General features: G+C 36.2%; 2 protein-coding genes and 1 non-coding gene across 4 annotated transcripts; 1 reads left to right on the forward strand and 2 right to left on the reverse strand.

Moving 5' to 3' along the window:
* Positions 1 to 153,282: 153,282 nt before the first annotated feature.
* DPP10 (dipeptidyl peptidase like 10) lies at positions 153,283 to 800,212 on the reverse strand. 2 transcript variants are annotated; one of them, XM_059166678.1, is made up of 26 exons: positions 799,580 to 800,212; positions 636,695 to 636,809; positions 609,663 to 609,758; positions 487,975 to 488,069; positions 457,501 to 457,575; positions 307,497 to 307,549; positions 307,315 to 307,396; positions 267,448 to 267,568; positions 256,179 to 256,333; positions 248,384 to 248,481; positions 238,756 to 238,879; positions 230,582 to 230,620; positions 226,099 to 226,206; positions 210,578 to 210,669; positions 210,138 to 210,185; positions 206,972 to 207,093; positions 206,427 to 206,474; positions 189,065 to 189,163; positions 188,888 to 188,957; positions 171,262 to 171,456; positions 170,342 to 170,396; positions 161,982 to 162,081; positions 161,672 to 161,730; positions 161,495 to 161,567; positions 157,353 to 157,426; positions 153,283 to 155,493 (listed from the first exon to the last, which is right to left on the reverse strand). In XM_059166678.1, exons 1-26 carry the CDS (start codon positions 799,649 to 799,651, stop codon positions 155,359 to 155,361), a joined length of 2,403 nt encoding a protein of 800 aa, XP_059022661.1. In that variant the 5' UTR covers positions 799,652 to 800,212; the 3' UTR covers positions 153,283 to 155,358. The 2 variants fall into 2 exon arrangements, with proteins under 2 accessions (XP_059022661.1, XP_059022662.1); XM_059166679.1 differs by lacking the exon at positions 799,580 to 800,212 and adding an exon at positions 799,366 to 799,477.
* LOC131828338 (U6 spliceosomal RNA) lies at positions 156,524 to 156,634 on the reverse strand. Its single transcript, XR_009352359.1, has one exon. It is a non-coding gene; the product is annotated as a U6 spliceosomal RNA (small nuclear RNA).
* A 161,559-nt stretch (positions 800,213 to 961,771) lies between the features above and the next one.
* Positions 961,772 to 963,414, forward strand: LOC131826938 (hsc70-interacting protein-like). The gene has a single exon (XM_059166681.1). It carries the CDS (start codon positions 961,862 to 961,864, stop codon positions 962,969 to 962,971), a length of 1,110 nt encoding a protein of 369 aa, XP_059022664.1. The 5' UTR covers positions 961,772 to 961,861; the 3' UTR covers positions 962,972 to 963,414.
* Positions 963,415 to 1,153,433: the final 190,019 nt, after the last annotated feature.

Consider the following 1,153,433-nt stretch of genomic DNA (forward strand, 5'->3'; position numbering starts at 1 on the left):
CACTTTTATAAACACCAATCTACAAATCAAAGACTCAAAGGAATTTTCAGGCTGTACAGAATTTCATCAATTTCAAAAGTATTGTAAGAAATTCATTTTCAGAGATGTGTGCCAATCTAAAATGTTCCTACATCAGAGTGATGGTTCCGCATTGGTTCCACGTGCTAATAAGCAACACGTTTACTTTATGAGTGAAAGTGGGTGCTGGTGGTTAGGGCAGAGATGCAAAGATATGAAAAGGGATGTTTGACAATACCAGAAAGTAATTCCTAACCAGCATTAATCTCTGCTTAAGCAATGGAATATTCACAACTTGGTACTTGAGTAGATAGTACAAATAAAAGAACAATTTTTTTCTTTTGCTATGGTAAGAGGATTAAAAGAAAATAGATCATGATAGTGGCATGTTACTTATTAAGTTAAGAAAAAAAAACAGTTAAGCATATACCAACTGTTCTATGGTAGTTTCTTGTAACATATTACATTAATAAAATGCTACAAAAATTAAATTGACATATTCCATCTTTCCACACATGGCTTTAGACAAAGACAGAAGCAACAGGGCAACACACTCTGTATAAAAGAGATGGTACAATATGTCATTACATGGATTTGTGATTTTGCAAATAAATTACTTGTATGGTATGTATAATATTGACATAATAGTAACATATTTATTATATTTAAATATAAAGTTATGGGGCGCCTGGGTGGCTCAGTGGGTTAAAGCCTCTGCTTTCGGCTCAGGTCATGATCCCAGGGTCCTGGGATCGAGCCCCACATCGGGCTCTCTGCTCAGCAGGGAGCCTGCTTCCACTTCTCTCTCTGCCTGCCTCTCTGCCTACTTGTGATCTCTGTCTGTCAAATAAATAAATAAAATATTTTAAATAAATAAATAAATAAATAAATAAATGAATATAAAGTTATGTATTTACTTATTTTTAAAAAGATTTTATTTATTTGAGAGAATGAGAAAGAAGGAGCACGAACGGGAGATAGGGCAGCTGCTTAACTGACTGAGCCACCCAGGTATCCTGAAATATAAATTATATATATATATAATATTTATATTTTGTAGGTATATATTTAAATATTTTATATCAAATCAACTATATATCAACTATGTATATTAAATATACTTAAGTATTTATTTTATATATATAATCAACTATATATCGACCATAAACAATTAAATTTCTATTGGTTCTGTTTCTCTAGAGAAATATGTCTAATACACTCTGCAATCTAATTCTGGTAGTATTCGTTTGACTTGTTTTTTTTAAAGTCCACCAGGCTTGTTACAAAACTGGCTATAAGATACTGATAATCTACTTGATATTCCACTCTATAGGAAGCTTAATTTTCTGGAAATACCTGTTTAATAATTATTGCACCCAGATATTCTTTCCTGACTTGGCCGAACTCTCAATGCATTTTCTTTCTCTGAATGTTTACATGACTATTATTTTATGCCATACTTTTGATTTCCTACCCATTAAGTAAAGAATGGACAAACTATAGTCTCTGGGCCAAATTTAGCCTGCTGTTTTTATAAATATAATTTTCTTGAAGCAAAGCCCTGCCTATCATTGTATCTTTGGCTGCTTTTCTCCTGCAAAAATAGATTTGAGCAGTTGCCTCAATGACTATGGTCCCAAAGCCAAAATATTTACGATCTAGCCCTTAGTAGAAAAATTTTGATGACATAACTAAATAAATCTCTAGTTGGTTCATTTAAGTCTCTTCAAATATACCAAATACTTATTAGAAGAAATTCCCCCATCTTCTATTTATCCTGTGCTCCCATAGTTGCTAACAGGATTCACGGCATGCCAGATGCTTAAAAAGAGATGGTGATCTGATTTCTTCACTTGGAGGTTAATTTAAAAAAAAAAAAAAAAAAAAAAAAAGGCAGGAAAGGTGGAAGAGAGTCGAGATATTGAAGAAGTATAATATGTTTTCTTTGGTTCCAAGAACCTGCTGGGTTTTATTATAGTAGGTTTTATTCCTTTACTGATGAGCTGCCTTTTTTTTTTTTTTTTTTTTTTTAGAATACAAAAAATATTTTCATTTTCTTCTTCCATTTTTTTTTCATTTATTTATTTTCAGCATAACAGTATCATTATTTTTGCACCACACCCAGTGCTCCATGCAATCCGTGTCCTCTAAAACACCCACGAACTGGTACCCTGACCTCTCACCCCCCCGCCACTTCAAACCCCTCAGATTGTTTTTCAGAGTCCATAGTCTCTCATGATTCACCTCCCCTTCCAAGTTACCCCAACCCCCTTCTCTCTAACTCCCCATGTCCTCCATGCTATTTGTTATGCTCCACAAAGAAGTAAAACCATATGATAATTGCCTCTTTCTGTTTGACTTATTTCACTCAGCATAATTTCTTCCAGTTCTGTCCATGTTGCTACAAAAGTTGGGTATTCGTCCTTTCTGAAGGAGGCATAATACTCCATCGTGTATATGGACCACATCTTCCTTATCCATTTGTCCGTTGAAGGGCATCTTGGTTCTTTCCACAGTTTGGCGACCGTGGCCATTGCTGCTATAAACATTGGGGTACAGATGGCCCTTCTTTTCACGACATCTGTATCTTTGGGGTAAATACCCAGAGTGCAATGGAAGGGTTATAGGGAAGCTCTGTTTTTAATTTCTTGAGGAATCTCCACACTGTTCTCCAAAAAGGCTGCACCAACTTGCATTCCCACCAACAGTGGAAGAGGGTTCCCCTTTCTCCACATCCTCTCCAACACATGTTGTTTCCTGTCTTGCTAATTTTGGCCATTCTAACTGGTGTAAGGTGATATCTCAATGCAGTTTTAATTTGAATCTCCCTGATGGCAAGTGATGATGAACATTTTTTCATGTGTCTGATAGCCATTTGTATGTCTTTATTGGAGAAGTGTCTGTCCATATCTTCTGCCCATTTTTTGATATGATTGTCTGTTTTGTGTGTGTTGAGTTTTAGGAGTTCATTATAGTTCCTGGATATCAACCTTTTGTCTGTACTGTCATTTGCAAATATCTTCTCCCATTCCGTGGGTTGCCTCTTTGTTTTCTTGACTGTTTCCTTTGCTGTGCAGAAGCTTTTGATCTTGATGAAGTCCCAAAAGTTTATCTTCGCTTTTGTTTCCTTTGCCTTTGAAGACATATCTTGAAAGAAGTTGCTGTGGCTGATATCGAAGAGATTACTGCCTATGTTTTCCTCTAGGATTCTGATGGATTCCTGTCTCACATTGAGGTCTTTTATCCATTTTGAGTTTATCTTTGCATACGGTGTTAAGAAAATGGTCGAGTTTCATTCTTCTACATATAGCTGCCCAGTTTTCCCAGCACCATTTATTGAAGAGACTGTCTTTTTTCCACTGTATATTTTTTCCTGTTTTGTCGAAGATTATTTGCCCATAGAGTTGAGGGTCCATATCTGGGCTCTCTACTCTGTTCCACTGGTCTATGTGTCTGTTTTTATGCCAGTACCATGCTGTCTTGGTGATCACAGCTTTGTAGTAAGGTTTGAAATCAGGTAACGTGATGCCCCCAGTTTTATTTTTGTTTTTCAACATTTCCTTAGCAATTCGGGGTCTCTTCTGTTCCATACAAATTTTTGGATTATTTGCTCCAGCTCTTTGAAGAATACTGGTGGAATTTTGATTGGAATGGCATTAAAAGTATAGATTGCTCTAGGCAGTAGAGACATTTTGACCATGTTTATTCTTCCAATCCAAGAGCATGGAATGGTCTTCCATCTTTTTGTGTCTTTTTCCATTTCTTTCATGAGTGTTCTGTAGTTCCTTGAGTACAGATCCTTTACCTCTTTGGTTAGGTTTATTCCCAGGTATCTTATGGTTCTTGGTGCTCTAGTAAATGGAATCGATTCTCTAATTTCCCTCTCTGTATTTTCATTATTATTGTATAAGAAAGCCACTGATTTCTGTACATTGCCATGTTGCTGAATTGCTGTATGAGTTCTAGTAGTTTGGGGGTGGAGTCTTTTGGGTTTTCCATATAAAGAATCATGTCATCTGCAAAGAGAGAGAGTCTGACTTCTTCATTACCAATTTGGATACCTTTTATTTCCCTTTGTCGTCTGATTGCTGTTGCTAGGACTTCTAATACTATGTTGAACAAGAGTGGTGAGAGTGGGCATCCTTGTCGTGTTCCTGATCTCAACGGGAAGGACGCAAGCTTTTTCCCATTGAGGATGGTATTTGCTTTGGGTCTTTCCTAGATAGATTTGATGAAGTTCAGTAATCTTACCTCTATCCCTATACTTTGAACCATTTTAATCAGGAACGCATGCTGGATTTTGTCAAAAGCATTTGACAAAATATTTTCATTTTTAAAATTTCCAAACACCAAGCACAGTATCTTGCTCAGAGTAGATATCCAATAAACATGTTTAATGAATGGAAATGAATAACCTAAGCAAATGGCCAAAGGTCAGAAACACCCTGGCTAAGGGCTCAAAGCTGTTGGAGAATAAAAGGCAAGGGAGGGGATGGTGTGGAATCAGGTTAGAAAACTAAGCAAACATATTATGAAAGGCTGAATGGGATAAATTAAGGACTTGGATGCTATCATTTAGGTGAAAGAGTGACCACTGGAGAATAATAATAAAGAGAGAATCACAGGTCAAGCTGTGTTTAGATAGACTACTTTGAAAGGTTTACATGAGAATATTAGAATAAATGTTATTGAGTAAGAAAAGGAGAATTAGCTAGAGGAATATATGTGGCTCCCTGAAGCAAATAAAATATACTACATATTCCACAAAACAAGTAAATTTAAAAATTAAGTACATTTAAAAGTCCATTATAAGTTTATTTATACAACTAAATAAATAACTCACCCACATAGCTAAGCATATAGGGGAGGCAGAAGCACATTACTAGAAGTTCTGTAAATAGTTAAGTCATCGAGAATAACTGCCTATTTCTGTAATTTCCACCCATAAATCATACTTTATTCATATAAGTTACAACTTCCTGAAAGTATGTCCCCAGAGGAAACTTCATTAACTGCCATATGTATAGTATACAGAAGTCTAAGTTTCCAATTAATAGAATATATTGATCTAATTTTATTTTATTTTTTAAAGATTTTTATTTATGTATTTTTTTAAGTGGAGAGAGAGAGAATGCACATGAATGGGGGAGAAGAACAGAGGAAGAGAATCTTCAAGTGGACTCCTGCTGAGCATGGAACCCACGTAGAGACAGATCTACCTCATGACCATGAAATCATCACCTGAGTCAAAACCAAGAGTCGAACACTTAACTGACTGAGCCACCCAGTTGCCCCAATCTAATTTTATTTTATATTCGAAATTTCCTAAATATTAGCTTGATCCCATAACAATAGCAGTGGAACAGAGAAACAGGATATCAAATGACTGAGAGCTGAATTAGAAAATTTCCTTAACTTGGAAAATTTTTACATAATGGAGTTTTTCCAATTTATGAACATTTTAAGTCCATAAAATATACTTCTTACACAAAAATTGTATTCATATGTGAGATATGAACAGTACAGTAGAGGGCTAAGGGACTTTGGGATCAGAGGTGGCTGTAATTTCCAGCACCATCAAAGTCAAGCTGTGTGACTTTTGGTAAATCATTAACTTTTCTGTGACTCATTTTTCTCATCTGGAAAATGAAGATATCATACTTACTCAACTATATTCTTGTATAAATTACAGGTAATGCATGCAAAATCAGTGTAACTAAACAATAAGTTTCCAAATGGATTGAGAGTACATTTTTAAATCTAGCCAACTTTAATTGCACATGGGATATAGTTGCATTAGCAATAAAAATATACATCTATATAACATATGGATTTATCTATGATTTCATAGAAGTTATATATATTTCAATAGTAAAAAAGACATATCAATGCAATCAGACAGCTTTTGTCTACTTTCAAAGACTAAGTTCTTTACTCATTTTATCTGTACTTATATTATGAAAAAGGGAGAGAATGTTGAAACTGAGATTTCAAATATTACTTATTTCCTACATTTTCTGTATGTTCTCAAAGGAAGAAAACATATGGGTACTCTGGAAGTCATAGTCACACCTAAAACAATGTTTTAATTCACCTGCTATGTACATAGAGAACAGCTACTGCTTGCTGTCATGACCTGTTCTGTAGGATTTTAGCGTCTATGATCATTTGCTAAAAGTCAGTTTTATTTCTAATCTTTTGAGCCTTCCTTTATATTTCAGATCTGAAGTCACTGTATTCATGTGAAATGGTATGGAGAAACCTGTGACATAATTTCAAAATGAAAATAAATGGCTAACCTTTTGATCAAAATCTCATTAGAAAAGTTCAGATACCCACAAAAGAAAGAAATGTTTACTACTCCCACTACCTCTAAAAGTCACTCTCTAATTATTTCCATTTTCTTTGTACCCAATTAGCTGAGTAACTTTAATTGCTGAACTAATAATGAAATCTGATTATCCTTTCAATCTTTGTATAGACCTGCTACACTTAGTTCAATACTGCATCAGTCCACATCACTAACTCCAACCAACTACTGTCCAAAGAAATGCCAAGTTGTATTTTTCCTCACTAAAGTAACATAAAAATTAAAGGAATATCGCATTATGGTGATTCATTTTATTTAAGGGAAAACTTATTAAATCTGCACCAACTTGCATATACACATTCCAGTAATATTATAAACATGACTCAAAATGGCATTTTGTTTCTTCTCAAAATGCATTAGAAAACAAAGTAGTTGCAAGCTCATGTCTTTGTATAGCTAAAAAAAAAATGATATCATATGGCATTAGTACATTTCAATTTGTGATTTAGTTAGTGGATATTTTTATTTTGTGGAGAAGAAGGATTATGAAGAAATAGGGAATGGGAAAACTATTAATATACATAGAAAGGTTGTTGTTTTTTTTTTTTTAATGGTCTTACTTGATTTTATCGCAGCTAAAACTTCTTACTTGTAAACACTGGAGGACTGGGGCATATATGTGAGTGTAGGCTGGTGAGAAAAGGAAGACGGTACTTCATACAAGGACATTCCACTTTCTCAGCTCCTGTCATGCAGGGCTCCTTTCTGAGCACCAACATGCTGTGCAATGTGCACCCTGGTGATGACACAGTTGACTGTTTAAAGGGCAACCATGTCACTCACAGAACGGTCTCTAAATTCAAGTCTTGCTATTCCACTCCAGTCACAATTTCTCCATGAAGCTGCTTCACAAACCATCAGGACGTGTCTGTTTAGTGGATAGAAATGTGTTTTATTTATTATTTTTTAAAGATTTTATTTATTTATTTGACAGACAGAGATCACAAGTAGGCAGAGAGACAGGCAGAGAGAGAAAGGAAGGGAAGCAGACTCCCCGCTGAGCAGGAAGCCTGATGTAGGGCTCCATCCCAGGACGCTGAGACCATGACCTGAGCAGAAGGCACCTCTAGAAATGTGTTTTAGACAGACCACTCTGGCAGCTCGCTGTTCAAATAAATTTAAGATTGACTAGTCAGAAGCCAGAGAGATCAACCAGAGCAACACTGTCAAATGGAAATTTAATAGAACCACATAGGTCATTTTAAATTTTGCTACTAGCCATGTTGAAAAGTAAAATCAAAGAAGTAAAATTAATTTTAAGAATACAACTTGTCTCATATTAAAAATATTGTTATTTATACATTAAAGCCCTATAAAATTATTAATGAGATGGTCTATATCCTTTTTTCTTAAATATGATCTCTATCTCCAGTATGTGATTTATGCTTTCAGCTAGTGGCTACATATAACAGCCAGATTTCAAGTTCAACAGTAATATGGCTAATGGCTTACTTACATTGGATAGTCAGAACTTAAAGCTTGGTCTAATATTTCAGAAGAAAAAGGTAATAGCTCTAGGAGATAAATTGTAGCCAGAGTGAAGTAATAGTGAAGCACTAGGTAAAACTGGTGGGTCTTGATAACTTTTTTGGAGATCATGGGTGGATGGGAAGGAAGAATCAACACCCTTTCTGGTTGACTTACAGTAAATATTATGGGAAAAGAAAGGGAAAATCAGGAGCAAAGTCTGAAGTGGCAGGGAGGGGATGGGAGGTTGGGGTACCAGGTGGTGGGTATTATAGAGGGCACCGATTACATGGAGCACTGGGTGTGGTACAAAAATAAGGAATACTGTTATGCTGAAAATAAATTAAAAATAAATTTAAAAAATAAAATAAAATAAAATACAAATTATCTAAGTAGTAGTGTATTTTGATCTGGTCTTAGGTATAATACTGCATGAAGAAAAAAGCCATCTGATAACAGTGTCAATGAAACAAAAATACAGAAAATTCCAGATAATAAAGTTTAAATCAAGATTCTCTCTTCATTTAGTAAATTTTACCTCACAGATAGCTTTTCAATTTATGGGTATTTTGCTTTGATATAGTAGTACATATGAAATAATGGAGGGAATGAATGTTAGGACAAAAGAATATACTAGAGAGGGGATCAGAGTGAGTAGGATCTAATTTTCAGCACCACAGTCTACCTCAGTGGCATTAAGCACATATATTTTTAAAGATTTTATTTATTTGAGAGAGAGAGAGAGAGTACATCATGGTTGGGGGGCAAGGGAAGAGGGAGAAACAAACTCCCCGCTGAGCAGGGAGGCTGACACACAGGGCTCCATCCCTGCACGCCAGATCATGACCTGAGCCACAGGCAGATGCCTAACCAACTGAGCCACCCAGGCACCCTTGCATTAAGCATATGATTTAACTTTCTTGTGCCTCAATTTTTTCATGTGCAAAATGACATACTACTTATTCTGTGGAATTCTCTTTTAAATTAGAAAAAGTACCATTAGCATGAAGAACATTAGGAGAAGGGAAAAATGAAGGGGGGCAGGAAATTGGAATGGGAGACTAACCATGAGAGACTATGGACTCCTGGAAACAAACTGAGGGTTTTAGAAGGGAACCTGGTGATGAGCATTAAGGAGGACATGGATTGCATGGAGCGCTAGGTGTTACATGCAAACAATGAATCATGGAACACTATATCAAAAACAAATGATGTACTGTATGGTGACTAACATAACATAATTTAAAAAATAAATAAGAAAGGGGCACCTGGGTGGCTCAGTGGGTTAAAGCCTCTGCCTTTGGCTCAGGTCATGATCCCAGGATCCTAGGATCGAGCCCCATGTCGTGCTCTCTGCTCTGCAGGGAGCCTATTTCCTCCACTCTCTCTCTCTGCCTGCCTCTCTGCCTACTTGTGGTTTCTCTCTCTGTCAAATAAATAAAATCTTTTAAAAAAAATAAATAAGAAAAAATACAAAACCTATACTGGTTTAACAAATGTAAAATACTCAAAATATTATAATACTTATTCACATAGATAATAATATTCGATTCACTGTAGATTTTTATATAAAAAATAAAATTAACATCAAAAGAAAAAACTTGACTATTCTTGTAGATAATTTGAGGATTTTTAAAATTTCTTTTAGCAAATTCACAAGTATGTCAGTGTCACTGTTTTAAAAGTCTACAGATATACCTGTCTCTGAAGTACATGGAAGAATCAATTTTTATACATCATCCCTTAATAGCTTTGGTGGGAAGGAAAAATATTTCAAGACAATCAGATAAAATCTATATCTTTTTCTAAAGAACCAAAGTTCTTTACCAATATTATTGGCAAAGCAATGAGGCCAAAATGAGAAAAACTTGAAGGTGTTCTTTCAAATCCTACTCATTTTCTCTTTCTTCTCTGAGTTGTCAAAGAAAGAAAATCAAGGTTTTCTAACCTTAATCTCAGTAATCTAAATTTTTTTTTCTTTCATTCCTCCCCTGAAACAAACCCACACAACTTTCTCTACACTGAACTCTGAATCCATTACTATTTTTCTGTGGGGCCCAACCTGAAGTATTTGTAATAGATTCGTAATTAAGTTACTAGAAAATCCATTAGACCAGCATTTATCAAATCATCTTTGATTAAAAAAAATAAATCTCAATCATGGTCCAACATTTTTAAAAAATACAACAAAAATGAATTACTAGGGAAAAAAGATCACCGGAACTGAAGTCCAAAACCATATAATACTACAATGTAATGCCTTTAAGAACTAGTTGTGATTATTAGCAATGAAGCTTAAAAAAAAAAAAAAAAAAAAAAAAAGAAAGTAAACTATTTTCTTGTCACCACACCCAAAGAACTGTTGCTTTAACAGTATCTAGGCATTAAGTCAAAAGGAATTAAAAAGAAAAAAAGAAAAACTTTGTTGATTTTATGTGTTCTAAAAGTAGGTATTCGGGGCGCCTGGGTGGCTCAGTGGGTTAAGCCTCTGCCTTCAGCTTGGGTCATGATCCCAGGGTCCTGGGATCGAGCCCCGCATCGGGCTTTCTGCTCTGCAGGGAGCCTGCTTCCTCCTCTCTCTGCCTGCCTCTCTGCCTACTTGTGATCTCTGTCTGTCAAATAAATAAATAAAATCTTTAAAAAATAAATAAATAAATAAAAGTTGGTATTCTTTATTATTAACCATTTCCTAAATATTCCATTTTTTTAAAAGATTTTATTTATTTATTTGACAGAGATCACAAGTAGGCAGAGTCAGGCAGAGAGAGAGGAGGAAGCAGGCTCCCTGCTGAGCTGAGAGCCTGATATGGGACTCGATCCCAGGATCCTGGGATCATGACCTGAGCCGAAGGCAGAGGCTTTAACCCACTGAGCCACCCAGGTGCCCCCTAAATATTCCATATTATGTTGCAACAGCTAACTGGTACTTAACCTATCTTCTTTAAATACTAAATTTACCTAATATTTGCAGGAGTGCACCTTTGATACAGTCTTTCACTAATGTCTCAGCAATTTTATATAGTCTATACTCTTCAACCAATGTGCTACTTTAAAAGAAGCCCTTGAAGAACCAGTGTGTGTATTTGAATTATTGAACATCAACTTCCTTTGAGTGCTAAATTCAATATATCTTCTTTCAAAAATTCCTTATGGTTGAATGTGCTTTTTATTTTGTTTATAAGTGTTACTTAAATTGTAACATAGTAGTAGTTTCACTGGCCAGAATGTTCTTCACAAATATCACAGTTATTCTAGCACTTCACTATGAATCATGTCTACAAAATAAACTCTATATCTGAAGGATAATGCTTTTGAGTAAAATTAGTATTAATTATTTTGGTTTTCATTTGTTTAGAATTACTTGTAAAGTTGTCATTAGACTTATTGCTACATGCAGAAAAATTCATACCAATTCGTGACAAAAATAACATGAATTTGTTTTACCATATAAAAATTTAGGTGAAAAAATAAATAACACAAATTATGCTTTCTTAATTTAGCTAATAAGATACAGCCATAAATTTTTAAGAGACTTCATAAAAAAGATGTTTATTAAATCAAGTTATACAAATAACTAAATGTTTATCTCATATTTTCAATACTTCTGGGTTTCATTTAACAGATTAACCTTAAAATAACACAGGACTACTGCTTAGTTCATATCAGATACAATTTATCATACAAGATCATCAACACCTAAATTGATCTGTTTCCTGTTTAGTAAGATAAGTCCCTGATCATTTGTTTTGACTGCCGGAGCAATGTTCAATTACTATAAACATTCTTAAACCAATATTAATTTTTTTTATCATCTTGTTATGACTCTAACAAAAAATTCACTGCATAGCATCAATTCATCATCCACACTACACAATCTTGCATAGCTCTTCGAAATTTGACTTTATTTGTTTGAGAGAGAGAGAGAACACCAGGTGAAATTTAGTGTAGGGCAATAAATATAACTCACATCTATGTTAATTTTAAATGTGGATAAATTCAAATGTCCATTTTAGAATGAAGGGATTTGGAAAACTATCATTTGTTCACTCTTCTGAAACTTCCTTTCGGCACATGACTGCTTATCTCACTGAGTTAGATCACTCTACTAAGCACGGGATTGATTGATTTTAAAGATTTTATTTATTTTAGAGAGAGGAGAGACAGAGCATACACGGGTGTGCCAATCGAGGGGAGAGGCATAGGGAGAAGGGGAAAGAATCTCGAGCAGACTCCATACTGAGCTTGCAGCCCACTTTGGGGCTTGATCTCAGGACCCTGAGATCACACCTGAGCTAAAACCTAATTGGAAGCTTAACCAATTGAGACACCCAGGTGCCCCAAGGACAAGATTTATTTTTTAATAAACCTGATGAACTTCATCAAACACAGCATCGATTTCTCAAATGGCAAAAATAAAACAATTAAGTTACTGGGGGAGTACAGTGGTACAAAGCTTGCAGCCCACTTTGGGGCTTGATCTCAGGACCCTGAGATCACAACCTGAGCTAAAACCTAATTGGAAGTTTAACCAATTGAGACACCCAGGTGCCCTAAGGACAAGATTTATTTTTTAATAAACTTGATGAACTTCATCAACCACAGCATCGATTTCTCAAATGGCAAAAAGAAAACAATTAAGTTACTGGGGGAGTACAGTGGTACAAACAATGGCACACTCTTCTAGAGGGATTTGGACAAGGGAGCTTTATAGAGGATTACAGCAGCAATGAACAGACAGGGCACAAGTGGCTAGGGATTAATACCTGACCTTATTTAGAAAGATCAAGGTGCAGTTAAGTAGGTATGTGGCCCAGAGCTGGTTTGGTGTTTGGGGATAGCCTGACAGGCTATACTGTGTTTACAGGAACAGGAATATTCAGTTTGCTGACCTGGCACTCTGGGCAGGAGTGGCTGGCTACCTCTAGGGCCTAAAAAGTTATTTAGTACTCCAACCAACTTCTATTCAAGTATTCCTTGAAAATATAGAGTAATTTCCCTTTACCAATAAAATACATTAAAATCCTTATTTTATTTAGAATGAATTCATAACTACACACTGTAAACAAGACTGCATATTGGTAACCAGAATTTATAATACATCTTAAGGCAATGTTTTTTTCTGTTTTGTTTTGTTTTTCTGGCTTTGAGATGGGTTCTGATCCAGGTTCACCATTCTCTACCCACATGGTCCTGAAAAAAACAAAAACAAAAACAATCTCTCTTCTGAGCTTGAGCAGCTAGCTACATAAGGAAGGTTGAGATAATTATGTGTGGGATTCTTTTACAGATTTGAAATAATGCACATAGGGGTGCCTGGGTGGCTCAATTGTTCCTACTGAGTTGCTGTCTGCCTTTGGCTCAGGTCATGTGCTCTGTCCTGGGATTGAGCCTCACATCAGGCTCCCCAGCTGGCTCAGTGGGGGGCCTGCTTCTCCCCTGCCTCTGCCTCTCCCACTGCTTATGTGCTATCTCTGTCTCTTTCTCTCATAAAACAAATAAAAAATCTTTGCAATAATGCACATAAGACACTTTGACTTGTCTTAAAATACAGTAGAACTTCCATAAGTGGAAAGTTTCCCCAAATACTAATTTAAACATCATTTCCATGTTCAAACCTCTACTTACATAATAGTTTCACGTGGTCAATTTTTATTTCTCTGGATCTTAACATTGAAGAATAATTTCCCCACACTGAGTTGATCTCTACTGTTCACAGCAATATTCAAATGGCTGTGAATGTATCGTAAATATTTTCTCCAGGTCCACAATTATCAACTATTATTTATTTTGTTCCTTTCATGAGCTGGTCCTCTCTATATACATTATTATGTGAATTATAATATAGGTCCTCTATATTCACATTATTTCTGTGCTCAACATCATAAGAAAAGTGTTATCTTTTGTAGTTGTTTCATTATAACTCACATGTCAAGTTTCCAAGATAGAATTCAATTTTAGGGCTGCCTGACTCCCTGCTGGGTGTTCCCTCCATATCCTACACTACTACCAGAAAGTAGTGTGGAAATGGGAAAGAAGCAAAATTAGACTACTATGTTGAAGTAAATTTGGACTTGTGCAGCTTTTAAACTACGCCCAACACAGAGGATTTACTTAAGAAAAAAAATCTGTCCTGGAAATATTGGGGATTAAAATCAAAGTCAAAAACATATTGTATTGATTTTATTGTGCATTCCAAGACATTTGAAAAACATATGAAGACTATTATAACTGTATATATACAAAACACTATCTTAATAAATAAAACAATACCAATAGAAATGAAGATCTTCTACATATTTCCATGATCACAAACCTCCATTCCTTTTTGAGCTAACAATTCTACTGAATTGGAATTTGTTATCTCTACATTTTTAATATTTTGATTATATATATACATATATATATATATCTTGGTATAATATATGGCATTATAAAGGAATTATTATATTATTATTATAAAGGAATTACCCAATGCTAGCACTTAGCTAATTATAAAAATTCAAATTTTGAATTCTATCTTTCATCCAGCAAAAATATTCTCTGTGTCTGGCATTCATCAGTGTGATTGAATAATTAGCCATCACCTTTGTGATACAGACAGATATAATCTGTCTTTTCCCCCATTCTGGCTGTCTCGGTGTTATATAGTTTCACTGGTATATTTAAATACATTATTTCTTGTTATTTATTCTTCTTATAATTAATTATGCTCCCTGAATTTTACTATCTTTCATCAAGTAGAAAATTTTCAGATATCCTTTTTAAATAAATATGTGCTCTTACCCTTTCTCACTATTATATTTTTCTGGAATTCCAATTAAATGTGTATTAGATGTTCTTACTATATCCTCAATGTGTATAAATCACCTTAGTAGCTTCTTTTTGTTTATTTGTGCTACATTCTGGATCACTTATTCATATGTATTTGCCAGGACAATAATTCTTTTTTACAATGTTCTTAATTTGCTTTGTAATATATTGGTTAGTTTTCAAATATGCCAACTTATTTTTGAAAGTCATGTTCATGCTTTTTATTCATAATATTCTTTCTTTAATATTCTTTCTTTATATTTATAAGCATCTGCAGTCTAATTCTGCATTTTATTCTTTTTGTTGTTTGCTCTTCCTGCTGATTCTCTCATTGTGTCAATTGACTTATAATTTCTTTTTTTGAGTTCCTATTCAGCTGTTATTTGAAGAAAATCCCAAAGTAGGGTAAACTTGAATTTCTTTAGAGGATTATTTACATTTGTTTTCTTTCACGGTCTCTAAGGCTGCGCTTCTCAAGCTTTAATATATGTGGAAGATAGAAAAAAAGCTACCAAGGGATGTTCATATCTTAATTTCTAGAACCTGTGCATATGCTACCTTATATACTAGATGGGTGTCTTTGCAAATGGGGTTAATAATATTAGATTTTGCAAGTAGGCTCAATGTAATCACACATGTTCTTATAAGAGGAGAGCAGGAAGGTTGTAAAAGGATAAGGGATATGATGATAAAACAGAGAGGAGAGAAAGAGAGATTCTGGATTGTTACATTGCTGGCTTTGAAGATGAAGGAGGGGCTACAAGCCAACAAATGCAGGCAGCTTCTAGGAACCTGAAAAGGCAAGGTAACATTTTCTTCCCTAGAGCTTCCAGAAGTAACATGGCCTTGGTATTAGAACTTCTGATCTTTAGTAAGATAATACGCTTGTTCTGTTTTCCACTAACTTTATGGTTATAACACTTGCTCTAAATTTGTTATAGCATCCATAGGAAAATAAGGCAATGTCCTATAAATCACCTTAGGATCTTGTTAAAAAGCAGTATGACAGCAGACCTGGGAAAGGGTGAGAGTCTGTATTTCTAACATGTTTCCCATTGTCATTGAAATTCAAACCTCAAGCACTGTGTGAAAGCAAAATGTTTTTTAGCCCAACCTTTCATGCAAATGAAGTCCCTAACTTTGTGAAGGGATCTCATTTAACTTTTCTCCTGTTATAAACTCAGTGACTTGACTCTGTCCCCTGAAGAGGCACACTAAATGTATAGTGTAAGCAAATTTAAGAAAAGCCTTTACCTCATTTTCTGTTTACTTTGCTGGTTTAACCTCCTCTGTCATTTATGGTCTTCAAAACTTTCTTGTTATCTCAGCTATGCATTCATGAGAATATTTGTTGCATTTTATGCAGGATTTCTAGTTATTTTTGTAGCAAAAAGAATACTTAATCTGCTCTACTCCTAGAAATAGAAGTCTTCATCTATATTTGCAAATTTGAAAATTGTCTACTCCTCAGTAAATATCTCCTCAATGACTTCCATTTGCTTTTAGGTGATTCTTGCTGCTATAACCAATTAATTGCTAATTAAATACTTTATGTACTACATAATACTTAAGAGTGGTTTTGGAGAATAAAAGCCAGTATCAGAGAAATCAAGTAGTTAATATAATTAATATGTATATGGATTGTTTTAGATATTTAAACTAAAGGAAAAAAGTCAGTGGGTAAATAGGGAAATTGACGTTTTCTGTTAAGTCTCAATCACTGACTTGAGTTCTGTAGAGCCATGAGCCATAAAATATACATATATTAACTAGTGCATTTGAGACTTGCAATGTAATAGAATAAGGATTATCCTGATTTTAGACAAGAGAAAACTCAGATTGGGAAAGCTAGAAAAAAAAAAAAAAAGTTTTAGAGAGTCCTCCTAGACATGTAAGATATTATACATTTAAGAATAACACTAACATTTATTATGCCTCTGGTTGTGTCAAGATCAAAGGAAACAATATCCTACAGCTTATAAGGAAGAATCAGTAATGGAATTCAGGATTTTCTTAGACCAACCCTCTGCTCTTTCCACTATACCATGTTGCATCTACAGTTATCCAAAATAAAGATTTGCAATTGATTTTGAATACTGTGTGAAATTCTACTTAAAGTTTATTTACACAGTGAGACAGTCTCTTTCATATGCTGGCGGATGAAAACCCAGTTGGAGAAAATACAAAATATATACAGAAACAATCTGTCAAGAGCACAAGTGTATCACTCATCTACATGAACAAATAATCACTATTTGGCTACATACACACACACACACACACACACACACACACACACACACACAAAGGCATACCTACATACTCCACTGTTGATTGTTAATATTATATGTTAATGAGTCACAAATTCCTAACCTAAGTGCTTCGACATATTGTACATTTAATTCCTTCAGAGAGCCTTACATTTTCGTCCACTACATCAATCTCAGATTCTTTCATTTCATTGAGAAGTCTTCAGTCATTAAGCATAACAATTTTTAAATTCCCTTGCCCAATATTGCATACTTTATACATCTAAACAAAACCTGCAGTCACAAAGGATCAAGTACCACCTTCATTTCAAACCCAGTCCCTCCACATGTGTTCTTCATCCTGACACTTTCTGTCTCCCAGAGATTAAGTTCTATTGATTATTATTGCACCTTTTTATCCTTAATTTCTTCCTTGAACACATTTCCTCTGTAAATCATGATTAAAACTCTCACCCAAAAAACTAAATCTTCCTTTGCCTTCTAGTCTGCAAGTTATTGTTTTATCTTCTTCTCTTGTCACTTAAACATCACAAAGGAAAAAAAAAAAAAACTACCAACTGATATTTAACTTTTCAAGTTATGAGAAGTTTAATTTCAATTCTTAGAAAAGAACTGAAATTTTTCTTAACAGAATTGAATGGCCAAATCTAGTATTTTCCATCCTTATATTAATAAAATTTGCTGTTATATTTGGCATCATTAATCACTCCATGCTTGAGAAAATGTCTACTTTCCTCTCACGATTGCTTCTAAGTTACTCTTGAGAATTATCACACATTAGTTTTCTGTAGATTTCTGTGTTTGGGTCTCTGCTTTTATCATCCATCATTCTTCAGTAGTTTAGATGATCACTTCTACTCTCATAATTTCACCTTGCTCTTGAATGCTGATGATTCATTGATCCATATCTCCTATCTGTCTTCTCTCCACCAACCTTCAGTTATGCTATCTCACTGCCTGATGGTCAATTACATCTAATGCCCAATAAGTACTTCACATTGTCCACATTCAAAATGGAATTGATTTTCTTCCCATGCTGGCTCCTACTTCATATATCAGTCAAGAGTACCACCATTAATCAGTTCCCACCTCAGAATTACCCTTGACCACTCTCAACCTCCCTCTCACAATTGATTCATCAGTGTTCTTTATCAGTTAAAATCCAATCAGGTGACATAAACCACACAGTAATTTGAAATGGGAAATCTTATTATAAAGAATTATCAACTATATCAGGAGAATAATAGGCAAAGATAACTCTAAAAAAAAAAAAAAAAAATCTCCAGGGCTGAGAGAGAATGTCCAAGAAAACAGCAAACTTAGAAACAGAGTTGTTGTTTTTTTTTCCTCAAGACTGTGTTTCAGACCCTGTTGCAACAGGTAGGGTGGCAGCTTACCAAATGGTTGAAAAATTCTGTGGCTTGAATTTGGGGCACAGATTCCATTTACAGTTTCCAAGAAAACAGGAAACACCTTGTCCAGGTGGTAAGAATCATGGCTGAGATGTTCAAGCAGGAAACCTGGGGGGTGGGGCAGGTGAGCATCCTCATCAAAAAATCCACCACAGGGGTCATGGATTTAGTTGCTGCTTAACCGCTGGATGGTGTGAGACCTGAGGTACATGGAATCTGTATTAGGTGTTTCTTGACATATCTATGGAATTCAGGTTGATCAAGACACACAGATGGACATATAGGGGAAGTCAAGGCCTCAGGAGTATACTCAAAAGATGGGTAGCACCAGTTCTGGGGAGCACAGTGTCCCTCTTGGGAAGACTGTGGTAAAGTAGTCACCAGGCCAAAAATGGAATTGTAAACTTACCAAGGGCCTATATGCTGTGAGTGGGAAGCTGCATGACAGGAGAAAGAAGCCAAGAGAAGCAAACCAAAGCCAGAAAGAGAAGAGAAATACCCTCCTTTCTCAGCTTCCTTCCTATGCCCTCTACTTCCTATGCTTAACATCTTAACAGAATGTTAAAAGCTATAAAAGAGCTATAAAGGAAAACTGTTTATAAGATCCGACTCTATTATTACAGAGCATATAATAAAGGGTGAACTTGGTGCTGTGAGGCAATACATACATCAGTGCAAATAACTGTCGAATGTACATTGTTTCAAGTATATCTTTACCTTGTATATTAATATCCTTTCTTCTATCATTGTCATTCTTTAAAATTTCACTGCTACCCAGATTTAAAATCCATTTTCTCTTGATACAACTAAATGATCTACCCAAACGGGAATTCTAAATTGCTCTTCTTAGAAATCTACAAAACAATACTCATTATTCATAAATGAACTCTAAACATATTAATATAGCAAATAAGCTCCTTCATCTATTTTTCAAGTCAGATATCTTAGCATTCATTGGCTGAATTTGTCATTTAGTGCACAATAAAAAAATGAAACAAAACTTCAGTGGCATTACAACAATAAGGATCGTTTTTCCCTCAAGTATTTGTGGACTGACTGATGCTGTTTGATTTATGGTGGACACAGTTAGGTGGCTTTTAGCAGCTATTTGAAGCCAGGTCTACTCCTCAAATTTCTTTTTTCAACAAGAGGCCAGTGAGGACATTAAACTCATGATAAGGACAGGATGCATTAGAGAATAACAAATTGTAGAGACCCATTTTTAAGTTCCTAACTTCACCACCTGACATCCTTTCTTAAACAGATCATAAGATCAATGTAAAATCAAAGAACTGGAAAATGTAAGCCTCCCATGAACATGGCAAGAGGAGGGGGAACTATTTACAAAAAACATAATCACGTGAATTACTTCCTACCATCACTCATCTGCTAAAATGATCCTCTGATTAATAACATATAAGACACCTTACCAGACCATACTAATATAATTCTGAAAAAGCAAAAACATCTAGGACTTTAGCTAATGTCTACATACTTGGCATTGCTAAATGTATGATTTGTTATGGTTTCTGAAGTGGTGGAAATAACTTAGAGTTGTCAGTCATTTCCTGTTGCCTATTTATCTCAGTTGAAGAACTTCTGTTATAGAAAGTATCAATCAAATGTATTCTTTCATGGTATCATGTTGTCCTTTGGAGAAATTATTTATCTTTTAAGTCTTTAGTACTTTCTACATGCTTGTCACATTCATGACATCAACTGTTACAGTCATTCACTCCTTCTCTTTTTACTCCATAAGTCTCCTCCTAAACCTCCTGAGCACCACTCAGAATCAGGGATTCTCCTTTGCACACCTTTCTCATTCTCTCTTCTCCATCTGTCTTTGGTTAGTTTGGGTCCATGTATTTCATAATCCAACTCATGCATTCATAAATGCTTATACATTAATGTCTTAAGAGAATGAGGGACTTAACTGTCATAAAATATTCATACTCACTGTGCTACTTTCTGGCTAATTACTGCTCACTAATAGCTTCTGAAAAGGATTGTCCTTATGCAAGAAACCTAGAAGAACAGACTCTTAAAAAATTAAACAGGACTTGAAATGTTGGATTAAATATTAATTGGCCATTTTGCACAAATATAATTTAGCCAGAAAAAATGAAGAAGGGCAGATGGAAGTAAAGATAAAAATCTTGAAGGAAACAATAAAAAGCACAGTATCCTGACAAAAGGGTTTAGAAGATGATTCCTGACCTATGAGTAGAAAGATAAAAGATGAATACTTTCACTGGACCTGTCAAGATACCCATCAAGAATTCCCTTCGATGACAGAAATCTGTATCATTTTGTCTTTGGGCCAGCTGTAATCTGTCCTAAGGAGTTCTCACTCCATGTTCTCATCCATCCCTTCAGTGAAAGAAGGATCATTCATTCTATTTTGGTCTTGCTCTAAGAAAACTGCAATAGTGTTAAATGGTGACTCCTGAAAAATGGTAGGGAGAGTAATTCAAATTGGAGTTCCTAGGGTCAGAACAGACGTTGGATAAATGTGAACAGTGAGGAAGATTTATAATCATTGTCAATCAACTGTGTTTCTTAGCCCCTACTGTGTCAAGAGCAATGAGAAAGGGTACCAGGTTAACATCCTCCCTCAATAAGTTCAGAATCTCTTTTAACATGTAACTGGGTCTTAATAATTTCATAAAACTTGTCTTTTTTCTGGTATACTTATGGGACAGAAATGGTGGGAAAATTTTAGAATGAGTTGTCCCTCCTTCTTTTCCCTTTAGCTAGGGCTCTGAGACTCTCCTTATCTAACTGGGTTCAGAGTCTTAGAAGGCAAAGCCCTGGTATAGTCATTCCAATTCACTATATTCACAGGCAGATTCTGAAAACAAAACAAACCAAAACCAAAACCAAAACCAAAAACAAAACCCACCCAACAACAAACATACCAAATGAACAAACAAAAACAAAAACGCAAAAAACAAAAAAAACCCACATATTTTCCAGAGTCTACTACAACCAATAATTACACGAGTATTGTGTAATCCGACGTTCAAGTGACCTATGATGCAATATAGGAGATCTATACCTCTTTTAACATGTGAATATTATGCAGAAATATATGGTCATGTTTTATTTATAAAAGAATTCCTAGTGGTAGCTATTTTCAATTACTAAATCAAATATTATATTAGCACAGTCTTTGCAGTTTTATGATATATCCAAATGCCAAGTTTCACTTAACCAAAATCATACACCTTTAGGCACAATCTGGATTTTATAACAAAAGATAGTCACAATGAGTGCTGGTATCTGAGTACCATCAAGACTAAAAGAAAAAAAAAAAAAAAGGAAAAGTGAAATATTGAAGCCACTGAATAAAATAAATGCATCCTTTCTGGACTGCAGTTAAGGTGCATATTATAGACTAAAGGATTCTGGCAAACTCTAATCTTTGATCTGGTTGACAGAATATGCTATCTTTTAAAAATTAAGTAAGTAAAAATACATATATAGATGTATATATGTCCATATATATTTTTCAATCTAGTGTATAAAATTTTATTAAATATTTATTAGGAAAGTGAATAAAACACAGAGAATAAAGTACAGTATCAATCCTTTTAATTGTGTGTTTCTATATATGAAAACCATGATCTAGGGTAGAAAAGGCTCTAGGAAAACTCCTTGGGACTTATTAATACCCTTAAGAAATAAGCAAGAGTATTTGCTTTGCCTGCGATAAATACATGTTGCTACTAATTAACTTTGATGAAACAAAAAATATTCCTAACAAACACTGTCCCTAACTTCAAATGCCAGCCATTATCAATCTTTTGACTTTTATCTTCTTTACATAAGGTATTTGAAATTGCTAAGTTTATTTTTTTGAAAGTACAAAAGCTGTGGGATAAGAAGAAAAAGTATACAATAAAAAAAAATTTTCATAGCAACTTGAAAAGATTAAATTAAAATGGAAACATCTTGCATAACTGAAATTTTAAATCCATTCAGTAACACTTCCTCATTTTCCTCTCTTCCCTAGCCCTGGCTACCAACAAACAAACAAACAAAGAGACAAAGATAAAAGAAAAATCTCGTTAGCCAAACTACTGGTACTGATTGCACTTCTTTTTCTCCAACACTAAGATAAAATACCAAATAAATTCTATTAAAAACAATCTTGGGGCGGCTGGGTGGCTCAGTGGGTTATGCCTCTGCCTTTGGCTCAGGTCATGGTCTCAGGGTCCTGGGATCAAGCCCCACATCTGGCTCTCTGCTCAGCAGGGAACCTGCTTCCTCCTCTCTCTCTGCCTGCCTCTGCCTATTTGTGATCTTTCTCTGTCAAATAAATAAGTAAAATCTTAAAAACAAACAAACAAAAAAAACTTTACCCTGAAGAAGTTTAAAATCTGTCACTGAAGCCTCAAGAAATAACTGCAATAACATCCATAATAACAAAAACTACAACCACTTAAAAGTATATTCATCAGACTCTGTTTTTGGTTAGAGCATAGAACACAATGTAAATCCCACAATATGAATAAAATAAATATACAATGAGTAAGTAGTTACATCAGAAATTTGAAGGTTGATTCAACATTCAAAAATCAATCATTATAATTCACCATTTGAACAGAATGTAGGATAAAACATGTGATCATCACAATACAAAGGAATAGAAGGGGGCTTTCTTAATCTGATAGAGGAGATCTACCCAAATCCTAAATTAACATCACACTTAATGGTAAAGTATTAAAGACTTTTCCACAGGGTTTCTCCCTCAGAAAATCACTTCCACAAAAATTTCTATCTCAGATTCAGCATCTAAGCTCACAGATATAAATAAATCAATTTAGAATCTTTAAGATATTAGAAAAAATTAATATAATCACAATGATACAGATAAGAACTAAAAATAAATAATAAAATTAATGAAATAAAAAGGAATAAATATGTGAAGATAAACTGAAATTCACCTTTAGAAGAGATTAATAGAATAGCCTTCATTACCTTGATTAATTAAGAATTTAAAAAAATGAGTAGGAATGAGAAAGTAAATATTTTATATTAGTTTTACTGCTGATTATACATAAGAGAAATAAAAATAAGAAATACCACATGCAAGTCTATGACAAAATATTAAAATCTAGAGTAAAAAAAAATAAAACCTAGAGTACTTATTTTGAAGTAAAATTTTAATTTCCTAATAACCTAAGAATACCTAGAATATTCCCCCGTAAAAGTGATTCCAAAAAAACAAAAGAGTACTGTGTAGTGTGTAAACCTGGCAATTCACATACCTGTACCCCTGGGGCTAATAATACATTAAATGTTTATAAAAACATAAAAAATAAATTAAAGATAAATAAATAGATAAGAATGCCCCAAAAAAAATGATCACAAAAGTAATCCTGCCATTCAAAAAGGTAGAATAAGATAGTTTGAGTTCTATTAAAGAATTGATGAGTCCATTATTTAAAATAATCTATTTTTATAATGTAATAATGTAAAAATAATGTATACTCTATAATAATAGAGATTCTAACATTAAAATAATAAAGACTATCCTAAAAAAATATTCCAGAAATCTCTCCAATTTATTTTATAAGGCTTGCATACATTTATTACCAAATTCTGGAAAAGTATTATAAAAAATAAAGTATAGACCAATCTCACTTATTGTAAAACCTAAAGTTTCAAATGACGCCTTGACATCTTTGAGTCTCACAGGACTTTCCAAAAGACAGTTCCCCTAGTCTCTCCACATGTGCCCCAACCCAGTGAGAAATTATCCCTACCTCAGTTTGCCTATCAGCCATACCAACTGCCTCCTACTAATCCTCAATCTAATGAGTTTTATTTCTTGCCCAGTCCATGAAACTTCTCAAAAAAGCCAAGCACATATTCCCAATGGTATCTGGGGTCTCTCCCCACTCTGGTTACTATAAACCCTGTCTCTGTTGGTCTCTGCTCAGTCACTTTTCTTCTAAGTGCAACCCCGTGTGGTCCTTTGCGGTATACAGTGTCCTCTTCCACCAGGAAGTATATGTGACTAATATACTGCTACTATGCTTATCTGTCTAGTGTCAGGTGCTGTGTATTAAGCCATCTCATACTATTCAGAGCAGGAGTTTCCTTATTCACTAATAGGTTGAATAGGAGGAGTTCAGAACACTTAAAATAGAGATACAAAAAAAATCTATGTAAATATTAGCAAATGCAATCCAATAAGGCATCACCAACAACAACTATAATGTACCACAACTAATGTAGATTTATTCCAGAAATACAAGGGAGTTCTCATGTGAAGATATCCATTCATCTATTATCTAAATATAGAAAGAGGGAGAAATCTCATATCATCAGATACTGATAAAACATTTCATACACACAAAGAGACTCTTGTTGAAGTTTTCTTTAACGTATTTTTATGTATCTATTTTTGTAAAAGAGAGAGAGAGAGAGAGAATGAATGAGTGAGGAGGGGGGAGCAGAGAGAGAAGCAAGCTCCCTGATGTGCAAGGAGCCCAAAGTGGGACTCGAACCCAGAACCCTGGGATCATAAACCGAGTCAAAGGCAAACACTTAACCAACTAAGCCACCCAGAAGCCCTCTAGTGTTGAGTTTTATGTGCATATATGTTTAGATAAATTTATAACAAGAAGGAAGTTCGAAAAAGACACATATAAGGCTAGCAATGAGAAGAATGGTGAAAGGGTAGTGGAAAATGCCCTTTAGTTTTCTCTTTGATTTCTTGTTTGGTAAATGGTAAACAATGGAAATGGTAAGCAGGTAAATGGTAAACAGTGGAAAATGGTAAACAATGACAATGTACACATTATAATACATTACTGCACTTGTTTTAACAAGCATTTATTCATGCATAATTAGAAAGTAAAATTTCTCTTAAAAATTAAAACTCACCAACAGCATGCCTTACCCCCCATATTCTCCTGAGGACAACCCTGGCCAGACAGGTGTTGGCTCCAGGCCCTCCCAAGCAGACCCCCCAAAACATTACTAACACTGCATACCTGCCCCCCATGTTCTTCTGCAGATCTGTCCCCTCCAAACACCCCCACCCCATTTCAGTTCCAGGTAGTGGCAGGTCTCCTCCCACAGACCAAGGCAGACTTTGCTGGGACCATGCCCTTCATCTCTGCACTCTACTGAGGGCTACTCCTTCCAGCCCTCTATCAGGAGTTTTTGAAAGTGACCCCAGGTCCCCTCCTACAACAGACTACGCAAACACTACTAACAATGAGCACTCATTATACATGTTCTCCTGCGTTTCTGTCCCTTCCAGTACACTCTTGGCTGGAGCACAACCAAAGCAGTGCCATAAGCCTGGCAGTGTGCGAGCAGCTCCCAAAGGAACCACTACTGCTCTTAAGTGACTCCTGACCTAGGGAAAGGGAAAGATAACTATACATACCAGTCCAAATGCAGCCTAACAATGGGCTGGAGACAGACATCTGGTCTAATGGCAGTCTCTGCACACTGATGAAAGCTACTCAGGGAAAAATAACACAGGGAAATCATCCTGTAGCTCAGTGCTACTACATCTCTGGCAACTCTGATCTGACTCATTTAAAGCACAAGGTGACCCCAGCTGGTCCACTAACACCACATGGACCAAACCCTGCCTACAACAGGCAAAGAGAGTCATTTCAATCCACTGGCATGAGAAGAAAAGTGACTTAGACAAAAAAGCAGGGTTTATACAACACACACAGAAGACACCCCTGAATTGCTGGGTTAGGGTGAACAGGGGACATTGCACTCCACAACATTATAGGACCTCTTCTTCATAAGACCACTACTTTCAACAGCAGGAGACATAGTTGACTTTCCTAACAGAAACAGACACTGAGAGTTAGACAAAATGACAGAGTTAGACAAAATGAGGAGATAGAGGAATATATCTCCAATGGAGAAAATCACAGCAAGAGAAGTAAACAAAACAGAGATAAGTATATGACTAATAGAGAATTTAAAGTAATGGTCATAAAGATACTCACTGGACTGGAGGAAAGAGTGGAGGACCTCAGTGAGATCCTCAACAAAGAGATGAAACACAAAAAGTAACAACCAAAGATAAAGATTTCAGTAACTGAAATTAAAAATACACTAGATGTAATGGGTAGTAAACTAGAGGAAACATAAAATTGGATCAGTGACCTGGAGGACAGAGTAATAGAAATCAATTAAACAAAAGAGCAAAAAAGAAAAAACAATAATAAAAAATGGGGTTATGGACATTGGGGAGGGTATGTGCTTTGGTGAGTGCTGATTCACAGACCTGTACCCCTGGGGATAAAAATACATGTTTATAAAAAATAAAAAATTTTTAAAAAATGAAACTAGATTAAGGAAAAATAGCAACACCATCAGGCATAATAACATGGACATGATAGGGACCTCTGAAGAAGTGAGAGAAAGGCAGGGAATTTATTTGTGAAATAATAGCTGAAAACTTCACAAATCTGGGGAAGGAAACAGAAATCCAGTCCAGGAGCACTGAGAGCCCCAAACAAAATCAAACTAAAGAGATCCATACAAAAACAAATAGTAATTAAATGAGGGGAAAAGTAGGGATGAAGAGAGAATTTTTAAAGTAGCAAGAGAAAAGAAGAAAAAAAAGGTGCTTATACGGGAAATCTCATAGGGCTATCAGCTGATTTTTCAGCAGAAACTTTGCAGGCCAGAAGAGTAGCATCGTATTTTCTAAGTGCTGAAGGAAAAAAAAAATCTGCAACCAAGGTTACTCTAGCCAGTAAAGCTACAATTCAGAATAGAAATAAAGATGAAGAGTTTCCCAAACCAAAGTTAAAGGAATTCATACACATTTAAACCATCCCTATAAGAAATATTAAAAAGAGGAATTTGAGTAAGAAAAGTAGGAAGCAGAGAAACATTAAAATTAAGTATATTGTTAAAAATCAATCAAGGAATTCACAAAATAAAAGGATGTAAATTATGACACCATATACCTAAAACATGGGAGAGAAAGGAATGAAGAATGAATTCAATCTTAAGTGACCATCAACCTGACATAGACTGCTGTGTGCATTAAGATGTTGTATAAAAACCTAACGGTAACCATAAATCAAAAACCAGTAATAGATACGCAAAAAATAAAGAGAAAGGAATCAGAGTATATCATTAAAGAAAGGCAACAAGTTTTAAGAAAGAAAAATAGAAGAAAAGAACAGAGAAGAACTACAAAAACAACCATAAAACAAATAACCAAGTGGTAATAAATACATACCTATTAATAATTCCTTTGAATGTAAATGGACTAAACACTCTGAACAAAAGCCATAGAGTGTTAGAATGGATAAAAAAAACAAGACCCATCAATACATCTATATGCTGCCTACATGAGACTCATTTCAGCTATAAAGACACATGAGAATGAAAAATGGAGGGATAGAAAAACATTTACCATACAAATGGAAGTGAAAAGAAAGATGAGTTAGCAATAGTTATATTTGACAAAATGGATTTTAAAACAAAGACTGTAACAAGAGAAAACGAAGGATACTAAAGGGTGTGCCTGGGTGACTCAGTCGTTAAGACTCTGCCTTCAGCTCCGGTCATGATCCCAGGGCCCTGGGATCCAGCCCTGCATCAGGGAGTTTGCTTCTCACTCTCTCACTTCTCCTATTTGTGTTCTCTCTCTTGCTATTCTGTTTATGTCAAATAAATAAATAAAATATTTTTAAAAAGGACAGTAAAAATGATAAAGGGAACAATCCAACAAGAAGATGCAACATTATAAATATTTATGCACCTAATATAGGACCACCTGAATACATAAAGTAACTATTAACAGACATAAAGAGAGAAACTGATATTAATACAATAATAGTAGGGAAACTTAACACCCCACTTAGATAAACAGATGGGTCATCCAATCTGAAAAACAAGGAAATGGTTGTTCTAAACGACACATTGGACTAGATAGAACTAAAAGTTCTATTCAAAATATTCCATTCAGGGCACCTGGGTGGCTCAGTGGGTTAAGCCGCTGCCTTCTGCTCAGGTCATGATCTCAGGGTCTTGGGATCGAGTCCCGCATCAGGCTCTCTGCTCAGCGGGGAGCCTGCTTCCTCCTCTGTCTCTCTCTGCCTGCCTCTCTGCCTACTTGTGATCTCTCTCTGTCAAATAAATAAATAAAATCTTTAAAAAAATATATTCCATTCAAAATAAGCAGAATACACATTCTTTTCAAGTGCACATGAAACATTATCAGAATAAATCATGTTAGGCCACAAAACAAGTCTCAACAAATTAAAAATTAAAGTTATACCATGCATCTTTTCTGACCACAAATCCATGAAACTAGAAATCAACCTCAAGAAAAAATCTGGAAAGAACACAAATACATGGAGGCTAAATAGCATACTACTAAATAAGTGAATAGGTCAAACAAGAAATCAAAGAGAAAGTTAAAAAAAATACATGCAGACAATGCAAATGAATATATAATAGTTCAAAATCTTCAGGATGCAGCAAAAGCTGTTCTAAGTGGGTAGTTTATAGAAACACAGGCCTAACTGAAGGGTAAGCAAAATCTCAAATTAGCAACCCAACCTAACACCTTAGGGAACTACAAAAAGAAGAACAAACAAAACCCAAAACCAGCAAAAGAAAAGAAATAATAGAGATTAGAGCAGAAATAAATGAAATAGAAACCAGAGAGAGAGAGAGAGATAACAACACAGTAAGAAATGAAAGAGGGCAAAAAGCAAAACAAAACAAAAAACAACAACAACAACAGAAATACAAATTATAAGAGAATATTATGAAAAACGATATGCTAACAAATTGGGCAACATGTAAGAAATAAATTCTTAGGAACATATAACCTCTCAAAACAAAAGCAAGAAGAAACAGAAAATTTGGATAGAGTGAGGTACCTGGGTGGCTCAGATGGTTAAGTGTCTTACTCTTGATTTCGGCTTATGTTACATCTCAGGGTTGTGGGACTGATCCCCGTTGCGCTCCGCACTCAGCTCAGAGTCGGCTTCAGATTCTCTCCCTTTCCTTCTACCCATCCCCCTCACTCTCATGCTCACTCGCTCTCTTTCTCTAAAATAACAGAGCGATTATCAGCAGTCTCTCTCTTTCTCTAATCTTTGACAAAGGAGGCAAATATAGGAGGCAAATATGAAATGGAGAAATGACAGTCTCTACAACAAATGGAGTTGGTAAAACTGGGCAGCTACATGCAAAAGAATGAAACTGGATCGCTTTTTTACACCATGTACAAAAATAAACTCAAAATGGGTTAAAGCCCTCAATGTAAGACCTGAAACCATAGAAATCCTAGAAGAACGCACAGGCAGTAACTTCTTTGACATCTCCATAACAACCTCTTTCTAGATAGGACTCCTGAGACAAGGGCAGCAAAAGCAAAAATAAACTTGGGACTACCTCAAAATAAAAAGTTTCTTCACAGTGAAGGAAACCATCAATAAAACAAAAATACAGTCTACTGAATTGGAGATCTTTTCAAGTGACATATCTAATAAATGGTTAGTATCTAAAATTTATAAAGAACTTACACAATGCAACACCAAAGAAAACCTAAGTAATCCAATCAAAAAATAGGCAGAAGATATGAACAAACATTTTTCCATAGAAGACATCCTGAGGGCCAGTGGACCCATGAAAAGATGCTCCACATCACTCATCATCAGGGAAAGAAAGACACTGGGATGAGAAAGGTGAAGTTGTTTTCAGCTTAAGTAATTGAAAGTAGGTCTACAGCTGAGTTTTTACGAAGGGGAAAGTCGGCCAGACTAATGTTAGAATTATCATAGTGAGTGTCCTTTTGCTCAAAATCCATCTTCCATAAAAGATAAACTTGTAGAAGTCAATATAATGTGTACCCCCCAAAAAAAAGGAAATTAAAAGGGAGATGGTACAAATAAGCATAATTTGAGAAAGAGCACACACTTTTTTTTTTTTTTTTTTCAAGGAGACACCATGCCGGACATGCAGCCTGAATTCAAAACCCTGAGATCAAGAGTTACATGCTCTACATTTTTAAAGAGACAGAATGTTTATAAAATACTCGGTAACCTGTATAACTCTTTGGTAACAAATTTTTAAAAATTGGACAAAAGGACACATTTCTAAGAAAATATAACTTAAATGACAGGAAAAAATGAAAACTCAAATAATCTAAAAACCACTGGAGTAACTAGAAAGCCAGTCAAATATATACAGCATTGACAATAGATGATTGGAAAAATTTCTACCATATCTTCAATAAAGAGTTTATTATTCTAATAATGAATATTCTTACAGCACAAAAGCATAGACCAAATCCCAACCAATCCTATAAGCCAATATCAATCATGAGATCAATATTTGTCAAGTATAGGAGATAAAATGAAAAAGTCATCTATGAAAATTAATGTAAAAGCAATAAGGAAAAGAATAACAAGTCATTAGTTTATTAAAATGTTAGCTTTTAACAATGAAAACTTTTTGAAAGCAGGCTAGGAATTTAATAATAGAGACTAGATTGTTTCATTACATCTCATCTTTAAAAGATAGAGGTCATGCGCCCTTAAGAATTATTTTTTGAAATCTAAAATGATATTGGTGGGGAAAAAAGTTGCATGACATACATAGTAACATTCTTGCTTTTTAAACTTTTCCTATGGTCTCAGACAATTAAAACATTGTTTCAAATATTAAAACATAGTATTAACGATGTTTTTTCTTAGACTTGTATGGTTATGTATAGTACCTTTTACAATTCTAGCTTAAAAAATTTTTGTAATTTTTTTACAATTAATTATACAAACTGCTTTGGATTTTATTGAGCTCCATTTCCAGCTGCTTTTCATTTAATATAGTAATTATTTCTACATTTTTCACAATTTGCCTTATTTTAATCAATTTTTAACCCTTACAAATAACCTATGAATAATTATGCTACTATCAAAAATGAGAAAACAGAGTTGTACATAGTAATCTCAGGAGGTCAGTGTATCTGGGAACCATAAGCCAGGCTCACTCCCAGGTCTAAATGATCCCAATGGCTATGCCCTAGGTGCTGCACTATGTTCTTGTCACTAACTAAACAAATGCTAGGCATATAATAAGTAACAAGTATAATACTTGTTCTTGTTTAAGAAATAAAACATGGAGCTGAGCACTTCATTAGGGAAAATGATATTTAATTCAGTAGTTACGGAGACATACAGGATTAAAAACTGACAAGTTTGTTTGTTTTCCTAATCACCTTTAAATGAAGACTGCCCTTAAATGTATATAGTACAAAGTACAATCTGGGAACACTGGTGTATTTCTGCTGCTTAGAACAGCTCAACCAACATCAGTATTCAGGGAGAACCCACTCTTTCCCACTATTCTGTTGATCTTCACTCCTGCCATTATTTCTTAATAGAATTCCCATTTATGAGGTATAGGCCCAGGAAGGCCACTATTGATTACCATCATTTAAAATGCCATCATGTCTTATCCTTCCCAAATCCCTAGAGATGAGGATTACTGGTTTCACATTATGGGTAGGCTTAGAGAGGTGATGGTTTTAGAACCAAAATTCAGTCATGTTTGCCCAAGAAGCAAACTGTTCCCAAGACGTTGAGGACTGCCAGCTTCACAGCTATACATCTGAGTCAGAAAGGTTCTGAAGAATCTCTTGTGCAACCCAAACAGAATAAATTATATGTCATGTTTTTGTGATTAATAAAGTGAAGATTGAATTAAATTGCTAAATTAAAAACAGCTTTGTTGTTCCTCTGCATTTTCTCAATTAATAGAATCTGTTTATATCACATGAGTCACTGAGACCTCACATTAAAATTTCTTCCTAATCCAGATTGTTGGAAACTCCTGCTCATCTGTTCCTCATTCCTGACAAAGAAAAATGGCTGGGTCAAGTCGATTTAGGGAATTCTCTACACAAGTTCATTTATGTAATAACTATATATCAAGAGGCTCCTGTGCTAAGGTACTTGATTGAGACCCTGGGAACTCAGCAGTAAACAACAGCAGCAAAGTAACACAACAGCAAACAAACAAACAATAGAGATACAGATACACATATCTTCTCTGTGTCTATGTCTACACAGACATCTCCATTTACATCTATATCCAGAGGATCCCTACTTGAATGGGAGGAGACAAAGAGGAAAAGAATGAATTAAGTGACACATTAAAAAATGTAGTAGATGAGAGGGTAAAGGACTCTGAAGTGTCTATGCATGTGTTGCTGTTTAGTTAGGATTATTAAGCAATTCCTCACTGCACTTCATACAAGCAGACACAAAGGAAGGGAAAGAACTAGCTGCTGTAGATTTATGAGACAAACAGTCCAGATGCGAAGACTGCAGAAAAGACTTCTGAAGAGCAAAAAGGAGGGTAGCATGGTGGAAAGCAAATGAACACAGGAAGAAGAGAAGGAGTCTAAGGTGAGAACACTATCAGGATTCACATAGGGCTTATGGGCTAATTTTAGAATCGCGACTTTTACTAGGAGATGGGCACCCACTGATGGGAAAGTTGACATGACATGATTGATATATTTCATCATTTGAATAACTATAAAAGGTGACTGGGTGCTTCGCAAATATTACCTCGATCAGCATGCCATAGTGTTGTGTTAATGTTATCTTTTTAGGCTCTTTAGGAAACTCATTAGAATAGGATGAAGAATCAAGTTGTATCTGACTAAGCTCATCATGGAGTCCAGCAGCAAGCCAGCAAGGAGGGTATGTGAGCAGCAGTGGTGCTGATGCTAGAAAGAATTCTATATTAGCCTGGCACAAAAATAGAATAGGAGTGCCATAGTGAATATATTGCATTTAATATGTATGCTCATAGAAATCAGCAAGCTCTCACATATACTAACATATGATGCAAGTGGTAATGTAGTTTGGACAGCATGGATGCAGAAGTGAAGCAAGCAGAACTACCAGTATGCAAAGAAGGTCTTCCCCAGTCTGAGGAGCCTACAAATATTCCAAGAGAGAAGGCATCAGAAAAACCAAGAGGGCTTCCCTGGGCTGTTTTTCTGTTTGTGGGTAATAAAAGTCATGCTCAAAAATAGGAAAGATAACACCTGAAAACATTTAACTAGTTAAGATAATTTTGACAATGCATTTGAACATGGTTTACATGTACAACTTCAGATATTAATTGCCTTTATGGGGTTCTAGGTGTGGATTAGCTCTTCATATAGCTCTCAATTCACCAGGCTCTCACAAGGATCTTAGAACAGCCACCAGCAAACTCCTCTTTGTCAACATGGCCAAGACTCATTCTCCTGCTAGTGGCAGTTCTGTATTACAGCTACAGGAAAAGCTGGCATCAGTGCACGAGCAGAAGCGTTCATGCTCTTGTTTGTTATAATTTATCACCCAGCAAAACAAGATTCATCTCTGGTCTGTACACTTTAATATTTTCCTAGCTCTGTTGCTAAGATGGAGACTTCCCAGGAAATGAGCAGAGGAGAACATAGACTGTTAGGTTGCAGATAAGAGAATTATATTTGAATCTCACTTATAACCTTCATGACCTTAAATAAAGAATTTAAATTGTCTGTGATTCATTCTCTTCATCTTTAAGCTAAATACCATAATTTCTTTTTCACTTGGTTGTTAGGATGGTTAAATAGCATGACTATTATACTGGTCTCTAATGTAATATGTGCTTGCATGGCCTTATTTGCAATGGTGAAAATAATATTAATAATAACAAATACTGTTTTTAACCATATAGCAATTTATCCACATACTTCTTAATATATCAAACTAAAATTCCATTGGACATTCTAACCATATAGTAAACCATTTTTTCCCCCTATTTTTCATAACCAATGCCAGCCCCAACCCCCATTTGAAATTACCACCATTATCATTTTACAAGCTAGACACATGGGCTGGATTTTTAAAGACAAGGGTAACATTAAAACTTTGCATTAAAACACGCAAAGACTTGACAGGATGGCATAACATTAACTTCATTTTTATAAGAGAAAAATCATGCTGAACAGAAATGCATTACTCTCTGAAGCCTCTTGGCTCCTTGCTTATTGCTTGCTGAATGGTCTGCCAGAGATATTAATCACTCTGAGAAATGCATATTTCAGAGAGCTCTGTCAGACTAGACTAGATTTCTTTTTTCTTCTTCTTCTTGTTTTGTTTACTTATTTATTTATTTATTTTTGAGAAAATGAGGGAGCAATTGTCAGCCTGTTTAAGCTGAAACATTTGCATCTCAACTGACTTCATCCTGAGCTTCAGCTCTCACAAGGAAGTGGCTCCTTAACTGGATTCTCCTGTTTTTAATTTACTTACTACTCAAGAGCATACTCTGGAAGCATGGCATTGAAAGTGATTATTTAATTATTTCTGACTGCTATAAAGGAAGTCTACATCATGAAAGCACACTGTACTGAACTACAGAGAAGAGCTATACACATCATCTTCTCAAAGAATAGGAGCACTGATGGGTGGACTCTACGGAACAAGAGTGCAAGCCACTGGATCAGCTCTCCTCCTTCTCTGAATCTACTTATGGAAGAAATAAGAAAATTGTTGGGAAAGAAGCCCACTTTAGGCTCAGGTCATGGTCTCAGGGTCCTGGGATTGCACCCCCGCACTGGGCTCTCTGCTCAGCAGGGAGACTGCTTCCCCCTCTCCCTCTGTCTTCTTGTAATCTCTCTCTCTCTCTCTCTCTGACAAATTAATAAATAAATAAAATCTTAAAAAAAAAGAAGAAGAAGCCCACTTTCGAAACTTGTCTCAGAGAAGACCATTAGAAAACCTCTGCAATGTCTATATGCTCAGACCTAAACTTCCAGGCTTTGAGAACAGAAAGGCATCTCCGATGATGCCAGTTCCAAAGCTCTCATATCAGGCATGGAGGAACTGAGCCTCAGGAGGTGGAACAATTTGCCCAGGATCTAGGGAGAATAATTGCAGAGTAGTGGCCCCATAAAGCTTTCCATTTCTAATGTATATAATTTCAGTGTCTTTCCTGCAATTATTGTCATCGGACTGAGAATATACCTTCTTCAAGATTCTACAGTCAAGTGAGGATAACTGAATTGCTAAGAGAAAGAAAGGGAACTAACGAAGCTTTTTCTCTTGACCTCCACACCTTATGAAGGCTTTTTTCCTGGTGCTGGTCATATTGCACTATGATCACCTCTTTCCTGTGTCTATCTCCTCCACTAAATTAGTAACTACTAATACTGTCTACTTAGCCTAATTATTTCTGGGACTAATTAATTACCAAAGGTCTGTCCTAGACCTAATGAATAAGAATCTCCCTGGGAAAGGCCTTGTTGTCTTTAATTCTCAGTGATTCTGATGTATGGTGAAGTTGGAGATCTGTAAAAATTGATACAGTTTCTGGAAAACAAGAATAATTCATTCACCTTATAATTTAATGCCTAGCATGAAGTAGGTCTTGGTATTTTATAAATTAATGAATAAATGAATTGCTCTCAAATCAGGTAAGTAAGGAATCACAGTTAAGTAGTAAGGAGCCACAGGAAAGATTTAGACTTATGAAATAAAATGAAAAAAAAAAAAAAGAAAACTGAAATAAAAATTATTAAAAATATAAAAACAAATAAAATGAAAAAAATCAACTATAAAGCTATAGGGAATGTTAGTTTCTACTCACAGTTTTGATATAAAGACAATAAGACCTAGGGAGATTAAGTAACTCTCCCATGGTCACAAAGGTAGGTAGGGAACTATGACTAGAAATTAGGTGTCCTGATTCTTTCCTAGCTCTTGAGAGAAGATTACAGCTGAAATGATATAGGGTAGGCCAGTGGTTGTCAAGGTTGATCTCAGGACCAGAGGCATCAGCATCACCTGAAACCTTATAGAAATGCTTATTTCTAGGACCTGCTACAGTTCTACTGAATCATACACTCTGAGGAAGAGGCCTGGTGATCTGTTTTAACAAGCCTCGTGCTGATTCTGAAGCACATCTTAAATTTGAGGACCATGGATATAGGCAAACAAACTTATCTTCACCAATCCAAGAAAGTTGTTCTTTAAATAATACCCATGTTAATCTACTGTTAATCTACAACATTTCCCAATTTTATTTTAGGAAGAACCCAAGGCAATATATCATACCTTTGAGAGGAGAAGAGTAGAAATTAATTTAGAACCAAATATCCTAATGTGCTAGCCTCACCTGAAATTTTTTTCTTCCTTTTAGAACATTGTAGAACCTTTGTTTCTGTGTTTCTGTGGCATTTACACAAACTCCAAAGTTGTTTTTTTGTTGTTGTTTTGTTTTTTGATTTTTTTCTGTCTCATTGCTTCACACATAAGACCATCAAGCTAAAACCGCTATAGATAGGGAGCTGTTGCTTAGGTTCCAAAGGGTTTCGGATATGATCTCAAGCAATGTACCTCACCTTCCTTGTCAATGCTCAAATTCTAGCATGGTGATCAGTATAATTTGCTATGAAGTACAAATTAATCAAGTTTGAGTTCTATTCATTATATTAGTTGTGTGACAAAGACCATTTACGTAACTTTACATTACAAAAAATTGCCATTAGAATCAAACAAAAAAGAAGCAAAAAAGAACAAAAACCATAGATATTTAATGAAGTCACTTGTGTTAGGTTTACATCACCAAATTAGAGCTTAATACTAACATAATTACAGTTTCAATTATGTAACTGGGATAAACTTCCCCAGGAATAGAGTCTTAACCAGCCAGTCTGAAATTTTGGTAAGCACCACTGAAAACATCTGCCACATATGCCCTTCCAATCATGTAAAGGAAGATGAGATAATTGCTCTTTCTCCTGAGTTGTTGTCATATATCCCCAGCCATCAATTATATCCATCAGTTATATCCTTCTATACTCACATTCTAATACAGTTACATTACTGCCATTGTTATCATTGCATTTAATGAAGATTAAACTCCACCTCATTGAATATTTATTGACCCATATTATTTTAAATTTCCAGTGATGCCTGGAACAAAGATCTCCCTCAGTCTTATATGAAAACTAAAAATAACACTTAATAATTGGTTAATTTAATACCAGTTAAACATAAAGGTGAATACTTTATAATCTAATATACAATAAAATAGGAAAAAAGCATAGAATGGGGGCACCTGGGTGGCTTGCTCAGTTGAGCATCTGACCCTTAGTTTGGCTCAGGTCATGACCGTGGGATTGAGCTCCATGTTGGGCTCTGCACTCAGCATGGAGTATGCTTGTCCCTCACTCTCTGCTCTTTCAACCACTAGTGTTCTTTCACTCTTGAAGAAATAAAAATCTTTAAAAAATGGAAAAAAAAAATTCTAAAGTAGAACTGTACAGATATGTTCTTTATAGTCTAGGAATTATATGTGACTTTTTAAAATCTTTTCAGGGCAATCTAAAATAATTATATGGAGTTTATCCCAGGAATGCAAGATTCAGTCAACATTCAAAAATCAGTCATTACAATTCACCATGTCAACAAGCTAAAGAAAAACTATACGATCATCTTAAAATGTGAAGAATAAGCCTTTTATATAATTCAAACTTTAATGGTGACAAACTTCAAAAATTAGCAAAAGAAAGAACTCCTCCACCTGATTTAAAAAAACAAAACAAAACTACAGATATACAAGCTACATAGCTATAGTCGTATTTAAAAATAAAACACTGAATGATCTCCCCTAATGATGGGTAATAAGGTAAGGGTATTTTCGTCCACTAAACTATGCATCCTCGTACTAAAGCATCAGCCCAGGATAATCGGGCAAGGAAAAGGATTAATGGTTATACACTTTGGAAAAGAAGTAAAATTGTTTTCATTTTCAAACAACAAGATATTTGACAAGACAAGAATCTACCAAAATTACAAGAACTATTCAGTGATTTTAGCCACAGGATACAAACTCTATATTCACAAATCAATTTTATTTCTATATCCTAGCAATTAAGAAACCAGAAGTTGTAATTTGAAAAGATCCATTTATTACTTCACAAAAATGATGAAATCCTTAGGTTGATATCTTAGAACACCTGTGCAAGACCTATACATGAAACTATACAAACACTAATTAAAGAAAGTTTAAAAAATACACATAAATGGTAAGCTGTATTATGTTCATGGTTTAGGAGACTCGATGTTGTCAAAATAAATTTTTTTCCAGAACTGAACATGCAATTTCAATTAAAAAAAAAAAACTACAGCAAGATTTTCTATAGAAATCAACAAGCCAATTTTAATCTTTATATGAAGAAACAAACAAAAAATATTAGAATAGTGAAAGCTTAGAAAAAGAAAAAGAAATCGGGAAAATCTGTATTAACCAGAGACCCATACCATCGTACTATACCGTTTTATGTGTAGCTGTGCTATAAAATTGCATATATATCCATGTACCAAAATTGAGTCTAGAAAGGGACCAAAAGGTAAGCTATCAACTCATTGTTAACACAGTTTTCTTTAACAAACAATACTTTAGACAAAAAGAAAAAAAAAAAAAAACCTCGTTCCTACTTCACACCATACATAAATATTAATTCAAAATTAATTATAGACCTACATGTAAAACTTAAAGTTATAACACACCAAGAACTAAACATAGGAGAAAAGTTGCTATTGCCTAAATAATGACTTCTTAGGTAGAAGAGCAAAAGCATGACTCATAGTTCAAAAAATAGAACAAAAACAACAAAAATCAATTATTCAAAATCAAGAACCACTATATTTCAAGAGTAACTCTTAAGAGAATTTAAGAAAAACACCATGAACTAGAGAAAATATTTCTATTTTTTTAGATTTTTTATTTGTAAGTAATCTCTACACCCAACAGGGGCTCAAACAAACAACGCTGAGATTAAGAGTCACATGTTCTATCAATTAAGCCAACCAGGCATCCCTGGAGAAAATATCTGTAAATCGTTTATCTAATAAAGGACTTGTATGAAGGATATATGCTCAAGTCTCAAAATGGACTAAAAAGGAAAAAATCATGAAGAATGATGTTTACTTCCTTAAGGGCATTTCACAGTGTTTCATTTTGAGTAGTTTCAATTGCTATATGTCTAAGTCCACTAAGCTTTTCTTCTACATTGCCTAATCTGTGTCAATTCCACCCAGTATCTTCATCTTAGAGAAGTTTTTCAATTTCAATAGTTTGATTTTAGTCTTTTTTTAAAAAATAATTTTCATGTGTCTATTGTTTTCATTTTTCTATTTCTTGAAAATAAGGGAAACAATTATAAAGAATACATTAGCATAGCAACTCTTTAATCTCTCTTTATACTGTTTGATTTTTTTTTCATTATGGGTCTTATTTTCCTGCTTCACTGCATGCTAGTCTTTGGGAATTTCACTTTGTTGAACTTCAATATTTTTTTCCTATAAATATACCTGTGCACTGTTATAAGATGTAGTTTATTTACCTGGAAACAATAATTTTTTCAAAGCTTCTTTTTCAAGAATTCTTGTAATTTCTCTTAAGCAGTATAGGGCTAGTTTTGTCTAGGGCTAGTTTTACCCTACTGAATAATAATTCCAAGCAATCTACTCCATACCCCATGAATTATAAAGTCCTCCACTCTAGTCATTGGAAACAGACAAGTCCTTGCCCTCTGTAAGTTTTAAGAATTTGTTCCCAATGAAAAAAATTAACTAAAAATCAATCAAAGATGTAAATATAAGAGCTAAAACCACAAAACTGTTAGAAGAAAACATAGGGCAAATGTTCATGGCCTTGGATTTGGCATATGTTTTTACATAGGACACTAAAATCATGATAACAAAAAGAAAATTAGATAAGTTACACTTCATCAAAATTAAAATCTTTTGTACATCAAAGGACATTATCAAGAAAGTGAAAAGATAACTACAGAATGGGAGAAAATATTTGCAAACTGTATATCTTATAGGGGTCTAATAACCAAAATATATAAAGAATTCTTACAATTCAAAAACAAAAAGCCCAATTAAAAACAGGTTAAAAAACGAATAAACTTTTCTCTAAAAAGGGTATCAAATATATTGCTAACAAGTACATTAATCATTAGGACAATGCAAATCAAAATTGTAAGAGTCACTACTTCATATGCACATCCACAAAATAATTAAAAATAGGTTCTTAAACAAATACATGAATACACATATTATTGCAGCACTAGTCACAACAGCCAGAAGGTGAACACAGTCTAAATTTATCCACAGATAAATGCATAAATAAATAGTAGTATAACAAATAGCATGGAGGACATGGGGAGATAGGAGAAGGGAGTTGGGGGAAATTGGAAGGGGAGGTGAACCATGAGAGACTATGGACTCTGAAAAACAATCTGAGGGTTCTGAAGGGGCAGGGGGTGGGAGGCTGGGGTACCAGATGGTGGGTATTATAGAGGACACGGATTGCATGGAGCCCTGGGTGTGGTGCAAAAATAATAAATACTGTTATGCTGAAAATAAAAAATAAATTAAAAAAAGAATAAAACTTTAAAAAAATAAATAAATAGTAGTATATATATAATATATACCATAAATAGGAATGTATATACATATATACCATAAATAGAAATGAAGTACTAATTACATGCTGAACATTTATCAACCTTGAAAACATTACTGTAACTGAAAGAAGTCAGACACAAAAGGTCACATGTTGTATATTTATATGAAATATCCAGAATAGGAAAATCTATAGTAACAGAAAACAAACTGTTGATTGCCAGGGAAGAATAGGAAGTAGCTGGTTTCCTTTTGTGGTGATGAAAGTAGGTGGACATGGTGATTGCACAGTACTGTGAATGTACTAAATGGTACTGAACTATTCACGCTAAAATGGTTATTTTTATGTTATATGAATTTCACTTCAATAATAATATCTTGAAATGGTTCTCTCCCATAGCTTTGCTAATTTATTTATATGCACGCACTAATCAGTACTCAGTTGAAGACTGGAAGGTGATCCTCTGCAGATATTTCTTCCCTTGTACTATTGTAAACTCTACCTGCCTTCAACCCCCTGGACTTGGAACTGGCTCTTTAAATCAGAAATACTTCTGACCTCCACCTAATTTCCTAGTACCTTTGCTTCAGCTTGCAATCTCACTAGATGTAAATTGGAACAATCTTGGGCTCACCTCATTTTTCTCCTCCGTCCCCAATATCATTGTTCTACAGTGCCCAGTGTTTAATGTCTGAAAACAATTATTTTATGTACGTTGTCTAGTTTTTAGTTATTTGGGCATAATAAATCCAGTGTTTGTTATTTATTGTGGCCAGAAATGGAAGTCATCATTTACCTTTTACTGAAGTGTTTCTCATCCTGGGTTTCACATACTTATTCTCAAGCATTAATTTTATAATCCACATGTGCATGCATAAATATACACACATGCACACACACAGGTTTTCTCTCTTTAGAAAATGTAAGTATACTACTTAAAAGTGAGAAACACTGATCTAAATCTTCTCCAAGTTACAGAAGCATGCATGCATATAGTGTGACACCTCAGATTGTGTTCCATTCACTGCGGCAACGGGAATTTTTAGCACCATAAGGCTCTGATCTCAGTGAGCACCACTGTGGAGCTCTTAGTGCTCAAAAGACTAGGAATAGCCACTGACAGTAAAGAAAAACACACATAAGGGAAAGGATATCAATTTTAAAAAAATGTTCACCAGGACAACATAAATATGATTAACTAATTCTGCCCAATGGGTAGACTGAGTAGAGAACCATCATTCCTCAATAAAAGGGCCTCATGAACCATATTCTAACTTAGTGATTCGTTTTAAATAATTGACTTTAAAGGATTTTTCCAACAAGAAGAATGGCATGTCACTTATAAAAGTATATTTTGTTGTTGTGTTATTCTTATTCTTAAAATTATTTGCTTGGTAATATGAATGTATTTTTTATATTCCTAGAACAACTCATAGGAAAAATAATTTTCAACCAAGCAGATTCAGAGCACGATTACAACAGTAACCTTTTATTAGTTTGTTGTGGGCAGGCATCCCCTTCTGTGTAACCCCTCTTCTACTCCCTCACTGTGGTAAAGGACCAAGGACATCACACTTGATTATGAGTCCACTGACAGACACTTTCTAAACACTCAGTGTTCTTTCATGACTGTGGCCTTGCAATTGTTGTGCCCCTACCTAGCAGACAATGCATTCTTCTTCTATTCTATGTAAACTTACTCATCTTCCAAGACCTATTTTGAGTGCCATCCTTTCAATGGAATCCTCTCCCACTTCCATAGTAAATTAAGTAGCAAAACTTTCTCTAAACCACTCCACCAGAGACATCCTTTCACAGCTTTACCAACCGGACTTGGGTTGCTTCACTCACTGCCTTCTGAGCTTCTGGAAAGCTTGAGCCCTATTTTATGTTAGGACATCTTTGGATCATCTAACCTCAGAGTACAATAAACCTTTGAAAAACAACTGGTGGGAGGAAGGAGAGGAAGCAAGAAGCAAAGTGGATAAAGAAGAAAAAAAGGAAAACATCAAATGAATATCTTACTGTAGGCATTAGATAGAACAAAGATAAGACAATATCCCAATTCTGACATTTGCACAATTGGGCAACCAAAATCAACAAAATTTGGCCACAATATCCAAATTAAGATGATCTTGATAAGCTCACATTTCAGATAGTTCAGAACTTTAAACAGGAAAAATTCTTAGATGAGAACAATGTGATAATGATTTCAAATCAGTGCTGTCTATGGAAAAAATATAAATAGAATTATGTACTATGGAAGCAGTATTGGGCAATGGGTCAGAGAGGCTAACAACATTTTATAATCTTCCAATTTTATTCTCACATTGGCTTATTGTGATATTAAATAAAAACACACAGTTCCCTCACTGGGTTCCAAGGAGAAATGGGAAGATGATAAAAGTCACTGCAACTAGTTTCTATGCGGAGGTGATGATGCATATTGTCTTAAAGAAAGATTGTGAACAAATTTCCAGCTTAATGCCAAGGACAGAAAACAAGACTTTATTTCCAACCTTGAAACACTCATTTTTAACCTGATGAATGATGAGGAAATAATATCCCTCCATGGGACTCATTGACAACATAGAGGGCTAAGAACCCTCCAGCTAGAATATTCATACACAAGCAAATATTTCATAATTGAAGTAAAATACAAAAATATTAAGATAATGGCAGTAAAGTAGAAATTGAGCTATAGGGGATATATTATTAAAAACAAAACAAAACAAAACCCTGAAGGGCTAGATGGCATATAGAAACATAAACACAGAGTTCGTGGTTGTGACTATACTCTTAACAGGTAGCCAGTGATTGGTATGGCAGTTATTTCATAGTAAACAAAAAAAAGTTTATGCACATACGACAGAGACTACCAGATTATATAGGAAATATGAAGAAAAGATGTCATGTACTTAAAGATGACCATTCATTGGGGCACCTGAGTGGTGCAGTTAGTTAAGCATCTGACTCTTGGGGATGCCTGGTTGGCTTAGTCAGTTAAGCAGCTCAGGTCATTATCCCTGGGTCCTGTGATGGAGTCCCACATTAGGCTCCTTGCTTAGTGGGGAGTCTGCTTCTCCCTCTGCCTTCTGCTCCCTTGTTTATACTCTCACTCTCTCTGACAAATAAATAAAATCTTAAAAAAAAAAAAAATCTGACTCTTGGTTTTGGTTCAGGTCATGATCTTAGGGTCCTGAGACTGAACCCTGAGTGGGGGGGCCTCTTGCTCAGCTGGCAGGCTGCTTAAGAGTCTCTTTCCCTCTCCCTTGGCCCCCTCCCACTGTGTGCTCTCTCTCTAAAATAAATACATAAATCTTTTTAAAAAATGACCATTCATCATCTTATGGCTATCTTCAGCTTACTAAGTTGGGCTATATCTGAAGTTAGGGTCAAATTAACTATTTCCACAGACTTGTCCTCAAATATTTAAGTAAATACTTCCTGCATTTTAAGAAATACTTGGCTTCATGTCTGAAAACATACCAACACTTCTCAAAGGAACCCCAATTCACAACTGAATGTTGCAAGAAACTCATAATTGCCTTGAGTGATGATAGCATTTTTTTCACTCAAAATGCTGGATATCCAAAGGCAATGCTAAACTCTCTGGTTAGAATATTAGATGAACTAGTTTTTATTAAAAAAAAAAAATAATAAAATAAAAAAAAAAAGAAATAATATCTAATGTCTATTTTACTAAAGATCAAATTATCTCCTGTTAGACATACAAAATGACATATTTATGATTAACTACCAATGTAGAGCATGGTAACTGATATAATTTGTTATTTGTAAATGATATAATTTTGTTATTTTGAGTCCACCATGCCACAGTTGTAAGTCTTTCAAACAGCATTGTTTTTCTTGGCCTAAAAACAAAAGAAAATCTACAGACTCAGGTCTCACAAGTTATGTTAACAATTAGATTTAAAGCAGTTGGCACTGAAGCACAAACTCATTTGTGCATCTATTTCTCAAAAGGTAACTATATTTACTCAACCAGAATTGAGCATTTGCTGGTAAAAACTTAAGTACAATTGAATCTCTTCCCCTCCCCCACCCACTCCTTTAAGTATTTTCGTTTCTGAACAAAATGCACTTTATTAAATTCTGATCTTTTCTGAATTCTTACACAAAATAAGAAGGCTCATTTCAGGAAATTACCAAAGCCTTTTTTTAACCTTTTATTCTGTGACAGAGTAATAGCATACTAGAAGTGATAGCACCTAAGGAAAGAAATCAGAGCAATTACCTGAATCATTCTTTTTTGGAAAATTAGCAAACCTATGAAATGGTAACCTTTGGACACTTACATGATTCAAGGAAAGCGTTAAATAGTTTTTCATAGCCCACCATTGTAAAAGTTCTTTCTAGTACAAATTTAATCCATTTTTCCATAATAAGAATTGGAAAGAAAGCTTTCATTAAAAGAGAGAGCTCAATTTTCACCAAGTTCTATATAGTATATAACTAGGTTCTGTAAAAATTAGAAATTACTATGACCATTCAAGAACTAGTGACTCAAATCTATAAAATACAATGCTATCTCTAGATAAATAAATTAGAATACAAAGATCATTATAGTCCAGTTACAAGAAGGGCTATACCACCCATGAATATTTCTTTCTATGATTACTAATGATCTACTATCTGGGTCTGACATAGCATTTTATTTTTTTAATTTTTTACAGTTGCTTTCTAGCCAGTCTCTTCCATCCATAAATGGAACCAGTTATAATTTCTGTAGTGGGATGTTTCAATTGTATTCTGAGATATTCAGATACTTCTGAGCTTCTTTCTAAGATTGTTAAGCTCCTCTGATAGTAATTTCTTGAAATAATACTGGAAAGTCAATTGAGCAGTTTTAAATCTAAAGATGGCGTGTTCATGAGAGGGAAATTAAATGGAGAGTACATCATCATTTTTGTCAATAATAATAATTTCCTAACATAGGCATCAGAAAATTAATATCCACTGGGAAGACAGAGCTTTTTTTTTTTTTTTCCCATTAAACTTTGCCTAACATTCAGCGGTTAAGAATGACTTCCTTGGGGTTTCTCTGCAGAGTGTGATACACAAGGAAAAAGACTCAATCTCTCCTGATTTTTGTAAAAATTTGAAATTCTAATTGGGGGCATCAATCAGCTCATAAATATTTTACTGAGTGAAAACCTCATAAACAGTTGTAAATCACTTTCAGGCTTTGTCATATCTGGCAAAGTAGGAACAACTATGGGGATAGGGAACGCCTGAAACTTCACTGGTAGACCCTGGAAGAGAACCACAGAAGGACATTTGATCCAAAAGTTAACAAATCACAAATGCATCCTTCATGTTGAGATCTAAGTAAATGTTATCCCTTATGCTCATGCGAAATTCTCATTCAGAATCCCCTAAGTTCCTGAAGCCAGAGAGGATCAGCACACTGGAATTCCTATGAAAGGATACAGGGAGCAAAAGAGAGATGTTCCAGTGAGACTTTAAATAGTAGGTGCTTTCCACAACATTTTGATTGTAAACCTCCAAAACCTTTCCTCATGGAGTTTATTTTGTATTTTCAACTGCCTGAGGGTAGCTCAAGAGATATAGGTTAAAGCTCATGGGCTGTATCCATAATACATTCAGGTTTCCAATACAGCAAAAGGAGATCGAGGCTGAGGTTGAGAAAAAATGCCTGAGTTTCATTTCTGAGCGTCATAAATTCCTCACTGCCCCAGGTCAATTCCTGTGACTATCTGTGCATCTGCTTTCTTTCATCTTTACAACACATGGAATTCCCTTCTAGTATCACCATAAGATACTTATGAGATCGTAAGTAAAATCACTATAAGCATTGCATGATGTCATAAAATGAATGTTATTTTCTATTTAAAGGGTCTACTTGTCAGCCACTGGTTTGGATATTATAAATACATTGGTTTATGAACAATGTCAGTGTCAAATGACTTGTGGACAAGAGTATGGTACTAGATTTCAAGTAAAGTGAAATTAGAAGTTATTTTTATTTCTACAGTATTCTATATACTCTTTCTAATTGTGCACTTCATCTGTAGCTGTTAATTCAAGAAAAATTCTCCCTATTCTCTGAATGTCATATTTAATTAAGTTAGTATTCATAAGAACACACTCAAGATTTTATTCTGTTATAAACTGGGATTGTTGGCTTGTTAATGTTCTTTCTCAATATAATCTGATTAAAACTGAACCATGGAAGTTCAATTTATGGGAAATCTGAAGCATGTAAAGTAAAAAACAAACCAACAAACAACTTGGATCACTAGTTCCTGAGATTGACATCGTAATTCCCAGTCCACAATAGCCTTGCTCTACGATCACAGGAAATGCTTACTTCTTCGCTTTTTATTTCTTTCATCTTTTAAATCAACACTACCATGCTTATTGCACTATTTTTAAAAAATGTTCTGGCTTGCAACCATGAAAATGGGACATGTAAGAAATTAATCATACTGAGAAACTGTACAAGATGGATAAAACATACAAACAACTGTTTGAAGATGCAAGAAAGCACAGGGACAAAGGCAGGAAGGAAAGGGGAAGCACACCCAGGTAAGCACTGCTTCACTTCTATTATTGCCTCAGAAAACTTGCCAATCATATTTTAGGGAGGTGAAAGCCATGGTAGCCTAAAGACTTGAGCAGTCAAACTGGGAAAAGGACACAGTCTGGAGTTCGCAGTTCCTAGGGTGAAAAAACTTGAGGGACAAAAGACCAGAACCAAGAAACCAAAAAGAGTGAGGCTGGGATTTATAGGTCATTCCCCCTTTAGGCACTGTCCAATTCCTTCTATTTCATGTTTGTAAGCTGAGACTTCTAAAAAACAAGTGCAGAACAGTATCTGATGAGCTAGAGAGCTGAGAAAATAGTTTGGCAGCCTTGCCAAAAAGAAGTGAGAATTCTAGACTGGCCACAGAGGTAGAAGAGAAAGAGAGAAAGAAAGAAAGTAAGGGTGGGAGGGAGGGAAGAGCAGTTTCAGGTGAGACACTAAGAGAGCTACATTGGATGAGTGGGAAATCAAACCCTAGGATAAAAGCAACCTAAAATACAGCAGCTTGTTTAAAATGGAAACAAAGGATCCACTGGAATAAGGTCATTTACCTCTATTCTATTCACCTGCTTGAGCAGAATCAAACCCTCTCTAGAAAGAGCACCAACCAAGGCAAAGAATATCCCATTTTTTAGTGAAAAGTTAATGGGCATCTCAAGAAATAAAATCAAAAGATCAAAAAATCAAGTGTATGGGTAGAAGAATAAATGAAACAAGATGGGATTGGGAGGGAGACAAACCATAAGTGACTCTTAATCTCACAAAACAAACTGAGGGTTGCCGGGGGGAGGGGGTTGGGTCGAAGGGGGTGGGATTATGGACATTGGGGAGGGTATGTGATTTGGTGAGTGCTGTGAAGTGTGTAAACCTGGTGATTCACAGACCTGGGGATAAAAATATATGTTTATAAAAAATATATGTTTATAAAAAATAAAAAATTAAAAAAAAAAAAAATCAAGTGTAAAAACAAATAACAGAAAGCCTACTAAGATTCTTCTCTCCCTCTTCCCCTGTCCCTTCCCTGCTGCTTGTGTGTGCGCTCTCAAAAACAAACAAACAAACAAACAAAAATTTAAAAACAAAACAAAAACACACACACAAAAAACCAAAAAACTACAAAAATTGTGATAATTAAATTTAGTCATATGCGTGGATAGAACTAGAGGGTATTATGCTTAGTGAAATAAGTCAAGCGGAGAAAGACGACTATCATATGATCTCCCTGATATGAGAAAGTGAAGATGCAACGTTGGGGGGTTTGGGGGGTAGGAAGGGAGGGAGACAAACCATGAGAGACTCTTAATCTCACAAAACAAACTGAGGGTTGCCAGGGTGGGGGGTAGGGAGAGGGTGGTGGGGTTATGGACACTGGGGAGGGTACCTGTACCCCTGGGGCTAGTAATACATTATATGTTTATAAAAAATTAAAAAAATTTTAAAAATTTAGTCTATGGAAGTATCTGAAAAAGTAAAATAAATAAATAAATAAAATAAGCCTGCTATTATTTTTGTCAACTTGCTATTTCTGATGCTCATATTTATATTTAAAGTTTCCAAAATAAATAAATAAATATTTTTGATATAGAAAAGCAGGATTTCTCTAAGGAAGGATTGATCTTTCAAGTGTCAGGTGCCCTCAAGTAGTATACTGTCAATATTGGATTTACTAAAACTAATTTTAAATTTTAAAATGTCATTTCAATTTACCTTCTCTCAAGTCAAAATTATGTGCAGAAAAAGACATTTTGTTTGCCTAAGGAGCAGGTCATTGGAACCTTGCAAAGTCCCTTTGAAAGGTGAAAAATCTTTTTATATCTAGGGAATCCAATATTTATTTGAACGAGCAGAGTAGCCTGGGGCATAACAATGAAATGTTTTGTTCACATTGTGTTAAATAAAGTAGAGAAATGACATACGCACATGGGAATCTGGTTGCACTTTTAAGGATGCAGCTTTCACATTATTTCTTCATTTATTGTAGATCTTTCTTCTCTTATATCAAGTCAGTAACTAATCAATTCCCTAATGAATAGCACAGCCTCTTTTTGCAATATTAAGCTACATGAATCCATGTTCCTTAACAAATTTCTTGTTGATATTTTCCTCTCAATCTTCGATATAGAAAACCATTTTAATGTAGCAAGATTAAAACTGCAAGTAAAATAAATTATTTCACTCTGAATAATTTTATAACTGAAAAGTATTGCAGAAATGATCTTATTCCATCACCTTATTTTGTATATTAGAAAAGTTATATGGATAGGTGAGCTGCATTGACGTTCACACAGCTTTTTCATGCTAAAATTGGAACCCAATTTTCTGACCACTCTCCACTGTTTTCTTTTCCCAGTGGGCTAATGTGGAACTGGCATAAGAACGGCCTCAAAATAGAACTCAAATCCATTCCATCTCAACTCATTCTGCTAGAGCTTTTCTATTGCATTGATGGCCCACATTAAATTTTGCATTAAGAACTACAGCACCAACAAATGGTTCCTTTGCTAAAAGTCCAAATGCTGCTTATTTTAGTCCAAGCTGAAGAATAATAGCAAATAGAGTTTGTATATAGCTCTGGACAGTGAGGAATAGCTTGAGGGAGTGGTGACATTTACAATGGAAAATCTATGAAGGCCCCAATTAGATTTTTTACATGCAGAGTTGAATCAGAGGGACAGATCTGTATTAGGTGCAAGATCTTAGCTTTGACACGGGTAGCAAAAGGGAACATTTCCTGGATTATCTCCAGCACTTCGGCTGAGCTCTGAACTGGTGACTGCAGCGAGTTTGGTATCCATATGGCAGGCCAAAGACTCCAAAAAGTCAACTCGCTGGCTGAATACTATTTCAACAGAAATGAAAAGCTCAGGCTGCGAGCTTATTAGCTCACTGATTTGAAAATCTGAGTTAATGAGACACATTGTCAATTTAGTTTATTATGGCCTTGCCACACCCCCCAATTCGCCACCTGCTCCTTAGTGACAGATTTGATTTTACCTGTGGAATTTGTCTTGTACATGTGTGACCCTAATTATAGGGCTGAACAGGTCTTTGTGTAAGAATAAATCAATACAAAACAATTTTATTTCATTCCTTCCTTCCTCCTTTCTTCCTTTATCCTTCCATGCATTAAAAAGCACTCCTGAGTGCTTATGCTATTCTATGTGTGACTGTGCTAGATTCTGGAGATATAAGAAAGCAAGATTTAGGCCTTGCTGTCCTGGAACTCCGATCCCCTTGGGAACACCTCAGAAAGACAAAGCAATGAGCACAAATGCAGCAGACACAGGTGAGCTTTCTGTGCTCAAAGAAATGGCAAAGAATAAAGTAGGGATGCAGGAGAGAATCTGAGGGAGAAGATGAATGAGAAGGGCTGGACCTCAGAGGCTGCTCCTCAATGAGAATTCTGAGCCCAACATGATGAAATGATTTGCCACAAGCCACCCGAGCCTTTTCTCAAACATACCTTCTGACTCCAAATTCCACTCTCTTTAGAAACAGTACAGTAACTCTGTGCATGTCCTTTCAGCATTGCCCTAACTTGGCTTCCACTCTCATTTCTCCCCGTCTTCTGGAGAGCCATGCAGTTTTGTTGAGATTTCCATCATGACAACTCCATATTCCAAAACTTGTCTCTCCCTGTTATGACCTCAAGATTCTAAATTATCTGAACTGAAAACCTCAGATGAACAAAACCATGCTTCCATCCTTTATATTTTACATTCATCATCCCTGCTTTTCCTTTTCTTAGTCAACCCATCTTCAAATTAAAGCTCACTGCTACATCTCACCCACAAAACTGATAAATCCAGAGGCACTTCAGTTGAAGAGGGGAGGGACAGCTTCCCTTTCTCATCTCCAATCCTCATATTCTTTACTAATCCCTGTAGAGTCCCCTGAAAGTGATAATCACTAGGTACAATATAAGGCTTACATACTTGTAATCATTTTACCCATTAAGGGATGAAAGCCTAACTTGCCCAAGAATACAAAAGAGAAAGTGGTAGGGAAGAAACTTGAACTTGAGACCTCAGGTTTTATGTTCTTGTCATTAAACCACAAAATTTAAGGTTTATCTATCTTTTTAGTCCTTGCTCCCAACCAGCTCTCCTGTTGCTAAACATCCTTATAAACACATCTGGAAGGCTCAGGGAACTCTATTGGAGGGCACCCCACTCCTCACATAATCCTCTTGAGTGAATGCCATTCCAAAATGGGATCCTTTCATAGGGTTGATGCCTGAACAATGGGAAACAGGATGTTAGCTCATTTCTTGGTAGAAACAGATTGGTTCAACTTTGGCCCATTTATCCCACTCTGCAATCAGAACTATTTCAGAAATGAGCTAAATGCAAGTTTCTGCATTCATATATTGAAGCCCAAATTTAATGGGCTAGGAATGAACCAGTTCAACTGTGTCCTTCCTGGAAACACACTGCATACTGACTGCATTCCCCAAATAATTTCTCACTGCTGGAACCTAACCAAAAGCAGAATAAAATAAGGGTTCCAAAACTTGCTTAACAATTCCTTGGCCTCTCCTTCATTGATGGTCTAGCCTCTGTTAATATTTTTAAGTAAAAAGAGTTCAATTTAATATTCTGTTCCTTTTTTGTCATCACACATTATTATTACTTTTAATCACTGTTAATCTACACACTGATTGAACCACCACTCACATAATTGATAAATGTTTTTCAAGATTGCTAGTTAAAAGAAAAAGTACACCTTAATGGAAAAAAAAAGTATAATTATTGTATTTATTTTCTCTACATATTCTATTTATATTTAAACTATATTGCAAATATTTCTACATGCAATTTTTAATTTTTAATACAGTAAAAAAATCTAAATATACACACATTTCCCACTCTCACAAAGATAATTCCAGGAGCTCAGTAATGATTCTGAGAATAAACCAGTTAAATTTTGAAATATATATACTGTGATTTTTCACATAGAGGTACCTTGAGATATTACTTAGAGTAAGTTCTTTTTTTTTTTTTTTTTAAAGATTTCATTTATTTATTTGACAGACAGAGTTCACAAGTAGACAGAGAAGCAGGCAGAGAGGAAGCAAGCTCCCTGCTGAGCAGACAGCCTGATGTGGGGCTTGATCCCAGGACCCTGGGATCATGACTTAAGCCAAAGACAGAGGCTTTAACCCACTAAGCCACCCAGGCGCCCATACTTACAGTAAGTTCTTAATGGAAAGGAGGTTTGTATCTCTCTTAAGACAAAACTGCAAGGTAATATGACAACACAATTTTATCCAACTATGGTTAGTTAATATAACCCATTCAATTGAAAAAGTGACAAAAAACTCTATTCAGGGTTTCTAATTGATTTTTTTTTTTAATGTATTTTATAACTTAGTGCTCCATAGGTGAGTTTCGCAAGCAAGGCATGGGGCAAGTGAATGTGTCCTTAGGAAAAGCCTACAAAATGACAACTTTCTGTTACTTTTTTTTTTTTCAGCCTTCATGATGATAAAGGATAGAACAATCTATTAAGTTGCAAAAGGTTGATCTGATTTAGTCACAGAGAGGGGGACATTCAACTGAAAAAGGGCCAATTTATAGGTGGTTAAAGACCAAACAAGCTCACTTCCCCCAGGGGTGAACACATGAAGAAAAGCAATGAAGTGACAAACAACAAAAGAGGAACAAACGATTGGCTCAGCCTCCACACACTGAGTGTAGAAAGGTATTGCTTCAGGACCCATGGAACAACACACAGAATTACTGTAATGATCTGATTCTGTCTGTGAACACTATCAAACCATTTTCCATGATGCCTTCTCCACTTTTCTAACCCTCATATCTCTAACACTCATTTCATAAAATTGACACTGTTTCCTATTAAGCTGGCATGGAAAGTTATATTCTGAGGCCTTCCTCATCTTTAAATATAATAATAATTGATAGTAAATTAAAAACAAAAGATATGGCCGTGCTATAAAATTAAATTAAATAAATGTCTCTAAATATCAGAAAACGGGACACAAAGCAGAGCTACACCCATGACCACTCTAGGCTCTAGGCCCAGAAGCAGGCAGAAGCAGTTGAGAATCTGACTCCTGTACGGATATAAGGAATAAACATTCCCTATAAGAGGTTAGGAAATAGAGTCAGGGTCAGGATCACTGTTTAAAAGTAGGGTATGATAAAGGACTTTTGCTTGTAAAAATAAGGAAGTTGAAAAATGTTCCTGCCAACCCCTGTGTGGCAACATGGCTCACATACATCTGCTTTCTTCAAAAGCAACAGGATAGAGATACCCCTGCCAGCTCAGTCATTGAATCAGAAGCAATACAGCAGCCACCGTGGAGTAGGAACTGAGCCACACACAGGATGCTCAGTTCTCAACTGGGAGCCCTGGAAGTCTGTATGAAAGCAACTGTAAAACCACAAGAGAGCAAGGATCTGATGGGAAGATAGAGCCTATCCCTACACACTGTCACAACAAAACCCTGAACATAGAAAGTACAATGGAACTATAGAAATTACCAATAAAACCAAAAATAGTAGCTGAATGCCCTCCCAGTAAAAAGGAAATGACACAACAATCAGACAAAATCTTCAACATGATTATATCCAGAATTTCCTGATTAGGGAATAATATTCATAAAAAATAACATGAAATTAAAATGTATGGAAATTAAGGCTGAAGATAGATGTATATTCTACAGCTCAACACTGCCTATGATATATGTATAAGTCAGAGAAATTGAAATAAATTTAGGAAAACATAAAAATATTAAGGTTTTATCATAAGCCTTTCTACATGCTTTTGCATAACAATGCCTCATATAGCTAAAAATCCATGAGATTTTTATAGCAATTTCACATCTTATTTAAATTTATGGGGGACGCCTGGGTGGCTCAGTTGGTTAAGCAGCTGCCTTCGGCTCAGCCTGCTTCTCCCTCTGCCTCTGCCTGCCATTCTGTCTGCCTGTGCTCCCTCTCTACCCCCTCTCTCTCTGATAAATTAAAAAAAAAAAAAATCTTTAAAAATCTTTAAATTTATGGGTACTAGGTATATGGTAGGGCAGATATTATATCCATATCATTAAAGACATATTAAGACAGAGAATTTTAATCAACAGTCACATAGCTACTGACAGGTATTACTCAAAATTAGCTCTCTTGATACAAAAGCCCATTAATGTAGTTCCAAAGGCAATTCACTGAATTTCTTTGCAGTCCCAATTTCCTCACTTGTAATTTATAAGGATGTTGGAAAAATGAATTACCATATTTAAAGCACCAAATGTGTCTTCAGTAAGTGTTATTATACTTTCTTTTGTTCTTTCTAGCAACTCTTTGCTTTCTTTAGTGTTGGCTACACTTTGTTTCTGAATAGATTAAAAAGTTCATGCAGCTGGAACCAAGTTTAAAAATTTAATTATATATTTCTTTATGCGCCACACCTGCCATTACCAAGCATAGATTTCGACCACTTATAATAACTTCGTTCCTCACAGCTAACCTGTAAAGTAGATAAGGAAGGTATCAGTATTCATTTTAGTGTTTTTTTAAGTTAAGAAATTGAAGGTTCAGGGTTATATGACTCAAAAGCTGCCATAACTAAGAGAAAATTGAACTACAACTTTAAATTTGGTTGTGTAATTCTAAATCCAGCCTTTTCCAATAATGTGGGGCTTTTAGTTATCTACCTATATAACTATTTTTATTTATTAATTATTGCTCTTGAGTAAAGTTATTGCTGGAAGCTCAATATAATAAGTGACTGTGAATCTGCTATTTTTTGTGAAGTTATGGTGGTTCATTGTAAAGGCAAGATCCAGCCACAAGGTTTCTGACGGAGTAGGCATGAGGTGGAGCCCAAGAATTTGTATTCTTACAAGCTCCCAGATGAAGCTGATGCTGCTGGTCTGTGGATCAGGCTTAGAGAATCACTGTTCTAATTTCTTGCTACTCATTGTTTGGTCTGCTGAACAGCAACATTAGCCTCCCTTGGAAACTTATTAGAACTGCAAAATCTCAGACCCCACCCCACATCCACTGAATCATGATTTGCATTTTTTTAGGATTTGTATGCACATAAATGAAAAGCTGTGGTTTGATACACATTAGCATAACCTGGGAATATATGAAAACATACAGGTTTGAGTCTCGCCTCCAAAAATTTTAATTTAATTGACCTAGGGTATAGGTAACTGTGAGTGTTTTTAAAAATGTTTCCCAGGTTACTCAAAAATACAGACAGGGTTGTGAGCCACTGGCCTAGAATGCATCATTTCCCATACTTGTCTTAGGTCAAGAAATATCTGACAACTTGATAAAAGCGCAAATTTTCAGACACCTCCTATAAAAATATTCAATAGATGAAGGAAGCTCCAAACATACGTAATTTTAACAAGAATTTTAAGCAATTCTTATTGTCAGATAAGTTTGAGAAACTCGACTTCAAAATTCCACATATACCCCTAAAATAAATGGACCACATTTTGGTCACATTTTTACTAATAGTATGATTTTAAAAGTGCTTCAGCCAACATTTCAAATTTAATAGAATAATTTTGAGGCTTATATTTTATTTTTAAAGAATGTTGAGTTCCTCAGTGATAGGCATTATTTTAGCAGAACATTTAAGTTTGTTAAGTTCAGAAATAGGGATTCTAGCCCTGTGTCTTTAATTCCATGCATTAATGTTGACTATTTAATTAATACCCTTAAATGTCAGTTTCTATAGTCACATAAAGAAAAGTACACAGTGGATGACTATGGCTCTAAAAAGGGTTATCATTTAGGTAAATTTGATGAGATGAGTAGCAGCCAACAGAAGGTTAATAGCCAACCTAGGAACACTTCATTTTAACATTTGGTTAAATGACCCACCTCTTATGATTATTGATATAGTCAACAGTCAACTCCCCAAAAGATCCCCACTAAAATATCTTAGAGCTGAGCAGTAGAGAATCACCCACTTAACCAGTTCTGAATACTGTCTCAAAATCAGAAAATTGGGATCCAGTGTTTGCTGGCGATTTTTGAGGGAAGTCTTGCAAAATGAAGAACTGGTTGAGATGAGGCAGGGAAAGTGTCTGACCCAATAATTTTGGATTAATGGCCACAATAAAGTGAAACAAAGGTCTAGAAAATGAGCCTTGATGAGGAAACCATTGTGTTAAATGTTTAGTTGGTTTATACGAAGAATATGCTCTATTCTAGAAAGGTTTAACACAGAAACAGAAAGTATGTTGGTTTTAATTTTGGCACTAAATTAAAATAACTTTATAGAGTTAGTTTTCTTTATTGTAATAATCGTTCATGTATTTCCAACCAGTTAAGTCCTGGAGTCCAAAAGCTGGAGAACCAGGAGCTCTGAAGTCCAAAGGCAAGAGAAAATGAAAGCCCCAGCTCTAAAAGAGAGAGAAAGGTCACCCTTCCTTGGCCTTTGGTTCTATTTTACACCTAGCAGATTGGGTGATGCTCATCCACACTGGTGAGGGCAGGTTGCTTTATTCAGTCAACTAAACCAAACACTAAGCTCTTCTAGAAACATCTTCACAGACATACCCAAAAAGGTCCTACCAGCTGTCTGAACATTGGATAGGCCAGTTGAGTTGATGCATGGAATTAACCACTGCACCCCTATTAATATCTTTGACCTATTCTATTTCCTATTGGGTTTGTGGTAAATTTCTTGTTGAATCTTAATTATTCTCTATATATTTATCAGTTTGCTTTTAGTATTTTGTCTTTTGGTATTCCTTTTCCATACATATATTTTTTTGAAGATTTTATTTTTAAGTAATTTCTATACCTAGTGTGGGGCTTGCACTCATGATCCTTAGATCAAGAGTTGCACATTTCACTGACAGAGCCAGCCAGGTGGCCCACCACATGTACATTTAAAATTTCACATGATAAAAATTATAAATTCTGGATTCTTTTTTTATTTAGGAAAATCTTTCCATCTCCAAGATTATAAAAAAAATGCCTCTCTATTGTCCTCTAGCTTAATCCTTTGTGAGAAGAGCATAGTGTAAAAGTGCTATACAGATCTAATATTTTATTTTTACTTGGTGTATCAATTATTTATTAACTGTATATTGACTAACTCAGAGCTTTCTTATTGTTTTTAAATGATGGCTTTATTATATGCTTAATATATTTATGAAATCTTCAATCCATTTATCTACGTGCTGACTTCTGTGACATCAAAGATTTTTATTACTGTGTTTCTGTAGTATGTTTTAATATCTGTAGACACATTACAGTTAATTAAAATTATGTTTTTATCATGCCTTATCATAATTATTTTTGTCACTATGCTAACTCTTCATGTTTTCACATATGAGGTTAGCATCAAGTTAAGGATCAAAGAAACAAAGTAGCCAATACTTTATCAATCCCTTTAACTTTATAGATGCATACCGAAGGAACTGAAATGTTTATAACATTTATCCTTATTGACTAAAAACAAGGTATTTATGTGTCTCATCTTCTCTCCCTTTGTAAATATAGTAATTAAAAGTGGTCATAAAATCTTTGAAGTTCTTCCCATTAAGAGTGGAATCCCTTTTCCCAGATTGGCCTTGAATACAGGCTGGCCTTCTAACTTGAGTTTGTCAGAGAAGAAAAAATTTTTCCACTACTCTCTTAGATTTGGTACCTGAAACCTGCAAATTAAACTAACAAAACTCACATGAACAGAGGAAACATGTTTGTTCATAGGTACACAGGAGACAACAAAACATGTAGCTAGCTTGTTAGATACTTAAAGGTAAAGGTTTACATACCTTAATTAGTAAGGGAAAGGAAAGAAATGCCTTCTGTGGGAAGTACAAATAGGTCCCTTAAGAAAAGACAGATAGTTTTGAGAACAAATGGGAGATAAGAAAGCTTGTGATAATGTTTGTCCATCCAGGTATGAGTGGTCTTCTTCAGGGCTGTAAAACTCCCAAAGAGGAGATTTTTAGTAGGTTTACTTTTGCCTTCTGGAAGTAGATGGTGCCCTTAAAAGGAAATTTATGGTAATCCTCACTTCCCAGAGGTATCTGCTTTTAGTAAGATCAGAGAAGCTCTGAGAAGGCTTCTTTCTGCATCTGTTAAATCTCGAATATCTTCAGCTTAAAATAATCTTTACATCAACTCTCAATTTCTGAGTGAATCCCTACAAGTTCTAAGTTTAAGACTAAAATAACCTTGTGGTTTACCCTCTCACATGGAAGGCTACTGCCATGTGTGAATAAACTCAAGCTATCCTCCTCGAGGAAGAGAGGACACATGGAGACACAGGTAAGGCCAACATCACCACATGGAGCAAGGCAGATTCATTCCAGCTGAGTACAGTCCAATCTTCTGACCAAAAGAAACATGAGTAAATATACTATTGTGCTTTAAGTCGTTAAATTTTGAGGTGATCAATTACATAGTAGTGAACATCTGATGAGTACTTAAAGTTTTTTTCCTCTAGGTCTGGATCTTTCTTATTTTTTTATAATTCACATCTATTTATTGTTATAAATAGAACCTTTAATTTCCAAAAGTTTATAAATATAAGCAGTGGGTATATCAATTTTGTACCTACACCGATGAATTTATTTAGGATTTCTAATAGAGTAAGTTTAAATACTTTGAATAACCAGCTATATGATCTCATCATCTTTAAATAAGGATAATATTACACCTTCCTTAACAAAGATTTTTTTAAGCATATTTTATGCAAATTTTTAATGTACTTATGTTGACTGGTACTTCTGGAATAATGTTAACTAATAGTGGTAGCAGTGATACACATACTTTACGTTTTCTGAATGCAATTCATTTTTCAGTGTTCCATTTTAAACATTATACTGAAAGTATCCATTGCTTACTATTTTCTTGAAAGCTAAGTGATTCTAACGGAAAATACATTTAAAATTTTATCATATGTCTTCTGGCCTTCAGTCTAACTTTTGTATATGTTTTAATACTCATTCTATGCTATGTTGTGTATGTTTTTATACCAGTATACATTTCATACTACATTCTATACATATATTTCCTAACATTAAGTTATTTTTTTTCTGGAAACAAACTCTAGTTTTCTGTGGCATTTCTTAATTTAGCTATTTGCTAGAGTCTATTTTATTAGGGACTTATAAATCAATATTTTTAAATGAATTTTATTTCTTTGAACTGATTTCTCTGGTTTTGATATCAAGGCTAGGTTTGACTTTTAGAAATAGTTTTGAACTTTTCCTTTGCTCTCTCAGTGCTCTCAACAAGTTTAAATAGCATCAGCATGATCAATTTCTTAAAATTCACCTGTAATAACCTCTGGTTCTTGGCCTTTTGCAGGATATTAGAGATGCAGTGGTCAGGAGGAGGCTATTTTCTTTTGGAGCATGTTTAGTTTCCCTCATGAAATTGGTCTGTTTATATTTCCTGTCACTTTAACTGTCAATTTTAGCAATTCTCATTTTCCCAGAATCTCATTTATTATATTCAGCTTTCAAATTGATTTGAAGAAGTGATAAATTGTTTAATTTATTTAATTTCCTCTGTAACTTTGGTTCTTTTCCATTTTCTGTCTAATCTTCTGTGTCTATGCTTTCTTACTTATCTTTTCCTGACTTGGTTAGATTTTACTGTTTTTGAAATAAATCAGATTTGGATTTATGTATTATCACTACATTTGTTTGAAATGTGTTCTTTTTTTTTTCTTTATTAATTCCATCCTTCCACTTTCCTTCTGCTTCTGCTATTATTAACTTTTCAAAATCCTTGACTTCAGTGGTTTGTCTTTTTCTTCTCAGTCTTTCTCTGTCTCTGTCTCTTTCTCTGTCTCTCTTATTCCTTCATTTTCTTCTGGTCTGATTGTTCTGAAATTGTTGCTAGCTTTATGGTATAATAGTTTCATGACTACCCCTGACCCCTGAAAAAAATCACACAATTATGGAATAACATCCTTAAAAGAGAGAGAGAAACAAAAAAACAGATTTCTAAATACAGAGAACAGACAGGTTAGGTTACCAGAGGGGAGGTGGGTGAGGGAAATAGATGAAGGGGATTAAGAGTACACTTATGCTGATGAGCATGGAGAAATGTATAGAATTGATAAATCATTATATCATACACCTGAAACTAACAGAACACCGTATGATGATAATACTTCAATAATAAATAAAGACATATTTTACACACTAAGCTGCCACAATTTGCACACCTGTATGATTTCATACTTTGAAAAATACTTCAAAAATTATACATATTAGTATAAATAAGTTTTGTTTGCCAGTATTAAGGCAATCACACAGAGCATTTCAGATAAAAGTGTTAGAAGAATGATTCAGATTTAATTTACTAAAAAAACCCAGCTTATTCAAAACATTAAGAAAGGTCTAATTCTAGCCTCACTTTTTTTTTTCTATTTTCTGCAGAATACTCTCTTGCCTTGGTACAAAAGCTGAAATTTCACACAAAAGATAACAATCCTAACTAATGAAATACTAGAAAGAGAAAAAGAAATAATTACCCATTCCAGTGTACATATTTTCCATTTCCAGTGTACATATTTTCCTGTTGTCAAACTAATTTGTTTTAGCTTTATCTCACTTTTGCCTAGAGAGTTGTTCATAGTAAACCCAGGAAACCCACATGGGTATTTCTTTCTCAAAGATCTCCAGAACTAAAATTACCATTTCTTTCAGAATGATGACAACAATAGTGAAACAAAAAATAGTAACTGAAGTCTCCTGGCTCAGATTTAAAGAATCGGTTCTCATTCTGAAGCTAAACTGAGAGGATGAAGCAGCACCTGGTCAGGTTTCTGTTACCTCTCCTTGTATTTGTGTGGGAGCAGAACAGAAAATTTTTCCCTGGTTTGGTCTAATATTGGGGATCACTTCATCAATGGAAAGAATTTTTATGTCCATACTAAAAAAACACTTTCTTTAGATAAAGATTTTGATCACTCAAGAGGCTAATTATAAATCTCTTTTTTTTTTTTTGTATTTATTTTTTTTATTTTTTTTTTATTTTTTTATTTTTTATAAACATATATTTTTATCCCCAGGGGTACAGGTCTGTGAATCACCAGGTTTACACACTTCACAGCACTCACCAAATCACATGCCCTCCCCAATGTCCATAATCCCAACCCCTTCTCCCATCAACAGATGAATGGATCAAGAAGATGTGGTATATATACACAATGGAATACTATGCAGCCATCAAAAGAAATGAAATCTTGCCATTTGCAACAACATGGATGGAACTAGAGCGTATCATGCTTAGCGAAATAAGTCAAGATGGGATTGGGAGTTATAAATCTCTTATTCATTCAGCGTTCTGGGGCATTTTTAGGCTTCAGGTGATTTTCTATATTAAATTTTTTCCTTGGTTTTCAATGGTTTTAAAACTTTCTCCATTCACATATTTTATCATCATAATGTAGATGTAGTTGGGCATGCATTTCTCCCCAGTGAGTCTCAGGCAGACTTTCCCTTCCCAAAGAAAATGCACAAGAAAGAACAAGTAGATTCATAAGTTATACTCGCACTTATTTTAACATGTCACTTAGATGTTATGAAGCATCTCACAGCTGTGGCCTGTACTCTCCACCCACATACAGGTTCTTTCATTTTGTAGAATTTGCCAAGTGAATGAATAGTTCAATAGCTTTATATGTCTTTTATTTATTTATTTATTTATTTATTTATTTGACAGAGAGAAATCACAAGTAGATGGAGAGGCAGGCAGAGAGAGAGAAGCAGGCTCCCCGCCGAGCAGAGAGCCCAATGCGGGACCCGATCCCAAGACCCTGAGATCATGACCTGAGCCGAAGGCAGCAGCTTAACCCACTGAGCCACCCAGGTGCCCCAGCTTTATATGTCTTAATGTCATTACAAGAGCAATTATATAATTTAACATTCAAAATGGGATATTTTTGTGAATGAAAAAAAGTTCTATTGGTTTAAAAAAATTGGGAAATTGGTGAATAAGTCACCAAAGCAGTGACTACCTGGCCATGCTGCTCCTTCCTTTTATAGCCTTCTGGGACATTTTAGGTTCCCAGCATTTCCAAGTTTGGTTTCTCTGCTTCCCATGCATGCTGTAAGACCCTTCATAAAATCAGATAAAACACATAAGAAAACATTTTATATAAGAAATTAAAGGTGAGTCTTAGTGAAACATATGTCATCTTGTAAGTTAAAAAGTTATTATTTGTTTAAAAACTGGCAACCATATGTGAGGTGAGCACATGGACTTAACTACTTGGGTGATTCAAAATGTTCTACTGAAATTACTTTGGTTAATGGGAAAAGATATGAGTTTACATAGCTGGCTGACAGATGTAAGATAAATAAGTATGTCTCAATTCTATTCAAATGGGATTCAAACTTGGTTAAATTGAAATAGGATACTCCAAGTGTGCATTTTTATAACTGCTTTCTCATGTCAAATATATTATAAAAAGAAATGTCATATGCAACTGAAATAAATAGCATGTTTGGGTTGAGCTACCTATATGTCATGATTATGGAGGTCTAAGAAATTGTGAAAGGTTGCTTGCTTGTTGTCTTGAGAAATGAGAAGCAAGAAATGAGAGGAGGATGAGCTTTAGGTTGTAAATAAGACTAAGTATGCTGAGTTTGTAAGTTAAGAATGGTTCCTGCATTCAGGGGCACCTGAGTGGCTTAGTCAGCTAAGTGGCTCAGTCTGCCTTTGGTTCAGGTCAAGATATCAGAGTCCTGGAATCAGGCCCTGCATTGCACTTTCTGTTCAGTGAGGAGTTGCTCTGTTTCTCCCTCGGCCCACCCACCTTCCAACCCTGGGGCTCGCCAAAAAAAGAAAAAAATAATAGTTACTGCATTTTGATATTTTAAATAGCATAGCATCATCTGTGTATATGGCCTCATATTCTATCTGGTGGCCACTGCAGCATAGGAAAGGAATGCTAGGACTGAGAGAAGACTGAGCCATTCCTCTAGAACAGTGGCTGGTGTAAACTGTCTGGGATTTCTATAAATGTGTCAACCTGCTACCTTGATTGATCTTACTGCTCCCTGCTGTCATCAAGAATGTTGATACCATCCAAAGAGGATAGGAGGGATCATCAGTAGATTCAGGTTTGCTAACAGGTTTCTGGTAAATTGTTTTTTGTTTTGTTTTGTTTTGTTTTACCGAACTATGCTTTTTACAACCAAGATTATTGAGCTGTTTTTAATGCTTTGTTTTGTTTTGCTTTTTAACTGTTTGGTATAATGAATTTGGGACTTCCTGACATGAGATTGTTAAGTGTTGACCCCCTTTTAGAGTATCCTTTTATAATGCCATCCCATAATGCTTTTAGGAAAGCATACTCCAAACTGGAGATGTGAGTGAGTAACAGTGTTTACTCCCGTGGCTTATTGATTACACCGGATATCTAAAAAGGAGTCAGAAATGTGTATTCATGAATGCGTGCTGAACTGGAAGAGAGGAGTGGGGGGAGGGCATACCCTTCTTCATGAGTGGCTCTTAGGTCCAAGAGATTTTTACTGATAAACAAATGAGAAGGCTAGACATTCTTTTCCTTCTTGGCACACAATTAAAATAGGGATGGTTCCCAAGCTTTTTAAAATCTTGACTTGATCCAAGATTCATTCATTCACTCAGCAATCAATTAATTAATTGAGTAAATTAATTAATTAATTGAGTACTTACTATAGAATAAACAGTAACAAAATAGTGTGTCTCCTCACTGAATTTACAATCTATTGATGAAAGTATACGATAAGTACTTAAAAAACTGAAGGAGACAACATTTGAACAGAGATCTGACTGAAGAGTAGAAGCCAAGCTCGGAAGTAGTATGTAAGCAGTCAGAGGAAGAACTGCATATAAAGGTCCCAGTAAGAGACTATATTTAGTATTTCAAGAAATAACAAGTGCTTAGGATGCTTAAGTGGCTAGAAATGTGGATAGAGAATAGACCCAGGACTAGGCCACATATAATGGGCTTCATAGGCGATGCTAAAGACTTTGGCTCAAATAAACTATTAGAATGTGCCATGGGATTAATTGTGTCACCCCAAAATTTGTATATTGAGGCTCTAACCTTCAATTTGAAGACAGGGCTTTTAGGTTATAATTAGGTTAAGTAGAAACATAAGGGTGAACTCCTAATCTGATAGGATCTGTGACCTTACAAGAAGGTCTCCCTCTCTCTCTCGCTGCCTGTCTCTGACATGTGAAGACACAGTAAGAAGTCTCCATCAGTGAATCAGGAAGAAAGCTCTCACCAGAAACCAGACTAACTGGCATCTTGATCTTGGACTTCCAGCCTCCAGAACTATGAGAAATAAACGTTTGGCATTTAAGCCACCTAAGTTATGGCATTCTGTTATGGCAGCCCAAGCCAAATAATACAGAATGCATCCCCAGAAATTTAAATATGAATCACTCTTTCCAAATGCTGTGAGTTTCTAGACAAGGAATAGCCAAGTCTTCTAAATTATGTCAAGATATTGAAGATGACCTTACCACACTTCACCTGACCTCCAGATTTCCAATATTACTTTGTTTTCATTATAATCGAGATGACTTTTTACTCAGAGTTCTTTCTCTCCACAGGGTGTTCCATTTTTAAAAGAGAACAGATACAGTACACTGGGTTTAATTTTAATGTTCTCTTTAAAATGCTAATAATTATGGCTCAATTATTACAGTGGTTTCCTTGTTAGAGTTTTCTCCCTTGAGTTGCTCTAAATTTTAAGTGGTAAAGACTCACTGAGCTTGCATGATTATCTGCCCAGTCCATTGCCCGTGCTCTGTGTCTCTTCAGGACCTGTCCTTTGGACTGTTTCCCAGATATAAGCACATGGCTATCTATGCTAAAGTCACCTGTACCTCACTTGCTTTTATTCTCTTTGACAACACATTGCCCTCATTATGGGTATGGGATCTTGTTTCCCAGTTTCCACAACTGCTATTGTAAGACTGTGCTTGGACACGTTCCAGGGAGTAGCATGTTGTTCTTGCTAGGATGTTTGGAGATGCAGCTGCCAAGGTTGTACCTGTAAAATTTCTATAAGGTCTTATATATATCTTGATTTCAGTACTACTCATTTTATGTTAACATTTAAAATGAGCTGAATCAAAATAGATGGTGTGGTGTGCCTGGGTGGCTCAGTACGTTGGGCATCTGCCTCCAGCTCTGGTCATGATCCCAGGGGCCTGGGAATGAGTCCCGCATCAGGCTCCCTGCTAAGCCGGGAGCCCACTTCTCCCTCTCCCCAAACTCCCTGCTCAGGCTCTCTTTCACTAGCTCTCTATTTCTCAAATAAACACATAAAACCTTAAAAAAAAAAAAAATAGAGGGTGTGTAGGTAGGTGACTGAAACTACTTTTTAAACAAAATTACAAATGGTTCCCTTACTTACCTGTCAGTGGAAATTTGTCATTTCCTTCAATTTACTGAATATAGGCATAACTTTTACTATACTGAAAAGAAATTACTCATTCTTTTAGAACTACTCCCAATTACTCTCTTATTCTCTTCTTGCATTCATTTCTAATTTATGGATCAACTGGTGGTCATCTGAAGCCTATACATTTCGAGCTGTATCTACCTGAACCTCTAATAATCTGATTCCTATCTAAGCCACTCCAGTGAACTATACCCAAAGTCACATTTGATGTGACAGACACATTGTTTTTTCTCTTTACCTTTCTTTTCCTTTTTACTATTTTTTTTCATTTTTTTAAGTCAGCCGACTCTCTATGCAGTCTGCATAAATGACAAATTTTTAACAGCACCTTCATTAGCATCCTTGCATCCTCCCATCACTTAGGCAATGCTAAACAGAGTCTGTGTTGCCATTCTTTGCTCTAAGATACTATTTGGATTTAGGCATTTTCTTTTTCAGTGGTGGCCCTTCCTCAGTTCCTCCACCTCCTACCAGGCAGGCTTGTAATGATTCCAGCTTCTACTATATGGCAGTGGGCTCTGGTAAGTCATCTTTTCATCCTGTCTCTCTGCCTGAGAGCACAGTGTTTCCTGATGTTGCTAGTCTGTCACTAGTGTGAACTCAATGTCTATTTGGCTCCTTAATTCCTCCATGATAGGTACAACCAACTCCAGCAGTAAGCTGCATCTACTGTAAACTCTGAAAGTGGATTTTCTTTTCCTGATTAGACCCTGACTGACAAAAAATCCTTCTCCCTTATTATTTTAGCAAATAATCTCCCTTCCCTGTAGTCTTCCTTCTGGACCTCCTCCTATAGTTACTTATCCTGGCATGTCCTCTTCCCGCTCTTGCACTTTCAAGTAATTTCAGTAACCTAATTCAACAAACTGTTAGGGTTATCCCATTTTGTAGGGATAAAGTGACAGCATAGTGACAGAACAAAAGAAAAGAACATAACAAACAAAACAAAACTTCTCTCAGCCTGTTAAGATCCATGCCATAATTACACGTCTCTGTCTCTTTGCCTCTCCCTTTCATCCCCTTCATCTCTCCCTGCACTTCTACCTGCCTTTCTTCCTCCATGCCAATCAACATGCAAATAAATGCATCATAGGCCTTCAGAATCCAGAATCTATAGCCATTATTTGATTTTCTGCAGTATCCAAACTGTTCTTAATTTTCTTAGCAATCATATTAGTAAGCTTTATTCATTTCTAGAAATCTCATTTTATTGCTTCTTCATGACTACACAATCAATTTTCCATGTGCTTTATTGTAGGGGTGAGTATACAAATCAGAAATAGCCTGATTATTTTCTTGGTTTTATAGAGAAACTATTTTAGACAAACAAAAGTTCTGATTTTTCAGGGTAAGGACTTTGTCTTGACTTAACATGGCTTTCCATGAACCCAAAGAGTTCTTCTTCTTTTTTTTTTTTTTTTTAAAGATTTTATTTATTTATTTGACAGAGAGAAATCACAAGTAGATGGAGAGGCAGGCAGAGAGAGAGAGAGGGAAGCAGGCTCTCCACTGAGCAGAGAGCCCGATGCGGGACTCGATCCCAGGACTCTGAGATCATGACCTGAGCCGAAGGCAGCGGCTTAACCCACTGAGCCACCCAGGCGCCCCAAAGAGTTCTTCTTAAGTCAAGCTTGTTTATTGTGACCCTAACTATACTAACAGTTGTGGAGATATTTTTCAGTATATTCCCTGATGAAAATCTACCACATGAAAAACTGGTGTTTGGTACTCTGACTGAAAACCTTGCTACCACTTTATCCAGCAGCTCCCTGATCACATGCATTTCCTTCTTCTGTTTGACTGTCCTTTGGCTGGTCTTTTGGCTGGTTTCCACCTCCAAGTTAGGAGTGTTGGTATGGCTTCATCCTCCTTCTCTAATACCTTACTGATTGTTCAATTATTAATTAAAAGTCACCCCATCGTTTTTCTTCTATTCCAATTTCATTATTCTTCTATATCAATGAAAGTCCTTAAGTTCTGGCAGGAGGGTGACAACATTCCTTGGGCAGAGTAATAACATGAATTTCTCTTCTATGTGAAGGTATAAACACCTTGAAATCAGAGACATTTTAAAGCTGTATAGGCTTTCAATAAGTGGAAAATGTAATAAATTTATCTCAGGAATAATATTCCATGATACACAAAATATGAAAATTTTCTCCCGGCACACAAAATTTGGTATTACAGACTTCTTTACATTGCATTCACTCACACTGAATGTGAGATTTATCCTGTTTCCCTCAGTTTATTAGAACGATATCCAGAGAATTCTGATAGGGTAAAAGTGTATAGATATGCTTTTCTTGCCCCATTCTCCTAAGCACAACTGAAAACCCTGTAAATGACTCAAGAAATAATGAATAAAAATTATCAGAGGTGGTAAGAAAAATGCTATCTGGTTTGGGATCCCAGAATGAGAGGAACATCACAGTGACAGGCACTTTGCATCTTCCCACCCAACACGGGAAGTCCACCCAGATATATCATTTACTCATGTTTGATTGTTTGATGTAGCAACAAAAAGTAGCTCATTCTTCTCCCAAAGAGGAGGAAGTCCTCTGACAACAACAGGTGAGCTGGACAGCACTGCCCACAAGGAGAGTTATTTGAGATTCCTGCCAGAAGTAAGCTACCAGTGGAGGCACTCTCCCTTGCTAGGCATGAGACTTCTTTTCCTCTAAGAGATACTGATGTAAAAGAGGACAAATAGAGCAGGTAGGAGAGAATTAGCTGGAGAGAGTGACCTGGGTTGGAAATCATCTTTGTCTCTGTGGGTCAGAGACTCTCCTTCCCCTTCCAGAAACATCAGAAAAGTAGAAGTGAGAAGAGGGGAGGACAGTGGATGAATCGTACCACACTTGCTCCTTCACTGAGAGACATCCTGCTGCCAGACCTAGGGAAGCCAGTAGGAACTACTGGGAGCCCCAGTGGCAGTAGATAAACCAAACAGACAAAAATAATACTACCAAGGCTCTGAAAATTAAACTGACATTAGAAACACAGCCCACAAAATTGAACAACACCCACACATTAAATCTAAATAGGTGAATACTGCTAAAATAAAAGACTCATAATAATATCCAGTCTCCTAACATAATAGGTAAAATGCCCAGGGTAAATTAAAACAACAACAAAAACAAAACATGACAAAAAAAAAGAAAGAAAGAAAAAACAACCTGTTATGCCAAGAACTAAGAAAATCACAATTTCAATATGAAAAGACAATTGAATGATATTAACACCAAGGTGAATCAAATATTGGGATTATCAAACAAGATTTTTTAAAATATCCATAACAAAAATGTTTCAACAATTACAATTCTTTTTAAACAAATAAAAAATTTAAAATTTCTGCAATGAGGTGAAGTTACTTTTTAAAAAAAGAAATAGCAATTTTAGAACTGAAAAATACAATATAGAAAGAAACTCACAGGATGGCCTCAATAATAGAGGTAACAAAAGACAGATTCTATTAGCTTGTAAATGAAAACAATAGGATTCACCCAATCTAAATATCACAGAGAATAAAGACTGAAAAAAAAATTATAAAGCCTCAAGGACTTGTGGGATAAAAACAGAAGGTCCGACATTCAAATTTTCATGATACATAAAAGAGACTGGGGCTGACTGATTTGAAGAAATAATAGAAAAATCTCCAAATCTGGTGAAAGACATAACCTATAAATCCCAGGATCTCAGTAAACATTAATCAAGATAAACTGAAAGAAATCTTTGTCAGGATACGTGATACCTAAACTTTTGAAAACTTAAAGAAAAATCTTGAAAGCAACCAGAGACAAGCAACATATTTTCGATAGAAGAATTCAAATTTAAATGACAATGGATTTCTCATATAAAATCATGGAAGCCAGGAGAAAGTAAACTGATATTTTTTTAAGTGCTGAAAGAAAAAAACTGTCACAAATCCTATAACTGGTAAAACTATATTTCGGTAATGGAAGGAAGAAGAAAAACAGCATTCTCCAAAGAGTGAAAATGAATAAAGAGTTTTGTCATTAGCAGACTTGTCCTTAAAAACGGGCTAATGGAAGTTCTTCAAAAAGAAAGAAAATGATAAATGAAAGAAATCTTAAGACATCAGGAAGGAAGAAGGAAAAACAGAAGAACAGAGATATGAGTGTATATAATAGACTATCCTATCACTTATGATTTTACAAATCATATTTGATGATTGAAACAAAATATTTGATATCCAAGATAATGATATTTAAAAGGTAAGAAGGTAAAAGGACCTAACTGGAAATGCCATTTCCATACTTCCTTCAAAGGACTATTATAAAAGTTATATATGTATATGTATATTTTAATATACATGGGAGCCATCACAAAAATTATACAAAGATATACACCCCAAAACAGGACTTAGACGATGTAAGTAGCCCAGAAAAGGCAAGAAAACAAAACAGAGGAAGAAGTACCAGAAGAAACAAATAAGTAGCAGACTTATGCTCTACTATATCAATTTACCCTAAAAGTAACTTTTGTAAATACATCAATTAAAAGGCTAAAACTGGCAGGGTTGATAAACAAAACATACCTTACTAGTCTAGTCTTATTAGGGTTTTCGGTTATTTTGGGCAGAGAGCGTCAGGGAAAGCAGATCTTTTTTGTCTCTATCAGAAGTCTCCAGATATCATGCCAATAAACGGAGGGGAAGAAGACAAACCTCACATTCAGTGTGACTTATAAGTAAGTCACTTCAAATTCAAAAACGTAGGTAGATTGGGTGCCTGGGTGGCTCAGTGGGTTAAAGCCTCTGCCTTCGGCTCAGGTCATGATCCCAGGGTCCTGGGATCGAGCCCCACATTGGGCTCTCTGCTCAGCAGGGAGCCTGCTTCTTCCTCTCTCTGCCACCTGTGACCTCTGTCTGTCAAACAAACAAACAAAAAAAATAGGTAGATTGAATGTAAAAGAATGGAAAGAGATATGCATGCAAACATTAATTAAAAAAGGCAGGGGGAGCCATATCAATACAAATAAAGTAATTTCTAGGGTGGAGGGCATTGTTAGAGACAAAAAGATACATTATATGAGATAAATGGACTGATCCAGCCCACCAAGAAAATATAACAATCCTAAATGTATATATACCCAACATTGGGGACTCAGGATACATAAAATGATGACTGATAATGCTATAATGAAAAATAGGTATGATTACAGTCGGGGACTTCAACATTCACCTCTTAACAAATGATAGAACTATTAGAAAATTGGCAAGAATACAGATCTGAACAACACAGTCAACAAACAGACTAATTGACATGTATAAAAACACACTAACCAATAACAGCAAATTACATTTTTCAAGCACCCATGGAATATTCACCAAGATAGACTATATCCTAGGTCATAGAAAGACTTTTTACAAATTCAAAAGAATTTAAGTCTCACATAGACTGTTCTCTGGCTACACCAGAATCAAGCTAGAAATCAATAATAGAATGAGAACAGGAAAATATAGGAATGTAGGAATTTCTTACATAAAAACATACTTCTAAATAATCCATGGGTCTCAGAGGAAATTTAGAAATACAAAAACTGAATAGGAAAAGAAAAAAGAGGCATAGCAAAACTTAGAGTATGTATCTAAAGAAGTGGTGAGAAATAAATTTATAGAGATAAATGTTTACATTAGAAACAAGGAAAGTCATCAAATGAATAATCTTATTCTCTACAACAAGACTCTAGAAAAAGAAAAATAAACTCAAAACCACCAGAAAGAAGGAATTAAGAACGGAAGTCAACAAAATTCAAAATAGTGCAACAACAGAGGAAAATCAATAAAACAAAAAGATGGTCCTTTGAAATAAATCAGTAAAATTGATAAATTTCTAACAAGACTGACAGATCTAAAAAGAGAAAAGACAAAATTTGCAACTATCAGGATAAAATGGAGACTATCACTAGAGATCCTGGAGCCATTAAAAAGGTAACAGGGAAAGATGTGACACAACTTTGCACTCATAAATTTGACAAGTTAGAAGAAATGGATCAATTCCTTAAAAACCACAAACTACCAAGACTCAGACAAAATGAAATAAACTATCTAAATAGGACCTAGATCCATCAGAAAATTAAATTCATAATAAAAAAAATTCCCAAAATGTAAATCTCCAAGCACATGTTTTCGCCAGGGAATCCTACCAAACATTTAAAGAAAAAAATAATGAAATATATACAATCTCTTCTAGAAAACAGAAAATGAAGGAATATTGCCCAAGTCATTTTATTTGCCTATTATTACCCTGGTACCAAATGTAAATGAAGATAATCCTCCACTGGGATCCTGAGCATGCAGTCTAAAGACCAGTAATTCTCGTGAATCTAGATGCAAAATACCTAACAGAATATTGGCAAAGAAAATCTAAAATGTTAATAAAAAACTATGATCAAGTAAGATAATTTTTAGATTTCAAGGTTGGTTAAACATTTCAAAATCACATAATATAATCTACCATATCAAAAAAGCTAAAAAAAATCTTATAATTATGTTAATTAACAGAGAAAAACAATTTAAAAATCCAATACCCATTTATGAGAATAAAAATTCTCAGAAAAAGGAATTAAAGGGAAAGTCCTCACCCTGACAAAGAATATCTGTAAGAAGCCTACAATTGCATGCTAGTTATCAATAATTGTTTTACATGTAAATGGTTAAGTTCTACAGTTGAAACACACAGAGTGGTCAGGTAGATTAAACAAAAACAAAACCCAACTATATGCTACATATACATGCTGCTTATGAGAAACTCACTTTAGCTTTAAGGACACACAGAAACTCAAAGTGAAGGAATGGAGAAAGATGAAAACTATGTAGGAGAAAACAAAAGAGAGCAAGGGTAACTACACTGATATCAGCCAAAATAGATTTAAATTAAAATCTATAAAAAGATAAGAAAAGTCATCTTGTAAAGATAAATATAGATATATCTTTATTTATAATTATAAATATATATGTATCTAAGTAATGTGTCAAAAATTAAAAGGGGAAAGAGACAGCAATGCAAGAATAATAGAAGACTCCCCAACCCACTTTCAACAATGGATAGATTATCCAGAAAAAATATCAATAGGAAAACACTGGAGTTGAACAATGCTTTAGGTCTGATGAACCCAAGAGACACTGAAACCATTCTCTACCACAGGAGCAGAATATACATCCTTGAGTGCAAACAGAAAATTCTCTAGAAAGGTCATCTGGCAGGCCACAAAACAAATCTGAACAAATTGAAGAAGACTGAAACCATATCAAATATCTTTTTTTATCACTATATTGTATACCTGAAACCAATATTATACTGTATATTTACTGAAATTTAAATAAAAAATTAAAAAAATAAAATAAATTGAAAACAAAGGTTGTTTATTTTTTTTTTAAGATTTTATTTATTTGACAGAGATCACAAGTAGGCAGAGAGGCAAGCAGAGAGAGAGAGAGAGAGAGAGAGAGGAGGAAGCAGGCTCCCCGCCAAACAGAGAGCCCAACGTGGGACTCCATCCCAGAACCCCAAGATCATGACCCGCGCTGAAGGCAGACTTGCTTAACCCACTGAGCCACCCAAGTGCCCCTGTTTATTTATTTTTTTAATCAAATAACATGAAACTAGAAATCAGTAACAGGAAGAAAACTCACAATATGTGAAAATTAAAAACAAAGAAACAAAAAGACTCCTGAATAACCAATGGATCAAAGAATAAATAAAAAGGAAACCCCCAAAAATATTTTGGGACAAATAAAGATGGAAACACAATATACCAAAACTTAGGTGATACAGCAAAAGCAGTTCTAAAAGAGATGTTTATAGCAATAAACAGCAACATTAAGGAAAAAGAAAGATCTCAAACAATTTCACAGAAACAGAAAAATAATACATTAGGCCAAAGTTGGCAAAAGGAAAGAAATAACAAAGATCAGAGCAGAAATAAACACAATAGAAACCAAACAAAAAAAAAAAAATTCAAAACCAACATTGTTTTAAAGATAAGTAAAACCAACAAAGTTTTAGCTCAACTAACAAAAAAGAGATGACTCAAATAAATAACATCAGAAAGAAAAGACATTACAGCTGATATCACAGAAATACACAGGATCATACGAGGCTACTATGAACAATTGCAGGGATTCTGCCAGTTGCTAAGAACATCGATGTCTATTATGCATATGGTGACTCTGGAGTTAACTGAAGAATGGGTTCACTGACCCACTGTACTCACCATGAGATAGATATGAGCTAAAACTCCATCGATCACCTGACCTCTGTAAATATCTACACTGATTGGTTGATCACACGTATGCTGATCAGGGTCTCCTGAAATTAATATCAATTCAAAGGTAGTGTCTGGTTATCCCAAAAAGTCTGACAATTTCTTCTTCCCTCATGAACAGTAATCCTACCTAATTAAAGATTGTAGGTACCATTGGGGAATGCTGAGAGAAATATTATCAGAATAACAAATTATCAATATCAATTATAAGAAAGTAAGATTCTTCCTTAAGTGAACTCAGCCTCCCCCTTTACTCAAGTGGCTTTGGGTCTATAAACTGGATCCAATGGCGGAACTGAGTCTGTGGTTGTTTCGGTGATTCAAGTTAAACTTCTGTTCACTTCACTTAGAAGTTTTCTGTCTATAAAGATCAAGTTAAGATTTTGGTAGATTATAAATCTGTTTTTTTTTTTCCTAGAAACATCATCATCAACTGGACACTATTTTTGGTCTCCGAGTCACTTTTGATTGTTGCTTTGATTTTCTGTCTTTTAAAGCCATCATACCTGCCTTTGGCATTTACATGCTTTTGGCAATTAAAGTGCTTCCACTGGCATCTAACAATCTCTCACTGCAATTAATAATCCCAGTGCAGGGGCAACATTTTCCACGGTAATTTCTGACTGACCGAGAACAGAAACCACAGCAGTCTTCAAGGAAGCTCAGGCACCCCTCACAAATTTACTTTTCACAATAATGGTGAAATGTTGGACCCTTCCAACATTTCCCTTCCACCCTTCCACCAACAATTGGTGGACCCTTCCAGAATGAGTGACCAGGACTTATATAAGAAATCTCCAATCTCCTTAAGCCATTGGATCTCTTCTACAGTATTCCAAGACTGTTTTGGCATTTCAGCCTCAGTTAATATAAGTCACTTTTTGGTCCATGTTTCACCCACCTCATCAATTAAATTGTTAGAGCCCCTTCAAACCCCTTGAGCTGCAACACTAAATCCAGATTCTCTGCTTAGTGGTCCCATATGAATTACTTTGGCCTGATCCAATTTTTTTTTTTTTATTCTACTGTTACCCTGTACCTTTAATATTAATTCCCACACATATTCTCCAAATTTCTGTCCATATACATTAGGAAACTCTTACAGCTATTTTCATGTATCATCCATCTGTCACTCACACACTGACCCTACCCTTCTGTGCTGCCTACTGGCACATGGGTCTAGTTATCGGTATTGCAGGAAAGAGGAATGGAGGAGGTAATGTCTTGTAAGGCAGTCCCTCAGGGAGATCACTATAGTTTATTCAGGCAAAGCTGAGTTAAACTCCTCAAAGAGGGCATTAATTCCTAAGACAGGGGTGCTAGACTACTGTCAAGGAAGACTCAGCAGAATTTAGGGGTTTTATGTCCCAGCTTCATTGAAACCTTTATTATATGTTCCTATTTTAATTTTCAAGGTCCCATTTTTCTTCCAATCAATGTCCTCACTTTAACAGGAATCCTGAGAGGTTGAGAATTCAATTTGTATTCTGATTCAGTCACTAATAAGGTAAAAGTCTGCATATGCTTTTCAGAAATATCAGCCCTACAGATGCATGAGATAAGGGTTTCTTTCAGGTTAGACACAGAAGTTTTTGAGTCATTTATGCAAAGTTCAAGCTGGAAATTTTAAGTCCTGAACTTATCCTTTATGTCCCCTACTTTCTCCATTAGTTAGAAGCAACTATTCAATCTCATTATACTCATTAGATTGACAAAAATGCCTTAAGGTTCAAATACATAGTCATCCAGAAACTTACCTTTTAGAAGTATTTCATTAGGAGTATCAAATATTGTTCTTTTTACCACTAGAAATAGTCATTACTACCTTAAAATCTGATCAGATTAGATAATTCCAAAAAACCCAGAACCAATGCAGAAAACTCATCCTTAAAATTCTGTTCCTCAAAACAATTTTCCATACAAGAATCCAAATAACTGTTTTCTCTGGAGAAATGCAACCATTTGGACATATGGGTATATTTACTTAAAGAAACTGGCTTCAAGCTTGTGGTGACTGTCAAATCTGAATCAGTAGGCCAATTTGGCAGATTGTAAACTTTCTTCTGAAAGAAATTTCAGTGTTTCTCTTAAAGACTGACTGAAGGAGGACTACTCACATTATCAAGAATATCCTTTAAGTCAACTGATTTTAGATAGTAAGCACATCCTATAAAATGTAGGTGCAACAGCAAGACTATATTAATGCCGGATTGAATAATTAGATACTATGGTTAAGCTGACATAGAAAACTAACCATTACACCATACTACTCAGGAATTCCTCTCCCATGTATACACTCAACATAAGTGAAGGTATATTTACACACAAACTTGTATGTAAAAGTTTATAGCAGACTCATCCAGAATAACAACAACAACAAAAAAAGTAGAAGCAACTCTTGTGGTATATCCATATAATGAACATATGAAGTAAGTACTGATACATAAAACAAAATGGATGAACCTTGAAAATATTATGATAATTTAGTGAAGTCAAACACAAAAGCCCACATGCTGTATGACATAATTTATATTATATGTCCAGAATAAACAAATCTTCAGAGACAAAAAAAAAAAAGTAGATTAATAGTTCTCAGGGAGAAGGTGAGGTAGGAAAGGGGAGTGACTGCTGATGAGAATAAGATTTCTCTTAGAAGTGTTAAAAATGCTCTGAACTTCATGATGACTAATGACAGTGATATCCATTAAATTGTACACTTTAAAAAAAAATTTAATAATTTTTAAAAAGGTAATGTTTATAAGGTAAAGTACTCTATAAGTGGTTTTCCATAAAAAGATAAATGAGAGGAGAGAATTTAAAAACAGACATATGTCTGTTTTGAATATCTTAGTTTATTGTATAATATATAAATCTATATTTATTTCACAATTTTTATGTGTCCTAAACATTTCTTTATTGATTTAAATTAATATCTTTTTTGCATAATTATATCAACAATACATGATGTGTATTCACTGTTTTAAAATCTTCAAAATCCAACAATAATTTAAAGATTCTTGCCAATTATTATCAGCCTATTACTTGGTGGAATTAATTTTTTCTTATTTTTATATATATATATATATATTTTTAAAGATTTTATTTATTTATCAGAGAGAGAGAGGGGGAGAGAGCGAGCACAGGCAGACAGAATGGCAGGCAGAGGCAGAGGGAGAAGCAGGCTCCCTGCTGAGCAAGGAGCCCGATGCGGGACTCCATCCCAGGGCGCTGGGATCATGACCTGAGCTGAAGGCAGCTGCTTAACCAACTGAGCCACCCAGGCGTCCCAATTTTTTCTTATTTTTTATGTTATTTTTTTCTCAGTATATTTAGAAAGACAATTATTATGGTAGCTCATCTTTCTTAAGTTCTTACAAAACACTTGTCTTGCTTTTCATAGAAATAACTATTTTCATCATATTTAATCAGTCTATATCTTAATAAAATTATAAAATTAATTGTGAGTTCAAAAAGACATAAAAGGGAATATATCAAATAATGGAAGGAGAAATACAGACAATTACTCTGTTTTGCTAAGACATTGGAAGTATATTTAGCTTAGTGAATGGTTAAAGGAGATAGGTTAGAATTCTGTCATACACATTTCACTTACTGAATTAGCATTAGCAGTAATGTCTAAGGTGCTAGAAAACTGAAGATGACTAATACAGGTAGTTGGAAAGATAGGCAATGGTGTTATCTTGAGCCCCAAAGACAGCCTCAATAATGAATCCTGGCTTCCCCTGGCAAGCTCTATGATTTGCATAAATTATTTAAGCTTTCTATACCTTGATTTTTCTCATCCATAAATGGTATAAAATTATAACTAACCCAGACTTCTATGAGAATTAAATGTGTTGATTATAAGTAAAGGGAATAGAACAATGTTGGGTATATTGATAGATATCAATAAATATAAGTTTACCAAAGAAATAAAAAGTAGAAGCAGACCTATAAATACAGAGAACTTCAGGGATGGGCAAAATGGGTATAGGAGAGTGGGAGGTATAGACTTCAAGTTATGGAATGAGGAAGTCATGGGAATCAAAGGCACAGCATAGGGAATATAGTCAGTGATACTGTCATAGTGTTTTCTTTTTAATTTATTTATTTTCAGCATAACAGTATTCATTATTTTTGCACCACACTCAGTGCTCCATGCAATCCGTGCCCTCTATAATACCCACCACCTGGTACCCCGACCCCCAACCCCCGCCCCTTCAAAACCCTCAGATTGTTTTTCAGAGTCCATAGTCTCTCATGGTTCACCTCCCCTTCCAATTTCTCCCAACTCCCTTCTCCTCTCTAACTCCCCATGTCCTCCATGCTATTTGTTATGCTCCACAAAGAAGTAAAACCATATGATAATTGCCTCTTTCTGTTTGACTTATTTCACTCAGCATAATTTCTTCCAGTTCTGTCCATGTTGCTACAAAAGTTGGGTATTCGTCCTTTCTGATGGAGGCATAATACTCCATAGTGTATATGGACCACATCTTCCTTACCCATTCGTCCATTGAAGGGCATCTTGGTTCTTTCCACAGCTTGGCGACGTGGCCATTGCTGCTATAAACATTGGGGTACAGATGGCCCTTCTTTTCACGACATCTGTATCTTTGGGGTAAATACCCAGGAGTGCAATGGCAGGGTCATAGGGAAGTTCTATTTTTAATTTCTTGAGGAATCTCCACACTGTTCTCCAAAGAGGCTGCACCAACTTGCATTTCCACCAAGTGGAAGAGGGTTCCCCTTTCTCCACATCTCCTCCAACACATGTTGTTTCCTGTCTTGCTAATTTTGGCCATTCTAACTGGTTTAAGGTGATATCTCAAAGTGATTTTAAATTGAATCTCCATGAGGGCTAGTGATGATGAACATTTTTTCATGTGTCTGATAGCCATTTGTGTGTCTTCATTGGTGAAGTGTCTGTTCATATCTTCTGCCGATTTTTTGATATGATTGTCTGTTTTGTGTGAGTTGAGTTTCAGGAGTTCTTTATAGATCCGGGATATCAACCTTTTGTCTGTACTGTCATTTGCAAATATCTTCTCCCATTCCATGGGTTGCCTCTTTGTTTTCCTGAATGTTTCCTTTGCTGTGTAGAAGCTTTTAATTTTGATGAAGTCCCAAAAGTTTATTTTGGCTTTTATTTCCTTTGCCTTTGGAGACATATCTTGAAAAAAGTTGCTGTGGCTGATATCGAAGAGATTACTGCCTATGTTCTCCTCTAGGACTCTGATGGCTTCCTGTCTCACGTTGAGGTCTTTTATCCATTTTGAGTTTATCTTTGTGTACGGTGTAAGAGAATGGTCAAGTTTCATTCTTCTACATATAGCTGTCCAGTTTTCCAAGCACCATTTATTGAAGAGACTGTCTTTTTGCCACTGTATATTTTTTCCTGTTTTGCCCACTCTCACCACTCTTCTTCAACATAGTATTAGAAGTCCTAGCAACAGCAATCAGACAACAAAGAGAAATAAAAGGTATCCAAATTGGCAATGAAGAAGTCAAACTCTCTCTCTTCGCAGATGACATGATTCTTTATATGGAAAACCCGAAAGACTCCACCCCCAAACTACTAGAACTCATACAGCAATTCAGCAACATGGCAATGTACAGAAATCAGTGGCTTTCTTATACAATAATAATGAAAATACAGAGAGGGAAATTAGAGAATCGATTCCATTTACTAGAGCACCAAGAACCATAAGATACCTGGGAATAAACCTAACCAAAGAGGTAAAGGATCTGTACTCAAGGAACTACAGAACACTCATGAAAGAAATGGAAAAAGACACAAAAAGATGGAAGACCATTCCATGCTCTTGGATTGGAAGAATAAACATGGTCAAAATGTCTCTACTGCCTAGAGCAATCTATACTTTTAATGCCATTCCAATCAAAATTCCACCAGTATTCTTCAAAGAGCTGGAGCAAATAATCCAAAAATTTGTATGGAACAGAAGAGACCCCGAATTGCTAAGGAAATGTTGAAAAACAAAAATAAAACTGGGGGCATCACATTACCTGATTTCAAGCTTTACTACAAAGCTGTGATCACCAAGATAGCATGTACTGGCATAAAAAACAGACACACAGACCAGTGGAACAGAGTAGAGAGCCTAGATATGGACCCTCAACTCTATGGGCAAATAATCTTCGACAAAACAGGAAAAAATATACAGTGTCATAGTGTTTTATGTTGACAGAAGGTAGCTACACTTGTGGTGACCATAATATAAGGCACAGAGAAGCTGAACCACTATGTTGCACATCTAAAAAGAATGTAACATTATAAACAACTATATTCAAATAATTTTAAGTTAGTTTAAGAAGAAGAAGAAAAAGAGCCTCCCTTGGGGAGGGTTCTAGACTGTATGTACAAATGAAGTATTGAAGAAGTACTGAGATTGTGCCTTATTTTTAACTGTTTTATTGCTGTTTATCAAATTATGTTATTCAGTAGAACATAATGGGATAGTCTACAGCATTGGCTTTAAAAAAAGGAAGGTGGGATGTGTTTTCCTCTCATTTTTAGTGTTAAGCTACAGATTAACTACCAATTCTGTTGAGTGGAAGTACTGTTCTGTGTGATAGGCAGGTGTTTCAATTAGATCTACCCTCAGAAGTATGCATAATGTGCCTTCAGACTTGACCAGGATCAACTCCTCCATGTCTAGGGTCATCCATGACCATGGTCATCCTATTATTACAGCTGATTGAGGTGGACAGCTGACCCTTTTGGGATAATTAGTTTCTTTGTCTCAACCATTTAAAACTGGGATTGAAACATGGCATGTAGCTAGTTTCTGTTAATACTTGCACTGAGAAGGTATTTATATGGAGAAGCAGGAGAAAGCATTTGGCTGAGAAAAGGATTAATGAAATGTCCACGTTTAAACAGGAATAAAAGATAATATATTCATAAAAGACAGAGAGACAAAGCTTTTTTCCTGGGTGTTTTCCAGGCTCCAAGTCAAAAAATTTCCCTTTAACACTGCCATCAGGTTGAGTGAGTTCATGCTATTCTTAACCAGAAAGCTTTAACCAAAAAATGTCCATTTTTTTTTCACAAGGAGAAAATGGGTAAGGTGGTAATTCCTGCTGATCAGGTCTCCTCAATCAAATGGAATGGAGAAGCAATTGTGTGGAAAATTCCAGCAAAAAGCAGCTGAATTATTTGAGTCAGAAGTAAGGCGAGGAAAAGAGAGAAAAACTACTTTTTCTAAGTTTAATTAACCAGACTGTTGCCTACATATAGGTTTAATTTTCCCAGAGGGAGAGCAGTTCATAAAAACATTGGAAATCAGAGTCCTTAGATGTGCAGTGCAATAGATTCTACTTTTGGAAAAGATCACATTTGTAGTTAAGTTAAAAATCTCCCTGACAATAGAAGACTCTCTGCAATGAGTAAGAATATTTATAAAGCCCAAAGCTCAGAGTATCTAAGTGAGGACTAATTGGTGATGATAGATATGCACTTTCTACCTCAGAACCCTCTCTATTCCCCAGAACCAAAGAGCCACTCATGTTATACTAGAATTTTTAAATATATCTTTCTGAATGCAAAATTTTCCAAACCTATAGGAATATTCTTTTTCTTTGTCAAAGCTATAGGAATATTCTTAAGGATGGAGAGTCCTCCTGTGAAATCCCTGGAATGACTTAAAGGACCTTCTATGTTCATAATCTGCTTCTACTTATTCTTACATTTACCAAGGATTCACTGATTCATTCATTCCATAAACATTTATTGAGTAGCCTCTATGTGGCCTGTTTAGAACTAAGTTTCCAAGAGGCAGGTATGAAAGACAGTCTTTTATCTCAATTTGAGGCAAGGAAATAGAAAAGTCAAGAAATAATTGCAATAACATGTCAAGAGGACTATAAAATATGAGTGGTTTGAATCAGAGAAGGGCACCCACCTTGTTTTGTATAAAGATACAAGAGCAAAAGTTTCTTGGGATAGATAAATTATGAATGAGTCTTTTTAAGTTTGAAAAAAGAGGACCCTCCTATCAGAAAAAACAGCACATGAGGAAAGTCATGGAGAGGTGACAGAATACCATGTGGGGGATCTGGGGATGGGGAGGAGTGATGAAACAGGCTTAAGATGAAAGCAGGGATGAAGTCTAGAAGGGGTGTATAGACCATGCTTACACATTGGAAGTCTATCTTAAAGGCACTGAACTTGTATTGAAAGATAAAGAAGTGACATGTTCAGATTTCATAATATCATCTATTTTGTCATATTAAATAATGATGAATATAACAACCACCACTTATTGAGAATCTATAGAGATCACTAAACCTTGTCCAGGATAACAAATATCCAGAAAAAAAATGGGCAAGGGTGTATGGAAAGGTTTATCAAATTATGCTGATTTGACCAGGTGATACTCTTTTAGATCCAGAACTTAAATCTAAACCTGAGTTCATGTCTTTTTTATTCTACCACCTGCTACCTGAACCAGAATAAAATTTTAGTAGTCAAATTCCACTGCCTCTTTAATGTGTTCTTCTTCGTGCTTGCACTGGTACAGGTCTTTGGGCTCAGAAAAGGTCTTTGATCAGAAAATAACTGTTTGAGAGGGAGAATGCCCTGTTAGGACAGTATGTCACTACCTATGCACATCACACTCCTAAAAACTGTTTATGTGACTCTACTATATAATTTCCTTGTTTCCCATTAAACTATATTTTCTTTAAGGACAGAGAATATGACATATCTTCTTTCCCAATAATAATGATTTTAAAGTTATTTAGACTGTTATAGGCAGTTCATGTCTTTAAAATCTATTCAGTTCAACCCGTAACGTATTGTTCCCATCTTAGAGATGAGGAAACTAAGGTACCAAGTGTTTCAGAATTGTCTAAGGTAACTCATAAAGCAAGAACTGGACTCAGGACTGGATCACAGGCTGTGTGAACCAGTATTGTGCTATCGTGTTTATTTTGCTTGGCTTGGCCCATGGTAAGCACTCAGTAATTATTTGTTGGTAAATGAATGAAGAAAGTAATTCATTCATTCATTCATCATATTTTAAAAATGAACAACTCCTAAGTAGTCATTCTCCAAAACAAAATGCTCACAAGATTTTCGTAGTATCTAAGCACACAGATGATTTAAATTAAATGCTGGTAAAAATGAGCTAAATATATGCAAACAATACTGTGAATGAAATCTGAGCCTATATTTGTCAAACTATCAAACTAAATGAATATTCTAACCACCAACTTTGGTTTTTCTTACATGCCAGCTTGGTCTACACTATCACTGAGGGTCTATACTATCCTGTCATAAGGATCATGGATCATGATGGAGGATTCTTCCTAGAGCATATGATTATCTCTTTAGACATGTGCTCCAAGCATGTGAAATTCTGCAGCAGACTTAAGAGTACTGTCCTATGAGCCTTCCCATCCAACACTCACTTACTCTGAAAATTTCTCTTAGTTTTCCCTGCTTTGTTTTGTTTTGCTTCATTTTAACCTAACTTTATCTACCTCCTTATTTATCTACCTCTACTTTTCTCTAGATCTGTTTGATTTGGATTCAACATCTACATTTGAAGCCAATGAAGCCTCTGGATCACAGCATTAAATGTTAACCCTCTTGCACACCATGTTCTCCACAGGTATGAGGAACTCCACAGTTAATCTTATCTGAGGTCTCAGCGGGGCCCAGGGTGTTGAAGGGGCAACTAGTTTTTATCTTGCCTCCATTGGCATAGCAGAGGGACCATATTTGTAAAACTTCACTTTTTATTATATCTTCCTATTCAGCTCACTTACTCTATCATTATGCTATGAGAATTAGCTTCAGAAAGGTTTAGTGCATGGAATGAAGGCATCTGGATTTAATAGGCACTCTGCAACTGATTTGCATGCTGGCTCAGACAAGCGTGGACATTTTTTGTCTGTCTCTCTCAAATGAAGCAAGTGATGCCTGTCCTAACTGTCCACAGATACTATTTGGTTCAAGTGATATAACCTATGTAAAGTCTTATTGAAAATATCTTTCATGAGCAAAGTAAAAAATAAAATCAGAATATTGAAGTATATTATTCATAGATGAGAATTTAAGCAAGTTCATCTTTTTTTACACATAGAAAAGAAACACTTCTTCTGTTAATAATGTGATATATGAGGGGTGCCTGGGTGGCTCAGTGGGTTAAGGCCCCTGCCTTCAGCTCAGATCATGATCCCAGGGTCCTGGGAGCGAGCCCTGCAACAGGCTCTCTGCTCAGCAGGGAACCTGCTTCCTCCTCTCTCCTCTCTCTCTGCCCGCCTCTCTGCCTACTTGTGATCTCTGTCTGTCAAATAAATAAATAAAATCTTTAAAGAAATAATAATGTGATAAATGTTGAAGTTTTTATAGGTAATATATAATTAAATACAATAACAGAGTAAGTATAGGTTTGCTGGGGGGAGGGGGTTTGGGAGAACGGGGTGGGATTATGGACATTGGGGAGGGTATGTCCTTTGGTGAGTGCTGTGAAGTGTGTAAACCTGGTAATTCACAGACCTGTACCCCTGGGGATAAAAATATATGTTTATAAAAAATAAAAAATTTAAAAAAAATCAAAAAAAAAAAAAGTGAGAGACTCTCTCATGTTAAATTCTGAATATTAAGGAATTTCTTTTTCTTATAGAGCCTATGAAAACACATATTTTTTGGTACCTCTCACTGATTAGAATTAGGCTTAATCCAACAGGAACACTTAGCACTGAGAGCACTTATCAATTTTTCTCTTAAAGTTGACAGAAATAGTGAATGCAACTTTAGATTATGTGTATACTTAAAACTTTCTCTCCATATAGAATTTACCTTTTGCTTTTATAAAATGTAAAACATTATTTAAAAAGGAGTTATTATCAAGTCAAGATTAAGATTCTAATAGCTAGAATTCAAATTTTACAGCTTAGAACTTAGTGGCTCAAAGCTTGGTAAATAAGCACCTCTCTGAGCCTTTTAAATAGAATTTGAGCTGAGTTAAGTTTATGAGTTAGCTATAAAATTATAATTTGGTTCTGAAGAGAAAAGCTCATTTAGTGGCACTCAACAAACTAATATAGTGACCCTAAATCCCAACCTGACTGTTTAGTTATTACTATATACCACTATGAAGACCATTAACAGGCCTAATTAAGGCATCAATCACCTATCAGAACTTCAATAACCCTACAATAACTCTTTTTATGGCATTTTTAGCAATTTGCTCTAATGCATGGGGGCCAAATACAAATGAATTGGATATTAGAGGCCCTGATGAGAGGAGGCCATTTGGCAAGCATTCCCAGCCCCGGCATTTCTACAAGTTCACTATGAAGCAGACCAAGTACCTTCAAAGAAGGACAGAGCGAAGCTTGAACAGGCATTCTTTTAACACAACTCAATATATTTCCAGGTTTTGAGATCTATGTAGGCATTCAAACAGAATAATATAGGCCATTGGGCACTTCCAGGTTTATAGACTCTTTTCTGTATAGAATGCACTATCCAGAACAGTCGTCTATGTGGAACAAATCACCTGCACGATAGCCACTTTGTATGCAGCTGTGTGGGCAAACTTTCTGAAGAGCACATTAACACTTCTGACCTACTGTGTTAATGGACCTGACTTTCTCCACTGAATATCTCTCCAATAAATCAAGGACACTTGAGTAAAATAGGAAGGACATGCATTATTTGGTAAATCACTATGAAGTCACATACTTTAGTTTACCCTGATGTAGCCTTCAGTATTTCCCAACTGACTTTTCAGCTGGGAAATCCACAAATCAATCCACACTCTCCAGTGAAATCACCCTGGCTTCCTATTTCATGGGTCATCAGGGCATCAGGGAGAGAAGGAGGAGACAGATAGGGAATAAATAGCTGTACTGGGTGAATACTGCTTTCAAATCTCCAGAAAATACAAATTTCATGCCTGGAAAGAAGTAGATGGGAGGACAGTAGTGGTAAGCATATGACTGGTATTTGGGGGATACAGTCCCTAATCTGATGCTACCAACTGATGGCCAGTCAGGCTGAAGGCTGAAGGTTCATCTTGAGCACAGCTGGATAGAGAACACATTATGTGAGAGGAAGGACCAAAAATCTTCCTAAACTAGTATGTCTTGAAAACACTGGTCCCATGGCTTAAGTTTCTCATGTTAGTCATTCATTTAAATTAGTGTATTGTGAATTGCTTAAAATACAAAGGTATTAGTATTTGAGAGGCAATGTTTTAAATCACATTCAGGTATTTACATATTTGAATGAATTAGTTAATTGTTCAATTAATTAATTTTCCGTGAAGACATGAGACAGAGATAGTCCATTTTGAGAGAGGAAATAGGCTGGGGTTATTATAAGAGGTATGTAAGCCTTGATCATATCCGAACACAGGTGGGGGCAAATTTAATACAGACAAATAAGAAATGAAGAGACAGGTTTCCTAGAGGGACATTCAAAATGAAAGGGATATCATAGAGATAAAAGGATACCAAAAATCTATTCTCTGTTTACTTAAATAATTTTAGCCATTAAAACAAACAATTCCCCCAAAATATAAAGGCTCAAAAATTCCAGTTCAATTCATTCCAGTTCAAGAATTCTTGAACATATTAAGTAAAACTATTGCTCTTAATTGACAGGCAGTTTTACTTCAGTTAACAATTTGGGGACTCACTTCTCTTCTATCTCATGTCTTCGTCATCTGAACACATAACTCACAAGGTTACTAAAACCATCTGCAACAGGTTGGTGGAAAGGAAAAATGGCGTTGGTCACATCTAACTGCAAAGAAGTCTGGAAAATGGACTCAGTGAATGCTAACTCATCTCAGACATACTGGCATTTTCCTGAGCCATGGTCCTGGCTCCAGGTCTCACATTCCAGCATAGTAATGTTGTTCATACTAAGACAGAAAGAGATATGAGTGACAAAAAAAGAGAAGAGTTATTGTTGCACTTGGCTTTAGTAAAAATAAAAATAAAAATTTGCCTGTTGGTATAAGAGAAAATAATATTTAAATAAGAAGGGCTGGCATAACCAGATTGGAGTTTTCTGCTTTGTTGATATTCATATGGTTATTATGCGTGAAACAAGGGCCACATTATCCCATTAAGTGAGTAGAATATGGAAAAACAGTCTTGGCACTCCTGGTCTTCCACTGCTCCCAGCTATGCTGAATTTATCAGTAGTAAAATTTATCAAATGGCTTTCCAAGTTAAAGCACCACACATATTAAATCCTACTTCTAATCCAAAATATCACAGAGACTGTTGTGGAATTCTTTAATTTACTTCTCAGTTGGGGGAGTTAGCTAGGATATGGGCTCAGTAGTGTACTCTGATCACAATGGTCTTTAAAGAATGAATAATAATCTGGAAAATGTGATTCCCAAAGTATAGAGAAAGATAACCCAAACGATTTTTCACTAAATTAAAGCAAAAACCAAAACAAAAACATTCTGCTTTGGCTGCAATCCCAAATTTACACATTTGTCTCTAGGAAGAACATTTTTGAAAACTGCAATGTGTGATGTTGGGATCCCACAGCTGGACCACAGAGCCACACCCCATAACTTGAGTTAAGAACCCTACACCCCAGTGCCCACAGTCTCCAGCTATTCTTGGGACTGATAGCTCTACCCGAATACCAGAGGCATTATAAAATGCAACTTTCTATTAGAAGAAACAACAGGAAAAATAACATTTCTTCTGAGGTTTAATTCCTTCTTCAAATTAATAAAAATGGCTTTTTGTTGATGTTGTTTTCCTTGAGCACTCAGAATCTACAGAGGGATATTGTTACTGTTGAGTAATGTCAGATCAGTGGCTAATGTTGCATCCCTAAATGCCTGTGGAAAACATTATTGTAAAGTTTATCATTAGAGCTTCAGGATTGTCATTAATTTTAAACCAAAGCCATTAAAAGCATGAAATATCCACAATGATGATCAACTCCTTAAAAAGATGTGAGAATAATTGTGCAGATTTCTTACAACTGCTTAGTCGATTTTAAAAAAGAAATATTGTTGGTATTTTTTTCATTCTTCTTCATAAGGGATGTGTCTATGCTCATAGCATAAGGTGACTCATCACAACTCTGTCACAGTGAGTGGGCAGAAGGCATAAGCCAGAACTCCAGCATTATCCAGCAGCTGTCACTTCCATTTAAGGGATTGACACATCCTCTCATGGACACTTCCTGGGGCAGCCTTTTGCAAATTATTCACTTAATAATTGGAGAAACCTGGAAGGAGTTTTCTCCAAAATAATTTTAGAAGTTGACTTAACATGAAATGGTAAGCTAGTCTTACTAGTAATGTTTAAGAATGAAATGTTTCTCTTATTGAGAGATCTCGTTCAGATTTGGGGGATTTTTTAGGGTCATTTCTTACTTTAGATTATAAAGAGTGCTTTTTCCAGCTATTGGTTGGTCTGCAATTTGGTGTAGCATACACATTTATAAGTCAATAGATTTTACTGGTTATCATTAAGTAAAATGAGAAACACTTATACCTAGCCAAAGTTTTTAATCTCGCCTTATGGAGAAGGGTACTTTGGTCAATTCTTTCTTTGTGGGAAAAAGTATCATTTAGAAATTATAAAGCTCCTACAAGCAGCAGAGATACCACCACTCCTTCCAACAACAACAATAACAACAAAAACAAGTGGTTTAAATAAATTAAGGAATTTGTGTTTTCTTCTAGTAATGATAGTCTCAAGACAGACTGTCTGATATTGGTACCATACTCTATGTTGTTATTTATACCTCAAGCCATTAACCCCCATATTTGTCTTCATGAAATGATTGCTGTTCCTGCAATCCTCACATCTGAGTTTCAGGACAGTGGAAATATCAAAGCCATATAAAAAAGCTGGTATGTCCTTAAAGGATCATAATCTTCCAGTGAAACTTTCTTTCCTGTAAGCTCTGCTCAACAATTTCCGTAATGTCACACAAGTCAGGGGTGCCTGGGTGGCTCAGTGGGTTAAAGCCTCTGCCTTCAGCTCAGGTCATGATCCCAGGGTCCTGGGATAGAGCCCTGCATCAGGCTCTCTGCTCAGAAGGGAGCCTGCTTCCTCCTCTCTCTCTGCCTGCCTCTCTGCCTACTTGTGATCTCTGTCTGTTAAGTAAATAAATTAAATCTTTAAAAAAAAAAAAAAGAACTCTGTCCCGTGGATATCAAAATGGAACTGGAAAATGTTGCTTCTAGACATAGCACATTGTCAGTCTCAAAAAACCTGGGTTGTGTTGTTAAGGAAGAAGTAGAGAACAGATATTAATAAGCTGCTAATGGTCTTTGTCATAGAAGGACAGAGAGAAAAATCTCTGATCTCGCTCTCCCCTATCCATCACCCACATCCAATCTTGTACCCAAAGAGGGAGAATTAGTTAACCAGATTCATCAGAGATTAAAATTAATCTTCTCTTATTTTAATAAGAAGCAGAACAGTTGTCCTAAAAGATACAGTCTTGCTTCTTGGATCCTCTCATGTGCCCTGTGGCAAACTAATATGCATATATTCTATTAGCCCAAACTCCAAAGGGGAGGAGGAAAGCAAGTGATATCATGAAGCCCCCAGAGAAAGCAGTTTATGTGTTGGTTGAAGTTTGAAATTTGCACTATATAGAGTGTTGTCTACTTTCCTAGTTTGTTTGCCCCGTTTCCTACCTCTGTAACGCATTTGATTGGGTCTTCTCCTGATCTCTCCTACCAATGACGTGCTTCCACCTAGTTTCTTTGCGCAGCATTGCTGACTTCCTTTTTGCCTGGGCCAGCCCTACATTCCCAGTTTTAGCAGAGTACTCAGCCCCTACACTGTCAGAATGGTTCGTTTTCCTCTACTAGCTGGATGGCTTAAGGACAAGGACCATGGCTTGACTTTCTGGAATCTTCAGGGACTACCAGTACCTTGTCATATAGCTCTTAATTAATGGTAATTACTTATCATTTAATATAGAGATGGAAACTAATTGCACTGAATCATGAGTTCTAAGCAGGCCAAAGTATTATCTTTCATAAGAAGCCTGGAAAATCAGCAGAAGTCAAAATCTTTATTTGTAGTAGGGGTTTACAGAGGCTATGTTAGGGAGACCTGTGGCATGGAATTTTAAACAGGGGTATGTACGATAATTACTTGTGTTCTACCTTCAACACTAAGATTCCATTAAATTGGTGGGGGGTGGGACGGAGGCTTTTGTATTTTTAGAATTATCCCCTAGGCATTCTATTTCATAACCTAGATGAAATTGGTGCAGAGATAAACAGTGGCATACAGGTTCCTTTTACTCCCCTTCCCTGTGTGCAATTCTGTTATGGTCAGATTTCCATATGTAGAAATCCTTAACCTGGAATAACAGAATCACCTGGAAAGGGTCCAAATCTCCACATGCCCAAACTACACTCAGGAAAGTTATTTTGGAATTTTAGAAGAGTTACCTAGTTATCAATAAAATTTAAAGCTCTTCTGGTCATTCAAATGAGTAGCCAAAGTTGAAAGTCAATGACATATAGAGATTCTTTAAGAATTTGTCCCTGCTGCCATAAAACACCAACAAAATAAAATATGAGGAAATAAATTAAACCCTACTAGTGACTTCAGTTGTTAGTTTATACATGCCTAATTTTTCATACCAGCTACTTAATACCTTCAAATTATGATGTCTCTTGCTGGCTTGCTCTGCATTTTGGTGCACTCACGTTTCCTGGGTCTTTGAATCTCTCATTCTTACTCTGCCCACAAGAATATGTGAATTTCTACATTTGTTCTCAAAGGATCCTGATACACTCCTTTCTCTGACACTTGCAGATCATTCTCTCTCTATGGCCCACTGCCTTGATTATTACCCATGACTTGCTTTACCGCTCACACTACCTAATCCCTTGAGCATTTCATTGTTACCATATCCAGCTTTTTCTCTTTCTCCATCTTGATCTCAGTGTTATGTGTGACACAACAGCACACTTAATGCATATTCAACAAAAATCTGAAGTATTCCAAAATGTCATGTAAGTAAAGTTTAAGGAAATTAATGTGAATTTTTAAAGAATTAGAACCCAGTATGATTTTTAACACATCCATTCATTTCTTTTGTTTTGCTTTCTTGCATATGAACAGCCAGAGCACAGATGGGATGTGTGCCTCTGAATGCCTCATATTCTTACATTTGTCATAAAGCCCATGGACAATCTTCCCAGTTTTTAAGGGACACTTCAACTTCAGTGGATATTTACCTATCAAATTTAGTGCTTAAATGAAGATTTTCCTCTTAAATGGCCCAGATCACTGCTGTGCTCCAGTTCTCATGTTTTCTAGCTCATTAGATGCACATCCACGCCTCAGACTTGACTTTGTCATTAGGTTGTCTTTCCTCTCACACTGTAGCTCCTCCTTCAGCCTCTAATTCCCTTTCTAATGACTTCACCAGCCTTTCACAGTGGATCTTTTATTTTTGTAAAATAAGCTTTGTACCTTATCACAGGGGACATTTCCTCTCCTCACACTGAGCCTCATTTCCTATATACAGTACTGGCTTTTCCAAATCTGAACTGTTATTCTCATTGAATATGGCATTCTGTTTAAATCTTATTCCTCTTACGTATTTTTCTAATATGTCACCAACTGTATGAAATCTCCAACCATCACAGCTGAGATCATTCTCCCTCCTCCAAATATAAAATATAAAATACTTCCACCCTTTCTAATGACTTCACCAGCCTTTCACAGTGGATCTTTTATTTTTCCCATTCCTTTGTGACAGACACATGGTTGAATTTTTTCACAATGTTTTTGTATCCTTCACAAGCAAGCTTTCCCCTGCCCTAATAAGACTGCCACTGGTCTTCCATTAACCACACAGTGCTGTGCCCCTCCAACTCACTGCCTTGTAATATGACTTCTCTGGGCAAACACTGGGAATGGAACACATCAACCAAAAATTAACTCCTGGGCCCTTCCAGTCCCTTCACAAAAGAGCTTTGTACCTTATCACAGGGGACATTTCCTCTCCTCACACTGAGCCTCATTTCCTATATACAGTACTGGCTTTTCCAAATCTGAACTGTTATTCTCATTGAATATGGCATTCTGTTTAAATCTTATTCCTCTTACGTATTTTTCTAATATGTCACCAACTGTATGAAATCTCCAACCATCACAGCTGAGATCATTCTCCCTCCTCCAAATATAAAATACTTCCACCCATTCTCATGGTACTTACTACTGTCTTCCTTATACTGTCATTATTTATGTATAGCTTGTTCTTATTAATAAATTAAACTTGATGACACAAAGCTTATTCATGTTTATATGACCCCACAACCTACACCATAACCACTTGCTAACTGACCTTGTCCATAGTAGCTTCTAGATAATTAGTTATTGAATCATTTTAAATAATTGAACATCAGATTAACTAAATAATTCAATTAGTTAATACAAAAATATTCCTCTGAATAGAGATCATGTTTGCATTAGAAAAAAAGTGCATCTATTTTATAAGGTATTTATAGCTCTTTCTCTATTCCTTCAAACATAGAATTGCTTGAAAAATAAATCAAATGTTAGCCTCTTGGCAGTAAATTATTGGGTAGCAATGGCATAAAAGTGAGAATGTTTAAACATTCAAGTCCTACAGAGTCAAACTTCTAGGCAGAACTTCTAGGCAACAGGAATTAGTTATGTGATATATTTAAGTATGAATGTACTTGAAATATTTGTGCAAAAATAATGGAGACTGAATGTTGATTTCTACATAGGATTAATATTGGAGTATTAAAGGCATCATATTAGGGAAAGCAAGATATGTGCCTTGGAAACACTTTTGAGATGCTCATGTGAATATAATATCTTGGTGCCAAATATTTTTGTAAAAAAGAAATGTTGCTTGTATTATTATGGGCTACAACTGAAAACTATGGTACAAAATGCACATCAAGTAATCACTGCAGAACCAAGTGGCTGAAATAAATAAAACTCCCTAGGGTGAAATAAATAAATAAATTAATAGATAAATAAAATTTTGAAAGACTTAAGATCTTACAGAAAAACGTGTTTGGGAAAAAGATTTCATGTGAACCTACTGAAAGCCACACATGGGCATGCCAGTGTGCACATGTGCGCGTGCACACACACACACACACACACACTTGAACTAAAAATAATCAACAAATATAAAAGACAATAAACTTTGTGACACTGTGGTCAATTTCCATTTTGTGCTCAAACATTCTCATTATTGCCAGTTTCAAGTGGATTTATTTCTTTACATAATATGCATTTTTAGTAGGTATATTTCAGAGTGGATCTTCATCCAAATATGAAATCCCTGTCTCTGTTTTAGAAAAAAAATATTTTCCTAATGCCTTTGCTGATGGGTTTTAGAAAACTTCCAAAAGCACATTTTTTTTTAACCTAACTCTTCTTACTGACAATAGTTCAATATTAGTTTTGGTTAAACTGTTCTGTAGTTTTTAAAAATGATTTTAAGACATTTTTCAAAAACATCTCCTTATCAGCCTTTAACATTCCTTCCCCCTTCTTTTTTTTTTTTTTTTTTTTTTTACCACATCATATTTCTAAGTTTTTATCAATTTCTAGGTGGTTTGACTTTATTTATTCTGGATTTGAAATTCTTCCAGTAGATCCAGAACTTTGTGAAAGGCAGATCCTGTGGTTTCACAAAGAGTTCTGAATATATTTCATACATAACTTAAAAGCTCGTGTTTATTTCCTTTTTAAAAAAATTTTATTTATTTATTTAACAGAGAGAGAGAGAGCATAAGGAGGGGAAACAGCAGGCAGAGGGAGAGAGAGAAACAGGCTTCCCTAACCAAAGAGCCCAATGCAGGGCTGGATCCCAGGGTCCTGGGATGACCTGAGCTGAAGGCAGATGCTTAAGGACTGAGCCACACAGGTGCCCCAAAAGCTGGTGTTTATTGATAAAATCAGACAAAATTCTTGAGTTAATTCTATTTTTAATGTATCATGATTCATTTACAAGTAAACCCCCCTATTTTCCCAGAGTTATTATAGAGAAAAGATTTTTTTTCCTCTCTTTCATATTTTTTACTTTTCATGAGTTATTAAGACTTCCCTTGATATTTGACTTAGGGCTTAGCAAAAAAATATTATGTACAATTTTTGAAAAACTGAGATGCCATAATATAGAGTATTTGTCATCATAAAATGGTTTTCTGTAGTTGAGATTTTATCGATTGATTCTTACAGTTCTTGACCTAAGAAGTAAATATTGACAAATGGAAAACTCTAATTATATTTTTCATTGTGGGAACATTCCTGGACAGGATAATATATTTTGCTTTTTTGAGCAAGATCTTTAAGGAATATGAAGAAGGAATACAAGGTGTTGGGCAGAAATACTAGATTTCTCTAATAAAAAAAAAGAGGAAAACATACTAATAGCATGTATTCCCTGCATATCTTTGTTGCCAGTAGTCAGAAATATATAAGCAGTATTAATATTCTGACAAATAAAATGTTTTATGTTTCTATAAGAATCACAGGAACTACATTTTAGCTTCAAATGTTTTGTTGCTATTTCAAGGCCAAATAGGACTAACTGGAAATGGTCTCTTCTCAGTATGTAGAGCAGAACAGTTTCATGTCTAGGCAGCCAAATGGGAGCCAGTGAGCACTTCTGCATCCTTTGCAGCCCACAGTGATTGGAAAATGACAACAAAAAGAGCACCATTAAAAATGGTCTCTATTCCATTTTTGACTGATTATAAAGGCAACTTGATTGAGGAGAGGATTCCATATCAATTTTGTAGCATTTGTTGTCACTATGATGTTATCGCAACAAACTTGATTATGGTAGGGAGCAAAAAAAAAAAAAAAAAATCCCCGACGGCACTCTCATTCTAAGAACTGGATGTACAATATAAACCTCCCTTAATACGTATACCTTCCATATTTTTTGTGTCATTGTTTACCTACCAAATGCTAAAGATATCATGTCCTAGAAGCAATAAAAGTCATGACATCCTTCTTCAGATGCCAAGGAGTAAGCTGACACAATTCCAAATATACAGTGCTGCACAACAGACCTAATTCTTAAATACAAACAATTTGTTTTGGAAAAAGGCATTATCTGCTCTGAGTTTTTAATCACTATATTATAGATGCTCCCTTCTCTCTCAAAAATGCCACCAGAACAATGCAGTGTTTAATTGGGTTTTTAAAATAGCAGCACTTTTTAATCTTTGGATTTTGTATCCAGATAATGTACAGACCTGCTATCCAGCATGGTAGCTACTAGGCACATGTGGTTATTGAGTCTGAAATGTAGCTAATCCAAATTGGAATGCGCTATAATTGTAAACAGCCAAACTTCAAACTCCAAAAAAATGTAAAATATCTCATTAATAATTTTTATATTGATCAGATCTTGAAATAAAAATTTTTAGCTATATCAGTAAATATGTCATTAATTTACTGATTTTAAAAAAATGTGGCAACTAGACCATTTGAAATCACATGTGTTTTGCACTATATTTCTATTCAATATGGCTGAGAGAAACTGAACTATGCTTTTATGGGATTTCCTTTTGCAAATTAATATATATTGACATTTATAAACAACTCCTGGTTATAGCTATTACCAAAAGAGCTATGGCATGGCACTGGCAAAATCAAAGTTGGCATCATTTACAAAAATCTCCATAATTATGTAATGGTAAGAGCTCATTAATATCATTGATTGTCACACAGTTTATCATTTCTCCCTTGGTCTGAATTCAACAAATTGTTCTTAACTTCTTCAGTATTTGGGAGAGGGCATATTGTTATGTAGCAACTTCCTGCATGGATTGCAATGAGCACTGGGGGTTATATGCAGATAATGAATCATGGAACACTACATCAAAAACTAATGAAGTACTATATGGTGACTAACATAATAAAAAAAAGTAAATAAAATAAATTTTTTAAAAAGATTAACACAGGATCCCTAGAGAAAATTGTGAAAGCCTCTCTCCTCTTTGAATCTGGTTTTCCAACTTGTTTAAACTGCAACTGTGTTCTATCCAAATGTGACTCATATTTTCTTGATTATAATTCAGGGTTCTGGATCAAATGAAAATCAGGATACCTAGGAGTCAAGAATAAATAGCTATAGGAAATAGAAATACAACTCAGTGTAGTCTTCTGCAAATCATAAACCCTGCAGTGCACATTTCAGAGGAAAAGGTAGCTGGTCTACTCAGAAGGAGCAGTAAGCTAAACTTTGGAAAGGTAGCCAGGCAGAAAAAAGAGAGAGAGGGACAGACAGACAGGCAGACTAACTCACCAACCCAGAGCCATCTTAGGCATGTGGATCTTTCCTTTCTCCTCACCCTTAGATTGTTCTGGCTCGTAAGAGACAATAACTCAATAACCATTTCTAAGATACTATGAACTAATACATGTATTAGAAAGTCTTTACTCAGGCAAAATTTGCACATTTATTAAAGAACCACTTCGCTTTCTTGAGTGGTAGTTTCTGATTCTTGAATCTACAAACCAAGCGCACAAGAAAAAAGGATCTAGGAGAATGTGAACCACAGAAAAACGTACCTTTGGCTGTATTACTTTAGTTTTTCATAGGTCAAAATATTGCTTAAGTACACTCTTAATTTTAAGGAGACCAGTGATCTATTTCCACGGCAATTAAAGTTTCCAGGAGGTCTTCCTAATATTTTTACTTGGAGGATCTCAAATGTCAAGTTATGTGACTGGCTATGAACCACCGAAACCAATTGTAAATCTGTGGTCCTTTGACAATTGAGCTTATTTTTCTCCTGAAAATCTTTTTAGGATTATGGATGTCTCGGTAATGATAGTGGGTACGAGACAAATTTAAATTGGCAGATATAACTCTCTTTTTGCCTGGAATAATGTTCTACCAACTTTCCTCTGTGGATTCTGGCTTTTTTTCAGTCCTGCATGATGTATTCCCATAACAGAGCCCAGCGTTATTGAAAAAGAGATGATCCCTTTTAGCAAGAAGGTCCCAGAAGGAAGCAATGAGGAGCAGGTGTGTTTTATCTCAAGCCCAGCAGGCTGTCCTTCTACAGCAGGCTCCTCCAGCAGCCTAGCCAGCTGTGCAGCACATATGGAGTGGAGGCCAAATCTATGCCTCGGCAGTTGTGCCCACATCACTAACTTCAACCACAAGCTGCTGCTCACAGCACCCTCTACTTCTTGAAAATGGCTGCACCGGAATGAATCTCATTTTCTTATAGCCACTGAAACACCCAACCTTGCTCACTCAATCACTCTCTCTCATTCTTTCTCCCCAAGCAGATATTTCAGAGATCTATCATCAAACAGGTTATTTTAAGGTAACAACTTTGTAATAAGAGGATTTGACTATGACATATTTACATTATATAAAGTAACTTGCTCAATTAACTTTGTCTGACTTTGGGTTCCCCTGTGGCAGACCTTGAGACCAGGATCTCTTGCAAGTATTTGTGTGAAAGATGAAGGACACAGTAAGAGAAGTGAGACATGGGAGTGAAGGTACATAATCTAGCCCAGTACCATTGTGGATAGCTGAAGCTTAATTCTGCGGGGGAAATCCTAGGAGCCAATGTGAAGATCATGCCTCCAAGTTACCCCACACAAGGGACAAAGAGTGATGTATTTTTTTCATCACCTCCCTTTAGTCATTGGGTAAGCACTGCTCCCATTGGGTCCTACATCCTCAGCACAAATGGCCCAAGTGTGAGTTGATGAATCTTGCTCACTAACTAGAGAAAACTCTCAGGTAAAGGAATACAGATTCTGCAGATGGAAGTCAGGTGAGCACGCACAGAATTGGTAAAGATAAGGGGATATACAGGTGGCACACATACAATAGTGACGATAGTTTTGTTTTTCAATTGAACAATCAACTCCTTTCGAGGGAGAGGGGATCTCTGCAAAGAATACACTAGCCTAGTCTAGTTGCTATACATTTATAGTGAAACTTAGTGGGAAATTTGGGGCAAGTTTACCCACACTCCCACTTATTTCATTTCTGCCTGACTTTTCTTGTTTACATAGAAAACATGACTTAGGGCACCTGGGTGGCTCAGTGGGTTAAAGCCTCTGCCTTCAGCTCAGGTCATGATCCCAGGGTCCTGGGATTGAGCCCTGCATCAGGCTCTCTGCTCAGCAGGGAGCCTGCTTCCCCCTCTCTCACTGCCTGCCTCTCTGCCTACTTGTGATCTCTGTCTGTCAAGTAAATAAATAAAATCTTAAAAAAAAAAAAAAGAAAAAAGAAAATATGACTTAGAAGTTTGTTTACTTTTTTTGCAGCAAAAGTTCTCAAATTTTCCATTATCTAATTAATTAGCCCCGGGATTTGTTTGGAATCTGATTCAAAAACTAATAGTAAGGTTTTCTTAATACTTAAGCCAAAGTGGATACTTTGTGAAATTTATCAGGTTTCTCTTACTTACCCACTCTGCTACTTTCATCCCTCCCTGATCTCATTTTAAAGATGCTCATATTTTGCATTTTAGCATCCACTGAAATAATTTTATAAAATTTTCTTTCTCTTAAGGTTCCATATTTTATGGAGCAACACTGATCAAGCAAACAAAGAACAACAAAAGCAACAACAACAACTCTTCACATCGCAAAAGCTAATGGTTCACATACACTTATAATTATTACTCCCATTTACATTTGACCATTCTAATATGCACAGGTACTTGTATTTGATCATTCTAATATGTACATGTACATACATGTACTATATACTTCAGCATTTAAACTGGCATGTTCAGCAATCTTGGGAGACAGAGAGCTTCTCTACCATCTTCTAATTTATATTATGTTAGTGGTCTCTTTCATGCTGGGGACACCAGAGTATATGTCTTTGATCCCCTGGTCTCATACTTGTCTTCACATGACCATGTGCTTTCTGCTAGCTATTCCATAACATGCATTTTATATCTCACATTTCTAAATAAGATTCTTGCAAAATGAGATTTTAGAATACAGCTTCCTATATGGAAATCTTTGTTTCCTTTTTCAGATTCCTTTTTCAAAATGATTTATGGCTCAATTTTGAAAGCCTCACATTGAGTTAGGATTGGAATGGGTTGATAACATGTATATTGCTCTGATATAGATTAAGCAGTGAGAAAGCAACAATGGAAATGCCACCATCTAATTTATTTCACTTTTAGATGATCAAAGAGTTGTCCACACAAACAAGGCAATCACGCTGTTTTAAACAGCCCTTTCAAATTTCCTAAGTCTCTTCTATTGAATCGTTATGGACACATAGAGCTAAATTTAAGGAAATCAATGAGAGTGATAATAATCCAATAAATGAACCTTTTCTGCATTTATTTTTAGCTCTGAATTATAATGCAGTCATGGTAAATCCTAAAGTATAGTGTGTTATATCTGTTCCAAGCACTTTCCCTGAAAGTGCACAAGTCTGTGGCAGGACAATCACAGAAACTGAGTTGAATAAAGATGGCTGAGTCTTTAACACTAAGGCTAAGGAAAGCAAAGCCTGAGGAATCGCATCTATGACCAACATGGGATAAAATACCTATTAATTTCAGTAACAGAGGAAGGAGTCTTTGTATTTGTAATGGCCTGAAGTGCATTTTCAACCTAAAATGTAGCAAACATCAGTGGGTGAGGAAAATTTTCTAAATGTCCTCAAATACCTCATTAATATATCATAGGAAAGAATACAGAAAAGCCCTAGGCATGCTCCCAAATATTTAGATTCATCTCTTTCAAAAAACACACAAACAGAAGATTCAAAATAAAATATTTAGTGTTTTAAGATATACCTATATCTATATGTGTATCTCTCTCTCTCTCTCTCTCTCTCTCCACATATAGATATAGGTATATCTTAAAACACTAAATATAGATAGATAAACACAGATAGACATGCTAGATATGTTCACATTAACTTCTATGAGATGTTTGGTCCATTATTAACACTTACACATCTGTTTACACATCTATGTATATTGCTGTATAAATAAAGCTCTGAGAATGTTGAATTTCACCTTAGACCTATGTTCCTAGAATATAGCAAAGTTGAGAAAGCTCTCCATTCTTTCGTGTTCCTAGAAATGGCTTACTGCAAAGAACCATGTTAGATGTCTCCCTTGTTTACCTATGATAAATCCAGAAACCCTCTGCATTTCCATTCTTACCCTAGTAAGTGATTAGCTGAATTGGTTTGTCCCAATTCATCAGAACAAAACACTTTGAGAGAAGGAATATATAAATCAACCTTGGCCAGACCATATATAAAAACAGGATTGTGGGGTGTCTGGGTGGCTCAACTGGTTATGCATCTAACTTTTGATCTCAGCTCAGGTCTTGATCTAAGGGTCATAAGTTCAAGCCCTGCAGTGGGCTCCAGCCTGGTTGTGAAGCCTACTTAAAGAAAAAAAAAAAAAAAAAAAAGAACTTTCACTCCCAGCCTGCAACCTGCTCAGGGAACCAAATCCTTATCTACAACAAACCACCCAGGAAGCTAGCCTGCTCTAAATCAGACTTGCAGGAAGCCAGACTGCTATCTCAAGTGACAATCCAGAAAGGTAAATAATTACTTCTTTAGCAATCAGCCTATAATGGTCAGGACTTGATTAATAAACACACAGCATTTTTGATTCTTGTTTCTGTTTTTTAAATTTGTACCAACCAGAGAAAGTCAAATGTGTACCCCTCACCAATCATATAGAAAACCCCACTTCTAGTTAGCCCACCTATAGCTTCCTCAAAACAACAGCCTCAAATCAGGTCATACCTGAGCTTTCCCTTCTCTTCACTAGAAAGCTTTCCCACTCTGCCTACTTTTGTGTCTCTGCCAAAACCAGGTGATGGTGGCTGAAAGCCCTGATACAGCAAGCTATGAATAAAAACATTTGCTTATACGATTTGTTTGCTCTCAGTTTCTATTTCTACTACTTGTTAACCAAATTTTGGTCAAGCTCCTCTCCCTCAGGTCTCTGAACTTTGGCCCGTCCTTGGGGCTAGCCAACATATAACCCAAAAGCCCCTCCTGACAATAGCCTGGCCCCAGAGTGAAACTGTGTGTGGTCTACTACACACCCTTCATCCTATTTCCCACACCCTGTTCCTCCTTGCCCTTTTCACTCCTCTCTGTAAAAGAAAAACTGCTCTTGTGGAACCTCTGAGACATCTGCCTACCTTTATGGTCAGAATGTTCCGACCCTATTGCATTAGCGCCTTTGCCCTCACAATAATCCTTTCATATTGGGACTCCTCTTATCAGGCCTGTATTTGTTTTTGTTTTGTCTGGTTAGTTTTATTTGACAGAGGATTTGTGAAGAAGTTGCTCATCAATGGGTATATTTTACTTGTGTTTAAAATTTTATTTTTATGTGAGAATAAGAAAGTTTCCGTATGGCATGTGGCAAGGTGCCACAAAGTGCATGACCAAGCAACACCACCACAATGAGTACCAATCAACAGACACGAAAAGTTGGAAGATTGTTCCAAATTAGTACTAAGACTGGAGATGAGGAAGGTTTTCACACAATAATTCTCATAAATAAATTCACCTATTTATCTAAGAGACCAATCTCAGTATTCAGGGAGAAAAGCTTCCTTTGGATGTAGTTAGCCAAATTCTTAACATTTTTGTTCAGATTTATTGAGACCAAAAGAATCAAGTGCTTTTCTTGAATTTCCATTAGAAAGACATGAACTATCAGCCAGAGGTGATCAGCTTCTATTTTCTTAATATTCTAAAAACAAAGGCCATTTTTGAGTCGGAAAGAGGTACAAATGAAGTGTTTAAAGCACTACCAGAAAAAAAATAAAATAAAAATAAAGCACTACCAGAAATGCAGTAGAGTTCTGCCGAGACTCATTCAGTCATCCTATCATGTCAGTGATACTCTCCAAAAGATAGCCTATTTTTGCCACAATTGATACTTCTGAAATCATGTTAATACTGCTTAACATTTATATATGGCTTACTATTTGCCAATCACTAACCTAAAAGCTTTTTTGAGTAGTATTTTGTTTAATTCTCACAAATCCTCTGAGATGTGGGCATTAGTATCATCAACTGCATTTTACTGATGAGGACACCAAATCATAGAAACACTAAAAATCATATCCAGGGTCACATAGTAAATATTAGAGCTAAGAACTGAGCTCAGACCAATAGACTTCATAAATGTTTCATCGAATCACTATGCTAAAGTGCTAATTTTATAAAAAGCCCCCTAAATAGAATGGCCACCCAAATCTCTTCTCCTGAGACATAAATGCTTACTGAGATTATGGGACCGTTTGGTACAAAGCATCATCTTGGCAGACCCCGCCTAATACAATTATATAATTAAATATCACATGGACCATATTATCATCATTATTTAATGAAATGCTCAGAGCATTTAAGTAACTTGATAAAGATAATATATTACTGAAGAGGCAGTCAGAACACAAAAATGGGGAAGTGTTTGTTTGGTTTGTATCATTACATATTACTGTCTTCCTAAAATGTTTAAAGTCATTGTACACAATAGGATGAGGGCAGTAACAAGGAAGTTAATTCAAGTAATATGTGACTTAAAATGGGAGAAAAATGAGAAAACAAGCACTAGAATTTAAGAATTAAAAAATGAAGTAATTTTTAACAAACAACCAGGAGGAGATTCAGGATATTCAAATTTTGAAGTATCCCCAAGGTCCTCCTTTTGTAATGTTAACTGAAGATAAACCATTTAGGAACCAGGTGCTAGATTCCCTTCACTGTGGTAAATAAAGCAGAAATTATTGGGAAAATTCTCTTCTTTCTGACACTTATACCCATACATAAAAATCCTTCTAAGTAATATTCAAATTTTACCTTGGGGGAAAGCTATACTTAGAAGCAGCAGCAACAAAAGTATTTTGAATTCTGTAATTTATCTTGCCTAGCAGAGAGAGAGAGGATATACATTTATATCCAAATACTTACTGCTTGACATTTATATGTCAAGTACAATGTAATTCTCATTCCAGTATAAAAAAAAAAATTGGACAATTAAATAGATGATTGTAAAACAATGTATGCAAACTAATCTCCTTTTCCACATGTTAGTCATTAAAAGAAGTAGAATTATGCAAGTACAAACAGCAGAAAAAATAAGTTTCAAGAAATTAAAGAATTAGTGGGTTTATCTTGAGAGATCATATACTACAAATACACCCACATACACATTAACCACTGGGATAAATTCTGGATATGCTGAATTATTATTCCTCACTGATGGCATGAATGCTCAACTTAAATAGTTGCATTCTTACCAAGCACCATTATGGAAGAAGTAGATTTTTGCCATAGCCTCCACTAATAAATATAATCAGAATCACATTACCATGTTTGGACTTCCTATTGTCAAGCAATAGGTACATACTTAATACATGTGTATCATTCAGAAGACATAAAGCATATTGGGAATTTGAAGGGGGAAACTTTATGTACAGAATTATTCACTAGGTGGTGGGTGGAAGGTTAAAAGGAAACCTTCTCATGTACAGAAGTAGAAAGGGCTTAAATCAGCTACTACTTTCCCCAAAGCTGAGGAAATGTAAGGAAGGAAGGAACAGACTTAAAAACTGTCTTCCCATTTTCATCTTAAATTCAGACCCCTCTGGAGAGTATGTTGCTGCTATAAGAATACCAGCTTTACAGAGATGAGGAAATTTGCCAGAGTGAACAGGCCAGAGCTCAGATGCAAGAATGGCCTGCCAGATTAGAAAACCTGTAGGATAGTGAAAGCAGAACTAGAACTAGTCCATGAAGGTTCCTGAAGAGAGTACTACAGACCTTCTATATATACTCAATCACTGACTGTCCTGTGCCTGGAAACAGCACACAGAAGCAGGAAGCCCCTTCCTCTTATGTTGTCCCTCCACCTCCTTCTAGTGACAAACCCTAGTACTGAGACAGCTGCAAAGATAGAAATGTCTAGAGGATACAATTTCAGAATCTGAAAGGAGAATAAAGAAGGGGAGATTTGGAATTGAGAGGCAGTGCATTTAAGTGGCATAGCATGTATCAGGCAGAGTAGACAGGTACCATAGCATATTTCCCACTTCCAGAAATTTTCCCTTTGTTAGAAAACAGTCGAACATATTCTGTTTCACTGTCACATTCTGAACAATAAATTCCACGAGAAAAAAAAAAAAAATACAAGAGAGAGAGAGAGGTCAGAACTCCTGTCAAAACTTGGCTCAAAGGCAACTCCAGTAGTCTGATCTAGTCACTGCTGCCTCATGGCAACTTACGTAGAAATGTCTCCCCTTATACTGGGGTGTTAGTCTAATTAATTGAATAACTCTCCATGAAGTTATCAGAAAGACAAAGTGACATGAATGTCTTATTTGGCCACATGTTCCTGGAAACACTGACACTTTAATTATGCACAACTCTCTATAAAGAAGCAAAATAAAGGGAGATGGAGTATAAGTCAATGTTCTTCAACCTGCTTTTATGGAATAGGGGACATTTCAGATAATTTAATGTTAGATTAACTTTGTTTGCCTCATTTCCCTATGATTAATTGTATAATTCTTCACCAGAACAGTTTAACCTATATATCATGTCACAAGAATCAATAAAGCTATCCAACTAATGAAGGTGGCAAATACTCTTTCATAACTGAGATTTTTTTTAAGATTTTTTAAATTTCTTTATTTGAGAAAGAGTGAGAAGGAGAGAGAATGTGAAGCAGACTCTACATGAGGCACAGAGCTTGACGCAGGGCTCAATCCCACAGCTGCAAGATCATGACCTGAGCCAAAACCAAGACTTGGACACTTAACCAAGTGAGACTTCCAGGCACCTCCAGATTTTTTTCAAATTCAAGTCAGCTCAAAAAGTACTTTTTTCTTTTTTCTTCATACTAACAAACTTTGTTTTTTAGAGCAGTTTTAGGTTCACAGCAAAACTGAGCATGCCCGCTACAGGCATCCTACACCAGGGGTATATCTGTTTCAATCTATAGACCTATCTTGACATATCACTATCATCCGAAGTCCATAGTTTACAGAAGGGTTCACACTTGGTGTTCTACATTCTATGAGTTTGGAAAAATGTATAATGATATTTATCCACAGTTACAGTAACATACAAAGTATTTTCTCTGCCCTAAAAATTCCATGCGTTCTGCCTATTTATCCCTTCCTTTCCTCCTCCCTAACCCCAGGAAACCACTGATTCTTTGACTGTCTACATAGTTTTGCCCTTTCCAGAACTTCATATAGTATGCTGACTTCTCAGATTGGCTTTCACTAGTATTATGCATTTAACTTTCCTCCATGTCTTTTCATGGCTTGATAGCTCATTTATTTTTACTGCTGAATAATATTCCGTATTACTTATACATTTATCCACTAAAGAATATCTTGGTTGTTTCCCACCTTTGGTAATTATGAACAAAGCTGCTCTATGTATGACTGCTGGTTGTATGGAAAGAGTCTGTTAAGAAACAGTCAATTTCTTTCAAAAAAGCTATATTATTTTGCACTCCCACAACCAACTAATGAGACTTCCAGTTGTTCCACGTCCTTGCCAAGATTTGGTGTCATCAGTGTTCTGGATTTTGGCCATTCTAATAGCTGTGTAGTGGTATCTCATTGTTTTTTTATTGCTGAGTTTATCAATGTACTTTGGTATAATTAAATAATTGTGGTGTTTTCTACAAAAGTATAATTTCCTCTTTATTTCTCCTGTTCTTAACCATGTAGATGAAAAGAAAATAATAAGGAGTAGATAAGAATAAAATACACACTCTATCAGATCAAAAAGTAACCCAAAGAAATGTTGGACTTTTGCAGAGAAGGTATTAGTAAACAACATCAGACACTATGGTTACTACTACTACTATTAGTACTACTGATAATAATGGCAGCTGCTGCTCTTTATTAAATAGAGATTTTGTACCAGCATCATTCCATGTGCTTCTTAACCTTAATGGAGAGGCCTCAATAAGTGAATATTAGTATTTCTAGTTTTTATAGGTAAAATAAAGACTCGGATATTGTTAAAGTACTTTCCTATAGTCACATACATAGTAAACAAAAAAACAGATATTCCAGTACAGGTTTTTCTAATCTCAAACAAATTCATATTTTCACCATGCTATACTGCTTAGTCAAATGACAAATCATGTTGTAGAGATTATCCCTGCCACACAGGCCAAGAGAGGAGTTTGTAGTAGCCATATCCCACCCACGCTGTCCCTAACTGCTCAGGCAACCATTTGAAGGAGGCACAGAGTATTTTTTCTCAAATCAACTCCTAAGCTCCCTGTTACCATCAACTACTTGCACCTTAACTTCTCTCTCTCTCCATTCCCAAACTTCTGATTATTCTGATTACCTTTTGAGTATTCTGCTCAGGCATTAGGTGTGATGCATGCCATCATATTCCCTTTAGTATCTGTGGCAAGAAGCAACGATATTCCAGCAGCAAGTTTCAGCTAAACATTTAGTCAGTTTCTTCCACTTGTGACAACCAAAATTATCTTCGGAGTATTATGATTATTATTCATTCGTGGTTGAGTAAGGTATGTCTCTCCTCTGGTTAGTACACTTAACTGCCAGTGCAAGACTCCCCTGCCCCACCCCACCTCAACTGTTTACTTCCTCCAACTCAATCTCCAATAACACTCAAAATCCCAGCTGATTTGTCTGCTTGGGTTGCTAAAAGACTGTTAGAAACAGAGCACCCATACCAACACTCAGCAGACATATGTGATCATAAGAAAGAAATCTTTGCTTTAAACAACTTGAGATTTTGAGGACTGCTTATTATAGAAACTGTTACAGAGTATGTTTTAGAAATTTGTTCCTAGAATTAGGGTATAATCATAAAAAAAAATTAGAAACCTAAAATATGTGACTGGCTACAGAGAGAAAGCCGATACTGAAACTTGGACATATAGCAATCCATGGAATAAACAGGCAAAATACTAGGTAACAATTCTTCCTGTGATTTGAAAAGCAGCTAATACATATTATACATATTAGGAATTTAGAGATAGATGTAAAAAAAAAAAAAACACAGAATGGTAACATTACGTATGGATTGGTTTCTTTTTGGTTGCATTTAATATGGTTATTTTAAGGAAAAAAATCTCCTATTTGCAAGAAGGAATTCAGAGGACTTCAGAAATTTATAGGCATGAAGAACTGGGCATGGCAATTTATTAATAATCCTTAATAGTAAAAGATAAAATTGAGAAATGCTATGAGCAAGAAAACTTAGTTAGAGCTCAGCATAATGGCAAATGTCCAATCTAGGGTAAATTCAGGCACCAATGGTTGAAATGACAGAAGAAGATGAGATACCTGGGAATCTTAACAGTTGAACAAATTTTTTCAGGATAAGGAGACTGCTCTCCCACCAAACTGATAGGCTCAGTGTATCCACATTAAATCCAAAGATAGACAACTGTCTAGATCTATGCATATGGCCAATAATACATAGAACTGTATAAATTCAAATAGGTAAGAAGCTTTAGTTTTCTCCCAAAGACACAAAATCCTGGACTATAAATATTTTTGACTGTATGATATTTGCAAAAATCCCTAGGAAATTAAATCTTTTATAAACAGGAAACTAGCTAAAACATCTCTCCAACTCCCAGTCCACCCTCCTGGGAGAACTTATTTTCCAATGCTGACTTCAGAAATAGTCAAGGAAATGCAAGTGTCAGGATATAATTCTCCATGGCTTTCTCATGTTTCTGTCTGTCTTGCCAGCAGAGGCATTAATTAGTTTTGCTCCCGAAAAATCTTTGCAGAGATATTTGTATAGTGAGCAGCTTTGGAAAATAGAAATATCTATTTAGACAAAATTCTGGAATGTTTACTGTCCAGTAATGAAGATAGTATATCCCAGGTACTGAATGAGGTACTCTTGTTACTCATTTTTAAGACATGAGTTCCAAAAGTTCACGATATTTTTTTATATTCAGGACACTGTGTAGTCAAGTATCATCTGGCCCTCTTTATGTCTTCCTGAGGGAACTGAGGCTCAGGGGATAGGCACAAGAAAATGATGTTCTGGCTAGTGCTACTGCTATGAATAATAAGAATTTTTGTCTCTGTCCCAGGAGTCTCATGTTTTCTGCCAATATCTGTAAAGCTGTGGCAGGCTAATTTAAGTTATTTAAGTATGGTAGAATCTCAGGTCTTCCCCAACTTTTGTTAGGAAGACCACAGATGATGTCAAGGCTACTCACACACACACACACACACACACACACACACACACACACTATATTTATGTGTGTGTTAATGTGTGTAAGTATATATGGAGCCAAATTCAAATCTTAAGAGGTTATTCCTAACCACTAATTTCAAAGTAGGGGATCCCTTATAATGTCTGCTCAACAAGATATTAGAACTGCTACAGACTAATGAATTTTGTATGTTCCCTATTTTTGTCTTTTCTAAATAGCAGTCTTTGTTGTCATAGCTATGCAGTTTCTAGTTTCTGTTCTATTATATTTTTTCTATTTATATTCCTTCATAATTGTTTCATCTTAATTACTATAATTTTATTATAAATTTTACAACTACAAAGTTCTTCCATTTTTTTTTTCTCTTTCAAATCTATCTTGGTAGTAGTGGTCCTTTCCACTTCCATAAAAATGTTGGAATTCAGACTGTCTATTTAAATACACACACATACACACACATACACCAGGTGTTGGAATATGTATTGGAAATTGCTTTGTATCTAGAGATTAATGTGGGGAGAACTGTCTTCTTTATACATTTGGGTGTTCCAGCCCAGAAACATGGTATATTATTTCATTCATTTAGATCTTCTTGAATGATCCTCAAGAGTTTAATATTTTATTCCACACATTTCTCATGTATCTTTATCTAGATTTTATTTTGATGCTACTGGAAATTACACCAGATTATTTCAATATCTGTTTTTTCCTTTTATATAGAAAAAACACAATATTTTTAATAAATAAATTTAAAAAAATAAATTGATGTAATATTCTTCGCAAACTTTCTTACTAAAAATAATGTTTAATTAAAAACCCTTTATTTTCCATACATAAGTGAATAAGGATTTGTTTTTCTCTTCCTAATTCTTTAAGCTTGATTTGTTTTTCTTAGCTTATTCTACCTGTTAGTAACTCAAAATTGTTAACTGGTAAATGTTTACAGTTAGAATAGCAAGCCACTTTACACTGTTCCTTTTCTAAAACATTTCACCTTTAAGGAAGATAGTTATAGATTTTATACTGCTAAATTATTATATTCCAATCACAGAAGATATAAGTATCATTGAATTTGTATACATAAAGGTTTGAAGTGGCAGGGGCGGGTGGGAGGTTGGGGTACCAGGTGGTGGGTATTATAGAGGGCACGGATTGCATGGAACACTGGGTGTAGTGCAAAAATAATGAATACTGTTATGCTGAAAATAAATAAATTTAATTTTAAAAAAAAGCATTACAGGGGTGCCTGGGTTGCTCAGTGGGTTGGGCTGCTGCCTTCGGCTCGGGTCATGATCTCAGAGTCCTGGGATCGAGTCCCGCATCGGGCTCAGCAGGGAGCCTGATTCCTCCTCTCTCTCTCTCTCTGCCTGCCTCTATGCCTACTTGTGATCTCTCTCTGTCAAATAAATAAATAAAATCTTTAAAAAAAAAAGCATTACATAACTGATTAATTTGTTTAAATTAATAAAATTATATTATATTATATTATATTGGCCGCAGCTGTACCTTGAAAACACTCTCTAGCACAGCTCTCTGATAAAACTTTCTATGATAACAGCAATGCTCTAGACCATCCTGCCTATACTGAGCCCTTGAAATGTGGGCTTGTGGAACCAGAGAACTATTATGTTTTTCAGAGAACAAAATTTTTAATTTTATTTAAGTTTAATTAATTTAAGTTGCCACATGTGGCTATTGGTTTTTATCTACTCGATGCCACATCTTTAAAGAACCTATTTTTGTCAAATAGAGACCATATCTGGTACAAACTTTCATCTGGTGCCAAGAGAAAAAAGAGTAAAAAGAAAACATCAAGACATGTTTTAAAATCTCTTCACTCCTTTCACATACTCCCCAAATTTTTGATCACTGCAAAAGCAAAAGGAAGAAGTCTATCATTATCCATAACAGAATGAGACACTGTTTTATTTCCAGAGTATGCTGAAAATCCCAAAATGCTTTTCTTCTTAGTAATACTTATGTGGCCATGCCACCACTTAATACAAAGTATTTTTCCGCTTTCTCATATTCCATCAGGAAAAACTTTTTTAAAAAATTTTATTTATTTATTTATTCAGAGATTGAGAGAGAGAGAGCTCACAAGCTTGGGTGGTTGGGGGAGTGGAGGAAGAGGGAAAGAAAGGAATTCAAACAAGTTCCACACTCAGTGCAGAGGCCGATGCAGGGCTTGATCTCAGGACCCTGAGATTACATCCTGAGGGGAAATCAAGAGCCAGACACTTAACTGACTGAGCCACCCAGGAGCCCCAGGAAAAACTTCTAAATTTTCAGATGACAACTAAAAAATCTGATAAGTTAATGTATTCAAGAGTATCAATAGTTATTGGGACATAAAAGGATTTCACTCCAGGGGCGCCTGGGTGGCTCAGTGGGTTAAAGCCTCTGCCTTCGGCTCAGGTCATGATCTCAGGGTCCTGGAATCGAGCTCCACATTGGGCTCTCTGCTCAGCAGGGAGCCTGCTTCCTCCTTTCTCTCTCTGCCTGCTTGTGAAATAAATAAATAAATAAAATCTTTAAAAAAAAAAAAAAAAAAAAAAGGATTTCACTCCAGGTTTATTTGCATTGTTTTAAACCCCAGAAATATTATCTTTTAACAAAAAAGAATAGATTTCAGATGGCCTTCACAAGGATGAGGAAAATATATTTATGAAAGGCTAACCATATAAGATGCTGTAAGTCCTACCAAGTGTTTGAGGCCTGGGCAACCCTGAGTTTGAAAATCAGAAAAGTCACATTAAGCACCATCTTAGTGTGTACTGCCATAATCAAATACCACAGACTAGGGGTTTAAACAATACACATGTATTTCTTACTGTTGGAAATCTGAGGTCAAGGGGTCAGCATGGTAGGGTTGCTGGTGAAGACCCTCCTCCTGGTTATGTCCTCACTAAACCCTTCCCTGGTTCAGGTATGCAGTGAGATCTTCTGTAGCTTTTTCCTTTTTTAAGGGTACTAATTCATCATCATGGCTCCACCCTCATGACCTCATCTAAATCTCATTATCTTTTTCACACTGCCCCTCCAAATACCATCACATTCGTGATAAGGGATTCAGTTTGTATTTGGGGTAGACAAACATTCAGTTCATAGTAGGCATAAACCATATATTAAGAAAGACCCTGAGAGATGGAAGAAGACAAAAAATTGGGGGAAAAATAATATGTGTTACCAATATCCCACATTCAATGCACTGTGCTACACACAGAATTTTATTCAAAAGGATGGTTGAAAAGATACAGTGGGATAAAAATAAAATTAAGTCTAAGATGGATATTGATGACTGAACATTAATGCCTCTCTGACTCTCTAGAATAATTTCCAGGTGTGTGTGTCTTTTTTTTTTTTTTTTTGGATTCTCCATATTTGGTCCCCATTAATAACATTTCATCCATTAATTAATGACTTCTACTTTAACAAGATCAAATTAATGGGACATATCTTATTCCTGTTAAAATCATTTTTATTAAAATTTGATTTACTATCCTGCTGTTTTCTGCCACTTGCTGTGATAGAAAGGGAGCATTATACCATTCATCAAACTGAGTACGAAAAGAAATTTTCTTGCTGTAAAGAAATTTTGTGGGTTCCTGGCATTTAGCATTTTTGGCAGGAACATATATAAACCACTCAATCCAGTCAAGCTTTCTTTGAGAGGCTGAGGGGTATAAGGAATATAATAATTTGATGTGATTGTTCAATTTTCTTTTAGCTTTCCTCACCACACCCATTTGCTTGTAAGATACTAAACTTTTATTTGAGGTAAGAAGAGATTTACAGTGATACCAAGTATAGCTTGACTTTAGAAAAACGGGAAAAATCTAGATGCTGTTTCTATTAGTTATTCATTTTTATAAGTTAGTTGAAAAGCAGAAATGAGAAGTCAAGATATGGTACAAATTTTGACCCATTTCCAGCACAGTATTCCTATTTCCATACTTAGAGTGGTGCCATTTACTGCCTGAAGGAGGCATACACTGTAATGCCCTTGAAATATTTGACTGCTCCTTGAATTCTAGATATTTTTCATAACTCCAGTAGGTGATTTTAAAAAACAATGTTCTTATTCCCTTCATAAATTAGGTAAAAATCATACTGAGTAGAGAGCTGGGAAGGTGGGTAGAGGAAGCCCCATGGGGGTGGAAAATAAGGTGTTTGACTTTTTAAAAGAAGTTTAGAAAGGAAAATGGGTGTTCACTGACACTAGAGTAGCAGCCAAGCCTCTACCAACCATTTCTTTTCCCATGCAAAGGTCAGACAAACCTAGACAATCTAAGGAAGAGAGTAACAATGGTTCACTGACAGATGCTGACAGTTTCACAAGGAAAGCTGCATGTGATACAGACAGCCTCCTGAATCTCCTTGTACTTAGATATTGTCTTATTCCAAAAATGTTTTTATCAATTAAAGATAAATGAGGATTTATCTTTGATGATGATGGCCCCAACCCCTCCAAAAAAATCAGATGAACATATGTTCTTGAGTGGGGATTAAATGGTGGCAACGACATGGGAAATTTCAATATGGTATTAAGAAAGAATGACTTGGAGACTTCAGGTCTCTTCTTGGCTCTATTTTGCTCCACTTTGTTTTGGAGAAGAATGATGTCCAGTTATCAATGCTTTTGAACAACAGAAGTAAAAGGAACAATGTGTTACATGAAATAATTAGACTAGATGAGAAATCACACTTAATGCTATTGAAGGAAAAACGATCTAACCCTAACCTATCATTACAATGTATGCCATGGAACTGTTAACCACTCACAGCTGCCAGCAAGTAATCCAGCATGCTCTACGTGAGAAGGACACAGTGCTTAGAATGGCGAGTGCACCTCTGGCTGCAAATGACAGAACACCTGATGAAAGCAGCTTGACTATGACAAAGGAAAGATAAGAACAGTTGGCATTTATTGAGCACTTTGTATGCAATGAGCATTTTTCTAAGTGTTTTTTTCTGTTTTATTTTACTCATCCTCATAGTAACTGAGATATGTTTATTATCCCATGTTTACAGATGAGAAAACTGGGGCCAAAAAGAAGTCTATACTATGTCCACAGAACCAAAACATCTCCACACGATTAGAAGCACACGGGTAGACAGCCAATGATTGGTTAATTGGGTAATTAAATTATTTCAAGGCAACTGATCAGCTTCTCTGTGATTTTCTTACATGGTAACAAGATGGCTTCTACATCTCTAAGGGGATTTTGTTTCCCAAATCTACTCTTGGGGACACAAAGGCAGGATAAAGCCTAGAGAACTCATATTAAGCATTTTGGACAATAACCTTAGGGTGGAGTTTGCCTACTACAGGATGCTAGCCTGACAAAACATGGAACTTATTAGTTCTCAAAAATGGTTTTAGTCAGTTCTATTAGGACTCTCTCTCTATTGATCATTTTAAAGTCCTTTTTCTTCTTAGGCAAGCAACATTTTTTTCTTTCTTTCTTTTTTTTTTTTACAAAACATGACAAGACAAATGTGAAGTGAGATGATGAACATAATGTCACCAATAATTTTTAGGCAGACAGCTCTGGTGAGAATAACTAGTGACTTCAACGGGTGAATTCTAATTTTTATGGGATAAAATAAAGCTCATAGACTGAGAAGTTTAATAACATTGGGGCTCAGATGCAGCTTAGGCTAGGATTACCAAGCAGAAGAGATGAAACAAGCTCAGAAGATATTTCTTAAAAGTTGTCTCGTAAAAAGGTCCTAGCCTATGTCATTAAGATTTATTGCTGACACTTAATGCCTCCTTCAAATTGTAAAAATTCCTTTCCTCAAGGAAAGTATTCTCTTACATTACAGTAACATGGAGGTCCAGAGCATGAAAAACACCACAGAGACAATTCTGAAATGGTGTCATGTTAGGGGAAGTATATGTACACTTTTTCTTGCTCATAGGCTCAGAATTTCTTCAAGGAAAGTAACATAAGAAGGGGAGTCTAGGGATTGGTTGATTTCCCCAAGTGAGGGTACCTGCAAGGGAGGAAAGGTTCTAAGAGAAGAAAATTAAGGCACGTCAAATGCATCCTATGATTGCTATTACATAATTTATGATTATGTTTCTTTAGTATAAATAAGTGCACTAATATTTGTGAAATAAAGTTTCAGAAATTTATAGAATGGCAACCCAAATGGTGTTTTAGGAGAACTCTTTCATACCATCGATGGATGATTACAAGTGATAAAGAAAAAGAGATCTGCAGTTTTCAAAAGTCAATGTAACTCTGCTTCTAAAACCTAAAAAATAAAGCAGCATAATACTGCCGAGAAAGTTTTCTTGTATATTAAAAATTGTGTATCAGAAATGGTGCTTTCCCTTCAGAATGGCAATCACATGTTTATTTTTCCTTTTCCAAATTCCACTGAAATGACAGAAGTATCCAGATAAAAACAAATGCAGAAAATTATTGTAATAGCAAGGGAAAAAAAAAACCTAGATGTTCAGAAACATTGAGGAATTGAATCTAGAATGGAATAGAAAAACCTGAAAGGGACACTATTTACTTCCGAATATAAAGTCTTTCCTCAACCTTCACTGCTTTGAAGGATTCTGGTTTGTTTTACTACTGCTCTTTCTGCCTTCTTCTTACTATTATTATTTTTAAACTTACCAAAAATGTATAGGGAAGATATCTGGAAGAAGGTAAGAAGGCTAAGTAAATGTATCTGAGCTATGAAACGTTTTATCACAGAAGGAAAAAAAAAAAAAGTTGTCCTAGAGGAAAGGGAGAGGAAGACTGAAATGTTTTAGTAAGGGTAGGGGTAATTTGACAGCTTGTGGTAAAATTTGGGTTTTTTCCTTTATCAATGAGCACCTTCTCAATTTTTGTTTTTGATTATTTTGTTCTGAAATATATTTTACTTATTTTATAAATAGATCTTCTACAAACAAAGGTAAACTGTAAGAAGAACTATGAAATCTCTAGGGCCACTAGGCTAGAGGGAAAAAAAAAAAAGGACAAGAGGTATGTACTAATCTGTACCAGGTACTTTGCTTGCTACTTTACATAGATACATATTGATTATTTTTTACAAGAGCACTGTTAAATAGATATGCATTTCTAAAAAAATTTTTTAAAGATTTTATTTATCTATTTTACATAGAGAGATCACAAGAAGGTAGAAGAGGAAGGCGGGGGTCGGGGGAGCAGGCTCCCCACTGAGCAGAGAGCCCAATATGGGGCTCGATCCCAGGACCCTGAGATCATGCATGACCTGAGCTGAAGGCTGAGGCTTAACCCACTAAGTCACCCAGGCACACCACATTTCTAAACCTTTGATTAAAGTTTACCACAAATGCCTTAAGATGCATAAGTCATGAGTGCATGCAAAATGAAAATATTCACTTAACAATCACCTAGAAGAAAGAATGCAATACAACTAGCACCCCAGCCTCACTTTCACATTCTTATCCTAGACTTAAAACAATGAATAACTTGTTGATTTCACAGGTAAAAAACATGAGAATCAGAGATAATCCAGCCTCACAGGATTATTGAACAAGATACCTAAATATTAGTGAGCACTGCAGCTATATTGCATGACCTTTGTGATCTAGCCAATGGCTACCTTTATCCAACATTATTAGCCCTCAAGTATTATTTATTTTCCAAAAAAAAAATCAGTGAAGATCACAACTAAAGATGTTCTAAGGTTATTTCTGTGGTTCAATCACTCTGTTACACAGGTCTTTGATCAATCGTTGCCTACTCAGAGACCACAGTATGTGAAAATGTGTAACTTGCTTTGTTATTTTTTGTTGAGAACTAAATATCTGAATATTAATGAAATGGTATATCTGGAAATTAGATTCTTCTCTTTCCTAGTATGCTTTATTTTTAATTAACTTATTTTTGATTGTTGAGGCAGTCGTGGTCCATTTGTTTGGTGATTTTCCTCAGCTATTTTTGCAAAAGCTGTATTCCTTTTCATCTGTGGTCATTTGTCTCTTCCACTTAGCTTCTGTTCAACTAGTATTGTGATTTTACAATGTTGCATTTTTACAGAGATTGATTTGAACCAGGAACTAGAATAAAAAACAAAACCCCAGGGGTACCTGGGTGACTCAGTGGGTTAAGCCTGTCTTTAGCCCAAGTCATGGGCTCGGGGTCCTGGGATTGAGCCCCGCATTGGGCTCTCTGCTCTCTGCTTTCCTCTCTCTGCCTGCTTCTCTGCCTATTTGTGATCTCTCCCTCTCTGTCAAATAAATGGAAAAAATGTTAAAAAAAAAAAAAATGTGGCCTTCTTCTGATTTCTTTAAAAAAAGACAAAAACAAAACCCCCAAAACAATCATTTTTGGAAATACTCTTTATTAAGGAAGTTTCTATTCATATCCTTATTATTACCTTGAATGAGTATAGAGTTCTGTCAATTTTTTTAATCCATTGATATGATCATATAATTAACCTGTTATTGTGAAGGATTATGTAAATTCATTTTTGACTGTTGAATCGGATTTGCAAATCTGGAATAAATTCTAATGGTAACTGGGAATATTTCTGTTTATACATTCTGGATTTGATTTGCAAATAGTTTGCTAAGAATTCTGTATATACATTCATAGGAGACATTGGTCTGTAGCTGTTTTTCTGTCATTTCCTTATCAAACATTTTGACACTTTTGGCTTCACAGAATGAGTTAGGAGATAGTCCATCTGCCTAAATTTTTTTTTAAGATTTTATTTATTTATTTGACAGACAGAGATCACAAGTAGGCAGAGAGGCAGGCAGAGAGAGAGAGGAGGAAGCCGACTCCCCACTGAGCAGAGAGCCCAAAGCAGGGCTCAATCCCAGGACCCTGGGACCATGACCTGAGCCGAAGGCAGTGGCTTTAACCCACTGAGCCACTCAGGTGCCCCTGCCTAAATTTTCTTAAAGATGTTACAGAAAATTGGAATGATTTTTTTCCTTAATCATTTCAGTACAATTTACCATTTGGGCCTACTACTTTTTAATTTTGGAAAATTATTGATTTTTGCTTTAATTTTTATAGTAGTTATGAACCTTTGATTATTTATTTCTCCTTGTTTAGTTATTGATAGTTTGTGTCTTTCAAGATATTAGTCCAGTCCACCTAATTGTTCAAATTACTCTATTTTCCTTTAATGTCCATGGGCTCAGTAATAATGAATTCTTTCATTTTTCATACTACATGTGGTGATTAACATCATGTGTCAACTTGACTGGACCACTAGATAACCGGACAACCTGGGTGTGTCCATAAGGGATGGATGTAGTTTCTGGATGTGGTTGACATTTCAGTCAGTAGAAAGAGTGAAGAAAGCTACTTTCCGTAATGTGGAGGGGCCTCATCCAATCAACTGGAAACCCAAATAGAACAAGAAAGCTAAGTAAGAGATAACTACTCTCTGACTGCTTTGAGCTGGGGTGTCTTTCTGTCTTTTAGACCCAAACTGGTTATCAACCCTCCAGAACTTAAACCACTGGCTTTCCTGATTATTAGGTCTTTGATTTTGTATTTTCTCTCTCTCTCTCTCCCTTTCCCCTCCCACCTTGGTTCTCTGGCTATAGGTATCAGTTTTATTGGTTTTTTTAAAGAGTGAGGTTTTGATTTTCTTGACTTCATCATTACCTGGTTTTCAATTTAATTGATTTTGCTCTCATTTTTACTGATTTTATTCTGATTCCTTTAATCTAAATTATTATTTTATTTTGGTTTTCTAAGGTGGAAGCTTATATTATTGTTTTCAGACATTCATTCTTTTCTACTGTATGCATTCAATGTTATAACTTTCCAACCATCTTGCTGTTTCAGTGGTCACTACCCAAGAAACCAAAGATATGAAGCCAGCACACCACTTTCCAGTCTCAAGCATTACACAGTTGTCCCTAATTGTTAAATTCTTTCTGATAACATTATTATACTACCTTCATGGTTCTCAACTGATACTTAAAGTATGTTCAATACACTGTTTGAATATGCTGGTAACTGTCTTGCTTTTGAGCAGAGCCAACAACACCACAGTCCAGGCAGATGACTGCTCTTTGGGCTACAGCCTTGGCCGAGTGCAACCCAGAAGACATGGTGAGTTATGTATTTATTTAGCAGAACACAGTTGGCAGATGGAGGAAGCATCTAAGAATAAGACCATGGCTACTGCAGGGATTGTGTAATCTTAGTGTTTTATTTTACCCTACCATGTGTTATATGTAATGGTGGTTTACATTTCAATGTATTGAAAAGTTTTCATTTTATTCAAGAAATGTGCCACATGTTAAAACCTTAAAAAAAAAAGTTTTTGTGATTTCAAAAAATAGAAAAATAAAAATTACTTTTTTTTGTACCCCACAAATTTTAATAGATATGTTTTCATTATAATTAAAGGCTCAAAACATATTTTATTAAGATTGTCTCTTTGACCCATGTGTTATTGAAAATTATGTTTTTCAATCTCCAAGTACAGATTTGTGATTTTCCAGCTATTTTTCTTTTATTGATTTCTAATTTCATTCCATCGTGGTCTGAGAGTACATATTGTATACACTGTATACATTCTATTATTTTAAATTCGTTAAGGTATGTTTTCTGACCCAGAATGTGGTATATCTTGGTAAATGTTCCATGGGAACTTGAAAAAAAGATGTATTCTGCTGTTGTTTGGTGAAGTATTCTACAAATTCTGATGAGATCCAGTTCAACTCACTGATGTGGCTACTGGGTTCAGCTATGTCCTCGCTGATTTTCTGCTTGCTGGATCCATTTATTTCTTGTAGAAGGGTGTTGAGGTTTTTACCTATGTTAGTTGTCTATTTTCTCTTCTAATTCTATTAGTTTTTGCTCCACATATTTTGATTTTTCCGATATTAAGAATATATACATTAAGGATTGTTTCTCTTCTTGGAGAATTGACTCTTTTATCATTATGTAATGTTCCCTTGTTTTCCCTTCTGATGATTTTCCTGCTCTGTAGTCTTTGTCTGAAATTAAAATAACTATTCCATTACTCCATATTTCTTTTCATTAGTGTTAACACGGTATATCTCATTTCTTTACTTTTAAGCTAACTGAGTTCTTGTATTTAAAGTAGGGTACTTTTTTTCCTTTTTGGATAACAGATAGGTGGGTCTTTTTATTCTCTCTGATAATCTCTCTCTTTTTAAGTGGTGTATTTAGACCAGTCACATTTAAAATCATTATTAATACATATGGTTTAATATCTACTGCATTTTTAGCTATTTATTATTCATTACTTTTTTTTCTTGTCATCCTTTATCTGCTTTCTAGGAGTCTTACTTGAATATTTTATATGATTTCATTCCCTTTTTATCATTTTAATTTGTGTGTGTGTGTGTGTTTAGTTGTCATCCTAGAGTTTGTACACTTGAATAGTGATGATGAAGTTCATGCAACCATGAACACTAAGGGTTGGCAAGATCAGTGGACAGAAAGGAGAGCTGAATGTGAGGTAGAATAAGAGAGGGAAAAAATGAAATAGATTGAGAAAACTCATTAGGACAAATTGAAACTGAATCTGACTCAGCCCTGATTACTTTGATGACCTACACAAGTTGCAACTTTTCATTACAGAGTTGGACTTGTGCCTGGCCCAGAACTAGATGGAGGAGGTCCTGTGGGATTCAAACATTTAAAGACCAGGTTGCTGCCCCACCCAAGCAAGATGAGCCAGAAGATCAGCAACATGTATTAGCTACAATAGTTCCTACACCTTGTACCAGCCTCCAGAGCTGCTTCACTTTTACCTTCCATATCTCATACAAGTTTCTCCTGTGATCAACTCTAAAGTGGGACTATAAAGAAATGTACTTCTAGGAAATGTAGTATATGTTCAGCAAGGTCAGATGTGTACAAATTAACACACAGCCTTCTAAAATACATATGGAAAAATAGTTATGTAAACTATGAAGAGAGAAAGAAACAACGCAGATAATTCTACAGGTGTGGAAGTACTAACCAGGATATTGATCTTGATTTTACCAAGAGGACAGTTTTGTTCTGACACAATGGTGACAAGAAGAACGAAATGTGGGGCCAGAAGATTCACAGAAGAGCCCCTTATACATTTTTAATTAGTATTTCTGGTGAAGAAAAACAGTGGCTGCCCAATAAAAACAAAACCCACCAAGAACTTAAATCATTACATTTGGAGTATGCTGTTAAAATGTTGAATATTTGCTGATATGGCAAGTGAGAAACAAACATTTACACTTTTAGAGTCAGTTTTAGTCTTATACTAAATTCTGCCTTATGCAGAACTGAAACCAGATTTCAAGAGGTTGTAGAGTAAGCAGAGATATTTTAAAAAAATGAATAAAAGGAAAAGTGAAATTAAAGAGTACTTCTTAAATATATTAATATATTCTAGGAGGGAAGAAAAAAACAGCTTCAGGGTAGAAAAGTGGCCCATCCTGGAGGATGGACAATAAGGAACTATCAGGCATGGGACTTCAGTGCTCTTTGCTTTCTTTCTGTCCCTCAATTCAGCTATTTACTTCTTCTGAGCCAATAAGATGATGAAGAGCTATTGCTGTCTGTGTGTCAGAGAAAGTTGGGCTCTTTTTGGCTCCCAAAGAAATACCAGCACTATATGGCAAGAACAACTCCTTAGACCAAAGTCCAAAGTAAGCCCCGAAAACAGTGTGTTGGCATTCTCTGACAAAGAAAAGGCAAATTAAAAGCTGAAAAAGAAAAAAAAAGGCAAAAGGTCTTCCTTGCTTTTGAGGTGGGTGGGACAAAAGGGTTAAACAAATTAAACTGTCTGAGCCACAAAACAAATACCCATTGACGTATACTAATATAAATAGTTAAATTAATGATAAAATGATAGATGAAAGAAAGAAAGAAAAAGAAAAGGGAAGAGAAGAGACAAATCTGCTGTGTAGAGATATTCCAAATAATTTAGGTAGATACTTTGCCTTTAAAGAGGTAGAACACAATTCTCTACTCATTAAGTGTGGGCTGTGCACAGAAACTGCATTATACCATGTACAATACATTAAGTGGAGAGGAAAAAAAAAAAACAAACACTATCTCAGCCAGCATATCGAGATCAACATCAGCATCAATAAGTCAATGTTAGTAGTATGTACACCTTGGTATAATGAGAATGGCATCTTACCTCTGTGATCTTCCTCCCAGAACTCAGACCCAACCTAATTATGAAAAAAATATCAGACAAACTCAAGCTGGGGAACATTCCACAAAATATTGACGAGGACTTCTCAATATTGTCAAGGTCACCAAGAACAAAGAAAGACTGAGCAACTGTCACAGCCAAGGGGAACCAAAGGAAACATGACAACTAAAAGGAATGTGATACACTGGATGGGACCCTGGAGGACAAAAAAGATATTAGGTAAAAATTAAGGGAATCTAAATAAAGTAAGTATTGGTTCATTAATTGTTGCAAATGTACCATACTAATGCGAGATATTAATCATAGTGGAATCTGCGTAGGGGGTATATGAGGACTCTGTACTATCTTCATAACTTTTCTGTCAACTTAAAACTATTCTAAACTAAAAGAAATAGGGACTGTATGTAGGAACAGATGATAACACTGAGAAAAAGACAAGGTAGTGAATTACATCTGCAGGAAATCACAGTATACAGAAAGGAGTATATTGACAGTGCAGAAAGTGTGTGAGATTCAAAGTATGCAGCAGGTAAAAGGGGTGTAAAATGAAGGGCAAAGAGCATCAATGTCCGACCAGTGAAGTACCTGGACATGGAAAAGATTTCACAAAGAACATGTAGATCTTTGCATAAATGCATATAAGAACAAATGGCAGAAAGGCAAAAAGAAAACAGAAGTAGACCTGAGACAATGACCTAGCTATTCCCAAGGAACATGAGACTTGTTTTTAATGAAGAAAAACTGCTGCTCAGCACTCAACTCACACCTCGATGTGTTTTGGTAATTAGTTGTTGATATTGAATAGTAAAGTTTGATAAGAGTGCTCATTAGACCAACAGACAATAACATTTTCAAGAATTGGGACTATATTATTTAAATTGTAACATCTAGCAGTTATTATGTAAATGTTTGCTAAATGAATGAATACTTATACATTTATTACAATTGCTCTTCCCTTTCTTTGTAACAATCTTCCCTATTAATTGTGTCTGTGTGTATGTGCACACTGGATCTTTTTCATTATTCAGTTCATTGTTCAAATATCTTCGTAGAGAGGCTTTTCCTGACCACTAACATGAAATAGATTTCCTGTCACCCACTGCTGTCACTCTCTATCCCTTTACCCTTTCGTATTTCCTTTTTAACATACAACATATCTGAAATTATTTATTTATATGTCTTTGTTTATTGCCACCTAAGTTGTAAGCTTCCTGAAAACTTCAATCATCATGGCTTATCCCAAAATGATACTCAGAAATATCAACAAATTAAATTCCACAATCTAAAATGACAAGGCTGAAAAGTAAAAGCAAACGTACTTCACAAAATTCATAAAATCAGTAAACTTAAGGATATAGAAATTCACTAAGACCTAAAGGGAAATATACTACAACTGACTTAGCCTTAAAGCACACTTGTTTGATGCACTAATGGCTTATTTTATATGTTAGGAACTAAATATCCAGAATTATTCTAAAGTAATTTGGGTATAATACAATCAAGATATATTGAAATAAAGACTTGATAGTAGTTTCATAAAAGTGGCTGCATCTATCAGAATCTCCAGTTCTATCACACAGTCTGACCCTGGCGGTTTTCATCTTACCTATTCACATAGCCTTCATCTGTAGTATCCTCCTACGTGGTGGTTTTAATTACCATCTATTCACTGACAACTCTCAAATGTTTCTGTTCCATTCCCAATTCCAGAATCAAATATCTAACTACCCACCTAACATCTTACATACAGACATATTCGATATCTGAAGCTTAACACTGTCAACAGTTATCAACCGTTAACTGTCCTAACTGTTAATTCTCCAACATGTGTTCCCTGCCACCTAATCCATCTCAGTTAATGAATGACATGTTCTGATCAGTAATTTTAGAGTTACCTTTCACTCCTCTCTGTCATACTTCATATCTAGTATATCAGCACATCCTAAGGATTTTATGTTCAGAGTGTGTACAAATTAGTCATTATTTCAATTCCTCCACCCCAGTGCTCCGGATGCAAGTCACTACCATCTCTCCTCAGTTACTGAGGTGGCCTACTAACTGGTTTCATATCTATGGCCTTGCCTTCCCTCAGTGTATTTTCAAAGCAATAGCCAGAATTATATTGTTAAAATATAAATCAGGGCAGGGGTGCCTGGGTGACTTAGTCAGTTAAACGTCCAACTCTTGATTTCAGCTTAGGTCGTGATCTCAGGGTTGTGAGATGGAGCCCTGCACTGGGCACCACACTGGTGTGGAACCACTTTCTCCTTCTCCCTCGGCTCCCACCCTTGCCCTAAAAAAAAAAAGAAAAAAAAATTTTTTTTTTAATTTTAAAAAAAGGTATAAATCAGGGCATGTCACTGCTTTCCTCAACATTTCAGTTGTTTCCTTTTCTCCAAGTGCAAAAAGCCAAATTGTTCAATGGACAAGGACCCACATGATTTCCTTTCCCATCCCTTATTTTGCTGCTTGCCCCTCATCACACTCCTCTAGCCACATAGACCTCCTTGCTACACCTTAAACAAGACCAACATGCTCAGTTCAGGTCTTTGTGTGAATTGTTCCCTCTGCCTTGAATGATCTTCCCTTCAGGTATGTACAAGATTGTTTCATATATGCTTCAGGTTTTCTACCCCAAAGCCACCTTCAGTTAAATTTTAATTTCTCCCACCTAAATCTCCTTTCTAGCATGATAGTACAGATCACCATGTCACCTATTTAGCAGACTTACAATATTTATTGCCTGTCTCCTCTTACCAAGCTCCATGAGGGCAGGGACTTGTGTCTCTTTTGCTGAATGATGACTCCCCAGCACCTAATTCTGCATGTGGCATTATGGTAAGTGTTCACAATTTGTTGTATGAGTTTAGTAAATATGATTAAAATAGAAAAAGTTTACTATTTGAAAAAAATACATTGTTTTAGACAAATCTTTCCAAAAAGTGAAGCAGTGAACAAAATATCATTATATATATATTGTAAATATCAAGGGCCACTGGTCCATGTAATTACCTCAATTTTCCACATCAGCACCCATGAGGACTATTAAAATACTAATAATGTTCACATTTGCTTAGTGTTTTAATTTGTAAAGCCCAGGGGTTGTCTTTGTTGATCTTCTAACCATTATACTACCATAAGCAGCAAAATCAAAGCAAAAAATACACACACAGATTTTTTTTTGTGAAATGTAATAAATAAACTTGTGGGACTAAGACAAAAGAAAAAAAGAAACAGTAAATACAGTGTGCTGATAACAAGACACATCAGTTATTGTAATAATAGTAATCTGCTTGGGCCATTATAAAAAGATACCAGAGACTGAATGTTTTAAACAGCATAAACTTACTTTCTCAGTTTTGGAAGTAGAAGTGGAAGATTGAGGTGTTGTAAGGGCTGGCTCCATCTTAAGTTTCCTTTCCTATTTTGTAGATAGCTAACTTCTCACCATGTCCTCGCATTGCCTTTCTTTTGTGTGCATTCAGGAACAAAAAGAGAGAGCTCTGGTGTCTCTTCCTCATCTTATAAGGACACCCATCCTACTGGAGCAGGGCTGTAACCTTATGACTTCATTTCATTACCCCCTTATTGGCCCTATTTTCAAATATTGTCACATTTGGGATTAGGACTTCAATGTATGAATTTCGAAGGGACATAATTCAGTCCATAGCCTGCACATATTCACTTTTTACATGAGTCAGGATATTTCAAGCTGTAAGGCATAGAGACACTCACTCTACCTCAGTAAATGGACATTTATTATAAGATACATCTCAGGATACAAGGCTCTAGTGACCCTATTGTCCGTTAATCTACTGAAAATGAAAATATTTATTGCTTACTGTAGGACTGTGCCAATCAGCCTACTCGGTCACCTTTTTTATCTATCTATCCATCTTTGCTTCTATGTCTCCTGGTGACAGGCTCTCTTTGTCTCATATTCAGAAGTCCAGAGAGGGAATAAGATTTCCCTAACATCACAATAGAATAGTGAGGGCCCTGCTGGGTAGAACTATTTCACAAAGCCTTTTTTTGGCTGAATGATTCACCTATTAATGTCTTTTTGCTTTGAACTACTCTCTGTCTGAAGGGCTATGATTATTTTATGGTGGTAATATAATAAAATAGTATTCAAATGAGAGGATTTCCTTTCTTAATTACCTTTCAAGATACTCCCTATAACAAGCCCATTATAGCCTTGAACTATGGATACAGTTTATCTAGTACACATTGTCTAGTTATTATAAATGAAATTTGAAATCTCCTAGCCACTGACCATGACCACGTCTGACAGGTTCCATATGAGTTTGCTGTGGGAGAAACTATAATGCTTACCAAATATCTATTTGCACCCCTAAGTTTTAAAGTATTCTGCAGAGCCATGAGCCTTGGCTGAAATCAGTTAAAACAAACCTACAGACAAACATGCATGGTTCTCTAGTCTCTCTTTTATAACAATGCAAAAGGTCATTGTGTGTGTGTGTGTTTCAATAATGAAGGCACAATATAATGAAGTATAGCATAAGCAAGAAATAGTTTGTCTTGAAAACCACAAATGTCATCTGTCAGGTTGTTTGTATAATTATTGGGGGGTTATTGTTATCACAGCATAGCCTTTCCTATTGGTTATTAAAAACAAAAGAAAAGAGAGAGAAAAAGAAGAATTTGTTGAAACAAACAAAAGCCTAAAATGCATGGCTTTAGTTTAATAGTTAAGCTCATTGTTGAGAGTGAGGGCGAATAAACTGTAAGTCCAAAAAGGTACATAATAAAATGGCACATAATAAAATGGCAAAATGCTAGGCAATACTCTTATCTGTGGGAACCTGGAAAACAAGTCCTGTATTATGAACTTTTAGCTCTGCACAAAGAGCTTGGCAAAGGACAGTAGTGGTGGGCTTTGCTTATTTTTAGAAACATCAGGGAGGCACTACAAAAAAGAGTTGAACTCAACGAAGGACTGACTATTGGCTTTGTAAGTAGAAATGAAGGGAAGGGAGAAATTTTAGAAACTGAAGAAGTAGTTCCAGTGTTAGAAAAGCCAACTTTCAAGTGCCAGCATTCAAGGGGTGCCCAGCTTAGTTGGCAGAGCATTAAACTTTTGCTCTTGGGTTATAAGCTGAGAGTCAAATACTAGAATGATAGAATTGAACAGATAACTAGCAAAACCTTTTAACTGATTGGACTGCCTCTGGGGAAAGATTGGACTAAGGTGCAGCACCCAGTAAATCCTCTCAGTTTATGAAATAGTAGGGAAGCGCATAATAACAACTGGCTCTTTTAACTAATGACATAAACTCAAAGGTACCCATCTTTAAATCCGTTAAGTGTATGAGAACGTGAGTGGTTAAGAGGGAGAGGGTAATAAAAAGCAAGAAATTATGTCCAGCATGAAAAGTATATTTGAAATAGAACTGTAGGCAGGATTACTGTCACATGATACAGATGAAATACAGCTGATTAGAAGCATAGTCAGCAGGTTTTAGAATCCAGACTGAAAGAGACTGTAACTTAAAAGAGCATTGGGACATTAACCTTTTATGGCAAAAAGTGGGTAGAGAAAGCTGCACAGCACCCAAGAAGAGGTTATTTCCCAGCCTTAGATATACTCAACATGGATAATACAAAAAGAAGAGTGTTAGAGAGGAAAAATCTTGGAGGGTGTTAGGACAGGGGAACAATTCTCAGGGTGAGAAATTTGGGCCCAATCAACAGTCTCCTTTTTTGGGGTGGGGAATCAAGCAGTGCCTGCCCAGTGGATTTTCAGAGTATTTATGTAATTCTTCTCTGTCCTGAGTTATTTATTACAGCTACATCAATCCTACTTCCCATTGTATATTGGATGTGGTGGGATAACCTGTTTTTTTAAGTTAACTGGTCTTGAGACCAAGGGAAACCAACTGTAAGGTCAATGTAGAGAGCACCATACATTACCTAAGTATACTAAACTTTGAGATGCATACTCAAAAAATGTAGGGGCTGTCTCCCCTATGGAAAAAGGAGTAAGGGGAGAGTCTGAGACCAGGGTGGCTGACTATGACAGAAACAATAATGTTCACCTGTATTCTGACTGACATTTTCCAGTCTCCCTCCAATTTGCACAGTCATAAGGTAGTTCTACTCAATAGGCCGTGAGGAAAAGCAACCTGGGCCATCTACTGGTTTTGTTGGTAAAAATCCTTGCATACCTTTTCAGCCTGTTTTCCCTAACACTGCTTGAGTGAGAAATAAACCTTTGCTGTGTTAAGCCTTTGAGATTTCATGATTAATGTTTTTTAGCTGCATGAAATATTCAATCCTAACTAAACATATGCCTGGTAGCCTCCCATTCCTGCTATGGTCAGTAGGACTATTTTAGTTGTCCTTACTCATTAGCATCTTTGAAGCTCAGATAGGAATATCAGACAAGGGCCATTTTAACTTCTGCAGGTTTTCTCTTAAATGACTGCCAGAGCAAAAATAGTATTTTGAATCCTGGAAGGGATTTTAAAGCAGGAGTGAGGCAGCCAGATGCATGTAATAAATGGGAATTCCACTTTCTTTCCTCCCATAGCTGCATAGCTGGCAGTCTATTATTTCTTCAGTGTTGAGCAGCATGGGCCACTGCCGGGTTTAAGTTCTTATCAGTGAACCCAAAAAGTTTTGAAAGCTACCAAATATGGCTCATATTATCCCACCAGATGAACAGTGTGTTATCTCCCCATGCACCTCCACAAACAAACAAGGAACCAATCATCTCAGTATAATTACCTATTTGATAAACTTTCTTATCAGGATCCCTTAAAATTCATATTTATTTAATTCTTTCTTGGTTTCTTTTAGAGGATGCTATAAAAATTCCCCCATAATCCATTTCTTTCTTTGTTAATCTGATTTTTTGACATTTTTCTCAGGTCCACAGGCATTCTTATAGCATTTGTACTACTTGTAGGGATAAATTGAGAATAGATTTGTATGGTTTTTAAGTGTTGTGAATCTCCACACCCCAGGCACTTCCAATTCTTCCTAAATAATCCCATTCAAACTCCTGGGTTCTAGACCTTTGACTATAATATCCTGATCTTGACCATGAAAGCCTATTGCCTTTACAACTATGGTTTTCTTTAAAATGCACCACTCATATCTCAAGGGCTACCTTTAAGTTATCCCAGAGCATCAGTTATAGAGAGAAACATACCTTAAAATGTTTATATTATAATACTCTGTCTTTTTCCCCTTTATCTTATGTTTTTTCTACTGTAGTCATTTTGAGGTATGAGAAGTAAACGTTTCCTACTACTGTGCCTACATTACATAACACACTGAAGTATTCCAAACCTGTAGCCAAAGCTCTGCTTCTAGTCTTTTGGTAGAGAAACATTTTATATAATAGCTTAATCAACTTCACAGACAAATCAGACTTGTATCACTGCCAGTTCCATAAACTCCAAGCCTTTATAAGGATCCATTACTTACAAGTTAACTTGCAATAACTATTTTAAAGGTGGCATTTTAGGGGCTCCTGGGTGGCTCAGTAGGTTAAGCCTCTGACTTCTCCTCAGGTCATGATCCCAGGGTCCTGGGATGGAGTCCCACATCGGGTTCTCTGCTCAGCAGGGAGCCTGCTCCCTACTTTCCCTCTGCCTGCCTCTCTGCCTACTTGTGATCTAGCTCTCTGTCAGATAAATAAATAACATCTTAAAAAAAAAAGACAGCATTTTATTTTTTTATACTATAAGAAACATGGACTGGCTTTGGTTGCCTGATAATGGTGGTTAATTTTAAGAGAAAAAAAAAAATAGTTTCAAAAGCTATAAAAGCAAGACTCCCAAATTGGAAACTCATTCAGGTCACAATATTAACCCTAGCAGTCCTCTGTCCCAAGGGTGCAATGTCTAAACTTATTTTTCCTTTCCCTCTTAACAGTTACATATACTTATATACTTCACATACACACAGACATACACACACGTGCTTTTCCAGCTCCATAGGTTTTTATTTCTTTTTCCTCCTACAGACTTGTTCAGATGCTGTTGCCGCTATATTCTATTGTTAGCTGATGCTTTCACAGCAAAATTCACTAATTCCTGATAATGTTAATCTACCCTGTCATGATCAAAGATAGAGTACTTTTGTCCAGAAGAACCTGTAAGACACCTCTTAATCTAATTCCTGGCCCAACTATCAAAATATCTGGTTTAGGGTTAATATCACGTGATGCAAAATATGATGATCAATACAAAATGAACCACCAAGCCTGCTTTCCTTAGATGCATCCTATAGGGAAAGAGAGAGTGGACGAAAGAAGGCCTTCTTAAAGTGATTAAAAGTGAAGGGGACGGTAGATACATTCTGGGATACTGCTGATGAATGAGACAGGTAAAGAGAAAAATAAAAGATGAATGACAGATTTTTGACCCAAACAACTGGTGATTTACAATTTACTTTCCTGTATGAGAGAAGATAGGGACAGAAAGGATTGGAGGAAGAACATCACATTTCACTTTGGATATATGCTAAATATGAGAGACCCATCAGATATCTCAGTGCATTTGCTAAATCAGCAGCTGGCTGTATGTTTCTAGTAATCAGAAGAGAATTTTGGGCTGAAGATAGAAACTTAGGGATTATTAACACTCTTGTAAAGCCTGTGGAGTCCAATGTATGACTATTAAGGCTGTAGGAAACAGGTATGCATTATCATATATAAAAATGGCAGTAAAATTTGAGGTGATAAAATAATAGCAAGAATGAAAAGAGGCCACTTTGCACTTTTGTAACAGTTTATAATTTTTCAGTGAGTAGTCACAGCAATAGTCTACCCTTATATGAATTATGTCATAAAGATATGACTTTTAATGTCTTTGTCTTTTAATGTCTTTTAATATGGAGAGACTGAAATACCAATTGTTAAAGTTACTTATACACAGATACAGGCATAGATCACAGGAGATCTGGGACTAGCTTTTAGATTGTCCTCACAAGCCTATACTTGCTACCTCTATATCTTATGCTTTGGGAGGACTGACATCAAGAAAGAAGACAAAGAAATCTCTAAACCTTACCAAGATATCATATTCTATAAAACTGGAAATATGGATTTCCCCAACAATATTCTACTTAGGGTAATGAGGTTAAGATGGGAGCCCCACCCCACCCCATAACTAAACCTGGAAGAAGGTTCCTATGAGGAAGAGATGTCATTTATGATGCACTGTCAGAATGTGTGATATTTGCTTAGATATTAAGGTTAACATGCTGGGGTTATAATCTATTTATTGCTAGAATTGATTCTCCACCAACACACATTGCCAAGTTTTTTTCTCTTTGCAAGTGGTCAATCCAATTCCTGTAACATTTACACTACTGATACAAAGTCACAAGGCCAAACGCTGGAAAAGATGAAAATGTGTTTATTAAAATCATGCTTGTGCTTTCTCAAAGCAATGCAAAGGACGGGATAAAGTCTAGGTCCTGGGGATATGAATCAAGAAAATCTTTTAAGTAGAAATTTGAACTTTTTTTCTCTTATTTTTCAACAAGAAAAATATCTTTTAGTAAGAAAATTCCTGTACTGATAAAGATACTACACCAAGAGGATTTTTATCAACATTGATGAACACAGATGCCTACCACCTTTTACCATTTCTTTTGGTATTTGTGCCTTTGTTTTCATTTAATAGGAAATCATCTTCCTCTCAGTTCAAGAGGCCATGCTACGGCTGACCTCAACTACTGATTTAAGGAGAACCAGGCCTACTCAATCAGGGCATATCACTTCTCTGACCACAACAATTAATGCATGGATAGCCATGTAACCCAAATGGCTAACAGTATTCCTTCTCAAGCCTTTGTTTGGAATGATTAAAGAAAGAGAATTTTATCCTCACTGAAACTCAAATGATTGGAAACTCACCTTTGACTTAGGTAGGGCTCACAATGTTGAGAGAGGCTGTTAAAGAATGAGGCCAGCAGAGAAGAACAATAAAATGTGACCAGAAACTCTGCACAGAAAAATTTTGACATGTTTGCTAATTGGGAGGGGACACAACTGGTGGTCATGAGTTATCCTTTAAAGAACAAAAATGGCAGCAAGAGCGATGAGGCATCCTCTGGTTGTTTCCTGAGTTAAGAGCATCAGCAGGAGAAAAACAGAATTAGAAAGGAAAACCTGTAGAGTATTTCTTGGTTTCTATACCTGATGAATATTTATTAAGAGAAGGGGAAATTACAAGAAATAGCAAGTTAAGAGATTTCAGAGTTTAGGTTGTATATTAACAGTTTGGAGACAGATCATGAAAGTTTGTTTATTAGTATTACTTTGAGTTATATCCACCAAGTATTTCGTATGAGGATATCAGGATGGCATTTTTTGAATTCCTTTTTCTTTAACCCAAAACCCAAAAGCATAATTTTTTCTTTGCTCTTTGAAAAAAAAAATCTCTCTGCTCTATTAGTCTTTAAAAATATCCTATTTCTTAGAACCCTGGAACTTAACCATTGGAAAAATCTCAAAAATACCGCTATAGTTCTGTTACTTTAGTCTTATTAATAGAACCCTTTTGGAGATTCAATGGTCCTTGGAAATCACCCTTAGAATCTCCTGCTTTATTTGAAGTGATTGGATAATGGGTAACTTTTATGGACTTAGCCCCTCAGAGATTATTTTTATACTACTAACTTACGTTTTTATTTAGAATGGTTGAGAGACAGGATATTATACCTAAATAAATGCTATGGTGAATTGTTACTAGATACTGGTATCATCCAAGTACAATGATTTGTTTACTTATGTATTCCAGGAGCCCTGTATATGATCACCTTTAAAGAATTATTATAAATTACCTGTGCTGGGGTGCCTGGGTGGCTCAGTGGGTTAAGCCTCTGCCTTCAGCTCAGGTCATGATCTCAGGGTCCTGGGATGGAGCCCCATATCCGGCTCTCTGCTCAGCAGGAAGCTTCCCCCTCCCTCTCTCTCTGCCTGAATCTCTGCCTACTTGTGATCTCTGTCAAATAAATTTTTAAAAAATCTAATAAAAATCAATTAATTAATTAATTAATTAACTGTCCTGTGGTAACTTTCTGTACCTCTTAACGCTGAAGGCTTTCCTATTGTGACTACCTCTCATTTTGGACTTTCTGCTATAACTGACCCAGATACAAAGTTAATCATTTTCCTTATTCATCTCAACTTTGATCTTATCTATAGCCAGTACAACCTTAGCTACCATATCTAAAGAGTCAAGTTTAACATTCATTAACACTAAAAACTTATTGAAGTATAGTTTAGATTTCAAAATACTATGTAAATTATTTTAGCAGTCACTATTGTTTGCTTTTATCCTCTTTTTAAATTTTAACTTAATTTCTATGTTTTACCCCTAACTCTTACTAGTTTTTGTTAAGTTCAAATGTTTACATTTGGATTTTGCCATGGACACATGACACTAGGAGTACTTAGCATGTGACATTAACAGAAGATATAACCAATTAAAATGTATCAAGATTCTATAGAAATTGATACCTTATTCAGAAAACAAATACAAAAATATATCATGTTTAGGAATATGACTGGTCAATCTACATATAAGCAGTGACATTTTATATTTTCCTGTTTCTATGTTAAGTCTTAGAGATAATCAATGGATGTATCAAAATCCCTCCTAATCCCAAATCAAAGTAGGGAGCTTTTGGCAAAAGAAATCCAAACAAAACTTTTAAGAAAACTATTTAATAAAACTTTATTAAAAAGTTTTAAAACTTAAAAAGTTTTATTAAAACAATAAAACTTTAATAAAACTTAATAAGCAACTACTTGCATCAGTTATGTAAAAGTAAAAATTATGACCCAGACACTATGCTAAGTCTTTTGCATGTTATAACTTCTCTCCTTTAGTACTACTGAAATTCATATTATCAGATCACTAACCTGTTGTACTAGGCTATTCATCACTGAACTTATATGCTGACATCATGTGTATGATCCCTGCTCAACACCAATAAGATATAGAAAGAAGCCCCTGCAAATCCTAGGAAAATTTTTATAACAAAAGAGTTGGGTCCTCTGTGGGTAAAGTATTTACAAAGTAACCTCAAGCATTAAAAGGGAAATTAAAGAGTCCGTGTTTTAAACCTGCCAGGGAGGAATCTTCTAAGTTATAAAGGAGAGATAAGGAAAAGGAAAGGTAGCTTAGGAGGCTGTTAGTCATGGATATCCAGAGCAATTATATGCTTATTAAGTATCTTCATCCTCTAGTAAATGAACAGCAAGTAATTCCAGATTTTCCTTTTTACCTATTTCAAAGCACGGTTTCCTCTTACTGTAATGAAGTCTACTATCCTCATACTAGCTGGATCTTTCCCAGTGATATAGGAGCAAAAGGCTAGCTGAGGACAAAGCAGAAGCTGGCACCATTCCCCCACCCCCATATGATATATGCGACATTCCTCAGGCACTCCTGGTTGCCCTAAAGAAAAAACAAATGTTTAAGTGATAGAGATGACAGCCCTGCAGGATAGGAGTCTCCCTTAGTTTACAAATGTCCTAGTGATTTACAAGGAAGAAACTTTCTTATCAATAGCCTAACTTCTAGAGATCGTAACTCAGTTCCGAAAGCCCTAACATCACCTTCCCCTCCATAAAACTAAGGGAGGATGAGGCAGAAGGAAATGTAAATAAAATTGAACTTTTTCTAAACCTAAAGTCCATTGACAAGGACACGTGATAGGAGGAATGTAACATTCTTCCAGGAAACTCCCAACTGTCTTCATGTTAGTGCCCCATTAGAGGGATGAACAGCTTGGCTTGACAATAACCAAGTCTCCAGTATCCTGAGAGTCTTCTTTAGAATATGACAGTCCTTCTGAACACCCTCTTTGTCCTCACCTCCCCAGCTTTCAAGTATATAATCAACCACACCTCACAAACCCAGGCCAGCTCTTTCTGCCCCACTGGTCCTGTTATTGCACTTTAATAAAATCACCTTTTTGTACCAAAGACCTCTTAAGAATTCTTTCCTGGTCATCAGCTCTAGGCTTCTCCCCACCAAACCTCACTTATATTCTAAAACTTCACCAGCAAGACTCATTTTACAGCAATTTTCTGACAGTCCTTTGCCCCATGTTTCCACTCTATCTCCTCTTTATTCAATGATTTTGCATAACGTAAATGTGTTATCATTTATAATGGTATTTTCCCTTTCACTCCCAGCCTTCTAGAAACAATCACTTAACCTAAAGGGGCAGTTTCAATGGGAGGAATTTTAAGTATCATTCCAGATGAGCAAGAGACATTTTAATCAGTAGAGACTTACAAAATTTCTGAAACCATAGTGAACAATCTGCTTGCTCTTTATCAGTTGTGAATTGACCTTCTTAGAGCCCTTCACTCTAAGACAGCATCTGGACTGAAATTATAAAAAAGTAATTTTAACTTTTAAGATAAACTCAATATTCACCATAGTTGAAGGACAATAAGCAAACATGTTAATATTGGTTGATATCGTTTGGCAAGATCACAGAGATGGTTAGAGCACAAATGGAAAAGCAGTCTAGCTTTCATGACACTCTCCCCTACATGGTCCCATAAAGTTTCAACTCAGTCATGGTCTTCTTCAATCATCCCAGCCCATAAATTTACATTGTCCATGCCAATAATTTGTCTTTGTATTAATTACTCCAATAGGTAAAAGATGTAATTTGGTCTTGATTTCTTTTCAAAAACCCTTAAGCTGCAGGAGAGCAGAATATATCACCCCAAATATGCCATTTTGGCAGAAAAATTATTTTGAGCTGAAGACAACTGAGAAGGAAAAAAAGCACTCTGCTCACTCTACTCCATCTTCACTTTGCATAAAAGTAGGTTTAGGCTTTAATCACTGGTGAATCTTACCAGCCCAGAGAAGACATCAAGAGGAATCTACATGGGCGCCTAGGTGGCTCAGTGGGTTGAGCCTCTGTCTTCAGCTCAGGTCATGATCCTAGGGTCCTGGGATCGAGCCCCACATCGGGCTCTCTGCTCAGCGGGGGGCCTGCTCCCCTCCTCTCTCTCTGCCTGACTCTCTGCCTACTTGTGATTTCTGTCTGTCAAATAAATAAAATCTTTAAAAAAAAATTAAAAAAAAAAGAGGAATCTACGTAACAAACCTTTCTAAAAGAGCTCTTATTTCCCGTTAGTTTCCCTATATATTTACCTTTCTGTGGTTTGCCTCCTTTGGAAATATAAGCTGTTCTTATGTCTTGTCATTTGTCTACAAATTTGTTGTTCTTTGTCAAGATGCTATATAATCCCAAGTTATAACCTCTTCTGAGTTATTCATCACTGAGTTTATGTATGTGAACTGCATGTATTAATAAGCAGCTTGCTTTTCTCTTGTTAATCTGCCTTTTGTGAGTCCAATTTGAAGGGTACCTGGGAAACTAAGAGAGTAGAGGAAGAAGGTTTGTTTCTTCCCCTACAATACAAAATACAGAGTTTAATATCAGAGTGAGTGAGTTAATTTTATTAAGAGAAAAATTTAACCTAGATTACCAGAAACATGTCGTTGTTTAAGTAAAACTCTAATCTCTTCCATAGAACTGGCTTCCTAAGATATATATTTGGAAATATTTGGCAAATGTAATTAAATATAGTCACTATTTATAATTTAAAGTATTACATTTGAATTTGTTAAAAATAAAACTTCAGTGGTCGAAACTGTTCTGTGTTAAGGAATAAAAGTGAATGGAGGGGCACCTGGGTGGGTCAGTGGGTTAAGCATCTACCTTTGGCTCAGGTCATGATCTTAGGGGCCTGGAATCAAGCCCCACATGGGCTCCTTGCTCCCCGGGGAGCCTGCTTCCCTTCCCCTTTGCCTACATGTGATCTCTCCCTCTCTGTCAAATAAATAAAATCTTTAAAAGAAAAAAAGTGAATGGAAAAGCCTTTTTTTGGGCTAACTTTTTGTGGACACACACTGAAAGGGGGTCAAGGTATACAAGGATATACAATCAACCAAAGATTTTGGCCTTTATTTATTTATTTATCAATCAATCAAACAGCTTTAAGTATTTGTCTAGTCAATCTTTGAGATGTCTTATATTCAATCTCACTTATGGCCAATTTCTGCTGCTTTGTATTCAACTTCCATCCTTTCCTTTAAGAACCCTCTCTCATACAAAAACTTAATTTTTTTCTTACTTCATCTGACTGAACTGGTTTCCCTACAAGCATGGCATTTTTCTTGGAAATTGCTTGTTTTCACTCATATTTGATACACATTTTAAAATTTAGACATATGAATATACACATAAAACATAAATATGATATAGACTCAGTTGAAAATTACTAGTGTATTTACTCATTTTTTCTTTCAATATTTTAGATTCATAATGCTGAATTTTTGCTTTATAAAAATTTGGACTTAAATGATCATCTTTTATACCTCATATATTTATGTAAATTCTGTAGTTTCTGATTTTTTTTTTTTTTTCAAAAGATAGGTTACACACATAAGTCGTATTTTTCAGACTAAAGTGTCCCATTTGGAAACTAGGAAAATAGGGAATCCACTCTTTTCACATACAATCAATTAGCTCAACTGCATTTTCAAGACATATATAAAAGGTGGGATAAGCCTATCGTGCAGCAAATCACAAATCTTACTCCATGTCTAAATGTTCAACTGCACATGAAATTATAAATCATATTTTCAGTATATGTGTTTGAATGTAGTTTTCACCAATTCAAGTAGGCATCTCATTTCAGAAAATCAAAACATCTTTATGGAATACCTTCTGAATGTCAATTTCTACTAAATCTCAGGGGTTCAACGATGTATAAAGATGATGTCTTTACTCAAGGATCTCACAGATTGTATTTGCATATTTAAGCTTCCTTTTGAGCTCTGGGGGAAAATATACTCTCACAATTTAAGATTTATGCTGCAAATTGAGTAGTTCTTTCATAATGTCTGATTGGATAATGCTATTTCTATTTTGAACAATTTCTGCTTGCATATAAAAATCTGTTAAAGAGGCAAAGTTCTAATAACAATTTCATCTTATTAATAATGGGGGAAAATATTCATTTGCAGATGGCAACAGGTCAGGCCACTTCCAATCTTCTTATCCTGTCTCTCTTTTCATGCTTTTTCTGGGGGTTAAACTTATCTAAATAAATGTGTGTGTATAATATATAAATATATGTATTTTTAAATATATACAAATAAATACATAAAATATATTTTTACAGGAATAATATTTAAAATGTTTAATCACAAGTAAGGCATGCTTACTTAAGTCAGAACTTTGTCCCAAGCAAAAGAGTAAATATAATTTATAACTGTAGTAATTATCAGTTAAATATTAGCCCTAGTTTTAGCAAATGGAGTTTGGGCTATCAATACATCATCACTCACATCAAGCAGCAGAGTCACACTATGAGAATTATTGTTTTCTAATTCATGTTACTTTGGGCAGGAGAATTTTGAGAGGAGATTAGTAATATAGTTTTAGAATGTCTCTGAACATTTGCAAAAAAATAAATATATATGTCAGGATAGCAAAACAAGCATATGGCCAACATCTGCAACAAAATTAAGTGACAAGGCACATCTATAGTCCCCAAAATATAAAGGGAACAACAACAAAACAAAATACCTGTGTTGTACACAGTAGTATAAAAAGAAGCAGAAGGAAGGAGAAGAGAATTTGGAGGTTCCATTGGAAAGCTTAATAGAGCAAGGTAAGAACAGCTGAAGGCAATGGAAAGCAGCTTCAAGCCTTCAATGAATGAGAGAACTCCCTGTTCTGAGGTAAAGTTAAATGGTGCTAGAGTATTTGGGGATCCCTGAACTCTTGAAATGACACTAAAATTTCCTTTCAGGACAAAGTACCCAAATTATGAGAAATTGTTGAGGTCTACTTGTAACTGATGTATGATTTTGTCACATCATGAACTGGCCATTTTGGAAATACTAGTTCACAAAATTTGTGCAATTCTTACAGATATTTATACTTTTCACTGCATGATATGAAAAACAGTATTCTTAGCAATCTCACCCCCCAAATTCTAAAATGTTGAGAAGCTGCCAAGATAACTAAGTTTTCCCTAAATTTTAATGTTCATTTGAAAGTAGAAAAAAAAATTTTTTTTAAGAATTTATTTATTTATTTGACAGACAGAGATCACAAGTAGGCAGAGAGGCAGGCAGAGAGAGAAAGGAGGAAGCAGGCTCCCCGCTGAGCAGAGAGCCCGATGCGGGACTCCATCCCAGGACTCTGGGATCATAACCCAAGCCGAAGGCAGTGGCTTAACCCACTGAGCCACCCAGGCACCCCGAAAGTAGAAAATTTTTTATGGATAACAAATTTTCTCTTGAAATTACAGGCTAAATATGTTATTTTTCAAAAATGTGTCTTTCAAAAATCTAAATCTGAAAAACCATAATTTGTCAGCCATTTTTTTTCAAGTAAAAATGGTGTTTCATCAAAAAAGTAACTAGTTCAGCTTTCAAATTACACAATGGAACAAAGCAAATACTTTTCCTGAAAACAACCTTTATACTTCGGTATGCAGAAAAAGTGCTTATGTATATTGCTTATTTTATCACATCGAATATTAAAAGGACATATCCTCATTGGTTGACATTTAATAAAGCTAATATTTTTAAACTGCTTCATTAAAAATATTCTTAAAAGTTTAAAAGTTTTTATTTTCTTTCTGTAAGTGAAAGACAATGAAGAATACAAACGCATAGTAGTTCTATTTGGTGTCACTGCTTTGTTTGCTAAATCCAGCACTTTTAATCCCCCAACCTCACTGATTTTGCATCAGCAATAAAATGTTAATGGGGTTATTCTTGGATAAATTATGATATATGTATATATGTATGTAGATGTGTACACACACACACACACACACATACACACATATATAGAGTCAGCACTACTTGTGTTTGTTGCCAAGAATTCACATAGAAATCTTCTAAAACTAGTTAGTGCTGACACTAGAAGAATATAAGCAAAATAATAACAAAGTAGATTTAAGCTGCATATCTTATAAAATAAATTTTAAGAAATTAAGAAAATACTATAAAAATTGAAATAACAGCATATATTAGAATTAGATAAGTTCATAATGAGGTAATTGGAGAAAAGTAAAATTTGAAAAGGTACTGAAAGAATTTAGGGAAGTTTTAAAAGAATTAAAATAAACTATTTCAGAAATGAAGAACTGATGAAACACAAAGGTGAATAAACAACATGAAAAATTGCTTAATAGGGACGCCTGGGTGGCTCAGTTGGTTAAGTGGCTGCCTTCGGCTCAGGTCACGATCCCAGCGCCCTGGGATTGAGTCCCACATGGGGCTCCTTGCTCCGCAGGGAGCCTGCTTCTCCCTCTGCCTCTGCCTGCCATTCTGTCTGCCTGTGCTCGCTCTCTCTCTCTCTCTGACAAATAAGTAAAAATCTTAAAAAAAAAAAAGAAAAATTGCTTAATAAATGAATTAAAAATACAAAAAAAGATTTGATTAATATAACATAAGCAAAGAAGAATCAATTTATATTTAATAATAATCCAGAAAGATGAAAACTTAATAATAGAAAATTACTAAATTTACACAATTTATAATTCAAAAAGCTTAATATTAAAAATAGTTTAAAACTATTAAATAGAATATAAAACAGTATAAAACTATTAAACACTGTGTATCTAGAAAACATCAATTCTACATATCCAACATATAGACGTAAATTCTAATAAAATTATTAAACTTAAGATATATAATAAGAGAAAACTGTTTGGACATCCAGGCCCCAAATAACATAGCAACAACTTTTATAAAGCAGATACTACAGAAGATGTAAAATAAAATCTTTTTTTATTTTATTTTTTTATTGTATTACCAGATACATAGACTGGTAACAGGAAACTCTAATGCATCTCTCTCAACCCAAGACAGATGAAGTGAACAAAATATTAGTAATAATATAAAAAGATTAACAATTACAGTGTAACAGAATATGCTACCCTAAAATATGCACTCTGATGTAAGGATTATTTTGAGCTAAGGACAAGTGAGAAGATTAAAAAAAAAGACAAGTGAGAAGAAACTGACGCAAGAAAAGCCCCTGCATTCCCCCATTTGCCAAAAACAGAACTAAATTTTTAAAGGTGTCTTCCCACCTGCTCCTCCTCTCTACCAAGAAAGACAAATGTTAATCACTGGTTAAAAATTAAGACCCTTTATAGACCCATAATATTTATATATATAAAACAGTGAACTCCAGTTCTTGAAATTAAACTTTCTTTTCAAAATGTACATTGAGCACTTGATAGGGAAAAGAAAAAAAAAAATGACCATATCTTAGGCCACAAGGAGTAACTCATATTTCAAAGAATAGAAATAATTAAAAATTAATTTATCACCATCACTACTGTGTAATAGCACCAGACATTATTTTAAAACAAGTCTTTACCACTGTAATAATTTTTAAAAATGCCACACATATTCTTTTCAATAATTCATTGGTCCAAGAATCAAGTAAAAATTTGAAATTTATTGAATTAATAGTAATTAAAACATGGCATAGAAACAATGAGATACAGCAGAAGTGCTTAAAAAAGGAAAATTCTCAGCATTAAAACCAAAAAAAAATTACTAAGTAAAACATTCAGGTCAAAAGTTAAAGAATAATAATAAGGTCCACAAAAATAAAGTACAGTGAATAATCTAATATAATAAAAGGATAAATTAATGATAATTTAATTAAAGATAAAATTTAATTAAGGATAAAAAACAGGAAAAGAGTAGATGAAGTAAATAAATCAAAATACTGTCTCTTGGAAGGGGAGACAAACTAGAAAAACTCATAGATAATTAAATTTAAAAAACAAAAAAGACAGGGGCGGCTGGGTGGCTCAGTGGATTAAAGCCTCTGCCTTCAGCTCAGGTCATGATCCCAGGGTCCTGGGATCCAGCTGCATTGGGCTCTCTGCTCAGCAGGGAGCCTGCTTCCCTTCCTCTCTCTCTGCCTGCCTCTCTGCATACTTGTGATCTCTATCAAATAAATAAATAAAATCTTTAAAAAAAAAAGGACAAACACAAAATAAGAAATGATATTGTGTATCGTTCAAAATTATGAAAAACAAAATGCTAACAGAAATATAAGCTTCTTTGAACAAATATATCCAAATAAATATTACATCCCAGATGAAATAATTTTGATGATCACTGGTAATAAAAATTTGAATCAAATTAGAGATAGAAAGACTAGAGAAAAAGATGGCTATAAATAAAATAAAGACAGCCTCTCCCTCAAACACACATTCACACAAATAAAGCAAAAATGAAGTATGGTTAAGAGGCTTTCTTAAGAAATTTCTAAACAACAACACAACAACAACAACAAAAAAAACCTTTAAAGATCAATATTGCCAATGTACCTTAAATCATTCCAGAACATGGAAACATAAGCAAAAATGTCCATAATTCCTTTATGAAGCAAGCATAACACTGATTCAAAAGCAGGGGGAAAAAAGCCACCCAGGAAAGAAAACTATATACAAATCTCACTTTTAAATATCAAGAGAATTTGATACTATATTTGAAAATTATATAGCATTACTCCACTGTTTCAAGGCACTCAATATTAGGAAATCTATCCACAATCCATATTAAAATATCTAAGAAGAAAAAAAAATGATCCTCTCAATAGATACCATAAATATATATGACAATATTCAATACTTGCGTAGGGGCTAAATGCATTCAAAAAATATCTCAACACAATAAATATTCTCTCTCTTAATGGGGAAACACCAGACTCTTTCCCATTAAAATTAGGAACAAGACAGGGACATCCTATACCTTCAGCAAATGCAAATAGGCTAGTGAAAGCAACTAGAGGCATAAAAATTAGAAAGAAAGAGGGAAAAGTGCCTCTACTTGTATATGATATTATATATCTGATAATTTCCTAAAAGAATCATGGTAAACACCCTGAAACTTAAGTGATTTTGTAAAGTAGTTGGTTCAAAAACCAACACAGAAAAATCAGTAGACTCCATGGGTACAAAGAAAAACCAATTGTAAGAAAAAGAAAACTATTTACTATAGCAAACAAACAAAAAAATAAAACAGATAAAAATAAGCTAAAATGAGATGTGTCAATCCACATGAGCTAAACTACAAAACACTTCTTAATGAAACATAAATCCAAACATGCTGTTCTTACTTAGGGAGTATCAACATTATAATGATATTACTTCTCCTCAAGTTAATTTATAAATTTAATACAATGTCTCCAAAAGTGGGTATTATCACTATTACATTATTGCAATATGCAATAAAGCATGAGGAATACCTCCTGATGATTCTACAGACTGATTGCTAGGATTTATTTTTGAGTGAAAAATTTAGGTGGAGAAATGTGTTTTAATATGCTACTGTTTACTTAAGAAGCTAAAGATTAGTATCATCTCTGCATATTTTGTCAAGTCATACTGTTTAAAATGAATAAAAATGAATATATAACCCATATTTGCAAGTGGTATGTATGGGAGTAGAATAAGTAGAGTGACAAATAGAATCTCATTTTTATTTCTTTTCATATATATATTTGATTTTTAATCATCCAAGTATGTTAGATTATATATAACAAAGTTGAGTGTAGTAAGCAGTGCTTAAATATTTAAAGAAAAATAAAATGAATAATTTAACTTTATACTGAGTATAAAGTACAAGTATATTGAAAGGACTTTTTTTCCCAAATGATTTTTAAATTCATTAATTTATCTCTACACTCCAAGGATTGAAAAAGAAAAAGAAAATAAACTAAATAATATGATTTACTAACCTTATTATTAGTGGCAAGTTTGACATGTTTTCCCTGAGACTGCAAAGTTGAATTATAGATTAAAATAAGTGAATAATTATTTAGTTTTATCAAGTGGGTACTGAAAGCATAAAATTTTATTTTTTTTAACTTATTTTCTTGCTCTGTCCACTGAAAAAGCCCAGAAACAATGATCAACGCAGTAGCAGTGAGCACTTCTATTGCTCAAATTATAATGTGTAAATATAATTTCATACTGTAAAGAAGAGAGCTCCAAATGTGGGGAAAGAAATACAAAGGAAGTCATAATGTTTTGTCATAACACAAAGAGAAGAAGCCATCTTAGGCTACCTGGATTAGAACAAAAGGACTCAGGAATGAACTTAAGATCAGCCCCAATGATATAAAAAAGGCATGCTATCAGCATCAGATTGAATAGTAACTTCAAATGATTAAAACCCATACTATATGCTTAAGTTTGTAAGTTTCTAACAATTTTAAAACTAAAAGAATTCCTTAATAAATATGGAAAATGATAGGAAATCAATTAATCATTTTGAAAAGTTTTAAATAAAGGGGAAAACTGAGGCATTTGTCCTGCCTTTCCTACATGTACTATAGGAAAAGGTTTAATGGCAATAAATTTTCTTTATAGAAAATTTTAAATTAACTAAGGAGAAAGAGATGTAGAATTTCAAACTTTGGGATACTTAACAAATGGACCAAGCGAAGTGCATAAAAAAGTTTTTAAGAGCACAAAGAAACAATATCTTAGACAAAAAGACTCATAATAAGGGGAGAAATTATTTGCAAATCACATATCTGATAAGAGATCAACATCAGAATATTAACAGACTCTTAAAAATAACCCAGGGACACCCGGGTGGCTCAGTCAGTCAAGCTTCTGCCTTTGGCTCAGGTAATGATCCCAGGATCCTGGGATCCAGCTCTGCAAACAACTCCCTGCTCCCAGGACAGTCTGTTTCTCCTCCTCCCACTGCCACTCCACCAGGCCTCGTGTTCTCTCTCTCAAATACTTAAATAAAATCTTTAAAAAAAAAAAAATGACCCAATTAAAAAGTGGCAACCATTCTGAAAGGACATTTCTCTAAAGCTAATAAACGGCCAATAAGTAAATTAAAAGACTGTCAATATCATTAGCATTAGGTAAATGCCAATCAAAACCACAAGAGACTTTACACTCAATAGCATGGTGTTTTTTTTTTTTTTTTTAAATCTAGTATGTGGAGACCCTGGAGACTTTCAGTTTGCTAGTAGTAATGTAAAAAAGCACAGTCACTTTGTAAAACTTTGGCATTTCCTCAAAAGCTAAACCAATTCCCATATGACCAAGTAATTCGCCTCCTAGGTATATAGCCAAGACAGTTGAAACCATGTCCATACGAAAATCTGAATATTTATACTAGCATTATCCATAATAGTCCAAAGTGACAAAATACCAAATGTCTAACAACTAATTAGTAGATTAAGAAAATGTGGTATATACACTATATACATTGGGGTATATAATGGGATCTGTCTCAGCCACAAAAAAAGAATGAAGTACTACCTGCTACAACACAGATCTATCTACCTTGAAAATATTATGCTAATTAAAAGAAGCCGATCACTAAAGTCCACATATTGTATGATTCCATTTATATTAAAATTTCACAAATGGAAAATCCATACAAAAAGAAAACATTATTCTTGGGAGCTAGGAAAAAAGGAACATGGAGGGTAACAGCAGAAGGTTATAAGGTTTCTTTATGGATGGTAGAAATATTCTTTATGGGATGGTAGAAATATTCTGAAAACAATATTTGCATGACTTTGTAAATATACTAAAAACCACTGAATTGTACAGTGTAGTTTTTTTTTTTTTTTTTAAGTTTATTTATTTAAGTAGTCTCTATACCCAGCTTGGGGCTCCAACTCATGCCCCCAAAATCAAAAGTCATAGACCCCAGTGACTGAGCCAGCCAGGCACCCAGGATTACACAGTTTAAAACATCATTTGTATGGTTTTATGAATTCTGTAGATCATTAAAAATTAAATTTTAGCAGAAGGTCATGGAAAAAGTCGTGATATCTGGGTCTTTTCAGCATTTAAAAAGTCACAGTTTATTGATCACAGACAGCGACGGGATTAAAATCTTTTTCAGTAGACTTAGATGAAGCTCAGATCACGCTTAAATTAGCCACCAATATTTTGAGTGATTGGGAAAGAAGTCATAGCCCCTTCCTCCAAGGACCGTGTACATTCTTGAACTGAGCTTTTAAAAGATTGTAGGTTTATTACTGACTTCAGACCGGCTTGAAAGTAAATATAACAACTATATTATTTTTTAATACTAAAAATACGTAAGTCGTATTCAACAGCTAATGACTATGTAAGACGTTAAGACTCCCAACTGCCACGGGCAAGAGGCTAGGGAAGCTATGCTGTCGCCAAACGGACTTACCCATTATTTCTCTTTCCAAATGGGACTCTACACTTTGGTTATCCTGTCCTTGTCCACTGTTGTGTGGAGAACAGAAAACGGAGCATTTTATATCTTAAGTCTTCAGACCTTCTCGTGGGTACCATTTTACAGCTTTAACAGATTCTGACTCACTTCGATTTCCGGCGCTGCGGCTCCGGGTTGGACGGGACCTTCAGCAGCGCATGCGCTCTGGTGCCGACCCGGTTCGAAGATTTCAAAATGGTGCCCGGCAGCGTGGCGTTGTTGGCCAGTCAGAGGCACATCACGAGTCTGCGTCCCCCAGTGTCTCTGTGGCTGGAGAGAGTTCTCAACAAGTTTCCGCCTCCGCCACAGACGCTTTGAGATTAGTAAGTGTGTGTCCTTCACATATCCTCCAGGGGCTTTCATAGGGGTTTTTGCATGGCGTCCTGGTGCAAGTGAGTAGTAGCATGGGCCTTTTAAGAGGAGGTTCCCATTTTCCTAAATTCTGTGGTTTTCCCCTGAATAATTCCCGTTGGTTTTTAGATTGAGCTGTAGGAGTACTCGGCTCTGTGCGGCATGTAGGGATTGGGGTGCATGGTGTGGAGCACAGAACCCATTTCAGGAAAAACGTACTGTAGTTTGGAGATCCGTTCTAATTGTGGATTGCTATGCCTGGAATGTTTTTCGTTTGGTTCGAGGGTTTTGTTTTTTAATCACACCTTACCTCTTTTTACCCCTTTGTACGCTGCCCTTTTATCGTTTGTTGTGAAGACTCAGTTCACCCAGTTTCCAAGTAGGTTTTTGTTTTTTAAATAAAGTGCGTGCCCTCATATCTGGCGTTCATGCATGTGTGCGGTAGCCCGTGGGCTTGCGGGAAGTGGGGAGGGATTATCTTAAGCAGCCTCCAGGCTGAGCCTGGAAGGCGACCCGGGCCTCCATATCAGGACGCTCGGATCACAACCTGAGCCAAAATCTAGAGTCTGTGGTTTAACCGAGCATCCAGGCACCCCTCAAGACTTTTTCCTGAGGAGATTACAGCATATGTCATCGTGAATTTGTTTTCTCTGTGCGAGGAGGTGAGTGCAGGATCTGTCCACGCTATCCTCTTGAACACTGTCCTCCCAGATAGCCTGGGCTCTGTGCTGGAAAGGATTGGGATTGTGTCTCTTAGGGTGGGGTCCATTGTGCTCAGTGTATGGAGAAAATCAAAGGAGTCCTTGAAATGTATCATGTTCGGAATCCTGGACTGAGCCAGTTGATAGTTAGCACTCCCTAAATGCTACATATATTTCCCTGAATGTTTGAATCTCTTTGCTATTAGGTTGGACACTGAGAGCTGTCCAGAAAAACAAACTACAGGCCAGTGTGATGGGTATCACTTCAAAGAGATGGCAGCGAAAGCTTCTATTGGGTGTCTCCTTCAATCTTGAGGTTACAGCCAGGAAACCTGTGTTTCAGATAACAGGTGAGAGTAAAACCATATATATGACACCTGCCCATATATGACATCATGTGAGTGAGAAAGCTTTATTAATTTAACATTTTCTTTCATTGCACTAATTAGTATATGCTACTGTGACTAATCCATTGGCTTTCAGTAACTCAATTTTATTAAGCTTACGATTTCCATATATAAAAATTGGGATGGTGATTGTACTTAATTCCCGCAGCCACATTAAAGGTGAAATAAATAAATCTGTTATGAGCTTATCCTGCCTGGTCTTACTGAAACTCAAGTTCAGCTTCTGGTCTCTAGAATATCCATTACCTAAGAGATGAGTCTTGATTGGAAAGGAATGTGAGCTTTACTCAGGAAGTCGGCAACCTGGGGAGATGGTAGACTCTTAGCCAAAGGCCAACTCCAAGCTGTCTAGAGTTAGGGATTTTTAAAGGGATTTAAGACAGTTAATCAGTAAAGGGAGTGCAGTCATCATAATAATTCTTTATTCCCTACGGACTCGATTGTGGCAGCTACAGATGTTATCCCAGTGCTCCAAAGTGTTGCAAAGGGGTCTGATCCTTTAGTGCCTGGGGGTTGTGCAAGAGAGTCTGGTCCCTTAGTGCCCAGGGATTCTGTAAGTGGTCTGGGTTTTGTTTGGCATGGAAGTTCTATGTTTTTTCTATGAAAGAATGCATAAAGTACAGATATACAAAGAAAGGTTAGTTAATGAATCATGTGAGCTAAGATTATTTGCTAAAGTTTAAAGATGGCTAGGTTGCCCAAGATGGGCTGAGGTGGCTTCACTGGGTCCTGGTACAAATTAAGCAATGGGTTAATGAGTTAACAATGCATTAATGTTCATTATTATTACTGCCTTTGTATTTCTTTAGCAAATTACAAACAAGCTAGGGTATAATATAAATCACACAAAAAAAGTATACATGAATGAAGCATTATATTTAATGACATGGAATAATGAGAGAATGTAGGTTTTGAGAAGAACTCAAAATAATTGGGAGATATATTAGAATTTGACAAAGTGAATGAGGATAAAGAAAATTTTAATTATAATATCAAATATTATATAGCATCCAGCTGAAGGTAAAAAATATAATTTCACACACCAGACTTTTTAACTTTTTTTACTAACACCTATCAATTTGGGGGGGGAGGGGAATCTGAATAAACACTCAACTGAAATCCTAAGGCAGTTGGTGAGCTAGGGCAGTAGGTAATTTTATTTATTATTTTTTATTCTTTGGCAATATTTAATCTTTCCATAGGATATGAATTCTTTCCTTTAGTTAAAACAAAGCTAGCACACCACAAAATAAGAAAATTAAACTTAACCCATTTTTTTTTTTAAAATCACTGTCCCTCTTTTGGGTGTTATTTGGATTGAGAAACAATTGTAAAGAAATCAAGGCTTCACTACGAAATTCCCTAAATTGATAGTGGTATAGATAGTTGCATATAGACCCACTGCTATCCAATGTAATGATGGGCTGTGGAGTCCTTTTGACTTAGAAAAAAAAAAAAAAAAAAAAACAGTTAATTCATTATGGGATGATTATTCAAAGGGAGCAGGTCCAAGGGAATTGCATAGACCATAAGGGAGCATTACAAATGATTCAGTGAAAATCAAGACATGATTGAATATGTTGGTACTTTCTAGTGAAAGATGACTCCTCTAGTTATAACATTTGAACTAAAATGCCCATTTATACATTTGACATGTTAATTAAATTAAGTATTTTTTTAAAAAAAGAATCCTGATGTTCTATCAAACAGCTCAGTGCCTGGCACATAGTGGGCACAGAGTATCTCTTAGTTAATACATGATTTGAAGTCAGCCTTGAAGTTGAAATTTACCATTTATCCTGGGTGACAGAATTTACAACTTGTTCTCCCCAGAGGCTCAAAATCCAATTACATCATACAGATCATTAAAAGTCACACATGGTGTCCTAAAGGGATCGAGAGTTGGAGTCTAATGACAATTACTCCCATTAAAAGTGCATATGAATGGGGAGGCTGTGTTACCTGTGTTTCTTCTGCCTTTCCCATTGGGATATGCCTTATGTAATCCATCAATCAGGAGAATTAATGGTGTGACTAGCAATTCAGGCCATACGGAGATAATCAAGGCATCATAAATCGTGTTCGAGCAAATAAAGCCTGCAAAATGGGACTGTTAGCACAGCAATCAAATTTCAAAACTGCCTGTCTGCCCTAAAAACTATGTCTATAATGAAGAGCAAAGGTGAGAAGAGAAAATGTCAGCTAGGGAAAAGTGTACCAACTCTTCGGAACAGAGGATGGAGCAGATTTGGGGGCGTTTTACAGGAGAAAGAGTGAGACACATGGAAAAAAAGGATCTGTGTAAACACCCCCTTCCCCATCATTACTGCTCAGTGCCTCAGGCTGTCTCTACAAAAAATGTCAGCATTTAGGCTCCTATTGCATTTGGTAGGATTTACCTATCTCTTCAGAGCCATACACTGGGCACCTATCTTAGAGCCCTTCTCCTTGTTCTTACATTCTTATTTGCTGTACCTTCACTAAGAAGATTGCGATTTCAGATATGTAACTTCCTAGCCTGCCATACCTCTACAATAGAGGCTTGCAGCCAAAGGCTGGATGAAAGGATTTGAAAGGATTTTTGCTTAAGACTTCTGGATAAAGTTAGCTTTCCTGATAAAAACTTGGTTACTCTTTGCCTATCTATCCTGGGATGTTGCTGTGAAAGGATCTATGGCATGGGGCAGTTGGGGTTATCTTAAAATTAATGAAGGGGCCAAATAAACTGATCTATTAAACTGTCCCTAGAAGTACCAAACTTTAGTTCTCCTGTGATTTGAGTAAAAGTTCTTGTCCTTTAAGCCAGTGCTCGTTAAACTTTACTGTGCATACAAATCACTTGAGGATTTGTTAGAATTGTTTCCGATTCAGGAGGGCCTGGGTGGTGCCTAAGAGTCTGTATTTCTAACAAACTCTCAGTTGATACCCAAACTGCCTACATATTGGGTCACACATATTTAAGCCACTTTTAAGTTTGTGTTGTTACTTGAAGTTAGATACATACTAAGTGGCAACACTGAACAGTGAGGGACTTGGAAGTTTAATTCAACCTAAAGATATGCATGATGAACCTTGAGAATTTATCAGCTAAAAAATGTATAGATAGGATTATCACATGTGAGGACTTTGAGATCATCATGGTCTGTGTTCAAATGCTGGTTCTATCATTTACAAACTGGGTGACTCTGTGGAAAATCGTTTAACCTCTCTGAATCTCGATTTCATCAGAAAACAATCATCTGTCTCCCATGGTTGATTTGGGCATTCACTGAGATGATATGACAGAAAGCCTAGATGTTGAACATATGTGAGTTCCTCTTCTATTGATGATTTTGGACTTTTGTATTGTTAAGCTTCACTCATGCCAAAGATTACTTAGTTAAAATGGTGCTAAGTTTGATAGAAGACAGATTGTGATAATCAGCCTAGAGACTTTCCTTCTTCTCAAGCTGCTCTTTCAAAAGCCTGTGATACTTGTATCAGACTTTCTTAAGCTTAATTGGAAGTCTGAAAGAAGAATAATCAAATTGTACTTTGATAAAACTTTTTTTTTAATCTGCCTTGTCTTTGATGAGAAAGGGGATTTTTAATTTACATTCTTCTCCAAAATTGCTGGAATTTGCCAAATGAAATGACTTGTTAGCAGATTTGATTAGTGGTAAACAAAATCTATTTCCTATAGTGATAGAAAAGTGGAAGGTAATGCAATATTCCTAAATCAGATTGCAAATAGGATTGTGGATGCCAGTTATGGCTCTAAATGTTGCAATGTGCTTTCTGGATTTTAACGTTTAAAGACTAGGTAGAGTTTTCATGTTTACAAGCCTAGGTACTTTACTTTGATCAACATAATGTTTTGAATGCCCCTTGGAATAATTTTGGAATGTTCTTGGCATAATGTCAGGGTAGAGGATTTTACTAATAATATCCTAGGCATACACATTGTCTTCTGGGAAAGGGTTTCCACAGATGGGAATAATTCTTGCATATCTCCAGTCAAAAAGAAAGAGTATTTTTAATATTACACAAGTCCTCTTCACATTAGGGAATCCATGTAGCTTCAAATACAGCTATAGTGATACATGAGCCTATCATTTACATTTCAGTGTTATTCAGTGTTACTGTCATCAAATCATTCTCAAAAATATCTGGAACTGTATATTTAAATATTCAGAATCCTTTCTCAGATGAAACCTTTCCTACTTCTGTAGAGCAGAATGGCTGAGAACAGGGGCTTCTCAGATGGCTAGAGCTAGGTTTTAGCTATTCTAAATATAATACATATTTATATATAAACTAATTTATATATAATATATAAATGTGGGTGCCTTACCTACTCCTCTGAGACTTCATTTTCTTATCTGTAAAATGGGTATCAGGGCATGTTGAGACGTTTAAATTGATAATGAAAGTAGAGCATTTAGTACATGTTTGGTGCTTAGTAAGCATCCAGGAAATTTTTATGTAAATACAACTTACTCTAAACTGAAAAGGAAGCATTTCTTTAGTCTCGTGTTTGTTCATCCTACAGTATTCACAGTGGTAAGCTCTTGTGGACAAAAAAGTTTTCCACAGAAAGTAGGGCCTGATGCATTTGTATTTTGAGAACTAATTCTAGGAAATATGAGTGAAGAACTGAGCCAAGTGGAATGGGGAAGGGAGGAAACAGAGCAGCGTGCAGCTATGGGCAGCTGAGTCTCATGGGGCCTTCTAAGGACCATCTTGAACATCTAAGGAAAGAAAATGGGGGTGACACCTGGGGGCTTAGTGAATTGAATGTCTGCCTTAGGCTCAGGTCATAATGCCAGAGTCCTGGGATCGAGTCCCACATAAGGCTCCTTGTTCAGTGGGGACCCTGCTTCTCCCTCTGCCTGCTGTTCCCCACTTAGACTCTCTTTCTCTCTGTCAAATAAATAAAATCTTTTTTAAAAAAATTGGGGAACATTTACTCAACGGCTCCTGTCTTCGATTAACTAGGTTTCAGTGTGGGTGTTAACATCCTGTGTAATGCGTAAGTGATGAGTGTTGGTTCCAGTAGAGAGCTAACATTATGTCAGAGCATCTCCAGAACAGAAAGTGAAAGTGCAGCCTGAGGGTCAGGTTTTATTTATGCACTGCTTGTTGCTGTACAATGTGAAGATGGTGAAACAATTTGAGGAGGGACATGAGGTATCCCATCGATGATTCTTTATGCCAGCCATGTGCCCTCAGTGACCTTTAAAACTTGAAAGCAATTCAGTCCCAGATTGTTCTGTTTCAAAGCCTACCACTTAAGGACAGTGCTTAAATAATTCCATGTATGGTAGAGACCAATGTTCAGGTCACCCATTCTAGTAGATCTAGAAGTGGAATGTGCAAGACCCTCTACAATTAATTTATCTGCTGAACATCCAGTCAGAAAAGACACTCTGTGAGGGTGAACTGAGACCCATGGTTTTGTTTGCTTTTGAGACCCAGGTTTTGAAGAGCACCTCCCTTTAGCTCCTAGGAAACTCAAACAGATCCCATGGCCTCCTTAGTCTCTGGCTGTTCAATTAGAGCCCTCAATGGAGGCAATGAACATTAAAAAAAAGAGAAAAAAAAAAGACAACACTTTTCTCTTTTAAAATAGTTTCAAAAGGTTATGTGTTTATCTCTATGGATGATTTGATACTGCTTACCCGTTTTATAGAATTTTTTATTTTATCTTGAGCTTTTTAACTTTAAAGGGTAAATCACACTTGAAAAGCTTGCTGCTGGAGTTCTAGGAAACCCTCAGAATGCACAAATTCATGTGAAATAGTTGGATTATAACCAAAGGCAAATGTATAAGGAGAAAGTTCAGTTACATGATTCCTTTAATAGTTGGTGTCTGTGTTGGTGAGCATTCCTTTTTCTAAAGTGGCCCAATGAAATTATTAAAACTGAAAGAATCATGGAGATGAAAAATTTCCACCTTCCTATTAAAACAGTGTGTCTTCATTTGAGGTCCATTTAGTCTTTAAGGTGAAAGTGTGTTCCAGACAAATGTCTTTCACATTAGAAACTGTATTAAATTAATTGAAAAATAGATAAACATTGATAATAGTAATAAAACAAGAGAAATGAATAACAGTAAGAGGTAAATACTTTTAAAATGTTGCTCAAATAGACATTCAATAAAACCACATCTTTCAGACAACATAATTATTTGCATCATAAAAAACTCTAGTGGTTGAAATTTAAAATATTGATTAAAAAGCTTCAGTTGGACTTCAGATCAGCCTAAAAAGAAATTTCCATCTTAATAAAATAGGCAAAACTTTCCTTTTAAACATTAAACTTATTTTTTTTAAAATGTGTTTACTATTTTTGAAAAAGACCTGAAATGGGTCTCTCAGAAAAGTGAGCCTTTCCCATTTTAAACTGAAACCAGCAGAGCAGTGAAGACACAATTCCAAAGCATCCAGAAGTTAAGTTGAATATCCAAAAAAACAATTTATACACTTCCAAATACCCAGATCCGGAGGTTGATCCTTTAAGAAAATGGGAGATTTACTGAGCAGTTCTGTGACATTTTTGAGTTTCCTCCTGGTGTCTTGATATCATGAGAATCCAGCCTGTCCTGAGGAATTTGAGAGAAACCACAAAAACACAGTACAGTGTCTAGGTTTATCTAAACTTCTAAGCTTGATTACAGACTTTCAGACATCTTCTGGAAGATCCCTTAAGTCACCAAAGTGATTTTAGTCACCAAATTTAATATTCTCATAACTTAAATTTGACTTCATACAGTCAAGTTTATTTTACACTCTCAGTTACTTACTACTGCAAGTCAATACAACACAGGAATTAATGCATTTGTGCCTTCAACTCAAATAGCAAACACTGCTGTTTGTGAACTTTTTTGGCCAATGAATAAAAATTTCATTTCTAATTCTCACCAGAAGGATTTAAATTAAACAGTAACAGATGAAGTGGGCAGGCACAGAATACTAAATAGGAACTGGCAAACGAAATAATCCAGGTCTTTGCTTTTACAATGAAAATGAGAATTGATTCTGCATTGAGAGAGAGAAGTAAAAGGACCAAGTGTTTTAAAAAAAGCCTTCTCCACCAAAAGAGCAAAATAGCACTCAGTGGCATTGCATTGTTAACAAAATTTCTTTATCAGAAACTATAATTTAATATTTAAGTATCTAATTTACATGTGACAAGGTATCATATTCAAAAAATTAAATTGCAACTAGAAAACTATTAACCACTAAAAACGATACCAAACACAACCCAAACATTTATAGGAAAGCAATAGCTAGAATCTGAATTGGAAAAAATGTTTCATCATTTTTGGCTCATTAAACAAAGTATCCATTATAGCCTGTAAAAGAGCATCTCTTCTAATTCATCAGAAATTTATCCTTTGTAGCATGAATAATTGTAAAGATAGATTTATTGACAGTATATGCACACACGTGTCTATATATTGTGAGACATACACTGGTGTGTTGATTTAAAGATACTGTATCTACTGATAACTGGCTGAACTTTGGAAGGTGCTGAAATCCATATTTCTACATGACCTTTGACCCGTTTAATAATGTCTTTTTATAAACAAATTACATAAAATACTCTTTTTTTATTAACTGAATATTTTCTTAAGCATAATAATAGACAATGAAGGAATTGCACTTATTGTAAAGATACAGTAAGGTGTTAGGCTGCAGCTCAGCCATCAGAGATCAGGGATGTGGTGCTGATAAGTATGCATCATATGCAAAGATGATCCAGGTGGCCACTGAAATTAAAATGAGGGCAACTAGTTACAGAACAAATTGGGGGATAACAGAAGAGAACATGCACTACTCCTACTTTAATGCAAAACTAATTTCTCCCAGGAAACCAACCCTTTGACCTTTCTTACACAAAGAAACAGGTTCTGCACCCTTGGCAACACAGTAGACTTGGACATCTGTATTCAAATTCTAGTTCATTGTCTCTGAGTGTGCTGTTCCAGTGTCATCTCCTTAAGCTGCCCTTGAAATTCTGGAGCATGTACAATATTACAGTCTCTTGGTTAGGTTTCATTGAGCCTCAAGATCCCCTTCAGTTCTATATAAATAGGGTCCATTATTCATCTTCTTCTGGTTCCTGTGGTAACACAGGGATTTCTTCCTTTAAACAATCACTGAAGAATCTGAGGATTGTGCTGTAGAGATGATACTTGCTCTTCTCAGATACATTATGGCCTTCATCTGGATAGACCTAAGATATTGTGGGGGAAAAAGATCAAGTTACCAAAACAGACACTGTCCTTCAGCATTTCTTCAGCCCCAGTGGCAAGGGAACTTTGGAAAGTAGTATCTGACCAAAATCTGACCTAATACAACTCTGGGTTCTTTGTGCTAAACTTTTCTCTTGTTTCTCAATTATAATCTTAGTAATTGAGACAAGCTACATTTTTTATGTATTTAAATTAAAACTCATTGGTCAGAAAAAGTAGAGCTTTCTGTGTTCCTGTTGGCCAGGACAGCTTTAATATTCCCCTTAATTTGACTAAACTTGAAAAGCATTTCTTCCTGACTCTAGGGCTTTGACCTTCTTTTCTTAGATCTGTTTTAGAAAATTTGGGATTGTAAATTCTCTGCCCTTTTGTGTGTAAATCTTCTTTCAGTCTTGCCAGTTCTATAGTTCAGGAAAGCTCTTTCTCAGGGATCTAAAAACCATCTCTCTGAAATGTAAAAGTTGTGGGAGAGAGCAGCCCTGTCTGTGGGAGGGTAGAACTGTGGGAGGGTAGAACTCTTCTTGCTCCAAGTTGTAAAACTACCCCCTATAATAAACAGAAACTTTACTTTTCCTTTTGGTAAGGTGAACTACCCAATGCAGATGACCTGTGATTTCTACCTCTAGAAACTATAAACTCCCTAGTTTATAAACTCCTCTAGTTACTATAAACTCCCCAGCCCAATGTTTCAACACAGTTTAGTTGTTCTCTCCTATTGCAGTTGTCTTAAATAAAGCCTGCCTTGTCTGTTTAACCTTGTTCAGTATAAGTTTTAATTTGACATGACTAATTTATCTAAAATTATAAATACAGATATTTGTCAATTCCTGAGTATAAAGTTTTTATTTCTTTAATGTTTTTCATTTGTATTTTTTGCTATTAAGATGATATCAACTTTTACTTACTTTTTATTTTTTTAATTCTTTTTCAAACTCTTTAATTCCGGTTAATACACCGTGAGTGTTCTATTAGTTTCAGATGTACAACACTGTCAATGAACAGTTCCATACAAAAAACATGGAACATTTCACAAATTTGTGTGTCATCATTGCACAGAGGCCATGCTACCTACTCTTCTCTATTTCATTCCAGTTTTAGAGTCTGTGCTGCCAAAACAAGCACCTGGGGATAAAGTTTTTAAATGGTGCCTAAATAAAGCCCCTACTCCTTTACATTGTTTGTGGCATTATCTATCATCTGTTTATCTCAACATCATCTTCATTCATCATCCTAACCCCGTTACCTGTGCTTATAGATATGTTGAATGACTTCTGGTTCTTTCAAATGCTAAAAAATGAAAATTGCTTTTTTTTTTTTTTTCTGCCTTCTGTGACTCTTCCCTCAGACTGAAAGTCCTCAAAGGTGTAAAGTCTGTCTTACCTACCTAGCATAATGACCACTAAAAAGTAAGTCCTTGGTATTATTTACTACATGTGGTTGAACGCAAAGATGTAAATGTTTTCTTCTTTCCTTTTTTTCTCAGTATCTCCTCAACCACTTTTTTTCCTACCTTTTATGATAAAGGCGACTGAAGGTGAGGCGGAAGCGAAAAGACTATAAGGGAAATAGAACATGTCTCTTTTAAAACAATTCATTATTAGTGATAGAAATAAAAGTCTGAGAAGAAAAAGAAATTCTTGAAAGTTTTTGCAGTTCGCATAACGCATGAGCTGATCTATCTTCTCAGCATAATTAGGATTAAAAAACCTCACAATCTTTGGTACCTAAAAATCACAGTTAAAATAATAGCATGGGGGATGGAGTAGTACAGAAACTATGTTCTATATCTCACAACTATAAAACCAAGGTAGGAAAATAGTCTTGTGGAAAAGTGACTTACCTGCATAGTATAATTCACTCCAGCTTTTATTAGGTGTTTGATTAATTCTGCTGAATGCTGGAAATGGACTTTTGCTGTAAGAAATTAAATTCTGTTATTTGATGCAACTGCATTTATTAGAATTAGAATTCTATTATTTGATGCAACTGCATTTATTAGAATTAGAACTTTTTATATCATTTTTTTCAAAGAGATTAATTAACATACTTTACATACATTGCACATTTAAAAGGGGTGCCTGGGTGGCTCAGGTGTCTGCCTTCAGCTCAGGTCCTGATCCCAGGGTCCTGGGATTAAGCCCTGCATCAGGCTCCCTGCTCAATCAGGAGTTTACTTCTTTCTCTCCCTCTGCCCCTTCTCCCACTCATGCTCTTTCTCTCTCCCTCTATCTCAAATAAATAAAAACCTTTAAAAAATAATAAAAGACTTGAAAATTAGTAAGATACAATGCTGATGAAATGTTAATAAGGTCTATAAAAAATACTATACATTATAAAAAATAAACTGAAGCAGAAGCTACTGCTAAGGCTCTATTATTGTACAACATAGTATTTAAGTTTACTTTATCACTTATTATTTCTAAATTGCTCACATACATTATATAATTATAATAATTTTAATGCAGTGAGTACCTATCTGCATAGTAATATAGCAAACCATCTTTCTGTTCCTTTCTGAGGATTAGTGGGCCCAGTCTCCATTGGATACTGATATTCTGTTTTATTTTAAATGAGAAAAAAACTGCACCATGTTGAGAAATTAGAGTCATCATCTCATTATTGAAGGGCTCAGTGTTTAAAGTGGATCATACTGATTTCTCCTATTTCCTTCTAGCTTCCCTCTTTGCCTGAAACTGAGGTCCAAACTCAGAAATATTCAGCACAGTAGACCAGGGTTGTAAAGATTGTAGAACTAAGGGTTGTGTAGAACTGAGTAGCTGTGAAGTCTTGGGTACATCACTCAAATCTGTTTGTATAGCACTTGGCTCATATGCTGCCTAGCCTTTTATTCCTATACTTTGTGCACCTTCAAATTTCTGTAAGTAACTTTTTTTAAGATTTTATTTATTTATTTGAGTGAGAGAGAGCATGAGCCAGGGGAGGAAGCAGACTCCCCGCTCAGCAGGGAGCCCAGAACTGGGCTTGATCCAAGACCCTGGGATCATGCCTGACCAAAGTCAGACACTTAACTGACTGAGCCACCCAGGACCCTGTCAGTAATTTTAAGGTAACCTTTTTAAAGTGTCATTGTCAAACTAGGTCAGCCTTATTAATTTAAGCTGCTTCATTGCTCCAATGCTATGATACTGGTTAATTCTACCATATAGCAAATAATAAAAGATTCCAAAGATCATTAAAATCTTTTTAAAATCTACCCAAGATCCTTTCAGTGTCTTCTTGTTGTATATCATGGGACTATTACCATGTTACTTTTAAATCAGTTTGCAAATTGCTCAATAAATGTAACTTATGAGAAATGCTGATAAGTTGGGGCAATGACTAAGGTAAAAATGACAACTTATATGGCTCATTTGTTACTGAAAAAAAACTTTGAAAAGGATTTGATCATTTGTCTGCATGGATGTAACTGAAAAGATAAATGTGCAGAAGTATAATTGGGATTTTTTTCTGTATAGTTTCTGGTGTGAAGCCTGTTGATATTTGTCATTTGTCTACTTCCTATAACAGGAATATTAAAGGTCTAATTGTCTTAGTGAACTACTTTGCTGGTAGTATTCAACAATGATATGAATAAAAGTAGTATTATGTCATTGAGCACCTATAACCCACCAGGCCCATGTGAGGTGTGTGTATATGTGTACATGTGTTTTTGTGTGTTTATGCTTATCCTTTGAGGTGACCAGTCCTGAACCTGTGCTTGCATTTTATCAGGGAGGTGAAGAACCAGATCCATGCCTAAGTGAGGTAGGAAGAGCATGATTTACCTTAATAGCTACAACATATTGACAGAGAAATTTGAATAGCACTAATATATTCTAGGGTAATGTGAAATAATTTAACCTCAAATATAATTTATTTTCACAGTTGAAACTTCAAAGCACAATGAAAAAGAGCCTTCATGCCAGATTCCAATCCCCTTTCTATAAATTAGTGGTTATGTCATTTTTGTCACATTACATAAATTCCATAATATTTATTTTCCCCATCATTGAAACAAGATAATAGCACTTGCTGCACAATATTTTTGTGAAAAACAGATAGTATAACATGAAAAACTTTTGGAACATTTTCTGAAATAGACTCAGTACTTAATTTCTACTTTTTGTTATAACTATTAGTATGCATGTAAGATCTTAATACCTTGGAACAAAATTCTAATGTCCATCAAAATGTTTATCCTTTTACATATGTTTCATCCAACACAGGTATGGCATCATCTAAGTTCTATTTTTTTTTTTAATTTTATAATAGTTGTAGGTTTTTTAAAAAGTTGCAAAGACAGTACAGAGAGCTCATTTAGATCCCTTACCTGGTTCCTACTATTGTTCACATCTCACATTATTATGGTTCATTTGTTAAAACAAAGAAACCTTTAGATATCATAATGATCCACAAGAAATTTTCAGAGATGTTTTTGAGGACCTTGACAATTCTGAGGAGTATGGATTTTAATTTTTCTTATTTCATTTAGGTTTGCCTGATATTTTTCTCATGGGTAAAGTGAGGTTATGGGTTTGGGGGACAAGAGAGAGAGTACCATTCTCATAAAGTGTAATCAGAGCTGCATACCATTAACATGACTTTTCACTGTTGATGTTAAACTTGATCACCTGGCTAAGATGCTATTTATCAAGTTTCTCCATCATATTCTTTTTTCCCTTTTCCACACAATACTCTTTAGAAGCAAATCACTGAGTGACGCCCATTTTGATAGGGGAAAAACTAAGTTAAGCTTTGCCTCCTTGAGGCAAATTTGGAATTCTACCTAAGAGGGATTTTTGTCTCTTCTCTCCCATTTACATATTTATTGAAATACACCACACATATTATATATATAATATATATGTACACACACATTCACACACAGTATGTGTGCGTATAAATATCACCTATATATGCATGTATCAAGATATATCTATATCTGCATCTATCTATCTCCTTTGTATGTGTATATATATATGTATATATGTACATAAGTATTGATCTAAACTCTAATCATGACCTGGCATGCTGTAAGGTTAAATTAAAGATCTGATAATCTTCTTTGCTATAAGACCTTTTTAGTAATATTCTCTGTAAAATGGGGTAAAACTACTGATGCAGGACAGGATGGATCAATAAAAACAAGTTCAGATATTAGGAAATAGAGATTCAAGGCTTTGAGTCTCTGCTTACTACCCAGATAGCCTTGGTTAAATCAGTTTCCTCCTTGAAACTGATTTTTCTCATCTGTGAATGGGGCTATAAATACTCTGCCCTCTGTTGTAAAGTATCACATAAATATATAAATACATATTTATATGTATATATGTGTGTGTGTGTTATATATTCTTTGACACCTAAATACTTCAATATGAATATAAAATTATATTTTTTACTAGTAATATCACATCCCTCTCCAGTGTTTAAAGTGATGAAAAAAGAAGTGATAGAAACATGCATTTTAAAAAGTTTTTGTTTTAACTGTGAGTGATCCTATCAGAATTTTATCTCTGTGCTGGAATCTTTTTGCTATCCTGTTGTTTTCTCAGTTACTTTCAATTTGAAGTGTGCTGAATAATACCACAGTGATAGTCAACTAGCCATATGTGGGTATTAAATTTTTAATTAATTAGAATTTAAAACAATTTAAAATTCCATTCCTGATCATATTAAACATATTTCAAGTACTCAAGAGCCATATGTGGCTGGTGGCTACAGTGTTCTACAGCACATATTCGGAACATTTCCATCATCCCAGAACGTTTTACTGGATGGCGTTGCCATCAAGCCTCATAGCTTCTTTCCCCTTGGTCCTGACATCCTTCTTCTTACTTCCTATCATATATTGGATTCTTTGTGCCACTATCCTCTTCTATCTTCTTCAGAAAGTTTACAGGGCCGCTTGTAAACAAGTTCTTAAATGTACCCCTTTGTTCAGGGTCAGACCCCAATAAACAGCAGCAGCCAATATATACTTACTGTCAGCAGTCCCATGAATTATTAATATATTTTCTTCTTTTAAGCCATGAATATTATGTAGCACACTGGATGCCTATAAAGGAAAGTATAAATATCTATATGTATATAGATCTATTTACAATTTGACTGAATTTTTAGAACAATACTTTTCTTTCTTCATTATTTTAAATTTGTTACCTGGTAAGTGCTTTCTTCCCGAGATGGCACACCAAGGTATCTTTCAGAAAATGCTGATGCTGTGACCCAAGAAAACAAAAATTTAAAAATAAACTGCAAACCATTTGACTAGCATATGTCATTATTTAATTTCTACATTTCACATTTAATTGTTATGCTCCAGTGAAACTGATTGAATCAGGAAGGTATTTAACAGCTGAAAACATCTCTGATAGCACATGATAAATGAACTCAATGAGCTCTTCTGCATTGGGATTTCCTTTTTACAAATCAGTATGTTATATTAAGTCAATCTGTAGGAACTACTCACCATACAACTTCAAGTCTATGATGGGTGCAATCACTGATCCACATTTAAAAAGCTTTTCATCTGATTTTAATATCATTGATGCTATATAGCCACCATACCCCTGGCAAAACAAATAAACAAACAAAAAATATGTATATATAGAGAGAGATAGGGAGAAAGAAAGTGTTTGTATCAATTATCCTTGGAGATATTTTTAGCTTTTGATCACTGTTTGGTAATATGCATAACAGAATGTCTTATAATGTCCCAGATCTGAGAAAAGAATACACTAAGATCACTTTGTACAGATGAAAATTTTGAAAAATATTTAAATTTTTATATAACAAGCTGTTTTAATAACCTTAGGTAAAATATAAAATTAATTATATATCAACATTGTCTAATATTTGCTCTTCAATTTCATGTAGTATATCTGGAAATAACTCCAAATAATTAAAAACTAGGGAAATATAGCACTTATTAAAGCTTGTATCATTTTCAGAAAATCATATATATATTTAGTGAAATATTCAGTAATGATAGTTATGTAGAATTAGGAAAAGAGAATTAAATATTTAAAATCTATTATCACAAATATACATTCTGCTTTCAGTTCCACACACTTAAATATTTGAAGGACATGAGGTCGATAAATAATGTTGCTAGTCATATGAGTTGGATTATTGGTTTTGTTTTGTTTTGTTTTGTTTTGTTTTTAAAGATTTTATTTATTTATTTGTCAGAGAGAGAGAGGGAGAGCGAGCGAGCACAGGCAGACAGAATGGCAGGCAGAGGCAGAGGGAGAAGCAGGCTCCCTGCCGAGCAAGGAGCCCGATGTGGGACTGGATCCCAGGACACTGGAATCATGACCTGAGCCGAAGGCAGCCGCTTAACCAACTGAGCCACCCAGGCGTCCCTGGATTATTGTTTAAATTTAATCTTAAATATCTAAATTTATCTTGCAGTGCTTCTAAACTAATCTAATTATAAATTCTTTAAAAAAAAATTAAGATGTTCAATTTTCTTTTGTAGCCCATGATTTGACCAGGAGAATTCCAGAGGAGATTTTTAACAATTTAATAGATTTGGGTTAAGGAAATTACCTACTGAATTATATATTCATTTTAGAAATTAAGTTTTAGCTATGCTTTGGGCAATGTTCTTCATCTTGCTGGACATCAGAGTACCCTGGGAGGTATTAAAAACAAAATGAAGACCTAGGCCTTAGCCTCAGCAATTCTGACACAGTTGGTTCATGATAAAGTCTACTTTTGAAAGATTACCAGATGATATTAGTGTGGTCCTTTGTGATAAGAATCTGTTATTCTCACAGATTCTTGAGATGAGAAACAACAAAATTTCACTTATGCTTATTTGAAATATTATTTAAAAAGTAGGATGATTGACATCAAAGTCCCAATTGCAAAGATTACTTAAGTGTGTGAAAGAACCTGTGTTAAGACTAGTAGAACATGCCACTTTGACCTATTGATTATTTTAAGCTGTAAACACTTGGAAAAGAGCAAATGTGGGAAAAGGCTTTCTCTGAACTCATCTACCTAAAGACCAAAGTTCCTCCAAAAGTAACTCAGTTGTCATAGGTCCCCTCCCCAGGAATTTCTATGAAACTAGATTGATTCTTGTAACTAGAAGTCCACAACACACCTAGAAAGACTGTCATAAATTATCACCCTTCCCATCTGTTCTTCTAAAGGCCCATTCGTCTTTCCTGACAAATCATTCACTCTCCTAAATGCCTACGTCCCATTCTCCTTTTCCTATTAAGGTGATATTTAAGCCTGAATTCTAAGCCCACCTCAGAGAGTTACTCACTTTTCCCTGGGTATGTTTCATGTGTGTATGTCAGTTAGCTTTGTTTTGTTTTTCTCTTGTGAATCTGTCTTTTATTACAGGGTTCTCAGACAAGAGCTCAGAAAGTGTAGGGGGGAATTTTTTTTTTCTTTCCTTGCATATGTTAAGTCAGTGCTGAAATACTTAGCTAGTACCCAGAAGCTTGAGCAAATCTTCTTCATCAGTTGGTAAATGAGGGAAATAAAACTATCCTTTACCAAGATAAACCACCACAGAGTGGCTTGGCTTTACTTACTCTTTTTGAAAGACACAAAAATATCCTTAGGCCAGCAAAATTCAGAAGCATTAGCCTTGAAAGTGTTAACGCATCTGAAGAAAGAAGTGGAGGAAAGAAAAATAATTTCCCTCTCTCCTTCTGAGTTCTTGGCTAAAATGCCTTGTAATAAAAGATTATCAAGAGAAAACAAGTTTGTTAACATGAATACCTCATATACACACAGGAGATATCCAGTGAAACCGAGTAACTCCTTGAGGTGGCCCAAACCAGCACCTTAAATACCATCTTTAGCCAAAGACAAAAGAAAGATGTGGAGAGAGCTCAGTTATGGGAGGTTACCAGGAAAATAAGTATAATCAAGGTTAAGTTTTGTTAGGCAGATTAAGTCCAATTTAGAATTAGTGCCTTCTCCATTAATTAAAGTTCCTTCTCATCCTGGTAGAAGGAGGGAGACACAGTGGAGATTTCTTTTATAAATGTAAACGTCTCTTACAAAAGAGTAGTTTCTATTCTGTTCCCAAAGCTTCTCTTGTGTCTTTTGTTTCTTAAAATAACCAGCTCAAAATAATCCTTATGCCAAGAGGCATATTCTGGGATGGCATATTCTGCTCCCCTTCAGAAGTATGCAGGGGTGGGATGAGTTCTGCAAAGTAAGTAAATAGCTATTATAGAACAAAAGTGTAGAGAGCCTCTAAAAATTCTGTCCTTAAAGGGAGTTTTCCAGTGTATTGTTTGGAGTTCTTAGGCATGGAGATAAGACCAAGGTGTTGCAGCCAAGAGGTTTCAAGTATTTCCCATGTGGCAACACTGTTCCCACAGTGAAAAATGCGCATCTCAGTTGGTAACTTTTCTGGTTCTAATTCCACAATGGAATTAGAGCAGACTTTCAATTTATTATGATTTGGTTGTTTATATAACCTGACTACTTTGAGAGAATAGTTGAATATTCCGATCCACAGAACAACTGTACATCACAGTTTAATGATATAAATCAATAATTTGGTATTACATTTTTTATTCCATTTCACATAAATCACAATCTGATTATCCCCAGGAACTAAGTAGAATGGTGTCTTCCAAAGGAGGGGCAGATTCTTGAACAATGATTCATTCAGGTCACTGGGAGAGCTTGTTAAAATGCCTGTTATGCTAATTTAGTACACCTAGGGTGGGGCCCAAGATTTTGCATTTTTAACAAACTCCCAGGGAATACCTAGGCTGTTGTTCCACACTTATTGAATAATAAGTTCTTACAGTGTAAAAATAAAACAAATGTACCTACCCAAACATTTCCCTAGCTTCAACCAGCATTCCCTAGACCAGTGGAGACTTAAAGTACATAACGCTCTGGAAAACAATTTAGTCTGTGGAGAATGAGCTGTGGAGCTTTCCATGTGGATTTTAAAGTGAAACAAGGGTTGTAAATCATTGCTGGTGCACAAAGAGTTGCATTTTACTATTATTTATATGAAAATTTGAGATTAATGAAGCTAAATACTCTTGAAGACTTAATGATAGTGAAATCTGTTGAATAGAATTCTTTCTATAGCTTTCAAAAACCTAATCCAAAATGCTGCCTTAATTTGATTTATTTCACCAAAATAACTTCTATTTTTAAAAGAAAATCAACACAGGGAGGCATTAGAATAAATTAAATTTTAATTGCCCACCTTCCTCTGTAACATTTTATATTTACTCACTGAATGCAAGAGTAGATCTTGAAATAGTTCTCAAAAAATATATCTAGGACAAGGGTAAGATTCAGATGTAAATTCTAGGTAGAGAGAAGATGGTGATTTTAATTTAAAAACAACCCCTGTCTGTCAGGAGGATGCCAGAAATTGTGGGTCATCATATTGACTTAGTTAATTGGAGGATGTTTTCTATTTGATATAGATCAAGAACAGTTAATGGTATAGGCTGTTCTGTTCAATTGTGCTTCATTTTATTGGTTTCTCAGTGATCAGATTTTTCCATTCATAGTTAAGTCCTTTCCATTTGCATAGCATTTTAGTATTACTTACACAATTTTAACAAATTTATCTTTGAAAATTTTTTATTCAGTGGACTTAAAGTATGGAAATGTTTCCTGAGAATATTTCATTTTAATAAAGTTATATCCATATAGAAGAAACTGAATCCAATAGATAGATGGACTTAGAGGAACTGGGTGTGGGGTCTGTAATAACCATTTCATTGGGAACTTCTATTTTTATGCACCCTGTTTTTTCAGATAATCGTTAAGTGACTTTTTTGAGTACTCTGAGAGTTAATGTATATAGTCAAAAGAATACAGTTGAAAAAAGGTTTTCCTAGCCTCAGACTTAAGATTCTTTGTGAACCATATCACTTATGGCATATGATGATTTGAAATAAAAATATAATACACATATTATGAGTAACACAGTTTATTGCTTTGTATTATTTTACATTAAATCCTTTTAATTTGTGATCACATTTTATTACAATTCTTAAAATCCTGTCTTGTGTCTTTCACATTATATATGTTAAAAGCTTCAAACCTTAGAAGTGACTGCCACTAACAAGCCCTATCTCAATTGAGAATATATAAAAGTATAAGTAATAACTACCTCCCTAAGTCAAGTTTTTTTTGTTTTTTGTCTTGTTTTATTTTGTTTTGTTTGAGTGAGAAAGAGAGCACAAACAGGGTGGAAGTTTAGAAGGAGAGGGAGAAGCAGACGCTTAATTGACTGAGCCACCCAGGCACTCCGTAAGTCAAGTTTTAACAAACTTCCATATTAATGCATATGTTTGGACTTTTTTTTTTTTTTTTTAAACCTTCCTCGGATATCCTTGTTTCTTGCCTTCTCAAATTCACTGGTCTGCGGCCAAACATGATTTCTTAGTCAAATTTTTCCTCTCTTCCAAATGGAAATTGCTATCTCTTCCTTAATCTTGGGCCCCCTCTCTGCTTAATTTTCCTTAATTGTTCTATCACTGACATTTTATAAACTTTACTGATTTTTTTGTTTATTTCTTTTCTCACTAAACTAAAATTTCAAAAAATGTGTGTGCATGTGTGTGTGTATGTGTGATTGCCATATGTCCAGCACTTTGAAAAGTAGTAAGCACATAAGAGACATTGGATAAATGTGGAATGGATTAATTTTATTCCCCAGTGATGCATTGATGTCGCCTGGTTATCATAGCAATATCAGTTCTACACATGGTGTTTATAGGTTTAGAATTTTGCCACCTATTCACAAAACACATAATTAGGTGTTTTGTTTTGTTTTGTTTTGTTTTAAATAAAAGTTAGAAAATTTTTTAGTTTTCTTACCTTTCACACATAGATATAATTACTTGAGAGAAAAAATATTAGGATTATGTATTATGTGAGGTGAGGTTAGGTTCTGGGGATAATGATATGAAGTTTTAAAACAAAGTACTACCTCTCAATACTGGTAGGAAGTACTTAAGGGAGTAATACAAAGGGATTTTATAACTCAAAGGAAAACTGAAAATTAATAAGCCAGACATTCAAGTCAATAATTTAAGAACAAAATGGATTTAAAAATTAGAAGAAAAAAAACAAGGATAGTAAGGGTAGAAATTTAGTGAAACAGAAAAGACAAAAGGAGAACAACTAAGCCAAAATATGGTTCATTAAAAGAGTTAGGTATTGGGGCGGGGGTGCAGAAGAGAGAGACAAGCAAGGGGAATAAGAACAATTAAGAGGGAGTGCTCTAGCAAAGGCAGAAGGGCACTAATAAACCAAACTAGTAGTCAAATGGGGCATTGTCCCCACTAGCATATAATGGAATATATGCTATGTTTCAAAACAATCTTTAAAGATAAATGAAATGGAAAATAATTGTTTTAAAGTACTAAAATTGACTCCAGAAGAAATGGAAAAATCTTAGTATTCTTGCACTGATTAAATAAATTTAAACATTAACTTAAATATTTCCAACAAAGAAAAGAAAGCCTCATTTAGCTTTTTAACTAATTCCAAAACAAGCAAGATCATTACTCCCCAGCTAATTTTATGAGTTTAACTTAATTTGATACTGAAATGAAATAAGTACATACCAAGGAAAAAAAAAATTATGAGACCTACGAAGTCTTGAAGCTAACAGTGTTCCTTTACAGGATCAGAAAGCTACCTTCTAAATTATAATTCCAGTCACAGATACATGTACTTGTTTAAAAGAGATGGGATATTTTTTCCATTTAAAATCTAATTATGTTTCATTTATATCCTTTGTCTTTTGTATATTTACATTGCCAGAGTCAATTCCCTGAGGCTCATCAGTTCCCTAATAAAATGATAAATATGGGATTTTGAACTTCTAAATCCAAGGCCTAGAACTTTATTTTTTCGTTTTTAGACTTAACCAACTTTCTGGTTAATATGAAGGACTTCCTGAGGTCTGTGCCCAGACTTACTCTCAGTGTGTCACTTCTCATTCCTTTATGTGAGCCTTAATTATAGTCAGTCATTTTATTCATGTTCCTCAGCTATGCCCTCCCTGCTGACACTGGGCATTATACAAAAGCCTTCTCCTTGCCCTCTCCTCACTGAATGACTTTTGCCATTCGGTTATACTCCACTTTCTCTGTGAGGCATTTTACAACCTTTTGAATCTAAATTTCCGCAGTAATGAATGTTTCTATAGCTCATTTGATCTTTTAGACTTATTTCTGTGTTTAGTGAGTAGAGCCTTGAAATGCATAAGCCCTAAGTCCTTACATGTATCAGGACCATTAAAGAGTAAAATGTTCTTCACTATATGTACTTTTTTATGTATGCGTGTGACAAGAAACACCTAATATTTACCAGAGTAACCGCTTTTAAGCACATAGTTCAGTAGTGTCAGGTGTATTCACATTATTGTGAAACAGATCCCTAAAACTTTTTCATCTTGTGAATCTGAAATCTGTTACCTATTACCCATTAACTCTATTACCTATAAGCAACCAGCTTTCCTTTTCCCTTCCCCCTGACAACCATCATCCCACTCTTCTGTCTTCGTGTACTTCACTACTCTAGATAGCTTATGTAAGTGGGGTCACACAGAATTTATCCCTCTGTGACTGGTTCATGTCACTGAGCACAGTGTCCTCAAGGTTCATCAATGCTATAAGCATATGATAAGACTTTGCTTTATGCATTTATTAATCTGTTTAGAGTTTCCATTTCTTTGGAATGATCACTTTCTAGACATTTCCATTTTTTCACTGTCTTTATTGTTAGTGATGGGCTTTCATTTATTTCTGCTTACGTCAGAGGAGCATTATCCCTATTGATCTCTTGACTGTTACTGAGGATAAGAATAAAATAAAGCAAAGACTTGGTGCACTGCAGGTGTATGAAGTCAGGGAAGAATTTGTGCTTATTTACATTTTATTCACTTGTCAAACAGCTTTTCTTATACCTACTTATCAGTGAACACCACCAAAATTTACACCCCAGTAAAATGATCAGTTATTCATGTCCTGTATCTCTGGGTTCATTTAGGGATAGTAAAACATATTTTATGTTGAAATCCATGAACACCAATAATTTGCTTTGACTCTAAATTAAAAGAGTACTAGATCTCCTTCCTTTCATTTTAGTATCTGTTTAGTGTCTAGCCTAGTAATATGAATGAACTAGTTGACTAGTAAGTATCTATATGGAGTCTGTTTCCCTACTGTGAATATGATGTTGAAACTGACATAAAAATTATTGCAATGATAAATGTCATGCAGAAAACACTAAAGACATAATTATACATATTGGTCATCTTTCAGTTTCTAAGCCTTGTAGTCTTCTTCAAGGCTGTGGTACTTGATCCTTACTGAGAGAACACCCTGCTTCAAGAGGTTAATAGGACTTTTGTTACTTAGGTACCAGCCTAAACATAACTTAATCCAAGGGACCTTTGTTGACCACTTAATCTAATAACATTGGCCCTTCCTAGAGTTAATTTTTGTCCACCTATTTTTTTTGTTTTCCTTATAAGATAGTGCTATATGAAGCTATCTTTTCATTTATGTGCTTATCTGTTCCTCCTTTCTAGAAGATAAGCTTTATGAAAACAGATTTTTTTTGGTGGTTGTTCAGTTTTTCTAATACCAGCACCAATTAGATAGTAAATAGTTGCTGGATTTATAAATGACTGAATGTATATAGTATTAATTATAACATTACATTTTAAAGAATAGTACAGAGAGATTATAGTAAAATAAAGAAATTATATATGTACAAATACAAGCACAAATAATACATATGTATAAATATGTACTTTATATACATATAAAAATACATATATACATTTCTGTTTACCTTTCCAAAAATGCTTAATCTTTTGGAGTCAATGTATGGCTGTTTCAGTAAAAACCTGCAATGAAAAAAAAAGTTAAATTTTCTTGAGTCAAATGCACAGGAGAATTCATTCTGGGCATCCACACACATGCATACATATATACAAAACCCAGAACTCAAACAAAGAATACTTAAGTGGCTGGAGCCTTATTCATGTTGAAGGATCATGGATCCCAAAATCTTGCTACTTAAAGCAATGGTCCAGTTGTTTGGACATCACCTGGCTGATTGATGCAAATGTAGAATTTTGGGCCCCATTCCAGACCTACTGATTAACATTTTGACAATGTCCTAGCCAATTTCTGTGTACTGTTTTAAATAACCTAATAGATTTCTTGGTCACTCATGCTAGTGTGGGTATGGTATCTGTGAAATTTCAAGCATTGTAGTTAACTGGGAAATAATAGACATTATAGATTATTGTAAATAAATGGTTTAATTAAGGTTTCTCCCATTTTATTTTACAATAGGGAGTGGGGCAAAGCAGAAGAAGAAGGAGAGGGAGAGAGAATCTTAAGCAGGCTCCATTCCCAGCACGGAGGCCAATGCTGGGCTCAGTCTCACAACCCTGAGATCTTGACTTAAGCTGGAATTCAGAGTTGGACATTTAACCAGCCAAACACCCAAGGGCCATAAGGTCTCTCCCATTTGCATAAACCCAAAGTAAATTTTAATTCCAGAGAGGAAGGATGATAATTGTTTTATTTGGTGCTAAGAGTGAAAAGTACTTGGAAAAATGCAGCAGTCTATTTGACTAACTTAGAAAACTGTCCATTCACTAAAGTATAAATCCCTGAATCAGTATTAGTAGTATTTAATGTATCATATACCTAGCTTCTGTCATTATAAGAGAAACAGTAGGGAAATGTGCACCCACTTACTTCACGGCTGCTACTTGGTCTTTTACTTCCACTGAACCTAGCCTTCGATGAATCTCCTGCAAAATTTTCAGACCCTGGAATCCACTTCCTCTGCCATCAAATCGTGCCGTGATGACATTATCTGTGTCAACAAGTACTGAATCCCAGTCAATATGGAATTTATCCGTAACCAGTTGGCCTCCTGGTTCTTCATCCCTGTAAACAGCAACACAGTGGACCAAAACAAGAGCAATTGGTAGATAGTGTCGTAGATAATATGGTAGACATTTTAACTTTCAAACTTATTATTTTAAAATTTTGGAAAGGACCCATGGGCTATTAAAATTTCTGTTAATTCTTTTTTTTTTTAAATTTTTATTTTTTTAGATAGTTTTTTTTTTTTTTAAGATTTTTATTTATTTATTTGACAGAGAGAGATCACAAGTAGGCAGAGAGGCAGGCAGAGAGAGAGAGGAGGAAGCAGGCTCCCTGCTGATCCGAGAGCCCGATGCGGGACTCGATCCCAGGACCCTGAGATCATGACCTGAGCCGAAGGCAGCGGCTTAACCCACTGAGCCACCCAGGCGCCCCAAAATTTCTGTTAATTCTTGATAATAAACCTGAAAGTATAGTGCCATTTTTCTTTGTAAAATGTCAAATGCAAAGTTCTCTAATGAACTGAAAATATGAAACAAGATTTTAAAACTGTTCTAAGAGATTATTTTAACTCCTTTTTCAAATGAGAGAAATGAAGGAAAATATATTCACATGCCATAGACATTTCAAATGAACGATGATTAAGTTAATATACAGATTCTACATTATTGAATTTCTAACAGACTGTGTGTTTTAGAAATGTCTTGCAGATGGTATACAAAGGCTAAAGGATCTGATCTGAACAGACCCAAAATGAAGTCACTTTTACTAAATCCCACCAGAACTTAATACCTAACTTAATTGCAATTCAATTCTTTCCCAGGATTGGAATTTTAAACCAGTCACGTTGGAATTTTGTGATCTATAACCCTTCCTAGAGCCCCCATCTTCTGCTTAAGGGAAGGTAACCTGGGCTGAAAAAGTCTTACTTTCTTTTTCTTTTTTTTTTTTTTCTTTTTTAAATATTTTATTTATTCACTTGACAGAGAGAGATCACAAGTAGGCAGATAGGCAGGCAGAGAGAAAGAGGAGAAAGCAGGCTCCCTGCCAAGCAGAGAGCCGGATACAGGACTCAATCCCAGTACTCTAAGATCATGACCCGAGTGGAAGGCAGAGGCTTAACCCACCGAGCCACCCAGGCACCCCTTATTTTCTTTGGATAAAACCCTTTTGTCCCACCCCATTCCTGCTTATACAGCGTTCCAATTTGGATAGGTCTGTTTGCTAGATGGGATCCTGCACAAATCGTAAATCGCTGAATAAAGTCAGTTAGGTCTTTAAATTACTCAACTGAATTTCGCTTCTTAACATAAGAAATGGACAATCCTAAAGAACTTCTGACTCAAAAAGAAATATTGCATTAACATTCCCTGATTTGTGTGTGTGTGTGTGTGTGTGTGATGGAATTCTCACTAAAGAAAATTTAAGGATACATTGAGCAAAAATTGTTTTGCTTCACTAACGTTAATAACAAGAAAAGTACACATATGTTTGAAAAATTTGAATGCTAGAAGTAAAGAAGGACATACAGGTTATTAAGCATGAACATTGTCTCTGGAGGGATAAGGTGATACTATTTTAAAAAGTCAGATTACACTGGTACCTTATTTTCTAGAATATAGAGAAGGTAAAAAAGCAGCCTCTCATAAAATCACAGATTATCTAGATCCAGATCTAGATATAGTTCAAGCATGCATTTGTCCATGTGATAGATTTAAAGAGCATCAAACATGAAATGTTCTGAGAGCATCTCCAACTTTATTTGAGCTACATACCGGAAATCTTCACTCTATTCGTTTTCCTGTCAAGACTTGCTTTTCTTGGCTGCAGTATGCAAATCTGATGCTTAGAAGCACCAGTACATACCAATACACAAACTAGTTCTTATCCATAAGCTTTTAGGTTATCAGATTTGCTAAAGAAAATAAATTCCAGGCAGCAAATAGAACTGAACCAAAATAGGGACTGTGTGAGACCAGCGAGAGGAGGAGGTAGGAGTGGGACAAAATAATGGACGACTAAAATTTACCAGATGCTGTTATTGGCTAAATTTTGTCTTTCAAAACCCATATGTTGAATCTCTAATGCCTACTGCCTCAGAATGTGACTGTATTTGGAGATGGTGCCATCCCAGTGGTGAGTCAGTTGAAATGAAGACTTTAGGTTGGGCCCTAACCCATCTGATTGATGTCCTTATAAGAGAAAATTAGGACAGAACAGAGACCTTAGGTACAGGAATCATGCAGAAGCAAGACCCTGTGAAGAGGCAAGAGGGAAACCAGCTGTAAGCCAAGGAGAGAGGTCTCGGAATAAATAAAACCTGTGGACACCTTAATCTTAGACTTCTGTTCTCCAGAACTGTGAGAAAATAACATTTCTACTGTTCAGTATGCCCAGCCCTGGTAAACTAATAAAAATGTTTTTTTGTGGTTTAAATACTTATTATTTTATAATAATAGATCTACACTACCAAAACTTATTTAACCTTTCTGGGAAGAAGTTGTCTTTTGCATGGCTTATTACATGTATCATTATTCCTATCCTATAAACTGTTCCATTATAGTGGGTTAATCATGATCGCACCCCATTCCCCTCTAAATCACACAATTATGATGATCCTGTGATCCAAATCTAAATCAGTTTTGTCCTTTCATGGTATCTGCAATCTTTAGCTCTTCTTGAAATTTTATTTTTATTTTTAATTTTTTAGTTTTTGCAACATTACCTTTTTATCAGATTATTGGGGATTGTTACTATATATATATCCACATGCTCGTGCCTAGAATTCTAATTGCCTAGCTCAGAATGAAGTGTGGAGTTGGTATTTTTTCCAGACTCCCAGGTGATAACTGACATAACTTGTTTATCATTTGAGAAATAGCATGAATCATTATGCCTAGCACAATATGCCTGAACACAGAAAATGCTGTTGAACGAGATCTTTTCAGGGAAAGTAGAGTCATGTGAGGTTTAAAATGGAAGGACCTTAAAAAGCCTTTAGTTTTTATAAAGACACTATATTTTGAAGCTTGGGGATTTATTGCAAATATCAGAAAGCAAACCATGATTCACAGAGAATAAAGTACAATTATTAACTTCAGTTTTTAAGGTGGGTAAAAATATGACCATATGAGTCCCAATTTTACTTTGAATATAGATAGGCAAGACACTAAAACCCCAAGACTCTGTTTCCTTATCTTTAATGATTGTAAGATACTGGCTTGTTTTCCTCAGAGTTTTATGTGCATTAAATGACATAATGTATTTGAAAGTACTCTGTGAAATATAATAAGAAATTTAAGACAATTATTAAATTCATTAAACAATATAAACTGTTATTATTCTTTTGTTTGCAGCCAGTGTTGCTTATTTTGAGCATATTTCCTTGCAGTTAGAAATGGAGAACTGTTAAAAAAAAAAAAAAAAAAGAAAGAAATGAACTGTTTAAAAGCTTTGGGGCAGTTGTGCAGAAATTAAACTGGGCAGTATCTGTGGATAAAGGTATTGTGCCATGTCATATGAGATATTGTGTTAGATGGACCAATGATACCTAAAGACTTAAAATATGAAAGCGTAATCCACAGATCCTTGGTAGTGACGATCAGAGTGATGATCGCTGACAGCAGCTTTAATGTAACACTAAAATGTTTTGTTGTTATGGAAGATAGTAATTTTCCAGTTTAGTTATAAACTATTGCATTGTTCACAGCTACTTAATGAGTTTAAAGCTAAATTAAATGTAGACAAATGTTAGTAAGTCACAGACATTTTATGGCAGGCAAATAAATTATTTTTTAATACAATTTAAGGCATATTTTTCAAACCTAATGATTAATAAATGGTTATAGACTTTTATAAACAAAAACCTTCAATCCCTTACTCAGGCTTGCAGCAGCCAGAGAAAAAATGTAATTCCACTCCTTTGGTATTTTCTCAAAATGGCCATTTTTAACTTTCAACCTCGTCTTTAAAAGTTTTCAATGTTAGAACACACAGTGATATCAATACATTACCAGTTAATGACTTTAACACATTTCTCTATCTAGTGGGGTTTCTTTTTTGGTACATGGTACATATTTATTTCAAGATGAGTTATGAAAGAACATGAATTTGTTATGCAGAATCGGCAAGCTTCAAGCTTCAATTTATTTGGTTCCTCTTTGTCTTTTTCTGAGTGTCATCTTTTTTTTTTTTTAATGATCTAAGTATTTATCTTTTTTTTTTTAATTTTTACAGCAGTATAGTTAACATACAGAGTTATATTAGTCTCAGGTGTACAGTCATCTTCATCTTTTTACTACATTATTTTGTTTTACTCTGTTTCAGAAATCTCTGGGGGCCCATAGAAATGAGGGTGTTTCAAGGTTGAGAATGGGGACATAAAATATTGTTGAGGGTTGTGGTAAAAGAACAACCCATCTGTTCTAACTAGTGGAAATATCGTAGCAACATGAAATGTGTATTTCCTAACACAGGCAGCAAAATCAAGTTATGACTAAACTTTTCTTAGAACTTAAGGTCTTGGAAGGCAGAGTCTTCATTTATTTCACTACATTCAGCATTAAGCATGTCTATATGGATGAAGAGTTCAGGGTATGAGCATGTAATAAAATATAGAACTCTGCGTAAACACAATATCCCATAAAACTTTAAAATGACAAAACAATCTTTATGACTTAATTTTGTATACCAAAACTGAATTCAAGTGAAGAACAACCAAGTTGTTCAGACTGCATATGTGGTCAGGTTCACAAATTGCTATTTAAATTAATGTAAAGAGAGCTGAAGACCTAGATTTTGGTCCTAACTATGTTAGGATATGCTGAGTTATCCTGAGTAATTATATGCTGTTTTTATTTTTCCTTGTGTTTTTTTTGTTGTTGTTGTTATAAAATAGTATGTGGTAAATAGTTAAGACCACATGCAGTACATTTTAAGAAGTCTTTTCCTAACCAGTAAAACTTGGTTACATAGATGGAAGGAAAATATTTTAAAAATGAGTATACTTTCCTTGACTCTAATCTATTGCATGGCAGAATTTCTTCTCCTACATGGGAGAATTTGAAAACTGCTGTACTAACTAATATAACTGCTATACTAATCTGTCCATTGGGGCATTTTGGAAGGAGGGGCCACAGAAGGAGGTGAGTTTGACTAGGACATTTTCCTTAAACAAGTTTGTCTTGCCTTAATCTGAAATTTACCTAATAGAAATATATAGTTACTGATGATTTAGTTGTAACTTGAAGTTTGACCTCTTTCAAGCAATACTACATAGAGATACATACATTAGCTAAGTGCTTCTAGGCTAATTTCTTCCATTTCTCATTTTAAGATCCTTAGATTTCTTCTCATGGATGGATTTTTCTACATGCAGAATAACAGAATGACTTTTCTCACATATTTATTTACTGCAACACATGAGAAATAACAATTTTTTTCTGTCAGAGAACAGTTTTTTATACACATTCCCATCTATTAGTATTAGTATTAGAATATTCTATTAGTATTAGAATCTATTAGTAATAGAATATTAGTGATATTCCATTAGGAATTCCATTAGGAATTTCCAATAGGAAAGTGTTTAAAATGGTTAGGGTTATTTAAGCTTCTACCTAGAACTTTTCTTACACTGGCAAAGCCTGTTCCAGGTGGTGGTTACGATAAGGCCTACCAGATAGTACATACAAAATTAGGCTTATCAGTCAAATTCTCAAATTCTATTACTCTTCAACACTTGTGTTCATATACTTGAGTTCATATATCCTATTCAGTGTTACACCTTTTTTAAAAATTGCATTAATACACTGGGATTACAATTATAGTAATGTGGGGTGCTATTCTGAAAAGGGTACAGGTGGTATGATGATAGGACCAGACTGAGTTGAGCCCAGGTCCAGTGGCTTTAGACAGTTTAGATAATTTCTGAGCCTTAGTATAACAGTACTCAATTTTTTTTTCTTTTGTTTAAAGGAAAATACAGTTTCATTAAAAATGTTCTAATTTGAGGGCTTCTGGGTGGGTTAATTACGTGTCTGCCTTCATCTTAGATCATGATCCCAAGGTCCTGGGATTGAGTCCCCCCTCTCCCTCTGCTGCTCCCACTGCTTGTGCTGTCTCTCTCTCTGTCAAATAAATACATCTTTTAAAAAAGTAATTTTAAAAAGTTCTACTTTTAACAGTGGGTGGGTCTTTCAGTTAGTTCAGAATAAAAGGATGTGTATATGTAGACATTTGTTTTATGTGTGTGCACCTGATTTCTTTCCACACATAATCATGTGTATTTGTGTATTGGCGTATAATATGTGTGTCCCTGTATGTGTAAGTTCTTTCTTGTCCTGCTTCTGCAGAAAGATAATTCTTTCGGCACCCCCCCCCAAAATCTTACCCTGGCATACTTTTCTGGATTATAAAACTTGTGGCTTTGAATTAGGTCTTTTTTTTTTTTTTTAAGTCTTTTTTTCCCAGTAGGTTTTCTTTATATTCAAAATCTACTGATAACTTAATTCTTTTTCTTGATCAGAATTTGGATCTCTGAATTTGAGAGGCTATTTTGCTTTAATAAATGGGATCTTTTTTTTTTTTTTTTTTTTAATCCTTCCCCTACTTTTCTACTCAATCTCTCCCTTTCCTCCTATTTTTTTTTAATAGAATAGGCTTCCTCCTCTTAGGGTCAGTTTCTGTCTATTAAAGGTATTTTTCCTTGTTTTAAAAGGAATTCCATTGGATTTTGTTCTTTGATTTCCCTTGAATAAAGGCCCGAGAATATATCCTTAGTATGATATAAATACTGCATTACAATTATCATTAGAGCAATGAAGAAAAAGCAGAATCCAGTTCATTAAATTAAGTTATTTCTATTGTTGTAGGAAGCCAAAAAATGAAAAGCTTATCAGAACGCAGGTTGAGGCACTGAACAGCATGGATATTAATGAGCCAGCTATAAATTGAAAAATGGACTGTTAGTATTATCCACACAAAATTAACCTCAGGATAAACATCTTAGCACATGAAAATATTGGAAGAAAACCAACAGAAAAGGGCCTCAGGGATATCTCACAGAAATTGTGCAGTAAATGGGAGCAAGTTCCAATCTCCTAATCAACTCTGCTGTCAGAGTCTTACTACATTAATTCTTACCATTGGCCAGTTTCCATTTGGGATAATTTCTAACAGAGCAGCTGAGGAGGTAGAAAGAGAAGGGAGTTTGGTGATATTTACTTTCAGTTTCTGGGGATGGCTGTATCTTCACTGAAGTAGACCAGCATTTGATCCACTTCTTTGGACCTCTTTAGAGATGGTCACAGTCAAAAGAAAGTTTAGCACATTGCATAAACAGATCAAGAACAGGAGAACTGACCTTATTCTTGATGTGTGTGAACTGTTATGTAAATCTCCTATGCAGCAGGTCTGCTTTAGATATTATAATACAAAATATTCTACATGTTGACTTAACAGATATAGGAATTTTCTAGATGAAAACAGAACAAAGCATGTGTATCTTTAAAAAAGCAGCAGTTGACGAACTCCTGAACAGTGTCCTATTTCTTCATTTTCTAACGGAGAATACAGTTCAGCATGGGGCTGTTGTGAATGTTAACATTGAGGCCAGCAATACATGGGCTATATATCAGGGATTACAGTGGATTCCTAACAGAGGAATGGATGGATGATAATTACATATAAACTGAATGTGCATGTTACCCACAGTAGGGTGTCGATCACTTTCAGTTATATGCAGTGGTTATATTGGTGGTTATATGTTACTTTTTTTTCCTTCTAACTATAAAATCTGGATTCTGGAAGTCAGTTTATCAACTGAAAATGTGCCTGTATAAGCTCAGGTGATACTAATCTTAGTTTACTTTATGTGTCAGTTAAATAGAAATTATAATAATAATAACTATAGTGCTAACTATGGACAATTATTAGAAGAATCATTTTACAGTTAGTAAACTGAGACACAGGTAAAGCAACTAACCGTAAACCATAGATGAATAATCCAGATCTTTGAAAGAACACAATTTAATTAAAGTAGACCTTAGAAACATATTGATTTACTGTCTTTGACATATAAATACATTCTTAAAAAGTATTTATAATTCTTAACTGGAATAAAGAATTTAAGATTTTGAAAGTCTTATTTATTTTTACCAAGTTCTAGGTCTGGGCCTTTTCCTGAATTAATACCATATCTTTTGAATGCTTTAATCCCTAAGATTTTTTAGGGAAAAGTAGTGAAAGTCCAAAAACATACATTTTGGCTAAGTTTTCACCTCTTGGTAGATGTCTAACAAGTGACACTCTACCAACCACTTACATTTACATTTTCTATAAATTTAGAATTTGTTTTTCCTGTGGTACCTTTTCAAGATACCAACTTTTGACGGTGTACACTTTTAAGTAGTACTAAGAAATTAATACTGACATTTACGATGCATTATCTATACATTGTGAAAGAAGAAGGTCAAGTTTGTTCGAGAAAAATATGAAACACAATGATCCCCTTCTCCCCTTCCATTACCTAGATTAAATGCCACTATCTTTTCTTAATCATTTCATCTGCATTACAGGTGAATTTTTCATCTGCTTAAATGTGGAAGATTAAAAAAATGAGAAAAATCAGATACTTAAAATTCAAACTTTGATAGATTCCTGCCTCATGTTGAGGTCTTTTATCCATTTGAAGTTTATTGTATGGTGTAAGAATGGTCCAAGCTTCATTCTTCTATACATACCTGTCCAATTTTCCCAGCACCAATTGTCGAAGAGACTGTCTTTTTTCCACTGGATATTTTTTCCTACTTTGTTGAAGATTGTTTGTCCATAGAGTTACGGGTCCATAGCTAGACTCTGCTCTGTTCCACTGGTCTATGTGTCTGTTTTTGTGCCAGTACCATGCTGTCTTGGTGATCCCAGCTTTGTAGTAAAGCTTGAAATCAGGCAACATGATGTCCCCAGTTTTGTTTTTCTTTTTCAGCATTTCCTTAGTAATTTGGGGTCTCTTCTGGTTCCATACGAATTTTAGGATTGTCTATTCCAGCACTTTGAAAAATGCCAATGGTGGGGCAGAGGGGCGCCTTCGGCTCAGGTTTTGGTCCCAGGGTCCTGGGATTGGGACCTGCATTGGGCTCTCTGCTCTGCGGGAAGCCTGCTTCCTCCTCTCTCTCTGCCTGCCTGTCGGCCTACTTGTGATCTCTCTCTCTCTGTCAAATAAATAAATAAAATCTTTTTTAAAAATGCCAGTGGAATTTTGATCAGGATGGCATTGAAAGTATAGATTGGTCTGAGCAGTATAGACATTTTAATAATGTTTAGTCTTCCAATCCATGAGCATGGATTGCTTTTCCATCTTTTTATGTCTTCTTCAGTTTCTTTCATGAGTGTTCTGTACTTTACCTCTCGAGTACAGATCCTTTACCTCTTTGGTTAAGTTTATTCCAAGGTATCTTATGGTTCTTGGTGCTATAGTAAATGGAATTGATTCTCTAATTTCCCTGTACTTTTTGTATTTTTATTGTTACTGTATAAGAAAGCAACTGATTTCTGTACATTGCTTTTGTATCCTGCCGTATTACTGAATTGCTGTATGAGTTCTAGTAGTTTGGGGGTGTAGTCTTTTGGGTTTTCCATATAAAGTATCATGTCATCTGTGAGGAGAGAGAGTTTGATTTCTTCTTTGTCAATTTGAATACTTTTATTTCTTTTTGTTGTGTGATTGATGTTGTTAGGACTTCTAGTACTATGTTGAACAGCAGTGGTGAGAGTGGGCATCCTTGTCGTGTTCCTGATCTCAAAAGGAAGGCTGTCAGCTTTTCCCCATTGAGGATGATATTTGCTGTGGGTTTTTCATAGATAGTTTTTATGAAATTGGGGAGTGTTCCCTCTGTCCCTATACTTTGAAAGTGTTTTAATCAGGAAAGAATGCTTTATCTTGTCAAATGCTTTTTCTTCATCAATTGAAAGGACCATGTGGTTCTTCTCTCTTCTCTTATTGATTTCTTTTGTCACACTGATTGATTTGTGAATATTGAACCACCCTTGCATCCCAGGGGTAAGTCCCACCTAGCCATGGTGGATAACCTTTTTAATGTACGGTTGGATCCTATTAGCTAGGATCTTGTTGAGAATCTTGGAATCCATATTCATCAGGGATATGGTCTGAAATTCTCCTTTTTCATAGGGTCTTTGCCTGATTTGGGGATCAGAGTAATGCTGGCTTCGTAGAAAGAGTCTGGGAGTTTTCCTTCTGTTTCTGTTTTTTGAAACAGTTTCAGGAGAATGGGTATTATTTCTTCTTTCAGTGTTTGGTAGAATTCCCCAGGGAATCTGTCAGGTCCTGGGCTCTTGTTTTTCAGGATGTTTTTTGATCACTGCTTCAATCTCTACTCTTCTTTTGATGGAAACTTGGGCTGCTTCCAAATTTGCCTATTGCACCTAATGCAGCAGTAAACAGGGGTGCGTACACCCTTTCAGATTATCATTTTCTATTCTTTGGGTAAATACCCAGTAGTGTGATTACTGGATCAGAGAGTTCTGGTTTTAGTATTTTGAGGAGCCACCGTACTGCTTTCCAGAGTGGCTTTACCAGTTTGCATCCCATGAACAGTGCACAAGGATTCCATTCTCTCCGTATCTTTGCCAACACTTGTTTCTTATGTTATTGATTTTAACCACTCTGACAGGTGTGAGATGTTTTCTTATTGAGGTTTTGATATACACTTCCTTGATGATGAGTGATGTTGAGCATCTTTTCATGTGTCCGTTAGCCATCTGCATGTCTTCTTTGAAGAAATGTCTGTTCATGTCTTCTGCCCAATTTTTAATTGGGTTGTTTGTTTTGGGATGTTGAGTTGTATCAGTTCTTTCTATATTTTGGACACTGTATCAGATATGTCATATGCAAATATCTTCTCCCATTCCATAGGTTTTCAGTTTTGTCGATTGTTTCCTTCATAGTGCAGAAGTTTTTTATCTTTACTTAGCCCCAATAGTTCATTTTTGCTTTTCTTCCCTTGCCTCAGGAGATGAAAATCCTAAAATAGAGCATAGGCAGTAATTTCTCTTACATAGGCCATAGCAACATCTTTCTAGTTACATCTTTATACTTTTCAGAGTATAGTCTTTTACCTCCTTGATTAAGTTTATGCCTAAGTGTTTTATTATTTTTGGTACAATTATAAATAGGACTGCTTTCTTAATTCCTCTTTCTGTTGCTTCCTTATTACTGCATAGAAATGCAATGGATTTCTGTACATTGATTTTTTGTCCTGCAGCATTACTGAATTCATTTTTCAGTTCTAGGAGCTTTTTGGTAGAGTCTTGAGTTCTTTATATATACATCATACCATATCATTGTGAATAGTGAATGCTTCACTTCTTTACCAAATTGGGTGATTTTCTTTTTTTTTCAAATTGGATGATTTCATTAGCTCTTCTTACCTGATTGCTGTGGCTAGGATTTCCAGTACTATGTTGAATAAAATCAGTGAGAGTGGACAACCTTGTCTTGTTCTTGATATTAGAGGGAAAGCTCTCAGTTTTTCGCCATTGAATATAATTTTAGCTGTGGGTTTTTCATATATGGCCTTTATGATGTTATTTTCCCTCTAAACCTACTTTTTTCTGATGGATGTTATACTTTGCCAGATGGATTTTTCTGCATCAGTTGAAATGATCATATGGTTTTTATCCTTGCTCTTGATCCAATGTATCATACTGACTGATTTGCCAATGTTGAACCACCCTTACATCCTGGGAATAAATCTCACTTGATTTTGATGAATGAGTTTTTTAATGTATTGTTGGATTCAACTTGCTGATTTTTGTTGAGGATTTTTGTGTCTTTACTTATCAGAATATTGGCCTATAATATTCTTTTTCTCTCTTATTAATTAATTTTAAGTATCTTTATCTCATTTTAGTGTCAGGGTAATGCAGACCTCATAGAATGAATTCGGAAGTTTTCTTTCCTCTTCTATTTTGGAATAGTTTAAGAGGTATTAACTTTTAATAAATTTATTAAATTAAATTTAATATTTTTAATTTTAATCAAAATAAATTTCTTTTTAAATTAGTCAAATTAAATTTAAATAAATTAAATATTAACTTTTAATATTTAGTAGAATTCAACTGTGAAGCCATCTGGTATTGAGTTTTTGCTTGTGGAGACTTTTTTGATTACTGATTTGGTTTCATTGCTAGTAGTTGGTCTGTCTAAATTTCTATTTCTTCCTTCTTCTTTTAGTAGATTACATGTTTCTAGGAATTTATCCATTTCTTCTAGGTTGTCAGATTTGCTAGCAATGTAACTTTTCAAAATATTCTTAAAATCCTTTTTATTTCTGTGATATCATTTGTCATTTCTCCTCTTTCTGGCTTTATTTAAGTCTCTCTTTTTTATGAGTCTGTTTGTTTTGTTGATCTTTTCAAGGAATCAACTCCTGGTTTGATTGATTTGTACTATTTAAGTTGTTATTTCATGTATTTCTGCTTTAACCTTATTATTTCCTTCCTTCTACTGGTTTGGTGTTTTTTTACTCTCTTTCTAGCTCCTTTAGGTGTCATGTTGGGTTGCTTGTTTGAGATTTTTTTGCTTCTTGAGGCAATTTTGCTACATCCTGTATCCCAAAGATTTTGGATTGTTGTGTTTTCCTTTCCATTTCTCTCCATGTATTATTATTATCTTTTATTTCCTCTTTGATTTCTTGTTTGATCCATTCATTGTTTAGTACCATGTTATTTAGTATCTTAGTAAATTTGTTTTTTCCAGAATTTTTCTTGTGATTGATGTCTAGTTTCATAACATTCTGCTCAGAAAAGATGCCAGGTATGACTTTAGTCTTTTTAAATTTGTTGAGACTTACTTTGTGGTCTGAGATGTGATCTATTTTCGGAATGTTCCATGTACACTTGAAAAGGAGGTGTATTCTACTAATTTGGGGTGAAATGTCTTGAACAGAATTTTTTAGGTCTATCTGGTCCAAAATGTCCTTAAAAGCCACTGTTATCTTCTTGATTGTCTTTGTATGATCTGTCCATTGATGTAATAAGTGGGGTGTAAAGGCCCCTACTGTTATTGTATTACTATTGATTATTTCTGTTATGTTTGTTATTAACTGCTTTATGTATTTGTTTGCTCCTAGGATGGGTGAATAAATACTTACAATTGCTATATCTTCTTGTTGGATTGTCCCCTGAATGATTATATAGTGCTGTTCTCTGTCTCATAACAGTCTTTGTTTTAAGGTATATTGACCAATATAAGTATTGCCATCACGGCTTTCTTTTCACACCCATTTGCATGATAGATTCTTCTTCATCTTTTCACTTTCAATCTGCATGTGTCTTTAGGTCTGAAATGAGTGTTCTGTGTGCAGCATATGGGTCTTATTTTTTCATCCATTTTATTACCCTGTGTCTTTTAATTGGAATGGTTAGTCCATTTTCATTCAATGTCGTTCCTGATAAGTCAGTACTTACTGTCATTTTGTTACTTGTTTTGTGGTCATTTATGTAGTTCTTCTCTGTTACTTTCTTCTCTTGCTCTCTTCTCTCAAGATAAGTTGGATTTCTTTAGTGATGTACTTGATTACTTTCTCTTTATTTTTTGCATATCACTGATTTTTTTTATTTATGGTTACCATTTAGTTTGTATATAATATCTTCTGTATATAGCAGTATATATTAAGTTTGAACTCATTCTTAACGACTTCCTACTTTCTAGGTATATGGTGTCATACTTCATATCCTTTTATTTTGTCAGTTCCTTGACTTTTATAAATATACTTATTTTTACTACTTTTGTGCTTCCTACTTTCCTTACCATAGCTTATGATCTTTCCTTTCCACTCAGAGTCCCCTATAACATTTCTTGCAGGGCTCATTTACAGGTCATGAATTCCTTTAACTTTTGTGTGTCTAGAAAACTCTTTATCTCACCTTCTATTCTAACGGATGGCCTTGCTGGATAGCATATTCTTGGCTGCAATATTTTGAATATGCATGCCACTCCTTCTGGCATGCAGGGTTTCTACTAAAAAATCATCTGGTAACCTTATGTGGTTTCCTTTGAATATAACTGTTTTCTTCTGCTGCTTTTAAAATTCTCTGTCACTACTTTTCCCACCTTAATTACTGTATATCTTGGTGTGGACCTCCTTGGGTAGATTTTATGTGTCCGTGGGGGGGACTCTCTGTGCCTAGGTTATCTGGATTTGTTCCCTTGTCCAGATTTCAGAGATTTACAACTATTGTTTCTTCACATAAATTTTCTGCCTCCTTTTCTTTTCTCTTCTTCTGTGACCCAATAAAGCAAATGACTAAATTCTCTAAGTCTGTTTTAAATATATATATATATATATATATATATATATATATATATATATATAATATACATGTTATATAACATAATCTGCTTATATATTATATAGAAGACTATATTTGTATTATATATAATTATATATAATATGTGACATATATAGGTTATATATAACCTGCTTATATATTATATAATATAATCCCCATCTGCTCAGCTTATTTTCTGTTATTCTGTCCTCCAGGTCACTGGTCCAGTCTTCTGCTTCATCTCTTCTACTATTTATTACATCTAGTATATTTTTTAATTCATTTATTGTGCTCCTTACCTCTAATCAGTTCTTTTTTTAATCTCATTAAGCATCAGAGATGTCTTCTACTCTTTCTTTATGTCTGCTGAGTATCTTTATGATTATTACTTTAAATTCTTAACAGGCATATTACTTACCTCCATTTTGCTTTGGTCTCTTGCTGTGATTGTCTTTTTCTTTTATTTGGGACATATTCCTCTGTCTCCTTATTTGTCTTACTTTCTGTAAGGCTTCTTTGTGTTAGGGGAGACAGCCACATCTGGACTTGCAACTAATGGCATTATGAAGAAGAGGCTCTTTAGTTTCCTGCTAGGTAGTGTCCCCTTTTCACCAGAATCTGTTCCTTCAGGGGTGTCTTCTATGTGTGATATATCTACTGTGCTGCTGTGGCAGAGCTGCTTTTTCCTTCAGTCCAGTAATCTGCAGTAGCTTTCTTGGCCTATTGTGGGCAGTGTTTACTCCCTGTGGTGTCGATGGGCCAGCCTGGAAATGCCCTGGGCTTGACTTGAGTCAGACCATGCATTTACCAGAGATGTAGTGGCACCAAACTTCAGGGCACTTTCCCTGGCTGTCCCCTGAGAAGCTTTCATTGGTGGGTGGGGCCTGGAGTCAGATCAGTTGTCTGCCTCCAGCCTACTGTTGGTTCTCTGACTGGTGTGTGTGTGTTTATTTTCACTTTCTTAGGGGCATGCATCACTTTGAAGTGGTGCTTGCTACTCTAGGGCCTGCTTCCACACTGCCAGGGCTGCAGCATCCTGTTTGGGGTCTGGACAAGAGTATATTGGAGAGGGTGGATCCATTGATTCACAGCTTAGGGAGGGCAATCTATAAGTGCTTACAAAATAAAAATCATCTAGCATAAAGCTCGTATCAGATGCCACAACAAGTTAGGTAGTTTCTCTGACTCAGGGCTATAGTGAGAATCTATAATTCCCATCTACTTTTCACCCCAGACTGTGACATTACTCTGGAGCCAACGGACAGGTGAATGATTGCCTACATATCCATCTGCTTGAGTGAGGCAGTACTTCATGGAAGAATGCCTAATAGGGTTCCTTTCTCTGAGAACCACCACCCCAAATGAATAAAAAGGCCTCTTTTCCCAAAGGGAGATATGACTGAGACAGAATATAGGGTTTAAGATTTTTTTTTTTTTGTCTCATTTTGTCTCCTGAAATATTTTCCTCAATAAATCACACATATACTTTAAGTAGGGATTGAAGAAAAGTAGGTGAAAGAAAAGGGACAAAAGAAGGTATTATAAAAGAGCAAATAAGAACTTCCTCAGGAAGTCACCAAGAACTTTCAGGGCCTTCTGGTTATTTAGGGACAAAGGAGAATGGTCTGGGCATGAAAAACTAGATGAGGTTTAGGCATTAACATTAGGAATAGATAATGGAATGTGGGGAAATATTAAGTATAATGTTTTCTGTATTTAGCTGCTTATAATTATGTGACAAACTATTTCTATTTATTAAAGAATCTATAATCTATATAAAATAATGAACTATAATCAAAATAATTAAAATAGTCATGTGCCTGGCACTTTACATGTTGTATTTCATTTAATCTAAAAACATAGCCTGTATTTTAATGCTTGTTTTGTATTTGGAGAAATTGAGCCCTAAATGAGGTTAAGCAGCTTCCTCAAGGACACAGCTAATTAATGACAAAACTGGAATTTAAAGCCAGGAACTTTGATTTCATAGACTGAACAATTAATCTCTATATTCTCTATATTCAAACAACAAGTAATTCTGTTTTCATTTCCCTTTCCTAATAAGGTTCTGATATAATTTTAGACAACTTCAAGCACTGTCTTAGCAATATATGCTGGCTAGGTTCTTAATGAGGAAAATAACCAATAACTCTCAGGAATAAAATGCTGCATCGGTATCAAGTTAGTCAACCATTAGATGCTATGGGTCTCTGTGCCCAGTACTATTTCAGAATATGATCTCACAGAAAGTATGAATGAATTCGATTCTAAGTTGGAAAAAGGTTTTCTGAGCATGGGAGGTACTTCCTGCTGGCCATGAACCCAAGAAGGAGAACTGGCAGGAGTGATATAAATATAACCAATGGTTTCACCAGTGACAATCAGTGTTTTCTCACTGTTGCATAAACAACTGATAAAGAGCACAGGGCCTATGACAACATAGATGCTCCTTAAGGACATTATCCTAAATGAAATAAGCCAGTCACCAAAGGTCAAATACTGCATGATTCCAGTCTCAAAGGCATCTAAAATAATCAAATTCCTAGAAGCCGAGAGTAGAGTGGTATTGCTAGGGGAGGGGAATTGGGGAGTTGATATTCAGTGGGTATAAAATTTTAGTCATGCAAGATGAGTAAGTTCTACAGACCTGCTATGCAGCATTGTACCTATAGTTAGCAATACTTTATTGTGCATTTAAGATTTGTCAAGAGAGTAGATCTCATATTAAGTATTCTTACAATTTAAAAAAAAAAAAAGGCTTTATGAATCCAGCATGACTATGATACGATAAATACATTGCAAAGAAAGAGACCAATACTATATATGAAAACAAAACAAAAAATAAAAGCATAGGACTTGAGTAATTGCTGAACAGATATTGATAAGCCAAACCACATGTGTCATTATTCCCAGTAGTAAAACTGAGTTGGACTTCGGAGGTAAGAATTACAAATTACACAACCCTCCATATTGTTTTTTGGTGGTGTCTTTGACAAGTTCATACCACTGACTGCTCCACAGTTAACTACACATGTAGGAATTTTTTTTATTGTTTTTTTTTTAATCAGAATGCTGTCATGTGAGACCTAAGAAAAATTATAAAGCCTTTAGATTCCTTCATTTCAAAAACAAATAGAATACTTACATTATTAACAGAAGAGCATACTGGTTTCGGTCCGTAAAATCTTTGGGAAAGGACAACTGTAAAGGAAGTTCTTTTAAAGAAAGAGCAAAATATTAAATATGGAGAGTCATTTACACATAAAACTATAAGATGCAGAGAATGTTGTTCTTAAATAACATAGCATGCACAAAACTTTACCATAGTCGTCAATATGAAGCATTTTAATTTCTGACTTTACTATCTTCTTCTTCAGGATAGCTTCCTTCAGCATGGAATTGCTTTCCAATATAAAATATTCTATAAATCAAAAAAGTTAATTTAAATAACTAACTACTATGTATTGATCAGGAATCAGTACAACACAACAAATAATAATCTGATGATTATCATTTGGCAAGCAAGCACTGTGTTAGGCACTGATTAAACTCTCATAATTTCTCTCCTGACTGGATTACAACAACAGTTTTCTAACTGAGCTTTTTATTCCAGTGAAATGTTTTCTTTTGCCCTATACCTGGAATTAGCATTTACATTTTCAAAATGCAAATCTGATCAAGTTGCTACTCTGCTTAAGAATATTTAAAAGAATACAAATCTCACAAAACAAACTGAGGGTTGCTGGGGGGAGGGGGGTTAGTAGAAGGGGGGTGGGTTATGGACATTGGGGAGGGTATGTGCTTTGTTTGGTGAGTGCTGTGAAGTGTGTAAACCTGGCGATTCATAAACCTGGGGATAAAAATATATGTTTATAAAAAATTAAAAAAAGAAGGGGAAAAAAAGAATATTTAAAAGAATAGAAACCTATCTAGCACCCCGTAAGATGACATTACCACAGTAGGATTCCAATAACAAAATTATGAGGCATGTAGAAAAATCAGGAAAATATTACCCCCAGGATGAGTATAAAAATGTAAATAATAGAAATAATGCAAATAATATATTCTCTTTTTTAATGATATTGCCAGTCGATTATAATTACATCTCATATATTTAAAAAATAGGCATGAGGATATTAAGCAGACACATGAATGATTTTTTAAAAAAAGAAAAGTTAAAATACTAAAAATTTAAAACTGCAAAATCTGATATTCATAAAAACAATCTAAGATGAAAAATACTAGATTGGATTAATAGTATATTAGGTACTATAAAAGAAATTATTAATGAATTTGAGAATATGGCAATAGACAATATTAAAATTGAGTTGACAAAACACGAAAAGAGCATCAGTAACTTGCTGAAATTTTGATAGACTAAATCTGTAAATTTATAGGAGAGATTTGACATACTAAAAATAGTGAGCCCTCTAATCCATAAGTATGTATGTATATCATTGAGTCTTTAATTTCTCTCAATCTTGGAAGAAAGCAATCAGTCTTTCAACATCAAGACATTAAGTGTGGTATCAGTTGTTGTATTTTTGTAAATTCTGTTAATCTAAGAAATTCCCTTTCTATTCTTGCTGTTATTTATTGTTGTTTTTACTGTTTTTCACTTTTATCAACTACTGTCTTGTAAATCCTCAGAGTTAATAGTAAAATAGAGTGATTTGCTTTGATTGATTGTTGAAAGTTATAACAGTTATGGATTTTTCAGGTAAACCCATGTATCCATAATATTCTTTTATAAATTGGTGGATTTTACTTGCTAGTATTTAGTTAGTGAACTTTGTATCTATATCCATTAGGGAAAAAATTAAATATTTTATTTTTTTAAGTAATTATTGTACCCAACATGGGGCTCAAACTCAAAACCCCAAGATCAAGAGTCTACACTCTACCAACTCTATGAACTAAACAGGCATATACCACCCCCTTTTTGTCCCTGTAATGTTTGTTTATTATTTATTAACATATAATGTTTCTTTATTTTAAGGGTAGAGGCCTGTGAATCATCAGTCTTAGACAATCCGTAGCACTCACCATATACCCTCCCCAATGTCCATTATCCAGCTACCTTATCCCTCCCCCACCCCCAGAAGCCCTCAATTTGTTTCCTGAGATTAAGAGTCTCTTATTATTTGTCTCCCTCCCTGGTTCAATCTTGTTTCATTTTTCCTTCCCTTACCTCCATGAACCCCCACCCTGCCTCTCAAAATCCTTATATCAGAAAGATCATATGATAATTGTCTTTCTCTGATTGACTTATTTCACTTAGCATAATATTCTCTAGTTCCATCCATGTCATTGCAAATGGCAAGATTTGGGGGGTTTTGATGGCTGCATAGTATTCCATTGTATTTATATACCACTTTTTCTTTATCCATTCATCTGTTGATGGACATCTAGGTTCTTTCCATAGTTTGGCTATGTGGACCTTGCTGCTATAAACATTTGGGTGCACATACCCTTTTGGATCACTACATTTGTATCTTTAGGGTAAATAGCCACTAGGACGATTTCTTCGTCATAGGGTTGCTCTATTTTCAACTTTTTGAGGAAACTCCATGCTGTTTTCCAGAGTGGCTCTACCAGCTTGCATTCCCACCAACAATGTAGGAGGGTTCCTCTTTCTCCGCATCCTCGCCAACACCTGGCATTTCCTGACTGGTTAATTATAGCCATTCTGACTGGTGTGAGGTGGTATCTAACTGTGGTTTTTATTTGTATTTCCTTCAAGTGGCATGATGTTGAGCTTTTTCTCATGTGTCTCTTGGCCATTTGGATGTCTTCTTTGCAGAAATGTCTGTTCATGTCTTTTGCCCATTTCTTGATTGGATTATTTGTTCTTTGGGTGTTGAGTTTGATAAATTCTTTACAGATTTTGGATACTAGCCCTTTATTTGATCTGTCATTTGCAAGTATATTTTCCCATTCTGTCAGTTGACTTTTGGTTTTGTTAACTGTTTCCTTTGCTATGCAAAAGCTGTTTATCTTGATGAAGTCCCACTAGTTCATTTTTGCCCTTGCTTCCCTTGCCTTTGGTGATATTTCCAGGAAGAAGTTCTGTGGCTGGATGTTAAAGAGGTTGCTACCTGTGTTCTCCTCAAGGATTTTGATGGAGTCCGTCTCACATTGAGATCTTTCATCCATTTTGAGTCTATTTTTGTATGTGGTATAAGGAAATGGTCCAGTTTCATTCTTCTGCATGTGACTGTCCAATTTTTCCAACACCATTTGTTGAAGAGACTGTCTTTTTTCCATTGGACATTCTTTCCTACTTTGTCAAAGATTAGTTGACCATAGAGTTGAGGGTCCATTTCTGGACTCTCTATACTGTTCCACTGATCTATTTGTCTTCTGTTGTGCCAATACCATACTGTTTTAATGATTACAGCTCTGTAATAGAGCTTGAAGTCTGGAATTCTGATGCTGCCAACTTTCGTTTTCTTTTTCAACATTCCTATATCTATTCGGGGTCTTTTCTGGTTCCATATACATTTTTGGATTATTTGTTCCATTTCTTTGAAAAAAGTTAATGGTATTTTGATAGGGATTGCATTAAACATGTAAACTGTGGGGCGCCTAGCTGGCTCAATATTTAAGCATCTGCCTTTGGTTCAGGTCATGATACCAGGGTCCTGGGATTGAGCCCCGCATGGGGCTCTCTGTTTAGCAGGAAGCCTGCTTCTCCCTCTCCCATTCCCCCTGCTTGTGTTTCTTCTCTCGCTGTGTCTCTGTCAAATAAATTTTTTTTTAAATCTTTTTTTTTTTTAATTTATTTGTCTGACAGATAGAGATCACAGGTAAACAGAGAGAGAGAGAGGAGGAAGCAAGTTCCCTGCTGAGCAGAGAGCCTGATGTGGGGCTTGATCCCAGGACCCTGGGACCATGACCTGAGCTGAAGGCAGAGGCTTTAACCCACTGAGCCACCCAGGCGCCCCTAAAAAAAAAAAAAATCTTTTTAAAAATGTAGATTACTCTAGGTAGCATAGACATTTTCACAATATTTGTTCTTCCAACCCATGAGCGTGGATTGTTTTTCCATTTCTTTCTGTCTTCCTCAGTTTCTTTCATAAGTACTTTATAGTACTCTGAGTACAGATTTTTTGTCGCTTTGGTGAGGTTTATTCCTAGGTATCTTATGGTTTGGGGCGCATTTGTAAATGGGATTGACTCCGTAATTTCTCTTTCTTCTGTCTTGGTGCATAGAAATGCAACTGATTTTTGTGCATTGATTTTATATTATATCCTGACACTTTACTGAATTCCTATGTGAGTTCTAACAGTTTTGGGGTGGAGTCTTGGGTTTTCCACATAAAGTATCATATCATCTGCAAAGAATGGTAGTTTGACTTCTTTGCTGATTCAGATGCCTTTAATTTCTTTTTGTTGTCTGGTTGCTGAGGCTAAGACTTCTAGTATTATGATGAATAGCAGAGGTGATAATGGACACCCCTGCCATATTCCAGACCTTAAAGGAAATGCTCTCAGTTGTTCCCCATTGAGAATGATATTTGCTGTTGGTTTTTCATAGATAGTTCTTATGATATTGAGACATGTACCCTCTATCCCTACACTGTGAAGAGTTTTGATCAAGAAAGGATGCTGTACATTGCCAAATGCTTTTTCAGCATCTATTAATATCTTGTTCTTTCTTTTATTAATATATCACATTGATTGATTTGCAGATGTTGAACCAACCTTGCAAAACAGGAATAAATCCCACTTGGTCATGGTCCTTTTAATGTACTATTAGATATTTCCAGCTAGTATTTTGGTGAGAATTTTTGCATCTGTGTTCACCAGAAACATTGGTCTGTAATTTTCTTTTTTGATGGGGTCTTTGTCTGGTTTTGGGATCAAAGTAATGCTGGCCTCATAAAATGAGTTTGGAAGTTTTCCTTCCCTTTCTATTTTTTGGAACAGTTTTAGGAGAATAGGTATTAATTCCTATTTAAATATTTGGTAGATTTCCCCTGGGAAGCCATCTGGCCCTTGGCTCTTGTTTGTTGGGAGATTTTTTTTTTAAGATTTTATTTATTTATTTGACACAGAGAGAGAGAGAGATCACAAGTAGGCAGAGAGGCAGGAAGAGAGAGGGGGAAGCAGGCTCACTGCTGAACAGAGAGCCCAATGCGGGGCTCGATCCCAGGACCCTGAGATCATGACCTGAGCCGAAGGCAGAGGCTTAACCCAGGCACCTCTGTTGGGAGATTTTTGATGACTGCTTCAATCTCCTTACTGGTTATGGGTCTGTTCAGATTTTCTGTTTCTGTTTCCGTTTTAGTAGTTAATAGTCTCTAGGAATGCATCCATTTCTTCTGTATTCTCAAATTTGCTGGTATATAGTTACTCATAATATGTTCTTATAATTTGTATTTCTTTGGTGTTGGCTGTCATCTCTCCTCTTCCATTCATGATTTTATTAATTTGGGTCCTTTCTCTTTTCTTTTTGATAAGTCTGGCCAGGGGTTTATCAATCTTCTTAATTCTTTCAAAGAACCAGCTCCTAGTTTTGTTGATCTGTTCTACTGTTCTTTTGGCTTCTATTTCATTGATTTCTGCTCTGATCTTTATTATTTCTCTTTTCTGGCTGGATTTAGACTTTATTTGCTGTTCTTTCTCTAGCTCATTTAGGTATAGGGTTAGGTTGTGTATTTGAGACCTTTCTTGTTTCTTGAGAAAGGCTTATATTGCTATATACTTTCCTCTCAGACCACCTTTACTGTATCCCAAAGATTCTGAAGAGTCATGTTTTTGTTTTTGTTTTTTCCATGAATTTTTAAAATTCTTCTTTAATTTCCTGGTTGACGCATTCATTCTTCAGTAGGATGCTCTTTAGCCTGTATACATTTGAGTTCTTTCCAACTTTCCTCTTGTTGAGTTCTACTTTCAAAGCATTGTGGTCTGAAGATATGCAGGGAATTATCTCAGTCTTTTGGTACCAGTCGAGACCTGATTTGTGACCCAGAATGTGATCTATTCTGGAGAATGTTGTATGTGTACTAGGGAAGAATATGTATTCTGTTGGTTTGGGATGGAATGTTCTGAATATATCTGTCATGTCCCTCTGGTCCAGTGTGTCATTCAAGGCCTTTATTTCCTTGTTGATCTTTTGCTTAGAAGATCTGTCCATTTCAGTGAGGGGGGTGTTAAAGCCCCCTACTATTATTGCATTATTATTAATGTATTTCTTTTATTTTGTTATTAATTGGTTTATATAATTGGCTGACCCCATGTTAGGGGCATAAATATTTAAAAGTGCTAGATTTTCTTGTTGTATAGACCCTTTAAGTATGGTATAATGTCCTTCTTCCTCTCATATTATAGTCTTTGACTTAAAATCTAATTTATCTGGTATAAGGATTGCCACCCCAGCTTTCTTTTGATGTCCATTAGCATAATAAATTGTTTTCCACCTCCTCACTTTAAATCTAGAGGTGTCTTTGGGTCTAAAATTAGTTTCTTGCAGACAACATATTGATGGGTCTTATTTTTTATTCCATTCTGATATTCTGTGTCTTTTGATTGGGGCATTTATCCTATTTACATTCAGGTTAACAATTGAAAGGTATGGATTTAGTTCCATTGTATTGCCTATAACATGACTGTTACTGTATATTGTCTTCATTCCTTTCTGGTCTATTACTTTTAGGTTCTCTATTTGTTTAGAGGATCCCTTTCAATATTTCCTGCAGGGCTGGTTCGGTATTTGCAAATTCTTTTAGTTGTTGTTTGTCCTGGAAGTGTTTTTTTTTTTTTTTTTTTTTTTTAATTATCTCTCCTTCTATATTCATTGACAGCCTAGGTAGATATAGTATTGTTGGCTGCATATGTTTCTCTTTTAGTGCTCTGAATATATCATGCCATCCATTTTTGGCCTTCCAGGTCTCTGTGGATAGGTTTTCTGCCAGTCTATTATTTCTGCCATTGTATGTTATGTATCTCTTGTCTCTAACCTGCTTTCAGGAATTTTTCTTTGTCACTGAGACTTGTAAGTTTTAATAGAGGATGGGGTGTTGACCTATTTTTATTGATTTTTATTTTGAGGGGGGTTCTCTGTGCCTCCTGGATTTTGATTCTTGTTCCCTTCCCAAATTAAGGAAATTCTCTGCTATAATTTATTCCAGTATACGTTCTGCCCCCCCGCCGCTTTCTTCTTCTTCTGGATCCCAATTATTCTAATATTTTCTCATCTTATGGTATCACTTATTTCTTGAATTCTCTCCTCGTGGTCCAGTAGTTTTTTTTTTTTTTCTGCCTCCATTTTTTATTACACCTCATTAATAGCTTTTTAAATTTCAACATGGTTAGAGTTTAGTCCTTTTATTTCTCCAGAAAGGGATTTTATTTCTCCAGAAAAGGATTCTCTAGTATCCTCTATGCTTTTTTTCAAGCCCACCTAGCATCTTGATAATCGTCATTCTGAACTCTGGTTCTGACATCTTACTAATTTCTATAATGATTAGCTACTTAGCCATCAGTACTGCCTCTTTTTCTTTTCTTTTTCTTTTTTTTTTTTTTTGAGGTGAGTTTTTCCATCTTGTCATTTTATCTAGATAAGAATAGATGAATGAGATAACAAAATACTAAAAGTGTAGCAACGACCATAGAAAAATGTACACTAACCAAATCAGAAGAGAGCTGAAACTGAGCAGAGGAGAAAGTAGAAAGGAAACGCACACACACATACACACACACACACACACACACTCACTTAATTTTGGGTGTGTTTTGGTCTGTTATAAGAAACTGCCTCCCCCCATTTTTTTCTTTTAAGAATTTATTTATTTGACAGTGAGAGGAGGAGAGAGAGCACAAATGGGAGGAGCAGCAGAGGGAGAGGGGGAAGCAGCGGGACTCGATCCCAGGATCCTGAGATCATGACCTGAGCCGAAGGCAGAGGCTTAACCCACTGAGCCACCCAGGTGCCCCTGCCTCCCCAGATTTTTAAGAAAGAAAAAATAAACACACACCCCAAAATAAGGGTAAACACAATGAAGGGATGGAATATGATTATAAAGATGAAAATTGAAAAAAGATTCTAAAAAAGAAATCAGTAAGATAAGTTGTTTGAAAAAAGAAAGAAAAACATGTGATCATGGTGGAGACGAGAACAAAGCATATGGCTTTGTTTTAGGGTATATTTTGATCTGTTTTAAGAAACTGTATCCCCAAATTTTAAAGAAAAACTTACATGTATATAAAAAGTAAGGTTAAATTCAATGAAGGGATAGAATATGACTATAACAATGAAAATTTTAAAAGATTTGTAAAAAGGTATTGATAAAAGTTTAAAAAGGTTAAAATAGGAAAGAGGAAAATTAAAAAAAAAAACAAAAATTTTAAAAACAAAACTTAAAAAATTTAACTGTGAAACACTGAAGAATCATGGGGAAAAGGCTGTGAATTCTATGTGCTGCATTTCCCATAGCTCTGGAGTTTCATTAAATCTAAAGACTGCTTTGGGTAGTATGGACATTTTAACAATATTTGTTCTTCCAATCCATGAGCATGGAATATCTTTCCATTTCTTTGTGTCTTCTTCAGTTTTTTTCATCAGCGTTTTATGGTTTTCAGAGTACAGGTGTTTCACATTCTTGGTTCATTTTATTCTATGACTTTTATTATTTGGGGTGCATTTTTAAGTGGGATTGCTTATTTAATTTCTCTTTGCTGCTTTATTGTAGTGAATAGAAATGGAACAGATTTCTGTATATTGAATTTTCTGTCTGCAACCTTAAATTCATTTAACAGTTCTAGTAGTTTTTGGTGGGGTGTTGGGTTTTCTGTATGTAGTATCATGTCATCTGCAAATAGTGAACATTTTACTTCTTCCTTACCAATGTGGATGTTTTTCATCTTTTTGTCTGATTGCTGTAGCTAGGATTTCCAGTATTATATTGAATAAAAGTGGTGGGAATGGACCTCCCTGTCTTGTTTCTGATCTTAGGGAAACTGCTCTCAGTTTTTCATCATTGAGGATAATGTTAGTTTTTCAGATAAGGCTAGTTTTTCATATATGATGTGAGGTTTTCAAATAATGCCTTTATTATGTTCAGGTTCCCTTTAAACCTACTTTGTTGAGGGTTTCTATCACATTGTACTTTGTCAAATGCTTTTTCTGCATCTATTGAAATGATATGGTTTTTATCCTGTATCTTTGTGATGTTTAACATTGATAACTTTGTGATTGTTGAATTACCCACGCATCCTGGTAGTAAAACCCACTTGATCATTTTTTTAATATATTGTTGGATTTGATTAGCTAGTATTTTGTTGAGGAGTTCTGCATCTATGGTCATTAGCGATGTTGGCCCGTAATTCTTTTTTTTTTTTTTTTTTTGTACTGTCTACCTAGTTTTGGTGTCAGGATAATGCTAGCCTCATGAAATGCTCACCTTATGGAATGAAGCTAGGCAGATATCCTTCCTCCTCTTTGTGTGTGTTTTTTGTTTTTTCGTTTTTTTCGGTTTGTTTTTGTTTGTTTGTTTTGTTTTTGTTTGTTTTGGTTTTAGAATAGTTTGAGAGAAATTTCTTTAAGCGTTCGGTACAATTCACCTGTAAAGCTGTCTGGTTCTGGACTTTTGTTTGGAGTTTTTTGATTAGTGATTCAGTTTCATTGATGGTTTTTGGTATGTTCAAATTTTCAATTTCTTCCTGATGCAGTTATGGGAGATTATATATTTCTAGGAATTCATGTATTTCCTCTAGGTTGTCCTATTTGGTGGCATGTAATCTTTAATATTCTCTCATAATCCTTTTTATATTTATGGTTATCATTTATTTCTCTTTCATTTCTGATTTTAAGTCCTCAGTGTATTTATTTGTTTATTGATTTATTGATTTTGATGAGTACTACTACAGCTTTATCAATTTTATCAGTCTTTTCAAAGAACTAGCTCCTGGGAAACTCTTTATATCACCTTTTAGTCTTAATGCTAGCCTCCCTGGATAGAGCATTTTTTCTGCAATTTTTTTTTTTTCCTTTCAACATTTGAATGCATTATGTCACTCCCCTCTGACCTGCAAAGCTTCTTGCTGAAAAATTAGGTAATAACCTTATGGGGTTTCTCTTGTATAGAACTGTTTTCTTTTCTCTTGTTGCTTTTAATATTCTCTTTATTGCTACTTTTTGCCATTTCAGTTAGTTTGTGTCTTGTTGTAGACCTTCTTGGATTTAGTTCAAAGGGGGCTGTCTGTGCCTCTTGATTCTGGATGTCTGTTTCCTTCCCTAGATTTGGGAAATTTTCATCTGTTCCTTCAGATAAATTTTCTGTACCATTTACTTTCTCTCTATTCCTGGGATACTTATAATGTGAATGCTGTTACATTTGATGTTAGGTTTGTTCTTGTTTGGTGTAACTTTTTTTTCTCACCTGCTTAATTTGATTGCTTTCAATTTCTCTGTCCTCTGGGTCAGTGATCCATTCTTCTTTCTATAGTTTACTGTTTATTCCAACTAGTGTATTTTTAATTCCATTTATTGAGTTCCTATCTGATTATATTTTTTTTTCCTTTGTTTTCTCTTTAAGTTTCTTAATGATGTCTTCTACTCTTTCTCAGGTCCAGTAAATATCTTTAAGGTTATTACTTTAAATTCTCTATTGCGTGTATTACTTGTGTCTATTTCAGTTAGGTCATTTGTTGTGATTTTGTTCTTTTCAAAGACCTACTTCCTTTTCTAATTTCTCATTTTGTCTAAATCTTTGTGTATGTTTCTGTATGCTAGGAAAGTCAGCTGTGTCTCCTGCCTTATGAAGGAGGTCCTACACTGCAGTGTCCCCACTTCCCCTGACACTTGAGGGGTGATTCCTGTGTGTGTTGTGCATGCCCGGCTGTTGTGGGTGAGTAGCTTTTTCCTTAAGTCTAGTCATCTGCAATGGCTCTCTTTGCCTGTTGAGGGCCGTGTTGGGGCTCTTTTCTGTTATTGGGCCATTCTCCAGCTGCCTTGGGCTTGAGTTGTGTCTGACCAACCATTTGCCAGAGATAACAGTAGCACCAAACTTCAGGATGCTTACCTGTTTTGTCCCCTGAGAAGCTTTTGTGCATGGGGACTGCAGTCAGACCAGCTCTCTGTCTCTTTCCCACTGCTGGGTCCACAGCTGGAATGGTGTGTGTGGTTATGTTCTCCCATTCCTGTGTCACTTAGGAGTGATTCTGGCCCCTGTTGGGGTTGCTTACACATTGCTAGGCTTGCAGCACCTCTTTGCAGGGTCTCTGGCTAAAAGCATTTTGGAGGGGTTGGCTCTGCTAAGGGCAAGGTCCACAAACTTGGGGGCGGGGACTAAATTTACTAGCATTAAGGCCTGCCTTGCTGGAGAGGGCAGATCTGAAGTGCAGGGGTGAGGGAGGTGCAGAACATGCACTGTTAGCAAGGAGCAAGTGTCTGAGCTTCTCTGATTCCTGTAGATGTCCCTGTGTTTGTGCTGGGAGGTGGGAGTAGGTAATGGTGCCTACCAGCTCCTTTGTTTCTGAAGAAGTCTCAAGATCCCTGCCCTTCAGTCACACTCATGAGATGAGTCACACTGATGCCCCAAACATTTTTCAAACTGCTGCTTCTGTGCTGTATCTCTGCAGGCTGTTTATTGTGCTGTCTCATTAAGGGTGGAGACTCAGTTTCCTCTTGCCCTCAGCCCTCCCAGAGCTGAGCCCACTGATTTTTATAGTTTAAGGTTTTTCATCCCATTGGTTGTAGTGGAAATTCAGCCCCTCTGGCTTTCAAAGCCAAATGTTTGGAGAGTCCACACAGGGAAGACAAATTCCCATGGATGAGAATGTTTCTCTCCCCTCTCCATTCCAGCAGCATCCCTCCTTCCTCCCCACAGACAGTCCCATGGATCCCTTTAGTTGTGCAGTTTGTTCTCCTGGTTTTCCTGTCATTTTCTGGGTTATTTACACTGATGTGAATGTTACCTAGCTGTACCCCTGAGATGCACTGTGCTTAGGGTTGTCTTATTCTGCTATCTTCTCTGGAATTCTTCCATCATCATTTTAAAGATTTTGCTCTGTTTGTCTTTCCTTTTCTTTCCTATTTATTTATTTATTTTCTGATAAGACCTTTGCAGTAATTCTTGACTACCATTTATATAATGTTTGGATATATAGAGGTCCTCTTATTTTTGGTGACTTATGGTTTAATTTGCTTTGTTTTTAAATTACCTTTTCTATTGGGATACATTTCACTTGAGGTTTTTGAGCAATTTTATATGTTTCATCTTACTTGTATTTGACCAAATATTGGATTTCATCAAATATTTCTTATGTGCCTCCCCTTCTGACTCTAAGTAAAAACATTGTATGTGTGTGTCTATGTGTATACACACACATATATATAGACTTGCATTAACTTAGGCTCTGTTCATTTCTTTTATTCCTTTTCTATTTCTGAAAGTTTCTATTGATAAAGTTTCAAGTTCACTGATCTTTTTCTATAGTGTCTAATTTACTTTGGTCTTTTCCAGTGGAATTTTTATTTCCAATACTAAAGTTCAAGTTCCTTTTAAAAATATTCCATTTATAGTCACACCATATTCATTCATTTCAAAATCATATTTATAATAGCTGGTTTATTGTATTTGTAGAAGGTGCCATCTCTCTCTTTTCTGAGTCTCTCTTTATTCACAGCAGCTTTTTTCCCAGTTATGAATCACATTTTCTTCCTCCCTTCCTTCCTCACTTCCTCACTTCCTCACACACCCAGTAATGTTTTACTGGATTTTGACCCATTGTGACTTAGAGTATTTTGTGGATTTTGTTCTGTTATTTTGGAAATTGTTGGATTTTGTTCCAATAAGGTATAGGCTATCTACAGGTCAGCTAAATCATTTTAAGACTTAAAAATATCTTATTTTGTGTAGGTTTGGGTGATTTCTGCTGTGTGGCTAGTGTAGCTCTATTACAAAGGCATGACTCTGGTGGGCTATCTCCTACACATTCCAGTATTCTGCCTGGTTGGAACTTTCAGCACATGCCAGCGCTCTTTAAGCTCTGTCCTTTGTCATTTACATGCTTAGCTAGGGGTTTTTTGCAGTAGACTCAGGGTGATTCCCTGAATCCCTATTAAGATTTCTCCTCCTCTCCAGTGTATTTGTCCATGTTTTCAACATTCCAAAAGCTTCAAACTTTCTGAACTCCAATGGCCATTCTCATTCTGACTCTGAGACTCTGACTCTGAGATACCATTACACTCTTCTTGGACTGTTCCTCATTGCACTGAAATTCCTAAAATGATTCTAGCCAGAAAGCCAGAGCAATTAAAACATTAATCTCAGTTGTCTCCCTTCTTCCAGGAATGAGAGTCCCATTTTGACTACTGTCACAATGCTTGAAAATTGGTTTTTTTTTTAATATATTTTATCCAGTTTTCTCCCCCTCACTTTCTGGCATCAGGCTGTTTCTACTTTCAGTTATTCCATGGCCAGATCACAAATTTATTTTTTTAATTATCAGTGGCTTATCACCGACAATCCACTGTTAAATCCAAACTCCTTAGCTTGCCCCTATCACCTATATCCTTTCCTTTTTTTTTTTTCTTAAATGTTTTTGTTCCAGCCACATGGGACAACCTTTATCTTGCAAGTTTAAATATTTCATGTCTTCTTTTTAGTACATTCACATTCTTTTGCCTTTCTACTAACTTGCTTTCTTGCAATTATGTCCACTTCTGTTAGAGAAATTACCATATTCTATTAGAACCATATAATATTCTCCTGCCATGTACTCTAAATTCTATATGTGATTTCAGGCATACCAAACCACATTTTTTGTAAATAAGTGTCATCCTCTACAATACAAATTTGGGAAATTAGATGTTGTCAGAGGTTTATTCTATCCCTAGTAAGAAGTTTCAGATTATCCAAATCCTGTATTTTCAAGGAACTAATCCTAAACATTTAGTTATAAAATTTAGAATGTGAATACCTAAACTCTGTATACTTTCATTAAAGACTCAGCATTTATAACCTAAGAACTATCATAAAAATGCAGGAAGCCACTGTCACCTGATATTTGCTAACTACAATGAACACAGTTTTTTGAAGAATAAATCTTAGTAAATTTTTACCTTTATACCTTTAATTACAGATCATCTTGTTGGCTGGCTTTTTTTTTTTTTTGAATAAATGAATAATTTGACTAACTGACAGTTGAACAAATGGATACAGCCAGAGGCACCAATCTGAGTATAATATACTAATAATTTCTCATGGTTTCTCTTAATTATCAAATGTCAGTGGCAAAAGATAAACCTAATTACATGTAAACTAATGACATGAATAGAGGGGCAGCTGAGAATTTTTACTTCTAAATCAAAGGCTACTCATTTATTCCTGGGGAAAAAAAGCAATCCATGGTCACAGGGAAGTAAGTTCTTTTTAAGCAAAGGAAATATAGTAAAGCCATTTTGAAAAATATTAAGAGCAGAGAGGTTTTTTTCCCATGATAAACTTGCAAAACATGTAATACACTTTTTTTTTTTTGGTGAAACAGTGTGAAGAGGAAGAAATGTTAAAGCACAGTTTTAAACATGGAAACAGAAAAGAGAAGAAAATGAAAACAAAACTGAGAAGAAATAAAGAGGAAAGAAACTAGAAGAGAGAAAAGAAGTAAAGGGGAGTGAGAACAAGGATAGGATGGAGAAAAAGGAAACAAAGCATATATGCAAAATTAAGGAGAAAGCAAATGGTAGTGATATGCGACAAATGGCCTTTGAAATATTAAAAGTAAAATTTTTCATATTTATACCTTGTCTCAACTCACTGAGCATTTTAATGAAGGGTTTCTTTTTCATTAAAAAAGTAATATATGGAAAAAAAGTAATACTTGTTCATTGTAGAACATAAGGCAAATACTCAAGAAGAACAAAAATCACCTGGAGGGCTGCTAGCCAAATGCAAGAATTTTAACATCTGTATTACTTTTTGAAAGTTTTAGATGCATTTTCAGTTTTGTTGGAGTGGCATAAACATTTGGACTCCTTAATCACTTGTAACTATAGCTTAAACTTTTTTTTTTAGATTCTACTTACTTGTTATTAACATACAATGTATTATTTGTTTTAGGGGTACAGGTCTGTGATTCATCAGTCTTACACAATTCACAGCACTCACCCTAGCACACACGCTCCCAAATGTCCATCACCCAGCCACCCCAACCCCCCACCCCCCTCCACTCTAGCAAGACTCAGTTTGTTTCCTGAAATTAAGAGTCTCTTATGGTTTGTCTCCCTCTTTGGTTTCATCTTGTTTCATTTTTTTCCTCTCATCCCCTGTGATCCTCTGCCTTGTTTCTCAAATTCCAAAGTTTTACTCTGCATTTCTTCAATAACTATTGGGTTTAAAGTTGTCCAGATTAAATATTTTCATTTTTCTTTTTTAAATTTCTTTTGTATATCCTATTCTACTTCATGTGGCCCCCAAATGTGTTCCAATTAATTCATTAACAAAGATTAATCCATAATTCATTAACCAGAAGATTTACTTGAACCTGAATGTCTTTCAAAAAAGAAAATTAAGCACCTGACCACTGCTCACTTCTGTTTTTCTGGATGCTGAGATGATGCTTATAAGTGGGAAAATTAGAAAATATTTCATTATTTGCAGCAGAAATTACTAGGAAACAATAGTAGAAAAAAGTTAATTAAAATCAGATTGGAATTTTTTTTTAAATTATTTTGGCATAATATGCAATATAACACAAATAGTTCCCATTTATTTAGTGCATCCTATGTTGCAAATAAATCTCATCTTCATTAAAAATTCATTTGCTAATTTGCCTACAAGGAAATTGATCCTATGAGATATTAACTTGTTTCACATCTCACAAAAGGTTTATAATGAACTCATTTTGTATACTATTTTTTAATATACTGATCTTTTAATCTATAAAATCCAACCTTCAGTTTTATCCAATATACTGTTTTATTGTTACTATTGCTTTTAATACTAAATACATTTAATTTGCTCACCACAACCTCTTTTAAGTTTTATACTGTTAAGTAGAAACTAAACAATGTACTCACCTATTTCCAACCACACAAAACCCCATTACAAATTTAGTACTTTTTTTTTTCTAGAACAGGAGGAAGTCTCCATATATTGGTATTTGAAGAGTATCAATGGTCTTACTCTGTTGTCTAAAAATAACATTGTCCTTCAACATTACAGTCTTATGCCTGCATCTTAGTTAAGTTTATACATCTAAGTAAAACTACTTAAATACAGGATGTGAAAGACAAAAAACAATAGAATAAGATGCCCTATAATGAGGGAAGGAAGCTGGAGGGAATCCATTTTAGAAAGGCTAGGTCTCTGTTTTTCTGCTAGGCCCCATTTCTATATTTTGCCTTTGAACAAGACAAAGAAATTATGTTCTCACTTCAAGAGGAAAGCAGGAAAGTGAATCATTCTCTGAGTTTTGTTCTAGGCCTCAAGCATGTAATGATCTCTAAGAAGAGCTGGATCTAAAACGTGTTCCAGGAAATTTGCTTCCAACAAACTTCTGCTGACACTGGCATCAATACCTTCTACCTTTGATGATTCATGAAATAACATCTGTTACTCACCTGTTACCAACTTTAATTGGGCCTACCCTGGATTCCTAAAGGAACACACACCTAGATCCTTTTCTAAAATAAATCTCTGATCCCAAGCACTGATGAGACTCATTCTCCTTTCTAAGTCTCCTAGACACTCTGTCTGCTATTCTTAAACTCTGTTTTCACTTTCTCCAACTCACATTTGATTTCTATCCTTTGTGAAGCCAAGGACCCTCTTGGCTGATCCTGCAGGAACCCCTCCTCCTACCTTCATCAATTACAAATCCTATTTTGGAGTCAGACTACTTCTCATGATTCCTGGCTCTGCTACCTATTAGTATTAATTAAGCAAGTTATTTAACTTCCCTGTGACTCAGTTTCCTCTTCTTTAAAAGAGGATAATAAAATTAACTATGTCGGTGGTGTTCTGAGTTCATAAATACAAGCCTAATTTATTAGATCGTGGTAGCCTAATGTAAATCATTAGAGCATAAGAGTACTGATTGAATAAAATTGAAAAAAGCCAAAGAAACATAGGAAGAAAAGAAGGCAAGAAGCAATCTGGCTATTCATTTTTATGATTACCTCAACCCTGTATTTACTTACGTACTCTACTATAATTTCATAAACACACTGACCATATTTTACTAGCAGTGTCCACCCAAACTTCATAGATGATGAATAGTTAAATACATAAAAGAATAAATGAATACATAAAACTAGGAAGCCCTGGATATCTGGAACAAATAGGATAGAGAACACATAACATACTTTTCATATTTTTCCCAAAAGTACACAAAAAGCATTGGAGGAATAATCTACATGAGGCCAAGGAAAAAAATGAGCCAGAACAGTAAGAGGCCCGTAGGCTGAAGTGTACCTAAATGAGCCTCATCAACCAGTCCTCCTTCAGATTAGGTAACAGTAGACACCCTGTTCCAGGCATGTGTGATCCAATTGTGGCTGTTAACACGGCTCAAATCACTTGCTCAAACAGTCAAACTGATGGTATCTACACATCCTGCTCCATGGTGGAAACTCCTTTGAAAAAGGTTTTGTAAGAATATGACATTGAGAATAAGTAATACCTAAGACCAATGACCCCCATGACTATCCCACATTTTCATGTTTGTGTACTTACTTGCTGGGTTTTCCATGCTGTGTAGACTGACCACTGGGACACCTGGGCCTGGATTTTAAAAACATGTATAAAAAAATATGTATAAATATTTTAAATACATCTAAGTAATCATTATTGGAAAGGCTACATGAAAGAATTATTTTTTTTCCAAATTGAAGCATTTCATAGTTAAAACAATGAAACAGAAACCAGATAACTGGGCAATTAAATTTCTATAGATCCTAAATCTCTTAACAACCAAGCCATTATTTTCAAAAATTTTTTCTAAAGACTAGATAAATTAGTTTAGCAGGACTTTGCTAATGTAAATATGTTTATTCACTTTTTTAAAACATTTGCTCTCAAACAGCCTTTCTTGATCAGGAATAAATGTTGACTCCCAATTTTATTTTCTAAATGAAGATACAATGCATAGCTTGTAAATTCATAATTTATAATTTAGTGAATACATAAATTTAGAATATCAAATCATATAGCTAGAGAAAAGTTACTCATGATAGTAATAGATACTGATCAAATAAATTTCATCAGAAATCATGTGTTACCTTTACAGAGCAGTAAGAAATGTTGATTCATAGGACTGAAACTGGCATCAAAATATGTACATTGTTCTTTCATAAAATTACATGAAATGCATTGACGATTCAGCAGTCCTTCAGTAGATGCACTGGGGAAAGAAAAAGAAAATTAGAAACGGTACTATTCCAGGTACTTGAATGTGTGGCATCAATATTTAAGGATTAACATAAACTGTGGAGCTCCAGCATTACTTACATTGCAGTTCCCTGTAAATGATGACTTACTGTATAAATGCAAAGTCCATTTCCATTACTAATGTTAAGACATACACATTTTTCTTCTCTATAATAAAATCATGTATGCCTAGATATTTATAAAGTGTATGTATGTATGCATGTCTATAAATAAACTGATTTCCACAGGACTCAATGTAATTTATTCTTACCTGCCTTTTCTCTACAGATATTCCTTTAAAAACTTGTAAAAGGAATTGCCCACAGAAACTAGCATAAACTCACCATCGGTAAATATTAGTTGAAAGAGCCAATACATGTTTTCACAAGCTATGCAAAGAATCAACCTCACAGTAGAATTAGGTATCCGTGTCAAATTTTTCCCACTAAACAGATGCACTGAAAACACTTGCCTTAAATACTTGCACTGAAATTTTTGGTAAAGGAAAGTAATTTTTGTATGATAATATAGTATTAATGATATACATATTTTGAGACCTCAGGGAAGTAGTTAAAGAGAAAATCAATCATTTATTTTACATAGATTCTTAAGATTAGAGTGTTTGAGATATTTACTTAGGGTTAAATTTCCTATATAGAATCATTTATTTTATAAATAAAGATGAACTGTAAATTATGCCAACAGATGAAAATACTGGTGAAGCTGTGTTTTAAGCTGTTTCTTAAGCTTAAGACAAAATATTCTCAATTTCATTTGGAAATGAAATAGGATTTTGGCTATATATTTGTAAATGAACCTTAGTCATTTTGATGTGCAGTAAGCTGCATACATGGGGCTGGGAACAGGTGTATTGACACAGGCAACAGAAGCACAAGAAGCAATTGAGGATCAATGTGAAGTATAGTTCATAAACTCAAAATTTCACATTTGAAACATTCTGAGCTCATTATAACCCCAAATCTTCCTTCATCGGTCAAGGCAATTAAACACATTAACCAGTTTCACCTTTATGATAATTTACAAGGTAGTCATACCTGATTATTTTCTCTTTAAAATTGCTATGTGTGTGTATATACCCTCACACACACACACACACACACCATAGCATTTGTCATTTTAATCATTTTTAAGTATATAGGTCAATATCATTAATTCTCTTCAGTGTTTTGTAACCATCTCCACAGAGAGGATAAGAATGCATGCCAGTTGTCCCTAGCTACTTACATACCTTCATATAATTTTTCAGATCCAAGCTCCCCAGAGATTTGTTGGTCGTTTCTCATTAGATTATGAAATTACTGAAATAAATGCCCATTTTGGGACAAAATTCTAAACTGTCTTTGGCTGCAGTTGTGATTCTGCAGAAAGGATCTCATCCCATAAATTTAGTCAACCAGTCATTATTTTTATGACCTGGACAAGACAATGATTGAGTTTTCTGGGTTAAACATTAACATTATCTAACAGTCAAGCCAACTGGCATTTGCTGAGCTATTTAAGGGGAAATTTATTGGTACTACATTTTCTTTCTAACAGCCTACTCCACTAGTACAGTTCATAGCTAGGCTGACTATTCTGCCTCAGTCACTAGAAAGTAAAGACAAGCACAGAAATCTAAGAAGTCATTTTAATTCAGATCACATTTGGGGCTAATAAAGGGAAGGGAGATTGAGATAGTTCCATTGGTTGAAAATGGCCAAGTCTAAGCTTCTGTCACTTTTCTTTTAAGTTTCATAATATAAGAGAAATAAAACTTTGATGAAGTGGTTTCAGGACCTTAAAAAAATGGCTCAGGTCTACCAGTACCAACCAGAGTATATGTTTCAAGACAGGCTTCAGGTCACCAAAAAGAAAAAAAAAAAAAAAGTAATCAGTACTTTAATCAAAAACTCTAAACCGAAACTAGAATTAGTCTCTTTAAATAAAAAGCTTTTTTTCCTTTTCTCATAGTCTGAGAATATGGGTTCTGGACTCTAAGAGAAAAAACAAACAAAATACACCCAAAAAATGAACACAGAAATTACATACTGGGAGAGGTGATAAAAAATGAGATGTTTGTTTCAGATGAAAGCAATTTATGCATAAGTAAGTGTATGTGGTGAATTAAAGGGAGTTTAGGGTGTTTTAAACACGCATTTTTACTTTCAGAGGAAAGTCTAGGCTACTGGGTAGGAATCAGTGGTGACACTTCTTCAAACATGATGAATTTCTACTGAGAATATGCCTTGGCAGTTTTGACACTTTAAAAATGGATCTGTGAAATGGAAATCAGAAAGTGTATGTAAAGTCTAGAATTAATAAGTTGCTTGCCAGACAAAAATAAAAGTAATTCTTGTGAGGTCCTGGTGAAAGCTTTCCAAGTGAAGAAACATTTTAATACTAAATAGGTATGACCTTAAGTACGTTTTATGAATACAACTTTCCATCTGGGAAAATTGGGCAGATGAAAACATTTCCCATCTACTGCTTTCTTTAAGCAATGAGCATTCCTGGCTTCAGTGACAATCTTACTAAGTTTTATACACTATGGGGGAGGGGAGGAGAAACACTTTCTCTTGATCTACTCTTCTAATGGTTCACAGTGGTTTTATTTTGTTTGGGGGCAAATTACCAGTGTACAATATCAATGCACTGAAAATTGAAAATGAGCCTTAGCCATAGAAAAGTCCACTGAGGAAAATATGTAAATGCCTATGATGTGTGTAGAGAGAGATGTGTGTAGAGATGATGTGTGTTGAGAGAAGCAAGCCTTAAAACAGTAACACAAAAATGGTATTTTGAGACTGCAAGCAGGTGAGGAAAAAAAGAAGGAACAGCTAGATGGTCTTCAGGTCCAACCCTTCAGGCTCACAAAGGTTCAGAGCTGAGAGACTGGACCAAGAGTGTGAGGTTTCATCATGTCAAAAAGAAGCTTCAATTTTTCCATCCTATCATAAAGCTGTGTAGATGGCCATTGAGAAATCAACCTGTTCAGGGCAGTCCTCGCACCTTGCTTACCTGTACAGCTGCCTCCCTCTGGGAGAAGACTCTGTGCTCAGAAAGTAACTGCCCAGGAAAGAAAACAACAAAAACATCAGGCACAGATCAATTTTTGCCAGGCTGAGTTTTCACTTGAATTTTCAAACTGTCAAAGAACAGGCAAGAGCTGTTCTATTATTCAACCACAGAACTTGGGTCCATTTGGGAAACACAGCTTTTTTTCTCAAAATATCATCATATCACACTTTTCCGTGACCTCTGTCTGTGGGTCTGTGCACGTTTCTGTGCAAGTGTGTCTCTGGGTGATGGATAGGGAGAATCTTTAAAGAAAAAGTTGCTCTTTACATAGCCAGGTTGTCTGGACTAGGACCACAGTAAGCAAAACATAAATCTGGCAGAAAAGATTGCATTCGACAAGCCCTGACTTCCAACCTGACCAGAGAACCAAAAACACTCACATTTTTTGAGTAGTTTCATCGTATGCCAAGATCTTTATCACTTCCCAGTTTCCTGATGTCAGATGCCGCACGGTAATTTGCTCACTTTTACTCTGCAAAGAGATAGAAAATATTGATTTTCTTTTTTATTTAAACAGCATCTCTCTGGTCAACACAAAAGTACTGACTGCCTGTGTCACTTTTAATTCTGTAATTCTCAGCTAACATTCAGTTTCTTGTTTTCAGTCTCAAGAATGCACACACATTCCTGCAAACATTGACCAGGGTAGGATAGAGCCTTTTCTACTATACTGTAGGAAAACCATTCAAAAAACCCCTCTAGGTGAAGCCTTCCTCTACATCATTTTGACACAGGATGTCATCTTGCATTTGGTACAGACACAGGACTTTGGTTGAAAGGATAACTAACCGCTTGTTTGCTTTTCTGTAAACCGCTGGCTTTTAGGTATAGACCAGGTTATTAATTAGGTTATTAATTGCTTATTAATCGCTCTTTTGCCCTTCTGTAACCGCTTGGCTTATAGAAATAATAGAGACGCCATGATGGCATTCCTACCTTCCCCCTTCTTGTTCCCCTTTCCCGCCTTTCTCCTCCCGCGCTTGGGCCCTCAGAACCAATCAGCTTGTTCCCCCTTCCCGCCTCTCTCTTCCCCCGCGCGGGTCCTTAGAGCCAATCAGCAAACTCCACGTATGCCTTTTTCAAAAGTTCTAACTGTCAACCAATCAGTTGCGCCCCACCCAAAACTTGTTTGTACCTGTCTATAAAAACCCGGCACCACCCCAGCCCGGTGTGCTCAGCTAGCAGGAGCTGCTGACCACCTGCAGGCGCGCGCTGACCACCCGCAGGCGCCTGCGTAACAATAAAGAACCTCTTGCTGATTGCATCCAGTGGCAGTGTTGGATTCTTGGGTAAGGGGATCCGCGGGTCTTTCATGGTAACTCTCATCTCAAATGACTGGCAACTGTGCAGTTTGGACAGCTTTAAATAAAACACTGCAGAACAAACTTTATTCTAAATATATCACATAATAGTATATTGCATATAGTATATTACATATCCTATTATATGAAATCATATAATACTTTCAATTTCTAGAGTATATTAATCACTTTAAGATTTACTATTTTCCCACAATAACTTACTGCTGAGATTAATTCATATTGATGTTTGTAGCCATAGTTTGATTTCACTGTAAATTGTATTTTATATGAATATAGCAAAATTTATGTTTTACTGACAGTTGAGCATTTACAAATATTTGCTCTTAAAAATAAGTTGCCTATAAACAATTTTATTGAAGTCTCTTCATGCACATGGCAGGGTTTCCTTGAGAGAACACCAGGAAGGGGCACTGGCCATTAGTACACATGTCTTTTACCTAACCAGGTTGTGACAAAATATTTTCCAACTTTATCTCTATTTACAGTCTACTGCGTTACAGTCAATACGTGTTTTCATTGCTCCACGTCTTTATCGCTTCCTTACCAACATTAATTTCCTGGGACTTTTTTTTTTTTTTTCTCAAATTAATGAGCTTGAAATCATATCATTCTTTTTTTTCTTTTTTTTTTTTTTTTTTTTTTTTTTTGGTGCAAAATGGTGGTTTATTAAAGCCCGGGGACTGGGCAAGAAGAACTGCTGCCCCGGGTTGTGAGGGATGGCAGATTATGTACCCTGTGGTGGGGGGCAGGTGAGGGGAAGGGAAGTTTCAACAGAGCTTTCCTATGCTAAAGAGGGCCTACAAGGTGCGGGGATACCGGAGGCTTGATCAATGTTGTCTTTTGGCAAGCAAGCCATTAACATCAAGATAGCTCTACGCCCCTATTCATTTTCTTTTTCAAACCTACAGAAAGGCCAAATGAAAAGTACACAAATATCCATAAGATCATCACGGAGACTCACCAAAAGTCAACCTGTTGGATATTTGCCCCTCCCTCTTTTGTTGTTTGCTGAATCATTTAAAAGTGAGCTGCAAATATCAGGATACTTTTGCCTTAAATACTATGTCTCAAAATTAAGACTATCTTCACATGTAAGCAAGTCACATATCATACCTATAAATATTAACATTAACTCATCTAAATATGTAGTCTATACCCTAAATTCCAGAAGAGCCCCAAGTAACCCAAATAACTTTCTATATACATATATAATGTATTTCATGTTTAAATGTATCTAAATACATAATTTATATATTTAGATAAAACAGATGTCTCAGTCAAGGTTTATGTATCATATTGGATTGTCATCTCTATAGTCTCAAAGAAAAACATTTGTCCTTTTTGATTTCTACAACATTGGCCATTTTTAGACTCCTGGTCCAGTGGTCTTATAGAATATTCAGCATTTTGGATTTGTCTGAATTTTTTCTTATGCTTTAATTTAGGCTCAATATTTTTAGCAAAAATATTACAGAAATGATATCGGATACTTCTTTTGCTTCATATTAGGAAACATACCATTACATATCTTGCCTCTCATGACAATGCCATTTACATGGTAACTGTGGGATATAGTCATTGGAAAAATACATTCTGCTTTATAATTAAAAGCGGGACGGATACTTGAACATTATGTGAATACCTTTGTCTCCATTAACTTCACTCAGTAGGTTTGGCATCCATTCATGACCTTTCTCTGAATAAATTACCATCTCAAAGTGATTTTCCAATTCTAACATCACTTTTATATTTATTAGGTGGCATACTTCTGTAAAAACAACTTCTACTCTTTCTCCTTGTGTTTATTCCCATTCTCTTTCTTCCTACTCTTCATATTACTATACACTTAAGCATGTTTAATGCAATGTTACATTCCATTACTGTTGTTACTCTTTATGATGCTGAAATTGTCAAAATGAGGTTAGCAGGGACTCCTTCAAGTTAACCTCTCTATTCTTTGGAAATGCTTACATTGGTCTTGAGCACTTCCATGTTTACACACAATCACATGTTCGTAGATATTTTACTTCCACTACCTCCAACTGTAAGCAGTAATTTCTCCATGGAATTTCTTCTACTGGATTATGGTATTTAAAGATACAGGGTTATGTTTGCTCATACTACTCTATAGTGTTATTAGTGCTGGGCCTTTTTAGAAGAGACTGATGGATAGCTAGAAAGATTTCCCTGTTTCTCTCCCTGTGCGTGTGTGTGTCCTTAGTATTATCTTCAATTCAAATTCATATCAGTTTGATTTAGATCTAGGTGTATTTACTTCTCTTAGTATTTCAACATAGGCTTTGTTGTCCTCACTTTTTGTATTTCATTTTCTTTTAAAAATATGTAGATGGGGGACACCTGGATGGGTTAGTTAGTTAGGCATCTGCCTTAGGCTGAGGTCCTGATTCCAGCGTCCTGGGATGGAGGCCAAGCCTGGCTCCCTGCTCAGCAGGGAGTCTGCTTCTGCCTCTGCCCCTCCCCTCCACTCTTGCTCTTTCTCTGGCTCTCTTCCTCGGTAATAAATAAATAAAATCTTTTTTAAAAGGAAAAAAAATGTAGATGGTTCAAACACACTATATACATATATAGATAGATATATCTATATATAGATAGGTAGATATATAGATAGATATATATATAATATATATATACATATAGAAATTTTTTTATTAGGTTCTCATCCTTTTGGGGGGAAGCTTTTTATACTTAAAACATTAATATTATATAACTATAAATATAAACAGTTACACATATACATATAAATCAGAGTATAGGAGGTGCTCCATTGTTCTAGATCTTCCAACTTTTTATTAAAGGTTTTATTTATTCATTTGACAGAGAGAGAGCACAAGCAGGGGGAGCAGCAGGCAGAGGGAGAAGCATGACCTGAGCTGAAGGCAGGTATTTAACTGACTGAGCCACCCAGGTGCCCCTTCTTCCATCCTTTTTATTCTTACATAGTCCCCTGTGTACCTTAACTAGCTTCCTAAGAAACACATCTCAAGTAATACCACAGTAATTAACTCTGTATATATGCTTGTATTTAACATGTAGAGAAGTATTGTCATGATGTACTCCTCCATAAGGAAAGTATCATTTTGTACATCCTGCCTATTTTGCATTTCTTTTTGGAAAAAAGTTGAGCATGAGATATACATATGTATGTATATACGTATAAGACAACATATATAATCTGTCATTTGCATCATTACAAATAAGATTCAGTCATAATCTCTGCTAATGTTTGTCTGTATTATCTATTAGATTTCTTTGGTTTTGGTCTTTATTTTTAAGGAGCTCTTTATATCCATTATGTGAGATGTAAGCTGCAGATATGTTCTCCCGATTTGTCATTCTGTGCTGACATCAGTTGTGGTACTGTTTTTCCCAAAATTTTTTTCTAATCTTTATGTTATCAAATTTACCATTATATTCTTACATTGTCTCTGTATACTGGTGCATAGTTTAAAGGCTTTCTTCAGTCTAAGGTTATTAATAATTTTATTGGTGTTTTCACCTTGTACATTTAAGGTTTTATTTCTCAAAGTTAAATCTCTGATGTTAGAATTATGATGGTATTGTGTAACTACTTTTATCTTTCCTAATGATAATCAATTTTTCCAAAACTATTTTATGAAAAAATTCACTTTTTCCAGTACTTTGAAAGGTCATTTTTATCATATATTAAATTACCATATGTGTCTAAGGCTATTTCTGTATTATCTATGCTTTAGTCTCTGTTAATTCATGTCCCAAAACCATACATTCTTAATTACAGATTTTTTTAACATCTATATTACTTAGAATTCACCCCTTCTCACTATTTTTTCAGGCTTTTCCTAGATATTATTTGATAAAAATTAGCATATCTCATTCAAGCATATAAAAACTTGCTAGAATTTCTTAGTGAGATAAAATAAAATTTATAATTAATATTTGTTATTGATACATAATACTCTTTATGGTCTTCAGTCATTTGAACCCAGAACAGGAATATTCTCCTATTGTTCAAGTCTTCTTTATGCCTTTCAGAAATATCTTAATGTTGTCCTCAAAGAGGTTCTGTACATTTTGCACACTTCATATATATTTCATTTTCATATTCATTACTGTTTGATGTTAATGCGTATGGCTTTTTATTCCAAATACTTTCTAAATGGTTATTATTTGCAAATAGGAACACTATTCATTTCCATATACTGAATATCTATACTGCTATCTCACTGAATACTTCTCCAAATCTATGGCTTATGGTTTTCATCATATTTTCATCTGATTTACACGAATGCTTTCCAAAGCAATATTGTGGAGACAGTGTGCATGCTTTCTTGTTCCCAACCTTAATGGGAATGCCACTCTACTGGGTTATGGACTGAGGCATATGCATTTTATCATTTTAAGAAATTATCTACCAATTCCTATACTTTAAAGTTTTTTAAAACCAGGAATTGGTATTAAATTTTATAAAAGGCCTTTTTTTATAGCAACTATAAAGAAAACCAATGCTATATAACAATTCGAATTGTGTTGCCATTACTGTTGAAAGTCTGGTAAGATTCTCTTATACAATCCTGTGGGCCTTGGTGTTCCTTTGTGGTGTAGTTCTTTGATGACATTTTATTTCTTCTGTGTAATTAGTCAATGTAAGCTGGCTGTCTCTCTTGGGGCAGTTTTGGTTAAATGTATTTCCTCATGAAATTGTTCATTTGGTCTAAATTTTCAAATTAATTGGCAAAGAGTTCTGCAAAGTACTCTCTCAGGATCTATTAAAATGCCCTTTGTTATTGCCTACCAGTCATTTCTAATTGTGTGTGTTTTATTTCTCATTTTTTCCTCAGTTGGGCCAGCTTGTGTTTTGTCTGTGTATGTGTGTGTGTTTTTCTTTTTTATTTTATTTTATTTTATTTTATTTATTTGATAGAGAGAGATCACAAGTAGGCAGAGAGGCAGACAGAGAGAGAGGGAAGAAGCAGGCTCCCTACCGAGCAGAGAGCCCGATGCGGGCCTCGATCCCAGGACCCTGAGATCATGACCTGAGCCGAAGGCAGAGGCTTTAACCCACTGAGCCACCCAGGCGCCCCTGTGTGTGTGTTTTCCAAGAGAGCAAACATTATTGTTTTTTATTAGTTCTAAATTTGTCTTACTTTGCTGGTATTTTTTTAGCCATTTGGGTTAGGAATTCGACTCATTTAATTTCATTCCTCCATTTTAGTTGTTATAAGTTTGTATAGCTATGAGTTTTATTCTGACATCTGATTCTGAAGAAGGTATTGTCATTCTTGTTGTTATTGCTATTGTATAAATTTGACAAATTTGAAATTTCTAAGTAATTGTTTAATTGAATTTACTTTTAAAAAGTTTGCTAGCCAGAAAGCTTGTTAAAAATGTATTCTTGATATCTAGGCTTATTACCTTGTGATCATAGCATGCTTTCATGTAAGTTCTAGTTTACAGAATTTATTGAGCCTTTAAACTACATGTTCAACTTCAGTCAGTGTTCCCTTGAACACTGAAAAACTTGAAAAGGATTTATCTAACACACACACACATATATACACACATACATATGTACATATATAATGTGGTTAATAGAATAAAATAGAAAATAATACAATAACATTACAATATATATTATGTATAACATAATCAACATATATACATATAAAAATCATATACTGTGATTCACTTTAGACCCAGGATGGTACAAGAAGGCTTCCATATTATCAAGTAGCTTTTGTGCATTTCCAATTTATGAAGGTAGCTACTGAACTATCTGAGGCATAGATCCAGACATTTCTTTCTTTTTTTTTTTTTTTTAAACTTTATTTATTTATTTGACAGAGAGAAATCACAAGTAGATGGAGAGGCAGGCAGAGAGAGAGAGAGAGAGGGAAGCAGGCTCCCTACTGAGCAGAGAGCCCGATGCGGGACTCAATCCCAGGACCCTGAGATCATGACCTGAGCCAAAGGCAGCGGCTTAACCCACTGAGCCACCCAGGCGCCCCAGATCCAGACATTTCTAACTATTATACCTTCCTTGTGATTTATGCCATTGAACATTATAAAGTATCTTCTGCTCTTCTAAATGCCTTGGGGCATGAAAACTCATCTTGTCTAGCATCAGTATTTAGCTTTTCTAAATCCCTTTTTAAATGTGTATTTTCAAAAAGACTGAATTGCATTAATTTCAAAAACCAGTATGAGAAACATTTTCTTAAAAATTTTGGTACATAAGGTAAGCCAAATTACACTTATTGGGTATGACTGATAACTTTTGAAAATTTCTGTCATATTTTATATTATGGATATCACATTTAATGAGTTTTTATATTATGGATATCACATTTAATGAGTTTTTTATAGGCAGTTTTTGTAATATTTTTAAATGTTCCGAAATCTAGTGGTCAGTTTTGTTTTATTTTTATACATTATCAATGTACTAATAACTTTAATAATGCTCTTACCACCACCCCCCCAAAACTATCTTTTCTTTCTTTACCATTTTTTGTTGTTTGGGTTTATTGCTGGGTTATGGTTTTAAATGCTACCTTTCTTCTACTATTCTTCTCCTCTTTTTTAGGAAATCTAATTAAATGTCAATTCATATTATTTTCCTATCTTAGCAATTTCTGATCCTCTCTATTTGTTTACTCATTTGTTTCCATTTATCTTCTTGATACCCACTAGTATATTTTCAACAATACCTGTTTACTCTTGGTCATCTTTCAATTAATCTATTAGTTACTATTTTGTACTATTTTTTTTTTCAGTTTTCTTCCCAAAATCTGTTATGGTTTGGTTTACAACTTTTCTTTCTACTTTATGAAGGCTTTTCTGAGTTTTAAGTCTCACATTTGATAATTTTGTATCTACAAGTACTTATTTAATGATAATTAATATTTAAGTTTAACTGACAAAATATCTTATTATTTCAGGTATATATCATAGTGTTTCAATATTTTTACACGCTAGGAAATGATCCCCAGGTCAAGTCTGTTTGCTACCTGTCAATATACATAGTTTCAATGCTGATTTTTAGAAGGAATATAATCAATGATCCACTGTAGACTATACTAAATTACCTAAGTTTTTGGCGAATGCCTTTATCAGCTTAAAGAATTTGTCTTTGTTCCTATATTTCTAAGATTTCTAAATGTGGATTTTGTGGAATTTATTGGAGCCTGTTTCTACATCTAGAAAACCATTCTATCTTTTTGTGTAGATGCAAATGCAATGAATTAAATTATTATTTACATTTTAAGCAAACAGCGTTCCTGTGTGAAAAATAATAGCATTTTTTTTTTTAAATCCACTGAAGAATTCAATTTGCTACAATTTGGTTTAGGAGTTCCTAAGTGACCTCTAATTGTCCTTTCTCATACTATCTTCATTTGGTTTATCATAAAATACACTAAAAAAAAGTCCATCTTTTTCTATTTTCTGAATGTGTTTCTATACAATTTAAGTGTGTGCTTCTTGAACATTTTGAGTATTTAGTAGAGCCCACCTTTGAAAACATCTGTACTTGATGTGGAGACATTTAAAAACATTGTTCCATTACCTTAATGATGTGGGACAACCAGATTGTTTCTTAAATCAGATTTGGTAATTTTTTTTCTAGAGTTTATACATTTCACTCAAGTTTTCAAATTCGTTGGCTTGAAGTTATTAATAGTATTTTAAAATACATTTTTAAATCTACAGTTTTGCTTCCTTTTTCATTACTTATACTTTGGCAGTTTTCCCACTTTTTCAATTAAACTTAATAGACATTGTAGGTTTAATTTTTCTTTTTTTGCAAAGAGCCAAATATTTGTTTTGCTAAGCCTCATTATTTTACCTTTTCTCTAGTTCACTAAACTCTACTACTGTATTTTTCATTTCTTTTCTTCATTTGCATTTATTTTGTTTTTTTCCAAATTCTGATATTGAATGCTATATAGTACCTAGTTCCTTTTATAGATTATATATTACATTTATGTATATAATATAGTGTATATATTTCCTACTAAGCCCATGAATAATGCAGGAATTATACTTTATTTCCAAATGTATGGCTTTGGGACAGTTATTTATGTTGGAACTCACCTCTAATTCAATTGGATTGTCTTCTGAGAATGCAATACATTAGGGTGAGTAATACTTCACATGTGTCTTTGGTATAAATATATCCAGAAACTGAGGGTTTTGATATGGGAGAATCTTATTATAATATCAATTTTTCCATACTACTGGAAGCAGAAACTAAAAGGGCGTTCTGCTCCACTACATATAGGTAGTACTAGAATTTTCCTTCAAAAATTCTCAATGTCTTATTGGTCTATGTCTATATTAAGACATCTCTCTAAATCATCTATTCCTTGTTTAAAAGGAATTCTCTAGACTTTTAGCTTTTTAACATCAACAACAAACATATGGCTTCTTTAACTTGTTTTTTGCATACTATCTGACACATTACAGTGCATTATAAGTATTTGCTGAATGAAAGAATAAATGCAAAGATGAAACCAAATTTCTGTGATTTGAGGCAGATATGGACCAAAGGCTTACATAGAGTTCTGAAGTCATATATTTAATGGCCAAATTCCCATAGGTCAACATTACCAACAGATGGTTTTCCTTACTCATTTTCAGACCCTGCTTTGAATGAGCCAAGGACAGGATACTAAGATCTCAAGGTTTTAGTGCATCTTTAGTTCATCTTTTAAGATGAACAACATCTCAAAACATTAAAAGGTAAAGAACTGTTGCTCTATATTTGTACATATCTAGAGATGCCTTCGGTTCAAAGAATTCTAGGTTGATTATATTTTCGATTCGATTGTTTTCAGAAAAATTTTGTTATTTATAGGTGTATGCTTAAGGATAGAAGAGTATCCACATTACAAGTGATCATGAGCAAAAATCCAGTGCTTTGAGACAATGCCTGTACACAATGTATACAAGATTAAAACTGTACATTATTAATTTCAGTAATATATCTATCATAAAATATTATGCTTCTAATTTAGGACCAAAAGTTCCCTTGTTGGAAGCTTTAACAGTAACCTCACAATCATTCAAATTGCTCTGTTTGCTTTATATCCAACAGGGCAAATCTGGGCTATGGAGTAAGTTAAACCTCATTTCACATATAATAGCAGACCCTATCTTTTATAGTTCTATAGTTATAGTGCTAAGACTCAACTCTTTCCCACTAATGCATATCAGATTATATCACTGCAGTGAGCATATTACTTTTGATCTGGACTTCAGGTAAGTAATTGTAGTGCAAATCAGAATACAGTAGATGGCCATATAGTAAGTTCAAAATAAGTATCAGGGAACTTGACTAGATTTCATGAGCGAGGTGTCTGTATCTGTTTTCAATCCACCTTCAAAAGACAAGCATTTATGGCCAAGAAAATTTAACAAAGCAGGAAATAATAATTTTTGATGCACAGTACTTCCCATGCAACCATGGTCTCTATATTATTAAGTTGGTAGAACAGAAAAAAAATGATTATGGATATGAAAGCACAGTGGACTTTTGACAAGGGCAACATGACCTTTAAATTAAACTCATATTTCACTTTTAATTTTAGAATAAATAGCAATAGAACTAATTATTTCCTTCACTAGAGTGGTGACAATCTAGGATGCAGATAAAGTGTTTTTATTCCCAAATAAAATTTGGGAATAAGACATCAGACTCCATTAGACATCAGACATCAGACATCTATACCAATTTGTGCCCAGGGCCTCGCCTCGTCCTTGGGCCTTTTTTTTTTTTTTTTTTTTTTTTTTTTTTTTCACAGGGCAGAACCTTTATTGCTGAACATAAAATACCCACCAGGGAGCCCGGCTGGAGTCCTGGGGGTAGTGGGAGGGAGGGGGAGTTGCATGGCACAGCTGCTCTCACACCCACAGTGGGCCCAGGCCTGGCGCGGAGCCCTGCCTGGCCCCCCTCCAGGCTGGAGGTTGGGGCGCATCCTGGGTGCTAGGCTGAGGGCGCAGGGTTGGGGTGGGAGGAAGGTGGGTGTGCAGAGGGGCTGGCTGGGCAGAGCCCGGCCCAAGGACGAGGCGAGGCCCTGGGCCCCTCAAATTGGTATAGATTTGTTTCTTACTCAGAAAAATTAAATATTAATCTTATATTTCTATTTAAAAATTTGAAAGATATTGGTATCAGTAAATTTTAATAATGCATGTGCTTTTTACCTGATTACACACTGCTCATTTTAATTTCTTATATTAAATTCTGTTGAACTTCTACAGCTTCTAAATAAGTGAAATATTGTGGTGCTTAAAAATAGCATGCTTTAATTTACTGTCTATTTATCACATGAGGTGAGCTAATTGTTTTCAGACAATGTCCTAATCAGACGCAGTAGTGAAATTTAATGAAAAAATTTATTGGGTTGATTAGGTGATAGAATTGTGAAATGGGGGCATGCCATTTTCTGCAGTATTTGTAATGAATAATGGCATTTAAATTTGTTCCAAGTGAAATCATTTCTTTAACTCATCAGCTCTCATGAGCAAAACTTTCTATTGCTGCAAAGAGAAAGAGAATGGATTCACCAACATATGTAATTTTTCATTTAACACAATTTAGGAAGATGACAGGGCAATTCCTTATGTTTATGAATTTAAACCACTTAACATGATTGAAACTCTGCTTACTCCATATTTGAGAGGAAAAGGTAGCCATGTTTTTGACAGAAACCTTTTACTTAACTGCAGCCTGCATTACAGTGTGTGGGATATTAGAGTTCCAGATAGGGCAACTCAGAAGTTAAAGGCCTCTGTAAGGAATACTGTGGAGGGGAAAGAGGAAGGGAACATTTCTGAAGCAGGCACAAGTTTAATGGTCTGAGTTAAAGAAATTCTGCATCACTTTTTGGTTCAGGAAATACATAAATTGATATTAATAATGCATACTGCATATTCTACTCAAAAGAACAATTAAACTATATAGATTTTTAGAGAAGCCAGTTTTTATTTTCATTAATACTTTAAAAAGTAGAGAAATTATACTATCACATATTCATACTGAAAGTAATGTAGAAATAAAAGTAATATATGTATGTATATAGATATATTAGTATATATTTCTAAGCTCATATATATTCTATATATATATACATAGAATATATATACACTATATGCACTATATATACATAGAAAGAGAGAGAATAGAAATATTTTACTTTTCATAAAGGAATTCTAGTTCTGTTAATCAAAACTAAATAAATAATCCGTAATATAAAGTAGTTTCTTGTATAGTGACATATAATTACAGCAAATTACAAATACTGGTTAAGTATCTATGTAAAGTCAACTAAATATTAATCTTCTAAAGAACATTTTCAAAATTATGTAGCATTAGGAGAAAAGTATGCTTTAAATTAGAATTAAAAATAGGAGAATGAAATACTATAGTTTATATAAAATTATAATCTTGTCTAAAATGAGGAAACTACATAAATTCTTTCTACTTTTATTTTTTGAAATTACTTTAGGAAAGATCAGTCACTTCTGTAAATGAGAAAAAAAGAACACTAAAATATTTGTTAATGACCACCATCACCCTTTATAATGAAATAGCCTCAAAGACTAATTACATAGCCTGATCTCCAGTTAATAGTTTTTATCTACCTACTTGTGAAGGAGAGCAAAAGGTTTGCAAAAATTTACTAATTTCATTTAGTAAGATACTTCAACAGATAAATATATTTTCAGTCAGTGAGGAAGCTCTCAAATATAGCTAAGTATCAAATACTTCAAGGGTGGTCATCCTGCCTGTTGGCTGTTCCTGTCAGTTCTCACTTTCAGTATGTCAAGGGAAGAAAGAGAGGGTAAAAAGTCATCAATGCTAGTATGCATTACTGTTTAAGACTATAAATTATTACACTATTTTTGGACAGCCAACTTGGAACTGAGTATCAAAACCTAAACAAATACGTATGTACACATATGCTTTGCCTAGGTATCTTTTGATATCTTAAAATATATTTTTGTGGTAATAATCACAAATAAGTATTTATATATAAGAATATTTATCTCTGAATAATTTCTAGTATCAAAATTAGAGTAATTTTAATGATGATTAAATTGATTCATTTAAAAACAATAGAGTAAATCTATTTGGCAGAATGTTGAACAGCTATTAAAACCATACTTAAGAATAACATTAAATATTAACATAATAATGATGTTAAAATGCTTATAAATTTTTCTTTAAATACAAAAATATATATATGAGCTTTGAATGCAATATTTAAGGGAAATCAATTTTTTTAATGTTAAAAGGAATTAAAATACATACACCAATTGATGTATAGTGTGAGAGTGTGGGGTGATGAGATTGGGTTTGATTTTAAATTAGTTTAGTTAATTCAATTTAGAATTGTAGAAGTCTTTATAACATATGTATGTGTCAGAATGGTAATCATAAAAGATTAATAAAGGAGCTTTTTTGTAAGCTATTTAAAAAACTGAGGCAAAGGAATTCAAACTATTCACTAAGACTGGGTGAGTGTGTAGACTTAGGCATAACTTACAGTTGTCTAACCACTGACCTCTAATTCATTAACAAAGTAGATTAATTTCATCCACAATGCCAAAATATCCATAAATAATCATGCAGTCATGTTTATTTCTCAGTGAAGCAAGCCACAGAGTCCCTGAACTGCAACCAGAATAGATCAAAATATTTTCTACTTCAATGAAAGCTTTGTTACAATCTTCATATAGAAGAGGAACAAAGTAAACACATCTGCTCTGTGAAGTTGTTCTGAACATTTCAGAAATAATGCATTAGCCTGCATGTCAGGATCATTTGATAGGGGACAGAAGGTATTTCTTCCTAAGGCTTATAAAGGAACTTCTGTTAGGTTCATAAATCTCAGTTCCTACATGCCAGCATCAGCACCTCCATTCCCTCCCAACACTTTTCAAAAGACACTCTTTGTCTTCTCAATTTGTTGAATAGATTGTCTTCTTGGAATTATATATTTAAAGATGTATTACACATCTTTCCTTATCCTTCTTTCCCTTTCTTATAAATATTTACAATTTGTATGTAATTTTGACCACCTGGGTTCTCACCCAATTTCTTGAATATAAAATACTGGAGTTTAAAAATTTAATAAAATGTCACAGTCAATTTTAAGATTTGGAAAGTGTGGTTCATTATTTTTGGCCAAAATATTTTCATAGTATTTATGAGAACAAAGTTTACTATTAGCTAGCTAGAATTAATCAGGTAGAACAATTTGCTAGTGAAGGTTCCTCCAGTTCACATTTTAAAAAAAGGAAATAAGAGTTCCCTTAGTCCTTCCTATCTGATATAATCATTTTACTAGATATAAAATTGTCAAAGTTTATGCACATATGGATACATTTATTTAGGATATAAATGAGATCACATTATGTATTAGTCTATAATCTGTTTTTCCAACTTAATGATACACTATAAAAATTAATCTACATCTCTATTGTAGAAATTATACATATTGCAAATTATTTTTTAGCTTTGATTAAAATTAAAATTAGGACAATTATTTTAATAGGTACAGAGCTTAGACAAGTGTTATATTTAAACTACCAACACAAGATTTTGAGAATTCAAGGCACTGAGTTGCTGAACGTAAATATGTATGTAGATAATGATAAAAGTTTGAGAATATGCGTAAGGCTTGAAGGTTCTAAGGACCTAAAAGTAACCAGGTTGTTTAGAGATCCTTTGGCACATGTATATTTACTCTATATTTTGTAAGTATGAAGTTGATTCTTGGCTAGTTTGTAAACTTTCCAAGAGGATTCCAATTTAGCCACAAAGTTTTACTTTTATAAATTTTCTTTTACCTGTGACTGAGATGTTTATTAATCTGATTTTGAAGGAAACTAGTTCTCCTGAATATTTGTTATTGACCATTACATTCAGATTGACTCATTAACCTTGTCTTATTTCAACCATTTCTGAATTCTCTGATTTTTCAATAATTGGATAAAACTGTATAAACTATTCACTGTTAACTCATTTGAAATTTAAAGCCTTTCCTTTTTATCAGAAAGTCTATAGAACTATAGCACAGACTCTGTGTCTTTATCCTGGTTTTTCAAATGTGCATTATATTTCCTTGTATATACAATAATGTATTCAGTTGTTCAATTTTTTGATGGACATTTAGTTTGCTTCAAGTATTTAAAATATTCATAGTACCTTGAAAATACTTCTTGTACAAAATAAGGACTATATCTTTTGTTGAATGAAATATTTTCTCTAGTTTGACCTAAAGTCTATAAAAATAGGGGGTGGGTAATTTTCATGTATTCAATTCTATATCCCAAGGCCCTCACCTCTTAGCATACGTGTGTGACTCACAAAATTCTACTGAGTGCTCAGACTGTTTTGTGGGAAGGTACAATTCGAATTTATTGCTATGGAGGGGGATCCTCTTCCTAAAACATAGTACTTGGGTTAAATATATGGCTGGACTTAACAGGCATTAACTGTAGGTTCAGAATATGCCACAGGAATTGTACCTTCGTGAGCAGGACAGCAATGACACTAAATGAAAGAAGCCAGCACTTACCTGAACAAGAAACATTGCTATGTGGTGAAATTCTCCACGGCCCCCTTGCTTCACAGGAACTGTCATAAAGAATTTGCTGCCATCTCTAGAAAAAACCGGCTCCTCATTCTAAAACACAAAAGTGCATATAATGATCTCAAGATTGTGCTTTGTGTTGCCAACCATTGCTAATGGGTCACACCATTTTTTATTTAGAATTCGTTTGTGAAAAAGGTCAAGTTAGCTCTAAAAATTATCTCTAAAAATAATGAATTTTTATAATATAATATTATATAATATACAATATATATAATATATTATAATATATATATAATATAATAATGAGAACTAAAAGGCTGCAAAACTGGAAGGAATCCACTGAAAGTCATTTAATTCAAACTTATCATCTTCACTGTTCACCCCTCCAAAAATACACACACACACACAAATGCCCATTTGGTGATTTTTTAATTAAACTCTAGTGGCATGTTAAATCAATAGAATTATTTTCTGAAAATTAAATGATGGAAGCTATACATATAGATTGCTTTCCTTTTCCTCCAGGGAAAACATTAAGAAAATGGATTTGCCTGACAGAGCACTGCATTCTTTCCTAGTGGATTAGTGAAAGTGATTATACACATGGTAAAAGAAAGACTTTGCTATGGTTTCTTTTGTGGGTCTTTAAAGTGGCCCACAAGTTCTTTCAGGTGATCTGGCCCTGCACTCTCTTTCTGATCTCCTCTCCTTTGGTTCTCCTGTTTCCTTATCCTGCATGCTCGGGCTCCATGGTCTTTGCACTTTTTATTCCCTTTGTCTGGTTCTTTCTTTTTATCTCTTTCGTATGTTATCTCTATGTCACCTTATCAGTGAGGTGCTTTCCATTTACCCCTGTAGAGGGAGCTCTTGGAAGCAAGATCATCCACCTCTATCTGAATCCCTCATGCCCTTTTACCTACTTCCTGTTTCTTTCCTTAACACCTAAAAGCATGTATCATACTATACTTCAGGCAGGTATGCATTTTTTTGGGAGGGGGTAAATGTGTATATGTATGCAGGTGGGCAGGTGGATAGGCAAGTAGGCAGTGTGCCTCTGGAATGTAAGCTCCATGAGGGTGGAACCTTGTATTCTTTGCTGCTCTATCTCCAGCACCTAGACAATGACTGTCACATAAGTTTTGCTTAGTACTTACTTACTTAATGAATAAATTAATGACTTTTTAATAAAATCAAGAGTCTGATTTTAGTTTCATTAGTGAGTTCATCCCTCGATAGAAACAGAAGGATAATATTTTCCTTGTCTACTTCATGGACACTCAGGAAAATATAAGATGATATATGTAAAATTTTAAACTCTGAAGTAATACACAACTCAAGGATGAAGACAATACATTGCTAGGCATATAATAAATACTGACAAGATACCTGACATCTTTCAGCTATCATAAAGTCAATAATTCTGTAGGTTCCATCTCTTGCCCTCTGGGATCTCTCTCTTGGCCTTTGCACGTGAAGCTTTTTCTTTCTGGAACAACTTTTCTGTTTTCCTTTATGCTGAATCTTACTCTTGTTATTTATTCCTTCAATTCAAGGAACAGAAACCATTTCCAAATTTTCCTAGTTATACAGTATCTTGTAGTTAGGAAATCTTTCCTCGATTCTAACAATTACCCCATATTCATTTCTATCATGGCATTCAATGCATTCTATTATATGGTTGGCTTCCTTCACTAGGCAAGTAATAATTAAACTAAGTTGGAAATTTTATCTTTTTAGCTCTATTGCTTAGGACCCAGTGGGTGTCCAACTCATAACTGGATAGATGAATGCATGTGTACAACAGGCAGACATGTTTGTTATATTTCACTCTGTCCACATTTGTTCCAAACTATCAGCTTCTCCCCTATTTAACACTGTCGCCCTGTTGCTTCAAAAATACATTACCTTTTTAAAGGTACAGGGATATCTGGGCATTCTTCTTTTTGTATTTGTGCACCCATTCCCTTCATATTCTAGTACCTTATAAATGGCTCAATGAAAGAGCAGATGGGGACTATATTCTCAAATTCACTGCTGGGCTTAATAACCTTCACCACTAGGCAATATCTGAAAATAAATAGAGCTCTATGCCAGCCTTTTCCTAGAATCCAGTAATGGAAGTGGAGCCAACTGCACTGTCCACTTTCATGACTACAAACAAGTCAGTGTTTATGACGCACAGGGCAATGAATTGGGGTTACCAAATTCTATCTCTTGGCCAGAAGTTTTGTAGGTAGGTTATCACATGTCTCCTGAAAGACCAAATATGCCTACTTCTCTGTTCTTCCTACCATCCAGAAAGTGAGCATATGATGATTATATTAAGTTTCTAATTGTCTTAGAAATTTGCTTCATCTAATTACTACCACCATTCTCATATTCTATATTTCATCAAATTCTAAATATTTTATAAAATTCTCCAAGAGCTCCTAGAGAAAAACTCAACTGTGACAAACTACCACCTACATTTTTTTTTACTGAATAATTGATAACTAGTTTCTTTGCTTTAAGAAAAGTTTATATTAAATATTCATAAATTTGGGATTTAAAATGTAGATAACATAATTCCAAAAGAGCATGCATTATGTTGATGCATGTTACACTACTATGAGTGTCACTAAAAATAAAAATGAGAGTAAAATGGTTTAATAATGCAGGACAGTTCTGAATACATCAGTATTCATTATGTTATAGCTTGTCATTGGTTTTATTCTCAGTATCTAACTTAAGAAAATCCATTACTGACTACAAGATCAAAGTTGGGTTTTTTCCCCCAATTTCATTAAGATTAAGTAGTTCACAGTAACATCTACTTATTTATCTATTAGTAGATTCGGTGTGCTTATGCTTCAAATGAGAAAAGGTTTAGCTTATCCACAGTCCTTCTTACTTTTTCTTTCTTTATTCAGCAAGTATTTATGGAGATTTTGTTATAACTCATATTAGACATTTAGTTTACAATGGGTAACAAAAAATGAATATTCCTCCTGCCCTTCTGAACTTAGGAAAACAATACAGAAATAACTGTTTATTACAAAAAGATTACACTTGACTTAAAAAAAATTATTGATATGGTGGTTGAAGGAGATGCTTTTATAAGTAGGTGATTTAAGCTGAGGTTTGAAAAAGAAGCAGCCTTCACCAAAGAAAGTAGTTGAGAGAATTCCATTTAGAAGGCAGGCTCCTACACAGACCTTGTGAATATGAGAGCTCATGTGCCTAGAATGGAGAAGGAACTGACAAAAATTTCAGTTTCAGTTGTGAGAGTGATATGGGTAGGGGCAACCAAGTACACACTTTGCAATGGTCCCTCAGGCAGCCTGCAGCATGAAGAGATGGGCATATACCTGAGGGGTTGAGCGCAGTCAGAAGAGAAAGAGGAACCCTACTTCCTAGTTTGATCCTGGATGCTGTTTGTGAAGCGGCAAAAAGTAAATTGACTTGAGATCTTTGAATGTGAAACTGAAGAACGTGGTGACAAATAATATACAGAATGACCATCTAATAATATGCAGAAAAGGATAAGAAAAGCTTAAAAATGACTGCTAGGTTTCTGATTTTAAGAGCTGGATGGGTAATTATGTCCTTGACTTCTAGGATAAGAAGAGTATATAAGACTAGCGTATGTTCAGTGTGGACCTATGGAGTATGCAGCTACTTTTATACATTTAGGAGAAGATGCTAAGCTTGAATTCAGATGTTTTAGAACTCAGCGATATGAGCTGCCCAGGCTGTACATTTAGACATCTCAATACATGGAGGTAACTGAAACCATAGATATGTATGACACTTTAGGAGAGACTATAAAATAAAAGATTGCTGTGAAGAACAAAACAAATCAAAAACAAGCCAAACACAACACTCCCCTTTGCAAAAGATAGTGATGGAGTTACTAGTAAAATGGGTTCAGCCATATTCAGATAATCTACTTGTGTTTCCTTCTGAAATGTCCAGTATAAGCCAATGTTGTGGAGACGTTTCGTAGTTACTCTATTGTGATCTGGATTCCAGCCTCATTTATGTCATAAACTAGCATCAGGAGCTAGGATATATCTAAAGAAAGAAGCATTCATCTAAATAATCTCCATATAAACAATTTATGTGAAGGTCTGGTCAGTTTTCTGGGCAATTTGAGCAATGCTGATGGTTTACAGCTTTAATGGGTTACAATTTTTTCCTCTTTTCATCTACATGAAAGTTTAGTTACATCAATGATACTGAAAAAACGGATCCTAGTAGTTATTCTGCAACTTATGCTCTAAAGAGAACAGAATTAGCCTTTTTATAAATTATGTCCTAGAAAAGATAAGTCATAAGTATGTTCATGGAAAAGACTCAAACATGGTAAAGCCTTAAAGTTGTAATACCGAGTTAACTTTTGAGAGAAAGTTCTTACACAGCAAACAGGTAAGTAGAATGAGCACAGCTGCCAAAATGTGACATAAAGCAACTTTCTATGCCATACCTGTTTGGAGAGCCAAGTATCTGATGTCATCTCATATTTCTGAAAAGAAACAATGAATTCCATGAAGCTTTTCTAAATGAGCATGCATCAATGTAACTTTTTTTTACACATAATCCTTTAGGCATTTTCTTTTCTCTTCAACTCATGAAATACCATGAGACATCCCTATTGTCACTACTGATTTCAACTGAATGAATAAGTACAGAATTGGGATTAAATGATAATTTAATTATAAAGTCTTTCCTTTGGTGAACTCCTTTAGAATTCCCAGTAGTATGTCACCAGGGACAGAAGATCATTTTCCAGTGCTGTTTGATTACCTCATTCAAACTGTTTTGAACTACCAGGCACTGTCTCTTTTCACCTCTAGGCATCATTGGGAAACAAAATTATTAAGTCCTTCAAAAGAACTGGGCAAACAGCCAGGAATAAAATGAAAAGGTAGATGTTCTTTGAACATGCAATCCACTCTCCATCATAGTCATTTTCTTTTCTTAAGGAAAAACAATTAAACATTTGAAAGGACAAAATTTTATGTTCCATTAAAGTAATCTTACAAATGATCAGAACCAAGATCATATTTCACAAAGCAAAATGAGATGAATTTAATCTCAAATTAAGTATGTACAGATACAATAAATTTTACTAGTACTGTTTACATACAAGAACTTAGGAAAATCTTGTACTTTAAAAAATGAGTCTGTAATAAAAATATTTAAATGAGGGGCACCTGGGTGGCTCAGTGGGTTAAAGCCTCTGCCTTCAGCTCGGGTCATGATCCCGGGGTCCTGGGATCGAGCCCCGCATGAGCTCTCTGCTCAGCAGGGAGCCTGCTTCCACCTCTCTCTCTATCTGCCTGCCTCTCTGCCTACTTGTGATCTCTGCCTGTCAAATAAATAAATAAAATCTTTAAAAAAATATTTAAATGAAAATGAAATTACAATATATTATAAATTTTATCTATGCAAAATATATATATATATTTAAACTTATTATTTATAGGTTTTTTTTTTTAAACCAGTATCCTCTTTTAAAGCCATATCAATACATTATAATCAAACACTTTCTCTTTTCAGGGCCTGTTTCTATTTTGTTTATTTCACTAGACTTTGTTACATATAGATATCAAGAAAACATCTAACTAAATTTCCTTGATTTTTCTATTTGCATCTCTGCAATAACCATCCTTGGTAAATATGAAACACAGACACACAAGAATATATATTGGTGTCACTTTTCACTAATATTACTAAGTTTTGCTAGAATCCCTGGAAGTCCAAAGTTTCACTTGCATTTGCATTTATTTTTCTTATTATATCAATTATGGTAGAAAGTAAACTCTTCTTTAAGTTTATAAATAGATTCGAAATATATTAGAAATATAACAATATCAATAAGGTACCAAATCAATAATATGACAGGGTTCCTATATCTATTTTCTGATGAAGCATTTTGATACATTCTTGCCATTATCTATACAAATTATCATTATATAGGAAAGATGACAGGCTTTCTCTGACTAGAATATATACATGCCAATTTCTAAGTAATATATTATCAGCTGAATAAGAAACCGTTCAGAATACTTTAACAAATAAGTGGTAAAATATTAGCCAACCAATCAGATGAAAGATGATGACCAAAATAGATTTTTTAATAAATACAAGCTAAACATAAAGAGCATTAGTCAAATCCAGTAAGTAAATGGCTGATGCATCAACTTTATCTCCACATCCATGCTCACCACTCCAATCAAAGACAAATTTCTTCCCCCTTTCCCTTTTATAGACCATTTAAAAACTGTGTTTTAATATTGGAGTATAATTTGTATATAGTGATATGCACAGCTCTAAAGTGTGATGTTTTGACAGATATATTTATGTCCCATCAAGATATCAGATCTTTACATTTCCTCATATGTTCTCTCATGCCCGTTCCCAGAGGTTCCAAAAAGGCAGTCACTCTTCTGAAATTGTTTCCCATAGATGAGTCTTGCCTATTTTAGAAGTTCAGATAAATTGAAATTATGTATTATGTACTCTTTTGAGTGGCACTTCTTTCACACCGTGTTTCTGAGATGCACTCATATTGCTGGACATATCAGTATTCTTTTTCTTTTTAAATTGCTTAACAGAATTCTATTGTATAGATATGGCTCATTTTGTTTATTCATTCCTTGTTAATAGATAATTAGACAGCTTCTAATTTTTAGTTACTGTAAATTAAGCTTCTCTAAAGATTTTTTTTTTTAACAAATCCTTGGTGGATACAGGTGTTTTTTCTTTTCCAAATATCTAAGAATGGAGTTACTGAAGTATGGAGTATATCTATATCTATCTATCTATACACACACCTATATATGTAATATACATTATAATATATATGTTTTATATGTGTATGTGTAACTTGAAACTGTAAAATCATTTTTTAAACTAGCTGTATCATTTTACACTTCTACTCATGAAGAACAAGAACTGCAATTTTCTATATCCTCATCAATAATGTCATTTTTTGTTGTTTTAATTTTAGTCATTCTAATGGTATATAGTGTTATCTCATTATGATTTAATCTATGTTTTCCTATATCTAATGTTGAATACTTTATCATGCATTTATTACTTCCTTATGCACTTCTCTCCACATGTTTTGCCTTTTTATTGGGCTGTCTTTTCATGATTGAGATGTGTATTTTTTATTGTTAGATACACATTTTGCAAAATAGTTTCTGCAAACAATTTTTAGCTGTTCATTTTAGCTGTTCTGTTAAACTGTTTCTTAACAGTGCCTGGTACGAAGTTTCTGATTTTGCACTGCCATATTCATTTAGAATCAACCTGTTTCTACAGAAATTCCCAATTCTTCTGGGAATTTGTGTTGTACTGAAACCACAGTTAATTCACTCTGAGTAGAATGCCACCTGTAACATTCAGCCTTTCAAGTCCAGCATGTGGTATAGCTTCTATTTATTCAGGTCTTTCTTAATGTGTGTCAAAAATGTTGCAGTTTTCAATATGGGGATTTTGCACACTATTTGTTAAATTTATCCTTATGTATTTAATGTTTTTAAAAATTTTAGTGGCATTTTTATTTTTCATTATAATGTTATGAGTATATAGGAACACATTTTGTTCTGAAAGATTAGTTCAAGAAACACCTGCTTAGCCTTTAGACATATTCCTCATTTATTTATATTTTGTTCCATTTGCTTTATTATTATATCTCTCAATATAGAAACAAAACCATTTGAAGAAAGGGAAAAGCATATTTTTTTTCAAAATCAATTAAAAGTTGTTAGAAACATACTTTTTTTCCTAAATAATTTGATAGAAGTTTTGAGGCATTATATCCATCTACCCCTAAATAATTTAGTAAGCATTTCTTAAGAAATTTATAGTATCCTGTATACATACATGCTTTTTACAGTAAAATAAGAATCAGAAAATTTAACAATTTAAGTTGGTAACCTGACTTGTGAATTGTGACCCATTCTAGGGTGGATTTTTTGTGTGTGTTTTTTGGGCAGGTTTGTTTTTGTTTTTGCAGATGTCTTATTTTTTATTTATGTAATAATGACATCTACAAATAAAGAGAATTTTATCTCTTCCTTACCAATCATCCTGATATTTATCCCTTGCCAAGTTATTCTGGTTAGAGTCTCTAATAAAGTTTCCACACTACAGTGAGAATGTATGTCTTTACCTTACTGATGACATGAAGATAAGGAAAGTGTTTTACCATAGAGTATAACTTTGAGGTATTTTCTGGGTATTCTTTATCAAATTAAGGATATTTTTCTATTCATTTATATTGAAAGTTATCATGAGTAAATATTAAGTTTTGTCAACTGCTTTTTATTTTTCATCTACTGAGTTACTTTTTTTTTTCTGTTAAAATAATGAGTAGCATTGATTGGTTTTCAGTACTAAACCAATCATAAGTTACCAAAATAAACCCCATTTAGTCATAATGCACTCTTCTCTATATTGCCATAGATGATATATCAATATGCTTAAGGAATTTTTTGTATACATGTGCATGAGATGTATCGGTCTAAATTGTTCTCATAAAGTCCTTGCCTTGATTTGGTAATAGGATAATGCTGTGCTTATAAGATGAATTGAAAAGTTTCCTTCATGGGTGCCTGGGTGGCTCAGTGGGTTAAGCCGTTGCCTTCAGCTCAGGTCATGATCTCAAGGTCCTGGGATCGAGTCCCGCATCGGGCTCTCTGCTCAGCAGGGAGCCTGCTTCACTCTCTCTCTCTCTCTGCCTGCCTCTCTGTCTACTTGTGATCTCTGTCAAATAAATAAATAAAATATTAAAAAAATAAAAAAAGAAAAGTTTCCTTCTCCACTTTCTGGAAATTGTAAAAATGGTAAAATTTATTGTTTTTTTTTTTCCAGTTTTACTGAAATATAATTGATATAACGTTGTATAAGTTCAGGGTGTACAACATAATGATACATGTATATATTATGAAATGATTACTGCAAGTTTAGTTAACATCCATTACCCCAAGTAACTACATTTTTTTTTTTTAAAGATTTTATTTATTTATCAGAGAGAGAGAAGGGGAGAGAGCGAGCACAGGCAGACAGAATGGCAGGCAGAGGCAGAGGGAGAAGCAGGCTCCCCGCTGAGCAAGGAGCCCGATGTGGGACTCGATCCCAGGACGCTGGGATCATGACCTGAGCCGAAGGCAGCTGCTCAACCAACTGAGCCACCCAGGCGTCCCCATTTTTTTCTTTATGATGGGAACTTTTTAGGTTTACTCTCTTAGCAACTTTCAAATATACAATGAAGCATTGTTAACTATAGTCATCATGTCATACATTACATCCCCAGAAATTATTTATCTTATAACTGGGAGTTTGTACCTTTTAACCACCTTCACTCAATTTCCCCACCCTCACCCCTCACAAACACTAATCTTTTTTCTGTTTTTATTTTTTATTCCACATATAAGCAAGATCATAGAGTATTTGTCTTTACTTCACTCATAATAAATGCCCTCAAGTTCCCTCCTCTATATGTCACAAATAACAGGATTTCTTTCTTTTTTATGGCTAAACAATATTCGTGTGTGTGTGTGTGTGTGTGTGTGTGTGTGTGATTTTCTTAATCCATCCATCCATTGATGGACACTTGTTTTGTTTTGTTTTGTTTTACCGCTGTCCTGGCTATTGTAAATAATGCGCTGCAACAAACATGGGCTTGCAAATATATCTTCGGATAGTGATTTTATTTCCTTCAGATACATATCCAGAATTTGATTTGTTGGATCATATGGAAGTTTTATTTTTAATTTTTTTGAGGATCTGCCATACTATTTTCCATAGTGACTATACCAACATAAAATCTTACCACAGGGCACAGGGTTCCTTTGCTCTACTTCCTCACCAGCAATTATCTCGGGTCTTTTCTGATACTACCCATCCTAACAGGCATGAGGTGATTAATTCATCGAGGTTTTGATTTGCATTTCCCTAATAATTAGTGATGTTGAACACCTTTTCATATTTTTGGAAAAATGTCTATTCAGGTCCATTGCCCATTTTCAAATTAGATTATTGGGGGTTTTGTTTTGGTTTGGTTTGGTTTTATTTTGCTATCTAGTTGAAGGAGATATTTTAAAAATACTTTTAGATATTGAAAATCAGATATATGATTTGCAAACATGTTCTTCCATTCCACAGGTTGGCTTTTCATTTAGTTGACTGTTTCTTTCACTGTACACAAGACTTTTAGCTTGACAGTTTTGATTTACTTAAGTTATCCATTAACTTTTAGAAAAAATAAAAACTAGAAAATATTTTTATTTAATTTTATTCATATGTTTGTCATTTGGAGCACCTTTCCTTCCTTTATTTAGATTTGAGGTTTCATTTGATGCTATTTCTTTCAGACTGAATAACTTCATTTCATGTTACTTAAGCAGATCTACTTGTGATAAATTATCTCAGATCTTATTTATCTGAATATGTCTGTCTTCATTTTTGAAAGATATTTTCAGAGTATACAGACTTTTGGTTTACACTGTTTTTCTTTCACTTCTTTAAAAATGTATTCCATTGCTTTCTGGCTTCTATCATTTCTGATGAGAGAGAGGCAGTAATTTTCATTATTCTATTCCTCCATATGTAATGTATTTTTCTCTCAGGCTCTTTTGAAACTTTTCTCATAATCTTTGGTTTACAATAATTTGAGTGTTATGTGCCTATTTATTTTCTTTGTTTTTATTCTGTTTGGGATTTGCTAACTTAGATACATGGGTTAATGGTTTTTCTTCAGATTTGGGATATTTTAAGTCATTCTTTCTTTTTTTGTTTTTTTGCCCCAACATCTCAAGCCTTGCCTTCTGTGTGTATTTCATCCCTCATATACAACAGCTCAAATTATTCCATATGTAGCTGAGGCTTTGTTCCTTTTTTTTTTTCCTCAGTCTTTTTTCCCTCCAGACTTCAGTTTGAATTGTTTCTATTTCCCTGACTACAACAATGCCCAATTTGTGTTTAATCCATCCAATTTTTTCATTTCAGATACTGTTCTCTTTAGTTCCTGAAATTCCATTGTTTTGTATTTTATAGTTGTTTCCCTACTGAAATATCTCATCTATTTATAAATTAGGGCCACCCTTTAATTTGCCAAGAATCTTTCAAACAGCTTTATAAAAAAATTCTGTACCTGTTAATTCTAACATCTCTATTCTGCGTAAGTCTGCTTTTTTAACTATTTTTGAAGGGAGGTAGGCAGGTTACATTTTCTATTTTTCTACATGTATAGTATGTTTTGATTGTGTAATTGATATTTTAAATTTTAATTCTCCATTTAAAAGAGTAAACTTTGTTCTAGGAAGACAGTTAATTTATAGGCATGTACTTGCTCCTTTCCAGCTTGATATAAAGGTTTACTGTAAAGAGTATAGAACAGCCTTATTTCTAATGCATTTTTCTTTCTGGGCTGTGAGTTTAATGCAAAGGGTTTTCAGTGAGAGTGCTCTATTTTTTGCTGTTCAGCACTCCAAAGTCTCCAAATTACGAAACCTGCAGATTCTGTATTTGCTTCTCTCTCTGTGAAGTGTGTCCTGTACTTGCACAGTTAAGCATTGAGCTAAAGTCTTTTTTTTTTTTTTTTTTTAATTTTAAGAGCTAAAGTCCTAAGAGGTCCTTTACATAGATTGCTGGAGCTCTTCTCTCTATAGCTCCAAATCTTGTGGTACTTATCCTGCAGATTTCAGCCACCACGAGAGCCTCAAACTGATTCTCCCTGCTGACTTGGATCAGTGATACCACTGAGCTTTTCTAGGACTCCATTAGCTTGCACTGTGTGTGTGCCCTACAGGAAGCTAGGCTTATCTTATATGTTTATATTATTTCACTTTTTATGTCCTGATCCTGCTATTGTCCAGTATCTGAGAGTAGTTGTTTAATTCATTTTACATAGGTTTATAGTTAACTACAGCAGAGAGGTTAGGCTGGCAAAATTTACTCCATCCTGTCCAGAAATAGAAGTTTGAAAACTCTGGTTTTAAGTAACTGGGAATACTTTACTACTCACCAATACAGGCATATACACAACAACAATTACAGTATACCCTCAGTTAAGAACTTTAAGAATTGCTATAGGATTTATTGCAGAGCTTATAAAAAATGATTAGAGAAATAGAAATACAAACTGCTTTCAAAACACAATGGTTCAAAGGACCAGTTTTTTTTTTTTTTACTCTTCTTATTTAATTTTAAAAAAGAGACACTGTTCATTATTTTAGAAGACTAATCTGAACTACCAAAAAAAGATGGAATTATTGGAATGTGGTTGAAGAAGACAGGAAAAACAGTCCACATTCCTAAGTTAATCAAACTCAAAATATGGAGAAAAAGATGTATTTGAGAATTAAACTAGTGTGGTTTAGACTCCACTTTATACTATAAAAGAATTCATTTTTTTTTAAAGTTTGGTCTTTTTTTTTTTTTCCTCTTTTGCTTATCACTCATTTCTGTCACTTCAAAGTTTGGATGATTTATGGATTAAAGTATATACTTCTAATAGAATGACTCTTTCCCAACTACCTCTGGAAGTTAAATATTGGGTTTTGTACAATGGATTGCTTGATATCCCTTTGAGAGTAGCAGAAAGTACTTCATTTTAAGCATAAGAGAAAAGTAAATTACACTCACTCTACTGCAGGCGCCAGTGGTAGTCTCACAGACTGTGAGGATGGAGATGTTCTGAGGCCGATTTAACCATCTGACCACCGTCTTGGTATTGCTTACCCATTTAACCATAGTGATATAATATTCTCTAGTTGGGAAACAACAACAACAACAAAATTTACATTTAGAGCCAGAGAACCTGTATAGCACTATTAACATACATTTGTTATTTTATATGCAAGGATAAATGAAGCATTATAAGGATGCCACATCATATTAATTTCTATTTATGTACACATACACATCTGCTATTCTGAATACTCCCACATAAATACAAATATGTGTGTATGTATGTAAACACATGTGCATTTACATACACATGAAAATGTACCAAGAATTTGAGAATAAATATGAAAGTAAATGATATCCCAGAAAGGAAATCCTTGGAAAAATAAAAATAATTAAGATAATAGACATATGAATAATTTTTAAACTGTCTATTGGTTAGCACTAATGTGTAATAAGCATAAATTTTTAAGCTGCATTTTATTTTTATAAAAAGTAGAATCAACTAAAAGGCAAAACTTATTCTTCACTTAATAATTATTTCTTACGCATGATCTCCATGTTATTTCACTTTACCCATGGGGAGTTGCATGATAGAGTTATTAGTTTTTATTTATTTATTTTGTGTGTGGTATTTCTCAGTTGTGAGTCAAGGGCCATTTCCAGGCATAATCATCATATATTCTTATACACACATATGCATATATATATTAATTTCTTAAAGTCTTCTTTATTTGAAACAGTTTAAAACAAAGAAGGAATTCAATTGATGGAGATGAGGGGCTACTGAATTTTCCATATAGTGAGGATGCTAATTACTGGAGCCTATGATGTTCTCAAGTTATTTCTAGATTGGGAAGGCTTATGTTTTTCCCTATAGTTAGTTTGTATTTCTTTCATTGCAGATTCTATGATTGGAAATCTATATCAAAAAACCCTCAATCCACACAGACAAAATGCAGTAATCAACACTGATTCAATTTATGATGAAAAGAAAAAAAAACTTTTCAAAAATTTGCCCAGCTTCAGAACAGATGAGATGATTTAAAGTGGCATCTGTGTGGTGCTCCGAAGGGGCATGTGCACCCGAATGTTTATAGCAGCAATGTCCACAATAGCCAAACTATGGAAAGAACCTAGATGTCCATCAACAGATGAATGGATAAAGAAGATGTGGTATATATACACAATGGAATACTATGTAGCCATCAAAAGAAATGAAATCTTGCCATTTGCGACAACGTGGATGGAACTAGAGCGTATCATGCTTAGCGAAATAAGTCAAGCAGAGAAAGACAACTATCATATGATCTCCCTGATATGAGGAAGTGGTGAGCAACATGGGGGCTTAAGTGGGTAGGAGAAGAATAAATGAAACAAGATGGGATTGGGAGGGAGACAAACCATAAGTGACTCTTAATCTCACAAAACAAACTGAGGGTTGCTGGGGAGAGGGGTGTTGGGAGAAGGGGGGTGGGGTTATGGACATTGGGGAGGGTATGTGCTTTGGTGAGTGCTGTGAAGTGTGTAAACCTGGTGATTCACAGACCTGTACCCCTGGGGATAAAATATATGTTTATAAAATATATAAAAAATTAAAAAAATAAATAAATAATTTAAAAAACAACAACAACAACACACACACACACAAACAAAAAAACAAAACTGAGTTTCAGGGGTACCCGGATGACTCAGTGGGTTAGACCCTCTGCCTTCAGCTCAGGTCATGATCTCAGGGTACTGGGATCGAGCCCCGCATCGGGCTCTCGGCTCAGCAAGGAGCTTCCTCCTCTCTCTCTCTCTCTGCCTACTCGTGATCTCGGTCTGTCAAATAAATAAATAAAATCTTTAAAGTAAATAAATAAGTAAATAAATAAAGTGGCATCTGTGAGCACAGTCTTTAAATTAATCCACCCAGAGGCACCTGGGCGCTTCAGTCTGTTAAGTGTCCAACTCTTGGCGGCAATCTCATGGGCAGTGAGATCAGGAACCCTGTCGCTCCATGCTCAGTGGGGAACCTGCTTGAAGAGCCTCTCCCTCTGCTCCTCCCTCCCTCAAATAAATAAATCTTTTAAAAAATTCACCCAGTTTTTATGTCACTTAGGAAAAAATCATGTATGAGTAGAAAAGCTTTGTGATACAAATCACTTGTCCTTAGACACCTGTGGGTTAGACATTTAGCTACATGAATCTTACATTTCTAACATTTCTGAAAAGCTACTGCTTCCTCCAGAAAACTGGTTAGCCCATCAGAAAGTGAAGACGTCAGCAGAAGGGCAAGCAAAACTTAGCATACAGTGAAGCCTGCCATATTTTCTTCAACAATCTCTCCAATATTTTGAAAGCTGACAGCTTTCAAAACCAGCTAAGTCTCACTTCAAAATGCCAAGAAACTCAGTGAAAGTTCTCTGAATAGTTAACAAAGACAACTTTGAATCACATGTGCCACTAACTGGTTTAGGATTAATCTTTGGCCAAAGGAGCAGCCCTTGTGATTCTTCAAAGAATCATATCCAGTTCATTTTTACTGTGTTTTCGCTTAAACTGATTTATTTTGCATTCATTTTCATATTCAGCAGTATGAATATTGAAAAGGGGAAAATATAGGTATTAACCTTTAATGGATTTATCTAGAGGATTTATCATGGAGAAAAATGACAATGGATACTATAACCAGGAAAAGAAACCCTGAATTCTGACAATATATATTTCTGATTAGTTGTTATAAATGTTGTTTAGAATTGAAGTAAAAAATAATTTGGTTATTGTAAACAACTGACCAAACACTGTAAAATCAAGGAGGTTATATTTATAGAAAAATCTAGATAGAACTGGTAGATACAAGTTTTCAAACTCAATCGGGAATTTATCTTAGTTAAGTGAATAATATTGCATATTGTGTCAAATGAGATGACAACCAACATGAATAACTTTTAAAATAAATAACAACTGTAACAACAAAATTTAAATTTAAATATTCATCTTGAGTGTTTTCCCTTTCAAAGTAGCCCTCAAGTGTAATGTTACAAGAACATCTTCATTATAATGTCTTCACAGACACTGACACATATTTATTATCTATGATGTAAAATCTTGACTTTTAAAAAGGACTTTAGAAAAGCCACTAAAATACAACCAAGGCAAATCTGGTGAATAAGTGATTTTTTTTGTAAGGGGTACACTAATTTAGGTGTAAAATTAAGTTAAAGTAATTAATTCATAGTTACACCACTCATCTTTCTCTTTGATTAAATACTGTGATTATTTTGTGTTTGTACATAATGTATCTAGTTGCCTATAAGGAGAATTTAGCATGATGTAAACTGTCTTAGTATTGACCTTATTTATAATCTGAAAGATAAGAGCTGCCCTCAAAATTGAATTTATAAGGTTTTTCAGGGGTAATTTCAAGCCACTGAAATTTCCATGATAAAGAGTTGGGGTTACCTAAAATGAAAATTAAAATAGAGCTTGACACATAAGAAGTAAAACACATCCTGTATTCCTTCTTTGCTTATTCCAGGATCCTAAGTGCAGCTCTCCTTAGTTTTCTCATAAGTAATCAGGCTTCCTCTGAATGAGGGATTAGGGAAACGCCCTTACTTAGAAATCACACTCCTTGGCCTGCCTGCTGCTGATGTGGCTGTCTTCCTGTACTCCATATCATGAACACATTAGATCTGGTGTCCCACAACCATTGACTAGCAGAACTGCCCCCTCCTTATAATTGTCTTTCCTGCTTGTTCGTAGTATCCACGGCTCTGGATTACCCAGGAAGTCCGCAAGGAGCTCACCCTCTTGAGCCACAGAGTCAAGTGTGTTAGGTGGACTGCACTCAAGAAAGACTTTGAATCAACTGAGAGGTCTGGCACAGAAGATCTAATTGTTTACAAGGGTATGTGGAATGGAGGCCCAGCATCAGTAGCAGAAAGGTACTATGTTAGAAGTCACACCTGTGTTTTCACTGGCTTTCTCTCCAATCATTACTCTGTGTTCTAACATAATCTTTGTATACATATCATTGCACTGAGCTCACTCTCTTCCAGATAATCCAGGATCTCTACCCATGACTGTATTGTAATGGCATGTATGACCACGCCATAGCTAGTGATCTGCAAAGACCATTGTTAGTAACTATGGATTACTTGTAAGAAGGGTCATTTAGGGCATTTCCATGAACATAGAATAATTTCTTAATTTGATTTTTTAAAGACAATAATATTCTTTAGCAGAAAAAAATTGTAGACTAGGCATACTTCAATGATACAGAAGAAAAAGCAAGGTGCTCTCAAGCGTGACAGGTAATATTACAATGTCACATCAGAGATACACGCTAAAAATAATGGGTTACAAAGGGTGGATGACTAAAGAAAGATTTCAAATAAATAAAATAATGTCAGAGACACAGAGTAAGGAGAAACCAAAGACAAAATACTACCATTACTCTTCAGCCTGGAGATATCTGAATACAAAGTAGAACAACTTCCTCAAAACAACAGACATGCCAACCTGTGGAAAGATCTATATGATTCATTACTATAAAACATCTTTCCACCAGGGGGCGCTTGGGTGGCTTCTGACTCCTGATTTCTGGTCAGGTCAAAATTTCAGGCTCAGGAGACGGAGCCTCTTGTGGAGCTCTGTGCTAGGGTGGAGCCTGCTTAAGATTCTCTCTCCCCCAAACCGCCCCCGCCCCCGCCAAAAAAAAAAAAAAAAAAGAATAAAAAAAATTTTTCCACCAGAACGTAAATGTGTATTTTTTAATTTATTATTTTTATTAATATATAATGCATTATTTGCTCCAGGGGTACAGGGCTGTAAATCATTAGGCTTACACACTTCACAGCGCTCACCATTTCACATACCCTCCCCAATGTTCATAACCCAACTTCAATGTGTATTTTTAAAATCTTAATTATAAATCCCAATAATGATACAGAATGCTTACAATACCTTACATTCATAGTGTAAAAATTTGTAAAATGTTCCTTTCCCTTAAGATGAGATGAATCATCTAACTCCCAAATGGGTCTGGAATGTTCATAAAGGGGCATTATCTGAGTTCCTACTGTGCTACATTCTGAAGAATCAATACAGACAATAGTTAAAGATAAGAGTATGAGCTGAATTCCTATTGAAGAAAAGTTGCATTCATAATCTGATTTTGTTTGATAGAGGATCTTTAGCTGAATCACAAATATATTTTTTGAAAAAATGAAGGAGTGTGTGAGAAAGAAAAAGGAAGGGAAATTATGTCTTTCTCCAAGTTATGGTATCCTTTTAGTTTCTTTTTAAAGCCATATAAATGAATTAAAATTTGTTTTACATTCTTTGACTAGAGTTTAAGTATCTGGTGTTAAGCAAGGTCTACTGAATGCTGATTCTAGCTTGGAGACATATTTCTATTACACTTATAAACATGGGTTGTTATAAATCTATCAACCAGCCAAATAAACAATTAACAGACCAAAACAAATGATTTATAAATTCTAAACGAATCTTGCTCTTTGGAGTGGGAGTCAAAGAATACAATTTATAAGGTACCTCAAGCCATAAAAGACCATCTTTCTATTTATCTTATAAATCTTCCTCCCTATTTAGGTGTGTACATACACGTTTAATAATTATTACGGCCACAAGGGTGATATTATGAGAGGATAAGAGATGAAGTTCAAGTTTAGTGGAAAAAAAGGAAGTCCCAAAAAGAAAAAAAAAAAAAAAAAAGATAAAGCTTATAACTGCACAAAGTAACAGAATATGATTCATTATTAATTGCCATATGCATATCTAAAGATAATATAAAATACCGAGGCTTAGATAATGAACAAAAAAAGTAAACAAGTAAATTATTACAGAATGAATGAATTATTTGGGTATACTGTTATTGAGAGCTTAAATAGAACATCAAATGATAATGGCTAGCTATGAACAAAACACAAACTCCAAAAAGAGAGAGCATTTGATGGTCTTTATTTTTTTTTAATCTTTTTATTTTTTTATAAACATATAATGTATTATTAGCTCCAGGGGTACAGGTCTGTAAATCGCCAGGTTTACACACTTCACAGCACTCACCATAGCACATACCCTCCCCAATGTCCATAACCCCACCACCTTCTCCAAAGCATTTGATAGTCTTAATAGGGCATGGGGAAAGTATGTTACTAATAAATCAATTAATGCATGTTTATACTTATAAACTTGAAAAAATAAAAAATGATCTGTATTTCTTGGAATTTGTAGGAGTTCTGTCACTAATATGAGAATAGTGCTACTAATACTGGTACCAAAAATTTAACTTATGCATTTTATATCTAAAATTTTTAAAATACAAAAAAAGAATCTGAGTTAGCTTATGAAAATTTAAGAATAAAATGAGCATAAATTAGGAGAAAAAGGCAAATGAGTTAGAGAGGGAAACAGGCATTAGTTACCATGGAAAACTCCAGGTCCAAAGTATCCTAATGCAACTTAGTGAAGTGCGCATGAGAAAAATACGCAGGTTTGTAGAAGCACATGCATAAATAAGATAAATCACAGATATGTGTATGTAGATTTGTGTATGAGTGTGTTTGTGTGTTTGTATAGAAATAGAGAGATGGAAATGCACACACACACACACACACACACACACAGAAAAAGATACAGAGACAGATACAGAGATAGAAACAGCACCAGGCAGATACAGAACACTTTCTCATGTGGCTTCAGAAAAATCACTGTGTCCTCACATGGTCATCAACAACACATGCATAAAGTATAATAAATTTCTTATGGCAAATATTATTCTTAAATTATTTATATGGAATAGTCTTCATTTGCCAGGTCCATTCTCCAGTTCTCCCCACCTGCAGCCTCCACAGTGAGGCTGCCTTGCCAGTGGAAGGCCTCTGCAGGAACTTTCAAGTTTGGGAGGATAGTGAGTCCAGGGTATTAATTCCCAGGACCCACTTTCTACTCAGGTGTGGTTTGGCAATGACTGAATTGCTTGGTCTGTGGACAGCTCCTCCTTGGCCATCTGTTCAGCTACAGGCCTCCTCAGGATTCATAACTGAGTCTGGACCTCATTCTTTCAGTCCTGAGACAGTAGCAGTTTTTCTATTACATACTTAGAGTTGCTCTCTCATCCTTTGTGAGTTTCCCCTTAATTCTGCTCACATTTTTGTTAATAGTCCCTCAACTAACTGCATTTCACTTATCATTCTTGACTGTGTCATCTGTTTAATTTCTAGGACCCTGACCACTAAATTATAAAAAATGACATGCTCTTTTAGATCTCTAACTAGGAGAGCACAACAGTTTCCTAGCTAATTTCTATATGGCTAATGTACTATGTATTAAATATTAGAGATGTTCATAATCCTAAAACAAAACCAATGAAAAAATGAGTTTGGTTTCCATCTTATGTGCAGTCAGATGAATGCAACTTTCTTTGATTTGCACCATGGATATATCTATTTCATTCATTTGTGTGATTCTGAGCCCATCTAAGTAACACCTATGCTCAGAGTGACTAAATGTGGATGATCTAAAATTCATTTATTACTCTTCTGTGAATTGGACCGAAACTTCCTACGAGAAACAGATGAGTAAGGAAATACATTTCTGTAAAACTGAGCTGGGGTGATATTTTAAAATTATCAATTTTGAAGTAAACCTTGATCTTGAGTTTTTCAACAAAAATCATACATTTTGGTATATTTCACATGCTGTAGGTGGCAGTTACATAAGACCCTGAGGGAGAAAAAGCAAAATTGTTCAGTGCATTGTATAGATAAGGTATTACTCACTTTCCCCAAACTGCAGACCAAGTTTATCATGAAACCAACATACTTGAATTACACTTAAGAGATTTTTCTTTACAATATTCTTCCTCACTCTTAATGGGATCTCATATTTTATTCTGTGTATTGGATTTATATCTAAGGATATGTGATACCTTTTTGCCATGGATGACTAAATTTATCATATTATATTTTGAATATTACAGATATATACTTAACTAATAACCCAATAAATAACAACTGGTTCTGTCTTCAGAAATTTTTGTGTTTGGTGACAGTCTTGGGTTATAACATCAAGGTCCAGAATCACCACCTTTTCTTAAAAAGAAGCTGGATATTGTAAAGTTGATTTCTATTTCAAAGGTTTCAAAAGACTGAGGAAAACAAAAAATTACTACTTTAAAATGAGGTTATTCAGACCAGAGAGACGTAGAGTGACTTGTCCAAGCTCATGTAATGAAAGGGTGGCAGAGTTGTGACTCAAACACTCCAGGCTAGTGCCCTTTTCCTGTTAATTCAGAGCATTAAATGAATCAGAAAAAGATAAGAGCTCAGGACCATATAAAATACTAATGGCTTCCATAATTGCTTCATTTGTGACTAATCCTTCCATGTCTGGTAGACTGAGTTCAGTATAGAGTTCCTATCTGATTTGGTCAACTCTACTGCATTCTAAATGTCAATTCCAAAAACCCTGTAAGGTCTTCCATCATGACCTGCATGAAATGGTCTATAACTAGAAAAAGGCTTTACTATATTCCTACCTCTGTTACCAACTAATCTTGGGGTTCTATTTTCTCTCTGGGCCTCATTTTTTCCCTCAATAATAGAAACAGATTGTTTTAGGTGGCTATGGGCGACCTTCCAGTGTAAGCAGTCCATAAATTTTTAATAACTTTAAAATTGAGAAAATTTCCACACACTGCAGGCTCCACTGTCTGTGAAAACCTGCAACTGTGATGGAATTTTCCAAAATATATCACTGGAACATTTGAGTGGAATTTGAATCAGTCCCCCAGCACTGATGGTTGATGGCATCAAAACAAAGCTTGAGCTTAGCCCCATATCACTCAATAGTTGAAAGTATTTTCCTAAATCAGCTACATATTCCATCACCAGAACAGTTGTAAAGTTTCAAAGGGTTGCACTAATTGACAGAATACCCCTGAAGTTTCAGATCACTCTGAATTTTAAAATCCACATGGTTATTTGATCCACTGTCTGCTACTGGAGATTTTACTAATACTAAAATTATGCTATGACATACTAAATGTGTTTTTTTTCTCTCTTCATTCAAATTTCTTAGATAAGTAGGCTTCATATGTAGGATATTTTGAAACCACATCTTATTACATTATCCTACCTGGAGAAGAAAGCTAGGGAATTTCTCCCAAGCTATGGGGAGAATTTCTGCTGGAAAACCTACAAAAACTCTAAGAAAATTGTACTCTTTTAAATAGGACTATTTAAAAAAAAAATGGAGGAACTATTCTCAGGAAGAACACTCAATGGAAAATGATCCTTTGCCCCCATCTCCTTGTCAAATCTCCTGCAAAAAGTTTAATTCTCAATATCACTACAATTTAGTCATTTTCTGGTGCTGCTAATCACCTTGAAACTTTAAATGCTCCCTGGGAACAACAAGAAACCCAGAATGAGTTCATTCCTGCACTAATGGGACAACCTCAGATTTATTTTCAAGTGGATTTGCTGAGCTGATCACATCTCTCTAAATTGCAACAAAATGATAATTGAAGTTAAAATAACTATTTCTAAGTAAAAGTAAAATGGAAATCGCATACCTTGATTTAAAGCTGTCAGGAGGCATGAGTTCCAAAGTATGAGTTGGTCCATATAGGTTTACAACATATAATTTGACGGTTGGGTTCATTTGACCTGCCTTTGAGAAAATGAAGATTGTAATACAAATATATTAAGCATTAAAATATATTGAGAAAAAAGAAAATGTGATGTGATTCCTTTATAGTATTACGTTAGAACAGGGAAAAAGTTTAATTTCTCTGAAGTAGAAATGATTTTAAATTCAACAACCTGATTGCCTTCAATTGTTTTTGTAGATTGCTGTTTCTCAAGCATTTTAGTCAGACAATTAAAGGTGATGGAAAATCATGATGAGTTTATTCATTAGGCAGTGCTTCTGTGTTCTTTCCCTAGAATGACACCAGGAGGGCTGGCTTAACAAAACAACTAGTAGAACAAGCTGCTACTCACATTATAGGATAAGAAATGCAATGAGAAAAGCTGGCTAATTAAAAAAAAAAAAAAAAAAAGTTGAAGAAGAAAAAGAAAGAAAAAGATTTGCCAATATGGGTGACACATGCTTAAAATTCCCCAATACCTAACCCATCCCAATGCATTAAAAATACCTAGGTTTCCTTTTTTTTTTAAAATTAGATTCAGAGGTAGAATTCAGTGATTCATCAGTTACATGTAATATCCAGTGCTCATTATATCACGTGCCCTCCTTAATGCCCATCACCCAACAACCTGATGCCCCCTTCCCCTCCAGCAGCCCTCAGTTTGTTCTCTATAGTTAAGAGTCTCCTATGGTTTGCCTCTCCCCCATTATTATCTTGTATCTCCTTCCCTTCCCTCCAGTTCCCTTCTAAGCTTTAGTAAATACCAGATGAGGTGTAAGTGCTCCTTGGGAGGTGGTGGGCCACAGAGCAGTCTGCCTTCACTAAGTACATAGTTAGATGAGTGGAAAGACAGGGACAAGAATCAGTAATAACTAGCCCAGAACATTAGTATGCTTCTGGCTCATAGTATGTAATAAAGGCACTGCATGAATAATCTTACTAAATATCCTTACTTCCATCCTAAGAATAATTATAACCATTTTCCAGATGACAATGGAGAAGCTAAGCAAACGGTGGAAGGTGGATATCCCATAACCCGGGAAGCCACTATTTAAACCCAGGATGCTCTTCCTTGCTGTGCTTTGTTTGCTTCAGTTTGTTCCCAGGCAATGGCCTCCAAAGTTTTTCTAAAGATACTGTGAACTTGTAGGGGGCACAACAGGGACCTTTTACCAATACATCTCAAGCAGTTAGAATGAATGAATAAGAGAATGTTAGCATGAATAAATAATGTAGAGAATCAGGTGACTGCTTGTGGGGCGCTGTGTTCCTAAACAAAGTGCTGATGTGTCATCGTGGAGCAGCGGATGTTTTAGGAGAAGACTATATGAGATGTACAAAGAAAGAGGCCATTAAAAGTGGGTTGAGTTAGAAGATGGACAAAAATCCAAGGGGAATTACAAAAGTGATTCTTTTAAAAAAGTGATTTAAAGATGAGAAAGAAAAATCCACATTCAAGTAATTGGCATTGACAAAACCCAAAGTTGAAGAGGACCAGAGGACCAGAAGCAACATAACACATTCCACCAGTAGTCCATAATAGCTCCTCGAGGACTATGTTGTTAGGCTAGTAAATACAACTAGTACAGAGGGGAAGGCAGAAGGATGAATGAATGGATCCCAGAGGATGTTCAGGGATCATCCCACTGTGTGATCCCATAACGATGGATCCCATAACTTTGTCCAAGCCTGCAGGACGTACAACACACACAGTGAACTGTAATGTCAACTGTGGACTTTGGGGGATTATGACGCATAGCTTCATCAGTTGTAACCAATGTGCTGCTGCAGGGAGTGGTGCTGATGATGGGGAGACTCTGCACGTCTGTGTGTGCAGGGGGCACATGTGAATTCTCTCTACCTGTCAGACTTGTGAACCTTAAGCTGCTGTAAAAATAATCTTTTCTTTTTTATTTAAATTCATTTGGTCAAGGTATTGTACATCATTAGTGTTTGGTGTAAACAAAAATGACTGGCATATCTTTGGGGGTGCATCATACACAATTCGGAAGTTTTGAGCCAATGGAAGGAGTCAGGAAAGTCCTTCGCTACAGAAACACTATGCTATGAAGAGAGATTATGGAAATGGTTCATATAATGAAGGGATTCCTGGAAGATAAGCTATGATCCTGTCTCACAGAGAAGGCTCTTGTGTCAGATTTTATAAAGCTTTTCACTGTTGTAAACCCCTCAAGTGCATGGGCACATTTGTCTTGGGCAATTTAGCCTTCTACCACACAAAGGAGCTCCTTTTCACATCACTCCCATTTCAATTTAATTGCCATGAGCCTCCCTGAAAATCCTGGCCTTATCCATATTTTTTAATCTAATCATTTCTCAAGTTTGACAAGGTTTATTAAAAATCAGAGCCGGGACATAATATTTAGTAGTGCCATTGAAAGTGTTGATCTTTGACCAGTGGCTTTCATCAGCAACACCCAGAATCTTAGAAACAAATTCTGGGCCCCCCGCCAACTCAAAAATCTCCAGGTGCGGGCCTAGGAGTCTTTATCTTAACAAGACTATCAGATAACTATAATTTGTATGTAAATTTTATAAGACTCTGATATATATTTTTTCCAGTAATATATATTATTACTAGTACATAGAGTAATGCATACATGTCCAATAACATATGTTATCATATACATACATGTACACAATGATATATATTATAGCTCAGTGGTTATCAGAGGTGTTAGCCTGCATCAGAAGTACCCAAAGAGTCCCTGGGTGGTGCAATCAGCTAAGCGTCTGACTTGATTTTGGCTCAGGTCAGGATCTCAGGGTTCTGGGATTGAGCCCCACATCGGGCTCTGCACTCAGTTAGAGGTCTCGTTGCCCTCTCCCTATGATCCTCCCTCCACTCACATTCTCTTTCTAGCTCTAAAATAAATAAATAAATAAATTTTGAAAAGGGGGAAAAAATTACCCAGAGGACTGGAGGGCTTGTTTAACAAGATTTTAACCAGCATTTCTCATGTCATGGGGCATGAAAATCTCATTTCTATAGTTTCCCAGATAAGGCTGATCATTCTGGTAAAAGTACCACATTGTGAGAACCAGTTTAGCTTAACCCATGAGTCAGAGAAACCTGAGTTTACATTTTGACTGCTATTTACTAAATATAGACCATGAGCAAGATGTTAAGTATTAATTATTATTATTATATTAATATATTATAAATTATAAATTATTATAAATTAATATTATATCAATAATATTATTAATAATAAAGTAATAATCCTCAAGTATTATTTTATTATATTATCAAAAATAAGACAATACTTCACTGAGAATATGTCATAAGTCAAAAGTTTTGAGCCAAAGTAGGTTTCCGTTCTATAGCTATAAATATCTCATAATTCTGTTATGTGGACTAACAAAAAGATTATCTATAAAAGTCTTAAATTTTTAAGAAATATCTAAACTAGTATATAGTAGTGAATTAGAAGTAATTAAAACACTGACTTCTCTACTTGGTAAAAAAAATTCTGCTAATTGTTAAAATCCTTCAATAAGCTCATTAAGAAAAAGAGAAATTTAATTAAGTTTGATGTTTCTGTCAGTTCTTATCAATGATTAATAATTTTATGACATCCTTTGTCAAAGACATATATGGTTATTACCAAATTGTAAAGCAGGGATTTTTTGTTTGTTTTGTTTTGTTTTTAAAGCTTATTTGTTTCTGTATGCATATACCTGTAAAGGATTACTGATACCCCAGTTAGCTTTTACATGGAAACAAATTATAAAAGTTGTGTACACATGTGGCCAATTTTAGACAAAAAATACACATCAGGCTGTTTCTAAAATTCAGCTGTCCAGCATTCTATAATCTCAATTAGATTTTTATCTCTCCACGGAGTTTTGAAATTAAGTGCACATTTCAAGTTCATTTGTACCTTTTTTAATATTTGGATCATTTCAATAGTTTGCAAATTAGAAGAGTTCATCTATTTGCTTTTTATAGTCACATTTGCCAGAAAGACTGCATATCTACAGAATCCTTCCTCTATGATTCTGAAACACAAGCCTCAATAATAATTAACCTTATTTTACTGGCAACTAAATTGTCATTAAACGAGATAATGCTTTAATTAAGAAGATTAACCTGAGGTTACTGAGATAGAACTGTGCATCTCTTTTGTGCTGAATTGCTAATGATAGGGTATTTTATGAGTTCTGAATCATGCTGAATTAAGTAAAATACAAATATATTTGTTTAGTGTAAGTATTTCATTAGTAAATCTGACCACATTGAGTATTTGCTGCACTCATTTTAATCTAGTTTAATTTGAAGCACAGTTTAGTGTGAACTCTATGAATTATTTCAATGTCAAAGTACTACTTTTTGGAATTTTATTGCAAAAGTAAGAGCAAATAAAAATAATACAGTTGTTGGTGGAAGACCTAGCAAATGTTTTGTTGTAAACCAGAAAATAATAAGACTTTTCAAAGTTCCAGTAGTATACCCAAAATGATACTGAAACGTGAGAACAAGGATCAAGCACAGATCTTGCTGTTTTGAGTCCTGTTGTCTTAAGTACCTGGGCAGGGATTTCCTACTAAAAACCTTCTGAGGACTTAGGATTCTTTCTCTCGGCGTGGCACCAGGAATAGCTATCTTTTCTTTATGATTAACACTCCTCAATAGTAGTCACTGACACACATTCAGGACTTTCACATTGTATTACAAATCCCTCTCTATCTCTTTCGAAGAGTGAGACCGTCTAAGAATCCTATGTATATCCCACTACGTATATAGGTAAGTCATTAGGAGTAAATGGAGCAAACAGAGCTCCAGATGTATTTGTTAGCTTTCCAAGAAGATAATTTTGATTCCAGCTATGTTTTTGGAGATACAAATTAACCTCTGGTTGTTCTACAGAGTGGGACAGAATCAATAAATCTGAGTTATTTCCCTGTTCTCAAAATAACTATAACTTTTATAAAAGCACTTAGCCTTTTAGAGAGCTTCGTCTGTCCATCCGTAAGTACAGAAAATTGTGAAGAGGTCCAAATAAGGGGGGGGGGAGTGAAAAGTCTCTCTGAAAATATGAAGCATATTATTAGCACACCTGATTTATGCAATAGCAAATATTTTTTTTTAAGATTTTATTTATTTATTTGACAGAGAGAAATCACAAGTAGTCAGAGAGGCAGGCAGAGAGAGAGGAGGAAGCAGGCTCCCTGCTGAGCAGAGAGCCCCATGCGGGACTCGATCCCAGGACCCTGAGATCATGACCTGAGCCGAAGGCAGCAGCTCAACTGAGCCACCCAGGTGCCCTTCAATAGCAAATATTATTATTTATGGCTAGCTTTACTATTAAGAAACATTAAATAATTAATAAAATAATAACTTACTAATAACGAAGTGTCTAGGTTTCTCAACCCAGGATCCTCCGAAGTAAATTTGCTCAGACATTTCTGTTTGTCTATTTGTTTGCCTCAGTCTGTTAAAGTTAAGAGGCTCTAGGAGTGTCCAAGTTCAAGCACCAGCAGCCCCTAACTGAGAAGGCAATTTGAAAATGCACCTATGGCATTTGGTCTTATGTTGTGAGTCCTAAGATCCCCACTCCTCTTGGGAAATGAATTACAAAATGTTGCTCCTTCCCTGGGGCTGATTTTATTCCCTTTGTGCAGTTAGAAAACCAAACAGTCGTGTGTGAATATCGTGCCTGGTCACATATGCTTCTCACAATACGCTACTTCATTCTGTATTTAAACTGTCAGGTGAACCTTCATTATCATACATGAGAATTAATATATTTGAGAAGCTTTTTCAGTCATTTCTCGGGGGGAGGGGGTGCAAATACACTACAGAGGAACGAACTATCATTCATCAAACGTGACCAAATCTAAAGTACAGAAGTGGTAAGTCATGTACATGAAGTACAGTTAAAAAATCTCCTGGTGACTATGGGTTTTTTTGTTGTTGTTAGGTCAAGTTGCCATTGTCTCCTGAAGATCCCTGAGTGTATATGCCCTCTAATTTATAACCAGAAAAGATACAAAAAATAATATTTCAAAATTGGAGAATCAGATTCCTCTCAACCTTCTTGTCCTTCTCAGCTGTAAGCCAGCTGTTTAATACCACAGTCTATGGAAGGAAGGTGCGGTGGACAGGGGGAAAAAACATAACAACAAACAAGACGGTGCAGAATCTCACTGAGGAAACTCTATTCTTATCCCCGACTCTCTATATCCAAGGCTATCTTTCTTCCTTCCTCCCTCCCTGCCTTCCTTCTCTATTTAAGTACTTGAGTCTGGTGGATGACAGGAAGATAAGAAAAGTCATGCCTACCCTCACCATGCTTTCATAGAATAATCTATGTGATGGGTAATTTGTCCAATTCCATGCCCAGTTAATGTAATGAACAGGTTACATTACGGTATAAAACCTATCATGCTTGTGCTTGGGAAACAAACTACAACTCACTCAGAAATGGCTTAAAAGTAGCTTCTGAGGGCCCCCTGGGTGGCTCAGTCCAGCCAGTTAAGCATCTGCCTTTGGCTCAGGTCATGATCCCAGGGTCCTTTGGCAGGCTCCCTGATCAGCGGGGAGTCTATTTCTCCCTCTCCCTTGGGCCCCCTTCTGTTCATGCTCTCTCTCGCTCTCTTGCTCTCTCTCTCAAATAAAGAATAAAATCTCTTAAAAACATAGCTTCTACACTGAATTAGCAGCCACCTCTTACCTAATTAAGAGCTGAAATGTGTAAAAAAGTTTCCTAAAACATCTTTACATGATTCAAGCACAGAAGCCTCATTCATGAGTCTTTTTCTTTGTAATATAAACACAGGGGAAATGTATTTTTTTTTTAAAGAGACCTTAAGTTATCAAAAATGTCACACCATAGGAAGAAAAAAAAAACATAACAGTTACAGTCCAGATGTTTTTGCAACCTGCTCCCTTCTTTGAAAATAGTTTTGCTCGCTGGGCAAGAGGTCCATGTTTGCCTGACGCAATAAAATAGTTCCATCTATCTTAGCTACAACCTGGCTGTGGCTCTACCCCCTCATGTTATAAAGTATGCTCCAGAATATGCTCTGACAAAATAATAACTGATGTTACTACAAATACAAATAAATTCTTTATGCTTAGTCTATCCTTTATTGGTGATTCTCTGTTTAGTCTATTCTTTATAGATATTCTTTATGCTTAGTCTATTTCTTACTGGGGATGCTGTCTGCTTTGTCAGTTTTCTATGGGACATTTATAATGCACATTAACATACAGTATATTAAGTACTCTAAGAAAGCATCTGCAAGAACTTGGGCTTTATTTTTAACTAAGAAATTTCAACTTATTTGACCATGGGACTTCTTCTTTCCTTATAAGGCCAGTAACAACCAGAACAAAACAAATGTTAACACAGAATGGACTTTGGAGAAACCTGTGACTTGGCATCAGTGTTGCCCCTTAACTTTTCTCATTTTCTTTCTAACTGGGAAGGTGGGGGAAAAAGAATGAGGGAATCAAAGAGAAAGAAATGCAGCAAACGTGGCAGTTGGGAAGCCCTGAATCGTCTCTACTTCTTCCTATCCGAACACTGGACAGGCTACTGCAAGTCCTGAAAGATGACTCTGCCAACAAGGAATGAAAAGCTTCCTTTTTTCCCCCCTGCAAAGACAACTTGTTCATGAACCAAGGATACTATCAATCAAGTCACTAGTGCGGAGAAAGAGAACAAACGAGTACTTTCACGTTACTTACCTTAGGATATGGATACTGCTTTCCTTTGGGATACAACGCTCCAGTAAATCGAGGGATAACCATGTTAGGCACCAACGAATCATTTATCATCAGGAAGGCAAGCCTTTCTCCATCTGGTGACCACCAGTGGGCAATGTGAGAATGCAGAAGTTCCTCTAGAATAAATGAGTGTTATTTGAAACCAACTGTAGAGATGTGGGCTCAGTGACCCACAAACATCTGTCCTTGAAATCTCCATTGCACATATACATTTTTTTCTATATAATGTGTTGGATTTTATCAATGTTTTAGAGAATTCTGCATTTCTGGGCTCCCCTTTTAGTCACAGAACAAGCAGATGCAATGGCAGGAAAGAATGAAGCAATGAAGTCAGGATTTCACAGGCTGTCAGCAATGTGGACAGAGAAAGAGAAAGCACTGCTGGAGTAAAAAGAGTAGGAACAGTAACTGAAGACTGAAATATGGCACAAAATGTATTTATGTCTCCACTCATTCACATTTGCATTCAATCATATTTCCATCATTAAGCACATTAAATACCCACTCTCATCATCAAACAAGTTGAATACCCACTACACTCATGAAATTATTTTAAGCTATAAAGAAAGAGAATGAGAAATTCGTTATCTTTCTTGTGACCCCAGCTCCACTATTCACTTGCCTATACCTGCTTTCTGGTCCAGAAGATTTACACGGATGAACTACAGCAGAAGGGCCGCCATGCCCTCCAGAGCATGACCTTTATGGTACTATGGCAAGAGATTAGAAGGAGGAGAGTGAAGTCAGAGTATGTATTCCCTTGGCTCTACCATGGAAAGTCACTTCAGTCTAGCTGTATGTTTTAAATGATGTCACTACCCCTGTCAATGCAGTCTCTTCTGTGAAATTTTCTCTTTTTGTATCTTGTAATGGCTCATTTCTGTGGTCACAGGGGTAACTCTAGCTTGGTTGCTACTAGTCTAGATTATAGCTCTGTCCTTCATGGTTTCCCTTTGTAAATGTGGCCTCTTTGTAAATAAATCTTCAGATTACTGAATGTGCCAACTTTGTACCCTGGCAGGTACCATGATGAATACCAGTAAGAGACTCAGAAAAGGGACCTTTAAAATTAGATTTTGAGATTAAGCTGGTGATCTATATCTATATCTATATACGTCTGTATCTGTATCTGTATACATCTGTCCTACCTTTGATGTGATAATCACCTTTCCAGGAGGGAACTGGAGCATAGATAATCCATATCAAAGGATGGAATCAGGAGTAATCCACTGTCACTGGTGATGATACAGAATGAAATGCAGATAGAGATGAAAGGTTTTAGGAGGGTAATTGGTTGTGTACTTAATTGTTACAAGAGTGGCAACTGTAAAAACTGTAAAATGAAGCTCACCCGGTTCATATAACACCTCAGGGAGATTCCATAGGGATAAACTGAAATAGGAACCACGTCTGCAAAACCAAGAATACAAAATAGGTCACCGTGGCAACTCTGAGGAGTCCCTCCTTCTGCCACTGCAGACGGATAAGGCAGAGGTCCAAGAGAACACAGTAAGGGTGGCACAGCTATGACACAAATTAGGGGCCCTACTCCAGGTGTTTTTTAAAGCTAAGACAGAGATATTGGTGGAGAAGTCCTAGGACACTTGCAGATAGGATAAGGATGTTTGGGTAAACATGTGCGGTATACCTATGCTTTCTGGACTAGTCTCATAAATAACACATTCATAGTGGAATGTTGCTGTAAGTGTCTAATATTATGGCTGAAGATGCTGAACCTCAAAATTTACACAAGTCTCCTTTCTGACAGAGGCAGCCTCTCTCCCAGGGAGTTAGACATTCTCTGCATTGAGGCAGGGGGAAAGATAAATTCCAAAAAGCTGAGGAATCTGTATCCCTAAAAGAGTATTTAGCGATCTAGTAGCATAGTATACAGCAAGGTATCTCTTCTAAAGTAGGAGAAAATTTGTTGGAATTGTACTTACGCTAAAGTAAAGAGGGAGTAGATTCTTCTGATTCTGAGTAACAACTTAAACCACATTCACATATGTTGCCCTGTTCTACTTCCCAGGTAACCTGTAAAGTTGCCTGTTTTGAGCAGAGCCTGTGCAAGAAAGGGCTCTGCAGATCAGGGACATGGAACAGCTTTCCCTACCATCTTCGTTTTAAAGGTGCATGGTAAACAGAGATGCTGCGTGGAGCTTCTGACACATTATTATGGCAATCAAAGCACAGGCATTACAAGCTTGAGAGGAAGGCCATTTCCTCCCATGCTGATAAATATTCTTTTCAAAAGCAGGTCTCTCCTGGGCTCTTGCCGAAACAATTAGCCTGACCACAGGATACCAAGTGGCTATGCAGACCATCAGGAACTGACTCTTATCTGGTTCACTGACTGTAAAACAGAACACATACAGCAATATCCCACTATAACAAAAGGGGCATATATGGGACTGGACAGAATGCATAAGTAAAATGTCCAGATTATTGCATCCTCTGCTTTACCCTCTCTTCTTCAGCTAATATCTAAACAAGATCTGTTTTCTAAGACACACGGATAGGGGAGGAATAAATGGAGGTCTGGTTTATGGACAGGTCTGCATGATGTACTTGAAAACTCTGGAATTGGAAAGGCTCTGTACCACAATCTGAGCAATGGCATTAAAAGACTAAAGGAGGGGCGCCTGGGTGGCTCAATGGGTTAAAGCCTCTGCCTTCGGCTCAGGTCATGATCTCAGGGTCCTGGGATCGAGCCCCGCGTCGGGCTCTCTGCTCAGTGGGAAGCCGGCTTTCCAACCCCCCTCTCTGCCTGCCTTTCTGCCTACTTGTGATCTCTGTCAGTCAAATAAATAAAATCTTTAAAAAAAAAAAAAAAAGACTAAAGGAAACATAAACTCCTTCCCGTTGGCAGACTCTTGAACAAGATATGTACTCTTCTACTTCTTGTGGAAGGAGAGCTGGCTTGAAGCACAGATCTACCCTGATTCATGCAGAGTAACTAATAAAAGACCTGATTAGGGTTATGGGAAGACAAAAAGACAAGGAGATTTAGGGAAAGATAACTGCATTGACTTATCAGGAGGGGTAAAAATGTAAAAATATGAAGATATCAGTATCCTACTTAATACCCACAAGAACACATCCACAGCCGAGGAGGCTCTCAATAATCAGATGGACCGTATAACTACCGGGCACATGTCCATCTGCTTTGGCTCCCACCATTACCCGTCAATGATAGTGGCCGTCATTCAACTCTTGACATGGTATGATTTCCCAGCAGGACCAGCTGGCTACCTGGTGGCAGGGAGATTACCTGGGAAGCATTCCATCAAGAAGGGGTAGCATTTTGTCATTACAAGATAGACACAGGCTCTGTATAGCTATGCCTATGCTAATCATGGAATTGCAGAATAGCTTATCCATTACCACAATAATCCTCTCTCCATCACCAGGAAACAGGAACTCTTTTACAGCAGAAAGAAGGGCAATTAGGCTCAGGCCATGAATTTCACTGTTTTTTTTTTGTTTTGTTTGTTTTGTTTTGTTTGTTTGTTTGTTTTAAGCTATATGTACCTGGTTTGATGGAAGTGTTAACTAGTCTTCTCTATCTCAGTCTTGGTGCTAAAACAATCCTGAAGTTGGGATGTCATCATAGAGCATACATATGTCCCTCTCTCATGGCCAGAAAGCAAAGATCTAGGAACTAAGGGGTAGAAGTATAGCATTCTCTATCACTATCACATCATTACCCCACTGGATATATTTTGTTTCTTGTCTTCATGATAAGGAGATCAATAGGTTTCTGAGTCCTAATGCCTATGGCGGTGGGGGTTGCTTCCACAAAACAATATCTTAATACTCTTCCTCTGAACTGGAAGCTGAAATTTCCCCCCAATCATGTGGGACTCAATAGGACTGGGGATGGTGGGGGAACTTGACAGTGTTGTCTGATGATTAAGCTCATCTGCTAGGAAGAATGTGTCTTCACTATACAACAGAGAGTAAAGAAGACTATCTGGACTCAGCAGATTCAGAAGTACTCCTTTGTCCAACTTGATCTCATTTTCCAATTCTACATTTCCACATTCCAATTTCCATTTCAGTGGAAAACTGAAAATGTAGCAACCTAATTAAGAAAAAGAGGAAAAGGAATAAGATTTGGCAGGGATAAAATTTTGGTTTGATCCACCACATAAATGACTCGTATAGTCAAAATACTGGCAGAAGAGAAAAATGAATAAGTAGTTCTCAGAGGGAGCTAGGATTACCAGTTAAGGCCAAATGATAACCTTATATCTTTTCTTGGGCACATTTCCCCCAAAACCTTATATGGAAAACATAAGTGCAGACTGGTACATAAAGTGGACTAATATCACTCTACAAAGAAACAGTAGCAAAGGGACACCTGGGTGGCTCAGTCATTAAGCATCTGCCTTCATCTCAGGTCATGATCCTGGCCCTGGGATCGAGCCCCACATCAGGCACCTTGCTGAGTGGGGAGCCTGCTTCTCCCTCTCCCATTCTTGCTGTATCTCTCTCTGTCAAATAAATAAATAAAATCCTAAAAAAAGAAACAACAGCAGATGGAACTTCATGTGTTCTTTCAAGGACACAAAGTTTTTATCTGAATAAATTATAACATCCCCATGATCTCTGAGCCTTTGTTGGCTGTCATCAATATGGAACCAGACAAATCAAACGAAGAGAATAAAGTTAGTGCATGGTATTTACTTTCTTGGTTTTTACACACTGGAAACATGTGAGTCTGGCTATGTTCCTCAACCAAAACTTATTGCTTCTATTACTTGAGAATCTATAGGATTCCCTCCTTTTAGGTTCTAGTAACAGAGCACTTACCCATCTCACTTCAGGTGTAAGTGGCTAAATGAATACTAGCCAAAGGTTGTTACATAACCCTTGTCTTTGACAAGTGGTCCCTTCGTAGATAAAATTTTGTATACTACTTTGAATGTGCCTTTTTTTCAGTTGTAATCGTAACACTGATTTGTACAAGTTACTTACAATTCATATGAGGAGACACGAGTCAGTCATCCACATGACACAATGAGGGAAAAATGCTAACTGCCAACTGAGTATAAACTCTTAACTCTTATGAGCCTTGAAGGTACAGAGAGATCAGATTGTCCTGTCTAAAATCAACACTCAGGTTTTCTAAAGAAATGGGTTCTATCCTAGGTGCTGAAATATATCTGTGTCGGTACGTCCCAAGAATAAGAATGGCCCAGATCTGAGAGCACCATTCAATAGAAACTAGGTTTCATCTACTCTAATTTATTTTAGAGTGAACTATGCCTAGAGTTGTTCCTCACAAAAACACTAAAATAGCAAAGTAGTACACACAAAGATATGTGACTTCCTTCAGGTATAAAAATAAAGCTAACTGAAATGGGAAGAAAATAAATAAAATAATCTTTAATATGCATCGGCTTAAGAGTGCTCTTAGATATGCACATACTTCTTTAATTGCAACTAATAAGGACTCTTACTCATGGGTTGAAACTTCCTGCGTTAATTATATTATTTACAAACAATGTATTTCTACAAATTGCATACCATTCCATCTCAATGAGGGATTGATTCTTCTTTGTCTTTATTACAATGATTAGAAAATCTCACTGCAGAACAGATGGAGTTTTCAACACATGTTGTTTTATATCAAAGACACTTAAAAACATAGCCTCAACACAAAGTACTTACAGAAAACTAACTAATATATAATCATTGTGTTCAGATTAACATGCTATTCTGAAAAGTAAGCTAATTTTATCCATTTGTAGTTTATCAATTTAGACAGATAAGATTTCCCAAGTATGCTACTGCCAGCCAGATGGGTCTATGGTTCATTTTTTCCCTTTATTTTCGTTATCTCACTGTCAAGTTCCTTAAAAGAACTGTCTATATTCATAACCTTCTCACTTCTCATTAATACCTCTATCCACTGCAATCTTCCTTCTGGTACCACAAATGGACTGACTTTGCTCTTATCAATTTCTGGTAGCAAATCCAACAGTAACTATGGAATGCTGTATTATTCTATCTTCCTCTGGCTTCCACGGCTGCATCTCTGACTTTTTCTTTTATCTGTCATAGCCCAGTTTTACTGGGATTCAGTAAGTGCTTAATAAATAATTGCTGAATCAAAGAATGCATGAATGTGATTTCCTGTATCCAAGAGAAAACAGAAAAAAAGTGAAAATAGCCATTTTTGCATTCTTCTCAATCAATAACCAAAAAATTTAACAATCTTCATCTGTTGATAAGGATATTATTTATGCTATCAATTGTTTCTCTTTTGTATTCCTTTCATTCTTAAAGCTCAATGCAAATACCATTTCTTCCATGAAGCCACTCTATATTCCCCCATTCCATTAGAATTAATCCTACTTATATTTCTAGTTGGTATGTGGACATGTAGTTCTATTTATATTTCTATTTACTATGCTCCAAATGATTCCTTATATAACACATGTTTATAGTTTTTCACTCCACTAAGTTAGTAATGCCCACAACATGGAAACCCTATTCCTCTTCATATTGCTCTCAGATAATGCTGGAAAGATGTGTCTACTCGATAACTGTTGAACTGAATATCACAGAAGAATTCCTTAAAAACACATTTATAAATCATTTAGGCACATTAGTTCCACTATTTTATATGTTCAAATAACCTCAAGTGACACTCACTTTTTCTATTGCATAGATTTAGTACTTTATAGAAATTTTCCAAGTTGTAGACTTGGTAGCCGTGAACTTTACTTTGTTAGCAAAGAATTCATCTGATATTTTATTTAGTTGAGTTACTATGTTAAATGTGCCAATTTATATGAATAACATGAGATGCATTTTGTGTGAATTGTGTTTAAAATGTTTCATTTTGAGCATAATGTTTCATTTTTCTTCGAAACTTCACCAACTCTTTAAACCACATTTTATTTTATTTGCCTTTTCTTTCCATAGGAATTGAATGATACTAAAAAAAGGGACAAAGAGGCTTTAAAATAACACTTCAAGACTTTAAAACCTTGACATATGTGTCTGTGACTGGGATCAACAGCCACACTCACAGATTGGCCTGAACATAAAAAATTTAAGCCATGTCTTCAAATTTCTTTCACAAAAATATTTTATCTTTCCTGTGATTCCTTCTCTAATCTTTTTTTCTATGATATTTACAAAAGGCAAATTTCAATTAAAGCCATTAAGTGAAAATGTTACATGTTCCTTCTTCAGTGTCCCACACATACTAATTCAGATTGTAATTCATATTTGTAAAGTAACAAGAAAGGACATCTCCACACTAGAGTATCGCACACATACTGTTGAAGGTCATATGCATTCTTAGATGTCACTGTGTTATGGTGAAAGGGAAAAGAGAAAATATGGGAGCTGTTGGTGTCTTGGAAAACCACAGTGGTAGTGGGAGACGAAGGTAACTGTGGGACTCTTGGCCCACAAGACCAAGTTGGGGATGACGGATGAGGGAAAAATCAGTGGCATCTGAATGGCCTAAATCCCTCTGTCAAACCTTAACACTGATTCCCTTGATACAGTCCTTTCTCTTGGAAATAAAGCAAGAATTGAGGTAAGTCTTTGGTCAAGAGGATTCAGATTCTTTGGCTGAGGAAACAGACCTGTGAAATCTAATAGCTTAGGTCCACAACATGTGTCATTCCTTAGGAAATGATGAAAGGCACCGAATTCTAACAGGTAGAATAGACCAGGGATAAGTATTGGCTTTGAAAATACACATTCGCATGCCATCTTTGGCACTCGTAAGCTTTGAGGCCACGTCCAAATCACCTGTCCCCCCTGAGTCTTGGTTTCTTCAGTAAATGATTAAATATGCTAACATTGTGAGGATTCAATCACATAACACATTTGGAATTGGCTAGGATACCTACAACATAAGAGCCCAAAGGACTGAGTTTAATTTGAATGGCAAAACTGTAAGTTTTCCATTTCTCTTTTGGAAAGTGTCAGACCTACAGTATAATTGCAGAACTTTTTGTCCTACATGTCCTACCTATTCCCCAACACAGTCAGTGTTCACTCTCCATAATATATAGAATTTTATTCTCTAATTAGGAAAATAACCATATTTGTCAGTCAATAGTCTTTAATTTCTCTTCTGACATTTTCCTTAGAAATGCAATGCCATAAATTATATAAAGCCTTATGTAAAAGAAAGAGGCCCAAGGCATGTTGTTCAGTTGTCCAGGCACTAGATTCTACATCGAGTTAACTTAAAAGTTCTACCATGTTAATGATCACATTTTGTTACCCAAGGTAGCATGCTGGCACACTGCGAAGCACCAGTGTTCCCACTAAATTATTCCTTCCCTCCCTGAAGTCTACTACTCTTATAATTGCTTGCTCGCTGTGCCTACAACCACTATTTACGAGTGATCCAAACAGAAGCCAAAGAATCGTTGACTTCTTTTCACCCACCTCATCCATTTAACCACTAAGATCTATCTGTTTTACTGCCTCATCAACTTTAAAATCTTCCCTCCTTCTTACAGCTTTAACCTTACTAATATTGCTCATTATCTTTCAACAGAACACAGAAAAAGCCTGCCAGCTTCTCATTGGCTCTTTCTGCTATTCAGTCCTAGTTTTATACTGTAGTCAAAATGATCTATTTATATGGAAGATATAATACTGACACTCCCTTACTTAAAAAGCTCTATTAGTTACCCCGTTTACTAGTGGAAAAATAATTGAAATCCCAGATTATTTTTAGGGTCACTATCCCTTGGTATTTGCTGCCCTCCTTTTACTCAAATTTTATGCCCCAATAATACCAAGCAGATTTTAGTTCCCAAGGCACACACCGTGCTATTTAACATTGCTATGCTTTTGCAAGCTTTTAACTCTTGCATAGATTTCCTTACCTAGGTTCTTATCCTTCCTTTCATAAAGTTTTTATTTAAATTCTGGCTGGTTAACATACAGTGTACTAGTAGTTTCAGGTATACAATATAGTAATTCAACATTTCAATACAGCACCCAGTGCTCATCACAAGTGCCCTCCTTAATCCCCGTCCCATATTTAACACATCCCTCTACCCACCTCCCCTCAGGTAACTATAAGATTGTTATCTATGGTTAAGAGTATGTTTCTTGGTTTCTCTCTTTCCCTCTTTTTTATTTTTCTCATTTGTTAAATTCCATATGAGTGAAATAATATATTTATCTTTCTTGACTGACTTACTTCACTTAGCATAATACTCTCTACCTCCATCCATGTCTCTGCAAATGGCAAAATTTGCTATTTTTTTATGGCTGAGTAATAGTCCATTGGATATATATGTCACATCTTCTTTATCCATTCATCACTTAATGGACGCTTGGACTCTTTCCTGCTGAGTTTCTTCTTACATTTCTTTTCTTTCTTTCTTTTTTTTTTTTTTAAAGATTTTATTTATTTATTTGACAGACAGAGATCACAAGTAGGCAGAGAGACAGGCAGAGAGAGGGGAGGAAGCAGGCTCCCTGCTGAGCAGAGAGCCCCATGTGGGGCTCGATCCCAGAACCCTGGGATCATGACCTGAGCTGAAGGCAGAGGCTTTAACCCACTGAGCCACCTAGGCGCCCTCTTCTTATATTTCTTAATCTTTCAGGCTCAACTCAGAGAGTTTCTCCTTTAGGAAAATGTTTGCAAATCACCAGAATGGGCTAGCTTTCTTTCGTTCTTTCATAGAATCCTGTGTTTCCTGTGATTTAACTGCTTGTCACACTGCACTGACATGGTTTCTTCACCGGTCAGGGTCTCCCAGAGTGCCGACAATGGTTTGAAGATGAAGGGTGTCTCACCCAGCTCTTCTAAATTAGAGATACTGAGTTCTTGCTACCTCGATTCTTGGAACCATCCAAGTTTCAAGTTTGTCCTCCACCTATCTTTTAATTCACTGGGCCATCTCACACTCTAAAAATTTATACTTTTGCAATAAGGAAGCCAGAGTCAGCTTCTGATACTCTGAATCGAAGAACCCTATTTATCACTTTGTGAATTTGAATTTTTAAAAAATTCAGAGCGTAATTATTTTTTATATTTCCAAAGTAATTCCTACTACTCCTCTCAGAATTAACTGTGGCCTCTAAAATAATTTATTATTTGATGCTGGCATATATACAAAAATATATTGTAAATATACATGTACATATATACATACAAATCTCAAAGGCACAGTGTCTCTTCATTAATAAAATAGCTCTACCCAGCAGAATGTTTCTCTTAACGGGAAGTACTTTGTTTTTTACCTTATTATATCTATTATAGGTATCTACATTATATCTGTTATAATAGATATTATATCTATTATATCTCAGCACCCTTCCAAATACTTAGAACATAACGTAAGTCTTTAATAATTAATATCTGTTTAATGATAGAATGGATGAATAACTGAAGGAGCTAGGTGATTTACTTTTCTTATAGACTTAAGAATATGGAGTCTGATGTGGAAGATTGCATTTGCCAATATTGCTCAAGAAATAAAATTTATTTTCTAGATGATTCTTCCTTTAAAATTTCTAATCAAACATGACTACCTTGCTTTAAATCTAGATGCACTTTGCCAAGATCAGTTGCAGAGTCTGAAACTTAGGTATTAACCTCAAGCCTTGAGACTTCCTGAGGAAATCTGTACCCCTTACCCAGCTGACAACTGGTGCATGATCAAACAGGATAGAGGGTTTTATTACCTGATTTCCTTCTTATATTCTCAACTATCATGAAAACTTGATTCAGTAATTATTACAAATGACCCTTTAGGTGGGTTTTATTTTGTTCCTCATGCGATGGCTTTTAAATAATGACAGACTGTTTTTAATGAGAATGACTAAAAACAAGTGTTTTTCATGCACTTTTTGAGCAGTAAAGATTTTTGTTTCTCCTTTCCCATAGTCAGAAAAATTCAGCATCTAATTCCAGAGTGACATAAAATGATTATTCACTTTCATTAGTTAAGCATCACCAAAATCAAATCTCTCTAGCCTGAACAAAATATATGTGTACGTATCTGTACACACACACACACACACACACACCCTTCAAATGTAGTATCTGTGAATCACAACCAGTCAAAATATAAGCACATGCAAAGACATGAAAGCATGAAGGCAAATTTGAGCGTAAATAAGAGGAAATGGAGCTATAAGTATTGTTATAGAATGAACAGATTTCTTTCAGATTTTGTATAAAAATATGTTGTTTGTGTTCTTTTGAAACTAAATCTATTCGACTCACCTTCATATAACCAGTCAGCAATCCCATTAAAGATAATTCCTTCTTTTCCAGAAGATGTCAGTCGCAATGAACTGCTCTTTATATCAGGTTGATAGTAGATATTATTCTCAAAAATATAAATCTGGATCCAGAAACATAAAAGACCCCAAAATGCAATATATTAGGAAGCTTTTTAAATACCTTCATACTATAGATTAATAGCTGAAGCACTAAGTGTTGTATTATTTGCCTGCTTTCAGTTTGTGTTTGTTTAATACACACATTTGCATTGCTTTCAATTATTAATGGCAGTTTCCTTTCTTATATCAATATCAAATTGTCATTTAGAAATTACACAGTACCACTATTGAAGCATTTAAATCCATATTTTCAACAACAATTTTTCATCCACTTAATCTCTTTTCTACCACAAAATTGAGTTTGGGTTTGAGATAACACTTTGCATACTTAAGAGACTGAAAAACTAAAATAGATGCCATTTTAGTAATAGCCAACTACTTAAAAGCCTCAATTTGGGGTCTTTAACTTTTACAAAAATGGATTTGGTCATCAATAAAATAACCTCTAGATAATCTTTTTTTTTTTTTTTTTAAGGTTTTATTTATTCATTTGACACAGAGAGAGAGCACACACAAGCAGGGGGAGGCGCAAGCAGAGGGAGAGGGAGAAGCTGGTTCCCCTCTGAGCAAGAAGCCTGATGCAGGGCTCAATCTCAGGATCCTGGGATCATGACGAGAGCTAAAGGCAGATACCCAACCAACTAAGCCACACAGGTGCCCCTCTAGAGAATATTTCTACTTCCACCCAGCTTGACTCACATATTTTGATGAAAGAAAAGGATGGCAAAATTCCTTTGAATTTATAAACGGGACACACCCTGCTATGCACCACTCCTCCCTGGCAATTCTTTTCCTAAATAGCTCACTAGTGATAATGGCCATGTGCTTCAGGGTTCAAGAGAGAGTTTTAATTTGAACATACCACAAAGTCTTCCAAAATAATATCATCAACACCAGCCCCCACAATAGGAACAACAGAAATTTAACAGGGTCTGTCCACACAAAATAGAATTCAGGATAAAATTATCAATAATCCATGTTCAAATATTTTTAATACCAAAAATTTCAAACTGCTGGTCTGGATAATAATACCTTCAGAGAACCATGTTTTATCCACATGTTGGGGAAACAGAATATTACCTAATGGAAGCCATACTGAACATTCTACTAGAAAGGTAGAAGACAGTTAGAGCCCTTTGTTCAGCATGTTACAGAAACATTACATAAGAGTGAACAGAGCAAACACCAGAACTCCTGATACAATCCTCTACTTATGAGATCCTAGATTTTAAATCTTGGTGTGCAAAATGATGAAAGCAATCTTAATATCCAGAAAATTTCATTGACATTCTATTTTGAGTCTGGTGATTTGGCAAGTATACAAGTGAGTGGGTCTAATTATCATTTCACCACTGCATGTCATTTATATTACAGGTGGGAATGCCAAAATAAGACGAAGAATTTTTCAGGGGTGAGGGTAGGGAGAAAGAAAGATACATTAGGGTGTTCAAAAGAGAGGGCTATATCATGAGGAAACCTATATTTTTTTTTTTAAGATTTTATTTATTTATTTGACAGAGAGAGAGATCACAAATAGGCAGAGAGACAGACAGAGAGATGAGGAGAAGCAGGCTCCCTGCTGAGCAGAGAGCCCTATGCGGGACTCGACCCCAGGCCCCTGGGATCATGACTTGAGCCAAACAAAAGTAGAGGCTTAACCCACTGAGCCACCCAGGCGCCCCGAGGAAACCTATATTTAAAATGCAAGTGACTTAGATAATCTTCTGAGCCTTTTTAAACTCAGTCCTCTCCTTTTTAAAATGTGGATAAGTCTCACACGTGCCTTACAGTCTCACACCTTCTGTGAAGCATACATGACATGATGAATGTAGAACATGTAATACATGTGACTTTGCCTAGAAACGGCTAATTTGGTTCAAAATCCTAAGCTTTGAGGAGGCTACAAATTCTAAATCAAAATAAAATTTCTACAGCTTAAGTCAAACAGTAAATTATCCCAAACCATCGACCAGCATTACATTATTATGTTGGTAAAATATGGACCAGGAGCAGCAGGACTAAGAGTGGAAAGAGGGGAAGTGATAACAAATGGTATTTACTGCTTTCATTTCATTTAGAAAGTTTTCAAGTGATGATGGGAAATAAGAAATAAGGTTATTATTGAAACTCTGTGGGTCCTACTTAGCTGAAAGTTTGAAAACTATTATCTCAGGTGTCTGAAAACTAGATGAAAGTTAGCTTTAATGACTTTCACAGCCCCTTATAATGAAAAAAAAATCACTTTATTCTAGCCATCTAACGCTTGAGCTTTACATCACTACCTCCTTTTGCCTTTCACAAATAGTATGTGAACCAGGCTCACAAAATCTTCCTTACTTGGAAGGGATCCCCTTTTTGTACCGAACCTTCTCCTTAGGACTTGGGAGCAATAATGGTTCAGATCACCCACACTCGTGCTACCTAAGCACATGAGGCTATTTTTCAGAGTAGAGATGACTTAGTCCAGAGTAAGATAGTTCCAGATCTTCAGCTTTCTGAAAGGAATAAACTCTAAGTCAAAACAATTGATAAAACCTCCACGATTTCAGCAGATGTATAAATTATCCAAAACCATTGACCAGTAATTACATTTATATTTGAAGAACAGATTGGATGATATTCAGAATCCATATGAAACTGACATCTGCTTCAATGTAAAAGAACAAGCAATATGGAATCAGAATTTTAATGCCATTTGCTGAAAGCTGCAATGCTAAGGAATGCCCACAAGATCTTTTTTCTAAGGACAAAAAGTTAGCCACTGCCTTCAGGAAAATGTACATTTATAATCTTCTAATCTGTTTTCTTTTTTTACAGATTTTATTTATTTATTTGAGAGAGAGTGAGCAAAAGGGGGGAGAGAGAGAGAGAGAGAGAGAGCACAAGCAGAGAGGGAGATGGAGACGCAGACTCCCTGCTGAGCAGAGACCTCCCCCCACACTGGGCATGATAACCAGGACCCTGGGGTCATGACCTGAGCTGAAAGCAGACACTTAACCAACTGAGCCACAGGCACCTCTTCTAACTTCTTTTAAATAGCCAAAGGTTTTCCTTGGATTATACTACTTTCAAATAATAATCACAAACTTTAACTACTAGCTTAACAATTCGAGAGGTGCAGATATTCACAGGTACTACCAGGGCACTCCGATAAAATTAAACTGGATCCAAATGTCAATCATCAAGGGCAGCTACCAGATTTAAATCATATTGAAAATATGACAAACACTAACGCCATTTATCCTAATGTTATTGACTAAGATGTCATAATATTTTTGATGCCATTAATCAATTCCTTCAATAAGCCACCTAAACAGTATAAAAAAATAGGAATGGAGAGCTATTTGACCATGTTACACTTCAATTTAGATAGCAAGTCAACAACCCAGTTCTTCAAAATCAATGGTCTAAATACACTTAAAAAAATATTCAAAATTGGTGAAGTTGCCAGAAGGGAATAGGAAGGCAACTGAAGTACTTTGTGCTGAATCACGATAAGTTAAGAAACGTAGTAAATGTTCTAAGAAGTTAATCAGTGTGTTAGTTGATACTGGTCATTACCAAGTGATTGAACATAGCAGCATCACTTCTGGGGATGAGTTTATAATGGCCAAATATTCACCTTTTCTTCCCACTGCCACAACCACTGGGGATGCGTATGATGGTGGATCCCTCCGAAGCCTGGATTGCTGGGTGAAGAGGCGTGGAGCAAATTCCCTCCCCATCACTAACCAACTTCTAATGGACACATAGCAGGAAATGAACATCTGATGGTAAAAGTCATTAAGATTTTGGAACTGAGAATAATTACAGTGTAAATTAGCCTACTGTGACTGGTTCAACCGGAGACAATGCCTCATAATGGCAGACTCTTGTAAACTTTTAAACAGCTTTAAAAAAAAAAAAACAGCAAAATAAAACGAGAATTGAAAATTAGACCTATTTTTCATGAAGTACTACTGAAAAGCTATTCCATCTTCACTGATCTTCATAATTTTATACTAGAAAACCGAATAAGTCAAAAATCCCCAGGCACTGTAATGGTATTAGAGGATCTGTAAGTCTAGTTGGGATAGTATTCAGGTTGTTTTCTATTGTGACTTGCTCTCTGGGGGCAGAGGAGGGAAGGTCATTAAGAAATTATCTCAGATAACAGATATTGCTGGCAGGGATAGAGTGAGAGGAGTCCTTTCCAATGTTGATTATGAAAACAAAGTAGTATGCCCAAATGTGAAAGCTATATGGCAACTGAAAACAAAACACAGTCTATCTCAGCAATCCCAAACCTGGGACCTCATCTTGTAAGGGGCCGGGGAAGCACCAACATACAGAAAATGTTAATGCATGATATTTATTTCCACGTTGTCTATGACGGCCAAAGAGAAGAGTCAAAAGGAAAACCCATCAACGTGAATGCCTGACTGGCTTACGATTCACCTGCATCATGTTGTAACATTTAGGCTTTGTGGAAAACAAAGTAGTGTGCATGAATTGACATGGAGGAGTTTCACTGAGATATTGTCTAGGAACAAAAGACACAAAACAAACAAAAAAATTCATGTACTAAATAATAACAATACCAATACAAACTTATATTAGCAGGAATCTCACCTAACAGATATACATGGCCACTGTCTGTTGGTACTCAGCTCCATGCCGTCCCTATACAGTCTTTGACTAATGTGGGCAAGTAGAAGCCCAAAATTCACATTTCCCAGACCCTCTTGTAGACTAGTCTCAACTTGTTTGCTAGAAGTGTTCTAGTTATTTTCTGCAAAAAGGAGAGAGCTGGTAGTTAGGAATTAAGGACATTTGCCTTTGGCAGTTGGTCTAGCCAGCTGCAGCAGTGGTTCAGGGACTGTTATAAACATATTTATGTATAAAACCATGAAGAAATTATAGGAATACATATTTATATAGGTATTATGCATATATACAAATGTATACATTCATATAAATATATGTATGTATGACTGTGACTCTGGAAGGATATATAGCCAGTCTGTTAATATGCATGTATATGTTGGAAGGTGGATATACAGTGAGAGAGAGGAATAAAAAACAGGTAATCAAACAGAAAAGACTAGGAAAATACACTAAAAACACTTGATTTGTACACATATGTAAATTACACAGATTAGGGTAATATATAAAGTACCAATAATTCAGTGATAATAAAAAATAGTGACAGTAATATAGAAGTTAGTCTGACATGTAGGCTACATGAACAGTAGGTAATTCTTTTTATTATTTTTAGAAATTTGAAAGTAACGATAGAGGGTATCTTCTTTACCTAGAGTAAGATTTTTCAACCTACTGACATTGAGGACTAGATATTTCTTGGTTGTGGAAGACCACCCTGACATTGTGGGATGATTGGCAGCATCCCTTACTTCTACATACAAGATGCCAATGGCAGCCCCTTCTCTCAGTTGTAACAATTAAGGTCTCCAGACTACCCAATGTCCCCTGGAGGGAAAAGGCAAAATAACTTCCAGTCGGGAGCCATTCATTTTGAGATAAGTTGTTTGTTTTTTTTTTTCATTGTGTTATGTTAGTCACCATAAAATAGATCATTAGTTCTTGATGCAGTGCTCCAAGATTCATTGTTTATGTACAACACTCAGTGCTCCATGCAATACATGCCCTCCTTAATACCCACCACCAGGCTCACCCTTGAGGTAAGTCTTTTGCATGTGTATGCTCCATAAATGAAATAACTTAGTTTAATTCTCAAACCTTTAAAAGTCAATTTGCAATTTGTTGTTCAAAAGTACTCTGCTAAGTGTGCCTGGGCTATAAAGATTTTAATGTATAATCTCCATCTTCAAGAAGATTATAATTCTATGTGAGAGATAGGCAGGTAAACTCTGAAAATCCAATGAAGAAAAAATACAGATTACAAGGCTTAGCTGTGAGTGGCAGAGGTCAGGTCGGGGGAGTGATTCATGAACATAATATATGAGATACTGAATTTAAATTATGCCAGAAAGGACAAGGAATGATTTCAAGGGATACAGAAGGTAGAGAAGATGAAATGCCAGGCTAAGGGAACAGAATGAGCGAAATCCAAAGTGGAACAACTATGGAACTATTAGAAGAATTGTACCTTAAGATTCAGGAACAAGCCTCTATATACTTATGACTGTCTAAAAGTTAAGATGGTGGCCAACCACAGAGCAGCTTGGATTCTAGATCAAATGGCTCTAATCTTATTTTTTTTCCATAATTGACAGCTGTTAAGTTGTTTATGAGCAGGTGAGTAATTAAGAAAATAATTGGTGGCAATAAATGAATGGAAGGTGGAAATGGAAGGTAGCTGGCAGGAAGATTCAAATATTCTGCTTAATAGGGACAATAATTGTAAAAATGGAGTCATTAATCCCCATATGACTTCCTGCTTATGTCTAAAACGTTTGTGAATCCCAATGCCAATGCTTTAGTATCTCTCACTTGGATCCTTTAAAGCTTCACTCTCCAGACTCAATCATTGCAGTTTTTGTTTTTTTTTTAAAGATTTTTATTTATTTATTTGACAGACAGAGGTCACAAGTAGGCAGAGAGAGAAGAGGAAGCAGGCTCCCTGCTGAGCAGAGCCCAATGTGGGGCTCGATCCCAGGACCCTGGGATCATGACCTGAGCCGAAGGCAGAGACTTTAACCCACTGAGCCACCCAGGCGCCCCATCATTGCAGTTTTTAACACTAGTTTCATACCCTTCAAACCATATGCAGTCCTTACCTTTTCCCCAGACCATAGAGAATCTTAACATTCAGTCTCCCAAATCCCGGGTGCCTTCTGGCTTCTGGCCCACCAATTATATTCCAATCCCACCATATTCCCTGACCCAACACAGGCTCCAAAATTTGTATGGAACCTTTATTTTCTACTTTACCAGGAATGGATTTTCTATTTTCAATCATGCTGCTTATCATTTTTTAAAAAAGAATATTTATTAAACTAAATATTGGCTATGAAAATTAATTTAAGGGATGCCTGGGTGGCTCAATAGGTTAAAGCCTCTGCCTTCAGCTCAGGTCGTGATCTCAGGTTCCTGGGATCCAGCCCCACATGGGCTCTTTGCTCAGCAGGGAGCCTGCTTCCCCTCCTCTCTCTCTGCCTGCCTCTGTGATCTCTGCCTCCTTGTGATCTCTGTCAATTAAATAAATTTTAAAAAAATTTAAAAAATAAAAAATAAAATTAACTTAAGATAATAATATTTTGGAAATAAGTGATACAAAAGAAGATTTTGCAGCAATTTGGAGTCACTGCTAGTGACAGATGTTGCCATTTTTCAATAAATGAGAAAGTTTCATCTTATGGACAGTATTAAAACATATAATTATGCATACAATTATTTTTTATTAAGACAAAAAGGAAGACTGTAAAAAATAAACCACCTTGAACTCCATCATACACATGAACTGTTGCAAGATACTTAAAATGGTTTTAATATAAAAAGTATTTGAAATATTTTATTCATATTCCATTAATGAATCTAGTTCCACTGAATTTAAATAAAATTTTCCTCTTTAAGCAATATGCTAATATGTAAGTCTAGAAAACATTGTGAGGTATAATTCTTTAAAGCCTTTAAGTATAAACTTATAAATAAAAAGTCCTCATTTTGATTTATATAACTTAAAATCTTTGGGTAACATGAAAGAATATAAGCAGGAAAAAAAAATGGAGTAGTTTGGTTTTACAATTAGAATGGCTGAAATGTAACCGCATTACATTTCAGCCATTCTCAGAAAACTATAAAGTACTCATGAAAGAAATTGAGGAAGACACAAAGAAATGGAAAAATGTTCCATGCTCCTGGATTGGAAGAATAAATATTGTGAAAATGTCTATGCTACCTAAAGCAATCTACACATTTAATGCAATTCCTATCAAAGTACCATCCATCTTTTTCAAAGAAATGGAACAAATAATTCTAAAATTTATATGGAACCAGAAAAGACCTCGAATAGCCAAAGGGATATTGAAAACGAAAGCCAACGTTGGTGGCATCACAATTCCGGACTTCAAGCTCTATTACAAAGCTGTCATCATCAAGACAGCATGGTACTGGCACAAAAACAGACACATAGATCAATGGAACAGAATAGAGAGCCCAGAAATAGACCCTCAAATCTATGGTCAACTAATCTTCGACAAAGCAGGAAAGAATGTCCAATGGAAAAAAGACAGCCTTTTCAATAAATGGTGCTGGGAAAATTGGACAGCCACATGCAGAAAAATGAAATTGGACCATTTCCTTACACCACACACAAAAATAGACTCAAAATGGATGAAGGATCTCAATGTACGAAAGGAATCCATCAAAATCCTTGAGGAGAACACGGGCAGCAACCTCTTCGACCTCTGCCGCAGCAACATCTCCCTAGGAACAACGCAAAAGGCAAGGGAAGCAAGGGAAAAAATGAACTACTGGGATTTCATCAAGATCAAAAGCTTTTGCACAGCAAAGGAAACAGTTAACAAAATCAAAAGACAACTGACAGAATGGGAGAAGATATTTGCAAACGACATATCAGATAAAGGACTAGTGTCCAGAATCTATAAAGAACTTAGCAAACTCAACACTCAAAGAACAAATAATCCAATCAAGAAATGGGCAGAAGACATGAACAGACATTTCTGCAAAGAAGACATCCAGATGGCCAACAGACACATGAAAAAGTGCTCCATATCACTCGGCATCAGGGAAATACAAATCAAAACCACAATGAGATATCACCTCACACCAGTCAGAATGGCTAAAATCAACAAGTCAGGAAATGACAGATGCTGGCGAGGATGCGGAGAAAGGGGAACCCTCCTACACTGTTGGTGGGAATGCAAGCTGGTGCAGCCACTCTGGAAAACAGCATGGAGGTTCCTCAAAATGTTGAAAATAGAACTGCCCTATGACCCAGCAATTGCACTATTGGGTATTTACCCTAAAGATACAAATGTAGTGATCCAAAGGGACACATGCACCCGAATGTTTATAGCAGCAATGTCCACAATAGCCAAACTATGGAAAGAACCTAGATGTCCATCAACAGATGAATGGATCAAGAAGATGTGGTATATATACACAATGGAATACTATGCAGCCATCAAAAGAAATGAAATTTTGCCATTTGCAACAACATGGATGGAACTAGAGCGTATCATGCTTAGCGAAATAAGTCAAGCAGAGAAAGACAACTATCATATGATCTCCCTGATATGAGGAAGTGGTGATGCAACATGGAGGCTTAAGTGGGTAGAAGAAGAATAAATGAAACAAGATGGGATTGGGAGGGAGACAAACCATAAGTGACTCTTAATCTCACAAAACAAACTGAGGGTTGCCGGGGGGAGGGGGTTTGGGAGAAGGGGGTGGGATTATGGACATTGGGGAGGGTATGTGCTTTGGTGAGTGCTGTGAAGTGTGTAAACCTGGTGATTCACAGACCTGTACCCCTGGAGATAAAAATATATGTTTATAAAAAATAAAAAATTAAAAAAAAAAAAAAAAAAAAAGAGTGGCTGAAATGAAAATGAGAACCAAAAGTTAAGTGTTGCCAAAGATCTAAAGAAGCTAGAACTTTCAAGAACTTATGGTGGGAGAGTAAATTGGTGTAAACACCTTGTAAATCTTTATAACAACAGCAGAACATGTGTATAACTTTATGACTCAGCATCTCCATCCGAAGGGTATCCTAACAGAAATGTATATGGATGGATAGATGAGAGACAGATGGACAGATAGGTAGGCAGATAGACAGATAGACCGTTTTACATATATATAGGAGAACAGGGATATATATTTGTGTGTGTATATATATGTATATATATATTTATACATATATACATAGAATCAATACACATATACAAGAATGCTCATAGCAGTGTTATTTATAATAACTGATGATATTACAAGTCAGGGTAAAAATTACCCTTGGAGGGGACTAGTGGCAGGTAAAAGGGAGAACTGGGGTTCTGGGATATAAACAATATTCTCTTTCTGTTGTGAGCAGTGTGTACATGGGAGTGTACACAACAATCATATTTACTGCATGTGGGTTAAACCTAAAGAAAAAGGAAAAAAACAATATGTAGAACTTTATTAAGAATTGTAATTCACTTAATATACTACCATAAAGATTACCAATATTTCACTGAAAACTACATCATTCAACTTTATAAAAATTCTGTTTTCTTAATTTGCCAGTATGTAATAAATTCTGAGTGTCCATTTATATAATGCAAAGTAAAGCTACGAGCACAAGTTAAATAGTTTGATTACCTCTGACATTTTGGCTTTGAATAAATCTCTCTGTGGGTTATAGAGTACTGCTTTCATTTCTCTGCAGGACCATCTCTTGGATATAGAACAACTCACTCAAATCATTCATGTCACCTTTGCACCAGTACCTGACATTCTAGAGATATAATCACTATCAGAGAACTCTCATCCCTTGACATTTGCAATTATTCATATCAGGAAGCCCTTTCAAAGAGTTCTTATTTCCTAAAACCTTTACAGAACATTATGCATTTTCAAAGAAGTGAAATATATCCCTTTGTCTTAAATTCATAATTATGTATGTCACTTCCCCATCCCAAAGCCCTTTTATCCATGATTTTTAGGAGAAAAATAGACGCCAGTTAAAACTCCATCATAAACCAAATATGTATCTGGCTCCATTGATATGCTGGGCACTGTGCGAAGCCTTGGGTATAAGATCTCATGATCTAATGTGACCTCACAAGACAAGTATATACAAATTAATATAGGTGTGGTATATAGGTATACACAAATTAATATAGGTTAACAAAAAATAAAGCCAACGTATGGGGACATTAATTCAGGTGAAAATAAGATTGCCTAATATGTGTCATGGCAGTTAAGCCTGAAGTGGAAAATAAAAAGAAAAGCAAGTGTGTGGGAAAACGGGATTTCTATCAGAGAGACATGGGACCTAATCCTGATAGAGCTCTTTGTAAAACTGGACAACTGAGTTACTTCACTTCTCTGACACTGTGTCCTCATCTTGTGAAGTGGTAATGCTAATACTTTTCCTGGTGGTCTACAGGATGAAAGAAACCCAAATGAAGTCACAAATGTTGTTCTATGTACCTGCACAGAGATGCTCAACTTTTCCAAAACTAACTGAAACTAGTAAGTATTGGCATGAAAAAATATCATAATTTGAAGAGAATCAAACATTCCTCTCAAAAAACAAAAACAAAACAAAACAAATTCCTCTCCAGTTACCCTAAAAAGAAGCCTAAGCATTTGAAGAAGGTAAGTTAATGACTTTACCTTCTGTTTCTCTCTATCAGCTACATAATGTACCTCTTTTCCCTTATCAGGCCACTGATAATCTGACTTCCATTCTTATTTTGGAGGATTCTTACATTATGGGAGTATTGGGGGGAAGCAGAGCCTGAACTCTAATCATAAAGTTTAAAAACTGGATAAACAGCTCTAGGTCATGATCTCACCTATGACCCTGAATCTTGAAGGAATAAAGTTGAAGTTGAGAAATTGTTCACAAGAGCAACAGCAAATCCTTAAGGGTCCAGCAAAGGCAGAGGCGAAATGCCCACTGATGTATCGCCAGTTCAGCATCCTACTCACATTTCCTGCAGCATCTCCATCAAATTTTCCTGAATACATGCCAGTGTTCAACAATGTCTGGTTCCTTGTGACTCCTGCTCATTTTCCAGTCCTGTAATTCCAACCTTCTCACCAATACTGACAACTTTCGGGTATCCTTTGAGGGAATTCCTTTTCTCTTGAAGTGAACCTGAGTATTTCTCTTGCTGGCTTCCAGGAATCCTAATTGCCAGATGGCATGCAACACTTTAACAGTGAAACCCTCTTGACTAAGGAAAACCCTTCACTGTCTTTTACATTGGGAGTAAACTGAATTAACCCCTCTTTTTGCCCCAGCTAGCTATGCTCCCTTCCAACGCTCCACAGATTTGCAAAAAGCATGGTACATATGCACCTTAGTCTCTGATCTAAAATAATTTGTTTTTATATATGTCTTATGACTCTTTTTATTTCAAATGGGGACTCCTATATTCATAAAAGAGATTCCCTGAAGGAGGGTTGAGGGAGACTGGAAGAAATTCTCATATGCTTATCAATAAGTCTGTGCCTAATGCTTTCCAGTTTATAGGCATGCTGATAAGAAAACAAATTGAAAAATGCAGACAGTGGAACCAGCCTTGGCTATCTCCCATGCACATTTTCCCACAGCTCTAGACTCTTTATTCCACTTCATGCAATTTTAAGGCATCCTTGGCCACAAATGAAGAAATATAGGTACTTGTTTGGCTGGGTTGTTTTTTTTTTAATAGTACAGAAACATCCAACTTTTTTTTTTTTTTTTTTTACTATATCCTCACAAAATAATGGGTATCAGTAAAATGACCATGGAAGAGATGACCTTGATAATGCAATGTCTATGTCCAGAATTAACTTGTATATTCTAGTTAATGTTCTTATGAACTCAAATTTAAGAGAGCCAGTGATAAACTGAGGATGAGAATCCTTGAAATTCAAGCATAAGTTGGGATTCAGAATAAAAGCACTTGAAATATTTCCCTGCCCCATGAGGTTCTACAGAAATGGCTGACCCCCATGCTTCATTTAACCTTCCTGCTGCAGTAGGGTATAATTAAACCTTTCCTATGATGTATGTGCATCTGTGGCACAATACACCCTAATGACTTTCTATCCTGTGGATGAAAGCATGTAAGAGGAGGTGTAAAAGAGCAATTTCTGACACTTCGTATTTCACGTTTGGTTCTTTGCCACAGACCATTCACTGCTGTCCTTCCCTTTAGGTCTCTACTGTCATCCATTTAATGAAATGACAAAACTGCATCTTTCTGTCAGTGCATCACCAGAGATGATGCCTAATTAAAGAAGTATTCTAGGGACATCTGGGTGGCTCAGTTAGTTGAGCATCTGCCTTTAGCTCAGGTCATGGTCCAGGAGTCCTGGGATCAAGCCCCATGTTGGGCTCTCTCCTGGGAGAGTCACTTTTTTCAAAAGCTAATGTCAGATGACATTGTGTGTTTAGTATTATTTGAAGACACATGTAAATATATATTTACTACTGGGAAAATATGTTTAACTCTCTTAAAATAAAGTTTAAAGATGAAAGAAGATAGAAAGTTATGTGCAGGGTTGGGGATGGCTATACATGGATTAATGATGGTTGTATACTGAAACTCACTTATCTGCAATTCTATGATACTCCTACTTTGTGCCATGTCTATGTTAATACTAAGTCTTAGTCCCTGTTGCTGATAAATTGACAGTTTAAAATAAGATAAGAAAAAAGGTATTTAATAAAATATGGTATCTCTATGATAGAGTGGTATACACAGTATTATTGGAATGTGAGTGAAAGACTTGGAATATGGATCTCCCCTGCTTTCCAAAAGTTTGTGTTAGGCCACTTCACTTTTATGAAAGACCTACCTTCGTACCTGTTTTGACTTACTGAAATAAGTCCCAAGAGAATGTTTGCTTTTAAGAAAAAGTCGTTCCTATACTAAGGTAAGTCTTCTGTGAAAGCCAGGGGCTGTAACTTGTACTTTTTAAGTGTGGGGGAGAGATACCTAAAGTCTGAATTTGACTGAGGTACGAGGAGGATCAGAAAAAGCTTCAGGTGAGATACGGCATTCTAGCTGAGCCTACAAGTTTCAGTAGATGTTTCCAGGAAGAAAACAAGATTCCAATCAAGGAAATAGCATGAGGAAAGGCAGACTTAGATGATCAGACACTGAAAACACAGTGAACAGGGAGAAACAAAACAAAACAAAACAAAACACCCAGAAAGGAAAGTAGGAGAGATAACAAGACAAAGAGATGTGTAATAGGAGCCCAGACTGTAGATATCAAAGAATGATCTGAGAACTAGAAAGAAGTGGGGGAAACATATGAAGATGAGGAGATGCCTTCTGAACAAGTTTCCTACTACGGATTTGAATGATCATTCTGAAAACCAGTTTAGTGTAAAAATGGACTACCATATTAGTCCATTTGAGGAGATACAGAGATGGATAAAGTGTCTTGAAAATTTTTTTATTTTTTTAAAAATATTTTATTTATTTATTTGACAGAGAGAGATCACAAGCAGGAAGAGAGGCAGGCAGAGGGAGAGTAGGAAGCAGGCTCCCCGCTGAGCAGAGAGCCCGATGCGGGACTCGATCCCAGGACTCTGAGATCATGACCTGAGCCGAAGGCAGCGGCTTAACCCACTGAGCTACCCAGGCGCCCCAGTGTCTTGAAAATTTTTAATTGTGATCCTATAATCTTTCATTTCACTTTGAATTAACCTGAATTATTATTTTCTGTACCCTGTGTTCCAGCTGAACAACAGGAAGTGGAATGGGACCTCAAGGATACTGTAACAGTAACAACTAAGGCAAAGCCTATTTCACACTGAAACTCCAAACACCATTCCCACATAGGTTTCCTGATTCTACAGATATTCATACACTAAACAAATAATATGCCCTGTATTAAAATGGACTGCTTTTCACGTTAGCCATTGGTAGGATGTAGGAGTGTTTCTACATTTAAAGCACATAATATTTTAACATTAGGGCAGACAAAACAGAGACTAACAGAAAAGAAAATGTAGTATCATATGATTTGACTCATATGCGGAATTTAATAAACAAAGGAACAAAGGGAAAACAAAAAGAGAGAGAGAGAGGCAAATCACAGAACAAATTCAACTGCAGAGAACAAACTGATATTTATCAGAGGGGACATAGGTGGGGGAATGGGCAAAACAAGTGATGGGGATTAGGGAGGGCACTTGTTGTGATGAGCACTGGGTGATGTATGGAATTGCTGAATTGCAATACTGTACCTGAAACTAATATAATATTGTATGTTGACTAATTGGAATTTAAATAAAAACTAAAAAAAAAAAAAGTAAAAAGAAAAAAAAAGAGAAAAAATGTATGTTTAGACAGATAGCAAGATGCTTTCTGAGGAAGTTCGAACTCAGTTTCCACTGATGACTGGGTGTCATAGCTCTTGAAGAGATATCCGACTGAGGAACAAACAGTGGGATTCTAGGAAGCTATCGCCAGTGCATATCCATTTCTCGGTTTGTAAGTGGAGAACGGGATAAGAAAAGATGAAAAATAATCATAGTTTGAATTAAGCTAACTTTCAGAACAGTCTCCCTGAAAAGATTTTCTCTCCCTCACAAAAAAGTGATAAGAAGAAGGAGGAGGAAGAGGAAAGTGCAAAAAGGAGGAGAAAGAGACTTGAGGAGATACACCCAGACTTTTAAATTATATCCACAAAATCATTTAGGCTGCAAGTTTGCTGTCCAGAATCCATCTCACAGTTTAAGCAATAGGATGTTTTGTTTTGAGTTTTTGTTTTTGTTTTTTTTTTTTTTAATTTATTAGGGGAGAGAGAGAGCAGCAAGCAGAGCTGGGGAAGGGGCAGAGGGAGAGGGAGAGGGAGAAGCAGACTCCCCACTGAGGGGAATCTATCTACAATGGGTTTGATCCCAGGACCCTGGGATCAGGACCTGAGCTGAACCACAGGATGTTTTGTAATAGCATTTATCCAACCAAAGACCATCAAACTTCCTAAGAATTCCATCATCACAACAATTAAGTCTCCTTGCCCCAGGCTTCGTGATCACCTTCCTCTCACAGATTGAACATAATCTCTCTTGTCATTTATGCCTGTTTGTGTCAGTCACCCCGAGACCGTCACTATTGCCGCTAACAACTGGTCCTCCACCTTCCCATCATCCCAGTAAGAATGCTCCGCACAGCACCCCTGGCCCTTTGCCATCCTTTGCCACCCTTCCATACTCTTTCATGATACATTTGGAAACAGGCACTCCCAAACCAACCAGCTTTCCCTACTCTGTTTCTTCTCAGAAGGTTCCTTCTTCCTCTTTGCCTTAACTGAACTCGGTCTCCTTTGGATGTCATTACCTGGCAGGCCTTCTCTAGTGACTCCAGTTATTATCACATATGTCAAGATGCTCGCTGCTCCCTGTTGTTCCTTTAGAACAGAACTTTTCTACCCCATTATATATATATATATATATATAAAAAATCCTTTTCATATGAGGTTCATGCCAATTAGCTTTAACAACCTCTGGCTCTTCAAAGTAGAGAAATGGTATTCTAAAATACTAGTTCCAACAGGTAGGCATCATACAGAAATGAGTTCCAAGGTCTAGGGCAAAGTTCAACAAACTACAGTGCATGTGCAAAGTCTAGCCTGTCCTTAATGCTGCACAGTTCAAAGCTATGAATGGTTTTTGCGGACCAACATTTGTGATTTGATGAGAGGGGACACTAGAGATTTCAATTAAGTAAAAAGATTTCCCCCACACACAAAAAAAATACATTAATTCTTCTCATTAGTAGATATGTATTACAAAACAGTGTACTTAATTAATATTTTGTGTTAACTCAATAAAATGTTATGGCAATTTGTTGTCTGTCTTATTACTTAAGTACCTATAGAATACCCTCTTATTTTTGCCTGTTCTCCAACAAAATAAAAAATATTTACTCTTTGGCCCTTTACAGAAAAAGTTTACTGACCCCTAGTCTAGGGAAAAACAATAAAACACAATGAATTAAGCAAAATTAGAGCTTTTCTTTCTTTCATTCTTTCCTTCCCCTCTCCCTCCTTCTCTCCATCCCTTTCTTTCATTTCTTTTTAAATTTGGAAATCTTCAAAACTTTTGTTAATTCCATTATAAATCACTGAGATTTATGACATTATATTGCATTTCTTAAATGCATCTGACTGTGACTTTGTTTTTTTAATCAGAACATCTTGCAGGCCAAATATTCTAAGGGAAAAATTTAAAAATGCATTTTAAAATAGGTCCTATTTCTTAAATAAAAATGAAATTGTATTTGGATCATTATTTGCATCCTTAAGGACCAATTATTTTCACAGCTTTCAAACTGCATAGCACTTCTCTAAGATGTGGGTCAACTCTATGTCAGCAAAGTTCAGTAGCAATCACAAACTCATCTTGAAGACATTAAATGTTAAGGATTGACTGGAATTAATGTGATCAATTTAGAGCAACATTTTCATAGTTGCTTTAAAAAACATGGGTGAGGATCTCCCAAACCACCTAATTCATTATTTATATGTTATTCTTATTTTAAGCATCTGACTACTCAACCTCATGATACTTAACAGGGAAGCCTCATTCCCAGACAGATTTCACTTATCAGCTTCCCATTATTCTCGCCTTGGATCCACCATTTTCTTGTGCCTTTCAAGTCATGCATGAGTAGTTAGCTCTGGTCTTTCTTATCTTCTCAGTCTCCTTACAGGCCCATGGTTTAATAAAAATCCACAAAAATAATTCTTATCTCTACTATTTATAAGATCATGCAGTTTTCTTCTTCAAACCCACAACTGTAATGGGTTAGGATTCCAAAACTTTATTTGAAGGACAGTGACCTCAGTGGACTCCAAGTCAGTCCCCACAAAGGGAAATATCCATCCTACATGAACCTGCTAGAGTTACTTTAAATTGCATTTGAGATGCGGAAGAATCCAGAGCGACTCTTAATTTACAATCCCATCAGAAATAGAGCCACCACGGTATTCCAGGTCACCTGAGCCAACCCCATTCTATCCTAGCACATCCCTCATTCTTTTCATCTTTTAGATTTTCTGATAAAACAAGACAAACTTCCAGAGCAATATGTCAAATCTTCCCCAAATGTCTTTACAAATAATTTTCTTTGTTTTGTAAAGTCTCTTTTTACTTTGTGTGAGTAAAAAAGATTTCCCCCACACACAAAAAATACATTCATTCTTCTCATTAGTAGACATGTATTACAAAACATTGTACTTAATTAATATTTTGTGTTAACTCAATAAAATGTTATGGCAATTTGTTGTCTGTCTTATTACTTAAGTACCTATAGAATACCCTCTTATTTTTGCTTCCAAACCCCAGTCAAGAAACCATGATTTTAAGAAAACAAACCCACTGTCTTTATATAATAATAAAAATAATAAAAAAATAAAATAATAAAATAAAATGGGATCACTTAATAAGACTCATCTGCACATTATTGTGCTATATCCATTACAATTTTGTTCAATTTATTTCTTGACTTATCACCTTCTGCTTTTGTATTTTATAGTCACTTCAACCAATTCTCTAGAGTAACAGACACATAGCAGATTCTAAAAACACACATCCTATTCTTTCAAAACTCAAGTGTCTTTTTTTTTTTTTTTTTTTTACTGGAAATATTTTCCGCATTTTACATTTAAAATTTTTGAAGGTCGGGGCACCTGGGTGGCTCAGTGGATTAAAGCCTCTGCCTTCGGCTCAGGTCATGATCTCAGCGTCCTGGGATCGAGCCCCGCATCAGGCTCTCTGCTCAGCGGGGAGCCTGCTTCCTCCTCTCTCTCTGCCTGCCTCTCTGCCTACCTGTGATCTCTGTCAAATAAATAAATAAATAAATCTTAAAAAAATTTTTTTTTGAAGGTCATAACCTTTGGGAGTGATACACACTGGGGAAACTAAAATATTTTATTAACTATACAGTTAAAATTATATTAGCTATCAAGAGAATTCATCTTGGGTTTTAGAAATAAAACCAAAGACAGAAACCTCAAAGGTTTAAGTATTCTGGGAAAACACTGAAACAATTATAAATCACTGATCATTCAAGAGGCATTTTCAAAATGACTTGTTTCAATTTTTCAAATATACTAAGGAACAAAAATTTTAACAAAAAAGGAATGCTGTTTATGAATGCATGATTCCCACCTATTGTTTGACTGATGGAAATAAACCATCATGTACCCTTAAGTTCTAAAGTTACCAGACAATTTGATTTTTTTTTTAAGATTTTATTTATTTATCAGAGAGAGAGGGGGGGGAGAGAGCGAGCACAGGCAGTCAGAATGGCAGGCAGAGGCAGAGGGAGAAGCAGGCTCCCTGCTGAGCAAGGAGCCCGATGTGGGACTTGATCCCAGGACGCTGGGATCATGACCTGAGCTGAAGGCAGCTGCTTAACCAACTGAGCCACCCAGGTGTCCCCAATTTGATTTTTTTAAAAAAGGTTTTATTTATTTTTTTTTTTTATTTGACACAGAGAGAGAGAGAGAGGGAGGGGCAGAGGGAGAAGCAGATTCCTCACTGAGCAGGGAGACCCATGCAGGGCTCGATCCCAGGACCCCGGGATCATGACCTGAGCCGAAAGCAGACGTGTAACCAACTGAGCCACCCATGCACCCCGACAATTTGATTTTTATTAGTCAACTAACAACTTGAAGTACCTTTTGTAAATTATCATTATTGGAGTTAATAAGCTCATGAAAAATATAGGAGTTCATTTATAAAATGAACAGTTTCTTGCTTTCCCATCATTTTCATTGTTATGGTTGTCAAGAGCATATATACAGACATCATATACCCTCAAAGTCTTATGGCCATTTTTTTGCTTTCAATGGTAGCATGTTTTATACAGAAGACATAGTGCCTGATGCTTAATGATACATATGACATTTCCACTGTTCTTTCAATCCTAAGAGCTGATTTCCTCTGGTATTCTTTTCCTTCAGATTGAAGAGCATTTCTTATAGAATAGGTCAGGTAAAGACAAATTCCCTTGTTTTATCTTTTTTTTTCCCCCCAATCTGAAATTGTCTCAGTTTTCCATGGTTTCTAACAAGAAGTCTAACAAAAAGGGGCATTCGAGTCATTGTCCCTTTGTATCTAATTTGTTGTAGTGCTTCTCTGGCAGCTTCCGTATTTTCTCTTTATCTTTAGTTTTCAACAGTTTAACTAATATGTGCCCAAGAGTGGTTCTCTTGGAATTTATTGCTTTTTCTTGGGGCAGTGTGGTCCCTGAACATCTTAAATATATACATTTTTGTCTTTTACAAATTGTAAAAGATCTGGCTGTCACTTCCATTTTTTGTATCTTCATTGCCTTTAATTTTTTTTTTTTTAAGATTTTGTTTATTTGACAGGCAGAGATCACAAGTAGGCACAGAGGCAGGCAGAGGCAGGGAGCGGTGGGGAGGGAAGCAGGTTCCCTGTCGAACAGAAAGCCAATGTGGGGCTCCATCCCAGGACCCTGGGATCACGACCTGAGCCGAAGGCAGAGGCTTCAACCCACTGAGCCACCCAGGTACCCCACCTTTATTTTTTTTCCCATTTTTATTATTATGTTCAATTAGCCAGCATACAGTACATCATTAGTTTTTTATGTAGTGTTCAATGATTCATTAGTTGTGTATAACATTTCTTCAAAAATTTTCCTATTTTACTCTCTCCTCTCCTTTTAAAATTTCAGTTACCATAATGCTAGACTTTCTGTAATTTTCCTTCTGGTCCCTGAGGCTCTATATTTTTTCTTTTTTTAATCTTCTCACTACTTTTTCAGATGGAATGATATGTATTGATCTGTACGTCACTGACTGTACTGTCATTTCCATTCTGCTCCAATTCCCAACTAGTTGCCTTTTTATTTTAGATGTTTTTCAATTCTAGAAATGCCTATTGTTCTTTTTCATATTTTTACATATCTGTGTGTAAAATACAGTACACACAAACATACAGACATGTTTCTAAGCTGATCTATCCAATGTTGTCATCCCTTTGCATGCATTTATTTTCCTCTCAAGGAACACAGAAGAGGAACTTGAAGGATTTTAAGGACTTTGCTTGAAACTTAAAGAATCTGTAGTTCAGGGTTAGTCAGAGTGTTGACTGAATTTATTCACACAACTGCTCATACCTCTTCTCTAACTGTCTCAGGGTTTCTCCCTCACGCTGGGAGTCATGGGCAGGCAGGGGCTCTTCCTTTTTTTCCTGAATGAAGATAGTGGGTTTTCCTTTCAGAGAATGATCTCCCCATATATCCACCTCTGCCTCAAATACAACTGCTTCTAAGATAAAACCCTAAAGAAAACAAACACAATGGAGAACTCACACCTTGCTGTTCACTTTACTAGGAATTTTTACCCCTTCCTAAATTTCCATGGTTTTGTTCAGTCTCCAGAATCCTTGGGTAGTTCTGTTTTGTTTTGTTTAAGGTTCTGTCTAGAGTTTATAGCTGAATTCACATTAGGCTTGTTTTGTTAACAGCTCACTCTTCCATATTGAAGTTGAGAAATCATTTATTCAACTTTAGTCAAAGTTATATTAATTGCAGAATGCTCTGGAAATGGAAGGTTATTTTCTGGTATGAAAGTTATATTCCTGGTGTAATACATTTCTTTTTCCTTTTCATATTCAATCCCTTGGTATTGGGCAAATGAAAGAACTTCAAAAAACTGGATAGTCGTTTACATTTGAGCACAACCCTAATTCAAAAAATGCACTTAAAGATCGGATATACTACTAGATATATGTCATTATTTTTCTAGGGGCAAGATAGGGCTTTTTTAGAGACAAAAAAATAGTGGGTAGAAGAAAAAAAACAGAAACAGAAAATGGTATAAATTTTGTAAGGGGATTCTTTTGGAAGACAGTGAAGTGAGGTAAAAAAGAGATGTAAAAGAAATTAGTGAACAAGTTTTTACTCACTAATGAATAACCAAACTTCGCTATGTTCCCCCCTTGTTCTAATTTAGTTTTGGGATATAAAACGTAATTACTAGGATAATTTTGAATAGATAAGGACTTGAGTATTAAATTTTATAAATAAATAAATAATGTAATTTCATATATGATTTTTTTCACTCTACTCTTCATACCAGAACACATTAGAAAAAATCATGACACCGACCATTCCTCTCCTACATTAGCATTTTTTTTCTAACAAGTAAAACTGAAGGAGCAAGCCATGGTTCTTTTATTCAATTTTAAATCTGTAACTCTTTATGTCCCAGGTTCCTTCTCAAACTATAATTCCTCTTCTAACAATAAGCAACATAATATCAAATATATTTTAATTTTTAATTTTTTTTATAAATATATATTTTTATCCCCAGGGGTACAGGTCTGTGAATCACCAGGTTTACACACTTCACAGCACTCACCAAAGCACATACCCTCCCCAATGTCCATAATCCCACCCCCTTCTCCCAAATCCCCTCCCCCCAGCAACCCTCAGTTTGTTTTGTGAGATTAAGAGTCACTTATGGTTTGTCTCCCTCCCAATCCCATCTTGTTTCATTGATTCTTCTCCTACCCACTTAAGCCCCCATGTTGCATCACCACTTCCTCATATCAGGGAGATCATATGATAGTTGTCTTTCTCTGCTTGACTTATATCGCTAAGCATGATACGCTCTAGTTCCATCCATGTTGTCACAAATGGCAAGATTTCATTTCGTTTGATGGCTGCATAGTATTCCATTGTGTATATATATCACATCTTCTTGATCCATTCATCTGTTGATGGACATCTAGGTTCTTTCCATAGTTTGGCTATTGTGGACATTGCTGCTATAAACATTCGGGTGCATGTGCCCCTTTGGATCACTACGTTTGTATCTTTAGGGTAAGTACCCAATAGTGCACATTGCTGCTATAAACACGTGCCCCTTTGGATCACTATGTTTGTATCTTTAGGGTAAATACCCAATAGTGCAATTGCTGGGTCATAGGGCAGTTCTATTTTCAACATTTTGAGGAACCTCCATGCTGTTTTCCAGAGTGGCTGCACCAGCTTGCATTCCCACCAACAGTGTAGGAGGGTTCCCCTTTCTCCGCATCCTCGCCAGCATCTGTCATTTCCTGACTTGTTGATTTTAGCCATTCTGACTGGTGTGAGGTGATATCTCATTGTGGTTTTGATTTGTATTTCCCTGATGCCGAGTGATATGGAGCACTTTTTCATGTGTCTGTTGGCCATCTGGATGTCTTCTTTGCAGAAATGTCTGTTCATGTCCTCTGCCCATTTCTTGATTGGATTATTTGTTCTTTGAGTGTTGAGTTTGCTAAGTTCTTTATAGATTCTGGACACTAGTCCTTTATCTGATATGTCGTTTGCAAATATCTTCTCCCATTCTGTCAGTTGTCTTTTGATTTTGTTAACTGTTTCCTTTGCTGTGCAAAAGCTTTTGATCTTGATGAAATACCAATAGTTTTTTTCCCTTGCTTCCCTTGCCTTTGGCGTTGTTCCTAGGAAGATGTTGCTGCGGCTAAGGTCGAAGAGGTTGCTGCCTGGGTTCTCCTCAAGGATTTTGATGGATTCCTTTCTCACATTGAGGTCCTTCATCCATTTTGAGTCTATTTTTGTGTGTGGTGTAAGGAAATGGTCCAATTTCATTTTTCTGCATGTGGCTGTCCAATTTTCCCAACACCATTCATTGAAGAGGCTGTCTTTTTTCCATTGGACATTCTTTCCTGCTTTGTCGAAGATTAGTTGACCATAGAGTTGAGGGTCTATTTCTGGGCTCTCTATTCTGTTCCATTGATCTATGTGTCTGTTTTTGTGCCAGTACCATGCTGTCTTGATGATGACAGCTTTGTAATAGAGCTTAAAGTCTGGAATTGTGATGCCACCAACATTGGCTTTCTTTTTCAATATCCCTTTGGCTATTCGAGGTCTTTTCTGGTTCCATATAAATTTTAGAATTATTTGTTCCATTTCTTTGAAAAAGATGGATGGTACTTTGATAGGGATTGCATTAAATGTGTAGATTGCTTTAGGTAACATAGACATTTTCACAATATGTATTCTTCCAATCCAAGAGCATGGAACATTTTTCCATTTCTTTGTCTCTTCCTCAATTTCTTTCATGAGTACTTTATAGTTTTCTGAGTATAAATTCTGTGTCTCTTTGGTTAGGTTTATTCCTAGGTATCTTATGGTTTTGGGTGCAATTGTAAATGGGATTCACTCCTTAATTTCTCTTTCTTCTGTCTTGCTGTTGGTGTAGAGAAATGCAACTGATTTCTGTGCATTGATTTTATATCCTGACACTTTACTGAATTCCTGTATAAGTTCTAGCAGTTTTGGAGTGGAGTCTTTTGGGTTTTCCACATATAGTATCATATCATCTGCGAAGAGTGATAATTTGACTTCTTCTTTGCCGATTTGGATGCCTTTAATTTCCTTTTGTTGTCTGATTGCTGAGGCTAGGACCTCTAGTACTATGTTGAATAGCAGTGGTGATAATGGACATCCCTGCCGTGTTCCTGACCTTAGCGGAAAAGCTTTCAGTTTTTCTCCATTGAGAATGATATTTGCGGTGGGTTTTTCATAGATGGCTTTGATGATATTGAGGTATGTGCGCTCTATCCCTACACTTTGAAGAGTTTTGATCAGGAAGGGATGCTGTACTTTGTCAAATGCTTTTTCAGCATCTATTGAGAGTATCATATGGTTCTTGTTCTTTCTTTTATTGATGTGTTGTATCACATTGACTGATTTGCGGATGTTGAACCAACCTTGCAGCCCTGGAATAAATCCCACTTGGTCGTGGTGAATAATCTTTTTAATGCACTGTTGAATCCTATTGGCTAGTATTTTGTTGAGTATTTTCGCATCTGTGTTCATCAAGGATATTGGTCTATAGCTCTCTTTTTTGGTGGGATCCCTGTCTGGTTTTGGGATCGAGGTGATGCTGGCCTCATAAAATGAGTTTGGAAGTTTTCCTTCCATTTCTATTTTTTGGAACAGTTTCAGGAGAATAGGAATTACTTCTTCTTTAAATGTTTGGTAGAATTCCCCCGGGAAGCCGTCTGGCCCTGGGCTTTTGTTTGTTTGGAGATTTTTAATGACTGTTTCAATCTCTTTACTGGTTATGGGTCTGTTCAGTCTTTCTATTTCTTCCTGGTTCAGTTGTGGTAGTTTATATGTTTCTAGGAATGCATCCATTTCTTCCAAATTGTCAAATTTATTACCGTAGAGTTGTTCATAGTATGTTCTTATAATAGTTTGTATTTCGTTGGTGTTAGTTGTGATCTCTCCTCTTTCATTCATGATTTTATTTATTTGGGTCCTTTCTCTTTTCTATTTGATTAGTCGGGCCAGGGGTTTATCAATTTTATTAATTCTTTCAAAGAACCAGCTCCTAGTTTCGTTGATTTGTTCTATTGTTTTTTTGGTTTCTATTTCATTGATTTCTGCTCTGATCTTTATGATTTCTCTTCTCCTGCTGGACTTAGGGTTTCTTTCTTGTTCTTTCTCCAGCTCCTTTAAGTGTAGGGTTAGGTTGTGTACCTGAGACCTTTCTTGTTTCTTGAGAAAGGCCTGTACCGCTATATATTTTCCTCTCAGGACTGCCTTTGTTGTGTCCCACAGATTTTGAACCGTTGTATTTTCATTATCATTTGTTTCCATGATTTTTTTCAATTCTTCTTTAATTTCCCGGTTGACCCATTCATTCTTTAGAAGGATGCTGTTTAGTCTCCATGTATTTGGGTTCTTTCCAAACTTCCTTTTGTGGTTGAGTTCTAGCTTTAGAGCATTGTGGTCTGAAAATATGCAGGGAATGATCCCAATCTTTTGATACCGGTTGAGTCCTGATTTAGGACCGAGGATGTGATCTATTCTGGAGAATGTTCCATGTGCACTAGAGAAGAATGTGTATTCTGTTGCTTTGGGATGTAATGTTCTGAACATATCTGTGATGTCCATCTGGTCCAGTGTGTCGTTTAAGGCCTTTATTTCCTTGCTGATCTTTTGCTTGGATGATCTGTCCATTTCAGTGAGGGGAGTGTTAAAGTCCCCTACTATTATTGTATTATTGTTGATGTGTTTCTTTGGTTTTGTTATTAATTGGTTTATATAGTTGGCTGCTCCCACGTTGGGGGCATAGATATTTAAAATTATTAAATCTTTTTGTTGGACAGACCCTTTGAGTATGATATAGTGTCCTTCCTCATCTCTTATTATAGTCTTTGGCTTAAAATCTAATTGATCTGATATAAGGATTGCCATTCCAGCTTTCTTCTGATGTCCATTAGCATGGTAAATTCTTTTCCACTCCCTCACTTTAAATCTGGAGGTGTCTTTGGGCTTAAAATTAGTTTCTTGGAGGCAACATATAGATGGGTTTTGTTTTTTTATCCATTCTGATACCCTGTGTCTTTTGACAGGGGCATTTAGCCCATTAACATTCAGGGTAACTATTGAGAGATATGAATTTAGGGCCATTGTATTGCCTGTAAGGTGATTGTTACTGTATATGGTCTCTGTTCCTTTCTGATCTACCACTTGTAGGCTCTCTCTTTGCTTAGAGGACCCCTTTCAAGATTTCCTGTAGAGCTGGTTTGGTGTTTGCAAATTCTTTCAGTTTTTGTTTGTCCTGGAAGCTTTTAATCTCTCCTTCTATTTTCAATGATAGCCTAGCTGGATATAGTATTCTTGGCTGCATGTTTTTCTCGTTTAGTGCTCTGAAAATATCATGCCAGCTCTTTCTGGCCTGCCAGGTCTCTGTGGATAAGTCAGCTGCCAATCTAATATTTTTACCATTGTATGTTACAGACTTCTTTTCCCGGGCTGCTTTCAGGATTTTCTCTTTGTCACTGAGACTTCTAAATTTTACTATTAGGTGACGGGTTGTGGGCCTATTCTTATTGATTTTGAGGGGCGTTCATGAACCTCCTGAATTTTGATGCTCGTTCCCTTTGCCATATTGGGGAAATTCTCCCCCATAATTCTCTCCAGTATACCTTCTGCTCCCCTCTCTCTTTCTTCTTCTTCTGGAATCCCAATTATTCTAATGTTGTTTCGTCTTATGGTGTCACTTATCTCTCGAATTCTCCCCTCGTGGTCCAGTAGCTGTTTGTCCCTCTTTTGCTCAGCTTCTTTATTCTCTGTCATTTGGTCTTATGTATGACTAATTCTTTCTTCTGCCTCATTTATCCTAGCAGTGAGAGCCTCCATTTTTGATTGCACCTCATTAATAGCTTTTTTGATTTCAACTTGGTTAGATTTTAGTTCTTTTATTTCTCCAGAAAGGGCTTTTATATCTCTCGAGAGGGTTTCTCTAACAGCTTCCATGCCTTTTTCGAGTCCGGCCAGAACCTTGAGAATTGTCATTCTGAACTCTAGATCTGACATATTACCAATGTCTGTATTGATTAGGTCCTTAGCCTTCGGTAGTGCCTCTTGTTCTTTTTTTTGTGTTGAATTTTTCCGTCTTGTCATTTTGTCCAGATAAGAGTATATGAAGGGGCAAATAAAATACTAAAAGGGTTGCAACAGCCCCAGGAAAATATGCTTTAACCAAATTAGAAGAGATCCCAAATCGTGAGGGAGGAGAAAGGGGATAAAAAGAGGTTCAAAAAGGAAGAAAGAAAAAAAGAAAAAAAAAAAAAGAAAAAAAGAAAAGAATTTAAAAAAAGAAAACACCTAAGAAAAATATAAAAAAGAAAAAATATATATATTAGATAAACTAGTAAAAAATTGTTAAAAAAGAAAAAGGTAACAGTTGAAAAAAAATTTTACCCGAAGGTGAGAAAAAAAAAAATAAAACAAAAAATGAAAAAGAAAAAAATTAAATTAACTGCAAGACTAAAAAAAAATCACAGGGAAAAAGCCATGAGTTCCATGCTTGGCTTTTTCCTCCTCGAATTCTGCTGCTCTCCTTGGTATTGAAACCGCACTCCTTGGTAGGTGAACTTGGTCTCCGCTGGATTTCTTGTTGATCTTCTGGTGGAGGGGCCTGTTGTAGTGATTCTCAAGTGTCTTTGCCCCAGGCAGAATTACACCACCCTTACCCGCGGCCCGGGGTGAGTAATCCGCTCGGGTTTGCTTTCCGTAGAGTTCCGGAGGACGGGAATACAAATGGCGGCCTCCTGATCTCCAGCCTGGCAGAGCCGAGAGCCTAGGGCCGCACTCCTCAGTGCGCCCTCAGAGAACAACGCCCAGTTACTCCCGTCTGCCTGACCTCTGACCGCGCTCCGAGCTCACCGAGCCTGGAACCGGTTCAAGGTCACCCCGAGCTGCGAGCTTACTGTCGGCTCTGTCTCTGTAGCCGGCTTTCCCATTCCAATACCCGCAAGCTCTGCGACACTCAGACACCCCCGATCCTTCTGTGACCTTGCGGGACCTGAGGCCATGCTGACCCCGTGTGGGCTTTGCCCTGGGTAGCCTCTGGAGCGATGTCCCTCAGCGGAACAGACTTTTAAAAGTCCTGATTTTGTGCGGGGTTGCTCCGCCGCTTGCCGGGAGCCGGCCCCTCCCCCCGGGGTCTATCTTCCCGTCGCTTTGGATTCACTTCTCCGCCGGTCCTACCTTTCAGAAAGTGGTTGTTTTTCTGTTTCCAGAATTGCTGTTCTTCTCTTCGATCTGCCGATGGATTTTCAGGTGTTTGCAATCTTTATATAAGCTATCTAGCTGATCTCTGGCTAGCTGAAGTAGTCTCAGCCTGCTACTTCTCCGCCATCTTGACTCCTCCCCCTATTTTGCCTTTTATTTTATAGTGTCCCAAAGTATTTTCTTTTTACATGCCTTTAGACACAAATGTAATATATCTTCAGTATGGATTATACATTTGGAATTGCTAGATATATAATAGTGTATTTCTTCTGGATATATTCTTAGTCCAATAGAAATGTGTGTGTGTGTGATTTATGTTTGTTTCTTTTTATTTCTAATTGAATTCTTTTGTGGTCCAAAAGCATGCTCTGTGTGATTCCCATTCTGTTCTACTTATTGAGACTTGTTTCATGGCCCAGCGTGTATGCTGTATATACGTGCATTCAGTAATTGCTGAGTATAGTGTTCTGTAAACGTCAAAGACGTCATGTTGCTCGAGTGTCTTGATCAAATATTTTATATCCTTTTTGATGGTCTATCTACTTGTCCTATATTTAACCATAAGACAAGTGTTGAAATTACCAGCTAAAATTGTCAATTTGTCTATTTCTCTATGTTTCCCAAAATGTGGTTAAGTACGTATTTGGTTTCAATCTTTTTCTGGCTCTGGGGAATTATTACTTTATGTTCCTTAGAGATTATAGTTTAGGCTGTGGTTGATTAATAGTATCATAAAAGATAGAGTTTCTTTTCACATTTTCATTTCCTTTGTTGTTTTTAAGGAGGAGAACAAGGGGAGAGCTCCTCTTTGCACCATTTAATGGATGTCTGAAGTTATTTCTGACAAGAAAAATTTTGCCATTAATGCAGACATCAGTTCCCCTCAGAGAGTTCTCTTCATGTCATTTAATAAAACAAAGGAAATCACTAGAATACTAAACTTTTCATAATTGGGATCTCTTTACCTCAGGGGTTGTGTAGGATGGCTCACATCTTACAATAGTACTATTATAATTTTATTTTTATTGTTTCTTTTTAGACTACTGATGGAATATGACATCACTGTAGGATAACCCTGTATGTTCACAGTAATAATAAAAGATATGCCAAACCTTAGTTACAATGAAACAGAAACTAGGAAATTTCAGTGATTAACATCTACATTGTTATTCCATTCAAATAGCTTCTTAGCAGGAACTGTCCAAAGTGTTCAGTACATTGTATTCTGCGTGACCTAGATTTATAGTTAAAAAATCTGCAACCATGGAGCCTCCACAACTCTTACCACACAATTTATTATTTAATTTAATGCTAGGAGCAGCCTGAAAAAAGAATTGCTAGTAAAACTGCTCTTTCTGTGGGAAAACAGACAAAGAGAAAAATATTGTTGCATTTACCTCATTATTGCTAAATAAGTCAAAACTGTTTAAACATAAGTTCAGGGAACTTGAATGAATTCTTATTAGAACTAGGAAATAAACAATGGTTCTTTCTGGTACAAATCTGCTGACATATTTTATATTTCTAGCTATTTCATTTATTTTATCTTTTCACATTTGTCAGTAATATCAAGTCATAGTTTTTTGTTATTAAAAGTATTAAAGCATGTGATTCCATAAACATCTATTCTATTTTCATATTAATAAATGCCTTATAGTTCAGAGGAATGCCTTTACATAAAGGTCCTGCTAGGTACAGTTGACCCTTGAGTGACATAGGTATGAATTGTGGGGACCCACTTACAGGTGGATTTTTTTAACAAATATAGTACAGTACCATAAATGCATTTTTTCTTCCTTATAATTTTCTTAGCAACATTTTGTTTTCTTTAGCTTACTTTATTGTAAGAATATAGTACAAGATCCATAAAACATAAAATATTGTGTGTTAATTGATGGGGCTTCTGGTCAACAGTAGCCTATTAGTAGTTAAGATTGGGGAAAGCAAAAGTTACTGGATTTTTGACTATGTGTGGAGTTGACACCCCTAACCTCTGTGTTGTTGTTCAGGGGTCAAATGTAACTTCAAAATTCGGTTTTCAGGTCACTTTTTCCAGGAAATTGCCCCATAACCTCAGAGAGCTACTCCCCTTGAACCCCCACCTTTGTAAAGTGAGGTCTTAGGATCCTCCTGTTTCAGATGTTCCAAGGGGTTACTATGCTTTTATATCCCTAGTGACTTGTATATTCATAATATTTATAACCTTTATAACATTTTGTAACATGCTGGATAAACCAGAGAAAACACTTTAAATAGAGATAAAGACTACCCCTCTCCCCCAAAAGAAATAAGTAAATTTCAGATGATCCAATATTAATATTAGTACTTTTTATGATAAAGTATTAATCTCCATTTGATTCTTCTAAATGTGGAATAAAACATTGAAAACATAACATGGGCAAAGGTTATCTCAAATAGCATGTAGTGGATTGATAATTTTCTTTTCTTTTTCTTTTTCTTTTTTTCATATAAGCCTGGCAATATTTCTACTTACTCTTTCTATCTCTAGGGATGGCCTGAACTAGAAACTATCAGCACATAAATAACTTCTATTTTCATATGCTGACACAGGTTGCAACATCTGTTATTATTTTCAGGGGAAAATCCATGTCTGCTACTTCATAGCTCAGTGTACATGCTATGAGGATTACAGAATTTGAACACCTGCCTTCAGAGGGTTCACAGTCCAAGGCCAAGACCAAGTCAACATGTATTTGTCAAGTGACTTCTAATAAGGCCAGTGCAAACAGCTTAAAACCAATGTGAGTGCTGAGAGTGGGCATCCTTGTTGTGTTCCTGATCTCAACAGTAAGGCTGCAAGCTTTTTACCATTGAGGATGATATTTGCTGTGGGTCTTTCATAGATAGATTTTATGAAGTTCAGGAATGTTCCCTCTATCCCTATACTTTGAAGTGTTTTAATCAGGAACGGATGCTGGATTTTGTCAAATGCTTTTTCTGCATCAATTGATAGGACCATGTGGTTCTTCTCTTTTCTCTTATTAATTTGTTCTATCACATTGATTGATTTGCGAATGTTGAACCATCCTTGTAGCCCAGGGATGAATCCACATGGTGGATACTGTTTTTAGTGTGCTGTTGGATCCTGTTTGCTAGGATCTTGTTGAGAATCTTAGCATCCATATTAATCAGTGATATTGGTCTGAAATTCTGCTTTTTGGTAGGGTCTTTGCCTGGTTGGGGTATCAGGGTAATGCCAGCTTCATAGAAAGAGTCCGGAAGATTTCCTTCTGCTTCAATTTTTTGAAACAGCTTCAGGAGAATAGGTGTTATTTCTTCTTTGAAAGTTTGGTAGAATTCCCCAGGGAATCTGTGAGGTCCTGGGCTCTTGTTTTTTGGAAGGTTTTTGATCACTGCTTCAATCTCGTTACTAGATATCAGTCTATTCAGGTTGTCGATTTCTTCCTGGTTCAATTTTGGGAGTTTATAGTTTTCCAGGAATGCATCCATTTCATCTAGGTTTCTAAGCTTATTGGCATATAACTGTTGATTATAACTTCTGATCATGGTTTCTACTTCCTTGGTGTTCGTTGTGATCTCTCCCTTTTCATTCATAATTTTATGAATTTGGACTTTCTCTCTTTTCTTTTGTATTAGTGTGGCCAATGGTTTATCAATATTATTGATTTTTTTTAAAAAAACAGCTTCTAGTTTCATTGATTCTACTGTTCTACTGTATCTCTGGTTTCTACCTCATTGATCTTAGCTCCAATCTTGATTATTTCCCTTCTTATGTGTGGAATTGGTTTGATTTGTTGTTGATTCTCCAGTTCTTTAAGGTGTAGACACAGCTGGTGTATTCTGGATTTTTCAAAACTGGACAGCTATATGTAGAAGAATGAAACTCGACCATTCTTTTACACCATACACAAAGATAAACTCAAAATGCATAAAAGACCTCAACATAAGACAGGAATCCATCAGAATCCTAGAGAAGAATGTAGGCAGTAACCTCTTCGATATCAGTCACAGCAACTTCTTTCAAGATATGTCTCCAAAGGCAAAGGAAACAAAAGCGAAGATGAACTTTTGGGACTTCATCAAGATCAAAAGCTTCTGCACAGCAAAGGAAATAGTCAACAAAACAAAGAGGCAACCCACGGAATGGAAGAAGATATTTGTAAATGACAGTACAGACAAAAGGTTGATATCCAGGATCTATAAAGAACTCCTCAAACTCAACACACACAAAACAGACAATCATGTCAAAAAATGGGCAGAAGATATAAACAGACACTTCTCCAATGTAGACATACAAATCGCTATCAGACACATGAAAAAAATGTTCATCATCACTAGCCATCAGGGAGATTCAAATTAAAACCACACTGAGATACCAACTTACACCAGTTAGAATGGCCAAAATTCGCAAGACAGGAAACAATGTGTGTTGGAGGGGATGTGGAGAAAGGGGAACCCTCTTACACTGTTGGTGGGGATGTAAGTTGGTGCAGCCACTTTGGAAAACAGTGTGGAGATTCCTCAAGAAATTAAAAATAGAGCTTCCCTATGACCCTGCAATTGCACTACTGGGTTATTTGCCCCAAAGATACAGATGTAGTGAAAAGAAGGGCCATCTGTACCCCAGTGTTTATAGCAGCAATGGCCATGGTCGCCAAGCTGTGGAAAGAACCAAGATGCCCTTCAATGGACGAATGGATAAGGAAGATGTGGTCCATATACACTATGGAGTATTAGGCCTCCATCAGAAAGGACGAATACCCAACTTTTGTAGCAACATGGACGGGACTGGAAGAGATTACGCTGAGTGAAATAAGTCAAGCAGAGAGAGTCAATTATCATATGGTTTCACTTATTTGTGGAGCATAACAAATAGCATGGAGGACAAGGGGAGATGGAGAGGAGAAGAGAATTGAGGGAAATGGAAGGGGAGATGAACCATGAGAGACTATGGACTCTGAGAAACAATCTGTGGGTTTTGAAAGGGCGGGGGATGAGAGGTTGGGGAAACCAGGTGGTGGGTATTAGAGAGGGCAGGTATTGCATGGAGCACTGGGTGTGGTGCAAAAACAATGAATACTGTTATGCTGAAAAGGAAAAAAAAAAGGTGAATACATCTAACAGTTTGCAAGTTGCTCAGTTTCTCCTTATATTGAAATATTAAACACTTATCTAGAGGAAATGTGTGTTTACAGAGGATTAGAACTGTATTTTCTTTTTTTTCCCCTTTAAGAAAATACAGAACTGTATTTTTTCTCTTTTTTTCTTTCTTCATGACCCTGAGATCAAGATCTAAGCTGAAATCAAGAGTTAGATGCTTAACCAATTTAGTCACTGAGATGCCCCAGAACTGTATTTTCTATTTGTTTTGAAAGATCTCTGAACTTAGATTAAAAAAAAATCATAAATATCCTATTTAAATAATTATCAGAAAATTAGAGGTCTACAGAAGTGCATAACTGATATGTAGGTAATTTTCACAGCAATGAAAACTAATTTTCCTTACAGTATATTTTTTAATTGTGTGTATATATATATATTTTCCTTTTCTGTACACACACCTATACTGTTATAGTATTTTACTTGTATGAAAATGTATTTCCTGTCACATTTATGTATATAATACATTCATGTAAATATACATATATAAATAAATGATGTAAATATTACAAATTTATCAGTCCAGAATATTTGGGACAATTTAAGGTGTTTTATTTAAGTTGTTTTTGTTAAATCCAAACAGTTATCTTATTACAGTTCACTAGATTATTTCCAGTCTAACACTGAGTAAAGAAATTATATCAGCTTCTTGGTATTAATTTTCCTCATGTCAAATTTGAAGTGAAACCCATTCTAACTTAGGTGTGCCTAGTATTAAATGTGTGAAGAGTGACTTCTTTTAGTTTCTGGAACAAAAACAGGAACATTAAATTTTGTTACAGATAACATGAAAAAGGTAATTTGTTTTCAATTATCTCCACTAATGAAGATGAATGAGGCAAAAAAAAAAAATGCTTAAAATTCATTTAAATGGGAAACAGTCATTGCAAGTAAATACTTGAGAATGTTAATGGTATAAATTTTCTGGTTTCACTGCCTAAAAGTTTTCCTGCACCAATTAATATACTAGGAATGAGCACCGCGCATACCACAGCAAAGACCTGACTTGAAGTCCTTTTTTCTTTATCTATTTCTATGACACCTTGAGTATGCCAGGACTCTAGGCCCAAGAGTTTCACCCCAAAATGTACATGACATGAGCAGCAGAGTGTGTGTGTGTGTGTGTGTGTGTGTGTGTGTTCATGTGCATGTGGTGTGTATGTGTATGTGATATGTCTGTGTATGTGGTATGTATGAGTGTATGCATTGTATATCTTACATTTGTATATGCCTGTCATATATTTTTAATGATATTTATAATGTCATTATATTTTTAATGATAATTAAGATAATTACCTTTATACTGAAAAAAATGAGTACTGAATAGAATGTTAAGTAAACACATTTTGATTCTTAGTAGGAAACTTGAGATTTCAACGACACCACCTTTAAATCCAAAAAGACTAAGGTCCTACTAGAAAAGCCCATGAAATTTTTAAAAATTTCTACTAATGAAGATGTAGACATCCTAAGGAAATTGAAAATTTCCTAGAGGCATGGAACCATCACAAATTTCATAAGATTTTAATGTACTTTTAGATTAAATATCTAGTAATAGTGAAAATGCAGGTGATAGGAAGTATTGATAATTTACATTTGTATTTGGAGAAATTATCTAAAATATTACATTTTTCAATGACATAGGTAATAAAATATAGAAGAGGTGGTTTCTTCAAATGCCTAAACTGTGATAAGTAAAACACTGGATATTTTTTAAACTTTATGCCATTGGTAGGATGGGTATGATAATTTTATTTTATCCTAAATACACTGAAAAAATATAAGCAATATCAAAGAAAGAGTCTATGTCACATTAAATGCTTTCACCACACAAAAAAATGGATAGGGCCATGGGAAACTTTTGGACATGATGGATATATTTATGCTGTTTAATGTGATAGTGGTTTCATAGGTGTCTACTTATCTCCGTCTCATCAAGTCTTACACAAAATATGTATATTCTTTTGTATGTACCCACTGCAAAGTACAGCCATTTGTATGTATCAATCTTTATTTATTCTCAGTAAAGTGGTTTAAGAAATCAGGAGTCTAAAATGAGATTTAGAAATACTTGTATACTAAGTATAGAAATAGACTGATATAATATTTGCATAATATAATGTATTTAAATGAACAGAAAACAATTTTTGTTGCTGGACTGTGATCAAATTTAGTATCTCAGCTTAACAGTCGATATATTTATCTCTTAAATGTGGTATTTATAATTCAGCTCCAGATTATAACAGTAGCCTCTAAACCTAGCTCTCTGCCTATAAAGTCAATTGCTCACAGTCTAACCTGAGCTCTTCCACCAGACCTATCCCTTCATGCAGGAATTCTCTTTACATCATGTCATCTTCAAAACCCTCTGCAGTATCCGATCACCCATGCAAACAGCTGTCAGCCTTTCATTCATTGCTCAATGGAACCAGATTATTTAATAGACCTACATTTTGCCTCCTGTTAAAATGGACATTTACAAAGAAGGAGGAAGAGGAGGGAAGACAGAGACAGAGAGATAGAGAAAAAGGGTGGGAGGAAAAGAGGGATATGTTTAGCATCTTCTGTATTCTATCTGCTCTGGAAATGATTGTGGAAGACAGCAATGTAAGTAAATAAAATATTAAGTAATTTGAACTAGAAGAATGTTAGAATCCCGAGAAGTAAGTCATTCACTTAGCCTATATAAATATTGGAGAAAAAGTATCAGAGAAGATGAATATTTAGCATTTTGCATTTTAGTCTTTGGACAAAGACTTCAGGTGAAAAGAAAATAATGACCTGGTACACAAAGAGGAATGACTCAGGGGCACAAAGGAGCAATATGTTACTCTCTGGAAACTGCAAAGAGTTTGGTCCGTGTGGAGAAAAATCTGTGCTTCCGCTCTGCGATGGAGTGGCAGGAGCCAGACAACGTGTCACCTTAGCTCCATTTGGTGTGTCACATCAGTGACATTTTATAACCTGTGGGAGTTGTTAAGAGCCTGCATTTTTAACACATACCTCTGCAGATGCTGGGTGGATTAGAGTGGCGAGCGAGTGAAGAAGGGATATTTAGGCGGAAGATGATACAACGGAATTCCAGTGTGTTACTGCAGGAAAGGACAAGTGGGCTCAGCTATCGAAGTGATGGCTACCATTCATTAAGCAGTTACTATGCTGCGATGGCTAATGTTATGGGTAAGTTGGCTGTATATGGCATGCAGCTGCTTGGTCAAACATGTTTCATGAAAGCAGTTTGTAGATGTGATGACATTTACAATTAGTTGATTTTTAGAAAAGAATAATGTGAGCAGTCCTTATCCAATCAGTAGAAGGCTTTACCAGCAAAAACAGGTTTCCTGAAGGACTTCTGCCTCAGGACTGCAGCTCAAGATTATAAAATTAACTCTTCTCTGGGTTTCTAGACTGCCAGACTGCTCCATAATCTCATGAGCCAATTCCTTAAAATCTCTCTCTCTTACCACCTTCCCTTTAGACAGAATCTGTGTGTGTGTGTGTGTGTGTGTGTGTGTGTGTGTGTACACAAACAATATTGGTTCTGTTTTCTGGAGAATCTTGACTTGTGCACATGCCCTATCTTAACTTCAAATCTAACTGTGAGTGGTTGTGAGTTTCTGTCATTTTTAATATAAGTAAGTTCAACCTTAGAACTGGCAACCTTCCTTACATCACAAAATGCAAAAGAGATCTGGCCTTGAGCTGAGGATTTTTTAATTTTAGATTTCAAGTTCTAATCAGTGAAATCATGTTTCCCTGCTCAAGCTCAAACCTGTTCATCTGATTTTCAAAATCTTTAAATTCTTGTGGTATAAGATAAGTGTATTTTATTTTTACATGTGGTTTTTCTATGAATTCATATACAAATTTTGAACATGTCCTACAATGAGTGATTTTAACTTTTTATAAGACAAAATTATTTTTTTTCCTCACTTTTTGTTATATAATTTTTTATTTTTTATAAACAAAATTATTTTTGAAAAGAAAAAGGACATACCCTCTTAAACCAGAAGCCTTTCCAGTTGAATGATTAAGATATTTTTCCTGTTTTAGGACCACCATTTCTTTTAATAAAACATTTGCTATAACTAAAGTGATCTACTCACCACTTGCTCTAAATAGTGCATGTCGTACTGTGTCAGAGTTTTATTTTTTTCCCACAAAGTTTGCTGCATCAAATTCACTTCTCCCATGTCTGTTGTTACTGAAAAATTCTCCTTGTGCGTTGTAATTCAGACCCTCTTATCCATAAATTATGTCAATCTCTTACCTCTCTCCTATACAGCCAGGGATTTCTTTTATAGCAAATAAAATTAGAAACTGAGAATTAAGGATGAGAAATTAATTGTCTTTAGTTTATAAACACTACAGGACTCCTTAATTAATTTAACACAAAACTAATTAAGGTATTATAATGACTCATCTCTAATAAAATCATATTGCTGAGTTTGCTGATGGCTTCAAATATCGACAAAGCCTGTCATTTCACAGGAAATGGACCATTAGCACTTGTGGAGATGTGTCCTTCAATTTATATTGAATTTATGTTTACATTTGCACCCAAAATAACCTTGACAAATATGGGCTTTATCCCAAAACTTTCCCAAAGGATGTTGGGCTATGCCATTACAAAGAACTTAGGCTTCATTTTCCAAACAACTAGTGAAACTAAACCTCCTAGACAAGTTCAATTTCAAGTGACAAAGATATTTTAAAATATTTTTTATTTAAAATAATATTTAAGTAATAATTTTATTTAAATTAATATTTTAAAATAATAAAAATACAGATTTTATTCAAAGTGCTTTTATATTTATACATTAAACACCAGACTAGCACTGTTGGTGAAGTACTGTTACTGCCACAATGTCAAAGATAAGGAAAGGAAGTCAGACAGATTAAATAATATTCTCAAGGTCAATAGTTAGTAAGCAATGGACCCAGGATATAAGCACATAAAAATTGACTCCCATGAGAAGATCTATGATTTTTGTCAACATTCAGTCTTTTTTCCTATGACTTTTCCGACTGTATTAAAGAATAAGTAATTAGTAACAAGGAGGAATCTTCAAAGAAAATGCATGTAATTAATACTACATGCTCAAGGGTATCAAATTATTATTTTGGCACAGGTGTAGGTTTCTCTAAGACTTGAAGAATGAGTGTTGTTTAAAACAAAAGTTTCAAAGAGTTTCCTAAGGACTCTCCAGTGACACAAATAAGAAGTTGTCTAGGGTTTCTAGTTTCTAGAAGTTTGGGTGTTTGGGATCTGCCTTTGGCATAACAGACAAGCTCTCTTGTTGACAGCATCAGAGTAAAACATGCAGGACTAGAGCCCCTGCCCATTTCTGGCTGCCCACTCACCACAGTCCACAGATGCACTGATTCATGCCTTCTCTAAACCAAAACTGGTATCTCCATATCTAGCATATCCTATGCATCTTCTACTGCCACTTTTAGGACTATTGTAATGGAATGGGCCCAGAGATAGTCCTATATAGTTATGCTAAATACACTGTTATAAATTTTTTTAAATATACAAAAGTAAAGGCGAACATGCTGTTTATAATCTATCCATTGCAAGAACATTTTAATAAAACAGAAAATATAAAAATTGGAATGGAAGAAGCAATAATGTTATTACTAAGAAACAATATGATATGATAGTCTGGAAAAGCCAGGTAGGTGTTGATAAGAATATAGCATAGAAAGGGAACCCTTACACTGTCATTGGCAGTAGTATAAACACTCAAGCAATTTGGAAATCCATTTGGCAGCATGTATCACATTTGAGCACTCATACACTGTATAACCAAGAAATACCACTTTCTGAGCAGTATCTATCCCCTTAAAGTCTTTAAGACTTTTCATGAGACAAGGACAAGAATATGGTGTTAGTCAAACTGCTTTTATGGATCAGTCATTCTTTTTAGTAATTTAGTAATTCTTTTTAGTAATTCTATCGAGTCTGTGAAAATTTGAAAATCTAATATTTCAAGAAATATTCCCCTAAGAGACCACTGTCAAGTGTAAATCACTTTCTTAAACATCCACCCTAAACAATGCTTTCAGAGGAAATAAACTTGACAACATATGGAGTGGAAATCCGCAGAACTAGAACTCAGTATTCCTGGCTCTCTTCTAGGTTTCATTATGAACTAGCAGTTTAATCGCCCATTATTTTACAAGCTCTTTTTTTCCTCTTTAATTAATTTGAAAAAATGATACTGGTATTACCTGATAGATTCTTAAATTGGAATACTAGATAAAAGATGTAAATAGAAAACATCAAGTGTAGTAGGAAATGTGCACAAGGAAGTGGTTTCTGTAAATATTTTCCACAGGAACATGGCTGATAGCATGTGGTGAGGACCAGTGCCTGTGCTTACCAGCTGTTGCCCTTGGACACCCCAGGCCGCATACTGCAAGACGGAGTCCTCTACTTCTGGAGGATTTAACTCCCAAACTTCCCTTGAAAAAAGGTAAATATTTTTACATGAACAAGTTGACATTTATGTCAATAATTTAGCTGGACAATTGCTCATGAAAACCGGAAAACCAAAGAACTTACCTAGTGTGTATGTTGTAAATCACATATGAAGCGGTATAAGAATAATGAAAAATCTGAAATTAAAAAAAAAAAGAAAAAAAGAGTTATGGACCTTACTTTAGAATAAAAGCTCCATGTTAAGGTGTAGACATGTTCTCAATCAAATTGAGGAAATCTAAGAACTGATTTTAGAGAGAAATCAAAATGTGAAATATTATAGTTCTGAGCCTTCCTCCAGGAGTTTCATGACGGTTCTGATGGTCAGTTCAATCTACTTACTCAATCCACTCTATTCTTAGTATAATTGTGATTATATTGCTGTCTCATTCGAAATGCTAAAGGATTCCTCACTGCCTATAAAATAAAGCTCAAGCTGCTTCATCGATGTTTGAAGATAGTGATAATTCAGGTTCTACCTGCTTTTCCAGCTTTCCCGTCCACTACTTTCCTTTACCTAGTCTATGCTTCAGTCACACTAGACCAATTCCTCTCGTATATCCTGAACTTTTTCTATTTCTCCCTTTCCCTCCCCAGGACATCTGAGGGGAAAACTAACATCAATACTTTCATTTTTACAGAAAAGCTTTTTGATTCCTGTAGTAGCTATACACTGCACAAGTATTATAATACTGTCAATGAAAACTTCCTAGAAGTCAAATTTTTATTTCTTCTTTCTGCAGTAATAGCTTCAATTACACATGATTGGCCACATATTTGGTGAGGAAATATTAGTGTTGTCTCTTTGCATGGAAATTGCAATTGTTCTACCCTTTATTATAGTATTGTGTTTTATAATGAAGCTTTATTCTCCTATTCCTGTAAATGTAACTGTTAAATCTAAGATTGCCATTGCTCTATGGTTGTAGAAACAAAAATAATTTTTCCTGGTGTCTCTTCTGGCATTCACACTGTATTCGATAAAATTACATATTTGACTACAAATTTTAAACCTTGAATTTACTACTATAGCTGACAAAAGATAAATAATGTGACTACCTCTACAAACATTTTTTTCCCCATCTCAGAAAGTCCTGTTGCCAAAGCAAACTGCCAAGTGAGCGCTTCATCTTCCAAGCAAACAAATGTGCCAGTGATGTTATGGGTAAAAGGAGTCTGTCTATTCACCCTGTCTGTTAATTACCTAACACACTGTAGCTGAATGCTAAGTGCACATGCATTTTGAGAGAAAGAGTTCCTGTGCATTATTATTTTGGTTAAATAAGGCCAAAACAATCAAGTCAAACAAGATGTAACAACTGAATTTTGCTCTCTTCCTAGAATTCTTGTTATAGAGATTTCTGGCTCTTCTTAATGTACGAATCCAAAGGAATCCAAACAAAGTCCTCCGAATGAGGTACTTCTTGCTTCATATAGTTCTTAGCCCAACACATTTTCCCTTTTGCTCATGTGCTGAGGTGGAAGACTACAATAACAAAATTAATCTTGACTTGTGTACAAACCCAGAACGGGTGTTAGTAACAAGTCACAGGGTTTCACCTCCTCTACATGTGTCTTACAAAACCAGAGCTTGCCATCTGCAGATAATTAGAAGGTAGCCCTTTATTCCTAGCTTACAGCTTTCCTGTAAATCCGCTCATCTTTGGTGTGTGTATGTCTGTGCATATGTGTGCATTTGTGTATGCACATGTGCACACACATATGCGTGCTTACTCCCAGTATATCTCAAATACTTCTTGTTTTTAATTTTCGATCATTAAAAAAGTACTCTATGCCCACAAGAGAATATAACCAGTATGCAGTAGAAGGGATCTTGGACAGGGTTAGAGGTAGAGGTTTCCTTTTATATGTTTGTATAGTGTTACAGAGATTTCAAAAGGGACATTTTTTCAAAGAGAATTGTATCTAGCTTTACTGAACACCTGTATTAAGGTGCATTGGTTTAAATTCACTGTGTTAATCTGCATTTCTCTCTATCTCTCCATTTCTCTCCTCCCTACTCCCCACTCCTTGGATAGTATGTCTATTATTATTATCGTCGTTTCCTCATTTCCTTTTATCCTAGATTCCTCTTCTATATTAGCTAGGTAAGTCTTATTTCAGGATTTGAGAGGATAAAATTGGAGTTACAAAGGTTAGGAACAGTCTTTTTCCTGTAATGATTGGCTGCTGCATAATGAGAGCCAAACTGAACATCTGATGAGATCCTTAGGGAGAAAGACATTTCACAGCCACAAATCACATATTCATTGCATCTCTGCAAATAATGTTCCACTGCCTGTTACACAGTGTGAATGGTTATGGCAAAGGTAGTGGGAGTGGGGCAAACTTGAAAAATACTATGTAAAAACTTGATCAAAGCTTATTCCTGGAAGCTGACCTTGGGATGCCCAATCATTAAACCTCATGATGCCAAAGGTACTGGGTGGTACAGAAAGCTTCCTAAGATCCAACAATGCAAGCTCATCCTTATCATTTCTACATTACTTTGGGAACCTCAAGAAGAGGCTGATTACTTAAGTGTCTATCACTAAGAGTGATTGGTTCTTGTTATTTGCTATAGTTTTATTCTATAAGTCACGGTAAACAGCGAATTAGCAAATACTGAACCCTAGCCTCCTAGAAGAAATACAGGGTTAGGTTCCTGTGAGTGTCTGGTTGCAACGTTTTCATCAACCCATCAGTACATAACCTTGTTTCATGTGTATTTCTTTGTAAAGATGCTGTATTTAATATTTAATATTGTTGATTCCCTAACACTGAACTCATGGCCAGCAGCATTGTAACTCATGGGGAATACGGTTTATCTGACATGTGTGCTTTCCCAATAGAGCACATCACATTCTCTTGCACCTAGCAACACAGCATTTCAGCACTCTGCTTAGGGGGCATTTTAAACAGCAAACCTGCAGCAAAAAGCACAGATGTGTGAAAACTGGAACATTGAAAGAACCATGAAAGCGACATTAATTTAAGGTATGATAGCTGAAACAAGGAGGCAGAGTGTCATCTTGTTTGATCTCAGCTGGGAAAAGGTGTATCTATCAGGCTGCTAAAATGTTTTGTGGCTGTGCACTGCCTGGGAATGCCTAAGAAAGCACAGTGAGGGTTGATTTTGAGGTTACAAATAAATTTTAGAAAACAGGTATTTGGAAATCTGGAATCCAGAAATAGTGAAGATCAACTGTACTAGTAATGTAGACGTAGCATGATATATAACTGGAGGGGAAAAAAAAAAAAGCAAGCATATTCAAGGGCTGCAAGAACTTGGGATGCAAGAAAAATACAGAAGTTCTCCAGAATGGTGGCATTCATGTTTTATAAATGAAAACTAGCTACTGCCATTCATTTAACAAATATCTGTTAAGCAATTTCTTTGACACAAGCCCTGCACTAAGCACTATTAGAAAAAAAAAAGATTGTGATAATAAAGATTATTTTAAGAACAGGATATAACACAAAAGAATATAAGTTGATATTTTTATTATTATATTTTATCTGTCAGTTTATAAATATTTATGGAATATTAATTATGCGCAAGCTTATATGTTAAGTACCTTGCCAAACGCAAAAACCATAATAAACGTAATTTCTGTCTCCAAGGAGCCCTTGATCCAGTCAGGGTGACAAGGTTAAGCAGCATTACATTAGTTTGGAATACTCTGTTGCAGGTCATGGTTAAATTAAGATTTGTAGATAATAAATCTGCAATTATACTTTTTGGCTTCAAGATTGTAACTATAACAGTAACAATTCTTGAATTGAGCATATACTATATATCGGACTCTTCTAAGTGCTTTAAATATATTATTTAACATTTAAATGCACATTAGGAAATGGATACTATCATTCATAATTCACATAATAGGCTCTGGAAGCACTGAAAGTTTGAGTATGGGACAGAACAATAATTCAAGCTCACGTCTGTCTGATTACTGTGACTTAATCTCTGTGCACATTCTTTTTCAGGGAGCTGGGACAGGAAGCACTGCTCCCGCTTTGCAAAAGATTCATTTCTGAAAGACCTATTAAGCCATCATCCAAAAATTTATTGACAGGAGTAGGCATGAATTAATTGTGATTACCACAGTGAAGAGAGATTTCATTTTGGAAAGATGATCTAATAGATCAGATTAAAAATGTAAATCCCCTTCTCCTTTAGCTGTTTTTCACAATTTTTTTTCTTGGACTATCAGTTATTACCTAACACTCTATGGAGATTCATGTCAAGGAGAGTTACACTTACAAGAAAGAAGAACAGGGCACTCTAGTAATTTACGATTAAACCAGAGGTTTATATCTCAGGGTGCCAAAGCTTTTTCTGCACTGCAGTTTAACTGCCGAATTGGTATAAATAGCATGCGTTTTCATGGCCTGGAGAATATTTAAAATAGGATTATGGATTTGCCATTGACTCAAACAGTTAGGAAAACTAGAATGTGAAGAAGCAAGTCTCTGAGTAAATACCATTTATGAAAGAATGCCAGTGAGAGAAAAGACAGTATAGGCAAAAGGGCACTTGTTTCTCTTGGAAGTAAATGGTATAACGATGCCAAGTTTGTTCTAGGATAATGGAATACCTTTTAAAACGAATAAGTAGTGACTCTGTTGCTGGAAAAATTTTATCTATATTACACAGTGAAGAACTAGACTAGAAGGATACTCTAATGTAGTAAATACAATTAAAATTAGAAGCAGCAGTTCTACAGAAACAGTTATAAAACTCTGTAAGAAAAAAACCTTTGTGAATATTGAACAAGAACTGTTGAAAGGAAAAATAAATATGGGAGGAAATTAAAGTTATATTAATATTCATTGATGACTATTTTAATCTACTTTCATTCATTTTCTTTTTTTTAAGATTTTTATTTATTTATTTGATAGACAGAGATCATAAGTAGGTAGAGGAGATAGGCAGAGAGAGAGAGGAGGAAGCAGGCTCCCCATTGAGCAGAGAGCCCGATGTGGGGCTCCATCCCAGGACCCTGGGACCATGACCTGAGCCAAAGGCAGAGGCTTTAACCCACTGAGCCACCCAGGCACCCTAAATTTCATTCATTTTCTAATCTAACATTCATCATAAACTTTTAGATGTTATTCATCTAGGATATAAAATTAGTCAAACCAAGACTGGAATCTAAATCTTACAGATTCCAAACATGTGAGGACTATTTTAATGTGGTACCAAATAAACACACACACACACACACACACACACACACACACACACACACACATACAGGATTCTTTAATCGTATCACAATTATGGTGAGTGGTAGACATAGCAAAATACTGAATATGGTGAAACAGATAAAAAGATGGTGAGAAAGATAAAACTTTAGACATTGCTCAAATTCAGCTCTATTTATGCCAGAACCTATATTAAAAAAACAATTAAAATAAACTTGCTAATAGGAAAAAAGACTATCTGCCAAAAAACCAATTTAGTCATTCTGTTCACCTATGGGCATCATGATGCCATCACCACACAGATACATAGTAAAGTAATATTTATATTTTTTCCTGGCCTTAATGGGGTCTAGTTGTGTTCCAATCTGGAAAGTGGGATTTTATTTGGGCAATTTTAGCATTCATCATGTACTCACTTTGAATTGAATAGTACAGCCACCATGAATTGAAATATGATACTTTCAGCAGAGAATGTAAGTAGAAATCTAATGGGAGATTGTATTAGGTAAATATGTTTCCATTTAATACATTTATTTTATTTGAGAAAATGGGTGGCTGGCAATTCAAGTTTTAAAAGCAGACAGCACACTAAAAATTACCTGGGCATCAATTCTCAATTTCAGGTAGGACTGCTGTGCCCAGAATATAATCTAACTGGGCTAAATATTATCAACAGCCAGCACAAGAAGAATATACTTTATTAGACAATAGGAGATCTTTGAGTGAGCAGAATAAATCATTCTCTGATATATTCCCTGTTAAATAAATTAACTGTTCATCATAAACAAACCCCCTTCAAGTTGTTCTTAGATGTTCATGAGATGTCTATAATGCAAATTTCATTTCAATGATACTCCATAACCCAAGTTTCCCAATTATTTGACACGGAACTTTCCCCATAATATACCTCTGATTAGAGTACCAACCTCATTGACAATGCCACTCTTTGTAATAAAATATTTTCATATACCAGACCTTTCCACATTAATTAATGCAAATGAGCTACTTTCACACCAACTGGTATTAAACTATTTCCAGTGTACCATCATTGAAAATATCTGGATTGATAACCTGAAGAGCATTTAAAGGTCAATTACTAACAGTGGTGCAGTGGATTTTCAATTTGTACTGAAATAAATTTATACATCATCTAACCATGTATATACTACTTTTCTCTCTAGCCTGTCACTGCAGAAATAAATATATTGCAAGAGGACACAGTGAAAGACAAACTCAAACTTGTTTCCACGTAGTGCTAGAACTAGAAAGGGAAGAATGAGAATATTTCCATATACAGGTATTTTACAGGTGAGCCACGTATGTAACTTAGAAGAGTGGTCAATTCATTCCCCAAAAATTTTGGTGAAAAAGTTATTCATTAATTTCAATGGTATCAATTCTTAATTTGTGTTTTCTTCAGTAACTTATTTAAAATATTTCATCTGCTTATCAGAAAAATGCAGAAAGTAGGTATATCCAACTGTTTTGTTACAAAAATTAGAGGAAAAACTATTTAGAGGGGTACCTGGGTGGCTCAGTGGGTTAAGCCTCTGCCCTCAGTTTGGGTCATGATCTCAAGGTCCTGGGATCGAGTCCCACATCAGGCTCTCTGCTTGGCAGGGAGCCTGCCTCCTCTCTCTCTCTGCCTGCCTCTCTGCCTACTTGTGATCTCTGTCAAATAAATAATTTTAAGAAAATCTAAAAAATAAACCAAAAACCTATATAGAAATTATTTAGTTATTACATGAGGTTATACCAAGAGAATAAAGCAAGAAAAACTCAAACCTATTTTAATTGGCAACATGTTACTTTCTTGAAAAAAAAAAAAAAAAAGTCTTATGAACAGAGGGTCCATCCAACCTGGCTTAAGAAGACCCTTAATTCACTTTCTCTCACAGACACACCCAATCTACATCTACATGTAGAGTGCTTTCTCCAAAGAACTACTGGCCAACTGAACCGCTTCTGCATGACACACACTAGAAAGACCACAAAGACAAGGGTAGAAGAGACAGAGACATAGTAATGACAGGAACTCCACTCCCTGATGTGATACCTGCAGTAGGGACAGATATGACTAAAGGGTCTGTGAACAGACTCTCCCCTGCCCTGGGGAACAGCAAAAAGCAAGCAGGCAAATGGACAAGCAAAAAACAAAAACCCCAGTAGATTAAAGGGCAACTAGAGTCTACATGAGAAAAAAAACAAAAATTGATTTACTAACCTTAGAGAATCTGAGACACAGGTAGGAAATTGCTAGCAACCTTTCTAGAGTCAGAGGTGCTGGTGAGCACCATTTTTTTTTTTAAAGATTTATTTATTTATTTGACAGAGAGACAGAGATCACAAGTAGGCAGAGAGGCAGAGAGAAAGAGGAAGGGAAGCAGGCTCCCTGCTGAGCAGAGAGCCTGATGTGGGACTCAATCCCAAGACCCTGAGATCATGACCTAAGCCGAAGGCAGCGGCTTATCCCACTGAGCCACCCAGGCGCCCCCATTTTTTATGTTCCTTCTCCACACTAATAGCACAGGTGAGAGTGGGGTCCAGGCACTCTATCTGGCCTACCAGGGCTGCCCAATGCACCTTGGGTTCCTGGCAAACGCCAGCTCCAGCAATCACATCAAGGCAGCCCAGTGCTACACATCTTGGGATCACCTCCAGCCTGTGCTAGCTTCAGCCCCAGCTGGCTTGATAATGGCATACACAGTTCATTAAAAAATAATACTCAGACACAAGTCCACTCCTTCAAGACTGGTAGAGGTAGCTATATCACCTAATTCATAATATCTTTATGTGTTTGTTTAATGTGGAAAATCAATCAAAATGAGGAGACACAGAAATAGGTTCCAAATAAAAGGATAAGAAAAAACCACACACAAGACTAATAAAATAGAGATTAGTAATTTACCTGATAAAGACTTCAAAGTAATGGTCATAACACTGCTTAACAAAAGTGAGAGAAAAATGCAAGAACACAATGAGGATGGACTTCAACAAAGAGAAAATAGAAGAAAGAACCAATCAAAGCTACAAAATATGGTAACCAAAATGAAAATACACAACGGGGAAGCAACAAAAGGTTAGATGATGTACAAGAATTAGTTAAAGGTAAACAGAGAATCTAAAAGGCAGCAAAAGAAAAACAAATTATCTACATATAGAAAAACACTATAAGTCTATAAGCTGATTTTTTAGCAGAACTTTGCAGGAAAGAGTAAAGTAACAGGATATTTAAAGTGCTAAAAGGAAAAACAAACAAACAAACTTACAACCAGAAATACTCTACCTGGCAAGGTTATCATTCACAGCTGAGGGAGAGATAAAGTTTCCCAGCAAAACAAAAATTGGTTTATCACTAGTAAACTAGCCTTACAAGACATGTTAAAGGGTCTTGTTTAATCGAAAAACAAAAGCAATGATTAGAAATAGGAAAGTATATGAAAGAACAAATGTCACTGGCAAAGGCATATATGTATATAAACATAAAAGACTATGGATTTGCCACTTAAAAAGCCGGTATGAAGCTTAAAGGACAAGGAATAGTGAAATCACCTGTAACACAATTGGTAGTTAAAGGATACACACACACACACAAAGATGTAAAATATGTCATTAAAAAAACAGGGTGGGGAAATAAAAATGCAGCGCTGTTAGAATGCATTTGAGCAGTGTAAAATAGTCTACTGTATAGATATATCAGTATGTATGAACCTCATAGTAACTACAAACTAAAAACCTACAATAGATTTACAAAAAATAAAGATAAAGAAACCTAAACATAATACAAAAGAAAGCCATCAAATCATAAAGTAAGTCCAAGAGAAGAAGGGAATGGAGAACTACAAAGACAACTATAAATGAATTAAGAAAATAGCTGTAAGTACATACTTACCAATAATTACTTTAAATGTAAATGGGCTAAATGCTCTAATCAAAAGACGTACAGTGGCTGAATAAATAAAAAAAAATGGAAACAATAACAAAATAAGAGAGCCATTGTAGGAAGCAGTTCAGAGGTTTCTCAAAAATTTAAAATACAATTACCATATGATCCAGTAATCCTACTCCTGGATATTTATCCAAAGAAAACAAAATACTAATCTGAAGAGATACATGTTCCCCTATGTTTATGGCAGCATTATTGACAATACCCAGGATATAGAAGCAACCCAAATGTCAATTGATGAGTGGATAAAGAAGATATAGTATAGATACACAATGGAATATTACTGAGTCATAAAAAGAATGAGATTTTGCCACTGACGACAATATGAATATACCTAGAATGTATAATGCTAAGTGAAACAGGTCAGATAAGGAAAGATAAACCCATATGATTTCATTCTTATGTGAGATTAAGAAGCCAAACAAAAGAGGGAAAAAATGAGAGAGAGAGAGAGAGAGAGAGAACCAAAAAACACTCTTAAATGTAGAGAGCAAATTAACAATCACCAGAGGGGACCTGGGTGAGTGAAACAGATAAAGAGGATTAAGAGTACACTTAAAATGATGAGTAATGAGTAATGTATAGAATTGGTGAATCATTATACTTCTACACCTCAAACTAATATAACATCATATGCTAATTAATTATACATTTTAAAAAAAACAAAAAATAAGACCCAGTTCTATAGTACAATCAAGACATATTTCAAACCAAAAGGCATACACAGACTGAAAACAAAGCAATGGGAAAATATATTCTATGAAAATGGAAAGAAAAAGAGTTGGATTAGCAATACTCATACCAGATGAAATAAACTTTAAAATAAACACTGTTACAAAGACAAGGAGGATATTACATAATAATAATGTCCTCTAAGAAGAAGACATAACATTCACTAATATTTATGCATCCAAGATAGAAGCACCTAAATATATAAAGCAAACAGTAATAGACATAAAGAAAGAAATTGTCAATAAGACAATATTAGTAAGGACTTTAATATCTCACTTACGTCAACGGATCACCCAGACAGAAAATCAATTTGAAAACAATGGCCTTAAAATACAGAGTAGACCAGTTGGACTTAATACATACATATATACATATATATATGTATGTATGTATACACACAATATTTCATCCAACTACTGAATACATTTTCTTGTCAGATGCACATGGTACATTCTTCTTGATATGTCACTGGTTAGGCCATAACAGAACCTGTAAGTTAAGGAATGTTAAAGTCCTATCATGCATCTTTTCTAACTATGATATTATGAAACTAAAAATTAGTTACAAGAAAACTGGAAAAAACACAAATACATGGAGGCAAAACAACATGCTACTGAACCATCAATAGGTCAACAAAGAAATCAAAGAATCGAAATTTAAAAAATACCTTACGAGAAATACAATATTTCAAAATCTATGAGATGCACCAAATGCAGTGACAAGAAGGAAATTCATCGTGATACAGGCCTACCTCAAGAAATAAGAAAAATCACCCCCCCCAATTTAATTTTACCCCTAAAGGATCCAGAATTTTTTTAAAAAATGCAAAAATAATCGCAACAACAACAACAACAAAACCAAATCCAACTTTAGTAGAAGGAAAGAAATGGACAAAGATCAGAGCAGAAATAAATAAAATAGAGCCTAAAATTTCAGTGAAACTAAAAGCTGGTTCTTTGCAAAGAAAAAATCAGGAAATGTCTAGCCAGACTCATCAATAGACAAAGAGAAAGGGATCAAATTAATAGAATCCAACATGAAAGAGAAGTTATAATGGATACTACAGAAGTACAAAGGATCATAAGAGAATACTATGAATAATTATAAGTAAACACATTAAAAACAACTAGAAGAAATGGATAAAATTACTAGAAGTGCACAATCTTATAAGACTGAATCAAAAAGAAACAGAATATCTGAATAGATTGATTGTAAGTAATGAAATCAAATCAGTAATTTAAAAATTCCCCCAAGACAAAGGTTTAGGACCATATGGCTTCACAGGTGAATTCTACCAAATATTTAAAGTGTTACTACCTATACTTCTCAAACTGTTCCAAAAAGTTGAAGAGGCTAGCAGTACCCTGATACCAAAACCAGACATTACAAGATGGAAGGAAGGAAGGGAGGAATATGGGTGAGGAGGAAGGTGAGAGATGGGGGGAGGAAGGTGGGTGGGGGAGAGGGGAGGAGGGGGAGAGAGAGAGAGAAAGGAAGAGAAAGGACAGGAAAGAAGGAAAGAAAGGAAGAAAAGGAAAAGAAAGGAAAGGAAGAAAGAAAAGAAAAAGAAAATTAGAAGTCAATGTCCCTGATGAATATAGATGCAAAATCCCCCCAAAATATTGGCAAACTGAATACAATACATCAATAGTATCATATAACACAATCAGGATTTATACAGGGATGCACAATGGTTCAACATCAACAAGCCACTCAATGTGATATACTACATTAGCAAAAGGAAAAGGAAAAATCATATGATCATCTCAACAGATGCAGAAAATCACTTGACAAAATTTAACATTTATGATAAATACTCTCAACATAATGAGTATAGGAACATATATCACCATAACAAAAGGCATATATGACAAACCCATGGCTGACATCATATACAACATTAAGAAGCTGAAAGCTTTTTCTTTAAGATTAGGAATAAGAGAAAGATGTCCACTCTTGCCACTTCATTCAATGTAGTACTGGAAGTCCTACACACAGCAATTAGGCAAAACAAACAAACAAACAGAAAACAAAAGGCATCCAAACTGGAGAGGAATAAATAAAACCGTCACTATTTGTAGATGATGTGACACCATACAGAAAGCCTTAAAGAGTTCACGAAAAAGTACTAGAACAATTAAAAAAAAATCTAAAACAAATAAATGAGCTCAGTAAAGTTGTAAGATATAAAATCAATGTACAGAAATTGGTTGTATTTCTTTTCCTTTCTTTCTTTCTTTCTTTCTTTCTTTCTTTCTTTCTTTCTTTCTTTCTTTCTTTCGAGCTTATCTATAGAGAGAGCAGGAGCCAGTGGAAATGGGGAGAGGCCACAGGAGAAGCAGACTCCCTGCTGAGTAAGGATCCTCATGCGGGCCTCAATCCCAGGACCCTGAGATCATGACCTGACCTGAAGGTAGATGCTTCACCAACTGAGCCACCCAAGTGGCCCAACTGGCTGCATTTCTGTACATAAATAATCAGCTATCAGAAAGAGAAATTAAGAAAATAATCCCATTTATAATTGCATTAAAAAAAATACCCTTAAGGGTAACTTTAACCAGATGGTAAAAAACCTGTACTCTGAAAACTATAAGACACCTAAGAAAGAAACTGAATAGCATATAAATGAATGGAAGAATATACTGTACTCCTGATTAGAAGAATGCTATTAAACTGTCCATATTCTCCAAAGCAATCTGCAAATTCATTGTAATCCCCATTTAAAAACCAATGGCATTTTTCACAGAACTAGAACAAAGAATCCTAAAATTTGTAAGGAACCACAAAAGACCCTGAAGAGCCAAAGGAACCTTGGGAAAGTAAAACAATGCTAGAAGTATCATGGCCCCTGATTTCAAACTATACTACAAAGCTGTACTAATTAAAATAGTATTACACTTGCACAAAACAGGCACATATATCAGTACAATAGAATAGATGGCTCACAAATAAATCCACAGCTATATGGTCAATTAATCTATGGTAATGGCAAAGGAGGCAAGAATATAAAATGGAGAAAAGACAGTCTCTTCAATAAAAGGTGTTGGGAAAACTGGAGGGCTACATGCAAAAGAATGAAACTAAACAATTGTATTTCACCATTTATAAAATGAAATTCATATTATAGATTTTAAATGTAAGACCTGAAACCATAAAACCCTAGAAGAAAACCCAGGTAGTAAACACTTTGACATCAATCTTAGCAAATTTTTCACCCCTTTGTTCAGGAAGACATATCTTCTCAGGCAAGGGCAACAAAATCTAAAATAAACAAATGAGATTATATTCAACTAAAAAGCTTTCAGTGAAGAAAACCATCAACAAAATGAAAAGGCAACCTATTGAATAGGAGAAGGTAATTACAAATCATATGTTCAATAAAGGGTTAATATCCAAAATATATAAATAGGCTACACAATTCAGTATCTGACCAAAAAAAAATGTTAAAAATGGAAAGAGGGCTTGAATATACATTTTTCCATAGAAGACAAAGAGACAGCAAAAAGGCACCTGAAAAAAAATGCTCAACATCACTAATCATCAGGCAAATCCAAATCAAAACCACCAGGAGATATCACCTCACACCTGCCAGACTGATTACTATCAAGGGACAAGGGGTGTCTAGGTGGCTCAGTTAAGCGTCTGACTCGGTTTTGGCTCTGGTCCTAGTCTCAGGGTCCCAGATGGAGCTGCGTGTCAAGCTCTGTACTCAGTGGGGGTCTGCTTGAGCTTCTCTATCTTCATTTCCCTCTGCTCCTTCCCCACTTATGCTTGCTCTCTCTCTCTCTCAAATAAAGAAAGAAATCTTTTAAAAGTAAGTGTTGGCAACTGAGGGTTTTGGAGGGGAGGGGGGTGATGGGTATTATGGAGGGCACTTATTGCATGGAGCACTGGATGTGGTGCATCAACAATGAATTCTGGAACACTGAAAAGAAATAAAATAAAATAAAATTGAAAAAAAATAAGTGTTGGCAAGGATGTGGAGAAAAGGGAGCTCCTATACACTATTGATGGGAATGTAAATTGGTGTACCTATTATGGAAATAGCATGGAAGTTCCTCAAAAATTTAAAAATAGAACTAACCCCAATCTGGCAGTCCCACGACTGGGTATTTGAGAAAAATTAAAATACTAATTTGAACATATATATGCACCCCTTTGATCACTGTGGCATTATTTACAATATCTAAGATATGGAGGAAAACTAGGTGTCCATGAGTAGATGAATGGATAAAGAAGATATAGATAGATAGGTTTATCTTATTTTATTATATCTATTATTACATGTATATTATAAATATTACTCATCCACAAAAGAATGAAATCTTGCCACTTGTGATAATATGGAAGGACCTAGTAGGTGCTATGCTAAGTGAAACAAGACAAATACTGGATGATTTCACTTATATGTATAATCTAAAAATTGAAACAAATGTTCAAAATGCCACAAACATGTAACTACTTGCAAAGGGGGGTTAATATACATAATTTACACCAAAAATCATAGATATAGGTAACTGCTGGTTACCAGAGGGGGAGGGAATGGAAGTGGGTACAAGAGGTGAATGGAATTAATAGGTACAAACTTCCAGTTATAAAATAAATAAGTCATGGGGATATAATTTACAGCACAGGGAATATAGTTAATAATATTACAATAATTTTGTATGGTGACAGATGGTAACTATACTTACAGTAAGTATATATTTTTAAGAATGTATGATAATTTACATAAGTATTGCATATTAATAGTTACATGATCAGATTTTTCATGTATTATACAAAATCTGAGATTATTTTCATTGCACATTTATGTATCTCCTTAGGATATATCCCCAGAAGTAAGTTTTTTTGATTCATATTAACAAGTCAAAATCTAGAAAGACTGAAAACAATCTATATTGCTATGTGATACACAAGTGTGTGTGTGTATGCTTGTACATTTATTTTTTTGTGGGTTTTTTTTTTAAGATTTTATTTATTTGAGAGAGCACAAGCAGGGGGAGTAGGAGAGGGAGAAGCAGGCTCCTCACTGAACCTGATATAGGATGGGACCCCAGGAGCCTGAAATCATGACCAGAGCTGACGGCATACACTTAACCAACTGAGCCACCCAGGCGCCCCAGCATTTGTTTGTTTCATGCCATAATAAAAAAAAAAAGTTACCCATTGTGCTGATTTGGATTGTCTGAAAGACAAAAACAAACACAAAACATTAGAGTTGTAATTAAATTATGATTTAGTTTGATCATCTTGTCATAGCTTTAATATTTTGTGTTTCATTTGTATCTATCAAAGTATGTTCCATGAGGCTATTCATGTCTTTTCTTTATGTCGATTTCTAAAGGTTCTTTTTATATTGTAAATTATAATTTTGTTTTCATGAATTCAAAAAATATTTTACTCAACTGTTTACCTTTGTACTGTATGTATCTTCTATAGAAAAATTTAAAATCTTTATGCGAGTATTTCTAAAATTTCCTAATTTTTTAAAAGACTTATTTATTTGACAGAGAGAGAGATCACAGTAGGCAGAGAGGCAGGCAGAAAGAGGCGGAAGTGGGGGCGGGAAGCAGGCTCCCTGCTGAGCAGAGAGCCCAATGCGAGGCTCTATCCCAGGACCCTGAGATCATGACCTGAGCTGAAGGCAGAGGCTTAACCTCAGGCACCCCTATTTCCTATTTTAGATCCTAGTAGTACATCAAGAGAAGCTTCCCTAACTCAACATTACAAACTTTATATGATTATTTTTATAGTAATTTTTTATAATATATATGTACTCTAAATCTTGATTATCAAATGCAAGTCTCAATCTTTATATTAAATTCTAGTTAAATTGAAAAGAGAATTCAATATTGTGAATGGAAATTTTATTGTTCATTACCTTTAAAAGAAAACTCGAGTCATTTCCTAAAACACCAGTATTTTGATTGGTGATGAACACCTTTTCCTTGCTCATGTTTTTATTTAATATCTTCCATCATCACATTAATCTAAGTCTGTGTGATAACGTAGTAGTGAGCATTGTTTGTGGGGTGTGAAAGTGTTTGTGTGGATTGTGTGTCTGGCCCAACCTTTACTGTGCAGACTTGGACAAGTGATATAACAGTGCTTGCCTTAGTTTCCTGGAGGTGATAACATCTTTGAGAAAACCAGTACTTTTCTTTTAAAGGATGAGCAGCTATAGGAGGAGTTAATAGAGACTCTTATTAAAGGAAAGGGTTATGCATTAGAAGTATTTCAGAATAACTGACCTTTTGATAAAAATACAAGCAGACATTGATAAAGATTAATGTTCTCTTTTATATGCTACTTATGAAAAATGACCTGAATACTAAGCTGATGAGAAATATACATATATATTTTTTCCAAAAGGAAACAGAACTCACAATAGAACTTTACAAAGGAATTATTCTAATGGTTATTTAATACCTGAAGAAAGTTGATTTCTCCCATAGTAAAGGTAACATAAAATCCCCCTGATATCTGTATTTGTAAAGTTCCTGACAGCATGCACCTCAAATATATAACAAATTGATATTCAATCTCACACACTTCATGTATACTCAAGTGGACTGGCATGTGGTCCATGCTGTCCTGGTTACATCTTCCGAAAGAGGCCAAATCTTCAGCCCTGAAGCTCAACCAAACCAAATGAACACTGAAAATGCCAAAGACAATGTCCAGAAACCATCACGTAAAAGCAGAAACCAGAGTGTCAGGTTCAAGAGTAGATTTTTATCCCCTTAAAAGCTAAATGCCACAAACATGTAACTACTTGCAAAGGGGAGTTACTATATATGATTTACAGAAATCAGAAGATCAAGAGAAAATTATTTAAAAATTGAAGTATGTAGATCTATTTTTTTTATTTTTGTGTCCATTTCTGCTTAATTCCAGAAGCCCAGTTTACACTTTGACTGTTTTATGACTCCAAATTATTCTTTCCCTCCCCCTTTTTAAAAAATGTATTCTGATGTTCCTTAAATTTTCTGAATCATAAAATTCACTAGAAGCACTTCATAAAATTATGAACTCTAGGAGATCACTTGAGGTGAGACACTGAATTCTATATTTTACAGGGTGCCTCAGGTCACCCTTATTGTTGGGCAGGTTTGGGAAGTGTTCTGCTCTATCAAAACTCCCTTTATTTGGAACCAAAGCAATTGAACAATCAGGGGTTGGAAAAGTTTCATTACAGAATATGAAAAAAGGGCTTCAGAGTGAGTGTTCCTCCCTTACTGTGAAATTAATCATCCTTTCAGTTTAGACTACACTAAGGAAGTTATTCTTCGAAGCAAAAGTAGAAGGCTTTAAAATCTCTTCCCAATGCTATGTCCTGGTCAGAGTCCAGAAGTAAACAGTTATGAAAAATCATTCCTGGTTCATAAAAAGAGAGATGCTAGGCGCAAAGTAATAAATATTACTCTGGTATTACACACTAAGTGGCATAGGAAAATCACCATTTTTTAAAAAATACCATTTAAAAAGATGCTATATTTTCTTTAACTTAGAAATATTCCTAATTGAGGCTTTCAACTTTCTGAAATAGAAGTAAGAACCCACAGATGAGAAAAATAGTGCCATAGTTCTGATATAGATTAGAATAAAATCAAATGGGGATTCAGGGAAGTGGTAGAAGACACTGAACAAGTAGATGACAAAGACTGGACAGAAGAAATACAGTTGTTTGCTCAGTGACTGAGTTAAGGCACTTGATGTGCTATTGGGATTTAGTCTCAGCAACCCACTGCATCTGAACTCCAATCCACTGCATCTGAATTCTGCATAGAGGAAGGTTGAAGTTCCATATCTGGAAAGCAAGGTTGATAATGGGACATATCCCATAAGTTTATTATGTAAGAAAATTAAGACAGTGTTTGTGAAGTAGTTGGTATATCTTCAGTGCTTAATAAACATTAGGTGCTTTTATTGTTGCTTCTGTTGTTTGGGAATATAATGCTTGCAATAATTATGATTACTTAGAGTTTACATTATACAGAGTCAATTAATTTAGTCATCCTGAACTGGGTTTTAATTATACAATTCTGAGATAAGTTAATTTTCCAGGTATTCTTAGAGATGTTTAGACTCCTTGAACTCCTGATTAACACCTGAGTTCCAGATTAGGACTTAGAACGGAATGAAGAGATAGAAAATGTTCCTTACAAAATTCCTCCTTAGCCCGTATTATTTCTAATTAGACATGTTCTCCGTATTAAGTCATTGACATGTACTTGTTACTAAGAAAGCAATTAAATTAACTTATCCTGAGGTTGCATAAGAGATAGCCAACTCAACAACAAAGGTGCATTTTGTAATACCACTACTAAATACCAGCATACTCAAAGATAAGAAACAAAAGTCAATGAAAATAAGGAAAAAGAATAAAATCACTTTCCAAAAATGTTCTTTCCAAAAATCAATTAGACTGATAATCTTATAACAAGACTGACAAAAGAAAAAAGGGAAAACAAAACTAAAAATAAGAGAAATAAAAAAGAGAGTATCACCAAACCATTACACGGTACTAACTACCTTATCGGTGGTAGTTAGTACAGCTCTGTGTCTATAAATCTGATAACCTAAATGGCAAGGACAAATTTCTTGAGAGCTACAAAACTACAAAATCTTCTTAAAATGAAATAGGTTATGCAAACAGTACTAATTGTATTAAAGAAATTAAATTAATATCTAATAAGAATTTGAAACAAAGAAAATTGCAGGTCCAGATGACTTCATTGGTGAACTCTATTAATGAATACCAACTCCACACACACATTATCAGAATACAGGACAGAACAGAATACTTCCTAAATCACTTTATGAGGCCAGTATTATTTAATACCAAAACCAGATGAACATATTAAAGTAGATACAACTGCCCGATATGCTTCATGAACATAGGCACAAAAGCCTCCACAAAAATTCTAACAAATAAATATCCTCTAAAAGGAGAATATCTAATGACAAATAGAATTTATTCTAGAGGAGGAGTCAAGATGGCGGAGAAGCAGCAGGCTGAGACTACTTCAGCTAGCCGGAGATCAGCTAGATAGCTTATCTAAAGATTGCAAACACCTGAAAATCCATCGGCAGATTGAAGAGAAGAAGAACAGCAATTCTGGAAACAGAAAAACAACCACTTTCTGAAAGGTAGGACCCGCGGAGAAGTGAATCCAAAGCGACGGGAAGATAGACCCCGGGGGGAGGGGCCGGCTCCCGGCAAGCGGCGGAGCAACCCCGCACAAAATCAGGACTTTTAAAAGTCTGTTCCACTGAGGGACATCGCTCCAGAGGCTAAACCGGGCGAAGCCCACGCGGAGTCAGCATGGCCTCAGGTCCCGCAGGGTCACAGAAGGATCTGGGGTGTCTGAGTGTCGCAGAGCTTGCGGGTATTGGAACGGGAAAGCCGGCTACAGAGACAGAGCCGACAGTAAGCTCGCAGCTTGGGGTGACCTTGAACCGGTCGCAGGCACAGTGAGCTCTGAGCGCGGCCAGAGGTCAGGCAGACGGGAGTAACTGGGCGCTGTTCTCTGAGGGCGCACTGAGGAGTGGGGCCCCAGGCTCTTGGCTCCTCCGGGCTGGAGACCAGGAGGCCGCCATTTGTATTCCCGTCCTCCGGAACTCTACGGAAAGCGCTCAGGGAACAAAAGCTCCTGAAAGCAAACCCGAGCGGATTACTCACCCCGGCCCCGGGTAAGGGCGGTGTAATTCCGCCTGGGGCAAAGACACTTGAGAATCACTACAACAGGCCCTTCCCCCAGAAGATCAACAAGAAATCCAGCGGAGACCAAGTTCACCTACCAAGGAGTGCAGTTACAATGCCAAGGAGAACAGCAGAATTCCAGAGGAGGAGAAAGCCAAGCACGGAACTCATGGCTTTCTCCCTGTGATTTTTTTTAGTCTTGCAGTTAATTTAATTTTTTTCTTTTTCATTTTTTGTTTTTTTTTTCTCGCCATCGGGTAAAATTTTTTTTAACTGTTACCTTTTTCTTTTTTAATGATTTTTTACTAGTTTATCTAATATATATATTTTTTCTTTTTTACTTTTTTCTTAGGTTTTTCTATTTTTTAATTCTTTTCTTTTTTTTTTCTTTTCTCTTTTTTTTTTCTTTCTTCCTTTTTGAACCTCTTTTTATCCCCTTTCTCCCCCCTCACGATGTTGGATCTCTTCTTATTTGGTTAAAGCACATTTTCCTGGGGTTGTTGTCACCCTTTTAGTATTTTACTTGCCCCTTCATATACTCTTATCTGGACAAAATGACAAGATGGAAAAATTCAACACAAAAAAAAAAAGAACAAGAGGCAGTACCGAAAGCTAGGGACCTAATCAATACAGACATTGGTAATATGTCAGATCTAGACTTCAGAATGACAATTCTCAAGGTTCTAGCCGGACTCGAAAAAGGCATGGAAGCTGTTAGAGAAACCCTCTCGAGAGATATAAAAGCCCTTTCTAGAGAAATAAAAGAACTAAAATCTAACCAAGTTGAAATCAAAAAAGCTATTAATGAGGTGCAATCAAAAATGGAGGCACTCACTGCTAGGATAAATGAGGCAGAAGAAAGAATTAGTGATATAGAAGACCAAATGACAGAGAATAAAGAAGCTGAGCAAAAGAGGGACAAACAGCTACTGGACCACGAGGGGAGAATTCGAGAGATAAGTGACACCATAAGACGAAACAACATTAGAATAATTGGGATTCCAGAAGAAGAAGAAAGAGAGAGGGGAGCAGAAGGTATACTGGAGAGAATTATGGGGGAGAATTTCCCCAATATGGCAAAGGGACCAAGCATCAAAATTCAGGAGGTTCAGAGAATTCCCCTCAAAATCAATAAGAATAGGCCCACACCCCGTCACCTAATAGTAAAATTCACAAGTCTCAGTGACAAAGAGAAAATCCTGAAAGCAGCCCGGGAAAAGAAGTCTGTAACATACAATGGTAAAAATATTAGATTGGCAGCTGACTTATCCACAGAGACCTGGCAGGCCAGAAAGAGCTGGCATGATATTTTCAGAGCACTAAACGAGAAAAACATGCAGCCAAGAATACTATATCCAGCTAGGCTATCATTGAAAATAGAAGGAGAGATTAAAAGCTTCCAGGACAAACAAAAACTGAAAGAATTTGCAAACACCAAACCAGCTCTACAGGAAATCTTGAAAGGGGTCCTCTAAGCAAAGAGAGAGCCTACAAGTGGTAGATCAGAAAGGAACAGAGACCATATACAGTAACAGTCACCTTACAGGCAATACAATGGCCCTAAATTCATATCTCTCAATAGTTACCCTGAATGTTAATGGGCTAAATGCCCCTGTCAAAAGACACAGGGTATCAGAATGGATAAAAAAACAAAACCCATCTATATGTTGCCTCCAAGAAACTCATTTTAAGCCCGAAGACACCTCCAGATTTAAAGTGAGGGGGTGGAAAAGATTTACCATGCTAATGGACATCAGAAGAAAGCAGGAGTGGCAATCCTTATATCAGATCAATTAGATTTTAAGCCAAAGACTATAATAAGAGATGAGGAAGGACACTATATCATACTCAAAGGGTCTGTCCAACAAGAAGATTTAACAATTTTAAATATCTATGCCCCCAACGTGGGAGCAGCCAACTATATAAACCAATTAATAACAAAACCAAAGAAACACATCAACAATAATACAATAATAGTAGGGGACTTTAACACTCCCCTCACTGAAATGGACAGATCATCCAAGCAAAAGATCAGCAAGGAAATAAAGGCCTTAAATGACACACTGGACCAGATGGACATCACAGATATATTCAGAACATTTCATCCCAAAGCAACAGAATACACATTCTTCTCTAGTGCACATGGAACATTCTCCAGAATAGATCACATCCTCGGTCCTAAATCAGGACTCAACCAGTATCAAAAGATTGGGATCATTCCCTGCATATTTTCAGACCACAATGCTCTAAAGCTAGAACTCAACCACAAAAGGAAGTTTGGAAAGAACCCAAATACATGGAGACTAAACAGCATCCTTCTAAAGAATGAATGGGTCAACCGGGAAATTAAAGAAGAATTGAAAAAAATCATGGAAACAAATGATAATGAAAATACAACGGTTCAAAATCTGTGGGACACAACAAAGGCAGTCCTGAGAGGAAAATATATAGCGGTACAAGCCTTTCTCAAGAAACAAGAAAGGTCTCAGGTACACAACCTAACCCTACACCTAAAGGAGCTGGAGAAAGAAAAAGAAAGAAACCCTAAGCCCAGCAGGAGAAGAGAAATCATAAAGATCAGAGCAGAAATCAATGAAATAGAAACCAAAAAACCAATAGAACAAATCAACGAAACTAGGAGCTGGTTCTTTGAAAGAATTAATAAAATTGATAAACCCCTGGCCCGACTTATCAAATAGAAAAGAGAAAGGACCCAAATAAATAAAATCATGAATGAAAAAGGAGAGATCACAACTAACACCAAAGAAATACAAACTATTATAAGAACATACTATGAGCAACTCTATGCCAATAAATTTGACAATCTGGAAGAAATGGATGCATTCCTAGAAATATATAAACTACCACAACTGAACGAGGAAGAAATAGAAAGCCTGAACAGACCCATAACCAGTAAGGAGATTGAAACAGTCATTAAAAATCTCCAAACAAAAGGGCGCCTGGGTGGCTCAGTGGGTTAAGCCGCTGCCTTTGGCTCACGTCATGATCTCAGGGTCCTGGGATCGAGGCCCACATCAGGCTCTCTGCTCAGCAGCGAGCCTGCTTCCTCCTCTCTCTCTCTGCCTGCGTCTCCGTCTACTTGTGATTTCTGTCTGTCAAATAAATAAAATCTTAAAAAAAAAAAAAATCTCCAAACAAACAAAAGCCCAGGGCCAGACGGTTTCCCGGAGGAATTCTACCAAACATTTAAAGAAGAACTAATTCCTATTCTCCTGAAACTGTTCCAAAAAATAGAAATGGAAGGAAAACTTCCAAAATCATTTTATGAGACCAGCATCACCTTGATCCCACAACCAGACAAGGATCCCACCAAAAAAGAGAGCTATAGACCAATATCCTTGATGAACACAGATGCGAAAATACTCAACAAAATACTAGCCAATAGGATTCAACAGTGCATTAAAAAGATTATTCACCACGACCAAGTGGGATTTATTCCAGGGCTGCAAGGTTGGTTCAACATCTGCAAATCAGTCAATGTGATACAACACATCAATAAAAGAAAGAACAAGAACCATATGATACTCTCAATAGATGCTGAAAAAGCATTTGACAAAGTACAGCATCCCTTCCTGATCAAAACTCTTCAAAGTGTAGGGATAGAGCGCACATACCTCAATATCATCAAAGCCATCTATGAAAAACCCACTGCAAATATCATTCTCAATGGAGAAAAACTGAAAGCTTTTCCGCTAAGATCAGGAACACGGCAGGGATGTCCATTATCACCACTGCTATTCAACATAGTACTAGAGGTCCTAGCCTCAGCAATCAGACAACAAAAGGAAATTAAAGGCATCCAAATCGGCAAAGAAGAAGTCAAATTATCACTCTTCGCAGATGATATGATACTATATGTGGAAAACCCAAAAGACTCCACTCCAAAACTGCTAGAACTTATACAGGAATTCAGTAAAGTGTCAGGATATAAAATCAATGCACAGAAATCAGTTGCATTTCTCTAAACCAACAGCAAGACAGAAGAAAGAGAAATTAAGGAGTCCATCCCATTTACAATTGCATTCAAAACCACAAGATACCTAGGAATAAACCTAACCAAAGAGACACAGAATCTATACTCAGAAAACTATAAAGTACTCATGAAAGAAATTGAGGAAGACACAAAGAAATGGAAAAATGTTCCATGCTCTTGGATTGGAAGAATAAATATTGTGAAAATTTCTATGCTACCTAAAGCAATCTACACATTTAATACAATTCCTATCAAAGTACCATCCATCTTTTTCAAAGAAATGGAACAAATAATTCTAAAATTTATGTGGAAGCAGAAAAGACCTCGAATAGCCAAAGGGATATTGAAAAAGAAAGCCAATGTTGGTGGCATCACAATTCCGGACTTCAAGCTCTATTAGAAAGCTGTCATCATCAAGACAGCATGGTACTGGCACAAAAACAGACACATAGATCAAGGGAACAGAATAGAAAGCCCAGAAATAGACCCTCAACTCTATGGTCAACTAATCTTCGACAAAGCAGGAAAGAATGTCCAATGGAAAAAAGACAGCCTCTTCAATAAATGGTGCTGGGAAAATTGGACAGCCACATGCAGAAAAATGAAATTGGACCATTTCCTTACACCACACACAAAAATAGACTCAAAATGGATGAAGGACCTCAATGTGAGAAAGGAATCCATCAAAATCCTTGAGGATAACACAGGCAGCAACCTCTTCGACCTCAGCCGCAGCAACATCTTCCTAGGAACAACGCAAAAGGCAAGGGAAGCAAGGGCAAAAATGAACTATTGGGATTTCATCAAGATCAAAAGCTTTTGCACAGCAAAGGAAACAATTAACAAAATCAAAAGACAACTGACAGAATGGGAGAAGATATTTGCAAACGACATATCAGATAAAGGACTAGTGTCCAAAATCTATAAAGAACTTAGCAAACTCAACACCCAAAGAACAAATAATCCAATCAAGAAATGGGCAGAGGACATGAACAGACATTTCTGCAAAGAAGACATCAGGAAGGCCAACAGACACATGAAAAAGTGCTCCATATCACTCGGCATCAGGGAAATACAAATCAAAACCACAATGAGATATCACCTCACACCAGTCAGAATGGCTAAAATCAACAAGTCAGGAAATGACAGATGCTGGTGAGGATGCGGAGAAAGGGGAACCCTCCTCCACTGTTGGTGGTAATGCAAGCTGGTGCAACCACTCTGGAAGACAGCATGGAGGTTCCTCAAAATGTTGAAAATAGAACTGCCCTATGACCCAGCAATTGCACTATTGGGTATTTACCCTAAAGATACAAACGTAGTGATCCAAAGGGGCACGTGCACCCGAATGTTTATAGCAGCAATGTCCACAATAGCCAAACTATGGAAAGAACCTAGATGTCCATCAACAGATGAATGCATAAAGCAGATGTGATATATATACACAATGGAATACTATGCAGCCATCAAAAGAAATGAAATCTTGCCATTTGCAACAACATGGATGGAACTAGAGCGTATCATGCTTAGCGAAATAAGTCAAGCAGAGAAAGACAACTATCATATGATCTCCCTGATATGAGGAAGTGGTGATGCAACATGGGGGCTTAAGTGGGTAGGAGAAGAATCAATGAAACAAGATGGGATTGGGAGGGAGAGAAACCATAAGTGACTCTTAATCTCACAAAACAAACTGAGGGTTGCTGGGGGGAGGGGGTTTGTGAGAAGGGGATGGGATTATGGACATTGGGGAGGGTATGTGCTTTGGTGAGGGCTGTGAAGTGTTTAAACCTGGTGATTCACAGACCTGTACCCCTGGGGATAAAAATATATGTTTATAAAAAATAAAAAATTAATAAAAAAAGTAAAGAAAAAGAATTTATTCTAGATGCAAGACTTCTTTACTATTTGAAAATCAAGTATTATATTTCACATTATCAACAGCCCCCCAAAATATATTATATTTTAATTGATGCAGAAAAATCACTTTATATTCAACACCCAGTTGTGATTAAAACCTCTGAACAATTATAATTAGAGTCAAACATCCTCAATTTGATAAATAGCATTACCAAAAACATACAGCTAATGTCATTCTTTATGGTGGCCTACTGAATGCTCATTCCCTTGGAAACAAGGCAAAGAATCCATTCTCACCGTTCTTTTTGAACATTAACTGGAATTCCTAGCCAGTACAATAAAATGAAACAACATATATACTTAATAGAAAAAAAAAAAAAAACTATGTCTATTCTCAATTGACATAACAGCTTATGTAGAAAATTAAAAAAAAACTACAATAAGTTTCAAAACTTACAAATGAAACAATGATAATAAATTAATGATGTTAAAGGATAAAATGTCAATGCAAAAAATGAGTCAAAAAGTAGCAATAAATAATTAGGAATTAACTTTGAAAAAGTAGTACCATTTATAATAGTGTCAAAACTATGAAGTACTTAAATATCAATCTAAAAATGGTATACAGAATTTATATACTTAAAACTACACAATGATCATACAATGCAAGTATATTGTCAAATATGGTATTCACAGATTGGAACATCTATGTAATTAAGATGTCAAATCTCCCAAAACTGATCTACATATCTAACACAACTCCAAATGGAATTCCAGCAAATTTAAAAATATGTTGATGAACTAATTCTAAAATACACATGAGTTGCAAACAAAATAAACCAAAACAAAACTTAGAAAAACCAAGACCGTTTTTAAGAGCAAAGTAGGATTACTCACACAATCTTATTTCAAGATTTCTTATGAAGGTACAGTAGTCAGCTTAATATATTAGAGAAATGATGGATATATCAGAATAAGATAAATTCTAGAAACATGTATACATAGTGAATTTCAAACAAGGTTTCCATGGAAGTCAATGGTTTAGTGAAGAAAGATTAGTCAGACTTTTCAGCAAAAGGTACTATAATAGATATTTACATATAAAACAACAAACCTTTAACTATTTTTGCATCATATATTAAAAATTAACTAAGAATGAATCCTAGTCCTCAGTGTAAAACCTAAAAGTTCCAAAAGGAAACAAGCCTGGAGAAAAACCTTTGTGACTTTAGGCTAGGCAAAATTCCTTAGCTAGAAAGCCAGAAGCACCAGGCATAAATCAAAACAAAACAGAACACTAAACTGGTTTTCACTTAAATTAAGAATGTCTGGGGGTGCCTGGGTGGCTCAGTGGGTTAAAGCCTCTGCCTTCCACTCAGGTCATGATCTCAGGGTCCTGGGATCGAGCCCTGCATCAGGCTCTCTGCTCAGCAGGGAGCCTGCTTCTCCCTCTCTCTCTCTGCCTGCCTCTGCCTACTTGTGATCTCTGTCTGTCAAATAAATAAATAAATAATCTTAAAAAAATAACTTAATATTCACCAATGTAATGCATGTATGTACCTAAATACATACATACATGTGTTTTATATATAGATATAAGTATAGATATACATAGATTATATCAGGGCTATTTCATATGGTTGTGCAGCTTATTCTCTACACAAAAAGAAAACAAGCAAACAAACAAACAGAGGAGACAGGAGACTGAAAGCCAAACTCTGTGTTGGCTAACCTCCTGTACAGAGCTGTGTCTGACCAGACGAGAAACCAGCTTTTTTTTTTTTTTTTAATTTAAATTCAAGTTAGCTATCATATGGTGTGTTATTAGTTCTGGGGTAGAATTTAGTTATTTATCAGTTGCACGTAACACGCAGTGTTCATTACATAAAGTTCCCTCCTTAGTACCCATCTCCAATCACCCCTTCCCCTCACCCAAGAAAGCACTTTTCATCACAGAGCCTGCTGATCCCTTGTCAGCAGTGTGGCCATGAAGGCAAATGTTCCATGTAACACTTCTCGTAATGTGTCTACCTGGAGCAGGAGTATCCTGTTTATCACAAAGGTGCAGTGGCGCAGACATGTTCCTAGATGTGTTCCATATATCATGTTATATTTAGTTGTGTTTACATCTCCATTATTTGAACAAAGGAAAGCTCTATCAGAATTCTTGTACAAGTGACAGAATTGGATTTTAGCTAATTAAGCCTAAAAGATGTGTATTACAAAGGTATTAGGGGTCTCCAAGAAGAGTTGGGAACCAAGGATGGGAGCTAAGCTTCTGGAAATATTACTTAAAGCTATAGCATGAAACTGGCTGGTGGGGAAAACAAACCAACGAAAACACGCACACACACACAGCTGGTATATGGAACTCTGTAGAAAACTCCTATCTCCCTCTCTCCACAGAATCCATTTCAGTAGTAGGAACATGAATATGGTATTGATGCCCGTGAAAGCCAATATTTCTGTGACCACCAACTTAGCAAAATTAAGAGACACCACAGAAAGCCTTCTCTTTCATACTGAATAATTCTGAACTGAAGTTAATTCTTGGTGGTCTAAGTTATATGCCTATACCCCAACTCTGAGACCCCATGGTGAGAACACTGAAATACGGGAACTATAGGAAGGCCTATCAAAAGATGAGGGGAAGAAAATCAAATTATGTTATCTTATACACAGCCAATAGAAACTTAACATTTCATGTAAAACAATAACGTTAGGATCTATAGCAAATGAATCATTAACTGATTACCCACTTATTTCTCATTATTATGATTTTTGGCTTTTATATGATGGCACAGAAAACTTCCTGTTTCTTAAGAACAGTTCGAGAACTCATGTTAGCACAATAATTAGTCAAGAACTGGGTCTATAAATGTGGTACAAAATGGATATTCTTATAGGGTAGACTATTAATTCCAAATATAAACAAAGACTCTCATGATTACAGCAAAGCAAAGTAGGAAAAAAAATCACACATTCATGCAGTGCAATTGTGAAAATAAAATTAGAAAAAGACATAAAACCAGGTAAGTGAAAGGAAAGCATAAGAATAAGAATTATAACAGGACCTGTGATAAAATGGTAATTTCAATTAGGCTGTTGGACCTCAAATAAATTGAAGATTGTCTTCCAAGGGATTGAGGTTACATAATAAACAAGCAATCTGAATTTTTAAAGCTCCAAATACTTTATTTTCATTAAAGGAAGCTCTGTGTACCAGAGACATTTGTATATTAAAATTTTGGACCCAGAAAAAAATTTCATACTTTATTTAGCCTAAGCCTCTCATTTTACAACCAAATATTTGATGTATTACTTTATTTTATAATGACAATGGATATGGTCACAGAAATGGAAAAACAAGGCAAACAACTCAGAAGCAATTCACTTTGACTATGCTTCACCCTGGGGAGGTAAAGAAGAAAACAAACAAGGTTACTAGAGTTGGTTTTTTATGGCCAAGAAATCTGAAATGTAGCTGTGAAAATGAGAAACAGACATCTGGAGTACATAATGATATAAGAAATACAAAATTAAATCATACAGTAAAAGACGCTGATTGAAGGAAAAACAAGATTAATGGAGGCTACAGAAAGGAGAGAGGGTCTCCTGGGACACTTGCTCTATCTAGGACTACCCTCTAAACAGATCTCTAAATGCACTTCTGATTTCTCTTGAACAATGTTCTCTGGCTGGAATAGTTCTTTCTTTGGTCTGGTTCTTTTCTCATAGTTTTGAACAATGCATCATGAAATCTTGGATTTTTTTTTCTTCTCACCTGTTATCTTTGGTGGTACTTTCAAAGGCTCCAATACATATTGCTCAAGTTCTGATTTATCTTTCACATATTTATCTGGGAACCATGGTTAGAACCCTCTATATTATCAGAGTTGGTTCAAATAAAACTCCAAGATATGGGCACAATCATCCCCATTTATAAATGAGGTTATATAATTTCCCATGTTTACAGAACTGGCAAATAATAGTATAAATTTTCTTATTCTAATGCCCATGTGTTTTCTGCTGAAACCAATACAGCTGAAATTCCCATCTATATTAGGGGCTTTGGCGTCACCAATAAAATGATGTTATGATTCATTCACTAGATGTTCTCTTAACAGTTTCCTGATTTTTAAAATTTCTCAAATTTCAAAGAGACATAGGGGGAAACAATTCTGAATAGAAATCTTTAATTCCCCTTTACATAGCAAGTATTCTGAAGATATTGCATGTTTTTACCTCTGCAAGTACTACTGCCTGAATTGGCTTCATGGGTATGTGCCTGGTTTTTACCATCTTGACATTTTTAACAATCTCTGAGTCCTTGTTTTGTAACTGAAGTTTGCTAGGACAGCAGAGAATGCATGTGAACAGAGGAGATACACAGAATAGGCATGTCGGCATCGCTTGCCATCCGTTCATGTACAGTATTTATGTTGCCTCCTAAGCACAGAACTCCGGTAAACCCATAATGTGTTAAAGTTCAGTAATACTCAAATTGAGTACAAGGTAAGTGTGTTGTGTTTACAAACTGAGTAAGGAGAGGATGCTGACAGCCCTCAAGACAGCATGTTCTCTGAACTAGAGCTTATGTGAATAAAGAGAGAAACATGAATGATCAAGAGACTATATTGTATTCATTTTACAAGTGTTACCTCTCTGTGTTAGTCAACCATTTATACTGAAAATAATGCCACTGAAGGAAAGAGAAAGAGGAAAGCCCATAATTCCTTTACCTTCTAAGTCCTATCTTACTCATCAAGTTAAAGGTAGAGATTGTTGGCAGAATATATACATATGAAAAAGAAAAACAAAAACAGCTGAATTAATTTCATTCCATATTTCCATTGCCTAACTAGAAAGAAATACATATGTATATACAAGCTAAGAAATATAAATTGTATTATTTTAGCAGTTCTATAGGTAAGATAAAATGCAAAAAACTGGTATTATACAGTACAAACTCTAAAATTCATGCTAATAGTTAAAATTTTAATTTTTCTTTAGAACATTAAATAATAACCATAATGAAACCCAACACCATGACAAGTTGATAAAAATAAAGCACAAAAGAAAGGAAAAAAGTTACATATTTTAGTAACTTTAATGACAGTTTCTGCCTGCTTTTTGAATAAGAGGTCTCATGTACTCATTCTGCTCTGAGAGCCACAATTTATAAACCTGGTCAGAAAACTACCTGAGAGTTAGATTTTGTTGACATTATTTATTTTGGGGTATTTGTCATACCATATTTTCTTTTAGCATTTATTTAAGTTCAATTTCAAGCAATGTGAGTAGTCATAAAAGTAGTTTGGTGTCAAACTACTTGCAATAAAGTATTTTGTAAAAAAAATATATATTTTATGAAAAAACTAATAAAGAAATCTGACATTCAGGAATGGTCACAGTATCTACTGACATGGTTTTTCCTTAGTCTATTTCTGTCAGCTAAGGAGGACTTAAAAGACCAAAGTTATTACTTCTGAACTCTCAGATCTATAAAATTTTTGGACTGGTGTAGAGGTGAAAACTAAGTTTCAGAATCCGGAGATCAAAAGCTAGCTAGCATCAGGTTTTCCACTCACCAGTCATTTAACATTGGGCAATATGCTGAAGTTTTCTGAACCTCAGTTTCTCATTACCTAAAGGGAATGATTTCAATGAGATAAGCCTTAAGTAGTTGCCAGTTACAAACTGGAAATGATATAGGCAAATGGCCAATATACAGTTACCTAGCAGGGCTTCAATAAATGGAAGCTATTATAAAATTCCAGGAGAATCTATTTCTTAAATGAACTTCCATAGCATGTTTTTATATCCTTAGATGACATAATGATTAATCATTTGTGGCTTGTTTGTGAGTACAAAGTGGCAAAACTAGAAATGATGACATATGAAAATAAATTCTTAAAATGACTCATTGCTTTTAGCACTTAGGATATAGTTAATTAATTAAAGGGTGAAAACAGAAAGCAGCTGGCCTGGGGCTGATAAAACTGGCAAATGAATGAGAACTAATGGATTCTTTCTTGTAATATTACTGACAGAATTCCTTATGTCAAACTGACAAAGATTCAGTATCTTTGGAAGTTTCTCTGTATAGTGGACATATAAAAGCCTATCATATCATTACAATTATTATATTAGTAAAGCCATCAGCTTACATTTAAATGCATGCTATGAAAGTACTATCTGAACATCATATTCATAGACATTTGCAGGGGGTGAGGGATGTGGTTAAATCAAACCAGAGATTTGTGACTATATCAACCAAAATGATGAAAATTTGGTTATTTCCATATCAAAAATGTAGTCTTGAGGTCTTAGTTGAACTGCAGCTTTTTACAGATGTATATTAAAGTGGACTCTATTTGAATACTGAAACTAATTGGAAATAGATTTAATTCTTTTTTTCTTTAAATTTTTTATTTTTTATAAACATAAATTTTTATCTCCAGGGGTACAGGTCTGTGAATCGCCAGGTTTACACACTTCACAGCACTCACCAAAGCACATACCCTCAACAATGTCCATAACCCCACCCCCCTCTCCCAACCTCCCTCCCCCCAGCAACCCTCAGTTTGTTTTGTGAGATTAAGAGTCACTTATGGTTTCTCTCCCTCCCAATGCCATCTTGTTTCATTGATTCTTCTCCTACCCACTTAAGCCCCCATGTTGCATCACCACTTCCTCATATCAGGGAGATCATATGATAGTTGACTTTCTCTGCTTGACTTATTTCGCTAAGCATGATACGCTCTAGTTCCATCCATGTTGTTGCAAATGGCAAGATTTCATTTCTTTTGATGGCTGCATAGTATTCCATTGTGTATATATACCACATCTGCTTTATGCATTCATCTGTTGATGGACATCTAGGTTCTTTCCATAGTTTGGCTATTGTGGACATTGCTGCTATAAACATTCGGGTGCACGTGCCCCTTTGGATCACTACGTTTGTATCTTTAGGGTAAATACCCAATAGTGCAATTGCTGGGTCATAGGGCAGTTCTATTTTCAACATTTTGAGGTACCTCCATGCTGTTTTCCAGAGTGGTTGCACCAGCTTGCATTCCCACCAACAGTGTAGGAGGGTTCCCCTTTCTCCGCATCCTCGCCAGCATCTGTCATTTCCTGACTTGTTGATTTTAGCCATTCTGACTGGTGTGAGGTGATATCTCATTGTGGTTTTGATTTGTATTTCCCTGATGCCGAGTGATATGGAGCACTTTTTCATGTGTCTGTTGGCCATCTGGATGTCTTCTTTGCAGAAATGTCTGTTCATGTCCTCTGCCCATTTCTTGATTGGATTATTTGTTCTTTGGGTGTTGAGTTTGCTAAGTTCTTTATAGATTTTGGACACTAGTCCTTTATCTGATATGTCGTTTGCAAATATCTTCTCCCATTCTGTCAGTTGTCTTTTGATTTTGTTAATTGTTTCCTTTGCTGTGCAAAAGCTTTTAATCTTGATGAAATCCCAATAGTTCATTTTTGCCCTTGCTTCCCTTGCCTTTGGCGATGTTCCTAGGAAGATGTTGCTGCGGCTGAGGTCGAAGAGGTTGCTGCCTGTGTTATCCTCAAGGATTTTGATGGATTCCTTTCTCACATTGAGGTCCGTCATCCATTTTGAGTCTATTTTTGTGTGTGGTGTAAGGAAATGGTCCAATTTCATTTTTCTGCATGTGGCTGTCCAATTTTCCCAACACCATTTATTGAAGAGGCTGTCTTTTTTCCACTGGACATTCTTTCCTGCTTTGTCGAAGATTAGTTGACCATAGAGTTGAGGGTCTATTTCTGGGCTTTCTATTCTGTTCCATTGATCTATGTGTCTGTTTTTGTGCCAGTACCATGCTGTCTTGATGATGACAGCTTTGTAATAGAGCCTGACGTCCGGAATTGTGATGCCACCAACTTTTGCTTTCTTTTTCAATATCCCTTTGGCTATTCGAGGTCTTTTCTGGTTCCATATAAATTTTAGAATTATTTGTTCCATTTCTTTGAAAAAGATGGATGGTACTTTGATAGGAATTGCATTAAATGTGTCAATTGCTTTAGGTAGCATAGAAATTTTCACAATATTTATTCTTCCAATCCAAGAGCATGGAACATTTTTCCATTTCTTTGTGTCTTCCTCTATTTCTTTCATGAGCACTTTATAGTTTTCTGAGTATAGATTCTGTGTCTCTTTGGTTAGGTTTATTCCTAGGTATCTTATGGTTTGGGGTGCAATTGTAAATGGGATGGACTCCTTAATTTCTCTTTCTTCTGTCTTATTGCTGGTGTAGAGAAATGCAACTGATTTCTGTGCATTGATTTTCTATCCTGACACTTTACTGAATTCCTGTAAAAGTTCTAGCAGTTTTGGGATTGGAGTCTTTTGGGTTTTCCACATATAGTATCATATCTTCTGCGAAGAGTGATAGTTTGACTTCTTCTTTGCCGATTTGGATGCCTTTAATTTCCTTTTGTTGTCTGATTGCTGAGGCTAGGACTTCTAGTACTATGTTGAATAGCAGTGGTGATAATGGACATCCCTGCCGTGTTCCTGACCTTAGCGGAAAAGCTTTCAGTTTTTCTCCATTGAGAATGATATTTGCGGTGGGTTTTTCATAGATGGCTTTGATGATATTGAGGTATATGCCTCCTATCCCTACACTTTGAAGAGTTTTGATCAGGAAGGGATGCTGTACTTTGTCAAATGCTTTTTCAGCATCTATTGAGAGTATCATATGGTTCTTGTTCTTTCTTTTATTGATGTGTTGTATCACATTGACTGATTTGTGGATGTTGAACTAACCTTGCAGCCCTGGAATAAATCCCACTTGGTCATGGTGAATAATCCTTTTAATGTACTGTTGAATCCTATTGGCTAGTATTTTAGTGAGAATTTCGCATCTGTGTTCATCAAAGATATTGGTCTATAGCTCTCTTTTCTGATGGAATCCTTGTCTAGTTTTGGGATCAAGGTGATGCTGGCCTCATAAAATGAGTTTGGAATTTTCCATCCATTTCTATTTTTTGGAACAGTTTCAGGAGAATAGGAATTAGTTCTTCTTTAAATGTTTGGTAGAATTCCCCCAGGAAGCCATCTGGCCCTGGGCTTTTGTTTGTTTGGAGATCTTTAATGACTGTTTCAATCTCCTTACTGGTTATGGGTCTGTTCAGGCTTTCTACTTCTTCCTGGTTCAGTTGTGGTAGTTTATATGTTTCTAGGAATGCATCCATTTCTTCCAGATTGTCAAATTAATTGGCGTAGAGTTGCTGAGAGTATGTTCTTATAATAGTTTGTATTCCTTTGGTGTTAGTTGTGATCTCTCCTCTTTCATTCATGATTTTATTTATTTGGGTCCTTTCTCTTTTCTTTTTGATAAGTCTGACCAGGGGTTTATCAATTTTATTAATTCTTTCAAAGAACCAGCTCCTAGTTTCGTTGATTTGTTCTATTGTTTTTTTGGTTTCTGGAAATAGATTTAATTCTAAATATGTTTTGCAAATCCCTTTCAGTGCAGAAAAAGAAAAAACATTCTGTAGGAAGTGGGATGGGAGCTGGTCAGGAAAAGAATTCTGGTCCCAGGTTTGCTAAAGGCTCATTGTACTACCTGGAACAATTCCCTCTCTCTGGTCCTTGCATTTATATAGTTTATTTATAAAACAGGAGGTTGAACAAGCTTTCTTTCATGTTTAATATTCTCACCAGCTTTCATTTAGTCTGTGATTCCACATTAAAAAAAGATTAGTAATGATTTTTTGCAGGGCTTTTAAACTATCCCATGTTATAACAAAAGGACTAGTCAAAAATAAAGCCATTTTTGTTTTCCTAAATTAATGGAAATCTACCTCCCTCAGTTATCTTTAAGATTCAGTTCCTATAGATCTAATTGATTTGTTCCACCCAAGTTAACTGACAAGGTCATAGCTCTGCAAACATCACATTGATTTGACTCAATCAGCATCAATTACTCCCTGGTGATAACAACCAGTGCCTACCATGCGTCATAATTTATAGATGATATTAACACTTTAGGGAGTGAAATATAGCAAGTCATAACTAATGTTCACTGCCAAGGTAAAATAAATATAAAGAGAGAAAGAGAGACACACATACAGATGTTAATACATCTAATCCATCTTTAAGAAAAAAAGGTTGTCCAGTGAAGAAACATGGCAGGGTAAGAGACTTGGGCAGAGAAAGGACAAGTGAATGGGTCAAACCTGAGAGCATTACAAGTTTCAGCAGAAAGATGATGAGAAAATAGTGGAGAGAAACCTCTGCAGAGTGCTTATCAATTAGTAATAATTATGTTCATTTTAAACCACAATTGTTGTCTTTTTCAGTTTGCTGTTGCATTTACTAAGCTTTAATGACAAATATTGCCAGTATTCAGGCATGTACTTCTAAACACAACACAGTAATCCAGGAGGGGTGAATTATTTCCTATAAAAAGAGTTTATACAATTTATCTAGAATGACTAATATATCACTGTCAGACATAATGTGATTAGTTTTATTATCTTGGAGTCATACAACAATTTAGATACCACACATAATGCCTTAAATATTAGAGGATAAAGGGGCAACATGAATATATATTCTGCTTTGAGGTGGGTTCTCTATAGACATGCAGATTCAAATACTATTTTGGGAAACATGTTGCCTATATTCTAAGCCTTTAAGAGAATATTTTGATACTATTTATTTCCAGTAGCCATTAATATGGAAAGAACATAAATATGAAGCACTTAATACAAATTAAAGCATATCTATCATTTTTATTTAAAAAAATCTTGTGATTATAAACCTCAGGTTCATTTAGATTACTCAACAACGTTAAAAAAACCAAGAATTTCTAAAAATAATCATCACTGACCATTCAGATTACTAATTTAAGTTCTGAAGAAGCTTTTTTGGAACTGTTGTTGGGAATTCAAGGCACAGCATAATAAAGCAGAACAAGTGAACTTAATTTAATTGAGTGAGAAGGAATAAGATTATAAAGGAGAAAAACATGCAAAGATAAAGAAAATATCTTGAAAAAAGAACTAAAGAAAAGTAACTATTTTCTAAGTTTTATAAATTATAAGAAATGCACTCTTGATTTCAGATTCAAGGGCTACAATAAATACTGAATCTGACATATGAGTGCCTAATATTGAAATGACTGGTTTTAAAGTCACGAGAAGTTTGTTCTACCATTATTATCACCTTCTATTAATCAAGTTCACATGCAATTTTCTGAGAGAATCTATTGCTGCCATTATTCTCCACTTCTATTTCTGGCTTTATATAAATATCTATTTCCTAAACAAGTAAGAGGTTTACCCTAAACTTAATTCTGATACATTATTATGTTTTAATGACAAGAGCAGCAAAAAAAATGTTAATTTTCTAGGCTCAGTAAACATATTTTAAGATAAATTTACCATATTATCATGGAAAGATGGCCATGACAAATTATAGGGAAAAAAATACACACTTTGTATATTTTATAAGGAGTGATACATTTTTTAAGACAAATAAGCATGTCAACATTGCAGTCGTGCTTATATCTACCTTACGTATTTTTTTTAAGATTTTATTTATTTATTTGTCACAGAGATAGAGAGATCACAAGTAAGCAAAGGGGCAAGCAGAGAGAGAGGGGGAAGAAGGCTCCTCACTGAGCAGAGCCAGATGCAGGGCTTGATACCAGCACCCTGAGACCATGACCTGAGCTGAAGGCAGAGGCTTAATCCACTGAGCCACACAGGCGCCCCTTATGTATCTTCTTGAGGAATATATGCCAAACATAGCAGGGGTTCCCTTCAACTGGTGGCATTTCAGTTCATTTAAAATTTCTTCTTTATAATATTTTATATTATATGAAATTTTATCATGAACACTAAAGGAGTTAACAAAGGAGGAATAGGACAAGGGTCCATATGACTTGATAATTGATGCCTATGTACCTGATCCAGTAACTCAAAAGAGTCATGTAGAAGGAAAGAGGATAGAGTAGGTAAGATGTAAATAAATATAACCAATGAATAAAGCACAAATTGTGACTTTCACAGGTTCCCCATTTATAGAATATGATTTACTTTTTATAGTATTTGATGTGAAAATTTTTCTAAAAATTGGTATACTTTGATTAAAGCAAAATAAAAAGTTTATTCTGATACATGTGCACTATTAAGTAGTGCTTTTAAAACATATAACACATAAAGAATACATATTACAGGAGCACCAAATTATTTGGTATTTTTTATTTGTTTGTTTTTCAAATATAAGCCCCAGAATCTCAATCAGAACTTTCTACTATGCTTATTTGGCCAGATACATATAATTGAAGACACTTAAAGAAGTTGTGTATTTGGAACACTATAAGTAGTACAAAAAGGCAATATATACTATATATAAAATGTATATATAAAGTAATAACAGTCTAAATTTCAACCCATTTCTACTTCCAGTTAAATGCATTTACATAACTACAACAGGATAAAGTCTCAAAAAAATGCATTCATTGCTGTCCATTTATTTACTTGAAGAGATTACTTACAAAAAAAAAATTCTGAAAGATATAGGGGAAATTAGAGAATAAATGCAGAATGTTTTAAAAATCAGAAAAATGAAGTTGAATTCCTTAAAAAATCCAATGTAAAGGTCAGAGTTGTGGGAATTGATGTTGGGAGCCAGCTCTCTCTGTCCCTGATTATTACTCTGATGAGCCTATCAGCTAAATCATCTTGTCCATGCTAACATTTATTGTATCTCCTTTGCCCTCTCGTGTCTTAACAGTAACAATGAGCATACACATTAGGACTGAAAGATATCAATTGGTTTATAAACAATAAAGACCATTATCCTACCTTTTGAAAGACAACCATACAAGGGATTCATTGAAAAGAAGAAAGTAGGAAGAAGCATGTGGTGTTTTCCTATGACAAAATTACTTAAACTAAATTACTTAATTTCCATGCTTTCTGTGACTGATACAAGAACAACTCTAGCCCCAAAACCATTATTTATAGACTGTTCTGCTTGCTCAGCCAATCGCTGTCAATTTGGTACATTTCCTTATCTTTTGGTTTTTATATCCTTTGGTACTTCTGTTTTCAAAGACTTTCCTTAAATAATAATTAAGAAAAATAATTAAATTTTGTGCTTATTTTCATCCAGTTCATATATCTACTGACATTGCCATAAAAGGGAATTTTAATAAGGTTTTATCTATTCTAATATTTAATATAGCAAAGGCAATTTGCTTTCTAATTTTTACTATTGGCTTTATGGCCTTCATTTGGGTAAATTTAGAATTTAACTTTTTTATGTTTATGTTAGTAAAAGATTATAAAGTGCTTATGATGAACTGAACACCATGCAGGGCATGGGGGAAGCAGGCTGGATGGAATTCATTCCTAGACTCAAGGAAATTAAACTGAGTAGACTGATGTGTAAATAATTCTGACAAAATTAGATACAATATGAAAATAACATACTGGAGGGCTTTATGAGTTTCTAAATTTTACTATTAATAAAAAGAGTCCTGAGAAACATCCACTTTGGTAGTTTGCTGAGTGACTTTGGTATTCAGACTGAATGAAAATTATTGAGTGAGTGACCTTGAATAAGTCATTCACTCTCTTTACACTATAATTTTTGCAACAATAAACTGTGAATAACACAACCCAGGTTTGTTATAAGAATTAAATAAAATAGTGCAGTTAAGACATTCTCTACAGGGGTTGGCCAGAAATAATCAATAAAAGAGAGTTAAAACCACCACTATCCTCTTTCCCTCATGATATTATCATCCCTATTATTGTCATTATCAACACAAACTCGCCTTTCAAGGACTAGGGCTCATCAGCTGGAAACAGGATGGCATTTGGGGGGGAAGAGAAGGAGTCTAAGTTAGTTGTAGACAGAGTTTAGCACATATACGAGGAGCAGTGGCAAGAAATGAGACTGGAGATGAAAAGCGAGGCAAATTGTTAGGAGTGTTTATGGGATACAAAGTAGTTTGAATTTCATTTAGACAGTGAGGATTCCCTAAGATACTTTTGAGTATGTGGATGGCAATTTGACTTACAGTTTTAAAGGCAAACTGCTGGTACTAATGAGGATAAATTGAAATAGGGTACAACAAGAGAAGCTAGAACTTGATATTTCTTAGGCATAGTCATCGTGTGTTTCTGTAAAATTATTTCCTTTTTTTAACTTGCATTAGATAAATTCTACATTACATTTTCTCTGGTTCCTAAACACTATACCTACAACTGTAATTATCTTAAATCTTTGAGCTAACTGGATAGACAGCATTTCCCTTCTGCTTTACCTATACTGTATCCTCATTCAACCTTATTTTGTACCTTGTCCTTTGAATTGCCTGTATATTCTAAATTTGGGATATCTATCTCTAACTAATCGATGACCTCAATTACTCATTGAATAAGTATTTTTTGCTATGTGTGAGGCATGGACCGGAATCCATTCTCCTTTGTCCTTTGCCCCTCCTCATGTCCCTTGTAAAGTATGATTCTAGGCTTCATGCTGAGAATTCATTTTCAAGTATTTCCCTCCTTTGAAAGGTATTGTGAAGATTAGTTTTATGTGTCAACTTGACTGGGCCCTGGGAGCCCCCCCCCCCATCATTTGGTTAAACATTAATCTGGGCGTAACTGTGTGGGTGTTTCTGGAAAAGATGAACATTTGAGCCAATAGATTCAGTGAAGCAGACTGCCTTCCTCCATCTGGGCACTGTATGCCCTGCTCATCCAATCCAATGAAGACCTGAATAGAAGAAAAGGCAGAAGAAGAGAGAATTGGGTCTTCTCCTGCCTTTAGAAATAGGCAAAGATTGGAATTTAAACTATTGGTTTTCCTGGTACTAGGCCTTTGAACTCTGACTAGAACTATATGATCGCCTCTCCCTGAGTCTCCAGCTTGCTGATGGCCAGTGTTGGACATCTCAGCATCCACAACTGAATGAGGCAATTCCTTAAAATGAATCCTAGTGCCTAGATAAATAGATGGATAGATAGATGAATACATGAATAATGTATGAAAACTATTTGCTCATTCTTTTTACAAGTAAAATTTTCAGTAAGAATGTGCCATTTCTCTCTCTTTCCAATCCTTACATAGTATGATCAAAGTTGATGTAGCAGATTTAGATCACTCTGACCGATAGCGTTAATATTACTCCATGATCGTTTTCATCATATTCAACCTTTTCATCTTGGTATTTATGGGAAACATTTTGGCCTCTATTATCTTAGAGGCCTTTCCTAAAAAATCAGTCAGTTTCATTCTCTTGTTCTAATTCTTTAGGTTGAAAATGAAAATTACTTTTCTTCTTCTAATTGCTTAATATAAATTAATTAACTTTCTACTTGGGTGAACCATTTTAGAAGAGAATTCAGGGTAGAAAGGAGAAGAAGGGCAACAGAAGGAAGGAATGAAAGGTCCCAGTTATGTTCTTACAAAGCTTATAATGTGATGCCCTACCTTTAATTTTCAGGATCATTAATTTTCTTCCAATTTAACAAGTAGAAAGACTAATTTCCATGTCTACTTCCATTATATCTATAGGGATGAGTAAACCATTTCTACCGTATTGGCTTGTTTTGTTGTCTTTTTTTAAAATATAAACTTGTAGTTTCCATTTATTCCTTCTTTCAAAAAAAAAAGTTTTAGCCCTAATTACTTCTAACAAAGACAGACAAGACTCAGACCCTTCCTTTAACTTTCTAATCATCTGAATGGGAGAAAGGCACACACACTCTCACACACTTAACAATACCACAAGAATTGAGTAGGTGGTAAGATAATACAAGGTATGGTAGAGAAAAACTGTCTGGGGGTAGGTGGTGTGGGAAGGCCTGCATCTTTTTGCTGTGGTTGGTGTTTCTTCTGGTCCCTGAAGTGAAAAATTAACGTTTATCTCTCTTGGTAAGCTGTACTGGGATGGGGTAGTTACTTGCTATCCTTCTGGACATATAAAGTAATAGTATGAAATAAATTCTTCCTTCTTCCCAAAATAAAAATCACAGAGTATTTACTAGATGTATTTAGTCACATCCTTACCCAAGTTACCACAGTCTTCTGTTCATGAATTTATTTTTTATCACGCATTATTTTAATACAGCATTTATCCTGTTACATTTTAATTATTTGTACTCCTTGTAGGAAATATCTTGCCTTGTATAAAAATGTTTCAGTCCCAGTGTCTGGTAAACACTAGTCACTGGTTATTGTTTGTATAAGGAACTAATGGATGAGCGTAACCATTGTATTGCCACTTGGAGGGGTTTAGAAAGATTCCTTTGTGCCAGTATTTCATCCTCAACTGCTTACTTTCGTGCCGGAAATTCTACCATTAGGAATGTATTTCTGTGCACAATGCCTAGAGGGATGCTCGTTAAATCAGTGATATCCAAGAGAGAAGCTGTCCTCCTCCTCTGACAGCTACATGCTAAGGAAAAGAAAGGTCCTGATAAGCTTTTAGATTTCTGTGTTCTCTTCCTTCTTTCTGTCCATGTTCCAGAGCCCAAAGGAGTTGCAAATATATCGACAAATCTCTACTATTTCGAGTGAGGTGAGTGATTTTCCTTCATTTCAGTGCAATAGGAATAATTTCTTATGGTTACTAGAAAAGGAATATACCTTACTTCATATTCATAACCTATCATTTCTGATTAATTTATATACCAATGATCTCCCTCATCTGTTGAGACTCATCCAGGTACAAGCAATGCACACACAGTGGCAGGGGAAAAAATGCATCAGAAAGTGATTTTCTAGAATGCTAAAAATGCTTGATCTAAATGGAACTTAGTAATGGTACAGCTCAACATCTTCAACTCAGAGGAGGAAACTGAGGGTCAAGGCTGTCAACTTTCTCAGAATTCATTTGAAACCTTTTTTTAACCTACCAACATGAAATATTTTGAGAATAAGATTCACTCAAAGATCTAAGAATATACTAAACTGGGTTGAACATAATCTTTCAGTAGAGCCACACACACAATTTTTCCCTACCTATCAGCCAAGGAAGGCAAAGGAAACATGTAAATATATAGTAAACATGCACATACACATGAAAACACATACACAAACATACTCGCACCTATGTCTTAATGGTATTACCTCTTACATCCACTGGTGTCTCAGCACTAATAACAGTGCAGATGGGACTAATCGAATTACCACAGCCCTCCTAAGAATCAATTTTATCTTCTGTTCCCTTATCTCTTAATTTTGTAGATATATGATAGAATTCTTCATATGTTAAGTCCTTAAGTCTTTTATGAAGAATCAGGCTGTGTTCCATTCACAGTGCTTATAGTCCCACTGGATGGATCCTTAAAGACCTAAGGAGGACATATTCTTTTGTCTGACTTTCTTGGTCTTAATAAGCATAAGAATATGAGACCTAGGAGCAATGTGCCACTGTCTGGTCTCCATTACTCCCAGACAGAAGCAGGGCCAGTACAATGATTAACTTATAACAATCACTAAACAACTCTCTACTGCTCTACTGAATAAAATAATAAATAGAAGAGTGAAAGGGAGCAAAACACGCCTGTATGTATGTGTGCATGTGTGAGATGAAAAGGAAAAATATGTATATCTATCAGTTATCAGTTAGGGTTCTATTTGGTCCATTTAACAAAAGTCAACTGCAATGGCTTAATATATTCAAACTATCTTTCCTGACTATGTTATTTATATTATGCCCTTTGTCTCAAATATTGTTGCATTATGGCTGTTCCAGTGTCACTTTAACATTTTACATAGGAGAAAGGAAGTAGAAAGAGCTGATAAAACTTTCCAAGGAATCCCCAGTATATTTCTGCTTATATAATATTGGAACACAGTATATCATATGACCAACTCTTTTGTAAGGCAGGCTGGAAACTTAAGATTTTATGCTTTCTTGTTTGTTTGTTTGTTTGTTTGTTTAAATTAGATATATAGCACCTGGCACAATATAAAGTTTTTTTTACAGTAAGGAAGAATGGCATATAGTATGATGGCTTTTTACACATAAGTTTCATTTCCCACAATTTTAGGCAAATTATTTTCTCTTTATAACTCAAATATTTACTTGGAGGAAATTGAAAGCTTTAGGCTAAATAAGGGCTTACAAATCCATATGATTACAGAGTCCAGGGAGGTGATGTAAAGAGAAAGTGGTTGGTGGGGACTGTGAAACTCCCGGGATCTCAGGACTCAGCTGAAGGGGGATACAATTTTTCAGCTTCAACAAGATAATGGTCATGCAGGAATGTGTATAAGGTCTTCTAAATTTTCCAAATAAATTGAAGATTTCCATCTTTGTGTCAAAATTCATCATTTTCAATGCTGGTAACTAATACAAACATTTTAAAACATAATAAAACAAAGCAAAACACATCTGGGGGTTGGACTTGGCCTAGGAGGAAAAGAGTTTAGGACATTAAGGATTTATCAGTTCTCAGGACCCTTTTAATAAAATAGTCTGTGTCCTGGCTTCCCATCTGATCCAAGTACAGGACACTTTTCACAGTATCACTGTTCTACTCTTAAAATAACAGAAGGCAATGTCATACGCCCCAAAAGCAAGTTTCTGTGCAAGTTGCCTTTGGAATCTGACTTTACTACTCTATAAATTTTCCTTTGTCTTGTTCACCACTGCAAAGAAACATAGAACACAATTATGTTGTTGGACATGTTTATGTTTCAACATAAATAATTACATCTTTGGTGGGTATAATTTATATAAGCTGCATTAAATTATGAGGACTAATACTGGCTGTTAAATTCTACCCCACAAAAACACTCCTATTCCATGAATGTGTAAACAAAATATTTTCTATACGTTAGACATGATTAAGTTTTTCTAATTTCCAAGATGGTTAACCATAGTTGGGGGACAGTGTGCAACTAAATTCAGAAATGTTAAGTGGATTGCAGAGAAGGAAATTCAACTCACCTGGCCGGCCAGCCAGATGCTGATTGTTCTGACAGTTATGACAATGAGAGAAGAACACCAACAAGAATGAGCACGGGAACCACATGAGGGGTCTCTCAGTGCACTTCTACTACAGTTTTCACCAGATGGTCCAAAAGGAGTACTTAGAAAATCACTTGCCTTGTCCTGAGATAATTGTGACCACACACAAAATAAATGACTAAGCCCATCAGGGTCTGATATGTAGTAGGAATTCATAAGTATTTGTTAAATTAAGGGTTACCTTAACAAAAAAAAAAAAAAAAAAAGAAAGAAAAAAGAAAAGCTGTGAATGGTACTGATAGCATTTCATGGAGACACACACCAAAAACCCTGTGATCAACTTTCTAAAAGTATGCTGAACATAGCTACATCTCAAGCAAACTTAATGTTACCAAGAGTATGAGTAATTCTTGTCACTTAAAAAGGGACTTGGAGAATAATTCTGTTGACATAACCTCATATGGACCCTACCACACCCCACCCAGATGTCATCAGACATACCAGCTGTCATCCAGATTTCAGAATTAGATACCTTACCTCTTGCCATGAGTCCATCCACCATATCATGGGGTAGTCCTTCCTCCCTTTTTCCTTTCTTTCTGTGGAATATGCATCCCACAATCTGCACAGATAGAGCCCTTGAGCCTTCAGTTTTACTGTCTCTGCAATTTTGCATGCTGCTACTGTTCTTTATTAGCAATACCGTTAACTATAAAGTACAGTGACTTAATTCTTTAAACTCTCTATGCAGGCAAAGTAGCCAATGTCACAGTGGACTGTCTCGAGCAATTAAAAAGAAAAACTGCTGAGCATAACTTTCAACCTTAGCAATGAGTTGTACATCTTATAAGAACTTCTTGAAGATGAACCCACTAAGGTAGCAATTTCACTAGTACTACTGTTGTCACACTTGCTGTACTTTTTTATTTTTCTTTTTTGGCCCCAGAGAATTTTATTGACAGGGCCAAGGCTGACATTAATTGTTAAACCAGAAAAAATGAACTAAGTTGAGTTCATTCTTTCATTTTTTTCTTAATGTATAAATAATTTAAATGATGTCATATTTCATGGGAAATTACTTATTATCTCTTCATTCTTAGTAGTAATCTACTGATAGAACTTCAGAAGTGACAGATGGGGCCAATGACATTTAATCAAATTAATAACCAGATAAATATTTGTACAGATTATATAAACATTTTGTAGTAGTGTATTTAAAATCTATAATCTGAACTATGTCTATATAGGTGAGGATCTGCCAAAGAAACAGAAACTCAAAAATTAATCACTGGATCAATCTACATATCTATCTGGAGAGATTTATTTTAAAGAATCAGTTCATAGGATTATGAAAAATTGGCAAGTCCAAAATCTAATGGAGTAGGCTGGCAATATGGGGACTCAGAGAAAATAAGCAGTTTGAGTTCAAAAACAGTCTGTTGGCAGAGTTCCTTCTGTCTCCAGGAAGTCTTTTTTCTATTATGGCCTTCAACAAATTGGGTGAGGACCACTCATATTATGGAGGATAATCTGCTTTCTCAAAGTCTACTGATTTAAATATTAACCTTACTGAGAAAAATAAACTAAATAAATAAATAAATAAATAAATAAATAAATAAAACGAACCTTCACAGAAATATCCAGAATAATGTTTGACCAAATATTTGGACAAGGTGGTCCTGCCAAGTTGACACATAAAATTAAACATCACAGTATCTTATCTGTTAAATATCATCAGATTGTATTTGTGAGGCATTACTCCATTTCTATTTAAATTTAAACCCTTGTTGAAAAGAGAAACCGAATTTGGACTAGAATTATAGTGATATACAACAAGCAAATAATGTATTTATAATTATCTAAGCACTGTAAATCCAATGACTTAGAAATTAATGCCGACTCATCCTTTCTGTGTGTGTTGAAGAGAATTTTTGTTTAAATGATCAACTTAAATTCTTCTTGAGTGTTCTGCTCATTACTCCATCTGCCTAAGGGAGAAGTTTGTTCCAAGGCCAGCTAGTACACTGTTCCATTATTTTAGACCCTGTGGCTGAAAAGCATGATATTTTGTAAGACTCTGATATATGAAATGACATAAAAAAGGGTCTTCTTTGGAGCCATTCATACCCCATGATTTCCCTTAATCTGGCCAGTTACCAACCTATCACATACAAGTGAGTCTCTCCCATTTATTCATTCACTTATTCAACACATGCGATGAACCCAGCATATGACACACACTCTTCTAGGAACTAGGGATACATGACAAAATTATTACTACCCTTACTGAGTTTGCACTTTAGTATCTGGAAACAAATAATAAACACACACATCAGTAAATAAATTCAGACAGTGGTAAGTGCTATAAAGAAAATAAAACAGGGGCTCCTGGGTAGCTCAGTGGGTTCAGCCTCTACCTTCGGCTCAGATCATGATCTCAGGGTCCTGGGATTGAGTCCCGCATCAGGCTCTCCGCTCAGTGGGGAGCCTGCTTTCCCCTTCTGCCTCTCTGCCTACTTGTGATCTCTCTCTCTGTCAAATAAATAAATAAAATCTTTAAAAAAAAGAAAAAAGAAAACAAAACAGAATAATGGTAGAGGAACAAAAGTCTGGGCTAATTGATTTAGGCTGTTTTAAAGAGGTTTCTCTGAAGAGGTAGCATGTGAACTAAATGGGAAGAGTAAAGTCAAAGGAGAATGAGTTGGGTGCATCTGATGACTGGAAAGCAAGTCCATGGTGCAGAATGGAGAGAAGTAAAAGAACACTGTTAGGATATGGGGCCTAGAAAAACACGTAAGGACAAGTCACGCAGGACCATGAAGTGCAGGCAAACATTACAATGACAGACTCTTATTGTAAGGGAAAGACAGGACCTCAGTCACTCTAGTAGCCACAGACACTGGAGGAAGCCAACAGAACATAGGGAGATCATTTAGGAGACCAAAGCTTCCAAACTTCAGATACTGGAACCAAAAAACTTATTGCTGATATAAGTAAGGGTGCTTCCCATGAGCTGTATGTACATCGTATCATACATATTACTCTACAGATTTTCAAAGCCATTTTATTATTTATATCTGGTTGGTCTTAGAAGGAATTCAGCAACATACGGGAAGAAAGATAGCTTGAACCATCATATGGTGAATGGATAGCTAATAAAATAAAATTGAGGCTGAGGGTCTGAAACTTTGTATTTTATAAATTAATGTTTGTGATATCCTTATATAAACACCAGCTCCTACAAAATCATCTTTCATACACAAGAATTATCTAATACCCAAGGCAACTGGAACCAACGGAGCCAGCTCTGATTGCTAGAAAGGTACCCAGCAATGTAGCCATCCCCAGGATCCTTCCCAGCAGAGCTGGGTCACAATTCAGCTGCTACAGCGAGGCTCACCTCCAAGGCTGCAATCTGACTCCACAGCTCACTCACTTACCTCGTCCTTCAAAAATACAATTAAATAACTTAGCCACCCTGGGTCCACACTATTGCTTTCAAAATTTAGGGTTTATTAACTATAAAATTAATACCAACTAAACAAGCCAAAGATTTTTTTCTTTTCTTTATTTTTAACCTCTGAGAAGAAATGTAAGTTCTCAATATGCTAAGGACACACATAGAAGGGAAAAGTCATACAAAGAACTTGTTTGGTGTGTATGGTGGGTCCCCAGCGAAGGAGGAAGTGAGCAGAAAATAGGACAAATGTGAATCTTCACTTTCTTGGGAGGGATTTTCTCAGGCCCTTACTTTATGCATTACTTTTTTGCTTATTTTAGAGAGAGGGTCTCAGCCTCCAGGAATTTATTTATTTATTTATTTTTAATCCTTAGTTTAATGGAAGATGCAGGCTTAACTTCATGGGAGATGAGTATTACTTTTCCTTCCCTGAGAAGTCTCATTAATATTTGTTTGGTATGTATGTGAGTAATTCAGCAAGCTTGTATGTGTGTGTGTATGTGTGTGTATGTGGTTTGTTTTTTAACCATACTCAATAGCCTAAGGATACACTTTGAAACCAAACACATCTAAATTAGAATATGGACCTGGTCACTTACTAGATATGTGACATGAATAATTTGTCATGTCTACCCTTTATTTTCTCTTTTTTTAAAAGAGAGCAAGATCTATTAGGTTTTTTTTTTTCTTTTTCCTTTCTCTTTTCTTCTTTTCTTAATTTTCATTTTTTCCTTCATCTCTTGAACACAATCTTTGGATTCGTCGGTGCTGAAATACAGCAGTGTCTAAGAGGACCCGACATGAAGTTGGCATATAACAGCCACTCCAAAAGTTGGAAATTTCCAAATGTCACGGTACAGAAGAACCATCTGAGAATCCTGTTAAAACTGTAGATTCCTGGGGTGCCTGGTGGCTCAGCAGGTTAAGCTTTTGCCTTCATTCAGGTTCTGACCTCAGGGTCTTGGGATGGAGCCCTGACTCAGCAGGGTTGCGGCGGCGGAGGGTATCCCTGCAGGGAGTCTGCTTCTCCCTCTCCCTGCTCATGTGCAAGTTCTATCTCTAATAAATAAATAAAATCTTTTTAAAAAATGCAGATTCCTGGAGTGCCTCTGTGGCTCAGTCACAGTTAAGCCTCAAACACTTGGTTTTGGCTCAAATCATGATCTCAGGGTCATGGGATCAGAGCTGCATCTGCCTCCCTGCTCAGCAAGGAGCCTACCTGAAATTATTTCTATCTCTTTCTCCCTTCCCCTCTGCCTCTCTCCTCACTCTCTCTTTCTCTCCCTCTCTTGATCATAAGTGAATGAATAAATGAATAGAAAGAAAGAAAGAAACTTTTTAAAAATGCAGATTCCTGAGTCTGAACCTCAGAGATTCTGATTCCTAGGTCTACAAAGGAAGTTCCAGAAATTTGTATTTTTAACAAGCCCCTCAAAATTTGCTAAAATTAATTTCCTGTTAATTATATTTGGAGAAAAAAGAAAATAACAAGAAATTTGAGCTTCATTTGTCTATGACCCTCTGTCATTTCACAGTTAAGCCTTGCTCTAATTCTGGTTCCCACCACAAACATCTGACTCTTGACCTCCTACATGCTGGCATGGCATACAACAACAGGACAGAAGCCACTTCTCAGGAGCCTTTTTTTTTTTTCTTTTTTTCTTTTCCTGTGTCTGCCCCCTTCTAGATGACAATTTTTTATATACCGCACCTGACTTATTTCCTTACTACTATCATTTGCCTCTTTCTTCCTAGGTTGCCTTCTGCTTTTTGGACTCCTAATTGTCCTAAGTTACATGAAAATTCATCAGCTTCTCAGCAGAGAAGGTGGGTTGTGTTACATCAGCCTAATACTGGGCATTACATTTCCCAGATACCCCTTTCCATACTGTTCCAAGGTAGAGAAGAGAAACTTGTTACATATGAAAAGTAGAAGAGAAAAATAAGTCACTACTTTCAGAAAGTCATATAAGAAAGGACACATGGATAGATAGACACAGGTGCATGGCATGCCTTGGCTTCTTCTCAGTCTTCTCTTCCTTGAATCCTACACATCTTTCCAGTTGCTGGTCCGGATGACCAGTGACAGCCCCAGACCCATCACTGAGTACACAGATATGGATCCGCAGAGGTGGGGGTTTCTAAAGGCAGCATTTTCTTAGAACTCTCATCTCAAGTTCCCTTTCTGTAGTTCCACTCCGGTAGTAGATGTGTTTGGTTTCTTGCATTTCCCTGCAAGCTCTCACCTACCTAACTGAGCCAAATTTTCAGAAAACCTATTAGGGATTCTTTTCCCAATCCTCCCACTCCCCATTAAGGACTTTCATTTCATCTGCTGCTCCCATTTTTGTGTAAAGTCTAGTTCCTATAATAAATCCCTATGCCCACAGGATTTAAGTGGCTCTGTTTTGTTGACTAAAATCAAATGTATGCACTTAATAAACCAACTCAACTTTCAGTGCAGACTCTTCATATCTTATAATCCACAGGGTGATATCAAAAGAAAACCCAATGACAGTTGAGACCTAATCTATTTTTAAAAATTGCACACCAGGTTATTTTGAGTGACCTGTGGGGAAAATATACAGAAACCTCCAGGTGTTCCTCTTTTATCCCCAGAAATCAATATTGATATTTTAGCCATGAAACTTTCACCAGATATTTTGACCTAGAGTCTAAGAATTAAGAGAAGAAAAAAGCCAGTTCTGTCTCCTGAAGAATTCTGGTTTACAGGCACTTGGGTCTGTCCTTGGAGATAAATGCCAAGGCTGATTGAAATATATAGATGAAGGAACGATTACCATTGCAAATTGTGTTAACCTTCTTACTGCATGGTTGGCCATCACCAAAAGAGTTCAGCCTTCCAGATTGCAATCACATATAATATCAGAGAATTAAATCACCCATTACCAACCCTTCAAGCAGTCTTAGTCAATGTACACTTAGAATTCTGAGTAAGTTTTGACTGAACAAGAAATGTGCAATCAACTGATAGATTTCAAAGTCTCATGATACTTTTCTTTCCAAACAATCACAAAGCAGTACCCATTAAAATTAGGCAGAACCACAGATGCATATGAAACTATATATATGTCAGTGATTTTCATAAGCCTTATTCAGACGAAGAGTGATCTTTGCATTCCAAAGACTCTATTAACCCTCAGATTTTCTTTTAAACCTCATATGGAATCATATTTCTGGCTACCATCCTACACGCCACTCTAATTTTACTGTGATTCAATGTCTTCATTCTGCTTACATTTGAATTATACCAACATATACCGTGGTCACAAGAATCTTACTAGAGGTCACAGACTTGTAACCATCAGGCTTAACTGGACTTCACTCAAGTTTGTTCTGACCAGCATCATTACTATTAATATCAGTTGGTGAAAACTATATAGACCTGCCTTGGATAAATAGTATGGACCTCCCCTCCCCCAAGAAAAGGGAATTTCATCAGTCTCATGCCTATGAAATGTGTTCTATTTGGGGACTTGCTAGTAAATTCAGTAATATTTTTCACTTCAATTCCATTAAATAAGCTTTACTTATAATTTGGAGCTGCTAGAATTCGTCAGGTCTTGGGAATCCCCCCCCCCCCCCACAGTGATTCGTGTCCTTGGTTCTTCTCAACTCCATGCTCTTCCTGGCGTTGCTGCCCCATCTTCCTCTATGACTACATTTTTCACATTTCCCAAGGCTCGACTGTCTGCCTCTTGCTTTATTTTTTTTTAACATTTTTTATTTAAATTCAATTAATTAACTAGTAATCTATTATTGGTTTCAAAGGTGCAGTCTGTGATTCATGATATCACACAGTGTTCATGATATCACATGCCCTCCTTAATGTCCATCACTCAGTTACCCGATCCCCTCTACCCACCTCCCCTCTGGCAACCCTCAGTTTGTTTCCTATGATTAAGAATCTCTTAATGTTTGTCTCCTTCTCTGGTTTCTTCTTGTTTCACTTTTTTTCTTCTCTTCCCTGTTGACCCATTGTTTCATTTCCTAAATTCCATGAATCATTAAGATCATATGATAATTGTCTTTCTCTGATTGAGTTATTTTGCTTAGCATTATACTTCAGTTCCATCCATGTCATTGCAAATGGCAATATTTCATTTTTGATGGATACATAATATTCCTGTGTGTGTGTGTGTGTGTGTGTGTGTGTACCATTTCTTCTTATCCATTCACCTGTTGATGGATATCTGGGTTCCTTCCACAGTTTGGCTTTTGTGGACACTGATGTTATAAACATTGGAATGCACGTGCCCCTTCAAATTACTATCTTTGGGGTAAATACTGAGGAATGCAATTGCTGGGTCATAGGGTAGCTCTATTTTCAAATTTTTGAGGAATCTCCATATTGTTTTCCAGAGTGGCTGCACCAGTTTGCATTCCCACCAACAGTGTAGGAGGGTTCCCTTTTCTCCACATTCTCAACAACCCCTGTCATTTCCTGACTTTTTAATTTTAGCTGTTCTGACTGGTGTGAGGTGGTATCTTACTGTGGTTTTAATTTGTATTTCCCTTTTTCTGAGTGATGTGGAGCACTTTTTCGTGTGTCTTTTGGCCATTTGGATGTTCTTTGCAGAAATATCTGTTCATATGTCTGCATATTTCTTGATTGGATTATTTGTTCTTTGGGTGTTGAGTTTGATAAGTTCTTCACAGATTTTGGATACTAGCCCTCTATCTGATGTCATTTGCAAATATCTTCTCCCATTCTGTCGGTTGCCTATTGGTTTTGTTGACTATTTCCTTTGCTGTGCAAAAGCTTTTGATCATGGTGAAGTCCCAATAGTTCATGTTTACCTTTGTTTCCCTTGCCTATGTAGACATGTCTAACAGTAAGTTGCTGCAACCAAGGTCAAAGAGGTTGTTGCCTCTGTTCTTCTCCAGAATTTTGATGGATTCCTGTCTCACATTTAGGTCTTTCATCAATTTTGAGTCAATTTTTGTGTGTGGTGTAAGGAAATATTCCAGGTTTATTCTTCTACACATGGCTGTCTAATTTTCCCAACACCATTTGTTGAAGAGATTGTCTTTTTTCCACTGGATATTCTTTTCTGCTTTGTCGAAGATTAGTTGACCATAGAGTTGAGGGTCCATTTCTGGGTTCTCTATTCTGTTCCACTGATCTATGTGTCTGCTTTTGTGCCAGTAACATGCTGTCTGATGATTACAGCTTTGTAAAAGAGCTTGCAGTCTGGAATTAGAGTGGCACCCATTTTTCTTTTCTTTTCCAACATTCTTTGGCTATTTGGGGTCTTTTCTGGTTTCATACAAATTCTAGGATTTGTTCCAGCTATGTGAAAAAAGTGGATGGTATTTTGGTAAGGATTGCATTAAATATGTAGATTTTTCTAGGTAGCACAGGCATTTTAAAAAATATTTGTTCTTTCAATCCATGAGCATGGAATATTTTTTCCATTTTTTGTGTGTCTTTCTCAGTATCTTTCATGAGCATTATAGTTTTCTGAGTACAGATCCTTTGCCTCTTTGGTTAGGTTTATTCCTAGGTATCTTATGGTTTTGGGTGCAATTATAAATATGATCGACTCCTTAATTTCTCTTTCTCCTGTCTCATTGTTAATGTATAGAAATGCAACTGATTACTGTGCATTGATTTTCTTTCTTACCACTTTGCTGAATTCCTGTATGAGTTCTAGCAATTTTGGGGTGGAGTCCTTTGAATTTTCCACATAAAGCAGCATGTAATCTGCAAAGAGTCTGAGTTTGACTTCTTTGTCGATTTGCTTGCCTTTTATTTCCTTTTATTATCTGATTGCTAAGGTGAAGACTTCTATGTTGAACAGCAGTGGTAATAGTGGACATCCTTGCCCTCTTCTTGACCTTAGTGGAAAAGCTCTCAGTTTTTCCCCATTGAGAATGCCTCTTGTTTCCTTATTCTGTTTTTCTCCTCTAGTTTCAGATTTTTGTGCTTTATGTCTATCTTTTTAGTAGTTATTTTAACCTAACTTAATGAATTTAAGGATAATTAAGTTACCCCTTCCCAAACCATACAAAAACTATTGTCTACTACAACTCTACTCACATTCCAAAAGGTGATTTTGTAATCAAGTTTTTGGTTTGTAAGTTCTAAGATTTCTTTCTCTTGACAAGATATCAAATTATTATTGCTTTATATAGGCATCATTTATTTTTAGTTTAACCGCATATTTACCAATAAAATTGCAAATAATTTCTTCTTGCATCTTTCCTTCCTATATGATAATATTTTATTCTGCTTATACCTTATACCTTTAGAATTTCTTTTATTAAAATGTTTTTTCTCGGGGCACCTGGGTGGCTCAGTCGGTTAAGTGGCTGCCTTTGGCTCAGGTGATGATTCCAGCATCCTGGGACTGAGTCCCCCATTGGGCTTCCAATCAGTGGAGAGCCTGCTTCTCCCTCTTGCTCTGCCTACTTATGCTCTCTCTCTCTGTGTCATATAAATAAATAAATAATCTTAGAAAATTTTTTTTTCTTTTAGTTTATCTCAGCTTACACATTTAGCAATATCTTCTTTTACCTTTGCTAATTAAAGATATATTACTGGGAGTAGAATTTTAAGCTCCCTCAGCTCACTAAAGATACTATTCTACTACATATGGGTTTCTCTTACTTGTTGGCAAGAGGTCTGTTTAATTAATTTCCCATCTTCTGTAGCCTGTCATTCCTTCAGAATATTTTAAGATTCCATTTTCCTTTGAATCTTTTATCGTTATTTATATGACATGAGGACAGACTTCTGTATCCTCCTTTATGTTATTCCTCCATAATACTTAATCTGATTTCACATTCGGGCATAGGGCAATTATGATTTTTAATTCTAAGAATTTCAATCTTGAAGAAAAATGGAAAGATCAGTGTAAGAAAGACCTGAATAATCCTCATTTAGATTCACAAACTCAACCTCTTGCCATATCTGCTTCATCTCTATCTCTTTCTCCACACACATATAAAAACACAACTGTTTGTCAAACAACCTAAAGGAGATTTTCATGATACTTTAGCATGTCTCCCTCAAGAATATATGACCTCAACACCATTACCATACCTGAGGAAAATTAATCTAAACCAATGCACAGCCTATCTTTAAATTTCATCAGTAGTCATATAAACATTTGTTATATTTATCTTTTTAAGCCAAGACACAAAGTTCATATGTTGCACTGGATGATTATGCCATTTTAGTCTACTCTCATTTAGAATAGTTGATCTGACCTCCCCCCTCTTCTTTCATATTGAATCTTTTGAAAAGTCCAAGCTACCTGTTTTGCATTATTCTTTTAAAAATAAAGCGACCTACCCCATCTTTATTTTATTTTATTTTTTTTTAAGATTTATTTATTTTTAGAAGGGGGAGGAGCAGAGGGAGGAAGGGAAATCATAAGTAGACTCTGCACTGGCATGGAGCCCAATGTTGGGGTAGATCTCACGACCCAGAGATCAGGACCTGAGCAGGAACAAGAGTTGGACATTCAACCAACTGAACCACCCAGGTGCCCTTCTTTCTTCTTTAACCTCCTGTGTCACTATGGATCCATGCTTTTATTTTTAAAATTCAACATGTTATTCTATATTTTTCTTATTGGTAATATATATCCCAAATAAGGTCAAAACATCTCCGAGTATACGTAATATCTGTAGCGTTCAACCTCTTGCCTTATCAATAATCTTTGAGCACTCCTTTGCTTTCTGGCATGACAATATGTTCCAGCCTCACTCTGTACTTTTCTGTTTCAGACCCAAAATCAGCCATATTTTTAAGACATCCAGTTTTTAATAAGTGTGCAATGAATGGTACTTAGAAGTCATAATCTGGGTATTAACTACACAAAAGATATCATGATATCTTTTAACCAAGAGAAAAAAATATCTAGTTTTATTTATTTATTTATTTATTTATTTATTTATTTATAAAGATTTTATTTATTTGACATAGAGAGAGAGACAGCTAGAAAGGGAACCCAAGCAGGGGGAGTGGGAGAAGGAGAAGCAGGCTTCCTGATGAGCTCTCCCCCCCAAAAAATACAGTTTTAGAACATAGAATAGTTAGATGCATTCAACATGGATGAATATGTGTTCTGCTTGAAGAATATATTGTGTGTGTGTGTGTGTGTGTGTGTGTGTGTGTAAGTAACAGGGTCATACTGATACTTTTAAATAAAACCCAACAAAATAAAGTAAAATAAAATAAAACCCAACATTCCAGTGTTCTTCCACAATGTACTATTCCATGTTTTTATCTCCCTTTTCCCAACAATATCTATATATTTTCTCATTTGATTTTTTTCCCATGATAAAGAAATTAGTTTCAGAATGACCACATCAATAAAACCACCACCAACAAACCTGTTAAAAAAAAGCTCATATTTGTGTAGCTGTTTTGGATTTCAAAATACATCCAAGTATGTATTTTATGAATAACATTATGTGAGTTAAGTATTTCAACTAGTTAGCATGTTCATTAGTAAAGTAATTATTCAAGTAAAAGCTACTTGAATTTATTACTTTCTTAGTATGGTAGTTATTACTTTGCTATTCAGTTAGAATCATTTATTTCTATTTCATTCAACTGCTTTTCCATCCTTTTAAATTTAATTGTGTTTTTTGAATGTATAAAATATTTTCATAATTTAAATATCAAATTATATAAAGAGGGATTTTCAGAAAAATCACACTCCCACTCCTGGGTTCTCTCCCCCATTTTCACCTACTCCTCACATAAGTAACTATTTTCATTAGTTTTTGTTTAGTCTTCCTTTGTTTCCTTTTGCTTCAAAAGTATTGGAAAATAAGTAACAGAAATCTCTCTCTAGAGAATCATCTATTTTTATTTCCCCTATTTGTCACATAAAAATTACCATGCTATAATCATTCTTTACACCAGCTATCCTGGAAATCACATCAGTTCATGGAAAACTTCTTTATCCTTTTTTCATGGAAAAATAGTATTCCATTGGGGGTTGTTCATGAATTATTCAGCCAGCACCATAGGTTGTTTCCAGTATTGAGAAGTTACAGTTCATGCTGGAATTCAAAACCTTGGGTAAACATTGCTTGTAGGTGTGGAGAACCATCTTCAAGGTAAACTCCCAGACACAGTGTTGTTGGAGTCAAGTAGTTTTGGTAGATATTTCCATAATTTTTGCATTTGCTTGTCAGATCTATATAATTGTATCTATCTATCTATCTATATCCATATTGTCAGATCTGTATAGATTCTTCAATGTCTTAATCCTATAGTTGACAGCTGCCACAAACTACTTAACTTTTCCTAAATACATTAACAATTATCTTTCTCCCTCAGAGTGGAGTACAACTGAATCTAACAGTAATAATCAAATCTAAAGTTGGGTAGAGCTATAGTTTCCATTCCTTCAGATATTTTGTGTCTATTTGGGCTAGTTACCATAATTGTAAATATACTGGACTGTTTTGGACACATGTAACTCCTTATCACACTATTAACAAGTATTTTGCACTTACAGTCACTTTAAAAATCTAAGTATTTTTCACACTTGCATGTTCACAACTTTTGGCATTTTTGTTTCACACAAGGGTCTTTCCTCACTTTTCTTTATTTTAAATATCATCTCACAAATCAGATATCTCATGCCCCCTTGTCAAAACAGTATGGCTGTCATTCTGTTAGCCAAGATATTATCAGTTCTTTCCAGCTTTAAGTCAGTGACAAATCTGATTAAGTTGTTTTTATATCATTATCAAAGATAATGGTAAATGTAGTCACGGGATCAGACTGAGGACACTAACCCTCCATGAACTTCTCTCTAAACATTAAATAACTCTTTCAAATGTACATTTATCCAATTTTGAATCCTTAAATCTGTATCCATTTCCTTCATGAGATAATGACATCATGATATCTAGATTCATTAAGTCTTTCATATTTCACTGATTTATCCAGCTAGTAACTGATACAATAGGACAGATGAATCTTGAATCAGGGTAATACCCGTGTTCTCAAAAAAAAAAAAAAAAAAAAAAAGACTTTCTAACAGATCTCTTTTCATTTGTTAGACCAATGTTATGTATTGGTATTTGTACTACTGCATGTTGTCAACTCCCTACTTGGTATCTCACAATGCGCTGAGATCGTGCAACTGAAGAGACCAGGTTATAGATGAAGGCAGTTACTCATGTGAACCCTACAGGTGCTAAATGGCAGTGTGGGAAATGGGCTTGAGTTTCAAACAGTTCTGAATTGTAATGGGCTGTACACAGGAGTTCAGGTGCTCGCACGGACAGCTGGCTATTTGTGCTTCTAATCCTACTAACCTGAGTTTCCTTGACAATGCTTGCTTTTACATTTTGGGGGGATTGTTTCTGACAGTTTGACAAAAAATTGGTGAGACAATTAGGATGGTATTTTTGAGACTATTATCTCACCATGAATTAGTCCAGGAAGGGAAATATTAGAAAGAAAAAAAAGGGGGCGGGGGATGAAAAGATATTCCTAGCTTTTGAGAACCAAACACTTCACTTTGAAAAATTTACCTAAGTTAATTTAACAAAAAGATAAGGAATAAGCCTTTTAAAAGTGTGAGAGCCCAAGAAAGAATAATCTATTATATTATCTTTCCTTGAACTTTCTTCTCCAGGATCTTAAAGTTCTTTAGAAAAACTCATATGAAAGACAGGTATTTAATAAAGGAAAAACTTAACTTCAAAGAACCTTTGAAGGAGGCATTACCATAACTAATTTACAGGCCTAACATCTACACAAGGGAAAGTTTCAAGATCTAAAAGGTCACATTGTACTAGGAAACCAAAGGTGTTGAGTATGTGATCTCATTTTTCTTCCAGAAACTGTTTGGAATCTTCTGCTACCCTCAATCCCATTGTGAACAGCAAAGTTCTAAAACCACTTTTTTTTCCCCAGAAAAAATATTTCTTTGACTCCTATAAAATTCTTTGTCAGCCTAAAAGGTGATAGGCCATTTTGGGAAATCCTACTAGAGACGTGTGATGCACATTTCACAATATTAAAGGCTCTGGGAAACTATGGAAAGAGAACTCTGTTCTTCAGACTCAAAGATTCTGTACCAGGCTGTTTTGTCTGTTTGTTTGTTTTCCTCTCACATGCAGAGAAATATGCTCACACTCAAGGAAATACTGACAATCCCTTCCACTCATCCTTATCTGTTCTCATTTCCCATCTTTCCTCAGGCTCTCTCCCCACTGCATACACTGCACCTCACCATTTTCACCAAGTGAGAGGTAGTTGTTCCATAAATTACGAATTTTGTTAGGGCAAAGGCCCTGTCCATCCTCACCACAATACCCCCCCCCCCCCGAGTCTACAAAATAAGAGACCCAGAGTAAGACTTTAATAAGCATATGGAATAAATAAATATTTGATAAGCTTATTAAATGAATATGAGTGAATGAATAGAAAATTAACATCAATCACAAGTTCACAAGTATATCCAACAAGGGCATTTCAGAAGCCCCCTGCAACATATAACCGGATACACTGGTATCTACCATTAAGCACGCCAATGTACGGAAATTTGCTTGTAAACAAAATGTAATCAAAGATGTGAATGTTTGATTTGCTAAAGCAGGGATTGTCAAACTTCATCTAGGAAGGGTCAGATAGTAAATATTTTAGGCTTTGCAGGCCATAGGATCTCTTCTGCAACTACTTAGCCCTGCCATTACACTGTAAAAATAGCCACAGAGGTAACAATAAACAAACAAGTGTGGCTACATTCCAGAAAAACATTATTTATTCAAACAGACAGAGGTGATCGGTATCATTAGGCACCTACTAAAATGCCCAAATTAAAAAAAAAAAGAAAAAGATAGATAAATCTTAGCAAGAATGTGGGGGAAATTAGAACCCTCCTACATTGCTGGTAATGTAAAATGGTACGGTCACTTTGGAAAACAGCCGGCAATTTCTCAAAAGGTTAAACAGATATTTATCTTTTGATCCAGTAATTCTATTTATAGGTGGAATGCTACCAAAGAGAAATGAAAACATGTATCCAAAACAAACACACAAAACAACTGTGTGAACAGTAGTAGCATTAATGATCAAAAGTGGAAACAAACCCAAATTCCCATGAACTAAACAAATGATGGATAAATAAAAAGTAGTATATCCATGCAAAGGAATACTATTAGGCAGTAAAAAAGAAACATAGTATTGATATCTGCTACAATACAGATAAGCCTCAAAAACAGTACACTAAGTGAAACCAGGCACAAAGGGTCATATATTGTATAATGCCATTTATATGAAATGTACTGAATAGGCAAATATGAGACAAGATAGATAAGTGTAGTCTAGGGCTGGAGGGTCTGGGTGAGGGGTGGATGGCAGAGAGAAAATGGGAGATGATTGCTAATGTATTCCAGCTTTCTTTTGGGGGGGGATGATGAAAATGTTCCACAATTAGATTGTGGTGGTAGATGTACAAATCTGTAAATAGACTGAAAACAGCTGAATTGTGTACTTTAAGTCCGTTAACTTGATGACATGCCAATTATATATAATAAAACTGTTCAAAAACAAGCAAAAACAATTTTAAGTGGCAGAGTGTTTCCAATCCCTATGCTAATTGATTCATAAGGCTTCTTTTTACTAGAGAAATAACTGAATTGGCCAAAACCTGAGTTGTACATCATCTTTTAGAACTCATGCATTTGATGAGAATGCATACCTACATAAACAGAGACGCAAATGAAAAGCTCTTGGCCCACATTTCATTTGAATCATGGGCATGAGTTCAGAAAATTACCTGGATGCAAATAAACACATCCTCCTTCCCCTTGATGATGTAGAAACTGGTCTAACTCTATTAGCCTGAATTAGCCATTGCCTATGATAGTCATTATATGCTTTCTTCCTTAAGTCCTTCCTTAATTTTCTGAATTGATCTTTAGATTCTAAACATGAAGGACTGTGACTTATTGGCTCACTGACTATAGTCCCCAGAACTTGGCCTGGTACTTTTTCAAAAATGTCATTCTTAATTAATATACACTGAGACCATAGAAGTAAAACATCCATAAGATTTAGAATCAGGAAGGGCCCAATTTTAAAACTTCTAGAACCATCATCTATGGCATGTGGCTGGTCCAAGCATAGGCAAGATCTATGTAAACTCTAAAAAAAAGTGCTATAGAAATATCTAAAATTATGATCATTATGATTATTTAAGGTAGATGTGCCTTAGACCATTTGTCTTTGTGTTTGTTGGGTTTCTTTTCTTGGAATTTGGGAACAAGAAGTGTGAGCATACACACACAGAAAAAAGTAAATGCATTAAATATATTATAGACTCTCCTGAATGCAGCTAGGAAACCTAATTATATGGAAAAATTCAGTTATGTTAGATTCTAGATATAGATAGATGGTGAGCTGCTAAAGGCTGGTGTTCCACCTCAGCTGTCTTTGTAACTGCACTGCTAGAACAAAGCTTGGCATCTGGTTGATGCTTCATGGACATTTCCTGTATTGAAAGGTCTGCTCTTTCATATTATTATAATAAGTATATTTTTAGTTTAAAAAGCAAAACATAAACTGTCTACATAGTAATTTAAAAACATGAAAAATTAGAACATGTCACTGATTCATAAAGATACATTCAATCAGAAATGACAAAACTGGCTATACCGGATCCTATCAAATAAATAAAAATAATTTTATAAACTTCCAAACTGATGTGAAGCTTTAGAGCCATATAATCGTAAGAATCCTTAAGAGACTCAAGCCTTGCAGAAACAAGGTCCTAATCTGGAGATTATGAACCCAGTGATAAGATACACAGGTTGTTAGTCCTGAAATTATATGCAAATATGTTTACTTATGTGCTTCTGCATTTTTCTAGGTCTGTGGTTTGATCAGAGTCTCAGAGTGGCCTGTGACTACTCACATGTTAAGAATCACTTTACCAGGGGCGCCTGGGTAGCTCAGTCATTTAGCATCTGCTTTTGGCTCAGGTAATGATCCCAGGGTCCTGGGATACAGCCCTGCACTGGGCAACCTGCTCAGTGGGGAGTCTGCTTCTCCCTCTCTCTCTTCTACCTCTCTACCACTCCACTTCTGTTCTCTCCTGCTTGCTCTGCTCTCTCACTCTCTCAAATAAATAAATAAATAACCTTAAAAAAAAAAGGATCATTTTACCAAACTGCTACAACCTCATCAACAAAAATACAAGAACAAAGATACAACATACTTGGAGTTTAGGGGACTCATCTTACCCATTTCTGACACAAATTGCAACAAAGAGACTAAACTCAAGAAAGCAAATCATTACACACTGACTAGGTAATAATAGACCATGCTACACTCCACATATAAAAAATAAACTCTTATACTTAACACATATTGGGCAGTATTTTTGCTTGTAGTGAAAATGGATTTCTTTCAGTTGACTTGATGATCAACAGGATATATTTGCAGTCGGCTGGTCTAGGTGAAGGATTCAGGAAACAACTGATTTTGTTGTCCTAAAACTCAATGACATTTGTCCATAACTGGCAGTTTTTTAAAAGCCCTGTGCACCAATTTAACAGTAAGCATGACTGGTTCATCTACTGGTGTCTCTTTTGTGAGATGTCTTTGAAAATGCTGCCAATCCCCTTTAAACCAGCATTTCTCCAAAACTACTGTTCTACACCTGCTCCAGGCAATGCTAATAGGTATAATGAAGAACACATTTAACATTTCCTCAATGTGATTGTCTTTGGGATCTTTGAGAGCCAGTTATTTTTGTATGATACTTTGAAAACTGCTCTAATTCAAACTTGAGGAATGCAAAATTATTCAGATTGTCCACGAAAGTTTAATTAATTTGGCCTTAGTAGAGAGAAGAAAAGAAAACACAATGACAGAAAAATTAAAATAAACAATAACAATAACAACAATAACAACAAAATACCTCTACCATTAGTGGCCTTGGTTTTCTTTGACAATGATCTTTTTTTTTTCCCCCTCTAGAATGAAGTTTAAATAATAGAAAAAAATATATATTCCAAAACAAATAGAACATAGTTTATTTTCTTCCAAAGAGGTCCAAGGCCATGCCTCTAGAGGTATGGAAAAATGTGGAAAGTATTCATGCATGCTCAAGAGCCAGTTTAGAGAGAAAAATATGACTCAGTTGATCTCTAGATTTGACCAAGAGACTGCAAGTAGACGGCATTCCATATGATACCATTGGTCCACTTTAGAAACCACTGTATTAGGAATAAATATTCAGAATTATTTCTCCCATTTTGAAATTCACATTATAGATTTTACATTATGGAATTCCAATATCAAAATACTCCTTCCATTTTTAAAATCCTCCTTGAAGCTTACAATCTACAGAAATAGAAACTAAAGTCAAGGAAAAAACAGTCTATTCTAAAAAAAAGGAGGGGCTCATCTTTCCTCTTTTTCCTATTTAGATGTGTTCCTTGTCAACTGTATATCACAAAGCATTGTCTATTTATTATTAAAGAAAAGTAAAACATCATGCATTTGAAGATTACTAGCTAGAAATAATTACTATAATTTAAAATGTAATACTTTGTAATAGAAGGGTAATTGCAGTATTTATGCTTATTTCTACTTCATCTGAACACTGGCATTTAAGTTCAAAAGATGCCCAAAATAAAAATCATTGGAAATGGTATCTAAAATAGTTCAAAAGTTAATTGTCGTTCTGTGATCCAAAAAGAGATGCTTGAACACTACAATTCTCTGCCTCATTTTTTTCTGCATTTGGCGTTTGGACCCAACAACTGGATGTAAGTACAAAAAGATTTCAGGAGATGCAACATACATCATCATTGTCAACACTTCTCTGCCCATGGATGATAACCATGTCATTTTGAAATATAAAGGGCAGGGGTGCCTGGGTGGCTCAGTGGGTTGGGCCTCTGCCTTTGGCTCAGGTCATGATCTCAGAGTGCTGGGATCGAGCCCCACATGGGGCTCTCTGCTCGACAGGGAGCCTGCTTCCCCCTCTCTCTCTGCTTGCCTCTCTGCCTACTTGTGATCTTTCTCTCTGTCAAATAAATAAATAAAATCTTTTAAAAAAATAAATATAAAGGGCAAATTATGTTTTCAGAATGGGCTGCAAGTCTCCGGAAATATTTAAGATTTGTGTTATTTGAAAATATCTCCTCCTATAAGAAATGATGTTCATAAAATTGGTTGTCCATACATTACAATCTATGCCTGCCATACCGATATAATTATAAATGAGAGCTTTCTTTATTCTCAAAAACTGACCTGACTTTGGACAATAAATTATATGGTCATTCTACCCTAATACTGTATTTCTTATGGAAATTATCGAAGTAACTGTGCAAAGATCTGATTAGGATAGAAGTTTCTGGGAAAGAAGAATTACTGATTTTTATCACATATGAACAAATAAAAATTTCAAAAAGGCATACATTTAGGCAAACAGATAGAGGATTACGACCCTCTAAGCAGTCCAAGAGTATCAACTCCAACAGAATAGTTAATATGACAAGAAAGAATTATGGTTTCTTCATAAAAAATATGACAAACTTTCTATCTAGTTGACAGTGTTTTGCAGGTTTGATTTCTAAACATGACATTTTATCTTAGTTTTGTGTTAGTCTTCTGGGTGATCATGTAAGACTTTTTACCAATATGGGAAGACTGAAAAATTCATGTTCTGTAAATCCTAATCCACACTTCCAGTGGGGAAAATAAAAGCTGGTAGCTATAGGTTTCTGAACCTAGACAATCTTACCTCTTTATTTTTTATTATTTTTTTTTAAAGATTTTATTTATTTATTTGACAGACAGAGATCACAAGTAAGCAGAGAGGCAGGCAGAGAGAGAGAGAGAGAGAGAGGGAAGCAGGCTTCCTGCGGAGCAGGGAGCCCGATGCGGGGCTTGATCCCAGGACCCTGAGATCATGACCCGAGCCGAAAACAGCAGCCCAAACCACTGAGTCACCCAGGCGCCCCCAATCTTACCTCTTTAAACTAAAACTTCGCCATATGTGCTATGACTTAAAGAGAACATTGTTCTGCTGAACATAAAACATGTGGGTGTGTTAGAGCAAGAGGAGAGAGATAAAGTGGAAAGGCAGGCTAGTTTAGCACACAGTGGGTGACGAGATGTCAAGCTCGAACGTGGACCAGTGCTCTGTTTGGGAAAGAAGGTTTGCTTTTCAAGTTGTACCACCCATTTTCCTGAAGAATAGCTGATACACATCAATGGCAGTTAGCAAAGAAACCAGAGAGAGGAGAATGTCCATTCACAGTGCAGCAGTGCCAGTACATTCCAACATGCTGTATATAAACTAGGAAGCAATTTTACTTTGAGTGCAAAACTGAATTCACAGAATAAATCTCCCTTCATGATTCATATTTACTAAGAATATGGTTTCAACTATGGAGCCGATTTCAATATCCTTTCCAAAGTTTTAAAGTGACTCATTCATCTAGTCAATCAAATAGTAACTAATTCTCAGGTGTCCCCTCCATCTGTTGTTGGAAAACAAAGTTAGAGCGAAGTCTCATCTCCAGTGAGTCTATTGAGGAAAGCAGAATACTAAATACTGAACTCAATAAATGGTAACAGGTGTTGCAATAGAAGTTCACAGAGAGTAAAGCAAGGGCACAGGAAAAGGCCACTCTATGCCTGGCTTAGAGAAAGTCTCACTGTCTAAGTGAATTTTGACTGAGCCTGAAAAGAAGAGAAGGTGACTAGAATAGCAGAGGGTTACATAGAGGAATCAGCAGGGGTAATGGCAGGAGTGTCAGAAATAGCTGGGTCTATTCAGAAAATGATAGATGAATCTACACTCGAGTATTGATCTCTTATAAAAAGGATAAGAGAACTGTCAGGAGATAGGAAGCACAGACAATGCCATGCTAAAGATGCTGGACTTTTTTTTTTTTTTATTACAGATAATGGGGGCACATGAAGTATTTTAAACAGGGAACTAATATGTCCAGACCTGAATTTAAGAACTATAAATGGTACAAACAATTGGAAAACAGGTGAGCAGGTTGCAATACAGATATTTCGTCTAGACTTGGGAACACTACTCCATGTAGGAGATATCAAAGCTAAAGTTTAGTTCAGAGATTGAACAGGAGCTAACCTGATAAAAAAGTCCTTACAGAGACACAGATGGATACTGGACATGCAAATATATGAGACATCATAATGTAGTATAAAAGTAGCGACAGGACGTTGTGAGAAATGGGACTGCAAAAAAAGTCACACTGCGGTTGGGCGCCTGGGTGGCTCAGTGGGTTAAGCCGCTGCCTTCGGCTCAGGTCATGATCTCAGGGTCCTGGGATCGAGTCCCGCATCGGGCTCTCTGCTCAGCGGGGAGCCTGCTTCCCTCTCTCTCTCTCTCTGCCTGCCTCTCCGACTACTTGTGATTTCTCTCTGTCAAATAAATAAATAAAATCTTAAAAAAAAAAAAGTCACACTGCAGATCGAGAAGAAAACAGAATTCCATAAAGAATTTACACTCCCCCCTCACTACTGATGGCATGTAATTCAGGGCTACCATAGCATACAACTGCAGGGAGTAATATTTCCATCACAGTTGAAGTGAATGACAGCCTGTGATGGTTGGTGGTGCACAGCTGTACACAGGAATCCTAGACCGTTTTGAGCACCGAAGTCACACAGTCCTATCTGTATGTTAGATAAATGAGTATCTCTGGCTCCACAGTGAATAGTGGATCTACAGGAAGAAAAACCAGAGCCTAGAGTACCTGGTATGACCAGTGGTAGTAAACAGAGAAATATTTCAGGGAGCAAATATAACAGTAATTGAAACCAGCAGATGTGCCAACTTGTCCATTCCTCAGGACCTTTGAATTTGCTCTTCCCGCTGCCTATAATGTTCTTTCTCCAACTCCACAATAATCCCCCGGTTTCCTCATTCATAAGCCTAACTATCACCTCCATAGATAGGGCTTTTATGGCTTCTGACAGCCTCAGTGGTAATTTACAACAAAGACAGTTCACTTAAGTGATACATTTCACTTAAGGTTACATTCTAGCTAAAATGTTAACCTCTGTCCAGTCTATCAACTGACTGTTGTACTTTTCTTCAAAACACTCATCCTTACTAAAAAAAACGTGTTTATTTCTTTATAGATTTGTTCCCTCAATTCCAACTCCTCAACAAGCATATAAGCCTCATGAAGGCAGTACTTAGTCATGTATATAATTATATCCCAGCACTTGGAAAAATTTCTAATATACAAATATTTAAAAATATGTATATAAAGAATTTAATCGTGTATATACAGACCCTTGCATGATATATTATATTAAACATTTGGTTTTGCTGTCAGGTGTTACGTACTATATCCATCATGACTGTATTAAACACATTTCATAGCAAATAAATGTTGGACTTTTAAAAAAATGAATGAATGAAGATTGGATAGTGAAGTTTAATACTGGGGGCATATGAAGAAGTAAGAGGAGTCAATTAGGACTTTCTGGGTTCTAGTGTAGGTGACTGGGTATAAGAACAGGTCAATGGAAATACAATTTCTTATATGTACATAAACTTCTTACATCGAGTTTATGTACATCAAACTTTTAATGGATGGGTGTAAGAGACTAAAATTCTGGAGTAGGCTGAACTGGAGTCAGTAGCATCATACAATGGTTAAACAGGGGCAATTGTCCAAGAAGAAGATGTAGTATAAAAATAAGACACTAGAAAACACCAATGTTGTTTGGAAAGGCAAAAGAAGTCTCTAAAGAAGGCAGAAAAGTAACTATCAGAGGGATAAGAGGCCAGCCAAAAGGATGCAGTTATCTGGGAATACAAGGAAATAGCAGGGTCCAGAGAGAGGTTGTGGCCAACTCTGTCAAATATTAAAAAGTGAGACAATAAGAAAAAATGAAAGAAACATAACCTGCAGTAATACTACAATTTGTGACACACACACACTTATATGTATATATGTGTATACAAACACAGACATATTTATAGATGAGTAACAGCCAATTTAACACTAGGAAATGTTTTGTTGTTGTTTGTTTGTTTCAATACTGAAACATATTTGTGCCAATCAGAATGTCTTTATTCCTACTTCGGTTACAGCAGGGACACTGAAGAGGTAAAGCTGGTCCCTTACCTACCAGCTGCCTAACCAAAGTCATTATGCTTAATTCTCTATGGCTCAGTTATCTCACTGGGAAAATGAAAAAAAATGTAACAGTATCTAACACATAGATTTATGAGAATTAAATGAAGTAATACACACATAACGTACTTAGCATACAATTACCACACAATGGATATTTGCTTTATGTGCAGAATAGTATTTTCATGATCACCATTGCTCATTTCAATTCCCTAGGATAATACACCATGTTGCCCAGAATATGAGCTGCAAACCTATCTTAACCACAGCTACAATAAAATGAAGCTGGGTATCCTAGTTTGGGATTCCAAAGCGGATTTACACACTTTTAACAAATGAAGTTATTTTCCTATTTCATCTAAATCACAACTCATCAAATCTAAGCAAGTCTGAATTATTTATAATTGCTAATAATTTCACAGGTCCTATATCAGAAAAGAGAAATCTTTAGTTTTTGAAATGGTTAGTTTAACAATTCAGACTAATCCCGTATGTCTCTACCCTCTATTCAATTAATATAACGTAACATTTTCAAAATGTATTATCAAACTCCATTCTCTAGTATAATTTCCATTCCAATTTCCTCTGGAAAGAAAAAGGAATGGGACTTCAAGATGAAGTTCCAAATGCTATGTTAAATTGCTGACTCTTTTATTTGTACAAAATATTAGGTTTGGCGTTACTTTCTTGATCTCTATAAATTTCAATAAACTTAAACAGATGTATCTTCCCAGTTGGAAGCACTGGTTTCTAGATTTTTCTTTAATATGAAGTGACTGTTATCATCTTTTATTTATATATTTTAAAATATGTTGCTCTGCCCTTTCTCTTTAACAATTATCCTCTTGAAAAACAAACAAACAAACAAACAAAAAACTATCCTCTTGCTTGGGTTTCTTTTCTCACAGATAACTGCAGCAACTTGAGAATATGCTATGACCTTATGATCAGAAGTTGTATTTGTCTAGCCTGTGGAGTCAAGTGTGATGCAGTTTATAAATCCATGCCACTCTAGAATTTATAATCCAAGATCAGATGAGATAAACAACATTCTTTTTGTTTTCTTTCCAAAATATGTGCTTCTATTTTAAAGGCAAAACAAACTGAATTTTAAAAAAAAAAAAATGCATGCAAATATAAACAATAGCCAAGCTAAGGAGAGAGCCTAAATGTGCAAGAGATGAATGGATAAAGAATATGTGGTGTGTACACACGCATACACACACACAAACACACACACAGAGATATTACTCAGCCATCAAAAAAAGTGAAATATTGCCATTTGCAACAATGTGGATGGAGTACAGGGTATTATGCTGAGTGAAATAAGTCAGCTAGAGTAAGACAAATACCATATGATATCCTCCTAAGTGGAATTTTAAGAAATAAATGGAGGAAAACATGGGAGGAGTAGAAAAGAGAGAGAGAAAGAGAAATCATGAGAGATTCTTAACTATAGAGAACAAACTGGGGATTCAGGAAGCAAGGTGGGTAGGGGATGCGCTAGATAGGTGATTGCCATTAAGGAGGGCAATTGTGATGAACACTGGGAGTTGATGTATATAAGTTATGAATCACTGAATTCTACTCCAGAAACCAATAATGCACAGTATGTTAACTACCTAAAATTCAAATAAATAAATAAATAAATGTATGTTTTAAAAAGTACATGTTATACATGTGCGCATGCACATGTTTAAATTGGCTGGGTTAACATATAATATTATGCTGGGGCTGGAAAATTTTTAGGTATAAAGAAATACAACCAGTTTTATGACTACTATCTTACTGCTAAGTATTTATTTACTTCTGCGTTTCTTTCTTGGTAGGCCTTATACATTTCAGTACTTGCTAAAAATTTTTAATTTGCTTTATTCCCTTTTACAGGGGAAAGAAGCAGCTTCAATTCTTATTTTCTTTGTTTAACCTCAGAGTTATTTAATTTTTACTTTTTTTTTCTGATCCTGACATGTTCTCAATTGCTGTTTTAAAATTTTATTTATTCCTAATTTTTCCCAGGTATTTTTAGGGTTAATTTCTCTATCTTAGTGGCTCTTGGCCATTTTAAAAAATGTTTACGGATCCAAGAGATTATCACTTCTCAGAACCAATGGTAATTCAGCAAGCGTCCTTCTACAGAAGAGACGGGATATATAACAAGCCAAGAGGAGAGAAAAATATCATCTGAATTTAATAGAGAAAGGATATATTCTTTTAAAAGGTACTCATTCTCAGTATTTCAATTTTTGTCTTTTCCCAACTAGATACCATCTCATTAAGAACCCTGAACACAAAGATTACCCACTCACCCAGCTGGACAACACTAGGCACTAATGGCGGAAGAGCTGGAGCTACTCAGGGGAGCCAGCATTTTGTTTGTGACAGCATCTTAGAATTACAGCAGGCGTCATGCAAGTTTCACTGGTCCCGGCAACAGGGTAGTTCCAACAGAATAAATAAATATTTTTACTGACTTGCAAATGTGCAAATATTTTTACTGACTTGGGGCAATTTAAAGTGAATTGTTTCTTATTCTCTGCCTCTGTGCATATACAACAATTATTTTACATGAGAAAGGAGGAGACAAATTCAGAGATAGAAAATTACAGGGCTATTTGACTAGTCCACACAATAATTTAATGTTTATTCCACACAAACATTTTAAATGTATATGTATGCAGTGTTCATTGCTACCCAGGTGCAAAATCTCTGTGCTCACTGCATGGACACTTGGGAGACTTGTACTTTGGTTGCCAAGTGCCTTTAAGCAAGTCACTTCACTTCTCCTCAAGATAGTAACTTCCTCTATAAAATAGCAGAGTTCAGAGAAAATTTTAACCAGCAGTCAAGGGTGATTGGTGCAGGCCTGAGTACACTACACAGGCAGGTCTTGCCAGGGGCATTCATAGCTCTACTCCACAAACTATTCCAGCTAAAATACTCTCAACAACATTTTTGAGATATATAAGCTGGAAACTGATCTCCAAAGTTATATCCTATTATAAATTTGCCTAATAAATAAGTTTGAAACATGATCATAGTAGACACTTCAGTTCTTGTCTCTATCTCTTTGACCCCTACCACCTCAGTGCCATGTTCTGACTTCTACCTTTGTTGCTCTGCCCCAGTGATTTCTTCAATTTCCCTTCAGCAGTCCATAGAAGTACTTGGTAATGAATGGACCTGGATTCACTTTTTTTAAAAAAAGATTTTGTTTATTTATTTGAAAGACAGTGAGAGAGCATGAATGCGTGATGGGGGAAGGGCAGAGAAAGACAGAAAAGCAGGCTCGCTGCTGCACAGGGAGCCCAACACGGGCTAGATTCCAGGGCCCTGAGATCATGACCTGAGCCCAAGGCAGACAAATAACTGAATGAGTCACACAGGTGCCCCTAGAGTCACCTTTAAATCAAGGACTCATTCCACTCTTGTGTCTCCCATGGGCTGTTGCTGCAGTAACTGGGAGGCATGTGTTTTATGACATTTTCTATGGCTTCTCAAAAAGGATTAAATCCTAGTTTCTCCAATGATATCATGCTTGACAACGTACCCTTGACAATGTACCTATCCTTCCCTGTCCCAGTTTCCACTGGGGCGACTTAAACTCATTTTCCAAATAATCTACTTCTACTTTAAATCTACGCCTCAAAGTCCTGTCTGTGGGAATGCAAATGAGACAGTAAGGTATTGGCTCTTAGTGTCAAAGAGACTCACAGAACTGATGTATCTTTGTATTTGGTCAAGCTGTCAGAAAGAGTCTCTGAAAATGAAGGCTGTGTCAAGGAATTGAACGGGAAAGGAGAAAGAACACTAGAAGACTGATCCTGCTCTGTGCATAGGTGCCTTGACAGCAGAAATTTACAGAACAGAAGGATGGGAATCCTATTAGATAAATAAGCCGGGGGCACTTATCCATAAAGAACTCATGGACACTGAGGCATAGAACTGATCTGATAATACAATAACGTAAGAATTGCTATACACCAAGGACCAAAAAGATATTCTATCAGCACATATAAATCAGAAAACACAGATGCACTGTGCTTTCAAATATGTCCTAGGTGTTTAGTAAGCGCTAGGCCAAGCATTGGAAATTCCTGAGCTTCATTGATGAATATGAGACTACTACCGGGTCACCTACCAAATTAGAAAATACCACGCCAGAAATTTCCTGTAAATGGAGAGATTTCCTTTCTATCTACATAAAAATAGCACCCAAGCATCTGGCTTTCCTAGAAATCACTCCAGCCCCAAGTTACAGAAACAAACCACTAAACATTATGAGAATATAATTCCTTGAGCTCTTGGCTACATATGTTCTCTCTCAGCAGCAAAGTATGAAAGCCATGTAACATTACTGGTTACAATCATTCAAAAGATAAAAAACAAACAAACAAACAAAAAACCACATTCTTTGCTTTATGTCCCATTTTATACAATTGATTTATCAGCTTTGCCTAGTGGTGAGATTATTCTTAAAATTACCAGTTGTGATATTTTTACTGTGACTAAATAGAAAGTGATGGAAGTGGTTTAAAAAAAAATATTCATGTTCTGCATATTTAATGCATCTAACTGTACTAGGCATAATAATATCTCTACTTCGTAAGTTCATTTAAGCTCACATACATCTTTAAAATAAATATCAACACACACAACTTAAAAGAGAAGCACTGTTAGACTGACTGTCCTGAGTCTTAGGATATTATTAACCTTCACAGAATCACAGTAACTCTAACATGCAGAAATGAGTTTCCAATCTAGGTTTTTCTGCCCGTAAAACACGTTTCCCACTTACTATATTTTGGCAGAAGATATAACCAATTAGAGGTTTCTTATGAGAGCTTGAAAGATATGTGCTACTTTACTATATGTGTGGAAAAAACGTGTAAATGAAATTATGGCTATAGTTATGCACTTTCTAGTGGATTTCACACACACAAAAATATAACTTCAGGATTGAGGTCATTTAGACAAACCACATTATAAAATAACCCTGAAAATAGTTAGCTAGAAACTCACAAGGATAACCATCACACTAAACTAATACAGGGCTATATTCTAATCAAATACTCGTGATTTCCAAAATGACATTCAACCTTTGGTCCAGAGGACAAAATCCTGGCAAATAGTCACCAAATGCCAATGGTACGGGGTCTTACTTCATAAATGAGATTTTGTTTGGAGCATTTCATGCTTTATCAAAACATTAATATGGTCATATTAAGAAGATGTTAAGGCAAGCACACAGAAGTTGATTGGAATATAAAACTATGGATTTTGGCTAGACACATGTCCCACCACATCTGTATTTAATGAGGGCCATAGGGAAGTGACACAGGTGGATATCGTGTTCCTGCCATATTGTAAAAGTACCTCATATGCTTAAAAATGTATTCTGAATGGTTACAGTATTTTCACCATATCACTCAGCAATCCTAATTCTGGGTAGCCCACATTCACAGCAGCACTCACTATTCATGATAGTCAAGATGTAGAGACATTCCTAATATCTACTGATGGATTTAAAAAATTGTGATACATACATACAACAGAACAGATTTCAGCCTTAAAAAAAAAAAAAGGGAAGTTTGCCATATGTGACTACATGATTGAACCCTGAGGACATCATGCTAGTGAAAGAAGCCAGTCACAGATTCCACTTATGTGTAGTATCTAAAATAGCCAAATTCAGGGGTGCCTGGGTGGCTCAGTGAGTTAATCCTCTGCCTCTGGCTCAGGTCATGATCTCAGGGTCCTGGGATTGAGCCCCGCATCGGGCTCTCGGCTCAGCAGGGAGCCTGCTTCCCCCTCTCTCTCTGCCTGCTTCTCTGCCTACTTGTGATCTCTCTGTCAAATAAATAAATAAACTCTTAAAAAAAATAAAATAATCAAATTCACAGAATCAGTGAGAAGAATGCTCTTTGCTAGAGGGAGGGAGGGGGAAATGAGATGTTAGTTATTAATCAAAAGCATAAGTTTCTGTGACTTAAGATGAACAAATTCTAACTAATCTTCTGAACAGTATTATCCCTATAGTCAAAAATAACATGGTTTACACTTAAATATTTGAAAAGGTAGATCTCATGTTATATGTGTTTTCTTTTCATGTTAAATGTTCTCAACTGTATTACAATAAAAATAATAAAGAAAGAAAAGAAGGGGGGAGGAAGGGAAAGAAACCAAAAAATCATACATCTGATATCTGTTAAGATGCCAAACTGAGAGTAAAGAGATATGTATTCTAGATTTGGTTCAAACCTTTCCTCTCCATTCAGCCTCGAATAATGTAGGGCCCACAAGAGATCTCGGAGGCCATCAAATTCAGTACTCTCATTTTACAAGTTTAAAAAAAATAGGTGTTATACGTAAGTAATGAATTTTGCACACTATATCAAAAACTAATTATGTACTATACAGTGGCTAACTGAACATTTAAAAAAAAAAAAAGTCGCCTTAAAGTCAAATGAGAGACTCACGGCACTAGAGGCAACCCCTCTAATAAGTAGCCAGGCTAATAATACAGGGCTTCTGGCTCTAAGAACAGTACTTTTTAAAGGTTATGGGCTGCCCTCCTCCCCGCACCCCCCAGCTTATGATACGGCCTCAGTAACATGATTCCAAGGTTTGATCCTAAAATTCAGTCATTCTATGATGTCCCTCCTATTTGTAAGGTACAACAGTTGAAGCATGAGAGAAATTGGAGACCATACATATGCATTTGAAAACTTAAAAGTCATATTGTTATAAAGGAGTTTCACTTAAAGAAGGAAAAAAAAAATAGGTCAGCTTTGTATTCAAAGCCGAGAACAGACACTAACTTCCATCATCAACAAGGCTGGGAGGGCAGGAGAAAACAGACTTTTCGCGGAAATGTTGGCAAAGCCATAATTACTGTGGCGCTGGAGTTGGCTCCCCAAGATGCTGTATTTCATTCCCTTGAAGATATTAATTTACTTTTTGAAATGTTCATTGCTTAGATTAAGATTGGGTTTTTGAAATGTGTTCCCACATAATTTATGCAGGAGAAAAATACGCTCTTCCCCTGAAGTGCAGAATACTAATTTGAAAATGATCTATTTTCTATAATCATTTTACATTTCATTCCCCTACTGAAAAGTTAGGATCTTGGTTATTTTTTTTCTCTTTCATTTCCTGCATGAAGGTTTTTTATGCACTACAATTCAAGAATATTAGTCACACAACCCAGCTTTTATTAAAATTCTATTTCCTCTTCACTGTGAGAATGTAAGCCATATCGATCTGATGTAATATAGATATGTAGACAAAAAGACCCATGTCTTAAGATACCAATTTTCAACCATTGTCAAGTGGTTGGATTCATTTCCTGACATGCCTAGAAATATCAATGTTCTACTAAGAAGTATGTTCTCTAAAGATATTCATTTTGGTCACTATTGTTTTTTCTTTTTTCTTTTCTCCGTCTTTTTCTTGCTTTTAGTTTTTCTTTACCATCCTACTCAGTACTGGCAATGACTCTTCAAGACATGACTGCAAAGAGGCCAATTCCAAGTACTCATATCCTCTTTGTACCACGGTAGTGGTGCTGGGTAGCCAACAATGAGAATCTGAAGGAGGCATATAGCAGATCCTCAGGTAACTCAAGATCTCTTTCAGTGATTAAGATGATTCAAAAGCATTTTAGGAAGCAAAGATCCAAGACCTGCAGTTTCATTCTCATGGATAGATCCGAATGTATACTTTTGCAAATACTAAGAACTCTACTCATGTAGCTCTTTGTTAGCTATATTGGAAGTGGTTCTGGGATTGACATATTTAGTGTGTGTTTGCACATGTACACACACACACACACACACACACATATACAGGCATGTGCACTGCCTGTTATAGCTAGTCTCAGAGACAGACCTCATAATCTTTTTCTCCTGGTATTCTTATCTATGTCAAGTCTGCTCACTCCATAAATATAGAGTTGATCTTATCAACAAATTCCATATTGTGAACATAATCTGTGACTTCTGAGACGGGTCATAGAAAACATTTCCTCTGCTGTGGGCTCTCTCTTGGATCACTCACTCTTTGGAAAGGCAGCTACTAGACTACAAGTCTTAAATGGATAGACCCACATGGGGAACACAGGTGAGTGATTCATTCTAGAAGCAGATCTTTGAAAACCAGTTAACCCTGAGTGACTGAAGACATGGCTAATGTTTTACCTCTAATCTCATGAGAGACCCTATCCACCCAGTAAAGCTATTCCCATACTTCTGATCCATGGAAACTATATAACAAATCTTTAATATTGTTTTAAGCTAGTAAATTGGTAGATCATTAGTCATGCAGCAGTTTATAACAATTATACAGCATTTTCTCAATTTTAGATTCTTATAATTCTCTATTGACTTCCCATGAACAAAGAGGAGGATGTAGCTTTCATATATCCACTCTTATCCTCACCAAGTACTACTTATTTCCATCTATACATTCATTCAGTGTAAGTTTATTATAATTTTTAGTAAGTAAAAATTTCATAGTTTCACTATTAATGATTATATAAATAATATCCAGAGCAGAGCCATTATTTTTTTTAATGTGAATCAATTTCGGTTTCACTAAAGTAAATAATTCTTTCTTTAAAATAGTTTTTTCTTAGTATTCTATGTAACAAAAGTTAATTCACTCCCAGACTCTCCAAATGGATTATGAAAGTCAGAGTAGGCTCTGGTTTTCTATCAGAGTGCTTGCATATTTTTTATTTGTTTACTATTTTATTTTTACTTATTTTTAAGTTGGACATATCTATGTAACAGCTTACCATTCTCTTGATTCTAAATGCCATCCTGACAATCTCTTCACTATCATTCTGATAATTCCCTTTTCAAGTCTCCCTTGATAGATCTTCTGACTTCTGGGTACCAATCTCATGTCCTTTTCCTTTGTGATTTTCATCCATTTTTTCCCCTTAAATACTGTCTAGCAGTTTCCTGAGAAAGTTGTTGTTTTGAGATCTTCTATACCTGGAAGTGTCTCCATTCTGACATTATTCTGTATTGATGAGGGATGGATCTGTACCCTGGGAATAATTTCCCCTCTGTATTTTGAGGGTACTTACCAATGTCTTGTAATATTAACACTTCCACTGAGAAAACTCCTTCTGATAATCCATCCTCTGTATTGCCAAATCTACTGGTTCCTTCTATATAATTTTAGGATCTTCTCTTTATCTTCTACATTCCGGAGTTTCACAATGTGTTCTTGTGTGAATGTTCCCCCTCTAACCATTGCTATTGGTACTCAGTCTAGAAACACATATCCTGAAAATGTAGAAAGTTCTAAAATTTTAAGAAGAGTGTCTTTTCCATTTTCTCTGTGTGTTTTCTGGAATTTACACAGACATATATGGATTGGTCTTCTATTTAATTTCTCCCTTTTTATTATATCTCTAAATCTCTTTATTCTTTTTCTATATCTTTAATCTCATCTAATAAAATTCATATTAATTTAAAAAATTGTATCCCTCAGACTTATTTTTAGTTTCCAACACTTATTTTTTCCTTTCCCAATATCCCTTAATATAACATTTTTCTGTTAACTAAAGATCTTTTGAAATTTAGTTGTGGATATTGATGATACTCTTTTCTTATGCACCCCACACTCTCTGTTACTTACATGTTCTCTTTCTCAAGTTTGCTTACTATTGTTTCTCTCATGTTGCAAACTTCTTCACACTATCTGACCATTACTGAATTCTTCACATTTAAGAAAGAGACCCTAAAAACTGATTGGAAATTCTTATCATGTACATAGTTTGAGGAATGATGATCTTCCTTGTAGAGTGATGAGATGGTCATTTTATTTGGGATCATTCTGTGCCACCATCTGTGAATCTTTTCTCTTGGACTTCTCCATTCTCAGATAAGAGCCTTCCAAATTCCTTTATGAGACAGTAGAGTTACCAGGCAGGGGTTCTGGATCTCAGCAGGGAAAAGGAGTAGGAAATGTCTTATCATTCAGGACCATGGCTTTCTCCCTATTTAGTAAGCTCCTATGCTCTCATACGATTTGGTGTCTAATAGGCCACAAGTACAAAGGTGTTTTCATTCCACCATGTTTAATTAGAAGTCCAGGCTACTCCATTTTGAGATATCTCTAAGCTTTAGAATAGTTAAAATAAAATATGCTCAATTTAAATCTCTGTCTGATTTTCACATGATTTGGGGCTTGTTTCCTGGGTTAAAATATATGATATACCCACCCAGGTCCCAGCTTTGCTATATTAGTCCCATCAAAGTATCCTTATATACCATGAATCAGACACTGTGAACATATACCTTGGATCGACTAATACACTATATAAAAGTACAGGATGAACATGTAGTAGTAAAACAGGTGTAATGTAAAGATCACAATCGAGCAGGAAATATGCACATTAAAGAAATTAATCAATATTAAGTTGTAACAAATGCTAAAGGATGTAAGAAACAATAGAGTGCAATGAAAGCATTATTTGATTGTATTTTTACACATTGCTTCTAAACATACTACTAAAATGACTTGAGATTTTTTTAATAGTCACATTATGCTATTGACTGACTGTACTATAGGTAAATAATTAACATGTTCAAGTGCTTTTTTCATAGATAGTTCTCAAACAGCTCTTCTCCCTATATATTTGTGTAAATATGTTTGCTTTCATTTTACTGTGAGCTTTTATTCCTTTTGTGAGGAAACCTCTAATTTCCTATACTTTGAGATATATTTGAATTAACTTGTATCGTTTTGCAAATATACTGGCCAAGTCTCCCAGAATTATGTCATCTACAAACATGGTAAGTATGCCTTCTTTGACATTAGTATCCAAGTCACTGACAAGATGATAGACATCAGGATAAAGCCACAAGAGTACTTCATCTGAGCTAACATCATTTCATTAGTTAAATTAATTAACTAATTATCTTAACTTTATCATTAATTAATTAATTTTAAAAGGCTTTAATTTTTAAAGTTTTCCACAAATCTTTGGTTTTGCTTCTCACAACTCTTTCTATTTCCCACTATTAGAAAATTTGGAATCACAGGCTACTTACGCATCATCTCAACCTGAGATGGTTAAAGACACACTAGATTTCAACTGACCAGTTCTAATGGAGGCAAAAGAGGAAAATGAAAAGCTCATTCTTTCTCTTTTTGCCTGACATGACTTTCATCATTTTCTATCTCCCAAAGTAGTAATGGATGAAAATTTCTGTGGGGTAAGAATTCTGCTGTAGGAACACTTATACCAGATTCTGACCAGGCAGGCAGAAACCTCCTTGAGAACTAGCCCAGGAAATCAGCAGTGGCTGGCATTCACATCCTGTGCTTTTAACGTGGACTTTGGTGATATCTTTATAGACAGGAATGAATCTAGTGAACAGATGTACCATCCTTCCTCCCTGCTTGAAAAGTATCCCTTCAAAAATCCTAGGCTCATGTGAACTCAAAGTGTTCGCCTATTAGAGAGGCTGAGAGTCCTCCACTCAAGTGTTTACAAGTAGCTGTAATCCACTGCTAGATCCAACAACCCACCTCTCCACAGGAAAGGGAGAGAAACAATTCAAAGGAAAGTAATCGGTGCTCACTGACGAGTTACATGGGATGAGGCAGACAAGAAAAAACAGGAACATATTTTGACTTATGTTTTAAAGTAGTGTCATTTGGTTTAGCTTGGTTTTGTCTTCTAGATATACAGTTCAATTTGAACCTATTGCTTTAGGTAAAATAATTCTTGAAATGTTAATGAAAACTTATTTTAATTTTCTCAGCAGCTTTCAAAATAAAAAAAAGTGTGTAAGGGCATACTGAGAAATAAATATCTAATGATTATGTTTCCTCTGTTGAATCTTAAAAGGCTTTTTTTTTTTTTTTTTTGCTGTTTCAGGAATTAAGATTGCTTTTTAAATTGTCATCAATGCTTAAAAATTACTTTTATTGAACAATTATTTCTGAGATAATAACATTTTAGTTTTGCAAAATACCAATAGGAATGTTAATTAAAATGCTTTAAAAATATTATGTTAAGGGGACGCCTGGGTGGCTCAGTTGGTTAAGCAGCTGCCTTCGGCTCAGGTCATGATCCCAGTGTGCTGGGATCGAGTCCCACATCAGGCTCCTTGCTCGGTGGGGAGCCTGCTTCTCCCTCTGCCTCTGCCTGCCATTCTGTCTGCCTGTGCTCGCTCTCTCCGCCTCTCTCTCTCTGATAAATAAATAAAATCTTTAAAAAAAATATTATGTTAGGAATCAGTCAGTATCTTTTTACTAACTTATTTGTCAATTTAAATTTTAGCTAGAAATTTGCATATTACCAACAACTCTGTAGAGAAACACTACATCAACTAAAAATACACAGAATAGCAAAGGCATTGAACCTTGAAGTCATGAGATCTGGGTTTGAAACTTGTGTGACTTTTAATAGGTGTGTAACTTGTCAGGGCTTAGTTGCTGATTCTGCCTGATACATAATAATTTCCAATCACGGTGCCATTGATAAGTTGAAAGAGAAGATGGACTGATCACACAGTAGGTCCTCCAGAAATGCTGACCAAATTTGAGTTTAAAAGGCAAAGCAAAAGTTCTAAAATAATTTACTTTGAGTACATTTTCCTTCCTTTGACCCCAAGATGGGAATATTCTGGGCTGGAATATATCATGTTTGACAACTAGTAGGGATTGCTCATCTCTCTCTCCCTCTTCTTTCCTTCCCTTTCTTTTCTCTATAGTTTATTCCAGGCTAAAGAAGAAGGAAACCACTGTCAAGTGCCAAGTCCTTCACTTAAATTTGAGAGGAAAATATCCTTTTCTCAGTATGGACTTAATCAGAATATGAAAAAAATGTAGAAGTTGCACAAAGCTGGGAAAATATTTAGCAAAAGTGGGGAAGAAAAGAATCTAGAAAGACTGGAGTTAGAGGCTCTAGATTACAGCAAAGAGCTTAATTCACAATTTGGAAAGCTACTCAATTATTATCTAATGCCATTAAGTCACCAGGTTCTGTAAGATTGTAAGTCATAGTCATACCTAACTACCAAGATGGGAGAAGAGTCTTCTAGAGACTATGGGCTAAATGAATGGCAAATCAAGTAATACATAACCTGTTTTCCAGGAGCAAAGAATGACTAAGAGGATGACCTAGACACAAGATGAAGAATCACAAACCTGTTACAAATTTGTGAAGATTCTTGGAAAGAAAAATGGGTTTGGGAAATGACAAATACCAAATTAGGTATTTTTCAATAATTTTCAATTATGTCCATGCCAATGTCAATATCTATGAAGGCATTTAGAAAAGAAATAAGCAATGGAATTTTATTCTGGGTGCATGGAGTATGTGAGAAGATGCCATGTGCAAGTTGTTTTGTTGGTTTATTGGTTGGTTTATTTACTTGTACAATTGGTCAGTTAGGACTCGATGCTAACATCTGCATATCTGTGAGTGGGATTTCAATATTGGAGACTCCCAATTCTTGCTTATGTGTTATGACACTGAAACACGTTTTTTTTTTTTTTTCTTCTTTTCTGTCCTCTTTCCTTTTTTCTACCTCCTTTCCCATCTACCCATCCTCCCTTTCTATCAATTCCTCCATTTTTGTTTATTCTCTCAGATTATAAAACTTAAATGTAAGGAAGTACTACCCCTTTCCAGCTGGGAAACATCATAGGAGTTCCACAGAAGATTATCCAGGGGATAATAGATCTTAATTCTCATGCCTTAACAAGATTATAGTTACTGAAATATATGATATATAATTCAATTCTATATTGAGTCAAAAAAAGAAATATTTTGAGTTCTAAGAATGGGCCATTGGTTAGGATTTGGAAGATTAGGAAATGGAAATTAAGTTTATTAGTGAAGCATGGCTTTATTTAAAAATTTAACATTCAGGGAGACAGCATTGGGTGATAGAAAAGTTTAAAATTTTGAACTTCATCTCACAAACTGTTTATGTAGAAAAATTATGAAGTATAATACATCTAACTCCTAGTCTTCTCAACTTCAAAATGAGAGCAAAATACAGTGTATTTCTTATTAGCCTTAAATGATAAAACATATGGAGTATCTCAGAAACAGATAATGCCCAATGAATGCCTGTTAATCATCATCTGCCCCCAAGGGTAATTATGAAATTCATTCATTTTCTAAAAGTATAGCCATGATCCATCTATTCTTGTAAAGCTGGTTAATACTGATTAGTTTCCTTTGCATCATTACCATCATCAAATCATCCCCATATTTTCTTGTGAGATCATGGAAAACTCCAAAGAACTCATCTTTAAGCAAGAAGTTATAAAAAAAAATTGTAGTGGATCATGAAGTCACTTACTAAATTATAACAAACATTTTGAAAAGAAGAAAAAATACAATAGAAAACATTATAATTCTTTGGGTAACTAATGTTTCCTGAACCTTTTGTAGTAAGAATGAGAGATGAAATTGGAGACTTTCAGGTGATATAGAGCCTTAACAGTTTTACAAAGGAGTTTTGACAAGGGGATAGCAAAGAGTTGGTTATTTAATGTTTTCAAAGAATAAATAACATAATACACAAGTATAATGGGCAAGAATATTGATACTGACACTGTGAAGAGAGTGAGATAATACTTAAGAGACTCTTGCAGATGTAGGGTCGTGAAATAAAAAGGCTTGGATTTAGGTGATGGTATTCAAGGTGAAGGCGGAAGAATAAATCCGAGTGACATTTCATTGAGGGAAAGAGATAGTGCTTGTGAATCATGATAGCAATTACCTTGACAGAACAGAACTACACTGGCTGACCAGTTCAGGCTCCGAGTGTTGTTATGTTGATCGAGTGAGCAAGTAGTCTAGGGTGAGAGAGTCCCTCTGGGGTCAGAGAAGAAATGACAGGTGTGAGAATTGCCCATCAGCAGCTTGATATTAAATCAGAAGTTGAGATAGTTTCCTATGTAAGGCTGATGCCAGAAGACTAAATTTCGGAGGGACATACAGGGAAGGGTAGAAAGTGGATATATGCTGAAAATGGAGTACCAGGCTACCCCCTCCAGAGGACAACCTACAGAATCAGCTGTCATCACCTGTTTTGCATTTTAAAAGCACCATTTGGAGTCACACAATATCAATTTGTGTGAAAAGTCATCTACAGATCCTGAAAGACTGCAATATTTCAAAAGGTACTGCTGTCAAAATAGCTTGAAGAGAGGTTTATTCCAATTATGTTTGCCCCTTTCTTTGTGTTTTCTCCAACAACCTAAGTTACATTTATTACCTCTCTGCTTTTATAAACCAAGTCTTTATAAATGCATGTTCTTATTCAGCATTCAGTTGATGCACTTTGTGTCTTTCTTAAGAAGTAAACTCCTAGGTGTTTACCTTAGTTTAAGTTTTTACACATAGCTCTACACCAAGTTCAGAGTCTGGAGAAATTGTTGTTTAATAAGTGCCTCTTGATAAAAATGATCTCATAAATAGTTTACCTTATAGAAATAAAAAAATGAACCCGTGCTTTTCCTGCCTCTTGGATAGTAGGCCAAATATGTTCATAGATGAAACTTCTGAAGCAGAACTATCACTGCTCTGAAATGGTTAAGATGTATTTTGCACAAAGTACAGCCTTAAAAATATACCAGCATTGCACTTGGTGAGACGGTGCCTTTTCTCCTTTTCTCTGTTCCTAAAGCTGACATGATACTAGCTGTCAGGAAAATCAAAGAAAAACACAGCTGAAGGGAGGCCAAGTTCTTTCAGCCAAGTTTCATTAGGTCCAAATGTTACACAGGTGCATGAGCTGACACCCTACCTTACCTATGTCTTCAGGAACCAGGGAGCACCGAGAAAGCTGAGAAAACACAACTGTCCTATTTTCTTGGTCTCTACCAATGTCTAAGTTGAGACTGGACTCCTTTTTGTGCCTTTTCCAAGTCACAACTCACAGACAATATGGTGCCCTGTCACCAACTGAAGAAAGTGTAGGCCAATGACTAGGAAATGTTGATGCAAATTTAGATTATTTTTCCTCCAGTATTTCCATTATCAGATGGGAAAATTTATATGGAGTCATTTTTTAAGTGACAATACCTAGAATATAGACAAGCGTTAAAAGCAAATATGATTTTAAATCACTCCAGGTAGAAGAGCCAATGTACTGACTTTCTGGAAGGGAATAGACCAATATATATCAAGGACTTGAATAACAATCATTTTTCTTAAATTATTTACTTCCAAGCTAGTCAATAATAATTATACTTCATGGAAATTACTTCAGGGAAATAAGACAGCCATATGCCAATTTATGTGTACGTCTATTCACTATAATGTTATTTAAAATAGCCAGTGACTAAATGGCTTTTTTAGGGCACTAAATGAATCCCTGGCAGATGCAAATAAAGCAATTTGCAAAACTCTGACTTCTTCCCTGTAGCCACTGTATGTGATCTGTCTGTACCCAGGCTGAACAATGACTGACTCCTTAAAGAAATGTAACCCTGCAAATATATATATATATATTTTTTTTTCTCACATAAAACATATACCTGCAAGGAAGATCTTCTTTTCTTTCATAAAAATCCCAGTCTCATAAGATCAGCAACCTCACATGAAAAAGTAGAAAGAAAAATAAAGGCAAAACTGATATGGCTTGAAAGAGCAAAAAGAAATGTCAAAGAAAGTATTTTTGAAGAAATTCTTTTAGATACTGAATGAGAGAATCCCTCTCACTAGACACAGATGTTAATATAAACAGAAAACAGAGGACTGAAATAAACTACTTAATATGATACAAATTTGATTATAAGGTCTTTACAAGATTCTGAGTTAAAAATGTACATTGACTTTGGAAATTTATACATTTCTGTATCACTTTTTGAAACATTCATGTTTTCTTATGTACAAACTTGTCATTCCATAAAAGTAGTCCATTCCTTCAGATAAAGACCGTATCTAATAGGTCTTTGAGGCCTCAAAATATATACAGGTGAATGACATTATGAGGGGAATCATGACTTAGAGCCTTCCATTCTATTGAAAAAATAGACTTTTACTCAGAGGCTGTCAAATTCTTGCTTGCATTCAGGGTACTATTAATAGAAATGTTAATTTTTGAGGAAAAAAAGGAATCTAAAGGTGATTTAATATAAAATACAACTAATTTCACAGTTGGAGAAACAGAGGCCTTGAGAGGTCAAATGATTTGTCGGAAGTTATACAATTAATTATTGTTGCCGAACTAGTTAGGAATTAGGCTTGCTATCTCGCTATCTAATGCTTGTTAGCTCAAATAATAATTCCTTCTCTTGCCCCTATAGATTCCTATTTAATGAGATAGAACTTTAGCCAAATAGTCAAATTGTATCAGTAGGATCAACGTTAATAGGAACACACTTAACATTATTTATCTGCATTACAAATTTTAGGTGGTAAACCCCTCATTTGACAGTATTTAATGTAAAAAAGACACAGCCTTTAATTACGGATTTTTACTTGGGTAGTTGGTGTTTGCATCGCTGTTGTTACAAGAGTGATAGAGCTACTAAAACAAACAAAAATTAAATTTAAGGATTAAGTTAATACCATTTAGAAGTCCAGATAATGGGGGCACTTGAGTGGTTCAGTGGGTTAAGCCTCTGCCTTCAGCTCAGGTCATGATCTCAGGGTCCTGGGATGGAGTCCCGCATCGGGCTCTCTGCTCAGCAGGGAGCCTGCTTCCCTCTCTCTCTCTCTGCCTGCCTCACTGCCTACTTGTGATCTCCCTCTCTCTGTCATGTAAATAAAAAAATAAAATCTTAAAAAAAAAAAAAGAAAAAGAAAAAAAAAGAAGTCCAGATAATGGGAAAACTGAAATCCATCTTATTTTAGATGAAATATGTTTTACTTGAACAAGTCCCAGTGTTCAGTTCTAGTCAATAAAATGTTCTTTGGCAAACTAGTACAATCCCCAGGAATATCAGCCATAGTTTAAAAAGCTTGAACAAATGAACAAATGCTTTCCTCTTCTAAGAAGTAGGTATCTAGGCCAAAATTGAAGAAGATATTTTAGCCTCATAAGCACCAAAAAAGGACATGGACAAGATAAATAACTGAATGAGCATGAAGTAGAATTGCTTAAGATTTTTACTGTTTTTCTATTCGCTGGGCATTAATTCTAAAAAGGCCAGTTCACACTGAAGTGACTACTAGCTTTGCCTACACACAGAGGATATGGGAAAGGGACTTGGATTAGTATGCCTGTTAAATTGTACCAATTTTTCAACAGCAGTTACGCTTTTGTGTAAATTTAAATAAGATGGTATCTGCGTATAGATTATTAATCAAACAGAAATATTCAACTGAAGTTTTCCCTCATAATTAAACTTTTATTTTGCATAATATGCCATTTGCACTTCATCTGCAGCTGCAATCTCATTGATATAAAAGAAATGTCAACTTCAAAGTTGCCGTATCTTACAAATTATAAATTCAGCTTTGTGGATTAATGTTATAAGTGGCCTACTCTTATGCTAATTAAATGTGAATGAACCATGCTTTAGAGGCAATCAAGCAGAAATCATTTCCCCAAAGATGCACAAGAATAGATTACCTGAACAATTTAGTCCAGTGCATTTCAATATATATATAAATTGAAATCAACTACTACATTTAATAGGATTCATATGTAAATAAAAGTTCCAGGAATGTACCATTATTGTTCTCTTTCAAAATATATGCTAATGAATCTGACATAACTTATTAAAATCTGTATCTTTCATTGGAGAGAAAATTTATTGCATTATTCTTTTAGTTACTAAAAAATTTTCTGGGCATGAAGTTTATACTTTTGTGACAGAGATATGAGCTCCACACACAAATAAAAGCAGTAAATTTTAGATAAAATACAAAAAGCACTACCTGAGGGCTTTGGATGTTGAACAAAGAAGGGAGCTTCTAGAGGAGAGTCAAAGTGTGGAGAAAAAGTGACCAGCACATAGTAAATCCCCATTTTATTGGTGCTTTACCTTTAGGATACCTGCAGTTTTAGTAGAAACAGACTAAAAGGGTAACTGGTCAGAGGAACTAGGAGAAAGAATAACAATGGAATGTGGAATAACACAGGCTGCCTAAGACTAAAGGGCAGAAAGGAGAGACCCAGGGGAAGTGAATCATTAATACAATGAATAAATTCAGCCCAAGTTCCTTGTTGACCACTGAATCACTGATGTGGAAAATGAGAGATGGTAAAAAGAATTAAAACCATGAGAGACTGTGAACACTGAGAAACAAACCAAGGGTTTTCGAGGGGAGGGGAGTGGGGGATTGGGTGAGCCTGGTGGTAGTGGGTATTAAGGAGGGCACGTATTGCATGGAGCACTGGGTGTGGTGCATAAGGAATGAATCTTGGAACACTGGAAATAAAAGAAAACTTACCACTTAGTTAAAACAACAACAACAACAAGGAAGATGTGAGCCACTATATATTGTAGGTGTGACAGTTTGTAATTTGAGCATATCAAGTTAACTGCCTGCTAAAATAAAAAAAATATATAAACAATCTTTGAAAAAGTATAGAGTCCAGAGCCTATACAACTTAATACTCATAAGATACAATCCAGTATGACCAGATACAGAAAGACCAAGAAAATGACCCAATTCCAAAGCAAAAAGATAATCAACAAATGACAAATTGGATGGCTCAGAGGCTAGAACTATCAGATGAAGATAATTATATTTTGTAAGGTAAGTGAAAATGAATAATGAATTGCCACTGCAATGAGGAGAGGAAAAAAAATCATTAAAACGGAAGTAAGAGTATTTTTATTTTCAGATGATACAATTATTAATATAAAAAATTATCAGGAATCTTCAAAACAACTTTCATCATTGGTAATTTCAGCAAACTTGGTGACTATTAGGTTAATATTAAAAGTCTATTTTACATATTAGTAAGATAAAATTCAAAAAAATTATGTTTACAAGAACACAAAAATAACATAAATAGAAGTTAGTTTAACAAAACCAAAAAGACAAATACCTTATGATCTTTCTTATATGTGGAATAATAAAACAAAACAAGCTCAAAGATATAGAAAACAGATTGGTGGTTGCCCGAGGTGGTGGTGGCCAGGGAGAAAAGTGGGAGAAGTAAGTGAAAGGGATCAAAAGGTAAAGATACTAAAAAGAAAGAAAAAATATCTTGTTTACTTGTTAAGGTTAATACTTAGTTCCTTTACATATAAGATGTACGTTATAATAACACTAGTAATAATACTGAGAGTTCTCATTTATGGAATATTTACTATGAGCTCAACACTGTCTGAGGCATTTCACATGGATTATCTCATTTGATCCCCACATGAACACAAGGAGAGTTGCTGGCCAACAGACACATGAAAAGATGCTCAATATCACTGATCATCAGGGAAATAAAAATCAAAACTACAATGATACCACCTCACACCTGTCAAAATGGATAAAATCAACAACATAAGAAACAGGTGTTGGTAGGTATATGGAGAAAGGGGAACCCTCTTGCACGGTTGGTGGGAATGCAAACTGGTGTAGCCACTGTGGAAAACAGTAAGAGCTTCCTCAAAAAAGTTAAAAATAGGATAGGAGGCACCTGGGTGGCTCAGTCATTAAGAGTCTGCTTTTGCCTCAAGTCATGATCCCAGGGTCCTGGGATTGAGCCTCACTTCGGGCTTCCTATTCAGTGGAGAGCCTGCTTCTCCCTCTCCCTCTCCCACTCCCCGGCTTGTGTTCCCTCTCTCGCTGTGTCTCTCTCTGTCAAAAAATAAATAAAATCTTAAAAAAAAAAAAAGTTAAAAATAGGTCTAACCTACAACCAGCAATTGCATTACTAAATATTTACTGAAAGAATACAAAAATACAAACTCAAAGGGATACATGCACCCCAATGTTTATAGCAGCATTATCTACAACAGCCAAATTGTGGCAATAGCCCAAATGTCCATCGAATGATGAATGGATGAAGAAGGTGTGGTATATGTATACTATGTATACAGTGGAATATTACTCAGCCATAGAAAAGATGAAATCTTATCATTTGCAACAACATGGATGACACTAGAGAGTATTATCCTAAGTGAAATAAGTCAGTCAGAGAAAGACAAATACCCTATGATTTCACTCATATGTGGATTTTAATAAACAAAACATACAAGCAAAGGGGAAAAAATAGAGAGAGGCAAACCAAGAAATAGACCCTAAACTCTAAAGAATAAACTGATGGTTACCAGAAAGGAAGAGGGTAGGGAATAAATGAAATAGGTGATGGGGAATAAGGAGGGCACTTGTGATGAGCACCAGGTGATGTATGGAAGTGCAGAATCACTATATTGTACACCTGAAACCAGTATTATACTGTATATTAACTAGGTTTTAAATTAAATTTCTTTAAAAAGAGAGAGAGAGAGAGGCTCTAATCGTATCCACATTCAACAGAAAGAAAACAAGCGCCTGCCACAATCCAGCCTTTCCACTTCTAGGCATTTACTCCAGATAAATGAAAATAGATTTCTACCAGGGACACCTGGGTGGCTGGGTGGGTTAAAGCCTCTGCTTTCAGCTCGGGTCATGATCCCCGGGTCCTGGGATCGAGCCCCGCATCGGGCTCTCTGCTCAGCAGGGATCCTGCTTCTCCCTCTCTCTCTGCCTGCTTCTCTGCCTACTTGTGATCTCTGTCTGTCAAATAAATAAATAAAATCTTTAAAAAAAAGAAAAAAGAAAATAAATTTCTACCAAGGACTTGTATACAAATATTCATTACAGCTTTACTCTCAACAGTCAACATCTGGAAACCTCTCAAGTACTCTCCTAGTGAATGAACAGTGTTGCACTTAAGTGATGGAATATTATTCAACAATAAAAAAGAAAGAACCACTGATACATACAACATAAATGGATCTGAAAATTCAATATGCTAAGAAGCCATACACAATAGAGTACACTCTAGATGATTCCATCTACTTAAAATGCAAATAATTTATTGTGATAAAAGTATACCACAGGTTTCATAGGCCAGGGACATAAATGTATGAACTGTGAAAGGACCTTAGAAACCTTTTCAATGGACGGTTTTGTATGCTAATTATGGTGATGGATTCAGGGATGTATATAACTCAAAACTTAGAAAATGGTACATTTTAAATGGAAGGTACTTACTGTGTGTAAAGTATTCTACAACAGATAAAAAGTTTATTAAAAATTTAATAACTACTGTAAAAATAGTTTAACATATAATATTGTATTATATATGTGTATGTGTGTGTATATATATATATATATATATATATATATATATGCACACCTGGTCCTTTTCTTCCAAAGAGCTTATAATCTTACTGTGGAAACAAGATATATGTATACCAGGAGATAATTAGATAACATTAATTACAATACAAAAGGTGCCTCATTAGTGCAGTAGGTAGTGCCTCAGTCTCATAATTACAATACAAACATTAATGCTGTATAGTCACAGACTGAAAGTCCCTCTAATAATGATCCAGTGCAACCTTTTGTAATTACAATTGAGGATGTAGTCCTCAGAGACTGTTTTCCAATCAGAGATGAGTGGTTATCCCTCGCCTGCAGTCTTATCTTCTTTGAATGATCTGATGTTATAAGGCAGTATATGATGAACTATCAACAAGTCATTATGAGAGTTGAAATTCTGTAGAACAGAAGATCACTCCCAGTTTAGGGATAACAGAAGGTTTCTTGTAAGAAAAGATTGTGACTGGATTATAGTTGGGTAGGCAGAGAGAACAAAGCAAGAATGTGGCGTGTTTCAGGTCAGAGGAAAGCCTGAGTAGGCACCTGAGCAGAATAAATTGGCACTCAAGCTATCAGTGCCCTCTTAATTATAGTTGTAGGGAACTGCCATTATATTTACTAGGGTGCCAGTGACTGAGAAAATAGATCTAACCTTTGCGATATATCCAGCCTCCTTTAGTAGGTAAGATTAGGGGACCAGGGGAGCTGGTCTTGCTCTGCACACCATTTATCTTAGCTGACCTCTGTCATGAATGATACAGGGAGGAGCTTCACTCTAATCTGAGGCTTGGCAATATACTATTGTTCCCACAGCTATTCAAGCTAAATGAGAATGAGAGACTCAGCAGGAAAAGGAAGAGAATTAATTTTGTGCACAGTGAAAAGTGTTATAGTATAGTCAACACTATTATACCTTACAGGATACACTCTGATCAGTTGAATAGATGAACATAAAAAAGTAGAGACAGACACTTGCATGCATGTCTGTGGAGTAAAATATTTGGCAGAAATAATTAGGACATTGGCAAATATTCTGGCAAAGATGAATGGAACTCTGAGGACATCACTTACACCGTGGAATTTAAAGTGTCAGCACAGCTTGAGATTTTGTTGGATTAAACATTTTCCCTGAACTTCTGCTATCTTAAAATTCCCTGCACATGTATTTTTATAAATAATTTCTTAAAACATGGCTGCCAACCCAGTTAGACTTTGGTTATATTTCATTTTCTTAGGTGTGTTGTGATGTTTCAGTCTTTAGAATCTGAGTAGTGATTCTGGAATTCATATCTGTTTCCTCTTCCATATTTAAACTGCCTGTAAATTATGTATTTTTATTAAAGCCATTTCTGTGTTACCGAAGTTATTGACAGATAGTAAAAAGGGCTCTGAACAGAATCTGGAAAATAATCTCAAAAGATTGCCCTCTGGATTGACCTTGGACTTTAGTCAGTATTTAGGTTGTGGCTGTCCACCTTGCTTCACATTAACTGAACAATTTTAAAGCCATGATCATCTCATTTATCCCACAAACACCAGGGAAGACTTTGAATCATGTGCCACTGAAATAAAAATGTATTATATAGTAATTTTTGATTTCTATATAACAATCGAATAGAGTCATCTATCAAAAGAGAAGGCAGGGTTGGTTTGGCATTTCATGGTTTTAATGACTTCAGGTGGGAGCTTTCTGATTATTAAACACCTTTTTTGAGTTCTCAAAAACCTGTCATCATTTAAAGAATTCTTCATAGATTGTTGCCACAGATGTAGGGAGTATAATATGAACATTACTTGGTCAAATGAATGAATGCCTACAATTGGGGATGTCATTTTAAAAACTCTTTAATACTTAATATCCAACTGTTCAGGCTCTTTCTCACATCACCAATTATATATATTAATTTTTTAATTTAATAATCAGGTTTGCAGTTTTATTCGAGTCTTTTTTCCAATCCGAGTCTTTTTTTTTTTTTTTTTTTTGGTCTGGACATATTTGAGAGTGTTTCATTTTTACTTTCCCTAACTACAATTGTACAGAAGAATATTATTTCAACTTGAGTAAATAAATTCGTGCCATGGTTCATGGAATTCATTCTTTTCCATTCATTCATTTATACAACAAATAGATACTGAGTCCCTGAAATATACTTCCCTCTAGCCACCTGCCCCCATTTCTTGAAAATGAAATAAACACTAAAAGGAAAGATAAATTGTATCAATGAATGAGAAATGTCAGTTTTCAAATCAGTAAAGAAGCTAAAATTGTAAATACATGATGTAGGTACTCATCTATTTGGATGACCAAACTAAAAATTGAAAAAGACACAAACCAAATGCAACAGTGCATACTGCAGTAAATATGCAATGAATCAGAGATTGAAAATGAAGCTGAAATTATTCAAGTAACTTTTTAAAAGTGGTTTTTATTTTTTATACCTCTGAAAAAGAGAAATTCCCTATGTCTAAGATTCCAAAAGCATTAATGGACAAGATAAATCTGATTATATAACGATGTGAACTATTATACATGCCACAAAAATATTTAAGCAAAATATGACAAACTAGGACCAATATTTATATCACAGAATAATAATTATAACTTCTGTCTCAGAAAAATGCTTTAAAATTATATCACAGACAAAAGTTTAATATACCTAATAGATAAAGAGCTTCAACTAATAAAGTCAACAAACTGAAAAAAAAAATGGGCACAAGATATGAGCAGACAGTTCAGAGAAAACTAGATTAAAAATACCCTCTAAGCATATGAAAAGATGCTCAAGTTCCTCACATTAAGAATAGGACAGTTAAAACTACACTAAGAAACATCTTTTCTCCCTGAGAGAAGAACCAAAGTTCTATGTTGGGCAGCTTGGTAAGCCTATGGAAAGACGGGCACTTTCTTCCCTAACTTTTGGAAACGCAATGTGGAATGGAATTAGACATTTGTCAAACAAATTGGATATGTATTTAGCTTTTGGCCGAGTAATCATATATTTCTTAATCTTTAAAAAACATGAGGCAAAATATGAGATAACATATGACCAATAATCCATAATTTGCAGAGCCTGCTCTAGAGCAAGGCTGTCTAACGAACTTTTTGCGAAATGGAAGGGTTGTATTCTGCACTATCCTTTCGTTATGGTAGCCGTAGTGACACGTGGCTACTGAGTACTTACAATGTGACTTTTGCAAGGAGGCACTGACTTTTTACATTTATTTAATTCTAATTAAATAGTCACATATGGACAGCATCTACACTTTTGATAGCAGAGGCAGGTTAATGTTTTCCAAAACAATGTCCCCATTTTATTTTTTGAAATTACATGTAGCCTTGGTGATACTTGGCTCTACTACTACACTGTATAACCTTTGAGGGGGGAGCTGATATCTGCTTTGTCCACAGCTCTAATCCTAAGGTTTAAACAAGATTTGGCATAATATAGATAATATAGACATGTAACAGACAGTTGTTGAACGAAATCAAGGAGGCCCATGATATAGGCATTCTATGGTTCACAAAGTCAGGAAAATGTTGAATAAAACTTGTTTTCCCAATGACTTTTATATATTAGTATGACCATTGTGAATTTTAAAAATGGGTTGTCAATTACAGCATTCCCGAAAATATCAGGAACTTTTATATTTTGTGCTTGTTTCCAGAATACTTATTAACATCTCACTGAATAATTCTTCATGAACTGCAATTTGATAAATGCTATTATTGGTCTTACACTACAGGCACAAAAGCAGTTCTTGCAACTCAAAGATTTTCTAGTTGAGTTCCAGGCTCAAAGTCAAAGCTTTATAATGGTAAACACTGTGTGTTTTGTGTCTGTGTCTGTGTGTCTAATAGCCTCAATTAAAGTTAAAAATAGGTTTAAAATAGTATAAGAAGAACTGTAATATGGAAAAAAATAGAGTGACTCAGAATTACAAGAATTTTGAAATCACCGACTTAGGAAACCTCATAAAAATGGTTGTGGCAGGGGTTGGTTGCTGGAAAAAAACTGTTATTCAATATATTTGCCAAAACTTCCACCCCAGAGATTAATAGCAAAAATATCAGGAGAAGAGCAAATACCAATTACTTTTTAACTTTTTTTTTTTTTTTTTGGCCTGAGGAAATCTTTCTCCTCAGAGGCAAGAAGCATCCTCTAATGCTTATCCCTCTCCATATTTCATTATCCTCCTTACCTATGCTGCATAGCTTGATCTAACCAAGTAAGATGTTGCATGCTCACCCTTACAGAGTAGAAATATACAAAATACAAAGATTAAACATTCTGTCAGTTTCTCATTGAAAGGTGATGTCTATACCTCTATCCCTTGAACCAGAAGAGACCCTATCGTCGACTGCTTTGAGCAGTAGAATACATTAGAATTGATGCTACTAGTTTGATACCAGGCCCTAATGCACTCTCAGCTTCCTGTCTGTTGGGACACTCTCTCTGGAAGTCCTGAGCTACCAAGTAAGAAATCCAACTGCTGTGAGACCACCGTGTTGTAGAGGTCATGTGAGGTGTTTAGTCAATAGTCCCAATAAACTCAGCCCTCAAGCCATCTACAAAAATGTACCATTCTCTCCAAAAGACACTCTCCTCCAAGGCACCAAGAGTGGACGTTCCAATCCAGCACATTTGCAACTGACTACTGACACAGAACCTCTGTGGATGTCCAGTAGAAGAGTAATTCCCTTACTCATATAAAACCATGATATATAATGCAATCCCCTTGTTTTATGCTCGTAAATCTGGGGAGAGTTTTGTTTAGCAACAATCGGAAGAGAGTAAAATAATTCTGGGTCCAAATGATTCTAAAAGGGCCAAGAAGGAATAAATTTCCTAGTCCTCCTGACAACAGAGAGGTCTATGAGGAAAATCACTTCATTTGGAATGTGACCTGGAGCATGTAAAGCCTCATGCAAATACTCAGTGCACTATTTTCCCCATTCTTTGCTTATTGGCCTTAATGCTCTCGTCTATTTAGGTTCAGTTATAACAGCTTGCTGAGCCTCAGTTTCTCATTCATAAAAAAAGGATATTACAATGCCTGATCATCTCACAGAACTTCAAGATGATAAAATAATTTAATTACAAAGCAGAAAGGATGAGAGAGAGAAAACTAATATTGACAAAAGGCCTAGTACACGACAGGCACGGACCAGCTGAATTCCCCACTGCAGATTTGTAACAAGAGGACACACAAGACATCAGGAGACTGAGTAATATTCACTATGAGATGTGAGATAAGCCACTGACATCTCTAAGAAATTCTGTTACAATTTTATAATAGGAGAGAGTGTCACATTATCTGCAATGCTCACTGGGTCATTTGCATTAGGATTCAAATGTTAATTGCTATTAACAGATTTTATGAAGTTAAAAAATGCTAGAAAATATGAAATACTAATGTTGGCCACTGAGGATAAGTCTATTATTTTCCTGGACCTAAAACCTCTAGCTTCAAGTCACTGTGATTTGTGGTGAGCGCAATGGTAATTCCCACAGAAAAGATTCTTGTTCCTTAAATTCCACTTCCCCTTAGTCACCTGGGAAACCAGCTTCTGGTTTCACAGCAACATTTAGGCCCAATTTACTACCACATGCCTATTCTCAAATGACCAGATGGCCTTGCTCAACTCCCTAGAAACATTTAGCATTGCTGAGTAAAATTAATTCCAAGTAATGCGGTCATCTGTGAGTATCACTGAGAACTCTGTTCTTATCATACCTACAGCTATGTACAGGTCAGTGGTTCGTCAATTCCATTTAGCAGGGTATTATTTTGTATAACAGAACTTAGTGTATATGTGGCTCTAAGTAAGAAGGTTGGTGGTGAAAAGATCAGGTCACAAATTGGGAACCTGGGCCCTAGTTCTGACGTAAGGACACTTTTGTGATACGACCTTAAGGAAATCACTAACTTCTTCTCCTTGAGCTTTAATTTCCTCATGAAGCAAAATGCATATAACATATGCATATATATATATATATATATATATATGCACACACATATAACATATATATATAACATATATAACACAAACATACATATAATATATATAACATATATATAATGCATATAACAGCATAAGGAAAATACTAAGATAGCTGTACATGAAACATACTTTAATACTACGACTACCGTGAGTACTTCTTATTCATGAGTTAAATCTTTTCTGCAGCTGACTTGGGCACACTAATCATAGAAAGACTATGTGTGAGCAGTCAGCTTTTTCTCGAAGAAGATACAAGCCCTACTACTTTAAAACACAAGCCTCAGTCGTGGTCCTCCTGTTTCTCTCAGGTGATTAAACATATACCAAACAGAGCTCAAGCTCTACAGTCAACTGCCTGCGTGCTCATCTTTACCACTCTCCAGAAACTGGACTCTGATCACGTGACTTAACCTCCTTGGGTGTCCTTTTCCTTATCTGCGCACGGATATTTGTTCAACAAAAGTTTCCCGAGGTCTCCACAGGGCTGGGAGGCAGGGAGAGAGAGAAGAGTGGAGGTGACAGCACAAATGTAGAAATGGATGAGGTAAAATTTTAACAGTCAGTGACCCTGGGTTAAGGCTATAAGGACAGTTTATTTCCGTATTCTTATGCTTGCAACATCTTTGTAAGTTGGAAATTGTTTAAATATAAACATTAAAAAAAAAAAAGAGGGGCAAATTCCTATGCCATGTGTGGGAGAGAGCCTGAGATTGTATTCAGCAGCAGTGTATCTGAGAGCTGTGGCTTTCACTTTGCTACATGATTGGAATCGTTCATTAGAAACCACAGACAGACTCCGTGGGGTTGAGGAATGTTAACTGAGACGTGCTGAGGATAAAAAAAAATTTTTTTTCTTCATATTTCTTTTTATGATATTTTTAAAAACCTGTCTGGCTATCAGAGCTTCTGACATGAAACAGGTAGTCAATACATGTTTGTGTTTTTCTTTTTCCCAAATGAATATACATGATTATAGCAATCACCTGCTTTTTGGGGTCAGTTATTATATCTATGTTTATATCCTCTACTGTGGTGTCCCTCAAAGCCTGAATGTTGGAAAGTTTGCATCGAAAGGAGGTGACAACACAATATAGTGGCCAACCATGGGCTTTGGAACAAAACAGCCTGGATTCAATCCCAGCCTGCCGCTTACTAGTATTATGAGAGAGGGTAAACAACCCTGACTCCTCTATTTCTCTCATAAAATACAGATAACAAAATGTAGTGTTTTGTAATTTTAAAGATGTTAACATAAGATACTCATAACAAGGGCTCCTGGGTGGCTCAGTCAGGTAAGTGTCTAATTCTTGATTCGGCTCGGGTCATAATCTCAGGGTGATGAGGCTGGGCGCCATGCTGGAGTGAGCCTGCTTAAGATTCTCTCTTTCTCTCTACCCCCTTCCCTTTCTAAAAATAAAATAAAATAAAATAAAATTATATAAAATATAAAATAAAATAAACTCACAGCAGCATCTGGCATGTAATAAACACTATGTAAGTGTTAGAAGAAACAAGCATTACCTCAGAGAAGAAAGCCTTGATACAATGCTGGATTCTGTGTCCCATTCATGACTAGATGAATCAGAATCTATTGAGCTCGTGGCATTTTAACAAGCTCTCCAGATAATTCTTAAAGACATTAAAGTTTGAAAGTCACTGCTTTGGTTATAAGGAGGCTTGATGAACTAATTCCACAGGGACAACTGATAAAGTACAACTTTACTTTTTATGTCAATGTCTTAGGTCTGAAAAATCCCCAAATCCTTATGGGAGATTTCTCCCCAAATCAAATTAAACGGACCAATAAAACACACTTCTGGAATGATTAGCATCTCAAATCATGGTTCTCAGTATGTAGGCTTCCTGGACTTGTTTTTACCAAGTGGCTTCTCTTCTTTGACAGTTTCCCTAGGATACATCTTGCTCACTATCCACATCTTTGCTTGTCTAGGGACTAGTTACAACCTTCTCAAGAAATCACCCAGTGCAGTCTCTGTGCCAAGGTGGAGGGAAGCTTTAACAGGAAATGCCAATTCAATATGACAGTTTTAGCAGTTTGTTTCTTCCCCAGAAGGGAATTAAGAATTATTGCAAAAAAGTTGCTACTTTCAATATTTATTTTGTCATTGGTATCATTGCTATAGTTAAACTGGATGTCCCAATGAAGTACAAAAAATGGGACCATAATTGGGGACAGTTTTTCATGTTAAAGGTAACAAAACCCCAGAGAGGCCAAAGGCACTGGCCTCAACGGCTATTTAAACAAACAGGTGTTGGAGCTATGCTGTCAGCTTTCATTGTCACCCAACACAGTCACATTCTGAGATACTGGGGATTAGGCTTTAACATTTGGAATTTGGGTGTAGGCACGATGAAGCCTATATTAATAATGACAATGATGATGATTAAGGTCAGTCAGTGGTTAAAATTATATTTATATATTATGTCACTTATGAACACCTATAAAAATAGTGAATGTCTATTTCAGGTCCCTCTGAGGCTTTACAGTCACAAAGTCACTGCTTCTCAGGGGAGAGAGTGAAAAAAAAAACCTATTAGCAGCAAATGGGAAGTAGACCAGCTGTCAGAATCTGGTGAAGTTTTATTAATGAGCACAACTAGAACGTGAAGATCTCTAAATTCATACTGATGGAGGGCTAGTCCTGCCTGACATACAGTCAGCATGCTAACATTTTTGCTTTCTTGGGAATGTGACTAACAAATTCTGCTTAAATTACTTCCAAAGGATGATGCCAGCCCTGTTCCAGGATGCTAACACAGCACTGAAACATAGCTTAAGCAATAATCAGTACGCCTTCAGTATGCTGTTATTATAGATGGAATTCTAGTTCCACAGTCGTCTTTACCTTCTTTCCTGCCAATGGCAATGAAATATCATGACTAACATGGGCCATTTATTTCCCATAAGACCAAAGGTACCCCCAAAGCTTTCCAAATATAATTAAAAAAATAATGATGGCAAACTTTGGTCTCATTAATAATTCAGTGATTCTCTTAAACACTTTGTCAAATCAAAAGCCCTAATGGTAAGTCTTAAGGGTTTTAGATCCCTTGAGAAATATCCTCCTCAAACTTTCAGGCAATTAAGAAAAAAAAATGGATCTGTATGATGGCTCTTAAACAAGCAGATGACGGTGATTCTGTCCCATGAACACATCGATAAACCCAATTTACACATAAGAGGAGATAGAGATATGAATAGAAAAATATATATGCTTGCACACATGTCTCTGTGTGTACATTTCACATTATGTGAAATATGTTGTATTTTAAACTTTGGCAGGCCAAGTTTAAAAAATTTAAGGAAAAGGGGTGCCTGGGTGGCTCAGTAGGTTAGTGTCTGCCTTTGGCTCAGGTCATGATCCTGGAATCCCAGGATTTAGCCCCGCATTGGGCTCCCTGCCAAGCTTCTCCCTCTGCCCCTCACCCAGCTCATTACAGCTCTCTCTCTCTCAAATAAATAAGATCTTAAAAAAAAAGTTTAAGGAATATAACTTTTTCACTGATAATTCTAATCTGAAGAAATAAACCAGTAGAGAGGATACATCAGAAGAATAAAAGAGATGAGATTGAAAAATGTGGCTCATTAAAGGCACATATTATCTTGCACCTGTATTTGTCCCACAAAACTAATGCAAGAAATGTTTGTGGGTGTGTACATTACGGTAAGTCTTTCAAGTACATTTATTGTTGATTTTTTATTCTTGATAAAATTTAAACATCTCTATAGCAACCCAGGTGTTGTATTACATGCTTTGATCTGTAAACACATCAAGCTTTTTAAAGATTACAATATACAATACTGTAATTAGACATTTGAAGTTTGTTCAGACAATAGCTGGGGATAAAATACTTTCTCTTTAAATTGAGTGAGAGGATTATCAGGAGAAGTATGGCCATTAACAGTTTGGTTTGGAAAGGTGAAAATGATTTACTTTATATCCCTGTCTGGGAGTACACATTTATACTTTATGAAATATACATACACACATACATGCACATTGGCATGTGTGCACAAAGATTTTAGAGGACAATGCATCAAAATTGTTTGGGCTGTTCTTTTGGGGTTTTGAGATTAGGAATGATTTTTGTTTTCTTCTTTGTAATTTTTTCTCTCTTTTTTTTTTAACCTTTCCCATAATGAAAACAGATTTCTTCCAAAATGAGGGGCAAAAAACCAATGACAAACTCTACAGGTGATTTAGAAACAAAGGAAAGCTCAGCCTTCCTAGGCAGGGTCCTTGTGATTAAGGGAGGGCAAAGTGACCCCATGTCAGTGCCTGTTTCAGTGCACTGCTAATTGTAGCGTATTTCTACACAATGTATATTGGAAAAAACATACTGGCAACATTCAAGGTGATGTAGGGACTGAAAACTTTGAAAGTTTTTGCATTTCATTGACTCATATTTAATGTCTCAATGGATCTAATTATTTTGCTTCCTTAGTGAGCTGAGTAAAAAGAACCAGGCTAAGAGTACAATGACATGGGAACTAGCCTGGCTTCCTCCAACATTAAGTAGGGATGTGAATGTCAAGGGCGAGGGATTGACCCTGAAACTCTGCATCGGGATTCACTCTGTGGCTGATACCAAACAAGCCCCTTCTCAGCTGGGGGACTCAGTGAGTCGTCAACAAAAGACACATGAAATGCTTCAGTAACCACAAAGAATGATACAGTGCAGTGTGTGAGATATGAATAATCTGAGGGGAATTTTTGTCCTGTTATATTATTTTATTTATATTTATCTTTTTACTGAAGTTATTTAGAGTCTTTGGTCATGTAGAAGTACGATACCCATTTCTGTATTTTGGTTAATAAGTATACTTAAAAGAAGCATTTCTAAATCTGTGCTTTTAACAAAAGAATCTAATTTTCAGACTTTTTTTTTCCTTTTAGTTGATTACTTTCCTAACAGGAGATTAGAATAAGGACACTGCAACATTAACTCAGGACAAATACTGGTCATGTATTTGAAAATGACAGAGCAAAATGGCAGATGGAGAAGTGATTTCTTTTTTTTTTTTTTTTTTAAGATTTTATTTATTTATTTGACAGAGAGAGATTACAAGTAGGCAGAGAGGCAGGCAGAGAGAGGAGGAAGCAGGCTCCCTGCTGAGCAGAGAGCCCAACGCGAGACTCGATTCCAGGACCCTGAGATCATGACCTGAGCCGAAGGCAGCGGCTTAACCCACTGAGCCACCCAGGCGCCGGAGAAGTGATTTCTTTAAGAAGAAATCCCTCAGTATATTTGGAAGTTCAAATGAAATGTAGTCAGAATTGTAGGCACAGATTTTACGTGTGATCTGAAGTGTAGATTCCATCTGAAATACCAAAATATTTAATACCAGAGGTTCCAACCAAATATTTTACTCTTGAAATATATGTAACATGTTTAGCACAGTAAAGAACAACTTTTTTTTTTTTTTTTTTTACAAGTGTATCATTGAAACTGTTGGGCCGATTAATGTAAATATGGATTTAGGACTTTCCTCCTTTATTCTACGTTGACTATTCTGAGTTCATGGGAATATTTTAAGGCCTTCTGCTTATTTTGGCTCTGCAGATGTAGTCTTAGAGTCTCGTTCATTGCTTAGTTTCTATCAACTAACCAATGATGAATGTCACTTGCATAAAATAAGAAAACAGCAGGCATGAAAGACAAAAGTTTTCCAGTTGATTTCACTGCAGGAGTAAAGACTCTTCAGAAAATAACAATTTTTATACTAGGAGAAGCATATTAAATAAAATTTTCTCCTCAGAGGACTGACCTTAGTTTCTATTTCACAGACATCATTGTAAGGTAATTTCAATTGCAATGAGCCTGATTTCAACAGAATTTGGTGATATGAAAATTTGTTTCCTGATTATTTTATTTTGAGTAATTAGTGCTCAGACATGGTACATTATCATTTTATTTCAAATTAATAATGGTTCCTATTTGTAATTCATAATATGATATCAACAATAAATAGGGTTGTGATCATGAGACAATGTCAATTAAGCTATGAGGGTCTCCCTGATTAATGACTCAGATAACTTCATGGTGCCTCCAGCCTGGGCAGGTGTTTATGTAGTCTGTAGTCTGCATAGAGGTGTAGCTGAGAGTGTATATTAACAGTGGTTCATGCCAGACATAATTACTTCCGGAAGTAAATTCACCAGTTTATAGTGTACTTCCCTACTGATCATTTACTTTTGGATCATGTAACTGTTGTACCAAATAAACCAAAAAATATCCTTTAAATTATATGGATACTATATAAGTATATATTAAAATAAATGAATGCAATCTCCTATTAATGAACTCTGCATTAAATCCTTTCCCTAAGTATAATTCATATTTGGATATATCTCATTAAATATAAACTAATTTTCAAAACCACTGACACTACAGAATTATAATTATTTAATATATGAACTATAGCATAATATTGCTCTTTTAATTGAAATCAGATACCTCATTTACATATTGTATTGTCAGGCCAACATTTGCCATTTTATTTTTTTTTTAGTTTTATTTATTTATTTGACACAGAGAGAGAGATCACAAGTAGGCAGAGAGGCAGGCAGAGAGAAGGGGAAGCAGGCTCCCCACTGAGCAGAGAGCCCAATGTGGGGCTCGATCCCAGGACCCTGAGATCATGATCTGAGCTGAAGGCAGAGGCTTAACCCACTGAGCCACCCAGGTGCCCCACATTTGCCATTTTAAAGCTTAGGGTACTATATTATATTTCTTCACAATTTTCAAAATCAATGAAATACAGTTATCCTATGAAGCAAACAGATAAGTAGTTTTGAGATCAGGCTCTGAAAGCAGTCCACCTGGGTCTAAAACCTGGTTATATCTATTAGTAGCTATCTGAACTCAGGTACTTCATCTCTCTTAACTTGGTTTCTCTTTTTTATTTGTAAACTAAAGGTTATTGAAAGTACATGCCTCCTATAGTTCCTGCAAAGGATAAGCAATATAGTACAAAAAGAAGACTTATGATATTACTTGAGCACAGCTATGCAAGGGAGAATCTTTGTGGTATGGACAGTAGAAAGAAATTAAGGAAGACTGTTAAATATCCATATTGCAGTAATGATGCCAAGGAAAGAGAAACACACAGTAAGACAGGATTAAAATGCCACAAAAGGAGTGGATCAGGGAGGGACAAGATGGCAGGAAACTAGGAGGAGGTGCCACTTCAACCTGTACCCTAATGTGAGCTGATTAACTACCAAAGAACTCTGATCACCCATGAAATCAGCCTGAGATTAGAATTATACACTTCTGGATCTCTGTGGGGGCAGAAGACGCCAGTGGGCAGGTAAATTGGAGTGGAAACATTGGACAGATATCGAAAGATAAACAAAAGGGGGAGGGAGCCACCAGAAGCGACCCATTCGAAAGTAATACGGCAATATAAGAGTGCCCTGTGTCTGGGGACCAGCATTAACTTGGGAGTCTGGTTGAAAACACTCAAAAAGAGCAAAGGATTGTGGGGGGAAATTGTGGGAATTGGGGCAGTTGGGGACAGGGGCTTAAGTCCCTGGACCCAAGACAGCCACCCCTGGCGCTGAGCCAGAGAGAGTGCGGTGAAGAAACCAGGTCTTAGTCCCTGAGCCACAAGCAGGCCTGAGAGCACCTAGGTAGCAGCTCCCGTGAGGGGCCAGGAGCCTCGCCAACTGGCAGAACCACAGCCCTTGGCACTCTCCACACGCAAAGGCTGCACAGCCAGGGTCTGAGACATGCCCCACACTGTCCCTGAGAGAGGTGTGTGCAGGTGCCAGCCAGCACTCTCAGACAGGGAGAGTCTGAGCACTCCCAGCCCGGGCCAGTGCGAAAATCTCAGTGCGCTATCACTGCTTGGGACCTCTCTGGAGGTCTGGAGCTGCCCAGACAGCCACTGCTGTCATGGTTTTAGGTACAAGCAGGAGTTCCTGTGTCCCCAGGGACCCCTGCAATTGGGAATGTGCTCTGCCAGCGGCCAAGGGGGAATTAATGTGTTCTGGAGCACCCAGAGGGGAACAGACTGAGGCTTCTCCCTGAGAGGGAGGTCTGGGTGCAGTTTGCTTTCCTCTAAACCTCCAAAAACCATCCAAAGCCAACAAGGTGAGAGAAAGCAAATGAATAAACAAATTAAAAAAAAAAAAAAAAAAAACCTCCAGAGAAAAAAAGCCTGAAAAACCGGTTTCCTCAGAGTCCACACCCTTGATGGGGGTGGGAGGACTTAACTCAGGGAACATCATTGACTGAAAACCCACGTGGCAGGCCCCTCCCCCAGAAAGCCAACCAAAAAAAAAAAAAAAAAAAAAAAAAAAAACAAGTGAACAACCTTATTTTTTAATTTGTTCCCAATATTCTGGTTCATTTTTTTTTTTTTTTTTTTTTTTTAAGATTTTATTTATTTATTTGACAGAGAGAGATCACAAGTAGGCAGAGAGGCAGGCAGAGAGAGAGAGAGGAGGAAGCAGGCTCCCTGCTGAGCAGAGAGCCCGATGCGGGACTCGATCCCAGGACCCTGAGATCATGACCTGAGCCGAAGGCAGCGGCTTAACCCACTGAGCCACCCAGGCGCCCGTCTGGTTCATTTTTTAATAGATAATTTTTTAACCTATTTACCATCACATGAGATGTCCAATACATCAAATTCCATAATAACCTTTTAACCTGAAATTTTTGATACATATACCTGGTTTTTCTTTTGCTTATCTATTTTTTAATTTTTAGTTTAGATTAGTTTATTCTTTTTTTAATTTTTATTTTTTAATATTCATATAGAGTTAAACTTCAAGGTAATACCCTTTCTCCAATCAATGCTACCTCTATAGGTAAACCAATTTTTAATCCCCCTCTATCTTAGGAAAATTGAGTCCTTTAACAAAGATATCAAAATAACCTTCCTCACCCACACCGAGAATTTATAACTACTCTCCCATCTTTTTCTCCCACCAGTGTTCCTGTATATTTGTGTTTGTCCTGGTAGTATATAACTCCTATACTTGGGGTTCTATTTGACGAAATTCTTTTTTTGTTTTGTTTTTATACATACATACATATATATATATATATATTTTTTTTCTCTTGTCATCTACTTTTCTCAGCTTTTTTGTTTGTATACTTCATCAATCGTACCTACGGGCCCATTTGGATGGGCCTTCTCTTTTATTTTATCTTTCTTTTCTCTCTCTCTCTTTCCTTTCCTTTTCTCTTTTTTCTCTTGTTCTTTTTTTCTTATATTTGGGTGGGGACTCTTGATTGCTCAGAAGCGTTCCAGGGTGCACCTTGCCTGCACCATAATCAACGATTCAGCTCCATCTGTTCAGTCATCTCTCACCAAAATGAGTAGGAGGAGGAATGCACAACAGAAGAAAAATTCAGAGGCTGGGCCTTCTGCAACAGGCTAATTGCTTTCGACATAGACAATATGTCAGAAAGGGAGGCAGAACGGTCTCCCCCCACGATTATAGAATCTAAAAAACCATCAAGGCACATGATAGTAAAACTGAGAAATCTTAATTGTAGACAGGATCTCTTGAAAGCAGCTAGAACAAAGAAGCTCCTTACTTAAAGAGGAAAGCCCATCAGAATAACGTCAGACCTGTCCACAGAAACCTGGCAAGCCAGAAAGGGCTGGCAAGACGTATTCAGGGCACTAAATGAGAAGAACATGCAGCCAAGAATACTTTATCCAGCAAAACTGACATTCAAAATGGATGGAGAGATAAAGAGTTTCCAAGATCGGCAAGGCTTCAAAGAGTAGGCAACCGCCAAGCTGACACTGCAGGAAATATTAAGGGGGGTTATATAAAAGAGGAAAAGATCCCAAGAATATCATTGAACAGAAATATATGGAGACAATCTACAGAAAGAAAGACTTCAAAGGTAAAATGATGTCAATAAAAATGTATCTCTCAATAATCACTCTCATTGTGAATGGCCTAAATGTGCCCATAAAAAAACACAGAGTTGCAGACTGGATAAACCGACAGGACCCATCCATATGCTATCTACAAGAGACCCATTTCGAACCTAAGGATACACCCAGACTGAAAGTGAAGGGATGGAGAAGCATCTTTCATACCAATGGGCCTCAAAAGAAGGCCAGGGTAGTGATTCTCATATCAGATAAATTAGATTTTAAACTAAAGACTAGTCAGAGATACAGAAGTACACTACATAATTCTTAAAGGAACTATCCACCAAAAAGATCTAACAATTGTAAATATTTATGCCCCCAATATGGGAGCAGCCAATTACATAAGAAAACTATTAATCAAGATAAAGAGTCATATTGATATGAATACATTAATAGTAGGAGATCTTAACACGCCTCTCTAAGTAATAGATCACCCAAGCAGAAAATCAATAAAGAAACAAGAGCATTGAATGACACATTGAACCAGATGGACCTCACAGATATATACAGAACATTCCACCCTAAAACAACAGGATGCTCATTCTTCTCAAGTGCACATGGAACCTTCTCCAGAATAGACCATATACTGGGTCACAAATCAGGGCTCAACCAATACCAAAAGATTGAGATTATTCCCTGCATATTCATAGATCACAATGCTTTGAAACACTTCGGCCCAAAACCTAGGGGATACAGCAAAGGCGGTCCTAAGGGGGACATACATAGCCATCCAAACCTCCCTCAAAAAAATTGAAAACCCCAGAATATACCAGCTGTCTCTACACCTTAAAGAACTGGAGAATCAACAATAAATTAAGCCAACTCCACACACAAGAAGGGAAATGATCAAGATTAGAGCATAGATCAATGATATAGAAATTAGAGATACAGTAGAATGTATCAATGAAACTAGAAGCTGGTTTTTTGAAAGAATCAATAAGATCGATAAACCATTGGCTACACTAATCCAAAAGAAAAGAGAGAAGGCTCAAATTAATAAAATTATGAATGAAAAGGGAGAGATCACAACTAACACCAAGGAAGTAGAAACAATCATCAGAAGCTATTATTAACAGTTTTATGCCAAAAAGTTAAGCAACCTAGATGAAATGGATGCATTCCTGGAAAACTATAAAGTCCCAAAATTGAACCAGGAAGAAATTGACAACCTGAATAGACCGATACCTAGTAATGAGATTGAAGCAGTGATCAAAAACCTCCCAAAACATGAGTCCGGGACCTGATGGATTCCCTGGGGAATTCTACCAAACTATCAAAGAAGAAATAACACCTATTCTCCTAAAGCTGTTTCAAAAAATAGAAACAGAAGGAAAACTTCCAGACTCTTTTTATGAAGCCAGCATTACCCTGATCCTCAAACCAGGCAAAAACCCCACCAAAAAGGAGAATTTCGGAACATTATCACTGATGAATATGGATGATAAGATTCTCAACAAGATCCTAGCAAACAGGATCCAACAGCACATTACAAAGATTATCCACCATGACCAGGTGGGATTCATCCCTGGGCTACAAGGATGGTTCAACATTCGCAAATCAATCAATGTGTCAGAACAAATCAATAAAAGAAGAGAGAAGAACCACATGGTCCTCTCAATTGATGCAGAAAAAGCATTTGACAAAATTGAGCATCCATTCCTGATTAAAACACCTCAAGGTATAGGGATAGAGGGAACATTCCTGAACTTCATAAAATCTATCTATGAAAAACCCACAGCAAATATCATCCTCAATGGGAAAAAACTGACAGCCTTCCCTTTGAGATCAGGAACATGACAAGGATACCCACTCTCACCACTCTTGTTCAACATAGTATTAGAAGTCCTAGCAATAGCAATCAGACAACAAAGAGAAATAAAAGGTATCCAAATTGGTAATGAAGAAGTCAAACTCTCTCTTCACAGATAACATGATACTTTACATGGAACACCCAAAAGACTCCACCCCGAAACTACTAGAACTCATACAGCAATTCAGTAACGTGGCAGGATACAAAGTCAATGTGCAGAAATCAGTGGCTTTCTTATACACTAACAATGAAAATACAGAAAGGGAAATAAGAGAACCGATTCCATTTACTATAGCACCAAGAACCATAAGATACCTGGGAATAAACCTAACCAAAGAGGTAAAGGATCTGTACTTGAGGAACTACAGAGCACTTATGTATGAAATTGAAGAAAACACAAAAAGGTGGAAGACCATTCCATGCTCAAGGATCAGAAGAATTGGTAGAATAAACATTGTTAAAATGTCTAAACTGTCTAGAGAGATCCATACTTTTAATGCCATTCCGATCAAAATTCCACCAGTATTTTTCAAAGAGCTGGAGCAAATAATCCTAAAATTTGTATGGAATCAGAAGAGACCCTGAATTGCTAAGGAAATGTTGAAAAAGAAAAACAAAACTGGGGGCATCATGTTATCTGACTTCAAGCTTTACTACTAAGCTGTGATCACCAAGACAGCATGATACTGGCATAAAAACAGACATATAAACCAGTGGAACAGAGTAGAGAGCCCAGATAAGGACCCTCAACTCTATGGTCAAATAATCTTCGACACAGCAAGAAAAAATACACAGTGGAAACATACAGTCTCTTCAATAAATGGTGCTGGGAGAATTGGACAGCTATATGTAGAAGAATGAAACTCAACCATTCTCTTACACTGCACACAAAGATAAACTCAAAATGGATAAAGGACCTTAACGTGAGATAGGAAGCTATTAGAATTCTAGAGAAGAACATAGTCAGTACCCTCTTTCATATCAGCTACAGCAACTTCTTTCAAGATATGTCTCCAAAGGCAAAGGAAACAAAAGCAAAAATGAATTTTTGGGACTTCATCAAGATCAAAAGCTTCTGTACAGCAAAGGAAACAGTCAAGAAAACAAAGAGGCAACCCATGGAATGGGAGAAGATATTTGCAAATGACAGTACAGACAAAAGGCTGATATGTAGGATCTATAAAGAACTTCGTACACTCAACAGACACAAACATAATCATGTCAAAAAATGGGCAGAAGATATGAACAGGCACTTCTCCAAAGAAGACATACAAATGGCTATCAGACACATGAAAAAATGTTCATCATCAATAGCCATCAGGGAGATTCAAATCAAAACCACACTGAGATACCACCTTACACCAGTTAGAATGGCCCAAATTAGCAAGACAGAAAACAACGTGTGTTGGAGGGGGATGTGGAGAAAGGGGAACCCTCCTACACTGTTGGTGGGAATGCAAGTTGGTGCAGCCACTTTAGAGAACAGTGTGGAGATTCCTCAAGAAATTAAAAATAGAGCTTCCCTATGACCCTGCACTACCCAGTATTGCACTACTGGGTATTTACCCCAAAGATACAGATGTAGTGAAAAGAAGGGCCATCTGTACCCCAATGTTTATAGCAGCCATGGCCACAGTCGCCAAACTGTGGAAAGAACCAATATGCCTTTCAACGGACAAATGGATAAGGAAGATGTGGTCCATATACACTATGGAGTTTTATGCCTCCATCAGAAAGGATGAATACCCAACTTTTTTATCAACATGGATGGGACTGGAAGAGATTATGCTGAGTGAAGTAAGTCAAGCAGAGAGAGTCAATTATCATATGGTTTCACTTATTTGTGGAGCATAACAAACAACGAGAAGGACATAGGGAGATGGAGAGGGGAAGGGAGATGAGGGAAATTGGAAGGGGAGATGAACCATGAGAGACTATGGACTCTGAAAAACAATCTGAGGGTTTTGAAGGGGCAGGGGGTGGAAGGTTGGGGACCCAGGTGGTGGGTATTAAGGAGGGCATGTATTGCATGGAGCACTGGATGTGATGCATAAACAATGAATTCTGTTATGCTGAAAGGAAATTAGCAAAATAAAAATAAAAATAAAATGCCACAAAAGGATTAATGGGATTTCTCATTAACCAATGTGGCCAGTGCAAAGTCAATTTATTCTGGTAATGTTTACTCAAGATTATTCTGGAAAACTGTTTTCTAGGTGACAAGGAAATGGAATGAATAGACTGACATCTTAGTGTGACTAAGTAAAATTTGAGAATACACCCAGATTAGTTTCATCAGAATAAGCAAAAACAAGATAAGAAAAGTGGGCCACCTGGGATCCCAAAAGACTTGTGGGTAGAATTATAAGTTTATGTGATGATAAATAATGGTACCACTGAGGACTTTTGAGTGGGGAAGCGGCATTACAAAAAGGAGGCTCTTGATCTTTCCTGGGAGAACTGAATGGGAAGGAGGCACGAGATTACAGACAGGAATATAAATTAAAAATATTACTCTAAGTAGTTTTACAAACTTATGGTTTCATGAATTATAGGAAAAATAAATTGAATGACAGTTATATGTGTGTGCATGTGTGTGTGTATGTCTGTGAGACTTTCATATAGTGAAGAATGATGGCATATCCCACATATTCTTCAGAAACAATATATAATAAGAAAAACAAACAGACAAAAGAAACTAGAGAAATGTCTCACCTTGTGCTTAATTAAAAGATTAGAAAAAATTATCTTGATGGAAAAGAAAGAAGAAAGTAGACAAGCTCATGTTTTTATAGCAAACCTGTCAGAAGTAAAGATGGTAGGAAAGAGAGAAGAGGGGAGCCAGTGGCAGGTATAAATTAGCCAACAATTGCTGCCAAAGGGGGCATAGTTCCTTCTTAGTGTACAAAGACTAAAAAAGAGTCATGGTGGTTTGAGAACACTTACTACGGCAAAGCACATGCCATCTGAGGTTATAATCTGGAAGCAATACTTCTGGGAAAGAAGAAGATAAAGAGGAAAGGAGAGATAATTTTAGAATTTTCTTACAAAGTAAAAAATGAGCAAATGGGAGATTTAGGGTCCTACTTTGATAAAGAAAAGCAACAAATTAGAGGTCATATAAAATCCCTATCTCAAAAATAAAAACAAAAAGAAAACAATAGTAAAGAAATATGAGAGAACAAGGGAATGCTGACTCTTACATTACACCCAAAATTTTCTAAATGACTGCATGAAAACTACAGAAAACTACACAACAAAATTATATTACAGCAGAAAATGGGAACTAAGGCATTTAAGCTGATGAAATGCCACTTCCTCGAATGAAACTACAACACTTAACCACACACACACAAACCTAAATCTCAACATCTCAAAATGAGTTAAACACTTGATGATGTGAAAAAACACCTTAACAAAGAAATTAAATGTAAAACAATAATTAGACAATAAAAGGAAGAAATTTTGAGAGAGGAAGCTGATTAATCTAAAAATAAATGGGAGAAAAAAAAATCATCTCAGACCTGAAGACTAATTTTAATAAATGTCAATGGAAAAAAGACTCAAATCAAAGTCCAATAAGGGATTGAAGGAAGGAAGAAAAAATGCCAACAAGATGAAATTGAGCAAATAATCAAGAGAAAGTGGCTGAAATAGAATGTAAGCAAAAATATATATAAAACGGCATATTACTAATATTTAAAACTGTAATCTAAGAAAAATGTTTTAGAAAACAAGAAATCTACATTTGCATACTAAAAGGGGCACTGGATATCTGGAAAAAAAAAAGACTGAGAATGAGCAATTGCAAGGCATATGCAAATAAATGTATAAGACTTGATTGATAAAGAAAATATCCTTGATATCTTCAAGAGTTTTTAGATCATACAGTTTATAAGAGCAAAGGAATTAACCCAGAGATTATACTTCTCCAAAAGGTATAAAGTAGGGCAACAATGGAACAGAATTTAAAAAACAAAACACAAACTCATGGAACAAAATATACACTAAATATGAAATTTGTGTAGAAAGATAATGAGGACATCTAAAATAACTAGTCAAGGATAGACATTTTAATAGTTTTAAAACAACTGGGCAGCCATTTCTCAAAGAGGGTCAAGGTAGATGTATACCTCATAATATACACAAGGATAAATTTCAAATGGTTTAGAGGTCTAAATGTAAAAAATGAAACCATATTACAAGACACCATGTGTGAATTCTGCTATAACCTATTTATCCTGTTTCTATGGGAAGGTTTTGAAACTAAAATCCAAAATCCAAATACAATAAAAGAAAACATGGATAAATGTGATACAAAAATAGTCATGGGGCGCCTGGGTGGCTCGGTGGGTTGGGCCGCTGCCTTTGGCTCGGGTCGTGATCTCAGGGTCCTGGAATCGAGTCCCGCATCGGGCTCTCTGCTCAGCGGGGAGTCTGCTTCCTCCTCTCTCTCTCTCTGCCTGCCTCTCTGCCTACTTGTGATCTCTGTCTGTCAAATAAACAAATAAGATCTTTGGGGGAAAGGAAAAAAAAAAAGTCATAAATACATTCAAAAGATAACTACAAACTGAGTGCAAATATTTATATACTGTATTACAGTTAGAGGGTTAATATCATATAATCACATATAAACCCACTGATTGGGTTTGGAATTATGACTAACTACATGATAGAAAAATAAGAAAAAGGGGCACCTGCGTGGCTTAGTGGGTTAAAGCCTCTGCCTTTGGCTCAGGTCATGATCTTAGGGTCCTAGGATTGAGTCCTGCATAGAGCTCTCTGCTCAGCAGGAAGCCTGCTTCCTCCTCTCTCTCTGCTTGCCTCTCTGCCTACTTGTGATCTCTGTCTTCAAATTAATAAATAAAATATTTAAAAAAATAAAAAAAGAAAGGAAGAAAAAGCCAAAGTCAGCTTATAAGAAAGATCCAAAATGTCCTTTTAAACATAAGGGCTCAGGCTCACCTTGAATTTGAGAAATGCATGTGCAAACACACTAAGATATCATTTCTTACCATTCATATTGGAAAACATTAAACAGTATGACAACATATTCCCTGGGGGAAGTTCAAGTGAAAGAGGCACTCTCAACACTGCAGTTGTGAATGCAAATTGGTACATACTTTGTAGGGAAGAATTTTAAAAACTGCACATGCCCCCAAAAGTCAACATTTAGAAATTCCCCTTGAAGGACTGTTTGTAACTGCTAAAAACTGAAACCAAGCCAAATGCTTATACACAAAATTGAAAACAAGCCAGAGACCATTGCATGACATAAGTTTGGGAATCTACAATCTGAAGTCATAAAATAAATGAGAAAATGTTTAAGAAGTAATATGGGGCAATACCCGAAATACAGGGTAAAGTGAAAAAAAGCAAAGTACAAAAGGGTATTCAAGGTGTGCCATGTGCCACTGAAGAGAGAAGAGGATATAACATGCTTGTATCGATGCATTCTGACAAAAGAAATGCTGGAAAGATAATGAATTAATGAAGGTGATTATGCCTATTGGATGAGTGGAAACAGGAAGGAAGAATGGGGCTACAGGAATTGGTGGGAAGGCATAGAGTAGTGAGAATTTCTGGAGTTTATCTTTTTGTGTATTTTTCCTTCTCTTTTTGTATGATTTTAACTTTCAGAATTAATGTTGGAAATGCAAAAAATACATGAAATTTGCAAGCATGTTTTTATCTACTCATTTATCTGTTGAAGGACATCTAGGTAGTTTCCATATCTTGGTTATTGTGACTAATGCTGCAATAAACATGGGTGTATAGATATCACTTCAAGAGAGTGATTTTGTTTCCTTGGCATGTATACCCAGAAATGGGACTGCTGGATTATAGGATAGTTTTTCATTTTCATTTTTTTTTTGAGAAGACACCATATTGTTTGTGATAATATCTGTTATCAATTTACATTACCACCAAAAGCAATAAATGGTACCCCTTTGTCCACATCCTCACTGACACTTGTCATCACTTGTCTTTTTGATTATAGCATCCTAACAAATGTGAGATGGTATCTCACTGTGGTTCTGATTGCATCTTTCTAATAATTAGTGATATTAAGCACCTTTTCAATACCTGTTTGTCCTGTGAATGTCTTTTTTGGGAAAAAAAAAAAAGTCTATTAAGATCCTTTGCCTAGGCGCCTGGGTAGCTCAGTGGGTTAAGCCGCTGCCTTCGGCTCAGGTCATGATCTCAGGGTCCTGGGATCAAGTCCCGCATCGGGCTCTCTGCTCAGCAGGGAGCCTGCTTCCCTCTCTCTCTCTGTCTGCCTCTCCATCTACTTGTGATTTCTCTCTGTCAAATAAATACATAAAATCTTTAAAAAAAAAAAAAAGGGATCCTTTGCCTATCTTTAAGTTGGATTATCTACTTTTCTGCTATTGAATTATATGAGTTCTTTATATATTTTGGATATAAACTCCTTACCATATATAAGGTCTGCAAATATTTTCTTCTATACTGTAGTTTACCATTTTCTTTGCTGTACAGAACCTCTTTAGTTTTATGTAGTACCACTTACTTAAGCTTTTGTTGCCTGGGCCTCTGGTGTCTTACCTAAGAAACTATTGCCAAGACCTGTGTAAAACATCTTTCTCCCTTAATGTCCTTCTAGGAGTCTCACGATTTCATCTTGCATTGAAATCTTTGAACCATTTCTAGTTAACTTTGTGAGTGGTGTAAGACAACGGGTCGGGTCTCATTCTTTTGCATTTGTTGATCCAGTTTTCCCAGCACCATTTATCACACTATCTCTTCCCCATTGTGTGTTCTTGGCAACATTATCAAAAGTGAATTTATTGTATATTTGTGGGTTTTATATTCCATTCCACTGATGTATGTGCCTCTATTTATACAAGTACCATACTGTTTTGATTGCTACAGTTTTGTAACATAGCTTGAAACCAAGAGTATGATTCCTCTAACTCTGTTCTTCTTCTCAAGATTACTTTAGCTACTCAGGATCTTTTATAGTACCATATATATTTTAGGTAACTTTTTTTCTACTTCTGTGAAAAATGTTATTCTAATTTTGATGGGAATTGCACTGAATTTGTAGATTAATTTATTACTGTGGGCATTTCAAGAAATATTCATTATTTTAATCTAAGGACACAGGGTATCTTTATATTTATTTCTGTCTTCTTCAATTTCTTTCATCAATGTCTTATTGTTTTCAGCGTATGGAATATTCAACTCTTTCATTTTAATACACACATAAGTATTTACTTTTTGATACTATTGCAAATAGAAATTACTTTCTTAAAAACACTTTCGGATATCTTACTGTTAGTGTATAAAAGCACAACTGATTTTTGCATGTTGATTTTGCGTCTTGTTACTATACTGAATTTATTTTAGTTCTAACAGTTTTTTGTTAGAGTTTTTAGGATTTCCTGTATATAATATGCTGTCATCTATAAATAGAGACATTTGTACTTCTTCCTTCTGATTTGATGCCTTTTATTTCTTTTCCTTGCCTAATTGCTCTGGCCAGGACTTCTAGTACTATGTTGAAGAGAAATGGTAAGGAAGTGGTGATACAACATGGAGGCTTAAGTGGGTAGAAGAAGAATAAATGAAACAAGATGGGATTGGGAGGGAGACAAACCATAAGTGACTCTTAATCTCACGAAACAAACTGAGGGTTGCCGGGGGGAGGGGGTTTGGGAGAAGGGGGTGGGATTATGGACATTGGGGAGGGTATGTGATTTGGTGAGTGCTGTGAAGTGTGTAAACCTGGTGATTCACAGACCTGTACCCCTGGGGATAAAAATATATGTTTATAAAAAATAAAAATTAAAAAAAAAAAAAAAAAAAAAAAAAAAAAGAATGGGCATTCTTGCCTTGTTCCTCCTGATCTTAGTGGAAAGAATTTTAACTTTTTACTATTGAAAATGATGTTTGTTGTGTGTCTATCATACATATCCTTTGTTATGCTGTTATATATTCCTTCTACACCTAATCTGTTGAGAATATTTATCATGAAAGAAGGGTAATTGCAAGGAGTCAGTTTGAAGGCAAGAGAGAAGAATCTGAGTGAGACAGTTGCCCAATTTGCAATCACTGTAGAGGATTCTTGAGGAAAAGCACTCAATGGTTCTATGGTTGTTTTATGCAGAGTCAAAATGACAACTGGTTTGATAATCTGTTTTAAAAGGTGCTTCGATCTCTTTCCTGCTGCTATACAAAAACCTTTCATCAATTTTCCCATCATAAGTGATAACTGAAAAAAAGCTATGATACTCCTTGGACAGAATCTTATTACATCAAATAATCAAACACAAACACACAAACACATTCTTCCTTTGGTTAAATTTCAGTTTTTACTATAACAGAATTTATTGTCTGTATAATTCCTGGAGTACTCCCAAGTTGCAATTGTAAAGTTACTAATTTTCACTGTTTACTTAGGAAAGTGGAAACATAATGTTTGTTCTAGTCAGAAAAAAACCTGTTTTTTGAATATTGAGTTTAGTACTGCATTGTGACCTTGGAATGTGGCACAGTATGTTATCATCCTCATCTGAAAATAGCCTAAGTATGTTTATATCATAAGGCTGTGCCAAATCTACATTTTATAACTTTATATTACTGTATAAAATAGTAAAGAGAAAGCTATCCTCTCAATTTTGACCCACTTAGACAGTGAAAGCAGTTCTAACAAGCCTGTTTCACATTGGAGGAGAAAATATTAGGTATTCTCAAACTGGCTAAACTATTTTAACCAGAATGTCCTTGTAGGAATGGATATGGCATATATCATATTTCATATTTGTTAAAACAGCAACATGAGAGTGTGCAATATATGGAATGAATGTGTAGAAGTAAGTACTACCTAAACTCTTATAAGTGCAGAGAGACGTGTATAGTGTTTTTATTTTGGCACACATTTCTGATGTTGATGTTACCCTTGAGCAAGACACATTTGTAATGTAATGGCACCTCTTTTCTCCCTCCCAGGCAGTTTTTTTTCTCTTATTTTTCCACATAAATGGTACAAAGAATATCTATTAAGAATAAAATTGTTCACCTTTTATACAATTGACTTAACGTTAAAATGAAGAAATAACCTACAACTTAACCTTACATTATTCTTTTAATTCTCAGATAAATACTTCACATTTCAAAGATGTCAAAGACTCTGTTGGTTCTCAAGTGACCACTCAAGAGTCTCTGTGGATGTTAATGACAATGACGGAGATGCATACAAAAAGAAATATAGACCTTGGCAATAGATCAATAGTTTGAAGAAGCTGGAAGTTAGACAGAGATCTCTGCCAGGATCTATATCCCTTTACCTTCTAAAAACACACACATCACTAAAACAAAACAAAACAAAACAAACAAAAACCATATTTCATCAGTTCAGGCTTCCAAATGTTAGCATTTTCACTACTTCCTGAAGTGATAATAAGTTAGAAGATAGAAAAGGTCAAGGATGAGTTAGGAGGTATATTTTTTAGAAAAGAAGAAGGAACATAATAATGTGTTCCAAATTTCTAGGGAATAGTATATGAAACAGGAAGCAAGAAGACTCATTTTTGCCTCTGATTTTGGATTGGGAATTAATTCCCACATCAATATCCATATCGGAAATCAGACACCAAAGGGAAACAAGAGTGAGATGCTCATGTCAGGCCACAGTCACCTTCTCCTCTGTTTCAGTGGTATGAAAAGCTCTCAAAAGGAGCTGAAGTGTAAGAGCCGCCTATTAGAGGGAGATGTTTTGGGAAAAAAAAAAATCAATAAAGAGCACAATCTAATGTGTAATAAGTGATTGATATGGTAATATAGGCAGAATTTGTACAACGGACAAAGACTATGATATAAACCAAGGAAATTGTTTTTTTAAAAAAAATGACTCTAGGAGTACCTGTGTGGCTCAGTGGGTTAAGCCTCTGACTTTGGCTCAGGTCATGATCTCAGGGTCCTGGGATTGAGACCTGCATCGGGCTCTCTGCTCTACAGGTAGTCTGCTTCCCCCTCTCGCTCTCTGCCTGCCTCTCTGCCTACTTGTGATCTCTGTCTGTCAAATAAATAAATAAAATATTTTTAAATATGTTATTTATTTATTTATTTATTTGACAGACAGAGATCACAAGTAGGCAGAGAGGCAGGCAGAGAGCGAGAGGGGGAAGCAGACTACCTGTAGAGCAGAGAGCCCGATGCAGGTCTCAATCCCAGGACCCTGAGATCATGACCTGAGCCGAAGGCAGAGGCTTTAACCCACTGAGCCACCCAGGCGCCCACATAAATAAAATTTAAAAAAAAAAAAAAAAGATGATGCGATATAAAAGAAAAGGCCTATATTTTGTTTGGTCATATAAAGGTATTTTATGAAAATGAAAACATATAATGTTGCCTGGCAGAACAGCACACGGCATACTCGTCCCCTTGTATAAAAGACATATGTGCATGAGTACACATGTTTATGAAAAGAGAAGTTTCTAGAAGGACTCATGAAGAGCCATCAACAATAGATCCCTCTAAGGTATGACATTAAATTAAACTCTTCAGATATCACAGTTGGTTTGTGAACACAGCACAGACCACGGCTATTTTGACCAATGCATGTAATAACTGAGGGCAGAGAACAAATGTACTTAGTATATTTATTTCATCTTCCCATCATATAGTAGGTATGCAAATTGCTTCGACCGAGAACAAATATTAGTCTTTGCTGTACTTGTAAACCTGGGGGAGAGCATGGTCCGTGGTATCCTTCAAATCATAGATGGTAGTCTTAGTGGGGAGAGAATAACAATGAAACTGAAAACAGAAACTTGATTCTCTTCTCCCCATTGGCTTTTCTCATAGTAAACTTAGGTGAGGACACATCTGTGACTATGTCTTATTTTCTCACATGTGATAAAATTTCAGCAATTACAACCAATTTAACTCCCCAAGTTTTACCAAATGTAATGTCAAAATTCTAGGTAGATAACATAGTAGCTTTGGGAGGGCACTTAAGTAATTACTCACATTAAATGAAGATCAAGATTTTTCAGTGAATGTGTGGGGCTGGAGAAAGCTGCTCATTTGTCATGGGGTGTGGAGGAAAATGGGGGTATTAGAGCTAAGAGGCTAATCTAGATCTGGTCCTCTCTGCTACTCACTCCACCTGGAACATTGAATAACTCCGTCTGCAATGCCTTATTTAGGAAGTTGCTTGACTAGTACAACAAAAATAATCTAAGGCAAAGTGCACCTCAGCATAATTTTGGGAGCCAAGACAGCATTATAAGAGCATCTTTCCAGCAGAGTCATGAATCCGAATCATGTGCTTATGGTGTGGTCTGTATAAAAGAAGCAGAATAGATTATTCTGCTATAAAGATCTTAGCAAAGTTAAAGTAAAATATGCCATTTGTTTAGTAAATACTATCTTCAATTCACTCAATAATGCATTAATCAATGTCCTAATCCAATTAGGATCCTTTTTTCTTCCCACAGGAAGCCCATACAAGTGTATTATATTTGATAGTCAGAATATTTTATGCTAATTTAATATACCATTTTATTTATCCTTTCAAAGTTAAAATGATAGTCATCTATTTCTTGAGGAAGAACTATAAATGTGTGCAATGACAGATTTGAATGTTTATTAATATATGTTAATATACTTATTATTCCTGAAAATAGTGATAATTCCCATTTACAAATATAATTTATATTGGCTTCATATTATTTAGAAGAGCAAGAATGACTATGAGGAAAAACACAGTCTGCATTTAAATATAAAGATTCATGGTAATGTTATCATGTAATTTCATAATTTATACCAAGTTTATCAGGTCTATGATATCTACAGGATATACTTTGAAAGTCAAATGACTATAGCCTTGCATATAAAATTATAATATCTGGATAGTAAATGAATAATGCAAGAGTGTACACTAAAATGTTCACATTAAATTTATCTGAATTGCTTTTGGCATAGCGAATTCCCTTTAAATCCATTCATTTCTTAGGCCAGGCAACAACAACTTCATAAAGGTTTTAGTCCGAGTGTTCTATTTTCTTTATCTTCTTGTCATTTATCACAGTTGGATCAACCTAGTTTCAAATTTCAGGGTCCCAGATCTAGGAATTTAAATTGTAGGTAAATTTTTGTATAAATTGTATAATCTAATCTTGCCTAAAATCAAAAGAGGAAGAATGTTTTAAAATACAGAAGTCATGGAAAATTTTAGTCTGCCCTGCCTTGTCTCTCTGGCTTATCGATTCTTTAGTACCATCCCAATCTGGAAATCATGATCTTAAATTTTATTAACAAGTGGTATTTTTCATCAATGATTATTCAATATGAATATTACATTGCTCTTTATCAACAAAGATGCTTTTAAAAATTGTTCAACATCACTAGCTATTGGCAAAATACAAATCAACAGCACAATGAGATACCACCTTATACCAGGGAGAATGGCAAAAATTAACAAGACAGGAAACAACAAATGTTGGTGAGGATGTGGAGAAAGACAAACCCTCTTCTGCTGTTGGTAGGAATGCAAATTGGTATAGCCCCTCCGGAAAACAGTATGGAGATTTCTCAAGAAGTTAAAAATAGAGCTACCCTACAGCTCAGCAACTGACTAGGTATATACTCCAAAGATACAGACGTAATAAAAAGAAGTGGCACATGCACCCCAATGTTCATAGCAGCAATGTCCACAATAGCCAAAATGTGGAAGGAGCCAAGAGGCCCTTCAACAACAGATAAATGGATAAAGAAGATCTGGTTCATACTTAAAATGGGATATCACTCAGCCATCAGAAAGGATGAATACCTACCTTTTGCATTGATATGGATGGAACTGGAGGGGATTATGTGAAGTGAAATAAGGCAAGCAGAGAAAACCATTATCATATGGTTTCACTCATATGTAGAACATAAGGAATAGTTTGGAGGACCACAGGGGAAGGGAGGGAAACTGAATGGGAAGAAATCAGAGAAGAAGACAAACCATGAAAGGCTGTGGACTCCGGGAAACAAACTGAGGTTACAGAAGGGAAGGGAGTGAGGGGATGAGGTAACTGGATGATGGGTATTAAGGAGGGCACGTGTAGTGATGAACACTGGGTGTTAGAGGCAGCTAATGAAACCACTGAACACTACATGAAAAACTAATGATATACTACTATCTATGTTGGCTATATGAACATAATAAAAAAATTAAAACAATAAAATAAAATAATTATCTTGTCCCTTGACTTTATCACACCCTAAAACAATACTGCCTGAGAAACATCTTCCCCTTCCACAAATGTATTACTTGCCAAGGTCTACAGCAGTCCAAGATAAAGGATGAGAAATATGAAACCTACAGAGTGAACAGCTCAGCAGTCTCATCTATCAGAAAATATTGATTGGCTTGATAATAACTCTATAAGTGTGAGATAATGGTTGTCCTATGAGGAGACTTTCCAACATAAAAGACAAAATTTATAGAGAAGTTCTTTGAAATTGACTGGGGACCTAGAAGGTTTATGTGACAAATTTTGTCCATTGCCTCCACAACTGTCTTCACTTCTTTGCTTGGAATAGATATGAGACACCAGGTACTAGAGCAGCCATCTCATAACAACTAGGTGACACACACGGAGGAAAGGTTAAGAGCAGTCAGAGATGCCAGCGGTGCTACTACAAAGCCACAGAGCAATAATATTGGCTGCCTACTAATGGACTTCTTTTGTAAAACTAATAACTCACAATTTTTTTAACAACCACATTCACATTCTCTTTGACTTGGTGCTGAAACAACTTCTACTTTATTCAATTTGTGATCTGTTAGTCACCTGAGTGATTTGTCTTAAATTCACATTAATATTGATAATTGCACATTGCACTCCCTGTACTGTTCATTTTGGTCAAATCATTTTTTGGAGGTTCACATTGTGATAAGTAATGGTTACAATCTGAAAGGTCTACATAGGTTTGACAGGTAATATAAATAAGTGAAGTGTGCAAGAATAAAATAATATTAAATATGATGAGCGCCACGTCTGAGGCAAAACTGACCTAGGATGGCTGGTCATCGTTTCCCTGAGGAAATGCTATCTCAACATGTTATTATTGCTGTATCTTCCAAGTTTTCAAGATAACAAAAAAAGAAAAAAAAAGAAAAGAAAAAAAGAAACATGGACTTATATGGACAATTTCCCAATATTTAAATGGTGACAACTCATTATTTTTTACAGTTTTTAGCCCATATTTGAACCAATACCATGAGGGTCAGTTTAAACATATCCAAGTGTGGGCCAAGTTATTATTTCAGAGTTAAATTCTTTAAACAAGAAGACTAAGACAATGTCTTTTTTGACATATCTCACTTAGACAAAATGATGTAACATGCAGCTTTGTTTTTCTTACTTCATGACAATTACATAAATAGATCTTCAATTATAACAGGCCATGAGGGTTTCAGTAGAAAGTCTGAACCAGCTGCAACCCCATATTTAGCTTTTTCACATTCCCTTAAATAAGCTTTAAAGTTGATTCTCATTTCAACTGAAAAGCTGAGAAAGAAAATAGGTCACAGTCTAAGCAGATGGCTACTGGGAACTTCATGAAAGAAAAAAAAAATAAAACAAAACAAAGCAAAAAACAACAACAACAAAAAACCGGGGATCAGTTTCTACATGTAAAATAGTGAAATGAAGCAGATATTTCAGTATTGTTAGGTGCACTGGGACTCTCTCTTCATCCATCTCAGCAATATGTTATGTATATTTCCATGAGTAGGGTTTGGGGCACATTTTGAATCACCTGTTTCATTATGGCTGTCAGGTCTGAAAAATATTTTAGGGATGCTATGACAATAATGAGGTTAAAGAGATTGGTGTTATGAGAATGACAATTTCTAACTAGGCTAAAGAAGCAGGTCAGTTACTTTAGCCACTGGACTGATACATGAACAATATCTGATGATTTTTCCTCATTTTTTACTCATATATCACTAATTCATTATACTTCACAGCTGTGAAAAAAACTTTGCAATTATGTATTATTATAAGAGCCATTACTGACTGTAGTAGAATTTCCCTGTTGCCTAACTAACATCTATTTTATTTCTTTCATTTTTCTTGACAAACTTTGGACTTGCCTTAGAAATGTTCTCTACCCCTTTGTGTACAACTAAAATGATTTGAGTGGGATCAATTCTGCCCAAGCTACATGGATGGAATTGTTTCTATATACTGAGCAGTAGAATTACATCATCACAGACATAGATCTGGGATAGGTGTGAGGTAGGAAAGAGAATAACCGTTGGGGGAATAGTTTATATGAAGACTGGGGTAAGAAGAAGTATATGATATATTCAAAAATACATTACATCGAAATATGCCTAAAGCATAGATAGTGAAGAAATACAATGGAGAAGGAAAGCCAGAGATGAAGACACAAACCTGTGTTCACAGATCACGTAGACCTTGAAGAAGATTGGGAATTTATCCTAATGCAGCACCACTGATTGAGTTCAAGCAAATAATTGGCATGGTCATACTGGAGTTAAAAAAATATGATTTCTGTGTAGAAAATGAACTAGAGAGGAGGTGGGATGCTTTGACTATATAAAGACCAATTAGGAGGCTATTGTAGCCATCCAGGAGAAAGATTATAGCGATTCTGACCAGTGTGGGGTTGCAGAGATAGAATTAACTGATGTGGTCAAATGGCACATAGATGCTCTGACTCCCACACACTGATATATACAAAGTATCACAAGAGTAGTAGATAATCTCAGTGATAGGAAAGGTCATCTTAAAGTGAGGGGATGAGGAGAAAATGCACGGATAAGATCTTTGGACTAAACATTAAAGATAGAAAAGTTTGATTTAAAAAAATAGAACAGGCAGAGGTCAGAGAGGCATCTGGGAGCACAGAACAAGACAGGAAAGGACAAAGCATGTTGAGTAGGGTGAAGAGTAATTACCCACATTTGGCACACAAAAGAAACACACTTAAGGCAGACATAGAAAACAACTGGAGAAAGTCAGCTCTGGGCTAATTTTGTTGACCTTGATAGCGGGTTTCCTCCTGAGTACCTTATTCAACTGTAGGCACTGGCCCCTTAAGGTTTTCAGAAAATCTATTTACCCAAACAAAGCTATGCTTAAACAGGAGGTACCTAGCTATAGTAGAGACATGGCTTTTAGATTTCCAACTAAGAAGGGGAATGAAAAGAGGCCTCGGTAAGTCCTTGCAATTTGTTGGTATCAAAGCATAACAGGGTAAGTGGTGATGCAAAACTAAGGCTTTCAAGCTAGTTGTTGTGTGGGTAATAACACTATTAAACATAAACAGAAAAGTGGAGAGAAAGTTATATTTTGGTGAAAGAAGAGGGTAAGTGTATAAATGCGTTAAATTTATGTGGTGTCATTGCCATATTTCCATAGAATCAAACAACAATTGTAACTGAAATGGTAACAAATGCTACTTTTAATGACTATACACCCTTCAAAGTGCACATATGTTTATAGTGTGGACACAGTGGTCATGTCTTTTATTGACAACTGTTTTTGTGCCTAATTACTGACCTCCCTCCACCATCTATCAGTAGGTGGTAATTCACAGCGACCAGAAACTATGTCTTCCCTTGTCAGTAATGTCTGGAAGAATAAAGAGTCTTAAGATCCATTGAGGAAGTAGCTAAAGCCTCTCATACAAAGCTCCTCATGCTATCACTGACTTTTCTAGGCTGATGTTTGAAGAATGCCGTCCTGCATAATGAGTCTTTTTCTCTGCACTTCTTTCTAATTTATCTACTAGACCAACTCCCGTATCATGTATATATTTTCCATATATATGTTTTCAGCACAATGCCACAGAAAGCAGAATTTGTGCTGTACCCCCATTAACTGAGGAAGCATCAGAAGCTTTTCTCTCATTCCATGATGATTCTACTCTCAGGACTTTATTCCACTTTCCTGGTTGATATAAGAAGAATTTAATGCACAAAAGGAAGCTTGCTCTACAGATCCCTGAAGATTAAAATACCTAAATTGTGACTTGAAACCAGAAAAAAGCAAAGGAATCAAATTAGATTATATCCTACAGCACATTTCTGCCAAATTTTTGATTATAGCTTTCTAAATTCAAGGTACTTTTGAGTTGCCTTAAAATTTTATTCCTTTTGGTTAATTGATATTTCTTATTAGTTTTGTTCCAACTAATCAAGATTTTATGGGGCAAAAGTTAAAATGACTTATTTGAGTACTATTTTCAAGTATAATTGAGTTATTAATTAAAATGCATTTGAACAATGAAACATAAAAGAAATGGATTTTATTCTAACAAGATACTGATTCCACTCAAGACTCTTAGGGGAGTGCTTTTATTCTAAGTAGAGAAATACAAAATAAGGCTGATCCTCTAACATTTTGCCCTAATAAAATCATTTATAAGCTATTTTAGGAAAAGTTTATTTGATCTAGGTTTATGAAACAAATTCAGAAATTGCAAATGAGATAAGGCTTTGGATTTTATTTTTAATATAAGCTGCCACTGTAGCATGGAAGACTTCAATATTCTCATGTCAAAGGGACTTTTTCAAAGATCTTGAAGTTCTCATAAAAAAGATTTCAGTGCTGTAATTCTGCAAAAGCATCCCTCAACATGGTCTTGAACATTATAGCCAGACAACTTTTAAAAGAGTCCTCTAATTATTTAACAAAACGAAGAATGACCTCACTTGGAATTTTATAGGAGGTTATCATTCACTTCTTGCTTAGAGTTTTTCTGCAGAGCAATACTGGGATGGGAATGGGCATGAAGTGCCATTTGGTGTCAGGGATAGAGGGTAGTGTGCAGAACTAGAAAATGAGTCAAGGAGAGAATACCAAATTACAAGCTTCTCAAAGGCTAGGGTCATAGCCTCTAAGGATTTTACATTTATTCTTCATCAGGTTCAGTAGATATTAGTTCTAGGGGCACCTGGGTGGCTCAGTGGTTAAGCCTCTGCCTTCGGCTCAGGTCATGATCCCAGGGTCCTGGGATCGAGCCCCGCATCTGGCTCTCTGCTCAGCGGGGAGCCTGCTTCCTCCTCTCTCTCTCTCTGCCTGCCTCTCTGCCTACTTGTGGTCTCTGTCTGTCAAATAAATAAATAAAATCTTTAAAAAAAAATTAAAAAAAAAGATATTAGTTCTATTAGTGAAGGCTCACTAATTAGTAATCAAATTAAATTACATTTGTATACATGATGAGTCTAAACTATTACAGACAGAATGGGAAGAGTTGGAAAAACCTGTAGTCCAGGAATGGCAAAATAAGCAAAATGTCTATCTTCCCCAACATTATCATATCCTACTTTGACTAGTTTCCTAAAAGCTTTAGACTTCAGTTCCTCAAATGACACCCTCTTAGCTCTTTACCATCTGCAAAGAAAGGAGCTGGAGGCAGATGATATTGCTGGTCTCAGAGATGTTCAATTATCAGTGTCTTCTGTTTTATCCTACCCTTATACCTATATTTTATCAGGACACTGATGATTTCATCCATCCTAATGAGAGTAAATAATCCTTTTAGTTACCATTGCCAGGATGCAAAAATACATTAGGAGTACAAAAGTTAAAAAAAAAAAAAAAAGGTAGAATGTGGAAAGCCCAATTGGAAGGAAAGAAATTCCCACCCCATCAAAAGGGAACCATGGACTTGTTGTAGGTTTTGGCTTATCCACACTGAAGACACCTGACACATACAAGAATAGGATGGTTTACCTACATGGAGAAAAATACATATAAATATACATATATACTGAACATATACATACTCAATATTGGATGAGAATAGAGTTTAATAATGCATTTACTGATTTCAATTTTAACCAAAGAAAGAGTCACCTGACTGGAAGTGGTAGTCAAGTAGGTCCTGGCTGCTTTCCCTTGGATAGAAGTTTCAGTAAACAATGAGGAGGAAGGGGATGGAACTCATCTGTGTTGCTGCTTTCCAGAAGTGGGAAACCTAAAGAAAATGGTACCAGATCCCAGTGCAGCACCCTAGGTTTAAGAGTATTATTTCTAACCATAGGGACTGCTTAGAATTTCTTTTTGTCTGTCCCCTGCCCCCTCATCCCACCTCCCATTTTTCCATTCCCAAATAAAAAGGTATTATTAAGATCAATAACATAACGGAAAAGCCCTGAATACCAAGCATAAGAACATGGAAGACAGGAGACCAGGACGACAAGTTTACTGTTTGCCCTGGATCAGACGGTGGAATGCAAACACTTGTTTCCTGTGATCTTTCCAAGTCCATTGATACTAGAAGTGCTGGGGCACCTGGGTGGCTCAGTTGATTAAGTGTCTAACCTTGGCTCAGGTCGTGATCTCTGGGGCTGAGCCCCCAAATGTTCCCGCATTGGGCAGGGAGTCTGCTTCTCCCTCTTTCTGTGCCCCTCCCCCTACTCATACTTTCTCTCTCTCTTATATAAATAAATAAAATCTTTTTCAAAAGGCTAGAAGGGCCACACAGAGATACACTCATGAATAATACACAGCTTTGACTGGTAACAAAAAGTCATATTCTTTTTTTTGAGCCTGTAAGTGATCAAGGATTTGAAGTTTCATTATTTTGTCCCACCAGAACTAACTTCAGAGATTGAAGATAATTAGCGAGTGGATGGCTTAAACTTTCCCTGAATCACTTCCACACTTCATTTTCCAACACTCCTGCCATGCCAACTATCTCATTGTTCTGGACACAAGCTAGGACCTTTCATAACTTTGGTTGTGGGCATGCCTTAAGGCATCCTCCCACTTTGTATTTTTAAGCCTGGAAAATTCCTACTCAAACCTTCGAGGTACAGTTTTGATGTTCTTTCCTGGGAATTTTGAGCTTTCTCTGGCTCTTAAAGGCTGAGCCTCATCCCCATGTACTATGCATTTCCTCTATTTAAACAAATGCCCCACGAGAGCGCAAACTCTTCAAATGAATGGTGGGAATGATAACTAACCATGTTTATTCCTAGCTGCTGAAGCATATTTCCTCATAAGTATTTCAAAATGAATGAAAAGATGTGTGGGAACAAATGCAACATAATTAGTATTTAAAGGGGATTAAGATACATTTGTCTTTTTCTAACTTTTTTGAAGGAATACAATTTTTCCTCCCCTATTCATATGGAACATTTTAAAAATTAATGTGAAAAAGTTTTTTACTTTGGAATCTGGAAACCTAATATCCAGGTCAAACTCTGCCACTGCTTACCTTTATGTTATTTGACTTCTCTGGGCCTTCTTAAATTCATTTTTTTAAAAGATTCTATTTATTTATTTATTTATTTACTTACTTACCTACTTATTTATTTATTTGACAGAGATCATGAGCAGGCAGAGAGGGGGAAGCAGGCTCTCTGTTGAACAGAGAGTCGGATGCGGGGCTTGATCCCAGGACCCTGAGACCATGACCTGAGCTAAAGGCAGAGGCTTAACCCACTAAGCCACCCAAGCACCTCACTGGGCCTTAATTCTTCAGCAATAAATCAGAGTGTTCTAAAGTCTCCCCTAACATAAATACACTGTCATTTCTTGAAACTCTCCCAGAGCACCTTCTTTACCCAGAGGGGAGGAAACAATTTAAGCAATGATCAAGACAAACTTTCTTTCTTTTCTTTTCCTTTTTTATTTTTTTAAGAGAAGGAGAGAAAGAAGGTACAGGCAAAGGGAGAGAGAGTGAGAGAGAGAATCTTAAGCAGGTTCCACGTCCAGGGCAGATGTCAACTCTGAGATCATGACCTGAGCCAAAATCAGACACTTAACTGACTGAGCCACCCAGGCCTGCCCCGAGACAAACTTTCAAGATAAACAGTCTCTGTGCTTATCAAACAAAAAATGCATGATGAAGGAAAGCAAAAGGAAATAACCCCAAACTCATTTTCACCATTCAGTTCACTGTAGCAGCAGGTGCAGAACACCCCTTCCATGTGGAGTTGCATCTTCTAGGCAGCATATGCTAGATGCCATGTGTTATGTTGCCCTTAAGGACGCAGATGTGAGAATGGTAAATAAGACTGGTTTCATTTGGCTTTGACCCCTAAAATGGGCCAGACCTAAACTGAGTCAGACCGAAAACCTCTAACCAGAATTTTATGCTTGATAGGAGGAAAAGGGCTGAATAGTTATAGGATATACATTAAATTTTGTGCAGAAATAAATTGTGGGACAAGTACAAATAATCCCCTCTGTGAAGTCTACAAATTGTGACCAAGTTGTCTTGTATTTTCTATGGCCTCTACCTAGACTACACTCTCATACCTGATTTCTAAGTAAATGTCAGTTTAGGAATTAATATAAAGTAAATGGGAAAGAGTCTTAGCATGAAAGGATCTACAGAAATAGCAACTGTTTATCTCCCATCATATCATTCCTGGAAACCTTTGTGGCAGGTGATGTGAGATTTACATATAAAAACAAAAATTAAAACAATCAAACAAATGTTGTAATTCCAGAAAGCTAACTATATTGACAATTTCCTAAGAATTAATTAATACTATAAAAGAACTCTTATTTTTATTATCATTTCTGTGACAGGATACTATAAATAGTTAAAAGCACATTTTAATTTATTTCTCAGGTTTCACTATCTAACACTTTCAGGAAGAAAAAAAAAAACATGTGAGAGTCAGTGTTTCTTCAGCTGTCGTTGGTTTCGTTTTTGTTTTTGTTTTCCCTTTAATGTAGTCAGGGGCAGGAATGCTTTAAACTCCTTCAGAGAAGTAATTTTTCCCCTTTAAAGATACAATTGTTAAATAAAAATCAACTTAATATGAATCATCAAATCATCATAATGATGACTTTCCCTTATTGATTCCTGGCAGCTAAGTTTTATCTCTTAATTCTTTGTTACAACTGAGAGGGATAAGAATAAGACATTAGTGCTCACTGAAAGTATTGTCTAGAATAGTTTACGGCAGTAGTAACATTGTGGCATACACGTGCAAGTCACAACTTATGTTCTTTAATGTAAGATGAATGCATCCCTTTCCTGAATAGTAATTGAGTGCTTAGTGCTTTCTACTACACTCTAGGCATAGAAGGGAAAATTAATAAAAGGAAAAAGAGAACATAAAAACATAGTGTATGCCCTTAAGGAGCTTACTGACAGTGGAAATGCAGTGCATAATACTCAGGGGTAAGAGTTGAACTACATAATACAGAATAGAACAGATCAAATTTTCACAGAAAGCTTAGTATTTAGCAGAAATTAATGAACTTCTATGTATTTGGCTATGTTTTTACCTGAGAGTTTATTGTTATCAGCATTTTTCTCTGGATAAAATTAGGACTGCCAGCTTCCCACAATACAGGATCAATTCATAATTTTCATTAACATCTGCAAATTTGACTTCCTGAGTTTTGTTCATCTTTTAAACTGCTTTTGAGGACTATCAGAGCGACTTAGTACACTTTATTCTCAGATAGAGTTACAGGCTAAGACTGACTCAAATCTTAATTTCCCAAGTGGAGTGGATTCTCTGGGGGGCCTACCTAGTGTTTGCCATCTGATATGACATTAAAGTAGTACAGACAATGTCTGGTTGGACTTCAGCTCGATTTCTTTTGACTTGCATGAGACCTTGCTATGCTGAGCACCCCACTCCAATGCAATGTCTTCTGACTAATTGAAGATGCCATGTCTGTTCTACCAGTAAATTCCTAAGCCCTAAGAGTGATGCCCACAGCATCCAAATTGGTAAGGAAGAAGTAAAATTTTCATTATTCATAGATGGCATGACTATTTCTCTGTCTCTCTGTCTCTTTGTCTCTCTCTCTATATATATATGATCCTAAAGACTCCACCAAAAAACTATTAGAACTGATAAATGAATTCAGTAAGGCTGAAGGATACAAAATCAATGTTCTGAAATCTGTTGTATTTCTATGCACTAATAATGAAGCAGTAGAAAGAGAAATTAAGAAAACTATCCCATTTACAGTTGAACCAAAAATAATAAAATACCTAGGAATGAACTGAACCCAGGTGGTAAAAGACCTGTCCTCTGAAAATTACAAAATATTTATGAAAGAAATTAAAGATGACACAAACAAATGGCGACATATGTCATGGTCATAAAGTGGAAGAATAAATATTATTAAAATGCCCATACTACCCAAAGCATCTGCAGATTTAATGCAATCCTTATTCAAATACCAACAACATTTCTCACGGAAGTAGAATAAACAATCCTAAGATTTGTATGGAACCCCAAAAGACCCTGAGTAGCCAAAGCAATCTTGGGGGAAAAAAAAAAAACTGGAGGTAGCACAATTCCAGAGTTCAAGATACACTAGAAAGCTATAGTAATCAAAACAATATGGTACTAATACAAAAAAAGACACACAAATCAATGGAACAGAATAGAAAACCCAGAAATACACCCATGCTTACATGGTCAACTGATTTCCAACAAAGGAAGCAAGAGTATACGTTGTGAAAAAGAATGTCTCTTCAGCAAATTGTGTTGGGAAAACCAGACAGCTACCTGCCAAAGAATGAAAATGGACCACATTCTTACAATCATACACAAAAATAAGCTCAAAATGGATTATGGATCTAAATGTGAGACCTGAAAACATCAAAATCCTAGAAAATATAAGGACTTGTGTTTTCTCTCCAATTCTAGAAAAAATTTTAAAAAGCATTTCTTTTATTCTTCTCCTACCCACTTAAGTCCCCATGTTGCATCACCACTTCCTCATATCAGGGAGATCATATGATAGTTGTCTTTCTCTGCTTGACTTATTTCACTAAGCATGATACGCTCTAGAAGAATAAATGAAATAAGATGGGATTGGGAGGGAGACAAACCATAAGTGACTCTTAATCTCACAAAACAAACAGGGTTGCTGGGAGGAGGGGGATTGGGAGAAGGGGGGTGGGGTTATGGACATTGGGGAGGGTATGTGCTTTGATGAGTGCTGTGAAGTGTGTAAACCTGGTGATTCACAGACCTGTACCCCTGGGGATAAAAATATATGTTTATAAAAAATTAAAAATTAAAAAAAAATATAAGAACATGAATAAAATAAAAGCCATAGGAAAAAAAAATTCTCCTCAACACTTATCACCATCTAATCATCTAACTATGTTCTATATTCTCCCTTAGTATGCCAGCTCCATATGAACAAGGGATTCTCATTTGTTTTTTTTGCTCAGTGATGTATCCACAGTACATAGAATAATTCTAGGCACACAGTAAGATCTCTATGAAGAGTTATTGCATTAATTTATGATTAATGAATATAATATTTTTACATTCAAAAATCATATTAACATTGTGATTAATATCATGACCTTTGATTGTGATCCCAGCTCTGCTATTATCTAGTAAATCTTCATCAAATCTCTTGAACTTTTTATTCAATTTTCTCATCCAAAAAATTAATAATGCTTAAAAGGTTAAATTGAAAAAAGTACACACAATAATACAGAGATGGAGTGATGTTATTTGAGATAAACCTCTTGGAAATAATTATAGGAATATGCTTCAATAGCCTTACAAAATTAATATCATTTGACCTATGGTTTATGAGAAATGTTAACATAGTTTTAAGTGCAGGGAGATCACTACAACATAATATATATGTATATGGTGGGAAATTTGGAAATAACCTAAATGTCCAATAACAGAATAATTCGGAGATTTTTGGAAATAACCTAAATGTCCAATAACAGAATAATTCGGAGATTTTTCTCTGAAAAAAAAAAGACCTCATTGTATTTCATGAATGAATATCTAATATGCATAGATCTAATTTGAAGTCAATTATGGTCAGATTTTAAATCTCTGTTCTTTATTAATATCATCACTATCAACAACATAATTATTTTAAAAAATTCCCCCTTCACCATACCTTTTGCAACATGCCTATATTTTACATTACATCAATAAATGTAAAATTAAGTTTGTCAGTTATAATTTTGTCAGTAATATGCATCCTACTATTTTGGTCTCATGGCATTATTGACTATGCAAATAAAAATGATGTAAGTTATTAATAAAATGCTCTCCTCCCAGAATGTGTTATTATACATAATAGGCATACATACAAAGTGGAATGCAATCGTGAAATAAATAAATAAAAATGTATTCCACAATTCCATATACAGGAAAAAGTAATAATGACCAAGTGATATCATTATACTGAAATTATTAATTTTTTGCATTTGAAATATCATAGGCATTTTTCTATTCAGAAAGAAAAAAGTGATTAAAATTATGTCAATCAGACACTATTCATAAATTTGAGTGCACAATTATATGTGATAAATGGAGTTTAAGGTGAAAAATTACATGTGAAGAAGTTCAATTATTTAATTAATCTCTTTTATGAAGATCCAATTTTACATGAATACCACTGGCTTTTCATCATCTATGGAAAGTACCTGTTATTTTGAGACAAGGTGTTGAAAGTTGTTAAGAAGAAGCGGGGGTTGGGGTGAGAAGCAGCAGCATAGAATGCGTCTTCTCTCCTTGAGTAGTGAAGTTTTGGCCCCTTCTTCCCCCAGCCATACATTTATTCAACAAACACAGGGCAGTTGTGTGCATTTGCAGGATACTTGATGTTGGGGGTGCCACACAAATTAAGCTCCAGTTAGAGCCTTAAATATTTTCAAATGTTCAAGGGAAGCAAAATGTGTGTAAAGTTAAATTAAACATAATTAAATATAAGTAAGTAAAACTAAGTACAATTATGTAATACTTCATTATGCTTCAGGTATACTGAATTAAATCTTATATATAAACACACATTTTGCTCTTAAAAATCAAGTCTCAATTTTCTGACAATAAGCCTTGGTCATTTTCTGGCTGAGGTCTTTCAAAAATGCATGGCCTCATTACTCTAATTATATTCCCTACTCCCTCTTTCTTCTGAAATGCTATGGTCCTTTCCGTTTGTCTAATTAAGAGGTCCCCTGCACCACAAACTATCTTCGAGCTAGTTAATTTACTAACACACAATATTTAACTGTTTTTATTTTTTTAATAGGCAACATAAAAGCAATGAGAAGTTAATTAGTGTAAACTCCAATTAGGAATCATAATCTTGCTGTCTCCTGGTATAATCAGAAAACACTACTTTTGGATTTCTTTCTATGCATTCACATTCTGTTTTTGCTATTTCTAGCAAAAATTACTATTATTGTTTTATGAAACGTTATCTTCTATTTGATCCTTTCAAAACAGACAGGACCAAATAAAGCAAATCTGATTTTGGTTGAAATCTGTACAAAGAAAAATCAGGAAGTGTATAATTTTCATGACTTCAAACATGACATATTAACCAAAGAGCCACACTTTTCTTTCCTTCTATGTTTGTGGTATAATGTATTTCAGAGGGAAGACTATTATTTTTCTTGGATTAAAGGAAGATACTGAAATCAACTTAACCCAACAGGAATTTCTATTCTCTGTGACAACCCTTCAACATTCATTACATCTATTATTCTCCTCATATTTTGCCAGATTTCCCCTTTGCACAGCTACATATCTAATTCCTTCATTATAATTTCTAAATCTTGGAGAATGAGGATTTTCTCCTTGTTGGGTACAGTCTCCAGTTGGGTACAGCATCTCAAGTTTCTTTTCCTTGGCATTTAGAATACCTGCGTTATAAAGCAGCACCAAGCAAAAGAACTGTAACGCAAACCGCACATGTATAAGTTTAATTTTTTGTAGCCATAATAATAAAGATAAAAAGAAAGAAGTGAAATCAATTTGCTAATGTTTTATTTAATCCAATGTATCAAAAACATTAACATTAATTAACATGAATTTGTCATGATTATGACACATTATTTTACACTTTTCCTTTTTTTAGCAAGTCTTCAAAATATAAAATATTTTATTTATATGGCGCACCTCGATTTGGAATAAGCATATTTCAGGTGCTCAATAGCCACACATGGCAAGTGGCTACAATACCAGACAGCATAGTTTTAGATAGTTTTTTTTTAACTTTTTAAAATTTTTTTAATTTTTTATAAACATATAATATATTTTTATCCCCGGGGTACAGGTCTGTGAATCTCCAGATAGTTTAGTTTTATGAACCTGGCCTGAAAATATATTAATTTTTTAAAGTTCATGAGACAATGTACGTTCACACTGCTTATGGCCAATGAAAATACCTAAATTGGTGTATTAGTTACTACACCAATTAGAAACATATTTTTGTTATAAAACCCATGCTTAAATTCATTCTAACCACTATTAAGTTTGTGTTGATTTGGGCCTGCATTCCCACCTCTAGACTATCTGTAAATTGTCTCTGTAGTTTACTAAGTCAACTTTTCCTTCTGGCTTGCTCATTCCAAACTTGGATAAGTATTCCTTTATTTATTTAACTCCGGTTTACCCTAATGAGTTAGTTAGATTTACGAAAATAACCAGCTAACTTGATGTTTTATGGTGATCCTTCTGCAGTATATACAAATACTGAATCATTCTGTTGTATTGCTGACACTAATACAGTTGACCTTGAATAATGTGGGGGTTAGAGATGCCTACTCGACTCAGGAGGGACTATCTCCCTATAACTTTCAGATCCCTAAAAGCTTAATTTATAGCCTATTATTGCTCTGAAGCCTTAACAATAATAGAAACAGTTAACACATACGTTTTATATTATATGTATTATATACTGTATTCTTACAATAAGGTAAGCTAGTAAAAGAAAATGTTCTTAAGAAAAAAGAAGAAGAAAATACATTTGCCATCCTGTATATATATTGATTAAAACAAACCCATGTACAGTAAGGCCAGGATGGACTGGGCCAAGGTGGTTTCAGCTGGGGGTGGTAGGTTGGGTGTTGGCCCAGGGATGGAGATATGACACAGCTTTGCAGCCTTGGCTCAGCAAGGGTAGCCACTCAGTGGGGGCTCAGTACATCTGCCCCATCTGCCCCATCTGCCCCGGGGTGTACCCTTAGCTGGTGCCCAACAGCAGCTGTGGCCATACATGAGTGCCTATACTCTAGGAGGTCTATGACCTGAAGTGCCAACATGGAGAAGGGTGCACATTAAACCTGGAGGAGACTGAAGCCAGGGCAGTCCAGTGCAGAGGACCTAGGAAGACAGGGTGTGGGGGCATGGGGCCCCCTATGGGACCATCCCTGCCCTCTGAACACTGTTCCTCCCTTGGGCCCAGCCTCCTGCCCACCAGCTTAAGGCAATCCACCTGACCACCCTATTAACACACAGGGAAACCCGAGTCCTGCCCCCAGGTAACACCCAACAGCAATCACATAAGTGGCCCCAAGTGGAAACAGCACAGATGAGCCTTTCCAGAATTCCTGACCCACAGAATCCATAATTATAATAAATTCATGTTTTATACTACTAAATTTTTGAGTAATTACACAGCATTGGGTTACCAGAACAGGACTTTAACAGTATGACAGTATTTTGCTAACACAGTATTTCTCAAAGTATTCTAAAGATTTTGTCTATAAGTGGAAAAATTATACTTAAATATGACAAAAACAAGACTTGAATGAGATAAATCCATATATTAAATCATTAATATTAACTGGTTTTCCCTAAAAGAGGTAAATATATAGGTACTGTAAAGTGTGTGTGTGTGTGTGTGTGTGTGTGTATGTGTAGCTCCAAGAGTGACATTAATATATTATTTCATGCCTTATCAATACTCATTAGTAAGGAGAAGGTTAACTAGGTTTTAAGTTAACTAACTTAAAAAACTAAGGGGAGACATTTTAGTCACAGCAGCTACAAGAGAGCAGAGAAGTTGCATTCTGTAAGTTCTGCAGGAGGCTCTCAGGGTCAACTTCAAGTTCCATATATTTGAACAGAGTCACTTTCCAAGGCTGAAATTTCCCTGAGTTTATTATTAACAGGATTAGCAGAAATATTTGTGTGCCCCAAGTGTATGGAACTTAATAGCTTAGATAGTCCCATGACCAGATCATGCACTCCCCCAGACTTCTTAAATATGTGTCCGTAATTATAAAGCACTGAAGTATTAAGGCTCAGAATTTAATTAGATAATTCACTAGAGACGAGTCAGTTTTTCAGGCAGCAGTGCATGCAGGATTCATTTTACAATGATTAGTTCTTAGTTAAAATAGATATTTATCATAAAGAGGGTCTTGTCTGCAGAGTTACAAACTAGTAGAAACATAAATGGAAATAAATGCGTCCAACTCTAGAGGATAACAATACTGTTCTTTTGCACAGCATCAATTCTAGAAGACAAACACCAACACAGAAAATTTATCACATACCTAATGGATTTGTTCCTTCCATTAGACACAATTTTAAAAGATTCATTCAGTTTTTAACTTTTCTATTTAGAAAGAGCTTATTCTCATGAAGACTGATGTCCCATCATGCAGAAAGGACAGTTCTAATTATGCCAAAATGACAGTAAATTTAATTAAAGTTTCTGACCTCACACATAAGACACAATAAGGGAGTTAACAATGTAAAATAAATGGTTAATTTAACTATTCATTAGTCCATTTAGTATGTATTTTTTATCTAAATAATAAGAAAACTATAAATGAGTATGAGTTTAAATACTTGTTTCTACTTGCTTGTCTTTACACATTATATATGCATTCAAAAGATGTGTATATAAAAATACTACTGACTTTAAGGATGGCTTAAAAGAAGACGACTTCAACTGTTAAATAATTCAAATGGACCAGAAGTTTCAAACACATTGTGAAAATATAAAAAATAAACTGGATTTCAATGGTTAAATTTAAACTATTTATGACTTAGACTAAACAAAAACAACTTTGCCTATTATAAGCAATATTAAACACTAGACAGTTCCTAACTACAAGTACTCTGATCATCAAGATTTCAAACCTAGATTTCATACTTTAGACTACTTTATTCTTCTTTAATATTTTCAAATTTATGGCATCAAAATCCATCCCACAGTGATTTAGTTAGCTATTAAAAAAAAAAAAACTTCAAAGAAGCAAATACAATAATGAAATGTAAAACCATAAGGCTAGAGAAATATGATAAATACTACATGAATACTGCAAATAATGATATGAAATACAAGTACCATTTGTCTTACAATTATTTAATTAGAATACAGTTGGATATGGTTTCAATTAAATCAGAAAATAATTATTCCAGAATACAGAAAATCTATGAAAATATGTAAGGACTTTTTTCAAAATGGCTGTGTGATCAAAAGACCAGGGTCTTTGGGGCAAGAAAGACTGGATAGTTTCCAGCTCTCAAATGGTGATGTAGGGCCCTTAGGTAGTTAGTTAGATCTCCAAGTCTCCTACATCTGTAAAAAAGAGAGCAAGAACGTAGGGATGTTCAAAATAATATAAACACTTCTCATATAATACACACAATTTGAGTAGTCAAAAAAAAATGTGATTCCTCTACTATAATCTCTTTTTAACTAGTTGTCAAAGAAGAAACAGGGTAATAGATAAGAAATAGATAAGAAAATGAGTGATCAGAGAAATGATTCAGTACAATATCCACTATACACACACATAGACAGACAGGTAGCTAGATAGATAGACAGATTTACCTTCTAACCAGCATTAAACTATGATGTATGCAGTGGAGTACTATATAGTAGGGAAAATGAACAAGGTACTATCTAATTACTGAACAATGTAGGTATGTTTTACAAATTCGTTGAGCAAAAGACAAAATACACAAGAGCAGAAAATGTACAGCTTTATATAAAATAAAGTACAAAAACAGATCTAAGCTGTTAAAAGCATGAACAGTGGTCTCCCTTGTGGTAGGCAGTGACTGCAAAGGAGCACAATAATGTTTTGCTTCTTGACCTAAGTGATTTTTATAAAGACGCGTTTAGTTTGTAAAAATTCATCCTCTTAATATGAGTATGTCCTTGTGAGTATGTTACACTTCAACAAAAACTTTAAGTATGAATAGCTTAAATACAATCCTACATATTTTGCTCCAAATTCCATGTATCCTCACTAAGCCGCATATAATTACAACATTGCAGATTAAGCATCAGTCTTGAAGGGAAAATGAGTCAGAATGGTGTCCAAGGTCAGAAAGGAACAGGTAGACATCAAATCTATGATCAAATTATTTTGAAATATTACAAATGGTAGATAATCTTTCTTAAATAGTATTTTTTTCTACATCACTCTCATCTACCTGGCTACTTTGTGGCTTCTTAGATCTTTTCTTAGATAGAGCTCTTGGATTTTAAGAAATCAGTTTCTCCCTGGGTGACTCAGTTGGCTAAGTGTCCAATTCTTGCCTTTGGTTCAGGTCATGTTCTCAAGTCCTGAGATGGAGCCTTGCAAAGGGCTCTGTGCTCAGCACAGAGTCTGCCTGAGGATTCTCTTTCTTCCTCTGCCTTCCCTGCTCCCTCTCTCTCAAATAAATAAATAAAAGGTATTTTTTTTTAAATCAGTTCCTCTCAACAGATATTCTCAATCTTGAGCATCCATCAGAATTACCTAAATGGCTTATTAAACCGCAGATTATGGGACCAACCTCAAACTTTCTTTTTCTATTGGGTCTTCACAGGGCCCAAGAATTTGAATGGCTACTTGTTCCCTTATTTCAGGACCATTATTAAGAAATATTATTCCAAAAAAAAAAAAAAAAAAAGAAAGAAAGAAAGAAAGAAAAATTCAATCTTGAATCATACATTACACAAGCTTAGGGAATTCCTTTGTTTCTCTATTTCTACCAATAAAATAAGAATAACAGCAACTACTATAAAGAAAAATTATAAGGGATAAGGGTGTCTCGGTGTGGGGGTGTCACTTGGGTGGCTCAGGGAGTTAAGCATCCAACTCTGCATTTCAGCTCAGATCATGAGCTAAGGGTTATGAGATCAAACTCCACAACAAGCCCTATGTCAAGCCCTACCCTGGTCTCCGTGCTATTTATGGATCCTGCTTAAGATTCACTCTCTCCTTCTCCCTTTGCTCCTCCCCATCCGGAGCTTGCTCTCTCTCTCTCTCTCAAAATTAACTAATTAATTAATTGAAATAAAATGAAATGAAATAAGATAAAATAAATTCTCCAGGTGATTTTGATGTGCAGCCAAGACTGAGAATAATTGTTTTAGTTTTACAAACATTGACAGTTTTCTATGAGCCATTTACTGCAGAAAATTCTGAGGGCATTAAAATAAGTGAAGAGAAATTCTTAACTTTAAGGGTCTTACAGTTTAGTGAAGGAGATGCACTCATAAAAGAATGTGTTCAATACACTGACAGAAATATGAAGATGAAGTACCATCCAGATGCCATGAAAGCACAGAGACAGGCCACTTACTTTCACATGGCACTTTAAGGAAATATTTGCTAGAGGTTCTGGTTCATTAAATTACACATTAAATTTTAAATTATTTTTTCAGCAACACTGTGCCAGGCATTGTGTTAAACACAATTACAGCTGTGATAGACTCTACAAAGGGGAGGTAGCATATCATGAATGTTATAATAAGGGAATCTGACCAAGTTAGAGAAGTCTAGAACAGCTCTGATGATGAGAAAGTATGGCTGAGCTGTCATCTAAGAGTAAGTAAAAATCACTAATATGAGGGAGAGAACATGGGGTAGGAGTTTATTCCGGGTAGATGATGGAAGGAATACAGTGTTCTGAGGTATGGTAGGAAATCCTGGAAGTGCTGAAAGCAAGGGGTAAGTTGTGATAGGTGAGGTTGGAAAGGCAGACAGGGTCTTGTAGGCTGCTTAGTGACTTCTAGTCTTTATCCCAAAGCAGCTGGGGGATAATTTTAAGAAAAATGACACTAAGATTTTTTTACAGAGGGAGTGGCCAGGAGGGGCAGAAGGAGAGAGAGAGAATCATAAGCAGGTTCCATGCCCAGCACAAGCCTGATACAGGGCTCAATCCCATGACCCTGAGATCATGACCTAAGGCAAAACCAAAAGCTGGATGCTTGACTGACTGAACCACCCAGGCACTTCAATCAGATTTTCTTTTTAAAAAGATCAGTTCATCCTGAGTTTGGAAAACTGCCAAAGAGTAAGAGTGATTGAAAGGATGCTAGGGGCCTGGTATACGCACAAACAAGAGATGGTGTAAGCTCACCATCCCTCCATTGCAGGAAACTTTACTATTTTTTTTTTTAAATATATTTGACATCTAACATTGTGCAAACCTACAGAGTACAACATGTTAATTCAATACATGATGATTAACATACTGTACTCTATACTCTATCTCCTGAGGGGGCTCATCTTCACTTCCAATCACAAAGGCACTTTCTTCGTTTATCCCCCCACTTAGTTACATTTTTAATTAAAAGAGAATAGCTTTTATTGAATTTTAACAATTCTTTTTTATTAAATTTTAATGTTCCAAGATTCATTGTCTATTATCTTTAGCCCCCTTATAATAATACATAGTTAGTGAAATGTTTCTTTTAGAGCCTTTACCACACTGTAAGATTCTTAAGAGTCAGAAAGCATTCATCTTTATGTGTCTATAAATTCCTACGACAAGCATAAAACATTCTGAAATTCTGTTGAACAGAAGAATGAGCAAAGAACCAAGCTATGGACTCAGGGCACCTGGATGGCTCAGTTGGTTAAGTGTCTTCCTTCAACTCAGGTCATGATCCTGGGGTCTTGGGATCGAGCCCCACGTCCGGCTCCCTCTTTGGCAGGGAGCCTACTTCTTCCTCTCCCTCTGCCATCCCCCCGCTTGTGCTCTCTCTACCTCTCTCTCAAATAAATAAATAAATAAATAAATAATCTTTTATTAAAAAAAAAAGACACACACTATAAGCCCAAACAAACAATGAGAAACATCAATTTGACCAGAAAAAGGAAAGCAACTTCTCACCTTGTTGAAATTAACTTTTGATAGTACAGAGTAAACAAAGATACATGGAGGAAATGTCTTTATATTACCATATTAGAAATAATCAAGACTTAATTAATAATCAAGAGAAAAGATTGAGCTCAGGTTTAATAAAAATTGATATTAATACAAAAATTAATATTTTGGGAAGGTTCTCTGCAAAGTACTAAAAATTGATAGTTCATATTTTATACTGCTTATTTAGAATAAAGATCCTGATACAGAATTTTCAAAAACTATCTATAAACCTATGTTAATAATCATACTTACTTTATGATTTTGGACACTACAACTGCAGATCATTGAAGTATTTGTCAAAATGTATAGTTAACAGGAAAAAGCTAAGAAAAAAAGAATCATACTCTTCATACTTCAGACAGAAAAACCATATCAAGACAAGCTTTGAATAAAGCATTTCAACACTGGGTAACCTACAGAATCATGTTTCAATAGCTGAAGTCCATAGGTAACACACAGAAGAATTAGCTATTGACCTATTAAAAAAACAAAAAACAAAACAAAACAAAAAAACCTTCTAAATTTGTCCTATGCTAAATTGACATTTGACTCAGATTAAGGACACTGCCAGGGAGAAAAGGCTAAATCAGCTCTCTTGAGCAAGCTACCCTGACACCAAAAAAACAAAAACAAAAAATACTATGGAGTATTATGCCTCCATCAGAAAGGATGAATACCCAACTTTTGTATCAACATGGACAGGACTGGAGGAGATTATGCTGAGTGAAATAAGTCAAGCAGAGAGAGTCAAGTATCATATGGTTTCACTTACTTGTGGAGAACAAGGAATAACACGGAAGACATTGGGAGATGGAGAGGAAAAGGGAAGTGGGGGAAATCGGAGAGGGAGACAAGCAATGAGAGACTGTGGACTCTGAGAAACAAACTGAGGGTTTTGGAAGGGAGTGGGTAGGGGGTTGGGTGAGCCTGGTGGTGGGTATTAAGGAGGGCATGTACTGCATGGAGCACTGGGTGTGGTGCACAAACAATGAATTCTGGAACACTGAGAAGAAATAAAAATAAATAGTACTAGATCCTTTATGGTAGCTCTCTCACAGAATCTTTAAGGCAGAATTACTATCACATGACTTTCCTTTTATATCAGTTACTCAAGATAGTAAGTTTGAGAAGTATTTATATTTTCTTTCTCTTCATCATAGCAATGGGGAAGCAGAGGCTGAAGACACGTGTGGTACTGTGAGTCAGGTTACATCTTTTAAATGTGCTGTGTGACCCTCTAATAATACATCAAAAATATTCCTTTGTGGTCTTCCCAGGTGATCATTACTATGTTCACTTATATAAAAGATACATATTTCCCATTATTATGATCTGTTAGGAAGATTGGTTTTAATCACCACATATACAGTTGAAAATAAAATGGAATAAATATATATGGATAAAAACCTATAAAAAAGGGGAAAAGCACAATGATATTTTTCCATGTTAGTGGACATGTTTCTAAGCCTAGAGACAAAAGAAAGCACAGCTAAGTAAAACATGAATTTTATCACAAAATTTAAACTTTCTCTTAAGAAAATAATTAAATATAAAAAATTGCTGTTACAATTTAAAAAAGATAATAAAACTAATAATTGAATTACACAAATGTATGTTTTAAAAATTATACAAAGACTACAAAAGATAAAGGAATGGCATATATAAATACATTATTCACAATAAAACCAATAAATCTGAAAATATGTGCTGGGAATGTTAATCAAACCAGTATTCAAATACATAAGAAATATATACCTAGGAAATACATATATATGTATTTTTATATTTATGTGGATGTGTAAGTGAATATATTTAATATAGATTTAATTCTGGGGGCACCTGGGTGGCTCAATTGGTTAAGTGACTGCCGTCGATTCAGGTCACGATCCCGGAGTCCCAGGATGGATGCCTTCATTGGGCTCTCTACTCAGCAGGGAATCTGCTTCTCCCTCTGACCCTTCCCTACCGTATACACACACTCTCTCTCTGTCTCATTCTCTCTCAAATAAATAAATAAAATCTCAAAAAAATTAATGTATTAATATATAAAAATACACCCAAATGACTATAGCCAAGGAGCCATGCTTGAAGAGACAACTCAAGGTCTAGATCTGCTTAATAAAAATGTTGGGCTGCAATGGATGAAAATATGGGGGGGTCTCAGAGAGAATAAGTATACTTTGCATGTAAAATAAGAAAATAAGGGACTAAGTAAGCCAGCCACTAAGATGGTCCCTCCAAATTCTCACTTCTTAGTAGTTTCCTCCCACACTGAATTAGAGTTGACCTATGTGACCAAAAAGAATAAATAAATAAATAATAATAAAGAAAAAGAAAAACTACACCTTCAGAACATCTGGCTCTCAAACTTGTAGGGCCACCACAGAACTATATATTTGCATATTCTAAAGAGCTGCTGTCTGAGGTCTACCTATCTTCCACTCAGCCTGACTCTAGTTGCTGAGACCCTCTTTTTTGGGACAGACACAGACACAGACAGGTATTGACACATCCTCAACTACCGAGAATGTCTGAAAATACAACAGTCTGCTTGGACAAGCACAGAGGTTTGAGAGACAATCAGGAGCTTCACGCTTAGTGCAGACTCTGCTTAAGATTCTCTTTCCCTCTCCCTCTGCCCCTCCCTGCTCAAGTAAATTAATAAATCTTTAAAAATATAAATTGAGGGGTGCCTGGGTGGCTCAATGGGTTAAGCTGCTGCCTTTGGCTCAGGTCATGACCTCAGGGTCCTGGGATGGAGCCCCACATCGGGCTCTCTGCTCCACGGGGAGCCTGCTTCCCTCTCTCTCTCTCTCTGCCTGCCTCTCTGCCTACTTTTGATCTTTCTCTGTCAAATAAATAAACAAAATCCTTAAAAAAAAATATATATATATAATATATATATATTATATATATAAATTGAATTAAAAAAATAGTTTGTGAAGGTAACAGATAGCTTTTATTTATTTATTTTTTTTTTAAGACCACGAGTGCAAGGAGGGGCCGTGGAGTGGCAGAGGGAGAGGGAGAGAAAGAATCTTAAGCAGGCTTCATGCCCAGCACAGAGCCTGACGAGATCATGACCTGAGCAGAAATCAAGAGTCAGATAGGTAGACCCACCAGGTTTACCTAACAGGTAACTTCTAAGGAAGGATCATATGAGGTATTTAAGTTTCCTTTTTTATGTTTTATATTACTCATTCTGGAGAAATCTAGGTACCACGTTATGAGGACTCTCAAGCAGCATTTCAGAAAGATCACGGGACAAACCTGAAGCCTCATGCCAACAGTTATCACCAGTTTGCCATCCATGTGAGTGATGGGCCTTGGAAATCTGTTCTTCAACCTCAGGCAGACAGATGGCTGCAGCCCAGCCAACAGCTGACTGCAACTTCATGAGAAATCCTGAGCCAGAACCACCCAGCCACACCAATCCAAATTCCATTACACAGAAACTGAGCACAATAATATTTTTTTTAAAAGTCACTAAGTTTGGGGCAGTTTACTGTAAATGTAATGTAATGTAATGTAATGTAAAACTAATACTGACAGAGGGGAGGGTGTGTGTGAGATAGAATGTGTGCATGTATTTGATTAGTAGATAGTAGATTACCAAGTTAACAATTATTTTTTCTTTAAAACACTGTGTTAAGTTGGTAAAGATGGTAATATAACAGACCATACAGTGCCTAACAAAAGTTATAAACCAACACAACCATTTTGGAGGAAGTGTTTCAGTATACAGCATGAGCCTATATATTGTGTTATAATTGGACTATTCCAAACTATATAAAAATTAATTCAAAATTAATCAATAACCCAAATATAAGAACTAGAAGTATAATACTTTTAGAAAAGAGTCACTGGGGTAAAATTTTATGACCCTGAATTTGTAAATGAATCCCTAACTATGATGCCAAAAGCATGTGCATATATAAATTACACCCAAGCAGAAATTTTCAAATTTATGCATCAAAGGACATTATCAAGAAAGTGAAAAGACAATCCACTGAGTGGGAGAAAATATTTTCAAGTCCTATATAAGAGTCTACTGTTCAGAATATGCCAAAAACTCTTAAACACAACTACAGAAAGAAAAAAAGAAATAGGCAAAGGAATTCAGTAGTCATTCCTCCAAAGAAGAAATACAAACGACCAGGAAGCACATGAAAGTATGTTCAACATCATTAGTCATTAGGGAGGTGTACACCAAAACCACAATGAGATACCAATTTATACACACTAGAATAGTTCATAAAAAGAAAAATGGAAAATAGCAACTGTTAGTGAGAATGCAGAGAAATCAGAACTCATCCATTGTTGGTGGGAATATAAAATAGTGTAGCCACTTTGGAAAGACTTGGGTGGTTCCTCAAAAACTTAAACACAGAATTAGTCTATTACTCAACAATTACACACCTCAATATATACTCCAAAAATTGTAAACAGGTACTCAGGAAATTCTTGTGTACAAATGTTCACAGCCTCATGATTCAGAATAGCCAAAAGGTGGGGATAAAGTGAATATTCCTCAAAAGATAAGTGAACAAACTGTGATACGTTCATACAGAGGAATATTATTTAACCATAAAAAATGAATGAAGTGCTGACACATACTACAATGTGTATAAACCTCGAAACACTACGTTAAGCGGAAAAACGCAAGTAAAATGTCACAGGATTCCATTTACATATCCCAATGCATAAACCCATAGAGATAGAGATCAGATTGGTGGTTATTGAAAGGTATGGTAGGCTAGGAGATTGGTGACTGACTGATTAATGGGTATTGAGTTATCTGTTTTGTTGATAAAAATGCTTTACAACTAAACAGAGGTGGTAGCTGTATAGCATTGTGAATGTACTAAATGTCACTGAATTATACACCTTAAGGAAGCTTATTTTGTGCTATTCTGAATTTCAGTTCAGTTAAACAACGTTATATAGTTCCATGAAGAAATTCCATTTATGTCAATGCATCCTATAGAAATATTAAATTCAGGAAAAAGGGAATCCACTAAAAATATTTGCAAAATATTTCAAAACATGAAGACAACTAACAACAGGGAGAATCTGTAAGTCATTGGAATCTAGCTTTTGATTCTGTTTTTCTGGTTCAGCTCATCTGCCTTATAATGAAAATAAAGACAAAATATTATATAAGCCAATTTATAAGTGTGTGGCTATAACTTCCTAACTGAAAGATCTTAGATAAATTTCTTAATCATCAAATCCTGCATTTTTCAGCTTTTCTGAGATTAACTTCTCTCAGAAATCAGGATAATAATACCTGCCTAAAATAATGTTTAATGTACGATACTTTCTGTTTACTACTTTTACATATCAAAGGCATAAAAGGAATAAAACACACCAAAATAATTTTAGTGGATGTGTTTAGGTGGTTGAATTTTGTATGAGTTTCTTTTTCCATCTTTGTTAATGGGCGTTATGCACACACACACACAAACACATACAGTCAGACATACACACAGTAAAAATGGCATTTTACTACTCTAAAACCATCAGATCCCAAAGGTTCTCTCAGTATAAACTGTGAAGAATAAAATGGAATTCAACATATAATTTGGAGTCTCCAGTAGGTATATAGGTTGGTTTGTTTGTTTTTTTACCAGTGAGCTAGATAGTCTGAACTAAGTGTGATTCCTCAAGGACTTAATGCTCCTTCCATGAAGCACTGTTTTATGGGCCCACCTGGAAAGCTTTTCTATTCGTCTTTACCTGGTTGCTCTTCAGATCTTACCCTATGCTTCCTTTCCAGGCATGATTATCTTGAATGGAAATATTCTCTATTCTTTAATATTACCACTCCTGTAATACCTCACACAATGCTATGTATAGTGGATATGTGTTTGTATCATCTTGCCTCTGACTGTATGCTTCTTGACGTAGATGTGCATGCGTGTGTGCACACTCACACCCCCCTCCACACACACACCCCATGCCTTATGTCTAGCTTGGTAGTTTGCTCCTAATATATGATGAATAAATAAAACACGGCAAAGCAAAACAAAACAAAATGAATGAAGTAGTCTAAGACTGTGTGACATTTAGCTTGATTATTTTTTACTTATTAAAATAATAGCTTCCTCTCACTTCCAGAGCTTGATGTGTCATAGAATATATGTATTTTTCCTGAAGTAAAGCAAAAATAAGAATATTAAGATTGGCCCATAGATATGTGGGTTCTGGTGTTCACTGTGCTTTTTGATAAACATGATGCATCTTGTTGAAATATCCAGTCTCCCTAATTTTATACATCATATTCCAGAGTAGTAGAACCATTACACATGCCCAACATGGACATATGAATGACCTAACTTCCTGGTGCTTGCTCTGGTTTGGTGTAGACACTATTTTTTTTTTCCTTTGGCCATTTTGATAGGCATGTGGTGATATTTCACTGCTGTTTCAATTTGTATTTACTTAATGGCTAACGATGTGAACACATCTTCATGTGCTTCATTTGTGATCTGTATGTCCTCGTCAATGAAATGTCTGACGTCTTTGTCCATTTTCTGATTGAATAGCTGTTTTGGTTTTTGTAACTTGAATTTTGAGAGTTTTTCTATATATTCTAGATATCAGTCCTTCGTTGAATATGGAAACAGCAAATATCTTCTTCCAGACATAGGCTAGATTTTCATCCTCAGAGCAAGGTCTTTTACAGGCCTTGTCTGTACTGTGATTTTGGTGTATAGTTCGAGAACTCTTTTCCTACTCCTACATAACACTGATTTTCTGCTGTTTTGATTTTTCTGAAAGTTTTATAAATTTACATTTTGCATTTAAACCCAGAAACCATTCTGAGATTTTATATAGTGCAAGACTTACACAAGTGTATTTTTTCTTCCACTGAATTACTTTTACACTTTTGCCAAAAATAACTTAGGCATATTTGTATGGGTCTGTTTCTTAGTTCTCTATTCTGTTGCATTGATCTCTATGTCTATCTCTTTGTTCATTCCACATAGTCTTGATTATTGTGTCTACAGAAATACAATTTTTCTTAAGTTCATTATCAGTTTAATACAAATTTACAGTAAGTTAAAAGTCTTTGGATAAATACTATTTAAAAATTGGGAAATTGTAATATGTTGATTATAAAACAAGTGTTTTCTCTTGCTATTACATGTGCTTTTCAGAATCACAACGAATAGAGATATTACAAAGCAAAATTAAAGTAAAAGCGCTGAGTTTTATAATAGGGAAAGATGTCTTCCATTACAATCTCCCTGCTTTTTGCAGGGCAAATTATTTTAAATAAAAATATATAAATATATTGAAAGTATAGCACATGTGTACTCTAAAAGACCAAAGACTAAAGTCATTACATAGAAAGTCTTCTGAACTGTGAAATTTCATGTGCTCAAAGCCTTTCAATGCATTCTATGAGGCCTCCTGCCTTAAGTCTATAAATTTTTATTGTCTTGGAGCACATAAAAATTTCTTGAATGATTTCCAATCATTTATTTTCTACAGAAACTCATCTGCTGAATTGCCTTTCAACATTTACTTTGCTTCTTAACAGTGCAAATTATATCTAAATACAAAACACTCAACAGCCATACATATTGCTCTAATTGTGTGCTGTAGAGCTGACACAGAGTAATGAAATGCTAATTGCAATTAGAACATTTTGTTTGTTCAGAACTGATTCCTTGGTTTGACCCACTTTCATAATTTTCTATATTCACAAGGCTTATGCTCAAATACCACCAAAGAATCCACTGTCCATAACGTGAATCAATGTTTTCACAAGTCCTTTCCCATTATACACACTGCAGATCAGGGCAGAGCCATCAGGAAACTCCCACACTTAGGTTATAATGAGGCTGTCCTGAAAATGCAAAAGCCTCCACTTGTCAGATTTGCTAACCACCTGCCACACCCACCTCGGAAGGAAACAGACTAGGACTGGCACACACACCTAGCAGAGTGTGCAGGCATTTGCTAGCTTGGTGTGGAAGACAGGACACTTTCTCCAAACCTCTCATGCAATATTGGTTTTCAGTATTCCCCTGCATCTACTGGATATGCCAACTCTTTTCTAGGTGAGTAGAAGACCAAGTAAAACTATGACTTGCTACCTGAATGCATCACAAAGAAAAGTTTTTCAAAGATCATTACTTTACCTGTTTCAAAGATCATTACTTTACCTGTTTGACATCATATGCCAGAAGAACGTATTTCAAATCTGGTGAAACTGAGTATTTTGATGCTTTGAAGGTTACCTAGAAATTTAAAAAAAAAAAAAAAAAAAGTTATGAAAGCAGTGAAAAGCTTAATATCAGAGACATTAATATGAATTTGGGTAGGTAGATAATTTAAAAGATCTCAGTTCACATCACAACACAGTGAGTAGTGCAGCCATTTTCATTCTTATTATAAATATGCATATACATCTATATATTTAATGTATGATTATTCAAATGGATATACAAACTTAGAGGCTATGTTAGACATTTCATTAAGAAGAAAATTTGCTAACGTATCTTTTTTACATGTTATCATTTAAAGACTATGTTAATAGTTTCATTATAATAAATAAGGCAAAAAATCACAACTTCATAAGCAAAATACTTTTATATTTGCAAGTTGAATTAAATTAAAAAAAGAAACAGTAACATGCTGTTTTTTCTCTTTGTACTTTTGTTTTCTTATAGGTTGCATACTTGTATTTAAAAGAAGATACTCATATTAAAGACAGAATCTCTTTAGAGGATACTCCCACAGTAAACTTAATTAAAACACAAATAACTGATTGTACTTGATTATAACTACACTGTACTGCTTGATTTTGATCCTATAATTCTATCATTGAATAGACCAGATGTCAGAAAGAATTGAAAATAAAGTGAAGGAGAAATGCATTGAGAGTAGAGAAATAATTTCATCTGAAATAAAGATTACATTTAATTTCAGATCTAAAGAGAAGTCAAACAAGTTGACTTAATGCATCAAAAGTCTACAAAATATAAAGACAAAATGGACTGCATATACATTATAGGCAGACTAGTTTGTATGGGTTTGGCAGAGAAATACATATGTAAATAATTTCATACACCTTATGCCAGGCCAATTTCTACAAGTCTGTTGTCTGCAAAAAATGAAAAAGGGTGAAGTAAGGGTTTTTATACTTAGAAACCCCCAAAACACAATGGAAAAAAACAAGAAACTCCGACTAATTAACATTTGAGAAAGAAGCTTGTGTGGTATAATAAAAAATATATTTAGTCTTTTTCTCTGATTCCTTGCATAAAACTCCTAAAATGCTTGCAATTTTGAGTGATAGGAATATCATTCATTATTAACTAATTAATTAATTAGCTCCCTCTGACCATACTTGGTTTATGCCAGTGAGATGACTCAAGGAGTAGAGGTGGAGGGAGGGTGGTTAGACAGCTTTTGGAGAAGGGGCTGCCCACCAAAGGAACCAACCATCTGATTAAAGAATTAGAACTTTCTGTGCGAACTGGAGGTCAGGGCAGATGGAGGGATGGGAGATGGAGTTCAATCATGTGGCCAATGATGTGGCCAATCATGCCAATAGTGAAAACCTCCATAAAAATCTGTGAATGATGGTGGTGCCTGGGTGGCTCAGTCGTTAAGCATCTGCCTTTGGCTCAGGGCATGATCCTGGGGTCCTGGGACTGGGCCCGGCAGCGTCGGGCTCCCTGCTCAGAGAGAAGCCTGCCTTTCCCTCTCCCTCTGCTTGTTCTCTCTCTCTCTCTCTCTCTCTCTCTCTCTCTCGCTGTGCTTCTCTCTGTCAAATGAATAAATTCTTAAAAAAAAAAATCTGTGAATGATGAAATTTGGAGGTACTTCCTTATTAGTAAATATATCAACATATCAGGAGGATGGCACTTCCCAACTCTACAGAGACAGAGACTATGCTGGGACACTTTTGGACTTTCCCTATTTACCAGTTCATTTGGCTCTCCATTTGTAGCCTCTAAAATAAACCAGTCTTCATAAGTATAGCACTTTCTGTATCTTTCTCGCAAATTATCAAAGGAAGATTGCGGGAACCACCAAATTTATAGCCAAACTATACTGAAATGCAGGTAGCCTGGAGACTTGGGACATGCAGGTGGCATCTGAATGGGGTCAGTCCCCGAGTCCTTAACCTGGAGGGTCTATACTAATTCTGGTTAGTTAGAATTGAATCAACTTGTAGGATACCCATGGTGTCATGAAATTGTGTTGGAATAACATAGTTAACCTGTAAACCAGAAAGGCAAGAGAACAGAGTGATCTGGAAGAAAATACTATTCTATGGCAATGCTAAGATTTGGAGGTTTTGCCTACATACATCTATCTTATACAGCCTTTGTATAAGAGACTTTAGGAGAAGGTCAGAATAATCATTGGCAGTAATGCATCTTAAAGGTATTAGTTTTCATTTTTAATCTATTTCAATAAAACTAGAAATAACAACAAACAAGGACCACAACAGAGCTGCCATTCATCTATCATCAGCTCTGTAAATTACTCATAATTTTGTAGTTCTCAACCTCTCGTGATTAGTATTGACATAGGTACCCTCATCCTTCTTTTCCTTTTCCGGCCATTAACTTACTGTGTACAGACATCTGATGGAAATTGGTCTGCACAGAATTTTTAAAATATATTTATTTATTTTTATTTTAGAGAGAGAGAGAGAGAGAGAGAGAGAGCGAGCAAGCAGGGATGGGGTCAGTGAAGGGCAGGGGGAGAAGGAGAGGAGAATCTCCAAGCAGGCTCCTTTCTGAGCATGTAGCTAGATGCGGGGCTCAATCTCAGGACCCTGAGAAGATGACCTGAGCCCTATATCAAGAGGGAGATGCTTAACTGAGTCACCTGGAGGCCCCCTAGTCATACACAAAATTTAGGGTGAAAATGAAGAAACAAGGTCTCATGTCTCTCAACATTATACTACCAAGAGGTATATTGTAACACAGTAAGGGGAGGTTTACTGTAATTTAAAAATTGGTCAAGCAGGTGAGCACACAAAACAAAAGAATACAGCAGGAACTCCTTTAATAAACCCTGCATTATCCCACCAGTGGAGCTCCATTTTTTTACTTTTTGGAAGAGCGCTTCCCCATCTGAATTAGTTAAAGAACATCTCACCTTTCTAGTCCTCATCCACTCTCACGTGATGTTCCTCACACAAATTAACTTCACACGTTCACAGGTGTGTCTGCGCCTCTGGTCACAACATTTTAGTATCTTTTACAGTTCCTACAATTATCTAGTCTGACACTTTATTAATTATCACTATACTGCCTCCAGCTTATGCAGAACACAAACTGGGAAACTTTCCAAATACCTTTTCAGGGGCCCAAGCTGTTGAACCTTCTCTGAATTGAGAGAGCTGTGTGCAGATCACTGATGCTGCAAAGGGACTCGCTGACAGTACATGCAGCTTTGTCAAGGGACACCAGAAGTCTCAGGCAAATCCCCCTTCATACAGCCTTTAATGGTATCATCTGTTGCATCCCAGAGATTTGTTCTTTCTTGCAGCCACAGGAGACCCCTTGCTCTACATTGACCCTAATTACAGACATTAGCATAGTTCTGGTTGAGACTCAACTTGATAGGACTTTAAATTAGTGTTGCCAATAACACTATTATGTTACCTGCATATTCAGTCACTTAATTACTATAGAAATAGAAGGATGCAGAAATAGTTTCTAGTGTGTTTATTAGTATTATTTAGCAATAATGCCTATGAGAGCATTCTCCAGACATGGCACAAAGGACATTAAAATGCATGAATTCTGCCATCCAGGAACATTCAACTAAAGCCAAGTGAGGTAGGACAAACAGAAAAATAATCATGCACATGGTTAATGAAACCAATTAAATGAGGAAGACAAGACAGTTGATCAAGTTGAGAAAAAAAAATGTGTTCTTCTGGGTAGCTTGGAAAGATTTTTTTTTGTATCTCATTTGTATGTGTCATTCCGTTCTACCAAAATGTATTTATTGAACATTCACAATATGACCAGTACCACAGCAGACTGAGAGTGCTATAAGGTTGAGAAACCACATTCACTAGAATTGTTTCCGTCCCATATTGGAGAAGATAAGATAAGCACTGTTTCTCTATGGTCCATAGTAGGGTAGGAGTCTCAAACCCAAAAGCCAAAAGGGACTGGATATGGAGTGGCAGAATTAAGCTATATGGGTATAAAGAGGGTAAAAGGAATAGTCAGACTGTCTAAAAGGTGTGGTAGTCCCTAAGCTCCAGATAAGCATCATCTTATAGGAAAGTGATACAGTATTCTAGTATTCCACATTTTTTTTCAAGATCAGCCAGAAATCAAGATTTTAATTTATAATCTTCTGATTTTTAACAATAGCCCAATACTTTTAAATATATTTACAGACAACAATTTCTGCCTGGGGGCCATCAATCTGCTAATTTTGGGAAAAATAATAATTGCCGTAAAGCTGAAGGAAGGGAAAGAAGACAGTGCAATGAGATTTAGAGCACAGAATGGTGGGACACCTGGGTAGCTCAGTCGGTTAAGCACCTGACTCTCAGTTTCAGCTCAGGTCATGGTTTCAGGGTCGTGAGATCCAGCGCAGCATAGGTCTTCGTGTTCAGAGTGGAGTCTGCTTGATATTCTTTCTCTTCCTCTACTCCTCCCTCCCACTCATTCTCTCATGCTTTCTCTCTCTCAAATAAAACATTCTTTAAAGAAATGAAGAATAGAATGGTATTCTTTTCATATATTTTATGGTACTGTAAGTGAAACATTCATGATCCAGTGTTTTCCAGATAAATGAAAATATAGACTATGTTATTAGAATAAGCTAAACAAAATGCACAAGAAGCTTAAAGAGATTACTGGAAAGATGCGGGGCTAGCCCTATGGATTACTGCCAATATTAATAATGCATGTACTAATAATTGCTAACACGAATATAGCAGAGCTGATCACTGTTTTCATGAATGGTCAAGTTTAGAGCCCAAAAAAGCAACAAAATCAGATATGAATTTAGAGCAATTACTCTGGCAGTGGGTAAAAAATGATCTGGATCTGATGACATCTTGAAGTCATTAGCTCTGGTAAGAAGCTCTCAAGGCAATTTGGGCAAGCAATGCCAAGAAGTTAAGGATGAAACAAGGGCATAGAGAGGAAGGAACACATTCAAGGGAGACAGTTGATAAAAACAAAAGAATTTAATAATTAGATCTAAACACTGAGAAACAGGAAGTACACAAAACAATTTTTATTCAAGTTTTTACCACTGGCTTAATGTTGCTATTACAACTTAAGTTGGGAAAGAGAAAAAAAAAAAGCTTATTTTGAGGAAATTTTGAAACATGCCATTTTTAGACGTGTTATGATTCTAGTCCTTTTATAGTATCCAACAGGGAAAGCTTGATATTTTGTGTAAAAACCTCAAGTTTAAGAGATATATGTAGGAGCTGCCTTTAATTATTCAGTTACACAGAGCATTAGATAAAAGTTTATATTCAGTGCAAACCCATTCCCTTCAAAGAAAAGGGATAAAATCCCCAAAACAGCATGTTCTACTAGGAATGGATCAGTAACAATGCAGGTATCACAAGAATTGTTGTACTAATACTTTTATTCTTTAAATGTTCATGTTTTCTTTTTTTTTTTTTTTTGTACTTTTGTTCAACCTTCCCCACTTGCTGTAATCCTTTCAAGAGTTTATCTGCTCCCTATTCAAATTGTATTTCTCTAAAATATTCTAATTCTCCCTCTTAAACCTTTCCTGTCCTTTTCAGCTCAAGTGATTCATCTGACCTTATATGTATGTAATTATATGTGCAGTTCATCTAATCATTGATCACTGTTTCATGATTGCACTTCTAGGGTGTTTGCAACTGCGATTTATATCTTTTATTGCTACAGTAATGCCCCTATTAAGAGGCTCCACTGCAATGATTCACTCTTGTCAGAAACATTATAACTAGAGGTAGAAATAAGATAATGATAGTGTTCCAAGATGTCAGATACTGAAGATCATGGCAAGAAATCATTAAATACAAACTTAAATGTCAGAAGAATCAGAAAATATAAAACATGCATTTGGATGACTTGAGGTGGAGAGAGAATGGAATGAGAGGAGACGAATCAGAGATGGGGTTAAAATCAGCACAAACTGGTAAGAAGGACTGGGGCTACCTTAGGAGTGAGATACGATAGAAGCATGAGAACTGTCCAGTTTGGGTGAGTATTATTCTAGTTCTTGTAACAAGTTGGTGATAAAAAATATTTATAAGCATCTCTACTTAGAAAAAAAATAAATACAGCAGAAACAAAAAACAAAAAACAATTGGCCCAGGAACTTGAGTTGGATAATGCTCTAAGCCTTAAAGCATAGGAGGGTCTATCTTTAACAGATAAAGAATAATGAAAACAAGAAGGTAGGTCTCTGTGGGGCTATGATCTTTCCTTCCTCTCTGAGCCTCCAACCTACCGAACTCCCTACAGACACAAACACACACACACATACACACACACACACACACCTTATGTTTAATTAATTTGGGCCATAACCTCCCTCATTACCCAATCTCATTTTTAGTGTATTAATACCTGATGAAAATGTTAAGAAAATTCATCTCTTATTCTAGAAAAATAAAATATTAATGTTTCAAATATGTGAAGTATATATTACGAATAAGTTTATTTAACACTGCAGTCCATAAAAGACCATTAAATACACATGAAGAAGGATTTTAGAAAACAGTTAAATGGATGAGTGGAGGAAAATGGTCACCATGCAGCTAACTGAGTGATACTAGGGCAAAGAAGCTCAAGGAAGACCAGCAAAGAAGGCAAACCAACATGCAGTCCATGGTATGATGCTAAGAACTGGCTCTCCTTTTCTGCCTGTCTTCAAAGAAATGAATGAGGAAGAGGCAAATAGGTTTTTACCCTGTAGCTTTAAATAAAGCCATGACTTCTCTTTATAGCCATAACTGTGTTTATATGCAGGGAACTTTAAAATCAAATATTTTATTGTGTATTTCTTCTTCACATTGTCTTCTCTTAGCTACCCAATTAGTATAGTGTTTGGATTATATTTCTTTGTGATACCCAAGGTATCCATGTTGCATAAATATAATAGATGGTCTCTTTCTTTTTTTCTAAGAACCATGTATCTTATTGATACTAGAATATTTTGTAAAACTAACTCCACAAACTGCCATGGTCCAAGTAGGTAGTTTTTAAGACTAATGAACTGATACCTACTAACCCCTGTAGAGTATATATATTTATTGCTACTTATATTACATCTATCACATATATATATAATATATATATTATTTATATTATATATATCACATATATATTTATTGCTCTATAAATGTGAACGGCCAAATTAATATTTATTGATCTGGATCATAAACCATACACTAAAACATTTAACAAACATTTTTTAAAATTTTTAATAAGATGGCAAAAACTAATAATCTCTGAATTCTATTAATAACTTTTAAAAAAGGGCAGACAAGGTGATTTTTGAGGAGAAGCGTGTCAATATTCTTCCTCCCAAAAAGTCAATAAATTAGAAAAGCATTGGCTGGAGAGAGAAGGAAAGGAATATTTTAATTTGTATATTTATATAAATTATTTCTTGGAGGTTCAGATGGGGCTATTTTACTGACTTCAAATTGTCAGGCTTTCTAATCATCATATTTTGAACATATTTTTCTTTTAAGTGGTTACATTCTAGTGCAGCTGGACTAAAGAATAGGACAACAGAGATATGCAGATGACCTGCAGACCCATGAGTAGATGCTCAACATCACTTATCATCATGGAAATGCAAATCAAAACTGCAATGAAATAACACTTTACACCTATCAAAATGGCAGAATCAAAAAGGCGAGAAATAGTAAGTGTTGGTGATGATGTGGGGTAAAAGAAACCTACAGGCGCTACTGATAGGAATGTACAGTAGTGGAGTCACTATGGAAGGGAGTATAGATGTTTTCTATAAAAATTAAAAATAGAGGGTGCTTGGGTGGCTCAGTAGGTTAAGCCTCTGCCTTCAGCTCAGGTCATAGTCTCAGGGTCCTGGGATCGAGTCCTGCATCAGGCTTTCTGCTCAGCAGGAAGCCTGCTTCCTCCTCTCTCTCTGCCTGCCTCTCTGCCTATTTGTGATCTCCGTCTGTCAAATAAATAAATAAAATCTTTTTTAAAAAATTAAAAATAGAAATGCCATATAATCCAGTAACTCCACTACAGAGTATTCATTCACTCAATGAAAATGGAAACACTAATTTGAAAAGATACATACACCCATGTGTTTATTTACAGTAGCATTATTTACAGGAGTTAAAACATGGAAGAAACCCAAGTGTCCACTGATAAACAAGTGGATAAAGAAGAGGTGGCATCAATTTATGTATGAATGTACACACATACATGCGCGCTCACACTGGAACATTACTTAGCCATAAAAAAAAAATGAGATCTTGCCATTTGTGACAACGTGGATGGATCTAGAAGATATTGTAAAGTGAGTGAAGTCAGACTGAGAAGGACAAACAAAATATGATTTCACTTACATGTGCAATCTAAAAAAAGAAAAAAAAAGAATGGACAAACAAAAAGCAGAAACAAATCCATAAATACTGAGAATAAACTCATGATGCCACAGGGGAGAGCAGTTGGGGCTGGGGCAGGGAGATCCTGGTTGAAGGAGAGCCAGAGATTCAGGCTTCTAGTTATGGAATGAGTAAGTCACGAGGATGAATGGCGCAGCATATGGAATATACTCAGTGGAATTGTAACAGCGATGTATGATGACAGATGGTAGCTACACCTGTGGTCACTATAGCATAACCTATAGAACTGTCGAATCACTAAGTTATACACCTGAAAATAATGCAAATACTCTTCAATTGAAAAAAAAAAAAAAGAAAAGAAGAGGGCATATAGAAAGATATGAAAAGCTATGGAAGTCCTAAAAATAATCACATCAGAAGTTTTCCACATCATGGCTTAATATATGTTCAATAGAATGCTTATATCATTGGATGGGTAGACTGGAGCTCTGCAGTAGCAAACTGCTTCAGTCTATTCTTGCTACAATATTCCATCAGATAAATATTAGAGACTAGGATTTCACAGACCTAATTAATAGGGTCATTACTTTATTTCATTTTTAAAAGATTTTATTTATTTATTTGAGAGAGAGAGAAAGAGAGAAAGGGGAGAGAGAAAGAACAGGAACAGGGGAGGGGTGGTAAGAGGCAGAGGGAGAGGAAAAGCAAGCTTCCCCACTAAGAAGGGAGCCTGATGAGGAACTCGATCCCAGAACCCTGGGATCCTAACCTGAGCTGAAGGCAAACCCTTAACCCCTTAACTAAATGAGCCACCCAGGTGCCCTGGAGTTGATCTTTTAAAGAATTAGATTAATCACAACTTTTCCATCATGACATAGTACAATTCATGATAAATTTGGCAAATAAAAATACAGGATGCCCCAGTAGATATCAGAATATCAGATAAACAACGAATATATTGTAATATATAAAAATAATGATAAACCATATAACCATGAAAATAACATGAAAAGAATGGAATATCTTATAAGCAGTCATGAAAATAAGTGAACTACAGCTAAATGCAAATTTGCATGAATCAGTAACAGAATCCTGAGTGATAAAGGGAAGTATAAGAAGTTGCGGGCTGCCTAATTCCTCTATTTAGAGTTCAAAGTCAATTAAGACTAAATATGGTACTCAGGCAAACACACACACACACACACACACACACACAGAGTTAGATATTCACCAGAAACCCAAAGATGTAAAAATGATCCCCAGAGAGAATTAGTTTAAAAACTGAGTTGTCATTTACTAAATTGCACTTTAATGGTCCAAAGCTAAAAGTCATTCTTTATTGTCCACTTTCTCAGAAATGTCCATGAATTGACCCTAAGCTCAGTTGAGGACACCAGGGGTTGTGTGCAACTATGACTGAATAAATCTCTGTGTTCTTGTTTCCCGACACACACAAGCAACCATTTTCTTACGGTATAAAGAGAGGAATTTGTGGGTTGTAGGGCATGTGAATACTCGACTTCACACTATAATGACAAACTGTTACCCAAAGTAAAAACACAAATTACACTCCTGTCAGCAATGAGTAAGAGACCCTGTTCTCCACATTCTTTCTAACATTTGGTAATCCCAGTTAAACCTTGCCAAATGGATAGATGTAAAGTGCAATCTCCTTTTTGACCATTATTTTTCTGTTTATGAATTACATTAAGCATTTATTTGTTCTCCAACAATGTATCTTTTTGTAAAAAGTCTACTTATATATTTTGTTCATTTTTCAACAGAATTGGAAGAGTTTTGTTTTTTTTTATATATTAGTTACACTATTTTTTTTTTTTTGGTTAATTAATGTTTTTTCCCATGTCTTTATCATTTACTACCTGACATTCTTTTGTATGCTAAAATATCTGTTCGTATACTCCAATTTTAACATGACGGTATAATAAATACGAGATACAAATAGCAAAAAATATAAGGATGTGATATTTAAAGAAGATTCTGAATATGAAAATTATATGAATAGCCAAAGAATAACAAGGATTGGGTTTCAGCTTATGAACATCAGTATTTCTGTTAATAAGTTATCTTTTAATAGTCATGCTCAAGACTCAAAATAATAAGTGGATTCTCCATTTCCTTCTCATTTGTCAGTATCTATTTGAAAGCAGAGATATCATACATGACCCTTCCCTGGTAACGTAAATGGCTAGAGTGAAGGAAAAGAGTCATTTCAAATTTACTTCCATGGTGGCATAGCACTTTCCATTTATTTGGGAAAGAAAAGGCCTGTAGGATCAACTCACATCCATTGGAATGACAATAAGAAACAATCAAAAACTGCCTCCAGATTCAGTGTCTTGAGCCCAAACCCCCTGCTCAGAAGGACTGGGTTCTTTTCTCCCATCTCATAGTCACAGCCGCCAACATTGCTGGTGTCTTCGCAACTGTGCTTAGGAGATCTGTTACACATTTCTCAGAAATCCAAAGATGGACACAAAAATAATTTCCAGAGTAAAAAAAATTAGTTTAAGAGTTATCATTGATTAACAGGGCATTTTAATGCCCCAAATAAAAAATCTTTCCTTGTATAGTCTCCTTTCTCAGAAATGTTTGTTAATACCTTTAATCTTCTCATGAAATGTAGAGAAGACAAATATCAATAACTTTTCTGTATATATTTCAATCTCCAATGAAGCTTGTTTTAAACCAAAGGCATGAAGAAGGTATTCAGTTTGTACATTTCTTTTTTGTTGTTTTAATATGAATTTTATTGCATTTGGAGAATCAAGGGAAAATCTTAAGGGTTATATTTACAAGGTCTTATAGGACAGATAATGCTTTTAAACTTTATTAAACAGGTACTTATGGCTGAACGGGTTCATTACAGTCATTTATCTACAACTTTTCCCACGGTACCTCTTTCTCTTTCTAATAACACTCCTTACTTATTTCTTCTTCTACCAGTTAATAATAGATACATAACAATTAATAGATTTAAATTTTTTTTTCCTCTGGACTTTCCAAAAGGTAGTGAATGAGTATTTCCACTGAGATAAAGGATAAATGGAAATATCTAAAGAAAAAATGTTGCTGCTCATGAGTACCAATGCAAAGACCCAATGTGAAAAGCTTGCGCAAAGGAATTCCTAGGAAAAAAAACTTGAACCAACTACCGATGAACATATGGCAGGATAATGCTCAACTTCACTCATAATTCAGTAAATACATCTTATAGCAATTAAGGGCTATTTTTCATCAGCCAAGTTGATACTAATAAAAAATGTTCATAAGACTGAGAGACAGCAAGAGTAGAGAAGTAGGCAATATCATACACCATTGGTGGACTTAATACAATGTGATAGTATTAAATTTCATATTGACCTTTCTTTTGACACAGCAATACTACTGTATGAATTTAGCCTACATCTACATTTCAAAAATGGTTGCCAAGTATATTCACAAATGTGCAACAGGAAATAAATACATAGTACATGACACAGAAAATCTACATAACTGCAGCTGCCCCTTGGAACAATTTGTTACTTAAGCTGTAACCTTTACTAGTTGCCAAGCACATTTAGATATGGCCTTAAGATATACATATACTGGCAACAGGTCTTTGCGGAGAAGGACCATATACTACCGTGAAGCCGGGCATCCGGGAACGCCCAGCCCGCCCAGGGTAGAGAGACGCCTGCTTCAGGGAAGCCAAGCACCCAGGAACACTCAGCTCAGGGTGGAACCACCTGCTTCCCTTATCCATTATCACTCCTTTCTCTTCCCAGAAACACCCATTGTTAGTTAGATGAGTCCTTTGAATGTGCTTGTTTAACTATAAACTTTATCCTCCTTCTTGCTTGTCTGCAAGACGGGATTGCAATCCTTCTGTTGGCTATTGTTTTCTATCCAATAAAAGTGAGACTGTGGAGTTGCTCCTGGCCGCAGTCCTTTTCCACTGTTGTCCCCTGCTCCCAGTCTCTTGCAGCTGACTTGTTTGTGTCTAATTCTTCTCCTGTCCCCAGCTGGAAGTGGCACATAACCACTAAATAATGTTAGACAAAAACAAAAGGTTTCATGTAAACAGATCCTCAAGTTACACTATTAAGTTGATAAAAAGTGTAGACTCTCCATGTTGTTGGCATTAAATACATACACACACATACATAAGAGTGCATATATTTAGAAATATATTGTTTATGTACAGACCTATGAAGATGTACAGACATCTTCATTGATATTACCTGGTACCAGTGTATACACAGACATATTCAAAAAGGATAATGAGTAATATGGAAGGAAGCTTTTATTTTCACTGTGTAGGCACATGTGTAGCAACTCTGTCCAATAGGACTTTCTGTGATGATGGAAATATTTGTTTGTACATAGTCTAATGAAGTAGCCATTGGTTCCATTTGGTTTATTAAACACTTGAAATGAGGCTGATGTGACCAAAGATAGGTTTTTAAAATTCCATATGATTTTAAATAATTTCAAAGTAAATATAAATAGCCACATGTAGCTAATGACTCTCAGATAATTCAATAAACTGTTTATAGTTTCTAACCCTATATTTTCATTCTATTGTGTTTAGAAATGTCAATGAGAGAGATTAAGAATATCTGTATTCTTTATTATATTTTATTAAAATATCCACTAAACGTCAATATTTTAAGGACATATATAAATTATGGAATGACCAAGGGAAAAAAGAAGACCATAGGACTATATTACAGAAATATAAACTCTGATTAATTCAAAACTTATAAAGGTAAGTGCTTCGTTCCTAACAAAGAGAACTTACAATGTGAATTTGTTTTTATCTTTAGGAAGAACATATGAGGGCATATGTAAGGATACAAGATTACTGTGTATTTATATGAATTAAATCTTACTTTACCACTCCTCATAAAAAATAGAATGTTTTTCTAAGTATTTTTCTTCTAAAATAAATACCACATGGTATTGCCAAAGAAAATGATGTGCATAATCTCTTATTCTTTTTTTTAAAATATTTTATTTATTTATTTGACAGAGAAAGAGATCACAAGTAGGCAGAGCAGCAGGCAGAGAGAGAGTGGGAAGCAGACTCGCTGCTACGCAGAGCGCGGGATGCAGGGCTTGATCCCAGGACCTGAACCCAAGGCAGAGGCTTAACCCACTGAGCCACGTAATCTCTCATTCTGAATAAAATCTCTCATTCTGAATAAAATATGATTCTACCTCTTCTTTAGGTAGAAATACATATTTGTATCATAATTTACTTTTTAAAATTATAATGCAATTATTCATTTATCTTGAGTACCCTTTTCTTTCTCAATGTTTGGTTAAAATCAATAGTATATACAACTGAGTCCTGAGAACATTTTTTAAAGTTCCAAAAATAAGAGAGAACTATTTAAGGATAGTTCAGGTATTTAAAGTAGGCTGGAAAAGGTTCATAATGTCAGACAGCATAGCTGGTAAAGGGTAGGATTTTCATCACAGTCTCCCCAATTCATATAATAACCCTTGATCATTGATTATTTGCAATAACACTAGGAAACTACAATCATTCAGTTAAATCAAAGAGTCAATAATCCAAAATAAACAGATGGATGGGGGGTGAGTGGAAGGAATGAAGGAAGAAAGGAAGAAAGGTTGATCAAGACAGTTGTTTATTTTTTTCATGATGAAAATTGTTTTGTTATTTTACACAGAACATCTAATTGAAATGGGAATAGACTATTATACTTAGTTATATTACACTGGGGAATTCCTTATATTCCTTCCTATTTCAGTAAAACTGAATGTAGAATATAAAATGAATGTAAAAGTTTAAAGACAGAGAAGAGATATAGGAAGAGGAAAAAATAGTAAGTAAAAACCTCTTAATTTAATGAAAAATAGTAATGCAATACATATTCAAGAAACTCAACAAATTTCAAATCAAATAAATTCAAAAGTATGCTTACCTAATCACAAATTGTCAAAAATCACAGTAAAAATTTCGGCAACGAGAAAAACAACATATCACACAGAATGGATCCTTGATAAAAGTAGTAGCTAATTTTTCTTAAGAAATCATAGATGTCAGGGGTACCTGGGTGGCTCAGTGGGTTAAGGCCTCTGCCTTTAGCTTGGGTCATGATCCTGGGGTCCTAGGATCGAGCCCTGCATCGGGCTCTCTGCTTGGCCTCTCTGCCTACTTGTGATCTCTGTCTGTCAAATAAATAAATAAAATCTTCAAAAAAAAAAAAAAAAAGGAAACTACAGATGTCAGATGTGAGGATGGCATTTTCAAAGTACTGAAGGAAAAACACCATCAACAAATAACTCTATATGGAGCTAAAAACATTCTTTCAAAATTCCGAGAAAATTAAGCATGTCAAGATTTAAAAAAACAAAAACAAAATTAAAACAAAAAACAAAACCAAAACAAACATACAAGAAACTGAGAGCATTTGTTACTACCAGACCTGTACTCCAAGAAATACTAAATACTAGAGTCTTTACTAATACTAAATACTCAAGGGAGTCCTTCAGGCTAAAATTAAAGGACACTAGCCTATAACCTGAATCCACACGAAGAAACAAAATGACCCAGTAAACTTACCTGCATGGAAATTATGAAAGGCAGCAAATACACTGTAACTCCTTTCTCCCCCTATATATTTAAGAAGATAGCTACACAGGGATGCCTGGGTGGCTCAGTTGGTTGAGCAGCTGACTCTTGCTTTCAGCTTAGGTCATGACTTCAGTTTTCTGCGATCCAGCCCTGCATTAGGCTCCCTGCTCACCAAGGAGTCGGCTTGAGTTTTTTGCCCTGTAACCCTCCTCTCACTAGCTTTCTCTCCTTCTCTAAAATAAACAAATAAGTCTTTAAAAGCAAAGAAGATGATTTCATAAACAATAATTATAAAATTGTGTATTTAGGCTTAAAATGTATAAAGACATAACTTGTATGACAATAAAAATGCAAAGGAGAGAGAAGAAATGGAAATATGTTGGTACCGTTTTTGTGTACTACTTCCATCTGAAAATACACCAATTGTAAATAAATATGTACTTGATAACAGAGTTCCAAAATACATAAAGAAAAATCAAAAGAATTGAAGGGAAAAATGGACAGTATAGCAGTAATGATTAGAGTTCCTGACCCCAATTTTATTAGTAGATAGAACAACTAGGTGAAAGATCAATAAGGAAAAAGAAGACTTGAACATTATAAAGCAAAAAATCTAACAGACAAATCATTAGCAGGATATATATTCTTAGGAGATGCACAGAGAACACTCTCTAGGGATAGACCATATGCTAAGTTATTGGTCGACCTTAAAATTCATATGAAACACTCTCTAGGAATAGACCATATGCTAAGTTACTGGTTGACCTTAAAATTCATATGAAACACTCTCTAGGGATAGACCATGTGTTAATTTATGGGCTGACCTTAAAATTCATCTGAAATGAAAGGGATTCTGAATATTCAAAATAATCTTGAAGAAGAATAAAGATCAGGTACTCACACATCCTGATTTGAAGTCACAAAACTTATCACAAAGCTACAGTAATCAAGACTGTGATAATGGCATAAAGATATAAATTAATATAATAGAGAGTCCAGAAATAAATCTATACATTGTGGTCAACTAATATGTTATACGGGTGCTAAAACCATTGAATGTGAATAGTCTTTTCAAACAATGTTGCATGGACAAGTGATTACCCACATGCAAAAGAATGAATTTGGATATCCTACTTCACATCATATGCAAAGGTAACTCAAAACAAACCACAGAACTAAACAGAAGAAAAAATTATAATTTTTTTTAAAGATTTTTACTGTTTATTTGACAGAGAGCAAGGGAGCACAAGAAGGGGGAGTGGCAGAGGAAGATGGAGAAGCAGACTCCCCACTAATGCAGGACTTGATCCCAGGATCCTGGAATTATGACCTGAGCCAAAGGCAGATGATTAACTGACTGAGCCACCCAGTGCCCCCAAATTATATTTTAGGCAAAAACACAGTGGTATATCTTTATGGTATTAGGTTAAGCAATAGTTTCTTAGATTAACAATAAAGGATGTTAAGACAAAAGAAAAATATATTTTATTTCATTGAACTTAAATCTTTTGTTCATCAAAGGATATCACTCAGAAAGTAAAAGATTACACCTGCAAGAAATGATTTGCAAATTTCATATATGACAAGGAACTTGTATTTTGCATATATAAATAGACACTTAAAATTTAGCAGTGAAAAGACAGTCTAGTTAAAAAAATGGGCAATGGATTTTAACAGAAATATCTCTAAGGATATTCAAATGGCCAATAAGCACATGAAAACATGCTCAACATCATTAGTAAGTGAAGGAATGCGAATCAAAGCCACAGTGATATGCCACTTCTCACACATTAAAATGGCTTCAGTAAAAAAGACAGGAAGAAGCATTGACAAAGATGTGAAGAAATCTGGTTCCTCTTATACTGCTAGTGAAAAGGTAAATAGCTGCAACCACTTTGGAAAGTATTTCATAGTTCTTCAAAAGACTAAACAATGAGTTACCATATGACCCAGAATTACACTCTTCAATAGTGGAAGTATGTCAAGAACAATGAAAATATGTGCTTATACAAAACTCGCATACAAATGTTCGCAGAAGTATTATCCATAATAACCTCAAAATGAACCTAACCTATTGAGGGGACCTGAGTGGCTAAGTGAGTTAAGTATCAGACTCTTGATTTTGGCTCAGGATATGATCTTAGGGTTGTGAGATTAAGCCTTGAGTCAGACTCTGTGCTGGGCTTGTAGCCTGCTTAGGGTTCCGTCTTTCCCTCTCCCTCTGACCCTCCTCTTAACCATCAAAAAAGAAAGAACCAATTCAAATGTCCATTAACTAATGAGTGGATAAACAAAAGTAGCATATCATGCAATGGAATACTATTAACAACAAAAAAGAATGAAGTATTGATATATCCTAAAACATAAATAAACTCTGACTTATTATACTAAGTGAAAGTACTCATAAAAGACCACATATTGTGTATTTCATTTACTTGAAATGTATAGAATACACAAATTTGCAGAGATACGAAGTAGACTCATAGTTGCAGGAAGACACAGAGGGAGAGCTCAGGAAAAGGACTGCTAGTGTGTAGAGGTTACTTTAGGGACAGCTGAAGAAAATTCCAAAATTAGGCTGTGATGATGGTTACACAACTCTGAGAGTATATTAAAAACAATGAACTGTACATTTCAAATGGTAAAAATTATGGTATGTAAAGTATCTCTCAAAAAAGCTGTTACAAACACGCACTCCCCCCAAGACACACATACACTCAGGAGAGTCGGGGTGGGGAAGAAGAAGAGGAAGGGGAGGAAATTAGGAAAAAAAAAAAAAAAGAAATTGAAGAGTACTGTGATGAAGTCATATGTTTTAGTGATATTTCCATGGTTTAATTTCTTTCCCAATTGTTAAAATTATATTTTAATTCAGCTCTACTTTTCCCATTAGCCAAAAGTTAGAAAAAAAATAATTATAGGAGTCATATTTCACTTATCATATGTCATTAATTAAGAGATGACTAGATTTTCCTGAAACTAATGTGGAAGAGATATTTCTTTCATTGTCTAATAAGAGATGAATAGATTGGAGGATGAAATAAAGCTTCTTGTACATATATATATTTTAGATATCCCATGAATTAACAATGTGCCAAAATAACAAAAATATGTTGCAAAAAATCAAGGAACTGTTTCCTGTCTTTCAGTCTTTGCTTGAAATAAATACTTTCATTTCAAAAATTAAAAGATCTTTTTACTTGCTTGCAATCGGATGGGCTCACACTTTTAGTGAGTGGGGAAAATTATTATTTTGGTTTATAAATTATCCTTTTTGCAGATGATTCAAATTTTAAGAGAGTTAATTAAATTTCATTTTTCTCCTACATTCTTTCATGAACAACTGTGAATCAAATATTTACATAAATGATACTATGTTGAAAAAGAAATTAATCTGATTAATTAAAAAAATGTGTACTAAATGTCTACTTAGGGCTATGCCATCATTGTTCTAGTCACTGAAAATATAATACTGAGTAAGTCCTGGTTGGCCTCTTCTCTTCAGATATTCATAAACTAGTAAGAAGTTTAATGAAAGGTATAAAAATGTATCATCATAGCTTAATCAAAATATTAAAATTTATCTCTGAATAGCTTACATATTTCTGGATTTCTAAATCAATACAGCTTCATTAATTATGGCAACCATCTATTTCACTCTTTTGAAATTAAAGTTTTATTTAACATTTCAATCAAGGAACCTGATATTCTCTATAGAAAACCCAAAAGACAACACAAAAAAACTGCTGGAACTGATACATAAATTCAGTAAAGGTACAGGATACAAAATCAGTATACAGAAATCTGTTGCATTCCTATACACCAATAATGAACCAGCAGAAAGAGAAATTAAGAAATCAACCCCATTTACAACTGCACCAAACACCGTAAGATACGTAGGAATAAACCTAACCAAAAAGGTCAAAGGCATGTACTCTGAAAACTAAAACATTGATAGAAGAAATTGAAGATGACACAAAGAAATGGAAAAACATTCCATTATCATGGATCAGAAGAAAAAAAAAATTGTTACAATGTCTGTACCACTCAAAGCGATCAACACACTTAATGCAATTCCCATCAAAATACCCACAGCATTTTTTCAGAGAGCTAAAACAAACAATCCTAAAACTTGTATGGGACCACAACAGATCCCAGGCAGTCAAAGCAAACTTTAAAAAGAAAAGCAAAGCTGGAGACATCACAATTTCAGATCTCAAATTATACACAAAGCTGTAATAACCAAATAGTATGGAACTGGCACAAAAATAGTAGGCACATAGATCAACAGAACAGAATAGAAAACTCAAGAATGAACCCACAACTATATGATCAATTAATTTTCAACAAAGCAGGAAGCACATGTAACAGGGAAAAGATAGTCTCTGCAACAAATGGTGTTGGGAAAACCAGACAGCAATATGCAAAAGAATGAAACTGGTCCACTTTCTTAACACCATACACAAAAACAAATTCAAAATATATTTAAGACCTAAATGTAAAACATGAAACCATAAGAATCCTAGAAGAGAACACAGGCAGTAACCTCTTTTACATCGGTTGTAGCAACTTCTTTCTAGACACTTCTCCTGAGATAAGGGAAATAAAAGCAAAAATAAACCACTGGGATGTCACCAAAATAAAAATCTTTTGCAGAGCAAAGGACATGATCAACAAAAGTAAAGGCAAGCTATGAAATGGGAGAATATATTTGCAAATGAAATATCTGATAAAGGGTTAACATCTAAAATATATAAAGAAATTATACAACTCAATACCCCAAAATGAATAATCCAGTTTAAAAATAGACAGAACATGCCAAATAGACATATATCCAAAGAAGACATTCAGATGGCCAATAGACACAAGGAAAGATGTTCAATGTAATCAAATCTGTAATGAGCTGTCACATCACATCATATCAGAATGACTAAAATCAGTAACACAAGAAACATGAGGTGTTGGGGAAGATGTGGACAAGGGAAACACTTTTGCACTGTTGGTGGGAATGCAACTGTTACAGCCACTCTGGAAAACAACATGGAAGTTCTTCAAAAAATAAAAATAGAACTACCCTCTGATCCAAGAGCCACACTACTAGGTATTTACCCAAAGAACACAAAAATAGTCATTCAAATGCATCCCAATGTTTAAAGCAGCATTATATACAATAGTCAAATTATGGAAACAGTCCAAGTGTCCACTGGTTGATGAAAGGATGAAGAGGATGTGGTGTGTATATACAATGGAATATTATTCATTCATAAAAAAGAATGAAATCTTGCCATTTGCCACAACATGGGTGGAGCTAGAGTATTATGTTAAGCGAAATACGTCAGAGAAAAATACCACAGGACTTCACACATATGTGGAATTTAAGAAACAAAGCAAATGAGCAAAGGGGCGCGGGGAAAGGAGAGAAGGAAGCAAACCAAGAAACAGACTCAACTATAGAGAACAAACTGATGGTTACCAGAGGAAAGCTGTGTGGCATGATGGGTAAATAGGCAATAGGGATTAAGGAGTGCACTTGTTGTGACGAGCACTGGGTGTTGTATGGGAGTGTTGAATCACTCTACTGTACATCTGAAACTAATATATTATATGCTAATAGGAATTTAAATGAAATCTTTAAAAAAGTACTGAGTGGTCCAATCAACTATAATTAAAATAGTACGCTTTTAAAAAATAGTCCATTTTTAACTAGAGTGAAATAAGTCAGTCAGGGAAAGAAAATTATATGATCTCCCTGATATGAAGAATTTGAGAGACAACATGGGAGTTTGGGGGGTAGGGAAGGAAAAAATGAAACAAGATGGGATTGGGAGAGAGACAAGCCATAAGAGACTCTTAGGTCTTAATCTCACAAAACAAACTGAGGGTTGCCAGGGGTGGGGAAGGGAGAGGATGGTGGGGTTATGGACATTAGAGAGGGTATGTGCTATGGTGAGTGCTATGAAGTGTATAAACCTGGTGATTCATAGACCTGTACCCCTGGGGCTAATAATACATTATATGTTAATAAAAAATAAAAAATTAAAATTAAAAAATTGTCCAGTTTTAAAGGTTGATATCCAGGATCTATAATGAACTCCTCAAACTCAATACACACGAAACAGGCAAACATATCAAAAAATGGGAAGAAGATATGAACAGACACTTCTCCAATCAAGACATACAAATGGCTATCAGACACATGAAAAAATGTTCATCATCACTAGCCCTCAGTGAGATTCAAATTAAAAGCACATTGAGATATCACCTTACACCAGTTAGAATGGCCAAAATTAACAAAACAGGAAAGAACATGTGTTGGAGAGAATGTGGAGAAAGGGGAACCCTCTTCCACTGTTGGTGGGAATGCAAGTTGGTGCAGCCTCTTTGGAGAACAGTGTGGAGATTCCTCAAGAAATTAAAAATAGAACTTCCCTATGACCCTGCAATTGCATTCCTGGGTATTTACCCCAAAGATACAGATGTAATGAAGAGAAGGGCCATCTGTACCCCAATGTTTACAGTAGCAATGGCCACGGTCGCCAAACTATGGAAAGAACCAAGATGCCCTTCAACGGATGAATGGATAAGGAAGATGTGATCCATATACACTATGGAGTATTATGCCTCCATCAGAAAGGACGAATATCCAACTTTTGTAGCAACATGGATGGGACTGGAAGAGATTATGCTGGGTGAAATAAGTCAAGCAGAGAGAGTCAATTATCATATGGTTTCACTTATTTGTGAGGCATAACAAATATCATGGAGGACAAGGGGTGTTGGAGAAGGAGTTGGGGTAAATTGAAAGGGGAGGTGAATCATGAGAGACTATGGACTCTGAAAAACAATCTGAGAGGTTTGAAATGGCCGGGGGGTGGGAGGTTGGGGTACCAGGTGATGGGTATTATAGAGGGCACGGATTGCATGGAGCACTGGGTGTGGTGCAAAAATAATGAATACTGTTTTTCTGAAAATAAATTAATTAAAAAATAAAATAAAATAAAATAAAAACGGTTAAAAAAAAACGTTCATTTTTAACATCCAGGAGATGATGGATTGAATTTGTATATTCTATGTAAACTTCCTAATTTTGCCACAAATTCTTTTTGACCAAGACACAAAAACTACTTTACTATACTGTTATATACAAAAAACAAATATAAACACACATATAACAACTGAACACTAACTAGATTCTAATGTCAAGATTTGTTGAAAACATTAAAATAGAATTGATGACTTAATGCCATTTAAAGACTTAAGACAGAATGGTGATTCCTCCATTTCTGAAAGATACAAAGCAATTAGACAAAGACCTGTCTGCTCTATTCTCAAAGAAATCCTTGATCTACATACTTTGCCTCTTTTCTGTTAGTGCATTCTAGTTCAAGCCCTGAATCTTCTCTCATTGGCAGAAATACCATTGCTGTAGCCTTTAACGTGATCTTATGATTCCTGCTTTAATATTTCTAGAATATATTCCTTACATAGCAGAGTGTTATTTAAAATGTGACTCAGAAGGGGTGCCTGAGTGGCTCAGTGGGTTAAGCCTCTGCCTTCAGCTTGGATCATGATCTCAGGGCCCTGGGATCGAGCCCCACATCAGGCTCTCTGCTCAGCGGGGAGCCTGCTTCCCTCTCTCTTTCTCTGCCTGCCTCTCTGCCTACTTGTGATCTCTTTCTGTCAAGTAAATAAATAAAATATTTTTTAAAAATAAAAATTAAAAAAATTAAAAGTGACTCAGATATCACCACTTTCTTTAAAGTGTGCCTATCGCTTATAAAACAAAATCAGCCTAGAAACCATATTTTTTTTTTTTGTAATTATTCCAGTGGGTTCATCCAGCACCATTTTCTATATTCCCCATTACTTAAATAGAAAATAGATCTATACAGTTCCCACCTAAGGTTCTTTGTAACTCTTCTTCTTTGAGCCTGCAAAACTCTTCAACATGGTCTTGGAATGTTGCCTCCACAGTGCACCTTTCCTGGACACTTGATCCTTTTTGCTAATCTTCACTCCATGCCCCCCCCCCACCAAGGGCTTAATGCCAGTTGCAATTGCTTGTATTTGAACTTGAGTACTTCTTTTCAATTTGACAAGGCTGCCTTATTCAACATGTATCCCCAGAACCTGGATTCTTATCTGATACATAGGAGGGGCTCAATAATTTGTTGGCAAGTGAATTAATAAATTAAGACACAATGAGTCATTTTAACAATGATGAAGCAACATTATAAAAACAGAGAGCGAGAAAAATTCCTGTAAACTCTTAAGACAAGGAAGAATCTCAAATGTAGACTAGATTCTTTCAGACACATTCATCAAAGGATAAAAGAGAAGAAAGGAGAGTGGTAAGTAGCTTAGTATGTGCATGTGTGTGCATGTGTGTGTGTGTGTGTGTGCATGTGTGTGTATGTGTGTGTGTGTATAATGCAGACAAGGTTATTTCTCTTTGTTTACATAGGCAGCACTTCCAAAAGAACTGAAAATAATTGCATGGAAAGAATGATAACATAGGAGAGTCACCAAAAATCCAAAATATGCTAAAAACAAATATGGTGACTTCAGCCAAGCTAAGACAACTGAAATAATTTAAAGCACATTTTCCTTTTATTTTTTTTTCTTGTCCATTCAGTATCCAGTGCTTTTCCACTCAATGTCTACTGCTTTCTTACTGATTAGTTGATGGTAAAACACACACACACATATAAACATATATATTTAATTCAAGTATCTTTTGTAAAAGTTTTGTATAATAAATACATAAATACTTATAGAAACTTCTTATACAAAAATATTAAGGAATTTTAATTTATTTTGCATTTTCCTTAAAAGGGATTTTGAATGAAAGACTCACCCAGGTATATTAGAAGCAACATCAGACTAAGAGTCAAGGAATTTATATTCTAGGCTTAAGAATCTGCTAGAAGCATTGAGCAAGTCACTTTATTTCTCTGGGTCTCAGTTTCTTTTTATTGAAACTGAAGTGGAAGACAGGGAGAATGCTTTCTAGCTCTGTAATGGGCTGCCATTATCACTTAATGTTTGCTGAATGCAGAATGCCCTACATTATGTTCCATAAACAAACCAAAATACTGATTTATTATATTCACAGTGTACTAGGAAAATACCTGTACACTTTACTATAAATGGTTACAAAGTTCTGCTAAATGCATAGTTCTCCATTAACAAAGCTGCACAGACCAACGTATTTGGAAACTCTGAAACTCAAAGAAAAAAAAAAAAAAGAAGAAAGAAAAGGAAGAAAATCCCAGTATCATCAACTTGAAAACCTCCAAAGGTCTCTTAAAGTGCATTATTCTTGCTCAAATTCCACCATGAATTAATAGAAGAATCTGGATATTTCATTATTAATATTTTTTAAAATGTCTAATTGGCTTTTCATAACTGGGAGGTAGCCAAATATAAAATACTTCTGAAAGAAAATGAAAGGCAGAAATATTCATCAGATGGTCAAGGGCATATAACCAGAGCCTCAAACTACTCAAAACAGGCTGATTGGTCCTAGATACAATTCAGAGCATTGACCTCTCAGGAAGCTGAATTACAAAATAATTGTTATATAATTGCAATAAATCTGGTTTCCAGCTAGGTTCTCATCCTATCTGGCACACACCAAAATAATTTATACCCCCCAGCCCCAGGGATACTAATAAGAATCTTTAAAGAAGTAAATCTGGAATTGTAAAATTTCATTGCACATATTTAAGAGGATATATTGGATATAATTGAAACAAGCTCTTTTTCAAAGGGTTAAATAAGTGAGTTTAGTAAGAAGTGGTATTTTACTCTATACAAAGGAGATTTTTAGATATATTATTTAGGAAATTTCGGTTTCTGTCAAGAATAACATTTAAGAATCCTCATAATAAAAAAGCTATAGATATAGTTTTTTTTTTAATTTTTTTAAAGATTTTATTTATTTATTTTATATAGAGAAATCACAAGTAGACAAAGAGGTAGGCAGAGAGAGAGAGAGAGAGACAGGGAAGCAGGCTCCCTGCTGAGCAAAGAGCCCAATGCGGGACTCGATCCCAGGACCCTGAGATCATGACCTGAGCCGAAGGCAGTGGCTTAACCCACTGAGCCACCCAGGCGCCCCTAGATATAGTTTTATTAGTAACAACACTACTGAGGACAAAAATGCTTTACCATCCAAGGTACTGGATCCCAGTGAGTAAGTGTGTTTGTAACACCTGTATCCTGGATCATTCACAGAGCTAATTAAGGGTGAAATAGACTATGTAGGGGTCTCTCTTAGTCTTTCTCACCTGTGTGGAACTGCATGAATAACTGTACGAATTTTAGAGTAATCATGTCATACTCACAAACATCTGGAGGTAAGAGTATCTGTTCTCACATTTTGAATTTGTTCTTGAGGAGACTTCCAGGGTGAGGACCAAAATTTTTCTTTCTAATTTTTCTGTTTTGACAACCGTCACTTTTAAAACCATGCAAGAATTCATTTTCACATTCATTCAACTTAAAGAAAATTTTAAACAAACTAAATATTCATAGCCGATTCAAAGTCCTCTTTCCTAAGTGAATATAAAAGAAATATTCCAATCTTTTCTGAAAAATGTTACATTATTTCTGTTCTCTTGAATGTGCAGAGATGGTATGTATAAAGTTTGATACTTCTTTGAGGACTAAGAGATGGAAATTATCTAAACAGTCTAATTAAATATAATGATCTTTTTTAAAATGAATATTATGGGTGTAAAGGAATCTAAATATTTTCAATAAATATTTTTAATTTTAAAAAATGACAGAAGTATGAATGTATCCAATGGTAGGGAGAAGTTACAGGGTAGAAGAGAGGTATGCCCAGTCTGAAGACAAATAAATTCAATTATTTATAAACACGATACAAGTAATATATTGTTAAAGTAAAGAATTACACTGTCCGAAACACCAAGTAGTCATCAGTTTTATCTTCTAAGCTTAAAGAAAATCACTCATTTCTTGGTCAAAGGAGCTGGCAATAGCCAGTAAGTGATACCAACTTGCTTGAACAACAATAAAATGTCTCTATTAGAGGTATCCCCAGAAAACCTATGAAAACTGGGGTTATACTTTTAGCTTGTACTCTGCACTAGCCAAAGAAAAATACTGAAGGGCATGTGATTATATTCATGCCTGCTGGTCTTCTTCCCAGATCTATCCATAAAAAGAAGAAACGTGTCTCAAGAAAAAGAAGCTGAAAGCTTCAGATTAAAATCTGTGACAAAAAGAACCATTGTTTTGATCTCACCTTGAAAAAACTACCTTTGAATCATCTCATGGTTTCCTTGGTATCCCTGCCTCGAACTGGATTTTGTAAATTTGGCACTACTAACACTTTCAGCTAGGTCACTTTGTTGTTGTGGTAAGGAGCTCTCTTGACCATTGGGAGTGCTATGACACACTCCCCACCTCCAGCGCTAACTACCAACAGTGTCTCCAGAGTTGCCAATTAACTCCTGATGGCAAAATACCCGGGTCTGGGAACCATGGGTCTAAAGAAACAGTACTGTGTACACAGCAACTGTGTAAGTGTGTAGTTCCTGTGACTTCATTGGCCAATCAGTATTGTTACCCTATTGATATCATTCACTATGAGGATACCAACATATACATACTGTCAAAGCCATATCTTAAAAAACAAACAAACAAGCAAATACTCCACGATTATAGCCAACATGTAAAGCCAGATGGCCAGTCAGAACTTCCTAATAACATTTCTGTAGTTCAATTTTTTTCTGAGTTTTTTATGTAAATTCCAATTAGTTAACATACAGTGTAATATTTTCACTGTTTTATCTATAGTTTCAGGTATAGAATTTAGTGATTCATCTTATATACAATACCGAGGGCTCATCAAAAATGCCTTCCTTATCTTTATTTCAAATTTTAAGACATGAAGTTGTGGGTGACTCTACCTAATAGGTATTTCTTGGTACTATAGAAATTTTTTTCCATAGGGCATTGATTTCCTTAAACATGAATCAGAAAATAAGTTCCTTGATATCCTGATGGTAAAATAGAGTTGGATCTATTCCCTCCACCCCCACATACCCAGTAGCAGAACAAATTAAAAAATAAACAAATAAAAATATAATGATGGCATGCAAGCCAACAGATGCTATCTCTAGGTCTAAGTCAATAAATACTCTGTAGTTCTAATCAAACTTACTATCTTGGAATGTCCTATAAAAAGATAGCTAGGCCCCCAAAATATGTAGCTAACATTTTCCCTGGAATTATTCTACTGCCAAATATGAATCTCTTCCCTCTGTTTTGGGCTATATTTATAGCATGTTTTTAAAAGCTTGCAAGATATTCAGAATCAAAAAGACATGAGACTCTTATCCATCAGTCACCCATTTCCATATAAGTGCATTAGACACCCCTTTTCCAATTCCTTTCTTATTTCCAAAAGTGATTTGATAGAACTGTTTATGGCTGCTGGTGTTTTCTGCTAGGACCACTGGTGATATCCAATTTACTGACAGTAAAAGGAGTACATACAACTATTACTTATGAAACATTTCCTCATTATGTCACTGTGAATGAGGTTTCGTTTGAAATAGTTCTGGCTTTAAGAGATAACATTTTCAAACACTTAAAAATGATTAAGAGCAGTTTTGGGGCTAAAGCACTTCTTTTGCATAACTCTTCTTCAAAAAGTTATATACCCTTTAATTTCCTCCTTCATTAGAAATCCACCTATCTGGAATCCAAAAGAAGCCTTAGGACAATTATTTCAGGAAAATGATTTACTTTTGTTTTAGTTTTGACAGCCATGTCCAACATTACTGTTTCTCATAGAGTCTGCTAAACATGATTACATAGCTAAAATTACCCACTATTCATATTTAAAATGTTTTTAAAAGGGGAAATGACAATGTGGTGTTATCTTATTTTTTAAAATAAACTGTCGCATCTTAGAAAAATATGTCCTATCAAATAATAGGCTATTATGGTATCACATTTCTATCAATAATTTGTTTATTTTCTTAATTGACTTGGCACTTTTATTACAAAGCTTTCATAGTGATCTTAGTCAATTAATTATGATTCTAATTAAAATACTGATAATTGCTCAATGAAAAACCTGAAGTACGAATAAAATTCTTATGCTCCAGTAAAAGATTTTTACTTACAGAATGGCCTTCAAGAGAAAATAAATCCAAACTTTAGCCTAGCATGAGCTTTGAAAACACAACTACGTTTAATAATTCTGTCTTGGAGTGGGGAGGAAATTATTAAATGAGTTCTCTTGAAGAGATGTGGAATCATGGTATTTGCATTTTTCATTTTTTACAGTTTTGAGTTAACTGGTTGCAAATATATGCCACACTCCAATCCCTTATCCGTGCACTGCACCCGCCCCACCCCCCGCCACTGAATTCTGACACCGCTAGGACTTATAGATTGCTTAATTATCTGTGTTGTGAGATAAATGTCTTTAGGGAACCTATGAATCTTAAAAGATCAGTAAATTAGAATATTTGCTAAATATGACTCTGTGGTAATTAAGAGTCATTGCCTACATAGAAGAGAGTAGAAACAGACCTCAAAAGGATTTAAAAAGATTAAGCACACATGCACAAAGATAAAATGGTATTAATCAGCACATGGAGAAACTACAATGAGGTGAGCTGGGGCTGGTGTGAGGGACCAACGAAAGAACTGGGATCATGGAGTAAAGCCACAAGATTTTATCTGTTTTTGTTTATTTTTTGATGTATCATAGAGGCTAAAAAGTAAGGACCAAATGTTGAAAAAAAAATACATAATCTGTGACCACAGCGAAGACCTCGTTCACCTGAATAAAAGGAATGATCAGTAAGGATTAATCTCATAACTGAATAATCATATACTGAGTGTCTACCCCTAACTTAAATTCTTGGCCATTGAAGGACCATACTCCACCTCAAAAATGATACTTTATGATTAAAAATAAAAGAAATGGATTTAGTTTATTCCCCCAAACTATTTTTATTGAAAATCAATCATACTGACTTTAATCAGCAAATCTTGAGCGTATCTTCTCCTCATTACTAATCCCTGCTCTCTGCCTTCTGTCCTTCCGCTGAGGGCTTTTTTTCCCGTTGATTTCACCATACTGTGATGATTCCTTAGCTTTTTCTCTAGTACCCTGAGGACCATCCAATTAAGATATAACAGACTCTGCTCTACACTATTTATTAAACTTTTTCATTAGGGTTAGTATTATTTGCCCCAAGGAAATCCATATTTTTAGAAAGCGAGCAATATGGCTTCTATACTCTCGGCATTTTATGAGGGCTATAAAGGGTTGCATTCAGAGTAGCTGTATCTCTAATATCTGTGAATTAACCAATTAGTTTAAAAACAAAAATGCCCTTATCTTGTTCGATGTTGCTTTAATTACTAAAATACATTAACTGTTTGGTTTAATTTAGCCTAACAGATGTGTAACTATATAAGCACTTCCTGATTTCAATTACTATATTTTCTTAATATGTAAAAACACTAAACAACAGAAGTTTCCAGTCCATCTCTTCCACCTGGCCATCCTATAAAAAACATGAAGTCTACATGACTCTTCCAAATGTACAAGTAGAGATAAGTATAAAAAAAAAAAAAGGAGCTGATGATTCGCTCACGATTTAATTTGCATGGAAAATCCTCTGAGGCCTTGAAGAATGTTTTCTCTGTATCCTATGAAGTCATTTAATAGGCAAAGTACTGAACCTTTGGTTATATAAAACTGTCAGCGAATAACTGCACACTATTTTTCAGTGATGTTTGATAGCTAAATTTTGAATATCTGCAAAAGTTAATTCATTAACACTCACTCTGTAGGCAATCATAGGTAGATCCAACTTTAACAAGACTGAGTTTACAAGAAAGACACAATTCATATTCTTTTGTAAGAGCACAATAAATGCCTTTCTTTTAACACTGTCAGGTTAACCAGTGGTTCTGAAGAAGTCAAACGGAAATGATAGAAGCCTAAATCATAAAACACATCAACCCAGCAGAAAGCCAGTTTTAGAAAGTCTGCCTTCTGCTTGATCCAGAAAACTACAACAAAATTAGAAGTCAGAGAAAATGAAAAGTGAAGTGGGAGTGGGAGAAAAGGTTGTGATAACCTGTGTTAGATTTGTTTTTTTAAATCTTGACATTCATGTGAGTGATCTTACATAGGAAATATTGGAAGAAATATTCTCGGGAAATTTTATTCTTGGAAACATTTACTCTTTGACTAAAAAGGGGAGATACGAAGATAAATGGGGAGAAATGAAGCAGATGGTCACATGGGCATTTCCTTTTAATAGATGTACTGATTCTCATGATATGCCAAGCTCTAACTTTTTATCTGAAATGTTTTGCAGGTGCTGGAGCTAAAGAAGGATAAAGTTATGTGCACCTTGAGAGCATTCTAAACAATACTGAGATGCATAAAGTAATTAATTTTTCATTACTTACAAAAGTTGTGTTTTCCAATAATAATGTGGTGGCATTTGTTTCTATATTCAGCTTAATGACATGTCCATTCTCGCTTTTATACACCACATCTGTATCTGCAACAAAAAAGATATTAACAATTGACAAACACATTGACTAGGTAATATAATAAACTGTAGAGGAGAAAATGTACATAATAAGCAGACACTTTAGAACAATCACTGTTACCCTTTAATAACCTGAGCAAATTTTTGTGCTTGGCTCACATTAATCTTCTTTAACGATCAGGAAGCCTGGCTAAGCACATGGTCTATTGTGCGGTGAAAACAGGGTTAGTGAAAGAGGCCATACAGGTTTCTGGCTTAACAACTGAAAATTAATTAAAATATGGAAAATGTGCTGCCCATTCCGAGACGGAAACAAGGGAGGAAGAAGCGCCTCTAGGTTCCAAGGCACTGTTACTGATTCATGATCCCGTTAAACTGACAAGGGCTGCCAGTTCACCTGGACTCCACACAATTTTAAGCTACTCTTACAGGACCACCCTCATGCAGACATTTCCCGCCTCCCGTTTTATCATCCCTCGATTCCTCCCCACCCTTTCTCATTAGGTTTGGGAATTTTGTCCCGGACAGTTTTATCTGGCTTATGTGACCACAGATCAAAATCTTTGACTGTTAGCATGCCACTGTATCATCTTTGCCAACTTTAGGAAAACAACTTTGTCTTCGTTTTGTTTATTTTTTGATGTCTTCATTTTACATAATTGCATGGTTTCTGGACAGTTGTTAATTTTATATATATTTTAGTTCCATTCAGCCACATTTGTCAGTAAATTAAATCATTTTAAGAATACCTCACGGATGCCTGGGTAGCTCAGTTGGTCAAGTATCTGACTTCAACTCAGGTCATGATCTCAGGGTCCCAGGATCCAGCCCTGCATAAGGTTCCCTGTTCAGCAGGGGAGCCTGCTTCTCTCCCTCCCTGTGCTCCTCCCCCATTCATGCTCACTCTGTCTCTTTCTCTCAAATAAATAAATAAAATCTTTTAAAAGAAGAAGAAGAATTCCTCACACTTAAAGTATCAACATAAGGGAAAACTCCCAGAGAGGATACTCAGGAGTTAAATATAAATATATATTCATTTTCACAGCATCTAACTTAGAGAAAATTATCAACAAGTTAAATATTCATAGTAGATTCAATGTTCTTTTTCCTAAATGAATATAAAAGAAATATCCCAATCTTTGCTGAAAGCATGCTACCTTATTTCTACTCCCCTGAATGTGCATAGGTGGTATGTGTAAAATTTGATACTTCTTTGAGGACTGAGAGCTGGAAATCATCTAAATAATCTAATTAAATATAATTATCCTTTTCAAAATGAATAATATGGGTATAAAAGGATCTAAATATTTTCAGGCTGGATAATAACAAAATGAAAGAAATATGAATGCATCCAGTGATAGGGAGTAGCAACCGTTTTTGGCCCAAAGAGAGGTATGCCCAGTCTGAAGACAAATAAATTCAATTATTTATTAACAATGATATAAATAATGTAATGCCAATGTAATAATGCCAATGTAAAGAATTACAGTGGCTGGAACACTAGGTAGTCATCAGTTTTTATCTGCTAACTTAAAAAAAAATCACTCGCTTCATCAAAGGAGTTGATCAATATATAATATATATTACATAATACATATATGTATATTACACATATATGTATGTATATGTATAATTCCATACATATAACATGTAACAAACAATATATTATATATTAGACATACATGTATGTGTATATGTTCGTGTGTTAAAGGGAAGATCCCCAAATAAAAGTAGACTTGACATTTTTTTTAAATGATATTATTCTTTTTTTTTTTTTTTTTTTTTTTTTCAAGATTTTATTTATTTATTTGACAGAAGAGAGATCAGAAGCAGGCAGAGAGAGAGGAGGAAGCAGGCTCCCCGCTGAGCAGAGAGCCCGATGTGGGGCTCGATCCCAGGACCCTGCGATCATGACCCGAGCTGAAGGCAGCGGCTTAACCCACTGAGCCACCCAGGTGCCCCTTAAATGATATTATTCTTTCCAGTTTTACTCAATTCCAAACTTTTACACGATATTGCACCTTGCTAATGCTCTGCCTATTCTTAGAAGAAAGGTGATTTTTATTGATTTGACAGAGAGAGAAAGAGCAAAAGAGGGAACACAAGCAGGGGGAGCTGGGAGAGGAAGAAGTAGGCCTCCTGCTGAGCAGGGAGTCCAATGTGGGGCTTGATCCCCATCCTGAGCTGAAGGCAGACACTTAACGACTGAGCCACACAGGTGCCCCAGAAGAAAGACAATATTAAAATGGTTTGGGTCCACTAAGATACAATTTCTCAGAACCAAATGTCTTCACTTGCGTAATAGTGAATAAGTACTGCATGGTGGGTTATGAAGATTTTATGGAAATGTCTGACACTTCACAAAAAACAAGATTTTCTGAATTGTTCTCTAGTTATTTCAATATTACAAAAAGCTATCCCTAGAAATTATATGAAGAGAAGTGATCGATACTAGTGAAAATTATTTGTTTTTCTTTTTTCATTCCTGTTTCATTTAAGAAGACTGGGCATCTAATATGACTCTCCTGTTGAAGTTAAGGATGGCACAGGAAGCCAGTAGTTTTTGAGCTCAATGGGGACAATGACATGTTGGATCAGGAAAAACAAAAGGTGTTTTAAGAAAGGAGAAAAAGAGACAAGGGAAGAATTTCAGGTTACCATCTGAAGCAGACTGTTTGGACAGAAAGATAGTCGTATGTGATATTTAAAATAAGGCCTTGTATTACCTTCTGAACTTTCATCAGCTATAAATAAACTGGGTTCTACTATCATTAATTTTACCTGTTGTCTATTCTAGTGATGTAGAACAGCTCCACATAAACAATAAATATTTACTTCAATTTATATACCTTTCCTCTCCTTTTTTTTCTATCCTGCATTTATGATCATAGCTCAACAGCAACACTGGTCACTTGTGTTATTCATTTGGTTTTGCCAGCTAATTCTGGTCTTCTGTCTTCCTGCTCTCAATTAATGCTCCTTGAACAGAGAGTCCAACCTCAATCAACACTTCTGTTATTTTTCTTGATATTCTCAATTCTGGACCACGTCGTGATATTGATGGAAACTTCCATCATTGATTAGCAAGAAGAGCCAAAGAGCATGTCTTAACAAGTCATCCTTATAATATTTTCACTATAAATTAAGATATAAAGGGCTTTCCCCCTTCTACTGCACAGTGAAAATAAATAAAGCTAAAGGCCATCAATGAGTGGTTCTTTGCCTAGAGGACAAGCATGGTGCAAAATTCTAACCAGGGATTGGGGACGGGCACCTAGCTGGCTCAATCAAAGGGTTAAAGCCTCTGACTTTGGCTCAGGTCATGATCTCAGGGTCCTGAGACAGAGCCCCGCATTGGGCCCTCTGCTCAGCAGGGAGTCTAACCACCCCCCCCCCACTCTCTGCCTGCCTCTCTGCCACCTTGTGATCCCTGTCTGTCAAAAAAATAAATAAACCATAAAAAAAAAAAACAAATTCTAAACAGGGATGAAGTCTGTGAGCTTAGGGAAGATGACCTCAGAGAGCATCTGTAGTATGAATCATGGTTCATTTTCAATGGAAGGGATGGTAACCTTTGGCCCCCCAGTCTCACAGCAAGAGAAAATCCTAAGTCAGTGAGGATTGTATCAGATGTAGAAAAAGGAAAACTATTTTTTTTCCCCTTAGAACCAAAGTAAAAGGAAGTGAAGCTTGTTTGAGAAGATAAAAACTAAATTTAATATTTTAAAAGAACATTTTGCTGAATAATTATTTAGACTTGGAAAAATCTATTCAGATTATAAGTACCTTTAGATCTGCACACTTTCAAATTTTCCTATTAGACTATGTTGAATTAGAAGGAGAAACTTTTTTCAAATCAAGTGTAATTCCCTAGTTTAAAATTTAATACAGATTTCTGCTTGAATTATTTTAAAAGCCTCTAATATCTGCCTTTATTAATTCTGTTTAATTTTTTTTCCTGGTCTTTAAAATGTGGTCTTCTGGGTCTCATATTTATCTTACTTTACTGTTTGATTTATACTCACTAGTGGAAACTCCCATTTCGATACTCCTGTTATTACATTAATAAATTGCTTTCTGGAACTACACTTCAAAATTGTCATGTCATATTTTGCTTAATATTAGGTAATGAAATATGAGTGAACAACAGCAATGAGTAAAGTGCATTAACACAGGAAGATTAAGGTAGGTGTTACTTGAAATATTCTTAAAATACAGTATTATGCATGTCTACACAGTGCTTTGATTAAATAATCTTTCTTCCTTTTCAGCTCATTGGAAGTTAAGAGTCAATTATCCCGAACACATATTTGATTCAGTCAGTTTTTTAAAATGAGAAGGTGTGACAAGAATCACCATCTAGCCTCTCAACCCTGAGCTCCGAGATATATTTTTAGTGTCTGTCTCCTTAGATGATCATTATTACTGTCATTTCTGTCTATCCCCTTTTCCTTAATGTGTCTAAAGAAAGGAAAAACACAGAAGTATATTTTAGGTTAAGATCATTCAGGTAAATGTAACCCTTTATTTTCTATCTCTTCCATACAAAGCAGGTAGTAAAGAACTTCACAGAACAGTTCAGTTTTTGCTAATGAAATCGAGAACGAAGGCCTCTATGTCCACCCCATATGTCCAGGACTAAGAACATAGATGATTATTTTGAGTTACTACATGTTCTTGCCCACGAAAATAAGTGTAAAAGTATCCAAACAATTTTTTTCAGGAACTAAATGAAAACTAATTTATCTGAATAAGAAGCTCTTGAAATGGAGCAAATTTCTTATTTATCAAACACCTGTTTATTTAATACTAACCTCAAGATGCTTGTGTCTCTGTCCACCAATCCTAAGCTACTACATCATGAAATATGCCCAACTCTAAGCTGGTTCTCACATTAAAAGACCTGTCTTAACCACTCAGGCCCAGATTCCCTAGCCCTACACTTACGTCCCCACATCCAACCAACCAGAACCAAAAGGTAATAAACTCAACTCTGGTTAATAGGTTATACTTAAGGTTAACTAACAGCAGGCAAAATTCACCTTCCATGCACATCAGTGTAATTGATGAAGTTTTAGAATGTAAGTGAGGTTCCGTGGGGTGAGTTCCAGAGCCGATGACCAAGAAAGAATTCTTGAGACATCTTTGGTGCAAAATGGTGGTTTATTAAATCACAGGGACAGGACCTGTGGGCAGGAAGAGCTGCTGCCCCAGGGTTGTGACAGGTGGCAGGTATATACCATGGAATTGGGGGGAGGTAAGGAAAAGGGAGGTTTCAGTAGAACTTTCATATGCTAAACAGGACCTACAAAGATACCAGACCAGAGGCCTTGCCATTGCCAAGGTCTTTTTGCCCTATAGCAAGGTATTAACATGAAGATGGGTGGGAGATCCCTAAAGAATGTCACATATGTCCCACCCAGGAGTGGGGGTGAGGGAAGGTTGGAAGGTGTCAGCTTTTGCTTTGTCCTCAGCCAGCCTTCTGTTCCCACATCATAATGGTACTTTGTTTTCCTGCTGATACTATGATTGATAATCTAAGTATGCATTTAATTTTGACATGATAATTTGGTTTGAATACTTCCAAAACAAAATCTATCATCTATCTGCAAAGAGAGTTTTCAAGGATTGGCAGAAAAAGCATGGCAAATCAGTTATTTGGGAAATATTAATTCAACTATGGCCTTTATTTTTTTTTAATCTGTTTTTTATATCTAAAATAAAAACTCCATAGCATCCAATATATTTTTAATTCCCAAACAATAAACTAAAAAATAAAAAAGTAAAAACAGTTAAGTAAAATAACAAAGTGATTATCACAGGAAAAAACCTTAAATACTTTTTGAAAGAATTCATTAAATATCAAGTTAAGATTTAATCACTAGTGAACTATAACAAGGGCAAGTCTGGAATAGTGAGCTAATTATCTTTGAAACACAGCAGGCCCCTCATTCACTTCTGCTGAAACACTGCTCACAACTATGCAAAACTAACCTCACATTTTAAAGAGCCCTAAGCTCTGCGTATTTACCTGTGAAAAGCAAGGACATCAGAAATGGCATTACTGTCCTGTCTACCTCAAAATATCACCCTATACATCTTTTTTCTCCAGACTTCTAGAATGAGGCAATCTTTCTCCTTTACAAAGCAAAAAGCTGTTTTGCAGCCAAATTGCTATGCTCTGAACTCTTAAATTTTGTTTCTGGTTTGATTTCTGGTACTTCTTGCCAGTTACTTGTGCTTTTCAGAGTCTATATGTTTACTTTCTGTATTAATAATAATAATATAATGAGATGCTGACGCTGATGGTAATACCTCCATTCAGGTCTTTTGCTCTCCCCCAGGTTTTTTGTTTTCTTTCAGAGTAAGCCTCAATAAACCTTCTACCCAAGATTTCCATGCCCATCTGTGTGTCTTAATGCTATTCACCATATTGATGAGGGAGCAGGAGGCTGGCTGAGGACAGAGCAAAAGCTGGCTCCTTGCACCACCCCCTCTCCACCTGCTCCCCTCCGTAATATGTGTAGCATTCCTCAGGCACCCCTGACTGCCATAAAACGATAAATAGTTAACTTGCAGAGATCACAATCCTGCAGAACAGGAATCTCCCTTGCTCTACAGATGTCCTAGAGATCTAAACAGGGAGGTTACCTTATCAATAGCACAAATTTCCAGAGGCAAATAACTCTCAGTTCCTGAAGCCCTAATGTCTCCCTCCCCACCATAAACTGGAGGAGGCTGAGCTAGAAGGGAATGTAAATAATAGCAGGATCATAACACCCCACCAAGAATCTCCCAACTATCTTAATGTTAATGGCTGACCTAAAGATGACATTGATCAAGCCACAAGGGCAAGGCCTCCTCCTGGCACCTTGAAGGCCCTCTTTAACATATGAAAACTCCATTGAAACCTCCCTTCCCCTCCCCTTCCCCCAACTGCAAGGTATATAACCTGCCATCCCTCACATCCAGGAGCAGCAGCTCTTCCTGCCCACGGGTCCTATCCCCGTGCTTTAATAAACCACCATTTTGCACCAAAGATGTCTCAAGAATTCTTTCTTGGTCATCGGCTCCGGACCTCAGCCCACTGAACCTCACCTAGGTTCTAGAACTTCATCAGTATCACCCTGCAGTGAGCTGCTGTCCTGACTCTGCTAAACTTGAAAACTTCCAACCTTTACCACAGACCTGCAGCAGCCAAGTCCAATGTGCTCTTTCTCCAAGCTCACTCCCTACCTTGCTAGATGAGCCGTTGTGTGATAATGATGATGAACACAAGGATTTCAAAATCGACTTTCTTGACTCTGAACCATTGCTTTGTTCTAGAATTACTTCCTCAAAAATGTCTGTACGTCCTAACCTGCTCCTTGCCCACTGGAAACATCCTTCCAAGCTCAACTCTGAGCTTTATTTACTTCCTTTTTAATTTCTATTGTCTGAGTCATCCTTTCGACTCATACCTTCCTGATGAAGTTCGAGAACCTAGGTGAGGTTCCGTGGGCTGAGGTCTGGAGCCAATGACCAAGAAAGAATTCTTGAGACATCTTTGGTGCAAAACGGTGGTTTATTAAAGCACAGGGACAGGACCCGTGGGGAGAAAGAGCTGCTGCCCTGGGTTGTGAGGGATGGCAGGTTATGTACCCTGTGGTTGGAGGAAGGTGAGGGAAAAGGGGGGTTTCAATAGAGCTTTCATATGCTAAAGAGGGCCTACAAGGTGCCTGGATACCAGAGGTCTTGTGGCTTGATCATTGTTGTCTTTTGGCAAGCCAGTAACATCATGATAGTTGGGAGATTCCTGGTGGAATGTCACAATCCTGCTATCAAGGGTCTTTGTTAGTGAGAGTAAGGTATAAAAGAAACTTAACCTTATTTACCTTTCTTTCTACCTCAGCCTTCTTCAGTTTTATGGAGGGGAGGAGGGTGTTAGGGCTTGAGGAACTGAGTTATTTGCCTCTGGAAATTGTGCTATTGTTAAGATAGCTTCTTTGTTGTAAATCTCTAGGACATTTGTAAAGCAAGGGAGACTCCTGTTTTGCAGGATTGTGACTCTGCAAGTTAACTCTTTGTTTCTCATTTATTGCAGTCAGGGGTGCCTGAGGACTGTCACATATATTACCCAGGGGAGGGGAGCGGGTGGAGAGGGGGTGCAAGGTGCCATCTTTTGCTTTGTCCTCAGTCAAACTCCTGCTCCTTCATCACCTTCCTATATTGATTCTTAAAACTTTTAACTCAGGTTCTGACCCCACCAGATGCTAGTTTTGTATTTTCAGTTCTATGCTAGATCATACAGATGTCTTGCAGGTATGTAAAAGTCAGTAGGCTAAAACTACTCTCCATATATTCATGGCTATACCCTCCCTAAAAGTCCATAATATATTATCTCTTCACCTCCTATATTAATATTGTTCTTTACATTTCACTGGGAAGATTGTTGTAGTTCTCTACATGCTCTGTAAGCCTCCAGTTTATTCCAATCACACAGCCTAACACATTCTAAACAACAAAGTGTTTTTGTCATATGTACCAGAAAGACTCACGGCTTGCTACTAATAAAGTGTAAAATGAAAGACTGGCACTCAGGTTGCTCACTACCTTTCGACATATATTCCCACGGTCATTATCACCTGATGCCCTATAAAATAGTCCAGATCACCTATTACTTACAATGGTTCACATTTACAATCACTCTCACTCTATTTTGTTTAAGATACCCACTACCCAGTTCCTGCCCCAATTCTATGTCTTTTTCCAAGTACCATTAAGTACCCAACACTTCTAAGGTCCTCGCTCAATCTCTTTTCTGAACTTGTATGTTAGTCATTTAATATTTAATCATACACTTCATTAAAAAATTACTATCTATTTTTATTTAGTTTCGATATGTCGTGTTGGGTCTTCAAGTACTTTATAAACCCAAGGAAAGGCCTATTTCATGTTGAGACCTGGAACTATTCCCACCCACACATCTTACTATCTATATTAACATGAGTTTACCATTCAACTGTCTGCACTAATATGACTCTAATATTTCAGGAAATTCTTGCCAGGAAGATGAGGTTGTAAATAACTTCATCTCCCCAACTCCCCTACAGAACTTTCTGATCACTCACTTACTTGAAAAATAGACTATTCAACTAGTGCCCACTAAAGTAAATATCTTTCTCACAACAATACATACCTCCACCAAATGAATGTTACTATCTCCCAAACTCTCATCTCCTTGAATTCATCAGTCTTAAACTCTTAACACTAACTCACCCAGTTCCAATTGACACTGCTAATGAGAGACCTGTCAAACTAGATACCCAAAACATCATACACACTCTCCTTGGTTCCTTCCTTTCCATATGCTGATTACTGCTCTGTCAAGACCTTCATCTCCTAGACCATTGTGAGCAACAGCCTCAGTTGTTACTTTGATGTATTTCTTGGGAGGGTTGGGGGTGGAACCAGCATTCAGCTCTTTGAAACTTCTATATTCTATAATATGTATATGTATAACACGTATAGTATATATCCCACTGAAGGATCCCAAGAAATATTTTTTTCTCTGCCACAAGATTAAATCTTTTAACTTTCATATTCCTCCTTTTTTCCATTGTTACAACTTTATTTAGAAATATATCTAGCACCACTGACAAAGACTCCCTCCTTGACCAAAATTCAATAAGACTCCTCAGAATGCTCTTCTTGAATAGTCCTTAAGCTTGGCCTGCCTTTAGCATGAATCCTGCTAAGTTAGGTTGGTTAGAATACCCCTACCATTGATGTCTGATCAAACTCCTCACCCTCAGCTGTGACATCTAAGTACTTGGCCTTGCATTTAATGAGAATCCTGTCAGGCCAGTATAGGAAGAATCCACTACCCTCAGTATGTCCTCCCAGTAATTTTCCCCTCCTGCCACCTCTGCTCTTTGGCGATAAATCTTCAGTTTCTTGTGGTATTCAGAGTTCAATTCAGTCTCTCCCCCATCACCATAGTCTTAACTCTATTATAACAGTCATAAATAAAGTCCTCTTTACTATTTTAGCAAGTGTCAGAATAATTTTTCTTTTAACACTACTTTGGAAATCTAAATTTAGGTAACCTACTTTAATAATATTCTGGTATTAAATTTAAGTTATATATTATGTATTGTAAATTAATATAAATTATTAATATTAATATTAACAATAATTTAATTTATAATGTATATCAAATTTTATATAATAATATATACATATCAATAAACTATGTATATACAGTTGATAAGTGAACAAGGGTTTGAACTGCACAGGTCCACTTATTTCCAGATATTTTTCAATAAATACGGTAAAGTACCATAAACATTTTCTCTTACGATGTTCTTAAAAACATTTTGTTTTCTTTAGCTTACTTTATTTTAAGAATACAGCATATATTGAGGTGTCTGGGTGCTCAGTGGGTTAAAGCCTCTGCCTTCGGCTCAGGTCATGATCCCAGGGTCCTAGGATCTAGCCCTGCACTGGGTTCTCTGCTCAGCAGGGAGCCTGCTTCCTCCTCTCTCTCTCTCTCTCTCTGCCTGCTTTTCTGCCTACTTGTGATCTCTGTCAAATAAATGAAATCTTAAAAAAAAAAAAAGAATACAGTATATAATGCATGTAAAATACAAAAGAAGTGTCAATTAACTATGTTATTATTACATCTTTCAGTCAATTTAAGGCTACTAGGATTTAAGTTTTTAGAGAGTCAAATGTTATATACACATTTTTGACTATGGAGTGTCAGCACATCTAACCTATAGGTTGTTCAAGGAGATATACACACATACACACACACACACACATACACACACACACACAGAATTAGTTTAGTATGCTACAGCAGTGGTCCACAAACTCTTGCTGTGGTTAGGGGTCAAACCCAGGCCCTCCAAATTTGGCCCACAACCACATTTAGGTATTTATTCATTTATCTTTGTCTATGGATGCTTTCATACTGTAACTGTAGATGGGAAAAGCTGCAACAGACCCAATGGTTCACAAAGCCTGAAATATTTACTCTCTGGTCCCTTAAAGATAAAATTTGCTGACCTCTAGACTATTAATTGTTTGCCTTATTCATAGGACATACTTTTTATTTCCTGTATTTATAAAAGTTGATTTAGATATTGATCATTGCAATGTCACTAGAAGAACATTCTTTGGATCCTCCAAATATCCATATATTCTAAAGAGTTTTGTTTTGTTTTATTTTTTTTTCTAACCTGGCATTAGACATATACTTGGCTTAAAATGGTTTGAATTCTTTGTAAATAGGATTAAGTTAGGTGTACAAAATAAATGCATTTTCCTAAAAAGTAACCAGAAAAAAGGCCATCTTCATTTAAAAGTCTTCATAATTGTAAGTAATCATCATTAATTCATATGGAAGTGTCAATCCAATGAATGGCACTTCCTGTAATAAAGAGCCCTTTCCAGACTCAATAATGGAGCAGTTGATGGCCACTCAGCTAAATGATGTCTTTCTGATTTGTAGCTAAAATGTGAATAGCAACAATTTTCTGATGATCATTTCATTCTTTAGATTATTTGCAAAAAAAAAAAAAAAAAAAACCCCACACACAAGAGGAAAATAGAACACCTCTCTCTAGAATTTCAAATATTTCTTGTCACCAGAAGGTTTGTTTGCATAACAGTAGCATAAGTACCAAGTTGTAACTGGTTCTCAACTTTCTTCAGTTAAAACCTATAGGAGTCTACCAAAAGCCTTCTTAACTTCAGACTCCTATAATCAATGATCTGCTTGAGTGGTCCACTTTACTGAAGCCAGAAGGCAAAAGAAAGACATACACAGATTCAAACCTTCTCTTCACTGAGTATCTCATGTAAAGTGAACATAAAAGTTGATGTGCTCCATGATAGTAAAGGTCTAAAATTCTACTGCAGTTGATGTGGGAAACAAAAGCAGAAGAGAAATTATTAAATTTCTAAACTACCTACAGCCCACTGACAAGTCCTTGAAATGGGCAGAATGACATTCCTCTAGGCACTCAGCTGCCTTGATGTTAATATCTGGCTAAGGGCAAAAGGCAATCTTAGCCCAAACCCACAATCCTGTAAGGCTACTTTCACATGTAAAAATTCCTTCAGAAATTTCCTTTATCTGTAACCCTCCAAGATACATGTTGGGAATTATCTATCCTCCACGTGTATGGCCCCTGATATATATCCGAAGGGTCTCATGACTCAGGTTTTATTAGAGGGTAATAAATGACCTTTTCCCAATAACAGCTAGCCCCTTCAATGTCCTGGAAACCTTGTTTCCAAAATTCCTTAGAGATTTACACTATTCATAACTCCCTCCCAACTTGGAAGTACATAATGACCCAGATGCAGCTCTTTCTGCCCACAGGTCCTTTCCCTGCCCTTTAATAAGACCACATTTTTGCACCAAAAATGTCTCCAGAATTCTTTCTTGGCCATCATCTTTGGACCCTAATGTCTTTCCTACATCACAAAGACACTTGAAGAGAACAGAGATTATTTCAAAGTAATCTCTAAACTGTAAAATACGAGAAAAAACATGCGGTTAAGCAAATATATAAAGCAATTCTCTGTCCTTTGTTTTTGTTTGAGTCAGTCACTGTATGCCAACATTTTTTCTCATTCTGAAGATTAAACTAGGGTGATCTCAGCCTCCAACCTTTGGAGGATGGGCAGGTAGCCACCAATCCGGAAAAAAAGTAAGTTTTCTTTTTTCAGGGTTCTATTCCTGTAAGACACCCCTCTGTATATCAAAATACCATCTGGCCTTCACCACTGCTGTCTTGGTGGTGATTTGTCTGTTGCCCTGAGGAATAAACTCTTTTTGTCTTTGATGTAAGGGCCTCATGTTTTACATACACATTAATTTGCAAATAGGGCAAAAGCTCAGATTCTTGTTCTCACTCCAAAGCTCTCCTCCCTCAATTCTAAACACCCCCCAATCATCTCTCAAGGTTTTAATTTTAATTTCTACATCTAATAAAATAGCTTCAAACTGCACAGTGAAATTTTATTAATGTAGTCATAAATCAAATAATCTTTCATCAAACTTATAAATTAAAAACTCAAAATTAACTTTAATTTTACACATCCAATTTGTGCTTTCATACTGTGACAGTGACTGCCATTTAACGCTCTAAATTACACTATGTATATATGTATCTGTGCAGACTTCACCACACAGCACTTAGCTATTTTGAATCCCCTTTGGATGCTTTCTAGCCAGTCCATGCGCTTAAGTCCATTTCTGTTAACTACTGACATTTTCCCAATCACAAACATGTTTACTCTCTAATCTTTGATAAGGTTATGACCTGCTTCTCGAGATGTAATGCTCTGCCATGGTTCTTTCAGTTGAATGGACATACGAATTCATTATTTTTGCCTATTTAGTGCCAGCTCATCTTAGACAGCTTTTGTTATCCCATGGAAATGTTTTTCTAGTCATATTTAACATCAGCACATTTAAGATGACAAAAGAAAAAGATTTATGGTGATTTCACTTATATGGGGAACCTAGAAAACAAAAAAAATGAATAAACAAACAAACAAAAAGCAGAATTAGACTTGTAAATGCACAGAACAAACCAATGGTTGCCAGTGGGGAGACGTTTGGGGGATGGGCAAAATGGGTAAAGAGACAGGGAGGTACAGGTTTCCAGTTACAAAATGGATAAGCCACAGGAATAAAGGTACAGTATAAGCAACACAACCAATGATGTTGGAATAGTGTTGGATGGTGGCAGATGGTAGCTACCCATGTGGTGAGCGTAGCATAAGGTGTAGAGAAGTTGAATCACTATGTTGCACACCTGAAACTAACGTAACATTGTAGGTCAACTCTACTCAAATTTAAAAAAAAAAAAAAAAGGAAAGAAAAAGACATGAGGTCAAAGACAGTAACTTTCTGCATCTTTCTGATTGTGCAGTAATATATATGTATCATTGAAAATTTGTAGAATGCAAACATATCAGGGAAAAATAACTGGGAAAATGTTAATGCATTTCTTTATAAAACATGCAGTTGAGATCTCAATGTGTATCACAGTTTGCGTCCTTTTTCTCTTAAAATTGAAGATTAGGCATTATATCCCACTATTAAAATCTCCCCATTAGCTACTTCAAATGCCTAACACTTTTCAGCCCAAATGATACTTTAGAAAGACAAATAAATTGAAACATGATAATTGGTAATAAAGAAGAGGCAAAGTGGCAATATTTAGAATGGAGAAAAAAGGAAATGTAGATAAGGTAGCCCTGAACAGTTTCACAAAGGAGCTCTGAGGAATTTTGTTGTCTGGCAAACTAATTCACACATCTGAACAACAGATGCTATGACTCTTCAAATCCATAATGGCATACCTTTATCAATTTCTGCATTTTTCAATTAAATCTCTAGAGACTAAAATTGATCACTGCTCTCCAAGAAGAATATAATTGAAACATAAGGTAAGACTTCATTAAATAGAAAATTGACTTAGTTGAAAAAGATAGAAGTATTGCATCGATTTAAACAAAAACAACACTGAAAGAAGTGACAAAAGAAATAATTAAAAATTCACATACTGAAAGACAACCAGAACCTAGAACTGAATAACAGAAATGTTAAATATATTAAAATGCATATGACAATTAGCAACATCAGAAAAACTATAATTAGTCCTGTGGCTAAATTTACTGGAAATGAGGCAGTAACTTTGGGCAGCAGGTTTCTGTTTTTGAGTTTGGATGAAATCACTTCTCAAGCATTTTTAGGCCTTTTTTTTTTTTTTTTTCCCCTTTAACAGTGTTGAAATTCATGAGAAAAACTCAGTTCATTAAAGAAAGATGCTCATTAAGTCCACGTTGTAAAATGGTTTTAATCATGTTTTGTCATACACCAAGGATGTAACTTATCCAACTCTAAACAGCTATTATACAAATTGATGTTCTCAGGAGAAAACTGATCAGATAAGAATACTCAGATAAGTCACTGTTATTATTTTCTATTTCAGGTTAGGAGGTGGGAGACAAGTAAAGGAATATTTTTTTTAAGATTTTATTTATTTATTTGACAGAGATCACAAGTAGGCAGAAAGGCAGTCAGAGAGCGGGGCGGGAAGCAGGCTCTGCGCTGGGCAGAGAGTCCGATGCGGGGCTCGATCTCAGGACCCTAGGATCATGACCTGAGCTGAAGGCAGAGGCTTTACCCACTGAGCCACCCAGGTGCCCTGTAAAGGGCTATTTTTGTTTCCAGTATCAAAGCCTCAACCTAAATGGACATTAAAAAAGAAAAAAAAAAAAAAGGACTGCATTGTCTATCTGACTTGAAGTATGACTTGTTGCAGAAGCTCAAATGATGTCATCAAGGCATGGACACTATCTTACCGGAATTTCTTTCTGATGGCTCATGCAGATAGGCTTTCTCTTCACAATCAAGAGATGGTTATACAACCTGGAAAGCTTACAGCCTCTTACTTTCCAGCCCGACTGGAAAAATCAAAGTTCTTTTTTTCCAGGATTCTCAATTAGAGATTCATTGCTCTCACTGGTCCTGTTTGGGCCAGGGAGACATTCTTGCCTTGGATGGTAAGAATCTGCAACGCACCAACAAGGCACAAGACTAAATCCCATGTCCACTCATGCCAAAGGTTGAGTGTTGATTTTTAAGAAAAAAAAAATTTTGTGGATGTCAGAAAAGGGTCAAGTTTGGCAAAGTGATATGGATAACAGATCTATTACACACTGTATATTGTTGTAAATGACTGATTTCACATATGACGGATGTTGTTTCAAACAAAAACAATGCTTCTCCAAACCTACCATAAATTGGTGTTTTATTATATAGGAAAGTAAAGTAGAATTGATTGTGAGAATGAGTGAGATGAGGTCAGGGAGGTATTTGGCAGCAGCAGAACGGGTCGTAATAACTGTCAAAATTCTGAGAAAAAATTCAAGTTTGCTTGGGGTCCTGCCATGTTCCCAAATCATGCTTCTCCTAGAGGAAAATGATTTTGCCTGAAATCATAGGACTTTTGTGGCTCACTGGGGAAGCTTTCCAGGAGGAATGTGTGCTTTTGCCAGGATGTATAGTCAGAGATTTTGTTCTGCTGAGAAGAGGGGAATCATGCTGGCAGCAGATCAGTCTGAGACTGCTGAGGGGATACAGAGATGCACATCCTGGAAGAATTACAAATTTCCCTCAAAGTTTCAAGTCTCCTGTTGAGTTGTTAAGAGTTATCAGATTTGCCAAGGAACAGACTGAATTTACAAATGAGTCTTGCCAATAAGGATAAACTCTAAACATACACTTTAAATTGAATCACTTAGTGTTACAACACCAACACCGTATGTATTTTATTACCGTGTTTATTTCCCTCAAACCACCCACACCAAACTCTCTTATTATGAACCAAACTCCCTTACTAAACATCATAGACAAGTTCAAAGTCCATCCCTCCACCATGAATCTTTTCCAATCAATGTGATTTATATACATATATATGTCTATAAACCTGTGTATATATGTATGCATGTATGTATAAGACATATATACATATATAAACCCAAACATGTTTGTATGTACATGTATGTACAAATATCACACATGGGTATATTTTATATAAGTAAAAATATATATAGTCAATACATTAGTCATTCAGATATAGATTACCTAATTAGTTTATCAGTAATTTTTATACATTGTTTCTATAAAAGAATCTCTAGAATAAATAAATAATTGGCTCCAAACTATTTTGAAGAGCTAGGAGGAACCAAGGAGGTCATCTTGCCCAATCCTTTCATTTTATCAATGAAAAATGAAAGCAACAGAAAACTTTTTTTTTTTTTAAATACAACACACATTTATTATCTCACAATTTCTATGGGTTATGGTCCAGAAATGCTTAGGCAACAGTAACATATCAGCTAGGAAGGAAAAGCCACAGTAAACTTAGGGTGAACACAATGAGGAATAAGTAACTAAACCTAAAACTCCTAAAACTCCTTGTGATTCCAAGTCCAGTCCAATTTCTGCAACACTGGCTATCTCTTAACTAATGACATACTGCTTCCTTTAGCTGGCCCTCTAATTTGTATATTCTATTCTTTCCTCTTTTCACTTAGCTTTAAGTTTCAAGAACCTTCTTTATGAAGGTAAGAGAGATACCGCTGAGTCATAACTAAGTGATGGGTAAGTGATACTTGTTGTAAGTTGTAGTTGTAAGTGTCTCCCTCTTGTTTCCAAGATGGGTTCAGTTGACCCACAGCAGACTGCTGAGGGAGGCACAAGGGTAAGGCTCTCAATCTGTTTCTTGGGACAACATACCGAGGATAGAATTACTAAGAAGATGTGAAGTATGCAGGTGCTTTGAGACTTCTGGACAAGTAGTCGCAACACTTTATCTTCTAACTCTGATGCACTGGACGGTTCCCACTCCCCATCTTACGAAAACTGCTCTGGGTTTTTCTTAAATTCCCCATTCTTGCTGTCCCTCCAACTATGATTTTTTAATACTCACCATATTTAATTCAAGCCACCTGTTTGCACAGATGGCAGCTTGCTCACTTTTATGCAAGAGCTAAAGATCTAGACCCAACAAAACATGAGTTAAACTGTCACCTTGCTTTGTTTCTCCAAGTTTAAAGTGAGTTAAAGAATCAGAGAGAACAGATGTCTCTCCTCACACGTTCTAGTTCACCTTTTTTTGTCTTCCATGATCTTCTAGAAAACATGATATGAGATTCTTTGCACGGAACAGTATGTTTCTGCTTCAAAAAAAATGAACCCTCCTGTCTCTCTTCTTAATATGACACTTACTGTCACATCATTAAGCAGATAAGAGCCACAATCTGCAGATCCTGCCTCACTTCACCCACATTGTACCTTCATAACATTGCTCTGGGGCACAGCTGGAAGCATACCAGGATCAACTAGCAGATAACTGTGTTCACAGATGTAGATATGATACAGAAAATAAGCACTACTTTTTAATCCTTATCAAAGTGTTCTGATACAGCAAGTAACAAGATAATATACACAATTTTTCAATCTGTGGTTAAACTAGTCACTCAATTATTTACTTGTTAAGTGTTCACTATGTTCCTAAGAAATATGAAAGGGGAAAAATAAGCACTTAAAATCTTAAAGTTATGTGGTACATTAAAAAAAGTTATTATTTATTAGAGTCTATAAGGGTGAAGGCATTTCATTAGGCATTTATACTTATCTTGTGTAATTCTTACAATAATGGTCCTTTTTACAGAAGAGAAAATAAAATTTGAGCCTCAGGAACTTCATTAACTGGACTAACACTACACAATTAAGAGAATGGTGTAACCACAGTTGTGAGAGGAGGTGGATTTAAGTACAATTTGATGATGAGAATTGCAACAGCTGCTTCAGGGGACGCTACTTCCCGGTCTTTACCCACTTCTAGCACCACACTCCTGCCCCTTGCCAAGTCTGGGCTGATGTCCTGACCTGCAGCAAACAGAGGTGGTCAATGAAGGGGCAGCTCCTGAAAGTCCTGGGGGGATGGGATAACTGGGTGATGGACATTAAGGAGGGCATGTGATGTAATGAACACTTGGTATTGTATAAGACAACCACTGACTTCTACCTCTGGAACCGATAATATATGTTAATTGAATTTAAATAAAAATTAAAAAAAAATTTTTAAGATTTTATTTATTTATTTGACAGACAGAGATCACAAGTAGGCAGACAGAAAGAAAGAGAGGAGGAAGCAGGCTCCCTGCTGAGCAGAGAGCCCGATGTGGGGCTCGATCCCAGGATCCTGGGATCATGACCTGAGCCAAAGGCGATGGCTGTAACCCACTGAGCCACCCAGGTGCCCCATAATTGAAAAAAATTTTAAAAATCACCACTCTACTTTCTGTTTCTACAATTCCAATTATTTCTATGTATCTCATAGGGGATGGTTCAGTATTTGTCTTTTTGTGATCAGCTCATTTTACTTAGCATGTCTTCAATATTCACTCAAGTTGAGGCACATGTCAGAATTTCTTTCCTTCTTAAGAATGAATAATATGCCATTGTAGTGGGGGGGGCGCCTTGGTGGCTCAGTGGGTTAAAGCCTCTGTCTTCAGCTCAGGTCATGATCCCAGCGTCCTGGGATCTAGCCCCGAGTCAGGCTCTCTGCTCAACAGAGAGCCTGCTTCTCCCCCACCCTCCACTCTCTCTGCTGCCTCTCTGTCTACTTGTGATCTCTGTCAAATAAATAAATAAATAAAATCTTAAAAAAAAAAAAACCCTCCTGTTACTACATAATGTTGTTCTTTGTATCTTGCCAACTGTTTTGATTTAAAGTTTATTTTGTCTCATATTAGCACAGTTACCCATGATCTCTTGGTTACCGTTCACATGGAATATCTTTTGTTATCCTTTCACTCTCAACTTATTTGTGTCTTTGGATTGAAAGTGTGTCTCCTATTCACAGCACATAGTTAGATCATATTTTTAATCCATTATGACAATCATCTTTTTATTGGAGAGTTCAATCTATTTATATTTAATTACTGGTAATTTTAAGTTACTGCTGATAAGGAAAAACTGATTTCTGTCATCTTTAAAAATTCGTTTTCTATATACTTTATAGGTTTTTATTCTCATTTCCTGCATTAGTCTTCTCTTATGTTTAATTGATTTTTTTTTAATATAGTGAAATGTTTAAATACCTTTCACATTTCCCTTGGGGTATATTCTGTAGCTATTTTCTTTATGGTTACCAAGGGAACTACATTTAACATCCTAAAGTTTATAATGGTCTAATTTGAATTTATACTAGCTTATCCTCAATAACATACAAATCTGTGCTCTTTTACAGCTCCATTCCCACCACTTCTAGTTGTGGATGTCACAAAATTATATCTTTATCTATTCTGTGTCCAAAAACATAAACTCTGCATCTGAATTTCTGAGAAGCTCAAATCCATATGGACTCTGGTATCTTTTTCACTTTCAGCCTACATGGGCTGAATCCTTTAAAGCCTGATTGAAAGGCAAGATGACTCTTACGACTTCTCACCCTTTGCTCATGTGAATTCATGGCTTTAGTTTTTACAGCAGTCTAGTGCTAAGATTAAGACTTTTGAAAAAAAGGAAACTTTCACTTAAACCTTCAGAAAAGTCTAGGTGCTCTATCACAATTTAAAGGACATACACTCTTCTTGTTATGAACATCCAGTTAAAAATAAAACAGTAGGTGTTTCTAATTGGTATTTTCCTTGTATAATGATCTACCTGAGGTCACAAGGTACAAGGAATACTGAATAATGACAGGATTTAGTCATTCTTGGATTCAAGGACTTAATGTCATCTCACAGCACCCTAAATTTCAATTATATTCCTAACAGAAACTTCAACTCCAATTCACACACACCCTGGCCCACCAGAAATCCAAAAGTCCTGGGTTCTCATTGAGCCATAGCCCATCAATAAGGTGCCTTCTTTTTTTCCACAACAGTTTTATGAAGGAGTCAATGATAGGCCAACCTTTAAACACTGCTAGATAAATGTTCTCACTCAGACACACACACACACCTGCAATTCTGTATATAAAATATCAGAGGAAAAAAATCAGTTTTCACAAAAACAGTACACTAAACCAACATTAAAGTTAATTTCAAATGATTAAATCTTTACAACCTATGTAGAGATAAAGTTAGCTGGTTTCTAGAGTGTTACATAAAACTGCACTCTTTACGCTCCTACATATTCTCGATGGCAGTTAGCCAGAGAAAGCCTTTGGAAGACTAAAAACTCATGCCGGAGTCACTGGAGTTTATTCTTGCCCATTCTGAAAAATTGGCTGATATTGATAATTGTTATAAAAAGTTTACCCCATGAGCATCATAGGCTGCCAAGAATGTAATTGTGCTGAAATGGAAGACTGGTATTAAGCTTGCATCTGGTTCTGAGTCAAGGAGCCCTCACTCTTTGACTAGCATCAAGGGAAGCTTCTTTCATTTAGGGAAAACAGATGGAACAATTTGACTATAATGGAGTTCATTTTGAGGAACTGTCTCAGCTTGTCCAAACTGATGGCTCATTGGACAGGATTTCCAATAAATAACGAACACCTGCGTGAGTTGTACTTACTACCCCTGGCTCAAATAAATCAAGTTTAAAAACACTTATTAGGCATCTACTATGTTTGAGGCATGGTTTCATTCATGATTTTATCAAACATGATATTACAATCCTAATTCTGTCCCCCTTTTTTCTAAACAATTATAACAGAATACTGTATTCTATAATAATAAAACATTTTTGCAGAACACTTTCAGGTTGTGTTTTCATTTATTATATCAACATACGGTTTTGTGAAACAGCATTTGCCAACATTTTAAGTGGAATCTTATATTCTTTTTTATATTTTATTTTTTTTATTATGACCAGTTAGCCACTGTATAGTACATAATTAGTCCTTGATGAAATGTTCAACAATTCATTAGTTAAGTATAATCTGCATCACAGCACATGCCCTCCTCAGTACTGAGAACCACAACCATCTTCCTGAATGCCTTCTCAATCTTCTCCCATGATCAGCTCAAGAGTGTAAATGTGTCCCATTTAGAAATTTGTTCAAGCATTTTGAATCTTGAAGTTTCAATTCATCCATGATGAAAAATTGTATCCATATGGGGTAACCCAGTGGCTCAGTCTTTAAGCATCTGCCTTCAGGTCAGATCATGATCCCAGGGTCCTGGGATTGAGCCCCACATCAGGCTCTCTGAGCAGAGAGCCTGCCTCTCCCTCTCCCACTTCCCATTTGTGTTCCCTCTCTAGCTGTGTCTCCCTCTGTTGAATAGATAAATCAAATTCTTAAAAAAAACTGTATCCATAAATCTGTAAACGCTGAAGCGATTAAAATACTTGAGCAATAAAACTCATTAACATGAAGTTTCTACTATATATCAGGTACTAGCTGGTCTATTTGCTAGGGATAAGAAAAGAATCTATGAATAACACATCCTCACACAGTAAAGAAGCTCACTTTTCAATAGGGGGACACAGACAAATAAAACTATTTCAATACAAAGAGAAGTATTGTGATTAAGAGTAAAGACTTGCACTGCCGAGTAAAGGTTGCAATTAGCCCTGTATATTTTAAGACACTAGCCAAAAATTAAGATATATTTTAAATGTAAAATATAGATTGGATTTTCAAAATTCAATATGAAAGAATATAAGAAATCTCATTAAAAAATACTGATTAATACTGAATTGTTATTCAGGATATATTTAACAAAATATATTAATACAGTTAACTTCACTTGTTTCTTTTCATTTTTTAACGTGTCCTTTAGTAGAAAAATTTAAAAATCACAGTGCATTTGTAACTCACATTAGGTTTCTATTGGATAGCACTGGTATGAACTCTTCTGCTAGACCGCTTATATTCAAAACTCATTCAATCGCTTGTTAGCTGTGAGACTTTGGTCAAAAGTTACTTAATTTTCTTTGCCTGTTTTCTCGTGCATAAAAAGAGGTTGATGATAAGTAACATTACTGACTGAGAAGGTTGCTGGAATGAGTCCAAATGAATTAAACCATGTAAAAGCCTACTGTTACTAAATAAGCGAGCACAGAACATTCGGCAGGTACTCAATAGAATACCGCTCTCAGGCCAGGAGAAGTAAATTCAGGGAAGAATCCCAAAAACGAAAAAAAATTGTGTGTGTGTGTGTGTGTGTGTGTGTGTGTGTGTGTGGTTTCAGTAAACCTTAAATTAATGTGAGAGAGCTAAGTGTAATAGGAAGGGAAGAGTATTCTAAAAATAGGGAACAATATGGATGAAGTCATCAAAACTGGAAAGAACTGTGGCCCATTCTAGGAACTGAAAGTGGCTTTCAAGATTTAAGATTGCAAACTTCCTCAAAGCCGTGGTGGGAAAAGAGACTAGAGAAGAGGAAAACCCAGGTCACCGCACTGTCCTATCCTCTTCTAAGGAACTTAGGAAATGGAGAACTCCCTCTATAAGATCAGCCACACTGTCCTAGGAGAATCAAAGGAAGTATACATAGACAAGAACTGATTAGGTACATGTGATGTCATGCAGGTGATTGCTAAAATATTAATAAAAGAATTTCTGAGGAGTAAGGCATACTTCTTCCCCACTTTGCTGCCTCTCAAGGCAGGCTGTCTCTAATGGCTAGAAAATAATCCTTTTTCACTAACTGAGCTGAAAGTCTTAAAACTTATAGTCACTTAATATACCCACTGTAAGCTAGGTTGAAAAAATTTTGAATTTTCTAAATCAGCAAACCCACCAGAAGAAATATTACTGCTCAGATTCTATTCTGATTATTGATAGACACTAACACTCATAAATTGTTTATAACTTATAAGGACAAAACAGAACTAGAGAGCCCTACCTCTCAGGAGAAAGAGGTAGGATTAAAATATAAACTGAGGCCCATAAGAATTTTCAAGAGTTCATTCCAACAAACATCGATTCAAACTAGACAATGCCAGAGAGTGGTGAGGAGCTCTCTGCAGGTAGCGCCAGGGGGAAAAGTTTTTATAGTGAAGACACAGAAGCAAAATGAGACCTTCGATCACCTATAAATAAGCAGTTGCCTTATTTGAGAAAGCCTAATTGGCTGTTTGTGATTCACTGCTCTTTGGTTTGGTTTGGTTTCTTGGCTCCTAGTACATGGATTCTGGCTTAGGTACTGGTTTGTGTACATATACTGCCAAGGCATTCAAGCCGCCTCAGTGTAATGGCCCTCTTGTTTAATGATTTTAACAGTGGTTGCAGTGGTAAGTCACAAGGATGACAAAACGAGAAAGGTGACTCTTTTGGAAGATGTGGCAGATTAAACTTTAAATATGTTAAATAAAGAAACATTGTAAAAAGTTAAATAGACAAATACATGTATCCATGGATACATGGATCATGTATCCATGGATACATATACATGTATCCATGCATACATATAGAATATACTAAAAGTGTGATAGGAGGGGCATGTGGGTGGCTGAGTTGGTTAAGCGTCTGTCTTCGGCTCAGGTCATGATCCCAAGGTGCTGGGATAGAACCCCACCTTGGACTCCATGCTCAAGGGGAAGCCTGCTTCTCCCTCCCCCTCTTCCCCAGCCTGTGCTTGCTCTCTCTCTCTCTCTCTCTCTTTCTCTCTCTTGGTCACTCTCTCCCTCAAAAAAATAAAACAGATCTTAAAAATTTTTTTTTTAAAAAGCGTGATAGGAGAACCTATAACAGTAAGCAATAGCAGTAACACCTGAAATAATTCCTAATTTTGATTAGAATCATTCTTCTCTCTTCTAGTTAGGTTTGCTGCCTTGTCATCAATGTTTTTTTTTTTTTAATTTTTATTTTTATTTATTTGACAGAGAGAGAGAGATCACAAGTAGGCAGAAAGGCAGGCAGAGAGAGGAGGAAGGCTCCCTGCCAAGAAGAGAACCCCAGGTGGGGCTCGATCCCAGGACCCTGAGATGATGACCTGAGCTGAAGGCAGAGGCTTAACCCACTGAGCCACCTAGGTGCCCAACATTTTAAAAAGCCAGATACAAATATCTGGTCCCTGGCGACATCCTGCGACAGGACCTGAGTGCATATTCCCAGTGGTTATCACAACAGATATGCTAACTCTTTCTTGGTGGTGTGCTACCAACATGTTTCTCCTCATCTGTCTCTGTCCCATGTCATCACCTCCCCCACCTCACAGTTGAACGCATCACTGAAGCAGACCTGCCCCTCTGCTCTTGTGGAAGGCGTGTTCTTTCTCACACGGTAGCAGTTTGTCCTGTATGGTCTCATGAACAGACCACATTTATCACTCATCCACGGCTCAACACTGCAACCTTCCATTTGTCTATTCTTTGAGTTACTTTTTTTTTTTTTTTGAATTTATTGTCCTTCAGATTTGAAAATGAATGACGCAGTCAAAATATATTTGAAAAGAATCAAATTCTAGCTAACACAGATGCATCTTCAGATGAGTGAGAACTAAGAAGAAATAAATATGTAAAAGCAAATATTATACTAAATTACCTCTAATATTTAAGAACTAAAGCTCCTAGGGGTCCATCTTTGAACTAACCTTTTATTAAAGTGCAAATCTCACTGTGACTGCTTTTGGGAAGAGAGCACAGAAAACAAAAATTTGAAGACAATGAGCCATATAGAAAAAAGAAAAACGTAGATGTGGCCTCGGCAGTGGGAGAGCAGATCGGGAAATGCTCAGGCGAAGAGGGACGGAATGGGACAGAAGCTATTAAAAATCCAAGTCCACATACACATTCAAATTGCTTCTCATCTGGACACAGTTTCTTCCCTTCATCTGAACTGCAATCACAAATAATGGGCTTCAACACTCTCAACCAGTGCCCAATGAGAGAGACACATCTATGATTTCAAACATTTGGACATCTACTTGCTCGTATGCTAGGCTCTTATGTCCAGGTTTCATTTTGTGCCAGAGATCCTGGTCCAGGACAGAACTGGGAAAAGATGGTGCAGAGACAGGATGATAAATGAGGTTTACCAAATGAGAAGGTTGGGTTGTCCTCTTACATTCTTGGCTACAGAAACAGATTTACCAATGTGTCTGCCCTGAAATACATTGTTCTATAAAGTTTTAAAGTGAAACAGCTAATACCCACAATATATAAAAAGACTAACAGGCAACTTTTCTCTTTTTGTCTGTACATCGCTACCCAGATTCAAAGCTCCTGCTGCAGAACACAGGACTTGTACAGATCTAGGTCCTGTTTGTTTGTTGTAACTCAAACGAAATTCATAGTTCAAAAATTCTAACATAGAAGGACATTTTGAGGAGCAATGATTCTATTTCATGAAAGATTTTCCCCTTAAAATAAGATCTGTCGCACATTTCATTTTAAAATGGAATCCATCCAATACACTTAAGATGAAAATAAATGTATTGACTTCAACTGATTTCCAAATTTTAAGAAAATAGTCTCTTAACTACTATCAAGATAAGCTTTTTCAAAAGCATTTCAATCTGTGACTACAGAACTTTTGAAAGGATGCTAATTCTTTGAACAGAAATAAAAGTAGAAAAGCTTTTAGTCCAAACAGAAGACAGGCAATACCTTCTAAACACCAGACTTCTCAAACTGACTACAAACAAAAATCGTAAAGTGCAAAATGACAACCAGTAAATCTGTCATGTATTTTCATTATCTCATCAGATACTTTGTACACTGTCATCTAAAATCCAGTCAACAGTGTTTCACTAGATGAAATTGAATTTGAGAATTTCTAAATACTCGAATTAAAAAATCGATTTATTCTTTTGTTACCCCTTCTAAATAATTTTTTAAAATCATAGTTTTATATCACCAAAGGCAAGGGAAGCAAGGGCAAAAATGAACTATTGGGACTTCATCAAGGTCAAAAGCTTTTGCACGGCAAAGGAAACTGTCAACAAAACCAAAAGCCAACTGACAGAATAGGAGAAGATACTTGCAAACGACATATCGGATAAAGGGCTAGTATCCAAAATCTATAAAATCTTATCAAACTCAATACCTAAAGAACAAATAATCTAATCAAGAAATGGGCAGAGGACAATTCTACAAAGAAGACATCCAGATGGTCAACAGACACATGAAGGAGTGCTCCACATCACTCAGCCTCAGGGAAATACAAACCAAAACCACAATAAGGGGCACCTGGGTGGCTCAGTGCATTAAGCCTCTGCCTTTGGCTCAGGTCATGACCTCAGGGTCCTGGGATCGAGCCCCACATCGGGCTCTCTGCTCAGCAGGGAGCCTGCTTTCCCCTCTCTCTCTACCTACTTGTGATTTCTCTCTCTGTCAAATAAATAAATAAAATCTTTAAAAAACAAACAAACTAAAAACCCACAATGAGATACCACCTCACACCATTCAGAATGGCTAAAATTCACAAGTCAGGAAATGACAGATTCTGGCGAGGATGCAGAGAAAGGGGAACCCTCCTACACTGTTGTTGGGAATGCAAGCTGATGCAGCCACTCTGGAAAACAGCATGGAAGTTAGTCAAAAAGTTGAAAATAGAGCTATCCTATGACCCAGCAATCGCACTACTCGGCATTTACCCTAAAGATACAAAAGTAGTGATCTGAAGGGGCATGCGCACCCAAATGTTTATAGTAGCAATTTTCACAATAGCCAAACTATGGAAAGAACCTAGATGTCCATCAGCAGATGAATGGATAAAGAACATGTGGTATATATACACAATGGAATACTATTCAGCCATCAAAAAATGAAATCTTGCCATTCGCCATGACGTGGTTGGAACTAGAGGGTATTATGCTGAATGAAATAAGTCAATCAGAGAAAGACAGTTATCATATGATCTCCCTGATATAAGGAATTTGAGAGGCAAAGTGGGGGGCACCCAAAGTGGGTGGGTAGGAAGGGAAAAAAATGAAACAAGATGGAATCAGGAAGGAAACAAACCATAAGACACCCTTAATCTCACAAAACAAACTGAGAGTTGCCCAGAGGAGGGAGTTAGGGAGAAAGTGGTTGGGTTATGGACATTGGGGAGGGTATGTGCTATGGTGAGTGCTGGGACGTGTATAAGCCTGATGATTCACAGACCTGTACCCCTGGGGCTAATAATACATTATATGTTAATTAAAAAAAATACTAAAAAAAAAATCATAGTTTTATATTTTAATTTTAATTTTTATTCCTATTCTTTCCAATTCTCCTAACATTATTTAGCAAATCAGAAACACAGTATTCTAACAAGGCCCTGATTCTGTTATCTCAGTTTATATAGCTCTTTAATATCACAACCTTTGAATGAAGATAATATTATCACCATTTAATCTATGAGTAAACAAGTAGAGAGAGATCCAGTAACCTGACTCTCATTACACCAATAAATAGAGAAGGACCCAGCATTGAATTAAATTTCCAACAAGAACATCTATGATTTAGTGCTATGTTACAGTGTTTCAAGCTTCTATGTAAATCAGTGGTTACATAGTTAGAAAGACAAATTTTAGGAAACTGAGGTTTTATTCTGTGGAGCCTTTTTGATTTTTCACAAATGTAATAGGATTTATATCATTTTGTCATCTCAAATATTAACTTCATCATAAAAATTATTAGCACTATAGATAGACTGTATTAAGTTTATTGTAGGATGCTTTATAGAAAAGATCTTTTAGCAATAATCTCCAAAAACTGAAATAACTTAAATTGCTTTACTCTTGATATATCAAATAGGAGCAGATGCTTAGTATTACCTGGGGAATATTAATATTAGTAGAAATTTTCTATTTGTGGAAATGTTTTAATTAAAGCACTTCTCTACTTTCTGAAGAATGCTAGCTCTACAAAATGTTACTTGGTGCTTCAAATGATGGCTTCTGTGATTTTAGAAGTTCAGGAATATTGCATTCTAAGTTCCACCTCAGACATGTCAAAACGCAGTTTAAAGAATCTGAGAGGTCCCAGATGGGAGACAGGAAAATAAGCATTTGTATGCAGTGATATTCCCACATCAGTTTGTAATGCATAGGCCTATTATTTTTTACAGGTGGAAAATAAGGCAATCAGGGATTTGTAGATAAACATCTGGTGACACTGATCCAAAACAATGTTTTCACACTCTTAAATTAGTAGTTCCCTAAATAGTTAATAGTGAATTCTATAAAACACAGTTAACATTGTTACCCATAATGGAATTTTACATTAGGTCTTTAAAAGGGCAAATTACTATGAAAGTAAACTAATTTGGGAAGCTAGTATTTAACTCAGGGCAAACTCAAATCCTATGTGCATATATATGAACTAAATGACCAAAATATTATGCTCATTATGCCACTTTCCATTTCAATACATTTAGCATTTCCTTAAATCTTTTTTCTTCTTCTTCTTTTTTTTCCTGCCCCCCCTCCTGAATCTTAAAATACAATTTATTTACTCTTCTCTCTCTCTCTCTCTCTCTCTTTTTTTTTTTTTTTTAGAGAGAGAGAGAGCACATGAGTGCATGTCAGCAGGGAGGGAAGGCAGTAGGAGAGAAAGAGAGAGAGAGAATCTTAAGCAGGCTCCATGTTCAGCACAGAACCCAGTGGGGAGGTTCCATCTCAAAACCCTGAGATCATGACCTGAGCTGAAATCAAGAGTTGGACACACCTGACTGAGCCATCCAGGCGCCCTTTAAACTGTAATTTTTCAGAGTTAGGCAAGGATAATTAGACTATTGTCACTAATCCTTACATACTATACTAAATATTTTGACACAGTACAATTTATTTCAATAACTTTTCCCCTCTGTGTGAAAATTACACTAGGTCTTCTAAAATTCAGCAGTTCCACAGCCTTTAAGATCTACTCTAATTATTAGTCATACTTTAACATGTAGTTTTACTCCAAAGTTCACAGTATGCAAGAGGATAACTGTATTTTTTAAAGAATAATCAACAGCATTACTGCAGAGCTGGAGGAGTTAACTGCTGGACTGAAGAGTATGTGTTATTGCAATCTAGACAGAGTCAAGTGTAAAACTTATAAAGGTGTAACAGGGAAAATGGACTGTAAATATTAAGCAATACCTATTAATTTTATCTTTTTATTGTTTCCTGGAGTCTTTTTGAAAATGGGGTCAAAGAGTGATTGTTCCCAGGCAGATTGATTGGTGATTGATCCTCTCTAGGAATATAAAAAAGAATCGGAGTACAGGATGAATAAAGAAAAGACAATAGAGTATTAAATATGGGTAATAGTTGGTAGAATCGCATAGCTTTTCCACTTGAGATTATGGAAAAAGAAATCTGTAAGCTGATCCTCCTTAGATGAAGAACACGTTGGTCCCTGTAATTTACAGGATTCTCAATCCTTCCTCTATTCCTCTATTCTTCCTCTGTACTCCTATTTATGGAACAAGGATTTTATGAGGCAGAGGAGATGCCATAGTTATCTGTTGGTAATATACCCATCCAGAGTCCATACCTGCCTAGACTCTAAAAATTTCTAACTGAGCCCTCTTCTAGAGCTTGCAGAAGTTCATTCCTTGGTTTTTTCCTCCTTAGGATAGATTGTGCCACATGTATGGACAACTGTGGGCTTAATGAGCATATTGGGGGATATGTTTATGGAAAGGTGTAAACATTTTCAACATGTTGGCTAGGGTATCCACATGTTTGAGGTTCATCAAAGTACTAAGAAAAGGGGGATGGACATAAATGCCAGATGCCAGGTTCTGATTCTCTATGTTGTTGAGTTGGGCACAGAATTCAAAGGAGTCAGATCATTCTCAATTCAGACTTGATTTTCCAGAATGTTAGGGAGATATCTTTGCCAAAGTAGGAAGATGGAATCTATTTCATTTAACAGTACATTATTTGATTAATTAATTACATATTTAATGCAAAAAAAAGCATCTTTACATCTCATCTGGCCCTAAAAACATTATGACTGGTCCTTTCTAATCATATCATACTTGCTAGTGGGGAGAGACACATTGTATCATTTGAGTTATTTGGGAGAAATGTTAAGTAGAATTAGGTAGAAAAAGTGACCTGGTGGTTAACCAGTGAAGATCTGATGGAAACTGAAGCCATGATACAGGATATCTAAAGAGCCATCATGAGCCAAAGGAAGGTTGAGTAGACAAGAGAATGCCACTGTCTCTACGCAGTGCAGAGGACATATGTCAATCTGGGCTCCAGCAGTTTGGAAACTCAGCCATTATGATAAACAACAGGAATACAGGATAAAAACAGCTGAGTTGAGAGATGCAGAGGTCATTACAATGAATAGATCTTATCTAAGTACCACAAAGTTAGGAAATCAACCCTTTATCAGATGTCAGTTTATGGTGAGAGTCAGGAGAGGGGAATTGGCTGGGAGACTGAGCATTTTTAATCTAGGGAGTTAGCATTGCCTAAAGGGATAGCTTAATCTGGTGCATTACAGGTTAATGCAATAGATTAGACATAAATGGACCAAAATAAGGAATGTCCTCCTCGTACTGAGCAGGTGGCGTCCCATAAGCAAATGAGAGCAAATCACTTAACAAAAAAAATTATATTTGTTTATTTAAGTTGAAGTATTAGCAATTTTGTGACATCACTACTCATGGATAAATATTTAGTTATAGGTCATCCCTATATATTCAAAGAGATGACTACTGACAGTATCATAATTTTTTACCCAACTTCCTTCCATCTAAAAACCTCAGGAACCAATTCTTCAAGTATCTTTATTGGGTTTCACTGATCTTAAAAGTCTCGTATTCAAATTCTTGAAGCATCATAAGTCTTTCAGCCTCAAAGAATGGCAAGAAATATGAATAACTATTGGTACCTTGCCAAAGCTTTGTGTTTAGTATGTTTCTGAAGCCATGCTAAGTGTATGAACCACTGAGATGAATCACTCATGGAAGCTGTCCTTAAACAACAGGGATGATCTAGAAACACATTGCTTTGGTGATGTGGGAAGGAGTGTCCAATTATCCCTCAGAGGAAAAGGAATAATTTCCAAACGCGGTTGATGCTAGAGCGGGTGACTATTCCACCTCTTTGGGTAAGACCATTCAATGTAGAATAAACAGTTTAAACAAAAACTTGATGGACCTAGACAACATATCATAATTTTAGAGACCTTCTTAACTCGAGCTTCAACAACAAAGTGCCATGGGCTTGGAGACTTAAACAAAAACATTTATTTCTCTAATTCTGGAGGCTGGAATGTCAAAGAGCAAGGTGCCATCAGAACTGATGTCTGGTGAGAGCCTTCTTTCTGGTTTGCAGAGGCTATCTTCTCACTCTATCTTCTTTCTGATTTGCAGATGGCTATCTTCATAGGACAAAAAGCCAGAGAGAGAAAAGAAGCTCTCCAATCTTTCTTTTTTTTTTTTTTTTTTTTCATAAGGGCACTAATCTCATTCTTGAGAATTCCATCCTCATGCTCTAAACAGCTCCCAAGGCCTCCAACTCCAAACACTATCACATTGAGGGTTAGGACTTCAACATATTCATTTTGGAAAAAACACAAACATTCAGCACACAACAAAGGCCAAACTAGTAAATTTAGCTGGGGCCTGTAGACAGGCTCCATGTCATGGAGGACCTCATGTTTCACACCATGGGATCTGGATTCCCACCTAGTAGGCAATGAAAAGTCAGTAACAAAAGATTAAGCCAGGAAATGATAGGATGAGTAGGATGTAAGCATCATGTTGCTACCACAGGTTGCAGGGATTGAAGGAAAGCAAGGCTAATATAAAGAGAACATGCAGAAGGAGCAGTAGGCTAGGAAAAAGATGAATGGAGTCTGAATTAAGGTGGAAGGAAAAGGATAAAGGGAAGGAGTCCAAGAAGTCATATGGAGGTAGAACTGATTGAAGTTGGATGTCATTTGGATAGAAGGGATCAGGGAAAGGGAATCCTGGAGGAATACTTAAGAACTGGCACACAATGGTATCTTTCACCATAGTCTGGGAAACAGTAGAGTTAGCAAGGAATGGCAGTGAGCTCAACTTTGAACAAGCTGAGTTTGAGGTGCCTATGGATAGTCAACATATGAATTCTTCAGTGGACATTCAGAAAAGTAAAGCAAGGTGCTAAACTTTCTGGAGATGTAATTGAATAACAGACATTTCAAAGCATCACAGGGTCACAGAGGACTAAAGGAAAAGGCATTTTTAAATCAAAGAATATCTACTGTTAATGAAGGTCAAAAAGGAGAAAGAGGGAAGAAGGAAGGGAAGGAAATTGGAATTGATTCTATAAGCAATAATTATTCCGTAATCAGTATCAGAGCAAAGGGGACATTATCTCTTGGTGTATAAGTAAATACTGGTACTATTCTTTACAATAATACTTCTACATAAGGTAAATAATGCACAGAGTTGTCTGTTGGAGAAAGATCACCCACTATTTTTAAAATCCGCTTTTTAGGCTATAATTTATAGACAACAAAATTTGCCCATTTAACTATTCTCAACTACTCTAAGAAATTTCCTTTTGGTCACTAGGTTTTGAGTTTCCTGGAAAAGAAAGAAATTAATTACTGATTTGTTTAAGAGTATGTTGAGTTTTTGAGATGACAAGATGTAAGAATACACTGCCTTATTTGTCTTATCTTTTTGACATAGAAGGCATAAAGGAGCTCATCAACTAAAATTCATTAAATAATAACATTTGCATTCCTTTCTTTTTAAGATTTCATTTATTTATTTGACAGAGAGAAAGAGAGAGAGAGATTGAGAGCAGGAACACAAACAGGGAGAGTGAGAGAGGGTGAAGCCGGCTTTCCGCCTAGCCCGGACCCCAGTGTGGGGGTTGGATCCCAGAACACTGGGATCATGACCGGAGCCAAAGGCAGACGCTTACTGACTGAACCACCCAGGTGCCCCTAAAATTTACGTTCTTGAATGCATCTCTGTTGCATTTATTTTCATCTTTCCCTTGGGATATGAACTCAAATTTACTCCACAGTTAAGGTCCCATAACTCTGGAATTAAATCTGAAATGGTCACTTCCCTAATTCTTTAAGTGAAAAGGTCCCTGCCCCCATATGGACTCAGCCTATGTATAAACAGACTTTGATTTGACCAGGCACTATCTACTGATCAGAATTGTTTCAGCACTCAGATTTGCCAATTATCATGCACATCAACTATTCTCTCTTCCCATTCACAAAACCCAGCAGTGGCTAAGTCAAGCTTCTGTTCACTGCAACCCTGCTGTGACCTTTCTGTGCTATGTCTCAGGATTCTGGTAGGGCAGCAAAAGAAAGAGCCAGAATCAAACAGTAGGGTCACAATTGTGTAACTACTACCTCGTGACGATGATGCAAATTTTCTAGAGATATGTACACGCAGCTGGCCAAGAAGAACAGCTAATTAGAAAACTTCAAAGCCTGAATATATTTGTAAAGAGAAATGATTAATGTTACATTTGTTAAGCATTTTCAAATTCCTGCAAGAAAAGCATCATCTAAATCTAGATTTAAATAGGTGTGTTTTAAAACACAAAACCAAGAAGACTGCTTTCTTAGCCATGGAATGTCACCTTGGGAGATATTACTTGAGTTCAAATAGATAAAATTCCTAGTACTTCATTATGTCTCCTCCACTTATGCGCCAAAAGAGAATAACTAATAGGGAGAGAAAGAAAGGTTTTATATTTTCAAGTCGTTATGAAAAATGTAATCCATTCATACAATAGAGTGTGTGATTACTTATGTGGACACCAGGCAGAGTTAATGGGCCTCTGAAACCTATTATATCAGTCACTAGAAAGTACCTATAAAGCTAGAATTTGAAACTCCCATCACCTCTGAATATTCAAATGAATACTATGGTTACTAATTCTAAAAAGGAAAATTACTACATTTATTGCTATATGCAGAAAAGAAAAAAATTAAATGTAGTTTTCCATCCTTAAAGAGAAACTCTATGTCCTGTTCAGCTTTATACCCATATCACCTAGCAGAGTGATGTGGGCAAAGGTGACCAACATGTCTGTTTCCTTATATGAGCCTTACAGGTAATAATACCTAAGGGTGGCCTGATAAGACAGCCATCCTTCCCGATTTTTTCCTTAAACTCCAGGCATTGGGCTAAAATTAAATCTCACGAGTTAAAAACAATTTCAATCATTCAAGTGAAAGTTGGGGAAATTGTCTTTGGAAAGACACTAATTTAGATTCGTACTGTATTTGGTGATAGTTCCTTAAAACTTCCATTTTTGTGGATCCCCTGACAGAGTACATCATGTCCCACCTTCCATCAAATTGTATTATTTATCCCTAGAGAAGAGTTAGTTAAGGGCAGGGCTGGTGGGCACTTGGGAGAATTAAGCTTGGTACATAGCTTATGTTTCACAATGCTGGCACTTCCTCCATGGTTGAACAAAAAGGGCAATGAGAGCCATGACAATAAAGCCAAGGAAACAGCCTCTCCTGTGGTTAGAGAATTTCCAAATCAAACCTGCAGAATGAAAATGGACTTACCCCAAACCTGATGACTAACTGTCCTATGTCCACCCAGGTCACCCATGTGGCCTCCACGTAGTTTCACACAAGTACTAACCAACTCTGTTTGCAGCGGCTATTGTCAACTGTAAGCCTCTACTACAGCATATGCCAGATCACTGAGACCGTGCGTTTAGGGTCTCTGCTGTTGGAATGTAGGCATAAGAGAAAGGCCTATATAACATTATTACAGAACCTATTAACAGGTTAATATTCCTTGGGATTAAAGGAATACCCAGCAAAATATCAACCAATCATACATTGCTGGCATGTATTTTTACATTTAACAGTATTTAGGTGTTTATACTGTATTGTATTTAACAAAAATAGGCATATACATAATATATGTAGACAGACTATATATACATAGGATATGCATAGCACAAATACATCTTATCCCCCCTTTTTAAGATTTTATTTATTTATTCATGAGAGACAGAGAGAGAGAGAGAGAGAGAGACAGAGGCAGAGGGAGAAGCCGGCTCCCCACAGATCAGGGAACCTGACACTGGACCTGATCCCAGGACGCCAGGATCACAACCTAAGCTGAAAGCAGATGGAGCCAACCAGGTGCCCTCTTATCCTCCCTTCAATTAAAAAATTATTTTTTAACTGGCTCTTTAACATAACAAAGTCTCAATATTCTAGCAGTACTCAAAGCCAGCATGTAAGTTAAGAACTAGAGAGCCTGATTAAGAACACATACAACAAAGTCACAGATGTTCAACCAATACACTTTGATCTTGGCTTTTCTCCTTTTTAAAAAATTTATTTATTTGACACAGATCGAGAGAGAGAGAGCACAAGCAAGGGTGCTATAGGCAGAGGGAGAGAGAGAAACAGGCTCTGGGCACAGCAAAGAGCCCACTGTGGGGTTTGATCCCATGGGATCATGACCTGAGTCAAAGGCAGATGCTAAGACTGAGTCACCGAGGCACACCTTGGCTTGTCTCTTTGGAAACATCTCAGTTTCTGTTCTCCATGACAAAAGAAAATTAAGTGTCAAGACTTTACAATGATGTTTACCTCTGTTGTTTTTAATTTAAATGTTGAAATAATTAGGAGAGAAGTTAAATAATACCAAGATAAGAATGTATTTTTAACGCCGGTGTGAACACAACTGCCATGAGAAAATCTGTGATGGGGCTTAAATTCATAAAAATATGGACTCCTCTGATTATTAAGTTGAGATGCATTATTTTGCCCTAGTAATCATAAAATTTGCCAAAATTCCTGATTGGATTAGGGAGAAAAGCAGGGTGACATTAGATACTGAGTCTTCTAATTAATCCATAATCTGTTTCACATGTATTAGTTAAGCATCCCTTTAAAGTAAATAATAGATTGGGGTTCCTGGGTGGCTCAGATAGTTAAGAAGATGACATTTGATTTCTGCTCATGTCATGATCTCAGGGTTCTGAGATAGAACACTGCAGTGGTTCTGCATTGTGTGTGAAGCCTGTTAGTCTCTCCCTCACCCACTGCCCCTCCTACTATCCTCACTAAAAAAAAAAATAAATAAAAATAAAATAAAATAAAATAAGAAAAGAAAAAAAAAGAAATAAAAACTAGATTGCCCATTAGATGTGACTTGGTGAGTAAAAGTTAGTAAGCATCAATATAGTATTTTCATGATGAGCTTCAGAAGTATCATGTTGAATATTTATTCTCATTACACAGGACTGTGTACACACACACACACACACACACACACACACACACACACTACTGATCAAATGCTGACTTTTACTGAACCCAAAATGTACTGGGTAAAAATTATTAGTTGAAAGAGTCTCTTCTCCCATAATTTTCTCTCCACTTTCCTTCCTTCCAGGAGTTGAAATAGGGACGTAGGAAGTGGTTGAAGGCTACATGCAACTAGATGAGGCTTTTTATATGAACTATATATACCCACAAACTCTTTTTCAATCCAATTTAAGACTTCCTAGACACATTGTTTCAAGGAAAAGTTTTTTTCTCTTTTCTAAATGTCTACAAATTTACATATTTACATTTATACATAAATGGAATAAGTGGAAACAGGATTTATCCTTAAAATATTTTCTCTACTCTTTAAAATTCCCTTGTTCTTATCACAAGTAAAAGAAACATGTTCTTGGGATGTTCCTCTATCAACATCAGTCTCATTACATCTCAGAGGTTGAGATTATATGTGGAAATGGCTCTGGAAGTTTGTACCTCTTGATCACACTCCCCATTTCACTTGCCCCTTACTTCCTTCCTCTGCTCTGAGAATTTGGAGGAATCCTGTCATTAGGTGTATCATCAGGACCCTGAGCACTCAAACTCAGGAGACAATTACAGAGAGAGTCCCCCTGCTCAATGAGCTTCAACTTACATCAAGATGGAAGAGAAAACCCTTACATATTAGAAAATGTGGGGGTACACGTCCTATTTAACCAACTTGTTTAAATGGAAGCCCAGGTTTTGAGGATGCTAGAGCATTTCAGATGGTCATTGAGAATGGCTGTAAATCAATGTTACTCCAAATGAAACACCCTAGAGTCAAGTGAGGTGTCCCCATATAATAAGCACAGCAAGATGGCAGAAATCTCAAGCACATCAGTTCGAAATGAGTGTAAATTAATATAAATAAAGCTGAAGAGCCAGCAGAGTAATGAGAGAAGAAAACTGGATGAGAGGAATTGTGTTCTAGTCTTGACTCTGCTACTAATAAAATGTGTGACCTCAAATCATTGATTTAAGCTCTCCTGGCTCCCATTCATTAGCCAGTAAAGTGGTCTGGGTGGACTGGATAGACTTTAATGTCACTTCCAGTTCAACATTTCTATAACATAATGGATGTCCAACACACACACACACCTTTGTAGTTGATATTTTGTTCCTTTAAAAAATTGTATGTGTTTATTACAGTATTATTTACAATAGCCAAGTAATGGGAGCAACCTAAGTGTCCATTGATAGATGAATGGATAAAGAAGAGGTGGTACACATGGACACACACACACACACACACACACACCCCACTGGAATAATGCTCAGCTATAAAGAAGGATAACTTATTTGAAACAAAATGGTGGACCTAGACCATACTGTGCTAAGTGAACTAAATTGGATAGAGAAAGATAAAAATAATATTATGTTATTTGTATGTGGAATTTGTTAAACAAAACAAATGAACAAAAAGCAGAAACAGATTCATAGATACAGAAGACAAACTTGATTATCACAGAGGGCAGCGACTGGAGGAACTGGTGAAATAGACGAAGAGGATTAAAAGGTACAAGCTTCCAGTCACAGAATTAGTAAGTCACAGGGATGAAAAATACAGCACAAGGAATATAGTCAATAATATTGTAACAACCTTGTATGGTGACAGATGATAACTTATCGTGGTGAGTGTAAACATATTGTATGGAATTGTCAAGTTACTATATTACACACCTGAAACTCATATGATATTATATGTCAACTATACTTCAATAAATAAGTAAGTTAATTTTGCTTACAACTATGTAAAAAAATGTTTTATTTGTTCTAAATTTATCTATATAGAAACATGGAAGTATTAGCATTATATTATATATGGATTTTTAATCACTTCTCAGGTTTTAATACATGTGTTCCTTCTTCAATAAAATATTTTAAAATAACCAATACACAAAAAATATTACTTATCAAATATGAATAAAATATTTCTTAAAAAATGTAATTGGCATGGTACCTAAATCCAGGAGACTATGTTTTCTTAATTTTCAGCTGCCTTCCATTGATAGCATTTTTAACTAAGTAATTTCTCTCTCATATATGAAAATGGTAAAATGCGAATTATAATTTTGTCAATACACCTGCAAACATTTCACCATATAAAGGAGCTAGAGGACAACCGGCAAGCTACTTACAAAAAGTTGGGCATGCTGATGGAAATTTGGAAGATGCTCACTTAATTACATTTACTGAAAGTTTGGAAATTACAGTCATACTGAAATAGAATCTTTCTAATTAGAAATTTCTTAAACAATAAATTATATATACATCTATTTAAACTCTGTACCTTTTAAGCCTTCCCATCTAGTTCTAATGATCCATCCTCAATAATTTAATAGTTCATTTATGATACTGTCACATTTTAATGAGCATTTTTTACATAGTAATTCTATTTAAGCAGATGACAGATTTTTTTTTGAAACAAAATCATGCCTGTGAATAGATGCTACAAACAGTATAGTAGCAAAACCACTGACTCCTGTGTCAGAAATACCTGTCCTATTCTTGGTTATTTGGTAGGTCTGTCATTTGTTTCAAATTATCGATGAGCCTCAGATTCTTTTTTTTTTTTAAGATTTTTTTATTTATTCATGAGAGAGAGATAGAGAGAGAGAGCACGAGCAGGGGGGTGGCAAGTAGGTAGCTGAGCAGAGAGCCTGGTTCAGGACTCAGTACAGCAGTGGGGAGGAGAAGAGGGAGAAGCAGACTCCTGACTGAGCAGGAAGCCTGATGCCAGGCTCGATGCCAGGACCCTGGGATCATAACCTCAGCCGAAGGCAGATGCTTAACCCACTGAGCCACCCAGAGTCCCCAAGCCTCAGATTCTTCATGAGTAAGAGGACCATAAAAACACTGGTCCTTGTTAGACAGAATTTGATAGGAAATGAGAAATAATATTTTACAAACCATAGAACTGTATGCTTATATTTCTACTACCTCTTATTTTGAATATCACAACAAATAAAATATAAATACGTGCATAGATGTAAAGACCTTGGAAATGATGGTGTCTTCAGGACTCAGCACAATTCTGTGAACAAGCATGGAGTCAATAAATGGGTTATATAGTCTCTCCCACCTAAGAAGCATACGTTAAACTAAAAGCAAATATCCAGGGCTATGAATTAAAACAAGCGCACACCCTGCAGCTAGATGCGTCTTGGAGCTCTTTATCCCCTTCCGGGTTCCTGAAAGACCCTGCACCTATTACATATACATAGATGTATTACCTGGGGGGGGGGGTGTGAGTGCGAGGGTGTGAGTGCTTCTGTAACCTCGGCCCACGTCACCATGGTCCCCGCAACCCACTGTTGAACTGGAAACATGGCTTCTGTACATGGGGGTCTGCCTGTCCCAGGCCATCCTTTCTCTGGCTCTGTCTCTAGCTGTCCCTTCTGAGTGTCCTGGTCCCTCTGGTTGTTCCTGAACCTCTTTCCTGTGTCTCCCATTCTTTTTTCTGCCTGTCTTTATCTGACTATCACCATCTGTCTCCTTTCTGACAGTCCCTTATTTCCCAGCTGTCATCTCCAGCTGGACTCACTGGAAACATGCAATTTTATTTTTGTGAGTAAACCTGAGGGATCCTGGATTCTTATAATCTGTATCTTCAGGGATTCTGAGTGCTGATATGAAGCTGTGACCAGGGCTTGCCCTTCAGACCACAATGTACTGAATCCCCATGCCCATACCCATGCTCTTTCTGATTCTTTTCATATTTTGCCCATGGCATTGGGCCACTGCCCCTATCCCCACCACAGTTCTGTACTGTCATCAATCAAAAGCTCTTAAAAATGCAAAACAAACAAACAAACAAAAAATCCCACAAGATTCTGTTATATCTAAAATCTGTCCAAAATCTAGATAACGTTTTATCTCTTCCATGATCACCTGTATCTTACAACCCTCTGCTTTCTGTGAAACATACCCATTAGAAGCTTGTTCCAACTACATATTATTTATTATCACCATTATCATCAAAACCATCACATCATTATATCCATCATCTCTAGTACACAACTGCTTCCTGCTCAGGAATCTGTTCTTAGAAGTGACAAAATATCACTGGCCCTCACTCACCCTTATCAGGTAGTATGAGCCGAACGCTAATGGCACATGAATCCTATTCTGGGCCCAACAGTACAACTAACCTGTAGAAACATGCCATGGGTCCAGGTGCATCTAATTATTTTAGAAGTACATATGTTTATAAACCTATCAAAAGACATTACTGCTATAATTGTAGTGATCTCTGCTTTTTAATTGCAACTACTTTTATCTACTTGGCTCCTAGCAATCTGCCCTCAAACAGATCCCCTATGATCTGAAAACAAGAAAACTAAAATAGTTTGGAGTTTACTTTAGAGATAAAAACTGGAACATCTTCCTACTCTATAACCAGGGCATAGAAAAAGTTTTTGAAATATAATGATTAAATAACTACAACAATAACAAAAAAGCCTCAGAAAAAAATGAATCTCCAAGGTAATCTGTGATTGACAGATAATTCTATGCCACATAATTCACCAATGAGACTATTTTGACTTACTATTAATATAAGAAAAAATGTACCTTTCATTTTATTAATTATATTCAAAGGTCTTAGGAAGAAGCAGGTGCCTCAATCTAATTTATGTGAAAATAAACCCTGTTTTAATTACATAAGATTCATCAAATTGCTAAGTTTAGAAGATATACAGAGTAAGTTGCTATTTAAGGTCACAACAAGACTAATCTATAAGAATATTTATTCACTTCCTACTTTGAAAAGAAGTAAAATACAGGTGAAGGGTGAAGGAGAAGTGAGAAGAAAAAGAAGTTGAAAGCAAAAAGAAAAAAAAGAAATACTAAAGAGACCACATTCTCTGTGTTTAGATGCTAGAGCAAAATTATTTAGGACTCCTCTGTGAAAGAAACATGGTGATATCCCTTTTTACTTGCTTCAGAGCACTCGAAGACACACTATGACAAAACACCTTATGACAAGATAAAGGGAAAAGCATGTTACTTGAATATTATGTTGTATGTGTGCGTGAAGGGGACTATTGGTGAGACAGGATGCAGGCAACAAGAATTTGTACCTAGGGAACATTTGGCAATATCTTTTTAAATTATTATTATGTTTAGTCACCGTATAGTACATAATTAGTTTTTGATGTAATGTTCAACTATTCAGTATAACACCCAGTGCTCATCACAGCAAGTGCCCTCCTCAATACCCATCACTCTCTTCCCCCTCTCTCCACCCTTCTCCTTTCTGCAACCCCCAGATCGTTTCTCAGGGTCCATAGTCTCTCATGGTTCATCACCCTCTCTGATTCCTTTTCCTTTGGATTCCCCTCTCTTCCCTGGTGGTCCTCCATGCTATTGCTTATGTTCCACATATGAGTGAAACCATATAATTGTCTTTCTCTGCTTGACTTACTTCACTTAACATAATCCCCTCTGGTGGGTAGTCATTGTTTCTGATGGCTGAATAATATTCCATTGTGTGTATGGGCCACATCTTCTTTATCCTTCATCTGTTGAAGGGCATCTCAGCTCTTTCCACATTTTGGCTATTGGGGACACTGCTGCTATGAACATTGGGGTGCATGTGGTCCTTCTTTCACTATATCTTATCTTTGGGGTAAATACCCAGTAATGCAATTGCTGGGTCATAGGGTAGCTGTATTCTTAACATCTTGAGTAACCTCCATACTGTTTTCCAAAGTGGCTGCACCAACTTGCATTCCCACCAAAAGTGTAAGAGGGTTCCCCTTTCTCCACAGTCTGGTCAACATTTGTTGTTTTCTGTTTTGTTAATTTTTGCTGTTCTAACTGGTGTAAGGTGGTATCTCACTGTGGTTTTGATTTGTATGTCCCTGATTGCAAGTGATGTTGAACATTTTTTCATGTGTCTGTTAGCTATATGTATGTCTTTTTTTGGGTAAGTGTCTGTTCGTGTCTTCTGCCCATTTTTTGACTGGGTTAGTTTTTTTGAGTGTTGAGTATAAGAAGTTATTTATGGATCTCGGATATCAGACCTTCATCTGTAATGTCATTTTCAAATATCTTCTCCCATTCTGTGGGCTGCCTCTTAGTTTTGTTGACTGTTTCCTTTGCTGTGCAGAAGCTTTTAATCTTGATGAAATCCCAAAAGTTCATTTTTGCTTTTGTTTCTCTTGCCTTTGGAGATATGCCTTGAAAGAAGGTACTGAGGCCGATGTCAAAGAGGTAACTGCCTATATTCTCCTCTAGGATTCTGACGAATCCTATCTCACCCTGAGGTCTTTCATGCATTTTGAGTTCATCTTTGTGTATGGTGTAAAGGAATGTTCCAGTTTCATTTGTCTTTATGTAGCTGTCCAATTTACCAAGCACCACTTATTGAAGAGACTGTCTTTTCCCCATTGGATATTTTTTCCCGATTTGCCAAAGATGAGTTGACCACAGAGTTGAGGACCTATTTCTGGAGTCTCTATTCTGTTCCATTGGCCTATGTGTCTGTTTTTGTGTCAGTACCATGTTGTCTCAGTGATCACAGCTTTGTAATATAGCTTGAAGTCTGACAACATGATGTACCAGCTTCATTTTTCTTTTTCATCCTTCCCTTGATGATTCAGGATCTTTTCTAGTTAGATACACATTTCAGGATTTTTTGTTTCTAGCTCTTTGAAAAATGTCAATGGTATTTTAATAGGGATGGGACTTAAAGTATAAATTGCTCTGGGGAGGATAGACATTTTAACAATGTTTATTCTTCCAATCGATGAGCATGGAAGATTTTTCCATCTTTTTGTGTCTTCCTCAATTTCTTTTATAAGTGTTCTGTAGTTTTTAGAGTATAGATAATTTGCCTCCTTAGTTAGGTTTATTGCTAGGTAGCTTATGGTTTTTGTTGCTATTGTGAATAGAACTGATTCCCTAATTTCTCTTTCTATAGTTACATTGTGTGTGTGTGTGTGGCACCTAATTTCTGTGCATTGATTTCATATCCTGCCACATTGCTGAACTGCTGTATGAATTCTAGTAATTTGGGGGTAGAGTCCTTTGCATTTTCCACATAAAGCATCATGTCACCTGTGAGGAGGGAAAGTTTGATTTCTTCTTTGCCAATTTGGATCCCTTTTATTTCTTTTTGTTGTCTGGTTGATGAGGCTAGGACTTATAGTACTACGCTGAACAATAGTGGCAAGAGTGGGCATCCCTGTTGTGCTCCTGATCTTAGGGAAAAAGCTCTCAGCTTTCCCCACTGACAATGGTATTCACTATGGGCTTATCCTAGATTGTTTCTATGATATTGAGGAATGCTCCCTCTATCCCTATACTTTGAAGAATTTTAATCACAAACAGGTGTTGTATTTTGTTAAATGGTTTTTCTGCATCAATTAAGAGGATCATATAGTTCTTGTCTTTTCTTTTATTGATGTGCTCTACCAGGTTGATTGATCTCTGAATGTTGAAACCACCCTTGCACCCTTGGCATAAAACCCATTTGGTCGTGGTGAATAATCCTTTTAACAAACTGTTGGGTCCGGTTAGCTAGGATCTTGTTGAGAATCTTGGCATCCATGCTGATCAGGGATACTGGTCTGTTATTGTCCTTTTTGCTGGGGTCTTTGTCTGGTATTGAGATCAGGATAATGTTGGCCTTGTAGAGGGAGTTTGGAAGTTTTTCTTCTTTTTCTATTTTTTGGAACAGTTTCAGTAGAATAGGTATCATTTCTTCTTTAAAATGTTTGGTAGAATTCCCCTAGAAAGCCATCTGGCCCTGGACTTTTGTTTTTTAGGAGGTTTTTGATTACTGCTTCAATTTTATTACTGGTTATTGATCTATTTGGATTGTCTATTTCTTCCACTTTTAGTCTCAGTAGTTTGTAAGTTTCCAGAAAGGCATCCATTTCTTCAAGGTTGCTTTATTTGTTGGCATACAGTTGCTGATAATAATTTCAAATAACTGTTTCTATTTCCTTGGCATTAGCCATGATCTTTCCCCTTTCATTCATGATTTTATTAATTTGGGTCCTTTCTCTTTTCTTTTGGATAAGTTTGGCCAGTGGTTTATCGATCTTATGAATTCTTTCATAAAACCACCTTCCAGTTTTGTTGATCTGTTCTACTGTTCTTCTTGCTTCTATTTCATTGATCTCTGCTCTAATCTTATTATTTCTCTTCTGCTTGATTTAGGTAATATCTGATGACATTGTTGGTTGATACAACTGGGAGATGCTACTGGCATTTAGTGGTTAGAACCCAGAATGCTGCTAAATAGATTACAATGCATAAGCTAGGCCCCCACAATTAAGAACTACCTGTTCCAAATATCAGCGAGTGAGAAATTGTGACAAGGTCAGTGGTTCTCAAACTTAGCCACCAGATTCACATAGAGAACTTGTCAAAAACACAGCTTGTTAAGTGTTATCCCTAATATCTTTGACATAGTAGGGCTTGGTTAGGGTCCTAGAATTTGCATTACTCAGACATTTCTTGGTGTTGCTAATGCTACTTGTCTGAGCACCATATTTTGCGATCCATCACCTTGACTTGAATCACTTCAATAGAGGCCCTCATAATATCTTACATTTCTCCTTATATGTCTTATTTAGAATCACAAATGCAAATAAGAAATGCATTCTTATTTAGAATCACAAATGTCCATCTTCCCTTCTGGACTTTTAGCTCGAAGCAAGAGCAATGACTGTTCAGTTTATCACTGCTTATTCACATAACAGGCACTCAAATTTCCAGTGAATAAAAAATTTATTGAACTTCAGCATTTACAATACTTCTACAAAGTTTCAAAATCTAAGAGACTGAAGGCCATTTTCTTCATAGAAAAATAACAACAGCATGCTTGTTAATAATAGATTTTTAATATTCAGAGAATAAAACCCAGTAGGAGAGAATTTACTACTGTTTATACATTTACGCCTTTAAGAATTCACTTAAAATATTGATACAAGTCATTGATACTGAGTATCATGTGACTATCTCATAACACAGCCTCACCAAATAACTCATTAGAACATATTGTTAAATTTTAAAGAAACTCTTTATTAGCATGAATATAAAATTAAAAAACACAAACTAAGAAGGATATATCAGTGTAATACAATGCAGACCAATAGCCTTGGTCCTTTTTAACTGCCCCCTTCTCACCTAGAGAATACCATCCCTGGTTTTCTAATCCCGCATTCTCAGAGAAAACTAAAACCAAGCTGTCAGAACCACTCAAGACAACTCTTCTTAGATAGATGATGGGCCAAATAATAATTCTGGCAAATGTTACAAGCCCAATTTTCTCTCCTTACAGTTCTCCCACTTATGAAACTCTCTTGAAAAGGGGGGGCAGGAGTCTGTGATAACAAATTTTAATATAGTTGCAAGGGTAGATGCTCCATATACATTTGAAACATACAGTATGTATTTAGTGATTTTTTTCTTTTAATTTGTATTCAATATAAAACCTGACCTTTCAGCAATCATCAAAGGCATTAAATAAATAACAATTTGATATAATGTCTTCTCTTTTGTGATCTACTCACATGAAAGTAACCAAAAACAATCTTCCTAAAAGTCTGCCCTGATCTCCTTTCTTTTAAAAATCTGAAACAACGTTCCACTGAATAGCAGAACACAATTTAAAAAAAAAATCACCACCACAACAATAAAACTTCTGACTCCAGAAAATCAAGAAATGGCTAACTCAGAAACACTCTTATAGTAACACTTGGAAATAACGGATGAAATACAAAAACACCCACATCTAGTACAGGCATGTTTGCAAGAATGAAAGAAAAACAAATTGAGAGTAAAAGGGAGCCAAGCTGACTGTTAGGGGCTCTGATGAGAAGGGGCAAGAGCAGCAGATGCGATTAGAATAAGGAAATCAAACTGTAATGTCCATTTCAGGCAGTACTGAGACTACTGCATTAAATCTAAGACTTATAGCCTGGTGAAGAAAAAAAATCTTCACTTACTAATGCCTCAAACCAAGAAGCAGCATGTCTTGATCTGGGTCTGAGAAGGTTTTAAAACAAACAGACTGAAAAAAGCATCCCATGATAAATCAGATGAGTAGGTCTATATTCTTACACAAACTTGGAGTCTAAATTTATGCTGCAGTGTGTGTGATTCCAGAAACTCAGAGCCAAGAAACAGTCACACTCCCAGTGCTCCATAGCCACATGGGGTTTGTGGCTCCTGCACTGAACAGTGTGGGTCCAGAGAATAAGGACACCCTAGGAAACCACAGGCATCATTTATTCTAAACATGAACATGTAGAAGTGGGAAAGTTTCCTAGAAGGAAAAATAGTCCATCTGACTATATTTTGCAAACAGACATATACTAGTCACATACAAAAGCCCTTCCCAACTTCGTCCCTCGCCACTGCACATTTAAAAATCTTTATCTACTATCAAATCACACATCAAACAGCTAAACTAAAGTTCTATAAATCTCAGCCTGCTGAAGTGCCCAGCTGGAGGTGTATATCCCTGCCTATAGATTCACACAGCCGCATTACTCAAACTTATCTTTGACTCTGAACACTATATTATTTTTTTAATTTTCACGTTTTTGTCTTGTGACCAACTTCATCATTTTATTTTAATAGATTTGAGGGGTTTTAGTTATCTTAAAATCTTTCTTGAATTAAAATAAGAAACATAATGTAAAATAATAAAATGCACATTACACTAAATCAGGAAGAATAAAAATGCAATATAAGGGGTATATAAAAAAAATTTTAAAAAACGATGAAGAGGACAAAATAAATGAAGTTCTACATGGTTCATAGAAAACCAATGTAAGAGAAAACCAACATCACTCCAATAATCCTTACTACCTAAATGATCTGTCACTAAAATTCCATTTTCACAGAATTATAATATATGGAAAAATAATACACACACACACACATATACACAGAGCAACCTATCTTTCTAAACCATAACTCATCATTACTCTCTACCACAGGACCTGGTAACTACTCTTTTAACTTACTTTTTTTTTTAAAGATTTTATTTATTTATTTGACAGACAGAGATACAAGTAGGCAGAGAGGCAGGTAGAGAGAGAGAGGAGGAAGCAGGTTCCCTGCAGAGCAGAGAGCCTGACATGGGGCTCAATCCCAGGACCCTGGGATCATGACCCGAGCCGAAGGCAGAGGCTTTAACCCAGGCACCCCTTAACTGAGCCACCCAGGCGCCCCTTAACTTATTTTTTAAAAAGATTTTATTTATTTATTTGTAAGAGAAAGAGAAAGCACAAGCAGGGGAGAAAAACAGGAAGTGGGAGAAGCAGGCTCGCAGCTGAGTAGGGAGCCTGATGCAGGACTTGATCCTAGGACACTGGGATCATGACTTGAGCCAAAGGCAGTTGCTTAACTGTCAGAGCCACCCAGGCATCCTAGACATTTTTTTTTTTTAAACAAAATTTATCCATGCTATACCATGTATCAGAGTTTCATTTCTTTCAAGTTTTTATTTAATTCCAGTTACTTAACAGGCAGTGTAATATTAATTTCAGGTATAGAATAGAGTGATTCAGCACTTCCATCCATCAGCCAGTGCTCATCACAACTGCCCTCCCTAATCCGTATTGTCTATTTCCCCAACCTCCTACCTCCCCTTCAGGAACCATCAGTATCTTCTCTACAGTTAAAACTGTTTCTTGGTTTGCCTCTCTTTTCCCCCACTATATTCATTTTGTTTCTTAAATTCCACAAATGAGTGAAATCATATGGTATCTGTCTTTCTCTGACTACTCATTTCACTTAGGAGAATACCCTCTAGTTCCATCCACATCATTGCAAATGGCAACATTTCAGTCCTTGTTTATGGATGAGTAGAATTTCATTTCTTTTTTAAGGCTTAATAATATTCCACATTTTGCTTATCCATTCATCCGTTGATGAATATTTGAGATGCTTCTATATTTTGGTAATTGTGAAGAATGTTGCTAAGAACAGTGGTATGCAAATATCTCAGGTCCCTGCATTCAGTTCTTCAGGGTATATATTCAGAAAGAGATTTCTGGATCATATGGTAATTCTAAGTTTAATTATTTGAGGAACCACCATGTTGTCTTCTCCAGCAGCTGTACCATTTTATACTTTCATCAGCTATGCGCATAGCATCCAATTTGTCTACGACCTTGTCAACACTTGTTATATTCTGTTGTCTGTGTGTTTTTGATAATAGCCATCCTAATGAGTATGAAGTGACATGGTTTTGATTTGCCTTTATCTAATGATTAGTGTAGTTTAGCATTTTTCAAATGTGGTTTCCTCACTATTTTTTCATCACAGTTCTTATTTAATTTAAAATTTCATCCAAATTAAAAAGCCTGTATCAAAACCCCCAAGTTATATAAAGAGACTTTTTAAAAAAATATGTGTACTATAAACTCATATTATTTTAGTCTTAAGGTGCATGAATGTCAGCTGTTTGGCACTATGAGATTCATAAAATGAGTTTAATAAAATAAAATACATGTTAGGAAAGAAAGTTTTGTGTAAACAGAAATTTAGACACAAAAATTCCATCTTATATTTGTTCACTTCCTTTCAGCGATAGCTCTTACAATACTACTGTGAGCGTCATCTATCACCTTCAGAATTCACCCCTATGTCCTAATGAATGAACTTACACAGATTAGTCATATTCTTAATATGTTTCACGCACTGCAGTGCAAGCTGTTGTTTACTACATGATTAAGGCAAAGGGACACTGGATTATGAATATTTAACTTGCCATCTGCTTTCTTATTCAGCATCATTTTCCATTTTTAAAAGCACCACAAAGACATTTTTTTTCTGGGAGACTGTTGTAGTAATAAATAACTTAAACAATACTAAACTGTGCTTATCAACTTGAACCCTCAGGGAATGAAACTCTGCTCTGCAACCTTAGATTCCACCTGCTCATTTATTAGCATACTTCCCACCACTTATATAATTAATATGACTGAGGAAGTAATTCCTCTATCACTCTTCCTCCATCTTCAATCCATAGGCCCCCTATATTGAATCTATGTCATGGTTTGTAATGTCCAGAGAAGAAATGAAATGGATTCCATCTACTCAGGCCAATAAGCAGCAGCTCCAAAAAAAGTTGACACAGGATGGGGGTGGGTAGAGCTCTAGGCCACAGCTTCAATCTGCCTTATACAGTATAGAAATTGGTAAATATGTTGCTTCTTTAAAGCTGGAAACCGATCTATGTGGTTCAATCAAAGGGTAGTTTGCATTTGTAAAAGAGCTGCAACTGCAGAAATAGAGTTCAGTCTGCTGTTTGATTCACACACTAGAGAAGATTCCCAAAGAATCTCTTTGGCAATATTAGGAATGCATGCCACTATGGATCATGCATTTTCATGGAAAGATCTTCTTTTCACAGATATTGCTCAACAGATGGAATCATGGCGGGGTGGGGGGGTGTTAGATAACATTTGAAATCTCATTGACTCTGAAAGGTCTGCATTTCTTGTGTATGTAATTATCAAAAAATTATATTCTAATTTAACTTCATGCAGTCATGTGTTTAATCACCAATGAGACTTTATGCTTCTTATAGAGAAAACTGTATCTTATATTTTATGAAACTGTAGTATCCTACAGATTATTAAACCTGAATTTCAAATTGACTGTTGATAGAATCAATTACTAATTATTATTTTGGTAGAAAATATATTTATTGAGCTGAATACAGTTCAATTTGAAAGTTCTTCATATAAATACCAATCCCTACTTCAGAAGGTAGTTGCACACAAACTACATGAATATTCAGAACTAGGATGAGAAAATTTCAAATTAGATGAGTTTTCCATGTTTCTGAAGCTCTTCAAGTCTTAGTTCTTCACTTTTCATAATTCTCATTTTTTAGTCCCCACTCTGTCCTCCACTGTAGCTAATCATCAATACCACACCCCTCAGTGGGTATCAATAAATGGTATTTTAAAATGGCTGACTTACTACATCCGGTTACCGCTGAATCTGCGTAAGAAGCTGCCAATGCCTTGCTCATTTTTGTCCTTGTGTCTGGAATATCCTTGCCCTGTAAAAACTCAAAGTCTGGGATCAGTGCTAACATATATAACCTGGCACTTGAATTTTTTTACTGGTCCAAAGGGTTTCCTTCATTCTCCTGCTGGCATAGTCCCATCACATAAAGAATGTACAGGCGATCCTTGCTTTATATGTTATGCAAGACAGCAAAAATGTTCACAAAAACTGAGACTGTGTAAAAGTGATTTTACTAATCAATGGGAAAATTATGATTGTTTTGTGGCCTTCAAAAAAATTTTTTTCTAAACATTAAAAACTTGGTTATGGTTAGTTACAAATATATGAGAAAATGAAAAACAGTAAAACTAATATTTAGTACAGTGTAATTTCAAATGTTAGAAGAACTGAAATTGGAAGTCTTTATTTTCTTGTTGTTTTTCATAAGGAACTAATGAAGAGTATTTTGAGCAATGCTGGGCTTTTTTTCTCATTATAACTTAATGATAGAAAGTACTGTTTCTATGCCATGGTTAATTTTAAACTCCTTTCTATGTTTGCATCTGCTTCAACATTTTATATCTTGTGCCTTAAATGTTGTGAAATATCTTTGAGAGTTCTTTTAATGTGAACTTTTTTTAGGCTGTGTTACTTCCTCTGGGGACATTTCTGTCTATTTCATCAAAACCACTTTCCTCATTTATGTCCATAGTTCCCCTTCACTAAGTTCCTCTGGCTTCATACCTAGACGTTCTGGGGGCAGTGATGCCAACATACCCCTATCAGCTATTTCTTCTATAAATCCAGTTACATTACAATCCACTTACATTCGATTTTCACTTCAGTCATTATCACTTTTCATTTGTTTGATGCACTTTTATCTTTGTTAGCCATCTTCTTCTTCTGATTACTTCTTCTTCTGATTACTCATTTTTGTAAAATGTCACAGGCTTTATTTTGCTTGTCCACAAACCAATAAGGGATGCACAGCAACTAATCACAGAGAGACACTGAAGTAGTACGAAGTATGATCACTGATCATAATGCATATCTTTTATTTACACAGCAAGGCATGGACTGAAAAAACTAGCAGTGAAGTTCATATGTTATACAAATTGCATGTAGGTAATTTATCATGGAATTAAACTCTGAATCACAGTGCTGCAAGACTGATGCTATTTAACTAAACCAGGGTACCTGGATTTCTACATATCAGAATGGTGCAAAAAGAGGACTCTGTGTGTGTGTGTGTGTGTGTGTGTGTGTATGTGTGTGTAGTCTAACATTTTTTGTGCTTTGTGCCAAGATGATTACTTCGCCAGTCTTATTTATGGAACAGGGGCATTTCTGTCTCTAGGTTCACGTTTCTTTAGCTGATCCAAAACATCATAGGGGAGGCTGCTGTCCTCTTATTCCATCCAACAGTACTTGCCATTAAATAACTGCCTCACCAAAACTGTACTTCTTTTTCCAGGTAAATTAAAAAGATAAAAAGTAAAAAAAAAAAAAAAAAAAAAATAATCCAAATTATTTCCTTAAAATCAACTAAATTCAAACTACTTTACTTACTACATATGAGAATACAATACATAGCTTCAATGCTCGAGGAGTTTCCAATGTATCAGAGAAGAAATGACCAAAAAATAGGAAATAACTGAAGCAATCACAGTATATTAGATGAAAGGGGTCAGTAGTTATTTTGAAAATAAACTGTATTTGCCAACAGCAATCCAAACTGATGACAATCACAACCCAATGACCGCATCTACCCAAAGACAGTCACACCACTCAGAATGCTTTACAAAGTTAGACATTCCTGAAAATAAAGTTGAAACAATCAAAGTCTAATCTCCATGGTCCCAAATCTAAAACTGTGGAAGATGAGATGCGGATTTAGAAAGCACAGAGAGAAACTGAACCCAAGCTTGGACAACTACTGAGGACTGAAGTAGTAAGATAGCTTCCTAACTACTGCTGTAGTGAGTAAGTGGAACAACAGAAAGAAACTGCCAGAAGGGTCCAAGAATAGCAAGAATTCCAAGCATGTAGAAGAAGGAATGGGGAGAGGGAGTTAAGGATAGGCAAGTTTATTAATAATAATGAACATGGATATTTACATAAAGAACAAGAAATGGATAATAAATACAGGCATGTTTTGGCAAAAGAAAAGAACCACTCTTCTGATGAAGGTGGGAGTAATGATAGAAGTTGTCGCAGGCAGGCAAGTTAACAGTGAAAAGGAAAAACAACAGTGAAAAAAAAAAACAGTGAAATAAGACTGCATCAAAACAAATTTCTCTTATTATGGATGTTCTTCATGACCTTATTCTCAATGCCCCAATCAACCTGCTACACACGTTTGTCTTCTATAGACTGTCTTGTTTCTCAACCCATTTGTAAGTTTCAGAAATCATCAGAACTCCTAAGGCTTTCCCTGCCTCCTTAAATCCACAATCCCTCTTTCATAAGACCTAAGCAAAAGCTGCCGGGCAATACCCTTCAGCTGAATGCAGCACACAAAGGTCCATTCCCTTTGTAAACCCGTCAAACATGCGACCCTGGATTGCTATCACATGGCATTAAAATTACAGTCATGCAGGTCCTTCAGAAGAGTGTTTCACTCCTGTTTATTCACACGAATGCATGCCACTGGGTTTTCAAGACCACAAAACAGAATGCCAGGCTCACAGCAGGAGATCATGACACACTTCCTGATAGTGTATTCTCCCCCACCCCCCTGTCCCCTTTGGACATTATTTCTAGGCCCAAGGGCTCTAGAAATAAAACCTGGAGAGATGTATGTCCTATGAAAAGGCCAATGGACATATACTTAAGCCCCCACTTAAGAGTCGCTACCTATTCATGCCAGGCACAATTTGGAGATAGTGGAGTATGAATTCAAGGCACAAGTGATCAGCTCTACGAGGCTGGGATGGAAGGTAGAGGCAGGAGGAAAAAAGGTTTAGAAATGTCTAATCAGGAAAAGTACTCTGAGCGGAGTCATGGAAAATAAATCAGTGCCTATCGAGTAGGCCATTTTAGGAAGAGAAAGCCACGGAACACAGGTTTGGTCCTGCTTTTTCAAATAGAGGCAACTGTTCTTCCCCCTCCCCCACCCCCCTGTCCCCTTTGGACATTTCATCTTTATTTTGGCACACCCACCTTTTCAAGAATATCCTAGATCTCCATTTCAAACGAGCAACATTTGTACACATCTGGGGAACAGAATGAAGATCCCAAATCCACAGTATTGACAATAAAGCAAAATAGGATGGTAATAGTTAACATTGAGTATTTCTTATCTCCAGTATTGCCAGCCACTTTGTTAAACACACACACACATGCCATTTTGTTGGGTTGTCTCAACAACCCTTTGGAAGGTATTACTTTTGCTGTGACTATATTGAACCTATGGAAGATTTGAGAGTTTTAGTAATATGTCAAATCTCACATACCTCATCACAGCTACAGCATAAATTCAATACTATGTCTATCTACCTTCAGAGTCTGGGCTGTTAAACACTTTGCCACACTGCCACAGATATAGACTGAGATTCAAAATCCAACTGATGTTCTTGCCTCTGAATTGGACACTGTCTTAAATATTTCAGATTATACTTGCAGAACATATTTTTTTCCATTTCAAATTATTTCCAAAGAGCTTTTATCTGCTAAAAATATCTTTACACACCCTTTTTTTACAATAAAGTAAAAAAGAAGTACTTTGTACTTCTGAATTTGATAGCAAATTTACTCAGATACTCAGAAAAGAATTTTACCATGCAATTATAACAGACACACATTTGCAAGTAGTATAATAATTTAGAGGTAAGCACATGGAGAAAACATTAATTGGCCAAATGTGTTACATTTCTATCCTAATGTTATTGGTTACCTTAAAAGGACAAAGGAAACAGTAACTGAAATTTTTCAATTATTTGACTGTTAGAACCAGCTGGAACCCAAATCTTCAGAAACTTAAGAGATCTCATAATATAGAAATGTAAATTTAGATATGCATGTTAGATAAGCATCTGACTGACACGTGAAGGATAAATCTTAATTAAATAAAGTTAAGTGAGAAACTCATTTAGACAACTTTGTCTTTGAAAATAATCGTTCTTTTGTTAAGGGGGGAAAGCAATGGAGTTTAAAAATAAAGGAATCAGGAACAAAATCTGGGATTTATCCAACTTGGGAAGCCCTGTGGATAGAACCAGTAGAAGGAGTCATGTTAGCCTGATGTTCTACTTTTAAAGTGAAATCAAGAGAATATAAAACATTTAGTAAATGTGAATCATAACTAGAAAAAGAAAGGTATGTTGCAGAGAAAAACCATAGCTTGCTAATGGTATGAATGATATCATGGGAATTGAAATTTAGTTCTTTTTTATATAGATGTGCCTTTGATATATATCACATACACACACAAATAGCCAAATCAATTCTGCCCAAATGTAAAAATTTATTAAGATTACTACAGTAATCAGGGGAAGTATCTTTATTGGTTTTTAATTGGCCATAAATACATAGAAAACCTAAATGGTAATGACAACCATATTCATATATTTAAAATGAAAATGAAGAATGCACTCTTTTCTAGCCCATGAAACATTTATAAAAATATATTAGGACATAATTATAGATTAATTAATAATAAATTAAAAAAAAGAAATACATAGACTGGATTCCCTAAGAACTGTTAATCTTCTAATGAGGTAAGATCTCCACCATGGAAACAAACATGCCCTCTGACTCTTAGTGCTTCAGACAGAAAGTAGAGAGATTTTTTTCCCCTAGGTGTGTGTGCGTGGAGGCAGGAATCTGTATTCCACTGTATCTGATTTAAATGGCAAGCCTCTTTTGGATGGATCACAATATCCAGAAGGATGGGTATGCTGCTAATCTAAGTCATAACCGTTTGCAAGATTTCTCAACATTGAGACACTTTGGACTGAATAATTACTTGGGAGGGCAAAGCTGTGTGCAGTAAGATGTTTGGCTGCTTCTGTGGCCTCTACCCATAGCACCCGCATCTCTGTGACAACCAAAATTATCTTCAGATGTTGTTCAATCTCCAGCAGGGGGCAAAACTGCTCCCTCTGGTAGTCACTGACTTAAAAAAACAAAAAACAAAAAATCTTTCTCTCTCCCTCTCTCTCTGGCTTACACACTGGTATATGCCGTTTATACCAGGACACTTCAAAAGTAATACAAATGATTTGAAGTACACAGAATTAAACTTCAACCAACCAATTATTTCACCTATCCATCAATAATTATATACAGCCTTACAGAAAGGAATGGTACCTCTCTATCATTAAATCTAATCCCCAACTATCACAGAGATGAGGCTAAATCCATATTATTGAATGACTTGCCTACCATCCCTCCTAGAGCTAGACAGTAACCAACCCCTAGACCAACTCTTTCTGTTTTAAATATATCTTTCTCATCGGAAATCAAGTCCTTACTTTCAAGCATTAAATCCTAAAAGAAACTGTCTCTGCTTTCATTCAGATATTAGTGAAGTTTATAACAACTTCTCTATACATATTAAAACAACAACAACAACAAACAGGCAACTGATGAAGCCTGTCCTAATGCAAACCCCTCAGCATACATAATTATGTGTACTTGTCCATAGACTTGATATTTCCTAAAGAAAGACAACTGATAGGTAACAGTGAATCCCAAGGTAGAAAATAGAGTCCAAATGTTGACCATATTGTCCAAAAACCCTTTTTTGGGTAATGGTGCTTTGTCTGCTTTTTTACTTGGAATATGGATAATTTATACACAGCTTTGATTATTATGCTCACTGGCATCATTTTTCTCAGAATAAAGTATATGGGTTTCCTGCTCAGCTTTGAAAACAGCTTATTTGTCTCATTAGCAATAATTCTAACATTATTCTAATCAAATTCCAAATCCAATTTTATAGACATCCTACAGTAATAAAGATTCAGAATACTACTGTTCCAAATGTAGTTCACATGAATATTTAGGCAGATACAAGTGCTTGCTTATCCTATTTTTATATTCAGATCTCCAAGGAGTGAAGAGGTAACATTAAGTCTAGGATGGACGGCTGATGTACAGCAGATGCCTATTTGGGGCAAAGTGAGTCACAGACACAAGGGGAAGTCATCTGGTAAGATCGCTGAAGCATCCGAGACCAACAATGACCATAAGAAGCACAATGAGAGACCTTCACAGGTCTCTCTGTAGACTTGCTGTGATTCTTCTTTATCAAATTTAGATTTTCAATCTGAAAGCTCTCAAGACACTTGACTTTTGTCAGTTCCCATCCAGAGATCACTGGCCTCAGGAAGAATAGTTTAGGTAGCACCATCCCTAATAACTTCAGTATCAATCTCCATTCTTGGGGTCCACATATATTCCATCCCTAATTTAGATCCTGACCTCTGCCATACAGAAGTTTTTTGGTTTTGTTTTGTTTTGTTTTTGTTTTTGTTTTGGAGGGGGGATTCCTGATCCCATGCTGTGGTGATCCCATGCTAGTGTCACTGACCCCAGTGTCGTCACTGACCTTTTATTCCTGGGTCCCCTCACTTGGATATCTACTCTTTGTGCCCAAAACTATGCCTGGGTGCTAGTATTTACCTATTGCTCCATGGTCTGGTGAGATTCATGGACTTATCCTCTAGGTTCCTGAAAGCCTCTATTACCTAGTTTTATCCCATAGATCTCTGGTCAGGACAGGCTGGCTAATATTTATTACAGCATTCCTGGATTCCTTTTCTTTTGCAAGATATTAGTTGATGAAGAATCACAGTGCACTGACATGAATAATAGTACCAAATCCCCACTTTGATGTCATCTGATTTTCATTCTCTTAAAAAGCTTGTATCATATCCGTTTAACCAACCTAATATAATGTACCTGGCAGAGTTTGCATGAGGACTGGATCTTAATAAATGAGGAGGGAAATTTATGCCACCTCACTCCAATATGTTTAAGCTTCCAGAGAAACTGCCCTCTGGTGGGGGTGGGGGGAGGAGGAAGAGTGGGCAAGGAGAAGAAGAATGTTCTCTTTTAAGTCGTTCTTGTCAAATACTATGAATGGAGGAGTTGAGTGAGAAGTAAAACACAGAGCAATTGCTCATCTACCATTGCACGGATCTTAGCAGTGTGCTGTCTTTATTAAACTCCTTTATGAAAAGAATACCATTCTCTAAAAAAGTCCTGCCTGGGGCTTTTCAGTTAGAAAATTCAATAAAAAGCAAAAACCTGAGATTATCAATTTAGCTGTTTCTTCATCCATGTTGTAAAAGGAGTGCTATTTTATAATTTGTTTCTCTTAGAATATATTACATTTTATTTATTTGTCATTGGTTTTGTATACTTTGGTCCACCCTATTTCTGATGAATAGGTAAATTCCTCAAGTACGTAAAAACTCTGATTGACAAAATCTAAAATCTAAAATCTAACCAGATGAAAAGGAGTTGCAAAGTTACTGTTAACCTTTGGTTTTTCAGTGTTAAAAAAATATCATTTCCTTATGCTACATGGAGAGAGAAAAATAGTATGTTTGCATTGTGTGTGTGTGTGTGTGTGTGTGTGTGTGTTTCATGATGTTGCACATTAGTTTCATATCCCTCAATTACTAAACAAGTAAAGAGGAGAACGTGGCCATAGATTGGGTAATATTTTAGAGATTAGAACTGTCTATCCCTGACCTCTTAGTCTCTTAGTTACAGCTAAATAGCAAACATTACTTTGTGAAGCAATCAGTTTCACCAGTGAATTCTTATTCTCAGATCAAAGTGAGATCTCCCAGTCTCCGACCTCCAAATGCAAGTCCAAGTTTATGCATTCATTTTCTTTATTTCCTATGTGGCAATTTCTCTTTAAGTATTTAAAACTGAATATCCCACAGCCCTGTGTCTCTCCTTTTTTTCTTTTTTTTTCAACCTCTCCAAACCAAGAATGGTTTCTTCAACTCTTTGTCATATATAGGGAATTTACCCTTCTAGTTATATTTCTTTGAATGTAGTCCAGGTTCCTTATATATGTATTTTAAAAATGAAAAGAAGAACTGAACATAGAACTAGAAGCATGTGTGATAATCACAGTCATTCAAGGTTCTAGAGGACCGTTAATAAAAACCAGCCCCAATACCTTCCTTATACCGTTAAAGACCTCACCCTGTTTGCTTTTCTGAGGGAGAAGGTTATGTTCCTCTATATATAATAATAAAGTGGACCAAGTAAAGGTTCCAGACAAGCTCTGATTCCGGGTAAGTGGACAAGTAAATCATGCTCGTACTTAATGTTTATTCTAATTGTAAAATAGGGATGAGTATATTTTTTTATGATTTTATTTATTTATTTGACAGACAGAGATCACAAGTAGGCATAGATTCAGGCAGAGAGAGAGGGAGGAGGAAGCTCCCTGCTGAGCAGAGAGTTCGATGTGGGGCTTGATCCCAGGACCCTGGGATCATGACCTGAGCTGAAGGCAGAGGCTTTAACCCACTGAGCCACCTAGGCACCCCGGGATGAGTTTTTTTGAAGTTCTCAAGACACTATGGATACCATGTCTGTGAAGTGTCATTTGGCTTTTATTAATGTACACATAAAATAAATCTCTATTTTGTGCTTTTCTTATATGCCAGACAGCATAGAAAAAACATTTTTGGACATTATGTTATGCATTTTTTAAACCTCATTGTTACTCTATTTTACAATCACAATTCACCTTATCATTTATTTTTCCCAAACATTCTATTTATGATAGCTTGTTGAATTTTATGTATACTTATAAAACTTAATGTGTTTTTTTCAAACAAGGCGAGGGGTATATTAATAAATACAAGTCACTTTAAATATAATAGTAGATTCTATTTCAATAAAATGAAAGCAAATAAAAGCATACGCATATATAAAACACTTATTTTTTGAATTTAATATATTTCAAAATGTTAAAAAAGTTTGAAAATATTATAAGCAAAAAATATAAAGCAAACAAATGAAATGTCCTTCCTTATTCACTACAATTTTATTCACAAAAGTAACCACAGTTAAACTTTAACACGTGCCATTTGATTCTTTTCAATGAATCCTTCCTTCCTTCTTTACACTCATCCCCTTCTTCCTTTTTCTACGATTTCTTCTACCGACCTACCTGTTCTTCAATCCTCTTTCAAAAAGAGAAACAATAAAAGGACTAGATGACTTTTCCTCTTGTCACATACATGTATTTCATTTTCTAAAAGCTGAATAATATTCCATTATATGGAACTACTTGATTTTTTAACTACTTTCTTATGTGTGGTATGTTCATTTGTTTCCCTTTATCACTTTTACAAATAATACTGTAAGGAAAATCATTTTGAAGGTTCCTGAAAGTGGCATGTCTGGTTAAAAGTTTACACATCAAAGTTAGGTTAAAAACTGCAGTATGAGATCATTCACTCATTTCAAAATAAATAAAAATAAAAATCATACTTTTACTAAAAGTACTACAATAATATCTTTCATAGTATATGCTCCACAACTAAGGGCACTCAATCTCTCAATGTATTCTAAGTAACTCTTAAACTGTTCCCTCTTTTTGACAATTTTTATCAACTCAACTTCTTTTAAACATTTTATTTATTTGAGATAGAGAGCATGAGCTGGAGAGAACGGGAGGAGGAAAAGGGAGAATCCCATTGAGCAGGGAGCCCAATGCAGGGCTGAATCTCAGGACCCTGAGATCATGACCTGAGCCCAAGGCAGACACTTAACCATCTGAGCCACCAAGACACCCTATCATCTTAACTTCTACTATTCTCTGCATAGATGAGAAAGTTCCGCTCCCTCCCATGCTTACTGCTTAGTCTAGTTAAAGCCCCACAGAAAAAGACGGAGACTGCAGCAAGCCACTGGTCATAGAATCATGTCCCCCCTTCATCAGTGTGAACCTTCTTTCCAACACTAAAGGACAAGAAAACTAGCTTCGATGCAAGACAGAGAATCTTTAGTTTGTTTTTTGTGGGAATATTTTTAAGAGGAGGGGGAAGTAACTTCGGAGGAATTACATAGTTTCCAAAGAGGTTTGAGCAACAAAAGAAAGATGTCTTTAATCATAGCCACTATGTGTGGTGTTTATTCTCAGAAGAATTTGAATTCCAGAATCATTTTTAATATCTAGAGCAGTTTCTAGAATTGCACGACCTATATTCCTCCAACTAGCCTCTCCTGGTGTCACTTGCCATCTCTCAGTTTGGCCAACTCTTTACTCTTCTCCTGCAAGCTGTCAATTACATAAGGTAATAAATCAAGTCTCTCAGGCGCCAGCATCTCCCAGCAAACTGCACTTCTTCCTGGAGCCCCGCTTCTGTTTGTGCCCCGTGCTCTCTCTAGTACTGAGACTTGGGTTTGCTTCTTCTCCACAAAGTGTTTGTGCATGTTGAAGGGCACCGCCTCCAACCCCCACTATTAGTTCTCTTGTCAAGTCCGCTGAATATGCACAAACTCTGCCTTTGAGGGCCTGTTAGGTGAGGGAGACTGCTCATTACAAATAGTCAGCTAACGTGGACTCAATACAATCCCCTTCTACAGACAACTGACTATAAACTATTAGAGCCTCAGATCGCTTAAATTGACCTTTGGATTAAGAAATATGGCTTTTGTCTTAGTGATGTATGCTAATGAGACAAGACCTGGGTCTTAATGATTTTAAATCAACTACCTCTCTTTTGTCATTAAATTACATGTTTTTGGAATTTCCAACATATTTACCTAACTATAGGAAAAAAAATTTTTTTTTGGTTTCAAATGTTTATTTATTTAAATTCTCATTAAATAACATGTACTGTGATCCTGGTTTCAGCATTTAGTGATTCCTCACTCACACATAACACCCTGTGCTCATCATAAAAAAAATTAGTTTATATTCATTGCTTATTTGTATTTAAAGAACCTAGTCTCCTTGTTTTAAAACAAGATGTAAAACTGAGGCAAATGACAAGTTACAAAGTGACTACAGAGTAATAGTTTGGTGAAACAGATTTCTAGGAGATGTAGCAATGGTTTTTCATTTCTTTTTTTAAACATCATTGAGGAATAACTGATAAATGTAAGTGCAGGCATTTAAATTGTACTACAGGATGACTTGATACGCACTGTGAAATGATGGCTAAGAACCAGACACAGATTAGCACATCCATCACCTTAACTCTTCCAGTATGCATGTGGTAAGAATGCCAAAGTTCTCTTGGCAATGTTCAAGTATGTGGTGCCATATTATCAACTACCATTTTCCTGACATCCTTTGGATCCTTAGAACCTACTTTTCTTGTAATTGAAAATGTGTCTCCTTTGACCTGCTTTACTCCATTTCTCCCTACCCCAGCCTCAGTTTCCATGCAATTAGTTTTTTTTTTTTTTTTTTTTTGGACACAACATAAAAGTGATACCATAAAACATTTGTCTTTCTCTATCTGGCTTGTTTCATTTAGCATAAGGTTCTTAGTTTCCTATGTGTTATTACAAATGGCGGGACTTCCTTCTTTTTTGTGTCTGGGTAATATTCCTGTGTGTGTGTGTGTGTGTGTGTGTTTGGGTCATTCACAGATTACCATTTCTTTGGGGTTCATTAATGGAAATTACTATGTTCCTTTTGTGTGCATGTGTGTGTGTGTGTAACATTCTCATGTTTTTGATGTTTTGTGCTAATGTCCATACATTTGAGGGAGCATTCATCTCCCCTAGCCATTTCAGACTGGATTCAGTGTGAACAGACTTTCACTTGAAGGTGGCTGGGAGACCACCAGCTTGGAGGGTGCAGTGGCTTGGGTTCCTGGGAATACACAGCAGCAGAGTCTCCATGCAAATTCATCAGCTGAGGTTAACATCAAGGCAAACATCAGGGTCGTCTGTAGCCAAAACTTGGGAGGTCCTGAGGATGGCAGTAGTAGCTAGAATGGCAATCCTTAGCCATGAATGGGTGTTGGGCCCTCTGTTCTACTTTTTTGCCCATGATAGGGAGTCCCAGCCAAGGGCAAACCTCTTAGCCTAGTCTGGTAAGCTGGCATTGGAGAGGTAGCAGAGTGGGGGTCCTGGGATCAAGCATACACAAAATCACCACACTGCCTGGGTCTCGGAGTACAGGTACACTTGTTGCAGCAACAGCACTGATAGTTAAGATGCTAGGGTTTTCTCCTCTGGGATTCATTGCAGTGACTCAGGCAGGGGGTTATGGGAAGGCACAGCAGCAGGATGGTCTCTGAGGTGACAGGGTATGGTGGTGGCTTGGGTACAGGGTATAGAATGCAATAGCAGCACAGCCTGGAGATGGTGGGTCAAAATCCTGACTCTATTCTGGCCCCAGGGGACAGTCATAAAACTGCAGCAGCATGTCCCTGGTAGTAGCCCATTAAATCCACATATTGGGAGCCAGGGACCCAGTTCCAGGGCAGCAACAGCTCAGCCTGGTAAAGGAGGGTCAGCTCTGTGATGCTGGGCCTACGGGCAGGACTCAGAGCAGTGATGGCTGTGCCCATAAGGACAAAGCCGTGACCTGGGACCTGGAGCAGGGCACAGAACAATGCATCTCTGGCCCTTATATGGCAAGGCACCCTGACATCCTGATCCTAGAGAACTTGGCACTGGGATTCCCAGGCACAGCTCTCACTGCAGCAAGAGCTGTAGTGTGGGAAGCTGATGCACCGACAAGGACTCCAAGAAGCTTCTTCAGCTGGGATCAATGTCAGTGAAGTCTATGGGAGCAGCAAAGGCTTTAGATGTCCACGGTGGTAAAGTTTACTGTGGTTCTCCTGCTCTCCTTTTCTCCCCATAGGGTGGAAGTCCTCTGAGGAGATGCATCCTGACACAAAGCTGCACTGGACTGTGGGATGGGGTGACAGATTTATGCCTTTCTGTGGGGCCCTACTTGGCTTTTAAGCTCCATGGGGTGTTTGCTGCTTCTTCATTGTAGTCTAGAGCTTTCCCTGAGCTTTTTTTCTTTCCTTTTTTTTTTTTTTTTAAATTAGTTGGAAGTTGTTTATTGTTTTCTGGTTTTTGTGGAACAGCTAAGTGTTGGGACCTGCTAGCCTTCCACCTTTCTGTGTCATTGCTATTTTTGTTAATTTTTTTTCCTGCTTTCTATCAGCTAAGAAATTATCTCACCCCTACACCCACAAACAAAAATCTGTGGTAAAAATAGTATTTTAGAACACAGTAACATTAAATTCGTGTGTTTTTTTTTGTTTATTTTTTAAGATTTATCTATTTGAGAGAGAGAGCACAAGATAGGGGAGGATCAGAGGGAGAGGGAGAGAATCTCTAGCAGACTGCCCACTGAGCAGGGAGCCTGACATGGAGCTCGATCCCATGACCCTGAGATCATGATCTGAGTTGAAATCAAGAGCTGAACAGTTAACTGACTGAGCCACCTCAGACATCCCAACATTAAATTTTTAAAAGCCTTTAAGTTACATGTTCTAATTCTTATAAGTTATTTCCTGATAAGAAACTCTAATACAGGGGCACCCGGTGGCTCAGTCATTAAGTGTCTCCCTTTGGCTTAGGTCATGATCCCAGGGTCCTGGGATTAAGCCCCTGCATCAGGCTCCCTTCTCAGCGGGGAGCCTGCTTCGCCCTCTCTCACTCCCCCTGCTTGTGTTCCCTTTATCAGTCTCTCTCCCTCTCTCTACCCACCCCGTCAAATAAATAAATAAATAAGAGCTTAAAAAAAAAAAAAAGAGAGTGAGAGAGAGAAAGAAAGAAAGAAAGAAAAAACTCCTATACATTAATATTTTCACACACAAAAAAAATGAATCTTGGTCAAATGTAAAAACTACTGCTATAGAAAACTCAAATCTTAAATATAATAATACTATTGTTTTTTATCATATTGCCAAGTAAAATATTTGATTACATTTAGAATTATGTTTAACCTTACTGGTTGCTAGCTGTTTTCACTGTCTTTATAAGGGCTATTTCCTATAGTGATGTCCCAGCATTTGACTGGGTGGTTCTGGCCAGGTTGGCATGAAGTTAACCAGATTCCAACAAAGGCTCTGGTCAGATTCCAAATCATCAGGTGCTAAAAGCAATTGGTGCCAGAAGGTACTGGTATTTGATAGCTGTGTTTGGGGGATCTGGCATCCCCAGGAATGCAAATTATAGATCTGCTTTGTAATCAGTTTTTGCTTAAGATAAATGCATCTGAGTATAAACTAAAGCTAAGCAAATATAACAGGTACTATGTAAAGTCTCCTTGCAGAAAAATATAGTTCTAATAAAACCAAACAACTGCAACTCTCACATATTGTCTTCTAGTTCATATCAGACAGCAGTTCCATGAGGCGCTGCCCCTTGGCTGTGCAATGTGCATTATAATACTATTGTCATTACATGCCCCTTATATAATTTATGATGTCCTATGTTTAAGTTCAAGTTTGTTTAGCCTTGAAACATCCTCTTCCTCAGCCAGTTTCCTCAGCCACTATCCCAGACAAAACCATTCTTTTCCTCAATTCCCAGTTTTTTTCCTCTATAGAAACTTCACACAGACATGGATGGCTATATATATAAACAAGACACCCATTTTATTTTATTTTTTTATTTTTATTTTTTTTTTAACAAGACACCCATTTTAAAAGGATGACTTTGGGGCATCTGGGTGGCTCAGTGGATTAAGCCTCTGCCTTCGGCTCAAGTCATGATCTCAAGGTCCTGGAATTGAGTCCTGAATCCAGCTCTCTGCTTGGCAGGGAGCCTGCTTCCTCCTCTTTCTCTCTCTGCCTGCCTCTCTGCCTGCTTGTGATCTCTATCAAGTAAATACATAAAATCTTTAAAAAAAGATAAAAGGGTGACTTTGCTTTGTCATTTAAATTTTTTTTAAATAATTTTTTATTTTTTTATAAACATATATTTTTATCCCCAGGGGTACAGGTCTGTGAATCGCCAGGTTTACAGACATTTCTGCAAAGAAGACATCCAGATGGCAAACAGACACATGAAAAAGTGCTCCATATCACTCGGCATCAGGGAAATACAAATCAAAACCACAATGAGATATCACCTCACACCAGTCAGAATGGCTAAAATCAACAAGTCAGGAAATGACAGATGCTGGCGAGGATGCGGAGAAAGGGGAACCCTCCTACACTGTTGGTGGGAATGCAAGCTGGTGCGGCCACTCTGGAAAACAGCATGGAGGTTCCTCAAAATGTTGAAAATAGAACTGCCCTATGACCCAGCAATTGCACTATTGGGTATTTACCCTAAAGATACAAACGTAGTGATCCAAAGGGGCACGTGTACCCGAATGTCATTTAAATTTTTAATTAACATTTAAAAAATCCTATTTCTTATGATGTTTCCTCAAAATAATAATTTTGGATATCAATAAGAAAATGTAGCCTAGAATTTTCTTTCCAAATAGAATATACACCCCAGGCACATTTAACTACAGAGCTGTTCATATGTGCCTGAACTGACTTGAAAGGCTCTGTAAGGATAAACCATATTTTAAGTAATGTAAAATATATCATTAATAATTCTTATATTAATTACATAATGAAATGTTAAAATTTATATAGGGATAAATGGATCCTTTTATTAAAATAAATTTTACCTGTCTCCTTTTTGCAGTGTGGCTCCTAGGCACTTTCAACTTCATATGCTTGTATTTGTAGGTCTGGTTATATTTCAACTGGATAGCAAGAGATAGTTGGATAGTTCTCCAGAAAGAGATCCCAGCTAGAGTATTCTGAGGGCTGTGGTTACGCATTGTGAGAAAGTAGCCATTTGAGGGAATTTCATTGTCTCATTTAACACTAAACGATTAAAAATTTTGCCACATACGTAAATGAATCCAAGCAAACAATCCTACCTTTGAGAAAATCATGGGGCATGAACAAATTTATATAATTTTCATTTATCTTCCTTAATTAAACTAACCCACAATATATGAATAATATCACTGGAAATGATTTACTCTTCTCATTAGCAGTTCAAGCTTATTTAGGACTAAAAAAAGAAAAGAAGGTTAGGAGTACGAAGTGTGATTTTTTACAAAAACTGTCTCAAGTCATTCTTTAATTCATAGGGACAGAATCAAAGTCATGGAAATGAAGATCTATGGGTAGTAAAACTTTCATCATTTGTGATTTCAGTCTTCCAGCAATTTTTGCTTGTTTGTGGTAAACGATTTTGTAACTTGCTTAGCAGAATGATGCACATTTTTAGCACAAAGAAATATGCTGCCTGGATAGTCACGCAGACTTTGAAGCTAAACTACACAAAGCTAAGAACACCCCCCAAATAGGACAGCTCCCTCAAATACCTCTAGCTGAAATAAATAACTAATACTTAAAGGTTTTCATTGGGAAGAAAAAAAATAACTCCTACTCCAGAACTCTATGTTGCCTGTGCTATACATATCAATATAGCAATTTATAATATTAAGGGAGTTTCCATTTTGCCTCTCACAGTGAATGATCCTTGGGACGACTGATCTCCCCTCAAAGTAACAGAACTCATTTAAAAGCTTTTCACCAACAATTTTCTCCCTCAAATCCATTTGAGTTTGCTAAGGAATCTCCCATAGAGACTTGCCACAGAGCAGTCACTTCTCATCTGTTCCAGGCATAAAACCCCTGTGAGTTGAAGGTCCTATTTATATTCCCTAATCTACAAAGAGCCTTGGGGTGGGAGGAGGGCTTTCAACTGTTGGAGATGGAAAGGAATTTTGAAATAGAAAGCAGTCCTTGTATTTGGCATCCTTACATTTTAAAAGGCATGAAAGAAAAAAAATGATGATGGTATATTTAATTTAGTCCCTCATGGAATTCCCTCCTGTATTTTTCACTATTTGCCTAAGTCTAATGGATTCAAATTAATATAATAAATTGATGTTGCTGAGATCATTTCAGGCTTGACATTCTAAAGTATAAAGTTCTTAATGATAAGAACATGGTAAGGATCCAATAAATAATTGGTGAGTTAAATTTGATTGAGGAAGAAAGAGAGAGAGATTGAGAGATAGAGAAAAGTAACAAATTTTAGTAGAGCCACTACTTAATATGAAGAGGTACAACATCCTTTAAATGTAGATGAAAAATGTGGCTGCTATCCCCTGGAGTTGGGGTGGCAGCAGCAGCCCTGTGTTTTGGCCAACGGTTCCAGTTTCAGTTGAGCCCAGAAAGAAGGAAAGTGACAAGTTGCATCATATTAACAGTAAAATTAATAATGCATTTCTGGCTTCTATTTCCACATATGACTATGATATCTCAGCATTCTCTGATTCACTTCTTCGTCATCTGAAATTTTCTTGGGTATCTAATATGTTCCCCCATCTTCTACCCTGATCCTCCTGATGATGTCTCCCCATCCAGCCCCTGCTGCCACAAACTGCTCCCCAATGCCTCTTGGTAACCAGTGCTACCAGGACACCTGGAAAGGAGATAAGTCCATTCCTCTTTTGGATCATAAATGAAATTTCTGTCATAGGAAAGTATCAGCCAGTCTTTGCTTTTAGTAGCCACTGATTCCCTCAGCTTTGATAAGCCAAAGTTATAAGATGTCCAATCAAAATGCATCTTGTATCACAGAGCAGAAAGTCCTACTCTGTGTTCATTAACCTGACAGAGACCCAGCAATGTGGGTTCTGAGCCCTGTCTTTTACTATCTACAGGGAAAACTTCCTTCACTCTGTTCATATAGTTTCTAATTCCTTCATCTCTAGTATATATGTCCTGTGTCAGAGCAATAAATTAGAATCACAGATATTTAACTGCATGGGCAGTTCACTCACTGCCCTCACCACACTGCATTTTACAGAAGGCTCTATCAAACTCAGATTCAGTTTCTCAATCAAGTCACAAAAGAACTCGCCTTAGGGATTGGTCTTTTCCAAGACACATCACAGTTTTTCTTGTAAAATAGACTCCTAGTAGAATATTCCCACCAAAATGGCCAGATATTTCTGAATCCCATGAAAGGAGTCAAAGATTTTATATATGAACTGTATGAATCAGAAAAATTCCCAAGGGGAGAATCAAGTTCTCGTGCTGGTTCTAAGTTTCCCTGAAACTGGACAAGTCATATAAGCCCTCTGAATTCCCATTACTTCACTGACACATCAGTGAGTGAGTTAAAGTAGATGTCCTACGAAGTAATTGCTAACCCCCAGATTATATCAGTTGAGGTCAGAATACGAAGAGGTACAACATCCTTTAAAGCATCACGTTTGGCTTTTGGGCATACTTCTCCAACTAGTCCTGGCTCTAGACAGCCCTTTTTCAGATCTCTCTGTGAATGATGAGTTGTAAATCTCACTGGTCAGAGGATGAGGCATTTATTGGGCTTAAATAGTGCCTTAATAAGCAAGCAATCATCCATGATTCACTCCCTCCTTGTCCCTGCATTTCCGTTTCAGCTCTATTCAGTGCATTCCGTGTCAATGGATTCTTTTTGGCTCACTCATATACTGTCTCTCCTGCATGCATGTTTGTGTAGATCAGGAACAAGACACATATTAAGGGGAAAATAGAAATCTCTTGGGTCTTGAGTCTAGGTCACTTGTGCCAACTCTTTCTCTCTGTGCGTGTGTGTGTGTGTGTGTGTGCTGCAGCATGAGACATTAATGTGACTACTGCTGAGGTGACATGTTGATATCCAAATGTATAGCTTCTGAAGAACTACACAGGGAGAATTCGTGATTGGTAGGACAGAATTTGGGTTTACTAACTATCAGACCAAAATATTCTGGAAAAACAACACTATGTCACCTTTATCTCTAATAATTTGCATTTGGCATTTTATATAAAATATGTTAATCTGAGTCGGGAGTACTTTCATAAAATGTTATTTATCAACAGTTAAAAACAATATAATTTATCTATGAAGATATACAATCACAAGAGAAAAGTTCCAGAACCCCAAAAGGAGAAGATTCAACCCATTTACACATTAATACACTACTTAAATAAGCAGTGCCCTATTTCTCATTTTAAATATCACCAGGGGACATTTTAATGGTTTTAGATATTTTTAAAATGTATTTTAGTTCTTTCTTTTCTATAGAATTCAAGCAGCACATACTTTTTTTTTTTTTTTAAATGGACTAATTTAAGTCATAAAGAACAGAAAAGGATGGCCTATTTTCAAGCAAATGTTTGAAAGCTTTCTTTAATAATTTGGACACTGTTAGGCAAAACATTAAATCATAAAGTTAGTGGTGGGCTCTATCACTTAATCCCACTCCTAATGTTGGTATACCTCAAAGAACCAACTATACAAACTATATACTATAAACTTGCCACCCATCTTAAATTACACAAACCTCATTAGTTTCATTAGTTAGAATCATCTGCTCTATATTCATTCAGTCAGCAAATAAATACAAAGCTCTTCCACTGTACTTTCCCCATGCAGAATTCACATGTCATTGTGGAGCACTGCTCAACCACAGAGGGGACCATTTACATTCACAGTCACGGGAGATTTGTATGTATTATAGCAATTTTGTGGCAGGTGACAGAAAAGCATCATTTTTAAAGAATAGCTGTTGCTGAACTGTACAAATGTACCACTCTCTTAGACAATCAATTCATATATTTTCTCTCTCTTCAAATACACAATAGCTCCCTCCTCTTCTTTACTTTCACCAGATGGAATTGCTTCACAGAGAAAATAGAAGCCATCAGAAGAGTGCTATCTCATTATCCCAGCACCCGATCTATGCACTTGTTTCTGTGTGTTCTGTCTTCCTGGTTTCTGGGGATCAACTATCACGCTCTCCTCTCTGAAAACATCTAACCTTTTCACCTCATCAAATGCAAACCTCTGGCAATTATAGTTCTCTTTCTTACATCGATGTTTTCGGCTTTACTAGATTATTTTCCTCAACGTAAAGCATGATAGAATGCATTTTATTTAAAAAAAATAGTTGACCCTACATCTCCCTTCACTCATAGCTACTGTCTGTCTTTTATTCTTCTTCTTTCCACCAAAATTGCCTAAAAGCACTGCTTCTAATTCATGTCCCTCCTATTCCTCTTTGGTTCTAGTTCATTCAAGCTTATACCTTACCTACTCAGTGGAGACTATTCTTGTCGGAACAACAATGACTTCTACAATACTATACCCAATGGTCCAATCTTCAAACTCTTACCTGACTCACCAGCTGCATTAATAATTACTCCCTCCTTGAACCATTTGCTTCACTTGGACTCTGGGATAAGATTTTCTTAGCCAGTGGCAAGGCTTAAAAGACATCTCTCTGCTAAGGAATGTGGTCTTAACTGGCTATCTGGCATTTCTACTTGGATGTCTAATAGGCACCAAAAGCTTAATATGTAGTGATGGTTGATGCTATGTGTTAACTTGTTACATGTTAACTCCAATCAACTGAAAAAGGTTTTAAGAGGAAAGACTAAGGTTCTTCTTTCAAGAGGAAGGAATTCTGCCTCTAGACTCAAGATTGAAACATCTACACTTCCCAGAACTTCCAGCCCACTGGCCTGCCCTAGAAAATTTTGGATTTGTTAGCCCCACTATCCCTTTTGCCAATTCTTTAAAACCTCTCTCTCTCTCTATCTAATCTATCTATCTATCATCTTCTATTGATTCTGATTCTCTAGAGAACCCTACCACAAATGTGACATAAAAAAGTTCCTGATCTTTCCCTCATACTTGCTCCTCTGGTGTTTCCATATATTGGCAAATAATGTACTTTTTCTTTTTAGTTGTTCAAACCAAAATAATAACAACAACGCCATTCTTGAATCAACTGTTTCTCTTGCATGCCATATCTAACCCATCAAGGAATCTTATAAACTCTATATGCAAATGAGTCAGACTCTCACTCCTTTTCTCCACACTACTAATCTTCACCTGGACAACTGAAGTTGCTTCCTCCCATGAACCTTAATTGTATACAATATAACCAGCTGAACCTCAAAGCCAACAGCACACATATTGTTTGGAACAACTGAAGCATTTGCACTACAACAAAATGCCCAATTACTCTTCTGGAGGTACAGGCTAACACAACTGGACTAGAAAAAAAATAGAGAAAAAATGAAAATTAATGGTATAAAAATACACTGGTAAGATGACTGAATAGTGGAAAAACACAGATGATTCCACTGAAAAATTAACAAGCTACAAGAAACACCACGCACAACATAGAAGAAAGAGTGAGACATAATGAATTTAGAGACATTATAAGGCTGAAGAGATTAGCACCTAGAACCAAACAGTGACACATGTTAGCTGTGATGGTGGACAGCCGTGACCTCCTTTTCCCTCCATTTCCTTGCACATAAAACGGGGTTATACAGAAAACTGTGTGATGGAGTTCTTTTCTTTTCTTTTTTTTTAAAGACTTTATTTATTTGACAGACAGAGATCACAAGTAGGCAGAGAGGCAGGCAGAGGGACAGGAGGAAGCAGGCTCCCTGCCGAGCAGAGAGCCCAATGTGGAGCTCGATTCCAGGACCTTGAGATCATGACCTGAGCCGAAGGCAGCGGCTTAACACACTGAGCCACCCAGGTGCCCCGTCATGGAGTTCTTTTAAGGATCCAAAGAATTAATATATGTCAAGCACTGGGAATATTACTCCCATATAGAAGAATTTGCTATAATAACTGTATTATTATAACATTATTACTATTGACATAAACTATTGCCAAAATTTATAAAAGATAAGCTTTTTTCAAAATGCAAATTGTTTCTCAATCCCCTCTAAATTCTACATCTCTCTGAATGATACAGTGACCATATTTCTTTTCTTTCTTTTTTTTAAAAATATTTTATTTATTTATTTGACAGACAGAGATCACAAGTCGGCAGAGAGGCAGGCAGAGAGAAGGAAGCAGGCTCCCTGCTGAGCAGAGATCCTGATGTGGGGCTCAATCCCAGGAGCCTTGGATCATGACCTGAGCAGAAGGCAGAGGCTTAACACACTGAGCCACCCAGGCACCCCAGTGACCATATTTCTTAGAAAAAAGTTGACACCCCTATCTAAGAGTCAGAGAGGTGATATCTTCATATTATTTGGAGAGTGTATATCCACTGATCTTATCTTTTTCTAGTGGCACTTGGGAATAATATATAGTACCAAGAAATTAATATTGAAAGACTTGCATCTATATTGAAGAGCTCTATTTGCACCAAGGAGTGCTTAATTCAAACATATGCAACTGGGTCCAATCAATATCCATTCTTCAGAGAAAAGGCTAATGCAAGATTCTATCAATCTTTTTTTTTTTTTTTAAGGTTTTATTTATTTATTTGACAGAAAGAGAGAGATCACAAGCAGGCAGAGAGGCAGGCAGAAATAGAGGGGGAAGCAGGCTCCTCACTGAGCAGAGACCCCAATGTAGGGCTCGACCCCAGGACCCTGGGATCATGACTGAGCTGAAGGCAGAGGTCTTAACCACTGAGCCTCCCAGGTGCCCCAAGATTCTATCAGTCTTATACCACTGAGTATGAGTGGAAATGACAGAAGATGGTTCCTTATGTAGGAGTTACAGAATAAACTTCTGAAATGTCACAAAATAAGACCTGTAGGTTATCACCAGGCAGCAATAACACAGCAAGCAACACACCCTCTTCCGGTAGAGTCCCTTCACTTGATAAGTCCTTCTCACATCTAAATTCTATAAATCTTCTCATAGATTTCAACCTCCTTATGTAAATTGGTACTCATGAAACTGGAACACAGCCTTATAACTGCCCATTTGTCGGTCTACCTCCCACAAAAGCCTTGAGCTTTCTTTCAGTGGGCAGAAACATTGCCTTATGTTTATCTCTTATAAGACCAGAACTAATGAAATGCTTGCCACATGGAAGGCACACATTAAATTATGACTTAATTAACTGATTAATGACATTTTGAGTATAAAAATGCCTAAGGAATATTTTCCAAGCCTCTGTCCTTCATTATAAGCCTTAAGTTAGTACTTAAGTGCTCGATAACAAGGAAGGACAAGAACAAAAAAATGCTACAGTAGTATGGCTCAGAATCTCCAGAACGCACTGTCGATTTTCCATGCACTTGTTTTAGCTAGACTCAGCTCTGGTCTCCTCGAGACTGCTTATCCACCTACATTAGTTACCCATTGAGAAAGCTACCAGCTGAAAGCTGATTTGTTTTCTCTGAAATAAGCATGAAACCAATACTGGCAAATTATGAGCACAGAGGGAAGAAGACCCTAATTAACCCTTCTCCCAAATCCCAAAGTGCACTCCATTGCACACCAGGGAGCTTGGAAGTGTGGACTGACTTTCGCATTCTATCAACACTGTACCCATCCTGTTACTTCCCTCTCTAACTTGGCAAAGAAAAATGTCTGTTCAACAGCCACTGGAGTGGCCATTCCATGGCAACATACTATGTAGTATAACCTAGTTGTAAGCATCAAAATATGATCTCAATTTTGGAAGGATATCTTGTAGTCTAATTAGCTTGATAGTCTCAGAAAATAGAATAAACACAAGTGATTTCAAGTTTACTGCTTCATTTTCAGCTTTGGGTAATTATTTCTTTTGAAGCTCTACAAAAAAATTGCAACAATTTCAGAATTAGAATACTATTATATTAAAAAACTCACTGTAAATATCCTAAAATATTTTGGTCATTAAAATCAATATGAATGCATAAATACTTACATAAACATATCAGGTATACAAACAGACCTATCTATACAATCTGGTTTAGAGCTCACTGACCTCAGGTCAGAAGCCCTACTTTCACATACTCTTATGCAAACCCCATTTATGGCACACACATATATATCATGCAAATGGCAAGTACAAAGACAAGCAGGATCCTCATTTTATGCATTAGCACAAAATTAAGGGAAGGTCATATATTTGAGAATTACAGTCAATGGAACTCTTGCTAAAGAAAGGTGTGATTAAGTTTCTGGCCCTGTGCACTTGGCAAGCTTTCATCTACCCAGTTCTTGGCATTGAGCCCTTAATGGACCTTTTAATTAATACAGACTGTGTTACTTCCTACTTTCATTTTAAACCAAGATCATATAACAAGGATGGAATTTAGAGGTTAACCCTTTAGAAACAACTGTTGGTGGAATATTAATGTACATGGGCACAGATGTCAAAGGTAGATGGAGAAGCAACTGTTGCTCTAAAGGTCTGGTTTATGAAGGGGCCATAGAATTTTCCAACAGAGCTAGGTCTTGGACTGATTATATAGGCAGGCATCAAAACCAGATAATCATAAACAATGACTGGCTAAAGTACAGCCAGAAAAACAGTTGCTGAGGCAGAGTAATTTTAAATAGAAATAAAATGTAAGCCTAGTTAAAAAGAGAAGAAAGCAAGAGGAGAAATGTGTGAGCAGAATTAAACACATCTCTTCCGAGACAAATAAACTAGTAAAGCTAGATCAACAACCAGATCACTGATCACTGTCACCAGTGAGAGCTCTGGAACAGAGAAGAGCACAAGAAATGTGAAAATCTGAGATCCTTATGAAGTTTTCTGATGACACAGGAAGGTTAAAAGTTGATCTTGGCAATAGTGCTTGGAGATCTGTCCCCATCTTAGGGAACATGGCTTATCAGCGGGACTCTGGATATTTTGAGTCAATAGCTGTGCTTTCTTCCAGTGTGCTTTCTGAACACAGTGTGCTCTTTTAATGTTGACTTGGGATACAGTGGCTCTGCAGTCTGACCTCCCATACATGCTTTGTTCAAGGGATTCTAGGAGCTCAGCAGTCTTCTTTAAGTCTTTCTCTCCCCTCCGCCTCTCCCTTCTCCCCCTCTCTTTTTTGACTTTGCATGAGACATTAAATGTTCGAAAGGCAAGGCTAATTTTATATTAATCTCTTTGGCAAATCCTGGCAGAGTGCCAGGCACAAATTCATATATTAGTGTGATTTGATGTTGAATATATATTAGTTTCAAAATTTGCTGTAATAATGCATACTGTGGGAAAAAAAAGCTTCTCTGAAGACATATGATCTACATCTCTGGCATGTGTTACAGAATGTACTCAGTATTCACTTAACAGACATTTACTGATCTGCTACTGTGTGTCAGGAATAATACTGTCTTGGGATAAAAGATCAATGAGAATGGACTTCTTCTAGAACATGGCAGAACCAGCAACCAACAAGAAATAGGAAGACAGAGATCTAGACTACTCTGTCATGCACTTTTTGTATAATCTTGGCAAGTCATTTAACTGGGACTACATCTACTCATCTTTACAATAACAGTTAAATTATTTTTGAAGTCTATATTTGAAATAAAATTCTGAAATCATCCCACATAGGTAGACTTTGGGGCATGCTAATTATATATTTTATTACTCATTCAAGTAGCACTTAGAGTAAACATGGCATAACCTTAGTTCATACTAATGGGAGAAAGAAGCTTAAGGCTCCTCCTCAAAAAATGTGCACCCCTAACACATGCCCCACGGAATTGGAACTATGTATCAGATTTTTTGTTCTCCGGCCAGAGTGTCAAAGACATCTGTTATAACAGAGAAATCTAAGTGGGGTGGGGGGAATCACTGGAAGATGTGAATTACCTTCCCTAGACAAAGCCAAACAGTTAAAACAGCCAGTTGGAGAATCAGACTTCATGACTAATGTGCTGAACTCCCCACCACCCACAACCGTCCCTGTGCTGGAACACAGGGTAGAAATCTCTGGCTGGTTCCCAGGGGGAAAAGAAGGCTTTTTTACAGTGGCTTGCATGTGAGATCTGAAAAACTGTGTTTTGACTTCCCAATCAGCATTTCATTCATAAAGCAACAGATGTGGTAGCTTCTGCAGTGTCATGATGATAAACAAAAGAAAATCTAGTTAAATTAACCAGTGATTTTTTCCCCAAAAATTTTAGATACATTTTATATGTAATTTGGATATGTTGTTCTGATCATGAAAATAACATTTTCCTATTGCAGACTATCTAAAAAAATAGAGAAAATAGAAAGAAAGAAATTGAATTCACACCAACCTTACTACACTCTACAACTCTAGTATTCCACTATTGTGGGGGTTCGGACACTATCTTCTGGTTTTTGTTATATGAGTTTAACTGACTTGGGGTCTCTGCTTACTTTTTCCCATGTCTCTCTTTGCATCTGTTTTCTATATGCTTTATATTTGGACACCACAAGAGAGAACAGCCAAATAGCTTTGATTAGGATTCCGCTTAGTAACCTTGTAGAGCAAAGCTTGGGGATGAGGGCTACCAAAAACAGCCTCTTTCTTCAATGCCCTTCTCAGGCCCAATTAGCTGTGTTCCAAATGGGAGGGCCTCATGGCCCCATTCTGAATGGCTCAGATGAAGGGAACCACTTGGAAAATGGGGTGTGGTCATGTGCACACAATGAGACATCTCAGGGAAAAAAGATAAAATGTGGCAGACCACTTGAGGAAATTGGTATTTCAAGGACAATTCCTTTCAGTATTTATATAGAGGAGGAAGCCCATAGTGATGACTGTTCATTGTCCCCTGGTACAACAGTGCCCCCTGGTTGAGACACGCCCCACTTGATGACACAGTGGAAGCACATACTATTTTAACTACATTGAGTGGTCATATACCAGGATTAGAAAATTCATCACCCTCCCAAAGAAAATTAAAGGTCTTGCTTCCTCCAAATAACTTGCTAAAAAAAAAAAAAAAAAAAAAAAAGAAAGTAAGAGGAAAACTTTCTCAATACAGTAAGTAATAAGGATGAACAATCCCAAATGTTGACATTCCATTTAATAGATCAGAATAGCTTAGTCTCCTGCCCAGGGAAAACCCATACTGTAAGTCACTCAGTCTCTATAAAGGAAACAAAGATAACCATATGTAACTGTAGGCTAACCCTAGACCATAACACTGCAAGTGAAAATGCTATTCAATTCTGAACAAACTCCTATTTCAGTGACTGGACAAATACACACCTGTCCTTACAGAGTGGTTTCTCTTTGTTCCACAAAACCTGCCCTTTTTAGGCAAATTATCTAAAGATGATCTACTTTCTGGATCTGGAATTTATATTTTAATTAACAGATGGTATAAATTATATAAATATTACATCATGATTCCTTTTAATGTCTTCCCATGTAATAATAAACTCTTTAAATCTAGTCCTTTGATCAATGCAGGCAGCAGTGGTCTATCAACAGTCAGTTACATGTGAACAGAGTAGATAAGAACTCTCCTGTCTTCCCAAACCATTGCCAGTTCCTGACAACTTCTTTTTCCTGCAAGTTCCAATCTGCTATTGCACCCATCTGATGAGCTATTCATTTTAGTTATTGTATTTTTCTTTTTTTTTTTTTAAGATTTTATTTATTTATTTGACAGACAGAGATCACAAGCAGGCAGAGAGGCAGGCAGAGAGAGGGAGGAAGCAGGCTCCCCGCTGAGCACAGAGCCTGATGCGGGGCTTGATCCCAGGACCCTGGGACCATGACCTGAGCTGAAGGCAGAGGCTTTAATCCACTGAGCCACCCAGGTGCCCCAGTTATTGTATTTTTCAAATATACAACTTTAATAATCATTTTAAAAATATAATTTCTATTTCTCTATTGACATTTTACATTTGTTGAGTCACTGTCATTACATTTAATATTTTGAACACATCTTCCTTTAATTTTCTAAAAATATTTATAATAGCTGTTCTGAATTTTTTTTCTGCTAATTTTTACACTCGGCCCCATGTAGACAGATTTATTGACTCAAAACTCTTCAATATTAGTCACACTTTCATATTCCTTTAAACATCTCATCATTTGCAGTAGAAAATTTAATATATTTTTTAAAGATTTTGTTTATTTACCCTGTGATGTTCTGCTTAGTTTTCTTAATTTTATTATCATACTCCTTATGTTTAAGCCTACTTTTCTAGAAATCTCCCCTGTGTCTTTACAGTTCAGTGGTCATCTAATTATTTGGATAAAGTATATGCTCAAAATACTTATTCCTAAAAGGTGCCTACCCTATTCACGTTGATTAGTGAGTAGTTTGGAAAGCTCAGATAAAACTGCAGCAAGTTTTTGAGTCTTCCTCAGCATTTATATTTCCCAAAACCTCTGAAGTCTCCTTGACAGATGTACAAGATTTCCCATCCACCAGTGATATAATAGCTCACCTAAGACCTTCTGTGGCTCTCTAATTTCTTGTATCTCTTGGTTAAATTTCTGGCTGAAATCATCCCACATAGGTAGACTATTTGACAGAGATCACAAGTAGACAGAGAGGCAGGTAGAGAGGAGGCAGAGAGGAGGAAGCAGGCCCCCTGCCAAGAAGAGAGCCTGATGTGGGGCTCGATCCCAGGACCCTGAGATCATGACCTGAGCCGAAGGCAGAAGGTTAACCCACTGAGTCACTCAGGCGCCTCTTTTAGATAGATTTTTAACACAAATATCAGGCTACACGGGGCACCTGGGGTGGCTGAGATGGTTAAGTGTCTGCCTTCGGCTCAGGTCATGATCCCAGGGTCCTGGGTTCAAGCCCCACGTTAGGCTCCCTGCATGGCGGGGAGTCTGCTTCTCCCTCTCTCCCCACTGTTCCCCCTACTTGTGCTCTCTTGCTCTCTCTCTGTCACAAAAATAAATAAAATCTTTTTAAAAAAATCAGGCTACATAAACTGACCTTTAAACATATAAATTAGTGTATTACAAACTTCAGAAATGAAAGAAAGAAATGCATAAAACTGTAGCAAGGAGTGCATGTGCTGATTATAGGACAAAATTCCAAAATTATTTTGGAGGCAAATAATGCAGCTAGAAAAGAAGAGAATAACTAGGATTATGCAAACAACTTAGGTAAATAATAATAAAATTTAAGTCATTTGTTCCTACTGTATAAGTGCCCAGTTAATAAGAGTTTGAGAGGTAGTTTATAATGGCCATCACTGTGTGTTCTTAGATTACATGTGTGGATTACCACATACACATATACATATCTATCTCTATCTATCTGTCCATCCATCCGCCCAGTATACTTCCTTTGTGCCTTTGTACATGTTATTAAAAATCACTGGGTGTCACTTTCTTTATCTGCAACATGGTTAAATAAATGAAGTGCTTTTCTTGGTGTCGGTCATAGTGGGAGTACTCAGTAAGTTGTAATTATTAGCAATAATGGTACTGAAGTAATAGAAATGAGGCAACGGGTGGTGCCAACAAAAGGTCATGGATGCTGACTCAGGATCCATACTCAAAATACATAAAGTTCTAAGCAACAACACAAACCTAACTACGAATAAGTGCTAAAGGAATGTAAAGCTGTAGCTCTTAAAGAGTCATACTATGCAGCTATCAAAAAAATCCGAAAAGTTGCCATTTGCAATGACATGGACGGAACTAGAAGGTATTATGTTGAGTGAAATAAGTCAGAGAAAGACAATTACCATATGAGCTCTCTGATATGAGAAATTTGAGAGGCAGGGCAGGGGGTTGTGGGGGTAGGGAGGGAAAAAATGAAACAAGATGGAACCAGGGAGGGAGACAAACTATAAGAGACTTAATCTCCGGAAACAGTCTGAGGGTTGCTGGGGGAAGGAAGTGGGAGGGATGGGGTGGCTGGTTGATGGACACTGGGGAGGGTATGTACTATGGTGAGCACTGTGAATTATGTAATACTGATGACTCACAGGCCTGTACCCATGAAGCAAATAATATTTAATAATAATAATTTATTTAATCAAAATTATTTAATAAATAATAACATTTATTAAATACACAGATATGTGAATTAAAAAAAAAGAGTCATGCTCTCTGAGTGATGGCAGCTACATGTAGGAAAGTTACACCGGTTTATGGACATAGGCTTGTCTTTGATTGGGTATATCTCCAGATATGATCTAAGTAGAGAACCACTTCTAATTCAGATGACACAGGAAATAGAACTTTTTTTTGACTAGCCCTTTTTCTTTGAACATAATTGGTTGAAAACTCAGGAAAGTTACATTTTAAAGTCTTCATTCTGCAACCAAATGATTGAGCTTGGAGTCCAATATCCACAATCAGAAATCAGGAAAGGTCTCAACCGTGCCATTCCTTTAAATCTCAAAATAGAAAAGCAGCTATGTACAAGATAGAAAATATGTTTTAGGACATCACAGCCTATTGAGCAGTTTTAATGATGCAACAAAGCATTTTATCACATACAAAGAAAAGAATGACTCTTTGCACTCAAAAACAAACCACAACCCTATGTGAAAAACATTGTTATTTATGCTATATATATATCCAAGTCTTAAATAAGAACAATAATTACAAAAACCCATAAAAGAGATTCATTTCAAGCAATTTTGTTAAATACATATTTATCGGATGAATGAGTTCCTCTAAGGCACTCTCACTGTGTTAAGGACATGTCATGAATTTTTTAACTACTTAATAATGCATTTGCTTCAGGGGTGACTCAGTTCAATAAATCATGTAAGTTGCAATAAATTTTATCACATATTCATACAGAAAGAGATATTCTAGTTTCTTAAGTAGCACTTTCCTAACTATTAATAAGCAGCTTAATATAGCCAAGAGGAAAGGAATAAGAAAAAATTCATATATAATGAAAATATACAAAGAAATGCATTCAAAGTCACCTCTAAACCAAGTCAAGTTCAAAAAGGAATTCTCAAATTATATACAACTGTTTGTGTCATGAGAATCTTTAAGAAGAAAGTATCCATAAATTTCAGCACTTAATCAAATTACAAAGTGGTCATGAACATTTACTCTATATGATGTTTGTTGCCAGATCAACTTTCACACTTAGAACCCAGTATTTTGCAGAGGGAGCAAATGTGGGATTGGCCTGAAGTATCTGCATAGGAGTGAAGACCACTGTTAAAGAATACAAACAAACATATGGGGGGAACACTTACGGCAACAGTCTCCCCAACTCTTACAAACACTGACCCTGAAAACATTGGCTCAAAAGAGGCAGACAGGTAATTTGAATAAATAAGAAGTTCTGCCCCAAACCACTGGAAAAATATTCTGGGCCAAAACTGGTTAGAAATTAAAGAGGAAACTGACCATAAGTAACAAGTAAAACATCATCTCCCTTTTTTGATCAGTGAAGCATGTTTTGCTACAACTTGTATTCAGTAAGACTATACTGAAACTATAGTTTTCATAATAGGCTTGGGTGCCCATTTCCAAAACTATGTTTTGTAATCATATAGGTTTAACCCAATTACTAAAAAAGTGACTGAATATCAAAGAGTTTAGAATGTAATTCTAGCTGCTTATAATTATATAACTATGTTACACTATCCTCCTTTTTAGATGATGTAGGAAATGCAGAATATATTATCAATAAATGAAGCTTGAGTTGAAATAAAATGTGAAAAGTAGAGGGTAAGATATAAGTAAAGATAAAATTGCCTGTACCTTAATCTTTCAAAATGAGCTTATTGAAAAAAAATAAATCAATGTCCTTAACCTATACAAAGCTGTTTTTAAGGTTGCAGAACCCAACAAGAAAACTCAAACATGACCATCTTATATTTTTTCTTTTACTCCTTGATCGTACAGAGAGATCCGGTTCTGTTCAGATAATCTTACTGGCATTTGAAACTATGATCTAAGTAGAAGTGATCACATCACTGAGAAAAAAGTGAATTTCATCTAAAATTATCTAAGTATTTCCATCAATTATTCATGTCATTTTTTCTTGAGTAAATACACATCTTAAAACTAGAAAATGATTAATCCATTTAAAATGAGATGGAATAACACTTCCATTTATAGTGTTATTCTCACATATTTTTATTGTTTATTCAACATAATGGGGCTATCTTCCCTCAAGTACCACCGGTAAGTTTCTCACATTACAAATTCACTTGTGAAACTTGGCAGTTTCCTTGGTTCATTTTCCTTCTAATGATAAAGGAAGACAATGACTGTAGTTGATTGTGCAATGAGGATGGGGGAAAAAACTGATTTGACTCTGACTTCTATGGGTGACTGACTGCAACAACCAAAGCTAATGACTGTGGAACAGCAACCTTTAATTGCTTTTTAAACTTTAGGACGTATGTTGGAACAGTAAAACCCTAACACAGTGGGAGCTGTTGACATTGTATGCTGTGTCCCTCTACCTACTATGCAACAAGAAATAAACAAACAGTGACTACTGAAAGCCCTTTACTCATTTTGACATTTTGTGTATTATTGCAAGCTGAAGGAGCTACACTGCAGGATTTCCATTTTAACAAATCACATGGAGGGTGGTGCCTGGGCGGCTCAGTCAGTTGGGTGTCTGTCTTTTGGTTCAGGCTCAGGTCATGATCTCAGATCTCCATGTTGGCTCCGTGCTCAGTTAGAGAGGCTGCTAGTCCCTCTCCCTCCCCACACTAGTGCATGTGTTCTCTCTCCCTCTCTCTCTCTCTCTCTCAAATCAATCAATCAGTCAGTCGATCAATCAATCAATCTTTAAAAAAGAAATCCCATGGGGAACTGGGTTGAGTTACTGGCTACTTAATTCAGGTTATCAATTTGTTTCCAAACCTTATTCCACAAATCTTTTAAAAACAAACCTTGATAATTAATGGAGATCAGTATGAACCTTTCACCTAATAATGTGACATAGTTCAAAAGTGCCTATAACTTTCAAGATTATCATAAAAGAGCACAGATGTTTGTTATATCATTAATTAAAGAGAAATAGTTGCTCTATCAGGTCAGGTCATCTTCTTGAAAAGACACAAGGAAATGTAAGACATAGTGAGTACATCTAGATAACTATCCATCCACATCAGTAAAAATAAGCCTGGCAATCCATGAAGTATACACACTGCCTGGCAGTACACTGAGGTAAAACCCCCCATGCTCCAGTGGTGTCTAAAACATTTAACAGGCCACTCAAGTACTGAAGAGGGTTACAAAGTAATAAGGTTAATGAAAGTTAGTGCTGGGAATTCACAAAGCCATTAAGGTAACACTGATAAGAAACCAATTCAGGGAGCTGCATATGTTACTGATCAGCAACCTACTCAAACAGCATTATTTGAGAATATCATATGTACAGGACACCCTGGCGAACGCTACAAAGTTATAAAATGACATTCCCGTATTCATGACTACAGTCTAGATGGGGATACAACAGAATACATGTGACAATTTGAATCCAATGTAGTGGAAAATTGTGTATCAATGACCAATAAATTTTATTTAGAGCAAAGATTTTTATCTTTAAAATTATTCGTGAAGATTCTGAAGTATGTTGTAAAGCCAGTATTAGGTAGCTTTTACAGAAATGGATTCAAATGGTGTAGACACATACTGGGTAAGGAATCTCACATGCGAGCATGAGAAAACTTTAATTAGTGGATTAAGGAAAATAGAGGAAGGGCCAGAAAGAAAGTCAGAGGTATGTCTGAGTTGGTAATAAGGTGTCACTGAAACCTTCAGAGGTTGTCATAGAGCTGAACTGTGTCCCTACCAAATTCATACACTGAAGCTATAACCCCAGTATTTCAGAATGTGACTGTATTTGGAGCTAGGGACTTTAAAGAAGAAGTTAAAATGAGGTCATTAGAGTGAGGCTCAATCCAGTTTTAATCCAGAAGAGAAAATCAGACACACAAAAAAAGTGACACTGGAAGCACATGTACAGAAAGGTGACCATGTAAAGAGGCAGCAAGAGGGTGACCATCCACAAACCTGGGAGAGAGGCCTCAGAGGAGACCAACTTTTCAGCACTTTGACCTTGGACTCCAACTCCAGAAATGTGAGAAAATAAATGTCTGTGGTTTAAGACACCCAGTTCATAGTTACCTCACCACCGCAACCCTAGCAAACTGATACAGAGATAAAGAGTCTATTACATGAAAACTCTTTGGAGAATTTGAGTTTGTTTGTTTCTACACTGTTAGAAAGCAAACACTTGGAGAAAAGGATGAAGTCATTTATTTTTCCTTGATCAAAATGATCTTGGTCTTTTTCTTGATCTCTCTCTTGTGACACCCTCAACTCCTGGTAACACTGATACCACTATTCTTGGCAAGTAAGTCTAATACTGTGATTTTTATAATCCACATATTCAAGGAAAATAAATATATCTTCTAAAACTGTCTGGGTTCAGAAGAATGGGTAGTCCTTTGACCTGTAGAGTGATAAAATCTGTGCCTCCATGAGCAAATGACAGTGGGGTTACACTTACAAATTTACTTTGTTTAGAACTCTATTTTATAATAGCCTGGTAATTTTGGGAAACTATGCCTGGTATGAACTATTTTGATAGTCCTCTTAAATCGTTACTTCTCATAGATAATTGTATTATGCAAGGAGAAATGCTTTAAAAAAAATTATTCAGCCACTTCATTAGTGTTATGGAGATGTAACATGTAGCAGGGTTTTTTTCTTTCTTTTTCTTAATTCATTGCTTTTTGTTTGTTTGGAGCATTTGAATGACTCAGAGCAGCCTATCACAGTGTTTTATTTATTTTAAAGAATTTTAATATCTTCCACCTTCCCCAGAGTGCCTCCAAGAGGTATGACCGGTGTTTCAACAGTCCTTCCACTTCCATTTCCAGAGCTCTGTGATGCTGAGGCATTTCACTTCTCTGAGAATTGGTATTCTTACTGAAGATGGCTGCAAGCAATCCTTTGTCCGCTAACTTCTGAAGTTCTCAGACACCAAGAACCTAAAATTTTCAGTGCCAATTTTTAAAATGGAAATTTGATCATGTCACTTTTCACTTAAAACCCTGGGTATTCTCTTCATGGCTTCTAGAATCAATTCCACAGTTATCTATATGTGTGATGAGACCCTAAGTAAGTCAGTCTCTGTGTAATAATCCAACTACATCCCAATTCCCTCCATCAGTGCCTATATCCTACATATAACAAACTTCATGTCTATGTTCTATTAACTAGAGACTCCTTTCATGTTCTAGAATGAACCATGTTCTCTCATCGATAGACCTACATATATACCATCTCATTGGCCTGAGTACCCTAACAGATCACCTTCACCTACTTGGCATGGCCAACTTGAATTCATGCTCCTTCCCTCTCTCAGCTTAGATTTTGCTGCCTTTATAAACCATGCCAGGCTAAGAGGCTAATCTGACTTTTTTATTACATCCTTTAACCAAACCATTCCAAAGCAAGGTCAGCCTCCCATGAACTAGAGAAAGTAATAAATTTCAAAAGCTCTTTCTATTCTTTTTTAAAGATACACAAAGGCCCAGAAAGTCAGAAACCTGAAATTGATCACTGATGAAAGCAACATTATCCTTTTTCCACATGCCCCAATTTGTCCTGACATGTTATAGCAGCAAACAGAATTCAAAGATTATCAATGTTGTTTTCATTATACTGAAAACTCACTTAATGGTTATGGTTAATATAAAGAATTAAACTCCATAAAACAATGTATTTGTAGAATGTTAGCTTCATTATAGTATAAATCATGGCCAATGACATTAATAAAATATAAACTATGTTAAATATAATCTGATCTATAAACTAGCATGGCCCATCTAATACACTGTCCTGAATTTAATACTCCAGAAAATATCCAATACAATTACACTTGGTACAGCTTTTTCTCACCACACCTTGAAATTACATATATATGTATATGTGTATTTAATATAATATTCTTGAGCTATCAGTACACTATTTTTTCAATGAGAATATGTAGTTTCATGTATGAAGTATAAAAATTGAAGGTGGAAAACTAGAAATAACAAAATGTAGCTCAACAATTCAGATCCTTAAGACTGACACTTTTTTGGAAGAAATCAAAATAATCTAAAATGACATTAAGCTCTCTGCCTGTGGACATGTCCCAGTAAGCATGCCTCCTCCTGCCTCCATCATGTCTAAGTGAGCCTGAACAGCTTCAGAAGCTCTTCATGGGAGGTCTGAGCTTTGAAACAACTGATGAGTTTGAGAAGCCATTTTGAGCGATGGGAATGCTCACAGACTGTGTGGTAATGAGAGATCCAAATACCAAGCCTCCCCAAGGCTTTGGGTTTGTCACGTATGCCACTGTGGAGGAGGTGGGTACAGCCATGAATGCGAGGCCATACATGGTGGGTGGAAGAGTTGTGGAACCAAAGAGAACTGGCTCAAGAGAAGCTTCTCAAAGACCTGGTGCCCACTGAACTGTGAAAACAACTTTTTTTTTGGTGGCGTTAAAGAAGACACTGAAGAACATCATCTAAGAGACCATTTTGAACAGTATGGGAAAGCTGAAGTGATTGAAATCAAGACCAACCAAGGCGGTGGCAAGAAGACAGAGTTTGCTTTTGTAACATATGATGACCATGACTACATAGATATGACTGTCATTCAAGAATACCATACTGTGACTGGTCATAACGGTAAAGTAAGAAAAGCCTACCTAAGCAAGACACAGCTAGTGCTGCACCCAGCCAGAAAGGTCAAAGTGGTTCTGGAAACCTTGGTGGCAGTCATGGAGGTGATTTTTGTGGGAATTACGACTTTGGTCATGGACGAAAGTTCAGTGGGTGAAGTGGCTTTGGTGGCAGTGGAGGTGGTGGTGGATATGGCAGCAGTGGGATGGCTGTAATGAATTTGGTAATGATGTGAATGATTTTAGAGATGGTAGAAGCTACAATGATTTTGGCGATCATAACAATCAATCTTCAAATTTTGGACCCTTGAAAGGAGGACATCTTAGAGGCAGATGCCCTGGCCTCTGTGGTGGTGGAGGCCAATACTTTGCCTCGGCCATAAAGCCGAGGTGGCTATGCTGGTTGCAGCAACAGCAGTAGCTACGGCAGTGGCAGAAGGTTTTCGTGTCTGCCAAGAAACAAAGCTTAGCAGGAGAGGAGAGCTAGACAAGTGACAGGGAAGCTACAGGTCACAAGAGATTTGTGAATTCAGCCAAGCACAGTGGTGGCAGGGCCTGGCTGCCACAAAGAAAACATGTTTTGGACAATACTCATGTGCCTGGACAAAAACTTGAGAATGATATTTCTGACTAAATATATAACAGCTTATCTTAGTTTCTATTCTGCTGAAAGTGTAAATAAAGCATTTCAACAAAGGGTTTCAGTGTAGATTTTACCACACAGGGTACTGACTGCTAAATGTAATAATCAGATCATGGTGCTGAATAAAGTTTTTAAAAAATTTTTAAAAAATGAAATGACATTAAAACATGAGGCTTTGTGTTGATTTCCCATTTGGCAACACAAGAACCAGTTAATTGGAGAAGCATTATTATATCAGCAAGGAGAGCATATTTTCACAGAACCATGGAAATTTGTGTCCAAAAGGGACCTCAAACACCATAAGGACCCACTTCTATTATTCATATGTAAAGACAGGCACACAAATAGCTGACTTGTCCTGGATTAGATAAGCATTTATTGGGAGCGCACATCCTCGTAGCCTAGGTCAATACCATTTCTGTCATGACACTGAGATCTCCTAACTGACAGATCATCATATGACCTTAATCTTTAGTTCATGAAACTCTTCTGGACTCTTCATAAAACAGGAAATGAGTAAGTGAACTAACTTAACTGAAAAGATATTATGATTTCCTCATATATCACTCCTATAACTCACTTTATATTTCTCTCCTATTCATTTGGAGGAGAAAAAAAATATTTTTAAAGATTTTATTTATTTATTTATTATTTGGAAAGAGAGAAAGAGAGAGACAGAGGGAGAGAGAGAGAAAGAGAACCCCAAGCAGACTCTGTGCTGAGCTTGGAACCTGATGTGGGACTTGATCTCACAACCCCATGATCATGACCTGAGTTAAAATCAAGAATCAAACGCTAAACTGACTGAGCCACCAAGGTACCCCGGGAGGAGAAAAAAATAAATATTTTCTTTTGGTCTCAGTTTAATAAAAAGAACATTGGGCCAGTTCTTTATAGATTAAAAATTATGACAAAGGTTTATTATTTCTATAATAATAAATAATTATTTATTACACACATACAATGAAATGCACTACACACATTTCATTGCATTTTTAAGGTTTGGATGTTGCTATCCGAGATACGTAGATTTGGAAACTGTGGTTTAGAGAGGCTAGCTGATGAAGCTCATGAAGTTATTAGGATGAGGATACAAGTCTCAGCTGTAGACCTGTCTGACTTCAAACCTGTTTGCTACCTCATACACCACTTCAAAATCTCTTTTTTCTGGATGCCAGAATTTGTACTGAAAATTTTTTTTAAGATTTTTTATTTGACAGGGAGAGACAGTGAGAGAGGGAACACAAGCAGGAAGAGTGGGAGAGCGAGAAGCAGGCTTCCCAGTGAGCAGGAAGCCCGATGCAGAGCCTGATCCCAGGGTCCTGAGATCAGGACCTCAGCCGAAGGCAAACACTTAATGACCGAGTCACCCAGGCGCCCCTGTCTTGAATGTCCTTACAGCACTTTGAATACACCCTATGTTGGCTTTCAGGAACCAGAATGATCTCAGAACATGATCGTGGAAACTGCTATGCTGAGCACATCATCTGTGTCCCATAGCCAGGTCTTCATATCAACGGGATTCAGTAGGAAACTTAGAAGCATGGAGAGGTCCATGGTGTTAATCATTCATTATCCCACTGCTGTATAGTCATGCTTTGGAAGACTCTGGATTAGTAAATATTTTCTGAATATTGCATGCTAATAAAAAATAACAGCATTGAGAAGTCACATATTAGGTAAATGCTGATTTCCACTCTGAGTTCTAAAATAATCTCATACCTTCATGTGCTGTGTAAAATGCACAGACATCAGCTCTCCTGAACAACTTTCCTTTCCCCCTACTCTTCTTTTCCTTCCAACACCACAAGCTTTTGTTTAAGAGACCTCATAAAACCAGTATGAGGGGAAAAAAACAAAACAAAACAGTATGAGGATCTCCAACAGTGACAGTCAGGAAGATAATGCAAAATTTTTCTGTGCAGGTTATTTGTAAGGGAAAAGATCACTAGTATAAGCTGATATTGATTTTCAAGATAGAAAACAACTCTGGGATGTCATCAATAATCCTGGGACAGAGCTCTGCACTTGAAACATATTATTTAATCTCTCCTAATACAACCTTCTTTCCTAAAAGGCAGATTCCAATTTTTACTGAGGTCTAGAGAGTTTTGGTGTTTGGCTTAATGTGTTTCTATACACCCTATACATAGGGCAAAACTTTAGCATGTGAGCTATCCTATAACATCTTCAAAAGAAAAGTTGTTTATATCACTAATTAAATACAACCATCAAGAAGTTTTTTTTTTTTTTTGAGATAATTCAATTTTTTCTCAACACCAAACTTAAATATTAAAGAAAACTGGTATACTGAATGAAAGATAGGGAAGAAAAAAAAAAGATCATTTAAGCAACAGCCAGTACCCCTATTTACATCAAGCAGGGCATAAAGACAGGGCAATGACAAAAAAGAGCAAGATCATGGGACAGTTAATTCCGGTTGCAAAGATGCTTAGAGAGAGCCTGTCATTCCACAAAGATGCAGCTGTAGAACATACAACTTATCATCAACAGAAATGTCATCTCCCCTTTAGCAGAAAACACCAGTTGGCTAACATATAATTATTACTGACTAAAAATAGCCCTTGAGGGAATTATCTCAGCCAAGCTTTGTTTCCCTGGATAATTATGCTTCAGCATGGCTGTTTGTGTGTAGTCAACAAGCTTCTACAGGGACATAAACACAAACCATTTCAACCCAAGTGCTGCTTTTTTGTTCATTCAACTTACAGCAAATGGTCCTTTGTATCTCTAAGTTTGCAGTCTCTTCAGTACCAACTAAAGAAGTAAAAATCATATAACAAAATAAGAACTGAGTCTAGTAAAGAATCTTGCTGGATGTAGTAGTCCTTTATCCATCCACAGAAAAAAAAAGTAGTAATGATTCCAAGTTCTCCTTACTGCCCGCCTGGTGACTGAGGTGTATGTTAGCTTTGATGTGATCAGAGCTTAGTTTCGGGTTAGATTAGGAGCTGTTTTATAACAAATGCCTCACACTAAATAATGAAATACTGATCAATTATAGAGAAGCCTCACTCAGGAAGTCTGTGAGTGTCATGTTTTATGAAATGAAACATGTTAACCAAACAAGTATTCACTCAGAGACCCTAAGAGAAATAGTTACATACTGAACATCGCTTTGTTGCGACTGGTGTTCTCAAGAATTTCCTTAGTCCTCGCACATGAAGCTCAGCTGCCCTAGACCTTGAATGCTGCTTTGTTAACAGTGGGGGTAACAACTCCTGGGTGCTTTCCCAACCAGGACTCTTTCCATGCTCTCACCCAGAAACACTGTTCTGGAGATAACCACACTTGACTTTGCAACATTAGGTTCAGTAAGCTTATTCTTTCATTTAGATCAGTTAGTTACTTATTCATGACAAATCCGTGGAAATCCAAGTGTCGAGCACACGAGAGACAAAGTGGGTAGAAAATCTGCACAATAATAATAATGCCTGCCAAAGTATTAGAGAGTAAGCAAAAATGAGAATCATTATGTAAATGATTAATCATAATTTTCAAAAGAGCCAAGAAGTTATGTGGTTTGCCATAACTGAACAATGGTAAACTCCATTAGAGAAAGAGCACATGCGTGTGTGTGTGTGTGTGTGTGTGTGTGTGATTATTTTAAGAGTACCTAAATGCAGAAAGAGTGAATACTGCAGTTGGATGCACTTTGTTTGCTATGATAACATTTTGAAAACTGATTTCTTTCAGTTGACAGGATTATATTCATCACCAAGATAACTGGGAATAGGTGTTTTGTTTTGTTTTTTTTAAAGATTTTATTTGTGTGTTTATTTATTCAGAGGGTGCACACAAGTGGCGGGGAGAGGCAGAGGAAGAGGGAGAGAGAGAACCTTAAGCAGACTCTGTGCTGGGCTCAGAGCCACACTGGGAGCTTGATCTCATGACCCTGAGGTCATATTCTGAGCTAAAATTAAGAGTTGGATGTTTAACCTACTGAGCTACCCAGGCACCCCTCTGGAAGCAGTTTTGATTGCAAAAGGAACAAAGGAGAAAAGATGAGTTTAGATATCAGTTTTATGATTTGGTAAAGGAAAAGGAAAATTGAGGAGTTATATCTGATTTGCTGCAGAAGTTGAAAATGTATGTGTTTGATTTCCTTTGCCTTGACCACAAGGAGATTAAAAACATGTTCTTCTAAGCTTAATTTTCAAGGTTAAAAAAAGAAATAGGCTTTAAAGTTCTATAGCACCATAAGTGAATACCATATAACACATATTATATTGCATGTATTTATATATGAAAAAATATATATAACTTGTAGCACACAAATTTCCTCATGCATCATACTTACATGTAACATTTCACATATTGCATATTATATATTATATATTGTACTTAGAAGAATATTTATCATATATAAGAGTCATATTACATGTTATATTTATGTTTTGAGTTTTTAGTTGACACCACTGCAGGAGTCTTGTTTTTTGAGAATGTACATTTATGGAATGTAAAGCAAATGCTATTAAATAATTCCTCTCAGGGCGCCTGGGTGGCTCAGTGGGTTAAGCAATGTCACTGCCTTTGGCTCTGGTCACAAGCTCAGGATCAAGCCCCACATCAGGCTCTCTCCTCAGCAGGGAGCCTGCTTCTCTCTCTCTCTCTCTCTCTCTCTCTCCCTGCTTTGATCTCTGCCTTCAAATAAATAAATAAAATCTTTTAAAAAATAATAAATACATGAATACATAATCCCTCTCCACAGCATGTACTGAGCATTGAATATGAGCATAATGATGTGCAAAACCCATTTTTTTTCTGTCTAGTTTGGAGGAAAGAAAAATAACAAAATCAGAAATTCCAACACAGTGTTTGAGATAGTGCAATGGTAGTTTACTCATGATCCCAGTGGAAGTACAAAGAAAGAAGCAGAGCTGGCTGAATCATCCCGGAGGGCTGCAAAGTATATGGTCAAGCAGTTTCTGGAATGCATCCACCTCTCTCTACCTCCACTGCCATCACCCTGGTCAGAACCACTTCCATCACCCACTGATCTACCATGGTCACCAGCTAACCAGTCCAAGACCCGACCTACCCTTGCCCACCGACAATCTCCTGCCACCTGACTGATCTTCTTCCAGGGACCATCAGTTCAAGTCATCCTCCTACTGGAAAGCTTCCTGTCATACTCAGAGTAAAATCCAAATATCAGCCCATAACCAAAAAGTCTCTAAACAGTGTGGACCTTATCTACATCCATGATTCTATTTCAAAATACCCTCCTGTTGTACTCAAGATGCCCCGGAAATTAATACCTTACTTCAGTCTGTAGAAAAAACAATTTACATTTGTTCCCACCTCAGCAAGTGTACACCTTCAATCCCTTCTTCCTAACACATTTCCTATTTGTCCACGTGTGGGTGTTTCCCAGGTCTCACTGCCTGGTCAATGTCACTGCCTCAGACAAGTTTTCCCGAAGTGACTAGACCCCATTTCCCACCCCATCTGAACAGTTTTTATTTTTCTCTCCTCATGACACTTACCAAGATCTTGTTCATTTAATTGTTTATTGCCTGATCTTCATCCCTAGTTATATAAGGCATGCTCTAGAAAACCTTGACCATCTCCTCATATTTACTACTGGCAATTAAATCAGGGGTTGGCAATATCAGTGACAGATAAAAACATAAAACCCAAGAGGACGGTGAGTATGAGGGCAAGATTTACCAAATAAAAACACAGGAAATCCAGTTAAAGTTGGAATTTAGGTAAACAAAAAAAAAATCTTATTTTAATATAAATATGTTCCAAATATTGCATTAGATATACTACAATGTTTTAAAAACATTTTAAAATGGTATTATGGTATTACTGCTAAACTGGTTTAGTTAGGAGGACAATGTATTTTTTTCCAGATGCATCCTGAGGGATGTGTAGGTTAAATAGCATGATGTCTGTTATATAAATACTTAAAAAAGCAAAAATAGTTGATGAAGCAAATAAGGTCACAAGTTTACATGATGTTTGAAGCCAAGACATATTGGGGTGGGGAGAGAAACCTCCTGAGGGTCCTCTTGTCCCATCCTTCCTACCTCACTAGAGCCTTCCAGTGCTAGATCCAAGTGGAACAGGGGGAGGAGGCTATAAAATCACAGCTGGATGGGTCTGCCTCCCTCAGCACAGAGGTGGACAGGCAAAGGTGTGGGGTATATATAAGAACACAGAGACCCAGCACATGATGAAATTTCATTATACTCTTCTCTCTACTTCTTGGTATGTTTGAAATTATTCTCAGTAAAAAGAGAAAATAAAAATGTAGATATTTATAAGATCTATAGCTGTATTTGGAAGTTTTTTGAGGGGATGTCTTATGTGTGCCATATTTTAGTATTCTCATTTTTTTTTTTTTTTTTTTTTTTTGAGAACTGAACCTATAATCAGTAAATACTGATAGGCTGGGGCGCCTGGGTGGCACAGTTGGTTAAGTATCTGACTTCCGGTTTCAGCTTTGGAGGTGATCTCAGGCTCCAGGTCATGGGATAGAGCCCCAGGTCAGGATCCGCACTCAATGTGGAGCCCTTGGGATTTTCTCTCTCTGCCCTTGCCCCCTTGCCCTCTCAAATAAATAAGTCTCTAAAAAATACATATTGATAGGTATACTTAAAAAAATACATATTGATAGGTATACTTAAAAGCATACTTAAAAATGAATCTATCCTGCAACATAGAATTTTCTACTTTTACTTGGGGCAGAGGAAAGAAAGATGCCTGCTTATCTTGTTCACTTGATGCTTTTAATTAATAGTATTTCAATTATTCTGGCCTTCTATTAAAGGTTGCCAATATAATTAATTCCCTAGAAGATTTTGAGTAATCAATGTAAGTATCTAAATTGTCTTAATGACTAATTCTTCCATTGTATTACATATATTTAAAAAATAAATTTAATAAATCTTAATATTCAGTCTTAAGTTTGGACAACCTTAATTCCTCCACATGGTAAATTAGTCTTAGAATATCATTTCAGCTCATTTGTTGGTCATTGGCAATGTTGTTAACCAAAATGTGTATCATATCTTATATAATATAAATGTATACAGGTAAAAAGATGCCAGATTCTAATTATATTTCATTTTTAGGTAAATATTCTACATTTTCTCATGTTTCTTATGCTCTATTTATTCATTTTGGTTAATATTAGACAAATAGGTAAGGCAATATTTGAGTGAGGTAGCCCTAGATAGCAGGGAAACTATCCTAACCAATAAGAAAATACAGTAAATTAAAAAAAAAATGAGTAATTTACCATAGTATGTTCAAAATCGTTATTCTATAAAAAACACAAATTATAAATAAAAAGTGTTAAATGTGCTTTTATTAGACATAAATTGATAATATTATGACAAAATAAGCATAAAACCAGTGACTACAAATTAAGACAATTCTTAGATTATCTTGGCAAAGTTGCAATGGCAGAAACCCAGTATGGGATAGATTAAGCAAACCTGGATTTCCAGGTTCATTAACTGGGTTGTTATTTATCTGACTCAATATTCAGTGTGAATCTCTAATTTAAAGATTCAGACTGTTCATTATGTTCATCATTTTCTGTTTTTTGTTTGTTTTCCTATTCTTACACCTATGGGAAGGAGTTTCCCTGGTGTGATGCTCAGATCTCTCTCCTCTTCATTCTATTATCCATGAGCATCTAACTCATTTCCATAGCTTCAATATCACCTTTACAGAAAAGACCCAAGATCCATTTGTCGAATACTCTGCATAGTATTGCACAGAGACTGATAGCACTAACTTCATTTTGACTCCCAGCTCGGCTGCAACATTGCAATAATTTTATATAGCCTCCCTAAATGTCTATGTTCTCATCTAGAGGAAATGGAATAAGACTGCCTATCTCACTGGACTGTCCTACTGAACTACTTCACTTACACTGTTATTACCTGAATGTTTGACACAAATAGACAAGCACTCAATATTTGCTGAAGAGTTGTTACTTCTATTGTTCCTACTGGTTTTTGATAAGCTGTTTTTTCCTCCAGGGAAGCTTCCCTGATCTCCCCAAAAAGAAGGCCCTCCTAGGGCTGGCTGTATGACCATTACCATAGCACCATCAAACTCTATTACATTCATCCATGCTCTATAGTATATATATTACAATATCAGTAACTTGACCACATCAACCACCTCGTTGGTCATAAATTCCTTGAGAGCAGGCAGATACTATGGTTTGATCACACTTATATTTCTAGTGCTTAGCATAAAATTAAATAATTGGCAGGAGGTCACAGTAAAGGTCTGGGCTAGGATTCAACACAAATCTGACACGAATGCCGCCACTGTACGGCAGCATTGTACGGATGCTGGTAGGGTACTTAAATTACTCTGACATCAATGATGGCTTTATATTTACTCCATATGCCAGATTATGAACTCCAGGAACTGGTCAACGAATCTGGTCTCTGATCAGGAGTCATTAAAAACCTTTTTCTCCCATCCAGTTGCTGAGTCAATAGCCAGCTATCACAAGGCATGGCCTCTGGCTGTGTGTTCTACCACTGAAAGAATGTGGGCCAATTAAGAGTGTTTCATACTCGCTAAAAGTTTCATCCTGCTGAGCTCAGAGCAGAATCAACTTGGCTTCACCCTGAACGTGGGACATTGCAAAATTACAAAACCTTTTTAATACTTATTGAAATCAAGTAGGTTCTATAAAACCCACAGAGATTTTCTTTTACCTCTGAAGGGTAATGATTACCTTTTCATTCACTGTCTTAAGTGATACCTAGAAGCTAAAGCAATAGCCAAAAAAGAACTGCAATTTTCGGAAACCACCACCAGAAATTGGTTGTTCAAGTTTTTAAAACCAAAAGATCTTACATGCATTCTTTTTCTTCTTTCTTTCTAAGGTCCTCCTTATTTTCAGTTGTTTTCCCTTCCATAATGAGAACAGCATTGAGAATTGAGAATAGCATTTGTCCAATATAGTTCCATGGCCTAACCATATGAAAAGCAAAATTGCATCTATTAATGAAAAAAATATCTTTAGAATGCAAGCCCCAAGGAATCTTATGCTCTTAACTACATGAATATTAAAAAGACTTTAAAAGCTAGTTAATTACATAGAAAATAAGCATTTGGGGGAAAATTAGCTTAAATTATAATAGGGTCATTGTTAGAGTCACAAAGAAATCAGAACAGCATTCAAACTAATACTCATCCTATTCAAGAACGTCTTGTACGATATTTTTCATAAGCATCCATTCTGTCACAACTTGAAGACACTTATGGAAAGTATCAGCACATTATTTAATGTTCTACTACTCTGTTTAGGTTTTTTTTTTTTTCCTTATATAAGGATGAAATAGGTTTCCCTATAACTTTCCCCTGTGGAAAGTGATCTAGCTATAACTAAATAAAAATCTATACAATTTTCAAATGTTTTTCTTAAAATCTTTGAATATCTGTATTATTCTCCCTTTAGTATATTTCTTCTGCAGTGAGGATCACAACATTCTTAGTAAGCTTGGTTCCGTACCCAAATAATTACACTAAAAATAACACTCAGGAAGAAAGGCATTATATAACTCTGAGTGCATTTAGATCAGCTTGTTTGAAAATCAGTCATCTTTAAATGGTGTTTCATAAAAAGTTTCGGGTTTATGTATTTAAATGAAAAGCCTGGGTCTGCTGTTTTTTTTTTTTTTAAAGATGTTTATAAGCATTTTCATGAGGCAGGTTTATGTAAGATATCACTTCTGCCATCTGGCAGCAAGATACTCAAATTACAGGAAAAGTATCTGAGGGGCATCAAGAGTTCAACTTGAGGGGCATGTGGGTGGCTCAGTGGGTTAAAGCCTCTGCCTTTGGCTGGGGTCATGATCTCAGGGTCATGGGATCAAGCCCTACATTGTGCTCTCTGTTCAGTGGGGAGCCTACTTCCCCTCTCTCTCTGCCTGCCTCTCTGCCTACTTGTGATCTCTCTGTCACATAAATAAATAAAATCTTAAAAAAAAAGGGGGGGGGGATTCAACTTGAGAGTTCATCCAGAGAATCTAAATAAAAAACTTGAAATATACATGACAGGCAAGCTATCAAAGCAAAAGTTTAAAATGTGATAAACTTATCAACTGACCAAATATAGCTCAATTTTGTGGAAAATATTAATAGAAAGGGGCTGTGTAAATGAAACAATTGTGTCAAAATAGAAGTAGTGGATACTGTCATACTCACTTGGTCAAACTTTTTAAACTTCTAATTTCTGAAACACAATTAGTTTAATTTGCTCAATAACAATGGCTTCTACAAGTTTTCAGGTTAAAGCATGGCCATTATTGTGTTTTCTTATTTGAAGAACACACAATTTCAGAAATTCAAACTCATACAATCTGCTGTTTTTAGAGATTTTCTAAATGCATTCCCGGGACCAGCTACATCATGGGGCATTCATTAAAGAGGCACATTTTTAGGCCTAACCTAGACCCACTGAATCAGAAACTGAGGATGAAGCCCAGCAATTCCTGGTTTAGCAAGGTTTAACAGGTTGATTCTACTGCACACTCAAGTTTGGCTTTCCTTACATTTTCTGAGCATGAACGTTTACAGTAGGTGATAGGTAAGGGCTCCGAAACACATAATCACTGTGTAAGGGTATCTTTTTGTTTTATTCTGCCTTCTCATTTTACAAATCATATAAACCAGATATTAAACCTTAATTTGCCAATGTTCATTTTTTCCCCCCAAGGGGTGGAATTAGGACCAGCACACCAGTTCTTGGACACTATACTGCAGCTTTTGGTCCATGTTTATTCCTTTTTTTTTTTCCCCTCTCTGTTCTTAATTACCTTCTCTTTTTCTCAAAATCATCATGCAGCACAGTTTTCAAGAACAAACTTCTAATTCTTCAGGGCTTAACTCCATTCTAATGTGATCAACTAGTGTGTCTTTTTTTGATTTCTAAAGTCTTCAGAGAGCAAAAAACAAATGACCTTCAAATAGGTAAATATAGATTTCAAGGAATGAATGTTTCCAATTCTATAAATAAGCTCCCATGTACCCTGTTATCTGGAATAGGTTAAATAAACAAAGGACCACAAGGCTAAGTGTTTGATAGGGATTTCAGTTAATTGTATCTTGCTTGTACATTTACCTTTTTAAAAGAGTCTTTTTTATTTTCTTCCAAATGAGAAACCTCAATATTAAAACCAGTTTAATGTGAGACTGTTCTGGGTGAAGCAGAGAATCAGAGAAACTCTTCTTGTAACTGCTCCTTCCGTAGATCCAGACACACAAATCTGAAAGTCAAGTTTTTTCTTTTTTTTTTGTTTTTTCTTTTTTGGTCAAGTCTGAAAACTTTGTCTAACACGTTTTTTTCTCTGAATAGGTCTACATGTATTACAGGTAGATTTATAAGAATTACGACAAATGTAAAGTTGTGGGTTTTGTTATTGTTTTATTTTTCACTTGGGTAGAATAATGAGTCAATAAACTAAACAACAGAAGAAAAAACAAGAAATTTCTCAGATACTGAGTTAAAAAGTATTCAGGCTCCATCTCTACATGTAAAGACACTGTTATTTCCTTAATCTCTGATCTATTATTCATTATTATTACTATTAATCCCAACCGGTTCATTTAGCAACTTCTATTCATTCTTGGAAACCCGATGACAGTTCTATTTGTTTTGTTCATCTATTTAAGAAAGTATTTATTTATTGAATGTTGACAATGAAAATTGTGTTAAAAAATACATACCATAAAATTTATCATTTTAACCATTTTATTTTTTTTAGATTTTATTTATTTATTTGACAGAGAGAGATTACAAGTAGGCAGAGAGGCAGACAGAGAGAGAGAAGAGGAAGCAGGCTCCCTGCTGAGCAGAGAGCGCGATGCGGGACTCGATCCCAGGACCCTGAGATCATGACCTGAGCCAAAGGCAGCGGTTTAACCCACTGAGCCACCCAGGCGCCCCATTTTAACCATTTTTAAAGAAACAGTTCCGTAGCATTAAATGTGTACACATTGTTGTGCAACCATCACTACCATCAATCTCTAGACGTTTTTCATCATTGCAATCTAAAACTCTGTCCCCACTAAACAATAACTCCTCATCCCTTTTTCTCTCCTGAGCCTCTGGCTAACAACATTCTACTTTCTGCCTCCATGATTTTGCCTCAGTAGGGGCTTTCTATAAGTGGACTCATACAGAATTCATCCTTCCACAACTGGTTATTTCATAGTATAAGGTATTTAAAGTTCGCTGATGAATCATGTGTCAGGATTTCTCTTTTTTTTTTAACTGAAGTATAACTGACATACAATATCCCATTAGTTTCAGGTGTGTGTCATAGTGATTTGATATTTACATACATTACAAAATGATCCAACAATAAGTCTAGTTGTCATCCACCACTATACAAAGTTCTTATAATACTGTTCACTATAATCCGTATTGACTATAAGCCCTAAAACATTATGTCTCGATGATTTATTTACTGTATAAATAGAAGTTTATACTTTTTGATCATTTTTACCTACTTTGTCCACCCACCAACTGATCTCCAGTCTAGTAATTGAGAGTTTGTTTCCTGCATCTATGAGTCTGTTTATATTTTCGTTGTAATTTTTTGTTTATTAGGTTGGTTAGGTTCTTTATATATTTTGGAGTGTAACCCCTGATAAGGTATATAATTTGCAAATATCTTCTCCCATTCAAAAGCTGTATTTTTTTTTTATAAGGTCCTTACAAGAGAAGGTCAATCTTCCTACTATTATCTTAAATGGATTTCTAACATGACATGATACCCAAATATTCGCCTAAAATTGGCTACATCTCTATCTCATCCTTGTGCTATGTAATACCTCATTCCTCTTTCTATTTCCAACACAAAACAGAAGCTGGAAAATGATAGACAACCAATAAATGTATACTTTAATCAAAACTACAGAGAAAAATTAAGGCAATTTTCATGTGAAATTGTTTAAAGACTCAAAGAAAAACTAATTGATCATAATTGAGACAAATGCTTTTTGTTTATAATAATCCAAACTTCAATTTTGTGTTTTATTCTGAGCACATAGTCTAATTTATAAACTAATTTTGTTTTAAATACTTTTGAGAACACTTATTTTCATCAATGCTTGTTATTGATTTATTTGATTACACTTGTAGTCTAATAAGGCTAAATATGTCACACTGTCTAGATAGTTGTCTGATCATTTGTCATTGGAAATAGGTATACCGAAATATGAATTTCCAGCTATTTTAGGAAAATTTGCTCTCTGGTTTGCAGTCAACTCTTAGGAAACCATTTCAATGAAAGCTCAAACTCAAAAACTCTGTTAATATATATAGATCCCAAGTTTATTTAAAGTGACTACTATAATTAGTGAAAAGAGTCCATTTTCATCAGCAAGTAAAATAAATAAAAGCATATTTTCTGACCAGATAGAAATCAAAGAAATAATTAGATGTAAACTTACCATATGTTAACTTATAAAGGCAGTTTGTCAGTATAATAAATATTCTATAATAACGTCAAATTTTGCTCAAAGAAAATACTTGGGATTACTTTAAATTAAAAAGAGAATCAACCATTGTACACATTATACATCTGTACAAGTGCTTAAGAATATTTAGTCCTTCAGTAAAACAACATTGCACTAAAACATATCTCATCCACTGGGCTATAAAAGTTTATAATTATCACACTTTAGGGATAATAACATTTTCTACAAATTAATACTTCCTCTCATCCTTCTTACCCAAAGCAACTCAAATTAGTGACTCAATTAAAATATTGCAAAAAGATAATTAAAAATAAATATAATACACTATTTCAAATGCTTAATAAAAATGATAAGTTAGAAAAAGATGAATGGATACATTGTAATAAAGTGGATTAATAGAAACAAAATAATATTTAACCTAATATTTGTAGGCTTTTCATATCATTAGAAGTGCACAAATATATCCTTTGATTTCAAAAAATGTATTGTGATTTCCATCCTGTGCTCCCTGAAGCCCCAGCAATTTCATAAAGGCCCCCAAGGGTTGGCAGGATGAAAGACAAGGAATATAGCACTTTCCAGACTTCCTGTCCATGGTTTAGGCTTTATACAAAGAAGATATTCTGTCCCTCCCTCCTCCTTCTCTTTCTTTGAGTGTGCATGACTCCTTCCATGCATATGGTTTTGTTAGAATAAATCTTATGACAAAAATATGGAAAATAAATGCTTTAAGGAGTTCATAGAAATTTATAATTTTTATCACTGACCTTAATTTACTGTGAAGGGTAAGAAAAGGTATGGTGAACTCACTGATCACCTCCATCTAACAGATACCCCTGAGATTACATAATTTTTCCAAACGTAGACACAAAAAGGAGACAGAAGTAAGATGAGGTACCTTTGATTTCTAAATTGTTTTCATTTGGGAATCTTAAAATTCAATCCCAAACCTAGAATAATCACTATTTCTTTCTATTTGAACACCTATGAAATATCAACTTCTGTTTTCATAAATATTAAAGCTAGTTTTGTTAGCTATTATATAGAATTTTACTACTATGTTAACTTTAAAACAAAGAAACAGCAAACATCTACCTCATAAAATATGTAGAAGTTCATTAGTCCTTGTTATTAATTAATAAATGCAATTTATTTCTGGTGAAAAGACTATTTCAATAGCGTACTTCACTAATATTTCAGTGATTTATTGAGCCTAACTTTCTTTAAATTGTAAGAAATATTTTGGTAATTTGAAGTATTTTTAAAATCAGTCAAGACAAAAAATGGCATTTAGATCCTAAAAAGTAAAAAAGGCTGTAAATTTATTAACATTAAATGACACCTGGTTAGCAGTATTTTCTATGCTTTCCCAAAACTCTACCAAATTATGAATGGAAACAAATATAGATATATTTAGTATGCATCATACCATACTGAAAAGTAGAAAGTCTCCAGGAACTTGGAAGAATTTCTATCACCCTAATGCCTCTGGAGTTAGATTAAAAACCATAAGAACTGAATCATAAGGCTGTTCCTTAAAAAAATAGGCTACAACTACAACACCCCAAAAATCAAGAAGAATCTACACTCTGTCACCACTGTTTGTTCCTGTGATCTAAAATTCAAGTGATGGAGGTGTCCGGGTGGCTAGGTCAGTTAAAGCACTGGACTCTTGATTTCAGCTCAGTTTGTGACTCAGGGCTGTGAGACTGAGTCCTACCTTGGGCTCCACATTGGATATGTGGAGTCTGCTAAGGATTCTCTCTCCCTCTACTCCTACCTCTTGTCTCAAAAATAAAATAAAATGAAGCAAGATAAAATAAAATAAGATAAAACAAAATATTAAATTAAATTAAAAACAAGTGATGTACTAACCAGATAATTAGGCCACCCAAGTGGGTACTGCTTCGGTGTTATGTCAATATCCCACATGCTGTGCTTTACCTTCCAACTCTCTCCTCCCTACAGTACCACTCTTACAGTATCCATTAGAAATATCAACTTCCAGAAAACACCTTGGTACACAGAGGATGCCTTGGGGAAGATAGTGATGCCCCTACAAGTAGAGAATTGTGGGCCTGAGCTCAAGCAAGAAGAACCTTCCTAAAAGGGTATTCTTGGGAAGGTAATGTGTTTGTTTTCATCAGTGCTGTTTAGAGTGTCAGGGAGGCAAGAAATAGAGATGAGGGGAAAAAAACCAACAAAAACAAAAACAGAAACAGAAACGCAGTAATCAGTTCCCATGAGAATTCACTAGCAGGCATCTGCTTAGACACCAAGAAGAGGTCCACGAACTAGGCAGCAACACCAGTTTCATATCTGTGGATCTTGGAAAATCAGCAAAATCGAGGGGAATAAACACCAAGTCTAAATAGACGGTCTTCTCTCTAATGATAAATAGGAAAAGATGTTTATAAATGACAAATCAATAAAAATAGTTTAAAAATATGATAACTAAAAGGGATATATGGAAATGTGCTTTGTATAGAATCATAGCATAGAACTGTAAGGAATAAAACTGAGATTCAAGAAAAGAAAAAAACTTCGAATGATATAAATAAGAAGGAATATAGTTAAGATCTTCAAGGGACCAAAATTTCATTAGCAGTATTAGAAGTACTAAATAGAATTGATGCCTAAAAAAACAAGAAAAGAAATATGTAATATAGAAGGTAAACTTGGTAAGCTAGTCAAGAGATAAAACTAATAAGGGACAAAAATAATAGATAAAAAAGGCTTAAAGTAAAGAGTCATCTTAAGATTATAGGTCCCTCTTGGGAAAGAAACCAGATAATTCTATTATCAGTGTGTGACTTCTCAGCAAACTCTCATGCACTGACTACCAATCATTGTTTAAGTCCTCTTCCTTTAAAACTGACCTTTTAGAGTACAAGAAATCAATAAATCTATAATCAGAAACTTTCATTATAGATCAGAAAATCCAGAAATGTATTAATACTGATTAATAACAAAACTAAGAATCACTAGGTTGATTTTAAATATAGCCATGTCTTCTGACCTTGAGAAAAACCACAGGCATCCTAGGACTGACTTTCTCTAACTCTAAAACAGAGTTTGGAATGTTGACCACGAAAGGTGGCAGTTAATGGATATGGCTTCAGGTTAGCTCAAGAAATAAAAAAAAATAAAAAAATATATGTGTGTGTGTGTGTATATATATACGTTTATATTCATATATTCTATATATAGAGAAATAAAAATAAAAATATAAATAAATAAAATGTATTGGATACCTAAAAAGCATTAGAAGATTAAAATAAACTCAACATGGTTCTTACTTACAATGCCTCACAGTTAACTGAGAAAGAACTCTTCCAGTTTTAGAGTGCCTGGGTGGCTTATTTGTTTAAGCATCTGACTTTTGATCTCAGTTCAGGTCTTGATCTCAGGGTCATGAGTTTAAGCTCACTTTGGGCTCACACTGGGTTCAGAGTCTACTTAACTCTTCTGTTTTGACATTCTAGGACTAATTGTAATTGTGTTGACAAGCTTAAAAAATCAAATAGGAAAAAAAGGACTCAATAAGATAAAAAGCAACTTCTGGGGGCGCCTGGGTGGCTCATTGGGTTAAGCCTCTGCCTTCAGCTCAGGTCATGGTCTCAGGGTCCTGGGATCAAGCCCCACATCGGGCTCTCTGCTCAGTGGGGAGCCTGCTTCCCCCTCTCTCTCTGCCTGCCTCTCTATCTACTTGTGATCTCTCTCTCTGACAAATAAATAAATAAAATCTTATAAAATTAATTAATTAATTTAAAAGTGCAACTACTGAGCATGAAAATGCCACAGGTGCTTCTGAAGATGCATTAATTTTTTATTCTTTTAAATTTTTCTTTCTTCCACATAGTGACCTAATTTTTCCTTTTCCTTTCTTCTCTTTCATTGTCTCCTCTTTCTTCTCTTTCCGTTTGTCTCTTTCTCTTATCTTATTTTCTTGTTCTGTTCTGTGGTGAGAACACTTTGGGTCTATCCTCCTAGCAAATTTAAAGTATAACACGATCGTGGTGTTAAGAATAGTCACTTTGCTGTATATCAGATCCCCAACTTATTCTTCTTGGATGACTGAAACTTGGTACCCTTAATTCCTCCTTATTTAATGACCTAAAGCATCTCCATCCAGCTATATTCTGTGAGCCTAGGAATGTTACTAAACTGAATTCTGCTTTTTCAGCTGTAAACTAGAGATGATAAAAAATAAAAAAAAAATCATAGCATTGTTGTGAAGAATAAGATCGTACTGTTAAAAGCAGTTAGCACAGTGTCTGGCACATACTCGATACCCAATGAATAACTAGTTGTTATTGCTGTTGTGCTTTGACAAAAGTAATGACTAGAAATATTGATGGACTTGCTCAAGGTCATACAGTCTGGTGAAGTGAAAATCAATTTTCATTCCAAAAAAAAAAAAAAAAGAGAGAGAGAGAGAGAGAAATTAAGTGGTTTCAATTTTTTGGAGAACATTATCTCTTGTGATGCTCTCAATGGCCTTAGAAGTAAGGTATTAGAGGAATTATCCTCTCTGGTGTATGGGTCAAAACACAGTGACTTCCAAGAAGTCAAATGATTTGCCTACCATGTAGACCAGAGGCAGAAGTGAAGCTCTGATTTCTGGAGGCCTAACCCTTCCCTTGTCATACACCTGTTTGACCTACAAACAGGCTGCTTCACCACCTTGATTGCTGGTAAGGTCCTTAGAGAGCAACACATCTGATGGTTCATAGCACCAAAGTCACTTAATCATGAGCCTGGGAAGATTATGGAGCCCTTTTGTTCCAGGAAGTATTACTCACTTTTCCAAATATCTTTAATGTTTTGAGTACAACAGACTCTTGGTAGAAATAAAATCTAAGGAGTTCAATATTTAAAAATAAATATATTTTATTGTGTGTGTGAGTGACAGAAAACAATTTAAACAATTAGCAAAACAGGTAATGGCAGAAAACCAAGTTAACATTCACACTCCTGGGAAAGAAGGAAATATACACACATACAACTAATTAATATCTGCATTTTTTTCATTTACAAATTGAAAATCATCAGAGACCAGAGAGTTGCAAGCTACCTACTTTCAGATGCTATGTGCAAGCACATGGCAGTGACAAGTTAATGGCTTGGGTACACAGCCTCAGCAATGAACTCAAGCTCATTAAAACCGGCATGGGTATTGACAGCACAAAGGACTATACTGAGGTGTTATCAACTGAAGTGCAAAATGAGATCAGCTTTTACATCGCTTTTCAACAACTCCATATGGCCAAACCAAAGAGAAAAGAGTTTTGTGTCATATCCTGGTGGTTTCCTGTACAGAAATGAGAAGCAGAGAAATTTCTATGAAAGCCGACAGCATTCCCTAGGAACTAGTCTAGACCAAAGAACCAACTGGTTTCCTAAACCAAAAACTTAAAACAGTGGTTTAAACCAGACTTTCATATTGATTTGAGATAAAATGGCAAAATCTTAGAACTAAACTTCTAAGAAGTCATCCTTATAACCTCATATCAATTATATGCATTCTAGTACGGTAACATGATTACCCAACCTTTCTATAATATTAGCTGGGATGGAGAAATCACTATTTTCCAGCTCACCCTAACCAAAAGTTGGAAAATTGCACTTGCCATATTTAATTTACCACAGTTGAGCTGACATTTATCCCTGCTGATTTCTCTTTAGTTACCTCAAGTCCACAGAATAAATCTGACCTCTTACTCACAGGATGGCCTTTCATATCCAATGATACTTATGGTTAACACCTCTAATTCCTGTCTTCTCAAGGTCTGAATTTCTACAACTGTATTTCAGAAAATCTAGCTCATAATCCTGGTTTGCTTCCTTGCATACACTGTTACTGATAAACTCTGTCATTCAGAATTACCACAATTGCAGAAGCTAGTTAGGACCAGCATAGAACCCTCCCCTTGACCACATCTCCAGAAGTCTACTACTTCTCTCTGCTTCAGTTAAATTTATTTCTTTAATTTTGTTAACTCATAGTTATTCACACATATCTCTATCCTTAGATGAAGCAATTCATAAGATAATGGCGACCATTCACAAATTAGTGATAATTACTTAGAGTTTCACTGTCTACTCTTTCAACATTTATGTATAATACAAAAAGTTACACTATAAAAGTTGTATAAAAGATGACATGAGCAGAATATCTCATTCTCAGGCTTGCTGTACTGCCCCAAACTCTCAATTCTCATTTGAAACAAAGAAAAACTCATATTTTAACTCATAAGTAGATGTGTAGTGCATTAAGGACATTAAGTTATTAGTGATGTTTTAAAAAATGTTGGCATCTTACATAAAACAGCATAAATTTGATTATCAGCTTAACTCATGCCATTTACCAAGTCCATTAGAAGCTAAAAAAGAGTAAAATCAAGTTTTGAAAACGATAGTAGAGAATTATAAAATACTAACCCTAATAGTGTTAAATAATAATAGAACTTCCACCCAAGCCAGAGGAGAAGCAGTTTAGAAATATGCATTAGCTATACTGTCCTTTGCTTTAGGGTCTTTTATACAACAGCACCCATATTTGGGTAATTCCAAAATGAGCAAAGTGGAGAGATCTCATGTGTCATTCAATCGAACTGTCTTATCTTGAAGATGAAGAATCTGAAGTCCAGCAAGATGCTGATAACCAAAACAGCATGGTACTGGCACAAAAACAGACACATAGACCAGTGGAACAGAGTAGAGAGCCTAGATATGGCCCTTCAATTCCATGGTCAAATAATCTTTGATAAAGCAGGAAAAAATATTTAATGGAAAAAAGATAGTCTCTTCAATAAATGGTACTGGGAAAATGGGACAGCTTGTGTAGAAGAATGAAACTCGACCATTCTCTTCTACCATGCACAAAGATAAACTTTAAATGGATAAAAGACCTCAACGTGAGGCAGGAATCTCGCATAATCTTAGAGGAGAACATAGGCAGTAACCTCTTTGACATCCGCCATAGCAACTTCTTTCAGGATATGTCTCCAAAGGCAAAGGAAATGAAAGTGAAAGTAAATTTTTGGAACTTCATCAAGATCTAAAGCTTCTGCACAGCGAAGGTAACAGTCAACAAAACAAAGAGGCAACCTAAGGAATGGGAGAAGATATTTGCAAATGACAATACAGACAAAGGACTGATAGCCACAATCTATAAAGAACTCCTCAAACTCAACACACACAAAACAGAAAATTACATCAAAAAATGTGCAGAAGACATGAACAGGCACTTCTCCAAAGAAGGCATACAAATGGCTAACAAACACGTGAAAAAATGTTCATCATCACTAGCCTTCAGGGAGATTCAAATCAAAACCACACTGAGATACCACCTTACACCGGTTAGAATGGCCAAAATTAGCAAGATAGGAAACAACATATGTTGGAGGGGATATGGAGAAAGGGGAACCCTCTTACGCTGTTGGTGGGAATGCAACCTGGTGCAGCCACTTTGGAAAACAGTGTGGAGATTCCTTAAGAAATTAAAAACAGAGCTTCCCTATGACCCTGCAATTGCACTACTGCGTATTTACCCCAAAGATACAGATTGAGTGAAAAGAAGGGCCATCTGTACCCCAATGTTCATAGCAACAATGGCCACAGTCGCCAAACTGTGGAAAGAACCAGGATACCCTTCAACAGATTAATGGATAAAGAAGATGTGATCCATATATACTATGGAGTATTATGCCCCCATCAGAAAGGATGAATACCTAAGCTCTGTATCAACATGGATGGGACTGGAAGAGATTATGCTGAGTGAAATAAGTCAAGCAGAGGGAGTCAAGTATCATATGGCTTCACTTACTTGTGGAAGATAAGGAATAACATGGAGGAAATTGGGAGATGGAGAGAAGTGAGTTGGAGGAAATTGGACGGGGAGACAAACTATGAGACACTGTGGACTCAGAAACAGAGGGTTTTGGAAGGGAGGGGAGTGGGAGGTTGGGTGAGCCTGGTGGTGGATATTATGGAGGGCATGTATTGCATGGAGCACTGGGTGTGGTGCATAAACAATGAATTCTGGAACACTGAAAAGTAATTTAAAAAAATAAAATGAAAAAATAAATAAATGTTATTTATTTATTTGAGAGAGAAAGAGAGAGAGAGAAAAACACATGAGCACAGCAGGGGGAGAAGCAGACAGGGAGAAGGAGAAGCAGGCTGCAGGGCTTGATCCCAGGACCCCAGGATCATAACCTGAGCCTAAGGCAGATACTTAATGGAGTTAGCCCCCCAGGCACCCCCAGAAGCTCCCTCCTTTGCCCATTTTAATAGAATTATCACTTGATTACATTATTTGATTGTTTGGTATAATATTTTTTGGTATTGAGTTGTATAAAGTTCTTATATATTTTGGATATTAACTCTACCTATGGGATATACAATTTGTAAATATCATCCCCACTCAGTAGGCTGCCTTGTTGTTTTGTTGAGGTTTTCCTTTGTTGTGCAAACAACCTTGGTTTTCAGTGTAGTTCCAATAGTTTATTTTTGCTTTTGTTTCTTTTGTCTGATGAGACATATCTAGAAAAACGTTCCTATAGCCTATGTCAAAGAATTATTGCTTATGTTTTCTTCTAGGAACTTAATGATTTCAGGTCTCAGATTTACGTTTCTAACCTGTTTTATGCTTATTTTTGTGTATGGTTTAAGAAAGTGGTCCAGTTTCATTCTTTTGCATGAAGCTGTCCAGTTTTCCCAACAGCACTTATTGAAGAGACTATCCTCTCCTTATGTATATTCTTGTCTCCTTTGTTGTAGATTGACTTTATAAGTACAGGTTTATCTGGGATCTCTAATCTAAGTGTCTCTTTTTGTGCCAGTGCTGTACTCTTTTAATTATTACAGCTTTTTAATATATCTTAACATTTGGGATTGTCATACCTCCAGTTAGTTCTTCTTTCTCAAGATTGTTTTGGCTATACAGGATCTTTTGTAGTTCCATACAGATTTTAGTATTACTTATTCTGTGAAAAATACTGTTGGTGTTTTGATAGGGAGTATATTTAATCTATAGACTGCTCTGGGTATCATGGACATTTTAATAATATCCATTGTTCTAGTCCATGAGCATGGAATTTCGATTTGTTTGTGTCACCTAAAATTTCTTTCATCAGTGCTTTATAGTTTTTGGATTATAGGTCTATCACTTCCTTGGTTAAATTTATTCCTAGGTAATTTAATTTTTTTGGTGCAACTTAACTTTTTTAAAATTTCTCCTTCTACTTCATTATTACTATATAGGAGTACAACATATTTCTGTATATTAATTTTGTATTGTACAACTTTATTGAATTTATTTATTAGTTCTAGTACTATTTTTGGTCTTTAGGGTTTTCCACACATAGTATCACGTAATCTGAGAACAGTGAAAACTTTTCTTCTTCCTTACCCATTTTGATGGTTCTTTTTTTTTTTTTTTTTTTGTTTGATTGCTGCAGCTACGACTTGTAGTACATGTTGAATAGCTGTATGAACCTGAATAAATCACCTATTTGCTTTAAGCCTCAGTTTCTTCATTTATAAAATGAACATATTTCTACTTTGGGAACTATAAAATTAGATATAATAAATTAAAAATGCAAATCATGATTCTTGGCTACTATTAGAAACCTCCTCCCCAAAACACAACTTTTATTATGATTTATCATTAACAATAAATTGATAAAGGCAGATATTATAACTTCACTTTTTGCATCCATACAGCATTATATAAAAATGACATTTCATTTTTATCAAAAACACAAAAATAGGCAAGAATAGAAAAGAAATAGATATAGACCTGGTAAATTTACTGTTACATGTAAACATAACACATGACACCAAACCACTGTTTGAATGAAATATTTCAGTTGACTCAATGCTTATGCTTGAAATGACTTTCCATACAGATTATTAGCCACTTAATGATAACCAATATTTTATCTCTAGCAATTCTTCTCACTAAAGACTTTCTGAAATGTATCTTCATGTTAATACTTGTTTATTCAATACAAAATAATGCAACAGTTGATTGTGCTCTATGTAACCATCTCAATGGCCCACCCAAACTGACTACATGACCAAGCTGATTAAGTAAAAGCAGCCTTAGAAAGAAATGCATGTGTGCACTCACACACATACATACACACACAAAGGCAGAAAATGCGCTCAAGGAAAACAAGGTGAATACAAAGGTTAACATGTAAATCTAAGTTCTTATGGTTTGCTGCAAGACTTCTTTTTTGTCAGTTACAATGATATGAAATGATTACATTTTCTCAAAATCACCTAAAAATTCTAATCAAATTCAGTCAGATATGAGTCAAAGGAAATCTTCGCTTATTATTAGGTCTTTCCCTTAATACACTTTTCCTTAAGCTTTGATGTGTTTTTTCTTTAATATACAAACATTAATACATGTTAATAAATGTTAATTTAAAGGTAAAAAATTTACATGAAACAATTTTTTCTACTCCAATGTATCCTACCCAACATTGTGCATGAAGAGTATGTTCCAGCCAGAGCTCATCACTGATTTTGAACTGTGAAGAAGTGAAGAAAACCTCTGTCTACATTTACTCATCTGTGACAAAAAATTAATGTCCACTCTGACTGCCAAAGAAAGTTTTTCAAAGAAATGTAGATGAGTTACATGTGGAGATATCATAGAAAAGTAGAAAAGTAAATGTAAATTCTGATATAGTATAAACTTATTAGGTGAAATTCCTGTCACCAACATCTCCAATCTTAATTCTAAGGAATATAAAATAGCTGATAATCATCAGAGCAACTTCAAATTCTTCTGTTTCAAAATGATGACCTAATAAAAGAGTAAAGTTAATTAAAATATAAAAAATACAGTAAAATGATAGTGCAACTATGCAATTCTATGACAATTTTGAAGTGATCGACGTTTTCACCATTAATTTTAAGGACACCGCGCACGCATGCGTGCGCACATGCACACACACACACAAATACACACACAGTACTACTGTTCATTAATCCTACATATTATGGTAATTTTAATGATGTTGTCACAACACAGCCTTGTTATCCCAGTGATGTCCTCTCACTTTTATGCTCATTTGCCCACTACAGGGACACTGAACTTCATCTCTTCCAGAAAGACCATTCCAATTATTCTTAAATTAAACCAATCTCTTACTTCCATTTTGTATGCTTTTTAATAATCCAGTAATTTATCACTGAATTTTCACATAGTTTCTAAATCCTCTAGGTAACTTAATTATATTTCATTTCTTGCAGACTTGTCAGTGGCACATGTATGTATAGCATACTGTTAACACATTTAAGTGAAGACTATATCAAATAAAGTGGAAACAAACTGAGGGTTTTGGAGGGAAGGGAGTTGGGGGGGGATGGGTGAGCCTGGTGGTGGGTTTAAGGAGGGAACGTACTGCATGGAGCACTGGGTGTGGTGCATAAACAATGAATATTGGAACACTGAAAAAATAAAATTAAATTTTAAAAAGTGATCTACTAATGACACGAAAAACAAATAAACTAACTAACTAATAAATAAATAAATATCCTGTTTAGGAAAAAAAAAAAAAAAGTGGACGCAAAGAGAACAAAAAAAGTTCAAAACCCAAAATGTGCTAGTGTTTTTCGTCCATCACACCTGAGAGAGAGGTGTGGAATTTGGACATGTGTTTTAAATTTGTGGGTAAAAAAGTTAATGAAACCTCATCATAATTTGTACTGAGTATTTCTCATAATGCTCGTTATCTCTACTTTCTGCCTGATCACAGACTATGATGACTAATTTCACTTCTTTAAACCCTAGTTATCATAGAAGACACTATACAAAATGGGGAAAGAACTTCAATTTAATAATAATTTCCTAGGGCAAAAGAACCACATTTGTTCATCTTTATGCCCGTGTATCTGTAAGAATTGTTGGCTATGCTCCATGAATAGGTCTTTAATGTGAAAGAGGACAGATGGAAAAATTACTGGAAAGATAGATGCCAACATCAAAAGTGTCCATTAGTCTACATTTTTGTTGACAAGCTCAGTCTCTGAGCCTACAAAACCAAGACGAACCACAATTGTATGAAATGCCCTATGACTGTGAGAACTACTATTTATTTTACCACAAACCTTTCAAATGTCCATAGATCCCACTTGAAAGAGACAAAAACCTGTACAGAGCATATACATGAAACTCAGTAATGCTTGTTGATGAACTTTAAACACAACTCTTTCATCCCACTCAGACTTTTTCCCCCTATTTTTATGAATCCAAACATAGTACTTAATCGAAAGTCTGGTTTCTCCTTACAACTCCTTTTAAATTCTCTAAAGTAATCATTGTATTTCTAAAACACAGAAATATTGTCTTTCCAAAAAAATCTTCCCCCTGAAGTGTTAACACTGGATTTTGTGGATAAATGCTCATCCCAGTCTCTCTCTTGATGTTTAGTATAAATTATGTCATTTTAAGACAAGCTGGAATTTTAAAATATCTCCTTAAAAAATGTTTAGACTTAAATTTCAAACCAAAATCTGAATACTTGTAGCTAGTATATAAGGTTGACATAGTGTTTTTTTTTTTTTTAATAGCAAATATTTTGACTTCAAGTACTTTAATGTAAGGTAATTTAAACTTTGGTTAAAAGCACACTATGACATTTAAATCGTACAGTGATAAAGAAAATATTTTTGGTAACTTAGAGATAAGAAAATATGTTTTAATGGTATATTTTTCTAAGTACTTCTTTAATTTTGGCAGGAAATGATCTACTCTTGATAGTAATATATTTTGACATACATTACTCTAAAAGGATAACAATTAATTATACTTTAACCTAAATTTTCAATTATCTGAGCTATGAATCAGGAGCTAGGGATGTCATAATTTTAACAGCCCTTTATATGTTTTTATTACAGAGAGAAAAAAGAACATCAGTAAAATACAAGGAATATTCTATCCTGGTCTCTTGGAAATAGGGAGTAAAACTGCTAATAAAAGAATCAGCACACCTTAAGATAGTGCAAGTTGGATTCTGCCTGACTGAAATCATACATGGAATAAAACAAAACAAAACAAAACAAATGAATAAGCAAACAAACAAAAGGCAGAATAAGACCTGAAAATACAGAGAACTGAGGGTTGCAAGAAGGGAGGGAGTGTGTAGGGAAACCAGGTGAAGGGGAGTGGGAGCTGTGGGCTTCCAGTTACAGGAATCCTGGCACAGGAGTGAAAAGCACAGCATTACGAATATGTCACTGATATCGCAGTAGTGTGGTACCGTGACAAATGGCAGCTGCACTTGTGTGAGCAGAGCGTAACATAGAGACTTGTCGAATCACCGTGTCATACACCTGAAATAATGTAACATGGTGTGTCAGCTATAATCAAATAAAAAATTAAACACAAAAAAGACGGTCCAGCTCTGCTCTGAGAACATTCCTCTTTTCCCAGGCTCAGTAACAACCCTATGCTTTTCTCTGTACTTCTCTCTCTCATGTTGGTCTTGGGGCAACAAGACCTCCCTGTGTTGCAGGTCTACCATAGATGAGACGGTGCTCCTAGTGTCCTCCTTCACATCTTTACGGGCTCCACACTCCCCAGTGCCTGTCAGACAGCCTGGGCATTCATCATTTTAGGTTACATCTCTAACTTGCTTTCTTAATGTATTTTCTTAAGATTTTATTTATGTATTTGAGAGAGAGAGCACGAGCAAGAGGGAGAGGGAGAAGGAGAATCTGAAGTGGGACTCGATCCCATGACAGTGATCATGACCTGAGCCAAAACCAAGAGTCTGATGCTTAACCTGCTGAGCCACCCAAGAGCCCTCTACCTCATTTCCAAATAATAAACAATTACTGTGAATAGTGACAAAATAAATATTTAGTGAGCTGAAAGTACTTACATTTTAATAAGAATTTTACTAATTCTTTACATGTAAGAGAAGTAACAACATATTTATTGCATATTTTGAAAATAGACAAAAAAGGAGAAAAAATTAAGAAGAGTAACTCATAATCACTCCATCAGAGAGGACTTAATATGTTAACATATTTAATTCTGATATCACATTCTTTGCATCTACATATGTACATGCATGTGGATGTACTGGTATATAATTCTATATGACTGTAATTCTATATTCAGCAATTTTCACTTAACATTTTATTCTGAGCTGTTCTAATGTCATCAGCTTTTTTTCTCCCATAAGATCAGTTTTGTAATTTTCCATTAAACAGATGGAAAACTAGATGAAGATAAATTACCTAACCATATACCTACTTTTGCGCATGTACTATATATTATTTTGTCCTTATATATTATAATAAAAACATAAATTATCCTCCCAAACCTCATAGTCATGAGTTCAATTTTACCATTTTTTATTATCACCTTGATTGATGGTTATAATTTTTTTAAGAGAATAAAAAGTAAGACAAAAGAGTTAAAATTCTGACAAGGAGGACTGGGAATGAGAATGCTGTCAGCACTGTAACTAGCTCCTTATGTATAAAAAAATCAAAAGCTTCTGCAACACAGTGAATGGATAGACAAAAATTCTAGCATGTTAAAATAGTGCCAAACAAAAAATAACAAAAAAGATTCATTTGTTTGCTTCCCCCAATTATGAGTTCTCTTTTTATTATAAATATTATCAATATTATTTCCATAATTTGCTTTACTTATCATTAAGAATGCAACAATGGTTTTTCACTTTCTATTCAATATCCCAGATCCTGTTCATCAGGATGAGAGGGCCATTTACAAAGAAATATTAGGTATTAACAGCATCTCTAAAAGTGGTTATCAGGATTCTGACCATTTGAAGATCTGGAAGGCTTCAGACCTTCCCCTTTTACTTACTTATTTTCTTATTTTTTTTTATTTTGTCTTTACCTTTGTTATCTTTGCTTTTTATGTATTTTCCTTATTTAATTTTTGCTATACTTCTACATATAGGAACTATTACCCCCAGTTTAAATGAAAACAAAGTAAGACAAAATACAAACATTAGTAGGCTTTAAAAAATTGTTGAGAGACCCAAGTTTGTCTCATTTTAGTGACTTTCCTATATTAATATGTCACTTTGTCACACATCATTTAAAAGGTAGCAGGTTTACATATCTGGTTTTGGATATTACCTTGGGAGATGACTTGAATGGTGCCAACACTGTCCAATAAAGTCATGATTAAATCCAGAACCTCAGACATCATCATTCATCCTAGCTAGCCATTTAAAAAAAAAAAAAATGTGCAACAGCTCACATGCTCACAGGTTTGTACAGAATAGAGAAAGTCTATGCATATGATGAGAGAAGGAACTGAAATTAATCCTCTACTGTTTGTGGATCAAGGGGTCCACCCATATATAGGAAAATATAGTGGTGTATCCCATTATGCTAACTAAACCACTTACTGAGTAGAAGATGAGTCTAGGCAAGGTGCTAATTCCTGGGGTGACTCAAACATGAACATGATGCAGGTTCCATTCCCCAAGGCCTTCTGTCTCTCTGAGCTGATGTTGGCAAACCACAGCCAGCTGGCAAAGTATTGGTCACTGGTCAACAATTGGACAAGTTTAATTGAGAATACACATTTAGAAAATCTGGAAGCAATTTCACATCACTGCAAGTCCAAATACATAAGTGGACTAATCTCACTGAGCAGCTGAACTAGTGGGTGAGCCAGTAACAGACTAGCTGTACACAACAGAATCTCATTACCTGCTGCTATAATTTAACATTAGTTTGCCTATTATAACCCAGACGTATTTAAAATTCACGATCTACTTTTAACAAAAAATGATTTAAATGATCTATACTATGCAAGATAAATTTTGAAACTGACTAGTGGTAAAGAGTGGAAGTTACCAAGTTATCTCATGATTCGTTATGGGTAAAAGCTCAAAATGAATATTCAGAGATCACCAAAACCGCTTTAAAGTCTTTGCTTTCCATTATTATGATCCTCTTTTTGGAGACTGATTTCTCTTCTACATGAATATTATTAAAACAAAAAACAGAAATAATTGAGATAAAGGTTGTCCTCAATGAGCAGGGCTATCAACAGTCTAACCTAGATTATTTAATTTAAAAAGAAGGAAGCAAGTTAATTTATTACATTAAAACTTTAAATTGTGATATGCCAGTGTCTCTTCAAAATATGAGAAGAGGCATTTAATATTTGTTTAATTCTGATTTAGGAATAACAAAAAGTTAGAGACATAATAGTAATACTCTCCCAAAGTAATATTTGAAATTCCTTCTTTAATTCCAATATTATGTTTGTACTTACATTTTTTGAAATACAATTTTAGAACATTTGATTGCAATAAGATGAAATTTGAGGTTGTATTTGAGTATCTAGTTACCTTTTTTTCACTTATTTACTTTTATTGTACTTTTCAAAAGTACTGATTCATGCTAAAATGAAAATGACACTGAACAACATGGATTTGAATTATTTGGGTCCATTTATATGCAGATTTTTGGTACATTACTGTACAGTAAGTATTTTTTTCTCTTCCTTATGATTTTCTTAAGAATATTTTCTTTTTTCGGGGTGCCTGGGTGGCTCAATGGGTTAAGCCTCTGCCTTTGGCTCAGGTCATGATCTCAGGGTCCTGGGATCAAGCCCCGCATCGGGCTCTCTACTCAGCAGGGAGCTTGCTTCCCCTTCTCTCTCTGCCTGCCTTTCTGCCTACTTGTGATCTCTGTCTGTCAAATAAATACACTTGATCTTAGCTAAAAGGCTGAGAAGTGATGTCTGTCAAATAAATAAATGAAATCTTTAAAAAAAAAAAGAGTATTTTCTTTTCCATTTGCCATTTTTTATTTTTAATCTAAGTTTCTATTTTAATTCCAGATTGGTAACATACAGTGTAGTATTATTTTCAGGTGTAAAGTATAGTAATTTAACAGTTCCATACATAACCCATAACTCATCATGACAAGCACAGTCCTTAATCCCCCATCACCTGTTTAACCCATTCCCTAACCCCCTACCCTCTGATAACCATCAGTTTGTTCTCTGAGGTTAAGAGTCTGTTTCTTGTCTTGTCTATCTTAATTTTTCCCTTTGCTTGTTTATTGTGGTTCTTAAATTCTAGATCATTTTATATGAGTACAGTATAACAGGTATAAAGTATAAAATACATATTAATCAATGGTTTATGTTATCAGAAAGGCATCCGGTCAATAGGAAGCTATTAGTAGATAAGTCTCTGGGGAGTCAGAAGTTACATGTGAATTTTCAACTGTGCGGGATGGTTGGTGCCCCTAACCTTGTGCTGTTCAAAAGTCAAAGGGAAAAAAATGAATTAAATGAATTAAATTTAAAAATAGTGATCTTTCACAACAGTTTTAGAAGCACTGTCTTAGAGGAGATTAGGTATATTAAAATCCAGCCATCTGGACATATTCACTGGTACACAATACAGATAGTGTGATGTCACATGCCATAAACACTGTTTTGAAGACCTCTTTGTTCACTTTTTATAATATGAACATGTTAATAAATACATTTATATATATTTCCTTTCATGACCACATAAGTTAACATTATATGGATATACCTAGGAAAAGGACATTCCTGTAATACTAAAGATGAAAGGATTAATAGCAATGAAATCTAAAACAATGAGATTATTAAAGTAGTTGGCACATGTGTTAGAGGCTGGGAACAACATCTCAGAGTTGAACAATGAAAGAGGGTAAGTTTTACACTTAAACATAGTCACAAAGTCGGTAAATCAGGGTCCATCTCTTATCAGCTGTGTTTTTGGATATATATTTTTGCTGAAGTCTCAGTTTTCTGGGGTTAATAATTTTAACTTTACATGCTATTCGTAAAATATGGGTAAAAAGCATCTCACACAAAACTTAACACAGAAGGTTAACCCAGAAGGCCCCCAATTAATGTTGGGTCTTTCTTTGATGATTGATTGATCATCAAATGTATGTGGGGAGATGAATAATGTTACCAAAGATGGATTTCCAGGTTTCAAGGTGACATAACTAGGAAGATGATGCTATAAAAATGGAGATTTCAAGGATATGAGCAGATTTGGGGGAAGGCAGCTGTTAAGCTAACCATGAACATGAGCACCCATCCAAGGCTGCAATGACATTCACAGATATATTAGTTGAGAAACAGCATAATGAACGACATTACTGTACTACATCCTAGACTTGCCAGGGCTATGTCGACTCCCTCCTTCTCCTTGACCAGTAATGCATTAAGTGTTCCTAGGTGACCTCCAAGAATTAAATGAAGCTTCCAAATGAGCTCAGCTTTGACTCTTTCAAGCCACTTATATAAAGATGACCTAGTGAGACATCTCATAAAGAAAAAGATGACATTTCACCCTTAGATATAATCTGTGATAATGAGGCCAAGGTCACACATTTTATCCACATAGCTCCCACTGTATTTTCTGGCTATGTGAGGAATGTGTAAATAGGCCATGTATCTAATGATTGCCAGAAAGGAGATCTGAGTTGGATAAGAGAAATGAATGAACACAAATCTACTGCTCTACTTGAAAAGCAAGCCACGGCACAAATCCACTAACAGTGAGTCCGTTTCTTCAGTGGTATCTGTGAGGATTGCATGCGTCTGAAAGCTTAAAGTGTGTTTAACCTTGTTTCAAAGATTCTTTTTATGCCAAATCATTTCACAAATATTTTAGGTGTTAGGTTTTACTTAGAGTTTAATAACAATACTCTAGCTTTGTCTGAGGATATTTTCTCAACATCGGGTTTACCAGTGATTGGAAAAGAAATGATGAAAAAAGTGATGAAAATGATTAACCACAAATACACTACGTTGGTATCCTGCAAAGGGTTAAAGTGGAATGTGTGTCCTAGATATTGAAATGTGGCTTAATTTAGCAAGTAGTTCACCATAAGTATCTGTACAGGCTTTTGGCATTTCAATATGAAAGTGTCAGTTATACACAGGAGTAAATGCCTCTTTGAATAGTCTGAGCTCGCCTGAGAAGGATGATGAAGCCCATGATTTTTTATTGCTTTCCAAAGTCAAAGACTACACAAATTTCTACAGTTTGTCCAAAATTATGGTAAATAAAACAGAATGTTTCTGACCAGTTCAAATCTAATGACTCCCGATTTTTTCCACAATTTTTATGCCACCTCCTTTAATAGAAAATAGAAATGCTAGCAAGTATGAAGATGATTTTAAAATTAAAAGCAAGGGAAGGATTTGTGAGAGATCCATCTAATGTTAATGACGTACCTCTTTATTAGCCCTCCTTAGTCATAGTGCTCTTCTGAACCAAACATAGGGTACATCTAAAGTAATCATAGTGCAAGGCAACAGGATGGCAAATCCCAAATTAATGAATAATTCAAAATAAAATTTTACAAAGAAATAAATAAAACGCTGTCCTGTTTTCTGTATCTATAATACCATCCCCATGATACACACTCATCTTCCAACCAATTTTAACTGAAACTTGAGTTTACCTAAAAATAACACTGGATTTCAATTAAATACATTCATTCATTTATTCAAATCTTGAGTGCCTGCTGATCTCCAAGAACTGTATCAGTGCTAGGTAAACAAGTATGATTTGGCCTCTGCCCTCAAAAACTAAGTTACATTCTTTTTATAGCTTCCACAAATTATCATTTGATTTGAAGGCATAAATGCACTTAATTAGAATATTAGAGAAGAAAGATGGACTGGATGTGAGATGATCTTTATTACATAAAAAGGCAAAGATCCTTTTTATCTGTCATACAAATAATCTACTCTATGCCTTGCAAACAAGCAAAGTTATTATGTCTAAATAAAGTGAAGGGCAAAGATTAACAGCTATCTAACAACAGTGATTCATATGGAAAGGCAAATTGGAATCCTCAAGGAAAGGAAACATGACTTCCTTTTTACCCGCACATTTCTTATGATTAGATTATCCAGTAACTTCTCCTATTACCTTTCATTAAGTTAAACCCAAGTCCATGGAGCGAGCCATTTGTAGCTTTTATTTTTGGTTGTTTCTTTTTTAATCTAAATGCTTTTTAAAAACTTTTGATACTGATAAAATCAGAAAAGAAAATTAATCCAACTGCCAAATCTGAAGCACTTACATATACAGTCTCCCCAAATCTAGACTTCTACACCAGTAAGAATGACCCAGAGAAATGTTGAGATTTAACATATGCTTGAAAAGCCACAGAACTTGTGATCATGAAGAACAGCAGAGATAGAATAGTCAATCTAAAACTTGGAGAATAATTTGATTGATGACCTATCTTAGGAACTGGTTTTCTCTCACAAGAGCCAAGGTATTAATTTCTGATTAAGTAGTATATCGGTATATGTAATCACTGATTAAAATACCATTTTAATTAAAAATACCATTATTTACTTTATTTACTTTAATTTTAATGACATGAAATTCAAAATAAATGGAGCACATACCATTGATCCACCGAGCTTCTGGGTCATGAAGCACAAAGTCTCTCCTGAAGAGGTCTTCTAAAGACAATCTAGTTTCTGATGAATTTGTGAGTTCATCTAAAATGAAGCAAATCTTAGATTAGACACTTATCTCATGTTAGTTTTTAAAACTAATGAATTCTAAAAATTGGACTATTTTGTTTCAAGGTTATGTTAATTAGAATACAATATAAAGTAGTTATCATCATATGGACTTTGGCATTTGAAGCTTTTCGTTTCATGAAGTTTTTCAAAATATTAAGTTGTTTTAAATATTAGATCTGTCTTCATCTAGCACAAATTTAATAGATCAATCCCTTGTTAGGTAGTGATATAATATAAAAGAAGTTAAGAGTTCCTGTTTTGCACTGTGCCCACATATTTTTTAGGGTTTAATCATAATCCAGCTCATTACTTTCTAAAATGACTTTGACATATTCTCCTAAAGCTAAATTTATATTTTCATTGTAAACACCAAAGATGAGAGAGTTGAGGGTCCTTGATATAAACAATAAGGAAAACTTCCCAACTCAGAAGGAAGTTCACCAAATAACAGAATGAATACCAAGTTCCACCAAATAATTACCACCAAATACTAAATAGATTGAGAAGTTAAACACAAAAATTCAAATACAATTCAAGAATATTAATAAAAAGTATACGTGTATGTAAGCCCCTGACATAAAAACTATTTAAACTCCCCTTTTTAGTTCAAGAGCCTAAGAAATGGAAAGATAATATGGTTGAAGTACCAAAATCTGGCATAACAAACGTGTTTTTGATACAAGAGGCTATAAAAAGTTAGCAGTATTTCATTTTCTTTTCAATAGCATTTTTATTTACTGTATAAAATCATCTTTGTTACCTTTCAACAGTGACCTTCACTCTGGCTGAAAATAAAATGTCAAAGATATATACTAACCTCATTAGATACTGTTTTTTAAAGGTTCAGCACTTATTGCAGTGAGAGCTTTGTTTCTTCCAGCTAAAAAGCTGGGGTAAAGAATCAATAACTTCAAATGCAATTTCCTCTGACATGAATCAACCACATATTTAATCCACAAAATAACTGCTAAGAAACAACTGAAAAAAAAAAATGCTACTAATGGTGATAGAACCGTATGATCCCAAGGCTAGAAGAGGGCATCGTGATCATATATGGATTTTTAAAACAAAATGCTCCATTTGAGATTCTAACACATTAAAATTGGAACTTACTTTATTCATTCAACAAATACTGGACCTTTAATTTTCAAAATTTCAAAATTTTAAATGAAGTATTAAGTTCCTGGAGACATATCGAGGATCTGTCCTGAGGGATTCACACTTGCAAAACAAAAGAGCAAATGCTAAATGTCAGAATGAGGATACAGAGTATTGCAGAAGTTCAAAGAAATGAAGGGAAATGTCTTGCACAAGGCATCAGAGAAGGACTCAGTCATAAATAAAATGACGAACTCTCATCCGAGGGATTACAAAGTGTTAAAGCCACTTTGGAAGACAAGAGTTTTCTCACAAAACTAAATACACAATCCAGCATTTGTGCTTTGTGGTATTTACCCAGATGAACTGAAAACCTATGTTCACACAAAACTCTGGGTATGAACTTCACTCATAACTGCCAAAACTTGGAAGGAACCAAGATGTCCCTCAGGAGGTGAATCAATAAACAAGCTGTGATATATCCAGATAACAGAAGATTAGGTAGTGATAAAAAATGAGCCATCAACTATGACAACATATGGAGAAAACTCAAATGCCTACAACTAGGTGAAAGAAGACAATTCAAAAAGACTATACACTATATGATTTCAACTATGTAATATTCTGAAAAATGGAAACTATGGAGACACTAAAAATAGATGAGTGTTTGCCAGGGGTTGTGGGGCAGAGTGGGGAAGGAAACAGGCAGGGCACAGAAGATTTCTACATCAGTAAATCTACGCTGTATGATCTATAATGGTAGATATGTGTAATTACACCCTTGTCTAAACCAGGGCACCTGGGTAGCTCAGTCCATTAAGCACCTGACTCTCAATTTCAGCTCAGGTCATGACCTCAGTGTTGCGAGACTGAGCCTTGCGTTGGGCTCCAAGCTTAGCAGAGTCCACTTGAGATTCTTAGTCTCTCTTTCTCCCTCTGCTCCTCCCCCAGCTCTCACTCTCTCAAATAAATAAAATCTTTAAAATATTAAAAAATATATATATATATGTATGTTTGTGTGTGTGTGTGTATTTTTTTTAAAAGGATTTTGTTGTTGTTCCTAGGTAAATTTGGCATATTTTGTCTACTATATATTTTATTATACAGATTTCACACGTATTTTATTACTACATCCTTTATAATGCAGATACAGCTATAAATGTTAATATAAGAAATATCTTATAAGGCAAGTATACCATATCAAATAATCTTATTTTCAAGAAATATTTCAAATTATGTATCAGTAATTCTCAAACATATCTTCCTTTATATGGGCTTTAAAATAATATTTTAACCTATCAAATGGAGAATCTTAAAATTGTACTACATATACACACTGAATTGAAAAACTTTAGCCATTTAGTAATATTAAAGTTTTTCACTCAGAACTACTTATACACTCACATTTTGTACATTTATTAGATCACATCTTCTGTTTTTTATATAGATCCTCTACTTTTCCTATTATATTTAGTCCTAATGATACATAGTTTACTATTATCATGAACAGAATACTTATCATTCTTACTTTAATACTATATATTCTAGATATATAAGGTTTTCAATATTACATATTATAGATATATAAGGATTTCACAGATTCACAGATGTACAAAATAATACAGAAAGAAAATCCTTTATATACTTCATTCAGTTTCTCTTAAATATATGCAACCTCTTTCATAATGAATATCACAAAAAGAAATTGATATTTATACAAAGCTATTCAGATTACAATTTTACATGTTCAATTTTACATTTCCTGTGTGGGTGTGGGTGTGTCTGGGTGATTTTATTATATATGATGAGCAACTGTCAAGATACAGAATAACTGTGTCACAGGACAGAACTGTACTTTTATTACCATAGCCTCCCTCTGCAGCCATTGGCAAACACTGATCTATTTTCCATCTCTGTAATTTTGTTATTTCCATCTCCATAATTTTGTTATACTATGTAAAAAGGATAATACAACATGCAACCTTTGGAAATGGGCCTTTTTTCTCACTGTGGTTATAATTTGCATTTCCCAAATAGCTAATAAAAATCTTTTAATGTGAATATTTGTAAACAGTATATTTCCTTCAGTGAAATGTCTATTCATGCCATTTGCCCATATCTAATTAGATTACTTTTGTGTGTTTGTTGGTTTACCAATTGAATTAGAAAGTTCTTTATTCGAGACACAAATCATTTGCCAGATATTCAATTTCAAATACTTTTTCAAAACCGTTGAGGTCTAGTTCATCAATTTTTCCTTTTATAAATCATGTTTTTGCTGTCAAAACCAAAAACTCTTTACCCACTCTGGGATCTTGCAGATTTTCTCCTATTTTTTTTTTTTTTTCTAACAGGGTGATAGTTCTATATTTTGTATGTAAGTCCTTGATGCATTTTGAGTTACTTTTCGAATATGGTTTGAGGATCATTTGAGATTCATATTTTATTTAAATTTTCTTCTACTCGATGCCCAATTTCGCTAGCACCATTTATTAAAAAGCATTTATTTCATTTTAGTAAATTATTCCATTATGCTGAATGACAGAAACAATGTTGAATAATAATGGTGGTAATGACACACCTGTCCTTTTTTCTACAATGGCAGCATCTTCAATATTTCATTATAGAATAAGATATTTTCTTTCTAGAATTTTGGTAAGGAATATCATTCATAGAAAGTATTTTTATTTCTATGTCAGAGTTTTTATTTGAAATTACTATATCATCATGCAACTTCAGCCTCTTTCATACAAACATATTTTTCTTCCTTTAATGTATTGCTATAAAAACTGTATAAATGAAACTTTCTATTTCCAGCAAACTTCTTTCTTTATAACAAAGCCTAATTGGTCAAGTGAATTATTACTGTTTTATACTGCTAGATTAATTGCAAAATCTTTACTTAAATGTTTAGATCTGTGTTGATGAACAAAATGACATGATTCATTTTTCATTTTGCATCATACTGATCAATTAATATTTTAATATTTAAATATTTTATTTAATATTTATATTTATTTAAATTAGTATTTAATTTTAATATAATGATTTAAATTCTTAAATTATTAGTAAATTATTTATTTTTATTTATTATTTTATTTATATTTAAATATTAAATATTATGTTTATTTATATTTTTATTTATTTATTATTAAATTGTTTATTTATATATTTAAATATTGTGAATTATAATAATTATAATAATATAATAATTATAATAAAATATTGTTGATTTATTTATATTTATTTATTTCTTGTAATTTGCCATAATTTCATATATTTTAAAAGAAGATTTTTTTTCCTTTAACTCCAATTTACCTGGAATTGATTTTAAAATCAACCCATCAAGGGGCGCCTGGGTGGCTCAGTGGGTTAAAGACTCAAGCTTCAGCTCAGGTCATGATCCCAGGATCCTGGGATTGAGCCCCACATTGGGCTCTCTTCTCAGCAGGGAGCCTGCTTCCCTTTCTCTCTCTCTCTACCTGCCTCTCTGCCTACTTGTGATCTCTGTCAAATAAATAAATAAAATCTTAAAAAAATAAAAAAATGAAAAAAAAATAAAATCAACCCATCAAAGTAATTCAAATTATTATAATTCATCTTCCTTTTAAACAATAATCAGAGAAAGAGAGACATATATGTGATTTAAGAACTAATTTCTTTGGTTTCATTCATTACTGAGAGAACAAACTATATACTTCATTCTTTTTTCTTTCTTTTCCTCTTTATTTCTTTCTTCATTCCTTTCTTTAAATTTGTCTTAGCTCCTGGGCACTGAAGTCTCTTGAATATTTCAGTCCTGGAATAAAGAGTTCTTCTGCCTATATATATAATGAGTAACTAAGCTTCTCATTGAATACCCTCCCAAGCTGGCTTCTCTCCTCCATCTTCTGTCTCTTCATATCTCATCATAATCTTTTGGGGTGTTCATCCTTTGCAATTAATCTTCCATTTTCCAAATGCCCTCCCAATCCTATTGGGCATGTTCATTCCACAGGGAAAACTGAGGCCCAGTGAGATTAAAAGTGAGAAAGTTTACATGGTTAGGAAGAGGCAGGACTGAAATGGAACCTGCATCTCTCTGACTTATTAAACTCCAATGTCTCTCAAATTGAGTTTTTTCTCCTCATCCTCTTTCAGACTGTATCAATTAGGTCTTTTTAAAAGCGACAATATACAATTTTATATATGTTATTTTAAGAATATTCTTGCTATCTTTTAGCCACAAGAACCCTTCTCCAAATCAAAATTCAGCTCCTCAGCATCCCCTCCTCAGATCTTACCAGCATTCCTTTCTGGTTCAACCTGCCCAAGAAAGTCCCATTGCCACAGTCTTTCTCTTTTCTCACAGCACTCACTAAGAAGTAGGGCTTTATTGCTTTGTTTTGTATTCTTCAAGAAAATGGCCTGTACCCTGTCAGGAAAATCCCAAATTAAACCTCTGCTCACTGCTGGGAGCTGTTTCACCTGTTCAGTAGCATTCAAGCATTCCCTGTCACACCTCATCAGCAAATATAAACCATATTAGAACCTCATTTCGTAGGAACTGAATTTATGCTAGAATCATCTGGATATATATATATATATATATATATATATATATATATATATATGTTTTAATCTGGAGAAATCTTATTATTTGATACATTTTTAACAACTTTCTCTGTATTTCAACACAAAGGCCACACTTAACAACAGTGGCTCATGGACACCATTCATCCCAAATCCATCCACATTGAATGCAGAGTAGATAGGTCAGAGGGAAAGTGGTAACAGAGTGTAAAGGATTTTAAGATATGAACCCCCTCATGTACAGTACCTTTCTTACAAATCTTCCTAAGAGGAAATTCTGAAACACTATCTATTCCCTAATATAACAAAATATTACTTATTTAATATCCATCTCTCTTGGGGTGCCTGAGGGTCTCGGTTGGTTAAGCTTCCAACTCTTAGTTTTGGCCCTTCTTTCCCTCTCTAAAAAATAAAATAAAATAAAATAATAAAAATTTTAAAAATTAAAAAAAAATAAAGAAAGAAAAGAAATAGGCACAGGTTGTACTAGGACACATCTTTTTTTTTTTTTCTGTTTCAATAATATGTACTTTCATTCTTCAAATTTACATTATGAACCAATTATTTAACTGGGAATTAGTAAACCTTTATTCTTTTTCTTGGTGATAAATTAAGAAACATTAGAGAGAGTTTGGGATTGTGTATCTGATCTCAAATGACAAACACTTTGACATTTAGTCTGCTGTATAGTGTTTCAACATCCTAGTGAAAGAAAAGAATGGGGAAAAAAGATGGAAAATAAGAAGGCAACTAATGACACAGCAGTTAGATAATAAAACAAAACTTCATGGTCTGTTGACTGGTTGAGAAATGTTCAAGCAACAAATATTTTGAATAGGTCTGGGACTTAGCCATAACTATCAGATATGAAGGAGTGGGAAATGTATTATCATTTCAGTGAATTTTAAAAATTCATCAATGTTTATTTTTTTATTTTTTTAAAAAGATCTTACTTATTTATTTGACAGACAGAGATCACAAGTAGGCAGAGAGGCAGGCAGAGAGAGAGGAAGGGAAACAGGCTCCCCACTGAGCAGAGAGCCTGATGTGGGGCTCGATCCCAGGACCCTGAGATCATGACCTGAGCCGAAGGCAGAGGCTTTAACCCACTGAGCCACCCAGGCGCCCTATCAATGTTTAAAATAGAAATAAAATAAAATAGAAATTGGGGCACCTGGGTGGCTCAGAGGGTTAAAGCCTCTGCCTTCGGCTCAGGTCATGATCCCAGGGTTCTGGGATCGAGTCCCGCATCGGGCTCTCTCCTTGGTGGGGAGCCCGCTTCCTCCTCTCTCTCTCTGCCTGCCTCTCTGCCTACTTGTGATCTCTGTCTGTCAAATAAATAAATAAAATCTTAAAAAAAAAATAGAAATGTGCTAGAAGAGTGTTAGTAGCACTAACACTAAACAGGTAACAACCTCCTGTAAAAGTAGATAGAGATTTAAACATTGCAGTGGGCAATGGAGGAGGTGGTATAGTGGGCATCAGGAGAGAGGCCAGAATCACGTGAACAGAAGGGGAAATGGTGTTGTACTTCTTGTGGAAAATTCTAACTAGCTGATTAGATATATTTTATTAGTGTTTTAACAGGAAATTATTTCAAATAGGAATTAAATTAAGAAATATTTCTGAACCTCTGATGTCAAGAGTAAACTAGATAAAAAGTAACACAGTTTCTATAAAGAGAAACAAAGAACTGAAAGTCAGAAATTAGTTTTTCTTCAGTTCAATACTAAAGAACTTTCTTTTTTCTTCTAAGATTATGCAATCAACTTATTTCAAAAGGCCATTTAGAAGCAAGATTGGATTTTTGGAAGAAAGCACAAAAATACCAGTAACAGTCTATGATCTTAAAAGACAGATTAGAGCAGAAAAAAGAACATGGAATGAATTATTTAATGTCAGTTCTGTCACTGAATTCATGTTGCCAAAGCTGAACATTTTAGCTAAGATTCTATATCTTGTAACCATTTAACAAATGATTACCATTGCCAATTTTTTTTAGTACAGTTGACATACAATGTTACATAAGTTTCAGACATACAACTTAGTGAATTGGCAAGTTTATATATTATAAGCTATGCTCACCACAAGTGTAGCTACTACCATCTGTCCCTTTATGTTCCCATTACGATATCCCTGACTGCATTCCTTATGTTGTGCTTTTTATTCCTAGGACTTATTCATACAATTACTGGAAGCCTATTTCTCCCACTCCCCTTTACCTATTTTACCCAACCCCAAATCCTCTGTTCCCTTCTCCTCTTGTGATTTTTGTTATACCATGCATGTTATTAGATTTTTGTGCTGCTCTTCATTGTTATAACAATAATCATAGTGTCTTTTTTGGCTAAAAAATACTTAGCCTTTTACCAGCAGTTATTAATTATTATAGGTTTTCAGATATAGTATGTATACATACACACACACACACACACACACATCAGAGAGGTATCTCATATTTAACTGCAATCTAACCAGAAATATGCTACCCAGTACCTTATTAGTTATAATGAGAGGTGGATTTTTTTTTAATGAAAATTTGATTGATTATTTGATTTAGAGAGAGCATGAGTCAGGAGAAGGGTAGAGGAAGAAACTCCACCCCAAGTGTGCAACTGGACACAGGGCTCGCTCTTAAGATCCTGAGATCATGACGGGAGCTGAAATCGAGAGTCGGACAATTAACTGAATGAGCCCTCCAGGTACACCCCTATTTATTTTTTAAAGAAATTAGCAAATACATGGAAATCATTAGGCAAAATATTCAGTTTACTAAAAGTCATTTTCATTATTATCATTAAAACATCAAAATGTATAAGTCAATATGAAGCAGCTTTAAATTTTTCAATTTCAGAACCACAAAGAAATGTTTTTTTGTTCTTCTGGAACATCCCTGTCTTTCACTCTTGTTTTAAGCCAAATGTTTCAAGATCTATGAATGTAAATCTCAGATTTACCCTACCAGAAACTCAGTATTTGAGTTTCTTCTTGTAATTAATTTTAAAAAAAGGTAAAATGTAAAAATCACTCTAAAGTCTCTTTTTGGAAAAAGGACATTTGACTATGTTGAATCTATAAGGCCAAAAATATGAATCACACAAATAATAAATTATTACTCTTTTCAATGAAGGAAATTTCAAGCAGCTTGTCATGTAGTATTGTTGTGACCATCAATTCAGCCATTCAAGCAGAAGTACAAAAAGAATTAGTGCATCACATAACATCTGTTTTATAGTACCAGAAAAACACCCTTGTTCCTTCTGGCATGTCGGGAATTTACTTTTGTATCTCTTTCTTTTGCCTTTTTTACCTCTCGTATCTTGCGGCAATAGCTAAATTTCTTGAAGAAAGAGGCCAGTCAATTCCTCATCAATTTTACTGCCTACAACTACTTTTGATTCAGATTAACCTAGTTTCTTATAAACTCTATTAATATATACCCTTCTAATACAATTTATTCCCTAAATCAGATTATTTTCCACTGAACATTTGTTCCTTCCTAAGTATATTTCTGGCACGTGATATTTATATCAAAAGCCATATTTCAATTATAAAAATGCATATTAAAAATCAGCTATGTGAAAAGTTACCAAACTATGACCAAAGCTGGGTCTATACTGAATAGAATCCAACAGGACAGCTGGTAAATAAGGTATCCTATATTTATTCATGTGTCTCCTTCTTCCCCTTCCCCACTCTGCTCCCTTTTCACCATACATGGGGAGAACTTTTATGAATTTTACATTGAATATGAAATAATGAAATGTAGATTACCAGAGGTTTGCCTCCTGTACCCCTTTCATCTTCTCTAAGGTTCCCAACACATGGTTATGGACCTATACTCCCATCTCTGTTCTCACACAAGAACAAGTAACAGTGCTGAAATAACAGAGATTGCATCAGAGCTAGGAGGTCATATGCTAATTCTAGTTCAACCCTTAGCTAGCACATATGCCCATGACAATTTCACTTAGTCTGTTTACACATCAGTTTCCTCTTTGTAGAGAGAAAAATTCTGACCAAAATCACACCACCGCCTGCTGTATTCCAGAAACTACTATAAACTCTCTCAGGACAAAACTGGAGGGGGAAGGACAGGGGTTATGTGGTCAGAACTCCACAACCATAACAGCTCTACTTTACCATATTTTTGACCTCTTCATATAGAATTTTATTGGAAATACCATGCACACACACTGGTATGTGTGCGCACACATGCTCATGCACACACACACACACACACACACATACAATGGCCTAGCAGTAGGATCCCCTCACTTCTATTATATGTTAGACAACTTCCCCTTGTTTTCAGCAGAGACTCTAGGTGCTCATCAAAGAAAGAAAGTATTTTCAGGTTCTGAAGGACTTATTAAATTCTACCTCAAACTTGTGATCTCTTGAATAAATAAATCAAGAGCTTTAGGATTTACTCATAGGTTTAATTAGTCAAATTAGTCAATTATTCAAAATGCTAATCATTCTCAAACCTCTTTTTGAGGCCTTTTTCAAATTAACATATCCTGGATTTGAGTAGAAAAGCTAAATATGAGAAATATACTTGCACAAAGTCTTTTCACATGGTGAGAAAATTATGCAATGATGCAGACACATGCACACTCTGGAATGATGCCTTTTTCCTTATTATTATTTTTTTTTTTACCTTAAAGTGCTATGGTTCTGCTTTGAGCCTTTGAGTTCTTATTTAGCCGTGTTCCTCCCTCAGGTACACTGTTTGTTTCAATTACATTACCATTAGCAAAGTTTTGGTTCATATCTTTAGTACCCTATAGCTCAGGTTTACAGAGTATATATAGTTTGTGAAAACTACCAAAGAGGGGTCCTACACTCAAAATTATATTCACAATAATATTACAACATTATCTTCCTTTTACACTGGGTTGAAATTTTCACCCTTGGTACAAAACAATGGTGGATGAAATTCAGAGCACTTTATTGTGAGCCAACACTATTATGTCTATATGCTCTCAATTAAAAAAAAAACAATTTCACTTAAGAATTTCCTTGATACAGGGGCGCCTGGGTGGCTCAGTGGGTTAGGCTGCTGCCTTTGGCTCGGGTCATGATCTCAGGGTCCTGGGATCGAGTCCCGCATCGGGCTCTCTGCTCAGCAGGGAGCCTGCTTCCCTCTCTCTCTCTCTGCCTGCCTCTCCATCTACTTGTGATCTCTCTCTGTCAAATAAATAAATAAAATCTTTAAAAAAAAAAAGAATTTCCTTGATACAATTATAAAATATAAAAATTGTATTAAATATCAATACTTAAATCTTTTAATATCTGTGTAAAATCTGCTTAAAATCTGAAGTACACTCAAACAAAATCAAAATCCCGTATACCAACACGATCATCGTCTCAAGGAAAAACACCTTGGCAGCTAGTTATGAACTGAATTAACCACCTTTTTTTTTTTTTTTTTCACATAACACCATATTTACAAGAAGGAATGAATAACAAACAATGACTTCAGATTTAAGTATAGGTTTCGTTTGGTATTTGAAAGTAGACTGTTCCTTTGAAACCTTTTGTAAACTGAAATGCATAAAGTGAAAGTACCCCCTGCCTTCTGAGAGCTCACATTATATTGTACCTGTTTTTATGAATGTCCTACATTAGTACTTGTTTTGGCTAACCAAAAGAAATCCAAAGAGGATTTTCAGTTTTACCAAAAAAAAAAAAAAAAAAAGAATCCTTATTATACTCATGTAGATTTTTCACAAAAACAAAGTAGCATAGTGCAAGCTTTCAGAAAACACAGGATACACAGGCAAATGCTTTTTTTCGAAATAGTGAAATGAGCCTCTCATGTAAAACATATACATGCATGAACATATAGACATACATACATGTGACTATCTGTTACAAATTATAAAATTATAAAATTTAAGCTCATAAGCAAAACTCATACATTTTGGAAAACTGGTGACTTCTACCTTGAATTTGACTGCTTTCCAATTTTTTTTTTTTTTTTTTTTTTTAAGATTTTAAGTAATCTCTGCACCACATGTGGGGCTTGAACTCACAACCTTGAGTTCAGGAGTCACACATGCTACTGAATGAACCAGCAAGCACTCCCCAGAATTTTTCTACTGAGACTTTTAAGTAGTGTTATCAATGACATTAACTATGTTTTTGTTCTATTTTGTTTTTATGTTGTACGATAAACCCCATAAACAATTGGAAAATTGGCATAATGCAATGAACTGATATTCTGCAAATGGCCGAGGCACAATGCTACAGAATCATGCATAAGTAAGAGCTCTTTCTAATGTAAAAGGTGGACTAATGGGTTTTAATGTAGAAAAGTACTGATAATTTATTGACATATTTTCAGATTCCACATGGCAACTAACCTTTGAGAATCAATCACCTGCCAAGTTTTCAAGAAGGATCAAGGAAGGACAACTATAATTATGTGAAAAGCTATTAAAACACATCGTCCATTTATAACTACATATAACATATAATTATGAGATCATGATTCCTTCATGTATGTCAACCAAAAAGAATTAACACAGAAAAACATATGAGCAATCTGATGCCTTCTATTCATCCAGACATTAAACAGATTTGTAAAAAGTAAGAAATAATGCTATTCTCACTATTTTTTCTTCTGAAAAATATGACTATTTTATTATATGTCATGTATATTCACATGTATAGTTTTATTATTGCCATTTTAAGTGATTAAGAAACATTTAGAAAAATTCTCAAAAATTATATTTTAATATCTAATATTTAATTTATTTAATATATTTTATGTTATATATATTAATAGTATATATTAATATATAATTTAATATCTAATCCAGTAAATGTTGATAGATATAATTGAAATGCCCAAAAAGTATTTTTAGGTCCTTAATAATCTGTTAAAATATACTACCCTAGGCCCTATTGTGTATATCACTGTGTATTTTATTGTTTACTTTTATCTACATTTCAAACAGCTAAGTGTATAATAAATAGTATTCTAGGTCTCTATGATGTGGATTTTTCTTTTGGCAATATCATCATTTTTTCATCAGATTTAATGATCATACCCTATATACTCTATTCCCCCTCAAGAAATTTCACAAAATACTTCTGTTAAAATCTCTAATTGCTAATGTAAGCATGAATAATTGGCAAGTTTGTTCCTGGTCAACATTTATTGGAAACCCAGTTTGTACTGATAATGCAAACTATTATGCATGGTATGATAAGCATGGGGAATTGTGTAGATGGTAAAGATATAAACCCTATGCTTGAAGGTTTCAAGTAGAATAAAGAGCTCATGTTAATCATAGACAGAGGCCAAAGCACATGTAAACTGTATCAGCAAGGTTTATCATCAGAGGGGTATCAGTGAACATGGAGGAATGAGTAGCTCCAAGAGGCTGTTACTCCACAGAAACATCAAAAAGCAAGCAAAACAGCCAGAATAAACTTTGTCAGAACACTGGAAAATAGTCAAACATTTACAACAATCTAGTAAACAATGAATCAAGAAAAAAGTAACCCAGAAATAGTAGAAAAGCTTTGTGGCATTTGTATTTGTCATTACTCCAATCCCCTCCCTAGTTCCGTGCTGATCTTTAAGTCAACAGCCTGCATTTAGAGTATGTGACCTTGGTCCCTGGGTTCTGGAAGAAGCAGAATAGACCTTATCTCAAAGAAACTCTGTTTGCCTGCTCTTCCTTGTCTGGAGCTATTGGAAAGACTGACAGAAGGCACTTATTTTTCTTACATCAGACCCAGAATACCCAGTACAGAAAATCAGTGGATATTATGAAAAATTTTATAAGGTAAAAGAATAAGCCACAGCTATCTGGGGGGTGGGTGGCATGGTGAAATTACAGTTAAAGCATAAAACAGAGCACTCAAGCTTGAGAAGCTGGGGCAAGATTTCTTTAAGAAATTAGAAATTCAAAGTGCTTACATATATTGGGAAATTCAGGAAACCACAAGCATGTTAAGAGCAGGTTGCATGTTCAGAAAAGACCTGAAAAGACCTTAAGTGTCCACCTCTGACTGAACTCTAGGCTTAATAAAAACAGGACTTGACAGCCAAGGCAGAGTTGTAAATGACCAGATTAAGTAGTGAATTAAATCCCCAGCACAGAACTGATCTGAAAAGAATGGGAGAGTTTGTTTGGCTCCTACAAATCAAGGAATTCTTTGTAAAAATACTAGCTGAACACAAGCTAAAGAAACTTCAGAGACTACATATGACAGAAAATTCTGACTTTTTAAAATACATCAGAAAAGTCAATAAAAACAACAAAAACAGCTCCAGTCTATAGCAAACAACAACAACAAAAATATGTTCTTAAGAGGGGGAAGAATCCAGTGTCAAGTGTTCTATATTATTGTATTCAAAATGCAGTTTTCAGTACAAAATTTAAAGCATAGGAAGAATCAAGATTGTATGGTCCACTGACAGGAAAAATTAGCAGAAACTGCCCCTGAGGAAGCAGAAACAAGTTTCTTATTAGATGAAGACTTTAAATCAACTGTTTTAAATATACTTACAGAACTAAAGGAAACCATGAACAAAGAGCAAAAGGAAACCATGACGACAATGTATAAAAAATGGAGAATATCATTAAAGAGATAGAAATTTTTTAAAAGATGTTATTTATTTATTTGACACAGAGAAAGACACAGGAAGAAAGGGAACAGAAGCAGGAGGTCAAGCACACTTCCTGCCGAGTGGGGAGCCTGATGTGGGGCTCGATGCCCAGAACCTGGGATCATGACCTGAGCTGAAGGTAGATGCCTAACTACTGAGTCACCCAGGTCCCCCAAGATAGAAATCTTTTAAAAAATCCACATATATTCTCGAGCTAAAATGTACTACAATGAGAATTAAAATTTACTAGAGGGTTTAAATAGGACGTTTGAGGAGGCAAAAGAAAAAAAACAGTAAACTAGAATTTAGGCTAACTGAAATTATCTACCCTGAGGAACAAAAAGAAAATAGAAAATAGAAAACAAAACAAAACTGAAAGACATGTGGAAGACCACTAGCATACCAATATAAGACCAAGGGAGTCCCAAATAGAGAGGAAAGAAAGGACAGAAAGAGTATCTGCAGAAATAATGCCAAACACCTGCTAAATTTGTAAAACTACATGTATTTATATGCTCAAGAAGGTCAAAAACTCCAGGAAGGATAAACACAGGGAGATCCAGGCTGAGATACACTGTAATCAAATTACCAAAAGCTAATGACAAACACACAATCTTGAAAGCAGCAAAAGACAATCAACTTACATATAGGGAATTTTCAATGGGTTTAACTGCAAATTTCTTTTTTTTTTTTTTTGAAATTTAAAGTCATTTATTCTTTTGAAAATATATTTGTTTTAAACAACAAAAAACCTAAGATTTAAATCTGTCCCTTATGAATAGCTTAAGCAATATACTAAATCATACTTACTTTGAACCAACAAAACACTGGCAGTAATGCAACTAATGTCTAATGAACCCAGAAGTTCAGATAAAATTAGAAGTTTGTGTGTCCTCTATAACAAAATTTTTCCTTAATTCAGAAAAAAAAAAAAAAATCTAGCATCCAATTTAAGTATATAAAGCCAAAATATTCTTTTTGCCTTAACTGCAAATTTCTTAACAAAAACTGTGAGGCCAGAAAGAGATGAGATATCATTATGAAAGTGCTGAAAAGAAAAAGCCGTCAACCAAAATCCTGTATCCAGCAAAACCATCCTTCAAAGTTGAAGGAGAAACCAAAACATTCCGAGTTTAACAAAAGCTGAGGAGGTTCATTACAAGTGGATCTGACCTAGTCTAGGGAATGCTAAAGGGATTGCTTTAGGATGAAGTAAAAGGAGTTAGTAACTTAAAATCAGATGAAAAAATAAAGAACTCTAGTAAAAATAACTATATAACTGAACATAAAAGTCAACATTACTGTATATTTGGTTTAGAATTCCACTCTATATTTCTTATATAAAAGACAAATGAAGAAATAATTTTAAATCTGTGTTAAAGGGTACACAATGTATAGAAGATATAATTTGCAACAAAACAAATAGCAAAGCTATATAGAAGTAGAGTTTATGTAGGCTATTGAGGTTGAGTTAGCATCAATTCAGAGAAAGTTGTAAGGGCACCTGGGTGGCTCTGTGAGTTAAGCTTCCAACTCTTGATTTTGTCTCAAGTCACTAACTCAGGGTTGTGAAACTCTGTATAGATTTGTAACAAGTAAATTAAAAAAAAAAAAGAAATTGAATCAGAAATGAAAAACATTCCAATAAAGAATTATCAGGATTAAATGGCTTTACTTGTGAATTCTAAAAAACACTTAAAAAATTAACACCAATGTTCTCAAACTCTTCCAAAAACCAGAAAAGGAGGGAATACTTATTGATTCATTCTATAAAGTTAGAATCATCCTGATGCAAATCTAAACAAATGTAAGAAAAGATAATTTATTAATATTCCTTATGAATATAGATGCAAAGCTCCTCAATACAATACTAGCAGAGAATGGCAGAAGTTTTTAAATTAACAAATCAAATTTTTCAGCATATCAAAAGGATTATGCATCATTAAGGAAAAGGATTTACCCTAGGAATGTAAGGGGAGCTCAACTAAAGAAGATCAACCAAAGTAACAACACATTATTAGGGGGAAACAAAGAAAGAGAATCACTTAATCATATCAATTAATGATAAAATGCGTTGACAAAATCCATCACTCTCTGCTCATAAAAAAAAATTTTTTTTTAAATCAGGAATAGAAGGAAACTTCCTCAAACTCACCAATAGATCGTTTATGAAAAACCCAAAGCTAAGACAATAGTCAATGATGAAAGACTGAAAGCTTTACCCCTATGATCAGAAATGAGAAAAAGATGTTCATTTTCACCACTGCTATTCAACACTGTACTAGAATCTAGCCAGAATAATTAGGCAAGATAAAGAAATAAAAGGAAGTGAATTTAGAAGGAAGAAATAAATTATATACACTAAAAGACCAAAAAATCCTTAATAGCCCCAGAGAACTAATCAGTGGATTCCATACAGTTAAAGGGTACCCAGTCAATATTCTACAAATAGTTGTATTTGTATACACCAGCATTGAGTAATCAAAAAAAAAAGATATTAAAAAATCAATTCTATTTTTTGTAACATCCAAAAGAATAAAATACTTAGGAGTAAATTTCACTGAAGAATGAAAGACTTGTACATTTAAAATCACGAAGTATTACTGAAAGAAATTAAAGACATAAATAAATGTTTGTCACTTGAAAGACTAATATTTCTAAGATGATAATATTAACCAAAGTGATCCACATATTCAACACAATTGCTATCAAAACCACAACTGCCTATTTTTGCAAAACTGGAAAAGCCAATTTTTGAATTAATATGAATTGCAAGGGACTCTGAATAGCAAAACAATTTTAAAAAATTTGTACCATTCATACTTTCTCATGTCAAAACTTACTACAAAGCTATAGTAACCAATACAGTGTGATGCTGGCACAAGGACAGATTCATAGAGCCATATATTAAAAATGCACATCCTTAAATAAATCCAGATTATCTGTGATCAGTGATAATCAACAAAGGTGAAATACCATATAATGGGGATAGAATAGTCTCTTCAACAAAGGTGCTAAGAGAAATGTATGTTATGTAAAATCTGAAGGTGGATTCCCTACCTCACACCATATACCAAAATTATCTCAAAATCAATCAATGATCCAAAAAGATAAGGTAAAACCATAAATCTCTTTAAAAAAATATACTGGTATATCCCTATGACTCGGAGTTAGCAATGGATTCATACACATGATACTAAAAGCACGAGCAACAACAACAAAATAAATGAACTCCATCAAAATTGAGAACTTTGTGTATCAAAGGACACTATCAAAAAAGGGAAAACCTATAGAATAGTAGAAAATATGTGCAAATTATATATCTGGCAAGAGATTATATCCAGAATACAGAACTTGTACAAGTCAACAATTAAACCAAAAGTCCAATTAAAACAGCAGCAAAGGATTTAAATAGACATTTCTTCACAGGATATACAAATGGCCAATAAGCACATGAAAAGAGGCTCAACATCACTAACCAGTATGGAAATGTGAATTAAAGCCAAATGAGATACCACTTCACATCTCTTCACACAGAGAATTCTTCACACAGAGAATTACCATATGATCCTATAATTCCATTCCTAGTTATACACCCCTAACCATGAAAAAAATAATAGGACTCAAAAACTACATGTATGCACATGTTGATAGCAGCACTATACCCAATAGCCAAAATGTAAAAACAACCCAAATTTCCATCAGTGAATACAAGGATAAACAAGTTGAGGCACATACATACAATGGGATACTAGTCACCAATAAAAAGGAATGAAATACTAATATCTGAAATATGGAAGAATGCTTACATTGTTATGTTAAGTCAAAGAAGTCAGGAATAAAACATCACATATTGTTTGGTCACACTTCACATGAAATATTACACAGGTAAATTTAAAAAGACCAAGAGAAAATTGGTGATTGCTAGAGGAAAATGGGCAGTAACTGCTCACTGGGTATAAGGTTTCCTTTTGGGGTGATACAAATACTTTGCAGTTGGACAGAGGTAGTGGTTGCACAAAGTGTGAATATACTAAATGCCAGTGGATCACTCACTTTAAAATTGATAATTTCATTTTTTTTAGTAGGCTCTATAACCAATGCGGAGCTTGAACTCATGACCCTGAGGTCAAGAGTTGCATGCTCTACCCACTGGGTCAGCCATGCACCATATGAGCAGTTCTTTAATAAAATTAAAACTATTCTCAATAAAGATAATGAATGTGATTGGGAAAGATAAGGTAATTGAAGTAACCAGAACTCCTAAATACTGAATTATGATCAATATAAAAAAGTGAATTTACTAGTCTAGTCCCCTGTTATGTAATTTCAAATGATGCCTCGGGAGAAACAAAGTGAGCTGTGAGTCTAGGATCACAGATCTTCTATGCCCTATGCATAGATTTAAGGAACAGTCTTCCCCTATAAGTAAAGATGTTTCCCAAGTCTTATTTCAGTATTCCAGTTTTTCTAGAGTTTATTCAATTGGGCCCTACACTCAGTAGAATAATCTTAGACCAAGACAAATATTGTAGAAAACAAGTCAAAGCAATGAACATTCATTAAATTGTTCCAGCTAAAATTTCATTCACCAGAACAATGGCAGAAAGTGGGACATTTTATTTTTTTAATATTTTATTTATTTATTTGATGGAAAGAGAGATTATAAATAGGCAGAGAGGCAAGCAGAGAGAGGAGGAAGCAGACTCCCCGCTGAGCAGAGAGCCCGATTTGGGCTCAATCCCAGGATCTTGAGATCATGACCTGAGCCGAAGGCAGAGGCTTAACCCCCTGAGCCACCCAGGTGCCCCACTAAGTGGGATATTTTAAAGGACCATTTAATTAAGATTTTTATTTGTCTGTCTGTTTTATTAGTTTCTACAGATAGAGTTTTCTCTTACACCTAATGAATGAACTCCGGAATGGGATAGTTTAACTTACAGTTCAAAGACAAGGAGCTGGACCATAAATCCCTCGGCAAATCACTGCTTCTTAAAATGTCCCCCCCTCCACAAACACAGGGGGCAAATGTATGCTAAAAGCTTTTGCTTTCTTCCTCCAGGAGGACAGGGAGTTGAAGGCAACACCCTCTTTTAAGGAAACTTTGCTTCTCAAGGATCAGGCTGTCTTGTTCCTCCCATTTTTAGAGGGCAGGCTATCATATTCCTAAAATTTGTATTTCAATGAAAAAATATGACAAAATATTTAAAGCTGTGACATATAAATAATTTTAATACAGTGTGGTTTAGAAAAAAAAGTATGGCTTTATATTTTATCACGGGTGTTTGAGGTTCCAAAAAAACAAACCAAAACCAAAACAAAAACCAACCAAACAAACATAATAGCTGAAATAAAAATGCATACAGGGCGCCTGGGTGGCTCAGTGGTTAAGCCGCTGCCTTCGGCTCAGGTCATGATCTCAGGGTCCTGGGATCGAGTCCCGCATCGGGCTCTCTGCTCAGCAGGAAGCCTGCTTCCTCCTCTCTCTCTCTCTGTCTGCCTCTCTGCCTACTTGTGATTTCTCTCTGTCAAATAAATAAATAAAATCTTTAAAAAAAATAAAAAATAAAAAATAAAAATGCATACAGAACTGACATGCATGATTTTCAATTCCCCACTTCTGCCATTCCCTTCCCATTTTCCCATTATGTACCCCAATTTATTCCTTCCTTGTTACACATTCCATTTAAAGAAGATACAGAATCAACTCATTTATTAAGAAATCAGGGTGAGAATGAAGCAGAGCACATTTTTTTTTCTAACATGTTTCTTGCCTATACTTTCCATGGGTGCAATAATATATCTTGTCCTGTATTTCAAAGCTTAAGATACCCGCTAGAGTCAAAAAGCTCTGGCTTTTCCATGTTGTGGTTCTGTGACAGACAATTTACTTTAACTTGTAAGACTCAACCGAACAATGTAGATTATGCATAAATTAATAGTATCTATTTCACATTAGTGGTGTAAGGATAAATAAAATAGTGCATACAAAGCACTTAGCATAATACCTGGCTTGTAACAAGGAGCTAATAAATGTTGCTTATTAAAAGATTCTCTTTTGACCTATTAAATTGAACATATCATAATGTAAGCTAAATCCATTATTTATCTCATTAGATAATACAAAAAATGAGAATAAGTAAAAAAAATCAAATTTGACTTAAATGTAAATGTAACTGGAAAACAAAGACAAAAAAATATAACTGCTCTTAACTTTATACATATCAGAGAAAATTATTTTTCATTCAGCATGAGAGATAAATCTAGGAAAGCAACAATAACCCATGTTATCCAGGGGGAAACTGTTAGAATCTGTCATTGTTTTCTCTTTGGCAGCCCATTGATGCCTGGGTAATACTATATTCAAATGGCCTCATCTGTGCTGTTCTTGGAAAAAACAAGCAGAGACAATTTAGCTTATGCCTATCAATACAACATATCTTTTTTTTTTTAATTCAACAAAATAAAAAAAACAATTTGCATCTTAGTTGATGGTTATGTTTACAAGTGAGTAATGCAAATCTTAAAATCTGTAAAACATTATTTCCCTCTCATAAAAGCATTATGGGATGGTTTAATTGTCACTTTGACATTTTAAAACACAGGTCAGATGCTTAAATGACACCTTTTAAATTGCAGCTGCCAAGAGATTGCTTGCAACATAATATAACATGACATTTTAACTAACTATATATAACCAGAAGCAATTGTTTTAGTAGAACATAATAGTAAGGAGAATAAATTCATTTTGAGTTTTTGCATAACAATAACTAATCAGCTGTCACCATTCCAACAAAATACTTATCAAATGCTTTCTAGAAAATTCTTTTTTTTAAATAAATAGGAACAGATTAATCTTTTAAAAGCCTCGTTTCAAAGGATCAAATCATCCCTTATTAAAAAACCTGGTATGTAAGAACAGGAAGAAAGAATCCTTTTCCTCAAAATCTTATTTTCAAGCACCTATCAAGGCTAGGACATGAACTCACGTCAGTCTGAATGAAGGTCATTGTAATCACTCACTCTGCAATCTTTTCTCCACAAACTAGGCACCTAAGTTATCCAAAAGCTTCAGACCTTAGCTGTATTACCTAGAAAACTGCACTTATCTTCAAGTTTGTATATTATAAGGAATAAATGACAGGATTATACACTCTCTTTGAAAAATATAAGTTGTCATTTCTTCAAAGACAAATACACATCCTTAAGTTTTAGCTTCTAGTTTTTGTTTTATTTCTCTGGACAGAGCTGCCTAAATTTCTCTGGTTCCCTCAGCTTCCTCGGTTCTAAATTTTGGCTCCCAGGGAATGATTTGAGCACAACTTCATAGATCAAAATCCTTACCTGACATAAAGATTTACCTAACCATTAGCACCACAGTGGCAATCTTAACATCTGTAAATTCTTTCCCAACATGGCATCTAAAATTAGTGTAAAATTTACTCTTATAGACACACTTCTAGAAGTGAAAATAAAGGTATGCATACAGTGAAATAAAATGATCCCTATTAAGTTCTTGTTTAACTTAGATCAAGCGGAGCCCTGGTGACTTCTACATGCATGTGGATGACTTATATATGGATGCTTTTTTTCTTTTATGCTCTGACAGACCTGCAAAGACCAACTCAGGAGGCTTACCTCAAGAGGGTACTAAAAGGAATAGGAAATCGTCTGAGGAGCTAGGGCTAATGATGAAGACACAATTTTAATGCCTTACAATTTTGTCTTTAGTCAGCCATAGTAACAAATTAATCTAATGACCCTGTTTTGACACTGACTGATTAGAGACACCAATCAAAGGGCAGCAGGCCACTGTTACTGAAAATCGGTGTACTACACACAGTCCACATCGCTGTCTGTCTCAATACAGCAACAAAGCTTAAAGAATATTCTCCTCTAAATACATTTGGTTTCATGAAATACATGTCTCTTCTCTCAAAACAGGCCAAAATGTGTAAGTACATTATGCATGAAAAGTTTTCAGACCATGATCATTCTCATTCTATATACCCCATGGATATAGGAGACTGCACAGGGAGACTTCATGGCTACGAAAGACCAGTCTCCATAACTTAGGCTTCGATGTACATTCATCTATTTGTAGAGTATAAATACGAATCTTCGAGTTACACATTCTGAAAATAAGTGTGGGTGCTCTTTTCTCTTTAAACTGATTCAGTACCAATGATAGAAAAAAAAATATGTTGGCTTGATCGATGCATCTAAATAAGTCTTTACTTTGATAAAAAAATGAAATGAATAATTTCTTCCTTTCAAAAATAGTTACTTATTAAAGAAATACTTGAATGGTTAACCCACTCTTCAAAAATAATTAGGACTTCTCTTCACCAGGCAGGGAAGTTGCTGACAATCTTGGAAATTAAGACACCTGTGTCAAATTACTTCTGTAATAAAATTTGCAATCAAACCAAAATTACAATGAACATGTGTTTCTCTGGTTATAAGCTTGCATTGCCTAGCACTTACCTCCAAAATGTGATACTATTTTGAGCAAAACATAACTCTTTATTTGCTTTCTTTCCCCCACCCTCTTAAAAAAAAACATTAAACATTGGGGTACAGATGGCCCTTCTTTTCATTGTATCTGTATCTTTGGGGTAAATACCCAGTATTTTCAGGGTACTGTAAATTTCAGTAAATCTCCCAGTAAATTTCAGGGTCATAGGGAATCTCTATTTTTAATTTCTTAAGGAATCTCCATACTGTTCTCCAAAGTGTCTGCACCAACGAAGAGAAGTGAGTTGGGGGAAACTGGAGGGAAGATGAACCATGAGAGACTATGGACTCTGAAAAACAATCTGAGGGTTTTGAAGGGCGGGGGGTGGGAGGTTGGGGGAGCCAGGTGGTGGGTATTGTGGAAGGCACGGGTTGCATGGAGCACTGGGTGTGGTGCCTAAACAATGAATTCTGTTATGCTGAAAAGAAAAAATATATATATATTTTCAGAGTAGATGAGAGCTCACCAGATTTAATCTGCTGCTACATTTGCTACCAAAGAAGCCATAATTATTGCTGTTGTTATTATATTAGATCACAGATATTTGAACCATAAGATACTTCAAAAGATCACTTCATAATCTGCTAAATCAAAGATGCCCTTCTTCAACCAAAAGCTTGATGTCAAATGAGGTAAGTAATTTTCCCAAGGTTATTATAAAGCTATAGAAAGCATATGGAGAGGCACCTGAGTGGCTCAGTCAACTAAGCATCGTACTCTTGGTTTGGTTTTAGGTCATAAAATGGAGCCCCACATAGGACTTCAGTCAGCAGGAGCCTGCTTGTCTCTCTCCCTCTGCTCCTCCCCTGTTACGTTCTCTCTCTCTCTCTCTCTCTCTCAAATAAATAAATAAATATAAACCTTTTTTAAAAAAGGTCTAGTATTCTCTAAATAATTTTTGGATCAGAAGTTTCTCCTTATGACATGAATTGTGAACCCCTTCCTGGTTAAAATTTTCCATCTGCCTGAGTAGTTTTACCTAGGAAGTTGACCTTAGAGGCTACTGGTGGGCAAAGCAACAACAGAAGGAGGTACTGTACATTATCTTTCTAGTTGGAGGTTTTCTTTTGTGGGTCTATTCTAGCACAGCTGAGGGGTCTTAAACCAGAGTTGGAAGAGGAAGACATGGTGTAATTAGAGTACTAGAGTCTGACCACAGACATGCACCAGCACATACACATGCTTAATCAAAAGTCTACACTAATGGTCTTGATGCACATTCTAGATTAAACAATCTCGGGTTTTTCCATCTCTCGTGAAGAAGACAAGACTACCTAGGTTCTAAGACTGCTTCCAGGCTTCTGACTCACGTCTTAGGCCATGGTCTCCCCACCCTGTACTTCACTACACCATTCAGTTTGAGCCCACCATGAAGGTACTGTAACTAGACTGGTATTTGCTTGCTCATGACTCAAATAAATTCCTAACCACCCTCATTACCCTTATCTACTTCATTAATTTCTATAATTTCCCAAGTCCTTGGTAGCATTCAGTGTACAAATAAAAATTGCGTAACGCAGTTCAACTGTTCCCGATAGCAATACCTTTTCCACTCCAGCATACAGACTTATTTTTCATATCATAATATTCTTGACAAAAATAACAGTAAAAACCATAGACCTTTGAACATGTGGTATGTTAAGTGTACTTAATAAGCTACAAATCTAAAAATAACTGCTATTTCCATTAATATGACTAATCTCACATGAAATTAAGTCTTGAGTGTTTGTGTCATTAGGGGAAAGGATTTGAGGTGATGGATATAAAACAGGAGAAAGCAAGACCAACTACCCACAGCACCGAGAATGTAGTAAGAACTCCATAATTATTTACTGATGAAAAATAAATGAATAAACAAACAGACTATTGAAAGGCTACTCCAGATTGAATGTTTAGTCCCTTTCCCCTGCCATAATTTAAAAATTGAAATTCCAGAAGATCTATATTCCAGAGAGACCTTGTTTTTTCTTAGAAACTTCCCTCATGGCACACAGTGTTGGGCATTGTGTCTGGTGGTCAGTAAGTACTGAAGAAAGCAATCATAAGAGGAATAGCAACAGCAGTGCTAGACACTCTACTAAACACTTGAATTATTGTATGTCATTTGTCCTTCATAATAGCACTATAAATTTGGCATAATATATTTCACCAATAATACAGATGAGTAAAATACTGAACAAGGTTAAATAATTGGCCAATTTCACAAAACCAGGAAATTACAGAACCGGAACTCAAACCAAGGTGTGTCTCGCTCAAAGTATTTGCTTTAAAAAACGAATAAGTACATGACAAATTTATTCCAACCATACTCTGCTTTTACATTGAACAACATGGAAACAGCTGGCTAGAAGTTTAGTCAGTGGGCAACTTTATAAAGTCTTGCTTATACCAGATACTCAATGGCCTCAGTAATAAGAAATTCTGAGAAAATGAATCAGTGGGAAAAGCTGCTATAATCAGATGGAAGAAAGTTTAAGAGAAACACACAGGCCATCAGGGCACCAATTTCTCCATCTGGTTAATAGTCCCCAATAGAAGGTAATATACCCAAGTCATTCATTTTTCTAATAATTACATTAGAATAATTTAAGCAGAACACTATGCTGAACATAAGCTTATCCTCCTTTAAACAAAGATTCTTGGCATTCAGCAACAACTGAGAGCCATCACGTCGGTCAATCACACTGTATTGCAGACGTACATGTGAGGCAGTTAAGACAGCATTCCTGAAGAGAATGCTGGATAAGTCAGCTCTCATCAGGGAAGATTTCTCTCTCTCTCTCTCTCTCTCGTTTTTCTTCCATTTCTTCCTTTTCATTTGTCCTTCCTCTCTTTCTTTCTCTCACCTTTTTTCCTTTTTTTCTTTTCTTCCTTCCTTTCTCTTCCTCTCCCTTTCCTCCCTCCTGATTTCTTTAATTCCTTTTTCAATCTCTTCATATGTGAAATCATAATTACAAGTGATTTTTGGCAATTTATACAAAGCCCATATTTTTGCAAAGATGGTAGATTTCATAAAATACCATATTGGAGCAACTGATACTGTCATTTATGTAATTAGTCACTGTAATTAGTTGACTAAATAACTCTGAAAGAGAACTATTATTGTTAATCCCATTTTGTACATGAGGAAATAAATTCAATGTGTTTAAGGGCTCATAAATAACAAAAGGGGAGCAAGAACTGAAGTGTAAATACGTATTATTCAACAACAGGCTGTAACTTCATTATATCAGTTGATCTGGGGATGAGCTTAATCTTATCCCAGAAATGACTAGTTTTTACAATCCTGAGAAATCTATGGGTGTCCAGTCTTTGAGGAAGCTAGGTGGATGGGTGTAGCAGCATGCCAAGTGCATTTGCTATTGGAAGACATTTTGGGGAGATTTAAAAGCCAGCAGCTTTTCTCTGTCTTCCAATATTAGCACCTACTCAAGAGCAGTAAAACTTCTGGGTTGAAATAATCCCCAAAGAAGAATTAAGCCTACTGCTAATTTATATATTAGTGTTCAACTCTTTAATGTAAAGGACACAATTTAAAGATCATTGCAAGGGCAATTTGGCAATGTTCTTTAGACAAGGGGAAACTGGGAATATAAAAACTACAAGGAAAGAAAGGAACAGAAGAAGGAAGCATTTAGCGGCTGATGGCATTCTCTTTTGATCAAACCCTCACGTCTCTCAAATCCTTCCCTACCACCGTCCCCTACCGCCCTCATCACAGCTGAGCTATCACCTCCATATGGGGACTTCCAGTCTCCACTCCCTCATTGTCAACATACAATGAAAGTCAAATGTCCCCTGCATTTATTAACTAACATCGTAAGTCTCTAAGTAGCAATGGAGACTGAAGATCTCCTTGGCATTGTCGATGTATAGATTTTACATTTCAGCTTCCCCCAAAATATCTCACATGATATTTGAACCACAAAATTACTGTGCCATTTGCAAAATGTCTGGTTATGCATTTTTTTAAATTCCAACCAATGCTAATGTGTCTTAAGATACCACATATGGCTACCCTCTTAAGGCATTTGAATGTGAAATTATCATCCACAATACCATCATAAGAGAGGAATAAAGACAAATTACCTGGGGTTAAGAGGATGACTGACATAGTGATGAGTGAGCATACAACTAAAATCACCAGCAGGGCAATAGCAATTCCCTTCCAGTTTCTCTGTGGAGGGCTGTTACTTCCCAGTTCCTACCGAGATAGAAAAAATAAAAAGGTTCATAATTATACATGCTCCGAAAGAAATGTATTCATAAAGGAATGATTCAGTGCATGGCACAATCACAGTTTGAAAGCTAATTAGGATCCTTTTCTTTTTCAGTAGTTCACTTAATTATTCAAAGGTGCATATATTATAAATGGCTATCTTTTGGGGGGTAATCTTATTTCTCTGAGAGATAAACCAACAGAGCATTATGCCTGCTGTCCAAAATGTAGACAGCATTAAAGTGCATTGACAATAAATAAATAAATAGTGCATAGGACAATAGCCAAAATACTCTGCAACATATTATGGAAATAAAGTGCACCTACTTACATTTTTTCTTACTACAATGGAACCTATGATAAAGATTTAGATACCATTATTTCCCAATTGGGGAACTAGTTTTCTAGTTTTTCTCATGGACTACTTTTTTACGTGGATAGTGGGGAAAAAGATTTGAGATGGGAAAATCATTCAAACTGCCCCAGCTGCAGAGCAGGGTACATCTGTCAACACAACAGGTCCTTTTCAAACAGCTCCCCCACCACTCATAAAAATCAACAGGATGTAGTAACTAAATTAAATGAGTGCTTCTCTATCAACGGTTGGTAGCATCCTCTCCCTAGGCAGCATGCCTAATACTGGCAAGGAGATAAGATTGATGAGGGAGGATAAACTTGAACATCTCTCACAATACATAAAGATTTTCATTTTTCAGATGATCTGTGTTCTGCCCTGTTGACTAGAAACGTGTGAGCACGATTCACCAAAGCAAAGCAAACACCACACTGAATTAAAACAAATGCCAGATTTTCTTTGCACTGAATCTCTCATTTCTTTCTTCCTACCCCCATCTCCCAGCTTCTTTCCTCCTTCCCAACAAAGCCTTTTTTATTCAAAACTAGCTAAGTGATTTGAAGACAAAGAAACAGAACATAAAGTTATCCAACTCACTACGCGTGTACAGATCACTCAGCAAGAGCAGCCCTACTTTAAACAAAGACAAATAGAATAGCAAACACGTCATAAATTATAAATGGATTCCTGGGACTCGCAGATTAAAACCATGAGCAATTTTCATATAGTGATGTTGACATTCAATTCTGCAAAAAACACTTTGGACATGAAGAAGTAGACCCCAAATAAATGCAAGAGAACGTGCGTGGAAGGTATTTTGTTCTTTTGCTTCCCCTTCTGTGATCAACTGTTTTGTCTTTCAGTCTGATGGACCAAATCCAGCAGAGGCCAATTCTACTCTTTTAACACAACTGCCTTCACACCTCTTCTCCACACTTATTAATGCTCGTTATCCAACACCTCTAATTTTACTGCATTTTGGCTAGACTCTCCGTTCATACTTGACCTGCACAAGTCCACTCATATAGTATACAAATATTTATAGCTTATTACTATAAATGTATTTTCTCTTCCTTATGATTTTCTCAATAACATTTTTTCTCAAACTTACTGTATTGTAAGAATATACTATATAATACACATAACAAAATACGTATCAGTTAACTCTTTACTTCTTTATTGTTATTGGTAAGGCTTTTGGTCAACAGTAGGCTGTAAGAAGTTATGTTTTGGGGAATTAAAAGTTACACATGGGCTTGTGACTGTGCTGGGGTTGGTAACCCAACCCTCACATGGGTCAAATGTATAACTGACATCTCATTCCAATAAAAGAATTGAGAGTAAATTATAATTTTAAATCTACGGATTCTGATCTTGATTCCTTGTCACTTGATATGCAGGCTTACCTTAGAAGATTCTAAACCTACGATGAGGGATGGTCCGATAAGGTCAAAGACAAGACCCAGAGACAGTGACAGAGACATAGGTTTACTGGGAAAACTTACAGGGAATCCAGGAGTGGCCAACTGGACAAGTACCCATTGCTGGGATCTACGTGCTCTATGTTTCGATACCAGAGCAAATTACCTTAACAACCATCTGTTGCCTCTCCTTCCCTGCATGGCCAGAGCCCTAAGGAGATAAAGGCTTGCCAAATGGACACTATTACAAAGGAGATACTCCAGGTTGGCCAGTCCCAGAGCCTTTGACCTGAACACTGAACAACACGTTCTTCTGTACATTCTGCTTGATGGGAATATAGAGAGAGGACAGGATTTCTACATTCTCAGTGATTAACAGGGCATTCAGGGTGTGCTTTCACAAATTAGTTATCCAGCAAGTACCATATACTTGAACACAAGGCAAATTACTAAAGAAATGACTTGAGTGTACTTTCCAGTTTTTGAATAGCCATGCAATATCTACCAAATGTTATCTAACAGTAAGAACACCTTAGATACCTTACTAGGCGTTTGGCAAGATACTGAATACTTTATATTCATAATCTCCCATGATCATCATAAAAAATCAGGTGAGATTACTATTATTTTGATAAGAGTTGCAGATGAGAAAAATGGAATTTAGGGAGATTAAAAATCCACTTACTATAAATAACTGGGAGATCTCTGGGGCCAGTCCATAAACTCTGGCCCTTAACCCCTTTAATATCCTGTTCTAAAAACAAATTTGTCAAGGATAAATGCATAAATCAATAAATAAATCAATGAATCAAGGAATAATTTGGATTCTGACATAATAACAGTTGTACTTTATTACCTTTTATTTGATAAAATTCAAAATTAAAGAAAAGCTATCCTGAATTCTGTAATGTTCTCAAATAAATTTATATTTTTCAGTCATGGTGGACTGGGAAGATACATCATTTTTGAAATGATAAAACATATTTGAGTAAAAAAAAAATTTCTGTTCCTAAAGTGATGCACATAAGAATGTGTGGCTCCTTTAGGATGACTTGTCAATACCCAAGACATCTACAAATCCATTTGGTAACTGCAGACTTAATGAGCTTGTAGTATAATTCCCCCCTTTCTATCTACCTTATATTCTATTACTATGGCAATATTTCTAAAGCATGGTTTCCCTTATGTCACTGTATCCCACAAAGTCCTTTAATGTCTCTATACTACCTACAGGATCAAATGCAAGTGAGAGAATTTACAATAACAATGGTCTATAGCCAAGCTCCAGTTTCCTCATTAAGCTTGATCCCTTTTGAAAAAGAACACAACCCTAAACTGCTCTGACTGCCATTTGGCACCCAAGCCTCAGATGCTTCAACCTTCAAATCACCTTCCTTCCTAATTTTTCCCTACCCATTCCCTTCAGCATGCCTCCACTTGTAGGCACTGTCAATCATTCAACATCCTGCTCTAATGGCTCTCTAATTATGCAAGCCAAAAATGATTTCCCTTCTGGAAAAAAAAAAAAGAATGTCTAAATTACATTGTACCAATAGGCTGAATTACTTAAGAGTTGTGAGATTGCAAAGATGTCTTTTTCTGAACCTCAGATTTTTTTGTTTGTTTCCTTGTTTTACCAGAACAAATGGAATAAAGTAATTATTTTAACTGTAAGTTTTAAAATCAATTATTCAAACAAAACTTTTTGGGACAATAAAGTTCACATTAAATGAACTGCTTGGAATGTTCTTCCTCAACACACTTAATGTAGATCACTCTCTACATTCAAGTCTCATCTCAAATGCTGCTTCCTGACCACCCTCTCGAAGTAACATTTTATATCCCTTCTAGTCTCTCACTGCCCTTTTTCTTCATAGCATTATTGTTTTAGATACATCACAGGTCATATTTAATCATGTATCTATAATAACATATCAAGCTAATTAAGAATATACATTAATGTGTTTACATGTCACTGTATCCTTCTCAGCTCTCCAGAATAGAAACTTCATGGTGTCATTAATGTAGTTCATCTTGTTCTCTGCTACATCACTAGCATTGTGAACAGAGTTTTACACATACTAGGTACACTGCACATAATTTTAAAATGAATGAATGAATTATAGTATTAGAAGTTAGCTGGACAGTAATCAGGGCCAGGGTCCCCAACAACAACAACAAAAATATATGGAGTCAGGACAGCTAAAATAGAACACTGACATCCTGTTTTGCAGATTAGACAGGACCACACTGACATTCTACTTTACAGCCTTTACAGAAATGACTTCTGCAAATGTCTAAACTAAGACAATTAATCACAAAAACATTGGACAATATCATGGGCAAGGGGCAGTTTAAGACCTAAGCCCCTAGATGTCAGCAAAAAAAAGGACCATCAGCACATGCACATTAACCTAATAGATAGACAGATACATCACCAAAGCCCTGACTGGCAGGACTCAGCACACCCTGGTTGCTTAAGATAACTTCCCCAAAAGAGCTCATTAAAAACCTCTACACTTCAAAACTCCAGGGGAAACCCATGTGGGTCCCCCTCCCTCTCCTGGAGCTTGTACTCCTGCTCAATAAACTTCATTTTGCTGCCCACCACTCTTCATCTAGTCTACCTCTTCATTCTTCAAAGCAGCATGACCAAGAACCATGGGCACTAAGGGGACACAAAATCCTGTAACAATAACAGCTATGAGAATGATGATGATGATGGTGGTGGTGGTGGTTGTGAGGATAATGCTTAAAGCCATAGATAAAAAGCCATCAGATCCCTGTCAAAGTTACTATCTACTTAAAGTAAGGACATCTTAGACAACTTTAGATTACTCAGACCACTTAATGATCTCTTGTTCTTTTAATAAGTGCTCAGAAAATAATTGCCCAATTAATTAACTAGTATAAATGGAAACCCAAAAGGGGACAGAGATATAGTGCCATTCATCAAATACACATTAATAGCGAACTTTTAAAATCTACCTTCTTGCTAAAGATCAATTTGACTGTAATTAATTTTAGGCTCATTTATCTGATGCTAGCTTTCCAAAATGCAATTGCCAATGTTCAAGTCAACTTCCTGTTCCACAAACCTGATAATTTCTGTTGCTGTGGGAAGCGGTTCTAATTGTCTTTGTTTTTCAATGACTTCCTATAAGCCACTACCTGAAACTAATCAAGTGTCCATGCCAGGCCCATGAAACAGGTATGGTGCTGTGCAGCAACCTGAGAAAACATGCTAAGTAGTTTGCAGTGAGTTCATCTGGATCCTCTGAAGGCAGAACAGAGTCAATGTTGGGAATTTTTATTCCCAGGATGGGCTTGAGGGTACCTTCATAAATACAAGTAATAATCCATATATAAAGCTGCTTTTGTAAATCAGTCCTCTGGTGGGTGGATGCATCAGCTGAAAGACTTGTGTTCAATTCCAGATAATATTCAGTGCTGTCATGGTCTAGAGACATGTTGGTACGGCAGGGGAGCTGGATCCTAGCTGAATGCTAGCTACTCGTGTTACCTCTGTTGCCTATCTACTCTCACTTTCCAGAGAACAGTTAAGTCCACAAGACAAGGCTGTCCACTACATAGGGAGTTTGCCAAAATCCAAATGCATTTTTTATTCACTCAAGTGCAAAGAAAGAAGTGTTAGAAATCATAAGCAAAAGACATAAGCAAAAAACCCCAAGATTTAGATATTTCATTTGGCTAAGTAAAGGAAAACGGCCAAACTGATTCCGTTTGGAAAAAAAAAAAAAAAAAAAAAAAAGTAAAGAATATCAAAATTTGAGGGCTTTCTTAACTTCTAGCATGCCGCTTGTACTTCCCCTTAGACAACTGCAATGTATTCACTGCCATATGCACCATGAGAAGAAATATGATCCCTCTACATTGAAATAGTCTCAAAAAGTGAAAACAATTAAAGAAAGATTCAAGGAGAAAAATCATAATGTTAAATTACATTAGTAGATTAGGTGTGCGTGTGTTGTAATAAAAATAGATTTTCTTCGACCACATGTCTACTTTCAGAGAACCACAGGGAAGTTTCTTTAAAATATCTTTATTGCTACTTGAAAAGGTGAACATAGATTTTCAGACTTAGAGTATTAGTATTTAATACACTGATTCTTAGTTTGGTTCTCAACACAACCATACAAACCATCTAAAAACTCAACATTTCACTTTTCTTTTATTCCCCATGTATACTTTATTACTTCAAAACCATCATATGTGCTAAAATCTTCACCAAAACAGTTTATGTTCTCTGAAATGAATTCAAATAAGTGCCTTAAATTAAAAATAAAAAACACACAAAACAAAACAAAACAAAACAGGGATAACACATTCCACCAGTTCGTTTTCTGTTAAAAGCTCAAAAGTTTGAATTATTTTTATTTAAATAATTTTACTTTACCCATGGTCTTCACATTCTCAAATAAGAATAGTTGAGGGGCCCCTGGGTGGCTCAGTGGGTTAAAGCCTCTGCCTTCAGTTCAGGTCATGATCCCAGGGTCCTGAGATGGAGCCCTTCATCTCTGCGGAGCAGAGAGCCTGATTCCTCCTCTCTCTCTGCCTACCTGCAATCCCTCTCTGTCAAATAAATAAATAAAATTAAAAAAAAAAATAAGCAGAAACAATCCAGGCGTTAACATTGAATAATTAGAAAATACCATAAGGTTTAAATACTCTCAAATGTTCCATATTATTTCATGATATTAGAAAAACATAGCATGTTAGAGTTAAGAATTTTAAAGACACCTTGGAAAGATTCAAAATTGGTGAAAAATGGTTTTTATAGCATTCCTAAGAGAGGTTTAGATAAGTTTGGCTTGAAAAACCTCAACAGTTGGCCAATTATCTTTAAACAATCCTATTTAACAAAATATACTGGAGTATTTTAGAGGATAAGATATTACACTAGATGCAGCTAGGAATACAAATTAAAGTAAGAACTGTCCCCAATAAGCATAAACTCTAAGGAAGATTTTGCTAACCCAACAATATAATACAAGGTTATATAAATAAGGATAAAGCAGGAAACTATAAAATGTTTCTATGGAAAATAAGTTTTAATTCCCTTAATGATATTAAAAAATTGCTTTGAATATCCAATCAGCATGTTGTAAAAAATGATGTGCTGAGATTATATAACTATGCAAAATCTCTGGAATGAAAAAAAGGAATCACAGGAGATTTTTTTTAAGTGAAGTGCACATAAAAATACCCACTTAGGTATTTGGGAAAATTAAACAGAGTATGCATTTTTTTTCTTTCTAGCAAAAATGACTGACAAAATTTATAATATGGACCAGCCCAATAAGAAAAATTGTGGTAATTTTTAAGTATCTCCCTTAAAATAGAGGGTCACAGATTTTGCCTCCAAAAATCAAATAATTCCTATACCATTTATAACATTTTGAAATGTACTGAGAAAAGGAAAAATTCCAAGTTTTATTTAGTTTCTACATTGTCTCTATACTATGTCTAAAAAATATAGCACATAAAGAAATTTTCAACTCAATTTAAAGATTTTATTTTTTTATTTGACAGAGAGAGAGAGAGCACAAGTAGGCAGAGCAGCAGGCAGAGAGAGAGGGGGGTCAACTCAATTTAAATAAAAATATATGTCAATTTATCAAATAAAATTTTAGTGAAGTAGATGCAGGAGCTTAACAATCATTAAATATTATGAAATATTGTCCAATATTAGGAGATACAGCCATAGTCGCCTAGAACATATTAAGCATATCAATAAAAATATAATCATAGCGATTGTTTCTCCTATCTATTTTGTAATTATTATTTATAATGCCTACTGCTTATGAAAAATTTCCCATTATATTCATGGCCATTCACAATTTTCTCATTCATCATGTTTTTTTAGTTAAAGGACTCTAAGTGAAGTCAAGTGTATATTTTTGGTAAATGCTCACAAGTTATGTTTTTCAAAATTATGCCTGTTATAGTTTTGTGCTGCCAATGTACATGAAACAATGTTGAGTCAGTGCCACAGATAGTGTGAACTACAGACAATAGTGGAAGCTTGTTAGATATGCAAAAAGGTTTTTTATTGATATTTGCTTTATTATTTTAAATCCTGATTTGGTTTTATTTGTTCACCACTTATTTGTTTATAAAAGAACAAGTAATTATCTCAGTTATACTTTGACATTTATCTTTCTTCAATAATTATAATGTTGGTGACACACTCCTAGATAGATCATCATTAAATTAGAAAACAAAGATGACAGGTATCATCAATATATTATGAAAAAAAATACATATTATGCAGTGATTGTTTTAAATTTCTATTATGATTTAGGGATTGTATGAGTATCTCTGACTCTGAACATGTTTAGGGTTCAAAACCACAACTAAAAAACACAGCACTTAAAAAACAAACAAAAAACTGATTTGATATCAGCAAGAGTGCAGACCAAGAAGCACTAGGCTCTCATTCTTCCCACATTAAGTATCCAAGTAAGCAACTACAGACTGATTAAAATAGTTTGCAGGAGCTCTGCTAACAACCAATGAAGGATCTGCAGCAAGCAAGCAAAAGCCCAATCAAGAAAAAGCCAATTCAAAAAAAGAAATTTTGTGACACTCTTTAATGCTATACCCTCCCCTTGCCCCCTACACAGTGAAGCATGGTCAAGAGGAAGTAGCCCAATCCCAGTTCTTTCCCTCTAAACGAAGGAAAGGAATGGAACTTGTTTGTACCTTCTCGACTGTCTGTGGGCTACTTGAGGGACTCATTTCTGTCCTGCCTGGCTTGGAGGTCAGTGAGAATGGCTACACAGACTGGATCTCAAGTTGGAAGCCCTGGAAGGCAGTGGTAGTTTCCACAGTAGATGAAAAATGCATAGAACCACAGACATGCAGAACATGAGAGCAAGAAATTATAGGCAGAGGAACAAAGTAGAACACCTAGGGCCTCCAGAGAAAGTAGGGTGAAACTTCTGTGGAAAGTAATACATTTAAAAACATCCGTATATACAGGGGAGTTGGGAAGAAAATGCACACAGAAACCCAAGGAAAGCAAATGTTGCATAAAGATCTGAGACGATCTTGAGCCTTCTCACTACACTAATTACCTACCATCTTCTGCATGGAGCCAGTCTACAAAGACTGAGAGAGGTGCCAATATTTTTAAATGACCAATTTTCAGCAAAAGATCACAAGGAATAGAAAGAATCAGGGGAAAAGAGTCCCCTCAAATGAACAAAATAAATCTCTTGAAATCCACTGTAAAGTAACAAAGTTTTTGAAATTACTACAGCAAGATGTTAAAATGACTGTATGAAATATACTCAAAGAACTAAAGGAAATCGGAAAAATGAAATATAAGCCAAATATGAATATCCATAAAACTACAGAAAGCATTTTTAAAAAAAGAAACAGAAATTTTGGGTTGAAAAATAACTGAATTGAAAAACCCCATAGAGGGGTTCAACATGAGACTCAGTCAGCAGAAAAAATATCAATGAAGACTGGTCATTTGAAATTATTAAGTTTGAAGGGCAAAAAGAAAAAAAGAATGAAGAAAAGTGAACAGAAACTAAGGGACTTAACAGACACTTTCCAGTGAATCAATATATACATTATAGGAATCCCAGAAAGAGAAGAAAGAAAGGGTCAGAAAGCTTATTTGAAGAAATAATGACTGAAACTTTCTAGACTTGATGAAAGATCAAAACACAAGAAGCACAAATGAACTCCAAGCAGAAAAAACACAGTGACCCACATTTAACACATGTAATCAAACTACCAAAAGCCAATGCCAAAAAGAGAATCTTAAAAGAATGAAAAGAAAAGTGACTCATTGCTTACAGGTATCTACACTAAGATTATCAGAGGATTTGTCAGCAGAAGCCTTGTAGACCAGAGACGGTGGGATGACATATTGAAAGTGCTGAAAGAAAAAAAAAAAAATCAATAATTCTATGTCAAGCAAAACTATCTTTTGAAGGAGAGAAAGACATTATGACATTCCAGACAAACATAAGATGAGGAAGGTTATTGTCATTAGACTTGTCCCACCCAAAATGCCATAGAGAGTCTAAGTAGAAATCAAAATGCTAGGCAGTAACCTGAGCCCATATGAAGACACAAACTTCTTCCATAATGGTAAATATGAGGACAAATATAAAAAACAGTGTTATTGTAATTTTGGCTCCTAACTTCACATTTTAGTCTTCCACAGGATTTAACACACACACACACACACACACACACAATAATTGTTAAGTTATGAGCATACAATAAAAAGATGTAATTTACAGCATTAATAACACAGGAAGGATAGTGCTATAAAAAACTTTTTATATCCAACTGATGTTATGTGGTATTCATTTAAACTAGATTTTTATAACTTTTGGATATAATATATAATCACCATGATAACTATAAAAAATTCTTTAAAATTTACACAAAAGAAAATGAGATTGGGATCAAAACACCTTAGACAAAAATTCCAATTAAACATAAATAAAGCACTAAAAAAAGAAATGAGGGACAAAATGCTATAGGGCACAGAGAAAAACAAACAAAATGGCAATTGTAAGTCCTTCTCTGAATAATTATTTTTAAAGTAAAAGAATCAAGTGCTGCAATCAAAAATCCCGACTGGCAAAATGGATAAAGGAAAAACAAAAAGAACAAGACTTGAATATATGCTGTTTACAAAAGACTCACTTTGGACCTAAGGACACACCTGAGAGGAAAGCAAAAGGAAGGAAAAGATATTCCCTGTGAATAGTAACCAAAGACAGATGAAGGGAACTTCAATAATCAGCGATTTGAACAGATAGTCACACATTCGTGTTCTCAGCAGTATTCTTTATAATAACCAGAAAGTAGAAGCAACCCAAAGTTCCATCCATGGAAATGAAAACATGTTGTATAGGTACAATGCAATATTACTCATCCTTAAAAAGAAAGGAAATACTGACACATACAACCACACGGATGAACCTTGAAGACACTATGCTCCACAAAAGGACAAATATTATAAGATTCCAGTCATACAAATAGATGTTACTAGAACAGTCAAATGTGTAGAGACAGAAATGGGAATGCTGCCTGCCCAGGGCGGGGCTAGAGGAGGAGAAGACAGGAGTTATTGTTTAGTATATATGGAGTTTCAGTCTAAAAAGACAAAATTCCAGGGATGGGGAGTGGTGATTGTTGCACAGCAACGTGAATACATTTAATATCAGAGAACCATACCTTTTAAAATAATTAAAATGGGAAATTTTATGTTTTACGTATTTTGCCACACTTTTAAAAATGTAGGTAAGAGAATTCACAATAGCCGCAGATACATATGAAATTACTTTAGATAGTTTTAGTGTCCAAAGCAAGAAGACCACAAGATTCCCTGGAGGATTTAAGGCCACTTGAAAGATGAAGGGTATCACTTCCTGGTAAAGAAAATTCCGTAGAGTAAACATGCTCATTTTTCTAGAGTAACAGAAAAATTAAAAGTAATTCCAATAAAAATCCTAACAGAACTCTTCTGTTCTTAAACCAAGGAAATGATCTTAAAATTCATCTGGAAAAATTACCACATACATTTAGAATAATTTTAAAACAAAGTAAAGACAGAAGCCAAATATTGAAAGGTAACCTAAATCTGTGCTAATGAAAAAAAGTATGAGGTTACTAAGAAAAACTTTAGAAACTGTAGGTCAAAGGAAAAATGATCCATCGACACAAATACATAAACACGATTGTTTATTTCTGACATCTGTTTTCTCATTATACCTACTTTCTGTAAGGAAGGACACTTGGGGTTTCTGACAACACTCAGATGAGAGGTCTTCACGATCCCTATGGTGCCAAATCAGACACATTTTCTATTTTCTTACATGACTTCTTAGCAGCATTCTCATCCATTAACCATTAAATCCTCCCAGGAAAACACTTTCTTGGTTCCTGTGACACCACATTCTCCTGGTTTTGTTTGCCCGTTTGTTTCTTGAATCCTCCAGTGCTAGCCACTGCTCCATTTCCTTTACTGATTTCTTCTGGGGCTTGTTGGAAACTATGGAATTTCCCAGCCCTTGGCCCTAACCTAACTTTGTGCCCTACATGAACGGTATTTCTAGTGCTAGCATCCAAGTCTACTTTTTTATATCATTCAAAGTTTCCAGCAATTTTATATGTTCATGTTAAAAAGAGAATGCATGGGCAAACTTTTCAAAAGAAAAAAAAAATTGATCTCTAAGGAGACAGATTCCTACAGGTTATCACTTGTTCTTCAAGCAGTCTACTTTTCCTTCTGTAACAAGAACACCTTTCTTATGTATCATAATCAATTATTACTTATAGTCCTTACTGCTTCTTAAAACTGTCCATTAGATTCATGCTGTTCACAGTTTGTCACTTTTTTTCTACCACACTGATGAGAACTCCATGGTAAGTGAAGTGCTTATTTTGATGAAAGGTTTTACATTTTTTTTAAATCTGGGATTCTTAGTAGGTTGCTTCTGTTGATCCACTGAGATAGCTCCTTCGTTCAGTGCAGTCCATGAACCAGCAGTCTGCAACTGACCTTTATGCTGCTGAGCAGTATCTGAAGGCCTGCTGGAAATAAAAATTATACAGTTTCACCCCAGACCTTATGAATCTCCATGGTCAGGGCAAGCCTGGTGATTTATTTTAAAAAGCCTTCCAGATGATTCTGCTCTATGTTAAAGTTTGACAAACATTCCCCTAGGTCAGAGCTACTCATGTAAGAGTCAGTGTCACCTCTGAGATTATAGGAACACAAATTATTTAGCCCCACCACAGACCTACTGTCTTTCTGTGGAAAGGCTGAGCAAGTTATTTTAACAAACTCTCCATGATTCCTGTGTATCTTTCCTTGGCACACTCAAGTGTGAGTACCTGAACCACAGAAATTAAGCCCTGGAACTGCTAAAATGATGCATCTTGGCCTCAGAGGAATTTGGTAGAAGCCTTATGACCTAGTGGCTTTGTAGCCAGTACATCAGGATTTCCATGTCCAATTAGCTGCTTATCGCCCTAGTACAGACACGATGGACAAAATCTACTATAATTATAGACCCAACGAGTGGTGCTGAGACAGAATGATCACTTCCGTTACCCTCCTCTGTATTCGTTTTTTACCAAATCAAGCTTTAGTCTCAAATGAGTTCCACCTCGTCAGAGACCACTTCATACCCATCTCTGCATTCTCAACACCTAGCACAGCACATAGTAAATGGTCACAAAATATTTAGCTCGAAGCAATATGCTTGGATTTATGCCCTAAGAATCAAGAACAGGGTCTTTAATCTTGAGGAATGCATTCAGACACATGAAGACTAGGAGATGAACTGGTTACCTTCGTCTGAAATCTAAGGAGAAGAGACATTCCAGCAATGTAGCCATCAACTCATCTCAGAGGCTGTGTTTGTGGTTCAAGAACACTGAAAGAATCTCAGTGATCTATAAACTTGATCAATAGCCCTAAATTTCTATGGTTGATTATCCTGCATGAATTGCTAACAAGCCAGACAATCCCAGCTTTGAACCTAATTTCCGGAAGTAAGAAGTTTCAGTTTTCCTAAGGTTTTTAGTACTTTAACCTCTGGCTTATGATCAGGGAAGAATCTAGTCATTTCTCATTGGATTGTATTGCCCCATGCAGTTTTTGGTACCCATATTTATGGAATATATGAATGCAACAAACTAAGAAATCATTTTTTTGGCTTGATATTTAATCTTTACCTTTACCTTAAAGATCCTTTCAGAATTTCAATTCTTAATCTTCAGTACTCTTTTGAAACTAATTTTACATCAATGTGTGATATACAACTAACTTGACTAGAGATTATCTATGTCTTAAGTGAAAGACTCATTGTAGAGGGATAGAAAATAGTAAACCAAGTAGCCTGGTCTGCCCATGTTAGTAATTACTTGTGTGATTAAAGGTAAAGCTTTCATTTTTTTAGGCATCAAACTGAAACAGCATCGTATGCCCAAATAACACCACTGGGGGGCGCCTGGGTGGTTCAGTGGGTTAAGCCGCTGCCTTCGGCTTAGGTCATGATCTCGGGGTCCTGGGATCGAGTTCCGCATCAGGCTCTCTGCTCAGCAGAAGCCTGCTTTCTCCTCTCTCTCTCTCTCTGCCTGCCTTTCTGCCTACTCGTGATCTCTCTCTGTCAAATAAATAAATAAAATCTTTAAAAAAAATAAAATAACACCACTGGGCACAGTCTGATGTATCAAGCATGTCACAAACCCATCCCCACTTTCCTATCTACTAGATGAGACACAGCCCCACTTTGTTCACATAGAAAATAGATATGATATCCCAAACTTGTATATATTTGTGAGCCTTCCAAGAAATAATGCCAGTAAAAGCTTTCCATAAACTGTTTAGTATGCATAAACTTAAGTGTTGTAACCATGTCCCTTAACTTTGAAGAATTAAAAGAAATGAGTATTAACTATCAGTGAATCAGGAAAAGTAGGTCCTTTGAAACAGACAGTTTGAAAACTTCTATGCAGTCTTAGTAAACACGTGCATTTATGATGAAGTGTAAGTTTGAGCTCTGCCTGTTGCTAAGGTACATGTCAACTCATGCTGGATGAAAGACAGAAGAGTGGAAGAAAGGAAGAAGAAAAAGAAAGAGAGAAGGAAGAAGGAAGACAGGAAGGACTCCAGAGAAGCTCACGGATTCAAATGACAATCTCTTTGGGAAGGACAATAGTTTATCAACATTAGGGGAGGAAAAAACAGGAAAATTTTTTAAAAAATTCAATATTGTACTATAAGCTACTCCAAAGCAATACAGTTCCAGAAAAGAGAGAGGTTCCTGGTGCTGCTAATGTTAGCTATGCCAAAGACCCAATCTATGTTCACTCTTCCCTAGAAGACAGGTGAGAAAGGCAGAAAAATGTCACATTTTCACCCCAACCTGAGGAAAACCTCATTCCTAGTTATCTCTTTGAGTTGAACAAAGTGTTTAATTTGCTGCCTTTTCTGAGGGTTAATGGTTACATTTCAGTAGTCAAATACCATTCCAAACAAAGGTTAAGAAGAGTAGTATATGCCACTGGCAAAACACAAGAGCTTGAAAAGAACCAGTGTAGCTCCAGTCCAGCTAAATTGAAAGCCAGCACTATTAATGTGCTCTTCAAACATGACTGACCTTTAGAAGCTGCTGAGCATCTGGGGAAACATTTGGCACTTCACGAGATCCCCTTATGTTAACTAACTGCACTTGTACACCACCATGTCCCAAGCTAAAAACCTTCCCGGTAAGTCAGCACTGTGTCCGATCTGGAAAGCCCTCTCTTCAGGAGCAAGCGCCTTTTCTCAGTAAGACTTGCCAGAGGAAAAGCTGGTAGCTAAGGAGAATTCACCTCTTTCAGTAGGAAAACCTTAGAGTTTTTCACGAGTCAAAACCAGTAGTTGATTGAAATAGTTACATGTAGTAGAGCTCAAAACTTAATTTTTGACATTTATTTAGTGAGCATTTATTACATATGAACTCTGAAAAAAATAAAACATAATAAACTTTGAAAGTATGCATTCACTTCACTGTAAAACTTTCCAACTCTGCCTTTTAAATAGTAGGAATGGAAATAGAGTTGTTTTTTTTTTTTTTTTTTTTTTTTTTAACATTTAAAGACAGTTGTGTGTCAAAGACCAGCATGTGTGTAGGAGAAAATCTAATTCCCTCATCACATACAGAAATTTAATATCATAACGAGGCAGCTGTAGCTAAGACATCAATTATACAACTTTTTCTTCAAAAGAAAAAAGGCAGAAATTAATGAAATGGAGCAGAACAGGAACTAAATGTGCTTTTAATTATTTTTATCGTTTTTGCCATTAAAATGTTAATAAGTATCATATAGGTATTTAAGAAGGAAAGAAATAACAAATTATATTTCCACTGTGGTAATTAATATTCCTATGCTCCTTTTAATTGGAATGTTAAGGATATGTGTGCTTGAACTTCTTTAGCCCTCTGTGTTAGTTATCACCAATTCTAACATGTATCTATTATATATATACACACCATTCAATGAAGAAAAAGAAATTAACAGAGATTTGGGCCTTTTATTCAATTCTGCAGCAAAGGAGTATTCTAGCTATTTTTCAGAAACCTTATGGACCGGGGATAATTAAATAAATCCAAGGTGAGTTGTACTTTATCTGCATAAGTATGCATCACACATTATTTGTGCTCTGCTTAAAGGAGGACTTCTCTGGCTGAAATTTTTGTATGGGTGAGTAAGGCAATTACTTGCCTCAAAGCCAGTCACTGTTTCTATTCATCTGCTGAAGACAGTCTTCTTTTTCCCTAGTCTTTGTGAATACAGGAGCCAGTATCTGCAGCAGTCCTCAGAATGTCCCCTCAGTGCTGCTAGTTCAAAACATCCCCCGACCATCCCCCATGCCCTTTGAAAAGAGGTGTGCTCTCAAGGCTCATTTTGCCAGAATTATTAGCTTACGGGTAGTTTAAAACTACCTTATAATTTTATTTTATTGTATTTTGTAGGTCTTATATTTTCATTCTCCAAGAGAAGAGAATAAAATTCTATCAATCTTATGTCTGAGTTGGGGAGAAGGAGGTGGGAGTGATAATCCGCCGTCAGGAAAAGATAGCCAACCTTGAGTCTCTCCTTCCTGTAAAATCAGCAGCAGCACTTTCTGGTGAGATCTATTAGCATAAAAAGCACTGGGCATTTGAAGATGTTTAAAAGTTGTCTAAAACCAATCACAAGCTTCCCTCTCCTAAAATCATTGATGTATGGGTTCCATATTACTAATCACAAATGAAAAGCTTACCAACATGAACCTAGCCATTTTTCATTTCATTAAGTCTTGCAGAAGACATTTGAGAAAATAATTGGAAACTTTTCAAAGAAGAAAAATTATAAATCCTATTTTGTAATGCCTTGGCAGAGGCAAAAAACAAAGGGGAGACGGGGACGGAAAGAACGAGTAAAGGGAAACAATCTCTTCCAGATGTAAATTTACAAAACCTAACCCCCAAACCCCAAAATCTATCTACTAGCAAAAGAACACCATGTAAGTTGAAACTTACTTCTTTTGTTCACTGTGTCCATGGTGTTAACAGAGCCCAATGCATAGTAGGATCTCAGTGTATATTTGGTAAACAAATGACTCTCTAAGACCAGAAGCATCCTTTCTTCATCAATCACCTTCCCAGTTAATGTGTGCATACTTTATCATGATGGCCTTCTGGGCCTCTCCAGAATGATTTCAATGATGTTCCCAAGCTGCACAAGGCATCCTCCCCAACTGATGCATGGCACCTTGGCTCTATCCCCAAGGTGGCTCTGATCAAATTGCATCTGACTGTCCCACTCTTATATGTCTCATCCACTAAACTGTATCTTTAATCAATAAAAATCTACTGAACTGGGTGGAAATGAGTAGCACAGAATGCACTCTAATAGTGAGATTCAGTGTCTTTCTTTTCAGGAAAGATCTATTCTCTCATTTACCCCAGCTTTATTGAGCTATAACCGACATGTAGCTAATGTGCAGGAGTAAGACATACAGACTGATGATGTGATGAACTCGTAAACTGGGAAACACCTGACACACGTGGGTTGATTAATACATCCATCATCTCACATAACTGCCCTTTCTTTTTTGTGGTGAGAACACTAGCAATCTACAGGCTCAGGAACATCCATGTATATAATAGGGTATTGTTAACTACAGTTTATTCATCTTTTAACTCAAATCTGAACCCTTGGCCATCATCACCCCATTTCCCCATTCCTCAGCCTCCGGCAACCACCATCCTACTGTTCCTATGAGTGCAGCATTTTTTAGTTTCACATGTAAATGAACATGTAGTATTTGTCTTTCTCTCTCTGACTTTTCTCACTTAATATAATGCCCTCAAAGTTCATCCATGTTGTCACAAAGAGCAAGGTTTTCCTTCTTTGTTACAGATTAATAATATTTCATTGTGTGCGCTTCTACGTACGAAGGTACACACATGTATGTGTATATGCCGCAGCTTATCTGCTCATATGCAGACATTCACTTAGTTTATCTCCGTATCTCAGCTATTGTGAATAATGCATCAGTGAACATGGGAGTACAGATATCTCTTTGAGTCCATGATTTCATTGCCCTTAGATATATACCCAGAAGTTGGATTGTTGCATCATGTGCTAATTTTATTTTTAATTTTTGAGGAACTTGCATGCTGTTTTCCACAGGGGCTGTACCAATATACAATCCCACCAACAGTGTTTCTCCACATCCTCATCAACTCTTGTTGGTAACTCTTGTCTTTTTGCTAACAGCCATTCTAATAGGTGGGAAGTGATACCTCATTGGGATTTTGATTTGCAGTTGCCTGATAATTAGTGAGGCTGATCACCCTTTCATGTACCTTTTGAACATCTCTATGTCTTCTTGAGAAAATGTCCATTCAGATTCTCTGCTCTTTTTTTAACTGTACTGTTTTTGTTTCTCTAAGCCTAGTTTGCTCCTTCAATAAGAGTTGAGATTTACAGACATGCATGCTAGTTTTGATTTTGGTGATCACATGTGAACTTTCAAAAGGATCAATCAGGATATATGAATCTAGCAAAGCTGTCCATCCATCTCTCCTCTTTTTCTCTCCTTTATGTTTTTTTTTAAATTATAACTTCTTAAAAGATTTTATGTATTTATTTGACAGAGAGAAAGAGCAAGAGCACAAGCAGGGGGAGTGGGAGAAGGAGAAGCAGGCTCTGCACTGAGCACGGAACCCGACTCAAGGCTGGATCCCAGGACCCTGGGATCATGACCTGAGCAGAAGGCAGATGTTTAACTGACTGAGCTACCCAGGCATCCCTTTTCTTCTTTTTAAAAATCATTTCTGAATCCCCATTCAGCCTATCTCTCCACATGGCAGGCGAGAATTCTACCACTGAACCACCAATGCTATCTCTCCACCTGGGATGCATTAACGTTAATACTGCTGTGTGTTATTAAATTCCAGAGTTCCTGAACAGTTGAACATTTTCCTTATCAGAAGCTTGTCTGCAACGCTTCGTGGTAGAGCAATGAACTGGGAGAGTAAAAGGAAGAAAGGCATTCTTAGAGCTGAATCATAAGAAAGAGAACGAGGCCCTGGCTACAGAGAAAGATACCCCCTATATTCTGATGACTGCATCTGGAAAAGCTGTGTAGCCAATGCCAGCAGTACACTCCTGGTTCTTGACCATTCTGATCCCTCAAAAACATAAATTCCTATTGAAGACATGAATATATAAGGATATGTTGGGCTCTATGAACTATTGTAATCGTCAAACAAATGTTCTTCGTTCTAATCCCACATCCACCAAGCAACTTCTGGATGTTCATCTAGCTTCTCTGAAATGCCTCCTAATCCTGCAGGCTACATGGCCATTTTCCTTTTCTTTCTCAATTTATGACTTAGCACTATGGTTTACTTCCCAGTCTGTGCCATTGGTTAATGTGTATAGGCACTCAAGAAATGGGTCAGTTTAATGGGATTATAAACATTTCAAAGGACCTGTGCCTTAAACTTGAGTGACAGATCTTGTACCTAGGGGAATCCACACAAATAAATGGCATGCTGTGAGAAATTTGTTGAGATGACTTTGCCAAGGAGTAGTCCAAACTTGACAATCCCCTGTCTTTTAAACTTTCACAACAGGCACATTTCCAGGATTTAGTCATCCTCATCAGCATACTTCCCAACAGCACTTAATGTTCAACTCCTTAGAAGTAAATACTTCAATTTAATACCTCCATGTTTAATAGCTGTAAGAAACAATTCTGGGGAAATAATAATAATCCACTAAGGCACTGCTCCCCGATTTGGACATACATCATATAGGATGACATAGCAGCATGCAAGGGATTGGGAAGCTACAGAATAAATTCAAGGTCCTTTCACAGAGACTCCATTCTGCCTAAACATCTGATGTGTGGAAGTCTATCTAATTAATAAGTTAAAGTACGGGACTTTCAAGCAAGCATAATTCAGAATGGAGTAGTGAGCAAAAGTCACATCATATGTTTTAAAGACAAATCATTTAGATTCTAAAGAATTTTTCAAGAAGTACTTTTTACTTATGTTTACTGAAGCATTATTTACAATAGCTGGGATATGGAAGCAGCCCAAATGTCCATCAACAGATAAACAAAGTAAGTTGTGGTATATAAATACAATGGAGTATTACTCAGCTACTAAAAAAAAAAAAAAAAAAAAAATAAATGACATCTTGCCATTTGTGATAATGTGGAGAGCCCTAAAAGGTATTATGTTAAGTGAAATAAGTCAGAGATAGAGAAGTACCATACTATTTCACTTATACGTGGAATCTAAGAAAACAAAATAAACCAATAAACAAAAAGTAGAAATAGACTTATAAATACAGAGAACTGACGGCTGCCAGAGGATAGGAGTGTGGAAGAGTGGGCAAATGGGTGGAAGGGAGTGAGAGCTGCAAGCTTCCACTTATGGAATCAATAAGTCCCAAGGATGAAAAGTCTTAGCATATGTAATATAATCAATAGATTTGTAATAATGTCATATGGTAACAGATTTTAGCTATACCTCAAGCAGAGCATAAGGTATAGACTTGTCAAATCACTATTGTGCCCACCTGAATCTAATGTAACTTTGTCAAATATACTTCAATTAAAAAAAAAAGCAGTAGTTTTTTTTTCTTAGTAGTTGTACTAATTTGTATTTATTTGAGTTTCTAGACTTTCTTGTTACTAGTTTAACAGCAAAGTGCAAAGAATGCTGTTCTAAAATACAATCAAAAGAATTTAAACTGTATGTTATAGGTAAAATCTAAATACATATAGAAAATATAATTGTTTTATATGAGTGTATATGTATATAAAAACAAATGTAATTTAGTTTTACACATATAGGAAGTTTATACACAGAGGGTGTTACCAGGAGTGATTCATTTCTATGAAGGTCAAATTTAGATTCATAAAGGATTACATAGCACTAAAGAAAGTTAGATGAGTAACCGGACACAATGAATGACTGGGTACACATACGACATTATTTAAATGTAATAAAGGAAGGGGCACGTGCACCTGAATGTTTATAGCAGCAATGTCCACAATAGCCAAACTATGAAAAGAACCTAGACGTCCACCAACAAATGAATGGATAAAGAAGATGTGGTATACACACACACACATATACACTCACACACACACACAATGGAATACTATGCAGCTGTCAAAAGAAATGAAATCTCGCCATTTGCGAGGACATGGATAGAACTAGAGAGTATTATGCTTAGCAAAATAAGTCAATCAGAGAAATCCAATTATCATATGATTTCCCTGATATGAGGAAATTGAGAGGCAATGTGGGGGGATTGGGGGGTAGGAAAAGAATAAATGAAACAAGATGGGATCAGAAGGGAGACAAACCATAAGAGACTCAAAAACAAAACAAAACAAACTGAGGGTTGCCAGGGGTAGGGGGTAGGGAGAGGGTGGTTGGGTTATGGACATTGGGGAAGGTATGTGCTATGAAGTGTGTAAACCTCATGATTCACAGACCTGTACCCCTGGGGCTAATAATACATTATATGTTAATTAAAAATTTTTTAAAAATTAAAAAAAAATGGAATAAAGGTTTTCTCCAGAAATACTTTACAACAGAAACTGGTGTTGCCTGTCTTGGATGGTTAAAGGAAAGTTACATTAGGAAGCCAATGTTTGACCTATAGTACTTTCCAGTTCTAGATTTTTTTATTCTGGATTATGTAAACATTCAGAATGGGCAATGAATTTCCTCAATCTTAAGCTTGGGAACACGTGGTCTATACTATGTAATGGGTTTTTAGAAATGCACAGTGGCACAGTGCTATAGATATATAAAGTCCAGTCACTATCAAGGTCCTCCTCTTGATGAATATGTTGAAAAGTAATGAGTCTACAATGAAGATCTGGTCAGTGACCGTTTCATGGTCATAAAAGTTCAGTTCTGACATTCCCATGCCTATGTAACTCACAAAAGTTTCCAACTAATAGTCAATTTCATTTTTATGGATAAATGGGCTTAGGAGTCAATACATCCATCATTTACATAAAGATAGTGATAAAAAGCCACATAAATAAATAAAATATATTGATACAGCAGCTGTATAAATTGTTCAGGAAGACAGCTATTATGATATCAGCATATAGCAGGACTTTGCTTCATCCAGTATTTAAAGAGGGGAAAACAAAACACACCATTAATTTACCAGCTATTGGAAATTTGTGGTGAGTAAAATTCAATATGTTATGTTGGTCAGTAAAGCTTAAAGTCAGGATTTTTATGTCTTCAGATTTAATAACGTTTTACTAACGGCCTTGAATCTTTAGTCTGGGGAAGATTTAAAAAGTGGTATGTGATAAAGAAACAGCCTGATCTGTGGTCACATAACCACTTTAGCCTTTGCCTTGTGGATTAGAAGTGGGAAGATGGGCTGATCAACAGCGATTTACCCTGTCTCAGGGACCATAAAGTTGATTTGCCTTCTCTGCACCTTTTTAAGGGGAGAAAGAAGGTCTCTTTGCTGACCAGAAAGAAGATTATCCCCAACAAGTGTTAACAGGAGTGTTAGAGAAATCAGAGACAGGCTTATTGTATGTGTATGATTACTGATGTCATGATTTAAAAAAAACAAAAGAAAGTATCTTCCCCCAAAACACATAATGTACCACCTTAAAGAGATGCTAACTAATCCAGTGTCAGTGCTATTTTTTGGACTGAGAAAATAATCTCCTGGTAAAGGCTATTTTCAACCTTATTCTCATCCCTGCTCTATTCTAGGTTCCAAATACATCAGTCTGTAGTGCAAATTGTTCAACAAGGTTGGAACCAATGCTCATATAGAGATTCTGTATGCTCAGAGGCAGGGAATTTAAATTTTTCTATTGCACATCTGATTTGCAATAGATCAGGTGACTTAAGGAAATTTTCTGCCCAATATTTGTATGCTGTAATTTCTTTTGTATCAAAAGCATATCAAAACTAGATCTTTTTGATTAAACACAGCTTACCTAGTCCAGGATTCCTATAAGTTTGGAACACTGGGGATTTCACAGAAATGAACACTGTTTATATAATCCATGACTATCAAAATGCTTTTTAAAAATAATTTCATTTTTAATTATCATTACCTGAATAAGCATTAGTTATTTTCTTACCACTGTCTCAGGTAGTTTTACTTTTTCCCCCAAATATTTTATTATAAAAATTATTAAGCATATAGAAGAGTTAAGGAAAATGCACAGTGATAACCATGTAATCAGCAGCTATGTTCCTGAATTATTGTTTTATTGTATGTAGTATTAACTTTTTGGGGGGGTGGTGTAAAATTTACATAGAGTTAAATGTACAAAGTTCCAACAAATCAGGTATTTGTTACTTGCCATTTGCCTTGACATTTGTCTCTTTCAAATTTTAGTAAAACTTCACAGGCCCCTACCCCTCCTCCATTTCTGTTCCATTGGGATGTGGTGAATCCACTGTTCTATTTATCAATTTAATAATTTTCATAAATGCTGACTCTACAGTCCTACATCTTCTGCCCTTCTAGAGTGAAGAAATCCAATTATTATAACTCTTATCAGTTCTTCTAGCTCACAAATATGTACTTGAGTCTGTAGTATTATTTCAATAAGATGTTAGTCATCTCTCACAAAAAGGTCTTGTGAAAGAAGCAGAGAATTTAAATATAATGGGCTTCTACTATACATCTGGTTCATAACATATCAGTGTTGTGTGACTTAAGGAAATTTCCTGACAAAAGTTTGCACACTCCCTTTGCTATCGAAAGCGTATCAAAATTGGCTACTTTCTCACTGATCTTGTTCATTTTTAATGGGGAGTCAAGACAATAGCAAAATGATCATTCCAAATAAGCACTTTTTATAGAGAAGATTTTTTTTTTTTTTAAAGACTTTATTTATTTGACAGAGAGAGAGAGCACAAGCAGGGGGAGGAGCAGACGGGACAGAGAGAGAAACAGACTCTTCACTGAGCAGGGAGCCTGACGTGGGGCTCGATCCCAGGCTCTGAGATCATGACCTGAGCCGAAGGCAGGTGCTTAACCTACTGAGCCACCCAGATGCTCCTAGAGAAGATTTTTAATAATAAACTTCATTTCCTCTTTCTCCTATCAACTCCCTCCAGCCCAAATCTGCACCCTTGCCTCCCTCCTCCAAATGCACTCTTTTCCTTTTCCCAAGCCCTATTCCAGTTACTGTTGTCAGGGATGAGTCATTACTGGTTTAATTCTCTGTCCTCTGCTTATATTTTTTACTTTAAACTTGACAGGTCACCTGATTCAAGAAAATAAATATTTTAAAATTTCAAAGTGAAAAGATGTGACTCCCCCTGTATACTGTAAAAAGAAATTTACTTAAATGCTTCTAAATCTATACTTATGATAACATCAGCATTTCCAGGATCTTAAGAAGTATTAAATCCTTCCTTAAAGTTTCATATTTTAAGGCAGAAATATTAGCACAAAAACTGTATCAGCCAGAATCTCTCCAAATGTTGTGAAAAGGCATTGTTGTGTAAACTTTAATGATGTTTGCATACAAGTATTTGGACCATAATAACTCTTTTTCAGAGTATTTTATTGTAAAAATTAAACACTGAGGCTGTTTCCTCCTGCAGTAATGAAAAAGACTAAATACAAATGAATTAAATAGAGTAAAGACTATGATTTAAATTTAACAATTTATTTATTAGAGCTAATGTAAAAGTTTCCCTAAATAATATATAGAAACATAACTACAGCATACATAAAAATTAACATGCATATGTTAACCTACGGGAAGAAATAAAGGCAATGAGGAAACAACAGACAGAGATAATGCTTCATTAACTACAATACATCATTACTTTATTTCCACTAATACTGTGATCACAAATTGCAAACATGACTATAGGGCAAAGAGAAGCAGCTGTAATGTAATTACACATGAAACCAAACCCAAATTATTCTTGGATTTGTGGCAACTGTGGCCCTAGGTACAAGACTAAGACAATAGAGAGCAGGGCCCTCTCTTTTTCCATTCCCAGCAAAAAAGAGAAAGCCAAAAAAGAGGAATGACCAATTTAACAATGTTCTTTGCTTGCTGAGATCAATCGATCTTTAATCCACCAGGTAGGATTGCTTACATGCTTGAAATGAAAAGTGTTTCATCTAACAATGGGATGTCCTTCCTCATTGGAGTTCTGTGTAGAAAGGTCACCAGTACAACTTGCACACATTCCAAAGTGTTAATATATACTGCAAGAAATTTTAAAAAAAGTCTGCACATATAATGATCCCTCCTGCTGTTCCTTCCCATTTGCTCCCTGTTACATGCTCATTACCACCTGCATTTAGATGTATGGCAAGTTACATCACATTCCAATATCATAGTCAATGTATCTTTTAGTTGATGGAAGAGCAGATACTAATTCTCTTTTTAAAGATAATCAGCACAACAGTGACTTACTAAGTAATACAGGAGTGAGCAGCAGTGAAGGAATTGGGTCTCACTGGGGAAAGATATGGACCCTGGCCTGCTCTGCCATTTGGCTAAATTCGTGACAAAATTCCCCAAACCCTGGTTTCCTCATCCACAGAATTCATAAGGGTTTTAAATGAGATAATGTGTTTTAAGCCCTTAGCACAGAGCCAGCCATGCTATGGATAAACAATGTTTAGCTATTACCACAATTAGTTACAAACAGGCACTTCAATGTTAAAATTATGGTTTCCCGGAGGGAGACAAACCATAAGAGAGACTTTTAATCTCATGAAACAAACTGAGGGCTTAGGGATAGGGTGGCTGGGTAATCCACACTGGGGAGGGTAGTGCTCAGATCAGTACCAAGAAATGTGTAAGCCTGATGATTCACAGACCTGTAGCCCGGGGCAAATATATTATATGCTAATTTAAAACAAACAAAAACAAAACCAAAAAACCCAAAACTCCAGTAGATAAACAACAGCACTGAGAAGCTGAGAACTTCAGGGACAATGGCTGCAGTTTCTGGAGAAAGATATGTTTTAGGAGAAAGAAAAATAAAGGGAAATGATCTAGAGAATAAAGGAAAAATTAATCTAATGCTGACTTAAATCCCTTTAATCCGCTCCCTCTTAATGGGAGCCCCCTCCACTGTATGGTACCTTGGTACGGGTTTATAATGGACATATTGTAACTCGCAGGTTTCTTCTTTTCTCTATTTCAGAAGCATCTCATTTCCCCATAGCTACACTGTAGCATTATTTATCCTTTAACAAACAACAATAACAAATGCATTTACTGTTTTCATCCCCACTGAGCTAAAGGCTACTTTTGTCTTGTTTTATTATAAATGCTTAACACATCTGCTTCACAGGTAATATTGTGTGCCATTAATTAAAAGTGCAGGAAAAATTACTTGGTGCCTAAAGATCTGGCAGGTTAAAGTATGAGGTCATCTTTTGATTTAGCAAGGCCACTCAGAGATTATAAACAAAAATTTAATAGGGCTTTTGAGAAATAATGCATTATTTATTTAAATTGCTGGGCCTTCTCTGTTCAATCAGCTTAACAGAAATACAACCAGGTTAAACAATTCAGAATGTTACAGAGAATAGGTGTACTGGGAAAGTAGTTTACCTCTGTCACCAAAAATTAGTTGGGTATGTCATTAACAGCTACGATTACTCCGAAACTACACAGAATTTTTCAACACAGTGATGTAGCTTCTCTTTCTGTGACTTCTTAGAATGACTTAAGACTTTGATATGGTGGACAAAATTGGTAGTTATTTTGTTTGTAATTAATAAATAATCACAATCCAGTATTATATATATATACCCACTCAGGGAACCATATTTTCAGTGATCAAAAGACTGATTAGAAATTCATGTGAGTTGGGGTGCCTGGGTGGCTCAGTGGGTGAAGCCTCTGCCTACAGCTCAGGTCATGATCCCAGGGTCCTGGGATCGAGCCCCATTATTGGGCTCTGCTCAGCAGGGAAACTGCTTCCTCCTCTCTCTGACTGCCTCTCTGCCTATTTGTAATCTCTGTCAAATAAATAAATAAAATCTAAAAAAAAAAAAAAACAAAGAAAGAAATCCATGTGATCCATGTGAGTTATTTGGACCCTACCCTAAGTGGTAAGTAACAGCACCATCAAACTGAGTTTAAACACTGAGTTTAGCCAATCATCATAGCCTCTGATAAAGCTATATCAGGTACTTCACACCTAAGATAAATAAGCAACAATTATCAAGATTGACTACTTATTATTTGGACTTAAAAAAAACTCCACAAATATAAAACAATAAATAATAAACACAGTTAAAATAACTAGCATGAAGAGAGTCAGCCAACAAACACTTTCAGCAGGTATCACTTCTTAGCTGCTAGGATTTCAATAAAATTATCCATCCAAAAATGTAATGCTCTATATCACAAAGTTTTTCATTGACTAATTCCAATCTGATTATAAATAAAAGTCTACATTATTAAGATGGTGATATTACTATTGTATGCATCAAAAAGATGATTTATAATATTATAATTGAATGATTTGCATTATCTCCAGGCAACTCAAGGATATAGAAAGCTATACCACTATCTTTGCTCATGAGAAAAAGCCAGGGCAGAAAATGATACTAGAATAGGAAAAAGTGAGCTAGTAATAGGGCTCAGAGAAAAATTATGGCCAGCTTACAGAGTCCAATCCAAGAAAGGCATGTGAATGGGGCTCATTAGAAGTTAAGAAATACTCAAATGTCCGAATTAGATTGTAATACACTTCTAGGTATGGTCCTTATCCACAGGTCAGAATGACGAAGGGCAAAGAGTGTCCATATTTAAAGACCGAGTCAAGACTCTACACTCAAAGTGACCAATGGGGCACAAGGTAGAAGAAGCAGTTTGTTCAAGAGACCTAAACTCCCAAAATCTCAAAATCTGCAAATGGTGTTTGAGACAATAGCTTAAAAGTGGATATTACCTTTTATCTCCAAAGATGAATATCTAGTCTCTCTTTGATATTTTAAGTTAGCTTTGGCACATTTTAAGGAAAGTTAGCTGGTAGAATACTACAGCTGCAGATAACAGTTACTTTCTAGACAAGATCCTCTAGGGAGCAAACCCCCCTGCTCTAAACAGCAAAAGAAAGAATTTGACTTTTAAAAGGCTCTATCATAAGATGCTTTTAGGTGTGACATTGTAAGTATAAAATGTAGCTGGAATGGAATTCAGGGGAAAAAGATTTCACGAGTTTTTAATTTTATTTTCAGAAGACCAAGAGTGACTATCATCCCCGAAAAGTATTAAAATTAGCCATTCAGATATTAGAAAAATACAAAATTGTCTCCATTTACAGATGACATGATTGTCTATAGAAAAATAATCCATGAACACAGATTAAACAATCTCCTAACTGTAATATATTTCACGGGATCATAGGATCCTGACTAGATAAAAATTGTGTGAGTATGTATATGTTTATACACATTTAATGTTAAAAAATTTCCATTTACAACAACATCTAAAGTGAAGTTCTTAATGATAACATTTAATGAATGTCCAAGACTTGTTAACTGAAAACTGCTGTTCATTGAGAGAAATTAATGGAAACCAAAATAAAGGAGATACCTCCCATTTTATCAATTGGGGAGGTTCAACATTATTAAGATATCATTTCTAACCATATTGGCCTACAGATTCAATGCAACCATCAAATTACCAGCAAGTTTTTGTTGTTGTTGTTGTTACAGAAACTGACAGGCAGGTTCTAAAATTTATGTTTAAATGTAAGAACCTAGAAAGTCTTTGAAAAAGAACAAAGCTGGGGGACTGGCACTACCTTATTTCAAGACCTGCTATGAGAACTAAAGCAATCATGACAGTATGTTCTGGGGTCAAGATAAATACATAGATGAATGGAAAAGACTGTAGTGCAGCATGCGCACACACGCGACACACACACAGACACACACACATGCACGCACAGACACGGTCAACTGATACTCAACAGAAGTGCCAAGTTAATTCAATGGAGAAAGGACAGTCTTTTAACGAACGATGTTGGAATACTTGACTATCCATATGCAAAATAATGATCTATAATCATGACCCTATACCATGTAAAACTATTAACTTAGAAGGGCATAGACTTAAATATTAGAGCTACTATAGATCTTTTAGAAGAAAAAATCGTTGAATGATGGAAATGTTTTGTAGGTGATATGACTGTATTAGATACATTAAGGAAAACCACACTGTTTATGTAAAATTAGTGAATTTTACTGAACACAAATTAATATCATAAAACTAACTATATCTATATTATGCAATTATGTTTCCTGTATATTTATCTTCTTACACTTGCTTACTAAAGTATATGCTACAAGTTGGTGGGGCTTATATCTCTTTTTAAATAAATATTCAGGTTATTAAACAACTTCCCCGCCCCCGGCTCGAAGTAAAGAATATACCATAAATAATCACACTTTATAAATATAGCAGCAACAAGAACAGTAATTTTAAAGTAGATACATAAAAATCAACACCAAACATAAAGATTACTCCTGGGTTAGTATTCCAGAATTCCAAAAGTGCCATCTAACCCTATAAACATATTTTTTCTGAATATTTTTATTGTGGACATACCCTACTTGTCTAGTCATAAAGCATGACAAAATTTTCCCACATTTAACTTTATGAGGTTTTCAGATACTTTTTTGCAGAATATTGATCCACTGTACTTATGGCCTATGGCTCATACTGCTTGACTAAAGCATTTATTAATTCAACTAATATTTATTGAGTACTTTCTCTTGCTACGCACTGAAAGACAAAATATATTAATAACAATGTCATAATAACTAAAATAACAAAAGTTGTGAGATCATGCGTACCTTTTGAAAATAAGAAGCAATACTGAATCCTGCAAGTACATCCTATGTCTAGTGGGTTTCATGTGATTTTTACCAAGAGGCACGGCTATACTGGCTATTCCTTTTCAAACCAGAATCAATCATGCAGCATGGCAGCTATTAGCAAATGAGCTCCGTTGAGGAAGAAGCAGCCTCTTCCACAAAGTGTTCATGTCTGTCGTGTCCCAGATACAATTACTCTAAGGGAGTAGTCTCACTTCTCTAACTAGTAGAAACAAATAAACAAACAAACAAAAATCTCTGAAACACACACACCTGTACAAGGGCTGATCTTTGCTCTGAAATGGAAAACCAAAGTTTTACCCAGTTCTGAAATGCAATAAGGAGTTGCCTCATTAAGGCACCTACTTCTAGTTTCTACTAAAACAACACAAGAATTCTACTTTATCCTAAGAGTGAATATTAACAGAGGACTGAAGTTTAGGGAATGTAGTGGAAATCTGTTTAGAAGCAGCTAGATAAAAAGAGGAAAATTAAAACTCTTTTTCTAGCTGCCAAAAAAAAAAAAAAAAGTAAACACAAAAGGTATGCAGAAGATTGTTTGTAAGCACCAAATCCCAGTTTCATCTCCACAGATAAATCTTTGCACACTGTTATGGACAAGTATATGAAATATGTATTTAAATGATAGCTTTTGTCAGGGAGAAGGTAAAATTCTCATGTTCAAAGGAGTATGGAAAGAAATCCAATGAGAACAAAGATAGAAAGTTAGCAAAGACGTGGATGTAGAATATCCAAGGTACTCCCTCAGATGACCTTCCTAGATAACCAAGAATAAAATTGCTAGCAATTCTCTCTCACAAATCTCAGAGATAGAATAGCTGTAATAGAACACAATGAGTGGAGGGGCGCCTGGGAGGCTCAGTCAGTTAGGCGTCCACCTTTGGCTCACGTTAGGATCCTAAGGGTCTTAGGAAGGAGCCCCGCATCAGGCTGCCTGCTCAGTGGGGGTCTACTTCTCCCTCTCCATCTGCCTGCCACTATGCCTACTTGTGCTCTCTATCTCTCTGTCAAATAAGTGGGTAGAACCTTAAAAAAAAAAAAAATTCCTTAAACCTTTGGGGCACCGGAGTGGCACAGTGGGTTGAGCCTCTGCCTTCGGCTCAGGTCATGATCCCAGAATCCTGGGATCAAGCCCCACATTGGGCTCTCTGCCTCTCTGCCTACTTGTGATCTCTCTCTGTCAAATAAATAAATAAAAATTAAAAAAAAAATCACAACACAATGAGTGGAGAAAATGAAGAATCTTTCAAACCTTGTAACAGAGGCTAATTGTCAAAGGTTTGTTTACTACAGAAATCTTTGAGAGATACAATTTCTCGACACATGTGGAATACCTAATAACAAATGTGGCATTTTGCTTTATAGTGGATTAGTTTCCGGGTGCAAACTGTTTCATGAGTAAATAATAGCCATGCTGCTGCTCATGTGGGTGAAATCATCAAGGGTGACAAGTTAACCATTACACTGGTATGTACTTATTCTTTATAGAGCACGTCTCAAGTTGTCACAATTCTCCTGGGAAAAGCCTGAATTCTTAAGTCTTAGATTCAAAACTATCAGACTAATTTTATTTTAAATAAAATATCTTTCCATATTTTTAACCAACATTTTCATCTGCATACCTGAGAGTAGAAGACACAGATTTTAAGTTTTCATCCATCTCTTAGCAAAATAGTAATAAAGTTTTCATTGTTAGTTATCAGTTCTAAGGCTTTTAGGTGCGCGTTTTCACATGGGTTTGCGGATCCTAAAGACACCTATTTCACCATGCCACATTTTTATTTTTCTTTAAAAATCATATATCCCAAACTCATGATTTTACCTACTATCCACTCTTCTATCATTCATTCAACCAATACTTGTTCAGCTCTATTAGGGCAAGCAACCTGCTACCACTGGACATAAAATTATAGGAAAGATACAACAAGTGCCTTCAAAAAGCTTGATGTTCTAATAATCCAAAAGAATGCTACCCCAATAGCTAGTTTCTGCTCACAAGACCGTATTAAATGGAAATCAACATGTGCTTTTTCATTGAGGAACTCTTGCTACCTAAAGGAAATGTCTGCTTCACTATACTAGCACTAGCTACTCATCTTTGGAGATCACTAACAAGTGGAGCAGGTGGGTAATGATCCACACTCCATGATGTGAGCAACTCTCTTCTAAATGAAGCTGTTTTTCTCTTCTCCTCCTTCTCCTCCTTCTCCCCCTTCTCCTTCTCTTTATTTACTTTTGGGCTGCTCATTCTACATAGCGAGTCAAATCTGGTGAATGTAGTTTTCTAAAGTTGGAGATCCATAGAGACCATCTTCATGATCATTTCCTGTGTCTGTCTCAAATTCTGACATGAGAGAGTATCTGTCAGCCTACCATGGGTGAAATGTCCGTCTCTAATCACTCATGGCCATGGATCAGTCACAGGGTATAATCATGGGTTCTGATGGTATTCTCTGAAGCATAAAAAAGTTTTTAATTCTGGGGCGCCTGGGTGGCTCAGTGGGTTAAGCCACTGCCTTCGGCTCAGGTCATAATCTTGGGGTCCTGGATCAAGTCCCGCATGGGGCTCTCTGCTCAGCAGGAGGCCTGCTTCCCTTCATCTCTCTCTGCCTGCCTCTCTGCCTGCTTGTGATCTCTCTCTGTCAAATAAATAAATAAAATCTTTAAAAAAAAAAAAAAAGAAAAAGAAAAAAGAAAAAAGTTTTTAATTCTGGAAGTGCCTGGGTGGCTCAGTGGGTTAAACCTCTGCCTTCGGCTCAGGTCATGATCTCAGGGTCCTGGGATCGAGCTCCGAATCGGGCTCTCTGCTCCGTGGGGAGCCTGCTTCCCCCTCTCTTTCTGCCTGCCTCTCTGCCTACCTGTGATCTAGCTCTGTTAAATAAATAAATAAATATCTTTTTTTAAAAAGTTTTTAATTCTGGTGATACCCAGCTTACCCATTTTCTCTTTATGCTGATACTATTGTGGTCAAATCTAAGAAATCACTGTGTAACCCAATATAATGAATATTTACTCCTGTATTTTCTTCAAAGGGTTTTCTAATTTCATCATGGTAATGGCAGCATGACTTGGTAAAAATGCTAAAACACACTTAATTGCATGCTTTAACCTGGTTAACTGCATGATAAGTAAGCTATCTCTAAGCTGTTTGGGGGAGGGGATGGCTTCTGAGTAGTCAGATTCAGAAAGGCATCTATGCCTATGAATAATGAATCTAATAGGCCAGCAAGTGGTATTCTTAATCTGGAAATGAAAGAAGGGCTCAGCCTCTAGACTGGGAACACAGAGGCAGCTTCACATCAAAGGCAATAAGTAGACTGTACCTTGATCATAGGGAAACAATCGTGGTATTTAGATACGTGCCATGCCCGTGCTCATTTGCACAGAATTCTCACCACCTTAGGTTATAGGGAAAGTCTTACTTGCACGCTGACTGAGTAGGGAAATGAGCCTTGGAAAGAACAGGTAGCAGGCTCAAAGTTGTGCATAACTAGAAATGTTTGGTCCAGGACTGGAATCCGTGTTTATCTTCCAAGCTATGGTATTAACCACCTCATCAAATCATGCAGCAATGAACCATCTTTGGGTGAAGTGGGTCAAGGACACTTATGGAGGCCTTTAGGATCACACATTTTCTGACAGTAAAGTCAATACTGTCCTGTATTCTGTCAACCCTAATTTTTTATGATAATGTTAACAACATAAGTTGTAACAACTTACGCTATTTGCACACACTTTATGGAAGTTTCAAAATCTGCATTTCTAAATGTCACAAACATTACACAGAGTGTTCTGTTTATGTGATATATTTAATCATAAAATTCTGAAATTTATTTAGAAAGAAATACCATCACAGAAATTTGTTCTCAAGCTATGCTGTACTTGCATTAAGTTTCAACTACTAAAAGAAAATATGAAAAAACCAAGAAAGTGTACATACATCACTGGGATGGCCTAGTTATTCTTTTTAAAAAAGATTTTATTTATTTAAGAGAAAGAGGGAGAGCGAGAGAGTGCCTAAGGGGCAGAGGCAGCAGGAGAAGGAGAAGCTGACGGCCCACTAAGCAGGAAGCTCAAAGCAGACTCCATCCCAGGATCTGGGATCATGTCCGGAGCTGAAGGCAGACGACTGACTGAGCCACCTAGATGCCCCAAAACTAGTTACTCTTTACAAATATCCAAGGGGATACAGTGATTGAAGTGCCCAAATGACTTTGTTATAAAACATTTCATCCTATAGCAAAATGTCATGTATGGAGTACAAGGGTAGTGCTATTGTGGGCAGGGGGAAAACAAACAAACAAAAAACCAGAAATAAACAAACAACAACAACGACAACAACAAAAAACCCTGGCAGGATTTAAGTGTCATTATCATTCTCTTCAATCTCTAGAGTAATATAAAAAAGTACATTGTGGGACGCCTGGGTGGCTCAGTTGGTTAAGCAGCTGCCTTCGGCTCAGGTCATGATTCCAGCGTCCTGTGATCGAGTCCCACGTCCAGCTCCTTGCTCTGCAGGGAGCCTGCTTCTCCCTCTGACTCTGCCTGCCACTCTGTCTGCTTGTGCTTGCGCTCACTCTACCTCTCTCTATGACAAATAAATAAATAAAAATAAAATCTTTAAAAAAAAAAAAAGTACATTGTACTGAAAGATAGTATAGTATTGCAAACTGACTGCCCTTAAAGGCTACAAGTTTTATAAAGTTATTCATTACCATTGCTAAGAAATGGGAGGGTCAGACACTCTAGGATCCCCTATTGGTAGAGAATTGAAAATGCATAAACTACTTTAGTTTATAGTGACTGTTGTTCTAAATTCTGAGATGGGAAAAAAAATGGAAAAATAATTTTCTTTTTAGGAATTTACTTGATTTTTAAAAAGCATTTAAGTCAAGGGATGCCTGGACAGCTCAGTCAGTGAAGTATCTGCCTTAGGCTCGGTCCTGATCCCAGGGTAATGGAATCCAGACCCACATCAGGCTCCCTGCTCAGTGGGAGCCTGATTCTTCCTTTCCTTCTGCTGCTCCCTTTGCTTGTGTGCTCTCTCTCCCCTCCCTGTCAAATAAATTTTTAGAAAATAAATGAAATAAAATAAGATAAAATAATATCTAAGTTAAAATACACCAGATATAATTTTCTTGTATAAAAATACAAGATTTTTAATTTTAATCTAACTGAAATTGTCCAATAAATTCATTTCAGAATCTTTTTTGAGATAACAAGAAAGAAATAGGACTTCTTAAAAATTTAAACTGAAACTTGTTGGCAATTACATCTGCTCTGAAATATCTTTTGGATCAACCAAGGAATGGAGGGTAGCAGGTCAGTAGCAGGAAATCGTGGTCAAGAGCTTTATGAAAATTATCCTATTAGTACAGTCCGGGGAATATGACAGCAGTGAATCAGAAACATTATTAGCACCTACTTAATAAAGGAGGACAAAAGGAAAGTGATAAATGTGCTCTAAAATAAGATGATCTTGCCAAAATCTCTCATGCTTGCCTTTATAGAGCCACCAATAAAGGTGATTGTATCTCATTGAATATCTTACAGAAGTCTCAAAGTAATCCATCTAAATGGGGGCTGTGCCTCAGAGCACCGGGAAATAAATGGCATCATTAAATTCCTCTGAAGTAATGTCTCCTTTCTCAGTAATGTACCAACTCCTATGACAGTTGTCCCTCAGACAGGCAACTTAGCATTGTTCTCTCCCCAGAATGAGTGACTTTAGATTCTAGGATGTAGCGCATATTTAGAAAAAAATGCATTTGCCTGTGGAATTATAAAAGCATTTTTTGACCAAAAAAAAAAAAAAAATCAGAGATAATTAGCTCCATATAATGTGTTTTTCAGAGGAGAGAGTGTACTCTGGGCTGTGATTCTCTACCAGCCATTTACAAATTATCCTCTTGAGTGATCTAAGCGACAAGCTTCATTAGCAACCTTAGTGAACTCTCCATTTCTTAAAAGGTGACTGTCTCAAATTTGGAGTGGCCGGGTTCTTCGTATCTTTATTCCCTCCTCTCCAACTGGCAACCACCCAATTGTGTATTTTCTCATTATCAATAACTATGTTAAAAGCCAAGAGAAAAGGAGAACTGTAATTGGCCTCACCATGTATCCATTAAGAAATAAAGAGATGAGGAGAAAAGATGTTTCTTAAGAAAGATGTTTCTGTCCCCAAGAATATGATGGCAACTGCAGACGTGTTCCTGTGGCAGGACTTTATAAAGAAAGTTGTCTACATAACTTTAATATAATAGACAGAAAAAGAAAAAAAAAACAGGTGTTTGCTGTCAAAATGATACATATAGTAACTTCTTCCCTTGCTATGTAAACATGGAAAAATCCCTTAAAGTCTTTGAACTCTGGCTTCCCATATAGAAAATATCAATGACACTCTTTGCCTCCTAGATTTTTGCAAAGTGCACGTAAAATCATACGCCAAGCAAGCGTTAGATGCATAGTGGCTACTTATTCATACATATCAACAGATAAATTATGTAAAATATATTTGAGCATCTGTGTTTTTGTGTATACACACACATAGCATATAGATGGATGGCTAGCTAGAGAGCGATAAAAGAGATAGAGATTATTATTTAATCAGGGAATTCAATATACACAGCCCCTGATTTATCTCGAAGTCCTTCTCACAGGCACAGAGCAACTCCATTTTGCAGTACAGGTCAGCCAGAAGGTTTTGAATGTCCATTTTGTGAAGGACCCTGCATGACGCGCTTTCAATTACAGGTGGCTGTAAAATTCATTTCAGAAAGCCAGAAACAACTTCTATATATGTGCTTTTACTAAAGCTTGTTTAAATCATTGACCTTTCCTCCTTGGTTCATAACACCTTGTCAAGATGCAGCGGACTGTTGCTAATATAAAAGAAAACAAAATAAGATTCTATTCTGGGAACAGTTCTGCCTGCCCCCAGTGCTAAGGACTAGCAATCTTACAGAGGAATGTTAAAAAGTTACAAACCAGAACATGCTTGTTCTATAGATATTATTATGCTTGATCAGGAGGAGGAAAAAGACAAGAAAGGGGCAACAACTGCTCATTGACAGCGGGTTAGGTTCATCAAATAATGAGAGACACAAACAGTTTGCCTCTGTTTTACACTGTGTCTTTATATATGAGTGTGGGTTACAATTCAGATTCTATCTCAATTTCTGACTTTCCCACTTAAAGAGTTGATAACTGCTATTTTTTTCTTTCTATTTTTCACATTCATGTTGCCATAAACTTCTAATTCCCTGATGGATGGTTGCCAATGAATAATGTATTTAACTGAGGCTACTATGTGTAAATTTTTTCTTACGACTTTTGGCAGTGGATACACTTCACAGGTCTTCCCACCAGAGCTCTGGAGGGTCTCAGAAAGTCTCTGTAGAGTAAACAAAACAAAACAAAACAAAAGGATGAAAAAAGAAAAGAAAAAGTACTCTGGCCATAGCACTAGGGCAATAACAAAGCAGATTTCAAATTTCACCTGAGAATTAGGTGGGAAGAGAGAAGGATGGCAATGTAATAGTTTCAGTATCAGAGTTGGCTTAAATCTACAAATTCCAGGGTTAAAGAACTTCAGCATGAAGTGGCAAGAGTCATAATAGTAAAGTTTTAAGATCACCTTTAAAAATAAAATGGAGGGGCGCCTGGGTGGCTCAGTGGGTTAAAGCCTTTGCCTTCGGCTCAGGTCATGATCCCAGGGTCCTGGGATCGAGCCCTACATGGGGCTCTCTGCTCAGCAGGAAGTCTGCTTCCTTCTCTCTCTCTGCCTACTTGTGATCCCTTTCTGTCAAATAAATTAATTAAAAAAATATATTTTAAAAATAAAATGGAGGGGTACCTGGGTGGCTCAGTTGGTTAATCAACTGCCTTCCGCTCAGGTCATGATTCTAGAATCCTGGGATTGAGTCCTTTATCTGGCTCCCTGCTCCATGGGCTTCTCCAGCTTCTCCCTCTGACCCTCCCCCTTCTCATGCTTGCTCGCTCTCATTCATAAAAATAAAATCTTTAAAAAATAAAAATAAAATGATAGACAAAATAAACTATACTTTCAAGTATAATTAATATGGTAACAAGTATAATTCAAATGGAAAACTCATTTAGATAACTATTAACTGGTGATCTAAAGCATATACACAAGAAAACCCATTCTTCAAGATATTCTACAGATGGAGGCAGGAATTCATTGCTCACTCCAATCACTGATATACTATCTTATGCTACCTTTCTTTTCCTTTTTTTTTTTTTAAAGATTTTTAAAATTTATTTATTTGACAGAGAGAGATCACAAGCAGGCAGAGAGAGAGAGAGGAGGAAGCAGGCTCCCCACCGAGCAGAGAGCCCAATTCCAGACTCGATCCCAGGACCCTGAGATCATGACCTGACCTGAAAGCAGAGGCTTAACCCACTGAGCCACCCCAGCACCCTTACGCTACCTTTCTGAGAAGCAGCTGCGTGACACGTCTTCATAAAGGAGACTTTGAGAAGTTGTGTACAGGACAGCTACAGTTTAACTCTGTAACCTCCAAATTTATTTGGCTTTAAACCCACACTTCTAGGGTCAGTCTACGACAGAAGAGACAGGAGTAGACAATGGGGAAAAGACAGTCTCTTCAAGAAATGCTGCTGCAAAAACTGGAGAGTCACATGGAGAAGAAAGCAACTGGACCACTTTCTTAGGCCACACCAAAAATAAACCCCCAGTGGATAAAAGATCTAAATGTGAGTCCTGAAACCATGAAACTCCTGAAGAAAACATAGGAATCTTCTGAACATCACTCTAAATAACCTGTTTCTAGATATGTCTCTACAGGTAAGGGAAACAGAAGTAAAAATAAGCTGTTAGGACTACACCAAAATAAAAAGCTTTTGCAGAGTGAAGGAAATCATCAATAAAATGACAAAGCAGCATACTGAGTGGGAGAAGATATTTGCAAATGATGAATTAGATAATGAGTTAATATCCAAAATACATAAAGAACTCCTACAATTCAACACCAAAAAACAAAACAAAAAAGCAAATAATCTGACTAAAGAATGGGCAGAGAACCTAAATAGATATTTTTCCATTTTCTGGCCAACAGACACATAAGAAGATGCTTGATATCTCTAATCATCAGGGAAATGCATATCAAAACCACAATGAGGGGTGCCTGGGTGGCACCAGTTAAACGTTCAATTCTGGATTTCAGCTCAGGTTATGATCTCAGGGTGGTGAGACTGAGCCCCACATAGAGCTTCATGCTGGGCATGGAGCCTGCTCTTTCCCTCTTCTTCTGCGCCTCCCTACCCTGCATTCGTGTGTGCTCTCTTTTCCTAAAAATAAACAAATAAGTAAAAGCCACAATGAGATACTATATTACACCTGTCAGAATGTCTAGAATCAAACAGACAAGAAATAAACGTAGAGAAAAAGGAAACTTCGCTCACTGTGAGAACAGAAATTGGTAGCGCCACTATGGAAAACAGTATGGAGATTCCCCAAAAAGTTAAAAATAGAAATATCATATAATCTAAAAATTCCACACTGGGTACTTGCTCAAAGAAAACAAAAATAGTAATTTGAAAAGATGCATGCACTCCTATGTTTCTTACAGCATAATTTACAATAGGAAGAAGTCTGGGTCCATCCATAAACAAATGAGTAAAGAAGATGTTGTCTACAGCTGCAATGGAAAACTACTTAGCCATAAAAAAGATATCTTGCCATTTGCAACAACAGAGGTGGACCTGGAAGGTATTAGCTAAGGGAAATGACTCAGAGAAAGACAAATACCAAATGATTTCACTTATATGTGGAATCTAAAACAAAAGAAAACAACAGACTTAAAAGCAGAAATAGATTCATAAAGAAATAGATTCATAAAGACAAACTGATGGTAGCCAGAGGGAAGGGAGAGGAAGGATAAAACAGGTAAAGTGGAGTGACAGACATAGGATTCTAGTTATAAAATGAATAAGCCACATGGATAATAGGTACAGCATTAGGAATATGGCCAATGATACTGTAATAGTGTTGTATGGTGACAGACAGTAACAGTATGGTGAACCCAGCATAAGGTATAAGACTGTTGAATCACTATGTTGTACACCTGAAGATAATGTAACATTATGTGTCAATGGTTCTTCAATTAAAAAATTAAATTTAGGGGCGCTTGGGTGACTCAGTGGGTTAAAGCCTCTGCTTTCGGCTCTGGTCATGATCTCAGGGTCCTGGAATCGAGCCCCGCATCAGGCTCTCTGCTCAGCGGGGAGCCTGCTTCCTCCTCTCTCTCTGCCTGCCTCTCTGCCTACTTGTGATCTTTGTCTTTCAAATAAATAAATAAAATCTTTAAAAAAATTAAACTTAGTTTAAATAAAAGAACATATCACTTGTGTTCTACTCATAACAGTTTAAGGAAACTAACCAAATGGGCCTCATGTTCCAAATCCAATCTTTAGGAAAAAAATGTTCATTACTGGGCTTTAGATAAAATACCAGTAAGTTTAATGATTTTTAAGATCTTTTCAAATCTCTAATAATATATGCTAAAATAACATTTTAGATAATAAGGTAGTCATAAATGCTACTATTTGAGAGAACTCTTTAAAAACAAATAGTCTAGGAGTAACCTGGATGGCTCAGTGGGTTAAAGCCTCTGCCTTTGGCTCAGGTCATGATTCCAAGGTCCTGGGATGGAGCCCCACATCGGGCTCTCTGTTCGCCAGGGAGCCTGTTTCCTCCACTCTCTCTCTGCCCGCCTCTCTGCCTACTTGTGATCTCTGTCAGTCAAATAAATAAATAAATAAATAAAACCTTTAAAAATAAATAAATAAATAAAAACTAATAGTCTAAAGTAACAGTGAAAAATATAAAGTCTGAAAGTACTGGTCAGACAGGAAATTACTTGGTCAGACAGGAAAGTACTGAGTATATAGTGCACTCTTGAACATTCAAACACTTTACATTGGAGGGGGAAAGATAAACATTTCCCAAGCATTGAGAAAAGTAAATAAATCCTTATTTGTCTCCCTGTCACTTCTATCATCTCTCTACCTATCTATCCCTCCCTTCATCCATCTCTCCCTCCTTCTCTCCATCTAAACATCTGTCCATCCACTTTAAAAATTCTTCATATATAAAAGAAATAAATTGTTTCAAATCTATTTCTATTTATTTATTTATTCCTAAATAAACATAAGCAACAACAGTAACTTAAGGCAGATCGAACCCACTCTTTCAGATAGTATAGTGAAAATCTGACAGGTACTTTTTTCCCCATCACCTGGATGTAGGTGTGAGTTAAGGAATATTTGGATCATGAAGAATTTCACATCTATAATAACCTGATTCTAATCTCTTTTCCTTTTAGTGGCTCAAGGTAAAGACTAATTCAAATCAGTATAAAATTAACCTACTTATTCTTTAATGAATTCATATATTCTAAGTCAAAAGGTATACTTTTTCTATTCACTTGTAATATTTCTATAAACTATACAAATATGATTTTTTTCCTAAGAAAAAACTGGGAAGTCTTGTTTTAGGCACTTAGAGCATAAATCTGTATTTTTGTCAGCCTAACAATATCTATTATTATGCCAATCCAAATGCTCATTTCTTCATTTAACGGTCCATTATACAATTCCTATACTAAGTTCTGGGTGCTGAGTTGACTTCTTAGCACTTAAAATAAGATAATAATATGCGAAGAATTATTATTATATGAAGAATTGTTATTGTTAACAATACCAACTATCTGTACAACAGCAACATCAATTTACCCAAGAACACTTTTTGTTCGATTTTATTATGTAAATGATTTATAAAACATTGCATCTTAAAAGACCATTTACAGAGCATGTGACTATAACTAATTGGTTGAATATATATGCTTACATTGCTTGCATCTTATACTAAAACTCTAAAAGGCTTATCAAGACAACATTTTGTACACACATTTGATTAAATGAAAATTCTATTCTCAAATGGAATTCATGGGAATCTTTAAAAATACTGGCAACTTCATCTTTCTTAAGCTACCTATCCCTAATTTTCATGTTTACATTTGTTACTATTTGTCAAATTGTATTTTTATTTTATTTTAAAGACTTATTTATTTATTTCAGAGGGAGAGTGTTGAGGGGAGGGGCAGAGGGAGAAGGAGAGAGAGAGTCTTTAGCAGACTCCCCTGTAGAGCCCAATGCAGGGCTGAATCTCAGGACCCTGGGATCAAGACCTGAGCTGAAATGAAGAGTCAGAAGCTTAACCAACTGTGCCACCCAGGAACCCCTGCTTGTCAAATTTTAATAAAAACACCTACATTATGATTTCTTCGACTGGTGCCATCATGTTATTGTCCACAATTTTTACATTCTTTTCATATTTTTCTACTCAAGTGTTTTTCACCCATGGTTTGCTTAAATCCTTTTTTCCCTCCCCAGCTTATATTTTAGCTTTCAGGTAGATAGCAAGTTTCTAGTTCAACTGAAAAAAAATATTTTCAAAAGACATCACAGCTGTTCAATGGTACCCAGTATCATTACTGCTTATTCTTTCTGTGAGAATTTGGAGCTTGTCACTACATTTCTGAAAGCAGTAAGAAAAACTGGCAAGAACAAGAGAGTTTTCAATGATAAAGAAAAAAAAATGCAACAACCTGCTGAGCAAAGACTCTGGAAGTCAATTTTCAGCCTGATCCCTTGTGTGACTTTAAAATCTACTCTGAGGAAAGAGCATAGTTTTCACAGTATGAAAGGATAAAGAATACACTATTCAAAATTTCAGTCAAAACTTCCTTATTTCAAAACTTCATCACCAAGTAAAACACCTAGCTGTCTTAAAATGGTCAGTAGTAGTTTTTAAGTACAGAACTTTTGCAATGTTTCTTTTAATGCCATTTAAATCAGGGTTATCAAATCAATTTCCTCTCAGAAGAAAAAACCCGGCTATTCCTGTAACACCAATTTGCTGATGTTTTACACAAACATAAATGCATATCCCATTGAAGCCACAATAAAGCGATGCTGAAAGCAGGATAGGTGGTAAAAAGAGCTTGAGCATTTTTCGGTATGCTGTTGTGGGTTTGAGAAAACAGAATTCCCATACTGTAGTAGGCAGCCTCTAAGGCAAGCCCCAAACCCCTTCCGTGATATTTATGCCCTTCTCTTATCCTCCTCTCTCCTTGAATGTGGGCTGGACTTTGTAAATTACTTGAAACCCACAGAATGTAGCAAAAGTGATAGAATGTCACTTTCAATTTAGAGTATAAAGGTCTCCGACTTCCGTCTTGCACACTCACACACGCACTCTCCCTTGGAGGACTCACCCTGGGGAAGCCGGGTTCCATTTCATGAGAAAGCCCTGAGGAGCAACCTACATGACAAGCAACTGACTGAAGAGGTTTCTGGGCTACGGTCTGCAGAAAACAGAGACTCACTTGAATGAATTTGGAAGCAATACTCCCCTGGTCCTCTGATGAGACTCCTGCCCCTGCCAACTGCTTTACTCCAATCTCATTAGAGACCTTAATTCAGAAGATAATAAATGTTGGCTGTTGTAAGTCTTAAGTTTTGTGGTAATTTGTTATGAAGCAATAGATAACTTATACAGGTGCTTTGTGTTCTTACTCCTTCTATCTTATGATGCCTTCATGAGAGCTCAAAATATGGTAGATAACGTTAATTTTTTTTAAAATTTTATTTTATTTATTTGACAAAGATCACAAGTAGGCAGAGAGGCAGGCAGAGAGAGAGAAGGAAGCAGGCTCCCTGCTGAGTAGAGAGCCCAATGTGGGGCTCGATTCTAGGACCCTGAGATCAAGACCTGAGCCGAAGGCAGAGGCTTTAACCCACTGAGCCATTCAGGTGCCCCGATCATGTTATTTTTTAAAGCATAAGGTTGAGTTGTTTACAACCCTAAGCTTGAAATCATCTGATACCTTTTTTTGTTGTTGTTGTTTTGTTTTGTTTTTAATTTTTTTATTTTTTATAAACATATATTTTTATCCCCAGGGGTACAGGTCTGTGAATCACCAGGTTTACACACTTCACAGCACTCACCAAATCACATGCCCTCCCCAATGTCCATAATCCCAACCCCTTCTCCCAAACCCCCTCCCCCCGGCAACCCTCAGTTTGTTTTGTGAGATTAAGAGTCACTTATGGTTTGTCTCCCTCCCAATCCCATCTTGTTTCATTTATTCTTCTTCTACCCACTTAAGCCTCCATGTTGCATCACCACTTCCTCATATCAGGGAGATCATATGATAGTTGTCGTTCTCTGCTTGACTTATTTCGCTAAGCATGATACGCTCTAGTTCCATCCATGTTGTTGCAAATGGCAAGATTTCATTTATTTTGATGGCTGCATAGTATTCCATTGTGTATATATACCACATCTTCTTGATCCATTCATCTGTTGATGGACATCTAGGTTCTTTCCATAGTTTGGCTATTGTGGACATTGCTGCTATAAACATTCGGGTGCATGTGCCCCTTTGGATCACTACATTTGTATCTTTAGGGTAAATACCCAATAGTGCAATTGCTGGGTCATAGGGCAGTTCTATTTTCAACAATTTGAGGAACCTCCATGCTGTTTTCCAGAGTGGCTGCACCAGCTTGCATTCCCACCAACAGTGTAGGAGGGTTCCCCTTTCTCCGCATCCTCGCCAGCATCTGTCATTTCCTGACTTGTTGATTTTAGCCATTCTGACTGGTGTGAGGTGATATCTCATTGTGGTTTTGATTTGTATTTCCCTGATGCCGAGTGATATGGAGCACTTTTTCATGTGTCTGTTGGCCATCTGGATGTCTTCTTTGCAGAAATGTCTGTTCATGTCCTCTGCCCATTTCTTGATTGGATTATTTGTTCTTTGGGTGTTGAGTTTGCTAAGTTCTTTATAGATTCTGGACACTAGTCCTTTATCTGATATGTCGTTTGCAAATATCTTCTCCCATTCTGTCAGTTGTCTTTTGATTTTGTTAACTGTTTCCTTTGCTGTGCAAAAGCTTTTGATCTTGATGAAATCCCAGTAGTTCATTTTTTCCCTTCCTTCCCTTGCCTTTTGCGTTGTTCCTAGGAAGATGTTGCTGCGGCAGAGGTCGAAGAGGTTGCTGCCCGTGTTCTCCTCAAGGATTTTGATGGATTCCTTTCGTACATTGAGGTCCTTCATCCATTTTGAGTCTATTTTTGTGTGTGGTGTAAGGAAATGGTCCAATTTCATTTTTCTGCATGTGGCTGTCCAATTTTCCCAGCACCATTTATTGAAAAGGCTGTCTTTTTTCCATTGGACATTCTTTCCTGCTTTGTCGAAGATTAGTTGACCATAGAGTTGAGGGTCTATTTCTGGGCTCTCTATTCTGTTCCATTGATCTATGTGTCTGTTTTTGTGCCAGTACCATGCTGTCTTGATGATGACAGCTTTGTAATAGAGCTTGAAGTCCGGAATTGTGATGCCACCAACGTTGGCTTTCTTTTTCAATATCCCTTTGGCTATTCGAGGTCTTTTCTGGTTCCATATAAATTTTAGCATTATTTGTTCCATTTCTTTGAAAAAGATGGATGGTACTTTGATAGGAATTGCATTAAATGTGTAGATTGCTTTAGGTAGCATAGACATTTTCACAATATTTATTCTTCCAATCCAGGAGCATGGAACATTTTTCCATTTCTTTGTGTCTTCCTCAATTTCTTTCATGAGTACTTTATAGTTTTCTGAGTATAGATTCTGTGTCTCTTTGGTTAGGTTTATTCCTAGGTATCTTGTGGTTTTGAATGCAATTGTAAATGGGATGGACTCCTTAATATCTCTTTCTTCTGTCTTGCTGTTGGTGTAGAGAAATGCAACTGATTTCTGTGCATTGATTTTATATCCTGACACTTTACTGAATTCCTGTATAAGTTCTAGCAGTTTTGGAGTGGAGTCTTTTGGGTTTTCCACATATAGTATCATATCATCTGCGAGGAGTGATAATTTGACTTCTTCTTTGCCGATTTGGATGCCTTTAATTTCCTTTTGTTGTCTGATTGCTGAGGCTAGGACCTCTAGTACGATGTTGAATAGCAGTGGTGATAATGGACATCCCTGCCGTGTTCCTGACCTTAGCGGAAAAGCTTTCAGTTTTTCTCCATTGAGAATGATATTTGCGGTGGGTTTTTCATAGATGGCTTTGATGATATTGAGGTATGCGCCCTCTATCCCTACACTTTGAAGAGTTTTGATCAGGAAGGGATGTTGTACTTTGTCAAATGCTTTTTCAGCATCTATTGAGAGTATCATATGGTTCTTGTTCTTTCTTTTATTGATGTGTTGTATCACATTGACTGATTTGCGGATGTTGAACCAACCTTGCAGCCCTGGAATAAATCCCACTTGGTCGTGGTGAATAATCCTTTTAATGTCCTGTTGAATCCTATTGGCTAGTATTTTGTTGAGTATTTTCGCATCTGTGTTCATCAAGGATATCGGTCTATAGCTCTCTTTTTTGGTGGGATCCTTGTCTGGTTTTGGGATCAAGGTGATGCTGGCCTCATAAAATGAGTTTGGAAGTTTTCCTTCCATTTCTATTTTTTGGAACAGTTTCAGGAGAATAGGAATTAGTTCTTCTTTAAATGTTTGGTAGAATTCCCCCGGGAAGCCTTCTGGCCCTGGGCTTTTGTTTGTTTGGAGATTTTTAATGACTGTTTCAATCTCTTTACTGGTTATGGGTCTGTTCAGGCTTTCTATTTCTTCCTGGCTCAGTTGTGGTAGTTTATATGTTTCTAGGAATGCATCCATTTCTTCCAGATTGTCAAATTTATTGCCGTAGAGTTGCTCATAGTATGTTCTTATAATAGTTTGTATTTCTTTGGTGTTAGTTGTGATCTCTCCTCTTTCATTCATGATTTTATTTATTTGGGTCCTTTCTCTTTTCTTTTTGATAAGTCGGGCCAGGGGTTTATCAATTTTATTAATTCTTTCAAAGAACCAGCTCCTAGTTTCGTTGATTTGTTCTATTGTTTTTTTGGTTTCTATTTCATTGATTTCTGCTCTGATCTTTATGATTTCTCTTCTCCTGCTGGGCTTAGGGTTTCTTTCTTGTTCTTTCTCCAGCTCCTTTAGGTGTAGGGTTAGGTTGTGTACCTGAGACCTTTCTTGTTTCTTGAGAAAGGCTTGTACCGCTATATATTTTCCTCTCAGGACTGCCTTTGTTGTGTCCCACAGATTTTGAACCGTTGTATTTTCATTATCATTTGTTTCCATGATTTTTTTCAATTCTTCTTTAATTTCCCGGTTGACCCATTCATTCTTTAGAAGGATACTGTTTAGTCTCCATGTATTTGGGTTCTTTCCAAACTTCCTTTTGTGGTTGAGTTCTAGCTTTAGAGCATTGTGGTCTGAAAATATGCAGGGAATGATCCCAATCTTTTGATACCAGTTGAGTCCTGATTTAGGACCGAGGATGTGATCTATTCTGGAGAATGTTCCATGTGCACTAGAGAAGAATGTGTATTCTGTTGCTTTGGGATGAAATGCTCTGAATATATCTGTGATGTCCATCTGGTCCAGTGTGTCGTTTAAGGCCTTTATTTCCTTGCTGATCTTTTGCTTGGATGACCTGTCTATTTCAGTGAGGGGAGTGTTAAAGTCCCCTACTATTATTGTATTATTGTTGATGTGTTTCTTTGATTTTGTTATTAATTGGTTTATATAGTTGGCTGCTCCCACATTGGGGGCATAGATATTTAAAATTGTTAAATCTTCTTGTTGGACAGACCCTTTGAGTATGATATAGTGTCCTTCCTCATCTCTTATTATAGTCTTTGGCTTAAAATCTAATTGATCTGATATAAGGATTGCCACTCCTGCTTTCTTCTGATGTCCATTAGCATGGTAAATTCTTTTCCACCCCCTCACTTTAAATCTGGAGGTGTCTTCGGGCTTAAAATGTGTTTCTTGGAGGCAACATATAGATGGGTTTTGTTTTTTTATCCATTCTGATACCCTGTGTCTTTTGACAGGGGCATTTAGCCCATTCACATTCAGGGTAAGTATTGAGAGATATGAATTTAGTGCCATTGTATTGCCTGTAAGGTGACTGTTACTGTATATGGTCTCTGTTCCTTTCTGATCTACCACTTGTAGGCTCTCTCTTTGCTTAGAGGACCCCTTTCAATATTTCCTGTAGAGCTGGTTTGGTATTTGCAAATTCTTTCAGTTGTTGTTTGTCCTGGAAGCTTTTAATCTCTCCTTCTATTTTCAATGATAGCCTAGCTGGATATAGTATTCTTGGCTGCATGTTTTTCTCGTTTAGTGCTCTGAAAATATCATGCCAGCTCTTTCTGGCCTGCCAGGTCTCTGTGGATAAGTCAGCTGCCAATCTAATATTTTTACCATCGTATGTTACAGACTTCTTTTCCCGGGCTGCTTTCAGGATTTTCTCTTTGTCATTGAGACTTGTAAATTTTACTATTAGGTGATGGGGTGTGGGCCTATTCTTATTGATTTTGAAGGGCGTTCTCTGAACCTCCTGAATTTTGATGCTCGTTCCCTTTGCCATATTGGGGAAATTCTCCCCAATAATTCTCTCCAGTATACCTTCTGCTCCCCTCTCATTTTCTTCTTCTTCTGGAATCCCAATTATTCTAATGTTGTTTCGTCTTATGGTGTCACTTATCTCTCGAATTCTCCCCTCGTGGTCCAGTAGCTGTTTGTCCCTCTTTTGCTCAGCTTCTTTATTCTCTGTCATTTGGTCTTCTATATCACTAATTCTTTCTTCTGCCTCATTTATCCTAGCAGTTAGAGCCTCCATTTTTGATTGCACCTCATTAATAGCTTTTTTGATTTCACCTTGGTTAGATTTTAGTTCTTTTATTTCTCCAGAAAGGGCTTTTATATCTCTCGAGAGGGTTTCTCTAATATCTTCCATGCCTTTTTCGAGCCCGGCTAGAACCTTGAGAATTGTCATTCTGAACTCTAGATCTGACATATTACCGATGTCTGTATTGATTAGGTCCCTAGCCTTCGGTACTGCCTCTTGTTCTTTTTTTTGTGGTGAATTTTTACGTCTTGTCATTTTGTCCAGATAAGAGTAAATGAAGGGGCAAGTAAAATACTAAAAGGGTGGCAACAACCCCAGGAAAATATGCTTTAGCCAAATTAGAAGAGATCCAAAATCGTGAGTGGGGAGAAAGGGGATAAAAAGAGGTTCAAAAAGGAAGAAAGAAAAAAGAAAACAAAAAGAAAAGAAAAAAAAAAGAAAAGAAAAGAAAAGAAAAGAATTTTTAAAAAAAGAAAACACCTAAGAAAAATGTAAAAAAGAAAAAATATATATATTAGATAAACTAGTAAAAAATCGTTAAAAAAGAAAAAGGTAACAGTTAAAAAAAAAATTTTACCCGAAGGCGAGAAAAAAAAAAAAATGAAAAAGAAAAAATTAAATTAACTGCAAGACTAAAAAAAAATCACAGGAAAAAAGCCATGAGTTCCGTGTTTGGCTTTCTCCTCCTCTGGAATTCTGCTGCTCTCCTTGGTATTGAAACCGCACTCCTTGGTAGGTGAACTTGGTCTCGGCTGGATTTCTTTTTTTTTTTTTTTTTTTTAAACAGGTTGCAACTTTTTTTTTTTTTAAGATTTTATTTATTTATTTGACAGAGAAAGATCACAAGTAGAGAGAGAGGCAGGCAGAGAGAGAGAGAGGGAAGCAGGCTCCCCGCTGAGCAGAGAGCCCCATGCGGGACCCGATCCCAGGACCCCGAGATCATGACCCGAGCGGAAGGCAGCGGCTTAACCCACTGAGCCACCCAGGCGCCCTCGGCTGGATTTCTTGTTGATCTTCTGGGGGAGGGGCCTGGTGTAGGGATTCTCAAGTGTCTTTGCCCCAGGCGGAATTACACCGCCCTTACCCGGGGGCCGGGGTGAGTAATCCGCTCGGGTTTGCTTTCAGGAGCTTTTGTTACCTGAGCGCTTTCCGTAGAGTTCCGGAGGACGGGAATACAAATGGCGGCCTCCTGGTCTCCGGCCCGGAGGAGCCGAGAGCCCAGGGCCCCACTCCTCAGTGCGCCCTCAGAGAACCGCGCCCAGTTACTCCCGTCTGCCTGACCTCCGGCCGCGCTCCGAGCTCACCGAGCCTGCGACTGGTTCAAGGTAACACGGAGCTGCGAGCTTACTGTCGGCTCTGTCTCTGTAGCTGGCTTTCCCGTTCCAATACCCGAAAGCTCTGCGACACTCAGACACCCCCGATCCTTCTGTGACCCTGCGGGACCTGAGGCCACGCTGACCCCGCGTGGGCTTCGCCCCGGTTTAGCCTCTGGAGCGATGTCCCTCAGCGGAACAGACTTTTAAAAGTCCTGATTTTGTGCACGGTTGCTCCGCCGCTTGCCGGGAGCCGGCCCCTCCCCCCGGGGTCTATCTTCCCGTCGCTTTGGATTCACTTCTCCGCCGGTCCTACCTTTCAGAAAGTGGTTGTTTTTCTGTTTCCAGAATTGCTGTTCTTCTTCTCTTCGATCTGCCGATGGATTTTCAGGTGTTTGCAATCTTTAGATAAGCTATCTAGCTGATCTCCGGTTAGCTGAAGCAGTCTCAGCTTGCTACTTCTCTGCCATCTTGACTCCTCCCCCCTCATCTGATACCTTTGCCCAAGTAGCATTTAATAAGCACTTACTTCATACAAAGTATGGCACCAATTTAGTAGTTATGAAGATAAAGTACCTTACTTTCATGATTATATATAATGAAATAACAAGAGAATGGAAATTGAAAGATTATAAAGAAAGTTGAAGTACCCATACTTTTATAAAAAAAAGTTTAAGTACCCATATAATGAAAACAATGATAAATCACTTATTTAACAAACAGACCCACTGTCTCTCTCCTACTCTATTTTTTTTCCCCTAACAACTTTTTCTCTCATTGATTCCAATCCATGCTGAATAGAATTAACACATTATATTTTAGGAAGTCACATGGTAGTCTCTCTCTCTCCTGCTGAACATCTATTACAGCTATGAAGTCATGTTTGCTTACTTATTAAATTGTTCGAGGTTTACAGAAGGTGATGAAGTGTTCAAGTCAGAATTCTCAGAGTTCTAATCCTGGTTTTGTCCATGAGTAGCTCTGAAGATCTTCAAGAGTAAATTAACCTCTGACCCATAATTTGTTTCTCCCAAAAATTGAAGACATTCACGTTTATCTATTTCAAAAGGTTATTCTGAGAGTGAAGTAAGATGAGTCAAATACAGTGCAAAGAGCCCAGAAGTGAGTCTGGAACAGATTCAGAACACAGTAAGTGGCAGCTACAGGCATGGCAACATACAGGTAAGTGAGACATATTGCCAGCATCAAGGTACATGTAGTTTTAAGAGAGATTTCTAACTAAATGACAACATCAATAACATCAATAAAGTTAAAGTGGTTAAAGCAACATACATGATTAGGAACAATTTATAGTAAAAACTCAGCTTAAATACCCACTAAGTGCCAACTTTGTGCCAATAACTAAGATATATGTAAGCAAGGCATAGCCTTGACCTACAGTAGAACATTAGGAAAAGATAAGTGGACATACATAAATCACTGTCAAATCAGGCAGAGAAGAGCAACTACAATTTAAAAAGCACAAGCTACAGTGAAAATGAGGATGTAAGATGAAGTCCCATGAAAGCTTCAGGAAACTTCTTGGAGACTGTATGATTTTAGATGGACTTGAACAAATGGGTAGGAATTTTATTTACCTATAGAAAGAAAAGACATAGGCAAGGCAGAAGAAACCATCTAAGAAAGTGTTCTGGGACAGAAAAGTTCAGGAAAAGTGTTTTTAACCAGATTAAAAGACAGAAAGAGGTGGTGAAGGAGAAAGGGAAAGGGAAGGAAGGAAGTGGGGGAGCAGAAGGTAGAGTGAGCAAGATGGAAAGAGAGAAAGTTTCCTGTGTGTACACATCACAGACCAGTGAAAAGTATTGTTGAAATGCAGTTATATGATGCTGCCTCGTTTTCTAGAATTTGATCCTTTACATGCCTGAAATCACTTTTAGGTATAACAGAGCTTGCTAATGCACAGCAGTTTCCTTCCCAAAGACGATTCTCTGACACTCCAAAGCATTTCTATTTATGAAATTAGAAATTTCAATAACTATGTATCAAGATACAGAGACCTATCTTTCTGCAGTTATTATTTAATATATATTGTATATGTTTCTATGTTGGAAATGCACTAAGCTAAATCCCCCCACCCCAACCAAGTCAGCCCCATGAGAGCACAGCCTTCCTCTGAGATAGGCACTGAGAGACACCTCACAGAAAACACAATTTGCTTCCAAGAGGATAATCTAAAAAAGATACAAAAATAGTTCCTCCAAACCTCCCTTGATTCCCGTTAGTATAAAAATACTGGTATCTTTTTAGACTACAGAACAAAGTTTTTCAGATAAAGTTTTACGTTATCTAAGATGTTTTTAGCCCTCTCTATAGGGGTAGATATGAAAACAGTCAAATTCAGCAGCCCTCTGGCATTGACAGTGACCAGCACTCTGAAGAGTGAATGTGTTTTTGCCTATGATAAAGCAAAATTCAGTGCCTTAAAACATAATATATCTAATGTTTTCCCCCCAAAATTGAAACCATAAGGGCTTTGCTGATACCCTCTGCAGAATCCCTCATGAAAATACAAAACTCTGTTTTTCACTATATGGTCACTATAAATATTTCATGCTATTTAGTTATTCTAAGAACTCTTGTTAATTAATTTCTTAGAACATACAGGTAGACCAAATTACTATCATTCTCAAATCTGAAGTTACATAGGACCACAGGCTAAGATAAAACCATTCTGAACAGTAATGAACAGATACAATGTATATTTGATACTTAGAATAATGCTTTTAAGAACATTAAAAATTTTCAGGACTGAATTTTTTATCTGAAAGATGAATATATCATATCCCCATGGATAGTTTCTCCATATTATACCTATAGTTACTCTTCAGAGTTAAAGCACTATTCATTTTAATGCCTAGGAAGATGAAAGTATGTCTCCAAAAGATGCCGTAGATTAAATCCATTCAGCAATTAACAGCCCCAATATCAAAGGAATTATTGGAATGTCTAGGAAAAACATGCAAAAATAGTTACAGTTAAATGGCCATGTCATCTTCACCTACCAAATTCCCTTCTTAAACACTTCACCCATCATTCCAGCTTCCGAATCAGACTTGAAAGAACTCCCCACTGCTCAAAGAAAATTTTAAGATACCTGGCCTGGAATTCATGTTTAGATGTAATTTGGAATCAATCCTTCATTTCATGGTTATTCATAACAAATCTCAAACTAAACCCCTACATATTATCCATCTCATCTAATTCAGTCTCTAAACTATGTCTAGCTGATAGTCAAACCAAGCTAACAATTAAAATGCTTTCTCATCTTAATACTTCTGAAACATCAACCTGAAATTCGAGTCCCAACCCTTCCTTCATCTGTAATGACGTCTGGTATCACTATTCTAATCAAAATTCACCTCTTTCTTGTTAAACACTTTCAATACTTACAACCTGCACTATTTATTTAGTACTTAATGATACCAGAGAGTATACATTAAATATGGACATCTCTTCTGTCTTTTAACTCTGGCTACCATTTAGACTTAGAAAATCTTAAAGTAGCATTGTGTAGTGAATTGAGACTACATTAAAAGGACTGACATTCATTTAGTGAATTCCTTCCAGCCCCATCCTGAATGAAATAGATCAAAATATATCACATGGAGTAAGTTACTATGACTTTTGAATTTTTTCTTTTATCTATATGTGTGTGGCTATATATTTAGTGAATTGCAATAAGTATTTCTTACAGGACTATAAGATTTAAAAAAAAATTGCAAGCAACCATCCTAGTAGACCATGTCTCTTACTTATTTAAACCCTAGATGTCTAATGAAGAATTATATATTAAATAAATGATTAAAATGGGTAGGACAGGAGATGACATGAAATTAAGGGAGAATCAGATAGATAAGGAAAAGCAAAACTAAAGGAGAGAATGAAGACATTGGAGCATCAATGAATATGTACTGAATGAGAAAAATGGGGAATGTGAAATTGCCAAGGTCATATTTCATTTTCAGTGCTGCCTGGAGTTGTCTCTGATTTGTCCCAAGGCTATGTGGCACACTGCGTACATGTCTGTGGATCTTAATAAAACTCAAGTGTAATCTACAATAGTTCATAATACCAGCAAGGGGCACCACCTAGCAATGGGAGAGACAGGCTTTCCTTTTACATGGAAGATGGAACATTTGGCACTCTTAATAAAATCTGTTAAGTGGTGTTTTTCTAAATTCATGATTTCCTCATGACCAATTCCTTTCTTGTTCTCTTACACAGTTCAGAAATTGGTATCTACTTTTCACATACATTATGCAAATAAAGCTTTATATTTTAAAACAAAGATGACATACAAATAAACATTAATAGGTTACAGAATTGAAAGAGCATCATCTGTTTAAACAAGATCATTCTAAAATACATGGCATCTTTGTCTACTCTATTTCTCAAACTATATTTTAACTTTGTTACATCAAGTATCCAAAATGATACAGAGTATTATGAAGCACCTTCCATGTAGTGAGTGTTGTCTGTTGCCAATTCTTTCTTCCTTTCCCATCTTGAAATGGCTTTTTAGTGGCATACCTTCTCAGTGATTTTGTGCTTGTCTTTGTGACTTGTTCTGCCCATTCAATTTGTGTTGATCTAATGAACCACATCCAACCAAGCTTTGAATGTGTATGTGTGGTTTGGCTTACATATGCAATCCTTCCCTAAATTATGAAAATATTACTTACTGGTTAAACATCAGTCCTGGAACATGAGACACATGCAGAAGACATGAACCAATAACCTGAAGCTGAGTCACACCAGCCGATGTGCAGTCCCTTCAGTCAAGATTAAACCTTTTGGGACTCCTGGGCATCTCAGTGGGTTAAAGCCTCTGCCTTCGGCTCAGGTCATGATCCCAGGGTCCTGGGATAGAGCCCCTCATTGGGCTCCCTGGTCAGCAGGGAGCCTGCTTCCCCCTCTCTTTCTCTGCCTGGCTCTCCACCTACTTGTGATCTCTGCCTGCCAAATAAATAAATAAAAATCTTAAAAACAAACAAACAAATAAAATCTTTTGTTGTTAGTCACTGAGAGTTTTGATGGCTTACTTTAGTAAAAATGATTAATATACTTCACAACTTCTAATAACCAAATTAACACCCTAAAAATAAATCCCCCAAATCCACTAGCAATCCTGAAAAGCCTCAATGGTTTAAGTTTTTCAGCACGAGTTTCTTAGTATATACACTCTTCTATATTTATCATACTGTTGAATATTTATTATGGGAATCATTTTTTACTACTTTCCACTCTTTCTTTTTAAAAAAGATTTTATTTATTTGACTGAGAGAGAGCGCAAGTAGGAGCAGCAGCAGGCAGAGGGTGAGGGAGAAGCAGGGAGAGGGAGAGGGAAAGGGAGATACAGGCTCCCTGGAGCCTAATAGAGGGCTTGATCCCAGGGTTCTGGGATCATGACCTGAGCCAAAGGCAGATGCTTAACCAACTGAGTCACCCAGAAGCTCCCCCATTCTCTCAATGAATTAAGAAGACATCCAGATGTCCAACAGACACATGAAAAGGTGCTCCATATCACTCGGCATCAGGGAAATACAAATCAAAACCACAATGAAATATCACCTCACACCAGTCAGAATGGCTAAAATCAATAAGTCAGGAAATGACAGATGCTGGCGAGGATGCGGAGAAAGGGGAACCCTCCTACACTGTTGGTGGGAATGCAACCTGGTGCAACCACTCTGGAAAACAGCATGGAGGTTCCTCAAAATGTTGAAAATAGAACTACCCTATGACCCAGCAATTGCACTACTGCGTATTTACCCTAAAGATACAAATGTAGTGATCCGAAGGGGCATGTCCACCCGAATGTTTATAGCAGCAATGTCTACAATAGCCAAACTATGGAAAGAACCTAGATGTCCATTAACAGATGAATGGATAAAGAAGAGGTGGTATATATACACAATGGAATACTATGCAGCCATCAAAAGAAATGAAATCTTGCCATTTGCGATGACATGGATGGAACAAGAGGGTATCATGCTTAGCGAAATAAGTCAATCAGAGAAAGACAACTATCATATGAGCTCCCTGATATGAGGAAGTGGAGATGCAACATGGGGGGTAAAGGGGATAGGAGAAGAATAAATGAAACAAGATGGGATTGGGAGGGAGACAAACCATAAGCGACTCAATATCACAAAACAAACTGAGGGTTGCTGGGGGGAGAGGGGTTGGGAGAAGGGGGGGTGGGGTTATGGACATTGGGGAGGGTATGTGCTGTGGTGAGTGCTGTGAAGTGTGTAAACCTGGTGATTCACAGACCTGTGAAAAATATAAAAAATATATTATAAAATATATATAAAAATATAAATATATATATAAATATATTATATGTTTATAAAAAATAAAATAAATAAATTAAAAAAGACCCCTTCTCCTGGCCATTTCAAATGCAATATGGTGTAATTCATAATTACTTGAATTTGGACATATAGCAATCAACAGACTTACTGGCTGATATCTAATGTATTTAATAATGAGTGTGTATGTGTATATGTGTGTGTGTGTGTGTGTGTGTGTGTATTTTGAACATTTTCAGGATTTTTGCACTATGACTTTCAAAGGAAAATGAACCTATCCTCAGAGAACAAAGGTGTTTATCATGTGTTTGGAAATAAATACTACACCAGTGAAGCAACTCTTAACTTATTAACAAATAACCCTACTACAATGGAATATTTTTGAGATTTTTTTTTTTTTTTGTACAACAGTAGGACTTCTTTGGATTCATAGTTATTAAGAAGATAAAGCATTTAAAGTAGCCCACCCCCATATCACTTTTAAAGATGCCAAATATGTTCCTGGGAAGATTTTAAAAAGACAGAGTATCATATATAAGTATTGTCATGTACTTAACTAGAAGGACAATGCTTGATCAAGTAAATTGTGGTGAAAAAGTCAAGGCAAAGGCAGCCTTAAACATTCACTGGATAAACAGTTATAGAGTGTATAACTAACTATACCTTCAAAGATCATTCTAGGCCAGGGACGAAAGGCTGGGCATCTTACTAAGATGTGCTAGAATGCCAAGAAGTATGTGACCTCTGTTGTAGATAAGTTCCATGTAATATTTTATAAAATGAAAAACTACATCCAGGGAAATGAAACTACTTGCTCCAGGACACAGCTATTATTTCCAGAAAAAAGAAAAATGCTAATATTTTATTGGTCCATTTAATCATTACTGTGGAAGGTATGACCTAAAAACTATAGCTTCTTGGGATGGTTTTACTGCTTCCATAGAAAGTATCACAATTTTAATTTACGTTTTCTCCCATGGAAATACATGGAATTTGGAGATTAGTAAAACAATATATTATAATGAGTTTATCTTCTCAGTAGAAACCTTGGGAAAAAGAAAATCACGACAGCATTGACTATGGAGATTCTAGGACAGTACATAGGAGGATAATATATGGGGAGAAAAACTATTATATTAAGTGAAATTTCTAAGCATCCAATTTATCCAATTTATTTTATCCATCACTGTTTGATTTATCCATCACTGCTTTCAATATTAAGATTACCTTATTTTATATTTGGTAACTGTCGTTTTTTCTTAAAATATCGATTTTTTTTCCCCTCAATATCAATTCCTGACCATCACTTGCTTGGGACACAAAGAAGCATGTTGGTTTTTTTGTTTTGTTTTGTTTTGATTTTTTAATGGTTATGTTAAAGTTTAAGTGTAGAGGTACACATCACAGTCAATAGGTGCTTTGCATTATGTGACTTTATATAGTAAGAATGAATAACTACTGATCTATATGCACTCACATTTTAGATGTCTGAGAAAATGTTTTAAAAAAGTAAAGAGAAAATAGTGGTGAATATATGCAAATGATGATGGAAAGTCATCATCAAATAATATCTGGGGACAGATGACTAGAAGAAAACAGGAAAAAACTGGTGACAAGATGAAGTGCTAAACCAAAATCAACACATCTGTAATGACCAATATGTTAAAGACAGACTAGCCCAAGTGTTTTGACTTGTGACAAATTGACACAATAAACTAATATGTGCCTTCTTTCTACAAAAAACACAGACAAATTCTTTGTCAGATATTTAAAAAATACCTAATTATGGTACAAAGAAAGAAAAAAATTCCATGTGATAGAAATAAAAATGGAACAACAGAAATTATAAAAAGCACAAGAATTAAGGACTCCTTTTAGAAGGGGTGAGATGACTATGGAAGCCATTTATATATCCTATAACCTGGAGTTTTAATGTTTTCATTACTTACAAAAGGTACGCCTACAAACAACAAAGAGAAACGTCAAAAGTAAAATACTAGAGTGAATGACTGATGACTGACCAGGAAAAAACAACCCAAAGACAGCTGGTATAGGTATAAGAGACAGAGAAGATCTTCAGGCAATAAATACTTCTAGATCTATAGATGGAGAATCACTTAGCAACATAAAAGTGGAGTAACCCTATAATAATTAAGTAAGCTGAACAAGTGACTAGAAATAACCCCCAAAATACTTATCCCAGACAGTTTCATAGGTAAATTTAACCAAACTTTCAAAGAATAGGATAGGTAATCCCAATCTTACATAGACTCTCTCAAAAAATTCAAACAAACAAATTAGATCAAATTAAAAAAATAAGAACACAAACCCCAATTTTTTTTCATGAGCACAATACAATCTGAAGACCAAAAATTAGTGACAGTAGAAACAAAGAAAATCAAAAGCTAATTTCACACATGAATATTGATGAAAAACCTAATCACAATATTAGTAACATAAATCCAGTGTTTAATCTAAGAAAGCACGATTGGTTTAACAATAGAAACTCAACTCAATTCATTTATTCTGTTGACAGAGTAACTTGTTTCTTAAAAAATCAGCCCAGGAAACAAATAAAACTATTTCATGGAATTAAGTGTTTTTTTCTTTTTTTTTCTATCTTTCTTTTTAGTGGGAATAGAATGGAACTTCCTTAACATGACAAATGTTTTATATCACACACCAACAGCAAACTTTATGCTTAATTGCAAAATACTTAAGTAATTCTCTTTAAAACTAGGAATAAATCAGAAGGACAGCTTGCATGTAGTCACACATACAACAAAACAAAAGGTAAAGGGATTATTAGAAAGAAAAAAACTATCACTATCAATAAATAAAATTGATTTATATGTAGAAAGATAAAAAGCAGAAATTTTAGCATCTATGAGAATCTCTAAGCAGCTCTTGGGTTTGCAGATAAGAATGAAGGAATTTCTATAACTCAGCAACAACCAAAAGATGAAATTTAAAATAATTTCAAAATTATATATACACACATATATATGCAAACATACCTACATACACATATGTAGAAATAAATTTTAAAACAAGTACAAGTGTTTTTAGAAAACAATATTGCTTTATCTTGTGATTTAAACATAACCTAAATAAACCGGATGTTGTATATTGTAACTCTCTCCAGAATGATCAATGGCTTCTAAGAAATTACCAGCAATTTTCTTTCTTAACTTGAAAAATGTCACCGTGATGAGTGAATGACATTGAACTTCCAAGTTATATCTGAGTTAAAACAAGAATAAAACAAGCTGGGTAGCTATGTTACAAGTTATAACAACTTTATATTGCGATAATAACAAATATAATGTCTTGGCATAAGGGATAAAAAAAAAAAAAGGGCAATGGAGCAAAACAGAGGTTCTGGTACCAGACCTACTCATATATGGAAATGTGACTCAATAACCGCTAGTATTGCAGGTAAGTTAGTAGAGGTTGCTTATTCAGTTAAATATTTTATATATCTATATGGAAAAAGTTAACCCTAACTTATCCTATAAACAACAAACAAATTCAAATGAATTAAAACATAAATATGATCATGAAATTATGAAAAGTTTTGAAACTAATGCAGGTGACATCTTAAAGGACCTCAGGACAGAAAACTATATAAACAAGATATAAAAATATAAATAATAAGTAAAATAGTAACAAATCTGATTAAATCAAGATAATCTTCTACTGGTCAAACTAATAACTACAAACAACATGAAAAGGCTAACCACAAACTGAAAACAGATATGTTTAAGATATACAACTGGCAAATAATTAGGATCCAGCCTACATATAAAATGTCTACAAATAATGTTTAATTAAAAATACTTTGAATGAATGCTTCATTCAAGATGAAAGTAAGGATCACCAATGGTTTTATATGTGTGTGTGTGTGTGTGTGTGTGTGTATACATATAGGATATGTATGCATACATATATAGGATATGTATGCATACATATATATATATATATGCATTTATCTTTGTTAGTATATAAAAAAACATGAACCAAAATGCTGACAAAGAATTAAGGCAACTGGAATCTTGTTTCCTTCATGAAATGGTCTGGCATTTCGAAATGTCCAAAGAAAGGGTAGCAGAGAAATACATTGTAGTATACTCATCCATACAATGAGATACTCCATTAAAATAAAAATGAATGAACTACACCTACACACCAACATGAATGAATCTGAGGAATATGAAATGTTGTAAAGCAAGTTTAAAAGACTGAATATAGGGCGCCTGGGTGGCTCAGTGGGTTAAGCTGCTGCCTTCGGCTGAGGTCATGATCTCAGGGGTCCTGGGATCGAGGCCCGCATCGGGCTCTCTGCTCAGCAGGGAGCCTGCTTCCCTCTCTCTCTCTCTCTCTCTCTCTCTCTCTCTGCCTGCCTCTCTGTCTACTTTGTGATCTCTGTCAAATAAATAAATAAAATCTTTAAAAAAAAAAGACTGAATATATGTGAGTGTGTTAAGAATATGAAAAAGAATGCAGTTAGTTTTGGGGGTATATCCATATATGGTAAAACTAAAAGAAAGGCAAGGTGGGGTACCTGGGTGCCTCAGTGAGTTAAGTGTCTGCCTTCTGTCCAGGTCCTGGGATGGAGTCCTTCAGTCATGGGCTCTCTGCTCAGTGGGAAGTCCGCTTCTCCCCCTCTGCCCCCTCCCTGCTTGTGCTCTCTCTCATGTGTGTTCTCTTGGTCTCTATCTCAAATAAATACATAAAATCTTTAAAAAAAAAAAAAAGGCTACATAATTATTTATTCAAGATGTGAGACTAGGGGCTCAAATAAATGAATAAAAATATTTATTTTCTGAATAGTATACTTAAACAGCTTGATCTATTAGATATATATGTGTGTGTGTATATACATATATATTAAATATATATATTTAATATATATACATATATATTAAATATACATAATATATACATATATATTAAATATATATATTTAATTAAATATATATTTAATATATATGTATATATTGTGTATATTTAATATATATGTATATATTAACTCTTGACCAAACTTATTGAAGGATACATATATATGTATATGTATATATATACATATATATATACATATATATATTTAATTAAATATATATATTTAATATATATGTATATATTATGTATATTTAATATATATGTATATATTAACTCTTGACCAAACTTATTGAAGGATACATATTCTACTCAAGTAGACATTAACATTTATAAATACAATGTATGGTTCATGCTGCATCTACTCTAATTAAATATGAAGGTATAACACAAAATAAATTTCCATCAATACTGCTTAAAATGTGTCATCAGTTAAACATTAAAAAGCCAAAAATTTGATTTGGCAATAAAAACAAATATTAGAAATACATAAGAGGGAAAAGTAAAAGTAATAATGGAAACTTAGAAATACTTAGAATTAGGTGAAAATAAAAATACCGCATATCAAACACTTGAAATAAAGTTGCAGGGGTGCTCAGTGATAAATTTGGTACCTTAAATGCATATTTTAGAAATGATAAAAATTAGAAATTAGAAACTAAGCATCAACTCATGAAGGAGAAAAAAGAGGAACAAAAGGTAAGGAATATTTTCCCTTGTTTCATAGTACCATAGTAAAATAAATCTTGTTTCTTTACTGATGCTCGGATATAAATGCATCACAAATTAAAAGATGTATCAAAAACCATTTAGGGGCACCTGGGTGGCTCAGTGGGTTAAAGCCTCTGCCTTTAGCTCAGGTCATGACCCCAGGGTCCTGGGATGGAGCCCCACATTGGACTCTCTGCTCAGGGAGGAGCCTGCTTCCCCCTCTCTCTCTCTGCCTGTCTCTCCACCTACTTGTGATCTCTGTCTGTCAAATAAATAAATAAAATCTTAAAAAAAAAACCCATTTGGACAAATTGTTCAAAAAATGTACTACTGAATAAGAAACATGGAGACTATTGCCTTCTACTTGCTTTAAGACTAACGTATAAGGCCTCCAAAATTACTTTCCCTGCTTGTCTAAACCCTTATTCCCAGATAAATTGTTTAATGATTGAGTCTTTTAAGTACAATTTAATTAAGCAAATAGAATGGATAATTCTACTGGGTATCATTTTGTTTATTCCATCACTTCAGTGTTTCCCAAAGTGGGAATTGAAGGGGTATGAAGCATTTCAAAGGGATTTATAAATGATTTTCATTTAAAACATAATAAAGAATGTAGCTTCACCAATTTTCTCTGGAACTACCCAATAGGTCATCTTTTTCCCCAAAAGAAAGGGGAAGATACCAGCTCTTTGTATTCTGAAGGTTTTGAAAGCTTTCTAAAACAGCATTTTAAGAGCTCTCTTTACTGAGCTTCAGTGATCTACCTGCTGCCTCACTACTATGGTTTCATACATCACGTGGATCTGCTATGCGCAGTCAATTTCCAACCAAGGTCAGATGGGAGAATGCAATTGCACCCCCTCAGGTTATCATTTCCCTGTAAGAAGGACTGAAATCAACCCAGTGACCCTAAGAATTTCCCCTCCAACCAGTGGAGCTGGGCTGTCCTAATAAAACACATGTATATTAGTTAAGCAGCAAAAAGAAGGCATCCTGGCTCTAGCTTCTCAATTTATATTCTGTACCCCCTAGTTCTGTTTTGGTTCCTTTGCCTGAATTTTCAGACTAGTGTTTCAATGAGACACTTTTATTTCATCGTCAGCACTGGAGCTCGGTTACAGTTTCCTCCAGCATCCCACCCTGCAGGCTGCTTTCGAGGCCCTCTCTAATCCCTTGCCAACAGCCTGTAGCTGAAATCCCAAACTGGTACGGCACCCTAGACTTTGTTTATTTAAGGTCAAGTTAAGACAGCCACGACCTACATAGCAGAACTTGACTGGGACATGAGTTGGGAGGATGCCTCGGCCCTCTGAGAAGAGTTACAATAATGTAACTGATGGAAAAGACATGTCAATAGGGAGATAAGTCAAATACTTCTGCCAAATAGTCAGAAGAATATGAGAAAGGTTAAAAGAAAAACAGATCAGAAACTTTATATAACCACTGGATGTAGTGCAAGAGACTCAACATGCCTTTCAAACTATTTATCACCTTTAAACATTTGCTTCTGGTCTTAAAACAGACAACAAATGTTGGCTTCTACACAAATAAACTCTCTCCTCTTATCCTCTCTAACACATGTACTCAGGAAATATGTGGCAATTTTATTTCCTTTCAACAAAAAAGTGAGTGATAAACTGAATAGCAGAGATTTTGAGACAGAAAGGCCAAGGTAGTTTAAAATGCTCAAGACTGAACGGGAATTCCCCATGATGGCAAGGCAAATTTCCCACCTTCTGAGTGCACCTAGCACCACTTGACCACAAGTTCCCTATCACATGGGTAGGGTACACACCAGAAACAACCCAAGTGGAAACGATCTACTACTAAAGTAATTATATGATCCATTGCCTTTTAGAATCACCACAATTGGGTCATTCAGAACACAGTATTTTTTTTTTTTTAATTTCTATACTGTTTTTAACTGGTGGCAATGAAATCCTGAAGGGCACAGATTAAACTGATTCCATGATGCAAGTTAGAAATGTGGATGGGTGTTTTCTTTTTTTTAAACCCACAGATCACAGACCCTCCTCTTGATTACATTCCACTAGAGACGTTGGGATTTATTGGCTAAGAAATACACTGTTCCTAGCCAATGCTTCTATGCAGTATTTTCTACTGTTCTACTTCTGCTAACAAGGACAATTCAAGGGCAAATACTAATTATGATTTTGACACAGTTTCACTTTCGTGTTTAGCTTTGAAAGTAATTCCACAGTATGCCCCAATTCCCTTGTCAGTTTCCTCTACTTTTAATTTCTAATTTAATGAACTAGTGAACTCAGGAAGAGGTTCTAACTTTAAAAGTATTTTCCTTACCCAAAATTTTAGTTTCACTTTTCAAAAGAACACTTCCAATTATGATATATTATGGAGAATAAACGTAAGAAAATTTACAACTCTAAAGAACACCACTTAAAGATTACAACTACAAAATGGCCTTAAAAATATCACACATCCATCACTTTAGCCACAGTATTCACTATTACTCATTTGAGGTCCAGTTTTCTAAACTACAAAATATATTCATGAACGAGAATACTTTACATTCACGGAAACAGTGGCATTTGTCACTGAGATCTTTAGGCCTGGCAGGGGTCTTGACTTTATGGAATCATTCCATAGCACAGTGACCTGCCTATATCACACCTGGCCTTTGTTGAGCTGGCCACATGACCCTCAACTGAAGAGCACACACATTCACATGATTTTCACATTTCTTGCTTCAAGAAGAGAAAGTAAACAAATTAACAGATCATATCATGAAAGAGAAAGCAAGAATGATTTGAAACCACATACTCCTTCCTAACTGCCATGTAAGAAAGATACTGTGATATAAACAAAAGACTCGAAAATCATACCCTGATGCTTTATCTACGTAGTTTATAAGAAACAGTGACTGAAACTTGACAGGTGAATTTAAGGAAAAGCAGTGATTGACACTGATAATTTTCAAAATTATTAAAAAAGTTAATTTATTTTTAAAGGTATACACATATGAGATAAAAATATCATTGCATTATAAATTAGAATAAAACACATATTCCACGAAAACCATTATGAATACTAAAACAAGTATAATTAAGTGACGTATTTCCAAATATAGAAATGCACACATAGATAATTCAATTATACACGCACACACACACACACACACACACAAAACACCATGTTCCGTTTGTGCGTACATAATTCTACTTTTTAAATCATTCTATAATCAATGCAAACAGACAAGGGCAGAGACTGTTTGGGACCATCTAAGAATCACACTTAGGGCAGGAAGCTCACGTGGATCCACTAAATGAAATTTATTGTGTTATTCTTCAATAATTTTGCATCTACTTAACATATGAATAAATGTGAGTGGAAAAAGTTCCACTGTAATTTGGGGATTAGTCAATATCTCCTTATATTTTGAGCAAGAAAAATACTGAGACAATCTGTATATATAACTTTGTATTTTTATATCCAACACTGCATTTATAAGTTTATAGATAGACATACAAAATTTAGTAAAAACTGTATTTTTATCATTGTACAATAACTTTTTACCACTAACGATTTTTGGCTTAATGTCTAATTTCTCTCATGAAATACAGCCAAAGTTATCTTCTCATTGTTTCTCCTGTTAATATTTGCTTGATATACTTCTTTCTGTCCTTTTTATTTTCTTGGGGCACCTGGGTGGCTCAGTGGGTTAAAGCCTATAACTTCAGCTCAGGTCATGGTCCCAGGGTCCTGGGATCGAGCCCTGCATCGGGCTCCCTGCTCAGCAGAGAGCCTGCTTCCTCCTCTCTCTCTCTGCCTGCCTCTGTGCCTACTTGTAATCTGTCTGTCAAACCAATAAATAACATTAAAAAAAAAATATTTGCTTGATATACTTCTTTCTGTCCTTTTTATTTTCTTTTAAACATCTTTATTGATGTATACTTGATTACTTGATGTTCAATATACTGCATATATTTAAAGGGTAAAAAAAATAATTCTACTTAGGGCAATAATATGTCTTGGAATAGACTATACATTTCCTAGAATCTCTTATAAGTGTGGCCATGTGATAAAGTTCTTGGCCAATGAATAGTAAGCAGACTTTTTTGAAGCTGACTCTGAGGAGGCTCTTTAAAAAGGGGTACAGGGGCACCTGGGTGGCTAAGACAGTTAAGCGTCTGCCTTCAACTCTGGTCATGATTTCCAGGTCCTGGCACTGAGCCCCATGTCGGGCTCCCAGTTGGCGAGGACTCTGTTTCTCCCTCTCCCCATCTCTCCCTCCTTGTGCTCTCTCTTTCTCTATCATTAATAAATAAAGTCTTAAAAAAAAAATAAAAAGAGGTACAGCTAGCTGAAACCTGCCTCCTTTGCTCATCTTTCCTCCCTTCTGCTACCTAGAATGCAGGCACAGTGACTGTATCTCCAGTGGCAGTTAGAACACAAGTATTAGCAACAGGCAGGAAAGAAGACAACCGCTGGCCATACCCTGCTCTGGAATCCCAATCTCTGGATGAATTTTATAGAAGAAATAAGGATCCACTTTGCTTAAGCCATTATTATTTGTGCTGTTCTGATGAATGTGACAGAATCTAAAGTTCGGTAGTAATTATACATATATATTTATAAATATATATATTTATTTATATAGTACATATGTATTATATATTATAATATAAATATATATTTATATATATTTAACTAGAATAATTCTATCTGCAGTGAGAAATCTGTTTCTTCTCATTTAAAAACCCAAGTACATGTTTATTATTGAATATTATTCTAAAATTATTAGTCTATATTCAATTTAATTTCATCTTTAATTATATGTTAACTAACTATTATGGAGATTTAATTTGCCAAATTGAATTCTAGAGGTTTAATTTGAACATTTTTCAAATTTTATTTATCCTAGATTCTTGTCTTCACATTCTGACTTTCCAATCAGTTAAACTCTAAATGGCTTTGTTGTCTATAAAATAGGGATGATAACTATTTCAGCGGGTTGCCATGAAAATTAAGAGACAAAACAAATGTAGCTGGCACACAGTGAGTGTTCATCTGACATTCACTGTGGATCTGCTTAAGCCTCTTGTTTCTAATTCTTACGCCCAATATACTAACTTCAGACCCATAAAACAAAATAGATTCTATTTCTGTGTACCACCATATTAACAAAATTACCTGAAAGCACTTCTGTTCTATTGATGTTTCTGCCATCAATAAACCCTATTCACCTAATAAACTGAAATATTTTCAAGTTTTAAGGACACCTGTTTCCATTTAAAGATTAGCAGTAATAATAAGAACAGAAAGAAAAAAGAAAAAGCAGGCCACAAATTTTTAAGTTCCACCTGGAATTTTATGGGTGTTTTCTCTTTCACAGTTTGACTCCTTTCCTGAACAGAAACTTCTTCTAGAATTCTTTAAAACTTTAAATTCAATTCCACTGGCATTACTGTCTTGAAAACATCCTATTAAATAATTTTAAACCCAAATACAACATAGATTATATCATCAAAACAAACATGTATGTATGAATGGATGAATATAGGCCATGATTTTATGTGACCTAGGAAAAAAAAACCCCAACACCTATCTGAAAATGATAGAATTTCTACTTAAGTTTTTCACCCTTTCCAGGCTAAATGGTTATAGGACATATAGCATTCTTACTATTAAAGTGAAAAGAAACCTAAAACCACAAGTCAGAAATAAAGATCTTTATTAGCAGCTCTGCCTTCAGCAAACTCTCTATATAGCTGGAGGGTTAGAAGAGATAGCTTTCATTTCAAAGAATGCAATTGGGAAAGAGAAGCATTACACCAGAGAAACCAATTTATCTGAGACTTTGGAGATTTGAAGAGTTTAAGCAAACTTCATTCAAGTACCTACTGAAAATTCTGACAACTCTTTATACTCAGGACTAAAATAAAAATCTTAATTATTTAAAACCAACAACTACAGGGGCAGCTGGGTGGCTCAGTGGGTTAAAGCCTCTGTCTTCGGCTCAGGTCATGATCCCAGGGTCCTGGGATGAAGCCCCACATCGGGCTCTCTGCTCAGCAGGGAGCCTGCTTCCTCCTCTCTCTCTGCCTACTTGTGTAAATAACTAAAATCTTAAAAAAAAAAAAAAAAAACAAAAAACAATGAGCTTCAAATCCATTAGAGTCCCCTTCCTATAGGCTCTATAGATTGAACTAAACAAAGAAAAAAGCTGCTCTCTATAAATCATAATTAATCAAATGAGAAGGATCAGAATACAGATAATACACAGGATAAAGCATTAACTTGAGTTAAACTACAGTTTAACTCAGCAACAGTCTTGATAATTACTTCAGATATAGTCCTCCCAGCTGACAGGTCAACTACCGTGGGGGTCAAGTTTGAATAGATGCAATTATCCAAATATTTAAGTAAAACTTACTCATTGGGGGCGCCTGGGTGGCTCAGTGGGTTAAGCCGCTACCTTCGGCTCAGGTCATGATCTCAGGGTCCTGGGATCCAGTCCCGCGTCAGGCTCTCTGCTCAGCAGGGAGCCTGCTTCCCTATCTCTCTCTCTCTCTCTGGCTGCCTCTCCATCTACTTGTGATTTCTCTCTGTCAAATTAATAAATAAAAGCTTTAAAAAAACAAACAAACAAAAAAACTTACTCATTGGAATTATTGAGATAATTTTTTATAAGTTACTCTAATAGGGAGAAAAATGAGATTTTGGGGTAATCTATGACATAGTGTTCCCAAATGTCACATATTTTAGTCAACATTTTATTGAACAAATTAGTATTATTTGTTCAGATCATACTAACAAATGCTAATAGTCAATTTTTAGAATCAAAAGTCATGAATCAGATAGAAAGTTGGCTTTCTTAGGACTCATTAATTCTATAATTTATGGAATAATGTGATCTGTTTGAGAGGGTTCTACTGGTATCTGCTTAAGGATGTCATACTAATCTGTGATACAATGCAAAGTTCATATGATTAAAAATATTTTAGACATAGCAACAAAGTATACTATCGTATAGCAATTTTCTTATTTATTAATTTTTTAGTTTCTATTTTAACTCCAGTTAGTTAACATACAGTGTTACATTAGTTTCAGGTATTCAACATAGTGATTCAACACTTCTATCCATCCCCCAGTGCCCATCACCCGTATGCTCCTTACTTCCCATCGTGTATTTCAGCCATCCTCCCTCCCCCTTCCCTCTGGTAATCATCAGTTTTGTTCCCCATAGTTAAGAGTCTATTTCTTGACTTCTCGCTCGCTCTTTCACCCTTGTCTTGTAGCAATTTTCTGTATAGGCTTCCTTACTGATACAGGTGGGACTGCTCAAAGAAAATCTACCCAAAACCTTTTTCAAGGGCTGATCTTCTGTCACATTCTTAAATTTTAACTCTTCAGAAATAGCTCAGAACGTTTTACAATTATGTAACTGTCCATCACTTTGTAACAAGCCTGATGGTAAGAGCAATTTCTATTATATTTATGACCCCTCACTGCTTCAAACAGGGTTCTTTGTGGGGTTTATACTCAATAAATAATCATACCGGAAAACACCTGCACCTAGAGAAGTATGTACATCAGAGTAAATAATCATTTTTCACATTCTACTACTTTTCCTAATACGTTCCCCCTCCTTATTTATCCCTAAACACCACACATGTCTGAAGTACAAATAAAAATGACTTATCAAATTCAGAAAATGAAACAATGATAAACATTATTACTTATAGTACAAATTCAGAATTTATCAATTTTCTAATAACATCCTTTACAGTTCTCATTTTTTTTCCAATCCAAGATGCAATCTTATATTGTGTGTTCTATTTAGTTGTCATATTTCTCTTATCTTTTTTTAAAAAATTATTCTGCAAACTTTACTGACATTGACATTTTTGAAGAACACTGGCCAGTTATTTTGCAAAATCATCTCAAACTGAATTTATGTGTTATTTTCTTATGTTTAGATTTTTGGTAGCAGTATCACTAACACAATGTTGTGTTATTCTCAGTCCATCTTATCTGGAAGCAGATGATGTCACTTTTTCCCACCTTTGGTGATTAATCACTTATTTAAAGTGATGTCTAGCAGATTTCTCTACTGTACAGTGGTGTTATTTCATTTGCATTTAAAAAGTATTTTGCGATTGTGTGAATCAACTTTCCTCATTAAACTGTCTCCTACTAGTCTGAACACTCAATTTTTGAAAACCATCTTTCCTTCTAAACATAAAATTATTGCCTTCTGTAATAAAGAAAAGGATTTCTTTCATTCCTTTTTGCTTTCTTTTTATTTTTATTTCTCCCTCTGTCCATTTCTTCCTTCCTTTCCTTTCTCTCAACATATACTGATGAATTTCTACTTTATTCAGTATCTTGGGATTCAGCCATTATGTCCTCAAATACTCTTCATGTGTCCCCCACTCCCACCCCCTTGGCACCTTTTCAAGTCTTGGCTGTTTGTTTGCCTTCTCTGGGAAAAAGTCTACGCCAGACCATTTTTTGATTAGTACATTTGGGTTTTTAATATTGGGTTATATGAGTTTCTCATATTTTTCATATTAACCAATCATCAGATATGTAATTTATAAATACTTTTTTCCCATTCTGCACCTTGCCTTTTCATTTTGCTCACTCTTTGCTGTACAGATGCTTTTCAGTTTGATAGAGTCCTACCTGTTCATGTTTTGTTTTCTTGCTTGGGCTTAAGGTGTCACATCCAAACAATGATTGTCAAGACCAACAACAAGGAGTTTTTCTCCTGTTTTTTTCTAGTAGTTTAAGTTTTTGAGTTAATTTTTGTGAGTATAAGCTAGGGGACCAATTTCATTCCTATTCTGGTGAAAACTGGTGAATATCAAGTTTTCCCAATACCATTCACTTTTTAATCACTGCATACTCCTGGCTCCCTTGTCAAATATTAGCTTACCACATACACACAGGTTTATTTCTGCATTCTCAGTGGCGAGGAGGAGAGCAGTGAGGACGAGGCCCGGGCCACTCAGGACAAAGAAGAGATCTTTGGCAGTGATGCGGACTCGGAAGACGATGCGGATTCTGATGATGAGGACAGAGGCCCGGCCCGTGGCAGTGACAATGATTCAGATAGCGGCAGTGATGGCGGTGGCCAGCGGAGCTGGAGCCGCAGTGCCAGTCCCCACTTCCCCAGTGGCAGTGAACACTCTGCCCAGGAGGATGGCAGTGAAGCTGCAGCTTCTGATTCCAGTGAAGCCGACAGTGACAGTGACTGAGTCCCAGGTCCTTCAGGGTTGGTACAGACATGATTATAATGTGATTATTATGCGCAGGAAGGCACTTTTTGAGTGGTCTGTTTGCAAGCCCTTCGCTTTGTTCATTTCCCTCCTCTCCTCCAAGCCTCGCTGTTAATAAAGCCAACTTTTTTTTTTCCCTTTATGCCCCTCCCCCCAAAAAAAAGTAGAAAAAAAAGTAGACACACTGGTCAATGTGTCTACTTTGTACTTTGTACTAGTACCATACTGTGTGATTACTATAACTTTGTAATTAACTTTGAAATCAGGATGTGTAATGTCTCCACTTTTGTTTTTCTTGTTTAGAATTGCTTTGGCTATTTGAGGTCTCCTATGAATTTTAAGATTGTATTTCTGTTTTTATGAAAAACGCCATTGAAAATCTGATAGAGATTACATTAAATCTGTAGATTGCTTTGGGATGAATGGACATTTTAACACTTAATTATTTTGATGGACTTGGGCTAACTTTTTCATTTCTTTCTTTTTATCACCTTCCATTTCTCTCCTCAAGGTCTTGTAATTTTGAGTATATAAATATTTTACCTTCTTGCATAAAATTCTTCCAAGTATTTCATTATTTTTTATGATACTCTACATGGGATTTTTAATTATATTTGATAGTTTATTATTAGGGTATAGAAATGCAACTATATTTTGCATACTGATTTTGTATCCTGAAACCTTATTTAATTTGTATATTGATTCTATCATTTTTTAGACAAAGTCTTTAGGATTTTCTATATATAAGATCAAACCACCTGCAAATGGAGATCACTGTACTTCTTCCTTTCTGATTCAGATGCTTTTTATATCCCTTTCTGATGGAGATGCCTTTTATTTCTTTTTCTTACCTAACTGCTCTGGTTAGTACTTCTAGTACTATGTTGAATAGGGATGATAAAAGTGGGAACTTTTGTCTTGCTCCCAATCTTAGCAGAAAACCTTTTAAACTTTCACCATTGGGAATTCTAAATTTCTCATATATGGTATTTCATCTAGGTATTTCATATATGCCCATATTAAGTTGAGGTGCTTTCCTTCCATACCCAATTTCTTGAGAGTTTTTATTATGAAACGATGCTGAATTTTATCAAATGCTTTTTCTACACCTATTGAGAAGATCATATGATTTTTAAGTTTCATTCTATTAATGTGGTGTACCACATTTATTTATTTGCATGTATTAAACCACCAAGGGGGGACAAATTTGCATGTATTAAACCACCAACGCAGGGACAAATCCCCTTCATACTGATGTATAAGACATTTTAATATATTATTACATTTGGTTTGCTAGTATTTTGTTGACAATTTTTACATCTATCTTCATCAAGATACTGGCCTGGAACATTCTTTTCTTGTGTTGTCCTTATTCTGGCTCTCTTAGCAGAGCCACAGTGAAGTTTGCAGTCCTTCCTCCTCTTCAATTTTTTGGAAGAGTCTGAAAGGTCTGATGTTGATTTGCTTAAAATGTTTGGTGGGATTTACCAGTAAAACCATCTAACCCTGGGATTTTCTTTGTTGGGAGGTTTTTGATTACTAATTCAATCTCCTTACTAGTATTTAGTCTCCAATTTTCTATTCCTGACCGAGTGTTGGAAGACTGTGTGTTTCGGGACTTCACCCATTTCTCCTGAGTTATCCCATTTGTTGGTATACAATTATTCATGGTAGTCTCCTGTGATCCTTTTTTATTTCTGTGGTGTCCCTTCTAATCTTTCCTCTTTCGTTTCTGATCTTATTTATTTGAATCATCTTTTCTTCATTGCTCTTGCTAACAATTTGTCAAGTTTGTTATTAAAAAAAAAACAGGATTTAATTTTGTTGATCATTACTACTGTTTTCTAGTCTCTTTCACTTTTTCTACTCTGATTTTTATTTTCCTTCCATTTGCAAAGTGTGAACTATTTTGTTCTTTTTATATTCCCTTGAGGTATAAAATTAGATTATTTGTGATCTTTTTTCTTAATGTAGGTGTTTATAGTTGCAAACTTCTCTCGTAACACTGCTTTTGTCGCATCCCATTAATTCAGTATGCTATACTTCTATTTCATTTGTTTGAAGATTTGTGTGAAGATATATTTTTATTTCCTATTTAATTTCTTCTTTCACCCATGGGTTGGTCAGTAAAGTACTATTTAATTCCATATACTTGTGAATTTTCTAATTTTCCTCCTGTTACTCATTTCTTGTTTCATGCCATTGTGCTTGAAAAAGATACTTAGTATAATTTCAATATTCTTACATTTTCTAAGGGTTTTTTTGGGGATCTAACATACTGTGTGTCCTGAAGAATGTTCCATGTGTGCTTGGGAAGAATGTGTATTTTGCTACTGTTGAGAACATTCTGAATATGTCTGTTAGATCTATTTGATATAATTCAAATCCATTATTTCCTTATTGATTTTCTGACTGCATGATCTATTGTTAAAAAGGGAATATTATGGGGCACCTGGGTGGTTCAGTTGGTTAAGTGACTGCCTTTGGCTCAGATCCTGATCCCACAGTCCCAGGATTGAACCCAGGAATCAGGCTCCCTCCTCAGTGAGGAGACTGCTTCTGCTTCTCCCTCTTTCTCTCTCTCTGTTGCTCTCCCTGCCTGTGCTCTCTTGCTCTCTGTGAAGTAAATAAGTAAAATCTTAAAAAAAAAAAATAGGATATTGAAATTCCCCACTATCATATTGTTGTCTGTTTCTCCCTTCAGATCTGTTAGCATCTGCTTAATACTTTTAGGTGTTCCAATATTAGATACATATATATTTTCAGTTGTGTTATCCTCTTGATATACTGATCTCTTTATAATCCTATAATGACTTTTGTCTCTCATTAGTTTTTTACTAAATGACTATTTCATCTGATATCAGTTTAACTAACCCTGTTCTCTTTTGCTTTCCGATTGCATGGAGTATCTTTCCCATCCCTTTACCTGAACCTTATGCTTGTTCTTAAAACTGAAGTGAAACTCTTCTTGGCAGCATATAGCTGGACTGTTTAGTTTAGTTTAGTTTTGTTTTTTTAATTTAGTCAGCCACTGTCTTTCAACTTGAAAACTGAATCCATTTACATTATAAATAACTTTGATAGGTAAGTACTTACTAATATCCTCTTACTCATTGTTCTGGCTGTCTTGTAGTTCTTTGTTTCTTTCTTCCTCACTTGCTATCTTTCTCTGTGAACTGATTCTTCTTCTGTAGTGTATGCCTTGATTCCCTTCTCTATCTTCTGTGTATATACATAGGTTTTTGCTTTGTGGTTATCATGAGGCTTATGGAGAACATCTTACAGATGTAACAGTCTACTTTTAAGTTGATGACAACTTCAGTTCAATTGTGTACAAAAACTCTACCCTTTTACTGTCCCTCCCATATTTTGTATTTTTGATGTCAACACTTTCCTTTTTTAAATTGTCTGATCATTAACAAGTTATTGCTATAATCATTTTTACTACTCTTGTCTTTTAAATATTTATACTAGAGTTAAGTGGCTAACACATCACCATTTACAATATTGGAGTATTATGATTCTGATTATAGGCTTACCATTACCAATGTGGAGAGTGTGTGTGTGTGTGTGTGTGTGTGTGCGCGCGCGCACGCACACACGCATACATGTGTATATATAAAAATAAAAAATATATATGTATGTATTTTCCCCCCTCTGATGATTTCAAACAACCTATCACCTAGATGACTGATTCTTTCTTTTGCTTGGTCAAACTTACTATTAAAGCTCTCTGCAGAATTTTTTACTTTACTTATTTTTAACTGAAGGATTTCCATTTTCTTTTTTTAATTCTATTATTTCACTGAACTTCTCATTTTTTTCATGAACTATTTTTCTAATATCACTTTATCTATATTACTCACTAACTTTAAAAGAATTATTCTGAATTCTTTGTCAGTTCATAGATTTCCATTTCTTTAGAATCAGTCACTGGAGTTTTACTGGTTTTATTTCTTGGTATTTCCTTGATTTTTCATGATCCTTGTGGCCTTGTGGGTTGTTGTTTGCACATTTGTGAAAGTCGGCACCTCTTCAGTCTTCACATACTGGCTTCAGCAGGCAAAGCCCTTCACTAGTCAGCTCACCCAGAGATCTTGGGTGAGCCTTTTGGTGGCATCGGTGGGTGGACCTGCTGCTAAATTCATTGGTTGGCAGGCCTAGTGCTTGGGCACAAGGGGAATCTGGGTTCACTGGGTATGACTTGCGCCTGACTCTGTGGTGCTGAACCTGTGATCTCTGTCTGTATGGATAAACCTAGATCTTGACTCCAGAGAGGCCATCCATATACAAAGAACCACTGGGGAGCCTGACTTCCTTTCCACACAAGCCTTTCTGGTGCTTGAATTGCAAAGAACCTAGTTTTATAGGAGCTGCCTGGAGACTGGGACAATAGAGACCAACCTAACAAAGTACAAGCCTGAAGCAGGGGGCTATGGAGTAAGCCCTAAACTGAGAACTGGGAGACTAGCCTACAGGATGGGTCTGTAGGGGTCAGTGTGGCACAGTGGCAGGCTGGGAGCCTGGGTCTGTGGGAGCCATGCTGTAGGGCCATGGGAGCCTGTATCTGTCAGTCTGAAGTCTAGGACCACAAGGGCTGGCCTGTTGTTGGAGTGGCCTGGGATAGGGCTGCAGTAGTTGGTGTAGCACTGATCCTGGCTAGGAACCTAAGTTCATGGGGCTGATTGGGAGCCTTTGGTCATACCTGGGCTGGGGGGGCTGGCAGCTGCTGAGATGTGCCAGCGGTCAGATCTGCAGGAGTCTACCAGGAGTCTGATGCTGGCTGGGGATGCAGGAGATGTTGATATCTGGTGGGGCCAGGGGCCTGCGTTTATGGGATCCTGCCAAGATCCTGGTGACTTGAAAGCTGCTGGAGGCCATGGGAGGCACCTTGGGCCACCAGAGCTGGCAGGTACCTGGGTAAGCCTAGTACCTGGATTTGTAGCACCCTGCAGGGAGATACCCAAGGCATCAGTAGTTGGCCTAATGCCTGTGCAGGCTGGTTCTGAGTTTGCAGTAAAGTTGCATAGTCACTTCATTCTCCTTTACCCACAAGGAAGGTTTCTCTTTCCAGAACAGAAAGCCAGATGTGGGGGAGGGGTAACGGGAGGCAATGGGAATGTATTTTTCCTACCTTCCTCAGTGCATCTTTTCTTATTTTTGTGTTCTGCCCAGGTACTATAACCCATCAGCTGGTATCTTTAGCTCTTACGAAGGTATTTTTATGTGCAGATAGTGTGATAGTGTTCAGAGAGATGTTCTGGGGATCAGAGGTGGGAAGCAAGCACTAGAAATATCACTGCCTGCCACCACTTTGCAGACATCACTCCCCACTTTTCATTTTTGCTTTTTTTTTTTTTTTTTGCTTTGTCTTTTATACTTTTACACTTCCGTTATCTTCCATAGATGTTTGAAAAACCTTATAGCTCAGATTTGGGGTATTTGGAGTTCAAATAAAAGCTTTCTAATGAGAAAATTATATAAAAATCACTTCTCCCCACTGACTAATTTTGTAGATCAACAGATGCACTGGAGACGGCTAAAAAGGTAGCAGAAAAGTAAGATATGTGTAGATGTGTGGGGAACAGTATTTAGGGGAAAAGGTGCTGTGTTTAGCACCTCAATCTCAATATGCCTTAAAACAGTCATTAATAAAATTAGGCCAGTCACACCTACTTCTCAAACTTTTCTTAGAGAAAACTGTGGAGCTTTTCTTAGTAAAGCTGTTGGAAATAGCAGAAAAGTATTGGAAATGGTTGTGGATTCCAATGAAGATAAAGGAATAGATACAAGTACTTCAGTTTCCAAAGTACACAGACCTGCCCTGGGTAGCTACCACTGTTGCTATGATTTCTAAGTGCAATTTTTTTTTTTTTTTTTTAAGTAAGTGCAGTTTCATATCCCTCCAAAGCCACTAGAGTAAAAAACTCCATGAAATACTTTTCCAAACCAGATCTCTGACCCTCTCTGGCTTTCATTCTCCTGTCCACTGCTGCCACAAAGAAGCCCCAGTAGCACACAAGATTGTCACGGACACACAGGATGATGGCATTTCATTCGTCCTCCATAAACACTTCCCCATATAAATTATGTTTGAAATTGCAAGTTACTACCATTCATTAATATATTTCCAGAAGGTTTCACAGAAGACTTCACTAGGCCAACAAGGCTTAGTGAAATGAGAAATGAGAAACCCCATAGTACTTTGGCTGAAATTAAGACTTTCTTGGTTGCCAATAATTATCTATAAACACAGTTTGGGAACATAAGTTGTTATTAGGTTGGCATCCATAGCAATATTTTTTTTTTCTGGAAACTTCTCCAAAAATCTAAGAAAAGTGCATAATATAACTGTTCTGAGACCTGAGACTATCACTGCCTTTCTCCACGGGCTCACAGTTGTCCCCTTGTTCATACTCTTTGATTCCCCATTCCCTACATGCCCTGCCTCCATCCCATTTTCTCCCTTCCTTCCAGACCTTTTTGCTTACTGATCTTGTACATGGTCCACTGTGTCCTTTAATGAGTTTCTCTCCTTAAAACAACCCAAACTTTAAATTTTAACCTCTGTCACAAAGAGCAGGATCTGTGTCTCAGTTCAGCTTCATGGTAGATAGCTGCTTTATCAGTTACCATGCAGGACACTCACAGATTTTGGGTAAAGAGTCTGAACATTATGTATCTATTTTACAAAAGAATTAAACAATGGACATTGCCTGCAAAATCAGACTTTGCTAGGAAGGTGCATAAGAAAAAGATCTGGATCATGTGATATAGTCTAACATAAGCAACTATTCTATCCAAGGACAATGAACAGACAGTGAACAGAGAAAAAAAAAAAAAATCCAGTGGCTTTGGGAAATACCTAAATAGTGAATTCAAAGGCCAAAAGCACTATACTTCTGTTACCCTTTCAGTGTTTGATCAGCTTACTGAACACATTTCTTTACTGTGGTAACTCACCCATTGCAAAAATTCAATAAATACAAGATAATCATAGTAATACACAATAGCTATAATCACCATCATTCAGGACTGCTGGGCCAATTTTATGAAGCTATTCACTCACCACAGCACCCTTCCTGACCCCAGAGATTTATCGTTCCTCTCCTAGAACCAGAATAACCTTTTCCACATCAGCTAGGCAGCTCTTTAAGAAAAGCAAAGTTCCTTTTTCTTTGATGATTTGTCCATGGACTTGGATTCTCCTTTTTCTATAAAGCTTGTTTTGTTGTTTTTGTTGTTGTTTTTTAAATACATAACTCAAAAGTAATAAAGTAACTTCTTTCAAAACTCTCAGATCAAATCGTATAAGAACTTGGCTTAAAAATGCCAATGAAATTTTTTAAGATACTTCTTAGTGTAGTATGCAATGACTTAGCATCAAACCTCATTTTCAAGCTCATTTCTCTTATCTTCTTTTGCAAAGCAGTTGACGTACTAAAAATAAGCTCCATTTTCTATCCTTACTGCTCATTGATTCCTGTTATTTTATCCTTGAAGTTTTCTCTTCATGGAATACATATGTCCCCCTGCATATTTAAATGCTACCAATTATCGAGGTCCAGTTAAAATGTCATCGTTTACAAGGCTTTTTCTCATCACTCCATATAGACATAATCTGTTTCAACTTTACTGATCATTTACTTCCTTTAAGTGCTTAATATTTCTTATAGTGTAGTTTATATCAAAACATTAATTAAATAGAAAGACACTTAGTGAGACTCATCTGCATTATTACTACAGTGCCATTCTACCTGGAAACACTAATTCAAAAAGATATATATACCCCCACATTCATTGCAGTATGATTTATAATAGTCAAGACATGGAAACAACCCAAATCTCCATCAACAGTTAAGAAAATGTGGGCAAGATCTATGCAGTGGAATATTATTCAGCCATAAAAACAGTGAAATCTTCCCATGTGTGACATCATGGATTGACCTTGAGGGCATTATACTAAGTGAAATAAGTCAGACAGAAAACTATGAATGCTCTATGATCTCACTTGTAGAATAAAAATAAAAACAAAAACAAAAAAAAAAAAACAAGTTCATGGATACAGAGGAGAGACTGGAGGTTGTCTGAGGTGGGATGTGAGTAAAGGAGGTGAAGGGAGCCAAAAGGTACAAATTTCCTATTAAAAGCTGAATGAGTCATGGGGATGTGATATGTAGCATGGTGACTAGAACAAGGGATTGCATATCTGAAAGTAGTGAGGACCATAGATCCTGAAAGTTCTCATCACAAGAAAAACATCTATAAACTGTATAATGACAGATGTTACCTGGACTTACTATAATCATTTTTCTTTTTCTTTCTTTTTTTTTTTAAGATTTTATTTATTTATTTGACAGACAGAGATCACAAGTAGGCAGAGAGGCAGGCAGAGAAAGAGTGGGGTGGGGATGGGGAAGCAGGCTCCCTGCTGAGCAGAGAGCCCAATGTGGGGCTCAATCCCAGGACCCTGGGATCACGACCTAAGCTGAAGGGAGAGGCTTTAACCCACTGAGTCACCCAGGTGTCCCGTAATCATTTTTCAATATAGATAAATATCAAATCATTAATTGTCTACCTCTAATTAATATAGCTTTATGTTAATTATACCTCAACAGAAAAAAATAATAAAACTAACAGGTAAAAAACTCAATTTAAAAATCTTATAGGATACATCTGAAATTGGGGTATCTGGTGGCTCAGTCAGTTAAATGGCCAATTCTTGATTTCAGATAGGTCATGACCTCAGTGTCAAGATCAAGCCCCAGGTTGGGTTCCATGCTCAGCAGGGACTCTGCTTAACATTCTCTCTGTTTCTTTCCCTTTCCCCTGATTTATACTTTCTTTCTCTAGAATAAAATCTTATTTTTAAAAGAGAGATACATCTGAAATAATTAATATATTTTTGAGGCTAAAATTCAGTTGGTCTTATTAAGAAACTTACAAAGAGGTCATAGGACTCATTCCTTTATTCCTACTGTGACTGAGTTTTACATGAAAGAAAACTTACGTATTAATATGGCAGGTATACCTATTCCATCCCAGAACTTTTGCAACTCTGTGAAATAAAACCTGAAAGCAAAGGTAAAGACAGAAACATATGGATGGATGGCTGACCTTGAACAATATGGGTTTGAACTTCATGGGTTCACTTACACACGGGCTTTTTTCCATTTACAGCACTGTTAATGTATTTTCTGTTCCTTATGATTTTGTTAATAACATTTTCTTTTCTCTAGCTTATTGTAAGAATACAGCATATAATACATATAACGAAAAATACAGGTTAATTAACTGCTTTTGCTATTGGTGAGACTACCAGTCAACAGCAGACCATTAGTAGGTATGTTTTTGGTGAGTCAATTTATGCATAGATTTTCAACCGTGCGGAGGTTAGCATCCCAACCACTGTATTGTTCAAGGTCAACTGCATATAAAATCTATGCTAGTTTTAAATTTGTTTTATTCCCATTAAAATGTATTCAGAGTTGTCAGAATAAAAATTTAAAATATACAACAATGCAAGATTTTCTATTTACTTTTCCGGCTTTTAAATATAATGCATTCTCTCTCACACTCTCATTTTATAGTATTCAGAGCTATTCTTTGAATCACTAAGACATATTTTATACTACCAGGCCAAAAATTTACCACAGACAAAATTCTGATTTAATTATGTAAGCTATTTGTTTTGGCTTTAAATTCTAACTTCTCCATTGCAATTTTTATGGTGCCAGAACATTTTTCTATTACTTATATCTTAGCAAAATATTTTGCTATCACTATGACTTAATTATAGCAATTGTAGAAGTAATTAAAAAAGACCATCATATCACTTATGTAAGTAACTGAACATTCACTTATATAAGTAACATAGTTATTTACATATTAATAGATTGCCAAGACTTTATTTTCAGTTCTGATACTAATATACACAAAAATAAATATCACAAAATTTTCTTTTAATGTCAAATAGGTTTTTAATCTTTGTGTCTTTGAGCATTTAGTTTCTCACCTCAAGAGGCCACTTTCTATAGGTTAGTAAATAGTTAACACATTAAAAACTTAAAAGATAATACATGATATACAAAATAATTTTGAATTTCAAAATAACAAGAGATTCCATAAGTAGTTTACTAAACTCTTAATTTTTTTTAAAGATTTATTTGTTTGACAGACAGAAATCACAAATAGGCAGAGAGGCAGGCAGAGAGAGGGGAAAGCAGGCTCCCCGCCGAGCAAAGAGCCTGATGCGGGGCTCGATCCCAGGACCCTGAGATCATGACCTGAGCCAAAGGCAGGGGCTTAACCCACTGAGCCACCCAGGCGCCCCTACATAAATTGTTTTCCATAGCTACCATTAAGGGCAAAGATCATGATGAGATTTTCCACTCAACTACTTTCTGTTAAAAACAAAACTCTTCTATCAGGTGTCTAGTTTCAGAGTTTTGTAATCATAGTACTTATAAAAATAATAAATAATTACATGAAAATATGAGGAAATAAAAATGTAGAAAAATAGATTTTTTTGCCAACCCTTATTGTTGTTCTGTTTTGTTTTAACCTAAGCAAAGTTTTATTTTCAGGCTTTAAGAGAACTACCAGGCTTTTATTTGTTCAGTCAGTGAGATGTTCTACCACTAGGATTAAGGTTCATAATTGACCTTATATCAAACCTGGTACCAAAAGTGGAATGTTGTCACAATTGAATGAGAAACAGTTGTCACTTTCTTAGTAATAAGGCATTTGGTGCCAAGAAACTAATATTGGAGTTTGGCAAGATGATTTTTCATATTATGCCAAAGTGAAACATTAGTAAAACTCTTATATACAGTAAACTAGAAATCAAAACATATGCCCAGTATTTAGTAAAACCCAAGAAACATTATGCGTGCACACACACACTCTCACATTTTTTTATATGCATATATACATGCCTATACAGATGTATATATTTAACCATATTTATTTGAAAAATAGTAAGTCCATGTGAAATTACAGAAATATCAAATACAATTGATTTATATGACATGTATTAATCTTTTTTCTATTAAATATTGCCCTGTAAACTTTTCAAATTATAAGACAATAGCTTATCTTACTGTTTTTAGCCATTTAAAATTATACATCCAAGTGTAATATACCTCCTAGTAGTCCCTATGATAGTAATGACAGTCGATGAGCCCTTACAATTTCAGAGGCATCTCTCATGCGTATATGAACATCTTTATAGCAACCTTATAACTAGTGCTAGCCCTACTTTCAAGATAAAATCTGAGGCACAGAAGGGTAGGCTGATTTAATGACAGTCCAACAACTAACAGAAAACATTTAATTAAGGACAGTTCTGGTCCAAAGTATAAAGCGATTTTCTATCACAGGAAGCCCGTATAAGTGCATAACGAAAAGTCAGGGAGCGCTGGAAGTGGCTTGGCAGGCAGGAGAAGGCTAGCTTGTGCATCTCTCTCATTATGATGCCATGACTACATGATTCCCAGCACAAACATCACCAGTGCTGATAGGGAGCAGAGGGAGTTCAATGAGCTATTACAGATTTATCGTAAATCACAGTATCTAAGAACATCGTCTATGAATAAGTACATAACTGTTTTATATCAGTAATCTACATAAAGGAAGATTCTGAGGATGTCAGAAATGATGTTGGTTGTGTTCTTTCAGAGAAAAAGTTAAGAAAAAAGATGGAGGAAGTTCGCAACTACCAAGGATAATCAAAATGTGACAGTCTAGTGAAATGTTTAAAAATGTAGTCTGAAAAAAAAGTTAGTCTTGGAGATACTAGAAAAACTGCTCATTTTCTGTTTGCTATGAAAATGTACTACTATCATAAAATTCTCTGTTGTATCACAATAAGCTTCAGAGATGGAGAATCAGACCTGGTATTTTTAGTACAGGATTTTCCAGTTAGTAGCTATGTTCCTAAAGGGTAAATCACAGTTATTGTAGTTCTATTCATAAGATTTTTTTAAAAAGGTTTTTGTGAAAATTGCATTTGAGTGCATAGGGAGTAGCTAGTAAAGACCTTAGTCACAGAAGAAAGGCAGGAAAGTTTTATGATTATTGTGGTGGTTATTGCTAGATACCATCCATTAAGGGGTTGCCAGGAGAACAATGAGATCTTTATCTTGAACTCAAGTTGTTATGTTAAATTCTAAAATCAAGCGTATAAATGTAATGCCCTTCCCTCAAATTCTTAACTCACTGTAATGTGAAGATGTTACAGTTGTTTACTGATGGAGAAAACTGACTTAACCTACCCTCCATGACAAAGGGTCTCCTGTGAGTTACCCAGCTTATTCTGCATAATGCTTAGTAAGTGTCTCTTGCCAATCAACATCTCTCTTAGGGATTGGAGTTAAAAATTCAAAACTTCCTTTTAATCATCAGAGAAGAAGAGTCATTGGATGGGAGAAGGCCAAAATGGCAGAATGCTTTCAATTTTTGATGTCATTAACAACTGATGGCTGATGGCCGGCTGAAGGGCTGTTTATAAAGGATTCCACTGAAGAGAATGCTATGATCCATCAGCGAAGTCCGCCTTAGAAAAAGAAAGCAAATGAGAACCCCTGATGCTTATTTAGGGAGTTACTACTAATACAAACATGTTGCCTGGAAATAAGAGGACCAAAGAAATCATGACTCCCCATCCTCATCTTCATTATTACTAGGCAACCGTTGGTTCCCACCAGATGTCTGAAAGGTCTCCATGATTAACTAACAAAGGGCAACTGGACACTAACACATTTGCTTGACAACCGCGTCCAGAGGATACTCCTAAGAACTTGGGTTAAAAGGCCTACCAGCGTGATGTTAAACAGTAAGAAACTTCTTGAATCTTTTTTATTTTATCTGTAAAACACTGGTAACATTTACCTCAACATTTTGCTTTGAGGATTTAACAACAATGTTTAACACTGTGTCAGGCAAACACACATAAAGCTTTTGATAATATGGTTACAATCATCATCACAGACAGTGACAGAGACGTGTGTGTGTGTGTGTGTGCGCGCGCATGCGTGTGTGTGTAAAGGGGAGAATGTATATGGACTTTGTTTTGGTTGTTTCCTGCACTTCTTTGTCAAGAGTAAAGCTTTAATTTTAGCCAAGAGATAAGGAATGATGGTGGGGACTTAGCAATTTAAACATCTGACTGAGAAGTCGCCCATGAGACCGACTTAAGCGCTGATAAAGTTATCCCACAAAATGTACTTCTTGGGGTCATAGCACCAAATTTCAACTTTAGGATAAACTGAAGCACTTTAGAAAATGACATCATGAACTTCGCTTTGAAATAATCAAGTGAGACAACTTGATTTTAAAGTAGAATTGTAACGCTTTAAAGCTTCCCTCCATCTGTAGTTTTTTTTTTTTTTATAAATTTTATAAATTTGAAAGCAGAGACCTACACCCTAACAACTCAAATGACAAATACTTAAAAAAATAATTGAGGAGAATTCTTTATTACTATTTTTTTAAAAGATTTTATTTATTTGAGAAAGAGTGAGAGAGCAGAGTGAGGGAGGAGCAGAGGGTGAGGTAGGCACAGGACTAAATCCCAGGACCCTGGAATCACCACCAGGGCCAAAGGCAGATTTTAAGTGACTGAGCCACCCAGATGCCCCTTCATTACTATTTTTACTGTCCAGATCATTACGTCTAGTCTCCTTCACTCTTGGTATGCACAGGGTTTTTTGTGCCCCCATGAACCATTTTCCAGCCCATATTATTCTCACAAAGAGAAGTCTGTTTTCTGAACTTCCTTGCACAGAGGTTTTCTAGAGCAATTTGCCTTTTCCTGTGGATATCTGAGAGGTCACACTGAGATTAAAATTAGCAAGTGTACAATAAAGACTAAGAAAAGAAAAAAAAAAGAAAGTTAAAAAGAAAAACCCAAGCATTTTCATGTTAAATGAGAGAGAAGACAGAGAAAGCCTAATGGAGTCTAAAGATCATGTTCTCATCCCAGAGAGGTCATAAATCTACCTTTCAATGCAACAGGGAGGGGCTAGTTTACACTTTAGAGCAAGAACAGACTTGTATGCCAAGGTCATATTGTCATGATCAACTTCCAGAATAAATAAATACAAGTGTGCATGAATGTGTGTGTGTGTGTGTGTGTGTGTGTATTATCCGGGTTCTGAAAAAGATCTAGAAATAGTGCTTCCTCTGCAGGAGTGAGACAGACAGCATTTTTTCCATTTATGTATTTCAAGATGATTTGACAGTATGTATTATTGTCATATTCAGGCAAAACAATAACACTGGATTAATAAATGTAAGGGCACACACATATATACAGACACACAGCTTTCCCCTAATCGAAGTGGCCACAAAGGGCAGCAGCCAGGACGTAGTAACTGCTACTCTCTTGGTTCCAAAAGTTCCCTAGTAGTGCAGGGACCAGAGCAAACTCCTGCTGAGAATTAAGAGTCGAAAATTTTCAGGGCCAGTTTTAGGAAAGTTCAGCTATTGATCTGAGAATCCATTGTGCCGGGAAGAGAAATACATACGTTGGTAGGTAGAGAATTATCTGGAGAGTTAATAATGCACACAGCATTTTTAGTCTTTATCTTCTATAGCCATGTTTCATGAACTGTGGGACTTGACCCATTCAAAGGTTATCTAATCAGTTTAGTGGGTCATGAAACAAACATCTTGAAAACTGATAGGACTGAATAGAAGAGAAATAGAAATGACAGTGCAGGGTGTGTAAGATAGAAAAGGATCAAGTTTTGTTTTGTTGTGTTTTTAAGGTATTTCAGAGGTATGTGTGAATATAAGAGAGAGAGAGAGAGGCAGAGAATTTTACTATGATGCAAATGCATTTCCTATTTTGGGCCAGAGATAAAAATGGTAGATAGTGATCTGGATAATAAAACTGGGGAATAACTGAATTTGAAAGAAAATAGCCATTTCTTCGACTTCATCCTATCACTAACTAGAATCCACACCTTTCTTTAAGGTTGAAGTGACATGAAAGTGTTTCCCCCACTCCCTTCACTAAACTTTCTACTACTTTGAGGATTACCTTGTGTCTGGTATCTGAAATTTTCTGTTTTGAAGCTCCCTGTTACTGCTGGGGCAGGAGAAGGGTCGAGAGAGAGAGGCCGGAGAAGAGAGATAGGATGGATGAGTGCAGGGTAGAGAAGGCAGAGGATGCATTCCCATATTTAGTGTGCCAGAGATACCGGAGTTTTGCCAGAGTCTGAGGATGCTAAAGATATTATATGGGGCTTAGTATCCCATGCACACACAGCTTCCAGAAAGCACAGTGGAAGCAGTTACTGGAGAAAATACCACCTATCTAACCTCAGTTGAACTGCATGTAGACACACTTGACATACACACACACATTTGCACATAGGCACATATGGCCTAACACAATAACAAACCTTCTTTAATTTGTTTGCAAGATCCCCTTTGAGTTTGTATTACACGACAAATTCTATCATTGTAAGCCTTTAAAATAGGACACGACAGTCACTCATTGGCTTTGCCACTTTCAGTTCATTTTTTTGGAGAAGATAATCTACAGTCAAGATTAAGATAATTACGGACACTATCAATAAAGTTGCTAAACATCTATATTTATGGCCCAGCACTGGTCCCTAACAGGTAGTGTAACAAATTAAGTTACTTAACTTTCCTGAGTCTCAAATTGCTCTATATATAAAGTGGAGTCAAGAAACCCACATCTCACGGTGGTTGTTCTGAGAATATCTAATGATGATGGATGCAGAAAATTCTCAGCAAGGCTGGCACATATTAACTACTGAAAAAACAGCAGCTGTTATTATGATTATTGGGAAATATTAGTGCTGTACAGATTAAGAGCTCAAAATGCGTGCATTCACTGATTTCAATATGCATTTTCGGGAGCCTGTCATGTGCAATGATTATGAAAAGGCATAAAATTAGCTCCTTTGCCTCATGTGAAGATACAGTAGAAAATGAATTCACATATGTGAGCATGCCTTTCCCAACAGTGACCATAAGACTTCTGTGCACATGTGCAGAGGAGGAACAGAGAACATGACTCAGGGAAACCACAGAAGGCTTCAGGACATCTGTGAAATCAAACCTGGGCATCGAGGTATGCGCAAGCTCAAACCAGAGGGTCAGTGGAAATGTCATGAGCAGGAAACGTAATGAGAAAAGGAACGACATAGCCCTTCTGGGGACGAGCCTGTCATATAAGCACTCCGGGTTAATACAATGCAGTCTTCCCTGGGCTCACCATATTATATATATTGTATTTAAAACTAACAAAAAGCTCTGTTGTTGTTTTTCCAGAAGAAAAAACGGCAAGCCAAGAAAACGTCTATTAAGAGTAATTGTGAATTTAACCCAAATCTCTAAGAGCTGAAGCCACACTTCTAACACTGCCTCCCAAAGGTAAGGAGGTCGGAGGTGTTAGAGTAAAGGGACTAGAAAGTTGTGCCAAAGTTCTTGAATGCTAAGGCAGAAAGTATGATTCTGTTTAATGGATGCCAATGACACAGATTTAGAACAAAACAAAACACAAACAATAGACTAGGCCTTATGAAGACTGTGCCCGTCAAAGCATGTTTTCTTGATTAGAGCAGAGCGAGAAAGGCTGCAAAGGCCCACATGGATGCATGTGCAGGACCCAAGACCAGTGATTCTCAAATTTACTGGGCATGAAAATCACACACAGAATTTATAAAAATCTAAAGGTCTAGTCCATATAAGCCTGAACCTCTGTGTGCATTATTAACTCTCCAGATAATTCTCTACCCACCAACGTAAGAGAAGCCCTGGTCTGACAAGAAATAGGTGGGACTGACCCAGAGTGCAGGCCCTGAGAGTATGATGAGGCAGCAAGGGAGAATCACAAAAAAAGGTGAGCCAAGGGACTCGATGTATTTTCTATGTATCAACTTCTTCAGTGAAAGATTTGGGGGCTAGAGCTTATTCCAAACAAAAGTACAGAAAATAATTTCTGGTTAGCTTCATTGTATCTGAGGGATGCAATGAGGAACAGGAGATATTTTCAGAACTGAGGCTTGGAGCTCTCATAATTCTTGGAACACTTGTGTTCACTAATCATTCAAGACATAGTTCCTTCAGAAGAATGAGGTGTTTGATTAGGGCGATTTCTAAAGTACCTTTCAATTCTAAATGGATGTATAAATTGTACAAAAAATTAAATATTAACATGAATTGCAATACAAAATAGGTACTTGAAAGTCTTCATAGGAAAATGTAAGGAGTTTAGGGGCGCCTGGGTGGCTCAGTGGGTTAAAGCTTCTGCCTTCGGCTCAGGTAATGATCCCAGGGTCCTGGGATCGAGCCCTACATCGGGCTCTCTGCTCAACAGGGAGCCTGATTCTTCCTCTCTCTCTCTGCCTACCTCTCTGCCTACTTGTAATCTTTGTCAAATAAATAAATAAATCTTAAAAAAAAAAAAAAAAAGAAAATGTAAGAAGTTTAACAACAACAAAAAGATAGCAAATACATGTGCCATAAGACGGGTGTACTCATTTACAATAGAAAACATGTTATCGTATTTTCATATAGATTTAATAAAGGTAAAATAATACACACATTCTTGTTTCAAGCTACTGAGTTTAGAATTACTTTTCTGTATTTTATAAACTTATATCAGTAATTATATGTAATTTATTTATTAGTCCATAGATCCATGCTATTTTTCTACTAGAGAATTTTAAGTATCTTGGCTTTAACTCTACATGAAACACAGTTGTATACAGTCTAGTGAAGTAGAGAACTCCCTGGAAGGATATGACCTATTTCAAATAATAAATTTAAAAAAAAATAATTTTTTTTCCTTAATGTGTGGAACACTGAATCATCCTTCTCATTCACACTGCATAGTCTCAGCTTGCTTCTCCTAAGTTAATTAAATTAACTAGTTATAGTCTTACTTTTAAAACTTCCAAGGTAAAACATTCGTTCTTAGTCCTTGAGATTGAGTTACAGACATTAAGGATTGAAAAAACATTTACTGTATTTCTTTTCCAGCAAACCACAGTATTAGAGCATTATTAGAGCATTACAGGTTTTTCTCCTCCTAGTCTTTTTATGTCTATGGTTTCAAAAGGTTTAAAATTCTCTTGACACCAAAAAAAGTATCCCCCAAAGAGTATTAACAAATAAATTATTACCAGTTCTTGGGGGGGGTTTCAATAGAATCTTTCCTAATATGAATATTTTTTCATTAAACATTTACTAAAATGTCAATGTGTACAAAAATATAATAAGTTTATAAAGCTCTCTCTTTCTATTGACTTAGATAATAAAAATTTATTAGAAAAGTCCTAAAAGAAAATAAAAGTAGAGAAAATTATAATGAAGGCTTAATAGAATGCTAAGTGTTAATGGGAGGAACACTACCTACAAAAATGAAAAGAAAGCATAAAATGGCTGAGCAAACTATGGTATATCCGTTCAACAGGATGCTATTTAGCAATAGAGGAAAGGTCTACCGATATACCCAACAGCATGAATGAAAACCAAATGCACTCTGTTAAGTCACAGAAGCCAGTCTCGAAAGGCTACATATAGTATTTTTTATTTTGGGAAGGACAAAACTATAGACAGAAACATGTTGGTAGCTATGAAGGAGTGACAGTCAAAGAAGGGTGACCAAAAAGGGCCACAAGAGAGTTTTAGGGAACTCTGATGTGTTTCAATTCTGAGAGCAGTTACATGGTGTTTGTATTTATCAAAACTGAGAACCATTCACTGACCAGAATGAACTTTGCTGTATGTAAATTATATCACAATAAACGTGACAAAAGGGAAGAAGAGGGAAAACAAGTTTGAATTCCAAATGGAAGAATCAGCAATTCCTTTATTGCAAGATAAATATTACTAAATGATTTCATCTATTTGGAAGCCTAACCACACATTGATAATTTTTTTTTAAGATCTTATTTATTTATTTATTTATTTATTTGACAGACAGAGATTACAAGTAGGCAGAGAGGCAGGCAGAGAGAGAAGGGGAAGCAGGCTCCCTGCTGAGCAGAAGCCCAATGCAGGGCTCAATCCCAGGACCCTGAGACCATGACCTGAGCCGAAGGCAGACATTTAACTCACTGAGCCACCCAGGTGCCCCAGATAAATAATTTTTGTTAAAAACAGTCTGGACTGAAATTGAAAAATACAATTTCTTTTTCATTAAATCCCTATGTTCAGATAATTCAGATGATCCAGAACTCATTTTAGGTAAGTGGGAAAAAAAAAAATAAAGCATATGTGTACTTCAGATACAACTATAAGCAAAAATTTAAAATTTAATCTAGAGAAGATCAATCCCACCCAACTGTCTTGATGTCATAATAATGCAAGATGTAGCATCTTCCTGCATTCACAGAGTATAAGAATGTCCTGGGAACATGGCTCTTTATATGGGGTTTCTAGCCTTTAATATAAATACGAAATGTGCCTTAGTATCCACAGTCCATATTTATGTGCCCTGGTTTGGTGATTTCTTGTTGTGTTTTGACTTACTTGAGATTTGTAGTTCTTTAGACAGGAACACATCCATTATGCCACATGGAAAGCTTAACCTATTATAATCGGTTATACAAAGTTAACTCCATTAACAAGCAAAATCCAAGGTCCAAATAAGTAATTTGAAATAGCAACTTCTGCTCTGAAATCAATTTCCTCCTTCAAGATATTTAATTAAATTGTGCCTCCTCTAACTACTATTGGAAATACTGAATTGATACAACAGTTTTAAGTAGTCAAAATGAATGTTTTAATAAACTGTTACAGATAGAAGTGCTCAGTGAAGTGTCATTTCAAAAGTTTCAAGTATTTCAAAGCCAACTAAGATTACCTAACACAATACTACATTGACAGTTTGAAGATTTTCTTCATGCTTGTTCAGTTTTACTTTGCCATATGGATAGCTGACAGTATACTTGTATGTACTAAATTTAAAAATATGGGTTTACTATGTCTGAAATAATTTTCATAGAAATATAGAAGAGAACTACATGATGACCAAGTAGCAATTTTTCTAACTCAAAACAGAAGCAGATCTCATTGATATTTCTCACTGTGTCCTTGCAGAAATGTGTCCAATTCAACAAAACAGTTTGGCATACATTCATATATATCCTCATAAAGATATAGATCTAGAGCAATAAGTAATTACATTTCTTTTTTAATTCATTAATTTACTTATTTGAGCCAGAGAGAGAGAGAGACAGCACAAGCAGCTAGCTGCAGGTAGAGGGAGAGGCAGGTTCCCTGTCAAGCAAGAAGCCCAATGTGGGACTTGACCCAGGAGCCTGATCTCAAGACCAGAAGGCAGCCACTCAATCAACTGAGCCACCCAGGTGCCCCAGTAATTAAATTTCTTAATTGTGCAACATACACACAGTGTCAGAAAGTAATACTTAGCAAGTCTACCTCACCTGCCAGAATTTGCTCACTGCATCATGACGACTAAATCTGCAAACCAGGAAGATGGCAGCAGCATTTTAAGTGACAAGATGCTTATCATATACACTGTTTGTTGAAATGCAAGTAAAAGTGAATACAAGATTTGTTGACAAGTTCTGTCACCAGCTTTCATTGGTGTCAAATGACAGATTTGACAACGAGAGTTTTGATGGAGATGATACTATCAGAGACTCAGAGATAGTGGTCATCAGCCAAGTGGAACGAGCCTGGCAAAAGAATGAAGACAAGTAAAGCCCCTTAATCCAGACATGAAACCCTGGGCCCATCTTCGAATTCTCACCTTTATACTGTGTAACATGTACACTGATATTTATTCTATCATGACAAGTTTTAACTTTTTTCCTCAATGTTTCTTAAACTTTATTTATCTAGATGAAATGTATGAACTCCTAAAAACATACAACCCACCAAGACTGAATCATGAAGATGTAGAAAACCTGAGCAGATCGATTACTAGTAAGGAGATTCAACAGTAATCAAAAATTTCTCAATAAATGAAAAGTCCAGGACCAAAGGGCTCCGTGGGTGAATTCTACCAAATATTTAAAGAAGAATTATTGCCCAAACTTCTCCAGCTCTACCAAAGAACACAATAGCAGGGAACACTTTCAAACTCATTTTATGAGGCCAGCATTACACTGATATGCAAGTAAATGATACTATAAGGACAGAAAACTACAGGCTGATGTCACTGGTGAACATAGATGCAATCCCCCCTCCAAATAATATTCACAAACAAAATGCAACAGTACATTAAAAGGATCATCTACTACGATCAAGTGGGATTAATTCCTGGGATGCAAGGATGGTGCAACATAGGGCAACAATAAACATGATCCACCACATTAACAAAATAAAAGATGAAAGCCATATGGTCATCTAAACAGATGCAGAAAAGGATTTAACAGAACTCAGCATCACCTCATGATAAAAACAGGAAAACAAACTGGGTATAGAAGAAATACACCTCTACACAATAAAGCCCGTAAATGACATCCCACATCCAGCAGCATACACGAAGGTGAAAACTGAAAGCTTTTCCTCTAGGATCCAACCTAGACAAGGATGCCCATTCTTGCCACTTTTATTCAACATGGTACTAGAAACCCTAGTCAAAGCAATGAAGGCAAGAAAAAGAAGTAAAAGGCATTCAAATCAGAAGAAAGAACCCTGATTTTTTTATTGTAGAGGACATGATATTATAAGTAGAAAACCCTAAAAACGCCACCAAAAAAAAAAAAAGTTAGGCTAATAAATGAATTCAGAAAAGTAGCAGGATACAAAATCGACAAAAAAATTAATTTACATTTCTATACACTAATAATAAGCTTTCTGAAACAGAAATTAATGACCCCATTTACAGTAGCATCAAGAGTAATAAAATACTTGGAATAATTTTAACCAAAGAGGTGAAAACCTGTACAATGAAAATCACGAGACATTGATGAGAGAATTGATGAAGATATAAATAAACCGAAAGATACTCCATGTTCAAGAATCCAAAGAATTAATATAAAAATATCTATACTGGGGCCCCTGGCTGGCTCAGTTGTTAGAGCACGGGGCTCTTGATCTCAGGGTCATGGGTTCTGAACCCATGTTGGGTATAGAACCTAATTTTAAAAAATATCAATACTATCCAAAACACTCTAGAGATTCATACAAAATCTCTCAAAACTTTGGTGACTTTTTTTTTTACAGAAATAGTTTTAAAAACTATCCCAAAACTTCCCCATAAAACTATCCCAAAAAAGACCCAAATACCCAAAGCAACCTTGAGAAAGAACACTGGAAACATCACACTTCCTAATTTCAAACTATACTACATGCTACAGTAATCAAAATAGTATGAGAGTGGCATCAAAACAGACGTGCAGAGTGAGGGGAACAAAACAGAGTACAGAAAGAACCCCATGTATGTATGTTCAATTCCTTTTCAACAAAGGAGCTGAAAATATACAATAGGGAAAGCACAGTTTCTTCAATAAATGGTGCTGGGAAAACCCAAGAGCCACAAAAAAAAAAAAAAAAAAATGAAATTGGACCACCATCTTACACCATACACAAAAATCAGCTCAAAGTAGATTAAAGACTTGAACATAAAACCAGAGAACTAAAATTCCAGGAAGAAAATACATGGGTTAAGTTCCATGGTACTGGTCTCGGCAATTAATTTTTAGATTCGATACCAAAAGCAAAAAGAAACAAGCAGGGCTACATAAAACTAAAAAGATTCTGCAGAGCAAAAGAAACCATCAACAAAACAATGCCCATTCCTGTGGAATGAAGGAAAATATTTGTGAAGCACATATCTGACAAGGGGTTAATATCCAAGACATAACTCATACAACTCAATTACAAAACAAACAACAAATAAATAAATAAATAGGGCAAAGGATCGGTGCAGACATCTTCCAAAGACATTCAAGTGACAAATGGCAAATGAGTACATAAAATGGTACTCAACATCATTGATCATCAGGGTAATGTCAATCAAAACCACAATGAGCTATCACTTCATGTCTGTTAGGATATCTATTATTAAAAAGCAAAGATATAATAAAGTGTAGCGAAGACATGGAAAGAGGGACCCCTGTGCATTGTTGTAGTAATGTAAGCTGGTACCATCACTATGGAAAACAAAAAACTTAAAATAAAACTACTATTTGATTCAGTAATCACACTTGTGGGTATAAAACCAAAAGAAACTGAATCATTTTTTCAGAGAGATTTTTTTTTTCCTTGAGAGGGAGGGAGAGAGAGAGAGAGAAAACTGGAGAGAGAAAGCAGAGGGAGAAGGAAAGAGAGAATCTTTTAAAGATATTTATTTGAGAGAGAGAGCAAGAACAAGCAGGGGAAGGAGCAGAGGGAGAGAGAGAAGCAGCCCCCCTGCACTGGGCAAAGTGCCCCATGTGGGGCTCAGATCCCAGGACCCTGAGTTAAAATCAAAAGTGGGATGTGTAACCTAATGAGCCACCCAGGTGCCCCAGGGAGAGAGAGAGAATCTTAACCAGGCTTCAGTCCCAGCATGGAGCCCGATGTAAGGCTTGAACTCATGATCCAGAAGTAAGGACCTGAGCCGAAATCAAAAGTGGACACTCAACTGATTGAGCCACACTGGTGTCCCCAAAGAACTACCTTTATGTCTCTTTCATAGCTCGTTATATCCCCATTTATATCACAATAGTATAAAAACAACCTCAGTGTCCATCTACAGATGAATATAAAAGAAAATGTAGCAAACATATACAATGGAATACAATTCAACCTTTAAAAAGAAGAAAATCCTTCCATGTGCAACAACATAATTGAACCTGGAGGTCTTATTCTAAATGAAATAAGTCAGACAAAGACAAATATTGCATAGTACCACTTACACATGGAATCTGAAAAATGAAGTTGAATGCATAGAAACAGATAGCAGAATGGTGGTTGTTAGGGGCTGAGGAGTAAGAGAAATAAAGAGAGGTTGGTAAAAGGATACAAATTTTCAGTTTAAGATGAATAATGTCTGAGGATCTAATTTATAACATGCTGACTACAGTTGCTAATACTGCACTGTATAAGTGAAATTTTCTAAGAGGGTAGAACTTAGGAGTTCTCATTAAAACAAACCAAAAGGTAAATTTGTGAGGCAATGGATCTTTTAATTAACACAGAAATTAATAATTAATACATAGATGCTTCTCCTCCAGAAAGCATGAAGGGAATTCATTCACAAGGTATACATATGTCAAATCATTGTTATATACTTTAAATACATAATTTTGTAAACTATGTCTCAGTAAAGTTGAATAAAAAGTTATTTAATTTTGATTTAAAAGAAAAATACGAACAGGTAGGGGCACCCAGGTGGCTCAAAGGCTAGGCATCTGACTCTTGATTTTGGCTCAGGTTATGATCATGGGGCATGAGATCCAGCCCTCCCTTGGGCTCTGTGCTCAGTATAGAGTCTGCTTTAGGTTCACGCTCCCTCTCCCCCTCCTGCATGCTCTGTGTGTGTGTCTCAAATAAGTTAAAAAAAGAAAATCTTTAAAAAAAAATGTTGTTGTGGGTTCTAGGGCAAGTGGGTGGTTCAGTTGGTTAAACGCTCGGCTCTTAATTTCCATTCAGGTCATGATCTGGGGGAGGGGAGGGCGGGACGGGGTGTGAGAATGAGCCCCACACAGGACTCCAGCCCATGGGGAATCTGCTTAAGATTCTCTCTCTCCTTCCCTCTCTGCTCCCCCTCCCCTATTTTCTCTAAATAAATAAATAGTTTAAAAACTACAGTTAAAGAAAAAAGCATATATAACACTTATAGCAACAGAATTACTGTTAATATGTGACTTACATTTAGCCATACCCATTAATACATTTCTCTACATAATTTCATTCAAGCCCCCAGTTTCAGCTATCCACAGTTGACTCCCAAATCTACATCTCTAGCCCAATTATCACCTGAGTTGCAGATCCATATATTCATCTGCTTGGTTTTAACATGAACGTGTTTGAAAGCACCAAGATGAAAGTCAAGCACCTGCCCATTGCCCTCACTTGGTCCTTGTTCAGTGTTGCCCATTTTACAAAAGGGTCTCATCTTCCATCTAGCTGATCAGTCATAATCTGAGGCCTCTTTACCACCTCCCTTTCACTTCTCTCCTCAACAAATCCATTACAAAGACTATCGAATCTGCTGGTTAAGCATCTCTTCCTCTGTGGTCTTTTCCCCATCTTTACTGTTCTCTCAAGTTCAAGCTGATAAAGAAATAAAGAGAGGTTGGTAAAAGGATACAAATTTTCAGTTTAAGATGAATAATGTCTGAGGATCTAATTTATAACATGCTGACTACAGTTGCTAATACTGCACTGTGTAAGTGAAATTTTCTAAGAGGGTAGAACTTAGGAGTTCTCACTAAAACAAACCAAAAGGTAAATTTGTGAGGCAGTGGATCTTTTAATTAACGCAGAAATTAATAATTAATGATTAATTAATAATTAATACTGTCTTACGCAGTATTTTATAGCCTTCTAACTTGTCTCTCTGCTGCCCTTCTTCCTCTTGAAAACTCCTCCCCACAAACATCAGAGGAATTTACCTAAAATGCCAGTGGGCCAATGGTTTTGTTTTATTTTTAGGATAAATAGTCTGGAATATCATAAATCGACTATGATCTGTCCTATACCTAAAAGGTGAGTACGATGTGGTGAAAAAAATTCAATGTGGATTCAAAGCCTAGCTCTGCCAGGATTGTGTGACCAGGGGTCAATTTTTAATTTAGTGTTGTCATCTGTAGAAATGAAAATAGCCATATCTACTTCAAACCGGAGAGTATTTTATATAATAACCGCACAGTGTTTGATACACTGTAAACATTATTTGTTACCTAGCAATTTTTTATACTAGTTTCACCAGTCATACTTCTCCCAAATTCACGGTTACTTTCTAATCTCTAGCCACCTATGCCTTATTTCAGTTTCTAGGTTGAAAAAAGAAAAAAAAGCTATATAGCTTTTCTTCTTCCCTATACTGTTAACCCCTGACTTGCACATACTTAACTCTTAATTCTCTCATCCTTCAGACAGAGGAAGGCTAGTTAGGTCAGGTATTACTTTTGCATGCTTTGCTAAGACCACACTTTTATCTTCACAGTGTTTTCACAGTTGTAACTTTATATTCATTCATTTCCCTATTTACTTGATGGATGTCTTTCATTTAACACAACGTAAGCCCCAAGAGGGCTGAACTCATGCTAGTTTGGGATCATCATTGATGCCTGAGCACCTGTAATACCAGCTAAGACATAGGGTTAAATAAATGTTTATTGAATACATTAAATGTGATTTTCAGCTTTTATATTAATGGGTACAATTCTGCAGTATCGTTTTAATGATTTCATTAATGTTTCAAAGTATTTATATGGCATGATTTATCAAAGAACACGTTTTGATGAGAGTGAAGTTTGCTTCCAAATTCTATGACAAGTACTGCTGCGATACACATTGTGGTGCATCTCTGTGCGTGTTATTATCACTTTTGTAGAAAAGTCTCAGAACGTCCCCTCTATTTTTTAACCCCCCAGTCTGCATCCCAACAGCTTTCTATTTCTCAGGGTTTCCTCACACTTTCAAGTATATTGTTGCCGCTAGACTACATTCTTTCTTACGAGTTTCTTTTTGATTTCCTATTTTTCATTTAATCTTTTTCTGCCTTGCAGGGGGACATGTCTGATGTTCAGTCATCATTTTGGACACAGTCTCCTGAAACTGTTCACTTCTTCCCCTCAAACTGCTATAAATAACAGGCATTATCTAATTCTTAGCTTTTTATTTTTTTTTAAGATTTTATTTATTTGTAGATCACAAGTAGGCAGAGAGGCAGGCAGAGAGAGAGGAGGAAGCAGCTCCCGCTGAGCAGAGAGCCCGATGTAGGGCTCAATCCCAGGACCCTGAGATCATGACCTGAGCTGAAGGCAGAGGCTTAACCCACTGAGCCACCCAGGGGCTTTTTCTTAGTCTTTTTTTTTTTTCTTTTCTGCGTAACAGTATTCATTGTTTTTGCACCACACCCAGTGCTCCATGCAATCCGTGCCCTCTCTAATACCCACCACCTGGCTCCCCCAACCTCCCACCCCCCCGCCCCTTTTCTTAGCTTTTTATACACTTAGTGGTCTGTACCTAGGACTGTTAGTTTTTCCACTTTCAGGAATCTATCTGGATTTGGAATTTGCTTGTCAAAATCCCCTTGAAAAACCATTTGCACGGCCATAATTAAACTCATGCTTTCTAGCTCCCTCATCAGGCCTTGCATCTCTCCCCAGTGCACTATGACAAAGTTATGCTGTATATTATCCTAATCCTATTTGTTTAAAAGAATACACACACATTTATATATATACACAGATACTCCTAAAACTGAGTAGATTTTTGAGTCCACTGTACCACATATTTTTATTAAAACAATCACTAATTTACTATTTTTCTCTCCAACTAGAAGCATATCAATATGCACATACACAAATACATACCAAAACACACAGTGTTGCGCAGTCCAATACCACCAGAATACGACTTCAAAAGACTGAAATCTGGATTTCTTTGTGAAATTTTTAAATGTTATTAACAAATTCTAACAACCACAGAATACACACTTTGGACAAAAAATAAATACAGAAGCACCTGGGTGGCTCAGTGGGTTAAAGCCTATGCTTCGGCTCAGGTCATGATCCTAGGGGTCCTGGGATTGAGCTCCACATTGGGCTCCCTGCTCAGCGGGGAACCTGCTTCCTCCTCTTTCTCCCTGCTTGCCTCTCTGCCTACTTGTGGTCTCTGTCAAATAAATAAATAAAACCTTTAAAATAAATAAGTAAGTAAATATGTATTGGAGTAGACATGCAATACATAATTCATTTGGACTAGGTTGGAAAGTTTGTCATTGCTGATGTAGTTAATACCTTTTGATGTTTAGAACCAAAATAAACAGTATGATTTTAATTCTAATTTACCAACTGTATAATATTTTAGTTACATATCAATAAATTATATTTATATATACATTTTTTTGAAGAATGGATAGAATAATTAAAAGTAAATTATGTGAAATACATAGTGCAGCATCTGGTATAGAGATAGCAAACGATTGTTACATTTCCCCTTTGACCTTTTCTTTTTTTTTTTTTTTAAAGATTTTATTCATTCATTGGACAGAGAGAGAGATCACAAGTAGGCAGAGAGGCAGGCAGAGAGAGAGGAGGAAGCAGGCTCCCCGCTGAGCAGAGAGCCCAATGTGGGGCTCAATCCCAGGACCCCGAGATCATGACCCGAACCGAAGGCAGCGGCTTAACCCACTGAGCCTCCCAGGCACCCCCCCCTTTGACCTTTTCAAGAATCATCAAAAGCACAGTGTATTTTGTTTGGACTTGGTTTTGGAAATATCAGTTAAATAAACTCACAGGTAAGGCAGGCCCAATAATTTCTCAAGCTCATTTGTATCAGTGATATATTGCTCCCCTATCAAGGATTAGTTATGCCTATATTATACAGAATCACCTATAAACAGATGACAAATAATTTTTACTGAATGCATTTCTCTTAGAACAATATTAAACTCAAAGTGTAACTAGATCACATGGAAAAATCTACCCAAATGAGACAAATTGGAAATATATATATATTTTTAAGTAGGCTCCACACCCAGCATGGAGCCCAATGTGAGGCTTGTTCTCATTTCCTTGAGATCAAGACCTAGCTGAGATTAAGAGTAGGATGCTTAATGGACTAAACCACCCAGGGGCTCCACTATTTTTTTTCTTATTACTGTCTTACAAGAATTTACAACATCAGGCATGCCTACCATTTTGCTAACTACCAGCAGATGACAGTTGTGTATGGAACAAAGTAGACAATATAAAATAATGTCTAAGAGTAGAGACTATGGTGTTACCCTGTCTTCAAACACTGAACCTGCAACAATGCCAAGGGAAATGGGCAATTAAATCTCCCTGAGTATCAGGATCTCCATCTACATGATAGGAACTTTAGTTTTTATGGGTTAAAGATTAAAATGGATGATGCTTATAAAAATCACAGTGAGTACTTAATTAATCCTAGTCCTTGGTGGTATTATTAGCATCATGCCATTACTCTACCACAGCAAGTTAACTAGGTTGGGCTAACTGGTTCACAACTCTCTACCTATTGATGATGGGTTATAAATTCTGATAAAAAATTCAACCACGTGGAGTGCCTGGGTGGCTCAGTGGGTTAAGCCTCTGCCTCTGGCTCAGGTCATGACCTCAGGCTCCTGGGATCAAGCCCTACAAGCAGGTTCTCTCCTTGGTGGGGAACCTGCATCCCCCTTTCTCTCTGCCTGCCTCTCTGCCTACTTGTGATCTCTCTGTCAAATAAACAAATAAAATATTTTTTAAAAAACCAACCACTTATTTTGTTATGACAAATTTTTTATGACAATTTTTCTTCTTTGCTAATGTAAGAGCCAAAGCAAGGTAGCATCATAATAGGCGAAAGAATAAGATAGTATAGTTGTATTTCTCTCCCAGTTCATTTCCAAGTCAACTATGCAACTCTGATCTGTCTCTAATTATCTGTGCCTCATAATTTGGCTAATCATATATAGGGCTGTTTTATTCTATTACCAAGTTTTCCCAACTTTTAAAGATGTATTTATTTTTATTTGAGAGAAAGAGAGAGAACCCACAAGCAGCTGGAGGACAGAGGGACAAGGAGAGAGAGACTCCCAAGCAGACTCGACGCTGAGCATGGAGCCCCATGTGGGGCTCGATCTCATGCCAAAACCAAAAGTCGGATGCTTAACCAACTGAGCCACCCGGGTACCCCAAGTTCTCCCAACTTCTAAACTGAGAATTTAGGGTAAGATTTTAAGAATTATAAACCTCTCTATGTTAGATACCACAAAAGATAAATATCAATCATCTCAACAGTTGATGAATATGGCTCCGTGTTATTATTGTTGTTGTTGTTGTTATTCTTTATGCAGGTTTCTGGATTTCAGGACCATGGACAAGAAAGATCAGTAATAAAAATGAAGGTATATATTTGTGGCCTGAAGTAAAATAAATATAGAAACATACTTAAAATCAGAGCTGGGAATCTTGAACCTATGTAAATATGCACATATTCTCAAGACTGGGATGCAAAAATTAATTGCATCCCTATTATGTAATAAATAGTGGAGAAATTGATGTAGTATAATTTTCCTCATTTCATGGTCTAAAAACCAAAATTACTCAACCTAAAATGTCAGATACAAACTGGCAAATGCAAACCTATGTTATGAGTGTTTATGATCTTATGCTGTAGAACTGAAACCTATTTCCACTCTTTAAGCTATGTAACTGTGAACTCTTCGTGGCCCTGTTTATTACCTAAAAAACAGATATAATAGTTGCCTTTTACTTTGATAAAGAACTTCGTACATGTTATCAATGAACACAGAGCCTAGTGTATATTAAGCACTCAATGTAATTTGGTGTGCAATGATCATGGCTATATCAATGCTTCTAGCACTAATAGGTTAATTGATTCCAATTTGAACATCCAATGTTGGCCCCTTTAGGAAAGAAAAAATACTATAAAAACTACATGGTGTTTCTCTCAATTAAAACACAATTCCATTCAGTAGCACTATTTGTTTAAACTATGGCCAAAAAACAGTCATCACAAAACTGACTTCTAGTTCATGGACATTAGGGAACCAAACATTAGATATAGGAAATTGGAAGTATAGTGTGTTACAATTACTTCCAGTATATACCACTCTACAGAGGATTTCCTTGAACGTTCTCAAGGAAAAACGTTTAGATGGAAGATACAGCTTGGTGCAATGGACTGAAAGGGAATAAGATCTAACTGCTTCCAACTAATTTATTTTAAAGGAGGCTGGAAACTTTACAGCATTAGAATTACTTAAATGATGCTGGAATTTTGGGGGGGAGTGCTGGTTGGGGAGCTTAGGAAAACCTTTTAAGAAATCAATTAATTTCTTGGTTTATTAAAGGACATTTTATTTCTTCACAAAATTTGACACAGCTGTCTACTGCTTTAAATTTTATGCTGGTACAATAACCAGAAATCATATAACTGAAAAGAAATGTATTTTCCCTAAGGTTTATATTTTATTCAAATGTCATGCTCCAAAGAAGTCAAGTATAAACAGAAGTATGAGAATGAAAATTTTTGTAGAAAATGTAAGGATCTAGCAAACTCATTTGCTATACATAGTCATACGTTGATTAAAATCATAGAAAAGATATGTAAAGCTAGAGATCATGCTTCAAGAAGAACCAAATCCTTTTTCTTTCCCAAGAACTCAAAGTTACTTATTTCTTGAGTTCATTTTTTTACATATATCTGACAGCTAAGTTACAAGGGCCTTGAAGTAACATTTTACACAGGCAAATGCAAATACAGTAATTGCATCCTTTTGAATACATGTCAAAAAGCTGTATCAAGAAAGTGAAACTATATAAAATATTCAGTTCAGCTCAACACATGTTCATTGAGTCTTTTCAAGGAACTGAGAACTAACTCTCTGACAAAACATTTGTAATTAACTGAGACACTGGAATTGTGCCTGCCCTTGAAAAGAACACAATCTCATGGGTGAGAGACAAAAACTGAATAACAAAAAAAGTTACGTAGTATGAGAAGTAGGCAAAACAGAGCATGGAGGAGATGTATAGACACCTAACTGGAAGTGTGAGAAAAGGTGATGTCTGAGCTGAGTCTTGGAATAAATAGGTTAGACAAAAAAATAAGGCAAGGACAACCCTAGATATGAGTAAGCAAAAACTGTGTGAGCAAAGACAAAAAGATATGTGAACCCAGAGTGTGTTTTGGAGACAAAATAGGTTCAATATATGGACTGTATATACACAGAACCAACATCGGGGATGTAGTTCTCCAAAGAGCTTGTTTTTCACGTTCGGGATAGCAGATGCTTGAGGACAGGTGATGGGTGGCACGGAGATAAAATAAGACTGAGTTTGTGTCAGGTAAGTCCATCTGGCAGTCTTTTTGTAAAGGAATGGCATTCTTTCTTTATTCACCCTCAATTAATAAAATACCTATGTTCAGAACACATCTTAGCTACTGAGGAAGACCAATACATAGGAAGTTATTCCTACATGGAAAGAGTCCCAGCATAACAGAGGAAGTAGTCTACAAGCAAAAAGTTAAAAATGTTATAAGTCTTAAGTAAATAATAGTAGCTACCACTTACAAAAACAGAACATTAAATGAGCTTTATACGACAAGCACTTTATACATGTTTACCATACGCTATGTCATTGATTACTCCCAAAAGAAGTCCAATAACTATTATGGAATAGCTACTATTTTATCATTTTATAGATGAAGAAATGAAGATTTAAAGCCATGACATGGCTACCTAAGGTCAAATAGCTGATAATTAGCAGACCTAGGATTCACGATTAGGTTGTCTGATGTCTCCTCTTTGCACCTACTTATAAAATATCTTGGTAAAACCCTACAGTGAAAACAATTTACCTAGGAGAAGATGGGAAATTAACATGTGAATTAGGTCTTGAGGATTAATAGAAGCTTATCTTACAGATAAAGGGATAAATCCAAACAGATGCTATGTATCGATTTGAAAGGTATATTGCAATTAAACTCTTAAATATTTTAATGCATGTTTTTGATTATACTAAGTCAGACACTTGTATATTTATAAAATCAATCACTGAAATTTTTTAAAGTTCTGTGCAAATGAGGTAATACTCTTGGTTAAGCTTAACCCCCCAAAGGATTCCTGCAACTGCCACAGAACTGGAATAATAAAGCTTTTCATCAACTTGCTGAAAGCCAGGGTTGTCACTAAACCATCTTCAGGGGATGTAGCTTTCATTCCTTACATTGACTTGGCACCCAGACCAAACCCCCATTCATTCCACAGCCACAACCGTTCCCAATTTGCATGGCACTCTCCAACCCACTGGCCACATGTGCCAGGTTGTTACGTTACAGCTTCAAGTCTGCTTCCCAATTCCTCTGCATGGAAGGCTTGCTTCTCAAGCAGAATTTCTCTGCATAACTGACATCCAAATGTTAAATACTGTTTAAAAAAATTAAGTGCCCTTATTTTAATAATAAAAAAAATAACAACCTATTTTTTCCATCTATAAACCCTGCCCTTATCTCAGTGCCTCAGAGACCCAAGTCAGTTTATCAAGCTCATCAAATTCCTAAAAATCTAGTGATTATAGTAAACACTCCAACAACAATCAAGGTACTACCCATCAAAGCTTACCATTCTAGTACTTAGGATATGGATATCTGCCGGTCATACTGAACATACTGTCCACTGTAATGCTTCTATTACTATTCAAAGGACTAAGCACAGGGATGTTCACAAACATAAATATTAATTGCAGGAAAACAACTAGAAACAAAACAAAGTATAATTAGGACAAGATCACAAAGAAAAATATAGACTTTATTCTTTCCAACTAAAATCATTAAACAACAAAATTATACGATTTAACAAAAATGCCAGAGGAACCACTTCTGAGTCACAGGGAATAAAAATAAGAAAAAAAAAAAATCTTAATCTGAAAAGAAGAAAGATAGATGTACATTATCAGTCAGGATGAAGATGGATAAAGCAATCACATATAGATCCATGAAGATCTGATAGAAGACAGTCCCTGAAGCCTTAAAGGTGAGGACAGATTGCTCTTATTACCCCTTCACACTGCAGGGAGGTGAGAGAGGGTACAAACACGAGCAGTTTCTTACGAACAAGAAATTTGAAAATAAGTCAGTAACGTGTTTGAGTTTGCAGTCTCAATTTTTTTCTAAATTAATGGTAGCCAAGAACAAGGCTTCCTCCTCCAAGGTATTTCATACTAATTCTGAAATTCTGTAAAATGAAATTGCATTGTATCCTGATAGAGCCAGAGGTGGGTAAATACCCCAGCTAACTAAATGAGTCCTCGGTGAAGACTTTTCCTTTCACCGTTATGGAAACTCTACTCTCCTGTAACTGCACCATCATCCCTTCAACTATATTCTACAGGCCATATGAGGGTTATATTAAGAATTCACTTAAAGTATCCCAGAGTAATAAAAATTAAATATTCATGGGCATGGCTAGTCATGTGGTGGGTCTTCACTTTGTACTAACACAAACGAACCATTCATATAATTCTGAAAGAGAAGTAAAACAGACTCTTAATTTCATATGTGATAAAGTCAATGTAACTCAAGCATTTCTCCAAATCAGAATGAAATATAGGACTCACTGAACTCACTTAAGACACAGCATGTATAACCATGTTAGTTTAAGAATTTATGAACAAATACAACCAAGTATATATATACACACTGATAAAAACTTTATTATAATAAAAACATAGTGAAGTAAAAGACATTTTAGCACACTCGTATGTACTTCGGGTAGGTAGCAATTGATGACCAGCGGTTTCACACTATTGTTACATAGATTACCATTCTACCGAACATAAAAATATCATTTCCTCTCATATTAAAAGAGTGTAAAAAGATTTAAAAGAGTATACTACTATATAGTGACCCCCTGAGTGACAGCATGGACTTTTCAAAGGGATGCTCCACAAAAGTTTATGTTGAATCTAAGAAGACGCAGATCAAAGTGTTGCATTTCAGTCATAGTAACTGAAGGCTGTCTCTGATCTGAATGACCAGTGTGTGTCCTTTGGCAAAAGGAGACAGTGTCCATGCGATGCATATCGGGCTGATTCTCTCCATAAAGTAAACTGCCCCCATCCTCGCTGCCTAATCTAAGACCACCTCACATCTTCACAGGAGCCTATGTCAGCAGGGCATGCCATAACAGACTTGGGCAAGGAAGTCCACGCCAAGGAGTTTCTCAAGTACTAAAGTGCTTAAGGGAACAATAAGTACTTGGTCTAAAGGTAATGTAGATAGAGATTAACCTTACAACTTGAAAATGAGCTAATTGGTGGGTAAGGTACAAATACTTGACAAAAGCTTTGGCAAAGCTTCATTGAGAAATAATTGCAGGCTAAGGTCACAGCTAAACCACGCATCCTGAGTTACTGTTTTTGCATAATGCTGAATGCACACTTAACAAAGCAAATGGTTCTGACCTGTCTTTTGCACAAGGTGCTAAACAGCCATAGTACCAAGTACTGTTAACTAACATTTACTTATTAACTAAGAAAATGATAATATATTGAATGGGATAACATTTCAACCACTCAAATAAAGCATTTGCTGCCTCCCACACACCAAGAAACAAAACAACAACAACAACAACAAAAACAAGCAAATTGCTAACAGTTTATTTCTGCATTTAACCCAAACTTTGACACCATTTGTTTCTCAGTGAGATTGAAAGCAAATATACTGGCGAAATAGGAATGTACTGAAGCAGCATTAACTTTATTGCTTCTGATGTACACAACCAACTGCCAATCAGTACACACTACTGCCATATTAAATGAAAGAATATACAGCGAATGTCCTCCAAATGTCAATATTGTAAGTAGAAAAGGGGAAAAAAAAAGAGGATTCCTTGAGTTATATACTCTATAATATATATTCTACATACTTGACTATATATATTACATGTAATATGTATATTGTGTGCTATTCCTTGGATTCTATAACATATATAGAGTACATACTGAACACAATTCAATAAGCAAAGCAAGTCAATGTTACTAAATCCAAAATGTGTCTGCACTGTATGACAGATGATGTATGACTAATCTCAGAAGGAACGAGTATAAGTTAGGAAATGGTAATGATACTACTAACCAATGGACATTTATTCAGGGTATGGGTATGCTAAGTGATTTTCATTGTGTTGTCTCACAACTGTCTTCTCAGGTGGGCACTGCTACTTGGGCCATTTTACAAGGAAGAAACCTGGAGCCTGCTTATCTATTATCATTATCCTTTCTTACCTAAAGTCACAACGAGGAAGGAGCAGGCCAAGCCTCTAAGTCTTGGTTGGCATGTGTCAAAGCCCAATCCCTTACTCACCACAATGGGTGTTATCTCTCCTAGCAAATCCAATTGTGTTAAGAGCCATTTAGAGAAATTCCAGAATACATCCATAAAAAAAATCTTCATTTTTCTTGTTCAAACTTGATCTTTGACTTTATAGCCACACAAACTGGTAAAACATTTTTAAATAGGTTGGCAAATTGAGTAGTTTTGTGGCCCAGGGATAAATTACCATTTCAAAAATAGTTTCAGGGACTTCTGGGGTGATGGCTGAGTAGGAAGGTCCTAAGCTTACCCCACCCCACAGATACAACTAGATAACATTCACACAGTGTAAATAACCCAGAAAACCACCCAAAGACTGTCAGAATAAACTCTCCACAGCTAAATGTAGAGAAGAGGCCACATCAAAGAGGGTAGGAAGAACAGAGATGTAGTCAGAAGCTAAAGGAACATGAGGGACTGTCTACAGGAAGGAGAGACCCCACAAGCGCAGAGAGCTAAGAGAAACAGACTACCACACTGGGGAGCCTACAATGGGGGAAAAAAAAAAGTGCCTGTAACATTTGGCTTTGAAAACCAGAGAGGCCGAATTTTGAGAGTTCTTAAAATCAGCATGACTCAAAACATGGGATTTTAAAAAATCAGCAGGCTCAGTTCTGGAAGGGCCTGGAGAGCCAGAGGAAACTAAGTCCTTGCCCTTAAAGAGACTGAACAACAAACAGCCTGCAGAGCTACAGCATAGAAGCAAGCAGTTTGAAAAACACCTGGGATATGTGGGTGGGAGATCTGTTTATGAATCTCAGAGCATGTGCTGGAGGGACAGGGAACCTTGAGAGATTTCTCCATGAGCACAGGACATGGCAGGCAGTATTTTGTTCCCCCACCTCCCAGCATAAATACAGGGCTACCTGTAGGAACCAGTGCAATGCCCAACACTTGCTAACACTGTGTCCAGCCTCTGTGTTCTCCTATAGGCACCCTCCAGCCAGGCCTGGCTCCAGGTCTCCTCCCACAGCAGACCCATTCAAACCCTACTGACTCTGCTTCCTCCGCCCCATGTTCCCCAGCAGACCTGCCTCCTCCAATACGCTCTTGGTCAGGCCCACAGGCCTGGCAGTATGTGTGCAGCCCTGACAGGGGCCAACACTACCAAAGTGACTCTCCAGGAAAAGGGAAGATCACTCACCCAATAATCAGACCGTCGCCCAAGCAGAGGGCCAGGAGCAGACAGCTGGTCTGACTGTAGGCCCTGAACACCAACGAAAGCTTCTCAGGGGGACCATATGGGGAAAGCATCCTGAATTTTTGTGCTGCTCTGTTTCTGGCAAATGCTTGATCTGACTCAACTCAGGCCCACGGTGGCCTCAGACTGGCCAGCTAACAACACAGGGACCAGGTATCCATCTATAACCACAATAGGCAAAGAAAGCCATTGCAGATGACTGGACTTAAGGCAACAGTAGGGCACACACAGCACACACAGAAAAATCCCTGAAGCACCAGGTTCTGGTGAACAGAGGACACCACACAGTAGTGCACTACAGGAACTCTCCCTCATAAGGCCATTACTTTCAAGAGCAAGAGATGTACTATCTGTCTTAACACAGAGGAACAGACAGATATAGACAGAAGGAGGGACAAAAGAATAACCCAAATGAAAGAGCAGGACAAAATCTTAGCAAGAGACTTGTGTGAAAAGGAGATAAGTAATATGCCCGATAGAGAATTTAAAGCAACAGTCATAAAGATACTTACTGGACTTCAGAGTGGAAGACCTCGGTGAGACCCTTAACAAAGAGAGAGAAAACATAAAGAAAAAACCAATCAGAGATGGAGAACTCAATAAATGAAATTAAAAATACACTACATGGAGTGAATAGTAGAGTAGAGGCAGGAGAAGAGGTCAGAGACCTGGAGAATAGAATAATGGAAAGCAATCAAAGTGAACAGGAGAGGGAGAAAGGAATAATAAAAAAGTGAGAATAGATAAAAGGAACTCAGCAACACCATGAAGGATAATAACATCCACATTATAGGGAGTCCCAGAAGGAGAAGAAAGAGAAAAGGGAGAAGAAAATTTATTTGAAGAAATAATAGTTGAAAACTTCCCAAATTTGGGGAAGGAAACAGAAATCTAGATCCAGAGAGCATGGAGATCCCCCCAAAAATTCAACCCAAGGAGTCCTATGCCAAGACACATAGTAATTAAAATGGCAACAAGTAATGTTAAAGGAAGAATTTTAAGAGTACCAAGAGAAAATAAAACTGTTACATACCAGTTACATACCAAACCCCATAAGGTTTTCAGCAGATTTTTCAACAGAAACTTGGCAAGTCAGAAGAGAGTGTCATAATATATTAAAAGTGCTAAAGAAAAAAAAAACCCACAGCCAAGACTACTCTATCCAGAAAGACTACCATTCAGAACAGAAGGAGAAATAGTTTCCCAAACTGAAATTAAAGGAATTCATTACCACTAAACAGCCATACTCTCATAACTATGAGAGAAGAGAGCATCAAAATGGCAGTAAGTACATACCTATCAATAATCACTTTGAATATAAAGGAATTAAATGTTCCAATCAAGAGACACAGGGTGACAGAATGAAAAGAAAAAAAAAAATCAAGACTCATCTGTATGCTGCCCAAAAGAGATTCATTTCAGACCTAAAGACACATGAAGATTGAAAGTGAAGTATTTATCACACAAATGGCTATGAAAAGAAAGCTGGGGTAAAGAAATACTTATATTGGACAAAACAGACTTTAAATCAAAGAATATAATGAGACAAAGAAGAATACCATATAATTATAAAGGGGACAATCCAAGAAGATATAAAAATTGTAAATATTTATGCACCCAACATAGGAGCACCCAAATACATGTAACAGTTAACAAACATAAAGAATTGATTGATAATAATAAAATAATAGTAGGAGACTTTACATCACTTACATCAAATGGACCAATAATCTAAATAAAAAATCAATAAGGAAACTATGGCTTTGAATGATACATTGAACCAGATACACCTAACAGATACATTCAGACATACCACCCTAAAACAGGAGAACACACATTCATTTCAAATGCACGTGGAACATTCTCCAGAATAAATCACATATTAGGCCACAAAACAAGTCTCCAGAAATTCAGAAAAGATCAAAGTCATACTAGACACCATTTCCAACCACAACCCTATGAAACATAGTAATATCACAAGAAAAAAATCAGGAAATAGCACAAAGACAAGGAGTTTAAATAACATGCTACTAAATAATGAATGGGCCAACTTAGAAATCAAAGAGGAAATTTAAAAAAATACATGGAGACAAATCAAAATAAAAATACAATGGTTGAAAGAAAATCTTTGGGATGAGCAAAAGCTATTGCTAAGAGAGAAGTTTATAGCAATACAGGCCTACCTCAAGAAGCAAGAAAAATCTTAAATATACAACCTAACCTTATACCTAAAGGAGTGAGAAAAAGAATAAACAAAGCTCAAAACCAGTAAAAGGAAGGAAATAATAAAGAGAAGAAATAAGAATAGAAACTAAAAAACAAAAACAGAAACAAAAAAGAAAAAACAATAGATCAATAAAACCAGAAGCTGGTTGTTAGAAAAGACCAACAAAATTGTTAAACCTTTCAACAGACTTCAGAAAAGAGAGAAGGAGAGAGAGAGAGAAAGAAATGCCTCAAATAAACAAAATCAGAAGTGAAAGAGGACAAATAACAACTAACAGCACAGAAATACAAGGATTATAAAAGAATATTATGAGAAACTATAGGCCACAGCAATCAGACAAGAAAGAATAAAGGACATCCAAATCACTAAAGAGTAAGTAAAATTTTCACTATTTACAAATGACATGACACTATATAAAGAAGACCCTTGGGACCCCATCAAAAAACTACTAGAATTGATAAACAAATTCAGTAAGGTATAAAGATATAAAATCAATAAAGAAAAATCCATTAAATTTATATACATTAATAATGGAAGTAGCAGAAAGAGAAGTTAAGAAAGCATCCACATTTAAAATTGAACCAAAATAATAAAATACCTAAGAGTGAACTTAAATTAAGGAGGAGAAAGACCCAAGCTCTGAAAATTATAAAATACTGGTGATAAGAATTGAAGACAACACAAAGAAATGAAGAGACATTCCATTTTCATGGATTTTAAGAAAAAATACTGTTAAAATGGCCAAACTACCCAAAGCAATCCCTATCAAAATACCAACAGCATTTTTCATGGAACTAGAATAAATCTAAAATTTGCATGGAATCATAGAAGACCTGAATAGCCAAAGAAATCTTGAAAAAGAAAAACAGAACTAGAGGTATCACAATCCCAGATTTCAAGTTATATTACAAAGCTGAATAAACAGAATAGAATGGTACTAGCACAGAAACAGACACAAATCAATGAAACAAAATAGAGAGCCCAGAAATAAACCCCTGATTATATGGTCAATTAATCTTCAACAAAGGAGGCAAAAACATGGACTGGGAAAAAAGACAATCTCTTCAACAAATGGTATTAAGAAAACTGGACACTAACATACAAAAGAAGAAACTGGACCACTTTCTTACACCAAATTAAGCTCAAAATGGATTAAGTACCTGAATATGAGACCTGAAACCACAAAAATCATTGAAGAGAGCTTAGTCATTAATTTCTCTGACACAGGCCAGAGCAACATTTTTCTAGATATGTCTCCTGAGGCAAGGGAAACAAAAGTAAAAATAAACTATTAAGACCGCATCAAAATAAAAAGCTTCTGCCCAGCAAAGAAACAATCAAAAAAACTAAAAGGTAACTTATTGAATGAGAGAAAATACTCGATAATATCATATCTAATAAAGGGTTAGTATCCAAACTACATAAGGAACTTATACAACTCAACACCAAAATAAATAAATAAGTAAATAAACCACAAATAATCCAATTTAAAAAAGGAGCTAAAGGTATGAACAGACATTTCTCCAAAGAAGACCTACAGATGGCCAACAGACAAATGAAAAGATGCTCAACATCACTCATTGTCAGGGAAGTGCAATCAAGTGGGATTTATTCCTGGGATGCAAGGGTGGTTCAATATTCATAAATCAATCAACATGAGAAAGGATAAAAACCATGTGATCATTTCAACAGATGGAGAAAAAGCATTCAACAAAGTAGAACATCAGTTCATGATAACAACTCTTACCAAAATGTCTTACGGTGATCTTAACCTCAACATAATAAAGGCCATGTATGGGAAAACTCACAGCTAACATGATACTCAATGGTGGAACATTGAGAGCTTTTCCCCTAAGATCAGGAATAAGACAAGGATGTCCACTCTCACCACTTTTATTCAACATAGAATAAACAGTTTTTGCACAGTGCAGGAAACCACCAACAAAATGAAAAGATGACCCACTAAATCAAAGAAGATGCTTGCAAATGGCATATCCAATAAAGGGTTAGTACCCAATCTGCAAGAAACAAGTGCTGGTGAGGACATGGAGGAAAAAGGAACCATCGAGTACAATTGATAGGAATGCAAACCAGGGCAGCTACTATGGAAAACAGTACAGAAGTTCCTCGAAAAATTAAATATAGAAGTACCACAAGATCCAGTAATGGTACTACTGGGTATTTATCCAAAGAATACAAAAACACTAATTTGAAAAAATATATGCACCTCCATGTTTACTGCAGCATTATTTATAATACCAAACTATGAATGTAACCACATGTCCATTGATAAGATGAATGGATAAAGAGGATGTAGCGCATATATACAATGGAATATTACTCAACCATAAAAAAGAATTAAATTGTACTGTATGCAACAGTGTGAATGGATCTAGAAGGTGTATACTAAATGGAATAAGTCAGTCAGAGAAAGACACATACGATATGATTTTAATCATATGTGGAATTTAAGAAACGAAACAAATAATGAAAAAAGAGAGAAACCAGATTCTTAACTATAGAGAACTAATTAATGGTCATCAGTAGAGAGTTGGGAGGGGGGTTGGGTGAAATAAGTGAAGGGGATTAATGGGTACATTTATCATGATGAGCACTGAGTAATATACAGAATTGATGAGTCACTATATTGTTCCCTGAAACTAAAATAATAGCATTTGCTAACTATACCAGCAGTATTAATATTTTTAAAAGATAAAGTTTCATTGGAAATCTTACATTCTAAAACAAAAGGGCAGCAAAACATTAATAAGATCAACAAAGGAAACCAAGAACCCATTTTTCTGAATAGCACACAGAATTTAGCAAAATGATGCTGAAGTTAACGAACAGTACTGTTCATGTCATTACCTATTAATCCTTGAAGTACAGATTTATCAGATTTACATCACTGCTTAAATAGTTTGGATTGCTGTACGCAAAATAAAGAAATTTCATTAAAATATAAATGTCTGGAGTATTTCTTTTCGTATTGCTTGGATTTATTTAATCTTCTTCTCTAGATCATAGAAATGTAGTGCTTTTTAATCTGTGTTACTATCAGTCTCACTAAATCTATGAAATATAAACGTTGAGACAGCTGTAGCTCTTCTTGTTCCTGCCAAAGAAGCAGCTTCTTTCTGCATCTGCTCTGATAGGAATTCATTTCCAGGACACACCATTTCTTCCTTATGGTTATGGTGTTGCTTATTTTTTCTTTGCTGTTCTGAGCTACAAGATCACATTGCCCAGAATTTAGGATTGCTTGCTCAGAAGAACAAGAACAAAAGCAAGATGATTAGAGTAAAACAACCTGTAAGTTACAAGCAAGCAAGTTACAATGGACCAAAAAACAAACAAACAAACAAAAAAAAACAAGAAAGTGGTAAGAAAGCAATACTAGAGAATCAAACCCCACAGAGAAAAGTCTACTTTGGCAAGAAGGCAACTGAATGAGATTACTGCTATCTCACATGCCAAGACTTTTCATGTTTAAGCCTAGCTATAGAACATTTCAAGTACAGACATATAAATATAATATACACTACTGTATTAGACATTATAAATATATATTTATGTTAATTTTGTATGTTATATATTAGATATATGCATTTATTAAAGCAAATGCACATATCTTATACTTGTACACAAATTTGTCTGATAAAAGCAATTGAAGAATGAGTGAGTGCTGAAGATAAGATCTGTACACAGCTTCATTTTCTGCCAGGATGCTCGTGTTCCCTACAGAGGCATATCTGGCCCCTTGAACAGAATGTGGGTTTCATTAGGCACTAACATTTTCCTAAAATTAAGAAGGGTTGCCTTCGACCATACCTTAAAGTTAGGGAAAGGTGTTCAAGATCACGGATGCCTCCTTGGGGTCAGGACAGTGTAGTCTAGGATAGAAAAGAATGCCTCAGAAATAAGTATCATCCTCACAACTGAAGACTGAGGTCTGGCCTGAGTCATTCGACGTTTTGACATGGTAGCAATTTACACTGACTCAGTTCTCTAGCCTGAGAACTGATCTGTTGTCTGTAAGGCCAACCCCACAAAGGGTTTCAGAAGTATGTCACAACCAATTGGAAGTGTCAGGTGCAAAAAAGGAGTTATATTATTTTTATAGCTTTGTCAATTTCCTCCTAAATCTACACTTCTAGACTATCTGAAACTGTGACGTTGGCATGGCCCTTAATATTAAGTTTCAAGCCTGGGAAGCGGCTCCTGACTCTTCAGAGAGAGCTGGATGTCCCATTTCTGTGGCTGCAGACTGAGCAGCCCCTCGTTTCCTCTCACCTGCTAGCCTGCACACTGTCCTGCTCCAAGGACCTCAAGGACAGAGCTACAGTCACTGTGCATACCCAGCACCTACTAAGGTCTCAGGAACATGAGCCATGATCAACACTTGCTTCATGAATAATGGAGACAGGAGAGAATGGTAGAGTACAGGAGGTGAAGCCGATTTGAGAGCTACATGAATGCATTGCTCAAAGTCAAGTAGCTAGAGGCTGAGGCAGAGGCAGAGACAGCAGCCATTTAATACTTCCCCTCTGGGATGGTATCCCTCCTTCTAGCAGTTTATAATGATATTAAAAGAAATTACTCTTTTACTCAATACTATGCAGTTAAGGCTAAATGAAGGTAATAAAATACAAAATACAATCACAATGTAGACATGCTATAAAGCAAAGTTTCCCTAGAGACATGGATTCTGAGCCTAGCTTTGCCACTAAGGAGCCCTAAAGTTTTAGCAAGGTGACTGAATTGTCCTGAGACTGTTTCCACATTTTTAAAAAAAGATTTTGTTTATTTATTTGACAGACAGAGATCACAAGTAGGCAGAGAGGCAGGCAGAGAGAGGGGGAAGCAGGCTCCCCGCTGAGCAGAGAGCCCAATGTGGGGCTCGATCTCAGAACCCTGAGATCATGACCCAAAATGTAGGCAGAGCCTCAACCCACTGAGCCACCCAGGTGCCCCAGTTTCCACATTTTAAACCAAAGTCTAGGATTAGTGGACTTTCTAGCCTCAAATTCTATCATTCTTAGCTTATAACTGCTAATAAATGCACCTATGGACACCCTTGGGACTCTCCATCTGTCTCCACTGTCCCCTTCTTGACAACCCACTGTTACATAAGAAGCGTTAACATCCCCAACAGTTTCCCAGCATCTAGCCTAACTCTCCAATTTATCCTCCTTACTCTGCTGAGTCATCTTCCCCTAGAAATGCAAATCTGACTTGGGTGTCTCCAGCTGAAAATCCTCCCAAGTCTTCCTTTCCATTGCGTCAGGCCCCATCCCAAGCTCCTTAGCACAGCCCTCCACAATCTACCTGCTGTGTTCCGAGTTTCACTTTAAGACCCTCTGATTTGGGCCTCTTTGCTCCAGTCTCACCAGGTGTCCTTCCACTGCATTGAAATGACAGGGCTCCCTCATCTGGGAGTCTGGGTGCTCCTTAGAGCCACCTTCCCCCCTACAATCCAACTAACTTACACTAGTAACTACTCAAAGGCTGTAAAGCAATTAGCAGAGTGCCTTCAACACAAGAGGAACTCAAATTCTTATTAATTTTGAAATGATTTAAGCCAGGAAAAGAGGTTTTCCTCTCTTCCCTTTATTTTTCTCTTGTAATTGCGCTTTAAAAACTTTAAGTCCTGGGGCGCCTGGGTGGTTCAGTGGGTTAAGCCTCTGCCTTCAGATCAGGTCATGATCTCAGGGTCCTGGGATCGAGCCCCGCATCAGGCTCTCTGCTCAGCGGGGAGCCTGCTTCCTCTCTCTCTCTCTCTGCCTGCCTCTCTGCCTACTTGTGATCTCTGTCTGTCAAATAAATAAATAAAATTTAAAAAAAAAAAAAAAAACCTGTAAGTCGTTACCTTGGTTTGTAAATGGCTCACAGTATAGTACCTATTGCACTCGAGAAAAACTGGAACTAGGAGAGCACTAATTGCCAAGGCTGCTAGAGGAAAACAAATACTCTTCTGTAACTGTACACAAGTTACTCTGCAAAAAGCAAAGCAGGCCTAACTGAAGAGACAGCTGCAAAACCCACAATGATATAATGTGTTTGCCGATCTGCAAAATCATTTGAAAGTTGCTGCTTCAACAGCTGGTATCTGGATAGGGTAAGCATCCTTTAGTCTAGTTAAAATTACACAGAGCAGAAATGTTTATTATGCATACAAAAAGGAGGTTCGAATGTTGAAGTTACAGCACTTTGAAAAGTCTGGAACAGTCAACAGAACACTTCTTGGCAGTTGGAAAAAAATCTCCCATAACCATAATTGTTCAGTCATGTTCTTTTCTAGTTTTACAAATCTCAAGATCACATACTGGGAGACTGTGAGAGAGACACCACCTTCAACCTGCTCATTCATGTCACATAATTCTTTGAGCCTGGCCTGCATCTAGATTAAGCAAATAATGTGCACATGCTTAACCTTTAACATTCATACTTAACACTGCTTGGCATTCACAGAATAAATGAAAAGCCAATTGGTTCTACTACCTCAGAAAAATAGATAACACAACCCACTCAATACCAGACGCCACTAAACAGAGGTAGAAATGGTTGCCTCCAAGCCACCTTGTTTCCCCAGCCCCACTAGGATCCATAAATTTGCCTGAATTTTCCACATCACTCATCCCTTTAGTTTAATGAAATGCTTCTGAAGGTGCTCTGTAGAAATGTTAATAGATTGGCTTCAGAAGAGGGGAAAAGAAAACCCACATGGTTCCACTGTCAAATGTGGGAAGAAATGTTTTAAACAAAATCAGATGTTTTCTCCACTACAGTCTTTTCAGAATATTGAATAGGAAGAATCTAGGAGGAAGCGTCTCCCATATGTACCTGTAAATAAAACTCTTTGTTCATGAAACTCTTGTTCTGAGAATACTTACTAACCACATAACAGAAAACACCAGTTTAAGGTAACACAGATTCTTTAAAAAAAAAAAAAAAAATGCAGCAGGGGGATGCCTGGGTGGCTCAGTTAGTTAAGCATCTGCCTTTGGCTCAGGTCATGGTCCCAGGGTCCTGGGATTGATTCCCACATCGGGCTCCTTGCTCACTGGGGAGCCTGCTTCTCCCTCTGCCTGCCACTCCCCCTGTTTGTGCTCCCTCTCTTTCTCTCTCTGAGAAATAAATATATAAAATATTTTTTTTTAAATGCAGTAGGTTTCCTATGGCATCTATTACATTATCTCACACTAACATATTTACCTAACTAATATATCTGGTAAGCAGCCCAGTCACTTGGGAGGGACAAACATTTCCTTGTTCTCATGTTCCCATTAAAAAACAGTGTACAAAACAAACAAACAAACAAAGTGTACACTAGTGTCCTCCAGGAATGAGAAGTTGTTTCCTCCCCATTTGGATTCCTCTCACTGATACAATCTCTGCTCCCTGGAGAAGGAGATACCACTATCCAATAGGAGGCAGGGAGAAGAAACTAAGCCACTTCTTCATTTATGACTTGTTTGCCCTGAGAGTGTGGATACTTTCTTCTCTGTTCCTCCAGCCAGCATCAGGGCCCAAAGTTTCATCCACAGAGGCCACTGCCCTGAGCCTCGGGATCTTCAGTTATACAAAGTAGGTGGTAATAACCTGCTTTGTGGGCTGTTTGCAGATTAGAGTCTATGTGAATGCAATGGTTTCTAAAGTCCTGTTTGTCTCAGGAGTTAGTCGATTCTTCTCTGTTACTAGCATAGAATTCGCCACAACTGCATGTTGGATCGACACAGTCCTGGTAGTCTATACTGTGCCTGTCAGAGGCTTTGTGTTTTTAATTCCTTGAATGCTGAGGACAATGTCAGACGCATGTCCAGTTCTTGGTGTATGCGTCAATAAAGACTTCCCTACAGCAAGTTAAATTACCTTACCTGTGCTACTTGTTTTTCTACTGTGCCTAAATCAGAAGTGGTCACTTGGTGTTTCAGGAGACTACAGTTTATGCAAAGCTTTAAGCAGAGACAGGTTGATGAGACATAATGGATTTTGAACTGTAGAAAATAATTTCCCTAATTAGTTGTTTTTTTGTTTTTTTTTGTTTGTTTGTTTTGAGAGAGAGGCAGGGAAAGAAAGATGGGTGTTGGAGAGGGGAGGTTGAGGGAGAGGGAGAGAGTCAGAATCTCAAGCAGAACAAGCCCAACACAGGGCTTGATCTCATGACCCTGAGATCAAGACCTGAGCTGAAATCAAGGGTTGGATGCTTAACCAACTGAGCCACCCGGTGCCCTTAGCTTTCTTTTTCTTTACAAGTAATCTAAAATCAGGTCAAATCAGATTAACTGAAGAAAACTCAAATTAGGGAAGGGAAATCTTTTCTGCTCAAAGTCACTCACCCCTGCAGACGCTCATCATTTAGATATTCCCTTGAATGATAAAATTTCTCTATGGATTTTATTCTTAACCTTGAGGACTTACTCACTTCTGAGAGTGAACTGCTTTAATAGGAGAATTACAGTAAACTTTGTAGGCAGAGAAAGAATTTTTTTTGGACATAGAGGAGAAAAAAAAATTAACCAGAAGTAGACATGACAAGATAGACTGTATAGTACAAAGAATGTTGTGTTTGGAGAGAGAGGTTCAGGTAGGTCACAGAGCAGTTCAAGAAGAGAAATGAGAAGCCAAAAGTGCCAACACCATGGTATTGTGTGTGTGTGTGTGTGTGTGTACATATATGAGTCTTTCGGTTTGCCCCAACCCTCCCCCCGCCCCCCAGAGCAGGAGCACTGCTACACTAGTTGCATAAAGCTGAAAGTGAAGTGCTGTAATCTGAGAGAAGGACATCACCATTAGCTCTCAGCAGTTCAGCTCAGCTCAGAATGATGCAACTCAGCATCTCCCTCTCCAATCTGTTCACCCTGAAATTAGGAATGGAGAAAAATCATATAAAAGACAAAAGACAAGTATATACTTACATGCTTGGCCCTCCACCTTCTCACCTTAGTATCACACTTACAGAACTGAATCTTCAATAGAGATCTGAGAAGCAACAAGGGCCTTTTGAATTTACACTGGCAACAACTTGGGGGAAAAATTTGAAGGACGAATAGACCAAAAGTTAAGTCTAGGCTGCAAACCAACCATACCGCTTGTATTGAAGACCCATCCATTCCTATGGAAGACAGAACTTAGTCACTGCAGTCAAGTTACTGCTCCTGCTTGGCTGTCCTAATGCCCTCTCTCATCTCCCCCTTCTACTCCTTCTGTACCCATCTATTCCTTGATCAGTTACTATAAAGTAGTCTAAAGTTGAGCTGGACATACTGAGATTTTCCCAAAGCCTTTATTTCTGTGCAAGAGTTAAGTATTAACACCAAGATTTTTTTTCCTCAAAATCATGCCTGTAGAGCCATAATCCCCTGAAGAAAGCAGTGTTTCTATACCACATTACCAGTCAGCAGCCACTAGCCGTGTATGACTATTTTCATTTAGTTTAGTTAATATTCAATAAAAATTTCCGTTATTCAACTTCCTGGCCGTATTCCACGTACTTAACAGTCACATATCCACTACTGGACAGATACACATTTCTTTTCGCATCATAGAAAATGTCACATGACAGTCTACTTCTGAGGAAACAGGAAAAGTTGCAAGAAATCCAACTTGGACTTAATATAATGAAACATTCGTAAATAAATACAGCTGTCAGAAATACAGACTTTCTAGGAAAAAAGAGAGGCAAACTGGTCCAGTGGAAGTACTTAAATGGAAGCTATGCAATTAAACAAGCAAATAAAAAAGAATTTCAATAGGAAGCAGAAGTAGATGAACTTAAAATTTCCAGGGTGTTTAATCAGAAAACTGACATCAGTTCAATTCCACAAAACCATGATTTTCCCATTTTTAATTAACAGGCATCTTCCCTTTACTGACAAACCAGAAAAGGTTATATTTTACGTTGCTAGGATACAGAAAAGTGCTTGACTTTAAAATCAGTGGCCTTTATTTCTTGAATTTTTAATTAATTAAATAACAGAAATGAATTATGAATATGTGGCTGAGTTTTGAACAAATGTAAAATAATCCTGGTAATAAGCATTTTAGGAATGCACAAACACTAACATGGAATTTAAAGCCTTTCATAAAACACAGGAGCCACATCCAAAAAAGTAAGAGCAGTACATTTCACTCTTAACTTTAAAGATTTATTTATGTTAGACACAGAGAGAAAGAGAGAACACATGTGGGGGGGAGGAGCAGAGGGAGAGTGAGAGAGAAACTAAGCAGACTCGGCACTAAGTGTGGGCCTCGTTCTCACCACCCTGAGATCACGACCTGAGCCACAATGAAGAGTCCGACACTTAACCAACTGTGCCATCCAGTCGCCCCAAGAAGTAAGAGACATTAATGTAAGGGAACGTGAAAGACATTTCCATACTAGAATTCCATAGTATTTTCCTTCTTCAAAGAAGGATTTTTAACTTCAAGCTTTCCCGATGGGTAGCAATTCTGAATATGGAAAAATATTGATCCTTAGGACACATCAAGACTTGACTTTATTCACTAGGATACCTGGGTGGATCAGTCAGTTGGGAATCTGCCTTCTGCTTGATCATGATCCCAGAGCCCTGGGAAAGAGCTCCCCATTGGGCTCCTTACTCAGTGGGGAGCCTGCTTCCCCCTCTGCCTCCTAATCCTCCTGGTTGTGCTCACTCTCGCTCTCTCTGACAAATAAATAAATAAAATCTATTAAAAAACAAACAAACAAACAACTTTACTCACTTATGGCTCCACTGTTTTGGAGAAAGATTGGGACAAAATGGAAAAAAGGAAAAAAAAAAAAGGATTTCCATACCTCAAGAGTACCATGGGCTTTTGAAAAGAGTCTCTCCCTCAAGGAGTCATTCTTATTTCTTTTCCTTGGACTCACCTCCAATGCTGTTTATGTATAGGCATGGTAAGTAGATCCTAGTTTAAGACTTCATTAACTTAGAAGTGACATGAAAAATCTGAACTATCTCCAAAGCAACCACCAAATTGGCTCCATGGAAAACATGAGCGATGTTAGGTGAGGATTGATAAGATATAGTTTCAAAGCAGTCTCTTCTTTTATCTTTAGCTTTAGAAATCTTTTAGATTTTATGAGGACTGAGCTCCTATTTATTTTTTTTACGAGGATCTAAACAAGGACCAGGTAAATCCTATGAGCTGAGGAACAAAGGTGCCTCTCTTATTTCCAAATTGATTTACATGCCTACTTCTACTCTATTAGCATTATTTCTTTGAGATAAAGCTTCAAAGGAAAATGCAAATATATTGAACAAGTCAGTCATGAACATCTTAGTTTAAATTAGTATAAAAAAATAAACCCCCATTATGTGGAAAGACCCAAATAGTCAAGGATAAAGAATAATGAAATCATGATACATGAATACAGGATTCAAAAGGGTCTAGAGCCTGACCTGCACTAAGCAGACCAGTCCTAGGTGAAGTATTATTTGCTGAAATGGAAAAAGCACTGACAAAAGAAATCGGAAGAGAATTAAATTAGCAAAGTAAATAGATCCTTCTTAACACCTTCATAAGTGCTGTACCTGCACAGAGAAATAATACTCTTATAAAGACTTATTCCTCTGCATAATAACTTAGTCCTTTCCACCAAAGACACCAAAGAGTATGCCACAATTTTTCTGAATGAATCATCCTTTGCTGTTACTTAATCAACCATCATTTTTAATCTGCTTATGGAAAAGATTAAATGCTAGGTGCTTAATGACTTTGGGAAAAAAAAAAACATTAGCTAAATGTTTAATCTCACCACAGGGCTTCTTGTATACCTATGTGAAAATCTAAGAATTACAGCCAAGATTGGCAGTAGTAATGGTTATTTGAAACTCTGCTGCCATACCACAAATGATCTCTCTCAGTGCTTTCATTCTTCAAATATAGCTCAGCTCGGATGGAAAAGACGTCCAACCAAACCATCTGTCAGAGAAGATAGAGTTCAGCTGGAAAAGGCAGTTTGTTTTGCTGCACTCTTAAATTTTCTTGCTTCAAACTAGATGAACTGTGGGGGAACCAAAAGGACTCTGCTTCTCAGATGCAACAGCCGATGCCCAGAAATAGTGATGGGACCCAGAGCTGGTGTCATGTCTGTGTAGTCTAAGTTTGGAATACAGTCATTCCACTCTAGAGACATTTTATATAGTTCCTCTTGATTAAAGGTCAGCCATGCAGGAGGCCAGCCTCCTGCCTTATTTTAAAACACTGTGGGTGTCAGAACAGTGTTTAATCTCAAAAGTGCCAAGTAGAGGGTTTCATATACTAGTCGACAGGGTCTCAAACTCAGATCTACAACCTGTGAAGTATGCCTTACGAAATCCGTATCTTTTGACCATCCCGGGAAGACAATGAATGTAAAGGAAATCATAACATAATGACTATTTTCCTTAAATCACCTTTCAGTCTATGAACAAGCGTAAAAGCACACTGTGCTATGAACAGAGACACCAATTCTGTACAAAGGGCATGGGTATAAAGGAGGACAAAACAAACACCAGAACCAAAAAACATCACATCCTACTGGATCATACATTTCCCCTCAAATACTTTTAGAAAGGAAGTATATGCTGAAAGAAACACAGAGCTACATGGCTCTGTGTGGACAAAAAGGTCCACACAGGTATTTGTGACATCTAAACCTAACATCTAGATGTTCAAATGACTAAGAGAGCATGATTCTGTCACTGTAGAAGACAAAAAAAAGTCAAATGACAACACCTTGATAGTTATAACAGCTTTTTATTCCCAGTGTTTCAAATTCAAGGAATTAAAAAATAAAACAGAAAAACATCAACAGAACTTAACCTGACGCTCATACTCTCCATAGTATGTGTGGCTTTTGTAAAACCCACATACAAATATACAAGATTCCACATAGAAAACACATATATATAAATAGGAGCACACAAACAAACAAACAAGAGATTAAAGAGTCCTGTGCAAATCCCCCAGCTAGACTCCACTCAATAAGGTAGTGGTTAGTAGTGGTCCGTAGAGGATATGGGCTCAAGTGTAGACTCTGAGGTAGGTCATTGTCTGGTACCTGGAACCTACTCTTTTTTTTTTTTTTAAAGATTTTATTTATTTATTTGACAGAGAGATCACAAGTAGACAGAGAGGCAGGCAGAGAGAGAGAGAGGGAAGCAGGCTCCCTGCTGAGCAGAGAGCCCGATGCGGGGCTCAATCCCAGGACCCTGAGATCATGACCTGAGCTGAAGGCAGTGGCTTAACCCACTGAGCCACCCAGGCGCCCCTGGAACCTACTCTTTTTATTAGAGGGTTAAAATTGGGCAAGTTCCTCTACATCTCTATGGCCAATTTCCATTCTAGTTCAAGTGGGCATAATCAGATTATCAACTGATTGCTCATTGGAAGCTCTACGTTTGGTTAGAAATTTAATATTTTTATAAATTTGATAAAATATATTATTTAATTAAAAATTGTGGCTAAGAATTAATGTCCTCAATAAATATTACTTATTATTATATTATTACTAGTAATTAAGTTATGAGTTAACTAGCACTACTATTGTCTATACCACCATCATTAGTTTCGGGCATGTTTTTAGATGGATTGCAAATGTTTAAAGATGAGGATACCAAGGTGGTTCAGTGGGTTCAGCCTCTGCCTTCAGCTCAGGTAATGATCCCAGGGTCCTGGGATCTAGCCCATTGGGATCTCTGCTCAGCGGGAAGCCTGCTTCCCCCCTCTCTCTCTGCCTGCCTCTCTGCCTACTTGTGATCTCTCTCTCTGTTAAATAAACAAATAAAATCTTTAAGAAAAAGAAAATGTTTAAAGATGAAAGAAGAAAACTAGAATCTGCTTCCTTTAATGCTTCAAGTACATCAAAGGCTTCCGGTTCAAAGACCAAGGAAGGAGAGCTTTTCCATCTTTTACCATCATAAGTTCCACTTTTTGAGAGGCAATGATAATGGTAGACTCTTATTTAGAAAAGGCTTCTATTCATTCATTCACCATGCATTTATTAAACACTCCCTCCAAGCCAGAGTCTGAGTTAGGTGCTAGGGATTTGATAATAAAAAGGAACCAAAAAAACCTCCTTGTCCTTACTGAACAGATGTTCTGTGGTGCGTGGGGGAAGGGATACAACCAAAGAGACTAAATAAGTAAAATACAATATATTAGGAAGTGCTGTGGAGAGACGTGAAGAGTACTTGGAAGGAAAGCAATGCAATTTTAAATAGATCCTTTCAGGGACAGAATCACCGAGAAGTAATTTGATCAAAGTCATTAAGCAGCTGAGGGAGCATTCCACAAAGATGTCTGAGAGAAGGGAAGTCCTGACTAATGGAACAGCAACCAAAAAGGCATGTCTGAGGAACAGCAAGAGTCCCAGGGTGTACCTACAGAAGCGTAAGAGGTGAGTATCTTCCGGATGTTAGTGTACAGTTACACACACACACACAAACGGAGACTACAGACATTTGATACCTTCCCCACAACTTACAGTGGTATCAAAAAGCTGAATGGCAAGAGTAAGAGAGAATTTGAGGAGATGAGTTAGAGAAGGGTTAGGGTATTAAACAGTTCTTATAAAGCATTAAAAGGAATTTGGTTTTTACTCAAGGCAAAAGGAAGAACTGAAGGATTTTAAGCAGAGGACAGCTCATTGAAGTCTTCATCTAATCATTTAGAACAGACTTATCTATTTTCATTAATCTTGATGAAATTATATGTATCATTTTCAAGAAAACAATCATGAAGCTGTGATGAGGAGTGAGGAATATAGAAAAAGAGTTAAAGAGAAATTGCACTTAATCACTTAGTAGTAAATATTTCAAAGAGCAAAACCTGCATAGATGAACTATTACATGTCACAGAGAAATAATAGCATTTATCATGACCACAGGCATACCACGTATTAGCAAAATTACTCTTGGAGGAGTGCCGCAAAAGTTGGTAACAAGATCCTAAAGAATATAGACATATGCTCTACAGTATACCCAGCTGAATTCTGAATCGTGCCCACTACGGATGCCACAGAATATTCATTTTCATAAGCATACTTCAAGACCTCTGCGTCCTACTGCTTCATCCAAGTTGGGTATGAATTGAGTCAACTCCCAAATTTTATAGCTAAGATTTACCAATACCCCAAATTCTGGCAAAGAATCAAGTCATCTCTTGCAGGTTTATGGTAGTCTTTAAATGTTGCATAGAAAATAAGATGCCAAAAAACTTGAAGATACAGCCAATAAGATCTCTTACCCTAGAATTTGAATTCTGAGTAGAATTACAGTGACTAAAAGTAGTTGAGGTTGACTTTCAGTAGTGATATTTTGACCACTTGTGAAGTGAAACTGTTCTGGCAAGTCCTGAAGGTAAATTTGATTCCAAATACGGATCTTCACTTATCGCTGCCTCCTGTTTCTCAAGTCCATGCCACGATGAAACCTTATCCGTGTCATATTTACCTGCAACACTGTCCACCACCTCAGCACTCCTAGGTTAAGCCTTGTATATCCTCATGCTCAAGATGTGACTTAGTTACCAGTGTTAACAATAAAGCAACTCCCACGAGGAAGCTCTACACATTTCACCAGTGTATGTGGTTATATTTAACTTTATGTTTCAGTTTTATTGTGCTTTTTCTTCCAAGTGTTCTCTGATAAGTTCTTTTTTTAAGGTTTTATTTACTTATTTGACAGAGAGAGCGAGCGAGAACACAAGCAGGGGGAGCAGCAGGCAGAGGCAGAGGGAGAAGGGTCTCTGCTCAGCAGGACACTGAGATCCCAACCGGAGTTACAAGGCAGACACTTCACCGACGGAGCCACCCGGGCGCCCCTCCAATGAGCTTCTTCAGGACAATTAGCCTGTGTACCATATCCACACCTCTATATATCTGAGAAAAATGAGAGGTACAAGCAGAGAGCTTCATAAAGATTTGTGCACGCCTGCACAATCTTCAAGAGGACATGGCCTGATTTTACTTAAGGTATAATAAATGTAAAAGGCCAATCTTTTAAACCGTGTCCTTTTCTCATGGGGAAAGCTGCCCAATAAAAGGAAAGGAAATTGGATTTTTGTTTTAAAGATTTTATTTATTTATTGGACAGACGGAGATCACAGAGAAGCAGGCAGAGAGGGAGGAGGAAGCAGGCTCCTCCTGAGCAGAGAGCCCAATACGGGGCTCGATCCCAGGACCTTGGGATCATGACCTGAGCTGAAGAAGGCAGAGGCTTTAACCCACTGAGCCACCCAGGCGCCCCTGGATTTTTTTTTTTTTAATGTAGCTTTGGTATTCAAATAAAAAAAAATATATATATATATATACATATATATATATATATATATATATATATAATGTAGCTATTGTATATCAACACAAGACAAATTACAAATATATTTCAATACAGGAAACTCTGAAATCCCAATTCATTTTTTTTTTTTAAGATTTTATTTATTTATTTGACAGAAAGAGACACAGCGAAAGAGGGAACACAAGCAGGGGTAGGGGGAGAAGGAGAAGCAGGATCTCCATAGAGCGGGGAGCCCGGGATGTGGGGCTGGATCCCAGGACCCTGGGATCATGACCTCAGCCAAAGGCAGACACTTAATGACTGAGCCGCTGGGACACCCCTGAAATCCCAATTACTTGAAGAGTGTTTAAGATAAACATTATCTTATAGTAATAATTTTAAATAAGCTTCCATAAGATAGAAGAGAGGAACAACTAACCTCATAGGTCACTGTCAACATACCAAGCCCCAATATGGGAAGCAGGCAGATCCAAGACCCAGCAAGGCAGATGTTAACTTGTTTTGTTAGTCATTTGACATCTGAGGGAAGAATATGTTCCAGTGATCAAATACATGTAAGGTGAACTCGAATTCCTCAGCTCCAGCTGAAATTTTTCTTTTCTACATTTCAAATAAATTACAAAACCATAGGGGGAAATCTCAGGAAAAATATGGCTACGCTTTATGAATTGTCCACAATTAATAAATAAAATGAACATCTGGTCCCTGAAAAAATGGCACTTCAATGACACATATTTTTTCCTGAATGCTGAAAACACCTCAGATTGACATGAAATATTGCTCCTGTGTATTCCTTTCAAGATGTGTTCTTTATCTACGCTTTTGTTCCATTAAATACTTGGTTGCCACGGCAAAATCACTTTTTCACCAAAGTGGAAGTAATAAAGTAAGTGATGTACTGTTTGTTGGTACACAAGTCAATGTGGAAGAAAAGCAAGACAAAATTAGAGAACTCGCCCCACTGCTTTGTTTAGGATGGAATGCCACCAAACATATCGCCAGGGTCATTAAGGGAAGGAACACTGCTCTCAGCAAAACTAAAAGACGCAGCCTTGTGAATTCTGGCAACACATCAAAAAGCTACCACTTCCAAATGAAAAATCAAGGTCCCACAAGTTGGCATCGTTACCTAACTTTTGGTTGTAGCAAAGATAATAATCTTTGCTCCCATGCAGCCAAAGGCAGTATGTATCACATTACAGCAATCACAGAAACACATGAACATAAGTAGAATTGAGAGCATGAATACACACAAATTCCTTGAGTGCCTAAGTACATAAGTGGCCAGCTCTGAAAACACAGGCTCAATGGGGCACCTGGGTGGCTCAGTGGGTTAAGCCTCTGCCTTCGGCTCAGGTCATGGTCCTGGGGTGCTGGGGTCCTGGGATCGAGCCCCTCTTCAGACTCTGCTTGGTGGGGAGCCTGCTTACCTGTCAGTCTCTCTGCCTGCCTTTCTGCCTACCTGTGATCTCTGTCTGTCAAATAAATAAATAAATTCTAAAAAATAAAAAAATAAAACACAGGCTCAAGGTAGTATCTGGAAACACAGTCACACTTTTAAAAGACATATGCAAAACAAGCCTCTCCTTTCCACAGCTGCAAACCCAACCAAGTATTCATCTCTACACATGTGTGAGGGGTATGGTGTTTTTATGTTACTAGAACATAAATAACATTATGAGTACATTTTTAAGAGCACACAACAATGATAAAACATAAGGAGAACAGTGAAGACCTTGAAGACAGGTCTTTCTTGGAAGCCCCCATGAATCAGAATTAAAATTCCCTATGATGCCTCCTGAGTATGACAAGTTCTTGAATGACCAAGCACCTCCGTCTGTTAAGTACATGCTGCTTCTTCAATGTGAGTTTGCTCACTCATTGGTGAAGATGAACATACAATGAATACCCACACTATCACCCCAAGACTACACCTGACACTACCCCAATTCAGATTTATCAGATGCCAAAACTCAGTATTAGAAAGTTGACCAACACAATTCTCTGATGCATAACACAGTTAAGTCTCGTTAGGAAGTGCTGTCTTCCTGAGGGGACCCGAGACACTGCTTCTGCCAAGACTAAGTGACAAGAATGCAAAACACTGCATAATTTCCTATTGTGTTAAACACCTTGCATTAGTGTATTAAACTTCACACATAAATGTCCATTCTGGTCCCTTGCCATCTAGATTATAGCAAGTGTTCAAAGCCTGTTGTAAGGTAGCAGGTAACAGGGGCTTGACAATTATTTTAAGCTCTTACAAGTGCAGCATGGAAAGAGCTGAGAATGTCCTTTGAAGGTCAGCTTGGCCAATGTGTCACAAACTTCTCTAAACTCCTGTCTCCTCTTCCATGCATCCAGGATCACAATAGCTAGCACACGTTACGCACAGAGAGCCCCCAGAATAACAAGAACAATACTAAAATTAATTAATTAATTAATTAATGAAAAAGAGTTATTTTTCTGGCAATATTTTTTTTGATCTAAGGATATTCCACAAGGCATACAAATTCAAATAACTTTTTCAAAAGTTGCTTGGAATAGCTTCTTTCTGTGTGATTATGTAACCTACTACATATATGTTAGATCCATTCATATATTTTATTTTTAATACTTAGGGATTTCTTCATTCATTTAGTTGTCATAATTTAAATTATTCAAAGTATTTATAGAGCTCTAAAATGGCTTCTACAAGATAATATATATTCAAAGAAAAATACACATTTTTTTCCTGTCACCTTCTACCTTATTTCCCTCTTCCTGTTACAGGTAAATATTTGTAAATGTTGTATGTATTTCTCCAGGTTTTTATTTTAAAATATGAACAGATACCTGTGTATATAGCTATATTATGTGTCATTTATCCAGGAAAATACATATTGTCCTTCTTGGAAAAATGGTAGTATACATCTCTCCACCTTGTGAGTTAAGATAGGTAGATAGATAATGATAATATAATAGATATATTTCTTAATCATTTTTATAACTTCAAAGCACTGCATTTGTACTCCTGTATCACACTATCAAAGAGAATTTGAACTGTTTCCAGTATGCTGCTATTACAAATAGAATTACAGTGAATAGCCTCGGGTATACTTTTTTTTTTTTTTGCCAATATATTTTGCAACAGATTTCTTAAAATGTGATTGCTGAGTCAAAACACAAAAGTGTACCCAGTTTTACTAAATACTGCCTAATTCCTCTCTGTATAAAGTTGTACCTTTTTGCATTTCTATCAGTAATTTCCACAATCTTGTCAACAAAATATATTACCAATTTTATTTTCAATTTTTGCCAATCCAAAAAGTGATCACCGGGGGTGAGTAGAGTTTAAATTTGTGTTTCTTTTTACGAGAGAATATAAGCATCTTTATGTATAGCTAGGAAGCATTTGCATTTCTGTTTTTGTACCCATTTTCTAGTACCGAACTTTGAGTTTCCTGTATTTTATGACCTACCTATGAATTTTTTGTAGAGACCATAAAGGACCTTCTGTTTTCTTAATAAATTTCAGTTGGCTTAAAATTACTTGAGTCATGCTTCCTTTCAGTGGAAATTCAATGAAAATTCAACAACCTTCATGTTATATCTAGATCTTTGTCCAAACTCTTCTTTACACAGAAAAATCCAGTTACCTGATGTTCCCCCCAAGACCCTGCTTCTTTAATTATCCTCCTTTCTCCCATATCTCTAGTCTTAGTCTGAGGACTATACACACTTTTCAGTTCTTTTTATTCTAAAAAATAAGAGAAATCACACAGATAATAGAAGATTTAAAAAAAAAAAGATTTAAAAACATAAAATCTTAATTCCAGTCTTTCTCCTTCCATGCTCAGCAAAACTCCTGAAATTTTACTTTCCATCTGCTCTTTCTCATGCTTCAACCCACTGCATTTTCACTGCTGCTTCCTGAAATGCTACAAAATGTATTGATTTCAATTCCAGACCTCTCTGCTGCCTCTAACATTGAAATTCTTCCCTTGTCATCAAAATCTCACAATTCCTTGGATTCCATGATGTCCTTATCTTGATTTCCCTCCTACTGCTCTGGCCATCAGATGTTGGCGGCCTCACGGACTTTGGTTCTTCCAACTGCCTTTTAGATTTTGTCATGTGTGGCTTTGACTACCACATACCCATTATATATACTAAATCTAAAGAAGTCCATCTACTTTCATAGTCTCTCTCTCTCTCTCTCTCTCTCTCTCTATATATATATATATATATATATATATATATTTATACTGTGTGTGTGTGTGTATACACACATACATTCACACACAGGTACATACATATTTATATACTGGTGTTTCCCAAATTTATGTTTTATATCTCCTTCAAGATTTAGTCTCAGCCCAATAATGACCATAAGTAGCTCAAACCTCACATAACAGAAACTAACCTGTCCTCAGCTAGATTTGTTTGTCTCCATATATTTGAAAAGTCTTCAGGTCACCTCCCTAAGTCCACAGAGCAAAAACCCTCAAGGCATTGTGGACTTGTACTACTCCCTCAGAGTAGTTAGTTCTTACTCAAATACCGAGCCTTGATGATCCATCATTCTACTTGATCCTCAAGTGCTGATGAGTTGAAACTATATTTTCCAATTCTTGACTTCTGTTCTTTCCTTATAATCAGGTTAGTACAGTGCTTTGTTAGCTCATCTGAATTTTGTTGGCAGCCACTGGCAAGACTCTCTACCCCAGTTATATTACTACTCTAAGCCCATCCTATATACTGCTGCCAGAATGAAACATCTAGAATTGACTATGTCAGTCTTCTGTTTAAAGCCCTCCCCTAAGCTCCTCATCTTCTGAAGTCCACACTGCTCTGAATATCCTACCAAGACAATGATTTCTGGGAGGTAGCTCCTCTAGCCTCATCACATACCATTTCTTTGAATATTAGATGAGAGTCATATAAATTTGCTTGTAATTCCCCCATAATTACCAAGTGTTTGGGATCTAAACAATTTGTGCATAATGCTACCTACTTCTTGAAATGACCACCATCCCCCTCCATTCTTTGTCCTATCTCCTGATCAAGTTTCAAGTGTCAATTCAAAGGTCACCTCCTCTGAGAAGACTTCTTTGATTCCAACACCACCACCAAGGATGAGCTAATAAACAAAGCTCTTACAAGGAACCTATAGCACTTATTGCACTTTTATCTCAATCACCAAACTACTACTGTGTTGGTCTACATCTGCCTTTATTCCACTTTAAGTTCTGAGAGCTGCATGTCTCCCTTAAAACTATATATCCATCAATTAACCCAGTTCCTGGTGCATAAGGTTAATTTTGTAAATGTTTGTTGTCATAAACATATAAAATACACCTTTATTCTCTCTACATAGAAAAAACTATCTATATAAAAATGAGTTCATAGGGGTGCCTGGGTGGCACAGTCATTTAAGGGTCTGCCTTTGGCTTAGGTCATGATCCCAGGGTCCTGGAAGTGAACCCCACATCACAATCCCTGCTCAGCAGGGAGTCTGCTCCCCACTCTGCCTCCCTCCTACCCCTTGTTTGTGTTCATGCTTTTGATCTCTCTAGTAAATAATAAAATCTTTTAAAAAAATGAGTTTACAACTAAATAAAGCCAACAGAGCGAACAAAAAGTATAAATAAGATAATAAAAACAGAGGAATCCCTGAGAGGTGAGAGACAGAGAACAGGGGAAGAAATAAGAGAAAATTTCTATTTAATTTCAAGAGGTAGAAATAAGTAAGTTAATACAATAGACTTTAAAAATTCAGGGACACCTGGATGGGTCAGTGGGTTAAACCTCTGCCTTCGGCTCAGGTCATGATCCCAGGGTCCTGGGATCGAGCCTCACATCGGGCTCTCTACTCAGCAGGGAACCTGCTTCCCCCTCTCTCTCTGCCTGCCTCTCTGCCTACTTGTGATCTCTATCTGTCAAATAAATAAATAAATAAAATCTTTAAAAAACTACAAAATTCAACCAATTAATACATTTGCTAAGTTTATAACATAATAATATTGGGTATATTTATAGTGAGGTAAAGGTGGTGGTGAGTTGCTCTGTTATACTGTAGTCAGCTTTACTCTTGAAAATAATTTGAATATTTTTCACCAGGAAAGTGAGTATAATTCTTGAAGAACTCCAGAATACACTTGCATTATAATCTATACAAACAGGTTTATAATTATCGTAATCACAAGTATAGTGACCTACACATGTAATATTGTCCAGATTATATCCTCTTGTTAAAATTAGCTTCCCAGAGTTCCTACTACACTGAATTAGAGCCACGACTATGCCCAATTAGATAACATTAAATGTCTGTATTTATGTTATTTTCCTCTCGGTTTGTTTAATTATAATCTAACATTACTATACATTCTTAATGCAATTTTCTACAGAAATTAACAAGCTTTGGTATAAATTGAGGTAAAATTAAAATATCTCTCATCAACCAGAAATTTTATATACTTTTCATTTTTTTTCAAATACATCATTTTTTTAGTTCTCTACTAATTTTTCTGCATAATGAGCTTAGTAAAACAGTTAGTTAATATTTCATGAGGTCTTTTTTTAGTACAGACTCTTCCACAATACTTTAAAACTTTTGTCACTACATTTATTTCTCTGTTGAAATGTCTAAATATATGTTAATGGATGTTAAAAATTTAAATCCCTGACTTTAACTTCTCCTTCATTAATACAATGTAGTTCAGCCTCCAAAGTTCTTCAAACAGGTCAGAGACTCCTGTAATTCACTGAATGTGTATAACTGAAAAATTAAAAAAAATAAAAGAAGAAGAAAAAAAAAACCCTCCCTATTTTTAAAAGCAAACCCTTGAAACAAGCCAGTTAATCTGTTAAGCATATCGTATTTTTAAAACAAAGTCATAGCATTTACAAGAGCAAGAATTTGGGGGACCTGGCTAGCTCAGCTAGTGGAGCCTGCTACTCTTGATCTCAGAGTTGTGAGTTCAAGCCCCATGTTGGGAATAGAGATTACTTAAAAATAAAATCTCAAAAAAAATTTAAAAAAAGAAGGGGTACCTGGGTGGCTCAGTCACTTAAGGATCCAACACTTGGTTTTGGCTCAGCTCATGATCTCCGGACCCTCAGATTGAGCCCGGGGTCCAGCTCTGTGCTCAGAGCAGAGTATGAGATTCTCTGCCTCTATCTGGGCTCCTCCCCTCAACTTGTTTGCATGTGTGCACATGCGTGTATGTGCATGCTCTAATAAATAAATAAAATCTTAAAAAAAAAAGAGAGAGAACTCAAAAAGTTATAATCCTATGGTGATCTACCTTATTTTATGGTCCTATTCTAATTCTAAAAATAAAATCAAGCAATGCCATTTTTCTACTGTAATGTCTTTCATTATTTGATAAACACAACAAAAGACTACCTATAAAATTTAATTTTTCTCAAGCAATGATGAAACTTGGCAATAAAGTATCCTTTAAGGTCATCCGTATCCTCTTTGACTTTTACATTATGCATTACTAAAAAGCGTTCCTCTTTTTTCTTAATGTTTGGCAGAAAATATTACTTGGGATAACAATAGCTCCTACTAGATTTTTCTGTTGCATTGCAATTACTTAAGGCAATCTGCTGTCACCTGTCACAATTCAGACATTCCAACAATATGTGAGGCGGCAAATATTTACATTAGGGTATCTATCTCTTGTATAAATGTTTGAAAGTGTGTTGGGTGAAGAGATAAATAGCTGCTTTTCTTATCTAACTTTTATAAATATCCAAGTACTTCAAAGACCAATATTGGCCTGGGCCATTAATTATAGCTGGCTTGGTGTTGCCTGTTACAGCTCTCCCATATAGGACTTGTGTGCGGTTGTGATAAATGGAAACATGCCGCAAGGGCAGCCTCAAAAGAGAATGTTACTATTGTCATGTCCCTGGTTCCGCCTACCGTCACCTTGCAAAATTCTAACAAACAGAGGAAATCCGACTTCCCATGCATCACCTACAGATGTTCCCACAACTTCTCTCTCTCCCTTCTTTTTCAAATTTCCTCTTCTTCTACCCTACCAATGCAAGTTGCCAGTCAGTGCAGGTGTCATTATTCCTCAATTAGGTAACACAAGACTTCCACCTAATAAATTATGGTAAAAAAAAAAAATAAATAAATAACTGAAGCTTACATCATCAGATGACAGGACACAGGTTTAAGTACTATTTCCTTTTTGACCCATGATGACCCTTGGGATAGGTACTACCTTTGTGGCCATCAAACTTCTTACTCGGTTTTACAGAGTTTCTTGCCATTGCTTGGCAGAAAAGTTATTGAGTAGTCTATTCCCTCACCTTGTGTGGGTCTCAAGTCCAAAGACATTGATTGGATTTGAAATTAAAACTCCTGTTGCAATACACTTCCCTGTCAGTTTGGCTTGTCCTGCCCACTGCCTGGTCCCACAGGACGTCTCCAACAGGAATTATTTCTGTGGAGGCCTCTGGAGGCTCACATGGGGCACACATCCCTCCCAGCCTAATATCTCTGGGTTCTGTTTCTCCCCTGTATGCTCTTCTAAGTTTCTTTAAAACCTTTTTGATCTAGGGGAGGAGTCAAGATGGCGGAGAAGTAGCAAGCTGAGACTGCTTCAGCTAGCCGGAGATCAGCTAGATAGCTTATCTAAAGATTGCAAACACCTGAAAATCCATCGGCAGATCGAAGAGAAGAAGAACAGCAATTCTGGAAACAGAAAAACAACCACTTTCTGAAAGGTAGGACCGGCGGAGAAGTGAATCCAAAGCGACGGGAAGATAGACCCCGGGGGGAGGGGCCGGCTCCCGGCAAGCGGCGGAGCAACCGCGCACAAAATCAGGACTTTTAAAAGTCTGTTCCGCTGAGGGACATCGCTCCAGAGGCTAAACCGGGGCGAAGCCCACGCGGGGTCAGCGTGGCCTCAGGTCCCGCAGGGTCACAGAAGGATCGGGGGTGTCTGAGTGTCGCAGAGCTTGCGGGTATTGGAACGGGAAAGCCGGCTACAGAGACAGAGCCGACAGTAAGCTCGCAGCTCCGTGTTACCTTGAACCGGTCGCAGGCTCGGAGAGCTCGGAGCGCGGCCGGAGGTCAGGCAGACGGGAGTAACTGGGCGCTGTTCTCTGAGGGCGCACTGAGGAGTGGGGCCCTGGGCTCTCGGCTCCTCCGGGCCGGAGACCAAGAGGCCGCCATTTGTATTCCCGTCCTCTGGAACTCTACGGAAAGCGCTCAGGGAACAAAAGCTCCTGAAAGCAAACCCGAGCGGATTACTCACCCCGGCCCCGGGTAAGGGCGGTGTAATTCCGCCTGGGGCAAAGACACTTGAGAATCACTACAACAGGCCCCTCCCCCAGAAGATCAACAAGAAATCCAGCCGAGACCAAGTTCACCTACCAAGGAGTGCGGTTTCAATACCAAGGAGAGCAGCAGAATTCCAGAGGAGGAGAAAGCCAAGCACGGAACTCATGGCTTTTTTCCTGTGATTTTTTTTAGTCTTGCAGTTAATTTAATTTTTTCTTTTTCATTTTTTTTTTTTTTCTCGCCTTCGGGTAAAATTTTTTTTTTTTTTAACTGTTACCTTTTTCTTTTTTAACGATTTTTTACTAGTTTATCTAATATATATATATATTTTTTTTACATTTTTCTTAGGTGTTTTCTTTTTTAAAAAAAAAATTCTTTTCTTTTTTTTTTTTTTTTTTTCTTTTTTCTTTCTTCCTTTTTGAACCTCTTTTTATCCCCTTTCTCCCCACTCACGATTTTGGATCTCTTCTAATTTGGCTAAAGCATATTTTCCTGGGGTTGTTGCCACCCTTTTAGTATTTTACTTGCCCCTTCATTTACTCTTATCTGGACAAAATGACAAGACGTAAAAATTCACCACAAAAAAAAGAACAAGAGGCAGTACCGAAGGCTAGGGACCTAATCAATACAGACATCGGTAGTATGTCAGATCTAGAGTTCAGAATGACAATTCTCAAGGTTCTAGCCGGGCTCGAAAAAGGCATGGAAGATATTAGAGAAACCCTCTCGAGAGATATAAAAGCCCTTTCTGGAGAAATAAAAGAACTAAAATCTAACCAAGTTGAAATCAAAAAAGCTATTAATGAGGTGCAATCAAAAATGGAGGCTCTCACTGCTAGGATAAATGAGGCAGAAGAAAGAATTAGTGATATAGAAGACCAAATGACAGAGAATAAAGAAGCTGATCAAAAGAGGGACAAACAGCTACTGGACCACGAGGGGAGAATTCGAGAAATAAGTGACACCATAAGACGAAACAACATTAGAATAATTGGGATTCCAGAAGAAGAAGAAAGTGAGAGGGGAGCAGAAGGTATACTGGAGAGAATTATTGGGGAGAATTTCCCCAATATGGCAAAGGGAACGAGCATCAAAATTCAGGAGGTTCAGAGAATGCCCCTCAAAATCAATAAGAATAGGCCCACACCCCGTCACCTAATAGTAAAATTTACAAGTCTCAATGACAAAGAGAAAATCCTGAAAGCAGCCCGGGAAAAGAAGTCTGTAACATACAATGGTAAAAATATTAGATTGGCAGCTGACTTATCCACAGAGACCTGGCAGGCCAGAAAGAGCTGGCATGATATTTTCAGAGCACTAAATGAGAAAAACATGCAGCCAAGAATACTATATCCAGCTAGGCTATCATTGAAAATAGAAGGAGAGATTAAAAGCTTCCAGGACAAACAACAACTGAAAGAATTTGCAAATACCAAACCAGCTCTACAGGAAATATTGAAAGGGGTCCTCTAAGCAAAGAGAGAGCCTACAAGTGGTAGATCAGAAAGGAACAGAGACCATATACAGTAACAGTCACCTTACAGGCAATACAATGGCACTAAATTCATATCTCTCAATACTTACCCTGAATGTGAATGGGCTAAATGCCCCTGTCAAAAGACACAGGGTATCAGAATGGATAAAAAAACAAAACCCATCTATATGTTGCCTCCAAGAAACACATTTTAAGCCCAAAGACACCTCCAGATTTAAAGTGAGGGGGTGGAAAAGAATTTACCATGCTAATGGACATCAGAAGAAAGCAGGAGTGGCAATCCTTATATCAGATCAATTAGATTTTAAGCCAAAGACTGTAATAAGAGATGAGGAAGGACACTATATCATACTCAAAGGGTCTGTCCAACAAGAAGATTTAACAATTTTAAATATCTATGCCCCCAACGTGGGAGCAGCCAACTATATAAACCAATTAATAACAAAATCAAAGAAACACATCAACAATAATACAATAATAGTAGGGGACTTTAACACTCCCCTCACTGAAATGGACAGGTCATCCAAGCAAAAGATCAGCAAGGAAATAAAGGCCTTAAACGACACACTGGACCAGATGGACATCACAGATATATTCAGAATATTTCATCCCAAAGCAACAGAATACACATTCTTCTCTAGTGCACATGGAACATTCTCAAGAATAGATCACATCCTCGGTCCTAAATCAGGACTCAACCGGTATCAAAAGATTGGGATCATTCCCTGCATATTTTCAGACCACAATGCTCTAAAGCTAGAACTCAACCACAAAAGGAAGTTTGGAAAGAACCCAAATACATGGAGACTAAACAGTATCCTTCTAAAGAATGAATGGGTCAACCGGGAAATTAAAGAAGAATTGAAAAAAATCATGGAAACAAATGATAATGAAAATACAACGGTTCAAAATCTGTGGGACACAACAAAGGCAGTCCTGAGAGGAAAATATATAGCGGTACAAGCCTTTCTCAAGAAACAAGAAAGGTCTCAGGTACACAACCTAACCCTACACCTAAAGGAGCTGGAGAAAGAACAAGAAAGAAACCCTAAGCCCAGCAGGAGAAGAGAAATCATAAAGATCAGAGCAGAAATCAATGAAATAGAAACTAAAAAAACAATAGAACAAATCAATGAAACTAGGAGCTGGTTCTTTGAAAGAATTAATAAAATTGATAAACCCCTGGCCCGACTTATCAAAAAGAAAAGAGAAAGGACCCAAATAAATAAAATCATGAATGAAAGAGGAGAGATCACAACTAACACCAAGGAAATACAAACTATTATAAGAACATACTATGAGCAACTCTACAGCAAAAAATTTGACAATCTGGAAGAAATGGATGCATTCCTAGAAACATATAAACTACCACAACTGAACCATGAAGAAATAGAAAGCCTGAACAGACCCATAACCAGTAAGGAGATTGAAACAGTCATTAAAAATCTCCAAACAAACAAAAGCCCAGGGCCAGACGGCTTCCTGGGGGAATTCTACCAAACATTTAAAGAAGAACTAATTCCTATTCTCCTGAAACTGTTCCAAAAAATAGAAATGGAAGGAAAACTTCCAAACTCATTTTATGAGGCCAGCATCACCTTGATCCCAAAACCAGACAAGGATCCCACCAAAAAAGAGAGCTATAGACCGATATCCTTGATGAACACAGATGCGAAAATACTCAACAAAATACTAGCCAATCGGATTCAACAGTACATTAAAAAGATTATTCACCACGACCAAGTGGGATTTATTCCAGGGCTGCAAGGTTGGTTCAACATCCGCAAATCAGTCAATGTGATACAACACATCAATAAAAGTAAGAACAAGAACCATATGATACTCTCAATAGATGCTGAAAAAGCATTTGACAAAGTACAACATCCCTTCCTGATCAAAACTCTTCAAAGTGTAGGGATAGAGGGCACATACCTCAATATCATCAAAGCCATCTATGAAAAACCCACCGCAAATATCATTCTCAATGGAGAAAAACTGAAAGCTTTTCCGCTAAGGTCAGGAACACGGCAGGGATGTCCATTATCACCACTGCTATTCAACATCGTACTAGAGGTCCTAGCCTCAGCAATCAGACAACAAAAGGAAATTAAAGGCATCCAAATCGGCAAAGAAGAAGTCAAATTATCACTCTTCGCAGATGATATGATACTATATGTGGAAAACCCAAAAGACTCCACTCCAAAACTGCTAGAACTTATACAGGAATTCAGTAAAGTGTCAGGATATAAAATCAATGCACAGAAATCAGTTGCATTTCTCTACACCAACAGCAAGACAGAAGAAAGAGATATTAAGGAGTCAATCCCATTTACAATTGCATCCAAAACCATAAGATACCTAGGAATAAACCTAACCAAAGAGACACAGAATCTATACTCAGAAAACTATAAAGTACTCATGAAAGAAATTGAGGAAGACACAAAGAAATGGAAAAATGTTCCATGCTCCTGGATTGGAAGAATAAATATTGTGAAAATGTCTATGCTACCTAAAGCAATCTACACATTTAATGCAATTCCTATCAAAGTACCATCCATCTTTTTCAAAGAAATGGAACAAATAATTCTAAAATTTATATGGAACCAGAAAAGACCTCGAATAGCCAAAGGGATATTGAAAAAGAAAGCCAACGTTGGTGGCATCACAATTCCGGACTTCAAGCTCTATTACAAAGCTGTCATCATCAAGACAGCATGGTACTGGCACAAAAACAGACACATAGATCAATGGAACAGAATAGAGAGCCCAGAAATAGACCCTCAACTCTATGGTCAACTAATCTTCGACAAAGCAGGAAAGAATGTCCAATGGAAAAAAGACAGCCTTTTCAATAAATGGTGCTGGGAAAATTGGACAGCCACATGCAGAAAAATGAAATTGGACCATTTCCTTACACCACACACAAAAATAGACTCAAAATGGATGAAGGACCTCAATGTACGAAAGGAGTCCATCAAAATCCTTGAGGAGAACACGGGCAGCAACCTCTTCGACCTCTGCCGCAGCAACATCTTCCTAGGAACAACGCAAAAGGCAAGGGAAGCAAGGGAAAAAATGAACTACTGGGATTTCATCAAGATCAAAAGCTTTTGCACAGCAAAGGAAACAGTTAACAAAATCAAAAGACAACTGACAGAATGGGAGAAGATATTTGCAAACGACATATCAGATAAAGGACTAGTGTCCAGAATCTATAAAGAACTTAGCAAACTCAACACCCAAAGAACAAATAATCCAATCAAGAAATGGGCAGAAGACATGAACAGACATTTCTGCAAAGAAGACATCCAGATGGCGAACAGACACATGAAAAAGTGCTCCATATCACTCGGCATCAGGGAAATACAAATCAAAACCACAATGAGATATCACCTCACACCAGTCAGAATGGCTAAAATCGACAAGTCAGGAAATGACAGATGCTGGCGAGGATGCGGAGAAAGGGGAACCCTCCTACACTGTTGGTGGGAATGCAAGCTGGTGCAGCCACTCTGGAAAACAGCATGGAGGTTCCTCAAAATGTTGAAAATAGAACTGCCCTATGACCCAGCAATTGCACTATTGGGTATTTACCCTAAAGATACAAATGTAGTGATCCAAAGGGACACATGCACCCGAATGTTTATAGCAGCAATGTCCACAATAGCCAAACTATGGAAAGAACCTAGATGTCCATCAACAGATGAATGGATCAAGAAGATGTGGTATATATACACAATAGAATACTATGCAGCCATCAAAAGAAATGAAATCTTGCCATTTGCAACAACGTGGATGGAACTAGAGCGTATCATGCTTAGCGAAATAAGTCAAGCAGAGAAAGACAACTATCATATGATCTCCCTGATATGAGGAAGTGGTGATGCAACATGGAGGCTTAAGTGGGTAGAAGAATAAATGAAACAAGATGGGATTGGGAGGGAGACAAACCATAAGTGACTCTTAATCTCACAAAACAAACTGAGGGTTGCCGGGGGGAGGGGGTTGGGGAGAAGGGGGTGGGATTATGGACATTGGGGAGGGTATGTGATTTGGTGAGTGCTGTGAAGTGTGTAAACCTGGTGATTCACAGACCTGGGGATAAAAATATATGTATATAAAAAATATATGATTATAAAAAATAAAAAATTAAAAAAAAAATAAAAAAAAAATAAACCTTTTTGATCTAGTTTTTGAAGCTCTTGTCCTTTTGCTGTGCAGCAACTCATTCTAGATTTTCTCTATGAGATTCTATAACAAAAGACAAATATTCATTCCACCTGTCACAATGAGTTCACCCAGGCTTCATCAACCCACTTTGCCTAGTACCCTTAATCCACAGATTGGGAATTATTGTAAATACTAACCAGCCTCATAAAGATTGCCATGTCCCCGCTCCTAAGTGCCAGACTCCTTTTTCTTCAAAGCACTGCTACTACAAACACAGACTGACAAATATTTTTGAAACCTCCTCATTGATGATACAGAGTTTAGGAAACCTAGTCACAGTCCTTAAGAAATGTAGCCTTTTGGAGACAGACCAGTAAACAAGCAATTTCAAAGTATGGTGGAGCTGAGAAAAAGGTTTTATGGAATTATGGCTGGCGTCCAAACCACCATGATAGGAACACTTAAAATGCTAGACACAGCTTGTTTCCCAAAGACCACAAGTCAGAATCAATTTGGAAGAATAGGATTTTTTTCTCCCCATAGAGTCCAGAGCATTAAAAAGAAGAACCCATATCTAAGAAATGAGAGACAATTCTTTTGTGACATTTTGGGGTAGAATGACATCATAGTATTTTCCTCTGTTATTTTCTGCTTCAAGTAAGAGACAGTAGGTTAAAATGTGGTCATAACTAGTTGTGCAGGTCTTACATTATCAGACCAAGACAAATCTTCAAGTAAGTCATTATTTTTTTTTCCTTAGTTGATGTGTGTGGCTGTGTTGGGACTTTAAAATATTTCACTTTCCTAAAAGGACTTGCAGCAGCCTAGACTCAAAGTGGTACAAGCTGCTCTTCTCAGGTGGTCAAGTCGACCAGCTGGGACATCTTGGTTTCTACATTCCCATGTCCCCTGAAAATAAAGAAAGATGGAGGCATGAAGCAGTATTCCAAGCAGACGAGCCAGAATGGAGAAGTGGGAAACACAGGAAAGGATATTCCCACCAACTCGGGTTACAGGGGGATCTTCTGAGAGGGCCTTCCCATCTTCTCCCTTACTTAAAATTAAATAAGTTTCATGTGATGCAAGGGGTAAATAGAGGGGACATTTATCATAAAGAAGGGCACACACCATAAACAAAAGTATCTATACTGGGCCCTAGAATCCATTTTTTAAATGTCAAACCATTGAGAACAGGTTAGTTTTCATGCACTTTTATTGTATAAGGAGGGACAGGAACAATTTAAAAAGATACTCCACAGAGAATTCTATTGCATTCCTGAAATCCCCAAGTTTTGTTGTTCTTGTCATTGCTCTTGTTGTTGTTTTTCCCCAGATCATATTCTCCCCTTCTGAAAAATCTGACTTAATGTGAAACCTTTGTACATACCAAGCCCAGCTTAGCTGTTTCTTCCAGCATGAAATGTGACAACATAAAATATTTAAGTGGCAGAATTCATTAAAGTAATTATATCTCAGAATCAAAGTACTTTTATAGCCACAATAACCAACTCCTGTGCACAATATTGTCCTTTCCTTTATAATATATACCTTCTCAGAAGTCTGGATATATGTTTTACTTTACAGCACCAAATTACTCTAGATGGTCATAATTTCCCTGAAGTTAAGTTTATTTAGAACATACCATATTTTCAACCAAGCAGTACATTAAATTTATTCCCAAATAAATATACTTCACGCGTAACCTAGATAAAGGTGAATGTTTTATATATATTTCTATTTTACAATGAATATATGAATCCTCGGACTTGAAGGCCCATTGCCTTTAAAGGACTATTCTCTATCAATTATAACTTGCCTTCACATTCTAAGGGGCATACATTGACGGATTATGACCTAGTGCAGTACTAATGCCATGGCGCCACTTTTATCCTTAAAATATTTTCATCATTTAAACACCCTTAAATTCTCCACCTGCTCATATAGTGAATATGTATATCCAAATATAGGTCTGCTGTTTGGCTGTTCTTTGCTAGTCTGCAGTAGATGAAATGACTGCAAATTCTTTACGCATCTCTAATGGACACGAGGTGCTGATTTTCCATTTTGTCTTTGGGTCGACCCTGTGGTCTGGCTTTCGCCAGTAAAAAAAAGTGTGGCAGAAGAGAAGGTCTGTAATGTCTGCAGTTACTCCCTAAGAGAGCTGCAATCCCTGCATTCACGGCTTGGGGTGTTCCTTTTGAAAGACAACTACCTGGTTAAAAGGCCGTAAGACTCATGATGTGAAGAAGTCCAAGTTAACCGTGTGGAGGGTGACAAAGGCCATTTAAGCAGCGCCAAAGTGCCAGACATGAATGAAGCCTTCGCTGCCTTTCAGCTTAGCCTAGCTACTAGCTGAATTCAGCTGAGTTAACGGCACCACATGGAACAGGAGAGCTGCCACCAAACCCGGCCTGAATTTCCAACCAACATCAATCGTGACAAAGTGAAATACTAGTTGTTCAAGCCACCGAGTGATGGGGTAATGGGCTAGGAAGCAATAGATAATCAAAACAGAATTATACCTGAGATGCTCTCAGAACCCGTCAGGTTAGCACTATTCACCAGACTTTTTTCTGCAACTTCTTAAAGACAATGAAAGCTGCTCATTTGAAGAATTTTTGCAGCAAAACTGTTGGTCTGAAAATTGTTTTTCAAGGTCTAGGATAAAAGAAACAGATGTGCCTCGTGAGGTCTTAGCATAAAGCAGTTTCATGCTAGAAAGTGGCTTTTAAATTTTCTGTATTCACAAATCAAAATAAAGGTGAGGTGTTTCTGTTAAGTGATGCACATTTTCAAGAGGAAGAAAGTGATTTTTATTCACTTTTTTATTCCTCTTGTCTCTTTATGGAAGGAAGGAAGGAAGGTAGGTTGGTTGGTTTACTATGACCGGGAGTGCCTGGTCATATATTGGAGACCTTCCAATATAAGCACTAATCTCCACAGATATCAAGGTGAATAGGCAAAACATCCCCTTCATACTAATTTAGAAGAGTTTTCCTGGAGCACAATCCTGAGTCTCTATATACAAACACATATTTCTATTGCAGAATTATAAAGTTAAATTATATATATGTGTGTGTGTGTGTGTGTGTGTATACACATATATATATATACATATACATACATATATATTTTTTTAAATTTAATAATTTACCCAACAGGTAAGTCATGAGACTTGGGACAGTCTGGGGAAACAGAAGGTTTGCTGTGTCATGGAACAAACTAACATCCCTGGGCCAAAGAATCCCTGACTTCCCTACAATCAGCTCTGTTTCAGCATTCTTATGTTATCTAACCTAAGGTTTCCAGGTTCATCTGGAAAAGCAATAGTCCCAAACTAAGAGACATTGGATTAAAATGCACAGGAGAGCTGATTCTTCAAGATAAAAATTGAATGGTACCACTACCTGGTCTTTATGCATGAATATGTGATTAGTAACCTATTAAGGTTTATTGTAAGTCATATTCATTCAGCTTTTACAACATGAAATCAAGAATCTTTCTGGCATTGTTTCAAACACCATTTTTTGTCTGGGTCATTTAAAGAGATTAAAAAAATATATAAAATAAAAAATATAAAAAATATATTAAAATATTAAAAAATACATTATAAAAATATTAAAAATATTAAAATAAAATATAAAAGTTTCTATCAAAGTACCCTGCTAAACTGTGTCCCCATTCTTCTAATATCTCAGTTAGGACACCAAGGGTTAATGCCTTATCCGAACTCTAAGAACAACCTTCCATTCCATAGTTTGACTTTCCACAGCCATCAGGAACTAAATGCTTTTTCTTAGTGTTTAAAGATTAGTAGCTACCAAGTATGTCCTACCATAATGCAGCAGGTGTATTGTAAAAAATTGATTTTCCTTTAAAAATTTTCAGAGAAAAGGAGTTATTTGGTTTTAAATAGCTCTGTAATCTTTACAGAATCTTAAAAGAAATAAGAAAAATAAACCTGTCTTTCCTATTGTTAAGAACAGTCTAACTAAAAATTCTTCCTTTGAAAGTAGCTGAAGTCTTGGATGGCTCGGTCATCCTTAAAGGACTAATAAAACATTTCATTACTACCATTTTTCTTCCTGGTGTGTTTATTAATAATTTTCAGTACTACTTGGTGGAAAGAATGGGAGTATTTTGACAAAATCAATTTTCTGAGTTTGAAATGGTTCTCAGCTTCTTCATTACATGAGGTAGTAAGAACATAAAAATTCATGAATTTCTAATTTATTGAAGTAATTTTTCTTTGAAAATAAAAAAGGATTCTGCAAAGGCCAAAGCCTTTCATCTCTTCCTCAACTATTGTTATTTTCCTTCTTCTTCACTAGGAGAATAAATAATTGGGAATGAAAGCAACGTAGAGCCTTTCCAGGCCAAATAAGAGCTATAAATGAAGTGTAGTGTGCTCCCTAAAGTGGTGCTTCCCATTTCCCAAATTAGGTTAATCCCAAAGGATATAAGAAAATGCAACCACAAGACGTACTCATCATTGCTTATTAAAAGTCTCTAGGTCCCTTGACAAAATTACAAGAAACCATATTTTCACAATGCTGGGTCCTGCCCCTTAGCAGACATTTGGCTTCATGATACCATTCATTCTTCTACTAACACAAAATCTTATTTTTAAAGAAAACACAGGATGCTTTTAAAATTCTACATTAAAATTTGTAAATATGGTCTCATTTCCTTAACATGAATAAGGCATAGAGTATAGCTCTGTCTTTAGAAGTCTGGGAAATGCTCACCACTTATCTCTAAATTTTTAGACTGCAAAGGCTGGCACTTTTCCTGAGTCTAATGCATAGGATACGAAGGAAGCTAACCTCTTTTCAAGATCTAAAAGAATCTCATATAGAGACCAATGTTATATAAAAGTATACAAATACATACACACACACATATAAATACACACACACACACAATTTTACAGCAGTGAAGTGAATGCTAAAAAACTGAATAATTTTTCCCTTTCAAATTGAATACTTTTACTTCAGTCTTACAAACGAGGAGCTGAGGTTCAGAGAAGAGATGCCCATGCAGAACAGCTAATGAATGGAGAAAGTATCTTTTTGGTCACAATTATACATACCATAATAACCATCAGTTGGTTTCCTTTATTAAAGTTAAATGATTTATTAGATATTTACATGATAACGATTTAAATTATGTTGAATAATTTGCTGGGTGGGGCTGATCAATAAATCCTAATTTGATTCTCTTCCATAGATAATAGTAGTAATACTCAAACTGATAGTTAATGGAATAATTGTCATCAGAACTCTGTGCAAGTTAGACCAGTTTTCTCATTTTTTTTCAAATTTTTTTTTTTGTTTTCTTATTTTAAAGATGAGAAAACTGAGAGATAGATAAAATAACTGGCATGCAAATGTCTGCACAAAGACTAGCTATCAATTATGAAACACATATCGAATTCATCATGAATAAAGGTGGAAAATTCATTAGTGAAGAGAACAGTTAGAGGGTCTATCTTGATAATGTTCAGGTTTTTATAGAAAAATAAGCAACCTAAAACTGCAATACACTGTAAAATAAATGTGCATATGGCCTTTATATAAAAAGGGCCAGTAGGTTAAGCCTCTGACTTCGGCTCAGGTCATGATCTCGGGGTCCTGGGATCCAGCCCCGCATTGGGCTCTCTGCTTGGCAGGGAGCCTGCTTCCCCCCTCTTTCTCTGCATGTCTCTCTGCCTGCTTGTGATCTCTCTCTCTCTGTGAAATAAATAAAATCTTTAAAAAATTAAAATAAAAATAAAAATGGAGATGGAGAAAAAGTGGGATTAGCCTGTATATGTGAAAATTTCTCCTGAACAAAAGAAAAACTGAAAATAAAAGTAGTAGTGATCTATTAGGAGAATGAGTGAATAAGAAATTGAGTTGCTGGAGAACAACTCCAGGAGAGAAACATTCCACTGCATTTATTTTTATGATATGTGAAGTCCGAACCATGTGAATACATTATTTAGAAGTTAATGAAGACTGTGCTTTATTTAAAATCAGGAAATACAGAAATAGACTTGGTTAACATTTGTCACTGGATTAAACAAAAAGACAGACAACGTTGTTCTGAATAAGGCTTAGATATTACACCTCAGTTACTGAATAACCAAGGCCAAAGCATTAATCTTTTCACTCATTAAAACGATGAAGCCAATTTGTTGCCCAAGGTTATTGCAAAGTAACAAGGAAGACAATTTTAAGCTCCTCTAAATTGTGAAGTTTATACACATGTGCACACATGGAAGTGTTTTTTATGTTTTAAAATACTATGGATAAACATGAAATTATGCACAGTTAAAATTTTCACAGTAAACTCCATTTGCCATTGAACATAGAGAAGACAGGAGCCATACTCTTAACACAGTGCCTAACACACAAGAGATACTCACTAAACACCCTAGAGATTGTCAAGTAAACACATGAGAGTGTGGACCTAAAAGACAAACAGCCAGGGTTCAGAATCTTGTTCTGCCACTTGACATCAGGGGACCTTAGTCAAATTACTTTCTCTCTCTATCCCTCAGTTTGCTCATCTTTAAAGTAAGGAAACAATACTAAATTGCACATGGTTTTGATGAGGATTATTAACTACCTGTCTATAACTACTGTTATCTATGGAAGAGAATCAAATTATGATTTACTGATCAACCACACATAACAAATTCTTTAATATAAATCATTTAGTATCATGTAAATATCAAATAAATCATTGATAATTGATAATTAATATAATGTGATTCTTAGCTTCTCATTTCCAAAACTGGAATAAAAGTTGTATCTATTACATGGAGTTTATGGTGAAGTTTAGATGAGATATAGGCACCTAACCCTTGCATGATAAACAAGAATACTATGTGCTCAAAATTTTAGCTTTCAATTATAGTATAAATGCCAATCATTTCATCACTAAAACTATTTTCCTTTTATATTTCTAAAGCTATGCCATGAAATTTTGTTACAGGCTTCCAGACTTATATTCTATGGCAGGTGTGAACCTAAGTAAACTCACAAATTAAAATTTAAGCAAGAATCTTTGCTGTTGAGAAATACAGCCTGGCTTAGAGGATGATCCATAGAGAAAGCATCATGTTGTAAATGCAGAATCTTGGACCTCATTCCAGATTCCCTGGGTTGGAATCTACTATCATTATCTCCAAGGACTTCTATGCATGCTAAAGTTGGAAAAACGAAGGTGTAGAAATAATACGGCAGCTACCAGTCACATATGGCCATTTAAATTTAGATCAATTAAAACCAAATGAAATTGGAATTGAGTAGTTTAGTGACACTGGCCATAATTCAAGTGTTCAGTGACCACATGTGGCTGATGAGCACCACACTGGAAAGCACATATGGAACATCTTTATCATTCCGGAACGTACTACTGGACAAGGCTGATCTAAAAGTTTTCCGTAGGTAGTAAAAGATACTTAAAGAAAACAAGTTTTAACAACTCTATAAGACTGTTTAAACTCCACATTCACAAACCCCTTTGCACACAGGACACAAATATTCATTCAAACACTTTTTTTTTTTGTTGTTAACTCAGATTAGAAAAGAGAGGGCCAGTTAGGAGTAGCTTGCTTCATGTGTAAGTCATGATTCTTTCTTGAGATTTCCAGACCCATTTCTATGTTTCTTTTTTCCTGTCCCTACTCCCTCATATACGTAAGGCCTTCATTTTCTATGGCCCCCGTCCACTCTCATACTAAACAATAACAAAGAGACAAATACATTGAAGTCACACATAAATTGCTACCACCCCTTGGTCACCATCAAAGGAACAAATAAAGCCATGGTAGAATTTCAAATATATACAGATGGATGAGAAGAAGCTATTTCTTGACTGGTGATAAAGAAAGTGATTATCAAGGGAAGGAACACTTACATGTGTCTTAAATCAGACTGTCTGGTTAGGTATGGTATCTCCTCCCAAGGGCAGCTCGAAAAGGAGCCATCTTCTGGGGACAACTACCACCATGCAACTTGATCTAAACCTTATTTTGCTAAATCTTCAAGAATGGCTTTTCACTGCCTTGTGTGCAATTATTCTTTTCCTCAAACAGCTATCTGAAATTATCAAGTTGTTCTCTTCCATTCCTCAAAAACACCTGGACCAATTTGTTGGGGTGTACCCGACAGATAGTATTGACTGACTGTCACCTTCCAGGACCTCACTGCAGGTGAATCAGACTTGACACCTGAAGCTCCACAGCGCTCATCGAAAGCTTTGATAAAATTACCTAAGAGGCTGGCTATGACATCCCAGAGAGCACCATTTTTGTAAGTTAGGGGATGTTAAGAAAATTATTGAGAACTTGGAAATAAAACTTAAGTAAACCTGCATGTCCATCTTTTCAATGTCAGGCTGTCATTATCTAATCAGCCCACACAAACATTATTCAACTTTAGAAAGAGACACCCTTCTTACACTTACCATTTACTTTTGTCATAAGTCCACAATCTAAACTTAAACATTAATTGTAGAAGATAGAGAAGTTGAAAAAACACTTCAGTCTGCTAGAGATAACCACAAAAGTTATTATTTAAATGCTGTCAGATTTTAACCAGTGGTATATCAAATTTTGCAAACATTGTACATCATTCCTTTCCTATATATATAAATCCCTTTGCTTGAAATGCTCTTTGAACGAGTTTTATGATTTTCATGGTTCCTTTATTAATAAGTATTCATTATACATTTTCACTGTATGTTCACTATATATTTAGATGAGAGACAGGATTTTTTTTACTTGGGAACATATACTTTGAGAGGGATCAGTGCTGTATTCTGCAGACCTTCCCATATAATCTGTACCAGACATTCCTATGCTCTGCCACTTCTGAGAAATGAGAAATGGCAGAAAATTTAGGTTTCATCCAACCATTACACATGTGACCACCTGCTCCTTGATGCTTCCAGATACAATCTATATAATATATCTAATTTTATTATACCCACTGCCTGGAAAAAAGTTAAATTAAAAAACAACAACAACAATTTTAAGACCAACTGGAAACCTCTCAGTTTAATTCTCATCCACTTTTTCTTCATCTGATATCAATACATTCAACCAAAAATGATTTCTATGATCCTAATGATTGAGTGAGTCTCCTACCAACTCCCAACTGATGAGAGAAAAGCTCTGACTTCCAATCTACCAAATTCATCACCAGCATGACCCTGGAGTCAGTTTTTATCATTCCTCATGTCTTATCAGCAAATGAGGTGACTTAATCTTCATGGTTGGTTCTAAGATCCTTTTAAAAAGAACTGTGTCTCTAAAAAGGGCAAAACTTGGGTGCCTGGGTGGCTCAGTTGGTTAAGCGACTGCCTTCTGCTGGGGTCATGATCCTGGAGTCCTAGGATTGGTCGAGTCCCACGTAGGGCTCCCAGCTCCATGGGGAATCTGCTTCTCCCTCTGACCTTCTCCCCTCTCATGCTCTCTAACACTCTCTCTCTCAAATAAATAAATAAAATATGTTTTTAAAGTAAAAATAAATAAAAATAAAAAGGGCAAAACTGAAGGAAAATGACATTGCATTATTTCAAACTCTCAGTCAGAAGTAGGGACACACAGCACATGTAACTAATAAGCACCATCTATGGATTTGATGCTGGCAATTTGACTGTTAGTTCTCACATTTGGGTCATTTGATACGTGTCTACCTACAGCATACCCATAAGAATGGATATTTTCTCTTTAAAAATTGGCTTTAAATGGAAGTCAGCAGATGGTACCATACAGCAGTTCCGTGATATGGTAACTGCTTAATCTTTTATCCCCTTTATAACCTCTTGGTACTTTGTGACCTCTCTGAAACACCTTTCCTTGTTATAGAGTGACCCATTTTAGAGTTTATATAACAATTATGAGTTTGTTATGTTGCATAGCTCCAAACCAGCAATTTTATATTATGATGCTTTTGTCGTGGGTCTTCCCTTAACTAAAACTGCCTTATGTGACCAATAAGCAATACCAAGCTGACATTTCTGAGCCCAAGCAGCTAATCCTAGATTGTATTTACCTATTTTCAAATATTTGCACCATCTGTGATTCTATATTAGTTTTTTTGGATTCGCTGTTACAGCCGGAGGACTACAGCTCTGAGTAGGAATGAAGCAGCACTCCAAATGCAGAATGCATTATAAACATGAGAAGAGAATTCAGCCATGGGCTAGGGAAAGAAAAATAAAAATTTTCAGGAAAAGCAAGTGCATATTCAATTCTCCATCTTCAAAATGCAAACTCTGTTGATTTTCCTGTAATTGTAAGTAATATAAAAATGGATGCCATATATTTTCTTAATTAACCCCTGATCACAGGGTGTCTGGATGGCTCAGTGAGTTAAGCCTGTGCCTTCGGCTCAGATCATGATCCCTAGGTCCTGGGATCAAGCCCCGCATCGGGCTCTCTGCTCAGCAGGGAGCCTGCTTCCCCCTCTCTCTCCGCCTGCCTCTCTGCCTACTTGTGATCTCTATCCATCAAATAAATAAAAATCTTAAAAAAAAAATAATAACCCCTAATCCATGTTTGCTCTGGAGCCAGGATGCTTCTATATAATACCCATATCAACAAAACTAGGGGTTTAATATGCTCTGAATTTTGGTCAAATTAATGGAGAAATGAGCTTTAAAGCTGATATTCCCAACATCTAGGAATCTCACCACCCAGCGTAGCTTGATTTCCCATCATGTTGCCTCTGTTGGTATGACAGCCCAATACATATTGATAAAAAAAGAGCAAATAAATAAACACACACTGCCATTTTTCAGCACCTCCTGGATAAAAAACCTATCTCACTGCTAATCATCAAAACACTTCCACAATGTAACCATCATCCCATTTCCAGGTGAAATATTAATTTCAGAGAGAGACTGGGTAACTGCTCAAAGTAGTAAATAGAATTTAATCTGAGGCTAAAAGAGAAAGCCCTAGTTCTTTCCATAATAAAGAATTCTGTGTCGTTCAGAAATTCTTATTTATTTTGCATATAGAAGTTTCTCAGGTCTCGTATTGGAACTCAGTACTCTGACAAAATTATCACAGCTTCTAGAAATACCCTTACCTTCCAAGAAACTTAGTGAATCAGAAACCTGTAATTTCTATTAACTTCTCAAAGAAGCACCGTAATTCACTTACACACTTTCCAGAGTTCCTAAGTACACGCCTTCCTTCAGAAAGGAGTCATCCAGTCACTGGTCTGTTCACTACAGAATTATAATTTCAAATGCTGAGGGCAGAGATCAATGGGAGGTCATTCATGCTGAAGGGAAGAGTTTAAGAATGCCAAAGTCTGCATGTATGATAGTGCTGGCATGTCTTTCGAACAATGGCTCTCGGTTTACTTTCAAAATGGCTTTATGGCACTGAGGAGACTTCTTGTCATAGCAAGTTGGAGAAGATCATACAGGGTTCTCTGAAGTTTTGTGGCCTGGTACTAGAAGTCTAAGGACCACTAACCTAGAACCAAGGAGAAACCAAGCAATGTCAAGTGAGTTTTGGCTACAGATTCAAAAGTCTCAAGGACAATATTTTTTTTAGGTTACTCTGCTGTTATGTGTTAACAAGGCACGTGTGTCACCAATGCACCAACAAAGGTGCTATAGCAACAGCTGAATCTGGCAGCAGGATACACAGCAAATGGCCATAAGTGAAGAGGCCTAGAATCAAGTACTGCCTCTTGATTCTAACCAACTGTGTGACCTGAGACAAGACACTTCATCTCCCCATTGGCTATCTCCTGATCTGAAAGCAAAGACATAAGATGCAGCAATCAGAATCCTTTCTCAAAATGCCATCAGCATTTATGACTTGATGGCCATTTCAAGGAAGAGTTTAGAAAGGCAAGGCCACTGTGGACATCACAGTAGTTCAGACATCAGGGACTCAATCCCGGCCAGAGACCAATCTCAGAAATGTAGAGGTGGAAGGAAATAGATTTGGATATGGACATGGTACAAGTGCAAGTGGAGACGGGGGAATCAAAATGACCATTCTGGAACATAAGAGACACTGACTCTACAAGCAAAGAGACGTGTGTAAGGGATGGCGGATGCACACGAAACCACCTGTCATGCCGCTGTGGTGGGTAAACCTCATTTCACAACGATGAGACGCATCCTCCATAAATGGGAACAAGGTGGATCTCTTCCATATCAACTCCAGGTTTAGTTCATACCCACTTACCCCTGCCAGTATGACTGCCAAAAAGTGAAACACATGTAATTCCTAGGATCAGAGGAAAGGAATTAATTCTCTTACAACCCCTTCATGGTACTCTAGAAAAGAAACAAACAGGAAAATGTACAGTCTTTTCCCTTAAAAATGCCTAAAAGGTAGTGGAGTAGATAGACAATCTATTCATTAAACTCACCCATGAGGAAATGTAAATTATATACTAATCTACCCAAACATTACCTAGTTCTACATCTGAGAAATTCATGAATATTATATTTCTCCTCTTGAAAAGATATATTTCTGACCTCTACTCAGAAGGTGCCTTGACTCTTAATCTTTGAGTCGGTGTGTAGAAAAAAACAGTGTGCAACTTTGTGAGACATTGATTTAAAAGGTCATAGAAAAAAAAGAGTTTCTGGTACTTGTTTCAAAACATGTGAAATGAAAAAAAAAAATTGCCATGTCTTGCATTCATTAGCTCATATTAAAACCCTTCCTGGAGGTAAGAGGTGATTAAAGAAAGGAAGAATATCAACAGTTTTCACTTACTTGATTCCTTTTGCCAAAATCAAACCCTAGTACCAATAACAGGAAAGACCTACAGCTAACCCGGTGCAAGCATTATTAACGTAACTTCAAGTGGTCTCTCTGGTCCATTATTTGAAAATATATCGCAGGAGAGCCTGCCATTCAAGTTTTCAATTATAAAATTCCAGTTTGTCATATTGTTTTCAGAGAAGAGGCTTTCAGATGGTATAAGAAATTGAATCTTCACTTAGATCTCAAAAAAGGGGTGAGAATAAAGATAATAAAAATACCTTTTTTCCATCACTTTTCTTCATTTGCTACCTTGTAACCTGATATGCAAGCTTTTATACTGACCTCAGAAAATTAGTAAGTATGATAAATCACGATAATATGAAAGTCAGATAATATTCAACTTGGCTGGAGAAAATACAGCTTGGCTTGGCTCTCTCAGACGTAGAGTCAGTTTTGATTATGCACTCAACTAACTCTTTTCAAATTTCAACTCAACATATCATCAGCACCTATATGCAAAGAATTTCTAAGTCAGTCCTTTCTCGAAACCAAACTTCCAGAAAGAGAATATTAAACCACGAACATTTCAAAGATCTTAAGTCTTTCAGGAAAACAAGTTATCTAAAAATAGAAACATCAGTCAGATTTTTATCAGTTGTTTTCCTCCTAATGCTCTATAATAATCCAACTCTAAAATACCCTATATATTGGGGCACCTGGGTGGCTCAGTCCTTAAACACCTGCCTTTGGCTCAGGTCATGATCCCAGGGTCCTGGGATTGATCCCCACATCAGGCTCCCTGTTCAGCGGAAAGCCTGCTTCTCCCTCTCCCACTCCCCCTGCTTGTGTTCCCTCTCTCGCTGTGTCTATCAAATAAATAAATAAAATATTTAAAAATAAAAATAAAATAAAATTTTATTAATTTTTAAAATAAGATACCCCACATATTTAGATCATAAGGGTGTATATGTATATATGTGTGGTGTATGTTTGTTATGTATACACACCCAGATATATATATATATATTCCTCATTTCATTATGGTAAATGGAAATGGTAAATGGAAAACTGCCTTTTCAAAAACATGAAAAAAATCTTCTCAGATACTCTAAAAACACAGTAACAAGAATAAAAATACTGAATTCTATCTTCAGCCAGATGTTATGCAAGTCCATTCACACAGACTGTCTCTAACTCTTATAATGTTCTCCCCATCTTCTTCCTTTAAAGATGAAAGAATGATTTTAGAGGGATTTGTTTGCCCTAGATTGCATAGTGAATGGTAGAAGAAAGATTCAATATGAAATTTGTTCTGACTCTGTTCCCAATCCTACATCATGTTGCCTCTCCCCAAAATATAATTAAATTTGAATATCATTTGGCAATTCCAAAAACATTGTAGAATATACTATTCTGGCTAATGGAATTAGCATATTATCTGAAAGTTGATTTAAAAGATTACTAATGTTTCAGACACTTTTAAATTAACTGGCACGCCAACCTTGAAAAGAAAATGAAAATCATTTTTTATCATATGGAAGACATTCTAAGGGGTACTGTTAACATCAATTACTGAACGGGATGGTTTGAAATAAAATATTTTATCAGTTTCAGATAAAAGCAAATTTTCTGTATTTAGCCTGGTGGTGAGTGTTATATTTACCATTACATAAAGTATGTCTGAAACCCTGAGGATTCAGGACAGCTCACCAAAAATGAATTCGTAAGAGAAGCACTCTCTCTTCAGCAACCCCATCCTCCCCACTGAACCAACCTTCCACTTTTCTTGATCATACTAGAAGTAACAAGCATTCCTTTTAGTTAATACATAATAAATGAGACAAATTTCTAGCGAGGTGGCGGGGGTGGAAGGTGTACAGTTTTAAAGCCTTGGAGAGGGGCGCCTGGGTGGCTCAGTGGGTTAAAGCCTCTGCCTTCAGCTCGGGTTATGATCCCAGGGTCCTGGGATCGAGCCCCATGTCGGGCTCTCTGCTCAGTGGGGAGCCTGCTTCCCTTCCTCTCTCTGTCTGCCTCTCTGTCTACTTATAATCTCTGTCTGTCAAATAAATAAATAAATTCTTTCAAAAAAAAAAAAAAAAAAGCCTTGGAGAACGGGACTGTCTAGTTAGGAAAATGTAGACCAAGATTGCCTATTGTCAAAAAGCTTGTGGATCAAGTCAGTACAAACTTTAAAACATACACTAGGGCATACACCAGGAAGAAACACTCCTAAATTTATAGGAGGACATGTGTTTATAAAGATCTTTACAGTCCACTATTTTGTTTGCCCCTTCTGGGGACCTTTTAGAGGTCTTCAGATGGGATAATCTTCTAACTTTCCTAGTTGATGCATGCCTCAGGTTATGCCCTCATTAGTCATCCCTCCTCATCCACGAGGGATATATTCCAAGACCCCCAGTGGATGCCTGAAACCTCCGACACTCTTGAATCCTACATATACTGTGTTTTTTCCTATATATACGTGACTGTGATAAATTTTAATTTGTAAATGAGGCACAGTCTGAGATTAACAAAAATAACTAACAAAATAGAACTACTATACTGTAAGGAAACTTATGAGAATGTGAGCTCTCTTTTCATGATACTGTGCTCACCCTCTGCAGATGATGGTAACAATGTGAGAAGACAAAATGCCCGAGTGAGGAAAGGAATTGAGGAGAGTGATGGGGGACTGAGTGCGAGGCTACCCTAGTGACCTCTGACACTACCTCCAACAGAGGATCATATCTTTCTGGGATCTCAGCTGACAGTGGGGATCTGATATCAGGGAAAGCCAACAACGAATGGGGGTGGGGGGCTACTGTATAATGTGGTGGTAAAACCTGAACCTGATTACAACACATGTAAAGTCATTCAGCAAGTATGAAACTATACGGAGGCAGTTTTATACTCGGAATACCAAGTATGAAATACTAATTTAAATATTAAAGAGGATTTCAAATACCCCATTTCTCTATGCTGATTATCTTAGAAAGTGGATTACACTGAACACAATGCAACATATTCTGTAGCTAATTCACCTGTTTGTGAGAATTAACCAATGCTTACTTCCAGTTTGGCCCCTTACAGAGGTAGGAATGATAAAGAAGTGTGCTTTGACTATAAGAGACCTAATAGAGTATTTTGAAGTTTGCATGTTTGCCAAATCAGCCCTGACATCCAAACCAAAGAGTATATATTATTAATATGTGTGTATGCAACTTCATATATAATCATACAAATATGTACTGAACAGTGCAGTGTTTTTGTAAAATGTTAAAATAACTTACCAGTTGCAGGTGGCTCAATAAGCCTCCCCCCACCTTTTTCTAGGTGCCTATTCTTAGCCTAGGGAATGAGAGCACACTATGAGACAGGCTTTATTCAAAAGCCTTCATATATTATTTCATTTAATTCTTACAACAAACACGTAAAGGATCTGTAGTCATCTCCATTCACAAATGAAATGTAGAAAATAAGTTATCCTGCCCAAGAAAGCAGTGAAGACTGGTGGAGCTGGGATATGAACTTGAATCTGTGGTTTTCAGGGCATAACCCACAGATAATAGTAACTTTATGTAATCATAAATGATTCAATGAACCAAAATTTTAAGATAGCTTTCTTCTTTACTCAGGCTGGGTGAAATCTGGTTTCGGTATTTTGTTTCTAATGTAATGCACTTCATAAGATAATGCAGCATTAATATTTAATAATACAATTTTCTTTAACTTGTTTTTATATAGTTTAATTTTTCTTAAATGTGCAATTTGCTCAGTTCCTGAAATAAACAGAGTAGAAGCTTACAAGCAAGGATGCTTTGTGGTATGTTCTAAACTCGGTAGATAAAACATCATATATACATGTTATAAGATATACATTATGTAATAAGAAAGGATAGTAAAAAATGCATAATATCTCCTAAGTCAAAAAGACTTCTACATCATGCCTTTATCCAATCTAAATTATCCTTTGTAAACCAAATCACAAACTTTCCCATCAATTAGACAGTATATACGTTATATTCAATAAAGAATAATAAAATGTCTTTAAATTATTTTCAATAGGATTTCTAAAAGCTACTTTTGAAGTTCTATGTACAATAGTTTATAGGCCTAATTATGACATCTTTTTATTTTTGTCAGGGAAACATGGAAGAAAGACTGAATCCTAATTTCTGTATGGTAACATTTGGGTTAATATTATCTAAAAGTGAAAAATGCAATACATATTTTACAAAAGGCACTTTACATATTACATATTTAATTGCAGTTTTGACCATGAATTATTTCATCAAGAGACTGCTGCATACTGAACGATGAGAGATTGGTTTTCTATCAGAATATGTTTTTTAGAGAGAAATGCGTAACTAATGATGTTTCTGCTGCCAAATTGTTGCTTACAAAAATATACCTTATAGTTATACTTCAAAAAGTAGGGTTGTGGCTTTTCTTTTGTTTGCTTAGTTTTTTGTTTTATTTGGGTTTTTCTTTTTTGTTTGTTTTGTTTTTGTTTTTGTTTTCTGCTGTTGTTGTGTTTTAGTTTGTTTTGGTTCAGTTTTTTGGAGCTGAGAGAACCACCAAACATTTTAGGAAATATTTTTACCCATTGGATTCAGCAGAAGGGGTGCCACCTGGTGGCAATGTGGGCAAACTCTAAACCAGGTCTAAGTATTAAAAATGAACTCATTTAAGAAACCTTTAAAGTTCCATCATTACCAAGATTTTTTTTTCTTTTTGTAAAGTTCCTATGTACTTCTCAAGACCTACCTGGTTCTTTTTATATTATTTCCATCAATGGAAGAGATATTAAGTTAACTTCAAATTTTTCAAGAGCTATTATTTATTTATAATCGAAGCTTTAAGCAAATTCGTTGTTTTGTATTCAAAGTAAATTGTATACACAGAATATTGGCAATTATTTTTCATTATGCTAGTAACAATGTGTTGAACTATAACTGGGTAGAGGTTAGAAGGTTGGGCTCTAGAATTCAATGACCCTATTTTATGTAAGTTATTACAGACTGGGGTTAAGTCCTATATCCACCACTTAAGAAGACAAGCTTGATTAGCTTCTTTAAGCCTCTGTATTTCCATCTCTAAAATGGGAATAACGACACGACTTAACTTTGAAAGTTTCTTTGAGGATCAAGTAGAAAAATGCATTTAATGAATGTTATCAGTCCAGAAGACAGTACTCTGCACATGGCAAGCATTCAGAAGTGATTTTTAAAAACAGTAAGTTGCAACTTGTCACTCAAGATTTTAGATCCCTCAATGTAAAGTGGGATTTTGATCATATTCAGAATGACTGTATCTACCCATATCAAATTATTTATCTAGATACTTGTAAACGTGGAGCATTATGAAAACAACAAAAATAACTTTCATAAACATTTAATCATTAAAGCTTTGAAAGAAAGACTACTAAAATGATAAAAAAATATTTCCAATGATTCAGGATGTTAATAAAAGTACACAGTCCCTGCTATTCCCATTGCCGATTCTCTCTGGGTAAGAAGTGACTCTTCCTGGCGCCAAATCACAGAGGACAGTCACAGATGAAAGAAATAGAGGGGTCAAGCTCGCTAAAGGAATATAACAACCAAACCACAGGATCCATAACCATCTCACCCAAAGGGAAGACCACAGTCTTCCACTGTGCTGTAGGTGGAAATAGGTACTGATGGCCTCAGGACAAGGTGTTTTTGAGATCTCATAAAAATCTCTACTATGAAAAGCCAAAGACTTTTTTGGCAACATTTGAAAGCTTAAATCACTCAAAATCAATACACAGTTAAGTGATTAGCTGGACTATGCACCCTATTTAACCATCAAGTAGGACTTCATAAAGCTATATTTTTATTTAAAGTTGTGAATCTTTTTTTTTTTTTTTTTAAAGAAATATAGCAAGCAGAAATATCATTCATGTCTATTTGGGAGGTATTATAACAAGTACCACATGAGAGTTGTATGACAATCACAGCATATAATCCTGTTAATCAAAACTTAGTACTCTTAGAGCAAGTAGTTTAAGCAATTGCAGCAATCATCCTCATTATCTGGTCATCATTTCATAGGTCAAGCTTCAGACAAAGAACATGCAAGATAAAAGGTATTTTCTAGGAGTGCTTGGAAAATCTTCAATGGGATGCTGCCATGCATATTTCACTCTGCTTTCCTTCCCCTAGCAAAATCAATCTCTTTCATTTTAACTTAAGCATAATATGCATACCATTGACATTTTAAAATCATGTAAATGTTCAGAAAGTCACTTTAAAAACTCAATTAAAAGAAGAGTTCTGCAAATGGCCACTCCCTGAATATCTGAAGTGGCCATAAACCAAAATGCACGCTCACAAGAAAAAAGGATTCAAGCTTGACTCTCTCTCTTCAGATGAATTTTAAGTACCCGATTAGTCCTGACAAAAGGCTTTACTGTGCATAGGCGGCTTGTCCACTGTTTACATATGTATTTTCAGTTTCTGTGTTCTCTGCTCAGCTTCTCCCTCCCCACCTCCACTGGTACTGAGCAGTTTGCAGAACCTCAAGTAACCAGCTGGTGTCACAGGGTAGTGAGCAAAGATTTCATGTGGGGACTCTCACCTGACTAATCATTCTTATTGGAAGCATCATTCAAGAGCAGTAGAGAGGCTCGGCGGCTTGTTAATGAAATTTAAGAGCTGTCAGCTTGAAAGAGGATGTTAAATCCATGCTCCTCTCCTAAAATCATTTTTATAATCTGCTAACCAGTTGCTACCTTGTGGTGTGTGTTGGAGGGAGCAGAGGAAAAAGATGCAAGGGAAAGGGACACATAATACAGCATAAATGTTGTAGTATTTACATATGTATCTCTGGGTAGGGAGTAAAGCGACTAGTTGAAAAAAACAACCTGCCTTGTAAAAACTGCAACATCCACTCCAGTAAATGGAGAGGGAGCTTTAAGGCATTGAGCAATCCTCACCACCTGTGTGAAACATATGTGAGGGAAATGAGGAGGAAAGGGAAGAGGAGAAGAGAGAGACCACAAGCCAGGAGAGATGACCAAGACTAGAATATTAATAACAGCAGCCCTGGCATGTCCTCCTCCGCCTCATCACCACTCAGGCGATTTGGACAGCTTCCCTTCACTTGCTCTTCAGTGCTTAGACTATGTGAAAAGCCGAGCCGCTACCGGAACCTTGCTGCTTGCACCCCTTCACCTCACTTCTAGCAAAGAGCTAGGAGAGTCTCTGGCCGAATCGCATTGGGCAGCCTTCAACAGTGCACACTGGGGGCCAAGGGTACTCGGGTGCCTCCGTAGTTATCCGCTGACCTAACTGTTGCCCTCTCAGCTCAGAGTCCCTGACTGATGAAAACGTGACAACACCTGCAGCCGCCTCCTCACAGCCCCCCTCCTCTATGCCAGGGCACTTCAGCGCTCCCGACCCCTACAACTTTGGGAAAAAGCAACACCGAACTCCCGAATCACCCCCAATCCAGGGACAGAGACGAGGTAAGGATCCACGGTATGGTTATGCTACAAATCTCGAAACAGCAAAACCAAAAAGGGGACGGCCAGTGTGGAGAGACAGAAAAGGTACAGAAATAACCCTCAGCCAGTACAGGGCACCCCATCTCTGCAGACACAACACATCTGGCCCCAACAAATCACTAAAGCCAGTACCTTGCCAGCTTCCCATAATAATGCCTTTTTATTCCCAAGCTCCGCTCGACTCAGCAGACCACAGACTGCAGGGTACACCTCATTCCCTCTTTTAGCGCCCCCCACCTCGCCCCGTCCCAGTCTCCTCAAAAGAAAAAATAAAGGAAAAACTCTGCCGGCCTAAAGGTCATTTTCCTTAGTGGGGTACTTTGGCCAGCGCTCGCTCGTTTCAGCTGCGTGTAGACCGGCTCTAACCCTGCAAGTGGACGCCTCCAGGAGCGCAGTATCTCCTCCAGCGTGCTTTTATTTCAGCCAAGAGGTCCCCACTCTGTGGCCCTGGCCGCCTCTCCCTTCCTCGGTGGCCCGCCCGCCGGGGCTCCCGGGCCACCCCCAGCCTTTACCTCTCTCCCCCCTTCCCCGCGGCTCTCCACCGTGCGCATCCTCTCGCCCGGCCCCAGAGCGCGCTCGGATGCTCTAACTTCCTGCGGAGTCCATGGATCAGCGGAGGAGAGCCTGGAACTGGGGCTGAGGGGAGGGTGGGGAGAGGGAGGCGTGGGAAGCACCGACTGGAGCCACCCTTCCCGGGAGGGCCTGGCCGCAGCTGCCAACTCTCACCTGGTCCGCCGGCTGCGCCTGGCTCGCCCTGGCCCCCGGGGTGGGCTGCTGCTCCTGCTTCATGGCTGTCATCGCCGGCGGCCCGCGTTGGCGCTCACTTCCTCGCGGGCACTTCAGACTCAGGGACTGTCACTTGGCAGCGATCGCATGTCACAGGAGCCCGACGCTCTCCGAATTGGCAGAAGGGAAAGCGGCAGCGACGGGGTGGGGGGAGGGGAGCGACAGGGAGGAGAAGAGAGGCACCGAGCAGGCTCCCCCTTGCAAGATCCCTCCTTCGGCTACCGCAGACCCTCGAACTCCCCACTCCCCCCGCCCCCCACCACTCCAAAGCGTAGAGAGCCTCGGAGATCTAACACGACCAAGTGGCAAGTTAGTGGAGCAGAGAGAGGCACCTGACCGCGCTCGAGCGACGTCTCACAGCGCCGGAGGAGCCCGGCTAGCATTCTACCGCAGTCCGCGCCCCCCGCCCGCCCCCGGGGGCTCCCCGCGCCGAGCTCAGTGCGCCAGGTGGAGCAGCCGCGCGCCGCGCTCCAGCATCTCCCGAGCAACCGCAACGCGGGAGAGAGCCCTGTGCGTCGCGAGCTCCTCACACGCGCGGCCAAGGCTGTTGGGCTCTGCTGGCCCCCTCACCCCCCAACCCCCGCCCCCCGCGGGCTCTTGCTAAAACCCGGAGAAGCGGAGCGCGCCCGTGCAAGGCCCTCGGTGGCTCTATCGCTGCCACTGGGCATGCTCCAGCGCTCGGAGAAGACGGGGTTTAGCTAGGGTCTAAGGGCCCACAGACCCACTGGCGTTGCCAACACTTGCCAGGACCCAAGTGGTGATCCCGGGTTATGGCCCGAGGCTCTGCGTTTCTCGATTTGTGGCAATGGACAGCCTTATCCTTTAGCCTCTAGCCTGGATCCCCCCCTCCCCCAGCTGCTAGTGTAATTCTGAAAGGTAGATTACAAACAATAATAACTAATGGTGATATTCTACTACTCCCCCCCCCCTTTTTTTCTAGAACACTCAGACAAAAGTTTTCAAATTTTAAATTTCTTCTCCAGCCTTCCCTTGGCTTAACACAAACCTCTCCCCTTCAAAGTTTTCTGAGCACCTACCATGTGTCAAACACACTGTTTGGAGGGATTGCAAGGAAAAGAGATTAAAATACCTAGACAAACTTAAACTCCCTGCCTACAAGGAGTGTTCCTGATACTGTGGGTACTGGGGGATAGGAATCAAAGAGTCAATTTAACTCTTGGGAAGGTGACTTCCTGTGGGTAGGTATAACACAAAGTCCACCGGTGTCATTTAGAAACATTATTACTTTTCCCCATTGCTAGAAAGGGCCTACCAAAAGCAGATGGGCAAACAAGCAGTCCCCAGTCTCAGGCACAGGTGTCTGGAGATTGCTTACCAGAGAAAAGGTTGGAGGGAGTTAAATATCCAGATGTTCCTACACTCAGCCCCAGCATTGTGACTATGTTCCAGTGGGAAGGGATTGAGCATATGGTGGCCAGTAGCTTGGAGTATGCTTTTATTGGCTAAGCCTGGCTCCCCCACCCTTGTCTGAATTACTCAGTCCATGAACTATGCACTTCCTAGAGACAGGCTATCTTAGAATATTAGGAGTTGTGCTCCTGCCTATTAGTGAATTCTCACATTTGTCCTAAATATTGTGACAACAGTTCCTTTAAAATAGGTCTAAAAAAAAAAAAGTGATCTCTAGATTTGATTAAATTAGAAAATAAAAATATGAATTTTTTTCTTCAGGAAGGTATGATTTAGGTGATGAAAGCTTATTTTTCAAAAATAAGAGTTCCAGTGGATATTAAGTGACTTCTAACAGTGTGTTGGTCTAACAGAAGTAAGTTGAGAGGAATAACTTCACTGGTTGTAAAAATATAAAGCAAATTTTCAAAATGAAACATGGTGGGGCGGGGGTGGGGGGTGCCTGGGTAGTTCAGTCCTTAAGTGTGGGACTCTTGATTTCAGCTGAAGTCAAGATCTCAGGGTCCAGAGATCAAGCCCTAGCCCATCCAGGCTCAGTAGTACATGTTCTCCTACTGCTCCTCTTTACCCATCCCCCACTGCTCTCTGGCCCACCGGGTGCTTGTGCCTCCCCCCAATAAAATAAATAAATCTTTTAAAAAATGAAACATAATAGCTACAGAGTAAACATGTCAATCTCTATTTTCCCCATCCCTCCCCCCCGGCAGGGAGAAAGGGGTCTACATTATTCCAAAAATGCTTCTGTCCTTATATTTTGCTCTTCTGTTTATCATTTTAGTACATTCATCCTTTGGATGTGTTTCCATTTTGGACAACTGATTTGACTTGAAAGTTTATGTACAGAGATTTCTGTTGACATAGGACATGCATAGATGAGGGAATTATTCTCAGCCTATTTGATTGAAGTCAACTGTCCAACTTGCATTCTTTCTCAGTATTCTTTTTAAACTCCATTTTGTGGTAACAAAGATGTAAATTGTATACGTTTCATGTATAATGTATATATGTATCATTTTTTTAAAAGAAAGTGTCTTTGATTGGAGTCCATCTTTTTGCATGGGTTATTTTGTCTGAGCTGAAAGCATTATTTTATATCTGTTGGGGTCTAAGTTAAGGACATTAATTAAAACTTAACTACATGTAACTTACAACTTAAAAACTATTTTTTGAAATGTGGTACACTGGAATTACAATGTAGGATTTTCTACTTCATTTCTTATTGAAGAAAAATGCTAATGTCCAAGAAGAAAAAAATAAGGAATACCTTACATTCCAAGAGAGAATGTCTGCAGCTCAGATGTCTATAACTTCTGATAATAGGTTGTTATTTAAAAAAAAAAAAATTGTAATCAAACATCTGCAAAATAATCTATTTGAGTAGATATAACCCTAGTGCTTTGTGGACAAGAGGATATGTGCCAGCCTACATGTCAGCAAAATGGGCTCCTGCCTTTGCTCCGTCACCTCCTGGAGGTATGGGCAAGAATGAAGTCACTTAGCTCTGGCCTCTGCTTCCTTATGAGGTAAAACCAAGCATTTTAGATTAGATGACCAAGAAGATCCATTTCTTCTCTAAAATTCCATAATTAGATCTTAATTTTGTGAATCAAAAGACTATCATCTGAAATAATAAATTACTTACACATGTTCAGATTTTACTGGGAGTCAGTTAGGTGCTTAGAAAAATACAAAAATTCAATAGGTAAGGATTCTTCATGAAGTGACTGACTTAATATCCACCAAACTTCCCCCACACTCTCTAGTTATACATAAATCCAAAGTAACAATTCTTTCCTTGATAATACTTTTAAAATTCAGAAACTTGAGTATCTCCCAACAGTGTATTATTTCTGAAAATTAAAGATTTAAAGAATGTTGTAAAAATTAACAGAATATTTTTTTAGTACTTTTCTTCATACGCTTGATGAACTAACTCATGGACAACCATTAAACTTAAAATACTGATACAATGGGAAAAGAGGTTTTCCTAGTTTTTATGGAATGGAGTTTCTCATAACTGCAAAAGACCTGGAGAGATTGCCCAGAATTCCCTCTATTTTAGGTTATAAATTTCTTACTTTCGCAACATATTCAGGAAGATTTCTAGGATTTCTAGGATTTAGACTTCATCACTTCCTTCTGAAATTTTTCATTGACTCAAATCCTAGTTTCAGGTTCCCATGCAGATATAACCCACTGTTGGGATCCTCAACTTACTGACAGGAATTTCCAAAGTCCCTCAAAAATTTTCTTGCACAAAATACTGTGAACATCTACAATGTCTTTCACTGATATTTGATTCTTTTAAAGAGAAATGCCAATTCAGTACATTTCATTTTACCTAGAATTACTGACATGAATAATTGAGGACTGGTGATGAAAGTTAGATAATAATTAAATTTATTCAAGATAATCATGAAAATGTGTAAGCATAAGTGGCAAACAGGATGTTCTAGAAACATTTAAGTCATGCGTGCTATATTCAGTCTTCCATATCAAATAGGAGATCCAGGACCCCCAAATCCCAAATTTACTTTAACAACCGTCAGTAACAAGGCCTAGCTAAACTCTGATATATTAGAGAAAGAGAAAAGCCTCTTGAGAGTCTGAGAGCAGGGTAGCCTTTAGAGATAAATCCTCCAGTTTCAGATAAATCAGATAAGGTAAATAGAACTGTGTAAGCAGCTAGTGCCCTGGAGTCTCTCCTCACCTTTCCCTCCCCCCCCCCCCCCCAGGTAATTCTGCAGTGTCATGTAAAGGCCACCTTGATGGGGATTTCCCTAGAATTAGCCAGTCCTCTATTGAGTGTCCTTAATGAGCACAGCATCAGGAAGACAGAGTTCATGAGCTGTGCCTTCAGAGACCTGGCCTGAAATGTGTCCAATTAGCTTTTCTCAGATCAAAAAATAGCTTTAGTTCACATCTTCTGCTATCATTTGCTTTCGATTGATCAATCACCTCTACTCACCTCAACCGGCTTCTTGAATTTCCCAAAGTGCACATCATGTCATTGGGCAGAAAACCAGTATGTTGAGTAATCCTCAGAAACAAGCTGTATTTTAGAAGCTCTGACTAGTAAACTATCTCAAAAAACTATTTTAAGAAGAACAAATAAAAAAGGAAGAAAAAGAAGGAAAGGCACTGCATAGTTAAGTGATAACTGGGTACACTACTCATACTGTTCAGACATTCTCGTGGCATTAATTTAACTAAACTTTTTGTGAGTCTCTAGGACAGGAAGACTTTCCTGTTGTAAAAATTCATAGCCCAATTATGATCTCTGGTGGAAGCAGACAGAGTTGCACTATCCCGAGAGCCATTCTTGTTGCTCACTGGAGACCTGAAGATATTGACAAACTGCTCACTCACACGGAGACCTGGGGCTATAGTCTGCTTAGTTATTATAGTAACATACCTCCCATCTTCTTTAACCAAACAGCTCTTCTAAGATATATATAATGGTATTAAAGCAGGAAAACAATGCATACGATTTTTCTGTGTAATGTTTTCGCTTCATATATGTAGCTGCATCAACAGCAAACAACTGGAGAATGTGTGAAATTTACCTGCTGTCCTTGTTTTTACCCACTAGATGCTTGACCAGGGGTCTGTGTTTGATTTTTTTTAAGAGTGATTATTTAATGAATTAGTTATGTTTGTATAGTAAAAAAAAAAAATTTAAAAAGACCTTTTTTGGCTGATTTAGTAGTCATTTCTTTTGTCTGATTTTCACATTTCTTTAGAAATAAAGTAAGGTTTTCCAAATCAGATTCTGTCTGCAAATGACAGAAACGTTGTCAGATATGGAAGAGTATTTAGAAACACAGACATAAACATTTTCTCTTTTCAGGTAGTAAGTTGGCCTTTGATGAATAAATTTCCCTGAACTTGGTATTTCTTGTTTTCATGACTAAGACTAAATTTTCTAATGATTCAAAATACCTCTTTATTTTTGTCCTTGGAAAATACATTATTACTGAGATGTCTCTTACACTCAGATTTCATAATAGTTAACTGATTTTTTTCCCTCATGTAATTCCCACAACAGCACAAAGCACATTGCTCATTCAGGGAAATCTTTCATGAATTGAGAAAGAAAATGCTACTCTGAAATCCTGTATAATTTCTGGAGGGAAGGGAAGGGAGAATTTCCATCTTTTGTAAAAATTTCACCATGATCAATTTATTCTTAAGGAATTAGTACTAGATTCAGACTCCCCCATGAACTCTCCTTTTGGAAACAAGAGATAGTCTAGGATAGAGGTGAACCAGCTCCAGAACATCCACTGACATTAAAAGGCCCCTGGTATTTTTTCCACTAATTGACTCTCGAACACTCAGAAGTATTCTTCTACCATCTTAAAAAAAAAAAAAATTGAGGCCAAGTCCTTGGATCCACAGCTAGTCCTTTTACCACACGGAATCATCAGTTTAGATTATATAAATATAGTTTCAGGACATCTTGGGATGTGACCTCTATTGAAATGAGGCACATTAAGATACATCTCTCATTACTGAACACTGTTTAACCTATTAGCCTAGATGGGTTGTTTGCTACCAGTCTAGATCACTTCTTATACTCTTATATTCTTCTATCTCTCATCCACCGATATCATTTTGGGAGAATATCTTACACATCTAAATATTCACTAAAGTCATAATTTCATTCAAATCAGAGAAAGAGGAGAAAGAGATTAAACAGAAGTAGAAGGAGAAAAAGAGAAAAAAAGCCAGGAGAATGCATTCTGAAGCTGTTAGAGATATGAGAGTATATTAAGCCTTTTATATTTTTTACTCATGCTCTCACATGAAGACTAGAAAAACTGTAATTCCTATTGGTTAGATCCTACGTATTGCTCCTGCCATTGGCTATATTCTGTGTATTCATAAAATTTTAGAAAGCATAGTCCAAATTTTAATTTTCTTATTTATCTCTAGGTGATTTATATTTGATGTTTTCCATCAATATCAAGCTTACATTTTCTTGTGATATTTTATCATTTTTGCACTTAATAGTTGATTGCAAGCACCTGTGGAGGTATAGAGAATCTATAACAAATAGCACAGTTTATACAAATCAATGACTATAGAAATGCCCTTTAATTAGTTATTTTACTGAACCAGCAGGGTTTGTATGAGTATTTAATCCAACTGATAGGACATCAAAGTTGCCTCACAGATGAATGAGAAGCTCTCTTCCATGGTCCACTATTCCCACCTGTGGAGAAGCCGTCCACTCCTTCTTCCATCTTCCCAAATGTGACTGATCTGTTGGAACCCAACTCTACTCCCATCGCCCCCTAACTCAAGCTCACAGAGATTTTCTTCATTCAGTGTTCTCACAGTATAAAAGTCACCACACAGTTTATGCTGCTTTCTGGACTGGCTTGTGCAGCATCCTAATTATTGCAAATAACTTCTCTTTCCTCCCAAACAGTACATTCTTGGGGAGAATGACACTTGGGGGTTTATGGTCAGTTGGGGTTGTGGGTAAGGGTCTATATCAGTCTTCTTGCTGAAGTAGAGATGTTGGAGGATATACATGTACTTTAAAAAAAATTCTTCTCCTCACCCCCTGAATATTAAGCTCTGTCAGAAACCTTCATGCACTTGTTTTGTTTTGTTTTCATTTATTGAACGGGGTCACCCAAGGGAAATATTTTTTCTCTCTATTGTCTATTGTTTACCATTATTATGACTTGTAGAAATTATATGATCTTGATGCTGGCTATGAGTAAAGGCCCACAACTTATTGCTTGATTGCAAAACATTAAGTAAAAGCCAGATAAATTTGGAATTTTCCACACTAATGAGCAGATACCATTTGTTATAAAATACTAAGCCTCCAATGCTGTGAACTCAAAGGACAAAATGAATCTGGAGATAACAGCTATATTGTCACTGTCACTCCTAATGTATTCTTTTCCCCCTAAAGATATTATACTCCTTGAGAAAGGAGGAGCTATACTGAGTAAAATATTTAACTAGATTAATGAAGTGTTTAATTAATGTTTTATTATAAATATAGCTTAAGTTTCTATAGTCTGCCTATATAATGCCAAAAATTATTACAAGTTCAATAGAATCTTCCAGGATTATGCCCAATGTTAGTACATAATTATTTTTGCCTTGCATCCTCTACGTACATTTTAAGCAAACTTATTTATCTAATCTACTAGCCTCTGGACCATATTTTAAAAATAGGGTGAGAGGTCATTAGATGGGATACACAATACCAAGAAAGGAAAATATAAAATCTTAGAGAAAAAAAGAAAAAAAAGAATTGGACCTTCCACTTAAAGTAATAGAACAACTCAGTACCATGTAGTGTGGGGAGGGAAAGAGAGGCCACTCTCACTGAGAAGCTCAGTAGGATCTTAAGAGTATAACCATATTACAGCGTAGTAAAGTTGATGTTGGAAATGAGTACTTTAGAGAAAGTAAAGTCAGGCTAGGCACACTTTCTTTAAAAGACAGGGTTATTTTGAGAAGATGAACTGCAGTGATGCCAGCATGGGTTTAGGCTAAATCGAGAACTAGGTATCAAAACAAAAAGCACAACATTTACAACAAATCTAGATAGCAAGATATCTCTCCAAATTTCTAAATACCAAAAACCACACAGCTTGAATGTCTATGGTACCTAATAGGACAAAACAAAGGAAAGTTGTGGAACAAATGACCAACTTGATAATCCCAAAACATTAAGAAAACCCCCAAATTGTCAACAGATAGTCACTAGAAAGCACAGTGGATCAATTTAAGAACATCCAATAGAACTAGAAGATTTCTGTGCATTCCCACAGTGAGTAGTAAAAGGGACCCTGTTGGGAGATTTCCCTTTGAGCTCTCACAGTTCTCCGAGTCTTATTACCAAGAAATAGTCTTATGTTCTAGAATATCATTTGAAGAATATCTGTATAGAAATTATCCTGGAAAGGGGAATAGTATTTTCCTCTGGAGCAAAATACAAGTTTGTTTAGAGTCCTGCAAGATAAATCTCGTTTCCTCTCCATGGCAAGAAATAGGCATGCTTTCTGTTCAGTATAAAAAAGATAATGTCTCCTTCTGAAACCAAGAGAAGGCACACTACTGGCCACTATAAAAGATTTGGGTTTCTTTGGCTTCTTCTATACTGCTACCCTCTGTGCAAGCAGGTGTCTATCTGGTTCTGATCATTCATCTCCATGGGACTTGGGGACAAGAAGAGCTTACAAAAATATGCTGATGTTCATATTATTTGCTGTACCATGGGTAATAAAGTTCTCTGTGTCTGACTCAAGATTCTTATGTCTTGAAAATGTCCATAAAACTGGATGACTAACTTGTTTGCTTGCAAGTTATATAAAATCTCTGTTCATAATAGACTGATGTCAAAATCTAAGGTGGCTGGAGAAACACAGATCCTATGAACCCTTAAAACTGACATGACAGGGCCACCTGGGTGGGTGGCTCAGTCATTGAGCATCTGCCTTTGCCTGGGATCATGATCCCAGGGTCCTGGGATAGAGCCCCACACAGGGGTCCCTGCTCAGTGGGAACCCTGTTTCTTTCTCTCCCACTCCCACCACTTGTGTTCCCTTTCTCTCTGTGTTTCTGTCAAATAAATTTTTTAAAAATCTTTTAAAAAATAAAACACTAAAACAAACAAACAAAAAAACAAGCAAAAAACTGACATGCCAGACTTCTTCCCAACATAGCACCCAATACTAGGAAAAACTATTGGAAGTGGAATCAAATTTGAGAACAGAAATAACAGAGATAAAGAGAAAATTCAGCCAAAAGGTAAACAGACCCAGGCAATCTAAGATCACAAGCCATCATGTATTTTCAAGTATTACATAAAAACAAAAAATAAAGATCTCTTTGAAGTTAGAGAAACAATCTGAACTTTTAACTATTTAAAGTTCAGGAAAACTAAATTCACATAAAAATGATCAACAGAAAACTATCATGGTCAAATCCCATGAAAAGTTTCACCTTGACAACAAAGCTGTTGGAAGAAATAAAAAGGATAATAGCCCTACAGATAAGGGACTTGCAAATTACAGTCCACAGGCCAAAGCTAGCCCCTTCCTATCTTTATAAATAAAGTTTTCTTGGAACGTAGTCACACTCACTTATTTGCATATTGCCTAAGACTGTTTTCATGCTACAGTGGCAGTCTTAAGTGTTTGTGACAGAAAACATATGGCCTGCAAAGTATAAAATATTTACTCTCTTGCACCTTACGGGAAGTTTGCCAACTTCTGCTATTGACAAAGAAAGCTTGCCAAAAATGTCATGCTCAAAAATTTTTCAAAACTGGAACATACTATTTCAAAATGAGCTAAAGAACATTTAAAACAAAGTATACAATATAGGAGAGAATAAATTAATCAGAATTAGAAAAATTTAGAAATAAACAGGAGATAGCACTCAAAGAATCAGAAATAAAAGAAATATCATATTAGAAATAGAAACTGATCTAGGAGGTATATCAGAGCAAATAAGCACAACAAATGATACTCCAAGAGAAACCAAGGTGGGAAGGAAAAACAAACAAACAAACAAACATGTTAACCAAAAGCGCGTGAAAAAAGACACTCAAGAGAATACAACAAATGTTATAGATGGCAAACATACAGATTAGGGGAGTTCTGAGCGGGACAACAGATCAAAGCAAGGTGGGGTTGGGGTGGGGATAAATACTAAGAAATTTAATTCAAAAGAATGATCCTGAAATTTAAAAAAAAAATAAAATTACTTATTGAAAAATCATATAGTATACCTCAGATCAGCAGAGCACAACCAACACCAAGTAAAATTAAGAGATCTTTAAAAAAAGAAGAAAAAAAGGAAAGAAAAACAAAAAAATATTTGGGCACTTAGACAAAAGTAACATTTAACTTAAAGAGTAACTAATGTTACATTATCAGACTTTTCTACAGCAACATTTTATCTTCAGGGGAAAAATGAAGTTATATATAGCATAGTCAAAAAAATAAAATGTGGGCCAAGGATTTTATGTATTTATATATGTTTATATATTTTTAAAGATGTTATTTATTTATTTAAGAGAGAGTGAGAGCAAGCACAAGCAGGGGAAAGGGCAGAAGAGGGAGAGGCAGACTCCCAGCTAAGCAGGGAGCCCTAAGACAAGGGGCTGGATTCTAGGGCCCTGAGATCCTGACTTGAGCAGCAAGTAAATGCGTAACCAACTAAGCCACCCAGAAGCCCTTATATGTTTGTATCTCTTAGATTTAAAATATAATTTTGATGTGGGGAACAGAGGCAGAAGAAAAGTTATTACTTTGAAACAGAGTGACATTCATCTAGGGACCCAACTACCTCCACTTTAGGCTTTGCTAAGGGCAAAGGGCAATCCTAGCCCAACTGACCCCTATCCCCAACCAGGATCCCGTTAAGTCTACTTTAACAATTCCTTTGGAAACCTCCTTTATCTCTAATCCTTCCAAGATACATGCTGACAATCATTCCCAAGCATATGGCCCACTGATATGCATCTAAAGGGTCTCACGACAAAGGTTTTATTACCGGTAATGAATAACATTTTCCCCAACAACAGCTAGCCCTTCAAGGTCCTGGAAACCTTGCTTCCAAAATTCCTTAGAGACTTATGCCATCCCTGACCCCCTCCCAACTTGCAAGTATATAATGGGCCACTCCTCACAGCCTCAGGGCAGCAGATCTTTCTGTCCACCAGTCCTGTTGTTGAGTTTTAATATACCACCATCTTGCCCCAAAGATGTCTCAAGAATTCTTTCTTGGTCATTGGCTGCAGACCTCACCCCACCGAACCTCACTTATATGCTAAAACTTCATCAATTTGAAACTCTTATCTAATTCTTCTTCCCTCCTCTGCCCTTTACAAGGGTGAAGTCTGCATCACTATCTGAAATTGCTCTCTACTTCTTTAAATGCCTCCCTTTGCTCCTCCATAGGCATTTCTTCTCGCATATTTAACCACACCTCTTTCTCCAAGTGCCTAGAGGAACACAGACTAGCAATAATGACCAACCTACTTGCTATCAACTGTCAAATAAAACACAAAGTATCCAATTAATTTTGAATTCCAGATAAATGGACAAATTTTTAGTGTAAGCTGTCCACTGTGGACTTTGGGGGTTATACTTATACTAAAATGTATGTCATTTATTTGAAGTTGAAATTTAACTGGGTGTCCTGTATTTTTATTTGTTAATTCTAGCAACCCTAGTAGCCATGATTATCACTTACACTCAGATTATAGTCCTAAAGGAAACCAGTGCTTCTTGGATAAATGAATCTGTGTCTGGAATGAGAAGTGTACCAGACCATTTGGAACATTTTGACAAACTAGTATGGAAGTGATCAAATAATACTAGGATAATATTAAAAAGCAACCCTGAAAAAGTTCTATCTCACCAAAGAAAAAATTGAACTTTGATAAGGATAGCAATAATAGTTTCTGGGAATCCATCAGGTATGCTTATAAGTCCCAGTTTGTCCCCTCCTGATCATGACTGGGAACCAACTTATTATCATGAGAACTAGGTAAAGAAGAAAACAGAACACTGATGCCTGCCCTTTTTGGGAACTGCATGACTGAGTAATCAAATTGTAGATGAGAGGATGCATCTCCTTCTAAATAAAATTATTCAAGCGAATGGATAAAAATAATGGATATAATTATTATATTACCATGCATATTACCATTTTGGAAGCTCCAATAAAATAATGAACTGACGCATTAGGCATCAGTGTGTCTCCTGATAAAAGAACAGAACACTACCTACAGTCCTGCCAAACACTTCAAAGCTCTGTGTGACCAAGGGTCCACTCCCATTTGCAAGAAATACAAAGAAGAGAAGAACAGGCACAATTATCAGCTCTACCCTGGGGCAAACTCTGTAAGGCAAGGGGCTCAAGTTCATCAACAGACAAATTTTAAGAAGAGCAAAGAGCTCGGTGGGGGTTGGGGGAAGGGAGGACTTCATTAAAATGAAGTTACATATCACCCAGAAAATTGATGACTAAGCTGTAGTGCATCTGGAGACACACTCCAGTGACAAACCATCATGAAATACAAGGAAATGATTACTATAAATATCAGGACAGTGTTTACTTTAGGAGGGAGGGAGGACAGGGCGTATGGAGAGACCTAAGTAGCTAGGAATGTTTTCTTCTTTGACTTGGGTGGTGGCTCAAATGGTATCTGCTTTAAGAATAATTATGTGTGAGTTCCTGTATCTGTGTTTTATTGTTACATAAAAGCTTAAAAAGTGCCTAATAGAGTTCTTGGCTCCCAGTAAACACTCAATAAAGGGTGGCTATTAAAAACTATAAAGATAAGGACTGCATTTAGAACAATTCCTTCCATCTTGTTTTTGTAAAGTGACGTAAAACCTCCAGCTCTCAAGGTCATGCTCTCTCTCTCCAATGTATGTAGAGCTACAAAATTTCTCCTGCCTTTCCAAAATGTGTTTGTGGCTTCAAAAGTGGAAAGCTAATCTTGTTTATGCAAATACCAAGACAGACAGGAGGTTGTAAGGCGAAATGCACTTATGTTTTGCTGGGGATCTCCTCTGGGATCTTCATTGCAAGACCATTAAGTCACTTGCATCCTGTTAAACACCAAAGCAACTTAGCCTGCACTTGACACCATGGAGAAAACTGTAGATTGTGATCTATTTGTTCAATTCCAAGTTTATGTGGGAAAAGCTATGAGTCTCAGCCCTAGCCCACTCTCTCTTATTGACTGCAGAACTACACAGGGTGTGTGATGTACAGAACAACTTGTGCTCTTCTTAGCAGGATTTGTGGCTTCAGGTGGCCATGCCTCTTGCCTTCCCAGACTCAGTGACATGCGTGTTTGAAGTGCTGTAGTCTTTGGTCTGCAGTTGCCTGGCTATAAACAGGTGTACAGTTGCTCTTCAAGCTGAGCTTCAATTAGTATAAGAAAGATGCCTTCTCCTCCCTTTCCTCCATGCTTCTTTCTTATGTAGCACCTGCCTTGGCACTATCTCTGCCCACACTGCCAGATCTTGGCACAGGGGGCTGTGTCTGAAGGTCCAAATGGGGTTCTTCCATCTGCCAAGAAGTGTTAAAATCTGTGAATGTGCACATCCCAGAAAAGATATCCTCTCCAAATGCACATTTTCTCCACCTAAAAACATTTGCAAATTCATTTAGACTCTTCCAAGAAGCCATCCCTGCCCACTCCAGTGAGAAGTGATTTCTTCTGTTTTCCATTTCTGGAGCACTTAATCTCTCTACCATGCATTTGTCACGTACCATTTATTCCCTACATCATCAGCCGTCACACTGGTGTTTTAGCACTCTTTCCACTCTACCACTCTCTCGCGTCTATTCCCATTTTGGAATTTTTCCTATGAATAATAATAATAGTGAAAATAATAATAACTCACATTTATTGACTGCTTAATGTGACTCAGGAACCATCTAATGCTTTTAATGCAACAACTCTACAGAGTAGGTGTTATCTCTACCTCCATTTAAAATCATGTAAACCTAGGCTGAAAAGAGGACATTCAAGGTTCCACAGCTATAGTGAGGCATAACGAGATTTGAATGCAGGTGATACTGTTACAAATATCCTTAATAACATCTTGTCTTACCTCAAAACTGGCGAAGAATAGCTGTCTATTTAATTCAATCCTTAAAGTTTCATAGAGTGCTTGCTATGTTGATTTTTTGCCTGGAATTACTATGTAATATATTATAAACTTTATAAATCTACGTGTGTGTGTGTATATATATACACTACATATAGAGATAACTGTATGTACATAGTATATACACATAGCTACCTGATAGAAAGGCAATAAATACACTTAAATAGAAGATTTATAACATCGGAAGTATTTTATATGATCTTTGTCCAATTTATCTAGCACAGAGGGATATATAGTGGTTGTGCAGTAGGATTTTTTTCTGGCTATCATAATTATCTCTATGCTTCCCCATGATCCTTGTAACTATTGGTTACATGCAGTCTTCTTCATTCAGATTTATTATTTAAAAATCTGTATCTAAATGAGAAGAGAAGACCTGTATTTTAAAATCTGTATCCAAAAGCCTACACTAACAATGAGAATCTTTGGCAGAAATTTTCATATACAAGAATGGAAAGCTGTGGAGTAAAATTCATATATTATTCTCTAATAAGAATCCACAGGAAACCACCTATTCACCTACACTTAAGATATTTTTGACTGTTCCCAGAATAAGTTATTTGATGTAAATAACTGTGTTTTGTAAGACAACTGCATGAAAAAAGATGCAAACAAAATATCAACACTTCTATGTGGACTTTGAGTCATCTGAGTGTGATAGTGTCGTGGTTCTCAGTCTTGGGCGCCTCTCAGAATCTCCCACTCCACATCTCCATTGTGAAGATGCAATGGAGTGGGATTTAGGAATCTGAATTTTTGCCAGCATCCTAGTAGATTTTGAAGAGATTGAGGGATCACACTTTGAGACCAAATTTAAAGATACAGTAGTTAAGGGATGAAATTTGGAATCAGAAAAAGCAGAGTCACCAATTAAACATTTACTTGCAATGTACTTCTCTAAACTCCAGTTTCCTCTTCTCTAAAATGCACAATAACAGTGTTATCTGACTCATAGCCTTGTGAGAAAATAAAGTGATTGGCTTAGTGCCTGGTACATAGGAAGTGATAATTGTTAGCAAGCAGTGGTAGTGATGGTATTACTGGTGTAAAAAAATCTAGGTGTTCTCAGAATCCTATATCATGCGGGGATTAAAATTAAAACAGCAAGGAGGTACCACTGCACACTTACTAGAATGGAAAAATCCAAAATACTGACCATCCCAAACACTGGTGAGGATGTGGAACAGGAATGCTCATTCACCACTGGTGGGAATAAAAATCTGTAGAGCCTTTCTGGGACAAAGGTTGACAGTTTCTTACAAAACCAGATAGACTCTTGGGGGACCTGGGTGGCTCAGTCAGTGAAGTGGTTAAGTGCCTGCCTGCTGCTCAGGTCATGATCCTGGGGTCCTGGGACAGAGGCCCCATGTCAGGCCCCCTGCTTAGCAGGCATCCAGGCTCAGCAGGGAGCCTGCTTCTCCCTCCCCTCTGCCTGCCCCTCCCCCTGCTTCTGTGGCCACATTCTAATAAATAACATCTTAAAAACAAAAAACCTAAATATACTCTTACCAAACAATCCAGCAAACACACTCCTTGATATTTACCCAAATGAGCTGAAAACCCATTCATACAAAAAACATGCAGATATTTATGGCAGTCTTACTCATAACTGCCCAAACTTGCAAGCCACCAAGATGTCCTTCCATAAATGAACGAAAGAATAAACTGTGGTATATCCAGACAATGGAATATTATCCACTGATAAAAAGAAATGAGCTATCCAGACACAAAAAATACATGGAGGATGCTGAAGTGTATTGCCAAGTTCAATAAGCCCATTGGAAAAGTCTGCATACTGTATAGGTCCCACTTTGTGACATTCTGGGAAAGGCAACAACTATAGAGACAGTAAAAAGATCAGTGGTCGCAAAGGTTTTGTGGGAGAAGGGAGAGAGGGATGAGTAAGTGGAGTAATGGGGATTTTTAGGGCAGTGAAACTGTTCTGTAGAATACTGGGACATGAACATATGTCACGATACATTTGTCAAGACCCACAGTATAAAAAAACAAAGCATGAACTCTGATATAAACTACGGGTGATAGTCAATAATACACAGTTATTGACTCATGAGTTGTAACAAGAGTATCATGTTAATGCAAAATAATAATAGCAGGAACTTGTGTGTGAGTTTGTTGGGGGGAATATGGGAACTCCACTTTCTACTCACTCTGTAAACATAAAACTGCTTTTAAAAATAAAGGCAATTATTACAAAACAAATGAAGACAAAAAAGGTAGGTGTTACTTGCATGGCTAAATATGAAAATGTGATATCAAAGAAAGAACACTGGCTATGAACTCAACGCTCTGGGTGGAAAAAAAACACACAACTGGATTTTAAAGACAGTACAAAGAAAGGAACCCATCTCATTTATAAATTTTATATTGATTACTATTTGATATAATATGTTGCATTAAGTATGTTATTAAAATTAACTTCATATCTTTCTATTTACTTTTTTAATGTGACTACTAAAATTCTGTAATTATATGTATGGTTCACATTAGACTTCCATTGGTCAGTGCTGATCTGTGAAAAATGCTCAGCATCTTTCTAGCATATAAAAAGGCCTTCTAAAAATTAGATCTCTTAGATACTCATCAGTGTCCTGTCTTGTAATGATCTTTCATTATTTTTCTTTATTACAGTAAAAATTTCTTTTTTATTATCACTCTTTTCCCTTGATGAGTTCTAATAAAAAATTAAGGCCAGTTTAATCCGTTGGACATCACCTCAATATTCCTTTCCCTCTTACAACTGAACTGTCCAGTCACCACCTCTGGACTGAAGTCATCTCCATGGCCCTGACTGGTAACATGCCAGTCTCATCTCCAATCAGCCAGTGCTGCTTGGTCTCTCCAACGTGTGCATCCTTCCTCCCATTCTGGGGCTTCCTGACCAGATAGTCCTGGCTGCCTTTGAGAGACTCTGAACTTTGAATGGTGTTTCAGGAGCTTTCCATCCTTCTCCAAGCAACTGAGTGGCCCAAACAAATGGTTTTATGTTACAAAAAGTTTTACTGCTTAAATGCTGAAAAATAAACCTAGTGACTTGTACCGTCTGCTGTACACAGCCAATTCTGACATAATGCAATGTACAGGATCTCAGCCTAAAGGATATCTATATTTTCCTTTTTAAAAATATTTTATTTATTTATTTGAGAGAGCGAGAGAGAACACAAGGTGGGGGGAAGGGGCAGAGACAGCGGGAGAAGCGGACTCCTCACTAAGGAAATAGCCCTATGTGGGGCTCAATCCCAGGATCCTGGAATAATGACCTGAGCTGAAGGCAGTTGCTTAAGCAACTAAGCCACCCATGCACCCCGGTATCTGTATTTTCTTCCAGCATTTTGCTTGATACAGTTTGAAGTGGACCTGGAACCAGGCCCTGGATATGGGAGGACCATCTCCCTGAAGCTAGAGGGAGATCTGCTAAAGGGATTTATGGACCAGAAGCTGCATCTTGGAGGCTCTCTGCTCTCTAATGGTACTAGGACAGAAAACAGAATGGGATGTGCTAGGACACCCTTGGGTGTCTGAGAAGATTGTTCGAACATAGTCTCATGATGTCAAACATATTTATGTCAGAAGATCAAAGAAATAACCCAAGCTTCAGAAGACTAAACTCCATTAACATATAGCCATTCTCAGCAGGATCAAGCCTATTGTACTCTACAATGATTTGACATATTTAAGATCCCAGTGCCTTTTAAACCTTTTGTGCCTTCCCTGGCATTAACTGCGTATCACAGAATTCATAGTCTTGTGGAAATTATTCTGTATCTTGAGTAATGCCCCCATTCACTGAGCAGATCCATTCATTCTCTGTCATCTATTTCATCTATTTTACTAATATTTCAGGTCTGTTGATCAAGTCTGTTCTACTCTGGCATCCTATAATATTTTAAATATCCCCTGAGCCTGGGAAGTACCAATGCTGTTGTTGTTTTAATAATCATAATGAGCCATCACTTCCAGCTGCCTATATATTTTCTTTAGTTTCATAACTAATGCCTCAACCTCCAACTTCTAAAAGGAGCTATAGTTTATCCATCCAGTCATGTGCTAGCAAAGGGAAATCCTACCAGGTAGAGATGATGAATCCCTCTGCCTATTGTACGTCTACATTATTCAGGGCAATTCCAGTCAGCCTCACAGTATCATGCTTGTCCATATCTGTCATGGTATGTCCTCCTAGGACCAGATAACATCCTAAGGCAAGTGTATCTAGAAGGGGGATCTAGAACTCTGTACCTCCAGAAATCTCAAGCCCAATCATAGAGAGGTCAACAATGGACCTTCTCCAGGAGTAGCAAACCACCAAAGAAAACTAGGTCAAAACCCTTGCCCCTTAATAAAAGCTCAAATTCAATTCTAGGATATACCCCTCAAGCCCAGGCAAGAAGTCACCTCTAAGATACCACACCACCACTACCAAAGGCCGCAGGCCTCTCTTATAAAAGATAAACACTGCTCAGAGTAAGGTGGCTTTAAAAGAAGAATGGAAGTAGACCAGGGTCTCTAAAGGAACTCTGGAGCTGGGCTCTGGGGTCTGTAGCTTTGTTTCTTCCTTCTGGTGTGACAGTAAGCACTCCCAGGGAACTACCCCCCCCCTTCCCATAAGTCTTGATAGAGAAAAATTATAGAGCCCTTTCAGAAGAGTGTGAGAACCACATGGATCTGGAGGGGTATCTCATCCCAATTGGTCATCTCTCTCTGGAAGCTTATGGGCCTTGCTACATCCACTGCTACTTTTTAGTTCATGTTTCAGCAAAACCTCCTCTCTGAGTCACTTAAACTTCTGAGCTGGAATTTCTGAACTTTTTCTGCCTCTGTTTAGACCAGCAGTGTTAGCTTCCATCTGATCCCCATTCCTGGGGCTAAACTCCTGGGTTCAGTGTACCTAAGAGCACACATTGCTTGGTTCCCAGGCTTTGACTTTGCCTTTAGAACGTTGGGCCCTGGCTAGCAAAAGCTTTTCTTGAATTCCAAAATCCAGACTTGTACCGGCCTTACTTGAGCCCCTCTGTGACCATGCTTGATTAACTGATCACTACAGAAGTCAGTGAATGATTTCTGCAAAGCCCAGGATTATAGGCAGCTGATGAATATTAAACAGCAAAAGGAGTACAGCCTTTAAAGCAGAAACACTGTGCTATTATCTGACTCTCCTGACAGAATGGGAAATCCTTGAGAGTAAGAACTTTGCCTTATTTGGCCATGGAGTACATAACTCCTTGCCTATCAAAAGCACTCAATGAATGTTAGATGAATGAATGAATGTAAGAATATACCTGTATGTAAGAATGTAAGAATGTACAGGAAAGCATGGACTATCTCCTCATTAAGATTATAAACCTGGATATGTTTCTTTCCAGAATCTATTCTATTAATATGCTGAATGCACTTAGACTACTATTCCCCTATTTTATACCGAAATACTTGGAAGCATCTTTTCAACTTCTTCAGATACAAATGACTGCAGGTAAGGTAAAATGCTAGCATTATCCCATGCTAGTTATGTCACCTAGGTATAATGATTCAATCTTATTTTCCCCACTCCTAAAACAGAGCTCAGAGTCTAATCTCAAAAGTATGTTGGAGGATCAATTAAGATAATATGTAAAAACCAGCAAACACAGTATCTGGAATACAACATACATCCTGTGAATTTCCCTTTGCCTACCTTCAAACATGTCAAGTTTCTGGGTATTAGTTTGAGAATGCTCCTGAAAGATGCTAGAAAAATTTCTTTCCTGCATTCACACTGGTTCTTTTCATGTTGGGTAAGAGGCTGGAGAATCAGCTAGGGAAAATTTCTAAGCCATACATTTTGTAGCCCCTCTGTCCTGATACCACGATTATAACGTGTAGATGGCAGAGTATTTCCAAGTAATTTCAACAGCCTTAACGATGTCACTGGACACCTGTGCCTTTTTGTCCTACTCAACAGTTTTCATTCCTGGCTTAATGTTACAGTCCCTCAGGAAAATTCACAAACTTACAGTATTCTTCTACTTCACACATTCTCCTGCTTTCCAAGATAAATGCTCCCATCTTCTCCTCTGTCCTTGAAGGTCCAACAGGCATCTCAAAATTATCATGCACAAATAGAGACCCCTGATTTATCTCCCTCACATAACCTACCCCATTTCAGTAAATGGCAGCTCCATACTTCTAATTACTTGGATTAGAAAACCCAGAGTCATCAATTACCACTCCTCTCTTCCTGTCTCTCTCTTACAACATAAACTCCACAGTTCGAGGCCTTTGTCGATTTTGTCTCACACACCATATCCAATCTATCAGCAAATTCTGTTGCCTGACCTTCAAAACACATCTGGTATTCCACCACTTCTTACTACTTCTACTGCTAGAAACACCTTGCAAGCTATTAGCATCTTTTGTCTGGATGATTTCAACAGCTTGGTGTCATCCTAAACCCTCCCTTCCCTTGAATTGACTCAGAGAAGCCAAAAAGAGCTATTTAAAAAAGAAGCCAGCTCATAGCATTCTTTGACTCAAAGGCCTCTTGTCTTAATGAAAACAAAAGCTAAATTTCTCACAGTTTCCCAAAGGCTCTCATTGATCTGGCTCTTTTGTTGTCACTACCTCTGAGCCATCATTTCCAATCACTGCCCTCCTGCTCATGCCCCTGCAAGCTTTACTGGCCACGTTGTTGATCCTTAATCAGAAGCTCTCTTAGTTTCCCTGCTATTTCCTGAGTCAGGAGCACACTTTTCTCTACAATCCACATAGCTCATTCTTCACTTCCCCCCAAGTCTTTGTCAAATACCACTGTGCCACAAAGCTCTTTCCTGGAGTACTCTGTCTTGAATAGCAGCCCTGTTACTCTCTATCTTCTTTATTCTGGTTCATTATTATTATTTCTTAATGAAACCCATCACCACCTGGAAGATGTTGATTTATTTGCTTTTCTCTCTTCTTCTGGTGTAACAAACTCCACAGTTCAAGGCCTTTGTGGATTTTGTCCACTTGCATACCCTAAGTACCCAGCATGGGGTCTGCCACTTAGGAGGCATTTAATGGATAGGTGTGAATCTTGATCTCAGTGGGACCCAGTGCTCTAAAGCTTAGATTTTCTAGCCTGAAACCACTGGCCAGGGGCAAAGATGTTCATATTCAAGCCAGTTTCATGACCCAGTTCAAGTCTTGATGATGGGTTGATTCATGTGCCATTAACACAAAATGATCAAATTATTTTATTACAAAGTAGTCTCAAGATTTTATTATTTTTACTTCTCAGCTCTTTTTTTAAAAATTTATTTTTTATTTATTTTCAGCATAACAGTATTCATTATTTTTGCACCACACCCAGTGCTCCATGCAATCCGTGCTCTCTATAATACCCACCACCTGGTACCCCGACCTCCCACCCCCCACCGCTTCCAACCCCTCAGATTGTTTTTCAGAGTCCATAGTCTCCCATGATTCACCTCCCCTTCCAATTTCAGGCTTTTCTATTAGTGCCCAAGATGTATCACAGAAGTACCTTTTCCTTCTTGCTTTTCACTTCTAGGCTGCTTTGAAACTCAATCCCCTCTCCTACCTCACAAAGCTTAATTTACTAAACTTTTGATACTGAGCCCAAACTGTCCATTTTTAAGCCAATGTTTCTGGATGATTGTGGTTAGATTTACAACCAGATGCTTACTATATATTTCACTGTCTCAGTAGTATTTACCCGGCCTTTTAAAATGTGAAGCTTTTGTTGGGTGTGTGTGTGTGTGTGTGTGTGCGCGCGCGTGCACATGCATGTGTGTACACGCACCAGAGAGAGAGAAAGAGAGAGAGAGAGAGATGGAAAATGTCTTCCCAGAGTTCTTTGATAATTTCCACTAAATAACTTAAAAGCTAAAAACAAAATCTATGAACTTAACCTTTTGTTTTTGTCTCTGACTTCACCTATGAGTTCTATAACAGTGATGTTATTTTCTCACATGATTAAAATTTTGAATACTAAGTCTCCTGATTCCCTTTTCAAAGATAATATACCATAAATTAAATAAGATAGTTATTCTGGTTTTGCATATATTTTTAAGTTCTCTGTTATAATTACTGGAATAGTTGTTATTTTAATTGCTAATATAATGCCTTTGCAAACATCCTCTTGGAAAATGGAATTTTCTAGAGAGATTATAACTCTCAATCATATCTGTGTGCATCACACATTGCAGTTTGTTTTCCTTTACCATCAAGTGAAATTCATTTTTTTTTTTTTCTTTTACTGCCTGGAAGTCACTGATGATTTTAAAGACATCTTCCCCACATCTAAGCTATAAGAATTTACTGTAGAGTATGAATCAAGGAAATACATGTAAATTAAACATAATGCAACAAAGTCATAGAGCTTAAATCCTCATAAACAGATATTGATTGAGGATCCTGATACCATCTACAAATGCAACTCATATGTGAAAATTAATGATATATAATGCTTCCCAATGCTTTATAAAATTGTCAGTTAAAAAATTAAATCACCTTGGTTTATTTACTGAGGTATTGCCGGTGCTCTAATTAATAAAAAACACATTTGCATTTTATTTTCCCAAATGAAATATATAGCAATCATTCTTACTCCAGGAGTTATTTTCCTAGTGAATAATTATATCTATGTTTGTCTTATCTTTTAAAATAATGTTGAGTGAAAACACTGAGTTAATATAAATTAATGCAAACTGTAAATGTGTTCTAGAAGAAAAAGGAAAAAAAATGGTTCTTATTAAATGCATGTGCAACTATTTCAACACAAATGCAAATCAGCCCTAATTTTATTTTCAAAATGCCACTCTTTAACCAATATAATGCACAATCAATTTTAAGTACCAGGCAGGATGCTTTATAACGCTGCTCTAGGGAAGACACACAATTTTTCATTTCATCATCAACACAGTTAAGTTGTATCACCAAATAATCTATAAACCTCTGATTAACCAGATGCTATTTTTCCACCCTCTGTTCCAGATTAAAATGCAGTGATGTGTTCAGTAGGGTACTAAAATAAATAAATAAATAAATACCTGATAAAATTTTTTCGTTTCCCTCCACAGAGCCACCCAAGCCCCCCATGTGGAGGGGAAATGGACACTGGCAAGCCCTTGTGTATGTAACTTGGAAAAGTACATTTGAATAAAAAACGTATTTGTTCCAATTTATAAAGTCCATCTCAATGCAGTTTAGTGCATGCTAGTGTTTCAGCCCCTACACCATACCGTACCTCTGGTTTTCCTTTCTTAAGCTCTGAAGGTCTCTATCTGTATGCTGGTGACCCACACTTCTCAGGCTAAGTCTGGCGGAGCTACACATAACATGGTGGGAACTACTGGCAGCCTACATCTCATAGTTGAAGAGAACTTGGAGTTAGTTCTTGGTCTAATAGCACAGTTGCTTATACTGGTTGTATAAGCTCTATCACAACATTTTCTAGATCTTATTTACCTAGCTAGCTCTCTTGTTTCTTAATAGGCCTTTGTTAAAAAGAAAACCACAAGCCGATGGGGGCACCTGGGTGGCTCAGTGAGTTAAAGCCTCTGCCTTCGGCTCAGGTCATGATCCCAGGTCCTGGGATCGAGCCCCACATCGGGCTCTCTCCTCAGCCGGGAGCCTGCTTCCTCCTCTTTCTCTGCCTGCCTCTCTGCTTACTTGTATTCTCTGTCAGTCAAATAAATAAATAAATAAATAATCTTTAAAAAAAAAAAAAAAAAAAAAAAAACCACAAGCCGAAAGTGGTGTCCGTTAGACTAAGTCCCCAAACCAGAGCTTGATACCTAGCTTAACTGCAATTTCAACCTCTACCAGAAATTAGTCAGTAGGGAGTTTCTGGATCCGCACAAAGAAGTCTGCCAGAGCGGCCCCTCTCCATCCCCACAAAGAAAGATGAGGTCCTCTGCAAGATCAGACTCCCTGCTCTTCCCCTAAGGCAAAGATACTGTGTCTGAAATAATCCTTCCCTTTGTTAATAACTTTCTTGCCCCACCCGCCTTCAACAAAAACTTTCCATTTGGTACATCTCCTTGGGATCCTCCTCTGCTTGCTATTTGGGATGCTGCGCAATTCACGAACTGTTTAATAAAGCCCATTACATCTTTTACATTTATTCAGTTGATTTCTTGTTATTTAACCTCCTCCTGGTTGGAGATCTGTCAACCTCTTAACCATTCTTCCAACCAGGGAAAATTTTCTCCCTCCCTTACCTCTTACTTCCACCTCATTGTGAATGGACTTCTCTCTCTAAGCCACAGAGCTAGTCTGGGTCTTCTAAACTGGAGTCCAACTTCCTTAATGCATGGCCCACCTGTTAGACATTCTTTGGTATTGAGCTTGGATGCTTTCCACACCTGGCCTGGCCAAACACACTGGACGTAGTGATGTGGACCACTCATTTCCTTTTCCATGTTGATAGCCTTTGCATCCTGGGTCAGTCCTGCCTCATCCTGCACTTTCTCACTAGCCTGTTTGCTAAGGGGCTAGTCTGCCTTGAGGCCACACCCTTTGCTGTGCTGATACACTGGTTTTCTGCCAGATGGCTCAGTCAGATAGATGTGCTAGAGCAAATCAAATCATTGGCCAGGGCTGGCATTCTTTTGTTGCACTCCCTAAAGCTCTATTTATTGTATTAGTTGTAAATCTATCACTCCCTATCAGAAAATGGAAAGCAAATAGATGCCCTTCACATACGAAGGTGAGACTAGATATGCCCTTTGAGTTTGTTTTCCATTAGCACAGACGACCTCCTCTTCCCACCCACTCCTCTCGCCTCCCCCGCCAACACCTGTGCATGGTTTGCATGCTAACTGCTGGGGCATTGCCTTGTTCAGAAAGAGTGAAATCACCTGGACCACATAAGGGAGTAGCCGCCACCTGCACCTAATGTTAAAAACACTGCATTAACTGAATCTCGGACTGAAATGGAATAACACCTACTTTATCCCACATCATTGGTAAGGGAAATGTTCTCTTTAAGTGAAAATATTTTAAAATCTATTTTGGATGGACAGTTTTCTAAAATTACTACATTGCTCTCTGCTTTCTTACCCTGGGGATTTTAAATATGATGACTTTGGTCAACATTTGGAACATCAATTTCTGTGCTATGCCCCCAAAGATTATTAGCGGAGGTGTAATTGTTGGCTCCTAAAATAGGTGTCCTCACACTGCTTGGCTCTGTAAATCTCTATGCTTTAGGGTTGTTCTGTCTATCTCTTTGCAGTTTTTGCCTTTACCAATTGCTAGCAGCATTTCCCCCTTTTAATCTGTTTTGACCTGCGAAAGGAGATAGCCATGTCTGGTAGAATAGGTCGTAACATAAAAATATATTGGTTCTGACCGAGCGCCTGAGGATATCTCTTGAGAATATACACAGGAAATTTTAGGAAGAATAATTTTGGAAATATTATGGACTTCCTTTCTTGCCCATAGCTGTAACTCTGCCCAGTTGATGTGCCCCTACAAATACTATGAAATACATAAAAGCCAGAAAAACATTGCCACGTGTTCCAAATATCTTCATAGCACACCCACAATCCTCACCGAAATACTGAGACAGAACTCACACAGGAACAGGTACCTACGCCCTTGTGGTTAGAGACTCCCAACACATCTTCCCCGACAGACGATTTGCATGCATAGGCAGGCTTGCAGGGATCTGAGTGTGTGTGGAACCCACCTCAGAGCCTTCGCTGCATCGTGATTTGTAGTCACTATAGTTTTCTTTTCAGTATAAACCAAGTAGCTGCCATTTTGTCCCATAAAGTTCCATCAAAGACACAAAAACCCCTCAAAGACACAAGGCCTCTCTTTTCTCTCCCCCATTCTTCCCACTTCTTAAAAATAAATAATTAAAACTACCTCTTTACCTGAGTGCCTGTTTCCTGCTTTTCACGAAACTCTTGGGGTGGAAGATTCCCAAGGACAGCAGGAGGTTGGATCAGCAAGTCTGAGGGCTGAAGTTAAAGGGGAGAGGGAGAAAACCTTTACGACTTTCCTACTTTCCGGCAGGTTCAAACGAAGAGTCGCAAACCGTGAGAAAAACACGTTTGATCCTTGAGATGAAGTCAAGAAGGCATTCTGCAGAAAGGTCTGCCATTGGGTGTAAAATGTTAAAGTTGAATATCCAGTCTCAAAGACTCATAGGAAATTACCCCATGGGTGGGGTTGGTGATTTGATGTCCCCACTTACATTCACTGGGAGAACTAAAAAGATCCCAATTTACCATGTTCACATCAAACTCCTGAGAAGGTTGGAAAACCAAATTTCATTATACTGGGGGCCAGAAATTGTTTCACCAACCTTTATAGTGTTCCATTTTAAGTCATGAATCGTGTTCTAATGGGTGACCATGCATTCTGGCCATGACTTCTTTTCTTTCTGGGCATTAAAACTGGAATGTGTAAAATCAGTTTTGTTTTGCATTCAATACAGTAGGTAATTGAGTGCTGCTGATAAAGCCAAAATCAACATATTCCCCAGACCTGTCCACTAGACAAGGAGGTAACTGGGGAATTGGGACAGAGGACACATACTTGGAAGAAAGGAGGCAGGGAGTTAAAGCTATGTGGGAGGAAAACTACTCCGTTTCATTTGCTCTCCTTACCGTTCTACTCTTCTCTTTGCAGTCTCTGGATCGTACTTCATCAACAGAACTGCAGGGAGAAGGCACACAAACATAGTGAGATGCAGCCTGGGTGCCCCATCTCAGGGGGGCTGTTAAGGAGTAGGACCCTATAGGAGTAACGTTGTCTGTTCCCCAGGATGCTGGACTTCCCTGTTGCCTGTCCACCTTTCTATCCCCAACACCTGGCTTACTGCCCGCCCGAACAACAATTTAGTACCTGCCTGACTGCTCCAGGAAATAAATAAATAGAAGTCTTCACCACTGTTCTCTTCTTTAGCATTCTCACCCAGCTACAACTGCAGTTCCTATCCTGGGTCTGAAATGAAAGTGAGATTTCACAAGGCATTGCTAACTGCCATAGTTCGTGTTTAGTGAGAGCAGCCGTGTGGAAGGTTCCCTCCCTCCGCCCAAGCTAAACGATGGCCTCACAAGCCTCCTCTCCCACAATTCTTCTATAATATGATATAGAGCCTTGTCCTAAAATGCACTTATCGTGCTTTATTATGAGTTAAAATTTTTCCATTACGAAATAACAAAATGTAATGCAATGAAACCACTGTTCCCATTGTGGTGTGTTTCCTTCCAGTCATTTTTTTTTTTTCCAAAAATGCACTTATCCTTGACCCTGTAGATATTATAAATATTTTATTATCCATTACACTATTACTCTGATTCTTTTGGATGAAGGCTGTATCTGCATCACTGTGTCTTCCTTGTATTTCGAGTCATTGGAGTTAGCATCCTATAAATAAAACAGACAAACACTTAGGAATCAGATACGCAGTTTCAAATTCTGGCCTTAACAAGTAAGGTGGGTGGGTTGTGCAACTAACTTAACCTCTCCCAGACTCAGTTTCCACTTCTAGTTAAGATTATAGGAATAAAAAAAATTATAGGAATATGTATTTCCTATGACTTTTTTGAATATGAACATTAGGCAGCCTATGTGTACCTAGCTAGCTGCCTAGTGCAGAGCAGACACAGTAAATATCATCTCTCTTGCTCATGTGTAGAGGATAGAGCTCAAATTGTTACACTTATTTGGGGTTATCTGATGAGTAGCATATATATGTGAAATTATCTATTTAGAGATATTTGGATACGCAAGCATAGGATAGTCATTTCCTTATAAGAAGTTCTGTGAATTTGCACTTAAATCTACATATCAAATAATTATTATTCTTTATCATGAGTCATAAAGGAATGTTCTGCTAACCCTATTCCCCATCTAGCTACTTAACCGTATTTAAGATTGACACCCTCAAAAAAACCCCAATTAATAATAAAAGTCTCATTTTCACAAAACATGTTTTCAGAGGAGTGTAATTTAATTTCCTTTAAAAGGTTCATCATAATCAGTTGTTTATTAACATGGGGCCAAAACAGTTCCTGGAGTTTGACAATTGTTCCCTAAGAGCACACTAAAGATCCTCCATCAACTGGGCCAGTGTTTATTAGTACCATACTGCAGTACTGTGTTCTACCATTCCGGCGGGCACGGGGTGGGGGGGGGGGAGTGGGCAGATACAAAATATCTGGAAGACACTTTTACAGTGAGACCTGGTTAAAAAGCAGATAGATAAGGGCTTGGTTCCTTGTCTCCAAAATGGTCTTCACCTGTCTTAAAGATTGCAGGTGCTTATTATAAGGAGAGCTGCTTGGGCCTTGAAGGCAAGTAGGAAAACTTCACATTCCCTTCTACCACTTAAAGGTGGTCTTTCTAGAAGCCAGTCACCTGTGATTTCTGAGCGGCATGCCTCATCTGCAGAATGAGGTTCCCATAATAGTGCACATGTCTAATAAAGTCCTGGGCATTAAGTAAGAAGTCAGTTGTTATTTTCACTTATTTTCCCCCCCACTTTTCTCTATAGATAACACCTGCTTACAGAGATTTTAAAAATATCAAATGAGAAAACCTATCTAAATGCCCATGAGTAACAGATCTTGGAAGGTAATAAGTTCTCAGTGTTAGTTCAGATCCTTGATGTTTTTAAAGATTATTTATTTATTTATTTACTTATGTATGTATTTGAGAGACAGAGCACACACAGGAACAGGGCGGCGGAATAGAAGCTGGGGGGGAGGGACAAGCAGACTCCACACTAGGTGCTGAGCCCCACATGGGGCTTCATCCCAGACTCCAAGATCATGACCCAAGCCAAAACAAGAGTCAGACCTTAATCTGCTAAACCACTCAGGTCAGGTGCCCCTCAGTTCCCTGATCTTTAAGTTCTTAAAAAGAAATGTTCCTGCTCAGTCTGTGCTTTTTAGGATTACCCATTAATGTCACTTTTGATGTGTAAAGTTTTATTTACATGTTATTTAGAAAAGAAAATAAAGCATTAATGGATCATACATTAATTTCTGTATTGGAATTCAAAGGAAGCATGTGCCATACACTCACTTTTGTAGACATGATACTGGAATTCTTTAATAAAGCTCTTAGCTCTTCTGACTCTGGTAGCAGTTTGAACATGTTTCAAAATCTGTCCACATAGAAGGGTTTAATGACAGTATATTAAAAATATCTGAAGGACACCGCGGTGACTCAGTCAGCTAAGCATCTGCATTTGGCTGAGGTTATGATCCTGAGGTCCTGGAATCAAGTCCTGAATCACGCTTCTTGCTCAAAAAGGAGCCTGCTTCTGTCTGTCTGTCTGTCTCTGTCGCACCCCCATACGTGCCCCCTCGCTCTCTCTCTCTCTCTCTGACAAATAAATAAATAATTAAAATCTTAAAAAAAAAATCTGATTAAATGGAATGTTTCTAATAGTGCAAGTAGCCAGGAGATGAAATTTCAAGTTCGCAAACAATTTTTCTCTTAGTCGTATAGTTCATAGTTACATTTAGAAATTTTCCAAATGGCATCCAGTGGGGCAATATTTTTGACCCTATGGAAGACCTGCTAACCAAAGGAATGCCAGATCAGTCATTATAGACAAACCTGTACAAGTTTCATCTTTGGTCTATTTGTTTCAACTGTATGGTCTTTAGTGTTGGTTTCTGCATTTATCCTGTGTTTGTTTTTTGCTAATTACCACCACACAGAATAGGTCATTACAAATGATAGACTTGCATATTAATGAACTTAGAGGGCCTACAGGTGTGACAGGCCCCAGAAGACAGATTTGAATAAGATAGCTCCTCACCGGAGGGAGCTGCCAGCCTTCTCTCTGGCAGGAGTTGCTGTCATTCTTCTTATTAACCTACAGAACCCTTATGCATCCTTATTGAAGTTGTTCTTCCCCAAACAGTCACATTTCTAATGTAGAATAAAACATACGATGGTAATAAAAAGCATTTGCTCCATATACCACAGCTTTAGGGGATGGTGCCTGTCCTATCCGGGTCCTATCAACATTGCAGGTTCAGGTCTGAGCCCATCACGTGCTTAACCATGAATACCAGCCCTAGGCAATGAATTATGGAATATCCCATTGTAAATACAAGTGATTGTCACATAACTTTTCTCCCTGTACGTGCTCTTATCTAGCAGGATCTTGGATTTCTGGTTTTCTAGGACTTAGCTTCGGTGCTGGCATTATGAAAGGTCTTTTCAGTGGTCCTGCTCCCTACCTTTGGTTCATCAAATGGTGATTTTTTGAAATTTCTTCTTTGTTTGGATTTTGGAATCCCTCATCAACTCCTGGAATAATTCCCTTTTCCCCAACATAGCCTAGGAATTCTAACTATAAGATGGTCTCTGGACTCCCTTTCAGAAGTAGGTTTGGGAAAAGGAAAAGTAAATTGGGTATGGAGAATTCAGGAATGAGAGAAGGTTATCCCTGAGCAGAGTTTTCAGGTATGAGTCAAAGATGTAAAAGAGGAAGATGTTGCACAGTTGGGAATAAACCACCCCTAAATTAGATGGGCAAGTTGTGGAGTTTAACCATTACTAGCTAGTGGACAACCCAGAACACTTTAAAAACAATTTGCAGTCATACGTTTGACCCAGAATCAATTTGAACTATTGCTTTATTTTCATTTATACACAGTTTTTAGAAGGAAATGATGCCTGAGGAACCACAACGCATTTGGATTATTTACCTTCCTGTCCCTTTCACATTGTTGCAACCTCAGGAGACCTTCCTTGCCTTTTGTGGACCTGCGGGGAGAAACCCACTGAGGTGACTACAGTTTGAGGAAGGAAGCTTCCTCACTCTGGAGGGAGTGAGAAAGATTAATCAGAAAGAGCCCTGCAGGTGAAGAATAAGAAAATCTAGGAGGGGACAGTTATTACAGTGCAAGTAAGAAATCATGAAGAAATGCTAAACTAAGTCAGTAACATATGATAGGAGAGGTAGGAAAGAAATGAGAGTTATTAAGATAGTGGAATTGGCAGAACTCAGAGATAATTGGATATGGAGGGTAAAAGAGAGGAAGAATTGAGAAAGGTGTTTCAATTCTACCAGCCCAGCTAAGGAATATAGACTAGAATGAGGGAAGAGCAAGTAAGTTCAGTTGGAGGCATGCTGACAAGCAGAGGTATCTAACATGCAAAGAGAGACAGGACGCTGCAGCTCTGGGGGGAAGGTACAGCCATACATCGAAGGAGCCAGTGACACTAAACTTGGTAGTTGAAATCTTGAGAGTAGGCAACATTACTTACAGAAAACGTGTAGAAAGATAAAAGAAGACAGTGAGGATGGGTGGGTGAGATAATAAATTTAATAAAAAAGCAGAGGCAGGGAAATGAAAATGAAAGATCTGAGTCTTTGTAGAATCAGAACCGGATTAGGCCACAGAAGCTGAGGGAAAAGATGTTTAAGGAGTAAGGACGGCATCAACTGAAGTTTGGAAATTGCTCAATGTGTTCAGCAATTTTAAGTAATTGTGACTGTAAGAAGTTTCGGGAGAGTGACAGAGCAGAAAGGCAGACAATGAGCCCAAGAATGCCTAGAAAGCGGAGTAGGCTACTCTCCAGAGTATCTTGAAGCAGAAGGGAATTTTATCTGAGCTAGCAAGCTATAAGAAACGCAGACTCAAATAATTTTTTTTTTTTTAATTCTTTTTGGGGTGGTAGTGGAAGATATATGGATAAGAAGGGCTTTAACTGGGGAAAAGATAAACTGTGAAGGTGGTGCAGAGTGTTCCAAGCAAGGTGAGTCACTGAAAGGAGAAGAGATAAAAGCTGAGAAATCTCCCTGGATGACAGGGACAGTTGAGAACACCATGTTGCCCCCTTCTCATGTCAGCCATGTACCTGAGACTGCAGTGGAAATCCAGAAGACAAATAGAGCAAACCTTCTCATACTTTAATAAGCATAAGAATTACCAGGGGAGGGTTCCTGGGTGGCTCAGTGGGTTAAAGCCTCTGCCTTCGGCTCAGGTCATGATCCCAGGGTCCTGGGATGGAGCCCCGCATCGGGCTTTCTGCTCAGCAGGGAGCCTGCTTCTCCCTCTCTCTCTCTGCCTGCTTCTCTGCCTACTTGTGATCTCTGTCTGTCAAATTAATAAATAAAATCTTAAAAAAAAAAAAAGAATTACCAGGGGATTGTTTTTAAATGTATATTCTGATTCACTGTGTCTGGGGTTGGACCTATGATTCTGGATTTCAAACAAGCCCTCTGGTGATGCCCGTGCTACTGGTTTTCTGACTACCCTTTGAGAGATAAGGACATTGAGGAATGTGCATGAGCAAGGAACATGGATTTTGAATGTAATCAACATAAATGCAAAGTAAGGACTTAGTTTGGTAAGTCAGAAAACATGGCAAGGAGGCACTCAAAAATGCATCCTACAAATAGTTCATGTATTAATTAAGAATGTACTAAAGTCTTATTTAACCTGCATGATCTGCCTCTCTTTTGCAGAGCATAATACAAGGTGCATTAGGTACAGTCTCTGAGAGTTCATGGGTATCTTCATATGTAAAAGAAAACAGAAACAAATAGCTAGTAATTAATACAGAGATATGTAATTATTTCAGAAATAAACAATGGTCAATACTTGTTAGAAATGGTAGCTAGACAGCTCAAATATTTTTTTGGATTAACGTTTTTAGATGGAGATGTCACGAAGGGTTTTCAACTGGCCATTCATTTCGAGGTTGAATACATACTGAATATCATCCATCTTTCCTACATTTGTCTTTAAAAGAAGATATGACAGATGTAAAGTTTCCATCAATTTGAGAATAGTAGAGGGAAAAATGAGGCTTCCCTTTGAATCTAAGTGATCCTATCTCTTTAAGCCTCTTTCACAGTGGAGAGCTACATGAAGCCTGAGTCTGAAATCATTTGGTTCAGACAGAAGGGACATGACAAGGAACAAGTGTCAGGAAGAGAGAGACAATGTTAGATGTTGAGAAAGTACCTAATGTTTCTTTAGGCATTTCCTCCTGTTTACTGAATGAGGGACCCGCCCCGCCTTTTGCTACTGCTCCAGCCTGTTAGCCGATAGATAACACATTGCTTGTGCCATTCTTACCTCCATCACATACCATTTGCTCATAAGTGTTCAAGGACACCGGAGCACAAAAAGATTAGCCAGAGCAAGTTCAGTGTCTTTAGAGACTTGCTTGCTGGTTTAGAGGGAAGGGTTAATCATAAAACTACATTACTAAGTAGCATTGCCCATAGAGCTCTTTGCCTTGTAGGACTGCATAAAATTCCACTAGAAATATGGACTGAAAGAGAGTCTGATGCTGTTAAGAGTTCGTAAAATACTGTAAATGAAAACTTCTCTTCCACAATAGGAACAGGGCAGCATGCAAATTGTAATGGTTCCGGGAGTTACCACCGTAAATAAATCTGTTCTAAAGTTTTAAAAGTTTTTTTTTTTTTAACCACTGAACTATTTTATGTCATAAAACTATTACTAATTCAAGGACTTAGTATTCCTTAGAGGACAAATAAGGGAATATTGTTGTAAAGATTAAAGTGTTTGCTACAGTAGGTTTAGTGCAATTGCTATTAGGGAGGCCAGCGATCATTTTAGAAATCTGGGATCACAGTAATAAGGAGTTGGAACTAACACTGAATGATGTGGGTAGTTTGAGCATTGACAAAATAAGATATTCTGGGTTTGGATGGAAGTTGAGAGGGTTAACAGAATAAATAAAAATGTAGAGGAGGAAACAGTTCAGGGTTCAGGTGTGTTTAAACCACAATGAGAAAATCAATATGCCTGGAGAGGAGGGTTTTGATTGAGTGAAAATCAATTTGGCAAGGCTGATTATAAAGACCCTTGCATTTTGGGTTAGGTTCTATGAAGATTGAACTATGCATTAATTACATCCAGAGGGGAACAAATAGGGAATATGTCTTTAGCATTCTGAGCAAACCATGTCTTTCATTGTTTAAAAAAATTTCATTGTTGCTTCTGTTTTTAAAAATAGCACAAGCACATGGTGAAAATTTCATAATATAAAAAAGTAAACAAAAGAAAGTTAAAACCACTCATAAACGCAATGACCAGATAATGCAGTTGACATTGGAATATCCTATGCCAATTTTTCCTAAGCATACATGCATTCACACACTCATTTTTAGAAAAGTCAGTTCACTCCATATCATAGTGGCTATAAACTAAACGCACAAGACATAAGTAAGTTAGCATAATGTGTGGTAGCAGGCTAGAGTGGGCGAGGTATTGAAGACGAAGTCTTTCACACAGACACGTTACAAATTAAGTACATGGAATGTTCTTTGCCTTCCACAAGGAAATATACTACTTCCTCACCCTACACCCTTGCACTGTGTTTTATTTCAAACCTATAGCCGTATCTGGGTCCATGTTTAATATTACTACATTTGATGGGAATACAGGTATAAAAAAATTCGATTTTGTCAACTCTAACCTTAAAAAACAATAGATAAATGGTACCTGACTCTCAGCCCGAGTGTGTGGGAGGCTGACAGAGGGAGAAGGGCGCTGACGAGGTGCGGCCAGCACTTGGCAGCAGCTACTGCTGTCAACCAGGAATGGGGATCAAAGCTGGCAGATCCTCACAGTTTTCAAAAGAAGACAGAAATCCAGTACTTATATGTTAATTTCTGACTTTTTAAAAATAGGAATTAATCATATTAACAATAGAGTCAGAATTCAAGAGTGAAAAAAACAGCTACATTCTAGACTCTACAGTTGTTTCCTTGTGCTTATACATGTACCCACAAAACAAAACAAAACAAAACAATCGCAACAAAACTTCTTGTCTCTTTACAGTTAGGAAATGATACTACCCTGCTTCCTTTCTGGCAGAAAATCTTGAATGGGTAATGGACATTTCTACTTACTAGACTTTTCCATCCTTAGCTGTGACCTGATATACTATTTACATTTGTATTAGCATATTATGAATCTTTCATTGTAAAAAGACTCATTTGGAAAGTCTGTAGCATTCCAAAAATATGCTTACTGAATGTATATTTTGTTGATTTGAATAGGTATTTACCCACTGGAGGAAGATCTCTTCCCAAATGCCACTTAGGTTATTTTCAAGAACTCCCTACTGAATATTGATGCAGCTGTGTGCCTTTGCAGAAGTGGGAACAAAGCCGGCAGTGTCGAACCTTGGAATCACAGTGAGTAATTAGCACAATGTCTGTAATCAGGGAAAGGTTAGGTTAGGAAAAGAGGAATATAAATGTCTGTGACACACAAAAAGGAACAAGAGGGAGATCATCTGAACAAGAACAACAAGAACAAAAAGAGCACTTGAACTTTAAATGTAAAAAACAACTGGATTTTATATTTATTTACCATATCTTCTCCACTTTAATCATAAACTTTTCTCTTACTTGAAAAACCCTAGGCATGTGATACTATACTTTTATCTACTTATATCATTAGTATTGCTTTTAAATAAACAGGCTTCAACTACTCCAGATTGACAAAAGAGGGCTTTCATAGTTAATCAAGATTGCCTAAGCACAGAAAACACAAAATAACTTGAAATGAATGAAGTACTATCTAATTTTAATCAATAGCAAAGATGGTATAAACTACAACAAAATGTTATGAATAGAAGCATCCAACAAATGAAGTTGTTTCAATAAAACTTTGTATTTGGTCTATTGTGAAAATAGAGATATAATTCCAAGCAGGGAACAGGTATTTTTATTTAGCCTAACACTGTGTCTTCTTAAAAATCTAACTGAAATATTTTTGAAATCAAACTATGGATCTGAACTGGATCATTATTTAAAGAAACAAAGATATGAAGTAACTTTAAAAATTGTGCATTAACTTCCAATTTTTCTGATTCCCAAAATTTATATTGTATGTGTTTGGTTTTCCTCAAATTAGAATTTCATTTTTTTCCATATTGGGGGAAAAAAAACAAGTTAGATTTTAAGATCCAAGTTTCTAAACTTTATTTTGCTTTTTCCTACTTGGAATTAGTCTAAAAAATCTTTTAACAATATCTATCATGATTTATATGCATGCCCAGGGATGATTTTCACCAATGAGGGAAGGGAAACACTTGCTTATGGTCCCAAGATTTTTTTTTTAATCCTATTATTACTGATATTATTACTTCTACCACATGAATTTTGGACCCTAAGATGAACAGTTTTAGCAAAGTACAACTTTATCAATTGGTTAACTAATCTTCCTTAATGTCCATGTTAATTTTGGGACCCCTTCTGCAGTGACAGTGAATAGGAAAGCAGTTGAACTTTTGAAAAGAGAAAAGTGGAGAGAGCCTTTTTATATTACTGCATGGACCTAGTGATTTTATCTAAAATGGAAATAAGGATGGATTATCTGAGGTGTTCCTGGTTCTTTTCCTGGTAAGTAGATACAGGATGAAGCCCCATGTAAGTCAAAGAGCAGAATCAGAGTACCTCTAGAGTTATTTTTCTAACCCATTGGTTGATTGATCGATTTAATAAGAATTTATTTAAAAACATCTAGATGTCAGGTACTCTTTTAGACACTAGTGATGTAATAAGTAACAAATAGACATTGCCCACTTATCCCTACAAACTTCTGTAGTAAGATTTACATGCTAGAAAGGAACAAAAACATGTAATTATATAAGTAATGAATTAGTTGTAATTCTAGCTATTATGAAACTTCACATAAATGGAGATCTGATCTAGTCTGGAGTCACACAATAATGTCACATAACAAATGCCCCCAAGGAAGCGGTCTTTAAACTGGGTTCTGAAATAACATCAGGAATTAAGGAAAGAAGTCAAGTGATCCAGCCCAAAGAAGATGGAAGGAAGCTGCTCATGTGAAGGCTTAGACCAAAATGCGTCCTCTATGTTTAAGACATTTGAATTAAACCAGTGATCCTAGAGACCACATAACAAACACATTAATGGCAAAGGTGTGGCTGGAGAGGTGTGTAGGGGTCAATCAAGCAAGCTTCCTTGGAGCTACAGAAATCACAACCTCTCTACTTATTTGATGGTAGAAAGAGATGGAAATTAGTTTGAAGAAGTAAATGGTTTAGGTAAGAGATGGTCTCAGTTCAGACTATTGTGATAGTAATAGACTGGAGAGAAACTGAAGGACTTAAGAGATATTTGGGAGATAGAATGAGCAGAAATTGGTGTTCAGTTGGATGTAGTAGGTGAGAAAGAGAAAGGGACAAAAGGTAACATCTAGGTTTGGGGGTGAGCCACTGGCTGGGTAGTGGTGTCATTTATCAAAATTAGAATCTATCCCAGAGAAGGGATGGGTTTAGGTAAAGAAGGCTTTGCTAAGGAAAAGTTACTGTCATGTCAAATCATTCCTGAAAGGCCACCCTAGGGGATCCTTGTATTTGGGAATCTGGTTTTACTTAATATTTCAGTGTTTTCTCTCTCCTCCATGTTCTCTCTCCTCCCCCAACATGGTTATTCTAAAGGGGTTTGCCTCTCTCTCTTTCTCTGTCTCTCTTCTCTGTCTCTCTCTATATATACATATATGCATATAATTTGAGAGAACCAAAGGAGAAAGAGAACAATTCTTTTCCCCCTATCTCTTACACAAATGTGTGAGTGTACCTATTTATTTTCATACCTCCACAAAATTTTTAACAAGATCGGCCAAGTCCTCATCATCTACTTTTTCATCATATGTCGAGCTTACAAAAGCTCTTCAGGAAACTGTGCACAAGTCGGTGCTCCAAAGGTGTGAAAAATATATGTGAAATATGGATACACTTGGAAATATGAAATAACAATTATTTTCAGGCAATTCACATTCAAACACAGAGCTCTTTGGCACACAAAAGAAAAAGCTGGCTAGTAAAATTGCTATTTTGATTTTCTACCCATATGATAGCAGGCAGGGAATTCCCAGCCTTTGTAATTCTTTTTTTTTCTTTTTAATAATAAAAGATCATATTATTTGACTTGATGTACCTTGTAAATAAACCATACATTTGCTGTCATGACCAAAATCAATCAAGCAATCACCAAATATTGATTGAGTACCTACAATGGCAAAGCAATACACTGGGAAGAGTGAGGAGCTACAAGGAAGTGTACAAGTTTTTTTCATAGAACTTTCTGTCTAGCTGGCAGGACAAGATCTGAACATAATTTAAAAAGGAGATTTTTACACATGAGTAATTACAACGAAGGATAAGTAAAAAGATACAGCAATTAAGAACAGATTGATTATACCATGTATACATTCTACTATTTGCAAGAAAAGAGAAATTTTGTGTTTTGGAAATTTGGTAAAGATTTATGGAAGATAAAGGTTTTGAGCTCAATGTTTCTCTCTCTCTCTCTCTAAATATATTATTTTAGCTAGGAAGAGAAAATGAAAGAAAAGAATGGTATGATATTCCAATTATGAGCTGCTCAAGAGTAAATTGTGGTGTCGTGGGGGATGTATCAACAAGATTAAAAGCTAGAAATTTGTGTTTTAACTCAACTACTCAACTTTCTTTTTTTAATAGATTCTATTTATTTATTTGACAGACAGAGATCATAAATAGGCAGAGAGAGGGGGAAGCAGGTTCCCTGCTGAGCAGAGAGCCTTCTGTGGGTCTCGATCCTAGGACCCTAAGATCATGACCTGAGGTTGAAGGCAGAGGCTTAGACCACTGAGCAACCCAGGCAGCCCATCAACTACTCAACTTTAACAATAATTATGTATGTGCAAAAGCACTAACCTTCTCTGGACATCAATTTTCTTACTATTAAAATGAGGGAACTGGATTAAGTGTTCTTTACAGAATCTTTGAAATTAAACACTAGTTTGTATTATAAAGAAAGAGTAAGTTCTTCCTACTTGTCCAGCATTATATGAAATCAACCAAAGTTAGAGCATTTTTTAAATATGCAGATTATAGTTTAAATCTGACAGGCCAGGATTAAAAAATGGCAGACCCATTTGGTATCTAGGAAACCTGGACAAGAAACTTAACCCTGATGTCCCTTTGCTCTTCATCAATCAATTGATAGATGTAATTGTATTTGTAATTGATAGATATAATGTATTTTGTAATTGATAGATATAATAGATATAAATATTAACAAAAATAGTCTTTTCAATAGTGAAAATAATATGTAACAGTGCTGTGTAACATAGCTGGTCATATAAGAGGCACTGAAAAAGCTTTGGTTATATCCCTTGGCACCCATGGATGAAACCCTAGGTTGCAGTCATGAGATCTGAGTTCAAATCTCTGCTATGCAATAGATTGAGGGTCTGAAACTAAAAGGGGTTTGAACATGTTCCTTGTTTACATGTATCTTAGTACTACCCAACATTTTACAGGAAAACAAAAAGTCAAAATATATATGGGACAATATGGATTGTGTAGAATGTAGCAGTTAACAATGCTAAACAATTAGGGAATGCTTTAGTTATTTCCGTTTCACAGTATCTTTTTTTCTTTTAACTAGACTTGTATTCCCCTCACACCATTCCCCACTGATGCTTGTGATAACTTACAATTTCTCTTCAGTGTGCTTTGAGATTCTTGGATACTGTTTAGGCTGCACAACATTTCCACTCCACTGTGCTAATTAACATCACAATGAATAATTATCAGCAGCTTCACAATGGTTTCTAGCATACTCTTTTTATTTTATTATTTTTATAGATTATGAGGAAAGCAACATAAAACACACCACCAGTTTTCATGCCAAGAACGCTTCATCCAACTAAGAAATGTCATACAGTACATTTCAGAAATAAGTGCCACTCATAAACACGGTATTCTAATGCATATTGAAGTTTCATGTACTAAAGATTGGAGTAGCTATCGGTAGTCAATGAATAATGGATAGGAATGATTAATGACTTTGTGAGATAAGGGATAATTAGATTTGGCATGTGCATCCACCATTTAAGCAAATTGGTATGTGGAATGTGTAGCTGAAAGAGATACAGACAAATGACATTAAGCTTCGATGATTCAGATGGGTCTCCTGAGAATGGATGATCCAAATTCTTTTCTAATTTTCCTCCAACAACTCAACACAACCATAAAGGTAACAATGGATCTTATTTTTATGCTAGCAATGGTTGCCTCAGCAACAGTGACAGAATCTGAAGCCCAGCAAGCTTCTTCACACTTTTCTGCCTTCAGGTCATTCTCACCCTTCTTTTCCCATATCTCTGTCATTTATTCAAATAATGCTCTACAGCCCCACTACCTCTGGACACAGTGATGTTGGGGAACAATAAAAGCTCTTGGCAAAACTATGAAGAAGGAACAATTTTCTATAACATCTCCTGCCAATCCTCCATCCTACCTCCTCAATGCATTCCCACAGCCGTATACATAGGCAAGTACACCTGTAACTGCTTATGTGATACCCTATGGCTAATCACCTCTTCTCAAAGTGGAACAATAATAAGGACTACCCTTTGCAGGTGGTGGCAAGTTTTGGATCCTCTTTATTCCTAACAAACCACTGATGTCCCACTCCCCTTGTTTGAGCTTTCTAGTTAAAACAAGGAATTAATGTACGCCAGTGTGTTAATGCTACATTTTCTCAATCTGAAGCAGAAACACATTGGTATGCCCTCATCAAAAGAGAGGTATGCCAAAAGTAATTTGTTACTAATCATAGATAAAATGCAAAACTTATATAAAGGAAATTTTATTTAAATTAGAATTTCTTAAATGTTATCTGTATAAAAAAATACTCACTTGTATTAAAAGGTGTTTTTATTTTCTCCTAGCAGAAATGAAATAGTGCAGTTAAAATTAAAATGAAGTAACCCGAATGGGCTGGGGAAGGAAGGTGGGTGGGTGGTTGGTGGCACATAAAGAAGGTCTAAATTGTAAATATTAGTCTTTAAGAAAAAATGTTGGTGGAATTTAATTGAAAAAACAGGCTTATTATTGATATTTTTTTAGCCAGGGAGGAGCAGAAGAAGAGGGAGAGAAAGAGAATTCCAAGCAGGCTCTACATATAACGTGGAGCCCAGCACAGGGCTGGATCTCAATCCTGAGATCATGCCCTGACCTGAAATCAAGAGTTGGGTACTCAACCAACTGAGCCATCGAGTCACCCCATAAATAAGTAGATTCTTAATAAATATTTATAATTTTAACTGGATTAATGTAGACTTAAGAAAACAAATGAATGGATACTGTTAGGAATTAGGGTGAGGTACTCATTGAATCAAATGTCTGCCAATCATACTTTCTTTTGTCCGTGTTTTTAGAAGGACAATACACAAAAGGAACAATTGTGAATAAGAAGCAAAACATATTCTTATGTGTTGTACAAAATCCTGGTACCTTAGACACAGCTCTGGTAAACTCTAGTTTCTAGAAGCCTAGGTGGGACCTTATATGTTGCTTCAAAATCTTTACATTAAGAACTTATTTATGGGGCACCTGGGTGGCTCAGTGGGTTAAGCCTCTGCCTTCAGCTCAGGTCATGATCTCAGGGTCCTGAGATAGAGCCCCATATCAGGCTTTCTGCTCAGCAGGGAGCCTGCTTCCCACTTTCTCTCTGCCTGCCTCTCTGCCTACTTGTGATCTCTCTCTCTCTGTGTCAAATAAATAAATAAAATCTTAAAAAAAAAAAAGAACTTATTTATGTGACTCAGACTGGTCACAGAAATTCTAAAAAAGTATAGACAAGAAGAAACTTATGATAGCCAGTTCTAGAAACCTAGCCCTTAGTGACCTTGTCCGCCTACATGTAAGCACCAAGGACGATAGAAAAGAGATGGAAAAAGAATAGAGATAGAGATGGAAGTGGGTGACTTAATGCACACTTGACATTAGTGAGAATGACTTTGTTATTGTTTGCTGACTAATCAGATCAGAAATGTCTTCCTTGGGCCCCAGTGTGGGGTTGGCGATAAGAAGTAAAGCTAGAATGGCTGTGGGAAGAAAAGAACAGAAAACATGACCAAAATATGCCTTATGAAAGTACTTAAAATAATGAGAATTTGAAGCTAATAGAGGAGACATTTGGGAACAGAAGAACCATTCAGAACATTTAGATTTAACATGCACACACACTTATAGTATGTATGTGTGTGTGTATAAGGATAAATACAAACATGTATGTATTTGAATATATACAAATATATAAATCATATATAACATGACATGTGAAAAATATAAAACATAAAATATAGCATATATAAAATATGTAACACATACAAACTATTATTTTTTAAATATAGAAATATGGGTGCCTGGGCAGCTCAGTCATTGGGCATCTGCCGTCGACTCAGGTCATGATCCCAGGGTGTTGGGATAGAGCCCCTCATCAGACTCCCTGCTCAGCAGGAAGCCGGCTTCTCCCTCTCACTCCCCCTGCTTGTGCTCCCTCTCTCGCTGTATCTCTCTGTCAAATAAATAAATAAAATCTTAAAAAATAAATAAATAAATAAATAAGTAAATAATTGTTAAATATATGCAAATATGTCATATATAAAATATGTATACATGATATATATGATATAATATATCATGACACATATACAGTGTGTGTATATAAATATAAATATATAAATAAAGCCTAGCCCCTAGTGATACACACTTAAACACACCACATGCATATTTAAGAGTCACTTAGGGAAAAAGATATATATCTATTTGCAGAGTAACCTATGAAAACTACCTATAGTAATCAAACTAGTTGTTTTTATTCATGAAATAATGAATCATGAATCACCAAACATGAACAAAATATTAAAGAAAATACCAGGGTGGGGAAACATACAGCTGACTAGGCAGAAACAGAAATAACACAGAGCACAGATGAGCATCTATAAGACAGATTTCGTGTATTCAGAGGAAAACAAGCATTTATGGCATTTATAAGAGACTGCTGTCAAAGGGAAAAGGGTATCAAAAGGATGTAGACAATTTTTAAAGTCACCATATAGAATGAAAAGTAAGTTGAACAAGCTAAGGATCTAGCTGTTCATCTGAAAAAGAACAATTGACAAAATACCCTGCAAGATTAAATCAACCCCTGGTAAAACTGGAGCCCAACTAGTTGCACTACAGATGTGAAATTTATAAACTTAGAAATTTTAAAATAATAAATACGCAATAAACTTTAGGAGTCAAAAGAGAAAAGAACACATAGTTGGGTAAGTCGCTATATGATTAATTGTTCAAAGATTGGAATCAGATAATACTGTCAAAAATTAGTAACTCATAAAAAATATTTATTTTAAGCATGTAAAGGACAGTACACAAAGAAATAAAATTCAGAAACTATGAAAATAAATGATCCAGAGTAGAAGTGGATACGAATGTGAAAGAAATTTTGCACTCTTAATTTGAGACTCATCTATACAGACTCTCAGGAATTTTGTAGATAGTTCTTTAACCTAAAATATAACTTTAAAAAAAATTAAAGAGCACCCACATCAACAAAAGACGAGGTAAATAAATTACAGTGAGATAAATTTTAATAACCACTTATGGCTCTCAATTTAGATAATGCTCATACCTTCTCAAAGTGCTTTCACATGTTGTTGAAGCAAAAATCATTTATTGATCACTTCTTCTGGGCAAGCCATTGCTTTGCCTATTAAGTCATTTGTTTTGATCCCTGAGACAGGTTAAGGGAAAATGTCTTTCATCCTTTAGACAGTTAAGAAAACTAAAACAGAACATCTGGGTGGCTCAGTCAGCATTTGCCTTTGGCTCAGGTCATGATCCCAGGGTTCTGAGATTGAGCCCCATGTCTGGCTCCCTGCTGAACGGGAAGCCTGCTTCTCTCTCTGCTGTCCCCGCCCCTTCTTGATCTCTCTCTCTCTCCCTGTCAAATAAATAAAAATCTTATAAACAACACTACATTAAACAAGAGTAAATTGCTTTGCCTAAGGTCATCAAACTCTTCCTGGTGGTACTTAACCTCTGTTACCTGTCTTCCCAAATGCAGATTCTTGTGGCTAGCCTCTCCTCCCAATTAATGGGAAATAAAAGACAAACAAAGGATTTAATCCAAAAGAGCCAATGTGAGAAATGGATAAGTCAATAAGAGAATTGGGAAATGCATAAGTACTTAATATATTCCACCTGACTTCTATTTGCGAGACACTGTGGTAGGTACTTACATGGATTTTATTTCATTAATCCTCACAAGCCCTATGAAATAAATGGTATTATCCCCAGTTAATATGTTAGAAAATTGAGGCTCAAACTAGTTACTTAGGACAGTTTACGCAACCAGAAGATGGCAGCAAACTATCCAGTTCTCTAACTTGGGTTTCATTTCCCCCTAAGCAGAGATTCTCAGTCTTGGTATTATTGACTGTTTGGGTTGGATAATTATTTCTTGTGGGGATGTTTAACAGCTTCTACCCACTGGACTCCAGAAGCATCCTCACCTCCATTTGCAATAACCAAAAATGTTCCCAGATTCCCCAGGGGTTGGGATGAGGGATCAATCTCAGCTGAGAAGCACTCCCTATAGGTATGGATTCCCTTCTTGAGCTTTATTATATTGCGGAATATCCCCCCCAGTGGGATGCTAGTTCCTTAAACTTGGATTCTCTTTGGCTTCCTCTATGTACCTTATTGTGAAATTCTTTTTTTTTTTTTTAAATTTTTATTTATTTATTTGACAGACAGAGATCACAAGTAGGCAGAGAGGCAGGCAGAGAGAGAGGAGGAAGCAGGCTCCCCGCTGAGCAGAGAGCCCGATGCGGGACTCGATCCCAGGACCCTGGGATCACGACCTGAGCCGAAGGCGCCCACTGAGCCACCCAGGCGCCCCTTATTGTGAAATTCTTATTGACAGTGTTGAATTTTGTCTGGGTCTCCAGAGTCTGGAGAGAAGCAATGATTAGGCAATCCCTTTACCCCCTGGTGTTTGGAAAGAGACAACTTCTAGCAGCCACCATTCCGCATTTGCTTTGATAAAACAACAACTGATCACTCGTTCCACTTTCACAAGACCAGATACAGACCCTCCAAATTCCCCTTCTTTGTCTAACAAATGATTAGATGAACTGTTTTGTCCCCACTGATAAATCAGAATGCTGGTAACCAAATTCCTTAAGTTTCTCTCCTCCCAGGGCTCTGGGCTTGGATCTATCCTAGGCTGAAGCTCTGCTTAACTCTTCCTTAAGATCCCCACCCTGAAAATAGACCTCCTGAGAAAACCTCCTACCCACTGCCTGGCCACCTTATCCTTGCTAATCCACTTCCTCAAAATTCATCTTTTTGTAGCTTTGTTTAATCCTCTTTATGAAGAAAAGAGCTTTCCTGGCTGATCTTTGAGAAGCTGGCAATCTCCTGGTTAGATGGTTAGACAGTCTTCCTCTTGCAATAGCCCCCTCCTGCTATTACAATGACTCATTCCCCCCACTCCAGTGCAAGAATTTTTTTTTTCAAATAAAGTTTCTCTTTACCTAAATCCAGATTTTTTAATTTGACATTATGATAATATACAGAGACAAACAAAAAAGAATGCCGATGACATGATATCTCTATCATTTAGGACAGACTCAATATCCTGCATTTAACCTAAAATACAATTTTAATTAAAAAAAAAAGTATGTGGAATATTCATTGTAAATGTATAACTGAGTGAAAAAAAATTAGGTATTTCATTCAGTGATTTCCAAGGTTGCTTATATTCACAGCTTTTTTTTTTTTTTTTTAAGATTTTATTTATTTATTTGACAGAGAGAGATCACAGTAGGAGAGAGGAAGGGAAGAGATCACAGAGAGAGGAAGGGAAGCAGGCTCCCTGCTGAGCAGAGAGCCCGATGTGGGACTCGATCCCAGGACCCTGAGATCATGACCTGAGCTGAAGGCAGCGGCTTAACCCACTGAGCCACCCAGGCGCCCCTATTCACAGCCTTTTAAGTGGACTTGTTTGGAACCCTCAGGGCTGAAAGCTGCTCAAGAACTAACATCTATGCATTTGTCAGCATAGGTCACAATTGACATGTCAACTGAGTAGTAAAATGGTCAGGGCAAAGCTAGCTGGAGTGAGTGACTCAAAATGAGAAAAGAGTGTGATGAGATTCATTGCCTGAGGCATAGAACCTTTGCTTAAACTGCCTCCCAAAGGTCTGGATTGATGAGAAGCCAGCTTGTCTCCAAGAGCCGACTAGGTGACGAAGAAACGGTTCACCACTGACAAGGTTACATCAAGGGAGCAAAGGTGGAACAGAAATAAAGCCAAAACTTGATCTTCCATGGAGAGGTTACCTTTTGTAGTCATGTCAGAACTATCCCCTGAGTGTATTTCTTCTATCCTGAAACCACTTTAATTTATTCTGTAATTTAACAGGAGGTAGTGCCCATGTGGTGGTAGGGGTGGGTGAGGGAGGGAGAAATGGGGGAGGAAAACCAGCTCCACCAGCAGCTGAAGTCTCTCTATAGTAATTTCTACCAATTTTTCATTTGCCTCATCTCCTGATTATTGCCTTCAAAAATGATTGCTTCTCTACCCAAATTTTGAACTTGGTTCCAACTCTTTTATTTTTTTCACCCCCCACCCCCAGACTGATAGTCTACATTAGCATTTTCAGTTGCTATTTTAACATAAAACACCATTAATGACATGAATTCAGGCTTTTTTTCCCACATACCTAGGGTTACCCAAATGGATAAAGAGGTCCCACTCTTTTTTTTTTTTTTTTAAAGATTTTATTTATTTATTTGACAGAGAGAGATTACAAGTACTCAGAGAGGCAGGCAGAGAGAGAGAGAGAGGAGGAAGCAGGCTCCCCGCCAAGCAGAGAGCCCAACGCGGGACTCGATCCCAGGACCCTGAGATCATGACCCGAGCCGAAGGCAGCGGCTTAACCCACTGAGCCACCCAGGCGCCCCAAGAGGTCCCACTCTTGACAGAGGAGAGGGATTGTCTTAGATCCTTGAACCAGCCTGTCAACCAATCTCCTAAATATCTCGTCTCCATTTCTCAACCTCACACTCACCCTCTCTTCCACTGATAAGCAGTCACACTAACACTGTCATTGGGATTTTTGGACCAACACTGGTGACAATCTCAAGAGATTCAGAAGCCTAAAATCATATAAAAGGATATGGGGGGGAAAAAAAAGCTAACAGGCATGAGATATTAAGAAATGATAAGGACCCATGACTGAACAATGTTGAAAGATACTAAAATTCAATTGAAAATTTTTTTTGCAGATTTCTGCTATAGTAAGTTTCTAATTTCTCCACGGATCTATTTATAGGCTTAAAACTGGCTGTTGGAAGACCACAGTGATGTATTTTGTGTGGTTTCTATATTGTTCAATAATTTGAACTAGATCCCACATTTAATTGAGAGTTGATGTAAAAGAAAAAACCTATTTCTGACTTGTCTTCCTTTGCCAATAATATCTAGTCCACATTGCAGCAGGGAAACAATTGCTTGACCTTTGTAGATGCTCTCTTTTTCTGAGGGAGCATAGGCTTTCATGTTCACTACAACCCATTGGATTATACCTACCTGTTCAATCTGTTTATATTAACTTCCAAACCTCTGCTGGCATCCAAGTTTGAAAACTAGTCTACAAATGCTATGATTCTTTTATCCTACTCCAGATTCACACATCCATAATCTCCTTCCCCTGTATATTTCATCTATGTCATTTAATACACACACGTATTGATAATGAATAAATTTTTTTTTCCAGGGATAAATATCCATTGAGGGTCTATGTGTAACCATTGGAAATAGCCTGGTCAAAGAGAGAACCAGGACCATAAAAAATAATGTGTGAATCAATATCATCGTGCATGGTCAGATTGACAATAACAATTACAACAAGATTAATTTTGTCTAAAGTAATCTCAAAAGCTTATGTTGATCAAGACATGTGCATACTCAATAATTTGCAATAAAATAAATGTTCTTCAAGCTTATTCCTCCTCCAAACAAAGATGAGAATATATTAATATATTCCTTTTAAAAAGAGAATGTCTTATTTAAAATTTTGCATGTTCAGATTTTCTTAAAAAAGAATGCGTAGAAAAGTTCTATAAATCTTTTGAAATTATAATAAGTAAGACAGTAATGGCACAAATCACAAGTACTATAAAACTGCCTTAGGCATTATATTTTCTAGAAATTAGCATTTTAGAGTACATTTTGAATTTATGATCACTGGTAATGTATAAGAGCATTTTAACTTAAATTTAAAAAGATGTTGCACTATATACACATATACATGTATATTATATCCTATCTATCTATCTATCTATCATCTATGCACCTATCTACCTAGTTTGAGTCACTGTTAAAACAGTATCTGTCCAAATTTATAGGCTTGGTTTTTAGAGTAGAGGCTTTAAGTTTCTAGCTATCTGACATACAGTCAACCTTATAAATAGTCCTTAAAAATGAAATAAAATAAAAATAAACATGTAACCAATCCAAAAACATTTTTGTTGTTCCTTCTTTATTATAGTTCCTTTTTTCCCTTTCTCTACTAAATCATTTCTTTTTAAATATAGAGTTCTAATATTTTAAGGAAATTCAGCTTTGTAAACAATTCAACTAAGCAACAAATTGTCAAATAGGTGATTTCTGTTCCCTTCAGGATATAATACCCAAATAAAGTAATATAAAAATCATTAAGATAGAAGATTTTATATTTCTGTTACCACACAAAATTCTGTGTTTGGAGTTATAATAATCTTTGTTAATTAGAGATTATCAGAATTTAGAAAATTGTTTGAGAGAGAATGCATCTTCCAATGAAGCTCTATTTTAGGAAACTTTTTTTCATTCATTTCTAAGTCATGCATAGAGTTTTCTCTTGGGACTAGAGTTCTTGCTTTGGATGCCAAAAAAGCCATCTTGTAGGAAATCAGTCACTGTAAGACATTGGCACAGAACAGAAAAATATTCACTTCCTACTTCACTAGAAGATGCTGTCTGTGGAAATTATCAGTAATTCTAAGCATTTACACAATCACTGTTCAAAGTGACATTATCAGAGACATGGCATTGACAGGAAGAATCACAAAATGGTAAGACAGATAAAGTAATTTGCAGAAGTACAGTAGGCCATCACAATGATGTCGACATAGCTTTAGATGATGGAAATCACATGTATCCATGTCTTTAGATCCAGGAAACAAAGTTTAAGAAACTCAGTTATGTCAGGAATTAGTCTGACCCATGCCTTTAACGTGTCTAAACTACACTAAAACAAAAATTAAAACCTTCGTGTTGCCACTGGTGTACTGCATCACTTCCAAATAAGGTCACTTGTTCATTTGGAGTCTTTGCTTGTATATTTTTCCATGTCATCACTGAAAACTTGTGTAATGAAAACAGTAACAATAACAAAACACGGAAGAGTGAATAATTCATCAGATATGTGTGCTTAACTTCAGTACATGTCTTGTTAGAAAATATAAATATCTTGTTTGCCAAGGACTGATATCAGCAATAGGCTTTGGAACCTACTCAATGATCTATAACTGTGCTAACCCATTTTGATATCTTAAAGCATATGGATTTTTGGAATCAAAGTGTGGCCATCTAAGAGAAAAATTAAAAGGAAGTACGATTAATAGGAAGACCTAGACCCCAAATAGGTGCTAAGGATAAATGATAAAATATAAAATCAGTTCTATGTCATCTTAGGCAAGCTAGAGTTTTACCTTGTAACCATGGGGAAATTCAGTCAATTCAGGCAAACACTTATTTTATAAAACAGATTTTTCTTTTCTAACAAAAGATTGAGAAAATGTTTTCTTTGTTGCTTAGGCTTTTTTTGATGTTATGTATAAATGTTGCAGGGCAGAGATATCTCACTGAATTATTGGCAAGGACAATAAAAAAGGATTACCTCTTAATCACACTGATGAGATTCACTTAGTGTGGAGAAACAGAAAGATCACGTATATTGTTGCTAAAGATGCAGTAGATTGCTTCTGTTTTACATGTACATAAAAGATTTTCCAAGACCCTTTAATGTGGTCATACAAAATATTAGCAAGACATGTATTTAGTTCTCAAAATATAATCTTGACTGTGAAACACAGTAAAGCAAACTACTTCTTTATTCATATATTAAATGGTTATATATTGATATGTGCTAGGAGTCAGGCACAGCTCTAAATACAGATGATTAAGTGATGAAAGACAGACATTAAACTCATAAAACTTATACATTAGTAAGAAAGGGCATGTATTAAGCAAGCAAAACCAAGAAATAAACATGATTATTTCTGATAGTGAGTAGTTTTGACAACCCTAAAAATGGAGAATGGTACCAGGAAATGGGGTGTTGTTATAACAGCTAAATAAACTACAGTTTAGAGGTTGGGTAGCAGGCAGGAAGGGAACCGATGATATTGGAAGCAGTCCAGATGGGAACCAATGTGTGTAGTATGTAGCTGTAAACTGTTTGATAAAATTGTTGCCCATAATAATCTGGGAATAAGACCTGGTATCTATCTACTCAGACTGTACCTGGAGAGAAAATTGTTGAAAAAAAGAAGTGTAATATTGTGTATTGAGATAGTAAGATAAGAAAAAAGTTTATCTGGAAAAAGATTGGTTGAATCACCAAAAGAAATAAAAAGGAATTAAAAGAGTCCAGATTTGAGAGTACTAAATGGTTACCAAACTTTATAGCTTAGACCACTAATAAGTGCCTCTGGTAAGAGGCAGAATACTTTTAAAGATTAAGGGCTATTCATATGCAGCCTGGAAGCAAGGATCAGATTACAGCTGTGGCCATCTCCTCTGAAACCATTGTGCCAGGAAGCCCCAACATCTCCACCATTGACTGAAATGTAAAGTGGGAAGATAAAACAGTTAAATAAATCAACCTGGCTTAAGATCTAGGAAAAAATTTTGGATGGGATTACAAGTACAAGGAACATGACTGGAATAAAATAGATCATATGCCTACTAAGTTTTTAAAGAAATTGTATTGCCAAAACTTCTATAAATTTCATCTTTAAAAAGCCTTTGGCATCTGCAGCCTGAAAACAATTCTTGGACTCATAATCTTCCAGGAGCAGGAAGCATGTGGTGAGAGACATTCTTCCCCTATGTGCATTTTTAGAAAACACTGTAGATATCATCATGGAGAGTAGAATCAAGAACCACAGAGAACAACAGACAAAAGGAATTTCTGAAAGACAGCAGAGTCGGGATCTGATGAAGAATTTATCCATCCCCAGTTTAGGAAGGCTTCAAGATTCATACAAGAGTTCCTAAATGTTATTGGCCAAGAATTGCATTATGTTTCTTCCTTTACTGAATGAGGTAATCACCACTTATTACCTGCTGGGTTCATCATTGTACATTAGTCAGCATACAGATAATTTTTACATCGGTTGATAGTTTGCTACATCATGAGGAGCCACACCTGGATCTGAAAAAAAAGTGTACCTCACCTGAAAATTCTGAAATTTGAGCTGGTGGCAGTAGCTGGGTGGAATTTTGGGTTATCTCTCTCTAGAAGGTGTTTAATATGTAGAAGAATGGAACAGAAGGATATTTGAGGCACATAAAAATGGGCTGTGACATCTCAACTGACACCCCTTTCTACTTCTTTCTGGAATGATTTCTCATTATTGATTGCAGTTAAGGTAACCACTTGGTCTAGAGAATGTCAGCAAAGTGATATATGCTGGTTCTAGGCCTACTCTATTAAAAACCTCCCTTGCAAAATGTTCTGTGTTCTTTCACCCGTTTCTAATGGTGGTAATGAGGTGCTCTCCACAGTGATTTTGAAGCCAGATTTGGAAGACTGGTGGCTCCAAAATTTAAAGGAAGCCATGGTTCCTCTATCATTGTTTGGAGGTGAGTCACCTGACTGGGATCACCCTGATTTAAATGTCAAGTGAGAGAGATCTGATTTGTATGGTATCGAGCTACTGATATTTTGGCAGCATGATATTTTTACAGCATGTATTGTTGCATTAATTAATCCAAATGGCTAGAGCTTTAAATAAGAAAAAGATCTTAGTGTACTAAGAACTCCAGGAAAGTTTTTTTTTTTTTTTAATATTTTATTTATTTATTTGACAGAGAGAGATCACAGTAGGAGAGAGAAAGGGAAGAGATCACAGAGAGAGAGGAAGGGAAGCAGGCCCCCTGCTGAGCAGAGAGCCCGATGTGGGGGGCTTAACCCACTGAGCCACCCAGGCGCCCAGAACTCCAGGAAAGTTTTGCAGCTCAAGAATATCAGTGATATCCTGGGAGACTATCATCCTTCCACCATTTTCAGTTCATTTCTCTTTTGTTCTTGTGTTTATTGCTATATGGTCACAAAGTAGTTGCCATAATTTCAGACACTATGATTATAGGGTGAGAGGAAGATGTGGAATGGGTAGGGTGCAGAAAGAGTGATTGTGGCTATAAAAGTACGTTTTTTATATTACTTTTCTTTTAGTCAATGAGGGAAATCTTTACCAGAATTCCCATATATTGTGGACTGAATATTTGTATTTCCCTAAAGAAATCACATGTTGAAACCCTGTGCTCTGAGGTGATGGTATTTAGTGGTGTGGCCTCTGGGAGATGATTAGGTTTAGATGAAGTCATGAGGGTAAGGTCCTCATAGTGGTATTAGTGTCCTTACAAGAATAGGAAAATCTATCAGCTCTCTTTTTCTTTGCCATTTTAGAATTCATAGAGAAAACAGAGATTTGTAAGACAAGAAGAAAAATTCCAACAGGAACCAAATCTGCCAGTATCTTAATCTTGGACTTCCCAGGCTCTAGAACTATGAGAAAGAAATGTCTATGTAAGCTATCAGAGTATTGAACCTTGTTACATTGGCCTGAGAAGACTGGCATACGTTACTGTATATTCACTGTCTTGACCCAACACTATGTTATTTTCTCCATTCTTTCTATTCATAGTTAGTGAGAAGAAATCTGGACCATGTAGATACTCTGCAGAATTGGTTCTTGTACCCAGACATTTGGATTAGCTCACCATGTCAATGATACATGTTAATTGGACAAGAATAACATGAAATTACAAAAGTGTCGGGTGCCTCAAAAAGACACATGTATGCCAGATAATAAAAGAGAAACCCTATGAAGATTTAGAAGCCAGCCACATCAGTGATATTTTTGAGAACCCAGTGGTCTAGGCATGTTGGAAAAATCTAACAAAATTGAAAGACAAAGTGATCATACCACTTTGGACTCTAGGATCAGCATGTGTCAAACTTTGGAATATCTCATTGATCCATTAACTGGGTGAGAGCAAAGGCTGCCAGTTTTCACTGTATGAGAACATAAACTAAGATCTCTGTAGCAGGTCCAGAAGGCAGGTGGTTCTATCACTTGGAGCATATGACCCAACAGATTCTATACTATTACATGTATTAGTGATGGGAAAGGATGCCATGTGGAGGTTTATTGTAAACTCTAATAAAAGAATCACAACATAGACCTGTGGGTTGTGGTACAAGATTTTGCCACCTGCAGTGGAGAACTGCACTCTATTCAAAAACATTTCCCAGAAGATATGGGTTAGCTGACCATGAAATATTCAAGTGATCATTCATCTAAACCTTTCCATCATTAACTAATTTCTGAAAGATCCCAAAAGTCCTAAGCTGGAATGAGCCCCCAAGAAATTCATCATAGGTTGGAATTGTACATTTGGATTGAGCAAGAATAGAGGCAGAAGGCACAAGTAAGATGCACAAGCAGGTAGCTTAGACCTCCTGTCATCCATCACTCTTATACCCATATTTCTCTCTCAGCTCACACCTATGGCTCACCAATACAAGCAGAAGGCCAGTATAACTAGCTAACAGATGAGCAAATGATTGGTAGTTGGCTAATTATGAGAATGCAAATTAAAAACGACCCTGAAGAACAGCTGTATCCATAAATCTTCCCAGAGTTTCCCAAACAGAGCTTTGGGTGGTACATCTGGTTTTCTACTTGGTGTGTTAAGACCAGTGTGTCAAGGGAAGAAGATATATGGACTCATGGACTATGGTGAGTAGCCTAATTGGTTGGGGCCCTAAAAGGAGAGAGATTCAATGACTGAGATAAAGACACATATGAGGAATAGTTATGTGGATGGATCTATGCGGATAGTCACAAAGTGTGAATAGCTTTTTGTCATAGGTGAACACTCAACACTCAACAGAAAACATGTAACATAGAAGAAGCACTTATCAACCAAACTGAAGGGAGCTGGTTTAGGTCAGCCAGGCCTTCTCATCTGCCTTCTCAGAGCTGGTGCACTAGGCAAATAAACAGAGCAGCTGTAATGACTGGGATAGACCTGTCCATCAGTCCAATGGTATGGGCTCATACCCCGTCTGATTGAATTACTACTACTTTTAAATATCCAACCTGCTAACAACAGAAACCAATGGTGCACCTTTAGTATGACACCACCCTTTGAAGAGACCAAAGCACATTGGTAGTGCATCAGCTCCATTAGATCCCTTTTATCCTGGAAGGAGCAGAAATTCATCTTGACTAGAATTGCCCATATACCAAAGAGTGGATTTGCCTTTCCTTCCCACAGAGCTTCCTCAGCACCATTAAAAAACAGACTAAAAAGTGTTTGATATTACGAACATGGATTCCACATAACATTATATCGAACCAGAGAATCGACATTTCAACAAGAGAGATAACCGTGGAATTCACTAACTCCATCACACACCACAGCACTTGGAAATTTCCAGCCTTATACAGCAACAGGAGACCCTTATAAAGGCACAGTTGAGAATTCAGCTTGAGAAGATAGGGCCCCATTTTCCAGTGGATAAAGTATGCACAGTGCATCAATGACCATTATGTATAACTGTGTCCTCAACAGATATAATATACGATATGGGAACAAAGGGATGGCTTCACTTATCATTACTCCCAGGGATGCAGTTAAGGAATTTGTGCTTCCACAAATCTTGATCCCTTACATTTAAAAAGCTAGATCACAGAGGGTCACAAAAGCCTCATTAAAATTTAAGTTATTGCTGCTACCAAGTACTCTGAGTTTTTCATACAGTAGACCAGCAGATAAAGAAAGAAGTTAGTCATTATCCTGGGAAGATAGTTTACCTTGATCATCAGGAGAATGTAAGGCTACTATTACACACTGGGGACAGGGAAGAAATTTTGTGACCCCCACATGATTTACCAGGCATCTCTTTATATTCTCTTACAATTTTTTATGGTAACTGGACGGTGCAACAGGCAAGGCCCGAGAAACTTATAATACGATAGCCCAAGCCTTTCTAGCAAGATGTCCAATAAGGTAAGGCCCAAACTGTAAGACACCTAGACTAGCAGTGACACTAAATAAAATGGAGGGGATTCTAGAAATGGTAATGGAGGAGAGAAACAATGAGTATAACTTATGGCTTTGAACTAGCTGTAGGGTGTGGGCTATAGCTCATCTTATTTACCATTTGTATGCTTCCCCAAGAATTCTGGAGGAGCTTGCCCTAGAATTTAATGTATGAAGCACAAGGATCTGAGTAGTAAAGGAAGTGGAAAGCAGTGGTTGCTCTTGGATACCATCATTTCTCATGGCAGGACTGAGGCTCTGGGAGTAGTTTTGGCTGATAGCTCTTAGCCAGGACCTTCCTCTGGGATTTACCCTCCCTCATCCAAAGAGAGTTGATATACCCACAATTATATCCCCACTGCTCATCAATGCTTGACTGAAGAGGAGGTATAAGTGTTTTTCTCCTTTGCAACAAGTTGGGATAATTCTCTATTGACATCCTAGCATCAGAGCTTGTGGGAAAGTCAGTCTGCTGAGGCCTTGATTCTGACTGCATGCCTCTGCCCAGTCTGGTTTCCTTCACTCCTCCATGGGTGTTAATTCCAAGGACATTGACCACTAAACTTCCTACACATACATCTTTGTACCAAAGTCTAATTTCTGGAGAGACTTATCTAAGACTATGATCAATAAGGGTCTCCCTACAAATGTGGTATTTGAACTGAGACTTAATGACAAGGATTCAGCCATAAGAACTATATAAAAAAAATCCAAAAACCAAACACCAAAACCAAAACTAAACAAAACACTTCCAGGTAGCAAGATAAACTTTATTGTTTATCTGCAATCATTGTCCCACTCAGGGTACCCCAATCATACCTATATTTGTTACCTAAGGAAAGTCAAATATGGTTTCCAAGAAGTTTCAGAGACTTATTACACTTTAAAAGTTGTACTCAAATGAATTTTGAGCAATACTTGCACATTTCATTAATGCCATTCTTTAATCAATTACAGGCAGAAAGCAAACTAGTACTTTTATCATTTAGAGATTCTGGGTCATGTTTATCGAGGGATTAATGTGTTACATGTTCATGGTATAGTTTTTTAACTAGACAATAGTGACCATTATCTAAAGAAATTCTTCATTAGTGAGATTTCAGTGATCAAAGAGTACTTAAATGAGAATCGATATTTCTAATCTCTTTCAAAGTATTCTAGCAAAGATCTTCACATTAGAATTCAATACAGATACAGATCTGAACTATCTATATTTTTAAAAATTTGATCCTTTACTAAGATCAGAGATGATCTTAACATGAAGTTAGGGGAACACTGATTATGTGGAAAAGATTTTTTGAGGGTCTTTGCTAGCCAGACTGCAAAAGCCTTATTACTATTATCACCTTTAATTATATAAAGAAATTGTTCCACTATCTAGGGTCTTGAAAATGTAGCCAATTGGAATGTCAGCCACACAGTTACATAGCTATTTCAGTTTAATCTCTACCAGACTAGGCTATCTCCTTAATATCAAAGTGGTTATTTTCACAAGAGTATAATACTGAGATTAGGCAGGCATTCAGCTTGAGAAAACCTTTTATTGCTATTTAAGAGATAGCACCGAGAGAATGAATTTAAACTTGAGAAATAGGTTTAAAATGAGCATTCATTGATTTATTTATCTGAAACACTTACAACTTTCAGAGAAATATAAACTAGATACTATCATATCTGAAATAAGCATTGCCACAAATATAAAATGAATTTGCTAGCAATGATTCTTAGAGAAACTGACATAAATACATATAGGTATACATATGTACATAGAGGTACACATTATACACTAAACTTATTAAGTTGTTTACTCATTCCTTTTGCCCAGGCTATCTCTAATCTACCTCCTATCTTCCTTCTTCCCATTCCCCACTTAAATATTTATTTTTCATTCTATCTTATTTGCCAACCAGGAAACTCTTCATATATTTGAACAATGTGTATCTATATGTCTATGTATCTAAATCTAATCTGAGTTCAGCAAATTACAATGTGGAATGGCCACCCCTTTTTATAAATTAAAGATTAATTAAAATATAACATGCTCATTAAAAAATATATATTATATGGTTGCTTTTGTCCTACAACAAAGTTGAGTAGTTGTGTAAGAAACTATGCCCTAACTCAAAGAGATTATGCTGAGTGAAATAAGTCAAGCAGAGAGAGTCAATTATCATATGGTTTCACTTATTTGTGGAGCATAACAAATAGAATAGAGGACATGGGGAGTTAGAGAGGAGAAGGGAGTTGAGGGAAATTGGAAGGGGAGGTGAATCATGAGAGACTATGGACTCTGAAAAACAATCTGAGGGGTTTGAAGGGGCTGGGGGGTGGGAGGTTGGGGTACCAGGTGGTGGGTACTATAGAGGGCACGGATTGCATGGAGCACTGGGTGTGGTGAAAAAAATAATGAATGCTGTTATGCTGAAAATAAATTAATTAATAAAAAAATAAAATATATCTTTATTCAAATGATTAAAAAAAAATAAACTATGCCCTACAAGCCAAAACTATTACTATGTGGCTGTTTCAGAAACAAGTTTGCTGACCCCTGATATATACACACTGTGTTAGTTATCTTGTGTTATGACACTAATCATCCTGAAACTTTATGGAGTGAAACACCGGTCCTTTATTTGCTCTAGATGCTGAATATTGGCAAGTTAGGCTGAATCCATTTGGAGAGTTCTGCCACAGGTTTCCTTGAGGCTTACTCACTCAGTTGGTTGTTCAGCAGGGAGTCAACAGTCCAAGAGAGACTCTCCCTTGTGTTTAGTGGTTGGTGCCAACTGTTGCCTGGGACTTCTCTCACTTGGTTTCTTATCCTTGAGAAGGCTAGCATCAATTTTTTTTTGTTATCAGGGCAGCATTCTAAGAAAATAAGGGCAGAACCTGGAAGGTAGCTTAGAGTCCTAAATGTGGAATATCACTGCCATCAAATTATGAAGGTCAAATTAAGCCATGAGACATAAACTGAAAAACTAACTATTTCTTACTTGGGAGAATTAGAAAGATCAGATTTTAAAAATCACATTTCAAAAGCCTATCATAAAGAAATCAAAGACATTTATGCCCCCCCCCCCTTTTGGTAATGTGCTTTCTTGTACATACCCTAGATTATATGGATACTGTATTATGTGGCAATTTCAGGAAATGAAATGTTCCTTATAGGGGTGCCTGAGTGGCTCAGTCATTATGATCTGCCTTCAGCTCAGATCATAGTTTCAGAGTCCTGAGATCCAGCCCAGCGTAGGCCTCCCTGCTCAGCAGAAAGCCTGCTTCTCCCTCTACCACTACTCCTGCTTACGTTCCATCTCTCGTTGTCTTTCTCTCTGTCAGATAAATAAATAAAATCTTAAATAAATAAATAAATAAATAAACATTTTTTAAAAAAGAAGTGTCCCTTGTAAAAATGTTTTCCAGCGCCTCAAAAATGAATCTATGAAAACTTGGAAATATTCATGAGAGAGCATTTTCACTACTGTCTGGCATTTTATCCTATCTTCCAATAGAGAATATGTTGATTATAACTTAACCTATATTCATGAACAGCTTTGTCACTCTCTAGTATCATTTATATATAGTCCTCTAATATAGCAGTGGTCTTGGGAGTTACTGATGGGTATAATTGCATGGAAGAGTTGCCCCTAAAGCAAGTGATCAAATAGGTCTTTATAATTTTCTTTGATGGTTTAGCAATATCTTCAGATTTTATTTCTTCTTTCTAATCTTTAGTTCCCAGATATTGGCTGGAAATTTAAATTTAAAATGATATTAGGGTGCGCCTGGGTGGCTCAGTATGTTAAGCCTCTGCCTTCAGCTCAGGTCATGATCTCAGGGTCCTGGGATCGAGCCCCGCATCGGGCTCTCTGCTCAGCAGAGAGCTTGCTTCCCCCCTCTCTCTGCCTGCCTCTCTGCCTGCTTGTGATCTCTATCTGTCAAATAAATAAATAAAATCTTAAATAAAATAAAATAAAATGATGTTAGGATTGTGTCTAAAGCAAAAACATATACATTTTTTAAAAATTTTTATTTATTTAATTATTTTGAAAGATTTTATTTACTCATTTGAGAGAGAGACACACACAGAGCATGAGCAGATGGAAAGGCAAAGGGAGAGGGACAAGCACTGATCTGGGAGCCCGATGTGGGGCTCAATCCCAGGACCTGAAGTTCATGATCTGAGCTTCCAGAACTATGAGAAATTCATTTCTGTTAAGAGCTACCCAGTTTGTGGTATTTTATAACTGTCCATACAGATAAAGAAAATAAGTATTAGTGATGAATTGGAAATTGTACTAGCTCTCTCTGTACATACACATACATGCATTATATTTTATATAATACAAAACTTTTTTTTAATCAAATAACCACTAATCTTTATATACTACTATTGTTGAAGTTTTTCAGTGAAAAGTATACAAAACCAAAATTTTTCTTTGGTCTTCATGTGTCTATGTGATCTTAATGGTATTCAAAATTTTGTTTTTAATTAGTTGTCCGTATATTAAGATTAGGAGATTTCACATACGAAATCTAGCTCTCTGACTTATCTAAAGTTAGAAGATCTGACAATGATGGTAGCGCTTTCCCACCTCAAAATCATCTTAAAAAGCTGGAAGATTGCTAACATATTTGATACATTTGAATCAACACATTTGAACATTCTGTTTTACTTCTCTTTCCTACAACCAATGTCCTGTCATTCTTCTTGCCCATTCTATCCACGTGGCATTTAAGTCCGAGAGCCCAGGTCTATATTAAACTTTCCTTGGACCTGCATCTGTCCTCACTAACGTGGGTTTATTTACTCTTATCAATGCCCCAGGAACTTCTCTTCTGTGGGGCTCCCCTGACTGTGCACATAGTTAAGATCAATTCTTAAAACATCGGCTTTTCTGCAGGTGTTGATTTTGTTTCTGTGACTTCCTGTGGGCTGATGCTTGTTCCTTCACACCTGTACATTGCATGGCATCATGCTGTCAAAAAAAAAAAATTTTTTTTTTTCTCAGTCTCTTTAGGAAAGCAATGACTGTTCTTGTGTGTGTGTGTGTGTGTGTGTGTGTGTGTGTGTTACTTTGGCCCATATTTTAATTTCTGCTGGGTTTCGTTTCCTATGTATATTGGATACAGTTACTTCTGATGTAAGAATTTTCTCTAGCAGGAAGCTCACTCTTTGAAACTGAAGGTCTGAAGGTCTGCAGGTGTAGTTTTCCTTTCCTTTAAGGAGTACCCATACCTTCATGGAAAGGACAATTTACTATTTAGTCGCATCTGTTTTTTCATTTTAATGATTGCCTGCCCAGGAAACATACTCACAAATGGGATCTCACCCTAACGAACTGATGCAGATTGCCCATCCAGATGTTTAATCGCTGCCGGTGATTCCCCTCTGCTCACTTTCTTTCTCTACCCACCACTGCTTTTAAATTCTCGTCATACTCCTAGGAATGTGTGGAAATACAACATAGTACTCAAAAGATTATAGTGAGTATAAGGTTTCCTGCATATGACTGAAATTCCCTCCCCTTCCTACTCTGCCACTACCATATTATTACGGAAAAATGGTGCTATAGGGTTCCGTGCAATTCTTTTAGAATCCTCACTTCTAGTGGCCCAGAGTTGCTTTGTAAGTCTGTGTGTCTTTCTGGTTAGAACTGTGCAGAATAAAACAAATGTGATTAAGTTTTTTTTTTTTTAAGATTTTATTTATTTATTGGACACAGAGAAAGATCACAAGTAGGCCAAGAGGCAGGCAGAGAGAGAGGAGGAAGCAGGCTCCCCACTGATCAGAGAGCCGGATGCGGGACTCGAGCCCGATGCGGGACTCGATCCTGATGCAGGACTCGATCCTGTTGCGGGACTCCATCCCAGGACCCTGAGATCATGACCCAAGCCAAAGACAGAGGCTTAAACCACTGAGCCACCCAGGCGCCCCTGGGATTAAGTTTTTAAATCACAATTACTCTGACAGATATACTCAATATTTGGCTTACTTAGCCTCAGCAAATCAAATGGACTAGAAAACCATGACCCAAGAAGGACATATACATCACCTGAGAGATTCCCAAACTTTCTGGATCATAGGATGTTTAGCAGCTTAGTAGTATTTTGCAAAAGTAATGATAGTTTATGTCCTAACAACGTGTTGAGCAATGTGCCACTTCTCAAACCTTGGAATCAGATTGTACACCACCCTTCACTTCCCACCCTGCACTGATTTTCACATGGGGCCTGCTAGTTTGCCAGAGCACCTGCCTAAAAGCCAGCTCCTAAAAGGCAGGACATGACTAAAAGGAACAAGTTGAAACTGAACCACAGGTATCTCCCACTTTTCGCAAGTTCATGTTATGAGGCCACTTTACTTTTACAAAACACCTGCATTCGTACCTGTTTTCTCTAACCAAAAGAAACCTAAAAAAGATTTTCACTTTTACAAGAGAAAGAAAAAAGCAAAGGCAGTGTTCAGCGTTTGTTTTACAGTGATCTGCTAGGGAGAACTGCAGGCGCCGGGAGCTGCGTGCACGGCCCCGCCAAAATCCTCCCGGGGGAAAGTGTTCGGCATCTCAGCATCAAGCTGCCACAGCATCTGGGCTTCGTCTGACTTTATTTTGTATAATGGTTAGCAAAATATTAGCTTCTCCTGGTGACGTTCAGTATCAGAGAAGCCTAAGTGAGGTTACTTTTTGGGTCTGGGAACACCGGAAAAATTTTTGTATTTTAATCAATGGTAAATGCTTCTTTGCTCTATGCTATTTTTGGCTTATGAATAATTTCATGGGAATGCTCTACTTTTGGATGGTGGGGGAAACCTGTATCTCCATATAAAAGTTTGCACAGTGTCTCTGTTGAGTTCCCTGTGGTGCCGGAGGAAGCTCTGGCATACAGTTTGGGAGCTAAGGGTCTGTGTGTTGAATGAGTACACACACTTACACCTGTGCATCTTTGGGGGTTAGGTGAGTCATTCTGCACTTCAGATGTTTAACTAATAGAAAGTTCATGTCTTCCTGGCATTTCGGAGATGAATAGGTCATTAGCAACCATCAGGTAAACCTCTTCACCTGACCCATGAGATGCTAAGGCTCCACAAAAGGCTAAGGGCCTTGCCCACCTTCATAGTTCTTCAGTTTTTCTTTCGAAGTTTATCATTACACCACTTGAAGTTTCCCTAGGTAAGATATTTTAGTTTGGAAAATGGCACGTGACTCCTTTTTTAATGCAACATTAACGGACCGCCGTCTCATCTCATTTAAAATACAAAAATGAGTTGATTATAGTTCGTTTCCATTGTTCATGTGTGTTATATTGCATGTGCTGTTTGTTTAGTTAGAAGTACAGAATTCTCGAACACCTGGGCTACTCAGTTGGTTAAACATCCAACTCTTGGTTTTGATTCAGGTCATGATCTCAGGGTCCTGGGATCGAGCCCCACACCGGGCTCTGTGCTCAGTGGAGAGCCTGCTGGAGATTGACTTCTTCTTCTTCCTCTCCTTCTCCCTCTGCTCCTCTCCCTTCTCTCTCTCTCTTTCTCAAATAAATAAAATCTTAAAAAAAAAAAAAACCACAAAACAAGTGCAGAATTCTTTTTGGCAAAGGGGAGCACAGTTTCCTCGCCTCTGTCTAATATTTCCTAGTGCTAGATCCTCTTTTTTTAAAAAAAGATTTTATTTATTTATTTGACAGCGAGAGACAGAAAGAGACAGAGAGGGGGAACACAAGCAGGGGGAGTGGGAGAGGGAGAAGCAGGCTCTCCGCCGAGCGGGGAGCCCAATGCAGGGCTTCACCCTAGGACTCTGGGATCATGACCTGAGCCAAAGGCAGATGCTGAACAACTGAGCTACCCGGGTACCCCTAGTGCTAGATGGTCTTGTGTCAGAAGTCAGACCTCAAGGACAAATGGCCTGCTTTGCCTATCGAGCAGGCAGTGGCTCCTGCTCCAATTATCCAACCCTCACATTGTTCTCAAAGTCCATTTGATTATGAACTTCCTACTGCCAGGAAGGGTATGTTCTTTTATCTAGATCTATCTGTTTTCTAAGGTGCACTTTTTTTTTTTTTTTTTTTTTTTTTTTTATAATCATATATTTTTTATATACATATATTTTTATCCCCAGGTCTGTGAATCACCAGGTTTACACACTTCACAGCACTCACCAAATCACATACCCTCCCCAATGTCCATAATCCCACCCCCTTCTCCCCAACCCCCTCCCCCCGGCAACCCTCAGTTTGTTTTGTGAGATTAAGAGTCACTTATGGTTTGTCTCCCTCCCAATCCCATCTTGTTTCATCTAAGGTGCACTTTAAACTCCATTGATTTTTTTTTTCTCCTGATGATGTCATTCTCAGTAGAATCTCCATATTTATTTAAGCCCTATTATCCACATCACCCACACAGCTCCCAGAATTTGCTAACTTATGTGCAAAAGAAAGGTATAATTAAACAATTCATTTCATTTGTTTACTTTGAATTCACAAGAAATTGATTTCAGTTCATCACCTGATTACCATTTTGTCCATAAATTTGCATCATGAAGGACCAAATCTACAGAAATATTTAGGTCAGCTCTGTGAACAAAATCTTCAAATTTATTGCACAAGGTTCTATTTCAGAGGTCAGCAAAGGACAACCCATGAACCAAATGTGCCTGATACCTGGTTTTGTATGATCTGTGAGCTAAGAATTATTTTTATTTTGTATTTTTGTATTTTTTATGATTTTAAATGGTTACTTTTTTTTCTTCTTCTTCTTCTTCTTCTTTTTTTTTTCTTACAGAAAGAGAATGGGAGAGAGGAGCAGAGAGTGAGGGAGAGAGAGAATCTTAGGCAGGCTCCATGCCTAGTGCTACGGCTGAAGCAGGGCTTTATGTCACAACCCTGAGATCATGACCTGAGCAGAAATCAAGAGTTGGATGCTTAACTGACTGAGCCACCCAGGTGCCCCTTAAATGGTTACATTTTATTTATTTTTATTTTTTAAAGATTTTATTTATTTATTTGACAGAGAGAGAGAGAGAGATCACAAGTAGGCAGAGAGGCAGGCGGGGTGGCAGGGGGAAGCAGGCTCCCCACTGAGCAGAGAGACTGATGCAGGGCTTTATCCCAGGACCCTGAGACCATGACCTGAGCCAAAGGCAGAGGCTTAACCCACTGAGCCACCCAGGCGCCCCTTAAATGGTTACATTTTAAAAAGGTAAATAAATACCACATCATAGCCTCAATTTTGCTTTTTGATACTCTAAGCTTAACATATTTACTATCTGGCCCTTTATAGAAAATGCTTTCAAAACTTTAGTATACTTATTTCAGTGCTCATTTTAATGCTGTTTGTCACCATCAGCTAAGTATAACTAGTTATGTTTAATGCATTGCTTAGGTAATTCAACTACATTTGAATACAGATCGTTAAATTCTGCTAACTTCAATAAATACGCATGGAGCTTCTCTTTCAAAATAGGCATTGTGCTAAGTCCAGGGGATGTAGAATTTAATAAGACAGGAAGCTCACAATTCAATAAAACCTCCTTATTTTACTCAAAGAACATCTCCTTTACATTTCATTTCGTATATTACAATTGAAGTAGTTTACCACCTGTTGTAAGCTAGAGGATTGAGGATTGCCTTTTGACTCTTAGGATCAATGAGAAAGTTTGCTGAAGGTAGGAAAATAATTTTTTCTTTCTCCCAAGATGTATACGCAGGGCAGATATTTGACTTCTTTTATCACTTTCACTCAATTCACACTAGAAATTGAATAACATCCACAGAGCTTTTGTTGCAGTAAAGCATAACCATAAAGGTCAGCTGCCATCATATTTTTAACTCTGAATGGAATAAACCTATTTAAATGACATGATCTTGATTTTAATTGGGGCATCACTATGTAGAGTAACAGTGATTAAACCTACTATGGAACATTTTTCTCTTTACATTTAGTAGAAACATGAACTCCATCCTTCACAATTCATTACTTAACACTTCAAAGTTACCTGACACCCCCTGAAACAGTAGGTGAGGCTCAAATTCTCCCACTCAGTTTTAAAAGAAATCATATTGTAACATATGTGACGTTTTTTAATCCCTAAGTTACCCATTCAGTTTCATAAAATATCACTGAAAATATATGTTTCACAAACACAAAGAGGAATTTCTTCTTTGTTAGAAAGTTAGAAAGGAAAGGACGATCTCTCTCTCTCTCTTCCTCTTTCTTTCTTTCTTTTTTTTTTTTTTTTGGTGTGAAATGGTGGTATGTGAAAGCATGGGGCAGGACCTGTGGGCAGGCAGAAAGAGCTGCACACTGGGGTTGTGAGAGGTGGTTGGTTTTATACTATGGGGTTGAGGGAGTAAGGAAAGGGAGGTTTCAAAAGAAGTTTCTTCTAGGAATCTCTCAATTATCTCTATGTTAACGCCTTGCTAGAAGGGGAAAAACAACCTAAACTTGACAATGGCAAAGCCTCTAGTATCTTATAGGTTCTTCAAGATGGTCTCTTTTTAAAGTAGTTCACAAATGTGTCCACACAGAGGCAAAATACACTCTCATAAATGATAATAAATTTACTTAAGAGAACAATCAATGCGTTAGGTGACATATAATACATTTCCCTAAAGCTTACAGTTCTTTAAAAAATTCTTTTTATTTATTTACTTATTTTTAAAAGATTTTATTTATTTATTTGACAGAGAGAGCACAAGTAGGCAGAGACGCAGGCAGAGAGAGAGAGAGAGAGGGAAACAGGCTCCCTGCTGAGCAGAGAGCCCAATGCAGGGCTCGATCCCAGGACCCTGAGATCATGACCTGAGCTGAAGGCAGAGGCTTAACCCACTGAGCCACCCAGGTGCCCCACTACTTTTTAAATATGAATTAATGTCCCAGTACTTACTGGTCAAAAGAATCCTTGTTACCGCCTTGTCATTTACCCAGAAAGACTGTCTCCCTTATGTTTTGGTGGCTGCCATTCACTGATTCACTCAACAAATATTAGGTATATACTGCTTCCCAGACATTAGGTAACATGAAAGTATTGCTATGTCTCCAAATTTGGCTACTCCACGAAACAAAATAAATAAACTTTTTATAACTATGCATTTTAAAGTCTGGATTAAACATGGAAAGTTTCATTTTTAATTATAACTATCTTTTAGAATTGGCAAGTAATAGTGTAAAGGATAGTGTAGTCCTTCACTCTAGTATATTCCTTGTGTTAGTCAGATCGACACATTACTCATTGTTGATATTGACAATACTATCCTGTGATGCATATCATCATGTCTATCAGATTCAGAACACATTAGCAGATTCAACAGGAGCACCCCTATGTCAACTGTTTTACACAACTGTATCTCTGTGTAGTGAGTCAGTAACAGTTTTCACAGGTCCTCTCTACCCCTTCTCTAAGGTGGGTCTTGACTTATCATGGTTTGTTTCCTTGAATTCTAGTTAGACTTTTACCTTATATCTACAATTTTTCCTGATTTTTATCTTCTAGCCTTTGGGAAAGCCCAGAGGCAATGTAGAGCTAGGTCATTTCAGCCGGAGGAAAGACCTTGTCAACAACTTCTACAACTGTATTTGAGGTTCACAGTCTTGGCTTTACATGTTGTTTTTGTTTTTATTTATTTTATTTGTGTGTGTGTGTGTGTGTGTGTGTGTGTGTGTACTATATAGCTGCCTAAAAGTCACTTCAATAATTAGTCAATCAATAGTTTTTTAGTTACAATGATAAAATGTAATTAAATAGCACTTTCTGAGTTATAAAACACTTCTGCATCCATTATTCTATTCAATTCTCTCTTGAAGTGAAAAGTAATGCAGTGTTGTTATTATTATTACCATTTTTCTAAGGACAATATGATTATGCAATACCATTGCATCTGCTAGCATTACACTGCTAGGAAGTGCTAGAATTGAACTTTGAGTCTTATGTCAAGTGCTATGCTATTTTTTTCTTCGCTTTTTCATGCTTCCTCTCTTCACATTATTTTTTGAAATCAAGTACTGAAAACAAAAACAAAAAATAAGTGTGTACCAGATAGAATGGAAGATGCAAAATACAATTCTCGAGACCTAAAGATGGTGTTTTTCCAACATGAACTGGTATGTTAAAAATAAGCATTAGAAACAGGCAAACCTTAGTAGAATAGAAAAAAGAAACATTACTTCATTCAGAGTAGTCAGGGGAAGGGAAAGATAGAAGATGAGATACAAACTAGCTCTTTAAGACTGGAAGGGATATTTTATGTTAAAAAGAGTGGTAGAACCATTTTGGAAATGAATGATAAAATGAACAAATTAGTGAAGAGGTGAATCTTCACCCTGTGTCTACACAAATTGTTTGGAAAGTGAGTTATTCGGTATTAGTTTGGATAGTATTCAAGTGTATAGACTGAAGTCAAACAGGGAGATTCTACCATCTATTAGTGAGAGGAAGTAGTACAAATTATTTAAGCTTTCTGAGGCTTAGGTTCTTTATTTAAAAATGCTACTAGACAAGTCCCAGGCTGCTGAGGTGATTAATATTTATAAAAGCCCTTAGCAGAGTACCTGGCAAGACACATGCACTCAATGACACTTACTCATAGTAGTAGTAGTAGTAGTATCTTCATGTAGCTAGAGTCAGGATCACTATTTTTTTTAAAAGATTTTATTCATTCATTTGAATGAGAGACAGAGAGAACACAAGGAGGGGAGTGGGCAGACGAAGGGAGACAAGAAGACTCCCTGCTGAGCAGGGAGCCTGCTGTGGGGCTCTATCTCAGGACCCTGAGATCATGACCGTAGCCAAAGTCAGATGCTTACTCAACTTTACTGAGCTACCCAGGTACCCTCAAGATCACCATTTAATGGCATGCCCAGAAAGTCTCAGAGCACCACTGTGACTATTTTCAGTTTACACTAATAAAGGGATGTTTTTCTCAGTACTAAATGACAAACAAACATAAAACCAGATAACACAATAAAGAGGCAGGTGGGCTGCATGTGTACAGTAGGTCCCTCTTATCTACTTGGGAGTATATTCTAAGAACCCCCAGTGGTATCTGAAGTCACGTATAGTACCGAGCTCTGTACATACGGTGTTTATATCTATCTATCTATCTATCTATCTATACCTATGATCAAGTTTAATTTAAAAATTAGGCACAGAGATTAACAATAATAGTAAAATAGAACAATTATAGCAATATACTGAAATAAAGGTTATATGAATGTGGTCTCCCTCTCTCTGTCAAGATATCTTTCTGTCCTATACTCACCCATGTTGTGATGCTGTAAGATGATAAAATGCCTGTGCAATGAGGTGTATGACACGGCGACTGTGACTTAGCATTAGGCTTACTATTGACCTTCTGACAATTCCTCAGAAGGAGGATCAGCTGCTTTCAAAAGGCAGTGGACCGCAGGTAAGGAAATTGCAGAAAGCAAAATCGCAGATAAGGGGTGCTACTGGACAATCCGATGGAGAGAAACTGAACTGAGCTGCAGGTCAAACGAAAAGAAAATGAAGCCTTTCCTCGAGCAAAGTATAGCTACAAACAGGTTTCACTTTTTTCTTTGTAATTCTGCCTCTTTAGTACATTGTTCATAAAGATCATTTCCATGTAACTTGGCAGGGCTTCCAGTGAAAATGGCAGAGTTAAGTCATTTTTATTCTACCCCTTCCCTTAAGTCTCACTGAACAAATATATACACAAAGGGGAAGAAGGGAGGCAACACATTTTTTTCAAAGTGCCGAGAAAGCCCCTCACTGCAAACCTAAAACCAAAAAATGTTCTTGTTACACGCTAAAATTTGGACCAAACTGGCTATGGCTGCTTAAAGTCAATATTTATCGTCTCAGACTTTGGATAACTGCAGCCTTCTCTAAAAGAGATTAAGACTGTCTTGAAAAGGAGATTTAAAAATACTGTGTGGAGAGTGTTGACAAGATCCAGAAGTGTGCATGATATGAGGGAGGAAGGGAGAGTCACCCTGTGCAGACCCCAAAGTAACAGGGCAGAGCAGGAGAGGGACCCTACGATATGGATTCCTGCTGATGCGCCATTTTATGATCTTCGACTGTGCTTCTGAGCACAGGGTGGTGACTGGCCATAAGAGAATAAGGACAGAGGACTTCACCGTGAGCTGCAGTTTTGCCCTAAAATCTAAATGCTAAACAGAGAGATGTTCCTAAATCAGAAGACATATTAGATTTTGTGAGAGGGAATTTGAAACAACAAACCAGAATGGAAGTTTTAGTTTGTTCCAAAGCACGTGCACCCCATCCCTCACTTTAGTCTCCACTCCATTCATCTTCAAATAACTGCTGTAGGGGGCACTCATGGCCATGCCACCACCTTCTCTGAAACAGGTGTAATAACTGAAAGAAACCAGCAGGAGACTCAAGGAGGACATGTTTTAAATATGCATAGTGTTGTGTTCAGAATGTCATTTAATGAGTGCCAATAAAGGTCATCTCTGGGTGAGCAGAATTCTTCTTTGCACTTTTATGTCTTCCTTACATTAAAAAAATAAAATGTAAACATTTGGCCAAAGGATAAGGAAATGGAACATCATGCAAAAACTAACAGCGAAGAAGAGAAAAATAAAGGGAAATAACTAGGGGACACAAAATAAGAATCAGGAAAAATGCGGCGATGGAAAAAGAGAATTCACCCACAGTTTCATTTACTGAGCTGTCCCTGTGATGTCCCAGCTCCTAAGCCAGTTGTTGGAATCCGAGGTGAAAGGTGAGAGTTCCATGGAATCAAAAGTGTACAGTCTAGTTTGGGAGACAGGGCAGGAAAAATACGGTTTCAATAGAGTGAGGTTTTGCTTTTGGTTTCATTTTAATGGTAAATGGAAGTGCAGACCACTATGGGTAGGCCCTGTTTCTGAACACTTACGGGTTGCCTACTTTCTCAGGCACTATCCTGGTGACGGGACATAGAAAGTGCAGAGGGGAAGTTCCCCAACACTACCCATGTGCTGGCTCTCATGTCTGCTCTGTGCTCCTCTGAAGCAGCAAGCAGTGAGGCACAGACTAGTGAAGACAGAAATATCAGCACAAGGAAGGATGAAGGAAGCGGAAAGGGATCACTGACTGGTGGTATTATTAATAATATTATTGATTTTTTTACTATTACTCTTATTTCATGTGGCTGGCATGGGAGGAAAAGTCTTTTTCCACAGGGTAATGGACAAAGGGACTTCAGTGGGCTGTGGAAAATAACAGGAAGGACTAATCAGGGGGCATAGACAACTACTGCCTAAGTAACGTTGCGGTTCACACCTTTCCACTTGCAAATTCACATGATGGCTCTACTGTCCATTTCTAGCAATGATCAGTAATGTAGAAGTCAAAGGGAAAAAGAGGATTGGATTGGATGACTTTGGCCACATACAGGAATGACAAGCAATGACATTTTTAAAAATAGAAAGACATGATCATTTATTTGTGATTGTGATGACTGCCCATACAGTCTAGGTGTGTTCAGAAAAATAAAGAAAACCAAAGGAAATGAATTGAGAACTTCAGAAAAGAGGGGGAAAAAGAAGAAAACAGATCCTGGAAGCTTCAAGGAGGTAAGAGGATGGCATATAAGAATTTAAAACATAAGAGACGGAGGAGGGTTGCATAATGACAGTTTTCCAGGATGCTACTCTGGGGGTGAGTAGCCAAAACGGGAGAGCAGTAATGAGTGTGGACGTCTACTTGTGCAGGAATTCAGATCTGGCTAGAATTGAGAGTTTTCCACTCATTGTTCAGTGGAAATGGAATACAAAATTCGTAAAACCCCATTGTGTGTGTGTGTGTGTGTGTATGCTGTTTTTTAATTCCTTGTGGAAATCAGTGACGTAGCACCATTTTTTGTTTTTCTCAAACAATTCTCAAGTAATGTTTTAGTTAATTCTGATGAAACCCAGGTTGAAGAATCCTCTTTAATAGTTATTGCTCTAGGATCCATGAGGGGCTCAAGAGGCCAGCAATCTGTGGTTTAACCAGACTTCTATGTGATTCTGATATATGCTTGAGTTCTAGGACCACTCCTCTAGAAGTTATTACATTAGTTCATCGGATGATTCTTTTTTTTTTTTTTTTTTTTTTTTTTGTGACACCACAATTTTCTACCAGTTTTTGATATTCGTCTCTGCCCTCAGCTCTTTTCTGGACGGTACCGACCATCATCATAACACCACTATTTTAACGTCCAGTGTGTTCAGCTAGGGGTTTCAGTTTGGCAGATTCAGCTTCTTTTAACCAGGATGGATCGAACCTGTTTACTATAAGACAAGATAAATGACAGCACTGTGAAAGAGAGCAGCAAAATAAATAAAATACATTAAACTCAAGTTAGAACACACAAAGTGTTTATTGGCTGAGGATGTTGTCCTGTGACCGGTTAATGTTCGTGGGATGAGAGCAAGGCACACACCCAGAAGTAGCTGCGATCATGGGTTAAGGCCACAGTTTGGAGGATAATGTAAGGTAACTTAGCTGTTTCTAAACAATATTTTATATTATAAAGTAGTTTGCATATAAACCACATTCTAATGAGCCAACACTTAGAAGGCTGATTTCAGCGGGGTATTTTTTGAAAGAATGCCTTTTTTGCCCCCTTCTTTCCTTCCTTCCTTCCTTTCTTTTAATTTTTCGATAGAAGTTGGAGGGGGAACCCTGAGATTTCCTACCCTATATTTTTATGGATTTGGCTAAATATTCACGTGACATCTACTTCTGATTTTTCAGTTTAAAATACAGCCTTTTTGGGAAGTATTATTTTATTAGAATGTTTCCTTTGAACTATGGATTTTCTCATTTATTTATATTCAGGTGATTTATTATAATTTGGAAATGACTGGGTTGAAATTAACACTTCTATACTTTTTTATTTTTTTATTTTTTATTTTTTTTAAAGATTTTATTTATTTATTTGTCATAGAGAGAGAAGCGAGAGTGAGCACAGGCAGACAGAGTGGTAGGCAGAGGCAGAGAAGAAGCAGGCTCCCTGCCAAGCAAGGAGCCCGATGTGGGATTCGATCCCAGGATGCTGGGATCATGACCTGAGCCAAAGGCAGCCGCTTAACCAACTGAGCCACCCAGGCATCCCAATACTTCTTCTTCTTCTTTTTTTTTTTTTTTTATTTCCAAACCTGTTATATTTAAGGGGAAATATTTAACCTGTTCCAGCAAATGGCATGCTTTCAGTTATCATAACTGAATGGATAAACATACACACACAAACTTACACATACCCCGAAACGATATACACAGGAAATCAGAGTATCAGTTTCTTTCTTTAAGTATGATATGTAGATTAGAATAAAACTACTTTTAAAAATTATTACATATTTTAATAGAATATGTTCTTATTTCAACCACTCTCTGTTGTTAATCCATTATTATAAATAAAGATACAATATTCATATAACACCATTCCTTCTAATAGAAGTTAGTAAAAATATTTTTCCTTTTTTAATTTAGTGTTTATCCCCAACTTTTGATATGCTTTTTACTATTGCCAATATTTTCTTAAAATTTCTTCCCCTGCAATATTTACATGTTTACTAACCTATTTGTCTTTGCGAAGTGCTAAGAAACCAATCTCTACTCTTATCTGGAAGGTATCTGAGTATATAGAAAACTCAAGTCATAAGATCTATTGTAGTCACTCAACCAGATAGTCTGATTTATAATGAATATGCACGTATGCAGGTGGTATATATTTATATGTGTATCTATTTATATATCTATTTACATATGTATCAATTTATAGATATAAATTTGTATATTTATATATCTATAAATATAGATACACATATAAATATGTGTATACGTATAGGTCAATATATATATATTTATATATGTATCTGCTTATAGATACATTATAGCTATATGTATATACATGTATATATGTATATGTGTATAAATAGCTGTATGTATATGTGCACACATATATGTACATATATTTTATATGTACCTGTTTATAGGTATGTAGCTTTTTTGTGAGTATTTAATTTGCTCAAACACAGAGAGAGAATGAAAGAAAGAGGAGAGAAGGGAAGGAGGAGGGAAGGGAGAGTAAGGGAAGGGATTGCTTGAGTAGATCAAGCAAATAGTACAAAAGAGCACATAAAACAAGTCGAGTGAAAGTTTTGTATTCCCTGGGTAAACTATTGGCTCAAATTCAGTCTATTAAAATAAAGAAATAAATAAGCAAACAAACAAATCCTCACAGGTAAATACAGATTGCACTTTCAGGACGTGATTCATTTCCAGGGGTCTTAGCCCTGAGGTAAACTCTTTTACAAGAGACAAGCCAAGAGACAGTTAGCATCTTCTCTATAACCACACTCTGTGCTATGCGCTCTCCCCAGAATAAATGTTTCACCCAACTGAACAGCAGTGTGGTGCAAAAACAGAACTCTTTCTGAACCAGCGCACTTGCAACTCTGTAACCAGGAAGAATAAAAATAAACTCTCGTCTTAGAAGTGCTAATCCATTTTTCTGAGGCTGTGTTGACTAACAGAGCGAATTTAGGTATACTTGAAACTGTGAGCCCTCTGGGGGAATATCAACCCCACACAACTTGAGGCAATCATTATTACAATGCAAGCAGCTCTCTGGGTCCAGCATATGGACCACAAACTGGCAGAGAGCCTGAGCTCTCCCAGGAAGGACGCCAGTGCCCCTCTATCGTTTCCTTAGCTGTTGGGAGAGATTTCAGCTCTTCAGCAGTTTCCCTTCCTGACCAGCTTTTCCCAAGATAAATCTTAGCTAGCACCATATGTTTCAAGAACAAAAAAACAGCTTCTGAATTATTACAGCACAGTGTACTCTAGCCCAGGAAATTCAAGCTGCTTAGGCACTAAAATCATAGCACTAGGCAGAATCTGAGGGAGCAGTGAACCCGATTTCACAACCCTTTGTCAAACAACTCTTGTCTACACAGTATAGGACTCCTTGGGAATTTCTCTGAGATAAGAGAAAGTGTGGGCTATAGCCATTAGTTATTTTGGAATCATAATCCTGGCTGAATGTTCAATTCTCAGATGATGTTGAGTCCACAAGTATTACTGAAGTTTGGGGAGGTTGTCAGTGTTTTCCTTAAGTGGTTTTGTTGTTTTTTGTTTTTATTTTTCTATTTTAGAGATATTGAATGACTGTAATTATCAGTAACTATGCTAAATGCTGGGAATATAAAGACATTTAAGATATTATACTTGACTTCACATAGTTCTAATAAAGTAAATGGACACATCATCCAAAAAAAACCTGCACAATTGTATACAGGTATATTTATAGGGATCCCTATAGGGCTGAGCAGGACCACAAAGGAGGAGCATCTAGATGTTTCATAAAGGGCTCCTAGAAAGAAAATAGAGTTGAGTCCTAAAAGAAGTGCTGTGGTGCATGCAGTGACTAGCAGAAGAGCAGCTGGGCATTCCTGGTTGAGGACAAAGCATCAGGAGAAACAGGGAGGCAAAGAAAGAAAGATATAAGAGAGGGACAACAAGAAGTTGGATTTTTGTTTGTTTACTTTTGGGTAAAATGTTCAAGAAGGAATGGAAAAATTAATTCAGAAGATATGGACAGGGGACAGCCGATAAAGAATTTCTCATTAACTCCATTCATTCAGCCATTCAGTACAGCAGCTTAAAACAGGCACAGATTCGGGACACCTGGGTGGCTCAGTTGGTTAAGCGGCTGCCTTCGGCTCAGGTCATGATCCCAACATCCTGGGATCGAGTCCCACATCGGGCTCCTTGCTTGGTAGGGAGCATACTTCTTCTCTGCCTCTGCCTACCACTCTGTCTGCCTGTGCTCACTCTCGCTTCTCTCTCTATGACAAATAAATTAAAAAAAAAAAAAAATCTTTAAAAAAAAAAAACAAAACCAGGCACAGATTCTTTGACACTCTCCTGATCAACAGGCAGAATCCCTTCCTATTGAATCTGGTCTGCCCTTGACCCTTGCTTTGCCAATAAAATATGATGAAAGTGACGTGAGGCTTCCAAGGTCATGTCCTGCGAATTGTTTTCCAGTGCAGGCCACTCAGAATTCTTGTTCTTCAAATCTAGCCACCATACTGTGAGGAAGCCCAAGCAGCCCCATGAAGAGCCCTACATAGAAATAGAAGTTCCTTCCCACTGCAGTGGCTGAGCACCCCGCCTAGTATCAATACCACCTTGCCAGTCGTGTGAATGACGCATCCTGGAAGTAAGTGCCAGCATGAGTGTCATGTTCCAGCTGGTGGTGCACAGAGCCTTCTTCTCTGAGCCCAGCCCAAATATATAATTTTGAATAATGTAAGTTATTATTGTGGCTATAAGCCACAGAGTTGGGGCATAATTTGCTATGCAGCAATATAATTAACTGGAAGAATCAGTCAGTATTTACTGAATGCTTACCTATTCTTAAAATACAATCTTAAGGAGTTTACACTTTAATCCTGACAAAGATTTTTCTCCTTGACCAACCTGTAGCCAGACTCCTCTAATCCCTCTTAATGACTAGGTCTCAACCTTGGCCTCTAAAAACTGCATACTCTTAACACAAATAATTCTGTCCACTCACCTTCTCTCACATTAAAAGAATTAAACAAACACTGACACAGTTTCTGATAGCTCAAGGCCTCATTCCTAGGATGACTCTGGCCTCCCTTAAAATATCTGCCTAAGAAAACTCAAGGTTCCCAAAAAACTTTACTGGGTTTGTTTTGGTTTGTTTTTTAGGTCAACACCTGAAGGTAGGCCCAAACCCCTTTTCTTAGAACATTTACTAAAAAGAGGTTTCAACTGTCAATCTTTCCTCTGTCCCCTTAAGATGTATATGTATCTTCTATGACTCAAGTGTATCTTTCTTAAGGACCTGAAAGCCATTCCTTCCTTCTTCCCTTCCTCCCTTTCTTCCTTCCTTTCTTTCTTTCTTTCTTTCTTTCTTTCTTTCTTTCTTTCTTTCTTTCTTTCTTCTTTATCTATCTATTTAAAAGTTTTTTAAAAATTATTTATTTATTTACTTATTAATTTCTTTTTAAGAGATACCTTGGTGTCTCAGTTGGTTAAGCTTCTGCCTTTGGCTCAGGTCCTGATCCCAGGGTCTTGGGATCAAGTCCTGCATTGCACTTCTTGCTTAGTGGGGATCCTGCTTCTCCCTCCGCCTGCCTCACCCCCTGCTTATTCTCTCTGTCTGAAAAATTAAAAAAAAAAAGGTTTTATTTGTTTATTAGGGACAGACAGTATGAGCAGGTGGAGTGGCAAAGGGAGAAGGAGGCTCTGTGCTCAGCAGGGAGCCCAAGGCAGGCTCCATCCAGGGATCCTGGGATCATGACCGTACCCAAAGGCAGATGCTTAACTGAATGAGCCACCCAAGAGCCCTAACAGCATTCCCTTAAAATATGAGCATCAGAAAGGATATTGCCTCAGTCTCGGTCTCCTTGGAGGATAGAATCCTAACTTCTGTATTTACCTTCTAGCAGACACAGATAGCCTAATCAACATTTACACCATTCAATCCTTTGCAATTTTTCTCTTCCCTGACTCTACTGAGCCCCAGTATGCCCTTCTTTCCACTTGCTCATTCTCCCTTTAAAATACCCAGTCAACTCTTTACCAATCAAAATGAGTTCAGTTCATGCTAGATCCTCTTCCCTGTTACAATAGCATATAACTGATTAAAATCTGTCTTTATGTGTTAGTGTCCAGCTTTGTTTACCCTTGACAATCTGAAGGCAAGTAGATTTCAGCTTTAAATCTGCCTCCTGGCCAATAGTAGTAGCTGGACTGTCTTGCAGAGTTGGAGTCAAGGCTTACCATGAACTAAAACAAGAATCACTTTGGGATTCTGTTTCTGTCAGAGGCAGAGAAGATAATCGTGGTAACCTATGTGCTTATGATTTGCCAAACCTGCGCAGTAAATGCTAAGCTTCTGAAAGTTTTTATTTGTTTGTTTGTTTTTTAAATAACTTATTTTTGCAGTTAAATTTAAGGTGGTTATAAAAGAAAGAAACTAGATTTAGGGAGGCTAGTCTAGAAGCCATCAGTGTTTCAGGAGAGAGAAGCAGAAGGCCAGGGCTGGGACAGTGAGATGGACATAGAGAAGACACAACTATGATAAGGAGGACAGAGTCCAGTAGAGTCCTGTGTTACCTCCAGGTTTCTCTAACTGGCCACTGGAGGACTACTTAACAGGATAGGAGATGGAGGAGTAGCCAGCCAGCCAGCAGGTGGCAGAGAAGAACAGATATTACACAGTTTGGGATACGTTCAATTTTAGGGTCTGGGGACATATATCTAACTCAGCTAACTGTCCCATTACATATTCAAGTCTGTAATGCAGGAAGAGGTTTTGTACAAAGATAGAGATTAGGTCATCATAACCACACAGTAGGTTGTTGAAAGAAAAAAACAAGGGAGGAGAGCCCATGGGAGAGTTTGTGGATGGAGAAATGGCAAGAAGATTGAAACCTGGTTAACACTTATCGGAAAAACCAGAAGAAATAAAATCTACAAGGGAGATGGGGAAAGAACAAGGCAGAACTTCTAGTAGAATCACAGGAATCAAGAGGACAGGTTTTAAAATAGTAACCAACAGTGTCAAATGGTATAAATGGTCTCTTTAGATAAGGGCTGAAAAATGCTCATTAATTTGACAATTAAGAGGTTTTTAGTGACTTTAACAAGAATAATTTTAATAAAGTAACATAGGTATGTGAGTTAGCTCTTTCTGAGAACGAAACCACTTTTAGATTTAGTGGCTTCAAACACAACCAGTTATTTAGCTCATGAAACCATGGGTTGACAGCCTTGGCTGGGCTTGGCTAAGTGTTTCTAGTCTGGGCCAGAACTGACTGATCTCAGGCAAGATCGCTCACGGATCAGCAGTCAGTGGGGGGGTTCCCTGCTTGAGTGAGTGGGGAATCTCCCCATGTGGTTTCACGTTCGCCAGTAGTCTAACACGGCTTACTTGCTCAGGTGAAGTTCACAGGGTTCCAAAAGTAAGAATGGATGTACTTAGAGATTCTTGGAACTCTTCTCAGAACACATATCCATCTCCTTTCTATAGCATTGTGTATACCAAAGAAAGATAAAAATCTGCTCAGATCCAAAGGGTGGGAAGGGTCCAGTGAATTACAATTTCTCAGTCTCTTGCAGCACCAGCAAACAGTTCCTGGAATTCTGGTTATCCGCCATAGGCACAGCCCTTTAAGGACAAAAATGGCCTCAATTTATTTTAGAATGAGCTTTTTAAATGTCAGAACAAAAAAAAAAAGCATGGCGAATTTCTACAGCCCTTTATGTCCACAGAGAGTTAAAGACTGACAAATTTCCCCTGCCCCACCAAGGCAGCAGAATAAATCATTCTCCTTAGCAGAAAGCTAAGGCCTCATTTAACCTAGCCACCTTATTTTTTTAAATGCAAGTCCAGAAGACTTCTGGCTTCTAGTAGTGCAAGGGCCAGGTTATTAACATGTACACTCCTGTTGAAAACAACTTTAGAAAGCTGGATAAAATATTACAAAAGAGCTTCTGAGAAGCAACGCACAGACAACAGGACAGTAAGGAATTACCAGGCCCAAGTGGAAAATATAACAAAACCCAGAGATTTATGCCAGCAAAGGAAGCAATTTTGCCCTGAAGGTATATGACTTTTCTGAGAATGGGACCAAAATCAAAGCCCAGAACTGAACAAACCTGGGAAGCTGAATCAGAGTCCTTCTTGGTCAGCCAGACCCTAAAGAAGTGACAGAGCCTGGGTAGAATTTCAGTCAGGTGTTGAATTATCCTTATCAAGCCTGAGGCAGCAATGGCCTTTCTCTTTGGAAAGCTGTTTGTCAAATTAGCCCAAAATAGTTTTCAAGCAGAAAGTTCATCACGTCAAAAATAATAAGTAGGGGCAAATACATGCTAGACTCTATGAGGATACACAGAAAAGGCAGAAATGGAAACAGAAATGCAGTAAAAGGCAAAGACATCGGATGTTGAAATAATTAGACACCAACTGCAAAATAGCTATGCTGATAATGCTTAAATAAATGAAGGGCCAACTGAAAGATATTTGCAGAGGGCTTGGGACTATAAAAAGTAACACAGCAAGTTTGAAAAAACAACAACAACAACAACAAATAGAAGTTCTGGAAAAAAGTACATAATAGAAATGAAAACCCTTGTGAGTGGGCTTAACAACAAGCTAAGGAGAGCTAAAGACAGGCATGGTCTACAGGAAGACAGTTTTGAAAAGAATGATCCAGAAAGACCAAAGGAGGACATTATAAAAAAACAGTGACTAGTAACCCTGGATGACACCCTAATAAGGTCTGGGATATGTGATCACAGTCCTAGACAAAGAAGAGAGTATCTGGGACAGTGGACATAGTTGAAGAGACAAAATTCAGAATTTTCTAGACCCCAAAGACAGTAATTTGCAGATTCAAGAAGCCTACAGATCTCTTGCAGGGTACTTAAAAAGAAATTCGCAACTAAGTACATTACATAGAAAGTGCAGGAAAAAAAATAGACCAAGAGAAAAAAACTTAGGAGAGGCCAGAGGCAAACAGGGAAGAAAAGATTATCTTCAAAGGAGTAAGAATTAGACTGACAGTTCACTTCTTAACAGCAACAAAGTAAGACAAAGGATAGAGAAGTCGTGTCTTTAATCTGTAAAAGAGAATCATTCCAACTCAGGAAACATTTCAAGACTGTTGGTGAAACAAAGATGTCAAGCAAAGGTCAGAAGGGTCATTCTGGCAGACTCGCACAGAGGCAGAAGGAAAACGATCCCAGGTATGTCCGAGGTGTAAGAAGAAATTAAGAGCAAATAAAGTGGAAATATATGGGGGAAAAATACATATTTGGAACTGAGTGATCTCTTTAAGTCAGAGCTTGGCAACTGTGTCCACACAGGGCCAGAGTGTAATTTTTTTTTTTTTTTTTAAGATTTTATTTATTTATTTGACAGACAGAGATCACAAGTAGGCAGAGAGGCAGGCAAAGAGAGAGAGGAGGAGGAAGCAGGCTCTCCGCTAAGCAGAGAGCCTAATATGGGGCTCCATCCCAGAACTCTGGGATCACGACCCGAGCCGAAAGCAGAGGCTTTAACCCACTGAGCCACCCAGACGCTCCCAGAGTATAAATATTTTAGGTTTGTATGCTCTATGGTCTCTTTCGTGAGTGTTCTGCTAATATAGTGAGCGAATAACCATAGGCACCAGGAGGAGGCAAAGTAGGAGAATGTGGCTGGGTTCCAATAAAATTCTGTTTACAGAAACAGGAAGTGGGTTGCACCCGGCCTGCACACCATAGTTTGTAGACTCTAACTTTAGTGAACTTGCAGTTCTACTCTTGAGCTCTTTTGATTTACCTCCATGCATAGGGGAAAGATACAGAGGACCAAACAAGTTCCCATCCTGTTCTTTACTGTTGCCGTTTAACATATACGGGGCAGGACCCATACATGGAGCTCTGACTCCTCCCTTTCCAGACACAGATCAGGGTGACATTGGGAGGGCATCACATAGCTTTCCCTATTTCTACTTAATTCTTGTAAGAAATACTCAAAATGACAATGAAGCAACTGGAATGGTTTTCTGAAACACACATCTGATAATGCCATTTCCCCTGTTTACACTTTTTTGAGGGCTTCTCTGTGGTCATCAAGCCCCAATTCCTAAAGATGACATCAGGCCCTATGACTTGGCATTGGTCTTTCCTGTCTACTGTGGCCACTTGTCTCCCACTTCATCCAAGTTCAACTCACCTCTTGAACTTAATTAAACAGTCTCCTGGGCTTGGTACAGTGGCGGGTGCTGTAAGTTGCAAGAACTGTTTGTAACGACCCTTCTCCCCAAGTACTAATCTTCCAAGAGTTCACCCAGGCTGTGTTTTCCCAGAAAGTGATGGCATCCCAAAGTCAGTATACGCAGTTCCTCTGGACTCCTGGTGTTCAGCTATAGGCCTCAAGCACAGCTGGCCACACCATATGTCCCTGTGTGTCTATCTTCCACATTATTCTATGAGTTCTTTGAGGATCTCTTTTTGCTGTAGATTGGGCATATCTAAGCATGCATGTTTCAGTGAATGGTTGGATGAAGCAAAACAAGAGCGACGCTAACTGGAAAAGCAACAAAAACTGTTACCCTGGAGTTTATTCCAGAATCAAGCCGAATCAAAATCACCCATTAATCAAATAACCCATAAATATCTATTGAGCATGATTATAAAGAGGTCAAATTAATCAAAATATTATTGTATAGTAATTACGGTGTTACGCTTTCAGCCATTTAAATAATCACTTGAGTAATTTAAATTATCAGTAGTATTTAAATATGTCTGTAATTTGTGTGAATGTGTGGAAATAATGGGAATGGGTATAAAGACAAAGGGAACTTTTTGTTTAAACGAAGTGCATAATTTGAAACAGTTTAAATATTCATGTCAGTTGACCAACCCTATGTGTCTATTATAAATTCAGGACTGTTTAGGTCAGCAATCCCTTCAGTACATTATTTCAATTTTTAGCTTTAAAACATAATTTTTAAAGTTCACATTTACAGATTCTTTATATTGTTTAGCTGTTCGGTTATTTTCAGTTACTTAAATTACCTTTAGTAAGCACTGCATTGTACAAATAGCAATTTGTTTATGCCTGCCTGCATTATAATGTGTTCCATTTGTTCATTGATTTAAAACACATAATGGAACTTCTGGTGTGATGTTATTTCCCTTTAATTATTTCTAAAATAAATGACTTTAAAGCAGTTTTACAATATTTACCCTATTCTTTTTTTTAATAACAAATTTCCAACAATGATATGTTTGTGAGATTACAACATAATTTTCTTTTATTGCTTATTTCAGTAATGTTTAATATTTTCATGTAATATGGAGTTAATTTAATATTGACTAGTGTGAAATGAAATCATTTGGTGTTCATTTGAATGTCACATATATTTTCTTAAATGTTCCATTATAATTTAACAATACTTAATAGGCATTAACAACAGTTACCTATATATTTGCTTTAGCTGCATTAGCACGAGGTGTTTGTGTCTTTGAATTTAAATGGTGAGTGTGATTGTCTTAGGCCTTTACAGGGTGGTGGGTGATGGTACAGGAGTTTTCTTAAAGATGCCCAAGTGAATCAAAACAAAACAAAACAAAACAAAACAAAACAAAACAAAACCTTCTAAGATTATTTGTTTTCCCCCTAAATTTAAGAAGCTTAGTTTGATGCTTATAGAATAGTATTTTGAGAGACTACAAAAAGAAACTGAATAAAAAATTCTTTCTGGGGCAAATATATTCTAGGGTGGAGGGGGCATGAAACCACTGTTAGTAACTGGCTAATTAGTTTACCAGATTGTTCAGCAAGGAGAAAAGTCCTGAAATAATAGTTAAACAATAGTGGAGATCTTAGAGTAGTAAGTGGAGCAGTGAAATCTTGATCGCTTCAACTGTTCTGGACAAGAGGGTCAGCATGTTTTGCCAAGGTACCACACTTCAGGGCCCTTGGTTGCCAAAAAGTCAGGTAAAAGATGTTCAAAGTTAAAGGTTGTAATATGACTTCATCAAGGCATTTTACCTCTTTGGGTCTCATATTTTGAAAATTCATTTTTCAGCTATCAAGAAGGAGCTTGGGCAAACTTAGTAACATAGTCTTTTTAATTCTAAAATTATATGAAATGAAGGGATTTTTTAAAAGGAGATAGAAGGAGGTAAAGAATGGTTTGAGAATTTGTTCACTTTCCTAGTTCTCTGGTCGCTGAGATGCCACGTACCTGACTCAAGCATGGGAAGAATTTTGTGCATGGCTCCTTTTTGCATGACGAATCTGGTATGTTCTCATCTATGCTTGCATAATCCCTTTATTTCTTTATTATTGAATAAGAATTATAATTACTTTCATCGTCACTAGCTAATATATATTGAATGAAATAAAGATTTTACTTTTATTTTCATGCAGTTGTATATTAGACTACCTTAGACTACTGTATTTAGTCCATTCCATTGTACATAGGTATTTAAGAATTGTTCATACAAAAGGAATTACAGAGCTGGTGGTCTTTATAGAGAGGATGACAGCAACAATGTTGGTAGCACCAAACTTTTCCTGGAAAAATAGCTGTGAAATTCTGAGATAAAATTGTACCACCATTTGAAAAAAAGATTTTGGTAAAAAAATGAAAAAAAAAAAGCACTCTTACTGTTACCAGTTTTACAACCACTTCAGAGAGTAATGATGCAAGGTGGTGGTAAAGATTAACAATTTTATAATTTATATCAAAAATTAAATATTCTACATATACAACTTTCCCATATGAACACAAGAAGGCATGTTGCAGAACAATAGTGCTCACTGCTTCATTATTTATAATAATAAAATTATCAGCAACCTAGCATTCATCCAGGGAAACATGGAAAAGGACATTGTGATATAATTGAAAATGGAATACTACTGTGGGGGAAGAAAACATTTTCCTGACTCTCTTAGGTTTCCGGCTGGTTCTGAAAATTAAACCTAAAAAAGGAGACTAACAGGAGAAAAGCATGCAGAATTATTTATTTATTTATTTAAAGATTTTATTTATTTATTTGACAGACAGAGATCACAAGTAGGCAGAGAGGCAGGCAGAGAGAGAGGGTGAAGCAGGCTCCCTTCCGAAGAGAGAACCCAATGTGGGGCTCGATCCCAGGACCCTGGGATCATGACGTGGGCCGAAGGCAGAGGCTTAACCCACTGAGCCACCCTAGTGCCACCCATGCAGAGTTATTTAATATAGGTTTTATGTGACCCAGGAGCCTTCATAAGGAAACAAAGCCTCACTTAAACCTGAGCATTTTTATGCTAGGATTGATGAAAAATGGACGGTTGTAGAGAAATGTGGTAGGTCAAAGTGTATGAGATAGGTGTAGTAAGCAGCCTGTTTGTTCAGATCCAGCTGGTATCCCCTGGTCTTTGGAAACAAAGATGCTCCTTTACTATGGGAAGGTGCCTCTTACATGAGAGTTCGATGACCTGCTGCAGGAGAGGAGGGGAGATGGAGACCGGAGTGATCTTCCTGCTTCTGCTTCTCAGACTCCTTCAACTTAAATTTTTCAGTCGTCCAAGATACCGCATTTTGGGGTTGGGGATCGTGAACCCCATCTCTGTGTACCAGTTGGAATGAGTTAGTTAGCTCTACCAACAGAGATAATATTCAAAAACAAGATACTGGAGCGCCTGTGTGGCTCAGTGGATTAAAGCCCCTGCCTTCGGCTCAGGTCATGATCTCAGGGTCCTGGGATTGAGTCCCGCATAGGGCTCTCTGCTCGGAAGGGAGCCTGCTTCCTCCTCTCTCTCTCTGCCTGCTCTGCCTACTTGGGACCTGTCTGTCAAATAAATAAATAAATAAATCTTAAAAAACAAAAAACAAAAAACAAGATACTGAAAAAAGTAAGGCATCCAATATTATATGTAGCAAAACACTATTTAAATGAAGGGAACAAAAAATAAAATGCTACATGTGTTCATGGATACACAGTTATGCAATGGAAGTATCAAAAGCATGTATAAAAATTGTTATAGTTTTAACATACAGGACCAGTGCCTATAGATTTAGCATAGTCTTTGACTCCTTTCCTCTAAAATCATGGGTAAGGGTCTTCAACTAAAAAGCAAAACAAACAAACCAAAAAAAGCTTTTCTTTTATGTGCACTGAATTTTCAATAGCGATTAGTTTGGAGGAAGAAGGAAATGAACTGATACATAGGAAGAGTAGCAAGGTGACCTTGACTCTCTCTTTAATGTTTAATTTCTTTAAAAATTAAAAAAATCAAAAGTAATTATTTCCTAATTTAACACAATGAAACTTGATGTTCATTATGACACTTTACTTCTCACCTGAATGTCTGCAATATTTCACAATTAAAGCTTAAAACTCCAGCGATGACAAAAACAACAGAAAAGGCCAAGTCCTTATGAGGAAGGCACGGGGGTAGGGAAGTGGAGAAATGCGTCTGTTGCCCCAGAACACTCAGTTCACAGACTGTGGGCTGGCTGGGCGGAATGGAAACCTAGATCTTTTCAATTCTGAGTGTGGTGCAGGACTCACAGCAGCGCCTTTTCTTAATTGCTTCCTGCACTCTGTTTGGAATCCAAATTATCAAAGCACTCTTGACCCTGAGTGGTAAGTGGTAAATTTAAGAAATGGCGGACTACATTTTACTTGTTGGAGTTTTAAATTGACTCACTGTCCTCGAATTCAGCCACGCCGCCTAAGGTGGATAGAAACAGAATTTTAAGTAACGAGCTGGTGTTTTCTGCATTGTGGAGGAGAGGGAGTTGCTTAACATAGGAAAAAGCCTTCATCATTGCTTTCTTACTCTTTTCCATTCAGTAAGATGGGCAGAACTAGTAATTCTCAAATGCTTTTAAAGCTGCTAAGATTATTGGAGATTTAGAAAAGATTGAGGACCCCTAATTAAATTTTAGATTACAGACTGCAGCTGACAAACATGAAAGTTATTTTTTAATGGAGACTATTTTGGCAAAAGCTCCATGGGTGACTATTTCTTTGGGGACTCAGAACAGTCTCAGGATTCTGGACTGGATTCTAAACTGAATTGATAAAACAATCTTCAAAGTTCTCAATCTGGTATTTCTACTTGATCATTCTTCACAATGACTGTATCAAAGGGCCGCTCGGAAATGCTGGCTTTTCCTGCTGGGACTTCCAGGTATATGCAAGAAACAGTTCTTTGACGAGCAGCTTTGCTTTCACCTCTGAACAGCTTCTGAGGAAGAGGACCTGTGGGTTAGGTATTTTATGCAAAGCATCAGCGTGACGGGCAGTCAGTGTCAGCACAGGCAGCCCTCAGTAAGAGCGCGTGCACTCTTCTTCCTGTCTGTTCTAAGATCTCCCTCATTCACAACCTCATTTGACCCCTTACCATTCAGAGTCAATGACCCACAGATGTCTACCTGCTTCCCACATCTCTCCTCCATGGGGCTGAAGATTTCTCCAACTGATTACCTGGCTTCTCCTTTTGGATACCCCAAGGGATACACACAAACTCAGTGTGTACAAAGAACATGATCTTCCATTCCAAATGAAAGATTTATTTTGTACATACAATTTTACTGAATAGTAGCATCCTTCGTCTGGCTACTCAAGTCAGATACGCCAGTATCACAGGCAAGGTTCTCCTTCAAATCCCGTTGACTTAACCCCTGAAATAGTACATACATAAATCCTCTCTCTATGCACATCTTGTTGGATCTCTTTCCTGCATACTTTATGCAAATCAACTGTTCACCCTCTCCATCACCCCACCCTAGTCCAGGGTAACTACATCTCTCTTACCTAGGCAACTTTGTTACCTCTCAAAAGTCTGCTGCTATCCACATTTGATTCCCTCCTATCTGTGGCATTTTATTTGTTCCAGTGACCTATGGGATTACTTGATCAAAATCTATCTTTCTTTAAAAGGTAAACTGAAGAGTCAAAAAGTTGCCTGTGTTTCTCTGGTTTGTATTCCTAGCACCCTGCAATTGCATTATATTGACATCCTGCCCATGTGCCCTAAATTCTGGAAAACAATTTCACATGTATGCTTATGAATGTTTTTCAGCAGCAACAGTGTCTCTGGAAAAACTTCATAGCTCTCACAGCTCAGGATTTTAAGTTGAATGGTAATTATCAAGACAAAAACATTTTGCTTTGTGTGTTTAAAAAAAAAAAATCATTTCCCACCCTTAAACATAAAAGTGCCAGCCTTTTCTCCAGTCTTTTTTTTTTTTTTTTTTTTTTTTAAGATTTTTGCTTATTAAATTGAGAGGGAGCTAGAGTGGGGTTGGGAAGGGGAAGAGGGAGAGGGAGAAGCAGACACCCTGCTGAGTACGGAGCCTGATGTGGGGCTCAATGCCAGGACCCAGAGATCATGACCTGAGCAGAAGGCAGATACTTAACTGACTGAGCAACCCAGGTGCCCTTCTTTTCCCTAGACTTTACACAGATATTGCCGAAGTAGTACAGAGACGAACTTGATTTTTATCACCTTCACTTGATTCTTTCTATATCATACTAAAGGAGCAACAGATTATATGAAAGGTTATGACTCAGTTATAAAGGAGGAGGAAATACACACTGAATATTTCCTGTGTGCTGAGTCATAAATATATTAGCTTCCATTTAATTTGAGCAATCTTTGGGTTATTGAATACACTTTTAATCACCTCTACTTTATAGATGAGGAAATTGATATCATAAGAGATTTGTCTTTTCTTAAGTATCTCAACAGGTAAATGGCTGAGCTAACATTCCACTGCAGATGTCAACTGCATCTCTGATTTGAATACCCCCATTCATTCATTTCTTTCTTTCTTTCTTTCATTCATTCATTCTTTCTTTCTTTCTTTCCCTTTCTTTCTTAGAAAAGAGAGAGAAAGGGACAGCATGTACATGTGCACAGGTATATAGAGGGGCTCATGGTGGGGCAGGGGGCAGAGGGAAAGAGAGCATGGGAATCCTAAGCAGGCTCCATGCCCAGTGTGAAGCTCAGTGCAGGGCTTGATTTCACAACGCTGAGGTCATGTCCTGAACCCAAATCAAGGGTCAGATGCTTAACCGACTGAGCCCCCAGATACCTCTCAAAATCCCTCTTCTCATCTTCAGAGACTACCTTTTCTCAAATCTGGGGTGGCCAAGACTAACTCCTAACCAAGATCATTCTGTGATAGAATTATAAACTGAATGCGGTTGATCACTTCTAAAATTCAGGAGGAACTTTCCTCCAATGACCTATTATATAGTTAGGTAGATCTGGAGAAGAGAATTATTTTTCAGTCACAAGCAGACCCTAATACAGTGATTCTCTACTGCGGCTATTCATGAGATTGACCAGAGGGAATTTTAAAAATCAGAATTTCTCAGGGTGGAATTCAGGTTTCAGTATTTTCAAAGCTCTCTAGAGGATTCCAATGTGCAGACAGGGTTAGAAAGCATAGCTTAAATTCTTTTTAGGAATGTATCATTATGTCTTTAAATTTAGTGTACAAATGAACATTAAATTTTAGACAGGCAAAATATTCTTTAATATGGGAGGCAGATTCGGGAACATTATGCTTACTATTTCTGTCTGAAAGAAAATATATCCTTTCACTTTCTTTTTAATATGTATCATTTCCACTCATTATTAATAAATCCTTGCATCTCCCCTGCAACTAGGTGAAGCAGGGTATTTTAGATACTTTGAATGCTCTTCACAGAGAATATGCCTTCTTTCTGCTCTTGAGTTTTAAACATTTTCCCCAAGGGGTGTGTGTGTGTGTGTGTGTGTGTGTGTGTGTGTGTGTGTGTGTATTTAAGCAAAGTGTTAATTCAGTAATAGCATCAGAACACAATTGTCTGAAAAGAGGAGATACGGGCTCCCAGAGAAGGCAGAAAAGCATCAGTCAGAGTAACAATGTTGAATGTACTACAGACTGCTGTTCAAGGGCACAGGTGAATTTAAAGCAACTATACTCACATCTACACACAGCCAAAATCACTCAAGGCAATAGAGTAAAGAATGGCTTCTATGAATAAAATATAAGCCAAGATTGTTTCTTTTAAGAAAAAAGACATATCTATGCTAAATCATAAAACCTGTTTCTAGGACTGTTCCCTATAGCGATGTTACTTGTCTGCTTGGCTTAGTCTGATTGTCATCTTCTTCAGCAGGGCTCTCGTTCAGATAACCATCAGGTGATATATGTGCTTTTTAAAAAAACAGAAGGGGAAGAATGCATAAATGTGCATTTATTCCATTTCCAATCTGTGACTCATTTCTGTCCTTTCTCCAACCTATTGTTGAGTTCTACAGTGTCTCTCTTCTTTATATTCTCAATATCTTCCCTGTCTTTTCTGTCCACGACCATTATCTCAACTGAGGGTTAAAAGCACACGTGTACAACTTGCCCTTCTTAATCCCTCTAGCTCTCCAGTCTCTGGCCCTGTCTGGGTGTTATTGCCAATGACAATGAGCTATGTGAACATTGGTCATTGTCATGGACAATGTTATCTTCTATTCATTTGGAAAAGAAACCTAATGGGAAAAAAAAAAAATTTTTAAAGTCCCTAGATGATGGGCCAGGGAAAATCCTCCTTCTTGGCTTCAAAATGTTTCAAACTAAGGTGATCAGGTCTTCTGAACACTGCATCCCTCCCATGCCTCAGCTATGTCTTCTGCTACTGCTTCCCACCTTGCTCTACAGCAGCCCAGGTGGGTGTTTAGGGGAGAGAAGAAAGGAAAGAGCAAGGAGTAAAAAAACAAAGAAGACAAGAGAAAATAGTTAAGTATGAAGAATATGGAAGAAGTATACAAAAGAAGGTTTATAAAAAGGAAAAAAAAAAAAGAAAGAATTCTTTGTTGCTAATTCCTTAAAGAACAAGGACATTTATGAATTCTAAGATAAGTGTTTAATTGGCAAGCAGACAATTGCATAAACATTGATTCATTAATTTCTACTTATGAAGAGAAAATAGTCATTTAATTGCAAAGTTAAGCAAGTAACCTTTCGTCCTTTATAAATATTAATTTTCAAAATACTTAGAAAATTATTGGCATCGATTGGGCAGATTTGTGTTTGACTATCTGGGAAATTTCATGCCTGAAGCCAAATACACATTTTTATTAGGTGAAGGCTTAATTCACTGACAAATGAATTTGAGAAAATTTTAAGTTTTTAATGTACTTTTCATTTAAAACTTGGGGGGGTGCAAAATGAAGCAGCCAGTAACTGTCAATAGTTGTGAATTTGACCACACTTAATTAACAAATTAGTATTGCTATAATTATCTCTGTACTTAGTATTCCTAAAATAAATGAGCCCACATGCTTAAGTAATGTCTATATCTGGTTTATAATCATATACTGTTACCTGTTTGATAGCCAATACAAGGTAATTAGTGGGTTATCATGCTAATAAATGTGTCTGATTGATTATAGTTAGCATCGCTTTATGCTCATTGTTAGAATTCAGGGATAAAATACCAGCATGCCTTTTTATTGTAATTTATCACATCTGAATTAGCTTATGTGATTTGACATGGTGCTAAATAATCTATTGCCCTCTGGACAGAGTATGCTTGAAGTACTGATTAATAATTCTCTGCCATATATTTGTTCTGAACATTGATTAAAGATGGTAGTGCAATCTAGTTCTTTTTAGTTTTATCTAAAAAATTACAATACTATAATGTACTAAATGAGTGAAATATAGCACCTGCTTCTGTGTGCTGTTTAAGGATCAGAGTATGTTAAGAAATAATGACTAGCGTTTGCATAGCTGACAAGCTAATTCCTAAACACAAAGAGATATGTAATGCCACATTTGCATGAAGTATTATCTCTTATCACCACATAATGTATTTCTCATTATATTTTTATGAGCCCATGGGGTTTCATTGTGTTTGTTTGTTTTAGAGCATCCACATTTTAACCTAATAGATTATGATGATATAAATCTACCTACCGGGGTATTCAGCTCAAATCAATTTTATTTAAATTTGTACACTATATAAACATACGTACTAGATTTGTTAACAAACACCACATCCAACCCCCAAAGGTAGGTGGTTATTTTACGCTGAATCATATATATGCAGTGTAACTAATGAGACCAGAATTCAAATTTTGTTCAGTGTCAAAGCTTATACACTTTACCACTATTCTAAACGGAGTAAGGACTGAGTTAATACATTTCCGACAAAAGCAAAGAAACATTAATCCTTTAGTTAGTCTTTGCCGTCTTACTGAGGATATTGAGAGTAACACTGCAATTTCTGTAAGGAAATGTCTGAATAATCTGGACAATATCCATTCTGATCTTCACGGACCTCCAAGTTTCCTGAACCCAGTTGGAAACCTAGTTATAGAGATCTATTAATTAATCTGAAGTTCTTTTTAAATTGAAGTATAGTTGACATATAATAGTATATTAGTTTCCGGTGTACAACACAGTGATCCAACATTTATATACATTATGCAGTGACCACCACTACAGATGGCTATCATCTGCCACTATAAAATGTTATTATAGTATTACTGAATATATTCCCTAGGCGATACATTTTATCTTGTGTCTTATTTTATAACTAGAAGTTTGTTACTTTTAATTCCTTTTGCCTATTTTGTCCATCCCCACTCTCATCTCTGGCAACCATCAGTTTGTTTTCTATGAATCTATTTCTTTTCTCTTTCATTTGTCCTGTTGTTTGTCCATGTTGTCACAAACAGTAAGATTTCATTCTTTTTTTATGGCTAAGTAATAATTGCATTGTATGTGTATTTTGTGCCTTCTTTACCCATTCATCTATCAGTGGACATTTAGGTTGTTTCCACATCTTGGCTGTTGTAAAAAAAAAAAAAAAAGTGCTATAGTGAACATGGGGTACACATATCATTTTGATTTCATGTTTTTCATTTTCTTTAGGTAATACTCCGAAGTGGAATTGCTGGATCATATGGTGGTTGTATTTTTAATTTATTGAGGAAATTTCACACTGTTTTTCACGGTGGCTGCACCATTTTGCATTTCTACCAATAGTGCAATGAGGCTCCCCTTTACTCTACATCCTTGTCAACATTTTTTATTTTTCATCTTTTTGATACTAGCCATTCTGACAGGTGTGAGGTGATATCTCATTGTGCTTTTGATTTTCATTCGCTAGATGGGTGATGTTGAGTATCTCAAGTGTCTGGTGGCCATCTGTATGTCTTCTTGGAGAAATATCTATTTGACAACTCTGTCCATTTGTTAATTGGATTGTTCGTTTTTGATATTGAGCTGTGTAAGTTGCTCTTTATATATTTTGCATATTAACCATTTATCAGTTCTATCAATTGCAAACATCTATGATTTAGTGGGTTGCTTTTTCATTTTGTTGATTGTTTCCTTCACTGTGCAAAAGTTTTTTTTTTTTTTTAATTTTTTATTTTTTATAAACATATATTTTTATCCCCAGGGGTACAGGTCTGTGAATCACCAGGTTTACACACTTCACAGCACTCACCAAATCACATACCCTCCCCAATGTCCATAATCCCACCCCCTTCTCCCAAACCCCCTCCCCCCGGCAACCCTCAGTTTGTTTTGTGAGATTAAGAGTCACTTATGGTTTGTCTCCCTCCCAATCCCTTCTTGTTTCATTTATTCTTCTTCTACCCACTTAAGCCTCCATGTTGCATCACCACTTCCTCATATCAGGGAGATCATATGATAGTTGTCTTTCTCTGCTTGACTTATTTCGCTAAGCATGATACGCTCTAGTTCCATCCATGTTGTCGCAAATGGCAAGATTTCATTTCTTTTGAAGGCTGCATAGTATTCCATTGTGTATATATACCACATCTTCTTGATCCATTCATCTGTTGATGGACATCTAGGTTCTTTCCATAGTTTGGCTATTGTGGACATTGCTGCTATAAACATTCGGGTGCATGTGTCCCTTTGGATCACTACATTTGTATCTTTAGGGTAAATACCCAATAGTTCAATTGCTGGGTCATAGGGAAGTTCTATTTTCAACATTTTGAGGAACCTCCATGCTGTTTTCCAGAGTGGCTGCACCAGCTTGCATTCCCACCAACAGTGTAGGAGGGTTCCCCTTTCTCCGCATCCTCGCCAGCATCTGTCATTTCCTGACTTGTTGATTTTAGCCATTCTGACTGGTGTGAGGTGATATCTCATTGTGGTTTTGATTTGTATTTCCCTGATGCCGAGTGATATGGAGCACTTTTTCATGTGTCTGTTCGCCATCTGGATGTCTTCTTTGCAGAAATGTCTGTTCATGTCCTCTGCCCATTTCTTGATTGGATTATTTGTTCTTTGGGTGTTGAGTTTGCTAAGTTCTTTATAGATTCTGGACACTAGTCCTTTATCTGATATGTCGTTTGCAAATATCTTCTCCCATTCTGTCAGTTGTCTTTTGATTTTGTTAACTGTTTCCTTTGCTGTGCAAAAGCTTTTGATCTTGATGAAATCCCAGTAGTTCATTTTTTCCCTTGCTTCCCTTGCCTTTTGCGTTGTTCCTAGGAAGATGTTGCTGCGGCAGAGGTCGAAGAGGTTGCTGCCCGTGTTCTCCTCAAGGATTTTGATGGATTCCTTTTGCACATTGAGGTCCTTCATCCATTTTGAGTCTATTTTTGTGTGTGGTGTAAGGAAATGGTCCAATTTCATTTTTCTGCATGTGGCTGTCCAATTTTCCCAGCACCATTTATTGATGAGGCTGTCTTTTTTCCACTGGACATTCTTTCCTGCTTTGTCGAAGATTAGTTGACCATAGATTTGAGGGTCTATTTCTGGGCTCTCTATTCTGTTCCATTGATCTATGTGTCTGTTTTTGTGCCAGTACCATGCTGTCTTGATGATGACAGCTTTGTAATAGAGCTTGAAGTCCGGAATTGTGATGCCACCAACGTTGGCTTTCTTTTTCAATATCCCTTTGGCTATTCGAGGTCTTTTCTGGTTCCATATAAATTTTAGAATTATTTGTTCCATTTCTTTGAAAAAGATGGATGGTACTTTGATAGGAATTGCATTAAATGTGTAGATTGCTTTAGGTAGCATAGACATTTTCACAATATTTATTCTTCCAATCCAGGAGCATGGAACATTTTTCCATTTCTTTGTGTCTTCCTCAATTTCTTTCATGAGTACTTTATAGTTTTCTGAGTATAGATTCTGTGTCTCTTTGGTTAGGTTTATTCCTAGGTATCTTATAGTTTTGGATGCAATTGTAAATGGGATTGACTCCTTAATATCTCTTTCCTCTGTCTTGCTGTTGGTGTAGAGAAATGCAACTGATTTCTGTGCATTGATTTTATATCCTGACACTTTACTGAATTCCTGTATAAGTTCTAGCAGTTTTGGAGTGGAGTCTTTTGGGTTTTCCACATATAGTATCATATCATCTGTGAAGAGTGATAATTTGACTTCTTCTTTGCTGATTTGGATGCCTTTAATTTCCTTTTGTTGTCTGATTGCTGAGGCTAGGACCTCTAGTACGATGTTGAATAGCAGTGGTGATAATGGACATCCCTGCCGTGTTCCTGACCTTAGCGGAAAAGCTTTCAGTTTTTCTCCATTGAGAATGATATTTGCGGTGGGTTTTTCATAGATGGCTTTGATGATATTGAGGTATGTGCCCTCTATCCCTACACTTTGAAGAGTTTTGATCAGGAAGGGATGTTGTACTTTGTCAAATGCTTTTTCAGCATCTATTGAGAGTATCATATGGTTCTTGTTCTTTCTTTTATTGATGTGTTGTATCACATTGACTGATTTGCGGATGTTGAACCAACCTTGCAGCCCTGGAATAAATCCCACTTGGTCGTAGTGAATAATCTTTTTAATGTACTGTTGAATCCTATTGGCTAGTATTTTGTTGAGTATTTTCGCATCTGTGTTCATCAAGGATATCGGTCTATAGCTCTCTTTTTTGGTGGGATCCTTGTCTGGTTTTGGGATCAAGGTGATGCTGGCCTCATAAAATGAGTTTGGAAGTTTTCCTTCCATTTCTATTTTTTGGAACAGTTTCAGGAGAATAGGAATTAGTTCTTCTTTAAATGTTTGGTAGAATTCCCCCGGGAAGCCGTCTGGCCCTGGGCTTTTGTTTGTTTGGAGATTTTTAATGACTGTTTCAATCTCCTTACTGGTTATGGGTCTGTTCAGGCTTTCTATTTCTTCCTGGTTCAGTTGTGGTAGTTTATATGTTTCTAGGAATGCATCCATTTCTTCCAGATTGTCCAATTTATTGCCGTAGAGTTGCTCATAGTATGTTCTTATAATAGTTTGTATTTCTTTGGTGTTAGTTGTGATCTCTCCTCTTTCATTCATGATTTTATTTATTTGGGTCCTTTCTCTTTTCTTTTTGATAAGTCGGGCCAGGGGTTTATCAATTTTATTAATTCTTTCAAAGAACCAGCTCCTAGTTTCGTTGATTTGTTCTATTGTTTTTTTGGTTTCTATTTCATTGATTTCTGCTCTGATCTTTATGATTTCTCTTCTCCTGCTGGGCTTAGGGTTTCTTTCTTGTTCTTTCTCCAGCTCCTTTAGGTGTAGGGTTAGGTTGTGTACCTGAGACCTTTCTTGTTTCTTGAGAAAGGCTTGTACCGCTATATATTTTCCTCTCAGGACTGCCTTTGTTGTGTCCCACAGATTTTGAACCGTTGTATTTTCATTATCATTTGTTTCCATGATTTTTTTCAATTCTTCTTTAATTTCCCGGTTGACCCATTCATTCTTTAGAAGGATACTGTTTAGTCTCCATGTATTTGGGTTCTTTCCAAACTTCCTTTTGTGGTTGAGTTCTAGCTTTAGAGCATTGTGGTCTGAAAATATGCAGGGAATGATCCCAATCTTTTGATACCGGTTGAGTCCTGATTTAGGACCGAGGATGTGATCTATTCTGGAGAATGTTCCATGTGCACTAGAGAAGAATGTGTATTCTGTTGCTTTGGGATGAAATATTCTGAATATATCTGTGATGTCCATCTGGTCCAGTGTGTCATTTAAGGCCTTTATTTCCTTGCTGATCTTTTGCTTGGATGACCTGTCCATTTCAGTGAGGGGAGTGTTAAAGTCCCCTACTATTATTGTATTATTGTTGATGTGTTTCTTTGATTTTGTTATTAATTGGTTTATATAGTTGGCTGCTCCCACATTGGGGGCATAGATATTTAAAATTGTTAAATCTTCTTGTTGGACAGACCCTTTGAGTATGATATAGTGTCCTTCCTCATCTCTTATTATAGTCTTTGGCTTAAAATCTAATTGATCTGATATAAGGATTGCCACTCCTGCTTTCTTCTGATGTCCATTAGCATGGTAAATTCTTTTCCACCCCCTCACTTTAAATCTGGAGGTGTCTTCGGGCTTAAAATGTGTTTCTTGGAGGCAACATATAGATGGGTTTTGTTTTTTTATCCATTCTGATACCCTGTGTCTTTTGACAGGGGCATTTAGCCCATTCACATTCAGGGTAAGTATTGAGAGATATGAATTTAGTGCCATTGTATTGCCTGTAAGGTGACTGTTACTGTATATGGTCTCTGTTCCTTTCTGATCTACCACTTGTAGGCTCTCTCTTTGCTTAGAGGACCCCTTTCAATATTTCCTGTAGAGCTGGTTTGGTATTTGCAAATTCTTTCAGTTGTTGTTTGTCCTGGAAGCTTTTAATCTCTCCTTCTATTTTCAATGATAGCCTAGCTGGATATAGTATTCTTGGCTGCATGTTTTTCTCGTTTAGTGCTCTGAAAATATCATGCCAGCTCTTTCTGGCCTGCCAGGTCTCTGTGGATAAGTCAGCTGCCAATCTAATATTTTTACCATTGTATGTTACAGACTTCTTTTCCCGGGCTGCTTTCAGGATTTTCTCTTTGTCATTGAGACTTGTAAATTTTACTATTAGGTGACGGGGTGTGGGTCTATTCTTATTGATTTTGAGGGGCATTCTCTGAACCTCCTGAATTTTGATGCTCGTTCCCTTTGCCATATTGGGGAAATTCTCCCCAATAATTCTCTCCAGTATACCTTCTGCTCCCCTCTCACTTTCTTCTTCTTCTGGAATCCCAATTATTCTAATGTTGTTTAGTCTTATGGTGTCACTTATCTCTCGAATTCTCCCCTCGTGGTCCAGTAGCTGTTTGTCCCTCTTTTGCTCAGCTTCTTTATTCTCTGTCATTTGGTCTTCTATATCACTAATTCTTTCTTCTGCCTCATTTATCCTAGCAGTTAGAGCCTCCATTTTTGATTGCACCTCATTAATAGCTTTTTTGATTTCACCTTGGTTAGATTTTAGTTCTTTTATTTCTCCAGAAAGGGCTTTTATATCTCTCGAGAGGGTTTCTCTAATATCTTCCATGCCTTTTTCGAGCCCGGCTAGAACCTTGAGAATTGTCATTCTGAACTCTAGATCTGACATATTACCGATGTCTGTATTGATTAGGTCCCTAGCCTTCGGTACTGCCTCTTGTTCTTTTTTTTGTGTTGAATTTTTACGTCTTGTCATTTTGTCCAGATAAGAGTAAATGAAGGGGCAAGTAAAATACTAAAAGGGTGGCAACAACCCCAGGAAAATATGCTTTAACCAAATTAGAAGAGATCCAAAATCGTGAGTGGGGAGAAAGGGGATAAAAAGTGGTTCAAAAAGGAAGAAAGAAAAAAGAAAAAAAAAAAAAAGAAAAGAATATTTTTAAAAAAAGAAAACACCTAAGAAAAATGTAAAAAAAAAAAAATATATATATATATTAGATAAACTAGTAAAAAATCGTTAAAAAAGAAAAAGGTAACAGTTAAAAAAAAAATTTTACCCGAAGGCGAGAAAAAAAAAAATGAAAAAGAAAAAATTAAATTAACTGCAAGACTAAAAAAAATCACAGGAAAAAAGCCATGAGTTCCGTGCTTGGCTTTCTCCTCCTCTGGAATTCTGCTGCTCTCCTTGGTATTGAAACCGCACTCTTTGGTAGGTGAACTTGGTCTCGGCTGGATTTCTTGTTGATCTTCTGAGGGAGGGGCCTGTTGTAGTGATTCTCAAGTGTCTTTGCCCCAGGCGGAATTACACTGCCCTTACCCGGGGCCGGGGTGAGTAATCCGCTCGGGTTTGCTTTCAGGAGCTTTTGTTCCCTGAGCGCTTTCCGTAGAGTTCCAGAGGACGGGAATACAAATGGCGGCCTCCTGGTCTCCGGCCCGGAGGAGCCGAGAGCCCAGGGCCCCACTCCTCAGTGCGCCCTCAGAGAACAGCGCCCAGTTACTCCCGTCTGCCTGACCTCCAGCTGCGCTCCGAGCTCACCGAGCCTGCGACCGGTTCAAGGTAACACGGAGCTGCGAGCTTACTGTCGGCTCTGTCTCTGTAGCCGGCTTTCCCGTTCCAATACCCGCAAGCTCTGCGACACTCAGACACCCCCGATCCTTCTGTGACCCTGCGGGACCTGAGGCCACGCTGACCCCGCGTGGGCTTCGCCCCGGTTTAGCCTCTGGAGCGATGTCCCTCAGCGGAACAGACTTTTAAAAGTCCTGATTTTTATGTTCTGTAATTGTTGGATTTGGAGTTCTTTCTCTGTCTAATTAGAACATGCTTGTTTCAAAAAAAAAAAAAAAAAAAAAAAAAGTCCTGATTTTGTGCGCGGTTGCTTCGCCGCTTGCCGGGAGCCGGCCCCTCCCCCCGGGGTCTATCTTCCCGTCGCTTTGGATTCACTTCTCCGCCGGTCCTACCTTTCAGAAAGTGGTTGTTTTTCTGTTTCCAGAATTGCTGTTCTTCTTCTCTTCGATCTGCCGATGGATTTTCAGGTGTTTGCAATCTTTAGATAAGCTATCTAGCTGATCTCCGGCTAGCTGAAGTAGTCTCAGCTTGCTACTTCTCCGCCATCTTGACTCCTCCCCTGTGCAAAAGTTTTTTATTTTGATGTAGTCTCATTTATTTTTGCTTTTGTTGCTCTGATCTGAGGAGACAGACCTAAGAAAATAATGCTCACACCAATGTCCAATAGATTGCTGCCTCACTGTCTTATTTTTAAGTCTTTGATCCATTTTGAGTTTATTTTTGTGTTTGGTTCAAGAAACTGGTCCAGTTTCCCCAATCATCTGCTGAAGAGACCTGTCTTATTACCATTGTATGTTCTTGCCTCCTTTGTTGAAGATTAATTGACCATGTAAGTATGGGTGTATTTCTGGACTATCTACTTTGTTCCTTCGCTCTTTGTGTCTCTTTTTGTGTTAGTACCATTCTGTTTTGATTACTACAGCTTTGCAGTGTGGTTTGAAGTTAGGGAGTGTGATACCTCCAGCTTTGTTTTTCTTAAGATTTCTTTGGCTATTCAGAGTCTCCTGTGGTTGCATACAACTCTGAGGATTATTTGCCCTAGTTCTGTGAAATACGCCACTGGCATTTTCATAGAGATTGCATTGCATTTGCAGATTGTTTTGAGTAGTATGGACATTTTACAATATGAATTCTTTAAATTTATGAGCATGGTATATATTTGATTTATTTTATTTCAATCATGAAACCCAATGTTTAACAAACAAAAAAATACTGTTACTCTTGTTCCTTATCCTACTAAATGTTTTGAGAAATGCAACACGAATCATTCTAGGTTGATGTTTTGTTCTTTTATTCATCTTCATACTTTTAATGTCTAACACAGCACTGAGCAGCAGGTAGCCAATAATTATCTGTTGGGAAATTATAGGTATTAGGAACAGGTGGCCATTTAGAATCAATTTGGTTACTGCCATATGTTATTTGAACAATTTATTATCATATGCTTTAAGGTAACTTTTAATTTTCAAAATTTGAGAGACTTTATAATATTAAGCCAATTATATCACGTAATGGACTACAAGATCCCATTAGATCCCTGAACCATGCTCTAATTTTATATGTAGGTTGTACAAATAACTACATTAGCTCTTTTCATATTTTTATTTGTATTTTCCTCAAATGTTAAATATTCTTGAATGTAGCCCTTATTAATGAAATAATGTATAGAGATTAAATGTGTACCTATGCATATATACATGGATACACATGCAGTCACAGGTGTGACAAAAATTGCAACTGGTATTAAGTTCTAAGACCATAAAATCAGTAGCATTATTAACACAGAATGATATATATATATATATATATATATATATATATATATAGTTACTTGTGACGTATTTCCTAGATTAAACTAATATAAACAGTTTATATCTTAAAAAGTTTTAATGTTTATGTTCATGATAATATGCAGTTTATCAAGTCCCATCATTTAGAATGATAGATTTAAAGACAGTTGTTTATTAATGTGTTACTTTAATTAAGTATTATTGTGGTTCAGAAACTGAGGCAACTGAAGGATGGAAGGCAACATGCTAAAGTTAACAACATTTAAGATGAAAAAAGATTACCCACTAAATAAACTCAGATACACAAACTCATTTCTTTTTCCTTTTGGTAAATGCTTTATTGAAAACTAAGAGTCACAAAGATGCATAATTAATTAAAAAGTGTACTACAGATTGGATAGAAGGGTAGGCTGAGTACACAACTCTACTGTGCTAGTTTTCAAAATCTTATAAAGTGAGAAAAAGCCAGGAAACAAAACAGGATGGAAGAGAGGAAGAGGGAGAAGTGTGTGCTGGGGGGAGGGGCGGGGGCACTGGAAAAAATAACTGTATTTATACGTGTGCATCTTCAAAGTGAGCACCAGAAAAACTTAAGAGTAACATCAGAGAACCAGGTATTTTGAGGAATCTCTGGAACTTAGAAAGAAAATTGAAAAACACTGTGAAGACAATAAAATAAACATCAGAAACCAGTGCCCCAACATTGAGATCTCTACTAAGGTTGTAACAGTCTAGAAGACCCTTAGGATCAGAGTGAATGGAGGCTAAGCAAGGGAGAGAGGCCACCTGGCCATTCATTAAGGTGATTACCAGAACAGATGAACCACTCCTCCCTTTACCCTTCCCACTGTATATCAAGCAGCTGCTATTAGAGAGTTTGCTTTAAAGTTTATTTTCCAGTCAAAATAAAGCAAGTAAAGCAATTAGAAAGCTCAACTGATGGGTGGAATTAAAGAGTAGATAGAGCTATAAAAGAAACTAGTGAGTTCAAAAATAGATTCCCCCCCCAAAAATCAGAAAAGAAGTATGTAACACAGTTGTGTGTAACAATCTAGGAATATTGCAAAAGTTTTGTTTCTATTAAATTAAACCCTGAGAATGTTAGCATAGGGAATGACTAATGGAGATGGCACATGTAGGGTGCAAGAATGGTGAATGTATGTAATGTTTATTTTCTAAATAGATACTAATTTGAAGTATCCTTCAAAAATTATAATATAAACATATATATCTGCATGTGATGCATAATGCCTTAAACTAGGGAAAGAAATGAATAAAGGAATTCAATGTAGTAAAATGAAATAAAGAAACCCAATTAGATGTCAGGAGGAAGACTGTCTGAAAAACCTCTTATGCATCATTAATTTACCTCCTCACACCCACCTGCTCTTCTCCTCGGCCCCCTCTGTGATGACCAGCTCTGAGTAGACTTTGACCAACTTCTATAGGTCATCTGTGATGGCCAGCTTTGAGTAAACTTTGATCAACTTCTACTTTTTTTTTTTTTAAAGATTTTATTTATTTGACACAGATAGAGATGATAAGTAGGCAGAGCAGCAGGCAGAGAGAGAGCAGGGGAAGCAGGCTCCCCACTGAGCAGAGAGCCCAATGTGGGGCTCGATCCCAGGACCCCGAGATCATGACCTGAGCTGAAGGCAGAGGCTTTAACCCACTGAGCCACCCAGGCGCCCCCTACAACTTCTACTTTAACCAACTTCTCATAGTTTATCACTGCAATGCCATTGCTTTGTGCCCCTTTCATGCCTCCTCATCCCACCTTTTGTCTCTTCCACATAAGTGGTCAGGGTGCCAGGTGGTGGGTATTATTGAGGGCACGGATTGCATGGAGCACTGGGGGGGGGGGTGAAAAAATAATGAATACTGTTATGCTGAAAATAAATAAATTTAATTTAAATAAATAAAAAAAATAAGTGGTCAATTCCCATCTATGTCCAACCAGAATGTGGAGTGGTGGGGAGGAGGGCTATGGGGAAGTAATGCCCCATCAGCTAAAATTCTAAGTAGCGTTGTATCAAGAGTGAGTAGATAAATTTTCACTTCTGTCACCTTAGACCGTATGGTTCCAAATCCTATAATTTCTGGGAGAGTAATTCTGAAGGTCAATCCTCAGTTTTACTTTGTTACTAGCTAGCTCAATAACACATTCTCTACTAGTTCTCCCTCCATTTGACCTCACTGCTTCTCCCTGGGATCATACTTTCTAATGTAGCAGAAGCATATAATCCTTTGCTTCTGGCTCTCCTGTCTGGGGACCTCAAGCGAAGTAATTCTAATTCAGTTAATACATTCCATAAACACAAACACAACATATTTCCTTATTATAAAACAAAGGCCCTAGCACCAGGCCAAATAAATAAATAAAGAAAGAAAAGAAAAGAAAAGGTAAAAGGTGAAAAAAGAAAGAAAGAAAGAAAGAAAGAAAGAAGTCAAATTAACAGCAATCCCAAATCTAGCTAAATGCTCTTTGAGAGAGAGACAGTTAAAAATATGATAATAAAATAATGGGGAAAGTATTTATGGCAAATTTTAAGAACCACCACCAAAACAAAACAAATAAGAATTGCACTGGTGTTATGAAACCAATTGTGATAGCAGAAAAGAAAATGATATTTGAAACAAGTTAAAAATATTTTACATTTATATGGAGCACTTTTTCATGTGTCTGTTGGCCATCTGGATGTCTTCTTTGCAGAAATGTCTGTTCATGTCCTCTGCCCATTTCTTGATTGGATTATTTGTTCTTTGGGTGTTGAGTTTGCTAAGTTCTTTATAGATTCTGGACACTAGTCCTTTATCTGATATGTCGTTTGCAAATATCTTCTCCCATTCTGTCAGTTGTCTTTTGATTTTGTTAACTGTTTCCTTTGCTGTGCAAAAGCTTTTGATCTTGATGAAGTCCCAATAGTTCATTTTTTCCCTTGCTTCCCTTGCCTTTTGCGTTGTTCCTAGGAAGATGTTGCTGCGGCAGAGGTCGAAGAGGTTGCTGCCTGTGTTTTCCTCAAGGATTTTGATGGATTCCTTTTGCACATTGAGGTCCTTCATCCATTTTGAGTCTATTTTTGTGTGTGGTGTAAGGAAATGGTCCAATTTCATTTTTCTGCATGTGGCTGTCCAATTTTCCCAGCACCATTTATTGATGAGGCTGTCTTTTTTCCATTGGACATTCTTTCCTGCTTTGTCGAAGATTAGTTGACTGTAGAGTTGAGGGTCTATTTCTGGGCTCTCTATTCTGTTCCATTGATCTATGTGTCTGTTTTTGTGCCAGTACCATGCTGTCTTGATGATGACAGCTTTGTAATAGAGCTTGAAGTCCGGAATTGTGATGCCACCAACGTTGGCTTTCTTTTTCAATATCCCTTTGGCTATTCGAGGTCTTTTCTGGTTCTATATAAGTAAAATCATGAAACCTTATGCATTTAAAATATAGTATGGAATTATATAAAACTAAGCTGTTAGAAATATAAGGAGAAGTTTACTAATCTGTAAATGTTGGAGCCCTTGGATACTTCATTTTAAATGTATTTGATGAGGATATTAAAATCAAAATAAAGAGAAATAGTAAAAATAAAAAACAACTTGATTTATATATATATATATATATAGTGTATATATTTGGATATTCAATCTATAGGTGCAGAGAGAGGGAGAGAGACAGATAGAGCTGTATTCTTAAGACAATAATACAATTTTTTCGAACACTCATGGAAGACTATTTGAAATTTTCATGTAATAGATCACAATTAAAGGCAGAACAACTTATATAACAGAAGGCTGCATTCTCTGAGCAAAATATTTTAGAGGTAAAATTAAAAAGAAACATCTAGAAATAGCCAACAAGGTAACAAATATCTCTTTGCTTAAAAATTTTAATATATTTTAAAATAATGGTTAACTAGAAAGAAAATGAAAACCAAAATTATAAAATATTATATGAAAACATCTGATCCTCTGTGGTTTGTCTAGCATGCTGTGCTCAGGTGTCATCTCTGACGCTCGATACTTGCGGTTTACTGCCTAATCTGTGCAATATATTCCTCAGTTCTCAACTAATATGGTCATACTACCTGCCTCAAATGGTATTCGGGAGGGTTAAATTAAATGAATTTGTATAAAGCACTTACAAGCATTCCTGGAACAGTTGGAAAACTAAAAAAAAAAAAAAAAAAAAAAAAGATTGTAAGTGCTCTCTAGCTACTGTCATTATCATTATCATTACTATTATTTTCCCTAATTATAGATACTATGCATTTTTTTAAATTAGCATGGATTTTTAAATTTCTTAAGAACAAACTCAATGTGAGTCTCTATTTACAAATTGCTTACTATATTTACAAATGGCTTAACTTTTGCACAGAGGGTAACAAACGCATCACTTGTATTAAGTTATTGTTCAACTTCATTACTGGATACCACTGTAATGCCTCCCCCTCTGCAAACTGGTAGCACTTTTTCATTGCAAAGAGCAACTAGAAATTACCAGCTTCAAAAGCCATTTGGCTAATTTTGGCATGGCTGAAAAAAGGTAAATGAGTCATTTTCATCTGCATTTATCTATGAATTTTTAATAATAAATAGACAAAATAAAAGTTTCCGCAGAAGCTTCTGCAGAGGTCAAATGCTTCTTAAATAGTGCCTAAATTGGAGAGAAATCTCTATGTCTGCTCTTCCATTGTTTTTTTTAATTAACTAATTAATTAATTTTTAAATTAACATATAACGCATTAGTTGATTCAAAGTGCAGGTGTGTCATTCCTCAGTCTTAGATTATACCCAGTGCTCTTTACAACACATACCCTCCCAATGTCCATCACCCAGTTACCCCATCCCCCCAACTCCCTCCCCTCTATTGTTTATATGATGTTGAATAATAATTCTGGTGTTTAACAATATTGTTGGGGCGCCTGAGTGGCTCAGTAGGTTAAAGCCTCTGCCTTCAACTCAGGTCATGATCTCAGGGTCCTGGGATTGAGCCCCGCATCGGGCTCTCTGCTCAGTAGGGAGTCTGCTCCCCTCCCCCCTCTCTGCCTGCCTCTCTGCCTGCCTTTCTGCCTACCTCTCTGCCTACTCGTAATCTCCATCTGTCAAATAAATAAATAAAATCTTTAAAAAAAAACAAAAAAACAAAAAAAACAATATTGTTAATTGTGGTAATTCTTAGCTTTGTAGCTCTAACACCTAGGGAGAAGACATATAATCTTAAATCTCCAAAGTAACTAAATCTCCAAAGTAACTTAAATCTCCAAAGTAACTAAAAAGATCCTGGTTATTTGTTTAAAGGGGAGTAAGCCATCACAGGAAATTTTTCATTTATCTTGAGATGTAACAGAAAGCATAACAGTATAAACCTTCAAAGAGACTGAAGGGTGTGAGTGTGGAGGTAGCATATCTGTTCCCTCAAATGTGATGAGCACCCTCACCACACATTGCCAAGGACATTTCCCAAGGTTAAAGAATTGGAGAAGCATCTCTCTGAGCTCAGCTGATTATTTACATACAATGAACATTTCTTAGACAGGAAAATTAATAATCCAAGATGTCATGAGAAGGGAGAATATTTCAGGAAACTATATGATCAAAAGATGAAACTCGTTAGAATAATACAAAATGTTGTGAATGAGTGCCTAAAGAATATACTACTGAATTCTGAAGAATGGTAGAAAATGGGAGAGTTGATAGAAAGTTCATTGAATTATTTCTATGCATGTATGTGTGTATGTACATATATGTATGTATGTATGTATTATCTAAATATTTGTGCTGTGTTAACTGAGTACCTGACACTGTGTTAGACATATAAGGGTCAACAGAACAAATAATGCTTCCTACTCTTATGTAACCTACAACAGTGGGGGAGAGAGTTGCTTAAGTAAGTACCCTTACATGAAGGGTAAGGACTGGAAAAAGAAATAACGCCAAAGACGCACAAACATCATCCTCGTGTTTTAAACTGGAAATAATTGATTTTAGAGACTCTGGTGCAATTTGACATCTGTTTTGGGAAAGTAAATGTTACCAGTCATGCCTCTTTGTATTGCAAATAAAAGAAACAGAGCCAAAAGGAGCTTAAGCAAAATGTATAAGTAACTGAAAAGTTCACTGGTAGAAATGACATTTGGGCATGTAGTGTTCTCTATACTTCCAGGTTAAAAGGAAGCTGTTCCCTGATCTCGGTTCCTTTTTTTTTGCCTTGTCTTTTCTTCCCTCTACATCTTTTTTTTTTTTTTTTCCCTCTTGGAGCCTCTAGGAGACCCACTCTTTCTTTCAAATCTTGTTGAAATAGAATTCATCATTTGATCTTTGCACTCAAAACCTTCAGTGAAGGAAATTTTCTCTCCTTCCTTCCTTCTTTCCTTCACTATCACTGTTAGATGGAGCAGGTACCACTGCTGGTGGGAATACTAACGAAAAAAGATTTTCGATTTAGACAGGAATGGATCCCTGGTAGAGATGTGATATCCTGGGAGAATGTTAGGGCTCAGCCTAAGAAATCTACCCTTTAAAACTCGAAGTGACACATTGGAGAATATTCTACTGAGAACACACAAAGGCAAAAGAGTCTGTCTTCTGGGAAGAGATATATCAGGACTGGAAAATAAAGATTAAAGTCAAGGCTAGAAGTGACACTGGGAAGGAGGTAATTCATTGAAATATTTGATGGGGGGTGTTTTGCAGAAGAGATTGTTGAGTTTTTCTGTGCTACCTCAGGCTACAAAAATAGGACAAAAAGTTGGAAATTCAAGAGAGAGATTTCATGTTTCCATGAAAAAGGAGCTGTTAGCAAGCAATATTTTATATATTAAACTGGGCAGTAGCTATGGCTATTCATTGTAATCTTTATAAATTCTTCAAGTCTTCAATGCATCACAATGGGTTAATTTTTAAAAGAGTGAGTCTAATGTGACACATTAGTTTAGTCTTATGAAAATAAAACCCTATATTTTCTATGTGAAAAGAAAGGTGAAACAATAGCAAATATTTGAGCCTAAAAATTACAAAATAATAAATATGAAGTTCTGAGCAAATTCTCTCTTATAGTAGCTTGGATACAACGAGATTCAGCAAGCCCTCCATTCTGAAAGTGGTTGACAGACAAATTATGCTAGTTCTTTCATTAATTGTGGAGTGCCTTCAAATCACTCTTGGACAACTAGCTGAAAATGTGCATTTTACAGTTAGTTTGCTCCTTAAATACTCATTTTGTTTCTGAGGGTCAGTATAAAAATTATGAAGTTGAGAGAATAATAGAATTTCAAGTTTGAAAAGTTCCTTGAAAGTTACTTGATCAGGTAGTTTTTAGTCTGCTATTTATCTTCTACCAAACACTTTGTCAAAAAAATTGAATTCTAACATCACTGAAAAAGAAATCTGCTTTTTCCAATAATGACATTGATAAGTTATTTGGAATTCTGTTATACTTACCGCTTATAGTAAGTTTCAAAACAACAAAAATTTCTGGTGGTAGTTTTGGAGTCAGTTTTTTGTATTATTATTTCCTGTGTATTACAGCTCTACAACATGTGAAAAATAGATTTAAACCAGTACAGGCTGCATGGAAATTCAAGAGAATGATGGAAAAAACATTTTTCAGGGGACTGGAGTAGTCAAGACATTAGTGGTTCTTGCCATCTTTTTGTTTTAGTAAGAACCTGACTCACTGAAAGAAAACAAGCTGATTGAGAAATTGCAGACAAGACAGACAAATAGCACGGTTTTATTTCAAGCACCACAAAAACCAATAGCAGCATTATTATTAAAGAGCTGTGGGCAATTCCAAAGGAATGGTAAAATAAAATAATAACATGTTAGCAAAGAAATATAGTGAAAAGTAGAAACCAAACACATTATATTTTGAAAAGAAATTTGTATAGCAAGCATGACACATTTTTCTAATACAGAACAGGTATGAAAATAACATAGACCAAAGGCTGAATTAAGAAAATGAATTTTACTTTTAGGTTATTACTTAAAACTTGAGTTTAACTCTGGTTGCCATAAGAAATTACAAAATGAAGCCAATATACTTTTTTTTTTCCTATAAGAATGTTTCTGAAGAGAAGTCCACTCTGTCACTTGCAATGAAGTGCCATATATGCTAATGATGCTAGAACTGAGTTCAACAGACTCAAGCTTTTAAGAATTGCCTTTAGGAAGCAAGAGTCAAATATGATGTTCATCAATGTCAACGATATCAAGGCTTGAAAGTCTCTGTGACTAGAAAGTGGACCACTTTTCCTCTTTTACATTGTTCTAGGATCTGAGGAGCCACAAAGCATTTAGTATTGAAACCAAAAATAATAACTGATCGTATTACATAAGGTAAAGTACCAGAAGATTAACTTGGATTTTAGTTATGTTTATCAATTGAATAATCTCCATGAGCCTAACATGTTTGGGCTGCTCCATTAATTTCATAACTATGACAAAAAAAAAAAACCATTTTCTAGAAGGCAAAAATTGGGCAAGGTACTGCTGATGATAGTGTATCATTTTCCTTCTTCCAAGTCAGAACATAAATAAGTCATTTAACAAGTATTATTGATAGGGCAATAAATTGTAAGTGACTAAGCTAGTTGCAAAGAGTAAATGAAATTGAACAAAAATTATTGTTCTCCTCAAGGTGCATATAGTGCAATAGGAAAGATAACACTCCAATTAATTCTACAAACAGATACTGGAAAACCCTAATATAACATGCTAAAAATCTTAGAGAAACAGTCTGAAAGAATTGAGTTTTCATGTAACTACAGTTTACTTTGAAAGCACATGAGATACATTCTCTAAACTTATATTAATTTTCAAAATTTCTGTTAGATATCTTTTTCTAATCCTTAAAAATTGAGATATTATATCCCATTTTAACCATTTTAAAGTATTCAGTCATCTTTACTAAATTCACAATGATGTCCAACCATCACTGCTATCTAATTGTAGAACATTTCATCACCCCCAGAAGAAAATTCATCATCATTCAGCTGTCACTACCAATTCTCCCCTTCTAACCAGTAATATACTTTATGTGTCCATGAATTTCCTATTTATACTGGATGTTTTATATTCATGGACTCATATTGCCTTTTGCATCTGGCTTTTTACAGCATAAGGTATAAACTCATGAATGTATCAATACTTTGTCCCTTTCATTGGTTGAATAATATTCCATTCATGGTTATTCTACATGTTGTTATCCATTGACAAGTTGGTAGAAATTTGTGTTGTTTCCACCTTTTATATATGGTGAATAATTTTGATATGAACATTTATGTACCAGTGTTTGTCAGAAAAGCATATTTTCAATTCTCTTTGTTAGACTTGGGAGTGGAATTGTTGGGTCACATCATAACTCTTGTTTACATTTTGGAGTAACTGTCAAATTGTTCCTCAATGTGGCTTCATCATTTTATACCACTACCAGCAATGTACCAGGATTCTACCTTCTCTACTTTTTTCAGTAACACTTGTTATTATCCATTTTATTTATTTTTTATAGCCATTCTAGTGGGTTTGAAGTGTATCTCATCACAGTTTCAATTTGCATTTTCCTAATGACTCTTGATGTTGAACATCTTTTCATGTGCTTACTGGCCATCTGTAGATCTTTGGAGAAATATCTATTCATATCCGTTGATTACTGATTTTTCAGTTGTATGGGCTTTTTGCTGCTGGGTTGCAAGAGTTCTTTACATATTCTGAATACAAGACCCTTATCAGATATATTACTTGCAAAAACGATCTTCTATTCCATGGGCTGTCCTTTTGCGTTCTTAATGTCTTTCAAGGAATACATTTTTTTAATTTCATTAAGTTTAGGTTACCCATTTTTTTCTTTTGTCATTTGTGCTTCTGGTGTCATATTTAAGAAAACTCTGCCTAACCCAAGCATAGGAAAATTTATAGATGTGTTTCTTTCTCAGAGCTATATAGTTTTTAGGTCATGCCTTTATGTCTTTGATGCATTTTGTGTTAATTTTTGCATGTGGTGTGAAAATTAGGGTCCAAACTCATTCTTTTTCTTGTTTATATTCACTTGTTCCAGCATTATTTGTTAAAAAAGATTATTCTTTCCCCATTGAGATGTCCTGGCACTCTCACTGAAAATCAATTTAGCTATACATATATGGATTTATTTTTGGACTCTCATTCTGTTCCATTGATCTGTATATCTATTTTTATGCCAGTACCACACACTTATTTATTTATTTGAGAAAGAGAGAGAGATAGAAAGAGAGAGAAATAATACTAGCAGAGGGGAGGGGCAGAGAGAGAGGTGGAAGCACACTCCTTGCTGAGCAGGAAGCCTGATGTGGGGCTCCATCCCAGGACCCCAAGATCATGACTTGAGCTAAAAAGGCAGATGCTGAACAGACTGAGCCACCCAGGAGCTCCAATACCACCCTATTTTGATTACTGTATTATGTCACATAAGTAAAATACAGGAGAGGAAAAAATACTATATGATCATCTCAGTAGTTCTGGAGTTAGTCTTGAAATCAGGAACTGTGAATTCTCCAACTTTTCATTTTTTTGGATATTGTTTTGGCTATTCTGAATTACTTGCAAATACATATAAATTTTGTAGCGAACTTACCCACTTCTAGGAAAAAAAAGATGAAATTTGGTAGGATGGTATTGGAACTGTAGATCATTTGGAGAAATATTGTCTTCTTAATAATATTATATTTTCCAATCCATAAATCTGGATTTTTTTTATTTATTTACATCTTTAGCTGATTTCAACAATATTTTTTGTTTTTCAACGAGAGATTTTGTACTTCCATGGTGAAATTTACTCATAAGTATTTTATTTTTTGTGATGCTATCATACATAGGAATGTTTTCTTATATTTCATTTTGTGATCCTATTATATATGGGAATGTTTCTAATATTCTCACTTTTGAATTCTTCATTCCAAGTGTATTGAAATACAACTGAGCTTTAGTATCTTATATCTTGAAACTTTGTTGAACTCATTTCTTGGCTCTAGTAAGTATTTCTGTGGATTATTTATGGTTTTCTATTTATGAGGTCATGTCATCTATAGATAGAGATAGTTTTGCTTCCTTCCATGCTGGATGACTTTTATTTGTTTTTCTTCCTCGCCACTCTGACTAGAAATTTCAGTAAATGTTGAATAGAATGATGGAAGCAGGCATCCTTGGCTTGTTCCTTCGGTAGTGGAAAAGCTCTCAATCTTTTACTATTCATGTGAAGTTAGCTATGGGTTTTTCATAAATGGCCTTTATCAAGATGAGGAACTTCCATTATAGTGCTATTTTGCTGAATATTTTGGTCATAAAAATGATACTTGATTTTGCCAAAATTTTTCTGGGTCTACAGAGATCATATGGTGTTTTTTCCTCTCTTACATTCTCTTTATGTGATGTATTACATTAAATTATTTTTGAGTGTTTAACCACCTGCTGTTTACTGGGATAAATCTTACTTAGTCATTGTATGTAATCTTTTTAATATGCTGCTGGATTCAGTTTGCTAGTATTTTGTTAAGGATTTTCTTATCTATATTCATAAGGGATATTGATCTGCAGTTTAATTTTATTATGTGGCCTTTGCCTGGCTTTGGTATCAGGGTATTATAGATCTAATAAAATGAGTTAGGAAGTGTTTTCTCCAATTGTATTTTTTGGAAGAGTTTGAAAAATAATGCCATTTTTCTTCAAATATTTTACAGAATTCACCTGTGATTATGGGTCATTGTTGGGAGGTGTTTGATTACCAGTTTAGTCTCTTTATCTATAATAAGTCTATTCAGATCTTCTGTTTTTTAATCAGTTTGGTTGTTTGTGTGTTTCTAGGTCTTACTCTGTTGTCATTTAAATACCTACATTTCTGGCATATCTTTGTTATAGAATTTTTATTTTTATTTAATAATTATCAGTAGTAATGTCCCTCTTTTGTTCTTAATTTTAGTAATCTTTGTCTTTTTTTTGTTGTTGTTGTTTGGTGTAACTAAATGCTTGCCAATTTTAAAAACCAACTTTTGGCTTAATTGATTTGGTTTTATCCCTAATCTCTATCCTATTTATCCATACCATAAATTTTATTATTTACTTCCTTCTGCTTGCTTTGGGCTAGGTTTATTCTCCTCTAGTTTCTTTTCTTTTTTTAAAAAAAAAATTAAATCTATTTTTTGAACATTTTCTTTAAATTCAATTAATTACAATACAATGTGTTATTGGTTTTAGAGTATAGGTCTCTGGTTCTTCAGTCTTATATAACATCAAGTGCTCATTATATCACATGCCCCCCCAGTGTTCATCACCCAGTTACCCCATTCCTTCACTTCCCTCCCCTCCTACAACATTCAGTTTGTTTCCTATGATTAAGAGCCTTTTATGGTTTTTTCTCCCTCTCTAGTTTTGTCTTATTTAATATTTTCCTCTCTCCCCCTATGATCCTCTGTTTTGTTTCTTAAGTTACACATATTAGTGAGACCATATGATAACTGTCTTTCTCTAATTGACCTATTTCTTTTAGCATAATTTCTTCTAGTTTTATCTACGTCATTGAAATGGCATGAGGTCACTTTTTGATAGCTGCATAATATTCCATTGTGTGTAGTGTATATATGTAAGCTTGTATACGTATTTTTGTGTGTGTGTGTGTGTATGTGTGTGTAGATATCTACATAATAGACATCTATATATCTATATATCTAGATATCCATCAACAGACAAATGGATAAAGATTATATATATAATATAATTATATATTATATATATAATCTTTATCCATTTGTCTGTTGATGGATATCTAGACTTTTTCCATAGTTTGGCTATTGTGGATAAACTGAGGTTTCTTAAGGTAGAAGTTTAAGTTATTGAGTTTATTTTTTTTCAAATAAAATACAATAAATACCTGTGAATTTTTCACATCCACCTTTTATCAGTTTCTAGTTTTATTCTATTGTTGTCAAAGAACATGCTTTGTATGATTCAATCAATTTAAATTTCTTGAAACTTGTTTTGTGACCTAACATATGGTCTACGCTGGAGACTATTCCATGTAAGCCTGAGAATAATATGTATTTTGCTATTGTTGGGTGGAGAGCTGTAGACATACCTGATAGGTCTTGCTTTGAAGTGTTGTTTAGGTCTTGTACTCCCTTGCTGATATTCTATCTTGTTCTATCCATTGTAGAAAGTGGGGTTAAATTCTCTGTTATTGTTAAATTGTCCCTTTTCCCCTTCAATTCTTTTAATATTTGCTTCACATATTTTGGGGCTCTATTTTTACATACATATATACTTTATCATTGTTATATCATTTTAAAGGATTGGCCCTTTGTCATGTAATAACCTTCTTTATCTCCTACACAATTTTTGTCTTAACATCTGTTTTGCCTAAAATTAGTATAGGCACTATATAGTTCTCTTTAAATTACATTTGCATGGGGTATCTTTCTATTCTTTTACTTTCAACTTATTTGTATTTTTGAATCGAAAATGTGTCTCTTGCAACTAGTGTGTAGTTAGATCATGTTTCATTATCCATTGTTCTAATCTCTACTTTTTAATTGGTGAGTTTATTCCTTTTATTTAATGTAATTCCTGCTGGTAAGGAAGGACTTACTTTCCCCAATTTTATATTTATTTTCCCTAGTCTTATTGTTTCTGTTCCTCAATTTCTCCTTCATTGCCTTTTTTTGTGTGAAATAAATATTTTCTAAAATACTATTTTAATTCTCTATTATTTTCCTTACTCATACATTTGATTTATTTTCTGAGTGGTTGCCTTGTGGGTTACAATTAACATCTTAACTTTTAACACTTTAATTTGGGTTAAAACCAATTTAATTTCAAACAAAACTTTGATCATACAAAAAATCTGGTCCTATATAGCTCCATCCACCACCTTTATGTTGTTATTGTTATAAATTATATATTTACATAATGTGTGCCCATCAGCATAACAGATTTATGATTATTTTTCTATGCTAGCTATTTATTGTGTTTTAAATCAGAGGACTTCCAAAAAATTATGTGTATTTACACCTTTATAGTTATCTATTAATTTACTTTTGGGAATTTTTTTTAAGATTTTATTTATTTATTTGACAGGCAGAGATCACAAGCAGGCAGAGAGGCAGGCAGAGAGAGAGGAGGAAGCAGGCTCCCTGCAGAGCAGAGAGCCCAATGTGGGGCTCGATCACAGGACCCTGGGATCATCACCTGAGCAGAAGGCAGAGGCTTTAACCCACTGAGCCACCCAGGCGCCCCTACTTTTGGGAATTCTTGATTTCTTCATGTGGATTCAAGTTACTGTCTAGTGTCCTTTTGTTTCAGTTTGAAGAACTGATTCTCTAGCATTTTGTGTAGTACAAGTCTATTTGTGAAAAACTCTCAGCGTCTGTTTACCTTGGGACATCTTATTTTCTCCTTCATTTCTGAAGACTAATTTTGCCAGATATAGAATTTTTGGCTGATATATTGCTTGTTTATTTTTTAAGGACTTCAATATGTCATTCCACTATCCTTACCAAGATTCAGCTGATGTTTCCTGAATAAGGATTCCTCTGATTTTTGCAGGATTTTAGTTAGTTTCCAGTAACCTAAAAGCATCAGTTCAGATAGCATTTGCCAGCTTTTTTAATGTTTTTATGAAAAATTGAAATTTTGTTCTTCCTTCCTCTGCCATTTTTGTTCTGTTGGAAATTTCTTTTGAAATAAGTCACTCTTATTTAATGTGCTGGTTAAATAGCTGAGACAATCCTCATTCCTCTCCAGTTATAAGCAACATTTTATTTTTACAACTTCTGGCTCATTTTCTTACCTAGCTTATTCTTTTTTTTTTTTTTTTTGTAAGATTTTATTTATTTTTCAGAGAGAGAGAGGGAGAGAGAGCGAGCACAGGCAGACAGAATGGCAGACAGAGGCAGAGGGAGAAGCAGGCTCCCTGCCGAGCAAGGAGCCTGATGTGGGACTCGATCCCAGGACGCTGGGATCATGACCCGAGCTGAAGGCAGCTGCTTAACCAACTGAGCCACCCAGGCATCCCTTACCTAGCTTATTCTGAAACAGATTTGAAGTGACTTACATATAACCATATGCCAATCAAAACATCTATTAAGACTAAATATGTTAGGGGGTGCCTGGGTGGCTTAGTCATTAAGCGCCTGCCTTTGGCTCAGGGCATGATCCGGTGTCCTGGGATTGAGCCCTGCATCGGGCTCCCTGGTTGGCAAGAAACCTGCTTCTCCCTCTCTCACTGTGTTCCCTCTCTCGCTGTGTCTCTCTCTGTCAAATAAATAAATAAAATCGTAAAAAAAAAAAAAAAAAGACTAAAAATGTTAAGAGAAGGGGACCTATCAGAGTCAAAGTGTCAGTTGAACTCAGGAAGAAGAGTGCAGCAATGTATGATGTAAGAATAGCTTCACACATAGTGTCGAGGACAATTTGGGATATAGTAAGTGTACCAAAGTGGCTGGAATGAGTGATTCAGATGTGGAGTAATTTTGATATGAATAAGAGTGACATTTTTCTGATATTAAAAATAATTAAAATTGGGAAAAGGAATGGATTTCTATCAAATGTCTGTAGTATAAGAGCTTAAAATCATTTCTGACTTCTTGTTTCACTTCTCATAACTATATTGCCATAAAGTCAGCAAATAGTATCACCATTTCATAGATAAGAACAAGGGATTAAAAATTATTAGTTGGTAGTTTTGGTGATGATATAAAATTAGAGCTAGCTTTCTACAGTCTAATATATACTTGTTCTTCAAGACTGGTAGGAAAATCAACAATTAAGAGTGGCATATATGATGTTGGCATAAATGGACATAGTGAAATATCAATCATGCACTAAATGCTTAATAATGTTACTTCTTAAGATATTGGATTCCCAAATTCATCATTATTGTCATTATTTCTACCATAGTAAAATTAATGGATTATTAAGTGGATTTAAAAAAGCATTTTAAAAAGAAAATAATATGATATTATATCTGTGCTATATAATTTTATTTTTTGTGTTATATAATTTTATAGCTCATTCCTTTGACATTTATTTATTAGATATTAGAATGTATTTATCTAATCATTTATCTATTCAACCATCCATTTACTCACTAAAATATATATTAAATATATTCTCTTTAATTGCTGGGAATAAAATAGTGAAGACTTAGCTCTCTGCATTTACTTTACTTGCAGACAATTGGGAGAAACACAAAACTTAAAATAACACCCAATAAAACTTACTAATTTATTGGACAGGGAAGATGACATTCTTTAACTCGTTTGACTAATGAGAAGCATGCTGGAGCTACTCAGTTGAAAAGTAAGAAAAAAGAAATGAGAAGCAATCATGGGTGAAGTTTTAGATCTTTTGAGAACATCCAAGTGCTTAGATACAATAGGTTGTTAGCCATAACACTGTACCAGAAGTCACGGGCAGTCCTAAAGGATAAAACACGTCCCTAGTCCTTACTGGTTTCATGCTTAGGTTGAGGGAACAAGACATTTATATGTAAAAGTAAAAGAAAATGATGAGATATCACTAGAGAGTAAGAAAATTATACAGCTGAGCTATATATGCTTAGGATATTACTATTTACAAGGCAGGGTAAGCCAGAGGCACAGAAGATGAGCGATTGATTCCTGAAGGCTGGAGGACTGAAAAGGATGGCACATAAGAAGTTATATTTGGGTGATCAGAGGGAAGTAGTTTGAGAGTAGAGAAATGTATTGGAGCGGGCAAAAGATATTTGTAGTACATGAGGATCAGCAGGAAATATGCTAGCCTCTCTTCTAGTTACTGATATCTATTATATGTATTTCTTTCAAATTTTCTAATTTCAGAAACTGTCTTGTTATTTATTTATTTAATATTGTTTGGAAGATACAAGTGTTTTTCTTCATGTCTAATATTTTTTCATTATTAATTTATTGTTCAGATGTCAAGGTCGCTGCCTTTTTCTTTTACATATTCAAATGTGTACATGAGTCACATTAATTACTGTTATCTACAACATTTAGACTCTTATAAGAAAGGAGGAAAAATACTGAAGTTTTACTGATTTAAAAGAATGAAAGAGAAATAGTAAAGATCTTTTTCAAAACAATTCCTACTAATGAAAATATGATCACATACAAATATTTTCTGAATGTGGAGAATATTAAGATTAGACTGAATAGTCAGGATTTCTTCAATTACAACATAATAGTGATTGATATCGTGAAGATTTAATTAATACTTAACATTGCTGGCAAAGAACAATGACAAAATGAATGGACTTAAAAGGATACAGTAAAATATATTTGTAAAAATCACATAACTAGTTAGAATAATGGAGAAAATGGCAAACCATTTGACTTATTCAACATTGGCATGAGATTCACCTTTCCAGCATCTTTATAAAGTATTCAATGTGTTCTGTGGATCACGGAATATCTTGCTCAATAGAATGATATACACATGTTACTACTATTAAAATTGTTAATTCTATTTGCCTGCAAACAACAAATGATTGAAAAATAATATGGAGGGACATCCCTTCAACTTTGGATTCTGAACATCAACCAAATTGAATGAGGATATGGTCCCTTTTTAATATGTACCAGACAGTGTTTTGCTGATGAAGTTTACAAAACAAAGACAAAATTAAAATACAAAATATAGCCATATATTTGAATCTGTACTAATATTAAGGAAATGGCAATTCTTTTTTTAAAAAAGCTCATAGGAGACAAAAAAAAGAAAGTATAAGCTAAAATAATTTAAATTCATATACAGCAACTTTATGCAAAAATTGAAAAGGATTTGGGAAATAATAATACGTTTTTCATAAATCTCATGTCATCACCTATTTAAATTAACCATATTGGGATATGCCCTAGGCATAATATTTTTGTACAATTGAATATTTTGGTTTTCAGCCTGTACAAGGTATTTACTAGATGTGTCCTGTATCAAAATAAGTTCCTACTGCCAAGCATCGACTACTGAAGTTGCAAACTAAGGTGGATTCTCCGGTTGAAAATTACAAACTGTTATCATCCACTGTGATTTAGGACGACTTCACAGAGCCAGCACAGGCCTAATTGGATGTAATATATATAAAGGTTCTCTAGAGAGAGATTCCCATTTTATTTCCTCACCCAAGCTGAGAATCATACCATGTGGCTTATTAAAAATGCCCATGGGGTGTGAAGGGTAGAAATCTATTTAAGCTTTAAAAGTTTCCAAGAATTCAAATGGTATGGTTCTGAGTAGTTATCTTTATTTCATTAGATAAAAAGTAATATCCTTTGTAACAAGGGCTGGATTTTGTCCTTGCTTTAAAACATTATCATTTGTAAAAATGATTGTTTTATAGATGGAGATGATGTAGAGTTGTTTATACTTTAATTAATTGCTAGAACCTTAAGTTCTCTTTCTATCTCACCAAAATGTGTGTTACTGCTTTTACATGAAAAGAGCTGGTTGATTCAAAATTACCATTGGTTCTAAATTATTTAACATCAATCAACACACACACACACACACACACACACACACACACACACACACAGAGTCTCTCAGCACACATCAAATGTCCCTCTGATGCAAACAGTAACTTGAGAAAATTACTCATCAAATTAGTGAAAGAAACAAAATGGAACAAACTGAACAAAAAATCATGAGCTAACAAAATTGATAAATCAAAAATATCATCTGTAACCTTCTTTATCTGACCAAAATATATTTTTGAACAGCACAAAATTAGTGAACAGGAAGTTTTTATATATTTAATATACAGATATATCAAAACTTCCAATAAAAATATAATTATATAAATATATATTTATATTTATTTGTTTATATTTATTTTATTTATATATATACTATATATATATAAAAACTTCCAATAAAAACCAATGTTTCAAATGCGTTCTCTACAATTTCAGATTTAAAAGATAATTTGCTAGTAAAAAACAATACTTAAATTGGATTTTCTTTATTTTCTCTTCTTCATTTTGGCTGAGTTGCTAGTGAGCACTGATAATGATCACAAGACAAGCAGCAAGGAGACAGAAAGAAAAATTAAGCAACTGGTGAATACATCAACTGACTGATCCATCGCTGAATAGTTGAAGGTTCACTATATTTACCTTAATAGTTATATATGATAGATATTAGAAAATGAAAGTCATGGAGCTTGATGTGCATTCCATGGAAGAAGACATCTTAAAATCTTAAATTACTGGCTACGCAAATTGTTAATATTTATATGTTTACATATTGTGATAAGGGTGCTTACAAACAACAGCCTAGCAAACCTGTAAGGTCTCTCAAATTTTGTGATCTTGGAAAGTGAGTTGATTTAAATCCAATTAACTGATTTTTCAAATAAATATGACCTTTTCAAGATTCTTCTGATTATGTGTCATTTTCTAATATTCAAAACTGGCTAAACCAATCATGCAACATTACATTCTATTTTAAGGAGAAAAAAATCAACACAATATTTTCTTCTTTATTAACACATGAAATATCAGTCAGAGACTCTTAGGGAAAAAAAAAAAAAAAAACAGTTGACACTCCAAAGTCCTTAAATGAAATATTTTAATTAGTTTGGCTAGCAAGGCTTAAATAGATTGCAGCACCCTTGAGCCAGGGAAACCTGCTAAGTCTGTGGTGGAATGTAGCTTTGGTCAAACAATACTCCTTGGTGAAGTAATTCTGCACATATCATTATTGAAATAAACTAAAAACTGTGAAATCATTTAATATGCAAAATATCAAAGTCCAAGGGGTTTCACATGAAACATTAGACAGATTTAGTTAATTAGGCAAAGTCCATGATTATTAGGTTCAAATTTAAAATGGTCCACAGTGTGTGTTATGAAGAGAGAAGAGGAAGAAGTCTACTGGTAGAAAAATACCAGCATGGGGAAAATAAAATAAAATAGATTATGGCATGAATTGAAACTGGAGTATCATGATTGTCTAAGGAGACTTGTCTATTTTTGCTCTCTGCTCTTTGAGCAACATCCTTTGTATGCCTTTGTTTCCTAGTCTGCTATATGAAGGGCTGAAATTAAGAAACATTTCAGTTCTAATGCTCCATAAATAAGAATAAAATGTGTTCACAATATTACAAAAGCAATGACACCAGGTTTTAAATGAGAACTTAGTCAATGAGATAAAATATTAGCATTTTACCTATATTGCATAACTTGAAATTTATAGCAATCTTTTGAGGTTGGATTTATTTGATCCATTTAACAGATGTGGGAACTGAGAATCACTTAGTGGTATGGTGATCAAGCCAAAATTGAAGCCTGCATTTTTTTTTTTAAATGCTCTTTCTGCTAAATCATAGGTTTTTGAGAGAAGAATAGTGAGACAGCAAAATGAAAAGAAAAACAAAATCTAGTTTAATTTGAGAAAAGGAGGTGCGAGCTTCATAATGACAGCTCTATTGTGGAAAACCAACAAACAACAGATGCCTTACTGAAGGCAGTAGGCTCATGGCATCCTCATTATGTAACAAAGGGCACCACCTATTTATAGAATATGTTTTCTTAAAACACACCATTACTCAAAGTCATAACAAATTCTCATGCGAAAATGATGAAAGATAAGGTCAGGAAGAGAATTTCCATGTATGTGGACACAGTAGATTTATAACTCTTGTTAAAATTCTTGAGGCAGCAATGGTGTGACCTAGAAAGATGTACTATGTGGAAGAAAAGGAGTGAAGAAGTTCTACTGTGATACAAAAGGGGAAAAAGTAAAGAAACAGCAAAAAAACCCAAAAAAACACAACAAAGAAAACAACACTGCAACTATGAAAAATGTGGAAAGAATATAACTATTAATGCATAAAAGAAGAGATCCCGGGGCGCCTGGGTGGCTTAGTGGGTTAAAGCCTCTGCCTTCAGCTCAGGTTGTGATCTCAGGGTCCTGGGATCGAGCCCCACATCGGGCTCTCTGCTCAGCCGGAAGCCTGCTTCCTCCTCTCTCTCTGCCTGCCTCTCTGCCTACTTGTGATCTCTGTCTGCCAAATAAATAAATAAAATCTTTAAAAAAAAAAAAAAAAAAGGAGAGATCCCTAAGTTCACATCCTGACTTGGGTCATAAAAAAATCACTAAGCTGGAGATTTTCTCTATTTTATCCTACTAGATAAGCAAGATCTCGTGGTTAGGAAGAATGATGAACAATGATTCTCTCCTGGGTGAATGGCAGGCCAAGCTCAAAGTAAGAAACCAACAATTATTTGTCTCATATGACATAAGTGCCAGATACTGAAAATCATATCAGTGGGAGAATAACTGGTATTCCTAGGAATTTAGTTAATGAAAAGTGATTCCATATTCATTCCATCAGTACATAAATACTCATTTTATCCCTTTGGCCAGGTGATTACAGAATATAAAAAACACAAAAGAAACAAAGAAACAAAAACAAAAAAACTGAACAAAAAATATCTGCTCTAAACAAGACCATATGTTGGTAAAATCTCCCTTCCTCTTGCTTTGTACCTGAATTTGTGACTAAACTTAATTACAAATATAAGTCAATGATAATTTAGCCCCTTTTTAAAAGCAAGTTAGAATTGGAAACTTTTTTTTTAATTAATTTTTTATTTTTTATAAACATATATTTTTATCCCCAGGGGTACAGGTCTGTGAATCACCAGGTTTACACACTTCACAGCACTCACCAAAGCTTTTAAAAATAAGATACTTGTCTGTGATTTGAATGGATCTGAGGGAGGTTGAACAAATTAGATTCTATATCATCCATAGTTATATTTATATGGTCTCTTAAATGGTTAGTTGGATGGATTCATCAGATGATGGTTTCTAAGTATCATGTTGAGTACTAGGAGTTAAGTGTTTTTAGTAAAGCGTTGCTTGAAAATTGCCCAATCGACACTTGCTGATGGTTATGTACACTCTATCTCAGTAGAGACTTGTGGCACCATTAATTATTGTGCTCAATAATATGCAGTCTTTAGGATCCCAAAGTACCAAACAACTTAAAAATTATTTTTAAAACGATGGTTTAAAAATTGGCCATGCTTACGGAATTAATCACATTTTTTTTAAAATGCAACTGATGAACAAGAATAACAACTAAAGTCATTAACTCATGGGGAAAAAAAAAAAGTATGCACACATAATTTTCCAGGTCAAAAAACTGCTGGGAAGGTCTTTCTCTCTGGTGTAAGAAATCATATCCTGCTTACCCTTTCCTTGGAGCCAGAATGCCTACAAACTCTTGCAATACAATTAGTTGTTTCCTTTGTGCGTTTAGTCTCCAGAAGCAAAAAATGCAGTCACCAAAAATTTGGATTCACTAGTATCTAAAAGTTTATACTACAAATTACAATTCCTTAAAAATAAATTTCTCCTAAGTGATTTATCTATCAAAAGCCTTTCAATAGATCTGTACCATCTACTGGATAAATCTGAGATTCTTGGAATGGCATACAACTCTGTGATATCTGTCCCTCACTTTCTCTATCATTTCCCACCTCTCTTCCATCTCAAAACTTACAGTCCCACAAAACCAAGAACCTTATACAGTGACCCTTGAACAATGCAGAAGTTAGAAGCAACAAACTCAATGGAGGTGAGAAGGTGCATATAACTTTTGACACTCCTAAAACTGAACTACTAATAGCCTATGGTTGAAAAGAAGCATACCAGTAGCATAAATAGTCAATTAACATTTTTCATGTTATATATTGCATTTTTATAATAAACTAAGCTAAAGAAAATAAAATGTTATTAAAAATCACAAGGAAAATACATTTACAGTGCTGTATCAAAATAAATCCACTTTTAAGTGGATCCACCCAATTCAAATGTGTGTTGTTCTTGGGTCAACTATGGTTACCTAAACATGGTGTGATATTTCATGCTTTGTGCTATTGTACATACTTCTCTATATTCACAAAATTCTGTTTCCCCTTCTCCATACATGTACCATGGAAACACCTTCTGCCTTCTCTGAATCCTGCATAAAACCATGATTCTTACTTCTTCCCATTTTTCCATTTGAAACTCCTATGTGCCTCAAATGTAGTATGCTTGCAATATATTTTCACAAGGGTGTCTACTTAAGAACCAATGTGACCTGAGAATATGCTTATTCTCAGACCACAATGCTTTGAAACTGGAACTCAATCATAAGAAAAAGTTTGGAAGAAATTCAAACACTTGGAAGCTAAAGACCATATTGTTTAAAAATGTTTGGATCAGGGACGCCTGGGTGGCTCAGTAGGTTAAGCAGCTGCCTTCAGCTCAGGTATTGATCCCAGTGTCCTGGGATCGAGTTCCACATCGGGCTCCTTGCTCGGCAGGGAGCCTGCTTCTCCCTCTGCCTCTGCCTGCCATTCTGTCTGCCTGTGCTCACTCTCTCTCTCTCTCTCTCTCTCTGACAAATAAATAAAATCTTAAAAAAAAATGTTTGAGTCAACCAGTAAATCAAAGAAGAACTTAAACAATTCATGGAAACCAATGAGAATGAAAGCACACATCGGTCTAAAACCTATGGGATACTGCAAAGGTGGTCCTAAGGGTGAAATGCATAGCCATCCAACTCAAAAAATGCCTCACTCACTTTTGAGCCTCATGCAAAAACAAAACAGAACAGAAAGGGAAAAAAAAAAAATCCCAACTACACAAACTATCTTTACACCTTAAAGAGCTGGAGAAAGAAAAACAAATAAAGCCTAAGCCACACACGAGAAGAGAAATATTTAAGATTAGAGCAGAGACCAATGAATTAGAAACCAGAAATACAGAATTGAAACTAGAAGCTGTTTCTTCAAAAAAATTAATAAGATTGATAAACCACTGGCCAGACTTATCCAAAAGAAAAGAGAAAGGACTCAAATTAATAAAATTATGAATGAAAGGGGAGAGATCATGGCTAGCACCAAGGAAATAAAAACAATTATCAGAAATTATTATCAACAACTATATGCCAATAAATTAAACAACCTGGAAGAAACAGACGTTTTCCTGGAAACCTACAAACTATCATGACTGAAACAGGCACAAATTGACAACCTGAACAGACCAATAACCAGTAATGAGATTGAAGAAGTGATCAAAAACCTCCCAAAAAACAAGAGTCCAGGATGAGATGGATTCCTTGGGGAATTTTACCAAACATTCAAGGGAGAAATAGTACCTATTCTCCTGAAGCTGTTTCAAAAAATAGAAACAGAAGGAACACCTCCAGACTCATTTTATGAGGCCAGCACTACTTTTATCCCCAAACCAGGTAAAGATCCCATCAAAAAGGAGAAATTCAGACCAATAATCCTGATGAATATGGATGCCAAAATTCTCAACAAGATCCTAGCTAATAGGATCCAACAGTACATTAAAACGGTTATCCATCACAACCAGGTGGGATTTATCCCTGTGATGCAAGGGTGGTCCAATATTTGCAAATAAATCAATGTGATAGAATACATTAACAAGAGGAGAAAGAAGAACCACGTGGTTCTCTCAATTGATGCAGAAAAGCATTTGACAAATACAGAATCCTTTCCTGATTAAAACACTTCGAAGTGTAGGGATAGAGGGAACATTCCTCAATTTCATAAAAACCATTTAGGAAAATCCCATAGTGAATATCATTCTCAATGGAGGAAAGCTGAGAGCTTTTCCCTTAAGATCAGGGTCCCTTAATATCAGGTCTTTCCCAGTCTTGCCACCAATGTTCAGGATAGTACTGTAAATCCTAGCAACAGGAATCAGACAACAAAAAGAAATAAAAAGTATTCAAATTGGCAAACAAGAAGTCAAACTCTCCCTCTTCATAGATCAACTGATACTTTATGTGGAAAACCCTAAAGACTCCACACCCAAATTATTAGAACTTATACACCAATTCAGTAATGTGGCAGGGAACAAAATCAATGCATAGAAATCAGTTGCTTTCCTACACACTAACAATGAAACTGTAAAAAGAGAAATTAGGGAATAGATTTCATTTGCAATAACACCAAAAACCACAATATGCCTTGGAATAAACCTAACCAAAGAGGTAAAGGATCTATACTCTAGGAACTACAGAACACTTATGAAAAAAATTGAAGAAGACACAAAAAGATGGAAAATTATTTCATGCTCATGGATCAGAAGAATAAACTTTGTTAAAATGTCTATGCTGCCCATAGCAATCTGATCCTGATCAAAATACCATCGGCATTTTTCTAAGTGCTGGAACAAACTATCCTAAAATTTGTATGGAAACAGAAAAGATCCTGAATCACCAAGGAAATGTTGAAAAAGAAAGACAAGGCTGGGGGCGTAATGTTGCCACAGCTATATTACAAAGCTGTGGTCAATAAGACAGCATGGTACTAGCACAAAAACATACACATACATCACTGGAACAGAACAGAGAGTCCAGACATGGACGCTCAACTCTATGGGCAACTAATCTTCGACAAAGTAGGAAAAAATATCCAAAGGAAAGAAGGCAGTCTCTTCAATAAATGGTGTTGGGAAAATTGGACAGCTATATAGAGGAGAATGAAACTTGATTGTTCTTTTACACCATACACAAAGATAAACTTCAAATGGATGAAAGACCTCAATGTGAGACAGGAATCCATCAAAATCCTAAAGGAGAGCATGGGCAGTAACCTCTTCAACATCAGCCACAGCAACTTCTTTCAAGACACATCTCCAAAGGCAAAGGAAACAAAAGCAAAAATGAACTTTAGAGACTTCATCAAGATCCAAAACTTCTGCACAGCAAAGGAAGAGTCAATGAAACAAAGAGGCAACCCCTGGAATGGGAGACAATATTTGCAAATGACACTACAGAAAAAGGGCTGATATCCAAGATTTATAAAGAACTTCTCAAACTCAACAACCAAAAAGCAAATAATCAAGGCAAAAAATGGGCAAAAGACATGAACAGACACTTCTTGCAAGAAGACATAGAAATGGCTAACAGACATGTTAAAAAATTTTTCATCATCATTAGCCATCAGGGAAATTCAAAACAAAACCACACTAAGATACTGCCTTATACCAGTTAGAATGGCCAAAACTGACAAGGAAAGAAACAACAAATGTCGGAGAGATTGTGGAGAAAGGGTAACCCTGTAACACTGTTGGTGGGAATGCAAGGTAGTACTCCACTTTGGAAAACAGTGTGGAGGTTCCTCAAAAAGTTAAAAATAGAGCTACCCTTTGACCAAGCAATTACATTACTGCCAAAGATACAGAAATAGTGAAAAGAAGGGCCATATGCACCCCAATGTTGATAGCAGCAATGTCCACAATAGCCAAACTGTGGAAAGAGCCAAGATGTCCTTCAACAGATGAATGGATAAACAAGATGTGGTCCATTTATTCAATGGAATATTATTCATCCATCAGAAATGATGAAAACCCAATTTTTGTGTCAACATGGATGAAACTGGAGAAGATCATGCTGAGTGAAATAAGTCAAGCAGAGAAAGTCAGTTATCATACGGTTTCCCTTTTTTGTGGAACATAAGAAATAGCATGAAGGACATAGGAGAAGGAAGGGGAAAATGAATTGTGGGAAATCAGAGGTGGAGATGAACCATGAGAGACTATGGAGTCTGAGAAACAAATTGAGGATGTTTGGTGGGAGGGGGGTGTGTGAAGATGGGTTAGGCAAGGGTTGGGTATTAAGGAGGGCATGTATTACATGGAGTACTGGGTATTATATCCAAACAAGCTATCATGGAACATTGCATCAATAATGAATGATGTACTGTATGCTGACTCTCATAACATAAAAAAAAAAATAAAAATAAAAATAAAAACCCTAACAGCATGATCTAATTCCAAGCACAAGGTGCTAGGAATGATATAATATAGTAATATAATACATAGTAATATAGTATAGAGTTTAAAAAGGAAGGGCTGTGATGGAAGAGAGGTGGATCCAAGTTCTAAACACAATTCTTTCAGCTGGGTGACTTTGAGCAAGTATTCTGTATCTCTGAGCTACAGCTTCCTCACTTGTAAGACAGGAGAAATGACAGTCCCACTGTTATATGGTTGTTACTATTAAGTACAATGATTCATGTGACAATTAAGAAGATTCACTGATACATACTAAAAACCATTCTGTAAATACCAGTTTTTATTGATATTTTAAATTCTATTTAAATCTCTGGCTCATAGCAGAAGCTTAATAAATATCTGTTGAATAAAATTAATGAATGGATGATGGAAGACAGGTTGCACTGACTTCTGTTGTTTCTTTTATTTTTGTAACACACAACTTCCACCTGTATTCATTGCCCACATGCCCTTGCACCAGGCAGAGAACAGGTATCCAGACACAGATTCACTTGAGAAATGTTAAAAACAGAATAATAGGTAATGGTGGAATTCAAGTTCTGGAGAACCTTTGAGTTAGTGTCTCCCACATCACTGTTCAATCACATAGCTTCATTATATGGTTGACCTCACATATCCTATAGACCAAACCAATGCCTCTACGACTTTAAAGTGCATACGAATCACCTGGGAAGTTAAAATGTGGAGTCTGATTCAGAAGGCATGCAGATGATAACGTAACATAAAAAAAAAAGATATGAGGATGGGAAGTGCTGATACATTGTTGTTTCTGAGATCATATGTTGTATAGCAAAGGTAGTTCAGCATGAAATTTTTACTTATTTATTTATTTTTTATTTTTAAAAGGGTTTTATTTATTTCAGAGACAGAGCGTGCAAGAGGGAGGGAGAGCACTAGCTGGGGAGAGGGAAAAGAAGGTTCCCTGCAAGCAGGGAGAGGGTCTCTGAGATCATGACCTGAGCCAAAGGCAGATGCTCAACCAACTGAGCCACCCAGGTGCCCCAGTGTGCAAATTTTAAAGAGCAGAAGACTGAGGTGTTTGTTAAAAAATAGAGATTTTTGAAAGCTTATAAACAGAAATTATAATTCAAAATGACATCAAGCATCTAAATAATTAACAAATGCTTAAGGTACTTATGTCAGTGGTCTCAGGACCACACTATGAACATTACTACACAGGAAATACAAGCTTCTTGAGGGCAATGCTATTTGTTTTTAGTTTCTCCTGCCCAGCAGAGCTCCTGGAACTTAGTGGCTGCTAAATATATACTTATATTTTTTAATAAATGGAAGAAAAACATGAATAAATGAACCAGTACTTCACTGGAAATTTTAGAATAAGTGAGGACAGAAAGAAAAAAAATGTTGTCGCACACATGTGTGTTAAGTATGTTGTTTGGCAAGGATTTCCTGTAACAACTTCAGAATATTTATTATTTTTCTTTCCTTCACAATCTTCTAGTTCTTCAATATGGGTAAATAATAATATTCAGGAAGTACAAACTAAATGATAAAGCATAAGCATTAAAATATGTAATCACACAAAATTATTTTTAAATTTGTCAGTACTCACTCCTCTGTGAGTTGCTCACTGCATTTCATGTGATTTGTGTCTAGCTACTGAGTTCTGGACTGTGATGGTAGACAAATGACTCTCTTACCAGCTTAATCCACTTGGAAACAGAGAAGAATGGCCCTGGCTCCCACTGCTTCTCTCTCTCTCAAAAAACATTGCATTGTCTTCTCACAGAGCTAGTTCAATACTGAGACCTTAAGACGTGAATGATGAAAGGTGGTTTATAGTTTGCAGATTTGGAGCAACTCACAGATAGGTCTTCTTTTACATTTTAATGTGTTTCTACTATAGAAGTTTGGGGTTTCTTTAATTCTCCCTTAAAAAAAAAAACTGTAACAAGAAAACTTTATGTTGAGGTATCAAATTTTAAATGTATATAGATGATGGGTTAATGAGCTTGAAGTACCCTGAAAAAATTAAACAGCACCATAAAATAACAACAGAAAACCAATTATGGTCAGATGCAGCATTAACTGAAGAAAATCTAGAAAATGCCAAGTAGTGTATACATTGAAGTGCTAAGTTAGAAAATAAGAGCAAGCATCTCAACACCTCACATTTCCTTTATTAACCTTTAGAATTATGTGATAATTAAATTCTACTTTTAAATATTTTAAAAATTTTAACAGGAAACTATAATAATTCAACTAATAGCTCTTGCTCTCGTCATAATAAAACACAATAATAATAAAGAAAAAAATAATAATTGTACTCTATTACAACTCTTATCATTTTTCACCAAAGAGCATTACAGAGCTTAAATGCATATATGTCTTTTCATTTAAGAGGGATCACTGATCTCTACCTTGTAGGTGGAAAATATAAGACAACATTAATATGATTTTTAGGAAGCACTGGGCACAAAGATACCAAAGAGGGGTAAAAACAGGAAAATTAATGTGATAAAAATCAGTAGTTAATTGTATTATATGCTAATAAGATACTATTTTAATATTAATTATTTTATGGATATAAACTTACCAAAATCCCATTAATTGTATGAAGTAGTTGCATCATTTTAAGATTGAAAAAAATGAAATAAAGAATTCCGTCTTCAGATATAGCTTCAAGCTTCCTACCACATTTACACTTGGGATATTAAAGGGTACAAAAGAAGTTTGTGAAGTATAAAGGCAGTTTCTGTTGTAATCACAGTTCAACACTGGGTTGGCTGAGGAGGTGAAATTTCAGAGTTGTCTAATTTCATTCATTCCTGATATATTTTTCAAGAATTGTTACATGCTAGCTACATGAATTGTTCTGAAAATCCAAAGTTAAACAAGACTGAATTTCCTCTTTGAAGATATATGGTAATTATAATTAATTATTGGTCAATTAGTATGTAATAAAAATACCATATTGTAAAGATACAATATCATGGGAATGATGGATAAAGAGTTTGGGCTATAAAACTGGTTTCTAAAAATTTGCCTAGAAATCTGAGGAACTAACATTCCATTCTACCTTATGAGGCTAAGAATGGAAATGCATAGGGAGATAAATAGGGAAAGATTTATGTTTAAGTTTAGGATTAAAAATCAAGTAGGAGTTTTCCAGGCAAAATTCGAAAGCATGGAATAAATGTATAAAATGAACATGATGCATGAGAGCATGGAAGTTTACTCTTAGGGTTGAGAAGCATCTTGGCTAGTGCACAGCATTAAATGTGTTATGGGGTAAATGGCAACTGGTATGACTGCATGGTAATTTGTGTTTAGAGAGGAAAGACCTTACATAGTATGACTACACGAACTTATCGCATGGAGTAACTGATCCCACTTAATTTAGAAAGATAACTCTGCAGGCAGTGGGAAAACATAAATGTAATATAAATGGTTAGAATTTGAAGTCAGAGAGACCAGTTCAGCGTTTTTCAAATCAGCAGTGTGAAAGAACTGAAGTAGTGGCATTGCAAAAGGAGGTAGAAATTCCAGGGACTGAATAGTGGTAGAATTGTCATGATTGGAAATCAGGTGGATATAGCACCAAGGAAGAATGATAAAGGTAAAATATATACCATTACTTCATAAATACAGAGAGCTTCCAAGGTGCAGGGACTCAAGCATTTTAACAAGTTTTAACTCATTTAGGAAGGCCTTGAGTTTTGAACTTGGATAATTGAATGAAGCTTCCCATTTTACACGTAAGGAATAAAGGAGATGAGAAGAATACTGAGGATAGAGAGAGATAATGTGTTTCTTTTGGACAGTTTCTGTTGTCTACATACCCTTTGGGTGGTGATGTATACCATGCTGTTGGTGACATAGATCCCCTGTTGAAGAGACAGATCAGAGCTAGAGATATAAATTTATGGTTCTTCCTGTCCATGCATCAGTGGTGCTTTATAAAACAAAAAGGGTGGGGGGTAGTAAAGTTTGGAATTCTTGGAACATAAATACTTAAGGAAAAGGAGAGAAGACAAAAATAAATAAAAATGAGGAAAATGAAGAAAAAGGAATATCAGGAGGAAAAAGTTTAAAAAGAACATTTAAAGAAAGATATTGTGGTAAAAATGTCAAGTTTTCATGTGTCTGTTAGCCATTTGTATGTCTTCCTGGAGAAGTGTCTTTTCATGTCTTCTGCCCATTTTGTGACGTGATTATCTGTTTTTTGGGTGTTAAGTTTGAGGAGTTCTTTATAGATCTTGGATATTAGCCCTTGCAGTGTCATTTGTGAATATCTTCTCCCATTCCATGTGTTGCCTCTTTGTTTGTTGACTGTTTCCTTTGCTGTGCAGAAGCTTTTGATCTTGATGAAGTCCCAAAAGTTCATTTTTGCTTTTGTTTCCTTTGCCTTTGATGATATGTCTTGAAAGAAGTTGCTGTGGCTGATGTTGAAAAGGTTACTGCCTATGCTCTCCTTTAGGATTTTGATAAATTTCTGCCTCACTTTGAGGTCTTTTATCCATTTCAAGTTTATCTTTGTATATGGTACGAAAGAATGGTCTAGTTTCATTCTTCTATACATAGCTGTCCAATTTTTCCAGCACCATATATTGAAGAGACTGTCTTTTTTCCACTGGATATTTTTTCCTGCTTTGTCAAAGGTTATTTGACCATAGAGTTGTAGGTCCATATTTGGGCTTTCTACTCTGTTCCACAGGTCTATGTGTCTGTTTTTGTGCCAGTACCATGCTGTATTGTTAATCAAAGCTTTGTAGTAAAGCTTGAATTCAGGCAACGTGATGCCCCCACTTTTGTTTTTCTTTTTCAACATGTCCTTAGCAACTCAGGGTCTCTTATGGCTCCATACAATTTTAGGATTGTTTGTTCCAATACTTTGAAGAATGCTGGTGGGATTTTGATCAGATGGCACTGAAAGTATAGATTGCTCTGGGCAGTACAGACTCATCATCACTAGTCAGCAGGGAAATTCAAATCAAAATCACATTGTGATACCCCCTTACACCAGTCAGAATAGCCAAAATCAACAGGACAGGAAACAAGTGTTGGAGAGGATGTGGAGAAAGGAGAACCCCCTTACACTGTTGGTGGGAATGCAAGGTGGTGCAGACACTTTGGAAAACAGAGTGGAGATTTCCCAAAACATTAAAAATAGAGTTACCTTGCAATTGCAATACTGGGTATTTACCCCCAAAATACAGATGTAGTGGAAAGAAGGGCTATATGTTCATAATCGCCAAACTGTGGAAAGATCCAAGATGTCCTTCAATAGATGAATGGATAAAGAAGATGTGGTCTATATATACAATGGAATATAACTCTGCCATCAGAAATGATGAATACCCAACTTTTGTATCATCATGGGCGGGACTGGAGGAGATTATGTTCAGTGAAATAAGTCAAGCAGAGAAAGTCAGTTATCATATAGTTTCACTTACTCGTGGAGCTTACCAAATAATATGGTAGACATTAGGAGAAGGAAAGGAAAAGTGAATTTGGGTAAATCAGAGGGAGAGATGAAAGATGAGAGACAGTGGATTCTGAGAACAAACTGAGGGTTATGGAGGTGAGAGGGGTGGGAGGTTGGGTGAGCCTGGTGGTGGGTATTGTGGAGGGCACATACTGCATGGAGCACTGGGTGTGGTGCATAAACAACGAATCTTGGAACATGAAAAAAAAATAAAATAAAATTAAGGTGTTAATAAAACGCCAAGTTTTTCATTCAATCTAAGTAGGATATGGATGAAAGTAAAATTTTGGCAATTAGGAAGTGGGTGGTACATTTTAGGAGTACATTTCAGTTGCATTGTGATAAAGTGATTGAGAAGTTGGGACAGGTGCCAAGTAGACTATTGCTTTGAGGATTTAGACATAGCAGAAGGAATTAAGAGTTAGGAGTTAGAGCTAGAGAGTAAAGACCATGGTATTATTAAGGTTTTGAAAAAAATTAAAAAAAAAAAAAACTTTGGCATGTAAACAGAACAAAAGGAGCCACTGAGGACAGAGAAGCTAATGGTACAAGGTAGTGACAGAAGGTAAGCGGGGTGCACAGTGATTACTGATGGAGTGAAGTCTTGGGGGAGGCCACAAAGTGAGAGAACAGGTTTATGTAACAAATACAATATCTCATAGTATTTATGGCTTCAGCGTTTGGAGCCAAGCAGCTCAGTTTTAATCCTGACTCACATTTATCATGTGAACCAAAAAGTTACTAAACTTCTATGTGCATCGGCTTCATATCTGTCAAATGGGAAACTACTAGTACCTTTTCCCCCACCCTCAGTTTTACTGGAAGGATCAAATGAGATAAAGCTTATGAAAACAGGACACACTACTACTGGGTAAGAGTCCTTCAAGAAGTAACTTATGTTCAAGAGAGAAGTGCAGGGAACTATTGTGGAAAGGAGCAGAATCACTGGTCTTTGTGATAAAGCAAGAAGGGAAAAGGGGACCAAAAACTTTGCAAAGGCTACCTAACAATGAACCTACATTCTAAATACACATGGAGCATTCTTTTATTCTTTTTATATTGTTTATAAAGTAACTTTTAAACATTCTATATCTCTAAGGAATATTAACACTCAGTTATTCTTTGCTAAGAGAAAGAAATACTTTTTTTCTAATTCAGAGTAACACTAACCAGCACTACTTAATTTAAAAGTTTTGAAATCTTTATCTAGATAATGGTTCAAGGCACAGATGTCAAGAGTCATGAACAATTTTATTAACTACATAGAAATATATGATACTAAAATTTCAGGCTTTTACTTCATCTCTCTGACTGCAAAATGAAGTGATATAATCTGAGACTGATTTCTCTGCTTTGCATGGTCCCGTGCTGTATTGATACTCTTGGCACTTTAATAGGGAAAAAAAAGGCAATTTCAGAGTGAATATGACTTGAAAAGGATTCTGCCCATTGCTAAGAGAAATGGATTCCAGGCTATTTCCTTCTATTGTTAGCAAACACTGCCTATTTGTTTTATTTTTAACCACTTTATTCTCACTCTCAGGAAGACTACATTGAAGTCAGAGTAATTTGTTCTCTTATTTTGACTCTTCTTTTCGAGGGTTTTATAAGAAAATTATACATGATAGACTGAAGTTTGAGTTCTTCCATTATACTGAGCATTTATAAAGGAATAATTCCGCAATGATACATACCATTGTGGTTGTATATTATATAGGTAATGGGTAGTCTATGTTTCAAAGTGATTTTTACAACTATTATCTTGTGTAGTCCATGCAAGAGCAAAATACATTATGGCTATATTTCAGGTGAGAAAATTGACATGATGAAAGTAAAGAAAATTTCCCCTAAGTCGCATAGCAACGTTAGTAATGCTAAACTGTTAAAAGTTGCATTGTTCACATTGTGAAAAGCTATTCTTAAGTTATTTTTGAGAGCTTTTGTAAAGATTTACTCTTCCATGAAATCACTGAAGAAAAGGATAAACAGAACAAATTCTCACTTTTTCTATTTGTTTCTTTCATCAGCACTCTAACATCTATGAAACTGCTTATGTTTGATATACAATCTGCATGCAGAAGAATGACTTCAATTTAGAGAAAGCAATGATTCAATGATTTAGGAAGTTTCCTGTGTTTATATTCTTAAAGGTGAACAGAGGTGAAAAAAATGTTAACTGATTGGATGCCTGATTCATCCTGATTGCAGGATAAACCAAGCAAACTCGTAGTCATCTTCTATGATAAACCATCAAGAGAGCCTGTAAGACACATTAGCTATCAGCAAAGGTAGAGCAATCATTGCCATGATGTCACACAGAGGTTTTTCAGAGTTTGAATCTCATCAAGTTATTCCACGTTTTTTTCTCCTGTCTCCAAATATACTTTGAATTGACAGGAGACCTCATTCTCCCAAAGTAATCCTTCTAAGACCTTGGGAAATATTATTCTAAAGGAAAAGAAGTTATATGAGACATTTTGGGACTCTTGAGCATTTAAGAAACATTTTGTATGGTGTTTAGAATGCTTCCAACTGACAAAAGTCTGAGTGAGAAAAGTGGTGATTTATGTGAAAAAAGCCTATAACCAGGGCCAATGTGTCAAAACATTTTCAATGACTGGAATCTCAAGAGGTGTGAGGCTATGCTCTGAAATGATATCCTTATTAAATATTAGAGAATAATTCCTTATATTATATACTGACTCTCATTCTTGGAAAATTATATTCTTAAGTAAATTTTGCCTTTAAGAAGTAAAACGTGATCTAAAGTCAATATGCAATTTCAAAATTCAGATATCCATTTCAGGACAGGATTGAGTAACAGGGACCATATTTACCACATGGTTGAAACAACTAAAAACATGAACCAAAACCAAACCAAGCCAAACCAAAAACAAAAACAAGAAACCAGGCAAAATATATGAAACAATGGTTGTCAAGATGCTGAATGTCTGGCAGTGAAGGATAGTGATTCTGAGAGATGGTGATTAATTAATTTAGTTCAAAGACTTATTTGCTAGAGAGATTCTAAGACATGGTACAGAGAGGACAAATTAGGCAAAACTCTGAGGTCTCCATGAGCAGAAAAATAGTTGGTGGGAGTCATGGAAAGCTTCATGAGCTTGTGTGAGAGTACATAGGGATAAGATCTGCATAAGGAGAGCATACCTGCAGAAGGTCCCTTTAGTTTTCAGCTAAAGAAGCTGCTACCTGAGTCAGGGAAGGAACCACTCTTCAAGGCTTTGAACTACTATACAAGGCTTTGGTTGGAATACTCAAAGGAGTTTGCCTTAACCATGTGACAAACTCAGACCTAGACTGAACACTCTTCTGACCTGCTAAACAAAGCTTAAAATCAAGACACAAAGGAATCAAACTACTTCCAAATAACTTTAACTGAATATCAGGACAAAGCTCAGTAACATTTAAATACATGCAAAAGTATCCAGAAATCCAAAAAGATAAAGTTCACAATCTCTGGCATTTAATTAAAAAAAATTTTTTTTTTTTTTTGCAGGTGCCTGGGTGGCTCAGTCAGTTGAGCATCTGACTCTTGATTTAGCCTCAGGTCAGGATCACAGGATTGTGGGATGGAACACTGTGCTGGACTCCATGCTCAGCATGGAGTCAGCTTGAGAGTCTCACTCCCTCTGCCTCTGCTTACTCCCCCATTCTCTCTCACGCAAATAAATAAAATCTTTTTTTCCAAAATAAATAAAATCTTTAAAAAATTTAGACATTCAAAGAAGCAGAGAAATATGACTCATAATAAGGAGAAAAATCCATTGAAATCTTCTCAGAAATAGCTCCAGGATAGAATATTATACAAAGGGGCGCCTGGGTGGCTCAGTGGGTTAAGCCTCTGCCTTCGGCTCAGGTCATGATCTCAGGGTCCTGGGATCGAGTCCCGCATCGGGCTGTCTGCTCAGCAGGGAGCCTGCTTCCTCCTCTCTCTCTCTGCCTGCCTCTCTGCCTACTTGTAATCTCTCTCTGTCAAATAAATAAATAAATCTTAAAAAAAAAAAAGAATATTATACAAAGATACTAAAACAATTTTTTGAGATTAAAAATACTCCATAAGATCAACAGTAGATTAGCATTACAGAAAGATGGATTAATGAATATAAAGACAAATAAATAGATACTATGCAAAATGAAATGGAGGGAGAAAAGTCTTAGAAAAAAACTAATGAAGCATCAGTAAACTGTGTGACAACTTCAAGTTGTCAAATATACATGTAATATGAGTCCTTGCAAGAAAGAAGGGCAGGAAAAGAAAAAAAAAATCTGAAGCAATAAATGGCCAAATTCTTTTCTAAATTTAATGAAAACTATAAAACCACAGATCCAAGAGGTTCCAAGTACTTAAAACCACAAGAAAAATGAAGGTATCTCTACCAAGTGGTGTTATAATCAAATGGCTTAAAAACACTGATAAATGGTTCCACAAACAGAAGGAAAGATATTCCATATTCATGAATTGGAAGAATTTGCATTGTTAACATATCCATACTACTCAAAGCAATCTACAGATTTAATGCAATTTCTATGAAGACAGCAACAGCATTTTTTACAGAATTAGGACAAATAGTCCTAAAATTTGTATGGAACCATAGAGACACCAAATAACCAAAGCAATCTTAAAAAAGAAAAACAAAATTGGAGATATCACAATCCCAGATTTCAAGATATACTACAAAGCTGTAGAAACCAAAACAGTATTGCACTGGCACAAAAATAGACACGTAGATCAATAGAACAGAATAGAAAGCCCAGAAATGAACTCACAATTATATGGTCAATTAATCTTTTACAAAGGAGGCAAGAATATCTAATGATAGAAAAACAGCCTCCTCAACAAATGTTATTCAGAAAACTGGACAGCCACATGCAAAAAAATGAAACTGGATGACTTTCTTACACCATACACAAAACTAAACTCAAAATGGATTCAGGAACTAAATGTGAGAACTGAAACCATGAAAGTCCTAGAAAAGAGCACAGGCAGTAATTTCTCTGACATTCGCCATAGCAACATTTTTTTTAGATATATCTCCTGAGGCAAAGGAAACAAAAGCAAAAACAAATTATTGACACTACATCAAAATAAATAGTCAATGAAACTAAAAGTTACAGAATAGGAGAAGATATTTGCAAATGACATATATGATAAAGGTATAATATCTAAATATATATAAAGAACCTACACAACACAATACCAAAGAAGGAAGCTTTGTCCAGTTAAAAAATGGGCATAAGCCATGAACAGACACTTCTCCAAAGAAAAACAGATGGCCAAGAGACACATGAAAAGATGTTTGACATCACTCATCATCACAGAAATGCAAATCAAAACCACAATGAGATATCACCTCACCACTATGTCACAATGAGATAGTCAGAATGGCTAGTATCAAAGAAGAATAGTAAGTGTTGACAAGGATGTTGATAAAAGAGAACCCTTGTACACCATTAGTAGGAATGCAAACTGATGTAGCCACTGTGGTAAATGGTTTGGAGGTTCCTCAAAAAATTAAAAATAGAATTACCATAAGATCCAGTAACTTCCCAATTTACCCAAAGATTATGAAAACACTAATTTAAGAAGATGTATGCACCCCTATGTTTATTGTAATATTATTTAAAATTATAAAGTTATGGTAGCAGTCTAATGTCATTCATATATATATATATTTATATATTTATATACATACAAAATATACATTCAGAATATGTATATTCCGAATGTATATTTTGTGTGTGTGTGTGTGTGTGTGTATATATATATATATATATATATATATATATATATAAAATGGGATACTATTCAGCTATAAGAAAAAATGAAATATTGTCATTTGAAGCAACACAAGTAGATTAAGAGAGTGTAAAGATAAGTGGAATAAGTCAGAGAAAAATAAATATCATATGATTTCACTCATATGTGGAATTTAAGAAACAAAATATAGAAAAAGAGAGACAAGCAAAAAATAGACTCTTAACTACAGAGAACAAACTGATAGTTACTAGTGTGGAGGTGGGTGGGGGAATGGGTGAAATAGGTGAAGAGGATTAAGCCTGCATTTATAATGATGAAAACTGAATAACGTGTAGAAGTGCTATATTGTACACTTGAAACTAATATAACACTGTATGTTAACTATACTGTAATTTTAAAATTTAAATTAAAAAAATTTAAAAATGATAAATATAAAATCCTAAAAGCAGCCAGAGTAAAATAATACACTACATAGAAAAGAACAATAATGACAGCCAATCTCTAAGCTGAGACAATCAATGTAAGTCAGAAGGAAATTTAGTGAGGCCTTTAAAGTACTGGGGGGAAAAAAAAGACCAAACTATCAACCTAGAGTTCTAGATTGAGTTAAAATGTTTTTCAAAACTTAGAGTGAAAAAAAGAATTTTTAACATATATCAAAGCTGAATTTAATAACCTGCAGACTTGTACTACAAGGAATATTAGAGGAAGCCCTTCAGGCAGATGGAAAATGATGTGGAAACCTGGATCTGCACAAAAGAATGAAAAACATCAAAAAATGGTGGCTATGTGAGCAAATAGACTTATTTCTTACACTATTTAGCTCTCTGTAAAAGGGAGCTGTTTAAACTATAGTAGTAAAAACATACTGAAGAATGTAAAATATTGTTGAAATAAAACATATGACAACCCGAGCACAAAGGCTCGGAATGGCAGAAATGGAAGTAATCTTAGGAAGATTTGCATACTATATGTAAATATGTTTATCATTTGAATTAAATTAAAGATGTATGAATACTATAAATCTTAAAGCAATCACAAAAATAACAATAAACCAGAGTTGCAGCATATAAGTCAAAAAAGGAGCTAAAATTGGAATCATTAAAAAATAATTTAATATAAATAGAGAAAAGGGAAATAGGACAAAAGAAAAATAAGAAAAATAGAAAGTAAATAGCAAGCATGTTAATATTGACATCAGTACATGTAAATGGCCTATAAATACCAACTGAAGATAAGAGATTGTCAGATCAGGTTAAAACGGAAACTCTACTGTATACGGTCTATAAGACACTCACTTGAAATATAAATATGCAAGTTAGTTAAAAGTAAGATAATGAAATAAGATGTATCATGCTAATACTAAACCAAAAAGAGGGAGTCAATTTCCTAGGAGGACATAACAATTTCAGATTTTTATATGCCTAATAATGAAGCAAAATACCTGAAGCAAATTGGTAAAAAGGCAATGAATTATAGACAAATCCTTGATGATAGTTGGAAATTTCAAGATTCTTCCCTCAATCAATGACAAAGAGAAAAACAAGAAGGACATACAAGATGTGAGTAACACTGACAATTAACTTGACCTAATTGGCATTTATAGAACACTGTACAAAAGCAGAAAGTACATTCTTTTCAAGTGTACATCAAACATTTATCAAGACAGACCATATTCTGAGCAGCAAAACAGGTCTCAATAAATCTAATATATTTAAAACCATACAATGCACATTCTCTGACCACAAGAGGATTAAAACAGAATATAAGCAAAAGTCCCCAAATATTTGAAATGAAATAAAATATGTTTATATAAGCTGTTAATCAAAGAATCAAAGGAAAATTTGAAGGAATCTGGAGCTGATTGGAGATGAAAGTACAACATATCAATGAATTCGGGCCTGTATTTGTTTCCCGAGGCAGTACCTTAATTATCCACCTTGTAATGTCCATCTCTACAGCCTCCTCTCCATTCATTCCCTTTCTCTTCATCAATTTTTCAGGTATTGCCTCTCCTGTCTTGCTACAACTGCTTATAATAATAGAAGGCGTGTGAAACATTGAGGGGTTGAGAAAAATAAAAGGATTTGGCCATGCCAAGTTTATTGCTTATGAACTCACTAAACATACATTAATGGATTTTTCATTGACTAAATGATGCATATTTGAGCTTCTGTGCAAAAGTATCTCAATGCAGTTTACAGAAATGATATGCAACTCATTTTCAATTCTTATCACAGCATTTGAGCCCTTTAGACTTATTTTAATTACGCAGAATGATTTGTATTGGTGATCATGTTCTACAGATAACAGTATATATCAATTTGACCTTTTAATTTTCCATTCATTCACATAGATACTAAAGAATGATAATGCTTTGTAATTGACACCTGGGCATTGTCACATCTGTTTTTATTCTCGGCAATGAAAAATGCATCATTTGCATTTAAACTATACCCATATTTAAAAAAAAATTCCCTCTGATTTACATGATTAACTTATTTAGTGAGGCAGAAAAAAGGTCTCGGGTATTGTGCTTAGTTACAAACAACATGTGGGCAGATAAATAGCAATTGCACATCAGTCTGCCTGACTTCCTTTATTATCTACCAGCCAGAATATATTAAAAGTCGATGCTGTTGTTGCATTCATAGGTACACATTTTCACAATGCGTCACCATCTATTACAAGCTTGATGCTTAGCTTTCTGCGTTACCTTTACTTCACTGGCCATAGATTTTTTTTAAGTAGATTTATAAAAATCATAAAGTTGTATACTTGTAGAAACCAACTCTGAATGGCAAAATGATCAAGAGAAACAAAAATATTCAACTACATTTTATTTTAACAAAATGAAGAAGATGATAAACTGAAGATAGATCAACTGGAAAGTTTTGGGAGACCTGTCATCCACTATCAGAGTAGTTACCACACTACATTTAAATATCTATTTTATTTTCTTTAGAACAAAGTTACTAGAGGACAAAAAATTATCTTGAGCTTTATACCCTCAGTGTATAGCATAGATCCATATTCATATTAAGGGTTAAGAAAATAACTGTTGGACTGATGAATAATCTAGTAATACATATTAATAATATAATACTATTGCAAAAATATAATAAATCAAGAATATAACTTTAGGAAGATTGCTATTAAAATTTGTCTCAAGTTTATATGTTAATTCCCACATATATGAGAAAATGTTGATGAATATATGCATGAATATAAAATATTTCTTTCTTTCCCAGTAGTCCGTGGCAGTTTTAAGAATTAAGTATGCCTTGAAATTTATGTGTCAGTTATTCATGTTACATAAGTGATATAAGTGTTAACGTTAATGTTCTAAAACTCTCCATATCCTTATGTTAAATATCAAACTTACAAATTAAAAATTTCACACAATTCACTTCATAATGACATTTAAAAATTTTTTTTTACAAAAGTCAAAATGTCAATATCTAATATTAGTTATTTAGATGTTGAAGGTTATCATCGATAAGAAGGAAAGGCAGGTCATGAGTAAAAACAGAAATAACATTTTTATTGATAATACAAAGGATGCTAATTTAACTATATAGAAAATGTTGGAGCAGGACAAACAAATGGACCTCAAAGTTTATTTGATATGTTCGTCTTCTTTTCTTACTGCTTGGAAGTCAGAGATGTCACAGAACCAAGATCTGAAATTGTTATACATTTTCAGCTCTGAAAAAATGGATGTTAGAGAACACAATCACACATAAATTATCTCCTTCTTGTCTAATGCCATGATTTCACTGGTGGTGGAATTACTCATAAATCCGAACATGTTTAAAAGAATCTGGGGTATTTTCAGGTGTGAGGACTTTTTTTGTTTTGTTTTGTTTTGTTTTTTGGGGGTAATGCTTTTAGGAACGTTGAACATATGGGTAGGACATTATATTATTTTGTCTCAACATTAAAATTGTTTAAATATTCACCAAAGATACTGTTTTTATAGTGCTATTGTGTGTTTAAGAACTGTTATAATAGTATATTTTATATCCATGGTAGGAACAATCAGAAATGAGAAGCTACTTACAGAACAAGTGATAAACACACATCAAATGAGTTTTATGAGCAACAGAGTAGGTTATAACCATCTGAGGCTATTTGCAGTAATGACAAAAAAACTATTATAAAATATGCAAATTTATTCTTAACTACAGGTACTGAAAAATCTTTGGGAAGAATTAACCAGGTTTGTTTTTCTTTTCCACATTACATAACACAGTTAGTTTGGAAGATTTTTTTTTTTCTGGAGTTCTTAATTTCAAAAAAAGAAAAATGTAGATGGCAACAATTCTCAACTCTAGGATTTATGAGTCCTAATTAGTATGTTTGTGTATGTGTTTGTTTATTTCTCTTTTATCTCAAGGAGTCCTAGATGTATAACAAACACTAATTTGAAACTTGAATTTTATTTTTATATTGTATGCTCTTATTTTTCTATAAATTATTTTAAAGCCATGTATTTTATAGTATATAAATACAATTAATTTATAAAAATAAGGAAAAAAACTAATTAAAAAGAGACTTACCATTAGATTTTTATTTAGATGAGATTGAAAGGTTAGAAAACACAAATGGGAAGACCATAAAATACAGTAAATTAAATGTAACTAAATGGGAAATTGGGCTGAATTTAGGAATGATCAAGAGGGAAAAGGAAACCGAAAAATTAAAAAAAAAAAATTCTTGCTCAAAATAACAATAGGAAAAAACCATAAACACTTCATATTTCCACAGGGAAATTTGGATTGAATAACAAAAACTTGGTAGCGGCTACCCTCTTGTTCACTCCTTTGTCAACAGTGAAACAAAGCCAGGGGTTTGGGGGCACAATAGCTCTTGGACACATGTAAGCAGAGGCTGGAGAGCAAAACAGTAAATCCTAAAACCCCTCCCCAGATTTTTAAAATTATTGAGGTATAATATACAAACTATAAATGTGCTTATTTTAAATGTACAATTTGGTGTTTTGCTAAATATATACACTCATGTAATTTCTACCAGTCAAGATAAAGAATATTTCTATCATCCCCAAGATTTTTCTCACTCCTCTTTCGAATTAATACTTCTGCCTCCAGCAAGTTTTACCATTTTAGACTTTATTTTTGTGTTTTATTAGATTTCTAAATAAAAATCTAACATATGCTTTTGAAATTGGGAAATATAACACGATTTACTTTTAAAAATGTTAATATTTCTTCTAATATTCTACCCTTACGTTCACCCACTGAGGTAGCCCATATCAGAATTTTGAGATGTCTAACTTTACAAAACTACCTGTCTTCATATTTACTTGAATGCTCATCATATACCCCAAATTTTTATTTCTTTAAGTGTTATTTTATCATTTTCATTGCTCTGCAACTTGCTTTTATTTGACTTTTCCATTTCTCTCAATTGCACACCATGGGCATCTCTCCAGATTCATTCTCATATTACTCATTCCCTTAAATAGATGTTTGTCAACTTTTTATTATTGATGAAATATGCTTGATTTTAGATATTTGCCTTCAAACAATACTGCAGCAGATTCCTTTTTATATAACTTGATTTATTTTCATTTGTATTGTTATGAAAGAGATCCCCCAAACTGGAAGTGCTGGTAAAATACTCTATACATTTTATTTATAACTGACATTGCTAGGTTATAGTAATTTGCATTTCTACCTAAACTTTGAACTCTAAGTATGAAAAATCTTATAAAGTTCTTTACTTCCACATATGTGATTTAAATAAAAATTATGATAAATGTAAGAAAATCCAAATACAACTCTGACTTCGCAGGATAATAACTTGTACATCTTTCAAAATGTTATATAACAGAATCTTTAAATAAAATTTTGGAACTCCTGCTTCTTTTAGAAATATCATAGCACTTTCCCCACTGCTTTTAGTATAATTTTCTTCCTAGAACCAGATATCTTTCTTCAAAAATATTTGAAAATCTGAAGGATAAAAAAGAACAGCATCTCATATTTGTTTCAATTTACAGATTTCTGATTGTCAGGTAATTAGAGAATCTTTTCATAGATAGATCAGCCATTTTATTTACTCACTTGTGTGTTTACTGCTTAAAAATAAATTTCGGAAGCCATATACATATCACACGAAGCTGATAGTTAAATGGGACTTCTCAGCTGTTGTCTCATATGATCCTATCACAAGTGTCTGCATGCAGTTAGACATTATTGTTGTTTGACAAATGAGAACACCAAAGCTCTACATTTACCAAATTTGTTCAGACTTATACTGTTAATTGTCATTCATTCTGCCCCTAAAGTTCATTTCCAATGAATCCTGGGTCATTGAACAAATACAGCCTGACTTCTAGATCTGACCTAGGCAAGGTTAGGCACCAGGTCAACAGAGAGGAACAGGAACCATTGTCTGCAGTTAAGGATCTCATGGTCTCAGACCATATCATGTTTTCTAAAACATGCTTCCTCTCCTAACTCTGGCTGTCAAATTTTCTGGTTTTACAGTAACCCTTCAGGGCTCTTCCCACCCATGGAAATGGTGTTGAATACTGGGAGAGAGGAGAAAAGTAGCATTTATTGCTAGACTCTTCTTTTCCCCCTGGGGAATATATATATATATATATATATATATATATATATATATATATATAAAACAGAAAGGAACCAGAGGTTAAGTATGGCTGGTGGGTCTCACAAAATTGTAAAGCAGGGAGGATAAACTTATCTTTGTCATTCTTTCCCTACTTCTGTATGCTGGGGGCACCAGGATTCCATCTCAAAGTAGAAAGGCATTCTTTATGTTTTTATGTTTTTAATGTCTGGGTTTCTAAACATCTATTTATCTGTCACAACGTGGAGTATCTGTTGTTCGGTGGTTGTTAGCTCACTTACTGTTGAGGCTCCTATTATGTGCTGGGTTCTGTGCCAGGCAAAAGGAATGCAAAAAACAAAACAAGGTTTGTCTTCTTTTGTTTTGCTTTTCCACCACAAGGAGGAAGAAGAGAGAACCAAGTAATTAGACACAGCATCCTCTGAGGTGGGAGAAAATTCTACACAGGGTGCTACAGGAGTAGCATTGGAGTTCGTGTGCCTGGGGTTGGGGGGCTTCTTTGAGAAGGTGGCACCTGTGTTGAGTGTTGAAATCAAAACAAAGTGCCAGAGAAAGGGCATCTCAAGATGGAGGAGTACATAAGCAGAAGAACTGGCATGGACAAAGGTGTCCGGATAAGTAAAGGAAGAGGTAAGTGAAGAAACTGCATAGTTTTCAAAGTGAAGGTGGAGCCAAGTGTGAGAAAATGGTGGCCAGAGCCAGATCTTCAGGGGTGTTGCAGGAACTTGTTTTTATTAAACAGGCCAAACGAAACTCCAGTTGGAAGTTAACCAGAGAAGTGAGTGATGAGATTTGGCTAAGGAAATCTCATTCTAGTTGTAAAATGAGGAATTGATTGGAGGAGAGTACAATCCAGAAGAACTCACAGGACTCTTGGAAGCAATATGGGAGAGAGAAATGAAAGCCTCAAGAAGTGGCAGGAGCTATGTGGATGAAATTACCTCTCTCTCACTCCCCAAAACTATGTATCCGTCCACTCAAGGTTTTTCTTCCCATTCATTCACTCACGCATTCATTAATTTATTTTACTAATATTTATTTTGCTCCTTTTATAAACATTAAGGGTACTACAGTGAGCAAAACAAAATCTACTCTCTCTTAAGTACAATTTCCCCACACTTAATGAAATGTCTGCTTCAGTACTTGGTTCTTAAGGACAATTTCCTCTTTTCAGCACCCAAAGGAAAACACGACTTTTGGTGACATTTCAAGCACTAAGACAAAGGATGAGATATTATGAACTTAAAAAAAAAACAAAAAAAAAAACCTCACTTCAATTTCTTGAAGTTATATGACACATTTGCTTTCCTCCTTGTAACATTTCATGTACTATTACAGTTTCAATATTTATTAATGATCTATTTTCAATCGATTTTCAAACTCCTATCTTAAATATTTTATATGCATGATCTCAATTCTTATAATAAATTCAGGATTGTGATAGTCAGAATAGAAACCATTCAAAAGATATCTCCATCTTAATCCTACAAACCTATGAATATGTTATATTCCATGACAGAAGGGACTCAGCAAGTCTAATTAAGTTAAAATCTTAAGGTAGGGAGATTATCCTGGGTTATTCAGGTTGGCCCAGTATAATTACATGAACTCTAAAAAGTGGAGAATTTTGCTTGGTTGTGGTCAGTGAAGCAGATGTGAAAACAGAAGAAACGTCTGAGAAATGGCAGTTTGGGAGGGACTCCTGTTGCTGGTTCCAAGAGATAGAGGTGGGACCAGAGAGAGGTCTCTATGAACTTTTTTGAACTGACATATAGCAAAGAAACAGAGAATATAGTGCTACAACTGCATAGAACTGAATCCTTCCAAGATCCTGGATGAGTAGGAAACAGAGTCTGTTCAAGAGCCTCCAGAAGGAGATACAGTCTTGCCAGCATATTGGTTTTGGTCTGGGGAGAGTGGTAGCAGATTCATGACCTACAGAACATGGTATGTTGAACAAGTCACTAAATTTGTGGTAATGGTTTTACAGCAGTAATAAGAAACTCATATAAGGATTATGATGTGTTTTTTAAAAATATTTTTCATAGATGAAAAGACTATAGCCTAACGCTTTTTGTTCCCATTTGAGGCAGTTAAGTGACCATACTAGGATTTGAACCCAATATCCTCTAGTTTTGGTGCCCATACCATTTCTTCTATCATAAACTTTGGTGGGTTTAAGCATTAGGTTTCTTGTATTAAGTAACTTTCATCTTAGAAAGTGTGTTCTGAGAAATGATTTTGTAGACATTGTGTCCTCTGAGAAAATGACACTGATGTGTTATATGGAAACAGGACAATTTTGAGCTCAACCATTATTTCCAGACCCTAGATATGAGAACCAAAAAAGAAAACTTAGTGCCTGGGAAAAAAAAAATTATAGGAAGATTGGTTTATTAAAAGTTTTGCTGAAAGAAGATTTCACTTTGTACAGAAGAGAAAATTGAAGCCTAAGTTTGAAGCAACTTGTTCATGATCAATAAATAATTTGGCAGAACTGGGTTTAGAATGTAAGTTTATTATAAAGCAGAGAAGTTTTCCCTTAAAAAGAGATGAGAAGATGGGAGATGTACAGGAGAAGTGTGTGTTGGATTGGGAACTAGTGAGATGAAGTGAGTATGTGGAATTCTGCCTGTCGTTGGGTATGCATGCTTATGTCTACCCTCACACTTAATCTAGGATAATTAAAAAGTGTTTTTTCCCCAAATTATAAAATTAATACTCATTTTTAAAATTTTATTTATTTTTTGGAGAAAGCATGAACACATGAGCAGGGGCTGAGGAAGGGGGAGAAGCAGACTCCCCTCTGATGGGGAGCGGCCTTCTGTGGGGCTTGATCCCAGGACCCTTAGATACTTAACCAACTGAGGCAGACACTTAACCAACTGAGCCACCCAGGTGCCCAAGAAAACATGTTTTATAAAGAATTGTTGCAATATGAACAATTATAAAAGATAAAATTATCAAAAGAATGAGTATGAGCCATAACCTATTAAGCCTTTTTGTTTGTGTCTTTAAATCACTCTCTACCTCTTTTCCCTTAGTTCTGTGCCCCAGGAACGTGACTCTTAGTCTCTCAAATTTAATGGCTTCTGATGGGTTTCAGCCAAATGGTGGAATGGGCAAGAGTTAGGAGGTTGGGAGGAGGCAGAGGTGGGCATGGATAGATCCCTCTGAGGGTCCCCCCCACGCAGCTTCCTTCTCTGAGTTCCCTGCTCTGTTCCTGCTTCATCAGGCCTAGAGGTAATAACTCGTGCTCTTCCTGGCCCCAGAGTGCTGCACTGTCCCTTGTTGGTACTGTATTTTTGTTTTGTTTTACTTGCAGCTAAAAGCATGCTTCCCAATACAGCAAGAGATTCTCTTAAACCCAGAAATTAATATATTCTCGATGTAAGGGTCTGAGTCAGTGTTTCAAGACATACTGGGAAGAATCAGAAAATCGAGTTGTTAGTATTCAGAGAAATACTAACAACAATTCAGAGTTATTTTGAAAATCCTAGGTTGTTTAAGATATCTATTCATTTTTTTTTTACCTAATGACATGAATATTAGAATACCACTTAGCAAACTCAACACCCAAAGAACAAATAATCCAATCAAGAAATGGGCAGAGGACATGAACAGACATTTCTGCAAAGAAGACATCCAAGCGGTACAAGCCTTTCTCAAGAAACAAGAAAGGTCTCAGGTACACAATCTAACCCTACACCTAAAGGAGCTGGAGAAAGAACAAGAAAGAAACCCTAAGCCCAGCAGGAGAAGAGAAATCATAAGGATCAGAGCAGAAATCAATGAAATAGAAACCAAAAAAACAATAGAACAAATCAACGAAAGTAAGAGCTGGTTCTTTGAAAGAATTAATAAAATTGATAAACCCCTGGCCCGACTTATCAAAAAGAAAAGAGAAAGGACCCAAATAAATAAAATCATGAATGAAAGAGGAGAGATCACAACTAACACCAAAGAAATACAAACTATTATAAGAACATACTATGAGCAACTCTACGGCAATAAATTTGACAATCTGGAAGAAATGGATGCATTCCTAGAAACATATAAACTACCACAACTGAACCAGGAAGAAATAGAAAGACTGAACAGACCCATAACCAGTAAGGAGATTGAAACAGTCATTAAAAATCTCCAAACAAACAAAAGCCCAGGGCCAGACGGCTTCCCGGGGGAATTCTACCAAACATTTAAAGAAGAACTAATTCCCATTCTCCTAAAACTGTTGCAAAGAAGACATCCAGATGGCCAACAGACACATGAAAAAGTGCTCCATATCACTCGGCATCAGGGAAATACAAATCAAAACCACAATGAGATATCACCTCACACCAGTCAGAATGGCTAAAATCAACAAGTCAGGAAATGACAGATGCTGGCAAGGATGCGGAGAAAGGGGAACCCTCCTACACTGTTGGTGGGAATGCAAGCTGGTGCAGCCACTCTGGAAAACAGCATGGAGGTTCCTCAAAATGTTGAAAATAGAACTGCCCTATGACCCAGCAATTGCACTATTGGGTATTTACCCTAAAGATACAAACGTAGTGATCCAAAGGGGCACGTGCACCCGAATGTTTATAGCAGCAATGTCCACAATAGCCAAACTATGGAAAGAACCTAGATGTCCATCAACAGATGAATGGATCAAGAAGATGTGGTATATATACACAATGGAATACTATGCAGCCATCAAAAGAAATGAAATCTTGCCATTTGTGACAACATGGATGGAACTAGAGCGTATAATGCTTAGCGAAATAAGTCAAGCAGAGAAAGACAACTATCATATGATCTCCCTGATATGAGGAAGTGGTGATGCAACATGGGGGCTTAAGTGGGTAGGAGAAGAATAAATGAAACAAGATGGGATTGGGATGGAGACAAACCATAAGTGACACTTAATCTCACAAAACAAACTGAGTGTTGGTGGGGGGAGGGGATTTGGGAGAAGGGGGTGGGATTATGGACATTGGGGAGGGTATGTGCTTTGGTGAGTGCTGTGAAGTGTGTAAACCTGGTGATTCACACACCTGTACCCCTGGGGATAAAATATATATGTTTATAAAAAATTAAAAATTAAAAAAAAAAAAAGAATACCACTTATAGGAAAGATAAGTATTACCTACAGAATAACCTGAAAGTACCATGGATCTATCTAATGGAGCACAATGAAATACTACACTGTAGCAAATATCCTAACAACTAGTCCATTGGTCATGTAAAATGCTGTACTGTCTTTAAGAAAACAGAAAACTGTATATTTTGCTGACCATTTGTTCAGGATTGTCTTGCAATCCACCATTACAAGCAATGTTCTTAATATTCCATTACCAATTAGATGTTAACAATGGTGGGAGAAGGTCACTATTCAGCAGAACCTTATGATAGATTAGAGAACTTCTTTCCTTGGTCAAGGCATTGACTACTTAATTTTCTCAAGTTAGACAGTTATAATTATGTATATTCTTATTATTGTCTTATAAATGTGTTACAAAGCTCAAAAGGCAAAATAAAAAAGAATGATACCACCTCAAAGCCAGGTATTCTTAAGGTAAGACATCTATGGAAGACAAAAGTTTTGGGGTTGGATAATGAATCTGCGCACTGCTTTATATGAGTACCATATGGTTGTATTTCCCAGATCAGAATCATATAATGAGTCTGTAAACAACTGTTCAGGTTGGGGCCTTTGGCTATGAGACTCTCAAGTCCATTCCATGTGAGGCAGAGATCTCAGACTGAGTCCTATTTGTGGTTTTCAGTGTTGACTTGTCAACCATAAGAGTCATAAATAGAAATTTTCAAATTAAGGACTTGATAAACACAAATATGTGGTTCCTTTCCAAAGCCAGGATGGCCAAACTGCCAAATCCAGTCGGCTCACAGCAACTACAGGAACAGTTTCAGTCTGATTGTGCCAAATTTTAGAAATTAATAAAGTTGTTTCAGTTCACTCTTCCTATGCCATTTTGTTGGTTTGGATCAGTATTATAGGTCTTCTCTTAAACTCATAGTAATTAGTTGTTCCGAACCCACTCAAAACTACAAATTTTCTTTGTGAATGATTATTATTCCTATTAGAGAAAAGAAGCAAACCATGATGTGACAAAGAACCCCGGCATTTAAAATCATTCAACATGGGGCACTGGAGGGCTCAGATGGGTAAGCATCTCCCTTCTCCCCATGATCTCCAGGTCCTGGGATCCAGCCCCACATGGGGCTCCCAGATCACCAGAGAGCCTGCTTTTCCTTTCCCCTCTGCCTCTCCCCCTGCTTGTGCTTTCTCTCAATTTCAAGTAAATAAATAAATCTTTGAAAAAAAAATCATTCAACAGGATGATACCAAATTCAAGATTATTTGTCCTTAAGAATAGTGGAGGCAAACAAGGATTGAATATGACTTTTCCTTTTCTCTCCAGATCTCCTCCCTCACGGAAATAGAAGACCTTCCTTCTACTTCACCATTCCTCTTTCCAGAAGTTCAGATTCCCTTAGTCAAGAGCGTTTTCATGTTGACTTATTTTGTTTGAATTTTATCAATTCCTGCTCCTTTTGTAATCATATATGTTATATAATGTATACTTTATTGTTATTGTTATAATTGCGATGTTAAAATTTTTCAAAGGTTAAGTTTCTCAGAAATGTTCACATCTATGACCTTCCTCTGTGAGGACTGACATCTTTTTGCAATATTTAAATTTCTTATGAACTATTTAATGATTACATTGACTGGGAGAAGCAAAAGTACCCTTTTATCTAGGAATAACAAAAATTATCATTCCACCTATCATTTTTTTCTAACATAAACTAGTAGTACCTATTCTATCTAGTGTCTCCCTTAGGAAATTTGTGTGAACTAAGATTTGTTACTACAAACCAAAATATTATTAAAGTAGTATACATCTAGAAAGCTTTAGTTTGGATAAGCATCTGCCCAATTGATAATCAGAACATTTAAAGCTTTATATTCCAAACAGAGGGTTGTGGGCTTAAGGAATCAACATTGCCTAAAATACAAAGCCAGTAAAATAAATAAATAAATAAATAGAATGCCTGGTCCATCTTAAATTAAATACTTCCTTTGACCTCTATTTTATGTAATTTCTATTTTCTGGTAACTAAGTAAGAAAAGAAGAAAAAACATTAAAAAATAGAGAATGTCTGAGCTAATATTTGCATGTGTTTGTCCCTCAATCATCTTTTAAATGGATGTACTCCCCACCTTCTTAGGCAATTTATAATGTCATTATTATATCTATATACTACAGTCTATGACAAAGAAAGTAGAATGTGATTTACAGGTAGGGAGATCAAAGAGTATTTCAGAAGTGAGGGGATATGATTTAACTGAAGAGTGACAGATGATTACACCTTGCCTCAAGCCACCTGTGATATTAAAAATAAATTAAATCCCTGGAAGAAAAGCAAAGCCATTCAGTTTCCACACTCGTCTGTAAGCTTGATGTTTATTACTTTTGCACTAGCAGCTTAGAGAAATATCCTTACATAGATTGATTCTTTCAAAGCTTGGAAGAGAAGTCCTTTGTAAGGGGGGTCAGAGCAATCTTTCCAAATAGCTGAATCCTGGAATTCCTAATCTTTCTACATCCATATCTTAAGTGTGTGGTTTTCATTAGATATATAAAAGTGAGAGATTTACCTATGTGGTTTTACCTGACAGCTTGCACATTTATACATAATTTTAATTCTAAAAATGTACATGAAAAACAGTAGCTTATCAAGCACTTAAAACAGGAGAGAAAATTTACACATGCAGTTTACACTGAAAATGGAAAGAGCCTGATATGTTCACTACAAGAAGGATGAAAAAAGAACACTGATACTGTTTATAAGGTTTGTCTCCTCCACCCCCAAACAGGCACAATTCTAACAACTGGTTTTAGAGAATGCAGAACATTACATTAAGACCACTGAGGAAAAAAAGTATATAATTTTGACTCCCTTGGCAAGCTTCAGATTGGCTATAGAGGTATGTAAATTAGTCATGTGCCTATGTTGATTACTTTAGGGAGATAACATAATTCTCTTTCCAATATCTTTATTTTTGTTTAGAATCTCTTTAAGCAGGAGACTAAATTTTAATTTACCTATTAGAAAGAATATATAGGATTCACTTCCTTTGGGAAAGGGAAAACAATGGGATTAATAAGTTCAATTCAACTGAAACATATTAGGTCAACTACAGTGCTATGTATGAAAGAAACAGAGTTACTGAAGGCATACGGTCCTCACTCCCTAGTAGCTCAGAGGGTGGAGTCAGAGCAATGATATTGTTTATTGATTGCTATAATAATATTGTGTAGCAAACATATCTGCTGGTCAGCTGTTTATCAGCTTGTCCAAGATGGCCATGGAGGAGATAACCGGGACAATATGGTTCTGCTCTAAATGTCTTTCATCCTCCAGCAAGCTAGACTAGGCAGGTTCTCATGTCATCTCTTGTCAAAAGGCAAGAACAAATAAGCTTCAGTGTGCAAGTCCATTTCAAACCTCTGCTTGCATCCTATGTGCGAGCATGTTATTGGCCAAAGTGATTTCACATGGTTGAACTCAGAGTCGAAGAGGGCAGATACCACAAAGTAACATTGCAAAGGAAACAGGGAAGGATAATGAATTTCAATCTAGCAGCTTTTCAGTCTAATATAAAAATTGTACACAAAAATAAACCCACTGTGGTAAGTACAATATTGGATTTGATAAAGTAGACAATGGATGTAATTCAACTTGTAAAACTGTTCTGGCATTGGAAGAGTATTTCTGGAGCATGTGCTCTCAGAGGAAATGAGACACAAAGAAAAATGGTCATTTGCTAAGGAGTTAAGGGCATTTCAGATATTATGAATGTATTAAAAGTGAATATATGGAAATAGTATAATGGGTAAATGGAAGTAAGGGACAGCATATGATAGTATCAAGCACAGATATAGATAGCAAAGATAGCCTGAGTGCTGAGATTCTGAGTTACAGAAGATTGGGAGTTGTATCCTGGAAAGTGAACATGCCGTGGTGGATAATTCTCAGTACAGTAGGTTTTAACAGGGTGGGAGAAGGGGAAAATGAGGTACCCAGAGGACACTGGTTATATGAAAGGGGAGGGATAGATGTAAAAAGTCAGTCATGGAAGTACCCAATATAAATTCTACTGCTTCATAGTATTTTTGAGACTTAGTCTGGAAAATGGTCATTTTCAATTTTCTCCCTAGGTAATTTTCTCATGTAATTGGTGAATACCATGCTACCTTATATAGTAATCACATTTACTTCACATCTTCTATCCAGAGTTTTAATGCACTTTTTCAAGTGTATTAATAATTCCCTTTTCTAAGACAATTATCATATGATTTTCCTGATATGAAGAATTTGAGAGGCAAAGTGGGTGGTTTGGGGAGTAGAGAAGAAAAAATGAAACAAAATGGGATCAGGAGGGAGACAAACCATAAGAGACTCTTAATCTCACAAAACAAACTGAGGGTTGCTGGGGAGAGGGGCATATGGAGGGGTGGTTGGGTTATGGACATTGGGGAGGGTATGTGCTATGGTGAGTGCTATGAAGTGTATAAACCTGATAATTCATAGGCCTGTACCTCTGAGGCAAATAATACATTATATTTTAATACAAAAAATTTTGGAAAAAAAATTCCATTTTCTATTTTATACATATATGCTAACCACTAGATTGTGCAGAGCCAAAACAAAAGCATAAGATTGCAAGTTAACAACAATAACGGTAATAAAACCTAGAATCTTTAGATAATTGGTTTTTTTAGCTTGGTCTAACACAAATAAAATCACTCTCCTAAATAAAGCCCAACTTAGTCTCATAAAGATGGAGAGAAGATGAGGGAATAAAGAGGCAGAACAGAAACATGGAGTGATATTTCTTGAGAAGATGGGGATGAGGAGTATGGCTAATCAAGAAGGAAATGATGAGATTGATGATTAAGTTGTCACAGAAATAGGCAGAGAGTCAGTCTGGTCTTCACTGCTTGACAATTGCTTCTTAAAATCCACTCCCATGTGGAGACCAAAGTGCACACATGCATGTGCACACACATGAACACATACACACAGATAGTCATACAACTCGTGAGTAGATTAAAGGAAGACAAGATACATGATGATTTGCAAGCACATGCATACTATGCAAATTATATGCACAGGATAAAATTCGGCTTTGTGTATAAAGGAACAGACACTTATATTAAAGCACTAATCATATTGTATAAATAGACAATAAGAATTCATCCACATCTTCATTTGAGTTTATAGCCAAAATATAATAGAAATATGATAGGACAGTACCACTTTTAGTTTATTGATTTTTTTAAACTAAAGGTTTGAACATCCACGTGTACATGTTATCACATTTTGACATCGAGAAACCTGAAGGGTAAAATAATCACTTATTTGTTCATCCATGTAATAATAATAACTAAACGAAGGGTTACTCACTCTGACTGTACTAAGTACCAGGGATGCCATGAAGAATAAGTCATAGCCTCCTTTGTAGGAACTCTCAGTGGAGTAGAGAAGAGAGATACAACTAAAGTGTAGACTGCCATTTGATAAATGGAGTACGAGGCACAGGTTCCAGGGACTGTACAAAGAAAGCAATTGGTCATTTTTTTTTTTAAGATTTTATTTATTTATTTGACAGACAGAGATCACCAGTAGGCAGAGAGAGAGGAGGAAGCAGGCTCCCCGCTGAGCAGAGAGCCCAATGCAGGGCAGAGGGGCTTTAACCCACTGAACCACCCAGGCACCCTCTGCAGTCAGTCTTACTGTTTGTGATGGGTCACAGAGTGACAACTAATCTAAGAAGTAAAGGACAAACAAAGAAGAAAGAGACACTCCAGTGAGGGAGAACTTGCTTGGGTGCAAATACATAGGTGTTCAAGGGCATGGAATATTCAGAGAACAGAAATTGCTCGGTGTCGTTGAAATCGTGGCTGTAAGGAAAAGTAAAACTGGAGAGGGAGAGGAGCCAGGAGTCCCTCCTTACTTGTGGAATTGTTGAGGTGGTAATTAGTGATAGGACTGCCTCCTTTGGATAGCCTCAATTTTAAAACTCTTCTTAATTGCTTTTGTCTTTTTCTTTACTGTTTTCCTCACTGAAACAATTTAGTCATCAAATGCTCATTCTTCCTTTAAACATCTCTTGTATCTGCTGTTATAATGGATCTGAAACCTGCTATTCATTTTTCAGATGCTTCTCAGTCACCTGGGTGCTGAAGTCTCAGTTTTTGTGGGGTGGGGAGGGCAGTCTTAATTGTGGTTCTTTGGGTTCAAGCAACAGACACTGCTTCTGGATAACATAACACAAAGGGACCTAGGTTGGATCTGGAAGCCACAGCAGCAGGAGTTAGTGTAGGTTCTCCATAGGAGGCTGACATTAATGTATCTCAGGTTCAAAATTTCCCACTGGGGAGCTCTGAACAGGGAACTGGGGAAGGCTACCTTGTCCTAAGGCAGATGGCTAGCATTTTATTGACTGTAAACAAGTAAAGCCAGATGAAACTGTGAGCAGATTGCAGAAGAATGTACTTCCACTCTGGGGACTCACAGTAGTTCTATGAGGACCTCAAAAGTTCCTGTTCATCGACACGTCTTTATTTCCTTCACTATGATTATATATGTACCCCTTCTTCCACTATAGCTTTATGCTGTATAAGTCAGTCTTTTGGCCATGTTTTTGGAATTGTATCTGTTATATTTGACCTGGTTTTCTTTTCAAATGTGCTAGTGATCTGTTCCTGTATACCCCTATGGCCCATTCTTTGTTTCTGCTCCAGTGAGATCCCTGCCCATCTGTGGACATAGCATAGTCAGGCACTGTCTTTTGGTGTTATACTCATTATGAAGTCATTGAATGTCATTATAGTTTATAATGGTGTTTACAAACTATAACGGTATTTATATAGTTTATATATATAGTTTATATATATTTATAGCTTATATATATTTTATATATAGTTTAAAAAATAGTTTATATATAAATATATACATTTATATATAGTTTATATAGGTATAATGTAGTTTATATAGTTTATAATGGTGTCATAGTCATATGAGGTCAAATGAATTGTCATTATGAAGCCACCATACCATTCCTCTCGCCTGCTACCTTTTTCTCTATTCTTCCCATGCTGATCTCCAAAAAGTTCTCAGAATGCTTCCTTCCCTCTAGTTTATTTTCCTTGTATTTGCATGACTTATTCTAGCCCCAGATAATTTATTTACATTCATCAGACCTATAATGTCTTGTCCATAATACATTTTCTCTTTCTTCTTTTAATATTTTCTAATAATTTAATCTAGCCTCTGGAACTGTGATTTGGTCTTACCTGTTATCCATTTATGGCGGCATCATAAAAGTTCAACATATCCTTTGATGTACAGAAAGTATATTATATAACACATGGAACAGACATGCCATTGGCTGTTTGCTATTTATAAATGTTAAGTCCTAATAAAACCTACTAAAATATTTTGAGAATAATGAAGACTTTGAGTCCTCCACAGAGCAAGAGAAGCCATGATGAAGTGTCAGTGACAGTGGTGGTAGAGACAGTAAATTCAATGCATTACTGAAGGCTAGGCTGAGGTCAGAGAATATGAGAAAGAAGTAGAAACTCTCTCCTCCAAAACACAAGAGGTTAACTTCAAAGGGAAGCCTGAACTCTGACCAGAGAGAGTCCCAGATCAAAAGTAGTCAAGGCTCTTTTATTTAAAACAATGCTGGGAAGAAAAAGTAAAAGGAGTATTACTTTACATACTTCCTCATAGTTGAATGGGGAAAAGGATATTAATAAAAGGAAGTCATCAGGTAACTATTGGGCATAAAAACCATAATTTTTTAGAATAAGAAAGAATAATTTAAATTTATTTACAATAATGAAGAAAACTGAACAAATATCTCAGCTATTGATAAATATAACATGTGGAAACCAGGAGATTAGAGAATCACAAGAAAATTTAAAATCAGGAAGGTGCTTAGATAGAGGGAGATTGAAGAGGGAGAGCTAGGTAGATAAGTAGACAGACAGACAGGCAGACACACATCTTCAAGTAACTGTTTCTCACATTTCAAATTGGATTTTAAAGGAACGACATCACAGAAGATTTAGCTTCTCCCTCTCCAGTTTCTCTGTGTGATTGTGTTGAAAGCTATATTGTTAATATGTCCAAACTCTGATTATATGTTGATACATGTGTCAGTTTTACAGAAAATGCTGTTTCTTTTTATAAAACTTCAGTCTATTTAAGTTGTGCAACAAAAGAAAACTAATTAGCTTTGGTACAGGAGCATTAATAATTAATGCAGTTTTGTTCGCTATTCACCCTGGTAGTGACTAATTCAGAGAAAGAAAGGAAAAGACAGTTTATAGGAAAACAGATACTAGGGAACATCACTTGTGATTGTGGTTGTTATAAAATGTAAAAGTATAAGGGAAGAAGGAAGAAGACAGAGAGGAGGAAGGGGAAAGGAGGAAAAAGGAGGAGGAAAAGTCATAAAAGATACACGGTAAATTAAAGAAGTTGAATCTGCCAGTCTACAACTTGATTCATTATGATTTAGTACTAGGAATGATTACAATGATAAACTTCACTCTTACACTTCTGAAAGCAACCAAAAGCTCTAGTAGTGTGTACAGAGAAAACATGAGCATTAAAAAAAAAAAAGAATTATACTAAAAAGCCTATAGGATCAGTATGTGAGAAAAAAAAAAATTAGTTGCAAGTAGACTACTGCTTTAGTCCAAACTGCTGTCCCAGTGGGAAATATTACTTAAAATCTTCATGGCGATTATGATTTCAATAATGGATCACCTACAAACTAATCTCCCCTAGTTCAGTTACTCAGATAGATTTACTATATCTCTGTTCAAATGATATTAAATGTATCTGAGCCCTTTACCACTGGGCTGCAACAACCTTTCCAGATACATATGCCGTCGCTACCTCCAGACATAAGTAGCAACCAGTTCTTAGTTCCTCTGTTCACCTTCTCTCTCCTTCTGGAGCATCCTTCACTCCCTCTAAATGTGGGCTAGTTCATTCAGTTCATCCCACCAGGCCTGGTTCATAAACGATCTTGTTTATAAAACTTTTCTCAGTAGAGAGTGAAGCTACAGGGAGTAAATAAATACATAAAGTCTAAGAGAAATTTGCAGAGATCCATAAAGATACTGTTTCATAAATAGAGAAATGTGATTAATGCAAACTGCAACAATGCTAAAAAAGAAAAAGAAAGGAGAAAAAGAAATATAAAACATCCACTGCCACCATCAAATCCCCCCCCCCACACCAGGCAGAATAACTATTCTCCTAGTATGTAGCTCTCAGTCTTGTATCATCACAATCTGGTTTGTAATACAATTTACTTTATGCTTGTTTTTACCACTACATCATAATCTTTTTAGGGAGAACTGCTGTTTGGTTTATTCACTTATTGCTTTATTCTTGCTATACCATTTATATGGCAGGTGGTTGTTACTAAGTATCTTTGGATTTGAATTAATCAATTCACCATCAACTTAGGCTGAATTTTGCTTGCCATTGAAGATAAGCAAGTCTGAAAATGTCACAGGGACTTTAGAGCTCAATTACTACAAATTCTAAATATTTATTTGGGTCAAACAAAATGTGAGAAGCAATGTATTTTGATAGACAAAAGGGTTGATTGTTAACCATACAACTTAACCATTACGAGATTATATATATGGCCTTTCTGCAGAAGTGTCCAACAGTGACACAGAAAAAAGCCAGCTTGAAGCTGACAGATGAGGAAGTGTATATAATATTGGTGGTGTGCTATTGATAAAGGAAAGAAGAGAAGAAAGGAAAGAAGAAGAAGAATGGGGAAAGGGGTCAAGGAAAGATTTTTTTATTAAGAAACATGGTTCTGAGTATGAATGCAAGATTTATGGTGTAAGGTCTGGAAGAATCTGGAATCAATGTACTAGAAGGGTCAATCTTGGCTTTTTGCCACGTCTTTCTGACAGAGACAACCTCTGCACTCAAGGAGCACAGTCTTGGACCAGTAGTGAGAGAGAACACCCCAGGACGAGACAAGATTATCTCTCTGGCCCTTTCTACAAGAACAAGATTAACGGCAGTTCCTACTAATTTCAGCATTAAGAAAGTGTTTCATAACTAATTTCCATTCAAAAGTAAGGGCAATGGGAAGGAATTGCAGACTTTTACTATCTAAACACGTTAGGAAGGATAACATTTTGAGAGAACAAATGGATTACAGGGACAGAAATACAATAATAGAAGAAAGAAGGAAGAAACATAGAAGAAGAGGAGAAATCACGAAGTAAAGTTTTACCAAGTTATAGAAACCCTTGCTTAATAGTGGAGAGGTTACATCAAGTGCAAGGTCCTTGAAAAGAACCATTTATGTATTTATGTATTTATTTATTTATTTATGATGTTTTTATTTATTTATTTGACAGACAGCGATCACAAGTAGGCAGAGAGGCAGGCAGAGAGAGAACGGAAGCAGGCTCCCCACGGAGCAGAGAGCCTGATGCAGGCCTTGATTCCAGGACCCTGGGATCATGACCTGAGCTGAAGGCACAAACTTTAACCCCCTGAGCCATACAGGTGTCCTAAGAACCAATTATTTAAATAGGTGATGGAATTTGGGTTGAAGAGAAGGCTGGGAAGTGAAAGCCATGGTGAGTATGGAAGATAGTATCTAGGGCATAGAGCGTACAAAGGTGAAGTTGTAGAATACAGATGAAGCTGGAAAAATGTTCTGGCAGTTTTAACCGAAGTATAATTTGCATACCATAAAATTCATCCAAATAAGTTTACACTTCAATGAGCTTTTGACACATTTCCCCCCCAAAATCCTTAAAGGCAATTAGAAAGTCTGTCCTATGGCAATGCATTTGTAAAGCTCAGCTTTAGATGTTTTGCCGAAACTCTTAAATGCCTAGAGTCTCAGTACCTCTTACTATTTAATCATGCTATTTATTTGTATCATTTGCCTTTCTGTAGTTAAATGATGGATTTGGTAATTTCCTTGTTAGTTTTACAGCTTTTGATCATTAAATAAGTTGCTCTTCAGATCTGATTGGCAGTTAGAATAAAGTCATGACCATGTTCTTGGAGTAGTTTGCAAAGATTCTTATACTCCCTACATAATTATATCCAAAAAAGGTTTATGAGATGAAACCTTGGGGAGGGTCTGTACACGATATTGGAATTCTGAAAAGAACATGAATGCAATGATCTCCTCCTTAAAACCTTGCTAAGTCTTAATTGAGTTTTGTGGTAATTACTTCAAACTCAAGGCCCAGCCCAAATTGAAAGGAAAACCACTTACAAACAATGGCCATTTTGATGTAAGTTAATCACACATTTTGGTACTTTTAAAGGTTTCTGAAATAGGTTTACTGGACTTTAAATGAAAGGAAAATGCCATATAAATATAACCTGTATTACATTGCCATATTTTACTACTTAATTATTTTAACTTCCAAAAAGACAAGTTCACTTTTATCTAAAATTATTTCAGTTGCTACTATAGATTTATCACCTCAAATGATGATACACAAATTATGTATAAGCATTTCAATTATACAGACTACTTAACCATGTAATTTGACAGCCACGTCACATAATATATCTTTAGTTAATCTGACACGAAGATCAAGGATCATTATTTAAATTTTCAACTTCTGAACACTCAGAACTGTATAAATTTATTTTAAAAATTTTTTTACTTTTATAACTATTTTCCTATTTTAATTATGGCTATGTTATGACTAAATTTGAAGACTATCAAATACAGTGTACATGTTCATGAGAGTATAAAACTGAATATCACACACACATACACATGAAGTCATTCTTCTATGTGTCCTCATCATTTATTACATGTAGGGGGTTCAGGTCCAATATGCCTTCCTCCAGCCTGTCTTGATTCTAATGAATATGCAGAGAACATGTTCATCAACCCTGGTCTCAGTCACGGGCCATTCCTTTTGATCTACCTCACCACAAATTTCATTATTCAAATGACTTTTACCCTTCTCCTTGTATATGCCAAGTTTTTAGTTCAGCACAGCCCAAATGAGGCAGAAGGGGACCCTGCTCTGGTGAGGTTTACAGTCTAGCGGAGTGGACAACACACATAATCAAAGAAGGAAGGAGGAGAATGAAGATGGTCTCAGTTGCCATGAAGGGAATAAATAGCATGGTAGCAGGAAGGAATTTAGGGTCCTTCTTTTAAAAGACTCCCCAGTAAAGCTTTCTCTGAGGAGGTGATCCTGAGTGGATCTACCTCAAAACTGAATAAGACTGAGGTAAGCATTTGAAGGGCTTGGACAGAGCACTGCAGATAAGAGAGGGGAAAGTGTGAAGACCCTAGACAAGAGAATGAATAGCCTCATTGGAGAACTAGGAGGAGTACCATATAACTGTAAAGAAGTTAAGCATGGACCCCCTTCTACACGATCACGCTGAGCTAGTACCCGCGCCTGGAATCGGGTCGCAACCCCAGCCGCGCCTGCCGCCTGCCACTGCCTCTGGACCATGGACCCCCGCAAAGTGAGCGAGCTTCGGGCTTTCGTGAAAATGTGTAAGCAGGATCCGAGCGTTCTGCACACCGAGGAAATGCGTTTCCTGCGGGAGTGGGTGGAGAGCATGGGGGGTAAAATACCACCTGCCACTCATAAAACTAAATCAGAAGACAGTATCAAGGAAGAAAAACCAGATAGTAAGAAGGCGGAGGAAAACATAAAGACAGATGAACCATCAAGTGAGGAGAGTGATCTAGAAATTGACAATGAAGGTGTGATTGAACCAGATACCGATGCCCCTCAAGAAATGGGAGATAAAAATGCAGAGATAACCGAGGAAATGATGGATCAGGCAAATGATAAAAAAGTGGCTGCCATTGATGCCCTAAATGATGGTGAACTACAGAAAGCCATTGACTTGTTCACAGATGCCATCAAACTAAATCCTCGCTTGGCCATTCTGTATGCCAAGAGAGCCAGTGTCTTCATCAAATTACAGAAGCCAAATGCTGCCATTCGAGACTGTGACAGAGCTATTGAAATAAATCCTGATTCAGCTCAGCCTTATAAGTGGCGCGGGAAAGCACATAGACTTCTGGGCCATTGGGAAGAAGCAGCACATGATCTTGCCCTTGCTTGCAAACTGGATTATGATGAAGATGCTAGTGCGATGCTGAAAGAAGTTCAACCGAGGGCCCAGAAAATTGCTGAACATCGGAGAAAATACGAGCGAAAACGTGAAGAGCGAGAGATCAAAGAAAGAATAGAAAGGGTTAAGAAGGCTCGGGAAGAACACGAGAGAGCCCAGAGGGAGGAAGAAGCCAGACAACAATCAGGAGCTCAGTATGGCTCTTTCCCAGGTGGCTTTCCTGGGGGAATGCCGGGTAATTTTCCTGGAGGAATGCCTGGAATGGCAGGGGGGATGCCTGGAATGGCAGGAATGCCTGGGCTCAATGAAATTCTTAGTGATCCGGAAGTTCTTGCAGCCATGCAGGATCCAGAAGTTATGGTGGCCTTCCAGGATGTGGCCCAGAACCCAGCGAATATGTCAAAATATCAGAGCAACCCAAAGGTTATGAATCTCATCAGTAAATTGTCAGCCAAATTTGGAGGTCAAGCATAATGCCCTTCTGACAAATAAAGCCCTTGCTGAAGGAAAAGCAACTTCGATCACCTAATGGATATCGCAATAATACAAACCAGTGTACCTCCGACCTTCTCATGAAGAAAGCTGGGGTGCTGTGAAGAGAATCCCTACCCCTCTGCTCCCCATGCAACTGAAACATTCTACAATGGTTTGCCATTAGGGTATTCATTCAGATAATATTTTCCTACTAGGAACTACAAACTTTAAACACTTTTTAAACCTTAAAAATATTTAAAAACATATTAAAAGGGTGTGTTAGTCCCTACATTCTTCTTTACTAATCATTTCAGTTTTTTTCCTTTGGATTAATTGGGCAAGGAAGATATTTGAGTGTGGAAGATTCATTGCTCAGTTATAACGAGTGAAATAAAGGTTTATTAGTAGGAGGCAAATAATACATTAAAATAGATGAAGTTTGAGTTGGAGATACGGTTTCTGAGGCATTTTGACTTGTCTTTTTAAATGCTTTATTTTTTAAACACAATTTATTTTGATAGAACCATTGGGACCACCAGTATTGCAGTCGGACCTGGGTAGGGACCAGAAGTGCTTGGCAGGGCAGCAACAACCTTACTTCTTTTATATAGTGTGCACCCTTGTGCAGATGCATTTAAATCTTACACTGTGGTGAAGGGATGATTTTTATAATGCTGCAGTAGACTTGGATTACTTAGCTGTGTTCTTGTCTGATATAGAAAATAAATGTTTTGCATTATTTCCAAAAAAAAAAAAAAAAAGAAGTTAAGCATGGGGTAGGAAGGGGAAGTGGAATTAAAAAAAAAAAAAAAAAAGGAGATGCAGTTAGAAAAAAGGCAAGATGATTCAGTCAATCAGGCCTTGAAAAGGAATTTGGATTTTATACTAAGGTCTGTGGGAATGGACCCAGCTTTCTGTTTCTCACTAAACTAGGCTTTAAGCAGGCAGGTGATATATATGATCTCATTTCTAACTTAAAGTTCTGTAGAGTGTGTGGTGGAGCACAGTGGGGGAGGTCAAGAGTGAAAGCCATGGAGATTTGCATACAGTGGTGGCCATGGCTATGCTCTAGAAAAGACAGGATCACACCTTGGGCTGGGGAGCTGGGGAAGGGAACTAGGAGAAAGTGGCTACCTTCTACCTTCATTTTCAAAGTGAACCCCCAGGTTTCCTAATGGCTCTCACGTCAAAGCAAGGAAATGAGGGAAAGGGAAAACTAAGAGAATGCTAGGTTTTTGATGACAGAAATGATATCTGATGTGTTTTTTTATTTTTCTTTCCTTTTTTAACCTTTTGTTGTTGTTGTTCATAGAGAAGAATATAGGAGAACAACATTTTGGAAATACAAAGGTTATTCAAAAACCAGTATTTTGGTATTATTTGTAACTGGTAGTTCTTTTCATTACAAATAACACATTTTTTTAAAAGATTTTACTTATTTATTTGTTTATTTATTTACTTATTTGAGAGAGAGAGAGCGCGCGAGAGCGTAAGCATGGGGAGGGCAGAACGCGAGAGCATAAGCGTGGGGAGGGCAGAAGGAGAAACAGGCTTTCTGCTGAGCAGAGAGCTGGATTTGGAGTTAAATCCCAGGACCCTGAGATCATGACTTGAGTTGAAGACAGACAACTGACTGAGCCACCTAAGGGTCCCCCAAATAAACATATTTTTATCTACAAATGGATTTTTTTTTTTTTTTTAAACAGCAGTTTTCATTCTTAACATGCCTGTGGGACTGATACACTCTGCTGACTTGGACCATTTCCCCTCCTTTTCTTTTAGCTCAAATGTGTTATAAACTGTAGTCACCTTAGGTAAAATTCCTCCTGGTTTAAGATGGCCTTCTGAAACCAGAGAGAGCAGTCACGAGTGTGTTCCAGGTTCACTCTGAAATCCAGGGTTTATATTTTAAATAAAATATACATCTTCTAACAAAAATGCGAGAACAATGAGGCTCTTAAAAGAAGACAAAGCATCAGTGGTATGGATGAGAAGGCTTATCCTTTTTGGCATTAATTGTCTGGCAGGAGTTTAGAAGCAACCAGCTACATCTCTAAAGAGTTTAATGCCCAGTGGCAGCAAAATTGAACCAAATCAGATTATTGGAATGGCTCTATTAAAGTGTTAAATTTGTGGCACCTGGGTGGCTCAGTGGGTTAAGCCTCTGCCTTCAGCTCAGGTCATGATCTCAGGGTTCTGGGATTGAGCCCCAAGTCAGGCTCTCTGCTCAGCGGGAAGCCTGCTTCCCCGCCCTCCCCGCCCAGGCTCTCTGCCTGCCTCTCTGCCTAACTGTGATCTGTCTGTCAAATAAATAAATAAAATCTTTAAAAAATTAAAAAAAAATAAAGTGTTAAATTTAAGTAGAGGAATCAGAATTTCTGTCAAATGGATTTCCGGTTGCAAATTAAAGTTATGAAAAATCTAGTCCCTCTGTGTCTGCAACTTTACATGTCACTTGATTCCAAGTGCCTAATCCAGTTACTTAAAACTAATTTGTACAGAGAGGCTCTGTGGGTTAATGTTTAAGTCAGGGCCTGGCTGGTAGAGCTACACTATCTGGGCTCACACTCTAGCTTAATTCCCTATTACCTTTATGGCACTGGGGAAATTACCTAGCTTCTCAGGGCTCTTTCTTCAACTCTACTGTGGGCATGATAATAGGATCAAACTCTCAGAGAGTTTTATAAGAACTGAATTATTTAATATGGGTGAGACAATTTTAAAAATGCATGACTGGTGTAAGCTTACAGTTAACTGTTTTTTTTTTTTTTTAACATTTTACTTATTTATTTGTCAAAGAGAGAGAGATCACAAGCAGGCAGAGAGGGGGGGAAGCAGGCTCCCCCTGAGCAGAGAGCCTGACTGTGGGCTCAATCCCAGGACCCTGAGATCATGACCTGAGCCAAAGGCAAAGGCTTAACCCACTGAGACACCCAGGCACCCTTACAGTTAACTTGAACAACTGCACAGGTTCACTTACATGCAAATTCTTTTTTATAAATACAGTAGAGTAGTAAATGTATTTTCTCTTCCTTTTCTTACTATTTTCTTTTCTCTAGCTTACTTTATTGTAAGAACGCAGTATATAATTACATACAAAATAATGTTAACATACTGTTTATGCTATCTGTAAGGCCTCCAGTCAACTGCAGGTTATTAGTAAAGTTTTTGTGAAGTCAAAAGTTATACGTGGATTTTCAACTGTGTAAGGGGTTGGCACCCCTGACCCCCTGCATTGCTCAAGGGTCAATCGTATTTTCTTTTTCTCAGCTTTTTTAGTTCTTCAGTCTACTGGGCAGTTCCCTACTCAATCGTAAAATTCATTGACAGCACTCAAATTTATATAACTGATGAACGCCTTTAACCATGTGTAAAGGCTAAAATGACCTTAGGGGAATGCAATTTATATTATAATGGCTTAATGGAACCAATTATATTATATCAGCATAAAAAACTTTAAATAGAAAAATATATTCGCCAGTAAAAATGCTCTATATTTCAATAAAAATGTTCATATGCCAACTGTTTATTAGTCAAGATTTAAGAAATATTCACCAGTTAGTATTAAGTTTTATGATTTTTAATTCAATATTCATTAACAAGTTAATTCAGGAGCAAGAAGGGCCTTTATAATATGACATTTAATTATAAAACAGCCTTAAATATAAAACATCTAGGAACTATGTCAAACTTTTCAACAAGTGTAACTAATTAAATCTTTCAAGGGAGAAACTATATCATCTGGTAACTCTGATTGAAAATCATGGAAAGGAAATCCCCATAGCAATGAAGACCATTTTCATAACCAATTTTCATATTCACTTAAAAACACAAAATTAATAATCAAATGTATAATGCATCATTAGCTCTGAATAATGTCATTAATATTGTTTCAAAGAAAATGGATTTTGATATCAAACCTAAAATCACTGGAGGATAGTTAATATATAGAAATAATATTATAGTAGGACAATAATGCTTACATAATAAAAATAATCTTTCAGATTTGAAAAGTTAAATTTGAAAAACTATATTATATTCAAAGTAAACAATTTTTTAAAATTTTCCTTAATATTTTGTTATTTTACTGAAACTTCATTAGTTTTAAAAGAAAGCTTATGCTTACTACACTAAGTCAGTGTTTATTACAACCACCCCATCACTAAAACAATAAAGTGTGTGGGATGAGTAAAATGAGAAAATTATAAAAGGTATTATAAAAGGTTTTATTACAATTTACTGGCTCTGTTCCTGTGAGACTTTTTTTACAGATCATTATAAACTTTGTGTTGATAAGTAATAGTTGAAGCATTTCTACAATAAATAACTGGACAAAATAGATCAATTTATAACATTGGCTACAATGTTATAAATTAAAATCTATTTTAGTTACAATGCTTAAAGTTAGTAATTTAATATATTGCACTCTCCCTGCAAAAAAAAAAAAGCATATTGCATGTTATTGGAAGTTTTCTTGATATAATGTATATAATCAATTTGACTGTCTATGTCATTCAGCTTGAAATAAAAAACAGTAAGAATAATATATTGTCTTATACTACGGAATATAAAATGTTACTGGCATTAAGAATATATATATATTACAGATATAACATATACTCATCAAAAACAAAAACTAATAAATAAAAATAAAAATGTTAAATTCAATCGCTTAGTCACCCAGTCCAATTCCCAAAAGTTATCACAGTTGACAGTTTGGACCATACCATTTTAGACCTTTTCCTCAGACTTATAAAAATATATGTGCTCTTAAATATATATTCATAAATGTATATATCTTTTCTGTAAAAAAATTATAACTAGATCTGTTGGCCTTCAAGTTACTTTCTTCAGTAAAAGATAAATTCTCACATAAAGTTTCTCACTTTTTAATGATTTCAAGTAATCCATTCTATTGATTTCACATAATTTATGTCACCAAAGATTGACAGGTTTCTTGCAATATTCTACTGTTATATACATTGTTGCAGAGGCCATTTGCACAGACATTTAAGCACTGGTTGACGGTCTTTGCAGAAGTAGAATTAATCTGTAAATGGATTTGAGCATCTAAGTTTTTGAGAAATACAGACAAATTGCTTTCTAAAATGGTTGGGCCAATTCACTCTCCTATCAATATATGTGTATGAGAACACCTGTCTTCCTCATACTCTCTGAAACAGTAGATATAATTTTTCTTTATATTTTGTCAATCTTTTTGGTCAAAGTTTGCTATGCCATCATTGTTAGGACTTGTACTTATTTAGTTGAGACTGGGATTGGGTTTGGGCCATTTGTATTTCTATATTAGGGAATTTCTTAATTATATTCTTTACTTATCTTTCTATAGCATCCTTTTGTTCTTTGAAATTCTAGGAGCTCTTTATATTTGTTTTAAAGATTTTATTTATTTATTTGACAGAGAGATCACAAGGAGGCAAAGAGGCAGGCAGAGAGAGAGGGAGGAAGCAGGCTCCCTGCTGAGCAGAGAGCCTGATGCAGGGCTTGATCCCAGGACCCTGAGACCACGACCCGAGCTGAAGACAGAGGCTTTAACCCACTGAGCCACCCAGGTGCCCCTAGGAACTCTTTATAAAGAGTGGCTTCTCTTTTGTATATAAGTTACAAGTAATTTTCCAAATTTGTCACTTATCCCTGAAATTTGTTTATGGAACCTTGGTATCTGTAGAGTAATAACTCTTATCCATACTTCCATGTCAGTGTCATGTAACAGTGATATTTAAAATGTATTATGATGAGCCCGTCGGTGGCTCAGTCAGTTAAGGGTCTGTCTGCCTTCAACATAGGTCATGATCTCGGGGTCCTAGTATAGAGCCCTAGGTAGCAGAGAGCCTGCTTCTCCCTCTCCTACTGCTACTCCCCCCCCCCCATTCATTCTCTCTCTCTGTGTCTCTAAAATAAATAAATAAAATCTTAAAAAAAGGCCAAATGTAATGAGTCATCTATAGGTATTATTAAAAGCATAAGATTTGTAACTATATTAACTTTTATAAGATAAATAAGATCAGATAGTTATCCATATAATATTAGTCTTTCTACTTGCTCCTATATGTTATTCTAGATACTGGGGACAAAGCAATAAAGCAGACACACAGAAACATATTGCATTCATAACACTGCCCTCATAGAGTGGCAGCCTGATTAAGGAATCTAGGAAAATGATAGAAGATAAGGGGATAATGTTACTGAAAAGCCACAACAACAAAAAAACAAATAAATAAAAACCTAAAAGAGATTATCTTCACTGTTGATTAATGGAGACTTTAGCACACACAGACACTATTAAGCTATATATTAATAATTAGAAAAGACTATGAAAATTTTCTTAGGAAGAAATAAATTGACATTTGTGCCAGAAGGCAGAAAATTAGTGTGTTTGATTGGACTTATTATATTATAAAAGAAATCTTTCTAAACACATAGTTTATATAATTTAAATTACATTTTTTTAAGTTTTAAATGATTCTTCTCTACTAGTTTTCTTTTTTTTCAAAGATATTGTTTATTTGAGAGAGAGTGAGAGAGAGAGAGAGAGCATGAGCAGAGGGACGGGGCAGAGGCAGAGGGAGAAGCAGACTGAGCAGGGAGCCTGATGCAGCACTCAAACCCAGGACCCTGGGATCATGACCTGAGATGAAGGCAGGCACAACTGACTAAGCCACCGAGGAACCCTTCTCTACTAATTTTTAATGTATTTATCAATGTAGCTAATAAATTTTTGTTTACCACTTGTTCTTGAAAGTTCATGTAGGCATACACAAAAATTTAAAATGTGCCCTAAATAAATCTTACTTCTCACCTTTTGCAGAGTTAAATATACCTTTTGTAATCAGTTTTTAAACTGTGAGATTATATATCCATAATATTTACACATTAAGTATGACTTATTGTTTAGTAATTGCCACCCAGGATCAAGTACCTTCACTCAACCAGTGATAGAAATCCCAGATAATTGAGTACAAATCCATAGGTAGAATTGGGAAAGCATACTAAGCAATAAACTCAAATAATAATAAATGTGATGGGGGAAATATCAATAATACAAATGATAAAGAACATCAGAATTGGTGGGAAGAACTGATAAGATCTGTCATTTAATTAAAGATAAAAAATTATAAATGAAACATTCAAAATAGCTGTCTTGATTATCTTGGTTCTCCTTCCCCATGTACATTGGTAGTATTCAATAAATTGAGATAAAGAAATTCCCCATTTTAAATATTGGAACTAGAATGAATCTCTCCACAAAATGCTACTGAAAAATGGCTCCAAAATCCAATTGATTTATGAAAAATAATTTGTTGGTCTAATATAACTATGCGATGAGATTATTTCAATGGAATAAAACGCTGCCAATTTTATTTAGCTAGGAAACAGAGGGCTGTGTTTGTCTTTGTGTATGACATGACAAAGTGTCCTAGTTATGTGAGATGAGCTATACTGAATTATATGGTCCAGCAACATGAAATGTCAACAGTGTATTAGGAGTAGATGTGAGGGAAGGAAATAATTACAATCCCTACATTGTCGATGATGATGCGTAAGTATGAACGAAAAGATTGCCCATCTTCAAAAGCTTTGCCTTTACTGACTTACTGATAAAATATCTAGCAATGTCATGGAAGAATCATTTGAATATCTACCTATAGTCAAATATCACCATCATTGTTTTGTGTTTGGAAATAAACCTAATTCTTATTTTGTTATTTTTTTAAGATTTTATTTATTTATTTGACAAACAGAGATCACAAGTAGGCAGAGAGGCAGGCAGAGAGAGAGGGGGAAGCAGGCTCCCCGCTGAGCAGAGAGTCCAATGCGGACTTGATCCCAGGACCCCGAGATCATGACCTGAGGTGAAGGCAGAGGCTTAACCCACTGAGCCACTCAGGCACCCCAACATAATTCTTATTTTAAAAGGTCTTTGAATCTCAAACTTGGAATTGGAGGATTGAAACTCTATCACCATAAGACACAGTGAAAATTGAAAGGGATGGGACACATTCAAGATAGTTATTTTCTATGAAGAAAGAACAAGGAGTAGTATCCTGTCTTTTATTGGAGGTTGTGTTCTGATATTCTTGGGAAACTATGTTAAATATCACTATTTTTCATGAACTGGTACTTTTCCTCTGACAGTTTTATGAATGGTGTGTTCTTAACCTGTAAAGAAAGGCTGGTTATCTGGAGCTGTGCTTTTCAAAGTGTGGTAGCTTGGACAGAAAGCATGATCATCGCTGGCCATATCCCAGACCTACTGAATGAAAATCACTTTTGTTGGGAAATCCAGCAATCCATGCAAAAGGACTTGTCATGCATATAAAATGTGAGAACTACCAGCTGATCTCTCCAATATGGTCACATATTAGCTACTAGCAACAAGGGCTATTCAGTTTTGTATTTAAATTAATTAAAATAAAATAGAATAACTCCATTTCTCAGTTATACTAGTCATATTTCAAGTGCTTAATAACTACATTTGGCTACTGACTACCATATTGGAGAGTAAAGATACTATTAAAAAGAAAACCACAGACTCAGAATGGTGTCTTTCAGGCCAAGTGAACTCATGGAGACTGAATACCTAACCCAACTCCAGTTTCAACCTGTCCCTGACTTAGGCTTAACCTGCATTCAGGAATTTGTTAGTCAATACCAAAAAGGTAAACTGTCACAAGGACTCTCGTCATACCCCCAAGGAAAATGAGGTAATCTATCTAATAAGACCCTCAGCCTTTCCACCTAAGGAAAGGTGACCTTGCTTGGAATAATCTTTCTTTTCTTTTGCTAATAACTTCCTTGTCCCACTCTCCTTCCTATAAATATCTTCCATTTTGTACAACTACTAAGGGCTCCCCTCTACTTCCTAGATGAGATGCTGACTGATTCATGAATCACTTAATAAAGCTAATTAGCTCTACAAATTTACTCAGTTGAATTTCTGTTCTCGAACAATGCAGAAGATTTCCAGGACCATAGATTTCTATTGGTTAACATTACCTAGGTCGTGTTCATGACCCAAACCACTGCTGAATTCATCATGCTATTTTCACTCATTCTATAACTTCTAAGACCCTTATTCTTTTTACTTTCTTCTCTTTATTTTATTTTTGTCATGATCAGATTACTTTGGAAACCAGAGAATTGGAGTTTAAGGTGTCAACAGAAAGCATTTAAAACTCTCTCTCCTCCAAATTTGCAAAAAGCACAAAACCCATCAAAATAAATTGCCAAGGGTGCCTGGGTGGCTCAGTGGGTTAAACCTCTGCCTTCAGTGCAGGTCATGATTTCAGGGTCCTGGAATCAAGTCCCGCATCAGGCTCTCTACTCAGCAGGGAGCCTGCTTCCTCCTCTCTCTCTGCCTGCCTCTCTGCCTACTTGCGATCTCCTCTGTCAAATTAAAAAAAATAAAAATAATAATATATATATATATAATAAATTGCCAAGATTCACCAGCAACAAATAATCATAAACATCTAAAAGTGGCAGCCAAGTACAGAAAGGAAGACTCTAGAACTGAGTACAGCACTACTGAGAAAAAAAAAGGGAGTTAGATAAGTACTCTGAACTTCAATATTAAGTAATATCTTCCAGTTCGGAAAGAGAAGTATTAAGAATGCAAGTAGTTTAGCAGGAACAATTTAAAGAATGACTACATTTGGGGTGCCTGGGTGGCTCAGTGGGTTAAAGCCTCTGCCTTTGGCTCAGTCATGATCCCAGGGTTCTGGGATCTTGCCCTGCATTGTGCTCTCTGCTCATCGGGGAGTCTGCTTCCTCCTCTCCCTCTGCCTGCCTCTCTGCCTCTGATCCTCTGTCTGTCAAATAAAAAATAAAATCTTTAAAAAAAAAAAAAAAGAAGAAGAATGACATTTTTGGGGATTGGAAAATTTTGCATATCTATGTAGAACTTTGGCCAAGATACGAAAAGCCTAAAGGGATTGCTGTCTTGGGGAAGCAAGAGGGATTAAGAGTTGCCTACCTAACTAAGAGAGTTGACTCTAGTTCAAAACATTTAATATCATTTCAAAGAAGAGAATAGAGCTCTGGGCTCCAGCAAGAATTGATCTCAGCTTCATCCAAGATCTCCCCACTCACTCCCTGTCTTCATGACCCCAGGTGTAGAAAAATAGTTTAAATTCAACATCTACCATTCAAATTATAGTTTCAAGGAAAAACAAAGATGACTAAAGTATGAAGAAGAATTCATTCATATTGTATCAAAGTAAATAGAAGGTATGGACAGAGCTGCCCAATTCAAAGATAAACAAGATTTTGACAATTGCATGATAGTTATGCAAACATATTTAAATAGGGATGGGGTGTGTGTTCTGGTGAACAGAACAAACAAAAGACATAAAACAAAGAAAGAGGCCTCCGCATAAGATAAAAACAGTATAAATATGAATTCAACAAAAAAGGAAAAACACTATAATAACAACAGCAGAATAAAAATGATCAAAACAAATTGCATGTTAAAACATCTCCACTACAGAGCTAATAAATTAATGGAAGCCATGATAAATGAAGTGGGCCCTTGAATATCAAATTATTGACAAGGAGGGATATAATCAGAGTAAATGCAAAAGAAGAGACAGAGAAATCAAAACAATAGAAAATGATAGATATGGAAAGGGGACAAAGAAAGATGAATATAAAGATTAATGTTGTCCTTAAAGTAGAAATCCAACAAATGGAACGGAATGCAAAATCGTAGAAAAATTTCCTGAAATGAAGGAGCATTGAAACTGCAAACTAAATAGGCACAATAATCAGGAAAATTTATCACTGAACAGCTATTACATATATATACATATATTTCAGTAAACTTTTTATTGAACCTCAAAGATAAGGAAAATATTTTACTACTCTGTAGGCAGGGGAAAAAAAAGCATTTGTAGGGGAGAAAAAAAATAGTCTGTTTCCAACCTTCTCCACCAAAATATTCTTTACTAAAAGACAATGTAAATCTACTTACAAAATTCAAAATGGAAAGTATAAATCAATTAATTCTGTTATTTCCAACTGTATTGTCATTGGGGAAAAAAGCAATAGGGAATATTCAAATATTCTGTTCCCCTTCAGGGAATATTGTGCTTATGTTCTTGGAAACAAAAACAAAAACAAAAACAAAAAAATACAAAATTGCCCACTGGTGAAATTCAACAAAGAGATAAATTAGACAAAAATGGAGCCGCCATGGTAGAAGATCAAGTGGTAAGCTTTGAATTTATTTAAATATAACACTTAGACAAAATGGTAAGAAAAATCAAAGACACAGAATGTTATAAATGCAAAAAAATCAGGAAGAAATTTAAGAGAAAGAAATAGAAAGCAAAAAAGTACTAATCATCATGTCTTTCACAGCAACGAATCAACTGGCACTATAAAAATGAAATGTGTTGTTTAAATTAATCACATTTTAATGATTTCCATATTTTTAAAAAATTCCTGAGGAAGTTTTCCAGAGTTCTTGTAATAAAATGTATTTATGTAAAGTTCAACAATTTTAAAAATTTGTCTTTCAAATTATTTTACGTCCATGAAGTCAAATTTACTTGGTTTATTTTAAATTGATTTTAATTTCCTAATTTAAAATTAAAAGTACTCTCATGTAAAGCAATTAACCATTAGGTTAAGAAATACTAAGTTAAAATGGGAATGAAAAACTTATCTTAACATTTTTTTGTCAACCAGAAGTTATTTTCACTAGTCACTGTACACTAGGTTTTTGATGTAGAATGAATGTTTCTTCTTTGAGTATATAGTCACTAATTGAAATTCAAAATTTTCCTTTCAAAATAATCATACCACATTGTAGAAACCATATTTTTTATAATTCACAATTTCATTTTTTTAAAGAAGAGCAATGCATTAACATTAAAAATGTTTACAAAATAGTCTGAATGCAAAGCTTTCTAGATTTTTGTCTTAAATCTCATCTGAATGGTTTATAGTTGCCTCTCCCACACTAATTCTGCAAAAATTTCTGACAACTTAGTTGTAACACATCTTTCAAAAACATTCCATTTAATTCTCATAGATATAATTCATATATTTTCAACTTCATGTTTCATCACCTTATAACATATTTCATCAAAATAACAGCTATAACCTCCATAAGCAGGTTTGGGAATAAACTTATCTGATTCTTAACAGGCAGCTCAACTGGTAGGTATGTAAGTTCATGGTTGTGCTAGTGAGGTACCTACCAACCATGAACATCTATTGCCCCACAATCAGCCACTTAAATGGATGTCAGGGCAGATAGCCTCCACAGTACTTCTTAGAAAACACAGCTTATTAAGTAGGACCTCACTCTTATAAATTACCTCTTTACTCTGTATTTCATTGCACATATATCTATCTAATCATTCTTCTACCTGCAGATACATGGAAAGAAAGAGGTTGGAAATTATATTTACCAAAAAAACAGCATGTGTTAATATATTCAGTAATATATTTCATTATGTTGTCTTTCTAGGATGAATTCCTATCATTTGATTACTATATTTTGTTGCCATGTATTATATTTTACTATGTATGTTTCTTAATATCATTATATATGTTACTACATGTCGACTATAAAATTAAAAATAAATAAACTAAGTCACAAAACACAAACCAAAAATGCAATGAAGAGCAAAGCCTGGGGTGTCTGCTCAATGGGTTAAGTGTCTGCCTTGGTTCAGGTCATGATCCCAGGGTTCTGGGATCAAGTCCCTCATTGGGATCCCCACTCAGCAGGGAGTCTGCTTCTCCCTCTGCCTCTGTCTGTTGCCCACCTGCTTGTGCTCTCTCTCTGTCAAAAAATAAATAAATAAAATCTAAAAAAAACCAACCAACCAAACAAACAAACAAAGAAACAAACAAACAAAAAAAACCAAAGCCTGATTGAGTTTTGGACAATGGTCAATGAGCTCTATAGCAGATACTTTTGTTGTGTGATTAACATATATTGACCCCTTCTACCTTCCAGAAGAAACTCAAGATCTCTTCTCCTCCATAATGGAGCCCTTGTGCTTTAACAACTATGTTCCCCTAACCACAGTGAGTATTAAATAAACCATAGTGAGTATTAAATAATAACCACAGTGAGTAATAAATGGACATGTGATTGAGATAATCCAATCAGGTTAAATCATAGAACTCTTCCTTAATTAGAATACTAGACAGGATCACTTTTTTTCTCCCCTCAGCTTTTAGACATATATAAGAAAACATATATTCCTAGTTGGTAATAGAAATCATCCTTCAGCCAATAGGAAAATCAATATAAGACAAAACTGACACTGTGGGGGAAATGTAGTCAATCTTTAATTGCATTGACTCGATGAAGCCATTAAGCATGTGGCCCCTTATATCTCCAGATTTCAGTTAGGTGAATAAGTAAGTCTTCTGTGTATGTGCAAATGGATTGAGTAGGATAAGGATACCTAAAGCACTCTGGGTTATTCATTCACTAGTCAAGAACATCAATCCTTCATACAATATAAAATACAATAATCAAATTTGTGCTTGAGTATAATTCCCAAATACTTGGGCCATGGATTTTCCACCTTTGTGAATCTTTAAAACAGAACATCAAACTTGTGAAATTCAGAGGTCTAATCAGAAGTTTCCCTAAACTTCAAATTAAGTTACTCAAATTGTTTTTGAAGGTGGATCTAGCCCTATGTAAACTAATATTTCTTAGGAAAATGAATTAGAGCAAGTTCAAAGCTCCAAGACAAGAACAAAATGTGAAGCTCAAGGAGTGATTCCCAACTAGTTGTGATTACCATCTAAATCAATCTCATTCTATGTGGGATTTTTAACAAAACAGTGAATAAACCATGAGGAACCAATTCATTCACAGTAGCCTAGCTTTGTTTTTAAGTGTTTGTATGGTAAGTGATGTCGGTAAATCCAAGTTTGCTAGCTTGATTTTCACAGTGGTTTATGATTAAACCAGAGAATGCTCCTCAACCATTTTACTGCTGCAAATTATTAGTCTGAAGGTGAATGAATTACACTTGATTGTCTCAATATGAAAATTAGATATAAAAAATTGAGGAAAACAACTATTTTTGAAGGTTAGTTTTCTTCTTTAATAATGAGAGATTAAACATTTAAATAGGCTGTGTCTTAGGGAAAATAGGAACTGGTCTTAAATTTTCATTCACTCACCCCTGCCTCTTTTTTCTCTGTGTTTCTCACAGAACTTCATGGCATCTTCCTCTCCATTTCTCTAGTGTCTACTTGCCCTCTCCAACTTCTGTTTTTTTATTCACAATACAGCTAGTATACTTTTGTTTAGTCACAGAAAACTAAACGAAGGTTGACATTCATTTATATCCCTGTGTGAATCAATTTTAATGTGTTGCTTCTTCCAGTGGTGTTTTTACATCTAAACCCATAGCTCTAATAATAGAAGGAAGCCTTATTTCTTCTAAACCAGATTCAAAATATAAATGAGTAGATGGTAGTGGTTTTAAGAGGGTATGAAAACCCTTTCCTAAGGGACCATTAGTGGTACCATGTGGTTATAACCTAGTTTATCTTTTTCCTAAATAATCAGTAAATAGGTTATTTATTAGCAAATTAATAGATGGCTATAAAATGTAATTTCTTAGAAGTGGTTAGGATACCATAAATTATGGTATCCAAATGTGACATCAAAATTTGAATAAGTTTTCTTATCTTTCCAATTGAGTGTCAACTTTGTGAAACTACTGTGAGCTCTAAATGTGTTAACACAAGTAAACACTGGCCACAGTGTCTGACACACAGGAGTACTCAAATTCCATACTTTTATTCAAACTGAATATACATTGAGCCATGAAATCTGGGTTATACTTCCAAAATGTACGTTATCATTGTCCAACTTATCAGGTTGGGTTGTCTATTGTATGCTAATGATCTCCTAAACAAATCCTTCCCTTTGCTGTCCTTCAACTTCCTAGTCTGGGTTAAATGCACATCCTACATGCTAGCTTCATAGCCTGTGTTTAACTAAACGATCTATCACATGCCTATATACTCCATTAAGTTCTGAATTCCTTGAAGGCTGGGATCCAGTTATTAGAGATCAGTAGCCTTGGGATAGGATGAAAGAATAAACAAATTGAAACAATTTATTGCTAAATCCTAATTTAATTTGGTGTGAAGTAAACAAAGCTGTATTAATACATTGCTACTAAGAACCAGATATTTGCTAATATGTATAGTTAAGAGAAAAAATGAACATGAAAGTTTCTGGTTAGCTGTCATGCTTTTGTTTTTGTTTTTAAAGATTTAATTTTTTTATTTGAGACAGAAGGGAGAGAGAGAGAGAGAGAAAGAAAGCATGAGCGGGGGAGGGGTGGTGGGAGAGGGAAAAGCAAACCCTCCCTATCCCCCACCGCCACCCCTGCTGAGCAGGAAGCCCCACCCAGTGCTCCATCCCAGGACTCCAGGATCATGACCTTGGCCAATGACAGACCTCTTAACTGACTGAGCCACCCAGGCACCCTTAGCTGCCATGGTTTTAAACAAAACTCAGAAACCTGGATTTTATCCCTTGTCCTGATGATGATAATCCCAAGTGTTATAGGGTTGGATATTATCTGGCCTATCTTTGATGTATCCCTATTGCCAGTTTCTCTTCAGTGTGCCAGGACAACATTTACATATAACATATAACTTTTGTCAAATGCATAATGGAAAAGATTTAGTTTTAGATATGAGAATACTACCAATATAGGAAACCATTTTCACCCTTATGGGGGGGCGATAGTTTTAAAATATGGTTGAGCTACATAGGGTCTGAGCTGCTGACATAGTGCTTCATCAGTAAACCTCTGTAGTTCAAAACCTCTAAAAAAGGTTCCCATCGTTGCCTCTGTGATATAATAAGAAATATATATTTGGTCTTTGTCCCTATTCCTAGCACAGAGCTTCCTTATAATATCCTGAGTAATAAGAGTGAGAGGGGCAAATTTTGCTATTTATAATGAACCCCTCTCAGCCACACCAGAGTTTATACTGATGAGATGATTTTTGGTGGGCTCCTAGGGAGTCCAGGATAGGGGCTGGATACCAGAGGAAATACCTGTAATTGAAGAGTTGGAACTTTCAACCCCACTCCCAAATCTAGGTAAGGAAGAGAGGCTAGAGGTTAATTATTAATGGCTTAATCAACTATGCTCATGTAATAAAACCTCCATAAAAACCCAAGCAAAGGAGTCTGGAGAGCTTCTGGATTGGTGAACAAATACACATGTTCCAGGAGGGTGGTGTGCCCTAAATTCCTGCACGTGAGAATCTTTCAGACCTCTTCCTATGTACTTCTTCATCTGGATGTCCATTTCTTTTCTTTGACTTTTAAAAGTCAAAACTTCTAAAAAGTTACAGCAAAAAGGGTAATATTTATTCATATTTTCAGTATTTTTTGTTATCTTGTGGCTATTTTTAAATAGAAGGGAAGCAATCAAATTGCTTACAATTCCCCACCAACTACTGCGGGGCTGTGGTATAGCAGGAGCAATATAATACAGCATCTGTACACCTCAAGCTCTACACTCTGGAAGTGTCATGGTCACATTCCACAAATGCCAGTCTCTAACGAGGAGCCTCTGCTGCTGAGCCAGAATCCAGAATAAAGTCTTTAAAAAGACTTTATTTATTTACTTGACAGAAAGAGACACTGTGAGAGAGGGAACAAAGCAGACAGAGAGGGAGAAGCAGGCTTCTGCAAAGCAGGGAGCCCAATGTGGGGCTCGATCCCAGGACCCTGTGATCATGACCCGAGCCGAAGGCAGACTTCTAATGACTGAGCTACCCAGGCGCCCCTGGATGTCCATTTTTATCCTTTAAATATCCTATATAATAAACTAATAATAATGAACAAAGTCTTTCCCTGAGTTCTATGAGCCACTGTAGCAAATAACTGAATTTCAGGAGGGAGTCACGGAAACCTTGGGTTTGTAGTCCAGTTGGACAGAAGTGTGGGTAACTTGGGAACTCTGTACTTGCAGTTAGGAATCTGAACTTTCCCCATAATTGACAGATGCCTTTAAAACAAGAGTATTACATAGTTTGATTTCTTAAAGAAGTAATGCACCTATGGTAATAATGCAAACCTAATATGGGTCTGCATTACTATTTGCAAAGTATATTACATGAGCCAAAAGTATTGGAACTAAACCTAAAATCTTTGATGGCTTGCCTGTCAGAGAATTTTATTAATTCACCAACATTAAGTGAGAAAAAAAAAAAAAAACTTAAGCTATGCTATTGGATATAGATATTCCAAAATTAATCATTTTGCCATTTTATATCTCCTATGCCTAGGAATATCTTACCATTTGTTTAAATGTGTCAGTTGGCCCAGCTGTTGGAGATTAACAATAAAGTGTTTGCTTAGTATAGCTCCACGAAATGAACTGCATAACAAATTTGAATGGGCCTGGTTGGCTCAGTTGTCCAGAACATGAAATTTATGAGGTCGTTATCATGGCTTCAATCATTGCTCAAATTGGAAAACCCTGCTACAGAGCCACAAGACTGCTTGTATTGCCCTGACAAAGGAATAGGCAAGTATTTCTAGGGAGCACAGAGTACTCTTGGGGAAAGAATCTGAATACTTGGAACAAATTCCATACAGTTCAAGAAAAAATAATTCACTCAAATCACACAGTCTTATTGAAAAATTAGTAGATGTTGGTTTTATCACATGAAGAATGAAAGTATTGTGACTATTTTATTATTTAATACAGTCATAAATGGCCTGGTATGAAGAAATATATTCTAAAAACAGATTGTTCATTATTTCTGGCTGTGCATACCACATAATAAGTCGTTGTGAATCAGATGTGGACATGGCATATAGCATCAGAATTCAGACACCATTTCACTCTTGAATGAAGACTGAGTGAGTGAGTGAAGACTGACTGAATGACTCATTCAGTCACTCGTCCTTTGAGAATATAGAGCGAATGCCTAATAACTGTTTTAGATGATGCCTATGAAGATAAAAGAGAAACATCCTTACCATCAAGGACCCTTCTTTCTAGAGGAGAGTAATAAATGCAAAAAATAATGAGATTATGAGATGCCTCTTAAAACAGAAGTCTACAGACAGTTTAATGGGAGCAAAGAAGGAAGGTCACCCCAGGTGACATAGGAGAACCAGGGAAGGTCTCAGCTTACACATGAAGACTGAATCATATTTGTTTCTGCTGTGTAGCAAGACAGGGAAGCCCATCCAGGGCAAACAGAATAGCAGAGGTTAAGTCATGAGGGCATGGGAAAACAAAAGCTTGAGCGTAAGATGAGTTAAGGAAATAGACGAAGTAAAGAATTTTAGGTGTTACGCTTTAGGTAAAGAGGACCCAATGAAAAAATTTGAGAGGTACCATGACATAATGAGGTTTGTTTATTTGGAAAATGGCCTGGATAGTTGTTCGGGAATGCCCTTGCTGCAAAGGCTGTAATTTTCACATGCTATGTGCATAAAGAATCAAGTGAGCCCCACTTTTGGAGATTCTTATTTGGCGTGCCTGAGTTGAGGCCTAAGAATTTGCATTTCTAATATGCTCCCAAGTGATGCTCATGCTGCTGGTCTGTGAACCATACTTTGATTAGTACTGGATTAGAGGCAGGGAAAACGCCCCTGGAATGATGATTATGATAACCTGAAACAAAACAGTGCTAATAAGAGTAAGAAGAAGCTGAAGACATTGTAGCCTATGGAATAAGACCAATGGGCCTTAGGACCAATAAGAAGCTTTGAAAACGCAGAGCTAAGCCTTTTACCTCACACCTGTGATATCCAGATCTCTCAGCTTTCACCGTCCTTCCTTTTTACTCCACATTCCCTCCTTTTTCCATTTTCCTTCTTTGTCTGCTTTAATGATTAGGCATGCCCATTCCTTTGCATATACTCTTACTTCCTTGCCCTCAACCCCGTATTTCATTACACTTAGTTTGATATACAAGATACCTGGTTAAGCCAGACCCCTGATTACACTTTATCTGCATTGAAGATAGATAACTTGAGAAAAGCACAAGATGGTGGTGACCGAGACACTTTAATTTCCAGTACTGACTTCCACTGGGCCTCCAGTGCAGTCTGGAAATATGCCGTATTCTTTTAGTCCATTTTCTCCCTCACTCCCTCACCAGCTACTATGTCTTTAGACTCTCAGCATTAGCCTTATTCTCTATTCCACTGAGAACCTACAGGCACTCAGCAAAGAGCTCTCCCCACCACGGCCATCTTAGCGCATACCCTATGCTCATACCCTCGGCTGGCTTTTCTGCTTCCACGTAATGCTGCAAAAAGATGGCCATCTGTGAATAAGGACATGGGCCTTCAATAGACATAAAATCTGCTGGTGTCTTGACCTTGGACTTACCAGTTTTCACAACTATGAGAAATAAATTTCTGTTATTTATTAGCTACCCAGTCTATGTCATTTTGTTATAGGGGCCCACAGAGACTAAAACAAAGGACTAGCTTCACCTCTAAAAAACCCTGCCCTAGTTCAGCTCTGCTAGGTCTCTGCTTTACACCCTCCCCTACTCATTTATCTATCCAGCCCTGCTGGGTCCTCAGGATTTGATCTTCAGCAAACCCCTTGCGACAAAGACTGTCAGGTTAAATCATCCCCTCACTGCTTTCTTGGAAAACTCAGGTCATTCCTGTGGGCTCTCAAGTTCAGCCCACCTGCTGAGGTAGTCAGGTGAGAGCTGAAGACAGCACTTTCTCTGAATTCCTTTGCTTTTTGCTGCACCAAGAACTTTAATAACTCTATTTACATTGGCACAGAGCATCAGCCTCCTTATGGAGAAAAGGCAATCTATAATGTGGTGTTTTAGTGCTGCATATAAATTTTACATCTCTGGTTGTATGTGTGTTACAAACAACCCCCCACCAACCCACTTCTTGTGTATTCAATCTAACGACTGGATCTGCGGATTTTAACTTTTTCCTTGGGCATTTTTCTCACAACAGATTCTCCTTCTTATCTGTTTTTTTTTTTTTTTTCCAGAAAAGATGATAAATCTGGATTCCCTCAAAGGTCTCTAAGTTGTGGTTTTAAGTACTATTTACTAAAATAGTTTGGATATTAGTCATACTTTGAAAAATTCTCATCTGAGATTTTAACTTTACTAATGAAAGACCCAATTATTTTTAAACTGAGATGTTTTATGAGTCTCAGGAACATTTTAACTTCAGTCTACATATTGTTTAGAAAAAAGTCTTATTTTACTATTAAAAAAATTAAGAATTATGTCCTTTGCCTTTTTAATAGGAAGTAAATAAATAAGTAAACAAACTAACAAATAAATAAAAAATAAATAAAATCAGTGTTTTCACTTGTCAGAATCAGGCACTGTTTTAATATGTTTAACACACGGCATCTACATTAATCTTCACAACTATGCGTTATTAACCAGATTTTCCTGATTAAGGAAATAAGCACAGTGTGGTTATATGACTCCATACAAATCCTCTAATTAGTGAAGTTATGACTTGAGCCTAATTTTTCTGTTCTTGTTCCCACATGGCTAAACATGTGGCTAGGCTGCACTACATTTTCTAGAATTTTCTTTCCTATGTTTTCAGTTATAAAGGACCACTAGAGAGTCTCATGGGAGAGCTGGAGAGCAGGAGTGAGGAGCAGCTCACACACGTCACTGACCTGCTATCCCCATTGCCTTAAGACAGCAGTTGTACCTGCAACCACTTCCCTACCCCCTGAATTCTTTAGCTTTCCTGACTCCTGGGCCAGGTGAGTGTTTAGGGTGTCACAAAGGACTCTGGTCTCTGCAGATATATACACATATAGATTTTAAATAGGGACTCTATATAGAGAGATTCTATATACAGATTACAAATATAGAGATCTGCATATAAAGAGTCTATCTTCATATAATCCATATATATCCATATATATCATTCATACATAATGTATATATATTATATTAATATATATCCATACATATATGTGCACACAGACACAAAGACAATCTCCTAGTGGTTCTGCTTCTCTGCTTGTACATTGAATGATCCAACATTGCATTATAAACATCATTCTGCTGGGATAATAAATGCCATATGGATCTTTATTCATTTTTTAAAGTTAAATTCTTCCTAAAGAAACGTCTGTTTCTTTAGCCCTTTCTATTACAGGAAAAATGAATGAATGAATGAATCTATGAAAACTTTTGACACTTGAGGCAAACCTGTTTTATTAATATATGAAATGCTACTAATTTGTTATTTTAATACATCATGAGAAAAAGTATTCTTATAATTTAGAAGAGTCATTTATATTTCTCTCATTCTCCACTTTCCTTATTGAATCAACTCCAATGAGACAAACCATAAAAGACTCTTAATCTCAGGAAACAAACTGAAGGTTGCTGGAGGGGAGGAAGGTGGGAGGGAGAGGGTGGCTGGGTGATGGGCATTGGGGAGGGTATGTGCTGTGGTGAGTGCTGTGTGTTGTGTAAGACTGATGATTCACAGACCTGTACCCCTGAACCAATAATACATTATATGTTAATAATAATAAAAAAAAGAGAGTGAAAGTAAATCTTAAATAGCCTTTCTTTCAACTGCTCAATATCTAACTTCACACATTGCTAGACCCTTATCCTGCCATAAATTCAATTTTCTTAAGAGAACTATGAAATAAAACTTAGTTTCACATCTGCAGTGGCAGAAATCTGTTGACTTTCTTTTCCTTTATTGTGTAGGCACCATTAGGACCTTAAGCCACCTAAACTAAAATAGACTTAACCTGCACAATAATCTTAACTATTCTTCCTTAATTTGAAAGGAAAAATCTTCCACTAACATGTCTGTATCTACATTAATACGTATTGTCTACTCAAGACTCAAAGAACTTCCCTGATAATGTGAGACCGTGGCTATAATCTGCAGATGACCATGGCATCTGCAAAGTCAGGTCTGTTTCCATGACTCGAAACAGTTCAATATAACCTGAAGAGAATGAAAATCTACACATATTAAGACTACCCGGACATTTATCATGATATAGCATTCATATCTTGATCTTTGATTTAAATAAAAGAATCCATACTGAAATTTTGATAGAGAGGATGTATAAAATGAGTTGAAAATGAAGCCAGTATATTTTCCCCTTGCTTCTTTGCATAAGGAATCTTTGTATTTTAAATTCATTGCATTGGTCTGACCAACACTCAGATTTATGATCTCTACCCTCAGAGCATATGGCCAACCTGAATTGCCACCTTGGTCCAAGCCACTCCCTTCACTGAACTATCAGAGTAGCCTCCTTGTTTCTCCTTCAGTTGAACTCCACAAAGCAGCCAGAGAACTAAAACTGAGTCACATTGTGTCACTCTTCTGTTCCAAATACCTCACCAGTGCCTGCTCATCTCACATGGAGTAAAGACCAAATGCTGGGCTATGATTTACCTGTTTGTCTTGTCTCCTTCACTAACAAATAAGATCTAGGAGGGAAGGGGTCTTTATACATTCTGTTTGCTGCTATACTTGTGCAACTAGATCAGTGCCTGGCACACTATAGGCTCAGTAAATATGCAATGAATAAATGAATGAATTTTTAAGTGTAAGTGAAATGAGACTGACATCAGGCATAACAAATTATGTATTTCTAAAGATGATAGCTCAACAAGCATCCAAATGTTCAATGAAGTACCCAGAATAGTTTCTGGCTCTAGCTGCTTTCCTCATTGCAAATACAATTATGCCATATTATGCAACTGTTACCTTGCATGTAAGTCTCAGCATCTGTATTTAGAGAAGGATAGCACTTAATGAAAACCTTTCTTTGACATAAAACTTTCTTATGAATAAAAAAAGGTTCTATAACTATTATAATGGCATGCATTTTGAATTGAGTTCCTTTTGATGGGAGCTGAAATTTGTGTCCTTTCTTGTCAAGTTTATTCAGAAACCAGTGGCAAGATTTCACTTTGGCTGTTTAAAACTACAGTGCCCTTGCAACTGTGGCGAGATGTTTGCCTCCACATAAAGCAAAGCAATCACACTTCCAGTGAACCTGAAATCTGGGTCTCAGTGTTTCCAGGTGTTAAGTAAGAGTTTCAGGAAAGCCATACTGTCCTCATGTGTGAATATATGCAAAGATAATCCATGGATTTTTGTTTAAAGAGATAGTGTGGTTAAGAATGTTTTTAAATGCTAAGGTTGTTATACTCAGAAATATATCTTGTGACATTTTAATTCTTTCTATTATACAAATTTGTAACAGCATTGCTTGAAGGAACTTAACAAGACTCCAAGTAATTATTCTCATCCATCTCACTGAAGATATATAAATCTTAAATTAAAGATTTTCCAAGTTATGAAAATATATTGTCCCTATAAAGTACATTTAGCATCAAAAGAATTCAGATGAGGCTTTGGAATAATAATGGAGAAAACCAAGTGATTTAAATTAGGGCTCAGCAATAGTGCCCAGCAAATCATTTTGCTGGTCTTCAGCTCCACGTTTATGTCTCTTCCATAAGTAGATTATGCTAATAGGTGCCAAGAGATTCATATCTCTAGCAGGCTGAGAAAGCCTGTGGTTACTTTAAATTCTCTTTGTCTCAAAGGGCAGACATCATAACCTGAAGTATTTTCATTATGATTCACTTAACAAAGACCATGTGTGGCAGGTAGACTGCCTATCAATAATCTTTAGTGAGTATTCACTTTGGACAAGCTTTGTAACGTGGGTTTATAGCAGAAAGGCAAATAAAAGAAGATGTGATCTTTCTTCTTAGATGCTTGAACTAAAAAAATCACGTGTACATTCCCACTCTCCTTCCCCTAGCAACACATGAGGGATAGAATAAATTCTCATGTGGTTAAATCCCACTAACTGTAACTTATTCTTGAAACACACCCTAGGTCTTAGCACCCTACCGTCATGTTTTCTGAAAAAACGACATATGCAAAGCATACACACAAACCAATATACAAACACAAAAATAAGCCAAAAAATCCACTTTGATAAAAGGATATTTGACCTCTTTCCAGCATTATTTTCTCTGATTCCCATTTTTTCCGCTGATAAAATTGGGATAACAAGAGTACTGATATTATGCATATAAGTACGGATTAATATGGTAAAGGACAAAGATCTCAGCATATAATCAGCACTCAATAAATAACAGTTTTCAATAGTATAAATAGTATTCATTCAGAAGCAGCCCTACTAATGAACTAACAAACTAGAATTCAGGAACTTTCATATGCCAGACACTGTATTAAGTGCTGGCAAAGTGAAGATAAACCATACATTCTCTACCCTTAATTATTTCTCAGGTTTTTCTGAAACACATTCATTCACACACACACTCAAACACGCACAAAAGTACAAATCCAGTGTGACAAGTGCTCTGACCACATTTTACAAGGTGTGAAAGCACAGAGAGAGTCAGATATCACAGATATCTGATATATCACTGATATCACCCACATATCACATATTTTATGTTATTTTGATATTGTCTGCTCAAATGTAAAAAAGTAAAAAAAAACAAACAAAAAAACAAAACAGAAAAACTTTTGTTAGAATGTTGTCTGTTTTTGATAGGATACCAACCACTGCTACCCAGTGAACCTGTTTGAGCTTCACAGTCAGAAAAACACATCGGTCAGTTATAGTGTATAGAATCTTTCTCAAACTCACCTATACTTCAATATATGTCCACCTGACAGAAGATTACAATTCATATTGGTTATACAGATGACATTCCATTATAATGAATGTCCAGTGAGTGAATAGCATACAGTATTTTCTTAAAATGGGATTTCACTGGAGCAGAAACTGTATGGATATAACCCATCACCACTGTGCAGAGTGTTATTATGATTGCAACTGGTTTTTCATTTAAATGGTCTTGAGGCTAGATAATGAGATTCCACCTGTATAAGCTAAAAATGCAAAATCATATTTTAGTTTCCTCATGGTCCAGGTACTTGAAATTAATGCAAGATAAAACTGTTTATATTTTCTTAAATGAGTAAAATTAACAGCTGTAAAAAGTATTAGCTTCACAGACAATATTCCAATACCTTAGTTTTCCATCAGTTACACCCACAGATAACCCATTACATCTCATTCAACAGAAGTACATATGAACAAAATACTTGCTGCAAATCAAAGACATGGGATGTCTAAATGCATAGTCCTCTATTATTTATTGTAAGATTTTCTTTTAGAAATAGGCTTTCATGAATGAGAGTCATAGTAACAACATCTTCATTTTCATTTTCCTTCTTCTTTAGAGTGAAAGTTCATAAAACAATTAACACCTTGCCTTTGGAAAGGCACTGAAATACCAGCTGGCAAAGAGATGGAGTTATATATCTTCAAATAGTAGTAGTATGAGCAATTGATACATTTTTGCTGGGTATTCAATTGTATGATGAGTATTGCTTAGCACCAGACACCTGGTAAATTTTGTTTTTCCTAATTAGATATAAGGTATATACATTATACAAAAAAAAAAGCAACTGCAATTTATGATTTGTGGAACTTTCACCCACTGCTGGTCTTGAACTCAATAACAAAAAGATAATTTGATTTAAAATTGGGCAAAGGATCTGAATGGACATTTCTTCAAAGAAGATACATGAATGGCCAATAAGCCCATGAAAAGCTGTTTGATATCACTACTAACTATGGAAATACATATCGAAGCCATGATGGCATACCAGTGCATAACCCTTAGAATCTTAAAAATAATAATAATACAATAAAAATGTAAGACAGCATGTGTTGATGAAGATGTGGAGAAAATGGAATCCTCCCATACATTGTTGGTGGGCATGTAAATATACTAGCCAGTTTGGAAAAACAGTTTGGTAATTCCTCAAAGCTTTTAAAATAGAGTTACTATGAGACCTAGCAATGCTACCATAATCCAAATAAAACATATACATAAATGTTCAAAGCAGCATTATCATAATAGCCAAAAGGTGGAAACAATACAGAATACCTATCAACTGTACATGAATAAACAAAATATTATATACAGTAACAATGGAAAATTATGTAGCAATAAAAAGGAATGAGTATTGGCATATGCTACATGGACAAACCTTGAAAACATTAAGTCAAAGGAGCCAGACACAAAAGGTCACACATTTATGTTAAATATCCAGAATAGGCAGTTCCATAGAAACAGAAAGAAGATTTGTGATTATGAATATACTTATAACTCTTGGATTGAACACTTTATTTATTTTTTGTTAAAGATTTTTATTTTTAAGTGATGTCCACACCCAAAGTGGGGCTCAAATTCATAACCCCGAGGTCAAGAGTCACATACTCTACCAACTGAGCCAGCTGGGCGCCCTGGATTATACACATTAAAATGGGTGAATTATATAAAATGAGAATAATATCTCAACAAAATTGTTAAAAAATAGCACCTTGACTAAAAAAAAAAAACAAAATACTAGTCTACTAGTCTGTAGAAGTCTTTGCAAGAGTCTCCTCTTCTGAACACCAGTTGGTTTACTTCTAACATGGTTGAGAGGAAGAACAGGGTGACTTTGTTCAGTGATTTAGAAACATTTTTAATTGCGTAAATTTTAAAAAAGAATTCCCTTTATGAAGCTCAAATATGTAAAACAGAGAAGCAACATTTTAAAACTACAAAGTCATCGCATGTCAAATTTATTACATGTTTACTTAAAGGCATTCAACTAAACAATGAAGGTATTATAATAACCTCAAAATTTAAAAAGCTTAAATCACAACTATCCAAAATCAAAAGTTGTGAATCACAGTAAAAGTCATAACAGGATCATGAAATATTTTATTTCTATATTTTGCTTTGTTTGGACAATTCTAAAAAATTGTGATTCATACAAATAAATAGCTGCAATATGATTTGTAATTAATTACCTTTTTAATTAAATTATTCTAGAATTTGACTTTTGTTTCTTGAAAATTCCAAAACAAATCACATTATTCATTACAAACCCAAAGGCTGAACCACAGTATACTAAATAATAAACCTTAACACTTTCTGCAATATAGTCTTAGTATATTATTAATTTTAATTACAGCACATACCAAAAAGTTGTTCTCAAACTCTACCTAGAACTCAATTAAGTATGACATGTGCATGCTATAAAAGAATATTTGTCTTTATAAGTTTATGAAGTACACATGTGGAGATCTTGATTTGGAATAATACCGATATTGAATTGCAACCTTTCTAAACAACACGACAAACCACACGTGTGCACGCGTACGTGCACATAGATGGATGAGCAAGGAAAGCTTTATTTTGAAGACTTCATACTCAGAAGACAAAAAAGTCAAACTGAGCAAAAGTCATCAGTCATATCACTGTGCCCAATACGTTAAAGTTTGTGTTAGCAATTCGTTTGAAGTTGTGCCCTTTATAAATTATAATTTTAAATATAATGAAAAATATTTTATTAATGTCATTTTAAGTAAGTGCTTCACAAGATTGCTATATGGAGTAGAAAATTCCCATAGTGCAGACTTTGAAAACCGCTGGGCTAAAGTTATGCAGATACTCCCTGTAGGTCTACAATTCTGTCATTTTATTATCTTAAGCAAGATTGAATTTTATTTTTTAAGTTTGCATAAATTGTTTAAGATTTCATGTTTCTTATAAAAGATTTTTGGATTGCTGGGCCCGTGGGTATTGTCTCCCAATAACCTACAGAGACATAGGACAAAAAGCAATAACAACAACAAAAAAAACCTCTCAAAATCTCTGCCAGCTCTACCTTGCCTCATTTGCTTTACCTGGTCTCAAGGAAGAGGAATGACTCTTTCTAACCTCTAAGTCTCAATCCTAAAAGGTTATGCTTGACCAAGAGAACATAAGCACATGAGGCACGTCATAGCTATTCATTGGGCAAGTTCTGTGCACATAGATACGTACCAGCAAAATTATTGTTTCTTAAAGACAGTGTGTATCCTTACATTTCCTATTTTACTATCCCTTTACCCATGATGACCTCAGGCACATGTCCAAACACACAGACAGCCAAGAGTTCCTAGCACGATGTTAGTATCATAGTAGCCTTAGATATATTTAGGGCCAGACCAGACTTTCCCATTTGGACAGGTACTTTAGAGAGTAGAGAATTTCATACACTAATTTTACAAGGTAAGATATTTAATAACAGAGAAAATTAATTTCCTAAAGGACTATTATTCCAGCTGTGTCTAGAACTCAATTCTCAAATCTTGTGGCCATTACAGTAGCATATCACACTGTTTTTCAGATAGTTACATCTTATATGGAAACTACAGGAATGGTGTGTTTATGTGTACTTGCATTGGGACATACTGCTATGGGTATGTTTCTTGTAAGTTCATTTATATTATTTCTATATACATATGCATGTCTATATAATACTGTAATTTATATATATCCACTTATTTTAAAAACTGACCCATGGGAACTTTATTATATACAATATACATATAATGAATGTATTTACTTGATTTTATAATCCTCCCAAAATATCTTCTACTGAGTTGTTAGTATGTTAATTTGGTAACTAATATGTTCATATCTCTAATCATAGTAAACTACTTATACCAATTAATATTTAAGGAATACAGTTTTGATGTAATAATTATTGTTAATACAAACACATATTTGATAAGATTGTATTAAGTCCTCTATTAATGTCATATAAATGTCAATTTACTTACAACAAATATTGAGACTTTAAGTGTCTGTTGGTATATTAGGGGAAAGAGAAGGTCGTATTGAAATTTATCAGGTCTGCTTCCTATTCTCAATGGAAACAGAACAGTAGAAAAGATGAGTATGTAAAAACTCTAATATGAGTCAATAGGTTCAGAGCTCTAATAAGTGGAAAGCAAAGTAATATAATCCAAAATAGTGGTATTAATTCAGATTGGAAGAACCAGAGAAGACAAGATCAAAGTAAAAGAAGGAGGTATTTGAGTTGGAATAGTATAAGAAAACAAATCTCTTATTTTGTTACTCTAAAAAAATGTCTGTCCTCTCATTATTAAAACCCTTCATTTTCAGACTAGCTTTAGGGTATTTTATAATATTTAGATTTACTTCTAATAACCTAGAATAATTACTTATGAAAGCACCCTGGGAAATAAATGCAAAGTTGGTTGATTATGATCACTTTTTAAGCATATATAATTAAAAGTAAAAAACAAACCACTATTTATCAAGCACAGTGGAAATTCAAAAGAAATCTGCATGGATCACCTTTTTATCACTCAGTTATCATGTTCATCTTCTTTATAAGGTTTCCTGCGTGGGAACCAGATACAATAAACATGACAATAGTATGAAGCAAATTATAAAAATGAAATACTAACTCAAATATGATTGAAGGTTTAGCTTACTTGAGCTAAACTTTGTAAAATATATGATCTCCCCTTCCTGTGAGTGTTTCATACTAAATCTTACCTTGATTTATGATGTTGGAAACCTATGAAGGCATGCTTTCTAATACATATACTCAGTCACAGCTGAATACCTCACTAATGTACTATATTCCCTGATGAACCAACCAATTTAATAACTTTCCCAATGCCAGCCTTTGAACAAAGCAGCCCCTCATTGACATTCCAGTGCAATAGCTAATAACAATTAGATTTCATTATAGCATTGTATCTTGCTATTGTCATCCCAACAAGAGTTGCTTTCCTTATAATCCATGGAGTTGACATAAATGTAAATGTTAGTCCAACCCACCAAATAAGTAGTCTATGGACCCTCATTACCAGATATGAGCTCACATCTGTCTCATTGTCATATATTGTTTTTCCATGTCATTTATTTTCAGGTCTTTGAAAAGACTCCAACATTTTTCAATTTTTGAAAACTTGTCACCAATTTGGCAAAATCATTCAGGGTCTGGAGATATGTTTCTCTTTTTTTTTCTTGTTAATACTGTCCTTTTAGAACTCAAGTAATTAAACAGGTACTATCTACATATTGTATGGATAAAGAACTTAGGTTTTCTTAGTACAGATGTTAGACTCTAAGAATTATTCAAAGTGCTATATTCAAAAACATTCAAATCATTGCTTCTTTGCTCACATAGGGCATTTTGGCAATTTGAAAATAATAACAAAAGGCTTCCAAAGATGTTGAAAGAAATAATACAATTGAAATACATTGTTTGATGTAGACAAGATAGGGTTGAATTTATACTACTGTAGTTATAGATACCTAGGAAAGGCCACTTAAATTCAAATGATTATCAAAGTAATGGGATGACATATGGATATATGAATATGTTATTCAATGGATTTTTTCACTATTTCCTTTAAATTATAATAACCTTCAGATTTCTGAAAAGATGATGAACCAACACAGGTTACTGAAATCTACTCTACAGGGAGATGCCACAAACAATGAAGGAATTTGAGGGACTGCAGATACTCACATTAAAACTGTGAAAAGTCTTTTGAGGAGATTAATTGGGTATCTACATGGTAGAAACTATGCAGTTGTCCAGAGCTGAAGCTGGGGCAGAATTATCACGTTGTTTCCTCCTTCTCCCCCACCTCCACTCCTCACTGCAGTGGGCAAATCAATGCCTCTTTCCCTAGCACTGAAAAAGAGAAAGCAGACTGAAGTTAAAGCATTAAGACTAGCCCAGCTCCAACCAGAGAACTTGAGGGTAATACCTTAGGATGCAAACTCATGGACCCCAACCACTAGAGCCCTTTGTGAACCAAAACCTCTGAGGTGGGACTAAATTATCTGTTTTAACAAGCTTGCCAGGAGAGTCTGATCAGCGCTCAAGTTTAAGAAGCCCTAGAGTCCAGCTGGGGTGGTAAGTGGTTAACAGATACAGATACACTTCTAGCAAAAATCTTTCTTTCTATGGACGAACAACAGTACTGGATAATATAGTAAAAAAAAAAAAAAAAAAAAAAAAAAAAATCCCAAGGGAAAAAGATGGTCAATGCTGGGTGAGAAGGGAAAAATGAAAGTGGTTTAGTTCATATTTTGATGTTCTAGGCCTTTTGACCTGAAGCATTTAACTTTCTTTCTAAAATCTCCAGAAGCAGTATCAATATTCTTAGAAAGTTAAAGAGCAGAATTGGAAATATTAAGTAAAAATAATTTTAAAGAATACCCAAAGATAAATGATGAGTATAAGGAAAAGGAGAAATTAATTTACTGACAGGTAACATGGCCAGTTGAATTCAACAAAAGAACAAACTAGTAAGCTGAAGCATTAAGTTCAGGAACTCTCCCAGAAGGCAAAAATGAAGAAATATAAATAATGAGAGAGAAGGTAATGTCAGAGATACAAAGGATATAGGGAGAAATGTTAATATTCATTTAATAATAGTCCTAGGAGAGAAAAAATAATGACAGGACTATTTGAGGAAATAATGACCAAGTTTTTTTTAGAACAAAGACTACACAGTAAAAGGGTTCCTAATATACTCTTAAAAACAAGACAGCAAGTCCCAAATGGAGTCACTTATGCTAAGCCTTGTGTCACCAAGCCAGGTCTTAACTTAATTACAGTTTTGGCTCTCACAGAAATGAGACCTCAGATCAGTTGTCAGGAATCACCTGGTCAGCACTAGTGAGGTAATTTGCCCAGTAGACCCCTGCTCTCCCTCAAAGGAAGTGACCTTGTCACAGCAAATCCACTTTTTGCTAGTATAACTTCCTTGTCCTGCTCCCTTTTGCCTATAAACATCTTTCATTTTGTACAGTTCCTCAGAGCTCCTTTCTGTCCACTAGATAGGATGCTGCCTGATTCATGAATAAGATCTTTAAAATTTGCTCAGTTAAATTTTGTTTTTTAATGAAACTGAACAACAGAGATGTGGGTGAGGGTGGGAACACTTGGGAACACAGGCAAATTAAATTTAATAACATCAAAACAAAACAAAAATTATAAAAACTTCCTGAGGGAAAATACTTACATTTACAAAGAAGTATGTGTTAGGAAAAGAAAAAAATGACTTTGAACCTAAAATATACATCTACCAGAATTGTCAGTTTTGAAAAATAAAGAGGTTTTCTGCATTACACAGGCTCAGAAACATCATCCTATTAAAATCCTCTTTGTAAGGATTTTCAAGAAATTACTGCAGCAAAAAGCAAAGAAATATGGAGAAAATGAAGAAGTAAATAACTTATGGAATTTTAATGTCAGCCAAAGGAAAATAAAAATGAAAGAAAACCACAGCACAGAGGTACACTATTTGAAATAAGCTAACAATAACAATAACTACATAATTATAACAGAATTGAAATCTACCTTATGAATATAAAGATTGGATTTCACATAATTTTTTAAAAGATCCACATAAATAATATCAGGAGGAAATTAATTAATTGGAAAATGTGTATTCGCTCAATATTATGGAAGATAATATGATCATCTTATCAGGAAAAATAGAAGAGAAACTTGGCAATATTAAAGTGAATATTATATTCTGATAAACTGAGCTAATGAAAAAAGAAATAATAATGAGAATATATATACAGATCTCTCAGTAGCATCAAAACATATGAAGGAACGACAGAGGACTAAAAGACAAAGTTTCTTCTTAAATTTCACTTGAATATTTTGATACTTTTAGTAAGTGATTAAACAAATAGACAAAACTCATGCAATATATTTGAACATTTAGATGCAATGCTCATATTCTTTGAGAAACGCCACTTCCCAAAGCAGGCACAAGAAATGGAATGTCTGAATATTCCCGGATTTGTTTAAGAAATCGAATTTACATTTAAAAGTTTTCCTGGTAAGAAAACTACAGCCTTACAAGTCTTCCTTTGTAAGTCCTCCTAAACATTTAAGAAGAAACAGTAGCAATTCTATGTAACTCTTACAGCCAAAGAAAGGAGGAAGCACTTGCTAACACAATGATCAGACAGGGCAAGCCAATCCCTTCTAAGACCCTTATAAGATATGAGAAGACAATACCCTATGTCTCACTGACATAGAGACAAACAAAATACCTAATCAAATATAAGCAAACGAAATCCATCAATATACAAAAAGTGAATAACATGAATTTATCCAGGAATTTAAGGTTGGTTTAACACTCAAACAGTAGGGGCACTTGAGTGGCTCAGTCCTTAAGCATCTACCGTCCTCTCAGGTCATGATCCCAGCATCCTGGATTGAACCCCATATCTGGCTCCCTGCTCAGTGGGGAGCCTGCTTCTCCCTCTTCAGCTCCCCTGTGCTTGTGTTCCCTCTCTCACTATCTCTCTCTGTCATAAGTAAATTTTTAAAAAAATCTTAAAAAAAAAAAGACCCTCAAACAACAAAACTAAAATGGGAGAAGGGGCAGAAATTTTAAATTCACTTAAGTAAGCTAATGAACTCTTGATTTGAACACTGGATAAGAATAATCCCAAAATATAAATCTAGAATGGATAAAGAAGATGTGGTATGTGTGTGTATGTGTATATATACATACACACACACACTCACACACACACACACAATGGAATACTATGCAGCCATCAAAAGAAATGAAATCCTGCCATTTGCGATGACATGGATGGAACTAGAAGGTATTATGCTGAGTGAAATAAGTTAATCAGAGAAAGACAATTATCATATGATATCCCTGATATGAGGAAGTTGAGAGGCAACGTGGGAGGTTTGGGGGTAGAAAAAGAATAAATGAAACAAGATGGGATCGGGAAAGAGACAAACCATCAGAGACTCTTAATCTCACAAAACAAACTGAGGGTTGCCGGGGTAAGGCGGTAGGGAGAGGGTGGTGGGGTTATGGACATTGGGGAAGGTATGTATTATGGTGAGTGCTGTGACGTATGTATGCCTGACGATTCACAGACCTGTACCCCTGGGGCAAATAATACATTACATGTTAATAAAAAAAATTGAAAAAATTATTTAAAAAATACAAATCTAATGAAATATCCAGTAGTTATTAAACTTCCTTCAACCTGAATATCTATTGTACAGTGCAAAGCCTAGACCAGACAGTATACATAAGGTGCCTAGTAAAAAACCTGTATGGGATACAGTGGTGGCCATTATTGTATTATACATTTACAGTGGGAAGAGGAGCACCTGAAGGCCATGTGAAGGCTCCAGAAACTTTCAGGTCATGAGATGAAATAAATGATTCCTGATACAAAGTATCATGCCCATTTATTTCCCATGGTTGAGTAACAAGAAATATAATTTAAAAACAGTAAGGAAAGGAATGCCTCAATTGTAGGTCAAAAAATAAGGATGAAAACAATAATGGATTTTAAAAATGAGTTATAGATATCTAACAATTCTGTGAGGCAAATTTGGATATGAGAGCAAGAGAAGTGTTAATGAAATCAAAGTGCCATTATGCTCCTGTCAAAGTAGACAAGTTTGCAAAACCAGTAATAGATAAGGTTGAATTGGAACCATATACATTAATATACACATATCACTATACTGGTGTAATAATGAATCACATTATTTACAGTAAAATGTCAAGAAATATGATTATAAATTGTATTATTAATAATACCAAGAAAATTATCTTTTCCCCAAATGTACATATGCAGGAGAAAGCAAATTTCCATCTGTGTCCAAGAATATTATTTAATGCACAAACACAAAATAGTCTTTTCGTAGAAAACTATTCAACAGAAATTGAAGTTAATAAAAATTTTATACCTTAAACTGTTTACTATAGAACCATATGATGAGAATAAAAAGATAAGTAAATAAATTACAGCATGCAAACACAATGGAATATTGCATACTCATAATATGTTGAAAACAAAATACAAAGATGGGGAAATATTTATGCTATAAATAGTATTTATGCAAAATACTAAGATGGGGAAATATTTAGTATTTATGCAAAATACTAAGATGGGGAAATATTTATGCTATAGACATTGGGGGGGGGATTTTCCACATATTGTAGTCTTAGCCATTTCTAAAACTAATGAAAGGAAATATAGCAACAATTTAGTGACAATTTTCTCTGGAGTGATGGCTGATTTTTAAAATCTTTTCCAGAACTTCTATATTTTCTATCATATTCATGATTTAAGTTGTGTTTAAAAAAAAAGGCTTATTTTAGAGTGTGAAAGAAAATAATTACCTCAATTTAACTCAATTATCTTCCTAATTTTGAGGAAACATAACTTACTATGATATTTCAAAAATCTAAATGCCCATGAAAGACCTGTCTTTAGCATATACGATTTATATTACCCAGACTAGGAAGGAGTGTGTTTACACTTATTTATAATTAAAGACATTGATCAGAGTCATAGATGCAAGATCTGAATGAGGGGTAGTCAGTTAATTTAGAAATGTGGAAAATAATGCTGGGATTGGGGCATAAAAGAGCAGACTGACCCCAGCAGCAGGGCCCAAGTTAGCTGTAGAGGTCCATGGACAGGCCAAACAATTCTGAAAAATAACCAATTGATTAATCAAAAGATTTGGCTCATTGCTCCTGGTCTCAGTCTTCTAACCCCGCTATCCCCATGGAACTGACCAACTGAACTGGTCAAAACCAATCAGCAGTGGTGTAGCAATATCATACTCTTTGATCTGACAAAACACCTAGAACCAAGGTCATGTGAGCTACATTTCTCTATCTGGATTGCATGTTGTCTCTAAAGTCCTTCTGTAAAGGCCTTTCTGGAACCCTCCCATTTCTCAGCTCCCTCATAGGGGGCATCACAGGTGTAGCAGAATAAACACAAGCTTAATAACTAATGCCGGCTATAAAATATGCCTTTTCAGTAGCCAGAATTGTGTTTATCAACACTGAGTCTATTACTTGGTGCAGATGGTAAATGCTTGACAACTATTCCTCATCTGTTCAGAGTGTCTTTTTGGGCACCTGGGTGGCTCAGTGGGTTAAGCCTCTACCTTCCGCTCAGGTCATGTTCCCAGGGTTCTGGGATCGATCCCTGCATCAGGCTCCCTGTTCAGCAGAAAGCCTGCTTCTCCCCTCTCTCTCTCTCTGACTGCATCTTTGCTTACTTGTAATCTATCTCTCTCTCAAATAAATAAATAAAATCTTTAAAAAAAAGTGTATTTTCATGACATTGAATGAATCTCAAGAATTTAGCATCTGGCACAATATATTACAGCAACTTTTAGGACCACTGAACCATATTTTCCATTCAAAGGTTAAGAATTATCTGGAGTATCATGAAAGGCTACAGACAGTTTAAATAATTTTCTTAGGCTTATGATTTATGTATCCCCTATGCTGTAATATCTAGAAAATAATCATTTCCCTGACTTGGCAACAATCAAGGAATAACTAATTTCCGGGGAATATGTGGTTCATTTATGGAATAAACCGTGATTGCTCATGGAGAGGTTACATTGAGAGCTATTTGGTGTTTAGATTTTAGAACCAAATGATGTCTAATTGACACAAAAGAAGACAGGAACTCAGAAGCAGTAAAGAAAATCTGAACACTTCAGCAAACACTCTGCAATGGGCAGTTGAGGACAGGATGGGTGCCAAACCAGGTGGGACCCTGAGACATTGGAGTCCTGTCCTCTCATCCTTTGTTACCACACACACCCCACAGGCATCACTAATGCTTTTCAGCAAAACAGTCTTAAATTTGCTTAAGAAAAAGAAGAAAATATTTGGATTCCCATTTAGCACCTTTGCAATTGAACCCTCCCCAAGTGGTCAATAAAATAAGTTCCCAGAAAAAAGTATCTAGTAATGTGATTTAGCAATGAGGGTGTGTGGCCTTTCCTGGACATTACGGCTAGATTGTTCAGCTGACAATAGTCCCATTGTAATATACAAGCAATGGTCACATGAATAAGGATGTAAGCATCTAGAGAATGTAATTAGTGACTTAGGAGCTATATTTAAGGAAAAATTACACCTTTTAATCATTTTAAGAGTCCAGAGACTCGAAGGCACAAGCAGAATAAAATGTGTGTGTGGCACAGAAGTAAACACAAGTCATAGTAATGCACAATACTGTTAACGTAATGGCTTGGCTGTCTTGGCAGTTCAGTTTATCACTTACTGCTATGTTATCAAGCCCTGACATTTTAATTTCTTTTCTACCTAATTGATATTCCCTTAACACAAGGTAAAGACAAAATTTCATACCTTGATCTGGGGTTTGCTATACCGCTTATTGGCTGAACCAAGGCAAACATGCAAGGATCTTATTAAAACATCACTTCTTCTGAGTGGTCTCTGGTGGAGATTCTGATATTTAGATGTAAACTGACTGTCACAACATTCACTGCTCGAGCTCACAAAAATGTTCATCTCCGGCCAGTCTGTTTTCAGAAGTGTATGGCTGTCAAATCTTGTATCTTTGTCTCTCTCTGATCCCTAGAGCAGATGTACTCTGTTTGCTCTTATAATAAAACCTGTGTCTGGCCTCTAACTGATTACTGTATCATCTGGGACACAAGGAGCTAGACCATCCAAAGGTTGTGTGTTAAAGAGCAGTTTAAGCTTCTTGGTGAAAGAGGGTAATTTCTGAGAATTTCACAGTGTAATAGGTACAAGCTTGATCCCCAGAGGAGAGTATTAGATTTTGCATTAACCTTTTGATTATTCATGCTTCTAGAAGGAAGGCATTTCAGAACTCATTGTTTACACATATGTTACAAAAGTTTACCAACTTCCTGGGATTAAAATAAGCTCAAATAAATTGGCAGAACATATAAACAAGGTAAGTAATTAAATTTCACAAGAGACCACTGGTAAGTCTTTTACATGGGTGCCAATTAGAATATATTGGGTAGATATCTAATTCTGTGATCCACTATAGAACCACATATCTCAATGTATGCAATAATGCATTCCAGAAAATTTTTCTATGAGTTATATTTCATATACAAAGTGAAACTGACTTCACTAAGAATGATCTGGTATTATGGCCCAAATATTTGTGCCCACTCACATTCGTATGTTGAAACCCTAATATCCAACGTGGCTATGTTTAGAGATGGGACCTCTAAGGAAGTAATTAAAGTTAAATGAGATCATAAGTTTAGGGTCCTGATGATATAGGACTGATGTCCTTGAAAAAAGAAATACCAGAGACCTCCTTCCCTCTGTCCCCAAGCACATTCATTGAGGAAAAACCATGTAAGGTGCAGCGAGAGAAGGTGTCCTTCTGCAAGCGAGGAAAAGAGCTCTAGAAACCAACCATGCTGGTGTCCTGATCTTGTGCTTACAGCCTCCAGAACAGTGGTAAAATAAATTTCTGTTTTTCTAGTTACCCACCCTGTGGTGTTTTGTAATGGCAAAATGGTGGTTGTTACTAATACATCTGGTAGAGCCATAGATGTAGTTAAGATATTTTGTAAAGTTGACTTGAGAGCAGAGAGGAAGGGGAAATGGATGAAATACAGAAATTATTCTAAGATAATTAAACACACATTCCAGGGTCTTTATAAAATATCAGTAGGACAAAGTGAAATATTTTTCTTCAAAATTAAAAGGAGAATCTGAATTACATTAAATTCTAATGGATCTGAGTTGAAATTTATCATGGATTTTATCCATATTAGGTTCACCTTTCATTATCTTTATAAATAGCATCTTGGATGTAGCACAAATTGTTCAAATGTATTATAAAAGGGAAATAAGGTAGGGTTTGCATTTAATGGTGTTCAAATGCATTATGGAGTTGAAATATTTTAAACAGTGTGAAATGGGTGCCAGAATAGACTGACAGCAATTATACAATGTAAAAAATGGAGGGAAAAACAAGTGTAGATATAATTCAGTATATGATAAAGGTAGGACACAAATTAGAATAAGTAAAACTGTTTTTAAATCAGTACTGAGAGAAATGCATACTTATTTCCTAAAATGAACAAAAGGATGAGTGGATCATTTACTGCAACACATTCTAGAAGGATTAAAAGTACACACTACCCATATCTATTTCTATAGACACACTGACATGCATGGAGATTTCTATTCTATATATGAAGCTACAAGAGAATGAAAAAGTAAATGAACAAATAGTTATCTGAACTTGGATTAGGAAAGACATGCATAAAAATCAAGAGCCCCGAATAAAATGGTAGATAGCTTTGACTGAATAAAGGGTTCTTTTTTTGAATAATAACAGATTTTTTTTGAAAAAGCATAAGAGGGAAAAAGCATGATTAAAGAAAAAAGGGATAATAAAGTTACCCAACATAAGGATCTCATACAAATTAATGAGTTAGAAAAATCACTCCCCTCCCAAAAGTAGTGTGTGGGGTTGCAAAGGCAGTTGTCAAGAGCAATAACTAGAGAAATACCTAGGGAAAAAAATATTCAAAGTCGCTGCTCTTAATCATGCAAATTGAACAACTAGGCACAAATTTTGCCTGGAAAAATCAGCACTTAAATATGTTTATCAATAATCGTGTTAATGGATACACGTAATTCCAGGCATTTTTGGTAAGCTGCCATAATTTCTCTGAAGAGAAATTCAGAATCATATGATCACCTCTTAACTCAGAAAGCTACTTCTGGTTACTTGAGAAATAATCTTGTTTTATTATGCAAGGGAGAACAGGTTATATAATTCAGAAGTAAGCTCTGTCATAAGACTGGAAGGTGACCAGGGGTGTGTACAAAATCATATGTATAAAATATTTACGGTGTTGTTATAAATAATGGGAAAACATAGGAAACAAAATATTTCTGCTAAGCAACTTCTTGTACTCATTAATGGTGAACATTTTTTATAATTAAATTTTGGGAAAATATAATGATATGTAAAATATATACATATATATACAGAAAATATATATGTAATACATACATTAAGTTAACAGGAAAACATGTTAAAGTAGTATGTAAATATAAAACTAATTTTTTTTTTTTTACCAATAATGCCAATAGAACAAGAAATTTCTAGCTTTCCTCTATCTGTAAAACTGGCTAGGATGAGATAGACCACAGCATTGAATGTTGGCATGATGTGTGGCTTATTTACTTTTCTGTCGTACTTAGTATATTACAATTTTTCCAAAATGGGTATTTATTACTTATATTAATAGAATTGACTTGGAATTACTATTCTTTTAATCTAAAGGCCTTCTCCCCACATCCCCTGTGGAAGAAACATACATGACACAATTTTTTGCAAAATTCCTCTTTTTACTGATTGTCTGAAATTAGACTGTACAGTAGTTCTCAACCCTGGCTGCCTATTAGGAACACTCCGGGGGGGGGGGGGTTAAAAATGCTTATGCCAGGGGAGCTTTACTCCCTGAGATTCTGAGTTAATTATTCTGGGATATTGATGTTTTTTATAAGCCCTTTAGATATTTCCAATATGCAGCCCAGAGGTTCCCAAACTTGCTTTTTCGTAAGATTCCCTGGAGCTCTTATTTAAAATATGGCTTCCCAGATCACATTATTTGGAAATCTTCAGATAAATGGCCTGCAGTTGGGACTTACACACACACACACTTAAACAACTCAGGTGATTACCTCCGATCAGCAAAGTTTGTTTGGGAATGGCTAAATTTGTCTATTCCTTCAAGCCAGGCACCAGATTACACTCATAAAGTGCCTGTTAATAATTACTAACTTTAAGTGACACTACTGTGGAAAGACAACTCTCTGAAGGGATAGCAAATCTTATCTGTAATTCTGATGAATTGAAACTGCAGAGTGAGGGTACCACTTACACATAACATGGCTCAATACAAATTCAATAGTGCACATATTTAAGCGTCTCATGGACATGTTAAGTGCTAAAGAAATTGAAAGAGAGTGTGGATGTGGACTCTGAGCTGCAGTGAAGTAAGAAGTTTCAGTAAAATGGTGGTTGATATGGGCCTTAACAGATGAATGAGAGTAAGTCAGGCCTAAAACAATGGGGAGATCTTTCTTTTCAACAAGAGGAAAGAAAGAGCAAAGAGCCAGCAAAGTGGCATATTGATTAGGATAGTAGGGAGCGATAAGAGTAAAACAAGGGCTTGTAACCAGAGTAGAGGGACTTCAATGAGAGGATGATAAGGGGATAAGTGACATGATTAGAAGATTGTAGGTTTAAAAAAAAAAAATGCCTGTAACTTAAGTACCCATGGTAGATTTACCTCACTCATTTGTGAATCTCCAAAATCTTAACCAATAATTGGCACTTGTTAAAGGCTCCAAAAATGTCTTCACATGGATGAACATGATCATAATAATAATGTGATAATTTGTCAGTTGTTTAGGACTAATGGAAAAATGCCTTAAAATATTATTTTGTAAGAGCTTAGAGAAAAGAGCCCAATATTATTTTGTTAAGATCTTAGAGAAAAAAAGGGCTTAGAAAAGTGCCAGGCTACTTTCTGCTCTTCTAGCCCACTATCTCACTAACCTCTCCCAGACCACCTGCCACGAGAGGCGCCAACGCCCGCTACAGGAAGGGCCGCCATGATCCTCTCTGTGTCCTCTTCTATAACTTGACCCACCTCCAGCTTGCGGGGCCTGGAAAGCGAGCTGTCCTTTGTAATGTCAACCTAGCAAACCTAACAAATAGATTTTAAAAAGGAAGGTTTTTGTGTGAATGAATAAGAAAACAGTAGCTAAGTTAATGTGTTGGTCGTGGACTTCAGGAAGACCCAGGACAGTATGAGAGGTTTCACAGCCACAGTATCCTTAGGCCTTGATGGTGTAGTTTGGACAAATAACAGCAGAACTTCTCAGTTTCTTGTTTGAGAATAAACGCAGCTTGTTCATAGTAAGAGGAAAGGGACAGCAGTTTGATTGTCCATTTTCTTCTTCTAGTGCCATGGTTCTCAAAGTGTGCCCAGGGACAAACAGAATCAGCCTGACCTGAGAATTCTTAAAAACTGAAAAGTCTCAGCTCTCTGTCTGGATCTACTGAATGGTACAGTTGGGTATATGACCCAGCAACCCGGGTAAACAGCCCTCCAGGTAATTCTGATGCAGAACCAAGTTTGAAAAGCTCTGTTCCAGGTATTTGATATTCTTCTGGCTCTTTCTGTCCTATAGCCTTCCTTCTTTGGTCTATTTTGTCATCTGTTAGTGGTTTTCCAGCTTCACACTTCTTTACCTTCCCTGTTTACAAACTTCATCAATTCTTTAGGATACTTGGTTGGATTGTGTGTTTTTTTGGCAGTGAATGTCAAGACCCATTAGATGTGCTTGAGTCTGTCTGATTTTTCTGAACTCTGCATTCAGCTTCTACTGCAGTTTAGAATCTCGATGGCTTGGTCAGTAGGACTCACTCCCATCTATGGAACTGCTGCTCACTCATGGGAGCTGCTGAAGTGTTGTCAAAGATGGGGAAGGATGGTCCAGAATGTACCATACAAACCTCAGTGGGTGCTGCCTGATTATAAGGCAGGTACTAGGTCTTAAAGAAAATGATGAGGGTAAGTAGTAAATAAAATAAAGGACTTTCTCATCTTTTCATGCTAGAGGGCTCTGCCGGCTCTGAGCTCCCAGGGAAGCTATACTTCAACATTTACCAAGGTCAATCCAAATGACTCAGCAAAACCTCAAAACACAGGCTCTATTTCTGCCCCAAACACACATTGTACATCTGCATCATTAAAGAATAAATAAATAACCAAAAAGGAGCATTCTGAACATAAAGATAAAAAGAAGAAAAGCCTCACTGATTCCCATCAGATTAAAGTCACACAACCTTACATGTACTAAAAGCAGAAAATACAGTCAACAACTTTATGAAACGCCTTTTGCCCTGGGTTGTAACTCTTTATATATAAAAACAAACAAACATATACAACCCTGCACCAAATATTTCTCCCCCAGAGCACTTCTCTTTGTGAAGACTGTGTACCCAAGGCAGCTGTCCTAACTTAGGCTCCAATAAAACTCTTCACCTTTTTTTTTAAATTAAAAAAAAAAAAGTCATGTTTATTTTGCATCAATAGTAGCCAACATGCCATTGCATCAATCATAATATTAATTAAATAATGTTGTAATGTCCTTTTTTTCTAACTAGAATATATGCTGCATAAGAGCAAGAGCATTCTATTTTATCCCACCCACATGCCTAAAAAAGTGCCTTGTTCATAATAGGTCATCAGTGAATGTGTGCTGGATAAATGAATATGAGAATGAATAAACACAAATATGCAAAGAACTCCAAGGTGAAGGTATGTTAATGTCATTAGGATTGCTCACAAATATCCTGCTCTCTCTCTCTCCCTGGGAAGGATACACTTTTCTGTCCACTTGAAGGTGGGTGTGGCCAAGTGATTGGCTGGGTCAAGTCATGTGAGTAGAGGTTTTAAAAACCTGTAGTATGAGTTAGACATGAATTTTTGTTGTTTTAGACACCAAGATTTGTAGCTATATTTTCTTTTTTTCTTTTTGAGGTAAAACATACGTAAAGAACAATCACCTTAAGTTTACATATCTCTGTACATGTCTATAAATGTATATGTATAAGTATTTATATGTATGAGTACACCTGTATAATCATGATGAGATCAAGAGGTAGAATATTTCCAGCACCTTGAAGGTGCCTTCATGTTCCTTCCCCATCAATATGACCACCATCCACACCCCATGAATCAGCATTTTTATTTCTACTACATTAGATCAGATTTACTTGACCTAGGGACATTATATAAATAAAAATACATAAAACATTTTCATTTCTATCTTTTCTTTTTTCTCTTGAAATGTCTGTTGGTTTCATCCAGATTGTTCAACATATAAGCAATTTGTTCTTTTTTATTACCATATAGTGTTCTATGGTATAAACATTACACTTTATCCATTTTCCTTTTGATGGGTATTTGAGTTCTTCTGGCTTTGAGCTATTATATATAAAGCAACTATAATAATTCTATACATGTATATTGCTGGAAAATGCATTCGTTTCTCTTGGTATAAACTTAGTAATGGAATTTCTTTGCTGTGGTTATTGCTGTTTGTTTTTTGTTTGTTTATTTTGTTTTTGCTTTCTTGAACCTAGTAATGGAATTTTTTTTTTTTAAGATACTATTTATTTCTCTGAGGGAGAAAGCATGAGATAGAGATCAGAAGCAGGGGGGATGGGTAGAAGGAGAAGCATACTCTCCACTGAGCAAGAAGTCTGATGTGAGACTTGATCCTGTGACCTAGGGCTCATGATCTGAGCCAAAGGTAGATGCTTAATCAACTAAGTCACCAAGGTGCCCAGTAATGGAATTGTTGATCCACAGGACAGTCATATGCTTAGCCTTTGGATATTCTGAAAATGTGTGCAGTGGTTCTCAGATTTTAGTCAGTATCATCTGACAGGCTTGTTGAAACACAAATTGTGGGACCCTATCCCCAGAGTTTCTGATTTGGTAGGTCTGGCTGTCAAGGCTTGGCATTTCTAAACTTCCTAGCTCATGCTGGAGCTGCTGGTCCAGGGAGCACCCTTAAGGAAACACAAATGGAGTTTTAGTGAGGTTTGCCATTGGGATTTTAGAGTTAAACGTACTGGAGCTTAAACAAGACTGTCCTGACTGATCCTAAGCTTGGCAGATTTAACAAATAAAAACATAGGGTGATCAGTTAAATTTAAATTTCAGAGAGACAACAAATGGATTTTATGTCCCCATGCAATATTTCAGACATACTTATGCTAAAGAATTCTTTGTTACTTATCTGAAATTCAAATTTAACTGGGATTTTAGTATTTTATATACAAATAACCAATACAACGTTGCTTCTTTTTTTCAGAGGACCCTAACATGCAGCTTGGTTGAGTTATTATCCAAGGACATTAAGTTAAAAAAAGGCAGCAGCATATTTCTATCCTCAGCTTACTCCAACCATGTTGCCCAGTTACCCATTCCCAAGTGAGAGACAAACTCAGTTTTCAGTGCTGCAAATACAGCATCAGTTGGATTCATGTATTCACACTTTAGCCTGGGATGCTACTAAGAAATTTATCTTCTTCAGGCTGAAGAAGAAAATAATTTAAAATAATCACGTCTTGGTGTCACTTCGAACTCCCACCCATCTTTGTATCTACACTCTGCGGCCTTTCAGACCTGACCTTGGTGACAGAGGGCTCACCTTTCTCCTCCAGAGGCATCATTCTACATTAAGTTCCCTGCCAGGTTGTCCACACAGGACAGACATGGTTTACCTTTCTCTTGCAGAGGAGGAAAGTATCTATCTGTTCCTTCTACAAATGGCTCTTTTGTAGTTAGGGGAATACACAGCATTTCTCTGATGCTTGTCCCTAGTCCTGAAATCCAAGGCCTGGCCAAGTAAATGAGCTCAGTTCTGTGGAAGACCTCTTGCTCTGGGGAAGGGCTTTCATGGTCATCTCAGGCTTAAATAGCCACAGTCATCCAGCTGTGTGGTTTTAAGGATTCTAAGATAGATGCCTTGACCTCTAAATAGTCTCCCTTCCTAACAGGTAAAGCTCTATTATTAGCAATTCATTCTTTGATTTTAAGAATCGTTTTCAGTGGTGAAGAGGACAAAGTATTGGAGGATATGTCACTTTCAGTAATACCAGGTAAAGGAGTTTCCTTACACTCCCTCTTCTTAACAAGAGGGTTCTTGGGCTGCAAAGGGGCACTAGGAGGAGTGGGGGTGGGAAGACAGAAAGAAAGGGACAAGTTCAAGTATCACATCATATGAGAAATTGTTCCTGAGCTTTCTGTCTCCAGAAGCGGAACTGGACATTTCTCCAAACTGCGCTTAACTGTATTGTACCACCTTAATTATTATGTTGCAGTTGTCTATTTAATTGAGAGTCTCCTCATCAAACTGTATGCTTTTGTGAATGGGAACTTGTCAATCTCTGTCCCTCAGGATATCAACAGTATGTGTAGAATATGCTAGACATTTGAAACAGTTTGTCAAACAGTTTGTCTGCCTGAGTAGTTATAAAGGACAGACTTCTTTGATTTTATATTCGGGCCTTAGAGTGGCCTATGCCTGCTTTCATGGCACATGTGAGGACAGCCTTCTCTCTTGAGGGATCTTCTGTGGCAGGGTCTAAAACCTAAATCTCACCACCTCCCCCACCATGCAAGCACACACACACATGACCACAGGGTTCTGGGACGAGATAGTTTGTGGGCTCTCCTTTTTCAAGTGGATCAGAGTTCTGATCTAAAGTTGCCTTTGCAAGCTTGCCTTTTAAATTTGAACCCTTGAATCCTGGATGCTATTAGAAGGACTGTCCTCCAAGCTATCTTGTAGCTTTTTGATCCACTTAGGTAATCAAACCCCATACAGGAACTGCAAGATGAGCAATTCCCAAGCAGCTGTTGAAAAGAAAACAGATCTGACCTTTAAATCTGAACACATGCAAAAAAGATCATCTCGATAAACAGAGCCAGACTGAAAAGTGAGACTTTCTCCCTTTCTGAAGGAATGAATGACAGTGTTCTCCTCTGCCCTTTGTAGCTCTGAGAGTCAAGGAACAGTACAGAATAGCAGCCTCAGCATCACATATAGCTCAAGCCCCCACCCCATTCCTGCTGAACCAGAACCTGCATTTTTAATAGGTGATGCATACACATTAACGTGTGAGAAGAGCTCTTCAGAATCAAATGATTACAATTAATTTTGCTCCCGTTGCTTTGTTTTTTGCTCTGTTTTATCTGGTTTCCCTGAGGGAGTAGAATGCATTTGGTCAGTTGAGAACCCCATTCCAGGGTAACAATGGAGAACCTCCATCCTCCACAGCTGCTGTGTCCTCCATGAGACCAGCCTTACTTCCTTCTCCCAAATACACTATGCTTTCTGATGTCACTGGGTTTTATCTTAAAATAGACATTTTTTGTTTGATCAGACTCTCACCTTTTATCTTCTACATTTTTCCTCTCTTCTTGTTTGCATCTACTTTTCTTTTGCTCTTTCCTTCTTTTTTTTTTTTTTAAGCAAAAATCATTTTTGTAAAGTGCCTGTGCATCTCAACTGAACAGTGGAAAAGGAATATCTGGTAAGTCTAGCCTTTTAAAGACTTGGTGCCTGTTTTAAAGAAAACCCATGGCAGTTCCAACCAAAGGTCTGAGGAAGTCTGTAGAATTTGCCCTGTATGTGAGGGGGGCCATACAAAGGAAGTAAATTAGGATGGCATGGGTTGATATTGATATTCAACAAGGCTGATTACAAATCAAATAGTGTCCTTAGATATAACACCAAAAGCTCAGTGATAAAAACAAAACAGATCATTTGGACTGGATCCAAAATGTTTAAAAATTATGCTACCAACTAAACCACCAAGAAAGTAAAATACAACTCAAAGAATGGGAGAATGTATTTGAAAATCATATATCTGATGAGTACTTGTATCTAGAATATACAAGGAACTCGTATAACTTAAGACAAAATCTAATTTTAATAAAATGAATAAAAGATTTGACTAGATATTTATTTCTCCAAAGTAGGTATACTGTAAAGCCAACGAGTCCAGGGAAATACCGAGTATTATTACTTATCAAAGAAATGCAAATCAACACCAAATTCACTAGGATGCTCTAATCAAAAAGACAGATAATAAAACTGTTGGTAAGGACATGGAGAAAATGGAACCCTCATACATGCGGCCTTTTGAAAACACCTAGCAGTCTCTCAGTGTTAAACAGAAAGTTACCATAGGGCCCAATAATTCTTCTCCTAAGTATATACCCAGGAGAAATGAAAACACATGTCTATATAAAACTTGGACATAAATGCTCAGAGCAACTTATTCATAACATCCGAAAAAGTGGAAACCACCCAATGCCCGTCAACTGATGGATGGGTGAAGAAAATGTGATATATCCCTTCAATGAGGGATGCTGTTCAGCAATTATAAAAAATTGAAGTCTTGATACACAGCAAGATGTGTGTAAACCTTATTCTAAATAAGAGAATCCAATCCCTAAAACAAACTATATACTGCATGATTTATACAAAATGTCTATTTATACAAAGTGTCCAGAGGAGGCAACTGTACTGAAACAAAAAGAGATTAGTGGCTACCTAGAGGGAGAGGAGATCTGATCATACTGGGTATCAGATATTTTTTTCTAGGGTGCTGAAATATGTAAAATTAGTTGTAATAATCACACAATGCTGTGAATACACTAAAAACCACTAAATCTTACACTGAAACCTATAAGGGTTAACTTTATGCTATGTAAATTATACCCCAATAAAGCTGTTATTTAAAAATCAAATCGTCAGGAACACGGCAGGGATGTCCATTATCACCACTGCTATTCAACATCGTACTAGAGGTCCTAGCCTCAGCAATCAGACAACAAAAGGAAATTAAAGGCATCCAAATCGGCAAAGAAGAAGTCAAATTATCACTCTTCGCAGATGATATGATACTATATGTGGAAAACCCAAAAGACTCCACTCCAAAACTGCTAGAACTTATACAGGAATTCATTAAAGTGTCAGGATATAAAATCAATGCACAGAAATCAGTTGCATTTCTCTACACCAACAGCAAGACAGAAGAAAGAGATATTAAGGAGTCAATCCCATTTACAATTGCATCCAAAACTATAAGATACCTAGGAATAAACCTAACCAAAGAGACACAGAATCTATACTCAGAAAACTATAAAGTACTCATGAAAGAAATTGAGGAAGACACAAAGAAATGGAAAAATGTTCCATGCTCCTGGATTGGAAGAATAAATATTGTGAAAATGTCTATGCTACCTAAAGCAATCTACACATTTAATGCAATTCCTATCAAAGTACCATCCATCTTTTTCAAAGAAATGGAACAAATAATTCTAAAATTTATATGGAACCAGAAAAGACCTCGAATAGCCAAAGGGATATTGAAAAAGAAAGCCAACGTTGGTGGCATCACAATTCCGGACTTCAAGCTCTATTACAAAGCTGTCATCATCAAGACAGCATGGTACTGGCACAAAAACAGACACATAGATCAATGGAACAGAATAGAGAGCCCAGAAATAGACCCTCAACTCTATGGTCAACTAATCTTCGACAAAGCAGGAAAGAATGTCCAATGGAAAAAAGACAGCCTTTTCAATAAATGGTGCTGGGAAAATTGGACAGCCACATGCAGAAAAATGAAATTGGACCATTTCCTTACACCACACACAAAAATAGACTCAAAATGGATGAAGGACCTCAATGTACGAAAGGAATCCATCAAAATCCTTGAGGAGAACACGGGCAGCAACCTCTTCGACCTCTGCCGCAGCAACATCTTCCTAGGAACAACGCAAAAGGCAAGGGAAGCAAGGGAAAAAATGAACTACTGGGATTTCATCAAGATCAAAAGCTTTTGCACAGCAAAGGAAACAGTTAACAAAATCAAAAGACAACTGACAGAATGGGAGAAGATATTTGCAAACGACATATCAGATAAAGGACTAGTGTCCAGAATCTATAAAGAACCTAGCAAACTCAACACCCAAAGAACAAATAATCCAATCAAGAAATGGGCAGAAGACATGAACAGACATTTCTGCAAAGAAGACATCCAGATGGCGAACAGACACATGAAAAAGTGCTCCATATCACTCGGCATCAGGGAAATACAAATCAAAACCACAATGAGATATCACCTCACACCAGTCAGAATGGCTAAAATCGACAAGTCAGGAAATGACAGATGCTGGCGAGGATGCGGAGAAAGGGGAACCCTCCTACACTGTTGGTGGGAATGCAAGCTGGTGCAGCCACTCTGGAAAACAGCATGGAGGTTCCTCAAAATGTTGAAAATAGAACTTCCCTATGACCCAGCAATTGCACTATTGGGTATTTACCCTAAAGATACAAATGTAGTGATCCAAAGGGACACATGCACCCGAATGTTTATAGCAGCAATGTCCACAATAGCCAAACTATGGAAAGAACCTAGATGTCCATCAACAGATGAATGGATCAAGAAGATGTGGTATATATACACAATGGAATACTATGCAGCCATCAAAAGAAATGAAATCTTGCCATTTGCGACAACGTGGATGGAACTAGAGCGTATCATGCTTAGCGAAATAAGTCAAGCAGAGAAAGACAACTATCATATGATCTCCCTGATATGAGGAAGTGGTGATGCAACATGGAGGCTTAAATGGGTAGAAGAATAAATGAAACAAGATGGGATTGGGAGGGAGACAAACCATAAGTGACTCTTAATCTCACAAAACAAACTGAGGGTTGCCGGGGGGAGGGGGTTGGGGAGAAGGGGGTGGGATTATGGACATTGGGGAGGGTATGTGATTTGGTGAGTGCTGTGAAGTGTGTAAACCTGGTGATTCACAGACCTGGGGATAAAAATATATGTTTATAAAAAATAAAAAATTAAAAAAAAAATCAAATCGTAAATTAAGTAACATGCCATGTATACACTGTTCAGTTATTATGTCTTGTACTTTTGAAAATGGGTAAAAACAGCATGATAAAGGAATGGAACATCAAAAAGACTTCACTATGTAGCTTAGATAATAATCAATACAAATTTAAATAAGGAAAGACCACCTCTGCATCCTATATATCTTTCCCTTTGCTCATTTATTCACTCATTCATATGTGCATTCAATACATTCATTAAATGTGTACTAAATGTGAGGCATTGTGGTAGGCATCTGGGATACAACAATGATAGATATATATTATCCCTGCAGTAATGTGACCTACAGTGCAGTAGTAAAGTCAAACTAACAGCAAATATTCAACAAAGCCTGATAAATAAAACAGATAATAGAGCAAAGATAGTCCATTTATTTTGCTCATATAATGCCTAAAGTAATTTTAATAAACTACACATTTTTAAGTTGATATTTAAATATTTTCTTATTAGGGGTCTGTGTGGCTCAGTTGGTTAAATGTCCGAATCTTGATTTTGGCTCAGGTCATGATCTCAGGGTCATGAAATCATGCCTCCACATCAAGCTCCACACTGGGCAACAGGCTGCTTAAGATTCTCTGTCTCTCCCTCTCTCCTGATACCCCACTCCCCCAATGACTCACACATGCACTCTCTCTAAATAAAGAAATGAATGAACAAAAAATTAAATAAATATTTTCATTATGAGTTTAGATTAATACATCTTATTTATAGTAGCTAGAAACTATTATAAGATAAAACATGAATGACTATAGGATACCTTTCATTATATGTTTTGATAAAATCCATTTTAACTATGTATTTAAATACAGAATATCTGTAATACATTGTGTAAAAGTATTACAAAATATCTGTAATACATTGTGTAAAAGTTTTACATGTGTTTCATACAATATACTTTGAAAATGTTGCATTTCCTCAATGCATTTAAACTATATTTCAAAGAATCAGCTTCTCTAACCTGTAGCTTCAGCTCTGTGAACTACATAACTCCCCAAATAAGTTAAAATATTCTAGTAGCAAGCTCATCCTTCCCACATAGAAATATAACTAGGTAGGAAAAGACAAGAAGTCTTATGAATTTATGACTAAATTCAATATTAAAACATATTTTCCTTAAGCCAATATTTCAATTTCTCCTTTGTTTGATGCCCCGATGAATTTTACAACCCAGGGATGATTTGATAACAGCAAAGTAAGATTTGGTACGGGTGAAAAGTTTTATTTGTTTGTTTATTTTGGTAAATTGAAATAATATTGTGAGTATTGCTTCATTCTCGTTGATCAATTCTAGCAAAGATTTGAAGCTTGACTATATGGAAATGAGTTTTCTTAAAACTCTTGGTGCAAACACACCATGGGTTCATGTATAACCAGTGTGAAGATCACTGTTCTAGAGTAGACTAGAGAGCTTCTGAGCTCTATAGAATTATCAAAATTAAAGTAGAGATGTGAGAAAAGAAGCAAGAGGTAAGGAAAGAATTATAAGATTGGTAGAGTTTTTATTTCTTACAACAGTAAGTGATAGCATAAAGATGGGAAAAGTCATGGCCAAAATAGTATGCCGTCAGATATGCCAGCTTCTTAGTATTTTTAAAGACAATGTGTTAGAGGTGAGTGAGAGCATAAGCCTTAAAAATCGTTATTTTAGAACCTCTGCTCTGATAATCAGCCCCTTATTTATTGTATCTGGTCAGTATCTCCAACTGGGAGCTGATGTTTGGAAAACAACAACATTCTTTTCCACTCGAAAGAGCCTGTGCTCAGAAAGATGTGATAGTTTCCAGGACAGATGCTCTTGACCATTTCCATCCCTCTGTAAGCAAGCATTTCTGCCATGCCTCTGATCCTTTGAAAGTGGGCTGCTCTATGACTGCTCTGACCAATTAAATATTGTAAAACTAATGCTAGTGGGACTTCTAGTGGGACTTCTGTGATTCTATCAGAAGAAACACTACAATTTCCTCTTAGGTCTTGTGGACCATGTGCTCTGAGAAAAACTAGCTGCCATGAACAAAGTCCATCCTCTGAGATCTCCATGCTGCTCGGAAGACCAGCCTAGCTGTACAAAAAGGCCAGTAAGAGAGATGCCCAGCTAGCATGTATCTGCCCATTTAAGATTCTGATCACCAATTCCATTCCATGGGGGTTTTCCCCACCACATACCTGAACAGTTAGAAGGCTTAAAATTCAACTAAATTTTGATTTCTCTCCGTGGAGATAGCATCAGATCCCACAGGTTAAGGTCTCAGTCCGCAAGACTGTCCTCCTGCCAACTTCAGATGCCAGTTGGGAGCTCAGGTTGTCACTCATGTTTCCGACTGACAGGCTACAGATCAGAGGTTCTAGGGATGTCCTCCTTGGGTTTGGTTAATTTGCTGGAGCGGTTCACTGAACTCAGAGAAACATTTACTTGCTAGATAACTGGTTTATTATAAAAACATGAAACTCAGGAACAGCTAAATGGAAGAGACGCACTGAGCATAGTATGGGGCAAGGGTAGGGAGCTGCTATGCTCTTTGAGACTTCCACTTGCCCTGTATCTCAATGTGTTCACCGACCCAGGAGCTCTGCAAACCAAATTCTTTGGGGTTTTTATGGAGGCTGCATTTATGTAGGTTTGATTGAGTAAATTACTGGCCATTGCTGATTGATTCAGCCTTCAGCACCTCTTCCTTCCAGGGAGGTCAAAAGGTGGGGCTAGAAGTTTCAACCCTCTAATAGTTTTTTAGGCCACAAGCCCTCATCCTTAGGTGGTTTCCAAAAAGTCAAATCATTAACATAACAAATGACACCTTGATTGTTCTCCTCACTTAGAAAATGTCAAGCGTTTTAGCAACTCTGCCTGAAACAGGGACAAAGACCAAATATGTCCTGCTTCTGACATATCACAATATCACACCATCTCAACCTAGGCACTGAAAGTGTGATTGAAGATATCTTCAGATGACTTTAACCTAAACGTGATTTGACTGCAAGTACACAAGACATCAAATGAGAACTACCAAGGTATACCGGTCAATCAGCAGCATTGTCACAGATTACAATAATTATTTAAGATCAGTGAGTTTTGGGGTGATTTATTTTAAAGCAATAGCTAACCAGAACTGGTGATTTTTGCAAGATTTGACTGTGTATCGCCTTTTAAGAAGAAAGTCTAATGGGTTGAGTTTAACTTTCTGGAAGATTATGGACATAATTGCAACTGGAGTTACAAACACGGATTCAGTAATGAGAAATTCATAAAATTAATCAGATTCATGGAATTACAGAATTGTAGTGTAGATCGTGATGCTATTTTACTATCTAGCATCTTCAGAGTCAAAAGACTAGTTTGGGGACGCCTGGGTGGCTCAGTTGGTTAAGCAGCTGCCTTCGGCTCAGGTCATGACCCCAGCGTCCTGGGATCGAGTCCCACATCGGGCTCCCTGCTCAGCAGGGAGCCTGCTTCTCCCTCTGCCTCTGCCTGCCATTCTGTCTGCCTGTGCTCGCTCTCTCCCCCCCTCTCTCTGATAAATAAATAAAATCTTAAAAAAAAAAAAAAAGACTAGTTTGTAGGCTAGTTCTATGGAACCCTGTTCATGCTTTCACATCTCTCAAGTCACATTACACTAGTGGCGTACACACACGATGTTGTGTGTCTTTAGGAAGTACCCCCTGCTCATGAATACTTGGAGTCTTTGTGAGATAAAAGAGTAACTTTTTAAACTGCACATATTTTGATTTTGCCTAGCCAAAACTATGCATATCCAGCTATGTAACTGATAACTAATTTCTGGTCTCAGAGGTATATCACACTTAAGTTATACAAAACAATTTTTTGTTCTACCCACAACCTGGTCGTATTTAGTCTTTCTTCATCTCAATACATAATGTCACTCTTAATTCAGCTATTTAAATAAAACTTGGAGTCCTTCTTGATTCCTCTCTTTTCTTCCCCAACCTTCATTTAACTCATCAGAAAGTCTTCTTGTATCACTTCAAAAATATATTTAAAGTCCATTTATTTTTCTTCATCTTCAGTAACCTAATATTTTTAATATCTATATGAGTTAATATTATCCTGTATGCAAGCATGAGGTTTCCTGTAATGTAGGTAGATTAGTTATGTACTTATTCATAGAAATAACTGAATTCTATTATCTTTGTTCCAGTTCTTGTAGAGCTGGATGTCATCCTATATTATAGGCTCTCTATGGTAAATAAGGAATCCTAAATATATAATGTTGGATAGTTACATAAGAGATAGAAAGCTGCCCAAACTCCTTTCCTGGGAGATGGAAAGAAATCTTTTGCTCCCTAGAATAAACAAATTCAACATGGGAAGGATCCTTAGTTCCTTGGCAATGTAAATATGTGTCTATAAGGGAAACATAAGACAAACATATCCAACTTTATAACACTGGTTATGCCCATGGTCTCAGAATCTCTCATGGTCCCTTATCATGTAAAAGCATACCTGTGAGAAGATAAATCTTTCTAGATGGTTTAGCGCTATCTTAATCAGTTATAATTTAACTCCCAAAGCTTTTTCTTTTAAGGTTGGTTCCCAAGTTTCAGTAAAATTTGCCCAGAAAGCCCTCATGATGCAGAAAAATGGAAATATGTTCCTGCAGCACCACACCTAGTGAAGCCATCACCATCTATCCTAAGGTCTTGTCAGGCTTGCACAGTTCCTCCTCCCAACCATTCTCCATAGAGCAGCAAGCTTGATATATGTAATATATGTAAAATTAATCTCATTGTTACTCACCTGTTTAAACACTTCAGAGATTTTCCATTGTAGTAGAATAAGTCTGCCTTACTTACCAGGGCCCACAAAGGCCAGAGTAATCTACATCTCCCTCAGTTCTTTGATCACTAAGCTTACTCCCCCCACAGAGTTTTGGCATCATGAGTGCCTCTCCTGGGATTGAACGTGTAGGCTCTGACATGGCTGTCTTCTCTTCATTTGAACCTCAGGTTAATGTCCCAACTCTAGAAGGACTTTTCGGAACATCCTAATGTAACTGCTCACCACTCTCCCATTCTCCATTGCAATACTCGGTCTATAACCCGCACAATGGTGGTTCAGTTGTTTATTACTTGTAATATTACATATTACATTTATTTTATTTTTTATACTTGTAATATTTTTTACTTGTAATATTTTTTATTACTTGTAATATTACATATTACTTGCTTATTGTTTATTTTCCCCACTATGATCCAGAAGGGCAGAAATCTTTATTGTGTTCTCTTATGTTTTATTCTTAGTGCTAAGCATCATGCCTGGCAGAGACTGGATGTTCCACAAATTTCTACTGAAGAATAGAATGTATGAGTAAATAGGTTAACTGGGCTGTGGACGGTAAGCCATTCATGTTCTCTTGGAGGTTCTTACTTGCCACCTTGAACTGAAAGGGCATCCAAGACAATATTTAAAAAGATAAATTCAAGTAAAATTGAGAACTTAAAAATATCAGAAAATTTTAATTCAAAAGCGAAGTTTTGTTTTAAGTGAGGGATAAAAGAAAGTCTATCGATTTCAAACTTTTGACATACTTGTGCTTAGACTCATACTAGGTAACTTCTTTATTTTACATCAGCCTAATATTTTTTGAATGAAGGATGTACACAGAAATGCACATTTCTTATCTATAGGTTGAATAGTAGTCACTTTTGAATTTTATTTTATTTTATTTTATTTTATTTATTTATTTTTTAAAGATTTTATTTATTTATTTGACAGAGATCACAAGTAGGGAGAGAGGCAGGCAGAGAGAGAGGAGGAAGCAGGCTCCCTGCTGAGCAGAGAGCCCGATGCGGGGCTCGATCCCAGGACCCTGGGATCATGACCTGAGCCGAAGGCAGAGGCTTTAACCCACTGAGCCACCCAGGCGCCCCTGAATTTTAAAACATAAGAGAAGGCCATACAGTTTTTCAAAGTTCAACTTCTCTTCATGAAGGGAAGGATGAAATCAAAGGAAATGATGCTATAGATTAGATTAGAACAAAAAGCTCCACACAAAGTTGAATACACTTATTAAAGCTTATGTCCTATATTCCAAATAATATTAGATTTTTTTGAGCATGAATGATTATATTTAAAAGCTTAAGCTTTTAGTTTATTTTTAGAAATTTCCTAAGCATGAAGATTTGGGGGATTTCTAAATCAAAGGGTGTCTATATCTATTCCTATATTTACACCTATCTTTTCTTTTGTATCTTATCATGCCACCCAGCACAGTTCTAGGCACAAAACACGTGACTAATGCCTAAAAATTGCCCAGTTAAAAAATAACAGAATATAGTAAAAATATTAGATTGGAAATAAGAAAACATGTTCTCAGGGTGGATATGCACCTAAAATATTAGGGTAGCTTGAACAGATGGCTTCATAATTCAGATATACCAGATCCAAAATGAGAAGGCTAAACCAAAGTATTTCTGAAGTTTCTTCCATATTTAAAATTCTACAAATAGGTATGAACATGTTAAAAAGCAGGGATTCTATGAATACTTCCAACTTTTAAAGAAATTATCAGTTTTCAAGGCAAGTAAATATGCGTCTTTGGAGCCTTAGTAATTGACAAAAGGATAAAGAATGTAGAGATGCAAAGCAGATGTTCTCTACTAAGAATAACAACAAAATATTAATCCCAAAATAAAGGGCATACTCTTTACTCAGAGGCTTTTGATGAATCTGAAGAGATGCCATAAGCAAAAGAGAGCTTTTCGCCTCCAACAGGAAACAAACAAAAATATACTGAAAGTACCTCTGCCAAGAGAAATAACATGACTCAGGCCTACACTAAACACTGAAATTTCAATAGAAGAAAAGGTTTCAGAAAAAAAATTGGCAAAATAAATAATCTCAGTTTTCATACAAATTGTGGTTAATATGTCTTGCTCTCTCTAAAGTAAGTCATCAATACTTAGATTATGTCCAGCCCCTGGTTATTATCTACAAATAATTACACAAAAAATTGTGCCATACTTATCTTTAATTCTAAATACGATGAATTATTCATATATCTGGCCAATAGTTAGATTATCAAATTGTGTTTACTAGTTCTGGCCATTTATGTTTCAATTTAGGGTCCCTGTGGATTTAGGGTCCCTGAGAAGGCTGAGAAAGACTTTTGCTTTCAGTTTTTAACTAATTTCTTTTTTTATTTTAAGAAATTCAGCTCGCCATTTGTTTTGAAAGGATAGTCTGTATCTTAATTGAGGTCTGTTAATACATCCTAGAGATTAATTGATATTCCTCAATATGGGAAGTTATTAATTCATTCTAGAATATGCCCATTGTCTAGCCCTATTCTCTTCACCCTATCCTTTTGGAATTTTGTTTAAATGTACATTAGATATTCTTACCCTTTCCTCTGTGTCTCTTAATTTACTGTTCAAATTTCCTTGTTCTATTTTTTCTTTCTCAGCTGAATTTTGGATAGCTCAAAAATCTATCCCTCAGTTTACCATAGTAAGTATTTCTTCATTTGTGTCTGATTTGCTATTAGGATATCTATTAAGATTCTAATTTTCATAATTGAATATTTAAAATCTAGAAGTTCTATTTAGTTCTTTTCCACATCTGGCTGTTGATAGATTCTTGTTCCTTCAGAGCCAGATTACCCATCAGACAGAGTAGACACAAGGCTTAGGGCTCATGACACTTTTTAGACCTGCAAAAATGCTTTACTTTATTTTAAAATCAGAAGGGGGAACAAAGGACCTTTAGGCTTAAGAAAATTTTTTGATATAAAACATGAATATATTTGTATTTATATTAGTGTAGTCATTACATATATATATATGTATGTATATATGTTTATATATGTACACATGCACACACATACATGGAAGAATGGTGTAGGCACAGTAAGTGCCTATACCCAATCAAAATTATAACATCATTCTGACTACCTCATATAATGTCTTAATTCTTTAATTATATATTTATATTCAGTACTGGTTGATTCTTCTAAGTTCTAGTAGATGCAGTTTCTGCAGTTTGAGGTTCTGATTCTACAGTTTATTGCATCTGCTGACTCTTGCTAGTGGGGGCTTATTTCCTAAGGTATTTCCTCATATGTGTGTGTGTTTGTGTATAAATCTCTATGTGCTTTAGAACTTTCTCTGTGTAAATTCATTTAAACCTGACTTGAAAGTCTTTCCCTACAAAAATGATATGTGTTTGCTCCTGCCAGATACCTGAAACACTGACAATTCAGAACAGCTTTAAACACAAATCATGACCTGACAAATTTTTTCCCCCAAGACACACACAAAAAGCATTATATCTCCAATCCAATGACTGTTGAATTATCATTAATCCCTCTTAAAAACAAACAAACAAACAAACAAAAAATCCTCTTTTTCCTGCCTTTCTCAGGATATAGACTAAGATATGTATCTCCACACTTTTTCCAAATAGCATGAGCTTTCTTAGGATTCTATGAATAGTTCTGCTTTTCAGGGAACCTGGATTTTTGTGGGAACTGATTTAAGTTTTTGTCCTACTTGGTTTTTGGCTTTGTATGTCCAATTTCCAAGCCATTAGTTATTCAACGATGCCTAAGGTCAAAGCTATCTCTGAATCTCTGTTTGAGAATGTTTGAGGATTTTTCTTACTTACTTTCCTGCTCAATAATTATACATCTGTCTAGAGTTTTAGATAATCTATAACATCAGGGATCTTTCAGATAGACAACTTTCTATCAGAAATGCAATGGGTACTATTAATTAACCATGTATTAATAATTAGGAAACTGAGGCTCAGAGAGATAAATCAAATTATTTAAGTTATCATAGCTACTAGATGGTCAAACCCAGTTCATACATAGTCTACTTGACCACAATTTTATTAAAAGAAAAATAAAAGCTTTATAATAAGAAATTTGAAAATTTTGAAATGTAAATTTGAAAGTTCAGGTGAAATGGACTCATTCCTAGAAAACTATAACTCACTGAAATTGACACAAGGAGTAGAAAACTATTAACAACCACTAAATACACTATTTAAAAATCTTTTTTCAAAGAGAACTTCAGACCAAGATAGCAGCACTAGAGAATTCTTAACAAAGATTTAAGGAAGAAATGATACTGTTGTTACAAATATTCTTCAAGGAATTGTTAAAAAAAATGAGTAAACCTCAGTTTCATGTTAGCATAAATTCAATACTGAACTATGAAAAGAATCTGTTAACTAAAATCACTTACAAATATGGATACAAAATCTTGAGCAAAATGTCACTTGACTAATTTCAACAATATGTAAAAAGAATTATATATCATGATTGATAGAGATTTGTTCTAGAAATTCAAGTTTAATTTAGCAAAGAAATATTAAGGTAATTCACCACACTAATTGAATAAAGGGTAAAATTCTATGATAACTTCAGTAGGTGTAGAAGAAGGTTTTCATAAAATTCATTAACCATTCCTGATTTGGGAAGAAAGAAAGATAAAGAAAGAAAGAAATGTAATGACATATTTATCTACCAAAGGAAAAATATGTAATAGAAACATCATAGATGATAATATATTGAATAGTGGCATTTAAAAAAGAGAGGCAGGAACAGAGTTTTAAGATTAAAATTAGTGTATCTCACTGGAATTAAGATTATATAACTGTGAAGTAGATTTAAGTTAAGATGTATAATGAAAACCTTAAAGCAACTAATAAGAAAGTGACTGAAAAATATAAAGTCATTAAAATGTTACGCTAGAAAATATTTATTGAGTGTAAAAGAAAATGATAAAGGAGGAACAGTAGAACAACAACAACAACAACAACAACAAAAACAGATATACAGAAATGTGAAAGAAATATAGTAAACATAAATTCAATAATATCAATAATAGCAGTGTGAATTGATGAAATAATGCAATCAAAGTGACAGACTGTTAAACTGGATTAAAAATATTAAAATGCAATCATATTCTCTGTATAGGAGATACAGTTTCAAAGGCCCAACTAGATTGAGTAAAAACATGGAAAAGAGGTATACCATGTGAACATCAACTATAAGAAAACTGGAGTTTCTATACTAATTTCAGACAAAACTGACTTCAAAAAAATATTACATACAAGGGGTAAAGAGGAATATTTTACAATGACAAAGGGTCAATCCATCAGGAAGATATAACAAGTACAAATATATAGGCATCTAACAATAGATTCCAAAAATACACATAGCTAAAACTGACAAAATGTGGGGGGGGGGGGGGGGATGGAAAATTCAACAATGGTAATTTGAGATTTTAATAGTCTATTTCTTGTAATGGGTAGGATAACTAAACAGAAAATCAGCAAGGAAACAGATTTAAAACACACTATGAACGAACTAGATCTAACAAATAGGTATAGAACACTCTACTCAATAAACTGTACATTCTTCTCAAGCACTCATATACCATTCTTCAGGATAAACTACATTCCGGTCTATATTTCAAGCCTCAAAATATCTGAAATAATTGAAATCATATATATTACATAGCACAGAGCAACTAATATGAAATCAATGGGAAGGAAATTTAAGACATTCAGAAATAGGTAGAAACTAAAAAGCATACTCCTATAGAACTAATGGGTCAAGAAAGGAAAATAGAAGTATTTTCAGGTGAATGAAAATGAAGGCATAACCTACCAGAACTTAAGGAATGCATCTAGAGCAGTCCCTAGAGAGAAATTTATAGCTGTGAATACTACATTAGAAAAGAAGAAAAATCCCAAATTCATGAATTTTCCAACCTAGCACACTAAAAAAACGAGAAGTAAACAACCCAGAGAAAGCATAAGGAAGGGAATAATGAAAATTACAGCAGAAATTAATGAAACAGAGAATAGAAAAAAAATTAAATAAATAAAGAATGCCAAGAAAGCCAAAGATTTTCTTTGAAAAGATCAACAAAATTAACAAATATTACCATATTAATAAATTAAAGAACAAAAACTACAAAATTATCTTAAGATAAAGAAAAAGTTTAACAAAATTTGACACCTTTTCATGACAAATATACTCATGAAGTAGGAATAGGAGAGAATTTAGTCAACTTAATAAGAGATAGTTATGAAAAAATAAGCTAGTATAAGTTGAAATGGTGAAGGATTAAATGATATCAAACAATATCAGGAACAAGACAAGGATACCCAATTTCACTACTTTTACCAACATTGTATTAGAGAACTGGCCTAGAATAATATGACAAGATAACAAGAAGTATTCAAATAGGAAAGAAAGAAGTAAACCCTCTATTACAGATAACATAATCATATAAATAGAAAATCCTACTAAATCCACTAAAAACTATTAGAATTAATAAACAAGTTTGAGGGGGAGGAGTCAAGATGGTGGAGGAGTAACAGATTGAGATGACATCAAGTCACAGGAGTTCAGTTAGATAGTTATCAAATCATTCTGAACACCTACAAATCCAACAGGAGATAGAAGAGGAGCACCAATTCCTGAAAAAGAAAATTGACCACTTTCTGAAAGGTAGGACATGTGGAAAAAATGAATCCGAAGCAAAAGAAAGACAGACCACAGGAAGAGGGGCCAGCTACTGGCAAACAGTGGGGCAACAGAGTATAAAATCAGAACTTTAAAAGTCTGCTCCACTTAGGGACATTGCTCCAGAGGCTAAGCAGGGGTGGAGTGCTCATGGGGGCAGTGTGGTCTCAGGTCCCGTGGGTTAAAGAAAGATTGGGGGTGTCTGAGTGTAGCAGAGTTCATATGTATTTGAGTGGGGAAGTCGGCTATAGAGACGGAGCCAAGGAGTGAGCACTCAGCTCAGGGTTACCCTAAACTGTGATCTGTGGCACAATCAGACCACTGCTTTTTGAGCAGGGGCCCCACAAGTGGCAGATCCAGGGAGACTTACCTTCCTCCTTTGGAGGCAGGAATCTGCTGGGTTTGGAGACTCCAAGTGGGGCTGTGTGCCAGACAGAGAAACACTCTGTCACAGGCCAGGTGAGCTTGGAGCATGGCCGGAGACCAGGGAGATGGGAGCGATTGAGTACTTTTCCTCTGAGGATGCACTGAGGAGTGGGGCCCTGAGCTCTTGGCTCCTCTGGGCCAGAGATTGGGAGGCCACCATTTTCATTCCTGTTCTCCACAGCTCTGCAGAAAGTATTCAGGGATGAACCTGAGCAGATTACTCAGCCTAGCCCTTGGCAAGGGTGGTGCAATTCTGCCTTGGGCAAAGACACTTGAAAATCACTATAACAGGTCCCTCCTCCAGAACATCAGCAAAAACATCCAGCCATGACCAAGCTTACTGATCAAGGAGAACAGCAGAATTCCAGAGGGGGTGGAAAGCAAAGCTTGGAATGCATGGCTTTCTCCCCATGATTCTTTAGACTTGCAAAGTTAATAAATATTTTTAAATTTTATTTTTTTCTTTATTTTTATTTTTTCTTATTCTAATTTTTTAACTTTTACTCTTTCCTCTTTTAACATTTTTTAACTAGTTTATCTTAATAATACCTTTCTAAAAAAAATCTTTTTAAACCTTCATTATTATAGTCATATTTTATCCTTCATTGTATCTAACTTTATTTTCTGTATACATAAAGGGTTTTTTCTTCTAAAAATTTTTGGGATGTAACTTCTTCTAATAGATCAAAATATACCCTAAATCTATCACAGGGCTTTGTTCTAGTTTCCAGCCTGAGCAAATTCTCTCTACTTTCTTTTTCCAAGCAACTTATCTTATCAACTCCTTTTTTAGAATTTTTAAAAAATTTTCATCTTTAAGGTCATATTCCATCACTTTGTCATGTTTACCCTTATTTTTGTATTTATAAGTGTTTCTTTCTTTAAAATTTTGGGAGGTAGTTTTTTCTAAGAGACCAAAACACACCCAAAACCAAGTGGGTGGCTCTGTTCTCTTCACCAGTCTTATATATATATATATATATATATATATATATATACACACACACACATTATATATATATATAATGTATATATAATATATACACACACATATGTATATATACATATACATACATATATATGTATATATATACATATACATACATACAAATATATTTTTTTAATTAAAAAATTTTTTTGAACTTCTTTTTACCTCTTTCTTTCCCCCTTATTTGGGGTCTCTTCTGATTTGGTTAAAATACATTTTTCTGGAGTTTTTACCATACTTTTAGAATTTTATTCTCTCTTTCATATATTCTTATCTAGATAGAATGACAAGGTGGAAAAACTCACCACAAAAAAAGAACAAGAGGTAGTACTGAAGTCTAGGGACCTAATCAATACAGTCATTGGTGATATGTTAGATCTAGAGTTCAGAAAGACAATTCTTAAGGTGCTAGCTGGGCTTGAAAAAGGCATGGAAGATATTAGAGAAACCCTGTCTGGAGAAATAAAAATTCTTTCTGGAGAAATAAAGGGACTAAAATCTAACCAAGCTGAAATCAAAAAAGCTATTAATGAGGTACAATAAATAATGGAGGCTGTTACTGCTAGGATAAATGAGGCAGAAGAGAGAATTAGTGATATAGAAGTTCAAATGATGGAGAATAAAGAAGCTGAGCAAAAGAAAGACAAATAACTATTGGACCACGAGGGGAGAACTCAAGAGATAAGTGATACCACAAGATGAAACAACATTAGAATAACTAGGATTCCAGAAGAAGGAGAAAGAGAGAGGGGGGCAGAAGGTATATTGCAGCAAATTCTTGTAGAGAATTTCCCTAATATGGCAAAGTGAACAAGCATCAAAATCCAGGAGGTGCAGAGAATACCCCTCAAAATCAGTAAGAATAGGTCCACACCTCGTCATCTAATCATAAAATTTACAAGTCTTAGTGACAAAGAGAAAATCCTGAAAACAGCCTGGGACTGGAAGTCTGTAACATAAAATGATAAAAATATTATATTGGCAGTGGACTTATCCACAGAGACCTGGCAGGCCAGGAAGAATTGGCATGATATATTCAGAGCACTAAATGAGAAAAACATGCAGCCAAGAATACTATATCCAACTAGGCTATCATTGAAAACAGAAGGAGAGATAAAAAAAAGCTTCCAGGACAAAGAAAAACTAAAATAATTTTTAAACACCAAACCAGCCCTACAAGAAATATTAAAAGGGGTCCTCTAAGCAAAGAGAGAGCCTAAAAGTAGTAGACCAGAAAGGAACAGAGACGATATACAGTAACAGTCACCTTACAGACAATACAATGGCACTAAATTCATATCTCTCAATAGCTACCCTGAATGTAAATGGGCTAAATGCCCCAATCAAAAGACACAGGGTATCAAAATGGAGGAAAAAAAATCAATATGCTGCCTATAAGAAACTCATTTTAGACCCAAAGAAGCCTCCAGACTTAAAGTGAGGGGGTGAAAAACAATTTACCATGCTAATAGACATCAAAAGAAGGCTGGGGTGGCAATCCTTATATCAGATAAATTAAATTTTAATCCAAAGACTATAATAAGAGATGAGGAAGATCACTATATCATACTCAAAGGGTCTGTCCAACAAGAAGATCTAACAATTTTAAATATCTATGCCCCTAACATGGGAGCACCCAACTATAGAAACCAATTAATAACAAAATCAAATAAACACATTGACAATAATACAATAATAGTAGGGGCTTTAACACCCTCTCACTGAAATGGACAGATCATCCAAGCAAAAGACTAACAAGGAAATAAAGGCCTTAAATGACACACTGGACTAGAGGGAGATCACAGATATATTCAGAACATTCCATCCCAAAGCAACAGAATACACATTCTTCTCTAGTGCACATGGAACATTCTCCAGAACAGATCACATCCTGGGTCACAAATCAAGTCTCAACTGGTACCAAAAGATTGGGATCATTCCCTGCATATTTTCAGACCATGATGCTCTCAAGCTAGAACTCAGTCACGAGTAAAGTTGAAAAGAACCCAAATACATGGAGGCTAAAGAGCATCGTACTAAAAAATGAACAGGTGAACCAAGAAATTAAAGAAGATTTGAAAAAATTCATGGAAACAAATGATAATGAAAACACAACAATTCAAAATCTGTGGGACACAGCAAAGGCAGTCCTGAGAGAAAAACATACAGCAATACAAACCTTTCTCAAGAAACAAGAAAGGTCTCAAATATATAACCTAACCCTACACCTAAAGGAGATGGAGAAAGAACAGCAAAGAAAGCCTAAACCTAGCAGGAGAAGACAAATAATAAAGATCAGAGCAGAAATCAATGAAATAGAAAACAAAACAAACAAACAAAAGAAAACAGTAGAACAAATCAATGAAACTAGAAGCTGGTTCTTTCAAAGAATTATAAGATTGATAAACCCCTGGGAAGACTTATCAAAAAGAAAATAGAAAGGACCCAAATAAATAAAATCATGAATGAAAGAGGAGATATCACAACCAACACCAAAGAAACACAAACAATTATAAGAACATATAATGACCAAGTATATCCCAGCAAATTTGACAATCTGGAAAAAATGGATGCATTCCTAGAGATGTATAAACTACCAAAACTGAACCAGGAAGAAATAGAAAACCTGAAAAGACCCATAACCAGTAAGGAGATTGAAGAAGTCATCAAAAATCTCCCAAAAAACAAGAGCTCAGGACCAGACAGCTTCCCACGGGAATTCTAGCAAACATTTAAAGAAGAATTAATACCTATTCTCCTGAAACTGTTCCGAAAACAGAAATGGAAGGAAAACTCCCAAATTCGTTTATGAGGCCAACATTACCCTGTTCCCAATACCAGACAAAGAACTCATCAAAAAAGAGAATTACAGGGGCACCTGGGTGGTTCAGTGGGTTAAGCCTCTGCCTTCAGCTTAGGTCATTATCCCAGGGTCCTAGGATCGAGCCCACATTGGGCTCTCTGCTCAGCAGGGAGCATGCTTCCTCCTCTCTCTCTGCCTGCCTCTCTGCCTACTTGTGATCTCTGTCAAATAAATAAATAAAATATTTTTAAAAAAGATAATTACAGATCAATATCCTTGATGAACACAGATGTGAAATTCTCACCAAAATACTAGCCAATAGGATCCAACAGTACATTAAAAGGATTACTTATCATGACCAAGTGGGATTTATTCCAGGGTTGCAAGTTTGGTTCAACATCTGGAAACCAATCAATGTGATAGAATACATTAATAAAAGAAAGAAAAAGAACCACATAACATTCTCAATAGTTGCTCATAAAGCATTAGACAAAGTGCAGCATCATTTCTTAATCAAAACTCTTCAAAGTGTAGGGGTGGAGGGTACATACCTCAATATCATCAAAGCCATCTATGAAAAACCCACAGTGAATATAATTCTCAAGGGAGAAAAACTGAGAACTATTCCACTAAGGTCAGGAACGGCAGGGATGTCCATTATCACCACTGCTATTCAACATAGTACTAAAAGTCCTAGCTTCAGCAATCAGACAATAAAAAGAAATTAAAGGCATCCAAATCAGCAAAGAAGAAGTCAAACTATCACTCTTTGCAGATGATATAATAATATATGTGGAAAACCCTAAAGATTCCACTCCAAATCTATTAAAACTTGTACAGGAATTCAGTAAAGTGTCACGATATAAAATCAATGCACAGAAGTCAGTTGCATTTCTATACACCAACAAGACAGAAGGAAGAGAAATTAAGGAGTTAATCTCATTTACAATTGCACCCAAAACCATAATATACCTAGGAATAAACCTAACCAAAGAGGCAAATAATCTGTACTCAGAAAACTATAAAGTACTAATGAAAGAAATTGAGGAAGACACAAAGAAATAGAAAAATATTCCATGCTCATGGATTGGAAGAACAAATATTGTGAAAATGTCTATGCTATCTAAAGCAATCTACACATTTAATGCAATCCCCAAGAAAACACCATCCATTGGAACAAATAATCCTAAAACTTATATGGAACCAAAAAAGACTTCAAACAGCCAAAAGAATGTTGAAAAAAAAAAAAAAAAACCAAAGCTGACAGCATCACAATTCTATACTTCAAGCTCTATTACAAAGGTGTAATCATCAAGACAATATAGTACTGGCACCAAAACAGACACATAGATCAATGGAACAGAATAGAGAGCCCAGAAATGGACCCTCAACTCTATGGTCAACTAATCTTCGACAAGATGGGTAAGAATACCCAATGGAAAAGACAGTCTCTTCAACAAATGGTGTTGGGAAAATTGGACAGCCACATGCAGAAAAATGAAATTGGACAATTTCCTTACATTACACACAAAAATACACTCAAAATGGATGAAAGACCTCAATCTGAGAAAGGAATCCATCAAAATCTTTGAGGAGAACACAGGCAGCAACCTTGTCAACCTCAGCCACAGCAACTTCTTCCTAGAAACATCACCAAAGGCAAGCAAAGCAAGGGCAAAAATGAACTATTGGGACTTCATCAAGATCAAAAGCTTTTGCACAGCAAAGGAAACAGTCAACTAAACCAAAAGACAACGGACAGAATGGGAGACAATATTTACAAACAATGTATCAGATAAAGGGCTAGTATCCAAAATCTATAAAGAACTTATCAAACGCAACACCCAAAGAACAATCAAGAAATGGGCAGAAGACAATGACAGACATTTGTGCAAAGAAGACATTCAGATGGCCAACAGACACATGAAAAAGTGCTCTATGTTACTTGGCATTAGGGAAATACAAATCAAAACCACAAGGAGATACCACCTCACACCAATCAGAATAGCTAAAATTAACAAGTCAGGAAATGACAGATGCTGGTGAGGATACAGAGAAAAGGGGAACCCTCCTACACTGTTGGTGAGAATGTAAGCTGGTGCATCCACTCCGGAAAACAGCATGAAGGTTCCTCAAAAAGTTGACAATAGAGCTACCCTATAACCCAGAAATTGCACTTCTGTATATTTACCCTAAAGATATAAATGTAGTGATTCTAAGGGGCACGTGCACCCGAATGTTTATAGCAGCAATGTCCACAGTAGCCAAACTACGGAAAGAACCTAGATGTTGTCCATCAAAAGATGAATAGATAAAGAAGTTGTGTGTTTTATATATATATATTCCTATATATATATATATATAGGAATACTATGCAGCCATCAAAAGAAATGAAATCTTGCCATTTGCAATGATGTGGATGGAACTAGAGGATATTGTGCTGAGCGAAATAAGTCAATCAGAGAAAGACTATTGTCATATGATCTCCCTGATATGAGGAATTTGAGAGGCAGTGTGGGGGGTTTGGGGAGTAGAGAAGGAAAAAATGAAACAAGATGGGATTGGGAGGGTGACAAACCATAAGAGACTCTTAATCTCACAAAACAAACTAGGGTCGCTGGGAGAGAGGGGTAGGGCAAGTGTGGTTAGGTTATGGACATTGGGGAGTGTACATGCTATAGTGAGTTCTGTGAAGTGTGTATGCCTGACGATTCACAGACCTGTACCCCTGGGGCTAATAACACATTATATGTTAATAAAAAATAAAAAAAATTTAAAAATAAATAAACAAGTTTGACAAGTTTGCAGGATACAAGATCAATAGATAAAATTAATCAAATAAATTAATCATTCTATGCACTAAAAGGTACAATCAAAAATGAAAAAGATCTACTTAAAACAGGATGGGAAGAATAGAACACTCAGGAATAAATTAAATGAAAGAAGTGAAGATGTGTACACTTTTACCAAATAAGTGAATATGTGATATTACAATGTATCTGCCTAAACATTTCTCCAATGAAGCTATACCAATGGCCAGTAAATACACAAAAAAGATGCTGAGCATCATTAATCATTAAGGAAAAACATATGAAAACCATGATGACATACCATATTACAATCTCTAGGACGATTATACTAAAAAGAGAATATCAAGTGTTGGTGAAGATATGAGAAATTTAAACACACAGAATACTGGTGAGAATGCAAACTGGTACAACCACTTTAGAAAATAGTTTGGTGGGTTTTTCAAAATATATAGCTATTATATGACATAAAAATTCTGTTCCTTTGTTATATGAAAAAAATAAATGAAAACCTATTAACTTCATAAATAACCTGCATAGAAATATTCATATCAGTATAACTCAGAATAGCTTGTAGAATCAACCCAAATGTCCACCATTGGACATTATTGGATAAATAAATGTGGTCTATCCCTAAAATGGAGTATTATTCAGCAGTATAAAAGAACAAAGTAGAGATATTTGCTACAAAATTGGTGAACACTGAAAACATTATGTTAGGTGAAAGGAGCCAATCACACACACACACAAACCAAGATTATTGTATAGTTCTATTTATAAGAAATGTCCAGAATAGGCAAAATCTATAGAGATAGAAAGTATATCAGTGTTAATGTTAATGAGTATGGAATTTCTTTAGGGGATACTGAAAATGTCTTAAAATTAGATTATTTTGATGGTTTCCAGCTCTTTTTATATACTATAAATCATCAAATTTTAAATTTTAAATGTGAATTATACAGTAGATTAATTACATCTCAATAAAAATTAAAAAATAGAAGGGGATTTCATATGTATTTTTGTAAAACAAAACAAAACTTAAAGCAAACATAGTATCTGATGAAATATTAAAGACTTATATTTAAAAAAATTAAAAAACACAAGGGCATACTCTATCACCATTTTTTCCCCCCAAATCTTACTGGACGATTTTGTCAGAACAATAAAGCTGTAAAAAGAAATGAAAGTATAATGAACCATTTCCTATTATAGGATGATAAATGATTTGGATATAAGATATGAGAGAGCCTCAGATAAATTTTTATAATTAATAATAGATTTTAGCATTGTTGCTAGATCCAGGAGTGAACAAAAAATAAAGTTTCACCACATTCATCATATGCATTAAGATAAAGATACCAAATAATCTAGCCACAGAAACCTCTGGGTTTTTTTGTTTGTTTGTTTTTCAAACCTCCGGTTTTGAAGGGTGATCCTACCCCAAGACTCCAGGACCCAGTCATTGGCCTGTTGAAACTGCAGCAGTGGTCTTGGCGATATCTGAGTCACCGTTTGGGTCATCTTTCCCTCTTCTTTAAGAATAGCATATTTCATAGCCAAATAGCTCTACTAATCAGTCTTGTCAGATCTAAGGAGTTTGACAGCATTTTTTTCATTTCCTTTCATCCCCATTCCTTTCAATTCATACTACAGTATTTCTGCTCATATAATCCCATAAACTTTTAACTGAATTATAGTCCAGCCATACCAGTAGTGCTGTCTTCAGAATGTGACTCTCACTTTTTGCAATATGGGCCAGGCAAATTTCCGAATCTTCAAGTTTTCTTAATTATTTCTTCTTCAATTCAACTCTTTCTTCTCACATTTCACTATAAGCAGCCAGAAGAATCCATGCTGCTCCTTCAACACATTGTGTAGAAATATGCTCAGCTAAATATCCAATTCTATTGCTTATAAGTTCTACCTTCCACCAAACACTAGAACACAAATAATTTATCCAAATTCTTTGTAACTTTATTACAAAGATCATTTTTCCTCCAACTTCTAATACATGTCCCTCATTTCTATTTCAGATCTCATCAGAATGGCTTGTAGTATTCATATTTCTACCTTCTGTTCATGATTATTTATGTATTATCTAAGAAGAGAGAAGCTTTCTCTCCAGGTCTTTTCTTTTATTTCTGAGTTTTCACCAGAAGTACCCTTAATATTCATATTTCTAGCATGTACCTCAAAACTCCTCCAGCTTCTATACCCAATTCCAAAGCCACTGTCACATTTTTAAGCATATGTTATAACAGCAGCCCACTTCTGCTACCTAAATATGTATTAGCTTTTGCTGCCATAAAAGAAACAAAACAAAGCAATAAGTATAGACAGCATGGCTTGAAAAACAGAAATTTACTTCTCACAGTTCTGGAGGCTTGCAAGTCCAAGATCAAAGTGTGAACAAAATAGATTTCATTACAAATATATATATATATTTTTTGGCCTGGGGATGGTCATCCTATCACTGCGTCCACATAGAGACTTTCCTCAGTGCAGGCATGTAGAGATCCCTTTCTTTTCTTCTTCCTATAAGGTCACAATCCTTTTGAAATCATTCCCTGCTCTTATGAACTCACTTATTAACCTTAATTTCCTTTCAAAGTCTCTCTCTCTAAATACAGTCACATTAGAGGTCAAAACTTCATGATAGGAATTTTGAGATGACACATTTCAGTCTATAACATATGTTCAATGATTAAATGGTTTAATATTATAATGATCACAATTCTCCACAAATTCATACTTAGATTCACTGCAGTCCAATTTAAAACACAACCATGCTTTTTCTTTTTCTCTTTCTTTCTTTTTTTCTTTTGTGGGTTGGGGGTGCTGGGTATTGAGGAGAATTTAACAATCTGATTCTAAAAGTACATTATAATAACATGCCAATAATAGCCAAGCCTCTCTTAAAGAGAAGAACACAGGAGTTTCTCAACTTGATTTCAAGACTTACTTAAAGCAATAACAACTAAGAAATGTGGTATTGGTACAAGAATTGAAAAGAGACAACTGAAGAGTTAGAATCAAGAAGTACGTCATTTCATTCATAGGCAGTGGATTTTTGACAAAGGTGGAACTGCAGAGCAGAGGTAATAGGGCAGTTCTATTCTTTCTTTTATTTTTTTTAAGAATTTTTACTTATTGATTGATTTTTGAGAGAGAGAGAGAGAGAGAGAGAGAGAAAGAGCATGAGCAGGAGGGAGGGGCAGAGGGAGAAACAGACTCCCCACTGAGCAGGGAGCCTAATGCTGGACTCGATTCTAGGACCATGGGATCATGACCTGAACCGAAGGCAGATGTTTCATGCTGAGTCACCCAAGCATGCCTAGGACAGTTCTTTTCAAAAAATAGTTTGAGAACATTGGGATATCCATTTGCAAAACTGAAATTTGACACCTATATCACATGTAAATGAACTGAGTGTACTGCACATCTAAGTTTGAAAGACATTTTGCTGCAAAGCCTCCAGAAGGTCATATACCTTTTACCTTTAAGTTTGAAAAGGTTGTTTTGGGGAGCCTGGGTGGCTCAGTCATTAAGCATCTACCTTCAGCTCAGGTCATGATCCCGGGGTCCTGGGATTGAGCCCTGCGTTGGGCTCCCTGTAATGCCGGAGGGCTGCTTCTCTCACTCCCCCTGCTTGTGTTCCCTCTTTCACTGAGTCTCTCTGTCAAATAAATAAATAAAATCTAAAAAAAAAAAAAAAAAAAAAAAAAAAGTTTGAAAAGGATGTCTTAAACAAACCTCAAAAAACAATGGTCATAAAAGACATGGTTGATAAATCTTACATTAAAAATAGCAACTTCTGGGCACCTGGGTGGCTCAGTGGGTTAAGCCGCTGCCTTCGGCTCAGGTCATGATCTCAGGATCCTGGGATCGAGTCCCCCATTGGGCTCTCTGCTCAGCAGGGAGCCTGCTTCCCTCTCTCTCTCTGCCTGCCTCTCTGTCTACTTGTGATCTCTCTCTGTCAAATAAATAAATAAAATCTTAAAAAAAAATAGCAACTTCTATTGATCTAATGAAACATGAGGAGAATGAAAAGATGAGATATAGAATGAGAAAAATTATTTGCAACATACAAATTAAAAAAAGACTGTATCCAGAACAGACAGCACTCATACAAATGTGTAAGAGAAAGACATAACTACCTAGTTGAAAATAAGCAGAAATTTGAATAGGCATTTCACAAAAGAGGAACTCCAGCTTGTTAATAAGTATGTGAAAATGTGATCAATTTCATTAGTAATGAGTCAAGTGAAAATTCGCACACAGTGTGGTCACCAGATTGCCAAATTAAAAAGACTGATAAAAGCATGTGTTGGCAAGGAAAGGGAGCCATTGGAACCCTCATAATCTCTTGGTGGGAGTGTAAATTATAAGCTTCTGAGCTAATCATTGTATTTCTAGGTATATTTACAATGAAGGTGTACATAGAGCCACTAGAGGACATAAAGAAATTGTTAATGGCAATAAAATTGTAATAGCCCCAAAATGAAACAACTCTAATGTTCGTCAATAGTAAAACAGACATAAAATTAGGAACATCATCAGCAATGAAAATGCAAGAATTACAGCTCCCTGAATTGTCCTTTGTAGATCTTATAAATGTATTGTTGGGGCACCTGGGTGGCTCAGTGGGTTAAAGCCTCTGCCTTCGGCTCGGGTCATGATCCCAAGGTCCTGGGATCAAGCCCCGCATCGGGCTCTCTGCTCAGCGGGGAACCTCCTCTCTCTCTGCCTGCCTCTCTGCCTCCTTGTGATTTCTGTCTGTCAAATAAACAAATAAATCTTTTAAAAATAAATAAATAAATGTATTGTTGAGTTAAAGGAGAAAATCAGAAAAGAATAAGAGCGATGGTTCCATTATGTAAGCTTCTAAAATCTATAAAAGTTGAACTATGGTGTTTAAGAATGTATAGCTTGGTGGTAAAAGTATAATGAAAGTGAGGAATTCATTACCATGAAAGTCAAGAGAGTGGTTCATTTAGGGGAGAGGAAAGAATTTTAAAAGGGGAGGGTCATGTGGAGGGCTTCTGAGGGGTTGGGACTATTGTATTTCATGTTCTATGCAGTAGTTGTACAATAGCTTATCTAATAACAAGCTGTTAAGCTTTACATCAATGTTTAAGACATTTTTTTCTGGTCTTATCTTTTATTTTCTAATAAAAAGTTCAAAGGAAAAAAAATGAAACTGACTTTTAACCATCATCTAGCTGACTCCAGAAAACAGACAGCAATTAGCTATGAATGGTCTGCATGCATGAAAGTCTATTTATAGACAGAATTTATATATTGATCAAGCTACTATAAATAGCCTTCTTGGAGTAGCTATCTGTTCATAACTGTTTGGAAAAGAAAGTGAATTCCTAAAAGACTAAAGAAACACATTCATCTAAATAGTTAATATGCATTTTTCCTGTGTCACTCCTCTCTCCATGTAATATATTAGATGAGAGTCCCAACTACCAAAACCGCATTAAGATTCTAGAACACATCCAGAGGATTGATTTAGGAGTGACTTAGAGAATTAATGATCTGCACTTGTTGTGCATATTAAATATGGGCCACTCTATTAGGGAAGAGTTTGGGCAAATTGATGCAGAGGCATCTGGAAAAAAATAAAACCATGCTCCTTTCTTCAGTATGTTGATGTCATGCACCTGAAGAAAGCAGTTTGAGAGCTGCCTCCATGTAAAAACAACACACACGGGATGCCTGGGTGGCTCAGTGGGTTAAAGACTCTGCCTTCGGCTCAGGTCATGATATCGGGGTCCTGGGATCGAGCCCCGCATTGGACTGTCTGCTCAATGGGGAGCCTGCTTCCTCTTCTCTCTCTGTCTGCCTCTTTACCTACTTGTGATCTCTGTCTGTCAAATAAATAAATAAAATCTTAAAAAAAAAAACAAACAAAAAACACACACTATTGAAAAGTAAAAGCTTCTACCAACTAAATAGTTGTATCATTGTCAAAAACATAATTTAGGGGCACCTGGGTTGCTCAGTGGGTTAAGCCTCTGCCTTTGGCTTGGGTCATGATCTCAGGGTCCTGAGATCAAGCCCCGCATTGGGCTCTCTGCTCAGCAGAGAGCCTGCTTCCTCCTCTCTCTCACTGTCTCTCTCTGCCTGCCTCTCTGCCTACTTGTGATCTGTCTGTCAAATAAATAAATAAGAATCTTAAAAAAAACATAATTTATCAATTTTTCTATGTAGAATAGATATTTCAGTGGTGTGTAGTTACTGAGACTGTTCAATTTAGATTTAACTACCATTTGCAGGTTTCCTGCTCTGTTCTAACCTCTGCAACTACACTTTTTAATTCTCGCAACTTTGCGATGGGAAATTTATAGCAAAGCAAAGGACATCAAAGCGATTACCTAAATTGTCCAAAGGGACATAGTTGTAGAAGTACAGTTTGGACACAAGGGTCCTAACTCCTGTTTGAATAATTTCTTTTTATTGTATTAGTTATAGTAGGCTAACTCTTTTGATAAACAACCCCAGTATCCAAGTGGATGAACAAATGTTCATTTAAAAAAAAAATAATGCGACCCAACATTTGGATGTCAGGTTGAGAGATAGGGGCTGTGTACTTCACAGTCATTAGGGGACCAGGCTTTCTCCAGCTCCTAGCTCTCTAAGGCCAAGGTTTTTCCTCTGGATCCTTTGGCAACTGTCTAGGATAAGAAAGAGCATCAAGAGACCTGTAGAATAATTTAGAAATTTTATATTTGGAAATAGCCTTCATATCTCTATTCATATTCCTTTGTCTAGAGCTCCATTCATGGCCTCATGTCATTGCAATAGGGCTGAGAAATGAAGTCCTACTAAATGCCCATGAAGAAGAGGGAGCAATGTGATGAGTCTCTATGCATTACCATAATACCTCTATACTCAGAACTACTGCCAACCTCATTTGTATAACTTGTTTGATATTTTAGCATCCATTCTGCATTATTTTATTTATAAGCAATACCCTAAAGATTCATAGTCTTCATTTTGAGGTCCTTCAGAGATGATGATGAAAGAAAATATTTCTGTGATTGTACCACATTCTAAGCACTTCTCCCATCCTTTACAATTATTTATTAGTTTTTTCTAAACTTTTGTTTTTTTTAGATTTTATTTATTTATTTGACAGACAGATCACAAGTAGGCAGAGAGGCAGGCAGAGAGAGAGAGAGAGAGAGAGAGAGAGAGAGACAGGAGGAAGCAGGCTCCCCGCGGAGCAGAGAGCCCAATGCAGGGCTCGATCTCAGGACCCTGGGATCATGACCTGAGCTGAAGGCAAAGGTTTTAACCCACTGAGCCACCCAGGTGCCCCTTATTTCTAGTTTTAATTTCTCAACAACTCTATAGGAAGTAGGAAGCATTATCTTTTCCTGTAGATTAGGAAACTAAAGTACAGAGTTTAAGTAACTTGCTTAATTATCGTATTTCTAATAAGTGCAATAAAGAACAACTGAATTTTTACTCAACTTAATTGACAGCACACTACTCCTTTTCTATATTTAATCTCTTTGTCATAAATTATGTACTTTCTCATCTTTTATATATATTACATTTTCATTTATTTTGTCTTTTTATATGTTTTTATGAAAGCCTGATATAAGTTTTTTGTTTTTTGCTTTTTGGTAAAGAATTTATTTATTTATTTGTCAGAAAGAAAACACACAAGCAGGGAGGGTGGCAGACAGAGGGAGAAGCAGGCTCCATGCTGAGCAGGGAGTCCAATGCAGGGCTGGATCCCAGGACTCTGGGATCATGACCAGAGCTGAAGGCAGACACTTAACAAACTGAGTCACCCAGACATCCCTTTAATACAAGCTTTAAAACAATAATTTGACAGGTAATCACATATTTATTATTATTAAGTTTATCTTGGTAAATTGTGCTTAGATTTTAGACTTGGTTCATTTCTTGTTAAGTCAGTTTTGTTAACCATATAAAGTTAGGTATTTTTAAAATCTCTTAATTCTTTTTTTTTTTAAAGATTTTTTTTTAAATTTTTATTTGTTAGAGAGAGAGTGAGCGAGAGCAAGCACAGGCAGACAGAGTGGAAGTCAGAGTCAGAGGGAGAAGCAGGCTCCCCACGGAGCAAGGAGCCCGATGCGGGACTCGATCCCAGGACGCTGGGATCATGACCTGAGCCGAAGGCAGCTGCTTAACCAACTGAGCCACCCAGGTGTCCCTAAAATCTCTTAATTCTTAGGGGGAATTACCTGTGCTATTAATCTGAAAAGTAAATACTTAATTGCAAATGCTATTCTACTGCTTTGATTTGGTGTCCTTAATAAATATCTTCTAGATAAAAAAGGGAACATTTAATATTTTTCAGTGGATATTGATTAATAAAGTTATTAAGCATAGTGGTCCTTTGCATGGAAGGAATGGACCAACATTCAACAGCCTGTGGATTTCCTAAGGCTAAATTACATCCTCAGCCTCCATTGAAGTGTTTTGTTTCTGTTCATTTAATTAGAGTTACTTAAGGGCTACATAACATTGTCTCTGAAGACCCAGAAATAAATGGCTTCCAAAGAATTTTAAGTGTGCGCAGCCTTTGTAATCTGGTAGGCATGGTTTGGAATCCCTGGACTATATTATACAAAGCAGTTTGATTTTTTTTTTTAACCTTCCTCACCTGTACAAAGGAAATAATAATGTGTTCTTCATGGAGATACTATAAAAATAAAATAAACATGTACAAAAAAATTTGAAACATAGCATGTGTTATGTAAATATCAGCTATTATTAAATAAAGTACACCAGCTAGACACTCTTTTCTCATGGGACTTTGTTAAATATGCAGAATAATTGACAAGTGGAAAGATACAGAGAGGATAGCAGAAAGAGGTGAGGAAAATGAAAGCTATCTATGGGGAACAGAAGGGGATAGCAAGGATTCTTAGGTGGCTGGGAGCTAAATTAGTATCTGTTCAGAGAATAGAACCAAACTTAACCCTTGTAAGGTTATATAGAGCAGGAAAAAAGGGCAATGCCAAAAAATATTTTTTTTTCGATTTCCCAATTTTAATTAGAGGGTTGACTTTAAATTACTCATAAAAACTATATGAGAACATTTTCATCATTAATTTATTGATTTTATGAAATGAATTTCAAATTTTAAAATTGTTACCAACTTGCTTATAAACTTGGAATGGTTTATTATGATTTCTATGGAGGAAAGATCAAGCTGCTTTTCCCCAAAATCCAATTCTCTGCATTTGGTCCCAACTAGCCTCTTCCACCTTGATAACTCTTAACCTGTTTTAGTTTCCCCATTTCACGCCAAGGTAAGCTACTTAGTCTTCCTCCTACTGGTTCTCTTTTTCAAGCCTGTGCCTATGCTCCTGCTATTCCTTTGTCCTAGCATGGCTTTTCCCTGTCCCCCATACCTCCAAATGTCTAAAAGCTGCCTGATGATTTCAAGTCCATGCCTAAATGCCATGTCCCTGAAACCTCCCCCAACTGCCTTGGCTAGAATGATAATTATCTCCTTTGAACCTCCATAACATTAGATTTACATCTCTGTTAAGGCTCACATTGCTTCTTGGCTTATTATTTTAGATTCATATTTAACTCATAGCACATGTGTAATATATTTAATGTTGAATATATGTTTTATAAACTGCATTGCATGAAGCATCATTAGTAAACTGTCACACTGGTGTTTTCTGAAGAAGAATTCTAGGATCATTGACATTGGGAAATTGTCATTTCTCCCTAATAAATATTTCTTAGATCTCTAAGATAGTCAAGGAGGCGTTTAGCATATAAAGTGTTTAAAAACTTCTTTAACTATGAAATTTATATATATGTGCATGCATACATATATTATATATATAATATATATGACATATTATATATGTGTATGTATACATATATGTGTGTATATATATACACATATTTAATACTATTTAATAATAAGGACCCTGTGATCCTATAGTATATCAATGTTCCATGAATACACTTAGGAAAAATCTCATGTCCAGTGGACATTAGTTTCACCACTGCCTCAGCTCAAAAGATCTTGAGTTAGTTCTGTTAAATCTCACCCTCCTTAGTTATGGGGATTTTTTTCTTTCTTATTTTTCTTTCCATTTTTCTTGAAGTCTAGGACTCCATTGTCCTGGGTTTTGGAAAAAAGGCTTGTCCACATGGGAAGAATATGGTGATGGGGGAGATGGTTTGAGCAATGTGAGTGATTAAAAAGCTATAGTGCTGTAGTACATTGGCTGTCTTCATCAAATGGCAAGGAAAAGAACAACTCAGTTGTCTCTTTGTCACAGGCATTATACAGGTTTATCTGCATAGAAATATATGGTTTTCAAGGAGCTAAACAGCTCTGCTGGCTGTCTGGAGCCTACTTACTGTGCTCCTAGAGCAGAGCCAAGTGGGCTGTCCTGTTGACGCCATTCTAGCATGTATGGCTTCATTCTCTCGCTCAGATTTTGGATCCTGTGACTAGTTTCGGTTGGGACATTACAAACTGGACCATAGATTTTTTTTCCCTTTTCTTTATTTTTTTTTTAAAGATTTTATTTATTTATTTGACAGACAGAGATCACAAGTAGGCAGAGAGGCAGGCAGAGAGAGAAGAGGAAGCAGGCTCCCTGCTGAGCAGAGAGCCCGATGTGGGGCTCTGTCCCAGGACCCTGAGATCATGACCTGAGCTGAAGGCAGAGGCTTAACCCACTGAGCCACATAGGCACCCCTTTTTTCCCTTTTCTTTTTAATTTGTGTATATGTGTGTGACTAATAACTCAATGGATAATATCATTTGAACATGAAGAAAGTGTTTCACTTTGTCTTTCCTTTGTTCTCCTGTGAAAATTTTTATCCAAGTTAATTGGTGTATTAAATGTATTTGACTACTTTGGAGGTAGAAGGTCAGGATGGAACTTCAGGTTCAAGGAAGAATGGAAAGGGTAGAAAGAAAAGATGATCAATACAAACTATTATCTTAACACACTGATATATATGAATTACCCCCCTTACCAGCTGATAAGTTCTTTGAGGTTTATTCTTGTGTGTTGTGTGGTCTATAGTGCTTAGCAGAAAGAGTTAGTATCTAATGAATATTTGTTAAATGAGTATGAAATTTTTAAGACATTAGTTATAGGAAGCATCTTCCAAACATCTCCAACCATTTTGGTGGGGTTATTAGTTGCTAGCCATCTTGGATGGTGGAGGGGTTCTCAACCTAAAGGAAATTAAGGATTCTGCCTCATAGAGAGCTGATACTGGCTCCGGGGGGTGGGGCGGGGGGGAAGGCGTCTGTTATTTCTATGGACAGACATCTTCAGGAAGAGTAGTACATCTTGCCAAGGATTGGGGTATAAATCATCATTTAACATATCACATGATATTGAAAGATAAGTGCAGATTTCCTCTTCTTGTCTGAATTGTAATTCTGACTCAGTGTCCTTCAATCACTCTTAGCAAGAGGAGATTAATAGGCTATTTAATCATCCATCAGGAAAAAATACATTTAAAGATGTTGCAAAATGACTCTTCAGCAAGGTCACATGATTTTCTTGCAGTGAGTTGAAATTGTTTGCTAATGACTGATTATGCTCCTTCTTGATAAAAGTATTGCTGGTGGCAATGGCTTTATGTGTGGGCACAATTAAGACTGATATTTCATCCTTGGTTCATTCCCCATAGCCTCATACTTGAAGGCAACCCTTCTGCACGTGTATCTACTTATGGCATTTCCTTGTGCAGTTAAGCTTAATTTTTAATAATAAACCTTTCCATTTATCTGGTGTTTAACATTTTTAGGGTACTTTAACACCTGTGTGCCACATCAAACTCGTAGTAGTCCTGAGAGGTAAAGAGAGCCAAAATTAGGATTCTAATTGCACATTAAGTATATGTGGCATATAGCATTTGTCACATAATTTGTGTCTTCTTATTCTGTGACCCAATAGTGCCTCTATTTTTTTTTTTTCTTTCTTGACCTTCTACTTTAACATGTCCTTGGAATATCTCCTTGTGACACTTGGCTGCCAACCACTTCCAAAAAATATTCTTTCCATAGACTTATGGTTGGGATGAGCATTCCTTTATGCCTTGGAATTTCTCTAAGACTTATTTTTCCCTCTGTGTCTTTTTAAAAAGTTAGTTTTGCTTTTATACAATAGCATCTTTCATCAGGACATGATATTCCAGAACTACTGGCAACTAAAAACAAGTACCAGCTATAACTTGCAGTCTTTTTGTTCTTGTTTTTTAAGCAGGGTGACAGCATTTGTCCCTATTGTACTGTTCTATAGTGCTCTATATATGGAATATACTCCATAAATAGGAGAAATTAAGATATTGTTATTTCTAAGTTGATATGCATCATCAATGCCTCACTTGGCTTCAAACTTGATTTGTCACTGTATTACTGGAATCTAGTAATATAGTAGGCACTCAATAAATGCTTCAAGAATAAAAGATACTAATAAGTATCTGAATACTGGCTATAACAACAAATGGGTGATAATTTAAATTGCTCTAATTGTGGCTTATTTTTATACAATTTTGAGAAGTTGGCTTGGGGCTACTGAGGACTGTTCTATATTTGTGGACCAAATTCAAATCTTTCCTTCTTTGTGTATATTCTATTTCCAGCTCTCATCTCTCCAAGGCTCCTGCTCTTTCTTTCATGGGTAGGGGGAGGATTTTACACTTCCTTCCCAGCCACATTTTCTCCTCAGTATTGTTTCTTGTACCTTTCATGATTAAACTGCCTTTTCCCAACTCTCACCTGTTTCATGTTTTCTCTTTGCAACATGTTTTCTCTTTGCCCTGTAGCACACAAAATCATTTAGAAAATGTGCTCCTGCATCCAATCCATCTTACCACCTCCTAATGTATCAGTCAATCTGAGATCACTACTTTGCTTTTTGATCAGCACTGGCATGTACAGGTGCCTCTCTTAGCATATATTCTATTAAATGATATTTAACCATATTTTCTTCTCTATCAGACTGTGAAATCCTTGAGGGAAGAAGACATGGTATATCCAGGTATATATCCATACCCAGTGGCTGCAATGTCAGCCTAATAAGCACTGATGGAATTTTATCCACAGTCTTCTCAGGATGGGCATGAGGAATTGACCTTTGCAAATGAATACTGGCTTTAATAACATCTGAACAGACACAATAAAGATGTATATGGTATGAATTACTCTTTTTGCCAAATGTTTTCAATTAAAATATTAGTCATTCTTACTTAAGAATGCAAAACATGAATAAAAAACGTGGAAAAATTTTGACAACCATCTGTCAAATTTCCTGATGTTTGAAAGCAACATTATGATGACTTCATTCATCAGTTTTAATAAGGACATTTTGGAGTTAGGTAGAGACAAGCTGAAAGAACCATTTTTCCTAAGATAATGATTTTCTTTGGGCTTCTTTCTTTTCAAAAGCCATGCAGAAAGACAAGAATTGCCCAATAAAAATGCCCTACAAAATTAAGTTCTTATGATGTCACATAGAAATTTTTAAAAATTACACATTCAAGCCCAAATGTTATATTATGAGTAAATGTAATAATGTTGTGGTCTTTGTTCACATTAAAATTTTACTACTAGAAATATGTGGAAAAATTTTGTGTAAAATTTTTAAAGTTTACCTAGAATTACATAAATCCAGACCTGCACATCATATTTTAGGTTGAGCAGATTAAGGAATAATATGGAAGATTCTTTTAAATCCAATGCTAGAGACATGAACAGGGATGTTTTGCTTGTTAGGGGTCAGAACCAATACAATATCCCTTAACAAAGTATATGAGATATCTTCAAAAACAGATCTTTCAAAGATAGAGCTGACTGTACAGGCTGTGGGAAAATGAAGAGATTCCGGATAAAGTTACCTCTGGTAGACTTTCTCATTATGACACCCCCGTGGTAAAAAGGAATGGGGAAGAGAAACATAGGAATCCTGTGTAAGTTTTAACCTAAAGAAGAGAAATATTATTTTTAGTGCTTTATTGCAAAATGAATTGCTTTTACATAAGAAAAGTAATTTTTTTTTAAAACAGGGAAATTTTCTTTGTAGTCCATCTTGAGAATCTTAATGGAATCTTAAATCACTCTCAAAATGAACTTCAAGTTCTATCTCCAAACTAATTTTAAGTTTAAATCCTTTGAGTTAACTAGAACATCTTTGATCTTTTATTTTCTGTTAAATATAGTTACCAAACTTAGTTTTCCAAGTAAAACTTTCTTTAATTATTATACAGATACATGAACATTTTTGAGAAGTTCTTTTGTGTCAACATCTCTATTAAATGTATCTCTTTTTTCTTTTATCTACTACAGTCTAATGACCTACTTACTATTTTTTAATGATGTATTCAAAGATATAGGGATTGATCAATCAGTGTATTTAGTTCTACTGTCTGTGGCAAAACTATGCTCATGAGGAGAATCAAAGAATACCACTCTGTTCTGAGCACTGATACTGATGTCTTATAATACAGAGATAAATATTATGATACTCATTCTCTAGACGAGAGGCCTTTTCTTGTGTCTAAGTATAAGTAACACGTAAGATCAGACCACAAGTTTGTCTCATAAGCTAATGCTCAAACCAGAGCTTTCACTGCCATCAACATCTATGCTTTTAATATGCCATATAATATTTTTTTCTCCAAATAGGAAAATAGCGGAGGCAGTAAATTTATAGTAGTTTTCTGATCTTGATGCTATGATCCCCAGAAGATTCTCTCTAAGTACATATAATTATTACCATTTTACAGCGGTTAGATTTCTACTTTAAAGGGGGTGAGCAACCTGCTATCCATGATGCACAACCTCAAGACTTTTGGGGATCTTCTCAGTATAAAACATTAACCTTGTGCTTAAGGATTTACATATCAATTGGATAGTTACAAAACTAGAAAAAAAAAAAGAAAAAATCCAGATTTACCTTGGAATGGTGTCCTAGGGAAAGTGAACACGTTCTAAAGGACATAATCCCAAAGCAAAATTTTTCTGATTAGGTTTGTATTGCTTCCCCTTGAGTCTATCTTGAATAAACTAAATATCAGTCTTCACTGAGTCACTCACCCAATCACTCTGAACTAATTGATTTACTTGTGATTACATAGTACATCCCTTGTAACCTGAAATCCTAATACCCAAAGTGTTCATGGCACCAATCCATTACTGAGGAGACCTAAAGTTCAAAGAGAACATACTTGAGAGCTCTACCAAAGTAAGGGAAAACATGGGGCCTAGGCATGGGAAGAGATTTGAGAAATGAGAGGAAACAATAAAGAGAGAAAGGAATAAGTAGAAGAGAGAGGCTACAGACTATTATGGATTAACAACTACTATGGCAAATAGAGCTGAATAAAATAATTCACACAAATGGAGAGAGCATGAGAGAAAAAATATGTCAAATCTGGGACTGCCAAGTTGGAGGAAATGGTAAATGTCATGAAGCGAGGAGGAAAATTAATGAGAAAGCATTAATGCAGTTCATTAATATCTGCAACTGCTTAATTATTTTTTTTTATATTGCTGGTCAGTACATCCAGGGCAAGGCATTTGGGTCCATGACTGTAGAATATGCATTGCACAACAGAAGGGAAGAAAACACTCATAAGGATTCTCAAGGAAGAAAGTTTATACATGCAGATAAAATATATGCTCACAGAATTTTTGATAAATTGTGTAAGTTAAATAATACTTGAAAGTTTAAGGAATCAGAGGTGTTAAAAGATGTAATAGGTATATCTTATCCTATATCTTCAATAGATAGATACATTCAAAATCACCACCAAAGTTATTTCAACCTGTAGATCATGATATTTTTCAAAATATAAACTGCTATGCAGATAGTGTCCATGAAAAAACTAATGTCTATAGGCACTAAATGGAGTTTTCTCTATCATTATATCAATAAAAAATATGTGATGTTCAGTGGCAACCTGAAATTCAAAATTTTTATATGATAAAGTATCAAATAGAGCTGAGAAAATGTTATGTTGAAAAAAAGTACACATTGGATGAATTGCTTTTTACTAAGAGACATGAGATCGAGTTAAAATTGAAGGTAGATTGAAAGGGAAGAACAGATTTGAAGACTGATGCTATCTAACTTCAAGACTTATAATAGCAACAGTAACCAAGACAGTGTGGTATTGGTAAAAGAATAGACAAATAGTCCCATGGAAGAGGAGAGAGATCTCAGAAATGACCCATATAGATACAGTCAACTGATCTTTGACAAAGGGACAAAAGCAACACAATGGAGCAAAGATTGCCTCTTCAATAAATTGTGCTTGAACAAACATCCCCATGCAAAAAGATAAATCTAGACATAGACTTTATGCCCTTCATAAAAATTAACTCAAGATGGATCAGAGACCTAAATATAAAACACGAATCTATAAAACTTCTAGGTGACTGCATAGGAAAAATCCTAGATGGCCTTGGGTATGAGGATACCCTTTAAGAGGTGATACAAAAGACATGACCCATGAAAGAAATAATTGATAAGCTGAACTTCATTAAACTTAAAAATTTCTCTTCTGTGAAAGACAAATGTCAAAAGAATGAGACAAACCACAGACTGGGAGACAACATTTGCAAAGGACACATCTGATAAAGGACTATCATCCAGAATATTCAAAGAACTCTTGGAGCACCTGGGTGGCTCAGTCAGTTAAGCATATGCTTTCAACTCAAGTCATGATCTCAGGGTCCTGGGATCGAGCCCTATGTCTGGGGGGTGAGTTGTACCTGCTCAGCAGGGGTTCTGCTTATCACTCTCACTCTCCCTCTGTGCTCTCTCTCCCTCTCTCTTTAAAATAAATAAATAAAATCTTAAAAAAAATATATACATACAAAGAACTCTTAAAACTCCTCATTAATAAAACTAACAACCTAATTAAAAAAATGGGCCAAACACCTTAAAAGATGCCTCACCAAAGAAGATAAGCAGATGTCAAATAATCATATGAAAAGATGCTTCCCATCATATGTCATCAGGCAATGTGCATCAAAGGAACAATGAAATATGCCACTATACACATACTCCAATGGCCCAAATCCAGAACATGGACAACAACAAATGCTGGTGAGGATGTGGAACAACAGGAGCTCTCATGCACTGTTGGTCAGACTGTAAAACAGTACAACCACTTTGGAAGACAGTTGGCAGTTTCTTACCATGCTTAACATAATTGTTATACAACTCAGCAGTCATGTTCCTCGATATTTACTCAAAGGAATGGAAAACTTCAATTCACATAAAAATCTGCACAGCAGCTTTATTCATAATTGCTAAAACTTGGAAGCAACCAATATGTCCTTCAGTAGGTGAATGGATATATAGACTATGGTACATACAAACAATGGGCTGTTACTCAGTCTTAAAAAGAAATGAACTATCAAGCTATGAAAAGCCATAGGGGAATCTTAAATGCATATTACTAAATGAAAAAAAAAACCTATCCAACAAGGTGAAATTATGATATTATAATGGTGGGTATGCTATTATACATTTGTTCAAGCACTTTGAATGTATAGCATCAACAGTGAACTCTAAGGTAAACTATGGGACTTCGGATGATTATAATGTGTTGATGTAGCTTCATAGTAAAGTGTACTATTCTTGATGTTGTTAAGATAGATCTATTTATTTATCAGAGCAGACATAGGGAAAGATCACAAACAGGGGGAGCAGCAGGAAGAGGGAGAAGGAGAAGCAGGCTCCCCACTGAGCAATGTGTCCTATGTGGGACTGAATCCCAGGACCTGAGCAAATCATGACCTAGGATCATGACCTGAGCAGAAGGCAGACGTTTAGCTGACTGAGCATCCCAAAGGTGTCCTATCCTTTTGAGAGGTATTGATACTGAGGACAATCTACATGTGTGGGGGCAAGGGGTGTATAGAAAGTGTCTATACCTCCTCTCAATTTTGTTATAAGCCTAAAACGTCTCTAAAAAGATAACTTCTTAAAAAACTTGAGGATAGGAGTCCAAACTCCAGAATAGCCTTTGGAACATATTTATTTAGATGTTAAAAATAATTTTTCCTGCATATTTTCATATAAAATGTGGATTTAAAAAATAAGAGTGTCCCACCTTCTATGAGAAATATAATTTTATTTCTCAGTATTATTTTTTTGTCCACAAGCAAAAATCATTTCATTAAATTCATAGACTTAAAGAACTGTAAGTTTACAGTGGCCAAAATATTGTCATGAGTAAAACTAAAGACAACAGTTCTAATTTATTGAGTACCTAAGTGTATGTTAAGAACGCTTTATACATTATGTTCTTTAATATTTGCCTCAATGCTTTGAGGTTGAAACAAGCATCCTTGTTTTTCGAAGGAGGAATCTGATGCTTAAAAATGTTAAAGACAAGGGGTGTTAGAGAGGAGAAGGGAGTTGGGGTAAATTGGAAAGGGAGGTGAATCATGAGAGACTATGGACTCTGAAAAACAATCTGAGGGGTTTGAAGTGGCGGGGGGTTGGGAGGTTGGGGTGGCAGGTGGTGGGTATTATAAAGGGCACAGATTGCATGGAGCACTGGGTGTGGTGAAAAAATAATGAATACTATTTTTCTGAAAATAAATAAATTAATTTAAAAAATGTTAAATAATTTGCTGAAGGGCAAGTGGAAGAACTTGGATGGCACCTAGAGAATCAATTCTATATTCTACTTGCTAAACCACAAGACTCTATAGTCCTCAACTATAACATACTTTTGAATGTAGTTTTATATCTCCCCTGTTTTTATAAAGTATTTAGGTGTCTAGAGATCACCTAATGAGATTCCGTGATGAATACTATCAAACAGAAAAAGAGTACAATGAAGACAATCTCAAATAAGTTCAAAGATCCATGTCATGCTCTGTGTGCATAATAAATCCCTCAGATTTTGATAAAGACTTTCCAATAGAAAATCAGTTTCTTCTCATGCCCACTGAATTTTAAACAAACAGTTGAAAAATATGAATGAAGGGAGGCCAAAGGTAAGGAATATTTGTTTGTTTGTTATCTCAGCCTTAACCCCACTCTAGCAGCAGCTCTGGGTTTGTAACACTGGGCTGTCCACATTCTATTGCTTTTCTGCTTGCATGGACAAGGACTTCCAGTTCTCAGGGAATAGTTAGAAGCAATAGAGTTTCTCTTCTGCAAAATCTATCTAACCTATCAGTTTAAAAACACTGACAATAAACTTGATCTCATCCAAGAGACCACCATGTATTTTAAACTAATTGAATTATGTAAGGGCCCTTTTTAACCTCTCCTATCACCTAGTGCAGGGCATATCCCATATATATATACGGTATTCAATACATTATTATTCACGTGATTTCTAAGATATTTTTAACACAAGTCAATTTAATAAATCAATACAAGGCAATTAGAAGGAAAAAATGAAATAATGCTAGCATTCAGTGTAGAAGGCCTGTCAAAAAATAAAAAAATATATAAAAAATAAAGACCCCCAATATTTCCAATTCTTGCCATTACCAAACTTTTTATGTACACAGAGAGGCCTGTAAAATACTTGGTTTTATTTTTTGATTTTACTGTCTTGACTTTTGGGCTCCAAATGTCATGTAAATAAACCCAAACTATCTCCTAGATGCTTAAAACATGGGTCCTGATTGCTCCCATTACTCCAACCAAATGTCAGACATGTGAGTGAGGCCATCTGAGACCCCATGTGACATCAGGCTGACTTTTGGCACATCTTAAGGAAGTTCAACTGCTTTACAAAGCTGGGTTAGCAATGTAGTTATGCCTCTATTTTTTATTTTTCATCAAAATACTGTGCTCAGAAATAGTCCATTATAGAGCAATAAATGAGGAAGGATTTTACTAATACTGAAATAGGTCAGGAAAAACAAGCCAGAGTCATGGCCAAATGAACTGCAATGACCATGCTTCAACAACGAATAATACATTTATTTATATCTACTCCTAACTCGCTGAGAATGAAAGTCTAGCAATTCATGGAAAGAATTCTTCTTTCATGGTCTCCCACCCTACTAATATGAATTAGAAATTATGGATGCTATAGGAAGGAAACTGTATTTAATCACCCAATAAATACCTGTTGAGCCTTTAGTCCCTGTAATCTATGGGACACTGTGAATGGAACCTATAAGACGTGTGAACAAAAACTCTGGTAGCCTTCTCCAGAGAGGAGCCTGGTCCACATTCAGGAAGCAAAACCAGGCTCCTCTAACCCCAGACGATGTGTAGGTGCTCCTTCTCTGGTCCTCAAGAAAGAGATGAACCTGGGACATTAGGAAAAGGACACTTGACCAGAAAGCAATAAACTAGTCTTCATCCCAAAGCTTTTAGTAAGTCATTGTGTGATTCTTGATTTAGTATCTAGTTTTTCTGTACCTACATTTTTTTACTTATAGTTTGAGGTAAGAACTCGCCTTCCTTGTCTCAAAGAGTGAGATGAAAATTAAATTTAGTACTTTAGAACTAAACAGCACAGATAAAATTTATTAACTGGAACAACAGCTATTTCATTTTTCTATACTTATAAAGAAGACCTGAATTGGCATATTCTTCTCTTTTAGCTTCACCCATCAGGAACGTAAACCATAGCTACTGTGTGGATTTCTCACTCTCAAATAAGTTTTATATTTTCTTCATTCTTCTGCTTGGTTTTTCAATTTAATTCAATTTTTTCCTAATTTTGATTTTTTAGAAATTTTTATTTTTCTTTTATTTAGGTGTTTATTATCTATTTCATTTCATCACAAGCATTATGTATAAGGAACTCCAAGTAGTTTATGAAAAAAGCTAGCAAATACCGTCTGTAAACAAACATGCATATGTATAAATACATACTTGTTACAGGGGAAGGCATGGGCCTGATAGAACATGCCTGATATAACTTTAGGACACCCTAAACTATCTGGTCAATTTTTGGATTTTAGCAAAATGACCCCAGGACTTCAGGAAAAGTGCACTTACCCTGGAGCAGATATAGTTGGTTATTATATATACCAACTTCATTTATCTGCTGTCAGCATATGTGCTATGGCTTGTTCAGATCTCCGGTGCCTCTGAATTTCCCAGAAGAAATAATATTCCCTATACAAGCTGTAGCATAATCTCCAATGGCCAAAGGAGCTGGTTTTCTAATCTCTCTAAGTTCATTAATCTATATCCTAGGTCAATTACTGCTTATCTCTTACTAAATTTGCTTTATCAATTGAATCTTCATAGATAGGTAGATGAGAGAGAGAGAAAGGAAGAGGGAGAGAGAGATATAGGTAGATAGATGATAGATAGATGGATAGATAGATGACCTATCCAAATGGCTCAAAGCAGACCCAATACAATCTACTAGAGGAAATGCACAAAAGGTTCATAATTTTCTTGGAAACAAAATGCCATGTGAAGAAGACTTGAACTTCTTGGTATTGGAGACAAGATATCTGGTAGATATTGGGAGATAAGGGGCCCCAATTTCTCACATTACCCCGGCCAAATGCCAGATATGTAAGTCATGTTATCTACCATCAATGTCACAATGGGTAACTCCTTCTCTATACTGAGGTTTCTGATTTCATTCTGGAGTCAAAGAAAATTATTTTTTAGGATCTTCATGTCTATAAATACAGACCCATGAACCATCCACAAAATACACAGGTAATATCAACTCCATATCCAGTGTGGTGATCAGATCTGAAGTGAAAGTGACGGGAACTAAATAAAACCAGTCAGAATCAACAGCCACACCAACACAACAAAGATAAACAAGGAATGGCCTTCAGAGAGCTGATAGCCCATAGCCCATTTTCCGATCTAGTTTGGTCCTTTGCTTAAATCTTCCTTGAGAAACCAGAGTTCGGATTTTCTCACTTTCATCCTTTTTCAGTATGGACGCACACAATTCTATGACATTTACACCGTCTGTGGTTTTGAAGCCAATTTGTCTGTCTCATTCATATCACCTCGTCTTTTACTTTTACAAGTAAATGCAGTAATGCACTTGCCTCGTTTTATTTTGTGAATAAGTTTGAAAAATGTGGTACATTTTGTATACTTTCTTGCTATCTAATATAACTGCCTTTAGTCGAAGTTCAGTCCTTGGAAAGTTCCTTAAATAATATTGCTCCTTAACGACTGACCACAGCACTAAAAATCCAAACAACAAATTACACTGCGGAATTATTTTTCCCTCTTGTTGAGAAACTCATTTGTTTTTAAGAGAACGTTTTCATTAATCTTGTCGGGCAGGTTTCTTTGTGTGCGTGTATTTCCCGCAGTTGAAACTAAACTCTGCCGTCCCAGATAATGCTCACAAAATTATATATGACAGTGCTGATGCAGCTCCTCGTTGGCATGCTGCAACCTGCTTTGTTAATGAATATTTTTAAGCTTCTTTGAAGTCTTGAATATGAAAATAGAATAAAAATGTGATTACTGTCACTATAGCACTGCCAAATTTGTTAATGAGGCAATATTCTTTATTTTGTCTTGCGCCAAATTTGGTGGTTGTTTTGCAAACAGCACAAAGCAATGATTAACACGTAAGCTAAGCTCTTCAACTTTATGTTGTGGATGTCTTTAATGCAGATTTATTCAACATTTTTCCCTCAGTGTTTGGGAGGAATCAAATTTCATAGTTTCTACTACTTATTCAGGGCAGATACTCACAGTAGGTAAAATGGAGGTGACAAAGTTCCACTGGGAATAAGTCTAATCTTTTATATTATATGTTGTCATAAAATACTTTATGTGATGGCATTTCTCATCTAAACTAGGGTTGCTAAAATCCTGAAATCCCATTATAAACAATCATCCTCATCTTTATTAGCACTAAATTCTCTAAGTTACTGAGCATGGTCTCTTCTCCCTGATTCAAAATATCCCAGCATCCTGACTCCTGCAGAGAAGCACATGGACAGCACAAGGAAACTTCTGCCAATGAGAGGAGTGGTCACCACATGGAACAACATTTCATGTAAAATTGTCTAAAATCCTCTTGAGTTATTTGCCTTCTTAAATCAAATCTAAAGCACATTTTCTGCTTCTCTTTCTTTTTTTTTTTTTTAACATGTCAAGTATTTCAGTTACCACAAAGACACCCACCCACCCACCTGCCTACTTCCATGGAAGCTGGTGCTACAGTATTTGGAATCATGTATAAAAAAGAAACCAACCCACAGACCCAAAGTGTAGTGCTTCTATTAAAGCTCCACATCAGCCGATCAAGACTTAATACCTAACCTAAATATAGTTTCATCCCCTCTAGGAATGTAACCTTTAACCAGCCAACCTACAGTTAGCTGGTCAGCATTAGGAGACAGCCCACTGATAGACCCCTACTGTTCCCCTTAGGAAAGCAACCTTGCCTAAAATAATGCATTCTTTGCTAATAATTTCCTCCCCCACCCCGCCCCACCCCATCCCTCTCTCTGCCTTAAAAAAACCTTTCCTCTTTCCTTTCCCCAGCTCAGTAGACATCCTTTCTATTTGCTAGACAGGATGCTGACCAGTTCATGAATCACTGAATTTTACTTTTTAACACATTTGATTTTTTCCCTTACTATAATTGCAGTTTTCCATTTGCACTTTGAAAGAATTTGAGAATTATGCAACTGTCCACTTTTTTTTAGTGAAAGAAAAGGTGTACTATAAATGTAAAGACACTAATTTTCATTCTTCTCAGCTCCTAATATTCTTCAGAGACTGCCAAGTTAAATAGGTTTAAGAATTTAGATAAATTGGTCAGATAGGTCCATGATGGAGTGCTAAAGGAAAATGAGGGTATCTGTGAAATGATAATAATAATAGCAATAAAAGTTGACAGTTTATTGAGCAGAATACTAGTGAAATAACAAAAACTTACTCATTGCTAGATAATAAATTCCTTGAGGACAGGGATAACATCTTTTAAACTTAGCCCATATGCCCAGTCTGTTCAGTGTTTTAAACTTAGCCCATATGCCCATAAATACGTGCTAACTTCAGTTTAACAGAGAAGAAGTACAGAGAGTGACAAATGTAGAAAATAACAAAATAATTTACTTGTAAAGTCATCTATTATTTGAATCATCTTTTAAATCCAAAGGATACAAATAATTCAGTACCCGAGACAAGCAATTATTTGCCAAACCACCAGTTACATACCTTCCCAGTAAATCCTGTTCCTTTCACATTGAAATACCAGGCATATATGCTACAAGTAGAGGGTAGCTGGCCAAGTATATCTTGTCTTTAATGGCATGGATATACAGTGGATCTTATACTTCGCGTCTACAAGGAAATGAGTTCAATCCTCTTTGGTGAATCCAGCTAATCAATCACTTTGAGTGACTTTTTTTCCTACTTGGCAAATGTCCGACTAAATCATTTAAAAATCATTTTGATGTTTTTTATTCTGAAGTCTGTATTGATTAATTTATGATGGACCTTTTTTTTTTCTTTTGCTTGTCCTTAAAGTTTTTTAGTAATGTCATTTTCATTTTATTTCCTTATCTGGACACAAATAAGGTGTGGGCATTCAAATAACCAGTGGCATTTTCTTTCCAGATCTTTCACTGTTCCATTATTAGACATGGCCAAATAGACAACTGGAGTTATAATGCTTTTCTCCTCAGATGCTTTTCTCCATGGGTCAGAAATACACATGAGAGGGGAAACAGTTTGGACAAAAATACTTGTGAATACATACAAAAAGGTGAAGAAAGATACACCCTGGTCACTAAATAGGTATTAAAAGAAGAATAAATTTAATTTTGTTAAACTTTTTAGCAGGTAATTAAACTACACCCTTAAATACAAATCAAGTAAGATACAAAAAATAGAGACTATGATATTAGAAATCTGGGGCATAGGAAAATTTTACAAATAATCAACTAATAATAATCACAATAGTAAGTATACTGACCTCATTGATGATGATGATAATTTTGTGGATTAGGCATAGGTAATTCCACATACTTTAAATTGATCAATTTCATGTAAATCTCACAAAATTTCCATTCCATTGGTAAATTCGTATCTTGATTTTATAGATAAGGAAGGTGAGGCTCATGGAGGTTAAATGACTCATCCAAGAACACATAGCTTAAGGAATCAAGATTCAAATTCAGTATGATTACAAAGCTTCAGAAAAGTTCTTAAATGGTGATGCCTGGCCTTTGTCCTTTGCTCTGTTCTACAAGGGCAGAGTGCAAATGAAATGACTGGAGCTCTGACTACCATCTTGGGCCCTGAAGTAACTTTGAGTATGAGAACAAGGGTAATGGAACCATAAGGTAGAATGAGCCTACCTCCCTGGCCTGTGCTTAACTATTCTTAAACAAATAATCTCTAGATATTTCTCATATGTTTTAGCTACTGTGATATCCATTTCTTTCTGTTACTTGTAGCCAAACCTATGTGTTATTGTTATAATTACAAATGTGCAACCACTGTACTTATCATTGCCTAATCATTTAACTTTGATTTTCTTTTGTACTGCACAATCTTTTACCTTGTTAAACTGAGACTGAGGTCATGGGCCTTGGGCCTTGAGCCCAAGGCTATTAGGAAGGATCTGTAACCGGGATCTAATATCCCATGGAAACCCAAGAGGGATCCAGTGCAAACAGTCCCAAATAAGAATTTCCATTTATGTGAGTTACTTAAAGAAAGGAATCAAAGACTTGGAATCAAAGGGATTTGAGAAATGAGGGTTGTCAGTGAATTATAGGTTCAGAACCAACAAAAAGAAAGCTGGATCTGGAAGAATTTCATGAGTCAGAAATCAGATTCTTGGAATGTTTTGTATAAATGGTAGTATGGTGGTCATAAGGAGAAAAGTTTTTAAAAAGAGGATAAAGCCAAACCCACATAGCAAAATGAGAGTATTGATGGGATTTGCTCTACCTATCCAAAAGCTTGTTGTATCAATCAAAGAAAGGATATATGTAAACAATTTTTACATATAAATCAGTATATAAATATCTAGTTTTTTTTCCCTAGAATTATTCAAACAAAATCACTATGCATCCTTAAGGCTGAAGTTCTGTGTTTTAAAATGTATTATTCTGAACATGGTTTATATTTAAATAGGGAAATTCCTGATACTCCCTCTCCTATAGTTTATTGTTAACATGTAATTATCAGACCATACATATTTTTGATTGGTTCGTTTTATATTTGAGTTAGTCATTTTTTTAATCTACCATCTTTAAAGGTACTTTCTTCTCTTTACACCTTCATTCTCAATGGCAGAAACATTTTATTTGACACAGTAAAATCATGGAACAGCACTTGTTTGGGATGGAAGGCTAGCCAGTAGTCTTCATCATATTCTCGGTGCTATGTTCCCCATGGGATCTCAGATCATTGACATTATTACGATGTACTCAAATGTTTTCAATTCTGTATGACCTCAAATTCTTTCACATAGCATGACCATTATAAATTGTTTTATTATAAGGGCAACTTCTTTCTTCCCTTCAGACCCTTCATGAAAGTCCACAAAAAGAGAGCACATGTGGACTTCCCAAAACCTATCTTTGTCTATTGTAAGTTTTCTACTGTCTCTCTACATGCATGACCTTTGAACTCTGAACCTATGAAAAGTGGTAGAAGAAAATAAATTTAGCACAAAAAAAAAGAGAAGATTTGACTCACTGTCATTAATACTTAGAGGACACAGACAGGAAGCATCCACACGTGGGTAGGCTAGGGAATACAGAAGAGTGGTTTAAAATTGAGGCAATCTGAACAGCCCATTTCCTCATCTACATGTCACACTTCCTAGAGTTTCTTGCCTTACGGGATTGTGAGCTCAGTAAAACTAAAATAGCTCATGTTTCAAGGGCAAGCAGAAATCTAGATTATCTTATAAAATGTTAATATTCTAAATGGCACCATATAGCATGATGACTAGGAAGAGTATGGGCTCTAAAGCTATGGGTTTGAATCCCAGCTCTGCTACAGAGCAATATAGCAGTTAAGTGTCTGTAGATATAGCAATATCTCTTGCTGCTTGTGCCTCAGTTTTCTCATTGTTAAAAGGGGATGATAATAATAGAATAAGTAGCAACTTAATATTTTTAGAACATTTAAGAAACGACTGACACATAGAAGGCAGTAAAACACGATAGCTAAATAAAGAGTCAATCACACTTTCAAACACAGAGTATAATCCAAACTATAATTGTCAATTTCATTTAGGCTGCATGACACATCTTTTGAACCCCTGAGTAGGGAACAGGAAACCTAACCTGACATCTAGGGGGCGAAAAGTAATTTATTTCTTCCTGCGTTCAAATGGGATAGAACTGAGATCAGTAAGTGGAAGTCAGAGGAAAGTCTAGTTTGAGTCAAGATAAAAGCTACTTTCCTCCAATTAGATATGTCTGACACTTGAAGGAACTGCCTAAAAACTGGTGAGTTCTCTGTCATTGAATGTGGTTCGAGCAGAAACTATAAGATAGATTATCTTTTGGAGATATACTAGAGAGAATTTCTGCAGAATTTGGAAAAATGAACTCTAAAATACTGTCCAGCTCTAAAGTCATGAATCTTATATGACGAATATCAGAGAACCCTGGCCAATAGAACATGCAACAACTTGCTAGGGCCACTGCTAGACTCATCAATATCCCAAAAGCAGCGGTCAGTTACATCACTGATCAAGGAGGCAGAGGGAAGAAGATAGCAACAGATAAGTGTAGGTGTTTGCAAGGACTCAATGGAGGTCCACTGTGAGGTTTTCATATCCAGAGTCCCAGCAGGATGCTGGTAACCAGGTACACAGTCAGGTGAGGGGAGAGTAGAATGAGATTATTAGAAGAGCTGCCTGCCAAGTAATGCCACCCACCTCCTTCTGTCCTTCTTTTTAGTCTGTACTTATATGATAGCTATGGCCCTGCAGTACCTTGAAGAGGCTGCTTGGCTTCTGACAATGATAAATATTTTCCCTCAAGCAGAAATTGATGGTGGGCGAATGGAAGGTAGATTGGGGTGATGGAGAATTGACAGAATGCTACCAAGATGAATGGTCAACCACAATTTTGCCAAGGGCAAACACTCCATCATGTCTTCATTAAGGGTTGAAGGAATCTATTTGTATATACACTCCCCCATACTTTTCCTCCACACACTCAGAAACCCTATACTGGATATAGGGTTTTATTTGTCTGATTTTCATAGTTTACTTTAATCTTTTCCAAATAGCCTTTTCTAACTCTGTGGACATTAAAAAGGACATAATTTTTTAAAGTCAATTAATTTGTATTTACTCTGACATGTATGATGTATTTTAATTGACGTTTTAATTTTGAGTACATTTCTTGAGACTTCCAAAGCTTGAATTTTTTTTTTAAATTTTAGTTATTTATTTGTCAGGGAGAGAGAGAAATAACACACAAGCAGGTGAAGCAGCAGACAGAGGGAGAAGCAGACTCTCTGCTGAGCAAGGAACCTGATGTGGAACTCTATCCCAGGACCCTAGGATTGTAACCCGAACTGAAGGCAGACACTTAACCAACTGAGCCATCCAGGCGTCCCTCCAAAGGTTGAAATTTTAGAGAATTTTTAAAGAAGATTATATAACAACCCTAATGGACTTTATTTTATCTATATCTCTAGCTATAGTGATATTGATATAGCTATATATCATTATATATAACAACCCTAGTGGATTTCTTGATATATATATATATATAGAGAGAGAGAGAGAGAGAGAGATCTCCAGAGAATATTTCCTTTTATTTACCTATAATATTATCTTCCTGATAATTTTATAGAATTTATTATTCTATTCTAAAACAATGCTTATAAGTTTTCTAGATGCTGCAGAATTTTAGATCTTTTCCTTTTTTAAAAAGATTTTATCTATTTATTTGACAGAGATCACAAATAGGCAGAGAGGCAGGCAGAGAGAGAGGAGAAAGCAGCCTCCCTGCTGAGCAGAGAGCCCGATGCGGGGCTCGATCCCAGGACCCTGGGACCATGACCTGAGCTGAAGGCAGAGGCCTTAACCCACTGAGCCACCCAGGCACCCCAGATTTAGATCTTGGAGAATTTTTATTTCTTTTTAAAATTTCATTTATTTATTTCTCAGAGGTTTTTAAAGAGACAAGCAGATGCAGGGCTCGATCTCACAACCCAGAGATCATGACCCAGAGATCATGATCTGAGCCAAAAATCAGGAGTTGGACACTTAACTCACTGATGGACCCAGGTTCCCCTTGAACTTGGAGAATTGTAGACTCAGCCCATGTTTAAAGATAAAGAAAGTGAAACCCAGAGAAGAAGCTAGTCCAAATTATAATGGCTAATAAATGGCAAAACCAATCATTTGTCCCTACATTTCCTGACTCCCAAATATAGTATCCTTTCTGTGCAACACTGAATTTAGTGTTAGGGACACGGCAGAGCAGCTAGCTACCTGTCTGTTTGTCCCAGCTAACAGGTGAAATAATAGCCTTCAAAGTTGTCAGTGAACCAGGCACAGAGGCTATCACAGTCTGTTGAATAGAAAGGAATTCCAGGATGGGCTGGGTTCAAATTTCTAAGTGATAAGGGTCAAACAATTAAGTAATCAGAGAAGAAAGAAAAGAGGGGATTAGGACCTTTTCACCTTCTTTTCACTTAACAAGTATGTAACAGGCTTTCTCTGACTCCTCAGACATCCAACAAGTATCGGTTCTGTAGTTGCTCTGCAGGGAACTACTCACTGGGCGAAATGCTGGCGGTTTGGAGAAGAAGGACAAACAGGTCTCCGTTGTTACAGAACTTTTATTTTAGTGGGGAACGAAGAGGGACAGCTGAGATATAAAAAAATTAAGAAGAAAGAAATAATAGACATAAGAGCTATGTAGAAAATACAAATTCAGTGATGTCATAGAGAATGTCTTGATGGCCGTATTATTTTGATAGTTGTAAAAATAGAGTAAACCTCATTTGGAAAAGAATCTGGAAGCCCTGAAGGGGGGAGCTCTCATGTACATGTCACTCAGTGCAGCGGACAGAACCAGAAGGGAGAAGAAAGGTAATTGTTTTGACAAGGGAGAGCACTTTTCACTTTGGAATTTCTCTCCTGCCTTTAAGAATAGGTAGGAAGATGCCTTCCTACACCAACAACGCGCTAACAGCTGCCTGCAGCCAATGAGAAACCGCGGCAATCTTAAACTCTTGTTCTTTTCCAATCAACTTTCATTCAGAAGGGCACTCCCCAATTCCTTCCTAAAACCTAATAAAAGCTGACCCCTTTGTCTCTTCAGACTGGCCTATGGTTCGACATATCTTGCTTGTCCCAAAATGCCAATCCCCTGTGATTCCAGAACAAATTCTTTTTTTTCCCTTTTTTTCTTTTTACTTAAATAAAACTACTCTTTGTTTTGTTTATAGTTAAAATGGTCAAAAAAAATCTCAATTTGAGGAAATAATTTTTAAATCCAGAACCTTAAGAATTCATGAGAATCATAAGAAAAAAAAAAAAAAAAAGCTGGTGAGGCTGAGGACAGTGGGCGAGATGAAAGCAGAGGCACATGAAAAAGAACAGGTAGTCAGGGAAAAGATTTTAAGAGGTATTTTGAGCCAGGGTAGGTTGGGGATGGTTGTAAGCATTAGTATGTAGGAGATTTTTGGGGAGGAGTGGGCACAGCAGTGCCAAAAGTGGGAAAATAACAAGATCTTTTTAAAGATCATGGGGTGGGGGGTGCTGGGTAGCTCAGTAGGTTAAGTGTCTGCTTTGGGCTCAGGTCATGATCTCAGGGTCCTGGGATCGAGCCCTCCATCAGGCTCTCTGGTCAGCAGGGAGCCTGCCTCTCCCTCTCTCTGCTTACTTGTGATGTCTGTCAAATAAATAAATAAAATCTTAAAAAAGAAATCACTCTGGTATGTACTGGTTGAAAGGTGAGATGTAAATCTTCGAAGCCAGGAAACTAGTCAGGTGGTCAGGCTGTAGACCAAGCAAGAGACATGGGTGATTTAGTTTAGAGCAGTGGTTCTTAACAGGAAGGAGGGACATTCCTCCAGGGCACATTTGTAATGTCTAGAGACATTTTTGGGGTCATGACTGGGAACCAGGAGGTTACTACTAGCATCTAGTGAGCACAGGTCAAGGATGTTGGTAAACATCCTGCAGCGCACATAACAGCCCTCGCCAAGAGCCTTATCCAGTGTCACAGGACAACTTCGTGGGTTATGCCCTGTGTAATCTCCTAGGGCCTTACCCATGCTAAGATAGCCATACCAGATTTATTGCTCACTGCCATGAAATTCTTAATAATTTTATCTTTGAATGTTTGATTTATGAATGAAGTTCTTTGAGACAATGAAGCATGCTTCTAAGTAGAGGAAGTATATGCATTAGGCATTTCCTCCATTGCTTGCCGGCTCACTAACACATAGGATTTGCCATATGTGATAAGCAACAGAGTTCTGGTGATCTATGGAATTTCAGTGAGACTCAAAGTGCGTAAAAGATAACTGTGTTGTGTCTATGATTGAATAAGCAGGGCCTAAGAGCCTCAGCTGACCATGCTTTCTGTTTGAAATTGTCTTCAATTCACAAAGAAGCGCTGACTTCCTAAAGCAACATGCATGACCAGAAAGTCTTATATATCCTTTCTTATTCAATACATGTTACTGTATTGTATAACCACCAACTTATTTGAAAAGAATGATATTTGAAGGGCAGTGAGAAAAAGACAGGACAACCCTTGTTTCCTTTTTCTTTCTCTTATTATTTAGAATGAATTGAGAATGTACATATCAAGAAGTAAAATAAAATAAGTTGAGTAAGTTTTGTGCAGCATTTCCACTGTTCTGGTAAGAATAAAATACATATGCATGCACAAGATATAGAATACTCCTTGTATAATTTCCATGATTCTGCATATGAGTTAAGTGCTCTTAAATTTACATTTAAAACTGGTATTGCATGATATAAAAATGAATGGCAAAACTTGTGCTAATAATTTAACCTTTTCTCTTTGCTAGAACAACATTAAATAGAAAAATAACGCCATGACAAGAAAAGAGAGAAACTACAGGAGACAGGAAAAAGCTTTGTATTTTAGTACCTTTAATGTCTCATTTATCCTGCATTTTGAACAAAGGACTTCACATTTTCATTTTGCACCAGGCTCTGTAAATTATGTAGCTTCTTCTGGCTCCAAACACCAATAATGTCAAAGTTGAGAATTCCCGGTCTAGAGGATGCCAGGGAAGATGGAGAAAAGTGGACAGACATAAGGCTTGTTCTAGAGGCAAAGTTAACTGGACTTCCTAATGAAAGCACCAACGAGGAGGAGGGACCAAGAAGAGCTAGTTTGGGGCTTGACTAACAGGTAAAGTAGTGGGGAAATTACATGATGATATGTATCATCTGATTTGATCTTTACAACAGTGACATTAAATATACATCATTTTTTTTCTTTTTATAAAAGAAGGATAAAACTCGTTGTCCAAAATCCTAGAGCTAATAAAGGGCACAGCCATAGTTCAAATCCAAAGACCTTGGAGTTCACCAAGAGCATATCCTGTCTACTCTGCTTCTCACAACTGGAAAGCTATAGGCTGAATGAGACGCACTTACAAGTTATGGCGCCTACTGTGAATGGAAGCCTGTCGAACAGAGCAAAGGACCTTATTCCTGGTCTGATCAGGATTTCCCTGCACTGCTGGTGATGCTAATAATGAATATCCCTTTCACCGTGTCTTGTCAATTCATCTGTCTCCCAATATTGCATAATATCTTAGAAGATAGTTACAGAAATTGAGAAATATGAGTGTATAAAAGAGAAAGTATTTGCTGTGCCTTTTCATTATATGATATTCTGTATTTTACATCATTCATATTTTTCTTTATAAACTCCTTGTCAAATATTCGAACAGTCATTTACTTTATCTGTAGTTTGCAAGAATACTGAATATAGTAACAAAACCCTAAAAAATGACCAAGACATTCTACTCTATAAAAATTCAAAGTATATAAATATATTGGAACTTCTAAAATCTCATTCTAAAGTGTCAGATTCCACTAGACATATAAGGATGCTCAAATTTATAGCTCTAAAGGTGCCCTTGTTTATTTTTATTTTATATGTATATATTTGAAAGTAATTGATATTCTAATTAAAGTATCTCTTTAAATCACACATGCCTCCCTTCTTGTAGCAACAATAAAACACCATATGACATAGAAAAGTGTTTATGCCAAGGATTTCAGTAATTCAATTGTGCACAAATGAATGTTTCATTATTTAACTTATGCTAATTTCTTAACTGTCTCCACCTGCTTATTTAGATAACCAGAGCCTGAATTTTTCTCTGAATATTTGGATCAAGTTCTGGTAAGCTGAACTGCCTTACTCCTTTTCTTCTTCTCAAAATTTGTTATTTCTCATCAAGCACACTGCTGAGAATTTGGGCTGAACTTATTAGTTTCTCAACAGAGCTTTCAGTGTCCCAGGAGGCAAAGTAAGATTTATTCCAAGTCAGAGCCAAAATAAAGATATTAGTTTTAGTTCTGCAATAAGCTGCAGTAAGGAAGAAAAACAAAAAACAAAAACCTTAGCAGACTGTATTAGGGCACTCACTATGCTGTGCTGTAATTTATTCATTTATGTGCCTGCTCTCCCACTTGGCTGTGAGGCCTTTGTGAGTAGAAACCATGTCGTACTTGTCCTGTTACACCTCCTCTTTTTGATAATGCCCTGCCCGTTATAGGGGTTCAGCACATGTCTGATAAATGAATGAATATTGAAGAAAGGCAGTGTATCACTGGCACCAGGAACTCCCAAACTTTGGTGGTTACTTCTGACCCTTGGTCATTGAGGTTAATATGAATTAAAGCAAACTAGAGAATTCCAAATTATATCAAAGAGCCACACGTGCTCACAATCACGGAAGAATGAGAACTAGCACCCAGATTGCAGATGAGCTGTGTCTCTCGGTTTTTTGTTTTTGTTTTTGTTTTTATTGTTGTTGCTGTTGTTTTATAAAGATGTGACTTTGGGGACTGTTTGATGAGCATACTGGAAGAGCAAAGAGCCACTTGTTCTCACTCTAGTTGTATAAGGGAAAGGTTAGTAACAGGTGTTCTGGTGTCAAAGTGCCCAAGGTCAAAAGCCTGCTCCTCCATTTATAAGCTGTGTGTCAGTGAAAATTTAACAATACTAAGCTTCAATTTTCTCACCTATAGAATATAGATAATAACAGAATATGTATCACGGAGGTGCTGGGATTTCCAAAATTTAAAAAGAAGCACTGAGTACAGTTCCAGAGACATACCAAGAACCAGTAAATGTCAGCTCTTATTAGTTTCATATGATGGGTTACCTTTTTTACCTTTCTGCGTTCAAAGTAAACTCTACTTCCTTTAGTAGATCCTTCTTAGGACCCTTCCATGCACTTTCATTTTTTCCCTTTCCTGATGTATATACTACATTTTGATTGAAAGGGATTTGGAGCATTTAGAATTTTTACAACACCTTGAATTTCTCACTCTCTCTTTCTTTTTTTTTAAGATTTTATTTATTTATTTGACAGAGACACAGCGAGAGAGGGGACACAAACGGGGGGCACCGAGGGAGAAACAGGCTCCCCGCTGAGCAGGGAGCCCGATGCTGGGCTCGATTCCAGGACCCTAGGATCAGGACCTGAGCCAAAGGCAGAGGCTTAATGACTGACCCACCCAGGTGCCCCAAATTTCTTTGTAATCATTTTATGGACATAAGTCTTATTTCCCCAATATTATTTGCCTATCGTAAGGAATTGTGGAGTTTTTTACTTTGTTTTGTTTTGTTTTGCTTCATGGCAACAACTTCTCCAAAATGGGGCAAGATCCAGGTGGGGCAAGGTGATTATTTGACATGGTCCCAATATGAAAATCTAGAAGGTAAATGTCAGTCTTCTGATAGGGAGCACTAATAACTGTAAGTAGGAAAACCATGTGTCCATCATTTTCTTTAAGGCAATAAATTAAAAACAAAGAAAAGCAGTGGGTGCTACTTAAACTTAAAAAAAAAAAAGAAGAAGGAAGGAAGGAAGGGGAGAGGAGAGGGAAAGAAAAGAGAAAAGGAAAAAAAAAAGGAAAAGAAAAAGACTGGGCATGGCTGACATTTGCTTTCCTTTGATATTTTAAGAATACTGCCTGTGCCCTTTAGGGTTCATAATCATTTAATCAACAAGTGCTACAACAAACCAAGCAAAGATGTGCTAAATGTTTCATTTTCACCCCAGCTTTATGTTGATTGAAACAGCTTCTCAGGGGCGCCTGGGTGGCTCAGTGGGTTAAAGCCTCTACCTTCAGCTCAGGTCATGATCTCAGGGTCCTGGGATCTCGCCCCGCATGGAGATCCCTGCTCAGTGGGGAGCCTGCTTCCCGCTCTCTCTCTCCCTGCCTCTCTGCCTACTTGTGATCTGTCTGTCAAATAAATAAATAAAATCTTAAACAAAAAAAAAGAAAGAAAGAGCTTCATGGAAGTCATATAATAAGAGAAAATGTATTTAAAACAGGCGTTTTTATCTGATGATAAAATGAACTTTGTGTTAGTTCCATAAGCTAATAGAGATGTTTCATTATCCCTAAATCTTTTCTTTACTTAACCACTGAAGTCCATGTTTAGCAAAAATGGAAACCCATTCTCTGTTGTGACAATTAAACCTCATATTTTCTTGAGATTCTGTAACAATCACCCCAGGAAACTATCTTTACCCTTAAATGTCTCCTCAGGCTCTTGTATATTTCTTCCAGCCAAGAGTTCCCTTTCCACTTTCCTGCTATTCATAGCTTCTGTTGCCCAAACAACAGACCATCTATTGTCCCCATGAAATATTTTATAACTGTAGGGTGTAAAACTTTCAAACTACACATTATCTATTCTCATCCCTATATGGAATCACTGTTGTGTGTTCTGTAGTAAAATAGGAAATGTAATTCACTGAATGTTTACTCTGGGTCAAGTATGTATGCAGTGTTTTTCATGCATTATGCCATTGGCTTCTCATGAAAGAACTTATAAGAAGGGGGTATTATTAATACAACAATTTTACTAAAAAGAAAACTGTGGCCTTGAGAAGTCTGCTCAAGGTCAAAAATTAATAAGACAAAAATGGATACTGAAACAAAGTTAACTATTATGCTATATTTCTACTGGAAAGAAAAAAACTCATGTGTTCAGGGTGACAATGTTCTTCATTGGGAACCATGTGCAAGATTAGTGGAAGAGCCAGGAAGCTACATGTTTGAGAGAAGACTCACTTAGATTCCTAAAAATATTGGGAATTGATTTCATTCTGACTTATCCTGTATAGTTGTGATTTTCTACTACCTCTTTCCCTATGGTTAAAAACCTTCAAAAAGCCGTGTTCTTTCTTGAGATGAGTTGTAACGAGTTGTATAAGACCACACTGCCTTTCTGCAGTTAGACAAAACCCCAGGACTCACTCTCTAAAAGCAACAGGTGAAGGTGCAGAAGAATCTGGTCAGTCAGTTTCTGTTGTCTGTAGAACAAAGTCCTGGAAGGTGGTGGTGGTGGGAGGAGACAATGGCTCTCCAGATGACCTGGGGACCACCTAGAACCTTGCAAGAACAACTGAATGTGAAAAACCACTCAAGGAGAAGGTCCTTGGGTTTCTACCTTTCCTCACCATCTCCTTCCCTAATTCCGATTCCCATTTCCCCCAGTCAGAGTTAGGTTCCCATATTATCATACACTTGTTCTGTTTTTATACTCATCACACACCATGTGATAATAGCTTATGTATTAGTCAATATTATAAACTGAACTGTGTCCTCCATAAATGCATATGCTGAAGTTCCAACCCTAGTATTTCATAGTGTGACTGTACATAGAAACAGGGTCTTTGATAAGTAATTAAGTTAAAAGGAATTCATTAGGATGGGACTTAATCTTATGTCCTAAAAAAAGGACATTTGGACATACAGTCCAAATAGTCCTCTCATAATCCCCAGTCCTATGAGAGGTAAAGACGGAAGACCACGTGAAAACATAGCCATTAGATGATATCTGCAAATCAAGAAGGGAGGTCTCCGAATACCCATGAAACCTTGATCTTGGACTTGTAGCCTCTAGAATTCTTAAAAATTAATTTTTGTTGTTTAAGCCTTACTGTCTATGGTACTTTGTTAAGGCAGCTCTAGCAAACACAGTCAGTCGTCCTCACTAGATCTGGAGCACCACAACCGGGGAAAGAGCTATGGCTTTTATCTATAATTTGCCCGCCAACTAGTATAAGTTCTAGAAGGGGATTGGTATGTATTTGTTGAGTGAATGATTTAATAAATATCTATCATGGATATTACTGCATCTCTCTTCACCACTACCTGTTAGTGAACCTACAGAAGTAGCTACTTATCAGCCCCGTAACTTGGTGATTTCCTGCTTGTTTGCTTATTCTTTCATTCTTCCTTTTTCTTTTTCTTTTCTTTTCTTTACACACAAAAATAAAACCCTAACTGGCAAAGATGGGATAAGGGTTCAGTCCCTGAAAACAATGACTTCCTAAGTTCACACTTGAAAGCTTCTCCAAATATGATTGCAGGGTCTTACATGAAAAGCAACTTTGAATAATCCCACGGAAACTACAGAAAGCTGATGAGCAATCCTGCTTTGGGTGGAAGAAGAAATGAGACTTTAGAGTAGGAGGTGTAATGGGAGATCCAATTTATAGTAAGCCGATGTCTACATATCGTCATGGCTAACTATAACCAGTCACGTGATAACAGGTTTCCTTATGCGGTGCTCATTATGGGCTAGGCATGCTGTGGAGTTTTGTATTGGTTAACTCATTCATTCTCACAACCCTTACAAAATTACGATCATTATTCCTATTTCATATTTCAAGGAGGGCGCATAACTTGCCTAAGTCCATATGGCTAGCAAAGAGTGAGGCCAGCATTATAACCCAGGTATGTGGGCTCCAGAGCCACTGATCTCAAATGCTTCATCCCTGTGGTATATACTTTTGTTATAGATACTCCTGCTAATCAGCTAAAGAAAATACACTTGGATTTCAAGTTAAGTATGGATTATATATGTACATATACACATATACACATACAAATATATACACACATATATAGAGTATCTTAAAGTCCAATAAAGTCCAATAAAAGCATATTGCATATGCTTATTTCATAAATAAACCACAGCAATGTTCTTAGCCATCAATTGATAATTCTTCCCAAATAAACAAAACCAACACCTGAATTCAATAAATATAACAGCAGCTTTCATTGACTGAGAGCTGTGTATGGTATAGACACTGAACTCAATCTTTCCATAAAATCTTTTCTTTAACTCCCCCAGTCCTATGAGATAGGCATTCTTACTTTCCCATTTCCCCTGAGGAAACAGACTCAGATGGGTTATCTAGGTTATCTAAATTCACACAGTTAAAAAGTGTCAGAGCCTGCTCTGGCTGACCATACACCTCCTGATCATAAACCCTGCTCAAGACACATTTACCAATTTTTTAGAGTCACATCCATCTTGAATTTGTAGATTAAGTGCCCCTGAAATTTCTATCAGATCCAGCTGTAGAGGTTTGTTTGTTTTTTTCTCCTGGGGAGCCTCATCTTCCACCTCTACCTTGGATCCTAGGACTCATCTAAACTTAATCTACAAGATCGATGTCCTGTCATTTGCCTGTCCATACTAGGTATGCGTCTTTGGCTTATTCCTTGTCTCTTGACGTTGGTCTCACGACTCTCATGTGATAAACTGACCATTTCTGGCACTCTGTCACAGACTGAATTGAAAGTGAAGGCAGTACAATGGGGAAAATAAAATCACCCTTGGAGGATTAAACTACAAATCAACACCTTATGGATGAGGTCAGAGTCACCTTAAGATATAGTGGCTCTTTTAACAAAAACCTCTCAAAATACATCGGTCCCAAGACTAGCAATATTTAACTGAGACCACATCAAAAGTGATATATACATATATATATAATATATATATATATATATATATATATTTTTTTTTCTTAAGATCAAGTGTCTGCCTGAAAAATAGATTGGTTGATAACAGAACATGGGAATACTAAGGGGCCAGAGACAAATCCCAACACTGTTCAAGCAGTGCCTGGGAGAAGAGATCCAAATCAAAGACTAGGCCCATATAGATTTGGTGGCAAATAGTTCTTTAGACAAATGCCTCAGGCCATAATTTCTTGAGGCTTTTGAATATTCAAATCATAATGAAGTCACTCTGTTTTAACGTTAAGCAACGGGAACACCAGAGAGAATACTGTCCAGGTGATGTGACTATCACATTCCTCTGGTAGGAATCTATCTAATTAAAAATTAATATCTGGTCAATTTTGTTTTGAATATTATTTCACAAAGGCTGTCTTAATTGGGCTAAGCATTAAGATCTAATCAAGTGTGGGTTGCTCCCAACAAGATTAAGTTTCTGAGTCTGGGGAGCTGAGAGTCACAGATGAAACCTGGGAGAAATGATCCAAGGGCCTTTACTGGTGACACCATGACCTCATTTTCCTTTGGATGCCTTCACCAACATCTTGCTATGCTCCTGGACTTCTTTGGAAGGGAAGAGAGTAATCTGTCAGGAGAGTCTTACGTCCTTGACTTTACTATGACATAGTATAGGCATAAAAAGGGCTTCAGTTTTAGAAAGCTGCATTCCGGTGCATAATGAGACATGTAGCCATAAATAAATACTCTCAAAGTTTGTGCAAGATCATATTAAGACAGATGCCAAAGCTCATAATTGCAATACACTGCATATTACTGAAACTTTTCATAAAATCTAATGAGATTTTAACTTATAAGGAAAGAGGCATAAGGAAAGTTGTAGCAACATAATTGGATGACACTTTCTGCCCAGAGGGCAAAAGAAGCTAAAAAGCATAACTTGTATTTGTGTTCCTAAAAGGAAGGAATTCAGGAAGATGTTTAAAATCCAATAAGTCCAATTTTGATTGTATTATCTTTTGAAAACTCGAATGAAAAATTTTGAACAAAGGGTTCCAGAAAGGGTAATTAAAAAGTTCCCACCACTCAAATCATATTGAATAAGATCATTCAAAAGGTGAGGCTCTTCTGTGCTAGAAATGAGAAGCAGGAGTGAGCTAAAAAGATTCTCTAACCCAGATTTCTATGTGTCTGAGTTCCTCCCAAGAATCCCCTTCCTTTAGAGGGGGCACAAGACCTGGAAAAACAATTCACTTTGATTTAAGCCAGAAGTAAACAAGGATCCCGAAGGAAGCAAAAAAATGTAATGAGTTCTGTGTTTCATCTTCTGTACCTTGTTCATTAACACAGAACACAAAATTCCTCATGGAAATAAATGACAGTTACATGTTGGGTCAAGGAGGGAACCAATGACAACGTTCCCTAACCTAGAAAGTTGCTCAAAGTGAATATTAACAAGCTAGTAAAGAATATGTGCGTATGTGAATGTGATAATATTGAAACTGTTAATGAGCCTTACATACACCTAGGGGAGTGTCCAGTCTGCACTTTTAACCACGGAGGTCAAGAGAAATTTAGTGCAGCATATTATCTCTTTTCCTTAAGTCACAGGTTACTAAATACTGGGTGATGAATTTGCCATTCGTTCCATTGCTTGCATATATGACTAAAGTATAGGTTTTATGGTTTGCTTCTTGACTTCACCACTTAGCTGTGTGACCTTGGGCAAGTTACTTAACGTCTCTAAACCTCAGCAGCCTTGACTACTTAATGGACATAAAAACATTCACTTTGTGAGAATTACGTAAGATCAAGGTTTTAAGGCCCCGTACACATTATCCTTAATATTTCATAAGGCTTCATATTTACTACTAATAATGTGTATATTCTTTCAACAGTCAACTTAAATATCGTAAATTACATAGCACCTCTCTCATATCACACTTTTCACATATGATTAGTTTGCATAGAATATATATCGCATAGGGTAACTCATTAGGTAACAATATAAAAAAGCAAGTTCAGAGCCCAGAATAAGAGCTCAATAAAGAGTTGTTATGCTTTTCTTTTCTCATTAGCTACCATATGCCCCAAAGGTGAGTGAAAATCTAGGGTGAAATTAATGACCGTGCTTCCTTTGCCATGATTTATAAGTGTGATTATGTTTTGAATAAACAAACATAAACTCTTAAATAAAAGAGGTTTTATTTATTAGGACTGGGCAGATGTCAAGACTGGCTTTATTCTGGGTAAGTTTTCCTAATGGTTCAGAAGAGAGTTTCAGAGTAATGAAGCAGAAATAGGTGTATGGGAAAGTTAATCTTCCTTCCTGTTTCCTCCCCATCATGCCTAAGACAACACCCAGCCAAATGGGATTGCTATTTGGAATAGAACGTGTCTCAGCATCTCCTCTCTCACTTGAATATTAATATGAAATGATTAATGAACCTGTTGCCCAACATGTTAAATTAAATAACAGTGAAGAGATTAAGAATGTCTTTCCCATTATGGAGTGTTGCATTTTAAGTTCTAATGTGTAAAGTAGACCATTAGTTTTCAGTCAGGCTCTGTAATAGATTTATTTATGAATTTATCTCACCTTTTCTGCAAACAATTCATGCAGCAAATGTTTATTTTTTCATTCTACTTAAAGAATTGAAAGCTTGTTCCACCAGTAAATAATGCAGATCTCTGACCCTAAGATTTCTACATAACTGTCATTTTCAGACCAATTAGTATGGATAACTAAGACATTCCTGACTTAATGCTTCACCTTACTTCTGAGACTCCTGCAGTGAAACTACTCTCTCAGGGTGTGGATAAGCCAGAGGTCCTCGATATGAAAATATAATTGATAATCACAGCACAACTTTAATAGCATCCATCACTGTTTCCATAGTATCAGATAATCAGGAACTTGTGCTTACAATTAGAATTGTTATAAAAAGTGTCCAACCCCACTTCTCAAGCCTAGGATGAATTACTATTCTCTGTATATTTCCCCAGATTTTATTATTTCTTAGAATGACCTCTCACATTAGAAAGAAATCCTTTTATAGAGAAAGAACCTTCTCACATTATTTCTTAGGATGACCAGTTGTCTCCCACAGAAAACTGTGAGAATTGTTTTATGCAGTTTGGGCCAAAAAGTTACCTATAGCAAAATGGATTTAAAGAATTGCCACTTATATTTTAACTCATATTTCCAAGGAATCTAGTGAAAACAACATGTATTAGGTGTGTTAGATACTTCTCAATATAGGAACAAAAGGATTAATAAATTTGATTAATAAACTACAAGAATGTGTATGTGTGAGAGAGAGAGAATTACTGAGAGACAAAGAGATAAAGAACAGGAATAAGACACTGGAGATCTTGTTTAAAGACATTTAAAAATTATTCTCCAGGTAAAAAAAGATTTCAAATTAAGGACTGGGTATTTGCTACTCAAATAGGGCTTTTCAGAGCATTTTAAATGTTCATTTACTTGACAAGTTACATGAGGTGCATGTCTTCACAAAACAGAATGCTGTTACAGCTCCTATGTCGTCTAAATTAATATGTGATATTAGGGAAAATTAGTTTAAATGTACTCTTATGTCATTGGTCTAAGTAGCACCCACGCCATATTCCAGTGTTTAATAGAGAGGATTTTTATAATCACTTACTAGATGGGTCATTGCACAGTTAGACAACAGTACAGTGTATCTCTTTGACTTGGACTTAAGTAACTACTTTGAAATTGTTCTGAGAGCTCCTTCCAGCATTAATGTCTTCATGTCAGTCTTTGGAAATTTTGCATTCGAAGTGCTAAAAGTAGGACAGGATATGTCTGTTCCGATCCTAAGCTTGATTTTGACCATTTTATCATATAAAATGTCTAGTGATTTTATAATTTAGTTGGGTGCTAGCAATGGTTCATCCTTCATTTCTCTAACCTAACTACCCAAATAAGTAATTACTTAGCAAAGACCTCTAGAGGAGAGACAAGACTGTTGTGCTGAATGACACCCATGACTACCTCTCTTCCACCTTTACCAACAAGCTAGAGCTAGATCAGCAGAGACAGCGGCAAGGTTCAGAGCTGATACTTCACAGGCATGCACACTACCATACAAACTGACTTCCAAACCCTGGATGTTATTCTTTTCAGCACGGGGTGTCACAGGCCAAACAGCTCCTGTTGTTACATAGGTGGTTGGCTACCTGCTCCCTGACTCCTGTCAAGTTCCTTATCAATAAATGAAGAGCACAATCCATGGAATGCCTAGCTGTGATGAGTTCAGGCTCATTTCTCAGTGGGACTGTGTGTGTTCCTTTGATCTCCTTCCCTGTTTCCTTTAATAATGGCATCTCATACTCGGACTGTGTGAGTTGCTCTTGATGACTATGGGGTTGGTAGGGAGGGAGTGTGGTTCTCTTGGTCAACACTATATCCCCTGTGATAGAGCAGTGGATGGGTAAGCCCACGAGAACTGTTTACGCATCATTGTGCTTATTGTGCTTATTGCAAATGTCACATTGGTAAAATAAATTTATACTACAAAAAGTGAGCAATGTAGATTTTATTGGCTTCCATATGAAAATAAGAGTTTATATCTTATGGGAATACTATAAGCAACTTAATAATAAAACTCTCTATTAGACATCTCTGTTCTTTCTCTATATTTCTTTTTTAGCATTGGCTCTTCCTTTCTTTTTAGTCCATTTTTTTCTAAAACAGTATTTCCAATATCCTCTGCTGTCTTAGCATTTTAGCTCTGTCCTCAAATTGCTTGTCCCCTGAGCAAAATAAAAGTCCTTCAATTAACTAAACTGACATTCCCTAGAAGGCACATAAGCAACCAGCGGCATGATGCAAACATGACTTTGAGGCATTGAGGCCCACTCCAAGCAGTTTATTAAATTACTCATCCACATCTTCCCCTTAGTGTGCAAAGGACAGGCACAGGAACAGCAGAGCCACAGCTGGTGGGTAGCAATGTTGGGGGGGGGGTCAGGAAGCAGCATTGCCCTGCTAAGAAGAACAGTGTTTTCTCCTTTTAAATATAAACAAATATAGAGGAATACAAATGTGGTCTCTTCAACCATGGCCACAACCTTCCAGTCTCTAAAGAAATATCTAATCGAACTTTGACTGATTTTTGTCTTATCTCAAATCACACAAAATGAAGACATTCTCTCTGTATTCATCAGGGTTAATGCAGAGAAGCCGAACTGCCTCGATTCCCATGAAATAGGGAATTAGACCTTAGATAATTTGGGAGGATCTGGGGAAGAAAAGGCCAAGAAGGGCAGCAAAATCATTACCCATCCCTTATGCCGATGAACAAGTCAGAGCTGCAGACAGAACAGATGTACTGAAATCAGGAGAGAGCCTGATAAAGAAGTCTATGACAGGTGTGGATCTTTGGGGGTTTGCAGCCATGTGCCTAATGTTGACTCTGAGATCAATAACTGTTCACCAGCAGGGATGGTCATTGGCATGGAGAGCTGGCGGTGGAAAAGGGGAGAGTGAAGATCAACTGTAACCCACTGACACCACACTGTCTGTCTCTTGCCACCACTAATGAGGATCTTGAGAACATGATGACAGTTGCTTCACTTAACCTCAGTTTACTTTCAATCAACTCCAACTCTTGAAATAAAAGAAATCATACAGGAAAGGAACCTCCAGAAATGTATTATTATAGTAATAATATATTATATGACAGTATTTATTTTGTTGCATTTAATTCATAGTTTATAGTATATATTGCAGTATTTATTTTGTTTACTTCCCAGAATAATCAAGTTCACAAGTAGAATGACCCAGCATACTATCACATGAGGAACCGGATTCTGGCTAAATTGTTCTTTGGCATTTATCCAGAAAGCTGGTCAATTATCTTAACTTGGGAGCTCGTAGCCGTGAAAGCATAGAACGAATACTTCTTTTGAGGGGACACATGCAGCACTGAGAATGACTAGTGGACCCAGAAAATTAAGACAGATACGTTGATCCCATGATGCTCTTCAGATGCCTGTGCATGGGAACGTGCACACGTGCACATGTGCACACACACACACACACACACACACACGTGCTCACTGGAAAACTGACCTGTTATGAATCCTACCACAGTCGTTGGCACATTTGAGGTGCTTAAATCCTGTTTTTGAATAACTGAAGGAACCACACAGTAAATCTATAAAATAAAAGTGGGTTTTTTTTGTTGTTGTTGTTCTAAAATTAAAACTCCTAATGTATAATACCAACTGACTGGACTTCAAGCAGCTAGTAAAATGAGAAATCTGTTTATGATAAAGAGTAAATAAACGTCACATTTCATAGCCTGACTTTTATCAAATATCACTGGTGCTTCAGCATTGCTCCTGCTCAAATAGTCGTCAGCCTACATTTCTCCTATCCCACTTTCCCATCTTTCACATTTATTCCTGATATATTTTTCTGACCTGTCTTTATCTTCTTTTCCTTCTGCTCATTTTTTTTTGTTTTAACTTTTCTATCTGTTTCTCATGTAGCTTTCTTTTCTTTTATCACTGCCCCAAAATCAAAGAGCCATTTTAATTGAAGTGTTTGATTTCACAGGAGAGAGAATCACAGTCCATCTGCCAAAAAGGGTTGTCAGCATCTGGTTCCCGGGTGTAAGATTTAGGTTTTTTCCACTCTGCTAGCACACACGTCGCCAATATTGTATCACACTGTTCTGACATTGGGGGGAAATAGCAAAATGCAATTGCAGCATCTTATGATGGAGAAAGAAATTCTTTTTATCTTACATGAGCTGTGAGTTCTTAGTCCTTTTTTTTTTTTTTCCACTTGGACAGTTGTATGTGATAGCTTTCCAGATGGAGTTATATCTGCAGAGTTTTAAAAGTCAATTTGGTTTTGCCTTTGTTCTCTTGGACTTTACAATCTATGTCTGGTGCTGCTGTCTATAATAGTGCTATATTGAGAAGAATTTTGAAATGAGTAATAAAATTCTGGATTTGATTGTCAGTGAATTTGTAGGCATTTTTTGTTTAAAAAAATAACTAAAGGTCATTGGGCCTGGAATGAGAGTATGAATCAAACTTTGATTTTGTGCTATAGGCACATAAAAGTATTTGAATTGATTGGTTTTAAAAATTATCAGCTGGGTTTTTTTTGTTTGCTTTTTTGTTTGTTTGTTTGTGGTTGTTGTTTTGTTTTGTTTTGTGGAGACATAGTCTTTCTCCTTTCAGGGTATTTTACTATCAGGTAAAGGACACCCATCTCTAGATTTTTTCCTAAGCCCTATATCTAAGTACCAAAGAGTAAACTATCCAGTCCCTTCAAAACCAATTACAGATATTTCATTCAACCACTGCACATTATAGATGGTAACAATATGATCATCGAGAGGTGGTCATTAGAAATATTCCCCAGCATTACATAGCTATTTTGTGGAAATACATTTGGAAAAATAAAAGCTGTACAAATTAGACCCTTGGATAGTGAGGACTATCCAACTTCCCAGATGAAGGTCTGAACAAAGTCACCCAAGGACCAGCCCCAGAAGCTGGAAAAATCAATTTATTTGCTTCTTCACTCAACCTTATCTGGTGCATGTTTCCATGTGTTACTGAGTTATATTGTTGATCATTTTGGCTCAAGTCAACCTGCTTAAATGTATTCACTGAGTGTCTTTAATATTGATGTGAAAAATAAATTAGCACCATTGCAATGACATTTTATGTATTTATTGGTAATAGAACTAATTGGATATTTTTGTGGTTGTTTGGTTTAGAAAACATTGGTATTTTTCAGTGAGTTGAGAACCATATTCTTAACTTTTATGATAAAAAGATTTCTCAAGGTTTGGTATAACCTTGATGGTGTGGACTGTTGAATCATAACACTCAAGGTTAGGTACCTGTATCATGTGGGAGATGGGAGAATCACATCATAACCTTGAGTTTTGCAGCATCTACTGTTGTAGACTCTGGTAGCCATGTGGACATAGAGAGTTTGGCCATGGGAAGTGTCACTAATGGAAGATGGATGCAGCCTGCCTGCTCTCTGGCTCTGGCAGGTCTGTGGCTCCCTGCAACCCAGGTTCTAAGGAAATAATGGGGGTTAAGTCAGGGACACTCTTTGGACCTACATATTTTGCTTTTGTAATAAAATATATACACCAAAACCATGTATTGATAATAGAGAAGAGGGTTTGAAAGCTTGGGCTTTTGATTCAGAGAGATCTAGGTTTAACCCCTAGGTCCTCATGTGGAAAATTAAAAAAAAAAAAAGAATAAATGAGAGGAAAAAAAAAAAGCTTTGCTTATATAAAGCTTAAAACATCTAGGAAGAATTTACAAGTCAAATATTGGTTGCCTCTGGGGAGGACAATCCAGTGGCTCACAGACAGCACTGGGAGAAATACTTTTATCATATATCCTTTAATGTACTTTGAATATTGAATCATGAGAATGCATTACCATAAAAAAGTAAAAACAAAAGGGAGAAATAAAATGTAAGCTAAAGTGCTAAGGGAGATATAATATTCAATATAATAATGTTTAATTATTTTTGTCCCTGTTTCATTATACAGACAAAATTAAAGTTTGAAAATTAAATTTTTCATGAATTTCAGCTTTTCTTCATTAATAAAATATTGGACAAGATGTTAACAAATAAATATGTGTCACTAAGTTCAAATACATATGCTTATACAATGACATCCTTACAAAATACACCAGAAAATGATACAAAATAAAAATTTAAAGAGAAAAGTATAAATTTTGAAAATGAAATTTTTGTTCTGGCACCAATCACCCTGTGGCCTTAGAAAATTTATTTATCCTATAATCTTCACTACCTCTATCTATAAAGGAGGCTATAGTATTTATTTTGTTGACTTCATTTTCATCATGATAAGTGTGCTCGTCAATCCCCTTCACCTATTTCAGCCATCCCCCCAATGACTTTCCCTCTAGTAACCATCAGGTGAATTGTAGTGAAGATAAAAATGAAATAATAAAAGCTTAGTTTTGAATGCAATGCTTAGCACATGCCAAGTACTCAGGAAGTTAGTGTAACCTGTAGTAGTGTTCTACTTAATATTATAATTTCATGCTAGAGGCAGAGAAAGTGGCCACGATAGGCACAATCATGGAATCAATCATACAACCGCATCTAACCTTAAAGAAATCAAAACCTAGAGAATCTGTGATTTGATTAACTCATGTAGTTAATTCCTATAGGAGTTAAGATAAGCCAGATTTCCCAATAACAACTCAAGTTCTTTTGATTGAATCCATCTGCTACTTAATAGATATGCACAGACCCTTGCCTCTCAAAGTGTTAACTAAGGACCAGCAGCTAGACAGTGTACAGAGCCTTATTAGAAATGCAGAATCTTGGGCCCCACCCGACATCTACTGAATGAGAAGCTGCATTTTAACAAGCTCTCCAGATGATTGATGTAACATTAACTAATGTTTTAGAAGTCCTAGAAAAGACTAAACCTCAAATTGTGATAATTGTTAGCAAAAACAATAAGCTCTAGTAATTCAGTTAAAAATCAATAAAATACGCGATAAAGAAGTGAAAAATGCCCAAAATCACTTGGGAGAAAAAGCTCCTGGACAGGTGGAGAGATGCGTGGATGAGCAGATAGACAGTAGACACAGAGAGAGCCACAGTGAGCCATGTGCATATATATTTTTTCTGTGTTTTATGAGAAAACTACTGCACTAATTTTGGAAGATGTGAGTTCTATTTCAAATCAAATATAGTATTATTGCTATATCTAAGTCAAATAAGTAGTTTGATTATTTCTTCCTTTGCACAATCTGTTGAAACAAATTGATTGTTAGAAAATAAATTTAAACCCACTTTCAATTAAGTAAAATATGAAATCTGTCGAAAATATGGTGTGTTCACACGAACATTTAATAACCTACTAATTCATTATATAACTAATTTCCCAACCAGTTATTATGACACTGTGTAAACACAAGGTGAACCTCAGATTCTATCCTGCTGAGATTTGTAACAGAGGATAACCTGTGTTATTTGGATTTGAGGATTTGAGTCACTCAGATATAATTCCCAGCTCTGTCTCTTAGTACCTACCCAGTCCCTAAATTTCCCTATAAAGATTTCCATAATTCTTTACGTGTAAAATGGAAATATTAAAAAGCACCTCACAGGCTTGTTTTGAGGACTAAGAACGCCCATAGAGTGCACTGTAAACACAGTATGAATGGCAGGTATAATAATAATCCTAGTATTATTCTATGTCTTACTTAACCCTTAACTGGAACTCAACTGACAATTTTAACATTCATAAAATAATCTGATCATTTTCAAAGTTTAAGAGATAATGCATATTTTAATTAGTACTCTAGGTGAAGCACAAAGAATACTGCCATTTTTGCAAAGCTCTTTTAAAGAAAATGTTTACTGTTAATGTAGTTGATGTACATCATTGTAACCTATTGCATAGGAAATAGTGCAATCAATTTTGTTTGCTAGATCATGGTAATTAATTCATAGATACACAAAATACTCTAAGGTATTTTTTTAAAGAATAATAAAGGGGGAAAAAAGGATACAAAGGGTACTTAAAATGTATCATTATATCCCAAAATTTCAGGGATGTGGAGTAGATTTTAAAAACTGAATAATAGGACACCTGGGTGGCTTAGTGGGTTAAGCAGCTGCTTTCAGCTCAGGTCATGCATGATCCCAGGCTTCTGGGATGGAGTCCCACATGAGATTCTTTGCTCAACAGGGAGCCTGCTTCTCCCTCTGTCTGCTGCTCCCCCTGCTTGTACTCTCTCTCTCTGACAAATAAATATATAAAATTTAAAAAAACTAAATAATATTAAGTAAGCCTCTATATTTTTAGTTTTTTGTAAGTCACAAAACATTTACCTCATTAAATTAAATCATTACAGAGTTATGAGTTAGATATTTTTATTCCCATTTCATAAATGAGGAAATTGAGATTCAAAAACCTGAGTTATCTTCTCAAGGTCATGTGTACAATAAGCAGGCAGAGTTCACTACTCTGCACCTGTTGCACAGAAGCTCAGGAACCAGATATCAATCTCGAGGGGGAATATTAGCCTACTGAATGCTGACTTAAATAAGGACAACTGCTTCTTTGAGACTGTTCACCAATTTCATCTCCAGGTTTCTTCATGGATTTATTTCATCAGGTATCTTAGTTTTTATTTCTAACAGCCAACTTCTTCCAACATGTGAGTCTTCACAATGAGTGTGACTAATACTCGCACAGAATCCCCTCAGGACTATTCCCAGGGGCTGGGATGACTGTGAGAAGGTAGAGGAACTAAACTGCAGAACATAGGGCCAATGTCCAAAAAGGAAGGACAAGAAGAAGCAGAAAAAATGAGCTGAGCAGGCAGTGGCCTAAGCATGCATCCAAGGGGGCTGAGTCAGTAGGTGAGGCAATCTTACTTATCTCTAAAGGATAAAAGTTCCCACCGATTAGTAAGGTCAGATGTGCAAGAGGCCAGTTGGCAGGTGAGAAGAAAGGAGGCCTCTGTAAAAAAGGACACTGCTACCCCAAAACTCTTCTATTATTCTCTGCTGCTCTATAATACCTTTCATAAACACACACACACACACACACACACACACACACTAAAACAAAACAAAACACAAAACAGAATAAAACAAAAAAACAGGGGCAATTTTTCTTGATTACAGTAGGGAAAAGGATATAATATTTTATATAGTATATAAATGGATCTTTTATTAATATAGAAGCACTACAGGATGAAGTAGAAGCTAAATTCCTGTCTACTGAAATTAGGTAGGAAAAATTATATACTTTGGATTCAGATGGACCTAGGTGAGAATTCTGATCCTGTTAATTTCCAGCTCTGGGTGATTCTAGATGTTCGCATCCCCCTCTCAAACATTCAAAACCTCCTTTTCTTTCAAAAAGGAATAATAATAATATGTATCCAGAAAAAATATTGTAAGAATTAACTGCCATATTTTATTTATTATAATGGAAAGATATGGGGCACTGAAAAATAGTAGTCTCTACAGGGTGCCTGAGTGGCTCACTCAGTTGAGTGTCCAGCTCTTGGTTTCAGTTCAGGTGGTGATCTCATGGGCCCTGATCTCATGGGTCTTGAGACCTAGCCTCAGGACAGGCTCTGTGCTCAGCTCAGTGGGAGTCTGCTCCATAGATCCTCTCTTTCTGCTCTTTCCCCCTCCCTAGGACCAGTGGGTGTGCATACCCTCTCTCTCAAATAATACATAAATGTTTAAAAAAAAATAGTAGTCCCTACTGCTGTATTATCATTGTCTATTGTTTTATTGTTTGAAGTATAGAAAGTACACAAATCACATGTGTACAGCTAGATGAGCTATCACACAATGAACACAGTCCTGTAACGTGCATCCAGATAAAAGCAGAATTAACAGTCTTGTACCCTCCCCAACAACTCAGATTTAATCACAGTTCTGACTTTTACTACTCCAGATTAGTTCTTCATGTTTTTGAGATTTCTACAAATTAGAATTTGGGGCAACTGTCTTCTTTAGTACTTAACTTCTGCCACAAGATATGACATGTATGATATCAATGTTAATGCACATAGCAGTGCATTCATTTTCATTGTATATAGTATTTTATTTGTAATGGATATTTATACTGTTGATGAACATTTGAAATATTTTCAATTTTTAGCTACTCACAAATAGGGTTGCCCTGGAAAGTCTCCACTTAGCTCAGGTGACATTGTTACACAGTTCTGTTCTATACGGACTTAGGAAGGAAACTGCTAGTCAAGGGTATGTGTGTATTTAATTTTAGGAAATGCTGCAAGGCAATTTCAAAAGGGACTCTTCCCATTTACTCTCCCATTGACAACTTATGAGAGTTTCTATTTCTCTGTGTGCATCACAAACACGTGGTAGTTTCAGTTGTTTTGAGAAGTCAGCTATTTCTACTGGATGTGTAATGGCATATCATGGGATTTTAATTTGCTTTTCACTGATAACTAATAATGTTGAACTCTTTTTAAAATATTTATTTGCCACTTCAGTAATTTCTTTTGTAAATTTCCTATTGAACTATTCAACTTTCTTCCCATTTTTCTTCCTTTTGTGTTTGCCTTTAGCCTCCTAGTTCATTAAAAATTTTTATATATTCAGGATACAAATAATTTGCCAATTGAAGGAAAATATTAACAGTTTGTTCTGTGGCATTTCCCTTAGCCTCAGAGATGCCTAAAGATGTGACCTTTGTGAAATGCTTCACAACACTAACATTCAAGAAATTGTTTGGAGTGTATTTATGTTAGATTCAAGAGAACAGAACATCTCATCCAAGAGTATATATTAAGACAAACCATTAAAAAATTAGCATTCCCAAAAAGAAAATTACATGGAGTGACAGGATTTTAAAATTTTCTCTGATAAATTCTTTCTCTGATATAAGATGCTAATCTTTGGGTGTGGTAAGAATCCCTACTTATCCCTAGACAGCTTTGTATGTCCTCTGCGTACTAGATGACAGGACTACCTTGTGTGTATATGAGAGAAGCACAACAGTATTTTGATACTTATACTACTTTAACATCATATAGAGAAGGAAGCTGTGTTTGTATATGGGCTACAGATAGTTTGGGGAAGTTTCCAAGAGCACATTTTAATTTGGGTAACATATAATAGAAATTTCTAAAATGACTACCTATTTTATGTTAAATGGTGTTCTCAATGAGGTTCTACAATGGAGGCCTGTGTTACTACCACACACTGTAAAATACTTTTTTAAAAATCCCCTCCCCTTTAAAATTAAAATTTTAATTTTAATTAAAATTTAAAAATTTTAATTTTTTAAAATTCCCTCCCTTTCATCCTCTTCTCTCCCCTCCCCTCCCCTCCCCTCCCCTTCCCTTCCTTTTTTTCTCTAATCTTCCCCCTTCTTTCCCTATTTCCTTCCTTTCCTACTCCCTTCCTGACATCTCCTCTTCTGGACTGAATTTCCAATTGGATCTATCTGGAATGCAAAAGAAGTTTGTTGTATCTCAATCAGTAATTTTCAACTTTCAGTCTCTTTGTTGACTCACTAAACATTGGAGGTAGAAGCAGACCTGTGATTTCACACAGAAAGTAATATTTCTTTTTGAATGATTTATTGATTTATTTATTTGAGAAGGGTTGGGCAAGAGGAAGAAGAGGGACAAGCAGACTTCATGCTGTGTATGGAGTCTGACTCAAGGATTGGGAATGGATCTCAGGACCCTGGAATCATGACCTGAATCAAAACCAAGAGTGGATGCTTAACGGACTGAGCTATGTAAGCACTCCCAGGCATACTTCTGCATTAAATTTTTTGAGGATCATCTTACACCATTCACAAAAATTTAACTCAAAATGGATTAAAGACCTGAATGTGAGACTTGAAACTATAAAACACCTAGAAGAAATGTAGGCAATGAATTTTTTTTTTAAGATTTTATTTATTTATTTGACAGAGATCACAAGCAGGCAGAGGGGTAGGAGGAAGCAGGCTCCCTAACGAGTAGAGACCCCGATGCAGGGCTCCATCCCAGGACCCTGAGATCATGACCTGACCTGAAGGCAGGAGCTTTAACCCACTCAGCCACCCAGGCAACACAGGCAATAAAATTCTTGACAGTGGTTTTGGTGATGATTTTGATGAATCTGACAACTAAGGCAAAGGCAACAAAAGTAAAAATAAACAAGTGGGATTACATTAAAATAAAAAGCCCTGCACTGTGAAGGAAAACATAAAACAAAAACAAAAACAAAAAAACAAAAACAAAAAAGCAACCTACGGAATGAGGGAAGATATTTGTAACCATATACTTCATAAGAGGTTAGTATCCAAAATATATAAACAACTCAAACAATTAAAAAAAAAAAAAAAACAGAAAACTCAAACAACTCAAAAGAAAAACCGAAAACCAAAAACAATCAATCTGATTTAAAAAAATGAGAAGAAGAAAAACACTCTTCACAGAACTAGCACAAACAATCCTAATATTTGTATGGAAACACAAAAGACCCTGAATAACTGAAGCAACCTTGACAAAGAAAAGCAAGCCTGGAAGCTTCACAATTCCAGACTTCCAGTAATGTTACAAAGCTGTAGTAATCAAAACAGTATGGTACTGGCACAAAAACAAACACATAGAACAATGGAACAGAATAGAAAACCCAGAAACGAACCCACAACTCTATGGTCAATTACCCTTTAACAAAGCAAGAAAGAATATCTAATGGAGATAAAGACAGTCTCTTCAACAAACAGGGTTGGGAAAATGGGATAGCAACATTCAAAAGAATGAAACTAGATGAATTTCTTACACTCATATACAAAAATAAATTCAAAATGGGTTGAATACTTAAAGGTGAGACCTGAAACCATAAAAGTCCCAGAGGAGAGCACAGGCAGTGACTTCTCTGACATTGGCTCTAACAACTTTTTTCTAGATACATACTCTCAGGGAAGGGAAACAAAAGCAAAAATAAACCATTTTGACTATATCAAAATAAAAAGCTTCTGCACAGTGAAGGAAGTAATCAACAAAACTGAAAGGCAACTTACAGAATGGGAGAGGGTATTTACAAATGACATATCTGATAAAGGTTTAGGATCCAAAATATGTAATGCATTTATAAAACTCAACATCCAAAGGGGTACCTGGCAGCTCAATTGGTAAAGCATGCAAATCTTGATCTTAGGGTCATGAACTTGATCCCCATGCTGGGCATAGATGTTACTTAAAACAACAACAACAAACTCAGTACCCAACAAACAATCTAATTAGAAATGGGCAGAAGATAAGAACAGACATTTCTCCATAGAAAATATCCAGATGGTCAACAGACATATGAAAAGATGCTCATCATCACTTATCATCAGGAAAATGCAAATCAAAACTATAATGAAATAATACCTCATAGTCATCAGAATGGCTAAAATCAACAACACAAGAAACAACAGGTGTTGGTGAGGATGTGGAGAAAAAGAAACACTCTTATACTCTTGGTAGGAATGCACACTGGTGCAGCCAGTCTGGAAAACAGTATGGAGGTTCTTCAAAAAGTTAAAAATAGAGCTACCTTATAATCCAGTAATTCCATTACTGGGTGTTTAGTCAAAGAAGACAAAAACACTAATTCAAAGGGACACATGCATTCTTATGTTTATTGTAGCATTATTTATAATAGCCCAGATACAGAAGCAGCCCAAGTGTCTACTGAATTATGAATGGATAAAGACATGTAATATGTGTATGTGTGTGTGTGTTCTTATCATAAGAAATTTTTTTTTCTAAATATCTGTGGTGACAGATGTTAACCAGATTTATTATGGTGATTATTTCTCAATGTATACAAATATTGAATCACTGTCATACACATGAAACTAATACACTGTTATATGTCAATGAGAGCTCAAAAAACCAAAAAAGCAAAGAAATGATCTGCAGACTGAAACAAGGTTTATAAAATTCACATGCACACCACTGTGTACATGCTCTCCCATGGTGAAATAATCAGATATCCACCCCCAAACTTCTACCCCAAAATTAAATATGACAAAATATGAATGCTTCAATGACAAATTAGAGCATGTAAAAGAAATGAAAGTGCCATATATCTAATGTCCCCAAGGGTTAGCCAATCCTTTAGTCTATTTTTATAACTGCTAAATAGCAATACTCAAGAACCCTATCCTTCAAGTTCTTCACAATTTCCATTATAAAGAGCAGGACAGATTTTTTTGAGAACTTCTTCAAGCCTTGTTTCTTTACCACTCAAGGTCCTATCTGCCTTCCAACTATGGCACCCGTTCTTGTTCCTCTGAGACTGTCAAGGCTTCTTGAAGCTTTTGAGCATCAGCAGGCTTCTCTGCCAGAAGTGCTTTATGTTTTCAATTAGTACTTATAAAAATTGAATAGTCTTAGCTTTTGAACATTATGGATAGAAGATCTCTTATCCATGCTTTTTGAAAATAATAACAATGACAAAAAAAGATAATACTTAATAATAATTGAGTTAAGGTGAAGATACAAACTCCAACATGCATTTTGTACTGTATTACACTTGGTAAAAATCAAGTGTGAAGAATAATAATAAGTGAAAATCTAACATTGTTGACGACTTATCATGTGTCAAAACTGTTCTAAATGTTTTACAAAAATATCTCTTCTTAGATTCACAACAGCTCTAGGAGTTAGGCAATTCAAGAGTCAAATCTGGATCAAACCTTGATTATGCCAATATCCATGTGTGATCCCACACAAACAACTTAATCTGTCTGGGCCTTGGTTTCCCATTAAGTATTAGTTATTTATGGCTGTGTGACAAATGCTATCACAATCTAGTAGCTAAAAACAATGGATACTAATTATTGTATAGAGTTTCTGGAGTCAAGGATCTTAGAGTGGCTTAGCTGCATGGTTCTGGCTCAGGCTCTCTCATGAGGTGATGGTTGAGATATAGGCCAGGGCTGCAGACATCTTGAAGGCTGGACCTGGGCTGAAGAATCTATTTCCAGGCTCATTCACACAGGTGTTGGAAGATTGCTCTAGTTTCTCACAAGCTGCTGTGGACGTCCCAGTTTCTCACCACACGGCCCTCTCCGTAAGGCCTATCCCATCAGAGCCACGGGCTTTCTTCACAGGGAATGAACCCAGAGAGAGTGAAAAAGAAGCCTCAGTGCCTTCTTACTAACTGGTTTCCAAAATTTCACTGTTTCATTTTTCACTGGCTGTTTTCTATTCAAAGAAGAGAGTGACTAAGTTCAACCCACACTTAAGTGGAGGGAAGTTAGGCCATCCTCTTGAGGGGAGGCATACCTAAGAATTTGGTATGCAGAGGCGGTTTTAAACTGTCATGCCATCTATAAAAATTAATAGGGTGAGAGTCATGGCTCAATTTCACTGAGTCCTTAAAACCCCTGAAATTTTGCAAAAATGAGTTTCAAGTCTTCTTAAAGCTGACTAACGAACCATGGCCCTCTTTTAGTGCTGACTCAGAATGACGACCCTGCTGATGTACATAATACTGAAAGTCCTAGAGCCAGGCTTACTTATAAAAATTATTACTAATAGTTATAGTAGTAAGAGTACTTCCTTGGAAGTTTGATGCATTTTCACATATGTTTACATCTGTATACTTGCGATCTAGATCAAATTAGAGAACATTTCAATATTCTAGAAAGCTCTCAAACCCCTTACCAGATACCAATGTCCTCCAAATATAGCCACTAGTCTGACCTCAATGCCCATAGATTAGTTTTTAAACTTTAATTAAATAGAATCATATCATTAATGTTTATTTATGTAGCTTCTTTAGGGCAAAGAGCCTTTCTTTGAAGTGTAATAGATGGTTATCCTGAGTCTCATCAGAAGGCCATCTGATCCAAGCACAGCTTTAGAGGTGTTTGTAATTTTTTTTTTTAAGATTTTTATTTATTCATTTGATATATAGAGAGATCTCAAGTAGGCAGAGAGGTGGGGGGAAGCAGACTCCCTGTTGAGCAGAGAGCCCGATGCGGGGCTCGATCCCACAACCCTGAAATCATGACCTGAGCCAAAGCAGAGGCTTTAAACCACTGAGCCACCCTGGTGCCCCCAGGTGTTTGGAATTCTTTTTTTTTTTTTTTTTAAGACTTTTATTTATTTATTTGACAGAGAGAAAGATCACAAGTAGACAGAGAGGCAGGCAGAGAGAGAGGGGGAAGCAGGCTCCCTGCCGAGCAGAGATCCCGATGCGGAGCTTGATCCCAGGACCCTGAGACCATGACCGGAGCCGAAAGCAGAGGCTTAACCCACTGAGTCACCCAGGCGCCCCGGTGTTTGGAATTCTTATCACTAAAAATTCACTTAAGAAATGAGAGGGGCACCTGGGTGGCTCAGTGGGTTAAGCTTCTGCTTTCAGCTTGGGTCATGATCTCAGGGTCCTGGGATCAAGCCCCAAGTCCATCCAGCTCCCTGCTCTGCAGGGAGTCTACTTCCCCCCTCCTCTCTGCTTGCATCTCTGCCTGCTTGTTCTCTTTCTCTCTCTGTCAAATAAATAAATAAATAAATAAATAAACAAAGTCTTAAAAAAAAAAGAGAGTGAGATCAGGTGTTACTTCCTGGAAGTTAGCATGGAGTAGCATACTTAGGAGCTAAAGTAAACATCTGCATTTTTCTTCAGATAGAGTGCCTTTGTTTATATCAACTCATTAAATAAATATTTATCGTGTTCTTCTTAGATGCCAGGCACTGGAATACATGACTAGAATATCAGCATCATTGGGCGTAGTTCATAATCAAAAGCAGCTCCAGTTTACAGATCCAGGGATGATTACAACACAGTGTTAGAAGGTCTAGCCTGGAAGCAAACAGCTCGAGAATAGGAACCGTAGTTCTCTAGAAAGGTCGGAGAGGTAATGTCTGAACCACACCCAAAGTCTCACTAAGAGTTATTTGGAGTTCGACATATATATCAAGGATTATCCTAAAAGAAAGGATGCAATCAATATCTGTAAAAATTTTCAGAAAAAGGCATAGTGCATTTGAGAGCTGGCATGGGTGAAGCAATGAGGGTAGAAACTGGGTGAGAGCTAAGAGCTGTCCCCATAGTGAACCCTGTGCAAGCCATGGTTATATTCATAAGCATGGTTATATCCATGCTTATATTCACAATAGAAGACATCTAGAACCTGGGACATGATTTTTTATTTGTTTGTTTCTAGAGCGAGAGAGGAGGACAGGGAGGGGCAGAGGTAGAGGGAGAAAATCCCAAGCAGACTCCGTGCCCCACAGGGATGATCTCAGAACCCGAAGATTGTGACCTGAGCCAAAACCAAGAGTCTTGAAGCTTAACTGACTGTGCCACCCAGGCACCCCTTGTGCTTTGTGCCTTGTGCCTACGTTTTAAGGAATAGGCAAGATCAGATTTGCATGAAAATCACTCTAGGAGCAATTTAGATAATGAATGGGGGGGGGATGGGAGCAGGAGAGCCCAAAGGAGGCAAATTATGATATAAATGAGTGATAATGGGACACTGACCTGTCCTGGGGTGGGCACAGAAGGAAGTAAAGGCATCTTATGGAGGTCCTAAAGGCAGCACCATGTGCCTTCAAAGAGAAGACTCCTTCATCTTCCCCAAGAAATGTGACAGGTTCAACTCATTCTCAGAGAGGTTCTTTCTAGCCATCCTTGACCCTGAGGGTGCCCAGATGGCATTCTAGAGGTCCCCAAGTCTCCTGACACTGTACTTACAATTGTATTAGTTACAGGCAAGTGTATTGTGGGGGCACAGGGATGAGTTTTTTTCCGAGCTGAGATTCATGCTCACATAGTTTAAAACCATTACAATAAAGAATTATTAATGTAAATTGAATCAAAATATAGAAATGACTAACTAAGCTTGTTGTTACATTGAGAACTTTAAGAGAGGAATTCAACTTATTTTTATTTAAACTCCTAAAATCTAGCACAGTGCCTGGTTCAATATCTTGTTGAGTTCATACAATTAGTAATACAAACTGTAAACAGCTCCTGTAGAACGGGGATGTTTTTACTTAAAGTGAGGGTTAAGGTAAACTATAGATTTAACATACCCGGTGCTTCGTGATATAGAATAAATATTCAGTACATGGCAGTTGTTAATTGTATTAGCTTGCCTTCAGTAACACACATAAACTCCCATCTAACAACATCTATAAGGAAATCATTAAACCCTGAATCAGGATCAGGGTAATAATTTTCTAAACATTGATTTTAAAAATGCTACAAATGATATGAGCCAAAAGTGCTGTCAGGAATAAATGTTAGAGAGAAAAGTTTTTGATTACTTTTAATTAGCTTTTGATCTTCCCTTAGCTGGGCTTTTATCCTCTATAATAAAAAATAATGAGGGAAAAATGAGTCAAGGTGCTAAATCAAAATGAAACAGTTATATAAAATACTGTCTAGAGAATTCACACATATCACATAAACATTTCTGATTCTTAATGTTATAAATGGTGTAATTTCCCTTTGTACAAAAAATTCTGAACAAAATAATCTCTGGAAGGTTTCCAAAGAAACAAAAAACATATGCAAAACAAAAAACACACTAACATAACATGGCTGGTTACAGTGCAAGAAAAAAAATATCCTCAAGACTAAATGCAATAAATAGCAATTGTGAAGTGTGTGGCATGCAAGTCTTCTAGACTTCTTATCTTTGGGAAATGAGGTCCCTTTTGTGTGAGTTTCCTTCTCCTTGAACAACTATGATGCCTACAGAGAGAAGTAGAAACCCATTCTCAGGTCTGGACACAGAAATAAAGAAGCAGCTTGAGCAGCCTCCACAAAGTTCATATCTAAGTCTATTTGGTTCTAGTCTCTAGGATCTGTACTAAGACTTTTATCAGCTTAAAAAAAAAATAATAACTGGGAACAATGAAATAGTTTCCTCTTAGGGCATAATAATAATGATTTTAAAAATTTGTGTCAAACAGTACAAACTTTTCAAAAGAATTATCAGTACTTTATTTTTTTTAATTAATTTTTTATTTTTAATAAACATATATTTTTATCCCCAGGGGTACAGGTGTGTGACTTTATTTTATTTGCAATATTTATTATTCATATTAAGGGATTCTATTCTACAAAAAGAATGTTACTTTAATAGACTTTCAATCCATCTCTTATTTTTAGGTTTTAGGTCAATATTGATCTAATTTTCTTCAAAAATGTTAGCATAAGGCAACTATTTGACTGTTTCAAAATAAAAGGTGCCTGGGATCAGTGTAAAAGACAGTAAGATAAAAATGATGTGTTATCTAAATTATTGCAGGTATTTGAGATCACACAAAATGCTGTTTCTGAACTACTGGCTATTGTTAACAGAAAAACAATATATATTTATTTGTGTTTTGATATTCACTTTTTGTGGAACATGGATTTATTTTAAGAAATGATTTTAAGGGGACATGGGTGGCTTAGGTCATAATCCCAGGGTCCTGGGATTGAGCCCTGCATTGGGCTTTCTGCTCATCAGGAAACCTGTTTATCCCTCTTCCACTCCCCCTGCTTGTGTGCCTCCTCTCACTTTCTTTCTCTGTCAAATAAATAAATAAATATTTTTTTAAAAAGATCTGTTTAAAGTAGTGACTTTAAGCAAAAGGTGTTTATAAATTCCCTTTTCCCACCCCACATACATAATACCTGGCAGAGAACAACAAAGCAAAGAGAACAGAGACCCTGGAGCCATTAGGTCAGAGAGGCTAGGGGCTCAGTTATCCCTCAACCACGTGGAAATTAATCAATACAAACCTGGTAGTCTGAGTAAAGTATACATGAAGAATCAGACTGAAGCCAGAACCAACCAATGGTCCCATTCAGGACATGAATATGGGCACAACAGTTTTTTACTGGATCCAACATTATGTAGTTAATATTTTAAAATATTTTAAAATATCTTTGAAGTCATTCATTAGTAGGTGATTTGCTCTAAAAACTTTCAGATCTTCAAAGTCATGTCCTCTTGAAACACAAACCTCAATGCTCCTCAAATCAAATGGACCTCTGATAATACAAGAATTCTGTAAACAGTTATGGCATGATATTTATCATACTGACTTCATTTTCTTCAATTTTACATCAAGTTTCTCTGTTAGGAAAAATTCTACTGGTATCTACATGATCCCATATATCTGGATTTCAAACATTTGGAATGTCAAATAACGTTCCCTTATCTATAGTCCTTGGGGCATCATATTTTTGTCTTTTGAATCTTCTGACACTCCCTTATTGTTATTTATCTCCTTAAGAGGACTACAATTGTTTTCAGAGCTCATTTTTTGGTTGTACTTGGTTTATTTACTCTTTAAGTCCTATGTGCCCTGAATTGTGAAATTATCCCTATAGAAAAGTTTTGAATTTGCTTCGTTAGAACCCCAAGAGTTTCATGGATCTTGGATCCATATCTATTGTGTTCTTTTTTTTTTTTTAATTTTTTTAAAATTTATTTATCAGAGAGAGAGAGAGGGGGAGAGAGCGAGCACAGGCAGACAGAATGGCAGGCAGAGGCAGAGGGAGAAGCAGGCTCCCCGCTGAGCAAGGAGCCCGATGTGGGACTCAATCCCAGGATGCTGGGATCATGACCTGAGCCGAAGGCAACTGCTTAACCAACTGAGCCGCCCAGGCGTCCCCTCTATTGTGTTCTTGACTTTTACTAATGTAAAATAAATCCAACCCCATTATCATGCACAGTACCAGACATTTCATTTTCTTGTGGGAAAATTTCTTATCCACAAACAATGGGATAGATGATACACAGATATAGATTGATAGGTAGATGGATAGATTCTTTGTCATCTATATGTTGGCCAAGTTCATCTGAGGTCTATTTTATGGACTTGGGCTATTCTTTTTTTTTATATTTTTTTATAAACATATAATGTATTATTAGCCCCAGGGGTACAGGTCTGTGAATCACCAGGTTTACATACTTCACAGCACTCACCATAGCACATACCCTCCCCAATGTCCATAACCCCACCACTCTCTACCTACCCGCCCCGTCCCTGGCAACCCTCAGTTTGTTTTGTGAGATTAAGAGTCTCTTATGGTTTTGGACTTGGGCTATTCTTGAAAGATCCCAAGTTAGGGCCAGCTTCCCACCTCACCTGGGTGCAGGACCCTGTATTTTGAGTCCCTTTGCTTTTTAGTATTTCAGATATAAAAGACTGTTTCTCAGGTCTGATATTTTCTGGCAGCATAAGTGAAGCTAACTACCTTGACATTAACTTTGTAACAACAGCTGTCAATTTTCTTCTCATTGTCTTTAAACCCTTTCAGATGTTGTTTTGTCATTATTATTATTATACTACTGTAATAAGTATTGTTAGTGGACACATGCAAAGTTGGTTTGCTCTGTTACCTGAGCCATGGTTCACTGTTCTTTCCTTAACTATAGCATTGACCTACCATTTATTTGGTGCAGTTTAGCTAGTGAAACCAATGCACTTATATAAAGGAATGATTATTGTAGCAGGTCCATTAAGAGATAACTTTCATGAAGATGAACTTTTACCAAGACTATTAAAACCACACAATGTAAATAAAGGAGGTAGTTGCTATTTCACTTTTGCAAAAGGATGTCCCTGGATACACTCACATAATACCCATTTTCTACAGATGAACTGCTTCTTTGCTCATTCATTTATTAACACAATCATTCTGGAAATATTTATCCAAACCTCGATTGGGTTAGGCACTATTGTAGGGGTTGGAAGTACAGAAACAAATAAGAATGTGTCCCTATTCTTAAGGAATTCATAAACTAAATGACTGTAGAGTCAATGATCAAAGACCACAGCTAAAGAACTGGGAGGAAAGAGATGGAAATGTTTCAGAAAATCAGATATCATCCAGGCATTGGAACTGAAAGCATATATCCAGAATGGGGCTGACCAGGGTTTGGAAATGGGGAATACAAAGGCAGACTCTCCAGGTATGAAACTGTGCAGGAATCTGTAGATAACAGAGCATGTAGAAATTGGCATACAAAGAACAGAATTTGAGGCAAGGCTCAGCAAGATATTGAAGATACTAAATGAAACCAGGAACTGGGGCGCCTGGGTGGCTCAGTGGGTTAAAGCCTCTGCCTTCGGCTCAGGTCATGATCCCAGGGTCCTGGGATCGAGCCCCACATCGGGCTCTCTGCTCAGCGGGGAGCCTGCTTCCTCCTCTCTCTCTGCCTGCCTCTCTGTCTACTTATGATCTCTGTCTGTCAAATAAATAAATAAAAAAATCTTTAAAAAAAAAAAAAAAGAAACCAGGAACTATACCATACCAAGGTTCAGAAAGAGGGATAGGCTCTTCTAATGAAAAAAAAAAAAAAAAAAAAGCAGTGAATTGTACACTCAGACTGTGTGTTTTAGAATGATGTTTTGGCTCCAATAACGGATCCAAATATCCGACCATATGCACAAGTGTTATCAGTCCTTTTTCACATTTTGAACACCATTAATAACAATTTGAAAACAACTTAGCCAGAAGTCATTAGGGTGGTCAATAGAGATGTTTTTTTCTCCTTCACGTTCCTGTGGACAACTCTGAAGTTGCAGTCTACTGAGAGAGAATGTGGAGCTTGATAAAAGCAGGAAGTATTCAAGAAGTCTCAACTATGGTCAAGTTCATCCCAGGGCAGAGATGGGTCCAGAAAATAAAAATTTTGGCTATGTTTAATCCTCGTCTTAAAACAGAAAAATCAGAATACAAATGTGGAGCTTATATTTGGGAAACAATACAACTTCACTTTACTTATTTGGGTCTAAATTTTGGGAAAGAAGGATAGGACAGGGGTACAGTAAGTTTTCCTACAGGTTATTCTGCCATGGACTTTTTAGACCTATTTTTGCAACTGAGAAATGAATTTTTTTTTGTTTGTTTCTTAAAGACCCATATTTCATACACTTTGTAATCAAACAGATTCTTACAGCCTTCCCCTGAGGTATGTGTTGAGTAGTTGATCAGCAATTTAAATTCATGAAAACAACCTGAATGTCATGGGTTGGTATTTGGATTTCTCAATATAATATGTCATAGGGATGAGACAACATTAGAGAAACTAGGTTCTTAACCAGGCTCCAGTCAAGGTAAACATATACTATTAAGAATTTTTTTCAAAATAATGTTGGAATTTTGTTGATACATCATTAGAAGCACTTGTGTTTATATTACACTGAAATTGTTAGTAGAACACTGAGCAGTACGGCCCCCAGCTTAGTCCTGTTAGCACAGCCCGTTCCTGAAGTCTGTCCTCAGTGAGATCCAATATATAAAAATATATTTGTGTGAGAAAGAAATATCTGCAGTGAGTCAGAAAGAAGATGTCATGAAAAAAAAAAAAAAAAAAAGCAGTTTTCTCTCCAGGCTCCTCATGGTCTATTCTTCAAAGTCTCAGCTAGAGAAATAAACAGGTTCAGAGGGAGTTTGCGTCTTCAAACACCTTCCACAATTGTACATTAGCCCTGCCATAGGAGAGAGTGAGAAACAAGAAAGGAAACACGCTTCCTGAAAAAGTGTCCATTTAGAAGTGATTGGCAATATTCCGATGGCTAGATTTTTCACACCTGTTGACAACTCAAAGCTATTTCTTCACACCTTTTGCAGATGTCAACCGGCAATGCTGCTGCAATTCATTTTGTGGTTCACATACCACCCAGCTGAGTGAGGCAACACTCCGGGGGAACCCACTGACGTGGAAGTTGCTGAGAAACAACAAAAATGCTGTGAAAAATTGCTTAGATCTCAGACCGGTTCTTGGTGGCCCTTTCTGCCTCACAGAGATGTATTGGGTTGGATTAGTGATTCTGGGAGGAATCTTATTCTGAGAACTGTAAGGATTCTAAGGAGCCCTCAGCTCTCTCTGATTTTGTTTTCAGTTAATAAACTTTATTTTTTGAGCAGATTTAGTTTCACAGCAAACTTAAGTAGAAGACACAGACAGCTCCTATATGTTCCCTGTCCCCAAATATGCACATTATTGAATTATTCTGCAGTGTTAATTAATCATCTCATACTCACTTTTCTTGTTTTTTCTAATGAGATTGTAAGTATCTTGATTAGGAAGAAGATGTGTTGACCTTTCAGCATCCCATATCTGGGAGGAATCTGACACCCTTTGGTTGACTGATCTAGATGCCAGGGCTTATAAGACCCTGAGATGATGTCATGTAGAGATGCTTTGTCACATGAACTAGCTCAATAGGGTGTGACTAACATTGACTTCGGAATCAGACATCCCCAAATGTGAATCGCGCCCCTTTAATTTATTAACAACAAAAGGTACTCTTCAGAGTTTCTTTTCGATTCTCATCGAAACGACGTAAAATATCACCTCATAGCACAAGTGTTGTAAAAGAACATGTCTACTGAGAATCTGTGTGTCATACATCCAGCACAGCCTTTGGTAAGTAACATAGTGAACATTATCTTCCTCCTATTATTCCCTCCCAACCCGCACTCTATTCAAGATAAATTTTACTCCAGTTCTTCCCTGGAATTCATATACTTTCATCTTGGCTAAGTATTCAGTTTAAATATATAAATATATAAATTGATAACATTTATCACTAAACCTAGGAGGAAAAAGAGAAAGGTGATAAGGAGGGTCATAGAAAAAGTAGAAATAGAATTATTTTAATTTCAGGGATTGGGAAATGCTCTTGGACACTCCCAAAGGCAATTTTAGGAGAATCATGTAGACCTCTGTAGTTCCATTACATTTGAACTTGTGTACTTGAACACTGGGGACTTTGACATGATTATTCAAATATATGCAAATCTAGCTATTCCTGTAGTCACAAAAAGAGAATCTCAACCTTATCAAGCACTTTATAATACCCCTCTGGCCAACTCGGATGTGAAAAATACCTTCAGTTTTCAGATTATTGGTTTAAATGGGAAATTAGAAAGGGGAAGATCTGGCCTCTCATTTTGGCTCCTGTGTCACCTACTATCTAATCTTGGGCAAGGTACTCAGTCTTTGAAGAAGCTTTATCTTCTGAGTATTAGTAACCATGCTGCCTCTCTCCTAAGGTCTTTCCAAGGATCAGGGGTAAAGCACACAAACACGGCACAAAGATTATTATGCACAGGTAGTGGACAGCTGCCTGCTTTAGGTTAGAGGAATGTACCCAATCTAAGAGTGAAGGAAAGATAAAATAGAGAAGAAATAGAGGACAAAAGGGAGTGAACAGAGAATCAAAGCAATAGCCACTCTAATAAGAAGCCCAAGAGAAATGATTTTAGAGAACCCACAGTGTAAACTAATCCCAATTAGATCACAGCAGCTGAACAGTATTGTTTACACCAAAGACATATTTTACCCTGGTTTTTGATGAAAAGGAGATTGGGTAGTTTCATTGCGAAATTAGGTTTGCTTTTAAGAACAATAAATTTATGAAATAGGCTACAAACATGTCTTGGGAAGCCAGACACTGTAATGGTGGCTGATTAAATACACTCAGTGACTTACCATTGGAGACAATCTCCCTCAGTAGGGAAAGGAATAATGTCACCGGAAAGACATTGAGAAGGCAGAAGGGATTGACGGGACCAGAATGATAAATGGAATGGGAGGTTATATTACTTTTGAGAGCTAGAAAAACTGAGATTACAATAGCTGAAGAAAAGACATTGAAGAGCAGAGATATGATTGAAGCTTTTAAGATGTTAAAAAGGATAGTAAAGGTCAATATAGATAAGCTTTACCAACGATAATGACAAACACTGAAATTTAAGGACACATTCTAAAAATAAGCAGTGGATAGAAGTTTACTTTTTTTGTTGTTCAGGAAACCCTGGCATATTCTGTCCACTCCTAAATTACTTTTATTTTGTTGAATAATCAGAACACAGGAAGGCATGGAGTCAAAAACATTATGCATCATCGTAAAAAAAAAGGACAAGGCTTCAAATCAGGATTAAAATAGCAATTCATAAAATATCCCTGAGACTGCATTTTGATTTTTTCAGAGGACCAATGATCAAAACATGAATAACATGCAGATTTACTTAAAAACCCTATGGACATTGTTTCTCCAAAGAGGTTTTATACTGGTTTTGGCTGAGAATCACATGAGTATTACTCTCCTGGCATTACTTTCAAGTTCAGAGCCATGTAAGGGGATGTTGTAACTTAAAAGCACAAATACTGGGATATTACGGAGGGCACGTATTGCATGGAGCACGGGGTCTGGTGTATAAACAAGGAATCTTGGAACACTGAAAAAATTAAATTAAATTAAATTTAAAAAAAAAGCACAAATACTGTGAGGGCATGTTTATGGCATGAGCCTCAAACAACTTTTTGTTTGTTGTTCCCTTCCTAGTGCAGACATTCTTCTTATCTCCCTGACAGTGGGCAGATTCTTTCCAAATCTACCCTATTACTGAGCATATCACTTTTTCAGGGCTCTCTGCCTTTATACCAGTGTCTCATCTCCAGTGACTCCCCTTTTTCTTGCTCTAGGCCTACTCAGCTGTCACTGTGTGCTCAGGTTTTCAATTGTCTCTACTCCCCACCTGCTGGCCCCCGCGGGGATTCTCCTAAATTTCTGGCAGTTTAGAATTGCATTTAAAGGATGTTTGTGATATTTTATTCAGCATTTCTAGATTTATTTTTTTAGCAGTCTTCCACATTGCCTGGAAAACCAAGTTACTGAACTTCTATGACTCTTCCAGTAAATAAAATAAGGAGCAAAATAGAATTAGTACATTTACCCAAATATGTGGACTGATTAGCCATGACAGAAAATCCACAAAGCCATTGCTCTAAATATGTGTCCCTAAGACATAAAAGCGCATGTTCTTATGTAGTCACCTCAAAGATTTTCTTGGGGAAGGGAAGAACTCTATCTACATGTATCCTGAGCTGTAGGTGTTCCCTTCTTGGGGAAATTACTCTACATCTTGACTGCTCTATTTCTTCTTGTTCTGTGGGGCCTGTCACTCATCCCTCAGCTGTCTAATTCCCGATTGATTCAGAAATTCTAATGTGACCATGAAGAATTTCCTCTCAACATCCCTTCCATGGGCCTAGTGCAAGCCTACAGAATATCACCGGCTCTATCCAGTCTAGTTTGGTCATTAATGCCTTCTGGGAAGAAAAACCAAATGGCACTTACACAGAGGAAGATATAATTGTCAGAGCTAACCCAGTTTCTCATACTTCTGTCATTTCCACTCCTCCCAGAATAATCCTGGAAGCTCAACTCTCACCACCTTCTAGCCACTCTATTCTAGTTAGGGTGATAATGTGTCCTTGTCTGCCTAGGACAACCTAAGCTTTTGTATGCAGTCATGACATGATTGCTAAAGCACTTCCTTCCATGCTCAAAAGTGAACTGTAAGGAAAATAAAGTATATGATCATTCTAATTCTAGTCTGGTTCATAAACAAAGCCTGATAAGAAAATTATTTAACTGTTTTCTTTTTTCCTCATCACTGACTCAGTCTTGGTTTGAAGCCATACTCCTTTTAACTTGGCGCATCCCAGCAAGCATGAGGGGCTTCTCTAATTCTAAGACACCTTTACTGCCAGACAGAACCTCAATCTGATGCACCACAGCAATTTCCAGACTTCCATGTATTCCTAATTCATGGCTTTCAGTTTCCACATTCACTTCAGTTCATAGGATTACATTTTCACTTTGACTCATACGTCCTTAGTAGATTTGTTAACTTGTCTAACATTCTAATTTGCCTTCGGTCCTCGAGGTTGACTGTGAACCTTACTATTTGTCTTTCTGGGAGAGACTTCAATCGATAACTTATTGTCTCCATATGAAAGATATCAACTTATTACCCATCCCTGATTTTCACACCGAACCCCCATTTGAAATAAATTACTATCATTTTCTGAACCCAACCTCCTAGAGGCAGTAATTAACTAGATTATGTTCCAGTTGTTTTGGTCTAATGGAGGTCTGCTTCAGACTACAAGCTACCCCAAAACTTGTAACCCAACCTCAATGGACTGCTGAAATTTTTTAGTCTTACTTGGTACGAATATTTTTTGGGGAAGGGAGGCTCCAAAATTTACCCAGTCAGTGATTCAACTTGCCAAACATAAGCTTCCCTGAATCTCAAAAATATCTAGTCTGATCATAAAGCTGCAAACTAATTTAAAGGAGGGGGATATTGGAAGTGTACTTTAGTTATACAATTGTTTTGATTGCTCTTCCCTTCTTGGTATGCAACAAGATACAGCTCAAATTCAGTGTGGATGGCTCAGTTGGTTAAGTGTCTGCCTTCAGGTCGGGTCATGATCCTGGAGCCCAGGGACTGAGCCCCTGTAGGACTCCCACCTGGTGGGGAGTCTGTTTCTACCTCTGCCCCTAACCCTGCTCATGTTCTCTCTCATTCTCTCTGTCTCTCTCTCAGATAAATAAATAAAAACTTAAAAAGAAGAAGAAGAAGAAGAAGAAGAAACACAATATATATTTAAAACTTACTATTGAATCTCTACTGTGTGGTTCTGATTTAGGTTCATTTTGGGATGTAAGGATAAACATGGCACATGCCCTATCCCTGGCAGCTTCCAGTCTGGTAGAGTCTTGTTAGTTTAATGTGTTTTGCCTTGGTAGGGCTGATTTTGAATGCCCATGCGGCAGATGAAGATATGGATTAAAAAACTCCATCTGCTCAGGATTCTAGTCATAGTTAAATGAGTCACTTATAAGGCTTAGGAAAAATCACAGGAAAATCACAAACTTGTCAAAGAAGTTCTTTAATAGTGTGACAATAATGTTCCTCTCCCTTATGTTGATTAGTGAGGGAAAAACAACCACAGAGCATAAATAGTCTGTGACTGCTGGCATCAAATATAGTTAGAAGATGAAAAACAATAGGCAACCTCTAACTAAACAGAGTGACAACTGTTCTTGAATAAATCTACTACGTTTAACTGAAGGTTTTGGATGTTGGGATTTTGGAGGAGTTTTTGTTTTGTTTTGTTTGTTTGATTTTCCCCACTTGTTTCCTTATTCTAGATGGTGAAAAGGAAGTCTTAAATTTGGGGGGCGGTGTTAAAGTTTATTTTAAAATTTGAAATCTATTTAGCTAGCTTTAAAGGAATATAATGAAGAGTATGGGTCAGAAAACTCTGAATTTGATTCCCAGCTTAGGGACTCAAATATAATAACCAGTTCAAGAAAATTGGTTAAATATAATTTCTCTTGCCCTCTGTATGTACACCTCCTCTTGAGCAGTAAGTTTTCTTACACTTCCCATTTTAGTGACAGTATCACTTTTTTCTCTCAAAAATTGTTCTTACTGATCTTCTCAGCTAGGGTAAACCAAACCAAGCTAGACCAAACCAAAACAAACAAACAAAAAAAAAACCCCAAAACAAAAAACCTCTCTATTCATTCAATCCATAGCCACTCTTCAAAGGTTGGATCACAAGTTATATATGCTTTATGAATATTTTCAATGGATTTCATTAGAGCTGGTACTAGGTACTGACTTAAAAAACTATGGTTTGTTATTTAACAGGCTTATATGAAGGTCTAAGAAGGATTTTCATAGAGGGCAGAAATATTATTCTAATTCAACTTTACATAAACTTGGAGAGAACTATCACATTTCCTGAAATGCTGTATAGACCACAGGTCTCTCTTGCATTTTTTCATCCATAAAACTCTCCAGATTATTTTTACAGTTTTGGGTCCTGAGTATGCAAAGCTACTCCAGAGTTCATTAAAGGTAATTCTTAAAGTCTGATATCCTCTCTGAGTCTCCTAGATTGATCAGAATTTTTCATCTTTTCTTCTTAAATATTTCCATTAAACACGAACTTTAAAACTTTGAAAATATTCCCTTTTGATCTCACAGTTAAAGGGGAGCAGAATATATGACCCCAAAACATTCTACTTGGCACGTAGATTATTTTAAGCTACTGGCAATGAAGGCCTAACGGGCTTAGGAAGTTTTGTCAGTGTTGTTGTTTTTTAACTTCTTTAACTGCTTAAAAGAATTTAGATAGAGGACCTGTACCAGGAAGAGAACTAATACCAGAGATAACTTTTTATATCAGAAAGATGTATCTACATGAGAGCAAAAATTTATTTCCAAACATTTGCTCTTCCTGTCTACTATTACTCATCTTCCTCCCTTTTGAATCCTCAGAATGCTACCCCTTCTCTTTAGCTCAGGACAGCACATAAGTTTGAACTGCCTAGCTATCAAAGAGCCTAAAGTCTCTGAGGTTTCTGAATGTACAAAATTATGTTTTTTTCCTTCTGTTAATCTGTCTTATGTCGATTTAATTATTAGAACAGCCCAAGAGCCTAGAATGGAAAAGGGAAGTTTTCCTCCCCTACCACTGATTTTCTTTCAATCTAGGTACAAAGAGAAGAAAACAAAAATGAGTAGGAAGAGAAGGGGCAACTTTGGGAACAAAATTGCAAAAGGACGGTAGAATAAAGTAGCTTGAGAAGAAAGTTAATATGTATGAGAGTTGATAAGCATAAGAATTTCCTTGAAAGACATGAAAGGAACATCTTTTGTTAATTAACAAAAATCCCTAAGTTCACAGATTTTATTTTCATCATTGAGCTGTTTTCACTCCAAATGAGAAGTAATTATTTTTCAAATGGCCTTATTATTTTTGTCTTAATACCTTTTCTTGATGATTGCTAATAGAATTTGAAATACAGAGTAACTCATGTAAATATTATATGTGTTCAGCTCAATAAAGTCACTCAAATTGATACTACCTTCCATGGGATCTATTGTAGACTTATCTGATTATCTGCCTAGAAACTCTCTAAGGTCACAAAGAAGCAATTTTCCAACTTAACTCCATTTCTCTCATACCATCTTTTAACAGGACATATTTAATTACCATTTATCTAGGTATTCCCCATGTGGCAACACAGATTATACAGTTTGCCATCCCAGATATAATTGCTAAGATAAGGCAAGCAACGATTAAATTGCAGTAAAATGAAGTAATATCTCTGTTAATTATGGGGATAATTTTCAATAGTATACTTATTAAAATCTGTTATTAGAATTGAGATCATCATTGAGGCATTAACATACATATCATTACATTAAAAACAAAGTACAATTCTAAAATATAATTAACATTAACAAAAATATCCTTAAGGTATTTGTTAAGACATAAAACTACACCTAAAGGAAGGGACATAAGGGAAGGTCAAGAACGTAGGAGATAGGGAACAGTCAACCCAAGCCCAGAGAGATGAGGGTTATGGAGAGGGGCAAGCAGGCTACACTGATGGGCTCTCACAGGATCCAAGATCTAGAAGCGATCTGCTGTGATCAGATGCAAGGGCACTCCATGATAAGCCCTGAAATATCCCTACAGCATCTGCTGGGCTGACATAAAGTACAGTCTTGGGAAGAAACTGGAATTACCTGTCAGTAATTTTAAAAATCAGCTTTGCCATAGGGATTAAGTGAACTTCTAATGCCACTGTAGGATCTAGTGCCCAGGTCTGTGATTGCTTATCAAGTATCCACAAGCTCCTCCAGTTTTCCTTGCTTGCTTTTTCAAACTGTACACTTTTTCTTTTTGGACAGAAAACAGAGATTTTCATTGCACAGGTTGAGTTAAAGCATTTAATATTTCAGATTGAAGTACCTAAATTATTGAAATGGACTCATGGGTTCACAAATATTTTTCAAATATGGGCTATCTTCAAGACTCTGCTACCTGTTGTGGGGATAAGATAAGAACCTTGCCTGCAGGAAGGGCAAGTGGAAAATTAAAACTGTAATTATGGATGAACTATAACAGAATGGACCACATGTCACAAACAGAACAGCATCATGTACTGCCATGGAAAGCAAAAATGGTTATTTCTATGTGCGGAGTCAGGAAGTTCTTTTGGGGGGAAGGGACATTTTAGGCCATCTTGCAGGGACTGTCAGAATGTTAGGGGAAATTTAGGGGTGGGTGGCAGGAGGCCTTTGTTGGTAAGAGTGAAGATATCCCTGCCCACAAAATCCGAACCTACAAGTGACTGATAATAGATCGTCTTGCATTTTAATCCTGAAAAGGAGGAAAATGACAAAAGGAAACAAAACTACTAGTCACTCAAATAAAAAGTGTTCTCTTGGAACGCCTGGGTGGCTCAGTGGGTTAAGCCTCTGCCTTTGGCTCAGGTCATGATCTCAGGGTCCTGGGATCGAGACCCACATCGGGCTCTCTGCTCAGCAGGGAGCCTGCTTCCCCTTCTCTCTGCCTGCCTCTCTGCCTACTTGTGATCTCTGACTCTGTCTGTCAAATAAATAAACAAAATCTTAAAAAAAAAAAAAAAAGGTTCTATCAGTTCTCAGGATTCAAAGTAAAAGTCTTTCTGGTTATATACTTCATTAGACAACTGAGTCACAAGTAGATATAGTCTTTTTGGCTTTTTTTTTTTCCCCTCTCCCTCTGATATAGTTATAAATATAGTGACAGGGGCCACATTTCTTCTCCTAGAGTTTAACAACCTATTGGGGGCCTGAGAGGTATTTGTATTTGTCCGATTGACATGGGTTTTCACAAGTGTTTCTGTAGTTTACTTTTATTCTTAATAAGTACAATAAATCTGCTCCTATGTTCTGTTCACTAAGAGTAAATCTGCTCTCAATGACTAGGAAACAAGATCTTGACCTCACCTGGGACCATGCCTGGGACCTCACCTGGGACCACAGCTTGGATTAGATAGATTTATGGAGCAAGTGGCTAGGAAAGCCAGAATATGCTGGCAAGAACTAAGCAAATGAGTAATAGAGAAAGCACCTATTTACTTTGTCATTAATATGACTTGGTTAAAAAGCTAATGTGATAAAATCAGGAAAGCTATATGCACACATATACATATGTGTAAATACCCTATACGTGTACATATACACACATACATCTCCCAGGGGCAGTTCTAGAGACTCGATCACTGTGTTTTCACAGATTGGTTTTGGGTCACTAATAAGGGAAAAGCATCACCATGTGTTACAGAAATGTCTTGCCTGTGGGCTTTCATAGGACAAATGAGAATTTGTGATTCTGAACACATCAGGATTCTTGTCCTTCTGTTGTATTGTCTACAGATACCTTTTATTGGATATTTATCATGTGTCAGGCTTTGAGCTACATGTGTTTTATGCAGCAGCTCATGTTCTATAGCCCTCATAGGAGCATAATGAGATAAGGAACTGTAGTCACATTTGCCGATGGGAAAACTAAGGCCTAGGGAGATCACTGGCGGGTCAGCAGGCAAACCTACAGGCCCTGACTCTGGAGAGCATAAAACAAGCAACCCAAATCCAGCGCCCAAAGCTATTATGTTACATTATATCCCATGATATTATATTCTCTCCACCTCTATGTATGGAAGAGAAAAACTATGCTCACTGTTTTCACGCTTTCCTTTTGTTATTTTGCGCTTGTGTTGCAGGGTGGGGGGGCGGTTCATGGCTAAATAAACATGTTTTGTTATTCAGGAAAAAGAATGTAATGAAATAAAAGTTTATCTACTGAGGAAAAGACTGATGGTGAAACCTGAGGAACATCTAGATAATTTAACTGAAATAAGCCAAAAATTTTAGGCAAGTGGGTATATTTTTAATTTCTGTAGTTTTTCTGTAAACAATTTAACTTATTGTGGATGTTTAAACACAACAGTCACGTCATAGATTATTTCTTCCACAAAGTATATCGGAAATTTCTTTCAGTTGACTTAGTAAATCATGTGGTTAATATGTTGTTTTTGTAAAATTTAGAGAACATTATACCAAATGAATATGCCATAGAAAAATCCAGCTGGAGGAAAAGAATGTCAAGATTTTCACTGACAAGTCCAAAAAAATAGTCCTCCTTGTTTCCACAGTATTGAATGTGTGAATTTTAGTTATTTTGACCAGAATTACAGTTAGAATGTTATATTCCCCAAGATTTTAAATCACGGTTGTATGTGTATGAGTATGTGTGCACACATGTATAAATATATGTGTACAGTGTCCCCCCTTTCCACAGGGAATATGTCTAAGACCCCCCCCCCCAGTAGATGCCTAAAACCACAGATAGTACTGAACCTTATATGTACTGCTTTTTCCCCATACATACATACTTACGATAAAGTTTAATTTATAAATTAGGCAGAGTAAGGAATTAACATAATAACTAGTAATAAAATAAATAATTTTAGCCATATACTGTAATAAGAGGGGAATGTGATTAATCTTTCTCTGTCTGCCAAGATATCTTACTGTACTCATCCTTCTTTTTTAAAAAACTTTTTTTAAAAGATTTATTTATTTATTGAGAGAGAGAGAGAGCAGTGGGGAAGGGGCAGAAGGATAGAATGGGAAGCCTACTCCCGCTGAGCGTGGGGCCCTACAGGGGGCTCAACCCTGAGATCATGACCTGAGCCAAAATCAAGAGCCAGTCACTCAGTTGAATGAGCCACCCAGGAGCCCCCACCCTTCTTTTTCGTGAAGATATGAGGTGATAAAATGCCTACGAATAGAGTGAGATGAAGTGAGGTGAGTGATACAGACACAGTGACAGAGCATTAGGCTTACGATTGACCTTCTGAGAACTCCTCAGAAGGAGGAGCGTGTGCTCCCAGACCATGGTTAACGGTGGAAACTGAAACTGCTATGGAAAGTGAAACCATAGGTAAGGTGGGGGTTGAGGCCAGGACTGTATACATGTACACACAGTATATACATTTTGTTGGTGGCTATATTTCCAAATGACAACCATGGTAAGCCAAGTATAAATATTTAGATCGCTTGGAATATTTCAGAAACATGCTTAGGAAGCCTTAATTCATGTCATTTTTGTTTGTTTGCTCATTGTAGATGGACACAGCATTTTAGAATGGCTCTAGATTACTCCCTATTTACCCATTCATCTATCCGTATATACTTTGGATTGTAATCTGGACTTCAAATATTTGCTTAAGTTTCTAGATATCCCTATAAATAAGAAATAGTAATGTTTACCCAATTAGCTTAAGTTGTATATGAAGGTTGTGCAACTTTAATGGAAGATTCTTCCTTTTTTTTAAGAGATTTTATTTATTTATTTATTTGACAGACAGAGATCACAAGTAGGCAGAGAGGCAGGCAGAGAGAGAGGAAGGAAAGCAAGCTCCCCTCTGAGCAGAGAGCCCAATGCGGGGCTCAATTCCAGGACCCCAGGATCATTACCCAAGCCAAAGGCAGAGACTTTAACTCACTGAGCCACCCAGGCTCCCAAAATGGAAGATTCTTGCATCAACATTAAATGGTATCGCTCAGTTAAGGGTAAATTAATGGTGAGGACTCCCTTACCTAAAACCAAGTCACTGTTGGGCAGAATCACTGACGAAAGGGAAAAATAATGTCAGCCTCTGTTGGATAAGGTTCTTGTTATAACTGATTAGCTTTAATTCATAAGTGGTAAAACACCTAGATACATCTTTTCCCGCTTTTCTTCTCAGAAACTTTGGCAATGATAGGGTGATGGGTATATTTTGAAGTATTATTGTGAGCAAGATCTGAGAGAGTTATGTTCTATTTAAGAAGATACATTTTTGTGACTTAATTTTAATTGTGAAATTAAAAGCTCTTTCAAAGTATTCTCCCATGAACTCTTTCCAGTGTTCCATAACCGAGGAACAACTGATTCAGTTCTGTTAAGTCAGAAAAATGGGAAATAAATCATGAAAAGCATATTTTAGCAAAAAAAAAAAAATTCATTCACTTAAATGGGTCCAAATGAGGTTCTAAAACAATTTTAATCTTGAGAAGATAAGAATATGTTAAGTATGAATATACATTCACAGAAGGAGGGGGAGGGGGTGAAGGGCATCAAGATAACCTCTTATTTTTTTACCTTGGTGAAAGATCTATGTATATTTAGAGATTTTATTTTATTTTTTTTCAAGAAAGATAAAGAGAAAAGCAAACCTTATCGAGACACATAACCAGTCTTTTTTTCTTTAGTCTTCTTGCTGATAAACTATTTGAAGATCAATGTAATATTTTAGCTAAATTGTACTTCTCTGCAACTTAATTTCCAATTCCATTAAATCAAATTTGATCTTTCCTTTTGATGAGCTTAAGGTTTTGCAAATTATGTGCAGAATATCTAACTCTATACATCTAATTTCTTTTTTTGCTCACTCTTTTTCTGCAAACCAGTTTTTCCGAATGATCTTTCATGTTAACACACCACAGGACTGATGGTTTGGCCTAGAGACACTCAATGACGGTAATTAAAACTTAGATAGATACCTCCTCTTTGCCACAAAAAATAAACATGGTTCCTGTAAATTGGGTCATAATTATGTGCTTTCCAAAAGCCTTTATTTCTGAGTTGGTTCCATGTTATGAAACAACCAAAGCTAATTTTCAATTTGGTGGCTCTGTTCATAAACGTGAAATGTTGAACTGCTGGATATTTGACCTGTTTCTCATTCCAAAAATATATTGCAAACATCCCTTATAGTGAAATATGGGACACAAGTACCTGAACCTATTAGGAAGAGAACTATTTTTAAAGGTATATTCTACTGAAGAACTTTTAGTGAAAAAGTTGGCAAAGTGGGGACAATAGAGTGCTATAATTTTAACAACACTACCTTTTTATTTTCCCCATTTCTTCTATTGCCATATGAAATATGCTTTTGTTACCATATCTATTTTTTAATAAAATATCTCTGTTTTTTTAAAGATTTTATTTAATTGAGATAGAGAGTGAGAGAGAAATCAGAAGCATAAGGAGGAGCAGAGGGAAAGGGAAAAACAGACTCCTTGCTGATCAGGGAGCCCACTCAGGGCTCAAACCCAGGACCCTGGGATCACGACCTTAGGTGAAGACAGAAAGACCTTTAACCGACTGAGCCAACTCTGCGCCCCAATAAAAGATTTATGATGCCCTTGGAAAATAAAGCAAAAAAAAAAAACCAAACCATCTTTGCATAATCTAGATTTCCCACTGTAGGTTGAAACTAAAACTTTTCATTATAAGCTATGCAGATCACCTAACACTCAACAAGAGACTTGAGCAATTTTTGTTTCTGATTTTCATTTAAACGATGAACTACCTGGGGCTTCTGGGTGACTTGGTGAAACAGCTGCCTTCAGCTCAGGTCATGATCTTGGGGTCCTGGGATCAAGTACCTCATCGAACTCCCTGCTCAGCCGGGAGTCTGCTTCTCCCTCTCTCTCTGTCCCTACCTTCCACTTGGGCTCTCTTTCTCTTTCTCTCTCACAAATAAATAAATAAAATCTTTAAAAAAAATAATGAACTGGCTATAAATTTCAAAGTGACTGGAGTGCCTGGGTGGCTCAGTTGTTTAAGCCTTCTGCGCTTGGTTCCAGCTCAGGTCATGATCTAGGTAGTAGGAGGGAGCCCCTGTCAGGCCCCGTGTTGGGCTCCATTCTCAGAACAGAGTTTGCCCCCCTTTTTCTCCCTCCCTCTCTGTCCCTCCCTTTGCACTCTCTCTCTAAAATAAATAAATAATTTAATTAATGAATTAAATCTTTTTTTTTAAAGTGACTAACCAGTTTGTTCAATGCAATCTAAAGAGTTAATGCTAAAATCAGATGCTTATCTAATTTAATAAGTTGTTTGAGTTTGTTTGTATGTTAATACAGTAAAAATAATGCTCTGTTTGCCTAATAAAGAAACTGTGTATACACTTTTCTCTCCCTGTGGCAGAGATACTGGAAGTGATATCCATTAGCATGAGGAAACTGACAAAAGATGGTAGTGGTTTTAAGAAATAAGACGTTGTTACATCTGCCTCAATTTCAAAACAATCCCATTCAGCAGTTCAAAGAATGAACTAGGTGCCAGGCATTATGTGTGCTGGGTGTAGCAAAAACAGGAAGAGGCATGTCCAAGTAAACTATTCACTGTAGCGAATGGTATATATATATAGGAAAAGAAGTATTACAATATTTTATACTTAGGGACCAAATAGAACGTAACATTTTAGTTGAGTCCCTAAAGGTGAATAGGAATTTTCTAGCCAAAAGAAGGAGAGGAGGGTGTTCTAGCAGAGAAAAACATAATCAAACAGCACAGAGGTTGGGAAGTACATGAATTAATTTGGAAAGTGCAAATCTCAGTGCAAATGGAATGAAGTAATAATGTAAGAGAGACTGAATGATGGCCACATTATAAAACATATAAATCCCATGCCAAGCGAGTTTGGCATTATCTTCTGGGCACTAAGTGTAAAGGCTTATAACATGGTCATTATGTAGTCCTAGCAGCAGCATTAGTAAGGAAAACTCTGATACAGCTGCAGAAACTCAACTGGAGGTTGGCGAGAACAGCTGGGGTGAAAAGATCACAGAGGAGGCATTTTCAGTAGAGCACCCAGAACAGGATAGCCCTCACAGGCAGTGAGAGGCTGTAGATACTAGGCCAAAGATAGTGGGGATAAGAGGAAAATGGGTAGATTCAATACGGGTTGCAATAATAGCTGAACTCAACTTGATAGCTTAGAAGTAGGAATGAGGAGAGGAAAAAGACCAGATACTGTGGATTCTGAACCAGATATTTTTGTTGAGGAAAGGCATGGTTACTATTTCAATATTTTTTAATAGGTCTTAGAGTACAAGGTATGAATCCTCACCTATTTTTTGAAACATTTAAAATATATTGAACATTTTAGAACAAATAAAATGAATTCTCTTTGAGAAGACAAATATCTTGACTTCTATCATTCTCTCAGCAAGAATGTACTATGTATCACTTTGTAAATGGCTACACACATCAGCAATTAGTCTATTTGTAGGGATGACCTTAGGCATATACACTTTTATATTGTGGTATCTTCCACTACAACACTCTATTGTTTTAAAGTTTGTTTATTGTTTCCCCCTGAACATATTATTTTCACCCTACTGCCCCAAAGTTGCCAAATCCTGGATTATTTATTCATTTCGCTCTCTCTTAAAAAAAAGCCAATGAACCTACAAACTTCGTCCTTATCCTTCTGTGCTTAACCTCCCTGCCCCAACCCATACAACTGCACCGCTGTGCATGTCCCCTGTCCAAATTGACCTGAGATATTTTGTTGGCTAACTTTCCTGTGAAGCCATAAATGGTTTCTTCCATTTCTTAAAAATTCTTGAACTTTCAGTGTATTTTTAGCTTACCAGATAGCACATATTGCTTTGTACTTGCGCAGTTTTATGCATTAATTTCATCCACAAATATTCGTTGATTTAGTTCCTTGTTCATGGACGGCACTATTCTACAAATCTGATGTGTACTTTAAGACACCTCCATCTAAAGAACAGATCACTGAGAGAAAAACTGGGTGTTACACATCTTTGTGGTCCAAGTACAAACAAGTTAGTAGACTCTTCATAAATATTGATTCTCTATTCATGTGCATGTATGAAAGTGTGTTTTGTTTAGTTGTATATGAATATGTATGAACTATATACATGTATAATTAGAAATAGATTAACTATAAACACACATATACATATATATGCATATATACATATATGCATGCATGCATGTGTATACATGTGTGTATATGTATGCATGTATATGTGTGTGTGTGTGTGTATGCACACACACACACACATATAGTTACAAACGAGAAAAAAGCCCAGAGTGGAATCACTTATGCTAAGCCCCACATCATCAAACCAAGACTTAATTAGTGTTGGCTCTCCCAGAAATGGAATCTTAAATCCCATCATTCAGAAGTCACGATTAGCACTAGTGAGGTCATCTGCCTACTAGCTTCCTGCCCTTCCTTAAAGGAAAGTAATTTTGCAATAACCAACCCACTTTTTTGTCTGGTATAACTTTGTCGCTCCTGTTCCCTTCTGTCTATAAATGTCTCTCATTTTGCATAGCTCCTTGGAACTCTATTCTATCTGCTAGATTGGATACTGCCTCACTCAAATAAACTTTTGTTCAAAAACGCTCTTACAAAATTTTAATATTCCTCAGTTCATCTTTTAACTATGTGTGTGTGTGTGTGTGTGTGTGTGTATGTAGTAAAGTAAAAGTAGTTTTATATATATATGCAACATACATATATAACTACTTTTACTTTACTACATATATTCTTAACTATGTATATATAGTTATATATGTTATATAACATATATAAATATAAGTATATATGTAGTTAAATATATTATGAATTTATGTATTTAATTATATCACTGTAAGTTTCCACAGGTAACAATGACAGAAAGAACTGCTAATAAAAATAAGTTGATTACAGTTAACCTTATGTGGAGTCATACAATTGTATATAAACTTTACATTTTGTCCCTCTTAAATAAAACTTTTCCATACAACTAGCTTTTTGAGAATATCTGACCACTGTCAAAGGATGGAATTTGCACTATTCTTCATGCTTTCTTTCTTGTGTCTGTAAAAGTACTGTGCACAGAATATTCCCACTTGTATTTTCCAGAAATAGCACATCGGCATTGAAATGTCAAAGTAAACAGAAAAAAAGCAAATTTTATTTTGACTGTGACGATAAAAAAGATGAATAAATAAATACAGCTTTTCCTACAAAATGGAAAAAACAAAGCCACTGCATGTGTGAATAAAAATCTGCTTTTTATTATTGTAAAATAAGAAAATGATGAAACTCAAGGTAAAAAAACAAAAACAAAAAACTCACATTTGAAAGCAGATTGCCGGAAAGGGGGCAAAAACAAAGTTGCATTCTGGCCTTTGAGAGGCAGAAAGATTCACCAGGAAAGAAAATTGTGGAGTGCTTTGAGAGCTCACATAATGGTAAGCTGTGCTTGTTCTCTACACCCCTCCCTACTCCCAGCTAAACAACTATATCTTTTTACAAAAAGATGCTCAGAGACCATAATGGATTAAACACTTGTGACCACATGAGTGCATAAACACACACACACACACACACAAACACCCATCAAAAAATTAAATTAACAACTAAGTAGACCAACAAAAGTGGTTTGGGGGAGACTTCCCACAATCAGGTATTATAGTAAATATGTTTACTGGATATAGACAATTGTTAACAAGCTGATGGACTTTAGTCATAATTATAGGTAGAATGGTAATTGTGACCTTGTCCCCACTATCAGAATCACCAAGGGAGGGCCTGAACTTCTTTAATACATTTACAGACAAATTAGCACCCATAATTGCTTTTCTCTTATGTAGAGATGCAACAATTGAAACATTACTGAATCATTTACCCTAAAACATCTCCTGTGGCCTCACTGGCACTGACTATAGTTAGGGTAGTCTAATTCTACATTAATAATTACATATCTCGGGGCGCCTGGGTGGCTCAGTGGTTTAAGCCTCTGCCTTCGGCTCAGGTCATGATCTCAGGGTCCTGGGATGGAGCCCCACATCGGGCTCTCTGCTCAGCGGGGAGCCTGCTTCCCCCTTTCTCTCTGCCTGCCTCTCTGCCTACTTGTGGTCTCTCTCTGTCTATCAAATAAATAAATAAAAATCTTTTAAAAAATATTAAAAAAAAATAATTACATATCTCTACACATTACCATGACCTGGTCAGCTTCCTGTCCTCTGTGGTCTTTCCATGGTTCCACTTCTGATGACTAAACCCTCATGTTTATTGTTTTTATAATCTTTTGTTTAAATCAGTTCAATGAAGATCAAGTTTCTATTTTTAGATCAGATTCAATTTAAACTTGCTCCTCATGTGAATCAAACGTGTTCAAATACGTTTCTGGAAGGGATGCCATTTCTCTAGCCCATTCTTTCGAGAAACCATGTTGCTTACCAGTTAAAGTTTACCTGGGTCAGATACGCATCCTATAAAAACATTTCCCAAAGTATACACCCCAAAGCACGTATTCCTTGAGGCTTTGAAGAAAAATACTTGCTGGTTCATTAAGTGTGGGTGCTTCTACATATTTACCTCTATTTTAACATTCTCCCTGCCTATTACATGCTCTGAAATGTCATTCATTGACAGTGTAAATGAAATTATATTTCCTATATGTTAACCAAGACTAATTCACTTATTTCACTGTCAGTATTCTTTCAATTTACTTTCCTAGGACACTTCTGTTCATAGTTGATCATATGCTGCCCTTGGACTTCTTTGTCTAGTCTGTAATTTTACAAAGTTCAGACTTTAAACACTAAGTTTCAGTGACAATTTCTACGGCCTTTGCAACCTTTCTTCTTAATTACTCAGTGCAAAGTTTCACTCTACCCCTTTCATATGCTGCAAAATGCTAGACAGCAGATAGTCGTTAACTGAAAATGTTGTTATTCCATTTTTAAAGACAGAATTTTGATCTGCTCATTTCTGAATATTCTAAGTTTGTCCGCATGACTGCAGCAACTGCAAAGCATTTTGTACCCCACTTCTTTGAGAAGAAAGATTAACTTTGAATTTGAAGCGAAAAACAGCTCCCTAGGTAATAGACACACCACGATAATGTCTTTGCTACATTATAAATCACCTCCTTTCCTAACCAACAGAAGGGACCACGATTGTCCATTTTTCTTTCTTTCCTTCCTCCTTTCCTCCCACTCTGCCTCCCTCCCCCCTCCTTCCTTTTATCTTTCCTTCCTTCACTCCCTTCTCCTTCCGTTCCCTCCTTATATCCTCCATTGTTTTGGCTACGCAGCACAACAGTCCACGCTTGCCACTACAGACTTCAAGGTCACTGAACTGAACATCTATCTCTTCCTTCAGACTCACTACCTATGCAAAAAAGGCAAAAACCTTATTAAACTGATACATCTAATCATCCCAAACCCTGGGTCTGTGTTTTAGGTGGAGAAAACATAAAATTCACAAAATTCTTCAATGAATCATTCTTTTAAGCAACATATAATGGAGCATGTCTTCTGTTTATGCTAAAGCTGGTAAGAAAGTAATGGAAAACTGAAGGGGGGGTAATTAGAGGGGTTAATAAACCATGAGAGACTGTGGACTCTGAGAAACAAACTGAGGGTTTTAGAGGGGAGGAGGGAGGAGGGATGGGGGAACCTCATGATGGGTATTTTGGAGGCACCTATTGCATGGAGCGCTGGGTGTGTTCCAAGATTCATTGTTTATGAAACAATGTTCATAAACAATGAATCTTGGAACACTACATCAAAAACTAATCATGTATGGTGACGAACATAACACAATAAAATGAATTTAAAAAACAGAAAGTAATACTTTATGGAAAAAGTAGAAGATAACTTCTTTATGTTCAGAAAATATTCCATAATCCAAGAAAATCCTAGATCAATGACATACCTCGTGAGAAATAAGTATACGGGTTTGAGTAGCCATCTGAATGGTTCAGCCAGCATGTGAGCATACAGGAAACAATCTGCAGGCATACAATTCACATCCAAGGCAAAGCAGGCTAAATGTATCCCTTCCAACTTTTATATCATCCCTTTCCTAGCTCCCAGAGCTTTCTTCTTTCATGACATTTTTTGCTTTGAGGAAGTCTCAGACATTAAATGCAAAACTAATTATATTCCTGGATAAATTCTGTGGATGGTGAGATAGGCAGTCACTCTTAGAGCCTACTGGGAAGACTTGTGATAGACCTTACGCCAACAGATGAGATCACCAAAGCTCACAGCAGAAAGTACACATTTTTGAAGTTCTTGATAACAGCATCCCTCTTTATAAGCCTATGTTGATCTGACGATAACTTTTATACCTTCTACAGCATCAAGTTAACAGCACAGAGAAGCTTGTCAATGAACACATATTGAACGAATCAAACCAAAACCTTCTCTCAGGACTATTTGCTGGAAAATATCACTACAGAAGGTTTACCTTCTGTAATAAGAAAATTTTTTTCTTCTGTAATAAGAAAAAAAAAAGATTTCACTTTTTTTTCCTTATTATTGGAACACATCTCTCCCTTATCTACAATAGCATGTCTATGTATAGAGTTCTTTCATTAGGCTTTTCCCCCCGGGTCTTCTGAAATTTTATTAAATAAGCCTTTTTACATATTTTTTTCTGGCATTTGGGTTTATGAATGCTAAAATTCAAGGTTCCTCATACAGTGGTTCACTTTTTAAACTATTAATGACATTTCCAGAGTCTTCCTAGTAATAACATAATTCCTAATATTCTTTTTATTGGCCAGTATTCTAGGTAAGCATGGTTCTAATAATTAATTCTTAAAATTAAAAAAAAAAACTAACATAAAACTGTAGTCTATCAAAAACACGAAAAGACTAAAACTTACTGAATGTATGAGCTCTGAAAGCTGTCTGATAATGTCACAGAATCAGCTTTTGCCTGAACTTCACTCAAGGGAATCATGTATTTACTTCTTTGCCTTGTATAGAACTGAATCAAGGTAGAAGCCAATAAAGAACCCTCATTACCACTGTCATTCTGCAATCTCATCTTCAGTTCTGATGGGCTATCAATATCATGAGTCTTTCTTTCAATCTTTCAAAGGCACACAGCCCCCAACACTGTCTGCGGATTCATCATCAGTTATATGCTGTTATCTCAGTAATTGAAGAAGACTGTATGATTAGAATCTCTACAACAAAATGAGGAAAGACAATATTTCTTTCATTTCTCACTCTTAACACCTGGGTCATAAGCACAGATTGATTTGAGTTCATCACATTATCCCTAGTACCACTTTCTCCCCTTCGCCTCTCACAGGTAAGGATGCTCTACCTAAACCTCCACAGAGATTTTTGATGGGAAGAAGCTGAGAAATTACCTCAGTTAGAAACTGCAGATAGTTATTCTGCTTTGAAAGAAATGGAGACATGAGTTTATATTTGAGCCACATTATCCCTTTGCTTTGGAAAGCAATCTTGTGGGTGATCCCACATACTTCTCCCTAGTCCACTTTCCATGTTGCTGTTCTGCTTTGAGTCACCAGAGGCTGTCCTTTACAGACTGGGTTTTGGTGATGGCTACCCTCTCTGGTTGGCTTCAGCTAATGGAAGACACTGACAGGAGAACAGAGGATAAGAAAGAGAGAATATGGTATTTCTTCTCCTCCCTCCTTCTGGCAATGGCATTTTATTTGCCCTCTGGAAATATTTTTCCTACTGGGTAGCTCCTCATCCATTTTCATTTATCACTAGGCCCCCTTAACACTATTCCCTTAGCCATTATGATCTGGGCAGAGAGGTTAGGTACCAGTTTCTCTAAATTGTTTGTCCCTCGGGGCCTCATCATCCCTTGTGTCCCTTAACCCCGAGTTAGACTCCTTGGCTATAATCTCCTTGCAGGTAGGGATTTGGGTCCTGTTCACTCTACCAGCCACAGAATAGTATCTGGCACTTAGAGGTTCCTAGGAGATGCCAATGCTAATAGCTCAGTCTAGGAAAACAAGATTTTAGGATGTTTACTTGTGTTTACTGTACACTAGATGTACTTAACAACTTTCAAAACCTAAAGACTGGGATACTCCACAAAGGGCATAGATCCTGGCATCACACAGTCCTGAAATTACCGCTTTCTTTCCCTTTTACCTTTGAGGTACTATGGCCACTTCTCTGTGCTTCATTCAGTATCTTCATCTGATAATAATACTATTGTCAGTATTACATGAGAAAGTTCTGTAAACACCCAGCACTGTCTTTGGCACATTCCAACTAAATCCTACTACTCTTGCTTCAAGATGAATGTATTTTCAAAACCTGGCTAGCCTTCCTCTTTCCCACAGAGTAATAGAGCTGTTAAAAAGGACGGCCTAAGAATGGCCACTCAATCAAAATACCAAATGTTGAAAAGGTCAAAGCAGTATAGCTACCTTTATAATTCATAGATTATTGAATGCATTAACATTCCAATCCCTCATTCTTAAAGAAAAGATTATAATAAGGACCCCGAATGGCCACACATCAATCCTCTCCTATGACAATAGTTGTTCCTTTTCTGGGAAATGTAGAAAAGTAACCTCAGCTGACACTGAACTTCAATTTGGATGCCATACTGTGCTTCTGGTTTTGATAACAAATGGATACCCAGGAGGAGAGCAATAGGAAATACGCTAGATGCTCACAAAAGAAAAAGGCTTTCAAATAGGCTGTGGGTTAATTTCAACCAAACTGTCAGGTCTAGAAAATTATGTAATTGACATCCCTGCTTAAGAATATTTTGAGCTTTCACAAGGCTAGGCTGGGCTTTTTACACAGGCTTTAAACAAGCAATCAAGCATCTGCTTCCCAAATTAAAGAGCCAAAAGACTAACTGATGCGAGTTCATGATTACAATGTCAAATATTTCTTTGTAATTGTTGGACCATTTTCAACTCAATCAGTTTTATTTTTATTTTTCATGATATTTCCAGGGATAACATAGACTCATAATCACAGTCTGTTGGAATTATAAAGGGCTTTAGGGACCTCTTAACCCATCCCTCTCATTTTATAGATGAGAAAACTGAGGACCACAGAGGGTAAGTGGCTTGTCTAAGGTCACAAAGTTAGTTAGTGGCTAAGCCAGCATACCAATGAAATCAAGTTTAATTTCAAATAGACTGCTGTTGAAAATATTTCATACAAGTTCATTTTTTCTTCTAAATTTCTCTTTAAGAAAGAGCTTAATAACATCTATGATGAGAGAATTACAAAATAAGTTGTTTGGCTCATGTGAAGACAACTCTGAACATCACGAGAGATAAACACCTTAGTAGAAAAGAGCTGTGCTCCTGAAATCTGCTAAGGAAATAACCAGCATCTCCTCTCCTTCCCTCTAGCAGATACTTGGACCAAGACTTTGCAACAAGTTTAGAACACAGATCACTTAAATCAATTTACAAAGCAACTAGTTTTTTTGGAAAATCAAATTTGTCATTGCGTAATAAGAGATTAAAATACAGTTACTTGAAGAACTGTGTATAAAAGATGCAAAATATTGTCCTTTCGCACTGGCATAATAACAAGTGGGAAGGACCCTGTGCACATGGTAGACAACTCTAATAGGAATAGCATGATATTTATCCTCTAGGCAAGTGTATAATCTGTAAAAGAGATGGATCAGCATCTAATTTGTGTTCATTCTAGTAGATATTAAAGCAAAGCGATCTTCGGTTAGAGATACCAGTCCTAGGATGTTGGTTTCAGGACCTGGTTTTATAATGTTTGCTTTGGCAGTCAAAAAGACATTTTATTTTGCTTGATAAAACTAAAAAAAATAAAAAGTGCAGAATATTGCTTATAAATGATTAACCTTCATTACCAGGAATGTATAAGCTATTTTTCTTTTCTGTTTTTGGCAATAATGAATATTCAGTGTTATCCTGGAGATGAAGGATTTTACTCTGGTTCTTTTCTCCCAGGCAAAAGATTATACTTAGTTCTGGATGTTTCTTCCCCAGGCATCAGAATGGAAAGGTAATTTCTAATTCATCAAGACTGGTGGCCTTCAAATAGATTGGCTTGAGTTAGGCAAACTCTGCCAGTAATCTTGGAACTATTCTGACCTACTTCCTTAAGTATTAAAAACACACCCATAAAACTTCTTGATCTTTTATTTTCTGTTGCATTCCCATACTGCAGAGTAAATAAAATCAACTGAATAAATGCAGATTTATTTTTTTTTAAGATTTTATTTATTTATTTGACAGACAGAGATCACAAGTAGGCAGAGAGGCAGGCAGAGAGAAAGGGGGAAGCGGGGGAAGCAGGCTCACCGCTGAGCAGAGAGCCTGATGCGGGGCTCTATCCCAGGACCCTGGGATCATGACCTGAGCCAAAGGCAGAGGCTTTAACCCACTGAGCCACCCAGGCACCCCGATAAATGCAGATTTCTAAGATGTAATCTCTTGTTATGTAGCTTACCTACCTTACCTACTATGCTAGCTATTTTTCTTCTGCTCTCTGCAGCTCTATTCTATTCTATTCTATTCTTTCCTATTCTATTCAGTTCTACTCTCTGACTTGGTATCCACAAAGCCTGGCTTCCATAGACTATGGATGCAAGTTCTCATACCCTCTGACTTCCTGTTGGGTTTAGCAGAGTCAAAAGACAGAAAGGTTGCCTTGCTGAGGTTCTTGTAAGAACCACATTTCTCTATGTCCAGAGCTCCTGATGGCTGCCCTCCCTTCAGGACCCAGCTCTCACTGGACTCTGGTAATATGATTTTCTTCCCTAATTCCTTCCTTCTAAAGGGCAGGAATATCTTCTGACTGCTCTTGAGTCCTTGAGTGCCTCACATTTCTTAGATGGTTTCTTTAGCTTTGTCCTCATTTCTGTATATAGTACTCTCATAGCTTCCTTAATTTTTCTTTGGCTAACCCTTTTTTGCACGAGTCCTTTATTTCTCGCCAAAACACCGTTTGATAGGCCACAATTATTACGTATCTAATTTTTGTCTGTTTCCCATTACAAAAATTATCCTTGATGGCAGAAAAGGAAAAGCTTGCCTCTTTTTGCTAAGATCCTCAGAAAATTCTGATTGGTAGCATAGAGTATCTTGTTTTACTAAAAGCTGCCTTTAAAACCCTAATCAAGGGGTGACTGGGTGGTACAGCTGGTTAAGCCTCTGCCTTCAGCTCAGATCTTGGTCTCAGGGTCCTGGAATTGCGCCTCGAGTCCAGTCAGGCTCCCTGCTCAGCTTCTCCCTCTGCTTCTCCCTCTCCCTCTGTGTATACTTTGTCTCTCTCTCAAATAAATAAATAAAATCTTCAAAATTCATTAAAAAACCCTAATCAAAATCATTTCAATGCACACAGCTTGTTAATGAGCTAGAATTACTTATGCCTCTGGTTTGGACTGTGATGACCATGTATTTATTTCTTAACCAGGAAAAAAATGGTGATATTCAGTTTATATTGTACCCAGATAATCAATTAAAAAAAAAAGCCACTTTTTTTCACATAGGTCTGGCTTTTTGGTTGACTTGCTTATGAAAGTTCATGCAGGGGGATTCATAATTTGCAGGAACCACTCTTCTGCATATGCCTCTGACCATCCCCAAAGGATCTTGATTTCTTACTACTAAAATTTGGAATTTTCCATCAAATTTCATTTCTTTTAATAAATGACTTAGTCATGTGTATAATATAATATTTATTGAGCATCCACCCTGTTCTAGTCCTTTCTCTAGTAACTAAGATTATGGTGACATGGAAATTGGACACTTAAAATAAACCAATAAACACAGGAGTAACTTAGATAATTTAAGATAGAAATACATATTAGGAAGGAAGTAAAAGAGACAATATATTTAAGAAGTGGTTCAAAGAGACTTATGATAGAGTTGACAAGGAAGGCCTCAGATTCTACTTGATCTAAAACTGAAATAACCAGAAAAAGTCAGATGTGGAAAGGTCTAGGGCTGGGGTCAGCTGACTATGAGGGACCAAATCTAGCTCATCACCGTTTCTGTAAATAAAGTTTTATTGGAACAGAGAAAGAGTCATTCTTACCCATTTATGTATTACTTGTGGCTGTTTTTCTGCTACAATAGCAAACAGAGTTGAATAGTTGCAACAGAGACCCCATGACCTCCAAAGGTAAAAATGTTTGCCATCTCACCTTTTAGAGTAAAAGATTATTGGGCTTTGGTCTTGGGGAAGAACATTCCGAAAATAAAGGACTAGTTCCAAGTCTTAAAAGCAGGAACAAATTTGGACTACAGGCGGAGAATTGATAGAAGCCATATCTGGGGTATATCGGGTTAAGATAATGAAAAACACATTGGATTTTATTCTACATGGGGAATGAAACTACTTTGGTTTTTATTTCGAGAGTGAAATAATCCATATTTACTTTTGACATGTTAAACACATTCTAGGAGATGTATTTCATATACAGATTTTTACCTCGTTTCTTCCTAAGACATTTCTAGCTAGCTAAAATTATTGGTTTCATTTGAGAGGTGAGGAAACTAAAGGCTAATATGTGAGTTTAAGTGACTGATCAGAGATCAAAAGGGAAGTGGCTGTGTCGGGATCTGCCCACATCCAAGGGGTTGGTGACTTCATGAGAAATGAGACATTTTACTTCTAATTGCCAGTTCTTGGTACACCAGTCCACACACTTGGGTTGCTCTCATATATAGAAATAATATAATTTAGAGAGTGGAAGGATAGTCTGCCCTCCTGAAGGCATCTTCTCTGTGTTTAGTGATGCCTGAAATTCCACTATTAGAAGGTCAACCATTTGGCAACCCTACCTACGTTACAGGATAATTGTTCTTATTCACTTTGTGCATTCAGACACTAACTTTTCTGAAGAGCAATTAAAGAAGTGCATGGCATTAAAATAAAAATAAGACAATAAGGCAAGAATAATTGTAGTCTTTCTGCCCTAAGGATAACTTCAGTGAAGGAATAAATGTATTTGGAAAGTTTTAGTTTGATGACACCCACAAACTTCCTGGTTAGGGTATGATAGAGAACCTTGAGAATAAGTACCAGCTCCTACCTTTCCTTATATCCTTTGCTCTTGGCTCAGACCTTGGCAAACTTCAGATGCTGAGGCTATGTTTTTAAAGTAAACGAATATCTTAGAGACAAATAATTCCAGATCAAGCACCGAAATGTAATGAATTCTTCTTGACTCAGAACTTGTATGCAAAATGTAAGTAGAATTATATGGTGAAATTTAAAAAGTCCAAATCAGACTCTTTCTCTCCTCTTGACTCTCTGACCCTACCACCTGCCAGCACATCCCCATGTGGGAAAGAGGATTTGGCAGATCATATTAACAGAGCACTGAAGTGAGAGGGAGCAGAAGGGCAGGAGGGTCCTTCTGTTCAGGTTTGCCACATCCTCCTGCCGTTTGCTTTCCTTTTTCTCCCTTATCTGTGATCCTACTTAAACACCATCCAGGTCCCTTTAGATGTTTTGTGCCCAAACTCCACATCTGCAAAACCTGTGCTAACTCTTCTGAGGTGTGGCTCTGCCCTCACCTTTTGCTGGACAGCAGCTACAGCAGCAGCAGCAACTGGAGGAAGGAAGGAAGAGCTGAGAACTAAGCCAGGATTCTCACCTGGACCACTGCCAACAAACAGAGGAAGAATAAGAAAGGAAGATCCTTGACAGGAGAATGCACCTCTTATTCTAGAAAGTGGGAGCTCCAGGGGCACCTCAATGGTTCAGTAGGTTAAGTGTCTGACTCTTGGTTTCAGCTCAGGTCATGATCTCAGGGTCTTGAGACTGAGCCCTACACCAGCCTTCCCCACTCCTCTTTCTCTCTCTCTCTCTCAAATAAACAATTAAATTGTTGAGAGAGAGAGAGAAGAAAGTGGAACATCCAGCAACTTAGTCAGCATTCTTTGTAATAAGAGATATGGTAATGCCCAAATCTCTCTGATGTCTTCCAGTGGTTATTAGAATCTAGAGTTGCTGTATTCAGTAAATACAGTGACCACTAGCCACGTGTGAGTATTGAACACTTAAAATGTACTAGTGTGACATCATGAAATGATAATATTTGAATATATTGGCTTAAATAAAATATATCATTATAATTAACTTCTCCTTATTTTTACTTTTTAAAAAGTGGCTATTAGAGATTTAAGTACATATTATGTATGTGGCATTGTACAGTCCTGCTCTAGAGAAAAAAAAATAAAGCTGGAGATCAAGAAAGGCTAAGAGATAGAATGTAAACAGAAGATGACTAAAAACCTTCACCCATAATTCTACCAAAGAATTAAAGAAAAGTTAATACCTGTTCTTCTCAAAATATTCTGAAAAATAGAAAAGGAAGGAAAACTTTCAAATTCATTCTATGAGGGAAGCAATGACTTGATACCAAAATAAGCTAAAAACACTACACAGAAAGAGCACTACAGGTCAATATCTCTGATGAACATAGATGAAAAAAATCCTCAACAAAATATTAGCAAACTGAATCCAACACTACATTAAAAAAATCATTTGCCATGATCAAGTGGGATTTATTCCTAGGATGGAAGGGTAGATCAATATTCACAAATCAAGATGATTCATCACATCAACAAGAGAAAGGATAAAAACCATATGATCATTTCAGTAGATGCGGAGAAAGCATTTGACAAAGTACAATATCTATTCATGATAAAATCCATCAACAACATAGGTTTCGAGGGAACATACCTAACATATATGAAAATCTCACAGCTAGTATCATCCTCAATGGGGAAAAACTGGAAGCTTTCTTCCTAAGATCAGGAACAAGACAAGGATGTCCAGTCTCACCACTTTTATTCAACATAGTACTAGAAGTTCTACCCATGGTGGTCAGGCATGACAAAGGAATAAAAGACATCTAAATTGGTTAGAAAGAAATAAAACTTTCACTATTTGAATATGAAATGATACCGTGCATAGAATACCCTAAAGACAACCAAAAAACTACTGGAACTGATCAATGAATTCAGTAAGTTTGTAGGATACAAAAATAATATCTAGAAATTCATTACATTTCTAGACACTAATAACAAAAAAGCAGAGAAATTATGAAAATAATTTTTGGGAAAATTTAAAATTTGTAATATTTTACAAATATAACAAAATAACAAAATACCTAGGAATAAACTAAACCAAGGGGGTGAAACACCTATATTCTGAAAACTATAAAACACTGATAAATTAAAAAATGACACAAACAAATGAAAAGTTATCCCACACTCATGGATTGGAAGAATGAATATTGCTAAAATGTCCATACCATCCAAAGCAATTCACAGATTTAATGTAATCCCTATCAAAATACCAAAAGTATTTTTCACAAAACTAGACCAAATAGTCTTGAGATTTGTACAGAGCCATAAAAGACCCTGAACAGCCACAGCAATCCTGAAAAAGATGAAAACTGGAGATATCACAATACTGGGTATCAAGATATACGACAAATATACTTACTGGCACAAAAACAGACACATAGATCAAAGGAACAGAAGGGAGAGCCAAGAAATAAACCCAAAATTATATGGTCAATTAATCTTTGACAAAGCAGGAAAGAATATCTAATGGGAAAAGATCTCTTCAACAAATGGTATTGGGAAAGCTGGGCAGCTACGTACCAAAGAATGAAACTGGACTACTTTCTTACACCACACACAAAAATAAACTCAAAATGGATTAAGGACTTAAATGTGAGAACTGAAACCATAAAAATCCTAGAAGACAGCACAAACAGTATCTCTGATGTTAGTCATATCAGTATTTTTCTAGATATGTCTCCTGAGGCAAAGGAAACAAGCAAAAATAAACTATTGGTACTACATCAAAATAAAAATCTTTGCATAGCAAAGGAAACAATCAACAAAACTAAAAGACAACCTACTGAATGGAAGAAGATATATGCAAATGGCATATTTGATAAAAGTTAAGTATTCAAAATATGTAACTTATAGAACTCAACACACACACACAAAACCCAAATGAGAAGGGGAGAAGGCATGAACAGACACTTCTCCAAAGAAGACATACAGATGGCTCACAGGCCCATGAAAGCTTTTCTCCTACACTAATCATCAGGAAAATGCACATCAAAACTACAAGGAGTTGTCACTTCATACATATCTGGATGGCTAAAATCAAAAACCCAAGAAGCAATTGATGAGGATGTGGAGAAAAGGACACTTGTGACCTGTGGGTGGGGATGCCAGCTGGTGAAGCCACTGTGGAAGAGTATAGAGGTTCCTCAAAACATTAGAAATAGAAATACCAGATGAACTAGTAATTCCACTACTGGATATTTACTCAAAGCATACAAGAACACTAATTCATAAAGATGTATGAACCCCTATGTATATTGAAGCATTATTTATAATAGTCAAATTATGGAAGCAGCCTAAGTGCCCCTCAGTAGATGAATGGATAAGGAAGATGTGATGTATAGACATACAATGGAATCTTAGTCACGAAAAAGAATGAAATCTTGTCATTTGCAACAACGCGGATAGATGTACAGGGTATAACACTAAGTGAAATAAGTCAGAGAAAGGCAAATACCACATGATTTCATTCATATGCAGAATTTAGGAAACAGAACAAAGGAAAAAAGAGAGAAACCAAAAAACGGACTCTTAACTATAGAGAAAAAAAACAAATGGTTACGGGAGCAGAGATGGGAGAGTGAGTGAACAAGATGGACGAGATTAAGAGTACACTTGTCATGATGAGCACTGGATAATATATAGAATTGCTGAACCACTGTATTGTACACACAAAATGAACATAACACTGTGTGTTAACTATATTGGAATTAAAAAAGGAAAAAATTTAAAATAAATAAATAAATAACCCTCACCCAGCTTCCCAGTTTGAACATAGAAAAGACTCTAAACATCATTAATTCATTAATTTTCTTTCCCAAAGAGAATAATCCACTGGCATCTTCTGAAAGCTCACATCACTGGAAATCACCATCATTCCAAACCATTATTTGTCCTTAATTGGTATCCAATGATTCTGTTTTGTTCCCTCCAAGACTCTGTCAGCTTTCTAAAAGCAAGGAATGCACCCTAATACTTGTCTTTATCCATCATAATGTCTACTAAAACAATGACTCGCATAGGCACTCAATAAATATTGATCATCCGATTAACTGAAAAAGTTAAGGAGCAGAGTTTTCGAATAAATAGTTATTGAATTAATGGTCAGCTTAGTTGTGTGTGCATGTGTGTATGCCTGTGTGTGTTTATGTCGGTATAAGGCCCACAATATTTAGCATGAAGTTATTAAACATGAGTCCCTTCCTCCCAGCTATCACTCCTAGGGAAATAGTAAAAGCAATACAAAAGAGGGGTGATGAGCGCCATATAAGGACCCCACATTCAGTTTCCATTTCCAGCCAACAAACAAACAAACAAACAAAAGCCTCTTCCCACTAAAAGTGGTTCTTTTTCCTTCCCAATCTGGTGTTTTATAGTGGAGAATAACGTGAACCCCAGACAAAAGATTTCTGCCAAATATACTGGTGACAATAAATGCTTAGGTTTGAGACTTGGAGTGTCCCAGAACCATTCAGCCATGCTTTTCACAAGACTCAAATCTAGACTAAAGCAGAAGGGCTTTGAAGCAAAAAATGTATAGCACAGATCATACAGTACAGCAGGTAAAGGCAATTCCTGATCTATTATTGTAGGCATAGTGTGTCGAGGAGAAACTAAAGACTCATGGGAGAACCCAAAGTCTGTGGAGACATGACTTACTAAGTGCTTACTAGGTTCTTACTCTCATTTTACAGATTAAGGAAATGAAACTCTGAGAAGCCCAGTCATCAGAGCTCCCATATCTAGCTTGTGATTTGGTTGGTACTCAAAATCAAGGGACGCCTATGTGACTCAGTCGGTTAAGCGTCTGCCTTTAGCTCAGGTCATGATCCTGGGGTCCTGGAATCGAGCCCCGCATCAGACTCCCTGCTCAGTGGGGAGTCTGCTTTCCCTTTCTGTCTGTTTCTGGGCTTGTGCTCTCACTCTCTCTGTCAAAAAGATACATATTTTTTTTTAAAGATTTTATTTATTTGACAGAGGGAGAGTGATCACAAGCAGGCAGAACAGCAGGCAGAGAGAGAGGGGGAAGCAGGCTCCCTGCTGAGCAGAGAGCCCAATGTGGGGCTTGATCCCTGGACCCCGAGATCATGACCTGGGCTGAAGGCAGAGGCTTAACCAACTGAGCCACCCAGACGCTCCCATAATTTTTTTTAAAAAAGTAAAAATAACCAAATAAAATAAAATAGGTCTACAACTGGTTTGCATAATTCCTTCTTTTGAATATGTGCATTATTACTTTTTTTTAAGTACGATCTATGCCCAGCGTGGAGCCCAATGTGGGGCTTGAATTTACAACCCTGAGATCAAGATCTGAGCTGAGATCAAGAGTCGGACACTTAACCAACTGAGCCATCCAGGCACGCCATGTACATTCTTTTTGTACATAATTATTCGTAGTAGACTGCAGACCATTCTCTTCCCAGAGTGTTTGTTTACTCATTATCAATGCATCTTTTTGTTTGCTTTAAGAAGGCCACAGTTAAATATTCTTTCAGGGATAGCTGTGATCAGTATCCAGACTATCTGAATCACGATTATGGCGGACATCACAGGGAAGACTCAGGTGAGCAGTGGCCTGCATGGCCTCAGATTTCATGAGGCTTCACTGTGCTCAGGTAACTTACTGTATGAGCATGCTTCATGTATGTATCTCAATGCTGATGACCAGGGGAACTGCAGACCCCTCCCCCCAAAACAGAATAACACAAATTGAACTCTACCCTGGGGCATAAACCAAGTATGTATTGCTTTGTTCTGTAAACTGGAGAACTGGTCTCGGTGAGCCCCAAACCATCTATTTGTGAGAGCAGAGCTGTGAGCGTTTTCATTTCATTTTGTGACAATCACCCAGTCTTTTTTTTTTTTTTTTTTCATCTTGGAATGTTTATAACAGAAACAAAACAAACAAAATAAGATGAGAATCCTAAAGACTATGGGAGTGATCGTGGGGGTGGAGGAGGAAGTGGGGCTGGAGGATAAAAACATAGATGCGGCCTGTTTTCTTTACTTGAGTTATTATTCTTTAGAAAAAGGTACAGTTTGAGAAAAATACTGAAGTTTTCAAAACACAGCCAAGCAAGTTCTTGAGGACTTCTAACTGCCAATTTCTCTTGGTGTTGACGACTGGTTCCTGCAAACAACCGTCCTGAAGAGTATGTAGACTTACACACTTCTCTATAAAATACTTGAAAATTAAGCGTAGGTGCTACCTGCAGGCGAAAGAAGGAGCCTGGAGTACTGCTCTTGCACAGAGATGAGGGTTCTATTTTGAACAGGTCTGATTTCAGTTTGGAGCCCTAGTAGAGAGGAACCCAGGGCAAAGCTGAGTGGTACCTGGAATAGTCCCCACAGGGCTTGGTAAGGCAGAGCAGAGATACCAGGCCCCCCAAATCCTCTTCTCTTGAGAGATTTTGTTCTTGAAAGCCTGCCCTGTGAAAAATGAGAATCAGAGTCACTCACGCGAGTCCAGAAAAACACCTGATCTCTGCTACTCTGTTTCTGACAGAGAGTGTGTGGATCAGGCTTCATCGGTCTTTTAAACTGCAGTATTGGGGCGTCTGGGTGTCTCAGTCATTAACGTCTGCCTTCGGCTCAGGTCGCAATCCCAGGGTCCCAGAATCGAGCCCCACATTGAGCACACTGCTCAGCAGGAAGCCTGCTTCTCCCTCTCTGCCTGCTTATGTTCCCTCTCTCTCTTTCTCTTTTAAGTTTTATTTATTTATTTATTTGACAGGCAGAGGTCACAAGTAGGCAGAGAGTCAGGCAGAGAGAGAGGAGGAAGCAGGCACCCTGCTGAGCTGAGAGCCCAATGTGGGGCTCCATCCCAGGACCCTGAGATCATGACCTGAGCCGAAGGCAGAGACTTTAACCCACTGAGCCACCCAGGCACCCCTTGTGTTTCCTCTCTTGCTGTCTGTCAAATGAATGAATGAATCTGAAAAAATTAATAAACTCTAGTTATGCGATCATTTCCTCAGAAGGCAGAGTGGAAAGTGAGCAGAGGGTACTGGAAAGTCAGGACTGGTATGATGGTGGCAGCACTAAGACTGGAAGCTAATGCCATGGGGGAGGTGATGAGGATGGGGGGCAGTGATAACGATGGAATGGTGATGACAGGGGAGGTGGCAGAGGTGACGGTGGTGGTGGGGAGGTGGGGACAGCACAGCAGTAGCATTGGTGGAAAGAAGGTATGGAGCAAGAAAAACATGCACAGAGATGGGACAATAAGGATTTTAAACAACACCTCAATGGTTCCACAGTCATTCATTCCCTGACATATCTCCTTCTTCACCATGTTGATTTAGACTTTTTGAAACATTGCTCGTCAATAGCCAAATTATCATCATTTGTGGCATTCCTGTTTTCCCCACTCCAGTCCACTGAGATCTGAATACGAAATGTTATTTTGCTATTGTTGCTGCTGTCAGGGAGGAGAGGCAGAGAATGTCCTTCCAGCCTCTCCCCTGCCATGAAACTTCACGATAGGCCTCGGAGCATTAGCCTGTTTTCCTCCCTGTAGCTTCTGCTTTAAAAGAAATCTCTGGGGAAAAAAAAAAAAATGCATCCAAAAGAGAAACCCAGGATGAGAAAGACGTAGCAGACGGGGGCACTCATATTGCCGAGAAAATATTATCTCTTCTATTTTTAACATGATGCCCTTTCCGTTGTGCCTCTGTGTTATCAGAAAAGTCTTCTGGGGAAAACCTCTGGGCTAGTTTCATTGACAGGAAAGATAAGATCAATTGTGTGAATAAACTGCTATGGCAAACTTAAAGAATGCTAGCAAAAGAGGCTCAGAGGGAAACCCAAGGTGAGGACCCTTCTCTGTGTCACATCATTATCCATGTTTTTTGCATGCAGAGTTCCAAAGTGGGTATCAGCAGGGAATAAAGAAAATAACACCACTGCAGCAACATAATACTAACATCTATTTGCACACACACCAAGGGAATGTTGGATATGAAGAGTTGGAAATACTGATATTGCTGGAAAATATGACTATTGACTCAGTCCACAGGGTTGAAAAGGCTTGGATTACCCAGATTTGAGCAAGCAGCATTTAAATACCTTATATCACTGTCTAAATCAGTGGATTGTGGAGGTTGGTCCAAGGATGACTCCTTCAAAATGCTAATTCTTGGGCATCATCCTCAGGATTTTTCATTCAAAATTGCAAACCTGGGGTGGGGCGAGGAACTCCTTGTTTTACTTGTAAACTCCCTCAGGAGGTTCTTACTCAGCCCCCGAGACTTGTCTGTGTTCCAGAATTCAGAAAAAGCTGATGCAGAGGTTTTGTCCACAATGATAAATTTATCTGTCATCACTAACTGCTACTCTAGATAGAAATCACTCTTCATATTTATGATAATCAAGTAAACCAAAAGCAAAGATTGAGAGGAAGCAAAACAGGTGGAAAAAATTGAAATCTGGATAACATGAGAAACAAGGGCACATGATTTACCAAAATATGGGAGGAGAGGATGGAGCTGGGTTTGAGAAGACATTTCCAAGGTCAAGGAGTCTGAACTGTCAAAACCTCAACCAGTTTGAAAGGTCTACTCATCTTATAGAAATAGAAGAGTCACGGTCCAAAAGGGGGTGGGGCTGGGGATAAAAGGTGAGTATTTGTGAACAGGTCTTTGGGACCCCAAGGGAAGATCAGAGAGATTTCTGGAGGTTGGAGAGGGAGGAAACAACAGCTTGTCTGGAAACAGCCATTCTCCCAGTGGGACACGCAGACCAACAGCAAGCTTATCTCCTGGGAACTTATCATGTGGGCCAAGTCTCAGGCTCTACTTCCCTCTGACCCTCTGAGTAAACTTTGGGTGAGGGGCCCAGCATCTATGTTTTAACAAACCCGACATAGCTAAAGCTTGAAAAATCGCCGGGCTGAAGGACGCACAGTCAGCTGAGATGTGACCACCTTCAACTAAGCTGACCTGACCGTTCATGTCCTTCTCCAGAGCAGTGCAACTTCTTCACATGTAGTTTCTCAGCTGTTTCCATGCAGAAGTTTTACGTTCACATAATTAACTGACCCATTCACGTGATGGTCATACGAAAAGGGACAATTTGCACCAAAGTCTTTTTTGGGTCTCCACATATTGCCAAACAAAGAGCTGCTTGCTGTGTTGAAAAGACAGTTTTTCTCGCATCTGCCACTTTTATCGGTTTCAAAAATATTAGAGTCAAATTTTAGCATCCTAATAGCCTGCAGCAGACGCCTGAGCGTTATCCAGCAAAGGGTTGGGGGAGAGACAACAAAAAGAAATTGAAGATATTAAAAGGAGAAAATTGATAACAAGAGCAGTCAAGCAGGTTGTAGTCTTCAAACTGCCTTTTCACACGCAGGAATGGCCATAGTTCCTGTTGACATTTCCGAGTTGACAGTGATCAACTCAGACTTCCAAGAGCCAATCTACACCACACAATTTCACTCAATTTCAACATTACTGTTTGGCCGAATTATTCAAATTATTAGTATCATTGATTATTCACCTATCTGAAGCATGACAGTAGATGTGAAGAAATACATCAGAAGAATATAGAATGTAGCTTCTATTTTCCAACACCTAGGCAAGTTTGCTCAATTAGTTTTTAATTATAAAGATAATACATTAGTTCAAAAAACAGAGAATGGAGTGGATAAACTATAGTATATTCATACAATGGAATGCCATCACGTTATTTAAAAGATAGCCAAAAACTATTTGACACTTCTCTAGTCAAGAGGTAGAATCCATGTATCCTCCCTTTGAACTTAGTTGGGCTGTGGAAACTCTGACATTTTTGTGGAAATGCCACATGTCTTCAGAGTTCAGGTCATGAAAGGACATACATTTCTACTAAAAGCTGCTAGAACCATCACTTTCGGAGTCCTGAGCTGCCACATATGAAAGCATTGGCCCTGACACCACCATGCTGTAAGGAAGCTCAAGCCTTAAAGAGAGGACACTTGCAGGCACTCTGACCTACAGCACTAGCTGAGTCATCCTGGCCCAGCTGCCACACATGTGAACCAAGAAGCCTCCAGATAATTCTAGTCCTTCGACATTTGAGTCTTTCCAGTTAGGCCCCAGGACTCCATGATAGAGGAAAGTCTTTAAGCTGTGCTTTATTTGAATTGCTGACCCAGAGAATCTATGAGCATAAGAAACCAGATGTCCATTTTATACCACTTTGGAGTGCCAGTGGAGGTGGTTTGTTACACAGCGATGGAGAACAGGAAAAACGCCAACAAAGCCACAGAAACACATGAACAATATGGATAAATAGATCAAAAGTAGTTAGACATGAAAATAATACAAATTATCTGAATTGGTTTATATAAAATTTAAAAAGAAGTTAGAGAATTTATATTGCATGAGAGTGCATATAAAACAAATCAGGGAAATGATTACCATAAAATTCAAGATAAATATTACATCTAAGGGAGAGAAAAACAACTATGATCAGGGATACCTAGTGCTAATGCTTCCTCATATAGATAATTTTCCATTTCTTATTTAAATTGGTAACTACATGTATCTTCACCTTATAATAATTAGTTAACTGCTGTGTTTATGCTTTATATACTTTTCTGTATGTGCATTATATTACATAATAAAAAAGTGTTTGAAAAGATTATTCTGGCTTCTGGGTGAAAAATGACTCTGGTAAGCAAGCAGGGAATCAGGAAAATAAGTTATAAGGCTTGTTTCTATGCTTCAAGAGAAAGAGGCTAACGGCTTGGACTAGCTGTGCAGATGGAGAAACCAGGTTGGTTTCAATATATTTTGAAATAAGAGCTATAGTAGGATTTCCTGCTGGATTAGGTGGGGATAGGAGAGCAGAGAAAAAAGAAGAGTCAGGAAGGATTAGAAGTGTTTTACTTGAGTAATTGGTTGGATTGAGACGGTATTAACTGAGATTATTGTACACTTCAGTATCACCAACTAGCATTTGATTTTATTGTAATATGCCTAGTTTTCCTGATCTGTGCTTTTGGGATTAGTGAATATGTAAAATTAAAAATCCAATGACCATTTACTAAGATTATCGAGCAGTTAATACCTTTATGATAATTCATTAAGATTTAAGAACAAATTCTTCTACTCAGATCTCTACTCATCATCCCCAGTTATTATGAAAGGAAAGTAATATAACTAAAATGAAAAAAGAAATTCTCTATAGCCTCTAGAGTATAATTGTACTTATTCCATTTTTTTTGAGAAGTAATTAAAAGGGTTCAGAAAGAAAAGAATAGTTATTAGGCTTGCACTCAAAAATTACAAACTGAATTTAACCATTAACTAGCTTGGTGGGTTTAAGTAAGCCATACAGCCTTTCTCTGATTTAGCTTCAGACCATTGAATGGACTTACTTTAATCTTAAATATTTTGTGAGAGTAAAATCAGTTTTTAAAGTGCATGGGATGTAAACATCTTTCAGAAATAAGACTGTGTTAAACTTGGGCCTCCTAGCAGAGCCCAAATTAGATCAGTGAACCTAGAGACTGGGGAAACTGTGACGATGTCTTTTTGTAGTAACTGACAGCCTGTTTATTTGTTTATTTCCTAAAGAAGGAGTGGTCTGGTGTAGAGGTCTAGAAAAGGAAAAGGAAACTGTGATAAATAATACAGGCAACAGGCTTACAATGATCCTCACTCAGACTGGTTTTGAGCCCAGCTGGAAATTGGTGGTGGTGTTCATCGGATCTTTCCAGTTCTCCTTCCATCAGAGCATCTGGTAGATCAGTACTTCCTGGACCTCACTGCTCCCTTGAGTGAAGGTCATGGGACAGCTATGGCCATGCTGTAAGTGAAAGTGACATGTGTCCCTCTCAGGTCAAGCAATAACTGTCCATTAAAAAGGAACTAGCAGAATTTGAGATGGGGAGTGATCATCCCACCCGAGTCTCTGATGGTCTCCCATGGGCAGAGTTCCCCTGATGACCTATGTTAGACATTCTGTGGAAGAAGAAGAAGAAAAAATGTGTGTGTGTGTGTGTGTGTGTATTACATTACTGAGATTTAGGAATAGCATAATTTAGGCAGTATGGAATGGCTTTTTATTTTTTTTCCAATGGAAATATACTTTGCATATAATGTGTTAGTTTCAGGTGTAGAGCATGGTGGTGAGATAAGGGCTAGAAAGGAGTTGGCCCACATTAGATTTTCTCCAGGTCTAAGTCAAGCATCTGCAGCAGGATGTGTAATAAGGAATGGGGGGAAGAGATGCCCAGGCCTCATTCTTATTGCACCATGGTACATAAGACTGCATTGGTATCCTTTAGTGCCAGAGTGGTACCCAAAAGCACTTCTATGCCCAAAGGAGAAAAAGGTAAAGTGCTTGGAACTTCAGAGGTAATGCCCTTGGGTTCTCAGAAACTCAGGGAAAGACGGGAGATGAGTAACACACTGATTGGACATATTGTTGGTGATTCCTGGAAAATCTGGGGAAATGTTAAATTCCTCAGTGGCTAAGAACTATCGCCCTTTGAACATTTATGTTAATGTCTGCACATTTGAACCCAGTCATAGGTGATCCTTAGAATAACTGGATTATGGTATTGCCATTTGCCTTTGATTGAAATATGGACCCACCTGAAAGAAAACAATTAAGAATCAAATACTTGTCATTATCTCCTTGGTGAGAACATAATGGCTTAATATGCAAGGAAAGTTAAGAAGAATATACAAAGTTAGAAAAAATAAGACTACTAGCAAATCCCACAATGCCAAGGTCTTTTCATTTCACTGATTTCCTCCCAGAGCTCACTCATCTAAAATCCAAGAACGATCACATTTCATGACTAAGTCCCAACACTTACTAGTCCTGAAACCCAGTCTTGGATATTCCGTTCTGGATATGAGATTTCTAAATGTCCCATGGATTATTCCAGATCATGAAGAGGGCAGGTTATAGTCAGGATTCAATCCCACTAATGAGGTGATATTTATACGTTTTATTTTTAATACAAGAGGCTAATTATCCACTGAGTACTTCCATCTCCGATCTACTAGAACACAAGGCTATATTTAGTCATGCCAGATGACAGGGCAAAAAAGTTGTTTTGGGCTGTAATCAAACTGCATTTAAATATTTTAAAAGTTTAAATACTTTCATCCCTTATTACCTATATTTATACTTGCCCTCTCCTTTTAAATTATGCACAACTGTGAAAACACCCTTCCTGGAACCCTCATGCCTGATTATACTCTCGGCTTATGTATTTAAGATATTGGTTACTTGATAATTTATATTCTTTCACTTCTTATTGAATTTACATAAAATATTTGTCTTCCCTGGGCTGACACTTTAAATGAGAAGTGAATAATATTGGACCAATTATTGAGCTTATTTGCCCTCCTATGTTTAACACAATATTAATACCCAGAATTAGGGAAATTGAGTGAACTGTGGAGACTGAGAGACAATTCCCACCAAGATCTCATTCTCACAGCAAAGTAGACATTTGGAAACTGGTGAACAAGAATCCCATGAATAAATAAACAACTTCGCCTTGAACATTTCCATCTTTGGCCCTTAAGCAACAAGTCAGTTTATGAATATGAATCCAAAATCTGGAAAAAAATAAAGTAGAACAAATATCTCTATGCTCGATCCACATGATCCTGAATAATTGGTAGGATTCTGCATATTTCTTTGCCATAGGCCATGCAAATAAACCCAGTCCTTGCTGTCAGTTTCCTTCATTCTATGGAAGAGCAAGTGTAGAACAGGAGGAAGGGCTAGCAGTTAAGTCAGTGCAGGTACTGCATTCAATTCTGCACATCTAGCACCTTCTTTCATACTCATAATGAACCCCAATGGTGTACCTTCGCTCTCCCAGTTGGTAAATTAACAAACTAAAACACAGAAGTTATGCACAAATCCATATAAATAGTTGTGCAGAGTTAGACACCAAACTGCAAGCAGGAGGAGTTTTAAGTTTGCCTTCTCTTTGCATCATAGCGATGCCCTTGTGGGGAGAGAGTTGGGGTCCACCCAACCAGACTTCTTGCTCACTCTTTTAGGATCACTTGCAAACCCAAGTGTCGCAGATTACTTGTTTGCTTAATCTTCTGTCCAAGCACAAGGCCAATTCAGGAAAAGGATAAAATTAAAAAGAGCCCCATTTTGTTCCCCATGCACTCAATAAATATTACAGTTCCCTTGAGGTATTCACCTAATACAGGTGTATTCACTGGTAGTCACTACGGAAAACGGAGGGTCCACAAAGTATTGCACAAAAGCAGTAGCTTTCAGGCTCACAGAAGGCCAGGGTTCCAATTCTAGTGGGCCTGAAGTTACTCATTCTTCCAAGCTTCAGTTACTGCATGGATTAACCTCAAATAGTAACCCATGCTTCTCAGTGTCAGGAGGATAAAATGCTGTAATACAGGCAAGTGCCTATTCTCTCTAGAGGACCGATACCTAGCAGTTCCTTCCCTCACATGTGAGACAATGAAATGCAGAGCACGTGTCTGAGACACCAGGTGTCCTTATGCCTGTCAGAATGTCTTGCTCATGAAATTCTTTGGTTTTCATCCCTTTGTTCTCTGACTTATCTTCCATCCTAATCTTACTATTCCTTGCATTGGAAGCCTCTGTATTTTTGAGATCTGTGTATTCAAAATGTTAATTGAAATAAATGTACGAAATCAGGGCACCTGGGTGGCTCAGTGGGTTAAAGCCTCTGCCCTCAGCTCAGGTCATGATCCCAGAGTCCCGGGATGGAGCCTGGCATTGGGCTTTCTGCTCAACAGGGAGCCTGCTTCCTCCTCTCTCTGCCTGCCTCTCTGCCTATTTGTGATCTCTATCTGTCAAATAAATAAATAAAATCTTTAAAAAAATAAAAAATAAAAATAAATAAATGTACGAAATCAATGGTTGAGTGAAATAAAGTGCATTCTCGTGGGTTTACAGAAGGTAATTTTAAATATTTCTGATATGGACTAACTTTTGCTTTCATCATTCCTATCTGATTAATCCTTACAAGGACGATCGCTTGATTATTAAGGATCATCTTTGAATCCCAGTTTAATGTCCACATTATATAGCTTGTTTGCTTTCAGTTTATCACAAGTCCAAAGTTTCTTTTTGGCCCCTTATTTCAATAATTTCACTTAATAGTTTACAGCTACATAGCATATGGTTTGAATCTTGGACTTACATCATTAGTGCATTGTGCTGATGAGGAACAAACAAGTAAGGTACCTACAGCTCGTTTTCTTCTAAGCATAGTGGAGGAAAGTGTGTCCAATTGAGCAAAGCGGAATAACAGAGGTTTGTACATCCCTCATATTCAAGGTTTTGCTTCGTCTCTTCAAAATGCAACACTATCATCTACCCCATTCAAATTATATTAAATGCAGGATGATTCAAATAGTGCCAGCTGCCAATTTAAATTTCAAATGGAAACCTGCTCATTTGCTGACTCCTCATTCACCCCCACCCCCACAAACTTCTTTTTCTGCTTCTTTTTTTCAATTGATCTTAAAGCTACTTAATAGGTATTTCTTATGAGAGAGCCTGCTCTAAGTGAGTAGTGTCTTTAAGCCAAAAACTACTACCGTATTTTTCTCTGTGCCATAGCAATATTTTCTAGTTGCCTGCCACTGCTTACCGACAAACCTCAGAAAGCTTCAAGTTAGGTGAAAAAATGAGCACTCCATTCTCTGATTGAATTGCTCCAAAAGGGGGAAATGACTTTTTTTTTTTTTTTTTTTTTAATCCTGGCCAGACATAAAGAATTTGAAAATAACTGAGGCTTGAAAGAAAATACAGGGATGCAGGCAGGTAGACTTAGCACAAAGTTATTAAGAGCCGTGTCTTTTCCGTCTGTGAGTGGGAATTGTCTCCATCCCAGGCCCTCCTGCTCTCCGAAGTGATCGGAATGGACAGTCGGCTCCCAGAGAGTTGCGGTATGACCCAGTGAATGAGTCAGCCCCACTGCGAGTCCTGCTTGCTACCAGCATCTGAAGGACAGTGTATACACACTGCACTATAGATCACCGTAAGAAGGGGCTGGCGTGAGTTTTAAGGCAGTTAGTAGAATACAAACTGAAATTTAGGGGTGATAGATGGCCTGATTCCTCGGTGAACTCTAAACCTGCACTCCTTATTCCCTCCTGGTGTCTCTTTTTTAACATAAACTTTAAAAACTCAAGTATGATATATGGACAGAAAAAAATGAGCACATCCGAATTGACCAGTTAGATGACTTTTCACAAAGTGAGCACATCTACTTAACTGGCATCCAGAGTGAGAAGCAAGAAACTTCCAGAACCCGGGTAGTCTCCTTGGGCCCATGCTTGAGGTTTGTCGGGTGTTTCTTCTGATCGGTTTAGGTTATGAGTTTGGAGGGAAGAATGCCACAAAGGGGACGGGCTCTCTTCCCCATGTTATATCAGGGAGTAGGTGATATCAATATGACTTATACGGGTGACGTTAACTTTGATCATTTTGGTTATAGTAGTATCTGGCTGCATTTTTTGCTGTAAGAAAACACTTCCCTTCCTCTTCCACTACATTTTTGTGGATTCGAGACAGTAAGTCCAGGCCTCACTCAAGGAGGAGTGAGGCATGGGAATCATACTCCACTTCCCGTAGGGAACATTTTTACCCATGTTGTTGTGTGGGATCCTCCTGCAAGGATGATTTGCCATTTTTCCCCACCTGTTTATTTATTCAACATTTGTTTATATCAGTATGAACTCATGGATATTTATTTTATGGTTTGAATTGCAATCTAGCGTCTTGTTATTAATTTTATCGCTCATATTGTTCCTGCTTTGGTCTTTGGGAGCTTGTCCACATTCATTCCTGTATCCCTTTGACATACTACCATCCTTTTGTTATGTATTTATTTATTTATATATTTATTGACTCCTTTCTTGCTTTTCAGCATAGGTATTTTTCTGAATGTTCCAGCATTACCTGGGATGTCAACTCTCATTTTTAAAATAGAATTGAGGGACGCCTGGGTGGCTCAGTTGGTTAAGCAGCTGCCTTCAGCTCAGGTCATGATCCTAGGGTCCTGGGATCGAGTCCCACATCAGGCTCCTTGCTCGGCAGAGAGCCTGCTTCTCCCTCTGCCTCTGCCTGCCTCTCTGTTTGCCTGTGCTCGCTCGCTCTCTCTCCCTCTGTCTCTGACAAATAAATAAAATCTTAAAAAAAAAAAAAATAGAATTGAGGCTCAGAATAGTTTAGTAATTTGCCCAATACAACCCAGGGGGGAAAGAGCATGACTAATATGGAGGCCCAGAAACTCTGATGCCCAAGTCCCCAAGGTTTTGGCTTGACACTGCCTGCCTCACAAGGTAATTAGGGCTAGCAAGAGGTCAGGGTCCAAGAAAGGAGTACTTTACCACTAAACACCAACTAGTGGATTCAGAAATATCACTCTGGCCTTCGAACTTATGGAAGGAGGTTGGAGGCTAGTGGGTCCCTGGTGGGACATTAATTGTGAAACCTAAAATTAATCAAAGAAGCAGGGAACTCTGGGCTCTGTTGCTAGTTTAGTGTTCTTATGGGCATAGTACAGTGGGGGGTGGTTACAGAAAACTAATCTTGACTTGATTTTTGTTTCTAACTCTGTTTTATTCTGTTAGGTATCTGAATTGGTTAACTATGTATCTTGTTAAATAGGGTTCTATGACCAAGGCAGCTAAGACTTTGCCTATTCCTGTCACCACTACAGCACCTAGCCAAGAAAGGGTTATTAGCATTCAAAAAGTAACCTCCCTGAGACTGAGGTCCATTAGTTATACATTAAAATAGGCTTTGCTTTTAGCTGGCCAAAGCATTCCAACTTAAGTCAGGTTGGCCAAACTACTGGAATATAAGTACTCATAAATAAATTTATCATTTGTATACAGGAAATGGACATTTATATTTATAATTATCAAAATACTTTTCCTAAATTCAGGGGGCAAAATTCCCTTATTGGGGTATGTATCTAAAATGTCTGCAAAGCAGGGGAGGAGTCAAAATGGTGGAGAGGTAGCAGGCTGAGACTATATCGGGTAACAGGAGATCAGCTAGATAACTTATCAAACCATTGCAAACACCTATAAAATGTCTGCAATGGGCATGAAATGGTACACTTGCAAATTTATAGTAGTGCACTATACTTAACTTAGGAGCAAAGGACTTCAGGCACATTGAAGCCACAATTTCTTATCATGCTTTTAATGGTTCACTGTAAATTCTTCATAAAGGTTTCTTTACCCAAGAGAAAAAAAAGCTCTATATTTTAACAATTTTGAATTCAATTTTCATTAAATCAAACAATACTGGGACAATTTTTTTCATATATATACATATTTTTTTTTCTTCCCAAATCAATACTAGGCTAGGCCAGTAAAGCATAGGTCATTGAATATATATACAAAATACTCTGACAGTAACAATAGGAACAAAAATATGAATGCCTACTGTACAACTCCAGATCATTAGTAGTGATATATACCTCAGGCAATGTACTTAGAACTTGCACTATCATTCTCTGACATATAATTAATCCATTTCATCATTCTGAGACCAAACAATGTTTAATGATGCCAATAAAAAAGTAATTAGAAACTGTAATTTTGACTTAAGATTGAGAATGTATTTATAAATAAAGCCCAATAAAGCAGTGATTGATCTAAATGTCTTACTCTAAGATCTGCCGCTCTTGTCTCTCATCCAATGCCATGGAATTACCAGAAAAGGAGGCAATACCTGAAATCATAACATTTGTTTAGGGATTAATTACCATAGAAGAGAAACAGACTTCCTGATTATCGAAAAAGATAAACATTTACCCATTAATTTAGGTAAAGAACGTGTCCACATCATTTTGACAAGTGACTGAAGGTCTCTTCTCCGGCCTTCACTTCCCTAATGCCCCCATCAACCTGCCACTCACTGCTGTCTCTTAACCTCTCAGCCTATGATTATTTTTGGATCATGGGGTACACAGACAAGCAACAACAATGGAACAGAAAACCTTTCCTTTCTCTGAACTGCTCAGTTCTGTGAAATCTGTGTGAAAGTGGTTGTGTCTATGAACTCTGTCTCATTAGAGCCAAACATCTGCGATGCTCCTTCGTGACTCTGTGATTGAAATGACAAGTTCTCTGAGCACTACACATTGTTAAGGATGCATGGATTTGGTGGTGGCTCAGGGACCAAAAGCCACAGCTGGACAAAGGCTGAATGACCTGACATGGATAACTGATAGTCCCAGGGGAAAATGCTACCCTTCAGTCACTGCTGCTTTGGAAAAACCCAAAATTAAAATATAATATGGACCTGTGATGGCCATGAGGTTAAAGGTAAAGCTCAAAAGTAGAAAAGCAGTGATAGTTTTAGCACATTGGAAACATTAAAAATATTAAATGTTTCTGAAGCATACTTTATCTGTAGGACACCAGAATAAGCCACCTTAGGATTAAAAAAAAAAGAGAGAGAGAGAAAGAAAAAAATATGTTGTGTTTGCTTTCAACTTAGTAGAGAGATGTAGTGTACCCACATGATACACTGGAGAATAATCATAAAACAACCCAGGAAAAACTACAAAGTTTGGTTATAACAAATTGGTACTGAAAAGAAGAAAAAGGAAGGCCTTATCATGGTATCAGAAGTAAAAACTTGAGTCTATGCATGCTTCAAGAGAAGGACTATTTTAGAAATGATCTTGTTAATTTGCTAACTTGACTGTAATTTGTAGATGGCCAAAGTAGCATATGGAACCCAAATAATCAACACGTAGGACATCCCAGCATTCTGTTTGCAATAATTTATGACATTTTTAAGTTTTTCCAGGGCAATATCTCTTTTGAACACTGCTGTATCGCCAGTAGCCCAAAATGAGCTCAATATACAGTAAGCAGCTGATTAGTATATGTTCTTTAAGTGAATATTTAAAAAAATATAGGGGTGCCTGGGTGGCTCAGTGGGTTAAGCCTTTGCCTTTGGCTCTGGTCATGATCCCAGAGTCCTGGAATCGAGCCCCTTATCGGGCTCTCTGCTCAGCAGGGAGCCTGCTTCCTCCTCTCTCTCTGCCTGACTCTCTGCCTACTTGTGATCTCTGTCTGTCAAATAAATAAATAAAATCTTAAAATATATATATATATAGTTGCATTGGAAGTGGGTGATAGGTTGAGAAGACTCACAAGACTCTAGTCATACGTACAGCTGTGATTTATTACAGTGAAAGGACACCATGCAAAATCAACAAAAATAAAGTACATGGATAAAGCCCAGAGGAAATCAGGTGTGAGCTTCTAAGAGTCTTCTCCCAGTGGAGTCCCGTGGGACATGCCTAATTCTTCCAACAACAAGTTGCAATAAATATGTTAAATGTTGTCAACCAGAAAAAGCTCATTAGAGACCCAGTTCCTAGGGTTTTCACTGGGGGTTGGTCATACAGGCACTCTCTGCGTAGCATCTATCAAAACTCTAGGCACCCAGAAAGGAAGTAGGTGTCCAGCATAAGCATATTGTTTTCAGAAACACTGTAGTTACAATGACCCATTTTTACTAGGGAATAACCCTCTCAAAATCCATGTCCCCAGGTGATAGCCAAAGGCCAAACTGTAAGCATGACTAAGCAGATACAAGCCTGCTATGTTAATTCTTTTTGCACAATAGGTTTACTTATATCTCTTTGGGAAACATCTGATTTTGTGTACCAATGACAACTGTAATGGGCAATTTGATCATTTCCTAATTAATTTGATCATGCATAACTTTTCAAAGTAGACACAGTGTCGAGTGATATCTTATTTATAGGTCATCTCACCATTGCAAGCCCTGTGTTATTGCTAATAACATCAAGTTCTAATGGTGCTTAATGCATTGTATTTTCATACTGAACCAGCATCCTAAAGATTTGATTGTTTTTTTTTTATCCACAACTTATAATCACAGCTCTTCTTTTATAGTACCTAATGAAAACAAAATATCAACCAAGAATAGATCTCAATTACAATTAATTCAAAATGTCAGGAAATACGTGAATTTAAAATTGTTGATTTTTTTGTTGACAATTATAGCTCATAAAGAAACCCACAGAAGCATGATAACTTGAAGACATGACTGAGTGTCCTCAAATGCAAGATGAAAAATGAAAAAGATTCATCAATGACGTAAATGTTTAGATAGCCAGAGTTGAACATTTTATCAATTGTTTCCTAACTTTCTGAATTATAGTTATAATGCTTAAACCTTTTGCATTTTACAATATATATATACCTTCCACATATGTATATTTGAATGTTACAGCAAGGTTTTAGTGTTTTCCTCCATTTGAATAATAACTGTCCTTTATTTTCTGTTGACCATATTCATTGGTCATTAACCTAAGCCATAATGTCCATTCAGTCATCTATAGTCATCTGCTTCTCCTCAAGTGATGTCAGATAGCAGGTGTGTTCACAAGAGTTGAGGACCTGAAGTATTTCTTCATATAAGACACTGAAATACATATCTAGTTTTCAATTTTTTTTTCCAGAAGAAATCTATTTTTAAACAAACTCTCATTTGGAAGTCCAAGTAAAAAGTAAAAATCGGAGGGACCGAAGAGCAAAAGAGGAGGCCCAAAGCGGTACTCACCTCCTCTCTGGCGGCAACCTTCTAACAGCTCTCCGGAAAATATCACCAGCACTATTTACTCTTTTTGGAGTCTAGCATTCACTTGTTTGTTAATATGCAAAGGTGTCACTTGATCACATTCGCAGAGCTGGTTCAGTGGATGAGTCCGATTAAAGCTGCTCTGACCCCAAACAAGACAGGATAATGTTGGATTAGGGCACCTGGGTGGTTCAGTGGGTTAAGCCGCTGCTTTCGGCTCAGGTCATGATCTCAGGGTCCTGGGATCGAGCCCTGCATCGGGCTCTCTGCTCAGCAGGGAGCCTGCTCCCCCGCCCCGCCTGCCTCTCTCTGCCTACTTGTGATCTCTGCCAAATAAATAAATAAAATCTTTACAAAAAAAAGGGGGGGGGGGATAATGTTGGATTTCTCCACTTCAGAGGTGACCTGAACCGAGGCTCCCTACTCAGGGATGAAGTAAGGGAATCCCAGAGAAGCTAGATTACACATGCCAGACTTCTGTGCTGTTTGGTGGGACCTCACCCTTGAGTCTAGATTTCTGTACTCCGTGAACATGAATTGGCTGCTACATGGAAACAGCGTTTTCACTCCTTTTCCATAAAAAAACAGCCTTCACTCCCTTTCTGTAACTCTCCATTTTTCTTGAATGCATTTTTTCTCCCCTCCTTTTCTCTTTGTCCTTTTATAGTCTATACTGACTCTTATGTCTTTTGTCTATAAATTTCAATCATCAGGAGCGTTGTGTGAGAATCAGCAAGTCCCTTTGTGCAGTATAAATGAATACTCATAAAATGATATAAGGAGAAAAAGAGCCTCTTCTTATCTATACTCTCGTCTGATAAATACGTTACAGTAAATTACCTAATTAAACAAGCATAACATGAAAATTAGATGTTTGTTTCTATACAACTTTGAAGAAGTAACCATTTTCCTTCCTGTGTTATTTATTATCCCTTCAATTTGCAAAAGCTGAGTAATCAGGAATTCCACACCATGGCTTTAATTGCAAGCATATCCACTAAGTGCTGATGTGGGGATATTCAGCTGCTGAGCTTTTTAAAAGTGACAACTCTTTCTTTTCTTTTTTCTCCTTTTTTCTTTCCTTAGTAACTAAGGTGGCTTAAATAATCACACCACGCCCTTATCAGCACAGTGTTCTTCAGTATGCATAGTTCCCTTGAATGATCCAGTTACTTGACATACAACAAAGATACTGGCAATGATATTAACTGTAGTGAGAGGTAAAACTGGCTCTCTGCATGTCACATGTTAGGCATCATGTAAGCACTTGAAATGCATCATTTCATTTAATGATATCAACAAAATTATGTAAACATTTCTCACTACATCTGAGACAAACTAATCCAACCCGTGGGCTCTTGCCCATCTCCAGAATTCTGCATCACAAAGAGTCAGACCCACAGGCTCCCTTGCTGTTCATCACACCTCCTTGGACCATTAGCTCACTTCTCATCTCAGCTGCTGGTAGAGTCAACACTACCTTTCCTTGTCAGGAAGACTGAAACTCAATGGTTTCCTTTCCCATGGTCTCTTTCACTTCCCATATCTTACCTACCACCAGGTTCTGCAACATTTATCTCCAAATTAGGGCTTCTCTCACTTTAAGATGCGTAAGACTGCTTTGGGGATCTGGTTAAAATGCTGATTCTGAATCTCAAGGTTGGGGGCACATCCATTCTAAATAGCTCACAAGCTTCCAGGTGATGCTGCTGATCCCAGGACCTCACTAAGTAACAAGGTCCTCAGCAATGCTACAGCTGCTCATTTACCTCCTGTCTTCAATTACTGTCTGGACTATGAAAGAGAATGTGAGAAGCTGATCTGTGAACAGCCTGGTAAAATCTATATTGTGGGCTAGTTGACTTTTAGTGACCCTCAAACCACAACTAAATTACCAAACATACAATGATGAACCCCTTCTCACTCCCAAAGTTATCTCACTGTCCCATGACACCTGCTTAGTTCATTTTCTTATCCTTAGGGATGATCCTGCCTGGAGAATGCTTTGCTAATGGAACAAAGTATGTGGCTCCATGGCAGCCTGTGGAAAGATGCCACTCAAACAAATTTAAAGAGCCAGGTATGGTGAAAAAACATGAGGAAAAATGGTGAACTGTTTTGATTAAGAAGTCAAGGAAATGCAAATGAATAGATTTTTGTTGTCTCTATCTACAAGATTGCCAATAAAACAGGTACCTGGATGGTTCAGTTGGTTATGCATCCAACTCTTGATTTTGGCTTGGGTCATAGGTCATAACCTCAGGGTCATGAGGGCAAGTTCTGCATCAGATTAAGTGTGTGTGTGTGTGTGTGTGTGTGTGTGTGTGTTTCAAGATTTTATATATTTATTTGAGGGAAGAGAGAGAGAGAGCACGAACGGGGTTAGGGAGAGGAGGAGAGGGAGAAGTAGCCTCTCAGGAGAGCAGGGAGCCTGATGAGAGCTTAGTCCCTTGACTTTGGGATCATGACCTGAACTGATGGCAGACGCTTAACCCCCTGAGCCACCCAGGGGCCCCTAAGATTAAGTCTCTTAAGACTTTATCTCTCCCGCTCTCTCTCTTAAAAAAAAGAAGAAATTTTTAAAAAGTTTGCCAATTAAAGAATAATAATATTGCTGAGGATGTGAGTAACCTCATATATTGCTGGTGCACAAGTAAGTGTAAGGGAAATATATATCACATCCATTAGAAATGTGTATGTTCTTTCCCATGCCCACCAGTTCAACTATGGAGAACTGATCCAAAAGAAATTATTAGGCAAATTTACAAATATAATTTATTTACATGGATTTAGATAAACACTGGATTGTGTATAAATTGCATTTCTCAAGATACTGAAAACTCAAAAATAAAATATTTTAAAATATGTAAATTGTTATATTATGTTGAACCATATTTAAATGGTGTGTGTGTTTACCAATTATTTAAATAATTGGTAATTGATCTATGACTTAAGAAAATGGCTCAATTTAATAGAGTATATATGAGTAAAAGAATATCAGCACAGTATTAAATGCATTTATGCGTGTATATGTTTATATGTACCTAGAAATATATATTAAAGACTTCCAACCAAATGCCAATCATACTTACATTTAAATGCTGGGATTATATTTACTTATTCTTTTCTATATTTTATCATTTTACTCTCAATGAACATGGGCAAGTGTATAATTTCAAAATAAATAAAGAGGCCAGCACTGAGATAACCAATTAGCAATTTTCCAGCATTAACAATTTTAAGCTCATTTCCAGTAACCCAAAGTTGGGGGTACTTCAAAGTATTTTCTGCAGATGGTGACGTGATAATATGTGTTATTAGAAAAAGTAATTTCCAGTTATTGTATTAAAATTCAGTAATTACTTTTTCCATAAAGAAAGTGAAAACTATTAAGAGCAAAAATGTGAAATAAATTAGCTTTATATCCTACACTCAATTAAACTATCATAGCAAGAAGGTAATGAATTAAGATAATTTGAGGATAGGAATAAGGCTTTACAAAGCAGAGATTTAACACTCTTCTAAAATCCATTAAAAGTACTCCAAAAGAAGATCATAGTAAAGCGGGTAGCCAACAAGATAGTTCAGATAGTTCAGAGACACTAGCAGTGTGCATGCTAAATAGGTAGAGAGTTTTCAGTCTCAGAAGACTTAGAGGCTCATGCACAATGCAGCTCAAGCGTGCAAAGCATTGGCCCAAAGAGTCAAGCTGAGTTTTCCACTGGCTTCACCACTTTCTAGAACAGTAAGATAATCCCGGTCTTCTGGGATGTGTTCTCTCAAGGAATCCACATACTATTTGAGCAGGCACTGATGTGTAAGTATTTAATTAATTATAAAGAGTCATTCCTAAATAGTAGTGCTTGCTAGTCCCCTACTAAAACCTCACCCATGTCATCCCATGGCATCTGGAACAAAAACGGGATTGTTTTCTGGGTCTACGAAGCTTCAGATGGGGCCTGTCTCACCCATGTTACTCTCTGAGGCTCACACTGGCTTTCTCCCTGTTTCTACAGGCCAAACTCTTTCCTGCCCCCATTCTTTTGTGCTTGCTGTCCCCTCTACTGGGAACTCTGTCTGCTGTTCTTTGTGGGGCTAGGTTCTTGTCCTTCAACCTGGGCTCAAATGGCAGCCCCAATCATCAGGTAAACGAAAATAATCCCCACTCTCACACCTTTCATTTCCTATTATATCACTTTTCCTATTATACCACTTTTTTATGCTTACATTTTTGCGTGGTACCTATCAACATCCAACACTTCTCTTTGTCTGTGAAGCCCAGGAAACAGAACAAAATGTATTCCCTGTGTCTAGAATTATGAAGAACATAGATATTCAGTATACTGTTGAATAAATGCTATGGCCACTATGGGAGTGGTCTGAATTGTTTCTTTTAGGTGGTTACAATCATTGAAGGGAGAAACTATGGAGCCCATGGATCCCAGCTTTCTAGAGTCCCAGCCAGAGTTGGTCCAGGTGGCTTTCTGAACCAAACACCGGACTTCTGTTTGGTTCTTCTGGGCACTTCTGCTTCACCTCACTTTGATATGAACTAAGTTACCGGTCACCAGATGGATGCTCAACACTGGCTTGTATCACAATAAATGCCTAAAGAGACATCTCCTTACCTGAGAATTACGGCATTTTTACATATTCTTTATGATTTTTAGAATAAAATTTTACTGTATATAATCTGGATTATAGAAATTGTACCTTTTTTTAAAATGTGAGGTTATTCTTCAATATTGCTTAAATCTTTTTAAAATACACACTGGCACAATTTCCACATGCCTCGCCATCTTGCCAGACATCTTCCTCCTCGCTCCCCACTTCCCTGCCTTGAGAGTCCCTGAACTAGCACAGTGCTTCTCCAAGCATGATCTTCTCACCCTTGCAGGTGGAGAGAAGTTATTTTCAGAAGTCTTTGAAAACGTGAATCCTTCCAAAGGCGTATGATGCCTCCAACACAAGTTTGAGAATCACTGAGGTAAAAAGTTAAATGAGGGAGAATATACACTTAAATGCTAATGTCTCCGGGAGATCAAACTTTCCATCCATCATTCATATTATAGTGAGTCAGCTTAATCAACTTACTTTCCCCCTCATGTACAACTGAGACTAGCTACTCTATGAAAATTGGAGACTTTGGTGGAAAGAAGAAGGAGAATAGTAATTTTGTATCATGAAGATACAGGTCTTGTTCTCCAAATAGGAGCTCTGGGGCAACTGTACTAGCATAAGAAAGAAGGAAGGAGATAGTGAAAAATGAAATTGGGGCTTTGTGTTCTGAAATAAACTATCATTTTAAATCTTGTTTATGGGCCTTGAGCTCAGGAAAAGAAAATGGAATTACCTTCTTCCATCTTTTTATTCCTGCCAGAATATGGAATTTAGACTTAAATTCTCCTTAGAGGTTTATTTAATTTCTTTATAGTTTAAGGCAACTATTATAGGTTAATATGTTAAAACCAGACCTCAAACCTAATGGTCTTAATAAAGCAAAATGCATTCTGAATTTTCAAATCCAGTCTACGAAATCTTTAGCTGCTGTAATCTCTTAAGGACCAGATGCCATTTGATTCCTTGTTGGAATCCCAGAGTCCTTGGGATTGTCCCTAGAGTAAATTCTGGGTATGAATGCTTTTGAGTTCAAGGGTTGTGATTTGGGAACGCAAATGCTCATCGGCTGGGGCATGTGTTTCAGGTTTTCTACTTTAAGGAACTGGTCACGTCTGTGTCATTCCTGTGTCTCAAACATGGCTCTAACATTCCTCCCTTGGTTACTGCCCTCTGGCCTGCATGAAAGAGGCCCTTTTCATGCCAGAAAACAGTAGGTCACTTGCATGTCATCTTCCCAGCAGGAGGCTAGGGGACTCCGTCATAGCCAGAGCTGCCAGCAACGTCCTAACAGGCAGAAGGACGCCTCCATAGTGAGAGACTATGTTTCTCACATCAAACCAGACAGCAACTTCATCAAGGAGAAACTTCAGGGGAAAAAACAAACAAAAAATGCACTATTTCTATCCCCTCTGCCAAATGAGCGGCATGTTCTCTATTTTGAAGAACTTTATAAAACACAGAGGACTCAAAAATGCAACAGGGGAAGGGATAAGGTGGGGGTAAAGAGTTCAGCTTTATATTTCCTTCCATCATTCCGTGAGCAGAAAGGAGTCCAATCCCACTTTCTCTAGAGGGCCACAAGCTATTGCAGCTGCAAGGTGATTGGGTACAAGGGAAAATAAATGAAGCAAAAATGTATCTCCTAGAGTGAAAAAGACTTGAAAAAAAAGTTTAGTAAGGCCAAAAAAAAAAAAAAAAAAAATGACTGGCTTTTCAGCTTCTTATGCATATGGTGAGGACAGAGAAGAATAATGTGAACATCTTCTTTTTACAGCTCAGTCTAATTTGGCATGCCATTATAATTTCTGGCTCAGTTAGCAAATGACTGGAAACACTGATTTCTGCAATTTTCCCTAAAGTATGACAGTTCTATAAGTTGTTCTATCGATGTACTTGAAACCAACCCAAGATGGGAGTGACTATTATTTTTAATTTTTATTACCGGGGAGGCTTTATAGGGGCCTGTGTGGAACTACCTAAGTGGCCATCTACATACTGTGATTATGAATTTGAGGGAAGGAAAGACTTGTCCAATTTCAGGAATAAAGATGCCTGGAGTTCTACCATTAGAGATTAGCTCCTTTGGATTACACTTCTGCCCTCTGGAGTAATATTTTTCCATATAAATATACTTGAAAATTATAAAAGAAGTAATTACTACTGACATCTTCACATCAGAAGGGGCACAAGTGTCTTGAAGTTATCGAAGGGGATGGAGAAAGGAAAGCCTATTTAGGGACAGACAGAAGAAGAAAAAAAAATTGAAGGGCTTAAGTTCTGAAGCAAGGCATTTAAGACAAGTATTGTTTTTCCTTACGAACAGGGGGACCTTAAGTAAATGACATAACCTCTTTGAACCTTGATGATTCTTTTTTTTTAAATTTTATTTATTTATATTTTATTTTATTTATTGACAGAGCGAGCACAAGTTAGCAGAGCGGCAGGGAGAGGGAGAAGCAAGCTCTCCACTGAGCAGAGAGCCAGATCTGGGGCTCAATCCCAGGAGCCTGGGATCATGACCTGAGTCAAAGGCAGCTGCTTAACCCACTGAGCCACCTAGGCACCCTGAACCTTGATGATTCTTATCTGTAAAGTGAATGATAGAAGAGATTCAAAAAGCACAGGAAAGCAAGTCAAGACAATGCTACATCATCAGGTTGGCCATTACTACAGCAGGTTCTTAATCCCAGGGGGCCTGCTGAGAAGTTTAGCGTGACATCTCTTGGAAATGCCACATCAGCACCAGACCAGACTTTTGGTCAAGGATGGCCCTGTAGGCACACACTGTCCCTCACTGGGCTCGTGCCTGTGCAAATGCAAGGTGCTGCCGGTTTGCACCTGAGAACAACTGGTACCAACCCTCATCCAGCTGGTCGCTACAGCAGTGTCTGGAGAAGAGGGAAGTGGGGGTATTGTATGTGTCTCAAAAGCAGTGCCAGAGGCATACATTTTATGTGTATGTCTTTAGCTATTTCAGATCTACCTCCTGTCTCTCTGAAGTAAGCTCCACAAGAGCAGTACATTGCCTTCACTCACTCTTGTCACACCTACTTTCGGTCAGTACCGTTGAATAAATGAAAGGACAAAAATAACTGCCTTTGTACTTTAACTGTGACTTTTTGTTTGTTTGTTTGGTATAGACTTTCCTTCTGAACTGCTTTTTTTCCTGTTGTTTTGGCCTGTTCTATCATTGGTGTTTAGTTTAGTTCTATCATTGATGTTTATCATTTTCTGTTTAAGCACCTTCCACTTTTCAATTAACTTTGTTCTTACCATTTTTGCTTAGATGCAGTTTTACACCTCCAATAACTGAGTTAAGGGTCTTTCCAAATCTTGTTTACTTTTAGATGCTTTAATTTAGTTTTTATATTACATCATTAAATTTCTTTAAATCCTTACTAAACTAGCTTTTAATTTTAATGATTTCGCTCATAGAGCCTTTTTGTTTCCAATCTGTGTTTTAATTTTCCTTGTAAAGGAAATGCTTTATGCTTTTGAATTAATGTATTTCACCAATGCTGTCTCATTTGATTTTTA

This window comes from Mustela lutreola, chromosome 3, assembly GCF_030435805.1.
Source record: "Mustela lutreola isolate mMusLut2 chromosome 3, mMusLut2.pri, whole genome shotgun sequence".
Taxonomy (NCBI): domain Eukaryota; kingdom Metazoa; phylum Chordata; class Mammalia; order Carnivora; family Mustelidae; genus Mustela; species Mustela lutreola.

What these genes read in the sequence shown, in the direction of transcription:
- DPP10 (XM_059166678.1), bottom strand. Translation starts at nt 799,651, where the DNA reads ATGACAGCCATGAAGCAGGAGCAGCAGCCCACCCCGGGGGCCAGGGCG. An exon ending in TAGCAATGTTTCTTGTTCAG is followed by an intron (nt 210,670 to 226,098) that starts GTAAGTGCTGGC and finishes ATCTCTTTGCAG; the next exon opens with AGTAAAAGTGAGCAAATTAC. An exon ending in GCTTCATATTGACGACTATG is followed by an intron (nt 188,958 to 189,064) that starts GTAAAGTTTTGT and finishes TTTCTTTAAAAG; the next exon opens with AACTTCCTTTACAGTTGTCC.
- LOC131826938 (XM_059166681.1), top strand. Translation starts at nt 961,862, where the DNA reads ATGGACCCCCGCAAAGTGAGCGAGCTTCGGGCTTTCGTGAAAATGTGT.